General features: G+C 38.1%; 3 protein-coding genes and 1 pseudogene across 7 annotated transcripts in view; 3 read left to right on the top strand and 1 right to left on the bottom strand.

Annotated features, from left to right (window-relative positions):
* VPS41 (VPS41 subunit of HOPS complex) overlaps positions 1-148,043 on the bottom strand; it is a gene marked incomplete at both ends in the record, with an annotated part of 176,782 nt that extends 28,739 nt beyond the window's left edge. Inside the window, 22 exons of one of the 3 annotated variants that reach the window (XM_084230340.1) lie at positions 2,331-2,468; positions 4,818-4,868; positions 5,001-5,042; positions 7,818-7,962; positions 9,622-9,749; positions 14,751-14,843; positions 16,846-16,927; positions 18,250-18,311; positions 20,629-20,685; positions 21,974-22,089; positions 23,532-23,661; positions 27,066-27,163; positions 35,381-35,447; positions 41,347-41,493; positions 42,593-42,712; positions 62,689-62,754; positions 65,806-65,868; positions 82,471-82,545; positions 108,512-108,589; positions 114,272-114,379; positions 136,413-136,451; positions 148,020-148,043. In XM_084230340.1, coding sequence (XP_084086466.1) covers positions 2,331-2,468; positions 4,818-4,868; positions 5,001-5,042; positions 7,818-7,962; positions 9,622-9,749; positions 14,751-14,843; positions 16,846-16,927; positions 18,250-18,311; positions 20,629-20,685; positions 21,974-22,089; positions 23,532-23,661; positions 27,066-27,163; positions 35,381-35,447; positions 41,347-41,493; positions 42,593-42,712; positions 62,689-62,754; positions 65,806-65,868; positions 82,471-82,545; positions 108,512-108,589; positions 114,272-114,379; positions 136,413-136,451; positions 148,020-148,040 — 1,926 coding nt within the window. The remainder of the gene's footprint in view (positions 1-2,330; positions 2,469-4,817; positions 4,869-5,000; positions 5,043-7,817; positions 7,963-9,621; positions 9,750-14,750; positions 14,844-16,845; positions 16,928-18,249; positions 18,312-20,628; positions 20,686-21,973; positions 22,090-23,531; positions 23,662-27,065; positions 27,164-35,380; positions 35,448-41,346; positions 41,494-42,592; positions 42,713-62,688; positions 62,755-65,805; positions 65,869-82,470; positions 82,546-108,511; positions 108,590-114,271; positions 114,380-136,412; positions 136,452-148,019) is intronic. The other 2 variants (XM_084230338.1, XM_084230339.1) reach the window with 2 other exon arrangements.
* A 60,147-nt stretch (positions 148,044-208,190) lies between these two features.
* On the top strand, positions 208,191-723,498 carry POU6F2 (POU class 6 homeobox 2; the record flags this gene model as incomplete). Of its 2 annotated transcripts, XM_084230459.1 has the most annotated exons (10): positions 208,191-208,295; positions 329,111-329,282; positions 458,633-458,724; positions 461,629-461,857; positions 594,959-595,317; positions 663,337-663,483; positions 691,841-692,047; positions 709,391-709,559; positions 719,301-719,469; positions 722,879-723,498. In XM_084230459.1, 10 exons carry the CDS (start codon positions 208,191-208,193, stop codon positions 723,381-723,383), a joined length of 2,154 nt encoding a protein of 717 aa, XP_084086585.1. In that variant the 3' UTR covers positions 723,384-723,498. The 2 variants fall into 2 exon arrangements, with proteins under 2 accessions (XP_084086585.1, XP_084086586.1); XM_084230460.1 differs by lacking the exon at positions 208,191-208,295 and having other exon boundaries at positions 329,117-329,282; positions 722,987-723,498.
* Positions 723,499-838,322: 114,824 nt separating this feature from the next.
* LOC311168855 (serine/arginine-rich splicing factor 3-like) lies at positions 838,323-838,927 on the top strand (annotated as a pseudogene). Its single transcript has one exon. The product of its transcript is annotated as a serine/arginine-rich splicing factor 3-like (transcript).
* Positions 838,928-864,807: 25,880 nt separating this feature from the next.
* YAE1 (YAE1 maturation factor of ABCE1) lies at positions 864,808-868,175 on the top strand (the record flags this gene model as incomplete). Its single annotated transcript, XM_084229175.1, has 3 exons — positions 864,808-864,936; positions 866,314-866,435; positions 867,746-868,175. The coding sequence occupies 3 exons, from the start codon at positions 864,808-864,810 to the stop codon at positions 868,173-868,175; spliced, it is 681 nt and encodes a 226-aa protein (XP_084085301.1).
* Between the last annotated feature and the right edge of the window lie 83,622 nt (positions 868,176-951,797).

Here is a 951,797-nt window from a genome sequence, read left to right as displayed (position 1 = left end):
CATCTTCTGAATAAATACTCTATAAACTCTTCTGAAATGGAGAGTTCTTTGTTGGGTGCATGTGTGTGTGTGTGCGTGTGGTGGGGGGAAAGCATTAAAATTCAAGAAGTTCTTAATTTGCTTAAACTAATAAATCTTTTGAGTCTCTCTTTGGACAATACAGCTCAGCCTGTATTTCATCACCTCTTCACTGTGAACCTGCTTGGGGCATATATAATGGGAGAAAATCTACTTGCTTTTCATGAATTGATATATATAATAGCTTTTTCATGTTATGAGTAATAGAAGGAATTAGTCTCTAAGATGATTAACTGCATATAGAGCTCTTATTTCTAAGGAAAAAAGGAAGAGATCTTTCACGAAATAATAAAGTCAAGAATATTTCCTTTGAGATGGCTTTGGGTGCTTCTACAAGGAGAGTGTCATGTTTTTTACAAATGAATCCTGATGAAGAAACAATCTCTTAGGAAGAAATCTCAACAACTTGTACTATGAAGGTCCATTTAGAGAATTCTAAAAATGTGGATCATTGACTTGAATATTTTATAAAAACTATTTAAAGCAAAATTGCTTTCAGTATGCTTATGTTTTTTTTTTTTTTTTTTTTTTTTTTTTTTTTTTTAAGATTTATTTATTTATACAAGAACCAGGGCACAGGCCAGATGCACGGGAGGGAGGATGAGAGGATTTACCAGAGACAGAGCGAGGAACAGAACAGGCAGACTGACGAAATACACTGCTGAGGGGAGCAGCAGGTGAGACAGGAGAGGTCTGCCTTGCCATGTGGGATTCGCGCTGGCTGGTTGGGATGGAATCCACACTGCCAAGGCTGCGGACAGCTTCACAGTGCAGCACACAACAGCCTGCGCCACCAGGGGGTCCTACGTTGAGTTCTTTTATATGCAACTGGTCTTTTTCAGTGGATCAGAGGGAAAACTTCTAGAAGATCTATCCAATTTTCTAAGTGAGTTCTAGGTAATATAAGCACCTACAGTGCCACATTTTTTCTAATGTTCCTCTTGTGGGAGGATCAGCTGGATACAGCCAGGTCCTCTCCAGAAACAAGTCACCTTCCCTCCAAACTGAAACACAAATGCTGGGGGCACTCACACAGTAAGATCCTCATCACATCTTAGATGACATTCTACAATGAGAGAAGAGGGAGAGAGACACCTGATTTTTAGAATATTTCCAAATTTATTCTTAAAAAATGTCTTAGAGACCAAATATAAAGATTTAAAGCTTTTCATAAGTTTATATGTAGGCACGTTATTTTTTCATTAACTGTAAATATCAAAAATACATTGAACTGAAATTGGTTCAAAGTTAATTCAATAAAATTAAAAGTTAATCATGATGGGCTAAAAAATCATCTATGAAAGTTGTGAGTGCCACAAACTGCAAGTTATCAATTAATTTCTTTATATATATATATCTCTTAAGGGTCATGCATGACTTTTCTTTTACAGCTGGCTAAAAAGTACTTATTATCTGAACATATGAATTTTATGAGATACTTCAAGATGTTAAATTGCATTCCAGATAGTGTTGAACTGCATTCAATATTGATGGCCTCAGACCACCTGGTTGCTAATACATATACACTTAAGTATTGTATCGATAGTTTACTTTGAAATAGCAGTCTCACAAAACTTACAAGTTCACCTGCGGCTCTAACTAGCACCTCTTATTATTTATTTACTCATTTATTCACTCACTCATGATACAGACACTTATTAAGTGTCTACAGTGTGCTGGCTATTGGGTTTACTGAACTGAGTAAGACAACCTCCATCTTGTCCCTGAAGAATTTATAGGTTAGTGGGAAAAGGAGACTAGTAGGTATACTTATTGTAATTACAAGGGGATATACATGATAGGGAAATAGAGAAATACATAAGGTGGGTATTTAAAGCAGACAGAGGGCAGGGCCTAAGATAGCCAACGGCGTCCCTATTGGGGAAAGTGTCTCTGACGTGGACAGCCTGTGTCTCCCTCCTGGCTGACTCTAAGGCCCACCCACTCTGATCCTGATAACTGACTGAGACTCCTGGTGTAGTTTTTTCTTGTTGGTTATTTGAGGTCTAGACCCTAGATGAAACCTGTATTTTAACTAAACATGTCACAGAAATGTTTGGGGTCCTCCCCAATCCAACAGGACCTCCACTTCTCAGAAGAATGCTCTGGCCAAATCTATGGCTTTGAGAACAACCATACCCCCTCAAACAGGGATGGATGAACAGAGGCAGGAAAACTATAATGACGAATAGCTGACTGACAATGACAGCTTCTTCACCTGAAGCATGTGAGTGGGGATATGTGAGACTTACCTTTTCAAGCGGGCAGTGGGTGCTGTCTCGGAGAAATGGAAGCAAGTTTGGACGATCATATTCAGCATAGAGGCTGATCTGTTTTTCATGATAGCGCTGACCCTTATGATGGTCTCTCTTGAAAAGTTTATGTAGGTACTAAAAGGAACAAAGGAATAAATTACAAATATTAAAATAAGAAAAGTAATATCTGTATAACATTGCTATTTTTCCTAAACAGCTTCCTTGGAGAGGGTAGGGTAGATACAGTTGTTGGAAAAACTCTCTAGGTGAAGAAGGGGAAAGGAGAATGCCTTTGGGGGAGCAAGGAGAGACTGACACACACTCTGGCATGGCCCTAATGAACTGGCTCTACCACTGAAAACTCCTGTTGGGGTGTTGTGAGGATTGAATGAGTTACACCATTTGTAAATTATTTGAACTAGGCCTGGCCTATTCCAAGCACTACAGATAGTAAGTTAATCATAGTAAGTTGTTCATTTTGTCACCATCCTCTGTGAAATGCACGATTAGCGGTCTTCTCAGATCATAAAAATTTCCATCTTTTATATAAAAGGGGATAGTTATAGGACAGATTTATGTTCTTAAAAAACTCAAGCAGTGAGCACTAAATAAAATGTCCTAATTCTGCATCTCCTCCCTGGTAAGTCTAAATGAGTCCTCTGTTTGCAATAATATGTTGCCTAGACTGGCAACTTCAGAAACAAAATTAAAAAATAAAAATTCAGAAGGGCATCAGTATTCTGCAGCAATTTTCAAAACTGATTCATTACCATAAGCTGTCTGGAAAAGTTAATGGACCTCAAAGGAAGTGAGTAATTCACTTTCTACTCAGAGGCAAGATTAAGTCTGTCAATATATTATGCAGAAGTTAGCGATCAATGTTCAATGTCCAATTAATGTAAAATGTAAACAAACACCTCACAGCCCCCTGGAGGCAGGGAGACTTAATCACAGAATGACTGAAAATGCATTCACACCTTGAGTGGACTGATACATAAGAAACACAGAGTATTTGCCTGCCCCAAAGCTGTGACTGCTATAAGACAGCTGACATTTGACATTCACTGTGTATAATCACTAAATAAGCTTAACTGGGTCACATGCACATTGAAAAGCCACTCTTCATATAACTGTTCTTGTCCCCTTAAGGTGAGAAGTGGGGGTAAGAGCAGTCAGACAGAACTCTATGTGGTCTAATGAAGGCCCCTATCTGTCCACTGGCATCAGGGTCAAGGGTAAGCTGTTTCCCAGAGGCACTAACAGGAGGGGAAGACTCTGTCACATCTGCCCAGGCAAATTTATAGACATTACAGAGCTTGACGGGGAAGATGAGCCGTTTTAGCATGTGCTCTGCCACCGTTTCACCACTGGACTAATTACAGTCACACAGACACCTACTGCCCATAATCCTATCTCGTGGCTTAAGTAGGTTAGAATCATTGCTTTATCAACAAATACCTAGGTGGCTGGCATAGTGGCACCTTAAGGAGATAATCTTGAGATTTCCAATCATGAACAACATAGCAATGCCATCTGCATGACTCAAGCAAAAATCAAAGTACATCAAATTCCTATTCCAGAGTTCTCAAAAACTTCAATGTATAAAACTGACTTTTGAATAAATACTCTATTCATAGAGCCTTCTCCTGGGGAACAAAGAAGTGGGCAAAGACACTAGTGTGCTCATCACATATGCCTGTATATACCCACAGTCCTATTGTTATAATTCTAATTTTCATTTAAGCCTTTTCTTGTGTAATTTTTAAAGGACATACTTCTTTAGTCCCATTATGAGAACAATGCAGAGAATTAAAGTAGCCCCCCCCAAAGATAGTCTAGAATAATAGGCTTTAACAGCACAACTGTACAAGAGAAGTGAGATTCGCCAGTGTCAGGGTGAGGGACAAAAAAATGAGGCTCTGGTCTTTGACTATTTTGTGTTCTTGAGCATAGAATAGTTGTGTGTGGTATTTCCTTGGCAGCAAAACTTGTTATGTGCAGGGCACATGTTGGGGCACTGCTATAATTTTTGACATTATTATATTAAATGGTAACTAGAAGAGGAAGGTGCTTACTCCTAGGGCACAGTTTGATAACACAAAAATGAATATAACTTTTTATTTAAATTACAATTTCACTGTAAGTCAGTGTTAAAGTACCTGATCTGTATTTCAGCCCTAGCCTGAATTCAGAGCATATACTACATTTTAATAATTACAGAAGGGCCTCCCCTGGTGGTGCAGCAGTTGAGCACTGGGCTGCGAGGCTGCCTGCAGCCTCTGCAGCGCCGGTTCATTCCCCGGCCACCGGCGAAGGTCCCACAAAAAAAAAAAAAATAATAAATAAAATAAATAAATTACAGAATATTTTGGAGTCAAACTTCCAATCTGAGTTTTAACCTCAAGTTCACTCCAGTATGCTCTCAGCAGTTCTGAAAGGTGACTTGTCACATTATTTACTCAAAATGGCAAATGTCATACTTACCACATGTTGCAACTCTGGTCTGTTTTCTAATTCTTCTACTACCTTTTTAATCTGGGGAAAAAAGAAATTTTTAAACAGAGTTAAGAGCACAAACACAGCTACAAAATGATCTGATAATCATCTCTATTCTTCATGGCAATAATGGTCATATGGGAACACATAGGAAAAACAAAAGACACTCACTGAAATTTTATCTTCATTGTCCAAAAGCATGTCAACAGCTTTCTAAAAAAAAAAAAAAAAAAAGCCACAGTCAATGAAATTTGCCACAGAAGACCAGACACAATGTTTTATACATGTTAACACAGTTTAAGGTGGAGGGCTCATTTTCCATCCTTACGAGGTCAGCTTCAAATGGCCCTTAACTGAGATATTTACAAAAACATGCATTTTAAAATATGCCTCAATAAGCTTTGCATACTACTAAATGGTGCTTTGCTACAGCTCACTAAATATAAAACATCTTGTCTACACACAAATAGCCTCCTAGATAGCTAAGGTATTTTCACATTCTCAATAGTTATGGAGGCCATAATCAGTACCACATAAATGAGCTTTTCTTTTAAAAAGGTTTTATTTACTGATTTATTTTTGCATAGAAGAACCAAAGTTGTGGGGGTGTGGTGAGAGGATTCATCAGAGAGAGAGAGAGTGGGGAGCAAAGCAGGTGGATTTACCGAAATATACAGCTAAGGGGAACAGTGGGCTAGACAGGAGAAGTCTGCTGTGCCAGATGTGGGTTAGATCCCTAGCCAGGGATTTCAGGGTGCAGTGATGATAGTGCGGAGACTTAACACCTAGGCCACCAGGGAGGCCCTTAAATGAGCTTTTCTTTCTTTTTTATTTTTCAAGTATTTCTTTTATTTCTTAAAGACATGACATTATAAAACATCATATAATGAATGTATAAAAATATAAAGTATCTCCTGCCACCCCTGCTTTATATTCCCAGAGTCAAACACTTTCAATATTTTCTTATTAGCTCCTCCCAGATAATTTTATGCATGCACAAAACTTTAGTCTTCTTAAGATTAAAACTTTCCATTAAAAAGTCATAATGAATATTTTATATTTTGATATATTTACCATACTATTTTTAATCTCTTGCTTGTTATAAATTTGTTTTAAAAATCATTTTCTTGACATACACTTATAGACTGCATAATATTCTTAGAACATTTAAATAAGCAAGAACTTTTGAAACTATTTTTACTGGTAGTTGAGTTCTTTTTTAATTAATTAACTAATTAATATATATTTTACATCATTGTTCATTTTTGTACAATGTATGCCAAATAAGGGATCAGGAAAAAATAATAAATGAAAAACAAAATTAACAGGCAACTATAAATCAGAGACATTCTGTAAGGGAGGGGGAGGCAGAGGGATCAACACGGGGAGGGAAGAGCACAAGGGACTACATGATGGTTCACAGGTGAATTAATGGTGTGAATTTTATGGAGAGTACACCTGAGAGCAGAAAGCAAACATTGTACAAAAATGAGCTTTTCTTTTGACCACCTGAATCTCTATAAATTTCACAGATCAAGGAGCAGGTGTAATGTGGAAAGATAAGAGTCCAAAAAAAATTATAAGATACATGAAGTTTCATAATGCTATAAAGTCTGTGGATTTTTAGAATTTGTTTTAGACACCTTCATATTCATGAAACACAAGTTAGACAGTGTTTGTAGCAAGGGGTAGTGGGAAGACACTACCTCTCACCAGAATGAGCCTCATACAGAACAGCTGGGTCAGGCATTGGACTGCTACTATACTGCCTAGCTGTCTCCTCAAAAAAAAATTTTCCCTCAGGATTACAGGAGGTCTTGGAAGACATAATCCTTACATTACTTTTTAATTAAAAAGTTCTATGATTTCCTTAATTTTGGTTTATACTCTTAAATAAGAATTAGCTTCAACTTATTCATCTTTTTTCCATAGCTTCCTATATAAAACAAGGCTCTTGAGACATATAGGAGGATGGGATAGGCATGAGGGCAGAATGGATATAGGGAAATATAATTAATTTTTATATAACCATCTCATCCACTTAATCACTTTTTGACAGGGCAGCAGAACCTGTGCACATGAACTTTTTCAGATTTTCATTAATTATTTTTAGATCTGTAGGTTCTAAGAACTTGACTCATTCAGTATGAAAAATGGGCTTAAAACACCTTTTAGGAAAAAAGAGGTAGATTTAGCTTTTATATAAATTAAGTTTAAAATTTTGAAGACTAACACTGCACACAATAGCCCTAGCAACAGTAAAAACTAACTGAAAAATGCAACCCTTTTGGAGTCTTAAGGGTTCTACTCTTTGATTTATCTAACATTTCAACTAGCCAAATAAAAATCATTGTGCTTTATGAACCTCTTTATTTCTATCACCAATATTTGTTATTCACTTCCTTTTAAAAATACACCCCCATACAAGTTTCTATCACCTTACAAGAGTCACTGTAGGCTGTGGAAGTTGGATGCCCTTATTAATCAAGTAATTCACTTCTCTAATTTGTCCTATAGTGAAATAACCCACTCACATATCTGGACCTGAGCATTATAAGAACAATGGAAACTCCACATGCTAAGTCTGTGAATGCGAAAGAATAAAACTGATCTGAAATAGAAGTTTACTTAAAATGTTAATTCTGGGACATACAATTAAAGAGGGTTGAATAAGCCAAACCATATAACAAGTTTCTTTGTCTTTAAGAAGTGTTTTACTAAAAAATTACTTTAAATGCATACTCACATCACTTTTAAAGTTCTACATCAAATTATGTTTGTTTCTACAGTGTAACTACATCAAGGGAAGGGCTCCTGAATGCCAACTATTAAAATAATATCGAGTGAGGGTTAGAGTGTTCTGAACATGATCAGCATCAGTCAAAATATATAATTTGTTAACTACCCCAGCATTTGTATATATGTCTAATTATTAAAAAATTGCAACAGTAAAATGATTTATAATTATTTAAGTAAGAAATACATTACCTCTGAGTCAAAATCCATTAATAAAACAATTTTATCCTTGATAGAACTGAAAAGATTATGTTTATGGATCAACTGGAAAACATCCTTATGTCTTAATGTTAAATATATTTCCAGAGCATTGCCATAGTTTTTGTCATAGGTGTATCTGGTAATACAAAAATCATTACATTAATGTTTATCAACACTTATCAACACTTCTGATTAAACAAACACACACAAATCATGTTTGACAGTACTTAAAAGTTGAAAACCTTCTTTAGAGACAAATTTGAAAAATTTGAAAAACACTGCTTGAAATTCAACTTTATGTGACTGATAAATATTTCTTCCTCAGAATCTTGCTTCTTATCTCATCAAAACTTACAATACTCGAGAAATAAAAATATTCTTTATTGGGAGCTTAGCCTCAAAGCTTGTTTTATAGAAATTCATATAAATATGTTTTATAGAAATCCATATACTAGTCAAAGAAACTTTGATACAGAAAGAAACTCTTCAGTAATAAAAAAATTTAAAAATTCTTAGAGTTCAACTGAGAAATAAAAACTTATTTATAAAGGGGCTGTATCACATTAATTCCTTAAGTCTGTTTCTGAAAGCCAACAGAATTATACAGTTAATCCATTAATACTATAGAATTGTTAGTATTATTAGCAAACTGTTCAGTATTACAAAACCCAAGGAACATCTAGGAAAATGTTTCTAGACGGAGATGATTAGCATTCCAATTTAGAATGCCACAAACATGACTTCCTCTGCGGAAAGTCTAAAACTGTCCCGGATGCTAAGTCATTTTGATATACATTTCTTGGTCTTGGGCACAAAAAATGGGGTGGGAATCCCGAGGGGCTGAGGCTGAAGGGCTGGGTCAGGAACAGTCTTCCTGAGGTTATCTGAGGTCTTGTTTCACTAGACAAAGCTGGGGGTAGGGGGGAGGCACTGAGGCTATCTGTTTCTGCATTTCAGGCACAGAGCAGGAAACCTGGGTCACTGAAAGTGTCTAATAAAAATGAAAAATATTTAAACAAGCTTCCATTTTTTGAGCCCTGACAGCTCACAGCATCGGCACTGTGCTTAGAGCTTGGCTAAGACATCTCATTTAAAAATTTAAAATCATCCCATAAGGAAATGTTATCTGATTGATAAGGAGTCTAAGGCTTGAGAGATTAACTTAGACATGCAGAGCCAAGTATAAGAGAGAATTCAGGGCCTCACTCACTGGGAAACTGAATAGCCGGAGAGGTTCTAAGACCCGGCAGCACCCTCACTGCCCTTCACCATTGCCTCTGTCAAATTCTGATGACTAGGATTCCTCTCCTCTGGGAAACACATACCAATGTACAATCACATACACTTTTCCTTACTTTCTAGTTGTTCACTGGATATTTCTGAAAGCATTTAATATTAGTGAATACAGGAAAATGGTATAAGCGGTTGAGTGCTGGGCTGTGAGGCTGCTTGCAGTCTCTGCAGCACCAGTTCGATCCCCGCCCGTAGGCGAGGGTCCCACATGGCGTGCAGATCTCTCCTGCCACGCCCACTGCTCCCCTCAGCAGTGTGCTTCTTCAGTCTGCTGTTCCCCTCTCTGGCTCTGGTGAATTCTCTCACCCTCCGCACTTCTGACTGTACCCAGTGCTTGCATAAATAAATAAATAAACAAACAAACAAATAAATAAATCTTTATTTAAAAAAAAAAAAGGCTGCTTCCCTCTGCATCCTCCCCACTCAGAATTTGCTGAAGCTAAAATATGAACACTTTTTCATGTAGATTAATTTGGGGAAAAGAGCGTTAAAGTATACTTACAATTCTGCCAAGGTTTTTAGTAAGGTCCTATTCTGGCTATCTTTCTTTAGGTGATCACGAACTGCTTGAACTATTACTGAATTGTTGTACAGATCTCCAGGCCATTCGCGAATGAGTGTGGCAAAGCCCTAACCAAGGGAGAAAAAAAAAGAACATTCTTTAGGTTGGGTAAAATCTGGAGAGCTTAAACAATACTTAAAAGTATTCATATAAACCGATTTTAAAATAATTGTAAGATTAAAACTGTCCCCATCAACATTTTATCAATTTTCAGACTATGGTTTTGGCAGTAGTGAGGGGAGGTGGAGAATTACTGTGTACTGATCTCCATTTAACATTTCGGGAAGTAGGCAGTGCCATACACTTCTGTTCTTATTTTATGGAATGCATAAGAAAGGCTGCTGGTCGTTCCATAGTGTACCACTATCTAGACAGTGTTTAGGTTTCATGTGCTTTTTTCTTTATTCTGGACTTACTATAACATTTGTGTGATGTCTTTCACATCTTAGCTAATGTTCAAGTCAGCTCTTTCCCCACCACCTTGCATGCACTTTAGGTCTGGGCTGCTTTGTGATCAGCCATGCAGCTGGCACCATACAGTCAGCACAACTGCTGGCATCTCACTTTCAACAAGTTGCCATCTTTGTCCTCCTTTTATTCCTGCCTCTAAACCTAGTTTTGTTTGGGGATTTGGTTCAAGTTGACCCTCTAGCTCTTACCTGGCTATATCTCGACCTCAAGTTTATGATTCTCATAGGTACCCCTGTTCCTCTGATTGGATCCTGTTTCTTTGCTACCTCTGATCCTTGGCAAGAATCCTTGGCAGCCTCTACTCTCCTGATTTTCCAGCTTTAGCCCTCAGGTTTTATAAGTCAAATTTGGGTGGAGCTGTTTAATTACTGATCCTTACATTTAGGAAAAAAAAAAAGATGTATTCAGAAGACAGCAGTTGGAAATAACAATGTTTCTATCACTAAAAGAAATCCTATCATTAATATTGATAACTAATGCTTTAAATGATATTAAGAAATATCAATTGGAGATTTTGGAGAAATTGCTTCTGTAAAGTACCAGGATTTGGTAAGAAGAAAATCACAAAAGAATCAGGAATGTAGCCCCCACTGAAGTCCTACTCACTTTCGACTAAACCCCAGGAAGGATGACCAGAGACCAGAATTACGGGTGATACTTCTATTCAAACTTCTTACAAATGAGCATGTTCACAACCTGACTTTAGAAAGTTGGGAAGGTAATTCACAAGGTAAAGATATGTTTTACAAAACAACTGAGTCATTAAATTGCTCTCAACTAAATGAGAGTTTGGATCAAATTTGTTTTCCTAGGATTCTGAAATGTATATGCTAAGAAAATCTGAAAAGATTTCTACCCCACTGCTGGCAGTTGTCAGTAGCACTGAGACCAAAAATAATGTTGTTCAGGGAAAGAAAACCGCTTGCTTCATTTCTGTTCTCCCCATTTCATACAACCGTCTTGCAGTACTGCCAACCTCTAACACAAAGTAAGACAAATGACCTGTCATATCATTATGATAAAAGGATAATGACTCATTTCAACATAAGAGAAATAAAAATTATTACATTTCATTCATTAGGCTTTGCTGGCTTAATTGGTTTTATGCACCCTTGAATAAATATGCTAAGAAAAACTGATGAATCAACCCTGTGGCCAGTATTATTAATTAGAATACACTGTTATCAGGGAGCTTTATGACCAATTGAGCAAAGTTAGAGACCACCTCAGTGTTCCTTATAGCAAATAAAAGCTTAAAAGGTATTCATGAAATGAAATAAAATAGTTTCTACATTGGTCATTAATATTATGCAACAAAGCTTAACCATTTAAAACAATTCTCCAAGGCTGTAAATTAACAGGCAAAGACAAATCCATTTCAGGAGAAATCTCATACAGTTAAGTCATGAAGCATCATTACCTCCAAGAAAAGACTGTTATTTCACATCTTTTTAGAAAGGAAAGAAAAATTTCAAGATGTCAACAGTCAAGAGAAGAAAGCTGTTTATTTTTAATCTGAACTTCAGTGATTTTAGCAGAACAAATAAGTGATCAAAAGTGTTGCTACAGAACAATGTCATATGATCAGTTATGCAACAATTTAATTCAAAATTAAACATGACACTGAGAATAATGGAAACTAAAAAATGAATTATTTAGCACAACTTATAAAAATACAAATAAATTATTTATAACCTTAATAATACTGACCAAGGAGACAACCTAAAACACTTATGTAAAAAACATCTACAACTTCTAAGTTAAAGTCATGTTTACTTCATTTAAAGTCTTTTAGATTTAAACCAATAGGGTAACTTTGATGATATTGGATTTAAAACAGTTTCTTGAAAATGTAAGAGTTGAAGTATAGAAAAGTCACAAAAAAATTCTTTTTATGCCCAAATTACATTACTTTAAAAAAAGGACAAGTATGATAAACTTTAGTATTTCTAAATATCATTTATACTCTTTCCCATCATTTTCAGAACATTCATATTTCTCTTTCTTTTGGATACATATATAAAGGCATAATATTTATGATAGCCACCAAATGAACTCAGAACATACTAGAAAGAAAGCTCATTCAAAGTCTTTATTCACTGAAAAAAAAGCTTGTCCAAAAATCTGGCTAATTATGGCCTCTCTGATCTCTTACAGGACATTTGCTTTGTCTGATTTACTAATTTTCTAGTTGCCAAAACCTCATTAATATAGTTTTCCCAGTCAGTCTACAAACCCATTAAAGACTAAGAATGAGATTTTTATTTCACTTGGATCCAGCTAGGCATTCAGCCTAGCTCTAGAAGATGACTGGTTCCAAATAAAGGCATGTTGAATTGAACTGGATAGGAACCATATTGCATGCCAGTTGGTATCTAGCATAAATGACAGAAATGATTATCATAAAATCTTTAGCATTGAACTAGAAAGGAATAGATCCATGCTCACAGAGAAGACTAGATTACAATATTATATAGCATGCTGATAAAAAAGACAAGGGAAGTTGCCTCCTTCATACACATGAGCGATTAATTAAAAAATATTCTGTTCAATTTTAATTGATGCTATAGCACTTAATCCCTTCATATAAGAATATAGCCTTATAAAAGTAAAGGTAGTCACACAAACATGAGGATGCTTGGACCCAGCAATACCTGGTGGAGAGCAAGTGACCACTCAGGTTATCAGGGAAAGGGATCACTGTCTTAAAGGTCCCTTTAGATCTTAAGACCTGAAATCATCTGAGTTAAAACTTAGTATTTGCCATAATAGTCCTCCTTAAATAGAATTACTGGTTAAACAATTATTTTAACAAGGTGTTTAGTACTCAGCAGGCACTCAAAACACAAGAGTTCATTCTCTCATTCACCTGCTAATCTGACTGCCTTTTTCTCTTTCTCTGTATTAACTTTTTTTTTTTTTAAAGATTTATTTATTTATTTATACAAGCACTGGGTACAGTCAGAAACGCGGGAGGGTGAGAGAATTCACCAGAGTCAGAGTGGGAAGCGGAACAGGCAGACAGAGGACACTGCTGAGTGGAGCAGCGGGCGCATCAGGAGAGGTCTGTGTGCCATGAGGGACCCTAGCCGGTTGCTGGGGATTGAACCGGCGCTGCAGAGGCTGCGGGCAGCTTCGCAGCCCAGTGCTCAACCGCTGTGCTACCGGGGAGGCCCTGTATTAACTTCTTGCAAGCCATCTCACATGAGATGAAAGAAAGGAAAGTTTTAAGTTTTTCTTATTATAAAATTAAACACTAGTATATAAGGAGGCAATGGCAACCTACAGCATGCTGTGAGTCACCAGAAATGGCTTAGGCTCCTGAATATTATAAGATGATGAAGTCAGGGTCACTTTTATAAAAGATTATTAAGGATGGGCCAAAGCTGAGATGTGCAGCCCAAGGTCTGACAGCTCCGTCTCCTGGTTTATGGATCTTTCTATCACCAGTCACAATTCTGTCTATTACCTGCCCACCAGAAATCCCATCTGTTTCTCCGGACAGATGGGAAAGTAGCCTGACTCAGTCACCACACCTTGTTGATTTTTTTATCAGAGCACCCAACATGTTCTGTAACGATATAACTCATTTTAAGGCTTCCTGACCTCAGCACTGTTGATATTTGTCTCAATGCTATGCTGTAGGAGGATGTCCTGTGCATTTTAGGATGCTTCACAGCATTCTGCTGGTCTCCACACACTAAATGTGAGTAGGACCAACCAACCAAAATTGGCAACCAAAACTCATAAATGTCCCTGTGGGAGGAGGGGCGTAAAACAGCCCGTGTGAGAACTAAGGGGTTACATACTTGACTGTGACTCTGTTACTTGGACAAAGAGCTGATGTATATGCCCAGTGCCTGGCACACTTCTGGAATACAGTAGGCACTACACAGATACTTTCTGAGTAGGTACATGTCAAATAAACAGATTTTAAAAATTATAATCCATTTTGAGTGCATGTAAACACAAAAGTTAAACTGAAATCCTTGCTTCGTTATTAACTATTTGGTTGTGGGCAAGTTATTTAACTCATCAATCTTTAGTTTCCACATCTACAAAATTGGATATTAACATTTATGGTATGTTGGGTGTATAGAGTTGCAATATGCATGTAAAAGAGCAGACCATATAGTAGATAAGCAATTTAAGTATTGCCTGTCTCCTTAATCAATAAACAAACAGATCCTTTTCCAATCCCATCACCATTCCTGAGCTCTTCTCTTTAATCCTCCTTTGGCAAATTTAGTTCTCAGTCTCACCCTTTAAAAAGTTATTCTTTTAGGTGCAGTATAAGCATCCACAGCAGCTGCTGTTTATGAAATTTCCCAACTGGGCACTTCGTCATTTTTTTCCTTAGTTCTATTAAGGAGGTAATTTTAAAGAATTGTGAAGAATTCTTCAGAATGTACATAAAGATTGTCACCATTTATATAAACATTACCTGTCAGCAGTTTAACCTTGTCAGTTTCATCTATTACACACAAATTGAAAATCTGTTTCCCTTAAACCAACTGCTCCCTTATATTATTTTTTTTTAGATTTCTTAACATTTTCCATGGAGAATGGGTAAATGTGACCATGTCAGAGTCTGATACCTCATAATCACTTTCCAAAAATTCATGTAAGATCATTTCATAGATGAGTGGTTTCAGAACGGGATCCCCTCTCGGCAAATAAGGACTAATAGCCTAGAGAAGGAAAAGAAAAACAATTCTTTAAAAAGTGGCAAAACAAAAATATAATTCAATTATGCAAAAAACACAAACATAACTTTTCACTTTTAAAATTTCAGGCAACAAAGTAATTTAGAAAATTATTATTGAAAGATACCAAAAAACTACTTTCTTACAACATAGTACAATATTATATTATACAATATTTTCAAAATAGTTAAATATTTTAAAATATATGAGGTGTATATACAATAATGAATGAATAAAAAATTTCCCAGGTTACCCATTATCTCTCTCTTCTTCCAAATGAGTTGAGCAAAATCTAAATGGGAGCTGCCACAGAGATGATCAAGACATCTTCTTAAGTAATCAGAGAGTTAGGCCATCTATTATCTTTCTTTTGTTCAAATGTTTAAAAACTCACAATCATCCTTTGAAATCAGGGAAAAATATATCTTGTGTTCTTTAGCTATTTCAGTGCCAAATGCTGAATTTCCAAACACTATTAGGTGACTCTGCAGTGCATCACGCACCAATGGCCACTTTTTCCTGGGGACACTGAGCTAGAGTCATAGTCCCAAGAAGCACACAGCCCCAGATGGAAGACATGCAGATGTTAAAGCAGTCATCCGTGGCAGAAGAGAAGGATTTAACTAGAGGCTGTGGCTAATCTTGCTTAGTGAAGCGGAGATCACAGATGCCCAGGGTTTATCAGGCACAGAAAGAAGGGGAAGGATACCAGTCAGGGGGACCAGCAGGAGCAAAGGAAGCACACTCTATACTCAGAGAGGCCCGAGTAGCTCAGAGTTTGAGCGGCAGGGTCATTGATGGGAGAAGAAACTAGAGAGGAAGTTGAGGCTGGGTTATGAAGGGAATTCAGCTTTTTCCTTTGGGCAAGAGGAAAACAACAAATATTAGGGATGTGAGACTAGCAGATTTATTTTTTAAACAGCTAATGCTAGGTGAGGGTGGCCTCTAGATCCATCAACAGTTAAGGCACCGTAAGGGGTGAAGAGAGACCCAATTGAAACGGACAAGCTAAAACTAAGAAGTATTGGAGATTACAAAGGAAAAGGAGGTAAGTCACATGTTTTCATCAAGACAACTGTTTTAAACTACTAAGCAAGGAGGAATGGGTAGGCCATGATGTCATAAACACAGATCAATTCTGAAAGGAGAAAAGACCAATTTGGGGAGGAAATGATTTGCATTAAATTGAGCAGTGATTATTAGCAGCAAATATGAGGAGAAATGGATATCACCTGTTCTACAGAGATAAGGAATTCAAAAGAAAAGTCTGGGTATGGAGCCATCAGGGTAAACCCGGCCAAAGGACTGGACAAGACTCCCAGGATCATCTCAGTGAATGGTGAAGAGAAGTGTTGTTGAGGGGGGCTCCCGGGACGAGTAACATTGATGGGGCACGTAGAGGAAGAGTCATAGAGCTGCAATTTCTGAATAACTGGGCATTTTTAAAAGTACATTCCTAACTCATGAAGGCACTAAAACTTTTTTGAAAATGTTTTAAACACAGGAAGACTTCATTGATTGATTTGGATATCATGTACAAGTTAAAAGACTGAAAAATGAATAATCAAAATTATTTGTTATAATTACAAGGTCAAACATTTTCACTTAGGTTCTAGCAAGTTAAATACTATTTGACAAATGTATTAAAATTGCAGTAAACTTGAAAAGCCTTAAGTTTAATAATCTATTGGATGAGACTACACCTGTCTTTCACGTTCTATAAAAAGAACATGCAAACTTCATCTGAACACAGAGAACTAGAAGGAGATGAACTGAATACATGAGATATGTAATATACACATGTATTTATTTTATCACATAAAATATAAACCAGGCTGCTTTGAAAACTAATTTCTAAAAGTCTGATTTTTCTTTCCAGATGGCAGAATGCATCCTTCCTAATAAAGAACTGACTGCTACTTTTTTTTCCCCTCACATTACTATACTATATACAAAAATTAAGAGTTAAAAAGAAAGTTCTGTTTACCTTAAGCTGTCCAATTTCTTTAAATTTATAAACTTCATATTCCCAGAGTGCTGCATTTTTCCCAAGAATTTTCTGGCACTTGCTGACAGTAAAAACATCCCAAGGAGAAAGAAAGTATAAATAAAAAAATGTAAACAGAACAGAACTAGTGATCATTTTCCCTAGAGGTTAAGATTAACCTCTCATCCGAGAGTTTTGACAAATTTTTAGCTCAAGTACCAATGAACATAAAGGTATTATTGCTGTTACTTATTTGATTGTATATACAAGATTGACAGACATCATGACAATTAATACAAAAATACAATAAATAAACACAGATGAGTCCTTTTCAGATGACTATGATTTGGGGTTTCTCAATGATTTCCCTGTGTTGAGTTTCTCATTTATTCAGCCAAGCACTACCAGTTTTGGTACCAAAACTGCCTTGAAGAAATATCACATAAAAGTGCTCTTAAATGGGTTTAAGTAGTGGACTACAAAATTACACTTCAGACAATCAGACTTTGACCGAGGTATAAAAAGTATTTATGTAGGAATGAGACCTTACTTAATTTACACATCTAAGGAATACATTCCCCAAATCTCAGGGGCTGCAAAGCGGGCCTGAAGACCATCTTCCCAGGCTGCTATGTTGGCTTGCAGAAAGGCGCTGCACACACTGAGGCCCACATACACACCAACACAACCACTACGAAAGAATCATGTTTTTGGTCTCGATATATCCCGCGGACCAGGAGATTGATCACTTTCTTTTAATTACGATACTCTTGTTGGGAGGCCATTCTGCCAGCACTGTGAGCAGAGGCACTATCCTTATTCTGGACTATCTTCTCAAGAACACTTGTCTAGTGAACAGCCCTGGAAATCACAGGTCACTGAGTTTTCCTTGAGAGCTAAGCAGGTTGCTGACTGTTCAATCTAACAAAAACAATGTCTCCCTTAGGAGCCGAAGGCGGGCAGGCTTACTGGCCAATATAAAAGAATTCGATACCCTGAGCTCTGAGGGCCCTCCCCTATAATGCAACCCACTGCCTGGGAAGGTCACATGGCCCTCTGTGTCCCATCCTGTGCTAGGGTTGCACCTACTACTGCTACGGACTTAGCACCCATGATACTGGTGGTTGACTTGTCATTAGCTTATAAATAGGGTAAAATCTCACACTTCTCATGTTTCCTAAGACCTTTGTCAATAAGTGAAACATTTCTCCATTTGGTCAAAATGAGATAGGAGATGGATACATAACACAGATTAATCCAGTCTGGGTTAAAACCAGTAATATTAAAAAATTACCACTGTTAGAAAGATGTATTTGTCTGTCCATTGTCGAAAATGGTTTACTTTTATTAAGATTGTTCAACTATATTTATATTAGCAAATAATTGCAATAATGTCATAATTACCGTGCTGCCATGTCATAGTCTCCTTTATCCACCAGATGGTTTATATATGCCAAGCCAATATCCTGGAGAAAATTAAATGAAGAAATTGATAATTAATTGGAACAAGTGAAAAGCTGAGTCTCAACTTCTGAGTAAAGTTAGGGTTCCATTAGCTGGAAATTGTTTGACATCTTAGTTTGTTTTATGTTTTACATTTAAATGTACTTCTGTCTATAGATTCATAAACTTCAGAATTCACAATTTTTTAAAAAAATGCATAATGTTGCTATTTTAAAGGCACTTTACCTGCCTTCTTATGAGAATTTCTACAAAATAAATCTCCAATATTGGAAATATGATTCAATAATCTCATTCTGTCACTGGATATAAAATCGTCGCTTGGGTTTTCATCTATAAAGTGTAAGCTACCTGTCTCTTCCACTTGGATTCTGAAGTAGTATAAGAAAAATGAAATGACATACCATCATATTATAGGGAAATATTAAAGTTGAAGTGAAAATGAGCTCAGAAACATGTAATTCAGAAAACTATGAATTTACAAATGAAGAAAGTGAGAATTAAAATAAAGAGCTGGCTGGCTTCAGCGTGTGCATGTTAATCAGTAATTTTGATTCTAAATGAACTTGCAGTTACCACTGGCCAGAGACATACAGAGACCTTATTATCCACCTGTTTTCACCTCTCCATTCTTCTAACTTTGCAGGTGCCGTTACTTCCCATCTTGACACCAAGAAGTATCCTAAATGATTTCCCCATTAGCTGCCTCCCTTGGGTCCCCTTTCTCCATCAGGGTAACTTTTTCTTTTAATTTTTTTTGTTATGTTTTTAAAGATTTATCTATCTATCTATTTATCTATTTATTTATACAAGCACTGGCTACAGTCAGAAGCACAGGAGGGTGAGAGAATTCACCAGAGCCAGAGCGGGGAACAGAACAGGCAGACCTATGCAGTACACTGCTGAGGGGAGAAGCGGGCGCGGCAGGAGAGGTCTGCGCACCATGTGAGACCCTCACCAGTGGCCGGGGATAGAACCAGAGCTGTGGAGGCTGCAGGCAGCTTCGCAGCCCAGCGCTCAACTGCTGTGCCACCAGGGAGGCCCGTAACTTTTTATTTTTAACCAACAAATCTGATGTAGCATAGGAATTTTAAACTGCCCTCTAGAACTCCCAAGATAGAATCAAGCTCCTGAATATACATGGCCCTATGGGATCAGGCACTTACTACCATGCTAGGTATAAATCCTCCACTGCCTACATATCCAAGTGGATGAAGAGGCTTCACTTCTCTGCACTGTCAGACATAGTATTCTACTGCTGTAAGGACATTTGTTCCATTTCTAAATTTTGCATGAAAAAAAATTCTCTGGTTATCACTCCTTTTAGTTCTTGAATTACTTTACTTGAATAACCTTTAGGAATTATGTGGAATTTTGCAGAGAAGTAGGGAAAGGTGGTCGAAGGAATTTGTGCAGAAACACAAATAGCCAAAAATTACTAGACGTTTCCCATTTTCATCTATAGAGTGCTGGGCTAGATGATCTCTACGAACCTTTCAAACTCAGAGGGTAACATTTAATTTCTGCTGTCCATCTACATATTCACTGTCATAATTAACAATGGATTTTAGTCACTACATTTTTCCAGAGTCCAAAATATAATAAAGATGTATTTGATATCCTCGATTAATCACCCTAACAAAATCAATTGAGTCTGTTATGGAGATACCAAAACAATGTAGTTTTATGAAACTATTCTTGGATAAATTTTGTGATAATGCGATTTTCAACTATGATTTAAAGAAACTTCCTCGCACTGAAATGGAAAACTGTATTTAATGTGTATTTCAAGAATCCAGTTTACAAATTACTTTAAACTGCCCCCACCAGGTGTTCAAGTCTCTTGTTTACAAGTAGAAACTCATTCAACAAAATGAAATATTTTGCCTTCACAAGTTAGAAAGGTTTGGGGCCTCCCTGGTGGCGCAGGAGTTAAAGACAGTGCCATCAAGCTATCACGAGCCACAGAAGCACTAGCTTGACCCACTGCTGGCCAGGGTCAGGAAGCAACACATGGCCAGCAGACCTCTCTTGCCTCACCCACTGCTCCCCTTTGCAGTGTATTTCAGTTGATCTGCCTGTTCTGCTCTCCACTCTGTCTCTGGGGATCCTCTCATCCCCTGCACCTCTGGCTTACATCCCAGTTCTTGTATGCATAAATAAATAAATCTTTTAAAAAATTTTAAAAAGACACATTAGAAAGGTTTGAAATAAATTCTCAAGAGAGGTAGAAAGAATCTGTTCTTTTCAAATTTCTTCCAGCCTCATTATAACTCATTGCAAGGCAAAGTTATGTTTCATGTGATAAAATTATACACTTACCAGAATTTTATGTCTTTTAATGTTCTTTTGGCTAATTTCAGCTGCCATCAAAGCTTCCTATATTTACATAAGCATGATAAAAGGAGTAGAGAAACAGGGAGGAAAATTGGAAGAAGGTAGAAGAAAAAGTTACTGAGGTTATGAAGACTGTATTAATTATGTTTGAAAGTTCTGGACTATACAAAACAGAGCCCCATTTTCTCATGACTTTTGCTTTAAGCTCTGGAATTTTTAATGTTATGGTTGAATGGACCTCACTGAATTCAAACGCAAACAAAGCAGTCAACCAAAATGAAGTCTTCTCTTATTTCCATTTGAATTCATTTCTACATTAGGATCTTGGAATCACTTTTCACACAAAAAATCAAAATATAGCTAAATCTTCAAAGTTCAAATGATCAAAAATCATCTGTCATTCTAAATGATACATATTAGCAAACGGGTACTTTTTCTTTATGAAATATTTAAAGTAAACTACATGCATATATTTAGTTAGCTCTACCATTAAATTTTAAAAACCCGTGACTTAACTTTTATTTTGAAGTTCATATTTATTAGTAAAACACAAATGTAAACATAACAGTTCTTTAAGAAACTCCTGGTTCTAAAGCAACATAATAATTGGGATACGAACTTTGTATCAATACCTGTACTAAAAATAGTTTATAAATTAAAAACACCTCCCTCCCCAATCCTTTCAGATGGCTACAAACTTACAGGAAAAAATTAAGTGGGCTGTTTTTTCTGTTTATTTTTAGTTGATTATTATTTTAGGCCATCCAAAGAGCTGCTCTAACTAAATCACCACAACAATGTGTTTGCCTCTAGTAATTTCAAAATGTCTTCCTTTTTTTTTTTTTTTTAAAAAAAAAGTCATGATAGGACACTATCTCTATCATTAGTCTCTACTAGATCTATTGATGCAGACAATGTCCTTCTATCTGAATGGTAGCTCTAACCATCCTGTGTACTAATTTTATAGTTTAACCTTAAATTATGAAATAGACACAAATGAATGATTTCACTAAAATATCCAGTCAATTCTGAAATACTAACTCCACTTTATTTTCCTTGAAAAACTACAAAATAAACATGCCAATAAGCTCAAAGCAACCTAACCCATCTTCCCTTTCTCTACCACCAACTTCTCTCACATTTTAAAGTAAAGGCAAATCTTGTAATTATTTTCCCTCTAATATCTGACAAGATTATTGTAACCTTATCATTCTCCTAAATATTTTTAGCTTGGGATATGAGTCCCCTCCGTGAAAGGTTTATTATAAAAAACTTTTATCACTTTATGTTAGACATGTGAATAGTTTCAAGAAAGTAAACTCAAAATTACTTCGTATTTCTTCTTTTCAAGGAGCCAGTCTATGTGGTCATCTTGGTCTCGTTCCTTGGCTACGACGACATCTCTTGGACTCACGATGTAAAAGAGTGATTCCCCTTCAGAGTACTCTACAGGTGAGAGAAGACAGAAGAATTCTAGTGACTCAATGGTGGAAGCCCTGGCAATCGATTTGGGGAACTTGGGTAGGCTACTCAACTTAAGAGTAAACAGAAAACTAGCCTACTTTTGAAGCAAGTGTGTTTGGCTGAACTTGAAGGTAGGTAGGAGGGTAGAGAGCAACTGAATATATTTCAGTGCTTTTAAAATTATTTAAGTGTAGAATTATTTGGAAAAAATAGAAGGAAAGACAAAGGCAACAAGAAAGGGAGGGAATACCAAAAAACTTAAAAAAAAAGTTTGAAATTCATTGTTAAATGCATTAACATTCTGACCTCAGCTAAAAGACAGTATATAAAATTCTCCATGTCTATTGCATATTAGAATTCATCTACAGTATATAAACTTTATTTATAGCTATGTATCGCACTGTTCTATTTTTACAGAACAATTACACCCCATAGTCAACAATAAATGTTTCCTCCTCAAGGTCAAGGCCATCTAAAGCATAAATGACAGATGCCCCAGGCCCTGGGGACATAATCTATCATTTCAGCATGTTGTGCACAGTGCCAATCGTGAGGGTTTCCTGCGGAATTCAATTATAAAACCTGTTCTGAAGGGTTTCTAAGTGTGCAGCAGAGTTTGCTCTGAGCAAAATATCTAGATTGGACACTTTCAGTTGTGAATCACATTTGCTTTCTGCCAAGTCCAGAAGGTACTCTCACATTTTCAACTGATTAAGGGCTTCTTATCATAAAGCTCAAATACGTATAGAACATTTCTTCATTTCCTCTGGCCAATATGAGAAGTGGAAATACTCTCAAAAAATGGCAGTTGTTTTTTAAGCAGGACAGAATTTTTAAAAAGCTTAGCTTAGGTGCCTTATGTTCATCAGTGCATTTACAAGGACAACTGATACTCTGATGCAGTTGCCCCTGGTACGAATAAGTGATAACACTAGTTCTCCTTTTACTGCTGGGTGACAAGTAAGCATTTCATTGAGTCACTCAACGGATATTCAGCGACTCTTTATTCCAGGGACTCTTCCAGGGACTGAGCATTCAGTCACAACCAAAAGACAATTTCTCTTCCATCCCAAAATGCATCTCACAGGGACATAAATTTGGGATTTATATGGCAACCATAGCCCCACACTGCTTGATGTAAATGTGAGTTAAGTGTCTCGTTAAACAGGGCAACAGACAAAATATAAAAACAAATATCAGAACCAACTCACTTTAGTCCTGGCCCCATCTCTACCCTCCCGTAAGCAAGTTCTGTAATATTTCTGAGCTTTAATCCCCTCATTTTCAACATAAGAGGTCCGTCCAGATTTTCACTAAAATCCTTTCAGCACCTCAATTTAAATTCCCAGTTGTGCTAATAAAGTGGAAGGGGAAAAAATATAAGTATAAGAAATAGCATGAGTCAGATCCTTGATCTCTCTTACCTAAGTGATAATCTCTACATTCATTTTCCTGAAAGCCTCTGACTGTAAGAGCATCAGAAGAGATCTCTTCACAAGTCTCAGGAAGTGGTTGGATAATATCCAGTCTAGGTCTGGCACAATATTCTCTTTCCTGGTGGGGAAAAAGAGGGAAAAGGATCATTTTAATTATATTTCTGTAAATCATACAAATTAATTCTACTTATCAATAGTTCATTGCCTTGATTTTATAACTTCAGCAGATGCAAGACATCCCAACCACTGTCTCAGGCAGTCTCCTGACACCATTTCACTTTGACATTTTGCATGAGCCAAACAGGACCGGTATGGCCATGTCCTTTCAGCAGTCCACTGCTATAGCCCATTCAACTCCACATACTTATTCAACTTTGCTATACCTTTTCCTCACAGAAGTGAGGAAGAGTAAAATAATAAGACTACCTGCTCCACTATCCAAACCACTGTCACTACTGGTAAACTTGCTGGTAGTGCTGAAAAGCCAAATATTAAAAAAAAAAAAAAATTCTATCTAAAACAGAACTTGCTGAGATTATGGAAATATTCTGTATCTGCCCAATGTGACAGACATGAGTTATAGGTCACTATTGAACACCTGATTTGTGACTGTGTGACTGAAAAATTCAGTTTTAATTTAATTTTATCTGAATTAATTTAAACTGAAATAGCTATATGTGGTTAGTTACTATAGTTTTGTGACTATAGTGACTCTGTATCAAGGGAAAGAAGATTTATTGAGCATCTCTGAACAGTTCTTCTAACTCAGTAGGTGATTGTACAGATATTAATCTCATTGCATTCTTAAATTAACCCTTAGTAAGTAATGTTGTTCCTAATTTTACAGATAAGAAACTGTGGTCAAAGTTATATAAGTAAATGATGAGGCCAGGGTTGGGGAAAAAAACAGGACTTATGGCAAACCTTGGATTTGAAATCAGATTTATTTTATTTACGGTTCATGCCTTTTCAGTATTCAGCACACAGCATAAAACACACTTGAATATTTTTCAAAGCAATAAGACTTGCAGCAATGTAACACTGGCACAGAGGACACAGATAAAAGGAACAAAATGGAAAAAGTCCAGAACTATCTTCAACTCTCCAAGTTTATGAAATCAAACAGTAAGCCTTGAAGGCTTCTTTGATCAATATTGTTAGGTTACTTCAGGAGCAATTACATTAACTTTGCAACTAACACATTTGAAGCATGTCAAAAATTAAATAGCAACTACAAAAGATGAACTAATAGCGATAAAAACCCCAATGAGTACACAACAAAATTTATCAGTTCTGTGAAGAAATGTGGATATTTCAATTCTGAAATACAAAAATGATGGGAAAAACTGAGATTTGAATAATTAAAAAAAACTGCTGTCATGATGACAAAAATATCAAAATTAGAATAACAAAGTATAAAAAAGACTGGATCAAATATGAACAGAAAACCACCTTGCTCAACTATGTAAACAGCTCTTTTACATGTATATGGAAACCATCTACAGTGTGATTCACCTCAGTGCTTTCAAACCTTTGTTCACTGGCCAAGCAACCCTGCTTATCTGTGAATTTCTAAAAGCAGGAATTTGGTCTTGTTCTCATATCCCCAATGCTTACTATAATTCTTAACACATGTGTGCTTTAGTAATGAATGACAGAAAAACAATACATGAAGGGAACAGCTTAATAAATGAAGGCACATCGCCCAGATGAACAGTACACACCACCACAAATGACAGTGATGGGAGACTACGCAGCCTTATGGAGAGAGAGAATGCAATTAACATCCATATATCAGAATGATAAGAATACTGCATAACTATGACAGCAACTGTGCTGGAAACATGCACGCATGTAAAAGGTATGGCAGAAAAAATATTCTGGGAAATAATATTAAAAGTGATACGAAAAAAAATTTTGTTTAATGCTGCATTTAAACTGTGTTTTTGATATATAAAAAAAATAAATGTGGCTAACACCAAGCCTGCTTCTTAGTTCTTTCATCTTAATTTTATCATTTTATTTCATGTGTAAGGATGCAAGGTACCTTGGTGTTATAGAAAATGATTAGTTAAATTCACTGACACACACATTTTTAAGCTGTCTCCAAGATCCTTACTTCTACCTCTGAAGACATTCTATTTTCTAATTTGCTCTATGGGGCTGGCCTTTCTTGCTTGTGACTCCTTTCCAATACTCTCTCTTTTATTAACAAATGTTTCCTTTCTTTCTTTCCTTCTTTCTCCTGGTCAATTGTTTATTAGGTTTTCACTTTTTCATTTTTACTGCTTCTTTCCTTATGTCTTTCAATCATAGTCTCAATCCACCCCATATTTCTCATCAAAAGGCACTGTATTTACTCCCTCAGGAGCCACCACTTTTATTTTCAAAAAAAAAAAAAAAATAATAAAATAAAATAATAAAAAACTGATGTCCTGCAACAGGGCTAGAAGCCAGCCCTATTGATTTTAGTAGGTTGAGTGTTCACTTAAGTCCTCAGCATCCTATTGCCTAGCAACATGGGTACCCAGAGCTTCAGGTTACTATAGTGATGGCTTCCTAATGCAAGTGCTCACTCAGAGAAATGCTCTGGAGCAGCTACCACTTCAAAACTGGGGCTTCTAGGGTTTTTCTCCCCACTTTATTCCTTGCCATTTGAAAAGAAAAAAAAAAAAAAGCAGAGGCTATAGACAAGGAGAGCCTGCTTACTGGAAAGAGCTAGACAATCAATTGCAATTTCTTTTATATATAGCATCCACAAGAAAATCCTTTACAATAAATGCCCCTGTTTATGCCTTGAAACCACCCCTATCTGCTTCCTGGCAGGACCTGGGACTCTGACAATAAAGACAAGCTGGGAATCGGGCTGACCTAGGCTTCAAGGGAGACTGTGTGTGCATGTCCCTCCACTGGACCATACATACAGGCTTCATTCCAAAGTCACATGTAAGAAAATTTAGATTCTCTGCAGCCTCACATTAGTCACCCATTTAATACCATCTTTGCTAATGGTAACTGAGACCTAGCAACAATCTATTCCAAAGCAATAATCAAGCTTCTCAGAATCACTGGGCCATTGGGAAGTAAACAAATATGTCTGGACCACAGGAAATAATGAACTGCCCTTTCTGTAATTCCCTCTGACCACAGGGACCCCTGTTGTTGCAGCAGATCAACTTCACTGCTGTCATTTCTGCTAATGCACAGTGTCAGCTTAGTTTCTTCGCCTTTCAGCAAGAGGAATCCTTCATTCCTTTTGACTAAAATACCAAGAGAGATAGCAAAAAAAGAAAAAAAAAAAAGACTCCCCTTTGCTCAGTGAAAGGAACAAAGGCAGGCAATGAGCAGAGCTTCTGAAAGGTAAATATGTTAGATCTACAGGGTAATCTCTGCCGACCTTATTTTATAGGTCAGGAAGTTCTGCTCAGACTGCAGCAGAATCCTTTCATGGGCAACCTGATCTGGGTTCAATGCTAAAAATGAGCCCACATGTCCCTTTGTATTCTGGGTGAAAAAAATTACCGTTTTTTCTGAAACTTCCTTTACGTAGGAGAGTACCACGAGTTGATCACAGAGCGGTGCAAGTCCACTGATGTAGAATTCAGTTTCAAACTGAGACACTGCAGACAAAAGGGACAGAAGATTCACCATTAACAGGAGCAAAAAGCTGCACACCAAGGGAAGAACACATCAACAATGAAGGTGCGGTGAACTCACTTTAGAAATCTAACATCAAGTGGTGAGGATAAACATATTTTCTTGACAATTATGGGTACAAAGGTTGTACTGATGGGTATGTGGGACTTTACACCTGAAAATTTCTATCACAAACAAAAAGCAAATCCAACAATAACAGCGCAGATGTGACAATGCGGCCAGCAGGCCTAAAAATGACACAGTTAAATCCCATGAAGATACTCATAAAACTCTAACTATTAACAACATTTTTTTTTAAATGACAGCATTTAAGTTTTTCTTTCATTTTTTAAGGATTTATTTATTTATTTATACAAGAGCTGGGGTACAGCCAGATGCATGGGAAGGTGAGAGGATTCACCAGAGGACAGAGCGGGGAACAGATCAGGCAGACTTATGAACTACACTGCTGAGGGGAGCAGCATGCGCGACAGGAGAGGTATGCTGCGCCATGTGGGACCCTCACCAGCCGGCCGGGATCAAACTGGCGCTGCAGAGGTTGTGGACAGCTTCACAGCGTGGCGCTCAACTGCCTGTGCCCCCAGGGGAAGCCCAGCGTTTAAGTTTTTTACAATTAGTGCAGGGCAGTGGTACAAAAGTCATCAAGAATGCTCTTTGGATTCAAGAAACACTATTATTATTCCCTTTCTGAAAACATTTATTAAACATTTTATTTAAAGCCATTTTTGAAAAGGTGTGTATAAATTACAAAATGATTAAACACCATGATTTTTAAAGTGAACTAAAGGTCAAAGTAGTTAAAGACATTTTCTTTCCTTTTTAATGTTAGTGTTTACAATTTAGAAGAAACATCACATCATTTAAAAAGTTTAATCCACTTACAAACAAGGATGTAATTACAATGGACCTCAAAGATCTGAGAGAAAGTTCGGTGGGAGAAGTAGCATAAATATTGCTACCAGTTGCTATAAAAATAGTGGTTACCAGAGGAAAGGGGGCAGGAATGTGGGTAAATTGGATAAAAAGGGGTCAATTTTATGGTTAAGGACAGAAGGTAGACTTGTCACAGCAAACATGATGAAGTATATACAGATGCTATTTTCCAATGCGGTACACCTGAAACCTTTATAATGTTATAAATCAAAGTTACTTTAGTAATAATAATAGATTGTTGTTTTAAACTAAGCATTGGGATGGATTCTTACACAGGGAAGCTAACTGATACAGTAGTAGTGCTGACAGATTGTTCCAGAAATCCTACACTACAATTACAAATTCATTTGGAAGTAAACTTTCATTTGAAAGTTTTCTAAGAGTTTCTTGATTCAGAGTTTCCCTACAATTCTGTGGTATTAGCTCCAGGAGTTAATGTCCGTGATGAAATTACAGTCTTTCCAAACTACGGGAAGTCAATGTAGCATATCAGAAACATTAAAGAATGTATAGTCAGGAAATCTGGGATATAACTTTCGCTAAATTGAACTTGCATAAATCATTTCAATTTCTGTGGATGTAACTTTTCCCATCTGTAAAATAATAGAAGCACACTAGAAATGAAATCTGTATCATGAAGGAAATAAGCTATAAAGCTTTTCTTCTTTCTCCTCTCTATTTTTCAGGCAGATCACTTACTGCTACTTTTCTGCCTAGTTTTAATGACTGTTCCTTATATAACTGTACCATCCAATTTTTATACTAAAATGGAAGTAAGGATGACCAAAATATTGCTAAATAGTAACATAAATGTCAAAAGGGTATTTCTTATGTTCTGTTCTTGATTAGATCAAATTGGGATTATAGCGCCCTAGGAAAAGCCAAAGAGTGGAAGTCCAAAGGCAGATACTGGCTCCAGCTCTGCCACTAACACCTTTTCCCTCAGCCTCTGTGGGCTTGAATTGAATATTTTTATCCAGACACTTATAGTTTTGGTGAAGTGAAGTTCATATGTAGAGAACCATCTCCTACCACAACAACATGTCAGAAGAGCATAGTCAGGCTTTTAGAGCTTCTGGAGAAGCTGACGGTTCTGTGTCTATGTGGGAGGTAGTGTGGAAGGGTAGAAGAAAGGGGAAGAGCTGGAATGTACCTATGTTATTATTTTTTTAAAGATTTATTTATTTATTTATTTATTTACACAAGAGCTGGGGTACAGGACAGAGGTACAGGAGGGTGAGAGAATTCACCAGAGACAGAGCAGGGTGCAGAACAGACAGACTGACTGAAACACACTGCTGAGGGGAGCAGTGGGCGAGACAGGAGAGGTCTGCCACACCAAGTGGGTAGCTCCCTGGCTAGCCGGGAATCAAACCCACGCTGCAGAGGCTGCTGACACCTTCACAGCACTGTGCTCAATCCCCTGCACCACTGGGGAGGTCCCAGGAGTGTACCTATATTGAAGAGTATGGGGACACACAGAATTGAGTAACAAAGAGGTGACAATTTAAAATTTTAGAACACATACAAGGAATATTAACAAGAAGATTTGGTTGTTGTCATGTCTTGAGTTTGCTCAGAAGGAGGGAAGGGGGAAATTTTTTAAAAGACAAAACAATAAGGAAAAATAAGATCAGCATTTAAGTGATGAATACTGAAGATAGGCATGAGTCAATCTACAAATAAGAATTCCTAATCTACAAACAGACAAAAACAAAACAAGAGACTATATCTAATACCAAAAATAGTAATTCAAGAAAAATGACCTGAAACTACAAAGAAACAACTATTTCAATTATAATTACATTATAAATTAATTTATACATTGTATATCTGAAATAATGACCCACCACAGCACCATTAACATGTATTTTAGTAAAGTTACTGGAATTTAATGATAAAGAAAAACCTTTTGGTGTCTTGACCTTTAGTAGCTGCAAGCCACTGGTAGATATTAAGTACCTGAAATGTGTGCAGAGTTTGGATTAAAATATGCTGCATGTAAGAGTCTGAAGACTTAGTATGAAAATTAAGTTATTTCAGTGACTTTTTATGTTCTTACATGCTGAAATAATTTTTGGGAAATATTTCATTAAATAATGTATACTTTTAAAATTTCACTTCTTATTCTTTAATGTGGTACTAGCAAAGTACAGCATTCTTTGTTTGTTCTTGTGTTCCTTCTAGTCTGATCTTCATTTCTGAAATAATCTTTTTATACAACTATTCCTAGAGTTGTCACCTCATTTGAGAATTTTTGTCCTGATTTTTGTTTTTCTTTCATACCGTGCATTAATTCTTCAAGTGTCTTGTAGTTTGTTCTGAAATAATATTGCATTTGTTACCTATTTTGTGGGTGTCTCTTTTCGGTTGTGCTTTTATTGCCAAGGATATTATTCTGCAACTTAATCCCATTTTCTTAAAACTCAGTATGGGACTTGGCCTTATTCTCTCCTGGTGCTTGGTTTTAGGTGAAAACACTGTTGTCTTAGAAGGAGGAAGGGGCTGGAATAACTACTAATTTCAAGATTTCTCTCTACTGTTATTCCCATTTAGTGTTCAAAATCTGGTCCCTTGCTTTCTGAGACTTCCTGGCTCTGCACCCACCACTTCTATCTGGACCTCCTTTTCCTTCTGTTTCTACCACCCACATTCTGCTTAAGTTTTAGTCGCCCTGCTTGAGCCTGGCAGGAAGCCCTGCTACTCAAGTTCACGGGACTGGTGAGATGCCAACGCCCCTGACCTGAGTACAGGCTTCACCCAGTCGTTTCCAAGTGTCTTTTCCAGGGAATGTCAGAATTGCTTTGGAGTTCTCCTGCTCTCAAGTTTGCTGCACACCCCCATTCCCTTCTGCTTCTCTCACACAGAAACTGATACCGTAGGTCTTAAGTTTGTCCGTAGTTGCCCCATCCATTCATTATATGAGGTTCTTGTCACTCTGTAGTAAGTGTAATTTATGGGTTCTTGGTTGTGCAATCTAGTTGTTCAGTTTTTATATGATGACTTGGGCAGATGGAAAATTATGCTGCCAGCACCACCATCTTCCCAGCTTACTTACTTCAAGTGCAAAATATTAAGATATCAGTGTTCTATACCAACATACATTAGGCAGAGCAAAAGGTTCTGGGTTAGAGTCACAAATACATGAATATTGTTGGGCCATCAACAGCACACTCTATCAGGTTCAGAATGATTGTATAAGATTGAAATAAAAATTAACAAATTTTATTCTATGTTGGATCTTATATTTCTGAGGGTTATAGCAATAAAGAATTTACTGAACACCAACCAGGAAGAAGACATACTTCTAAAAGCATCTGGCTAGTGACAACACTGCCTCTGACTTAAAGGAGATTTTGAGTCTGGATTGCTTAAGAAATAATTAAAATACCACAAGCTATGCAAAAATGGGGAAAGTGTAAGGCAGGAAAATTTATTTCCAGAGAGATCGGGTTTCTGTTTGTAATGTGTTTAGCACACACCTGGTGGCTGTTAGAAAATGAACAAAATGTATTTGTTACTTCAGGTGCTTTTGATTTCTTAACATTACTTATGGAGCAAATCTATTACCACCACTTTAAAAAAAAAATTTGAATCTCCAGCACAGAATGAAAATGAGTTGCTACTTTAAGGAGAAATGGACAGAGGAACAGACATGCAATAAAGTAAGCATAGTGAAATCCTAACTGCAGGGTCTTGGAGGTAAGAATATGGGTGGCTCACATTCCTGTGAAGATAATTCTTCACTTTCTCGTATGAGTCACAATTTTCATAGAAAATGTCAGGCAAAAAAATTAAGCAGAAGAATAGCTTATAGCTTAAAAAAAACTAACCTTGAAAGTTGACTATAGAAATGAAGCATCCAGAGTGAGAAAGTAAGGCAGGGGTGAGAACAAAAAGGGAAGTGGGCACAATAGACTACAGCAGCAGACTATGGGTGAATTGATGATGCATGTACCACAGTGGCGATACCCGTGGGGAGGGAATCCTATATTTCCAAACACCAACAGTGATGTAAGCCAATGTTATTTCAATTGAAAAAAAAAAAAAAAGAATAGATTGTAGAGAGTTAAACTGAATTACAATAGAACAGACAACCACACATAGCTAGATCCTTAAAACCATTGTGAACAACATCAGCATTATCCTGGTTCATGATGCAACAGACCAGAAGGTGAAATGTGCCGCAATAAGACTATCTAAGTGCTGTAGTGGTGTGGTTGGGTCAGTGTGGTAACACAGAGAGAGAGTCCTAGATCTAAAAAGACACATCTCACAGCTCTCCTCTACCACACATACAGATCTTCAGTTTCCAGGCCACTATTTTCTCAATCAATCAACTGAAAATAAAACAACGTGCTAAATTCTAAGAGTTATAGTATCTCCTTCTCTATGTCTTCCTGTCCTTTAACAAATCTCCACATGAAATCAAGACTAGGAAGTTAATCATTAATTCCTTGCATATAATTCCATCTGCCCTTGGCAGTAGAAATCCAGAGAATGATACATGATTACTGGCTTCATTTCCCAACAGTATAACATCAGCTCTTCAACAACCATTCCATAAAGACAATGAAAAAGATTGGTGAGAAGTGCCAGAGGGTTAAGGGAGTCCTGTGAAGAACACTCGAGAGCCAAGTTAAGTTAAAAGAAATACAGTAAGGTGTGGACCACAATTTACATTTAACAATGTAATTTGGAAGAAGAAGTGACATCCAAAAAGCCTTCTGTACAATGAATGTCTTCATGGGTTGGTGATTGGCCAGTAACCTTGATCTTAATTATCATTATTTCATTTATAGAATCAAATTATATTCTATGGAGAGGAATAACTTTTGTGTTATTTGAAATTTTGGCTATAATAACAAGTTCTAAACATCTGGCTTCTAACTACAGCCACAGATATTTCTTTAATCTCAATGCCATTTTCACTTCATTTACTAAAGAACAGTGGTTCACACTGTTCAGGGCTATAGCAAATTGTAATCCAGACCTCCTAATATTTCTCTTTTCCTTTATCCTAGTCAAGGACTCTTATCTAAACCACTTTGCCTCCTGCTGTGGAAATGGTTTATATTCTTAGAGGTTTGCTCTCAAGAGGGGAAAAAGTGGTACTTAACCACTAACCATAGTAGTAAAATGTCAGTAATGTGATATTGTTAGTACCCACACATGGTCTATTTCACGTAAATTGTAGTACAGATGAAGTACACTTTAATAACGTGATCTCAGGGCTCTAGGGCCATTGCCAGGCCAGCCATTAGCAGTGACAGAGCTGGGACAGAAGTCTGCATAGTGATAATAACCACCACGATGCAGTGAGGGCCTACTGTGCCAATTACTGTGTCACAGGTGTAGTTATGCCAACACAAATTCTTGCAACCATTGGAAAGGCAGGTATGATCACCTCCATTTCACAGGTGGGAAAAGAAGCAACTTCATCAGGATCATACAGGAAATCTGCAAACTGCCTTGCCTCCCTGCACATGAAATCTGATGGTTCTGCAGAGACAGATTATATCCATTTGGCACATGTTATCTATATATTTATGGATTTAGTTATTCTTCTAGGACAAAAATTTATTACAGCCCTAACACTAACTTCTGACTTCAAGTACAACATATTCCAGATTTAAGTGTCATAATTGTATTAGTCACATGGCTAATGTAATTCTTTCCCTGTTTTTAGAAATATAGCCCCGAGCAAATGATTGATCTCACTTTCATCTGTTAAAATGACTCATTTATATTCCATACACACCATTCAAACAGGTAAATGGCTTTTCAGCTGATTATAATATGGTCCCAAAAACTGTCATATAACTTTATCTCCTATTCCTCACTTCTAAATAATGCAAAAATTACTCAGTTTTAAATAATTGATCTGCTTGACAAAAGTCCATCAATATTCATTCTTTTTGGCTGAATAAATTTTGCACTAAGTTGCAAAAGCAGTGGTGCATCATCCTTGCCATACTTCTCCCAAATAGATGTTTTCCAGAGTCATCAACCCATTCAACACTATTATTTAGTATCCGCTGTGTGCCAGGCATGTGCCAGGTCCCTGAAATAAACACTGAGCAAAAACACATCTAGTGTGTGCTCCCAAGGAGGTTACAGGTCCGGGAAAGAGAGGGGAAATGCACTGAATCATCACACAATCACCACAACTGAAACAACTGCTTGCAAGGAGTTCTATAGATGTTTGCTAAGGGAGGATTTGACCTCCTTGGGGAGGTCCAGTGTAATTTCCCAGGAAAGTAAGACTGAGTTTAGATATAATTGTCAAGAGTGTAAAGAGGCAAGAAGAGCATTTTGGACAGAGAGGTAGCAGCAGCAAGGTTAGGTGAAAGAAGGCCAATGTGGCTGCAGTACAGAAACCAAGGAGAAGATAGGCATGAATGAGGAGGTGAAGGTCAACATACACCCCTTGGGTCATGTGGATGACTCTCATCTTTACCCTAAGAACTATGGGAAGGGAGGAGGGGTGGCAGCACGATCTAGTTTATATTCTGACTGGAATAAGGAGACCAGATTACAGTAATTCACAGTGGAAGGAGAGAAATCAGGAGGCTACTGCAGTGATCTAGACCAAAGATTATGACAGTATGGACCAGACCAGTATGATGAAAATTATTATTTAGAAGGTACAGCTGACAAAACCAGATGTCAACATTGTGTTACGAGCTGCACAGGTATTAACTCTTGGCATTCTCATAAATAACCTATGGGGACAGCTACTCATTTCCACATTTCATAGATGAGACTAGGCACAAAGAAGCTTGTCCAAAGTTCAGGTCATAAACAACAGAACCAGAACCCAAACCCACTGTTGTTTGATTTGAAAACCAACTACAAAATCATTGTTTGAATATCAGAAATGTAGTTATAAAAAAAGGGTCTCTGAAGCTGTTTGAAAACTTAAAACAAAGCTTCTTGATCTATTTCATCAAAGTTCCAAGTGTTGGGCCCTGAAGAAGAACATGCCCCTTAATAAAATGGCTCCTTTTTTGAAGGCCTACCTATTTCTTTTTGTTGTTAAAGATTTTTTTATTTATGCATAAAAGAACTGGATTGTAGGCCAGGTGGATTTACTGAAATATACTGCTGAGGGGAGGAGGGAGTGAGACAGGAGAGGTCTGCTGCGCCATTTGGGTCAGCTCACTGGCTGGGGATTGAACTCAGGATGTGCTGGTGACAGCGCTGAAACTTAGCTCCTAGGCCACCAGGGAGGTCAGAAGGCCTACCTATTTCAACGTAGCGACTTGGCAAGTCCCTCATCTCACTGGCATGCCGTTCCTTCACTGAGCAAATCTAGGAAAAAAGTTCACAGGTTATTTTATTCATTCTATGGAAAACTCTTTATAACATTTCCTTGAAAACATATTTTCATTAAATTAGCCACATAGTACTGATGATGGAGTGCATACCATGACTTAAAAGATAGAAATTAATTTCAATGATGCACATCAACTATTATTTATGTTCTCCAACATTATCTTTCAAGGGCAAAGAAAGAAAGGAACTGTAACACAGTTTTAACATGTTCCCAAAAATCCATTCCCAGCAATGCTACTCAAGGATTACTTCTATCATCACCCAAATAAAGCTCTGGCGGGCGTACATAACCCAAAATTCCAATGGCTAATATGAGCAACATCCACATTAGGTTTTGCATTTCTGATTACATATTAGTAATTTATTTCACTGTTTCTAAATAATACTTTGCAAAAGTGGCACATGCTTATCTTCTCTCAAGTATAATAAAATCAATGTACTATATTAGTGTTGGCACACTGCAGCCCAGTCCCTGGCCTCCTTTTTTTAATGCCTTTTTTTAATGCTACAGTTTTTACATTTTTAAAGGCTTGAAAGTAAAGAAGGAAGAAAGGAAGGGAGGGCTTGAGGTAGAAGGGAAGGGAGAAAAAATAAAAGCAGAAATAAAAAGAGAAAAATATTCATTAGAAACAATACATAATATGAAAAGTCTAAACCATTTACTGCCAGCCCCTTCTTTACAGAGAAAGTTTGTCAAATCTTATTTTAACATTTATGTACACAGCTTGGATAGAAACATATAAACATACATAATCATACATATTTATCTACCACTTACACATAACAAACATACATAATCATACATATTTATCTACCACTTACACATAACACCAAGGTGATTTCAAGGTGATAAGATGTTAATAGTTCCTATTTTCTTTGTTCTAGTTTCTAAAATGAATATATTCTCAGAATTAAATAAATGTAACTAGCAATCCATTTTTTAAACCTAATAATTTGCTACAAATAATTCAAGTATTATCTGCATATTCTTATCAATATAATTCTCTAATATACTTGCAATATTTCATTACGTGAATCTACTATCATTTCTTTAATCAGTTCCCCTTTAGACATTATTGTTTTGCTTCTATTTCCAATTTGCTTGTATTCTGATTTTTAATGAATGCAGTAGTGCAATCAAAATATTTGTATGTAATACTTCTGGACTTTTGTTTTCTTAAATTTCCAGAAGTAGAAATGAAATATCAATGTGTACGTATACTTTCACAGGTTTAGTATTGTTTGTTTAATACACATGTCTACACTGAAGTCCAGCAACACAGTGAAACGTGAGCCACTGGACTTGAATCGGTGGCTGTGGAGGTTTAAGCATTTACCTAGAAATGACTATTTTCTCCCTTGATTACTTTTTGTCATTTGCCTTCTGTCCATCTCAGTCAATTTCCCGTCTCCTCCATTGCGCCTCAATTTCCTTACTCTCTTGGTAGATTTTTGATCATATTTACTATCTACTTTTCCAGCCACACTTACTAGGGAAATGACTAAATTCTCTAAAAGGCAAGCTCCACAATGGTGAATGAATGGCTGTGTTAATGTGCTGATAAAAGTATATAAAGACTAGTGCTCCCAATGGTTTGAAATACATACATATACACTACATAAAGTTATATGTATATAAAGTATACACATATATATGTAATGGCAATATTAACTAGCACTAGTGACCAACAACTGGCAATAGTTGTGAGTTAGGGGCTTTGTAACAGAGAGAATTCTTTTCTTAGGAGGATTATAGTGCAGAGCAGGAGATACCCAATTAACTAAAATGTTTTGCTACAGTGTGATGTAGAAGCGCAGTTTAGAGCAGTTTAGAGGGATCACCTGGCAGGACAGGAAGGTTTACTGGAAGAAGTGGCACGTAAGGTGAAGAAGGAGATGAAGCACAAGTGCAAAAGGCCAACTTGACAGTCCAGGGCCTTCACCTGGAAGGTAAACTAGAGGGACAGTGGAGGGAAGGTGGGGGCAGAGTGGAAGAGTTCGGGTGCTTGATCTGCAGAAGCCTGGGAGCCTTGTGAAGGATGAGGCTGGCATCCTGTGAGCAATGAGCATCCCTTGAGGGACTTAAAAGGAGATTAGCATTATCTGATCTGCACTTTAGAAAGAACTGTCTGTTTTAGGACAGAATTAAGGCAGGCAAAGTCAGAGCTGAGGAAACTTGGCAGGAGGAAGAGAAGTGGAGGGATCTGACATAGTGACAGAACTTGGGGACTGACCAGGCCTTTTCTAATCCTCATACCTGTCTGAGAGGTGATGTTATCAGCCCTGACCCACAGAGACGAGAGCACTGAGGCTGCAAGAGTGAATCAAGCCACACAGCTAGAGCCATAACTAAAAGTGAGGTCTGACTGTATCTCCCTGGCTATGCTACCGCCTCTCTGAGGACCAGGACCCCGGCACTGCTGGAGGCTGGCAGTAGCTCAGCCCCATGTCCCTGGCCCTGTGGCCTGAGCTTGCACCCACTGCCCTGTCTCACAGGCAGAACATCAGGTGCAGGTGGGTGAGTAGCAAATGCAACCTTAAGCTCGCATCCTGCAGAAGAGCAGATCAATGCTTTCAAGAGCTCTTTACATTGATAGGTAGTTTCTCATCCATGAGCACTAATTTGCTTCATCCAACTGTCCCCTTTGCCTCTCCACTTATGTGTCTGATAACACGGCATCTCCAGTGGACACAGACAAAAACAACTTCTGATTTTTTACCCTCTAAACATGATTCAAGATCCGTCAGCTGTCTCTCCCATCTCAGTCACTGTAGCTTCATTTTCCAGTTCCTTGGGTAAAAAAAGTCACCACTGACTTCTCTCTTTTTCTTACACTCTCCATTAAACCATCAACAAACAACAACAGGTCAACCCTCAAAATATATCGGAATGCAATGATTTCTTACTAGCTTCACTAGGCTGATCGAAAATTATTATATATATATATTTTTTTTTTTTTTACTGAAGTAGCTTCCTACCTAGTCTCCTTTTTATACTGTCCAATTGCTGGTTAGCTGCACACAGCAACCAGAGTCATCATTTGGAAATCCAAGCTGAACAAAACCCTCTGCTGGCTTCCCATCCTAATCAAATGAAAAGTCAAAGTTTCACAATGTCTATGAGCCCCCACATGATCTGTTTCACTCCAGTATACTCCCCTCCTCCATCTTCTCTCCCTCTCCTCAGTACCTGTTCCATCTTCTCAGCAATGCTGGCTTCCTTCACATTTCGCAAAGACACAACAATCAACTCCTGACTCAGGGATCTCACACTGGCTGGTCTCTGCTGATACCCCTCCTCCACAGCTGCATGACTTCCTCCATTCAGGGACACCTCCCTATTCGGTGGTGCCTACCCTCCCGTCTTCCCCCGTTTTAACTTTCTCCTTTTGAGCAGTTTCCGGTGGTATTTATGACCATCCACATGCTAGGTTTACTTATATGTTTGATATTTGCCCTCTTCCCTCACTAAAATTTAAATTTACCAAAGGAGAGGATTCATTGGGTTATTTATGTGTCTGCAACACTAGAACACTGCCTGGCATACTGCAGGGACTCAGCTAGGTATTTTTCAGGTAAATAAACAAATAAATTAAATGGCTAGCTCTAACTGCACACTTTGCTACAGTCTGGCGTAGATTAACTCCAACAAGATTGCTTTCCACCTGAGAGATTGTCTTGTCTCCTGGCCTTAACAGAACACAGGAAATTTTTTTATCAGGTATGTGTTCAACATATCGCTGACTGAATTTGAAGAGGTAACCCCAATGAAATGAAACATTTAACATGAAACATTTTGTGAACTGGATCATAATTTGAGCACACTGAATGTGTATTAGTTTCTTGTGATTGCTGTAACAATCAAATTTATACCACAAATTTGGTGATATAAAAAAGTAGAAATTTATTTTCTCATTACTCAGCAGGTGATAAGTTTGAAGTCAGTTTCACTGGGCCTAAGTGCCAGTGCTGGAGGGCTGCACTGTTCCAGGGCTGACTGTCTTCCTTGCTTCCTCGAGCTGCGGCTCGGCATTCCCTGGCCACACCTCTCCAACTGCTGCTTCACTTGTCCCCCTGCCTGCCCCTCACATGTGGCAGTGCTCCCCCTATATGAATGCAGGGGGCCAGAGCCCATCCAGGTAATGCAGAATAATCTCTCCATCTCAACATGGTTAATTACAGGTTGCTGAAATTAGGATCTGCAATGTTTGGAGGACATTATTCAGTCAATTAGAGAAAGTATTCCAGGTAGCAATCAGTGAACTTCTTATGGATCCCTAGAGGCAAATTTTCCCTATTTTTCACCAAAAGAAAAAAAAAATCACAACTTTAAAACAAAGAAAAAAGCTACCAGTCCATTTAAGAAATTAAAAAAAAAATATCAAGAATGTAGGTTTACTGGCTGAGTAACAACATACAAGGGAGAGGGATATGGTAGAGTCACTGTTTGTGACCTCATCGAGCACAACTTCCTACTACCGTCATTGTGAACAAATTGTGTTCATTTTTTAAAATTTATTTTATTTTTTTACGTAGAAGAACTGGTGCGTAGGCCAAAGATGTGTGTGTGTGTGTGGGAGGGAAGTAAGAGGAGTCGCCAGAGACAGAGTGGGGAGCAGAACAGGTGGATTTACTGAAATACATTGCTGAGGGGAGCAATGGGTGAGACAGGTTGAACTTAAGCCTTAGAGGTGATAGCACTGAAACTATCCAGTGTTCATTTAACACATGCAAATAACTGTCTTATGCTTAATTAAAAAATGGGAAAAAGAACCTGAATCATATCAATGTAAATGCTCAGTGGACCTTATCTCAAGTACACAAAAGTATACAATGCTTGGTATATTAGTAACAATCATTGCATTAATGACTTTTATGCTTTCCTTGTCTAAACAGGAGTACATTTTAAATAGCCACGCCTCTTTCATGACTTTCCTAGAATCTTATGGCATAAAATAACAGCTGATATTTAGTAGGCACTTATAATATGTCAGATGCTATGCTAAGCTCTTCATAAGCATTACCTCATTTAATTCTCCTAAAATTTATGGTCTGAGAACAGTTAATACTACCATTTTTTAGATAAGTAGAGCAAGGATCACAGAAGGTCACACGATAATAACGCAAAGTTACAGTTGATGCCAGGTCCGCCAGACTTCTTCCATTAGACTATTGCTGGGATACTTCCTCAAACTATTTTGACTTAGCTTGTTTTTAGGATTTTTTTGTTTAGATTAAGCTGCATTATTTTTAAAGGGAAACAACTTTGGCTCTGAAGTATCTAAAACAAGATAGGCAGTGGTAAGTATGAAATGAGTATGAATGACCTTTGGGTCCCCGTGTGTAGAACAGCTAAATTTCATATACTGGAGCACAAAAAGGGCAGATAATTATATGCCACAAAATATTCCCACATCTTATTATCAGTAAGTCTGGGCCTGTACTCTGTCAAACTAATACCATGCATGCAGGATGTTTTAATTTTAGCCTTTTTTTTTCTTTCCACCATCAGTTCTAATGAAGAAGTTATTGGTCAAAGCTAAGGGAATAGAAAGAACAATAAAGAAAAAAAGCCTGACTAGCCAATAAAACTAACCACATGTTCTATAAATAGCCAAGGTCAACTGGGTTATGGGAATTCAAAGATCAAAAAAAAGCACCGTGAATGCAGAGAAGTGCATGATTTGTTTCGTGACTTGGAGAAGAATGGATCTTCAAAACATATGCATATGAAGGGATTTGAGCATTAGGTGGACAACACTATTCAGGTCAAAACATTTTGATTCTGAGAAGCCATTCAAGAACTCATATTCTCCAGACTATCCTCAGCGGATCTATAATGACATGGACTCATTAAAAAGACAAGCAAAACCACCTTGACAGAAGTCCCCCAGCCAATAATCAGTGTCACATTGTCCTTCCAGCAGAGACTGCAGGGATACATATCTGGGCGAAGACTTATATCATCTCGGGGCACATTGGTGATTCTTTGCTTTGAGGTGATGTCAAAAATCTTTACACCCTGTAAAATAAAATAGCATTAAGCATCCTCTATTTGGGAGAAGGAAAGTAAAGGAAAATTTATTAAGAGTCTCTGCTACCCATTACTGAAAACCAGCACTGCAAAATCATGTGCAGGAAAATGCTCTACTTCACACAAACCCCCTGAGAACCCAAAACAAAAGAAAACCCCCATCCTCCTTTTTGCGCAAAAGACATTTTTTTTAGTGGAAGACTCATATCTAACACAAAATAAAAGGTACTGCGATCAAGAGCCACGTTTCCAGAGTGACAGACAAGTAACATTTCTAATTGTATTGTTCCATCACATAAAAGAAGTTTGCTTTTTAGAAATACTCTGAATCTGAAAAACAACTATGTAAAGAAAACTACACCTGACATTTTAAAGTACTCAAATGGAAACTTCAAGCAGCCGCTAACTATAAATAAACCAGAGGCCACAGGTTTATTTACCATTATTGTGAGCCAAGAGAAGGAAGAAAAATCCTGAAAAGTAAGGTAATTTTGGGGAGATTTCTATCACGTAAAGCTGAATAGAACTAACTTACTACATTATACCTTGAAATTCCAAAAAGATATACCTGATGTCAAAAAAAAACATTTTTTAAACTTTCTACTCACCCTAAGTCATATTAAGTCAACTTTAAATAAGTGCAGCATCAAAAATTACGATCCACTTTTTAAAAAGCAAGCCTATTTTTGCCTGTGATTATACTGGGAGTAAAAAGAGAAATCAGCAATATCCTGTACTTGTTTCAATATCAACTGTTACTTGCCTCCGGCTAATAGGCAAATGGTATTTTCAAGACCACATTCCCAATGCAGCCCTTCAATTATTAAGATGCCTTTTCATTTTCTTGGCTATTCTCCATGCCTCAGGTTTCTTTCTCTAAGATAGAGTCTAGAATAAGTTGGGAATTACTCTTATATGAAAGCCAAAGGAAATCTAATTTCTTTAAGCTTCCAGGTATATTAATCGCCATTTGTATCTTTCAGAAATGACCACCACAGTGGGTTGCATCTCTCCCTTTGCTACAGTCCACTCAGTTCAACCACTCTTCTGGCTCTGAAAAACCGCTAGGAAAATGGAAGTTTTTTACCATGTTATTGGCCCAAGCAATCAGATGGCCTCTCCACTTCACACTCCTAATGTTCCCTTCCCCTTCATGCAGAACAGAAGACTTCCATCTGCTCATCCAAGACCGTTCAAACAGCAGCAACTAGGGATAAAGATCATAAAAAATTTTAGAAAGAGAAGCATACATTAGATTTCTTATTTACTATTTTTGCCCGTTAACTGACCAAATGACATACAAGCTATTCTCAATCTTTTATGTAGACTTACAGTAGTATTAAATTTGCATTTTGGAAAGCATTTCCACTACATCTTATCCTATCTAGGGCACTGCTTAAAATGTATTTGCGTATTGATGTTCTTACAAAGACTAGCCACAAGATGGCACCAAAATACCAAATTTTGTGGAAAAGAAGCTCCATTGGCCAGTGATGAGTATCACAGAGAGTTCCTGGAATGATTGCTAGGAATTAATTAATTTTTTAAATCAGGAACTCAAACCTTCTAATTTTTTCCCTGAAAATAACATGTTAGTCACAGATTAAATGCAATCATTGGAAAAATTCTGCTTTTCATTTAACCTGAGAAAAGTAAGTTAACAAAGACACCTGAACAGAAATTCATGTCAGAAAGTAACAGAGATTTGCTTTAGGATTAAACACCTTTAAAAACCTCATAATGGCTATCATCTTTATTCTAAAGGGAAGAATCTATAATGAAAAATCTGCTGGAAAATTTTATGACTAAATATATAACTGGTCAAGATGTAGTACTATTAATTCATGCATTATTAAGGACACAATAAAATATTTTTTCTTAATATAGTCAATTTAAATCCTTTAGTAAAAGTATCTATACACTGTAACTTCATATATATAATATATAATTCATTTGAAATTTAAAATATGTGACTTTAGACATGAATCATTATATTTACCTTTTAAAAGCAAATGTTAATGAAAGACCTTACAACAGAATCTTAGAGTCAATTTAAGTCAATTTAAGTCGACCTTAGCATATTTCGCTTTCTTTCCCACCCCAAAACAGGAAAATAATAGGGGAAAGAGAATTCACATTTTATTTAAATTTCTTCATGTAGCTTTCTTAATAGCTGAGGTTCCTACAGTTAAAACAATAAAGAAAAAACATCCTAAAATTAAGTGTGTCCATCTTCACTAGTCAGCCTAGTATGGTCCTTTTAAAATGCCGTATGACTGAAGTTCTCCATTTCCCAGAAGCAAGGTAACCTCACATCATCAATTGCAAAGAAGAAAAGGGCTTTTACTGAACATATGAAGTTCTGTCTTCCATTAGATAGATACTGGAAATAATCTATACTTTCAACAACCTTCTAACCCATTTTGTCCTCTCCAGCTCAGGTGGTAAGTAAGAAATCACTACCACCAGCTTGACTTGTCCCCAATTAAAGACCTTTAGGTATGTCCTCTGTCTGTAATTCAGCCTCTCTCTCAGCCATCATATAGAGAATAGAGGCAAGGAGGTCATGGAATGTGTTGAGTATTTTATGACAGGATAGGCTTAAATTCAGGAAGGAGAAAGCTTGAGAACATAGCTCTTGCTATACAATGTCGCACTACACTAAAGCTAGGTACTTGGGCCTCCCTGGTGGCATAGGGGTTAAGTCTCAGCATTATCACCACAAGAGCCTGAGTTTCATTCTGACCAGGGAGCTAACCCACATATGGTGCAACAGACCTCTGCTGTCTCACCCGCTGCTCCCCTGAGCAGTGTGGTTCAGTAGATCTATCTGTTCTACTCACCACTCTGTCACTGGCCGCACCTTTGGCCTACCCCAGTTCTCCAGTAAATAAATAAATAAATAAATAAACAAACAAACAAACAAATAAATAAATAAATAAAAACTAGGCACTTAAGGAAAATTACATTAAACACACAGAACTGATGAGATCAAAACGTCTTTCTTCCATCTGTGGCCTGGATCTGGTGGAAATAACTTGAGAAGTAATCTGCCCCAGGCGTACCCCTCCAGCCACTACTGGAAGCAATGACTGGCTGGAGGACTACAAGGAAAATGTGATGGAGAGTGGCATCAAGTTCTTCTCCCTACTAATTTCCACTCAGAAATCACCAGTGTCATATTAGGAGGAAAACACACTTACTCTATATTAGAAACATTAAATACACCTCAAATTTATGATTAAAATTTCTGGAAAATGATAGAAACAGGACCCCAGTGAGGGCTGTGATTCAACTCACTGTAAGAACAAGCTCTCCCTGGTGGCACAAGGGGTTAAGATGCAACCTATGAGGCAATCCGCAGCCACTGCAGCACGATTTCGATCTCCCGGCCAGGTTGCTACCCACATGGCGCAGCAGACCTCTCCTGACTTACATGCTGCTCCCCTCACCAGTGTATTTCAGTCAATCTGCCTGTTCTGTTTTCCCACTCTGTCTCTGGTGAATCTCTCACTCCCACACCTCTGGCCCGTACCCCAGTTATTGTATGCAAAAATAAACCTTTTTTTTTATTAAAAAAAAAAAGAACAAGCTCTCCTGGGTAGCTGTTTGAGCAGACACCTGAATGCCAAAACACCCATCGCTCAGGTAACGTGAGCTGGAGGTGAGGAGTCAAAGGGAGACCTTCATGCAAGGAACACAGACTGTGGCCCCCATTGGCACATGACCTTGAATACCCAGTCCACTATCACTTGTACACAGCTTGGAAGGGAAGCAGGCACGCTGGTACTGCAGTAGTACATCTCCAAGGCAGTTGTGCCAGGTATGCGAGGTGGGCAGCACCTGCTCAAATTTCAAAGTGCTTTAGTAAATACAGAAAGTGAGCCTTTTCAAAATTCCAGCATTTCCCTGCTGCATCAAGGATTACATTCTTTCATAGGCATTTCCCTGACAGACACTTGTGTTCCAATTCAGGCAAACGTGAAACGTAAAACTTCTGTAGCCATTGCCCAGAATAAAAGATATGGACCAGTTCTTAACAAAATCTATGACAAAGTCACAGTAATTTTAACTCTGAATTCTGAATATGGACTTCTTGCAATAAATGTGAACCTAAACAAACAAACAACCAAGAAAGCAGTAACATGGAAAAATTAAACATTTGAGAAAAAAAGATTTATCTGGGGAAAAATAAAAATTTCTCACTCCCAACTACATATAAAGTAGATATTCCATGAAATAAAGAAGAACTTTGACAATTCTTGTCATTCTCGGGTTACAAGAAAATTAAGCAAGAAATTAATAATGCCGCATAAGACAAGGAAAATGGAAATAAAAAAATACTGTCTATCAAACTATACTTTGAAACTTTGAAAATGAGAATACAAATGCTATAAACCTAAACTTTAGGATATGCAATCAAAGTTATAAGCCAGGGAAAGTACATTGTTCTAAAAGTTAACTAATAAAAACACATGTGAATGTAATAGCTACTGAAAAAAAAAAACACTTTATTTAAAAATATAAAATAAGAAAAGAGTAAGTGGAAAGATACATTATGTTCCGGAATAATAAGACTCAACATTTTTAGTTACAGTGACATTTTAACTAAGTTAACCTATGATTTTAAAGCAAGCCCAAGAAAACCCCAAAGGAATTATTTCTACAACTTCCAAATGCTATAAATTCATTTGAAAATACGTGAGAATAACAGGAATTTTTGGGAGAATAATGGTGTGTGTGTGTCGTGTGTGTGTGGATTTACCCTGCCAAGCAGTAAAACATTTCATAAAATTGACACCCAAATTGTATAGTCATGGCCCTAGAATTGACAGATAACAGAAAAAGAAAGGAAATAACTGAAAAAGATGTATCATAAAGATAAAATCAGATATGGAGGGGGGTTAGAGTGCTACAAGATACCCTTAAACTACTCAGCAGAAGTCGTACCATCATTCTAGAGGGTCCTTCTGGAGGGTCTTTAGCATATGGACTCAAAGCTTTAAATATGACCCTAGGGATCTATGCCTAGAAATTTATTCTAAGAAATGATTACACAATTAAGCAAAAATGTACGTAGTTATTTATAACAGTCCAAAATAGACTTATGGCTGAGGAATGATTGAGTAAATTGTGGTAGATCTAAACAACCGAAGAATATAAAATGTATGATTTTAAATATGTATATGGAACATGCAAATTACAGTATACATCTGTTAATACAAATTTAATATGCTATATATGCATTGTTTTATTTTTACAATTAAGAGAACTCACTAGAACTTAGAGGAGGAATGTTGATTTTTTTTTTTTTTTTTAAGATTTACTTATTTATTTATACAAGCACTGGGTATAGTCAGAAGCGCGGGAGGGTGAGAGAATTCACCAGAGCCAGAGTGGAGGGCAGAGCAGGCAGACTGACCAAGTACACTGCTGAGGGGAGCAGCGGGCGGCAGGAGAGGTCTGCGTGCCATGTGGGACCCTCGCCTGGTGGCCGGGGATCGAACCCCGGGCATCGAACCAGTGCTGCAGAGGCTGCAGGCAGCTTCGCAATCCAGTGCTCAACCGCTGTGCCACAGGAGAGGCCCGGAATACTGAATATTAATTCACATAAACTGTAAAAAAATTTTAACTCCTTTAAAAAAACTGTTATAAATGTTAGTGCAATTCTAATCAAGATCCAAACTGATTCCAACTGACCCCTCCTTCTGTGATGTGCTTCTGCTTACAGAGGAAGCTGAGGGGCTGCACCCTGGATTCCCTTTGTTTCCTACTCTAGCTTCAAGGGAAACTTCCAGCAAAGGGCAGGAAAAGGAAAAGGGGGAGACTTCTGAATTCAGTCTCTCTCATTGTTGAGTCAAAGTTTTCTGAGTTCTGTTACAATAAACTGTGTGTGCCCTGATCTGATGGAATCAAAGGGGCAAAGAGGTGTCTAATGATATTTTTATAGTACAGTCAAAACCTCTATAAATGAAAATAAATTTTATGAATCTAATATTTCATACGTTTCAAGTTATTTTCCAATGTTTCTCAAATAGCAGTTATTTCAGTCATTTTATTTTTATAATTTATGGATGAAAACTAAGAAATGATTTGTAAATAGTCAAATATATTAGGAAGGCTCATCATTCAGGAGAATTCTTTCCCCTCTAATTCTTGATTCTGTAATGTTTTAAGGCCAGGCTGGTTCCATCACAGGTTAATGAATACCATTTTTAGTTTGTTCACCTAAATTCATCTCTCAAACAGGCTGTAAATGCACCGGGAAAAGAGACCACATTTTATACTTTGCTAGACACACCAAGCATAATAAATATTAGATAATGAGTAGGATTTCCTTGGTCTATGAGTCTTATTCTTTCCTTCAGAGTCCATACATACAATGTGTCTGCTGTAAGAGGAACTATGGGAATTCCCCCAAACCCTTCGGGTATTCAGTCCATCTTTTGTTAATGAAGTCCTGTTTTTGGACTCACTGGAGTCTGCCCTAATCCCAAAAATCTGAAAGAAAGAACTCTATGATAGATTCATACATTCAATACATCCTCACTTGGAGAAAGGGCTCCTTTATACTAATTCCATGTCCCACTCACAAAAACATTGGTCTAATTTTCTTTACTCAACACCGGGAAATATAAATAATGCACAACATATCAAAAGTTTGAGAACTGAGGTTAGTCTTCGCCTACTCAGTTTGGGTCGGTCAGTTCATTTATTTCAGTCAGTTCATTTATTTCATTCCATTCCTTTATTTCAGGGATGCAGATTGACCTTGTATTTGACCTTCACAGTGAGCATGTGAAATGTCTGCATGACTGCAGAAGGCGCTCCCTGTTGCTACAGTGGCCACTTCTCCTGCCGCCGTCTCACACCTGGCCCACTTCTTTTCCTCTCTATTACCAGCCTGGCCCCTTAAAACATTTACTTCTGCCTTCCCTCTCCACTCCACTTTCTTCTTTACGTATGAGTCCTAGTTTTCAATCCATACCTAGTATAAAACGTTAAAGGTCAACTAATTATGGAATCATTCCCGTTACTGTCCTCTAAGCTCTCCAAGTAAAACTATGTTCCACATATAGGATTTGATTTCTAACATTCTGTAGAATGGAGTTTCATATAACAGGATGAAGAACCCAACAATCTGTTCTTTATTTTTTTTTATCCTCATCTATGAGAATTTCAGCAGAAACACATTCCTATGCTAAGGAAAGTCCCGCTTTAGTGATTTAAGAAAAGATACCGTTCCTACAAACATTCTATGCTAATTTAACTACCACAAAAATAGCCGCCTGTATTTCACTGACATTTAATAAAATCCATTTCTTTTTCTTTCAGTCATAAAACTGCCTAGAGACCTACCGAGCACGAATGTTCTACAAAGCATTTTAGAGGGTAAGCCATTGAGTGAACTACCCTTAAAAGCAGCTGGTTAATTTATTTGGTTCATCTTCCACATCCTGTAATATTGAATTGTCATTATCACAATACTGAGAGCAATTTAAGCTCAATGGGAGCTAAGTACATAGAGAGGAAAAACTGTTTCCAAGAGGTCTATTTTTTGTTGGAGAAAGTATTTTAGGGCTTTATTTCCCATAAATCCACATTCTGGCAGTCAGCACTCTCAGTACTTATATTTCAATAGAAGCCCTCACATCCTCAGCAATATACTTTATTCTCCTATGTTTTGTGCTGATAAATCTATCCAGTACTTTCCTAAACTACAGAGTGGCAAGGATGCACACCCCAGAATCTCCCACACATGTGGAGGGATTCCCACAAGGTTGTAATAAAGCAGCCGGTTCTGGAACCATCATACCCATCATTACAGATCACCCACTCTCCCACTGGAAAGGGAGTAGGATTGGTCCCTTTTTAATCATCTTGTGATCTTTCAAGTATATAAATCACTTGACTCCTTCAGGCCTCTTAAACACCAGCAACACTGCTTGCTCTCAGGCGGACAAGACAGGAGGAGACCCTGGGCTGGAGTGTAAGTCCATGGAAAGTCTCAGATACCAGGTGTGTCCCTACAGGAAGGACAGGGGGGCTGGGAGACAATAAAGATTCCACAAAGATAAAGCACTCACTCTGAGATGATCCTGGAGCTCAAGGTCATAAAAGAAATATGGAAAGTAAAACTCGGCAAATTAGAATAAGCCAAATGAGACTGTCTCAGTGATACAGACAAAGGGGGTGATAATGAGGAGGACTCATGACAGAAGGATTTAAAATTCCATTACTATAAAAGTATTAGGAATGACATTTAAAAATTCAAGAAGGCAAGTGAACAAAACAGTAGTGAGCATGGAGAGGACAGGGTGGTGGGTGGCTATAGCAGTTAGGACTTTAGTCTTGACAGAGGTCGGGTGACTGAGAGGACCCCAGTGAAGCAGGTAGTGTCTCTGTCTTGCTTTCTGCTTCAGCTCAGTACCAACATTTAAAACATGATGTTAGCCCTCCCTGGTGATGCAAGGGTTAAGCACCACACTATGAAGCAATCCACAGCCTCTGTAGCACGAGTTCAATCCTCGGCCAGCCAGGGAGAAACGCACATGGCGAGGCAGACCTCTTCTGTCTCGCCTGCTGCAGTGTATTTTGATCAGTCTGCCTGTTCTGTTCCCTACTCTGTCTCTGGTGGATCCTCTCACCTTCCGCCCCCCCCCACATCTCTGGCCTGTACCCCAGGTCTTGTATGCATAAATAAATAAATCTTAAAAAAATAAATAAAATACAATGTTTTTCTCAACACCACCAACGGTTTTACTGTTACCATGAAGAGAGAACGTAAAACAGAGAAAGGAAAAGAGAATTCCCCAATTATAGTATTGCTTCAAATTCAGTGGTCATTTTTTGTACACTTTCCTTTCCCTAAAAGTCATTTAACATGTTTAAAAGCAGGTAAATACAGGCCAACTGATCCAGTGCAGACACCCTCTGTATACAAAGAAGAATTTCCACAGCCTGCTTGGTTAAGTCACTTGATCCCAAGCAATACTGGAGCAAACACAATCCTAGTGCAACAGAGATTTTTGAACAAGTCCTTGAAGTTACCTAATTCTGTGAAAACTATATAGACAGAACAATGCTTTGAAATTTAAAAACACATCACATTGTTACAGCATATGGAAGATTAATAGGCATTTTAGTAACCAAAAAAATCTAAGCTTTGAATTCAATGTGAACCAAAAATGCTAGGCATGAGAAATGCCACTCAGATGCAGTTTCCTTATATTAAAGAACTAGACAAGACAGAGGCCTACCTATCACCTAGCAGCATGTGAGGTGGGCTCCTATTTAAACTGGCAATCTGCAATTTCTGCATCTGCAAACTCAAAATTGCAAATGATTAGAACATTTTATTATTTTATTTTATTATTTTTATTTTTTAAAGATTCATTTATTTATTTGTTTGTTTATTTATACAAGCACTGGGTATAGTCAGAAGAGTGGGAGGGTGAGAGGATTCACCAGAGCCAGAGCGGGGAGCAGAACAGACAGACCGACAAAATACACTGCTGAGGGGAGCAGCGGGCGGTAGGAGAGGCCTGCGCACCATGTGGGACACTCACCCAGCAGCCGGGGATCGAACCGGCACTGCAGAGGCTGCAGGCAGCTTCGCAACCAAGCGCTCAACCGCTGCGCCACCGGGGAGGCCCAATTGGAACATTTTAAAATTAATATTGCCACTAAGAATACAAAAAAACCAAAATACTTCCATCATGGATCCCACAGACTCAGGCTGTTTGTTTATATCAAACACCGTGATGCATTTTTCAGTTTGCAGTTGTCCGAGGATACATTTCCCAGGGTTGGGTTCAAGGTCTGACCCCTTCAGTAGTAGAGGAAAAAACATAAAAGTCACTCACTAGGTGATTACTGTTGAATTAATGATCTGTGGAATGAACAAATATTTCTAATTTTAACTGGATATAATCTCAGTCACAGGTGACTGGAGGGAGATCTTTGCATAGTGAGTGTATGAAGAAGAAATGCAAACTACCAAGTGTTGACTAACAGAAAGAATCACTTGAACACATAGGCATAGATACAAGCACTTCACATAAAACTCAAAGCAAAGCAAAAGGCGAGAAAGAAAAATAAAGATCAAGACACTATTCACAGAAACCAAGTCAAAATGAACTGCCTTTAACTGGGCAAGCTCGTCAGTCCTTGCCCCGTAGCTAGTTCACCGGCATGACTGCCAGTTTGGGGGCAGACACACACCCACATAGCGTATATTCGTCCTCTTTTTATACACTTCAGTGTCTACTTGAAAGTCTCATTATGACTCCTATATAATGCCTCCCTGGGAACAAGAATAATTATTCCAGGTTTAGCCAAAATTGGAGAAAAGGCTGCAGGCTATTCAGTAAGCAGCAATAATTTGTGCTCCAACTGACAATAAATATCAAATGGACAGTCTTCATTGTTCTGACTTCTATGGTAATATTAAAAGCTGCCCCGAGCAAAGAACACAATCAGACAAATCACAAAGGAAGATATATAAGTGGCCAGTAAATAAAAATCTTCAAAATCGCTAATAATTCAAAGAAGTAACAAAATAGAGCAATGGAATATCTTTCTTTGTGTATCAACTGGCAAAGAGGATGTGGTAAAACAGGTCTACTCACTGGTAAACTGGTATGTTTTCTGATACTGGTATATTTTCTGATACTACTGTACTTGACAGTAGTATCAAAAGCCTAAAAATAATGATAAACTTTGACCTAGGAATCCCCAATCCTAGGCATTAGTGCTAGGAAAACATTCAGAAGTATAATCAAAAGTTCATGTTCAAAGATTTTCAGCTTCTCACAGCATGATTTATGATAACCAAAAACTGGATACAACCTAGAGGTCCAATAACTGGATAATTATTTAGAAAATTAAACACATCCAGAGGTTGGAATATTATACAAAGAAATATGTGATATTCAGGAATATTTGTGTTAAAAATAGATTTCAAAAGTAAGGAATTTCACATGATTCACAACGTTAGGTTAAAAAGATGCAGAAACAGTTGAGGACTACTTAATTTTTTTTAATTAATGCTTTGTAATTATTATAAAAGTAATGTAAGTTTACTACAAAAGAGAGGAAAATAAAAGGCACCTGAAGACCAGATAAAACACTCATGTTACCCAGATGTTGCTAACAATGTTATTGTTAATAATTTGGTATGTAGCCTTCCATGAATATTGTTACATGTAATTCTACAAACAACAACAAAAAAATCAGACCATCTATATTTTTTCCTAAAGTACCTAAATAGACACAACCGAGCAAATGTGGGGTATTTTACTTGTTTTAAATGAGAAAGAAAAGCTGACAAGCAGGAGCTGGCCAGGCACTCACAATTGGGCCTTGGTATTCCCTGCGTGTATATCAACAATTTCACAGAACACCAACATCAGACAAGGTTGTGACCATGAAGGATCAGGACAAAAACAAGACTACTGCATAATCATGTGTGAATGCAGAAAAAATGAGAACATTTTCCAAGCCACATCAATGACTAAACACCCCCCACCCAGCTAACATGAGAGACTGCTGCTTCTCTACCATTTATGTATTTAGCCTTGATCGGGTCTTTCTTCCTTCTAGAGAAGATTTATCAAGATACCCAATGGTAGAATTACTCTTGCTTCCTGACAGTATCCAATCTAGAGCAAAACCCTTTTCCTTAAATCCTCCCCAAATCACCTCTCACCAGTTCAAGCTCCATAATACCCTCTTTCTCACTTAGCATAGTATGTTCCTGGTGATCCGTGACTGCAGGACACTTAACACAGCTCATTCACCATTGGTAAACATTCAATTTGCCCTAGTTATCGCTGGCACAAATATCAAAGAGGAATGTGACCTGAAAGTGAACTAGAAAATTAAAAGGAAACAAACAATGGGGGCAGTGGGGGAAGATCCAAGATGCTTTAAGACAAATAAAGGATTGTAAAATGACCCCATGGTTGGACACACACACACACACACAACCACACACACTTTTCCTAAGAGCTGGAATATTTATTTTCCTAGCAATCACTGATCTGATTGATTAATGTGCTTACTGACTGCTTTTCACCAATATCAATTTAACTGCCTGCTTTTGGAAATGTCCTACCATTCCTGAAATTTGGCTGCTATGTCTCCACAGCACTGAATGTGAATCCAGACACAAAGCTGTCCTCAAGAATGCAGATACAAGGCATTATACTGTGAAATGACTGTGAATTTAGTTTGTACTAGTGATGCTAACGTAAACTATGTGTGAAAGTGACTTCTTGCTTTATAGTCTTATGGTAAAAAAAAAAAAAAGGGTAAAAATCTTTCAGTGGTAATGACAGTATTTAACACAGCCCTGGGTGGGGATGGGGAGGTAGTGAGGGAGGGAGAGAAGAGAGAGAGCTTGTGTGTGAGAGCCTCCCAGTGTAAATGGCAGCCAACTGGTACTGCATTCCACCAGGAAACATGATGAGCATTCTGAACTTGGCAATGATTCCTTCAGACATTAACTATTCAAAACACTTAATAATCACAGCGCTCTCAATATGCAAAGGAAGATATTTTCAAAGGATAGTCTGATTGCTCAAGGAAGACAGATGGTAGGTTTAACATCAGAATTCAGGGGTGGGGGTGGGGAAATTGAAAACAAGATGCAAATATTACATATGGAAAAGTTAGTAGAACTTATTAAAGAAAAAACTTCTCAACAGGCTTTTGAAGGATATGAAACAAGGATGACTGAAGAAAAATGAAGTTGCCAGGGATCCACCTCAGACTTTGAGAGTCCTCCATATTGACAAAAAAGAAGCAATTAATGTTTGAGGCAAATAAAACTTAATTTTGAAAGAAATGGAGAATGCCTGCTTTTGAGGCTGAAAATGATTTTTATTTGAAGCCCCAGATTTCTATTCTTAGTCTCAGTTTAGCATTAATAGAAAAATCCATCAAAATATACTTTTATAATACAGCTATTTTAAAACTGTATTACCACATCTAAAGAACAAAGTTTGCAAAGGTTGCATTTGCGTTTTACTTACTATTAATCGGTAACTTTTTAATCAATTTTGGTATGTTTATAACATGAAATGAAGTTCCAGGAATGGAAATATAATTTATAACAACAGTACCTGAAAGAAATCAAGCTATTATTTACAATGGTTCAACAGGCAACCATTATGATGTAAATCAAGAAGATGTCCATGGAGTAATGTACAAGGAAAGTCTACATGTAGAACACTGCCTCAGACTACATATCTGACCACCTGCAGAAATATCACCCTGAGATCCACTGGACAGCAGCCTGAGAGGGGTATCTAATGTCAAATCCCTTTGACTCCAAACACCTTAGTTCCAATCTGACCAGAGAAGAGCAAGCACTTAGGAAGTATACCTCACCATGTCATGGTTAGTGGTCACAGTAGTTTACTGGGATGTCTGGATTTTAAAAGATTTGCATTACAAAAAGCTGCTCTACTAAATCCTCTTCCAAAAAGGATTTAAAATGCCATTTATTGTTTGCAAATCATCCCTGGAAACTTACAGAAGTTGCTTGATGTTATCAACTCTGCCTTACAGTAGAATTTGCCAGGACTCTTCAGCCTAAATAGTGAAGTACTTACACTCATTTCATTCAAGCAGCATCTTTTCCTCGTTTGCTGACTGACATTTTTTAGCTTACAAAGCGACCAGTCCCAGTGGTCAGGTCTGCTCATTCTATCCCAACACAACACCAAACAGCTGACTGTCTAGTTTCTAAAAATAAACTATTCTGCAAACAGCACTGTGACAATTTAGTAATTTGTCAAAGTAGTGGAACCAGTTATTATGAAGTGCATTTCGAGTTCAAAGGTAAAGGCCATAGGAAGCTAAAATTTACCTGCTGACAGAGAAAGTTGAGCAATTAAAAAAAAAATCTAGAAAAGACTGCTTGGCAGACTTATTTCCAAAATAGAAACTTCATTGCTATGCTCATGTGTTAGAATTTGTGATACTCAAGAGGTTATACTTAAAAAAAGAAAAATTCAATGGTTCACATGTTGAAAGCTCTCTCAATGGCACCTTTAAAGAATGTGCTTTCTTTCTTTTTTTTTTTTTAACATGGAAACAAAACAGAATTTAGAATAAGCTTTTTATGCTCGTGTGCCAAGCAGTAGAGTCCATAAATCCAGCTATGGCATTCAACTACTAAGAACTTACCTTGAAAACCTAAAATAAAAATTTATGCCAGACAGAACTATAACCTCCTCTTCCTAGACCCTGGTGGGTAAGGAGCTATCTCCAAAGACCTAAGAAGCTAGAACCATAAAAAATATCAACAAATGTGTCAAACTACTGTCTCGGGACTTTTCTGCTAAGATGCTGTTTTGCAAGGCTATCCTGAAGTGGGTTCTAATTATTTTTTGAAACTGTTTATTCAGGAATCAAAAATTTTATTTATTTTTCAAAGGTTTATTTATTCATGCATATAAGAACTGGGTTATAAGCCAGAGGTACAGGGGGTGAGAGAATTCACCAGAGAGAGTGGGGAGCAGAACAGGGAGATCCACTGAAACACACTGCTGAGAGGAGTAGTGGGTGAGGCAGGAGAAGTCTGCTGTGCCATGTGGGTTGCTCCCTGGCTAGCCTGGGATAGAACTCGTGCTGCAGTGGCTGGTGACAGATTGATAGTGCTGTCTTTAACCCATGAGCCACCAGGGAGGTCCCAGGAATCAAAAATTTTAATATAATCAAAACAACTAAAATATTAGAGATCTCTTTCAATATTCTTATAAAATGACATCATCAGTATCTCATTGTAGGTCTTCTATTTTTCCTATTTTGCTTCTCTAATCTCTAGTCATTTGAACCTTTCATCACAGAATTTGGCATATAATTCCAAGATTCACTGAGGTATTAGACTAAGGAAGATGAGTATTTTTAAGGATTAAGAATGTCTTTTTTCCGCCATATACCTCTATCTGGCTAGCCTTTGCTCTAATTTTTTTAAGATTAAATTATTTTTTAATGGCAGAAGGTCATAACCCCTCAGTTATATGATATCTGTCTCTACTCTCTTTTCCCCTTGTATGAGCTGCCATCTGCTCAGAGAGGTTTTGATATCTATAATTTATGATTACTACAAGGCTATCATCATTTCCTAGATATTGAACTCTTCAAACTTGTGCTGCTTAGTTTACAGTACTAGTTGAAAATTCACTTGCAATGATCAGAGTTGCTATTTGGGCCAATATAGTTTTTGCTTTTCTCATTTTTCAAAGGCATAAAATGTCATAGCTTGGTTATATAAAAAAAGCTGCTCCACCTAAAAATTTGCAGTTTCAAAATGAGTATAATAATCAATGGTACCCCTTTTTGAATGTCACTTTGTAATAAATTTTTTTTAGTTTTTAAAATCAAAGATATATTTCATAATGAAATGAGGAATATTTCCTGAGATATCTTCAACCAATCTAAAAACACACTAAATGCCAAGAGTATGCAATATAAGATATCTTTAAAAGTACATCCCATACATATACAAAAAAGGTGAAATCTCTCCAGAGAGTTGTACAAATCATACCAAACTAGGGCATATTTTAGAATTACCTACTTATTTAATTATATAAAAAGAGGCCATTATAGTTTCTTGAATAAAACTACTTCTTACTATTTACTAACTATAAATTTACTTAATAAACTATGGTGGATCTAAGAAATCAATCAATAGTTTGTATGTTACAAACACACACAAATTATACATTTTCATACCAATGTTTCTTAAACTTCTACCATAAGTAGGAGAAATGATAAGGGCCTTTTAAAGGGAAAGAACTCAAAATCAAGATGCTTTAAGAGAAGTTAATTTATTTTGTCATTCCACAAGTAATTACAGCAAAAATTGTGGTTTTAGAAACTAAATGGGGTAGTGACATAAGGATAGCTAGATTAATGGAACTGGAAGTCCAGAAGTAAGTCCTAACATTTATGGTTAACTGATTTTTGATAAAGGGGTCAAGATAACAGAGAAAGTCCTGGGTCAACTATGGAAAAGAATGAATACCCACATGCAACCTGTTCTTATACCATACACAACATTAATTCAAAGTAGATTCCAGATCTAAATTTAAGAGTTAAAGCTGTAAAACTCTTAGAAGAAAACACAGGTATTAATTTTCATGACCTTGGATTAGACAAATCCTTAGGTAAAACACCAAAAGGAATAGCATTAAAAAAAGGTTAAGTGAGACTAACTGATCAAAATGAAGAACTTTGTATACTTCAAAGAACATCATCAATAAAGACAACTCATACAATGTGCAATAATATTTTCAAATCATATATTGATATGACACATGTATCAAGAATATACAAAGAAATTTTACAATAGTAAAAAAAAAAGACAAACCAAACCCCAAATGAACAAAGTTTTAACAGACACTCCTCCAAAGAAGATATGCAAATTTTCAATAAGCACATGAAAATTTGCTCAGCATCACTAATAATTAGGGAGATAAAAGTCAAAACAACAAGATACCACTTGATATCCACCAGATGTTTATAATCAAAGAGACAGATAAAAATCAATGCTAGTAAGAATGTGAAGAAGTTTAAATGCTCTTATTTGCTAATGAGAATAATAATGAGGGTGCAATCCCTTTGGGAAATAGTTTGAAAATTCCTCTAAGTGTTCCACCATAGAGATACCATATGATCCGCTAAGATTAAAATTCCACACCAAAGAAAAATAAAAACACATGGCCACATAAAAAATTGTAAACAAATGTTCACAGTAACAGTATTCACAATAGTCAAATGGTAGAAAAAAATCCAGTCTCAATCAACTGATTAATAGCTAAATAAAATGACATATCCATACAATGAAATATAACATATAAACAATGAAATATAACTTGGCCAGAGAAAGGGATAAAATATTGATGTGTGCTATATCACCAAGGTCTTGAAGAAACAAATGGAAGTCAGACACAAAGACCACATACTGTATGATTCCATTTATATCAAATATCCAGAATTTATATGAAGTATCCAAAAATAGGCAAAATGTATAGAGAAATGAAGTTGATTAGGAGCTGCCTAAGGTTGGGAAGGGGAGAAAGAAGATAGGAATTAGTGCTATTATGTCTAAGGTTTCTTTAGGGGAGGACAAAAAGTTCTAATATCAAATTATAGTGATGGTTACATGATTGTGTAAATATACTAAAAACGATCAAACTGCCCCCTTTAAAATGTAAACTTCATGGTTGCAAAATATATATCAAAGCTATTAAAACCTAAAAGAGAGACATCACTTATATTGACGTGTAATCAAATAAATGTTCATTTAAAATATCACACACATACTTGTTATCAAACCCCTTATAGTAACCTTTATTAGAAAATATGCTAACCCTCCAGTGTGTGTTTTCTTTTAAATTACTTTAACCCAGAAACTTAAACTTAATAATATAATTTTTAAAGTTTTTCACCAGAAGACCTGAACTATCTGTATTTTATACACATATCACTAAACATCTTTTTAGTTTTGTTGTTGCTTAGAAAGAAATGTACAGATGCACTTCTGGAGAACTGAATAGGAAAAAAAGGAGGAACCACAGTGGTCTGTCTCTCAGGACATTTAACATTGGACTTGTCAAGAAGTCAGTGATAACCAATGGGATGAACTAGATTCCCAATGTCCTTGCCTAGCTTGAATTTGGTAAATTCTATTTTTTTTTAGATTTATTTATTTATGATTATAAGAGCTGGGATATAGGCCAGAGGTGTGGGAGGTGAGAGGATTCACAAGAGACAGAGGCGGGGAACAGTACAGGCAGACAGACCGAGGTACACTGCTGAGGGGAGCAGTCAGGAGAGGTCTGCTGCACCATGTGGATAGCTCCCTGGCCGGAGATTGAACTCGTGCTGGAGAGGCTGTAGACAGCTTCATAGCACTGCGTTCAACCCCTTGCGCCACCAGGGAGGCCCAATTCTACTTTTTTTACTGCTTATCAAAACATCTACCTGCACATAAATTCCAACTTCTTCCTACTGGACTATTCTTCAAACAAAGCTCATGTATCTACTCAACAAGCTTTGAGTAGATAGCTACATTCACAATGTCTGTCCTATAGATGCCTGTACTGATTCAACTATTAAGTAGAAGGACAAGGAGTATGTTACTGACACAGTAACAAAGGAGTCCTGTAGCAAACAACTGTGGCAAACTTGAAGAGACATTGGCATCCCTCACAGGAGAAAAAACCAAAAAAATCATTAAATCCCATAAACAGAAATTTTTCAGTTCATAGACTAATTATTAAGTTATAGACTAATTATTTTTTTAAAGATTTATTCATTTATTTATACAAGAACCGGGGTACAGGTCAGATGCGCGGGAGGGTGAGAGGATTCACCAGAGACAGAGTGGGGAACAGAACAGGCAGACTGAAGAAATACACTGCTGAGGGGAGCAGTGGGTGAGATAGGAGAGGTCTGCCGTGCCATGTGGGACCTTCACCAGTGGGCCGGGATTGAACCCGCGCTGCAGAGGCTGCAGACAGCTTCACAGGGCTGCACTCAACTGCCTGCACCACTAGGGGAGGCCCTATAGACTAATTATTAAGAACAGGCACCAACAGAGAAAAAAATCTGACCTTCAGAATTTGAGTCCTACCACTCGGCCATCACATTTTATATAATCTCTAACATGATCTTTCATATCAATACCTTCAAGAAATAGGGCACAATGACAAAACCTTTAACCCCTGAATATGGAAACTGGAACTCAAAACCGCATCCTATACTAGGGAAATACTTAAACCAAAGTAATTTATCAACATTTCAAGATAATGATATTTTATGAGGGATTGTTATTAAGAAGGCAGAAGACATCTTAGAAGCTGATTTTCCCATCTAGTCTACAGATGTCTGCAATCCCATGCAAAACCTAGACCAAAAACTTCTATGCAAGAAATGTTCTGCAACAGAACCACAAAAATTAAATTCTTTAACTTTTGAACTGTGAGATAATAAAGGTTTGCTGTTTTGAGTCACCGACAAAACCATAATAGTTCAGCATACTTATCTCCAGTAACTTTAAAAAAATGGATAGGTTTAAGTTACAGCTAAGTTGATTTGTACTATATCTCACATTAAATTTCCTAATTAGAAAAACAATAAAGAATTATTTTAACATGAGCAATTTAAGACTAATTTTTTTTCTGAGGTCAGCAAAGACAAGTAAGGTATTTATATTTTTCAAAGGTAAATCAGCTAAAGATATGTCAGAAAAGGTTACATTAAATTGGTAATTTCAACTCCACAGATATGTTTTTTATGTAAGGTTAAAGAGACTAGAACCCAGGTGTAACTGTGAGCTATGGGGAGATGCAGAGGTGGGGTGCGGGAGAAGAAGCTGGCTTTCAACCAGAAAACAGGCTGGTGCAGTCTTGGCTTTGTGCTGTGGAATGGAATCGGGATACACAAGGCCTGCCATTGTGTGAAGTGAGCTAAATCCAGTGCTTGAGAAATACTATGTAAGGCAATGAATGACCAGTGTGCTTTCCTGCCATGCCCGTCCATGACTCAGCAGACCAAGGGAAAACAACACATGACTCATAAAACATTCAAAACCATTTGGTAACTGAGTATCATAGCAGACCTTCCATTAGCAATACAATGCTACAGAGAAGACCAGCTCCTTTTCACTGAGCTCCAAGCAGAATATGAAATAATATTCAGAGTTTCAATATAGTGACAGCGTTGGTTATAAAAAGTGGTTTAAAAAATATCACTGGTTAATAAAAATTAACCTGAAAATTCCAACAGCAGATTCTTTAATTTTAGAATTTACTGTATCTATAAGCAAACATGTAAATGTACAACATGAATATTTTACTCTCTTATTTTTCAAATAGCAGTAAGATAGTAAAATATGCAGGAACATGTCACTAATAAATAGCTAGCATTGTTTTAAAACTTTATCAAGGCCTGCAAGAGGTTTTCCATAAGGGGAAAAGCAACTGTTTAATTGTTGTTCTGTTATTTTTATTTATTTATTTGTTTGTTTATTTGTTCATTCATTCATTCATTCATTCATTCATTCATTTATTTATTTTGTGGGACCCTTGCCGGTGGCCAGGGAACGAACCGGCGATGCCTAGGCTGCAGGGCAGCCTTGCAGCCCAGCGCTCAACCGCTGTGCCACCGGGAGGCACAGGGAGGCCCTGTTATTTTTAAATGCTACTTCTCTTTTGTGACAAGAACAATATTTCAAAGTGCTTTGCCTCTTGCCCTATATCTAACACACTTTTTTTTTTTTAATAGAGGCATGTTTTATTTATTTGTTTGTTTGTTTGTTTGTTTTTTGTTTATACAAGCACTGGGTACAGTCTGAAGCGCGGGAGGGTGAGAGAATTCACCAGAGCCAGAGCGGGGAGCAGAGCAGGCAGAAGGACCGGAGTACACTGCTGAGGGGAGCAACGGGCGGCAGGAGAGGTCTGCGTGCCATGTGGGACCCTCCTCCGGTGGCCGGGGAGCAGCCGGGGATCGAACCGGAGCTGCAGAGGCTGCAGGCAGCTTCGCAAACCAGCGCTCAAGCGCTGCGCCACTGGGGAGGCCCTAACACTCTTTTTTTTATAAAGTTTTTTTTTTTTATTTTTTATTTATACAATAGTTGGGGTATAGGCCGAGGCGTGGGAGGGTGAGAGGATTCACCAGAGACAGAGTGGGGAGCAGAACAAGCAGACAGACTGAAAGCACTGTTGAGGGGAGCAGCAGGTGCGTGATAGGAGAGGTCTGCCGCGCCATGTGGGAATCTCTGGTTGGCCGGGAATCAAACCCGCACTACAGAGGCTGAGGACAGTTTTACAGTGCTACACTCAACCCGCTGCACCACCGGGGTGGCCCCATATATCTAACATACTCTTAAAATATCTGATAATTCAAAGAAAAGCCAGAGAGAGAAGCATGGAGGTCATAAGAAAATACAAGAAATAAGGAGTCATATGCTTAGAGCCCTAAAATGGACAGTGTAGGAAGAGGAGCTGCCCCATCAGAGATAATGGGCCAACAAGCAATTTCATGTTCTTTACATGTTCTTTCTCTTTTCTCCTAATGATCAGGTATTAAAAATATTAAGGATAAATTAAAAAGCAAAGAGACCCCCCCTTAAATTAAGGCTTCATACAGACACACAGGGTTTACCTTCTTCCCTCCGGTCACAAACTGCTTGCAGCTGGATCTCACAAAATGAGGGTGCACAGCCACGATCTACAAGGAAACAAGGACAGATGACACTAGTTTAAGATTCAGGTTAACGTACAGAATGAAAAACCTTTGTACATCACAGGCAACATGATCTAAAAACTATTCTGCCATCTTAGTGGGATCTATTCAGGTAATATTCTACACCGAACCAAGGACATATGAGTTTTGCTCTTGTGTGAAAAGAAAAGATAACTTCTATTAAGGCAGGTCAAAGCTAAAAGATGAAAATGAGTTAGTTGTAGTTTCTGGCTGAGTGGGGTCCTTTTGATGGGAACCCTCGTTGTGGGCATCCCCTCCTTAGAGACAGAAAGGGAGGTCAAACAAGACATTAAGATGTCACAAATGTTTGTAAGTGAATACAAAATTCGCAGAAGCAGCCGAGAGAAAGATGCCATCTTCCAGTGACTGAGAGCACCAAGGAGAACAGGCAGGGCTATGCGGCTTCACAGACATGCCAGTGGGAAAGAGAACAGAGCTGTAGGACCCAGGAGTTAAAGGGCTAACCTGAAGGACCTCCCCTTTTATCTATAGCTTCAGTTCTTAGTCCTTTGGTTATCTTTACTTTCCACTCAATCTCCTCCCAGCCCGCATACCTGTTTCTCCCAAGGTTGCTCCACCTTCATTGTTGTTTACTTCATTTATTGTTTACTTCACGGAAGGCCTAATGGCTCCACTCAGTGCAAGCCCATCTTTGGGGCTCCCCTTCCGTGATTGTAAGTCTGCATATGCTGTTTCCTTATTTTTTAATCTACAAATCCATGTAATCATTCACTAATATATATCTTTTCTAGCCTGACACACTGGATGCTTCTAGGAATTTAAAAAAAAATAATAATTAAGCCCATAAACCTACACCTAACTACATATTACATTCTTACTGATTAACCAATACATTTCCATTCTCTCAAGGGACATGCCAATTTTAGGGATTTAAGCATATGATTCCTTGTTTCTTTAAACATCTTCCATCCCAAATTCGACTTTCTTGCCTTCACTTTCTTCAACCACCCTAGATACCAACATCAAATCATATATACGTTCTGTTGCTATAATACACTTTAAAAATCTTTCTTAAGAGCCTAACTCTCTTATAATGTTTAACTCTAGAGAGCAGTGTTATTCTGGAGCATCACTGATGTGCCTATGTCACATGACCTTTCTCCTTCCAGCTCTTCTGCTTTTCACTGCTGTTCCCAACTTAGCAATTGCTGGGCTCGGTCTCACAGGCACAGGCTGTGTGACTCTTCTAAGGTCATTTTCCCTGTCAGACTGATTCCATCCCTTAGCACCTCTCCACCAATTATTCCCTTTCATTTTCCATTTTCCCCTCCCCTACTGACTCTTTACCATCAACCAAAACAAGTCCTGAAGAAATCTCCAGACACTGCCATCTCTCTGTCTCCCACAGGCTCTCCCTTCCTCATTACCAAATATCTTGAAAGAAAAGTCTACATTGTTGTTTCTAACACCTCATTCTCCAGCTGACTTCTTGGTCAGATGAGCCTGGTGCTTTTGAAACCTGTCCTCACTGAGGCTGCCAGGGCCTTCATAATTATCCAATAAAATAACTTCTTTCAGTCCTTGTCCCATGTAATCTCCACATTGTTTTTGGATTACCTCCCTCCCTTGCCCAGACACTACACTTTTAGAACCCCTGCAGTCCCTTTATCTGGTTCTTCTTAGATCCCTTGCTGCATTTTATTCCACTGCCTGAATCTTTAAATTGGTGCTCCAAAATTTCAGCATCAATCTTCTCTCTTTAGCTTTAATGGAGTATCTTTTGAAATGACTTTTCCTTACTTCACTCAGTTGTGAACTTTGTGTTTTTGGAGCCACTGTCCACCCTTAAGTCCATACTCATGTTTCCAAAACCTCTATTACATTTCCACCAGATGTACTACAGTCATCTAACTCAAGACCAAATGAGCAACATCCATACTCAAACCATCACCTTTGCAATTGGTGGCATTCCAAAACACCTTTATGACCAAAGCAAGAACCTGGATTTACCCTCTGCTCGTCCACTTTTTATCACCCTCATGCAAGTTATTATTAAGGCTTGTTAAGTCTATTTCACAAAGGTCTTCCAAAATCATTTCCTCTATTCCATCTTGAATACTCTTTTTTTTTTTAATCGAGAGTCTGTAATGTCTGCCAAGAGTACTGCATTAGCCTTCTCAATTATCTCTTATTCCCACTTTCTTGCTTAAATTACTCTCCATTTTGGCAGATTTGGCTTTCTAAAACACACCTCAGGTTCTACATCTTCTTCACCTGTTAATCAATGACAGTTTGAATACACAAGCCAAAAATGGAATAACCCCCTCTTTCCTTTAACAACTAATAGTCACTTTAACTGCTATAACTTATCTAAAACTGGTTCTCCTGCTCAGCCTTCCAGTCTATACTGTATGTAATTCTGTGTTAATTTTCCTTAAGCTTAGTTCAGCATATGCCATGTCTTTGCTCTTAACATTCAATAATTTCTCCTTATCTACTAGACAGAGTCCAAATTTCCTAGCCTGAGTATAAAGCCAACCAATCTGCCTCCAGATGCAGCTCTCCTGTCAACTCAGTATTTTAAGCACCACCTAAATTAGACTATTGCCATTTCCTAAACACAATTTGAACTTTCTAGCCTCTTTACTTCTGTTATTCTGTTCTTCCACATGAAAGTGTGTTTCTCTCTCTGTTCTGTCCATTTATTAAAGCCTGGTCAAACATCACCCCATCTATGAAGTCATCATTAATAAGAACAGATAGAAGTGACTTCTCTCAGCTTTGAACTCCTTAGCACTGTCTCTAGCTCTCTGAGTCTTTAGTTACAGATACTGTGTGTGTGTGTGTATCATCTCACTCACTACAGTAAGATTCACATAATATACACCTTGCCCTTCTACTCAGATTCCAATAGTATCTACTATATCGTCAGTGCTAAATACATGCTTAATGACAAAATTAATGCAAGACTGGCAGAGTTCAAAATATTGTAATTCTTACGGTCTTCACTGAAAAAACCTTGGAAAAAAAAATCAAAACTTACTGAATACTTACTTTAATGGGACAGTCGAAAGTCTCATGAAATTCTTCTCCAGAATACAGCCCAAACACCTGCACCTAAAAAGAAAATGGATCCTATAAGTTCACAATGACAACAAAGATGATTGATGAGTCAGTGGGAACACATACTATCAGTTACAAACAACATGTAATAATCTAAGGCCTTTGTGATCTCTATCAAACATTCAATGGAAAAAATTCCATGAGGATGAGAGTAAGCGGCTGTCATTGAACTTTTATTTATTTTATTGCGATTTATATTTTAATTTTATTTAATTTTTTATTAAGATAACATTGCAATTAAACTTTCATAAGCATCTCACAGATAGTGTTCCCTTTACACATCACAAATTGGTTTTGTTAAATGGACGCAATTTTAAACAATGAAATAAATATCAAGAGGTTATTAATACTCTTATGAACATCCCAAATGCTATCTCTAAAGGAATTATTTTTCCTTCCCTTAAAAGAAAAAGGAGCTTCTTGGAGTCATATATAGGTACTTCATTTTCAATCTTATGTTGAATCTATTGAGAGTACATAAATGTAAGATTTAAGCTTTTATTTACTTGTCCCCCTTCAAGTTGTTCCAGGCTACTGCATCCATACTTATTCTCTTTTCTGAGTAGTTTACTTTAAAAAGTTGAATAAAGTACATATTGTAAAGGGTACAAGTCATAAAGTTACAGTTTGACAATGCTTTATGCATAATATGAACAAACTCTAGCAACCACCACTCAGAACAAGAAAAAAAACCAAGAACCTTCTTCATATCCCATCCCAGTTAAAAATGCCCTCGCAAACTAATGGCTACTCTGAAATCTGCTGCCATAGATAAATTGTACAGGGGTTTGAATTTTATATAAATAAATCACATTCCATTTCACTGGCTTCCTTCACTCAATATTTTCTTGTGTTTTTAGAGAGACACCCCACTGACTGGGAAAACTTTTTGCACTCCATATAACTGATAAGGGACTGATCACAAAGATATACAAAGAACTCACAAGACTCAACAAAAACACAGTAAACAATGCAGTCAAGAAATGGGCAGAGAACTTAAAAGGCATTTCTCCAAAGAGGAAATGAAAACGGCCAACAGGCATATGAAAAAATGTTCAACATCCCTTATCATCAGGGAAATGCAAATCAAAACCACATTGAGATACCACCTTACACCAGTAAGAATGGCACATATCAAAAAAACTAGCAACAACAAATGTTGATGAGGATGTGGTGAAAAAGGAACTCTCTTACATTGTTGGTGGGAGTGCAAACTGATCCAACCACTATGGAAAGCTGTCTGGAGGTTCCTCAGTCTACTAAAAATGGAGCTACCATATGACCTGGAAATTCCACTCCTAGGGATCTACCCAAGAGACACAAAAACATTGATTCAAAAGAACACCTGTACCCCTATGTTTATTGTAGCACTATTTACATTAGGTAAAACCTGGAAACAACTCAAACATCCAAAAATAGATGACTGGATCAAGAAGATGTGGTATATATACACAATGGAATATTATTCAGTAATCAAAAAAGATAAACTCATATGCCATTTGCAGCACCAATGCATCCATGTACCATCACTTCAGTGCCCTGTGCTCCTCCCTCCCTCCCTCCCCTTTTGTCTTTCTGACTAATTTCACTTAGCATTGTCCCTTCCAACTCTATCCATGTTGTTGCAAATGGCATGAGTTTATATTTTTTGATTGCTGAGTAATATTCCACTGCATATATATATATATATATATATACACATATATATGTGTACACACACACACACACACACACACACACACACATATATATATATATATAAATAAACAGATGACTGGATCACACAAACACACCACATCGTGATCCAGTCATCTGTTTTAGGGCAATTAGGTTGTTTCTGGATCTTGCTATTCAAACAGTGCTGCTATGAACATAAGGGTGCAGATTTCCTTTTAAATTAATGTCTTTCTATTTTGGGGGTAGAGACCTAGGAATGCAATTGCTGGATTGTATGGCAGATCCATTTTCTGTCTTTTGAGAAACCGCCACACTGCTTTCCTTAGGGGCTGGACCAGTTTACATGATCTCCAACACCATATTCCTCCACACTTTTGCCAGTACTTGTTTCTAGTCATTTTCATATGCTCCATTCTCACTGGTGTGAGAGGGTACCTTATTGTGGTTTTGACTTGCATTGCCCTGACAGTAAGTGAAATGAACTTTTTCTTAATGTGCCTATTGGCCACCTGTATGTCTTTTTTGGAGAAGTGTCCATTTCATTCCACTGCTCATTTTTTCATTGGGTTATTTTCTCTTTGTTGAATTGTATGAGCTCTTTGTTGATCTTTGATATCAGTCCCTTGTCAAATGTATATATAGTATGCAATCATTTCTCTCACACCACAAGGTGACTCCTTGTTTTAGTTATGGTCTCTTTCACTGTGTAGAAGCTTTTTAATTTTACGTAATCCCACTTGTTTATGTTATCTTTTGTTCTCCTTGCTGCTGGGGATGAATTCGTAAAGATATCTCTGAAGTTTATGTCTTGGAATGTTTTGCTGTTTTCTTCTCTATATTTTATTGTTTTAAGGTCTTGCATTCAAGTCTTTTATCTATTTTGAGTTGTTTTTTGTGTATGGTGTGACACTGTAGTCCAGTTTCCCCAATACTATTTGTTGAAGATACACTTCTTTCTCCAATGTATACTCTTGGCTCCTTTGTCAAAGATTAGCATACATGTGTGCATTTATTTCTGGGTTCTCAATTCTATTTCATTGGTCTGCATGTGGTCTTATTCCAGTATCATGGTGTTTTACTTATTACGGCTTTATAACATAGTTTTAAGTTGGTAGATAAAACCACCATTTCTCCCTTTTTTGTTAGGATGGCTTTGACTATTTGGAGTCTTTTGTGGTCCACATGAATTTCAGTAATGTTTGCTCCATTTCTTTGAAGAATGCCATTGAAAATTTTATTGTAATTGTATTCAATCTATAGATTGCTTTGGGTAGGATGGCCATTTTGCCAATGTTGATTCTTCTAAATCACGAGCAGGGAATATCTTCTTTGCATTTCTTTGTGTCTTCCACTATCTCCTTTAACAATGTCTTAGAGTTTTCCTTAGAGTAAACCTCCTGTTAGGTTTACTGTTACGTATTTATATTTTTTGATGGTTCGAAATTCATGTAAGTGGGGTTGTTTTCTTAATTTGCCCCTCTTTTAGCTCACTGTCTGCATATAGGAAGGCAACTGATTTTGTGTGTTGATTCACAACCTGCCACTTTTGTGAACTGGTTTGTTTTTTATTAGTCTTTCCATGGAGTCTTGAGTGTTCTATACATTTATTGTCATGTTATCTGCAAATATTGATAGTTTTACTTCCTCTTTCCCAATTTGGATTCCTTGTATGTCTTTCTCTTGCCTGACTGCTCTAGCTAGGACCTCCAATACTACACTGAATAGTAGTGTTGAGAGTAAACATCCTTGTCTTGTACCAGATCTAGTGGAAAGGCTTTCAATTTTTACCCATTGAAAATGATGCTAGTTATGGGTTTGTCATATATGACCTTTATTATGTTAGATAATTTATGCCCAATTTTCAAGGATTTTCATCATAAATGGATGCTGGATTTTATCAAACATTTTCTTGGCATCTATAGATATGATCGTGTGGCTTTTCTTTCTCTTTGTTAATGTAGTGAATTACAATGATTTTAAGATGTTGGACAATCCTTGAGTACCTGATATGAATCTCAGGCATGGAGTATGGTCCTTTTAATGCATTGTTGGATTCAGCTTGCTAAGATTTTGTTGAGAAATTGGTCTGTAATTTATCCTTTTTGTGTTGTCTTTGGTTTTGATATTAGAGTAATTTTGGCCTCATAAAATGTGTTTTGAAGTGTTCCTTTTTCTAGTTTTTGGATGAGTTTGAGCAGGATAGGTATTTCTTCTTTTAAGGTTTGGTAGAATTCACTTGTGAAGGCATCTGGTTCTGGACTTTCGTTTTTTAGGAGACTTTTGATTAGTATTTCAATTTCCTTGCTTGTGATTGGTCTGTTCAGGATTTCTATTTCTTCTCTATTCAGTTTCAGATGATTGTATAATTATAAGAATTGGTCCATCTCTTCTAGGTTATTGAATTCATTAGCCTATAAATGTTCATAGTAGTTTCAAATTATCCTCTGAATTTCTGCAGTGTTGGTGGTAATTTCTCTCTTTTTTTTTGATCCCATTTATCTGAAATTTCTCCCTTGTTTTCTTAGTGAACCCTGTTGGAGGTTTGTTTATTTTGTTTACTTTTTTAAGAACCAGCTTTCAGTTTTGTTAATCTTTTGGACTTTTTAATTTTTATTTCATTTATTTCTGTGAGACTTATCAGTACTGATGCATATAGTGGTAATCTGGTTCTTAGTCATTGCTATGTAATATTTCAGTGTATGACAATAACTCGATTTATATATCTGTCTTCTATTGATCATTTGGGCTGTTTCCAGATCAGGGCTGATATGAATGCTGCAATGAACACTCTTCATAAACCTTTTGGTGGGCTTATGTACACTTAAATGAGGTGTATATAACTAGGAATTGAATTGTTGAGTCACAGGATTTGCTGCATCCAATCACATTCAGTAGACAGCTAAACTATTTCACAAAATGCTTTGAGAAATTTGCCTTCACACCAACAGAGCATAAGAATTCCATGAGCTCTCAAATACTCAGAAGTAACTATTAGGGTCACTCAAAATCATTTTCCAAAACATGGGATATGTAAACTCTTTTTCTTGCTTTATAAAAATGGTATTACTCTTTTTTTAAATTTTGTAAGAATTCCCTAATAATGTCACCCCAGTCTAATAGCTTCTTAGTGAGGTTTTAAATTACCAATTCAATTTTTAAAAATCGGCACAAAACTATTCTGTTCAGATTTTCAAATTCTTCCTTTTTAGTCTTGGGAAATTATGAGTAAAAGTTCACTTTTACAAGTCCAAAGAGGACAATGTTAAGTTATGGTATAATTTTTGGAGATAAATTTGCTCAATAAAAGATAAAAGTTTCATGAAATTCCACTCATTTTATGACTCCTGAACCCTTGTGTGAAGTATGACCCTTGTGCTAAGAATAGTATTTGGGTTCCCAGAACAGTACACTATATAATGTAACATAGAGGGAATTTGATTTACCCTCAGATATTCTATTAGAAGGTACTTTTGAAACACCAAATGCATGCTTACCCCACCACCACCTTGCTACTACTCTTTGTTCAGAGTGTATCGAATCACCACTCTTGTTTAAATGTATAAACACAGGATTCATTGACCTTATTATAAAAAAGATGGTAAAAAAGCTGGCAAGAAAAGCATGGTATTTTGAGTTTTATTTTTCCCCTGGGAAATTTAACTTGCTTGATCCCAAGAAATCTAAGATACTGTAGTATCTGTTCTTAATGGAGCAAATCAACAAGTGTCAACTTATGGAAGTTACCGCAGAATAAATTCAGGCTGAACTAGAAAGTTTAAGTTCTTCTAACATAAGCTATTTCTATCTAGTATAGCAAAGGCACTTAGAACATGGTCCTGTGTCAAATCTTAAGGTACAACTGATAACATGCTGTTAAATGCTTCCACATGCACCTTAGTACTTGTTAAACCTGACTTCACAGTTAAAATCCTTGGATCTAGTGGCCTGACTCCATGCTGCACAAATGAAATTTTCTGGTGGGATGAAACGTTATTTATCAAGATCTACAACTGACAGTATGTAGTCAGCATTGAAAATCCTGTCCCTCCTTGCTTGGACCTTATAACACTACTGCAAACACTTATGCCTGTTTAACAGATGAGTCTACAGAAAAATAAATGACTTGCATAAGGTCATAAAAAGTAATGAATCTTCTAAGTCTTATCCTTATATACACTATGCTTATATGAGATAGGCCCAAATTTGCAAATAAGGTATCTTTCTACATTTAAAAAAACATGTAGAATTGGGAAAAACATTCAAAGCCTTCAAATATTTGCCAAATTTGAGTGAAGGTGAATATCAGACCTCAAATTAGGCAATCCTAATAAGTTGAAACTAAATGAAGTAGACTACTCATTCAAGTAGGTAACCTTTCTTCTGTAGTAGGATAAAGGTGATTGTAAGAACAAAAGCTAGGTTATTTTTATTGTGGGGAGTAGTAAACAACACATAAACAAATGATGCATGAGCCTGTTAAAAAAGTCTGAGGTGTCATCCGTAAATTAGAAGACAGAGAAAGACAAACACTGTGTGATTTCATGCAAATATGGAATATATTTTTCTTGCTGGAGACTGTGTGAACCCAGCAGAAGGCTCACCGAGGAGACAGAGGTAAGCTGGGAGGCTTGCCCATGCCGGGCGCCTTCTAGCCTGCAGTCCCAGCCCAGAGGGGAGCAGCACCCACTGCTGGGGCAGACCGGGCGTGCAGGGGAGTGCGTTCCCGCATCGCCATTTTGCACCAGGGACCTTTCTTGCTGGAGACTGTGTGAACCCAGCAGAAGGCTCACCGAGGAGACAGAGGTAAGCTGGAAGGCTTGCCCATGCCGGGCGCCTTCTAGCCTGCAGTTCCAGCCCAGAGGGGAGCAGCACCCACCGATGGGGCAGACCGGGCGTGCAGGGGAGTTTGTCCCCTGCACCGGCATTTTGCAGCAGGGACCTTTCTTGCTGGAGACTGTGTGAACGCAGCAGAAGGCTCACCGAGGAGACAGAGGTAAGCTGGGAGGCTTGCCCATGCCGGGCGCCTTCTAGCCTGCAGTTCCAGCCCAGAGGGGAGCAGCACCCACCACTGGGGCAGACCGGGCGTGCAGGGGAGCACGTTCCCGCATCGCCATTTTGCAGCAGGGACCTTTCTTTGCTGGAGACTTGTGAACCCAGCAGAAGTTCCCCAGAGGAGCCAGTGGTGAGCTGGGAAGGTCGCCCAAGATGCCAGCCAGTACCAGCAACACAGTGTCACAAGGAATACGGCAAATTAGAAAACAGGCAGTAGGGAGTAGAAAAACCACATGCAACCCAGCAACTCCTCAGCAAAAAAGCACACCACAAAAAGAAAACCATCTACCAGATTGCAACGACAGTAACTTGGAAGAACTTCTGAGCCTTCCAGATAGAGAATTTAAAATTGCTGTGATTAAAAAACTGACAGAAGTCATAAAGGAAAACAATGATAAGGGGAAAATAATTAATGACCAGAAGAATGAAATTGAGTCCCTAAAGAGGGAAGTAAAAGAAATGCAGGAGATCAAAGAATTAATGGAGATGCTAAAGAACTCTGGGAAAAGCAATGAAAGCAGAATAGATGAAATGGAAGAACGAATTAGTACTCTTGAAGACACAGAAATAAAAAGAACTAAAACAGAAAAGGAAGGAGAAGTACGAAGGAAAAAGACTGAAGAAAGACTTCGGGAACTATCTGACTCCATGAGGAAAGGAAATATAAGAGTTATAGGAATCCCAGAAGGAGAGGAGAGAGATGTAGGAACAGAGAAAATATTCATGGATATGATTGAAGAGAACTTCCCAAACGCGAAGAAGGAGCTGAAAATTGATATACAAGAAGCAAGAAGAACACCAATCTTCCATGACGAAAGGAAAAATACAGCAAGACACATAATAGTAAAACTCCCAAGAATCCAAGACAAGGAAAAAATAATGAAACTAACAAGAGGGAAGAAACAGATAACATTCAAAGGGAAACCAATCAGACTGACATCAGACTTCTCTGAAGAAACACTACGGGCAAGGAGAGAGTGGAGGAACATAGTCAACAGACTCCAAGAAAACAGATGCCAACCAAGAATACTCTATCCCGCAAAGCTCTCCTTCCTCTTTGAAGAAAGAATAAGGACCTTCCCAGACAAACAGAAACTCTGGAATTTTATTATGACTAAACCCCCACACCAAAAAATACTACAAGGAGTCCTAAAGCCAGAACCTCAGAGGGACGAATAACAACAAAAGAAGGCCAAAGAAAGTTATTAAAAGAATAAATAAATAAAATCAAAGGAAAGACAAACACAATGGCAAATACAGATGCTAACATATCAATACTAACTCTAAATGTAAATGGAATAAACTCTTCAATAAAAAGACACAGAGTTGCAGGATGGATTAAGAAACAAAACCCAACCTTTTGCTGTCTCCAGGAAACACATTTAGCTGCAAAAGATAAAAATAGACTCAAAGTTAAAGGATGGAAAACAATTCTACAAGCAAATGGACCAAAAAAGAAGGCAGGAACAGCTATACTCATATCAGATAAAACAGATTTCAAACTTAAAAAGATAAAAAGAGACCCTAGTGGTCATTACATTATGATCAAGGGGACAATACTTCAAGAAGAAATAACACTCATTAACATATATTCACCAAACGAAGGAACACCAAAATATATCAGACAACTATTGGCATCTCTGAAAACAGACATCAGAGAAAACACATACGTAGTGGGAGACTTCAACACACCACTATCAACAATGGATAGATCAACAAGACAAAAAATAAGTAAAGACACTAAAGCTCTAAATAAGGATCTAGAGTGCTTGGGCTTAACAGACATATATAGAACACTAAACCCCAAAAAATCTGAGTATACATTTTTCTCAAGCGCACACGGATCATTCTCTAGGATCGATCATATACTGGGGCACAAGACAAACATCAACAGATACACCAAGATTGAAATCATACCAACCATCTTTTCTGACCATGAAGGCATCAAACTAGAAATAAACCATAAAAAGAAGGCAAGTTACTCTCCTACCTCGTGGAGATTGAAACCCACACTACTGGAAGTCCACTGGACTAACGAGGAGATAAAAGAAGAAATTAAAAAATTCTTTGAACTGAATGACAAGGAAGACACCAATTTCCTAAATGTACGGGATGCAGCAAAAGCAGTAATAAAAGGAAACTATATAGCAATAGATGCTCACATCAAGAAACAAGAAAGAACTCAAAGAAACAACCTAATCTCGAAGCTCAAAGATCTACAAAAAGAACAACAAAAAAAACCCAAAACCAGTAGAAGAAAAGAAATAATAAAAACCAAAGCAGAAATAAATGAAATCGAAACTAAAAAAACAATCCAAAAGATCAATGAAACCAAGAGCTGGTTCTTCGAAAAAATCAATAAAATAGATAAACCCCTAGCCAGGCTCACAAGGGCAAAAAGGGAGAAAGCACAAATAAATAGGATAATAAATGAAAGAGGAGAAATCAAAACGGACACAGCAGAAATCAAAAGAATAATTAATAACTACTATGAACAGTTATATGGAAACAAGTTCAACAATCTAGAGGAGATGGACAAATTCCTACAACTCTACAATCACCCAAAGCTAGATAAAGAAGAAATAGAACACCTAAACAGACCAATTACAATGAGCAAAATTGAAATGGTAAACAAAAATCTCCCAAAAACAAAAGCCCAGGACCTGATGGATTTACAAATGAATTCTACCAAACATTCAGAGACGAATTGGTGCCTATCCTTCACAAAATCTTCAAAAAAATTGAGAAGGAAGGTATAATACCTAACACGTTCTATGAAGCCAACATTACACTAATACCAAAACCGAACAAGGACAACACAAAAAAAGAAAACTATAGGCCAATCTCCCTAATGAACACTGATGCAAAAATCCTCAATAAAATTTTAGCTATCAGAATCCAACAGTGTATCCATAAGGTAATTCACCACGACCAAGTAGGATTCATTCCAGGGACACAAGGATGGTTCAACATCCGAAAATCAATCAACGTTATCCAACACATCAACAAAAAGAAATATAAAAACCATATGATAATATCAATAGATGCCAAGAAAGCTTTCGACAAAGTGCAACACCCATTCATGATAAAAGCCCTTGAAATTCTTGGGATACAAGGAACATACCTCAACATCATAAAGGCCATCTATGAGAAGCCAACAGCCAGTATCATTCTCAATGGTGAAAAGCTGAAAGCATTTCCATTAAGATCTGGAACAAGGGCCTCCCTGGTGGCGCAGCGGTTGAGCGCTGGGTTGCGAACCTGCCCACGGCCTCTACGACGCTGGTTCGATCCCCGGCTGCTCCCCAGCTGCTCCCCAGCCACCAGAGGAGGGTCCCACATGGCGCGCAGACCTCTCCTGCCGCCCGCTGCTCCCCTCAGCAGTGTACTCCGGTCCTTCTGCCTGCTCTGCTCCCCGCTCTGGCTCTGGTGAATTCTCTCACCCTCCCGTGCTTCTGGCTGTACCCAGTGCATGTGTAAACAAAACAAACAAATAAATAATTAAATAAACATGCCTCTATTAAAAAAAAAAAAAGATCTGGAACAAGACAAGGATGTCCACTCTCACCACTGCTTTTCAATATAATACTGGAAGTCCTAGCCAGAGCAATAAGACAAGAGAAAGACATACAAGGAATCCAAATAGGAAAAGAAGAAGTCAAACAATCACTATTTGCAGATGATATGATAATCTACATAGAGAGCCCCAAAAACTCCATAGAAAAACTAACTGAACTCATCAATCAGTTCAGCAAAGTGGCAGGATACAAAATCAACACGCAAAAGTCAGAAGCCTTCCTATACACTAACAATAAATCTGAAGAAGAAGAAATGAAAAAAACCATCCCTTTTATTATCGAAACAAAAAAAATCAAATACTTGGGAATAAATCTAACAAAAGAGGTAAAGGACCTTTACAAAGAAAACTATAAAACACTGTTAAAAGAAATAGAAGAAGATACAAAGAAATGGAAAGACATCCCCTGCTCATGGATTGGAAGAATAAACATTATTAAAATGGCCATCCTACCAAAAGCAATATACAGATTCAATGCTATTCCAATAAAAATTTCAATGTTATTCTTCAAAGAAATAGAACAATTATTGATGAAATTCATATGGAATCACCAAAAACCCCGAAGAGCCAAAGCTCTCCTGAAAAAAAAAAGAAGGGAATGGAGGCATCACACTCCCAGATTTCAGGCTATACTACAAAGCCATAATCATCAAAACTGCATGGTATTGGAACAAGAACAGACACACAGATCAATGGAATCGAATAGAAAATCCAGAAATAAACCCACAGATTTATGGTCAACTAATATTTGACAAAGGAGCAAAGAATATGCATTGGAGCAAAGAAAGTCTGTTCAATAAATGGTGCTGGGAAAACTGGGTCGCTACATGCAAAAGAATGAAGCTTGACTACTACCTCACACCATACACAGAAACCAACTCAAAATGGATTAAAGAACTAGACATAAGACCTGAAACCATAAAATACATAGAAGGAAATATAGGCGAAACACTACGTGATATTCACATCAAAGACATCTTTACAGACACATCACCCAAAGCAGTGATAGTGAAGGCAAAGATAAACAGCTGGGACTACATCAAATTAAAGAGCTTCTGCACAGCAAAAGAGACAATAACAAAAACAAAGAGAAACCCCACCAACTGGGAGAACATTTTTGCACCCAACACTAATGATAAAGGACTGATCACAAAAATCTGCAAAGAGCTGATGAGACTCAACAACAGCAAAGAAAATAATCCAGTCAAAAATTGGGCAGAAGAGCTAAAAAGAAACTTCTCTGAAGAGGAAATGCAAATGGCCAACAGGCATATGAAAAAATGTTCAACATCACTTGTAATCAGGGAAATGCAAATCAAAACTACCATGAGATAGCATCTCACACCAGTGAGAATGGCACATATTAAAAAAACTAGCAACAACAAATGTTGGCGAGAGTGCGGAGAAAAGGAACTCTTCTGCACTGTTGGTGGGAGTGCAAACTGGTCCAACCACTATGGAGAGCTGTGTGGAGATTTCTGGACCTACTAAACATAGAGCTTCCATATGATCCAGCAATTCCACTCCTAGGTATTTACCCAAAGGACACAGAAACATCAATTCCAAAGAACACCTGCACCCCTATGTTTATAGCAGCACTATTTACAACAGCTAAGCTTTGGAAACAGCCCAAATGCCCAAAAACAGATGACAGGATCAAGAAGATGTGGTACATATATACCATGGAATATTACTCAGCATTCAAAAAAGATAAACACATGCAATTTGCAGCAACATGGATGGCGCTGGAAGGGATCATGCTCAGCGAAATAAGCCAGAAAGAAAAAGAAAAATACCGGATGGTCTCACTCATAGCAGGAATCTAGAAAACTTAAATAAGGGACCAGGAAAATGAATAATTATAAGAAAGTGAAAATCAAAATCAACAAAAATCTATGAACCAGAGACACTTTTGGGGGGGTGGGTGGAGGGAGGGGAGGGATTGGGGTCAAAATGGGGGGGGTTGAAATTGTATGGGGAATATAAAAATAAAATTCATTATAAAAAAATAATTCAATATTAAAAATATTAGAAAAGAAAGAAGGATGCATAAGCAAACAATGACAGGAAGTAGCTATTACAAAAGGAGCAATGAGGACAATGCAGTAATATAAGAAATGTCTGTAACTTGAAAAAAAGGAGGTTGAAAAAATGTTTATAGAATATAATTACAACCAAGAAAAACCTGTGTGCAGAGAAAGCATTACAAGTTATAAGTAACTCCAAATAATAAAAGTGGTAATGTTGGCAAAAAAAAAACAAAAAAAAAACAAATATGGAATATAGAGAAAACAAACAGATAAACCAAATAAAACAAAAATAAACTTTTAGATCAACTAGTGGTTGCTATAAGGGAAGGAGATGGGTGAATAAACTGGGAATGGTAGGGTGAAGGACAGTAGGGTTGTTTAGTGGCTAAATCTCATATATTCACATGTTGATTCTCAGTGATGAACACCTGAAGCTTCTATCATGGTATAATACAATGTTACTTCAATTAAAGAAAAAAAAGCTGTATCTAATGGTGAAAATCAGGAATTGTCAGGGTAAATGTTCCTTTAAAAATTATGTATCCACATTAAAGATATAAAAACAGAGTGACAAGGAGGAATGAACAGAAAAGAGAACAAATCACAGAAGACTTAGCAAATAGACTGATAATCATCACTACTCTTGACAACAGTCAGGAGCAAAACTGCCACTCTCACCCCCAGAATAGTGGCTGGAGGAGTTTGCTGAAGACATTGAAGCAAGGTGAGAACTCTCAGGTCAGTCTCTGTTACTACTTACAACATTTTCTTCAACTGTCCTCATTTTCTTTTCAGTATAACAAACACTAACTTCATAAGACAGATCTCATGAACTTACCAGTACAAGCAGGGTGATTTGTAAAACCGTCAATGTTTTTGGCTCATTTCACTAATTTGACAGCCCAACTAGATAGTCACACATTATACTACAAAATCGGATCTGCTCACTAGCGCAGCCAGAAACATGTCCGTCTCCCGTGCTACTAAAGCTAATAAAGTCCAAAACAATTCTCACTCATTCCCTCTTTGCCTCTTTATTTTGCTTCCCCACCCCACTTGACTATCAATTAATCCGTGAAAGGAATCCAGTGGATGACAGCCCAGAGAGCTTCCTAAAAGAATCAGGTGCTTAAAGGTTAAAATAAAGAGAATATTTTAGAAAATGGTTCTTCAATAGCTGCCTTAACAACCTCCTCCAATGTGCCACAAAAAAATACCCAACAAAGAAGAGGAAATTCAGAACAGGACTTTGCAACCTATTGCAAAGTCATAGAGGAATTCTATTAACTACAAATCCATGGAGCCATAAAGAGGAGCATGAAGTTCTATGATGGGTGTTTTACTGACCAAAGTAAAGAAAATTTAACAGCCTCTCTCTAACCCCAGTTCCCAAATGGCAACAGATCAAGAATCAGAAGAGATGAACATGAAAATGGCCATTCCATCCATGGCAGTAGGTAAAATGACCCTTATAGGGAGATTGTTGGTTTCATATTCTCCACCTACGTAAAGTGTCAGAGACCTAGGAGAATAAAAGGAGAGGCTCCCACTTTACTGGAACTTCCAGAATTGAATATCTCTGGTCAGAGACAACAGAGCTGATTAACAGGACCTCCACGTGGATTCTACAACATCCAAAATAATACCAAGCAAGGACAAATAACCTGCTATGTTATTTTTAATTATGATGATGTAATACATTACATATAAGTAATAAAAAAATTGAATGTCTTATCAGTCTGATAAAAATGGAGATGGAATAGAAAGATTTTAGGAAAATCAAAAATGTAAGAATAAAACTCCCAGGTCGCCCACGCACTTGGGGCCCAGTCGAGGAAGTGGAGGCACTGGGAGGTCAAGCAACGTGTCCAAGCTAACAGCGCAGTGAGGATGCCGTCCAGCCACTGGGAATACAGAGCGACGCTCTTAGCCTCTGCGCCAGACTGCCTCCAGCAGAAGTATTATTGAGTTTCTTTGAAGAAATGAAAACAAATGGAACTGAAGCAATAATCAAAATCATAACTGAAGTAAACTTTCCCGAAATGAAAACAACAGTTCGGTATATGGATCAAAAGGACTTACTGTGTTCCAGACACAATTAATGAAAATAGACCTGAACAAGACATAACTTAGCAAACTGAATTACAAGAGCGGTTTATTACTGCTATGGCTGCTTCTCTGCCACTGCTGCTGTTGTCCTTGTTAGTCCAAGCTGTTGTTGTCGTCTCTAGTCCATGCTCCAGAGCAGGACAAAAAGAAATTAAGATAAACCTTGTATGTACTTATCCTGAAAGTAAAATGAAAATGAAACTGTACAGAAACACACATACAGACACCACACACTCAATCTATATGGTAAGATTTAGAACTCAAGCATAGGGAAGCCATGAAATAAAATGAGGACCAGCTGAATAAAGAGAGAACATGTTAAGCAACTGCTAGAATAATGACTTTAAAACTGAATACAAATACCAAACATCACCCTTGAGATTGGGGAGAATTCTTTAATCTAGGTATTAAAATACGCCAAAGAAAGAAAAATCACAACTATAAAGATATATTCCACTTAAATATCTGGAGTTTATCATATCTTTTTTTTTTTTTATCATCACTAACCACTTTACCAGATCATTCTGTTCTAGCCACGCAATTTTCATAATCCTCACTAGTCCGTGGTAAGACTGGCTTCCACAACTACATACACTGAAATATTTTCAAAACTACCAATGCTAATAAAATGAGAAAACAATTTTTAAAAGTGTACAATGGATCTGCACCAAAATATGGCAGTTATAAATTCAAGTAAAATAGAAACACAAAGTTGTTTGCCAAGAAGTGTACCAAGAGATAGCTGAACACCACTTTATTATTCACCAGACATAGTTAAAGTACCGTACATCAAGTACTTCTTCAACACTTAAAGTCCCAAAAATTCCTTGCAAAGTACTTTACTAAAAATTCTTTATTAATTAAAAAAGTATACTCTTTTAACATATTAGTTCAATTAATTTGTTACCAATCCAGAAGAAATTGTTCATCTTTAAGAAAACAAAATGATCTTTACAGATACATGAACACAAAAAATACCTCAATAGTTTGGATTAATTCTCAAATTCTGCACATACCAAATCCTCCATGATCTCTTTGACAGTCTTATCCATTTCAGAATTTCAGAAAGTGCTGTAAAATTTTACAATGCTTTTTGAAGTGCATTGAGTGTACAATTATTACTTCAAAAGACTCTTTGGGCAATATCTGGCTTAGATATATTAAATACATTCTGAATGTCAAGAGGACTTCATTTTTCTTTTTAAAAGAGATTAAATGGGTATAAAATCTTTTACATTGAGTATACTGTTTTAAATTTACTCATCCTAATGTACCATTTAATTTATATCACTTAAAAAAATACAAAATTAGATCAGGATATCTGCTCTATTCAGTCAGGAATATGTTAAAGTTTTGTAATGACTCTTAAAGCACTTTCTTGTTAAAACTGTTATTTTGGAAAAGCAGCTTAAATACACTGTGCATTAGAATTTTATCACTGCAAACCAACATTAGAAAAGACTTCCATCGACTGAAAAACAAAAAAGACATTCTTATAAGTGGAAAATCAATCACCACAACCACTAAATGTCACAGCTCAACATCAGCAAGAAGCACTGATAATTGTTAGTTATACACTGCACAAATGATGTATGTCCTCGGTCAAGGAAGTAGGTGCCAGGTTTTTAGAAAACTGTACATATATTGATTTTACATTTATTTAATGTGGCCATTGTAAGACACTTTATTCTTCTGATAAACTATGATTGCTTATCAAAAGATTCTATAATTCAAGAGAAACATTCATAACTTGTGTGTGAAAATGAAAACCACAGGCCCACAGAAATCATGCCCACAAAATCCAATTTTGTGGATTTATGGTAGAAAGGCATTAAACTAGTGTCTTGCAGGAGCTGCAGACTAGTCACTGAAGTGTAAGTGGCACAGCAGTAATGATTAAGGTGACACGTCCCCCTGCCATAGCTGTTAATCAGCTTAATACTAGTTATATTATTGACATTCTTGTAATTACTTTTCCTAAGGCACATTTGTGAAAAATATATTTTACTTTAATTATGAGCAATAGGAAGCAAGGCCAATACTTGAAAAGAACAGTCAACGTTCTCCTAATGCAGGTACACAGTAAGCCGAGTGGCTTTTGAGCACCTGCGGTTAGGTGACATCACAGTCAAAGGGAAATCGGTGCCATACCTTGCCATCCTCTGAACACACACCCATGTGTTCGCCACTTTCATCCAGGCTAATCTGGTTTATCTTCACAGGACTCTATAAAAAACAAATAAATAAAACTTTATGAAAATGTTAACAATCACATGTCTTAGTTCTTTCTAAAATTTAAGTGATACAGGTAGTCTATTAATTTAGATGCATGAGTCCAAGGCATTTTGCTTTTGCAAATGAACATGGTGTAATAGAGCTTTGTTCTCAGACAGCAGTGAGAACAGAAGCCAAAGATTTTCACCAAGTTATCTATTTCATGGAGTTGAAGTCCCAGCTAAAATGTTCTTTTTCTTACCCATTCTATGCCTCTATAGTCTACTTATGCCACATTCCTAATATTCTTTCCCAACCAAAATCCATAAGCGGGACAAAATAAAAACAAAAATAAAAATCAAGATATATACAGAATGGTGCTTAGTTTGGTTAATCAGCTAATATTTTTCTTACCTTATAGATTACTAAATCAATTTTTTATTTATAGTTTATGCTTAGTACTTTCTAAGGGGAATCCACAGGGTCTAATTGATAGTAACTAATCTTGTTATCCCCCCAGTCTTTTGAAAGATCTCAAATTTAAAGATCTGTGAAGACAAAAGTCAGGCTTTCCAATTTTGTATTTTCACACACCTATATTTACAATATTTTTACAGTTTTCCAAATAGCCAACTGTTTTCTTATTAACATAGTCATACAGGTAGATTTTCTAATAGAAGTCAAAATTGGTGAGCAGTGACATTAAAAAATGGTAATGTCTTCTTTTTATTTATTCTTAAATAATAATGGTGTCCAACTGTCTAAACAAAACATGATAGGAACAAGCTAGCAATGAAAAGTAAGGCTTCATCAGTTGCTTCCAAAGTTTTGGAAAAAAAGGCTTTTTTTTTTTTTTTTAATTAGGTAACACTGGTTTACAACACTGTATTTGATTTAGAGGTACAAGATCATACCATTCTGTTAGCACACCACACTCCTCATCAAGGCACTCCTAGTCTTCCACCACAGTCCACTGTGCTCCCTCCCTACTATGATCGCCTCCCTGCCCTCTGCTAGCATCAATCGTATAGTCAGATTTCCAGGGTTTGTTATTAGTTGGGTTTTAAGTGACCCTTTGTTTTGTTGCTCTATATTCCACATATAAGTGACATAACCAGGCATGTCTTTCTCCTTCTGACTTACCTCACTTAGCATAGTTCCCTCCCCAGTTCTTTGGCTTGTTGATAGGAGTAAATAGAAATATACAAAACTGAACATTGGATTATTCCTCAATGGAAATTATCTCAGAGCTAGTTAGCCAAGAATCAGGGCCGACCAAAACTCTCTGGCCTCAGAATGGCTCCCGCTGACAGAAGATGCTGAGAGAAATTCCAGTGATAAGTGTTGATTGGCTATAGAATCCTTTCTCATCTTAATCCCTAAATCACTACACAAGAAGCAATGCTGAAATGCAGTCTATGAAAACCAAGATATCACCTTAAAAGTTCCCAGAATGTTAGAAAAGGACCTTGGAGATAGATATTTGATTCATTTTAGAGGAGAATAAAGCCTAAGCCCACAAATGAGACTCACCACCGAGAAAGAATGAGCAGAGCCTGGGACCTTGAGATGGGGAAGGCATGCGCTGCCGAGGGCAGGCTGGCAGTGAGGATGTGCAACATCAAAACTAAAGGTGAACTGGGGCCTCCCCCGGTGGCACAGTGGGTTGAGTGCCACGCTGTGAAGCTGTCCACAGCCTCTGCAGCACCAGTTCGATCCCGGCCGGCCGGCCAGCGAGGGTCCCACATGGTGCAGCAGACCTCTCCTGTCGCACCTGCTGCTCCCCTCAGCAGTGTAGTTCGTCAGTCTGCATGTTCTGTTCCCCACTCTGTCTCTGGCGAATCCTCTCACCCTCCCGTGCATCTGGCCTGTACCCCAGTTCTTGTATAGATGAATAAATAAATCTTAAAAAAAATAAACAACAAAAAACTAAAGGTGAACTGGCAAAGCACTGAGGCCACCTGTCTGGACATCTGGCTGAGAATTCCAAATGCCCAGTTCTTCAGTATTCTTGGGATAATGTGTTTTCATTGACTTAATATCTTTTAACAGTTTCCTCCTTCTGATCTTTTGTGCACCAAATGGCATTTTCTTTTAATGAGTAAATACACATATTTATGTTTTATGGGAAAATAACTTTAAATACATTTAAATATTTTCCAGAATATTTTATATTGAATGTTTGTGCTGTGTGTATGTGTCTAAAGCCATTTGGTATTAAGCAACACATAATTCATTCTAGAATGTAGATCCTGACATTCTTCATCATTCATTCAGGACTGGTTTTTTCAGTTTTAGAACAGTTTTTATCCCCAGTGGTATACTATTTGGGCATTTCTTCAGATACCAGGATCTAGAATATCATCCAATTGAAAAGATCTATTAAGATGTTTGCAGGCAGAGAAGCAAGTTAAATAAAAAGCCAGTTTTCCAAAAGGCTGTGTTTGCTGGTTTTTTGTCCTGGACTTTTGTGGTACTGCTCACATATATATATCAAATATTTATTTTCATAGTTGAGCTTCCTCTGTCTCCTCAGGAAAAATGCCTTTTACCAAAGAGCATTTTAATACCCTTTTTTTCTCTTGGCAAATATAACCCCCACATACCTCTCACTGTATTTTAATTGGCATCAGTTCATTGGTTACAATTTATCTCTAAATACAATTTAATAGTTGTTTTAATAGGTGTATGTAGCCTCATCAACAACAGTCTCCTGACTTCTTCAATATGGTACCATCCACATGTGAGTATTTATATAGAAAATTAAATTAGAATGAAGTACAAAGGTGTCTCTCTTTTTTTCTCCTTCTCCTGATGAATCTGTCTTTTTAATATATATTAAGTACAAAATTCAGTTCCTTAGTTGCACTAGCATCTGCTAAGTGCTCAGTGGCAACATGAGACTAGCAGCTTCTCTAATGGAAGGTCACAGATCACAGATTTTCACCACTGCAGAAAGCCTCTAAAACTGAACACTGAAGCAGAACCCAACTCTTCACAACTTCTTTACTACAGCTTATATTCAGAATTGTATATTTTTTGCCACATACATAATAAAACTTTATGTAATTTGTTCTTAAGACTCTGGTATTATAAAGCTCATGTCCAGTGCAAAATGTTTCCAAAGCACATTGAGATTAGAAAGACCTGGCATCCACAGGTTGTCTTCACAACTGCAGGTGAAGCAGTCAGGCAAGGGTGGTTATCTTCACCCCACACGAAAGAAATGAGTCCTCAAGGGTGTATGTGAGCTGACAGGAGCCACAGCACTACTAAGTGGTTAGGCCACAGTGCAAGCTAAATAAATCAAACTTCATCGCAACATATTTTATTGTTGAGTACAAACTATTTGTGCCACCACATTGTTAATACAGGAGAAGGGGAGGAGTTGGGGGGAAGTTGGAGAGGGGTGAGGAATGACATACCTTCAAAGTATAGAATCCTCCTCCCCTCTGTATCTCTTTTAGCAATATAAGTATTTTTTTATTTTTTTAACTTTTTTCCTGCCAGTGATCAATTCATTGATTTATTTCCCCAACTATCAATAAACTTAAGCATTTTTCTTAAGTTTGTCACCCAATTAATTTGCTCTTCTGTAAACTGCTCATTCACATCTCTTACTCATTTTTTCTATTACGTTTTGTGTCCTTGTCAATTTCCATTATTATTTAGTTGTTTATTTTCAAGTATGAGATCTTGGTTCAATATCCTATCCAGACATTAAATATGTGATCTTCTGTATTTCTTTGGCAAGGTGGTTAGTGAATTATTTCTTAGATTTGGGGTAGCCCCATTTATAAAGTAACCCATCCTTCTCCTGAGAACTGTGTTTATCATATAATAAATATTATTTCAGAAACTGAGACCTTTTTTTACAAAATTCCCAGTACAACTGTGCTTTTGTTCCTTTCTCCTTGAATTTCAATAAAATTTCAATTTTGTCTGAATATCGGATGGCCTATAATTTGATGCATCAAAGGGTACTGCTGTTACATATTCTTTTAGACTGTTAAATGTATGCCTTCTGATAGTTAATGTTCTTTTGCCTAAAACTACTATTTCTCACATTCTTATTGCCAACATGCCTAAGTTTTTGTTTGACTTTATTTCTACTCAATGTTTATTTTTTTGCTTTAATCATTTTATATAATATGTATCCTTCAAAGATGAGGCTATACTTATGATAACAGAATATCTGGTCCATTTAACATTGTCTTAATTGCTACATTATTTTATTCTTTTTAGCATCACGTTTTTCCATCTAATTAATATTCCTTAACTATAATACTTATTCTTTTCTATTAACTATTTCAGATGAATTTAGATGTTGTTCATTCTATTTTGATCTTATTAGTGATTACCTTTAAGTTATAAATTATATTTGATTTATGTCTCCCCAAGTCAATGCAATTGCATTAACATAGTCATTGAGAAGATGAAGTATATAGCACACGTTTACTTATTGTGTCCTTCCCTTCCCTATTTTAAAGTGAGAGTACAAACATTTTACATATCTTGGGTCACCTCAAGTAGAATGGAAAAGTTAGTGAATACATCAGCAAAAATTATAATCTTAAACTGTAAGTTTTAAACATAAATCCAGAAGAAAAGACTGTTTCTTCACTTTGGTGTCCACAATTTCAATGTCAATTCATGAGAGGTCATTACAGATTAGGGATATTCACTCCTTATTATGTATGTTGTAAACAACTTTGGACCTTATTATAAATCTCAAATTTTGCTTTAGAGCAGTTTTGGAAGAAATTTAATTTTTTTTCACTCACATAAATCAAACCAAGTGAACGTCAACTCACCAAAGAAAAAGTAGCAATTGTAGGTAAGTAACAAGAGCCAACTTTATTAATAACAAATATATGAAAATTAAAACAATAAGTAATTTTGCCTATGGAAACAGCAATGATTTTTCAGTAACTAGCAGTAGCTGGTTTGGGCAAGAAAACACAAAAGTAGAAACTCCTGTTACACTGCTGCTTGGAATTCAAATTTGGAGACATTTTGAAGGATCAGCGGCACTGTGTATCAAATTTTTACACTATATACTTTGTTTATTACGATGGAGGAGAACATTATTTTACAAAGATGCTTTCCATAGCAGATATTTTCTAAGGCACCGAGAAATAGAAATATCTAAATTTCTAAAATCAAGAAATCCAAATGATCTCTCCAAAAGCAAACAAAGAAAAAGATTATGCAGAAAAGAATTTGGCCTTGCCCAAAGAGAGCTCTATGTTGTCTCTGCCCTTGGTTTCTGGGAGGTAATCTATGCTGCACCCGCATCTTTGCTAGTAATGTCACAGTCTTAAGGTAGGGGACTGACAATCTTAGGGTAGAGGGGGCTGACTTTGACAAAAAGACCAACCCTGTTGTCTGGGTGAAGGTTTTGGGTCACAAAGTATCAGTTAACCGGGAAGCGGAAATCAACCATGTGAGGATAACCCATCAATCAATCATGCCCATATAAAAATTCTGGACACCGAGGTGAGCTTTCCTGGTCAGGAGACCTCTATGCTGGGGCTAAGGGAGGTGGCTGCGTAGAGGGGATGGGGAACCGGTATGCTTTAGCACATCCTGGGGATAATGGCAGCTTCAAATTCCAGGTTCTGCTCTATGCATCTCTTCTTTTGACTGATTTTTTTGACCAGTACCTTTTCCTTGCAATAAATGATAATCATGAGTAAATTATCTTTCAGCAAGTTCTGTGAGTTCCTTTTGCTAATTATCAACCACAAGGGTGAATTTAGGAACCCCCCCAAACTTGCAGTTGGTGTCAGAAATCTTCAGCAGACTCTGCAGTCTGGAGAACTGGGCCCTCACATCTCACAATTTGGCTAGCTCTGGGTAATGGCAATCCAAGATTCATAAAATGTCACTACATTTACAGGCATTTGTACATAATATATGTGTCTGGAAGTAGATTCTCCAAAATATTAGCATTGTTTATATGCGGGTGCTGAGAGATTATTTAGGTTCTCTCTTCCCATGTGTTGTTAATCTACAATAATATTTATTTTGTTTGCAATCCAAAGGTACATATTCTTAAATACTACGTATTAAGTTCATCAGCCTAAAAACAAAAATAAACCAGAATTCATCTTAATTGTTAAAGTCCTCATTCTGGACACCTGAAGCACATATTTTTATCTCGAGTGACAACTGAGTGTCATCAATATGTAAATCAGTTTCAATAACAGTTCCATAACTAATAATGAATAAATAACAGGATTTCAAAATTATAGATGCCTATGGTACATCATCATTCCTCTCAGAAAAAGAACAAAGGTCTTACATATATCTGCTATTTCTATATACTAAGAAGAGTAAACAAGGAGAAAAAAGCAGGAAAGCGAAGAAGGGTGCAGAAGGGAAACTGAAGCGTTAAGATTCTTTCCTCCTGGTTTTTCTAATTACCTGTGCCATACATATAATTTAGGGGCGTGCTTGCTGAGAGGGGATACTGGATATGTGTGCATAAAGGAAAGGAACTAGAGGAAAAAAGACCAGAGAAAAATGGCCTCAGCTGTCTTTTCCATTAGCTACAATTTTATTCCTAATGGAGACATGTTTGGAATTCTGGACAATATAAGTGAGTTAGTTCAAAAATCAATAATGTCAAGCTGACACTATAGAACATACAAAAATGTTTCCTTAATGGAACAAAAAAAGAAGGCCTAGTAAGCAAGAGGGGGCAAGAACCAACACAAGCCTTCTCAATCCAAGCCCACCACAGGTGGCCTCAAGTTCTTAAATTTAAAGAAAAGGCAAAATTACCAACACGTACACCTCATGTGATAATCAATTACCTAATGTAAAATGCCGCAAATAAATACACTTAGTATGGATTATGTCAGCTCTTCAATTAGGAATAAATTCATGGTCATTTCGAAAGCTGCTTTTAATGGTGTTCTTTGTGGCAACTTCTTTTCCCCTGACACTCCTCATCATCCCACCTTAAGCTATCGGTCCCCCAACAGTGAACCTAAGAAATCAATCTGCTAATGTATAATTTGTAAGGCTCCTCTGACTAACAAATGGATAATTGATTCCTTCACAAATGCTGCATCCCCATGGACACCGGGTGGAATGAATAAGAAACAGAAGATGGGATTTCATTTTCGTTCTCAGATTCACTAGTTAGCAGTCCCAACATCCGCAGGGTTGCCGACACAGCTTCATGCTCTTTTGTCACAGTTAGCAAGCAAGCCACACTTACATGTGTGAAAAGCAAATGCCTGGGAAAAGCTCATTTTACTGCTTATTTTGCTTCCTCCTGATGATACACCCTGAGAAAAGCAAGACCTCATCGTAATTTAAGAAGTTTCTGAACAATACACCTATTTTTACAAATCCATAAAACAAGCACTTATTTTTGTCACTGACTTTCTTTGGCCAAAATGGCCAAAATGGCCTGATCTCTAATTAAAAACTCTCAAATATTCTCAGTTGCTCTAAGATTTTATTCTAGTTTCACACTAAATTTTTTAGCTCAAGTTGTTACTTTCTGACAACTGACAGTGCTTCCTTCCAACTTTCTCTTCTCTCAACAGTGACAACCGCATTCTCCATTGTTGAACCTGTCACGGGTGCTCCATAAGCACTTTGAATAAAAGAATAAATAAATGACTAAGACCCTTCTTGCTACTTATGCTCCTGTTCTAAAGGGAAATTCATCAGGAAGAGAAACACAAATACTGGATGATTTCATTCATACGTGGAATATAAAGAAACTAAGCAAAAGAACAGATAAAATGAAACCAAAATTATCCCTAGAAGTAGTAGTTCTGTACAACTGAGGCTACCGGAGGGGTAAGTGAGAAACAAAGACGGGAGAGACCAGTGGAGTCTGGTGGAGGATTATGGCTGCCTTAGTGGTAGGTGTGCTAAGTGGTAGGGTTTAAGCACCACACTATGAAGCAATCTGCAGCGTCTGCAGCACGAGTTCGATCCCAGGCCAGCCAGGAAGCAACCCACATGGTGCAGCAGACCTCTCTCCACTCGACCACTGCTCCCCTCAGCAGTGTATTTTAGTCAGCCTGCCTGTTCTGTTCCCCACTCTGTCTCTGATGAATCCTCTCACCCCCCACACCTCTGGCCTGCACCCCAGCTCTTGTATGCATAAATAAATCTTTAAAAAAATTAAATATATTGGTGTGAAACTGTACCTTTAAGTCATATACAGTAAATCACTGTTACCCCAATAAAATTAATAGAATTATAAATTAATACTGAGGAAAAAATGAAAAAAAAATCATCTGGGAATTTGAAGACTGGAAGGAAGTTTTGAAGAAGCATCATCTCATCTGAAAAGAAAATTTTGTCTATCCATTGTGTCATCACTGCTTAACACTTGAGCGTTTATTTTCTACATATACTAGAATGCTTATAAATCATTCTTCTGTTTATAAAACTATTCATATACAGTTTTCCAACCTTTAAAAGTATCCTCACCTCTACAAGAGCACACTGGGTAGAGATCTAGATCTAGATGCTGGAAACTTACGAGACCACAGCAAGACCATTTGCCCCTCATCTCAGTCTGAAACCCTATGCAGCTCCCAAGCCCGACACTCTGGGTGAGGCTGAGTGTGACAGGCTCAGTCACTCAGTCCCTGGACAGCACAACCTCTGCAGAGACAGGGCACAGAATGGCTTTTCAATCTACAGAAATTTATTAGAAAGATGTTCTTAGAAATCCTAACAACCTTTAGGAGCACAGGAAGGATTTGCAAGGGATTGCCTCCTATGAAACTGGCACACAGCTGACTCCCAGAGCTGTTTTCCTTTTGTTAAACGTCATCTTGTGCCTGTGCCTGTCACGTCCTGTGGACAGTGATGGGAGACTAGGTAGTCCAGGATATGTTCTAGAGATAGGTACACAAAATTGGGGTGTCAATCTAAACATTACTTGCAAAAATGTGAAAAAGTGGGTACTGGTCTATATTCCATTATTTCTTTGCAAGCCAGGAACTGCGGTGGATGCCAAGTGCACATGGTGAACATGGTACATGTGGTCCTTGCCTTTATGAAGCACGGAAATCATGGAGATACTGCCCACAACTCAGACAAAGTCCCCCTGGGCCAGGAACTACACACTAGTAGATGTCCTCTGCAGTGAAACAGATAACTAAGCAAATCAGAATGGAAGCTCATTTTTCTCAGAACCTGCAGTGCCCGTTTGCTTATCAGTTGAGAGGGTGCATTTGGAGAAGTCTCCCGATTTTGCCTTGAACGGTTGTCTACAATACTAAATTTGACAGTGAAAAAAACTTTAATAGGAATTTCTAAGTAAATGAGCCTGAGCAACTGCACAAGGAGCCCGCAGTTTCTCTTTCTAGTGTTCATACTAGAAGAACTGCTGCGCTACTAGATACTGTGCAAGTTGTGATGCCACCATCAATCTGTTTTCAAAATGGTAACATACAATGTGGGAAGTATGATAAAACTTTATTTGCTTGTAAAGTGAGACATCTTCCTTACTTAAACATATATGCAGTAAAGATACAAAGGAAGGAATTACAGTCAACAGAAAAATGCAAAGTCATCCAAGTATGCAAGAGAATAATGCAGAACAATTTAATAACAATGTATTTAATAGAAGCACCTAATGGACAAACAAGGCCTGCCTTCAAGGTGCTTACATGATCTCAGCAATATTTTATAAATTAACACATTATCTGACAGATCATTGTTTATATGACTAGCTCCACAACTGATTTGAGCCAAGAAAATGAGTTGTTTTATATCCTTTATGTCCTTTGCACATCCTTATAGAATCTTTGTGGAGGATTAAGAATCAGTCACAGAATGAATATGTAATACATATTCTTCCACGTGAGACTAACAAGGAACTGTCACAGAGAATGTGGGTGTAGGGTAGGTAAAAGGTATCAGGCTTTTCTGCCCTCCCGCCATTAGGATAGATGACAGAACCCTGAGGTCCTGAATGCATGCCTGATGGTGGGCTCCCGGAGTAGGGTGTGGGCATGCGTAAGTGGGTATCCCTGAGCTAAGAGACTGGTTTATAAGGGTGGCGCAGCAGAGCGCGGTGTGGTGGTGGTGCGGTGTTGAGGGTGGAGGAGTGCAGTGGAGTGTACGGAGGAGTACAACGACTACAAACAATGGCGAAGAGCATGTGGCTGCAAGAACCGTTCATAAACCTACCTGGAATGGGTTGGTTGCATTACCATGGGGCAGTGAGCATTTCCACAGGCAAGGACAGGAAAGCACATTCTACTAAGGGCAAAAGGACAAAGTATTCGAGCCACAGTGCAGGCCACAGCGTGGGCAAACGCCACTGCCCGGACAGAGAAAGGGCTGTGAGAAGAACTCTGCTTTATTCCACAGGCCTCAAGGAGGCCTTGAGTGTTTTCAGGTGAGGGGAGTAACGAAACCCCAGCACTCTTTTGGGAAGATTACTTGGGCAGCTGTGTGAAGGATGGATTAGGAGAGACATCAGGCGAGAAGATCAGAGGGGTTTCACGGCAATAACCCAGGTGAGATTTAATAAAGTCTTGAACAACGATGGTAGCAATATAAAGAACAAGCAAAAGAAGGAAGCGGCTGAAAGAAGTATCCAGGGGATATCCAGGGAATAATGGAGGTAGATAATGGAGGAAAAAACCTCTCAGAAATGGAAATAAACACTGAGTAGAAGAGCACAAGGTACAAAGCCTTCTGAAGGGAAGCTCTTCATCTGGGACCAGCCTGGAAAAGCATCATTTTTGCAATTAGGCAAAGATTGGCTTTCTTGGCAACAATATTCAGATTCAAAAAGAGACCTTTCCTTCTGTGGTCCAGGGGACTCCACTGATAAAGAAGCAAGGAGTTACAAATGATACAATGTCTAATTAAAAGGAAGGATCTTACTGGGAACAAATTGGTACTATGGGTGGGAGAAGCCAGGACTCAGCAGACAAAATGCAGTGCAGTGTCTTCTGCCCCTATATAATTCATAACACATTTCATACCTCAGGCAACCCAACCTGACTAAATTATTTCAAATAATAATTTAGTATTGAAATAATCATTGCTGTTTTCATACCCAAATACATTTCCTAAGGGTGGCCATGGTGCTAAGGTGCCGTGAATGGCCAGGCCCCCAGATGCCTAGCCCATAGAGTTCTAATACAATGCAGAAAACAAAGTTCTTCTCTACCCCCAGAGAACACTGCCTTACAGTGTATAATAAATCTCTTCTGTAAGAATTAAGACAACAGAAATGGTGCTGTCAGTCCTGAGACCATATGATTAGAAAAGGTGCAATAAGTCTATTACTATTCTTGCATCTGCTATGTCACAACTTTGAGGACAAACTTCACTAATAAAGCAGCTGAAGAAAGTCAAACACAGTACAAAATCATGATGGCTGCGGAGGTATTTGAACAGCTCACCAAGGGCCACAGTTATTAATTTCTCTATCAAGTGAGCTATGCCATCACGATAAAGGAAAAATCTAAAGTAAAGGTGTTCTTATTTTTCTCCCTTTTATTTATGACTTAATAATGGCAGCAGCAATGCTAATGCATTTGATTTATATAAAAAAAATTTATGGGAAAATCACACCAAGTCCGGCTCCTAGCCACTGCTACATCCTGGGGTCGCCGCATTTCCAGTAAAGTAACCAACTCAAGTGAAGTGGGGCAAAGGCAAGAAAATGGGAAAGAGTAGGTTGCAGGGGTTGCAAATTTTTTTTAAATTTTTTGTCTGACAAGGCAAGAGCCTCTGACTCTGTCGTAATATCAAGGAATAAATTCTTTTCACGGTACAGGGAGAATTTTTTGTTTTCCTTGAGGAAGAATGAAGACAAAAGTGAAAAGCAAAACTTTAAAACTGTTGGAAGAAAATATTGGAGGATATCATTATGACTTTGTAGGAACAAAAATGTTTCCCTCAGAAGACATAAAAAATACAAACCATAAATGAAAAAATTGCTTTTTCCTTACTGGTCAGTGTTTGTTACGTAAGTACCATTTTAACAAAAATGTATACGTTAAAACTTGCTACAAACACCTTATGACTGCATCTTTTATGGAAATTAAAGAATCAAAATAAATGAACAAATGAAAACTATAAAGCTCAGATTAATGTATTTAGTGTGAACATGTTTGTTCTTGTGAAAGTAAACCATTGGTGTTTCATTTAACAGTAGAGAGATTTGCAAGTGTTAATTCTGACTTACTGATGACTTTAATTTTGATCAGTGTTGTTATTTCTACTTGTAAACAATGAACTTTTTAATTATAAATCAATTTAGAACTTTACACACTCCTACTGACAAAGCATGTGAATTAACAATTCTCAAGAGCAAACAATCTCATTAGTAACCAGAAAAATACAAACTAAATCAATAAATTCCCATTTTCTAGAAATCTGACTGGCAAAGAACTTTTGAATGGTAACAGTCATAGTTGGTGACGAGATATCGTGACATTTTTCTCATGCAGTGCTTGTGGGAATATTAATTTGGTATAACCTAAATGCACTGCTTAAATATGTTCATAGGATCTGCCCTAGTGATTTCACCTCAAAGAATTAGCTCAAAGGAAATAATCAGTCCCAAGATTCCCCAGCCCACTATAAGGATGTTCATCCCAGTAACACTTCCAGATTTAGCATCATTCATTAAAAATACTGGGCACTGGAAAATTGACTCCTGAGTAGCAGTAATAAACCTAGTCTTTTCAGTACAAAACTCTTTCTATACGAATAGAGTGGGATTCACTCGTCTGCCCGAATTCCCAGTCCTAACACAAGCCTGGCCAGAGTAGCCATCAAACAAGCTAAAGCAGTCGTTTCAGGTAGAAGTGTGTAAACCAACCAGGCCCATTCAAGTCCTTCTTGACAGGTTTTTGCCCATTAATAAATGAGTCCCACCTTGCTTAGGAGGATCACAGGGCTGTGATGCTGCTCTTTACCATGATACCACCAGATGAAAAGATGGCAGAGATGGGTACTCCAAGACACTGTCAGATTCCTGAAGCCCCACTTCACCTTGACTTACAATAATGGCCAGTAAATCCCACTGTTGGCTACGACTGGCTGAGCTGCATCTCTGTGTCACTGGGCAACCAAAGTGCTTGACTAATGTATTAATTTTTTTCCACTAAAGTAAAATGGAATCATATTTTAGACTACCTTACAGGGCATTGAATCCTCGGAGATGAAGATCTTTTAGAAAATTTAACAAAATTTTGGTAAATTTTCTGCTAACTATGCAATACACCCAAACACGGTATTTAGCACAGCTGCCACTCATTCCATTTATTACAAACAAGGACGTAACAGAGAGCCCTGAAATAGAGAGCCCACACTATGGGGAAATGTAAAACAAATCTTCACCTATGTAGTTATTCTACTCTCTTTATTAACATCTTTATTAAAAACATCTTTATTAAAAAAGGGATATACAATACAAAACATGTATTATTTATGCAAATATAGAGTCAAAGCAAGAGAAGGGCATTGATAATACTGGTAAAAATTTTCCATCTCTTATGTAAGCTGAACTTTTGGTCTTTTCCCCAATCATAGTTTACTGGTGAGAAACAAGAAAACAAGTTTTAACAAAAATTTTTAAAATACAAAATGTATTTTTCTTTTGACTCATAATTTAAAGAAAGGGCAAAGAAGCTACTAATAGATCATCTAGATCCTACTCTGTAATGTCAAGCACTTTAAAGAATACCCAATAGTTTGGGGCTACATGGATGCAAATAACATATTTTGATGTGTTAACATTATCTCTAGGGTTATTTCACTATTCCATTTTTTTTTCTGTAGCTTGTCTTTTTATTGGTACTATATTAATAGTGTGATTTAAATATAATTGACATATAATAAACCTTACATGCTGAACGTGTAAACGTGATAAGTTGTGAATCATGAAACCTTCATCACAAACAATACAATGAACAAATCTATCAGCCCTGCAAGTTTCCTCATAAGAGTCCCTCCCTGCCTTTCCTCTGCCCACCTTTAGGCAACCATTGCTTTGCTTTCTGTTACAACAGATTTATTTGCATTTCCTAGAATTTTATATAAATGCAACCATACCATTTTGAGTCAGGCTTCTTTCACTTTAACATGATAACTTGAAAATAAAACTAATATAAACATTCATATAAAGCATATACTTTCATTTCCTAAGAACAGAATGTCTGGATCATATGGTAGTTATATGATTAATGTTTTAAATTACTAGTAAAATATTTTCCAAAGTGGTTATGTCATTTTACAGTTCCTCAAGTAGTGCATGAATGTTCCAGTTTCCTTACCAACACTTGGTATGGTCAGTCTCTGTAAAATCAGTCATTCTAATGTTGAGTGGTATGCAAAATTCCATTTTATTTAGTTTCAATTTTTTTTGTTATCAATTGAACTGACAAAAGCTCAAGTATTAAGAATTAATAGCTGTCCTTGGAAGTAATGAATTTCTTCTTAAAGGAGCTATAAAATAAAGAATGAATAGGTAAATAACAAGAATGCTGATAGAAGAATTTCATGTCTTAAATGGACACAGGAACACAGATATCCGTAAATTCCCATTCATCATATCATGATTCTATTAAGTGAAAAATACTTTGGAATTAAAACCAAAGAAACAAGGTTAGAGAAGGCTAATAAAACAAAGCTATTCAAATAGAAAAATGAGAATTTAAGAAAAAGATAATATACCAAATTTCAAAACATTCTATCGGAGTTTCTAGAGCCTTTAAAAAGTCTGTCATAACAACAACAAAAAAACTCAAGTCATACATTATTTATTAACCTATATACACAGGAACTCATGCCTTACCCATATATAAATTCCTGCCTCTGGTTCATGACATCTAACTTACCATCATTGTAATAATTTCACTTATTTCCCTAAACTTTGTGAACTCCCAAATCAGTCATGACTACAGAGTTAGGACAACATTCCATTTCTTTTCCTTCAGTTCTTCTGTCAAACCTCCCAATTCCCTAGTCTCAAGCTATTAGAAAAAAAAAAAAAAAAAAAACAAATGTATACATAGATTAAATCTGTGATGAATGTTCCATGCCCTTTCTGATACCTTGTTTTATAAGAACTTATCACCTTATCCAGACTCATTCCAAGAATCAGGAAATGCTCATCCATCTTTCAAGATTCACTTCAAATTGTATTCTTCCCTCCTGTAAAGTTAATCGCTCCTCTGAGTCCCCACGTTGTCCATAACTCTATTAATGTGCTTGCTTTTTGATAAGTGCCTGCCCCAAGGAAAGAAGCGCTGGAACTGAGATGCCCTCTACTGTGGAATAGAGCCACAGACTTCCTCACAATTGTGTTTCAGTCTGCTGCTTAGTTCACAGTTAGGTTTCAAAAAAGTGAAGATTATTTCAACCCTTATTTTAAAATGTGTGGAGTACCAGGTAATTTCATTCAGTTGAGAAATATTTTAAATTTCAACTATGTAAAATATTTACCCAAATCGAGCTGCCACTACAGGATCAGATACTAAATAATCTAGGGCTTCCACAATGGGCACAGCGGGTTGAGCGCAGCGCTGTGGGGCTGTCTGCAGCCTCTGCAGTGAGGGTTCAATTCCCGGCCAGCCAGGGAGATATCCACATGGCACGGCAGACCTCTTCTGCTTTTACTCGCTGCTCCCCTCAGCAGTGTCTTCGTCTGTCTGGCTGTTCTGCTCCCCACTCTGTCTATTGGCGAATTCTCTTGCCCTCCCGTGCCTCTGGCCTGTACCCCAGTTCTTGTATAAATAAATAAATCTTTAAATAAAATAAAATAATCTATAAGTTTGAAATTTTATTCTAAATAAGAGAAGCATCCTCAAAGCTGGATATGCTTATTGTGCATAGATGCTACCAAAGTTATCAAACTACCAGCAAATACTTAATCCACCAACTGGAGATTATGTAAGGAAAAAAAATGCAGAAAATTGGAAATATGACTTTCTTTGGCATCATTTATCAGAAGTTAAATGACTTCCCCTTAAGTAATTCTCAACATATTTGACACATTTCTTATCACTCAAAATACTGAGTCCAAATATAGAAAATAGGTTCTTTAAACACATAAAATCTGAGGCTTGTCAGTCAGACTTAACAGGTATTATAAACATTTGAGCCAACTATGTACCACTTTGATAATATCAAGATACATACTACCCCTCCCCAGTAATGATGCCACATCTGGCATAGCAAACTACAGATGGAATTTGTGTCAGGCACTTGATAAGTGAGTAGCATGAGACCAATAAAAAAGCAGGATTTCTCTGTTCAAGGATAGATAGCTTAAGTTTTTAGAATTCCTCCAATGGTTCTTTAATGATTAGTCACCCAACACTATTCTGGCCATAGTATGAATGAGATCAAACAGCTGAGTTCTTCAGGATAATAATGAATGCATGGTATTACACTTAAAGAGATGCCCATGCCTCTAAAATTTATTTTACAAGACAAAGGAAGGTATAAAACTGATTATATGGAAAACAGACCAGACACATTGAACTTTAAGTTTGAAATTACTGGTTCAGCCAACTGTCACTATCAGCTTTTACAGTGAATACTAAGGAAACAGATAAATTTACACATAGAAACTGCCCTCAGAAAGCTCACATTCTATGGAGAGAATGACAGATGCAAATAATGTCAACAAAAGCACAGTCTTTCAAGAAGTGGAGGCACAAAAAAAAAAAATGAGATGATTGAATCATTGAAGGGTAAAAGAGAGGCTATGGATATCAAAACTGCAGTTTAAAAAGCTATAAGGGTCACAATTTTCAGGATGATACTGGTAAACAAAGTTAGGAAGGAAGATACACTTTTTTTTTTTGCTGAAACACTAAAATAAAAATGGGTGATCCTGCAAGCATTTATGTATCAATACACAGGAAAGAGAAAAGAGAAACATATTTATTAGATATCATTTCTTTAAGTCAAATTAAGCAGCAGAAGGCCAAGGGTGCAATCTAAATATGGCCACTTCCCACAGAACAGAGAAATAATTTTAACCTTGGTCATCTTTTCAAACTTAAATGATTAGACTATTTAGATATGTGAAGGAGACCTAGAATGAAATAGAAGGGAAGATTAATAGGGAATACAGAACCAAAACATCTCAAGCCCAATTTCCCTTAGGTTTTTTTATTTAAACTTTTATCTCTAGAATTCTATCTAAAGTCTCCTGAGCTTCTAAACTTTAAGAACTTTATAAATTTTGTTGTTCAAAACCTTTACAATGACTGTGAAGCTGGAAACACAAAAGTGTAATCCAAAAAGGGAAGGTTCCATCTTCCCTGCCCTGCCTACTGAAGGATGCAGCTGAGCAGTGAGGGGAATCTGAAAAGGACTTGGGAGAGAAGACATGGAGGAGACACGTGGAGCAGAGAGACATGTGAAGAAGCAGCCATACTTGTTCCTCGGCCTTGTACTTGCACCAGGAACTTGGGAGACATGGAAGGAGACATTTGTAAGAGACATGGGTGACAGGCCCGTGTGGATACTGGCAACGGCAGTCTTTACTTGACTTGTACTTGTACTTTGCTTCTTTCCTTCCAGACTTTCCTGGCCCCTTCTGCACCTTTCCAGTGATTCTCCCCTCAGAAGGTGTCTTAGCCTAACGGCAAGCTTTTGGCCCTCCATGGCCCCACCAGCCCTGCTTGGTTGGGCATTTACCCACAAGGGGATGGGTAACTCTGGATACTTGATTGAAAACTATATTCTTTTTTTCTCTATTGCACACTAATTCTATTAAAGTTCTTTTCTACTGAAGTTCTATCACCCTAAGAGAAGTTTTGTCTTTATACAGTAGATGGTAGACCCCACTTAGCATGCAGGTTTGGGGGTACTGGGGTACCCCTCAGTCTGCATGCTAACATAACTGACACTGTGAAGGACAAATAGTGCAAGTGAAATGGAATAATACAGATTTGAGAGAAAGAAGACACCTCAAGACAATAATCATGGGGAAGCACTTCACAGAAGGAATGGAACTTAACAGAAGGAGGACATTTTGGAAGAATCACAATTTAGAAAGATGTGATTAAAAGCTTGAAAGCAAGCAAGCATGTCTAAGGCAATATTCCGAAGATAGTGGGTGGATCAGAGTGGACGGAAGAAACTTGGAAATAAAACAGAAAAGGTTGGAATATAGGCATTTTGTTTATGGAATTTAGGCAAAACCATACTGTGAACCCAGGGTTTCGAGGAGCACTAGTGTCACATGGTGATTTCTGTAACCCCCTGCCTTGCTAAACTCCTTAAGCTATAAATTCTTGCAACATAGTGTTTTCAAGCTATATTTGCAGGGCCCTTGAGGAAGTAGCAGAGCCCTGAATCAAGCAGGTTATTATCAAACTAAGATCATATGTAGGAAAATGTAACAGTGTAATCTCCACAGAAAGAGGAGGTTCCTTGTTCCTCCATGTTCCCTACCCCACCTAAGGAAGATTGGAGCTGAATGTCCAGGATAAGCTAGAAAGGACTGGGTAGAGAACACTTGAAGGAGACTTGGAGTAGGCATATGTAGGAGAGACATTTGAAGAAGCTGTGTTTGCTTCTCAGCCTTGGACTTGTACCAGGGACTTGGGGACCATGGAAGGAGACACATCAAAGAGAGAGATGTGGGGCCTCCCCTGGTGGCGCAGCAGTTGAGCACTGGGCTGCGAAGCTGCCCCCAGCCTCTGCAGCACCGGTTCGATCCCCAGCCACCAGCGAGGGTCCTACATGGCATGCAGACCTCTCCTGCTGCGCCTGCTGCTCCCCTCAGCAGTGTATTTCATTAGTCTGCCTGTTCTGTTCCCCGCTCTGGTGAATTCTCTCACCCTCCCACGCTTCTGACTGTACCCAGTGCTTGTATAAATAAATTAATTAATTAAAAAAAAGAGAGATGTGGGTGAGAGGACCATGGGGGAGGCTGACCATGACAGCCTTTATTTTGATTTTGCTCATTTCCTTCCACACTTGCCTGTCTCCTCTTCCCCTTTTCTATGGGCGCCCAGCAGAAGTGCTTTAGACTTGTGGCAGGCTTTTGGGCTTCAGCTGCCCTACTTTGGACAACCCTCTTTGGCTGGGAATTCACCCACAAGGTGATGGGTAACTTTGGGTGTTTCCTTGGGAAACTAACTTCTTTTATCTATATAAACTTTTTTATACATACATATAAACTTTTTATACATATATATATTTTATTTTATATATTTTTACATAATTTCTCATTTTTGCACAATGTATGCTTTTTCATGTTGTTTATAGTCCCCATACAATTCCTACCCCCTTATTTTGACCCTAATCCCTCCTAACCACCCCCCCCACCACAGTGTGTCTCTGGCTTACAGCTTCTTGTTGATTTTGATTTTTACTTTATTATAATTAGTCTTTCTCCTGGTCCCTTATTTAGCTTTTCTAAATTCCTGCTCTGAGTGAGACCTATCTTACTATATTCTTTCCCTTCTTTCCATTGCACACTAATTCTATTAAAGTTCTTTTCTATTGAAGATCTTATGCACTAACAGCATATTTTGTCTTTATGTGGCAAATGGTAGAATCTATTTAGAGCGTGCAAGTTTTGAGGGCCTGGGGTGCCCCTCAATCTGCCTACTAACTAAAAGGAAAGTGACCAAAACTGTCAAAATTCCCACCTCTTGGTTGGATTGAATGGCCATTTCCTGCACAAGAATGTATGATGAGCAGGAGCACTGACTGTGCAGAGGCCCATATAGGAACACTCAAAATGTACCAGAGGGAGGACCCATGCTGTCCTACCTAGGACCACTGCTCTGCTATCCCTACCACAATTCAGTAGCTCTGTTCTTTTGGAGCCAAACCCGGAGGTCTCCCTGCAGCTGTCTCTAGCTCTTTTACCTTCAAATAAGCCCTGACCCTCATCTCTCCAATCATGTCTGCAATCCTCATTTCATTCCTGACTGGGCTTTTCAAGAGCCCAACAGGATAATATGGAGTCTGGTAAGATATACCTCAATCCATAAGCCCTGGCTCCTGAAGAGTAAACAGTGGGCAGCAGCAGCTCACTTGGGTTAACTGTCTTGTTTGGGTGAAGGACACAAATCTTCTCCCTGATCTGGAGGGTAATCAAGAGTCCTCAGGTAACAGAAATGTAAGTTTAGGCCATATAATCAGGGCCATAAATGCTTACCTGAAGAGTGAGAACTTTATCTGGAAATTCATGAGTAGCCACCAGGTGCTCTCAGAGACCATGTGATTTAAGTGGGGTAAGAAGGGGGAGGATGAGCAGAATAAAAGGACTTATTAGGAGGATGAGAAAATAAATACTGTAGGGTGAGTTAGTTACATTTGTATAGAAATCTGGATTTTTATTAGCATACCTACATGAGGGAAAAGAACAAAAACAGCGGTAAGGAATAGTATCAGTATAATCCCAAATCATAAACAGGAATAGAAGCATTAACAGGCTCTGAAGCATTAACAGGCTCTGTTTTTTTTGTGTGTTTTTTTGTTTTGTTTTGTTTTGTTTTGTAGATAATGGTCAAGTTTTTATTATTTTTTTCTTTATTTTATTTTATATATATTTTTACATCATTTTTCATTTTTGTACAATGTATGTATTTTCATCTTGGTGATAGTCCCATATAACTCCCACAACCCTTGTTTTGATCCTACTCTCTTCTCCCCACAAGCTCTGTTTTCTGAAGTTTCAGTAGAATCCTGAACCCACCTCTTCCTCTAAAGATTAATTACTAAAATCTGGTAACTTTCTTAATATAAGATGTCCAATACACCCCTGCTTTATTTTGCTTTCTTATGTCATTCCTTTTAAACCATTAAGTTTGTAGAAATTTATCTAATTTATCTAATGACACCATGACAGCAAAACCTTTCATTTCCTATTTTTAGGTAAGAAAGAAAAACACATAACAATAAACAGCAGAAATGTTTGGTCAGTGGAGTTCTTTACTCTCCCTCAAGTACAGTTATAAAAATAAAGATTTATAACACATAGAATAACTCTCCAAAATAATGTGCTTATTGCTTCAAAATAGGCACTTGTAATTAGTGATCCTGAAATTAATATGTTTAAGGAAGGTAAAAGCTACTAAAGAAAAAGTAACTACTCTGATTAATATAGCATTATATGGTATATACATACCATCTAAGAATTTAAGTGGAATTTGAGATCCTCTAAGAATTTTGAAGTTATAAGTCATATACTGTGTAAGAAATTAAGAAAATTGTTATTCAGAAGAATATGGCCTGATGAATATTAATGAAGGTAATTTTCTTAACAACTTGAAGCCCTTTATATGAGCAGTTAGGCCTCTTATAATTTTACTTTGTGAGTAAAAACTGGATTTCAATTAAGTTGGAATAACAGAGTAATACCTAAACATGTTGCTGAAAAAAAAATTGTTGCTAAAGCATTTTAATTAACATATATTCTGAATTTCCTGACAACTGTATTGAAATCTGAATCTCAATATGCACAATAAACCATTACCTTAGTGGTATTCATTCTAGATCAACAAAATCATACAGTTGGGTAACACAGAATCATATCAACCTTTTAAATGTAATTCTATAAGAATATATCGCCATACAAATAATCTCAGGGGGGTTGGCTTATTTATTACAAATATCTCTGCAGAGAATGCTAACATAGGAAATTTGCTGGTATTTAGAAATGAATAGAGGAAGAATGTGCTTCAGCAGATAAAAGATACCGTGAGCTTTGCTCAAGGTCAAAAAGATTTACCCATGTATATAGGTACTTCTGTACATATCTGTGTACTACTGAGATATAACTCATACAGAATAAAATGCACATTTCTATGATTTTTACATTTTTATACACACACACACACGGGAAACCATGAAGATAGAGAATATCATCAGCACTCAGAAGATTCTTCCCTGTTTCTTTTGAGGGCTGGTAATAGTAAAAACACTATTTTCTCTATTCAGCCATAATGAGACCAATGGCAGTTCTCAGAAAGACGAGAAAGAATGGAAAACTCATCCAATCCTATGATTTATTTTTATGAAGAACAACAAAAAAAAACCCAGATGAGATATAATGCCACACAAGAGAACAAGAAGTGGTGATAGACTGAGATCTCTAATTTTATATTCTGCTGTTCACTGACTATCAAAATACATTTTCTCTTTAAATCTACGGGTTTGAATTTAGCATGCAAAGACGAGTTTTGGAAACGTAAGAGAGTTCCTTAATGGCCACGGGGACTTTATGGGAATCTATGATATTAGTTACCCAATTTACTGGTGAGATTTTGTTAGCAGAACGCCATAATCTTTGTTAAGACTTCTATACTTTCCTTAAAAATTCCTCGTCAGAATACTTCTTTACATTCCTATAGTTTTCTTTAGTAATTAATTTTTTTTCCAATAAAAAATTTAGATTGCAAATTCTGTAAGTTTTCCATTGGTCCAATAAACAATTTAGAAGCTTTCTAATTTAACAGCAACTCAGTCAACCGCTAAGTATTTTTCATAGCTTAAGATCCAAAGTACTTTAGTCTCAGTAAAAGACACAACAAAGGGAAAAATTCCTAACAGTTTTCAACAAAATTTTGAATCTCTTGAAGCCAGAACTATAACCTAGCAAAAACACATTGTGAGGTTAGGGGTATGTTTTGTTTAACAGTGTACCTCTCAAATGAATGGACATTTTCTTGCACTTGGTGAATGCTAATCTACTCCAGACCATGACCAACTTATACCTCACACAGGAGACCTCTTTTTGATAGCAAGTGCTCTAACAGCTTTTAGATGCTTGCTCCATGCCAACCAAAGTTTGCAACTGTTTTGGCCATCAAGATTTTCTTGGCAACAGCTTTTATCTTCTTACAAAAGACAAGAGTCTAGAGGTCACAGTTCCTTTTCTCAAAACTAGAAAAACATGGGGGAACAGGATCTTAAGGAAGAAAAGACCAAATCCTAAGTTAGAAAACATAAAGCAGTACAAGAAAAACATAATACATGAGATCTCATTCTCAAAAACTTTTGAGAATTAGTCAAGGTTCTGGGGGAAATAAAAACCAGTGGATCAATTAATATTAAGAACTAAAGTTCAGTGTCCTTTGGGTAAATGCCAAAGAGCACCTGCACCCCTATGTTTATAGCAGCACTCTTTACAATAGCTAAGCTTTGGAAACAGCCCAAATGCCCAAAAATAGATGACTGGATCAAGAAGATGTGGTACATATATACCATGGAATATTACTCAGCAGTCAAAAAAGATAAACACATGCAATTTGCAGCAACATGGATGGCGCTGGAAAGGATCATGCTCAGCGAAATAAGCCAGAAAGATAAAGAAAAATACCGGATGGTCCCACTCATAGCAGGAATCTAGAAAACTTAAATAAGGAACCAGGAAAATGAATAACTATAAGAAAGTGAAAATCAAAATCAACAAAAAACTATGAACCAGAGATACTCTATGGGGAGTAGGGGTGTAGGAGGGGAGGGATTGGGGTCAAAATAAGGGGGTTGCAATTGTATGGGGAATATAAAAATAAAATTTATTATTAAAAAATAATATTTTTTATTATTAAAAAATAATAATAGGGAAACAATTTTAAAGTAGAAAGTTCTCAATGCCCCCATACTCTGCCAAACAAAACCTTCTGATTGGTGAGCATTTAGAACTACTGATTGAAGATTTTTACTACTGGTATCAAAACTGAAAATGCAACAAATGAGTTGAAGAGCTATTTCTTGGGAAATTAATGTTAATCAAACATTAAGATATTTTATCTCATTTTAATTTGTTTAAATTGTTCTCACCTAAAAGTGAAAATTAAACTCAAGGATGTATATTTATTACTTTTTTTAAATAATTGCTTCACTCTTACATTTCTAAAAAAGAAAAAAAATTCTTTATTAAATGTAGCAACCCTGACATTCAAAGAAAATTAGCAAATTCAAGTTGCAATAGTGTTTCCAGAATTGAAAAAAACCTTTTTTAAGAGAAACGATACAGAATCCTATACAGCAACCACATCATCAGAAACAGGAAAATAAAAAAGGAAAAAACTCATCAGAAAATGAAAAGTTGAAAATTAAGGCTACATTCAAAAGATAATAAAACTGAAACCTATCACATGAAAGTCATATACCTATTATGATAATGATCATGAAGAAGCCAGGTTCTCATGAAAAACTTTTATATCCACAGCAGACTATCAAATTAGGCAAAAAAGCAAGCAAAAATAACACCAAACCATTTTTCTCTCCTGTGAAGAAAAAAGTGAAAAGCTCAAGAGGACTTCATTTTCAAAGATCACACAGGCAAGACTGAAAAACGATGTGGATGATATGGATGACACCCTAAATTATGTGAAAAAGGATGCAGGATACATTTAACAAAAAAATGACACCAGAGAAGATAAAATTAAGTCTTATAGTAAATTGATCAAGAACTGAATAAATGAGCATAAGGGACTATAGTGATGGATTACAGGTGATGGTGGTGGGAGAACTATGGGGACTACACTTGAGGAGAGAAACTAAATACTCTACAGAAATGAACAATAATTTTAAAAAAGGAAGAATGAAGAAACACATGAATAAACTCTAGTATGTTTCTTGATTTCTCTTTTGGTAATGGGACCAGTAGCACATGCCCAATGAACATCAGCAATTAAGCAGTTTCTATACAATATTAAAAAAGACTTAACTTGGAAATAGAGCATCACAAAATCATCTAATGGAAGCACACAATTTAAGAGATCATACAGGGAAACTCTTTTAAAGGTGACAAGATATGGACAACACCACAAAAAACAGAGCTCTTCCCAGCACCATCTACATGGGCAAAACCAATACTTTGGTCACCAAAATGGGTGTTCAGTGTCTTCAAAGTAGATAAGGGAGGGGTCAAAAGTATATCCCTCTCTCCTAAAAAGGATGCCAAACCAAAACAAGAACATACAATTTGCCTGATATAACACAATGATTACTGGGCACAATTCTACATTTGAACAACTCTAAACATTCTGTCATCATTCTATGAAACAAAGTAAAGAACCCCTTTCACTTTCATATGCATTGTATCAGTCCCAGAAGATACTGTCTCCTTTTTAAACTACACAAATCTCTATTATGGAACTTTCACCAGGTGCTAATGTTCTCTTCAAAAAAGATAGTGTCTACCCTGCCAAATGACCACCTTTATACGCTAAATATTCACATTCACAAAACCATGATTTCGACACTTTCAAAGTACATCTTATAAGCCAAAATCAAGCTTCAAATTTAACATTTCCTTCATCCTCAATGATTCCAAATCATGATTAAGAAGAAATAAAAAATCTCCCTCTTCACTTTCAATCAATAAAATCCCCAAAGAGTTCAAGCATCAAAACATACGCATAAAATATTAGCCTTATATATTCTTAATATAATATAAATGAACTAGTAAGGTGATCAATCAATTTTCAATTACATTGGCATCTGGAGATGACAGGGCCTTTACTTACAATTGACTTTACTCAACAAATGAGGGGATTCACACCTTAAGGAGTCCAGAAACACCCCAAGCATGCAAACTGACTAGTAATTATTTACTAATAAAAGCAGTACTTTTCTTATTGGAGCAAGTCACCTTCACATTTTGAAACTGTTACAATATAAAAAGCACAAACTAAGGAGGATCCTAAATGCTCAACTTACAGTCAAATGGATGACTATTATTAACTGAATAATTACAATTAAATTGATTTTTGAAAATATATTTTCAAATGGAGTTTGTATAAAAAGATACCCAGTCAAAATATATACATGCAAAATACATGTAGATCTTCGCTAAGTGTACCTTTAACATTTTTAGTGTATTTTATAGAATTCAGAATTACACTACTAGCGCTTTGGTTTAACTGATAAATATCATTTGTGTTAGTAAAACAAACTGGTAAAACAAATATAATAAAGCCCAATTGTTCAGCATGAAGCTTAGCTCATACATTATTTTACACTGTATACTTACTACATCAAACTTCTGGGTGATGTTCCCTTGGACATCAAGTAAATAAACTTTGCCATAATGCGTGCCCAGTGCCAAAAACTGTAAGAAGAACAGAGGGATCAATTTATTAATGTACCATTAATATACAGTTAATAATAAAGCCACTTTTAAAGTCAAGCCTCTTAATGTGGAATTGATCTGCAACACCCTGGAAGATATGCATTCCTTAGAAAAGCTTGTTTCCATCTTCAGGGAAATAACAGAAGAGGGCCTACTTTATTGTGATAGTGCAAGCCAGCTGTCAGAATGACTCATGAGGACCCTCATCTACTGACAACTAATGGTGTGGCTGTGGTCTGTACACAATGCCTGATGGACTAAAGCAACAAATTAAAATGCAGACATGAAAACACAAACAACCTACAGATGAACTTAAGTCAGTAGGAATGATCAAGAAACTCGCTCTAATTTATGGCAAATGTGTGAATCTGTGTTATCGGTTAAGTTCAAAATATATGTAAACACATAAACAGTATATTATTATATTTTAGAAAGGAAAAGTCATGCCATATAGAGAGATGAAAAAACTCAGATGTACTTACACCGTCAGTTAGCATTAGCGTGCCACTATCAAAATTAATATGCAATAAAGTACAAATGTGTACACTCTAATGCAAAAAAAAAAAAGCTCTCATAAAATAACTGCTGAGCTATACATTCACTCTATGATCTAAAACTAGTTCATATCTCCCACTTTCTTTAATTCTTTGATCTAACCTTAAACAAACCAAAAGAAAGTTTAAGACTCCCAGAAATATGACATGGGATACTGCTTCCTTTTTATTTCTTTAAGCATTACTCAAATAGTTCTAAATTCTCTGCATTTCATTGCATGTGAGTATGCTTCATTGCAACCTATAATGAAATGCTCAAATTTACAGGCACTACTAAGCATTGCAGTGAAGCAGCACAATCTTTAAAAAATAACCTTATAGGAAGTCAAGATTTTAAAAGGATTTATCAAAATGGAATTGCTTAAAATGAAATTTTAGTTCAGACACTTAAAATATGAAGCCACATTAAAGAGGAGTCTCAAAAAAGGAAAGAAGGGGTTCATTAGAAATTCATCCCCTGCAATGCCTTTCACTCCTGCAAGGTTGCCTTTTTTTCAAGAAGAAAAAAGTCCCCTGGGTAAAAAAATCAATACTGGTTAATAAAACATCAGGTGTGCAGACATAACTAGGTATGACGATTCGGGCGCACAGGCCGGCTGAATGCACCGGGTGCCTTGCCGATTACTCATCCAGGGCAGACAGCAAGCCTGGCAAGCCCAGGATGCCGGACCCTGGAAAGGGAAGGGGAAGAGGTAATTCTGAGGGGAAATTAGCCTGAATATTTAAACCAAAACAGGGATGTTTTCTCCAAAGCAAAAGAACAATCTAGTCAGAAATCGAGGACTCAGATGCTTGTAATCTTTTCTCCACCGTGATGCTCTGACAATATTTGAATAAAGAAACCACAAATATGAACTAAAAATGAACAATACTACACTTTACACTGAGGTTATGTAGGTTAAAAAAATGTGTCTTAAAAGCATACTACACCCAAGTACTCCATCGTATTGATTCTTCTCATAAATACTGTATTTAGTTTGTTAGAAAACTAAGGGGGCTTGGATCCTTAAAATGCTTAAAGATGTAAACTTCCAGTACTTGAAATGTCTATTTACCATTCTTAAAATATCAATTATACTTTATCAAATGTTTAAAGGTTCTATGCAGGGTACTTTACTCAAATATCCTTCCCTTTTTCTTTCTTTCTTTCTTTTTTTTCAAATTGATAGTCTCATTCACACAATACTTACAAGAGAAAGGAAACATCATATAATTATTTTGATTTTACATCATATAATTATTATGATAACGTTAGAACTTTTTTGAAAAAATTCAGCAATTTTTATGACAAGCTATCTTTTGTTTAGGAAAACATTTCATCATTTGAATTAGAAAAATGATTGCTGCTCTCTTTTATAAATAACATTCCGTGTTTTTTAAGAATAAAACACCAAGTTTGATAAGCCAATCATGTAGTTCCTTGAAAATTTATTTGACTAACAGATTACTGATGTCATACTTTCATTTGCTAATGCTTTCAACTACATAAAATCCAACAAAAAAAGTGAAATTGGCCTCTAATCACAAATGTAAATACAAATTCTTTAAATATGACTTTTTCTAGCCATTAAAAGCCTTGCCCTTTTGTACTATTAAATTTTTTTAAACCCGAGAGCACATTTTAAAATCCACGATGGGCAAAAAATAAATATAACTTAATTACCCCCTTTCCTGAATTATGTTTAATTACAGAAATTTGACTCACTTTATAAACCATCAGAAGGGCATCTAATCAATCCTTCTGAAACATCCATAACTATTTTTAACTGGAATAACTGGACTATATATAAGTAAATAAGAAGAGATAAGCCTTTGAACACCACGAAGGAAACAAAAAGTAGCACATATCAAATATGCCTGACTGGATATCATCATCTATATTTCACACAGCATTTTATAGCATTCAAAGTATTAGAGCTGGGCATGCATTCAATTGTACATGAGGAACTAAGTTAGAGTTACGGGAGTTGATAGGACTTCTCTGGAAACAGACAAAGTGAAGCAGAGTTAGGGTCTGAATCAGCTGGATCAGAAGTCTCCTAAATAAAAACATAGGCCTAAGATTCAGAGTGCAGGTTCTAAAATTTAGTACTGAGGACAGTTTCCAGCATCAGACTCTTCTGCTACATTGGATTAAGTATGGTGTTAGAAAAGAACAAGTAAACTGCTCTCCACTTGATATATTCAGTGGTTCATTCAACAAACATACAAAAATACTACTATATACTTGAAAGTGTGACTTAAAGGGTGATGATATTGTAAGTGAGAGAAATATAAAAAGATGATTAATTTAAATTAAAACTTTTAAAGGATGCTTGATGTAAATATCTCTAAAACCCTGGTACCTGGGAGCTGTCACCTACATTGAGCTTTGAAGGTCTTAAATATCACATTAAGTTAAAGGTATATAAATATAGGCAGGAGTTGATCAGGGTCTAAGCTAGGGGAGGGGTGGTACAAAAACAATTAGGACATAAAATGATAGGGTGGAAGAGAAAAAGGACTCATTGACTTAGGTGATAAAGGAGATGGTGATGCTAGCAATGGGGGTAGAGAATAAAAAATAGATGCACAGATAGAGGGGAAGGAAGATGACACCCGAATTAAAAAAACATACTATTTTGGGCAGGTTCAGTGTTAAAGTGGTCATAAAAATCATGAAATTTAAATTTAAAAAGTATAAATTAAGAAGAAATGTGGGGCAATGGACCAACTCCTGGTGAAACCAACCTGTAAGAGAAAGATGGAGATAAAAGAAAGTGAGAGAACCAGAAGGGAATGACAGAAATGATAATAGTAGTACTAGTCATAATAATAATAATAATAATAATAATAATAATAATAATAATAACAACAGAATGCTGTCATGACAAAGAAGCATGAGAAGATGAATTCAATTTTAAAAGCAGTAAAATGTACATCAACTGGCCAATGTATACACAAAATGTGGTATGTCCATTAGAGAGCCATAAAAAAGGAATACACTGTTGATATATACTACATCACCAGCGAACCTCAAAAATATTTTGCTAAGTGAAAGAAGCTAGACACAAGAACAAACATTATATGACTCCATATATTTGCATATAAAAATTTCAAAATAGGCAAATCTATAAAGATAGAAAGTAAAGTAGCAGTTGCCTGAGACTAGAATTCGGTCTGTTCCATGCTATAGCAGGTATTAGTACGCAAGAAGGTAGGAAATGAGATGACATGAAGAAAAATGTGAACAAATAGATCCTTGAACAGGAGGAAGAAAAGCTCCTACAGGTAAGGATGGGTGCAAACTCAAATGAGTTGAGAAAGGAACTGCAGCTGATCATGCTTAGAGAAATGACATCATCCACCTCGAGTGAAGGGACCGTTTTTGAGAAGGGGAACTGACACTAAGGGGGTCAGTGAAAGAAACAAATAACAGCACTTCTAGTGCGACATTTACTGAGGCATGAGATTTGGTACCAGCACATGGCTGGATGCCTTGGTCCTCAGAGAACACTGACTCAGAGTAAGAATGCGGCTAATGGCACAACAAACAGGGATATATACGAATTGAAGATGCCAATGAAGCAAAATCAAAATGGTGAGTCATTTGATAGAGACAGAAACTAAAAGAAAAGGAGAGAATGGATTAGAGATTAGAGAATATGATTCCAGAGTCACAGAATAGGTTGAGTGCGAAAATTACCACATAAATTTAAAGTAAAATGCTCCAAAGACAGAGCATTAAATGGACCTCAGTTTCACCTGCTAAGTGTCCACAGTTTGGTTTAAATGGCAGGTAAATGAAGCAGGGTCTCAGACCTAAAGGTTGCTACATTTAAATTGAACTGAAGAACTGCAAGGCCAGTCTTCAGTGACTGAAAGGAAATGACAAGGAAATTGGGACGTGGTAGCAATAGCGAAGGGTGGATGGTGGTGCAGCCAATGGCAGAGGCTTCAAGGGAAGGGGTATCTGGTCAAACAAGAGAGAGTAAATATTCTCATAATATGTTGAGCAAGTAGAGGGACTGGTTTATTAAGGGAGAAATCTGAAACAAAAAGGAATTGGGAACATGTTAAAAGCAAGGAGGAGGAAGAGGTAACACTGCTGGTGACAGGACAAAGCCAAGAGATGAAAACCAGTTGGGGAGTTAGCTTCCCGGGGAGGGAAAGAATTACTCTCCAGTTTCACAGGGAAGTAGAGAGCAGTGGTTGAAAATCTTGACTACCAATACTCTCATTATGACATAGTTTTTGTCAAAGAACAGGCTCACGGTGGGGTATAACAATTAGCATGGACTCAAAATACTGGCAAGGGGCTTTGTTATGGTGAAAATGTGGACTATACTATTAATTCATTCATATAAGTGATATTGGGGGCCTTTCCATAAATTCTGAAGGCCTTCAAGGTAATCATTTTGTAAGGGCAGGACTGGATACAGTGCAGGTTTTCTGATCCCATGCAGACCGGGTAAAGGAAGAGTCAGGGTCCTCAGTGGTTTTGCAGGTTTTTTATTTGGGGTTCACCAGGCATATGGCAGGCAGGGGTGCTGGCTGGGGGTCTGGGAGGTTGGCAGGCCTCCCAGCCCCCAGCAAGTCTTCACTCTATCTGGGCTCTCCAGCGTTCGTTCTGCTGCTTCTCGGCTTCTCTCTCGGCTTCTGCTTCCGCTTCTGCTGCTGCTGCTGCTGCTTCTGCTGGCGTCCTCGTGACGCCGCCCTTAAAAGCAGTCTTAGCCCAGGTGAATCCCATCTACCTATGCCCACACCTTATTCCAGGTGCCCGCCATCAGGCATGCATTCAGGACAAGGATCCATCATCTATCCTGATGGTGGAAGGGCAGAAAAGTCTGATATTTTCTTTACCCTACACCTTTCTAGTCTTTCAAAACACTGAGCACCACACTGTGTCCAATCTTAACGCTTTCCTATTCATACTACTTAATATACTCTTGCAGTGTATATGTGTGTATTTGCTTGTTTCGATCTCCGTTGATGAGGAGAAGAGGAATACAAAATGATGCAATTATCATTAAAAAAAAAACACCACCAAAAGCATCCAAATTCAAGGTATAAATAGACTTACAACAGAAATTACCTATAGAAGACTCCTCGACAAGGGTTACCTTACCTTGTCATGAACGGTCATACAGCTCGCTGCATCTTTCTGAAGGATTTCAGTTACTCCATTGGAAAGCCTTTCATACTTCAATTTGGGTTCCTCTTCACTCTCTTCCTCCTACACAAAAACAGAGACAATACCAGCTGCTGTGGATTTATATGAAACAGACAAAACTCAAAACACTCTTAAGGGGGAACCAGATAGTTCTTGTAATGATTGTCAATAGCTATTATAGCTAATGGTGAAGATCTTCATGTTTCATTTGTCCAACTTGGTGTATCAACTGTTACAACTTCACTGATAGAATAAATTTAAAAGCTGAAAAGGTGAGCAAGCTTAATGTTGAAATTAATCACCTTTGACATATTACAGTAAATACAACAATCTGGAGCACTACAGACGCAGGACAATAATAGGTCTGTGCGCCAAATATTTGTCAATATGACCTCATGGACAGAAAACACTCACACCAGAGAGAGAAATACAATAAACCCTTAAAAACCATGAAATATGTATTTCAAGATTTTAAAATATTTTTATTTTTATATTGGTCAAATTTAGGTCCATCTGACTTAAATTAGAAAACATTACGAAAAATATTAAGGTGGGGCTTCCCTGGTGGTGCAGCAGGTTGAGCGCAGCGCTGTGAAGCTGTCCACAGCCTCTGCAATGCAGGTTCGATTCCTGGCCGGCCAGGGAGATACCCACATGGCATGGCAGACCTCTCCTGTCTCGCCCGCTGCTCCCCTCAGCAGTGTATTTCTGTCCGTCTGTCTGTTCTGCTTCCCGCTCTGTACATGGTGAATCCTCTCACCCTCCCATGCCTCTGACCTGTACCCCAGTTCTAGTATAAAAAAAAATACAATCTTTAAAAAAAATTAAAGTGACAAAATTGGAAATTTTGTATTAAGTAAAATGCATGGTCACCTTTCAGATAAACATATTTTAATGTTTATTTTATATACCGATGACCCATGAACAAACACTATATACCTAGTTTATGTTAGAAAGAAAATGTATTGTTTACTCTCCTCTGAATAAGCCAACTTATGCATTAAAATGTCTTAGTCATTCTGATGTATTATTACTTTCTTGTTCAACCTCACTGTTGCTATGTATCAAAAGATAGCTTTAGTTCTCAGGAAACAGCAAACCCAAAGACAGGATTAGTGAAGTGGAAAAAGAGGTCAAAAAAGGGAAGCCCAGAGAAGAAAAAGACATGGGAAATACAGAAATGAACGTATGAGCTAAGTGGAACATAGTGGAAAAGGTTAACACACACTTTTAATTACATTCCCAAAGGAAAAAGAGATGGGGGAGAGGCAGGGATATATTTAAAGAGGTAAAACTGAGGATTTTCTAAAATGGATAGGGTATCAATCCAAAGGTTCAAAAGCTCTGCATCTCAAGCAGGGAAAGAAAATCCTATCTGTGCAGACATAGTAAAATGAAAATTAAGTAAAAACAAAATTGTTTGTAGAGTAATAAATGCTGGGCCTGTTGAAGATTCTAAGACTGACAGGACACAAGAGGCCTTCAGGTGGAAAGAGGCTAATCTGTGAATAAAGAAAAAGCATGAGACCTATCAAACATCATGTCATAGTTAGCATTAGATATTTCATTTATCCTGAGTTTAAAAAAGAAAAAAAAAAAACAACAACAGTGGACAGTTAAACTTAATTATCTCATTTTATGGATTTTCAGTAAAAACTGATGATGAAACTTTTAAGCATTTTCATCAAGACACACAGGTGGGTAGAAGGCAAACCCAAAATTCAAAATCAGTTGAGAGTACTCTAAAATCAATGTCTTGTATAACACACCCAATCTCCCATGAAAATGATGTGATAAATCATTTTATCACATAAATTTTATGCCTATAAATAATTATAAACCATAGGAAATGTTTAAAAATGTGTTTATTTAGCAGGTGTATTAGCTATCTATTGCTATACAACACAGTACACCAAAATTCACTAATTTAAAACAACAGGTATGTATTCTTTCACAAAATGTCTGTGAGTAATCAGTACAGGAGTCATTTAGCTCAGTGATTCAGATTCAAAGTCTCTCATGGGGTTGCAGGCAAGATTCAGCTGGGGCTACACCCATCTGAAGGCTTGACTGGGGTTAGAAGTATCTGTTTCTGAGATGGCTCTTTCAAATGGTTGGCAAGTAGGTGCTGGTTGTCAGCAGGAAGCTTCAGTTCCTTGTCTCATGGCCCTCCCCACAGCACTTCTGGAATATCCTCAGGATAGCAGCTGGCTTCCCCCAGAGTGAATAATACAAGAGGAACAAAGTAGAAGTAGCAGTGTTGTAAACACCTAGACTCACATGTCCCACAGATCTTCTGCAATATTCTATTGGTCACACGCAGGTCAGCCATGATTCAATTGAGAGGAGATTCTCAAATAACATTTGAGAATCAGGGGAAGCCATCACACAGACAGCAACAAGAGCAGTAATAAAATTTTAAGAGCAATAAGCAAAGTTGATGAGATTAAACAGCCTACTAATATTCCATGTTTATCATAAGCCGTCTTCATGTTTCTTTTCTAAATATAAATAAGCTATTAGTTGTTTATTAAGAGTACTAAAATCAAAGATGGTATACCTACTTTCCAAGAATAACTTTAAAAACTAAAAACAACAAAAGGGAAGAATAATATTATGGTTATTTAAAAGACTATGCCAGTTTAATAAAGATACCAATGATAATCAACCTAACCCAAGGAACTGTTATGTGGCAAAAAGCAACCTGTTGTAAATACGAAAGAGCTAATTAACCTAGTCTAAAGAACACGGAAAAAGAAAAATTACCAAAAAAGCAACAAATAAACACTTCTACTTACCTATTTCTAAGCAAGAAACAGAAATCATTACAAACTTAACATTAAATATGATAACAATGATGTGTGTATTCTGAAGTAAATGTGTTAAATGCAAACTGAATCCTGAATGTTAGTCTTTATAATAAGATGCCACATGTTGCTCAAGTCTGGACATCAAATGTGCATCCAATGTGAAAAGTTAATTCTAGCCTCTTGACTATTTTGCATAAAAGCACTCATCCACGGACCATTAGATAAAGTTATTGTAAATAAGGTTTGCCTGTCTTATTTATAAGTGAAAACTAAGTAATTTCTTTCACATAAATATACAAAAATAAATACTCTCACAACACAGTTCACTGAAGCATTTGTACCAGGCTTCAAAAACCATAAAATAAAATGAAAACTCCAATATTAGGCACTTGATGTAGCATTTCATGCTTTTCTGACAGGTATCTTTTATGTTAAGTTAAAAGCAGGCTAAAGGTGAATTTTTAAGGTTTTTTCTGCTTGCTGTAAACAAAGAAAATGGAAAGTGATTCAAAAATACAATTCACAGAGGTTATTCCACTGCTGCAGACTGTATATCACATTTTAAATAAAAACACATTTTAAAAAGTCAAGTAGATTTAATATAGTTTCACTTAAAAAAATTAAACAGAAAAGATGGCTTTTGTGCGATTTGAACTTCCATGGCAAACAACCCAGTGTTAATAAAAAGCAAATCAATAATTTTTGTTAAATTTTAATAATCTTGCAAACCTACAAATAAAACCATCAACAGTCTGAGTTGAGATGACAGTTAACTGCGTTTCTATGACAACCTAGTGGAATAGTACAAGTCCTGACTTGCAGCTAAGCGAAGATATGAACAGAGTGACATTTACCCATACAAGAAAAATTTGCAGCCTTCCTTTAAAAAGAATCAATTCCTCAAGCAACATGGTTTTTCACTAAGTGTAAAGCACTTTTAATTAAAGACATGTCCTTTAAATCATCCTTTAAGACTCTAGGATGCGATCTGAAAATAAATTTCACATTACAGTTATTCTTTTGCATTTAAAAGAAAAAAAATTACTCTTGTGGGTGGGGGGATTAAGGCAATTAAAGATCTCAGCCTGAAAAACTATTAGTACTTTGTTACTAACACCAAGGGGTAAATGTTCATGAAGGGAAGACCTATCACCTTAGTAGATTTGTAAACCAACAAGAATATGGCACTTTTAACTTGATAATTTAAAATTCATGTAGAAGAAAATATTTTTGGTTTTTATAACACCAATTTTTCATCCTGTTTTAATTTACCCATATCTTTTATACAACAGTACATTTTATAAACCACTGTTATGGACCAAATGAAGACTTGAATTTTATTTTTCAGAATCATGTCACATGATTTCAGGAAATTAACAGAAAGGTCATTATATTTTCTGGGTTTTTTTTTTTTAAGATTTATTTATTTATACAAGAACTGGGGTATAGGTCAGAGGCGTGGGAGAGTGAGAGAATTCCCCAGAGACAGAGCGGGGAGCAGAACAGGCAGACGGACAGAAGACACTGCTTAGGGGAGCAGCGGGCGCGGCAGGAGAGGTCTGTGGAGTCATGTGGGTTTCTCCCTGGCTGGCTGGGAATCGAACCAGCGCTGTAGAGGCTGCGGACAGCTTCACAGCACGGAGCGCAACCCACTGCACAACCGGGGAGGCCCTGGGTTTTTGTTTTTAATTGTGTATCTACTGATTTACTATTGGCTTACAATACCAGCATACAGCTTCATGCCTTAATATGGTATCTACCCAACACACACACCATAGTGCTAGTGCCATCCACTGTTATCAAACTGACATCTCTACACTTTCCTTCCACCCTCTTCTCTGTCCCCTCTGGTAACCACCACAAACTCTGAGAAGTCAGAGTTATTTTCGCTGTGTTTTGCTACTTTGTTTGCTTTATTTATATATGTTCCACAACTGAGTGAAACCATCCACTATTTCACACAGCATAATCACCTCAAGTTACAATATTTTATCTAGGGATAACATATCTTTATTAAATACAGTTTTGCTTTCTTTCTTTGCTGGCTTTTCATAAAATAAAATGTAACTAGATATACTAATGGGGAGCAGTGAAATATTTTGTAAAGTCCAAGTTAAGCTGGTAAAAATACCACCAGCTGAGCACTCTAGACAAATCACAATCTCACTCTTACGGAGATGGCCTTTATTCCAATCCAGCTTTACCTTGTCAAAGACCTCAGCTGAACTTCTAGAAACTGTAATATGATGAATGGCTTACTTGACCTCATGCCATCAACTACATCTGACTAGGGACAAATCCTTCTAATAAATATCCAATATTTAAAGTTAATGAGATACAACAGGGACACTAACATCCTCAAAAAAAAAAAAATGTTTAAAAAAACACAGTTTGAACTTGCACAGTTAAAATACAAAGTAGTAATAAAAAGCAAATCAATAATCATCCTTCAGTATAAAATAAAGACCTTCCTTCTCTAGAACATTCTTTTTAGAATTCTAATTACCTTGTGGAGAATGGAAATATTCAAAATTGGCAGTCAGCCTTATAAATTTAACATAAGAAAAAGCTATCAAAATCTAGCATCAAAGCCTCCCCAGTGGCGCAGTGGGTTGAGCACAGTGCTGTGAAGCTGTCCCCAGCTCCTGCAGAGCGGGTTCGATTCCCGGCCAGCCAGGGAGATTCCCACATGGCACAGCAGACCCCTCCTGTCACGCCCGCTGCTCCCTTCAGCAGTGCTTTCGGTCTGTCTGCCTGTTCTGCTCCCCACTCTGTCTCTGATGAATCCTCTCACCCTCTTGCGCCCCTGGCCTGTACACCAGCAATTTTATAAATAAAAAATAAATCTTTATAAAAAAATTTAAAAAAAATTCCAGGATCAGAACATTTCAATTTTAGAAAATTTGCATTAAAAAAATTCTCTCTTCATAAGTAATTCACTTATTCATAAGTCCCATGATATACTATTTATGATTTACTATCTATTAAATAAGGTAGACAAAGAACAGAAAAATAAAACAAAACATGGTGCCAAATACAAAATAAGAAAATATTTTTAACAACCTAACTGACATTATACTGTAAGTCAATTAAAAAAACACTACCTGAGTTTAAAAAACAAAGCTAACAAATTTTAAAGAACAAATCTATTCTCTATAACATGACTTATCGACAAACACAAAATAGCCAAGAACGATATATTATGCATATACATTTATCTGAAATTATAATGTATCAGCAAATGCACAAGGACAATATAGGACATCTCTAAATGTCATATCTATCTTGAGCTTCTCCAGGAAAGGTAGAAAAGATCCATTATGAGAAAAAACTGCATGAAAAAGACCCCAAAAGATTCAAAATTAACTAAGGACTAATGACTGTTAATTGGTTTTGCATTGTCCCTCTCACCCTTGAATATTATGTCCCGAAAAGGGCAAGAACAACTATTAATTATTGTAGACTACAGATTTATTACACAAAGATGATTTTATTTATACAAAAAGATGACTATCTGGTAGGAAAGATGGTTTATCCATCCTTCTAAAATGTCAAATCATATCAAGAAAACTACATAAACAAGCCCAGAGAGTAACTTCTAGTTTCCATTAATAACACAAGGTATTATAGCTGCCTCAATGACCAAACTTTTTAAGAAAGTGACAAGGAGATAATGGAATTCATCTACAATAAAACAACTGTGGTTAAAGCTCCCAGGATGCCTTTCCATCAGACTGGAGACAGATAAGCAATTACATTCTTATATGAATGCAAATAATGTCATTAATTTTTTTTAAATTTTCAAGCAATATTAGTATTACTGAAGATACATATTAATAAAAAAAGTGGCTGAAATTATAAGCTGATAAATATAATCTAGATGATAGGGGTCTAGTTTTTCATATAGATAGAAAATTCAGGAGTCTCTCATATCCATGTTATTTTTAAAAGCATAAAATACACATGCTTAAATCAAAGGTCCGCAACTGGAGGTGATTCTGTCCCCCCCACACACACCCCAGAAACACTTATTTGGTACTATCTGGAGACATTCTTGTTGTCTCAACTGACTTGGGACAGAAGGTACAAACAGTATTCAGTGGGTAGAGACCAGAGATGATTCTCAACACCCTATGCAAATATCTCCAGAACAAAAAATTATTCTGGCAAAACTACCAAGAATCCAGACTGAGAAATCTCACAAGGTTAAATGTTATAGACATTAAAAGTTGTTTTCTAAGATTGCTTAATAACAAAGAAAAATATTTTCAAAATATCTTATGTGAAAAAGTAGACCATGAAACCTGCTTTGCACAATCCAAAACTAATTGACAACATTTCTATACATATGTGGGAAGAAAATCAGAAGAATAAACACCAAAATAGTAACCTTCCCAGGCTTCAGTTTCTTTGCCGGTAAGACAGGAGATCTACATAACAGGGTTGCTGTGACAAACACAGAAGATTGCAAATAAAAATCAATGTTGTGAGCTATTGCCAACACTGTCTAAGTTTTCTTAAAAAACAAAAATACAGTATATTTATTATAGAAATAAACACTATTTTTAAAGCCATTGTTCAACATCCTCTTCAAAATTCTTATCAAATGAACTAAGATTTTTATCTCTCAAAGCTGCTTTCCTTACCATAACACTTTTACTAGGAAACTGAGAAAAAGTTGAGCCTCTAATAATTGAAGAGTTCTACTTAAGATTCACAAGATATGCAGTCTTCATAAACCCTGGTCTCTCCGTTGCCCCGAAGTATCAGAATTTCATGTTCAATTCAAGGAGGAAAAAAATAAGGTGAAAGTCCCCATGCCCTAAGCCACATACCATAAACAGGATCAACTCCCATCATTTATTTTATATTGGGAAAGCGATAAGAATATATAGAGGAGGGGAAAAAATGAGAAAAGCAAATAAGCTTTTCATTTCCTTCCAGCCATATGGAATAACCTTACCAATCTTCAAGATATGCCATTCAGGTGGACAATTTCCGCCACTAAAGCCAACATAACCCTCTTTTCCTTTCGTCCCAATATCCCTTGGTGATCACAAGATTCTTAGATGCAGGGTTTATACCTTTTCATTGTTCTGAACTTCACCTAACAAAACTGTGGGTACCTAAAAAAGACCAGTGAAAACAAAAGTACATAGTAATAGCAAACTGAGTTTAGTAAGAAGCTTTTCTAACACATTCTCATTTAGATTTTCACAAGAAAATCCAAATAATAGAATACCAGTCAAAATGAACCTCAGAGATCATTTCAACTCTCTGTTATTTTACAGATATGGAGGGAAGCAGGAAGGGGAGGCTGTAAGTCAGTAGAGGGCAGAAACAGAGGGAAGAAGGTGGCTAGTCTGAAATAGTATAAATTAGAATTAGTCATAAATATAAAGAAATGAAGCTCTCTACCTTACTTTTCTTTTTGTATATAACTGGGATGTAGGCTAGGGGATGGGGGAGAGGTGAGAGGATTCACCAGAGACAGAGTAGGGAGCAGAACAGGCAGATCTACCGAAATACAGAGAGAGGGGAGCAGTGGGCGAGACAGAAGAGGTCTGCTGTGCCACGTGGCTTAGCAACCTGGCTAGGGATTGAACCCAGGGATCGAACCCAGGCCAGGCCGCAGTGGTGATAGGGCTGAGACTTTACCCCTAGGCCAGCAGGAAGGTCCCTCTCTCATGTAACTAGTTGTATCAATCAGAGGACCTGAAACTCAATTTCCATGAAAAATCTACATTTATTTATAATTTATATGTTTATTGTTATATGAAAAAGAATTATTGAGATCATTTTATATTTCAGAGGAAATTAAATACCTCTCCAGCATCTTTTAATTGCACATTCCATATTACAGGTTCCAAAAAGCCCGTTGTTGGTCACTCCTACCAAACCCTTTTGATACTTTCTCAAAATATTCCATAAAGAATAGGAACAAAAGCCCACAGTAGCAATATAAACTTAAACTATAACCAAAATCAAGGAAAATCTAATATATATACTGCATATGAATTAGAATTCATGGTGCACCTTACTTTGATTTGTGAAAACATAAACCACCTAAATAAAAGGTAGAAAGATGCTTTTTGCTCTTCCACCAACTCTCTGTACAAATGACTGGGCGCCTGCACCTCTGCACCAAGATACCCACCCCTGAGGAGCTATTCTCAAGAAGGAAACGACCTGCTGGTTCTTCACTCCTGCACTTGCACTCACTGCCTGGTCACCATCTGCCTAGGCATCTTTTTGCCTTCTGGCAGAGATTACAAATCCTTAAAGCTGGACAGCGCATCCTGAGGATACAGGAGTTGTGGCTGTCAGCACTGACCGACCAAGTGAACACTAGGAGCAAAATGTGGGTACTTCAGGAAATCAGAGAACACTAATAAAGGTAAAAATATGAAAATGCATTAATGCACCAGAAAAACAAATGATTTATAAGTCCAAGGATTAGTTATTTGTAAAGACATAAATATGAAAGTCATCAGAGTACTACTTAGCTCCTGCATAAAAATATCTGGCCTGTACTGTTTTGGCAGCAAGTTCTATTGAAAACAATCAACAGAAAATTTAAGTTATGTAAACTATCCTGTAACAGGGAAAATATCAAAAACTTCCCAATTATTGAAAAGATGGCATAATCTTGATTTCAAAACTCCCGAAGAATACATCAAAATAAATATATATATGAAAAATATATTTATGTGTGTATATAATTCAGTCATTTCATGTAAGAATTTAAATGTACAAATTCTGAACAGAGTATCATCAATCAAATCCAGCACATATTAAGAGAAACCTCTGAGGTCAGATATTGCAGACATGTAATTATTGGGTATTTAGAAATTTGATTTCATCTCTTGAGCTAAAAAAGTTGTAAGCCTATACTGACAGACACTGAAACAGCATTTACAAAGTTCAACATTTGTTTCTGATTTATAATACAAAAATAAGTAAATTTTTAAAAAATCATTAAATAAAAAAAGTTTCTACCCTGAAGAATGAAGCTTGGTCCCCTGAAATCAAATGTAAATATGACACTCAGCAATAAGAAGGCCATTCTCATCATCAGGAAACAATTCATGGATACCTGTAACCAACTTTTTTTTTCAAAATTGATTTAGAAGTTTTGGCCATGCTAAAAGAAAATGGAAAATAATAAATATATTGTTTTTCATGTGGTCTTATAGTAAGACATAGACTCAATGGAAAGAACAAAAACTTAGAGCTTACGAAGGTTAATTTTGTGTCAACTTGACTTTGCCACGTGGTGCCCAGATGTATGGTCAATCACTACTGCTGGGTTTTTCTGTGAATGAGTTTTGGAATTAGATAAACATTTAAGTGATCGACTGAGTAAAGAAGATTGCCCTCCCCAACGTGGGGGGGGCCCATCCAGCCAGTTGAATATCTAGATAGAACAAAAGCTCTCCTCCAATTAAGGGAGCTCTTCTAATTTGTCTTCAAAGTGGGTAGCTTTTTTTCTAAGTTGGGATCTGAAATGAAACTTCAGTTCTTTTTCAGGTCTCAGTTTGCCAACTCTCCCTGCAGATCTTGGGAACTGTCAGTTCTATAATCCATGAGCCAGTTCCTTATAATAAATATTTTTTCTCTCTCAGAACTTATTGGTTCTCATATCCTATGGATCTCTCTTGGAACCTGATATTCCTCTCTTTCCATCTCTCAGATAATAACCTATCTCTCAGGTCCTAAACAGATACCATTGGTCCTAGTTCTCTAAGAGAACCCTTGCACACAACTCCTGCCGAAACAGAGAGCTTGCCTGGTCTGCTGGCCCATTCTCCCAAATCAGAACAGAAGACACTATAAAAATGAGAAGAAAGAATCAATGTTTTTGTGTCCTCTGGGTAGATCTCTAAGAGTGAAATTGCTGGGTCATATGGTAGCTCCATTTTTAGTAGACTGAAGAACCTCCAGACAGCTTTCCATAGTGGTTGGACCAGTTTGCACTCCCACCAGCAATGTAGGAGAGTTCCTTTTTCACCACATCCTCGCCAGCATTTGTTGTTGCTAGTTTTTTTGATATGTGCCATGCTCACTGGTGTAAGGTGCTATCTCAATGTGGTTTTGATTTGCTTTTCCCTGATTATGAGGGATGTTGAACATTTTTTCATATGCCTGTCGGCCATTTGCATTTCCTCTTTAGAGCAATGTCTTTTAAGTTCTTCTGCCCATTTCGTGACTGGATTGTTTATTTTGTTTTTGTTGAGTCATGTGAGTTCTTTGTATATCTTTTTGATCAGTCCCTTATCAGTTGACTAGAGTGCAAAGATTTTTTCCCAATCAGTGGGATGTCTCTCTATTCTGGTTAATGTCTCTTTTGTACACCTATGTTTATTGCAGCACTATTTACAATAGGTAAAACCTGGAAACTACCCAAATGCCCAAAAATAGATGACTGTATCAAGAAGATGTGGTATATATACACAGTGGAATATTATTCAGTAATCAAAAAGATAAACTCATGCCATTTATAGCAACTGGATGGAACTAGAAGGAATTATGCTCAGTGAAATAAGCCAGAAGGAAAAAGAAAACAATCGGATGGTTTCACTTATGGCGGGAATATAGGGGAACCAAATACGGCATCATTGTAAAAAAAAAAATTGCAGTACAAAACACAACAAAGCAAAAATGAACAATTATAAATCAGAGACATCCTGCAGGGGAGGAGGAGGAAGAGGGATTAGAGGGAGGGAGGGAGAAGCACGAGGGACTGAGTTGATGGTGAACGGGTACATTGGTGAAGGGAACTCTATGGGGACTACACCTGAGGGGGTGGAGCAAATATTGTTTAAAAATGAACAATGATGTAAAAAAATAATTTAAAAAAATGAGAAAAAAGAGGTATTTCAGAACTTAACATCGCCAGGTGAGAAACCCAAGAACTGAAATCATCCAGAAGGGGGAGCTATTTAAACTCAGAGCTCCCCTCCCCCACAGGTTGCCTTGCAGTTTTGCTGCCCCATTCACTACAGAAATTAGCAGCAACAGTCCAGTGCTTTCAGGAGTAAGGATTGAGCAGCTGCCTTCATTCCCGCATTCACTCCTTGCCCTCTACAGAATACCTTCTCTCAGGGCTGCTTCACCTGCAGGTTTGCCTAAAGTGCAGATTTGCACTTTACAAGGGTTCAGAAGACCCATGGCACAAATTCCCACCCTAAAATATACTTTTCAAGAAGTATTCAAGTAAAAAGAAAACTTGAGAAGCTGCTATTAAGAAATAATAGAAATAAGGATGATCAAAAATCTTGGTAAAGTGGACTAATGTGATTTAAAAAGGGAGAAGGGAGAGAAAATTCTCCAAAAATCTACTAGAATTCATAATCTAGTGGCCATGTCACAAAATAAATGAAGATAAAGTTTTCTTATGCAAGTTCTACCATATGAATCCCTAATACACTAAGCAAGCTACTTAAAACCTCAGTTGCCTCATTTTTTTGTGATATGGGATGATAACATATAACCATAGTATTGTTACTAGAATTAAATGTAATAAATGTACACACAGTATCTGGTATCTGGTGAATGTCAGTTACTAAAAATGCCATTTTTTAAATTTTTGTATAATGGCCCCAACTTTAAACAGTACAACTCATATTCTCCTTTCTGAGTTTTACTCCTATCACATTACCCAGACATATCTAAGTGTTAACCTCGTTACTTGGAAAATAAAAGGAAATGCTATAGTCCCCAACTTATTAAGCCAACAGCTTCTCCTGGTCCCTTGTAAAGACCAAAAGTAGCCCATCACTGGGCAAATACCTCAAAAATGTCTAATCACTGATAGAGCTAATGACAGTAGACTAAAACTTTAAGCTTTATCAGATGCGCCCCCACGCCCTAACCTTCTGATATTAATTCATGAGATTTATTTAATCCACTGAGGTATTTGGAGAAAATACTTACACTGTAAAGAATTATGATAATATGGATGCCTGTGAACCTCTATATTTAATAATGACTGCACTAAAACTGAAATAGCTCATGGATTAAAATAAATTTATGTGGTTCTGGATTTGTTATAGCATTTCTTGAGTCCTCAGAGAAAGGACTGCCTTAAAGTCCTGACAGTGCAGAATCAGGCTTTAATTGTCAAGTGCAATTGTCATTTAAACAACATTCTTGGACAATTATCAGAAAGGACACACATTCATTGTTATAAATATAGCTCCCGAAAGTGTTGGCAGTTTTATTACAACTATTTCCTGTATGTTTTCTTTTGCTGCCTATATTTTACTCCCAAAACCCTGAGAAATAAAATCTAATGAAAAATGCCAAGGGAACAACATTGTCCAATCACATCATTTACTGTATTAGTTTCCTATCACTGTTGTAACAAATTACCATAAACTCTGTGGCTTGAAACAACAAAAATTTATTGTCTTACATTCCAACACAGATCTCACTGGGCTAAATCAACATGTTAACAGAATCCATTTCCCTGTCTTCTCCAGTTTCTAAAGGCCCCTGCAGTCTTTGGCTGTGGGCGCTTTTCTCCCTGGTCTGCCTCTGCAAATTTAGCAAGGTAGGTCAAGTTCTACTTATATCACATCACTCTGACCCTTTCTACCTCCCTTGTGTACTGGTAGAGACCCCTAGTACCATCTGGATAATGAAGAATAATTCCCTAACTTAGCCAATTGCATTCACAACCTTCATTTCCTCTATCACGTACCAGCTGAAAGCTTTAAGATATAGGTATCTTTGGGGGAACCATTAACTGCCTACCACTATTTAACTTGGTACTGAGATTAACAAATGGATCAGAGAGGACAAAAATGATGGTAGGCTCTAGGGCCAAAGGCCCCAGGCAAGCCCAAAGCCAAAATACAGTTCTTAAATATCCCTAACCTACACCATCATCAATTTGAGGACACCAGGTGGAATAAAGCAGTTCTCAGCTTGAGTCATGAGGTCAGGATAGTATTTGGTAACTGTTGCTTGACAAAGGGTCCTCTCAAAGTCCTGATTTCACCATATCCAAAATAAGGACATGATGCCAACTTCACATTAACTATTGTGAGGACTAATGAAATCCATTTATTTTTTATTCAAAAGCAGCACTGCTAGTGTAGGGTAAGGAAAATGTCAGGCTTTTCTGCCCTTCTGCCATCAGGATAGATGATGGATCCTTGTCCTGAATGCATGCCTGATGGCGGGCACCTGGAATAGGGTGTGGGCATAGGTAGATGGGATTCAGCTGAGCTAAAACTGTGCTTTTAAGGGCGGCGTCACGGGGGGACGCCAGAAGCAGCAGCAGCAGCACCAGTAGCAGCAGTGGAAGCAGAAGCCGAAGCCGAAAGAGAAGCCGAGAAGCAGCAGAACGAACGCTAGAAAGCCCAGATAGAGTGAAGACTTGCTGGGGGCTGGGAGGCCTGCCAGCCTCCCAGCCCCCAAGCCAGCACCCCTGTCTGCCATATGCCTGGTGAACCCCAAATAAAAAACCTGCAAAACTACTGAGGACTCTGACTCCTCCTTTACCTGGTCTGCATGGGATCAGAAAACCTGCACTGTGCCCAGTCCTGCCCTTACAGCTAGGTAATGGGAACTGGGTCCTTGCCTTCATGAAAGTGCCTGGCACAAAACAGGACAAAAATAACAAAAGACCAACAGCGGTAAGTTCATTAAAAACCTTCCAATGCCAGGAAAAATGCTAAACATACATGACCTTTATGAACTTTCTAGATACCACCATTTTGGGTGTTTTTTTTGGTTTGTTTGTTTTTTGAGAGAGGAGTCAGGCCCCACCAACACCAGTGATCACCAGTACTCTTATCCGAAGTACCAATGGTCTTTGTAAATCCAAGGGAAATCCCTAGACCTCATCTTATTCTTCCCCTCAGCAGCTTTTGGTATAGTGGGCCATGCTCTATTTTGTTCCTTGGCTTCCGGGATGCCACTCACTCTTGGTTCTCTTCCTACTCACTGGCTGCTCCTTCTCAATCTCTTTTGCTGATTTCTCTTCATCTACCAGCTCTCTAAAATACTGCAGTAGCCTCAAGGAAAAGACACTAAGTCTCTCATTAATCTGACCTTACTGAGTTTCATGGCTTTAAGCATCATGGAATTGCTGGCACAAACTTCTGTCTCCAGCCCACACATCCACCCTTTCTTTCACTACCCATTTGACAATTCCATTTGGATGTTAAATTGATACCTCCAACTTAAGCTCCAAATGGACCTTCTGATTTACCCTTTCCACCACCACAACCACCTCACAATGAGCACCAAATCCAGCTCCAACTAGTTTTCTTCTACTACTTAACAACAACTTCATCTTTCTAGATGCTCATCTGATTCCTCTCTTTCATTTACACCCCCTGGTGTAAAACCAGAAAATCCACTGGTTCTACTTTAAAAAAATAGCCTAAATACTCTAGGCTAGCACCTCATAATTGGCCTGCTGTGTCCTACTTTTTCCCCACCCAACAGTTGTTTTTCAAACAGCATCCAGGGTGATTTTACTAAAACAATACCTTCCAGTGATTTCCTATCTAACTCACAGCAAAATGCAAAGTCCATAAACTGATTTGCAGGTTCTATATTCTTTTTTTAAAAAAGATTTATTTTTATTTATGCATACAGAACTGGGGTACAGGACAGAGGTGTGGGTGGTGAGAGGATTCATCAGAGACAGAGTGGGGAACAGAACAGGCAGACTGACTGATATACACTGCTGAGGGGAGCAGCATGCGAGTCAGGAAAGGTCTGCTCCACCACGTGGGTAGCTCCCTGGCCGGGGATTGAACTCGCGCTGCAGTTGTTGCATATGGCTTCATAGGTTGCATCCTAATCCCTTGTGCCACCAGGGAGGCCCAGGTTCTATATTCTTGGCCACCCATTACTTCTCAGACATTATTTCCTCCACCTGCCCCAGCCCCACTCATAGTACAGAAGTGGGGTCATCCTAGCATTAGCATGAGCCCATTTCTTTTTTTTTCTTCTCCTTTTTCTCCTCTTGCCACCCTTCTGTCTTTGTCTTTTTTTTAATTATTTAATTTATATATATTTTACATCATTGTTCATTTTTGTACAATGTTTGTTTTCTCCTCTCAGATGCAGTCCCCATAAAATCCCCACAACCAATTAACCCGTGCATGATTGCCATAGTCCCTTGTGCTTTTCCCTCCCCTGTTTTGATTCCTTTACCTCCCCCTCCCTGCAGAATGTCTCTGATTTATAGTTGCCTGTTAATTTTTATTATTGTTTTGTTATTATTACTAATTGTTTGATCCCTTATTTGATTCCCCTATATTTCTCCTATAAGTGAAACCATCTGATACTATTTTTTCCCCTCTGGTTTATATCACTGAGCATAATCCCTTCCAGCTCCATCCATGTTGCTGCAAATGGCATGAGTTTATCTTTTTTTGATTGCTGAATACTATTCCATTGTGTACATACACCATATCTTTTTGATCTGGTCATCTATTTTGGGGCATTTGGGTTGTTTCCATATCTACCTATTGTAAATATTGCTGCAATAAACATGGGGTGCAGGTATCCTTTTGCATTAATGTTTCTGTGTTCTTTGGGTAGATCCCTAGGAGTGTAATTGCTAGGTGATATGGTAGCTCCATTTTTACTAATTTTAGGAACTTCCACACAGCTTTCCATAGTGTTTGGACCAGTTTACATTCCCACCAACAGTGCAGGAGAGTTTCTTTTTCTCTACATCCTCGCCAATATTTGTTGTTGCCAGTTTTTTAATATGTGCCATTCTCCAAGGTGAAAGGTGGTATCTCATTGTGGTTTTGATCTATGTTTCCCTGCTTATAAGTGATGTTGAACATTTGCATTTCCTCTTTGGAGAAGTGTCTTTTTAGCGCTTCTGCCCATTTTTGACTGGATTGTTTACTTTGTTTTTGTTGAGTCGTGTGATCTCTTTGTAAATCTTTGTGATCAGTCTTCTTCCAATCAGTAGGGTGTCTCTTTATATTGGTTAATGTCTCTTTTGCTGTACAGAAGCTTTTAAGTTTGATGTAATCCCAGCTGTTTATTTTCTTCTTCACTTTCTTTGCTTTGGGGGATGAGTCTTTAAAGATGTTATTGAGATGTATGTCTTGTAGTGCTTTGCCTATATTTTTTTCTATATATTTTATGGTTTCAGTTTTTTTGTTCAATTTTTTTATCCATTTTGAATTGGTTTTTGTGCATGGTGTGAGGTAGTAGTATAGTTTCATTCTTTTGCATGTGGTGGTTCAGTTTTCCCAGCACCATTTATTGAACAAAATGTCCTTGTTCCTTTGCATATTCTTTGCTCCTTTGTCAAAGATTAGTTGTCCATATACGTGTGGCCAGATTTCTAGGTTTTCTATTGGATTCCATTCATCTGTGTGTCTGTTTTTGTTCTAGTACCATGCTATTTTCATTACTATGGCTTTATAGTATAGTTTGAAGCCTGGTAGTATGATACCTCCATTCTCCTTTTTAGTCAGGAGAGCTTTGGCAAGCTGAGGTTTTTTTGTGGCTCCACATGAATTTCATCAATATTTGTTCTATTTCTTTGAAGAATGGCATGATCCCATTTCAAGGTATTATACTTGCTCCTCTACATATGAGACCTTTCCCCCAGAAATACTGACTCTATATTATCCTATCAGAGGACTCCCCCAAGCACCTAGTATAACTCACTCCATATTCCTCTTACACTTGTTTATTTAATCCACAATATTTATTACCACCTGGTATGTATGGTTCAGTGTGTACTATCTACTTCCTATCAAATACTGGTGTATTTTAGCATCTGGAACACAATAGTACTTAATAAATATTTGCTGAATGAAAAAATGATCAATTGGTCCATTTTGGATAACCTAACTTTTCTCCTAGGTAGTAAAATTATAAATTTTTAAAGTATATCATACCAGAAAGAGCCACATTTATCTTTTCAATCTCTAGCAAATGGCAAAAATACAAACTGAAAAATCTATATTTGCATCGAGAAAGTTTCCACTAAGTTTCCAAACATATAATTTTTATAATATATGCTTCAAAGGAAATGTTTATCCATGCCTGAATGATACCATAATCAGCAGAACCCGTTAATATTAATAGCTCATTAAGTGAAAGAACAAATTTTTAACCCAAGGGCTATTTGGAAAGGATATAATATTATAACCTCATGCACCACAGTTTTCTCAGCAATCAATCTCATGACAGGACATATCATTTTAGTTACTGGTTGCTTTAAATTTGTTTATTAAAATTAATAAATGTTAAGAATCAATTTAATTTTCAATAAATGATTCACAATGTTCTACCCATCAGGTAAGATAAATTACTTTTTGTGATTAATTTTCAGATTACAAAAAGTTATCTCCCAAATTCTCACAATAACTGGTTTCCTTTTAACAAAACTGAAAAAGAACTTTCACTATGGCTGATGTATCTAGAAGTTGTACTTCTCCTTAAATTTCATTTCTCATTCAACATAAATTTCATATAGGCTTATTTTAAATAGATTTAGTTGTTAACCCACTTAGTTTTATTAAAATTAATATATCCAATATATTCAAGACCCCCTAATTGTGCTATTTGCAATAACTAAGTCAGCTCTAAATGGGTATCTGTTTTAGGAGGCATTTTTACAAACAATGGCAACAAAGATTATAAAGACAGAGGTCACACTAATTAAGTATCCTGTTACTGTGTGCCATAGCCCAGGCACAATGTAAGGTAATTTACATTCTATCTTTGCTTCAGTGAACACACTAGAGGCAGAGTAAGTCTTGGTGAAGCAAATCATTTGTATTCAGGAATAACAAAAAGCCACTGGAACCCTGACCTAGTACAAAGGAGACCTCACTGCATATCACTTTCTATTAGGTGCTGTCATCTGTCCTTGCTGTCCTTCTTTAGCCTGATAGATTTCCCTCATTCTTCTATTTGCTATGCAAGTTTAATCTTGAAATGTTAGTTTAACAATTTGACACTTCTATTTCAACTTCTACTGCAAAGTTCTTTGGACAACACACTAAACTTTTCTAAGAAAAGGGAGAATATACTTCTAAATAAATAACACACCAAGAACCAATTCAAAGCAAGAAGGGTTTAAAAAAAAAAATACCTCCACAAAGCAGAGCTGTTTCATGTCCATATGTACAAAAGACCCTGGGAAAAATGATGATGCTTCTGTATTGCTGATGCCTCAATTTGCTTTCCTTGTACTAATGATTCTATTCAGAATTAAATCTATGTATATTAAGTCACTACAATTCTAGAGCATTTATTACTGCAGTGAAATCAGTTTTTCCTGCCTAATATACCCCCGATGGTTCCATCTGCAATATTACATGAGATAATCCATATAAAACACTTGGCATAATGCATGATATGTTGTAAGTGGACATGAAAACACTGATGATTCTTCATTATTTATCCTCTCATGTATTAAAATGAATCAGATATTGGAATTACTTGCCAAGGAATTTAAAGCAGCCACTATAAAAATGTTTCAGCAAGCAAATATAAATTCTCTTGAAACAATCTAGTATCTCAACAAAGAAACTCAAGTCTTCAAAAATTGGAAAATTTAGACCTGGAAAGTACAAACCCAAAAGAAATCACTTACCGAAAGAAATCCTTCAATAGTAGTGTGAAGATGACATAGCAAAGAACCAATGAACTTGAGGATAGAGCATCAGAATTCACCCTTTCTGAACAACAGGGTGAAAACAGACTAAAGAAAATGAATAGTCTCAGGAACTTATGGAACAATACCCAAAAGAGCTAACATTCACATTCATCAATGTCCCAGAAGAAGAGAACAAAGTAGAACTGAAAAAGTATTCAAAGAAATAATGACTGAAAACTTTCCAAATCTGGTGAAGGACATAACCCTAACAGTCAAGAAAGCTGATTACACCCCAAATAAGAGAAATCAAAAAAATTCATGGCAACAGACATCATAATTAAGGTTCTGAAAACTAAAAACAAACAAACAAACAAACAAAAAAAACGAGAGCAGCTAGGGAAACATGACACATTACTTATGGAGGACCACCAATTCAATTGACAATGATTTCTCATTTGAAATGACAGAGGCCAGAGGGAAGTGGCACAGCATTTCTCAAGTTCTGAGAGATAAAAAAAAAAATGTCAACCAAAATCAATCCTAGAACTGGAAGGTATTCAAACTGAGTGAGAAAAACAAGAAAAAAACCTCTCCTAAGAATGGACTGCAAATCAAACTATTACTTAGCTGAGCTATCACCAGCCTGACTACTTTGCTGATTCAAAAACTCACAGGAAACAATAAACTGGGAGAGTAGCCACTTTCCAAAAGACAGTGGGGAGTCTCTCCAAGATCTCAGGCTGTAGTACCAGACTATAAAATAAGCCACCAGCACCACATCTAAAATACAAGCTGAAGATCACTAGTACCCAGAGTACTTCCCATGAGGTAGGCACCATGCAAGATGTTTTGAACCCATTAATCTTACCTAACTCCTCACACTAGGCATACCAGGTAGCAATAACCCCTATTTTCCACATGAGAAAGTTAAAGAACAGAAGAGTTGGGTGCTAGTTCCAGGGTGACACAGAAAATATGCAGAATAACTGATACACGGACCTCTCAGAAGACCCCAGAGCTAAAAGGCAAAATGACAAAAAGAGCCTAGAGTCTGGGGACTTGAGCTTGAATCTATTTCTCAGCTACTCCTTTCATTTCCATTCAACCATTCAATCTCCATTTGACTCTTGCTCTAGAATCAACCCAGAACTGGCTCTGCTGATTTCAGATATTTACTTCCTTACTTACAGTGAGGTGTACAATATGCTGTTTTCTAATCACACTGGAGGGATGCATTATGTGTATTTTTGTATGCTCTCCTTGTGGATCCCTTTAGTGTTTGAAGGATGTGTGGCAAGATTTAGATTGAGGTGGCTGACCAAACCCTCCTTGTGTTATAAGGAAATTCCTGAACAGGGGGGCTAAACACTGCAGTGATTCTGAGAATATGAGATCCTCAGATAACTACAAATTTCCAAAACTAAGAATGGTGACTTGAAATGCTTTCCATGGTGACATGCATCTGAGTAGGTGTGATCCTGTGCCACTCATTTTTTGTTTAAAAACCAGCAAATATTATATCCTATATACAGACATCTCAGTAATTCCTTATTAGGATTTACTGAGAGGTAATCAGAGATCTTTAGTAGTGAAAATGGTAGGAACCACAACTGTAAGGTCAAACTACCAGTGCATGATGGTATAATATATGAAAAGTTCTTCTCAGTAATATGTTGAAGCCTACTCGCCCCTAAAAAAGTAAACAAAATTCATGTAATAACTACATGCAATACCAACCCGAGTTTACAGACTATAATGGCTACGGTTACATTGGTGTGGATTTCCAGCAGGTAATCCTATGTATGTTTTTGATATTCCTGAGCTAAATGAAATATTAAAAAGAAAAAATGCAATTATTGTTATTAATCCATTTATAAAGTTGATAATCTGTGTCATTGTTGTATTTCTTTGTTTTGTTATGAAGACAGACTTTTTCATTTGATCTTAGTCAAAAGGCCAAGAAATGATTATACTTTTTTCTTTATTGAGGGAACTCTGTTTCACAACACTGCATGTGATTGAGTGGCATAGGATCACACCTACTCAGATGCATGTCACCAAGGCACACTCACCTAGAGACCCACAGTGTTCGTTCATAGTTCACTGTCCCCCAACCCCAGTATGTTACACTTATTTCTTATTCATAGTCTTGAAAACAGATTTTTTAAATAGTCCTTCCTAATATATTACTATTTTCTCATTAATATACAATCTTTAACACAGCTTCCTAACAGATTTTAAGATGTTATTTCCCTTTTAATTTTATGAAATAAATCATAATTCCAATGACTCAGAAATTACACCAATGAGCATGTCACAGTTATTAAAAGAATGGAGAAAGAGTAAATATGGCAGAACCTATAATGGCTATTGTAAAAACAGGCATTTAAGGTGTCAAAATTAGAAAAATTTGCATTAATGGCCCACTGCCAATATGCTTCTCGTTAAAATACTGTACAAGATCAGGAGAAAACTTTTTGTTCCTTTTCCTGCTTATTTTGTGAGCTAAACCATTTAATATTTCTAAAGATCACTGGCATGTTCTTCCCCAAGGCTCAATCACCTCCAGCCCAACCACACCACCCCAGCCCCTGAGAGAGCTGCGTGTAGCAAGCAGAACACGTTCAAAACAACAAAACAGTTAGCTAGAAATGCCAAGACTACTAAATCATCATCTTACCTCAGACTCATCTGTAGATTCTTCTAGAGATCCAGTTTCCTACAAAGTATACAGGGGGAAATGATCAGAACAGATGAAAAAAAAAAAAAAATTTGTCCTCATGTTCCTACCTCCCCTTCAGTGGAGGTGCTTTATAATTACAGTTTAAAGGACTCACATATCCCAGCTCTCATAGGCCCCCTGCAGCCTCTACACACCCACAGGGCAGTCTGGGTTAGTCTGGGGCCACATGGACCCACTGCTGTAACTGACCTCCCTCCAGTGATCATCTGCAAGTCAGCAAATGACCCCAGGAATTATCATGGAAATGGCAAGGCTTTTCCCTAAAAAATGAAATCGGTCTAGCAAAGCAGTCTTAGTGATCTCAGGAGGGAAGAGGAAACTGCCGTTTCAAATTATCTATAACCCAATTTTTATATGGAAAGCTCTTATGCTATTAATTACTGTGCTATTAATCTGGCAGAGTCAAAATGATTGTCTTGGTTAAACAGCTTTTACAAAAGAATTCCCTTACAGAGGTACAGATCGGACACTGTGCAAACAAGCTGTATAATTTACATTCACTCTTTAAGCCATTAACCGGGAGACAAATTCTGCCATTTAACACAGTTTCCCTCTTGCCAGACAATGAATCTTGCTGCTCTGGAGAAAACAAAGCAAAAAGGGAAAAATCGACTTGATCCTGCTAATCTCTCACCTGTCCACAGAAGAGAGAATGTGCTGATGCCACGCATCCTCAAAGAGGTCAGCAAAATGAAGATTTACTTAACGTACTTATAGATATCAATAGCAATAAAAGGTTACAACTAATATGCTGACACTGAATGTAAGCATTTTACAACAATCCATGAAATAAAGAACCCCAAAAAATGAGGCAAAGATATCTTTTTCAAGAAAAAAAATATTTTAAAGAAAGATGCATATATTACTCAGTACAAATTGAATAACAGGATAAATGCAAATCTGGTGCTTGAAAACATTTTAACTTTATTCACTGAAAATCAGAAAGAGCTAAGAAGATGTCAGGCAGCCTCTGGAAAAACTGAATAATCCAGACCCGGCCTTCAAAGGTCATCTGAAAAATAGGGATGGATGTTACTTCTAATTAACAATGTTACTGTAGTTATAACATTATCCTGATGAACATGAGAATCTCCTCTATATCTCAATGCAGTCCATTTAATTTAATGTTAATCTAAGCCTTAGAATGGTCTCATTAATTTGGAGCTACAGTCTTTCCAACAGTCATTTTTGTTCTTAGCACCAATAAGACACATATGAAATACAAATATTCTACTTGACAGTTCTCCAGAAAATGACACCTTCCATGCCTCCCTTCTCAACTATTTCTCCAATGTGCTAACTACCCCTGCTTCCTGGTTTTAGTTTACTTACCATCCTGTTCCTCCTCTTTTGGACACCACTCAATATTAATAGTCGTTATTCTGATATCTTTACTGAATAGCTATTGTAAATTGTTCATAACGTTAAATGTTTTACACATAGCATTTTGAAATTTCTTAATGGCCCCTTAGGTAAGAACACTGAGGCTTAGAGTTTGAATTTAATAACTTCTAACATGCCTTGGAGCCCCAAGAGTCACTGTATATTAAGTTAGTAACATTAGCAAAACAAAACTCCCACCTATACCATAACCACACTAGATTCATCCTGATTTCCCAACACTAGAATTCTAAAAGGACACTTGACTACTATTTTCTAAAAAATTACATTAAACCTGAGAAAATTTTTATTTTTTTAGTTAGAGTCTATTCAAACAAGCAAAGAGGTAAAAGGACAAATGTCCCACTTGTATTTGTCATTAAGACAAAGTGATTTCTGGGTCTCCCTGGTGGCACAGCGGTTGAGTGCTGGGTTGCAAAGCTGCCTGCAGCCTCTGCAATGCTGGTTCGATCCCCAGCCGCTGGTCGAGGGTCCCACATGGCGCACAGACGTCTCTAGTCGCCCGCTGCTCCCCTCAGCAGTGTATTTCATCAGTCTGCCTGTTCTGTTCCCTGCTCTGACTCTGGTGAATTCTCTCACCCTCCTGCACTTCTGACTGTACCCAGTGCTTATATAAATAAATAAATAAATAAATCTTTTAAAAAAATAAAGACAAAGTGATTTCAATCTGAAACATGAAAATCAAATGATACTCTTATTCCTCACCAGAAAGCAGGCAGTGCCAGAATCTGATGCCTCAGGAGTATGCAGATCTCAGATACTGAGTCTTCAGGGATAACTAGGTGCTCAGAGAAGTTTCTTATAGGTGCCTGACTCAACCAGGAACATTTTCTCCAGGCCACGATCAGACATACCCTCAGCACCAGCACAATCTCCCAAAAACAGCTGTGGCCTCTAAAAAAGCACAGTTTTCTCCATAATTCTACCAAAGTAATTCATGAGTGATTTCAGGAATTAGACTGGTCTTATTTCTTAGTATCTATCATTCATTAAGCTCCTCTGCTTAGTGCTCTACAGAGCAGCAAACAAGAACACGTAAAAGTGAATGGCCTCACAGCCATCCAAGAAGCAAGGCTGAACTTTGAGAAAGGTTATGATTTAGAAGGTAGCAGTGATTTTCAAACATTTATTAACTTCACACACTGCCTTTCTTTCTTTCTTTTTCTTTTTTTTAAGATTTATTGATTTACTTATGCAAGCACTGGGTACAGAAGCACAGGAGGGTGAGAGAATTCACCAGAGCCAGAGCGAGGAACAGAACAGGCAGACTTATGAAGTACAATGCTGAGGTGAACAGAGAGCGTCAGGAGAGGTCTTCGCGCCATGTGGGACCTTCACAGGTGGCCAGGGATGGAACAGGTGCTGCAGAGGCTGCGGGCAGCCTTGCAGCCCAGCGCTCAACCGCTGCGCCACCAGGGGAGGCCCCACACACTATCTTTCAAATAAACTAGTCTTAAACCATGAAAATAAAAGTGATAATATCATGACCCTCTCTAAGTGAAATATACCACACGCAAAAATGATAAATATTGTTAAGATTCTACTTATGTGAGACAAAGTAGAATAGAGATTAGTAAGGGCTGAGGGTAGAGGGTAATGGGAGTTATTGTGTCAGGGGTACAGAGTTTTAGTCTGTAATGAAAAGCTTTGGAGATTGGTGGCAGTGAGTATTGCACAGTGAGTATGTATTTAATGCCACTGAACCACACAATTAAAAATGGTTAATGTGATAAATGCTATGTTATGTATATTTTACTAAGATTAAAAAAAAAACTGTGCTGCTATGGTCGATGCAAAATGAATGTACTAGAATGTACACCATGATAAGATATAGACAAAGAATGGGCAACAGGCTAATAGTCAAACTCAACAGTTGTTTCACTTTTCTTTTGCAAAGCATGCTTTAAACTCAACGCATTAGGTAAACTCAGGTTTACCTAATAATTTGGTTGCCTTGACTTGTGACTGCTGAAATCTATCAGCTGCCATCCAAATCATCTTCCCAAAACAAAGGGCAGAGCAGTCACTGGCCCACTCAAAGAATTCTCGAGAGTCAGGAGATTTCAGATTCCCTAGCAGCATTGTCAAAATACACCCCAAATCTGATCCCCAACAGACTTTCACCTACTTCCCACTCACTGCACAAACACATGGCGCACCAGAGGTGACAAAATGGTGGCATGCAGTCTGCGTGTGACCTACAGGTGTCTTGTGTGGCTTGAGTGCTGTTCTTAAAAAGACTTTCACATAAAAAATCTACATATCTAATTAAATAAAAATGAGACTGTATGTCCAATTGGGATCCACAGTTCCACATAAGCTAAGCTGGAGGGGAGCAGTTTATGCCATGACATAGAATGCAATTCAGCCACTGACCACTCACTCCCAATTTCCCTACACAAAGACAATCTCACCCATTTCCATTGCCACCTGCCTGCCCTGAACTTGGGATGCTCACACTGAGCCTTTCCTTAAGTGGCTCCTTCAGCTTAGGTGGTCTCTGGACCAACTCTCATCCTTGCAGTCTTCTAATCTCAATATGCTCTACAGGTTCAAGGAAACCCACAGAGGTACCTCCAGGAGGGGGTCAGAGAGTCTTTGTTCTTGCTTCAACAACAGTGCATGGATTTTATGTTTCGTATTTTCATGTGGCAGATATGAGATCAGAACAACTTTGGAAATCACTGGCTATTTCTAAAGCCTTACCTTCATGTTATTAAAGGACTTAGACAGTGAGATAAGGAGATGGAAAACATCCCATGATCATGGATGGGGAAAATCAATAAAAGCAAAATAAACATCCTGTCTAAAGTGATATAAAATTTAAAACAATCTCCATCAAAATATCAACAACAGTTTTCAAAAAAAATTGAAATTTATGAAACCACAAAAGGTCTCCAATAGAAAAAGCAAGTTTGAGAAAAACAGGTAGCACATTACCTGACTTCAAACTTTACTACAAAGCAACAGTATGAAAAACCTATGGTATTGACACAAAAATAGATCAATGGAATAGAAAGAATTAAGAGCCCAGAAATAAATCCATACACCACATCAGTACCTAATTCATGATCACAACTATACAATGGGGAAAACAGCTTAATAAATGGCACTAGGACACTGGAAGGTCACACATAAAAGAATAAAGTTGGATCACTCTCTAACTCTATACACAAAAATAAATTCCAAATGGATTAAAGATTTGGACATAAGACTTGCAACAGTAAAATATGTAGAAGGAATCACTGGAAATATATATAATGACATCAATGATAAAGATGTTTTTGGAGACTCCACTGACCCTATGTCAAGGGAAATAAAAGCAAAAATACACAGTTGTGATTATCTCAACTTAAAAAGCTTTTACATAGTGAAAAAAAATGTGAAGATTAAAAAAACATCCTACTGAATGGAGAAAATATTCAGACAATATGTAACAGGGAAGGGATTAATATTCAAGATATATAAAAAAACAGGGGCCCCCTGGTGGTGCAAGGGGTTAAGTCTCAGCACTATCAAGCTATCGCCAGCCACTGAAGCATGAGTTCGATCCCTGGCCAGGGAGCTAACCCACATGTCGCAGCAACCTCTCCTGTCTCACCCACTGCTACCCTCAGCAGTGTACTTCAGTAGATCTGCCTGTTCTATCCCCACTCTGCCACTGGAGAATCCTCTCACCCCCATGCACCTCTGGCCTATACCTCAGTTCTTGTATGCATAAACAATTATATATATATATATATTACATGCAATCCAGCAATAGAAAAACAACCCACCCAATAAATAAGTGGGCAGTGGATATAAACAGATAATTTACCAAAGAGGATATTCAGAAGATCAATAGTTTTATGGAAATAAAAGTTCTTCATAGGATTCTATCAAGAGGGATGCAGGTTAACACCACGATGAGATACCATCTTACACCTGTAAGAACAGAATATACTAAAAACACCTCCAAAACAAGTGATGGACAAGTGGAGAAAGAGGAACCTTATTAGATTGGTGCTGGGAATGTAAACTAGTGCAGCTATTATGGAAAACAATCTGGATTCATCTTAAAAAACTAAAAATGGAAATAACATATGACCCAATAATCCCACTCTTTGGCATCTATCCAAAACATAAACATAAAACCATCAATGCAAAAAACTATATGCACTAAAATGTTTATTGCAGCAATATTTATAATAGCTAGGTCATGGAAAAAAATCTTACATCCATCAATAGACGATTGGATCAAAAAGATGGTATATTCACACTATGGAATACTATTCAGTCATAAAGAAAGATGAAATATAGTCACTAACAGAAAAATGGAAGTAATTATTGTAATAAAGCAAGTCGGAATGAGAAAAACAAAGACTGGACATTTACAAAAGGGATGGTTTGACAAAGTTAAGTAATTAGAAAAACTAGTGGACATTAATAAATGCAGAGAGATCTCTGAGGTTAAGAAGGGAAGGGAGAGAGAATGGGACAAGAAGATCCAAAGGATGGTGGAAGAGGTGGTAAATCCTAATGTTTATTTCTGCCCCAACCTAAGTCTCACTTCTTTCAGAGCCCCAGGCCATAACATCCAGATTTGTAACCTTGTTCAAATCTAACATTACTGCCTTGTGCTAATAGTTTCCTTTTTAAATACACTCAAGATAACCCCCAAGGCTTTTGCCTTTTTGTCTCTTACTATTCTAGGCACAGAACAGCTCAGCTCTGCTTAGCTGGCAATGATAAGAAACAAGCAGTCCATCTAAAACAGTAACATTCTGCCAGTGTACTCCTATATTCCTTGTCCACATATGAGCAATACCAAGTGCATTTTCTCTGGCAGAGGTTTAAATTATAGCTCACAACTACAGGACAGATATAGAAGGGGACTGGAGAAAAGTAGCAGCAAACAAAGATAAAGCAAGCCTAACAGAAAGTTAACCTAACAGCAGCCCCAAGAAAGGGCTAATTGGACTCTGGGGCCCTTTCAATAAAGACTTTCAATCCATCTCCACCCCTAATCCTACCATCACAAGAGGAGCCTGTGACAGTGGCCTGGGAGAAGGCAGAATAGACAATGGCACTAGAGGTTAAAAGAGGTTAAGGCTGTCAGCTCAGAAGGACAGCGAGAAAGTTTGGATTTCCAGATTGAGAAGTGTATACATTGCTGAGGGGGAGAAGTGGAAGGATGGAGCCTGACAAAAGTCAGCTCCAAACTGTAGAATGAAGAAACAGAGTAGACAGCAGTGTCCAGGGTTCAGACAGGGCTGGGAAGGTGAAACACTCCCTGCAGTACTGCTACCTTCTCTCCCCCCTCCCCAATAATGTGCTCCACAGCCCAGCTTAAGGGAGGGAGAAGTATGATAGATCCCAATCTTGCTGCAGAAGAAAGAGGAAATATTTTGTGTGATACGTATTTTATATCCTTGTATCAAAGAACCCCAACTTCAAAAAGTTGTTGGGACCCAGGCAATAGGTTGGTGGAGCAGAAAGGATGAAAGAGTATCTACAGAGTTGGTAGGAGCATGCTCCCTAGAGAGGCTCAGGTTAACAACCCTGTTCAACCTACTAGGTTGAATTATGCATTCATCCTATTCTGCAAGTGAAGAAAAGGTTTTCTTGCTATCACGGAGCTTGCATTTTATTCAGAAGAACATGCAGAAGTATACAAAGTAAAAAACCCAGAAATTTTAAAACACAGTATGTCAGGTGGTGATGAGTGCTAAGGAGAAAAATAATTCAGAAGGTTTCAAAGAGTAGTCAGGGATAATCTTACTCCAAAACATAACACTCAGGCAAAAATGTGAAGAAAGTGAGAAAGTCCAACAGATATCTGGACAACTCCCCCACTCGGTGACCTAGTCCCCCAAAACTGACTGCATCATAATAACTGAAACTCCTAGGGAAGTGACTGATACCCACCAACACATTCCATCTTCACAGATCTGATTCACTAGGTTTAAATAAGAGCCTAGAACCACAATCATTTGGTACAAACACAATGGAGGACATATTTTCTTTCTTTCTTTTTCTTCTATTGTACCTTCCTATGATATCACTTGCATTTCTTTATTGACTAGTGAAATTAAACACTTTCTTACCCTATGACATCTGTTTATCTTTTCTTGTATGTGTATATGTTGTCATTTTTTTATTATCTATTTTTGAGAAAGTCGGTCATTTCAAATCTTGATTTTTAAGGGCTCTTTATCAGGGGTATTATACTGTGTATTTTAAATGTTGCAAATATTTTCTGTATTACAAATTAGACCCTTGTATTGTTTTCTAACAAAGAAATTTTAAATGTTTACATAGTTGAATATGTCAGTCTTTTCCTCTGAGATTTCTGTCTTTGGTATTATTATAAAAGGTTCTTTCCCCTCAAAAATCATATGAATGCTTTCTCATAATGCCTTCATGGAGGACTTATTTTCTAGAAGAAACACAGACAACTATTACTTAGATCCATGGACATGAACTACTCAATCGAACTTAAAATTTGATGCTTCCAATTCAGAAGATTATTCTCTTAATAAATTCATTTAACCATTTTATTAAGCACCTAATACCTATAAAATTCCAGCCCTGTGAAGGATACAGACATGAGTAAGTACTTGTCTTTATTCTTGTGGGCTTAGCAATCTCTAGAAGACATAACAAACACACAAACAATGAGACTACAAGCAGAATGTTATTCTTAAAAGAGGTATAAACACTCTTGGGCATCTGTGATTATGAAGGTCAACTATAAATGATTTTGGAGCTAGTTAAAATTGGTGGTTAGAACATTCCAGGCAAAATACCAAGTATTCTTTCTGTGTACTATATATGTGGTTATTTTTGCAAACTACATTTACTATACTTAGCATAAACAAGGATTTCCCAATGACTTTTCAAAAATGTTCACTCCTATCCAAACAGTGATTTTAGCTTGAAAGTCAGTGAAATGTTTTATATTATGTTAACACACTCAGCACAGATCTTACTATTTTGGTTTATCCTAAAATAAAAGGGGAAAGAAAGTAATCACCAAAGAGTAGTACAATGCTCAGAAAAGTTAAGAGTTTAGCTTTGTCATGCTCATTATGGATAGCTGTTTGCATTCACAGCACATAATACCAAGGAAGAACACTTCCCTTGACCTAACCTATAACTTATCATGGGAATATGCATCTGAGTTCCTAAAACCTTCAGGGGGAGAAATTATGTCAAGATTTTCTAAAAGGTTCAAAGTAACAGAGAACAACCAGAAAATCATTTAACTCCACTCTGGTGCACTTTTAGCCTCCAAAATCTATCTTGGTCAGATTTTAATGACTTCCTAATGCGAAATGCAAAACGTGTAAGTCAGGCCATGAGAAAAATGGAACCATTTTTAATGTATAAAGAACCAATAAAATTGGTAGTCACTAACTTTCTTTTTTAAAAAAAGATTTATTTTTTATTTATTTATGCACACAAGAATTGGGGTACAGACCAGAGGTGCGGGGGGTGAGAGATTCACCAGAGACAGAGTGCGGAGCAGAACAGGCAGATCTACTGAAATACACTGCTGAGGGGGGCAGCGGGCAAGACAGGAGAGGTCTGCTGTGCTCCCAGGGTTAGCTCCCTGGCTGGCCAGGGATAGAACTCATGCTGGCGATAGCTTGATAGTGCTGAGCCTTTAACCCCAGCACCACCAGGGAGGCCTACTTTCTTTTAAAAAACAAAACAGAACAACAATTTGTGAATTTTTGTTTCTGTTGTTGACAATAGACTACTGGTTTTTTTGAGAATGACACTGATACCACAAGGAAAAGGGGGGCTGGCGAGGAGGAGAAAGGAAAGACCTGCTCTTAAGGTGACATGGGTTAGTTCCACTTCATAAAGAAAAGTATGATTTGAAATTCGGTTCCCAGGTTTTTGTTTGTTTGTTTGTTTTTTTAAAGGAAGGGACTTCTAGTGAAAAACTATGAGCTCTGGAGACAGAGGATTTATTAGAGCTACAAGCCTGAGCACATTACTTAAGTTGTCTGAATTCCAACTTCCCTACCTGAAAAATTCAATCATTTAACACATGGAGTGCCAAGCTCTAGTCTAGGTGTGATACTTAGAACAGTGAATAAATTCTTGCTATCATGGAACTTGAATTTTATTCAGAAGAACATACAGAAGTATACAAAATAAAAAACCCAGAAATTTTAAAACACACTATGTCAGGTAGTGATGAGTGTTAAGGAGAAAAATAATTCAGAAGAAGGTTTCAAAGAGTAGTCAGGGATAATCTTACTCCAAAACGTATCACTCAGGCAAAAACGTGAAGAAAGTGAGAGAGAAAGCCCAACAGATATCTGGAATCAGAAAAGGGAGCAGTATGAGTAAAGGCCCAAAGGTAGAAATATGCTTGGCTTGTTGAAGGAACAGTAAGAAAGTTAGTGTAGCTGATGCAGAGTAATAGAAGAAAGAGCAGTAAAAAATGAGGTCAAGATTCTGTAGGGTAATTAGGCCATTATAAGAACTTTGCCTTTTCCTGAGGGTGCAATGGGAACCACTGGAAGGTTTGCAACATAGGTAGAGCTTGATCTGACTTATAAATCAAAAGTAAACATATACCAGATAGAATTATTTTGAGAGGACCAAATGCTATGTAAAAAAGTTCCTTGATTTAAAACGACTTATAAAAATATGAAGCATTCTAATATATCACTAACTTTCTATGTCTTTTTACATAAGACTTTGCCACTGTCTTTGCAACAAAACAGTAGTTAAGAACTAAGAACAACTGTCTTCAAAAGGTGAGGAATTTAGTTTTATGCTTTCAGTATATGTGCTGCTGAAGCATGCACCTTGGTTTTATGCCTTTAAATCAAACGACAAAAAATCATATTTCACCATGAAAGATGAAAAGAACATAAAAGACCACCCAGCAATAAGTCATGAAATTATATTCACTTAATGGTACTTTCCTCTGAACAGTCCAGAAAAATGGAAGCTCCAGTGGTAGGTAGGAAACTCTCCACTTACCACAATGACCATCCAAATCAAACTTCTACCAAAGCAAATTTCTTAATTATTATAATAAACACACATAGGAAAAATTTCGTTAAGTAATGTTGCAAGTGGTATAACTTAAATTGTTATTAATCTCAATAAACATCTCATATTATGATACTTAACAGCTCACCATCAAATCACTCTTTGGTGTAATTTATGAGAACAGACCGTCCTGTTAATTTATAAGGAAACACCAGTGCCATGTGAAATGACACTGAACATGGAAAACTAAGAGATTTCCCTAAGGTTTGGGTTTTGTCTGCATTCTTTTTTTTTTTTTTTGGCTTCTTGGTGTAAATCTGTCATTTCATCTAAGGTCTGGATACTACTATTGCCTAAATGGAAATACATATAGTCATTACTAACTCCAGAATCACATGGTGAGGGGTTGACATTGCCATCTAATGTCCTGCTAGCAACATAGAATTTCAAGTTCAGTTTTTACTGAGTTCAACTTTTTAAGCACTTCAACTCTGTGTACTACCTCATTCTGTCTTAAACCACCCTCTGAGGACGATGCTGTTATTAATTCCTTTTAATAGTTAAAAGTTAAACGATTAGCGTAATGTCATATTTTAAGAAAGAAAGCCAGCACTGGACTGTAGACATTTTTGCTCTAGAACCGATGCACTTAACCACTGCTGCACGCAACAGTGACTTAACTTTGTATGTAAATGTAATAGATATGAAGCAAAACTCATCAACTACTCTCCTAGCCGTCCCGCAAATCAGCTCTCAATGTTCCATTTGGAGAGGAAAGGAACCAAATTTTCAATCACCTGGCCTCAAAACTGAAGTCATCTCTTACGCCTCCATCCGGACAGTCTCCGGGGAAGCCCAGGCTGCCTTCAAGCCAAAATTTCCCTAAACACAGCGGCAGGAACAATGTCAAAAGAAGGGCCATTTTCATAAACGCCGGGGGTGTGTCGCGGCGCTTTCTGGGGTGCCCTAGTGGAGTCAGCACCCCACCCTGCCGCTCTGCTCTTGAAATCAACTCTCGCCGCCCCGCCCGTGGGCCTGACTCGCCCTCCAGCAGCTCCGCACCTCCTCACTCTCCACTTCAAGCCCGGGACCATTTAACCTTGTCTCCCCTTCCTTCCTTTGCCAAGCAGTAGCAGCTTTTACCTGCTCCTCTGCTTCCGCCATGGTGCAGCCGGAGAGTCACATGACATACACGGAAATGGGAGAAAACAAGACACTGGGGCCTGGAGCCTTCTGGGAAATGTAGTTTCATCAACATAGAGGTGGAGCCTGTTGAGCCTCGTTTCTGCTCCTGACTCAGCAAGCTCAATGAAGTACTTTGGAGATTCTGAATGCAACCTTTGTCGATTCTACGAGTTTTTTTGTTGCATTTATTGTTTTCGTGACTTGTAGTGTTTATTAATATGTAGTATATATCAGAACTTGGGTTCATAATTTTACATTATCTCATTTAATCTTTCTAAATCTTGCTAATAGTAGTATCAATCTTACTATTATCCCCACTTATAGAGAACACCATGGCGCAGAGGTCACACAGCTAGTAAGAAACAGAGTTAAGGTTAGAATTTGGGCTTGTCTGAGGCCAGAGACTCTGTGATTATTAAATGCTGCTCAGTCTAAATGTGTTTTTGCTTTTATTTTTAAGTACGTTAAATGAATATAAAGTTTTTATGGTAGAGAACAACTTATATGCCAAAAATATTTACTTAGCTCCTATTGCTTGCTGTTTTAATATTCTTTTTCTGCCATGGGAATGTTGAAATTTAAAAAAAAAATCTCTGTTAAATCATTTGTTAAATGTTTATTTAGTATATTCTATAGGCAAATGTTCATGATAAAATATAAATTTGTTCTTAGTAAAATCTGTAGAGCCACTTTATTACTTCCACCCTTTAGAATGAATGATCTCCTCTCCCGGGATGTTTCTGGGCATTATGAGCTCTTTCCTAATCCTCAGTAATTTGCAGTATCTTGTCCAGAAATGGGCACTTTTTTCTCTCCACTCATTTCCAGTAGCTGTTACTAGCAGAGGGCATCAAAAATGACAGTGTATGGTGGGTACCCAGTGCTCTGTTTCACTTCCTGGGCCACATGGACTCTGACCCCATAAGAAATCATGGATTCAACATTCTGTACCTCCCAGGTCTCTGGTTATAACCCCTCAATCCATGATCTTTCTGTGGTCATGATGATGCCATCTGAGACATTTTTCTTCTCCCCAGATCTTTAACAACCTTAGCTCCACCCTCTTCCTCCAAGTCTTGCTGGGACCGTCTTTCAGTCTGCTGATTTTTCAGTCACAGGTCACAGGGAATAAAAATGAACCAACCCCAGGGCACTTAGAAATCCCAAACCAAGAACCTAAGTATACTAAGTACCTTACCCACCCTAGATTCTCTTGCAGAGCATCTGGGGACCAAACATTGCTTATGATGGACACCAGTCCAGCAATGAACCTCATGCAGACCAAAGAAACTGGTAACCCTGAATCTAATCCCTACCAGTAAAAGAAATAAGACTAGCCCCTCTAATTTTCTGAATTTCTTCATAAACTAATTTTTCTTTTTTCCATTATGAAATAGACCCACCCATAAATCATTAATGGACCTAATTGAAGATACAGTCAAATGTCACTAAAATTCTCCTCTGTTTGCTCAGTATCTGAGATTCTCAACTCTCCATTTTTTTCCCTCATTCAATGTTCTCACTTGACTATAATAAAATATGATACTCTTGGGACTGATACATTATTGCAAACTAATGTTACATACATACATATGATGAACATTAGATCTATTGTTATTTCCTGTGAACAGACTGGAAAGTGAAGATACACAGATACAGAAAGATAAATTAGAGGAAATAGCCTACTACAGGCTAATAGGTGCACAGTGTGCCTGTGGACAGTGTGAAATTCACATGTACATTTGGAGTCCCAAGTTTTCTCACGTGAAATAAGAGTTTTGGGTTTTCTTGTTTGGGATGTCCTCTAGCTTCCTGTTACTCAAAGTGTGGGCCTCAGACAAATAGGATCAATATCACTTGGGGGGTTGTTGAAATGAAGAGTTTAGGATCAGAGCTGGATTTTAATAATATTACTAGGCAATACCTATGTACATTGAAGTTTAGCAGTGTTCAGCCTAACAGTCTTTCATTCTATGGAAAAATCATGTGTTTCTTGCTCATCATCAGTTCACCTCCGTTACCATCAAGCTATGGAGTTAACTTCTCATTCCCAGACTATTGGACCATGAAAGGATTTCAAACTAAATAAGAAGTTGACTCTTTTCCATTAAAAAACTTTGTATTTGTAGAGTGGTTCACTGGTTTTAAGGAAGTGTATCACAAGTTTGTTGTATTAGTCTGAAGTAGTTAATTAGCTCAATATTTTATCATAATAAAATTATTTTATCATAATATCAATCTATTTCATTGTTTAAACAATATGACTGGTTTCAGTAGTTTACATTATAAAAGAGCTTTTCTAAATTTAATAACTATTGAAATCAGCAAAGTGAAAACTGAGATAAAATTCACCCTTATATCTTTTCTCTTAGCTGGTGTTTTATACATTCTGTCCCAATCTTTATCTTCCATTCCATCTTAGATTGCTACCTTTTTCAGTCTGAAGGTCTTCCTTGACAACCTGCGACAAGAAAGTTATATCACATTATACTACTGGTTCCAAGAAATATTCTTTCCCTTCCCTTAATTAATATAGCTAAAATAGCTAAAATAATATTTACATTATCAAATAGCTAAAATAATATTTACATTATCTTTAATAATTTTGGAAAGCTTCAGCTTATTTTTAGTTTAGTTTTTGAAAACCTATACCTACTGAAACCGCCTAATATTCCAGATGTCATTTTAAGATAAAGTTTATTGGAAGGTTCCTTAATCAATCACATTAAATTTTTTAAAGGATATTTTTCTAATTATAAAAATAATGCATATTCATGATAAAATTAAAGAGCTATTTGTAATTTCTCCAGCCAAATCTTTATCATTGAATAATTTCTTCTCTTGCTAATTCTCTCTCCCTCTCTTCCTTCTCTTTTTCTGTGTTTATTTAAAGTTATTAAACAAAAATCATGTAATTGGGCCTCCCTGGTGGCTTAAGCCTCAGCACTATGGAGCAATCCTCAGCCACTGCAGCATGAATTCAATTCCCAGCCAGAGAGCTGACCCACATGGCCCAACAGACCTCTCCTGTCTCCCCCACTGCTCCCCTCAGCAGTGTATTTCATTGGATCCACCAGTTCTGCTCCCCACTCTGTCTCTGATGAATCTTCATACTCTTCTGCACCCCAGCTCTTGTATACATAAATAAATAAATCTCTTTTAAAAACCATATAATCAAGTTTTGTTATCTGCTTTTTGCACTTAATCTTATTTCAAGATCTTTTCCCAATAATATTACAAAATGCTATTCCAAAATAAGACTTAATAACAAACATTAATATTGCATTCTATGAAAATATATTAATCTATATAATCAATTATTTTCTATTGCATAGTTTGAGTAAATCTAATTAGCATCCCAGTACAGTTTTGTTAGTTGCTCTAATGAAAGTTGGTATCAATTGTAGAAATAAATGAAAACCAACCCAAAGAGAAATGTCAAAGTTTGTTTATTCAGAATCTGTTCCAGCAAGACAGTCACCATCACTTATGTTTTGCAAGACTCAAGGAAAGAGGAATGGGAAAACTTATAGCAGGAAATAAGGGAAAGCTTCATGTATATATTAACTAGAGGCTGTTAGCATGGGGAAGTTGAAGGTGGGGTAACCAGAAAGGGGTATCATATGTGATTGGTTAGAGGTGCATATTTAGCTTTCTCACATTGGTCCTAAGTACGGAGCAGGGACAAGAATTGGAGAAGCCATCAGTATATTACTCAAGTGCTGGCCACTTTGAGCTGGTTGTTATAGAGATTATTGTTCAGGTCTTTGGATTGTTATTAGTGATAGCAGCGTAACTTCCTACAGGTCTGACTTATAGCATGCTGACATCGCAGACTGTTTCGTGTAGATAAGGGCTTGGTTTCCTGGACCAGTTGCTGCAGGTCGTGGGTCAGAGTTCTGGTTTTATACTGCCTGGCCATTTTTTTGATAAAAAATGTTTTTATAAGGCAAAAATGGAACCACTGGAGTTTATATAAAAACCAAAGAGAATCAGTAGGCTGTTGAGGGGCAGGTCCCAGGCATGTCCAGGCACACTTGCAAGTTCAGGCCTGCTCAGATATGTCCATCACTGAGAAGAAAATGAAACCACAACAGCAAGCCAAAGCCTGGCCAGTATTAAAATCCAACCACTTACCACTTTGCAAACTTTCAACCAACCGGAACTGACTGCATTAACTGAAGACCTCATTTGTAAAAAGCAGACTTGAGCATGGACGAGCCCCACTTTTTTTTTTTAATGTGTATTTAAGTCCTCCCTTTGCCAGGGAACTGCAAACTACAGCTCAAGAGCTTCTTGAGTCTGTGTCTCCTGGGCTGTAGACCTGAAGACCAGAATAAATGTTTGCTGTAACATCCCAACTATAACAAGCTTGCTATAATTTTCTGTAACAACCATACCTCAGTTTCTCCACCATTGTCTACAGTATGTGTATTCCACCTCTCACATATTATATTCCTACCAGCTATATGTGAGATATCTATATTCTCCTACCATCACAGATGTAATAATTTTCTTTAAAATGTAATCAATTTAGTTGGGGGGAGATAGTTTTGGCTTTGTGTTTTAAGTTGTATTGCTTTTATTTCTGATATCAGCATTTTCCATGAATTTATTAGCCATTTCAACTGTTTTCTGCATTCTTGACTCTCTCCACTCATTTTCTCTTGGGAAATTGATCTTTTTCTAATTGACTTGAACAAGAATGTCCAGCTGACAGTGGTTATTTGATTCTGAAGCTAAGAGAAGTCTAATGCCAGAGATAAAAATTCTAAGATCTTAAACATACATCTGGGTAGAAGTATGGTGAGACTAATCAATAAAGGGGAAATGCAGCCTAAAATATAATCTCTTGAGATGTATTATTTTGAAGGGGCATTGAAAAGGATGTAATTTAGGCTCTCAATAGTTCTTTTGCTAGGCACAATTGAAACTAGTATGTCCTGATTTGCATCAAGGATCTTTTTTTAGTCTTTTTTAAAATTGAATTTATTTAGATATTTTCTTTTTTTTAATTTTTAATTTTTTTTAAAAATTAATTTATTTATTTATACAAGCACTGGGTACAGTCAGAAGCACCGGAAGGTGAGAGAATTCACTAGAGCCAGAGAGGGGAATGGAACAGGCAGACTGACGAAATACACTGCTGAGGGGAGCAGCGGGCTATAGGAGAGGTCTGCGCACTATGTGGGACCCTCGCAGGAGGCCAGGGATAGAACCAGCACTACAAAGGCTGTGGGAAGCTTCACAGCCCAGCACTCAACAACTGCGCCACCAGGGGAAGTCCTATTTATTTATTTTCTTATATTGTTGTTAAATTTTGGACAGTATTTAATTTCACCCCTCAGGTGTAGTCCTTGTAGTTCTCCCTCCACCATAATTCCCATGATCCATTTTCACCAACCCTTGTGCAGTTTCCCTATATTCTGGATAGAAGTGAAACCATCTGATATTTATCTTTTTCCTCCTGACTTATTTTGCCTAGCAGAATCCCTTTCAGCTCTATTCATGTTGCCACAGATGACATGAGATTTTTGTATTTGATCATTGAGTGGCATTCCATTGTGCAGATAAACCACATCTTATAAATCCACTCATCTGTTTTGGAGCATTTAGGTTGCTTCCATATCTTGGTTATTGTAAATACCATTGCAGTAAATACAGTTCAGGTTTTCTTTTGGATTAGTGTTTGTGTCTTTTGGGTACATTCTTAGGTGTGGAATTGCAGGGCCATATGATAGCTCCATTTTTAGTGTTTTGAGGACCCTCCACACAGCTTTCCATAGTGACTGGAACAGTTTGCATTCCCACCAGTGTGTGCAAGAGTTGCTTTATCACCACCTCCATGCCAGGATTTGTTGTTTTTAGTTTTTTAAATATGGGTTATTCTCACTGGTGTGAGGTAATATCTTATTGTGCATCAAGGTTTTTTTTTTATTGCTAAAATTAAATAGTGCATCTAGGAGTTGTTTTTCTAACATATGTTCTGGAATCTTTGAGTTTGCTACAAATCTTGGATTTTGCTGAAATAAACAAAAAATTTAAATAGTAGATAAACACAAGAATCTGAAAGTGTCACAGTTGCTTTAATAACTTCTTATATGAAAATTAACATACGCCTAGCATCTTAACACAGTGTCTGGCACATAATTGGAGCTCAAAAATAATTTGTTGATTGAATTAATTATTTAACTAGTTAATTTAACATATCTCCATTTTACGTTTTTCTGAGAACTAGATTTTATTGGTGTCCTGTCACTATCTGTTCCAAGAGAAAATAAGAATAAATTTAAGGTTTAGACTACAGCAGTACAATGACATGATGAAGGTGGTGCTGGGAATTTAAGTCAACAGTTTTATGAGGTTCACAGATGGCCATAATCAAATTGGTTGGAAAGTTCAGGAATAAATTCATGGAGGCTGTACCATGTCAAGTGGTCCACGAAGGATGGATAAAGGTCTCAAAGGATGGGTATGGTACCATAGGGGAGAAAAAAAATATGCCATCCCAAAACATGTCTTTTTGACAATAATTAGGTTTCAAGGGAGGGACTCTGAAGGCTGGTTGGAGATTGGTTAGGTTTCAAGGGAGGGGCTCTGAAGGCTGGTTGGAGATTGCTTTTGAAAAAGATATTTACATATAAGTCTCTGTAAGGTCATGTATCTGAAAGATTAATTTCCTTATCGCTTTTCAAGGAGAAAGCAGAGCTTAATCAGTATGTTTTTGTTTACAATGATGTCCTGCGTAAAGTCCCTGATGGACATTCTCTTTCTCCCCTTCCTCCATAATATTTGATGAAAAAAATTACAAACAAACAAGCCTAAATAGAAAGATATTCTGTGCTAAGGATCAGAAGATTGAATATTGTTAAAATACTAAACAGCAATCTACAGTTTCAATTCAACCACTATCAAAATTACAACGTTATTTTTCACAGAAAAAAAACAAACAATGCTAAAATGTGTATGGGGCCTCCCTGGTCGTGCAGGTGGTTGAGTGCAGTGCTATGAAGCTGTCCGCCTCCTCTGCAGTGTGGGTTCGATCCCGGCCAACCTCAGAAATTCCCAAATGGCAGCGGCAGATATCTCCTGTCTCACCCGCTGCTCCCCTCAGCAATGTATTTCAGTCAGTCTGCCTGTTCTATTCCCGACTCTGTCTCTGGTGGATCCTCTCACCCTCCCACGCATCTGGCCTGTACCCTGGTTCTTGTATGCATGAATAAATAAATCTTTAAAAAAATGTATATGGAACTGTAAGTGATTATGAGAGTAATCTTCAGAAAGAAGAACAAGGCTGGAGACATCATGTTCCCTGATTTCAAACTCCAATACAGTATGGTATTGGCATGAAACCAGACATATAAAGAAAAGGAAAACAATTAAGGACCCAGGAATAAAACTACATATATATGGTCAATTAATTTATAATGAAGTGGGAATATAATGAAGCCAAGAATATAGAATGGAGAAAGGACATCTCTTCAACAAATGTTTTCGTGAAAACTAACAGCCACAAACAAAAATTAAACTGGATTGCTAGCTAAGACTACACACAAAAATGAATTCTAAATAGATTAATAATTGAATGTAAGGGGCCTCCCTGGTCATGCAAGGGGTTAAGAAGCAACCTATGCAGCTAACTGCAGCCCCTGCAGCACGAGTTCGATCCCCAGCCAGGGAGATACCCACATGGTGCAGCAGACCTCTCCTGTCTCGCCCGCTGCTCCCCTCAACAGTGTATTTCAGTCAGTCTGCCTGTCAGTCAGTCTGCCCACATCTCTCGCCTGTATCCCAGCTCTTGTATGCATAAATAAATGACAAGGCAACCTACAGAATAAGAGAATATATTTGCAAATTATATGTATCTGATAATAAGTTAATATCATATATATGTAGGAAGCATGTAGTTCAATAGCAAAAAATCTGATTAAAAATGTGCAGAATAGGGCCTCTCCTCGTGGCGCAGGTGGTTGAGCGCCGCGCGGTGAAGCTGTCTGCAGCCTCTTCAGCGTGGGTTTGACCCCAGCCGGCCAGTGAGGATCCCACATGGCGCAGCAGACCTGTCCTGTCTTGCACGCTGCTCCCCTCAGCTGTGTCTTTCGTCGGTCTACCTGTGTTCCCCGCTCTGTCTCTGGTGAATCTCTCACCCTCCCACGCATCTGGCCTGTACCCTGGTTTTTGTATAAATAAATAAATAAATAAATAAATAAATAAATAAATATTTTTTAAAAATGTGGAGAATATATGTTTAAAATAAAAGATATACATAAAGATGATAGGAATTTGAAAAGATTTTTGACATCAAGACCACAGATATCACCTTTACACCTGATAGGATGGCTAAATGAAAAGGCTTAAAATGACTAGTGTATGCAAGAATGTGGAGGAAAGGAATGCTGCTGCACTGCTGGTGGGAATATAAATTGGTATAGTCACTATGGAAAACAGGATGGAGGTTCTTGGAAAAATTAAAAATAGAACTACCACACAATTCTGGATTTCCACCTCTGAGTATTTATTTGAAGAAAATAGGAAGACTATCTCAAAAAGATAGCTGCACCTCTGTGTTCACTGAAGCACTATTTACAATAGCCAAAATATCAAAGCAGTCTAAAGTCCATCAAAAGATGAATGGATAAATAAAATGTGACATATATAGTTTATACAATGGACTATTACTCAACCATAAAAAGAAGAAAGTCTTGTTACTTGTGTCAACATGGTTAGAACTTGAGGGCATTCTGCTAAGTGAAATAAGTTAGAAAGAGAAAGAAAATACTGTACAGCTTTGTATGTGAAATCGTAATAATGGTAACTTAGTCATAGAAAACAGACTTATATTGCTGGAAGAAGGGGATGAGGTGGATGAAATAGTGAATGAGATCAAAAGCTATGAATGTTTAGTTATAAGATAAATATGTCATGAGATGTAGTGTGCAGCATGGTGATCATAGTTAATAATACCTTACTAATATATTTGAAGGTTACTGAGAGTAAATCTTAAAAGTTCTCATCACAAGAAAATTTTTGTAACTGTGTATAGTGATAAATCATAACTAGATTTATTGTGATACTTAAAATGCATTGATGAATAAAATGTAATTCTACCTAAATAGTGACATAATTGCCTATATTTGCATAGTCTTATATTGAGTTGATTTTCATAATTTATGTAACTAATCCCATATTTTGAATATTTAGATTTTTTCAATTTTTGCTATTACAAACTATATTGCTAATTATGTGATTTCTGGCAAATGAATACACACACACATACACACACACACAAACACATACACACATATATATATATAGATATATATCTGTTTCTGTTCCTGTAACATGGAATTGAGATATCTACCCTATTTAGAATCAAGATGGTGTAGTGGTTAGAAATATAGGTTCTTGTGCCAGAACACCTGGGTTCAAATTTTAGCTTGCTGTTGAGAAACTGTAAGATCCTGACTAAGTTACTTAAGCCCCCTGTGTCTCAGCTTTCACATTTTAAATGGGTGTTGATGATAGTATACATACATATAATTTTTCTTGCCTTTTTATACAAGCAATGACTTCCTGAATTGTGTGGGGGGAAAATGGTGAGAAGGGACATCTTTGCCTTGTACCTCATCTTTGTGAGGAAACTGAGTTTCTCACCATTAGGTATAAGGTTAACTCTACATTGTAGTCTTTTTCAAGTTAAGAAAGTTCCTCTCTATTTGTCGTTTACTGAAAGTTTCTAATCATGTGTATTTCTATTGATATGATCATGTGATTTTTCTTTTTTAGTGTGTTGTTGTGATGGATTACATTGATTTTGCACTTGTCCAATATGTATTTCCTTAGAAAAATGTGTAAAAGTGAAATGGCTCAATTAGAAGACTTTTGAAGATATCTTAAAAGTTCTTTTAAAATGTCAATAAATGCCTAAAAAACAACCGTTCAAGACACTAATTGGTAATTCTGAATAATTTAGGAAATCTCTTATTCATCCATTGGATTTCTGTTGTAAATCTTATTTCAAAGATAATCTGTTTGAGTTTTCCCGTAGACATACATTACTTGCCTGTGATCCAAAACTGTGATCCATTTACTGAACTTCTTTCATATTTTTGACAGAAAAGCACAAAACTAATTTTAAAACTTAAAGTATGAATTCAATCTTTTCAGAATCCAGGTGTTTAGGTGTACCAAGAAAATGTATTATGTTATAGAGAATCTTTCATTTTCAATCAAAATTTTGAAACAAAATACTTAAACACATCCTGCCATTGGATCCAAATATCATTTGTGAAACAAGGTCCATTTTTCACCAAAAATCCAATTTCAAGGTATGTTTGTGGAACAAGAGCCTTTCTCTTCTATATATCTCGAGTCCTCTAACACATAGACATTAGACTGAAAAAGAACAGAAAGAAGAAAAAAAGAAAGAAAAAGAGAGTGTGCACTAGCTGAAAACAATGGTAGTTCCCAATGATGTTCTAAAATTTAAGATAACCAGTATTTTCATCAGTTAAAACTTATTTATTTTTGTATACACAGTAATATAAATGTTTCTTGGCCAGAAAACTATTTAAATCACAATAGAGTTGAGTCTGTATTCATTATCCAAAAAAGTGAAAATGTTGCCATTGCAATACCAGTAATTAAATAAAATGAAAACATTATGATATTGGTTTAATGGTTTTGTATTTGACTACCAAGAAGCTTAGTCACCACTTGGGGCATTGTTATCATAGGACAGCATAACTTTAGTTACATGTCCCTAACTCAGAAATGAGGTTTCGAGCCTTCTAACAATTTCTTGAAGGGAAGGAATGACTTTAAGCACCTGTAGGACAGTCTTTTCCCCACCCACCCCCCACTCCGACCAACGAGAATACAAACAGAAAGAAGAGTCACAAATGAACATGTCAGAAGACATTGCACACATCTGCAGAAGACAGACGTGCATCTTTAGGTGATCCTTGTTAAACTCCAATGCAGTATTTCTAGCTGTTTTGACAGTTCTTGAAGAAAAATAGTACTACTTTCCACCATACTAATGTAGAAGCACCAGGACCAACTTCTGACATCATTTACTGCTCCACTATGAACTCCTTCTTTGACATATGAATGCCTGGAAAGTTCTAGAGGAATCCCAAACCTGCCCACTAACCGCCTCCAAAGAACATTTTTCTTCTCTTCTTTGCTGGTTACTATAAATCAAACATACAACTGGTGTGTTCTCAACCTGTTGTTCTCACAGCCAGCTTCTATCTCTTCTCACTTATCCTATTCTAGAGACATCACCCCTCTTCTTTCCACTATGTTTTGATGCTTGCAGATAGTGGAGGTGAGTGGAAGAGAAGGTGAGGAAATATTTTAAGGTTGGTCATGAACAGGAAAACCATGCCCTACCATCAGCTGGTACAATGATAAGCCTCTTTCTACCAGGGCTGACCCTGGCTTTTTCCAGCCCAGGTGTGTATGTTGAAAAGCATCATGGGGGCCTCCCCTGGTGGTGCAGGCAGTTGAGCGCAGTGCTGTGAAGCTGTCCGCAGCCTCTGCAGCGCCAGTTAGATCCCGGCCAGGCGGCGAGAATCCCACATGGCGAAGCAAACCTCTCCTGTCTGCTCGCTGCTCCCCTCAGCAGTGTATTTCATCAGTTTGCCTGTTCTGTTCCCTGCTCTGTCTCTAGTGAATCCTCTCACCCTCCCGCACATCTGGCCTGTACCCCGTTCTTGTATAAAATAAATAAATAAATCTTTAAAAAAAAAGTGTCATGATACCAAAATTTTATTTTAAGTATTTGAATGTTGTGGTAGACATTTATTGGATTAACTGTCCAGCACCCTTACCTAGGATTCATCCCTACCACTCCAGGCCCATCCCCCACATGGTACCTACACAGTTGTTCAATTTACAGGATACAGTTTGTTGCTCCTCATCTCTTCCCTCAGATTTTGGGGATTAAGACTGAAAAAGGAATCTGTGAGATAGCCCAGGAATTTCTTTTGTTGTTGAAACAAATTCAAATTTGTCTTTTAATACTTACATACAAGAATCCTAACTCTTTCAATCACACACACAACAGAGGTTGGTTTTCTCCTCTAAGCAATCATTATGTCATATCTCTGTTGCTCTTTGCTCTAGTAAGTGGACTTTGGTAACCAGGGAAACAGTCTTGATCTCAGCCTTAAGGGATCAAGAATAGATACAAAACTGAATTCCTTGCTCTTTGGATAATGCATACAAGCACCACTCCCATCTCTCCTTGATAAGTCCCCCCACTTACATGCAGGGTCTTGCTGCCTTATGATGCTATTTGAATTTCATTTGGTGTCTCATTTTACCATGTCCTCTTTGCTAGATTTCAGATGAGAAATCCCAGATGAGCCAGATACTAGGCCAAGAACCATTTTGAAAGATAGTTTCAAGTTCAGGAAAAACTATCATATATGAGCCCCTCCCAAATACTGTTTCAGATACCAGATGTAGGGACAGGAAGGGCACAGATCAGGGTATCTATGACTGTATGCAGATGGGTCAAGATGGAGTCCTGGAGCCCTCCAGAGACCTTGGAAGGGACTGAGGAGTAGCAGACTGTGAGCCTGTGATAACGCTGGAGGCGCCATTGCAGCACAGGTGATGACTAAAGACCAGGAGCTATGGGAAGAGCTAAAGATGCTGCAGGAGTATAGGAGGTGGTATGCAGTGGAGTGGTGTGGAGTATGGCAGAGTATGGTGGAGTACAATGGGGAACATAAAAACAGCTAAAACACCAGCATGGCTGCTTGAACCGGTGATGAACCTACCTGGTTTGGGATGGTTATGTTACACTAGGTCAGTAGAGTAGAGCCTTGGACTCCCATTCCTGGTTGAGCTAGAGGTGGGATGACTATGAACGTATCAACTTTTAACACCAGGGACACTGCTCAAACTCCATGAAAATGAAGGGTCTAAGATGGCTTCTTTCTGCTAGGATTGCCAAATAGTGAGGAGGTAGGTGTGGACAGCTGGCGGCCATCTTCATCTTGCTTGTTTGGAGAAAGCCTTGGGAAATGAAGCCAAGCTGTGGTGAGGAATGGCAACAGAGAGAGCCTTGAGAGCAGTGTGTCAGTCACTGGATCAAGTTGTGGAGAACTCTAGATGTATCTTTTATTTCTGGGATAGTTAAGACAATATAGTAGTCTTTTTCTTTAAGCTGTTTGAATTAAATTTTCTCACTTGCTAAGTGGCAATAATTTGGCAAAACAGATGTGCATAGAGAACAAGATATTTACGATGTGAATGAAAAGATAACAAGCCTGTGTCCATATTGAAAGTATTCATAAGATTATCTTCTGCTTCCATTCTATACCAGGGAGAAATGGGCTCTCAGTTGACTTATATGGCAAGACAATATATGTTCAAAATATTTTAAGGATATAAATTTAAATCTCCCCCTCCAACCCTTATCCTCCTGTATTTTCCCTCATTTAGTACGTGTGGCATTATTTATTCACTTCCTCAGAAAAACAATGACACTACAGAATTATACAGAATGAGACTGTCTTGGCTTTTCTCTTCCAATTGTCTGGGTTTCAGAAGGTGAAGAAGATGAGATGAATAGGACAAAGAGTTTTTAAGACAAGAAGGGCTGAGGAGAGCAAAAAATGAGTTGTACATGTTGTCACAGAAAGTTGGGAGAGGCCCTAAAAACAACATCCAGTTCTGCTCTGGCATCTGGTTCTAGAAGCCATGTGGAAAACTGGTGCTTAGGGTGCTTCCTGGTCCATTTAATCAAGGACCACGCATTCCCCATGTTGAGGAATTTTATTAGTGATTTTTTTTTTGTTTGTTTGTTGGTTTTTTTTTTTTTTTGCATTGAGGCTCTGCTTGGTGGCAGTTAACACATGCCTTGCTGAGCATTGAGTGAGAAGGGCTGCCTCTCTCTGTCCCTATGTCGTATGCACCCATTACCATCCTTCAATACTTGAGTAGACAACCTCCCACAAGATAACCCTATAACCCTACAGAGCAATCTTCTGAAATGGAGGTTGAATACTGGCTACAAAAGAGATATTGAAATAAGGAAAACTGACAGCATGTGAACTTGGAGAATGCAAATTATTACCTGCCTGAAATCTCTCCAGAGTTAGGCATTGATAGGCAACACAAAAAACAAAAACACCTTACCTTCAAGACTCCCATCATATATATACACACCCCTGCCATGCTTGATTATTAGTGTTGAGCAGTGATTTGGCCTGTCGGTAATAGATTATTTTATAGATTTTTAGTTTCTTTCCCTGGCCTCTCCATAAACATTAACCGATATTAATTATGCCCAGTGCTGGGCACTAATGATATAAAGATGATGAATCCAGGATTCCCTACCTCCCAGTTGCTCACAGTGTGGAGGTGAGGGTGTGTACAGAAATGCAGTGAACTAATCCCCCCCCCTTTTTTTTTTTTTGTAGGACCCTCGCTGGTGGCCAGGGAACGAACCGGTGCTGCAGAGGCTGCGGGCAGCCCAGCGCTTAATCGCTGCGCGACCAGGGGAGGCCCTGAACTAATCCTTTTTAAGGGACTGACAGGAGAAGGTTCTGTCCATTTTACTTCTCAAGGTGTATTCCACTCTACTATCCAGTATTTGTTTTCCTTTTTATTCAAACATTAACTTTCATTGTCACAATTTTCCTTATGCCTTAGCCATGAGCAATGTCTGTAGCACAATGAAGGAGTTTTCCTATGTTTCCTGAGGGGTGAAACTTGGTATTAATTACAATTTAAAAAACACAGAATAAACAAGGCAGGAAAAACCCTTTGATAGATCACGTCCCCTCCTTTTACCAATAAGTTCTGGTAGAAGCTCTTGGAGCCAATTTCATCTGCTGTGAGTACTTTCTATGGGGCCCTGCTCTTAATCAGCTCCTCGCCAACAGGATGGCCTCCTTCAGTACGATTTCCATTCCAGTGCTGTATCACTTCTCTCCTCTTCATACAAATAGTCTGCCTTTTCTATTTCCTCTATTCCTCACCCCACGCTCCTTCAACACTCCTTCAACATGAGCTAACCAAGATCCTGGAGGCCCGATCCTCACCCTTGGGCAGTCCTTGATTAAGAAGTCACCAAGTGGCTGTGCCCTGCGTCAGACTCTCCTGAGCTCTGCAGGTCGGCTCAGTGCCATTAAGTGGTGCTTGAAAGAGACCGCTTAAGTACATGGTTTTGTGGTGGGTTTCCCCCCCTACTTCTTCTTCTCAGTGAGCCTTTCTAAAGAAATACATTTTGAGCTAAGAGCCTCTTGCAGAGTGGAGAGTATATTTGTAGGTTTCATGGAATTAAAAACCAGGCCACCCTTGGTCAGGATAGTTAAAATGGAGCCAAACAGCTCTCCTAGAAGGGGAGGCTACCCTTAGAAAGAAAATCAACAACCTGCCTAGTCCATGCGGGAGGAGTGTTTCAGAAAAAGGAAAGCATACGATCTTGAAAAGATTATATGGCATTCCAAAGACATGTACTTTTAAGAAGAGAATTCTAATTGGGTGACTGCATTATAGAATAAGTTAATAAGTGAGCTGACCACATCTTAGGAACAGGGAAAACATTTCCCAGAACAATGGTTTTCATGCATTCTTTTTATTCTGTGATTACAGAGAAGGTATTTTGATGTATCATAAACCTTATAAACCAATAACCCAGATTTAGAAAAGTGTAATCACTGTATGCCAAGCTTTCGCAGTAAGCATAGCTCACCTACTCCTGGTTCAAAATCCCAAAATGAACTCTAAGGGGTAAAATTCAGAAATCAGGTATTATATGCACTGGAAATTATAACCAAAGTTTAACATAACCTTGTCATATTTTGGCAATGATGTTAGATGTCATATTAGGTGGAACATAATCCTATTGATTGTCAATAGGATTGAACTGATTTAGGCGCCATTGTTGATTTATATTGGCTTTATAGCAACATTGTTGTCATTATCTCTTTTAAGACAAAAAAATTAACCTTATTTATGGTTTTCACAAATGGCAGCAACTTCGTCACATTGATATGTTCCAAGGTTGGCATTAAAGAGAGAGTTTTCCTCTAGTGACTGACTGCCCAAGCCTACCTGTTTCCATTGACAGAGTTCATTTTCCCATCTCAATGTGGACAGTTGTAAGATAGTTCTTTAGAATTCAGGCCAAAGAAAGGGATACCAGCACACAAAAGAGTCATCTCTGGCCACTGAATAAAGCTCAGTTCCCAACTTTTAATTTTCCTGTCCTGAAATAATATTCCCAGTGTAATTGACACGTAGAAAGTTTCCTGCTCTAATATCTGTGAAGTGCAGGGAAATGATTTCACTTTATTCTCATTGGAAATCATATTAAAATAGAATAGTCAAAAATTCAGAGTAAGAGATAGCATGTGGGGCTTTTTCTTATGTGATCATCTATAACATGTAGACTCATACTGATTGACACAAATGTATTATGTTCTTGGATAGTTGTTCTTTAAATTCTCTCAACAGCCTATTGAGTTAAGCATGAATATACTAGCTCTTTCTCCACTTAAAATATTCTACTAACTCCCCTTTAACTACAGGATAAAGTCTAAACCCTTCTGTCTGACATTCAGGGCCCTTCAAGGAGTACAATGAAAAATAACTCAATCAAAAAATAGGCAGAGAAGCTAAATAGGCACTTCTCCAAAATATATATATATATATATATATATATATATATATATATATATATATAACAGCCAACAGGAATGTGGACAGGTTCTTTTTATCACTTATTCTCAAGAACATGCAAATCAAAACCACAATGAGATATTGCCTCACACTTATGAGAATGGCCCATATGAGAAAGACCAGAGTAACAAGTGTAATTGATGATGTAGAGAAAAAGGAACCCTCATACACTATTAGTTGGCATATAGATTAATACAGCCCTTATGGAAAACAGCATACAGATTTCTCAAAATATTAAAAATAGATCTGCCATATGATCTAGCAATTCCACTCCTAGGCATCTACCCAAAGAATGTAAAAACACTTATTTGAAGGGGTATAGTCACCCTTATGTTTTTTTTTTATAAAGTCTTTTTTAATGATTTATTTATTTATCTATCTATCTATCTATCTATCTATCTATTTATTTATTTATTTATTTATTTATATAAGAACCGGGGTATAGGCCAGATGCATGGGAGGGTGAGAGGATTCACCAGAGACAGAATGGGGAACAGAACAGGCAGATTGGCTGATATACACTGCAGAGGGGAGCAGCGGGTGAGTCAAGAGAGGTCTGCTGTGCCATGTGGGTGGCTCCCTGGCTAGGGATCGAACTCTTGACACAGTGGCTGCGAACAACCTCATAGGTTGCAACTTAACCCGTCATGCCACCAGGGAGGCCCCTCATTCCTAGGTATTTTCAACAGCAAAATGTAAAATCTATTATTTTTAATCCACTCTAATATTAAAAAAAAACAAATTTTATAATTGGGACTAGATATCAAGGATACAAGAATTAATATTTAAGCTTTCTAAGAGAAGAGATTTTTTTGGAGAAGAATTCATACTATTCCTCTATTGGAAGGATTGACAAAAAATCTATTGTTTTAAAAGTAACCCATTATTGTACTTTTAAAACAGAATTTTAAAATAAAATCTATACTTGACTGTAGATGAGTTAAACCAGATCTTAGCGGGTAGACTTGAAGGGGATGGAAGCATATTGATGATAAATAGAAAGGAAATCTATTTTTATTGACCCAATCCTTAGGATATCAGAATGAAAGAGTATGTGTGGACTTATGCATTATTCTTCTGATCATTTTTCTTCCCTTCAATGCCCAGGTCATCCTGCTTGAAAATATAGGGAGGACAGTGGATCTTGAATTTACAGTAAATTCCTTAGCCCTTGACATAAGTGAAATAAAGGCACAACCTAGAAAATCAAATGCGGTTTTAGCAAAACAAAATATATTTGTTAGGTTTTTGGCCTAGTATTCTTTTCAGAAACTTGCTCGTCTATCACTGAGAACAAATATAACTTTTCTTTTAAAAGAAAGGAAAGGAGAAGAATTTTTCCTTTCCTGGTGTTAAAATACCCTATTAAAAGCTTGAAAATAAAACTTCCTTCCCTATCAATGCTTTCCTTTTCTATTAAGCAAATATTGATTTCCCCTGCCCCGCATTTGATACAGGAGTCCCAATGACCAGGGCTCTTTGGTTTGCTTGTTCTTTGTGTATGACTGCTGACAAGGCAGCTGCTAGGGAGCCAACAGGGGGTGCTCACTGCATATTTGGATGAAGGGAAAAAAGATTTGATTCAAATCAATCTTCAATTTTATTTTTCTTTTCCTTCCATGCAAAAGTAAAAGCTATAGTTCTTCTCACACACAAAGGTTTTACAAATACCTTCAGAAGCAAAGTAAGAAAATGTGCAGGTCAGTGAGAGGGCCTGGGGGAAAACGAGTATTTATACATGAAGCAGGGATTGAGGTTCTGAAGCACTTGGGTTCCTAAAGGATTTGAGTCATTGATCTTCAATTAAACCTAAACTTTCTTAGCTATAATGACTAAATTTATTGGATAATTTATCAAGCCCCTACTTTATGTACAATAGAACAGAGTGAGTAGGGAGAAAATATGTTCTAATTTTACTTTTCCCCGTTATTCCGCAACATATCACTTAGTTCAGTCTCAGTTTCTCCAAGGACAAAATGCAGAGTGTGATCATGGCTTTCCCTGGACATTTTCTCCTGTGAACAAATATTTTAACATTCAATTAGCAAGTGAAAATAATATAAACACTTTGATATATACAAGTTTGAGGATAGTCATACATTACAAGATTAAAAATAAACTGGAAGAAGCTCTTTTCTTACCTACTTAGAGTCTGATTCGGTTTGAATTTATAAAATCCTGAAAATGATAATACATGTGCCCTATTCCAACATTCTCTGATTGTAACATTTAAAAGATCAAGCTTAAATGTGGAAGGAGCTTAAAAAGGAGTTGCTTGAATGCCAAATGCTGACAGAAATAAGTTATTTTAAATCATTTGCCTCTGATGACAGATGAAAAAAATCAAAAAAAGCTCTCATTAGAAGAAAATATAGCATGTGGCAAGCTCTATAAAATTTATTGGAAAATATCATCAAGAAATACCAAAAGTCACAGGTATATATATTGAAATTTTTAAAAATAAAATTGCTTTCTTTTTATCAGACTAGTAAATAAGGTTTCTTATAGAATTATTAAAGTCTTTCTTTTGATTTACACAGCAAAGACTTCAGAAAGAGTGATGGCCTTGTTCATTATTCAGCAAAAAACACAAGAAAAAATGTGCATCTTAGAAACATACTTTGCTTTCTCTTTCTGGAGCCCAAACAACTTCTGGCTAAAAGACATATTTTGATTAAGATAATATTTTTCCCTAATCAATATTTTTTACCTCTGGGTTATTACTTCCTTGAAGGCTTCTCTGCCTTTTTTTTTCTTTCTAAATTAGTCTATGTAGTTTATGAGAAATCATCAGCACTGCCATATGCTGCCGTTTACATTAAATCTTTCCCTTAATATTTACTGCTGGGTGGCAAGGCTTGTCTCTAGCCTTTATGGTTTGGCATCGAATCTTGAAATGTGTATTTTATACTTAATTGGAATGGGGATAGGAGCACAGGAACAGAATTAACCATTAATGAAATAATGTTTCATCTCCACCAAAGTTTACCAGTTTCCAACTTGGTTGGTAAATTGCATGAACACTCCTTGGTGTGAAACCATATCAAATGTGTTATGCTTGCTTCATACATGTGCCTAAAACAGTATATTATTCAATCTATGTCAAATTAATGAAAAAGTTTCTACATGCTTACTCTGGATTTTTGTACTTAGGGCAGATGGTGACAAATTTGTCTCAGATCAGCACTGATTAGTGGATGTCACTTTGAGGAACACTGGTCTGGGTGTGAGGAAGGAAGGGAGACCTGTACTCCCCTTGTTGGCTCTGTTACCCTCCAGTGTCCTTTGTCTTCCCAAACACTTAGGGATTGCCTATCTTCACCCTCACTTACTAATGTATGTGTGTGCATGTGCACACACACACAGTGGCTTAAGGCTGAAAATTTAGGTTAGGTTTTATGTGCCTTGACATCTTGTAAAATTAGGTGAGCTTTCAATGCTGTAATCACATGCTGTCTCCATCTCTCTTTCAGATAAGTTTCCTTCCCAAAGGAAGGAAAGGACCAGGCTCCATTCCTGGGGAGCATGTGTGGGCTCCTTGTCAGTATAAGGAATTATTCAAATAAGCCAGTCCCATTGTTCTGTGGGAACCAGAAGTCACCCTTCCCTGTTGGTACTGCAAGCCTGTTCCCACACCCCTTGACTGTTCATGGAGCCCCGACTGCAGCCCACTGCATGTCTGGGTCCTGCACATCTGCTTCCCCTGGCTTGTGAGTACATCTCACCATCCAGTGTTTGAGTCACATGTTTGACCATTCCCTTAACTACAGACTCGGGGATCCCTCCTTCACTAGTGGGGTGAATAGGAGGCAATAAAATATACACCCACACAAAAAGAGAGCTCCTGAGAAGGAAGAACTTTTCCTGAATTCTTAGGGCAGTGGCTTCGGTTGCAGTCCTGTTCCTCTACTCTTGCTCTAAATCAGAGTGTGTGTATTACAAGATGGGGAGGGGGGGTTAGGAATTAGGAAGAGGAGGATGTAAATATCCATAGTTGGAATCAGAAGATCTAAGATGAAAAGGCTTAGGAACAAAAATGCCTTGTACATTGTCCACTTAGGAAAAAAACATGTTCCTTTCCTATTCTTCCCACTGCATCATTGTGTGGTCCAATAGGATATCAGATGTGTTTTCATAAAGGGTTCTGTGTATTTTTTAAAGGGAGGGATCTTAAAATGATGATTAGTTAACAGCTAATAATTCATCCTGCCCCATTTTCCCACTGAAAGTCCCAGGTAATCAAATAAAAAATGTAGCAGTATAGCCGCCTTGAACTTGGGGGGCAACTGGTCTTCTGGCAGGAGCAGAGGCTCTGATACTTTTAGTGAGAGGAGTTTGAGCAATTCTCCTCTGCTCCTTGTATGCTCTCCACTCTCATCTGCCCTCCATATGCACAAGGAAATGTTTTTTTAAATTGTGGTAAAATGCAAATAATCTAAAGTGTATTATCGTAACCACTTTAAAAAAATCTCAGGTACATTCATATTGTTTAACAAATCTGTAGAACTCTTCATCTTGCGAAACTGAAATTCACTACCCAGTAAACATTAATTTATTTCTTCCTCCCACCTCCACTGGCAACCATCATTCCACTTCCTCTCTCTATAAATTTGGCTCCTCTAGATACCTCATCTAAGTGGAAACATACACTAGAGGTTTTTCTGTGACTAACATATTTAACTCAGCCTAATGCTCTTAAAGTTCATCTATGTTTTAACGTGTCAGAATTTCTTTCCTTTTTAAGGCTGAATAATATTCTATTGTGTATATACATCACATTTATCTGTCGATAATCACTTGGGTTGGCTGTGTCCTCCTTTTTCTTAGGTTTGACTAGACAAGGATCCACGTCCAAACTCACTCACGTGTTTGCTCATAGAATTCTATTTTTTGTGGGCTATTGAAATGAGGGCTTCAGTTTCATGCTGGCTGTAGCTCTAAGCCTCTCTCAGTTCTTTGTCAAATGTGCCTCCCATTGGGAGATTACAACATGGCAGCTGACATGCCTCAGTGACTAAGGAAACACTACTAAAGTCAGGTTTTTTTGCAACCCAACCTTGGAAATGGCATTTTTTTCACTTCTGATACATTCTGTTTCATAGAAGCAAGTCATTGTGTCTCTCACACACTTAAAGAGAGGTGATTACAAAAGAGTTTGAATACCAGGACGCTAGAATCAATGGGAACTATTATGTGAAGGGCTTAACACATGGTCCAGGCTTAAAAATGTGCCTCTTGGAACTGAGGTGACCAAGGGCCACCCTGGTCATTAATTTTAGAGAGAGTCATTCATTTCCCTTGCCCTGTGCAATAACAGGCCATAGTATAGAGGGTCCTGGGTAACTCTTTCAGCAAGTAGATAACTGTGCTCAATTAGGATAAACGTAAAACTGCAACTAGCTAAAGAATTTCTGAAACTGATTATTAATGGTAACTGCCACAGATTACTACAAAAGAATATCATCAAGAAGAAAGTACATTCCAAAAATGGGGAGACTTTGGTAGGGAAGGAGTATCTGGTTTCCTTATACTTGGTAAATTTTGAGGCAACCAAGACCAACTAGTGTGAGCATATTAGTTAGGGTAGGACCTCTTCAAGGCTGCCTGTGGAGTTGGTAGTTGCGGTCTGGTCTTCAGAGAGGCCTCCAGGTTCCTGCTGTGTAAATAGATAAAAAGGAGACTGTGATTGATTCAAAGTTAGACTCCAGTTGGCCTCAAGTTTTCATTCTTCAACACTGTATTTGAGAAGAAAATAAACTAAAATTTACAGGGTTCTAAGGGGGAAAGATGTGACTCTATGAATCTATAGCTAGCCATTGTTTCCTTTGTACTGGTAAAAGAAGAACACCAGGAAATACTGAAGTACAATACTCTGCTCAGAACAACATGCAAAAAAAAAAAAAATCATACAGTGGTTCAGTGTGAGTTAAAATAAACAAGTGTTATGTAATAAAATTGGAAAATTTTAATGAAATTATACAAAATGTATGATTTTCTTAGGGAAAAAATATGGAAATTTCACAAATAGAAGTTAAGAAATAAATGCCCAAATAGAGAAAAATTGTTGAACTATTAAATGCAATATCAAAGAGTAATAATTTAAAAGGCTTCATAACCACTCAGCTTCCTGGAAAATTCCAATTCACTAAAAAGAATCAAGAGCCTGAGAGCCAAGTGAGAAAGTAATTTATTTCATTTTTAGAAAGTTATCTTGGGTCAAACACTGAAATCTGATGATAGTGTCATGAACACATTGTAGACTGATTTTAATTACTTACATAATTGCCAAAGTCACAAATAAAATTGTTTTCTTATATTAACAATGGGGATAACAATATTACATATACAATAATTATTAGCATTACATTATATAAAGATATGCAGCATTTAGTAGAATTATAGCATGTAGCAAGCAAATGACAGTGGCATTAATTTTCTAACATTTGCCAAATATAAGATATTTCAATGAATTATTTTCATAGTTTTTTAAGGATATTGGTTTTACTAAAATGCTTTATAGATTTATGATAATTAAAATGCAAAGGATACTATCCAAGCAATCTAAACAATATTTCCAATTATTCTTAAGGAATAAAATGGCAGTGTAGATATTCACCACTTTTAAAATGTTTATATTATGTCACCGCTTTAATGAAACACTCATTAGTACTTGTTTTCACAAACCAATAATAATAATAATAATAATAATACAAAGAAGATACAAAGGATTTGCACTTTTATGATAAAGGCAGAAAGTGAAACTAGTGTTCAGCATATGTTATGCAACAGCTATTGTAGAAGTGGTGCATTCCTGGAACAGGGAAAGTGTCACAATCAGATTTTTCCCTTGGGCACTATTTTCTACATTCTGATAATGTATCATATTATTTATGCTTTTACTATATGATAATATTATTTTAGGCTTTCTAAAAGCATATTGGGTATGATTTGTAGGTTACTTTGGGGTCTGGGAAGGCTCCAAAATTTCTACATAAATTAAAGGTAATTGCTGCCTCACTTTAGGCATTTTTTGGTTTGTTAAAAGTTTCACAGGAACACTATATTTTCAGGAAATGGAGGAAACCTGTGGTATCAAAGAGGTTTTGAATAGAATTTTGAAAAAAATTGTTGGCGTACTTGCTCTAACAAATGTTAGAATATATACTAAAACTACAATATCTAAAACAATGTGTAGATATGGATTGGTATAGAATAAGGAATCTCAAATAAATTCTGCCCATTATTTGACCCCAGAACACATCATAAACGATGAATTAACTAACGAACAGTATTCATAATGTTAACCAGTTGGAAAAAAAACAGTAATGATTGAGCCTTTACCTCCTATCAAATGTATAGAAATAAATGGTAAATGGAATTAAGTGAAATTTTTAATATTCTTTAAAAAATAAAATACCATACAGATGAATACAGTTAATTAATCTTATTTTGGAGAAAATTTTTCATAGTATAAATATAATTAAATAAATAAAAGAGAAATGAAAGATTTTAAAAATGTGTATATATCAAAAACCCATTTAGGATATGACAACAAGATAGCAATAGAAGAGTTTCCTTGTTTCACTCCTGAGAGGAAAATCTAACATTTAACAAGGGTACACTATACCAAGAGAGTGCTATGGCTTAAGTGAAATTGAAATGCCCCTTGGATATCAGAGACTAATACAACCTGCACAGAATAGACATGCAAAGGATTTTATACTTCATTGAAAAGGAGATTGGTGTGAAGAATATATGTAGACTATGGTGCAGGGTATGGGGCCTAAATTACAGGAATTGTGGTTCATACAAGGACCCTACAAAGAAGAGCAATGGACATTCTGAAAGCACACACTGTTGAAAGAGGAGAGGCACATGTAAGAAATTGCAGTGCATTACACAGGCTGGATGTCTGGTAAGGAAAAGAAGAGATATAGTTCTCTAAGGATCTTTCTCCACTCTTTAGGGCTAGTACTAGCCTTTTGAAATGCACCAGAAGTGCACAGACTGTTGAATCTTGATTTGTAATCATCTTGATTTGGATACCATCAAAGACAAAACAAAAACCAGTATCATCATCTTACAGAACATCCCCCCAGTTGCTGAACCCCTTCAGGCTCCTCCCTGATCCTGTAGACTCAGAAAATGCAAAAAAAAAAAAAAATATTTCAGTATAAGTAGATGCCTGCAAAGACCAAAAGGATCAAGTTCATGATTTTGTGTTCTTTGGGTCACCAAACATGAACTAATATCTACCCTTCTCAAATTTGAAAGTGTTTGGTACATCTGTCAAAACTTTTTTTACACTCTCTTCGCAGAAGGCTAGTGGACTGGTTTTAGTTTCAGTGACAGGTATTTAATAATAAATTATGCAAGGAAAGGGCCAGCTGTCTATTGGCTCCCATCGGTTGATGCCGTCCTGGCTATAATGCAGACAGTGCAGCCATGTAGTCAGCATTTTTATGAGAATTGTTCTGTCACTTAGACATGACAACTACAGAAATAAAACCCCCAAATTGTGGGTCAAGAAGAGAACATTGGAAAGACATGCAGCTAGTGGGTGACATCTGTTTACTGTCACATCAAGGTCTTTTTACCTGGTAGGACAGAGCAGTCTGCTTAATTGTTTTTGAGAAACAATTATACAACATCCCTGCAGTATTAATGCAGAATATACTAACATTGGGGAGAGTCTGGGTGTGCTTTAGTCTCTTCAATAAGATGAGGATATTAATGCGTACCTTTCTAAATTTTGAGGCCTCAATGAATTGGGAACATATAAAGGTGATTTGTTATTTCTCTTCTTTTTCATTGAATATTTAGTCTCTTGGCTCCAATCTCATTAGTTTCACTATACAACTTCTCCCCCTCACTGGGTTCATTCCTGCTCTCTGTCTTTCCCTTTGTTGTGACCCTGATCTAGAAAGTTCTCTTCCCTAGCTTTATCCATTCTAAATATCCTGCATGATCCATTTCTTTTTACACCTTCTTGCTTTGTTTCACCCCATATTGATTTCTATAATATTTTTTCCTTTCGTAATTATAGTTCTAGGCACAAAGTAATATAGTCTTTGTTCAGTGAATGATGTATTAAATTCCCCAACTAACCCACCCACCAGTTTGAGTATTTCTAACTCTTCTCTGGTTGTGCTCTATCTGAACCAAGTTTTCCTGACTAAATGAACAACTCCTGGAGTGTGAGGATATAATTTTGGTACTTCTTTTGAATAGTCAGTAAAGTTTAATGTCATCTTTTCATGATCATTGCACTGAAAGTGTGTGGTGCAGAATAACTTCGACATTTATATTTGAGAAACAAAAAGGTAGCTGAGAGCAGACTGTCTTCAGATATTCTTTCAGCACTTTGTGGTTCAGATTGACATATTCATCACAAGCATGTACAAAGCAGCAGGTTGTTTGTGAGGGCTTTGGCAATGAGTGCTGTGCTTCCTTGACAACAAAGGACAATATTTACATGTTATTCAAGGCTAGGAGAAGGTGAAAATCTTTGTGCTTTGGATATTCCTGGAAAGCACAACCCTAGATTCTGATTCTGAGGAGGCTAGTTTGTCTGTGATGCTAAAGTTTATTCACAAACAAACCATTTCTGTGCCTCTCCTTTGTCTCTAGCACGCCAAAGTTTGTTGGGGTTCCCAAATGCTTTGTACTTCTGTTGATTTAATTTGAGTTTTATCACATCTAAGAACATTAAATTGACCATGTGTGTTTGAAAATCTGATAGCTTCTATTTTACAGGTACAGTGTTTGTATACAGCAACATTCAGACAACAATAAAAAGGAGGTGATTGGAAGCTTATAGGGTGTTCTGAGAGGTGAGGGTACACTGAGTGGCATAGTTGTTAGTTACAATGTGGAAGAAGATTTAGTGTACTAAGACTGAATATTTAGAATTGTGACTTGTAGGATAGACACAGGCAGACTGGGAATAATTAGAAAAAGAAAAAGAGCATTTTGTGGTTGGATATATGACTGGGTGTGTTGGGGTAGAGTGCACATGATATAAGGAGCAAAGATGTGAAGTAGATGATTTGTATTCTGGCCCCTCACCTATTATTTGGTGTCTAGGTCATTCTTTGATTCCGTATTTTTTTCCCTCACACTATATAGCTACCATGAATGGGTAACAGTATTGTACATACTAGTTCAAAAATCAAATTTCATACTCAAGATTCTCTACTATCTATGAATCTTTGTGAAAAACAAATTGTATCTTTCAGTCTCAGTTCCTCCACCATAAAATTAATATAATAATATCAAATTAAATGCTTTGATTAGAATTACTATATATTGTAGAATGTAAGCTATGATTAAATATAAGAAACAATTATTTTATTTACATGTAAGAAAAGGAAATAAACACTGTCAACCTAACTACTACCATCAACTAGAAGTTGCATCCTATTGTTGGAGATGCTAAAATAGGAAATCTGGAAATTGATAACATAAGTGAAATAGTCAATGTTATGTAGTCTTGCAAAATACAAAATAGTATACAAATGTTATTTACTACCATTTATATATTGGAATGTGTAATACAATGAATCTGAGGGATACAAAATTTTTTTTTACTTTCACCAATTTTGACACATGAGAATGATAATTTGAAAGTCAGTAACTTTATAAATTTGCATCCTAAAAGTGAAAACAGGTTCATAGGATAAACATATTCCTACAGCACCACTGTATGTCACAAATGAATTTTATATATGCATTAGAACATTAACTTCTGAGGTCTATTACATATAAGATCATCTCATTCTTTTATTTTATTTTTTTTTTTTTTTATAAATTTTATTGTTATATTCCCCATACAATTGCAGCCCCCCATTCTGACCCCAATCCCTCCCCTCCCGCCCCCCTAAAAGTGTCTCTGGTTCATAGTTTTTTGTTGATTTTGATTTTCACTTTCTTATAGTTATTCATTTTCCTGGTCTCTTATTTAAGTTTTCTAGATTCCTGCTATGAGTGAGACCATCCGGTATTTTTCTTTTTCTTTTTGGCTTATTTCGCTGAGCATGATCCCTTCCAGCGCCATCCATGTTGCAGCAAATTGCATGTGTTTATCTTTTTTGAATGCTGAGTAATATTCCATGGTATATATGTACCACATCTTCTTGATCCAGTCATCTATTTTTGGGCATTTGGGTTGTTTCCAAAGCTTAGCTATTGTAAACAGTGCTGCTATAAACATAGGGGTGCAGGTGTTCTTTGGAATTGATGTTTCTGTGTCCTTTGGGTAAATACCTAGGAGTGGAATTGCTGGGTCATATGGAAGCTCTATGTTTAGTAGGTCCAGAAATCTCCACACAGCTTTCCACAGTGGTTGGACCAGTTTGCACTCCCACCAACAGTGCAGAAGAGTTCCTTTTTCTCCACACCCTCGCCAACATTTGTTGTTGCTAGTTTTTTTAATATGTGCCATTCTCACTGGTGTAAGATGGTATCTCATGGTAGTTTTGATTTGCATTTCCCTGATGACAAGTGATGTTGAACATTTTTTCATATGCCTGTTGGCCATTTGCATTTCCTCTTCAGAGAAGTTTCTTTTAAGCTCTTCTGCCCATTTTTTGACTGGATTATTTTCTTTGTTGTTGTTGAGACTCATCAGCTCTTTGCAGATTTTTGTGATCAGTCCTTTATCATTAGTGTTGGGTGCAAAAATGTTCTCCCAGTTGGTGGGGTTTCTCTTTGTTTTTGTTATTGTCTCTTTTGCTGTGCAAAAGCTCTTTAATTTGATATAGTCCCAGCTGTTTATCTTTGCCTTCACTATCACAGCTTTGGGTGATGTGTCTGTAAAGATGTCTTTGATGTGCAAATCACGTAGTGTTTCGCCTATATTTCCTTCTATATATTTTATGGTTTCAGGTCTTATGTCTAGTTCTTTAATCCATTTTGAGTTGATTTTTGTGTATGGTGTGAGGTGGTGGTCAAGCTTCATTCTTTTGCATGTAGCGACCCAGTTTTCCCAGCACCATTTATTGAACAAACTTTCTTTGCTCCAATGCATAGTCTTTGCTCCTTTGTCAAAGATTAGTTGACCATAAACCTGTGGGTTTATTTCTGGATTTTCTATTCGATTCCATTGGTCTGTATGTCTGTTCTTGTTCCAATACCATGCGGTTTTGATGATTATGGCTTTGTAGTATAGTTTGAAGTCTGGGAGTCTGATGCCTCCATTCCCTTCTTTTTTTTTCAGGAGAGCTTTGGCTATTCGGGGTTTTTTGTGATTCCATATGAATTTCATCAATAATTGTCATTCTTTTAAAGCTGCCCTTTGAGAAAATTCAAAAGGTCAGGTTTAGAGTACAAGGTTTGTTACCTTCACCTTAAAAGTTCATCTTGGGGCCTCCCTGGTGGCTCAGCGGTTGAGGGCTGGGCTGTGAAGCTGCCCGCAGCCTCTGCCCAGCCACCCCGGGTGAGGGACCCATATGGTGCACACATCTCTCCTGCCGCCTGCTGCTCCCTTCAGCAGTGTATCCTTAGTCTGCCTGTACTGTTTCCTGCTCTGGCTCTGGTGAATTCTCTCACCCTCCCAAGCTTCTGACTATACCCAGTGCTTGTATAAATAAATAAATAAATCTTAAAAAAAAAAAGTTCATCTTGCAATGGATGGTGAAATTAGTAAACAGGTAATCTCTGGGAAGGTTAAATAAAAATTTTAATTTTTATGCCCCATATTGACATTGACACAACTTCATGTAGGAAATATCCCATACCCTTTGTTTTACTAATAGAAAGGGAAAACAAATTTTAGCAAAGAAACTAGAGAGTGACTTTGGAGCCTGTTTTTAATGATATTAACTACCATTTAAAGACTTTTCTTAGTCACATTGGGGAGGAAATTACTATCAATAGAATTTTTTTTTTATTCCCAGGACAGTTTATTTGATCATTAACAGATGAAAAAATCACTTTTATTTATTTTTTAAAGATTTATTTTTTTTATTCATGCAAGAACTGGGGTACAGGCTGGAGGAGCAGGATGAGAGGATTCACCAGAGACAGAGCAAGGAACAGAACAGGCAGACTGACGAAATACACTGCTGAGGGGAGCAAGGGGTGAGACAGGAGAGGTCTGCCGCACCATGTGGGATTCTCCCCAGCTGGCCTGGACCAAACCCATGGTGCAGAGGCTGCGGTCAGCTTCACAGCGCTGATCTCAATTGTATTCCCCATACAATTACAACCCTCTTATTTTGACCCCAAGCCCTCCTTTCCCCACCCCCCACCCACCATAGAGTGTCTCTGGTTCATAGTTGTTTGTTGATTTTGATATTTTCTTTAATAGAAGAGTTAATGAATAATCCTCCCCATACACACCTCCAGGCCCAATCTAAATGAACACACTTTATGAACTCATTTCTACTTTTGGAACATTGGAGAGATTCTGACACCATTTCTAGAATATTCAAATCCAGATTATTTCTACTAATAGTGTATATAAAAACAAGATACAAAGTAGTTCTTAACTTACAATGTGAATTTTAGTTTAAAATTCACTCACATGGATCAAGAAGATGTGGTATATATACACAGGCAATACTACTCAGCAATCAAAAAAGATAAACTCATGCCATTTGTGGTAACACGGATGGAGCTGGAAGGGATGATGCGAAGCAAAATAAGCCAGAAGGAAAAAGAAAACTATCAAATGGTCCCACTTATAGGGAGACTACACCTGAAAGGCGAAATCAAATATTGTACAAAAATGAATAACAATGTAAGAAAATTTAGAAATAAATAAATTAATAAAATAAATTTCGTTCACATATATCAGTCAGGATGCTTCACTGGGATGTCACATCACCAAATAATTAAAGCATGTTCTGAAAACTAGTTTCCTCAGGACTGATGAGTTTACTAATGTCTTCCTTTTACTCTAAATTATTATAAAACTTGGTCCATGGCGAGGGTTATACAAACGGATCATTTTCAGCATCAGACCAAGTCACATGAAGAGTATGTCTCAGAAAGAATTTTTTAAGATTGAATTTTTTGTCAAAATATTGACAGGGTAACAGCTGACTAAGGTAAGTGGAGAGGGGTAAAGAAGTTGAATGTGGAGGCTTTGACATTTTGCTCTGTATTTTTTTATTTGAATTTTTACATTGAAAAATTATTTTTTTAAATTATCCTTTATCTGATGTGTAGGTAAGAGCAAGATTAGAGTAAAAAATGCAAAACATTTATTGCTATAACAATCTTATATGTGCATGTAATTAAAAACAGAACTTTAAAATACATAAAATAATAACTGACATAACTGACCAATCCAAAATTACAGATACTTATGATAACAATCCTAATAGCATAAGTAAACAAAAATCAGGAGATAGAAGATCTGAGGAAGACTATTAACCAACTTAACCTAAGATTAAGTTGTCATATCAAGAACACTACACTCAGTAATTGCAAAATATATATTATTTTCAAGGACACATGGAATGCTCATCAAGATAGATTATATTATGGGAAATAAAACAAGTCTGAGTCTATTAAAATATCAAAATCATACAAAGTATATTCTTTAATCACAACAAAATTAAATTAGAACTGGGAAAAAGATAACAGGAAAACCTTTAAATAATTTATAAAGAAGCAATGCACTCCAAATAAATCATGGGTCAAGCAACTGTAACTTGCTTTAGTTGCTCAATATTATGCTTCTGAAATTCATCATGTTATTGTGAGAAACTGTATTTTATACTGTGTGCCAATTGATGGTTAATGGGCATCCAGTTTCTTGCTGTCAAAAATCATGCTGCTCTAAACATTCTTTCTTTTTTTTTTTTTTTTTGGTTTGAAAGATTTATTTATGTATTCATACAAGAGCTGGGGTACAGGCCAGAGATAAGGGGGGGTGAAAGGATTCACTAGAGATAGATTGGGGAGCAGAACAGGCAGATAGACTGAAATACACTGCTGAGGGGAGCAGCGAGCGAGGCAGGAGAGGTCTGCTGGGCCATGTGGTTTGCTCCATGGCAGGTGGGGAATCTAACTCATGTTGCAGTAGCTGGCGATAGCTTGATAGCCCTGTCTTTAACCCTGTGCCACCAGGGAGGCCCTGCTTTAAACATTCTTATAGACGTCTTTTGGTGGACAACTGCAATAATTCCTCTAGGTTAAAGGTTGGCAAACTTTTCTATTTACTATTCTAAAATAGTAAATATTTTAGACGTTGAGAGTTCTTCGGTCTCTGTTACTGCTAATCAAATCTGCCCATATATTGTGAAAGCAACCACAGACAGTACACAGACAAGTGAACATGTTTGCAATGGAAATTAATTTAAAGACAAGAGTTTGAACAGTTTTGCCTTTGGAACATAGTTTGTTGATACTTGTTTCAGATTATTAACTAAGAGTAAAGTTGCTGAGTATACTTACATATACCTACATATACACACCTACATTTAACTTGACTAAATAATGCAAAGTTGTTTTTCAAAGTGATTGTATTAATTTACATCTCACCAGTTTTTTGGCAGTTTTCCACATATTTCACAATCTTGCTAAAACTTGATCAGATTTTTCTTCATTTTTTCTAATTTAAAGGGAGAGAAATGACATTTAATTATGACAAGAGGTATTTCCTTACTTACTAATGAAATTGAACATTTTTTCCTCATATTTTGGACTCCTAGCTTCTACAACAATGAGAAAATTAATTCTGTTATTTAAGCCATACAGTGGGCGGTACTAATAAACAAATCCTGGGACAGAGAGAGTGTAATTTCTTTAAAACACTTAATTTCTCTTTTTAAAGCTTTTATCTCAAATGCATTTTAATCTTCTAAAGACCTCTTCTAGATTAACTAGAGTCAGAAAACCTGCCAGGAAGAGCCCTCTTGGAGTGACCTGCTTGGTGGTAGAAAGGCCAAACCACAGCCAATGGTAGAGTGAATTGAGGCTGGAGGAGACAAAGGAGGGCACAGACCCAGGCCTGCCCCATAAACTGTGTGTGAAGGGCCACCCCTCTCCCCCCCAGCACATAGAAGGTCCCATGGGCAAGCAGGCACTCAGTCTTCCACATTGATTCTTCAAGTCTGATTGTAAGACACATGGTTTTGATTACCTTCAGGTAAGCACACGGATATTCAAATATATACCAAACCTTTAGGAAGTTATTGTATGACTGAACTACTGGTAGTACGAAACTGGCTTTTCAATCCTCAAATACTAGATAAATACTCAAGATTTCCCTTTGACCTTAGCCATTGGTGAGATGGATAAGAAAAATATGCTTCTATCATGTTTAATCTCTACGCCATTATCTTTTTGTAATATTTTATTTTATATAATTCTTACATCATTTTTCATTTTTGCACAATGTATGCATTTTCATTATGGTTATATTCCCCATACAATTGCATGCCCCCCCCCATTTGACTCTAGTCCTTCCTCTCGCCGCCCCTCCTTGCCCCCCCCCACATAGTGTGTCTCTGGTTTATAGTTGCTTGTTGATTTTGATTTTTACTTTTTATTGATTAGTCTTTTTCCTGGTCTCTTATTTAAGTTTTCTAAAGTCCTGCTGTGAGTGAGACCATCTGGTATTTTCCTTTTTCTTTCTGACATATTTCACTGCGCATGATCCCTTCTAGAAGAGGAAACACAAATGGCCAACAGGCATATGAAAAAATGTTCAACATCACTTGTAATCAGGGAAATGCAAATCAAAACTACAATGAGATACCACCTTACACCAGTGAGAATGACACATATTAAAATAATTAGCAACAACAAATGTTGGTGAGGTTGTGGAGGAAAAGGAACTCTCCTTCACTGCTGGTGGGAGTGCAAACTGGTCCAACCACTATGGAGAGCTGTGTGGAGATTTCTTGACCTACTAAACATAGAGCTTCCATATGATCCAGCAATTCCACTCCTATGTATTTACCCAAATGACGCAGAAACATTAATTCCAAAGGGCACCTCCACCCCTATGTTTATAGCAGCACTGTTTACAATAGCTAAGCTTTGGAAACAACCCAAAATGCCCAAAAATAGATGTCTGGATCAAGAAGATGTGATACATATACACAATGGAATATTACTCAGCAATCAAAAAAGATAAACACATGCAGTTTGCAGCAACATGGATGGAGCTAGAAGGGATCATACTCAGCTAAATAAGTCAGAAAGAAAAATATCATTGTCTTTTCATTACAAGTATATTTCACGCAGTTTTCTGTAGATAGAAAAGGTATAGAAGGAAGAGTTTTGTTGGGTAGCTAAGTTCTAGCTGATGTGAGTGTTCCTGTTTTAGTCTGTATCATTTTGCTTTCACATTTAATAAGGCATCTTTGGATCACACCTATTCAACCTCTTTTAGAGGAATTTTGCTGGATGGTCTTTCAAATTTCAGGTTTCTTTCTAATGTAATATAGAGAATTCTGTAGCTTCTTAATCCATTGTGTACTATACACAGCATTAAGGCTATAGAATACTTGAAAATGCAAATATTTCCTCATGTAGCAAGTATCCACTTTCAGATGCTCATACACAGGCATAGACAAATGCTATTGTTTGCATTTTGCTGTTGCAAAACTAAGATTTCTTGATAGCCAATTCATTGCATTGGATGTTAAAAGAGTTTGCTTTGATGCACTCTCAGACCGCTGTCCAGTAAGACATAATTACGCCTTCAGAGAAAGATGTGGCATGATTACTCATAGCAGGATATACTTAAAGTAACTCAAATGCAATGGAATTACATTATTCAAATTGAAAGCCTAGTGAGAATTTTGTTACAGTATTCCTTAACAACATTGGTGTCTCATTTGGACAGACATGATAATGATTTGCCACTTAATCATGACGTGTGCCTTTTATAGTAGTAATTAAGTTAAATAGATATCAAGTAATGTCTTGGGTCAGAGTATTTTAAAACAGCATCAGCAACTTCAAACACAATGTTAATCATTTGCTCTGGCTGCAATACAAGAAATAACCAAATAGTAAAGGTTTTATTTTATATATGGTTTCTAGCTAGTTACTGAGCAAGCAGTAGATATTCAGAATGCAGTAGTAGAGAGTCAAAGGATGAAGCTAAGTAAAGGTAAACAGCCTGGTTTTGGAGGATTCAGAAAAGGAGACTTAGAAAAAGAGTGCAATATAGCAAGAAGGTCAAGATTTACATATCTCAAAAAAAATCTTACTCACAATGAGAATAAAAAACAAAAGCTTTCCAGCAAAAATCTTAGCAAGATTTGTGAGGACAAAATTTGTAAGGAGAAAATTACTACATCTCCTTGAAACTTACACAAGGAAATGTGCATAAAGTATGGCTCTTTAGTTGGGTGACTACATATGGTAAATACATCAGTTACTTGCAAACTAATGCAATTCTTTAAATATGTTAGTTGCTTACCAGAAATATATTTCTGGTGTTTTCTATTCCTTTGGTTGTGTTTTTCCAGAGATAAAAGACCTTTATAAAAATATATTTTAATCAGGAAAATATATTAATATTTTAATGTTCATTTGAGTGCTAAAAGTACACTTTAATGCTGTCTGACAGTATACATTGGGTGATCTGGCTGCCTTTGTTTTCACTTGAGACTGCAAGGCCACCATGTTGTGGATCTCTGGGATTCCATTCTCACCATGGTCTATGTGAATAGCACTTTCTAGAGTTGTACAGTGCATAATCTAAGCTATTGTACACGGTAACTTCACCTTGCCCATTGACATATTTTTGTTCTTGTGTTTCTTTGAACACCTAGGAAAGTGTCTCACTCTTTTTCTTTATATATATATATATATATATTTGATATATATATCAAATAGTATACCTTACATGAGAGGTCACATCTTACAAAACTTATATTGTATTACCAAGTTGCAGAAAGTTCACCAGGCTTAAAACAGGATTGTCATAAAGCATTTTCAAGCTCTCTACCATTTTAATGAAAAAGCGGCATGCTTCCAGAAGTTTCTGAACCATAGCCAGAACTCTTCATCTAAAAGGGAATTTAAGTGTTGGTGTATTGGAAAGTCAGTCATTAGCTGCCTGTCACTCAGATGATTGGTAGCGGCAGTGATGCCAATACTGATTATAGATTGCACTGTAGAAAGAACAGGTTTTCGTTTTAAGAAATATATCAAATTATTAACTTTTGTGAACACATATGTATTTCTATATTCCTTTGCAATATCTAAATATACAATAGAGGACATTTTTTCTCTTGTTAAGTTCAATAATAAAAATGTTTGATATTGTCTTCAAATAACAACAGTGAATCTATCATCTACATTGAGCACATCACATAGATCTAAACCAGTCTATACATGTGTTTTCTTTGATCAGATCAGAGATTTAACTTAGTGAGTGCACTATTTCCTTAATGCTTCTGTTGAAGAAACAGAAATAGCATATTCCATAGGGGGGATTTGGAAGATAAGGGAGATGATGTCCCTGGGCTTTAGATATTCCTTTTCCCAACAAAACACCTAAAACCATCCATATCCCGCTCCTTACACTTCTATCATGTATTCTGTGATACTTTCATAATGTTCATGTTCTTTGACATTTCCTCATTGTTGTATTGTCTAAAATTATCTTTACTTATTCTTCAAAAAAAAGTACTCAGTTTGTGGTTGTCAGACCAGGTTTTTCTTATTTACTTTTTACATAACTTTGCAGAACATTTGCATAGGTTCTATGATGATTTATCATTATTTTCACTTTTTTTCCTTGTTGGAAGGGGCCAGTTCCATTCATACCTACAATTTTGCAAAACTGGGTCCTTCTCAGTTCTCATTCTTGTTGCCTTATACCTGAATCCTCTCCATTTAGGAATGGGTACTGTGCTCAGCTTTGATCTATTTCAGTCAAACTATCGTATGGCATTCCATTACATGAACAAACCTTGGCTTTTTCATTCTTCTACTGATGTTAGGATTTTTTAAGTTATCGTTTGCGATTATAAATGGTTCTGGGTTCAATATCCACTTTGATGTCTTAAGCTCATCTGGATGCAAGATTTTCTCTAGAGTAGACACCTGAAAAGAGGGTCAAGGCCATGCACTCCTTCAACTTGACTAAGTAGCATCTAATTTTCTCCAAGTTATATTCTCATCAGATTGTAAATGGTTCCGGTTTCCTCTGGGCTTGCCAAATACTTGACAATTTATGGTTGTGAAATGGTGTCACATAGTGACTTTAATATGCATGTCTGATTTGTCATATGGTTGAACATCTTCTTATAAGTTAAATAGCCCACTGTGAACTGCCCATTCATATGTCCTCTAACCGTTTTAAAGATTGTGTTAATTGACTTTCTCTAATTGATTTATAGGAGTTCTTTAAATCAGGATATCAATCTTTCAAGCTAAAGGCACTGTCAATATTTTTTTGAAATGAATGATTTTTTATTTTGGTAATTATTTATCTTGTTAGATTACAATTGTCATTAAAATATCAATTCTACCACTTATGATTTATAGTTTTGTATCTTGAGAAACTTTTTTCCCTTGGTACAATTTCATACATATGTGGCATGTAGAGAAAACAAATATGAATTTAAAAAAAAACAAGAGTTAAACTTTTGGTCTAAAAGACCAACTAGATGTTAACAGAAGAGAAGGGAGAAGGAATTTGGATAAATCAGGACAAAGGGGGTGATGATATAGTGAAAGACAGAATTGGACTTTTACCATTGAAATTAATGTAGTATATACATATGTTGATTTTCAGTGGTGAACCTGAAATTAACATAACATGGTAGTGCAATGTTACTTTAATTATAAAAGAAAGAAAATTTAACTCCATGTGCTAAATATAAATCTCATTCATTTTCTTCTATAAGTTTAAACTTTCCTCTTTTCCTTTTTTTTTTTTTTAGAAAGGCAGACTGCCACATGCAGAGCTTCATTTGGATGTGTCTGGAGTCTTGGAAGCTTGACTACCCTACGTTCTCCTACAAATGGACCTTGAGAGCTTGTTTGCAGGCTCTAGCAGGGGAGCGCAGCTACTCATATACCCTCGACTGAAGACCCGTCTGTCTCTATTCGGAGAAGGCCGCCCTCTTCGACCAAGCATGCAGCTTCAGGAGGGACGCACATGGAGCAGTGAGGAAGGAAGGGACCACCCGTCTAGCCAGCCAGATCAGTCGTATCAACCCTGGAGATCAATGGGGTGACAGATGTCGCAGCCAGATCACTCTCACATCCTAAACTTTCCTTTTTTCATATTTAAGTCCACAAACTATAAAAATCTTAAATGTGTGTTGAATTTTATTACCTGCCATTTCAACACCTATTGAGATGACCTGATGATTTTTCTTATACCCTGTTTATGAGTGAAATGAATTAACAGATCTTGCAATTATTGAGAATGCAAAAACTTTCTTTGCATTTCAAGGAAAACATTTTGTGATTTATATGATTTAAAGATATTTATTTATTTATTTATTTATTTATAAATAAAAAATCTGGGGTGTAAGCCAGAGGTGGGAGTGTGTGAGAGGATGCACCAGAGATAGAGTGGGGAGCAGAACAGGCAGATCTTACTGAAATACACTGCTGAGGGGAGCAGTGGGTGAGGCAAGAGAGGTCTGCAGGGCCATGTGGGTTGCTCCCTGGCCAGGGATTGAACTCATGCCTTAGTGGCTGGTGATAGCTTTATAGTGCTGAGACTTATTTTTATTGATGAACTTAATGCTTATCTTACAATTTTGAATTATTTTTGTCAATTGTATGCACTTCTGCTATTTGTGTACTGCTGCATAACAAATTACTCCAAAACTTGATAGCTTAAGGAAATAAAAATGTAGTAGCCTCACAATTTCTGTGCAACAGGAAGATAGTTTCAGCTTAACTGCTTACTTGCTTTTCATCACTCTCAAAACTGCAATGAAGGTGCCAGCAGGGGCTGCAGTCACAGCAAGGCTTGACTGGGGAAAAATCTACTCTTAGTCCCACAAGCGTGTTACTAGCAGGTTTCAGTTCCTCACTGGTTGTTGGACTGAGACCTTCAGTTCCTTACTGACCCTTCATTGAGGTTGCCCTGGATTCCTTGCCATAAGCTTTCTCTAGGGCAGCTTACTAATGGCAGTTTCAACAGTGTGAGCAAGTGAGAAGAGCCCGCTGGGCAAGCAAGACACAAGTGAACATCTGTCAAACCCTGATCTCAGTGGCATCCTGTCATGTTTGCCATATTCTTTTCATTAAAAAAACATAGGATCTAGCTCATGAAGGGAGGGGATTACATAAGGACTCTAATAGCCAGAGGTGGGAATTATGGGGGACCATTTGAGAAGTTGACTATCACAATATTCACAGCTATAAATTTGTCCCCTAAGTAATTCATCTTACTTTTCCACAATGGTTTCATTGCTAATGATCTCATTATTTATTCTAAGTAGTTAATCTTTGACAATGTAATTTTATTTTTGACCCATAAATTATTTTTTGTGCTTTAAACTTTCCAATACATATTTATTCCTACTGTTTTATATTTATATTCCTTTCAGATTTCTTTCCTTTTTTGCCTTCTATTAAGCAGAGTATACTTTATTTTCTTTTATCGCTCCATTAGCTAAGAAGTCATATTGCTCTTTATTGGTGATTATCCATAAAAGATTTCACAAACATACTTGATATCTAGAGATTATCAATATTTATATCCTTATATATCATTCTCTAGAGCAGTTTTGCACATGCTTCTGTCAGGTAAGTCATTAGCCACAGAAAATATTTTATTATAATTAAAATGTAAGCAAACAAAAAAGTAAGTTAACACTTAAAATGTATGCCACAATTAGCTTTGCATTTCCACCAATTGGAGAGATGAATTACTTAAAAGGACTTGCTTCCATTTTGTGTCTATCATTACCTGGAAACCACAACTCCTCTCCTTGCTGGCATTAAAACCCCAATCTCTCCCTTCATTACCAGATCTAAAAGTCTATTCCTAGTGTTTTTGTATCAACGTGAGTGCTTACTCTGTTGATTTTCCACTTTCTTTTTGTTTCCCAAGCTTTCCCCTTTCTTGCTGATCTGACCAGCTTTGCCTTTTAAAGTGTACCGTTACTTGATATTATAGTCCACATGATTGTACTATATGGTTTGAAGTAGGGACCAACTGTCAGAATTATATATTTAGTGAAAGAGCCACAGGTTTGCTAGGACTGGTGCTTCTTCCAGTGGGAAAATCTACACTTCAAACCCAAACCGTTACCTTGGGAAAACCCCAAGTTTTCCAACTACTGATACTTAAACTATTTGTCACCAATATAGTTTGTTTATCCTCTAGTCGTACAAGAACATTCATGCTTATACAGAGAACATGACAACATAAAGGGGTCTCTCTCCTGAAGCACTGTCCTATAGGTTGTCCAGCTAGGCCTAGTCCAACAGTGCAGAAAATCACATAGAAGAAAGGAACCAAAAGATTTAAGTGATGATATAATAGTTGTTAAATATGTACAGCATAGTAAAAAGGCACAAATAGTACATAATTGATAATACATGAAACAAAAAACTCTCAAAGATGGAGTAAATTTAAACTTCCCACAAATGAAAGATGGACTTTATTCAGCAAAATGATGTACCTTGCTTCTGACAAAAAAGATAGATACAGAATGACCCAGAATAAATATCATTTTGTGAACTATGTTATTGATATTATTATTTTTTAGATTTATTTATTTATTTATACAAGCACTGGGTACAGCAGGAGGATGAGAGGATTCACCAGAGACAGAGCAGGGAACAGAGCAGGCAAACTGACAAAATACACTGCTGAGGGGAGCAGCAGGCGGCAGGAGAGGTTTGCACGCCATGTGGGACCCTCGCAGGTGGCCGGGGTTCGAACCGACGCTGGAGAGGCTGCGGGCAGCTTCTCAGCCCAGCGCTCAACCGCTGCGCCACCAGGGGAGGCCCTGTTATTGATATTGATACTCTTAAGGTAAAACAAGCACTAACTATGTTAATGTTATTTTGAACCAAAAGAGAAAACAGAGATGAGATAGAAGTATAAAATACAAGAAGTCAAGAAAAATCTCTCATCTTCAACTTTGAATTAGAAACATCAGTGAGATCTCGATTCTCTCCCTTAAAATTCTTTATTTAAATTCCCTTAAATTCTTTATTTAAGTTTATTAAAACTTAAAATTCTTTAAGTTTTCATCTCTGGAACAGTGTATAATCAATGGTACTCAATGTCATTCTGAAAAGAAGCTATGCCCTGTGATGAAAATGTGTAGGAAGATTCTGGCATGTCTTAGTGACTAAAAAAGCAAGGAAACTGTTAAAGGCTAATGGGAACAGATCAAAAGTACATATAATCAGTTTGATGGGCTCCAAGGCAAAAGATGTAACAATAGGAGCATCAGTAAGAATAATAATTTCAATTGCCTAACATTCATTGACAATTTAAAAATCTATGAGTAATGGATGATATTTTAAAAAGATTTTTTAGAAAAGTAAAATATAACTCATTGCACAAATCAGAGTTTTCTGGGAAAATTACAGAATTAATAAAGGCAAATTATAGAATTAGAAAAATCATCATTTTGTAACTTCTAAAGAATAACAACTTCAAAACAGTTGCCAATGGGCCATAAAGCTGAAACAAAATGTGATGGAAATTTTTCAGTGAAGGAAATAGGGAGTCAACACCTGAGAACCTTAGTATCTCAGAAAATGAGACAACCAGACTTGAGATAATAAAATGCAATATGAAACTATAGCACCAGTCATGATGAAATTTGAATCAGAACTTATCAAGTCTCTGGATCTAACTTCCAGACTACAGGAAATACAGGAAATAGAGAAATAAGTTAAATCAGATCAAAAGAAGACAACCAGAATAATTCAGAACATGGAACAGACTCATTTTCTTTGACAGTTAAGGAATTAAAAAAAAAAATAAAGGAATAGTTTTATAGTAAGAGTTTTATGAAAAAAAGGAATGTTTTATAGTGAGAGTTTTATGAAAAAAAATACCAGTAATGAACTCTACTGGAATCTTAATTCAATCAAATCAACAAAATAGACATTAAAATTGAGAGTTTGAAAAGATTGGCTAATATATATTAAATATTGATGATATTAAAATTTCTCTATATTTAATAAGTAATAATAATTATTATTTTCATCAGGGCTAATGTTGATGTAAGAAAATACCCTATATTTTTTTTGAAATTCAAATTGAGATACTTAGGGGTAAAAAAATATGTCATTTGGGTCTCCCTGGTGGCGTAAGGGTTAAGACGCAACCTATGAAGCTATCCGCAGCCACTGCAATGCGAGTTCAATTCCTGGCCAGCCAAGGAGCAACCCACATGGTGCAGCAGACCTCTCCTGTCTCGCCCGCTGCTCCTCTCAGCAGTATATTTCAGTCAGTCTGCCTGTTCTGCTCCCCACTCTGTCTCTGGTGAATCCTGTGACCCCCCCCCTACCCCAGCCCCCATGCCTCTGGCCTATACTCCAGCACTTCATGAATAAATAAGTAAATCTTTAAATTAAAAAAAAAAGAATATGTCATCTGGAATTGGCATTAGCATATTCTAGTCAAGAAAACAGAGAAGGGGCAATAAAATAAGCTTGGTTGTAAAGATGATGGCTGATGTTTGGATGGTGATCACACAGCTGTTTGTGTACTCCTTAACTTTGTGCATTTTTGAAATTTTTCCTAAGAAAATGTAGCAAGAGACTCTGAATAATTTATCTCTTAATGAAGCACAAAATTAAAAAAAATAAAGATGAACCCCTTCAAGTATTTAGGCATAGGAAGCTGAGCTGATTACTTACAAAAGATTTTTCTTTTGGGCATCCCCAGTGGCGCAGCAGGCTGAGCTAAGCGCTGTGAAGCTGTCCGCAGTCTCTACAGTGTGGGTTCGATTCTGGGGCTGGCGAGGGAGATATCCGTATAGAGCGGCAGACCTCTTCTGTCTAGCCTGCTGCTCTCCCCTCAGCAGTGCTTTTGGTCTTCTGCCTGTTCTGCTCCCTGCTCTGTCTCTGGTGAATTCTCTCATCCTCCCACGCCTCTGGCCTGTACCCCAGTTCTTATATAAATAAATAATTCTTAAAAATATATAATTGACAAAATTTATTTAAAAAATTATTTTTCCTCTGAAATGTTATTTGACAGGCAATCATAGAGAAAGTGTACCCCCTGAAGGGGGTTGCTGGTGAGGATAGATAGCCCCAGGGAAAATGGTAAACAATGGGGTGGAGTGACTGATAAAAAATATAAGTGATGGCAAAAGGGGGTGGGGATTTATTCAGTCTTTGGAATTCAGCATTTGGGGATTTAACATGAGGGGTCAATGGATTTGGGCCCCCACTGCTCCAATCTTCCAAAAGGCTGTTGTGGGCCTCTGAAGGGGGAGGCTTTCAGCAGCCAGCCTCCGAGAGGAAGAGTTTGGAGGCTTTGTAAGTAGCTGAGCAGCTAAAACTGTTTTCTGGTTTTGTTGTTGTTGGGGCTTGGTGGAGAAGGTGAGGACCAGAGCCATGCATTTCGCTTACCTGCATGAGTGTTGTCGTTTGTCAGGTCATTTGGCTGCTGTTGCTTTTTTTTTTTTTTAAGATTTATTTATGGGACCTCCCCGGTGGCGCAGCGGTTGAGCGCTGGGTTGCGAAGCTGCCCGCGGCCTCTGCGGCACCGGTTCGATCCCCGGCTGCTCCCCGGCCACCAGAGGAGGGTCCCACATGGCGCGCAGACCTCTCCTGCCGCCCGCTGCTCCCCTCAGCAGTGTACTTCGGTCCTTCTGCCTGCTCTGCTCCCCGCTCTGGCTCTGGTGGATTCCCTCACCCTCCCGCGCTTCTGACTGTACCCAGTGCATGTATAAACAAACAAACAAACAAATAAATAAATAAAACATGCCTCTATTAAAAAAATTATTTATGAATACAAGAACTAGGGTATAGGCCAGAGGTGCAGGGAATGGGTGAGAGGATTCACCAGAGACAAAATGGGAAAATGGGGAGCAGAACAGGTAGACTGACTGAAATACACTGCTGAGGGGAGCAGCAGGCGAGCCAAGAGAGGTCTGCTAAGTCCTGTGGGTTTAGCTCCCTGGCTGGGGAGCAAACTCCTGCAGAAGTGGCTGCGATAGCTTCATGGTGCTGACACTTAACCCCTTGAGGCACCAGGTTGGCCTCTGTAGCTGCTGTTTTAAAAAGAAAATTTGGAGGCTTTGCAAGTAGCCAAGTGACAGAAACTATTCCTGGTTTTGCTGCTGTTGCAACCCGGCAGAGAAGGCGTCTTACTGAGACGCGAGAGTGTGGCCGTTTGTGGGGCCATTTGACCCTGTAGCTGCTGTTTTGGGTATAGCTTGTCTGGTGCTGTGCTGGGGCATCTCAGCAGCTCATGGAGCATCTCCTGTTGTGTTTTCTGCTGTCTGCCTGAGTCAGAACCTGGCCTGTAGTCTGGCTGCCAGCGAGTCTGCAGCGGCAGGAAGACACCACCTTGGACACGTGGCTGTGGGTAAGTAGGAAGGAAAAGCGTCAGGCTTTTCCGCCCTCCCACAGCGCATGCACACTCGGCCAAACAGTGTGGTGCTGTGAGGCGTGGCATGCGTGGCGTGTGTGTGTATGGCATAGCGTGGCGCAGTGCAGTGCAATGTGGTGCGGTGCCGAGGACAGAGGAGTGGAGTGGAGTGGCCGAGCGCGACGGAGTCCGGCGACGACTCAAAGCAGAGAGCATGAAGACCCCGACAGGCCTGCTAGAACCCGTAATGGACCTACCCGGGATGGGTTGGTTGGTTGCGGGACAGTGGCCTATTCAGGAGAGGAGCTCTGCATGTCATTGGTGGGGAGATGTCATTTTAACTACGTTTGCTTAGGATTTAAAAAAACACTGGACACCGCTTCAGGTGAGGTAAATGGCCATTTTGGGCCTCAGTAACTCTGTTTTTCCCTGGTTTGTTAAACAAATCCCATTGTTGTTGTTTCCTGAGTCTGCGTGCTCTTGCAGTTGTGCACGTGGGTGAAAAACTCAGACAGTGACCAGTAAACTATTTGGGCAGTGTCCTTGGCCAGTTAAGTACCCTTGCTTCTGTATCAAAAGGTCTACAAAAGTGAAAAAAAAACAACAACAATGTTTTCTTCATTGGTTAATGTAACCCCAGAACACTTTACACCACCAGGAATTTATTTACAGTTAATCTAATAAGGAAAATACTGTTAAATATGACAAAAACTCAGGATTTTAATAGCTAAAAAAACCTTATTTTAAAATCATCCAGCTTACTTAAAGACTAAACAAAATTAGGAATCCATGTCTGGAGAATTTGTATTATTGAAGGACTGATGAAGAGCACAAATCTGCTTAATCCTAAAATGATTGTAAATAATGATCCTAACTCTTTTTCTAAAGCAATGTAATTTAGAACTTAATGCTAAAAATCCTCATATCCTCTTGTCTGTTTCCTTTATAGTACTTATCATGATTACTGATTTAGACTTTTTTTATGAGTTAATTTGCTCAAGGTGTGATTCCAATCATGAATCTATAAGTACTTAAGAACAGGGAACACATTTTTAATATGGTTAATATTCATTAAGTGGGCACCCAACATCTAATATAATGCCTGCCTCACAATAAGCATTTGAGCATTATATTTTGAATAAATAATAATTTATAATTATTTCTTGACAAAATCTTCATAATGAGATATTATGGTTAGAAAAGTTTTATTTTTTAAAAATTTTATTGAGCTATAGTTGAAATACTACAAACTGATATATTTAAAGTGTATAAATTGATTATTTTGACATATGTATCCCATAAAACAATAGCCACAATCAAGATAATAAGTGAATTCATCAACCCCAAACACTTTCTTGTGACACTTAATCCTGTCTTGGTCTCTTTTCTCTATGCTCTGCCCCCTACCGATATCAAAAGTTGTCAAGTAGTGCATTTTAAATATGGTAATTTGGGGGGGAATAGAGGGAGACAGGGAGGAGAGCACTGTGGAGGGATGGGGCGGACAGGGGCACTTTGGTGGCGGCAATACTATGGTGACTGCACCTGAGGGGAGAAATCCTATATTGTGAAAATATAAACAAGGATGTTAAAAAATAAAAATAAAAATAAATAAATATGGTAGTTTGTTATGTATCAGTTATACCCTGATCTGCTTTCTGTTGCTGTATATTTCTTGCATTTCTAGAATTTTATGTGAATGAAATCATGGATTGTGTATTTTTATTGTTACTCAAGATCATTGCTTTGAAGTTTATTCATATTGTCATGTGAATCAATTCAATTTTGTTCACTTATCTATGAATGTTTGAGACTCTTTTTTGGGTATCTTTTGAATTTATTATTGGTTTTGGCCCATAGTTTTATTTTATAATGTACTTCTTATGATTATTATTGAAGTTAGTGGTTTGGAAGTATGGAGTTTCTCTGCTCAGCTATGGTCGCTGCAACCCACTCACCAGCAAAGATTATGGATGCATTGTCCTTCACCATAGTTTACTGTGTTCTCTCCTCTCCCCCGTGCCACCCCCCGCCACCCCCATGCCTCAGTTGTATGGTCAGCTTTCAAGGGCTGGTTTAAAAGTTTGTCTTTATCTGATTTTTTGTTTGGTTTCTCTATATTCCATATATAAATGACACTATCCAGGATTTATCTTTCTCCTGAATTATTTCTTTTTTTTTGAAGATTTATTTATTTTTGCATACAAGAGCTGGGGTGCAGGCCAGAGATAAGGCGGGTGAGAGGATTCACCAGAGACAGAGTGGGGAAAAGAACAGGCAGACTGACTGAAATACACTGCTGAGGGGAGCAGCGGTCGAGTCAGCAGAGGTCTGCTGCACCATGTGGGTTGCTCCCTGGCCAGCCAGGAATCAAACTCATGCTGCAGAGGCTGTGGATTTCCTCATAGTGCAGTGCTTAACCCCTTGTGCCACCAGGGAGACCCTCTCCTAGCTTATTTCACTGAACGTAATCCCTTCCAGCTCTATTCATGTTGACAAATGCCATGCCAGATGGCTTGAGTTTATCTTTTATTAACTGTTGAATAATATTCCATTGTGTATATCTATACCACATCGTCTTGATCCACTCATCTGTTTAGGGCCACTTAGTTGGCCTCCATAGCCTGACTGTTGTATAGTGGTGCAGTCACAGGGAGTGCAAGTTTTCTTTCTAATTACTGTTTTCATAATCTTCAGATTGGCACCTGGAAGTAGAATTGCTGGATTGTAGGGCAAATTCATTTTTACTCATTTGAGAAACCTCCATACTGCCTTCTGTGGACATTTGGATTGTTTTTATTTTTGGTTACTATAAATAAAAGTGTTTTAAACATCCATTTACAAGTCTTTGAATGTACTTATACTTTGATTTTTCAAGATAAAGGCATAGACTGTCTTTATCATATGGTAAAGGTTTAAACTATTAAGACATGAAAACTGTTTTTCAAAATGGTTTTATCATTTTGTATTCCCACCAGCATTGTGGGAAAGTTCCAGTTACTCCATATCTTTGCCTATATTTGTTATGATGAATCTTTCTAGTTTTAGTTATTCTAATAAGAGTATAGTAGTATCTCATTGTAGCCTCAATTCGTATTCCCTGCTGAATAATGAACATCTTCTTTTGCATTTATATGTGAATTGAGAAGATGTGGTATGGAACACAATGGAACACTACCCAGTTATAAAAGGGATAAAATCTTGCCATTTTCATTAACTATGATGGAAGTAAAGGGGAATATGGTCAGTGAAATAGGTCAGAAAGAGACAAGTATCAGATGATTCCACTCTTGTAGAATATAAAGGGGGAAAAAAAAGGAACACACAAAACTAAAGCAAAATAGAACCCAGAAATATACATGCAGAACTGAGGTTACTAGAAAGAGAAGATGGTGAGTTATAAAGAGTTTTAAGAGTTATTCAGATATTTTGATGTAAGTCTTTCAGCAATGTGATTTACAAATCCTTCTCCCATTCTGTGTTTTCCATTGTCTTATATTGTCTTTGAATAACATAGTTTTAAATTCAACGAAGTCTAATTCATGACTTTGGTCTTTTTAAAATTATTCTTATGTATCATACTAAGAAATCTTTGCCTAACCAAAAATAACAAGGTTTTTTCTCTTTTGTTTTTTCTATACAATTTAGTTTTAGGTCTTCTATTATATCTCTGATCCAAATTTGTGTATTTTTAAGAAATGGATCAAAATTTATTTTTTAAAATGGGATTAGCCAGTTATTCCATAACCATTTTACTTAAATTAGCCAATGAACTGATATTGTACTTTGTCAAAAATCAGAGATACACATATGTGTGGGTATATTTCTGAACTCTCATTTTTGTACCATTGATTTATTTGTCATTGTGCCTATAACATACCATTGTTTTATATAAGTTACTATAGTTTTATAGTAAGTCTTGATTAAGATAATAAGTCTTAATGTCAGCTAGCGTCAATCCTTCAACTATTCCTTCATTTTCAAAGTTATCTTGGCTATTCCACACATTTTCCCATTCTTAAGATTTTTTCTAATTTCCCAATTTCTTCAAGAAAGCCTGCTGTGATTTTGATTAGTATTAGATCAAACCTATAGATCAGTTTTGAAAAAAAATGATATCTAAAAATATTGATACTTCTAACTTATGAACACAGTATACCTTCCATTAATTTAGATTTTTTATATTTCTCTTGGCAATGTTTTACAGTTTTCAATGTATAGGACTTTCATATTTCTTGGGCAAGTTGATCCTAAAGAATTTCATATTTTTATTCTATTATAAATGATATTGTTTTGTATTTTCAATTTCTGATTGCTTTTTACTACTATAAAGAAATGCAACTGATTCTTGCATATTAATATTGAATTTGGCAACCTTTCTAATTCTATCAGTTCTAGCAGTGGTTTTTTTTGTAGATTCCATTAGATTTTCTACAAAAGCCTTAATAGTATAGTTTTATTGGGAAAGTAGTATAAGAATGCTAAATTTCTAATCTTTCATGTAACTAGGGGGACACAGCACTGGAGAAAACTATTTTGAAGGCTTTCATTTTTTTTGTAAAATAAAGCAAGGAAATAAGCTGATAAAAGTTCATGCCGATGACTTAAAATGTAACCTATTATGTCCTTTATGCTAATGGAAATAATCTACTAGAGATAATTATTTTACTGTTGCAGGAGAGAGAAAGGAAGAATATAAGAACAAATTCCTGGAGAAATTGAGAGTGAATGAGGTCTGTGCACAAGTGGCAGAGGTCCTTTTATTCAGAAGCAAAGATTCTTCGTGCATTTTCGCCTGACAGAAGAGAGAAACTTTGGGGACCTTTCTGGTGGCGCAGCGGTTGAGTGCTGGGCTGCGAAGCTGCCCGCAGCCTCTGCAGCGCAGGTTTGATCCCCAGCCACTGGCGAGGGTCCCACATGGCGTGACAGACCTCTCCTGCCGCACCTGCTGCTCCCCTCAGCATTGTATTTCATCAGTCTGCCTGTTCTGTTCCCTGCTCTGGCTCTGATGAATTCTCTCACCCTCCCACGCTTCTGATTGTACCCAGTGCTTGTATAAATAAATAAATCTTAAAAATAAAAAAGAGAGAAATTTTGGTATAAGAGCAAGCACACAGATAGACAGATATGGCAGTGGTAGTGGATGGGCACTTTCTGCTTCTGTGGTTTTGGTGAAAGCAGCGTAACAGTGTGACATCCATGGAAAAGGAGGGTTCCAGGTTTTCTGTCCCACCAGGGAAGTAGGGAGCTAAACAGCAAGAGAAGCTTGAAGGAAGACTGAAGAGAAGACTTGGAGGAGGCACAAGGAATAGACATGTGAAGAAGCTGGCTTGCTTCTTGGCCTTTGACTTGTCCCAGGGAATTGTGGGGACATAGAAGGGAGACACTTGACAGAGACAGAGCAGTGGGTGGGAGACTCGTGAGGAGGCCGACAGTGGCAGCCTTTATCTTGACTTGTATTTTGATTTTTCTCTCTTCCTTCCAGATGTGCTTACCCAAGTCTGCCCCTTTTCTATGGGTCCCTACCATAACATTCCTTAGACTTGTGGTAAGTTTTCAGGCCTCAGTGGCCCTGCTCTGGTTCAACCATGTTTGGTTGGGCATTTACCCATAAAGGGATGGGTAACTTTGGGTTTTTAAAGAGTATTTTTACATTATGTGGCAAATGATGGAACAGATTTACAACAGGGAGGCTTGAGGATCTTGGGGTGCCTCCTAATAGCAGAAGTTTATCATTGTGAGGGAAGAGGGGGCAGGATTGCTGAAGGTTTAAGGAGGAAGAAGATGTGGAATTGTCACTTGAAAAATGGAAAGTGACTTGACTAGAAAAATGAAGGTGGATTTCAGCTAGCACCAAAGGCTCATTTAAGTTAGACCAATGAGGTGATTTTGTGTGTTTCTCCTCCTACATTCCTCTGTTTGGGATTAAACTACATTCTTATCAGTGGATCAACTTTCTTCTTCACTATGGGCCCAGACAAAGGTAAGTTTTCACTGGTCTTTTTCTATACTCTTTCTTGCTGTCAGCATAACTCCATCTCATAGATCCCAGTATTATTGACTTCTTAGTGTATACACCATAGCATTTGTAAAATTGAATTCATTCACTAATGTGCTGTGTGAAACAAAGAAATCCTTTTTGAGTGTTTTGCTACTGTCTTTTATCATCTTTATTTATAATTAGGACCCCAATTTAATATATGCTACAGTAAACAACTATCTAGGTATTTCTCTACCAAGGTAGCCTCCCATTTTAAAACTGTTTATTAAAAAATAATTGATTGAGGGCCTCCCCTGGTGGCGCAGCAGTTGAGCGCTGGGTTGCGAAGCTGCCCGCAGCCTCTGCAGCGCCGGTTCAATCCCTGGCCACCGCGAGGGTCCCACATGGTGTGCAGACCTCTCCTGACGCTCCCGCTGCTCCCCTCAGCAGTGTACTTCGGTCCTTCTGCCTGCTCTGCTCCCCGCTCTGGCTTTGGTGAATTCTCTCACCCTCCCGTGCTTCTGACTGTACCCTGTGCTTGTATGAATAAATAAATCTTTAAAAAAATAATTGATTGATTATTTAATTAATATTTATTTATTTGTTAATATTATACTTGTAAATCTTTGTCATTTAAAAAGTGTCTTAAAAAGTCAAGACTATTACTTAAACTTCAAATTTGATGCTGTATATTCTATAGGGGAAAAGAAGATGAAAAATAGAAAAAGGGAATTCTGATTTATAAGAATGTAATGTTATTCAGGTACTGTGATGGACGTTCATGAACAAATGTGCACTCAAAGCAATCATCAAGTCAACTGAAGTTAACCTGACCTTTGATATTTAGATAAAATTTCTGCTAACCTTCCTTATCATGTACGCCTCAAGAATTAACAAAATATTTGTATATTCCCAGAGATTGTTGTCGTTGATTTTCCAATTTTCCTTTTGCCCAAATCTCCTGATTGCTGCTTCTAGATTCATATGTTTTCTGAGCACCCGATTATCTTTTGTAGCAGATCACATCAAGGCTAATTTATCCAGTATATTCTGTCATCTTGACCACAATGAGGAGTGTGTGTGACCTAATCCGGGTCTAATCAGAATCTTTGCATTTTTGTTTGGATGTTTGAAAGCAAGAGTATCTCTCCTGTTCTGGATGTGTGCTTTGTGGTGTGGTGTAGACCTGGAACTATTGCAGTTATTTGCTATGATGAGGGAGAGTAGGCTGGACCAAACCTATGCTCATATAGAAAGAGGACAAGAGACTCATGGAGAGACATGGGATGTGATGAAACTCGAGAGCAAGTCAGGCTTGAAGCCTATGAAGTTTGTACTTTACAGTCTTATGAGTCAGCAAATTTGCTGCTTGTCTAACAAAGTCAGAGTTCAGTTCTGCATTTCTTCCATGATAATAGATACTAATTTACATCCTATCACTTCTTCAGGCTCTATCTGAACTCATTGCATCTCATTTTCCATAGTTCTTCATTCTGTTTGTTGTATTAACTCGGATATGGAATTCAACTCCTCCTTACACAAGAATTTGTGTGTGTAGTAGATTTTGCTGAAAATTTGGGAATCTAAGAGTATATATGATGCAAGGGGAAAAAACAATAGCCACAACAGGTTTAATTAACATTGAATAGTAACCAGTTCTGTTTGTGTCTCATTCACTGCATGAGATTTTCTTACCCACTGCCATATGCTCAGGCTCCCTTTCCTTCTATTTTTCCTGACATATAATTGCATTTTAGTTAACTATGTCCTTGTGACCCTGTCTTCTTCCAGCTTACCTTTAGACCTTCCTAACCAAGCAGTTTCCTAACCAAGACCTTCCTAACCAAGATATTTTCCTGAAAAACTAAGATGCCCCCTAAAAGGATAATTGAGAGTAGCTTGGCTAGGTAATTAAGCAATTATATGCATGCTAGAAATCTAGTTCTATTTCATGGGCATAAGTTTTTATTTATTTTGGTTCAGCACTTGAAGTATAGTTTTACAAATGGGTGATTAACAATTACAGATTTTATTCTTTTTTGTTCTGTGTAAATCTGTTACCCACATGGCATAAGATTTGGCAGATGAGTTTTGTATAAAACCTTTAAGTGTCTTAATTTAATGATTTTTACGACACTGATATCCAAGAGGTATTGCCCAGATCAGCTTATTCACATATAAACTCATTGTTTTCGGTAGGTTCAGCCCTAAGAAATTTTGCATTTATAATAATCAAATAAAATACTGCAATCAGCATCATATTTATAAATCAAGATAAAGAACTATCTACTTTTTAAGGCCAGTATGAGAATTGAATGCACTAATATATAGGAAGGGTCTGGGACAGCACATGACATTAGTAAATACTATATTTTGCATGAATTTCTCAAACTTTTTGGTTTTAAGCCCTCTTGACACTATTTACACTATTGTCAAGCCCTCTTGACATTATTTAGCAACCCCAAAAGCTTTTGTATTTGTGGGTTATATTTATCAATATTTACTATAATAAAAATTGTAATCAAGAAACTTTTGAATATATTTATTTTTAAGTCACTTCTATAATTACATAAAACATAAATGCTTTTTTTGAAAACAACTGTGTTTTCCCCAAATAAGATCACCAGTGAGAAAAGTGACATTATTTTCCATTTTTGCAAATTTCAGTAAAGTCTGGCTTACAAGAAGAAATTTTGAGCCATTCATGCATCTGCGTTTTATTTTTTATATTTTCATATTATTTTCTATAATATCATTTACCAAGAATTCTTGAAAATATTCCATTGTACTCTCCTCAAAGGAATACTACTCAGCTTTGAATAAAGATGAGCTCTTGCCAGTTGCAAAAACATGGATGGACCTGGAAAGGATAATTCTAAGCTAAATAAATCAGGAGAAGAAAGACAAATACAGGATGGTTTCACTTGTATGTGGAATTGAGGCTCTTAGATAGGGAGAGGGAGGGGGAAACAATGTAAGGGAAGGGCTGAATGAACTATGGTGAGAGAACTGTGCAGTCGTGATGGGTGTGGCTTGGTGATATGCATTTGAAGAGTTGTTAACCTAATGCTTCTGAATCACATAGTGTTGTAAACCAATGTTATATGAATGATAAATAAATATATATGAATGAAAAAAATTTGCCTTTGAAAGAGTGAAAGTAAGTTTAAGTTGAAGTGCGGTGAATCGACTGATATGAGAAATAAGAGGACAGTGATATTTAAGTTCAAGATTGTGGAACTATAGTATGAAATAAATAGGGGGAAATTCTCTCAGGGTAGTCGTACTGTAAGGAGGTGGAGTATGTTCTTATACCACCATGGAGAATTTTTATGAGAAGTTATGTGTTAGTATTTGGGCTCGGACACCAAAACTACTGATAATACAGTAAAACCCCGGACCATTCCAATGCCTTTCCCCGGGGCATTGGAATGAATAATCAAGCAAAAGAAATATAAGGATAATCAAGCAAAAGAAATATATAATGGAAAGCCAAAATGCGTAACTGTAACCAAAGCCTTTCATGAAAAGGACAAGTGGAAATTAAGGGGCAATTAGCATCCTGCGCTTTTTTTTTTTTTTTCCTGGCTTTATCCAGGATACAGTTACCTGGTAGAAAGGATGACAAAATAAGAGTGTTGATAACATATGTTCCCAGACTATTCTGGCCCAGTGTAAACAGGCTCTTGAACTTCTCAACTCTTCATTGAGAGGCCGAATCTTGTCACTGTCTCTGAAGGGAGAAAAAAACAACGCTCCCAAGCTGTGTTGTAGAAGAAAAGTAAACTGTAGATCTTTGTCCAATGATTCCTGGTTCAGAGTTACCAAGTTTTCTCAATTCTGCAGGTTCTGGGCCCTCTGTACCAGTTTCCTCCCTTCTCTGTTATCTTCGTAAAATAATTACTCTGATTTTATGCTGCTCTGTACTCAATTTCTCTAGAAAATAACCATCACAAAAGATCCCAGAGTACATATCATTTATACTGCTCAAGGATCTGTGAAAGCACATTCCAAGTAATACTATTTAAGGAAACTGATGTTGGTTAAAGAGACCATTCCAGAGAAATGATCTATAAAACTTGGAAGCATCCTCAAAAATGTGGTATTAATGGGGATACAGAGCAAGATTATGATGAATCATTCCAGAGGCTCATGGTACTAAGTGAAATTCTAGGAAAATTGACCTTGAATAGAGGGCAGGAGATGAGTCAAAAGGGAACAAACCAAAGACCACAGGAAGGGAAGCAACTGAAGTTATGACTGCCTATATCTATTCTCAGGAAGCTCTCTCCTCATCTGTTACCTGCGTCCAGCAGTAGCCTTAAAAATCATGCTACAGCTACAGGTGTAGCCATTCTCTAGAGAATGTGTTGCCATCATGCATGTTCTAGGAAGAAAGTTTAAAGTCATGTAGACATGTAAGAAGAACAGAGTCAGAGATTTGAGGGAAAATAAACTAGTTGGAGGTGTAGCGACATTAATGTTATTAGAGGCCTGGAAGTGGAGGAATGAAAGTAGAATAGTAGAGAATTGGAAAAAGTAAAACAAAGGGATAACCAGTAAGTCAGAGAAAGGACAAGTCCCAAGGGAGAGAAAGGGCAGGTAGTGTAGAATCGGAGTAAACCTACACGTTGAGATAGCATAAGTAGAAATTTGCAAAGCCTAAGTAAGAATGGATTCCTTTTAGTAACCTGTTCAACATTTTCTTCTTTTGGCTTTTGTATTCTAAAGGCATGAAGCTATATTATTTCTTCTCACCTTAAGATCGCGAAGGGTTTATTGAACAATAAAGGTGACTAGAACCTCCACTGTGTCTTGGCTCCCTGTGTGGTATTCATTTCTCAGCATCTTTTGTGGTTTAATGATTAAGGAATTAAAGCCATCCTTATCCTGAGATGTGGGGGACTGGGTCTGATGTGGATGTACAATGGTCATTGTTGGGTAAACTGCATATTTGTTTGATCAGAAAATCTGGAATTTTCTGAAATGCAAAGAGGCAGCTTCAGAAGGTTTGAAAAAGGATAATTTTATGGAACTGGTAGACTAGGGAAAGCAGAAGAGGTGATGGTAGTGGTGAATATTTACTTAAGGGATTTTTTCTGTTGTGGAAGGAAGTGGAAGTAAAAAGTAGTTGAAATACTTTCTACCTTTCTCCATTTGTTTTCCACTGCTCTGACCTTAAAAAGTGTCTGCCCGCAATTTTGCTTATGTTAGTCCCTTTACTATGAAAAGACTCCCCCTGCTTATATAGCAAATCAAAATTTTTCCCAAATTCTTCAAGAGGTCTTCCTCAGTTCTCCAACAGAATCCATCTTTCCTGCCTCTCTATAGCCCTTCCATATAACATTTACTGGGTACCTCAATAGTATAACTCAATAAGCTCTCACAAACTTCATCTCTCTAAACCCTCAGAGTGCCAGCAGGAGTTATGATAAACTTATCATGTTAATAATTTGCCACTTTTTTCCAGGACACACTCCATTGTAGGGGATGGGGTAGATTTTAACACAAACCTGTGCATTATGGTGCCTCAAAATAAGCATCTTTTACTAGACAGAACCAAATATACCTCACAGATTAACTGTTCATGCACTGTATTTTTTTAAAAAATTATTTATTTATTTATACAAGCACTTGGGTATAGGCCAGAGGTGTGGGAGGGTGAGAGGATTCATCAGAGATGGAGAAGGGAGCAGAACAGGCAGAAGGACCAAAACACACTGCTGAAGGGAGCAGCTGGCAAGACAGGAGAGGTCTGCGGCACCATATGCACTGTATTTTTTAAAAAAGCAATTTGTGCTGTATTGAAGGCATTTACATGTGTAGATGTTTCTCACTAGGTTATGAATCTTTGAATATCAGGAACCAGGTGTTCGATTTTCTATGTTACTTAAGAGGTCCTAGCAGGAGATGCTACTATCATAATTGATACCTAAGACCATAATTGATATATAAGTTGTTAACTGAATAATTCAAAACTACTTTGTTTTTACCTTTATTTACATCCTTCCTGCTATTGCCCTGCTACTCCTGGAGATAAGTCCTTCCATTTTTTTTTTTCCAGAAAGGACTTAGGATCCCAACTAAACTTCCTTATTAATGTGCGATACATTTTGATTCCTGCCATCTGGGGGCTTTTAATCATGGGGACTTTTAAGAATGGTTCTGGTCATTAGTTTTCCCTTGGCCTCTCCTGGAAGGAAAATTGGAATCAACTAGACAAGTGTAGAACTACCAACTTGTTTAGAAGCAATCTAACACAGGGGTCAAAAACCTGGATTTTCCCTTAGATGAAGCTGCCCTGCTATTATTGCCTTCCCCTGAACAAGTTGCTCCATCTGTTAGTCCCTTAGATTTTTCAACTGTAAAAGAGATAATCATTCTTTCCCTGAGAACTATAGTGAAAATAAGTCTCAAATCAAAATTTTGATACCTGTCACCCTTCCCCAACCTGGTCTTCCTGGTTGGGGATCGCCAACTTATATTTTCTGTGACCAGAAAAAAACACCTCCCTTTCTTCAAGTTTCACTATCAGTCTACAACCGTGTTCTATAAATTATACCTCTTGAAAAAATCATCCACTTCCCTTGTGTCACCAGTTACCACCATCCTACACCTAGCTGATCTCACCAAATCCACCGTCCCACTCCTAACTTTTTACTCTAGCTAGGGACATCTTTCAAATTTTCAAAGTGAAGCTACTCTGATTAAAATATTCACAGTGGCACCAGAGACAAAAAAAAAAAAAAAGGTAAAAACAATACTTTAAATTGTCAACTGATGAAACTAATGATTTGCAAACTGCCCAAAAATAAAAATGGAAGCCAAATAAAAAAAAATAATAAAAAAAGCAAAACCAAGAAAAAAAAAAAACTGGATAAAAGACTCCAAGAGAAGAGCCAAAGGAAATCCTAGGTGTGTGTGTCAGTGAGACCATCTATATAATGATGGCATTTACGTAAAATATGTACCCTCTAGGGCAAAGCAAGCTATTTCACGGAAGTCCTCCATTAGAAACAAAGAACTACAGTCTGAAAAAAAAATTCACAGTGGCTTTGCAGTGCTACTGAAAAATAAAGACTCTTTGGTGCAACCTGAGAGACACAGTGTACTCTCTAATCTTTGCCTTCAGCCTCACTCTCCTTTTCTATATGTGCTCCACAAAAGTGCAAGGCTTCCTTTGAGCTTACTAAGCATATCCTTCCCACCTTTTGCGTATTTCACCCACAGAAAGTGTTTATTCCACCCACCCCATTCTGATTTCTTCAACATTTTTTTCTAGCATAACATAATGTCAAATGTCTGGAACAGTGCCAGGCTCAAGGATCTATCAGTTTATTTTAAGTCTATTGCTTTGGAAAGGTTTGATGATTCCCCTTTGCTCATAGACACATCCAACACTAGATGGATCCCTTTGATATAAATTCTCATATTATCCTTATATTATCTTCATATCTCTCAGCGTAAGTTTTAAAATTTACATTTCTGTGATTATTGGGCAATATCCAAATCTGTCTGTTTGCTTTTTTTTCTAGCACTTAATACAGTACCTGGCACATAGTACAGGCTCCATAAATAATTGCTGAATGAGTCTGTGCTGTATACATGGCAATCATTGTCCTGAGTATTGCCTGACTCTCAGATTTCATATGAAGAGCTCCATTTTCAAAAATTCAGAGTAAGTATAAATCATGAACCTGTTAATCTTGAAGTTACCTGTAAAATGAAATATTTTTTTTTCAAATTCACCTGTAAAATGAAATAATTGTACCTGCCTTAAGAATTTTTATGAGATTTAGTGAACTAATGTGATGTCAAGTAGCTGACAGAGCGCCTGGCAGCCAAGGCTCCATCAGTGTTGGTTAGTAATGACTGGAATTAATATAGGCCAGGTGGTCATGTAAACAATCTTAGTGTAAGCAATCAGTGTCTCTATGCCAAATCGGACCACCATAATTTGGAGGACAGAGCTCAAAAGGAGGTCTTTGGCTTCCTTCTTCAGCCTGCACCCCTCATCTCCACACCCCATCCCAGGGGAGGTGCCCAGGAATTTTAGATCCCAGGGAGGGGTTGGTCCTGCAGTGAGGTGGTAGTGAGTGGACATCTGGACTGTGTTGCCCATGGGCCGCGAGGCAGCTCAGCCCCAGGATCGCAGCAGAGGGCCCCAGTCTGGGCTCCAGCTGGCATAGGCAGGGAGCGCTGGGGGCTCCGGTTGTCCCGGAGGGAGGCTCCGCCGGGATGCTAAGGGTTGGGAGCGAGGTGGAGGCCCCTAGCTCAGCCACGCGCCACAACTTTCCTTGGTCCCGCCACACGCTGCGCCTGTCTAGTATCTGCCCGGCAGGTTCCCAGGAAGTCGACGCCAGGTGCAATAGCGCCCCACTGCCCTCTTCCAGCCGGTAGACACCCGACAAGTTTGGCTCAGCCATCTCCGCTTACCACGGCCGCCCGGCCCGCATTTTCTGACTAGGAGCCCGTCCCTCTCTCCCCTCCAGGGCCAGAGGGGGTGACGGACGCACAAGCAGCGTCCCGATCTGGGGTGACTGCAGAGGAGCACGGGCAGTGTTTCATCGCGAATCGTGCGTTTTAATTATGTTTAGGAGGATCTTTCGAATCGTCACTTCCCAGGAGGGCTACACGGTTTCTTTTTGTTTGGGGATGACTCTCTCCAGTCTCTCTCTCTCTCTCTCTCTCTCTCTCTCTCTCTCTCTCTCTCTCTCTCTCTCATGGGGCAACTCTTAAAGAGAAGTCTGAGACTTTCTTCTTTCCTCTTAATGCTTTCTTTAAAAATGTTGAAAACTATTGTATAAATCTTGCATGAATTAATTTTCAAACAATGCTATAATACAACAAAATGTTATACATAATAATATACTTTCTGCGTTAACTTTTCTGCCTCTCAAGCTTATCATTAGTTTTGAGCATTGAAAAAATGTTCTTTAAGAACACTTTTTCAGTAATTTTCCAGTATTTTTTTTTTAAAGTTAGGGCACACCCACTAATGAAGTTAAAACTGTGGATAAATGCAAACATTAGTAACTCCACAAAGCCACTAATTTAATAGGTATTATTTATTGTTTTGGATTTTTCTAGAGCAACTTTGTGGTATCTGTGGGGTTGTCTTAAGTTAGGTTCTGATCTTAATGCTGAAAGGGTTAAAACTACCATGAGGTTATATTTCCTTACAATAGGTGACATGACTACATAAACAACCTGTCCTATAAGATGTGGAATCAAATAGCTTAAATTAGATGTTAGATGAAAAAAAAAAGCTGAAATATTTGTTATCATGTTTTATCAGTTTAGATGAGCTGCAAGTAAATCATTCCTTAACCTTTTAAAAGATGAAAAGTTTAGTGACTACTATTTACACACTTTGAATATTTTATATTAGAGTGGTCATCACAGTTTACACAAATGATTGTATCTATCCATTTCCAAGCAACAAATATCAAGGTATCTGTGTTATTTGATGGTTAACATTTCACGCTTTTCTATAAAGGTGATGTTATATAAAACTGCAGCGATTACTCCACATTGTCAAAGGTTATTTAGAGAATAAAATTTCTCTAAATAAATAAAAGCATTGGGATAGTTTAAGAGAAATAAGGTAATGAATTATAATTGCAAAAATTATATAATAGTGTAATAGCAGTGTCTCAATTATCACATGAAATAGTTAATTTTGTTTTGTTTTAAGAAGAGGTTTTCAGAAATCCTCAAAGGTTGGTTAAACCTTTAGCAGAAGATTACAGCCGATGTTTTGTCTTTGGTGAATAGCTGTTGTCTCACTTTATTTACTTGGTATTGGATATTTGTCAATGTCATTTCATATCTACAGAAAATTCTTACGCTCTATGGAGGTAGTGAATGTGTGTGTGCGTGTCTGCCGGAGGTCACATGACAGTTTCATCCTATTTGGTGGAGCAGCTTGACTTTTTTCCCCTTGCTTTTGGTGATGGTTGTGAGTGCAGAAGTTGATTGACAGATGCATGCCAGAAACCCCCATTCTCCTTTTCAAAGACAACATATGATGGATTGCGATCTCTCAGCCCAGCAGGACACGGGGACCATGCAAGCTGTAATTGGTCAGGTATGGAGTCAGCCATTTCTCAACTCCCCTTTTTTCCACAAGGGTCTCACCATATGATTCACATAACTCATATTTACAGTACCATCTTTCTATCTGTATCTTCAGCTACCTGCCAGCGTAGTGCTGAAAGTGCGAAAGGCAAGAGGCACCTATTAAATCCAGCCAGGAAACCTCAGCTGAAAACTTCAATACAATGCTTACAAACAAAAACTAAAACAGCAACAACAACAACAACAACAACAACAAAAATCAAAGAACAAATTTAATTTATAATTTGGTCTGATTATTTAAGAATCTGTTTTTCCAAATTTATTTTCTGTTGAGATCAGGATCTCTGGAAGAAATAAAGTGTGAGAAAAGAATAAAGTGTTATGTTTCCTAGGTAATAGTTACCATTTTTCTGTTCAGTATTTTTATTTCTACTGTATTCTCTCTCTTTCTCTCTCTATGGAAAATATAACCAGATAAATACATGTGCCTTTACTTCTTAGCCAGATAATGTGTGATTGAGCCTGGTAAATGTAGTAGTGGTGTTAGCTGCTGCAGAGGGGCAGGCTGCAAATTAAACACTGCCACAATCTGAAAGGTCCAGGTGGTCTGCTCGAGCTTCCTAATGCAATCCAGCACAACAGCTTTAATAAACAGCTCTATTTAGTTCCTCCTCCCTGTATCCAGGGAGGTGAACTGGTCTGGGGCTGCTGTGATGAAATGCCAGAAGAATATCTCTCAGAGGCCTCACAAGCTGATTTTTAGAGCTTTCCTGTTCTGTCGTCTTTGTCTTCCAAATGGGTCAGTGAGTCTTGCTTTTTTCTGTTTGGTGCTTTCTGTTAAGTCGGTAGTTTATGTTTGTGTGTAAATGTTTGCATTGTGAGCTAAATCAGAAGCAAAAAGGATCATTGTATTTTCATTTGCCTTCAAATTACTGAAGTGGTGAAAGAAATGAGAGTATCCTACTGCAGAGGAGGGTGATTTTTCTGCCTATGATGGGGGTGGGGTGAGGAAAATAGGAGATATATGTGTTTTTTTTTCCTTTTTTTTTTTTGGGTAATGTATTTTTGACCAAAATTTCTCTAACTTATCTGTGCTTACTTATGAACTGTTTACTCATAAATCAGCATATGGTTATGAATATTGATAAAGTCCTAAAAGTTTGTGGTTTTTTGCACACTTTCCAATCAAGATTAGCTGGTAGAGTGATGACAGAATTTGTTTGTTGTATGTTAATAATATGGGGCAAAATATACCATTTTATTCTCTTCAACAAAATTACAGCAAGCACTTTATGTTTCTGAAAGCACATAGTTTATTAACACTAGCATGCTTCATAATGTATTTTTAGATGAAAATGTCAGGTATAAAAGACTATGTTTCCACAGGCTCATGCTTCTTTAAAAGCAGATCTCTGCTTCAAGAGAATAATATTTTTTAAAACTTTCAAGTTGTTTTTTTTATACACACATATGTATATAAAGTAGAAGTCTCTGACATAATTTATCAATAGAAAAAAATGTAAAGACTGATTTTATATGCTATTAATATCCATTTCAGTGCAAATGTTCACCGGTGAGCAAGTAAGTATTTAAAATAGAACTAAAAGAATTTTGGTACAAGGAATTAAACAAATTCTTGCTCAAATAGATGACCTCTTTGGGAATAACTATTACTTGAGTTCCTGATAACTATCTGGTCCTGTTTAATAAAACTTTACTTAGGTTGCAAGCATGTTCTCCATTCTGAATATCGTAGTATGGCTTAATACTGTGTAAAATCAATGTTTCAGTCCCTAATAAGAAATTAAATTTCCTATCGTATACATTTCCTTTGGTTGGGAAAAGAAAGCTTGGGAAAAAAATAGGAGAGGTATTTCTAATTTGCTATTCAATTGTGGTTATTGGAAATAGTTGCAAAGATAAATACTTCTAATAGGTTCAATTGTCTACTTTTTTAAAAGGAATCAGGCTACATTTTACAGATATCAGACTTTTCATATGTCAAGATTTAAACTTGGTTGTTATTATTAAATAGTTCTGCATTTTGTGTGTACTCTAATTTTTAAGGCTCAGTATGTCCAGGAACTATACTTATTAATGATTTGTAATGAATACTTTTTGAATAGTTATAGCTAAGTAGCTACATGTTTTCTGAAGATTTCATTCTCACAAATTATTTGTTAAGAAAAACTCAGATATGATGTCAACTTAGTAAATTGTAAAAGCAATTTTTGTGAAGGTTTATAAAATTTTCTGTACTGAAAACATACAAACTAAAGTGCTGTTTTTGAAACTGAAATACTAAGTATTCTGAAAGAATGAAAATACTGTCCCATATGGATGCCATACACATCAGAATACCTAAATTGAACCTATAGATATAAAAAGAAAGCTGGCATACATATTCAAAATAATTTCCTTTTAATTGTTACAGTACAGATAAGAATATTGACTCAAATGACAGACTTCAAAAAAATGAGGGAAAAAAACATGATTTTTTTTTTTTTTATTGCTGTATAGTCACTCAGAACTAGAAAGGGATAGTTTGTTTTTCAGATCTTGATTTTGGTATCATCTTATACCTACTCAGCAGAAGTGAACTGTCCCATTTGATAATGCAAATGTTTGTGTGTGTTCCTTATCTAATGACATTGAAATGATAATTATTTTTGTCCTCCCCCCCCCCTCCTGAATTCTGTTCCTAAATGGCTTTGGGTCGAAGGAGCAAATAACCAGTTTTCAATCATGTTTTCCATTCAGAATAATGAAATATTTCCATGAAATATAATCTCTAGGTTTATTCATCCTCCTTGAGTATCAAATACTCAGTTGCTTCCACTGGAGGGGAAGAGTAGACTTCTCTGTGTTGTTAGCCATGATCCAGCTCAGGAGAGTATACTGGCTTCATGGAGCAGATATTGCTCATATATACCTTTCCCCCAGGATTTTTTTCTCCCCCAAGCAAGCAATTAAGCACTTAGGAATAAACTCCCCTTTTAGTATATCAAGAACAAGAGACTTGGTTCATTCATACTGTTTCTGGAAATCAAACCAGATTTTTGATAGTTATCTTTAGCAAGCTTCCTAACCCTTTGCACCACAGGATGGATTGTTACCTTCAGATGATTTTTAAATCAATTCTAAGTAAACCGTTAAGCAGGTTCTGAGTCATGGGTTTGAATATCATTTAAAAATAAAGACTCAAATTGCCCCCTCTCCAGGTCATTAAATGTTTACTTCATCTTTTCTTTTTTGCAGTCCTGAGCTTGTGAGTGACAGATTAGTTCATCAGTATTACAGAGCTCTCTCTCTCTTTTTTTTCCCCCTCATCTCATGCAGACAGGTCACTGTGTCCAATCCTCCTTCTGGCATGGCTGTCCCCAGAGGACAGTTGGCCAGTCTGCCATCTTGATGCAAAGGCCTGAGGGTCTGGGCTGGCTGTATATTTCTATGTACTGACTTCTGCAAATATTACAGGACAGAAGATATTAAATTAGTTGTTAATAAAAACAACAGATGAGCAAAATCAGATAAAAATATTTAGCAAGCATATATAAGAGTTTGCTCGGAAGGGGAGAACACAGCTGAATAAAAGTGCTTATGAGTGCATGGTCAGTTGACATTGCTAAAGTACCAGTAGAAGAGGAAAGGAGCCAGTTTTAATAGCATGAGAAGTGCAATTTTCCTTACCAGTAAAATGGGTCTTTTTTTCCAAGGCAGATTTAGACAACTTAAAGTGCTTGGAAGTAGCACATTAGAAAGCAAATATAGTTGTTGAGAAAATGTTCAGTGTGTGTGCTAATGGCTCAGAAGGGAGGTACAGGTAACTTGCACGTTTGGCTTCACATTATCTCAGTACCTGTTTTCTCATAAGAAGATTTTAAAACACACACAAAATTTTGTTGTTCTAGTACCAAAACAAATTTTTACGTGGGTCTGCTTTTCCCTCCTTGATTCCAAAAGATAATTGACTCTAAGAATAATCTGCTTATTTAGAATACACTCATTGATACCCATTTATTTTGAATTTGACATATTTCAACAAATTCAGGTATTTAAATTGTAAACCCAGTTTTTTTCCATTAAAAGGAAATTTATCAATATAGTAATGATATTTGAAATAATATTAACAGTAACTAAATGTTAACTAAATAACCAAAACACTAATGCTGTTCTTGAAACTAAATTTTCTTTTCTAAGGTCAGTTAATGAAACTTTCTTTGTATATTATTAAAGCATCATATTCAATGCCTAAGAATTTAAAACTTCTGGGTTCATATCTCCAGACTATGGGGAGAGGTGGCTGAAACACCTAAAGTATAAATTTATATGATTGTCTGAATGTGACATGTTTCCTATTTATAAAATCTCTAGTACTTGTTCTGGAGGTGAGTGAAAGAAAACATTTTTTCATTGACCATTTCTTTGCCTTGTAAACTGCATTTTGTCACACAGTTTAAAAACATCTTTCTCTTTTCATCTCTATTGTTTACCAAAATTAGAATTTAACTAACATATTTGCAAATATTGAAAAACTCCACTTTTCAATGGCATTGTGATATAAACTGTCACTTTTAAACATATGGTTGAGTGGAAAGTAAAATTTTGAAGTACAGTGCAAATATAAAAAGATCAGGCTTGAAGAAAAATATACAAACAAATATTGATTATAATTTGAACATTAACAAAAAGTCAAAATTATACAGCTTGTAAGTTATTTGTATTTTGTGGTCAGACTTTTACTTAGAAGATAATAGCTGTTCTAAATACAATTGAAAGCCTGTTCTTATGTTCTTTTTATGCCTTCCTCTTTTTTTTGGTAGTGAAATCCATGTCCAATAAAATAAATTACTGAGTCAAGCTTGTTCTGAGATCACATGAAAATTGCTCTGTTGGTTCATATTGTCTCTAGCTGGTCTAAAATTGTAACCAAAATTTGCACCAATTTCGCTTTTTACACATTTCTTCTGAATCTTAGATTGAATAAGGGTGTCTGAGAGACAGTCATTACATTTCAGTAAGATTCATTTATCTTTCTATTATTTTCTTGTTCTTCTCAGTTCTACAATGTGAGCGAATTATGGTGAAGATTGCCTAATTTTTATTTGATAACTTCCTTCTTGGTTTGCTCTGTTTTTGTGTTATTTTCTTTACCCTATCTATAAACAATTATATTATTGTTATTTCAGGGCTACCTCATCTCCTAAATATAAAACGATTGTATGTAAATACTAGCAAAATAATTGAAAATATTTCTGATTATTTATATTAAAGGCAACTCTTCAGGTTTTAAAGCACTTTATTTTGTAAGTGGGCTGGTTTTAGAAAATAACTTTTTATTTTATCACTAGTTTTAAAACTCCCATGATGTGAAGAAAAACAGAGATAGCTCTTGATACTTGGTACGGATTCTGGATGAGCAGTAGCCTTAATCTCTCCAGGAGCATTTTTCTAACAATCAGAAAAAGAAAAAAAAAAATGAGGCTCAACAGCATATTCTAAAATTTACCGATTTTCAGGTCTCCCACTGGGGGCTGGATTAATTCCCTTGCAAAGAGATAATTGTGTAACTTCCAACTCTCACCTTCTAAGGTCAAAGATGCAAATAATGTACTGGCACCTTGAAGGAAAAGGATATAATCAAACACACGACTCTGGTACTTTGCTCTCTTCCTTCACTGTCATTTCTCCATCAGCTTTTCTTCTCTGTTCCACTACAATCCAAAGTCAGTTTGATGAGCAATAAGTGAAAAGTGAATTCTCATGGGCTGCCCAGGTAGCAAAGGACACTGAAAAGAGAGATAATACCTGAAGAAAACAGCAGCAGAGAAGTAGCCAAAAAACTTACTTCTGTAGTTTGTATTTTTATTATTTTGTAAGCTTATTTTATCTCACCTGGTGATTTTAGACCGCACATATAAGCCATGAAACAATACAAAAGACAAGTAAAATTAAAAAAAAGCAAAGTAAAAAAATACATCTTCCGAGTGCTTATGCCACTGAACATGAATTTCAAAGTAAAGAAACACTATTTTTTTGGAGATTTTTTGAGTTTAATGTCTGAGAGAAATAGCAACCTTATTAAAATAGATGTTTCTGGTGATTAATAAAAGTTTGCATATTTTACAACTTTGATGTTTCGTGAATAATTCGAAACTATATTAAGGAGAAAAATCTCTAATACTGAAAAACAGATATACTTTAAAATATTCATTATCTGTTAAATGGTGTTTTTAGGACTGATCAGAACTAAGGCAAACTCTTCCTTGAAAAGAAAATAGTGCATCATTTATAAAAATCTATGTCTTCAGAGAAGAATGCGTATAAAGAATTTTTTTAAGTGAAATACTTGATTATTGAGGGTGAAGAGCAAATATTACACCAATACAGAAGCATGGATACAAGAACCTAATTGTTATTGAAGATATGTGAATAAAAGGTATATAAGAAAGAAAATTTTAGACCTTCAGTTGTATTTCTCTAAAATAAAGGGGCCCAGGATACAATACAAGACTATAGCAAGCCAAACTTGTCTCAGACAAAGCTAGTTAATTTTGTAAGCTTTAAGTAATACTAGAAAACAAGGTTCTTTCACCCTATTGGAGAAAAGGTTGAGAGTTGGGACAAATGTAAACTGCTGTTTAATGTGCACGAATAAAGCCAAGAACATCAAACTCATTTCACTTAGTGTCAGTCCTGATGATTCATCATTATGGTCAGGGCAAACTCGGTCTCTGGGCTGAAACAATTTTATCCATTAAAAAAAAAAAAAACAGAATGTTCCAGCTTGGATCTTATATCCTTAGGGTTACAATATTGGATTCTGAATCGGGAAACTTAATCTTGCAGCCAGATTTGACAAGATGCTGGTTGAATGGTAGGCAGAAGTGATGATTGTGGGATGAAAGGCCCCAGGTCAAAATTTGGGAAAGTAAGAGATTTTGTGGAAATTTGACTGTGATATAAGAACCTCAAATCTGAAAATTTCTCACTGCTCATATCAGCAGATGGTGTTCAAGAGTCTGAAAAGTAGAACACTGCTGTATTCATTTTCTCTGTTTCAAGCCTTCTTTTAACATAGTGTGTTTTCACACATTGTTAGGTGTATTTCTTAGTGTATTTCTAATGTTGTTAATATAAAAGGTGTTTCTAGTAGTATTAAAAAGATTTCTGGGAACACAGGATAGCATTTTTGGTCAAAAACAAGGCAATCTTGTGCTCTCCTTTCCCCCCCACCCCTTGGAGAAAGTCTCTGACTTATAGTTGCCTTGATGGTTCATGGGTGAATTGGTGGTGGGAATTCTATGGGGACTACACCTGAGAGGAGAAAGCAAACATTATACAAAAATGAACAATGATGTAAAATATACATAAATTAATTAATTTTAAAAAATAGCTTGAAGAATAACCAGCTCAGTATAAAAACAAAAACAAACAAAAAAAACCCCACAAAAACAAAAAAAAACAGAAACAATGCAATCTTGTGCTTTCTTTCTTAGAAAAATATTAATATTAAATGCAGGAACTAAAGATGCTTCTTTATTGAAAACTTTTTCCATTTGTAAACAAACCTATATCTAGAATTCCAGAGACTGAAGAATTTAGAGCAAAAGAAAATGAGGAGATCTAATTTGTTAAAGCAAAAACACTTTAAACATTTTAGGAATACTTGATATTTATCCCCATCCTTTAAGTCTGTTTTCAGTTTTATTACATGAAAGAATTATGGTAGGGGCTCTCCCTGGAGGCCTACGGGTTAAGTCTCAGTGCTATCACTGCTAGGGCCTGAGTTCCATCCCAGGCTAAGGAGCTAATCCCCACATGGTGCAGCAGACCCCTCAGCAGTGTGTTTCAGTAGATCTGCCTGTTCTGCTCCCCACTCTGTCTCTGGCAAATCCTCTCACATACTCCATCCTCTGTGCACCTCTGGTCTACACCCCGGTTCTTCTGTACATAAATAAACATAAATAAATAAATGTTTAAAAAAGAAAAAAATTATGGTAGCCATTTGCTTAACGTACTTCTCTCAATTAAGTTGTTCAAAAGATTGGAAAAGTACTTTGAAACTTCTAAAAATCAATATTAATGTAGAAAACTGATTCTATGGCTGATCATTTTACTTCAGAGGTGTGATGTTTTGATTATTTCCTTCTAAAAACTGGAGTGCTTTTTTGTGCCTCATACTTCCATTTTATAGCTACATTCTATAGGTATATTAACTGAGATTGTTTACCATTATTCATCAAGAAGAATTTATTATTTCAATTGAGGTAACGTTGGTTTACAACACTGTATATGATTTATGGAATTAGGTACGTACCACTTCAGATGTGTTTTACCACCTCACCCTCACCACCAAAACACCCGTAGTCTTTAACCACAGACCATTGGACTCCTTGCCTTTTTATCACACCCTACTCCCCCTTCCCCTCCAGTTGCCTCAGTTATGAACTCATATTTCTATGGTTTATTTTGGTTCAGTTTTATCATGTTCTTTGCTTTGTTTCTCTGTTTTCCACATATGAGTGAATTCATCCAGGATTTGTCTCTCTCCTACTGACATGTTTCACTTAGAACAGTCCCCTTTAGTTCCTTCCTGTTGTCACAAATGGTAGGATTCCATCTTTTTATGACTGAGTAGTATTCCACTGTGTACATAAATACCACACCTTCTTTATCCACTCATCTGTCATTGAGCACTTAGTTGTTTCCATTACATGGCTATTGTAAATAGTGCTTCAGTGAACATAGGAGTGCATATGTCCCTTCTTATTAGTGTTTTCATATTATTTGGGTGGATACCTAGGAGTGGAATTGCTGGGACATATTACATGTCTATTTTAAATATTTTTAGGGACCTCTGTACTGTTTTTCCTTAAGGGCTAGATCAGTCTACATTCCCACCAATAGTACATGAGGGTTCCCTTTTCTCCAAACTCTTGCCAGCATTGCTGTTTCTGTTTTTTTGATATGAGTCATTCTCACAGAAGTGATATGGTGTCTCATTGTTTTGATTTGCATTAATCTTATGATAAGTGATGATGAGTGTTTATTCATGTTCCTGTTGGCCATCTGTTTGTCTTTGGAGAAGTATATATTTATAACTCTTTTTTTAAAAGATTTATTTATTCATGCATACAAGAACTGGTGCACAGGCCAGAGGTGTGGGGGATGAGAGGATTCACCAGAGATAGAATAGGGAGCAGAACAGGTGGATCTATGGATCTACTGAAATACACTGCTGAGGGGAGCAATGGGAGAGTCAGAAGAGGTCTGCTGCACCATGTGGGTCACCTCCCTGGCCGGGGATTGGATTCATGCTGCAATGGCTGCAGAGAGCTTCATAGTGCTCCTGCTTAACCCCTTGCATCCCCAGGGAGGCCCCTATATTAACTCTTCTGCCCATTTGTTTGTTTGGATCTTTTGGTTTTTTTTTTTAATTGAATTGTGTATGTTCATTATAGACCTTGGGTATTGCCCCTTGTCAGATGTATGATGTGCAAATATTTTCTCCCATTAGGTAGGGTATGTTTTAGTTTATTTTGCTGCACAGAAGCTGTTTAGCTTGATACCATCCCATTTATTTATTTTTGTTTTTGTATTCCTTTCCATTGGAGTCAAGTCGCCAAAGACATCATTGAAGCCAATGTCAGAAAGTGTTTTGCCTATGTTTTCTTCTATGCATTTTATGGATTCTGGACCCACCTCTAAGTCTTTATTTTTTAACTCATTTTTGAATATGGTGTAAGATAATGGTCTAGTTTCAATTTTCTGTATGGTCACTGTTCAGTTTTCCCAGCATCATTTGTTGAAGAGATTTTCCTTTCCCCATTGTATAATTTTGTCTCTGTTGTTTTAGATTACTTGTGTATATAACTGTGGGCTTATTGCTGGCTTTCAAATCTATTCCATTGGCATATGTATATTTTTATTCCAATACCATACTGGTTTTGATTATTATAGCCTTTTAGTATATTTTGAAGTCTGGGAACCTGAAACCTCCACTCCTCTTCTTTTCAAGATTGTTTTGGCTATTTGAGGTGTTTTGTGTTTCCACATAAATTTCAGTAAAGTTTACTTTACTCATTGAAATTTTGAAAGGGCTTTCATTGAATCTATATGTTACTCTGGGTAAGAAAGGCATTTTAGCAATGCTAATTCTTCCAATTCATGAGCATTGAATGTATTTCCATTTCCTGTGTCATCTTCCTTTAATTTTTTGTCATTGTATTATAGTTTTCACTGAATAGGTCTTTCACCTCATTTGTTAGGTTGATTCCTATATATTTAGTACTTCTTTTTTAAAAAAGATTTATTTATTTATGCATACAAGAACTGGGGTACAGGCCAGAGATGGGGGAGGTGAGAGGATTCACCAGAGACAGAGTGGGGAACAGAATGGGCAAATTAATTGAAATACACTGCTGAAGGGTGCAGCAGGCAAGAGAGGTCTGCTGCACCATGTGGGTTGCTCCCTGGCTGGCCAGGGATTGAACTGGTGCTGCAGAGGCTGTGGACAGCTTCACAGTGTTGTGCTGCACCCCTTGCACCACCAGGGAGGCCCCACAACAGACTTTTGCATATTGCTTTCTTAACCTGCAACTTTACTGTACTGATTTATTGTTTCTAAATTTTCAGTAGTGTTTTTAGGGTTTTCTATGTATATTATCATGTCATCTGCAAATAATGATTGTTTTACTTTGGATTTGGATTCTTTTTATGTCTTTCTTTTGCCTAATTGCTCTAAGACTTTCAAAACTATGTTGAACAGTAGTGGTGAGAGTAGTACATCTTTGTTACATACTTGATCTTAGAGGAAAATGTTTCAGTGTTTCACCATAAATTATGATGCTGATTGTGGGTTTTTTGTATATGGATTTTATGTCCCATATATTCCCATTTTATTAAGAGTTTTTGTCATAAATGGTTTCTGAATCTTCTTAAATATCTTCTCTGAATTTATTGATGTGGTCATATGATTTTTTGATATGGTGAATTACATGGTCTATCCATTTTTTGATATGGTGAATTACATTAAGTATGTATGTTGAGCCATCCTTGCATTACTGGATTTACTAGTTCCATTTGTCATGCTGTAAGAATTCATTTTGCTAAGTTTTTTTTGTTGAGGATTTTTAAAACCATAGTTATCAGGAATATTGGTCTGTGGCTTTCATTTTTTTTTCTGATGTGTGTGTGTACGTGTGTGTGTGGTATCCTTGTCCATTTTTGACTACAGTAATATTGGCCTCATAAAATATATTTGGGAACATTTCTGCCTCTTCAATTTTTGGGAAGAGAAGGCTAGGTATTAATTCTTCTTTGAAAGTTTGGTTGAACTAATTAGTAATATCATCTGGTCATGGGCTTTTGTTTTTTGTGATTCTTTTGATTACTATTTTAATTTTGTTGCTTGTAAAAAAAATCAGGCTTTTTACTTCTTTACGATTCAGTCTTGGAAGGTTGTGTCTATTTCTCCCAGACTTTCTAATTTTCTGATATAAAACCATTCACAGTAGTCTCTCATTATGATCCTCTATATTTCTGAGGTATGTGTTGTAACTTCTTTCATTTATCATTCTAATTTATTAGTTTTCTCCCCTTTTTCTTAGTCTAACTAGAAGTTTGTCTATTTAAATAAAAACAGCCTTAAGTTTTATTCATCTTTTTCACTTTTATTTCATTTTTTTCCATGCTAATTCTTATTATTACACTTTCTACTGGCTTTTGGTTTAATTTTATCCTCTTTTTTTCCTCCTTCCTTTCGGTACAATGTTAAATTATTAATTGGAATATATCTTGTTTCTTCATAGATACCTGCATTGTTCTCTGTGTCTCTTCTAATACAACCTTTGTTGCATCCCATCTTTTCTGGTAGGTTGTATATTGATTTCCATTTGTTTCTCAGGTTTTCTTCTTTGATTTCCTCAGTAAACCAATAGTAATTCAATAGTATATTGTTCAGTCTCCCCATATTAGAGGTTTTTCATGTTTTCTTTTTGTAGTTGATTTCTAATTTAATGCCATTGTTTTCAGAGAAGATATTCCGTATGATTTCAATATTCATACTACATTGACATTTGTTTTGTAACCCAACATGTGATCCATCCTAGAGAATAATTCATGTGCACGTGAGAAGAATGTGTATTCAAATTTTGGGTCATGCAGTGTCCTTAAATACCTAGTAGGCCCATCTTTAATTCATTGCTTATGTCTATTGTTTCCTTTCTGATTTTCTGCTTTGTGATGTTAATCTGTCCACTGATGTAGGTGGAGTGTTGAAGTTCCCTACCAATATTGTATTATGGTCAATATTTGTTTTCAGATTTGTTAACAGTTTTCTTATAAGTTTTGGAACACCTTCATTTGGTGCATATATATTGATGAGTGTTATGTCTTCCTGTTGTATTGATTTCTAGTCATTATATAATGTCCATCCTATCTCTTGTTACCATTTTTAGTGGAAGTTTATTTTATATGACTGTCCCTTCCTTTTTGGGTGGAGTAGGGGGAGATACCATTTGCTTGGAGGTTTTTTACCCCCAACTATTAATTTTGGCTTATTCTTGTCTTTGAAGATCAGATACATCTCCTGGAATCAACACAGAGTTGGGGTTTGTTTTTGATTCAATCAGTTATTCTGTACTTTTTGATTGACAAGTTTAATTAATTTACATTTGAAGTAATTTTTTTTTTAAAAAAGATTTATTTATTTATACAAGAACTGGAGTATAGGTCAGAGGCTCAGGAGGGTGAGAGAATTCACCAGAGACACAGCGAGGAGTAGAACAGCAGATGGACCAAAGACACTGCTGAGGGGAGTAGCGGGAGAGACAGGAGAGGTCTGCTGCACCATATGGGTATCTTCCTGGCTGGCTGGGTTCGAACCCACGCTGCAGAGGCTGCAGAGAGCTTCACAGCACAGCGTTCAACCCACTGTGCCACCAGGGAGGCCTGAAGTAATTTTTGATACACCAAGATTTGCTACTTCTATTTTGTCTTTAGTTTTCTGGTTCTATATATTTATGTCCTTGTTTTTTTGTGTGTGGGTTTTCTTCACTTTGATTTAGATGAGTGCTCTTTTCAACATTTTTTTTAAGGGAATTATAGCATTTGCAAAGTCCTTCAGTTTTGTTTCCAAAGGATTTTATTTCTCCCTTGTATCTGAAAAAGTGTATTGCATTATATAGTATCCTTCACTGGCAGTTTTATTTATTTATTTATCTATTAATGCATTTATTTATTTATCTATCTATCTATTTATTTATTTATTTATACAAGCACTGGGTACAGTCAGAGGCGCTGGAGGGTGAGAGGAGCAACGGTTGTGACAGGAGAGGTCTGTCGCACCATGTGGGACCAGCCGGGGGATCAAACCTGCGCTGCAGAGGCTGTGGGCATCTTCGCAGCCCAGCGCTGCTCAACTGCTGTGCCACCAGGGGAGGCCCCACTGGCAGGTTTTATCTTTGAGTATTTGTAATTCACCATTCCATTCTTTCATTCTCTTTATAGTTTCTGCTGAGAAGTTTGATATAAGTTTGATGGGAGTATATTTATAAGCTAGCTGCTTTTCCTTCCTACCCACTACCAATATTTTAGTCTGTCTTGAACACTAGCTAGTTTCACTACTACTAACTTTCTTTCTTAGTGGTGTCAGATAGTTCTCAAATTGGCTCTTCACTTTCCCCCCATCTCATTGCTCTCTCTTCTTCTACCTGGGTCCTTAATGCATTATTATCTTCATGGTCACTGGTTTGATTATCTATTTGGGCTATTCTACTTCCATAAGTAATCTCAAGAGTTTTTGATCTCATTTATTGAGCTCTTTACCTCCTGAATTTTGGTTATTTTCTTATTTAAATCTTCAATTTACACTTTTTATTCTTCCCCCCCACCCCGAGCTCACTGATATTTTCCCCTGTGTTTTGTTTTATCTCCTTGATTATTTTATTATTATTTTTTTAAGATTTATTTATTTATACAAGCACTGGGTACAGTCAGAAGCACGGGAGGATGAGAGAATTCACCAGAGCCAGAGTAGGGAATAGAACAGGCAGAAGGACCGAAGTACACTGCTGAGGGGAGCAGTGGGCACGGCAGGAGAGGTCTGCGCGCCATGTGGGACCCTCGCCTGGCTGCCGGGGGATCAAACCTGCGCGGCAGAGACTGTGGGCAGCTTCACAACACAGAGCTCAACCGCTGCGCCACCAGGGGAGGCCCTCCCCTTCATTATTTTTTCTGAGTTCTATTGTATTAACATATTTTGCCTTTCTGAATTTTCTTCTATCTCTTTGAGTTTCATTATTATAACACTTTCAAACTCTATCTGATGAGAAGATCTACCTTTCTGTGTGTGTATTCTGGAGAGAGAGTTGTTCTCCCCTTGTGATGTCAGACTCTCTTGACAACTTGTGTTTCCATTTGTTATTTATTTTTTGTGTGCCTATTTTGCTACTTAAATTCTCCCTATTTTATTTCATTATATATATATATATACACACACACACACACACACACACATATATATACATATATCTTTAGCAGTAACTTAAGGGATTTAAGCTATTTTCTTTTTCCTGAAGGTGGTGCTGTGGCTTTGTTTGATTGTATTTATTTATTTATTTATTCATTTATTTATTTATAAGCTTTTCTGTCTTCTGTATGTACACAGATCTGTTTGGTAGCTGCTGCTTCAGCAGGGTTAGGCAAGGACTTGGAGAGATCCAGATGTTGGGGTGGATGAGTTAGAGTGTGGCTAAGTCACATTTGTGGCACCCCATATATCCCTCCTTTCTGGTGTTTACGAGGAGAGGCTCAACAATCCTTGTGCACCTCACACGGTGGGAAGTGGGATTGCATATCAGATTGCCTACTCTATTGTCTTTATATGAGACTCAGCCTGTGTGGAGTACCCAAGCTTCTCCATAAGGTTTTTCTCTCTTTCAGAAGAATGTGTCCCTATACAACTTCCACCCCTTCCTCCCTGGGCATTTGACTGAGCTGACAGTCTTGCCACTAATGTCCCATATTCTAAACCAGAACCCCCATGATCTTCTATTCATCAACCTTCTGTTTAATGTAATGAGTATCTCCTCAGTGTCAACCCTGTTAAAGTCTGAACTGAAGTGTACTCTGAGGGATAATTATTCTTGCTCCTATCTGCAAATCTTGCTCCTATCTGCAAATCTCCTATCTCTCCAAATAGTGTCCCTCTTGTTTACTGCTGCAAGAGCTGCAACCAGTCTTCACTAGGTCTGCAGTTTCCTCTGCTGGAGTTTTTTGTGTCTGTATTCTTTGGAGAGCCAGCTCCACTTCTTGCTAAGGTCTATATGTTCTGGGCTACTTCCAGGTCCTTTCCCAGGATACACTGGAGTCTGTGGGGGCCTACTGTGATAGGGATTATCAAATAGAATTTAATCAGCTAGTTTAGGCAGAGTGGAACATTTGACTAAAACTTGCAGAGCATGAATACTATTCTCACATATAAATAATTAAGGCCAGTTACATGATAGAAAGTTACGAGTCTTTTAACATTTTTTATTAAACTAATTATGAATATAATGTGTATTTATCACAATTTCCACAACACAAGAGAATTATAAAGTGGAAAGCAAAGTATCTCTTGATTCCATTCTTCCAAATAATCATTGTTGATTTCTCATATATCCTTTCTGAAATTTTCTATACACAAAATAAGCATAGAAATTTTTTTTTTTTTTTTTTTTTTTTTGTGGGACCCTCGCCAGCAGCCAGGGAATGGAACTGGTGCTGCAGAGGCTGCGGGCAGCCTCGCAGCCCAGCGCTCAACTGCTGTGCCACCAGGGGAGGCCCTAAGCATAGAAAATCTTTATACACTCCAGGCCTCACTGGTGGCACAAGGGGTTTAAGACACAACTTACAAAGCTATCTGCAGCCACTGAAGCTTAAGTTTGATCCCCGGCCAGGGAACTACCCACATGGTACAGCAGACCTCTCCTGACTTTCCCGCTGCTCCCCTCAGCAGAGTATTTCAGTCAGTCAGCCTGTTCTGTTCCCCACTCTGTCTCTGGTGAATCCTCTCACCCCACACATCTCTGGCCTGTACCCCACTTCGTGTATGCATAAATAAATCTTTAAAAAAATCTTTATATACCCCTAGTTGATCCATACTATTACATAGATTTGCTACTCATTGTACATTTTAAATGTATCTTGATCATGTCATATTACTATGAATAGATCTTTATCATCTCAGTAGTATTCACTCCTGTGATTTGCCATGATTTATTTAATCAATTCTCTTTTTTATGAGCATCTAGCTTTAAAAAAAAGTTAGTTTCAATCATGAGGCTAACAATTAAATTTGTTTCATTTATCTCAGCATGAACTATTCCAGAATCTTCTAAGTGAGATTTGTTTTACCAAAAGAACTCTTAGGTAGTATCTCCTAAGAGATGTTGAATTGTAAGTGAAGGATAACTTTCTGCCACAAAAATAGTTACTTATCATTCATGTGTTGAATAGTCAAACCACTTAAAATGTCAATAAAGATCACAATATTGTATTTAGTAACAAAGAAGCCGAAATAACACCTAATGAATATAAGGAGTCAGTTCTCAATCGGATACATTACGACTCAAAACCTCTATGTTTGTTGTAAGTCACTACCTCTGTAGAACAAAATGCATAACTTATTTACTTTCATGGACCTCAATGCTATTTATTAAGGTAATTGACAGAGATATATGTTTCCAGTGCATGATTCAGTTAGTATACCTAGATTAGTGAAAAAGAGACCAGAAGAAATTCATGGTAATTAATGTCAGTTAAATTCCTGTATTCTATATTTCATATTGTCAGACAATCCTTCAACTATGATTCATAGGTTAAATAATGCAGTCAGGAGAAGGCCAGAATAAAAACTAATCAGTCATAGCTTTTGGATTCAACTAATTTAGGGTTTGGTAAAGTAGACAAAATATATAGTACTTAAATATTTAAAATAATGTGAAAAATTATGCTTTGAATTTCTTTTAGAATATATGTCTGTTCCTTCATCCAAACCACATCACTTCACATATAGTAGAAAGTGAAAATGGGGAGAAATGCAAACTTTTCATATAATACATTGAAGTGCTAGCTGTCAGTGGCATCTTTACTGTATAGAATCCAAGATTTGGTTCTATAATACTGTTACTGGTGGGTGAATGTTTTCTCCTCTGTTCTTTCCTACAATAAACTGGTTAGGAAGTATCATTTACAGGTTTAAAAGTAGCTGACTCCCTCAATTTAAATAAAAAGCAGGCTCTTAGGAACACATTGTGGAGTATATCTTTGATATTAATATTCTCATGTGAAGCCCACAACTCTGAGAAGTAGGTGCAAATCATCATTCCTATTTGATGGAAGTGGAAATTGGCTCAGAGACATATGTCTTATTTTGAGTCTATTGCTAGTAAGTACAAGTGAAGTTCGAACCCAGACATTACTTCTAAGGGGTCACTGTTTTCTTCTACACTAATTCCTAACTCTGGTTGCCTTTTAGAACCACCTGAGGCAACTTTAAAGGCGCAATTGTATGGTGAATATAAAAATAAAAAAGATTTAAAAAATCTATGGATAAAAAGGGGAGGGAGGAGCACAAGGGACTATGGTGATGGTGCACGGGTGAATTGGTGGTAGGAATTTTATGGGGACTACACCTGAGAGGAGAAAGCAAACATTGTACAAAAATAACAATGGTGTAAAATATATATTAATTAATTAATAATAATAAATAACAACAACAACAAAATGTACTGATTTGCAGGACCCATCCCAGAAACCCTGATTCAATTTATCTGGTTAGGGTCCAGGTATTGATAGTTTCAGAAAGTTGTGCAGGTGATTCTAATGCACTATCAATTTAATGCCTTAAACTGAATGAATATTACTTGAAATATTAAAAAAGGAAGCAACAAAGTTTAAACAATGTGATCCCTCCCAACACACAATTATTAATCCATAGCAGAGAAGGATGGAGGTAATTTAGTTTGATATTCATTTTGTGTGTATGTGTGAGTTTATTTTCAGTGAAAATCTGTAAGCTTTGTCAAATATCCAGGATAATTTTTAAAAAAATTTTATTTATTTTTGCATAGAAGAACTGGGTTGTAGACCAGAGGTGTTTGTGTCGTGTCTGGTGAGAGGATTCACCAGAGATCTACTGGAAAACCCTGCTAAGGGAAGCAGCCGGTGAAACAGGAGAGGTTTGCTGTGACATATGTGTTAGCTCCCTGGCTGGGATGGAACTCTGACCATGGAGGCGATAGTGCTGAGACTTAATCCTTAGGCCACCAAGGTGACCCCAAGATAATATTTAATAACACTTTTTATTCAGAAAAGGGTTAGATATTTAACCATCTCAAAAATAATGCTAATAATAATGTACCAAAAGTGGAGATTTTACTATGTCACAGAGGCTTTATAAGAATAGTTTAATCCTTACAACACATCTGCAAGATAGACACTGTTATCTCCTTTTTACTAATTAGGTGATGGAAGAAGTGGCACAAATTCATATGGACAGTGAGTGGCATAGTTGAAATTTGACTTAAAGATGTTGGAGGCAGAGTATATATCCTTAATCATACACAAAAATCACAGAATTAAAACATGATGCTAAATATTACCTTTGGAAAATATGATTTTTATTACCATCGCTTGGCGAAGGCATGTCTTGTTTACAAAATGTCTCTTGTTTCTTCTCTCTTCCTCCTCTTCCTTTAAGAATCCACAACTTATTCATTCTTTATATAAGAATTTTACTGTTACCATTATTACCTATTATAACTGGAAACTATAGGGTAGTCTGGAAAACAATTGTTTTATAAAATATAAGACAATAGAATAGATAGTGAGTGGAAGGATGGAACAACCAGTTGATGCTGTCTGATAAGCTGTCACGAATAGACGCTTACCTTGCTTTCCTGATACTCCATGAGATTAAACCTTTAGACACAACAGAGTGGCCAGTATATTGTTTTGTACATATTAGGAACGAAATTCTTGTATATCATCTCAGGGAAGGTTTGAAAATAAATTCCTCTCCTCCCACCCTACTTCCCTCTCCCCCAGCCCTTTTTTAATCTGTCTCTTAATTGATCAATATTATTTACTGAATTTGAAATCAGAACATTAAATTTGTAAAATGAACTTGCTGTCTCTCTTCATTCCTCATAAAAACTCAACTAAATTCTGGCCAAATATGCATGGGCCATCTAAACTGATTTTCCGGGATTAATTATATTAAGAATTGTGGTGAAAGAAAGTTGGTGATTCCATCAAGGAATATTTCCTAATTCAGTTTTTGGAAAACTTTTTAGTAATATTGTGATAATTTTCCTTTTCAATCTCATTTTTGGATATTCAAATAAAAGGAATCATTATCTTGATTAATAATTTCAATTAAATTTCTTCCTCTCAATTGGCATTTTAAATATCTGTGGCTGTGGAGAAAATAGTGGACCTGAAAAAGAGAAATCTCTTTGCAACCCAGTATTTCACAAACTATCAATATTAATTTTATTTGCATCTGTTTGATATGGACGTAGGAGCAAGTAGAGTTTACTCTTACATGTCTCTTGTAACACTTACACGTAATTCATTTATGTTAGAACTTATCGATATATGGTGAAATAAATCACCATGATGTTTAATAAAGTACTAATTATGTCAGAACATCTGAAGTGAACATAATGCTTAGTAAAGATGCTGGGTTTTTTTGTTTGTATTACCTGGAACTGGTAATGAACTGTAGTATAATATATCTTATATCTTGGACTGCTCCGTCTTTCACACTTAGATTCCTCAATGATCACTCTGACCCAAAGTGAGGAGACATGGTCATTGTTTAAAAAGGTAAGCTGATTCTTGATAACATCTCTTACAAGAGCTTAGCAATGAGGGTTTTGGGTTTACTCCATAGGGAGTAAAAATGAGATTTATACTAGAACTGAAGAAAGTAGATGAGGATGAGTTGAAGATTTTGTGCATTTAGATAATTAAGTTTTTTTTCATCTATCTCTTTTCTTTCAATATTTCTCAATGCTTTTCTTGTATCCAGTTGGACCAAATTTTTGTTAGAAATAAAATTTTACAGAACATTGCAGAGAGGAATCATGCTGAAATTGATACCACATCATAGCACAGGGGCTCTGATTGTGTTTATGAATGAGTGGAAGACTGTAACTCTGCCCCAGCAGCCATCAGTTTAAGTTTAGGAAAAATTACTATAAACATATCAATAAAAAATATGCAGGTGTCTCTTACAGTCATTTTTTTTATGTTTTTGGGCTTCAAAAGGCAATAAATTAGATCCTTTTTTTTTAATTCCTGAATTTATTTTCACTTGATTACTTAGAGAGTTCAGTGAAAAAAATGTGCCTTTATTCTGCAGCCAAATCATTTTGCTAATTTCTCATGTGCCTACACTTTGATCTTGGGACAACTTATTAAAGGAAAGTTTGGGTCTAATCAAGAAATCAATTTGCCTAGGATTTCTGTCTCTTGCGTAGAGTGAACCAAAGAGGGAAAAGATTGAATTCCATACAGAAGTGGAGGACCATGAGTATTGGACTCTTGTCACTTACCAATGAAATACAGAATTTCTCATCTCCTGAAAGAAATGTCCATTCACATGAAAACACAGACAAGGCTATCAGAGCTCCTCTTCCTGCCACCCATTTTCTGAACAATCTTTTTCAGATTATTTTGTATGAAATGAGTGATATTGGTGACTTATTGGAGTCATTGTTTGACCAAGAATACAAATGAAAGATTTTGAATAAAATAAGGTCCTTTTTTTAAAAAATAATTTCAGTATAGACTAATACACAAATGCTTCCTTTCTTTTGTATCTCTGTTTCTGAATCTCTTTTCATTCTTCTTAACTTTTCTTTCTTCCCTTCCTTGCTTTCTTAGTCCTTCCTTCCTCCCATCCTTTCTTTTCCCCCTACTTCTGTGAAATTGACCTATGATCACTTTAGAATAGTTGAAGGATTGAAAGAATCCCTAGGCACTGTAAAGTGTTTATCTGTATACTCACTATCTAGCTCTCTTCTTGCCCTCTATTTTCCTAATGAAAAGCTCTTAAATCTTTGTGGAGGTACATCCTGGCATAGTGGGTTCTCAATACTTGCTTTGGGATGATTTCTTCTTTACAGTTCACACTTTTCTAATTTCCATCTAGGTAGAATCTTCTTTTCCATTGGCTTAAAGCCTTCAGTTGCCTTTGCTCCATTTAGTTCCCTCTCAACATCCCTTGTCTGGGAATTTTTTTTTTTTTATTTTGCTCCTCGCTTCATTTCAGAATATGTAAACTCAATTATTCTTGAAAATTATTATATTTTTATACCGATGTTTACAAGGAAAGAAGCTTACTCAGTTGTGGTTTCTTATTCATATCCCATAACAATTTTAATTTAAGCAACTAAACTACAATATCCAGTGGATGATTATTTTTAATATATTATAGTGTTGATTCTTTTGGTTCTGGAAAAATAATAACATGAATTTAGAATCTACTTTAATTGATTCTTAAATACGTTATCTCAAAATGTATATGGGAGGTTATGTTGATGAAATGTTTTATACATTATATTTCTGTGAGATAAAGTAATGGTAATATATGAATTTTTGGCATTTTTTTATTTGATTTCTTCCCACTGAGTTTTGAACAATATACACACATATTCTTTTTTTTTAATGAAATAAGTATTGCCTTCTGGATAACAAATAAATAAAAAGACATTTTAGGAAAAATTCCAAAACAAAGCAAAACAAAAAAGACAGAAGGTTTTTGATTAGAATAATAAAAAATGAAATGGTGATTGTTTACTTTCATTTATTTGAATGAGTGTCCAGTACAAGTTATGATTTTCAAGTTTCAAATTAAAATTAGGTAATATTGTTAAATATGAAATTGTAAAAGGAAATCATAAAAAGCCAAGAATAATGTTTGAGGGTTTCTCAAATGGGAATTTCTCAGGGGTTGCAGATTTAGGTTTATAATTTCAAAAATGACTAACGTAAAGCCTGTCTAATACCTGAAGTGTTTCTGAACAATACCAGTACTTGCATTTCTGAGTTTTACGCATAAACACATGCACATATACACACACATGCATACATACGAACTAATGGTTTTATATTTTTCTATATTATATGCAAATCTTATTCTTTTTTCTCACAAGAAGTGAGAACTTGTGGAATTTTTGAAGTATTTCATATTTGAGTCATCAACACAAGTCATCAAAGTAGAATTCCATGGGAAAATAAGCATGCCATACTTCAAGCACATGTTTTCAGAACGTCTAGCTACTTGGTAGACAAGATGAGTAACGTTTTCTCTCTCACAGGCTTGAGCTCGCCCTCTGGGGGCAAAATTTAACTCCTTCATTCCTTAGTACTTTCTAACATGGATAACTTTCTATGTGGATAATGTAGTGATCCCCTACAGTTTGAAAGTTTGAGTTTTACCACTTCACTTTCATGAAAGACCTGCATTATTACCTACTTTCGCTAACTGAAAGAAATCTGAAGGGAAATTTTGCTTTTACGACAAAAACTGAAAGCAAAAACAGCATTGAGTACTTGTTCTGTAGCAGCTGCTCTGGAGGCAGCACGCACCAAGCAATGAGTGGCTCCACCAAGTTCCTTCCCTGGGAACTATATACAGTCTGCGTATATATCATTGTTTCAGCTTTTACTATATATTGGGGTGCTATTCTAGGTTTCCTATGTTTTTTGGCGTGAGTTGGTAAGTTATTTTTGGGTCTGGGAACACTTGCAAAGTTTTTTGACATAAATTAGTGGTATTGCTTTCTTGTTCTATGCAATTTCAGCTCGTGAAAGATTTCCTAGAAACTTTGTACTTTCAGATAGCAGGGGAAATGTGTATTCGTTCTTTTGTCTTTCCTAAATGTGATATTTTTACTTGACTGAAAAACTTCTTTGGCCACCTAGAATTCAAAGTGCCTGAGGCAAATAAAAAGGCAATGCCATCAATTTGGATGGTGCTAACTTTTCCTCATTATTCTCAATTTTCCCATATTAATTGAGATTTGAGTAAATATTTTCCAATAAGAGGAAACTCCAGCCTGATTCATGGATAAAGCTGGGCAATCAACAATGTAAAAATGGGAAACCTGCACTGGGAAAGTCAGACTGGAGAATCAAATGTCTACAAGTATAGGTGGGGTGTCATGCCTAGCCTCCAGAGAGGTAAAGGAGGAAATGGAGGAGGGGGACAAGGAAATGGATAATTAATTAGTTGAGTTCCCAGAGAAAGAAGGGAAGATAGAGGCCCCAGAACCAGGGTAAATGGGAGGGTTTGGGCCCAGAAGCAAAGTGCCTTCCAGATGATGAAACACAGGGCAGAGGGACAGAGCAGGACTCGGAGGCTGATATGCTCTTTAGAGTGCCCATGACAGGGCTTGTTACACAGAGCAGGCCTGAGTGCGAGGTGCTAGTCAGCAGGCTTCTGCCTCAAGCAATGGTCAGAGAAGCCAGCTGACTTTATCTTGCTTTCTTCATTTCCCAATTTTCTCTACCACTTTCCATCTCCCCATTGAATCAGCCCATCATCACTTTGAGCCAATACTCTGCTCACTGCTCCTTCAATCCCCATTCCAATTCGTGTTGCCCTCAATACCCAGATAAAACCTCACTCTTCACTTTTTGCAAACAGCTGCCATTTCTTTCTTCTATACCTTTGAATTTCTGCCACAGTTTCTGTTATTTAAATTACACCCATCCTTCTGAAGCAACCGCTCCTCCGGGAACCCTCTACTCACCATCTTGAATTAGTCTGACCTGATTGGACTCCTCAGAGCATGGGTGCCTTTTCCACCTCTCATTCTGCTTCGTGTTAGTTGTAAACTTGTCCTTAGACCTAGACTCATTGAAAACAAATATGTTGCAGATATTGAAAACAACTCCTTCTTTCAACAAGTGTTTATATAGTATTTGTTAGACAAATTTCTAGACCTTGGAAATACAAGGTTCTGACAGTAATGGCAATGACAGTATTTATAGATACTTGTTAACAGATATGATAAGATCCTCCTTCTCTGCAGAAGTATGAATTTCTTATCATTAAAGAAGTTTTAGAGGAGGGAGAGCATTGACGTCAACCGACACAAGTGCCTTGTTTTACTCAAAGATGTGAAATGATTTGACTAAGGCCACTGGTCAAACCTTGGTGAGAGAGACCCCATTTTCTGAGGACATGTCTTAGCTCTTAGGCCACCTCTGATTGGTCCCTATGCTTAATATTATGTTGGTTCAGAAAGTGGTCAAAACAGATTGTTGGTTTTTTTTTTGTAAAAATTTCTTTATATCCTGTTTTTTCTGACCATTTTTTACATTTTTTCTTCCTACTTCTTCTCTTTTTTTTTTTTTTTTTAAGATTTATTTATTTATTTATACAAGCACTGGGTACAATCAGAAGCGCGGGAAGGTAAGAGAATTCACCAGAGCCAGAGTAGGGAACAGAGCAGGCAGAAGGACCGAAGTACACTGCTGAGGGGAGCAGCGGGTGGCAGGAGAGGTCTGCGCGCCATGTGGGACCCTCACCGGTGGCCAGGGATCAAACCTGCGCTGCAAAGGCTGCAGGCAACTTCACAGTCCAGGGCTCAACTGCTGTGCCACCAGGGGAGGCCCTACTCCCTCTCTTCTTTCCTTGCCAGCCACCACCCCATCACAGGAACAATGTGTACAGTTGTGCATTATTTTACAGTTAACAAATTACCAGTGACATTCCCTGGACTCTGAAACTTCCTCAGGTTAGGATTGGGGGAGGGAATCATCTCCCATGTTATCAGGTACATTCTAACCTGAGCTGTCCTAAGTGATTAAGATGTACTAGAATGGGCCCTCCCTGGTGGTGCAGGGGTTAGTCTCAGAGATATCAAGCTGTCACCAGCCACTGTAGCATGGGTTCGATCCGCTGCCAAGGAGCTAACCAACATGGCACAGCAGATCTCTGCTGTCTCACCTGCTGCTTCCCTCAGCAGTGTATTTCAGTACATTTGCCTGTTTTTCTCCCCACTCTGTCTCTGGTGAATTCTCTCACCACACTGCACCTCTGGCCTATACCCCAGTTTTTGTATGCATAAATTAATAAAAATAAATCTTCAAAAAAAGATGTACTAGAATGAATTTTAATTCAGGAATATGGGGTGGCAGCAACCTCTAAATGAGAGAGGAAGTTTACAGGATGTACAATATGCCTCATTTTTAAAAAGCATACCTATATCTAGACATAGATATGTTTTGATATTTATTGAGATTTTATGGGATTACATCAGGTAATATGAACATGTTTAAATATGCATTGTCATGCTCTGTAATTAAAAAAATATTTTTCATTGAAGTAGTGTTGGTTTACAACACTATATATGATTTGGGAGTGTAGGTGCACACCTTTCAGAAGTGTTATTATGCCATGCTTACCATCAAACCACCAATAATCACCTCTTTTGCACCCCACTTTCACCTTCTCTTTCTGGTAGCCTCAGTTCTGCAGTCAGAATCCAGGGATTGTTTTGTTTAGTTCTGTTTCTTTGATTTGTGTCTTTTTATTCCACATATGTGTGAAATCATCAAGTATTTATCTTTCTCCTCGCCCCTCCAGTTCTGTCCATGTTGTCACAAATGGCAAAATGGAAAAATTCATCATTTTTAATATCTAAGTAGAATTTCCTTGTGTATATATACCACATCATCTTACTCTATTCTTCTGCCTTTGAGCACTTAAATTTTCCCCATAACTTGGCTATTAAAACTAACTTTGTTCTGTATTTTTAATGCAAGGAGAATGTTAAGAAAATGTCAACCATAAACATTTTTGGTGTTAATTAACAGCAAACTTTTGGTTAGTTAGTTGTCTTAAGGGTAGGTTGTAAAAGGACAAGGGAGATAGCTTTTTTTTAATGACATAATCTTTTTATTTTATTATTTTAAATATAATTTATTTATATATATTTTACATCATCATTTGCTTTCTCCTGTCAGGTATAGTCCACATAAAATTCCCACCACCAAGTCACCCATGCACCATCACCATAGTCTCTGTGCTCTTCTTGCCCCTGTTTTGATCCCTCTCCCTCCCGCTCTCCCCTGCAGAACATCTCGGTTTTATAGTTGTTATTTTATTGTTATTATTTTTTCCCAATCCCTTATTTGGCTCCCCTATATTCCTCCTATAAGTGAAACCATCTCATATTTTTCTTTTTCTTTCTGGCTTATTTCACTTAACATAATCTATTCCAGCTCCATCTATATTGCTGCAAATGGCATGGGTTTATATTTTTGATTGCTGAATAGTGTTCGACTCTCTATATACACCACATTTTCTTGATCCAGTCATCTATTTTGGGGCATTTGGGTTGTTTCCAGAGCTTACCTATTATAAACAGTGCTACAGTAAACACAGGGGTGCAGATATCCTTTTGCATTAATGTTTTAGTGTCTTTTGGGTAGATTCCTAGGAATGGAGTTGCTGGGTCACATGGTAGCTCCATTTTTAGTAGTCTGAGGGACCTCCACACAGCTTTCCATAGTGGTTGGACCAGTTTGCATTCCCACCAACAGTGCAGGAGAGTTCCTTTTTCTCTACATCCTCACCAACATTTGTTGTTGCTAGTTTTTTTTTAATATGTGCCATTCTCACTGGTGTAAGATGGCATCTCATTGTGGTTTTGATTTGCATTTCCCTGATTATAAGGGACGTTAAACTTTTTTTTTTCATATAACTGTTGGCCATTTAGCATTAAGTTTAAAGACCCAACAATAAATTCCAGTAATGGGCATTAGAGAGTTAGTTTTAGGAGAGAGATGCTAGAGATGAAAGAGTAGCCATTTTGTGTAGCTTCTAATAGCATTACCATTTTACCAGTTTTTCAACAGAGATTTGAAGTTTACTGTGGAAAGTTTCTTCTGTTTGACCGCAGAAGATGGAATTCTCCATTCCTGTTGAATGTCCCAGTGTATATGTTTCCTCATAAGCTAATGGAGGCAAGGGCCATATTTTCGCAAAACCTCTAACACAGAGCTTTACCCAAAGTAGGCGCCCAGTAAAGATCTGTCCTATACTTGTGTGGATCTGATTTCCCTGAAGGCAGAATCCAAAACTGTTTAGATAGTTCTTACTCCATTTTTATTGCCATTTTGAAGTTATAGGTCTCATAGCAACAATAATATGTATCCCTCAAGCACATGTTATATTTAGTATTTCTGTATGCAGTGTCAACTTTCATATCAAAATATACTATGTATTTAAGTGGCTAAGTTACAGTCATTTTGGGAACCACAGGATTATCCCCTAACCAAAACAAGCCCTTGCGAGCCATCCTAGTCTATGCAGAAGTAACATTGTATTACCTCCTTATTTCTTAAGGATATTTATTTATGCATACAAGAGCTGGGGTACAAGCCAGAAGTGTGGGAGATGAGAGGATTCACCAGAGACAGAGTAGGCAACACAATAAGTGGAGTGACTGAAATACACTGCTGAGGGGAGCAGCAGGCGAGTCAGGAGAGGTCTGCTGTGCCATGTGGGTAGCTCCCTGGGTGGGGATCGAACTTGTGCTGCAGCAACTGTGGATAGCTTCATAGGTTGCCCCTTAACCCCTTGGGCCACCAAGGAGGTCCTGTATTACCTCCTTATCCCTCGCTCCTTCCACTTGACCTTGGACCTACAATATTGTCAACATATCCAATGGTAAGTTTATGTGATGATCACAAGGACAACCTTATGCTTAATAGTCTTTTTGTCAGTAATAGTATGTCATTGATGTTTCTATAGTCCACTTGTCTATTTACTATTATTTTGGTGATGGTAATTTTATAGCATAGTTTTCCCTTGCTATCTTGAAGTAGAGCCCTCCTACGAAATCTTTGGTGAGCTGATTCAAAGCAAAATTTGAAGGAGCAATTACCATTAATTTATATGGAAAAATTATGAGCATTCCAATACTCGACAAATAACTCACCAAATCACACCAAATAACCCCTAAAGGCTAAAATAACACTAACATATAATGAAAGCAAAAATGAGATGATTAATACGCAGCCTTTACAAAGTAGTTCCTGAGGAAGGAACTAAGTTATGCCATTCTCCTGTTTGGGGAGTATGCTGTTTCTATAAGCGTTTGGTGCAAAACAATGCTCAATGCTGCTTTTCAGCATAAAAGATGATGAAAGTTAGCAAAAACAGGTTATTATGCAGGATTTTTGTAAAAGCTATGTGGTGAAAAATGAACTTTCCAAGAGCGAAATATACCTATATTTTGAAGAGGGGGATCAATTAAAAGATTGGTCTGGTTATGCGACATTTTCCTGGAGACACTGACATGAAACAAATGTTTCCTTATTATATCTTGAGCTACCAGAGATGAAATGTAATGGCTTCATTTTTTTAAATTACAGATTTTTAAAAGGGAGTTTCTGAATACTTAGTAAAAAATAACTAAACCTCATCTTCTCTTGCAATTCAGTTTTATGAGTGGAAAGTCAAGGAAAGGGTATTGGTTGCAGTGAGACTTAGGGAAGTCAAGTGGGGTCAAATACTTTCTTCTCCAGTTTCTAGCAGCAGCTTCTGGTGGATATTGGAGCACATTATTAAGCAGGTTGGTGTTTAGCCAGAAGAGACTTCTGTTTGTGTTATTCGAAGGTTAGAGATCTATTTATTGTTGTTAGATATCTGAGGGAAACCTCAGCATATCAATGTCTTTCTAAATTGAGGACATCTTATTGTTTAAAACTGATGGATTTAAATACCTGTAAGGCTTTTACCCTTCTGGCGATCACTTAGTCTAGTAGAATGATATTTTGCCAATGTTTAATATATGTTGATAACTAGCATCAGATTCAGATTCCTCTCCATTGTATTATTTCTTCTGCAAATATTATCTTCATCTCTTCCACATCTCCCACATTCTCCAAACACACACACACACACACACCTCTCCCTTCCCATTTTGCAACTAGATCTTCAGCTCCTTTTGATACATTTGGAATCCTGAGCTCAATACTAAATACTTATAATCTTTGTTTCTTCTTTATAAATATTAACTCAAACATATTTATTGAAATGGAAGGCAAATGCTCCTCAATTTTTTTTTGTTGTTGTTGTTATAGAGCAGAAAAGGCTGGGGCTATAGGTGGCATCTCCCCATACCTTGTCTTTGGTGTCTACTTTATCCCCTGCACGGGGGCTCCTGGTACAGGATCTGGTCACCCTTCAACAATATAACTTTTCATTTCCATTTTCCAATACCCACATACTTGGAAAGTCAGCAATGACCTGTGTAGTGTTATTTGTTCAAATAATCTGATAAATGAATTCATACATAATAATAAATTTGTGAAAAACCAAAAGTTCATTTTATGCCATTTCACTTATACAAAAAACATGTCATATATTATTACCTATTTTAATTAAATAAAATGAGTTCAAAGAGAATTTTAACTTAAGCAATGATGGGTGAAAAGGACAAGTTAGCATTCAGTACTTGTTTTGCAGCAGTAATTTTAGAAGCAGCCACACCCTAGGCAGTGAGAATGGCACCACCAGGCTTTTTCTTTGGGAACTACTACAAGGAGGCTGTGTATTTATCTTATCCTGTTTTGACTGTATTACACAACACACACACACACACACACATATGGTTATGAATATATATTCATATGGTGTATATATATATACATACATATCTGTATTTATGTTATTTTAGATTTTATGTGGTATGATTTGGTAGGTTATTTTTGGATTGGGAACACTTCAAAATTTTTTCTTATAAGCTAATTTTTTAAAATTTTATATAATTTTTCCCTCAAATACATTTCTTCTTTGTAATATGCCATTTTCAACTTGTAAAAGGTTTCATCGAATGTTCTACTTTTGGATAGCAGAAGAAGCCTGTATTTTTATTTTAAAAGGTGTTTCATGACATTAGAGTATATTAACCTTAAAGATGAACTTAATGGTGGGGATTTCATATTGGGCAGGTAAGAGAGATGTTTCTGAGTGAATAGTTTCTTACTTACCTCTCAACTCATATCACTTATAGGTTCACTTTCTTTGCTTTTATGTTACTTCTTGATAGTACCTGTATGATTTGTAGACAGTTTAGAAATGATTTCTTATGGATACAGAAGCACTAAATTTCTATAGTGAGGTAAATTATACTAGAAAGATCATTTTACATCACAATTTTGATTTGTTTTTCTGCTAGGTTAGAATTCATAACCAAGACTTGAGGACACATTATAATTAATTAATGTGATGTTTTAAAAATTGAGTGCTTGCTATACACGAGACACTATATAATGTACTGGGGATAAAATGACCAAGATAATTGTGCTCCCTGTCCACACCTAAATTGTAGTATAGACAAGGAAAATGATAACAAAGTGAAAAACAGAAAAATCCTTACTGTGGTATCAGGAAGAAACAAAAAATAATATTGCTAATATGGTGAATTATGATTGAGGGCAGGGAATCTATTGTTTTTAAAAGATTTACTTATTTATGCATATAAGAACTGGGGTGCAGGCCAGAGGTGCGGGGGGTGAGAGGATTCACCAGAGACAGAGTGGGGAGCAGAACAGGAGGCTGAAATACACTGCTGAGGGGAGCAGCGAGTGAGAGAGGAGAGGTCTGCTGTGCCTTGTGGGTGACCTCCCTGGCTAGAGATCTAGTGCTGCAGTGGCTGCAGATAGCTTCATAGAGCTGTGTCTTAACCCCTTGCACCACCAGGGAGGCCCCGGGGAAATCTACTTTAGATGAGGAAATGGATGCTAGTCATGGTTGAGCACAATTCTGAAAGTTAAGTGATTAGATTGTGGAAAACAAAGCTGGTGATAGAGATATGATGGGAGAGATGATGATGATGGTGATGATGATGATGATCGTGGTTGTGGGGATTGTGATGGAGATGGTTGTGATGGTGATGAAGATGTTGGTAATAATGGTGATGATGGTAGTGGTGGTGATGAAGATGGTGGCGGTGATGGTGATTGTGAGCACAATAAAGTTTAAGATTAATCTATGGTTAACAATTACATAGTTACATCAAATGTTGATCTTTGACATTTCATCCAACCAAACCTAGAAATAATAACAAATAGGATGATTTTTAAATAACTGGTCTAATCTTACCTTTACCTTTGCAATTTACCCTTAGTAGCAATGGATCAAGCAACAGAAATTATGTATTTTCTTTTGTAAATAATGAAATCTAGACAAACAAACTGACAATTCTTTAGGAAAAACATGCAGTTCAGAAACCAGTTGATTAATACAGTACTGGATTTTTCTTTGAGGTAAATTATTTACAAGTATCAGGGAGAAAAAAAAACATTTTTAGGGCAATAAACTCATTATTGACTGGCTGTTTTGGTAATTTATTTATTTGATCAATTTCTCTAAAGCACTAAGCTGATTTTTCACTTCAAGGGTATTTCTGAATTTTTTTTTTTTGATGATTATTTCCTCTTCCTCCTGCATGTTCTTCTCTCTCTTCCTCTTTCACCTTCTCCTGCCAAAACATCCTTAGTATAGAAAAATGAAGTTTTCATTAAGAAACAGGTATTGGGCCTCCCCGGTGGCGCAGTGGTTCAGCGTGGGTTGCGAAACTGCCGGCAGCCTCTGCAGCACCGGTTCGATCCTGGGCTGCTCCTCGGACACTGGAGGAGGGTCCCACATGGCGCGCAGACCTCTCCTGCCTCCCGCTGCTCCCCTCAGCTGTGTACTTCGGTCCTTCTGCCTGCTCTGCTCCCCGCTCTGGCTCTGGTGAATTCTCTCACCCTCCCGCACTTCTGACTGTACCCAGTGCTTGTATAAATAAAAAAAAAAAAAAAAAAAAGAAAGAAACAGGTACTAATGTTAGGCAATAAACATAAATGTGTTTTAAAATTTGCTGACCTGCTATTAATTATATTCTACTCTATCCATTGGTTATGGAGGATTACTGTGGAAAACCAACACAATTTTGTAATCCATGTTTTGTTTTTGAATAAAGAAGATTTAATGGCATATAAAGAATCTATATGTTAATTGGAAAAATCAAGTTATAATATATTATTTACTACATATTTAACTTTTATAAATAATGAAGATATAAAATAAAAATGCATATTTAAATATTCATATATGCACAAAAATGTTATTAAGGATGTAATAAGATGTTAATCTCTTTCTAGTGGGATATTTGAGAAAATTTTTCTGTCTTTTCCTTTCCTAAATTTTTAAAATTTCAACAATGAAAAGAATATTTTTGAAAAAAGCCAAAAGTAAAACAGCAACTTGTTTTGGCCTTTGGCTTGGTAATTCTAGTAATGAGAAAATAATCAGAGATTTGAGTGAAGAAATTATATCCCTCAGGGTACTTCTATTAGCAATTATCTGCAAGAGGAAGGATCTGAAATTCTAAAAGAGGGGAGTGGTTAAGCATTTAAAGAAAACTCATAGATCATGTGGAATAAAATTATGTTTCCAAAGAAGTTCAGTGATTTATATTTATGTTTTTTTTTTTTTGGTAAAGATTTGATATATTTATACAGAACTGGGGTACAGGTCAGAGGCATGGGAGGGTGAGAGAATTCACCAGAGACAGAGCAGGGTGCAGAACAGGGGGACAGACAGAAGAAGCTGCTGAGGGGAGCAGCAGGCACCACAGAAGATGTCTGCCACGCCATGTGGGTTTCTCCCTGGCCGGCTGGGAATAGAACCCATGCTGCAGAGGCTGTGGAGCTTAACCTGCCATGCTACCAGGGAGGCCCACATTTATGTTTATAATAATGTGCAATGTTAAGTGAAAAAAGTTTGTTATAAGATACTAATTTTGTAAAAAAGAAAATTTATATGTAAGCAAAAAAGACCATAACTAAATAACCAGACTTATGGTTATGATAATTTCTAGGTTTGGAAGAATCTTATGTCTTAATTTTTCTTTTGTTTTCTTTTTTTATTGTATGTATTTTCATTTATTTATATTTTATTTCACCAATAGTTCAGTTTTCTGAATAAGTCTTGCATTTTTCATATTTTTTTGAAGAATTTCATTCATTTTTATGCTATTTTTATTTTTATATTTATTTATTTATTTATTTTTTAATTTAAATTTTATTTTTATATTCCCCATACAATTACAACTCCCTTATTTTGACCCTAATCCCTCCTTTCCCCACCCTCCACCCCCCATAGAGTGTCTCTGGTTCATAGTTGTTTGTTGATTTTGATATTTTCTTTCTTAAAGTTATTCTTTTTCCTGGTCCCTTATTTAGGTTTCCTAAATTCCTGCTATGAGTGAGACCATCCGGTATTTTTCTTTTTCTTTCTGGCTTATTTTGCTGAGCATGATCCCTTCCAGCGCCATCCATGTTGCTGCAAATTGCATGTGTTTATCTTTTTTGAATGCTGAGTAATATTCCATGGTGTATATGTACCACATCTTCTTGATCCCATCATCTATTTTTGGGCATTTGGGTTGTTTCCAAAGCTTAGCTATTGTAAATAGTGCTGCTATAAACATAGGGGTGCAGGTGCTCTTTGGAATTGATGTTTCTGTGTCCTTTGGGTAAATACCTAGGAGTGGAGTTGCTGGATCATAGGGAAGCTCTATGTTTAGTAGGTCAAGAAATCTCCACACAGCTCTTCATAGTAGTTGGACCAGTTTGCACTCCCACCAACAGTGGAGGAGAGTTCCTTTTTCTCTACAACCTCGCCAACATTTGTTGTTGCTAGTTTTTTTAATGTGTGCCATTCTCACTGGTGTGAAAGGGTATCTCATTGTAGTTTTGATTTGCATTTCCCTGATTACAAGTGATGTTGAACATTTTTTCATATGCCTGTTGGCCATTTGCATTTCCTCTTCAGAGAAGTTTCTTTTTTTGCTCTTCTGCCCATTTTTTGACTGGATTATTTTCTTTGTTGTTGTTGAGTCTCATCAGCTCTTTGTAGATTTTTGTGATCAGTCCTTTATCATTAGTGTTGTGTGCAAAATTGTTCTCCCAGTCGGTGGGGTTTCTCTTTGTTTTTGTTATTGTCTCTTTAACATTCCCTTTAGAATAAGATATATAAACAACATTACTATAATTAAAAATAAAAGAATGGAAGATTATCCAGATACAAATTCATTTAATTGTTTTGGCAAAAATAATGGGCCAAGTATGCTACTTTTCTCTATATTCATCCACTGGTGTAAGTAAGCAATGACAAAAAATAACCTTGAATTTCTTGGCATCTCTTATATACTGTCTAAACCCTAGAGAAATCAAAAGAAATCTCAAATTTTAGCATTGAACTTTTGCATTGTCTAAGTGATTGTGCTTGGACATATTATTGCTAATGCGATTATTAGACACTATCAATTCTGGACAATTGATGTGGGCGGTTCAATCAGATTAATAAGCAATAGAACTTCCTAAAGCTTTTCTTGCATACTGGGCATATGAAGTAAGAATTGGTTGTATTAACTTTGGTGCCCCAGTTAAGCTGCAGGGGATACCCAATGTATAAACAGACCCAATTGCTTAGATAGCCCTGGACCTGTAGATTAGGGGAAGAACACCTGTGGACTAGCAGTGCCCCTCACAGAGAAGGCCCTCAAATAACAGACAAGGCAGCTAAAGCACATCTGAGCCTGTCAATATCCCATCACAGTTTTAATGGAAGGTAGGTACTTTGCATATGATATTTACATTAATGATACCTCTCTGGGGTAAAAAAGTAATAACAGTAGGAATGATTGTATTAACAATAATCATAACATACTGAAAATCATAGCTGCCAATTTATTGTGCCCTTGCTGTGTGCTAGGCCCTGCAAAAGATGCTGGCATTTGCTTCCTGTTAATCAGTGACATCCACCCTTGACTTGCTATAGGACTTGTCCTTTCCTGATGGTTGCACATATAAGAGGACACAGTGGCCAGGCTCTCAGCACGTAGGGTGTCCCATGCCCTTCACCCCCTATCCCACCTCTCATTTTGGGTCTGTGCCCTGATGATGTTCCATCTCTGCCTGAGGCAGATGAGTTTCAAGGTGAGAGAAAGAATAAATCCTATAAGGTAATTCTGTCACTCACCTCATCTTCATAATCTTCCCTGAGCTTCCTCTGCTGCTCACCCTGGTATTGATCGTGTCACAGGCTATAGCAGACCAAGGCAGGGGGCTGAAAACCTTTCCGCGCAACCCTCACCAGTACGCCTGTTTCAGCTCCAAGAAGAAAAGCCTGCTGTGAAAACAATCAGTGCATTTGCTTTAGATCTAAGTGATTCGAACTAGGTCGATGCTTCATGCTGATGTGTTGAAAACATTTAAAAAATTTCTCAGAGTTTGATTTCCACTGGAACACTGTGGCATGTGTCTCAGTGTCTGAGTGTCTGCAGTTGTTATTTTTCACTAACACAGCCGACAACTGCTTCCTGCCACAGCAAACAAAAGCAGTAGGAAAACGGATGCTTTGTCAGCGTGGATATTTACTATGAATGCTTTTTGGGAAAAGAGGAACCTGTGTGTAGATTCGGTTGAAAGCCATGTTACCTTGACCTACAGTGATAGGTAGGGGCTTTTGATGCTGTTTGTTTTACTCCTGAAGTGAATATGTTCCAATGTTGACTAAGTATAAACCTGAGAACTCTGGTGTGGTTTTGAGTGTTGAGATTTTCTTTCTTTTTTTTCTTTCTTTTTTTTTTGTTTTTTTTGTAACAGATTTTCCTGAGGCCATTTATAATAATAGCAGGAGTGGCTTTATCTTCCCAAGGATCCTTCAAGCCTCTGCAAATTTAGGTTTTTATTCAGAGACAATTGGATCTCATCCTCACATCTGGCATCAGGTGACAACATAGCCATAAATAAAAGAGCTATATCCTCACCCAAATTAATATTTGTTTAACCTCTAGTAGGCACTCATTATACCATTTATATAATATGCAATACATATAATGTAATATATTATTTTTATAATATATGTTATTTTAAAATTATAATTATTATTACATAATAACAAATCTCCCAGTGGACAATAATTCCTGAAGGAAAGGAACTCTGCATCAACAGGGCAGGGGGTGTCCAATTTAAAAGGGTGAGGGTCAGAGGCTTTCATAAGCATATTACAGGTACCCTCCTGCTTTTCAAAAGTTCAAGTTGCACCTCTTTGCTTTTATGAAAGACCTACATTAATTCCTATTTTCACTGAGTGAAAGAAATCCTAAGAGGATTTTTCACTTTTATGACGAAAGGTGAAAAGCATTCAGTGTTTGTTTTGCAGTAGCCATGCTGGAGTCAGCACGCACCTGGAGCAGCACTGAGTGTGGCACCACCCCGCTGCTTTCCTTTATAATATACAACTTTAGACAGGGTGGGTGTTTATCTTTACATTCCTACTTTTACTATTTGTTAGTGTTAGTTCAGGTTTTCCATGTTATTTGGTATAATTTGGTAGGTAATTTTCTGGGTCTGAGAATGGCCCAAATTTTTCCATATAAATTAAGGGTAACTGCTTTTTTGCTTCCTGACATTTGGCTTATGAAAGATTTCATAGGAGTGTTCTACTTTCGGATAGCAGGGGAAACCTTATGCCTGATCACATTTCCAAGTTCTCATTTCTGGTTATTAAAAATAGAAACCAGGATTTGTTACAAATAAAACAAAACAAAACAAACTCACAAGTCACACCTTTTCGACTACCTTTTTCTTTATTTCCAGATGAATTTAGAAGACTGACATCTTTTTTTTTTTTCCCCCCAGAAAGCTCCATGGGAGATCTATGACCAAGTCAGAGTTAGAGCTCAATTGTCTAGTATTCCATCTACCAAGACCTATAAAAATGTATGCGTCAGTTCAACTAAGTTTTCTTTGCAATGTCGTCATTTAAGTTAAATGTTGGGGTTTCCTTCTAGGCATGAACTTTCTGGGGTTGTGTTACCCTGTTTTCTGTTTATTATCAAGATGCTGAAAGAATGTTCTTGTAATGATCCAGAGGAAGTGGCAAATAAGTGCTTTTCTTTAGGTATTTTGTTGATTAATTAGAATGCCTACCAAAATGGAAATTTCCACAAGCTTAAATAATCTCTGAGTTTATTTTATAAAACTGAAAGAAAGCAATCTCATATTCCTTTTACTCTGATCTGCTGCTTCTGCAAAAGGTTAGATTTATTTTTTTTGCCAGAATTATTATTTATTTTTTTTAGAGGCATGTTTATTTATTTATTTGTTTGTTTATACATGCACTGGGTACAGTCAGAAGCGCGGAGGGCGAGAGACAGAGCCAGAGCGGGGAGCAGAGCAGGCAGAAGGACCAAAGTACACTGCTGAGGGGAGCAGCGGGCGGCAGGAGAGGTCTGCGCGCCATGCGGGACCCTCCTCCAGTGGCCTGGGAGCAGCCGGGGATCCAACCGGCGCTGTGGAGGCCGCGGGCAGCTTCGCAACCCAGCGCTCAACCGCTGCGCCACCGGGGATGCCCCAGAATTATTTCTTAATTCATTACTTTTCCCTCCCTCTGGTCAGTTCTATATCCATTGGTGGCCTTCTGGTAATTTTAATGAACACCTCCGTTCAGTACATATTATTTCCCTACTTGACTATGAGAGTTTATATTTCTTATACAACCTGCATTTAGATGAACATTTGTGGAATAAGATAAAATAAAATAAGATAAAGAGGGTGTGGCTTTTTGTAGGGAAAGAGTCTATTTCCCTACAAAATAGAGAAAGGGAAAGATTTTTGTGTACTACTTTATGCTTGTATTTCAGTATAACTATCTATCTATCTGGGATGCATATTCAGAATGTTAGGTGAGTGCTACTCACAGTTTCCTCTTATTGCTCAAATAGTATATGAGAAGGTGGGAAGGAAATGCCTTGAAGTTACCAAAGACTTGCATTGTTTAAGGGGAACCTCGGTCACTGCTGATGGATCTAGGAATGGAGTTTGTTTCCAGTTTTCTAATTCTCTTCTATTTATATTTGATATATGCATCTTAAAAATGAGACAACTCTTCAATGTTCAGGCTTATACAATTTTAGAATCCTGGGAATAATAGAATCAACTGATTTTGCAATAATAATGATATTTTGCAGTGTTTCATAAAGAAGGCAGCATTTATGTAAAACCTATCCCTTTATTTCCAATAATAATGTTTGTCTAAAAGCATTAAAACAGTGGAGCTGCTGTAAGTCAATGAGTGGAGAAAATAATTCTAAAATGTCATCTTTCCAACTTCATTTCATTCATTTAAAAAAGAACTCCTTGGGTGTGCTGTAGAACTACTACTTGTACTTTAAATGTACTATCAAGAGCCCTATTTGTAAAGAATTTATGCACTTAATTTATGTACTCAGCTTGTCAAGTTACTTTGTTTCTGGATTTTTCCCCCCAGAGCAATAAGGAGAGTCTACATGAGTTTCAAAAAGAAAAACTATTGGCTTATAATAGGCTTATACTGGCTCATGTGTGAAGCTTAGGCTACAATAGATTTTCCAGAAAATAAAATATGGATGTGATGGAAATACCTTTTCTTGCCAGAAGTGACTCATTATGGGGCCGTTAACGCTATATCTCTTGGGAGTGTCTTTAAGCAGTTACTTAAAAGCCAATGTTTAGCAGCAGAACTTTCAGAGAAGCATAACCTAATGCTGGCAGCTCAGTAAAGCAGCTTTAAATGAATATTTCCCACAGATTATGTCAGATGGACCTGTGGAATTAACAGGTGGCATGGAGTTCTTCTCCAGCTAATTGGAAAAGCACATGTTAAGAAAGTAGATGCTAGAACTATGAAAATGGCAAAGGTGCTTGGAACATACTGAAAAATGAGTGGCTAAAATTTTTACAGAAATCATAAAATATTGTTTAATGTTTTAATATAAAGAAATCTCCACGTATGTTCAGTGGTGTGAACACTATTATGGGGTAGTTTTATGAGAAGACTATGCATAAGTTTGCTGTGTGTTGATTCTTGAGGATTCAGACAAAGCTGAGTTGTGGTTTTCATACTTAGTCAGTTTATCTTTGTCCTTTTGTTATCCTCAACTTGTCTCTATTGATTTGAGAAAGGCATCTTTCTCAAAGACGGAAAGGCCATCTCCGCATGTTTTTGTTTTTATTTTTCTCCTCCTTCTTTTCCTGGCTTCTTCTGAACATCAAAAGTCACGTGGCACGTCCTCTCACAAATGCTAGAGAGCTCTTTTTTCACTGTAGGCAATAAAATTATGTGCCTGGTTTAATAAATGATGCACCCACCTTAGTTGTTAGCTTTTTTTTTTTGCCAAAAGTTGAACTATTTTCATGAAGCTGTTATAGTTCCTACTTTCTGCTGTTATTGACCCTGTTTTTTTCTTAGTGGGAATTCAAGAGACTTTTGGCAAAAAGACACACAAATAAGGATAAAATATTGTCTCTCTCTTTAGTTTCCTTTCAGATGACTCCTCAGAATATTTAACTTTTTACTTAGAGATTTAGAAAATCATAGTTCGGGACCTCCTCTGGTGGCACAGCGGTTGAGCGCTAGGCTGCAAAGCTGTCTGCAGCCTCTGCGGCACTGGTTCGATCCCCAGCTGCCAGTGTGGGTCCCACATGGCAAGACAGACCTCTCCATGCCCACTGCTCCCCTCAGCAGTGTATTTCGTCAGTCTGCCTGTTCTGTTCCCTGCTCTGGCTCTGGTGAATTCTCTCACCTTCCCGCACTTCTGACTGTACCTGTGCTAGTATAAATAAATTAATTAAAAAATAAAAATCAAAAAATCAAAAAATCATAGTTCAAAAATCATATTAGTAACAGCGTCAAAATATTTCAGTGTGTACACAAGTAGGAATGATACAATATTTGGGTGCCTAATAGTTTTTTTCTCTTCAAATCTGTTTTCTTCTTATGATTAAAAAGTTATATTAATCACATCTGTAGGTCTGATAAGATCTATATCCTCTTTTTCAAATTGTAGGGTTGAAAGACATTTAATTCAGAAGTACAGGTAGTATTAGGAAAAAAGATTAATTTGCTTATTCCTTTGTTCATTCATTCATTTAATTTATTCACTTATTAATTTACCAATTCATCATGTTATTTGTTCAGCTTTTATTTATAGTTGGCATTTTGTTGGATGCTAAAGATAAAGTAAATATAGATGGTTTCTGTGCTCAAGATTTTTATAGTTTATTGTGAAAAATAAAGTGGACAAATAATTGCAATGATAATGATAATTGTTTTGATTCATCCAAATGATAGATCAAATGATCAAATCAAATCACCCCCATGCTGAGCCAAGATGGTTTTAGAAACTGAGACATGATGAGGGATAAAAAAAAGTATGAGCCCTGCCATCCAGTGGATCTCACCTCCTGCCACAATGCCCCTGTCCACTCTCACATAGCCAGCTGGGCATTCCAGTGATTCTGCAGACAGGCTACATATGTTCTCTCTTGAGTGCGAACTTTCTGTTTTTTGCAGCTGGCTGCCTTTCTCCCAGGTATTCACATCACTCCTTAACTTATTCATTAAAATTTTATTTACCTTAATCCTTGATATTGTATGTGTGATTTGAATGGATTTTTTTCAGAATTCTTTTATTCTCTTTATTAAGTGATCCTCATGGATTTTCACTGTATCGATAAATATGTTCATTTGTATTTCTCCTAATAGTTAAGTTTCTTTCTTTTTTTTGCCTTGCTTTATTGGCTAATACTCACCAGTCAACAGCATGTAGGAACTCATAGTGTAGCAGGCATATTTGTTTTCTTCCCAGAGTATTGAAAAGTTCTTGTGACATGTGCCAAATACAAAGTCAGCAAACTCTTTTAGTTACAAATGAAGAAAACCAAATTGAATTGTTAAGAAGGAGAAGGTAATTCCTAGGTCACCTAGGACATAGAAGAGTTTTGATCTAGGAAGGTTTTGAGGCTCAAATACATTTCTTGGGACTGTGTCTCTCTGTCTGCATCTTTCCCCATTATTTTCCTTTGTATTGGTTTATTCTCTGACATGCTTTTTCCATGAAGTAGGAAATCTGGCATCATTTTATTGGTCTTTCTGAAGTTACAAGTGCAACTTTTAGTTCAATTTCTATGTCAGGAGGCATGATTAACCAAGCTTGAGGCAATGACCCAAACTCATTTGAACACAAAACCTGACTTGAACTGATATGTCAAACATTTACACATTATTTTTTCCTGTAGAAATGTTAATCAGTGTGATGTTCTAGAATATGGTAGTTGTATTAATTAATAGTCTATGCATTTTGTTATCCTTGTAAAATATTTAAGAATCTGAATTTTTATTCACATATTGCTCCACTGGAATAACAGGAGATTGTGAGTCCATATAATGGTGTTGTCAATATTAATCTGAAAGTTGAATATAAAAGTAGGGAAAATTCTAGCATATAAAATATCATCAAACAAAATAGAGTTTTTCATAGGTTCAGACTTCCAATCTTCTATCTCTAAAATAGTGTCATTAAAAATAGAAATCCAGTTACTAAAAGTTGGAAGTGGAAAGGGAAATGGAGTAGAATATATTTATTTTTAAATATTTCAATATGTCCTTGCCTTTTTATTAAGAAGATTCCCATCCTCCACCAAGAAATTCATTACATAGAATTCATTTGCTTCTTGGAAACATTCCTTTCAGAGTTCTGTGACCTTGCATTCTGCTGTAACTTTATTTTCTAGTTCTACTGCATGGCCCTCTTCTGGAATTTCCTTTCATTTTGCTTCTTGTTTGGTCCATCATTTCTTAAACCTCATATTCTTCTCCTTCTTTAATTCCTTTTTTAGCTGTTGTCATTGCTGCTGGAATTAGTTATTGTTACCAAGTGATTCTTTAAGAGCAAATCTGTAGATGGCAAACTTTGTGAATCCCTGCATGTCTAAAAATGACTTTATTTTGTCTCTTTTTGATTGATAGCTAGAATTCTAGGTTCAAAATAATTTTCACTTAGAACTTTTGAAGTCATTGCTTCAATGTTTTCAGGCACTGAACATTGCTTATGAAATGTCTGAAACCAGTTTGACCTTCTTCCTTTGAAGATAAATGTAATCTCTTTGGATGCTTTTGGGATGCTCTTTGAAATGTTATTGTTCTGAAATCTTATAAGAATGTGTTTAGATTTTTTTCCCCACTCTTTTTGCTCAGCACACTAGATGGAATCTTTCAAAAAGATATATTCTTTTTGTTGGTTTGCTTAAGCTTTGGGTAATTTCATTCTTTTATCCCTTTGATAAATCACTCATATCTCTTTTCTTAGCTACCTCTTTCTGGAACTACTAGTAAAGAGATGTTAGTTCTCCTGGATTGCCTGTCTGTGGTAAAATTGTTCACATTTTTGTGTGTCATTTTTTCCTAGGTTCTGGAAAGTTTCCTTAACTTTTAATCTGGCATTCTATCAAATTTTCAAATGTCCACAGTTTCACTTTGAATTTTCACAAACTATTGTTCCTTTTATCATTGCAACCTGTTCTTGTTTTATGGATAAAATAATTTGTCAAATCTCTCTCATAAACCAGTTAAAATTATTTTACAATGTTGCTTGTGCAAAGTAATATTGCCACCTTTTCCCTTTTGCTTCCATTTACTTATTGTATCTTCAACTATTTCAACTTTTGTAATTTTATTTAAAATGCTCTTTTAAGCATCATCTAACTGGATTTTGAATGTCTTCTCCAATCACAGTTTTAGACACTATATTTTAATAGAGAAATTTCATTTAATTCCACTTGTTATGTACATTGATTTGTTTGATCTTGACTTTACTTTTTACTACATTTTATGTTTAGTGATTTTCTTTCTTTTGCTAACTTTCCTTTGAGTAATCAATTTTTTTCTCACTGATTTGGAAGGTTTACATCTTATTTCTTTTCTACTGCTGAATAATTTGAATTTTTGTAAGACACATACTTTCCCAAATACATTTTTTTCCCTAACAACAAGCTCTAAACTGTATTTGTAACCTCTCTGTGCAATCCCAGAATAAGAAAGTTAGTATTCATTTACTTCTTCTCAGTTTGTCATTATTTTATTGAGAGTACATTAAACTTAACCTCTAGGATTTATTAAAAAAAAGTTTAGCAGGAATTTAGAAAACCTAAATAAGAGACCAGGAAAAAGACTAATTACAATAAAGTAAAAATCAAAATCAACAAACAACTATAGACCAGAGACATGCTACAGTGGGGGGCAGGGGGAGGAGAAGAAGGATTAGGGTCAGAAAAAGGAGGTGGGAATTGCATGGGGAATATAACCAGAATGAAAATGCATACATTATGCAAAAATGAAAAATGTTGTAAGAATTATATAAAATAAAATATTAAAAAAATAAACAGTTAAAATGAAAAAATAAAGTTTATTTTCCTTTCAAAGACCCTTTCTTCATAATTGATCAAATTTCAAAACCATACTATTAACTTCTTTGGCTTAATATTTATTGGCTTTATTCCCAAGGTCTTTCTATATACTACAAATTCCTTTATTTGATTACACATATGTTGATTCATATCTTCCTCAAATATTTATTATAAAGGGAACATTAATCTCAATACTTGCTTTTGCTTTAAAATATTTAAAATAATTTATGTAGTATAGAATTCCAGGAAAACCATTCATTTTGCTAAAGACTTCTGGAAATGGTATTGCACAGTTTAATGTTTTTGAAGACTGATATGAAAAGAGATTCTGAAATAAGAATGATGTGTCTTTTTAGTATTTGTATATATTATCACTTTTGAGAAACTCTTGCCTGTAATTTTAGCATATCTTTCCTGTTTTTCACAGTGATATTAGATGATGGTATTAGCAGATGATGACATTTTAAGTTTTTTTTTCTTAAATAAGTAAGTTTGGCAAACTTTTAAAAATTTTATGTTGGTACCTAGAATCCAATTCTGGGAACTCAGTACTCACATTTTTTTTCATTGAAATTAATTTTGTCTTTCTTTTTTATACATACACTCAGGATTTTTTTCTTTATCTCTAGAATTTAGAAATTTGCCAGGATATGTGAAGAGATGAGCCCTTAAGAAATAACCTTGTTTTATTCTTATACTTGTCATTTTCTTTAACTCAAGGAATTTTTAAAAATTATGTATCCAATTAATATTTTTCTTCCATTTTCTCTGTTCTCTTTCCATTTATGATATCCCCTATTTGTTATTTTTTGTGTTTTTCTCTCAGTTTGCTAATTTGTCTTCTTTCTAATTTGTCAATTCCTAACTTCATTCTTGGCTGCTTTGATGCAGATATCTGGATAAAATATCTTCTCAAAATTCATTGAAATGGCTTGAATATTTGTGTATATTTAATGTTTTCTAATTTCCTACATTCACTCTTTTCTGCAAGTGTTATTGATTCTTTTTTTTTTTTTTTTTTGTATAGAGGCATGCTTTATTTATTTGTTTGCTGGTCTGTTTGTTTGTTTTGTTTATACATGCACTGGGTACAGTCAGAAGCGCGGGAGGGTGAGAGAATTCACCAGAGCCAGAGCGGGGAGCAGAGCAGGCAGAAGGACAGAAGTACACTGCTGAGGGGAGCAGCGGGCGGCAGGAGAGGTCTGCGCGCCATGTGGGACCCTCCTCCGGTGGCCGGGGAGCAGCCGGGGATCGAACCGGCGCCGCAGAGGCCGCGGGCAGCTTCGCAACCCAGCGCTCAACCGCTGCGCCACCGGGGAGGCCCAAGTGTTATTGATTCTTGATGCTCAGTCTGATTAATCTCTCATTCCCTAATATTTACAATAAAACACTCAGTTGTGCATTTCAATTCCTTTGACACTTGTATATACTTATGCATACCCCATAAAACATTCCATGGGAAAGGAAAGCTCCCAAGTGTCTCAGAGGCAACCACTATTTTTTAAATTATTATTGAAATAACATTGGTACAATGTTTTATATGACTTAGATGTATAGGGTCACCCCTTTCATGTATTGTCACCACATCACATACTCCACCTAGATACCCATAGTCCTCCAGCATAGTCCCACAGTCTACTGTGCTCCCTCTCAACTTTGCTCTTCCTCTGGTAGCCTTAGTTCTGCAGTTAGATTTCTAGGATTATTATTAGCTTGACTTTACCTAATGTTTTGTTTTATTTCTCTATTTTGCAGAAATGTGACACCATCCAGTATTTGTCTTTCTCATTCTGACTTGCATAATCTTTTTCAGTTCCATCCATGTTGTCACAAATCACAAGAATTTATCATTTTTATAACCGAGTAGTATTTTATTGTGTATATATACCACATCTTCCTAATCCACTCATCTGTCTTTGGGTACTTAGGTTGTTTCCATAGCTTGGCTATTGTAAATAATTCTTCAGTGAAGATGGGAGTGCACATATCCCTTTGAATTAATATTTTTGTGGTTCTTTGAGTTGATACCTACAAGTGAAATTGTGGCGCATGGTAGATGTGTTGGGGGACTGCAAAAATTGAGGGTCCTTGATGTCTTATGAAAAACAGATTTCACAAGGAACCAATAATAAAGCAAGCTATGGAGTTTATTAGAGAGAAAGTACAAGACACTGTACAAGGTGGCAGACTGTCTCAGAAGGCAGGAGACTTGCCCCGAGACTCTAGAGCTCCTGGGCTTTTATGGTTCCTTCTTTCTGGGTTGGCAGAGGTCCAAAATTGTGCATTATGCTTGCTCCTATCAGTCCTCCTGATTCCCAGAATTTAAGTTCCCCTTCTGTTCATCTCTTGAGTCCCTGGGGTAAGCTGCCACGAGGGAGGTAGCAACAGTTCAATGTAGAATGTAGGAACCACAAGATTTATCATGCAGTTACATGTAGTTATGAAACTGGGACCTTGCAGCATGGACCTCAGGACAAGACTTGCATTTTCTTACCATCACCTAAGCAACAGGGGCTTTTGGAAAACATGGTGATTTTCCCTGTCTGTGCCAGAAGTTGCTGCCTATGGGCAGCTATGCCCTTGAGTGCAGCTGGATTAAAATGGTCCAGTTGGTCACTTAGAATTAAAAATGGTCTAATCAGGTAGGTATCAACTAGATGGGGCACCCTGAAAAAGAATATAAGGCAGGGCAGAAGCCATGTTGAGGGTCCCAAACTCCCAGACTGTATCCATTTTGTTACTGACCTCCAAGGAAAGAAAAAGAAAAGAAAGAAGCAGCATCCGGCAAGCGACTTCCAATGAGAAGCCAAAGAGCTTTTCAGTGACTGGGTGACTGCACCTCCCAAGGTCTTGCTGCTGCCACCAACTGAAATGAGGACCAGAAAGGGGACCAAAAACAACAGCTGTTTTTGGTGGTTCAACAACTCATGAAGAGCTGTATAGCAATACAGCTGGTGTTTCTAAGCTGCCGCTGCTCATCAGGTAACCAGCACGACTGTCAGAGGTAACACTGCATTATCTGGCACTGCCTCCAGTGCTGCTACCTTTGTTGCTGTCTGGTGCTGTCCATCCTGACCTTCAGACTGTTGGAGGGGCTGCTGGACATTATCTCAGCAGCCCTGCCTATGAGCACCCCCTGCTCTGGTGAGTTGGAGCCTGGTCCGCTGCTTGAAAGGCTGTCATGTGCTTCAGGCCCTTGCTGGCAGCACAGCACCATCTCGAGTGAGTGGTCTTTTGTATGGACTTCTGGACACTGTGGACACTATCTGGGTGAGACATTGGCCACTCGTGCCTTAGAAACTCCTATTTCCCCGGTTTGTTAAATAAACCCCATTGTTGTTCCCTGAGCCTGAGTGGTCTTGAAATAGTGCACATGGTGCACAATTCTGTGGTGAAAACCCACAAAGGTGACCTGTCCTCTTTTGGGCACTGTGCTTGGATGGCTATAGCATCCCTACAGCACTGTTTCAATTAGTGGTTGTTAATGGATAACTATGCCAGCCCATAATAGACCAGGGCTATTAAATGTGCAGATTCTTCCCAAGCCTCCAAAATGGCTGAATCTTATCTGGCCCTTGAAACCAGGTGCTGACACTAGCTGAATATCAGGATGTAGGACCATGGCTCTAGTCCCCTGGGAGATTGTATTAAGGAGCCCCCTTTCTTTTTTTTAAATTTAATTTTTATTTTTTATTTATACAATAGCTGGGGTACAGGCCAGAGGTGCGGGAGGGTGAGAGGATTCACCAGAGACAGAATGGGGAGCAGAACAGGCAGACAGACCGAAAGTGCTGCTGAAGGGAGCAGCGGGTGCAACAGGAGAGGTCTGCAGAGCCATGTGGGATTCTTCCTGGCTGGCCGGGAATCGAACCTGCACTGCAGAGGCTGCGGGCAGCTTCACAGCACTGTGCTCAACCTGCTGTGCAACCAGGGAGGCCCCCCTTTATTTCTTAACAGATCTATTTTTAAAATTTTGAGACATCTCTATACTGTTTTCCTAAGGGACTGGGCAAGTCCATAATCCTACCAACAGTGTATATGAGTTCCTTTTTCTTCACATTTTCATAGTATTTTGATTTTGTCATCACAATTTTTTTTTCCTGTTCTTGAGCTTCATATAAATAGGGTCATATAGTATATATTCTTTTATTCTATCCCTTAGCATAATGTTTGGATTTCCTTCCTTCCTTTCTTCTTTCTTTCCTTTCTTCCTTCCTTCCTCTCTTCTCTCTCTCTCTCTCTCTCTCTTTTCCTTACTTCCTATTATCTTTCTTTGTCCCCTAAGAAGTATCCCACTGGGTTATAAATCACTATGTTCATCCATTCATCTCTTAGATATCTGGGTAGTTTGTAGTTCTTGGCTTAATTTCCTATGGGTAAATACTTATTAATATAATCATTAAGTTATCAGGTAGATAGATAAATATCTAACTTTACAAAAGACTGCTACCTTTCTAAGTGGTGGAACCATTTTTACACACTCAAAAGCAGTGTGTGAATGTATAGCTGCTCCATATTCTCAGCCAGCTTAATAGGCATGTAGTGGCTTTATGTTGCACTTCTGAAATTGTTAGCAGGGCAAGATGAGGGGTGTCTCAGGTACCCCAAACCTGCATACTGTAAGTGGCTTCTACTATCCATTGCATAAAGATAAAACATACTCTAGTGTATAAGACCTTCAATAGAAAAGAAATTTAATACAATTAGTGTGAACAATTAGTGTCCAATAGAGAGAAAAGAAATAATATAGTTAAAATAGTTTCCGAATGATGCACCCAGAGTTACCTACTCCCTTGTGGGTAAATTCCCAGCCAAACAGGGTTGGCCCAAAGCAGGACTACTAAGGACTGAAGCCTGCCACAGTTTAAGGCACCTTCTGGTGGGGACCCATAGGAAAGGGCAGAAGGGGCCAGGCAAGTCTGGAAGGAAAAGAGCAAAATCAAAATACAAGTCAAGATAAAAGCTGCCATTTTTGGCCTCCTCGTGGGTCTCTCCCCTATGTCTCTGTCCCTCTCCAGTGTCTCCTTCCCTGTCCCTCAAGTCCCTGGTACAAGTCCAATCAAGTTCAGTTTCTTCTTCATGTGACACTATTCTCCATGTGCCTCCTCTGGTCTTCTTTCCCCATAACTCTTTCTTTCCTTCTCTTTTTCAGCTTTTCATATCTGCTCAGCTCCACTCTTCCCTGGATGGAGCAGGGAACCTGGAACCTTCCCTCTCTCTGGGGACCACCCTGTCACAAAATGAATAATAATATGACGGGCTTATTAACCATTTGCATATCTGCTTTCTGAAAATATTTGTATATGTGTTCATCTTTTGCCCAGTTTATAATACTATTTTTTTAAAAAAGAAAATTGTTTTGCAGGTTTTTTTTTTTTTTTTTTTTTTTTTGTGGGACCCTCGCCGGTGGCCGGGGATCGAACTGGCGCTGCAGAGACTGCGGGCAGCCTCGCAACCCAGCGCTCAACCAATGTGCCACCAGGGGAGGCCCCTTGCAGTTTTTAAATATATTATGTATGCTAGCCCTTTTTAACTTTTTTATATTATACACACACAAATATACATGTTACATATCTATCATATGTAAGGAAGTAACCTTTGGTAGCTACTCTGAAACTTATATAGTATTGTAATGCAATGGTAAACAATACACTTTTATAGAAAGTTTAAATTGGCAAATATTTGGAAAGAAAGAAACAAAGGAGGAGGGAAAGAAAGAAGGAAAAAGCAGAACTCTAGCTCATATTCATTACACGTTAAATAATATGGATTAAATATTAATTATTAAAATCCCCATGAAAGAAAATTATGAAAAATTTGAAAAGTATCCTTGGAATGTGAATTGTCTTTTAATATATTATTCTTATTTTTAATATGATAGCAATGCAATTCCTAAAAGAAAATGTCAAATTTTACTGTTAATCAAAAGGGAACTTTATATATGGTGGTGGGTGGGACATTGATGCTATGAGAGAGTGACTGAACTGGAGAAAGATAGAAGATCAGAAAAAATTTATATAAATACAATAAAAATTTTGGGGCCTCCCTGGTGGCGCAAGGGGTTAAGCACCGCACTATGAAGCAATGCGCAGCTTCTGCAGCACAAGTTCGATCCCCGGTCCGGCCAGGGGGAAACCCACATGGCGAGGCAGATCTCTCCTGACTTGCCGGCTGCTCCCCTCAGGGGTGTATTTCAGTCAATCTGCCTGTTCTGTTCCCCACTCTGTCTCTGGTGAATCCTCTCACCTCGCCCCCATCTCTGGCCTGTACCCCAGTTATTGTATGCATTAATAATCTTTAAAAATAAATAAAAAAAAATTTTTATACTTAGGGAAAAATGTCAAAACTGAGCTTAAATTTCCTAGCTAAGGGGTAAGTGTGTGTGACCCTCTGTTGTGGGCATAAGACCTACCTTCCTAACACCTGCTTGTGTAGTGTTCTTGCTACCATAAAACACTAGTATGAGGCTCTCGCTTAAGATTTCAACTTTGACTTATTTTCATTTATGCTTATTTTAAAAGTCTGGCTGAGAGAATCTATATAAAGGAAAATAAACCAAATGAACGTTTTCCATCTACTCCTTTAGCTATTATAATTCCTCCATTTGAAAAAAGCTGCATTTAAACATTTTATCTAGAAGTCAGTAACTCACACCCTTGCAGAAATGTGTTAATAAAGTTTAAGTTTACTTAAAGATTAATTAAATTACAAACAACTGATTTAAGTAATTCCTATATAAAATAAAGTTGTGAAAGTTCTGTAAAAAGTGGTAGAAGACAATTATTTTCAAAAACTGGTGAATTGTCAGGAGCATAATGAACATATGAGTACTTTTATTCATTGCTTTTACCTTTATCATCTATATAAGTGAGTTAGAATTAAAAAATTAGAAAACTTTTCTTTTTTAAACAAGTATTTTTATTCTATACCTGAAAGGTTAATGTGTTTATTATGCTTGCTACTATTTATAGACATATATATCTTTTTTTTTTAAATTTTTTTAATAGAGGCATGTTTTATTTATTTATGTTGTTTGTTTGTTTGTTTTGTTTATACATGCACTGGGTACAGTCAGAAGCGTGGGAGGGTGAGAGAATTCACCAGAGCCAGAGCAGGGAGCAGAGCAGGCAGAAGGACCGAAGTACACTGCTGAGGGGAGCAGCGGGCGGCAGGAGAGGTCTGTGCGCCGTGTGGGATCCTCCTCCGGTGGCCGGGGAGCAGCCGGGGATTGAACCGGCTTCTCAGAGGCCGCGGGCAGCTTCGCAACCCAGCGCTCAACCGCTGCGCTACCGGGGAGGCCCTAGACATATATATCTTACAAAATTTAGCACATGTGACTATAAAAGATATTATTATAAGCTATTTTAAATGCTTTTTGGAAACAGAAAATATATATTAGAAATAAAAGTGTAATATTTAATTGATAATATTTAATTAAAAATTTTAAGTGCATGTAGAATATATATAACATTTTAAAATTTGCACTGGTATCAAGAAAATGTGCACTATATGATAACTCCCAAAAATATTATATAAGGGTATAATTATATATAATTATACAAGGGTCAGAACTGTGTGAAATCTTAACTGCAACATTAAATATACATGGCAATTTTGAGTATAAAAATAAATATTTTAAATAACTTTTTTCTTTGGATTTTGGTTATACCTCCTTTGTTTTAGAGTTCTTTTGGTGATTTTACATTTTACAACTTTCCTTTATATCACCACTATAAAGGATTTTCACTGGAAAATGTGAAAAAAGTAAAGCAAAGTGACACACAACTGTCCAAATGAGTTTTCCATTTGTATGGTTTTACTATTTGATTCTTTTTAGAAACTTTTTTAAAAGATTTATTTATCTATACAAGAACCGGGGCACAGGCCAGATGCACTGGAGGATTCAGCAGAGACAGAGTGGGGAACTGAACAGGCAGACCCACCGAAACATACTGCTGAGGGGAGCAGCGGGCTAGACAGGAAAGGTTGGCTGTGCCATGTGGGTATCTCAGAGGCCAGCGGGGATCCAACAGGCACTGCAGAGGCTGCGGACTGCTCCACAGCGCTGCGCTCAACTGCTTGCACCATCAGGGAGGTCCCTTTTTAGGAACTTTTTCCCATCTGTGATCTTAAATTTTCTTATTTCATACTGTAGTTATCACTTACTGGGAATTACAATGAGGCAAGCTCCATTTCATGTACTACATATGCTGTCTCCCTTAAATTTGACAAGTGGGTATTTTCACCGCTTTACAGATGGAGAAATTGAAGCCAGAAAGGAAAAAAGTCCACTGGTCCAAGAGCTGAGATTTCTGTTTAGGTCAGTGAGATAATTTACTCTAAGATCCTAAAAGTTCTTTGTGTTTGCTTTCACATAAAACTTACATTATCACTGAAGTGCTTATTTTACTTAAATATTATAATAATAATGATGCACCAGGGAAAAAAAATGTGCTGTGATTGTACTATGATGATAGAGTGTTTTATATTGAACGTGAGGCAATAAAGAGACAGGTGTTTTCATTTTTACTTTAGAGATTGCCAAACTTAGAAACGGAGGTCAACTGCCACATCTGAGCCCAGAATGAATTTAGGCAGTTGATTGCTCTTCCCTCTATTTTTGGTTTTGTTTTCCATTTGACTGTCCAACATTCTGATGGCTGAAAGTAGTATCAAGTAGGTTTTGCTTAGGATTAATAAAAGGCATAAGCAATTTTTCCTGACAGCACAGAAAACAATGTAAGTAAACTACTTATGAAGATTATAGTGTACTTCCAGAATGCTTTGAGCAATCTGAATAAGTAATAGGAAATATATTTTTATGCTTGAGACCTTTCAAGCATCTTTCAAAAACATTGGGTCCTTTTGATATTTTTCCAGAAATCCTATCCTATTACTGGGCATTGAACAGATGTTATCTGAAAACACCCATCAGGCTTTCTGCCATCATCTGCTCACACTGATGTTCAATGATGTTTCTGGGACATAAATTAAGACTGTAGCACCTCAGAGCTCAAAACTCTACTGCCCACCACAGCGTTTTTTCCACCAGTGTCCAAGTGATAGAAGCTGTGGTGTGTCCTCAGCATCCACCATGGAGTGCAAGGAGGGGGTATGTCTGCCTGCGGCAAGGTTCTAAATTCAGCTACAGCTGCTCCACTATTGTCACTTTTTTTTTTTTTTTACATTTTGAAATCTTGATTTTTTTGATATGCAGACCAAAGTACTTTTAACACTGTAAAAATGGAGATCCTGAGTTGCCCCTTGTCAATGTCTCTAGTTATAGCCTCTTCTCTTCACACCCTGCCCCCCCCAAAAAAATCTTGTGCTTCTTCCATGGAAAATTTAAGTTTTCTGAAGATGTCTTATTATTTCAAGCCTCCATGTATTTGTACATGCTGGGTGTTTTGTTTTGCTCTGCATTCTTTGACATTCTTTCTATTTGGGGTTTGAGAATGTACAAATTCAAAGGAAAATGCCAATTTGTAATTTCAAGTGGATATAACAATTTGTATCCCTACATAGTAATATTTAAGAATCTCTATTCATCCACATGGTCTCCAATAGTTGGTGTAGTAGTCTTTCATAATCTAAGAGAAATAAAATTGCATCTCACTGCTCTCTGCATTTTCACTAGTATTAATGAGGGTAACTATCTTTTCATGCATTTGTTTGCCATTTCTATTATATCTTCTTGAAGAGTCTGTTCAAGCTGTTTGTCTACCCTTTCTGTTGTTTTTACCATATTTTATATTCATTATATATTAAGAATACTAGTATTATGTCTGAAATAGACATTCTAAAAATCTTTTCCTTATTTTTTCTTTATATTTTTAATTCTTTATGGTGACTTTTGATAGAGGTTTTACATTTTGATGCAGATGAAATAAATTTAAAATAATTTTATAGCTGTTTCTTTTATGTTGGACTTGAATGGTTTTAACCTACCTTAATGCTTTAAAGGTATTCTCTTTAATATTTTTAAACATTTTAAATTTTGCTTCCACATTTAAGTCTTCAACCCACTAGGAATTAATTCTTTTTGATTGCTGAGCATAGGAATCCTCTTCTCATTTTTTTCTTTATATGGATAATCCAATGTCTCTAGTAATATTTGTTAAATCATCACCCATTTCCTCAGTAATCTGCAATTTCACCTGTCACCATTAAAATTCCAAATATGTGAAAATCTGTTCCTTGATTTTCTTATCAATGACTACTATTCCTTAATTACAACTCCTTCAAAAATGTCCTGGTATCTGTTGAGGTAAGTGCCCAAAACCTTCTTGAGATTTTCATTTGAATTATCTTTTTATAAAAATTGAGGAGAACCAACTTCTTTATGACATTTAGTTTTCCAATAAATGATCATCGTATAGTTCCTCACTTATATAGACTTTCTATAATATTTTCTACAACAATTTATACATATTTGTAGAAAAATTTTTCAATTCTCATTGTGTAATACTTAATATGTTTTTAAAGATTTGTTCCTGGGTACCTTATAATTTGGTTGCTTTCACTTCTAACAGTGCTTTCCTAACTATTTTCACACTAAACTTTTGTAATTATTACTGCTGACGAGTAGATCATAAATCAGTCATCTTATCAGAAAGTATTCATCTTGTTTCTAATGCTTTTTTTTTTTCAAATTATGTTCATCAAGGTAAAGTCAGTGTACATCATTATATCTTTATAATTTTAAAACTCTACAAATGTGTATTTTCACACCAGGCCCACCACCAGTGCCCCAAAATTCCTCTACCATCTTCCACTGGATTCCTTCCATTCCCCACACCTATCTTTCCCCTTCTGGTTGCCTCAGTTTTATAGTCAGATGTTAAGAGTTTATTATTAGTTTGGTTCTGACTCACCCTTACTTATGTTTCTCTACATTCTGCATATAAATAAGACTACCTGGTATCTGTCTTTCTCCTTCTGACTTATTTCACTTAGCATTACCTTCTTCCAGTTCCACCCATTTTTATCACAAATGCAAGAATCCATCCTTTTTTAAAGATAAGTAATAGTCCATTATCACATTTTTCTGATACATTGTCCTGTCCTTACTCTTTGGTTGTTTCCAAAACTTGACCATTGTAAATAGTGTTGCAATGAACATAGGTGTGCACATATTCTTTCAAATTAGTGTTTTTGCATTATTAAAGTAGATACGTAGGAGTGGAATTGCTTGTCGTATGGCAATTAAATTTTTATTATTTTGGAACCTCCATACTGCTTTCAACAGGGTCTAGGCTAGTCTACATTCCCACTAAAAGAGTTCAAGTATGCTCACATCTTCACCAAAACTTGCTGTTACTGGTCTTTTTGATATGTGGTATTCTTACAGGTGACAGGTGGTATCTCATTGTTGTTATAATTTGCATTTCCCTGATGATAAAAGGTAATGATCAATTATTCATGTGCCTATTGACCATCCATATGTCTTCTTTGGAGAATTATTTATTTAGTTCTACCCATTTTTTTATTGTGTTGTTTCCTTTTTATTGACTTGCATGAGTTCTTTATATATTTTGGATATCAGCCCTTTGTCAGAGTTATTATGTACAGATATTTCTTGCCATACAATAGGGTGTCTTTTTGCTTTATTGATAGTTTTTTTTTTTCTGTGCAGAAGCTTTTTGTTGCTGTGATCCTATTTATATTTATTTCTTTTTTTCTTGCCACTGGAAATAAATCCCTAAAGAACTCACTAAACCAGTGTTATGGAGAGTTTTGCCTACTTTATCTTCAGTGTATTTTATAATTTGAGAGCTTATATACATTTTTAATACATTTTGAGTTAATTTTTATGTAAGGTGTGAGATGGTGATGTAGTTTCATGCTTTTGAATGTAATTATCCATTTTCCCAAACACCATTTGTTGACCAGACTATCATTTCTTCATTGTGTACTACTGGTTCCTTTGTTGTAGATTAATTTTCCTTACACGTGCAGGTTTATTTCTGGACTCTCAATTCTACTACCTTGGTCTGTGTATCCATTTTTGTTATAGCACCATACCATTTTGATTTTTGTAGCATTGTAGTATAAGTTGAAGTCTTGGCATGTGATACTGTTACTCTTCCTCCTTTTTTGTTATGATTGTTTTGGCATTTAGGTGTCTTTTGAGTTCCATGAGTTTCAGTATTCTTTGTTCTCTCTCTAAAGACCCATTAGAGCCTTAAAAATGCTTGTTTTTTTTTTAACCCAAAGCAGGGACTCCTTTGTAACTCATTTGTTTGTATATATAACCAAAACTGATTTTTGCAGATTAATTTTGTATCCTGCCACTTCACTGATTTTGTTTTTTAGTGGACTACTTAGGGTTTCCCATGTATATTATCATGTCATCTGGAAATAATGATAGTTTTGTTGCTTCTTTACTAATCTGTATTCCTTATATGTCTTTCTCTTAGCTAATTGCTCTAACTAGGACTTCCAATTCTATATTAAATAGTAATGGTGAAAGTGGACAACATTGTCTTGCACCAGATATTAGAGGAAAGCTTTCAGTGTTTCATCATTGAATGTGATGTTGGCTGTGGGTTTATCATATATGGTTTTTATTAAGTTGAGGATTGCTCTATATATCTCCAGATTTTTGAAGGTTTTAATCATAAATGGATGTTTAATACTATCAAGTGTTTTATTGGCATCTATATATATAATCATATGATATTTATCTTTCCTTTTGTTGATATAATGAATTACATTGATTAATTTTTGGATTAGAACCATTCCTGTTTTCCTGGAATAAAGTCCAGTTTTTCATGATGTATAATCCTTTTGATGCATTATTAGATTACATTTGCTAAAATTTTATGAGGATCGGTCTATAATTCCCTTTCTTTGATGTCTTTGTCATGTTTTGGGATCAGAGTGGTGTTGGCTGCATAAAATGTATTTGGAAGCGTTCTCTCTCTATTTTTTGGAAGAGTTTGAGTGAGATAGATATTAATTCATATATATTTTTAAAGATTTATTTATTTATTTATATAAGCACTGGGTACAGTCAGAAGCGATGGAGGGTGAGAGAATTCACCAGAGCCAGAGCAGGGAACAGAGCAGGCAGACTGACGAAACACTCTGCTGAGGGGAGCAGTGGGTGAGGCAGGAGAGGTCTGCCGCATCATGTGGGACCTTAGCTGGCGGCCGGGGATCAAACCGGTGCTGCAGAGGCTGCGGGCAGCTTCGCAGCCCAGTGCTCAACCACTGTGCCACCAGGGGAGGCCCAAGAATTTTCTATAGATGTCCATTAAATCCATGTTGACTAATTCCTCATTGAAGGCTCTCATTTTCTTGTTTGCCTTCTGTGTGGTTATTCTATCCATTGGTGACTGTGGAATACTGAATCCCCTATGATTATTGCCTTGTTGCCAATGTCTGGTTTCAGGTTTTATAATAGTTGCTTATGTATCTTGATGTTCCTTTGTTTGGTACTTGTATATTGATGAAAATTATGTCTTCTTGATGTATCAATACCTTAAATATTATATAGTATCAATCTCTGTCTCTTGCTACCTTTTTTAGCTGTAAGTCTATTTCATCTGATATAAATGGCGGTTCCTGCCTTTTTTGACACCTCCTTTGCTTTCCAAACTTTTTTTTTGAGTCTATATTTATCTTAGATATTTGGATAATTTTTCTGAGACAAGAAAAAGTTGGCTTTTGTTTTTATATACATTAGGCCTTGGCCACTCTATGGCTTTTGATTGATGAATTCAGTCTACTTACATTTAGGGTGATCTTTTGGTTTTGGTTATATATAATTCCTTATTCTTTTTTTTTTAATTTTCTATGGAGTTTATTTTTTTTTAAGATTTATTTATTTATTTATACAAACACTGGGTACAGTCAGAAGCATGGGAGGGTGAGAGAATTCACCAGAGCAGAACAGGCAGACTGACGAAGTACACTGCTGAGGGGAGCAGCGGGCAGCAAGAGAGGTCTGAGCACCATGTGGGACCCTCGCCTGGTGGCCGGGGATCGAACCGGTGCTGCAGAGGCTGCGGTCAGCTTTGCAACCCAGTGCTCAACCACTGTGCCACCGGGGAGGCCCTGGAGTTTTTTTTTTTTTTTTCTTTGATCTAGGTAAGAGAGCCCCTCTCAATATTTCTAGTAGGGGAGGTCTAATGTTGTCAAACTCTCTTAGCTTTTGTTTTTTGGAGAAGCCCTTTATTTCAACCTCATCTCTAAAAGAGATTCTTGCAAAATATAATATTCTCGGCTGGCTATTTTCCTCATTGAGTATTTTGAATATACTATTCCATTCTCTCAGTCCATAGGAAACTCTATGAGAAGTCTGATATTAGTCTTATGGTTTTTCCTTTATCTGCTTTTGCATACTAACCACCTTCAATATTCCTCTTTGTCTTGAAATCTTGGTAGTTTCATGACTGTGTATCTTGGTGAAAGTTCTCATTGCATTTGATTAACTAGGTGATTTTTTAGCTTCATAGAATTATATATTTATTTCCTTCCCCAGGTTTGAGAAGTATTTTGTAGAATAAATTCTCTGCTTCCTTCTTTACTTCTTCCCCTTCTTGTATGCCCATTATCCTTATGGATTTAGATTGATATGGCTGAGGAGTATAGAATTCCAGGGGACAAGAGCTAATTTAGCAAATTTGGAAGACAAAAACAAAACAAAACAAAACAAAACAAAACAAAACACAGCACAAGGCAACTTGAGTCCTAAATGGAACATGTCACCATAAGGGAACAATTCTTTAGAGCACAACCACAAAATGTGGTAGATCTTATCTTTCTATCTGGCAGACTTCAAATTTGCTATGATAAAGAAATTAAGGAAATGAAAACAAATGCAGAACAAATATATGAATGACTTGGAAAATACAAATATTGAACAGAAATTGGAAATTTAAGTTTTAAATAAGAAAGGAGATGCAGAATGCAATATGATCAATAGAGGAGCTAAAGTATTCTGCTGATATGGAAACAGACTGGACCAAATGGGAAATTGAATTAGTGGCCTTGAAGATTTTGATGCACAAAGAATCCAGGTGGTTTAACACAAAGATATACAAAGAAAAAGGAAAAAAGAAACACCCTGAGACCTATCTGACTCCATTATTTTATATTCTTTTGAGTTATTTACACAGACAAATATATACGCTAAATTTTTAAATTTTCTTTCTATCTATTATATCTTTGGGTTTGTGCCCTATGACACTAGATAAGATCTTTAGTGCAATATTTAATAAAAATAGTTATACTGAGAATGTTTGGCTTGCTCCTCATTTTAAAGTTACTTTCTATTTCTCATGATCAAGAATGATGTCACATAATTTTGTTATAGAAGCTCTTAAAGTGGCAAGGTCATTCTCTTCTATTTCTAGTTGGTATAGGTTTTATCTTATATTTTATGTCTACAGTGGAATTTTAATCAAATGCTTTTCCATGTGCATTAAAGTCATCACATAATTATCCCCTTTTAATTATATAATATGTTGAATGTCCTTTATAGATTTTAAAATATTAAGTCATCCTTGCATTTCTAGGATAAATGTTACTTGGTCATGATTTATTATTTTTCAACACCACTAGATTGTATTTGCTAATATTTTATGGATTTTTACATCTTTATTTATGAATGAGATTAGCCTGTAAATGTATTTTGTTTTATACTCTCATCTAGTTTTGGTATTAAAGTTTTACTGACTTTATAGATTGGTGAGTACTCTTTATTCTTTGAAAGTGTGTTTGAAGATGAATATAACTTCTAAAAAGTTTCATCTGTAGTGTTCTAATTTTTGTTCTAAAATTCCAATAGTGAAAACCTGTTGATATTAAATTTTCCTTGTACTTAAGTAAAACATCTTCTTTACTGTTTTTTTTCCTTGAAAATGTATCTTTATAGATATACAATTCTATTTGTCTTCAATATTTTCTATAATTGTGCTAAAATAGTCCCAAGTTTACCTTCTTTAATTAAGTTAATTAATATTCCATATGTGGAGACCGGGCGTGCAGGGGAGCGCGTCGCCTGCACTGGCATTTTGCAGCAGGGACCCTTCTTGCTGGAGACTGTGTGAACCCAGCAGAAGGCTCACCGAGGAGACAGAGGTTAAGCTGGGAGGCTTGCCCACACCGGGCACCTTCTAGCCTGCAGTTCCAGCCCAGAGGGGAGCAGCACCCACCGCTGGGGCAGACCGGGCCTGCAGGGGAGCTCGTTCCCGCATCGCCATTTTGCAGCAGGACCTTTCTTGCTGGAGACTGTGTGAACCAGCAGAAGGCTCACCGAGGAGACAGAGGTTAAGCTGGGAGGCTTGCCCACACCGGGCACCTTCTAGCCTGCAGTTCCAGCCCAGAGGGGAGCAGCACCCACCTCTGGGGCAGACCGGGCGTGCAGGGGAGCTCGTTCCTGCATCGCCATTTTGCAGCAGGACCTTTCTTGCTGGAGACTGTGTGAACCAGCAGAAGGCTCACCAAGGAGACAGAGGTAAGCTGGGAGGCTTGCCCATGCTGGGCGCCTTCTAGCCTGCAGTTCCAGCCCAGAGGGGAGCAGCACCCACCGCTGGGGCAGACCGGGCGTGCAGGGGAGCGCGTCGCCTGCACCGGCATTTTGCAGCAGGGACCCTTCTTGCTGGAGACTGTGTGAACCCAGCAGAAGGCTCACCGAGGAGACAGAGGTTAAGCTGGGAGGCTTGCCCACACCGGGCACCTTCTAGCCTGCAGTTCCAGCCCAGAGGGGAGCAGCACCCACCGCTGGGGCAGACCGGGCGTGCGGGGGAGCGCGTCCCCAGCACTGGCATTTTGCAGCAGGGACCCTTCTTGCTGGAGACTGTGTGAACCCAGCAGAAGGCTCACCGAGGAGACAGAGCAGGGACCTGTCTTTGCTGGAGACTTGTGAACCCAGCAGAAGTTCCCCAGAGGAGCCAGTGGTGAGCTGGGAAGGTCGCCCAAGATGCCGGCCAGTACCAGCAACACAGTGTCACAAGGAATACGGCAAATTAGAAAACAGGCAGTAGGGAGTAGAAAAACAACATGCAACCCAGCAACTCCACAGCAAAATAGCACACCACAAAAAGAAAACCATCTACCAGATTGCAACGACAGTAACTTGGAAGAACTTCTGAGCCTTCCAGATAGAGAATTTAAAATTGCTGTGATTAAAAAACTGACAGAAGTCATAAAGGAAAACAATGATAAGGGGAAAATAATTAATGACCAGAAGAATGAAATTGAGTCCCTAAAGAGGGAAGTAAAAGAAATGCAGGAGATCAAAGAATTAATGGAGACGCTAAAGAACTCTGGGAAAAGCAGTGAAAGCAGAATAGATGAAATGGAAGAACGAATAAGTACTCTTGAAGACACAGAAATAAAAAGAACAAAAACAGAAAAGGAAGGAGAAGTACGAAGGAAAAAGACCGAAGAAAGACTTCGGGAACTATCTGACTCCATGAGGAAAGGAAATATAAGAGTTATAGGAATCCCAGAAGGAGAGGAGAGAGATGTAGGAACAGAGAAAATATTCATGGATATAATTGAAGAGAACTTCCCAAACGCTAAGAAGGATCTGAAAATTGATATACAAGAAGCAAGAAGAACACCAAACTTCCATGACAAAAGGAAAAATACAGCAAGACACATAATAGTAAAGCTCCCAAGAATCCAAGACAAAGAAAAAATAATGAAACTAACAAGAGGGAAGAAACAGATAACATTCAAAGGGAAACCGATCAGACTGACATCAGACTTCTCTGAAGAAACACTACAGGCAAGGAGAGAGTGGAGGGACATAGTCAACAGACTCCAAGAAAACAGATGCCAACCAAGAATACTCTATCCCGCAAAGCTCTCCTTCCTCTTTGAAGAAAGAATATGGACCTTCCCAGACAAACAGAAACTCCGGAATTTCATTGCGACTAAACCCCCACTCCAAAAAATACTACAAGGAGTCCTAAAGCCAGAACCTCAGAGGGACGAATAACAACAAAAGAAGGCCAAAGAAAGTTATTAAAAGAATAAATAAATAAAATCAAAGGAAAGACAAACACAATGGCAAATACAGATGCTAACATATCAATACTAACTCTAAATGTAAATGGACTAAACTCTCCAATAAAAAGACACAGAGTTGCAGGCTGGATTAAGAAACAAAACCCAACCTTTTGCTGTCTCCAGGAAACACATTTAGCTGCAAAAGATAAAAATAGACTCAAAGTTAAAGGATGGAAAACAATTCTACAAGCAAATGGACCAAAAAAGAAGGCAGGAACAGCTATACTCATATCAGATAAAACAGATTTCAAACTTAAAAAGATAAAAAGAGACCCCAGTGGTCATTACATTATGATCAAGGGGATAATACTTCAAGAAGAAATAACACTCATTAACATATATTCACCAAACGAAGGAGCACCAAAATATATCAGACAACTATTGGCATCTCTGAAAACAGACATCAGAGAAAACACATACGTAGTGGGAGACTTCAACACACCACTATCAACAATGGATAGATCAACAAGACAAAAAATAAATAAAGACACTAAAGCTCTAAATAAGGATCTAGAGTGCTTAGGCTTAACAGACATATATAGAACACTAAACCCAAAAAAATCTGAGTATACATTTTTCTCAAGCGCACACGGATCATTCTCTAGGATCGATCATATACTGGGGCACAAGACAAACATCAACAGATACACCAAGATTGAAATCATACCAACCATCTTTTCTGACCATGAAGGCATCAAACTAGAAATAAACCATAAAAAGAAGGCAAGGTATTCTCCTACCTCGTGGAGATTGAAACCCACACTACTGGAAGTCCACTGGACTAACGAGGAGATAAAAGAAGAAATTAAAAAATTCTTTGAATTGAATGACAAGGAGGACACAAATTTCCTAAATGTATGGGATGCAGCAAAAGCAGTAATAAGAGGAAAATATATAGCAATAGATGCTCACATCAAGAAACAAGAAAGAACTCAAAGAAACAACCTAATCTCGAAACTCAAAGATCTAGAAAAAGAACAACAAAAAAGCCCCAAAACCAGTAGAAGAAAAGAAATAATAAAAACCAAAGCAGAAATAAATGAAATCGAAACTAAAAAAACAATCCAAAAGATCAATGAAACCAAGAGCTGGTTCTTCGAAAAAATAAATAAAATAGATAAACCCCTTGCCAGGCTCACAAGGGCAAAAAGGGAGAAAGCACAAATAAATAGGATAATAAATGAAAGAGGAGAAATCACAACGGACACAGCAGAAATCAAAAGAATTATTAATAACTACTATGAACAGTTATATGGAAACAAGTTTAACAATCTAGAGGAGATGGACAAATTCTTACAACTGTACAATCACCCAAAGCTAGATAAAGAAGAAATAGAACACCTAAACAGACCAATTACAATTAGCGAAATTGAAATGGTAATCAAAAACCTCCCCAAAAACAAAAGCCCAGGACCTGATGGATTTACAAATGAATTCTACCAAACATTCAGAGATGAATTGGTACCTATCCTTCACAAACTCTTCCAAAAAATTGAGAAGGAAGGTATAATACCTAACACGTTCTATGAAGCCAACATTACACTAATACCAAAACCGAACAAGGACAACACAAAAAAAGAAAACTATAGGCCAATCTCCCTAATGAACACTGATGCAAAAATCCTCAATAAAATTTTAGCTATCAGAATCCAACAGTGTATCCTTAAGGTAATTCACCACGACCAAGTAGGATTCATTCCAGGGACACAAGGATGGTTTAACATCCGAAAATCAATCAACGTTATCCAACACATCAACAAAAAGAAATATAAAAACCATATGATAATATCAATAGATGCTGAGAAAGCTTTCGACAAAGTGCAACACCCATTCATGATAAAAGCCCTTGAAATTCTTGGGATACAAGGAACGTACCTCAACATCATAAAGGCCATATATGACAAGCCAACAGCCAGTATCATTCTCAATGGTGAAAAGCTGAAAGCAATTCCATTAAGATCTGGAACAAGACAAGGATGTCCACTTTCACCACTGCTTTTCAATATAATACTGGAAGTCCTAGCCAGAGCAATAAGACAAGAGAAAGACATCCAAGGAATACAAATAGGAAAAGAAGAAGTCAAAATATCACTCTTTGCAGATGATATGATAATATACATAGAGAACCCCAAAAACTCCACAGAAAAACTAATTCAACTCATCAATCAGTTCAGTAAAGTGGCAGGATACAAAATCAACACGCAAAAGTCAGTAGCCTTCCTATATACAAACAATAAATCTGAAGAAGAAGAAATCAAAAAAACCATCCCTTTTATTATTGAAACAAAAAAAATCAAATATTTGGGAATAAATCTAACAAAAGAGGTAAAGGACCTATACAAAGAAAACTATAAAACACTGTTAAAAGAAATAGAAGAAGACACAAAGAAATGGAAAGACATCCCCTGCTCATGGATTGGGAGAATAAACATTATTAAAATGGCCATCCTACCAAAAGCAATATACAGATTCAATGCTATTCCAATCAAAATTTCAATGTTATTCTTCAAAGAAATAGAACAATTATTGATGAAATTCATATGGAATCACAAAAAACCCCGAATAGCCAAAGCTCTCCTGAAAAAAAAAGAAGGGAATGGAGGCATCACACTCCCAGACTTCAAACTCTACTACAAAGCCATAATCATCAAAACTGCATGGTATTGGAACAAGAACAGACATACAGACCAATGGAATCGAATAGAAAATCCAGAAATAAACCCACAGATTTATGGTCAACTAATCTTTGACAAAGGAGCAAAGACTATGCATTGGAGCAAAGAAAGTTTGTTCAATAAATGGTGCTGGGAAAACTGGGTCGCTACATGCAAAAGAATGAAGCTTGACCACTACCTCACACCATATACAAAAATCAACTCAAAATGGATTAAAGAACTAGACATAAGACCTGAAACCATAAAATACATAGAAGGAAATATAGGCAAAACACTACGTGATTTGCATATCAAAGACATCTTTACAGACACATCACCCAAAGCAGTGATAGTGAAGGCAAAGATCAACAGTTGGGACTACATCAAATTAAAGAGCTTCTGCACAGCAAAAGAGACAATAACAAAAACAAAGAGAAACCCCACCAACTGGGAGAACATTTTTGCACACAACACTAATGATAAAGGACTGATCACAAAAATCTGCAAAGAGCTGATGAGACTCAACAACAACAAAGAAAATAATCCAGTCAAAAAATGGACAGAGGAACTAAAAAGAAACTTCTCTGAAGAGGAAATGCGAATGGCCAACAGGCATATGAAAAAATGTTCAACATCACTTGCAATCAGGGAAATGCAAATCAAAACTACCATGAGATACCATCTTACACCAGTGAGAATGGCACATATTAAAAAAACTAGCAACAACAAATGTTGGCGAGGTTGTGGAGAAAAAGGAACTCTCCTGCACTGTTGGTGGGAGTGCAAACTGGTCCAACCACTATGGAGAGCTGTGTGGAGATTTCTGGACCTACTAAACATAGAGCTTCCACAGGATCCAGCAATTCCACTCCTAGGTATTTACCCAAAGAACACAGAAACATCAATTCCAAAGAACACCTGCACCCCTATGTTTATAGCAGCACTGTTTACAATAGCTAAGCTTTGGAAACAGCCCAAATGCCCAAAAATAGATGACTGGATCAAGAAGATGTGGTACATATATACCATGGAATATTACTCAGCATTCAAAAAAGATAAACACATGCAATTTGCAGCAACATGGATGACGCTGGAAGGGATCATGCTCAGTGAAATAAGCCAAAAAGAAAAAGAAAAATACCGGATGGTCTCACTCATAGCAGGGATCTAGAAAACTTAAATAAGGGACCAGGAAAATGAATAACTATAAGAAAGTGAAAATCAAAATCAACAAAAACTATGAACCAGAGACACTTTTTGGGGGGTGGGGGGCGGGAGGGGAGGGATTGGGGTCAGAATGGGGGGATTGCAATTGTATGGGGAATATAAAAATAAAATTTATTAATTAAAAAAATTAAAAAAAAATATTCCATATGTGTTCTGGGAAATGTAATCTGAGAAATTGAATCTATTTACTCAAACTTACATTACTTCTGAAAATTTTTATTTTTTATCTATTCAAATATTGCATTCCCTGAATTCTTATTATTCTCTCCTTTTAAGATATTCAGAAGATAATTCAGACTTTATCATTTTGTCCACTGTGCCTCTTAACTTCAAGTTTATATTTTCCTTTTGCTGGCCTCTCTGTATTGCATCCTGGAAAATTTCTTTATCTGTATCTTCCAGTACTTCATTTCTCTCTTTGCTTAACTCTAATTTATTTTTAAAATAACCTATCGAAAACAAAGTAGGCTTGTGAAGGGGTAGAAAAGAGCATCATTGGATTACGCAAAGGAGAAGACTCTGGGGGTGGGGGTGGCATATGCTAAGATTCTGAGATGAGTCTACTCTATCCCTTAGAGGAACTGCAGAGAAATCCAGGCAGCTATTGCAGAGGGAACAAGGGAAAGTAGTAGAAGATGGAGTAGGAGTGGGAGATTGGTGGGCTGGGTTTTATACGGCTTCTAGGCTATTAAAATGATTTTGGTCTTTTCTCTGAGTAAGTTGAGAAGCCATCAGAGTATTTTAAGGAATATGACATGACATGAACAAAAGATCCTTGTTGATATAGACAAAGTGACAGTAGGGAAATGAGTTAGGAGGTTATTGAAATAATACAGGTGAACGGTGGCATTGACAAGGGTGGGAGTATTGTCATTGGTGACAAATGTTTGGATTCTGGATGCATTTTGATTTAGTGTTGGATTGGATGTGGGATGTGAGAAAACAAGGAGTTAAACATGACCCTATAGATCCTGTATCTGAACTGCTGCTAGAAGGATAAAATTTCTATAAGCTGAGATGTGGAAGTCTATAGAAAAAGCAGGTTTTTGAGGGACAAAGAGCAGCCATTCATTTTTGGACAAGGAAAGTTGAAGATGCTATCAGATATTCAAGTGTGAACATTTAATGAGTGGCTGAATGTTGGAGACTGGCAGTAATAAACCTGGTCTAGGCCAGAATTAAGTATTTGAGGAGATCCACATAGTTATAACTTTAAAATCAAGAGCCTGGGTAATATTTCAAAGGAGTGAGGTGAGAGAGAAAAGAGAAAGTCAGAGGACCAGGCTTTAGAGCACTTTGTAAGGAACAAGCAAAGAGACGCCTGAGCCCTGAGAGGTAGATGTGATGCCAGATGGATAGTGTCCTGGAAGTCAAAAGGGTTTTAAGGAAAAGGGGGTGATTGATTGTGTCAAGGCTGCTAAAGTTCGAATCAGATGAAAACTTGGAATTGACTGTTGAGTTTAGCAGTGTGGTTGATCTGGTGACCTTTAGTGGAGCAATATGTAGTAATAATAGTTCCTACCTCCTTGTATTGTCTAGAGGAGAACCACATTAAACACTGAGTTGGTTTAAGTACCCAATAACATTAGCTGTCTTTGTTAATCTGTTTGCTTGAATTCAGCTTTTATTTCATTTTCTAGGAAATAAACTGCCAAGAAAAATATGCAGTGTTTTCACTCACACTTGTGGCCTATGTCAGAGACACAAGGTTTCTCTAATAAGTGGATAAAAAGAGACCACCAGTATGCTTTTCCAGTGACAATGTGCTGGATTTACTGTCCACTGAGACTGAGGTCATACATTTCTCTACTTTTGGACAGGAGTGCCACACCAAGCAGATGACAGTCAGGCTCTGGAATTCAGTTTGGGGCTCTTTGCTTCAAGTAGTCCTCAAGATAAGAGCAGGATTTGAAAAATTTTGGGCAAAGACAAGGGGGCATTACTGCCTTTACAGCAGAATTAAAATCCTTGTAAGATAGAAAATGCATGATCCTGGGCCATTCCAGTAATTGGTATGGGCAGAGGAGGAACTGAATTCTCAAAGTATGAAAAAGATGATGCCGGCTTAGAAGCCATGGAAGCAGAGAATGCAAACCCACTCTCTCTATTACTGATATTACTCAAGAAAACCCTAGACTCTTTAGAAACAACAACAGAGATTGAAAGGAGTGACCAGTGAAAATAATATTTGCTGTTAATTATTGATTCATGTTATATAATTGTTCATTATTAATACTAAAAATAATATGTATTATTTTGATATGAAGAATTCAAAGTGAAAGAGAAAAAATAAAACCAAGATATATAGAGTTCATTTAGAGCCATTTAGGGGCAAGGGACATATCCTGGAGCTGAGATTATTTCCATTCTTCTTTCTAACTATCTTCTGAGAACAGAAGTTGATTCTTCCCAAACTTTGCGGGAGTTGCTCCAGACCCATAGGGTGATTCCATTTTGCCTAAGACAAAGTGGATCACAATTAATTTCCTTGCCACAAGAAAATATTTTGTAGCATAATGAAGGTGGACAAGAATTGCTAGATTTTCCAAAACCTTGATGCAACAGCTGCAAATAAGAAGGTGGGTGAAATGGTCCCTTTTGTCTAACTAACAGTCAGTCTGTAGTCTGTGTCAGAGTTAGCTCATGAGTTTGCCCAAAATACTTTCGCCAAAACCTACTGTTACATTAGTAATTTTATAATATCCTGTAAGCCATTTTATTAGAAGCTTAGTAAAGAGTCAGCAAAATAAGATTTTGAAACTGATAATACTTTTTTCAAATTTAGCAAGCAACTTGAAACAGCATCAGAGAAAATACTCCATGTTAAGGTTCCCTTATGAACATTTAACATGTAACAAAAGACCTACACCATACCTCTACCTATCAGTAATTCATTTACCTAGTGGTGCTTGTTTTTCCTTTGTAAAGGGCCTAGATACTTTGCCTCCTATCACTCAGGACTTGAAGGTTGGTAGACAAGAAGCAGGACTCCACGCTTCCAGAAGCTCAGGCTCTCATGCTGAGAGTCTGCTTTGTTTTATCCAGGTTATTACAGGACACAGGATATTCAGCATGCTCTGAAGCCCCTGAAATACCTCACTACCACCCAGGCTGTATTTTTTAATAACCACTTTAACACGGTGCAGGGGAAGCCTCAGCCACACACAGCTCAGGAGTCTATAAGCAGAGAGCCCCCTGGGAGCAGTCGTCCACTCCTAGGCTTGCTTTCTAGCGACATGCATCTTCTGACTAAATTTTGTTGTGAGGATTCTCAGGCCTCAGCGTGGTAGAGAGCATAAACTCCCAGGTGTGAAAAAAGTGGTGAATGTGTTACTGGGGCAGGGCTGGGGGCTGCCCCAGTTCACTGTCATCAAGTGTGAGATAAAACCGGTGTCTGAGGTTTCCTTGGTTTTTGCCTAGAGAGAGAACGAAATATTCTTGGGAAGACAAGTAACACCCTGTATTCTAAGGGTATCACACCCCAGGTGTTTTGAGGCATCAAGAGACTATTCACTATACGTTGAAGAACAGGGACCAAAAAACAACACATATATTTGGCTGAGAAATACTGAAAACATATCATGTGGTGGCCAGGAGAACTGACGTAGTTAGAAACATATATGTTTATGGTTATAATGACATTTCCTGTATCACATCTATCAGGTTACAAGCAGCTTATAATTTTCTCTTTCTAGTCACAGCCAAACATCATAATGGCACAAACCATAAATCAACATCAACACAGAACATTGCTTAGCAAATATAAATGCATGTGCATTGCAGAATGATCTGAGATTACAAAAATATATCAGAAGTCAAAAGTAACTGGTGGAGAAATGCTATGTCCTTAGTTTATTGAGATTGTTTGGAGGATCCTAATGTACTGTCACTGAAAGAATAATTTTTCCTTTACAATCTACTTAGCAAAGATTTATCGATCCTTTCCCCCTTCATAGAGAATTACTGATCCATTTTAGAAAATCAGATTTTCACACCTTTCATGAGGATGTGTCTGGCGTGGTTCTCCAGGGACAGCCTGGAAAGTTGACTTTGACATGCAGTCCCTTGGAACTTGCACACCACAGCCTAGAGTCTCATCACTGATTTGTTGCGCCAGGCAGTAAAATACTTTCATACATTTATAGAGAAATGATTGTACTGCAAGGACTTATTTTTCCATGCTAGTGGATGTATTCAGGGTACTGTTATTTGTGTAAACAGCATTTTTCAGATGTGGTGCTTTTTCTTTTTCTTTTTTCCACCTGTCTTCTCAGCTGTGATGTTATGAGCAGTAAGGTAAGATAAAAGTTGTTGAAATTCATGCTGCAAAGCTGTGGGATGCTGTAGAATTTCTCAGTGTGTGTGTAAATAACTTTCTTAGAGACGTAGATGTCTGTTCTCCCTCTCATTATGGGAGTATCCAAGGTAGCTAAGCAGCCAGCATGTTATATTGAAATATGCATCATAATGAAGGTGATTTATTATAATTAAAACTGTGGAGAGGAGCTTTGTATTAGACATATTGTTTCACTGAAGAGCTTAATAAAGAGCATTATTATTAGTTATGGATTTGGGTGAAAGATATTGTTTACTGGGAGTTATGTGAGTATTAGTCAAAGTCTAAAGTTGCTCTTTTGAGTTGTTCTGTATTGAGAGTTCAGTAAATGAAGAATTTTAATACCGGCAGGAGGCTAGGGTGTATGCATTTGTGTGCAAGTGGGAGAGAGGGGAGAAAGGGAAGAAAATGACATGATCCTGAAGTATTCTCGGCAAGAGCAGTTCTAGAATACTTTATTACATATCTATGGAGACAATGGCCTGGACTGTAAGTAGCTCCTGTCTCTTGATATAATAATGCACATAAAGTCGGGGTCAGACTGGGTTCGCTCTGGGCTTTGTTGCTGCGGAAGGTCACTAGGGGAATCGATGGACCAAAATGAGCCCTGAGTTTCATGCAATCAATGCGATTTTTCTATTTAAAGTGGACACTGCTGGGTGTGAGTCTTCAAATGTGGTTTGGCTCAGCTTTTCAAATCAAGAGTAGATTGCAATGCAAATAGGTTGTTTGTTATCATAATTGGAGATGAGATAATAGGATAAACGCAGTCTGCAAAAGACGCTTTCAAGTTTGGTGCCCTGTTTGAACAACCAAATTAGTAGCCACTTAATTGCTGGGTTTGAACAACCAAATTAGTAGCCACTTAAATGCTACTAATTGCATTAGTAGCCACTTAATGCTGATACACCATTCTCTGTTTATTTTGTTATTTTTAAGGAATGAAAACATTAATTAAAATAATAAATGGTTACTGAAACTAAAATATTTTAAAATAATTTCTATAATCTGTTACCTGTCTATCAATCCATCCATCCATACTTCCATCCATCCATCCATCCATCCATCCACACTTTCATCCAACCTTTGTCCATCCAAAATCTATCTGTGTATTATCAGGGTTTGCTAATCAGAAGATAGAAGAATTCTCTAGTTTACTATTTTAAAATCAATTCCATTTATAAAATATTTTTTTAAAGTTTGTACTGGCCAGATGTGAGTGAGTGATTTCTGATTATTTACCATACTAGATGCGTTCCGATTTTGCATCAACTCTTCAAGCTCTTGTACTCTGCAGTGGCAAACAGCTTCCTATTTTAAAGGACAAATTATAAATGCAGTTTTCCCACCAGAATGAAAGTTCCAGAGTTGCTGAAGGATCTTTTATGGGTTTCTCTTCATCATGTCATGTTGCCACTGAGATACGCTGTATGTCATTTTAGGGGAACAGATTACAGAGGGAAGACACTGTCATTTTCTGTTTGGAGGAGAAAGCGAGTGAGAAGATACTGGGGTTTATAAAAATATTCTAAATAAATCTATGAAGGACAATTCTTTTGCTCTGTCCCACAGAGTACTAGTAGCTATGAAGGCAGGAGTAATTGGCAGATTCTGCATTTTACTTAGGGTTGACTTTATTTTTGCAAATCAGAGTTCTTTCCACTGAGAAAAGCAAGTGAAAGACTACAGCTGTTAAAGGGCTAGGAAGCTGGAGATTAAGGAATATTAACCTTCCATTACATTGAAACAAATTTGCTACTGAATTGCACTCCCTGTTTTTTCTTCTACTCAAAAAAACATAGCATTGCTGCCTAGCTTTTAATTCAAACTTACTTTAATTTGAAATTCCAAGGTTTTAATTTAGTAAAAATAAAGTGAGAGGAAATAAATTGGAATCATTTTTGACCCATGGCCAAAAGTCAAGTACACCCCACCCCCCCCACCCCCCAGGCCCTGGCAGTCTTTCACATTCAAATAAATATTTGTTACAAAGAACTAATTGAGTAGATTTGTGATAGGATAGGTCAAGGACACAGAGGTCAAAATTTATTTCTTGAAACTGGAAAATTGTCCCCAGAGAATGAAATGTTATAAGAAAAATGGAAGGAGAGGTATTGGGAGAAGAAGTGAAAAATTTCACCCATGAGGGTGTTGTTAGCAGGGTGTTTGCCCGTGTGACAAGGTGTGTCTATTTATTCCTGCAATTATGTAGGACCCACTACCCAATTATGTAGTGATCTGGTTTGCATTATGATCTTATCTATCATAAGTCTTCTTTTAATGATCCCTAGCATTCTGAGCAATAGGAAGCATAAAAGTTCTTAGTCAAACCCATTTTGAGTTTGTGTGGTTAATTATTACGATCTCAAAATAGTTCAGAAATAAATCAGTGAAAATGGCATTTTAGAGTGTGTTTCTATGGGTAGAACTTTAAATCTCAGGAATTTGAAATACTGCTAAAACACCTGGAATAGGGAAAAAATGATTTAATTGCAATTAATTGCCATGGATGATATATTGTTTGATTCTAGTGCATATACTATTTTCTTAAGTCATCAACATTTATTCTACATAATACTAAATGCAAAATTGGACTTATTGGCGGGATGATTTCTTTTCTTTTCTTCATTTTATCAGTGATTCTGAAAGAGACATATGTCCTTTAAAAAATAAAAGACAGGATAGACTTTAAATATGTGCTTGTGATTCTTACTTTCCATGATGAGCTTATTTTAGAAAATTATAGGATGTTAAAGTTTTCTGATATGGGAATTTTTTTTTTACCATATGTTTATATTCCAAGAATGAATACCTAGTAAATGGAATGAGAGGAATGTACTTTGCTACTTTGCACATGAATTTGCAATATATGTCCATAGTGTCCTAGCTATTTTAACTGATAGGGTTCATGGTAAAATGAAAGAGTAGCCCTCATTGATTATGATTTTGAAATCTTTCTTATGTAGTCCTCATGTGAAAAATTGATTCGAGAGACTCAGTCACTCTTTAAAGGCCCCAAGGCCTTTGGGAAGGGTGAGTTAAGACTGCCACTGAGATGCTTCTTCCCACAAAATCACTTCCCTTCAGATGAGGATACTGGGATAATGGAAAAATCCTTAATCTCAAACGCATCCCTGAATGTGCCACCTTGAAAATTAACCTCATTCATCCCCTTCCCCCACCTTCATTTTTTTCTTCTCTCTTTTTTTTTTTTTGAGATCTCAGAAAAATTGAGCACATAAATTAAAGTGTCCCTTTAGCTGCCTTAACTTGTGCAACCAGCCTTTACTCAACAGAACCCAGGGTTTTAGAGTCCTTGACAAAATCACGGAGGTCATATTTTTACCCAGATGAACTGCTCATGAGCAATTTTTTCACTGTCTTTAACTCAGACAGGCCTTTGTTTGATTTCAAAGAAAAAGACTGCCACCCTTTTTGTCTTAATTTTTTTTGAAATGACATTTATTTTAGTTATTCCTGGGAAAATCCCTCTTTCCTATTATGGTTGCTTTCTACTGTGTATCCCCCCAACAATAGATCAAGCGAATAAAGAGGTATAGGGTCTTATTCTGCATTTATGCTTTTGTTTTTATTTGGAGATGCCCTTTCCATGTTTATAGTAGCACGGGCCAACAAGTTATGTTTATTGATTTTTTTTTCTTTCAAAAAACAAATCTAGTTCTGGGGAAAGGTTTTGATTGATTATACTCTCTGGAGAGATCCTTTTCCCCATCACCCTGGTCATTAACAGTACCATCAGTAGAGGTTAAGATAGCTTTCTGATTTTCTGAAGGCCATGAGTAAGTAAAATATCTTATCACCCTCAATTAGACTAGGCAAAGAGGAAATATACAGTATGCGTTTTCTCATAAATCCCCCATAATTCAAGTAGATTATAGGTTTATGGTGTTGGTCTTGAGAAAGGGGTCCTTGTTGGGAAATTTTACTCTGCTGGGTACTTTACTGAAGGGAGCAGTTGTAGCCTGTGACTACAGAAGCTAACTGAACATTGAAGGATTAATTAAAGAAGTGCCTTACCAACTCTGGAGTCCCTCTGTTTTGCCACACAGGATTGTTCATTTTCATCCAGGACAACCACCTGGAGAAACTTTTCTGTTCTACCAAGATATAGGATACAGTTCACGTCATTCTGTAGTGTCCACTTCTTATATTGTATTTTCCCTTTGTTTAGGTCATCTGGTTCCTCTGGACATAAAAATTTGTATTCATTTCAGGAGAACATTAAGTTATTTCTTTCTAAGTGATTTGAATACTTCTATGAACATTTGAAGGCCTCCATTTTTCACAGAGAATGGTATCTTTATTTTGCCAAGAGTAAATGTGTCTGAATCCCAAAAGTTGTAAGTTAGATTGAAAGAAGATAACCAATAGCAAAGGTACCAAACAAAAATTCACATTGTTAAAATTTAGCCCTAAAGCAATTTGAATTTTGGAGAAATGTTTTCAGTATAACTTGACTTAGACATAACCTTAGAATTAAGTGCAATGTTTATTCTTTATTGTAGATCCTTTAGAAAACTCTTTTTAAAAAAGAAATTTGCCTTATTATCTCTACTCAGCTTAGTTTTCCCTTTACTTTAATAAACTCTTTCAGTTTTCTAAATCTTGATTGCTGTAGATTGTGCCCCTCTGAAAATACCACTACTTGGATTCACCTTAGTTGAATTTTAGTTGTTTTATTTGTTTTGCGAAAACAAGAGATCTTGCTCCTTCTGCAGTCTCTCCTGTTGATGGAGAATATTATGTCATCATAGAGATACCAGAGGGAACATGTGGGTGCTTAATAAGAGTGGAAGACAAAACTGCTCATAAAATGTTTTTAGTTCCTCGGGAAGAGATGATATATATATAAATACGTGGGTTAAGGGCATAGTTTCAAGCCAGTTTGAATTCACATAACTTTTGTTGGACAATTGTATCACAATATTGACTCAAGTCCTGATTAGGGCCTCTGGGGTGTCCCTTTCTCTACTGATTTGCAGTTTATTGGTTCTGCTATTCCATTACTCTCTATCTGATTGTCTCAACATTTCCCTTGCTATTTTACTGTGGTCAAATGTTCTGTTTGGGAATGACAGATACAAGAGGTTGCTCTTGTATTGTACAGAATGCTGGCATCACATTTAATTTCCTTGATTCTGAGACAGTCACTTTGTTCTCTACAATTTATTAAAAGAAGAAGAATCAATAGTTGAGAAATCCTATTAGAGTTTCCTTTGAATTTCCATTGAAATCCTACATTTTTTGGTCATCTGTATCTTCTGATGTCTACATCTTTAATTTTGTGAAGTATAGATGAGTCTCTTTATGGATGCATCAACTAATTGCATTCACTTAAAGAAAGAAAGAAGAGACTTTTTTTCTTAACATACTGTTCTCCATAATTGCAAGATGAAAAGAAGGGTACAATAGTGATCCCAAGTAATCCTAATTAGCTCAATGGATATTTGAGTCCTATCAATTACTTAAATAACTTAGGGAGTGGAGAGGTCTATTAGGTGAATCAAAATCAGTATGTGGGTCAGTAGTCCCAAGTTAAAAAAATGAGTCAAAATGCACATAATGTCCCAGACTCTGGGATACCACTGAATATAATGTTGAGGAAAGACATGTCTGAACATTTGCATGTTTGGTTTTTGAGCAAATGGTGAGAGTTAGGTAAAGAATGCATTTGGACATTAGATTGTAAAACCAGAAAGTTAGATTGGGGTTTATTTTGGTGAGACACTGGATTGGGTACAGAGCTTGACACAAAGACTTCAGACCCCTGGTGAATACATGTGTTAGGTAAACTGAACTTAAGTGGGTTGTACTGCATTTCTTTACCTGCTTTTTGTCAGTAGCTGGTATGGACAAGATTTTTAGTGCTTCTGAAATGTCTGCACTGGTTGCTTTATTTTTCCTGTTAAAGTGTGAGAGATATATCTTTATCTATACTCTATCTATCTATCTATCTATCTATCTATCTATCTATCTATCTATCTATCTATCTATCTGTCATCTATCTACATATGTGCTATTGGTAGCAATACCATTAGTCGCCACCAATTTATCAGCCTTCCTATTCATTAATGATTCTATTGTCTTGCTACTACCTCTTTTCTTCCTGAAATAGCTGAAAAACAATTTTCATTCCCTTTGAACTCCTTTTTCTAGACTTAACTTAGTCAGCTTCTGATATGTTTTGTTTCTGTTGCAAGCATTACAGGGTCAACAATTTTCTTTGTGTAAAATAATGCAGATGTAGTAAAATACATGGCAAACGTATCAGTAGTATTTGTTTTAACTCTGTTACCATAGAATTCTTGTCAATATGTTTTTAGTACATTTAAGAAATAAAATTTGGCTATATAGTATTTTTTTAAAGATTTATTTATTTATTTATACAAGCACTGGGTACAGTCAGAAGTACAGGAGAGTGAGAGAATTCACCAGAGCCAGAGCGGGGAACAGAACAGGCAGACTGAGGAAACACACTGCTGAGGGGAGCCGTGGGCACAGCAGGAGAGGTCTATCATGCCATTTGGGTCCCTAGCAGGCAGCCGGGGATCAACCGGTGCTGCAAAGGCTGCAGGCAGCTTCTCAGCCCAGCACTCAACCACTGCGCCGCCAGGGAGGCCCATTGGCTATATAGTATTAATTTGACTTGCATTTCATAAAATCTAGTCATCCTGTCTTGAAGATACACTTAACAATTGTATCTTTAATCAATAATTTACACTATTGCTAAGACAATAAACATTATTTTGCAAGGAAATAATCAGAAATGGAATGAAAACTTATGTACAGCTTATAAATTACTCATAAAATGTAGAGTTGTTTGAAAAAAAGCTAAAGTTATGTTTTCCTAGATAAGAACAACAGGAAGAAAATACACCAAAGTATCAGCAGTGGTTATCCTAAAGTAGAATAATTACAGCTCTTTCATATATACAGATATATAGCTTTTATGGTTTTTAATTTTTCTATAATAATAATGTATTATTTTATGACAAAGTACTGAAATCTTAAGAAAAATATTAAAGCATATGTTCTCAATGGAACAAATTCAAACAAGCCAAAGTATAAAAAGTATGTAGCTATACTTTGTGTTTTCTCCCATTGTGGTTCTGATCTAGTTTCTGTTAACTGATACTATTTTTTTTTTGCCTCTTCATTCTGACACAAATAAATATATGAACACATACTTAGCTACTCACACACATCCACATATGAAAAATTAAGATAAGTCCATGTAATGGTTTGTGAAATTTTACAAGCCAGTTATTAAACTGTTGTTAGGTTAGGTTCAATGCAGTCATGATAAGAATGTTTACCTCATGGATATCAGCAAATACTAATCTAGGCTTCCAGTTCTCCTGCACAACACTGAACCAAACTCTGCATTTGGTTCTGTAGCTTGCTTTTTACTTAGTAATGCAAGTCATATTCTTTATTTTTGAATATGCCTTATTTATTTATTTATTTATTTGCTGTTTGAGTATTTATTTATTTTATTTTATTTTTTAAAGATTTATTTTTTATATTCCCCATACAATTGCACCCCCTTTATTTTGACCCCAATCCCTCTGCTTCCCGCCCCCCCCATAGTGTGTCTCTGGTTTATAGTTGCTTGTTGATTTTGATTTTTTCTATATTATAGTTATTCTTTTTCCTGGTCCCTTATTTAGGTTTTCTAGATTCCTGCTATGAGTGAGACCATCTGGTATTTGTCTTTTTCTTTCTGGCTTATTTCGCTGAGCATGATCCCTTCCAACTCCATCCATGTTGCTGCCAATTGCATGAGTTTATCTTTTTTGATTGCTGAGTAATTTTCCATTGTGTATATATACCACATCTTCTTGATCCTGTCATCTACTTTTGGGCATTTGGGTTGTTTCCAAAGCTTAGCTATTGTAAATAATGTTGCTATAAACATAGTGGTGCAGGTGCCCTTTGGAATGAATGCTTCTGTGTCATTTGGGTAAATACCTAGGAGTGGAGTTGCTGGATCATATGGAAGCTCTATCTTTAGTAGGTTGAGGAATCTCCACACAGCTTTCCATAGTGTTGGACCAGTTTGCACTCCCACCAGCAGTGCAGGAAAGTTCCTTTTTCTCCACATCCTCACCAACATTTGTTGTTGATAGTTTTTTTTAATATGTGCCATTCTCACTGGTGTAAGATGGTATCTCATTGTAGTTTTGATTTGCATTTCCCTGATTACAAAAATTGTTGAACAGTTTTTCATATGCCTGTTAGCCGTTAATGCAAGTCATATTCTATGTCAGTGTATACAGGTCTTACCTGATGCTTTTTATGTTTGAATGATCTTCTTTTATGTAGAGCAATCATCTCTCCACTCATAAATTTCTATGATTTCTCTAATTTTTGTTACCACAAACAATACTGTAGAAGTATTATGCTTATAGCACTTGATGTATTTGTACACACCATGTTGTAGGACAGATTCCTAGCAATAGAACCCTTTGATAATAAGCATACAAATTTCAGGTTTGACTACTCCTGGGAAATAATTCACCAAAATCATTATTCTAGTTTGTACATCAATCTAGATTGTTTGTTGTACAAACAACAAACCCTTGTCCACTACTTAATATTATAAATCTTTCAAACTTTACTAATTTCCTAGGCAAAATAACAGATATTTATTATATCTCAGATAATAATTATTAATGAGGCTAATAGTTTTTACAAAAAGTATTTTTTGTTATGAATTTGTAGATACTTTCTATATTGTGAGTACCATTTACATTTTTGTCATATGAATAATCAATATATTTCCCCAATATTTTGCTTTCCTATTTAAGGCTTCTTTTGCCTTCTTGAAGTCAAAAATCTTATTTTGTGGCAATTAGGTTTTATGTCAAATTTATAAAGTCCTTTCTAATCTAAAGCTGTGAAATTATTAGATGATGTCCTTAAACTTCCTCCACAAGTTTTCATGGAAAAGGGCATTTCAATTCCCATTCAAAGACACAGAGAGTTTAGAATGATCTCTTCTTTGCTTCTTGTCTTAATGGGAGAAAAATTATTATTGATAATTTGTTTGGCAAGAATCATGAATACTTATTGAACCAGATTTACAAATGTTCAGCCTGAGTATTAGAAACCATGACAGAACCTCTTGGATTCTTGGATGTGGACACTAAAGAGAGGAGAGAAAGTGGTAAGAAGAGTGATGGAGGAGGAGAATAAGAACAATTGATCTCCCTGTATACATTTTCATTGCAGTACCTTTTCAATGCACATTAAGGCTATGAAAGTAAAACATTAGAAGAAACTAAAAATATATATGGGCAATTAAAATGTGAATGGTCAAACTGTAAGAAAAATAGAATGTAAAATGAAAGGTGATTTTGAAATTGTATTAACCATTGTGGTCTACCTTCCCAATTGTTTACAGCATTTGGGTCATGGAAGGATTATACGTCTCCATCTGTTCAAAGTTAGGAGTGACTATGAAAAACAGAGCCCCTCTGCCAACCCATTTTTGATATCCGAGCAAGAAAAAAAAAGTCAAATCACTGACATTTAAAGTTGTTTGTTATTGTAGCCTAGTGTAGCCTATGTTGTCTAGGTCCCACTAACAAGTGGTGTAGGCCCCAATACAGACTCATTCCCCTTCATGTCAGCCTCCGTGGTGGGGCTTGCATTGCACCACTGGTCTCCATGTCTTAAAGGGAGCACATCAGAGCCTTCTGGAGTCCCAGCAGGGTGGCTACTTTTTCATTATTTCAATGTTTTACTTCCGTAGACAAATGAGTTATGCCTTCCATACATACTGACCTGTTTTTTTTTTTTTAAGATTATTTATTTATGCATACAAGAACTGGGGTACAAGCCAGAGGTGCAGGGGTGAGAGTATTCACCAAAGACAGAGTGGGGAGCAGGACAGGTGGATCTACTGAAATATACTGCTGAGGGAGCAGCAGGCAAGACAGGAGAGGTCTGCTGCACCATGCGGGTTAGCTCCCTGGCTAGGCGGGGAATCAAACTCATGCTGCAGTGGCTTGCAATAGCTTGACAGCACTGTGCCACCAAGGAGGCCCCATACTGACCTATTTTTAAGAGGAAATGGAAGATTTTTTGTCTCAGATTCTGTCCTATGCTGCATCTTCCAATCAGAAACCTGTCCTTGTGATTCTTGGAACACAGACCAGGACATGAATAAGGTGGCACATTGATCCACACTGGGAAGTGATTCTTGAATGTGTGTGTGTGTTCTGTAAGTTAGAATCCAGAGGGGATAATTGAGGGTATTACACGTCCTACTATCTCATAGAAGACATTCTCCTTAATCTTATTCTTATAGGAACTTTATGTTTCTATCTCAGGAGTAAAGTTTTAACAAGCAATATTTTGCATATTATTGTGTTTAACATCGCATATTCAATTCAGGATTATAGTCTTCAACTGCACCACTGTTAAGTGTAAAAATGACAAAAATACATTGAAGGAATCAATGTAACTTAGAAATTTCACTCTCTGGTCTAGGAAGAAACATCAGTAGTACAAAGTAGCAGTAACTCTTCGTGAAGGCAATTTGTGTGACCTTATACTATAACCTATAAATATGCCCTAGATGCAAGAGAGTCTAGGAGGGGGCAACTTCCCCATAATGCTCACTTAGGGAAGAAGAAACTGCTTTTCAAATGAAGAAGAGTGCTGATGGAGTAAAGGAGAATCAGACAGTCAAAACTGTGTGCGTTGTCAGTGACTACAATACAATTTTATTGATTTGAAATGTAAAAAGTGAAGATGTGATTTCTAGCTTATACAAAGTGTCACATCAGAGTAATTACACTCCAACTGAATTTAGGACCAGAAAAGAACATGGTAATTAATGCCTACTCTGATTCCTCAGGCTGCCTTGAGTTTGTGGTTGTTCAGTCATCAGGGAGTTATTATTGGCAATTTTCCTACTTGAATGCTCCAAGAAGTTTCAGGTGTCATGTGGATTGGGTTTGGTGGTAGTATCCTTACTTGAATTATATAAAAGGAAAATATCTTCAAGTTGGTTTAGTCTAGAGTTTGGTGTAATCTTGATTTAGTCTAGACTCATGCTATTATTTTGGTTGCCCATTGTCTAGGTTTTCATGAATCCCCACAATGTCCTCTTTTAAGTACTTCAATATAGCTCGGATTCCAAGACTGAGGCTTTGGGAACTACATCTCCCAATATGCACAGCACCCAAGTCTGAAGCAGTGTCACTCAAATCATGCTCCTCATATCACCTGCATCAAAAAACACCAGGTTGCTACATCCTTTTCTGGATGTATTGAAGTGGAATCTCAAGAAGGTAAAGTCTTGAATACTGCATTTTGAACAAGCACTCTTGAGGGTTCTTATGCATAATAAAGAATGGATACCTGGAAATGAGAGAAGACTATACATTAGTTATCACTCATATAGAATTTTTAAAGAATGTATGATTTTTGTGTACATTATCATTTTGTTTCAATTTGTGTAGTATCTTTACTCAGAGAAGCTCATAAATCCAAGTTTATATCAACTTCCAAATCAGTTTCATGTACTTTAAGGTATGCAACATCAAGATTTATTGTGAGTAACACATTCCCATATATTTGTGTATATACAAGGATTATAAGTAAACTTCTGTGCGTATCTTGATTGGAGTTGAACATTTGAACATTTTTTGCTATGAAATGCTTCAAGATATTGAGAAAATTGTCTTTAATGAAAGAAAAGACTAATATTTTTTTCAAATGACAGCATATTAGTTTTTTGCAGATCTACATTTATATAGTGATTTTCAAAATATTGCCATCTCTGTTATGAAATAATAAATGTTTTCTGAGACTGACCACTACTGTGATGTGATTAAATTAGAAATTTATTTCTATTCTCACAAGTTGTGGTTAACACTGATGCCATTTCTCACAGGCTAAAAAGTGCTGACTTAAGCCCATGAATAAGTTAATGAACATGAACTTTTTTTCTGTTGAAAAATGTGTTCTAGTTAGCTCTCAGAAACAAGAAAAGATATATTTTTCATATAATATTTTATAAAAAAGCTAACATTTTCAATTGTGTTTGGTTTAACTGGGAAGCATTAGTCATCATCATCACCCTTCTTGGATGGCACAAAGGTGAATTCCTATTGGTGATCATTTCAGGGACCTGGTTTTGACCTTTTGATGTCTCACCAGCTGCAAATGCTCTCTGATCTATCTTGCAACACCTGTCTAGAGGTAGACTGTGACCTTCTGGTTAGTGACCTCTGCGGGTATACATGCACCCCCTGCATTGTGATAACTTACCTTAAAATCTTTAAGGCTGTCAGAACGATAGTTATGACTACACTATGTCCCCTATTGGTTCGAATTTCTCATGGTTGTAAGTATTGAAAATTCATACCTTGTACCCATCTTATGACTTGAGAAATTGTCAGCACTCTGGTCCACTCCAGTACCTAGTGGTTGGAGTCAGAGGGAACTCGCACTCTCACCTTAAAATGCATGGGACCCAAATCCCTCCCCCCGCCCAGTGTGTTTCTGGTTTGTAGTTGCTTGTTGATTTTGATTTTTTACTTTGCTATAATTAGTCTTTTTCCTGGTACCTTATTTAGGTTTTCTAAATTCCTGCTATGAGTGAGACCATCTGGTATTTTTCTTTTTCTTTTTGGCTTATTTCTCTGAGCATGATCCCTTCCAATGCCATCCATGTTGCTGCCAATTGCATGAATTTATCTTTTTTGATTGCTGAGTAAGATTCCATTGTGTAAATGTACCACATCTTCTTGATCCAGTCATCTATTTTTGGGCATACATTGTGCAAAAATGAAAAAAATATATAAAATAAAATAATAATGAAAAATAAAAAAATGCATGGGAACACTAGGACTTCCTGGACACAGACTGGTGGCAGTCCTCAAACTCATCACCTCAGGGGTGTGGAAGGAGTTTCTAGGCTGGGTTATCACTCCTATTCTCCTTGCTGAAATGTAGATACATTTCAATTCATAGACTTTAATGCATTTTATAATATCTGTTTATCTTAAACCTCATACTTTTTTGAATTATTTTCCATTATCTGTGTTCTCACATTGAGACTAGGCTCTGGAGTTCTGAGTGATTTTGAGTAAAAAAAAAATCTTTCTTGAAGCATAATGTACATACCAGATAGTCTCTTATTGTAAATGTACAATTTAAAAATTTTAAGTAAATTTGAAGAGTGGGGCAGCCATCATCACAAACCAGTTTTAGAATATTTCCATTATTCCAAAAATGTTCCCTCTTTCCCATTTGCCCCCAATTTATACACTACTCCAGCACCAAAAAAATACTGATCTGCTTTTTTGTCACAGCAAATTTTCCCTTTCCTAATATTGTATTTATCTGTTGTTATTTTAATTTCTACCACATTTTATTTATCCATTCAGTTGATGGACCCTTGGATTTTTTGCAATCCTTTGCAATTATGAGTAAATGCTGTGACCATTTGTATGGATCTTTGTTTTTACTTCTCTTAGGCAGATTTGTAGGAATGGAATTCTGGATCATATTAATATAGCTATGTTTCAGTTTTCTTTTAAGTAAATAAAAATTTATTGGAATGATCATAATTACAATTGAAATCCCCATATCTTGCATTTCATTGCAGATAACTGAATTAACCCTACATTCATAATAAAGTAACAAAGAAAATGCTAACAGTTAGTTATGAAAATTTGTTTTTAGCCACCAGCAAAAAGGAAATTCCAAATTTTAAATTAAGTAGTTGTTTCCCTACTATTTGACATTTCTTTTTTAAATTTATATATATATATATGTATTTAAATTCATTGTTCATTTTTGTACAATGTATACTTTCTCCTCTCAGTTGTAGTCCCTGTAAAATTCCCAGCACCAGTTCACCCATGAACCATCACCATAGTCCCTTGTGGTCTCCCCTTATGTTTCACTTTTTTAGTTTTCAATATAACTGTACCATTTTACATTGCTGCAATCTATATATCTGTACAATCTCTACAATCATGCCACACCAATGATTGGTGTTTCCAGTTTAGTTGGTATTATCTTTTTTTTTCCCAAGGATTTATTTATTCATACAAGAGCTGGGGTACAGGCTAGAGGTGCAGGGGGTGAGAGGATTCACCAGAGACAGAGTGGGGAGCAGAACAGGCAGATCTACTGAAATACACTGCTGAGGGGAGCAGTGGGTGAGACAGGAGAGGTCTACTGCACCATGTGGGCAGCTCCTGACCCACTGGGGATCGAACTTGTGCTGCAGAGTCTGCAGATCGCTTCACAGTGCTGTGCTTAACCCCTTACGCCACCAGGGAGGCCTCTGTCTATTTTTTTTTGTTTTTTTAGTGTAAGTTGTTTAGTGGATGTGTGGTTGTGTTTCAATTGCACTTGCCTAATAACTAAAAAGTTGGACACATTTTCATATGATTTTTACTCACCTATATGTCTCCTTTGGTGGATGTATATTAAAAGTTTTTTGTCCATTTTTAAACTGAGTTGCTGAGATGTCATAACATTGTGATAAAGACTTGTCTACATATTCTTGATGCAAGTAATTGTCAGAAATACGATTTGCAAATACTTGTTCCCAGTCTACAGCTTGCCTTTTAATTTTCTTAATGGTATAATAGGAAGTACAGAAGTTATTAATTTTATTAAAAAATTGGATTGTGTTCTTGATGTCATATTAAATTTTCTTCATAACCCAAGCTACAGGCACTGTTTTTCAGGATATTACTATCTAGAACAGCAGCATTATTTATATTTTAGATCATATAATTTTTTGTTTGCTGACCAGTACATCACAGTAACTCAGCACCATCCCTGACCTTTACTCACTGGATGCCATTAGTACTCACGTGGTGCCTTCCACCTCCACTCCTCATCTGTTATGACAACCATTAATGTTTCCAGACATTGGCAGATGTTTCCTGGAAGGAAAAATTGTCCTGATATAGGATCTCTGTTTCTGAACTATTATTACTTAAAATTTAGACATTTAGCTTTATGCCTCATTTTGAGTTTATTTTTGTGTGTACGATGAACTAGGTTTTTAATGCATATTTTTATATGCATATCCAACTATCCCCGCATTATTTCTTAAAAATATGATCAGTTCCCACATTAAATTTCTTTGGAATCAAGAATACATAGTTGGGAAAAGGATAATCTCTTAAATAAATGTTGGAAAAACTGGATATGCATATGCAGAAGAATGAAATTGGATCCTATCTTATACCATATATAAAGACCAACTTAAAATAGGTTAAAGACTTAAATATAAGACTCAAGATCATAAAATTACTAGAGGAAAATATATAAAAACTTGTTGACATTGAACATAAAAAAAAATTCAGATATGACACCAAAAGTACAAGGCAACAAAAACAATAAATACTCAGGTAGGATTTAATCAAACTAAAATGTTTTCTGCATAGCAAAGTGAACCATCAACAAAATGAATAGGTAACCCATGGGGATAGGAAAAAACATTTGCAAGCCATACATTTGGTCAAGGGCTAATATCCAGGGTATATAAGGAACTCAATAACAAAAAATGCAATTCAAAAGCAAAAACAAACAAAAATAAAAGGCATTTCTTAAAAGAAGATGACATGTATATAAAAAGTGTGCAATGTCACTAATCATCATGGAAATGCCAATTAAAAATTACAATGAAATATTACTTTAGGCCTATTTGAGTGGATAATACTCAAAAGATGAAAGTTACTAAGTGTTGGCAGGGTTGTGGAGAAAAGGACACCTGTTTGTGGAATGTAAATTTGTGTTACCACTAACACCAATTTGGCTGTGTTAGTATGGATGTTTCTTAGGACATTTAAAATAGAACTACTATATGATCCAAAAACCCCTCTTCTGGGTATATAATCAAAGAGAATAAAATAATTTCCTTGTTACATATGTATTCTCATGTTCATTTTAACATGATTCACAATAGCCAAACTAGGGCAACAAATTAAATGTTTACTGACAGATAAATCATTCAGAAAAATCTATACTCTCCCTCTCTCTCTCTCTCTCTCTCTCTATATATATATATATATATATATATAGTTATTAGCTTGATTGAGGTGAATAATTCATAGTATATATTCATCTGTAAATCATAAAATTGCACACTTTAAATAAGCATATTTTTAAAAAAGATTTGTTTATTTATGCACACAAGAACTGGGGTGTAGACCAGAGGTGAGGGGTGAGACCAGAGAGAGTGGGGAACAGAACAGGCAAATCTACTGAAATACACTGCTGAGAGGAGCAGGGGCCAGGGAGGAGAGGTCTGCTGAGCCATGTAAGTTGCTCAGGGAGTCCCAAAATAAAATTAAAAACTGAAAAATTATCTTGAAACTTTTATCAAAAATCAATTGACTGAATTGATAAAGGGTTTTTTTTTAAATTTCCACTTTGCTTCATTGATTTTTATCCCTATACTTATAGCAATGCCACTCTGTATTTTTAATATAAATTTATAAGTTTTGTGAGAAGAGAATATAAATCCTGAAACTTAATACATAATTATTGATATTAATTATCAATAATTATATATTATTGGTAATTATCAATAATTGATAATTATTATTATTGATAATTATTCTGATCATTGCAGAACCATTGTGCTTGCATGTGAGTTTCATATTTGATCAACTTAAATTTTCCTACTGAAAAAGCTTGTTGGAATTTTGATAAGAATTGCCATGGATCCATAAAGATTTATTTATTTATGCATAGAAGAACTGGGGTGTAGACCAGAGATGTAGGGAGTGAGAGGATTCACCAGAGACAGAGTAGGGAGCAGAATAGGCAAATCTACTGAAATGCACTGCTGAGAGGAGCAGTGGTCAAAACAGGAGAGGACTGATGCGTCATGTTGGTTAGCTCCTCGGCCAGGAATTGAACTCAGGACACAGCAGTGACAGCATGATGGTGCTGAGACTTAACCCCTACACCACCAGGGAGATCCCCATACAGGCAAATCTTGAGGAAAGTTTCCATTTTAACTATACATAACTATTCCAATCTATGAACAAAGGGTGTGTCTTCATTTATTTAGAAGTTCTCTGTTTTCTCTGAATACATTTGTATAGTTTCTGGTACATAAGTCTTATACTTTGTTAGATTTATTATTAAGTATTTTACTATTTCTGATACTAGTGTGAGTAGAATTACGTTCTTAATTTTCAGATTATTAATTGATAATACTTGAAACTACAATCGTGTTATTGTATATTGGTTTTATATCTTGCTATTTTGTAGCTTGATCTTGGTATTCATCGTGTGTGTGTGTGTGTGTGTGTGTGTGCTTGTGCGCATGCGCATGCGCGTGCACACACACACACACACAAACACACAAAAGCCCAAGCAGTGCTTAGGGCATTTTCCATGTATAAGTACAACATTTGGAAGTAAAAAAAGCAGTTTTTAATTTTTCCTTTCCAATCTGTATGTCTTTAATTTTTGTTTTTTGTAGGGACTGAGGAACTTCCTTTTTGTCTCAAGTATTAAGATCTTTCAAAATTATGTGTGCATGTTGGGATTTGTTAAAGGCTTTTTCTTTTCTCTGTCTATTAAAGTGGTCATGTAAGAGACTTTCAGCCATGAAGTCCTAGGATATGTCTCACTTGGTTATTATATAAAACATCTTTTAAATTAGAAGTTGGTTTAAATTGCTAAGTTTTTGAAGGATATTTTTCTTATATTTATGAGATATTTTGATCTACAAATTCATTTTCTTGTAATATCACTGAGCTTGTTACTTATTATTGACAACTCTGCTGTGCATGAGATTTTCCAACAACTGCTCAAGTTTCTTCTTATAGTTATACAGCTGGATATTCACCACTTGTTCAACTTTATTAGCATTACCATGAAGAAAGAGCCAGATGAAAGGAATGGCAGCAGTACCCAGGCAATAATAACCCTGGATTCCCATTCTTCAGACTCAATATTTGGAAGTTTTTTCACTAATACATGATTGTTAATTTGTTCAAAGCATTTGGTCAATTTCTAAGGCAATGGCATGGTCATTTCTGATATATTTGCTGAATTTTATTATTACTGTTGGTTGACATCCTCACTCCAACAGTCCACTAGCTTTGATTTTTGTGTTCCCATAAACTTCTGCATCTTGAATTACTTACTTAGAACCTGTGAGCCCAAGTCCAGGCCAGATTATGGGGCACTGCTCATTGCACAGTCCAGTGCTCTAATGATGGGGTCAGACATCCTAGAGAGGGAAAAAAAAATCAAAATTTCTTTTATTCTTTTGTATCTTAATACAAATGAGCCTCAGGTCCTTACTTAGAGTTAGTTTCTGATAGGTGAAAGTTCTACCAGCAAAAGAGGCTACCAATGGGCCCATAGACACCAATCTACAGCAGTGACATCACTGAACACAAACAATGTGTTTCCACTTCTACTTAATAGCTGATTTTTTTCATATTGTACCTTTTTGTGTATGTTTGAAAGGGCTTGGTTAAAAAATGTTAGTGAGAGCTAATGCTCAGCTGTCTACTGTTACTTTACATCAATAAAATATTCAGAGATGAGGTGTCTGACAGGAAAACTTCAGAACTTTGAGAATTGATCACATTTCTTTATATGTGATTTTTAGAGATATTGTACAAATATCCTGAAAATATATTTTGAAAAACAAAATCAAAGCTCTTGCTTAGGACTTGAACAATGTTTGAATAAGGTGTTTAGTAATTAATTTTCTTAACCTTTCATAGAAGAAGGTCCCCCCTCCCAGTTGTACAACTATTTCTTTAATGCTGACTCCTAATCTCTGTAGGAAAAGGAAGAGTGCTCTGTTGCAACAGTTACTAAGGCATTTTCTTGAAGCAATATGAATCCACTAGGTGGGGAGTGGGACGGAAGCTCATGAAAAAGAATTTGACTTGCTTATTACTCCACTCCATGTATCCAGGATTGTTTTTATTTCTCTGTGGTGATTTTGTTCTTTGAGGGCATCAGCTTCATCAAATGGCACAATGATGTAGCATTGGGATGTAAGTAAATTAACTGTACCATTGTCATTTGTGTGACTGTTTACCTTTCACATACTCATGAACTGTGAAACTAGCCAGGTCTTTTCCTTCCAGTAATTGAGACAAATGATGTGTAACTAACCACTGATCACCGATCACTTGTGTGACACGTGACCCATATAACACCATGCCTTTAAGTTTGCACATGCAACTTAGGGGAACCTTGTAACAACAGCAGAAAATGAACATTATTTTACAATGTGAGAAATATTGTAGTTAAATCTCCATTATTATTCATCTTCAGAATAATTCCATAAAATGGATATTATGAATCCGTTATAAAAATGGATAAAATGAGGAAAATTTAAGCCTGGAGAAACTAAATAATAGTCAAATGTCACAAAGCCCATAAGAGGGAAGAAAAGATTTGAATCTTGATGTGCTTGAAATATCTATGCTACTGGTCTCTGAGAGATACTGCTTCTTTAGACCACTCATACAAGATTTTAATTAAAAGCAATGTCATTTATTCATTCATCCGTTCGTTTTCATACAACCCATATTTATGGATGCCCAAAGTATGCCAGAACCATACTAAGTATGGCTTTGTCCACTTCTGTATCTTTTCTAAAACCTGGCTCTATTTCTAGAATTTCCTGGTTGTACCTATGGGCTTTTAGAACATCACGTGAAAGTTATTAAAATGGCGAATTGCCAGATTAGCCCCTAAACTACTGAATCAGAAATTCTAAGTGTATACTGAAGAGGTACAATGCATCACACTCTATGGAAGACCATGGTAGTGCTAATCTTTGATGAAACAATCCTTTTAAGATGATGGCAGAAAAGGACTTAGTTCTCCTTTTCCTGAAATAGCTCCCAAAGTAAAGAAGGAAAATTCGAGTCTATATCACAGCTCTATTATTTGGGCCTTTATGTTTATTCTAGAAAGTAGGCATTCATTGGGGAAATTTACAGTGTATTAACTTTGTCAAACTGCCTTTTCTATATTGGATCCCAGGTAATCACCCTACAAATTTTCCTCTCTGAAGGCCCCTAAGGTAAATACATATTACTTAAAATATAGTGCTTTTTTTTTAAAGTTTTATTTACTTATATTTTCCATTTATTTATTTATTTATTTATTTATTTATTTATTTATTTATTTGTTCATTCATTCATTCATTCATACAAACACTGGGTACAGTCAGAAGTGCGGGAGGGTGAGAGAATTCACCAGAGCCAGAGCAGGGAACAGAACAGGCAGACTGACGAAGTACACTGCTGAGGGGAGCAGTGGGTGGCAGGAGAGGTCTGTGCGCCATGTGGGACCCTCGTCCGGCAGCTGGGGATCGAACCGGCGCTTCAGAGGCTGTGGGCAGCCTCGCAACCCAGCAGTATAGTGCTTTTTTTTTTTCTGAAAATAAGAGATAGTTTTTTTATTTTTGTGCTCACATTCATAATGGTATGAATGAGTTTCACAAGCACAAATTATAGACAATTACCCAGTTTTTCTTGGCCTTTCTATTATCCTTACCATTTTTCTGGTATTCTAATTTCATTTCTTAGAATGAAATGCTGTATAAATAGTTTTGAATTACTATATGTCTCTAGTCTAAAAAAAATCAGCACTGGCAACTAAAACAAGAAACTGAGAAATATGATAACCTTATATTTTTAAAAATTTGTATTTTTAATCAAAACTAACAAGACACTTCTATAGTTTTCATTTAGATAAATGAGTCTTACATGATTTTTTTATAAGAAATTGCAAAATTCATGATCAACTCTCATCTCCGTAGTAGTCAGGGAAGGTATAATGTTCATGTTTTATAGGTAAGGCTAATAACTGACACATTACTTTTAGCTGACACAAACTGATAATACTATGAGGCACTGCATGAAGGGAGTAAATGCAAATCTAAACAGGGTGGGTTATCCCTGGATCTTTAATACTCCTCCACCAACAAAGCCATGCTTTACTTAATGTGCTGAGATTAAAAGGTAGAACATAAAAGAAATTAATGCAGGTGATGATCTTTTAAGCCTGAGTATAGAGCTGAAAAGGATGAGTAATTAGAGAAGAGGGAAGCAATGGCTCAGGACAGGCTACCCCAAAGAAGAATGTTGAAACAGAAACACAAAAGTTGAGTAGGAGGTGACTAAAAGTTAAGGGGTTGAGGAAGGAGAGAAATGTTCCTACTAGAGAACAGAGGAAACATCAGAGCTTTTGGAGGAACTGGGAAAAAAAAAAAAAAAAAAGATGTGAGCAAGCCCTCCCTGGTGGTGCAGTGGGTTGAGTGCAATGCTGTGAAGCTGTCCCTGGCCTTTGTGGCACGAGTTCGATCCCCGGCCAGCTGGGGAGCAACCCACATGCACAACAGAACTCTCCTGCCTTGCCTGCTGCTCCCCTCAGCAGTGTATTTTGATACATCTGCCCGTACTGCTCCCCACTCTCTCTGGTGAATCTGCTCACCCCTCACGACTCTGGCTTGTACCCCACTTTTTTAAAAAAAATTAAAAAAACAGATGAGAACATATGGAGAGAGACTGACTATGAGAGCTGGGTGAGGGCACAGAATTTAAGAATTATTCATAATCCTCCAAGTAGTAGAAAGTCACTGAATAATCTTTTTTTTAAAAAGATTTATTTATTTATTTATACAAGCACTGGGTACAGTCAGAAGCAGGGGAGGGTGAGGAATTCACCAGAGCCAGAGCAGGGAACAGAACAGGCAGACGGATGACACACACTGCTTAGGGAAGCAGCGGGCACCGCAGGAGAGGTCTATCGCTCCATGTGGGACCTTTGCCTGCGGCCTGGGATCGAACCTGCGCTCTAGAGGCTAAGGGCAGCTTTGCAGCCCAGCGCTCAACCGCTGTGCCACCAGGGGAGGCCCTCACTGAATAATCTTAAGGAGAATTAGAGTCTGTTGGCAAAAGATCATATTTCTTATTTAAATGGATCACTTTGCCTATAAAGAGGATAATAAATTTAACGGAGGCAAGCATGATTATCTTATGACTTGGACTGGAAGTAACCAACTGTGGGGAAGAAGTAGAAGACAAATGTAAAAGGTAATCTGGGGAAAGAATTGAATGGACTTGAGCATTAAGTGTAAATAATACTCAAGATAAATGATATTCAGTGTGTGATTCTTGGAATGTTCTTGTTTAGTCTTTTTTTTATGCTATTGATAAAGTTATAAAAAAGCTATGTGGTACTATGATTTTTGTAATTTACAACTTTCACTTTAGACATGAGAAAAAATGCAATGGCAGGCTTTCTTGCTCCAAGGCAGATGATTCATCATGTGTTATAAGAAACCACCAGACTCAGAAAACTGCCAAACGTGAATCTTAATTGACAGCACATACTGTTATTTTGAACATTAATGGACAGAGTCGTACTTTTAAAAAAAACTGCCATTGTGAGAGATTGTTAAAAACACATAAGGTATGTGTCTCTTAAAGATGTTTGTCTTTAAATTCTTCAATCAAGGGAATTGTTTTCTTCATTCCAAAGAAAGACATCATTCTCCTTTGTCTCTATTAAGTTCTGTTCCTTTTATTTTGTAGTCAAATTCTATATATTTGACCAAAAGCAAAAATGCAAAGCAAGTAAGGGACCTTCTAAACATTGGTAGAAAAACAAAATACTCTTGAAACTGAAAAATAGTAGATTCCTTTGAGATCCACAGACATAGCACAGTTTTCTCTATCTTTTGTTTGATAACATGACTGCATCTTGAAGTTGACTTTTCAGTGTCAGTTTTTCCTGAGGCACGGTGGGCCTTTTCAGACTTTAGATTCAAATCTTCTTTTGCTTTGCTTAAAGTTCACTTAATTTTTTCCCAATATTTTGGTGCTCTTTTGGTATTCACTTTGAATATTTTTGCCTGTATTCTTTATCTATCAATATGTTTCTAATATTTAAATTTCTTTTTGCTTTTGTTTTATTTTGTTTGAATTTAATTTTGCTTGGCTTTACATAACTCCACAGTATTTTCTTTTTTTATTCTTTATATCCATTTTTAATTGCATTATTTTTTACAAATTATTTTATTTTATATAATTCTTACATCATTTTTCATTTTTGCACAATGTATGCATTTTCATTTTGGTTATATTCCCCATCCAATTCCCACCCCCCTTATTCTGACCCTAATCCCTCTTCTCCTCCTCCTGCCCCCTACTGTAGTGTGTCTCTGGTCTATAGTTGCTTGTTGATTTTGATTTTTACTTTATTGTAATAAGTCTTTTTCTTGGTCCCTTATTTAGGTTTCCTAAATTCCTGCTATGAGTGAGACCACCTAGTATTTTTCCTTTTCTTTCTGGCTAATTTCGCTGAGCATGATCCCTTCCAGCTCCATCCATGTTGCTGCCAATTGCATGAGTTTATCTTTTTGATTGCTGAGTAGTATTCCATTGTGTATATATACCACATCTTCTTGATCCAGTCATCTATTTTTGGACATTTGAGTTGTTTCCATAGCTTAGCTATTGTAAACAGTGCTCCTATAAACATAGGGGTGCAGGTGCCCTTTGGAATTATTGTTTCTGTGTCCTATGGGTAAATACCTAGGAGTGGAGTTGCTGGATCATATGGAAGCTCTATGTTTAGTAGGTCAAGAAATCTCCACACAGCTCTCCATAGTGGTTGGACCAGTTTGCGCTCCCACCAGTAATGCAGGATAGTTCCTTTTTCTCCACAACCCCACCAACATTTGTTGTTGCTAGTGTTTTTAATATGTGCCATTCTCACTGGTGTAAGATGGTATCTCATGGTAGTTTTGATTTGCATTTCCCTGATTACAAGTGATGTTGAACATTTTTTCATATGCCTGTTGGCCATTTGCATTTGCATTTCAGAGAAGTTTCTTTTTAGCTCTTCTGCCCATTTTTTCACTGGATTATTTTCTTTGTTGTTGTTGAGTCTCATCAGATCTTTGCAGATTTTTGTGATCAGTCCTTTATCATTAGTGTTGTGTGCAAAAATTTTCTACCAGTCCGTGGGGTTTCTCTTCATTTTCCACTATATTTTCAATAATGTCTACTTTCCCAGGTATAGCTTCAGATACCTTTTTATTTTTGTGATTTTTTTTCTGCTTTTTTCTTGGAACTCTGTCAACTCATGTTTTATCTCTGTGGTCTTACCAAGCTTTCCTGAGTTTCTGAATCTCTGCTTTGTATTCTTGTTTCATAGATGTTATATTTTTACTAGGTTTTGAGATGTATTGACAATATATTTGGACACATTCTTTAAAATACCTCATGGCAGAAGTTTTCTGTTGACATTCTTTGCCACATGCGTTTTTGTAATTGTCTCTCCCACCATGCTTTACACTATTATTTTGATATGGATGAAGTTTTAGTTTCTTTAAAAAAATATTACCTAATAAATTAGGGCTTCCTCAAAGTCAAGACTAGAATTCCATAGAAGCTATGTGCGTGTGTGGGGGGGGAGGTGTGGGAATGGGAATGGGTTTTGCCAATGCTGTGCTCCATGTTAGCAGAAATTTTTAATGGCAGGATTGTGCATATTAATCTGTTCTTTTAGACTTTAATATTCCACAGTCAACTGAGATATGCACTGCAGGGTAGCTTACAAACTGGTATTAAAGAAATTTTCTTTTTTACTCTGTCTTAGCAATAGAATACTTCCTGAAAATGTGACTTGTCTTTGTGATTCTTTCTTTTCTTTTCACTGGATTCAAACAAGATTCAGGGGAGATCAATTTTTCTATCACCTCTTTCTTCCCGGTTCCATTGTTGTAAAGTAATAATGGTTGTTGGTTTTGACCATAGAGTGTGTCCTTCATCTTGAAGAATAGTGCATTGACAGCATTTTCTGAGCTGTGCAGCTGTAACTGTCCTCTCCAGTCTTTCTGTACCCCATTATACCATTGCTTTTATGGCTCAAGGTTTTAGATGTTTCCTTGTTTTATTGAAGGTGCGATGTGTGCTTCTGTTTCTCATTGTCTTTATTAATTTTGTATGTTTTTGAAGAAATAACAGGAGAAACATTGTATTTATGCCAGGATACTAAAATGAAAAAATAATAATTTTCCTTTATTATTATTTCTGCTTATGTATATTTAAAAATTAACATAGTTTCAAGCCAAGTTTTATTGTCATCTGTGTGTTCGCAACTTTTATCCCATGCAATATTTTGAATGAGTACATAGAACTATCACCCTCACCGCTTGATGTCTTTAACTTGAATTCATTTCTCAAAAAAAAAAAAAAGAAAAAAGAAAAAAATCCTTTTAATTTGAAAGGGTGGTAGATGGTAGTTTTAGTTTATTTTTGCATTTCCTTCTACTTTTTTTCAATTTGCAAAAGAACTTCAACCCATTTTATCTCTAATTTGTTACAGTTATTAATTTCACCCTGTCATTTGCCTCCTAAGTATTTTATATTCTTTTTACCATATAGAAGTCCATGTAGAAGTTCTTTAGCTTTGTGCATACCGATAGATTTCTTTTCTCTATGTTTTGAAAATAATTCCCCACTTTTTTAAAAGATTTGTTTATTTATGCATACAAGAACTGGAGCACAGGCCAGAGGTGTGGGGGATGAGAGGATTCACCAGATACAGAGTAGGGAACAAACAGGCAGACTGACTGAAAAACACTGCTGAGGGAAGCAAAGGGTGAGACAGGAGAGGTCTGCTACACCATGTGGGTAGCTCCCTGGCTGGGAATTGAACTCGTGCTGCAGTGGCTGTGGACTGCTCCATAGGTTGTGTCTTAACCCCTTGCGCCACCAGGGATGTCCAATAATTTCCCACTTTAATTTCACTTATTTCCCCATTTTAATCCTTTTTTTTGTAGTTTACTTTTTGTGCTTCACTCTATTTTTTATTTGAATTCATTTGAGTGCTTAATGTGGGGTAAAGCTTTTGGTTAAGATTTTCTCAAATATTGTTACTGTTTTTCCCATGATATCTCATTTGATTCCCCTATATTCTTCCTATAAGTGAAACTATCCAATATTTTTTCTTTTTTTCTCACTTATTTCACTGAGCATAATTCCTTCTAGATCCATCCATGTTACTATGAATGGCATTAGTTCATCTTTTTTGATTGCTTAATAGTATTCAATTAAGCAAATAGTCATTTTCCTAAAATTCTTCGTTGGAGAAATTTTAAATTTTTCTTTCCCAGTGATTTGTGATGTGTTCTGTGGTCAATACTTTCTAACATAGCCTGTTTTTCACTTAGTGAGACTCACTGGGTGTTGGTTTATTCCTTTGGAAAGAGATCAGCATAGTCCCCAGGCATCATCCCATCCACCTAGCCCATATTTGACCACTGAGGTAAATGGACAGTATCTGTTCACTTTTTTTTTTTAAAGATTTATTTATTTATGCACACAAGAGCTGGAGCACAGGCCAGAGGTGTGTGGGGTGAGAGGATTCACCAGAGACAGAGTGGGGAACAGAATAGGCAGACTGACTGAAATACACTGCTGAGGGGAGCAGTGGGCAAGACAGGAGAGGTCTGCCTCACCATGGGGTTGCTCCCTGGCTGGCTGGGGATCAAACTCGTGCTGCAGAGGCTGCAGATTGCTTCATCATGTGGTGTTTAACCCCTTGCACCACCAGGGAGGCCCAGTATCTGTTCACTTTTGATACTCAGTAGCTCATCAGACTGAACAGTTTGACCTATTTATTTAATGTTTCTCCTCTTCCAACATTTAAATTTTCACATAGGTCCATAAAGCCAGAAAGAGTAAGTCTCTGTTCCCTAAGTGACCTGCCTGAAGTCAGCATACCTCAGCATGTATCCTCTACTCCAGCTCACCTGCAATTTTCTTATGTGACTTGGTTCCCTGGAAATCAACACACCATAATCTTGGTGAGTTCTGTCTCTGGTGCAAAACAAAGTCCCGAGATTTTTGGGAGAGTGAGGAGACTACTCATGGGATTGGAGTGGAATTGAAGGGAAGAGCGGTGAGTTTTTACATCAAGAATATGTCCAGGGGGAGGCTGGAGCCATCCTTTCTTCTACACAGTGCAGACTGTCCACAGTGCAGTGATCCCAGTTCATCACTAATCACCAACACTCTGATTATTTCTTACTTTCCCTTGGAATTTGGGATATTATCTTTTCTCATCAGTGTGCTTTCTTGTTTCTTGTGCTTAGTCATTTTTCAGGATCTTAATGAGTAGAATTTGGAGATGAGTGAATCTATCACATGGGAACTCAGAATTACAGCAACATATTTAGATGATTTTAATATTTGTAAAGACTTAAGAAGATAAATTTTTATACAATTGAGTATGTATAAGGGTTTACTTTCTTGTCAGATTTTTTTTGGTAAGCACTCATTATCAATTTTTTTTTTCTTTCTTTCTTTCTTTTTTTTTTTTTTTTTTTTTTGGTTTACAGAAAGAGAAAGTTTATTAGGGAGAAAAGGGTCAGAAATAAAGTGGGACTCCCAAGTCGGTGGAACCAGGCCAGGGAGGGAGCAAGGCAGCTCTTGTTATCATTTTCATGTGATATGAATGATGATGGGAACATATGCAATAATTCAATTTTAATTTCCTCTTTTGTACTCAAATTTCATCACTGGTAACAAGTACTTACAGTTGTTTTCTTTGACGTGGCAGGCTCATTTAATTAACCACACCCATCCTTACCTCCTCAAGTATCTGCCTACCAATACCCAAGACTGAAAAGTCAGGGGTTATTAGTGTTTTTTTTTTTAAAGTATACAATTTAAGCAATCCTTACAAGTACTTTTTCTTGAAACCACCATTATATTCTGGTACACAGCCAGATGTTTTATGAGTATTTCCTAGTTCATCACACAGAATATTAAAAAATGTTTTCAAGTGTTGCAACTTAATAAAATTAAGATTTTTACCATGCCATGAAGGACATTTTTCAGTGAGATGGGCTTTGTCTTTTTATTATTATTTTATTATTATTATTTTATTTATACAAGAACCAAGGTAAAGGCCAGATGCGTGGGAGGGTGAGAGGATTCACCAGAGACAGAGCGGGGCACAGAACAGGCAGACTGATGAAATACACTGCTGAGGGGAGCAGTGGGCGAGACAGGACAGGTCTGCTCGCCATGTGGATTGCTCCCAGACCAGTGGGGATCGAACTGGCACTGCAGAGGCTGTGGACAGCTTCATAGCGCTGCGCTTAACCGCCTGCGCCACCTGGCTTTGTCTTTAAAAAAAAAAAAATTAGTTTGAGTTCATGAATGCAAGTATAGTTTGGTGACTTTGTTATCCACCATTTCTTTTGCATTGAGTATAAATGTCGAAACAGTGAAAAGAAAATAATATCTCAGTATTATTATAAAATACTCAGTAATGAAACACAATACTGAAACCAAGGGCCCCACAGAGACGGCTGTTAGGGCAAGACTGGCTATCTCCTGCTGCCTGTTAGGCAGCTAGTTCCACCAAAAAGATGGTTGGTTCCCTGCCTACACTAAAATTTGCTGCTACTGGCAGCCCCTCCCCTGGGCGCCAGCTGGCTTGAGTGGGGAACCTGAGCTGGAGTTTCCAGTTGGGGGCCCATGCGCTGCCTCTGGGCAGCACTCAGGGAGCCCCGCTGCATAAAGGCTGTAGGACAGCCTGGTGCTGGCTGGGCTTGATGGCATAAGGCACTAGCCTTTTATATTTGGTGCCTGGCTCATAGACTGGGCCAATGAGACGCATGCTAAATGAACCAAATGTGTTCATCAGCTCATTAGTTAATTATTTGGCACCAGATGGCCAGATTGGTCCTAAAATGGTCCATTTGGTCACTTAGAATTGAAAATGGTCCAAATCAGGCAGGTATCAACTAGGGTGGGGAATATTGAAAGGGCACATAAGACAGGACAGGAGCCAGTTTATGAGGCCAAGACTCTGTCCACTCTGTTTCTGGCATCTGGAGAAAGAAGAAAAATAAGCATCCAGCAGATGACCTCTGAAGAAAAGCCGAAGAGCTCCCCTGTGACTGGGCGGCTACACCTGTCTCTCGTCCTGCTGCCGCCACTGCCTGAAAGGAGCACCAAAGACCCCAGCCTAGTGTCTCAAAGAGCTGTTGTTGGCCTGGGTCGACAACTCACAAAAAGCTGTAACTGTTTTTTCTAACCCCACCTTTGGTGAATGGGTGATCGGCACTCTGTGTCTGGGTCACTTCTGAGAGTTGGTAACAAGGTGTATCTGATTGTCTGCCACCACCTCCCAGGGCTGCTGCCTCTGTTGCTGTCTGGTCCAGAGTCTGGTGCTGTCCATCCAACTTTCAGACTGTTGCTGTGGGCTTCTGTTGTTCATCTCAGCAGCCCTGCCTGTGAGCACCTTCAGCTGTGGTGAGCTGGATCCTGGCCAGCAGCTTGTTGGCCACAAGCTTCAGGCCCTCGTTAGTGAGACAGCACCATCTTGAATGAGTGGCCTTTTGTTTGGAACTTCTTGACACTGTGGACACTCTCTGGGGTGAGACAGCAGGTCACCTGTGGCTTCAAAGTTCCTTGTTTCCCATGTTTGTTAAATAAACCCCATTGTTGTTCCCTGAGACTGAGCGGTCTTGCAACTGGGCATGTGGGTGAAAACCCATAGACTGTGACCTGTCCTCTGCTGTGCACTGTCCTTTGAATGCCATTGCTATGAGAATAATTTTGACTCCGCAGATCCCTTTAAAGCCTGGGTATCAGGAACCCTCAAGGATTTACAGATCATGCTTTGAGTACTATGATATGAAAAAACTTTCATGACTCTCTTTTCTCATGAAGTATCATATTTTGAGGCAGCTTGAACATAGATGAGACTTTGAACTTTCCACTATTTTTCTCCCTTTGCATTCAGTCAGCCTTTTTTATTGCCTAAAGCAATGCCATAGAAAGTAGAGAGTAAAAGACAATTGTCCATTCTATCTAGATGTGTGAAGTCTGACCATGGAAGCTGTATGAGGGGGCATGTATACAAGAAGAGCTATAGAAGTGTCAAAACCCAGCGGCTGTACTTCCTCATGTACAATTTCAGTGTTTCGAAAAGTTAAGCAGAGGAAATTGTAGAAGATCCAATTTCAGTTCATAAAATTATATTTAATAAAATTTTTTTAAAGATTTATTTTTATTTATTTATATAAGCACTGGGTACAGTCAGAAGTGCAGGAGGGTGAAAGAATTCAGCAGAGCCAGAGCAGGGAACAGAACAGGCAGACTGACAAAATACACTGCTGAGGGGAGCAGTGGGCGCGACAGGAGAGGTCTGCGTGCCACGTGGGACTTTCGCCGGTGGCTGGGGATTGAACTGGCGCTGCAGAGGCTGCGGGCAGCTTCGCAGCCCAGCCCTCAACCGCTGCGCCACCAGAGGAGGCCCTTAATAAAATTTTAATAACTACAAATCTCTAATGTGACAGTGGTTACTGGGAAAAACAAACATAGTGGGGATAAAAGAAAAGTTATGAAACACTGTAAATGAGACCATAAGTTATGTGTAAGCAAACTTCTAATGACTGTAGATCTGAGAAAGAACCTGGGGTTTTCTAAAGTGGGCTTCCAAAAATGGGGCCTAATCCACCATTTAGCTTAGTGAATAGTAGTCTGGAAAGTTTTTTTTATTTTTGATGGACATGTAAATAGAAAAGACAAGAACAATATTTGAACCTATAGAAACATGCTACAGAACAAGGAAACAAATGTTTTTGTGAACTGATAACATCAAGCTTCTAAATGTAATTTATGTTAAGAATCAGAAATTGGTTGTAGAAAATACATTGGCATCTTTAAATGTATATAAAAACCCATAGACTTCCTGTCATAGGATCAGAAAATCCTAAGAGCAAAGAGGAAAGTTAGTAGGGTGTGATGCAAAGTGGAATTCCCTGAGGTAATAAAACATTTCAATGACATAGTCAGAATTAGCTTTAGAGGATGAATTTGTAGATGCCCCTTTGATCAATTAAATCAGACCACAGGGGAAAAAAAAAAAAAAACTCACAAAACTCTTGCAAAACAGAGAGCCCAAGCAGCCTAAAGTGGTGAGTGATACAATGAACATAAAGGACAGAGAATAGAAAGTAATCTAACACATACTATAGGGGAACACATTAAATAAAGCAATGATTATGGCTGTAATTAAGAAAAAAATAACTAAAACCCAGTGAGAGTGAGTCATTGGGCAAGCACATAGCTTCTAGGGTCAGAATAGAATAGGAAAAGCCTGGGAGGATTAAGGAAGGCCCCAGAGATAAGGGCAACAAATTCCTAAGGGGACTAATCAAACATCCCAGGACTAGGGGCAACAGGACATTCCGGGGAACAAAGACTTAAAGAAATAGGACTCTAAGATAAGAACTGGGACACAAGACTTAATTCTAGGTACAGAGACATTAAGACAGAAAAAAATCAAAATCAACAAGCAACTATAAGCCAGAGACTCACTATGGGGTCGGGGTGGGGGGTGAGGTGAGGAGGGATTAGGGTCAAAATAAGGGGGGTGGGAATTGTATGGGGAATATAACCAAGATGAAAATGCATACTTTGTGCAAAATTGAAAAATGATGTAAAAAATATATAAACTAAATTAAAAAAAGAAAAAATAAAAGAAAGCAAGAAAAAAAAAAAAGACAGAGTGAGTGAGACCACCAAGAACTAACCAATCACAAAGAGACTGGTGGAAAGAATAGTTACATTCCCTGAGGAACGACTCTGCTTAGGCTTCCTGCCTCTCCCTGGCCTGGTTCCATCAGCCTGGGAGTCCCACTTTATTTTTGTTCCTTTTCTCCTTAATAAAATTTTCCTTATATCCATTTATCTAAATAAACTCGCCTCTTTTCACTTGCTTGCCTGAGGTCACTGAAGTTCCTGCTGCAGCTTCATGAGACACCAAGCCATGGTGGTCTAGTGGCTGGGAATCAGCACTGCACTGCAGCCTGGGAGTGGTCCCTGGTCAAGAGACTAGGCCTGGACACTTGAAATTATGTTATCAAGAGGAAAATTATTGGAAAATTAAGATGGAAAGTGTTCTCTCAGTTCTAAGAAAATCAATGGAAGAGGCCTGTTACAGAGGAGGATGAGGGGCATCCTGGGATGCCCAAACCTGCCTACTCTAAAGGTTCTACCAACAGCCCCATCAAGACAAAACATACTCTAGTGCATAAGACCTTCAATAGAAAATAACTATAATATAGTTAGTGTGCAATAAAGAGAAGAGTATGAAAATAGTTTCTAAATGAAGCACTCAAAATTTACTCAACCCATTATGGGTAAATGCCCACAGAAAGATAAACACAGGTAAAAATAAAAAATCAAATAATAAACAAAGTTGATAAATCAAGAGTCTGTTCTTTGGGGAAAAAAGGCAATAAAAAGATGATAAATCTACACAACTTGAAATAGGCAAATCACAGAAAGATGAATGAAGCCGAAAACTTGACAAAGAACGTAAAGCAGATTAAGATGGTAAAAAGATACTATGCATAATTCCATTCAAATTTACTTTAAAATCTTGATAAAAATGAATTATGTAAGTTGACCATGAAATCAGTAAGGAAATACTGTACCAACATTAAAATATTTTAAAATTTCCCCAAAAGAAAAGAAAGAGAAGAAAAATAACCTCTAATGCACGTAATTTTATTAGTAAATCATTTCAAATTTTCAAGGGACAGATATTCTCCTACCATATACATTATTGCAGAGAAAGAAAAATATGAAAGTGACTGAATTATATTGTGAACCAATCATCATCTTCATACTCAAATGCAACACAATTGAAAAAAAATTTAAACTAGCTTTATTTACAATGGTTATCAGTGCAAAACACTCATTAAAATATTCTATAATCAGAATTCAGCTCAATAGTTGATTTAAAGAACACAGAAACTCCCTGGAATCCAAAGATGCTTTATTTTTAAGGAACTTACCTGCATGATGTTTTATATCACTAATTTAATTGAAAGAAATATGGTGAAAGAATCTGATAACATACAACAGCCCTTTCTGATTAAAAATGCTTAATGAATTTGCAGTTTTTTACAAAATAAAGTTGATCTTTAAACCAAAACCTAAAAAATGTGTAAATACCTTACTTAAACTAAACGCTGGAGATATTCCAATTAAAATCAAGCCTCATATCACTATTATCAAGCACTATTTTTCTTACAGTTATAAAGTATAAAACAGCCGTGGATGGCATCCATTTTTATTTGATAAAGACATGAATATATATGTAAGGTCTGAACATAGAACCAACAGAAAACCCATTAGCTTTTCTATATGATTAATAACCATGTATAATTTGATATAAGGATTGAAATGGAAATTGATTTTATTCACAATGGGACACAAAACATAAAATATTTGAAAAATTTAAAACAAAAATACCTGTAATAGATCGGAAAAGGACAAATCACTGATAATAAAAATAGATAATTTGAAAAAAATTAATAGAAAGACCAATTTTCTTGATGATGACTGAAATTTATAAGGATAATATCCCACTCCCTTTTTTTTTTTTTTAATTTTCTAGAGGCATGTCTTATTTATTTATTATTTGTTTGTTTGTTTGGTTTATACATGCACTGGGTACAGTCAGAAGCGCGGAGGGTGAGAGAATTCACCAGAGTCAGAGCAGGGAGCAGAGCAGGCAGAAGGACCGAAGTACACTGCTGAGGGGAGCAGCGGGCGGCAGGAGAGGTCTGCGCGCCATGTGGGACCCTCCTCTGGTGGCCGGGGAGCAGCCGGGGATCGAACCGGCGCCGCAGAGGCCGCAGGTAGCTTCGCAACCCAGCGCTCAACCGCTGCGCCACCGGGGAGGCCCCTCCCTTTAAATTTTAGAACTTGATGGAATGATTCTAAAGTTCATCTAGAAATTAAACAGCTGAGAATATGTAAGAAAATTTTTTAAAAAGGCATAAAATAAAAAGCATTTTTGTTCTATTATATGTATGTATAATGTATGTTTATATATAATTATAAAACTTATGTAAGTATAATTTATATTAGTAAATTATATTTAAAAATAAATCTAAAAATATATTATAGGTAGTATATATATATGTACTTAGCACAAAAATATGAAATTATGATTGGTCACATACATGGCCCAAAAACCAGATTTGAGAGTCCATTGAACTTAGTTTTTGATTTAAGGTAATAAAAGTATAATATGCCTATAGGTTATTTATCTGAAAATTTTGGAAAATGTAAGGTTTTCAATTAATGTCATATGCTCATGTAAATTCCAGAGAATTTCTAGAATTATTCTAAAAATAATATTATTGAAAATAAAAACTTGGTGAATATTTATGCCTTGTCATAGATGTTTTCTCATAAAAGAAAAATAGTAAGACATAATGGAACATATTGATACATAACAATTGGATAAGAATTTTTAAAATCTTGTTTTAAATCAACATTTATCAAAATCGAAGAGAAATAACAAATTCTAGGGAAAATATTGGGAATTCTTGCTGTTTGCAATCAGGAAAACAGTGAAGTTGTATACTGATTGACTTAATAAAATAGAAATAAAGTATAGAATAAAGCTAGAAATAAAGTGTATGTTTATAGTATAGTCCAGTGCTCAACACAGTATCAGTAATTATTTTTTACAATTATATATTACTACTTTTATATATCTACACAAAGTTCAATGAGAAAAATATTTAGAACCCAATAGAAAGGCAAAGAGTAATTTAGGAAAGAAGAAACTTAATTAGCAAATAAACTAGAAGAACTTAGCCTTCCAAATGAGATGAAAATTAAAGCATTAATGAAATGGCAATTTTCTCCTAATAAATTAGAAAAAAATTAAATATAATATGAAAGAAGGATTTTCTCATGCACTGAGAGCATAAATTTTCCACTAAGTGACCTTGAAGACTATTTGGCAGTGGTCCATATTCTTTTACATGTAATTTCACTCTTGAGAATATATTTAAAGCTGTCAAAATTTTATTTTTTGTATGAATAATTGGACACATCTTAAATCAAGGGACTGTAAGGTATTTTGAGAAGCCAACCTTAACATGAAAATAATTCTTGCCATGTACTAATATATGTAAATTTATTTATTTACTATTTTTGGGGGCATACATTTTTACCTCTGGGAAACATATACAAAATAGAATTGAAAAAATATAAATGAAAATAGAATTGTTAATACTTTCTTTCTGCACCACAGTATCTAGTGTGCACTACCCCATTTCAAAGGCCACACCTTCAATGTTCTGCAGCTAGAAAAGTTAAATAAATCATGGCATATCCATCAGAATAAATATTATACTGGTGTTCGAAATCACAATTTTGGATAATATCTAATTTTGAGAATGTGGTTGCAATATAATTTAATAATGTCTGTGAGGACAAATACAGTTTCTCACTGGTGCACCGTTATATCCCCACTACCTAGCTGGTAGCATATGTTAATTCTTCACCAATTATTTATTGCATGACAAAATGAATTATAAAAGCAGGATACTAACTTACATACAGACACATATATAATTTTCAAAAATTTTATCATGACATTCATTATTCTAAGGTAAAATGATACGCATGGATGAAAATGAGCTTAACATGTAACATGGTCATCAAAATAATGACAGTTAACAAATGAAATATAAAGTCTGAATTATAAAGAATGTGAAATAAATAGTTTCAAACCCAAAATTTTATGACACAGAAGACAGAGTAATAGAGGAAGTTGTAACAGGTTTTCTTTTATTTGGAAGTTATTGTGAATCTGTGTATAGCCATGTCATGTTTCCTTCTAGAATGTTGGGAAAACTTTCCTTATTTCCTGGAATATGCCTTGAAGGTAGGCGTTCTAATATTTTAGTGTTTATAAGAATTTTCTAAGGAATTTGTTGAAAGAATAGATTCGTGAGTCCCTCCTGAGATTCTGCAGATTTTACCAGGCTTGAGAAAGGATCCAGAATCTATATTTGATGAAGACCCCCCCACCACCCCAAGCCCCAACCCAGTGGTTTTCATCTTCAGAACTTGAGAATCTCATGTTGAGGTGGTGGAAAGTGGGATCCAGCACTTCCCTGAATATACTGACTCTTAGTTGCATGTCTCTCTGAGGGTTTGAGTGACTCAGAAAGGATGACAATAGAGACCTAGAGTAAGATCTAAGTGGAGATGTAAGAACCACATGCTTCTTGCCAGTGTTAACATGGAACCAAAAACTGAATTAAGAAGAAGGCTCTTAAAAGCGGAGGTCCCTAAACTGAAGTCTGCACAAGCCATCAATAATTGAAAAGAGGACTTTTTAGTTGTGTGGAACTAGGTAGAACTAGAATATAAGTGACCAAGAGTGTTAAAAAGAGATTTGCTTCAACAGGTAGAGCAAAGGTCTTTTCCAAAATGATGCCCAGCTTGTGGGAGAGGCATTAATATCTGGAGAGTCCTGTAGGTGACATTCTTTAACAAGACTGAGAATAGTCGTTAAGCCCCACTGGGAGGTGACAGATATTATTGTGGCTGGAGAAAATATTCAGAGAAGTTAAAGACTGCATTGGGAGCAGTCAAATGTCATCAGCAAAGGACTACACTGATGTTAGGAACAGCATCCTAACATTAGGAATTGGTAATGATTCAATTAAGCTCAACATGCATGAAGGAGGCAGCCAGGGCAGGTTCTACAAAGGTGGATAAAGCTGAGAGTTGATTCACTTGATTAATTTTTCAAAAGAAATTAAGTTGATAAAAAGACTGCTGGAGTATGAAAATAAAAAAAAAAATGTTGCTTAAGTTTGTTTTTTATTTTTCAAGGTTTGAGTTACTGAATTTTTTTCTCATTCTATGGAAATGTTACAGATTCCCAAGGATCTTTATCTGGCTTCTACAATTTTCTTTTCAAAGGGTCAATAATAGATATCAAATGAGGAAACTACCATGGATCTCACAATGGGAGAGGGACAGCACCTACCCTGAACCAAGCTCTACCTGAGAGCTGTGAGGGTTTTGGTTTTATTTTTTATGGTCAGTTACCAGAGTGGGCAGCGGGGAGAGGCATCATGGTATGTTTTTGGCTAGCTACACTGGGGCACGAGGAGGTGGGTATGTGTATCTTCACCCTTCAGGTGGCTCATTAACATTGTAGGTCTCTACCCAGGGGTGTGTGTTTTAGCATGCTAATGCTTCTCAGGGCACTTTAGACAGGTCTTCTGGCACCCACATGTGCCAAGCATCATTTTTAGCTATTTCTGGAGCAGTTGTCTGAAAGCAGGAATCCTCTGCCGGGTGGAGGGTCTGATTCTTATTGTGATTGACTTGGTGGAATTCCTATCAGCCTGGGGACAAGCAAGGTATAAGTCCAAGGGGTCCTGTAATAGAAATAACATTTTGTATGGAATAGCAGACCTTTAGCATTCTTATTTTTTTGGTATATATATATTTATTTTTTACATCATTTTTACATCATTTTTCATTTTTGCACAATGTATGCATTTTCATCTTGGTTATAGTCCCCATACAAACAATCTTATTTTTAATTAAGATTTATTCACAAAAGAAACAAGCAAGAAAAAAATTTGGAGGTGATGGATACCTACATTGTGGTGATGGTTTCACTTGTGCAGGCATGTTCAAACCACCAAATTATATACATTTAAAGATGCACAGTTTTTCTTTCTATCAATTGTATTTCATAAAGCTCTTAATTTTTTTTTTTTTGTTTACTTTGGGAACTAAGTGCTTCCCGCCTTGCTTCACTCTTACCTCCCTGCAAAGCAGACTTCGAACCCTCAAGTAGATTTCTCTCACACTTGGAATTTAATTCCAAGTCCTCACAAGGCCCTGGAAACCCTATCTGATCTTGTCCTTGGCCTCTTTTCTCAAATCCATTCCTGTAGACTCATAGGCTCACCTCCAACCAAGCTTTCTCACCACCTCTCCTGCCCTCCACCCAGTCACTGAGTGTCTTTTTCTGTTACCTTGTGGTGCTCACATGCCCTCCCTTTTCTCTCATGGTAGCCACTGTCCAAAATTCCTTATCTGTGTGACTTCCCCTATCACCATACGTAAGTTACACACCCACTCTTTTCTGCAAACTCCACCCTGCTTTATTTCTGTTCTTGGCACTCATTACTACCTAACATCAGGATATTTTCTTCATTTTTTAAAGAAGATTTATTTATTTATGCATATAAGAACTGGGATACAGACCAGAAATGTGGGGGGTGAGAGGATTCACCAGAGTAAGTGGGGAGCAGAACAGGCAGACTGACTGAAATACACTGCTGGGGGGAGCAGCAGGCAAGACAGGAGAGGTCTGCCGCACCTTCTGGGACCCTGCAGGCTGGCCAGGAATCCAACTCCTGTTGCAGAGGCAGCAGACAGCTCACAGTGCTGTGCTTAACCCTTAAGTCACCAGAGAGGCCCTTCATTTTTCATTTGACTATTGTCAGCTTCAGAAGATAGGATCTGCACTTGATATGTCACATTCAAGATGTATTTCCATCTCATTGATGAGTGGGTGGCATGTCATACATTATTCACTCAACATACATTTGTTGAAAAATAAATAAATAACATTAAAAACACTAACAACATCAAAGTTAAATGAGAAGAAAAAATTCTTCAATAACCCTGTACAGCAACCAAATTTAAAAAACTCATTCAGTTTCTACCAGATTTAAAAAACTCATCCAGTTTTTAAAAATCTATCATAATTGACTATATTTTTATATTGGAAGCTTGGGAATTTGTTTCCCAGTTTATCTTGATGCTAATTTGAATTTACTTTCCTGCTTGTTTTTAATCAAAAAGATGATAATGCTTGCTGATAGTTTTAACTAAGCACTCTGCAGGTTTGATTAGAGTTTTGCTTGACATACTGCGGAAATGAGTGTCCACAGGTGGCCCCATCAAGATCCAAAAGCCAAGGATTCCCCTTGCAGGCAGAGTGCAAATCCAGCAGGGTTCCCAGCAGGAGCCATCTGTTAGGGGACCTGGAGGAAAGAAGATCTATGGGCCCTTGGAGCAGAAGTACTGAACAAGTGGGAGAGCCCAGTGTATTCTATTTCTCATTTGTTTGTGCAGAAGCTCAGTGAAGTAGAATGAAAAAGAAGTGTGTAATTAAACTGCATTCCAGGCATGGCTGACTGTGCCTTCTAGGGACTCTGGGGCATTACTGTCATTGGGATGGACCCCCTCACACGGTCAGGTTTGGGATAATTCAGCTGGGTTTGAGCAACATGTTTACTCATTAGCATCTGTGAGGATATTAAAACAGTGCTTCAAAGAAAGGATGTGGTATATGTCTGTGTATCCCTGGTCCATAGGCTTAGCGGACATCAGCATTTTACAGAAAGGGAAGAAAAAGGGGTCAAGAAAATATTCTATCTGTGAAAGTCTGGTTGGTGCATCGAAGATGCTCAATATCATTATCCTCTTTCCTTTCTGATGTCTTCTAACAGTAAAATTTTTCATGGTAGCAAATATTTCTTGATCCTAACACTATGTCCTGTAGCACAACACCTCATGTATGATGAACTGTCAATAAATATTTACTGAATTGCATCAGTTTTGTCTTGAGTAGACCTTGGTTCAGTGTTCCCCAATCATACAAGCTAAAGAAGACATAGATAAATATTAATGCAGGCTGCCTTGTTTTAAAATTTTCCTCAATTTCAAAGGCTAGAGTTGTAAAGAAATATTTAGTTAAGTCTCTTTTTATAGCCTGGGTTGGAAACAAAGTATTTTTAATAAGGGTTAATAAGATAGCTGGTGAGGTAGGGAGAACCCATAAAAAACAAACCTCCCAGTTCATGTATTTGTGAGAACCCAAATCCCCAGGAATGAGAAGATTTAGCTAATCTTTCCAATCACATTTTCCCTCCTTCCCCACCCCCATTTTCTTGGAATTATGTTATCTCTGCTCCTCTTAAAAGCTCAGAAGCCTTTTGAATTGGAGCAGCATTCAAAAGGACAGTCAAGGGTCACCCGTGGAATATTAAAGGAGAGTGGATTACAGCAGAGGGAGGGAAAGGGAGCAGCTGGTGCCATGTACAGATCTAAAGCAGAAAATGAGAGAAAAACTCTCCAGGAGCTGGTGATGGAGGAGCGAAGTCTGCCTGATAGCTATGAAGGACAGGAAGTGGCAAGGTAGCAACATACTTTATTAGTGTCCAGCCCATGCATTTGAGAATAGAGGAAAGAAAAATACATATTTGCGAAATCAACTAAGCAATGAATGGACTTTTGAACAGAAATAGAGTGGTTCCGTTAGAGAATGTGGATACATAAACCTTGGAAAACTGGTTTAATTCAGGGGTGCAATTCTACACAGTTGAAAACCCCAAGTGTTAATTCTTAAAATAATAAGATCTTAAGATTTAGAAAACCAATTCCTTCTCATAAGATTTCAAAGAAATCCAGTTTCAAAAATCTAAATTTTTTTTACCTTTCTTTTATCATTTATACATACCGATTCTTATATTTGTTTTTCAAACAAGATCTGTAGATTTTAATGAGGGCTTATTGTGTGCCAAAAGCTGTCTGGATATTGGGAGTGGGAGAACGGAGCTAGGTGCCCTGTGCAGTGGATTCTGGCTGATTTTTGTGTGTGGTGAGGGAGACGGGGAGGTACATCATGAATTCCTTTGAAAATCTGATAAATGCTAAGGAAGTTTTCTACATTAAGATTCACACACATTCATTGTTTGCCAGAAGAATTACAGATACAGAGCAGTATATACATCTCTATGCAGCCGCCTATTCTAAGCAGTATTTGTGAATTATCTGTTTAATCTGCCAACCTATCCCATGAGACTTATACTATTATTCCTCCCATTATCCTCTCAGGGAAACAGAGGCTCACAAAGTTGTCCTAAGGCCTGATCCCAGGCCTTTCAGTGAGTAGGAGTTGACCCCCGGCCAGAGCACAGGCTCTGTGTTCCTGGGGTCCAAGTGCTCTTGTGGCAGAGCCTGTGCACTTCTGGAGAGGCTGGCAAAGTGCACCCGCTGTGGGCAAAAGGGTGGCGTCTCTCTGCAAGGTAGACCAGACAGCTGCCCTGTAGCATCTATTGCCTCTCACCAGAATATCATCTTAGTGTGTTTACAATTATTAGAAAAATGTGAAAGACAGTCTCTGTGGCTGTGCAGCACCTCTCCACAAGCCATGGTGGAAGGAAAGCTAAACCTGGCCGAGTGTGGGAGGGTCTGATATGTTAAACAGGAGTTTGGGCCCAATTCAAAAGGCACTAAGGAAACTATCAGATTTCAAACTGGATTTTTAGGAATGTTAGTCTGTCAGCAGGGGGCAGAATGGAGTTTTCTATTTTTTATGGAAATAGGAAATGATAGAGAACTGAATATTTTTTTGAGTAAAAAATTTTTCTCAACTGTACATCTTTTGTTGTTTAGAATGGGAAAATAAAGTTAGAGGCATCCACATATTTGATGAATTATCCATTTAAATGAATATTTGCCTCTGAGAAAAGAAGTAGAATATTTGTAATAAAATTGTATTTCTATATGCTGTGTGCAGGAGATAGTAATGCTCTTGAATGATGATGAAGGAACCAGAAATGAAAGTTAATTTTGTAGGACTAAGGTCAGGTGCCTTTGGTGAGAGACAGATTCTTCCACACTGAGCATGAGATCGTGGATAGAGCTCTGAGGCACAGGCCTGTGGTGGGAGGGCCCTGTACTCATCAGGGGTTAACCTGAGCTCCCCTGGATGGCTCTACTCTATTGAGCTTACCCCCTAAGAAAAGTGCTAGCTTTTCTCCTCCTCAACCCCAGTTGTAGGGAGAAAAACATTTTTCCTTTTCAGTGTTGCTATTAAACTTTTCTATTTTACAGTAGAAAAAAGTAACAATCACTCAAAACCAAATTCATATTTCTGGAAGCAGAACATGGTGTGTGTGTGTGCGTGTGCATGTGTGTGTGTGCAATGCCAGACAAGTAAGATAGCTAGGGGAGTCCTTAGTTTCACATTGTATAATTTCAGATATGATTTTTTAAATAAGTAGGATAATCTTTGCCATTAACTTTATTCCCTTTCTTTCTTCTTTTCTTCCCTCCCTCCTTTCCTTCCTGTCCTTCAATCAGACACATTTATTGAGAGTCTATTTTGTACCACAGTGCCCAGTATTGGGAATTCTGAGACATGTCTGCCTGCAAAGGACTCAAATATCTCAGTTAAAGGGTTTAATGCTTAAGTATTTTGGAAAAATAAATAATTGTCCAATAGGAAAACTATGTGATTTTAAATGAGCTAGGTGTCAGATAGATGAGAAGAGGGAATATGGTGTTGAAAATGAGAAGTGGACACTTCCCTTCTTCCCTCTGATATCCTGACAGCAAACTCCTCCTAAAACCTTCGGGCTTCTCAGTTCAATGCTCAGTTTGGAAACTGGTAGACTAGGGATCAGGTCTTTCCATTTTGTGAACTGAGTGTGCCAGCCACCTTTGTACAAGGTTACAAATGCTGAGATTATATATTTGTATATACACACAAATTAATCAAGTACTTCTTTTAGAATTTTTAAGATGCTAGCAAGTAAAATTTTTTAAGGCAGAGATGGATGTTCTCTTTCTATAACCCCTAACTATAACTGTACATTTGAATCACTAAATGCAAATACACTTTAATCTGAGTTGCATTCGATTAAATCCTGATACCCATTTGAAGCCATCAGATTATGAAGAACATGTGAATATAGGGTATGTGTATGCAATGTCAATACTGCTATATAACCCCATTACCAAAAGACCTGATCTAGATGAGCCTGAATTGAACTCTTATTGATGCTTTTTCACAAAGGCAGCAGAAATTGAATTGATGGTGCTATTAGGTTGTCAATACTAGTATGTCCCTTTCTTCCCAGATAAGTATATGTGAAGCATCACCCATACGGTCATTTTACCCTCTTGGGTGCAACAGAGCTGTGGAGGTTCAAGGTGATGATTTAGATGAGGTGTGCTGACCTGCACACTAGATGCTTTGTAGAAGTCCAGAAGAACTGGCAGAGTCCTTCCTGATTAACTGGTTATTACGATGTTATTTCAACCTGCAGGGTTGCATTGGTAAACTGTTTTTGCTTATTTGTTTGCTTATTTGTGGTAAATAACAGCTGTGTTTGATACTTTAATCTCTATGGAGTTGTCTCTAGAGTTATATGTATAGTTAAAAGAACATAGTATTGATGGTGGGACTTGGGGAGAGACAGAGACCTTAGGTGGTGACTGACTGGGGAGCACAACGGGACTATACACTTAACTGAGGTCCAACGAAAAGATAAGAGACTCTTAACTCTCCCTCTAAGTACACACTTAAATTCTGTCCTTTGACACCAAAGCAAGCAATATATTGTGCAGTTGTATTTTATCCTTTCAAGATGATGTCAGCTGTTCACTTTATTTAACTAAATATCTCCTGGATATAATGTTGGGCATTGGTGGGGAAACGTATTGTGAAATTTGCCCAAAGCATCTCCTGCACAAGGCTCTGTCCTTATATCATTCTATAATGACCTTTTGCACCCCTAAGACAGCTTTCATCTGACTGTCGGTTACCACCCATTGTAGTGGGTTGTGTTACAAATGACCTTAAACAAATTTTGTATGCACAACTATTGGGTTCTTTTTAGTAGACAATGGTAGTAAATAATGGTGAGAAATGGGTGATATGCTCAGTGAAATAAGTCAGAAAGAAAAAGAAAAACATGGGATGGTTTCACTTATAGGAGGAATATAGGGGAACCAAATAAGACATCAGGGGAAAAATAACAACAATACAAAACATGACAAAACAAAACAAAACCAAAACAGACAATTATAAACCAGAGACATCCTGCAGGGCTGGAGGAGGGAGAGGAGTCAGGGGGAGGGAGGGAGGAGCACAGAGGACTGTGGTGATGGTGCATGGGTGCACTGGTGAAGGAAATTCTATGGGGACTACACCTGAAAGTGGGGGGAAGCAAACATTGGTTAAAAATAACAATGATGTAAAATATATATTAATAAAAAATTAAATTAAATTAAAAAGAAAAAAAGAAATGGGTGATAGCATACCACATCCTTAAAGCTTTGCTAACTGGTTATAATGAAAACAAGCTATGACAACAAAAACTGTCAGTGTGTATTTATTAAACACCTTTTTGTGAGCAAAAAATTACAAGAGTTCTTTTTCTTTAGGACAAGAATGTAGACACTTTAGTTTCTGGCGGTGCCAGCGCCCTGGGTTTTGTTTTCACCCCTGGCTACTATGTAAACAAACCTTACAAATACTACATCTATCTACCTGGTAAACTCAAAGTAACTGAATTTCTCCATCTGTAAGCTTGATGAAATCATAGTACTTTCTCATTTTGTGTGACCTTAGCATACCTGGCTTGGAAATAGCAAGATTCTAGAAGCAGATGTGTCTCTCTTATGGTAAGCATCAGGCATAACTCTTATCCAAAAACTGAACATGGGAATGGTTGGGGATCAAATGTTAGGTCAAACCTAGGGGACAGAACTAGCCATATTTTTAATATTCTCTGGTTCCGTGCAACAATGGGGAAAGTCTCTAAGCTGTTTAACTGATATGTATATCTTGAATATGACTAATTTGGGCCAAAATGAGAACCTATATATGTAACCTCTATTTATATGCTGATCAAGTCATTAATTTCACTCAAATTAATGTATATCATATTAATTAGCAAGGTTCAGGATGAGGGAATGATGAGCAATGAACAGAGGTAGTAGACAGTTTGTGCTGACCAAGACTGGAAAGGAGTTGTTAGGTTTAAATGCTGGAACATGAATATTGAATAAGGCACTGACTGCACCTAGGGTGTGAGCCAGGGGTTGAGAAAACTTTCCTGCAAAGAGGCAAAGAGCAGATACTTCAGACTTTGCAGACATAAAGAAAAATCAAGACTGCCCCCTGATGAAGGGACATGACCCAGGGAAAGACATCCCTTCAATCAAAGGCAATTGCTGGGGGAGGATTCAGTTGTGAACCATCCTCAGCCATCATGGCTGGCAGCTTGGAAATACTGATTTTGTTCTAAAGGGTGACACAACCACAGCGTGCACTACAGCATATATTGCTGTTCCAAACTGAAAGTGTGGAGAGAAAAGCACAGTTCAATTGGATGGTCAAAGCATGGGAAGTGAAATGGTAGAAAATGCGCCATCTGTGTAATACTTTGTATCTTTAAAAATCTGTTTATGTGCATTATCTGTACACTGCTGTCAATTTACAGTGCTTATGGTATCTTTCGATTTTCATTATTTTTCAAATTTTGCAACTATATGTACTTGCATCAATGGAGAAAACTTATAAAAATAAGTTTTAAATAAAAAAAGATCTTAGAATGTCTTCTTAAAAATTATTAGTAGGAGGAAATACTGAATCATAAAATATTAGAATTCTTTGTAACTTTTGATGAAAAACATTCCTCAGTAGATTAAATATCATATCGAGAGAGAACCTACTTAATAACATTTGGTAATTAATAAAAGAAAGAAAACAATTGTTTCTCTTCCTGGTTTAGGTTTAAAAAAATTTGTTTCCCTCCTTTTTCAAAGATGATATGTGGCAGGCATGTTAAGGGGGATGTCCAATACATTTTTTTCTTTATAATGAATATAATTTTTCTATTGAGTTCTAGAGGTATATATGTTGAGTTGTGCATAACTCTACCATACCCTGGCACTTTGCAACCAAAAGAAGAGCTTCCTTGGATTTTTGAAGCATGCCTGTCTTTCTTACATTTACCTCAAAGTTGTTCTGATTGTCTGTTTCATAGTTGGCTTGAATGTACCTAAAAATATGCTGGACCTACTGCAAGCTCAGTTTAGAAGGGGGTGAGTATTTCCAATAATGCTTGCCCCCGAACATGGATGTTTTGCTGAGTTAATAATCTCTTTATCTTTAGTTATTCTGACTATAACATGAGAATGGTTATGCTTTAAAAAACTCTTTTGATTAAGTTATTGAAGGCCTTTAGCTAACTTATATCTTGAGTTATCTGGTATTATTTTCACAGCTTAGTAAAAAACCCAAGTGGCATTCTCCTTCATACAGTATCCTATAGCTGGCCTTTAAATAAAGGCTTTACAACACAAGTACATGGGGACACCTTTAATTAAAAATTAAAAATCAGGCCTCCCTGATGGCGCAGTGGGTGAAGTCTCAGCACTATCAAGCTATCACCAGCCACTGCAACATGAGTTCGATTCTTGGAAAGGGAGCTAACCCACATGGTGCAGCAGACCTCTCCTGTCTTGTCCGCTGCTCCCCTCAGCAGTATATTTCAGTAGATTCACCTGTTCTGCTCCCAGAGACCTGTTCTGTCTCTGGTGAATCCTCTCACCCCCTGTACCTCTGGCCTATACCCCAGTTCTTGTATGCATAAATAAATAAAAATAAATCTGTAAAAAAAATAAAAAGTTAAAATTAGAAATTAGAGATTTAATTAACATTAGCTAATTTATATTAGTTGTAATATAAGTGGGCACATTCTAAGTTTTAAGAATCACTCGATCCACTAGATAATATAATAAAGATTGTAAGTTTTTAAAGCCAGGTGATTTTGGGAAATAGTGAGTTAAGCAGAACTGAATTGGTTTCATTCCTGATAGACTTTTCTGTTGCATTTTCACACGGGTATGATAGCAAAATTCTTTTATTGTAAAATATTTTTTGAGACAAGTGTTCTATGGAATGTGCTTTGGGAAATACTATGTCATTCTAGTCTTTTCATTTTCTAGAGGTGAAAACCAAGGGTGAACATGGTTAAGTGATTTGCTATATTTATGTGGAGAATGAACCTTAATATATAAAAGGAAAGCCCAGGCTTTATTTGATGCTACAGGATGTTCTGTCTACTATACTACATTGCTGCACAGATTTCACTCAAGCAGCTTTGGATAGAGAAGTGTTTTGTCCCTAGAGTCTGAAAGGTAGAAGATGCTATATGCAGCATGTTCTGGGAATCAGCTACCCAGGACTTAACACCCTTCACAGTCTATAATTCAGGTTCTGGGAAACCCCATAGGGAACTAAGTCCATGAACCTTGGGTTTTTTCACTCAGTGCCTTCTGTGCAATATACAAAGACACTGATCTTTGCAGATGGATCTATAAGGGTTTCAAAGACAGTTTCACCACTTGTTGACTTTGTGATAAGTCACTTAGCCTCTGTGTCAGTCCTTCATCCTTAAAATGGGGTTAACACCTTGCATGGTTTGGGTGACATTAGATACATGTAAATGCCTATCTGGTAAAGGAGTTTAGTAAAGAGGATTTATTTTATTCTTTTTTTTTAATATTTATTTATTTATTTATATAAGAACTGTGGCACAGGCCAGATTCGCAGGAGGGTGAGAGGATTCACCAGAGACAGAGCGGGGAACAGAGCAGGCAGACTGAAGAAATACACTGCTGAGGGGAGTAGCAGGCGAGACAGGAGAGGTCTGCCGTGCCATGTGGGACCCTGGCCGGCCTGCCGGGATCGAACCAGTGCTGCAGAGGCTGCGGACAGCTTCACAGCGCTGCTCTCAACTGCCTGCACCACCAGGGGAGACCCAGGATTTATTTTATTCTTTAGGAATGTCTGAAGGAGTTTTAAATAATTATTGTGTAGTTATGATATTCATTATAGGACGTGGTAAAAGTTATGCTGAGATTTTACTAAAATAACAATCTCTCCTGCTTCATCTTTTCAATATCTTGTTCTTGGGTCACTGATGACCTTTGTGAATGTTCCCTGTTGGGACTTGCTATGTCCTATACTTGCCCACACTTAGTACTATTCCATATCTGACCAGTGACTTTCTCCTGTCAAGGCTGATAAACAAATTGCTGAGAAGTTCCAATTTCTTTGATTGTAGTTGTAACAATTTCAGATTTTTAAGTAAAAAGACTTCACCAACTCTGTTTTCTGCCTGCACTAGCTTATTCTTTTCCTGTTTGCCGCTGCAGTAGTCCCTGTCCTGTTGAAGTTGCAACTTTGTTACAATCCTGCAAGCACCTAAGTAGGTGCATGCTGGAAAATCCTTTTTTTTTTTTTTTCTTCACCTGGCAGAAAGTATTAACAGACTGTTGTCAGTTTTGGCAGGGAGAGAATGGCTTCCAACCTGAGTGCTGCATGAAAGAAGCACTCCCTCATCACTTATAAGACTGTACTCAGTGGTTACTGCTTGTGACACATTTTCAAATGGACCCCCCAGTGACTGCAGCTGTGATTAAAAGCTGTCTGCTCTCTGCCTCACTGGGGATTTGCTGTTTAACCATGCCACGCACACATGTATGTAGGCTACAGCTGCATTATGGAAAATGGAAAATGTTTTGTAAGGTGAAAATCAAATGAGGACTTGAAAGACAAACTTTTAAATTTTCTAGGTGAAAATCACTAAGAAACACTAACTGGGGACCTAGCCATGCAGGAGGTAGTTAAAACTGATTTAAATAAGAAGAGGTAATGGTCATCTACCACTGCATACTTTGGACACTTCAGCCAAACTGAACATCTTAAAGATTTAAGTGCACTTGAAGTTAGTATCTGCATTTCAGCTCCTCTATGTGATTCAGAGTTCAGCTTCAAGCGAGCAAGAATGAAGGACTCTTTAAGTCTACCTAACTACTCACGGACATATCAACATGTTTGTTAACATGCCTGTTAACATATAACCACGTTTGGCTTATCAGAAGGGTAGTGAATGCCATTTCAGCATTAGTTTACCATGAACACTACCTTAAAAATGCTCAGATGGGCGGTGTGGCCACAGCAAATGGATCACTCAAAGCACAAGGCATGGTTCCCGTTGCTTAGATTAGAGAGAATGAATAGTTACCTTTCGTAAAGTAAAAAGAATGAACTAGAAGTTAACCTGGGTTTTTTTTTAAGTGAAGAGTGTATTTATCAAGCCACAAGGTAAAGCAGCATTTCCTGCCCTTCTTCCCCCTTTTCCCCTAACAGAATCAGAAAAATTCAAACATCCCTTTGATATACCTAGGAAAGGAATTGGGGGACCTTTTGAGAATGTTGTGTCTCCTCCGCCTCTGCTTATGTCTCTCCACACCCTCCTCCCACCCCAAAAGTAAGTGCTCCAAAGCACAGCAACCGAACACGGTAAATGAAATGCTAATCTATCACCAGCAAATTTAGGCTGACAATACGGTGAATTGATCCCATTGATTACATTGATTACATTTCAAAAATTTACAATATGGTGAGACTAGCCTAATTTATTTTTTAAAGAGTTCATGGTAGGTATCACAGTTTCAGAGGGGGGAAACAATGGAGAAATGTTTGTGGTTGCTATCTGCAATAATCTGATGCTGCCAGAGAGCAGTATTTTATTTAGTAATTAACAGCGTAAAGGGGAGAGGAGCTGTCATGTTGGTTCTTAAGCTGGAGAATGTGATGAAAGATGATATCTGCGATCCCATCCTTTCCACTTGTTTAGGATTGTCAGGATGAGAAATGTCAGCATTATGAAAGCTCGCCTCTGCTCTTGATATGATAAAACCCTTCAAAAGCCAGTCTTTCTCCCTTGCCCCCCTCCTTTCTCGCTCTCTCTCTGTACTTGCTTTTTTATTTATCCTGTTTTGTTAGATGGCAGAAATATAATTCTTTTCTTTCTTCCTATTATAAGCCACCATTTTTGTTTTATTATATGTTTCACAACCTCTAATGCCCCACTGAAAATTACCTTGTTAAATGACAGTGTTTCAAAGCCATGAATCCTTTCCACCATTCCCTCAGAGGTTTGAAACAGTCAACAGACTGTAAAGAATAAATAATAAAAAAGTATTGATTATTTTGATGACTGTGAGATTCAATTAAGTATTAATTTTGCCCTCCAGTGGACCTATCAAGGTATTCAAAAGGGAGGATTCAGCTCAGCTAAATGCGTGCTGAGTGCTTCAGCCTTAAATAGGGAGAAAATGTGTTTACCTACAGTATTTGAAGAAGAAGTGCATTGATGCACAGAGTCCAATATTTAAGTGCTGTGCAAATTAAGCCCTGGTGACAGTGACATTGTTTTCAGTGGTATGAGTATTGACTAAAGAAGTGCATTTGATGACAGCTTAAACTATTTGTATTGATTAACATTTTCATAGATTATCATGTGTCATATCAAATTCACTTTTCAGGCATGAATACATTAAAAAAAATAACCACAGGCATACCGCAACCAATGTAATGATGGGACAAGAGAGCATGTCGCCCCACCTGCTCCTGCGCTGGTCACCTGTTTCCTGCTCAGGAACCATTTAGGCATGAAACTGGCAATAAATAGCTCCCAGATAACGCAAAAAAGGCACTTCTTGCTTTTTCTTTTTTGTCAGCATCGATATTTGTGCCAAACAATACTATGCACCTTAGTTTGCAAATGGAATAAAAGACGACACTTGGAAGCCTAAAATGCCCTCCTAATGAGCTGAAGATAAGACAGATTTAAATTATTAGGGGGGAAAGTTTGTCTTTTTTGGCGGTGATTTTTTTTTTCTTTAATGCTCTGGGCGTATGATGCTCTAGGCATCTGAATTATTGAACACAGTTTGTAAGTATTTTTCCACTTCCTTTAATTTTTTTAAACCGATTTTCATATATTTTGTTGTGTATTGTTTGCTTGTAACTGTTCATTTGATTTGGGGTCACTTTCTGTCCCAAATGTGGGACCCAGGAAGTCAACTTCTAATGGTGCTTATAGAATTTACATAAGAAATCTCTTTTATTCCACTGAAAGCGATTGGAGAACTCTTTTCTCCCTATCTATTTTCTCTGCTCTCAGGACAAGGTTTAATTGTCTCTCCCCCAGGGAGAGGGCTTCTTAAAATAGCCGGTGGTTCCTCCATAGGGTGCTCCTTCCTTTTCAGTATGATGCTGAAGTACAAGCCCAGCACTTTCTTTTTTCTTGCTGCATTAAAGACAGAACAAGGTGTAAAAACATTGGCACAAAAGCACATCCCACAATTAAAGCTGTGTTGGTTAGGCTGCTTTCAAAGAACTTTCTTTTCCCCCCTCGGAAGCCTCCTGAATCTCTCACATGCTAGTTGAGCTTTAATAGGGTGGGGAGTAATGGAGAACTCCTCGGATCTGTAATAGCTCTTCACTTGACTGCAGCCAGCAATAACAGCGGGAGCAGCCAGAGATAAGAGAGAGCGGAGAGAGGGAGAGTGTGTGTGTGGAAGAGAGAACAGAAGGGAGAGGGAGAGAGAGGACACGCACACTAAAGCTGCCACTTTTTTTCCTCCCCTTCACTCTTTTCCCGCATCCTAGGATCCAATGATAGCTGGACAAGTCAGTAAGCCCTTGCTGTCAGTGCGGAGTGAAATGAATGCGGAGTTGAGAGGTGAGGACACGGCTGCTACTTCAGACAGCGAGCTGAATGAGCCCCTGCTTGCGCCTGTGGAATCAAATGACAGCGAGGACACTCCCAGCAAGCTCTTCGGTAAGTCTGTCTAGGTATTTCATTTCAGTCCTACCATGTTGTCCGGAAGAGCAATCCACCCCCCTCCCCCTTTTTTCCCCCTGTTGTTCATTCAATTTTCTTGTAAGTACTAAAAAGGAGCTTCCCCTCTTGGAGGTGTTGAGACACCGAAGCCGAGTCCAGCTGGCCAGGAGGATGTCCTCCAAAGTTTTCCCAACAAGGAACTTCCTCACTGCTCATTTTGACTTGTCAAATATTGCTGGAGTCCCCAGGCTAGAAATTATATACATACATATATATATATATATTATATAAAAGAAGATGGTAATAATAATCAGGAAATCAGCTCCATTGTGAAAATTGGTTAACATTTATTGAGTAAGTATCGACTTGGTTTCGGGTTGCTTCCCTGCCTTTTGTTAAGGGGGAGGCGAGTAAAGAGTTATTGTCTATACTAAAAAGACAGCAGAAGGAAACAGAAAAAATATCAATGCAAGTAATTCAGTGTCAGGTAAACAAAGGTGACCACGGAATGGCTCAGAGAAATAACATTTTGTAATCATAATTAGAATGAATAGCTCTTCTCCTGAAAGGGCGATGAGAGAGGAAAAATAGGTATTTTGCCTCCCTTCTCTGTGCCTGTCTTCTTTAAAAGATATTTTAGCCGCCTACTAAATATGCAGGCAGCCCAGGACCTTTTAGGAATCTTTGTTTCATAAACAAAACAAGAACAAGCAGAGTGCCACTTCAGCAAAGACATCTGTCATTCAAACAGATGACACTCTGTAAGCCAACTCAAGCAACTGTGATCTCTAATCAGAAAGGGGAGCGGTGGTTGTTGAGGTGCGTGACTGAGTGATGGATGGTCATGGATGTCTCTGCGGGAGAAGCACTTTATGGCACGGTGACACGAGGTCTTTAAAAACAGTTACTCTTAAAACACTTGCTTTTAATTATTTTCAAATGTTTGTATATTTGTAACACTAAACATACGTGTGTTTATACACACACATATCTGTATATATGAAATACATTCTACCCTGTTTACACATACTCACCAGGTAATTGCTTGGTCTCTAGTTAAAAACAGTCTGTGTTCCTGAAATTCAAAGAAAAACAACTAATTGCATAGGCTGCTTTCTTAACAAAGTCATTCATTCAGTTAAAAAATAAGCTTAATTTTTTTTTTAAACCAGTAACAAGCATCTTTGCTAGTCTGGTAACTCTAGGCCAGTTTCAACAAGGTATTTTCCTCTGGTTTTAACTGTTCACTACATCAAATGTTAGTGGGTATTTCTGAGAAACTTTCTGTTTCAAATTTTCTACCAATAAGATGCTGTTATGTATTTAAGTGTATAAGAGATTGCAGTTTTGAGAAATTTTGTCTCGTTACCCTTTCTTTGAAAAGCAGCAATTCTACCTCTGACATAAATTTTCTAAACCTAGGCAATAAGGTGTTAGCATTTTTAGTCTAAAGAAATATTTTGTTGTAATCGCTTCTCAGCCTTGTGGCCAAGATCAAGTGAAGAAATATTTTGTTGTTGTCTAAGTTTTTAGTTTAGAGGAGGAAATATGTCCTACAACACTTGTTTCATTTTAAGGGGTTAGTAAGGGAAGTCACGCAAAATTATAGGAAGGCAAAATCTAAGCTGCAACTTTATTGATGTTGAATGTGCTAATCTAAGGCACTTTGACTATTAAAAAGTAATCAGTTGTGATTTTCACATAACTGCAGGTAATGAATTTTTGTTCCATAACTTTGGGTGTATTTTAAAATTGTGTTTTGTACATTTCAGCTTTACTTGCATTTTTTAGTAAACAATGGAGGGGTGTTTAGTTTCTCAACAGTTATTTAGATTTTTCCAATGCTGAAAATTGTTTTAGATTTGTTATGCTGCCTTTTCTAATTTGCATGTGTACAGAAACAAGATTAAAAAATTCAAAAGGATCAGAGAAACTTGAATTAAAAGTTAGTTGAAACTGTAGTTTAATAGGAATCTATGTGGGGTACATTAAGGAATCACAGTTTAGATTAGAAACTGTAGCAGGGTTTAAAAGTCACTCAACTTCACTTTTGAATTCTCAGCTTTTGGCTTTGTTAAAGAAAACCCAGCAAAATCTGAGTCTTATATGTAATATGTAATATTCTTTCTGTATTCACTTAGTTTTATTTAGTCTCCAGAGTGCTTTTCAAACACAATATAAATATTTCATTGTTTCCAATTAGGTAAAAAAGAAATAAGGAGATGAACAATTTTGAAAACTTGAGAAAACAATTGGAGACAATGTGTGTGTGTGTGTGTGTGTGTGTGTGTGTGTGAGAGAGAGAGAGAGAGAGAGAGAGAGAGAGAGAGAGAGAGAGAACAGAAAACACATTGAAGGAAAGCACCCAATGTTGTCTTAGGATTTCCTTAGCTCTTGGGTTTATTGTGCTCTCAAGTCTTAATATCACTGGAATTTAGACTTAGGAATTCTAGGTTATGTAAATGACTAAAACTTCTTAGAATAATTCTGTCCCAGAAATTTTAACAACTTAGGCAACACTAATGACTGATAATTTAATGGCGCTTTATTTTATTTGACATGAATATGGTCAAACTTTCTGGTTTTTATGTGTGGTTTCGATTATGCTCTTTGATAATGAAGAATTGCATTCTTCCTGAGTGAGAACATCCAAGTTTATCTCTAAACATTGATTTTTAACATGCTCTCTCAGACCATCGTTCTTATAAATATATATCATCTTATTGAAAACTGTATTTCTTTCTATAAAGAACGGCACACAGAAATTCCTGTACATCTTGATATGTTTACCTTCATGGAGGCACCAACCAACAACAGAGATGAGAAGAGCTGAGATTTTTATTGTACCTGAAATTTCAATATAAATGGATCTCTTTGGATTGTGTTGCCCCTTCTGTGTCTTGTCCAAATTAGCAGTCCAGAGGACAAGTCTGTTTCTCTCACAGTATGGCACCTATAGCCCAAAACTGCAGGAGAAAAGCTAATACTGATGCCCTCTATGGCTAAACAAAGGAAATTCCAGGAAACATTGGGCCTTTTATCCTTCTCCTTAAATTGCACGTCTGCACTTAACGGCATCCAAACATACTGTGCAGAGGGCTTCAGTACTCTGAGCATCCCAGAATACCAGGAGTAGCCAGTAGCATATGCCAGCCTGAATAAAAAGTTTAGAAAAGGACCCCTGTGTTTTATAAAGTAATTACATCAGAGGTAATGTTTTGCTTAACTTGAACAGTCATGGAAACTAAAGTACACTTAGGAGAGATGAATCCACATTTCATTGAGATATGTGGTTTCATCGTTCTCTGTGATAACATTAAGCAGTGCATTATTTATTCCTGTAGCGCCTGTGGAATAACTACCTCCCTTTCCATTTCATGACTGTATTATGGGAAACTCTGAGCCACAGACACAGTATGGAGTAGAGCAGACTTGCATGTCTGGGATATTATCAGAGAATCGGGCTCTGTGTGTCACTGTGCTTCAGCTATGTGATCAAATGAGTGATGTCACACAGTCATTTAATATGTGACTAGTGATGTACACATTGGAAACCATTCTCAGCACTGGCCTTTGGCAAACAATCTCCAAGGGAAGAGGTTGCTGTGTTTCTCTAGTGACATTTATAGCACTCGTGTCAATGTGGTGCTTCATTTTTAGTTATGCCCATCAAGAATTCACTGTTCCATGTTTGGTCAAGTTGGATGCTAAAATTCAAATGGCAGCATCAACAACGTGGTCAGGGAAGTGGCCAGGAAGGATGAAAGTAATATACATCCCTAGAAAAATATCTGTACTAAAGTTTTTCATACAGTCTCAGTGGAAGAAGTGAGACCGCATAAAACATGCCCTAAATATTTTCTCCCATATATATTTGAAATCTGAAAGGTGATTTATTAACAGCTTCCCTCCTGCGTATATTTTTATTGTTTCAAGTTAAACCTCACGATTGCTTTTCACAAAGCACCAACTTCTCTGGGTGGCCGGGCTAGTCTCTGTGGCTTGCTCTCAGTTGTACTACACTGCTGGAGAATTGGACGCAGGGCTCTAAAGCCTTGCACTGCAATGTAAACAAAAAACCATTTATAAACAGTGTACCTGAAATAAAAAGTGGTGGTTGGTTTGCCTTTATGTAATTGTGATTTTCTAGGTTAGAAGAAATTGCATGCAATGATATTTGTAAGAGTGACTATTTTCAATGTCATTTATCTGTTAACTATTGGAAAAAGGTTGAAAGTTGGGTCAGTGATTCTTCTTTACTAGAAAATGTATAGAGGTTTTCTCATCCTTTCCTTTTTTGTTCTTTCTCACAGAAACATGTATTATAAGATTTTTTTTTAAATTGCCATCCAGTTTGACTTGATTAGAATTTATGACAGTGGAGTCATTCTCAATGACAAAAGGATAAAGAACTAAATTGTCTGTCACCCCTTGAGACAGTGGTCTCTGCAGGTCAGCACGGAGGTCACTGGTAGGGCATTATGGGGACTGCACTTTTTGTAATGCTGCCTCTTGTCTGTGCGTTAAGTGGAGGCATCACTGTCCTTATTACTTTATTTAGATGTCTCTCAAGATTTCATTACCTTGGATACTTTTAATAATCTGAAAACACATTCCAGCATCAGTAATCAGTACTTAGGCTTCAGCCCAAGAGGAATTTAATTGGGAGTTGATGAGAAAAATTTCTTAGAGAAATATATTTATTTAAAATATGTGACAGTTTCTAATTCTAAAAAGTTTCTATATTATTTCAACTGAAAATCCATACTACTTTTATTGAAGGAAGCATGTCTTCCCAGGGAAATATTAAAACAACACATTTTAAATCAACTAAACAATTTGCATAATAGATTCTACACAAAAACAGTTATTTGAATGAAACCAGTAGAAACCTGTATTTGTGTAAGTAAAGGGGATGCTTGATAAGGTATTTGTGAAAATCAGTTATGGTTTAATAGACAAATCCTTGTCTTGCTGCTTTGCGACTACTGGGGAGGAAAAGCACATTAAGATATATTCTTAACATTTATGAAAATCTAATGCACCAAGGTATTTCTTTCAAAAATCCTATGAGAGGCTGTTTGTGTTTAGACAAATTGAGTTTAGTGTTTTTCCCTCAGAAAACAATTGCCATATAGTTTTAATGAATGCATCCACTTTAGATAACTTTAATGTATAAGCTTTGAAATAAAAATAAATTCACATAAAATGCTTCCAGTGTTCAAACTTTTAACCACATTTGTTTGGTGAGCTATGCTCATTTTTAAGTGGCACTTTAATGGAGGACAGTGCACAATATGTGACATATGATTCAGTGGGGACTTTCTTAGTGTCTTCCTTTTCTGTCTCTTTGCCATGCCTGGGGTGTTGAGGTCAGACCTCTTTTTAAAGAAGAAAGTTCAATATCGCAGTATCTGAGGCCGCTACTCTGTGGTAACGCTAGCAAATCATGCTGGAATGGTTTTAGGTTTTTTCCTTTTCTTTTGATTGCTTTGATTCTTATGTTTTCTTGTTGTGAAATGGTCCTATAAATAATTGGAAATAAGACCAAGTATTAGAAATAACATTAATATGAACCATCACACCTTTAAATGATCCTTTTTTATTCTATTTAATGTTCTGAATGTTTCTGACTTAAAGGTTACATGGCATTATAGTGTTTTGTAGTTTGCCTAGCCCAGTTTATTTCATAATTGATAAATAAAGGTACCTTTCAGATTCAAGCTCCCAAGACTTGGCCCTTCAAGTAGATTGCTTTCTTTCTCAATTACTTGATTTAATTATAGAGTTAGCATTTCTCTTCAAGAACTGACCAAATAAAATTTTCTCCCACTTCAAAAATGAGACATCAATGACTGTTTCAAGTGGATCTTGCTTGTTATTAGACAGTAAACATAATTTGTGAGAGAACCGGTCCTTCCTTTGATTGGCGACCTTGCTGGTTTATGTTTGGGGATTAATAATACATCAGACATTCACACATTAAAAAGAGAGTGGATGTGAAGGAGGCAGGGGAGAGGGTGCCGTTCCGATTATGCAGGCCTTCCCTGGGAACGGAGTCCTTCGGAGGAGAGTCACATTTGCCCAAATATGCACCTGGCTCCACTTAACATGTTTCTTGATTTTCTTATGCTAAGGAAAAAGACAGCAAAGTGTTTATACCAAACTGGCACCCTGTCAGGGGGCAATCTGTGTAAAGTTCCCTGCTGTCAGGTTAATAAATTTTTAAAAAATATCCAAAGGCAGAGGTAGCTAGAGAAAGCTCATAGTAACAGTTGCCATTCTCCAGCGGATGGTTTTCTCTTTAATATCCAAGCTGGCTCTGGAATTTTCTTGTTTGTGGTCTTCCCAGGTTCTACACTTTGCTGATGTTTTTGTTCACCCTTCCTTCTATAAATGCCCCTCTAGCCTTATCTTTACAATATTTCTCCTTTTACATTTCAAATGTCTTTTCTTTTAGAGGGAAATACATGAGCATAATTTATTTCCGTGTGGTAGTTTACAGTTGAACATTACCTGATCATGCTGTGAGCCTGAGTGAGGTTCTAAGTCCACCAGCACTTTGGGTGAGAATACCTGAGAGCATCATGCTTGTATTAAAAATTCATTCGGAAAGAACCATTTGGACTTAGGCAAAATGGAGGCTTCAGTGGTGTCTGTTATTGAACATGTTGATCTGACTCCCACTTTCTAATTCTCAAAGTCAGGTTTTATAAAGATATAAAACACAGGCAGATTAGTTTAGCAACATCATTACATTGTCACACTATTGAGAATTATCAAAAATGGACTAAACCTTTACATTATGGGTGCAGAGGTCAGAAAGAATAGCGGAATCTCTTTTGGTTGAAGAAAGTTTGTCATTCGCAGAGAAACAAATAAGCTTTGTTTTGTAAGTAGTCGATCATTTAAAAAAAACCAGCTAATCAAGAAACATCATTACTGACATCCTTTTAATAGCTAGCTGCTGTTTTTAAAAATAGTTTGTTATATTAATGTCTTTATTTTACTTGAGGAGTTTCAAAGAAAATCAATTCTCAAAATTCTGTAGTCTCCCTTTTAAAAGGGCTTTTAAGGTTTCTAATGGGACAGGAATGCACTGTTTTTAATTTTAATTAAACTATTAGCCACCTGGAATAATATAACTAATACAATCCAAGTCATGTTAATTAAAGGATTGGATTGCCATCAAACTTTGAAAATATGGGGAAAATATCAGAGTACAATTAGAGAAACTAAGTACTATCATTGTATATAAACCAACTGCTTAAAAGACTTGCTATACTGAAGACCATTTGAAAATTAAGCTTTATAATGAAACCTGCATTCATTACAATGGTTAAAATAAATAAACCAAATAACTAAAATAAAAACTCTTAATTTTGCTTAATAGTGAAGTATAATGCTAAGGTATCTTTAGCATACTTGTATCAGTAATAGCCAACACAAAACAATTTAACAATTTAATGAATGTGTTTGTCTTGTCATATATCATTTGGTATTAGCAGTTTTCTGAGTGTTCATCTCTTTCTGTAAAATAATCAGTGTCTGCCAGATTAGCGAACTTCCCAAATATTGTGTGTTACTTTAATTTCACCTTATTATTGAGGAACCCCTAGCTTCTCTAACAGTTTGTTACAGCTAAGAAACCCATATTTAAAAGTTAATATTAACACAACATTTGAAAATAACAATGCAAGATTTTCACTTTCTTATAATTACCATGTTTTATTTCTGTTTCCTTATGAATTTTTTTAGGCACTATGAAAATACAGTGAATAAATGGAATGCTACATTTTCTGATTCAATTTCTGATTGAAATAGAGGCTCTCCTGTTAAATGATCGTGTAGATATTTTTAAAAGTATTTTATAACCTTGTGTAAATTAATAGTTGATGTCTTTTCACAAATATGTATTGCCCCTCATCTTGCGTATGAATTTACTAAGTCATGATTCACATGCTGGTGGCTCATGTTCCCGAGAATAATGCTAGTCAATCAGATTACAGGTTTCTTTCTCCATAAAGGTTTTGCAAGTCGTGAAGGGCATCTGAGTTAGTAGTCTTTGGGGTATGTGTTTAGAGTGTGTTCTCCATATTTTCTATGTTCCTACAATACTTCAAGTTGCCTTACTAAATTTGTAGTACATATGTTTTTCCCTAACATAAGATTAATAATTATAATAAGCTTCTTTTAGTTCATGCTATCCACATGTCACTTAAGTGTATTTCTGTATCTACATATATTTTAAAAAATAATTTCCAGGCTAATTTATTAAAATTAATATTTTACCAATAAAGGGCAACTAATTTTATTTTACTATTGCTTCAGGCATAATTGGGCTATAATCCAAGTTCTATGTCCTCTTTGAAACTGCTATTCACTGAGCAGAGGAGACAAAAGGATTTCTCAGTGCAGTTTAATTCAGTAAAGAGAGTTGGCGGTTTCTTCACAATTTGATTTATAGGGAATGTATACACACACATACACACACACACACACACACACACACACACACACACCCCTTGCCAAAGGTAGGGAAGATCTTTGAATCTGAATATTGGAAGGTAAACATTTGTCTATTTATAAGTATGTGTGTCTATATAGAGAGAGTATATATAGAGAATATATATGTGTGTGTATACAGATATATATTATAATGTAAACATTTATCCTTTTCTGTTTTTAAGTAAAGGGACATTTTTCTCAATAACTAGGAAATACACTTTTTGTTTCACATTCTTGGAAGGGTTGTGTGTACCTAAATTTACATGATACATAGCAAAATAGAAAGGGTGGTTGATGTACAATAAAGAAATCACATTTTAAATATTTGCTATTAAACTAGTGTGGTATAATTCATCTCCTTTTGCCAGTCTTGATGGCCACATGTGTGGTGATTTGTCTTTTAATATCAATATGGCAAGATTTATTTTTATAAATTAATGGTTTGGGGTTACTTATTGCATGAGAGAATCATCACTGTCAGAGAGCCTAAGGGATTAATTTGATTTAAAATGCAAACATTTGAAGCTGTTTCAATATCATAAAAATTGTTATTGAAAAGTGAATTTTTGCCAAAATCAACTAAAGGTAGTATAAAAAATCAAAAGAAAAAAACACATTTTCCTGTATTTAAAAATGTATAGGTGGTATATGGAACTAACTGCTCTTTTCCAAACTTACATTTTTTCCTCCAATATATTTATTTCATTTGCAAAACATTGCAAAATAGGAACATGTCAAAAAGGTAGTATATCATTTGCAAAAGAAGAAGTATGAAAGAAATATTGAGAAAGCTAACATTTTAATGGATCATTTAATCATGTCCATGTACTGCACTGTAATCTATGCCTGGTTACTATTCAGAACAGGGATCATCTTTATGATGTGGGAAAACTTTCATAAACTTTTGGGAAGAAACATACATAGATCATTGTTTTAGGCATTGATTGGCTCATTTTATTCTGATTCTGATGGTTAAAATATGTTTTGCTTCTGAGTTATCTAAGACATTGTTCACATTTTAGGTAAACTGTTTCTTTGCTTTAGTTTAGAGTGCTTTCTTCTTCCATTTTATTCCATGTTTATAGTCATTCCCTTGCAACCCAATCAGAATCTGCAGGCGATCAGAAGAGAGTTAAAAAAATTAAGCATTACAGTTTAAAAGTGATTAATGTCTATAGTTACCTGCCTTAAAGAGAAATGAAAGAGCTAGTCGGATTGGAAGTTGCTGATGACATTGAGATGGTTGTGTTAGCCTAGAATGGAAGCTACCCATCTTGTCATCTGTGGTGTATCAATATGTTTTTATAATGATCCAATAACCTGAACCCTGTAACAGTTTATGGTCCTTTTGAGAATTCTTATGGATTCTTAGAGTGACGGAGGTCTGAGGAAAGATCTTGAAAGCTTTCACAAAATCTGGCTAGGTGACAGAAAACTAGCATGACTGTGATTTAGCTGCTTAGGAATCCTATTGACTGGGAATATCATAAAACTTTTAAGTTAAAACAAAACCCACAAAACAAATGGCAGATAGAAAGGGTGAGAGGGTACCAAAAAGGTTGGTAAAAATTGTAAAGTACTGATGGGTCTGAGGGGAGGCAAAATTCAGCAACTCCAGTGTTGATCCTGATATTTTACCCAGATGCAGGAATTTGTTTATATACTGTTCTGAACATTGCAATGAACATTAGAAATCTGTATCGATGAATTTCCTTCATAGGGAAGGTGTGTATTTGTGTGTGCATGCACACACACATGCAACTATCAAGATTTGGTTGTTGCTTTTTCCTTTCCCCTGACTATCATTAGTCAATGACAAATAAAGAACTTGCAGTTTGAATCTGGCACCAGTAATATATAAAACCAGAAACAGCAGAAAATAACCATGATGAGTAACTTCACACCAGTATATGCATGTAGATATCATCTTAACATTTGTAACACTGCTAATTTCTATGGACTTTTTAAAATACACTTCCACATGAGCTCTCAAAACCCATAAAAGTGTGGCATGTAAAGTAAATTGTTTGTCACTTGCTGACGACCTGCCATATTTATTGTCAAGAGAAATGGACATTAGTTGGAAAAGCAGTTGTTAAAGGCCAAACAATTTTTAAAGATGGCAAAGATGCGCGAGGGTTTTCCTTTTTCTAACAATGAGCCACCCCTTCAGACATCAAAAGACAAGATAATAAGACACTTCAAGCACAATTCAAGATTATATTCAACATCTAAAGGCTCATCTCTTGTCAGTTTGCATTTACTCTCCCAGGGATGTGATGCTTCTATCATCTTTCTGTCAAGAGGAGTCTGGCAGAAGAGGCGAGGGCTCTTATTTCACACACTTAGGGTTTTTTTTTATCAAATAGCCCACACTCGTTCTGATTCAGCCAAAATGGGGGGATAATTTGAAGAAGGTCATGCACAAGCTGAAAAATCTCATATTGATTTGTGTGATTAGAAGGCATTAAAATTGCACGTTTATGTTAGTTTCTGAGATGTTTTGTCCATTTATTTAGTAATACACTTTTGCAGCCTAGGAAAAAAGATGGCTTAAAATTTAAAAATAGATGGCTGAAAGGCAAAATTGTTTCCTTTAATATGACCATATTTGAACATTTAACAAGTGAACATAAAAACAATTTAATGCTTTTAGCTGAATGGTATTTGAAATTAGCTTATATCATGAAATACTCTCTGCAATGTAAAAGCAAAATAGCAAGATTGTGTCTATCACAGGAAATAAATATATTACATGAAATTGTTTTTAAATACTTTTAAAATTGATTTCATATATTTAATATATAGATGAGAGGTGATGACATTTTCAATATAAATGTAATTATGAGGCTATTTTACAATGGTTATCAAATTTTTAACATTTTGCACTCTTGGAAGTTACAATGCCATTATATTTGTCATTTTATGCCATTTTTACTATATATGTTCTTTTCCACAGATGGTGCTAAAGAATAAAAAGAGTTTTTAAATTATTATTACTATTTTCTGTCAAAACTCATCACATTTTCTCCTTTGCTCTCTGATAGTCACAAAACCATATAAAGAAACATTTTTTTTCTTTTCTTTTTGGTGGTGGGGAGAGGGCACATCTATAGAAGTTACAACTAGCCTTTCCTCTCAAAATAACACAATTGATGAAAATAAAACCATGATATCCTGGGATCATTTCTATATTGAATCTTTGAAATTACTTTTCTTAGGAATTTTCATCATCTCTCTGTGTCTCCATTTTTTATATTTCTTTTCTGTGAAGTCTTTTGAAACTGACTTTCTTACTTTTGTGTTACTTTTGCCACAAAAAATATATACAATGCAGTTACAGTGTGCTGTAGTAGAAGGGAAACCCATAGTTTGTCCTACTTATTAAACAAACCTTTTCTATAGTCTATAGTTTCTACATTCAACATTCAAAGTGAATTCATCCACTCAACAAATATTTCTGAGTTCCTGCTCTGTGGCAACAGCTGCACTGTGCTCTGGAACTGGGTAGATAGTATATCTGATAGAATTGATTATTTGGTTCAGCTCAACTACATGGATGCAAAAATGAACAAGACATGATCACCCTACTCTCAAATAGCCCACAGCCAACATTAAATATTAACATCTTATTTACTTCATCATTTCCTGTGATTGTTCAGGAAATCTTAATCTTCAAAGTCAAGCATGCATTTCAGAAATTCTTCAATGGTCAAAGCCTTAACCATTTGAGAAAAGCTGTTATTTCCAAAAAGAGAGGAAGAAGAATTATTGATTGAGAACAAATTACTTTCATAATATTTTCCTCATAGAGTTTGATACTTATACTGTAAAACACACATGTGATTCTTTGTCATGTCCAAAGGGAGAATGGACTAGGTTGATCTCTTCCTCCTGTCTCTCCTGCCTCCATTCTTCTTACAAGATGCATGTTTATTTGTTATATAATATAACATAGTGGATCAAGGCTCTGGAGTTACATGGCTTGTTTTAAGCCTGACTCTACCACCCATTAGCTGACTAGACAAGCCTCAGGATCCCCATCTTTAAACAAAGATGTTGATGGCATTAACTTCACAAAGCTGACTTGAGTTTGGAAAGAAGTAACACATGCAGCACCCTACTGAGTGTTTGGAATGTAACCAGCACTCAACAAAAAACAGGCTTATATACTTTAAAAGAGTTGAAAAGTTGGAAGGAATATGATTCATATTTAGCAACGAAATGTCAAAAAAACAACAATCAAAATTCTGCAGCCTTCAAAATTAGCCATGCTTCTCCATAAGGAAATATCAGCCCATGCAGTTCCCTGATCAAACTAAATTTCTGGCCATTTTTCTCTCCTGACATCACCCTGTTTTTCCTTCAGGTACATGAGTTACTGCTTTTCCCCAGCGTGCATTCAGCAGAAGATTTGAACTTATAAGTAGATAGATGATAAGCAGCTTCTAGAATGGACAACAACCCATTATTTTAATTTGAAATATTAAGTTCTCTACATTTAAAATATTGGATGTGTTTGTCTTTTAAATCATAGATATTTGAAAAATAATTTTGGCATTGAGAAGTTATGAAACCAGATGTCTGTGGATGACTGCAAATTCTTCCCTAACTAGTGCATTAGTTGGATGCTCCAGTGGCTGCGTGTCTTTGGGTGGGGTGTGTGAGCTGTCTTTCCAGGGAATTCACCAGCTCTCCAGCCAAGCATGTTATTTCTTTCTACTTTGCACTATTGTAAGAATGTATCTTCTGCCTCTAATTACACTCTATGAGATCTTTCAGAGGATGATTTTGTGACCACATCAAGGTGAACTACAGAAAATTTCAGAATGAGAAACATCCCACTGAAGCCATGTGAAGATGGGAAGGATGATGTAGCAGGATTTGTCACCTAAGTTCAAATTACTGCTCTTGACCCTTGCAGAGGATAGAACTTCTTATGCCTCCAGCCTCTTCTAGAATATGGGAGTTCAAATACCAGTGAGATAGATGATTGTGCACTGGGGTGTTTAATAAATGCGAGTTCCTTTCCCCCATATCTTAGACCAATAATGTGTCTTTCTCAGGACTGAGGAGTGTGGGACCTCTAGGGCCTGCTCATGGGGGGGTCCAGATATGAATGGTCAGGTGAGACAAAGGTTTTGAATGGTAAGATCTACTTTCTTAATTTGATTTTCTTCATAAAAACCAAACCCCACATTGGGATTCTATACAGAGAATAATCTCTGCTCCAAAAATAAAGAGGATTTAATTGTCCCAGTGGAATGATCTTTTCTGTCCCTCAAATGAAGCTTTTCTCTCAAAGGGCCTGCTATATGTTAGGCATTGGGACATGGTTGTAAACAGAAATCCATGGTATCTTTTTTCCTTTTGGAATTTTTATTGCCAATGTTTAATTAGGATTTTCTAATCTTCAAGAATGAACACTTTAAGTTTTATCTAAAAGAAAAAGCCAAAATGGGCCTCCCCGGTGGCGCAGCGGTTGAGTACTGGGTTGTGAAGCTGCCCGCGGCCTATGCAGCGCAGGTTCGATCCCCGGCTGCTCCCCAGCCACCGGAGAAGGGTCCCGCATGGCGCGCAGACCTCTCCTGCCGCCCGCTGCTCCCTTCAGCAGTCTGCTTCGGTCCTTCTGCCTGCTCTGCTCCCCGCTCTGGCTCTGGTGAATTCTCTCACCCTCCCGCACTTCTGACTGTACCCAGTGCTTGTATAAATAAATAAATAAATAAATAAATAAATCTTAAAAAAAAATAAAAAATAAAATAAAAAGCCAAAAATAAAATTGCAGTCTCAAAAATTCTCAGTGTAATACTTCTAAGAGCTGGATATGCTGTGAATATTTCAGTAGATTAAATTGATAATTAGAGCCATGTTTGGGAGAAATATTAAGACTATTTAGAGATATTGGTTGTGATTACTAAAACCTATGTCCTTTCATATACACCAAAGTAGTCATTAGGGGAACCTCTTTTATTATCAGTTCCATACATTTTTAATTACATTTTTATCCAAGCTCCATGCACATTTATCAGAAATTACTGGCATTTCTAAAATCACTCATTTTACATGTGTCAACTGATGTTGATAAATATACAGTGTGTTATGGAAAATATTAAATCATGCTTTCAGATTGAATGAAAGCGCATATTTTTGTTAGTACTAAGTAGAAAAGACAAACTCCCCTTGAGGACAATGGCAGTTATCATCCCCTTCACAGAATGTATCCACTTGACAGTTGTGACTCTCTTCTCTGAGTATAGAGGATATTTTGCCCTTCAGATGTCCCAGCTTTATTGCTGTCTCTGTAGTTTAGGTAACCAAACTTAGAGCTGTCTCCAGTTGGATGGGCCACTGGGTAGTGTTAGTTTGTAAAGGGTAACATTGGGAAAAATCTTTCAATTTTCAACATTTTGTGAAGGGAAAATTTTAATCAGCCCTTTCTAAAATTCAGCACTTATGGGAATTGAATTTTACTGATATTTCTGCTTTCCTGTTGTTTTTGGTGGTTAAGAAAGATTTTATTTTATTTAATGATAACAACAGAGGTTATAGTTTAGTACTTGCCGTGGACTGTACTGAAATCCAAAATTAATGGTGACTCTTCTATCCTAGTGGGGTAACTTAAGATAGCTATGTAATGTGCAAAGAAACCCAGAGAGGACCAGGACAAAGAGGCAACCTGGTACTGCAAGCTGGTTTGCACCCTGTATTTCAGCAAGGGCAGGCCCCCTCAGAATTACTACTTTCTTTATTGACTTGAATCAACAGCTTTTTCTCCAAAATATGTCAATGCTTCCATTCCATTGTACCTAATTAAATACAGAGACTCAATCCTCATAATAAAACCACATTTTTTAGAAGAAATATATATAATACATTCAGCATCACTGATTTTTTCTCTTGTTCTTTTTCTCCTTGAATGTGTGAGTGTTTGAGTCTCCTTGTTTTAATCACATATGGGCTGTTTGAAACTATTTCATCATTTTTATCACCATCATTCATTTTAGCTACTTCAGATTTCATTTTCTTCAAAAATGTTGGGGTACAAACTGGTGTGGGTCCCTGTCTCTCCATGGTCTTTTCAGGAGTCTTGGGAGAGGCTGAAACCATTTTCTTCTTATTAGGTGAGACCTGGGTCCTGTAGATTTCTTAAGATAAGTCTTTGAAGTACTTTCTTTTTATGTAAAATCAATGCAAAGATTATAATTTCTTCCTTTCTTAGTAGTTTCTTCCTAAGTAGCTGTTCTTTCTTTTCAAATCGCTACTCCCTCCATAACGTCTGGAAACGTGTCCTATTCTGATTCTATCTCCTCACTGCTGGGAATGATGGCATGTTAAATGGCACATGTCACTCCCTAGAAAACTCTTCAGGTGCTTTTTCAGGTGGTATAATATGCCATTTTCAAGAGTCTTTCATCAAACAAGCAGTCGTTCACTATTTCACCAACTATTTTGACGACATCTGCAGAGTCAAACTCCAAAAGGGCAGCCTCTTCTATTCCAGTTCTTTCACTTCTGGACAGGCGGAGTCTTGTAACCCTGTGAAAATGGGGTAAATACCCTCAGATCTGGGTTTTGTAAAGCACTGGAGGTAAGTGACCCACAAAAATTACTCAGTGGTAAATTTTCTTTTACCCATCACTGGGTTGCTCACCAGCGCTGGCAAACCTCAGCTACCTCCTCCTCCTGAAAGTTGGCATCCTCTGCAGGCTCAGGGACAGGAGCGGCTGGGCAGGGCCAGCAGTGGCTCAGAACCCTCCTCAGAGCCTGCAGCCTTGGGCATCTCCAGGAGTTTGTAGCATATTTTCTTCATTTAAATATTAAAATAATCTTTATTACTGTTAGGCATCTTTAAGATGATTTGCCCCCATGAAAATGGCAATTCTTTCCTGCTACCCTTTGGAAGGACGCCTTGGTTCTTGTTCTTCTGATCCTTGAGAGATGAATTTTTCGTCTATCAAATATCCTTTTAGAGAAAAAGCTAGACAATCTATTTAGCAGTACACTCTTAGCTAATATCACTTCATTTCAATTAGGTGAAGGGGGTCAAGTGCAAATAACCATTTAATATCTTGAAGTGCTCTGGAAGTTGTTTCTAATGAACTTTTTGAGAGGCTAAGTTATTCAAAAGCACTTACTGAGTGTGTCCTAGCCTGCTGCCTCCCCGCCACCCGTTTTTTGTGCTCAAAATATTTTGGCTAAGCTTCTTGATTTCCTGTGTTAAAACGAATCTTGCCTTCCCTGGCTTTCCAACTATTCTCTCATTTTTCAACTTCTTTTGCAGTCATTTCCAGTGTTTGCTTAGTATTATAATGACTTGTACATTTGTCTGCCTCCCTTGCTGGGTAGCAAGCCCCTAGAGAATAGATAATAGATCTTGCATATATTAAGTGCCAGATAAATGTTTTTTGAATTGAACTGCTTCTGAATTGGATGTTTCTGGACATCATCCACACTTGGTAAATACTTACTGAATATTAAGAGGAAATAGACTCTACCCACAGGAGTCTACTATTCAACTGAAGTAAGAATGTGTGTGTGTGTGTGTCAACAACAAAGAATTACAAAACAAAGGTAAGGGAGTGTTTGTTCATGTATTCAACAAATATTTATTGAGCACCTTTTCACTAAGACTTGTATTAGATGCTGAAATTCAGTGATGAATTAGATAAACTTGGCTCCTATTTTCCTGGACTTTACAGATGTAGGGAATTCAGACACTAGGCAATTATTATCTAGAAATTTAATAATGTACTGTTTTGATAAGTGCTCTGCAAGAGAAGTATGAGCTGTTATAGGAAAACACAATAGGGCTTGTGATAGTTTGAAGGATCTGTTATAGGGGACAATGAGTGGACAATATGTGGATGTTATTTTGACAAATTACTCTTCTTCCATAGGATAACAATCTTGGTGGAACTATCAGATAAGATGTTCCAGGCTTTCCTGGACAAAGGGATTGTTTGTGCCCCAAAGTAGAAAATCATGTGCTCCCTTCTGGGAAGATAATTCTTGAACTAAGAGACCCAATGACTGAAAAACAGCTAGGGTCTTTGTAGGTATTGGTGTTGCTGGAAATTGGTTGAGTTTCTACCACCTTGATTCCCAAAAGAGTCCTCATTACTATCTTTTCAGTGATCTGGATCTTTAGTTTTTCTTTTAACTTTGTGTTACCCCAAATCCTTAAGACACGTTCTTTCCTCTCCCATTTGCCTTTTTGCTTAAGTAAGCCAGAATAGGTGTGTGTTACTTGCAACTGGCTAACCCTTGTACTGGTATGTTCATGACTTCAAGGGGTGCATTTAGATAAGACATTTTTTTAATTGATATTTCAAAGTTAGAATAGAGAAGGAATTCCATGGTTGCTTGGGCAAATAGAATGGTCAAAGGAGCAGAGTGAAAGTATTGTATTCAACTGTACCTTTCCATATTAGGTCTTCCTTATAGAAAAAGAGGTGGGGCTTGGCAGAGTGTTAATTACAAATGCTAAAATCTGCTTCCTGCGTTAGCAAGGCTGGGGAGTTTGAGAGAAAATACATGAGGTAAAATTTAACAACTACCTCCTATTCTCTCCTCCTAGTCTCAGACCCAGCCAGAGGGCCCAACACCAGTCCGGTGTATTTTACTAAAAAGTCATTTAAATTACCACTGATGCTTAAAGTAAAAATGCTCTGTACCAATGGTATGGTTGTTCCCATTGTCTATTGCTACTAATTCTATTGCCCACCATAAATCTACTGGTTTAAACAATGACATCATTTCTTTTGTTCACAAACCTTCAATTTTGGCAGCACTTTTCTTTTCCATTTGATGTCAGTTAAGATCAATTTTAGTGTATGTGCTGCCGAAGAAAACACAGTTAAATTAGTTCAAAGGTTGGGTGTGGAATCATGTGAAGGCTTGCTTTTCACTTGTCTGGCGGTTGATGATGTTATCTACAACCTTCCCTGGGGTTGTTGAGAGGAATATATATATATATATATATATATATATATATATATATATATATATATATATTTCTCCATGTGTCGTTGGCTTCCTCACAAAAAGAGGACTAGGTTCCAAGGGCAAATAATGGGGACTGGGGAGGTGGTCAGTGGAGGGATAATAGGAGGGAGGGAGATTGGGTTTCATAAGTAGACTGTTCTGACCTGTCCTTGGCAGTCAGTAACATCAGCTTCACAACTTTCTGTTCATTAGAATTGAGTCATTAAGTTTGCCTCATATTCAGAAAATGGAGATTAAACTCTGTTTTTTAAAGATTTATTTATTTATACATATAAGAACTGGGGTACAGGCCAGAGCTGCAGGGGGTGAGAGAATTCACCAGAGACAGAGTGGGGAACAGAACAGACAGTCTGACTGAAATACACTGCTGAAGGGAACAGCTGGCGAGACAGGAGAGGTCTGCTGCATCAGGTGCATACTCCCTGGCTGCCTGGGGATTGAACTCCTGCTGCAGAGGCTGCAGATAGCTTCACAGTGCTGTGCTTAACCCCTTGCACCACCAGGGTGGCTCAAACTCTACTTTCTGGATGAGAAAAAGTAGCTTGGTCACAATTAGTGACCAAGTTATAATTAGTAACCAAGTTATAAAGCCACGACAAAGGTAGTAGTACTTTTACACACCTCTCTGATAAATTAAGATAATGCATTTGGAAGCAGTGTCATTATTTTAGTGAACAGATATTTTTGATGAATCAGAAGACCTTGTTTGAGGCTAGGTTAAATGGTGGGTAATTTCTACACCATTTAATGTACATAATTCAGTAACTTCTAGATATTTGTGTTTTTAGTTCTACTGAAGGTTACCTTTCTTTTATCACTTTCATTTTTCTCATAGAAATTAAGAGGTTTAGTCTAGATTTTGGAAACCTGGTCTTCGTTCCATAAACGTGGAAAAAAAAATAAAGGAAGACTCATCTAAGGGTATCAGGGGCAGATGGAAGATAGAATCTGGAAGTCCACTATGTCCACACTTATGACAGACCATTGGTTATAGCAAATGAAAATAGATTTCCCAAACCTAACATATTAAGTTCAATACAGTTCTCTTTGGTAATAACAGACAGAAATTCCAGTTATAATAAACCATCTTTGAGCCTTTATGTCTACCACTAGACATTCTAAAGAAGGATGAGTTGGTAAAAGAAAGTTGTTATGTTTGAAAGCATTTCATGTAATTATTGTTTATAAGAAAATCATCTGTGCCACAATTTTCTAAAAATGCTATTAAATGAGTTCTACATTTGGGATTTTTTTTCTATCTTAGATTTTTTTTTTCTGATTATATCTATGATATTTTTTCTTCAGCAATCTTGAATTCTTATAAAAGTTAATTCCTTATTTCCTAATATGTGCTATGATTTCTATGAAGTATCATCAAAGGCAAGAATGAATATTCTTGGAACTTTAAACAATCAGATATGCAAATTAAGTATAAGGTTCTTTTTGGTTCTGTTGAGGAAAGTGGAGAAGCATAGGACTCTATTCAATTCAGAATTAGATGTGATTATTTTAAATATGGACTCAGCAAATTAAAATTTTTTTAGCTGTTATGTGTTGTTCCAATAGTGACCAGACCCAACAGTTTTATTAATTCAAATAGTGATGACTTGAATTCTAAATTCTTTTCAATCTGGCTAGAACCCCAAATCTTGTTTTTATTTCTTTTTCTTTTTTTTTAAAGATTTATTTATTTATGCATACAAGAACCAGGGTACAGGCCAGAGGTGTGTGGGGGAGGGTGAGAGGATTCACCAGAGACTAAGTGGGGAGCAGAACAGGCAGATCTACTGAAATACACTGCTGAGGGGAGCAGCAGGCCAAGCAGGAGAGGTCTGACATGCCGTGTGGGACTCTCATTGGCCACCTGGGATCGCACCCGCACTGTATAGGCTGCGGACAGCTTCACAGCGCTGCACTCAACCTCCTGCACCACCAGGGGAGGCCCTCCAAACCTTGTTTTTCTTGGACCTAGATCCTCCTGCTCTCCCTTCCTGAAGGGAATGCCTGAGCAGCCAGGATGGAAATGTGCTGGGTGCCACTCTTTACAGATGGCGCTCTCAGGGCATGTAACTAGATGGGAAGGGGATTTGGGTGCCATGGGATAATGTTGAACCTGGTGTTCTCATTTTCTATAGGTCATGACATATGCCAAATATTCAATATGAAATATTAGTCTACAAAAACCTTCATAAAATTACTTCCTTTAAATCCATTTAGAGGGCCTCCCTGGTGGCACAATGGTTGAGCCCTGGGCTGCAAAGCTGCCTGAAGCCTCTGCAGCGTGGGTTCTATCCCCAGCTGCCGGCGAGGGTCCCATATGGGGCGCAGACCTCTCCAGCCACGCCTGCTGCTCCTCGCAGCAGTGTACTTCATCAGTCTGCCTGTTCTGCTCCGGGCTCTGGCTCTGGTGAATTCTCTCACCCTCCCGTGCTTCTGACTGTACCCAGTGCTTGTACAAATAAATAAATCTTAAAAAAAAAAAGTCCATTTAGAGAAACTTCATGATAAAGTAGATTTTCAAGTAGTGTGTCTACTTCCAGACTTTCTTTAATAATAATGATGAGGATAGATTAGCATTTTCAAAGTATTTTTACATGCAGAATCCCTATGAGGTAGAAATTTGCCACGATTTAATTATTAGACTTCAAGAAATGCAGAGTTTATGGGTTTATGATGTATTTCTCTACTACTTAAAGCCTAGGTTGACCTCAGTTGGTCTCAGAATAAATTTCAAACTCTGATAATATAGTTCCCATGTTCCAGATGACATGCCCCTACTTACCTTTAGGTGTTCTATAATCATGCAGCAATAAATTCTTTTGTAGCTTGCATTTTCCTTATTTATCTTGTGTATATGGTAAATACTTCTTATGCAAAAAAACACTTGCATAGCAACAGCTTAAACAACTATGAAGTGTCTTATCTTATGGATATTCTACCATTTATTTAGTTAATTCCTTATTGTTGGACAGTTAGGTGTTTTCCAATTTTTAATTAATTTATTTTTAATGGTCTTTATTGAGGTAACTGATTTATGATACTGTATATGCTTTAGGGGTTTAGATTCACACCTCTACAAATATATGTTATCATAACCACACCAACCACCAAAGTAGCAATAATCTCAGCATAGTCCATTGAGCCACCTCCCCACTTTATACCCAACCCTCTATAATCCAGTCTAGTAGCTTCAGTCTACAGTCATATTTCAAAGTTTTCTTATACTTTCTTTTTGTCTGTTCTTTTGCTCTATTTCTTTATATTCCAAATATGAATGAAATCATCTGTTGTTTTCTTTCACCTTCTGATTTATTTTGCTTAGCATTATCCTCTCCAGTTCCATCCATGTTCTCACAAATGACAAGATTTCATTTTTTTAATATCTTTTTTTTAAAATCTGTCCTTAGGCACTTAGATTGTTTCTGTATGTTGACTATTATATTGAACATAGAAATGCATATATCCCATTGAATTAATGTTTTATTTTCTTTGGATAGATAGCTGGGAATGGAATTGCTGGATCATATGGCAGATCTATTTCTAATATTTTGGGAAAGCTTCATACTGTTTTTCTTAGGAGCTGAACCAATCTACACCAACAGTACGGGGTTCCTTTTTCACTACACCTCACCAACACTTGCTTCTGATATTTTTAATATGGGCCATTCTCACAAGTTTAAGGTGGGATCTCACTGCAGTTTTCATTTTCTTTATGATAAGTGATGGTGAGCATTTTTTTCATGTGTCTATCGGCCATTTCTGATCTTTGGAGAAGTGATTAACTCTTCTGCCCATTTTTATTATTGTTTTTTCTTGTTGAGTTGTCTGAGTCTTTGTGGATATTGTGTATTGGCCCCTTGTCAGATGTATAATGTGCAAATATTTTCTCCCATCCAGTTGGAGTGTCTATTTGTTTTAAGATAGTTGTTTTGCTGAGCAGAGGCCTTTTAGTTTGATGTAGTCCCATTTGTTTACTTTTGCTTTAGTTGTCTATGTCTTTGGAGTTGACACCTCAAAGACATCATTGAAACCAGTGTCACAGAATATTTTAGCTGTTTTTTCTAAGTATTTTATGGTTTCAGGTATAACATCTAAGCATTTTATACATTTTGAGGTCATTTTTGTGCACAGTGTGACACAGTGGTCTAGTTTCTTTCTTTCTTTCCTTTTTTTTTTTGGATGTGGCTGTCCAGTTTTCCCAACACCATCACAATGGTGTTGTTTTCCCATTTGTTGAAGAGATTTTCCTTTTTCCCATTGTATAATCTTGGTTCCTTTGTTATAAATTACCTGTCCATATATGTTTCTGTTTTTATATGGGCTCACAATTTTATTCCATTGGTTTTTGGGTCTGATTACAATCAATGCCATACTGTTTTGATTGTAATGGACTTGAAGTATAGTTTGAAGAGTGGGAGTGTGACATTTCTATTCTTTTTCAGTGAGGATTGCTTTGGCTCTTCCTGATCTTTTGTGCATCCACATAAATTTCAGTAACATTTGTTCTATTCTTTGAAGAATACCATTAAAATTTTGATAAGGTTTGCATTTCATCTGTCTGCTGGTTTGGGTAAAATGACTATTTTTAACATATTATTTCTTCTAATTCATGAGCAGGGAATATCTTTTCATTTCTTTGTGTCTTTGTCTATTTCTTTAACAATGTCATAATTTTCATTGCACAGGTCTTTCACCTCCTTTGTTAAGTTTATTCCTAGGTATTTAACTCTTTGATGCAATTGTGATGGTGCTGTTTTCTTGATTTGATTTCTTGTGGCTCGTTGTTTGCACATAGTTATACAACCAATTTTTGTTTATTGATGCTTTAGCCTGCTACTTCACTATACTGATTTTTTTTTCATTTTTTTTTATTTATTTATACAAACACTGGGTACAGTCAGAGGCGCGGGATCGTGAGAGAATTCACCAGAGCCAGAGCGGAGAGTACAATAGGCAGAGTGATAAAGTACACTGCTGAAGGGAGCAGTGGGCAGCAGGAGAGGTCTGCTGCACCATGTGGGACCCTCGCCCAGCGGCCAGGGATCGAACCAGCACTGCAGAGGCTGTGGGCAGCTTTGCAACCCAGTGCTCAACTGCTGCGCCACTGGGGAGGCCCTACTGATTTTTTAAAAATATTTATTTATTTTATGCAAGAACCGGGATGCGCAGGAGGGTGAGAGGATTCACCAGAGACAGAGCGGGGAACAGAACAGGCAGACTGATGAAATACACTGCTGAGGGGAGCAGTGGGCGAGACAGGAGAGGTCTGCCGGCCAGCTGGGATTGAACTGGCGCAGTGGACAGCTTCACAGCGCCACACTCAACAGCCTGCACCACCAGGGGAGGCCCTATACTGATTGTTTCTAATAGTTTTTTAGTGGAGTCTTTTGGACTTTCTCTATATATTATCATTTCATCTGCAAATAGTGATATTTCTGCTTCCTGATTTCCAGCTTGGATTATTTCTGTATCTTTCTCTTAACTAATTTCCTTGCTAGGAATAATTTCCCTAGGTAGGTTTTTAAGTATGAAAAGTGGTGGCAAATGTGGACAGCATTGACTTCTACCTGATTTTGAGGAATAGCTTTCAGTTTTTCCCCATAAATATGATGTTAGCAATGGGTTTGTCATATATGGCCTTTTTCAGGTTGAGGTATGTTCCTTCTATCTGCATCTTTGGAGGTTTTTTTTGCTTTTTTAAATCCTAAATGAATGTTGAATCTTGTGAAATGTTTTCTCTGTATCTATTGATATGACCACATGATTTTTACCTTTCCTTTTGTTGATGTGGTGAATCACATTGATCATTTTAAATGTTAAACTATCCTTGCATCCCTGGAATAAATACACTTGATCATGACATATGATCCTTTTTAATGTATTGCTTAGTTCAGTTTGCTATGATTTTATTGATTTTTGCATCTATTTTCATCAGGAATTTTGATCTCTAGTATTTATTTATTTATTTATTTGTTTGTTTATTGTGAAATCCTGTCTGCTTTTGGTATCAGAGAAATATTAGCCTCATAAAATGTGTTTGGAATCATTCCCTCTTCCTCACTATTTTGGAAGACTTTGAGAAGGATAGGTATTATTTCATCATTGAAAGTTTGCAGGACTCACTAGTGAAATTATCTGGTCCTGGGCTTTTTTCTAGGGGGGAGATTTTGATTAGTCTTTCAATATCCATTCTTATAATGAGTCTTTTTCAGGTTTTCTATATCTTCTTGATTCAGTTTGAAAGGTTGTATGATTCCAAGAAATTGTCCATTTCTTCTAGATTATTCAGTTTATTGCCATGTAGAAATCCATAGAAGTCTGTTATGATCTTTTATATTTCTGAGGTGACTGTTGCAATATCTCTTTTATTTATGATTTGTGTATTGGAATTTACTCTCTTTTTTTCTTCATGAATCTGCTTTATTGTTTATTTTATTTACTTATTCAAATTTCTTTTTCACTCATTTCTTCTTTAATTTTTAAATTTCCTCTACTTGTTTTTGGTTTATTTAATCTTTTTCTAGCTCCTTAAGGTTTAAGGTTATTTATTTGTTTGCTTGACCTGTTCATTGATGGAAGTCCCTAGTACTATTGTTTTGTGGAAAATGTTTTTAGTTTGCTAATAGTTGTCTGATATTTTTGGATACAACTTTCAGTGCATAAAAATTGTTCACTTTTATATCTTTCAGATATATTAATCCCTTAATCATTATACAATATATATCCTTTATACTTGTTATCATTTTTAGTTGGAGGTTTATTTTATCATATATGTGATTGCCTCTGCCTTTTTGAGTGCTTGCAGGATTGGTTTCCAACCATCTATTTGATTCTATTTTTATCTTTTGAGCTCAGATGGGTCTACTGCAAATAGCATAAAGTTGTGTTTTATTTTCTGATTCCACTACCCACTCTGTGTCTTTTGATTGGTGAGTTCATTCCATTTCCATTCAGAATGATTATTGTTTTATCTTAAGCTTTCTGGTCCTATCTATCTCCTTGTTTGGTGTGTGTGTGTGTTTGTATTTTCTTGTGGGTGATTTTGATAGGAGGTGATTTTGGGGAGGCTTAGTGTTGGCAAACTGATTCAGTTTCTTTTTGTCCTTTATTTCTCCTGTATATCTGAAAGAAGGTCTTACAAGAAGAATACAGTATTCTTAACTGGCAGTTTTTATCTTTAAGTTCCATTCTCTCCTTAATATAGAGTTTCTTCTAAGGAGCTCAATACAAGCCTGATGAAAAAACTTTTATAGGCAGCCTGCTTCCCCTCCCCAACTTCCTTCAATATTCTTTCTTTATTTGTTGTAGGTCTCATTGTATTTAGACTACCAGTTGTTCTTTTAGCTTCCTGGTTAAATTTGTTATATATTTAATTCTTTCCCTGTGTTTTGGAGGTTTCCCTCTATTTTTATTTGAATAAGCTTGCTGACCCCCCTTTTTCTCTTCCCCTTCTATGAAATCTTTTATTCTTATGTTGCTTTTCCTTAATGGAGTCAAATAGTTCTCTAAGTGTTTCTATGTTTTTCATCATCATATTTCTCTTCTTGTACCTCAGTCCTTTGTGAATTATTATCTTTGAGATCACTGTTTTGATTCTCCATTTGGCCTATTCTGCTTCCATAGTTTTCAGTAGAATTATTTTTATCTCATCTATTGAGCTTTTTACTTTCTTGTTTAAAGTTTTAATTTCTATTTCTGTTGAATAATCATATTTGTCTGATTATTCGTTTGCTATTCTGAATTTTGTGGTATCTCTTTGATTAACCTTTTCCTGAGTTCTCCTGTATCACTTTGACTTTCTTTTCTGTTTTTTCATCGCTTCTTTATTTATGCCAAATTTTAACTCTCTATTTGATAAAATGATAATTTTTTCCTTATTTTGTAGTTATATTCTGGAGAATTATGGAGCCATATGCTGTATTTTTTTTCATCTACTTATTTTGTTACTTTAGATTTCATTATTTCTTTTTAAGTATTCTGTAGCAGTAACTAAGAGGTTGAACTACTTCCACTTTTCCTTCAGGTGGTGCTATTGTGTGATTTTAATTCCTAGACCTTTTGTCATTTCTGTGAGTACTAAAATGTTTTCTTTCAGTTGCTGAGTCATAGGTTAGGGAAGAAGCCTGGATGAATCCCACTGCTGGTGCATATAAGCTAGGGGTGGGTGAGGGCTGGCTTGTGTTTGTGGCTCTGATGATATCCCCTCTCTCTTGGGTTCCAGACATGAGACTCTGTAGGCTGTGCATGTCAGTATGTTTCATGTGGTCAGTGCAAGTCCCAAGGGGTGGGGTAGGAAGAGCACAGTCTAATGCAACATCCTGTTCTTTTCACTGGGGAGAAAATGGCCTGACCTGTGGGAAGCACTCTAGCTCCTCTGCACGAACTAATCATATGTCCCTTTACGAAGTTTAGCTCTCCCCTCCCCAGGACTCTTGGCTGAGCAGCAGCCTTACAGTCTGTAACTCCCACCCCAGACTCCAGGCATTAGTCTCCATCCACCATGTGTTCATGAAGCATGAATCTCCTCTGTGTCCCTCCTGGTATTAGCTGTGCTAGTGTTTGAATTCAAAGAATTATTTCAGTTTTCCCCCAAACCACCAGATTCTCTGGATGTAGTGTGCCTTTGGATAATAGGTAAATGATTCTCTAGGAGTGAAACAAAGAACCTCCACTGATGTCATCTTAGTTTAACCTCTCCAACTGGAGAGGGATTTTTGGAATTTTTGTACATAAAACATTGCCTATATCCTAATCATTTCCTTAGGATAAATCAACTTCACTTTTAATGTATTAAATAGAATTACTACATTAATAGATATACACACTTTAAGGTCTACCAAGAAAGATATGCAAACCTATGCATCCATGAACAAATTGAAGACTGTACATTTTCTGATTCCTTCACTAAGCCTGGTTTTTATTATTTTTGGTTTCAGATAATTTAATAGCTGAGAAATAGTATCTCTTTTACTTTGCTTTTTTTATTATTGATCAGGAATAAATAGCCACTCTTTTGCCATTTGTAGTCATTGGTAATTTGTCCATGCATTGCCTGTTTTTGACTCTTCTATTGGGGAATACATTTTTTTCTTATTGCTTAGTGTGAACTCTTTATATAAAAGACACCAGTATTAGTCTCTCACTTATTTATAAACTCTAGATTTGTTGGGTAAGAACAAGCAAGTAAATCATGTAAACAAAAGTATGCTAGAAAAATTTTTTATTTATACAAACAGAATATTATAATTGTTTTAGGAGCCTAGCAGGAAAAAAGACAGTACACCCAAATTGGGTAAATTGAATAGAATTTAGTAATGACGCTATTTACAAAACATTGATAGATATACCAGGTATAGTGGGAATCTAGAAAAGATTAGTAATGCAGTGTCCACTTTACCTTGGAACAATTCTGTCTCCCTTTCCCTGAAAGGGTAAAGTTACCTGAAAGAATATAGAGAGGGGGTAGATACTGGAACTCAGGGGAGAGTCCCATTAAAAGGACAATCTCTCTCTCTCTTTTTTAAAGATTTATTTATTTATACAAACACTGGGTACAGTCAGAAGCACAGGAGGGTGAGAGAATTCACCACAGCCAGAGTGGGGAACAGAACAGGCAGACTGACGAAATATACTGCTGAGGGGAGCCGTGGGCATGGCAGAAGAGGTCTGTTGTGCCATGTGGGACACTCACCAGTGGCCAGGGGTCGAACCGGTGCTGCAGAGGCTGCGGGCAGCTTCGCAGCCCAGCGCTCAACTGCTGCACACCAGGGGAAGCTCAAAAGAACAATCTCTTTATCTCTTTTGGCAGATATAGAACATAGTCATTCTAAGACCTCACAGGGAGGGAAGCAAAAAAAATAAATACCCCAAGTATATTTTCTTCCCTCCCTCCACTGACAAAACCATATTGGAAACTTGGGAGAAAGGAAATAATTTGATATCTTCCATAGAGGCAGAGATACATACTGGGACATCTAGTAAGATGGAAAATATAATCTTCAAGGACAATGGAATATAACCATGATTCTAGAATTGATATCAAGAAAGTACAATTCCAAAAAAAAAAAAAGTAAGTTCAATTCCCCAGTTTTCTATTTGACTATTATTTAACATTTATGACATTCATCTGTCACATTAGGATAACAATATAGTTATACAGTTATAGTGATAGTTGAAGGAGTTAAAATGTTAGATACAGTTTTGGCATATGGTTTGCAAAATATACATGCAGTTGAAGGTCTAAGGAAGCTGAGTGTTTCCATTTCTTGATGTTCTTTTTCTCTTTTCCCTTCTCCTTTGTTAATACCCACCTTTAATAATACCCACTTTCTTATAGTCTAATTGTTGGTTGATATTCAGCTGGTGACCTAGAGTGTAAATCAGGGGTAACCCTATTAATTGCCTTATGCCTTGACTGGAGAATTCATGGAAATGTTCCCCACTTAGCATTCAGAAAAACACCTGAATCTACATCTATTATTTACTCCCTCTGACCACTAATGCAGGGTAGGGTATATAGTACTGTGTACCATGTCCCCATATATTTAGTCATATTCCTCCAGCCTGGGTACATTTTCATGTAGTCATGGTGCATACACCCTGGAGATCTTTTCAGAGATGCTCTCACATGTTCAGAGAAATTATGATTTCCCTATTTCTCACAATAATCATGTGAGACAGGTCTCTAGTAGCCAGCTTTGAACTTCAGATTCAATGTTCATTTTCTAGATTAAAAAATAAAATCATCAATCCACAAAAATGTCTGTAGTGGGGTTTTGTGCACTGAGTATGTGTTAGCACATGGAATTATATGTACTTCTAAGATTTTCTAGGTAATAATTTGCCAAAAAAAATTGTATCTCCTAATGGAGTATTAATAAAATAATTTGAAACTCAAAACTAGAAGAAAATTCTAAGTATACAAATTATAATAAAAATTACTTTCTGGGAGCCTTTAGTTGTTTCTATGTTGGATTTACTAATTTTACTGTCATTACTTTTGAATGAAGTATGTATAATTCCATATATAATTATTTTCTTTTAATACTAATAGATATTAAATTGCCACATTTGTATTTATTGGTATTTATCCAAGACATTGATATCTAGCCTGAGTTGGTGTATGGAAAGAAATAAGTTCTGTCTGATGGATATTACATAATATATACAATGAAGACATTCTCTCCATCTGCTTGATGGATATTTTAGATTATTCTAAGAAGCAACTTTAGTTCCTGTGTATGAGCTTATACTATTTATATAGGATTGTTTGAAAGAATTTAGCTTGATAGAGTAATTTATATTGAAATTTAGTAACTTAGAATGAATAATAGAGATGTGGTTCTATATTCAGTAGGAAATGTAAATCACATGAATGACATTTCTGTTGAAGTTATTTTGGCTTTTAGTTATAAGTATAGTTTACATTTTGAATCAGTGATTCCAGAGTTCAGAGAAGAGTCTAGTAGACAATGGTAGCTTTTGAAAAATTGACTAACCAAGTCTCTACCACTGGTTTACTAGAATTAGCTTATGCTGGCTTGAGAGACAATTATTGTATTTTTTGGAATGTTACAAGTTAGTTGTCGAACATAATCACTATTAAGAATCAAATTATATCATCCTATAATTATATAAATTATATTTAAAAACAAAGGTAATGAATATTTTAAAGCTTCTCTAATAATATATAATTATATATATTATATACTATAATATATATAATTATATATTATATTATATATTATATATAATATTATATATTATTAGGTATATTCTTGGGGATTTTTTATATCTATTTATCTGCATGGTGGAAATATAATATAATGATGTTGTGTATCATATCCCAAGCTTTTATGCCATGAAAATTGGCAAATACCAAAAATCAGGACTTATTTATTATATTTTTGATTGTATAGGCTTGATAAAGTGATGGAAAGATGTGATATTATAGATTAAACTTAAAAGTATGTTTTCTTTATAGGCATTACATTGTGAATGGCACAGAGAAATAAAGAAATACTCTTCTAGTATTGAAAACATACAATTCTACAAGGAAATCACTTATGTCCTTGACAAAAGAGCAACATTCTAATATGTCTTTACTATTTCACTTCCTTCTTCCTGTTAACATAAATGGAAATATCAACCAAAATTCAGTCAGATTGTCAATGGCGTGAGTGACTTTTTGCTCTCAGGTAACAATTAAACAGTTACTTGTCTGATTTTGTAACACCATTTTTGGTAATACAAACTTATAGCAGACTTTTGTCAGACATAATGGCTCACAGAATTATAGGTATACAGAATTTAAAATAAGTCATATTGTATTTTTTAATAATTGTAGACTGTTGTAATTGCTAATATAATTTTTAAATAAATCTCAGCATGCATAAATAAGCATTCATTTTCCTTCAGAAAATGTATTGAGAAGTTACAAGCACACATTTGATTGAGTGTTATTAGTAGTAAAAGTGAGATTTGAAAGCTCAGCATCTTGGTCCTGACATATCAGTTTTAGGTTCATGGGGACCCACAAGGAGACTAAGATTTTTTGCTAAGAATTATTTGCCTCCAGAAACACCATAGAAACTTTTAGGAAGGGTTATTATAGTAGCATTTTGGCTCTCATCCAATTTCTAATCCATTTTTTTTTCTTACAAGAGGAAATTGTGTATGAATTATTCTTAGTATTTAGATTTTTGTGGGTAGTAAAATTAAAGTGAAATTCTAAAAAAAAAATTACACAAATTTAACCAATCTGCCCAGTCATTTAGCTTTTTTAGTTAATATTTCTTTGCAGAAGAAATTCAAGAAATATTAAAATCATGAATATATATATTTTATTTAGATATAGATACATATATCTTTAGGTATATACCTATATATAGCTATGAATAGAGAGAGATATAGAGATAGAGATATCTATATCTATAGAACTATAGATATATATAAAAAGAACAAAATCACATGATTTCTTAAAAGTAAGGATATTCAGTTCTAGATGCTGCCCATGTTAGAAAGTGAACTGCAGCATGTTCAGATGAGAGTGCCTAGGAAGATAAAAGGATCCACCCATGTCACACAAGGACTGAATAATGAAACATAACAGTCAACCTGCAGTAATGAAAACTTAGAAGCTAAGTTTTTTTAATTAAGATATAGTAGACATGTAACATATTAGTTTTAGATGTACTTCATAATGATGCAATATTATTGTGAGATTATATAATTAGTACAGTTAACATCCATTAGCACACACTTACAAAAATTTCCCTTCATGAAAAATGTTAACATCACTTTTTTTGCAACTTTTAAATGCACAGTAGAGTATTACTAATTATAGTTACCAGACTGTACCTCATATCTTCATGACTTAATTATTTTTTAACTGGAAATTTGTATCTTTCCACCCACTTCACCTGTTTTGCCTACTCCCAGCTCCCCACCTCTAACTTCTACCAGTCTATTCTCTGTATCTATGAGTTCCTTAAAAAAAAAAAAAAAGATTCTGCATATATGTGAGATCACAATATTTGACTTTCTTTGTCTTACTGCTTATTTTCTGACTTATTTCACTTAGGGTAATGCCCTCTGTGTCTATATGTTGTCACAAGTGGCAAAATTCCCTTCTTTTGTATGACAATAATATTGCATGATATACAGTGTATATATCACATATTTCTTTATATATTCTTCTATCAATGGACATTTAGTTTGTTTCCATAGCCTGGCTATTGTAAATAGTTCCTGCAAGGGCCATGAAGTTGTAGTTATCTTTTTGAGTTAGTGCTTTCATTTCTTTTGGCTATATTCCCAGAAGGGAAATTGCTGGGTTATACGGTAATTCCATTTCAATTCTTTGAGGAAGTACCATATTGTTTTCTATAATGACAAAAATGAGTAACATGCCACCAACAGTGAACAAGACTTCCTTTTCCCCCACATTCTCACCAGCACTTGTTACTTCTTATCTTTTTGGTGGTAGTCATTCTAACCAGAGCAAGGTGTTATCTTACTGTGATTTTGGTTTGCATTTCCCTGATGGCTATTGATGCTGAGCGTCTTTCACATACCTGTTGACCATTTATGTATCTTCTCTGAACAATGTCTATCCCGATCTTCTGTCCATTTTTCAGATTGTTTGCTTTTTTGCTAAGTTATGCAAGTTCTTTATGTATTTTGAATATTAACATCTTAACAGATATATGACATGCACATATTTTTCTCCCATTTGGTAGATTGCCTTTTTGAGTTTGTTGGTTTTCTTTGCTGCCAAAGCTTTTTCCTTTGGTGCAGTCCCACTTGTTTAATTTTTCTTTTTGTTGTCTTTGCTTTTGGTATCAAATTAAAAAAACAAAACAAAACAAAACAAACAAACAAAAAAACTATGCCCAGACACCATGTCAAAGAGCTGTCTACCTATATACTGTCTTGTAGGAATTTTAGGTATCAGGTCTTAGAAGGTTTAGGTTTATTTTTATTGTTTGTTTTGTTTTTTAATGTTGATAAAGAGAAGAGATCAGACTTACTCTGGGTGGTTTTTGAGAGTTTAACAATTTCTAGACGATGGAATTAAGGAAAGTGGGTTTGGCAAAAGGGAAGAATTATCTAATAGCTAGAACTGTCCAAAATTAAAATGTGCATCCAAAAGAGTCAGTGATTTCATCATCACTGGAAGTCTTTAAGCAGGATTCAGAGGATGGGATTCAGATGACCACTGTGGTCACCCTGACAATGTTGTAATTCTGAGTTACCAGACTTCTCACTGGTGTGATAAAACCCAAATCAAGATCCAGCCCTTGTATATATGTATACTTGAAAACTGCCTAAACATGTTGATTCAGGAAATTGAGAATTGAAATCAGTCTTTTCAAAAGTGATAGCTGAAAGATATATATATTCATATTGTACTTCTAAATGAAAGAATTTAGATAAAATCCCATTGGAACAAATACTTTTCTCAAATAAGTTGTCTCTATAACTGTATTTCTATATACTGGAGGCAACACATAGCACACAAATTCCACTATTGATAATAGATTATATGTGTATGGTATTGGTACTATGCTTGATCACAAATTCCCTCTTTATTCATATTTCAATACTGTTATTTTATAGTTACAAATAAAAACAGGGCATAGAGGAAACATTAAAAAATATAGTTTAAACTGAATTACCACTGGTAAGATTAAGTATCCACTTGGAATTATGTAGGGCATAGATTTGAGTGTCCCTCCAACCCCATCCCTACTTTTAAAATATTTTATATTCTCTAGGGGTCAATTATACTCCCCATATCAGTGATTTATTTGAAAAAGTTCATAGATCAAATGAACAAAAATGAATCTTGACTGGCACTTTGGAATATTAATTTATTTGGCATGCAGCTATATAATAACTGTGTGCTGAAAAGATCTGTGTTGATTAGCAATGTTAAACAGATTTCTAGTTTTTGCTCTCCAGAGAGCAGCTACTGCTATTTTTGCTATTTTGAGTTAGATGTTTATATTTTTAACCCCTTAATTAGCATCTCTTGATTCTTATGACTGTGGAAATGTTTAAATTTTATTTTTAAAGTAATAAAAGTATTTTCAGGGATCAGAAAACTCATATGGCTAGCCTACTTTTATCTTTGAGTCATTTAGAATATGAATTACAAAGAAACACAAACTATAAAAACAAACATAACAAAAACTTAAAAATTCATTGTACTGAATTTAAATTCAGAAAAGTGCCTCTTGATCCACACTTTATGAAAATACATCACCGTTGTTTTCAAAACTATTAAAGTAGGGAGAAAATGCTCTTAGATTAGTTTTAATTTATTTTTTATTTTAATTTTTAAACATCAGTAATTAAAAAAGAAATAATCTAAGTGAAAAAAAGGGTACAATTTGTTAGAATTGTTGAACACCCCCACCAAGGGCACCAACTCTGGGTCAAGAAGTACAGTTTGTGAGGCTCTTGACTGCAGTAACCAGGACAACCACTTGGAGCAGTCCACCAAGGGAAAAACAAAATCAAATTTTCTACTCCAAACGAGCTAATAGGAGAATGGGCGAGGAGGGAAAATAGTCAAGGAAATAGCACACTTTTCTTAAAGAGGAAACAAGTATTGAAATGAGCCAAGGTCCACTCAGGAATTTTGAAGATCTAGCTGCCAACTCAGTCAATTTACAACTGATGTAGAAATTTATTTATTTATTTATTTTTTAGCCCATTCTAGATCTTTATTTTTTTTTTCCATTTCAGTCTTTTTAAAAAAATTTTATTTTTATATTCCCCATACAATTACAACCCCTTATTTTTACCCAAGCCCTCCTTTCCCCGCCCCCCACCCCCCACCCCCCATAGAGTGTCTCTTGTTCATAGTAGAAATATAACGGAGAACTATGTGTACTAGTACTGCATCTGTCTAGATTTGTTTATTTTCATTCCAAATTGGTTATTTAGGGACTGGGTTTCAGAAATAGTTCACCTCTAGTTTCTATAAGCTAGGATGGTGCCTCCTTTTAGTAAATTCCATCTTAGATCAAAATAATCTATAAGCCACTTGCAGTTGCTTACAATGAAGAATCATCAAAGTACATTCGCTTCCAACATGGTAAGTTCACATTCTGATTGACAGAAGGTGAGCAAGCGTATAGAATGGAGCATTAAGTACCCATTATCAGGAAAAAAAATCAAGGGAAATTCCCCTCTGGCTAGGTCCACACGATATTTTTGATATGCAGAGATCAGTGGATTGTAGCTCTTAAGAAATGGTTTAGTTGAACACTATTTTGGGGGCCCACTGTGATGGTAAGCTATTAGATTCACAAAAAATGCATGAATGCAACAGTGTATATAGGTAAATGAATATTGACTATAGACATGGAATTACATGAAAAAACACCCAGATTGCACACATATGCACGCAAATAAACATTACAAAGGAAGTTATTGGGGAAAGCCAAATTTCTGTCATTATTAATAAACTAGTGGTAGTAATGGTGATGATTGGAAAAATCAAATGGTGGGAAAAATTTTATTCATCTAAGATTAATTTAAATAAGAGGAAACTCATTCATCTATTCCAAAGGGTGAAAGTGAATATTTGTCTATAGGAATTTAGCATTTACCCTTCATAGGTGAATGGATAGGTGAGTCTTAAAACCTCTTTCAGGTGAAGATTATTCTAATAGAAACTTCCTTTAGCACACTGCCTTTTTTTTTTTTTTAAAGATTTATTTTTATTTATTTATACAAGCACCGGGTACAGTCAGAAGTGCAGGAGGGTGAGAGAATTCACCAGAGCCAGAGCAGGGAGCAGAGCAGGCAGACTGACAAAGTACACTGCTGAGGGGAGCAGCGGGCGGCAGGAGAGGTCTGCGCGCCATGTGGGACCCTCCTCTGGTGGCCGGGGAGCAGCCGGGGATCGAACCGGAGCTGCTGAGGCTGCGGGCAGCTTCGCAACCCAGTGCTTAACCGCTGCACCACCGGGGAGGCCCTAGCACACTGCCTTCTAAGCAATATTCCATCTTTCTTAAAAGAAATAAAGCTAAATGAGGGAAAGTGCAGATAAACAATATCATTCACATGGAAATCATCACCTCAAATTAATGAAAAAAACGTTTTCTGGAAAAAAAATGAAACTAATTTTTTTTTTAAGATTTTTATTTATTTATTTATACAAGCACAGGGTACAGTCAGAAACGCGGGAGGGTGAGAGAATTCACCAGAGCCAGAGGGGAGAGCAAAGCAGGCAGAATGACGAAGTACACTGCTGCGGGGAGCAGCGGGCGGCAGGAGAGGTCTGCGTGCCAAGTGGGACTCTCGCCCAGCAGCCGGGGATAGAACCGGCGGTGCAGAGGCTGCGGGCAGCTTCGCAACCCAGCGCTCAACCGCTGTGCCACCAGGGAGGCCCGAAACTGATTTTTGATGGCATTAAGAACAAGGAATTTTATTTTAAAAAGTGTAGTAAAGTGGTGAATTATAGATTTTATGCCGTAAAAATTAATTTATTAAACCTTAGTCCAAAGGAAGATTAGTATCTTTTAATGTTAAATAATATACATATATTTTGCTGTGAACATTCAGCTTCTAGTTGGTGAAATAAACCATTTAACCCAACTGATGAGGAACTTTAAGTTTTATAAAAGGTGCATCACAAATTAACTGGACACATACTTATGGGGTACCTATGTATAGAGATAGGTAGATATGTGTGTATATGCTTGTGTTATATGTCTGTATTCCTTTGATTTATACAGGCATAAATCATAATGGTTTAGGTAGCTGAAATACATATTGGCACTTAAAATATATATAATTAAAACTTACATTCCACTTGTTAAAAGAAAAAAGTGATATCCTCAATATCAGGCAGGTATGGAAAGCAAATCTTTGAGGTGACTGGCCTCACTTTTCATTCTGAGAAGAGATATGAAACCTGAGTTGATGCCCATGCTCATGTAGCCACCAAGGGGAGAGGCAGAGAAACCACGATATGTTCCTCATTACCCCTAAATCTTCATAATTTCTGCCTGAATTACTACCTAACATTCTAATTTCATGTGTGTGTAATATCATATATATATTATATACACACATATATTTGCTTAAGACTTTCTCTCCTTGATTTGTAATTACTTTCGGGAGATGGCAGCATATAAAATATTTGGGTGGGGCCTCTCCGGTGGCGCAGCGCTTGAGCACTGGGTTGCGAAGCTGCCCGCAGCCTCTGCAGCGCCGGTTCGATCCCCGGCTGCTCCCCGGCCACCGGAGGAGGGTCCCACATGGCGCGCATTCCTCTCCTGCCGCCCGCTGCTCCCCTCAGCAGTGTACTTCGGTCCTTCTGCCTGCTCTGCTCCCTTCTCTGGCTCTGGGGAATTCTCTTACCCTCCCACGCTTCTGACTGTACCCAGTGCTTCTTGTATGAATAAATAAATCTTAAATAAATAAATAAATAAATAAATAAATAAAATATTTGGGTGTATCTAAAAATCTGAAGACTTATTTGAAGGAAGGGAAAATCAGGGTAACTGACATGGGAGAGAAGAGAAAAAGATGTTGAAGAGAAAGGGAAGGACATAGAGGTGAATTAGGAAATTATTCTGAGTTTTTCTCATGTGACATCATGTAGTGAGTATCCTCTACTTTGTATGTTGATTTTGAGAAAGTTCCTTTTTCAGAGTGAATTATAGACAGGAGGCTCACATGTTCAGCTGGATATCAATTTTTGAAGATAGATATGTTTCAAAAGGATTCAGCAGACTGTACTGGGAAAATTACTTAATAGCGAATAACGGATTGCTTCACTAGTTTTATAATAAATCATTATAATAATAAATCTGTGTGGCTGCTGTAAAGTTGGACTCTGTGGTGTGCAGTAGTGAAGAAATACACAAAAGTACCTTACAAGGAAGGACAAACTTGAGTTACCCAATTTTCCTCCCCAGGAAAACAACTCCTATGTTGATGTCATCAGGGAATACATAAAACAAACAAAACCACGACAGCAGACTTTTTGTTCAACATGGAAGATTGAACACATGCATTTCTCTCCACATACTGCTGAAACATAATAAATATAACTGCAGAGGAATTTAAAAAAGTATAGATAGACAAGAGCAAAGAGAAGCAGAGAGGAGATGAACTTTGAGCCAGCTATGTCAACAAACTTTAAAAGAGGGGAAATAGATGAGTGATGATGGAAGTGACAAAGCTAAGCCCTTCCTTACTACCTGCAGAAGAAGAAGCTAGCAGGAGGGGAGCCAACCCACAGGCAGAGTTCTTGGTCCTCTCAGCAATTGGGACACCTGTACCTCTGCACAGGGAGTGCTGTCATGCAGTTGAAAATAAGAGGGGTGGTGAAGGTCCTATAAAGAACAGTTTGAACTCCAAGACCTCTGCTCTTTCCCACCTAGAAGGTGAACTAGTCTCCTGCAACCAGCAGAGACAAGAGCTTTACTCTCTAGGCAAGTTAAACCAGAGAAGTTCTAGTTTTATATGACACAAAGGAAATGTGGACACCAGGGCTAACAAGAAGCAGGTTTAATGCACTGGTGCTGACTCAGCAGATTCATATCCAAAGGGTGAGGTCCTCTGTAGGAAATCAGGGGTTTATATACACCTTCAGTGTCTACAAGGTTCCGGGTAGGTTTGCATTGGCAGCTATACATGGTCAGATAGGTCGTGGCTACATACCAAGAGGGGAGTTGTATAGTTGCATACCAAGGGTGAGTAAAGGGTTAGTTGTCATGGGACCCCCCAGGTCCATCCTGCCTCATGGTGGTATATGGTCTAAGATGCGTATCAGGGACTAAGTTGCATACCAGGAACTGAGCAAAATGTTGTTACTAAGGTCCCCAGGCTGCTTATCCCAGGTCACCATGCTTCACTAGTTTCAGGGCATCCAGACCAATGAGAGAGAACGCACAAGACTGAAAACAATGGTATTGATTGAGAGTTGGATATACAGAAGTGGCACCCTCAATTAGTATTTCCTTTGCAGCTTCTAGAATGCCAGTTGTCATTCTTAAACACTTATACCATCACAACACAACCTCCTTTAGCAGAAGTTGAGATGATTCTTCTCTAAAGAAATGGTATAGTCCAAAGGAAAAAACCCACAAGTTTTGATCCTAAGTGTTCTCCAGCAAAATGACCATTTCTCAGCCTAATAAATTCAAGTCAGTGAACCCCATTTATGCATAGAGGAGCTAATCAGATTTTCAATGACCTACTTTTAAATAACAACTAATAGTGAAGAATTATTCTATATTTGAGGAAAACCTTTAAGATGAAAGACACAAAATAAAGAAACAGGATTTGAAGGAAGAACTCTGAGAAAAATAGAAGCAATGCATAGGGAAAAAAACGTGGAGGAAAAAATAATTCCCTTAGGAATCTAAGATACTAAAATTATGAAACAAGGAAAGGATGCCCCAGAAAGGGACACTCAGAAATTAGGAAAGAGCTCTTTGAAAGTAAAAAAAAAAAAAAAAAAAAAAAGACAGCAAGGGTGATATGGTGGGGGAGAACTATGGGGACTACATCTGAAGGGAGAACAATAATGTAAAAAAGTAAAAGGGAATCAATGAAAAAAAAATGATAGCAGAAATTAAGAATTCATGAAAGGCTTGGAACAGATGATTGATGTCCACCGGTTGTTTTCAGAAAATATACAGAGATTGAGCATAAGATTGAATAGAGATAGAAAAGAAAATTAGAGGAGAGAACCTGGAAATCAATTCTCTGGTTAACAGTAGTAGCAGAGAAAGAACGGATAAAAAAGAAGGGAGAGAATTAGCAAGGAAACGATACAGAAACAAAAAAAAAAATACAGAAACAACTTCCCATTTATTTTCAGATTCAAAAGATCAATTGTATATAACGAATGACAAAGGATCACACCATCCTGAAATTTCGGAAGATTCTAAACATTTTCAGAAACAACAGGCCACATGTCAGGAATTGAGATATCAGGTTTCTCAACACTAACTTGAGACCTTGAAAGACAATAGAGTGATGCTTAGAATTCTAATTTCAATCTACCCATGCAGCAAATGATAGTTTTTGTTCATGTTTGCTCATGTTCAACTTGCAAAAAAAAAAAGAAAATGTGTCTTTCAAATGCTGTTTCTTGGGAAGCTCCTGGAGGTTATGCTCTGCTAAAAGGATAGGATTAACCAACAGAGAAGACCTAGAACCACAATGGGACTGTGACCCAAAAAGACACTTGGTGGGAATTTCTAAGGACAGGGTTAAAGCAAGGCCTGGTGAGCAGTCAGTCCTATTTGGTACATCAGGGCACTGGGGTACCAGGGATGATTTTGGGGTTTAAAGGTAGTTAGATACCTGATGTGTTTGATGATATCACATTTTACAAAGAGATTGCGTGCAGAAATCATGACTTGCAGATAAAATTACTGCATAAATAATCAAGGTAATTACTACTCACCAAAAACACAAAGAAAAAATTAAATATTGCAAACAACAAGTAACTAATTATAATAATGTAGGCATAAAACAACTATTTTATTCAGAAGCAGTGATGTTTTTATTTGGGGAAGGAGACAAAAAAAGAGGATGGAGGTGGGGAGAGAAAATGGGATAGAGAGAACTATGTTCTCATTTTCCAAAAGAGAAAGAAATAATTATTTATTATTATAAATAATAACCAATGTAGGAAAATCAAGAAATAGCATGGTGAGCATATTATTTAGAAATGTAGTGTGGGGGTCTCCCTGGTGGCACAAGGGTTTAAGCACCACACTATGAGGCAATCCGTGGCCTTGTAGGACGACTTCGGAGTTTGATCCACAGCAGGCCAGAGAGCAACCCACATGGCAAAGCAGACCTCTCCTGCCTCACCTGCTCCTCCCCTCAGCAGTGTACTTCAGTCAGTCTGCCTGTCCTCTCCCCACTCTGTCTCTGGTGGAACCTCTCATCCCCTGCATCTCTGGCCTGTACCCCAGCTCTTGTATGAATAAATAAATAAATCTTAAAAAAAATAAATGTATTGTGGAAGGAATTAAGAAATGAAGAAAGATAGGGCAGGATAGGCAGTTTTTCCTAAATAAAGTTTCATACTACTTGACTTCTAAGAAATTGTGCTGAAGGATTCCTTTAATAAAAATTAAAAATAAATTGAAAACATGAAAACTTGACCTATAAGGAGTACTCTTTTAAAGACCTAAGATGAATTAATAGTTTCTTTAGTTCTAATGCCATGATTTCTTCACATCAATAAGAATTTTTTTCATAAATGTTTCAAATGCAAGAAATATGGTGAATCCAATGGCTTGCAGTACATAAAAGAAGGAATATATGATGAATTGAAGTCTTATGGCAGGGCGGTATAAAGCCCTAATTTGTTGCTATTGAAAGGTACATGAAATAAAATCTAAGCCAAGTTAAGGTGCTATGTGGTAGGAAGAAATATAAACCAGCACTTCTCTACAAAACCTTGACAAACATCACACCAGATCTTGAATGAGCACAAAGTCCATTAACTCATGGGTATAAGAACATATATCAAATAAATTTATTGATGTATTAAATTTCATATATTTTATTATAATGCCCTAAATACTTAAAACACACATAACAGCAATAAGACACCAACCAATGCCACAAACTATTATCTCTGCTGTTCATGAACATTTATACTTTTAATAAAAAGCAACAGAATTCTACATATATTTCTGAGAAAGGTTGGTCTCTTCAGCAATGATATACACTGCTTCTTTGTAGCTATTCCATGACAGAAATAGCTATAGACAGACCCCCAATTTTCTAATTTATTGACTCAACTCAATGAGGTGATGTTTATATTAAAAGTATTTCCATTCCATTCTTCCCTATTTCATTTTTAAAATATGGATTTTCCTCCAGCACCACAATGCAGTAGGTTAATAACTGCATTTATTTCTAAAAACAATGAAATAAGGTAGAATATTGCAGAACATTATGGAATGGAATGCAGTATTTATGACCCATAATTTGAAAAATACTGAACAATTCCATATTACTTCCTGAATATAAATCCTATCCCTTTCAAATACTTCTCGAAAGCCTCAACTATCATTGGAATCTGATACAGGTGTGCCAGGAGTGGGAATCATATTAATTATATGAGAGAAATTTGTTGGACACTTATGTATAAATATATATACACATGTATATGTACGTTTGTGTGTATATACATATATACACACATACCAAATCTAAGCCCCACCCCCACATACACACATAACTTGAGTAAGTGAGTTACCCTTTATGACTTTCAGTTTTCTCAACTATTATGTGGGAAGGAAAATAATCATCCTCATACGATTCTTTCCAGGATGAAATACCATAATTTCTGTTACGACACTGTCCCCATTTTATGCCACAGAGAAAACTTGAAGAGATACTGGGTTTCATTACCAAATGTTTCATTACCAGACTTCTCTTTTACCGGAATTCTATCTAAGTGGCACAGTTAAGTCTGACAAGTCAGACATGATTTTTCCCAGCAGGATAGAAAATATTGGTCAAGGGCCTCCCTGGTGGTGCAAGGGTTAGGACACAACCTATGAAGCATTCCGCAGCCACTGCAGCACGAGTTTGATTCCCCGGGCATCCAGGGAGAAACCCACATGGCTCAGCACACTTCTCCTGACTCCCCCTGCTCCCCTCAGCAGTGTATTTCAGTCAGTCTGCCTGTTCTGTTCCCTACTCTGTCTCTGGTGAATCCTTTCACACACACCCCCCCCGCATCTCTGGCCTATTCGCCAATTCTTGTATAAAAATAAATAAATCTTTAAAAAAAAATTGGTCAATATTTCTCTATCAAAAATGTGTGCTTCCCCTTATATTCCTTATTCGTTAACTGATATGCACATGTTTGCTGTTTTTTTTATTAAATTTATGTTTTTGGCCAACATATCTTTGATCAAAAGCTTATATGTCCACCCAGGAGGGAAAGATTAATGTGCATTAACTTAGTTTATATGTGCCATATAGATAAATATTTGATAGCAAGTTTAGGTAAAGATGGTGATTCATTGATGAGACACTGAAGGTAGGAGATGTGATTCCATTTCTTTTTTTATTATTAATTTTCTTATTAATCAAGATATAATTGGCATATAAAATTATATTCATTTCAGGTATACAGCATAATGATTCAATATTTGTATATATTGTGAAATGATCACTACAATAAGTCTAGTTAATATCTATCACCATACATAGTTACAAATTATTTTTCTTGATGAGAATTTTTAAGATCTACTATCTTAGCAACCTTCCTTTTAACCATAACATTTTTTTTACTATGGGAAGTTGTGTGGAGGACCCTCAAATTATTAGAAATGGATCTACCATCGGACCCAATAATTACATTCCTAGAAATCTACCCAAAGGACACAAAATATTTAATTCAAAAGGAAACCTGAACTCCTATGTTCATTGCCTCACTATTTACAATAGCTAAGATATGGAAACAACCTAAATATCCCAAAATAGATGACTGGATCAAGAAGATGTGATATATATGAACAATGGAATACTATTCAGCAATTAAAAAAGATAAACTCAAGCCATTTGCAGCAACATGGATGGAGCTGGAAGGAATAATGCTCAGTGAAATAAGTCAGAAGGAAAAAGAAAAATATTCCTTACATAAGTGAGATCATATATTTGTCTTTCTCTGACTTATTTCACTTGGCATAATGCCCTCAAGGCTGAAATGTATTGTCATAAATGGCAATATTTCCTCTTTTTTTTTTGATTGAATAACACACACACACACACACACACACTACATTTTTTTTTTATCAATTTCATCCGTTGAAGTTGTTTCTGCATCTTGACTATTATAAATCATGCTGCAATGGCTAAAGGGGTACAGTTATCTTTTTGAATTAATGCTTTTATTTCTTTTGGCTTTATTACCAGAAGTGGAGTTGCTGGGACCTACAGTAATTCTGTTTTTAATTATTTGGGAACCTCCTTACTATTTTCCATAGTGTAACTGGAAACACCAATTTACATTCCACCAACAGGTCACCAGTGTTGTTCCCTTTATTGTACTTCTGTTCATTTTTAAATCAGATTATTTTTTGTTGTTGTTGCTGAGCTAAATGAATTTTTTAATATATATTTTGGCTATTAACTCCATAGATTCAAAATTTGCAAATATTTTCTTCCATTTGGTAGATCCCCTTTTCCTTTTGTTGATGATTTTCTCTTCACTGCCAAACCTTTTTTGCTAGATACCATCCACTTATCTATTTTTGTTTCTTGTGTCAGATTTAAAGTACCATTGCCAAAACTAATTTTGAGAATCTTACTGCCTGTTTTCTTCTAGGAGTTTTTCTGTTTAGTTAGCTCATTCAAGTCTTTAATCTATTTTTGTGTTAAGTTAGGTGTATTATATAAGATAAGAGTCCAGTTTCATTATTTTGTATGGCCAGTTTCCATATTTTGAAGGGTCACTTTTTTCCCCATTGCATATCCATTAACTTCTGTATTTTAAATTTATTGATCATATCTTTGTGTATTTATTTCAGGACTTTCTGTTTTGTTCCATTGATCTATGTGTTTTTTTTTTTTTAATGCCAATACCATAATGTTTTGATAAACATAACTTTGTAACATTGTTTGAAAAAGGACAACATGATGCCTTAAGCTTGTTCTTCTTTCTCAAGATTACTTTGGCTCTTTGGGGTCCTTTGTTGTTCCATACATATTTTAGGCTTATTTGTCCTATTGCTTTAAAAGATACCATTGGAATTTTGACAGTGATTGCATTAAAACTGTTGATTTTTTTGGGTAGTGTGACATTTTAACAATATTAATTTTGCTGCCCGCGGCCTCTGAAGCGCCGGTTCGATCCCTGGCTGCTCCTCGGCCACCGGAGGAGGGTCCCACATGGCGCGCAGACCTCTCCTGCCGCCCGCTGCTCCCCTCAGCAGTGTATTTCGGTCCTTCTGCCTGCTCTGCTCCCTGCTCTGGCTCTGGTGAATTCTCTCACCCTCCTGTACTTCTGGCTGTACCCAGTGCTTGTATAAATAAATAAATAAATCTTTAAAAAAAAAAAAAAAAAAAGAGTGAAAAAAAATAATATGGTTACATTTAAAAAAAAAAATAAAAAAAAAAATAAAATCCATGAATACAAATACCTTTCCATTTATTTGTGTCTTTGATTTCTTTAGTCAATGTCTTACTGTCAGTATAAAGGTTTTTCACCTTTATAGTGAAATAGTGTTTTACCTCTATTGTACTTAAATAGAGTACTAAATGGTGTTTTACCTCTATTGTACTTCTGATTTAAAAATGAACAGAAGTACAATAAAGGGAACAACACTGGTGACCTGTTGGTGGAATGTAAATTGGTGTTTCCAGTTACACTATGGAAAATAGTAAGGAGGTTCCCAAATAATTAAAAACAGAATTACTGTAGGTCCCAGCAATTCCACTTCTGGTAATAAAGCCAAAAGAAATAAAAGCATTAATTCAAAAAGATAACTGTACCCCTTTAGCCATTGCAGCATTATTTATAATAGTCAAGATGCATAAACAACTTCAACGGATGAAATTGATAAAAAAAAAATGTAGTGTGTGTGTGTGTGTGGTTAAATTTATTCCTAGTATTTTATTGTTTTTTATGTGATTGCAAATAGGATTGTTTTCTTGATTTCTTTTTCTACTAGTTTGCCATTGTGTATGAAAACACAGCTTTTTTGTATGCTAATTTTCTATCTTGGAAATATACTGAGCTTGTTTTTCTAACAGCGCGTGTGTCTGTGTTTTTGTGTTTGTGTATGTAGAGTTCTTAGTGTTTTATATATAAGATAGCGTGCAGTCGGCTAATAGTGTTTTACCTCTTCTTTTCCAAATTGGATACATTTTATTTATTTTTCTTGCCTAATTGCTCTAGCTGGGAATTCTAATACTATGTTGAATAAAAGTAGTGATAGTGAACATCCTTGTATTGTTCCTCATCTGAGGTGAAATGTTTGTAACTTTTCAACATTGAGTATGGTAGCTATGGGCATGTCATACAAAGCCTTTATTCCATTCCTACTTTTAATACCAAATTTGTTGTGTTATCTTAAGCCTGTCATTTAAATCTTTTGACAAATATCTGTTTTTTGAAAATGTGCATATTTATTTGCAGGATTGTGCACTTTCTTAAAAGTTTTACTGCAATTTACTCTTTGGTTATAAACTTTCCTTGTTTGTTTGGAATGTGATTGATTTATAAAATTCACATAATTCACAAGTACCAGAAGCAGTATCACTAGTGGAAAAAGCACATGCTCTACAGGAAGCAGATTATCTCATACCAGCATACCTTGCACAAACTAATCTCTATAAAGACTCTGTTTCCCCATCAGTTAAATTGATATTTATCTGTCACTCTGTGAAATGTTTGTGAAATATTTACAAAGCACAGGACCTCATGCAATATAAACAGGCAAAATATCTTTAACTGTAGTGCTTGAAAGGTACATATAACTGGAAGAAGGAAGGGAGTTTAAGAAAGCAATAATACTGCCTTTCCCTCATACTCTATTTTCTTTTTCTTTTATTTTAAACTGATCACTTCTACCTCAACTTGATTTCTGAATTTACACTATATGTATTGACATTTCAACACATGTATTAGACAGAAAGTTGATACAGTTTTGGAATGTGTAAATGAATAACACCATAAATATCTATTAAGCATGTAGAATATAAGTTAAGTTGCAGCTATGCATACTCCCAGTAATTATACATGACTAAGAAATCAAAGCCCTACAGAACCTTGCAGACCCTCATTTCTTCATCTATAGAGTGGGCAGGTAGATGAGCTAAAATCTATGGAACATTTTGTCTGAACACTTTAGGAAACAAGGATAGTAGAAATGAAGGAAGCCTCAATTCCTGGATAGTTTGTGCACAATTCAGTTTGCTACTATATTTCTATTGATGTAGAATTCTTATTTTTGTACATTTTCAGAAAATAAGTTTGCCACACTGTGATGTTTGGTCATCAGCAACTGTATGTGTAAAGAAATCACCAGTTATTTATGTATTTATGTATTTATTTATTTTGTGGTCCAACTACTCAGGATTTTATTTTTTTTATTTTTTTTAAATAAATTTTATTTTTATATTCCCCATACAATTGCAATCCCCTTATTTTGACCCCAATTCCTCCCCTCCCCGCACCCCACCCCCCATAGAATGTCTCTGGTTCATAGTTTTTTGTTAATTTTGATTTTCACTTTTTTATAGTTATTCATTTTCCTGGTCCCTTATTTACCAGTTTTTTTTTTTTTTTAAACTAAGAATAACTTCCTAGCCAGCGTGAAGTTTCTTGCTGTTGTCATAGAAGTCACCATCACTGTAGTTATAATTGTGGCTTCCAAGGCATTTTGGAGAGTGTTATTCTCAAGTGTTCTCCTACAAAGTACTAGTGACTTGTTTCATAGACGCAAGGAAAACTCAATTTTGGAAGACTCAGTGAAGACTGAGTTGTAGCAAAACGACCACAAATATTCCATGTAATCCTGTGATTCATAATAACTCACAAGTTTCATCTAACAAGTTTTCTACCTTTGGAAAGCCATATATATGATATTTTCAGAAGCTGAATTTGCCTATATTCTGGTTAGGATGATTAGCTGAAGTACTGATCCATCCTTAAACTTCTAGTCAGGCTTTATTTTTCTTGCTGCCCTCCTTTATATTATATATAGAAAGAATCAAAATTGATATAGCTTATAGACACATTGATAAATTTACCAAAACTATCCAAGTTTCATATGTAATTTATATAACATAAAATTATAGATCTTGGTCCCTCACATGAAAATATCACAATTCTCTTTATTTTTCTTTTCCTTCTTTCCTTTGTTCACTTCCATAGCAAATACTATTCTTCACCTTTCAAATGAAAAAAAATAACACATCATTAAATTTGAAATCATGTACTGGCCCCGCACTTACCTTGAAACTTGGGAGCCACGTATATGCAAGGTAGGCATTTATGTATCTTGGTCGTATGCTCACCGAAAGATTTCTACAGTTGGAATTCAATGTTAGATGGTATTTTTAAAGCTGAAATTAGATTCTCTGCTTTGATTATTCCATTGTGGGTCCCCAGTTATATTTTAGTGTCCTTCACCCTTTCCTCCTTTATTATTTATAACCCGTACTCTTTGAGCAATGACCAGTACTAATCTGTAACCTCCTGTCCTTCTGCCTGATTCGCTGCCTTTTTTGAAACTCCAAGATTGAAGCATATATTCTGAGTCTTTCTGTTAAAAAATATATTACATTTTTTTCATATTTCTGAGCCTCAAATAAGAGTTAGTCCTGGGTTTGTGTGTCTCATTCATTTTCAGCAGACCAACTTCAAAAAGAAATAATAATAAGAGATGGAAAGAGGGAGGGAAGCGGGGGTAGGGAGAAAATATAAAGTCACACTTATATTCATTATGTTTTAATATGTCTCACATGAATACACAAATATACTTTTGCATGTAAATGTGTTAAAAAATTTTTGTTGTGCTATTTGATTGCTAGATTAGTTTATTGGGTCTTTCTCACATCCCTTGTCTTGCTTTCCTCCTGCCTCCCTCCCATCCACAGTAACTGGATGAATAATAATAAAAACAAAGAATAGCAATTCATTTGTACTTGTGCATTAAAAAGAACTGAGACATAGAGCAGCATTAGTGGCAAATTCCCTGAGGACCAAAGACTCCCACTGTTTCCAGTCTCCTGAATGGTGCCTGGTCCTACACATCTAATGACTGAAATGGGATCCATTGCCACTGGGAGCCTTTAATTTCTTTACATTGTTCAGGTCCCTCTGTTGCAATGCAAAGTGACAACTTCCATTTCAGCCTGGCTCATTATCAGCCCTTACCCCAGATAGCAAGGACACACATCTTTATCTACACATTGGACTTAAACCCCTTTGCCTTGTAAACTAAATTTGGGCTTGGCTAAGGTGTCGGGTATAAGGTAATGTGGACATGTGTGCAAACCATATCATAGCCAAGGGATCAGGAAAAAGCAAAGCGCAGTAGAGGCAAGACATGAATTCCTCAGAATTCACAAACTGAAAAACTCCTGTTTGGTTAAAATTCACCACTTGGAGTGCAAAGAAAACTTCCAAGGAAGGTCCAACTGTGAGAGGTGAAGTCAAATTTAAAATGTCATCTGGAAATGGATGCAAAGCACCGGGTTCTCTCACTGCCTGATATAGACTGTCAACTCAGCCTTGAGCGTTCAGTATTAAGCAGGATATGGAGTCAGCCCATGCCAGCTAAGTACATGTTGTGAGTTTCTTTTCTTCTCCCAATGGCTGCAGGAATTACAACTTGGCAAATGGGTTTCTGCCATGCTCAGTGTTTATTTAGAAATAAAAGTTATCAAATCTGGCAGAAGGTTTTCCTTAGCAGGCTTCAGCCAACAATTCAAAGAGGATACAAATGCATAGTATTTTGGTGGCCCTATCCCCTTCACCCAAATGCTAGTGTTTTAGCACTGAACATGAGAAAGTTGAAATTACTTATGTGTATAATTTTTCTTAAAATACAGAGCTTCACATTGATATTTACAATAAGTGCCAAGATACACTTATCTACAAGGTGCTTATTGGCATTGAGCGTAGAAAGAAAAAGTTATCTCAGTGAGCTAAAGAAATAGATGGACTGTCCCTCCTTGGTGGCACAAGTGGTTAAGACTCAACCTATGAAGTTATCCACAGCCACTGCAGCACGAGTTCAATCCCCAACCAGGGAGCTACCCACATGGTGCAGCAGATCCTCCCTGGCTCACCTACTGCTCCCCTCAGCAGCATATTTTAGTTGATACTCCTGTTCTGTTGCCCATTTTGTCTCTGATGGATCCTCTCACCCCCATACCTCTGGCCTATACCCATGTTCTTGTATACATAAATAAATCTTTAAAAAAAGTAAAAATATAGGTGGAATAAATTTTGATAATATATTTTATTTAGTATAACATATAAGAGTATTATTTTGATATGTAGATTTTGAGATAAAATTTAACTTATTCAAATATTTTACTTTTTTTTTTGTATTTATTCTTTGAAATCCAGTATGTAGTTTACATTTATAGCACATTTCAGAAATACCTGGTCTGTTCTGTTTAACAACCATGTGTGGTATATGACTGCTGTGGTAGCACAACTATAGACAGTTAAGTGACACATAAGAAGCTCTGGCTCCTTACTAAATATGGTTATTTGAGAAATAATGAAGTAGGATTGTTTTAGTCCATTCAGCTTGGCTGTTAAAAAAATACCATAGACTGGTTGTCTAATGAACAACAGAAATTTTATTTCCCAAATTCTGCAGGTTGAAAGGCAAGATCAGGAGCCAACATGGACAGCTTCCAGGGAAGGCCTCTTCTGGGCTGCAGACTGACAACTACTCACCGCGTCCAAACATAGTGGAAGGGGGAGTGACCACTGTGGGATTTTATAAGAATATTAATCTCATTAGTGAGGACTCTACCCTCTGACCAAGGAGATTCCAAATGCCCTATCTCCATCACACTGGGTATTAGAATTTCAACATATTAATTTTAAAGAGGCACAAACAACCACTGTAGTAGGGATTTTGATGGTTTCTTGACTTAGGCAAGCAATAGTTGATCATTTATTTATCCATTCAACCAGTATCCAGGGTCTTTCATATACTAGTCATGTAAGAAATGTAAGGCATATAGGGCCTCCCCGGTGGCGCAGCGGTTGAGCGCTGGGTTGCGAAACTGCGCGCGGCCTCTGCGGCGCCGGTTTGATCCCCGGCTGCTCCCCGGCCACCAGAGGAGGGTCCCACATGGCGCGCAGACCTCTCCTGCCGCCCGCTGCTCCCCTCAGCAGTGTCCTTCGGTCCTTCTGCCTGCTCTGCTCCCCGCTCTGGCTCTGGTGAATTCTCTCACCCTCCCGCGCTTCTGACTGTACCCAGTGCATGTATAAACAAAACAAACAAACAAACCAGCAAACAAATAAATAAAGCATGCCTCTATAAAAAAAAAAAAAAAAAAAAAAAAAAAAAGAAATGTAAGGCATATATAATGTGAGGAATGGGGACAGGGTATTACAGTGAAAAAGACAAGATCTCATCTATCATGTGCTTATATACCAGTGGTGGAGACAGGAGAAGAAAGACACATGAAGTGTAATCCACCCAATGGAAACAAAGACTGAAGAACTATAAAGCAAGTTAGAGAACTAGAGAGTGATCAGGGTGCCATGTTAGATCAGAGTTGACTGCAAAGTTATCTAACAGGGGACTGTTGAGCTGAGATCTAAATAAAGAGGGACATTGAATCATTGGTTACGTGAAGAAAGATTGTTTTAGGAAGCAGCTGCAAAAGCCCTCAGACAGGAAGGTAATTTTTTTTTTTATATTCAATTTCCTTTTTTTTTAAATTTTTTAACATAACATTTTTCCATTTTATTTTATTTTTTATTTTATTCTTACATCATTTATTAATTCTTACATCATTTTTTATTTTTGCATAATGTATGCATTTTCATTTTGGTGGGGGATGGGGGAAGAGAAGAGGGATTAGGAAGGTAAATTTTTATGGTAGGCCACTGTAAGACCCTGACTTTAATTTATTCTAAAGAAGATGGAAGGCTATTGGGAAATTTTGAACTAAGAAATTACAAGGTCTAGATTCTCTGGAGGATAGAAGTTTGGGCAAAATCATTATTCATGTTGTGTATGCACTTACATTTCTCTTTTTGTTTAATCAGTTCCCTTTTAACCATATTTCTTCAATATTAAATTGTTCCTGAGACAAAATGTTATTTCTGAACCTCCACAAACAATCTTGTATTAATCAAGCAACTAATGGTGAGATCTGCCTTGCAAATATAGAGGAGCTGAATCCTAGACACAAATTTCCTAGAAACGCAGGTGTAGAGATTATGTAGCTAATGTGAACATTAGCAAAAACTAGGATGTGTAGATTATTATGTATAAATAGGTGAGGGTTCATGTGTATTTTTATTTGATCACTATTAAAGGTATACAGCCCTGTATAAGAACTGTATGTTTTGGTGTGTAAATGTAGAATTTTAGTCAACAGTCAGTGCTTGCACAAAATTCTGATTATCATCAGTGATGAATGTGCACAGGATGAAATTGGTGGATTTTATTCTTATTCAAGGTGTATATTCCTAGGAAACAAGAAAGAAAACCAAAGATACCCAGTTGCTTGGATCTGTGATCTCCATGTCACAGGCGCTCTGGCAGTCAGATCTAAGCCATTTCTTATCTCCTATTAGAATCGCAAGTTATGCCTGCTCTCTGATTTAAGTTTTCTGCAGGATGAAGAAAGTCCATTTACCTTTGAAAAAGAATTCAACTGAAATTCTGTGGAAGTATATTGGACTTTAAGGACAAATCTCATGCCAACATCCTTCGTTAGTAAAAGACTTTCTAAATGCAGTTAGGATGAAATCCAGGATCAGTATATGGTGAAAATAAACATATCTGAAAAGACATGAATGCCCCTTGGGAGTTCAGACTGAATAAAAGGCAAGAAAAAGATTCAAATAGAAAGTTCTTTATCTTGGTAATTGGTTACTTTTTCAGTGTGGTCAGAAATATTGTTTTTTCAGTTGTGTCTCAGAATTTTATGCATACCTGCTTAGGACAGCAGCTTTGTCCTTGACTTAGTGATACTGAACATGTGAGTTAGAATCCCAGGCTCCATGAGAGTGGAGATTGTGCCTGTCTTGTCTGCCGTTGCATTCTTGTGTAGAAGAACACTTAGCAAACAACAGATGCTCTATAAATATCAGTCAAATGAAATTTGACCTGAAGTGACAAATACAAAATATTCTTTAGGGAAATCTTTAGAACCACAACTGATTACCCTCTCCTTCACGTCCATTCTCAGTTTGACAGTGAACTCATCATATAATTTGATTTTGAAGTAATCAGCATTCTTTGGTGTTTAATCCTAATGTCTGTCTGTCAGTTGTAATATTCAGCTCAAATGAGGTTTTTTTTTTTTTGGTGTCTGGATGGCTGATAGATAGCAAATACATGGAGAGTCAAACTTCTGGCTCCTTACTCTTTTTACCACAAATTAAGGGATTATTAAAATTAGATGACAGTTGAAACTTCAACTAGCATTATAATTATTTTTTAAAAATTACAGCATAGGGCCTCCTCTGGTGGCATAGGTGGTTGAGCACAGAGCTGTGAAGCTGTCTGCAGCCTGCAGTGCCGGTTTGATCCCAGCTGGCCGGCGAGGGTCCCACAAGGCACGGCAGACCTCTCCTGTCACGCCCGCTGCTCCCCTCAGCAGTGTATTTCATCAATCTGCCTGTTCTGTTCTCCACTCTGTCTCTGGTGAAACCTCTCACCCTTCCGCACATCTGGCCTATACCCGGTTCTTGTATAAATAAATCTTGAAAAAAAAAAAAGAGTGTTCCAAAAAAAAATTACAGCATAGAATTAAGTCAAATATCATAAAGAAACCTAAAAAAATGCTTGGTGTGTGCACAGTGTGTGTGTGTGTGTTAATGTCTTTTCTATTTGGAATGTCTTTTTTGTTACCTGGGAAAATTATTTTTCATATCAGCAAAAAAAGAAAAAAAATGAGTGGAGATAATCAAATTCAAGTAACTTAACTTCCTCCTATTTGGAGGGCAGGGAAACACTGCACCTATTGAATAGGAGACATATTTTACATTGAATTTTACTCCTTAAAAGTGGGGTTTAGACACACATAGGCCATCCTATTTGACTTTGTTTACTATGTATGGAAGTACATTATAGCTGCAAAAAATTTTTACTTGTGAGAAGTCATGGAGTTACAATCAACACGCTGAGCTAAGCACACTATGGTTTGGAATTTTCCTAAGTGATGAGTTTCCTTATCTTCCTACATAAATGTAAGATGAAATTACACACATCAAATAAGGAAATCCTTCATAGATTTTTTTAGAAGACAGTTTTGCCCATATATGTGGAAGGGCACTTGATCACAGTGAAGTTTCTTGTTTGAAAGCATAATAAAAAAAGATTTTTTTTTAATAGGTAGAAAATAATTTGTTTTAAAAATCACCTATTATTTGTTCTGGACTAGATCCAAAAATGCTTCTGAATTTCTAGATGCTAAGTAGGGTTTGGGTGGGATTGTCAGTCACCCATAATGAACAAGTGGTATCTTCAAAGGCACTATTTAATTAAAAGGCCGCCCTTGGGATTTTGCCTGGCAGCATTTGTGGGGAATCTGGGCCTCCAGCACTCCACCTGCTGCCCAGGCCTGCGAGTGTTGTCGCTGCGGCTCACGGCTGCAGGTGAACTAGTACTGAACCACTTTCACAGTCCAGAAAGCATGACATTCCTTGTTACCAGTGGGAGGAAAGGCTAATTGAGAAGTGTGTATAAAGGCTGTAATGAGTAGCATTTACATGTATTGATTAGAAGTAGGGCCACCGTTTCTCATTTATCACCACCAGCAGCTGTGAAATTTTCCCCACGTCGATTGGCACGGCTCATATTCCTGCTCCTCTAGTTCTTTATTGCTTTTTTTCCCCCTTCCCTCTTGAACCAGAGTGCTGATCCACCAGCTGGAATGGCCTGGTAATTACTCCAGCTCCTCCACCAGCTGCCACAATTGCCAAACCGCTGGAGTGAAAAATTCCATCCCGCATTTCCGATTTTTTACATTACCATTGCATAATCATATTTGACGAATAATTAACCTGGGTTAATACTTCAGGGAGCCATTTGCAAGTAAATTGATAAGCTGAGTGCTGTAACGGCTCATGAGGGCTGAAGACTTGGTGGTGGCAAGCTGCTGCTAGGCCTCCCTGTTTACAGGACAGCTTTTGCTCAGGCCATCTAAGCTGACCACGGCTATTGGCTTTTACAAAGAGCCCTTGACCATGACAAAGAGCCCTCTGACTGTGAGTCCGAGGAGCAAGGACTCAAAATCTGAGGTCACTTTGAATGACTTTTTCTTAAAGGGCTACCCTCACTGTCTATACCCTATGTGAGGAGCAAGCATTTTAAGTGAACATTATAAGCCCATTTTGAGAAATCTACTAAGTCAGGAGATTGTGGGTTGTGCTTTAGGAAATTATTGAATTTATTTTGCTTTATCTTCTGGACTCTTACCTAAACATTGGAGAGAGTCTTTTGGCTGCTGGTGAGTGACATACTTCATGCAGCCATTTAGGAAGTAAAGGAAAGACATGCTAACATACCCAAGGGCATGTGTGAGTGTGTATGACACAAAATGGGTGGGGCAGTGAATACCTACCATATTTCTAGACCAAATATCATTTGGCTGCCAGTTTTGAAAATTGTTTATAAGTCTAAACTGACAGAAGTTTTACCATCTGAATACAAAGTTGTTCATAACCCTATTTTTTGTGGCTAATATGTGATATTGAATTTTTGTGAATAGTCTATTTCCCATACCTCTCTATTTCTTATCTCTCCCCTTGTTCATTTTGGGCCATGCTCTCTTTCAAGGCTAATAAGGGGGCAAGTGATGACCCTGTGATTTCAAAAATAATATTGGTATAATGTGGTCAGGCTTTGATATTTGAGCTGACTATTTTTAAAGTGGAGTCATATATACAAGCCAGACAGAAAGTCAGCACTCAGCATTTGTCACTGTGTGAGACATTGCAAGGAAAAGCAGTTCCTTTCAAACTCAACTGTAGCACTAAATGAAATCAATGGCCAAACAATCTAACACAATTGGTCACATATTGATAGAATTAAACACTGCTGTTAACGTGACTTGTCATTGATCTGACAAAAATGGAGTTCAGGGTAAAAGTAGCCTGAAGCCTTTAGGCTCTGTGTTTATGGGGAACAGGAAAGAGAAATGAGAAGTATTTTGCTCGTTCTACTTAAAACACATTTTTATTTTCTCCTGTTACTGTATTTATTCTGGAACACACTTTGGACCTTGACTTTCTTTCCATTAGTGACATGGAAGAGGAAACTAGAGGTAGCTCATTTAAAGTTCAGATATGATGTTACACTCGGGAACATCTTCTCCAAGATGTATACACTTACCTCTTCCACCAAAGTCTTATAGATTCCCCTGGACAATGAAACAAGTCAACCCAGTTCATAAAACAGTACATCCACTATATCCCCATTCTCTGCCTATCAACAGAGATCTGTTTGTCAAATAGAAATTCTGAAGGTGCTTTCAATCATATTGCGAACTATTGAGTTCAGAGAAGCCAGGCCATATCATTCCTCATAGAGCCTCTGAACTTAATCAGTTGTTTCTGGGGCTCCATATGCCACATGTACAAACATGACTAATAAGAGCATGTCCTGGTCAGAAAAGCCAGCTGCGTTTCTCTATGTGTGGCCTCTAGATGTGATTTTAGTTAGGAGTACCACAACAATTGCTGTGATTTCTGAAGTTCTGTATGAGAGGGAGCAGGACTGGGTCAGTGCCTTCTCTCTATAATGAACAAGTCAAAAGTTGAATGTGTTTGCAAGGGGTGGTATTTTCCTTATATGTTTCAAAATGATTGTGGGTTCTTTGGTAATAAACTCAGGGATTTTAATGGCAAATAATTTTCCCTATTACATAGCCTGTTGAGTTTCTATAAAACACTCACACTCCAGAATTATCTTATATATTAAATTGTTATTCATTTTTCCCACAATAGAATGTATACTCCATGAGTACAACAACACTGTTTTGTCTTGTTCTCCAAAATATCAACCTAAGGCAAAGCTAGGGGCAGAGCAAAAGTCTGTGGTTTCGTAGTGTGGAGCTGTAAGGAGAAAGTGTATTTGGCCTTTCTGACCATCGGAAGTCATCATTTATTTAGTCAACAACTTCTTTATTATTTTCAGCTAGTGACAGACACTGCTGTGCACCAGAGATACAACATCACCCCACCCCTGTCTTCAAAGTACAAAGCACCGCCTCATAGGAACAATATTTATTTATTTTGCATTTCTCCACAGTTTGGGGATGTATTCTCTGCATAGAATGGGCAAATTGTAATTACTATTGATTAACAATTAAAGAAATAAAGTTTTGGCTTTCATATATTTTTTTCTTTTACCAACAATCCATCTGGGGGTTATCTGATTGGATTGCCCAAGCCTAAATATAGATTAACAAATATCTGTGGGCCACAGGTGAATTGGTGGTGGGAATTTTATTATTTTATATATATATATATATTTATAGATAGATAGATATAAAGGTGTTTCAGGGATCCCTAAGGGTGTTCAGACCACAATTTGAGAATTGCTGGATTTGGATAATTGGAAATATATAGGAAGAATTTCTTATGATTGAAAAGAAGTGGACTATGAACTGGAAGGTATAGAATAGGACCAGATCATAAGAGGGTGATTATCAGCTTAAGGATTTGGATAAAATAAGTAATAAGATGTACAGATGTCTGGGTGTGAAGTTATACATCTGAAAATCACCAATGATGTGATATAAATCAACACTTGCATCTCCATGAAAAATACAAGAAAATTAAAAAAAATAAAAATATATAAAATACAAGAAAAATTGAAAAGTAAATGATGAGGGGAGTGGAGTGGACTTTCCTACTAGATACTTAAATTCACTGTGAATGCATAAACACTGTGGCAGTAAGGTACAGACAGTTGCAGATAACTTCAAGACAGATCTGGGATGTGAAAGGTCCAGGTAATGTAAATAAAACAAACTCTGGGATAGGAAGTGATTGGAATAGTGAAGAATTGAAGTCTAATATGACTGACTGGGATGTACATAAGTTTAGTACATGTTACAATGACTTTTTTTTTTTTTTTTTATAAATTTTATTGTTATATTCCCCATACAATTGCAGCCCCCCATTCTGAACCCAATCCCTCCCCTCCCGCCCCCGCCCCCCTAAAAGTGTCTCTGGTTCATAGTTTTTTGTTGATTTTGATTTTCACTTTCTTATAGTTATTCATTTTCCTGGTCCCTTATTTAAGTTTTCTAGATTCCTGCTATGAGTGAGACCATCCGGTATTTTTCTTTTTCTTTTTGGCTTATTTCGCTGAGCATGATCCCTTCCAGCGCCATCCATGTTGCAGCAAATTGCATGTGTTTATCTTTTTTGAAAGCTGAGTAATATTCCATGGTATATATGTACCACATCTTCTTGATCCAGTCATCTATTTTTGGGCATTTGGGTTGTTTCCAAAGCTTAGCTATTGTAAACAGTGGTGCTATAAACATAGGGGTGCAGGTGTTCTTTGGAATTGATGTTTCTGTGTCCTTTGGGTAAATACCTAGGAGTGGAATTGCTGGGTCATATGGAAGCTCTATGTTTAGTAGGTCCAGAAATCTCCACACAGCTTTCCACAGTGGTTGGACCAGTTTGCACTCCCACCAACAGTGCAGAAGAGTTCCTTTTTCTCCACACCCTCGCCAACATTTGTTGTTGCTAGTTTTTTTAATATGTGCCATTCTCACTGGTGTAAGATGGTATCTCATGGTAGTTTTGATTTGCATTTCCCTGATGACAAGTGATGTTGAACATTTTTTCATATGCCTGTTGGCCATTTGCATTTCCTCTTCAGAGAAGTTTCTTTTAAGCTCTTCTGCCCATTTTTTGACTGGATTAAACTGGGTCGCTACATGCAAAAGAATGAAGCTTGACCACCACCTCACACCATACACAAAAATCAACTCAAAATGGATTAAAGAACTAGACATAAGACCTGAAACCATAAAATATATAGAAGGAAATATAGGCGAAACACTACGTGATTTGCACATCAAAGACATCTTTACAGACACATCACCCAAAGCAGTGATAGTGAAGGCAAAGATAAACAGCTGGGACTATATCAAATTAAAGAGCTTTTGCACAGCAAAAGAGACAATAACAAAAACAAAGAGAAACCCCACCAATTGGGAGAACATTTTTGCACCCAACACTAATGATAAAGGACTGATCACAAAAATCTGCAAAGAGCTGATGAGTGTTACAATGACTTTTTAAGAAAGCAATTTTAACATGCTTTAAAAATATGTAACCTTAAATATCTGAACAAAGAATCTTTGACCCAATGATTCTTGTTCAAAAGATTTTAAAAGTGACAAGTTAGAGGTACAGATTGCTGGAGGTGCGCCTTGCAACACTGAAAATAAAAACATTGAAACTCAAAACAAATAAAATGAACTGCAACAAGGAATATGTCAAGTAAGTTATGAGGAGTCTATAATTTGGAATATTTTGAAGCTATTAAAATGTCAGTTTTTTTTAAAAAAAGCTTATTCTTTTAATTGTGGCAAAATTAGGATTCTCCCCATTAGATATCTCTATCAAAGGGTGTTACCAACAAATCACAGTCTACCACCATCACCCATTGTGCTTCCTTCCCTTCCCTCCCTGCTTTGCATGCTTCAGTTTCCCCATGGAAAAACAGCATGGAAGTTTCTCAAAAGGCTACAAGTGGATCTTCCATATAACCCAGAAATTCCACACCTAAGTATCTACCCAAAGAATACAAAAACTCTAATTCAAAAGGAAACCTGCACTCCCATGTTTATAACAGCCCTGTTTACAACTGTCAAGATATAGGAATAAACTATATGACTAAGAACAGATGACTGGATTAAAAACGTCATTTGAATGAACCAAGTATATTATATGAAAGAGCAGGATTAAAAAGTATATTCACTCTACAACCCCATTTAATCAATATGCACACATACAAAATACCATAGAGAGAAATAAGTAACAAATTTTTAGCTGCGATTACTTCTAAGATGGTGGGCTTGTTGTTACTTCTGAGATGGTGGGTTTTTTAACAGTTACACAAACTTAATATTTCAAATGTTCTAATTAGTAATCACAAAAATAAATATTCATAAACAGACTGACGATAGACACATTGAAAGCTCCGTATGTCATTTCATGGTCAGCTTACTATCACCTTTTTTGTGAATTTTTTGTATATTTCCCAGTCAGAATTAATCACCCCTTTCCTGAGCACCCATAAACTGTACATGTCTCTTTGTACTCCTATGTTGTACTTCTGAGTCACTCACTGCTGAATAAGTGCCACTTGACCTCTTATATTTAATTCCTTTTTTAAAAGATTTTTTTTAATTTATGCATACAAGAATTCTGGTATAGGCCAGAGGTGTGGGGGGTGAGAGGATTCACCAGAGACAGAGTGGGGAGCAGAACAGGCAGATCTACTGAAATACACTGCTGAGGGGAACCGTGGGCAAGTAAGGAGCCGTCTGCTGCACCATGTGGGTCACCTCCCTGGCCGGGGATTGAACTCCTGATGCAGTGACTGCGGATAGCTTCACAGTGCTGTGTCTTAACCCCTTGTGTGACCAGGGAGTTCCTCTTCTGTTTAATTCTAAGCTTCTTAGGGTTGCCCTCTTTAAGGACTTCCTGTAAGAAGCATCATAAAACCCTGAAGGGAGATGACCATGAAGAACTGATCACTTGAAGAGCTGCTCCAGCCAAGAAGAGGACTAATGAATCTTAGTACAAAATCTTAGTGAATGGACGTTGTCCTGTGTATTAAGATATTGGAGATTTTTAATGTTTTGCTATTAAATAGTGGTACTTTTCGACCCACTTGTTGAATATAAGGAAGAAGAATAATGTAGTCATCACGAACAAGACATTTAGACATTAAACTCTGAGTAAATTCACTCTATGAAACTCAATTTTCTCATCTATAAAATAAGGAGAGGCCTCCTTGGTGGCGCAAGAGGTTAGGCACTGTACTATGAGGCAGTCCGCGGCCTCTGCGGCACAAGTTCGATATCCGGCCGGTCAGGGAGAAACACACATGGCACAGTAGACCTCTCCTGTCTCGCCTGCTGCTCCCCTCAGCAGTGTATTTCGGTCACTCTGCCTGTTCTGTTCTCCACTCTCTCTCTGGTGGATCCTCTCAACCCCCCCATCTCTGACCTGTGTCCCAGCTCTTGTATGCATAAATAAATAAGTCTTTATAAAAAATAAAATAAAATAAAATAAGGAGAACCATACTACTTACTGGGGTGGAAGGTGAGAATAGAATAAAATGATGCAAGTTTATAGACAAAAATGTCTGGCCTGCAGTGAGTCTATTACATGCCAAATGTGTCCCAGGGAGAAGTCTATTGTTCACAGCAGTCTCGCTGTGACACCCATCTTTTCTTTTACCTCATCGAGTCATAGTTAGAGAGCCATTTGTCATCTGTCTGGAGAGGGCGCTGTCATTCACGGCAGGGTCAGCTCCCAGGGCATGAGAATGCAACAGTCACTTATGGCCCTGGGCACAGAAGGGCCAGGACTTGATTTTCTGCTTGTTTGTAGCCATCTTGAAATGTGTGCTCCTTTTGAACATGAGGGCCCATGTTTTCATTTTACACAGGGCACTACCGCCCTGTGTAGGCAACCCTGTGCAGTAAGCTCTCCCATCTCACTGATCCCATAGCATTTGCTGAGAGTTTATTCTCACCAGTGGACTATCAGAGTTCCTAGATTATAGAGGCATTAGGGTGTATGGCTTGTCTAACTTCCCTCATATATAATATGAGAAACAGCCTTTGCCCCAGAGGCAGTATCTTGGGAGATGGGGTTTAGGGGGCTTAGGGGATCACTTCAGTGCTGATATGCTGACGTTTTGCTGCTGATCTTGTGAATCCAGGTTTAGATCTCCTCTGTTCTACTTGTGCTGTCATGTACGTGAGTTATTTGCCTTATTTCCCCATAAATGCTAACTGCTGTTTGCTTTGTCTTGTTTTTTTATGCATTGCTAAAGGCCACATTGCTCTTACTTTTGGTGACGTTTGCTGCTTCTTAACCTGGAGGTTCTGGATGATTTTCTCCTGTTATTTGCACTCAGATTCTGCTTCTAAGTAATGTCTAGTTTAGAAGCTAGGTTGGGAAGGGATTTTGGGGAAATGCTCTGATGTGCAAACAGAAAGTTCCCTTGAAGCAGTGCAGAATTCAGAGTAGCTCCTCATTGCTTCTGATTCCAGAGAGTGGAGAGGAGGGACACAGCACCTGCTCCTGGCTAGCTCTGTGAGTTATCACTTGTTGATTTGCAGATTCACTGAGGTTCTTTCTCCTGAAGAGAAATTTGAATCTGGCTTGTACTCAATGGCTGTATTATATCTAGGAGAGTCTCAACAATAACCAGCAGCTAGACTTTTTGAACTTACGTTGCAAATCAGATGCCAATGTTATACTTATGGTACTTAGAACTTTCATTGTGAATTCAGACTAGAAAATTCTGACTCTGGAGACAGAGTCAGAAGCCGCAATACTGTCATGGGTACCACTCTGGGCCCGAATCCTGACATTTATTAGTACTTATCCAGTCCTGTCATGCAGCTGCCATAAGAACCAAATGAGAAGGGGATTAGCAGCAGAGCTATACCCTGTAACACCTGCTTTCACCAATCTAGGCACGGTATCAGAGTTGACTTCTATTTTCCACCTAGATGACTCCCCCATCCTCCCGACTTTTGTTTGACAGTAGTCTCTTGGGAGAGGGGATGGCGTATGTTAAAGGGTGGAGGCTGAATGACACCATTTGTTTGGGAAACCATATAATGCATATAATGGTTGGGGTATAGAAATGGAAGGAGAGAGCTATGTGAGAAGGGAGGATAGGAAGGAGAGATAGTGTATTAGTTACCTGTAGCTGCTATAACAAACTACCACCAATTGAGTGACTTAAAACTATGGAAATCCATTTTTTCACAGTTCTAGATGCCAGAGTGTGAAATCAACGGCTTGGGGGACTTTAGGGGTGAATCCATTCCTTCCCTTTAACTTCTGGTGATAGACAGCTGCCAGTGGCTTGTGGCTTTATCACTCCAATCTGTGCTTTCTTGATTATATTTCCTCTTTCACTGCATGTGGTCAAATATCTCTCTCCTGTGGACACAATATTGCACTCAGTGCCCACTGAGATAATCCAAAATAGTCTTCCCACCTCCGTGTTCTTAACACTATCACATCTGCAAAGACCCTGTTTGCTACATAAGGTATTTCACAGGTTCCAGGGATTAGGAAGTACATATCTTTGAGGGACCATTATCCTACCTAATGTGCAGAAGGAGGTGGAAGGATGTTGAGAGATTGTCAAAGCCTTGTTTGGGAGTCTGGAATTTATCCTGAGTGTTATGGGTAGTCTGTAGATATAGGCTCGAGGGTCAGAGCAGAGGCAGAGGGCCCAGTCAAGAAGTGCTGAGTGTAGGCCTGTCTGGGCTCTGCAGGATCCCTGGACCCTTTCCTGGACTCTGAAGAGTTTCCTTTGACCAATATTGAAGTAACAGTTTTTTTTTTTAAAGATTTATTTATTTATGCATACAAGAGCTGGGGTACAGGCCAGAGATGCAGGGAGTGAGAGGATTCACCAGAGAGAGTGGGGGGCAGATCAGGGAGACTGACTGAAATACACCACTAAAGGGAGCAGTGGGCGAGCCAGGGGAGGTCTCTCACCATGTGGGTTTCTCCCTGGCCAGCTGGGGATTGACCTCATTCTGCAGAGGCTGCGGATTGCTTCACAGTACGGTGCTTAACCCCTTGCACCACCAGGGAGGCCCTGAAGTCACAGTTTTTTGGAGATTTTTTGAATACTGCTCTGACTTAATTCACAACAAAGTCTTAATAAAACATGTTTGGGAATTCAAGAATCAAGAAATAATGGAGTGAGTTTAGGAAAGTGGATTTTTTTCTCTCTCTCTAAGCCAAAGTGCATCCAATTTCTGGATATCTTCCATGCTATATAGTTCTATACTTAAGGTTTATCCCACAATCCTGAAAACATATACCTTTATAACACTGGAATAAAAGGACATATTATGGACTTTTTCCCTGTCTCAACACCACAATAAATTATCAGCAACAATCATAATGAATATTTGTATTGTTTAAAAAAAGTATGCTTACAGATGGAACTTTGGGAATGTCATGAAAGAAAAAATAGTAAAAATGTCACATCAAATCAAACCTGTGCTCTCAATAAAATACCAAGATATCTTCTAATGTTGGCTTAACTTTTTATTCTCTTTTCTGAAAAGCAAGTGTCATGTTGAGGCACTTGTCTTGAACACTGTCTTTGCAGATAGCTGGGGTCTGCTTAAGGTTCTCAAACATTGTATGATGAGCCAGTAGAAGTGAACCTGCCTGCCATTGTTATACTTCTGTGTTTATTCCTTCTGTAGGGCAAAAGAGGCAAGGAATGAATTGCTGAAAATTGTTTACAAACTTGTGAATTCCCTATAGTCACAGTCTGTTTAAAGGAAGAGAAGGAATTTAATATGGTAGCTCATATTAAAAAAAAAAAAAACAGCAACAGATAAGGACACCATGTTTTTAGAAACACACAAAAAAATATTGCTTAATAAAGTTCACACAATGAAATTAGATTTTTCATCCAACTTCATAGGCCCTTAATTTTGTTTACTATTGGTGTTTTCTCTTTCTTGGCTATCAGAAATATATTGAGTCATCTAGTCCTGACCCTGAAAGAACTTTGCATTTTTAGTTAAAGACCTCTCTTTGATCATCTCATTCTCTTTGTATAGAAGAAAACAAATAAAGCCATCTGCACTACCTTCCCTAGAATTCAGACCCCTGGGCTAATGAATGTACTGAAATCTTCAGTATGTCTTTGCTTTTGCACACATTAAAGGCAGATATAAATGTATTTAGATTTAGAAAAGCAGATCTACTTTCATTTAATTAAAATAATTTATAAATTAAGCATATTTTTATTTTTATGTATTTTTAAAGATTTATTTATTTATGCATACAAGAACTGGGGTACAGGCCAGAGATATGAGGTGAGAGGATTCACCAGAGACAGAGTAGGAACAGAACAAGCAGATTGACTGAAATACACTGCTGAGGGATGAGTCAGGAGAGGTCTGCTGTACCATGTGGGTCATCTCCCTGGCTGGGGATCGAACTCATGCTTCAGTGGCTGCGGATAGCTTCATAGTGCTGCATCTTAACCCATTGCACCACCAGGGAGGCCCAAGCATATTTTTATTGAATTGTTACATGGGTATAGCACTGTTCTGGATATTGGGAATAGAGTATTGAACAAAACAGATAAATAAAAGGCCCTGTCTTCATCCACATTATAGTGGATTTTTGAAGAAAATCCTAAGATTTGAAATAACTTGGTCTGGAGGAGTACACGAGATGAGGGTAGATCATCAAATCCTCCTTAACGACCCCTTACCATCTCAGAAGGAACGCTGCAGAAAAGCACGTTCGGCACTATCCTCTTTGTGAGGAGCAAGAAGTGAAGGATTTGGTCTAATAGCGAAGATGAAATCCTTATGGAGATCTCTGGAGTGGGTGCAGAAAAGAATGGCTAGAGTCAGATTTTGATCATCAATGAAGGATTACGTGAAGCCCCATTTATGACAAACCTTGAAGTATATGCATTTTAAAGGTGTTAAAAAGGAAGAGTGTTGAATGCAAAAGAAATATCAATATCTGCCCAAACTGTATCCGCTTGATAAATGAGCTGCCTTGACTGAACAATGGTGGGAATTTGGGGAATGAGAGCAAATGAAGGGTTAAGGGGGTTTAGGGGTTCTACAGGACCGAGGGTTATGTATAGGCCCTGGTATCCCCAGAACCTACTTCAGATTTGGGTACTCAAATAATCATTAATTTTTTTTCTTTTTTTAAGATTTATTTATTTATTTATGCAAGAACCTGGGCACAGGCCAGATGCGCGGGAGGGTGACAGAGACAGAGCAGGGAACAGAACAGGTAGACTGAAGAAATACACTGCTGAGGGGAGCAGGGGGTGCGACAGGAGAGGTCTGCTGCGCCATGTGGGACCCTCGCCCGCTGGCCAGGATTGAACAGGTACTGCATAGGCTGTGGACAGCTTCACAGCGCTGAGCTCAACTGCCTGCACCACCAGGGGAGGCCCAATCATTAAAATTTTTTTAAAGGGCTAGGTTGGGGTTGAAGGGAAGAATTTTATTGAGGGTCTGGACTTAAGCCAAAAAGTTGAAATTTGAATAAATTCCTTCTGCATGGAAGGATTATTGAACTATTATAGCTATTGAAGCATTCCTTAAGGTTCACTGACAGAGGGAAGAAATGAGTACCTGAGAAATCTTCAAAAGTTGAATTGAGAGCTTTGGGCAAGCAAGCAAATGGTATGGACATGTACAAGAAGTAGAAAATATGGAAAGAGCTCCTAACATCAAACTAGTCTTTTCTTCTTATTTTCTTTTATCTCTCCTTCCCTGCCTTCTCATTTATTAAGTAGCTGCTAGTTACCAGACACTGAGAACATGAAATTGAGCACAACCTAGCTTCTGCCTTTGAAGAATTTTCCTTCTTTAAAAGACAACTGCTATACTTTCCAGGCTTCTGAATAAAGTCATAGGATAGATATACGAAAAGTTCATTTTCACTATCAGATATAAAGCTATTGGACTGGATGTGTCCACTATTTTAAAAGTGCCTTGTATTACATAGTTAATTATCTCTGAAAAACTATGAGCAAATCTAATAATTATAAAACAAAGTCATATTTCTTTTGATTTGAACTATATTTTTTTTAGTGATCTAACTTATTGTTGATCACCTTTAAATTAGTTATGGTTTCCATCAGTTTCTTTGATGTTTATTCTGTCACTGTTTTCATCCTCTATCCATCCTAAAGTTACAACTATCAGCAAATAACTAGATTATTTAGGAAGTTTCTGTTTAAAGGGATATTAAGGTGAAGTGATATTTGGAGTGTGAATAATTATCCCATAATTTATCTATGGTCATCCATGGTTTGGATGGTCTATATTGTTTTCTAATACCCTATAAAAATTACCAACTTTCTAAATGTTCACTTTTATACTGGAGATCTCAGGCAAAACTCTCAGTTGGTGTAATTGTTATAACCAAATCCATTTGAGTTGTCTAAGGCTGGATTTTTTTTTCTAGTATATTAGAATCATCACCAGGACACAAATGTGAAGATTTGTGTACAAGAGGTCTCCTTGCTTCTCATCCCAAGAGTGTCTTAGGCCTGTTAGAGCCTCCTTTCCCATGGGGGCCCAGAGGTTTGTCCCCTACTCACTTCCAGGAGGGCATTGATGGCTTTGTGTAATTAGGACTTTAGTTATCTCACATAGAGACTCATTTGGTCACATACAGTGGACATTCCAGGCCTGGTTCCCAGTTGCATTTTGTTCAGAGGTCTCTCTCCACTTCAATCTGATATTTTAGGGAAAGGAAGCAAAAAGTAAGCCAATTTTTGCTACTCTATTTTTTTTAAATTACTAAAATCAAAACAAATAAGCTATTCCTTCATAAATTGATCAATATGTTCATTGCAAAATCTGTAATGAAGCAGAGTATTATAATTATATAAAAGTAGACTCTGAAAACAATTACAGTGCCGTTTTAGGTCATATTTGGAATTGGTAGGTGTTTGACATAAAGGAGGGGAGGGGGCCATATCACACAATTCTGACCAGTCTGTGTCATGTATTATAGGCAGTCAAGTGAAACGTGTTCAAGCAGGGAGAAAAATCTCTTTGGTGCATTTGTGAACTAATGAAAAGAAATGATTTGTAAATGTGTAGAGCAGACATACTTAAATTTCAACCTTCTTGCTTCTATTTGGCAATGGTTTTAAGAGGCCCTACTGAAAGTAACATGGTTTTGAGAAGGTTTTTCAAGTGTTTTTATTATCTCTGGAATTTTCTCACCCTTTGAGTGCAAGATAGACTTGTAGATCTGGGGTATTTTAATCTCATTCGTCAGTCTGTAGAGAACACAGAGGGGGAATGCTTCCCATACAGAACTGTTACTCCAATTTTCCATTCCTTCCTGGTGAGCTGCTATGCATATTTTAGGGGGGTGGGATTGTGAAGGTTTCTTACTTTATTTTTGTAATGTTTTCTCTAAGAGAGAAGAAGAACATAACCTACCCAGCATTTGTTTTTACTTTATTTACTTTTCTCTGCCTGGATCCAGAAAGGATATGAGAAAGCTTACTGTAACAGTGATAACTCAAGGCATAACGTAATTTGAATTATTTGGGGGAGAGAACAAAGATAAAATTCATTTTTTTAAACAAATTTTTATTGAGTACCTACTGTGTTCCAGAATTGGATTAAGTAGTAGGGGTACAGTGATGAACCAAACAGTTCTACTTGCATGAAACTTGTAATCTAGTGGGAATACAGATATTTGTCAAGTATACATGTCCCTGCACGTGCTCACACTGTGATCTGTTATGGGAGGAGAAGTGCAATGAATCCTGGTGCGATTAGCTTGCAGAAGGGAGGATGGGTGTTATCACCTTCCAGTGAAGATTAAATAAGGATGACTCTGCATCTGAGAGTCGGGTGGGATGGGTAATAACTGGAGAATGGTGAATGTAACTGTAACGGGCTGGTTAACAGTGGATACCGAGGTTCAGGTCAGCAGGGTAGATGGGATAAGCCCTGGCAGAGACTTTGTAAGTGCAATTGTGAACCATCAAAGGTTATTATTATGTAGAGCATGATGTATTGATTCGTTTTTATAATGAAAGCAGAAAATATAAAATGAAGTTGGGGTACAGTGAGTACACTAATTCCAAACTATAAAGTTCCATGCATTCAATAGCAGGGATTACAACTTACAGGATAGCAGGTAGAAAGAAATGCAGCACAACCATTGGGAAAGATGTTTCCCCAACTGCCCCCAGGGGGACATGAGCAGCTGGAATATTAATTTCCCCTGTCGAAGTGCCTATGGTCTTTGGTAGAAATTATTTTATTCCAGCCAAGGCACCAGAAACTAAGATGCAGAGGACAGTGACTTGCCTTAGGTCACAAAGTGGCAAAGCAGACTTCCTCCAGGCAAGGGGTCTTTCCACTCAGCTACTTTCTGTGTCCCAAATTATTCCATATAACTTAAAGTAATGTATAAAGAATTCAAAAGCTTGAATATTTTAAAGTATATATATAACACTATGGGAAAAAAGTTATAAAACACTAAGTACAAGAGTCTACATAAATACATTTCAATATATTTCTTCTTGTGCTTGCATAGTTACAAAGAAAAACACTTGGAAGAATGTATATTAGAACATTATTTTCTCTGAGCGGTGAGATTATGGATAGGCTTATTAGCTTCTTTAGGTTCGTTTATATTTTCCAAATTTTCTACCATAAAAATCTATTGCCTTTTAAATTATTAAAAATAATTTTAGGTTATAAATATTTGTCTCTTTGATAACATTTTCAGGAAAACTAAATATAGCATAATTAATAAATTCTAATGCAAGTGCAACATATATGTACGTGTGTTTAATGACAGAAGATGATGTGTGAGTGTATAGAACATGAACTTTTTGGAAAAACAAAAATTTCACCCAGGTGTCAGCTGAGGTTCTTTGTAAACTAATAACAAGTGAACAAGGAAACAAATTTTCCTTTTTAAAGATTAATTTTATGAAGTATATTTTGAAATGAATGAGAGAGAGCCTCAGATTCAGGTAGGTGTGTTTCCACACCTTTCAATTATCTCCAATCTTTCTCTTTTCATCTACCATTAAAAAAAAAACCACTCCAATATTTTATTGTCCTATTTTTCTTTTTATTCTTCACATGGCATGTAGGTGGGAAGGCATGTGTAGTTGGGGGAATTTGAGCTGCTCTGGAAATTACAGAGGGAAAGAAAGTAAACTTCTCTCAAAACAATAAAACAGGTAACTGTGAGCTACAGCTTATCTACTTGCCTAATTTCTGCTCTATCCTCCTCCTCAAGAGAACTTCCTTACAATATATTTTCCATCTACTAATTACTGGAATTCCTATTAATTACCCTGAATAAAAGTTAGGTCTATATTTAGTCACATATTTACTTCCAGGGAATTTTATGGCAAAACCTCAGCAGAATATATATTTTTAAAAGTATTTGAAATTGTTTCTAGAATTCAGGAAAGATTCCTCATTCAGGTAAAATTCCTGAAAATATAATTTATTCCTCGGGGACTATGTAGAAGTGAGTTTTCTCACTCTTTACAGAAGCATTCCATACTAGGGGGAGAAGGGAGTGCTGCCTTCTAAAATCTCACAGTCTCAAAAACAATGCCAAAGTAGAATTGCTTTCTTTGCTATTAAGCATGGTTTTCTGCTTCTTCTAGAAGGTGCTTTTCCAGATAGAGGTCAGCAAGCTGCAAGGTTTAGCAATGATTGATCCCAGCCCATGTACAGCATTTCACAAAACTAAAGCCACAACAGACTGAGCCACTGCACAGTAAAAGCGGTTTTATGTTTCCATTGCCTATCTTAAAGTCATTTCAGAGGTCAGCATTAATCAATAAAGCATTCTAATGTCATGTATCTTCTCTAGGGACCCATTAGCTGGTGGTGATGCCCTAGTCATCCCACCATCAACTTCCTAGACCAGGAGTCTTGGAATCCCTGTTGAGCTGATGTGGTTTTGCTCTTCTGAGCTAGATTAATTGAGCTTCACATGGTTTGTTATACAGAGATTTCTACAGGGCATCAGCTCCTACCCAATAGCATTGCAACCTCTATGATGCACCTGTGAGCCAGGAGACAGTGACTGATATGATCTTTGCACTTTCTTCTTTCATCTAATTGTCAAATGAGGTAAATTAATGACTTCTGAAATGACTAGATTCATCTGATCTTTAAAACAAAATGTCATGACAATGGTTACCTTTTGTCAATTATCCCACAACTTTACCTGTGTGTAGATGCTGAGATGCTTAGGAGAGAAATTGTTTCAAATCCAATTGTTTCCAAATGATAGCAGAGGATCAGAGTCAGCAATTAATAAGGAATGGAGCTACTGTAAGTCCTCTTACAAGATGTGAAGCTGGCCCTCTTCCACAATATGACACATGTAATGCTAGGGCAGTGGCATAAAAGCTGGTGCCAGGGCCCGACCTCCTGAGTGCTCCCTGTCACATGGTCACACAGATTCCTGTATTTTTCCTCTGGCAATATGTGACTGGTGAGGTTATCACATGGGTTCAGCGCTCAGGGTGCCTTGTCTTCCTTTTGTAGCCAGGAGGGCACAGGGTAGAGAAAAAAATGACCAACTGGCCCAGGCATTGTTCACATTGAGTATTAATATACCCCCATACAATGTTCAAAAACTCAGTTAATTATGAGTTTCAGTTGTGTACAGCTATGTGGAAAACAAGTCTAAAAGTATTGAAATCCTTCCATAATTGAGACAATACTCTGTCCTAACCAGTCAGTACCTGGTAAGTCCTGTGCAGATCCTTCCCTGGCAAGTCAATCAAAGGTCAATAATATCTCTTAGTCTTGTGGATGCATAAGTGGCCTCCAGCTGGTCATTAGGGACTGACAATGACAGTTGTTTATTTCACTGGGTGGAAATGGCACAAGATTTCTGTTCCCAAAGCCCCAGCCTTTTCTCCTGGCCACTGGAGACAGATGGGAAGAAAGAGTCCAAACCCCTCCTCCATTGTCCCTGTGTCAAGAGGTTTCCCATTCCTGTTGACAGAGGCCCCAGGAGAGAGTTGATGGGTGGGCATCAAGGTGGGCAGCAGTGAAGGGTGCAAGCCGGAGAGCTCCAGGCTGTGTGGCTGGCAGGCTGAGAGTCCCAAGGTCACAAAGCGATTTGCTGCCACAGTGCAAGTCAAGTTGCTAGGTCCCCTGACTCATCCTGCTCTCCATCTATTAGGCCATGCAGCCTTTCACTGCCAGCAAAACACACTGAGGACACTTTAATTTCAGAGTTTGATTCCATGTCTATTTTTCAGCTATTTGCTACCACATTCTGGGAAAGCGAGGTTTAAATTTCCTACAATCCAAATCATTTTCTAGTTTACTTATAAGTGATTCTGAAACAGTTGGCCCTGGAAAGCTGACAACTTGATAAAATGTATCTTTCAAATCAACCTAGTGCTGCCTTTATATATAGTTAAATCATCCAAATCCAGGGTGCCACGTTAAGAAACGGAGATCTTCTGTTCTCAGCTGCCTGTCACTTTGGGTAAGAAAACACATAGAATTATGCTCGCTTATGCGTACTCAAGTGTGGTCTCTTGGGAAAGAAATAAACACTGACTTTGGCAGGTTTATCTGCTTCTAGCCAATAAGAAATGGTTCCTGCAGTGATGTGCATTGGACAGAGGTGGTTAGGGGAGACTAAGTGTCAAAACAAGTAGTCATACACTGTTGATAGAGGAAAGACTTTATGTACGTTATATATATATATAATTATATATACAATTTATATATGGTATATATTACTTATATATAATTATATATTACTATTATTTATTTTATTTAATTTATATATTTTTACATTTTTTATATCATTTTTCATTTTTGCACAGTGTATGCATTTTCATCTTTGTGTTATAGTCCCTGTAAAATTCCCACCACCCTTGTTTTCATCTTACTCTCTTCTCCACCCCTGTAGTATGTCTCTGATTTATAGTTGCCTGTTGATTTTGACTTTTGCTTTCATTGATATACCCTGAAACTGATTTTGATTTTTACTTTCATTGATTTACCCTAATTAAAATATTAGTTTTTTTTCTGATCCCTTATTTGGGTCTCCTAAATTCCTGCTGTAAGTGAAACCATCTGGTATTTTTCTTTTTCTTTCTGGCTTATTATTGCTGTAATTATTAATGTTAGAGAGTTGAAGAGCAATCCTGAGCAATCAGCACCAGTGGCGGCACTTTCTAGTGTATTTAGAAAAGGATTGATCCTTTTTGAATTGATATGGCATCTGTTCATGACACCAAGCTGAGATGGATTGACATGCCTGGTACTTTCCATGTACCAGTCATATCTCCTAGACATGATGGCTTCTCTTATTTTGCTACAATATCATTGCCTCCCATCCTTTGGGGAGCTATAGGAGGCCAAATGTGCAATGAAATAACAATCATCCCAAAACATGTAAATTTATATTCAGATTCTGAATTTCAGCAAAAGAGTTTTGACATATTTCTGATTCAGGGTAAATCAATGAAAGGAAATCTTCATGCTGAAGTGAGTCTTATCACTACTGTACTTGACACACGAACAATAAAGTAAAAGAAGGGAACTGATACAGTGATTAAGCTAATGGTCTTTAGATTTCAACAACCCAGATAAAATTGTGATGCCACTTGATCAGTTATTTTTTTTTTCCCCCTTCGTCTTTGTGTGATGCTTTCTTTTCTAAAGAATAAAATGTAAAACTCATAGGCAAGGGCCGGGACAGCCGGACAGGAGACTGCAGTGCCAGCACCAGCTCTGGGGCAAAGGGTCTGCACACTGACTAATGCCCTCAGCCAGGTGACTGTGACGGCAAGAGACCACTGGTAGTGAGAACCATGGAAGCTAATTTACAGTTCTCTGCATGTAGGATGCTCACAAGTAAGTGGGATGTACACACAAACATCAATAGTATCTATGGGAATCTGGCTGGTCTGTGGTGATAATTTGGCTTTAAGAAATGAAAGCAGGGCCTCCCTGGTGGCGCAGCGGTTGAACGTTAGGCTGCGAAGCTGCCCGCAGCCTCTGCAGCGCCGGTTCATCCCGGCCAGCCCGCGAGGGTCCCACATGGCACTCAGACCTCTCCTGCTGCCTGCTGCTCCCCTCAACTGCTCCCCTTATTCATAGCCGGTCCTTCTGCCTGTTCTGCTCCCTGTTCTGGCTCTGGTGAATTCTCTCACCCTCCTGAGCTTCTGACTGTACCCGGTGCTTACATAAATAAACAAACAAACAAACAAATAAATAAATAAATAATAAAAAGAAAGCAGATTCTTTAACTTTTGAGAAACAGCTTTTGTTTGGGAACAAAATGAATACAATACATTATTTGCTGACTCTCTAACCAAATTTTTCCAAGTGCAAGTGTTAACTTGGTGAAGTTGTTTAAAATCAAATAGTAAAGCCGGTGTTTCCTACTTGTCCCTCTCTCTCCACGACTCTGCTCTTTCCTTGACCCAGTAGCCATGCATGACATGTAACACCTTGGTTAAAGCATGAACTCTGGAAAAAGGTAGGCCTGCATTCTGTTTCTACTGTCCTTTATGGTCTTTCTATATAAGCTGTCTTGGTCCCAAAATAATGACCACCATGAAATGTTTTTAGAGAACTAAATGAGCCAAGATAAATTATGCAGCTCTTTGCTTAGAATACTAGCACAGTAAGTGCTCACTTAATAGCACCCATTACTATTATGTCACCTATCTGTTGGATCACTGTTTCTAAGTTCCCTGGCAAGTAAGATCCTTAAGGGCAAGGCTTGTGCATGGTCTCCTGTAAAGAACTTTGTGTATTGAGAATAACCGACACATTTTACTGAAATTAAATGCATTAGAAACTGCAACCTCGGGTAGAGCCACTTTTAAATGTTGATGTCACATATGAATGAATGTCCTGCTTTGTGTAGATGTTCTGTGGTTGAGGTCGGGGTCTCCTGACTATGTTGAAGTGAAGATGACAACTGGGAAGAGAATACTTTTATTGCAATGGATGTGCTGATGAGCATCCTGGTTCAAGGCATGGTACACATTCCATTATCACTGTCTGTCGCAAAGAGAAGGAGACTCAGAACAGCACAGAAGTTATTATTATTCCTGTAGTGATTTCCAGGCACAGAAATAAAAAGATAGTTCAACATAACCTGTCTAAATGATATGTGCTCATTCATGATCCCACATCAGGCAACAGTTGGAAGTTATGCAAGGAGATGGACCTGTTGGAGAAAATGACTCCAGAACACAGGTCCAAAGGAAACACCCATGTCTGAAGTGTCTTATTCATAGTCAGAAATTTTACAGTGATTGTCCTAGATAAGGCATTGAGTGTGATAAGTAGTTATGCAACCTCATAAGCAAAATCAGATTGAAGATAAAACCTTTGGGGGTTTGAAAGGAATCAAGGAACTTTAGAAATGATAATTCCAAACCAATACTTCTTTGCTCTTATTGAATTTTTTGAGTAATACAGTACTAAAGATTTGTGTGTATGTGTGTGAGATAAAGCAACTTTTTTTTTTTTTTGTAAGAGGAAAGAGATATAGAGGGTGAGAAGGAAAGAACATTAAGTATATTTTTAACCATAGTCAAAATGGCTTGCTTTCCAAAGGTCTATGAAAATGGTGAAAGTTGGTTTTCATTTGGGGGAAAACAAAGGAGAGAAAAAAGGGTGATTTTTTTTTGAAGATCTTGCAGAAAGGCTGTAACCTTCATTTAGAAGAACACAAAGTGTAAGCTATTAAGTAACAAATATTTTTGAAAAACTTTGATACCTAATTTAAGTAAAATGTATTCTATGGTATTTGTCTTAAATCGATTTCATGTTTACTGTTAGGTTTTTTTTAATTTTTTAAAATATTTTTTATTTATTTGTTTATTTATTTATATTTATACAAGCTCTGGGTACAGTCAGAAGCGCGGGAGGGTGAGAGAATTCACCAGAGCCAGAGCGGGGAGCAGAGCAGGCAGAAGGACCGAAGTACACTGCTGAGGGGAGCAGCGGGCGGCAGGAGAGGTCTGCGCGCCATGTGGGACCCTCCTCCAGTGGCCGGGTTGCAGCCGGGGATTGAGCCAGCGCAGCAGAGGCTGCGGGCAGCTTCGCAATCCAGCGCTCAACCGCTGCGCCACCGGGGAGGCCTTAAAGTTAGGTTTTAAATTGAAGCAACTCCATGTTGTATCAGAGAATGATCAATGGTTTTAATCTTTACCCTTTAGCTTTCTGAAAGGAAGACGTTAGAGACAAAAATTTATTTTAAGTTTAACTTATTTCATTTTTATTGTGAAATTTAATCTATGTGCTTAAGATAAAATGAAAAAAAAAAAAGGCAAGTACTCTACTACCAACCAACCACTCAGATTAAACAACATTTTACTTGTTACAGTTGAAAGCCTGGAATTCCTTTTGAACAAATTCCCTACCTAGTTCCAAAATATAACCCCTGTCCTGAACTTGATAGATCACATAGTTTTCCTATTAAATACCTACTAGACACTTTTCAAAAAGTACATATCAAGTATACATTTTGACTGCCAGGTATACAGAGGTCTAAGGGAATGTGCACATTTTATTATAAATGTCCATGTAAGATTCCAGTTTTGAGTTGCATGACCAGCATGCCATATATATATATATATATATATATATATATATATATATATATATATACATACATGGATTATGGTATGACAGCTGAACTTGATCATTGCAAAAGACCTTCTTAACCAGGCACTCCCATCAGACCTTTTAGTTAACTGAATGATCATGAAAGAATTGGCAAGTGTTCATTGACATTTGAGGTTTTTCTATTCTTCATATTTATTTTGCAGTTTCATGTGATTTTGCCCTATTTGCCCTGTCCAAGTTTTCCTTACAGCCATGTATTTCATATCCAGTGTTGTGCTGTAGGTTAATTGGGGTAATGTTTAAAAACTGTTTAGGAGACTATACTGCACGAGACAAATGTTATAATTGCTGTTACTAGAAAGGAGCCAGATATTTTGAGGTACACATTAAAGGACAATGGAAAATATCCCAGAATGGACGTTGCAAGCTAGTTATTATTCCACATTGAATGACTTAGTCCTAGGTTTTTAGAGATTAGTAATGGGAAGGAATCTTCAAGACTGTCTAATTCATCCTGTTACTTAAAGATGAGAAATCTAAAAAAGAAGTTAAATAACCTGCTCGAAATCATTCAGAATCATTCAGAAAGATTCAAAACTAAAATCAGACTCTCCCTACATCTCTGGCTCGTTCACTTTTCCTGCTTGCCTCTTCTGGAAAGGGAAGCTGGGGAAGATGCCTAGGTTTTAAGCATGGCCCAAATAAGAAAAAATACCTCCCTTCATCCGATATCAAAATAATCCTTTTATGTGGACAGACAGCACCAAACAGAAAAGCTTTCTTCTTCATCATCAAACCTTTTAAAGGAGATTACCATTTTTCAAGTAGAGTTTTCTCTTATTTCTCTTTATAGAAAGTTGTCTCTCTTATCCTAGTCACCACCAGGAAAGCCCTTAGAATTTCTTTGTATTTATTGTAATCTGTGAATATTGTGTTTTACAGCTTGTAAATTAGATCTAGAATTGGATACCAAGGTAGAGCACAGAGTGTTAAAAATGTCCAATTCCAGAGGGGGACCCCGCCAGCGGTTAAGGCCTGCTGCATATAATGTTAATATTACATTAAGTACTATGTTATTGCAAGAGATGCTCATTGTTAATGTCTGTGGGGAGGATCTGTTCCAAAGATTTCAATTTCAATAAACAGATTACGCAGTTCCACCATATACAATTAGGGAGGTGGTAATGAAATGGTTATAAAGTCCCTAGCGGATCTGTCATCTTTTTTTTAATTTTGTAAATAACATCACAAGCATTCTAGAGGGAAGTGCTTATGCATTTATTTATTATTGATTTTTTTAAAATACATTTAACATTACTAGTTATTGCAAATCCAGTCTCAGTGAATTGAAGAAGATAAGCCATTTCTACATTATTAAATGCTGAATGTATAGGGAATTGTGAAGTGGTATCCTTCATATAAATATATTAAATATTAATGAATAAGGATTGCAAGAAATTAATTTATAGGTACATTTACGTGGCAAATAAAACCTTTCCAAGTTTTACCCTTTTGTTGCAAATAATGAATATTTTAAGTAGGGAATGGTTGAATGGTTTGGATCAAAAGTGATTCTATCCTGCAGCTCGATCCTGCACAACTGCAGATGCTCAATTGGATTAAACATATTTTTTTCAATAGGCAACTAATTGTTGCAGGAGTGACTTCAATAAGCCACTGAAGTTTTGAGGTATCTTTAAACAGTGACCTGTTATTCCTTCTGGAGACCACAATAAATCAGTAAAAATAAGTGCCGGGTGGTTAGCAGACAGAACATATCCTTGGAGTAAGATATATAGTAGATAAGAATTCAGGATGCCAATCATTCACTCAGTAAGACATACTTCAGGTGAGGGCAGGATTTTAAAATAGGATGTCTAGATTCTAGTTTCCGGTTTTAGAAAGTTGCATGACCGCTCAGGGCTTCAGTCTCTTCACCTATAAAATGGAGGTAATAGTACTATATTCCAACCTAGGCTGTTATGAAAATTAGAGAAAAAGTAAACAAAGTATGTTGCTCATGGTGCTCAATAATTGTTAGCTATATATTTTTTAAGATTCATTTGTTTGTGCATACAAACACTGCGGTGCAGGGGGTTAGAGGATTCACCAGAGACAGAGTGGGGAGCAGAACAGGCAGATCCACTGAAATACACTGTGCGGGGAGCAGCAGGCGAGATGGGAGAGGTCTGCTGCACCATGTGGGTTGCTCCCTGTCTGGCCGGGCATCGAACTCATGCTGCAGAGGCTGTGAACAGCTTCACAGTGCTGTGTTCAACCCCTTGCACCACCAGGGAGGACCTTGTTAGCTATTTTTAAAGGTGGTTTTTATTCATTCATGCATTAAGTAATTATCAGTAGATATTTTGGCAGTGAAGTTTCATAGATTTTGCCAACATTCTACATATGATTGGGGATTATGCAGGAGTTTAGATGCTCCCTTTGGTGCTTTTGTAGGATCATGTTCTTGTAGCCTTCTTCTTATCTATTGTTGGCAACTTGTAATTACGCAAAACTGTAACAGCTGCTGCTCTTTCTCTGTTTCCTCCCCAAATCATTCTTCAAAGCTCATCCAAAGAATGGCACTGGACAGAAAGCCTCCTCAAATCACTGTGAAGCGCCTCAATATAATTAACCCTCTGAGAATTTATTGTCCACACTTAAACATTTATAGCCTTGATCAATTGTCTTTAATTTCTATGTAATCTTTTTTTAAGAATTGGAAAGCTTTTCTATTTGGTAAACACATAAGTATATTTAGCTAAGTCTAGATAATTATTGCACACCTACGCTGCTCAGGGTATTGCAAGAAAAATGTATAAAACATATTAAAATGTTAATATTAAATGCATATTAAATGTTAATGTTAAAAGCAGGTGCTTATTGCATTAGAACATATATTAAAATGGTAAGAAGAGGTAACAGAAAGATGACAGAGACAGGGAGGCAGAGGAAAACAGATGCAGAGAGGGGAGAAAAGAAGTACTTGTCAAAAAAGGAGAGGTTATACCAGTGGTTCTTAATTTGAAAGATGATTTTTTTGAATCTTTAGATGGCAGGGACAGTTTAAATATATCAATCTCAGCCTGAGATTCTGATATAACCTGAGGGTCATCCTGATTCAATGTCTCTGATTGTATGGACAGAGCAGAATCAGAAATGGAGACTGGGAAGTAGGAGTCAGGCTGTTAACAGGAGACATGGGAGTGGCCAGTGTCCCTGTAGGGTAAAGAAAATGTCAGGCTTTTCTGCCCTCCCGCCATCAGGATAGATGATGGATCCTTGAGGTCCTGAAAGCATGACTGATGGCGGGCATCTGGAGTAGGGTGTGGGCATAGGTAGATGGGATTCACCTGGGCTAAAACTGTGCTTTTAAGGGCGGCGTCACGGGGACGCCAGCAGAAGCCAAGAACGAACAGAAGCCAAAAGAGAAGCCGAGAGAGAAGCAACGAAGCAGAAGCAGAAGCAGAGAGCACTGGAGAGCCCAGATAGAGTGAGGATTTGCTAGGGGTTGGGGGGCCTGCCAGCCCCCCGGGCCCCCAGTACCCCTGCCTGCTGTGTGCCGGGTAAATCCCAATAAAAGCCTGCAAAAGCCACTGAGGACTCTGACTCCTCCTTTACCTGGTCTGCTGGATCAGAAAACCTGCACTGTGTCCATTCTTGACCCTATAGTCCCCCAAATTGAACGAGAGTAACCCAAAGAAGGTACAGCTTATATAGAAAATGTCATAGTTCCTAACACATGGTAAACTGGTCTCTTTGTTGGAATCTCTGCCCTAATTCATGGCTCAAAAGGCTTCAGTGATTGACCCCTTACTCCTAAGCCATGACAAACTCCTCAGCTGTTTACAAGAGAGGGCCAATCTGCGTCTTACTTCATAGGACATTGCTTCTTTATTTGAACCTGATATTCATCTAAACTGGCCTTCTGTCTTCTTGCTTTGGAATCCTTGCTCAATCTTATCTTCATCTCCATTAGTCAGAATCCTGCCAGTAACCTATACTCAATTTTAAAATCAGCGTATTTCATAAAATTTTGGTGATTATTTCTTTCGAATGCCTGCTTGTTCCAACTTATCTCAACGTTATCAAAGCACTCATAATAATCTAATTTGTATTATAATTGTGAACTTGCAAAATTCTCCTTGCTAGATTTAAGTACCTTGAGGGGAAGGCCTGGAGTGTGATAAGCACCCAGAGGATAACTTTTGTCAGAGAATTGTTGAGTAAGTTTTGTCTACTCCAGCACCTCATGTGCTCTCTGTACGCAATGCTTACTCACTAAACAGATATTGACTTGAATTCATGGAAATCACTGATTTCAATTGTAGCGACAGGGTGGGATGGAGCAGGATCTCTATGATTCGAGCATACGGGTGAAGGAGGAGAGTCCTGGAGCCCTTGGTGGCTTTCGCAGGTTTTTATTGGGATTTACCAGGTACATGGCAGGCAGGGGTGCCGGGAGGCTGGCAGGCCTCCCAGTCCCTGGCAAGTCTTCACTCTTCCTGGGCTCTCCGGCCTTCTCTCATGGCCTTTACTTCTCTGTTCCTTTTGCTCTTTAGTTCTTCTCTTTTTTGCTCTCTCTGTTCCTGTGCTCTGCTGGCTTCTCTGAGATGCCGCCCTTATAAGCTCAGTCTCTCAGCCCAGGTATACCCACTTATGTATCCACTTACGTCCATACCCTCCTCCAGGTGTCCACCATCAGGCATGCATTCAGGACCACAGGGATCCATCATCTATCCTAATGGCGGAGGGCAGAAAAGCCTGATGCCTTTTATTTACCCTACATCATTCATTCGTCCTTAAGTCTTTGGACACAAAATAGGAATGAATTATAAGGAAATACTCGACCAGACTATCAAAACTAAGAGAACTTGGGAGAAGAAAATACAAAAGGGTGGGCCTTCCCGGTGGCACAGCGGTTGAGCGCTGGGTTGCGAAGCTGCCTGCAGCCTCTGCAGCACCGGTTCGATCCCTGGCTGCTCCCCAGCCACCGGAGGAGGGTCCCACATGGCGCGCAGACCTCTCCTGCCGCCCGCTGCTCCCCTCAGCAGTGTACTTCGGTCCTTCTGCCTGCTCTGCTCCCCGCTCTGGCTCTGGTGAATTCTCTCACCTTCCCACACTTCTGACTGTACCCAGTGCTTGTATAAATAAGAAATAAATAAATCTTTAAAAAAAAAAGAAAATACTAAGGGGTAATTACTACAGCAAAGATTCAGCAAATCTTAGTTATTTTATCATGTATTCTAGACATCATCTATTCATAACTACAATCTCTTAGATGCGTTCTTTTTCTTTCTTTTCTCTGGTGAAACTTATCACACATCTTTTAAGCAATATGGTTAATATCTTATACTTCATCTATTTATATTTTCAAATGAACGTTCACCTGCATCTTGTTGAAACTAGTATACTACCTGAATCATCTCAATCAATCTTGACTATATTTCTTTGAGCTAACTTTGTCTCTTTTCTGAAAAGGTCAGTAGAATTGTAGAACTAAAATTTAGTATTTCCCCAGTTTTTCAATCTGACAAAGACAGCAGTGTGACAGATATGTTGGTATAGGTATTAACCCTGCCAGACAGATCCGTATTGGTGTCTTTGTTTTATAGATGTAAAAAACAGGATCCCAGAGAGGTCAAGTGATTTGCTCAAGGAAGCTGGCTTCAGAATGGCTGGTGTAGACTGATAAAGCATCTTTCAAGTCTTGAGAAAAAAGCCATCTGGGTATTTCTTGACTCATTGTCTCAATGAGAATGACAGGTACCTTGTAGCCAATCAGTTTCATTATACAAGATCAGTGCTATGGAAATCAGGGAATATCAAGAAAAAGGTGAGGAAAAGATAAATAGACAACAAGGGAAAGAATAGATTGTCCTGCCCCTGATTCTACCCATTTACTGTGGAATTTAGGATCAGGAATTTAGTGTTTTCTTATGTATCATCTTCCTAGGTCATCGTCAATGTACATATAACCCACATAGTGTACTAATGCATCCAGGATGGATACAGAGGCCTGGTATGGGCAGACTTGTTGATCACAAGGCTGTAACCTTTTTATAGTTGGCACCTGGATCATAGACTCGACCAATGAAGTACGAAGTACGAGCCAAATGAGTCAATTGCATTCATCAGCTCATTAGTTAAATATTCAGCAGCAGATGGAATGTTTGGTCCTAAAATGGCCCAATAGGTCACTTACAATTGAAAAATGGTCTAATCAGGCAGCAATCAAGTAGGGTGGGGAAACTTGAAAGAGGATATAAGGCAGGGCAGGAGCCAGCTTGGAACTCCCAGACTCCCATTTTGTTCTGGCCTCTTCAGAAGAAAGAAGCAGCATCCAGCAACTGACCTCCAAAGAGGAGCCCAAGAACTTTGCAGGCTACACCTGCCTCCAGTTCTGCTACTGCCACCACCTGAAACGAGCAACAAAAGCCCTGGGCCTGGTGTTTCAAGAAGTTCCCTGTTGGTGGTGTGAGCCAACAACTCACAAAGAGCTATAATGCTGATTTTTCTAAGATCGCCTGCCGTGAGTGGGTGATCAGCACATTGTATTTGGGTCACTCTGAAAGCTGTTAACACGGAATATGTGATCATCCAGCACCACCTCCCAGTGCTGCTACCTCCATTGCTGTCTGGTCCAGCATCTGGTGCTGTCCATCCTGACCTTCACACCGTTGCTTCAGGCTGCTGAAGTGTCATCTCAGCAGCCCTGCCTGTGAGCTGATGAGTTGGATCCTGGCCTGCTTCCTGCCCCCTGCCACGTGCTCCAGGCCCTCCTTGGTGAGATGGCAACATTTTGAGTGAGTAAGGCTTTTGTTTGGGACTTCTGGATACTGGACATTATCTGGGGTGAGATAGTCAGCCACTTGTGGCCTTAGAAACTCCCTGTTTTCCCTGTTTTAAAATAACCCTCATTGTTATTGTTTCCTGAGCCTGAGTGGCCTTGCAATTGCGCATGTGCATGAAAACCCACAGATGGTGACCTGCTCTCTATTGGACACTGTCCTTGTTTGGCTATAGCATCCCTATAACACTGTTTCAGTCTCAAAAAGGGTATTTATAGGTGTAGTCCAGTGTAGAAGAAAGGAGGGCCAGGACGTGTTGACCTTACGTATTTATTCAAAAGAGGGGAACAGATATGAGAAGGAAAAGGTTAATGCTACCTTGACGTTCAAAGTGGATTTCTATCAAGAATGTGTCTGCCAGATTGTCTAATGGGAGGCTTTATAAAGACAAGTCATCCCTATTGTGAGCCAAATAAGGTTTCCACTCTTAGCTGTTTCCAACTTTGCATTTGTTATTATCCTGCTTTTCCTTCTCAATAATATTAACCATCTTGACATTCATTCTTTCTATTTCTTAGAAGTCGTTCTGGCTTATTTATTTAACTTATATGCAGAGTTTAAATTTCCTAAGATTGCAACTTCACTAGGCTCAGTTGTGATGTCACACTTCCCAGGGGATTACAACCATCTTTGACTGGCAGGTCCACTCATTGTGTTCATAAGGCTTTTCCACCCTGACTATAATCTAATGTACTTGATGAAAAGGCAGCCATGCTCCCCCCAGCCCCTCATAAAGTGGCACCCCAGAGGGGAGGAGACTAACCTTCATTTGTTAACTCTGTAAAGCCAGGCTTTGTCTGTGTGTTGATTATATTTTATGGGATGAAAACTCATTGAACCTGAGTGCCCAAGGAGATCTTAGAGATCATATAATCTACCCCATTCCATCCCCCTGTATATGAGAGATTGGAGAATAGATATTTGCCAAAGTAGAGGTGATAATAACAATAGTGCAAACATCTATAAGCCCCTGCAATATGCTGAGCACAGTCTACGTGCTTTATATAGTCTCAAGTTTTATTTTCTATAATATGACCAGGAGGGAATGAATAAACTTACTTCATAAGTGAGAATGTTGAGGGCCATGGACCTTAGGTAACTTGCCCAAGTTTACAGGTTTGCACAGTCAGTTACAGGAGGCTGGATTTGACTGAACCCCTTTATACTGTTTGGCTCAGAGTATAATCCTCTCCCACCTCCCTAACTCTCTTTCATTGCCTATAGCTACCTAGCCCTTTTGTGTTTTATGTTCTTGTCACATTTTAGTACACTAGAGTTATTGATAACTCACCAATTAAAAAAAAATGCAATTCCCATTAAAAACAACACAACAAAAGGAAACAACATTCTTACAGTGATCATTCTCTATTCCCCTCGCTAATTGTGTTGCTGTTTACTAGAGCTAGCCCAAGCCATCTTCTCTCTTTTAGATGGGTACTGTTCTTGCACATTCTATCAAATAGAATTTCTGGTTTTATGTTTTATCTACTTCCCCACTTGTGGCTATCCCATTTTACCTTAAATCTCTTAAATTCTTTGTTCAAAGTTCTATCTAACAGACTTGATAGTAAATATTCCTTCAGCTGTAGGACAAGTAAATGATATACATTCATCAAGATTTGACAGCCCACCCATAGACTAGTGTAGATTAAAGTTCAAATTTCTGAACCTTGGTAGAGCATTCTTTGTGTTATATTCTACTAGAATCCACATGCCTTGGTGCTTGCTTTTCTCTACTGTAACAGAGATTATTATTTTTCTTCTTGTACCTTTAGGACTCTAAGTCTTGTTTCTGTGTCCATGATATTTAAAAGTCTTTTTTTTTTTAATCAGTAGCAGTACTTGTGAGCTACCCACAAAAAAAATTAAATTGTTTTAGTCTATTTCAAAGTTTTATTTCACTTTAATTAATATTTATCAAGTACCTGAAACATGTCCAGTATTACTCTAAGCCTTATGGAAGGGATCCAAGAGGTAAAATACATGATGTTAGCCTTTAATGAGCTTAGAGTCTACATGAAATAGTTAAACTGAAGACACAAATAATCATCCTGGATGGTAAACCCTCTCAGAGTTGTTAAGAGAAAAAAAATCTGTGAGTTATAAGGGTATGAATTGGACCTCAAGTGATGTGTTAGATTGTGACAAATGGAAAGAGAACATTCCAGGTCCGAAAATGGCAGGGTGAGAGGCAAAGGACCACAAATGACGTTGTACAGGTGACTCAGCAGGAGAGGTTGGAAAGACTGTGGCTAAATTTATTCTGAAACTTGAGCCGTTCTGGGAGATAAGAGTATCCTTGAAAGACAGGTAAAAGTGCTGAGATAGCAGACTCAGAACCTATGTTGAAGATTTATCCTGAGGGTCATGAAGAACACTGAAGGGTTGTGAGCCCAGGAAGAACTCAACAACAATGATGCTTGATGGATATCAAGGAGAGGGCAATGAGTAGGTGACAATGGAGCAAGAGGAGACTAGAATCAGAAAAGGGAGCAGTTAGGAACCCATTATCATAATTCAGGCATGAACTACTGAAAATTTGAAATAGTTGAAATAGAATGGGGGAGGATGTGAACAAATATGCTGAAAGATGACAAAGATTACTTAGACATATAACATGGAGGGCTCCAAAGTTCCTAACTCTGGTGTTGGTAGGGATCCTGTTTTGAGGGAGAATCCTAATCCTTTTAATTAGCACTATGTCACACACTGTAATATGCACACTCTCTTATAAGCATTTGTTTATTCATTCCCCAGATTCCCTTGAAAGTTCCCTGTAAATGCAGAACTTTCATCATATACATGAGGATCTTCAAGACTTGGGGAGGCTATACCTAGCTGAAATTCACACAAATAGAGCCAATACTCCAGCTAAGATATACCTCCAGCTCCAAAGCCCACATCATCAGTTTTTATCATACTTAGCATATTGACATTCCTTCTTGCCAAATCCAATAGGCCCTCAGTTTTCTTGTTGACTCTGGTTCTCACAAGTAGGATTTCTTGACCATTTCCTTCTCTCTTCCCTTGACCTTGTAACGTTGTGCTGTTTTAACTCTTCTGATGTTTGTGGATTTTTTTTGATAGTTTCTTCTTCCTCCTCTGGTTTGTCTTCCTTCATCTACCACTTAAATACTAACACTCCCTAGGATTCTAGCCCCATACTTTCTCTTGGCTTTATTTTCTAGTCCCAGTGTTTGACTACTATGTATGCAAATGATTCCAACATTGATTATTTTTTTAGTATATATATTTTAATTTTACATATTTTTATATCATTTTTCATTTTTGCACTATGTATGCATTTTCGTCTTCTGAAGTATGGGATTCACATCTTTCTCCTGATAATCACTACCCGGACATTCTGTAAACACCTCAAATGTCTATTATCTTTCTATATAACCTCCTTCTCTTCTGAGTGATTTTGTGGTTGCTGTTGCTCCTGTATCACCAGGACACCACCATGTACCTGGTAATACATGCTTCGAGGACAGGTAGTCTGACCCATCATTTTATAGATGAGAAACAGTTCCCACTTACTTTTTTTTTAAATAATAAATTTTATTTTTATATTCCCCATACAATTGCAACCCCCTTATTTTGACCCCAATCCCTCCCCTCCCGCCCCCTACCCCCCATAGAGTGTCTCTGGTTCATAGTTTTTTGTTGATTTTGATTTTCACTTTCTTATAGTTATTCATTTTCCTGGTCCCTTATTTAAGTTTTCTAAATTCCTGCTATGAGTGAGACCATCTGGTATTTTTCTTTTTCTTTTCTGGCTTATTTCGCTGAGCATGTTCCCTTCCCACTTACTTTTATAAGTCCTCTCCTATTAGAACCTCAAGAACTTAGAGATATTAAGCCCCCCTCCCAACCCCAACTCACCACAGAAGCTCCTGAATAACTTGATTTATCTTTATCATATTAAAAAGAAGCAAGAGCCAGACAGATGATGTGTATCAGAGTAACAGCTCTGGAATGATAGAAACAGTTGTGTTCATGTTTCCCAGCCTGAAATGAAGGGATGGTGGAGATGCTTAAACATCCATGATACTTAAGCTTTTTTTTCGTACTTCCCTAGACCCTCATTTATGATTGACTCCTACCATATAGAAATATTGTATTCTCACTGCAAAAGAAGAAAAAAAATCTACTAATTCAGAAAGTGATTAAAGTTCTGAGAAATAAATATAACTGGTTGGCCACTATCTTTCCCCATAATGCAACTAGTTTTTGGTATTATTAGTGATTATGAATGTGAAGTTTTTGTTTAAGATCTTTAAAAATATCAGACCCTCTCCCAATATATTATTGAATAAACAGTAGGCTAGATAATGAATTATCAAAAGGTTCTTTTGCAGTAGAAATATCTTAAATTGTTTAAAGTGACTCTGTCGTCAGTACCAACTGAAGACCATACAAGATAATTTATTTCCACTAAATATGAAATATTGAGGTTAGACCAGTTACAAAATTGCCTAAAATAATAACAGTACATAAGTACCTGGACCCCTACTAACTTTAAAGACAATAATGGCAGTTCATTAACCATTTTTATCGTTTCAAGAACCAAGTAAAAATTGCATATTTATTCATAATATACAACAGAAATATCACATTATTTTGTTAGGTTGAAATTATATTACTTTCATGGATTAATATCCTTTTCTGTAAGACTGAAGGAAGATGATATATGTTTTAGAAAATAAAAGTGAAATGAAAATATTATTAATGGCTAACTAAGTATAATTTATTTGGCATAAAATTTTTCCAAGTCCTGGGGCTTCTCTGGCAGTTCTAGGGGTTAAATCTCAGCACTACGAAACTATCAGCAGCCACTTGCAATAGTAGTTCGATCCCCAGCCAGGGAGCTGACCCACATGGCACAGCAGACCTCACCTGTCTAGCCCACTGCTACCCTCAGTGGTGTATTTCAGTCAATCCACCTATTCTGCTCTCCACTCTTTCTCTGGTGAATCCTCATTCCCCCGCACCTCTGGCCTATAATCCAGCTCTTGTATGCATAAATAAATAAAATGAATCTTTAAACCATTTTTTTCTAAGTCCTAATGCCTATGAAATAGAATTGGTTGGACTCTAGCTGGTAAAAATCATGGAACAAAAAGAAAACAGAGGGAAAAAAATGAAGAGATTTCCAAAAAATAATCAAGGTGAATATAGATCCAAAGGCAAAAGAAAATGATTAGCCAGTAACTATAATGAAAACCAGGAATTAACCAATTTAATAAATGCATAGAAAATGTCACTCCTAGGTGATATTTCTTCACTTGTGATGGCAAGTCACAGAAGCTCTCCCATTCATGCCCTCCCCTCACTCCAGGATGGGTTATGTCCTTTTCTGTACTCCTGCCAAATTTCTATCACTGCATCTAACCACATTACACTACAAATGTTTGTGTTTATCTCTTCCACCAGACTGTGTCATATCTCTTGACATTTCCAGTACCAGCACAGTATCGAATGCAAACACGGTATCTCATCAATTGAATTGATAAAAAAAAAAAAAAAAAGAAGAAGAAGAAGAAATGAATGAAACTGCTGCTAAGATCTCAGATGTATTATCGTTTTAGGCTCCATTTTCAAAGGTATCATTTCATGGACAGTATGGCAAGCTCAGTGTTAAAAATAACATTGGAAAATGCTGTACTATAATCTTTTATAGATGTCTAGTAACTTCCATGTGAAATATAGTTTGACATTCTCACCAAGTTAAAACATGATGGACATAGGATTTACCAAACTTTTTGATCATGGAAACTTTATTTTTCCACTAAAACTACTGTCCCCGGGCAATCAGTGTTCTGCAAGACACCATCTGGGAAATGTTTGTTTTGTTTTGTTTTTTTCCTCAAATATTTATTTATACAAGCACTGGGTACAGTCAGAAGCGTGAGAGGGTGAGAGAATTCATCAGAGACAGAGCAGGGAGCAGAACAGGCAGACTGACAAAAAACACTGCTGAGGGGAGCAGCGAGTGTGGCAAGAGAGGTCTGTCACTCCATGTGGGACCCTCATGGGCGGCCGGGGATCGAGCCGGCGCTGCAGAGGCTGTGGGCAGCTTCGCAGCCTAGTGCTCAACTGCTATGCCACCAGGGGAGGCCCCATGGAGAAGGTAGGTGTGCTTGGAAAAAGATGTAGCGAGCTTCATTTTTAATGAAGTTGTTGGTTAGCCTGACCACATCAACTGTGAAATGTAAATCATATCACTAACAACTAGAAAAATCATATCCTGAGTGACATAGGACTTTGCCCCTACCCACTACTGTTCTTTGGTTCTCTCGAGCATTTTCCTTACCCTGTGACCCTTGTTTAACTGGATAGATCCTTATTTATGATGAGTGAACTATTAAGTCAACCTTGAGTGTGGTTTTCCTACAGGATGATATTAGATCAGTAAATTTATTACATACAGATAGAGAAATGTAAGGTTTAGGGAAATTTCGTGTTTTTTGCTGTTAACTTATTACATAATAAGATGTGCCATTTGATGCATATTCAAACAATATAGACACCTTTCCTCCCTGAGTCATATCCCATTCTCCATTAAACATTTTGAATAATTTCGTTTAAATTCTTCAAGTCTTTGTGCATATTTACCATATAAGAAGATAAAAACAAATTATGTATATATATATATATATATATATATATATATAAAATTTGGCTTTTAGTTTTCTGTCCTGCTAGTAAGGTCTTTTCTAACTGTTATCATATCTTCATTTAGAACTTTCTCAAATTTGTTATTATTTATTTACAAAGATTTTTTTTAAGTCTTAGGAAACAAATTAGATAGTTTGGTTCAACATCAGCTGTAACCTGTGCTTATTTTCTAAAGAATCATAATATAACAAAATCTTTCATGTGTGTGCAAAACCTTAAAATTGTCCAAAAATTTTGTGTCTGGGTTCTCCTTTTCAGCATCATAACCTTCTAGGGTAGATAGATATGGTTAAAATTACTTGTCTAAGGTCTCTAAGAATTAATGGCTGTATTAATACTAAACCCCAGCTCTCCTTCCTTTCCAACTATTCTTTCCAGTACTCTAACAATTATAATCTGTGTGCCAGGTATATTTTTGCATCAGAAAAAAATCCCAAGGCAGAACGTCTTCACTATAATGAAAGTGAAAGACTTGCGTAATATCAGTTTGTTAAAACCATTGGTCACAGGCCCTTTCTCCCTGTCGCTGGCCTAACACAAATGGTCGTGACTGAGTTACAAACCTGCGGAGAATGGGGCTGGGGTGGGTGGCTGGTGCAGGCTTAACTGGAGAGGTGCAAATTGTGCCAGTGTAATTCCTAATACAAGACACTGGAAAATTGCTAGCACAATTGAGAGTTGTTAACACAATAGAAAGGACTCTGAAGGAAAACCTGATGTGTCTCTCCTGCATCTTTTTTGTCCCCACTGCCATTTTCCGAGGGGATAAAATGAGATGACATCGGGAAGAAAACTACCACACAGGGGCCAGCAGAGATTGCTACTTTGAATGCTGCACAGCTGCGCCAGTGCAGCCAGATTGATCCATTTCAAAGCAATGGTCATTATATTGCGTTTTACTCTGAAAATGCAGTGCTTTTCTGTTTCCCAAGCTGTCTGTTGTGATGGATGGTGTGATGCTGTACCTCAGTACATTATTTTATGTTTAACAATCCTGCATCGTGGAATTAACTGAGTTGTACATTTCCATATTTTGCCCCAAAGAGAGTCTGAAGTATGACAAGAATGTGAATGATAAAAGAGGAAGTTTGAACAATAGGATACAATTTTATTATGGTCAAACCGTTCTGTAGATGTCATTATTCCAGCATCTAATTTTTACACCTTTATCTTAATGCCTACTGATTTCCAGTCTCGTAGAAAATTTCTATTCTTAAACCACTAACTTGAAATGAGCTTTAACTTTTCTCCTTTATTACTTTAATTTTTAAAAGGCTTTATGCTTTAAGAATGAAAATTTTGTGGAGAATTGTTATGTTTGTTTAGCATATGCAGGAACTGAGAAATGGTCATGAACTCAAACCCTCCCCCTAAAAAAATGAAACGAGCAAGCAACATCAAACAACAAAAAAGCCTGAAAGGAATAGAGAGTTAACACAGAGCCAGGTGCACATTCACTGCAATGAATACAGCTCCATCAAATGACACAATATTTTAAATTTTCCGTTGTTTCTCCTGAAACTTCTAAGTTCTTGATCCTGCTATAGATATTAGGCCAGATTGTGACTAAGTACACCCCTCCCACTTGAGATTTGACCTGCAATAATTCATAGAACAGTGTCCAGCATGGGTTCAACAATTGTTTGCTGAATGACTGGATAAATTAATAAAGGTGGACATGTAGAAAAAAAAAACTTAAGCGTTTTGCAATGAAATAATTTTTTAATAAAATGTTATGGTGCATTTTGTAAGTATAAAGTTGAATTAAGAGATAAAATACCCTAGAGCTTCACAGCGCTGTGCTCAACCACCTGTGCCACCAGGGAGGCCCTCCATCATGATTTTTTATAATAAAAATTAGTATCCACTTGCAACCTCTGCAGCACGGGTTGGATCCAGCCAGCTGGGGAGATACCCAAATGGTGCAGCAGACCTCTCCTGTCTCGCCTGCTGCTCCCCTCAGCAGTATATTTCAGTCAGTCAGCCTGTTCTGCTCCCCGCTCTGTCTCTGGTGAATCCTCTCATCCTCCTGCGTATCTGGCTTGTACCCTGGTTCTTGTATACATGAATAAATAAATCTTTTTTTTTAAAGAAATTATGATGGAGTAGGGGATTCTGGACAGAAAAAAAAAAGATAAAATACCCTATTGGTAAATGTGATCTTTCTGTTTATTCTCCGCATATTTCTGTTACTATATTTTTAATTTCACATATTAAAGTTAGATTGGTAAAAGAGCATATTCTTATATTTTTGTCTCTCATTCAGAGGGAAAAAGAAATGTAAATTAGAAAATACCTAGAGTCCTTTGCAAATGACCTGTTGTACACAGACCTTATTAAAACAATTAGATCTCTCTGTACCATAGGTGAATTCATTCAAACCAAAAAACTGAAACTTTCCAATTTCCTGGCTTTGAACAGCACAATCATGCAATTTTATTGCTGCTACATCCATATGATGATCATAAATTAGAAGCTCTAGAGAAGATATATTAAGACCTATATAATCTTCACTTATGTAATCCAAGAATCTGAGTAAAATTATTAACCATTTTAAATGACATTTTAGCAAATATGGAACAAGAACCAGAATTGAAGTGGAGTTCACATATACCTTAAATGTATTTTATATGCTTGTACTACAAATTCTGCTATATAACACTGCTGTGAATTATGATCAAAAAATTACTTTCTAGATTTTAAGCAGTTTTACTTGGTAAGAATGTTGCAGCAGATACATTGAAAAACAGGATATCCAACTTTTAAGCATCAGGACACATTTTAATTTCTAAAACAATCTGTAAATATAAGATTTCTGTTTTTTAGATTTATAATTTTCTTGAACATTTTTAGCACGCATCTCTCAGCCTCATCCATGTTTCCCCCCCCAAAAAAAAAAAAAAGAAACAAAAAGAGAAAAAGGAGCTGTTGGATTTAAAAAAAAAAAAAGTTCAACTATAAAACAAAGATAATCCTTCAATTGGTCAATGGCTGTCCTTAATAGACTCCAGCAAAGAATCCAAATTTCCAAATTTCCTAGAATTTAGCTGTAGGACACCCATCATTGCTTCTTTTCATGCAGTTTTTGATGGGAAGAGCTAGTACCCTGTCCTTGGCCCTGTCTCAGGCAGCAGCCCCATCTGCTCAATCTCTCCTTGAAAATCACAACAATCTTAACACATTCAAGTGAGAAACTATTAGTCAGGAGAGACTCCCTTACATTTAATCCCTTCACGCGCAACAATTTATTGATTGTTAAAGAATAGAGTCACTTTGGTACACTGTCCTCTACCTTTTCATTGTACAAATGTGTTCTTTTTTTTTTTTTTTTTTTTTTTATTTATGCAAGCACTGGGTACAGTCAGGAGCATGGGAGGGTGAGAGAATTCACCCGAGCCAGAGCGGGGAACAGAACCACAGGCAGACTGATGAAATACGCTGCTGAGGGGAGCAGTGGGTGCATCAGGAGAGGTCTGAGTGCCATGTGGGACCCTTGCCGGCGGCCAGGGATTGAACCGGCTCTGCAGAGGCTGCGGGCAGCTTTGCAGCCCAGTGCTCAACTGCTGCGCCACCAGGGGAGGTCCTGTTCCTATTTTTTAAGATAAACGATATGCTTGACATTAGAGCTCATTTTTATTGTCACTGTAAACTTTTTAGAAACACCATTTTTAATATTTTACTTGACATTCCATCATAGGTGTATTACATAGTTTATATTAGTGTATGCATTAAGTTTATTCCATAATTTAAATAACTATTCTCTATTGTTGAACATTTAAACTTTATACTAATGCTGTCATAAAATACAATATTTTTCAAAACCATTTAAGAGATATTGTTTTAGACCTAACTCTGCATCAGTTTAACTCCTTGCTTACATAACCATAGCAATTTACTACATAGAACTTACTGAATTACTGTATACAACTTAATATACTGAAGGTGCTTCTGAAATTGGGTATTTTTTATTTTCATGACATTTGTAGCCTAGGAAACACAGAAAAATTGAGTATCAGTTGCTAATTATCTATCCACATGTTTCAGACAATTGAAATTTTATTACCAAAGGCCTTTCCCTTCAGGTCGCTTTTCAAAACTATAGAGAAGCACTATTCAATAGAAATATGATATGAGCCATAGATGCAAGCCACAGATGTAATTTTAAATTTTCTAGTAGCCACATTAAAAAGTAAAAAGAAACAGAGGAAATCAAATTTAATAATACTCAACCCAACATAACCAAAATATTATTTCAAAATACAATCAATATAAAATTACTAATGGCAGGCCTCCCTGGTGGTGCAAGGGGTTGAGCACTGCACTATGAAGAAATCCACAGCCTCTGTAACATGAATTTGATCCCTGGCCAGCCAGGGAGCAACCCACATGGCTTAGCAGACCTCTCCTGTCTCGCCAGCTACTCCCCTCAGCAGTGTATTTCAGTGGATCTGCCTGTTCTGTTCCCCACTCTGTCTCTGGTGAATCCTCTCACCCCTTGCACCTCTGGCCTATACCCCAGTTCTTATATGCATAAATAAATAAATCTTTAAAAAATTACTAATGGGATATATTTGTTTCATACTAATTTTAGAAATCTAGTGTATTTTCTACTTACAGTACATTTCTGTTGCATTTAGTTACATTTCAAGAGCTCCACAGTTATACGTAGCTTGTGGTAACTATATTGGGCAGTGCAGCTATAGAGAGATAGCATAGGCAATAATCTCACTTATCAGCTAACCTCAAGCAAGTGATATAGCCAGGTGTAACCTGTGCTCTATGCTTCAGTTTATCCATATGTAAATTGGGAATACTCATAGTATCTACTGTATGGAATTGATGGAGACAATGATGAGATAATTCATGAAATTAGTTAATAAATGTCTTATACAAGAGTCTTGAAAAAATACAGCAAATGATCCTACTCTAACAACCAGTTGGTTTCCACAAACTATGATCTTCCCCCTAAATTTTGTCAATATTTTCTCTAAGAACACATTATTTAGAAGGTATTCACTGTTCTCATGCTCTGGACAAAGAGGCTAGCACTTCAGCCATAGTCAACATGACCAAAGCAACATGGAATCATGTGTCTGTCATTTTTAATCTAGATTGATGATAGTCCTCTCTATCATTCATATTGGTCTTCTAGCAGACCTTTGCACTATTTCCTGTTGAATAATATGTTGCAAACATTGTTCCTTCAGGTGGTACATGGAAACCACAGTTTATTAGTTTAGTCACTTACTCTGTGTGGTGGCTGCCATGGTAGTTTGCATGAGTTACTTGAGAAAGATTTAGGCCTATTCTGCCTCTATTCTTAAGTCCTAATATTCCAGCCCCGGTATGGAGATGCAGCAGAGATAACGCAAAAGAATTTGGCAGAAATTTCTGAGCCAGAGAACTTGCTTCTTGTGCTGGTTCCTGTATATGTTCATCATTGCTTCTGCCAGAAAAAGAAAGAGACCTGGTGGCACAGCTCTGTGAAGCTGTCCACAGCCTCTGCAGCATGGGTTCTATTCCCAACTGGCTAGGGAGGAACCCACATGGTGCACAGGCCTCTCCTGTCTCGCCCGCTGCTGCCCTCAGCAGTGTATTTCCATCTGTCTGTCTGTTCTGCTTCCCACTCTGTCTCTGGTGAATTCTCTCACCCTCCCATGCCTCTGGCCTGTACTCCAGTTCTTGTATAAATAAATAAAACTTTAAAAAAAAAAAAAGAAAGAGACCTGGGAGAGTCCATGTTGGAAACAGTAATGGAAATCTCCCTTCCATTAGTGGGTTGGATTCCTTAAAGCAGAAGCTGCCATTGTGCTAAGAGAATGTGACAAGAGGCTGCTGGATAAAGCTATGTTAAAGGTAGAATGGAGGTTAAAAAAAAAAAAAAACACTGCTGTGTTTATTGCAGCACTATTTCCAATAGCAAGAAGTGGAAACAGCAGATGAGAGGATCCAGAAGATGTGGTATATATACACAATGGAATACTACTCAGTAATCAAAAAAGATAAGCTCATGCTGTTTGGGGCAACATGGATGCAACTGGCAAGGATTATTCTAAGCTAAGTGAGCCAAAAGGAGAAAGATAAATACAGATGGTTTTATTTATATGTTGAAGCTAGGAAAAAAACAGCTAGGAAAAAAACAGAGGATCAGACATAGAGAAACTGTAAGACTGACCCTTGAGAGCAGACCTTAACTCTGAGATATTCAGGAGGGCAGGGGAAGGCAGAGGAGGGGAGCAGAAAGCAGGGCAGGGGGAAAGGGCTTGGGAGTATTCTGGAGGACGGTGGACACTTTGGTGGTGGGAAAACTATGTTGACTTCCCCTGAGGGGAGAAATCCTATACTATGAAAAATAAACAAGTGTTACAGGGCAGGAGAAGGGGCACCCTGGGATGCAGAAACCTGCCTGCTCTAAATGGGTTCTATCATCCACCACATAAAGACAAACATACCCTTAGTGCCTGAGACCTCCAATAGAAAAGAACTTGAATGCAATTAGTGTGCAATGGAGAGAAGAGGAGGGAAAGAATATAGCTGAAATAGTTTTCATGTGAAACACCCAAAGTTACCCATTTCCCCTTGTAAATAAATGCCCAGCCAGACAGGGTAGGCTCAAAGCCTGGCACAGTAGGACTGCTGAGGCCCAAAGCCTGGCACAAGTCTGAAGCATATTCTGAATGGGAACCACAGGAAAAGGGCAGAAGGGGCCAGACAAGTCTGGGACAAAAGGAGCAAAATCGAAACACAAGTCAAGGTAAAGGCTGCTATTGTCAACCTCGCCACATGTCTTTCACCCACATCTTTGTCTCTTTCAAGTGTCTCCTTCCATGTCCCCCGAGTCCCTGGTACAGCCCAAGGCAGAGAAGCAAGCGTGGCCTCTCCTTCACGTCTCTCTGCTTCACATGCCCCTTCTGGTCTTCTCCCTTCTCCACTCCCTCTGCTTCTCCTCAGCCAGCTTTTGTTTTCTCTCTTAGTTCTTCTCTCAGTTTTTTTCTAGCTTTATCTTCCTGCCCAGCTCCACCTTCCGTAGGGTGGGGCATAGAACCTGGAACCTCCCCTTTCCCTGATGATTACCTTGTACATAAGGATGTTTACAAAATAAAATCAGTTGGGCCCTCTTGCTGAATTCAGAGGTCACAATAAAGTGCAAATTCTTAATGGTTATCACTTTTTTGTATTAGCTCTGAAGTGTTGAAATTCAGAGTTGGCCCACAATATTTTCATATTATAGATGTAATCAGGACTTTTTTAAGGGTAGGTATAATTAAACAGCCAAAATCTGAATATATAATTTCCATCCCATTCATGTAGAACTGTAATCTTTTTCTTTTTATTATATTTATTGCTGAAAACACCTACACACTTACCCACATTCACAACTGTCCTTTCCTCCTGTTCCAGGGGAAGATGTGTTCCTGCGGGGGTCTGCTTTTCCCTTCTCCCCAGTGCTGTCTCTTTTCCTCAGTCTTCAACCTTGACTGTGCTCGATTGGACCCCTTGTATCTGTTCTTAGATCCTTTCCATCTTACAAAAGTCAAGTCTGCCTGGACCCCACATCTTGAGCTCTCCCTTCCATGCCGGAGCCCTGGGTGAACAGGCTTTCCTTGTATCCCTCCTACCCCCACACTCTCCTCATGCCACCATCATCTGGATTCTGCATTGTCCTCCTGGCAGCTAAATCCAGCAAACGCTTTTTATACCTCTTCTCACATGTACTTCTCCTTTGTGTTTGGTACTGTTATCTACTCCTTGCATCAATAAATCGTTTTTGGTTTATGATACCACACTGTCCTGTGGGGCTTTTTCTTTCTTTGATTTACTAGGCCCTCCTCCTTTGTCCATCGCTGGAAGGAAGTTTTCTGAGGTGCTCTTGTTCAACCTCTGCTTTTCTCATGTATTCACTAACATGGATTAAATGAAATTTAAATATGGATAACTTGAAACCCTGTATTTTGACTCTAGATCTTTCTTTCAGACTTCTAATTCAGACCTACCTTTTTCTATTAGGCATTTTCACTCAGATGTCTCAATGAGTATTTCAAAGTAAGCAAGTCCAAAATGTACCACATCCTTGCCATGTGACCATATGTTTTATTGTCTATATAAATCATATTTTGAATGTAAAAAATGGTATACTACTAACTATTAAACCACAATAATAGACATACGCAGAAGCTCCTCCAGGTAAGTCCAGACAAACGAGTAGGGGGCACCTTCACTAGACACTGTGGGCTCAGTATGCAGGGGTTATGATCCTTTCCAAGGACAATGAAAAATTTTTATTTTAATTTATTTTAATCAGAAGAAAATAAATATAATCATGGCAACTTTAGCAATGAGTCCAGCCTAAATTATATCTTTTCATCAATGCAGTCATGAAATTAAATGTTTATTTTTTAATGGAGAAGTCTCCATAGACAAAGACAGACATATATAAGGGGCCAGGGAAAATAAATAATGCAGCCCTGCTTCTTTTCCTGATTTTCTAACGTCACAAGCTAGCATCCTCATCAGCCTCTCAATAGAAACCAAGACATTATCTGAAACTGAAACCTAGATCTCATCCCTGACTGCCTTCCTCCTCCTACCCTATCAGTGTCGACACCACTTATCAGAAGGATTGTCAGTGACTTAGCCATTCCCTAAGCTCAGTTTCCATCTAGGAAATCTGTCCATGACTGCCTTTATCTTAGGTCAATCAGGAAATCAAAGAGTACGCTATTGTTAAATGTTTTTTCACTTTTCGCCTTCTTTTCTTCCATGAATTTATTTTCCTCTTCTTCTTACTTCCATTGTCATTTTATTATTGAGCAATAAAATATTTCTGCCACGTAACCACCACTGGCCCACAAATCTTTCCCCACATAGAACCCAGTCTCCCCTCTGACATAGAGTGTGAAGGAAGGGAACTTCTCTCCACCTCATGATTCATGCTATGGTGCACAGGGCTAGATTTATCCAGAAAGCTACTTATCCTTTGTCAGAGAGAATAAACATGGTCTCACAAACAAAATAGTCCCACCTTTTTCTAGATAATCTTTAATGTTTGGTTTTGAGAGAAATTGTAGCTAGAGGGAATGTTAATTTTATCTTTAGTATAACATAATGAAAACAAGAATTCTATACAGTATCTATGTGTTGCTTGCATGGATGGTTGCTTAGCACCATCGCAAAGCCCCCTCTGTGGTCACATTTATTTGATGAATCACTATCTGCTCCTAGATTTGGCCAATGAGGCAACACTAGGAGAGTCATGAAGATAAGAAAGCTTTTACTTCCCACTTATATCTCCTCAATCATCATTGTCAGACAGATGTCTACCTGATAATAGTTTTGCTTTTCTGGTGTTGAGATGTTCTTTCATCTACAAATGCTCATAGTAGCAAAAAAAGTTAAAAACAAAACACAAAATATGCACTATAATTGATCAATGTAATTCACCACATCAACAAAAAGAAAGATAAAATTATATCAATAGATACAAAAACAGGGAAAACATTAGACAAGATTCAACTTCTATATATGATTAAAAAATCTTCAAAAAATGGGATATAAGGAACATAATTCAACATAATAAAGGCCATAAATGGCAAACCCGCAGCTAACATACTAATTTGTAAGAACCTAAAAGTTTTTCCTCCAATCAGGTACAACTTTTGCCACAACTTTTCAGCATAGTATTAGAAACCTAGTTAGCGCTATTAAAAAGAGAAAGATATCAAAGGAATCCAAATTGGAAAGGAAGAAGTAAAACTATCACTATTTATAGATGATATGATAATCTACATAGAAAATCCTACACTTAAAACCTATTAGAAACAATAAATCAGTACTGTAAAGTGGCACATAAAAATCAATTTACAAAAATCAATTGCATTCCTATATGTAAACAGTGAACTAGAAGAGAGAGAAATCAAGAAGACAATGTCATTTAGAGTAGCATCAATAAGTTTTAAATACCTAAGAATAAACTTAACAAAAGAGGCAAAGGGCATATATAATAAAAACTACATGACATTTATGAAAGAAAGAGAAGACACAAATAAATGGGAAGATATTCCCTGTTCATGGATTGGGAGAGTTAACATTGTTAAAATGACTATCCTTACCCAAAGCAGTATACAGATTCACCGCAATCCCTACAAAGTTTCAATGGCATTTTTCAAAGAAATAGAACAGACAATATGGAAATTTATATAGAATGACAAAAGACTCTAAATAGCCAATGCAATCCTGACAATGAAAAGGAATAATAGGTGTTAAAGTTTCAAAGCTATCGAGCTATTGCCAGCCACTGTGGCATGAGTTCAATCCCTGGGCAGGTTGCTGACCCACATGTCATAGCAGACCTCCCCTGTCTCGCCCACTGCTCCACTCAGTAGTGTATTTCAGTAGATCTGCCTGTTCTGGTCCCTACTCCTCTGGTGAATCCTCCCCCAACTTGCATCTCTGGCTATACCCCAGTTCTTATATGCATAAATAAATAAAATCTTAAAAAGAAAAAAGAAAAGCAAGAATAGAGGTAACACATTCCCAACCTTCAAATTACACTACAAAATAATCAAAATGGTATGGTATTAGATACGCTGACCAATGGAATGGAATTAAAGTCCCAGACATAAACCCACAGTTATGTGGATAGTCTGTGGCAAAGGAACAAGGAGTATACCTTACATTAAAGAAGGGAAACATCTCTTAAAAAAATGGTGTTGGGAAAACAACCAGACACATGCATAAGAATGAAACTAGACAACTATCAACTATAAGCAAAAATGAACTCAAAATGAATTAGACTTGAATGTAAGACCTGAAACCATAAAATCATAGAAAAAAAAAAATAACCACAACACTCTGTGACATTGGCATCAGTGATGTCTTTGGGGTACTGGATTCCAGTACCAAGGGGGGAAAAGCAAAAATGAACAAATAGTACTAAATCAAACTAAAAACCTTTGCACACTTAAAGAAACTATCATTGAAAAGAAAAGATACCCTACTGAATAGGAGAAAATATTTGCACAACCTGTATCTGACAAGTGGTTGAGATCGAATATCTAAAGAGAACTCAAGCAATTCAACAACAACAAATAATCCAATAAAAAAAAAAAATGGGCAGGAGAGTGAAACGGTCACTTCTCCAAAGAAGACACACAGATGAGCAAGAGGCGCATGAAAAAATGCTCATCACTTATCAGGGAAATGCAAATCAAAACCACAATTATATATCATCTCACACCTGTGAGACTTGCCCATTTTAAAAATACCAGAAAAAGCAAGTGTAGAGAAAAAGGACACCTCGGGTACTGTTGGTGGGAAAGTAGACTGGTCCAGACCCTATGGAAAATAGTATGGAGCTTTCTAGAAATTTTAAAAATAGACCGACCATAAGACCCAGCTAATCCATCCCTAAGTATCTACCTGAAGAATGCAAAAACACTAATTTGAAGGGATAGATGGGTTCCTTTGTTCATTGTAGCACTATTTACAATAGCCAAGTTATAGAAACAACCTAGAGTCAAGGGACAGATGAGTGGATTAAGAAAATATGGTATATGTACACAATGGAATATTACACCACTATACTAAAAAAATAAATGAACTCTTTTCATTTACAACAACACAGATGGAACTGGAGGGGATTAGGTTAAGTAACATAAGCCAGAAGGCAGAATAGCAATAGTGGGTATTTTTCACTCATATGTGGAATAGAGAAAGAAAGAAAAAAAAAGTATCAGACAAAACCAAATCATGGACCTCCCTGGTGGCTCAGCGGATTGAACACCGCACTGCAGAGGCTGTCTGCAGCCTCTGCAGTGCGGTTTTGATTCCCAGCTGGCCAGGGAGGAACCCCATTTGGTGCAGCAGACCTCTCCTGTCTCACCTGCTGCTCCCCTCAGCAATGTATTTCAGTTAATATGCCTGTTCTGCTCCCCACTCTGTCTCTGGTGGATCCTCTCAGCCCCCGCACCTCTGGCCTGTACCCTAGCTCTTGTATTCATAAATAAATCTTTTAATCTTTAAAAAAAAGCATTTCAAACTCTGAATCAAGTACTGTGTTATAAATGTGTTACCTCAATTTAAAAAAAAACAAACATACTACACATCTTGCATTAGCAATAGATATCACATTTTAAAATTTTAGAACATTGAAGATTTTCATATAATATTTAAAACATAATGACATAAGAGTTTATAACATTAAGTACAAAAATAAGTCAACAGGCCTCTAGTCTATTAAAACGCAAAAACACATTGGTACCTACCAGAATAAAAGGCAATCACATAAAGTATCAACTTCATGAAAATCAGGACAGACCTTCAGAGAAAAATGGCCATAGACCAATTACAAGCAGCAAAATTAAAATGGTAATCAAAAACCTCCCCAAAAACAAAAGCCCAGGACCTGATGGATTTACAAATGAATTCTACCAAACATTCAGAGACGAATTAGTGCCTATCCTTCACAAACTCTTCCAAAAAATTGAGAAGGAAGGGACAATACCAAACACGTTCTATGAAGCCAACATTACACTAATACCAAAACCAAACAAGGACAACACAAAAAAGGAAAACTACAGGCCAATCTCCCTAATGAACACTGATGCAAAAATCCTCAATAAAATTTTAGCTATCAGAATCCAACAATGTATCCATAAGATAATTCACCACGACCAAGTAGGATTCATTCCAGGGACACAATGATGGTTTAGCATCCAAAAATCAATCAACGTTATCCAACACATCAACAAAAAGAAATATAAAAACCATATGATAATATCAATAGATGCTGAGAAAGCTTTCGACAAAGTGCAACACCCATTCATGATAAAAGCCCTTGAAATTCTTGGGATACAAGGAACATACCTCAACATCATAAAGGCCATCTATGACAAGCCAACAGCCAGTATCATCCTCAATAGTGAAAAGCTGAAAGCAATTCCATTAAGATCTGGAACAAGACAAGGATGTCCACTCTCACCACTGCTTTTCAATATAATACTGGAAGTCCTAGCCAGAGCAATAAGACAAGAGAAAGACATCCAAGGAATCCAAATAGGAAAAGAAGAAGTCAAACTATCACTATTTGCAGATGATATGATAATATACATAGAGAACCCCAAAAACTCCACAGAAAAACTAATTCAACTCATCAATCAGTTCAGTAAAGTGGCAGGATACAAAATCAACACGCAAAAGTCAGTAGCCTTCCTATACACAAACAATAAATCTGAAGAAGAAGAAATCAAAAAAACCATCCCTTTTTTTATTGAAACAAAAAAAATCAAATATTTGGGAATAAATCTAACAAAAGAGGTAAAGGACCTATACAAAGAAAACTATAAAACACTGTTAAAAGAAATAGAAGAAGACACAAAGAAATGGAAAGACATCCCCTGCTCATGGATTGGAAGAATAAACATTATTAAAATGGCCATCCTTCCAAAAGCAATATACAGATTCAATGCTATTCCAATCAAAATTTCAATGTCATTCTTCAAAGAAATAGAACAATTATTGATGAAATACATGTGGAATCACAAAAAACCCTGAATAGCCAAAGCTCTCCTGAAAAAAAAAGAAGGGAATGGAGGCATCACACTTCCAGACTTCAAACTATACTACAAAGCCATAATCATCAAAACTGCATGGTAGTGGAACAAGAACAGACATACAGACCAATGAAATCGAATAGAAAATCCAGAAATAAACCCACAGATTTATGGTCAACTAGTCTTTGACAAAGGAGCAAAGAGTATGCATTGGAGCAAAGAAAGTTTGTTCAATATATGGTGCTGGGAAAACTGGGTCGCCACATGCAAAAGAATGAAGCTTGACCACTACCTCATACCATACATAAAAATCAACTCAAAATGGATTAAAGAACTAGACATAAGACCTGAAATCATAAAATATATAGAAGGAAATATAGGCGAAACACTATGTGATTTGCACATCAAAGACATCTTTACAGACACATCACCCAAAGCAGTGATAGTGAAGGCAAAGATAAACAGCTGGGACTACATCAAATTAAAGAGCTTCTGCACAGCAAAAGAGACAATAACAAAAACAAAGAGAAACCCCACCAACTGGGAGAACATTTTTGCACCCAACACTAATGATAAAGGACTGATCACAAAAATCTGCAAAGAGCTGATGAGACTCAACAACAACAAAGAAAATAATCCAGTCAAAAAATGGGCAGAAGAGCTAAAAAGAAACTTCTCTGAAGAAGAAATGCAAATGGCCAACAGGCATATGAAAAAATGTTCAACATCACTTGTCATCAGGGAAATGCAAATCAAAACTACCATGAGATACCATCTTACACCAGTGAGAATGGCACATATTAAAAACACTAGCAACAACAAATGTTGGCGAGGGTGTGGAGAAAAAGGAACTCTTCTGCACTGTTGGTGGGAGTGCAAACTGGTCCAACCACTGTGGAGAGCTGTGTGGAGATTTCTGGACCTACTAAACATAGAGCTTCCATATGATCCAGCAATTCCACTCCTAGGTATTTACCCAAAAGACACAGAAACATCAATTCCAAAGAACACCTGCACCCCTATGTTTATAGCACCACTGTTTACAATAGCTAAGCTTTGGAAACAACCCAGATGCCCAAAAATAGATGACTGGATCAAGAAGATGTGGTACATATATACCATGGAATATTACTCAGCATTCAAAAAAGATAAACACATGCAATTTGCAGCAACATGGATGGCGCTGGAAGGGATCATGCTCAGCGAAATAAGCCAAAAAGAAAAAGAAAAATACCGGATGGTCTCACTCATAGCAGGAATCTAGAAAACTTAAATTAGGGACCAGGAAAATGAATAACTATAAGAAAGTGAAAATCAATATCAACAAAAAACTATGAACCAGAGACACTTTTAGGGGGGCGGGGGCGGGAGGGGAGGGATTGGGGTCAGAATGGGGGGGCTGCAATTGTATGGGGAATATAAAAATAAAATTTATTATTTAAAAAAAAAAAAAGAAAGCAAAATTTATCAACAGGCTCATGATTTACTCTTTAACCAACCCCTCCTTTCCATATTATGTCTCAGTTTTAAGCACCTTTCCCATTCTTCAAATATTAATACAATGTATAGTTGATTATATTTGTTCATAAAATAGTTTATGATTAAAATAAAGATCAGGCCGGTGTAGGAGAATACACATGCATGTCTCAGTGTCCATCATTCAATGTTCATTGCTCAGATGGCCTTTAATTTCTTTCCTGCACCCCAGTTTCACTCCCAAATTTAGATGACTGCAAAATTATAGGAAACTCAATTCCATTAATCTGTGTTCCTGTGTTCCATTGATCTGTGTTCCTGTTTTTCTTCCAGTACCAACCTGTCTTAATTACTATTGCTTTCTAATCATAGTTTGAACTCTGGGAGTATGATACCTCCTTTTCTAAGAATTTCAAAAAAATTTTTAATTGTTTGTTCTGTTTCTGTTCAGAATGCCATTGGCATTTTGATAGGATTTGCATTGAATCTGTATATCACTTTAAGTAATGCAGCCATTTTGACAATGTCAATTCTTTCAGCCCATGAGTATGGAATATATTTCCATCGCTTTTGTCTTCTATTACTTTCAACAATGTCTTACAGTTTTCAGTGTATAGTTTTTCACTTTGGTTAAATTTATTTCAAGTTATTTGATTCTTTTTGATACAACTGTAAATGTAATTATTGTCCTGATTTCTCTTTCTGTTAGTTCATTACTGACATATAAGAATACAGCAGATTTTTGTATGTTAATTTTGTAGCCTGTCAATTTACTGTATTCATTTACTATTTCTGATAACTTTTTATTGAAGTCTTTGGCATTTTTATGTATGTTATCATGTCATCTGCAAATAGTGGTATTTTCTTCTTTTCTGATTTGGATCCTTTTATATCCTTTTCTTGTCTGATTGTCCTTACTAGACTTCTATATTGAACTGTATAGTGAGCATGGACATCCTGTCATTCCTGATAATAGGGAAAAAGCTTTTGGGTTTTCATTGAGTATGATATTAGCTGTGGGTTTCTCATATATAACCCTTATTATGTTAGTATTTTGTTGAGGATTTTCACATTATTTTCATCAGAGATAATGATCTAAAGATTTCCTTTTTGGTGATCTTGTCTGGTTGCAAAATCACAGCAATGCTGGCGGCATAGAATGTGTTTGGAGTCATCTATTTCAATTTTTGGAAGACTTGGAGAAGTCCATCTGGTCCTGGGCTTTTGTTGTTTTGTTTGTTCGTTTAAAGTTTCTAATTGCCATTTCAATTTCCTTATTCTAAATTGATCTATTTAATTTTTCTGTTTCTTCCTGATTCAGTCCTGGGATGTTCTTTGTTTCTAAGAATTTGTTTATTTCGGGCCTCCCCTGGTGGTGCAGGCAGTTGAGCGCAGCGCTGTGAAGCTGTCTGTAGCCTCTGCAGCGCCATCCTGCGAGGGTCCCACATGGAGCGGCAGACCTCTCCTGTCTCGCCCACTGCTCCCCTCAGCTGTGTATTTCGTCATTCCGCCTGTTCTGTTCCCCACTCTGTCTCTGGTGAGTCCACTCATCCTCCCACGCATCTGGCCTGTGCCCCCATTCTTATATAAATAAATAAATAAATCTTAAAAAAAAATTGTCCAAATTGTTGCCATATAGTAGGTTTTAATTATCTCTTATGATCCTTGTATTTCTGTAAGATCTGTTGTAACTTCTCTTTAATTTCTGATTTTATTTGTTTTCTCTCTTTTGCATGCCATTCTGATTAGAGATTTGTGTCTATTGATAATCTTTACTTTGTTGATTTTCTGTCTGGATGATCAGTCCATTACTCTAAGTGATGTGTTAAAGTCCCTTATTGTGTTACTATCACATAAATACCTTAATATAAATTATTAAGGTTATTGTGTTACTATCACATAAATACCTTAATATAAATATGCAGGCCTGGGAGCAAGGTCTGGTGGCAGACCCTTTAGGTCTATTAATATTTGCTTTGTAGATTTTGGTGCTGCTTTGTTCAGGGCATATATTAATAATTGTTTTGTCTTCCTGTTGTATTGATCCCTTTATCTTTGTGTAATGTTCTTCTTCTTGCTACCCTTTGTCTGGGAATCTATTTTATCTCATATAAATATAGCAGTTTCTGGGTTTTGAATTTTCTGTTGGCTTAGAATACCAGCGTCCATCACTTACTTTAAGTCTATGTTTAGTTTTATAGTTTAAGTAAATGTCTTATAAGCAGCATATATATGGGTTTTATTTTTAATCTATCCCATCACTCTGAGCCTTTTGGTTATTGAGTTTAGTTCATTTACAGTTAGGGTGATTATTGACAGATACAAGTTTGCCATTTTGTCTTTTTTTTTTTTTTCATTTTCTTTCTATTTATTTCCTTGTTGAATAATTTGTAGACTTTTTCCCCTTGGTTTGTATAGGCAAGTTCCTTTCAACACTCCTTGTATGGCAGGGCTTGTGGTAGAAAATTTCTCCAGCTTTTTCTTGTCTGAGAAACTCCTTTATTTCTTCCTCCTATCTGAAAGACTTGTAGTATATAGTAGGCTTGTCTAGAAGTTTTTATCTTGCAGTATTTTGAATACATTATTTCATTCTCTTCTATATGTAGTTTCTTTTTGATATTTCTATCCTAACAGAGCCTTTCTTTCTATACTCAAGGCAAGTTGACCAAGTGTGCATCTGGGGAGGGACAATCTCAGCTGAGTTTTATTAGAGAATAAACACTGCCCTTTCATAATTAAAGAGTTGTTTTATCTGCTCTTCTCTGAAGGAATCTGAGTTTTCAAAGTTCTAGCCTCCAGATAGCTAGAGTCATGGTTGTGTTATGGCAATATGATTGTAGTCCGCTTTATTCTAGCATTATTGATCAGTGAAGAAAACCTAAGTCACTGCTATTGTTTTGAGCTTATTGTCTGAACTGCTGGGGAATAAGGCCACTTTTGCTTCAATAGTGATGGGGAACAGCACTAGCAATATTTTTAATTTTCTAAATAATATTTTAAAGTAGAGTAAAAATTGTATTAAAATTATAATGCTAATTTTATTTTTAAAATTAATCACACAAAAATTCAGTAGAGAAGCATAGGCCACTGGGAAAAATATATCATTCTTTAATTAAATTTAATAGGTTGCCATCTTGGTGTCTACAAACCTTATGAACTTGGTAAATATGAGTCTGTCCCCTCATCTGGCTAGGGTTGTTTTGGTTGTTTTGGGGTTGAATATGGCATGTGTTTGGAAGAGTCTGTCATCTGATATTGTTATTGTGAAGCATGGGACTCAGAGAGACAACACACACACACACACACACACACACACACAATCTACAGTTGTGACTCTCAATCTTTGATACATAGAAGTCACCTGGAAATCTTAAAGGTGATTATGATCTGCTGGGTCTAGCATTTTCTAAGATTCTTCAAATTGCTTCATGCACACAGACCACACTTGAAGTAGTAGTAATCTAAAGGAGATGAGGAACGGTGTTGCCAAAAAAGGTTATTAATAAATTAAAAATTACTGTATGCTCAATAATAATCACCCTTTATCTACTGGAAACTTCTCAGTGCTGGCTGGGAGTGGGGAGGACTCAACACTGGCTCAACCACTACCAGCTGCTTGTCGTATCTCTTAGGGCTTGACACTTAAGTGCATTGTATTTCATTTTCCCCATGTTCCCAATGGGGATAATAATACTTCCTCTACCTACTTTACAGAATTGTTGTAGGGGTCAAATAAGAAAATGTATGTGAAAGCTCTTTGAAAAATTAAAAGTGCTGCCCTATTGTAAAGGAATCAATAGCAGCAGAAGGAGCGGTAGGTTGAGTGGTGATTGTCTGGCAATGGAGAACTCCCCAGAAAAGTAAATTCTGAGCTTTCATTTGAAAGAGGCAAGAGAGGCTGATTTTCTATTATTCCAATTGAGAAGGAACTGCTAATAGAGGAAAAGACACAAAGACAGAAGCAAATATGTCCAGATGTATTGGTGTCCATGTACTCTTCAGGTCCCCAGAAACTCTCTTGCTTCCACAGTTGAGCGGCTACCCTGTGAAATTAATGAGATTTGAGATTTTTTTTTAAGTAGAGAAAAACAATATAAAGCAGAGGATAAAACATTGTCTTAAATCTCCATTAAAGCCTGTTGTATTGATGCAAACACAAAAGAGAAATTATTTTTACCAAACACTTTCAATATTGCTCACTCCGCTAATAGTTACATGATATACATAAGCTCTCCCCTCACCTGGCCCCTAGCTACTGTCCATGAGGCCTCATGATTCTAGGCATTCACTCATGTCTACACTAATGGTTTAAGCCCAGAATTGTAAGGAAAGTACCAGATTAGGTCTTTGTAGTCTCATTCATTTGCCTTCTGCATAGGTCAGAGCCAACTTCGTGAATGTGGATCTAGGCAGTTGCATAGGGCCGCACTCTAAGAAGGGGCTATGTTTAGCTTAATGCTTTGTTGTCACTGTCCTGAAATCCCTAATCATTTTTTAATAAGGGGCCCTGCATTTTCATCTTGCACTGGGCCCCAGTGCTGGCTTTGGTTTCCTCCTTACCAACTACCCACTGCTTATCCTCCTGCCAGTATTTCCCCTCTGCTTTATAAAGCACCTTTCTTTTAATAATTGGTTCCATCTATTATTCTCAATTAGCTACCATATCAGTATCATTAAGGAACTTTAAATAATACTAATATTAAATCTCCTCCCATGCAATTAGACCAGAATTGCTTATCTGGGTCCCAGGCATGCATGTGATTCTAATGTACGGCCATTCCAGAAATTATGTCCAGTTGAAAATAATATTCCAGTTGAGAATAATTGTCCAACTTGCAGAAAATATTCTCCATCCCTTAGCTTTAACAAGAGACTTTATTGGTCCCTGTGGACGTAATTTTCTTTGCAGTCCTTTCAATTGGAAACTGCTCACTCTTGTCCCCTTTACTATACTATGACATATTGTGTCATCCAAATAGGGACAACACACCCCTACTTACTTCTCTGTTCTACTGCTTTACAAACCTTGGTCCTCTGCAATTTGCTACAGATTTCATTTCTGTTATGAAGGTAATATTCTCTGGCCACCTCAATTCCAATGGTCCTCACCTTCTCTCCATGAGTGAGTACATACTCTTATACCTAACTCAGTCATCACCTAGAATTCTTTAGCTTCAAAAATCTTATGCTGAACCCAGCCTCATTCTATATATTTTGTTCCTATCATGCCTATTTTCTCATCCCAAGCAAGGTAAAATTCACAGGTTGTGGGGATTAAGAGGTGAACATAGTTTTTTTGGGGGAGGAGGTTGAAGCACTTTTTGATTTACTACACAAGCCCGTGTAATTGTGCAGATCAGAGACACAAAAAAATCTCCAATCCTTTAAAGCAGACTGTTATTTGTTCACAGAGATAATGCCCCCACTCCTTTCAATGACTCTCTAAAGCATCACCAATCTCTCCTCTCAAGTCAAGTCATTGTTACTGCTCTCACAGAAGATGACTTGATGTCCTTCTTCGCTTAGAAAATTGAAGCCATCAAGGTTTCTTCTCCATCAGCTTCTTCCATACATGCTCATTCTTTTATTTTCCAGTTCACAAGGGTGATGTGCCTTCATCTTTCATCTTGTTCAAAGTCAGCTCCTCATATGAACTCTTTTGGGAAACAGTCCATCTGGAGTAACAACTTCCTCACTAATATTTTTAATATTCTTAATTAACATCTACTTAGATTATAGCAGACTCTAGAATCTACCTCCTTAAAAATATAATACTTTAATCCATATTATCTTTTTTGCATTCTAATTCACAAGATTTCAAACATTTTTACTTCAATTTATAATACAAAGCACATTGCCTCTTGGAACACAGTATACACATCCATATAGCACATGACAAAAAATAAAATATCTTGAAATTTTACTTGTTCTTAACATTCTCTGAGTACGCTGTCATTTCCTATCTTACTCTACACTATTTTATCACTTCTCTTATTTATGCCTCTGAAACATTTGAGATGACCATCTGTACTGTCCTCTTGCAAAATTTCTCCTTCTTGAATGGATGTGAACTCAATTTTTATCACACCTCATTGAAACATTCTCCTAAGTTAAGTGCTGCCTTGCTTTTTTCTGCTGCCATTATAAACTGTTGATATTCTTCAGAATTGCATCTTGTTTTCTAACACATTTTCTCAGGGAGTTCATCTACTCTCCATTTACCCCTTCTGCTTTAAGGATCTGGAAGTATCAACATCCCCAGTGGAGCACCACAGACACTTTATACTCAATATAGCCAAACCTGAACATTTATCCAGCAAATACAGTGAGGAAAATCATGGGTTCCAATCTGGGTTGGCAACAATAGACAATATCCTCTAGACCAATGATTCTCACATTTTTTAGCCTCAATGATGCCAAGAGTTCTTGTAGTTCTACTTGCCAGACAGTGAATTTGAAAATTGGCATTATTATTCATGATCTGCAATGATGAATATGATTCCTTATTATTATAATTCAGAATATGCTATTAAAATTTGAATTATTCCATGCTTTAAGCCCAAGTATGAACATTACCATATCCTTAATATAAAACCACCTAGAATCCAGTATTTCAACTGATTGAGGTTCCTAAGTCCAAGATGACATCTACATTCCCCATCAAGTCCTTTAAATGCCAGGGGCTTCCTTTCCCGAGAGTCCTGGTCCTGTCCTGACAGATAATAAAGGGGGACAATTTCATATATCTATCTGGTCTATGAGGGAGGACAAGCTGGTCCATGCAAATGGGCCATTAAATTATGGACTTATTTGCACAACAATGGAGTCATCATGCAAATTAGAGTGACCCAATCTATTACTTTTTCTTTTTCTCTATTTGGTTATCTTTTCTCTCTTAGGTGCAGAAAATTTGGATCAATTCCAATTTGTTTGATTGGATTTTTTAAATAAGCACAAAAAATATCAAGCAGTTCTTTTAAGCTTTTTTAGTGAGCTCTACAAGGGCCAAATCAATTAAGCAAATTGCTTTAAAAAAATAACCTGCCAACTAATAAACCTCTTCCTATTTCAGGAATAGTATATGCCAAGTTTTACAGAGCAAATTTTTCCAGCTGAATTACAAACTTCTAAAAACTGGAGGTTGAAGAGAAATGCTGACATGACCTCAGATCCATGCTCTCACAGGAAGGGGCAGGGCTCGTCCAGCCGGGCTGTGCTGACAGCAGTTCTGGAGAGACACCCAGTCAATGGCTCTGACTCAGAGTACTTGTGCCTTTGGCGGAGCATTCAGATTAAAAATACCTACTCTGACTTATAAAACTAGGTGTTTTTCTCTCATCTTTAGTTTGCTTAATTAAATATATGTGAAATTTGGAACACATGAGCAGAAGTTCTTGGTTTTCTGTTCTCCCTTTGTTTGCCTCCTCTTGTTTCACCTACCATTTAATAAACAGCAGCACAAGAACAGTAATATGTAACCAGAACAAACAGAGGACATAGGAAAGGTGGAGAAAAGTTAGATATATAAGCAAGAAAAAGTGAGTTATTGATTTTATTGACTGGTCTGTTAACTTCTGACATTGCAATAAAGCCTTATTTATTTGTATACAGAAGACTCAATTACATAGATACATATCATTTTAACAACTGGGTTATTTACAGGAGAATTGCAGCTTCATATATAATACAGACCTGGAATTTCTCAAGCTGATCTTTATCCATTGTTACCTAAGGAAGTTGTGATGGTTTCCATATACCTCCACAGGGCCATTAGAACAGCATAACAGTAGGCTGAGAGACAAAAGAAGGAGGGTTGGGGGAGACGCAGTGGAGCCAGAATGAAGTAAAGACAGGAGCCTCAGCCCTGCTATAATATACAGTAAATAATCTGAGGATAATGAGATCCCAGACAGGGCTGCAGAACTATGCTCCCTTCTGCCCACACAGGAAAGCTGTCAGTGAAGACAATTAGGTTAAAAGATCCACATCTTTAAACTGAGATTTTCTTCATGCAAGTCATGAAGATTATATTCCAGGTTTTATTTTTTTAAAACATGAAGGAAATGCCTCAAAGGAAGTTTTATAAGCACAGGATCAAGTATTTCCAAACATCTTCTCTTGTTGAGCTGATAGGTATAATGGAGCTCTACCTCCTGGCCCCACCACTGGTTCCCTTGGGTTCTCTAGAGCCTTGTGTGGGGTGGGGGTGGAGGCATCTCTTGATATAATCCTTTGTTTAACTATTAGTTTAATGAATAGATTATCTGCGAGGATGTAAGCCCCAGAGGCCCAGGGACCATATCTAATCATCACTCAGTAAATATTTGTTGGGAATGAGTGAATTAAGTAATGAGGAGAAGTGGAACAATATTATTTTTTATGAGTCACTAGCATCCTGAAAACTACTGTCCACCAGCAAAAGTAGAGAATTAATGATCAAAGCAAGGGTTAGCATCTTAATTTTCAGATGAGGTGGCTAGAATTCACTGTCAGTAGTAGACTCAGAACTCAGACCCTGGCCTTGGGTCTCAGAATTCCACAAGGACATCTCCCTAATGAGTAAGGACCAGAGGGTTACAAAGATACAATGCAGATAAAGGACAGTCACAAAAAAAATGATCGTATCTTGGTTATTGTGAACAAGGCTGCATGAACATGAGAGACTGAGATTCTGATTTAAATTCTTTAGGATACATACCCAGTAGTAAGATTGTTGGATATTATAGTAGTTCTGTTTTAAATTTTTGAGGAAACTTCATTCTGTTTTCCACAGCAGCTGTGCCAATTTACCTTCCCTGCAACAGTGTACCAATATCTCCAGATCCTTGCCAATATTATTTTTTTAATAATGGGTATCCCAATAGTGTGAGGTTACATCTCATTGTTCACAATATCCAAGATATGGAAACTAATGTCCATTAACAGATGAATGGCTAAAGAAAATGTGGTATATACATAGGTGGAATACTATTCTGTCTTAAGAAAGAAGGAAATTCTGCCATATGCCACATGAATGAACCCAGAAGACATTATACTAAATGAAGTGAACCAGTCACAGAAGGACAAATGCATGATTACACTCATAGAAGTATCTAAAATAGTCCATCTCTTAGAAACAGAGAGTAAATGGTGGTTGCGAGGAGCTGGTAGGAAGTCTACCTAAGCAGACTTATGTTTAATGAATGTGTTTCATTTAAACAAGACAAGCAAGTTCTATATGTCTAACATTGTGTCTGTAGTTACCACTACTACATTGTGCACTTAAACATTTATTAAAGGGCAGTGATCTTATTTTAGAGGAGAAGGGAGAGAAAAGGAAATAGAAAGGAAAGGCACAAGAAAATACACTTGAATCCAAGCCAAACTGAGTAATCATTTGCTATTTGCTCACCTATAAGAACTATCACTGCCTCCTCGTAGCTATTATCTACTTGGTCTTTTTTTACTTGTTCCTTATTTTCAGAGTCCCCCTATGTATACCTCCATGCTTATGCTCCACTTAGGAGCAGAGTTCTTTTTGGACTCATGTTCAGATGCCTCCTAACCCATGCGTAGATAAGCCCTTTCTGGCCAAAGTCATCACTATCAGACATTGCCCTGAAAATTCACACCTCCAATCCCACAAGTATAATTCCTTTTATTCTGTTCCAGTAGCTCACGCTTATCTGTATGTACGTCTGTGCTGAGGTCCATCTCCTGAGCCACGAGCAGTGCCTGTCATCCTTGCCCAAAGAGCCTTTGCAAACCTCTAGAAGAGTTGGTTGTCAGTTCTGCTCCTTCCCATCTCTGCGTTCCCCTCCTGACCCACCTGTGGGTTCTACCCTGCCTTTAAGGCATTGACAATGTTTGATGCTAGCACTCAGTCTCTTCTCCCATTTCTCAGATCAAACAGCCTCCTTTGCACTAACAAGTGTCCCGATAGGGGCTGCCTGCCTGCCCACCCATTCATTCCACCCTCACTGCCCTCATGTCTGAACTCACCTTTCTATCTCGGAGGTAGGGGTCAAATGTGGGGCATGGCATGGACTTGCTCAGGGATTGTATTAACAGGCCTCACGACTGTCAGTATGTAAGCCTGGCAGGAATCAGGACAGACTGGGCAACTATGGCCGTGGTCTGAGTGAGAGCCAATGAGAGAAATTGAAGCAGACAAGGGGCCAGTTGCTGGCAATTCTGAAATGCAAGACTCGGAATTTGGTAGCTGGTTGCCTCTAGGGCTATAGCAGAGTGAACAGGCAAAGGGAATTTAGTGATTTGCTTTTGAGCATGTGTGATTAGGAGACACATGAAAGGAAATTGTGATGTTAGGAGGAACTGGAACTTTTGAAAAGGGAGGTTTTTGTGGATCTGTGAGAGATGTGCTATTTATAAATATTGGACAGGAGTTCAGAGGAGATTTTAGATGTTGCAATTTAGACTTAGAAATCATCCTCTTTCTCCAGTCTTCTTGCATTTTTTTTCCTGTACCTGAAATCTTCCTTGCCTATTGGTCACGTGTGTCTGATTTAATAAGATCTCGCAAAGTGTCCTCTGTGGACACTTTCTAAAAGGTTTCCTCTTTGGCCACATGCTTTCCTATTTCCTTCTTTATCAAGATCACTCATGATTAGACAATCATATATCACTGTCATTTATAACAATGTGCCAATAACAACTGATAATGATAGCCACTTGTTGCATATATATTATGTGCCAGACAAAATGCTGAGTTGTTTTCATTTACTAACCTCTTTAAATCTCATATAGTGACCTCTTTAAATCTCAATTGCCATACCAGTGCTATTGCTACCTCCATTTTACAGCTGAGGAAACCTAAGATCAGAGAGGTTGAGTAACTTATCCAAAATCACAAATATGGCACATGTGAAGCAAAGATGAAAACACAAGTTATTCTGAATCCACTGTTCTTTCAAAATGCTATTTTTAAAGATTGCCAATCTCTTCTTTGTGTGAGTTCTGGTTATGGGATAATGTGGATGGTTTTCCTAGATCTGATTTTCTAAACCCATGTGACTGACCCACATTCCCTTTCTTGATAAACCACCAAGAAATATATGGTCATATTATCTCCAGAATCCTACTACTTCATCATGGCCCTATTGATCAGTATTAAGTCTAGACTAAGATACCACTCTCTGCTTTCTAAACCTCCTGAGAGATGAAGCTGTCAGACAGGTCAACCAGAAATTTATCAGATGATCTGCTTTCTGCAGACACTTCCAGGAGAAGCTATTCCCTACCAAATACTTTTTCTTTACAAAAATTCTACAATTAGCATTAGCATTCACATCTTTCATCCAATTTGAGGTGTATCATATGTCCTCAAGATGAAATTTTTACTTTTTGACTGAGGAAAAAAGCAATCTCTGACACCGAAGAGCTGGTCTGGTGCTCACAGGAGCCTTGATGTCCTCCTGTGGAAAATATGGAGCATTAATCTCAGACATGGCCACACTCACCATGCTGGTTCAGGACAAAACCAAGATCACTCCATAATATAAAATAAAAAAAAAGAAGAAGAACATTGTTCAAACCACAAAGCAACCCAATAGTCATCATCTAGGCTAGTTAGTATCAGTGAAAACCAATTACAGCTTTCATTTCATTTTTCTGCCTTCTCCCAACCATCACTTGAACCCAGATTATAATTTACAGATTAAATCCAAATACTTATGACATCTGCTTCTTGTATTTTCATTTGACTTTAGAATGGTAGGCTCAAAATATCCAACCATAACATTGCCCCACTTCTAGATAGCACCCATCCCAGTGTAAAGTTTCATTTCCTCGGACCCTATTCATGATCACCCCAAACAAGTCAAAATCCTATAAGTCATCTCTTCTCATTGTGATATGTCTTGGTTCCCCAGTGCCCCTCAGCGTGAGTTCTTCCCTCCTTTCTGTGAGTCAACAAATAAAAATTAGTTCAACTACATGGTAGTCTTTGACTGAAGCGCCATCAGCTGAAGCACATACCCAAGTACTCCGCATTATACACATCTTAGATTTGTACATAATCCATAGATCTAATTACAATGCAGCCTGGGGTTGAAAGAATCCAAGAACTTGACCAAACTTGGGTTTGAATCCCATTTCCTTCTTCTATTTTTTTAAATAAGTTGTAAATGTGGGTCAATTACTTAACTTTTATGAACCTGAATTCTAGTATCATAGGGTTACTCTAATGATTAAATGAGGTGACATGTGTAGGATATTTTAGTTTGTTACTAGTCTCTTGGCTGAGTGTTTGTTACTAGTCTCTTGCACTATAATTTTCAGTTCTTACTCTGATGCCTTTTGATCAAATCTATTTCTTTCCAAGAAGACATCTTACCTAACTACCATATTCTAGTCATAAAATCTAACCAAATCTTGAGGATCTTTAGAGCGTGTATGTAAAATTTCCAGTTTATTCTATTGCTTATATATTGTCCCAAATTTTATAACTCTATAAAAGTCAAGAAGCTACTGTATTTTATTCATTCTGAAATCACATCTTTTCCTCATATCTTAATATAAAGCATCTTAAAGGGAAGATTTTGTAATAAAAATTGGGATTGGCATGTCATTGGCAATGGCATATTAATTGGCAGTTTTTTTCTTTGCTAATGGAATATAAAATATTCATGAATTTTGCTTCAACAGCATCCTATATTTGATGAAATACACTATATATTTTTAACTGATTGGACACCTCTTCTACTATTTTACCTTTCACCATTATAATTAGCAGCTTGTTCTGTTTCTTTTTTTTAAAGATTTATTTATTTATTTATACAAGCACTGGGTATACTCAGAAGCATGGGAGGGTGAGAGAATTCACCAGAGCCAGAGCAGGGAACAGAACAGGCAGACTGACAAAATACACTGCTGAGGGGAGCAGCGGGCACAGCAGGAGAGGTCTGCGTGCCATTGTTCTGTTTCTTATTTCTCTTTTAATCCTACCATTCTAAGTCAAATGAAAATGTAAGTAGTAGATTTTGCAAGTATTTGGATTTAAAACCTGTAGTTACAATCTAGGTCCTAGTTATAGTAGACATACTTGCATATGAGCACTGACACAGATCCAAAAATAAGCTAATATAACAAATGGAAATTGCCTCACATTTGATACTGTCATGTAGGTAAGTTAAAATAATGATAAAAGATAATCCAAACAGGTTCTGTGAATCTTTTGTTCTATTTGATTCTAAGTGGAATAAAATCTTCTGAACAAGAGGACAACAAAATAATACTTCGCTAAAAGGATAAAAGAATATGACCTAAGTCTATTAGTGATATAACACTCTATGAATGCATAGAGTGTTAATGGCATCTTTTAGCAATAGATACTTTTTCAATTACAATAATGCTGAGAATATAGTCTGAGAGAAAAAATGGTCAGAAACACATGAATTGGGCTAGCTGTTTAGCTCTTTGGTTCTTTGTAACCAACTCTGAGGGAGAAAAAAAGAATCTAACCAAAAATCTATTGATAGGGCATTCATTTGAGTTTGTGTTTTCTAGATCTATTTAATCTTACTACATTTGCAATGTTTTGTTACCCTTCTCCCAAGAAAGTTGGTGGCACTTGCCAATTTGCTCATAGTGAGTTGTATGACATCCTTCTCTTCTGCACAATCTTGCGTTGTCCTGCTGTCATAGAGGCCCCATTACCGTAAGGGCCTGCTAAATAGGTATGATACTACAATTTCATGCCATGTGATTCCTCCAGGAGCATTTCCTTCCTGTCCTTTGCTGAGTTCTAAATGACCCCACTTTCACCAATCTTTAGTTGCACGCAAGACTGATTGCAAATGCTACCCTTTCGGAGTATCTGTGTAGTTTTATTTCAGCTTTAAGGGATTTAAAATTTTTATTCCCCTTTTTTAAAGTGGCGCTATGGCTACTTTTGCAAAGAACGTGGTGTTCTGAGAGTAAATAACTGAAATGGATAGGCCAGACTCTTATCTTCGTGGACCCTCACAAATGGAAAAGCAAAGATATGGATGTGGAAAGAGAAAGTGTCAGGAAAATTGCTGTAAATCACAGAGCAAGGATATTGGGCTACATTTGGCATCAGTTTTGTTGTGTTTTAAAAAGGATAAATATGCTTCCCTTTAAGGATGTAGGACCAGCTCTTCCTGCTGTGAGACTCTTTGCTGGGAGTCGTCCCACCGCGTTGCACAGGGTGAGAAGTGGCCGAGGGAGATTACTGTGATTGAGGGTATTCCTCTCAAGCATTTTCTTTTCCTACATTCTCGTGTGCCCCCTGCCCTGACTTTTGTGGGTTAGGATATTATAGTCTACTGCAAATGTCTGATAAAAGTTGAGCGTATTGATGCATTTATACTTTAAATGCCTCCAAGGGAGGGAGGGAGAGAGGGAGGGAAGGAAGGAAAGAAAGAAGGAAGGAAGGGAGGGAGGGAGGGAGACTTAAATGCAAACACAGTGCTCCTCACACTTCACTGGCTATGAATCACTTGGAGGCTTTGTTACAATGCAGATTCCAAGTCAAAGGTTCTGAACCCTGACTAGCCTGCGACCTACAGATCTGCCTTTCTAGCAAAGTTCCTGGTTGTGCCAATATAGCTAATCCAGAGAGCACACATTGAATTTAGAGATCCTCAACTAAGCTTGCAGCTATTGTTTTGCTCATTCTGAACATTATTTTAAAGATGATGAACACTTATTTCTAAAGAACTTGTAAGTCTGTCTTGCAAAAATGAGACACAGGGAAAACATGTCTCTGGTAGGCCCAACCCTTCACCTCCTCCAGCCACTATGTATTACTCCCTCTCCTCTGTCCCCCACTTTCCAAACCTGGAAAATAGAGGACCCTAGAGGCAGTTTCCACTAGGAACAAAGGTAATAGCTGACAATTTCTATTATGGTGTTGGGGATTTTTTGTATTATCTCCCTAAACTTCTGCTTTGATGTGTAGCACAACATAGTCTTGGAATCAAGTGGAACTGGATGCAAATTCTGACACTATCACTTACTACCTAGATGTTATTCATGTGTCTAAATCCTAGTTTCCACATCTGTAAAATGGAATTGATAACAGTGATAACACAGAGGACTTCTTTAGAGACTAAATGAGAAATATATATATAAAATGCTGAACAGAGTGACTGACCCATAGTAAATATTCAGTAAATGGTAGTTTTTTTGTCAAGAATTTGAGCAGTAGAGTATGGTGGCTGACAAAGACGCAGACCTTCCGGATGGGCCAGACTTCTATACAGTCGCCTCTCTATCAATAGCTCATTGCATGAGTAACAGTCAGCCTCTCTAAAGCTTAGTTTACTGCATAAATGCACACAATAATCAGAAATACCTGGTACCAAAATCTTAAAATAATTTAATTTTAAAAAAATCTCTTAAATTTTTGACCATTTTTCAAGCACATTTAAAGTTAGGAAACAACCCAAATGCCCAAAAATAGATGACTGGATCAAGAAGATGTGGTATATATACACAATGGAATATTATTCAGCAATCAAAAAAGATATAAACTCATGCCATTTGCAGCAACATGGATGGCAATAGAAAAGGAATTATGCTCAGTGAAATAAGCCAGAAGGAAAAAGAAAAATATCAAATGGTTTCACGTATAGCAGGAATTTAGGGAAACCAAATAAGACATCAGTGTAAAAAAATAATAACAGAATAACACAACAAAGCGAAAAGGAACAATTATAAATCAGAGGCATACTGCAGGGGAGGAGGAAGGAGAGGGATCTGAGGAAGGGAGAGAGAGAGGAGCAATGGGGACTGAGGTGATGATGCACGGGTGCATTGGTGAAGGAAACTCTATGGGGACTATACCTGAGGAGGTGGGGGGAAGTAAATATTGTTTAATAATGAACAATGATGTAAAAATTAAAAAAAAATTAAAAAAATAAAGTTAGGTCTTGGTAATTTTGTGTGTTTTACTATGAATAGGTAATCTGGAAAAACTTTAAAACTAAGTCAGTTACACTGCTGTGGAATATCCAGATCACATCCACTTGTTGCCAAGCTTGACAATGATCTGGCAGGCAGTCAAGACAGAAAATCTGCATTTTCTACATATTGGAAGTCTAATGCTATTAGAAAGATAGGTCTAAAATTGAGAAAAGATATGTGACATCTTCTATATGATTTTTCTTTTGAGGAATTCAGGTCTGGTATCCCCATTTTAGGCAAGGTAGCTGAGAATTGATAGAAAAAAAACAGAATTTTATCTTATTTTTTTAAAGATTTATTTATTTTTATACAAGAACCAGGGTACAGGCCAGATACGTGGGAGAGTGAGAGGATTAACCAGAGACAGAGCAGGGAACAGAACAGGCAGACTGAAGAAATACACTGCTGAGGGGAGCAGCAGGTGAGGCAGGAGAGGTCTGCTTCGTCATATGGGATTCTCACTGGCCAGCCAGGTCGAATCCGCACTGCAGAGGCTGCAGACAGCTTCACAGTGTGGTGCTCAACTGCCTGTGCCACAAGGGAAGCCCCATTTTATCTTAATTTTCTACCAAATGGTTTATTTATGTGGCTATTGATAATAACATATAACTGATGCAATGATGATTTGTACATTCCATTTCTTGCTGAGGAAAAAAATCATGTAAAAATTCCTCCTCTGCAGACACAACAGTCTTTTCAGAGTTTGCATTAATTTGGGAAAATGACTCTCTCAAAGCAATTTTCAAAATTTGAGGATCCTTTATGAGGATGTGTCTTAATGGAAAGCTAGTTACCTATGGAAACTGATTCAATGGGAGCTGACAGTGAGCTGGGGGCAGGGCCCCATTCACGGGTCAGTCTGCACTGTGTGTATATAGGGGACCACATCCAGCGAGACCCAATTTAATCTGTGGTTTGGGGTTTAATGCTCTGAGATCACCATCTTGAAATTCGCAATAGTTTGTATTTGTATTTTGTGAGTAAAGTCTGATGAGTTGATGAGCGTATGATTGGGGTTGGAGGGGCTTTGGAAGTCTCTGGCCAATGAATTGCTATGTCCTCACCTTCCCAGGATAGGGTAGACTTTTGGCTATCTGCTTCCGGTCCCTGGAACCCCAGGTACCCTGGACCCCAAGTACGGCTGTCACCTCCCTACTCCCTTTCTTGGAGATTTGGACTCAGATGCAGGGAGAGTCAATGCTCTGTATGCCAATATGCTCACCCCTGGTCAGGGGTCCAGCAGGGAGGTTACAGTCCCTTGGGCTTGCCCACCTGCCATGGGTTGGGGCAATGAGGGAGAGATTGAATTTCAAGCCCCAGTCTCATTTGCACTGAGCCCAGCAAATTCTGTATTCAACCTGGTATAAGGTTGAGCATGAAGGAAACATGAAAAGAAACTCTGTAGATGGGTATAAGAGCACAGGATTTAGACAACCTTCACATTCAGAGACCCATCAGTCAGTTGAGAGCAAAGACATCATCCCTGGATTGAGTGCAGTGTTGAGTGTGGCTACTAGCAATGACTGTCAGAAGGGTCCATTTGCAGGAAGAAGTGTGTTGAAGCTAGACAAGCCATTTTCAGTTCATTCAAAATCAGGATCTAAATTGTCTCAGCTCATTTTGACATGTATCTCCATCATTTTAAGAATAACAACTCCCTCCAGTATATAATAACACAAGACGTACACTTGTATACACACTTATACACACCACAGCACAGAGCTGTTCTGCAAGAGTTAGAAAGGTGAGTTTGAACTTATATTCTTGTAAAGATAGCAGCACTGGTATGGATTACCCCAAGTAATCCATACCACCCCAAAACTCCCTATTGGACAAGAGCATGTCATGGGATTTTGCTTCAATATGATTGATGACACTGTCTTTATCAATCTCTTTTGAAAGGAAGCAATTACAGAAATTGGGATCTTGATTGGCCAAGAAATCACAGGAGTTCAGCTCTGCTTTTATTAGATAGATATGAAAACAAATGATAAAAGGTTGTTGAAGGAAGACTTGGTAAATTTTGAGAGAAAAACATTATTTTTTAAGTCTTCCATAGCACACATAGACTAAACCAACACACAGAAATAAAGCAATTATTGAATTATTTTGGTAGCTATGAAAACATCTTCAGGTATTCAAGTCTAACTAAAGGATTTGTGAGATGTCTTATGTTTCATTTAGACATCCCAAATCTTTCTTTGATTTTTCATGTGTATATGTAGTCTTTGAATAAAGATCAGCATTTAGAACCACTGAGGAACTAGATCCCTCACACAAAGAGAACTAGATTTCCCACCACCAGAAGACAGAGAAGTCACTTAGTAGGAGAATAAAGGAATCCACCATTTACAGTAATGCCATCAGATATTCTGTTCTCCAGGCTTCCGTGGGGGAAGTTTCATGTACTTGGTAACAGAACTTGTAAAAACACACAAACCCCGATGTGCATTAATGAATGTTTGATTTTCAGGTGGCGCTTATTACTTTAGAGTCCAATTCTGCCAGGGTCTGTATGGTTTTCTGACATAAATACGTGTGTGACCAGTGTCATAAAGAAATCCTGATTGGCAATAAAAAGTGGCAAACAGTGGCAGTGGCTCTCAAAAGATTTTATAGACGCCTCCACTCCCTCCTTGGCATTTAGTAATCTTGAAGAAATTGAAAGGGAGGGAAGTTTAATTTAGAAGGGCCTTCTGCCCTGCTTAGCTGGGTTCACATGCCCAACATGAAATAATAATGCATTCAGCTGTCCATCTTATAATAAGCCACCTTTGTGTCACCTCATTCACTGGTGAAAACGGCAGTGAGTAAGAAAAGTATGAATACCAGAAAAAGCCAAGGGATCCCATGACCTTAATGTAATTATATCTGTGCTAAAGCATAGAGAACAGGAACCCAAACACTCTCACTGAAGAACTCAACTCATTAAAAATGCATTAGTCATTAACAGGGGAATCTTGTGCACTGAACATGGGAGGAATTGGCTGACAACAGGGGGAAAGTGGAACCGGTTTATTTGGGACGAGCAATTCGTATTTGCAATTCTGTTTCCTTCTCAATTTGTCCTTGCATGCGGTCATCATATGCTGTTGGCAAAGGGTAAACTCCAGAATGAAACTCTCAAGATTAAAAAATATTATGTCTGTGTCTTAAAACAATTCCTTTAGAATGGTCACCTCTAAACAGAGGGGAGGGCATTTAAAACTTTGTGCTGGAGAGCATATCTGTTTTACTTTTATTTATTTTTGAAAAATATTTTTTTTTTTTGCATACAAAAACTGGAGTGTACACCAGAGATATGGGGGTGAGAGAATTCACCATAGAGAGTGGGGAGCAGAACAGGCAGATATACTGAAATACACTGCTGAGGGGAGCCGTGGGCAACACAGGAGAGGTATGCTGCTCCATGTAGGTCAGCTCTCTGGCCGACCAGGGATTGAACTTATGCTGCAGTGGCTGGTCATAGCTTGCTAACGCTGTGTCTTTAACCCCTGTGCCACCAGAGAGGCCCCTGGTTTATTTTTAGAGCAACTAGTAGGTACTAAGCCTCATTTGCCTTGGTTAATGAAAACCATTATACAAAAAAAATATAATAATTGTAAAAGAAAAAGTAATGTATGAGCAAAGTAATGCTGGTCTTGGTTTGGGTGGGGCGGCTGAAACCTGTAAGCCTCTCTCCCTAGGAAGGAGCTGAAGGGAGGATTATGGAACCCAGGTAACCCTTCATTTCTGCAGAAAGTCCGGTCCCTCCAGAGCAGAGAGATTTACAGGCACCTTAGCAGGTTTCAAATGTGTCCCAACACTGGAATGATGATGATGAATGAACCAATGTTCTGACAAACAGGCATTTTGACAATTAAAAATAAATTTTAATAACTCAGTAACAAAAAAGCAAGTGGAAAAAAATGGGCAGATGATCTGAATAGACATTTTTCTATAGAAGGTATATAGATAGCAACAGGTACATGAGAAGATACTCCATGTCACTAATCACAAGAGAAATGCAAATCCAAACAATAACAAGATATTACCTCACACCTATTAGAGTATTATCATAAAGAAAATAAATGACAAGTGTTGGAGAGGATATGAATGGAACCCTTGTGCACTGTTGGTGGAATGTTAGTTGGAAAACAGTGTGGGGATTCTTTAAAAAATTAAAAATAGAAATACCATATGACCCAGTAATCCCATTTCTGGGTATTAATTCAAAGAGAACAAAAAATACTAATTCAAAAAGATACATGCACTCCTATGTTTACTGCAGAATTTTTTTTTTACAATAACTGAGATATGGAAACAAACTAAGCATCCTTCAATAGATGAATAGATGAAGATGTGATGCACACAAACACACAATGGAATATTATTCAGCTATAAAAAAGGAGGAATCCTTGCCATTTGCTATTTCGATAGACCTTGAAGGCATTATACTATGTGAAATAAATCAGAGAAGACAAATACCATATGATCTCATTTGTGTATGAAATATACAGAGTACAGATTCGTGATGGTTAGAGGCTTAGTAATGGGTCACCTTCTCCTCACTAAGGTCAAAAGGTACAAATTTACAGTTATAAAATAGATAAATCACAGAGTTGAAATGCACAGCATAACAACTATAGTTAGTAATATTGTTGCCTATTCAATAGCTGCTAAGAGAGTAGATCTTAAAGTATTCAGTAGAAAAAAAAATTTAACTAGACTTATCACAGCGATCATCTTGCAAAAATCCAAATATGAAATCATCTGTTGTACATCTGAAATTAATATAATTTTATGTGTCCATTATGCCATAATACAGTTTTATCCTAGTGTATCAGCCAAATTCCCAATCAATATTTCAGTATCATCATTTATGACTTATCTTTCCCATAACAGATTTCTATCAAGATTCCCTATATTTGCAAAAAATCGACTCCTAAAATATAATTGTATTAAGTTTATATTATGATCCTTTCAAAAAAAGTTTTAACACTTCTTGAATTTTCTGTAAACAAATCATAATTACAAAACAGATGTATTTGAGATGGTTCTTCCCCTTGCAAATCTAGAAGCCAGCAGGATTTTGACGGAAGCATGTTCTAAGTGAAGAAACTAGAAAGTCGAAGCAGATAATGCAGGCTGATGGACCATGTGCTATTCATGAAACTGTCTATGGGGATTTCAACTTCCTAAACAGTATGGAAGCCACTGTTTTCTCCCTGTGGTCTTCAATTACCAGCAGCTTTATAAAACATACATGAGAAGCACCAGGTAGATGTTCTGTCAGTAGCCTCCCGAGGGAGGTGAACCTCTGTGGTCAGAGAAGCTCCACAAATCATTCTGACTCAGGAGCTTGGGTAAGAAATACTGGCTGAAGCCAATGCCCAGGGTGAGAATTTGCTAGCTTGTTGCCAGTGTCTTTGTGCCATAATTCCTGTCATGTAAGCATGAACTAAAGGTAGTTTGCTATGTAAATGCCTTGGTTCTATGCTCTTAAAAATCCAGCTCTTCAGTTCAGACCCAAGCATTCAAATAAGGTGCTGTGAGGGCATGTGGACTAAATACGTAGGAGTGGAACTATGTACAGTGGCAACTTCAGGTGGTGAATATCAGGGCCAATTAAATATTGTTAAACATCATGTAAGAGATAAATTAGATCTTATTAACTAACAATAAATAGAATTAACACTTACGTTGTAAGAGAAATTCCACAAATATGTTTGCTACTTGAATCTGCACAATAACAACTCTAGCTTTCATAAGAGGAAGTCAATGCATAAAAAATTTGGAAAATAAACTCCCCGAGTTCACATACCTTGTTAATTGACGGGGCTACATTTAAACCAATCAGAGTTAAAGTTTGAGTCTTTAATTTTAACTTGTGCATCAAACTGCATTTAATATCCAAATGGATGTAGAATTTTCCAATAAGCTAATAATAGAAAAATATTTCCATGGTTTATACTAAACAATTGTAAACAGTCAAGTGAAAGCCTAGCTTAAGGGAATCATGTCATTCCTTAATTAAAAGCCAACTTTTACTTCTATTGAGTGAATATTCAATCAATGAAAGTGAAATGTCTACATTAGAGGCAGGGTACAAAATGAAGGACCAGCAAAGAGCTCCTATCCTACTACAGCTTCAGTTGCTGCTTGTGAAGCACAGACTATTAAATTCAGAACAGGCTGCAGACAGCTCTGGACGTCTCAGTCTCAAGAGAGGTAACATGTTTCCCAGGATTGTGATCACGAGGAACATGGCCAACCCATTTAAGTTTGTAGTTCCACGTCGGTTCCCATGGACATGAAATTCAAATTCTCTGCTAACGTAGGCTAAGCACTGTTTCAAATCTCCCTGAAACCCTTCCCCGACATCATTGGTGCATCCTGACTGCCTGACTCCCCCCCCCCCTGCTCTGAGAAGGCCCCTGATTTGGAAGCTGCTTTACCACCAGACAAATTGGTTTATGGCCCCACAAGTTAAGCCTGATCCATGTGTTTGGGGAACATGGAGATGCGCATTAAGAAGAAACATTACTTTTTGATCCAGGCAGGAAAGCATACATAATCTCCTCTAGAGCCTGTGAAAGACTTCATTTTCCACGTGAAATTGTGTGGAATTGCCCTGTACTGCTCTGAAGCTGAATAACCAGCTTCAAAACACACTGCTGTGTGCTGGTGAGGGTGTCAAGCACCAGGAATAAAATGTAAGCAAATGCAATCTGTGTAGAGTTACAAAAAACAAACACCAATTTGTTGACACAGTGACTGCTTGGGACACATCCTAAACATTGCATTGATCTGTCATTAGGAATAGAGTCCAAAATTGAGCCTAGGACATGAAGAAATAGGAGACAGAAGGGCTGGCATGGTATAGAAATACTCAATACGTATACTTTAATTCTGTGAAAGTGGTTTATTTTTTTTCTTTTTCTCTGAATTGTAAAACTCTTTTTTTTTTCAGAGTCTGGTATAAAAATCTGTTCCTGATAAATATGGGGAAATAACCAAAAATTTTAAACCATTGCAAACACTACAGTCAAGTGGATTTTTAACCATTCGCGAATTTAGCTAGTCTGGATGTTGAACCCAAAGCATCACCTGGGATCTAGGTAGCTCTATGAAAGAACACCAAGCTTTGTTGAGAATTTTAAGACAGAATAGAACTTGGGTGTATAAGAATAGCAATTGTGAGGTTTACACTACATCATGCACTCCCAGCTTAGAGGGCCCTGCTACTTGAGCATAATAAGTAAACCCTACATAAAAAATTTAGAATGGTCTCCTGCACATTATGGGGATATTGTTGGCATCTTCTGATGGGTCATCTTACCCTTGTTATTAAGTGACAGAGATCATTAAAATGCCAAACATATTTTGACAGAATTCACTTTATAAAATGTCAGCAAGTCTGTGTTTTTATTAGTTTGTTCCAAATCAATTTAGAAATTTCAATAGAATGCTTGTAAGTATTCCCCAAGCAATGTCCAATCCTGACTTTCTGCACCAAAAAATATTACAAATTAATCAGATTTTGAGATTTCTGCATAATGGTTTTGCACATTTATTGCTTAATCCTATTATAAAATCCTGTTATGATTGACACATCGCTGTGGAGATAGAAGTCAATTGAATAATATGTAGCAGTCAATTTTATTTGTAGCTTAATGTGCTGAAGTATTTTTTCCACATTTCCATTATTTATAAGTCTGTCCCTTTGGAGAATATATAGAAGAATTTGTTTTAAATGAGCCAATAATACCTTCTTTAAAATTTATAAGTGTGACAGAATCATCTTTTTTTCTTGGTCATCCACAGCCTGCCAGTAAAGAGGATTTGAATTGTCTTCCGCTTGCTATTCACAGGACAAATATCAGGAAGGAGGATCTTATTAAGAATAGTTTGAAATTGGATTTTAACCACCAAGAAGACAAACATAACAACTAAAAGCCCCCCCCATAATTGCTGCTAACGTTATTTGTTTAAATATTCACATTCATTGTTATTACCACTATCTTACCTGCTAAAATTTGTCCTAAAAGAAAGTGCATAGCACACACAGAGAGAAACTATGTTTAAGAAGGTTTGAAACATTCGTTGTTTTGATGATGTGCCATTTTCCATCCTGTGGCATCCAACAGGATTCCAGGGACAGAAATAAGTTGTGTTCTAAGCACAATAAGACTCCCTGGGATTACTGGGGGGGGGGGGGCTGTTTCAGTTAGTGCCCAGGAAATTTGCTTAAGTAGGTCCATATTCTTTTTTAGGACATCACATTAGGTGACATTGAAAAAAGGGTTTTGTTTTTAGGAAAGCACGTAAGTCTGAAGCAAATGGCTTAAAGGGATAAAACTGTATTAAGGGATAATACAGATGTACTTGGTCATGTCTGAGATCATGCTTTCTCTGGCTCTGGAAAATTACTTCCCATGCATAAAGGATGCAGTTTCCCACACCTACGATGCACCCCATGCAAACTGATGTATAATGCAAGCCTATTAGTGGGACGGATGATGGTGTCACTTTCCCTGCTGTCATAGCCTTCTATCTCCCGGAATGACTTTAGCCATCCTGAATGTCTGTTAGCATAATTTATGCAGTTTACAAGTGATTTGAGCACTGGAGTTATTGATAAACTACTCTGGCATTTCATCTGTGCCTTAATGTTATGCGACATCTCTGGAAAATGGGATCATGTGCACTTCCTGGACTGGAACTTATATTAAGAGACCACCTCTATTTTGAATTCCAGGGGCCAGAGGAAACCCAGCATTATCAGACCCAGGCACTCCTGAACAACATCAGGCCAATCAGACCCACCCCCCATTCCCGGTCGGGCCACAGGTCAGTATCTCTCACCTGCTGTCCAGTAGGTTGCAATTAGGGTAGTTTAACCAGATATATAGCCAAACAAATAATGATGAGTTAAATCTAATTAATTAACTCCAACAGAGGCAAGATGATGATAAATTTGTGTATGGGAAGCTGTATCATTGCATTATTTATTAAGTACCACCAAGAAAAAAATGTGTTTGCAGAACTCTCTTCCTTTTTTTAAAGGTAATGTTGGTTTTAATCATTTGGAATCTTTTTTCTTCTTAAAACCCATTACAATTGTGCTGTTGGTTACCATGCAGTTTTCTACAAAGTAAAACTTTAATGACTGGAGTGTGAAGAAAATTAAGTTATTTCAACCTTACTATAGCCATTTTTGAAATACAAGATGTGATTTAATATAAAAAAGTTAATGCAATTTTAATGCAAGTTCAGCTTATTGGGTTTGACAATACTGTACATCACATACAGCTGCTGCATTAATAAAGAAATACATTCATTATTTTTTTAAAGGCCTATATTTGTTTTTTGCAGCCTGGTATGGTATATGGAGATATAGAACACAATTATAAAAGGTTGGAATTTTTTTTATCTTTTTTTTTTTTTAAGCCTCTGTCATTTTGTGTAAAGCATTTGTGTTCACCCTGCTTCATAGAAAAGGAAGCTGATGTTCAAGTCACTCTCTTCAGCTGTCATTGTTGTTCCCAGGAATGAATCATTGTCAGCACTTTGAGGGTTCTCCAATTCAAGGCTACAGAACCCAAGTTTTGATCTTGGGTTTACCCTGACTTTTTTGTTTCATCTGTCTCCAAGTGTCTCTATGACCTCTGACCCCAAAGTCCCAACATCAAATGCCTCTGACCTCCAGGACTAAAAGCCAGGGAGATGTCTGCCTCCAAACGAAAGCCTGTAGTTTTTCTATATCTTGAAAATTGACTTCTTTCTAATTTCAACTTTGTAACGTGTGTGTGCGTGTATGTGTGTGTGTGTGTGTGTGTGTGTGTGTGAGAGAGAGAGAGTGATTTTGTGATATCTAATACCTCCAGGATAAATGAGCAGAAAGACAGACCCAGATAGTGAGAAGTGGTTGCTACTGTGACAAACTGCTGAGTACATGTCCTCTTTAAACCCACAAATTCAATTACAAAAAAAAAGTCACAGGCCCCAAATCCTGAATTTGTGGTCTATATACAGTCTGAGGACTTTCCATTTGCTTTTCCTTTGTCATGATATGACTGGGAACATATGTAATCTGAGGACTGGCTTATGCTTCTGTACTCATTCCTAAAAAAAAAATGTGTTCTTTGTGCTTTAGAGTAAGTTTTCTTAAAAGAAAGGCATATTTGCTTTGGGTGTATTCAGTGCAGTCCAACATGTGCATAGGAGCCAGGCCCATGGAGTCTAGAGCCGTGGCTCTAAAACTAGGCTGCACAGAATCCAGCTTTCCTTCAGAGTTCCACAGAACGGGCCTTCAGGATCGACAACAGGGGGTGGCCAGCGAGTGGGCTCAGCATGCCCCTATTCTTCAAATAAAGCAGCCCCTCTTCTCTAAATATGTTCCAGATGATGAGAAAAGGGTTGAAGATAGGATCTGGAGCAACGTGCCTGGCCTTGAAGCCCCACCCTCACCAGAGAGGGGTCTTTGGGCCAGTTACCTACCTCTCTATATCTGTTGGTTAGAATAATAGAGTTAATACAAGTTCAGCATCATTAGATATTGCCTAGACTCTATGTATCTGTCTTTGTTCTAGTCCTTTATTTAATTACCTTTACTTATTTTATAAAATCTTGCTGTGTGAAAAAAAAAATGAAACCTCAGTACAGTAAGAGTTTTATACTGTTTCCTCTAGCAGAAAAATGGACATGGAACTGTGTACCACATACTCCTAGAGAGGTGCAGGGAAAGTTCTGGACCAAGGAGTCTAAGGTCAGTGACCCTTCTGGTCATTTGGCCTGGCCAGAGTAGAATCCACACTGTCTTCCTGATGAAGACTCCACACCCACGTTCAAATATATCTAGTGCCAGCAGAGCACACCTATGAGGCTGTGTTCCCATTTCAAAGAATAGCCATTGGATAAAATAGTGGACATAATATGTTTTTAATGCCATTTTAACTAAACAAAGATATAATAGACATAATGTATATATACAATGTTTGCTTAATTATCGTCCAGATTATTTTATGTATTCCATATAAACATTTACCATTTTTCTAAAGAGTACTCAATGATCTGTTGTAAAAGCTGTGTAACAGCTAACCAAGTTTAATAATGTAAAATTTCTTAAATGTTGAAAAGTAGTTTGGTACATTATGCTACTTTTGTGCATTATTTTTTCTTTTTAAATCCCAGGAATATATTTTAAGTCAAAAGGATAAATATTTTATAGTTTTTGATATGGATTTCCAAATTGTTTTCCAAAATGTGTATTCCAGTGTTCATGTCCTGAATCCAAATAATGATGTCTCTACAGACTTACCAGTTTTGAATAAATTTTTTTTTGCTCATTTAACACATGAAAAGAGTATTTCATCATTATTTTTGACCCATTGAAATCCCGCTGATCCCAGTGAAGTTTTCTGGAACAACATCAAATATCAGAGAATTTCAAATATATAAGGAGGGATCAAGTAAAAATTCATTGGAATAATAATATTTAAGGGTGGGATATTAATTATAAAGGTATTTGAGCTCCTCAGAAGAAGTTCAAACCAAATGAAATTAAAAAAAAAAAACAATGTGTAATTTCAATTTCTCTTTTCTACCAATCTCTTTTTTTCTGGAATAAACTATGTGACTTTGCTACTTGGTCAAGAACAGCCTGAACCTGCTTAAGTGGAAGAGAAAAAATGCTTTTAAAGCCTATGTCTTGGTTCTACTGGAAAGTAAGCTAAGATCATCTGTTCCTTGCAGCCACTTCTGACGGCACAGCAGTTAGCCTCTGCTGTAGCCGGTGTGATGCCGGGAGGCACGCCAGCCCTCAACCAGCCCATCCTCATCCCCTTCAACATGGCTGGACAGCTAGGAGGGCAGCAAGGACTGGTCCTCACACTGCCTACTGCAAATCTCACCAACATCCAAGGGCTGGTCGCAGCAGCTGCAGCTGGAGGCATTATGACTCTGCCATTGCAAAATCTACAAGGTAACCCATATGTCCTTGTGCCATGATAGGGTGCTACCCACTGGCCAGTGTTCTCTGAAGTAATAAGTGTGTTGAGTGTTCCATATGGTTCAGAGTTGGTGCCACCATGAAGAACATGGAAAGTTTATGCAGGGGCTCAAAGTTTCAAGTTTTCTGTGAATCCTATACTTTCTCAAACCATAGATTTTATCAGCCCTCATTTTCTAACATTGATTTGAAATCTTTCAGGTCTTCTGGAAGCATTTTGAGCAACATAGGGAGACACATCAAAAACTTAGATGTAAAATTACTGTGCAATTATTTGAGGATGGGTTATAATCTCATGAACTGTTCAATTTAACCAGCTGCAAAAAAGGTTAGCCATTACTGGTCTGTGTGTGAAGTGGTTGGAACATCTCAAATACTTGGTATCATTTGGGGTAATTTAATTATTATTTTGCTTGATAAGTATATTTTAGTTATCATTCTCAAAAATTATATTATGGTCATATTTTGCAATGAGAAAAATAGGCCTGTATTTGAGCCTTTATTATTATGTAAGCATGTGACAAGAGTTGGACTCTAATTTTACTTAAGTAAGGTCATTCTCTTGTTATTACTAGGGATTTTACTTTTTAAAAAAAGATTTAGTAACACGGATTTACAAAAGACTCTGTCAGAGGAAGAATTATTATGGTGGAAAATGGCCTGAATATGGTTAGGATACCTAATGAAAAGAAAACAGATGTATTCTGGGCTGATCAGACATGTTCATTTTCTCCAATGATAAAATGATAACAATTTGTTTTGTAGAGTGAGAATTTGATTAGGAATGTTATTATAATAACAAATTAAAGTACTTTTTTAGTTGATCAAAAGTAAGGGCTCCCTATTACTTAAATTGGTTGAAGTGTGAGTCTAGAGAATAAGAAATAGGCCATGTAAGAGCTGGTTAACACTTGACCCAAACTTATTTACACCCTGTATGTTTTACTAGCCAAGCCCATTGTCACCACTTCTTGACTTTCACTTCAATGTTTAAAACAAAGTCTTTTGTATACCATTAAATTGTGCCAAGAAACCTGCCTTTCATAAATCGGACACACTAATGCACAAACTTTGCTCATTTCAAATTTGCGGGTTCCTTGGAAGCCAGGATCTCAAGACAAAGCAAATAAGGCAGGAATAAGCAAGGTGAAAGCAAAACACCAAAAGTATAGGGAGAGGTTTTTTAATATAGGTAGATGATGAAATCTTAATGAAGAAATGGGCATTATCAAAATGTAACCTTCCATTTGGAACATTTGCACTTATGGGAATATTGAATTTTATAAATAAACATAAGCTCACAGAGCTCCTAGTTCATGAATTAATTCTGCTTAGTTATGATGGACACCAAATTTATAGTCCCAAAAACAGGCTTGTTATATCTGTATTATGGTTGTACTCCTAGGATTTTAGTACCTGGCTATTTTAAAGGTTTAAAATTGGTGATTGGTTTAATGTGGATTTCCATCAAGACTTTTCTCTCTCTCTTTTTTATTTTTGTAAATTTAGTGTTAGTTCGTAGTTTGGAATTTTTTCCTTTTTAGTACCTTTGGTTTTAGAAAATGAGTCTTAAGATTTGTGTACTGATTAAGGAGGTGTGGTAAGACTACTAGCTCTTTTTTAACCCTTGGTACCACTCACACAATTCTCTATCAGCCTTATTTTCAGAAGTGTATTGGATTTGATGGTCAAGTTCTTGTCTACTAGACAATCACAAGGAAACATTTCTTCCTTTGTCTCCATTTTTGAAATTTTAATGATTCTGGAGGAGTGGTGGTGAGGTCATTAAAAAAAAATACTGGGGGGGCCTCCCTGGTGGCACAGCAGTTGAGCACTGGGCTGTGAAGCTGCCTGTGGCCTCTGCAGCACTGGTTCGATCCCCGGCCACCTGCGGGGATCCTGCATGGCACGCAGACCTCTCCTTTAGTGCCCGCTGCTCCCCTCAGCAGTGTACTTCATTGGTCTGCCTGTTCTGCTCCCCGCTCTGGCTCTGGTGAATTCTCTCATCCTCCCACGCTTCTGACTGTACCCAGTGCTTGTATAAATAATAAATAAATCTTAAAAAAAAAAAAATATTGGGGCCTCCCCGATGGCACAGGGGTTAAAATTTCAGCACTATTGCCAGCCACTGTGACATGAGTTCAATCCCTGGCCAGGGATCTAACCCACATATGCTGCAGCAGACCTCTCCTATCTAACCAGCTTCTCCCCTTAGCAGTGTATTTCAGTGGATCCACCTGTTCTGCTCTCTACTCTGTCTCTGGTAAATCCTCTCACCCCCCACACCTCTGGCCTGCACCCCAGTTCTTGTATACATAAATAATAAAATAAAAATAATAAAACATTTAAATTTTAAAGTTTAAAAAATTTAAATTAAATTAAAAAAAAAATACCTTCCAATTGCAAGTCAGTCAGTTACCAAAAACTAACTCCTCTTAATTAGTCTTAATACTCCTTGGGCCTTCCCTGGTGGCTCAGGCAGTTGAGCACAGCGCTGTGAAGCTGTCCACAGCCTCTGCAGCACCGGTTCCATCCTGGCCAGCCAGCGAGGGTCCCACGTGGCACAGCAGACCTCTCTTGTCTCGCCCTCTGCTCCCCTCAGCAGTGTATTTCAGTCAATCTGCCTGTTCTGTTTCCCACTCTGTCTCTGGTGTATCCTCTCATCCTCCTACGCATCTGGCCTATACCCCAGTTCTTGCATAAATAAATAAATAAATATTTAAAAATAAAAAATACTCCTGACCCTGCCCTACCCAACTCTTTCTTTAATGTTTTTATGAATGAATCCCAATTCCTAAATCATTGTTAAGATTCAGAAGAGCTCAGTTTCCAATTACCTTGGGCATTTCCTTTCCTTTCATATCTTTGACAAGATTTCTTCACCCAGAACTCACTAGTCTGCAAAGTGACCAACTATCCTGGTTTTTTGGAAATGAGAGCTTTCCCAAGACATAAGACTTTCACTGCTAGAACAACATCAGGACAACTGAAAGAGTTGGTGACCCTGCAAGAAGTTGAGAAGATTGTAATCAGGTAAATGCTTCCTGTCTCCAAGATGCCCAGGAACTAGATCCTCTACCTGAAAGAAAATGGCAGTCAGACACTTTGTCAGTAGCAGACCAAAGAATGATCTCGCTGCCTGTAGGGACCTTATATAGCCCTCAACAATCTCTAGGCGTTGACTATAACTCAGCAGCTTCCCAGATCATCTCACAGAAGATAGTGATATGAGAAGGGGCTGATGGGTGGAGGACTAGGAACCCACAAAATCATTTGCAGAGGTCCTGGCCAGTTGTGAGACTGGGCCAGTCCTTGGTATCTTCCAGTGTGATCTTCTCTCTGGGGTAGTGATCTTGTAAATGAGCTACAATATCTCCTTTGTTTCGTCAACAGGGTAGATTGTTTTGCCCCTTCCCATGGCTCATTCCTAAACAATAAGCACCATAACCTCAGTCCAAGTCCTGAAAGAGACTTTTTAAATCTCTATTGACACCCCACTGTCTCTGCTTTTTATAAAAAATAGATTTGATTGGTCAGTGTGAGGGGGAGGGATTTAACTGTTAAAACCCTAGTCTGAAGTCTGTTCTGTTTCCATATGATACATTTTGTTCTGCATGGCCCCATTCTCTCATTGTGAATTGTTAAGGTTTTACTCAAGAAACAAGTCTTCCAGCTGGAATTATCTCTGACATTCTCCAGTCTTCCTGCCAAGTTCTATAACCTATCTATTCTTCTAACTCAAAACTTGCAAATTGTCCCATTAAAAAAAAAAAAATCACTGATATCAGTGTCTTAATGGTTTGGATTTTGTGGATAAGTTCTCAAGTACTTTCCTCTTTACTAACTGGGCTGAGAGTTCATTTATGCTCCCTATCAAATGACATGAAATTGCTCTCAGAGCCTCAGAGGCCATGATTCAGGCCTGTATTTTAGTGAGCACTAATGGCAGGATGTTACACTGAGGCTGACTTTTCTCTCCTGGTATCCCATCAAAATCTCCCTCTATAAACTTGGTCCCCAAATCAGGAACATTTTATGGGAGCTTGTTAGAAATGCAGACTCTTAGGATTTAACCACAACACATTGAATTTTTATTTTTAAGATTCTCTGGTAATTTTTATGTACTTTAAAGAAAGGCTGGCCAAGGGAGCATTTTCAGAATTCATTGGGTGTTTCCCCCACCATGTCCATCAACCCCTCCAGATTCTGAGACTTCTAGGATGATGGAGAGCCATGTTATTGATAAGTGTCCTTATTCATTTTCCTCATCTACATTGCCACCTCAGGCCCAGGTCACTAAATGAGGAAAATGACTGAAAAGAATAACTTATTTAGGAACATTTTTGCCTATTTAGGACAGTCACCTTTAGGCCAAGAGGTGATCTCTTGCATAATTGGGGCACAACTGGAAACTTTACCCTCAGATTTTACCCAGAAAATTCCTTGTATTACTGAAAGACACCATCTTGTCCTGCTGAAAACTCTTGTCTGCATGGCCTGGGTTTTTTTTTCCCCTTTGTCCTCAGATTCTTCCATACAAGAAAAAGATGGACTCCTGTCTCATCCATGATGGGGTATTCTGGAAAGGAAACAGGCAAGAATAAGGAATTACAGACATTAAAGAATCCTAGGTATGGTCCTGCAACCCAGACTCAGAGATGGTGGAATGAGAGAATCCAGTGTGACCCACTATGCTTCAGAGACTTAATTTTCCTCTCTGAGCAACCAGCATCAATCCTCATTTCCAGGGTAAATGCTAGCTGGTTTCCTGCTCCCTCCTTGTGACTCTTATCTACTGTATTGGTTGACTCTTGGCTCACCCATAATTTTGGTTCATTCATGCTCCATTTTGTTTCCTCAGAGTACAAGTATCTTTCCAATGCATGTACCTCCCTGGGTCAGTGTCTTCCAATCTACTTATTTTGGAATAGAGTGCAATTACAATTGCACTAAAATTGTAATTTGCAGTTGTCCTGGTGTGGGAACTAGACTATTATTTGATGTGGCACAATGAAGCTCCCATTATGGAACCCATGTAAATGTGTTGGATTTTTTCTTTTTGGAGATTTAGAAAATGTAGATGAATTCAGTTTCAGCACAAGTGACCATAAGTAGCAAAGGGGTTAATGACAAAACTGAGGTGTGTCTACATATAGGACAGATAATTCAGGTTAGTGACTTGTTCTCATCACCCAGGCTGGGGATGACCCAGTGTTCACTGTGGGCAACAGAAAAGGAGAATATAAATGTGCTACATAGCAGATTTATATCAAAGTGTGAACATTCCAGTTAAGTCAAATATAACATTTAAATTAATGACCAAAAATACATTAAAGAGTGCTGCTTAACTTGAACATGGAAAAGCAATTAGCTTTAAGGAAAGTTGACAAATCAAGGCTAAGTGTGGTTTTCCTGCCTGTAGTGTTCTCCAAATCAAAGTCTGATGTAGAATAAATTATGTGGGAATAAGCTGGGGGTTAGGAATTCCGTGTGCAAGTTACATTATGTTTCCTTTTTGCATGTTTTGTTGTTGTTGTTTTAACTGAGGCATCACATGCAATAAAATACATGCTTTTAAGTGTTCAGCTCAACAAATTTTGATAATTATATACACCCATGCAACCTCCGTCTACTGTAAACAATGCACAAAACATTTTGTTATCCCCAAAAGATTCCCTATGTCCCTTTGTAGTCAATTTATGCCCTACAACAAGCAACCCTGCAACCGCTTTCTGTCACTATAGATTAGTTTGGTTTGTTCTAGAATTTAATATAAATGGATTCTTGCTCTGGATATTCCTTCATATCTGGCTTTTCTTACTAAACATAATGTTTTTGAGATTCATCCATGCTGTTGTGTATATCAGTAGTTCTTTTCATTTCAGAGTTGTATTGTAAGAATATTCCACAATTGGATATCTATATTCTGACGTGCCAGGAGGCAGATATTGTGAAAGTCCCCTCCTCTGTTTATAGGGAGAAGTTCCTCAGTTGGACATCTCAAGGGAAGTCCTTTGGCCACACTTCTCCTTATCCCTTAACTGTATCCCTGGGAGATTCTTCTGTGTCTGTTACCTAAAAATAAGTTCCATGGAGGGCATATGGAAGCATGAGAGCTGTTGTGTTGCTAGTTCCCTACAACTAAAGATTTGTAGTTTCTTTGGGAATCCAATTCTCTCAGAAACTCTGAATGTTTCTGGTCTTTTGCTTTCAGTCAGCTCCACATGGGAAAGTTTTGTCCAATCCTTATATCTTAAGTTTAGTGCGGTTTTTTTTCTAACCCCACAACCTCTGTTGCAATCCAGTCAGCTTTGGTGTAAGAGAACTCTGATGTTCTTGATGTTTCTTGAACATACTCTTACCCCAAGATTTTTGCATAGACTGTTCCCTCTGTCAGAGCATCTCTCCCCAGAAAGTGTCAAGTGTACCCCCTCTCTTGCTCCCTCTCCATATTCCTGTCCCCCTTTATTTCCTTTGTCTTTAACACTTGTTACCTTCTACATAGGCTTACAATCCCAAAAAATGATTGAATTTTTCTATTCTTTCTTTTTAAGTACTTTGGGCCATGCTTACTAGATGGGCAGCCATTTAGGGAAGCAGCATGTGATGCTTGGCCCTGGTGCTGTAGAGAAGGACATTTGCATATAACCTATTTATAATATATGTTTGTGTCTAGCTCTGCCCCTAGAATTCAAGCACTGTGATAGGCATCTTACTTGATTTGGTGATATGACTTGACTCATAAATAAGTGTGCAAGGATGGATGGATGTACTTTCTTTCTTTCTTTCTTTTCTTTCTTTCTATCTTTTCTTTCTTTCCTTTCTTTCTTTCTTTCTTTCTTTCTTTCTTTCTTTCTTTCTTTCTTTCTTTCTTTCTTTCTTTCTTTCTTTCTTTCTTTCTTTCTTTCTTTCTTTCTTTCTTTCTTTCTTTCTTTCTTTGATTTATTTATTTAAGCACTGGGTACAGTCAGAAGCGCGGGAGGGTGAGAGAATTCACCAGAGCCAGAGCAGGGAACAGAACAGGCAGAATTGATGAAATACACTGCTGAGGGGAGCTGCAGGCAGGCAGGAGAGGTCTGCGCGCCATGTGGGACCTTTGCCGGCAGCCGGGCATAGAACCGGTGCTGCAGAGGCTGCGGACAGCTTCACAGCCCAGCACTCAACTGCTGTGCCACCAGGGCAGGCCCTATTTATTTATTTTTTGAAGATTAATTTATGTGTCGAAGCACTGGGGTGTAGGCTAGAGGTGCAGGGGGTGAGATGATTCACCAGAGACAGAGTGAGGAGCAGAACAGGCAGATATGCTGAAATATATTGCTAAGGGGAGCAGCGGGAGAGATAGGAGAGGTCTGCTGTGCCATATATGGGGTAGCTCTCTGGGCAGGGATCAAGCTCAGGCCCTATGCTGTGATAGAACTGAGACTTAACCCTCGGCCAACAGGGAAGCACAAAGATGGATAGATTTCAAATAATTAGTAGGAGTTAGTCAAGTCATGAGCAGTAAAGAAAGCATTCAGTGTAGAGAAGGCATGAGGGAAATGGAGTCTACAGGGTATTATGAACAGTTCAGTTGCTGTTGAAGGGAAGATTAGGAGTCTGGGGTAGCAAGAAATTGGACTGGAGGAGCAGGAAGGGGCATAGTAGAGTTCCTTGTCTACCTTTCCTGCACATGCCAATTGTCCATCCAAAAACCTGATGTTAAAGATGAATATACTTAATCAAAACTGATTATGCTGTCATATTTGCATGGGTATATGTTTGCATTTGTTTACCTGTGTCTATGTAATTCCAAGGATTCTAAGCAACTTGAAATGTGAAAAGAATGAAAAGTTAAAAGCTGTTTATTAAAAAAAGAAGAAACCTGCGCAAAGATTTGGAACTAGATAAGTCAAGGGGAAAGATTATTTCATAGTAAAATATATCACACTAGCTTAAGAGAAAACAGGTTTATTTTGTTTGTTTTTTTTTTAATACGTTTATTTATTTGCCCAAGTACATATTGAGCTGTTGTAGTATATTTGATCATGATCTTGATTTGGAATATAGCAATCAACAAAATGTAGTCACTGGAGACACTTCTATGCTAGTGTGGAGAGGAAAGTAGATGAAAGGCATGATGGGTGCTTGGGATGGGGGTGGAAAGTATCTTATATAACATAACAGCATCAGTGTCTTCACTGAACAGAGACCCAAAGAATATGAGGGACTAAGCCACACAATATTTAGGGGATGTGTATCCCAGGGAGAAGTCCTAAGTGTTGAGAAAATTTAATCATGCAGATTCTCGATGAAGAAACCTTGAATAACCTGATAGTAGGGCTTTGTATCTTTTAGCTTTCACTAGAAAGCTAGCAACAGCAACACACTGATACAAATTTCCACCCGTATAGAGTAAATTTTTTTTCTTAATATCACAATACACATGGGCCTTAGGCAGCAGAGGTTATGTTGCACATGTTCATTTTAGGATCCAGGCTGAAGTAGCAGCCTCACCCTGGAACAGGACTCCTTCATCAAAAAGTGAAAAGAGAATGGCAGAACCCCAATGCCTTTAAAGCTACCACTAAGAAGTAGCACACATCAATTCCTCTCACATCCTGTTGGTCAAGAAAATTGGCTGGTCAAGCTTGCTGCCAGTGAGAATGAATATACCCCTAAGTTGAGGAAGGAGGACATAATTGAAACTCTATTATAAGATGCTACATTGTTCAATGGTCATTGCTTTAAAGATATACTTCATGAGTTTTTAATTTTGGTGACCTTTAAGATTGCTTCCAACATTGAGACTATAATTCCATCAGGTTGCACAGACTATTAGTGTGGTCCTTTGAAACACATTAACAGCTTCTCAAAGTATGCAAAATTCAATAAGTACTAAAAGTGGATAATAAATACATAAACAATTGGAGACTATTTAAAGTAACAAATGAGCTCATATAAAAGTATGACTATGTAACATTGAAGAAAAGGTAAAATTATGGGGACTAAAAGGAGAAAAGAGGTGACCAGGGAAAGTTGGGGGGATTGCAAGGCAAAGTTACATATAAAGAAGCAGAAGGGAATTTGCAGGACAAATGTGACAATTTTCTATCTTGATCATGGTGGTAGTTACAGGACTATATGAAAAAGAAAACAAGTAGGTGGTCCTGTGCACTACTTTTTCTTGTAATTTACTTGTGCGCTATTCTAGTGATGCCCACACAAAGAAAGTTGCATCTGCAAGGGAGTTGTGAGCATAAGAGCAGAGGCATAATACTACTCACAGAAAGGGCAATATGACCTGTCACAGACAGGAGAAAAGCAGACACTGGTTTTTAGTAAGCAATGATTTCTCAGCCTCTGGTATGTGGCTTGCTGTCACAAAGTCAAATATTAAAAATAGCTTGTGCATAAACTTATATTTGTAGCGTTATTCAAAAGAGCTGCACATGACACACCACACAATAATACCAAATCCACTATAAAGAAGTTATGGAAAGTTGCTGCGATGTGCCTTACTTTGGCAATTTTTCAAACCTCTATGTCTCTGAGGCTTCAGAGTTTTTATTTAAAATACCTGAAAAACTGTTCTGCAGTACATTATCCTTGAAGCAGGCGTCACTGAGGCACTGGGGCATGGATTAAACTGGAGGCACATGAATGAGAAGTATGACTAGTATACTGTGTATTTAAGAGATACTGTCAATGGAATAAAGCATTGTCAAAGGATAATGGTTTCCAGCTGCCACATAAATGTCAAAGCAAAGCCAAAGCATTTATTTTCAAAGCAAAAGGCAGCGAAGTAATGTGATCCCCAGCTTGCACATAATAAGGCTGTAAATCCATCAGAACTCTTGATGGAATCTAGCGATGTGTCTACACTAGGATGTGCAAACTGGATTAGACTCCAAGTCAGCCATCAGAGCTCTTTTCCAAGATGGCTGCCACTAGAATGGCACTGATGCCTAACAAAAGAAAAGGCTGTATCTGAAATTTTTTTCAATCTCACTCCGTTGTCAAGGATGAGAGGGAACTGGGCTGATTTGTTTATCTTTCCTCTGGAAACAAGATAAAGGGACTCCTGTACCTGAGGGAAGTGTGGAAGGCAGGGAACTGGGAGCTATTAGAAACAGGAAATAGAGATGGTGCCCAATTCCCTTTGTCCATCACTTAGCGAACGGGAGCTACTGCTCTCCTAAAAAATCCTGTTTTCTCTAATGTGTGTAATTCTTATAAAAGAGATTCTCAGAACTAAGTGATAGATTAAATGTAGAGGGATAAGAAGAAAGAAGGAGGAATCATAGTTCAGTTTGACCAAGTTTCCTGTGGAAAATTTAAATGGAGATATAACAGTAGTCAGTTGGAAATATATGGATCTAAAACTTAGAATCAGGCTCATGATGGAGATCCTAATGAAGAAATCATCAACATATCTGACTAAAGCTTGAGAGGGCAGAAATTTCTGGGTAAAAAGATGTGGAAAAGGGGCCTCCCTGGTGGCACAAGGGGTTAAGCACAGCACTGTGAAGCTATCCATAACCTTTGTAGCTCGGATTTGATCCCAGGCCAACCAAGGAGCTACCCACATGGCACAGCAGATATCTCCAGTCTCGTCCGCTACCCCCCTCAGCAGTGTATTTCAGTAAGTCTGCCTGTTCTGTTCCCTACTCTGTCTCTGGTGAATCCTCTCACCACCTGCTCCCCCATACATCTGGCCTATACCCCCTTTCTTGGATGCGTAAATAAATAAATGAAAAATAAAAAAGAGGATGCAGGGATGACAGAGACTGAAGAATTCCCATCACACATGATTGTGCTGCAGTGACTTAAGCAGCACTTGCATGACCCTCTGTTTTTAGATTCTCTTTCACTGGGCAGAATCTACACATTCACATTAGAACTTTCAATTGTGGCTTACCCGTTATATAGTTGGAGTGCAACAAGTAGGAGCCCCCCAAAAATGTATCTGTCAGTTTGCCTTTTATCTCCTAAAGACATGCCAAGTTTCCATGTATAAAGAAGCTATTTTAAGAGCTTGTACATAAAAGCTTCAACAGTGTTTGCTCTTTTTGCTGAAAAGTAACTTGATTGATTTCAGTATATTATTTTAAAATGTAGTTGTAGTCTCAAAAGATCAAAATGAAGTGTTTGAGATTTTTTTTTCCCCCTCTTTGTCTTCTTTTTAAACACTTTGGGTCATGCCTGCTGCAGTCATGCAGGGCAGTGAAAGCAGTTATGCTCGACCCTGGTGCTATAAAAGAGAATATCTGTGCTCGAGAAAAATATAGGTTAGATAATGTAATTTTAATTTTTAAAAATAATATATTTTGGAGAGTTAAGTCTTATTGTAAATAAAATTTATCTCTGAAAAACTTTTGTTTCCATGTTAACCTTATCTTTGGGTTAGTGGCAACTTGTCAAATTCATATTAACTAGCTGTGCTCGCCACTTTATAACCAAAATGAAAATTAAAGAAGAAAAACAAACCTTGGTCTGTTTGCCATTTGTCACTGGATTAAGATTAGCATAAATATTCAAGCTCATTAACATATCTGGATGCATGTTGGTTCCCCTGTGTGCCACTGTTTTAGAAATTCTTAGCAGAACATATATATATTCAACATTTGACATAAGATAATTTGAGTTTGTTGTGTTTGGAAAATAACTCACATGGGAGAAAGTTGCATTAAATAAATAATAGAGATAAAATTTATACTTCCATATATTTCAAAGCTAATGTCGCTAACTTACAATGGAATGGTAACATGAAGACACAGTGCTATAATTTGATTGATTTGTTTTGACAGCAGCCAAATAATTGAGAGTGAAAGGTGTCAGCACAGATGAAATATTATATAAGCCATGTTCAGAGGCAACCCTGGCAGCCGCAGCAACTGGAGTTTTATTTCCTTTGATTCTGTACTAGTACTCACCTCCAGTTTATTATGAAACTATGAAAGGTGCATGACTTCCTCAACTAGGGAGACTTTTATGGAGAGGATAGAAATAGAAGTTTGTCAAATAGTCGAACAATGGATTTAGACAAAAGGATGAAGGTGGCTACAGCTTGCTGAGCTGGAGTCTACCAGCCTTTTCCTTTATATTACAAGTTACCTCTTTTGTGAATTTTACCTCATTTTGAAGGGATTCTGAATCAAACCAATATTAGATTCCATTTCCCAGCCCCTTGATAAGAGAAGGGCCCAGATAAAGCATCTCCCCAACAGAAAACCCAAATGTCTAGAAAGAATAAGATTTGAGATGTTCTGCTAGTATAGAAACAATGGTCAGGGAAGATTGACTGGGAGACCGTCTCTGCTGATAGGCAGCCATTGATCATGGTAGTTGGGCTGTCACACTGGCCAGATTCAATTCCTACCCTAACTAGCCAGCTATGTGTGCTGGGCAAGCACTCTGATTTCTGAGACTTGCTTCCTTTAGGTTTCTCACAAGGTTATTAAAGTACTAATTATGATACTATGAAGCATGCTGGGCCTGGGATGGACACCTAGTAAGTATACACCTTGAATGGGACCATTTTTATTACTTAGAGCTACAAAGTCCAATATGATACACAGATCTGTGTGGGTATTGACATCTGAAATTCCACTAGTGTGAATTGAACTATGCTGTGAATGTAAAATCCACGCAAATACAAATTAGCTTATTAATTCTGACCTTACTAACATGTTGAAATGATATTTTGGGTGTATGAGGTCAAGTGGAATATGTGATTAAAATTAATTTCACATATTCCTTTTTATTCTTAAAATATGGATGCTAGAGGCTCCCACCCCACCCCTGAGTGCCTGGGATAATACAGGTGTCTCTCTCCTTTTCCTAATCAACCTGTCCTTTTAAAATGCTAAAAAAAAACATGGATACTAAAATTATTTAAATTGTGTATGTGACTCACATTTGTGATTCAGATTATAGTTCTACTAGATAGAACTGTCCTGATCTGGAGAATCTCTGTAAATCTCACATACAGGTGGCACTGATTAAGAGCTGTAATCATTAAAAATGCAAGTAACTCACATAGATTTAAATTTGGGGACTTCAAGCAGAAAAATCACAAAGGACACTCTGGTAAGAAAAATTAGAGAAAACACATTTTGTAGGTTCTCTGCTGTAGTTTAGAAATTGCTAGGATTTTTAAATCTATGTAGAAAGAAAAAAGATGCAATTTTTATGAGCAATTTCCATTTGTTCAGAATCTAAAAATTCTCTTTCCTTTTGAAAAAATATTAAACTTTGTACTTTGAAGTATAGAATATATATGTGACCTAAAATTAGCAGCTGTTAACATTTGCCACATTTGCTTAAGAACTTTTATATTTAAAAATGAACCATTATGAATATGCTAAAATGCTCCCTGACTCTCCCCTGTGTCACTCCACAACATTCCCTCCTACCTGGCAGTAGCCATTATCCTTTCTCTAGCGTATGATTGTAATTTACAATATCATTTTGGTTACATTAAATTTTACATATTGGTAGCACACACTAAATACATTTTGTGTCTTTTTTTTTCCTTTCAAACTTTTCCCCTTTTTTTATCACTTTTTAATTTTTTTAAATTTATTTTAAATTTTTAAATTTTATATGTTTTTCACATCACTTTTCATTGTTGAACAATGTATGCAATTTCATCTTGGTTATAGTCCCCATATAATTCCTACCACCCTTGTTTTTATCCTACTCCCTTCTCCCCCCGCCACCCATAACCAAAACAAAGAGACACCCCACAAATTGGGAGAAAATTTTGCACACAACACTAATGATAAAGGACTGGTCATACAAAGAGCTGATGAGACTCAACAAAAACAAAGTAAACAGCCCAATCAAAAAATAGGCAGAAGAGGTAAAAAGAAACTTCTCCAAAGAGGAAATGCAAATGGCCAACAGGCATATGAAAAAGTGTTCAGCATAAACCTTTTCCTTTTGAGATTTATTCTTGTTGATACATGTAGATAGTGACTGTATTTGAACTTATTCTGATGATCTTGCCTTGTGTTTTTTTTTTTTAAACCATGCTTTTTCTTCTTTTCTTCCATTTTAATGGATTTATAGAGTGTGGGTTTGTTTTTGTCCACCTCTTAGATTAGAAGTTAAACATCTGCTTTTATTCTAGTTTTTAACCCATATATTTTGAACATGTGTTTGTTTTAAAAAGTCAAGTTTGTAGTTTCACCTTCCTTCCAAATAACTGTCATAATTTATTGATCATCTCCTCCCAGTTTCTTTATTATCACTGCCCAGCATCATAAGTATTCTTCATATTGTTTTATTAAAAAACTGTTAACTTTCATTACATTAAAAAAATTTTTTACTCATTGTATCTTGAGTATTCCATTCCTTCCATCCAGAACTTTCTGATTCTTTTAGTGACAGTTTCTGATGGACAATCTGAGTTTCACTTGTTTGAAAATGTGCCTTCTAACCTTATTGTTTATAATGTAGTGGTTTTTTTTAAAGATTTATTTATACAAGCACTGGGTACAGTCAGAAGTGCAGGAGGGTGAGAGAATTCACCAGAGCCAGAGCGGGGAACAGAATAGGTAGACTGATGCAGTACACTGCTGAGGGGAGCAGCAGGTGGCAGGAGAGGTCTGTGAGCCATGTGGGACCCTCGCAGGTGGCCGGGGATCGAATAGGCGCTGCAGAGGCTGCAGGTGGCTGCGAAGCCCAGCACTCAACCGCTGTGCCACCAGGGGAGGTTCTGTAGATTTTATTTATTAATTTATTTTCTCAAATTTTGTTTATTTGACAATTGGTTACATAAGTTTATAATTTGGGGGAGTACAACTTCACACCTCCATATGTGCACATGCTTCACACACCCTCCCAATTCTCTTTGGCCAATGTCCTACCATCTTTTCATCTCTATCCTCTCCTGTGTCACCTCCCCCACTTATCACCTCTGGTAACTAGTGTAGTTTTTATAATCTAAGAACTACTTTTGTTTTGTTTTGCTGGTTTGTTTTCTTTGGTTACTTATGTTCCACAAACTGGTGAAACCATCTAGTGTCTTTCATGTTCTGCCTAATTATACTTATCATAATAACCTCGAGATTTATCCATTTTGTTCCCCAAGGCATTATTTTATATTTTTAATAGCTGAATAGTTTACATCATGAACACCAACCACAAAGATGTATTTGGAGACACAACTCCAATGGCAAGGGAAACAAAAGCAAACATAAATAAATGGGACTATATCAGACTAAAAAGCTTTTGTACCACAAAAGGAATCACCACCAAAACAATGACCTATGGACTGGGAGAAGATATTCGTAAATCACGCAATCTACAGGGGTTAATTTCCAAAACATACAAGGAACTTGTATAATTTAATAACTATAAAAGAAACAACTCAGTCAAATAATGGCCAGGAGACCTAAATAGACACTTCTCAGTAAAAGACTTTCATATGGCTTCAAGACACTTGAAAAAAAAAAAAGCTCACCTTAATTTATTATAAGAGAAATGCATATCAAAACCTCCATGAGATAGCTCCTTACGCCAGTAAGAATGATCCACATCAAAAAGGCTGGAAACAAGAAATATTGACAAGGATAAGAAGAAAGAACTTTCATCCACTATTGAATGTAAATTGGCACAGTCTCTATGGAACAGTGTGGAGATGTCTTTGAAAAACCAAAATGGAAATATCATAAGATCCAGCAATACTAGGTATAGCACTAATATGAAAAGTCCAAAGCTCTCCTTTGTTCACAGCAGCCTTACTCACAATAACCATTCTATGTTAATAGTTACCATTTTCAGAAAATAGAGAAATCCTCTTCTCTCCTCTATTTTTGTTGATACTAGAAATATTGCCAGCTTACTTATCATTCCTACATAGAAAAATTTGCCATTTTAAAATCTTGGTTGATTTTAACAATTATCTATCTTTCAGATTCACCAATTTTACGAAACAAAACAAAAAAAGACTTTAGTAGGGATTTTGTTTTTATTGACCTTGCTCAGGGCTTGTGATTCCTGACATTTTAGTCATTGTTTCTTCCCTCTCTCAATTCTTTCTTCCTAGAACTCCTGCTACATGCTCACTGAATTCTCTTTTTGATTTTCTATACCTCTTCACCTCTTTCACATGTTTTCTATGTTTTCAAATTTTGCGCCACATTTTTGTGATTTCCTTAGATCTATCATTCAGGTTACTGATTCTCTTTGCAGTTATATTTAACATTATGCTTAACCTTAAAATTTTCCTTAAAATAGTTATTTTTCATTTCTAGAAGTTTTATTTGGTTCTTTATAATTTCTATTTTTATTTAATAAGCATTTACTTTAATATGTTTATTTTATAATCTGCAGCCTACCTTTTAGCTTAAGTACTTGAGGAACGAATCAGTTATTACTCCTTCCTCATAGTGAAATATTTCCTTATGTGGTAATTTTTTATTTTGAACTCATTTTAAGCAAAAGTTATTTTATATGAAATCCTTTAAACTTTAGGTTGCAAAAGTGTTTCCAATAAAAGGCTTTGAATTTGCTTCTGCCAAATACCCAGCAGATTTCACTTCAAGATTTCTCTGCGTAGAGATATATGCACCATGTACACAGTATAAATTTAGATGTTATGCTTTGAAATACTCAGACCTGAGTCTCAATATCTCACAGAGAGTTGTCCATACCCAAAGCCCTTAACAGAAACAAACATTTCCGTTAATTCCCTGAGTTAGTGAAAGGTGTTTTTCTCTCCTCCTTCTCACTCTTGGGGCAGCCATTTGGCATTCTGGATCTGTACAGTAGACATGGTTCTAACATTTCTCATTGCACTGTCCCTCTGTTGGTGACCAAACATCAGTCTCAAGTTGACCAGAACTATACCCATGTCTTCCCTCACGATTCCAGGGTGTTAGTTGTCTTTCCTATGCTTGAGATTTTTCTCTGCTGCCTGTATGTTTAACTTTTTTATTTATTTTTTCCATAACTTCTACATATGGGATGCAGGAAGTATGTCCATGGCAGGTTAGTCTAATGATTAGCCATGATAAGTCTGTTCCTCTTCCTTTTGTCAATTTCTCTAGATATGTCTAAATAACAAATCCTTAATGGATACATCACTTCTTACTATTTCAAGTATTCAATTGGATTTGATAATGCAATTACTTGAATGTTTTCAGAAACTTTCAGGTATTTGCAAATATCCTTTGTGGAATTACTGGAATTTTTTAGTAAGAAAGAAACAGTCCAGTTAAAAATATATCTGACGCTGTCCTCTAGCATTTCCCTGGGATACTCTTCAGTGTAGGTATACCTGTGGTTCTTATTAAATAAATAAAATTCTATACACATGCCTAAGATGATTCAACTAACATTTGACCTTGAAAACGAGTAACAATGGGTTAAAATTTTCTCAATTTCAGAAAAACACCCAGGACTTTAAAATTTAGTAGGGTGGGAGGAAATCAATTCTGAAAGAACATTAAAAAAATTGTTTCCAGGTTTTACCTATTGTAAATAGTGCTGTAATAAACATAGTGGTACAGGTGCTCTTTTGAATCACTGTGTTTTTTTTTTTTTTGTCCTTTGGGTAGATCCTTAGGAGTGGAATTGCTGGATTGTATGGTAGCTCCATTTTAGTAGACTGAGGAACCTCCAGACAGCTTTCCACAGTGGTTGGACCAGTTTGCACTCCCACCAGCAATGTAGGAGAGTTCCTTTTTCACTGCATCCTCGCCAACATTTGTTGTTGCTTGTTTTTTTTTGTTTTTTTTTTTGATATGTGCCATTCTTCTGTTGTTGCTTGGTTTTTTGATATGTGCCTTACTGGTGTAAGGTGGTATCTCAGTGTGGTTTTGATTTGCATTTCCCTGATGATAAGGGATGTTGAACATTTTTTCATATGCCTGTTGGCCATTTGCATTTCCTCTTTGAAGAAGTGTCATTTGAGTTCTTCTGCCCATTTCTTGATGGATTGTTTATTTTGTTTTTGTTGAGCTGTGTGAGTTCTTTGTATATCTTTGTGATCAGTCCCTTATCAGTTGAATGGAGTGCCCAAAAATAGATGACTGGATCAAGAAGATGTGGTATGTATACACAATGGAATATTATTCAGCAATCAAAAAAGATAAACTCATGCCATTTGCAGCAACATGGATGGAGCTAGAAGGAATTATGCTCAGTGAAATAAGCCAGAGGGAAAAAGAAAAAATACAATAACAGTACAAAACACAACAAAGCAAAAACAGACAATTATAAACCAGAGACCTACTGCAGGGGAGGAGGAGGGAGAGGGATCAGAAGGAGGGAGGGAGGCGCACAGGGGACTGTGGTGATGGTACATGAGTGCCCTGGGGAAAGAAATTCTATGGCGACTTAATCTGAGGGGGTGGGGGGAAGCAAATATTGTTTAAAAAAATTAAAAATGATAAATGTCAAAATAAAAATCATTTTGAAATATATATATATATATATATATATATATATATATATATAAAATTGTTAAAGGCCCTCCCCTGGTGGCACAGGCGGTTGAGCGCTGCACTGTCCACAGCCTCTGCAGCACTGGTTCTATCCCGGATGGCCAGTGGGGGTCCCACATGGCGCAGTGGGCCTCTCTTATAGCGCCTGCCCACTGCTCCTCTCAGCAGTGTATTTCATCAGTCTGCCTGTTCTGTTCCCCACTCTGTCTCTGGTGAATCCTCTCGCCCTCCCTCACATCTGGCCTGTACCCTGGTTCTTATATAAATTAATAAATAAGTCTTTTTAAAAAATTGTTAAAATTGTTAATTGCATGGTGAAGGGTAGAATTGTACATTTACCAGTGAAGTTAAAGTAGTATATACATGCATCAATATTAAAGATGTAGATATGAAATTTATATAATGTTATAATAGTCACTTCAACAAAAAATAATTTAAAAAAATAAAAAAACTTAAAATTAATAATATTTAATTTTTAGATATTTAAACCATAACTGAGGAGTGAAGTGATTCACATAAAGAACACCTATGTGCCTAACACTCTATTCTGCCAAATTCTAGCATTTAACCTTATTGCTTATTTCTTTTAATATAATTGTATTATTTTTATTGAAATAACATTGGTTTACAGCTCTACATATGATTTAGGGGTATAGATTCACACCTTTTCAGATGTTTATTAACACACTACATCTACCACCAAAACCCCAATAATCTTCTGCTATTATACACTGGGCCTTATCCCCAATTTGCTGCCCACTCCCACTGACCCCCTATTGTTGCTTTAGTTCTGTGATCATATTTCTAGGGTTTGTTTTGGTCTAGTTTTGTCTATCCTTTGCTTTGTTTCTTTACATACCACCCATGAGTGACACAAGGTATTATTTGTTTCTCTCCTTCTGATTTACTTTGTTTAGCATAATCCCTTCTAGTTCCATCCATGTTGTTGCAAATGGTAAGACTTCATTTTTGATCACTGCATAGTATTCCATTGCATGTATATATACCACATCTTCTTTATCCACTCATTTGTCCTTGGGTAATTAAGTTGTTTCCATAACTACTGTAAATAGTGTTGTAATGAATATAGGAGTGCACATATCCCTTCAAATTAGTGTTTCCACCTTTAGATAGATACCAACGAGTGGAATTGCTGGATCATATTATAGATCTGTTTTTAATGTTTTGAGAAACCTCCATGCTCTTTTCCCTGAGGGCTGGACCAGTTAACATTCCCTCCAGGAGCATACAAGTGTTCCCTTTTCTTCTTATCCTTGTCAGTCCCTGTTGCTTCTATCTTTTTGATATGGGCCCTTCTTACAAGGGTAGTATGTCATTCTGGTTTTGATTTGCATTTCCCTGATTACAAGTGACAATGAACATTCTGTCATGTACCTGTTGACCATTTGTATGTCATCTTTAGAGAGGTATCTATTTAGCTCATCTGTCTACTTTTTGATTGGGTTTTTCTTTTTCTTTTTTTTTTTTTTTAAATAGAGGCACGTTTTATTTATTTATTTGTTTGTTTGTTTTGTTTATACAAGCACTGGGTACAGTCAGAAGCGCGGGAGGGTGAGAGAATTCACCAGAGCCAGAGCGGGGAGCAGAGCAGGCAGAAGGACCGAAGTACACTGCTGAGGGGAGCAGCGGGTGGCAGGAGAGGTCTGCGTGCCATGTGGGACCCTCCTCCAGTGGCCTGGAGCAGCCAGGGATCGAACCAGCGCCACAGAGGCCGCCGGCAGCTTCGCAACCCAGCGCTCAACCGCTGCGCCACCGGGGAGGCCCTCTTTTTCTTTTTGTTAAGTTTATGAGTTCTTTGTAGATCTTGTATATTAACCCCAGGTCAGATGTATGATATGTAAATGTTTTCTTCCATTCAATAGAGCTTGATGTCTTTGGGGAAACTACTACAATGGCAAGGGAAACAAAACCAAAAATAAACAAATGGGGGGCCTCCCCTGGTGACATAGGCAGTTAAGTGCTGTGCTGTGGAGCTGTCCGCAGCCTCTGCAGTGCCAGTTCAATCCCGACTGGCTGGCAAGGGTCCCACATGGCGAGGCAGATCTCTCCTGTCTCACCCGCTGCTCCCTTCAGCAGTGTATTTTGTCAGTCTGCCTATTCTGCTCCCTGCTCTGTCTCTGGTGAATCCTCTCACCCTCCCGTGCATCTGGCCTGTACCCCATTCTTATATAAATAAACAAACAAATAAATAAATATATAAATAAATATTTTTTAAATAAATAAACAAATGGGACTATGTCAAACTAAACAGCTTCTGTGCTGCAAAAGAAAGTATCAGTAAAACATTTTATTTCTTTAAAAAAGACTATAAATATGGCAAATTGTGCGTAACAAAGATTTATCAGTTTAACCTATTTTCAGTGTACAATTTAGTGGCAGTTAGTACATTCACATTGTGTAACTATCATCACAACCCGTCTCTAGAACTTTTTAACTCTCCCTAACTGAAACTTTGTACCCAGTCAACAATAACTTTGTATTATATCCTTCCTACATTCAGCCCCTGGAAACCACTATTCTAATTGAATTCTCTATGAATTTGACTTTTACAGGTACCTCAATTAAGTGCAATCATACAGTATTTTCCTCTTGTGTTTGGCTTATTTCATAATGCCTTTAACATTCACCCACATTATATCACATGTCAGGATTTCCATCTTTTTAAGGCTAGTTAACATTTAATTTTATGTATCTACCAAATTTGGTTTATCAATTCATTTGTTTCTTTATACTTGGGTTGTTTCCACCTTTTGACTACTATGAATAATGTCGCTATGGACATGAATATACAAATAATCTGTCCCTGCTTTCATATCATTTGTGTATATACCTGGAGTGAAATTGTTGGATCATATGATAAGCTTACAATAGAGTGTCTTTGATGTCTTTGGGGAGTTGCTTAAGGAGGTAGCAACCATTATACATTTCCACCAACAACGCATAAGGGTTCCAATTTTTCACAACCTCATCAATACCTGCTATTTTTTTTTCTTTTTGATAGCAGTCATACTTACAGGTACTAAGCCATGCTTCATTGTGGTGAGGAGGTTTTTTGAGAGAATAATTAATTACCTGCTGATTGCTCCTGATAGTCCATATTTTAAAATAACATTGAGGAGAAAGTGTATACCTTAGAAGATACCCTATTTCTGCTTCAAATGGTAAATATTATATCTAAAATATTTCCTTAATTGCAATTGGATTTTAACATTCAAATATATACAAATGGGTTCTATATGGAAGAACACTGGTAATATTTGCTATGAAAGAAATTCCTGCAATGCAAGTGTACTTCCTCTGTTGAGTTTCATTACAGTTAAAGATTTCTCTGGAAAAAGGAAATGAAAAATATCCTTGAAAATGATTTTTGAGATTTAGCCTGCTCAGTGAAATGCTTGCTGTTGGAATTTATGGAAATATTGTATGAAGAGATTCAGGCTTTAAACAATAGCTCTCTTTTCCTTTATAACATTTTTTTCCAACCTTGAAATCTATTCTACCTTAAGTCATCTAAGTTCTTTCCTGAGGCCGAGATATTGCTTTATTTCCTGTTTTTAATGCACAAATGCTTCTACCACATTCATGGTTTGGTCTGGTGAGAAAGCATCTCTAATCAATTGGAGTATGGTGTTTACATTTCCAGGAAATGTTATACTCTAGTTCTTATTTTATTCTGGCCTAAATTTTTACCATTGAAGACTTCAAGATATTTTTAAAAAAGATTGCTTCTCTACTTTAGAATTTCCATCCTATCTATATACCTATTAGACATTTCTGGTGTACCTTTATATGAAAATATGATATTATTTAAGTGTGAACTGCAGTTAGCAATGCTATACTTTACCAGCAAGTTTTCTTTTATGTTTTCATAATCTATATAGTCTACAGTGTTCTGGAAGAGAAGAGACTGCAAGTATAAGGTAGGCGGATTGCCTCAAAGAAAAGGAAAAGCCCCTCAAAATCATAAAATCATTGGTGCTCATAAAACTATATGGCAGCTTCTCAGAAGATTAATGAGTGGGTCATAAAATGGCATTAATTATTTTTGGCCAAATCCCAGCCAAAAAGTTGTGTTTCCTAGGTCTTTTCCAATTGCAGAAGCCTACTTACGTGAATATTTTCAGTTTTAAACACTAGTGCTGTTATATTTCTTCTCTAAAAAGAATATAAAGCAGAAAACTAGTTATTGAAATCACTAATCTATCCAGTTTTTCTACTCAGGTTCATATTCAGTCATGCTTTCAGCTAAACTACCCCCTTGATCTTTTGGTTAGGGGAGAATATTAATGAGGGTACACTGGATCCCCATAGAATTCCCCCCCCACACAAACATCTTAGAGGCAGAAATTCCAGATCCATCTTAGAACACCTTTGCCTTATCCCAACTAACAACTTGAAAGCATAAATAATGAGTGGTAATATTATTAATTATAAACCAAAAAAGAAATCACTGTTAATTGGGGAAGAAAAACAATTGATCACCCTCTGTAAATGACACACACACTCACATAGTGAGTACAGAAAAGGACATACCCACCCACCATCACAGCTTCTCAGAAATTCTGGGGGCCCCGCAATAAATGAAGTCCCTCAAAATGAAAGTCTGTACGTTTCTCTCTGGACAGACTTTCATGTTGGTGCTTGCCTTTTGAGTGTTCCAGAATATTATATGACCATGTGATTTACTGATTAGCGATCATTTGTATTTTGTAAATGATAACTTCAAGCACTGCTCACCTGAAATATTTCAACACTATTGAAAACTCTTGAATTTAAAATCATTCTTGAATTTAAAATCATTCTTGAATTTAAAAATATTTAAGCCATTTTGAATTTCACAGACTTTTGGGAGAAATCAGGAATATTATTAATCACAAAAATGGAGGCAATGGGAACAAAATGGGGGTGTCACAATATATAAAATATATACAATAAAGGGATATGGGTGTTCCGGGATGAGTAGAGGTGGTGATACACATGTTAGGAGATGTGAACATATTCCTCCAAAGCTTATGTAAACCAATGGAATGTGATATGAACCGATGTTATCTAAAATAAATAAATAAATGGCATTAATTATTTTTAACCAAATTCCAGTTAAAGAGTTGTGTTTTTCCTAGGTAGTTCATTTGCAAAAGCCTTGCTATTTGTTTATTTAAAAATGAATTGAATAGTCAATTCATTCAAAATATCATTAAAATAATTAACTTAATTAAAATTAAATTAAATGGAATCTTTGAAAGCTGAAACTTAAAAAAAGAGGCAGTGTTTACAATTTTTGGTCCATAACTGCCACTCTTTTCCAAATTATGATTTTAATCAAGATATTTTACATTCCATTAACAAAAGCATAAGGTGGTATTTCTTTATGAATATTTCTTGGAAAATATCAGTGTACTGAAGTTGAATTCCAAACCTGGAATCCAAACCTAGATTCCAAAGTCTATTCCCATCAAGGCAAAATTCCCCATTTAAGACATCCATAAAGGGGCCTCCCTGGTGGCGCAAGAGGTTGAGCACAGCATTATGAAGCAATCTGCAGCCTCTGCAGCACAAGTTCTATCCCCGCCCAGCCAGGGAGCAACCCACATGGCGCAGTAGACCTCTCCTGACTCACCTGCGGCTCCCCTCAGCAGTGTATTTCAGTAGATCTGCCTGTTCTGTTCCCCTGTTCTATTCTGCCTGTTCTGTCTCTGATGAATCCTCTCACCCCCCGCACCTCTGGCCTGTACCCCAGCTCTTGTATGCATAAATAAATAAATCTTTTTAAAAAAATCCATAGAATTATTAGCTATAGAAAAACTTCATATAAAATTTGATCCACAATTTTATTTTTAAAAGCCAGACTATGTGGCCACAAGCCCCTATTTGTAATAAATCTGTGTCCTGTGCATTCATTAGCAGATGTGCTGCTTTTTATGTTGATACACAATGTTGCCATATTTGTTAATTTTGTCATGACAGATGTTTGACCACAGGTGATTTCATGCCTTAAAAATACATCCACATTTTAGGGGGGAAATAGGAAGCCTCGGGTCTCATGCCAGGTTTTAATGTAAAATTAATTCCTTTAAAAAAGGCATTTTTAAAAACACAACATTTTTCTAATGTACATTAAGGATGTTGGAGAAGTTCACTGAAGCATATGCTCTGAGCTTTCAGGAGCAATCTGTAGTCAGGCATTTTAAATGAAAATTGATTTGTGATTTACATGGTCAGTGGAAAGAAAATTAACTTATGGAAGGTTGTAATGAAATATTAGACAAGTAAAAAAGTAGATGGTGATCTAGTGGAACTAAAAGTCCCATCTGGAAGAATTCTGTGACATTTTTACATTTATCTATGTTCTGCATGAGTTGTAATGTTAGTGGTAATTTTATGGGACTGAACTGAAATGAAAAGGGTGTTATCACAGATTGCCTACAATATAGGATTGTGTTCAGTGGAGAGTCCTGTATCCTTTTCTCCATTTTCCTATAATATGACTCATTGCACTTTTTTCAGCTACTGTTGTTGAATGCATTCAGCCTTTTACTTGAGGTTATTAAAGAAGAACATCAAATGCTCACAAATACAATCTAACCACACATTTAAAAGCAACACTGCAGCTTCCTCTTAGTTCTGCATTGTTTAGGTAATGTCCAAGAAAGAACCTTCAAAATACACATGGAGGAAGCAAGTGCACTGAATGTAAAGCTTTTACCTTAAACCCTTTTTTGTCTCAAAATTATGATTAACACCCGCTGAAACTTAGAACATGTTAGCAGGATGGTAAATTTATATCCTCCTTAGAAATGAGTCATTCAGAAGTGGTCCATTTTCTCCTTTCTTATTCCAATTATGTAAAAGCAATCACAATTTTTTTCTGTGGTCAAAAAGTATGTTCTACTAGAAAAAGGTGGAGATTCTTCCTTTTGTGTCTAATGAGAAATTTCTATCATATTTCAGTATCATGTTTAATATTAATTCATACTAAAAGAAGAATATGTGGAGGGTTTAATTCTATGTTTTTCTTTTCCCCTTACATGCATTACACTGGACAAATGGTCATGACTTTTTGGAAGTCTCTATTTTGTGATTGTATCTTAAAACATTGGTTATAATTTAATACTTTAACCCTCTGCTAAAACATAATTATAAAATTATTTGGCTTAGAATTTCAAAATCCATTATCTGTCACTTTTCTTTACTTCTATTAATCTCTTTCTCCATGAACCACAGTTGAATATAGGTACAACTTCTAAAAATTTCTAAAGATTAAGGTTTTTAGCTAAGTTGATACATGCACTATATTCAAACAGTTCACTAATAGTGGGAAATCTCACTTTTAGGATTGGCAGTTTGGGCTGTTCTTTTTTATTTTAAAATATTTTCTTTTTTTTTTTTAAGATTTATTTATTTATTTATTTATACAAGCAGCGGATACAGTCAGAAGCACGGGAGGGTGAGAGAATTCACCAGAGACAGAGCGGGGAACAGAACAGGCAGAAGGACCGAAGTACACTGCTGAGGGGAGCAGCAGGCATGGCAGGAGAGGTCTGCGCGCCATGTGGGACCCTCGCTGGTGGCTGGGGATTGAACCGGCACTGCAGAGGCTGCGGGCAGCTTCACAGCCCAGCGCTCAACCACTGCGCCACCAGGGGAGGCCCTTATTTTAAAATATTTTTGAGAATTTTTCATTTATGGAATTTCTCATGTTTTTCCTTCACACTATTTTCTCTAATAAGAAAATAACTAGTCATTTCCATAGGTTAAATTTATATCACATTTGTTTCAACCAGAACGGTAACTATCCATGTAACTGCAATGGTGACTCTCAAGCAGTATTGTGCATTGAATTACCCGAGAACTTCATAAAAATATTATCAGTTACTAGGTCCCATCACGCAGATCTGATTTAATGGGTCCAGAGTACCTCCTGACATTGGTACCTTTTCTTTTTAAAAAAAAATAAAGATTTATTTATGCATACAAGAGCTGGGGTATAGGCCAGAGGTGGGGGGCGGTGAGAGGATTCACCTGAGACAGAGTAGGGAACAGAACGGGTGGATCGACCGAAATACACTGTGAGGGGAGCAGCTGGTGAGACATGAGAGGTTCTGCTGTGCCATGTGGGTTTGCTCCCTGGCTGGGAATTGAACTTATGCAGCAGTGGCTGCAGAGAGCTTCATAGTGCTGAGACTTAACCCCTTGTGTCACTAGGACTTCCTGGTTGAGTGTAACATGTAACCCAGGTTGATATTGCAGCTCTGTAAGAATAGTCTTAGGGAAAATGTTCATGAAGTTATTCTAATGAGGCAGGCAGGGGAAGGGGAAGGTCAGCTGGTGAGGCAGAGCTGAGTTCACCCCTGCTTTCTCAGGGGACGCAATACCTACTTTTCCTGTGCGGAGTTCATATGTTACATGAATCTCTATTTGACCCACAGTATTTGCATTTGTATATTTGACCTAAATACACATTGTGGTGGCAGGACAGGGACAGAGCAGGATTTCTATGATCCAGCAGACGGGTAAAGCAGAGTCCTGGAGCACTCAGTGGCTTTCTCAGGCTTTTATTGAGCTTTTACATGCAATGCAGCAATCAGGTACATGGCAAGCAGGGGTGCCGGGGGGCCAGGAGGCCTCTAAGCCTTCAAGCCCAGGGAAAGTCTTCACTCTGAGCTTCTCTGGCATTATTTTTTCCCTTCTCTCTCCTGCCTCTTTCTCCTGACTCTGCTTCTCTTGGCAAATATCTCAGTACTGAGCAGTGGCCCACAGTTTACAACAATGTAACAACTGCAGGTGTCCCATCAGGCAGGCAATCCTAATGTGGAAGGGCAGAAAAGCCTGAAAAACCATTTACCCTACACACATGCAATGAGATTATAAACTCAATTATGTGTTGTTTATTTAATTACGTTTTCAATCACATACTCAAATACACTTTGAATCTTTTGGTTTTATGTTTTATTATTTAAGTTGATATTTTTGTTCCTATTTAAAATAAAAATTTAGAAAACTAAAAAGTTGCTTCTGAGAACTGAACTAGAAAAGTCTATTATTGTAAGCAGAGGATAGCCTATTTCTTCCATCCTTTTGGCTTGATTTTTTAGTTCATTTCATTCACATGGAAAGCAAACAATCCCCAACCAAAATGTCCCTAACATGAGAACCCAAGTCTGTAAGTCTGGGTGCTGATGTAGCATTTAAACAATCGTTTGACATCCATCCCTTCTGTCATTTCTGTAGCACATTCAGTTTTTAACATTTCTAGGAGAAAGGTCACGGATCTGTCACCAGCAGTGTTTGTGGCACTCAGGAAATAAAACGGGGTGGTTAATGATAGCTGGGGCAGCCCGTGTAATCACGGGTTGCCTCTGAGGTCAATATTCTGTATTGGCTTTCCGTCCTGTCCATCCAAAACAATATACTGGAGTAAGTGTAATCAGTAAGTGGTTGCAAATGAATCTTTTAGGGACATCAGCATCACACAAAGAGGAGGTTCAAGAAGAGATGCTAAGTGGATCCTTTGGTTTGTAATTGCAGCCCTGGGAATCATTACCCTAATTAATAGCTGTTAAACCTGGGACCCTTGCAGGGTCTCATGGATGAGTTTGCAATTGCTGTTCTGGGAATGAGTTTTGGGCTCTGCAGAAAGTGTCTGAGGGGTAAACAGACCCTGGAGACCAGGCTCAGGTGCTGAAACCTTCACTGCCCCCATCTTTTCCTAACCACAAAAACCTCAGGGGTGATCAGATAGCTATCTCCACAGCCCACAAAGTGGTGAGTGGCGGCTGTGGAGTAGTAGGATGAGGTGACCCATTTCAGCACTGAGTTCCCATTTTGTAAAAAGAGCCTTAAATACATGCTGCTTGTTGGGAGGAGTGGTTGATAACTCTGGTTGGAAAACAGCAGCCTTTGACATTTGCCTGTGAAGAATTTGAAGAATTAAAAATGATAGGACAACTTTTGTTTGTGTAACCTCCAACCCTGCTTTAGTACACTGTCTTTAAGAGTTGGCAAAACTCTTATTTGAGGGGCCAGCCATGGGCATAACTGTAAATACAGCCAAGTTTATTTCCCAGCCCTCAGTTTTCCTTTGTACTCTTCAGCAATGCTCACTCTCCCCCTTCTAAGCCCTCAACTCTTCAGATTGTCAGGTCTCTCCACCTATTCCCCTCTGGTCCAAACCTCTTTTCAGAAAAGGGCCCAGAGATTTTGCTCATTCAGAGGTATAATTTCTCAATGCTGCTTTCAAAAAGATTGATAGGCATGAGCCTCAAAGCAAAGGCATGAGCCAGGCAAGAGTAAAATTGATTTGGGAATTATTTTGGAAGAAAGAAACAAACATCTCCATAATATATCCTCATCCTGTGACATGATTGATTTCACAAATGAGAACCTGATGTGGCCATTGATTCATTGATTAATTTACTCACAGTATAAGCTGATATATGAGGAATTGTTGCTGATTAAAGCTTTCTCAGCAATGACTTAAACATCATATATACACAAACATACAAACAGTGTGATTTACATGGAAAGCATATGTATTAGAGAAAGAGATCAGTGTTTTATTATAGGAGTAAGTATCTCTGTTTACTTTGCAATCTTGGCCTGAAAGTCCCCATTTGATCCTAAAAATTGTGAGAGAAGGAACAATGTTAACACAAACATTTTGAGGATCTTAATACTGGTATTCTAACTCAAATCCAGTTTGCATGATTGAGCTCATATTAAATGCTTAGCGACCTAAAATTCACCTCCCTTTGCTCTTGCAGTTTCTCTGAGAAATGGGCATTATTCTCACATCTGTACACAGTAGTTGACCAAGGCACAAATGTGATTCAGAGATTTTTCTACAATAATAGGAAGCAGGAGTCTGAATTTGAATTTGAACTATCTGGCTGAGACTCCCTTGTTGTTCTACTGAAATGCTACAGTGGCTTGGGGAGTCATGTTTATTTGCCTTTGGTTTTGAAAATTTCAAATGGTTTTCACAAGATCTATGAAAAGTTCAGGATAGCATAGTTGGATGACATTATTCTGGTATGCTAAAATAGTAGTAGGTGCTCAAGTAAACCTGATTAATTAATTGCTTTATTGGAGTTAACTCATGCCTTTTAATAAAGGGGTTCTTGTTTCCACAGCAATGGGAGAATTTTCAAGTAAGTCTAGAAAGGGAGAAAATCATTAGGGTTTTAATGAAAGTATCAGAACTGATTCAAACAGTTTCTGTCATTTTTAAAATAAGTAAGCAAAAGAAGAATGCCAGTTAGTACAGGTCAGTATACTTAATGTGGCTGTTTTTGTGTTTGATAATATTATTGCCAAAATGTTATAATTAGAATCCTAGCACCTCATGTCCCCCATGCACATACACACATTGATTTGGTCTGTATACTAATGGGGTAAGAAAATGCTAGACAAAGAATTAAAACAGTGGGTCTCAGTTGGGAGTGATTAGCTCTCTAATCTGAAGAAGACATTTGACTATGTCTGGAAATATTTTCTATTGTCATAAATTGGGGGAGGTTGTGCTCCTGGTATCTAGAGAGTAGAAAATAGGGATACTGCTAAACATCTTATAAGTCACAGAACTGTACCCACAACTCAGAATTATTGGGCTCAAAACATTATTGTGCTAGTGTTGAGAAACCCTGTGTTAGAGAATTAATAGGGGAAAAATGACAAAAGGCAAAGAAACCTGATTGAATTTACAGTCTGAAAGAGAAAGTTTGATCTAGCTAGAGATTTGCGATAAGTCTTTAATAGAAAATTTATTTCATAGCTTATTTATTTATTTATTTATTTGTTTGTTTATTTATTTTTTGCATCATCATTCATTTTTAAACAATATTTGCTTCCCCCCACCCCCTCAGGTGTGGTCCCTATAGAGTTTCCTTCACCACTGCACCTGTGTACCATCACCTCAGTTCCCTGTGCTCCTCCTTCTCACCCTCTGATTCCACTTCCTCCTCCTCCCCTGCAGTATGTCTCTGATTTATAATTGTCCATTTTTGCTTTGTTGTGTTTTGTACTGTTATTATTTTTTACACTGTTGTCTTATTTGGTTTCCCTATATTCCTGCAATAAGTGAAACCATCCGATAGTTTTCTTTTTCTTTCTGGCTTATTTCTCTGAGCATAATTCCTTTTATTTCCATCCATGTGGCTGAAAATGGCATGAGTTTATCTTTTTTGATTGCTGAGTAATATTCTATTATGTACATGCACCACATCTTCTTGATCCAGTATCTATTTTGGGGCATTTGGGTTGTTTCCAGGTTTTACCTATTGTAAATAGTGCCGCAATAAGCATAGGTGTACAGGTGTTCTTTTGAATCAATGTTTTTGTGTCCTTTGGGTAGATCCCTAGGAGTGGAATTGCTGGGTCATATGGTAGCTCCATTTTTAGTAGACTGAGGAACCTCCAGACAGCTTTGCATAGTGGTTGGACCAGTTTGCACTCCCACCGGCAATATAGGAGAGTTCCTTTTTCACCACATCCTTGCCAACATTTGTTGTGCTTGTTTTTTTTTTTTTTTACATTTCTTTTTTTTATTATAAATTTTATTTTTATATTCCCCATACAATTGCGACCCCCTTATTTTGACCCCAATCCCTCCCCTCCCCGACCCCCACCTCCCATACCCATAGAGTGTCTCTGGTTCATAGTTGTTTGTTGATTTTGATTTTTACTTTCTTATAGTTATTCTTTTTCCTGGACCCTTATTTAAGTTTTCTAGATTCCTGCTATGAGTGAGACCATCCGGTATTTTTCTTTTTCTTTCTGGCTTATTTCGCTGTTTTTTTGATATGTGCCATTCTTACTGGTGTAAGGTGGTAAAGTCAAGGAAAAGATAAACACCTGGGATTACCTCAAACTGAAAAGCTTCTGCACAGCAAAAGAGACATTAACCAAAACAGAGAGACACCCCACTGATTGGGAAAAAAATCTTTGCTCTCCATTCAACTGATAAGGGACAGATCACAAAGATATACAAAGAACACACATAGCTCAACAAAAACAAAATAAACAATCCAGTCAAAAAATGAGCAGAAGAATTAAAAAGACATCTCTCCAAAGAGGAAATGCAAATGGCCAACAGGCATATGAAAAAATGTTCAACATCCCTTTTAATCAGGGAAATGCAAAATATTTCACAGTTTAAATAGGATTAACCTCAAGAAATTTCAATCAGAGATGGAGTTAAGTTCCTAGAAAATGACAATAATATTAGGTGGCATTTTTAACCACCTACTATATGCCAAGAATTTACTTTATAATTTATAAACATTTTATTTAATCATTACAACTCTTTGAAGTGTGTATAATTAGACCCTTTTACCTATGATGAAATTTTGGTTGTAAGAAATCAAGTGCTGTTGCTGACATGTTTATTTCTGTGTTCACCAAACCATTTCCTTTTCCTCTGGGACATACAAACCATATTTTCCTTCTGCCATTAGAGTTAAGTGGGACTCTGTAAGTGATCCTGCTGAGGGAATACGGGTGAAGTGAGATAATCTCTTCTAGCACTAGCTCTTTAAAATGACCCTTGTGTAATTTCCTGCATATTCTCATTTCCTTCAGCTAATGGTCAGATGCCGAGGATGAAGTAGAGATTTTAGGGGCCTGGATCCCTAAAAGACTGTGTGGAGCAGAGCCTCCACTGTACTTCATAGGATGTTCATGTGAAAGAAAAGAAACTTTCATTGCATTTTGTCACTAAGAAATTGGAATTATTTTTTGGAGAAGATGGTGTGGCCAGATTAACATAACCAGTTTGTAAGCAAGCTGTAATTTGAAATTATGTTTTTCTGATCCCATAGTTCCTGTTTGTGACTACTACATTAGATTCCAAATAAATGCTTATTAGCCTTTCTAAAAGAAATCCAAATTATTTTAAAGATGTCTATAATATTCTGTGTTTTTTCTGGGTAACAAGTCAAAGTACAAATATTTCTCAATTTATGATGGAGTTGCAGCCCAATAAATATCACAATCCAAAATTATTTAATAGACCTAACCTATGAAACATCATAGCTTAGCCTAGCCCACTTTACATATGCTCATATAATAAAGTGTTAAATAGCTCATGTAATTTATTGAATATTGTACTGAAACTGAAAAAAACAGTCAGTAGAGAATTGTTTTTTACCCCTGTGATCAGGGGCTGACTGGGAACTGAAGCTAAATGTTGCTGTCCAGTATGACAGGAGAGAATCATACTGCATATCATTAGCCTGAGAAAAGATCAAAATTCAAATTTGAAATTGTTTCTACTGAATACTTACAGCTTTCACCACATTATAAATTTTAAAGTCAAGGACCATGTGTATACAATTGTCATTGAACCTTCACGACATAAACTGATCCAAATATATACCTGTAACACATAAATATCCAATAATTTTAGAAACATTTTAAAATGTATGATTTTTATTACCAATTAATAGATATTATCATTGACATATTCTTCAGGTATTTAGTAGATACCTATTAACTGTTCTGCTTATGAAGCACACAAAACAAAAAAATATAGATTACAAAGATTTCAGGGAAAAATTGGATATGCTACAGAAAAGATTTCTAAGCTAGAATAATCAAGTGCTGCTTGCTTATTACAAATCAAATGAAAATGCTGACTCTTGACAAATGGCAAAAGTCATTAACTAAGAAGACAAACATTGCATTTAGAAGCTGGAGAACAAAAGGGCAACTCTAAGAAGATCATGACCCATGGGGTCTAGATTAAGAATGACTTAGCAGAAGAGTCACCATTATTTATTAGGATTTAAAAATATGTATGTATTTTAATGAAGTACCATTATTTTATATCCTTGTTAATTTTTTCACAATATAGTATTTCTCCCCTCAAGGATGGTCACCATTGTTATCCCACCAACAAAACACCATATCCCATTATGTTCTCCTCTCTGCAGTTTGCTCCCTTTCCCTCCTTTCCCCCTCCAACTCCCCTCCTGGATATATCAGACCTATAGTCAGCTTTCAAGTTGTCAGTTATAAAGTTCTTCTTTGTCTAATCCTTTGTTTGATTTCTCTGTATTCCACATAGAAATGAAAACATCCTGTTTTTATCTTTCTCCTGGCTTGTTGCACTCATGTTATTCCTTTCCCACTTCTTCCATGTTGCTGCAAATGACATGAGTTTACCCTTTTGATTGCTGAGTAGTATTCCACAGTGCATATGTACCACTTCTTGATGCACTCATCTGTTCCAAATCTTCGCTTTTATAAATAGTGCTGCTATAAAAATGGGAGTGCAGGTTTCCTTTTGAGTTACTATTTTTGTGTTCTTTGGAAAGATACTTAGGAATGAAAATGCTTGCATGGGAGATCCATTTTTACTCCTGTGGAGAAACTACACACTTCCTTCTTGAACTGTGGGCTGAACTGGCCTCCATTGCCACCTACAGTATAAGAAGTTTTCTTTTGGGCCTCCCTGGTGGCCCAAAGGGTTAAGACCAAAGCTTTCCTCAGCCGCTGCAGCACAAATTCAATCCCCGGCCAGGGAGATACCCACATGACACAGCAGACCTCTCCTGACTCACCCACTGCTCCCCTCAGCAGTGTATTTCAGTCAGTCTGCCTGTTCTGCTCCCCACTCTGTGTCTGGTGAATCCTCTCACCTGCCACAACTCTGGCCTCTACCCCAGCTCTTGTATGCACAAATAAATAAATCTTGAAAAAAAGAAAAAAAAGAATCTTCCTTTCTCTCCACACCCTTATCAACATTTTTTTTTATTTCTCACAACTGTGAAGTGGTACCTCATTGTGGTTTTGACTTACAGTTCCTTGATGATAAGTGATGAATATTTTTCTTATGTCTTTTTATGGCTACTTGAATATTTTGTTTGGAAAAGTATCTGTTTATCTCTTCTGCCAAGTTTTTGATTGTATTGTTTTCATTTTGTTGATTTGTATAAGCACTTAGTAGATCCTCGATATCAGTCCCTTATGAGATGTATGGTGTGCAAATATTTTTTCCCATTCTATATGTTTTATCTTCATTTTTGTTACTATCTCTTTCACTTTATAGAAGCTCTTTTATAGTCCCATCTGGGACTACTGGGATATAGTCCAAGTTGTTTATATTCTCCTTGGATTTCCTTGCTGCTGGAGAAGAATGTGCAAAGATCTTTCTAAAGTTTATGTCATGGAAGTTTTACATATGTTTTCTTCTACATATTTTATTGTTTTAGGTCTACATCCAAGTCTTTTATCCACTTAGAATTGATTTTCATGTATGGTGTGAAATAGTGATCTAGTTTTATTATTTTGCATGTGGCAGTCTAATTTCCCCAACTTCATTTATTGAAGAGACTTTCCTTGTTCCAGTGTCTATACTTGATTCCTTTGTCATAGGTTAGTTGTCTGTTAATATGTGGGAATGATCTATCCTGAGTATTATTCCCTCCCCTCCCTCACTGCATAGAGGATGGGGCATATCCAAATTGTTAGGTGATGAGTTGAGTTACTGAAAACCAGGTGTCATCATTCCTTCCAGGCTCTTTCTACATGGCAGCATTAATAATGCCATCCCCCAGAAGAAAGAGAGGAAGCAAGTATCAACCAACCCAATAGGGTTACATTACTGAACTTCCAAATGACTCATTTTCTCCTACACAGTCAAGTCATTAAAAAAACATAAAACCAAATAACATTAATTATATCAACCCATCTGCTTGGTTGCCCCCCACTTGTGTTTTCCAAGCTCCCGGTTGTAAAATCAGAGCATGTGGATAATTCCTCTGAGACTTTTCATTAAATGGTATTCAGCACAGAGACAGAAAGTGTTGAATATTTAATGTTCTACTACCATATATTTGTGGACTTCTTGTCTTGCTTGTTTTAGTAGAAATTTTAAAGAAACTATGTCTTTAGTATATGCTAAACTTATGATGCCATATTAGCCCCACCCTGTGGAAAATAAACCATGAATATTATAATTTCTATAAATTGGTTCTCTCTCTTTTAATGGTATATTCATCCACTCAAATATTGCTTAAGATGGTACTCTAAAGATTCTCTGTGATTAAATTTAGAAAAAAAAAAAAAGGTCTAAATGGACTATGTTGGAACATCTGATTAGCACCCAGGTACTTTCGGCACTGTCCTGATGAACACTTCTTGTTCTCACTGTGTTCTGAGTGAATGCCTGAATCCGGGAACACACAGTGTAAATAGTGCCCCCTGGTGCTGTGCAATGCTGTGGCCTGCGTACTCAAACTTTACCTTTGTGAGTTTTGATGTGGAGAAGATTATTCTACTCAGTGATTGGATTTATGATATTTTCCAGGGGAACACAAAATGTAGCCATGCTGATGTGTATTTATCTCTGGAAAGAGGCTGAACACAAAGGAATATGATCACACTGTGATAGTTTTGGAAACTCTGTTTGCTTGTCTAATGGCTGCCGCATACACAATTATATCTAGATGCCAAAGCATTTGTTCCAATGATACCATTCACCCCCTTTTTCTTGTGAGCATAACTATTATGTCATTAGGACTTATAGAGACATTTGTTCTCCACTAATGACAATTTTCTTGCCATCACATTGAATTTTCCGTGCTCCATTAATACCATTATTCCCATCTATTTCTGTTATACATACTATGCTTCTAGAAATAAAATTACCCAGATAAGACATCAAACAATAAAATAACTTTCCTGCCAGACTGTAAACTGAATGTAAGTTATTTTGTGTATTACTTCCTGGGTCTGGCTTTCTTGCTGTGTTTGGAAACCAATTCTTTCATGCTAGTTCAACAAAACATCTGTCTTCCTACTTTTAGGACATGCTTTTCTTTTTTAATTTTTTTTAATTTATGCATTTTTTTAATTTATGTATAGGGCAGAGGTGGTGGGGGTGAGAGGATTCATCAGAGACAGAGTGGGGAGCAAAACAAGCTGATTTACTGAAATACACTGCTAACAGGAGCAGCACCATATGTGGGTTAACTTCCTGCCTGGTGATCAAACTCAGACCATAGCAATGATAATGTTGAGACTTCACCCCTAGGCCACCAGAGAGCCCCAGCTCGTGCTTTTCTAATGCCTTGTAGGTCCCTACTCAGCTGTCTTTTTAATTTTTTTTTTTAAGATTACTTTCTGTACTACCATGCTGATGATTCTGGTTCAGCCTCTTACATTCAATGGTAATTAATATTACTCCATCTTTTCCTTTCATCATAATATAAATACCTACAGCTTACATGCTCACTTCCTAGAAGTCTAACTTTATCTGACCCAAGTTGATGGCCACTCATTTTGTAAAGAAGGAAGCAATAAAGAAGTGTAATACGTATATCTGGGCCTTCTATATTAAAAATAGTTATTTGGCAGACAATTATAAATCAGAGACATCCTGTAGGGGAGGAGGAGGGAGAGGGTTCCGAGGAAAGGAGTGAGGAGCACAAGGAACTGTGGTGATGATACACGGGAGCATTGGTAAAGGAAATTCTATGGTGACTACACCTGAACAGGGGTGGGGGAAGCAAATATTGTTTAAAAATGAACAATTATATAAAAAATAAAAGAAAATAAAAATCCCATTGCTACAAAATATCAAAAAAAAAGAGCTGTTTGGTATTAATAGCTGGGAGATAATAAAAATAACTCCCAAGTATCAAGTAAGTCCTGGATTCAGGACTTTCCATGTATTATCTCAGTTATACACATGATTTAGTGAGTTATTATCATCTTTATTTCACCTGCTTAAGGTCAAAAAGTTTGTAAGTGGTGATACTGATATTAAAAACCAAGTTCTCCCTGCCTGCTTCTTCCCCTTTGTTTCTTGGACCTTGTCCCCCGAGTCAAAGTTTCACCCTGTTCTTTACTCTGAAGTCTTTGGTGTTGATAAGACTTTATCCTAAATCATTATTCCCATTCCCTCATTCTAAATCTAAATCCCATTATTCTTTTTTAATTTAACATGTAGGGAGTTCTTCCTTAGAATAGATATTGTTTGGGCCTATTGTAATTAATATTTTTGACTCTACACTGCAGGTAATTCTTCTTTGCAATCAGTTGCTTTTCACTGTCCCCAGAAGTTGCTAGCAGGGGTAAATCACATTTACAGTGCCTCTCAGCAGAGGATCTCAGTGGCATCTGATGCAAACATGGATGTGGGAGGATGCACCTGTGCCACTTGCATGCCATCAATGTCTCGTTTCCAAGCAAGACATCATGTGATGACTCAGGAGCAAGAAGGGGAGATTAACTTCTAGAAATAGTCATTACTGTAATAAAACATCTACATTTCTGGAACTTCCCTTTACTAGATCTTTCATTCTTGTATTGAGTACCAAAAAGCAATGCAATATTCTCCCAGTAAGCTATTAATATTGCATGTATTGAAAAACAAACTGCACTGGCCATTTTGTTTTGTGTATTCAAAGAATCAGAGAATCATGGAATTGTTTTTTAAATGAAGAGACTTTAGAAATTATTTGTTCCCACCTTCTATTTAGCAACTAAGGAAATTATGATAGAGGAAAATGAAGGGACTTTCTCAAGATTAAATGTGCTAAAGGCTCCTCAAAGATTATAACTATAGACTCTCCTCTTCAAATTAATATTGTGACAGTTATATACATTCTGTACCTCTTACTTTTCTCTGTTCAGTGGTGCCTATGATAAGAATAATTTATAAATTCGGCAATAATGGAGACTTTTTCCTGCCTTCAGATGATCTTCCTATTTTTCTCATCCTCATGGTTTTAAACAGTTAAAACATCAGGTCCAACCAATATGCAGTTGAATTTGAAATTTACTGTATGATGCTTCTACTTTTCATTTTTTACCATTTCACACCTTGTCCGCATCTTGAGCAAGCTTGTAAGTTTCCAGTGCATCCATTTCTTGTGATGATATATTGTCCTGGTGGAAAATTTCATTTACTGGCTGTGCCCTTTGCTGAACCTGTTGCTAGTCAGGGAACATGATAAGCGTATAAGTAGCATGCTACTTCATTTATCATACATCGTTTTAGACACTCAAATATCTCATATACAATTCTGCATTCTGCACAGAGAGGAACTACCCAACTCACAGGTAAAAAAAAAAAAAAAGATCTTCAAATAAATTGTCAGTTTATGATGTATAAATGTATTCTCTTAATAAAGCAAATATTCATAGTTTATACTATATTTGTAAGTACCCTTTATTTTTTTCTTAACTGCTAACCATGTGCTATTAAACACTAATAGAAAAGATCTGACTTTTGTGATTTGGTGTCTATGAGAATTGGAAAACATAAGAACACTGTCTATTTTCAATAATTGTATTACTTGTGAAATAAATCAAGCACTTGGAATTTCAACAGCATTTCAAGGGTTCTCTGATGCCACACTTATCACCAGGGGAAGCATGTCAACATTTCCCCCTCTACCTGAAGTGAAAACTAGCATAAGTCAGAACCAACATTTTGAGAAGTTTGGTAGGTCAGTGTACATCTGCAAATGGAAATCAAGAAAAACAGTGCCCTAAACATCTGCCCTAGAAAGTCGTTTTCTTCAAGGTTTTTTTTTCTGAGACTGCTACAGGAGGTCAGGCCTACCTAATTTCAGTAACTTTTCATGTATTGATTTCTGCTCTTCCCCTGTCTGTCATTACAGTGTTTTACTAGCACCCATGTTTTATGTGTAGCATAAAAAATCTACATTCTGTCAGAATGGGACCCTTGAAATTTTGAAAGTGAAACTTGATTTACATTAAACACTGCTTAGACTAATTAGGACCTTTCTCAAAGGAATTGTGAACATGAAATACAGCTAACAATTACTTGGTTGCTGTCTCCCTGCTCTTGATAGTCTAAAAAGTTCTTTAGCTGAATAAACCCCAGGCGGTCAGATGAGGGCTATGGGCATTAATATGAAAATATAAACAGAGATAGAGATTCGGGTGTTCTTATTCATATAGAATTGTTGTCCTTCCCAAACAACAGCAGCCTCACTGTGCTCCAGCAATGAGCTCACAGAAATATGAATCATGGGATCTGTCTTGTGGGAGATACTCACACTAAAAGACATTAGGCTCTCAAATGAAAACTCACTATTTTTTATAAAGCAGGGTATCCCTTTCTGGAATATGGGATGAAGAGGTATAATTTGTGTGTAATTACACTTCTGACAACCGAGAAAACACCTAACTAGTTATATGGCCACAGATCATTAGGTTTTTCTCCATTTCTCATGTTGATTAAAATTCTCTAGGTCTTAGTTCTTATTCTTTGGATCACAAAGCCTTTGAGATACTAATAAAAACTGGGATCTGGGCATCCCTGGTGGTGCAGGCCGTTGAGTGCCATGCTATGAAGCTGGCCGCAGCCTCTGTGGCACAGGTTTGTTCCTGGCTGGCCAGGGAGATACCCACATGGTACGGCAGACCTCTCCTGTCTCGCCCATAGCTCTCCTCAGCAGTTTTTGTATGCAAAAATAAATCTTTAAAAAAAAAAAAAAACTTGGATCTTCTCCATCAAAGAGTGCATATGCCCCAGAGCACAGGGAAAGGTCTGCATAGAATTCAGGGGCTCAAATGCTCTGAGGTTTACCAATGGCTCCCTGAATGCTGTTAAAAGCACATTGAGTTCAAGCCACTAACATAAATGGGGATAGATGATTCAGCTTCTCTGACTCAGTTTGGCCATCTGTAAAAGTAGCACAAAGACTGTTCCCATCTAAGGGGGGGTCACTGTAGAGATTAAACGAGACAGTGAATGTACAAGGACTAACTCTGCCTGTTACCGTGTAGTTGCTCAGTCAGTATGGGTGCTTTCCTTTCTTAGACTAACTTACCAGGAAAGAAAGTCATATACTGGAAAGCAGGGCTGGACCAATCTGACCAGTACCTGTTCTTCTAAAGAAAGCTTTATTGGCACAGAAGTGTGCCCATTGGTTTACATATTGTCTTCCACTGCTTTTGTGCCATATGGCAGAGTTTAGTAGTTGTAGTAAAGATTATATGGCTTGCGAAAATGAAAATATTTACTATCAGGCTCTTGAGAGAAAAAGTTTGCAAATTCCTGTTCTAGAGCTATTAACCTATGTCAAGTCCATTTGAGGGTGGTTGGTTTCATTGTGTGTGGAGGATTGTTTATCCCTATCTAGAACTTGTTCTGTTGGAGATTAAACCTGGGATAGATGACAGATTGGTGAGCATAGGTCTGATAGCTAAGACTCTAGCTCCGAACTGAAATCAAATCAAATATCTTGTTTGTTATATCTGAAATGAAATGAGACTAAAGAGAGAGAAGGGAAAGCTCTGAGCTGTGAAGGTCAAGGCCTGATTCTGTCACCAACTAGTTTGTGGGACTAGGAGCAGCTGTCTCTTTGGTACCTCAGTTTCCTCAACTATAAAATAACCATTGGTTTATATTTCCTTATCTCCAATTTCAAAATCTAGATGTCTTCAAAAAGTAGAAGTGTTTTCATAATTTGTCTACATATAGAGTTTTTAACAGTCTCACTTAGAGTGAAAATTAGTAGGTTTTATTGCAGAAATACTAATGTGTTTGTGGAACGCTGCCCTAGGCAGTGCTGGGGATCTTATATGATGTATGGCATATATATTCTATATCACCTTCTAAAATATGAAAATAAATTCTGAATTCTAAAATAACTGCCCTAAGGTTTTACGGTAAAGGATTATCTCATGGAGCTTATGAAAAATAAATAATGTAACACCTTTGTAGGAAGAACAATGCTTGTCCTATGCAAACATTCAATAAAAGTTGATACTACTATTATAGTTTCTGCTCCATTCCAAAGAAGCTTGTGACTGTTGTAGGGCCAGTTGATAGCAACTATGAAAAAAATATCATGAGTCCAATCTCTAAAGACCCCAGGCTATCAACTTTCCCTTGAACAAACTGTATGGGGAAAAGGTGGAAAACTCATAGAGTGGGCAAAGCCCTGAATTATGACCAGCGAAACTTCACAAATGGGACTGTCTTAAGAGAGGCTGCTTTCCACCACAAGTCCAAGTGGATATTTCTTCTAAAGTATCAGAAATTGCTAAGTGTCCTTGAACAAGGTGTGAGGGTTTCTCTGAAGGACCAGGAAGTGGGGGGGGGCTATCTAGTGCTGATTATGTCTGAGTGAAAAAATACACTTTTTCCTTCTGGGCTGAGTGTATTTGAAACATTTCACTGAAAGGACTCCCCTGCCCTGACATCTTCACTTGTGCTGAGGTTAAGGTGGCAGTGAGACACCTTCAGAACCAGGGGAGGGAAAAATTAACCAGACAAGCAGATCATAAATAAGCCTTCAAAAACATTTTTAGTACCTGAAAAGTGTCAAGAGGTCCCTGCTTTAGTGGAAAAGGTAGCAACTCTGAGTACAGACCTCTGCTTCAGCTTTTCCTACTACGCTGGACAACCTTGGACGAGTCACTCAAACCATTCATGCCTTAGTATTTTCATTTGAAAATTGAAGGAATCTTGTGAATAGAAGTTAATTTCTGATATTTCTCCCAATTCTGTGAACTCTCAGTATTAAAAGGCCAGAAACCAGTTTGACCAATCACTTCAAATTTCCATATGACATGACCTGAGGCTTACAAAACAGTTGTTTTAAAATATGCCTCTATTATTTTTACTGTGGCACAGGTACTCAAAAAGTAGTGTTAAAGAAATGAATGAATAATTATTTTAACCATAGATCTATTATTTAGGCAGCAATAGCTTCTTTAATAAATAAATACTGATGAAGCTCATGTCATTTAATGGCTTTTGCAAATAATGGTTAAGATATTTTTAGCCATACAAAAATCCACAACTCAAAATGATTTACAAGGAAAATGTCTTGTCTCATATAACAAGAATTCAAGAAGTAGACGCATCTTTACTGGCCTATTCAGGACTCAAGAGGGTCATCACAGACTTAGATTTCTTTTATGTGGTGCTCACGTCTCTGGCATGTTAGCTTTCTTACCCTGACTCGCCTGTAGTTACAAAACAAATACTGCATTTCCATGTGTTACCTTTTCCAGAAGATCCCAGCAGACTTCATCTCATCTTTTATTGAGCCAAATTAGTTTGCATGCCCACCCATAAACAATCGCTAGCAAGAGGACTGGTATTCATGCTGTCTTAGATAATTTGGGAGGGGGGTGGTTATCTTCCCTGAACAAAATCAGGGCTGTTGTAGACAGAAAGAAGTAGAGGGAAAGATTCGTCATCAACTCATAATGATTGTCCCAGACTTGAATACCTCTTATAAATATCTGATAAATATTATTTATTCAATAAATAAAAAAATAAATGGATGAATGAAGAAATGAATGGCATTAAGATAAAGTCAAATATTAAAATGCCAAATTAGTGATCCAAAGGATAATTGCCAGGGGAATTTTTAATCAATGTCGCTGTGCACAGGTGTAAACACGAGGAGGCCACTGAGACAATGGCACAGGGGCTGAATTTGCATGTTTTGTTGATCAGTCCTTTGCATCAAGGACTTATTAAGGCATTTCCTTGGTGATGAAAGTTAGAACTAATGCAGGAAGAGAAACACAGGACATGTATCAATGGCAAGGGAACCACTGAATGAAAAGAGGAGGAGTCAATGGGAATCCTTTAAGGATCAACTTAAAACAATAGATTTTATTGCTCAGCTAATTGACTAGATGGGTAATGGGAAAGATTTCCTGTGTCAAGTTTATTAAGCTATACTATACATAAAATAAAATTCACCTTTTTAGAATACAGTTCACCTTTTTAGAATATAGTTCCATAAAATATGACAAATACATATAGTCAGTGTAACTACCCCATATTCGTGAGAAATAACACTTCCCAAAACTATCCTTATGTCCCACCTTGACCCCGAGCCCTTGACAACCACTGATGTGTTTTCTGTCCCAATAGTGATAGTTTGGACTTTTCCTGAATGTCATGTGACCTGTTGAATCTGGCTCTCTTCATTTATCATGTATATCTGAGATTCACTCCAGCTTTATGTAACAGGAGTTAATTCCTTTTTAATCTAAATGGAGTTCATTGTATGAATATATCTGTTTATGCATTCACCAGCTGAAAGATATTTGGATTTTTTTTTTTTACTTTTTGGTAATAATGAATAAACTCACTACAAACAATTGGGTATGTTTTTCTGATAATATGTTTTCATTTCTCTTAATAAATATTTGAGTGGGGCTTTTGAGTTGTATAGTAAGTGTATGTTTAACTTGATAAGAAATTGCCAAACCTTTTCTAAAGTGGCTGTGCCATTTTATAATCCTCAGCAATGTATATGAACTCTCTAGTTACTCCACATTCCCAGTGGGTAATGGGGAATTTTTTCTTTCTTTCTTTCTTTCTTTTCTTTTCTTTTTCTTTTTTTTTTTCTGTTAGCCATTCTAAGAGGAAACTTCTTGTGGTATTTTCATTTTTCTAATGAATAATAGTATTGAACATCTTTACAGGTATTTATTTTCCTACCATATATGTCCTTCATTAAAATGTTTAATGAGAAAGCTTTTAATTTTTCCTTTTTGGATCATTGCATGGAAAAAGAAAAACTTTGGAAAGGTGAATCAGGGTATGGAATGAGGGCACTAGTGATACAAAAAGCAGATGGGGGTTACTACCTAACCCAAGTCAGAGGCTATCAGTGGAGTAGTATTTCTCTAATCAACCAGCATATTTGTCCTTAAAAAATAGACAGCAGGGCCTCCCTGGTGATGCAAGGGGTTAAGACACAACCTATGAAGCTATCCACAGCCACTGCAGCATGAGTTTGATCCCCAGCCAGGGAGCTACCCACATGGTGCAGCAGACCTCTCCCGACTCCCCTGCTGCTCCCCTCAGCAGTGTATTTCAGTCAGTCTTCCTGTTCTGCTTCCCACTCTGTCTCTGGTGAATCCTTTCACCCCTCACACCTCTGGCCTGTACCCCAGATCTTGTATGCATAAATAAATAAATCTTTAAAAAAAACATTGAAAAAAAAATAGACAGCAAACATGAAAATCACACTGTGCTGTGCCTTCCAGGAGAGTGCAAATCATGATATCTACTGCTTGTGATGCACCAGACACATGCAGATGCACATGCGCACATTGGACAAGACTCATTTCAGCCTGAGTTCAGTTCTCTCTCATGGTTAACAACCGAGGAAACTGAGCTACAGAGAACAAAATCCCTCACTGGAGCTGTTACATGACTGCTGGGGAACCTCAATGCTGAGTCTGCCTTTGCCCACAGTGACACTCCCCTCCTAGAAGTACCTGCATTAATGTTGATTGAATTAACTACATTTATAAACTATAAAAAAATGCCAAGTTTATGCTTCTGGTTCTTGGCATCAAAACTAACAAAGACACCAAATGTAACTCTTTTAAAAAAATGTATGGCATATCAGCAATATTGATTGGACAACAATAATAACAATATTCTTACCTATTTATCCATCTGAACCAAGAATGGTGGCCCCCAAATTTAGCAGACTGTGGGGTTCTTTGTTAATTGTCTCTGACTCCATCTCAAATCTGTTCATTTAGCCAGAGCACGTATGAGCCATTTCTTCACATGGCCAGCTGCACTCCCTCCACACCAGGCTCCAGTGGCAGAGCAGCCTCACTGTTGGGGGACACTTATGTATGTCCCTCAAACACGTGGCAGCACCTACCTTTGAAACCAATTCTACAGTGGCAGAAGGATGAGGGAAAACAAACAAAACACACAACAAAAAATCCTTTTATCCTTTCTCATTTCTTGACTCACTTACAGGAGAGTTATTTCACTGAGTCCCCCAAGAAGAGATAAGAGGTGCTAATTGTAGTATCAATAATTTAGTCTAGGGACCAGGGAAATTTGTGCTACTAGATAAAAACAGACACATTTTCAGAGATTTTATAACGTAAGAGTGTAAAAAGCCCAGATTTGGCAGGATGGTACGCTAATCCCCAGAAATGAAGTCCCCAGAATCCATCTGATTTGTCTCTCAGTCAGTCAGGAAATTGAGAATTAGCTTTTTTTTTCCTTTTTTTTTTTTTTAAACTGAGCACCTTCTTGAAGTAGGTGTTTGATGCTGTGCTCTAGCAATGATTCCTGTGTGAGTGATAAAGGGTGGGAGGTTATACAGAAATGGCAGGCCTGATTTTGGTGCCACAAAATCTTCAGGCCATTGACAGTTTAATACTCACAACTCCAGTCTTCCATTTCTTAAAATAAGATGCTTGTTGAGAAAGGAGACTTGAGAAAACTTCTTGATCAAAAAGGTAATAACCTTTGATAAATTTCCATTAATTGACTTAATCTTCTCCCAGTAATACTCAACATGAGGGCCTCCCCTGGTGGTGCAGGCAGTTGATCCCAGTGCTGTGAAGTTGTCCGCAGCCTCTGCGGCGCTGGTTCGATCCCGTCAGCTGGCAAGGGTCCCACATGGTGCATCACGTCCACTGCTCCCCTCACCAGTGTGTTTCGTCAGTCTGCCTGTTCTATTCCCCGCTCTGTCTCTGGTGGATCTTCTCACCCTCCCACGCATCTGGCCTATACCCCGGTTCTTGTATAAAATAAATAAATAAATGTTAAAAAAAAAAAAATACTCACCATGAGATCTGAGACAGGACTTCCCAAGTGAAAAATTTTGGTTCTCTGTGTTTCCAGAGGAAACAGGACTGTTGGCTGGAAAAACAGAAACCCTCTGAAACCTAATATTAAAAAAAAAAAAAAAAGATTTTGTGATAAGACATTAAGACCTTATAGTAAGTAAGTCTCAACTGCTATCATTGACTTTATATTGTGTTGGATCTTTCTGAGTCATAGACATATTTTAAATTACTCCTTAAAGGAAGACATCAAACTATATCTTAATCCACCAGTACATGCCCATAATGTAGAAAATCCCACACATGTATCTTGTGTGAATTATGGGAAAATCTGATTCTGTGGTAACATCTGGACTTTGGTATTATCTCCCTCACCATCTATGTGAACGTGATGAATTTCCTTCTGAGACCAAATAGTCTCATCTATAAAGTATGTGAGAATATTTACACTTAAGATTATTGTGTGGATTAAATACATTAATTGCATGAAAAACCTGGATTATAATATGAAATAATTATATAACTTAAAATTCCAAGAAATTCCTTGTAAATTAATCACTTACACTTGTTTAAGCACATACTTTAAACAAGCTGTATAATGTTAATATAGGAAAAACTCTAAGATCATCTACCAAATCCAAGCGAGGTGTCTAAAATGAGGGTTCTCATTGATACTCACTATTAACAGAATAACTGTCGCTAAATCTGCCATCAGTTCTTTCTTTCTTCGTATTGTTTTACAACTTCCCCTTGCCCAGAACGATTCTTCCATTGAAAAGAATTTGATTTCTAATAGTCTATGTTTACATGAGCCAAAAATCAGTAACAGTCACAATTACTCCAAATTAGACTTTAATATATCCAAATGAATATTGAGAATCTCTGAAATTCACAGCAGCCCACCAAGAGGTACCCTGAAGATATATAAATTCTATAACCTTATAGGAAATTCATATAAATAATGGGGGGCTTAGATAATGAATTACCAAAATTGAGAATTTTGTTGGGTAAATTACTATCAAGCAAAGTTAAAGTCTACTTTGTTTCTACAAATCCTGGAAAAAATATCTTTAAAAGTTAAACTTGGGGCCTCCCCTGGTGTGCAGGTGGTTGAGCGCAGTGCTGTGAAGCTGTCCATAGCCTCTGCAGTGCAAGTTCGAGTCCCAGCCGGCCGGGAGATACCCACATGGTGTGGCAGACCTCTCCTGTCTCGCCTGCTGCTCCCTTTAGCAGTGTTTCTGGTTTGTCTGCCTGTTCTCCCTGCTCTATCTCTGGTGAATTCTTTTACCTTCTCACACCTCTGGCCTGTACCCTGATTCTTCTATAAATAAATAAATCTTAAAAAAAAAAAAAAGAACTGCATGTCCCTGCATCTTTGGGGTAACTGGTAAAAGAAAACAAAACAAGTGAGACTTTAGCATGATTAACACAAGACCTTTTTACCAGATGTTATCATCCCTTAAAATTGTCTTATTGGATTAGTGTTGGTCAACCTATGGTTTGAAACCTGTTTGTTTCAAAAACGAAACCAATTTTTCCTTCTATCAGCAAATATGTGCTGAGTCCCTGCTCTATGTCTCAGGCTCTGTGTTTGTCACAGGAACAAGACATAGTTTCCCAGGGAACATTCTTTTGAGAATGCTGTTATTTAGCCAAATGAATGCACAGAAAGCATAGTACTTATCAGTAGAATGAAGAAGGAAAACACTGTGTCAGGATGAAAAAACTCTCAGGATGTCATTTAGATTGAAATGGTTCAAGTTGACTCTCTCCTGAATGTGACATTTAAGGAACATTAATGGAAGGCAGTGAGATGGAGTGGTGGAGCCAGGCTGCCTGGTATTAAGTCTCAACGCCAGCCCTAATGATTTGACCTTGGGCATTGATTCCTTCATGTAAAATTGGAATGACAAAATAACCTATCTATCATATTAAATTGATGAGATGATTCTCTGAGCATGAACAAATTCCTATAAATAGTTTAATAAATATCAGCTATCATCACCATCATCATCAATGGTATTATTGCCAGTAGTAATAACAGCAGTAAGCTAAGACTCAAAGAATCTCAAGGATCAGGACAATCTTTTGCACTGTTTTTCCTAGTTCATTTGCTCCATGGATGATTCTATCCAAAAAGAGAGAAAAGATTGAAATTCCTCTGTCTGTTGAATTTTGAGACATTTTTGGTTCACCTCAAATTCCATGTGGCTTCTTTTTAGTCAGTAATCATTCTGATTGAGGCACAAGTTAAAGAACAAGCATTTCTTGGGCCTCCCCGGTGGCGCAGCGGTTGAGCGCTGGGGTGCGAAACTGCGCGCGGCCTCTGCGGCGCCGGTTCGATCCCCGGCTGCTCCCCGGCCACCAGAGGAGGGTCCCACATGGCGTGCAGACCTCTCCTGCCGCCCGCTGCTCCCCTCAGCAGTGTCCTTCGGTCCTTCTGCCTGCTCTGCTCCCCGCTCTGGCTCTGGTGAATTCTCTCACCCTCCCGCGCTTCTGACTGTACCCAGTGCATGTATAAACAAAAACAAAACAAAACAAACCAGCAAACAAATAAATAAAGCATGCCTCTATAAAAAAAAAAAAAAAAAAAAAAAAAAAAAGAACAAGCATTTCTTCAATGCCTCAAGCAGTCCAAGCTTGTGTTAGGTGCTTCCTCATAACCCTTTGTCAGGCAGGAATTATTATTTTCACTGCACATATGAGGATTTGGCGTCACAAAAAGACTTAAGGAGTTTACTTAGTGTCACACAACTAATAAATATTAGGGGAATATTCAATCTCCAATCCAATGCTCTTTCTACTTTAATTTAGTCACAAGGCATTGTTGTATTCATTAATACACTGGATATTCCTCAACACCTATTTAATGACCAATCTCACTCCCATAAAATACCATGAAGGAATTTCAGGTACATATTGACTTATTAAGAGATACTGTTGGCATTTCAAGTGCCAGAAATATGCTTAACAGGGCATGGGATTAAAATAGTATTTCTGGATAATAAACTTACTTTCAGACTAAGTATCAACAGAAGGGAGAATTGTTAAAAATAATGTCTTCCTAACTAAAAACAAAACAAAACTTGGGAAAGAATCCTTATGGGGGTGGGGGGGGACTAATAGGGAGGTATTTAACCATCATGAGGTGTGTTCAGGAAAGCACAAGGAACAGAAGGCCCTCCACACAGCTTCCCTTGCCTTTCCATCCTCAGCGCATCCTAAAACTCCAGCATGGTGCTGCCCCTGGGGTCACCAGATGTCTGTGCCTCCCTACCACACATGGCAGCGTGACCATGGAATCCTTTCTGCACTGAGTCTTAAAGCCCCAAGGCCTTTCCAGACCCTTACATGGATAAAATCCATCAGTATATAGTTTGTGTGTGAATGCATCCACGCTAGTGCCACATCCACGTTTTAAATCTTTATCATCAGTAGAACTACTGTGCTTCCAGCAGTTTTTGACAATTCTGTTGTTTATTTTTGGAACGTAAACATAAAGCAAGCTACAGACCTTTAATTTGGAGGCTGAACTCACTTGCTGCAGTGTAGTTGTGTGCCACACAGTGAAAGACACAGGTTAGCTTTGTCAGTTTCTACACAGGAGGCCCCCTAGCCCCACTAAGCTGACTACCCATCTTGCTCTGGGGTTTTCAGAGTTGGAAACAATAGCATCTCCCATCCTCCCCTGGGAGAAGAACACAGAAGCAGTTTTTCATAGCTTACCAACAAGGAGCTCTCTCCTGCTACAGTTTAACCTCCAGATCCCCATGACAGTGACTTATTTTGGTCCATGACTTTTCTACCCAGTTCCCTGCACCAGTCACCATATTCCACAAGCCCACCCTTTTGACATCTGGGTCCCAATGTAGCTGTAAAATCTTCATTACAGCAGAGTATGAAGAATCAGAGAAAATCTTCGTGTTGTTGCTGACTACTTAATGTGCTGTCACAACATGCCTTTGAGTTTCTTTCTGGCTGAATTAATTTCAAGGATTGTCTTTCTGCTTCATCATTAAATCCCAAACTTGTAAGCCTCCTTGAATCTCCAGTGAACAGGAGCTATTAGCATTTTAAACCAAGGTTCAGACCAGGTTTCCATCTCCCTCTGCCTTAGCACCCCTGGAGCGAGTGCCCTCCCCACAGACCCAAGATTCTCTAATGCATCTCTTTCAAATGTACAGCACCCACTACATTTTGCTCTCTCTAAAATCACGTCTGGGGAAACTGAGAAGCTTCTTTGAAGGATTACATTACAGCTTTGATTTTTATTTATAAAACATAAAGGACTAATATATATCAGTTAGGACATTTTGCTTCCAAAGTGCATTGTAGCAAAATAATTGGAAGGCAGTTGCAGTGTGAAATATATGACAGCTTTACAGGACATAAAAAGCAGCTTTTTCTTTGTAATAGTGTAATTGCCTTAAACCCCACAATCATAATTGTTATCAAAAAATAATCCCAAGGAAAGGCTAATATAAGGTGAGCAGACTATTATAAGAGCTCTAATACACTCGATTCCTTGAACAGCAAATGCAGCTCTCAATCTCCTCGTGCTTTTAGTGTCAGTCAGAGAGCACTCAGTCATTTCTGTGCATCAAGCCTGCAGTATTGATTTTTCCACTGACTGAAACAGCCATATAAGCATAAATTTTGCATGAGCCTTTCACTTTGTAGACTCTCCTTTGGTCAGATGACACATGATGTGAACATGAAGACTGTATAATAACAATGCATGGTCAACCTGCAGGCATTAAAGCGTGGGCTCTTGCAGCTCTGAAGGACAAAAGCTGGGGTGGGGAGAGACTCACCAGCACAGCAAGAGAAAAAAACAAATATCATCTCCATCTTGGCAGCACACATGCAATTTTATTTCTACTTCCCTCCTATATTTTCCCATCTCCTTTCCTAAAAGTCCCCACAACACACACACTTACTCACTCATTCACTCGCAAGTCTTATCACCAAATTCGGCTTTATGGAGGGAGTCGCTGTGACAATGACAGAACCCACTGGCTGCCCCTCCTGTTGGTTTTTCCCACTTTGTTTTGTTGGGTCTGTACTTGATATCATTTCTTTTGTGTTGGCCCTGGAGACTAAATAGTGTGTAACAACATTTGATAAGATCTGGTAGCATGCTGAAAAAAAGCCTTATCTACAGATGTGGCTCATTGATACTCAGGTACAAGAAAATCAACCCTCCTTAATAGCCACATTCCATTTAACCCGCCTGGCCCTGCTGGAGATCTCCTTATTCATTAATAGTTTTTTTTTTTTATCTCATGTCTTTATGATTTCAAATGTGCAGTGTGAAGAGCAATCATTCAGTTAGGAGATTTTTCCAGTGGAAAAAAGGGACAAGTATAATCCCACCCCCATCATCTGCCACCACCTTATCTCTGGTGACATAATTGCTCAGTCACAGCTACCCTTCCCCGGGCACATGAACTTTGATAATTTATATTATGTTATGAAGAATTCTCAAGATTAAGTTGAATTGGTCTGGGGATAGACAGATTATCTATTAGAGAAATAATAATAACTGTTGGCCAGAGTCAACCAGAAGGAGGTCACTGTTCTCTTTTAAATAGAAATCACAGTGCAAAGTAGAGGCTCACGAATAATTGCAAATGCATTCACTTTTTCACTTTGTGTAACCATTTGGAATAACAATAATGACATTCACCTTGCAGCTTGCTAACCTGGAGCAAGAGAGGTGCTAAACCCAAATAAAGCAATTTAAACTTCTGCAGCATCTTATTAAGGGTATAAACTTCGCAGATAGGCAGCATTAGCTTATGGTGAATGTAAACACTCTGATTTATTCTTAAAGTGGACCTGCATTCATCTGGAATCTCTCCATTACTCAGAAAGGACACACGGATCCTATCACTTTTAATTCTGTTACTATTTCCTTTTTCCAGAGGCAATTGCCTACTTTTTCTGAAGAGCTTCATCAATGCTGCTCGTTGTTTGAAAAGAGTTTTGAAAATTATTCTTTTTATTTCCAGTTGATGGCATCACAGGAGATATTTCTACTTAAAACCAAAGTTATTATAGCGAGCAGTGTTCTCTGAAATGAGTTTTGGCCAAGGAGAATGAGCAAAATGACACTTGTGAGGCTAAGCTTGGAGAAGAGCCTGCTCTCCCGCTGGAGTCGGGAGGGCTGGGATGGGGGGAGGCCTGGTTTGTTTGTTCTTTATAGGAAACTACAGATCCATAGAGAATACAGTCGACTTTCTTGCTAATGCTTTATTTGATGGCTTCCTCCCCTTAAAATTGACTCAACTACCAACTGGTGAAAATAAGGACGCTTTAATGCTACATAAAAAGAGATAAAAATGAGAAGATGGCTCCTCTGTCCAGCTGAGCTTCTACTTCTGAGGTCCCTCCCCTCACTTAGGAAATGTAATAGATGCGATTGCAACTGTGGGATTCTGAGAGATGCTGCCTAAGATGAGGGGGACTGTGAAATGCACTAAGGTTGTACCAGCACTGCAGTGCCAGCAGGAAGGCACAGAACAGGTTCTCTGTGATCCAGGCAGAGGGGTAAAGGAGAGTCCTGGAGCCCTTGGTGGCTTTTCAGGCTTTTATTGAGTTTTCACCAGGTACATGGCAGGCAGGGGTGCGGGGGCGGGGGTGGGAGGGGCCCAGGAGGCTGGCAGGCCTCCCAGCCCCCGATGAGTCCTCACTCTTTCTGGGCTCTCTGGTGTTCTCTATTCTTCTCTCATTCTTCTCTTCTCCCTTGTTCTCTCTTCTGCTGGTTCCATTCCTGTGACACAGCCCTTAAAGCGCAGTCTCAGCCCAGGTGTGCCCACTTGTGCATGACCACACCCTAATTCCAGGTGCCCGCCATCAGGCATGCATGTGGGACCGCAGGGATCCATCATTAATGCTAATGGCGGGAGGACGGAAAAGCCTGATCATCACTTACCCTACAAGCACAAACCAGAATCTGCTTATTTGGACCACTACCAAGGAAAAGGGCTCCTTTTTTCCCCTTTTTCTTCTCTCTCCCTTTCTATCACTTCTTTTATTGCCCGCCCCCACCCCCCCTATGGAGTTTGATAGCAGTCAGGTGAGAGAAATAAGGAGACCAGAAAACATCAAAGGACAAATAGCAGAATCCTCAGTGGTTCATTCAGTGCCTGTTGCCTTGAATCCATCCCTGTGTCTAAAAATTGTTGCTCCCTATTCAATGGCCTGTCTGAAACGTGGTTAGCGCTACAACTTCTGATAGTGTGGTTGTTCTTGCTCTTTCTTTCATTCGCCACCAGTCTCTATGGAAAGACTAGCCCTGAATGGGAATGGAGGCGAAATCATTTAATGGCCCAAATATGCTCCCGAGCTCCAAGTTGTGAGGGTTTCCAGGATTTCTCATCACGAGGAAATAGATAACAAGCTTCCCTTTAACTGTTTCTCACCCTGAATGTGGGGCCTAGTTTCCACTGAGGATGTTGGGATTATTCCATAGAATACGATTTAAACCCGTAGATTTTATTATCTCTCCACAGTAATCAGAAATACACACACATACACACATACAGACAATTCTGAGCATCCTAGAACTTTCCTAGCTACTATGAGTATATGGGAATGGGCATTATAGGAGGCTGAGAGCCTCTTTTGATTCCACATCCAACTGGTTGATGGTAGTGGTGGAATGTGTGTGTGCATATGAGAGAAAGGGAAAATAAGAGGCAGTGAGGGAAGATGGGGGAGACTATTGTTTAAGTATCAGGCAGGGAACTAAGTATTTATAAATGCAGTATAATTTCATCATCACAGTAGTCTTTCTGAGTGTAGGGGCAGGAAATGACACTGAGCAGGTTTTCTGATCCAGCAAACCCGGTAAAGGAGGAGTCAGAGTCCTCAGTGGCTTTTGCAGGTCTTTTATTTAGATTTGCCAGGCATATGGCAAGCAGGGGTGTTGGGGGGTCGGGAAGCTGGCAGTCCTCCCAGCCCCCAGCAAATCCTCACTCTATCTGGGCTCTCTCTGGCGTTCTCTCTGCTTCTCTTCTTCTCTCGGCTTCCGTTCGTTCTTGGCTTCTGCTGGTGTCCCCATAACGCTGCCCTTTATAAACTCAGTCTCTCAGCCCAGGTGTACCCACTTCAGGTGCCCGCCATCGGGCATGCATTCAGGACCACAGGGTTCCCTCATCTATCCTAATGGCGGGAGGGCAGAAAAACCTGCTACTTTTACCTTACCCTACACTGAGTTAGTAGCAGTTCCTTTATTTTGCAGATGAAAACAGGTTTGGAGAAAGGTAGGTACTTAGTAAGGTCTCTCAGTCACAAAATATCAATCAGGATTTGCATTTTGGTCTAACTTCAGAACTCTTGCTTTTTTCATTTTATCGTGGAGAACCCTTTTGTGCTAGCAGCTGCCTCATCATATAAAGCATTGGAGTTAGCTTCAGGGAAAAAGATAAGATCGAAGGGTGAAGTCTGTCCAGGATGAACTGGAGGTATGGGTGCTAAAGGAGACTCTGAAGTGTAAGTATTGCAGATTCTGAAAAAGAAAAAAATTCACTCACTGACAGCTTGAAATGGAGGTGTCCTTACTAGTTTGAAATGAAAACCATTAATCCAAAATATTTTTTCAGAATCCACAGTTTTCTCCTCCGTGGAAACATTCCTTCATCATCTTACGATTGAGCTTCCTGTGTGCAGAACTGGACACTAGTGCTTGGAGAAACATACAACCTCTGCTCTCTTCACAAGTACTCAGGGTCTTTCATGTAATGTCCCCTTCCCCTGGGGTGCTTTTCCTTAGACGTTCCCATGGCTTGCTTGCTCTTTACCTCCAGGAGTCTGCTCGTGGGCATCTACCCATCCATTTCTTCCTGAGTCACCCTTAGAAAATAGCACCCTTTGACTCCATCCCACTGCCACTCTGGATGCACTCTCCTCAATTATTTTCAGTCATAAACAGACCATATATTTCCCTGAGTATTTGTCCATTTCCTGCCTCCCCCATGGAATGTTAGCTCCAGCAGCGTGTGCTGTCTGCTGGCTACCCGCCCCCAAGACCCCGACCTCCATGCACATTCCATCAATGTCTGTGTGCAGAAGGCAGCCTAAATGGCCCACTCTCTCCTCCTCCAACAGAGGAAAGAACCCATCTGGAAACGAAAATGTCCCTTCTGTCTGGAGGTTGCTGCTCCTGGGGGTTCGAACTCAGCAAAAAGACCCCAGGGAGCCACTTGCAGGGATGGTTTGGTGGCTGGAGAATTTCCTGGAAGACACAAGACTCTAGGCATGTCTGTCACCTTCTTTGACTCAGATAGAGAGGACCTGTAGACTAACAGGCAAGAAGCAGGATCAGTGGAAAGTTTGCTAATTGAGGTGCTGGGGAGTTAATAGTGCCTCTATCCTACAAAGATACACAGTGGCTTATGATAGACAAGCTTTAGAAAATAACAGCAATAATAGCTTATATTTAATTTCTGTATTCCTATATTTCTTGTACATTGCCTTTGGGCAATGTGCAACTTTAATAAATAAACACACATCTTCTAATGAGGGAATGAAATTACAGAATTGTTACCAGCCCCAGAACAACGGCTGACTGCCACTGCCCACCATCTAAACTAGATGCATGTAATGTAGGTCACAATATTTTGAAGTTGAGGACCCCAGTGTCATGCAAAGTGGTGGAGCTGGTAGTGGAAGGCACGGGGAGGGGGGGGGTATTGTTGGGGAGAGATGCCTAGAGCACTGCAAAGAAATGGCTTGTTTCCTATTATGCCTCTCCATTAAGATAACCAAACCATTCTTTTTTCCTCTTAGAATTTATTCATCAAAAATCTGTCTCTTTTATATCTGGATTCATCTCCATTGATATGCTAAAATTTATCTTGCCTAGAATTCATATCCTAACTACATGAAATTGTCATGAGCCCATTCAAAAGCCAGGATATACTTTAGTGTCTTTGGAAAATCAGTGCAAGTGAAGTGTGCACTAATCTAGACTTCTGGCTGTTGCACATGCTGATTTGTGTCATACTTTTCTTGCTCTGTGCAAGCTCCAACCCTTTTCCAGAGGTGGGACAACTCCAGAGCAGGCAATTCATCTCTGGATTTGTGATCTATGGCATAGATTCTCCCTTGCTCAAATATTTTTAGAAAAGATGGCTGAATAATTTGAAAACCAATGAGAATAAGACTAGCTTTACCCTTTGTTTGCCAAAATATCACAGGTATCTTAATGTCCATCAACTCCCCAACTTCTTTGCACCATTCCTTTAAAAGGAGGGCAGCTTTTACATTATCAAAAATTGTCAAATGAGAGTGTTGAGGTTTGTAAAATGAATGAGCTTGAATAGGTCCACTTTCCTTCCACGCCAGTCTGCCTCTTTTAATGTGAAGCACAGAGGCTTATTCAAATTGTTTCAAGTAAGGAGTCCATTATCAGGATTAATGAGAATCTCTTAGACTCTGAAAAAAAAAAAATCCTGCAAAACTATTGAGTCTCAAAATACCAACTAGAGAAGCCATCAGGAATACACACTGGCTTCCAGTGGCCTTACATGTTCTTTATTACAGCATCTTGACTTCTCCCCATGCAGCCACTCCTACTCCTTCACCCCCTTTAGAGTATAAGACTCTGATTATTCAAAACTCTACATCATCGGCTTGTATGGTCATTTTGAACATTCTTGATTAGATATCTAGCTCCTTCTTATAATGTCAGCTTTAATGCCCACTGCTAAAGATCCCTCAATTCCTAATTTCAACTTTTAGATAAATATAACTGACCCTGCTTGTTTATTTGTATGACAACACACACATCATCTGAGAGGGAAGTGTGAGCTGGAATATCATGGGCCTTAATGAAGAGAGTAAGCTCAGTTCAGGGTCTCAGTGAGAGCACAGACTCTAGATATAGAATGTTTGAAAATCTTGCATTCTACTTGACCCACTCAAGTCATTTCACAGCCCAAGAACAAAACAACACAATCTACAGACAATGTAAATAATATGGTAGATTTATGAATGTCTAGACAATTTTGAACCTGTAAATATATCCTTTAATAATTGAGTATACCAATAAAAAAGATAACTTGAAACACTCCAAAAATATGAAACTTAGGTTTCAAAGAAATTATTACAACTATAAAAATTAATGTGGTTTCTTTACATTAAAGTGACCTTTTCACTTAATGATACACATTTACTGCTCTTAAAATTATTTTCACTGGAAATCAGAAAGTCCCGGCTATTAGATTAAAAGAAAGTCCATAGAAAAGTTTTAAAAAGTATACATAACTCGCAGAGCATTTTGGAATATAGGCCACTAAATTATTGGATGTGCCTAATGAAAAGAAAACACCTTATTCTTTGTGCTATAATTCAAGAAAAGATGCCTTTTCATCTTTCTATCCCTAGTGTTGAGCTCAAAATCTAACACTTATTTGGTGGTCAATAAATGTTTGGGGAATTAATAATAAATGAGCCTGGCTTAATATTTTGGGAAATGGAGCAGAATATAAATTACTTTGGGAAATAAAAGGGTTTTGCTTGAGTTATTTAAAAATTAAACCAGCCGAATGCCCTGTTTGGATTAACCAATCACTAGATGAACTGTTGTTAACCTGTTTGCTGTCTAATGTTAGAAGTGACAATCACAGTCTTGGGCAAAGAAAGACATTTCAGACTGGCTGTCCATCCAAAGCAGAGGGCATGCTGAAAGATTTCAGATGGCTTTGTTTAAGGAAGTTTATATGTATATATCTATCTCATCCTTCTTCTTCCCTTTAAAAACAGCCCTCTTTCTTTCTCCCAATTCTTAGACTGTGAGCTCCTTCAGGAAAACAACTCTTATCTTTCTCCATTTCTGGCTGCTAACACAGTGTCTAGTTATATATTTGCTGAATGTGTGGAATGCTCCACACATTGGCAAAATTAAAATCACCAAAGTATGAAACAGGATCCTGTTGATGGATTTGAAAGGGTTACCAGCATAAGAATGCTTTCTCCCCCTCCCAGCTAGATCCTTTGTGTGTTTCCCCATTATTGCATCTTCATTCTACATTGAGGTCACCTGTTATACTCTTCCTCCAGGACCCTATTGTTTTCCTCTTTCATAGTTTCCAGCACTTCACCTTGTTGTTTGTATACATCTCCTTCTGTGTTGTAAATCACATGGCCCTGTACACAGTAGACTCTCAACAAGTACTTAATACAGGAAGGAGGAAATCTGATGGAGCAAAAGGACAACATGCTGAAAAGTGAGGGAGCATAGGAAGACTCGGGACTTCAAACTCCCAAGAAAGGATGTCACAGGGATAAGGGGAAAAAGAGAGAATTTATTAATTCTTTAGGGGGGAAGAGATGAGTCAGGAATAGAATGTGTTCCATATTAAATATTCCATGTGGTAGGCAGAGTAATGCTCCTCCTTCCCAGATGACCATGCCTTAGTCCCTGGAACCTGTAAATATGTGATGGTAAGTGCAAAGAGGAACTAAGATTGCATATAAAATTAAGCTTGTTAATCTACTGACTTTAAAAGCAGGAGATTGTTCTGGTTTACTGAGTAGATCCAATCTAAAGGGTCCTAAAAAACAGAAGAGGGAGATGGAAGGAGAGTCAGAGTTAAAGAAGAAAATGGATAATGGATATTGGTTTACAACACTGTATATGATTTAGGGGAATAGCTCTGAGGATGAAGGCGAAAACGAACCAAGGAATGTCAGGGTCTGTAGAGGCCAGAAATGACTGGAAAACACCTTTTCCTCTAGAGCCTCCAGAAGGCATATGGTTCTACCAATGTCTTGATTTTAGCCTCGTAAAATTCATTTTGAACTTTGACTTCCAAAAACTTGTGATAACAAATTTGCAGTGTTTATAGTGCTATGTTTGTTGCGATTTGTTATAGCAACAAATAGAAAACAGATATTCACTATGGGAGTCCATATGTGAGGACTGGCACATATGTACCTACATGTCTACCAGTTCATTTATGAGAACTCGCATCAGACTCTCTACAATAAAGGTTGTTGCATGTGTTTCTTTCCAGGAGTCAAAGGTCAGCTCACTGACATCATACATTTGTTTTGGGAGACTTAGCTCAAATAAGAGAGTAGAAGGGATGGATGGGACTTTCCACTTCCTTATACAATGACTGACATACTGCCTAATACTTTGGGAAAACACATGCCCCTGGAGTGAGAAGTAACTTACTGTCTGAAAAACCTAGATGTTATCAGCCATTGTGAGTTGCAAATAATTTAATTGCAAATAATTTAATTTACTATTCTAATATCCTTAGATATAATTTGCAACTTTTACAAAAGTACCATCTTATTAATATGATAAAATTTTCAATTTCTATCACATTGGTTTTTCTTATTTTACTGCTTATCTGAAAAAAATGTTACGTGTATCCAATAAATAAAAACCATATATAACCTTTTTTGAAACTGTCTATATAGTGTCTCCATACAATTTTACGCCCACAAACCAGCATGGGTGTAAAACGCACAAACTTGGACTCCATATGTATCTATTAAGTTTGAGAAGCTGCCTACTGGAAAATAAAGAGCAAAACTAAGATGAGAAATATGGGCTTAACATAGAGTGTTAAACTGCAACCCTAAGTCTAAAACGCTTAAAATAAAAAGATAATATTTATGCATTTGAATAAAAATCACACACGGCATCATAAATTCCACTCAAATTACACTTTATACAACGTGCACTGCAACCCCACACTTATTCTATTTTTGTTTGTTTCTATAGATGTTTTTACACATATAAGTATTTATAGACATCTATAAGTTTTGTGCAAAAAGATAAAAAAATTCTTAAAATTTTAAAAAAATCTGAAAATTCTTGAAAGAAAGCATCCGTACTGAATACCCTTTACATTGACAATTTCGAAACTAAATTATTAGGTCCTTCAATGTATCCTCTTATTTAATTCTGATGCCAGATTTTTAATAGAGAAGAAATTTTATGTAGGTAAGACTAAAGATAAGGAAGGAAATCAAATGTTCTTAACACTCATAGGGGTGGTGGAATTAAATTTCAGATACCATGTAGACGAGTTGGTTATGATTCTAATTCACAATAGAAATGATAGCTACTTTTTTAATTTTCTCACTTATCTCCCAAAATAGGAAAAATAATACTCAGAGGCAACAGCACACTGTACTCTTGAGACATAAAAGGGGCAGACCTGCCTTCTACTTTTTGAAAACATTTACTAGGTAGTGATGAGAAATATAGAAAGAAATTTTAACAAAGCCTATATTTTAGAACTTGGAATTTTATCCAGTGAATTTACATGTAAGTTTTACATTGCACTTTGCCACGTTCTATCCTGGGCAGCTGGTATAAGCCCCAATTTTTTTAATTTCAAGCATCAAATGCCTAGAATTGGCATATAGTAAATTAATTAACCCATCTTGTTCCATCGTTTTATTCCATACAGACAATCTGTAGTATGGTAATACATTTGTTGCTTGCTCATTTCTTACTGGGCTCAAATTACATGTAACAGTTTTTTCATACCTCCAGTGTAAAAATCACCAAGAGCCACAAATTGTTTTCTGACTCTTTTGTGTATTTTTATCCTAGATGGTAAAGGGCATGTGGGTCAGGATTTGTGATGCTGTGAGTGGACCAGGTGAACAGAAAAATCACAGTGGCAGCTATAAACCACCTTGCTCAGTTCAAATAACAAAGAATGTAAAACATAAATCGAAAAGTAGGAAGCTGTAAAGAAACAAAGCTAATTGTAGACCATCTGTAAGTGTTAAGAATGAGTAAACAGATTACCCTTCTCCAGTATAACATACTGTTCTGGGTGAATTGCACCTAATTTTTTTCTTATTATGCCATTTGAAGGACAAACTCATTCTTCACAGAAATTGCTTCAGGGCCTAAGGGCTCATGTAACTTGTTTAATCATGACTGTTATTTGATAGCATTACCTGGTAATCACTCTATCAAAACTTGGATGATTATCTAGAAGCCACATTAAGCAGAGGCATTTAAAGACCATAGATTTATTTACAAAACAAACAAACAAAAATCTCTGCTTTGATAATCAACATTCCATGAACTTCAGAGCAACCATTTTTTGTTCTGTATCAGCCCTGAAAGCAGAAAAAACAAAAACAGGGCAGCTTTTTAAGCCAATTAACTGTTTGTTCTGGGAATCTTGAATAAGTGCTCTAGCTTGATTGTGTTGAGAAGCTTCCCAGCCCTTGAAAATATGCCCTCCTTGTGAATCAAAGTCAGAAAGATAAAGACAGATACTGGATGATTTCATGTACGTGAGTAATGTAAGGAAATAAAGCAGAAGAACTGAAAACACAAAATAATTATACACTACTAGATACTGATAACCAAACTGAGGGGGAAGGGAGAGAGAAAAGCGAAGGGTGAAGGTGGTATAAAGGATGGTGGTAGGAAATAGATAAGAAAGAAAATAGACCATCCTTATGCACAAACCACAATTTGTCTTTGAGGAGAAAGAAAAGCAAAATGGCCACTTGAGCACCAGTAGGGAGGTGGCAGGCCATTCAGAGTGTGTGAGGTCAAAGACAAGAGACAAGCCGGGAGAGTGGGACAAGGGTAACCAGAAAGAAGGTGCAGCGAGCTGAGGAATGTACCCTCCTGGAGTTCAAGGGGCCAACTCCCTCCTGCAGCTTTCCCCAGGGTGGTGTTGCTGTTCTGGAATCGGTGATCTTCAGGTGACTCGGGGCCACATGTGTAGCCGGCCTGCACGTCCCCAGGCCTGCACGGCCTTGAGAGCAGTGTGGGGTCCAGAGAAGCCCATCCAAGCACCAACTTAAGCTCCCACACTTGCCCCTTGCTTCTCTGAATGAAGTGTCTTTCTACTCTAACCCTTCCCTCAATCACAAATGTTTTTGCCCTTTTCCCACCAGAATAATATTTGTGTGTGCACTAGAAATTTTTATCTCAAAACCCTTCTCCAGGTTCATCCAGATTATGTCTCTATTTGTCTCCTTTTACTCCCCAATGGCCTCCCTAGCCACTTAGGGAAGTTTGTGGAATGATCATTGCAGCCCCTTTGCCTACCCCCAGCTCCCAGCTTTGTTACAAAGTCTGCAGAGCCCAGATGCCCCTTGAGCAGGACTGTGGCCTTGGGCCCTGAGGGCTGCTGGTGGCTATAGGAGTCCGTATGCATGCAAGGGAGTGTACACACACACACACACACACACACACACACACACAGGCACACCACAAATATGACTTCTGAAACCTTCAGTCAGCAATAAAAGCTGCCACGGAGACTACCTTAGGCAAAGATTCTGGGACCACTAATTCCATAATCAGGACTCAAAGAGCTTGTCTGTCCTGCAGGGAACTTGTTATAAGAGGATGTTCTTCCTGATTCACCAGCTCTTCTGTTGTAGAGCAACCCCGATACAAAACGGGGTGCCTGACTGTGGGTCCTCACCCGCGCGCTTAAAAGGACTTATCAATGCTCTACTGCAGGCACATGTGAAAAGTTAATAAAAGGTTTATTTACAAGGGAAGGGGAAATGAGGAAATGTACAGCTCTGGGAGAAAAGTGGGAGGCAAAGTTTTAAATGAGTCCTACCAGATCCGCCGATCATGAATCCCAAAATGGCCCTCTCAGAGTTCACCGCCAGCCAGGAGCGGTGAAGCCAGGAGGCGAGCGATCGCGAGCCAGAGAGAGAGCCCAAGGCCCACGTGTTTGGTTTTTTATATCCAACCTGGCTGCCCAACTCCACCCTCAGGTCCCAGCCACCCTCCCTTGGTGGTGATGGGATTTGTCTTTCCCAGAGTCTTGATGGCTTTAGTCTGGAGTGGGGGTGGGATCCACAAAGCCTGTATGGGATTATCTCAGGACATCATTTCCCCTAACAATTCCCCCCTTTCACTTTTTGCCACCATTTCCATGGTGATGAAGATCAAACATATGGGTGCTGGGATACAGTCTCAGATGAAAATTTTCAGGGTTCCAGTCTGAAAGAAAACGAATCCCTCCAGGTATTTCCCCCTAACACTTCTCCCCTTAGTCAGGCCTCTCCAAAATGTCTAATTCCTCCCTATTGCCTTTTCAGCTAACTCTGCATGACACCTTATTAAAGTATACGTCAATAATTCTCATGGTTAACTTAGCACTTCTCCAGGAAGTGCCATAATATATTATATTATATGTATTTCTTTATTTGTCTGGAACTCACTTGAACTTTTTAGCTATCTTGAGAATTTATAGATGAGAAAACTGAGGCACAGAATGTTTAAGTAACTGGTTTAAGACCAGTCCACTAGAAAGTGGCAGAGGCAGGATTTGAAGTTGGTCCTGAGCAAGGCACACAACGCAGCCATTCCTTATCTAAGGAATGGTAGCGGGGAGTGCATAATCTCTCGGGTCTTTTCCATCTCTGTGGTTCTGTGATCAGCTTCATATTATTCTGTTCAGGTAAATGAGTTTTTATTTTTGTTATATTTATGCAGATTAGCGTAACCAGAAAGTTCCGTATATTTATGTCTTTAAGAAGTCAATGTAGATGTAAAGGAAATGAGCCAGTAAATCTAAAAAACACTCAATATTTTCTGTCATCTTGATTTTAGTCCTCATGAGAATCAGTATGGGTGAGAGAGCATCAAATGTGTTATCTGAGTTTACTGCTGCTGGAGGCAGTGCAGAGCATGTAGTGACACTGGAAGAGGTGTCTGGGCCACACCAAAAAGTCACTCAACAGTGTCACCTTAAATAATTTATAGCGAAATACAAGTTTCGCTTTATTTAGTGGGGTTGAAAACAATGGCTCAAAGAATTCCCATTTCTGTTTGGAAAAATAGGGGTTGCTTTAAGGGCTCATCCAGTGGAACTAAGAGGAAGAGACCCAACTGCCAGTGGTCAGCTTTGGAGAAAGGACAGCCTAACGGGACAGGAATAAGAAACCCCTGAACCACTCCAATGCATTTGTGTCCATTATCACAGTGACTGGAGACCCCAACAAACTAGTCCCAGCAGATGTTTGGCATCAAACAGTAGACCTGTCTGGTTTTCCCACTGTGCCCTGATATTAATGAAAATTCACTGATGGAATCCACGTAGGATCAATGTTCCACTCTTCATTCTGCAAACATCAATCCTACATCTGCTGCTGTACAACTGCATAGAGCTATTTTGTGCTCCTTCTTTTATGAATAACTAGATTTTAATACTCAAGAAAAGCATAATAATACACTGATCAACACCACACTGGGAAAACTTTTTTATCAGTCCAAAAATGCATACAATCCTTGTGTCAGAACATAAGCCTTTTTACTTTCAAGTCCTATGATATGCATTTTATTTATAGCATTGTTGTAGTTTTTTTTTTCTCCATCCTACATGAATCATGGAGTCGGACTTTTTTTGTAAATATAAAATGCATTGGAACCTGTAACATATACTTAACAAAATTACCCAGTGCGTTTTGTGTGAATAGTACCCAACTCTCTTTCCCTTCTCTTCTGACAACAAGAGTGCTATTGCTCAGAAAAACACCATTTCCCTTCACTTTTATTTGGCTGAAAACAGCCAGGTTTCTATGGGAATCCTGAGGTGCAATGTTCAGCTCATCTGATATGAGATCACGTTAAAGATGATTGTGGCAATTTGTTTCCTCTTGTTGTGAAACCACATACTGTCCCCTCAAATTCAAGTACATATTTTAGAGATCTCTTTTGTGTACTTTTTATTATTATAAAGACATGTGCTTAACTCGAAATAAAAAAAAAAAGCAAAAATGTGTCAAAATGAAAATAGGATCTCCCATAATTTGTCATGAGATTAAGGAAATGTTTTAGTTTCCTTCCATCTCTTTTCATTATTATTAGAATAAAAAAAAATATTTTGAAATCACTCAACATAATCACTTAGTGATCTGAAATCATTCAGAACTGTTAACTGCTGGTGATCTTTTGGTGTTTTCTTTCCAGTGTTATAACTAATCCCGTATGTTATATATATGTATATCATATATATTGTATCTATTTTTTTTAAGGTTTAAATTTAGAGTTTTAATCCACCTCTGTAGATGTCAGGATTATTTTCATTTAGCATCTTATTTATATTCCTCCAGTTTTACCTTTAGGTTTGTACTTAAGTGGACCTTTGGAGAATTACACCAAGATACTCATGGCTATCAAGTGTGGCAATCTCCTCTGTATAGTACACTAAATTACGAAAAATAGGCTTAAAAGTAGAAATTCTGGGCCTCCCGGCGGCGCAGCAGGTTGAGCACAGTGTTGTGAGGCTGTCCGCAGCCTCTCCAGCACGGGTTTGATTCCTGGCTGGCCAGGGAGATATCCACATGGCGCAGCAGACTTCCCCTGTCTCGCCCACTGCTCCCCTTAGCAAGCTTTCCGTCATCTGCCTATTCTGCTCCCCACTCTGTCTCTGGTGAGTTCTCTAGCCCTCCCGTGCCTCTGGCCTATACCCCAGTTCTTGTATAAATAGCTAAATCTTTTAAAAAAAAAAAAAGTAGAAATTCTGATTTAATTTTTTTAATTCTTTTTTTTTTTAATATTTGTTTATTTATTTATTTTTACAAGCACTGGGTACAGTTAGAAGCACGGGAGGGTGAGAGAATTCATCAGAGACAGAGCAGGGAGCAGAGCAGGCAGAAGGATTGAAGTACACTGCTGAGGGGAGCAGCGGGCAGCAGCAGAGGTCTGTGAGCCATGTGGGACCCTCCTCCAGTGGCCGGGGAGCAGCCGGGGATCGATCAAACCGGCGCTGCAGAGGCTGCGGGCAGCTTCGCAAGCCAGCGCTCAACCGCTGTGCCACCGGGGAGGCCCAATTCTGATTTAATTTATATTGGCTTTTGCATTGTGAAACTTAACAAAAGATGCACACAGTTGCATACGCGTGCACATGCTGGGGTGCTGGTGCTTAGCATTTGCTAGTCCCTCTGCCTGGAATTTCTTCCCATACATGTGCCTCTTCCTACACTTTTTCAAGTCAAGTTTCACCTCCTCAGAAGGATGCCTTCCAAAAATATCAACTCCCCTCCTTGCCCTGCACATTCTGTCACCTGCCCAGTCTCACATTTCCAAATGGCCCTTGTTATACTTGACGGGATATCGAATACCATTTGTTTATTGTGTTCCTCCCTACTCCCCACATCCGAATATAGCCTGCATGTATGAGGGTTCATCCTCATATTTCCAGAACCTAGAACAGTGCCTGGCACATATCAAGACTTCAACCCATGATTGTGGAGTTATTTCCTGTTCTGCATTCCACACTCAGTCTGGCATCTGGTACAGATTTGCTGATTTTCTGGTCCCTGGCAGGAAGCGCTGATTTTGTGAATTACAGTCCCCAGTCCTGAGGAAACCAAAGTGAAGTCCAGGTCACTCGGTGGAGTGTTCAGGAACAGAGCCCCAGCAGTTGACTTCAGTTTGTCCCTTTCTAACCTGTGCTGCTGCAGGCAATCAAGTGGCTGCTTGGCTGCTATGAGCATTCAACTAACTAACAGCCAGCAAATTCTTAGAATAAGGCCTGGCACATAAAAAGTGCTCTATTACTATCAGTTGTTATTATAGGAATTCAGAAGTAAGGAAGTTAGGCTTATTTGTCCAATGGACTTGGACACCCAACCATTAGACTGCCCCCTGCCACTCTATTTAGCATCTCTCTTCCAGAAAAATGTCACTGAACTAGAGAAGAAAGCTGAATGCATAGCCCATGGATGATAGATGGCAAATGGGGAATTGAGGCCTGGATGGAAAAATTATCAATTTTCAAAGATAGTAAATTCCTGGTTAGAACATTCAATCCTGCATTATAATGTAGATGTGAGAATACCTCTCTGATCCCAAGATTGGGCTCGTGGCCCACACAGTTATTCCTTGAGTGCATTGTTTGGGGCATGGCGAGAGTTCCAACAGTGCCTAAACTGGAGACTGCAGGCTAAGATCACCAGTTTCTACCCATCTGGCTCCTCGCCAGTATTTTACCTAGTTTAGTGCCTACCACATGCTTAGTAGTCAATAAATGTTGAATATATGGATAAATAATGCATTTAATATAAATACAATCTAGATATTCAGAGTGTATACCAATGTGTCTATGTACCTGTATGCATGTGTAAACATTGACATAGGCATGTCTGTAGATGGGTGGATAGATAGATAGGTGGGTAGATACACACATATGTACTCCCTATACACCACAAATAATCAAAAGAATAATCCATGAGGTTATCCAAGGTTGACTGGAAAAATTGCCTATGTCTACATAACAAAAAAAGCATTGGCTCTTATTTTCAGGTGCCCAGGAAGAACTATAGAGAGGGTGCTAGATCTTGAGGTGAACTTTGAAGGAAAGATAAAGTTTGGATGGGCAAAGAACTGTTGGCATGATGAAATAAAAAGGACAGAATGTGTAACACAGGCAGTTGTTGACTTGTTTCATGGAAAAAATAAAGATACCCCCCCCCCATTTAGTGAAAACACTGGGCCCTCTGGTTCTGAGAATTTGGGATTGAAGATGCAGGCCTGTGACACACCCCAGACCTTTGGGTCAGGGTGTTGAGTCTATGTGCAGTTACCTACCCAGAGTCAGCCCTGCTGTGGGTGTTGGGAGCACCAGGCTGCCTTTGGAGAAAGTTAAATGGGGTGTGATTGCCCTTTCACCGTGACTTTCTTCAGGGAGAAAACCAGAGCTCCACAAAATGTGAGATACAAGCTTTTCATCATAAAATCTATTCCACGTTGTTATTTCCTATGATTAGTCCATTTGAAAGTAAAGTACATACATTTACACCTGTTTACATGTGCATTTCAAGAGGAGCATGCCGTTTTAAATAAGTTATCCATATTGTTACAATTGAAATACTCCCTATTTGAAAACCTATTATCGAGATTAAAATAATAATTTGTTTTAATTGGCGGTATGTTTTGTTGAAGGCAGTATTCCCAGAGCTGGACTTTATGCGGTAAGACAGCATCTTAGACTGGCAGGCGAGATTTCCATCTCACTTTGACTCCATTAAAGTAAGCTTCTATAAACAGACATCAATTACAACCAGTTTTAAGGGTTTTAAAATGTAATCCAACAGTGCTGCTTAACTAAATGAATCCCAGGAAGTGATCTCCAGTGAATTAATAGAGCAGTGTGCAGACGACTCACTATGGGTCTGAGTTAATGACTGAAGAAGATCAAATTAATTACAAGTGTCTCCAAGGAGTCTCCCGGAAGAATCCTCCCTTATCAGTTAAATTCTGTTTAACCCTTCAAAGTCCATATGTTTTCTAATTGTTGAAATAAAAAGTAATATGAGGGAGAGAAAGGCTGGTCTGCCTTCCCCTTCAAGTGTAGGTTTTCAGATGAGTCTCATTCCCCACTGGGAAGGAGGAATTCTCATGAAGACACAGTGATTCTTCATGCTTTTTTCATGTATTGGAATCCATCTGGGCTTGTGTTTAACCCATCAGTTGAGTGCCCTTGACAAAGATCCATGAGAAACTTGAATGTAGTTTTTATGGTTAAAAAAGTGTCCAAGAGGGCCTCCCCTGGTGGTGCAGTGGTTGAGTGCTGGGTTGCGAAGCTGCCTGCAGCCTCTGCAGCGATGGTTCAATCCCCGGCCACTGGCAAGGATCCCACATGTCACACAGACCTCTCCTGCCGCGCCTGCTGCTCCCCTCAGCAGTGTATTTCGTCACTCTGCCTGTTCTGTTCCCCGCTCTGTCTCTGGTGAATTCTCTCACCCTCCATATCAGCAAGATCAGATAAAAGCCTGCATTGACCAGGGAGAAGTGTTCAAGACATGATTTTGCACCAGATTGCAAGGATGTAGCAGGTCATCAGCAAGAGTTCCTGCGGGAACTGATTTCTCCAGAAAAGCCCAAAGAAGCAACGCTCAGGCCCTGTTCATCTGCACAGTTTCTCTGACCCCAGGAATCTCCCTCAACCACCCCTGGGCTTTGGTCCTTGCATTTCCCTCTGCAGTGATTTCAAAATAAAACTTCCATCTTTGGAACATAAGTGGCCTTGTATTTTATTAATATTATGATGGGTATGGGGGTAGTGTGTCTTCGTGAACAGCATAACAGGAGCGATAGAGAAAATTTTGGAAGAGGTGAGTCAAAAATAATACATGAAAAGCAATATGTGAGGAGAGTGGGGAATAAGAAAGAGAGCACACACACATGAAAATTGTATTATATTTGGAAGGATCCAAAATGTCCTTCAATAGGGAGATATATAAATAAACTGTGGTTTATCCAGACAATGGAATATTATTCAGTGCTGAAAAGAAATGAACTATTAATTCATGACAAATATGGAGGAAATTAAGGCTATTACTAAGTGAGAGAAGTCAATCTGAAAAGCTACATAATATGATTACAACTAATGGCATCCTTGAGAAACAAAAACTATGAAAATAGTAAAAACTCAGTCATTGCCAGGTGATGCGGGGAGGGAGAGATGGATAGGTGAAGCACAGAATAATTCTAGCACAGTGAAAATACTCTGTGACATGCCATGTTGGTAGATAGATTTTACTATAAACTTGTCCAAACCCATAGAATCCTATGTAAAGTATGAAGTTTGGGTGATAATGACGTGTCAATCCATGTAAATTCATCAGTTTTAATAAATGGGAGTTGTTGACAATGGAAGAGGCTGTGCAGGTAGTACATGGGAAATCTCTGTACCTTCTTCTGTAAAACTAAAACTCTGAAAAATAAAGTTAAACATCACTGGAAGGAGGGGATCCTATACTTCCAAAATACAAACAGCTATGTAAATTTATATAATTATAATATCAATAAATATAAATATAAAATAAAATTGTAGGGGGAAAAAAACAAAGAGAATTTGGCTCCTGGATTCCCTGTTCTTTAAATATACAAGCATCATAGCATATAGTTTTCATATCCATAAGCACCCCTTATTTTCTGTTTAAAAATGTTTATTTAGGTAATATTGGTTTGCAATACCATATATATTTTAGGGGGTTAGGTTCAGACCTCGATACAAGTGTAATACCATATTCACCACATTGAGTTGGCCACCCCCACACTTTGCTCCCTCACCCCTTTTCTCCCTTCTGGTAGCCTAAGTGCTGCAGTCATTTTTCAATGATTTTTTTCTATTTGTTGTTACATGTTCCTTTATTTTGTCATTTTTATATGCCACATCTGGGTCAAATCATCCCGTGTTTGTCTTTTTTACTTCGTTTAACATAATTCCCCCTGCCCCCAGATTTCATAGATGTTATTGCAAATGGCAAGAGTTCATCTGCTGATTTAGAGATGAATAGTTTCCATTGAGTATATGTACCACAACTTCTTTATCCACTCACCTATCGTTAGACATTGAGGTTGTTTCCAAATCTTGGCTGCTGTAAATAGTGCTGCAGTAAACATAACTGTGCATATATCCCTTCCATTTGTGTTTTTTGCATTCTTTGGATAGATACCTAGGAGATAGATTGCTAGATCATACAGTAGATCTATTTTTATTTTGGGAAACCTCCACACTATTTTCCAATGAGGCTAGAGTAGTCTACAGCCCTACCACAGTCTGCAAGGGCTTCCTCTTCTCCATACCCTCATCAACACTTGTAAGTGTCTGGTTTTCTCAATATAAGCCATTCTAAAAGAAGTGAGTTGGTATCTCATTATGGCTTTGATTTCCCTAATGATATTTGAGGATTTTTTTTTGCTTTCTTTTTGTGGTTGATTTCTAATTTGATACCATTGTGATCAGAGACGATAGTTGATATGATTTCAATCTTTATTAATTTATTGACACTTGTTTTGTGAGCCACCATGTATCTATCCTCAAGAATACCCCATGTGCACTTGAGAAGAATGTGTACTAAGTTTTGTGGGGTTTGGTGACTTGTAAATGTTTACTAAACCCATGTAGTCTAACCTCTCATATAGGGCTATTATATCCTTATTGATTTTCTGCCTAGTTGATCCATACATTTATGTAAGTGATATGTTGAAGTCTCCTACTACTATCATGTTGCTGTCTAGGTCTGGTTCTAGGTTTATTAATAGTGCTTTACTTATTTTGGTGCTTCTTCATTTGGTGCATATATACTCATGAGTGTTGTTTTCCTGATGGTTGTACTTTTACTCTCCTCCGTGCCCATCCACATTTTCTGTTTCTGGAGTCTTGTTGTTTTTAACTGAGGTTTTATTTTTCCTTTTATAGAAGTTCAAAAATTTTTGTTTACAAGATCACTTTAGAGGAGATAAATCCCTTAAGCTATTGTTTGTCTATAAAGTTCTTTATCACTCTTTCAATTCTGAGTGTTAGTCTAGTTAAGCAGCAGATTCTTTTCCATCAAATATACCATGCCATTCCCTTCTGGATTATAAGGTTTCTTCCAAGAAAGCCACTGACAGTCTCATAGGGGCTTACTTATATTTAACTATTTTCTTTAGCTGCTGTTAGGATTATCTGCTTATCTTTAATTTTGTCATTTTAATGTATGTATATAATGGTGTGCATCTGTTTATTTGTTTGTTTTATCTGAAGCTCTTTGCAGTTCCTGGATCTGGATATCTGTTTCATTTCCTTTCCTTTCACAATTTGGGGGAAGTTCTTGGCTTTTATTTTTTTAAATAGGTTTTCTGCCACTTTCTCTGTCTCTTCTTCTGGAATACTTATGATGTGAATGTTGTTTCTCTTGACACTGTCCCATAAGTCTCTAATGTCATCTTCATTTTTAAAATTCTCTTTTCTGTTCGTTGGTCTTTTGGGATACTTTCTATTACCCTAGTGTACATCTCACTGTTTGTTTCCTCAGTCTCATTGAGTCTATTATGGACTATTACTATTTTGACAGATTAAGTTAGACATATTCCTTTCCAGTACTGTTGTAATATCTTCTATAAGAATTGTATATCACAGAGTATTGGCCAATGGTGTTGGTTTTGAATACTATACTTTTCGGCCTTTGTATTGGTTGAAACCTCAACACCAATTCGAATGACAAACATTCAAGAGCCACCACAAGATGGTGGTTCAAGAACCTAGTCTATAGGGTGAGGGCTGGAAGTGTGGGGGATGTGGAGGTTGCTGCTCTACATTGCCAAAGTCAAAAGTCTTCCTTGGTGCTTCAGCCACTTGAGACAAGGTAGAAAACTGCAATCACTATCTGATCAAGACAAATCAAGGCAGACTATATCAGTGTTGCTCTCTAGAGACCCCAAACTGCAATTGACCATTCAGCTTCAACCTAGTTCTGATCTAAGCAGGTTTTGCTAATAGTGCCTTCTCCCTGAGGCTCAGATACAAGTAAATTGGCCAGGGGACACTGGACTTGTTTTACAGACAGGCACTATGGGAAGTTATAGATAGAATAGTTATTAGACTATCTAGATGCCTGCCATGCCCAAATGGGGGAAGCGTTGTTGAACCTTATTAAAGCAACACTAGCCACCAGAAGCCCCAGCTGCCATCATCTTAATGCCCACCTAGCAATTTGTGGTCTTGTGGAAGCTTGTACTCATTTTGCTTCAGTAGGCTAGGAAATCACTGGAAGCTCCTGGGAATACCCGTAGGGGAAGGGCAGGTGGCTTTTTGGATTACCAACTTAGCCACCAGCAATACAAGGTATGCCCATCCAGCAGTCAGTGTTCTTTAAAGGAGGTGGTATTCACCCATCTACAATGGACTAGGAACTTAGGGAAAGCCCTTAGGGAAAATCTGGACAGGGGAGGGGCTGGTGCCTCCCCACTGCCCTGATACTGTTCCTGATAAGACATTTTACACATTTTCCTGTCCTTTCTTGTGGTCTCTGTCTCACCTTCTTGTGGAATTGCTGATGGTTACATCTTCAGTTCTCTTCCAAGTGTTTACTGTTCCTTGGCTGATGCCTTTCTACTATATCCATGGAGGAAGAGGTGACTGCACACTTCTGCTAGCCTGCCATCTTAAATCAAAAATTCCCCCCACTTCTTATCTTCAGTTGTCCATGAATTAATTTATTTACATTTTCAATTAATATTCATTGAGTGCCTTTTATGAGCAAGATATGCATTAAACTCTGGGGAAGCAGCAAGGTTATGTGTTACTGTCACTGCATATTCTGTGAAGGTCCAATTTTTGACCAGTCTGATATTGGGAAAAATCTCATAATTGTATGTAATTGACATGATCTGCAAGACATATTCCTTTGTAAAGTATTTATCAATATTCTTTTTTTTTAATTTATTTATACAAGCACTGGGTACAGTCAGACGTGTGTGAGGGTGAGAGAATTCACCAGAGTCAGAGCGGAGAACAGAACAGGCAGACTGACTGAAGTACACTGCTGAGGGGAGCAGTGGGTGGCAGAAGAGGTCTGTGCACCATGTGGGATCCTCGCCAGTGGCCAGGGATCAAACCAGCGCTGCAGAGGCTGCAGGCAGCTTCACAGCCCAGCGCTCAACCACTGCGCCACTGGGGAGGCCCAGTACTTATCAATATTCTTAATTGATAGGTACCAACTTTTGACTTTTCACAAAATTTTTAAAGTTTTTTTTATTTAGGACCAAAGTACACTGCTGAGGGGAGCAGCTGGCGGCAGGAGAGGTCTGCGCACCATGCGGGACCCATCTCTGGTGGCCAGGGAGCAGCCTGGGAGCGAACCAGCGCCGCACAGACTGCTGGCAGCTTCGCAACCCAGCGCTCAACCGCTGCGCCACCAGGGAGGCCCAAAATTTTTAAAGTTTAATTGAGTACATGCTATTAACCTGCTGACAGGTTATTGATGCTATTACTCAATTAATAATTAATTAATTATTATTAATAATCAATCAATTCTAATAGTATTCAATAATTGATTGATAGCATCAATTAACAATTGATGCTATTAATCAATCTGCTGACACACTAATTTAACTGTCAGATTTTTTTCAATATTAAATTTATTCACAATATGAGGGTTACCCTGCCCAAGCCACATGTGCGTCTGTCAAGTCATTAAACAAGGTGAATTACCTGGCTTGTTTGTGAGTAGATTTTGAATAGGAGGGGTTACTGTGGTTGATTTTTAAAGTGCATCCTGCAGCAATGTTGAGCTTCCTTTGAAATACCCTAATTCCAGAGAAGCATTATCTCTCAGTGACTTTCTCAATTTCAGCGTCTCAGATAATATGCCATGTTTTTATGTGTTGTCTGCATAGGGAATTGTGGCAACAGAGTGTGAAAGTCATGGAGTCACACGCCAGATGGACTGTGATTTTGTTATTGTTCTAAAGTCCATCAAAGATAATGGAAAGTAGATAAAATAAAACCACATGCCCGTTCTGCACCCGCCCAGTTGGAATTTCAGTGCCGGGACTCTAATTGGTACCAGTTTAGATCTGCCTGATATTATCTTTATGAGTGTTTATACTTGTGAGGCCATCATAGAATCATGTCAGGCTCATACCCACAAAGAAAGGGAAGTACATAAAGCACTGAGGCAAAAGGTACGTGACTTTTAGTGAAAGTTTTTAAGCAGAGGAATAGAACTGTTGTTAAGTTGCTCAAGCAGAAGTGTCCACAGGACACTCCAAATGGCAGTATTTATAAAGAGCTCTTTTGTCACTCTTATTCCATAGAGCAATAGGTGAAGGACAGAGACTAGTGTCCTACGATGCTCGACACAACCTTGCACTTCGAAGAACCTGATCCAGTGTGGCTCCAATGTCCTGTCAGACATTCATTCTCATGTAAAGCATTTTTATAAAGATCTGTGAATAAACTTAAATCCTTTTTACACATAAATCCAAACAATTTTGTGCACAGAATTAGTATACACTGAGTTTTCCAGGGATGCAACTGCTCAATGCTGATAGCAAGGGAGGACTGAACTTTGTTTAATTCAGATTTGCCATCAAACTGACCAAAGGCTTTCACCACTTTGAGAAAGTTTCCAATTCAAGTGATGCTAATGATATTTAAATACCATTAATCTCGCGTTCCTCTGTCATTCTATTAAGAGGGCAATCCTCATGGGATTCTTCTTATAGATACAAAATCAGACTGTTTTATCGTGTCTTTTAATATAGGCATGTCCAGGCATATGTGAGGTTTTTTCCTGAGAAATTGTCTTCCTTTTTCACCCTTTATGTTGCATTTCATACACACACAAACACGCACACGCACACCATGTGTGTATTTCTTTTATATATAGTTACACATAGACATATTGCACATGTATTTTTAAAAATATGTGCCTAGGTACATTGTACTATCTCATTTTAAGCTATTAAGTGGGTGTTAAAAATGTTTGCTACAAAGAAGAAAGTATGGACTGAAATCCTGGAAAACTACTGGCGAGGCACAAGGGAAGGAAGGACTGAGCTATCGGTATGCATATTAGTGACCAGCCAGGCATGGTCCTAGCCACAGGGTTTATGTGAATTATTTCTTTTCCATGTGATGCTAACTTTTCCTGGGCAAATTCTCATAGCATGGGTAATTTGCTTTAGAGATCAGGCCCAGACTCTCCCAAGTTCTCCCTGAGTCCTCTGATAAGGTCCTCCTGAAGGATATAGATGATCTGCAGGCTTGGCGTCCCAGTCCCAACCTGACCTGACAAGTTGGCCAGAGGCAAACTGTTCCCTTTAATCACTTTGCCTGCTGTGACCCCTTATGTGGTCCTCCTTTCTTCATCAGTTACTTTTAACTCAGGCTGTAGGACCTGCCTCCTCAGCTTGTCTTTCATCTTCTAGAATATCAGGCAAGTCCTGGTATGTTTTCTTCTTGGGAGGCCTCATTCAGCTTTTTGGAGATACCTGCTTGGACTTTGTATTCAGTTTGTGGTGCAAACCAAGGGTTTGTGATATGCTCTTTTGCATGAAAAATAAGGCAACAGTAGGTGACAGCTGTACTGTCTTTGGCCATATTGACTATTTTTGCTGTCATTGCAAAGCCTATCAAGAAAAATGAAAGCAGATCAAATGAAATCATATAATCTGTTTCCAGACTCACCAAAACTAGAATTTAAATGCCAGGATAACATCAAGATGAGCTCTCAACATTTAATTTTAAAAAGGGGTTTTATTAGTACTGTAGCTGAAATAACCATTAAGAGCAGAGCCAAGATACAGTACAGGAAATCGTTGAGCTATTCCACACTTGTCTCTTCTTCTTTCCACCCTTCAGAAGAGAAAAGAAGGCATCACAATTGGGAGAATAAGTGTATCTGGTTTCAAATTCCAGAATTTGAATTTCTCTCTCAATGGAAGACCTTGAGCAAGTCATTTGCCTGAGCTTTGGTGTCCTTGTAGGTAACATGTGATTAGTACCGCTTCAAGGGTTGTTCTGAGGACCATGGGAGACAGCAGATGTCTACAATATGTCAAGTGTTATCTGAAGCACCTTGTAGACAGAAATTCACATAATCCTCATAACACCCTTATTTTACAGCTAGTGCACAGAGAGGATTAAGAACTTGCCAAAGTATTATGGAGAGAGCATGGTAGAGATGCAACTTGAACCCAGGCAGCCTGACTTCGGAAATCTTGATTTATTTATTTGCTTGTTTGTTCTAATGAAGTACTATTGTTTTTTTTTTTTTAAGATTTATTTATTTATGCATATAAGAACTGAGGTACAGGCCAGAGGTGTAGGGGATGAGAGGATCAACAGAGACAGAGTGAGGAACAGAACAGGCAGACTGACTGAAATGCACTGCTGAGGGGAGCAGCAGGCGAGACAGTAGAGGTCTGCTGCGCCATGTGGGTAGCTCCCTGGCCAGCAGGGGATCCTTGTTAATTTTTGAAAGAAAAGGATTTCTCCCCTCAGGTGTGGTCACCATAGTTCTCCCACCACCAAAGTTTCCATAGTCCTCCACCATAGTCCATTGTGAAATCTTGATTTCAGCACATATACTATATTGCCTCTAGGAAATGTGTTTCGTAATTGGCCGCTACTATTATTGTTATTGCTATCTTCTTTCTCTTCCTTTCTCCTCTGGGTTGGTGGGTCAACTTTGCAAGTAAAAAAGTGTCAGTGGGTTGTTCACAGCTCACAATGCCCAGGCCAGATTCTTGTTACAGTAACAAATTAGGCTACCATGGAATATTCATCCTGTTGGCCACTGTGAGGCTTGGGAGGCCACTCAAACTTTATTTTCCTATTAATTATCTTATGTTCTCTAAAATTTGAAATCATGGAAAGACTTCTAAATCAGTCAAAACCTTAGTATTCTAGTTCCAACTAAACACCTGATTTCTTATCAGCTAGCTAAATTCTCCAAAACTTGCTTTAATTACCTGTAAAATGAAGTTGGTTTTTCCCCCAATGATCTCTGATACTTTTCATTCTTGATAATTCTAGAATTTTCTTTTAGAATATTGTGTTTGTCAGTATAGCCCACACACACTGCAGAAAACAGATTAACATCTTTGCCACCTGTGGGCCAATGTTGCCAGCTGGGTGATGTTGCCTCATATTCATGTAAATCAAGCCTCTGGGCCTCCCTGGTGGCCTAGGGGTTAAATTTCAGTGTTATTCACATATGGTGCAGCAGACCTCTCTTGTCTCACCCACTGCTCCCCTTAGCAATGTATTTCAGTAAATCCACTTGTTCTGCTCCCCACTCTCTGTTGAATCCTCGCACAGCCTGACCCCCCCACCTCTGGCCTACACACCAGTTATATGCAAAAATAAAATTTAAAAATATATAAATAAATAAATAAGTCAAGTGCCAGCCAACAATCAGTGGGTCAAACCCAGTCGATACCTGTTTATGTCCTCCCAAGACTTAAGAATATGTCCTTTTAATGGTTGAAGAAAAGTTGAAAGGTGAGGAATCTTTCATGGCACATGAAAATGATTAAAAATTTCAAATTCTGGGGTACATAAGTAAAGTTTTATTGGAACCAAGACTTTTTTATCCATTTACATATTGTATGTGGCTATTTTTGGCCTCAGTGACAGAGTACAGTAGTTGCAACAGAGAACATGTAGCCACAATGCCTGAAACCTTTACTACCTGGTACTGAATAGAAAAAGTTTGCTGTCCCCGGATCTTAATGAAGAGCAAAAAAATCTGTCCAGGTTGGCTTTGTTTACTGACCGTCCTGTGTGCAGTCAGTGAAACAAATAACCTTTTTGACCAGGGAGCAGTCCTTTAGTCAGGAAATTGCAGAAAACCCAAGTATTGGCTGAGTGCCAGAGAAGTGGTTGTGGCAGCTGCACAAGCCATGGGGAGCAAGAGATTACCACAACAGCATGAACTTTTTGAAATTCCCCTCTTGTAGCTAAGGAAACCTACTTGATGTGCCACAACTTTCCATCAGTAACATGCCTAAATGCTCATTTTCAAACATTATCGCTGCCAGGAGGGATAATTTGCTATAATGTAGGGGTGAGAAATCTAGGAGTAGTTCAACCAGTCATTTGATTTATTTCGCTCATCTTTTTTTTTTTAAACAAAAATCCTAGAAATAGAAATGTTTTCAGGAAAACCAATTTGCTGTGGAAGAAGAAAACAGAGATTTGATTACTTCTGATCAAGTAGGAGGCTGCGATGATTTCATCCATAAGGTTATGAGGGTAGAGGGAATGTGGGAGGGGTGATAGTAGGGGTGGGCGGATGTTATTAGATCATATTTTAAAAGAGGTAGTTCTTCTGAAAAACATTTAGGCAGTAGATATAAAGATAAATTTAAATATTATGCTGAGCACATGAACAATTTGGGGACTGTCCAGAAAGAACTTGGGGTATAAAAAAGGAGCTGTTCTAGTTGTATAGACGGAAACAAATCATAAATACCAAGGATATTTTATTAAGAATTAATTAATTCATTACCCTACTAGCTACCATAGAGGGATAGAGTTCTAGCTAGCTCCTACCTGAATTCCATCACTGCCAGCTTCTGGAGCCTTCATTCCCACCTTCATCCAGTCTCCTCCTGCTCACTCAGAGACCTCCCCTGTTCTCCCATAGCACACAGAGAACATTCCATCCAGAACCTGCAAAATTGCATTGAATGTCTCTTTTATGTGGCTTCTGCCTTACCAACCTAGATGTTCCCAGAGACTAGACTCATGTTTTATTCTTTAGTGAATTCAAAGACTTCACTCAAGACCAGAGTCATAATAAGGGCCCCAAAACTAGAATGCTGGCTTAACAAAATCAAATACCAGGTTAGCTTAACTTTGAGGAGTGGTGCAGTGCAGTAAAGACTTTTTGTTGAGTTTGGATCTCTCAGAAAATAGATTATGTAAAATAGATTATTACAGCATCAAACATTTTTTAAACTCCAATGTCAAGATTGAGTTCCTCAAACATTGGATTAAACATTTAATAACCAAAACAATGAGTCCTCTGTTATTCTACTTTTAGTTTTTGTTATTCTTTTTTATTGCAGTGACATTGGTTTACAGACTGTTTATTATTCAGTGGCACAGGTTCACACTTTTTCAGATGTGTTTCCATACCACACCCACCACTAAAGCACCCATATTCCACACCCATAGTCTATTGGGTCCACTTCCCCCTTTGCACTCCACTATCCTCCTGCTGCTCTGGTAGCTTCAACTCTATAGTTGGATTTCCAGGGTTTGATACTGATTTTGTTTTGTTTTCTCCATATCTCACATATGACTGAAATGATCTTGTATTTATCTTTCGCTTTCTGATTTATTTAGCGTAGCATAATCCCCTCCAGTTCCAACCATATTGTCACAAATGGCAAGAGCTCATCTTCTTTATACCCAATAGTATTCCATGGCATATGTATCTATATACCATATCTTCTCTTTCTTTTTGTTTTAAATTTAAATTTTATTTTTATATTCCCCATAAAATTACAACCCCCTTATTTTGACCAAGCCCTCCTTTTCCTGCCCTCCACCCCCCATAGAGTGTCTCTGGTTCATAGTTGTTTGTTGATTTTGATATTTTCTTTCTTACAGTTATTCTTTTCCTGGTCCCTTATTTAAGTTTTCTAGATTCCTGCTATGAGTGAGACCATCCGGTATTTTTCTTTTTCTTTCTGGCTTATTTCACAAAGCAGGATCCCTTCCAGCTCCACCCATGTTGCTGCAAATTGCATGTGTTTATCTTTTTTGAATGCTGAGTAATATTCCATATCTTCTTAACCCACTTATCTGTTATTGGGTACTTAGGTCGTTTCCATAATTCGGCTATTAAATAGTGCTTCAATGAACATAGGAGTGTATATGTGCCTTTAAATTAGTGTTTTTGGGTAGGTAATTCTTTGGGTAGATAATTAGGAGTGTATTTGATGGATCATACGGTAGATAGTTTTTAATATTTTGAGAAACCCTCAAAGGGCTTGGACTAGTCTACATTCTCACGAACAGTTTTGTTTTGTTTTGTTTTGTTTTTTTAAGATTTATTTATTTATTTATACAAGCACTGGGTACAGTCAGAAGCACGGGAAGGTGAGAGAATTCACCAGAGCCAGAGCAGGGAGCAGAACAGGCAGAAGGACCGAAGTACACTGCTGAGGGGAGCAGCAGGTGGCAGGAGACGGCAGGAGAGGTCTGCGAGCCATGTGGGACCCGGTGGCCAGGATCGAGGCCAGGATCGAACCGGCGCTGCAGAGGCTACTGGCAGCTTCGCAGCCCAGCGCTCAACGTTGCACCAGGGGAGGCCCTCTTACCAACAGATTTGAGAGTTCCTTTTTATACACACCTTCACCAACACTTGTTGTTTCTTGGCTTCCTGATACTGGACATTCTCACAGATGTGAGACAGTTTCTCATTTTGGTTTTGATTTGCATTTCCCTGATGACAAGTAATGATGAGCATTTTTTCATGTCCATGTTGCCATCTCTTATGTCTAATTTATTTGTGCCTATTTAACTTTTCTGCCCATTTTTGATTTGGGGGGTTATCTTTTTTGTTGAGTTGTATGAGTTATATGTAGATATTGGATATTAACGCCTTGTCAGATGGAGTAAGTATATTTTTCCCATTCAGTAGTACCTCTTTTTATTTTAATGATAGCTTCTTTGGCTACACAGAAACTTTTTTAGTTTGATATAAACCTATTTTGTTAATTTTTGTATATGGTATGGCATAGTGGTCTATTTTCATTCTTTTGAATGCAGCTATCCAGTTTTCCCAACACCATTTATTGAAGAGACTATCCTTGTTCCAGTGTATGTCCTTGGTCCCTTTGTCATATATTAACTCTCCATAAAAGTATGGGTTTACATCTGGGATCTCAAATCTATTCCATTGGTCTATTTATTTTTATTCTAATACTGTCTTGATTACTATAGCTTTGTAATATAGTTTAACATTTGGGAGTGTAATACCTACCATCTTCTTTCTTTTGTTAGAGTTACTTTGGCATTTTGGAATCTTTTGTAGTTCCATATAAATGTATTAATGTTTGTTTCATTTTAGGAACAAGCTCACTTTTCTGTGTTTTCTTCCATTTCTTCAAATTTCTCTATCATGGCAATTTTGAAATCTTTATCTGACAGAAAGTTAAAATCTTTCATATCTCTGCTGTTGGATTCATGAGAGCTGTTTTCTATTTGTTATGGCATAGTCCATTCAGCTCTCAAGGTGTTATGTGTTGTATTTTTTGCCAACCTATTTTATTCGTTGAAATTTCCCTAGTTTTTAAAAGTATCTTTAGTAGTCATGTAGAAATTTGCACTACTTCTACTTTTCCAATAAGGGGTGTTGTTCAGCCTTTCCCAGAGGCAGTTTCTATGTCAGGGAGTGGGGAGGGACCAGGAGGGGTCCCGTCCTGGTGGGAACATAGAGGGAACCTGGCTCATGATATTTAGCACCACTATATCACTCCTCTCTAGAGTTGCAGACTTGAGTTTCTGTAATTTGTGTGCTGTTGGTTTGTGTCATGAGGTCAGTACCAGATTCAAGGACTGGAGAAAACGTACAGCCCAGTGTATGTCTGTTTTCTTCACAGTGGACGCTAATATAAAATTTGGCAAGTAGAGTTGATAACATTGTGTTGTACCACTGAAATTTTCTAAGAAAGTAAAATGAAAATGTTCTCACCAAATATATACATACATACACACACACACACTTGAAGCCCATATATATATGCAAGATGATGCCTATTAGTTAATTAGCTGAGAGAAATCCTTGCACAATGTATTAGAAAAAAGAAGTCTATGTTGGTAACAAAATTATAATAATAAACAATAAAAAATGTTATCCAAAGCAAAATATTATAGTTGAAGTATTTCCTGGAAATTCATTTATAAAATATAAAAGTTAAGTAGAAAAATATAAATAATATCAATACAGATTTGGAGACATTGCATGCTTACTTCCAACAAATTTAAATTGTTTAAAATAAGTAACAACTGTTTTTGAGTTTGGTGATCCCCACATACTACTCACCAAAATATTTATTGTTGCACACTAGTATTTAATTTTAACCTACCATATATAATATTCTCTTTCAAAACATAGCCAGCAGCATTGTACTTCTGGAGAAACTTTATCTTTCAGTTGGAAGACCAGTGAGATTTAAGAAATAGTACAATTGCAAGTAAATAAAAGTAAATAGGAAGTTCTCTGTTTTTCAAATCTCCCAGCTAATAGATCAAGATAATTAGGAAAACACAGAGTACTACGTCTCTAGGCACTGAAACCCTAATTTCACCCCGCCCTCCCCTCCCCAGGAAATATGGAGTGTCCAGGATCTCAAACCTTGTATCAATATCAACTGAGCTGAACCGATCCAGAGAAAGAGAGTGATGCCCTAGTTAAATTTCCCTTCATAAAGTTTCAAGAAAGGGATCACTAAGATGGTTGGGAGAAATGTTCCTGGAGAAGCTGTTGACGCCAAGCTGCCTCACAGGGAAGAGTAAGGGAGACCAGGGCTGAGAAACAGTTTTTCTAGGTTCTTTGTGCCAGAACTCTGATATATGCATCTCAGGACGTTTCAACATTAGAATGAGATCAGGTACTTCTAGCCAGCTTCGTGTCCTGGGTCCAGAAGCAGGAGTCAATGGCACTGAGCTTGTATAAGGCCACCTTCAATGTGATATTAGGGGTGAGGGAAGTATACTTCCCTTACTCATTCTCCATGGAGGTCAGACAGAATTCACATGGCCCAAGTTCCATTTTTTTTTTAGATCTCTGTACTTCATTAAAGAAGCTGGTTAAGTATGGCTGAGTCCATACTCTCCAATGAGAAAATTTAATAACTTAACTTTTTAAAATATTTTTATTTATTTATGCATATAAGAACTGGGGTACAGGCCAGAGATGTGGGAGTGAGAGGATTCACCAGAAACAGATTGGGGAACAGAACAGGCAAATGTACTGAAATACACTGCTGAGGGGAGCAGCAAGCTAAACAGGAGAGGTCTGCTGCACCATGTGGGTAACTCCCTGGCCGGGGATTGAACTGGAGCTGCAGTTTCTGCAGATAGCTTCATGGGCTGCGTCTTAATCCCCTGAGTCACCAGGGAGGCCCCAATAACTTACCTTTTATGGGGATACAGTTAACCAAAGGTGTTCACTGGATTATGATTTTGTTTTCCAGATCTTCATTGTAAGTGTGAAACACTCACCTTGCACTTGTTCCACACTGTTCCAAGTGGCTGACTCCCTGTCACTATTTAGAGGCCTTCTTTCCAGTCATTGATAATCTTTGGTTTATTCACCTCAGGAAAGCCCCTTCACCCTAGTGCTCTATGTTTGTACCTTTTCTTCAGCCCAGTATCCAGGGGGCTATAAAGGCACAAATAATGTGATGTGTGCCTGTCACCAAGTTGAGCATGTGACTCAGCTAAGATGCCTTAGTATGAATCTCATCCTGTGCATTACCTTTCTCAGTCAGGGTGTCACCATCCATGGGACACTTAACCACAGAACTGAGTCTCAAAACTCTTTCTCCCTCATTATCAAACATTTCCCAAACCCATGAACCTCCATATTCTAGATTCTGTCTCTGAAATTGCAATGACATTCTCTTCCTGCTCTCTGATGCCATTCTCAGTGCCTGAATCCCCATCTTTTTTGTTCCTTAAACGGGATTAAGAAATGCCCAGCCGCCTCCCTGGTGGCGTAAGGGGTTAAGCACCACACTATGAAGCAATCCACAGCCTCTGTAGCATGAGTTTGATCCCCGGCCAGCCAGGGAGCAACGCACATGGTGCAGCAGACCTCTCCTGGCTTGACTGCTGCTCCCCTCAGCAGTGTACTTCAGTCAGTCTGCCTGTTCTATTCCCCACTCTGTCTCTGGTGAGACCTCTCACCGCCCCCCCACCCCACATCTCTGGCCTGTACCCCAGTTCTTGTATGCATAAATAAATAAATCTTTAAAAAAAAAAAAGGAAAAAAAATGCCCAACCTCCCAGCTCCCCACCCTTCCAGATTACCTGCCACAACATATGCAGCCATTCACTACTGGACTCCAACCACCCTTTTCTGATCTTTTTATCTCTAGCATCCCCTTCCTTCACATCATTCTGGAATACACTCGTTTCTCCACCGAACTCACTCTGCTCATAAGTCAAAACTGATGTCACCAACATCTACCTAGGATCTCCCATGACATAAGTGTGACTTTTTGTTCCAAACTGTACCACTCTGAGTCTTAGTTTCCACACGATTAAAATGAGAGGAAAAAATAACCTCTTTCCCATAGAGTGGTTGTAGAAATGCAGCAAATAATGTGTTAATTTCCATTAATAAAGTACCACAAGCTGGGTAGCTTAAAATCATTTAAATTAATTGTCTCACAGTTCTGGAGGCCAGGAGTCCAAAATTACAGTGTCAGTATTGCCTTGCTGCCTCTGGAAACAGTAGGAAAATCTTCCTTTGCCTTTTCCCAGATTTTGGTGATTTGTTGGCAATCTTTGGCGTTCCTGTCCTCCATCCTCTAGGCAATACTTTTCTGTGTGGGTGACTCTGCCTGTGCCCCAATCCCCCCCTTTTATTAGAATGTTAGTGTACTATATTAGCTAAGACCAGCTAATGAACTCACTTTAACCTGATTATTTCTGTACACACATTATTTTCAAGTAAGGTCATATTCTGACATACTTATGGTTAAGAATTCAAGATGCCTTTTTGGTGGAACTGAATTCAACCCATGAGGCAACTAAATGTGTTTAGTAAAAGGAAAGACAATTGATGCTGCTTCTTCCCCTTTCCTTTCCCTGATGCATTCACAGCTGACCGTTAAGAACCCCAGAATCTGAAACTGTGCCTCTAAATATGATACAAGCCCAAAGATAGAGATTCAAATGGACCATGTCTCTGGAACTTACTCTCCTTTCAATTGCTTCTGAAAATTGCTGGAGAGGCAATTACCTTTGTGTGTTGGTAATGGAAATAATTATGACTACTTTCTGAAATTATTTATTTGATATATTTCTCATAGGTAATTTAAAGGGGCAGTGAAGTGGGATAGGTGGGTTCTTCCACTAAAAGCTCACACTAGATAATTGAACAACATAATGGAGGAAGAAAACTACATAAGTGAGCACAAGATAATGCAACCAAGAGAAAATAAGTTAACATGCTGATTGCTTTGGGATTTCACTAGAATCTCCCCACTGAAGCACTGGGAAAGATCCGTGAGTAAAGACATCTCCCACCCACGAAGTGATCACCAAGTACCATTTTAGATCTCTAAGAATGTGGTGAGCATCACAAGTTGGCAGGCATGAGTGAATTTCCAGACATTTGTGGCCTCATAAGAATCCAGAACACCCTGATACAGAAATTTTTAGAGTGGGTCTAAAGGACACTTTGCAAGAAAATTGTGTCTTCTAAAAGTTTTAGTATTTGCTAATTACCAGGGAAATATACAGAGACTACAAGACGAATGAAAATAGATTCACTTATAAATCATGACTTTTCAATTTTTAGGGGGTCTTTTTATTGTGATAACATATACATAACATGAATTTTACCACTTTAACCATTTTTAAGTGTGTGGTTCAGTGGTATTAAGTCCATTCACTCACACTGTGAGCAACCATCACCAGTAACCATCTCCAGAACTTTGTCATCTTTTCCAAACTGAAATTCTGCACCTATTACACACTAACTTTCTCATGCCTCCCCGCAGCCTCTGGCAATCTCTCCGGTAGATGCTTTTCCGTCTCTATGAATTTCTACTTCTGGATTTGACCACTCAGGTCCCTTACTTGGATGCTGTGCTTGTTCTTTTGTGTCTGAATTATTTGGCTTAACAAACTATCTCCAAGATTCATGCTTGTCGTAGCATCCGTTCGAATTTCTTTCTTTTTTAATGCTGAATAATTATCCATTATATGATAAATCATACTTTATTCATCACATGTCAATGGACACTTACATTGTTTTCACCTTTTGACTATTATGCAAATCGTGAGTTTTTTGAGTTTTTTATTATTTATGTATAGTTTACATCATTGCTCATTTTTAAACAATGTTTGCTTCGCCCCCCCTCAGGTGTAGTCCCCATAGAGTTTCCTTCACCAAGGCACCTGTGCACCATCACCTCAGTCCCCTGTGCTCCTCCCTCCCTCTCTCTGATCCCTCTCCCTCCTCCTCCATTGCAGGATGTCTCTGGTTTATAATTTAAAGCATACTTTAATCGAGTTTATTCTCCAAATTCACAGATTTTATCCACTGCACATAGCAAAGAAACACTTTCTGAATAGCACAGCCAATTGACATTTAATTCATTTTCCTTTTTACCCTCTAAGAAACTTAGTACCCAAGGCCTCTCAAAATGTTTGACTATTTTTGCAAATACCATTATTATAATTATCACAGATAAGGATATAAAAATTTAACCATGCAAGTGACTTGTTCAAACACATATCTACCCGTCGTAGAACCAAGAAGCAAATCATGTCTACCTCTAAGTCTGAGCCTTTCCCTGATGCCACTATCCAAGACCTACCCATGTTATCAAGAACTCAGAGCTCAACAAGCTAGGAAATTCCTTCATAAAAGACTTGGTAGTGAGAAAAAATTTTCCTGACTGACACTCTAGTAACTAAGATAGATGCTTAGTATGAATGTTGGGGATCTGATCGATTCTACTAAACACAACCCAGGTGTGAATGGTGCCAGTTCATATATTAATGCATATTTTTAGCCCAAGACCTTGATAATGAGGAGCAAATTTATAAGGCAGAGATGCAGTAAAACCCTGCAAGTGTGGGGTTGTCTGCAGGTTTTGCAGCTGTGGTGATAGCCTTTCACAAGATAAAGGAATCTGGCAGTTTGAAAAGGGCTGCCACACTTAGTGTATTTTCTCCAATGAATGTGCTATAGGAAATTTCTCCTGACAGGTTATTATGACTACTTTAAGGTACATATGACCAGCTGTCTGGAAAACGGTTCAAATTATCAATTGTTCATAAATACACTGACATACTTGGCAACAATACGTTGTAGCACTAAACATTTAATTTGATCTTTGTTCTTTAAAATAGTGATATTGCCTTTTGAGTGGGCGTAGGATACTATATCCTTTGGAGAAACACACATCTCTCTTTCTGTGTGCTCGTTTTCAAACACTTCTGTTTGGGAAGGGTTTGACATTGAAATTTTTTCCAGGCCACTCAAGGAATAGGAAATGGCACTCCCTCACCCCTAAGTTAAGTTGAATTCAGTTAAGGTTGCAAAGAATATGATATTAGTCGTTTCAGGAGCTGTCTCTTGCTCCTCTGACCATAGAAAATCTCTGGGTATATGAAACCCTTACTGCCTGGATGGCCTGGGTTCCCAGTAGGGACTGCTGTCAGCAGACTTTGCTCTCAGCAAGGCCTGTGGGATGCTGTGAAAACTGAAGGCTTCTCTCCTTCTTTGTCAAGTTCATCCAGTAGCTCTGAAGCTCACAGTGCTTGATGCAAGCCTCACAGGGGACAACCTCCCATCTTCAAGGTGAGGAAACCCAGCAGGTGCAGCGGCTTGCCATGGTCCCGTAGAAAGTAACAAAGTCTGGATTTCAGGGGCCTCCCTGCTGGTGCAAGGGGTTAAGCACCACACTAGGAAGAAATCCACAGCCTTTGCAACACGAATTTGATTCCTGGCCTGGCCAGGGAGCAACCCACATGGCTCAGTAGACCTCTCCTGACTTGCCCACTGCACCCCTCAGCAGTGTCTTTCAGTCAGTCTGCCTGTTCCCCACTCTGTCTCTGGTGAATCCTCTCACCTCCTGCATCTCTGGTCTGTACCCCAGCTCTTGTATGCATAAATAAATAAATCTTAAAAAAAAGTCTGGATTTCACACCTAGATCATCAGAGCCTAAATTAGGAATTCTTTTTAATTTGTTATAGCTGTATATATTTTTTTAATTTTTCTCCAGCTAGAATGATAACTCATCTTGGCCTCCTATGATGTATCCCCTCACTCCAGATATCATACCTCCCACTGAAAACTTGGATACCACGGCTGGTCATGTGTATGATGCAGAATCTGACCAAGGGACAGTATATTTTTCAATACTGCCTACAGAGACCTAGTATGTATGGTCACTATATCCATCATACCTGCTCTGTTTGTCACCCGCAGTATTTTTCACGAGCTGACCAAATAACAAAAAGACCTTTTGAATGTGAGGTGGGTTTCCCAACTGGTAGCTAAGGATCAGGCATTTCTACTTAAAAATACAACCAGCGTTACCAGCTATTTCAAATAATGACATTTGTGCAGGGCCCAATTGCTACCCAGTGTTTCTAAAAAGCGGGTGTCAAATATAGCAAATAAATATTTTGCAAAACTGAAACATTCTCCTGTTAAGCAACTAAAAATCTTTTTTTTTATTTTATCATGTGACTTAGATATACGTGTGCGTGTGTATATATACATATATATGTATGTATATGTATATATGTATATGTATATATACACACACACACACACTAATCAGTCATACGGAAAGAAATCTGAAATGATACAAAAATGCTAATAATAGGCCTTGCCTGTGGCTCCTCCATGTGATGTAGAAGTTTCTCAAGATCTAGGAATCCCGTGTTCTCTAGATAGTCCCTGAGACCCCTGCCCACACCTGAGCCTTCCTTCCGTGTTTGCTGGACTGTCCCTGCTCTCAGCGGGGAGAGGAAACATGTGTTTCTATCTTCCCAGCATCATGTTGATTCTCACACAGGTTGATCAAATGACTCAATGACTAGTGAGCGCACAGGGGCCAGTGAGTTCCTTCTCCCACCGGTGCTTATACATGACTCCCCATCTACTTGCTGACTGTATAGATTACTTTCTCTTATTAAAGGAACTTTAGCCCCCAGAAAGCCATTGAGAAGTTACCTGGATAGTGAGTAGTGGAGGTGAGGGCCTCTGAAATAGTGATTTATATGAGCACGCATCGATGCTGCTTACTTACAAATGGGTTTCTGTGTGATGTTATGTAAATACAAAGAATCCAGGGCTGATATCCAGGCCAAGGTTTGCACAGGTGTTTCTATAAGAGGATAGCTGAGGCACATATAGTTTATAAGTTGAAAACATTCTAACCAAAGAGCAAATCTAGGGGCCTCCCTGGTGGTGCAAACTGTTAAGACACAGCACTAAGAAGCTATTGGCAGCCACTGCAGCACAAATTCAATCCCTGGCCTGGGAGGTGGCCCACATGGCAGAGCAGACCTCTCCTGTATCTCCCACTGCTCCCCTCAGCAGTGTATTTCAGTGGACACATCTGTTCTACACCCCACTCTGTCTCTGGTGAATCCTCTCACCCCCTGCGTCTCTGACCTGCATGCACCCCAGCTCTTGTATACATAAATAAATAAATCTTTCAAAAAGCAGCAAATCTAAAGTAATTCAAATAGTCCTTTAATAAGACTATTCATGCTATAATCTTACTCTCAAATCAACAAGATGAGCCAAAACACAGATGTTGTTATTACACCAGCCAATGTCTTTTTTTAAAGATTTATTTATTTATTTTATACAAGAACTGGGGTACAGGCCAGATGCGTGGGAGGGTGAGAGGATTCACCAGAGACAGAGCAGGGAGCAGAACAGGCAGACTGACAAAATACACTGCTGAGGGGAGCAGTGGGCGAGACAGGAGAGGTCTGCCGCACCATGTGGGACCCTCGCTGGCCGGCCGGGATCGAACCGGTGCTGCAGAGGCTGCAGACAGCGTCACAGCGCTGCACTCAACCGCCTGCACCACCAGGGGAGGCCCCACCGGCCAATGTCTTGTAAGATGGTGTGTCCTTCCAGGCATGCTCAACTTGCTCTCAAGTGGTCTGCTCATCTCTCCTTGAACATTCCTGACAATGAAGAATTTATTTTGTTGGGCAGTCACGATTGTTAGAAAGTTCTTTTTGTATGACTTTGCAATCTGCTTCCCTGAAACTTTCATTCATGAGAGAGTGATGTGGTCACAGAATGAATATCTTAATTTTAAAAAGTCAAAATAGTTTTCTTGTCCTGGTACTTCTCAGTCTCTTTAACTGACTAAGGGATACTGTGAATCTTGATACTAACGGGTCCCAGATGTTCTCGTGACCACAACATCATTTTTTTCTACAGAGCAGCTCTCAAAATTAACAGTGCAATAAACATTGTTTGCATATATATAGTTATCTTAATAAATATAAACAATAAAATGAATCTACTTCCCTTCTAAATACAGTTCTCCAAGTATCTGAAGAAAATTTTAAGGAAGACAAGTTATAATAAATCCAGGCTAAATAACCTACTTTGCAGGAGGATACTTCCTGTGATATGATTTTTAGGCTTCCTAAAATCTTCCGGATCCTCTTCCCAATATTCTCCTCTCAATAACATGTCATGTCTCCTATAACACGTGTTACAGGATTCCACATGTGTAGCTGCTGTTTAGATGTACTATTCATTCTCTCTGTGCCTTGGTTTTCTCATCTAAAATATGAGAAAGCCAGAGGCTACCAAGCTCAGAGCCATTTTCAAGATCAAATATGTTGATGGATGTACAGTACTGTGTGTCAGCTGTGTGCAGTTTTTCTATATTCCTTTTTATTTATGGTCTGATGCCTCTTAAATATATTTTGGTCTTACCTCTCACAATTCAATTTGAGATGATACATACAGGGAAACACTGAGTCAATTCAATTTTTAAGTATCCATGTCATCTTGTTATCCCTGTTATCCATAGTTCTCCATACTCATTCTACTTCCCAGAGCCTTGCTTCAACAAGATCACCTGGTTATAAATAGAGAAACACAGACAAGTCCAGATCTACTGAATCAGAAAGCTACATTTTCTCAAGATCTTGAAGTGATCAGTGGGCATGTGAGTTTACTAGCGTTGACTCAAGGGGGCACACCCAGCTCTGAGCCTCTCCATCCCCCAATGCACCCAGTCCAGAGCTTGGCAAAAGGCAGGAAGCTCAAGGGGGCTTTCTAGCATCAGTAGTTCTTTGTTTTTAATATTTTATTTTATATATTCTTACATCATTTTTCATCTTTGCACAATGTATGCATTTTCATTTTGGTTATATTTCCCATACAATTGCACCCCCCCTTATTTTGACACTAGTCCTTCCTCCCCTCAGCCCCCTGTAGTGTGTCTCTGATTTATAGTTGCTTGTTGATTTTGATTTACTTCATATTAATTAGTCTTTTTCCTGGTCCCTTATTTAGGTTTTCTAAATTCCTGCTATGAGTGAGACCATCGGTATTTTTTTTTCTTTCTGACTTATTTCGCTGAGCATGATCCCTTCTAGCTCCATCCATGTTGCTGCAAACTGCTTGTGTTTATCTTTTTTGATTTCTGAGTAATATTCCATGGTGTATATGTACCACATCTTCTTGATCCAGTCATCTATTTGGGGGCATTTGTGTTGTTTCCATAGCTTACCTATTGCAAATAAACATAAGGGTGCAGGTGCCCTTTGGAATTGATGTTTCTGTGTCCTTTGGGTAAATACCTAGGAGTGGAATTGCTGGATCATATGGAAGCTCTATCTTTAGTAGGTTGCGGAATCTCCACACAGCTCTCCCTAGTTTTTGGACCAGTTCGCACTCCCACCAGCAGTGCAGGAGAGTTCCTTTTTCTCCACATCCTCACCAACATTTGTTGTTGCTAGTTTTTTTTTTCTTTAATATGTGCCATTCTCACTGGTGGAAGATGGTATCTTATTGTAGTTTTGATTTGCATTTCCCTGATTACAAAAATTGTCTAGTTCTTTAATCCATTTTCAGTTGGTTTTGTGCATGATGTTAGGTAGTAGTCAAGCTTCATTCTTTTGCATGTAGCAACCCAGTTTTCCCAGCACTATTTATTGAACAAGCTTTCTTTGCTCCAGTGCATATTCTTTGCTCCTTTGTCAAAGATTAATTGACCATAAATCTGTGAGTTTATTTCTGGATTTTCTATTCAGTTCCATCGGTCCATGTGTCTGTTCTTGTGCCAATACCATGCAGTTTTGATGATTATGGCTTTGTAGTATAGTTTGAAGTCTGGGAGTGTGAGCTTCAGTAGTTCTTAACTGAATTTGTAGGAGGCCTATTAGTAGGGGGCGTTGCTGTTTTGGAAACCTGCCATGAACAGCTTCCATGGGGTAGACAGGATGGGACTTGCCTCTTAGCAGTTACTGCAATTTGTCTAAGTAAGATTTGTAAAAGTTGTAAATTCTAAGTAATAAACACCTAGCTTTTGAATTATCTTTCCTTTTTCATTGTTTTTAACTATTTTATCTTCTTTTGATGATAATCAAACTTTAAATTGTGAGAGAGTACATTAGCAGTTCAGTGGGGTGTCTATCCTTAGATGTCAATAAGAGATAATGTCAAGACCATGGACTTTACTTTGAGACAAACCTGAGTTCAAAGCTCAGTTCCATCACTTATCAGACACCAGGCAAATCACCCCACCTTTCTGAACTTCAATGTCCTCATCTATAGCAAGGGTATACCAATGCCTACCTCCTAGGACACAGAGGATAAATTAATATGATGCTTATAGAGCTTTGAGCTTAGTGACTCACATGTAATAGCCACTCAACAAATACTGGTCTCTGCCTTCTTCACCATATGCCAACTTTCTCTTTATGAAATCCACTATGAAAGACAAAAATCAAAATATTTTTTACATGTACAGCCACCTGTTTTATCAGTTTGCAAGCCCATCACTGAAGCACAGATCAGCAATCCTCTGTCTACCATACTCACAATCATGGTGATGAACACAAGATCTTTCCCTCCATTCTCTCCCATTACCCTCACAAAAGACCACAGGATGAAAAAGCAACTAAATTAGCTAATCATGTGGATGTTGACAAGATACTTAATAAAATTACAGTTATCTGGCACAAGGAAGACACTCAATCAGTATTTTCAAATTTATTTATCAATTGGTCAATGAAATTATTAGCTATATTCAGCCCTAGAGGACCTCCACTCCATACTCCCACTTAATCCGGTGTCCATCCATATCTATGGACCTCCAGTTTCTGCCAATAGAGCTCCAGCAGCAGGTGCTCAGTGCTTCTCAAGATAGCATATTCCATCCTAATAGTCAAATGATTAAGACTTTATATTTATTTTGAGCTCAAAGCCCATCTTCCTCCAGCTTCCATTGTTCCTGATCTTGCCCTATACTAGAGCTACACTACCTAGCAGAATCGCTTTTCTTAGGAGAGCATCTTAAAAGATGTTAATACAGCACTCATACCTTCGTGTTCTACTCTTTATTCTCTGCCCATAGTCCCCTCCACCACTCTGGTGGACACCAACACAGCTGTACCTAGTCACAGGTCTTCACCCCACCATTATGCTACACAGGATACACTTAGAGGTTAACCAGCCCCAGCAATTGAATAAACAACAAAGCTCAGAAGGGCTAACGTATGTTTGAATTGGACTCTATTCCAGCCATTCATTATACTACCTACTACATGACCATTAGAAAACCATGTCAAATTTTTGGGTTACAATCAACTAAAATCTTGTTTCTTTCATATGCACTGCCATCAGGTTAAGTTTCTTAGTCTTGTATTTGTAAATCCTTTTTAGCCTAAAAGCTGTGGTTCACATTTTTTCCACCTATGCCCACATTAAAAACTATCAAGGTCTTTTAGCATTTCGATTCAATTGTGGAAAATATTAGCTATCATCTGTCCTGATACATCTATCAGTGATCTGGTTCTTAGATGTTTGCAATTCTAGTGTGGCCGTTGATCATTCAACAACATTAAAATGGTCTTTTAAAGGAAAAATGTATACAGTCAGTTTTCTCCAATAATCTGAATTTATGGTCTGAAATAGTTGGCCCTGCTTTTGATAGTCTATTAGAAAAAATACACTAGTCTGACAAGATAGAATCTAGGTCATTTACAGTTAGAGATGATACATTTCCATTATTGCTGGTAGTTTGGGATAATCCTCGTGAGACTTATTATGTCATCCCGCACTGTGTTCCTCACATTCACTGTCAGCAGTGCGAACAGTTGTGCTGTTAAGCCACTGAAGCTTAACCACGTGGACTTGGGTGTTTGTGCTTGACCACCAAGAAGACCCAGTACTACTTAAAAAGAATACAGATCAGGGTAATAATAACAAAATGTAAAACCATTTCCTTTTATTAGAAGTTACAAAATAAAACACCATCAAAAGGTAGCAGAAAAAATGACTTAAGGAAAAGTATTTTTAACCTAACATTTTGACCTGTTTGTTTCATACATTCTTGTATACATGGATTTTGAATTTTTTAAATTCATTTCATAATTTGAGAACTGCCTGAATTGTAGTTCACACCCCAACCCCCACTCACTTCCACCTTCCCCTTTCAGGCCAATCTCACTCCCAGAATTCCTCTTGTGGCCTTTTCAACTTTCACTTTAAGCACCTCTCTGGAGCAGGATTAAAAACTTAAGGCTTGGGCGAGTCTTTCCACCAAGGCTCTAACTGTGTGGAATATTTTCCCCAAGATTTTTGCTCTTATATCCTAGTTTGTAGACATGACTGGACCCCTTTTAACCAACTTCTTCAGACTGAACTTGGCAAATGGCTTTGCAGGTGCTCATTTTCAAAGACCAAAACATTTTATGCTATAAAAATCAATAAAAATTACATTCAAAGTTAGTTATCATTTCTGGGTATGTTGACATTAGCCTAGAATTTTACTGAAGTTTTTGGTTTGTTGGTGTCATTTTTTTTCTCCTTAAAAGGAGATGAGTATTGATCTCATTTAGGTTCAGTCCTGCGCTCTCTTTCCAACCCTCTGAGATAGTGACTGCCCACCTTTAGAGGGTGCAGGTCTGTGATCATGAAATAGAAACAAAGTGAAACTCACTGGTCTGTATAAGACTTAGTCAGCCATACTGGGGTTTCCTCTGTGGCCCAGCAGGTTGAGCACTGTGCTGTGAAGCTCTCCGCAGCCTCTGCAGTGCGGGTTCAATTCCCAGTCAGCCAGGGAGATTCCCACATGGCGCAGCAGACCGCTCCCGTCTCGCCTGCTGCTCCCCTCAGCAGTGCTTTAGGTCTGTCTGTCTGCCTGTCCTGCTCCCCACCCTGTCTCTGGTGAATCCTCACCCTCCTGTGCTTCTGGCCTGTACCCCAGCTATTGTATAAATGAAAAAAAAAAATCTTAAAAAAAAGAAAGACTTTAGTCACCCATACAGTTAATAGGAATGACCTGGGCCAGTGGAAATTGCAAATACTTATTAAGAAAATTAGACAATCGGTCCAAAAAAAATGACACTAATCTAAAAAAAAAAAAAAAATCCTAACCTACACTTATCAGTCACCTTTGGTCCAAGTCTCCAACTAACAATATGCAAAAACAGAAAGGACAGAACACAGAATTGCACAGAGCTACAAAATAAGGAACTCATTACCATTGCTTAAGGTTTCAACTTTAAGCTGTTAAATAGCCGAGTATATTAATTAGTGTTTCATGACTTACCTCTATTAGCTGATAACTTACAGTAGTTGGAGATCTATGCTTAAGAATTCACAAATTAATTCTCATCTAACTAATCATCATTCTCTTTCACATCAGGAAAATTAAACAGGAGCTAATTAAATCATTCTTTTGAAGGTGAAATGATTTGATAGCGTTAACCTACATTTGACCTGCTGTGGATGGCATTTTAGACAACCAGCAAAATCAATGTATTATCTTAGGTTTTGCAGGAAGTTGTTGTGACCAACTATAATTACAAGGGGAATTTTTTTTCTTTATATATGACACAATTTTAGATGGCTTCCAGATATTACATCTCATTTTGTTTTCCTCTTTATGAGATGCAAAGATATTGCCACTATCCAATTACACTGAATCACAGATTTTACACCTGCTATGATTTAATTACATTTTTGTTCATTCAAACGTTCATGCCGCATGTGTGTGTTTTCAAATCATTCTCACTCTAGTGGCAATTTCCCAATGTGACTGTGGAGAAAATGGCCTTTGAAATGGTGCTTTCTCTGCCGTGCTTAAGAAAGGAAGGCAGCGCATGAAGAAGAACCTCAGAAGATGAGGGCCAGGCTTGAAGCACGGTTTCATTAATACTGGATGGCAGAAAAGGAGCCAAGTCCCAGATAATGAGGAAGGAGTTGCAATTTTTTTAAAGCTATCTGGTGACAGGGAAAACAAAAATGACATTCAGCTGACGAATGAGTGGAGTTTGACCTAGCCTTTTGACCCTTGACAATCAATCTTACCTGCTACTTCATAAAGAATTATAGCTCTGCCACTCACATTTGACTCTGGATTTTTACTATTCCCTTTACCTTTTTCTTTCTTTTTTTTTAATACATGGTCCAAGAAGATAGATGTTTATGTTGTACGTAGCGGAGAGGAGGAAATATGGGGTACTCAGAAGGGGAAAAACTGAGAAAGAGAGGAGAGAGCAAGACCACCAGCCATAAAATGGTTTATACATGCAATTCAGAATTGTCAGGGATATTTTTTATGTGACTGACCAAAATAGCAACTGGAAATAACTGATGACCCCATACACCTGGTGGAGATGTGAAAACCGAGAGTGGGGGTGAGAGCTAAGTGTGCCTTCCAGCCCAGCCCGCCTCTGTTCCCCACCTCCTCCTGCCCCCAAAGGCAACAAACGAATTTTGATGAATCCATCCCCTGTCCACAGTCTCTGATTATGGTGTGTGTGTGAAGGGCTTTGGTGCTATCATTACGGAGAAAGAGGGGGCGCTGGGTCCAGGCCACGGAGCTGCTTTTATCATTGTGTTAACGGCACCAATGCAAACACAGTTTGTACTCTGTCCTCTTGTCTGCTGAGGGAGCACACATCTACAGGGGTGAAATGGATCTCACTGGGGAAGGTGAGGAGATGCATTAGGGATGAGATCAGGCCTCTTGAGCATTCAAGATGCTTTGTTTTCAGATGTAATTTGACATAGTTTGTCTCCAGACACTAAAACTTGGACTAGTGAGTGGAAGTCACTTTATGGAGCCTGCTAGTGTATAACTGGCCATGGGATTTCCCCCTGCCTTTAGAGAGGGGAGAGTCTCCTTCATGACTGCACTGCGGACTTCGGCACAAACACAGTCTCGTAGAAGTGGAATTATGATATCGAACTGTGGGATCCATCCTGCATCTCTGGGAATGCAGAGTTGATTTCCTGACCTAACCTGAAATAAAAGAACCAGTATGGATAGTGTGGAGATGGATGAAGATATGTGGCAGCTCTCAAAAACAAAACCAAAGTATCAACAGTGGGCTGTGCACACATGGCATTGTACTGCCCCTAAGTCATGTGCTCCAGCTGCCTGTGTTTACTGAAGAAAGGAAAGCATGTAAGCAAGTAAAAAGGATGCTGGTTATTGCATAAAGAGCCACCAATCAACCACTGACACCTCTGTGGGTAAGCAGGGACTCATTTCGCTTTGGCTGTAACCACCTCCGACACCTCCATGGCCTGTGACTAGGTAAGGCACATCTCCGCCAAGACACTGCCCTCCCTCCCTGGGCATGGGGTTACTTCCAGAATCACAAAGTTGACAGGCTGTTTCTGAGGTGTTTCTAGGCTGTGTGTTCATAAAATATCTCCCCTCAAAATAGGGCAGGCTTGTTAATGGAGGAAGTGAGGTCAGTGCTTCTGACAGTCCTAACAAGATGACAGAATTTATGAAACACTGCAGTAGAAAGATGGAGTTACCTGCAGTCAAGTCATATAATAAGGCCACTGGGGGCCCACTGTTGCTCCCTGTGAATTTGTATTCCTTTCTTCACTCCTTTTTGTTGAGCAGCAATTCCTTGGCCTTCCTTTCTTATCCACACAGAGCCACGATACTTTGGAGATAAATGAACACACTTCCTCACAAGAATTGGTGCACATGTTCTCTGGGCTGTGTGTGAACTGGGATGGCTAAAGAGAGCTGTGTGGGCCAAGACCTTGATTGAGTTTCCTATAAAATCTAACAGTGGTATCAAATCATGGCATCTTATGACCAAATTTAAATTTTCAGGTTAAAATAGAAACTTGTTGCAGTTTCTTTTAAAACTCCAGTATCCTTTCTAATTCCCATGGATGATGATATCTTTTTTTCACAGCTCTGTAAAGTAACAATGAGCTGTATTATCTCTGGTATAGACTCATCATAGCTCAAGTAATCAGGAAAGACTCGATGGAGATGTAGAGCTTGGGCTAAGCAAGAATGGAGCAAAAAAATTGAAAAGTGCACCAGAAGGAAAAAGTTTATGTCAATTTCATTTACGGGGGGGAAATGTCCACCTGTTCCTTGAATCTTACAGACTAAAAATGCTGGCAGTTTGACTAGTTGATGTACTATTGGGGTCCACCAAATGCATCCTGATTCATTCTAGTGCTCAAGAAAGAGACCTACTGGCCATGGTACATCCCCAAGAGACTGCAGAATCTGTAACTTGCCTGAGACATATCCAGCCTGACCTGCATATAATATCTGTGTCATTTCATCTTCTCCCACCCAAGACTGACTTATATTTGACCCCAAGAAAGACTTCTTATGAGACACTTGCCACACTGAGCCTGTAACACAAGAAAATCTCAAAATCAGGTTGGGAACTTGCATCAGCTCTACAGGATGAGAGGCAGCTCCAGGGAAAACCTTCAGTGTCACAGGAGAATCAGAGCTTCCTACGGCACGACATGGATTCTGGGAAAAGGGTTCTCATCTGTGGGTCAGGCTACTAATGAACTAGGGTCAAAAAACTATTTATGGATTTAGATTTTTGTAGACATAGCAATGATAGTTTAAGAGCTTTCTTTCTTTTTCTCCAAAATATTTAATCTACATTGTCATTTGCACAGTTGCCAGATTCCTGGAGTGAATCCTAAAAATTGAATGCTTTAAGCAGCACAGAAAAACCAGTTCTCATTGTTTTCTTAGGATGAATGAGAAAACTGTGAGATGACAATAAGAAATGGGATATAGGGAAGAAAAATGGCAGCCCACGCCTAATTAGGCAAACTAGTCCCATGTGGTGGTGTCTTGATAAGTGCTAAGAAGGTCATATCACTCAAAATAATCTCTATGACAAATTGTCTAATATTTGTCCCTTAAAAAATTGGTCCAATCTATTATTAAACAATTCTTTCAAAACACAAGCAACTTGGGAAAATGGTCCAGGTTTTATTTCATAACTACAGCTATGTGCCAGACACTAGGCTATATAAGGAGAGACCCTGGTTTCTGTCTCCACAAAAGTGCATTTCTCTGTTCTCTATTTCTCTATCAACCCTTCACACCTTAATGTGAATTAATATATCAAATGAGTGTTTTCTGTCATACATTAATGAGAACAAAGTCACATCATAGATTTAAGGAAATTGAAACCTAGAGTTATAAAGATTACCATTTTCTATTTAGTGATGTCAGAGTGGAACCCCATTTTTGCATATAAATTCTCTAGGCTCTTATCTTTTATGGAAACATCGGAGTATAGAAGGATTATTTGACACTTGATAATCATAAGAACTCTAAAATTAATCATTTTCTTCTTTATTTTCCCTCTAGACAAATTTTAATCTTTACTTTGGTCTCCCCTACAAGCACCTGGAGAGTAAGAAAACATGTCTTAGTCACAAATACACTTAAATAAGTGACCATCCTCTGCTCTGCCTTCCCCAAACCCAATCTGATTTCTACCCCACAACCAGAGTGATCCTTTCAAAATGACAACCTGGGTAACTTGTACCATCATAACTTGTGGAAAATTTTCAAATCCCCAAGTATAACCTGAAGTTCTCCGTCTCCAGTTCCACTTCCAATTATGACCATTCCTACCTGCTCAGAGTCCTTGCAGATGTTCCCTCTGTCAGGAAGCTCCTTCCTCCCACTTTTTGGGTAGATTCATCTTCAGGGTCTCACCCTCCTGCCTGAATAGCTCTTAGAGGAAAATGAGATGTCGTTTTGTATTCATATGTGTGAGGCTAATGTATATTTTCCTCTCTTGAAAGTCAGAGGCCCAGAGCTCCGTGACAACAGGCTCTGTGCCTGCTTTTTTCACTGTTTCCCCGGTGCCTTCCCTATGACTGGAAATGAATGAATGATTGAAAGAGTAAATGAATGAATGAATTTAACTGCTTGATAAAAGCCCAATGAATTAATCTGATAGAAAGATACAAAAGTTGTTAATATTAACATTCTTTGAAACACTAACACAACAATATGTGAAGCCTAAGAATGATTTATAGAATATAGACCATATATACAACAAACAATATATACAAAAATATATACAATATATATGAATGTAGGTCTGTTTATACTTGGAAGAGAAATGAGTTAAATTACTACCCCACAACCAGAGCGATCCTTTCAAAAGAAAAGCTAATGGCCAGAGTGAAATCGCTATTAAAAATCGTGTTTAAATTGTAGTATTTAATGGTTGTACATCATTGTTCTAATAGGAGTTTTTACACACCTGCACACACACATTTACGTGCTCATACACATTCCTCCCTTGAATTAAGCATGCTTGTAGGAAGTCTGGGAATTTGCACCTTGACACCATAACTCATAACCAGCTTTCACTGGCATTTTACCTTTACTGTGAGACAAAGTGACTTGAAATTCACACTCAACAATTCATGACATGGGCCACATTATTATAATAAAAGAGAAACAGTTTTGCCTAAGACCAATTTCTTACCTAACTATTCCTGGAACCAAAAAGTAGGGGGGCCAGAAACCCATTGCTTTAAGATACATAATCATAGGTTGAATTTGTTTGGGAGCCTATTAGGACGTACATTTCCCCCTCTTCATTTTAGTCTTGAATAAAAGTATGTGTCCTCCTGGATAATGTTGCACAATAGCTGCAAGGCTGAGCAGTCCATTTGTGAAACGTCCCGGCAGAGTGGATTGAGCTCCAGGTTAGTCAAATTAAACCACCCCTCCTGAAGGCCTGCTTGTCAGGTGCTTGCAGTGTTATTTTTTCATCAATAATTTGCACATTCTTTTTTTTTTAATTTCACATGTTTCTTTTCATCATCCCTGAATAAACAGACTACCTTATTTGTCAACCCTCTTGGCTACTGCTGTGCATTTCATTTATCTCATAAAAATCTGTTTGGGCCTGCTGCGAGAGGGAGCCCAAATAATTAATAAACTCCATTCCCTGTATTGTGCCTACAGCACTGACACTTCTGAAGGACACTGAAAATAAACAAAACAAAAACAGCTAGAAGTATGTCAATTTCACAGCAGGCTGTGAAAATGACCCTCCCTGCCCAGGAGAAAACTACTACTAAATAAGGACTAGAATAGTAATGAAGGACTAGAATAGTTTCACATGTGGTTTTCATTCATATCTTAAGATGAAATCTAAACATTGTGAGTATCTTCTAAAAACCTAATTCTCAGAGGTTCTCCTTCTCCCTGAGCGGTGTGCAGGTTCTTCATGTGGGTTCTCATTCAACTCCAAGGGGCATTTGTTGATGTTAAGGTCCCTCAGGCAGAAAAGGCTCTGGAGAATTCTCGACCAGGGAAGAAGTGAAGAACCTCAACTCCAATAATTTAGCACAGGGGCAGCTGCCCTAGGCAGCTTCCTTCAGGCAAGACTTTTGCTGCCAGACAGCCACCATTCTTTTATCCTTCCAGCCAGCAGGCAACACTTTTCCAGCATCCCAGAGAGGCTTCTGACTGGAGAGCCAAAGCATTTGTTTCTCTCCCAAGACAACTCAAGCCAAGAGGACATGTAACTTGATCATTTCCCATAACTGACCCCACCTCCACTCACTAATGAAACCCTCAGGCCCAAGTGCAGGAAAGCATATCCTTCACACGAAGGTAATAAAAAGAAATTTTCTTTTGCAAAAATTTAAAACTGACCCTACCAAACATTATAATGAACAACTAGAAATAAAATGGAGGTCAGAATTCAGGTAGATGTGGAAAAGAGACATCCCAAATAATATGGGACATGCCCCAATCCTGAAGACCAGGGCGGAAATGGAAAGCAGACAGAGGAGGAGCAATGTTAGGGAACATACTTTCAGGTGCTGAGTGCCACATGAGAAAGACAGAGTGTCAGGGGAGGGACCCACAACTCAGTCCCCAATGTGGGTGACAAATGGTGGAGCAGGAGGCCAGCCACAACCTTCAGACCTCACTTAACCTCTGTGTCAGTCTTTCAAAGATGCTGTAACAAAGTAACAGACCAAATGGCTAAAACAGAGTAAGTTCTTTATCTCATGGTTTTGAAGGCTCCAAGTCCAATATCAAGGTGACAGTAGTGCTGGCTTCTTAAGAGAGCAGTGAGGGAAGGATCTTTTTTGGAGCTCATTTGCTCATATGGAGGTGTCTGTCCCCTTCCTGGGTCTTCACATCGCCTTTCTATGCCTATGTCTGAATTTCCTCTTTTTATGGAGAACACCAGTTATGGTGGATTAAAATGATTTCATTGTAATTTAATGTCCTATTTAAAAGACCCTATATCCAAGTACAGTCATACACTACAGTACTAGGGGTTAGGACTTCAACATGTGAATTGATGGGAGGTTGGGGAGAGACATATTTATCCCATAGCAACCTTCTCACTAAAAGGTTTACCACTCGGTCTTTTGAAAAGTCGTTTTCCTTAGAATGCTTTCTTTAATTTTATTGGGAAAAATTGTACCCTGTTTGTATTTCAGTGAAGTATTGTAGAATAATTTTGCCTTTTTTATCCTAAGGATATTTACATTTCATTCTTAAGGATAGAAAAATAAATTTCAAATTTTCAAAGTGTTTTTCAATGTTATGTAACAGTTTTTCAACTCCTTTTCTTGGCTGTCCTGTGAAACTAGAAATGAGATATTTCTAAAATAGTGTTTTGCTTACTCCAGTCTCTTCCAACATCATCAAGAAATGGTGGAATTCTTCTCAGTGTCCCTTTAAATCATTTTATCCAGAACCAAACACAATATTCCCCAGTAGAATCTGCCAGTATTCATACAAGGGGTTCACAGCCCTTGTCCCCAGCTCTGTTCTTTAATCAAGACGTCGGCTTTGGGAAACCATGGCATTTTGTTGACTGTTGAGTACTGTTGCTCTTTGTCATCCATAACTTATATGTCTGTTGTTACCCATGGAATCCCCCTGTTGCACTTCTGCTGAGGCGTAGGTATGCCTGTGTGTGTGAGAGTGCATGTGTGTGTGCACATGTGTGTGCAGGTATCCCTGTGTGTATATTTTAGCCCAAAATAGAAATTGTTCACATTTTCTTCATTATATTTTATTTTGTCAGATTTGTTTCATCATCCCAGATCACTGTGAAATTTTGGGGCCCTCATTCTGTTAGTTACTGCTCAGGCAGCCCTTCCCCTCTGTGCTCATTCTAGCCTCTAATGAAAGTGTTAAGTAGGAAAGGGCAGAGGCAGGTCTTTGAGCCCAATCTGAGTGATGCTACCCCATTAAAAAGTCCTCTAGACTTGCTTGCTCAGTGATTTATGAACTTTTTGAAGTCACTTGTAGCCTATATTTTCCCAAAGTATTCACGTGAACATAGGAGAGACTTTGTTGACTATTCTGCCTAAATCCAGACAATACTGGTAATTTGTTCACAGCTTCTCCCAAGTACCCAAAGTAAATACGTTTGAGAGGGATAAAGAAATAAATAATTCTTTTCATTGGTTCATGATTAATGTGTGCCACCTGTCAATTGTCAATACAGCCCATTTTAAGAAATTACAAATCATACATTTAATATATTACGTGCAAGTTTTGCATGAAAATATGGTTAGTTTCTCCAGTCTACAGTTTTCAAGACCCAACTTCTTCTCCCTTCTGAAATGTTTACATTTTCTCAATTTCACACCCCATTCTCCTATAAGATTAAAAAGTTGTGAGGCAAATTTTCTTTAAATAAGCTGTGAACTAGTAGAGCATAAGAACTTACAAAAAGGGTGATAAAGGACTAGTGTGGATATTTTCCCCTCTATCAGGATTAAAGGAGAAAAGCATGAACTTAATACCAAAAGGATAACTTTGAAGGAGTAATGTTTATTCCCTTTACACTCTTGTTTGTTTGTTTTGTTTTGTTTTAAGATTTATTTATCTATGCATACAAGAGCTGTGATGCAGGCCAGAGATGCAGGGGGTGAGAGGATTCACTAGAGACAGAGTGGGGAAGAGAACAGGCAGACTGACGGAAATATTCTGCTGAGGGGAGCAGCGGATGAGACAGGTGTCTGCCTCTCTGTGAGGGTTGCTCCCTGGCCGGCTGGGAATCGAACTCATGTTGCGGAGGCTGCGGATTGCTTCATAGTGTGTTGCTTAACCCCTTGCGCCACCAAGGAGGCCCTACGCTCTAGTTTTTGTGGAATTTTCCCCCCAAACCATAATATCTGTATAAAATAGTCATTTAAAGATTAGTAGAGTAGAAAAGGAGAAACTTAACACTATAACATTTGCTCCATTGGATTGAGAAACAAATTCACATTTTATCTTGTCACTGCTTCTTTCACACATGTTTGATGGATCCTAGTGAAATTCTAAGTTCCTCATGGGTAGGGGTTAAGCACCTCCACAGTGACTAGAACAGCGCAAGAGTTAGAGATAATGATTCATGAAAGACCATCTCCTCGAGACCTTTCTTCCCAAGACTGTTAATAAACAGCCCTTCCCATCTGCCACGCCTATCTACTACAAACTATCCCAAATATTGTTTCAGGCTAACTCACCAAATCAACCCGTTGTACCAACACCTTTCAGTGATCCTTATCTCATCTCAGTTGGGGTTAAGCATTTCTAAAAATAAGACCAAAAGAAAATCTCCAAAGATCATATATATATATATATATGTATATATCAGATGTAAAATGTATCAGATGTATATCAGATTTAAATGATATATATATCAGATGTAAAATGTCTTTATATTTTAAAAATGAAAATAGAATGACAAACTGAAAAAAATTGTGAAATATATAACAAAAGGGAATACCCTTAGTATATATAAAGATGCAAATCAATGATAAAAGGATGGAAGTATTAAAGAAAAAAAATTGGCAATGACACAAAAGTATATGTACTAACTACAGAAACAGTTTTCAGAGAGCTTTCGAGAACTGAAATCAACATCTTTAAAATTAATATTTGGTGGATCTCTTGAACTTCTGAATAATCCAATGGCATCAGACATTTCACCAGATTCCTACTAAACCTTTTATTATGATTCTCTTTAAGTAAGTACAATATATCACCGGTCTTGGCCAAAATTCTGATCCCTGTCAGAATTAAGAGATTTAGTAAAACAAAGTCAATTGAAAACAGAAGCAAAGAAGTCAAGGCATAATTTTAATCCCAATGCTGTGAAAACAATGAATGAATAGCACCCCCTGGCATATGAAATGAAAAACAATACTGTCACCCAAGAATGACCACTAAAACGAACCTCCTTAAAAGCTGAAAATAGACACAATGGCGTGCCTGTCTGTTGGGAAGGAAAGTTCCTAGGTCTTTTTGGTATTCTCCAGAAAATTGTAAATTCTTAAAGAATTTTACTAACATTCAATGGAATATTTAGATTAGGTAGTGAACCCAAATGTTATCCTTGGGCTAAAACCTCTGTGACAATAATTACCATGAATCCAGAGTGTGATAATAAATATTAGAAAGTGGAGTCACACACACACCATCATTTTGCTAGTCACACACACACCATCATTTTTCTGTTTAGTGTTTTTTTTTTTATATCATGTTTATTGAGAAAAGTAGGTTTACATCATTGCATTTGCTCTAGGGACTATAGGTTAAAACCTCTGCAAATGTACACTTTCACAGCCTGCCCATAACTACCCCAATGTTCCTTTGCCACGTTCCCCTGAACCCCTTATCCACCCCCCATTCTCATGTTCCTCCATCTCAGGCCAATCTTTGCCCAGACATGTTCACAGCCTCTTTAAAAGGAAATATTTTCTCAATTACATACAATATAAAAATTCACAAGTTAGCGTACTTGATTTCAAAAACCAGCATGAGTCTTATAGGCCAAAATAATAATAATTACCATTGTTGAATGTTTAGAGCTGAAATAAGTTCTTTAGATACATTATTTCATTTCATCTTCATGCTAACCTTATTAAGAAGGTATTCCCCCATTTTATTCTCAAGGAAACTAATACTTAATGAAATCAAGTAATTTGTCCAAGGACATGCAATTAGTAATAATAATATCTCTACTTTTGTGCTTCTTACTCTATAATCAATGGCAAATGCCCATCTAATTGTTCTCTAAAATGTGGTTAACTAAAAAATGTGTTTAACTCCAAAGTTCCTTTCTCCTCACTCCAAAGTATAACAAAATCAGAACTACTCTCTCACTTTACATAGGGTTTATTAACACAAGAGGAGAGTGAATTGGGTTGGTCACAGGTATTCCTGAAACAAGCAGGAAGTTTATATAGATACAGGGAGTCTTTGTGGTTTTCATTAATGACTTAAGTCCACAAGGTAAAAATTTTGAGGTTTTTAAGCACCATATTTACGTGTAGGGACCCCTTTAGAATCTTGTTCCCTGCTGTGCAATTCCAATGAGACTATACAAGTACAACCACAAGGCAAAATCCTGACTTAAATTGGCAATATTATCCCTCTTAGAAAATATAAGATGGTAAAAAGGCCTTTGTCTGTTCAATGTGATATGAATATTCTGAAGTATGATACCTTGGATTGTCAATATGTAATCTCCATTAAGTACTTGTAAAAGAAAAGAGAACTGGGCTAAATTTATTCCTAGAAAGCCAGAATAGAAGGAAGATTTGGAATCAAATAGTCCCTGTTTTAGTTACTGCAGAATATGACTCAATTTGTTTTTCTGTAAGAACAACCCTCATTTATCTGTCTTTTTTTCTTTTTCCTTTTATCCATAACCACTTTATGGTAGGGAGAGACATTACATTTGTAAATTCAAACCATGAATTCTTATGCATGTGAACAATATTGAATATTTCTAGGTTCCTTATAATAGAAACCAGGTCCACAAATCAAGGGAATCCAACCTATGAAATCAACCAGAACTGTTAACCTGTCAGTAACCAATAAATTAGCAGTGTTGAAAATAAAGTCGTGTTTGTTTATAAAAGCAGCTTTTATTGATGAGTCTAAGACTTTGACCTTTGAAGAGCAGTGGTGGCATAAACCCACAAAGGAAATTACAGCTATCTTTCCTTGCGTATCTACCAGAATCCAGACACGGAACCCACCACACTGTATTTATTCTGCCTAATATTCTGGCATGTAGGGTCTCATTAAACTAACTTTATGGTTGAGGAAACCAAGGCTCAGAGAGGTTATATGATGTGGCCAGGTCACTTTGTAAGTATTCGAGACTTAACCCCAGGCCTCCACAACCATGCTCCGGCCACTACACTGACCTGCAACTATTATATCACTATAGAGATGCCATTTGAGATTCTTCTGTATGGTATCACTTTCTAGAATGTATTACTGCACTCACATCTATTGTAATCATTGCCTCAGGATTTTTAATTACAGGCTCCATGTTGGGGTTGCTAGCTAATCTAAACTTTTAATTATATTTGGAAAAACTGGCCAGGAATTTAGAATTTTCAACAAAACACCAAAAATGTAGGGGCTTCCTTTCCAAATTAGAAAAGCATGCTATTTGTACATTTTCTCATAGTTAGAATATGTTAACGCTCGGATAGGGGACTGTTGTCCAAATTGGAGTTGATGGTTTATATTTCCTGGCCAGAGGGCCCTCTTTATTGGTTATTTCCATCAGAGTTGGGATTTAAATTTTTTCTGGATTTCTTTGCACCTGTTTTTAACTGGCCTTAGCATCACAAACTTTCAGCTCTGAATTAAGTCAGAACTTTAGAGGTTCAGAAGAAGTCAGTCATGAATGAGAAGTTTGATGTTCTTTGAATTATTCAGCTATCCAAGAGGCCCACCAAATAATGACTTAGAAGACTGCTCTCCAGTTATTTTCATACATTTAAAATAATTGATAGCTAACCCCCGCTTTCAAATAGCAACCATCATGTGCTTTGGTGGTGGGTGTGTTATGATAACATACATCTGAAGAGGTCTGATCCTATTCCCCTAAACCATATACAGTGTGGTAAAATAATTTTACCCCAATAAAAATAAAACACTACCAAAAAAAAAAAAAACAGCTATCTTTTTGTTAGGTCAATGTTAACCAAATCAGCACATTCATTCTCCTGGGGATTGTGGAGTCTGAAGTTTATATCATTTTTTTTTTAAAGATTTATTTTATTTTATTTATTTATTTATACAAGCACTGGGTACAGTCAGAAGTGCGGGAGGGTGAGAGAATTCACCAGAGCCAGAGCAGGGAGCAGAACAGGCAGAAGGACTGAAGCACACTGCTGAGGGGAGCAGCGGGCGGCAGGAGAGGTCTGCGCGCCATGTGGGACCCTCCTCCAGTGGCTGGGGAGCAGCCGGGGATCGAACCGGTGCTGCAGAGGCTGTGGGCAGCTTCGCAACCCAGCGCTCAACCGCTGCGCCACCAGGGAGGCCCCTGAAGTTTATATCATTTTGGGAGTCCTCTCTAAGGAAAAAATACATAAAACTAAGAATACGAAACTATGTAAAAATCTTAATATTTTTGAAATGGAAAAAAATCACAGTAAAATGCTTTACATTTTACAATGTAAAAATGGGAAAAGATTATAAATATTATAAAATCCACAATATAGTTTATCATATTCAGTAATATCCCCTACTCTTTTTGCTTAAACCCCTTTGACTGGTTTTTCAGATGACCAAATTTTTATAATATCAATTTCAATGGAGATTGTTGAAAGCTAACTTAGTTTTTCCTCATTCATGGTTAATCTTTTAAAAAAAAAATATTGACACTTTGGAAAATTCTTAGACCTTCATATGTAATAATTATGTCTTAAGAGTGCTGTCAAGTTTGAGAAAAATCTCTATCGAGTTACTCTCATTATCGAGTTATGAGATTTGGAAGAATTTTTCAAAGACTAGTTTCTAACTTTTCACATTGCAATTGTTGCCTCCACTCCTCATACCTCCGGTGCTGGGCACCACTGAACAAGCTCCTGTGTCATTGCATATGCATGTCACAGGATGGTTTGTAAGAATATTGCACGAAGTCTTTCCTACACCAAGACATCCAGCAGTAACTTAACTCTCACAGAAGAAACTGCAAGTCACTTAAAGACATCTCACTAAACCAGTACTAAATATACATTCCCAACTCAATTTCCCCACAAATGTCCACAACTACTCCTAGTTCTCCTTACGAAAGACAATGGTGGGGATGAGGGAGGGACAGGGTCAGAGTAGAAAGACACAACAGACATAGTCAATTGCAGTTAAATTCCTCAATATAAGCACGCCCTCAGGTGAACATAGTGCTTGGTTCTCCCCAGGGACCTTGAAAGGGTTTATGGCTGTGAGGAATCCAGGGCTCAAATTTCATTAGCTTCATGGTAAAAAGGAAATTGCCGGTCCACCTATAGCTTCCTATTTCAGAACTTACCTAAAGTTGGGTCTGGCTATGGACATAAATGAGAATTTAACCCAAGTTACTTTGTAACTATAGCCTCATAATTCCAGCTGGACTGTCAGAATACTTCTTAAAAAAAACAATAAGACTTTGAATTCCCTGCTTCCTACCATATCTGACAGATGAAGCAGAACATCACCCGGTTCCTAACCGCCAAGGAGGGCACCTTCAAATGACAAATACAGAGTGATTCTGCTCCACCAAGCCACATACCCAGGAAACATAGTCTGCTTGCCCACCATTAACTCATTTCCCAACCCTGGGGCTGTGGGAGTGGGGTCCACCTTTCTCTGTCTACCTCTCACCATTCATTCCCAGAGTTTCATTTTTGGAAAAAAATGCCTGAATCCTGTGGCTCAACCACAAGGCTCCACATACGCTAACTTTTCTAGGAGGCTGTTACTGCTTGCAAGCAGCCATTAAAAGATCCCTTCCATGCCACCAAACCTGTTTATTTTTCTATTTGTAGAAGTAAGAAGTAACAAGGAGTGGGGCACAGAATATAAAGAACTGAAAAAGACTGAAATCAGTTTCAGGAAAATCAGGACTTGGAGAAGGTGCTAGGAATTTTCTCTCAAAAGCAATCTGGGACCCTCTATGAATGAAAATATGGCGTAAGGGATCCTGCCAACAGTGTCCGCACTGGGGAAGGCCAAGCTGGATGCGAGGAACTTCTCTGCCTGTCCTCTCTTCGTCCACTAGCCTACTTCCCGAACAGCAGGGTAGACAGGATAGGTGAGAAAGTTGCTAGAAGAAATAAAGGAATGGAGTTGGTGAAGGATTGCTGCTGAGGAAGGAAGGAAGAAGCCAGGGAGCAGATAAGTTTCAACACATTATGCACACCCAGGAAAATAACCAGTGTCTGTGCCTACAGTCAAGAAGTCCAAGTCCGCAGAGTTATTAACAAAGAGATGTCAGGTAAGAAAGAGATAGCCTCACTATAGAAACACCACATTAACAAAAAAAAAAAAAAAAAAAAAAACCACAATTTTTTAGGTTCACAAACTGAAGGACATTTAAAGAAAACTGAAGAGCTAGTATAATGTCAAGGTTAACATTTTAATTGCATAAAACACCAAGAAAGCCTACACTTGTCATTTTTACAAGGTTACCTTTCCTGTATAACAGAGGCTTTTATCCAACAAGAATATATGAGCCAGTGGCATGACATTGAATGCAACTTAAAAAACAGGAGAGCTCACACTCTTCCTTCCCACAGAGTGCCTCCAGAAGACACCATCAAGTAGCTAAACTGTGGCCTTTTAAACCTTTCCTCACAGATAAGAAATGCACATATATGTGTCATTTTGTTGTTTTCAATGCACAGGCCCTAATTCTCCTGTAGCATGTCTGGCCCCTCCGTGCCCAGAGCCCCATAGACTTCAAAGAGGGGCTTGCAGGTGGAATGACAGATAAGCGGTGGAGAATGTAGCTCTTTTGGATGATGTGATCACATAACAAAAGGCTGCTGGTAACCCTGTGAGAAGGTGATGTTAAGGTTACTGCTGGAGCCTTAACTCTGAATTCCCTGAATGTAGGGCAAACCAGAGTAGACAGCCCCGTAGCTCAATACTTCATAGTAAATTTACAATGAGCAGAAAAAGAATGAGAAAAAAAATATCTTGTAAAGGATGGGAAACCTTTCAGTTGAGTGCAATGGACCTCACTTTTTTTCTTTTGAAAAATAACTTTCCAAGGTTGAAAAGTAGCTGAAGTTTCAACACATTATGCACACCCAGGGAAATAACAGCTTTATGTAAAAGGTGCAGAGGGATAAATATCCTCATTGGTTTATACACTGTCTATTCATGTTTTCTTTTCATAAGACTCAGGAACACAGCAATCTGTCAGCTATAAGTACAGACATCCATGAAAGACCCCCGCTTCCCACTACCAGTCTTGAGATAGAAATCCAGATTCTGGAGTTTTAATAAAAAACTTATGTCATTGCCTCAAATGTAAAAATGAAGATTCAGTCCTCATTAAAACAGGACTAACTATTTTCAAAACTAAGAGAACACCATCACTCATCTGCTTATGCTTTGCAGTGCTGAGAGGTATTGTTCAATTGCACATGGACAGCACACTGATTTTGTTCTCCCAGTCAGGAGGAAGGCAGGACTGTCAAAATCCCCAGAGCTAAAAACTTGAATTTGGCTGACTGCACGACAAAAGAGAAAACACACAAGCCAAGAGCCCCCAGAGAGAGAGCCTTGGTTGGAGTCCTCCCCCTACACCCATCGTCACAGGGGCCCTGCTGCCATCCACCTCCTTTTGCCTTCTTCTAAGTGAAGAGGAAGGATTGCTGCTGAGGAAGGAAGGAAGAAGTCAGGGAGCAGATAAATGAACCCCTGGGCTTGACCTGCTCTGTTTGCAATGACAGGGACTTCAACCTGAATGGGGAACAGTCAGGAGGGTGAGCCTTCAGGGAAGCAGGCCACATTCCTGTTTGGAGTTTTTAACTACATATATTACAAATGAAAGAAGGAGGAGTGCTTTGCCAAGTGGCTAGCCAACCGTCCGCGTGTCTCTTTCCTCCTTTTCACTCCCTTAGTGAAAAATCTCAGCCCTCGACAGAGCTCTAAGGGGCAAAGGGTCTCTGATCAGAAAAGAAAAGGGTCAAGAAGAGTCCATTCACACCATGAGAAGGAAATAGTGGTCGATGGGTCACGTGTTATGAATATAAAAAATCCATAACTTGTTTTCAAAAACACATCAAATCATATTACTCCTTGGTCCAAGCATATCACTTCTAATGGTTACCCATCTCACTCCTAGTCACTTACCTGGCCTCAGATTTCCCCAAAATACTTAGCACTTTTCCACTTACTATGTAATGTACTTGCTAACTATACTTTTAAACTTTGTCTCTCTCATTAGAATGCAAGCTCTACAATGACAGAGATGTTTGTGTGCTTTTAGACCTGATTTTTCTTTATGTCTAAAATAGGAATTGATATTTAGTAGGTGCTTAAAAAATCTTTGTTGTATTAACCAATTAGCTAATTAATTGTCCATGGAGCATTGGTTAATGTGGCAGTATTAAAAAGAAATAATGCAATGATGTAGCTATGTGGGCTGGAAATGAATATAGTTGTAAATAAAGTCACATGAAAAGGCCAAGAGAGATAGAGATATAGTGGATAGATGTAAAATAAAGGAAAATAGTATTCAAAAACCAGGTGAAGAATTTTTCCTAGAAGTGTCCCGACCCGCGGGATTCACAGGCACGAAAAGAGAAGGGCTGAGGATTGAAATGAGGGGCTTGAGACAACTTGACGCTAGCGTTTGCTTCTTTATTTTTCCTTTTCCTTTCTTTTACTTTTCCCTGTCTTTCTACCTTCCCTGACCTTCTCTCTGCTCTTCTCGCAATAACCTCTCTCGCAATAACCTCTCTCGCAATGACCTCTCTCGCAATGACCTCTCGACCTTCTCCTGGTTCTCTTCTTATATCCTGGTAGCTCCTCCCATCGTACCTCCCAGTCTCATTTGATTAATAGGAAACACCTGTGGTTTCTCACCAGGCAAACGGTAAAGCAAAAACTAATTAATAGCACGTGTGTTGCGCAACACAGCGCATGCTCCAGGCGGCTCCGGACATAGAAGAAATAAAATTAACCAAAAAACAGAAAAATTCTTCCAAAATTGCAATGAAAGACAATATGAAATTAATGAAGCAAGACCTCAAAGACTTGAAAATAAGATTTAATAAAAATTTTAAAGAGATTTGGGAGCTGCAGGAAGACAATATGAATCAGAATAATATTATTAAAGAATGGATTAATAAACCATAATGTCAATGAATAGAGTGCACATTACTGAAGACACAATGGCATTCTGTCTCTATACAGTATAAATACAAGAAAAGGGTTCATAAATTAAAGCAACGAGAAGAGGAGGAAGAGGGTCAGTTTTCCAAGAAAATCACCTTACAGGCACAATTACTAGTAGAACTGATCTCTTCATAGACACTGAGCTTCCTTCTCAATAGAGATTGTGAAACAGATGTTAGATGTTTTCTGAACAGGACATCATGGAAGAAATTCCCACCATGGAAAGTACTTTAATCCATTTCCTTACAGAGGTCCTCCAAGTTCTCTCATTCTCACACCCGGTGATGCTATCCACACGTGGCCCATGTAGTTTTCATTGTCCCATGATATGTGACAGTTTTTTGCAGCTGAGGCCAGTTAACATTTGTGTGGGGCAGCTGGAGGGACGCTCCTGACTTTGGGCCGCTTGCTGCTTTCCTCAGATCCTACTGGCTGCACTCAGAGTCGCAGCCCTCCTAGTGGGCTGGAGCACAACATTGTTGGTTGACTGGACTTTGCTGAACAGATTTCTTTTTTTTTTTTATAAGATTTATTTATTTTTATACAAGAGCTGGTGTACAGGCCAGAGGCGCAGGAGGGTCAGAGGATTCACCAGAGACAGAGCAGGGAACAGAACAGGCAGACAGACTGAAATGCACTGCTGAGGGGAGCAGTTGGAAAGACAGGAGAGGTCGGCTGCGCCATGTGGGAATTTCCCTGGCCGCCAGGAATCGAACCTATGCTGCAGAGGCTGCAGACAGCTTCATAGCCCTGAGCTCAACCTGCTGCGTCACCGGGGAGGCCCTGAAGAGATTTCTAATTCAGCAATCATTGCAACTGGAAACTGCATTCACTGTAATTTAGGAAGCAAGTCACCTCCTATTTCCTTCAAAAACCATGACTACATTAATATGACCTCTAGGCAATTCCCCCAGGTCAGACATGTGCCTTGTTGAAGCCCAATTCTACATTTCCCTACAGTAAAAATAAAACTCTTAAGCGAAGGATCCCCAGATTGCAAAGAGAGTTGAGTTCATTCCAGGCATTCTGATGAGAAGGTGCATTCTGCTGGGGTGTCAGGCGATCATATAACAAATATTTGTGCTTGTTTGACTTTCAATTTTGTTGTTATCATATTCTAATAATCGCATTTTGGGTGGTTATTGCAATTTCTGAGTCCAGTGAACAAGATGTAGACTTCATAACTGTGTTCATTTCAACAGCTATAATTTAAAACTCTTACTTTTATATTAAAAAATACTTATTTGGACTGGAAAGTTAGAAGCTAAATTAATAATGGCTTTATTTGATAGGATTCATGAAATAACTGTAGTGAAAACATTGGAGATATTTGAGACTGCAAAAAAAATGATTTTGAGTAATTTCCAAATGCCATTTCATAAGCCCCAGGATGGTAATCTGCTTCCTAAGCTTTGAAGTAGGCAACTTTACAAAAATCTTTCAGCCATGCAGCCATAAAAATAATGAACTTCATAAGGATGGTCTAGATGAAGCTTCAGCTGATCAAAATTAAAACAAAGCAAAACCCCAAACCTCTGTGATCTTAAGATCAACACTTCATTGTATTTCATAGCATTTCTATGGCTGAGATTTATAGAACTGTCAGTTTTAGTATCCCGCTTTACAGCCATAGAGAGAAAGGTTTGTGTTTCCTATTCATTGCCGAGTGAGGGAATAGCTGTCAGACTTTTGAGGAAGTCTTGCTGTTCTAATTCTATAAACCATTTGAGAGAGTATTCCTTATATTTTGTAAGTGGATGTGATAATATTAATTTGCAGTGTTAATGTTTCTAGAGAAGCAAACAGGCTCTAGGCTCACTGCAAGAAGGCCTTTCCTGGACTCACTTGAAAATAGTAGTTTGCACATGTTCTTAAGCCAAATGTGCAAGTTAAGCAGCAGATTTTTTTTTTAATCAGGACTATAGGAGTTTGAGTATAGCATATAATAAGCACTCAAGGGATGATCAGTGAACTTTTTTATTGTGTAGTTCATGTTTCTAGGCTGATCACTCTATATTGTTAGAAAAATTAACACTCAGTAGTTTGCAGACAACTTCTGCTCTCCTCCACCCTCCTGGTGGGTAGCTTCCTGCACCCACAACCCCTCATTACAGCTACTGAAACAATGCAGCTGCCTTTTCTAGGGGAATACCCTTCCCTTTACTCCTTTTTATTCCATGTCTCTATCTCTAGCAAAATCTTCCAGCTATCTCAAGAGTCTCTTACTTCAGTTCAAGCTGGAGTCTCCAGTACCAGGAATAGTGGTAAGAGAGGGAGAAAAGAAAGGGAAAAATGAACATTTTTGATATCCCTGCTTCATGGACGACCCCGAACAAAAGGCTTCATGTGCACTCTTTCAACTTAGCTTTCTAACATGCAGGTGCAATTGCTCACTTTTCTAATTTGACAGACAATAGACCAACAGTTTGCTGAAACCGTTTACCCAAATAATGGATCTCATTATTTTAATATACTTAGCTGGCGGGGGAATCCTGACAATTAAGGTGGGAGAAGGTGGTGGAGAGCAGAGTGAGAAGGTCTTCCTTGAGTTCAAGTTCCATTTAACACTCTCTTCTAAAGAGACTGGTAAAAATGCAAGTAAGAGCAATGTGAGCAGCACTAGCAATAACAGCAGTAATGGGTACAGCAGTTGTAAGAGTAGTGATGATCGGAAGAGGAATCTTAGAAGTGCTATGCTTGGGGCCTGTTGACAGGGCCCAATAGTCAGTGTGTTAGCTTTGCAGTCCTCCTGTTCTAGATGCTCAGATGATACCGTTCAGGTCCCTGAGCTTATGGGCTTGAGTTTTTCTTGTTGCCAGAAATCCTCTTATAGAAGGGTTCCTTCTTTAATATTCCAAAGACGTGGTGCTTCGATTTCCATTTTTAACCCTAACACTAACAAAACCTGATTCTAACCTTAGTCAGAGGTGCATTTGACACTCATCCTCACTGGGCCCAGGGACTCAATAAGAAGATCTGACAATAAAGAGCTATTGTCTTAGTCCATGAGGCTGAGAAATACTTAAGTACAGAGTTTGCCTGCAGCCCCTTTGATCCCCAAGGCAGTGCCCGCTGGCTAGTGTGAGTCCCGCCACAGAGTTCAGGGTAAGGCAGAACTGGCCTGAGAGGAGGCAGTTCACGTGTACAAAGTCCTCTGTGTTCTTTTCCATTAGGACTTATGACTTGGAGCATCTAAGTCAGTCTTTAGCACAGTGCATTTGTATAGACTTCCACTTTCTTAATCGCCTTCCTAAGTTGGGATCCCCATACTTTCTTTTTTTTAAGATGTATTTGTTTATGCTTCCAACTACTGGTGTACAGGCTAGATGTGTGGGGGGGGGTGAGAGGATTCACTAGAAAGTGGGGAACAGAACAGGCGGATTGACTGAAGTACACTGCTAAGGGGAGCAGTGGGCAAGACAGGAGAGGTCTGCAGCACCATGTGGGTAGCTCCCTGGCTGGGATCAAACTTGTGCTGCGGTGGTTGCGGATAGCTTCATAGGTTGTGTCTTAACCCCTTGGCACCACCAGGGAGGCCCTGGATATAAATACTTTCAAAGTATGTATTTCCAAGATAAGGATCAAGTTCCTCCATACCATTGCTCTACTTTGCTGTGACTGAAGGAAGATGAAATATTGCATTTATGGACTTCAGAATAGAAATTGATCTTATGAACAGCCTAATAATGAAAGTGAAAAAACCCACATGGATTTGAGTCTTTTCATATATCCACTTTATATTCTTTTACATCTATATTCTTTTACATAAAGAGTGAGGGACAAAAATCAGAGGGCACTCGTGCAAGCACAGCCCAAGATGAGGAAAGCTTCCTAGTGACATGGGTTTGTCACTATCCAAGCGGGATGACTTTGATATCCTCCTAAGGAAAGAATCGGGAGCTCACCTCTTTCTCAAGAGAAGCAAAATGTTTCATTAAAGAGTAGGATTTTTTTCTGTCCCCAGTGTTTCTTCTGTAGCAAGTCATACTTTAGGCTAAAAGGAAGTTGCCATCACCAAAATGCTTTCCCTGGCCTTTGCTGATGTGTAGGGGCAATGCTCCTCAGAGGGTTATAAAACTCAGCAGATTATAAAACTGACTCCCAGTCATCTGCACCTAGAAGTCGACTGCCCTCATGGCGACATTCACTGATGGTTTCTAAGAAGTCAGGACACATTCCAAATGAATGCCTTCTTCTTTAATATTCCAAATTTGCTTTGGAGCCATCACAGTGCCTGGAACACAGTAGAGACTCCATAAATAAATGTTGCCCGAACAAATGAAGATGTATGCACAATTCAGTTTTTGTGTCAATGATATTTTTCAGGTTTAATAATTTATGGTCAAAAGCTAGGAAATAATAAATTACCATGGGAATTTTTTCACTTACTCATATTATCTTAGCTAAAATTATTTTAAGTTCTTTAAAAAGAAAGTTTTAGGGCCCTTTCTAATTATTTCACTCATTTAATCATATATTTACAAAGGTATTAACTATTAGACTAGAACTGCCTCTAGAATTCTAAGCCAATAAAAGAGTCCCTTTGGTTTAAGTGGTTATTGGTTCAAAATATACCCAAAAATACAGAAATACAATCATACCTTTTCCTCTGTGTGCACTTGAGTAAATCATTTAAGGTCTCTGGCTCTCATTTTCCTTATTTCTCAAGGGTGAGGTTAAGTTTGACGAGTTACAAAGACCCTGCCAGCTCTGATTCCTTTGCATTTGGTAGAATCCTGGCAGTGGAATCCTCATTTTATAAGTCACTTGTTCCCTGGGGTTGGGCTCTTAAAGAGACCAGCTCTTTGCTTTTCCTTTCTTATCAACCTGACTTTCATAAGGGCATTTTCTTTTTTAGGCACTTACTATAGGTTTTCTTCCTTTTCCTGTACTAATCCTATTACAAATCCTATAATTTGTAAATTACTCCTAAGAAATGCATTCTCACATATGTCAATAATGTTCAGGCTATATGCATACGCCACGCAACTATTTGATTTTTGAGAATAAGAAATAATACCTGGCTGACTGTGGCATCATAAGCACCCAGCACAGTACCTGAAATCTAGTTGGGATGAGAGCAGCCCAAATTTGCACCACTTGTGTCAGAAATCTGCTTAAATAGTGCAGTTGCTCAGCCCTCTGCAGAGCCATTCAACCAAACTCTATGGCGGTGGGCCCTTGGAATCAGCATTTTACAAGCTCCGTAAATTGTCTCTCTGAACTGTGAATTTCAGCTTCTCCAATAAGCTAAATGTATACTTCCACAGATAAGGAAACTTACCCTTTTCCTCAACAAGATCTTAGACTCACAAGGACACCACTAAGGAGAAAAGGAGAAAGGACACCAAGAAAATATTTAATACACTTAAACCATCAGTTAAGATCTGCTGCAAAGAAGCCCATCTGCATTTTCAGTAAACAAGCAGATGCAGGCTTAGTTCCTCAATTAGTGCCAATAAGTTTGACTTGATTTTGATTCTGACCCCCACTGTCACTTAAATGTGTTGACTGGAGTTTTGGTTCTTCCCCTGCTCACCAGTGACAACTCAAGGATGTCAGCTTTTCTGGGCACTCTTAGGAAATATATGTACTACTTCGCTTTAACAAGCACAATAATAGTGAAAGAAAAAAAAATAATAGTGAAAACTCCAACTTGATTTGAAGTGTCATTTCTTCTCAACTCCCACATCCTCTGTCTCAAGCAAGCACAAAGTCAGCCGCTGAGGAACAGGGATAGGCAGCTCTCTACTGCTCCCCACTTGAAGTTTTAGCTTTTCCTCCCCTGACTTTCTTCTCTTTCTGACCCCTTCAGAAACAGAAACTGGCTAATTTCACTCATGTTCTGTCAGCTGGCCTCATGCCTTTTGGATTTAGAGATATTTACAGTTGACTCTTTCTGAGCGATGATTTTGTGGTTTCTTGGAAACCTCCCAGTTCTAGCCTCTCAATACAGGCCACTTGGTGTGAGGGAAGCAGGATGTTTAAATTCTCTGTGCTGAGATCTGTCCACCTTCCAGTTCCTAAGGTGGCCCACACTAGTGTCTCCTCATGAACATGAGCTACATCTTGAGGCTCCCCACACAAGCCAGAGGACTAGCCCCTGGGCCACCACTCTCCCGTCTCCCCTACTAGAGCAGCTAGCCAGCCTGGCATTGACCTTTGCATTTTCCAAGCAAAAATGCAACACAAGTTCAATGCCTTCCCCTGGTACAAGGACACAAAGAAGATTCCTGCTTTATCCCATGAAAGGCGTCTTTCTTTAAATGAGGAAAGAGAAAACATCCCATACTCCCTGGAGGGGTAGGATTCACAGAATACCAATAGCTCTTTCCAAAAATTCTACTTAAAGTCATATTCCTTTAAAACAACCCTTTCATAGGTTAAGATGCATCTAATTCTCAGTCTCTTAAAAAAATCTGCATACGGTCCATCATGCACTGTACTGTCTGATATCTGCCACAATAGGGCCATTTTAGACTCCCTAAAAGAATGAAACTACACTAGAATATTTGAACATGCCTCTAACAAGATCTCAGAAAGTAACTCCCCATTAGATAGTCTGGCTTATTCTTTGAGCTCACTCAGAATGAATTTCCAGTTAGCAGAGAGGGTCTTTAGCCCTTCCCACTTGGAAGTCAAGACCTGATCCAAGACAACAAAAAATATCAAGGGTGCAGGTTTCCCTCAACTTCCTGTGGCCAATCTCCCAAGTTTTGAATTCTATCTGAAAACCAACTTCTCCCCATCGAGGAGTCCCCCATATTTCTGAGAAAGCCAGATGAACTTTAACTTAATATACAGTCTGATCCCAAGTAGAAATTCTTAGCCTTGGGGAGGTGTTTATAGATGGGCTTCAGAGGGATCTGAAATCCCCTGAAGAGTTATGTTAAATTTATAAATATAAACAGGTCTTTCAGGGAAGGGTGTATATTTTTTTCAGATTTTCAAAGGGATTCATGATCCAAAAAGGCTTATCTCAGTCTTAGAGTCTTGAGATGGTTACAGAAAAGACAAGTTTTCTAACCCCAGAGTATGCCTAACAACTATGAAAGAGAAACAGCCATATCACAGGTGCATTTCATTGAACCTCCTACATTACAAGTTGGACCTGAAGAGGCTACACAGAAAATGAGCTGAGTTTTGAAAGAATTACAAAGTCATGACAGAGAGAATGGGGAGGGAAAGACCTTTTCAAAAAGTGGAACAAGCATGAACAAAACCACAGACACCAGAAAGCAAAGTGTCTGAGAGTGAATATGCAAGAGGTTCAACTGGAATGGAGGGTCCTCTTAGGAGAATGGACAGCAGGAGTTAACTGCAGAAGTGGGAGAGGGCTAAGTTGTCAATGTCTTTCATGTGAAAGATGAAGACGTATTTTGGAGAAGAAGGCAAAGGTGAAAATCATTAAGCAAGAAGAAATCATAACATATCATATTGCCTCGTGGTTTAGGATATCGCAGTCTGTTTTCTTAGAGAGAACGTGAACAAACTGCAGGTAAGCAGAATCAGTGTTTAATTCATGTTTACATCTCCTGCACAGTCCCTGGAACATAGAAGATGTGTAATGACTTTTTTGAGTAAGGAAGGAAAAGAAGTAGGGAGGATATATAAACTGAAAGGAATGGAAACTATTAACATCAGTCCAAGCAAGCAACTTTCAGAGGCTTTATGAAGGGAGTGGGTAACTTAAATATATGAGATGCTGTGCTGCTATACAATTCACATTCTCATCTTCTATAACCTGTTTGAATACGTATTTAATGTTTAAATCCATTGTAAGCTGAAAGAATCTGTGTTATCTCACCAGTACTGTTAGTGAGTTTGTACTCATCTGTCCTATCATTTTGCCTAGTTTCTCTGATGAACAGTGGGTGCATTTGCTGATGGTGAGGAGTAGAATGTGGCTATGGAGAGGGGAGACAGGAACTGACCCATGGGGCCCTTGCATCTACATTGCCATTCTGCACACTCACTTAACAGGGCAACACATTTGTTATGTCTGGCTGACTTTCACATCCTACTAGCCCAGACATACTAAAAACCTGACCTTCAACTCAAACCCTCTTAATCCATATGCTCTATCATGTTTCTCCACCGATTGGGTGGAACTTGGGTCAGTCCTGGGTTGTGATGACATTTTTCATTCTTCTAAGATTATGATTTAATCTGTCTATCTCAGATCCTCCTTGAAAAAGCACTTTTCTGTTTTTCCAGATAACCTTTCAGGACATTCTAAGCTTGTCATTTCTTCCTTGGCTGCATTTTATATACATATTCCATTTTGAATTTCTATAGCACACCACCAAATTCTGGATCCTGAAATGTTAATGAAACCCTTTAATGAACTTTCTGGTGATGAAACTAATGAACTACAAAATACAAATTCTATAGAATAAATAAAATGTCTCTACAGAATTTTTAGGTCATGGCTCCAGATGTGTCAGGGTAACTATCGTTGCCTATAGAGCTATTAAAAAGGAACACATGGGCCTCCCCGGTGGCGTAGCGGTTGAGCGCTGGGCTGCGAAGCTGCCCGCAGCCTCTGCAGCACCGGTCTGATCCCCAGCCACTGGCAAGGGTCCCACATGGCGCGCAGACCTCTCCTGCCGCCCTCTGCTCCCCTCAGCAGTGTACTACGTCCTTCTGCCTGCTCTGCTCCCCGCTCTGGCTCCGGTGAATTCTCTCACACTCCCGCGTTTCTGACTGTACCCAGTGCTTGTATAAATAAATAAAACTTTAAAAAATATAAAATAAACTTTAAAAAAAAAGGAACACATGAATGTGTCTTAAATTTTTTATTAATTTATAACATTCCCTAGAGTTACTTGTAGATCCTTGCATGCCCAGAGGTGTCATAATTTATACTTAGTCTCCTAGAAACCTCCCATGGCACCTTTTGTATTGTGAGCCAAGTCAGAGCAAATATATGACACAGTGTAATAAGAATAAGATAAAGCTAACTGGTACAAAGCAAATTCCAATTCCTTACAATTATCATTTCTAAAATATTTATTTAGCATCTGCTATAAGCAAGTTTCTGAGAGGAGGTAGGAAAACTAAGGAAAAAAAAAAACCTAACCGAGACATGGTAGGCAACCTTCTACAGGAAGCTCTTTGGTAAAAGAGACAACCAGACCCTCATAACTGATTGCAGTGCAAGGTGCCACTTGAAATTTCCCTTACAGGCGTGCAGAGGACAGAGGGTCACACTGACTTCTGTTCGTTCATGCTAGTCCTGCTCCCAAGACAGCTGCTTCGCAGCTCCAGTTCCCAAAATGCCAGAATTGCTGAATTTTTATAAGAAAATGGACAATGGGAATTTTATATAGATGCTCCTGAATTGTCAACCAGTTCAAACATTTTTAAGACTTTGTTTTCCTAAGTGTGGAGTATGGCACCCCCTTCTGTGGCTGTTTCTAGCCATGCATCACCAGCTTCTCACCATTAATGACAAGGGAGTGTGCTCAGAGTGGGTTAGAATAAGTCTGGAAAGGTGGGCAGGACCTAGAGCAGTCATTCTCCAGAGTGAGCTAAGCACTGTGATTTCCGTTTTTGTACTATGCAAACTATCGTACATCCTCTTTAAGAAAATTAACACTGTAATCCCATCTTTTTCTGAGAAAGATAACTCTGGTGACAGATGGGCACTTGCCATGACTTGATAGCATTTGTTGAATTAATGAAAGAGAGAGAGAACAAGGAAGATAAAAGACTAGAAGCAAGTTAATAAGCTCATTCAGTGATCCAGACAAGACACTAGGTGGTTAAACTTGGGAAAATGGAAGAGGAGAGAAAGTAATAGATATAGAAACCATGTGAGAGGCAGAGCAATGCCTTTGTGGAGATCCTTAATGCTGCTCTCCAATCTTATGGCTCCCCATTCTCTGGGAGGTGATAGTATAGCACCTCCTGGTCCCTTTGCATTTGAGTGGCGCCATGGGACTAGTGCTAGCCAATGAGATGTGAGGAAAAGTGACTTCTGAGCCACAGCATTTAATTCCTGCCCTGAGAAATTCTCTCTCCTTCTGGCATCATCCTGGCAATGTTCAAAGTAGTCACTGTTCTATTAGCGTGAGTACATAAAGTGACTACAATGAGTTAAGACCCCCTGCCAACTTACGATGCCATGAGAGAAATGAACTTTGTCTAAGCCCCTGAGATTTTAGGGCTTATTACCACATTATAGCCTAACCTATAATGACTAATATAGTTGTGTTTGCCTCTTCTGTCCAAAATACATTATTAGCAAAGTTTAAATAAAAAGGGCAACTTTATTTACCCAATGAACCAGCCTGACAGAAATCCATGAACATTTGCAAAAACACTTCTACTCATGTTATATCTTAAACCCAATTAATAGTCCAGCATTATTATAAATTTCTCCTTTTATAAATTTTCCCAGTTTTTTGGATGATTTTCTCCTAGTAGTGTTATCATTAATGTAATTTATTAATTCACTAAAACTATTAATTGTCTTCTTTTTAAAAAGCCTAAAATGAACTATGTGAATTGAAAGGCTAATTTGCATATCAATACAAAATAAATTATTACAGCGATATTTCAATTATCCTGCTAAAGAATTCTACTGTAGAAGTGGAAAGAAAAAATAAGAATGGGAATATTAATAGTGTGTATAGGTAACATGAGTAAATTTTAAATAGTAAACATTTTCCTATACAATTAAAGTAGTTTTGTTAAAGGTTTCTTTTCAATGAATGTGGTATGAAACTGCAAATCTGACAAAGAATAGATTCATATGTCTCAAATATAAAAACAGATGTGGTAAAGAAAGTATTATCCTCTGTTGTTCAGAACAAGCAAAGCTGGGATACAAGTGGTCCTAGAATCGTGTCTGAGTTTAGATTTTTTTTTCATCTGTAAAGTGAGAAGAAATATACGTTATCGCCTCTTCTCAAAAAATAAGCAAGAACCAACTGCATAAGATCTATAAAGCTTTTTGGCACCCCTGAAGTTGTTGTATAGGAACAAAATTGAATTGCCTGTTTAGAGAGTTTAAAGTTCTGCCTAGATAAGGAGGGTTTCTGGTGATATGGGGAAATTAAAAAGAGGAGAACATAGTCAGATTCTTACAAAGAAATCTCTTGCTATACAGCCTAGCAGCCCCAGCCTTCTAAAGGAATCAGCCTCCGCATCTTTGTCACTTACCTTTTTTTTAATCTGAACTGACAGATCACTGGAGAATAACTGTAGGGAATAATCCCCTCAGTGGCAGAGGGGATGGATTAAATCAACCATGAAAATAAGCACTGGCCCATGTGTCTATAGCCTAAAAGAAATTTGAGTGAACACTGCCATATTTAAACCAGGCGGAGTATCCATTGAACTGCCTGTAATATTTTCTCCTGTGAATGTCCATTTGGAGGGAAAGGCAAACTCTGAAGCTTTGAAAAATCGGCTACATCTTGCTTTGCCTGCTAAGTGAAACTTACATTGTTATTTTTCAGCACAGGCTTATAAAATGAGCTTTCCCCTGTCTCCATAACTTCAGTTTTGGTAACACAGCTTTATTTCTATCTAATAATTTAAAATTTTCCCTGGAAAACCAAACCCAATAAATATTAGTTATAATTTTAATTTTTGTAACCTCTAGTTAAAGCTGAATTGATCTGCTGAGAGGAGGTCACCAAAGATGCAATAACTGTGTTTTCACATTTCTAGAAGAAAAATAATGTGATTGTTACTTGAGTGTTTCTGTAAGCTGCTTCCTATTTGTCATTAAAATCATATGGTATTTAAAAGGGAAGGAGGCATAGTCAGTGATGAACTATTACTCTCAGACCTCTCACAAAGCAAACAATTCAAAACAACACCTTGAATAGGCATGTATTGGAAAATGAGTAGAGTATAGAGATCTGACATCCAAGGAGAATCTCATTACTTCAGCCATATTCTTCACCAAGCCACTGCCAAATTCCATAAGAGAAGGAAGTTGGTGATTATGGGAAGGTTAGAGTTCTCTGATGAATAAATTCAGTCTCATGTGTTGAGCAAATGGATTTCAAATCAAGAATGAATATTTCCATGTAGAGTCTATGGTTCCCTCCAGGTTATAGAAAAATCAGTCAAGCAAAATCAAAGAATACGTAGAATCCACCCATCAGAATTTAGTGAAAAAGCACACGCAAATCCTAGGAGTTCTCATTTGCTATGGCACTAAGACCTAAAGAAGACTTGAATATCTGATCAAAAAAAAAAAAAGGCAGGAGGGGACTATTTAATATTTTTCCTGAAGGAAGTTATTATTTTTAAGGTTTAGTCCTGATAAAATTGCATTTCCCTCCTTTACTCTTGTTATGTGCTTATTTGGGAAGCAGAATATTCAGGCCAGGTTGCTTACGGCCAAAATCAGTTAACAATCATGCTTTTTCTATGCTTGGGGAGAGTTCAACAAGGTCCCAGGCTGTCCTACTTAGTCACAGAAAAGTTCAGCTCCAGTTCCCCAACCCAGCTCTCCTCAAGAAACTTTTTTGCATTTCATTCTCCTTTCTTACTACACTATCTGAAAGGTTTTTGCATTCAAGAAAATGGAACTTTTAAGAGTAGAGATCTTAAAAGTTTTCATCACCAGGGAAAAAATTTGGAGATGGATGTTAACTAAATTTATTTGGGAAATCAAAAAATATCTCAAATCATTAGGTTGTACACCTAAAACTAATACAGTGTTAATTTTATCTCAAAAATTTCATTAGGTTTATTTTATATTGAAAATATTATAGCGCATTACTTCCTTCAGAGACCCTAATGTATACAACATATATGTGTATATATAGTGTGTATATGTGCATTGTGTGTATATAGCTTGTATACATGTGTATAGTTTATATAGATTGTGTATATGTACATTGTGAGCCAAGTGATTTGTAAGACTGGGGCTTATCTGAGATTCTCTGTCCCTCACTAAGGACAAATAAATATGGAAAACTTGCAGCTTCCACCCAACTCCAGAGATGTGCCACCGAGTTCTATGGACAATGTAAGCTGATGCCTTACACTTGAGACACAAGTCAAGTGCACAGTAGCTATTCCCCACCTCTCCTGGCTCTCACTTTCCTTCCTAGGCCCCATCTCTGTTCCTTATAATAAATCATGGCCTACACTCAACTTAGCATCTTTATGCTCAAAAGCACATTCACATTCCCTATCAGCAGGTTTAAAAAAAAAATGTTTTGCCTGCAACAGGACATAGGTACAACTGTACACACTTTCCCAGGAGCTGGACAATTAATCACTCAGCAAACACCTTCCAATTAGCCTCTGTAGCCAGATACCTGTGCCACCTCTCCTCAGGAGCAGCATCTGCCATGGAGGGCACCCCACTTAGTTATCTAACTGTAACAGTTAGTAGTTTTTGGGGGGAATGGGTTGCCGTATCTGTAGGATAGATTATGTTATTTTAAGAGACCCTGGGTGATGGCCATCTAAGGTTGAACTTACCAGCAGGGTGAACATGAAAAAGTCACTTAACCTTTCTGGGCCCAAGTTCTACATGTGTAACATGTCCATGATATCATTATCCGTATGGTTGGTCTGAAAAGCAAATTCATTCATATTACGTGAAAGTACTTTCTGAGCTATAAAGCACGATCTTATTTTGAAGCCACATTGTCATCACTATTTTCTGCATGCTCACACAGTGTCATTTCCACATCTGCAGTATTTCTAGAAGATGCAGGAGGTGTCCTGCATAGGAAGGAGTGCATGGCCTGTGCTGACAATGATTCCATTTTTCTGCTTCTGCCAGGCCTGTTCTCTCTAATGTCCACATTGTAGTCCTCCCTTTGGCACCTGGCATCCTGCAGCCCTGCCCACAACTCACCCTCTGGTTTCCCAGGCACAGCCCTTGCAAGCAGGTGCCCTGAGCCTTCAGGATGGCAAAACCATGCAGAGCCCATAAGATTATGCTCTTTTTCTTATGGAATTCCAAGGCAGCGAGTATGGCTCGGTCTCCAGTATGGAATATAGAAAAACTATTATTGTTGATGCTGTTGTAAAATACACATAGCATAAAATTTGTCATTATAAGCACTTTAGAGTATACAATTCAGTGGCATTCAAGTACATTCACAGTGCTGTCCAATCATCATCATTATCTAGTTCTAGAACTTTCTCATGAGCCAGAGTGGGAAACCCATACATTAGTAGTTAACCTCTGTTCCTCTCTCCCCTGAATTCCTGCCATCTACTAATCTGCTTCCTGTCTCTGGACTTGCCCATGCCGGACACTTCTTTCAATGGAGTTGTACAATGTGTGATATTTGGCATCTGGTTTCTTGTACTTAACGAATATTGCCAAGGTTACCCTCTTGGTTTTCATTTGGTGTTTCCTCTCTCCTTAAAGCCAGGCTTGCAGCAGAAGACAGGGCTAATAAAGGCGGGTCTGAAAGCCATTACCTTCAGTCTCTTTTCAGGATTCCTGGTCACTTTCAATGATAACCTCCACCTGCTTCCTTTTTTCCTTAGCATGCATGGTCTCTCCCTGCTCTGGAAATATCACTGTGAAGTCCTGTATGTGCCCAGTGGAGTATAAACACCGGCAGTGAATAATAAATTATGTCCCTTTCCAGCAAGCTCTCAAATCCAAACCACCAGTATGTCAGCCATGCCCACATATGCCTGAACCTGAATAGTCCAAGAAAATGCTAACGTTTTGAGATCCCAACTGCAGTCAGACAGTAATATGATGTTATACTTTGCTGTAACAAAGGTGAGGGTGTGGCTAAGAATCCCATTTCCTTTAGCATTTGCATGTATTTTGCTTTCTGTGAAAGCAAAGTTTAAGACATATTTCTACTCCTCTAGAGTCAATCTTTCATGGACTTGCTCTTTATATGTGGGTACATAGGCTGATTTTACTTTCCATTTCCCTGTCTTGGAAGTAATTTTATATAAATCCCATCCAATAGAGTCTTGATACCTCTAGGAGTGTTTATGTGTGTGATTTCCTGAAGAAATCTTAAAGATTCAAAATAAGAATTTTCTAATTTACAGTTGAGATACAGAAACTGAGTAATTGGAGAAATTCAGGATTCTTGGCTACTTCTCCATCATAGTAAGTTATTTATTGGGGAACTTTTAAGCCATGGGTTTTTGCGACCCTGGAAATTTAAAGTCGGAATTGTCTAGGAAATTCAAAGTTTGATGGAATTTTGTTTTGTGTATCTTTTTCAGAATTGTTCCAAATGGCCTAATTAAATGTCTGTGAATTTCTTTTCTTTCATAGCTACTGTTATTGTAGTTAAATGTTATATTTAACATTGGCCTATATAGTGTATAATAACTGGAGAGTGAGGAAACAATCATAAAAGGATATAAATACCAAGGACAAAAGTGAAATCTTTAATCTTCCATGAATAGGGTGAGAGTTTTACCCCCAACAATCATCATTTCATCCACAAACATTCTCTGTAGTTCAAATATGTCTTTGAACCTTCCTAACTTGTATTCATATCTCAGGATGCTTTACACAATGACCCATATAAAGACTCCATATTTTGGCAATTTTTTACTTTTGTTTTCAAATTACTGTACAAGCACCTTTGGCATTTTGTAGGCCAGAGTCACATTATTCTCTTCATGTGCTTCTCCTTGCATCTGGTACATACCTGAACATGTCTTATGAACCATCTTTTTTTTTTTTCTTGCAGATACCAAACTAGATTTATGTAACTTGAGAAGGTTTTGCTTATGTTTATGCCTTTCCAAGAAAACTGCATATGTGGGAAAGAAATAGTCAACCAATATGAACTCACTAACATCAAGGAACAAAGACACATTTGGGACCATGTCTCATTAGTAGGTTAGGGTCTGCTGCATCTACCCATCTGCCAATATCTATCTGCCAATATTCCCCTGTCTTTCCTGTTTCTAAATGCTGATTTAGATAAATGCTTTTCTAACCAAAATGAAACGGTATGGTATTAAGTCAACCATGAAAATAAGCACTGACATATGTGCCTCCCACCTGAAGAAATCAGGACAGGCTTGATTTGAATCGGGCAGGTAGCCAGATGTAATCAGGTTTCCAATGTCTGTGATTTCACTAAAAGGAGGATCAAGTCCCACTACCCAAGACCCCCCCCCCCCAGACCACAAAAGATCCTGGAGGTCAGAACTGAGCTGGACTCCCAGCTCTTCAGTAAAAAATGTGATTTTGTGTAACAGGAGTGAGGTGGGTGGGAGGGGAAGGATGATGTCAAAACCAAAACTTTGGGCCTCCCTGGTGGCACAGGGGGTTGAGCACTGCACTGTGGGGCGGTCCACAGCCTCTGCAGCGCGAGTTCGATCCCCGGCCAGCCAGGGAGCAGCCCACATGGCACAGCAGACCTCTCCTGGCTCACCCGCTGCTGCCCTCAGCAGTATACTTCAGTCTGCCTGTTCTGTTTCCCACTCTGTCTCTGGTGAATCCTCTCACCCCCTGCATCTCTGGCCTGTACCCCAGCTCTTGTGTGCATAAATAAATAAATCTTAAAAAAAAAATTACACTTAAAAGTTCTGACAAAAAGGATGATGACTGGGTGTTTGTTGTTGTTGTTGTTGTTTTAATACAGACTTTACTTTTCACAGCAGTTTTAGATTTACAGCAAAATTCAGCAGAAAGTTCAGAGAGTTCCCATTGGATGGATATTTTCCAGCCTTTACCTATACTTTATCTATAAACACACACACACACACATGCACATGCACACGCACACACATATGATCTCTACCTCTGGAGTCCCAGTGCACTCTGGATTACATGCAAGGCAAGACATACTGGAATGAGTGTCTGAGTAGACCAAGAGAAATTCAATGAGCCAAGGAGGATTTGCTATTTCAACTGGTCCAACATGGAAGCCCTACATGGTGCCTGCTCACACAGAGCTGGTATATGGTGCCTGTCAAGCTAACATTTCACCAGTACAACCATGCCTTGCTTTAAACAAAGTTATATATTTAAATTTGACTTCTACCAGAAGTTCACTGGAGAGCCATCCTTCCATCACTTCCATTAAATAAGCTCTCCATCTATCACATTCAAAACTTCCTGGGGCCTGTGTGCCAGGCAGTCCCTTTGCTCCCCATTGTCCTTTGGCAGTACCACCTAAACCATATTGTCATCTGGCTGTTTCTCCCGTGTGGAGTATCATCTTTTCCTTTTTTTTGAGGTATGAGCCTGATTCTTCCCTAAACCCTCTCTGCTCCTTGTCCATACTCTCCATTAATTCTGCTTTGGCCTAGCTAGGCCACAGAACACCTCTCTCCTGATTCTCCTGGCTCTTCTGATCAGTTTCCACACTGTTGACCACTTAGTCAATTAACTAATATGTATCAAGCAACTACCTTTGGCAGGACTCTGTAACAGGTAACCCAAACCTGATCATTTCTTATAAGTTCATTTTATCTCCACAACTAGACTGTTAACGTCGTGAAGGCAGGAGTATGTCTTATATTCAAATTCTATGAATGACCTGACTGTACAGTGTACTAGTACACTGTCCTAGTGTCTAGCTGCTGTTCAATGGGTTTTACAAAATGAGCCTTAACTTTACAAAACTAATCACAGGTTGGTTTCCTTACAGAGAAATTTCTCTAGATGTCCTAGAGAAAATACAGTTCCTATTTTTCAAGTACATTTTTGCTACATGAAAGCAGGTATATGGTATGTCACTTTAAAGAATCACTAGATTGGGAACAAGGAGCATTTTAAAAATAAGGACTAGTTTAATGATGCAATCAGGATTTAGTGCCTGTAGAAGTCTTTACTAATTCTTAACTAATCTTGGTGGGAGTGGAACAGAAAAACATTGCAGCCAACGCCTATGAGTTCAACCTTGATCCTTGTATTTATTTTAAGCTTGTCAGAAAACTTTTAAAAAAAAAAAGATTTTCTTTTTTAAGATTTATTTATTTATACAAGAACCGGGGTGCAGGCCAGATGCGCGGGAGGGTGAGAGGAATCACCAGAGACAGAGCGGGGAACAGAACAGGCAGACTGACGAAACACACTGCTGAGGGGGAGCAGCAGGCTCAGCAGGAGAGGTCTGCTGCCGCCATGTGGGATTCTCGCCCGCCTGCCGGGGTCGAACCAGCGCTGCAGACGCTGCTGACAGCTTCACAGCGCAGGGCTCAACCGCCTGCACCAGGAGGGGAGGCCCCTCAGAAAACTTTTAGATCGAGGGCCTCCCGGGTAGCGCAGCGGTTGAGCGCTGGGTTGCGAAGCTGCCCGCGACCTCTGCCGCACCGGTTCGATCCCTGGCTGCTCCCCGGCCACCAGAGGAGGGTCCCACATGGCGCGCAGACCTCTCCTGCCGCCCACTGCTCCCCTCAGCAGTGTACTTCGGTCCTTCTGCCTGCTCTGCTCCCCGCTCTGGCTCTGGTGAATTCTCTCACCCTCTCATGATTCTGACTGTACCCAGTGCTTCTATAAATAAATAAATAAATAAATCTTAATTAAAAAAAAAAAAGAAAACTTTTAGATCGAGATTCAGGCAAGGAGGAAGTGAAGTAATTGTAGCAGTACCTGAAGTAGTTGTAACAGTGATTTTCTCTGAACCATTCTTTGGCCAAACTGTCGGAAACGGTCCAGTGCTAGATGGGCATCTGAGAACAAATTTAGTATGCTCAGTGTCGACACAGCTTTTCCCACCAATCTTTACTTTTCAACTAACAAGAAATTCTAGAAATTTGACTTCGCTCTCTCAGTGTCTGGCTAGTCCTTGATGTACCTGGTCACGAGAGTGTACAGTTCACACTCCCCGACTACAGACCTTCCAATTTGGGGCAATCCATCTTTTTGCTAAGTGGACCAAAAAAGTCAGACTCGGGCTTTTGACTCGGCAAAACTGAGAAATGCGTTCCAATTTTGAAACTCTAGGAACTTGAAAATCACATCCCTATGCAAATTGGCAGAGTTCTGAAGGTACAGTAAAAATGACACCATTAAGGACATTGATGATGAAAAGATTATTAACACAGCAGTCTTCAGTTTTTAACTGCAGCTGAGCATTTACGAAAAGAATTAACGTGGTTGAACTTCAGAAATCTAAATCTAAGCACAAATGCATACGTTTATTTCCCAAGCAGCGTGGAAGGAAGAGAGAAAGAAAGTTCTTTAAATCGACTCCATTCCTAGTAACCCCCCTTTGTCGGTGCTGCTCAGGCCCTCCCCCGTGTTACACTCCCGACCTCCCCAAATTTAAAATTTTCCCTCATGGGGTGATTCTTTCTCTCAGTGCCCCCCAACCCTCTGAAATACCAGAGAGCTTCAGAGTGAAAGGGCAAACTTTTTTAAAGGAAAGACCGCTCCAAAACGAGGCACCAAAGTTAAAGCAAGGTGTTTTGTCCTGTTGGTTTTAACTCTGCTTCCCTCTTTCTTGCAGCTACCTCATCCCTGAACTCCCAACTACAGCAGCTCCAGCAGCTCCAGCAGCTCCAGCAGCAGCAGCCGCCGCCCCAGCCCCCGCCGTCCGGCGCCCAGCACCCGCAGGCGCCCCCGCAGGCGCCCCCGCAGCCCCAGCAGCCGCCGCCCCAGCCCGCCCCGCCCCAGCAGCCGCCACCTGCCTCCCAGCAGCTGCCCGCTGCCCCGTCGCAGCAACCCCAGCAGCCTCCATCCCTCCCCCACCCCCAGAACCAGAACCAACTGTCTCCAACTCCGCAGAGTGCAAGCCCCCCACAGAAACCCAGCCAGTCTCCGGGACACGGCCTCCCGCCGCCGCTCACTCCGCCCAACCCTCTGCAGGTATGCTTCCCCCCCCCCCCCAGCCCCGAGCCCCGAGGGCGCGCAGGGCGGATGGAGGGGGTCGTGCCATCCCCAAGGGCAGCGGGCCAGCAAAACTTAGATTCCAGTTCTGCAGCGTCTAATTCAAATTGATCTCTTAGACTTAGGGAAGGGGAAGCAAATAGCAGGCAACAGGGGATGCATGTAAACGAAACAAATAGAAGCCCATTGATGTTGCCCTCCAAAGGATAAATGTTATCTGTTTCCTCCTGTGAGAGGCCAGCACTGTAAGTGCACTTGTAGCCTGTAATAATTCCGTTTTATGATACTTTTTGAAGGCAGCAAAGATAGCATCCAATTAAAATTATTACTAGCACAGTTTTGTAGCCCCGTGGAGAACTGCATCTCCTGTCCATGAGGCATGGTGGTTATTTCTCTATATTATGAATACAACAGTGTCTACCTTAAGTACTTTGTGCTCTTTTGTTTCTATTTTTCTAAAGACTCTCTGGGGTTAGGAGGGTAACGAAATTTAGCCCCAGTCTTATGTCCCAGATTCCAACCATTACTCCATGGACTAACAAGTGCTCTAAACGTGCAACTTTAGAAAATATTAAAGCTTCTGCATATTTACTTACTACTGTGAGGTTGGAGGCATCGAAATAGATATTTCAGGCTAATCATGAAAACCCCTCTTTCACCAACTGTCACTGAGGAGGAATAGATTGGAGCATTCAGGAATATATAATTTCAAAGTTCAGAAAACCGTTCTTAATTTAGATGCCTTTAAAACAAATTAGCTTCAAAACATAATGAATGTGATGTCAACATATCAGAAATTAATCGTTCGGTTTTTGACTTACATAATAAGGTTTCCCCAGTGAGATGTCAGATGATTTAGTACATTTGTAGTACAACAAAGTCTAGCAGAATGAGCAGCCTATGCACTTATTTCAAATGCCAACTCACCCCCACTCCTCACTGGGGAGGCCAGGCAGCCCTCCCTTGCCTGAGGACCACAATAGCAGGCAGGTGGTCCTGAATAGCAAAACATACCAAGTCATGATAGTTTGGTAACAGGCAGTAGAGTGGATTGGAGTAGCGTTAGAGAACTAACTTTGTTGATCCATGATGTTGTTTCTATGAACTTGGATTCTCAGTGGTGCTCAAATTCTTTCTGGAAATGAAAACTTAGGTAAGATGAGTAATTGTGTTTTATCAGGCACTTGGGCCATGGCTACTAAGAACATTTTCCTGAATCAGGTTTGAAGATAATATTTTTAAAAACCCTAAAAGTCTGAGAAAACCTAACACTTTTGGCATAGACGTGAAAAGAACATGGCTTTTAAATGTTTTCATTGTACCTTTGACATCTGTGGAGAGAATAGGTATAATCAAATTTACAAAATTCAGGGTTGCAGCAATCCTAATATTTTCAGCATTTGGAATACAACTCTATTATTCCAAAGATTTAATGTTTTTTTTTTTTTATGAGCAGTTAAATTAAATGTACCTAATACCGTGTAACTGACACTTCCTCTATCTGAACCTTCAAACTAGGAAAACTTACCAATAGAAAAAACCTGTGTTGCTCTGAGGGATGAGGGCGAGATTAGTTAGCTCTGTCCCATCTTGTCCAATATTCCGACATTCCTTCCAGTGATGTGAAAGCTTTGAATCCTATGGATATCAGCCTTCTCTGGCATTCTTATTAATAACCGTAAATTCTTATTCATCTCTGTTGGGCAGTGACAGTCCAGTGTAGACATCTAGTTAAATGGCTGTTGATAGGACTTTAGATAAAGTGACCTTTTGGCTTCACAGAAATAAGTTGTTTTAGGGGAATTTCTGAAAGTGCTCCTAATGGTTTCCCATGGAAATCTCTGTTTGTGGTCTTGTTCTGTTTTTACATTTCTTTCTTTATGTCCCTGAGGGAATATTCTAATTTTTCACTGTTGGAATTTTAACTTACAAAATTTAACGCATTGGTAAGATAATACCCTCATTTTTACTGTGGCTCTAATGGATGACTACCAAAGAAGTGATTTTGTGAAACTTTTAAAAATATTACTGAGTGGATATAGAAATAATTTTGAGCCAAGCTATGTCAGTAAGGATAAAAGGGATTATTTTTTGCCTTTACTATAGAAATGTATAAAGGAAATGTACAATTCCATGGTTTTGAAATATTGTTTTTTTCTTCTACACTAACTAAAGGGTCTTTGAATTTTTGGAACATGGAATGTTTGAACTTTTTAAAAAGAAAACTACTTAAAAGGAACTACAAATATACTTAACTCTCAAATGCAATGATATTTATAAGTTATAATAAAGTGTTTTTGAAGATTATTAAGATCAACTTAATTCATATATGATAGCTTACATTCTATTTTATAATTATTTATTTTTATTTTTATTGGGTTTTATCTTTTTCACATTGTTCAAAATCTGTCCTAGAGATATAAATCTAGAACTAGTATCTAATAGTGCCACTCATTATCAGGGAAAATCAGTAATTCAGAAGATTTTCTTGTTAAAAAAAAATTTGAAGGATAACAACTGTTTCTAAAATTGTACAGACACTGTAATATCTTCAGAAAAAAAAATAAGTGAAAGTAGCTTGTGTAAGTATATTTGAGCGAGGTAATTTCTCAAGACAAAAAAAAATTCCTAACCCTGGCAGAGAGTAACATTCTAGACTAAAATTCTCCAAATAGTTCTTGTCAGGCATTTCTTTAAAATTACAGTATAATTTTTTCCATACATTTACTCAATTCCATGAAAAGGGTTGCATTTACAAAACCAGTTTGTTTCAAGACAGATATGAGTCTTAAGTATTGTCTATTCAGAGAAGTCCAAAAAAAGTGAATAGCCTCATTTGCTAGTTTTGATCAGTCAGGATTTTAAGAGCTGGTGGTCCTGTGTGGGTGCCAGACACTGACCCCTGGAGGTCAGTCTTCAGATTTTGCATTGAAATACAAGACCCACCCTCCTAGAACTTCATTCCTGAAAGGGATGAGGAGACAAGTTCCAAACAGGGAATGTAAGTGCTAAGGTCTGGTGTTAGGCAGTCGATACAAATAAGTAAAGTAAGTCTGGGTATAAAACCCAATATCAAATTTTGAAAACAGAATGCATCTATGAACTAAATTACCATATGCTGTGCTGAAATCTAAAACTAGAAATACAGTGTATAGGTAAGAAACATAAAGGGGGGGGCAGATATGGTCTAATAATTCTTGAGTAGAAAAAACAAAGTACAATTTTAATTTCAATACTTAATTTTGATATAGATAAAAAGCCACAAGTATAATAATGGCAAAATAAATCCTTCCTTCCTCTAACATTTGAGATAACTTTTCCTGAAAATATTCCTTGGGAGATTTTAATTTGTACAAGAGGAATTCCAAATACTGTGTGAAGGTGTGATGTTCCTTCAGGAACAATCTGAAATCAGTTGGGGATTGAGTCTAGCCTTGGTGCCATGGGGAAAGGGAGCTTGAGGGCTTGAAGTCTCATACTAGCTCTGACCCTGCCTCCAACTAGCTCCAACTTTGAACCAGTCATGTCCATTCTCTGGACTTCATTTCCCTCCTCTGTTAAATGTGTGGCCTATATGGTTTTTAAAGATCATTTTCAGGTCTGAGTCCATGATCTAAATTTTGGGAGGCCTTTAGAATTTTACTGGCTATTGAAAACCCAAGTATTTTTCAAGGTCAGGTTAATTTCTTCCCACTCAGCTGGGTGGCAAAATGGAGACTGTGAGGACAAACATAAGTGGGATAATGATAGCAGAAGCAGATTTTATCTTAGCCAGAGAGTCCAAATTAAAGTCAAGTTTTTATCCTCAGAGAGTCACCACTATAAATTCTAGTCTCAGATTGCTTTTTCCACACCTATACATTAGAGAAGCTTAAGAAACCAAATGCTGCATTTAACCTTGGCCTTCTGCATACTGTCTTGCATGGCAGGAAGCAGGATAATCTTTTCCTTTTCTTCTTGTGTTGCACATTTTAATAAATAACAGAGGGAGAGAAATCCGTGGAAGCAGTTAAGGAGAAAAAGCTGTGGTTGTATGAGGAATGAGGGGCATGGTCACCTCCTCAGAGGTGAAGTTGCTCAGGAGATAACATAAAATTGTTCTCAACCATGTGCATTTGCTAATGCAGAGGTCTTGTCACCACTTAGGCTTCCAAGAGTAAAACTGCATCCACATCCCACCTCTGCTATGCAGTGGGCACAGCCTCCTTCTCTTCTTTGGGGCATTTTCCCAGTGGAAAACATTCAATACTAAATTCCATTGTCTGTGGGTGATGGGGAGGGTGGTGCATTGTCGCTTTTTAAAACAAAGAGCCCAAACTCTTGAGAAATAGTTAAACTTGCATGACTTTCACTTTTTTGGGTTTTTTTGTTTTTTTTTAATTCACTTGGTCTCCAATTATTGGCCCCTCCTATAGAAAAGGCCCAGGACCCTGGACCAAATCTATCCTCAACAGTTAGACTTAATTTAAGGCAAAATTACTCAAAGCTTTGTGGGGCTACGTTTTTCATCTATAAAGGGAGGGGGAATTACATACTTTCTAGAACTCCCTCTGTTCTGTATAGAGGTTTTATGTCACCTCTAACTATACCTCAAACTATGTCTCAAACACCTCAAACTATAGAGTAAGCTATGTAGGTACAAAGGAGAAGAAAAATTTTTTCTTCAAATTATGCTAGGTTCTCCTAATGGGGCCCTATAAAGTGGACTAACAAGTCAGAGTGACTAGAGAAGAACCAGCAGAAGCTTATTATCATGTATTTGCACGTACACAGAGGCATGTTCCATGATGACTAAAGTCAAAGGAAATGGTGAGAACTTGGGCTGATATAGCATCTTAACAAAAGAAAAATACATTTTTTGAGAAGTGACAAGACAAAGGAAAAGGACTTTGAGCTTGTAGGGGTGGCAAATTGTGGGAAGGCAAGTATATATTGAAAGTAATAGTAGATTAGAGCTAGTCTGAGCAAGATTTGTTAGAAAGTTTCCTCTGGTGCCACCTCTGGACTGATAAGAGTCTAGCATTACCGCTAGTTATTAACTCCTGTCCTTCCTGGTAGAGAGGGGAGAAGAGACAACTTTACAAATTTAAGTTCTGCTTTTAGACAAATAGAGGGGAAGTCAGAGAGCTTTTGTTGTATCTGCTTATTTTCGATTGCCTTTAGCTCAAAATGTTCCTCGTGCCAAAGTGGCATATTCTATACCCTTGACAGGCATATCCATGCAACCTTTTGTGGCCATTGACTATTCTAATAGAACACGGACATTTCTAAGACTACACGAGCCTGCATCACTACAAATGCTCCTAGCCCTGTCTTAGACTAAGGTGAGCAAGTAAGGAACTGAACTCAGATGCAGAGTTAAGAGTGCAACCCTAAAAGCAGTAGCCACAATAGATAATATGTTAATGCAGTATTTTAAAAAAATTAAAATGGATTCCAAAATCCGTAATGAACTAAGTATCAAAATTTTAAATTTAGGATCAATAACAGTACTGAGCAGTACTTCAGTCTGAGGCAAGAGGGAAAGTTCAGTAATAATGATATTTTGTTGCATTCATTTCATTTTTTAATATCATGTTAGGTGTTATTCATCTTGATTACCATATTTAGGGTATACCCTGATATTTTGTTCCCAAGATGAGTACCTCATTCTCCTCACCCTAGTTCCTCTCAGCTTGGCTAGTAGCCTTATAAATGGCAGAGTTAGCAGGATCCCCCAAGTATTGGTCCTGTCCAATGTATATTTCAGCCAGTAATTGGATTCCACTTTCTAGTAGAACTTGAATATCAAACCAAACTTTATGCAGTATAAAAACCAAATTCATGTTGGTTAACAGATTGGGGCAGGGAGATGGTGTGGAAATCCATCCACCATAACTATGAATTATGCAGGTCTAATAAACCAGTCAATTGTGATTGAATTGAAATGTTATAAGAATCAAATAACTTTTTTGGCTGACATTTCTCACTGAACTGATTTATGGTTTTATGAAATCAAGTAAATTTGGTGAAAATGATAGAAGTGTCATGATGTAGGCAATATTCTCCCAGAGCAATCTAGGTCATGGAGATCTTTTAAAAACTGCAAGAGTCCACACAGAGTAAATAAGGAAGCTTCATTATTATGGATGAGAAAATCCATCTAAACTCAGAGAATTAATATGAAGATTAAATATAACACGCTGATGAAAATGCTTTGTATATTGTAAATTTGTCAAGCAAATGTGGAATATACCAGAGAAATAAAAGTGTGAATTCATTTCTACCATTATCCTACCATCCAATAAATTTAAGACTTCATTCATGATTCACTCATTCAGCAAGTGGTGGGGTGGGGAATAAGAGTCCCTTTATCCAACCATATCAAGGGCTGAGTAAAATAAACAAACATATTTACCCACATTCTCTGCAAGGGACAATTTTTCCTTTTATGAAAGAAAGAAAATCTCCTTAAAAAAACCCCTCAGTTCAACATTACTGACATTTCAAAGAATTTATTACAAACATTTAAGATCCAGGAGGAACAACAAGGTTTATATTGCTTTGAGAGTGGCAGGGGGAAAAATTAGTTTACCAAGAATATAGTAATATACTGTGGTGCTTCTTTGTCATTGTCTAGATTTACCATTCCTGGGCACTGTAGATTAGTCAAATCATGGAGAAAGGGGTTTAACAAAGCAGGCTGCATGTTCCCAACACTGACTATGGAAGCTCCTGTCAAGAAGCGACAGATGGAAAGAGTGCCAGACTCAAAGGGTGTGGAAAGTCTTGTAACTTATAAACATGGCAAGAAAAATGAAATAGGAAAATAAAAGAAAGGCAAGGAAAATAAAATATCTCTGATCATGGAAATGGGACAGTCTGTGGCCCGTCTGACTACCTGGAGTCACATATACCATCCTGTCCCATCATTATCTGTTGGATGTGGCTGATATGCTCATCCTTAAGTACAGTACAGAATGCTTCAGAAGTACCTTTGCTTCCATGTGTGCAGATACAGGTTTTAGTGGCAATTTGAGACACCCAAAATGTGCTTGCTGGCACTTTGCTCCAACCAAGAATATAATATTCTTGTGCTTTCATGATCAAGTATTATTCTCATATTTTAGCCTCAAATCATTTTCCACAGGTTTGTGGGAAATTTTCCAGAATTTTAAATGGGCTACCAAAGTGTGGGCTTACAAGCAAATATTCTCCGGATCAAAAAGAAAACATACTTATCATGATCTGCGAACACTTATCAAACACTTATGGTGTGCATTGTGACCCTTGTGAAGGTTTGCAGCATAGACAATGTGGTGCCATAGAATGTGGTCTTCAGAAGACAGGCTTGGGCTTGAATGCCAGCTCTCCTGGGCCTTTGGCTGAGGTCAGTCCATCCTGCCGAGTCTCAGTTTTCTTATCAATTGAAGGGATGGTTTGGACATTAAACGAGATGACTTATATGAGAGCATCTAATTCAGTTTCTGATAGATATTTGGGTACTCAAAAAAATTAGTAGCCTGCATGCCTTTTTTCCTGTCCTTGCAATAGATATTTTAATCATAAGGGGAAAATGAAACAGAAACCCACTAGAAGTTGAACAAAAAATGAATAGTCATGGACATATATAAATGCACAGGTACTTAATAAAATCATTCATTATAAACTATAGCAAACCCATAAAAGATAGAATAAGGTAACAACTTATTTAACCACTGAGACTTTTTTTTTAACTTAACACTAATTATTACCCATAGAAAGTCCTTCAGTGACCACTAATCTAAGGTTTAATTGTCAAATTGTCATAGTGTCAACAGAACTGAAATAGCGTTCCCTTTCTTTACCTAAAACATCATGCAAAATTGCAAGCCAAAACCAATGGACTGGACAGTGGAGAAAAGAAAGATAGGAAAAGAAGAGAAGAAAAAACTTGAAACCAAAGCAACTTCAGGGAAATTCAAAGCCAAGGATGGCCCTCCCAGTTGGAAATGAGCAAAAACCAGTTAACAAAAAAATGTTTTTGTTTTGTTCTGTTTCTTAATTTTGTCCCATTGGTTTGCCCCTCTTAGCAGGTGGTGACTAGGAAGACCTTCTCTTTCAGATAGTCCTCCCTCTACCTGCTCTTTTCACTGCCCATTATTTCTTGTGTTGACACACTTGCCTGTGTCAGGATGTGGAGGAAGACAGCACACACCGGAACCATCGCCCTTGGCAACCCATGCGATCAATAGGCTGAGGAATTCCCAATGATCAGGAGGTACTCCAATACACTGACAACCCCTCTGTGTTAAAGAGGGTTGTATTACAAGCCAGTCAGGTCAGTCTGTAATCTACATGGAAAATCAGGAAGAAACCCTCAGGAGCACCAGACTAGCAAAACTCCATGTCTGTGGGGCATGTTTATAGTTAAAATGCTCCCATCCTGCTCTTTTTCTGTTTGCTATTTTACTTTTTTTAAAAAAAGCCCTGACCCACAGAGGCAGGGTGTTCTCCTTCTCTTGCCTCTTCCACTGCTGAGAACTGAATTGGGCATCCTGGCTTCACATGCCAATAATAGGGCTCTGTAAGCACAGCGGTAAGACAGAGAAAAACACCATGTTGGGAATAGCCATTACAGAGTCTCCTCTTTCAGAGTAGAGGAACCCACATGACAAAGCTTCGGGTGTTCCTTGGAGTGACTGTCTACTAGAAAAGACTGTGTCTTTAGCCATTGAGTGGGGACACCTGTGGGGCCACAGAAAAAGCAGCCATGCAGGAAGCACTCTGCTTTTGCAAGCTGCTCTGGGAACTAGTGACGCTGTCTGAGGGCCCATCTGAGTTCTGATCAGTCAGCCTTTCCAGACCCTCCTGTTATGTCTGGACTGTTGTTTGACAGGGATCAACCTGTAGCCACCACTTAGTTTCTATACCAGGAGATAGTTGATGTTATAAAAAGAGGCAAAGTTTGGGATCTCCTTTTCTCAGCTGGACTCCATATTTACCCAGAAGCTGTTGTTCTTTCCAAAGTTGAGCTTTCCACCCCAACTTTGTGAGGTTCTGTACACAACATTTAAAGAGATAAAGCAAGTTCAGAGACATTTCAGAGAAACCCTCTCAATTCCGTGAACTATCGCTCACCTGTGTGTTGGTTGCCTTGGTAATTTCTGTTTCTCAAATCAAAGGGAAAATAATCTTGTACTCTTGCCTAAAGGTCTAAAAATTTTATGCCTTTTATAGTTGCTGCCTCCAGTACTCTGCACCCCATGGAAGGAATTTCACCAGTTTAGGACTCAAACCAAATGGTTCTTGCAACTAATTTGGGCAAGGCAGAAAGTTCTTACAGGCAGAGAGCAAAGATGAAGCATTTTTCAAGCTCCCTGCGTGCAATAATTACATTGAATCCATTTAAATCATATTCAAGACATATCCTTTATCAGTAAGTGATTAAAGTGTGTGTCTTCATACTAGAAAGAAAGACTTACATATAATTATGAGGACCCATGATCTCATGCCTTGCCTGACTGCCATACCTCTTCTTGCCCCACCATCTCAAAATACCTGAGGCTATGCCCACACTTTTGCTGCTATGTGTTTTCAATCCTTTGCTCTCTTTTTTAAGAGAAAATGTCCAAATTCAATAGCAGTCGTTCTTGGCACTGGCTGCACACTGGGATCAGCTAAGGAGTTTGCTTTCTTTATTGCAAATGCCTGGGTCCATGCAGACATTCTAATTGAACCCACATGGGGAGAATCTTAACACCAGCATATATTTAAGCTCCTAAAGTGATTCCAGTGTGGTAGGGACAATTCCCTGTGATGTTCTGAATAGTTTCCCAAATATTTATTTCTAAAAAAACAAATTCCTACGTCTTATTTACACAAATGCTAGTTACTCCAAGTGTTGGTGGCATGAGTTGGTGCTAATTTTCTTTCTTTCATAAAATAACAGTGGGTCTTCATTCCTATAAAGAATGAGCCAGTGTTACTTCCACTTCCCTCCTTCCCAGGTGTAGGGTAAGGAAAAAACTATCAGGTTTTTCTGCCCTCCCGCCATTAGGATGGATGAGGGAACCCTGCGGTCCTGAATGCATGCCTCATGGTGGGCACCTGGAGTAGGATGTGGGCATAGGTAGATGGGATTCACCTGGGTTGAGACTGGGCTTTTAAGGGCGGCGTCATGGGGATGCCAGCAGAAACTGAGAGAAGCAGAGAGAACGCCAGAGAGCCCAGATAGAGTGAGGATTTGCTGGGGGCTGGGAGCACTGCCATCCTCCCGGCCCCCCAGCACCCCTGCCTGCCATATGCCTGGCAAATCTAAATGCCTGGCAAATCTAAAGACCTGCAGAAGCCACCAAGGTCTCCAGGACTCTCTCCCTCCTTTACCTGGTCTGCTGGATCAGAAAACCTGCACTGTGTCCTTCCTGCCCTTACACCAGGTTCATAGCCCATCAGGGAATGAAAACAACCATACCCATACTTTGTTATCCACTCATGCTTCTCCCTGACTGAAGTTGGGTTATTAGCCAATAATTGCAGAAAAATCTCAAACCTGATGATTCACATATGATACTCAAAATATAATAGGGCAAATAAATAATCCTTTCAGAATTTTTAACATCCTCCCCAAAGAAGAAATGCTACCGATTGAGAGCTTATTATTTATTTTATTTGGCTGTATGGCTGCAAGATGTTGTCCTATGTTAGGACTTTCAAGCTTTTATTTGTATATGGACCCACCCTGGGATCTTGATAAATATAGACTCTGGTTCAAAATCTCTGGAGTAAAGGACCCAGATTCTGCATTTCTAAGCAGCTCCCAGGTGACTCACCTCCTCTGCCCACATGTTAAGTAGCAAAGTTCATTTCCCAGATGGAAAATTAGGGCTAAGGATCTGAAAGAGGCAATATTCAAACAAAGGACTATGTGACATAAAATCTGTCTTCTATACTAACCTACCTCTTTTTTAGTCTTTTTTTATTGTGAGATTTCCATTTTTTTAAGATATCTCACTTAAATCTCTCCATTTTCACTCTCACTTCCTTCTCTGGTCTTTCTTGTCACTCCCAACCTAAATTTTGACCTTCTCATTGCTTGAGAACCAGTAACTCAGAGGTTGGGCTTGAGCATTCAGATACATATTCTTTCCCTTATTTGGTAAATATTTTTGTTAAAACCATTTCTCCCAAATTGAAACTCAGATACAAAGAGATTAGAGTGATGTAGTTTTTTGAGTTGATGGATTTAGAGAGTGGGGTACTAGGGTTTGTTACAGGGCAGGGAGAGGGGCACCCCACACCCACAAACCTGCTTGCTTTAAATGGGTTCTGCTGTCCGCCACATCAACACAAAACATATGAGACTTTATTGGGAAGGAACTTTAATACAATTAGGAAACAATACAGGAAAGGCAAAGAATATAGTTTCTAAATCCAGCACCCTCAGTTACCCATCCCCTCGTGGGTAAAAATCCACCCAAATGGGATTGGCCCAGAGCAAGGCCCAAAAGCCTGCTATATAGGTCTAAAGCACCTTTCAGTGGGGACCCACAGAAAAGGATCAGAAACAACCAGACAAGTCTGGGAGGAAAAGAACAAAATCAAAATTAAGATAAAAGCCGCCATTGTTATCCTCCTCCGGGACTCACACCCACATCTGTTTCAACCAGTCCATGACCAAAAGGCAAGCGCAGTTTCTTCACTTGTCTCTCTGCTCCATGTGCCGCCTCCAGGTCTCCTTCTGGCTCTCCATCCTCCTTCCTTCCTCCCCTCCCCAGTTTCCTCTCCTGTCCCCAGCTCCACCCTCCCCTGCTTGGGGCAGGGAACCCAGAACTTCCCCCACTCCTGGGCACCACCCTTTCACAGGCTCACTCTGGGAAAGGTTTCACCAAAGCTGCCTTTTCAGCTACATGCAGTGAGTTTTCCAGGCGAGTTTCTCCATGAGACAGAGATGTTAGTTATATTTAAAAAACAGGTGTATTAGGGAAAGGGACAGAAGAATAAAAGACACTTGCATGGACACAAGTGGGCAGAAAGAGCTGCCCCAAAAGGGACAGGTTTGCTGAGAGAGGCCTGCATGTTGGCAGGCAGGCGGCCTTGAGGAGACCTGCCTCCACTGAGGGAGGTCAGTGAGAAGTCCCTGCATGGTACAGGTCATGGGCAGGCAGGAGGCTGCTGCCCCGCAGAGGGACAGAGTTGGTAAAAAGAAGCACCTGCATAGTCAGGTGGGCAGAAAGACTGCTGCCCCGTGCCAGTGCAAAGACTTCACCGATAAAGTCTTTCTTTGGGAGGTGCTCACTCCTTTGTGGAGTGGCCTATTTCCTGCTGATTTTGGATAACTATGCAGAATCCTAAAGAGACCACAATGGGCCCAATCTCCGTATCTTTACCCTCAGGACTGTACTCCTGACATTCCCTACAGCAGTCTGATGCCTGCTTGGGTCTTACTCCTTGTGATAAGGCAATGGTGCCTAAGGATCTTGATTTCTATAGCTGGGTTAATGGTCATGTTAATCCCCTCTCCCCCCACCTCCTTGTGCGAGTCAAGTTTTAGTCTTGCGATGCCTCCTTTAGGTTTTCTATTCTTTCCTCCATCAAAGAGATCCATGACCTCTAACAAAATGAGTGCCCAGGTAGCTGACAGGATCTCTGAGCAGTCGAAAAGTCTTTCCAATTTTTAGGCCCATGCTCACCTAGTTCTATCACAATGAAGATCCCATCTAACTGCATTCCCCTTCTTTCAAGCAGAAAAGAAAGTACATTTGAGAGATTGTCTGCCTCAGTGGGAGGTGAGGGAGTCTCCTCTCTTATACCATCATGTTAAGATTGTCTCAAGAGCAAAAGTCATGATACATGCAGAACAATAAGAAAACAAGGAAATCACCTGCCAAACTTGGAAGTTAAGCACAGAGTGACAACGTAAAGTGCCAGCAAGGCACGGGGCAGGTTTTCTATGGATCTGGGCAGACAGGTAAAGGAGTCCTGGAGCCCTCAGTGGCTTTTTCAAGCTTTTAATGATCTTTCTACACCATTTGTAGTGAGACTACCAGGTGCAGGGCAGACCATAGGGGTGGGGACCTGGAGTAGGGGCAGGCCTCCCAGCCCCTGGCCAATCTTTTTTCTTTTTTTTTTTTCAGATTTATTTATTTATGCATACAAGAGCTAGGGTGTAAGTCAGAGGTGCTGGGGTGAGAGGATTGACCAGAGACAGAGTGGGGAACAGAACAGGAGGATTGACTGAAATACACTGCTGAGGGGAGCAGCAGGAGAGACAGGAGAGATCTGCTGTGCCATGTGGATCACCTCCCTGGCCTGGGATCGAACTCATTTTCAGTGACTGAGGATAGCTTCATAGTGCTACAATTTAACCCCTTGTGCCACCAGGAATGTCACTCCACCTCCACGGGAATCTTTTACTGGGCTCTCTGACGTTCCCTCATGGTCTTTCTGCTGGTCTCTACTGCACTCTGCTGCTTGGTCTCCTGCCGCCCCTGTCCTCTGTGGCCGCCCTTATATGCTCAGGTGTGCCCACTTAGGCACGCCCTCACTGTACTCCAGGTGCCACCATCAGGCAGGCCTGTAAGACCACAGGTGTGGCTCATAGGTGCTAATGGTGGGGCGGGGGAATGCCTAATAGTTCCATTTACCCTACACAATGTAATTCTTTTTTTACCTAATGAAAGATCTCATAGTGTGGTTTAGAAATTCTTTACCCTCCTAATCTGTGTGTATATGGGGTGAGTGGGGCGGTGAGGAAGGGGGCTGTGCAAAAAGTGACATTCAAATTAAGCATCTTTAATCCAGTCACATTTCTTTTCCAAAATAACCTTTCCTATTAGAATGGGAAATTTGCTTTATGATATTTGGGAACTGTGTCATCATTACAAAATAATGCTGTTATTATAAAATGCAAGAAAAGTCCTCAAAAGCACTCTTTCAAAGTTCTCTGTCTATTGCTCCTATTTCCCAGAGGGCAGTGGGCCCAGCAACCTAGGCAAGTCCTCACTCACCCCATGTCTGCCAGACCAGACTGGACAGGCAGGTCCTGCTGATTAAAACACTTTGGAAAGGGGGTAGTGTCACTAATGCTTTCATCTTCAAAGAACAGAAACCTAACAAAACGTGAACCAATATCAGCCACCAGTCTTACCATACATAGAGGGATACGTAGATTAACCTAAAGGAAAAGAAATTGGGAAATAAACCTGTCGATGCATGTCCAACACGTGAATGGTCGTGTATCTAGACTGAAGAGGTAGAATGTATGTGTGTATTTAAGCTTTAAATCTTCATACTTATTGTGTGTGTTCTCATTTGTGTGTAAATGTATTTGTGCTCACTTCATAAATACGCATACATATATACAAATGTGTATATATGTATATATAAATCTTTTTTAGAAACACCAAATCTGAAAAGTGCGCACTTTCGGAGTTAGCCATATAGCCTGGGCGAATCAGTGAAGTGTGAGCACCAGGGAGAATTGACATTGTCTGGGACTTCTCTTTCTTTCCTTTTCTGCCTGGGACGTTTTGAGAGAATGACTAAGCAAGTGCTGGAGATTATGAATTTGCTTAAGTGTGAATGGCTGATTGCTGAGTGCAGCTCAGCCCTCCCCAGAGGTGACTGACTGGGGCTGCAGGTCTTCTCACTTGATGCCTGGATTTGACTTGGAAAGTCGGCCAAGTCTTTTACTGGGAAATTTATCTTAATTAGATCTGAAAGACCTGCCACAGCAGAATAGTCACACCGATTAAAATGAAAAACAGGAGAAATTACTGATCAAATTAATCATAATGTCGGGTTACAGCTGTAGGTCTGATGTAATTTGCCACTCCAGTGAGTTACATCGGCCCGGCCCGGGAAAGGGAGCTGGCTTTACGCTGATCCGTAACACCCGCCCGCTCCAGGCGCCCGGCAGGAGGCTGATTCCATTCATTTTCCTGGCTTGCTCTGACCTCCCTGCTGCAACTAGAAACAAATCAGGCACCAAACAAATAGGGTAAGGGGGTGGGGTAGGGTGGGGGGAACACAGAAATAGTCTCTTATCCAAGCAATGGTACTTTTTCAAAATGGTGAGCTTGTAAAACTTGGCCAGGCAGACTGGCAGCTTTGTGCTTGCTGGTCGTTTTTGCTTCTGGTTTTTCCACTTAACCTCTTTTTAGTTTTACTTGCGGTGACTTGACATTGATTAGATGCAGAATGGGAATCAAAAGGTCAGAGGACAAAACCTTTGGCTCCGAGCAATGAGAAAAAAAACCTTTAGAAAAATCGCCTTGCCAACATGGCTCTACAACTGGGACGTGGATTGAAATAATCTAAAGTGTCAGACAGAGCAGGAAGAAACCTGAGCTGGAACAGTTGATCATTTCCACGAGTATGGGACTATGACCCTGTTATTCTAATTCACAAATAAACGCCACTTTATAGCATATGGTATGTTCAGAGTATGGGGTAGGTAGGTACTATTTATTTATTTTTTTTAAGATTTATTTATTTATTTATACAAGAACCAGGGTACAGGCCAGATTCTCGGGAGGGTGAGAGGATTCACCAGAGACAGAGCTGGTAACAGAACAGGCAGACTGACAAAATACACTGCTAAGGGGAGCCGTGGGTGAGACAGGAGAGGTCTGCCATGCCATGTGGGACCCTCGGCAGCCGGGATCGAACTGGCGCTGCAGAGGCTGCGGACAGCTTCACAGCTCGACCACCTGTGCCACCAGGGGAGGCCCAGGTACTATTACTTTTTTAAGAAAACAAGCTTGAATTCTTTTCATATGATCACAACATTGAACTGTGATTCATTCAGTGTTTGTCCTTAAAGAACATTGCCCTATTAGCCATACAAAGTAGGAAAACTAAGGCAAACCCCAGACTAGACATTCAATTGGTAATTCGCAGAAGTTAGAATTTTTGTAATGTTTTGCTTTATCAGGAAACTAGATTACCTTACTTGGGGTGGGGGTGGAGGGGTTGGGGGGGCAGGGAATTACCTTAAAGCAGAGGTGATTGGGAAGGAATAAGAAAGGAGGCTTCTTCCCAATCAATACTTACAGATGACAGTGGAGCAAACAGACTTTTTGATCATGTGATAGATTGACCAAACCCCATTTATTCATCCCTGGACCAGATGTTTCTGCCTTTTATGCTGGTCTGAAAGGGCCTTCATCATCGCCCTCCCTCCAGGAATGAATCTGCTACATTTTGTAAATAGAGGAGCTAGGCAGTCATAGAAGACAAGGACTTTTCTCTCCAGAGGCTTTGCCTTCTGGCCCTTTCTGTGGATCCTTCTAAGGAGATTTAGGTAGGACCATGTGCCCAAATGGGGGAGGGATATAATAACTATATTGTGACTATAAGTATATAGTTACATAAATATATAGTTACTATAATAGTAACTATTATTGCATGTAATGACTATATGGTTATTATATTTATTTAGTGGTTTTTAAACAGAATTTTTAGAAGGAAATAATAGAGAATAGAAAATGCCAGGGAGGGCCTCCCCTGGTGGCGCAGGCTGTTGAGCGCAGCGCTATGAAGCTGTACGCAGCCTCTGCAGCGCCGGTTTGATCCCTGCTGGCTGGCGAGGGTCCCCAATGGCACAGCAGACTTCTCCTGTCTCGCCTGCTGCTCCCCTCAGCAGTGTATTTCGTCAGTCTGCCTGTTCTGTTCCCTGCTCTGTCTCTGGTGAATCCTCTCACCCTCCAGTGCATCTCACCTGTACCCCGATTCTTATATAAATATATAAAAATGAATCTTTAAAAAAAAAGAAAATGCCAGGGAATATCACATATAGTAAGGCTACACATTTTTAAGTTGCATACACACAAATATACATATATAATTACATATAAAGATATATGTGGATAGATTTGCCTGACGTATGTGTATGTGTGTGCTGATTTGAGCTATAAAATGCATTTTTATTATTGGACAAGGTCAGAAGGAAGACCTAGCTATTCAGGGGGGCAGAAGGTGGGAATTCTTAGACATATACCAGCTCAGGAAGCAGACATTTCAGTGTCTTGATATATTGAAGGCAATGATACGCTCCAAAATACCAAAGACCCTCCTCAACAGTCAGAAATGACACACACACAAAAAAATAATGGCACATGTGCACACACACACACACATGTGTACATACATGAGTACATTGCAGGGCACTTCAATGTTATATCACTATGTGTGGTTAAAAACTTGTATATTAATAGTAACTAATAATAATTAATTAACTATTAATAGTTAACAAACCTATTAAATTGAGATGTTGAATAATATATTAAAAGCTGCCAAAGTTATCCCGCTAAAAATGAATAGATAATTCTGACAAGAAAGTGAAAGGGGAAAAAAAATAGTAGGAAGGAAACACAGGGTTCCACACTGATTAATTGACTAACATAGGTACCTGGGAGATTTGTGGAGGGGAAAAACCCCTATCTTGGAGAGAGTTGTGAGTGAGGAGCCAGATCCAAGGGCCCTGGCCAGAGAAATTGTGGACAGTAGAGCTCCACATCCAAGGTGCTAGAACTTTCCTCAGTTCTCCCGCCTGGACAGGTCCTAGGGTAGAGCAATCACTGTCCTCCCTGATTCGGTGTCGACTACTGTTTATTCCTTGATCCACCCCACTTTGCAAACCACTGCTAAGCTAACCTTCCTAAAGGAACTTTGTGTACACATTTTCCTTATGTTCAAAAGTCCTTCTTTTGGTCCTTCAGCTTGGCCACCTGGCCATTTCCGTGTCCCATTTTCTCCTCTCTCCCCTGCCTCCCTATGCCCTGGGGTCTCTGTGCCCTGGGGTCCCAGTACAAGCCACCTCCCTGGTCCTGTGGTACCATGTCCATGGCCAGAGATGCCAACTCTCCTCCTCACCACTGTCACAGTGGACCCTTCACTTCTACTTCCTACACCTTCCATGAAGCACCACATTGTCCAGTCCTCAGTAAGTGCTCTCTTCTCTGTATGCACACTTTGGGCACTTAAAATATATAATTTGTGTCTTTTTAAAAAATCTTTTGTTATGGTCAAGTTTGCTCTCTTACCTGAATTATCAAGCCCTTAAGAACATTCCCCTTGTCTCACACCTCTGTTTGTCTCAGGATTGTCTATCCTTGTTGCTAAGTGGTGATTTATTTAAGTTACTCATTTCACAAATTTGTGTTTGTTTTAAGTTTCTTAAATTAATTTGCAAAATTACCCCATGAAGATAACAATTACAAATGAAAGAAATATTGCCTATTTATTTTTATATTTAGAATAATGCCTGGCACAGATTAAGAATTATAAAACCTTACTCTTCTTATGATACCTCTGAAATTGTTTCAACCGCATTGTTCTTTACACTGTTTTCTTAATGGACTTTGGAAAATGCAGACTTGACTTAAAAGGCTTTAAATATGGGCCTCCCCGGTGGTGCAGTGGTTGAACGCTGGGTTGCGAAGCTGCCTGCGGCCTCTGCAGCGCCAGTTCGATCCCTGGCTGCTCCCCGGCCACCGGAAGAGGGTCCCACACGGCGCGCAGACCTCTCCTGCCGCCCGCTGCTCCCCTCAGCAGTGTACTTCGGTCCTTCTGCCTGCTCTGCTCCCCGCTCTGGCTCTGGTGAATTCTCTCACCCTCCCGCACTTCTGACTGTACCCAGTGCTTGTATAAACAAAACAAACAAACAAACAAACAAATAAATAAATAAAACATGCCTCTATAAATAAATAAATAAATAAATAAATAACCCTTTAAAAAAAAGGCTTTAAATCTGTTTCTTTCACTTAGGAGGAAATGCATATCAAAGCAGGACCATCATTTTCTAATTAATCTCCTGTTACCTTTCCCCCACCATCTCAATAATACATGGTGATTCTTGATATTCAAATATAATAGGCAAAGGAGCAGGCCTTCTTAATATTTTATAGATCGGATTGATCTTTAGTTCAATCATATTTACCAAAGCTTAAAAGTATTAAAAGCAGATAGACAGACGCAAGGAAAATGAAAATGAATCTCCTGTGTCCACCGCACCTCAGCTCCCCGCTTAACCCCCACCATTAGAAACTGAAGACTCTCCTGTGACATGCTCTGGCTGCCCCAAGCCCTAGCAGAAATGTGAAAAACATATATCAACTTTCCCAATAAAAAAGTAACAATCCCTTTTGATAACAATCCCACTTTTAATACGTGCCAGGCACTGTGCTAGGAGTATTCATCTGTTTTCCTATTTTTCCCCTACTGTCACTTAGAAGAACATGGAACCCAAGGCTCAGAGAAGCTGATAACTCACCAAAAGACCACAGGTTGTAAGGGGGGAGTGCTGGGATTTGAACCCAATCTGTTTGGCTTTGACCTGAATGACTTTACATTCCCTTTTAGCTGGGACAGTCTCTGTGTATGTCTGTTGCTCAGTGTAATTACAGATAGCACCCATTTCACTCTTAGAACTGTCTGGATTACACAACAGAATATTTTGAGCACCTTATCCCAAGCCTGTCCAAACTGCTTGCACCTGCCTTCACTCTACTAGGTGCCACAAAACTTAAGCCATCTGGATGTCTTCTTAATTTAGGGAAATGATGAAAATAGTAGTTCTTATGTATTGTGTTCTCTCTGCTTGACAACCAAATAATTTTTTTAAAATGTGATGCTACTTAAAACAAGCAAGTCCATGGGTGATGGACAATCAAAGACATCCTCTTCTTCCAAATGATTTAGAAATAACTGGTGAGGATATTTCAAAGAGCCAGACTTAGGTACCCTAATCATACTAGCAAATTATTATTTGGAAAAGGGATGTCTCCTCCCATCCCTCCAAAAAGAAGGTATACAATGAGGTTAAGCATATACTTTGTAAGGAGAGGAAAAGAAATCCACACATGTGTGAAAATGGTCTGATGATTTTTATTTTTTAAATCTCAGGTGACATGGGTGGGATGGGTAACTGTTTCATAAGTGAGGGCAGACGCTCCAGAGTACTGATTACTCCAGTCTCTCTCCTAGGTGGTCCCCAGTGCTTCAGAGCAGTCATTATTCCAAGATAGCCCACATCACACATCAAAACCACATGGGGAGATTTCTTCAACAAATAGATTGTAAGAGACAGAGAAAAGCTTGGAGAATTAGACCTGTAGATGAAAAGATAGCATTATGTAGACCTTATTCAGATCACAATTCAAACTATAAAAGGAAAAAGGATGACATTTATGAGACAATTGAAATTGTGACCACTGACTGGTTAGCTGATGATGCAAAGGGATTACTGTTAATGTTTTGAGCTGTGATCATGGTACATGGTTATTTCTTTTAGAGTAGCTTTTGAAAACACATGCTAAAATACAAGTAAAATGTTAAGATGTCTGGGACTTTTTCTGAAATAATATAAAAGGAAAAGAATAACATAGGTGGTAGTGTTTGGTTGTATAAATGTAAAAGGATTAGCTGTGAATTATCACTGAAGTGGGGTGATAGGTCATAATTAAACATTGTCTTCTTTATGTGTTTAAAATTATCCATAAGAAAAAAATTAAAGGTTTTTTTATTCTGGGATCCTGTAATCTAACCCAAGAACTACAAAATCAGAATTTCAGATATACAACCAGTGATTTTGATGATTAACAAGGTTTAAGAGATTCTTCTCTATAGAATTATAAGCAACTTATTAAATGAAATTTAGTTAGTTAAGGCTTGGGGACAATACAACAACAACAAAAAAAAATGGTTAGTGGGTTGAGACACAGTATCTTAAGAAACTGAGGATTTCAACTGAAGATAGCTGTTAATATCTGTGGAATTATACCAAATACAAAATTACTAGAAAATTAAAAATAAAAAATATCTTTCCTTTTCTCAAAAAAAAAAAAGAGGATTACTTATTAAATGGAACAGGTTGAATGCATGCATCTGTTTCTCTGCCCTTCTGAATCCTAACAAAATGACATTAAGGGAAATTTGTTAAAGTGATATAAAACCAAAACAGCAAGAAGGAAAGGAGAAGAGACAACAGTAGACAAGCAATGTCAGCAAATTTTTGGAAGAGCAGTCGGAAGAATTAACACAGCTGGAAAAGTTTATTACCAAGGCCATGAACAAGGGACTCAATGAGAAATAAGGCAACTCTGGAACCCCCCAAAATCCTTCAGGTTGGACATACCAGCTGCTGTGGAAGATGGGGACAGAGACATACTGAAAACAGGGGAATGCTCAATAAGTATATAATGAACAATTAGACCCTCAACTTCCACGCCCCCCCCCATGTCATCCAAGCCGTCAGACAACTCCCTCTCCGATAGCTTTATACATGGGAAATTAAATGAGAGACTGTAGACCTAGAGGCGTAAAGTAGGGTAGAAAGCTGGAGAGAGCTTGACACTGATGACTAGGGCTTCAAGGGAATATCTCTGTCCTTAGACCTGGTCTGGTTGGGCTACTCAGATTGTACACAGGTATTCAAGTATGCATGAATTCCACCACCTCACTATCCTATCACCACCTCTGATACATTAAAAAAAAAAAAAAACAATAAACAGTGACTGGATATTTGAGGAATTTTTTTTTGAAGAATTTTTGTCTGAAATCAGAAATCAACACAAATTGGGAAGTAAAAGGAGTTTGTAGGAAATAGAGACAACACAAGAAGGAAAACCCATAAAAGCTTAAAAATTAATATCCTAGAGAATATCCACAGTGAAGATTATGCTTCCATAAGCACATAACAGGTGCTCTACTCAAGGACCATGTAGAAAATCAGAAACATTTAGATAACAGTTAAGATATTATAACAGAAAAAGTGCAATAGAAGACTTAGAAAATAAGAGGAAATCTCTCAAAATGTAGATGAAAAGGACAGAGGAGGGAAAAAGAGGAAGAAAACAATTAAGTAAACTAGGGAGAGAATAATAGATAAACCCAGGAGGTTCAACTTTCAGCTGATGGAATAGAAAAAAGAAATGGAGATGAAATCGCCAAAGAAATTATTCAAGAAAACATTGAGAGTCTCACTAAATGCTTGATGTAATGAATTAAAATAAAACATACTTTAAACATATCATTGTATAATCTTCCACAGGGAGAGGGGAGAAAGCAGATAAAATGCAAGGAATCAGGAATTAGAACGGCGCAGGATTTTCACAACAAAACTTGAATCAGGAAGATTATTGAACAATGCCTTCAAAATTCAGAAAGAATTATTTTCAACTTGTATTTTATATACTGCCAAGTTATCCATGAAATACAAGGGTAAACTAAAAATTCAGATGCACAATCTCTGGGAAATTTGTCTCAAATGGATCTGCCATGCATTCTTCATCAACTTTACTATTTAAGAGAAGTGTTTCACTAAAATGAGAGTGTAAACTAAAATGAGGAAGAGTAGAGGTTTGCCATAGAAATCAGCAGAAAGGAATTGAGGCTAACAGTTACTCAATAAGCTGAGAAAGCAGCCAGTCCACTTTGGAATATGATAGAAGAAAATGAATAATCAAATAAATATATATGTCAGGTAGTGATAAGCCCACTGAATAAAAAAAAAATAGAGGAAGGTAAAAGGAAGAAAGATGAATGAATAGAGGGATGATAATGTACACATGTAGATGAGACGATGACAGAAGAACTCTTATTTAAGCCAAAATTTTAAGCCAAAACTGAAATAAAGTGAAGGAGTAAATTAGATGTCTAAGGGAAAAGTATTTAGGCAGAGGGAACAGTAAGTGCAAAGGTCTTTGCAGAGAAGGCAAAATTTTGAAATTTTGTAAACTTCTGTGACTCATGCCTCTTTCCCCCAACTCCTCTCCACATGCTTGCAGGTGTTTTTCTGCTTCCGTCCATATTTAAAATAATATGGTTATTTTTTCTTGATTTGCCAGGCTTGCCGATGTATACTTCCAATGTGGAAGATAAGAATTGAACACTCTACTGTCACATTTTATCTCTCCTTCTACTTTCCTTCATCCTCCCAGAGGCATGGGACTCCCACAGAGATGTTCCTGCAGAGAAGGTGGGGGAAGGAGGGGCGGGCACAGCAGAGAAACTAAGGGAACGTGGTATGGTTGACTTTATGGAAAACTGTTCTTTCATTATATTAGAGAGAATTATAAATGGAAACAAGGAAAACTAAGCAAATAAGCAAGATAAATTATTAACTTTAGTGGCAACAAATCGTTTTAAGGAAGGAAGTATAGTCACGGTGCACTAATACACTCAGCAGTAAACAGAACTTCCATAGTCACAAAAGAAATGTTGATTGAATCAGGAACTTCTGGGAGGATGAAGGAAAGTAGAAGGAGAGATAAAATGTGACAGTAGAGTGTTCAATTCTTATCTTCCACATTGGAAGTATACATCGGCAAGACTGGCAGATCAAGAAAAAATAATCATGTTTTCTATAAATATGGAGGGAAGGACAAAAACACCTGCAGAATGTGGAGAGGAGTCAGGGGGAAAGAGGCATGAGTCATAGAAGTTTACAATATTTCAAAATTTCACCTTCTGTGCAAAGACCTTTGCTCTTACCGTTCCTTCTGCCTAAACACTTTCCCTTAGACATCTAACTTACTCCTTCACTTCATTTCAGTCTTGGCTTAAATTTTGCCTCATAAGACTCAACAAAAATGCAGTAAATAACCCAGTCAAAAAACGGGCAGAAGTGCTAAAAAGAAACTTCTCCAAAGAGGAAATGCAAATGGCCAACAGGCATATGAAAAAACGTTCAATATCACTTGTAATCAAGGAAAAGCAAATCAAAACCACCATGAGATACCATCTTACACCAGTGAGGATGGCACGTATTAAAAAAACTAGCAACAACAAATATTGGCAAGGATGTGGAGAAAAATGAACCCTCCTGCCCTGTTGGTGTGAGTGCAAACTGGTCCAACCACTATGGAAAGCTGTGTGGCGATTCCTCAACCTGCTAAACATGGAGCTGCCATATGATCCAGCAATTCCACTTCTGGGTATTTACCCAAAGGGCACAGAAACATTAATTCCAAAGGGCACCTGAACCCTTATGTTTATAGCAGCACTATTTACAATAGCTAAGCTATGGAAACAACCCAAATGCCCCAAAATAGATGACTGGATCAAGAAGATGTGGTACATACACACAATGGAATATTACTCAGCAATCAAAAAAAAATAAACTCATGCAATTTGCAGCAACATGGATGGAACTAGAAGAGATCGTGCTCAGCAAAATAAGCCAGAAAGAAAAAGAAAAATACCAGATGGTCTCACTCATAGCAGGAATTTAGAAAACCTAAATATGGGACCAGGAAAAAGACTAATTATAATGAAGTAAAAATCAAAACCAACAGGCAATTATAAACCAGAGACACAATACAGGGTGGGAGGGTGCGGGGAGGAGGGAGTAGGATGAATTTTATGGGGAGGAATTGTATGTGGACTATAACCATGACAAAAATGCATACATTGTGCAAAAATGAAAAATGATGTAAAAAATATATAAAATAAAAATAATTAATTGAAAAGAAAAGAAAATTTTGCCTCATCAAAGAGTTCTTCGGTCACCATCTCATCTACATGTGCACATACCTACCCTCTAGTCCTTCATCTTCCTTCTTTTTACTTCCTCCATCTTTTATTCAGAGGAATTATCACTACTTGACATATTTATTTCATTATTTATTTGATTATGTATTTTCTTCTTTCAATTGAAACAGAGCAAACCCCAGGGAGCAGAACATGCCCTCACACCAGAGAAAGTAAGACAAAACCCAAAAGCAGATATATGAGGAGAAACAATAACAGGATTTATTTACACAGGGAATGAGAAAAGGGAGAGCTGAGAGAGAGAACACGTATTTACAAGCTGATGTGTTGCCAGATGCCATCTGTCCTACCCAGATAGTGTCTGTGGAGCAGACACCAAGGTCCAAGCCACAGCTGCACATGGTAAACTGGAAGCTTCTCCACAGATACTGCTTTTCACCAGCCATCTAATTGCAGAAGCCCAAGGAAATTATCTGCCAAGGCTTCAGATCTGCCCCTTTTTCTCATCAACCCCCAACTCAGGGACTGGAGTGGGAGAGGCACCACCTTCTGTCATGGAGTTGGCTATGAGCACCACCCACTGGCTTGGAGCTTGCTCCTCACTGCTCCTCTTACACAACTGGAAATGTTAATTTCATGATTGCAGGATCTTTGTCTTGCTCCCCTTGGTACTATAGCAGCAATGAAGTGCCTAAGGCACTAGAACCAGTGGGTACAAACTTTATAAAATGGAGCTTCACAAGAGATGTGTGCAAAGTGGGGTGTAAGCTGGCAAGAATCAGTAGAATTTATATAGGTAGAATCAGTCACCACTTCAGTGTTCGCCATGTAATGTAGAGATCTCAGCCAGATGAACTTGGTGGGATTGTGCAACTCTGAGATTCTGTGGGTCCATCCTGAAAACAGAACAATAGGAAATGTACTTCTGTATAAAGACTGGATATGAGAGAAGATACTTTTATCACTAGCTAAATTAAATTTTAGAATAGATGTTGCAGGAAAATTAAAATAACTTTTTAAACACATGTTAAATTCTTGCTGCATAGGCTTGGTTTAATGCATCTGGGAGTATTATTTGCCTCTATGTCTTTCAAGCTTAGTTAATAACCTAGAGCATAGCACATGTTTAACGTGCCCAGTTGGAAGCTATGGGGCATTCAGATTGCTTTGCTCCTCAAGATGATTCTTATAAGCAAATGGATGATGTTTTTTTCTGGGGTCACTGTGAGAGAAGAAAGAAACAATATGGACTAAGTATCCAACAGTGTGTGTCGGGCAATATATAAAGCACTTCCCCCATCTATGCTGTGTGGTTTTGGAAACACTTCTAAGTCTTGTTGTTTCATCTTTTCTTTGGCCCCAAGTATTAGGCATGGCATGTAGAGAGAAGCACCATCTAACTCAACAAGACACTCCATATTTTAAACAACCTGTTGATTTATAATACAAAAACCTTTGACTATAAAAGTGTATAGTTTGTGGGTTTCCCTAAGAGAGCTATAAACTGCCTTTTCTGTTTAAATAGTTTCATGTAAAACATCCATGCTCAGCCCTACTCTATGGAAATAGGGACATAGATAGTAGAGACTTTAATTGTTTAAATAATCACATTCCTAGGCCAAAGAGACAGGGAGAAATAGGAAAATAAACTGGAGGAATGGAGTTTGTATTTTATCTTTAAGATACCCAGTGCTGCTTGTAACAGCTGATCTGGGTACTATCAAACGCACTGATAAGAGTTTTCCCAAAGTTAATTTTTCTCATAATACAATAACCAAATTTGCTTTAACACTTGAAAAGGCCCATCCATACTAAAAAGAATCAGTTGCTTAATCCTAAAATTAAAGGTTATTGCATGCAAGAGAAAATAATTACATGCTCAAAGTATGGAAAAAAGAAAACTTTTTTAATATGTAGGTATTTGTATAATTAAAGACTAATCAAGCATGAAGGGCTGCTGACTAAACCAGAAAATGAGATTGTTGGCAAGCAATATTGTAATGTAAATGCCATTTGTGTTTAACTACTAAGAAGCTGGAGAAATGATATCCTGAACAGATTAAAAGCAAACAGCATTGATAATAAATATTTATCAGATTTCAAATGCAACACAGAGAATTTTTATATTTCACGTTCAAGACTTGTTTGCAGTGAAGTATTCAGGTACTTTTCAAGGGGGTAGTTAACATCCTTATTTAGAATTGCGTTTTCAGATAGTATCTCCATACTGGTAAAGTACATGTGAAATGTTAACTGAAGGAGCTAGATTGTCCACTTTGTAGCTCTCTATTAACTGAGATTTGTTAAAAAGTATTAGTTTCCTAGCATGAGGTAAAGGCTTTCTAATGAATATACTGAAGGTCCTCTTAGAGAGATGGGCTTATAAGCCTTGCACCATTGTTAAAACAGAAAACGGAAGCTTACATATAAACAATTTCCATAAACTTCAGGTATGCAATTTAAAGTAGAGAGAGTAGAAACTTCGAAGTCACACATAAACATTCTGAAATTTTCTACAACTGTGAAATTTACATGATCCGCTCATTTGCTATAAGGATTAAGTCATGTAGAGAGAGCACCTTTCAGTACTGAGGATGTAATAGTCACTCAGTGAATCTTTCATTTTGCTTTCCTTATCCCTTCTCCCCTGCTGACTGAATTTAATCTGATCATCACATGTCTGTTCCCATGGAGACTCGGTTGCCTTTGAAGACCCGACTAAGTCACCCATTTCTGCATTCCTCAGAAGCACAGAGAACCTGGCCAACCTGACCCCACTGGGTTCCTAAGATGCTATCTGAAGGGCAGAGGACCTGAGTTTCTATTGGCCTGAGGGCACTCAGAAATTTAGCAGGAAAGAAAGAACAAAACACAAAAGGCAAAAGATTTTAATCTAATGAAGCCCTCACAGTAAAACTTACTTTTTATCTCTCTGTATTCAACTGTGCTCAGCACTGACTTCTTATAAATCAAGATTTGCTGCATAAATACAGGTTTGAGCTCTGAAAAGCAGACTTCTTGACCTACTGATAAAAATATTAATAAACTAATCAAAAGTATCTTTTAAACTCAAGTGCCTACAGCAAGTATGCTGCTTTCCAGCTACCACAGAGCATAATTACAAGTATGGCTTCAGTACAAAAAGTGAGACTGTCAATTTTTTGCCTTCAAAAACAATAGAAGATTCACTTTTAGGGGTTCTAAATTAGAATCTGTCAGTTTGACTGCTGCTGTTTCTTTTGGGTGTACTATGAATGGTATGTGATCCAGAAAGCTGAAAGCTGGCAGACCTACTAAAATGCATTTGGGGACTTTAGATTATGGGGTGACAATATGATAGCCTTTCGGCTTGCTGCTGGAAATTTTTATTTAACTTATTTTCTCCCTAATGTGGTGGTAACGTATCTATTTTCTGAAGATTGCAGAAAACGTTATCAAATGACAGTTCAAAAAAAAAATTTTAGTTTATTCTTTCCTTTTTTATGTAACTTACTTTGAGAGCCAGGAAATAGCATGAGAACCTGTATTTGTCTCCCCACCTCTCCCTTCGTACACAGTTGGAAGAAGTCACAGTGAGACTTCTCGTGTAGGAAGAAAGAAGACCCACAAATGTTTGGATCCTGATTTTCTAGAGAACCTAAAATTAATTTGCAACAGCAAGTGGGTCAGACAATAGGGAGGAATCTACACGCCTCAACCATGCAGAGAAAGTGAGTCCTTCATGAGCTGTCAGTGGACAAGGTCAACTACATAAGTCAGTGCCAGACCTCTTTTTGGTGCCATCAAATGGTGGCCCTTTCTGAGAGCACAGTTGTCACTCATTTCACTCAGCCTACATTTCTGTAGCAATCCTTTGTCTGAGAATATGTGGCTGCCCTTTCAGTAAATCCAAACAAAATTATAATCTAGCCACTTGCCTGTAATAACACTTTCCACTAACATACATATTGAAGCTTCCATTCCTGACCAAAACTCAGAGAGTATACATTTAGTTAATGCCTTGTGGTTTCCCGGTGAAGGCCACCAACTTCCAGAAGAAAAGGGAAGTGCAAGGGATAGAAATGAAAACATTTATTCCAATAACTATAAAGGTTGAGTACACATTTCTTTATCTTTTAAGTTTATATTTTTACTTGAATTTTTTTTATTTGTTCACATCCCTAATTCCTGTCCTACCCCTAAGAATCATGCTTGACAACTGTAGATGCTTAGAACATAGTTGTTGAATGAATTTTGCATGAATGAAAAGATGAAAATGACATCATAAGCTAACATAGAACTTGAAAAAATTCCTCCAGTGGTAAGATCTGGGTCAGTGAATCTCTGTACCCCATGAATATCTCTGGTCTTGCTCTTCTAAGCAGACCTGCCCAGAGAAGGGGCCTACCATGGGGATCCTGGCAGATTGTCTCTGGACAAAGGTTAAAAAAAATAATGCAATGAGTGAGACCATCTGGTATTTTTCTTTTTCTTTCTGACTTATTTCACTAAGCATGATCCCTTCTAGCTCCATCCATGTTGCTGCATACTGCATGTGTTTATCTTTTTTGATTGCTGAGTAATAGTCCATTGTGTCTATGGACCACATCTTCTTGATCCAGTCATCTATTTTGGGCATTTGGGTTAGGCAGGAATTTAGAAAACCTAAATAAGAGACCAGGAAAAAGTCTAATCAATACAAAGTAAAAATCAAAATCAACAAGCAAATATGAACCAGAGACACACTATGAGGGTAGGGGAGGGGGGAGGGAGCGGCAGGGAAAGGAAGGACTAGAGTCAAAATAAGAGGGGAGGTGCAATTGTATGGGGAATATAACCAAAATGAAAATGCATACATTGTGCAAAGATGAAAAAAGATGTAAGAATTATATAAAATAGAATATTTAAATTTAAAAAAAGAAATAGGAAGACTTAGTGGATGATGGTGTTTGAAAAGGTGAGCATGTGCAAGATCTTGCGCAGAAATGGTTGAGTTAATCTTTGTAAGTAAGCAATAAGCAGGCTATTTATAATAATCTAAAGGAAAATGAAATATAGTATAAGAAAAAAGATTCAAAAAATAATAATAATGCAGCCTCCTTAGTGGCACAAGGGGTTAAATCTCAGCACTCTGAAGCTGTCCCTAGCCACTGCAGCATGAATTTGATCCCCAGCCAGAGAGCTACCCACATGGCACAGCAGACCTTTCCTGTCTCGCCCCCTGCTCCCCTCAGCAGTGTATTTCGGTCCTCTGTCTGTTCTATTCCCCACTCTGTCTCTGTTGAATCCTCTCAACCTCCCCCACACACCTCTGGCCTATACCCCAGCTCTTGTATGCATAAATAAATAAAATAAAAACTAATAATGAAAGGAGAAAAATTGGAGACATCTAGAATACCCAACTTTTCCCATATATTTTGCTCTGCAAAAAAGCAGACACACAGCTGAAGTAACTAGAAGGATGGTGGTCAATAAAGTCTTTTATTTTAAGATGGAAACTGAAGTTTCATATTTATACGCAGATGGTGCTACTTCAGTAGCTAGGAGTGAGAGGAATCTGATGAAACAAATCAGAGGTGTTCTCAAATAGTAAGAGGCACAGGATCTATCTACTAGTGGAGGGTTTTCTTTTGGAAGGAGCTCAGTATACCCATCAGAACAAAACACACAGAGATAAAACATAGATGCTATAGGTGAGTACTTGCAGCAATGAAAAGGTGTAGAAGATCTTTTCTGATTGATTCTATTTTCTCAGTGAAATAAGACCTGAAGAAATCAGCAGCTGAGAGTGAAAATGGGAAAGGTCTGAAGAGAAATGACATGTAAAATGCTCCTTCCGGGGGGTGAGAGATTGATCTGAGAGAGGAAATGTCATAGGGTTGCTAGATGGTAAGTTCAGTTGGGATTTTTTCTGCAGCCAACTTCAGCTGTGACTGTATATACACAGAGTAGGTAGAGTCAGACATGACATCTAAGTTGGGTTAGGAAGGAAAGACTCAATAACTTGATGGACAGTAAAAAGGTGGTAGGATCTGTGTGTGTAAGTTCTAGAGAGATTATGGAATAATTGGAATTTAAAGTATATGAGGGAATGAACTGGAAACATAAGAGGGAGGAGTTTTAGGTGAGATGATAGAAGGAATGTGGTTCTTGACCCACTAGAGCCCTTTGGAGGGCTGACTGAGGTCAGGTGATGGACATACTCAGTAGAAGAAAGTGAGTCAAACAACTGGGAGTTTTGAGAAAACAGGAGGGGAAATGGCCTGAGAATACGTATCACTGATGGGCAAGCAAGACACTAGGGTTGGGTAGATAACAGCTATCATCTATGAGGTCTTGAGGGAGGCAGCATCCTCAGGGGAGGGACAGATCTGTGGGCAAAAGGGTACTAAGACTATTCCAAGAAGATGTTGCAGAGATAGGCACTTAACCACAGTAGAAGGATGTCAGCAGTGGAAAGGGTAGAGATGGGGAAGAGGGGTTTGCAAAATCACTTAAGGAAGAGTGCCCAAATGGCAAGAGCTGCTCTGGGATTCTTGGGCTTCCTGAAGTGATCAGCACAAATATAGGGTATGATGGCTTACTCCTGATTACCTCCTGGCAGACAGTGAGAGCTTCAAAAGCCCAGAAAAGTGAGAGTTCTTCCAGAAGTACAAAATTTGGGGACTGATCTCATTCCCAAAGATAGAGGTGGAATAGGAGAGGGGAAATACAGTGGGATCACAAGGGGTCCTGTTCACTCATGGCAAGTACTCATTTGAAATGTCAAAAAATGTAGATGAATTAGAAAATTCAGATACATTTTAATTTGAATATTTTATTTTAAATTTAAACATTCAAATATACAATGAACCTAGGAAATCATTTATCTAAAAGACACCCATGCAATGAAAATAAATGAAATTTTAAAATCTGAGAAAGCAAGTATTTTAAAAAGGCAAAGAATGAAAGACTATCAGGATATCCAGGAAAATCTAAGCTATCCATCATCCTCAAAGAAATAAGTTCCTCTTGATAGCTGAGTTTTCCCAGAAGAGTTAAGGGCTAAACCTTTTAGTGCTAGAACTGTAAAACTTGTAAAATGTAAATCATTTAAAAGCATTTCACCCCCATCCCCTGACTTCTTAAACAGAGTATCGGAGTAATAAAAATCTTCTATTTGTATCATGCTTTGTGGTTTACAAAGTACTTTTACAAATGTTATCTCATATTATCCTCCAACATCCCAATAAAATAGGCATATCACAGATTTGAAAGATTGGGGAGATGGACAGTTATGAGTGTGAATTGCTCAGTGGAGATGAAAGGGGAAATAATTGCAATTTCCTGATGACTTTGGGTTATTATTGTCAATACGAATTTAAGGATGTTCCGGAAGGCAAGAGTCACATGCAATGTAAGAGAATGTGATGTCCGGGTAGACAGCCAGTACCTTCAGAGATCCCACCCAGAGACGGCTAAAGACTGAAATAACTAAGAGAACTTCCTGGAGGTCCTGAGCAGGGCTCTAACGTTTTTATAGAATTAGAGGGACATGAAAAGCCACAGGAAGACATAGTAAGTGTGCTCCTGGATGTTTTCATCAGTAGTTGTTATTCACTTGACTCATCTCAACTTTGTTGCAAAAGGTTACCACTGACTTGGACAATTATGCCCCTTCCTCATCACTTCCCCTCCCCCCCCACCTAAATTAGTCTCTGTTATGGTTAATATTGTGTGTCTACTTGAGTGGGCCACAATGCCAATATATTTGGTTAAACATTATTGTGGATATTTCTGTGAGTGTTTTGGATGAGATTTGCACTTAAGTCAGTGAGCTTTTTGTAAAGCAAATTTTCCTCCATAATGCAACTGGGCCTCATCCAGTCAGTTGAAGGCCTAGATGGACCAAGACTTCCCCAGAGCAACAAGGAATTCTATAGCAAACAGCCTTCAGACTCAAACTTCAACATAAGCTCTTCACTAGACTTTTGTCCTCCTGGTGTTCAGATTTGAACTATGACATTGGCTAAGGTTGGTTGAATCAAAGATGTTTCTTTGGCAAAATACGCCAAATGCTGGGGAGTGGTTCTCAAAGTTCTGCGTGGGACTAACCCAGACTCAGATCATTAGAGGCCAGTCTTCCCTTCTCAACTACCCTCCATCCTCATTGCTGTACTCAGCGTCAGTTTACTAGTTATCATGTTGCCTTCCAGGTTTTCCCCTTCTGCTAGATCTGAAGCTCTCCCCAAGATCACCCAAGGGTTTCTGCTAGGCCTACTATGTTTATAATCTGTTATTTGATGCCAGTGATCCTGTCAAACAAGCAAGATGGACAAGATTAACTAGCTAAATTAGACTCAACCATAAGCAAATTACTGTAGTGTGGAAGTTGGCGAACAATTTATGTAAAAGATTGAGTAGAAAATATTTCAAGATTTGTGGGTTGAGACAAATTACCGATATTCTTTATGTACTTATATAACAAGATAAAACAAATTCACACACATTTCTTATTGCTAAAATTCAAAATACAACAATAAATAAATAGAAGTTTTGTAATATAGTTTACTAATGAGTAGAATGAAATTCTTGGGATGAAGATGTATATTTTAGTCTGGGTTCTCCAGCAAAACAAAACCGATAGGTATGATGAACATATAGGAAGTATAGAGGAGGATATACAGGAGACATATATAAGGTGTGTGTGTGTGTGTGTGTGTGTGTGTGTATATATATATATATAGAGAGAGAGGTACACATATGTGTGTGTGTGTATATATATATATATATATACACACACATAAATAGAGATATATAGATATATACTGACAGGAAAGGAAGAAAGAGAAATTGGGAATGTATCATATAATTGACTGACAAGTTCAAAATCTGCAATCAATATTCCATTTTGAATCCTATGATCAAGAAGTAAAATGTCCCCTTGGGGGAAGACCAGTCTTTTGCTTTGTTCTATTCAAACCTTCTACTAATTGGATGAGACCCACCCACATGATGGAGGACAATCTACTTTAATGTAGATCTCTAAATCTACTCTCAGAGAAACATTCAAAATGATGTTTGACCAAATAGCTAAGATCTCCATAACCTAGTCGTGTTGACAGATAAAACTAACCACAACAGGAAGATAGCATTTCACTTAATTATAGTACAAAATCAGTGGTCCTCATCATCAAACCAACTGGAAATGTTCATCTGTAAAAATCATTCTTAGTTTATAGTAAATAATAAGACTTGATCCAACAAGAGCAGTAGTTTGCCAAATCTTGCTATTAAATACTATTTGACTGATGACAATAATGGTAGTGGCTCCTAAAACTAAAGATAATGAGAGTCAGGATAGTGTGTAGTCAGGAGAGGAAGCTAAAACTCAATTGCTTGGGTTCAAATTAAAACTCACACTTAGTATCTGCATGATTTCAGGCACATTGTTAGTCCTTCTGTGCTTCAGTTTTCTCACTTCTAGTATGCAAATAAAAGTCTCATAGAGTTCCTTTGGAGATTAAATCAGTATCTGTAAAGTTCTTCAAGATGCTTGGTGCATAGTGAGTGGCACATATAAGATGTGATGATGGTAGGGCTGCTGATGATGAAAAAAAGGAGAAGCATAAAGAAGATGGAAAATGAGTACTTATGATGCCAGGACACCGAGTGGTTTCCATTTATTGGGAGGGAGGTTAGAAAACGGATTAATTGACCTCTGAAATCAACCAATCCTACTGTGGGGCATACCCTTGTATGTCATGGTCTTGGGTTGTGGCCCAACCATCAGGATTATCAGTGTTCATTTTACTCTGAAATAACCTAGGGGGAGTATGGACTGAGGGAGAGTGGGGTCAGGGGAGGGGATGTAAAATATTTTGGTTCTTACCTTCATAAATGAATCAGAACCTGGCACATAGGAGATAGAGACCACTCTACCGAGCCTTAGCTAACTGAGTTTACTGGAGAAGCAATAATTTTACAAGGAGGTTGGGAATTGGTGTCCTTATTGAATAAAAAATAAGCTCCCAGATTTACATCCATTGATTTTCTATCCAATTTCTATGTTCATCATGTTGAATTTCTTTTTAGTATCCAAAATCAAGCCATTGAGAAAACAAATGTATTTCTATCTGTGGCCCTACAATGCCCACACCCTTTGTATTTTGGTCAACTTTTTATAAGATATTAACTCTCAATTGCACTTATTCTAAAGAAAAGATTTTTTTAAAAAGAAATAATGGATTCTGAAAAATAAAAAGATCTAGCCTTATTGCTTTGATGAAGATTTGCCACCCATGACCCTTTAAATATTGAACTTGGACTATAAAAATATCACTTCTTATTGATCAAATGGTTATTAAAGTCAGTCAAATGCTGAATTTATATGTCAAACACTTGTAATATTTCCTGTAAATATTAGGGCAAAGGGAAAAGATAATAATGCCACTGTGAGGAGTCATATCAGATTTGTTCAACTTCACATAACTGAGAAATAATAAAACTGTCATCAAGAATTTCATTATATATGCCAAGCACTTGTAAAAACAGCAGCACATTATTTATGTGTGTGTGTATATATATATATATGTGTATATATATATATATATATAAATGTGTGTGTGTGTGTTTGAGTCCTGAAAACACGCATTCACATGTGACATGGAAGAGAATGGAATAAGGACAACCCATGTGCCACCCACCTGTGCTAGGCCTGTGCACCTGACCATTGCTGGGTTATGTGGGCAGCCCCTGTATACAAATACATTTGGGTTTGTTGTTTTTTTTTTTTTTTTTAAACTCAAACTACTATGGAATGCTGACCAGCTACGTAAGTCTGAAATAAAGTTTTGGAACTCAATAAGTCAATGAATACTAATCAAGGATTTACGGCAGACTAACAATATTCAAGGGCTTTGAGGGAGGGGTCAGCACCGAGACCCTAAGAGCTTCTGTTTTCCCCAACTTTCCATGTAAACAAATGTTTTTAAATGAATAACCAAAAGGAACCATTACTCAATCATGGGGCTCTTTTCTGGAAGACTTCTATTGGGGCTGACTGGTGAACAGAGGAATGGGTAGACATTTCTAATGGCATTTTGATGTACATGCACAAAATTGATGTCGGAAGGATCATTGTATAGCCCCAAACAGTGGAATATTGAGGACATTTTCAGGTGGCAGTCAGATTCTGGCTGGCTGAGCCCAGTATATTTTCTCATGTCACAGTTGATTAGGTTCACAGGGAAGTGGAAAGAGTAAAAAATTCTCTTATTACCAGAGCAATGCCGTCTCAGCCTCTTTTCCCTTTGAATGCAACATTAGTTTTTGTCCAGAAGTCTAACTGCTTTCTACAGTTTGGGGAATTGTAAAGCAGAAACAATTTTCCCAGCCAGTCTGACCTTCACAGTAATGAGAAATGACTGGAATTTCTCTCTATTTCTCTAACATTTGGGGTGGTTTGGGAAGGGGGGAGAAAGAATATGCTTGTTTTACCTGATATTATGTTGTGGGCATCCATTTGGCACTTTGAGCCTAATTTTTTTCCATTCAGGGGATTACATGGACGGTTGCACCATGTGACCCGGGAGCCAGACCACAAGTGTATTGAGAAACGACAGTAATATACTTTAAACCTTTTGTTATCACAACAGAGATGGCATTTTGTTTCAGTCATTAAGTGAATAAGTATTTTTCTCCTGAGGATGGCTATTTTCATTTACTCTCTAGCTGCGACTCAGGTGATGAGCAGGAGGGTGGGGAAACTCAACCGTCATTTAGCCGGTGCCCCAGCCTCCGTGTCCCCAGAGCCCCCCAGATCTCTGTACCCACAAGCCGATTGAACCTGCTCCCCTGGTCGCTTCCTCTTAGCCTCTTGCTCAGCACTGGTCTTTCCAGTGCCTAGAGGACAGGATAAATGAGCTTGATTTTTTGAAATATTTAAGGCCCCTAATTAACTGCAGGACAGTAAAAACTCCCTGGGAGTGCAGCCCAAAGGGAGAAACTTAGTCCCTAGAGACACACCCCAGCTGTCCTTTTGTCCTTTGTTTAAGGGTTCAGGTCAACATTCCTTCCCCCGAGACACTTCCACTTGAGCAGAGAGAGTAATTTATTGGGAGGGGAAAGTATTTCTTGGGAGAGTAGTGGTTTTGTAGCTCCTTTCCCCGCACCTCAAACCCTCCCCGGCCCCTCTCCAGGTAGATAGTGGAATAGCATGACTGTACTGAATCAAATCCCACACTGCAGCTCGCTTGTGTGACCTTGGACAAGCTTCTTAAACTCTCTGAACATCAGTTTTCTCATCTTTAAAATGGGCTATAATAGTATCTGTCGGACAAGGCTTCTTTGATTAAAGGACGAAAACAAAAACCACTTGTTGTGTGCCCTCATTACTTGTATTATAACTCCGCTCTATTTTTTGTGCAAATTGGTGACGAATTTGCCTTATGGTTTCACTTAAGACTCCACTATTAGTCCACTCAGCGGTATGCGCTATAGAAAGGTGCCACCAGTCAGCAAATGAACAGAATTTCATTTTCTTCTGAACTATGGCACTCTTTGGAACTTTGTGTGAGAACCCTGCTCAATGTAGACTATAGCTAAGTGTTAAAACCAAAACAATGTAGTGGAGGAACAAGTGATTGAGAGGATTGAGAGGGGATTGCACAGGAGAAGCAGCAAGGAAGGGAGCACCCAGGCTAGGGAAGTGTGCATGCTGGAGCAGCGTGGCCATGGGACTCTAGAAGGGCATGTCAGTGTTTGCTCTGTCACTAAATATTGACCTTTCTACTAAGGAGAATTGATCTCGTCTGGACTCTATTTGAATCACATCCTCACACTTTCCCATTTCACAGATTAGAAAAGCAAAATCCAGAGGATTAATAAAACAAACCTACGACCACATGTGCCTAATAAGGAGATGGTCTCTAAAGATTCTTCTAACTCCAAATTTGTGTTCTACTGGAATGTTATTTGCTTTTCAAAGTAGTCACAGTCTGTATATACACATTGGAATACTATTAAGCTGTAAAATAAAAATGAAATCCTGTCATTTGCAAAAACAAGAATGAGGGTATTAAGCTAAATGAAAAAAGTCAAAGACATACACTATATGACTTTACATGTGGAGATTTAAAAAAACAAAACTAAAGAACAAACAAAACAATACTAAAACAAACTCCTATTCCATAAACAAAATAGTGATTATCAGAAAGGAAGGGGGATGAAGCTGTCTCACGGGGTCAATTATATGATGAAGAGTGGAAACTAAACTTTTGATGGTAAACATAATGTAGTATATATAAACATTGCTTTATTCTTTAAAAATTCATTTTAAAATTAAATTAAATTAAAAACAGCCACAATCACAGTACTGAAAGTATTTAACTCCTGTAATAGATTATCTAGAGTGAACATAGCTTTCTTATTTACTTTTCACATTACTTCTTATTTATTTTATTTTAATAGTATTTTAATGCTTTTAATAATAGCACAGGTTAGTATTTTTAGTACATTCTTATAGATGGATTTATATTTAATATTTAGTATATTTAGCAACTATACTTATGTATTTAATTATATGTAATTGTAATTATACTTATGTATTATATATAAATGTATTTATTTAGTCATACAAATATATTTTAGTCATATAAATATATTTATGCTTATGTATTTATTAATACATAATTTTACTAGTAACTTAAAATGTTTGCCATACTTAAGAAACCAACTCAAAGATCCTCTTCCTTGGTCTACCTCTCCAAGGCATGTATACATTGGCTTTACAGGAAGGAGTTTCAGAACTTTATTTGATGACTCCAATTTATGGTCCAAATATCAGTAACTAGCTCCTTTCCCCACCCACTGCATTAACCTTGAGGCAAAGTGATTCAAGTACAATGGTATTGCCATGCATTCCCTAAAACGTGGTAAGCATGGGTATGACCCCAGGAAACCCCCAAAGAATTAGGAGTAGATCCTTTTTTTAAAGATTTATTTATTTTTATACAAAAGCTGGGGTATAGGCCAGAAGCACGGGAGGGTGAGAAGATTCACCAGAGACAGAGCGGGGAGCAGAACAGGCAGACTGACGAAATACACTGCTGAGGGGAGCAGCAGGCATGACAGGAGAGGTCTGCCACATCACGTGGGATTCTTGTCAGCCAGCGGGGATTGAACCGTCACTGAAGAGGCTGTGGACAGTTTCACAGTGTGGTGCTCAACCTGCTGTGCCACCAGGGAGGCCAGAGGAGTAGATCTTAAAGGAGGACTTGGCAGAAAGCTAGAGAGTTAAAAAACAAAGACACACTGGACCTCCCGGTGGCACAGCGGTTGAGCGCTGGGTTGCGAAGCTGCCCGCAGCCTCTGCAGCGCTGGTTCGATCCCCGGCTGCTCCCCAGCCACCGGAGGAGGGTCCCACATGGCGCGCAGACCTCTCCTGCCGCCTGCTGCTCCCCTCAGCAGTGTACTTCGGTCCTTCTGCCTGCTCTGCTCCCCGCTCTGGTGAATTCTCTCACCCTCCAGTGCTTCTGATTGTACCCAGTGCTTGTATAATAAATAAATAAATCTTTAAAAAAAAAGACACAAAAACCTTATTAATTTATAAAATTGGTTATTTTTTGAAATGACTTTCTTTAGAACTGTGAAAAGTAAATGCCTCTGAAAAGAGCTGGTTTCGGGGAGGGATTTTAACCTTCTGAAACTTTTCCTTTTCTTCCTTGCTTAGAGTGAAAGCTCTTAGCCAAATTTCTACCAGGGTAGGTCCCTTAGGGAATCTGTTTCCTTCAAGATGTTTTGTGTAGCAATTGATCCAATGAAATAAGCTAATCCATGTACTCCATTACCTGACTCAGGAACATCTTCAAGCAAAAACCAGGGATTTCTGGATGCAAAGTCATACTCTTTCTCGAAGTCATTTACCTTCTGTCTGTCCCCACTGCCACCATGGTAGAACACTTATAATAGGTCTTGATCTTTTTCCCAGTCTCCCTGACTCCGTGCATCACAGTGCCTCCCAATCCACCCTAAAGAACAAGCCAATGTTCCTGAAATTCAGGAAGTGATCAGTTTGTGCTGATGGCTTGAGCTGCCATGACATTATGTGAAGTGACATGGCCTTGGTGGGAAGGGGCCTGGTGTGGCACAGAGGAGCATTAACCCAAAGAGTCAGAAGACAGAGTTCAAGCAAGTCCTGACTGTCTCTCTTTTGTCCTGGAAATTTGTTGCCATCCCAACTTTCAGTTTCCACTTCTAAAAAATGAGCCCACCTATAGTTCATCTGAGAGATCCCTTTTGTATCCAACATTGTGACATTTATTTAAGGAAATGTGTTATTGTCCTATAATTTGGGTCATGCAAAAAAATGGCAGAAACTCTTGAAATTCTAAGAGGACCAGTGTGAAATTCATATTAGATTATTTCTGGTCATTTAAAAGACTAAATGCATCGTTCTTGGCAATTAGGGAACACAGAAATGTCTGATTTTCTTTTGTTTCTAAACTATAGTTATTCAAGACATTCTCCAGTGGGAAAGACTAATTAAACATGGAAAATGAAGGATTGATGTTGCAATTGTCCAAATGGAAGAGATAGGGACCTTTACTAGGGCAACAGCTGTGGAAAGAGAAGAAGTGGATAGATCTTCAAAATCAAAATGATAAGATTTAGTCATTGATTGAAACTTAAAAGCGAGAAGAGCGAGGAGTCAAGGAAGAATGACCTAGAAATCAAGGAGGAAAGATTCTGGGGAGGAAATTGAGTTTCATTTTGAACAACTGAATTTTAGGTGATGTGTATCATTACATAGAAATATACAAAACTCCCTTAGGATTTGTCTGGAAGTAGGGATTTGCCAAAATCAGAGCTAGAACCATAGGTTTTGCTATAGAATCATAGACTTCTGTATATTTCTTTAGGTAAAATGACCATTTTAACAATGTTAATTCTTCCAATCTGTGAGTTCAGGATACTTTTCCATTTAGTGTGTTCTTCAACTTCTTTCTATCGGGTCTTAGAGTTTTCAGTGTAAAGGTTTCTCACCTCCTAGTTAAATTTATCCCTAGGTTTTTCATTCTCTGGATGCAATTGTAAGCCAAATTATTATCTTGATTTCTCTTTCTGGTAGTTCACTCTTTGCATATAGAAATGCAAACAATTTTCGTACATTGATTTTGTCACCTGCAACTTTAATGTATTTGTTCATAGGTACTAAAATCTCTCCTGATGTAAGCATGACCTTCGTGATCCTGCTCATCCTCCAATAACTACTCCCCTGCATTTATGCTCTTGGCTTATAGTCACTATTGCATTTTGAAAGCCCATGTAATCACTTGGTGGACTATTTTTCTCTTTGTCCACACATTACCACCCATCTTCACCCCCCTTCCACTTCCTTTCAGTAGGATTTTAGCTCCTTTCCTTAAGTTTCAACCCTCCTAACTTCGATCAAGGAACATATATAAATTGCTTATTTTTCTCTTGCATGACCCATTACTAAATGTTTTTCAGGTAAAATTCTACCCACTTTCTGTAATCACTGCAGCAGACACAGGCAGTTTAAAAATGTTGCTATTTCCCACAATGGTTGTCATTGTTCTTTTTTCCTATTTAATTTTTTTTAAAACAAAAAAGACATCCAGGGTCAGTTTCTTCTCTTGGATCTACCAACACTAACTGCTCAGGTTCGCAGAGAGAACTATTCACTTGGGTCAGCACATGAGAGGATATTCCTTCTGAAAATGAAAGCCCTCGTCATTTGAGGTAAAATGCCCTTCTAGACAGAGCTGTATGACTTTCTGAAAAAGGGCATTTATAGAACCTCAAATAGATGAATCGTTTTCTTTCAAGCAGGGAAATGTATTTTACTCTTCTTGCCTCAACTGAGATTGAGCCCATTCATTTCATTTTTTTATGCTCTCCTGTTTTATTTAGAAATGATCTATTCATCCCAACCCAATTGAAGAAATATAGATAACTCAGGGAAAAAAAGTTATATTATTCACATGAGGACTATAGATGCTCCCACTGAATATTTTCATAGCACCATTTAATTTAGCCTATAAAAACCCGGCCTACCAAATTCTCTTTTATTTGTTACATCCTAAGAAGGCAGCATAATCTCCAGAATGAGTGAGAACCAGATTCTAATGCAGATGCCCAATGCCCCTTGGGGGAGTTATATCACTTCAGGGTAGTGGAATCTATTTCTCAAGGTAGCGTGGGGTTAAGTGAGATGCTAAGCATCCAACATACACGATGCTATATGTTAAATGTTATCACAGTATATGGTACATGTTGCAGGAATCTCTTCACATCTCTGGTATTGTTGAACTAAGCCAATACGCCTAATAGGGAGGTTGCTCCGTTTCATGCCTTAATTCTCAACTGAGCACTGCTTGTATAGTAAATTAAAGATTTTTAAACTTCAATAATATAAGGACATTGTTAGGTGTGAGAGTGCTAAATGATGGCAAAAAATATCACTTCATCAAAAATTGAATCCTCTTTTACCTATTTTCAATTTTTGATACTAGTATTTATCTGCTTCGGAAGTAACTATCTTTACAGCAGCAAAGCAATTACAAATTGCTGAAGTGCTGCCTCCTGGCCTTCCTTCTAGAAGTCTTCCCTTCTTGGGCTCCTTTCATTTTGATAGTGATGTCTTTGTTGAGACAGGTTTCAAAACGACCCTCAATCCTGCTTCGTGATGCCCTGATGTGCTCACACTCAGACTGCTGGTTTGCCCACTGATCCTTGGAAGTGTTACCTGACATTCAGGGGGAGGGTTGACTGATGGCTGTCCAGTTACTTTGCCTTCCATAAGGGGGAGAGTCACCGTAGGGACTGCATGCATGTGTGTGACATTGGAAAAACATGCTGAGAAATCCAGCCTCCTCTCTCTTCCCATTTTTATGAATTTAGGGAGCACTCTTTCTCTTCCCTAGGTATATGGCATGTCACCCTGAGTCACCTCACACTAGCCTCTGCAAAGATACATTCAAGGACTCTTTATGAAGTATTTGTTTAAAGATTTATTTGTTTATGCATACAAGAACTGGGGTACAAGCCAGAGGTGTGGAGGGTGAGAGAATTCACCAGAGACAGAGTGGGGAGCAGAACAGACAGATCTACTGAAATATCTGCTGAGGGGAGCAGCGGGTGAGACAGGAGAGGTCTGCTGGGCCATGTGGTTCAGCTCCCTGGCCGGGGATCGAAATCGTGCTGCAATGACTGTGGATTGCTTCATAGTGCTGCGTCTTAACCCCGTGTGCCACCAGGGAGGCCCTCAAGGAAGTATTTTTTATAGGTTGCATGAGACTGATTTGTATGTATAGATGTTCCTCTCCCTTGGAATATTTGCATAATTGCAGATGCCCATGCCCTTGTTCCAATTTAAACAGAAAAAGTATCTTAATTATGAAATGAGTTTCCCATAATCATTTGATTAGATTCCTAACTTCTCTTTATTAACCCAATTTAAGTCTTTAATAAAGTTACACAATGTCTCTTAGAACCTGTTTCTATCCTTTAGAGATCTCCCGAGCTACAGCTATGTAATTCAGACAAGGTATAAGAAAAACAAATGTTTTCACTCACAATCAGGATTAAGGAAAAACAAATGTTTTCACTCATAACCTGGGTGCCAGCTCTTGTGTGGGGAACTCTATCTAGCACTTGGTTCTTTGAAACAGTTAAGAGTAAAGAGAAAAGCAATAAGTAATATAGAAATTATCAAATCTTTGTCAAAGCAATCAGGAACATTATTTAGAGGTGAAATAAGAATTTAAGCTATAATTTAGATCCCACCAGATTGGCCATCTGGTTGCAAAAGCCATAGCATTTAAGAAAGATCAATGAGAAAAATGGCACTATCTATCAGGACAGGAAGGGATAGAATCATACAACTCAGAGAACAGTCATCTGGGCCTGTGTCAGGTAGAAGCAATGGGTACAAATCATACAGGAACCAAGAGGGCAAGGCCAGCCCAGAGCCCCATGAGGGGCCCAGCAGGAGGCTGAGAGAACCTAGAGGAAGCAAATAGACGGGCACACACACCAGTCACTAAACCCAGGCAGAGGCGAGGGGATGGGGCGCCACACCCAAGGTACCCACAAAAGACACCACACAGACCCCGAATTAGGAAGTAAGAGTTCAGGACAACCTGTGGTCCCCTGGAACAAGTGGCATCTTACAGCTATTGAAGGAAGAAATAAAGCAAGAAAAATGTGATTATGACCCTGGTAGAAGAGTCTGGAACAGAGCACAAGTCAGAGTGGCTCTGCTTATATAGTTGTTGGGCAAGGGCCGGGTTCCCCAAACTGAGATGCTAAATTCCTGAAAGAATAGATTAAGGGCAGCCAGGATGGGCATGCTAATATGTTAATTGATTGTCATGAAATGCCCCAGAATCATCCAGTAAAGGAAATTCCACTAAACTCAGGAAGACACACACACAAAATATAGATATGAAAAGGAATGGATTATGTATAATGCTGGTGGGGGAGGGGGGAAGTAAATAAGGATTACCTTGCCCCAAAAGTGCCTATATTGTGCTCCTTAACACGTCATTGTCAATATGTGTATCACCCGTGAGAAGTACAAGAGGACAGACACCAGTGTTGGCATCATCTCTGGGATTGGATTCGTTTTATTTATTTTTATTTTTTAAAGATTTATTTATTTATTTATACAAGCTCTGGGTACAGTCAGAAGAGTGGGAGGGTGAGAGAATTCACCAGAGCCAGAGAGGGGAGCAGAGCAGAGAGAAGGACCGAAGTACACTGCTGAGGGGAGCAGCGGGTGGCAGGAGAGGTCTGAGTGCCATGTGGTACCCTCCTCCGGTGGCCAGGGAGCAGCCAGGAATCGAACTGGTGCTGCAGAGGCTGCGGGCAGCTTCGCAACCCAGCGCTCAACCACTGCACCACTGGGGAGGCCCTGGATTCGTTTTAATTTATGTCTTATTTGCTTGTCTCTATTTTATAATTTTCTACAACAAACATGTGCCTCATGTGTAACAAAAGTGATAAAGGGTAAAAGAAGGTATGTTAGCAGCACATCTTTAAATATTTCCATGAAAAAGATTTAAGCATTCTTAAACCCTCAGTCAGAAATCCTGACGATAGGATAGGATTCGTGCCTCTAGGAACCTAGAGACAGCTGAGTATTCCCTTATCTAAGAAAAGAGACTCTTAGTCTAAAGCATACAAATTTTCTATACTTCTATCTCTTGCAGTATTTTAGCTTCTGCAGGCCTCCCTGGTAGCACAAGGGGTTAAGTCTCAGCACTATGAAGCTATAGGCAGCCAGTATAGCACGATTTAGATCCCTAGCCAGGGAGCTAACCCACGTGGTGCCCCAGACCTCTCCTGTCTCTCCTGCTGCTCCCCTCGGCAATATATTTCAGGAAATCAGCCTGTTATGCTCCCCACTCTGTCTCTGGTGAGTCCTCGCACCTGCTCCCCCAACATCTCTGGCCTGTACCCCAGTTCTTGTATGCATAAATAAAAAATAAATCTTTAAAAAATATATTTTAGCTTATGCTTATAAGGAAAGTGCTCAATTTCTTTAGATCAGGAGAGAAATGACCCCCAATTAGATCAGTCCAACAGTTTTAACTCTTCAGCATCAAAGCTATATATATCTGAGCTCTTTTGCCTTCACAGAGTATTGAAATCAAGAGCCCAGAAAGTCACTCAGGGATGCTTATTCTTTGACCAAAACTCAGGGGGTTACATGAAAGTGTCCACAGTCATAACAACAACAACAACAACAAAAAAACAGTGCTTAGACTGTTATGAACCAATGTTAATTCAATAAAGGAAAACAGTGAGTAACTGAACACCAAAAACAAAACAAATAATAAAACAGTGCTAATCTCTACTTTTACCTACCAAAAACGATTATCCAATGTACTGGGAAGGCAACACATGTTTTAAGTAGTCAGGGCTCTCTGCCTCTGTAAAAATACAGGCATCTTTCCTGAGATTCAGTTTCTTCATTTGTCAATCACCTACCTCTTAACATTTTTGTTGTGTGAAATCGTATGGAAACACAAATCTTATGTTTCTGCTCTCCACTCTCATCCATCTCAGCAGGGGCAGAATGGCTCAATTCTGTCATCTTCTCCCAAATCTTAATTTGGATATAATAAATGGCCCCCCAGATAGGGGATCTTAAAATATGCAGTAGATAGCAAATCATTTGAACATAAGAAACTCAAAGATGTTTGATCCAAAGACTGATTCAATATTCTAAAGTACTGCCCAGTTACTGGTTAGGGAGAGGGGATAAACTCAAACTAGCCCCAGTGGTTCTCATTTGTTCCACGTACATCGGGAGAAAGGAATTTTACTGGTTGTAACTCATAAAATAATAGATACTCCATCCTTAGAAATAGTTGCAGTTGGTACAGATCATATGCTCCAGGGCTTGGACCAGACACCACGACTGGTCTGTTTCCCTTTTGCAATAGCAGTGACAGATTACCATCCTTAAAACCTTATGAACTTTTTTTTTAAGTTTGAACAAAATACACTTCAACTCAAAGCATGCTTATATTGTTGAATATTGTGTCTGAAGTCCATTCTGTGTTTACGGTTTGTGATATGGTTTAGGGATGTTGCCTAAATATGGTCCACAGAGAGGAAACACAGCTGATGAAACGAAATGGAAATACTTGAATCACTATTCAGCATATATTTATGGATAGCCTATCACAAGCTTGGCATGGCTCTAGGCTAACATAAAGGTTCAGTTCACAGCTGAAGAGTGAGTTGGAGTCTGCAGTTGTTTTCTGATTCTTTATCAAGATAAAAAAAAAATCTGCCATGTGTATGGATATAAATTAAAATAACCAATATCCAGTAATTACAAATGTTTTCAAACCCAGGACTGGTAAACAGCCTTCCTTGTTTCTGCCTCAGGGCCTTTGCACTTGCTACGTCCCCTCTGCACAATCCTGTCTCCAAATATATACAGGACTGACTTCTTCATACCTGTAAACTTTCATGTCAACTCTCACCGTCTCAGAAAGATCTCTCCTGATCACACCATCTACAGCTTCTGTTCACTCTGTCCCCGCTAGACCCTCGATCGTATTTTCCTGTTTTGGTTTCTTCCTAGCACTTCCCACTACCTATACTCATCTTCTCAGTTATTTGCCAATTTATTGCTTGTGTCCTCCCCCACTAGACTGCAAGTGCTGGGTCTCCTGTATCCTACTTGCACCCCAGCACCTAGAGTCATGCCAAGCTTGTGATAGGTAATCCATAAATATATGCTGAATAGTGATTCAAGTATTTCCCCTTCATTTCAGCAGCTGTGTTTCCTCTCTGTGGACCATATTTAGGCAACATCCCTAAACCATATCATAAACCGTAAACACAGAATGGAAGCCAACGATATTGGGTCAGGTGAATGATTCAAACACAGCTGGAAGCTTTAACTCCCATAACAAATCCTTATAAATGGAGAGATGACTTCTGATCAGATAACAGCAGCTAAGTGTTTCTGAAGATCAGAATTTAGATGTTATTTGCATATGGATAATTGATATTCTTCCAAAAGTGTTCTGAAAAGGCTTATGATCAAAAGCACATAATACTCATAAGCAGAGTCAATAAAACAAACACCTAAATCCATGCAGAGTGAAAGGAACACTATATGCCTAAACTAATATCATTTCTACGATTGCTCCTTAAACTTAATCCTGGACTTCCTTAGGATGAACACAGAAAATGAAAGAGTAAGTTCTATAAAATTTAAATCCTTGCAATGAGATTATATGTTTGTCATAAGCGACCCTTCATCTCTTCTGTGTTTTCATTCAACAAACACATATTGTTTGCCAAAAAAACAGAATGGAGGGAGGAAATAAAAAGGAATAAGATATGTGTCTGCTTTTGAGTTGCTCCTGGTCCTCTGGGATGGGGAGAGGATCGGGCATGACTGAAAAGAATTATAATACAACTATAGTATTAGAATCATATGCAAAGTGCCATGGGAATAACAGAGGGAGTCATTCGTCCTGCCTTGAAAGGGAGGTGTGTTGGCTCTAGGTAAGAAAGGAGCTCACCAATGAGACAGAGTGTTGCAGCCAGAGGATAAGAGGTGTAGAAGGATGTTGGGATGTAGAAGGACACATTCTATGTCCATGAGAACGTCTGCAATGTGGAGGCTCCTGCCTGCATAACAGAACTGATCAATTGGGTGTGGTTATTTAGCCTCATCCTTTTGTATACAAGGGAATTTCTGCCAAAAACAGTTGCCTCCTTTGGATACAATTGCTCTTAAGCTGTCATCAAGCATAATGCCTTAATCAAATCTTGATGGAAAGACTTTTGACTACTAAGCTACATGTGGAAGTTCTAGAATGAAGCTAAGATTCAGTTACCCCCAAAGGTTCCTATCTATTCATCTGATTCCTCAGGCTGCTCCTAGTTCATGTTGGAAAGACCAGGGTTTCTGCACTGATCGTCTGAAAACCACTTCATATCATATGTGTGACAAATAAAAGGAAAGGGACACCAGAAGTAGTTATTTCTAGGAAAGTGTGGTACACCAGATTATGATCTTCAAAGAAGGAGCAGAGGAGATGTTTTTCAACCTTTATACAAAAGAGAATGGGGAGGCGTTTTAGTGAAGCAAGGACTGACCACATACCTTTATCCACAGCGTGTTGTTTCACTGTGTAGTGCTCATGGGAAACTTCCCGTCCCCAGGAACAGAGGGGCAACTTCTAGTGGAGTCACTATAGACTTGCTCTCAATAAGTCATCTCATTGCTTCTATTGTCTGAACGTGATGTTAGTATTATTATTTGATTATCACAATTATTTTTAAACAAATCAAAGTAAGCTGTGCAATGACTCTTAATGGTAAATTGAATTACTTGGACTTGCTTAGTCTTCTAAGAGAAAAGAGGGGGAGGTAAGTCCTTATTTTGTTGCCAAGAGCATCTTTTTTCTAGTGTGTTAAAAGAATGCCTGCTACATTGACTCCATTTTATATTTGAAATCATTTCTACTTGAGATAACCTATTTTATAATGTATGCATTATTACTATTTGAATACTAGGTGGCAAAGTTCATAAGAAAGAAATTCATTAAAAATGCTTAGCAAATTATAGGATTGTTTCAAGTTTTTTCTAAAATGAAATGCAGTGTTCATTACATCTCCTGGGTTTTGTTTTGTTTTGTTTTGTTTTGTTTTAATCTTTAAGTATCCAAGATTCCTTTATTAGTGAAACAATTAATAATAAGGAAGAACTCTGTTTTGAGATTAAAATGATACAGTGCTGTTAAACATAAGAGAAAAATCTTAATGAGTAAGGGCTATCTTTGGTCAAGGAAAAACAGGAACCAGGGTACAGGCCAGAGGTGCAGGGGGTCAGAGGATTCACCAGAGACAGAGAGGGGAACAGAACAGGCAGATGGACCGAAATACACTGCTGAGGGGAGCAGTGGACAAGTCAGGAGAGGTCTGCTGTGCCATGTGGGTCAGCTCCCTGGCCAGGAATTGAACTCGTGCTGCAGTGGCTGTGGATAGCATCATAGTGCTGTGACTTAACCCCTTGCGCCATCAGGGAGGCTCTCCTAGGTTTATTGACATGGTTTTGTTGTTTTACTTTGGCGACTATAAGGACATTTACATACATCAGCTTATTGACTCTCCTCTCCTTCTAGATTAAATGTTTGCCACAGAGAACTTTATCTGTAATGGTCGCAGTGTTAATAATGAGAACTAGGGCCTCCCCGGTGGCTTAGCGGGTTGAGTGCAGCGCTGTGAAGCTGTCCGTGGCCTCTGCAGCACCTGTTCGATTCCCGGCCAACCAGCGAGAATCCCACATGCCCGCTGGCTGCTGCCTTCAGCAATGCTTTCAGCCAATCTGTCTGTTCTGCTCCCTGCTCTGTCTCTGGTGAATCCTCTCACCCTCCCGCAACTTTGGCCTGTACCCCAGCTCTTGTTTAAATAAAATAAATCTTTTAAAAAAATGAGAACCATTAGAAGGACAAATAGTGTCATTCATTTTTAGAAATATACAACATGTCAATGTAAATATTAATTTTCTATACACATAAATGAAAATTAATGGAAAAGGCAGTAAGTAGCACATGACTATATCATATGTTAAATAAATTTTTTTCACAGAACAATAGTCTACAAGGCCTCCCTGGTGGCCTAGGGTTAAGTTTCAGAGCTATCAACTCTATGGCTTGAGTTCAATCCCCAGCCAGGGAGCTAACCCACATATGGCTCAGCAGACCTCTCCTCTCTTGCCCACTGCTCTACTTAGTGTATTTCAGTGAATCCGCCTGTCCTACTCCCCACTCTGTCTCTGGTGAATCATCTCAAACCACCCCCAACCCCCGACACACACACACACACACACACACACACACCCCTCTGACCTACTCCCCAGTTCTTCTATGCTAAAATAAAGTAAAATAATCTACATCCTTTACTTTTATTCTGACATGTTTCAAAACAACCTGTCAATGCTAAGTTCTAAAATATAAAATTGACCTATCTTGAATACAAACGTTTGTGTATGAGTTAAGGGTTTTTTCTTCAGCAACTTTGGATATAACCAAACCAACATCTTTGAGTAATTTGACTTTAACTGTGAGGTGAAACAACTGATCTCCAGATACAAATAACTTAACCAACAATATTTCTAAGGTTAAAAATACTGTGGTTACAAAAACTAAAGCAAATAAAGCACACATTTGGAAATATGCTTCTTAATGCAAGAAAATTAACTGTAAAATCCTAGATATATGAAAATATGTGTTTCTTAGTTTTATTAACACTGAGGTTTTAAAAGTAAAATTAAATTCTTAGTGATAACTTTCCCTTCGCTCACAATTATTTTTTTAGAGCACTTAAGTAGAAAACCATAGAGCATTAGTCTCTAGTTACAATTAGGGAAGTCAGCCACACATAGAATTCAAAACCTACAGTCCATCACATAGACACATACAGACACACATGGCCCTCCTCCACATACCCACATACCACTTCCAGGTTCTCCCTTGTAAGGGTTTCTTCTTAAACACAGTGCTTGCTTTCTATTCCATTCAGGCCGCTTTCTGGGATGTAAAAGGCACTGCTAGCTCAGGTGGTAATTATGAGGACACCATTAGATACCAGCTTGTTTAGTTAATGCTGATATTTCACCTAATAGTAGTGCAGAAATGTTACCTCCTGCTCACTTAATGGTAATGCAGATACATTTGTGAATTCTCAAAGCAGATACTGTCTTCAGGATTCTTTTTAAATCAATAAATCTTATCTTAACCAATTTGCATGAACATTAACAAAAGCACCAGAGGGAATTTTGTTCAGACCTATATGGTTTATAGAGCATCTAGGTTTAGAATATAAAGTGCTTCCTTTTGATATAGTTGACGAGAATAACTAAAGTGAATTACAAATTTATTCCATTAGCCTATTTGTTAAATCTATGGATAACAAAGTAATACATCATCCAACTTTCCTCAGAGTGCATAACACAAAATACATGTCCCAGGGATATTAGTGGGACACAATGACCAAATATTTTACTGGGAAATATAGAGTTAAACAAACTTAACAAATTTCTCTACCATGGACAACCTCTAAGGTCTTTCAAACTGCAAATCAGCAAGAGGTCGATGTTTGGTGCAGGGTTTCCCAAACCTATCTGTCTCAACTAAGCTTTTTTATTCCACAGAAAATCCCAGAACCAGGGTTCCAATGAGCACACTTTGGGAATTGCTGTAATTCTCGGTGTTCTACCAAAACATCATTACTTACTGGCATGTAAAGCCACAAGCTAAAGCTAAAAATACATCATTCTAAAGACATTATGAAACTCTACTTTATTTTGATAAATTCCTAGATGTAGCATTTCCTCTTGTTTTTTTTTTTTATGACTTTTTTCCTTGAAAAGCTCCATGACTACCTTGGTCATCATGTACCAATTCTTGAAACCAAAATGTTGGAAAGCTACCTGTAAATTTAATATGTTTTTTCATTTTGTATTCCTATATTTTATTTAAGTAATGGTTTCTATAAAATGATTTTCTAATCACCTCTAAAATTATACATTTTCTCTTCTTCCTTTTTCATATTTTGCTTTATTTTTCCTCCATGCATCACAATGGAGAAAATATAAAGGCATAAAGAATAGTGAAATATGTTCTTCTCTTTTAAAAGGTGATACACCAAATAAGAACTACCTCATGTACTCACTAATGTGAAAAAAATCAAATAAAACACAAGAACATATCCCCTAAAGCCCAAATAATTCTGCAGTTTCATACTAAAATTACAAATCCGCAGCAGCCATCTCTCTGCCTTAGTTTCAGAGTGTTGGCCAGTCCCCATTTTCCCCTTTGTTCTCACTGGTTTCCTTCAGCATCCAGGCAGACTTTGGATATTCCGGCTCTTAGCCTTTGCTATCATTCTTGAAAGTCTATGCTTGGCTAACTTGCAGTTACTATCTTTTATGATCCAATATGATTTTTTAATTAAAAAATCTATTATTGATTTCAAATTCTATTGATGTCGCTTATGATAGAACACTGTAATAGTTCTGATTGCATTCGAAATGCCCCTAGCCCCAGTCTCAGCCAAGGATATCCATATGTATACTCTGCTGTTATCCACTGGTTGCTGGAAGCCAGCCCGGAAGTCTATGGCCAGCGCAGACATTTGAGAAACTTTGTTCTATTCCCTCACCTAAATACCCATTTCCAGTCTTATGCCCGCCCCCCTCACAAAAGCACGATTTAGAAAATATTTGTATTTAATATATGTATTCAATAACTCGTAGGAATAGAATTCAAAGAGTCGTAACATGATTCCAAATTTCATTCTAGCATTTTGTTGTCACAAAGTTTTACTGTTTGAAGGAGCCTTGTTCAGGGTTCTCGGGTTCTAGCTTGCATGAGCGCCGCATGGAACCGTTATAACCCAGATTGCTGTCCCACCCCAGATGTTCTCACTCACACGTCTGGGGGGTGGAGATCAGGAATTTGCATTTTTCAAAATTTATTTTTATATATATATATTTTACATCACTGTTCATTTTTATACAATATTTGCTTTCTCCTCTCAGGTGTAGTCCCTGTAAAATTCCCCCAACAATTCGCCCGTGCACCATTACCGTGGTCCCTTGTGCTCCTCCTTCTCCTGTTTTGATCCCTCTCCCTCCCCCTCCCCTGCAGAATGTCTCTGATTCATAGTTGCCTGTTAATAAGGGATCAGGAAAAATAATAATAATAAATAAATAAATAAACAAGAATTTACATTTTTAACAGTTCTGTGGGTGATTCTGGTCTTGCTGCGTCCTGACCGCGTTTTGAGAAACACTGTGAGGAGCTGAGTATTCTTGGAGCTCACCTTTATCCCAGCCCTTCAGAGGTCTCAAGGAATGCAGGATCATGACTTCTCCAAGGCCTTGGGGCAGCAAGGTGGTGATGAGCTGGTGGGCCTCAACAGGTATCATGTTGCTCATGGGAAAGGCTGACTGGTAACACATTCCTAAAACCTTAATAGCCTATCGGGACCACTTTTAAGAACCACTGATCTAGATGAACCTTCTTTGTTACAGACAAGGAAATGAGGGCTCAGGCAGGGCAAGGCAGCAAGTCCAGGACACATATCTGTATCCCCACAGTCCCAGGAAGAGAACCAGGGACTCTGACTTCCTGCTATTTCACATTCCCCCCTGCATCACTAGCCACCTGGTTTCTGCCTATAATTGCACAGTTAGTCATTTTCCAATAGACAGTGGTATTGGCAAGAAGATTTTAAATATATTTTCTCTTTACTGATAGGGCAGATTGGTTTCCTTGGTGACTTTCTGCTCTCTTACATGCGGAAAATTCCCACTCAGCTTTGCTTTTGCTCGTGGTGAGATTAAGCTTTATGTTTTTTAACCTATGTTCAGTTTTATTAATGGAAACTTCCCAAACGATCTATACAACAACTTTTTATATTTTCTTGGCTTACGGCTCCTACAGGTAGTGGTTCTTACTGTTAGCTTAATGTTTCTAGAACAACCTATAACCAATATATTTTGTGAGTGCAGAAGGATTTTATTTACCTCTGAGCATTCAGGTCATGTTTTTGCTTTCTTTTTCATGTACTTATCTTCCTGTTTCTACAGAATCACATTTTCTCTAATAATTTAGACCATTTGTTTCTCCTAATGGCAAAGTTCTCTTCTGAACATAGAGACGCCAATGAATCTGACATAGGTGTGGCAGCCACTCCTACAACATGCAGAGCTGCTGCTCAAACAACCAGCTGCCAGAAATACCCCTGCTCTCTACAGTGAAGGAAATATCAAGCTCCTTCAAGTTAACCCAGGGCTCCATGTGGTGACCCAATTAAAGAGGGCTATGACATGGACAGAAATGACATTTTCTTCTCCCTGCAGTCTAAATGATAAATCTGACTCTTATTCTAAATTCAAGAAAGTAGATGTTCTAAGGCTGAATTGCAGACCCACAATAAATGGGTTGGATTTCTGTTGGTCCTTGGGAAAAATAAGGCCTGACCCAAATGTCGTATCGTTATGTAGAAAGAATGGTTTATCTTCTGATTAGCTTTCTTCTACAACAGATGTTCAGTGAATATATTTTATTTATTTATTATTTTTTAAAGATTTATTTATTTATACATACAAGAACTGGGATACAGGATAGAGGTGTGGGGGTAAGAGGGTTCACCAGAGACAGAGTGGGGAGCAGAACAGGCAGATGGACCGAAATACACTGCTGAGGGGAGCAGCAGGCGAGACAGGAGAGGTCTGCTGGGCCATGTGGGCTGCTCCCTGGCCGGCGATCGAACTCGTGCTGAGGTGGCTGTGGATAGCTTCACAGTGCTGTGTCTTAACCCCTTGCACCACCAGGGAGGCCCCTGAATGTATTTTATAAGGCAAACAAGCCATTATGGACAGTAACAAAATTCACTGGTAACTGAAACAAAGTTCTTCATTTGCCCATGGGTGGATAAAAACAAGATCTCATATGTACCATTTGTTACAAACACATTTTAATAACCAAACTGGCTATGGGGGCCAGTTTGAAGAAGCAACATACATTTTGTTATTTATAAGGGATAACAAACTGAGTGAGCTTATGAAAACATTCTCACATTTCAATAGTAAAATTAGTACCACTAGAAAATATGCATATTCAGGAGTAAAGTAGCCCCAAAGTAAATGAAAGACTTCCATCTTCTTTGGGAAGATTCTCAAAGACCTGAAATCATACCATAAACTAATATAATCCTTATAATCATTTATAAAATCATAGTTTATAAAACTCAGCTCAGTCTTCACACACAGATTTCACTCCCCTCACACACGCAGGCTATGTTGCCCTTCGTGATCCACCTTTGTAATTTTTTTATAACAGAAAACATTCTGTATCTTAAAAGATGATGACTGTTTTAATTATTCAAAATTCAGTTGTTAATTTTTGGTCAGTCAGCAGTTTTTATTTCCCTTTATATAAAATACGTGAAAGTATTTTATGACTTGATGACTATCAATTAGTATTGCTTCCCGGGCGGCAAAGTTGTTTAAGGGTATCTCCATAATATTGCAAAGGATGTGATATTTAGTCTTCCATAGCAACAGCTTGCAGGGGAATTGCTCAGGGGATGTTCTGTGCATATACACATTCGTGCCATTTGCACATCTATTTTATATTTTCCCACCTCTCTCCACCTTCAGAACCCAACTCAGAATTGTCCTAGCCCCATCTCCTGCCTCAACTGTGCTCTGGATATTCAGAATATACCAGAATTTCTGACGGTCTCATATTGTTGTGATTACTCTTTCTTTGGCTCTACTTACCCTTGCTTTGTCATTTACTTGGGATTGAGCTCCTATCAATTATTTCACAAGCTTACTGACCCCCATCCTCTTTCCCTTCTGAACTAGTCAGTTTCCCAGTGTTCCCACAACTCACTGAACACACCTCTGCTCACTGGCACCCATTGGTTCCTAATTTTTTTTTTCAAGATTTTATTTATTTATTTATACGAGCACTAGGTACTGTCAGAAGTGCGGGAGGGTGAGAGAATTCACCAGCGACAGAGGAGAGAGCAAAACAGGCAAAGTCCATTGCTGAGGGGAGCAGCGGGCGGCAGGAGAGGTCTGTGCAACATGTGGGACCCTCGCCTGGCGGCTGGGGATCGAACAGGCGCTGCAGAGGCTGCGGGCAGCTTCGCCACGCCACCCAGCGCTCAACCGCTGCACCACTGGGGAGGCCCAGTGTTTCCTAATTTACCTGTCTACATATCTGTATCCCCACAGTCTGGAAGTTCTTTGCCCAGCCCTCCTTTGAGCTCTTTTTGTCTGCAGCAAGTGAAAACCAGGGGTAAATGGATGATACCTGAAGTACTTCAAGGCAAGACTTTCTTTTCTTGTTCACAGTATGTCCCTGGGGCTCAGCACCTGTACCTGGGTTAACAGGAAATAGCTAATGAACAAAATTGTCCTGAGGCTGCATAAGGCAGACTGTACATTGACTTTGAGCCCCTCATTCTTTCTTGTCTTTCTTCTACCCTCAATAGTATCCATTTTCCCTGCAGGAACTTAACAAGTGTTGAGGGGTGACTTGAGTAAATTAGGCATGGGCAGGAAACAGTGTGCAGTGCTTCCCTTAGCCAGAAACTAGAATAACACCAACTACTGTACCATGGCAGCAATTTATTTCTTAAAAAAAAAAAAGTATAGCCTTTTTCTTTCATCACAGGAGTGTTCCCAGGCACTTGTTTAAACTGGATGATAGAATAAAAAATACAGAAATATCAACAAATTCACCTAACTAATGTGCCATGACAATAGGCAATTGGTAAGAGTAGCACTCTTGTATGTAAGTAAGAAAATAGCATGAAACTCAATAAAAAGATAGATTTTCAGGTTATTAAGTGGAGGACTAGACAGAAAAGGAAATGAGATGTGTAGGCTTGTGGTAACACAGTATTTGTCTACATATAACTTGGATGAAATCTGATTTAGAGTTGGTATGTTTCCATAATGCTGACCTCTCTACTTCAAAATCAAATGTATTGGGTTAAGTTAAAAGCGAGTATTTTTTCTCAACTCTAGGCTTGAGTATTTTATCAGTAAATTTAAAAATAAAAAAGAAACGCATCCCTCTGGAAAGCTTTCTAACAGTCTGCCCCCTTATTACAGTGCCAGGCCAGCCTTCTTTGTTTCCTTACCCCTCCCAAGTGCTCCCTTCTGAGATCTCATTGATCAGCCTGAGTGAGCTGGACCTGGAAATCACTCTCTTCCCAGTGTACTTCCAGAACACTCTCTGTGGCATCCCTGTGTGCTTAAAGAATCCCCTCTATCTACCTGCGATGACATCCTGGGTTCGTGACATCTGAGAACAGTATCACTTTGACCCTGCATCCTATGGCCTGTCCCCACGCCCCCTTGAAGTCCCACCATAAGCTTCACAAAAGGAGAGCATGGCCCCTCACTGGTGTTATTCTAGTTTCTGGCTAAGGGAAGCACTGCACACTGTTTCCTGCCCATGCCTAATTTACTCAAGTCACCCCTCAACACTTGTTAAGTTCCTGCAGGGAAAATGGATACTATTGAGGGTAGAAGAAAGACAAGAAAGAATGAGGGGCTCAAAGTCAATGTACAGTCTGCCTTATGCAGCCTCAGGACAATTTTTTGTTCAATTTTGTTCAGACTCGTAGCTCGTGCCAGGGGCACAGAGAGTCCATGCTTATCGGGAAAGTAACCCCTCTCTCCCTGTCCCTGCTGCCATCTGCATGGGCTTTGCTCTAATCCCCAAGGCTGGCCTAGGGAATGTAGGTTCCATAAGCCAACTCCATCTCCACCACCATAGTCCAAGGATACAAAAATGAAAACCCTCACTCACGCCCACCTTATTGTTTGGCTTCTAAATAACATCAAACCTAGAGATTAAACCCTCTGCCCAGTCCTGTTCCCATGAAATTCCAGGCATGCAATTTCTAGGAATGTCAGGAAGGGTTTGGTCCAAAATATCCAGGGAATCCCTGACCCTCATCTTTAGCTGCTGCCTGTCTTGAGTTGTATAAACTGGAGTATTTCCAACTAATTGGGAACACCGTTGGGAGCCCATTTTCACCTGGCGGGAATCTGCCTGTGCAGCTGAGAGGAAAGTTATAAGCGCAGGTGCTGATTCACATACAGTAACACATTGGGGATTGCTCAGGAGCCCTCCATGGAGAATTGCCCACTGAAGGCTGTGGCCAGTCAGTCAGGTGGTGTGAGAGACTGTAATGAATGGTGCTATAGTTTTGAAAAACAAGAATTAAGAGGAGTTTGCTTCTAAAATTTTTACTCTTTTCAGCACATGGTGCAGGGTCAAACTCGCATCAGATTCCAGTCAGGAGGAGATATCTTCATCTCTCTCCTTCATATGCTTATTCAATAAATGTTGATTGAGGGCCTACTGTGTGGCTGGTACTGTTGAAAGACCTAAAGAGAGAGCAGTGAACCAAAATTTACATTCTAATGAGTGGGGTGAAAAGAACAAACAAATGCGTAATTTAATATCAGATTAAATGCTGTGAAATATGTGAGAAGATGGAGGGTGAAAGAATTTTTTTTTAACCTTTTACTATGGAAAGTTACAAGCATATATAAAAAGCTAAAAAGTAGTCTCAGAGGGCCTCCCTGGTGGCCCACGGTGTTAGGACGCAACCTATGAAGCTGTCTGCATCCTCTGCAGCATGAGTTCAAGCCCCAGCTGGCCAGGGAGCAATGAACATGGTGCAGCAGACCTCTCCTGGCTTGCCCACTGCTCCCCTCAGCAGTGTACTTCAGTCAGTCTGCCTGTTCTGTTCCCCACTCTGTCTCTGGTGAATCCTCTCATTTCCCACACCTCTGGCCTATAACTCAGCTCTTGTATGCATAAATAAATCTTAAAAAAAATAGTCTGTTAAAAAAAAATAGTCTCAGACTGTATATGTGTCTCCACCACAGCTTCTACAATGATCAAACCAAGACGCTTCTGTATCCTTGCCTCTCTCCCCGTCCCGCCATGGAAGCCCAAACATTATACCATTTCCTTATACTTATTTAAGCATGAACAAAGAGAATGCTATTTAGATAAGGCATTCAAGGAATGTGTCTCTAAGCAGGTGACCTGGGGTAAAAGATGTGTGAATGGAAAAGAGAATTACAGAAGTAGAAACAGCAAAGGCAAACACTCCAGGGAGTTGAAGATGGCAAAAAGGCCAGTGTGACTACCCTGGAGGGAGTGAGGGGCAGCAATATGACCAGAAGTTTCCAGAAGGAAAATTATTTTAGCAAAAGTATGTATTGCTCACTATATGCCGGAAACTTCTCCTGTAGTCTGCATTTATTAACCTGTGTTATTTTTTGCAACAGCACTATGAGGCTATTACCGCTATTATTATTCATATTTTACTAAAACTGAAGACACTGGGCACAGAAAGTGTCTCATTCTGTTTGGGCTGTATACCAACACCACAGAACGGAGGCTTCTAGACAACAGAAGTTTATTTCTCACAGTTTGGAAAACAGGAATGTCCAAGGGAAAGGTACCAGCAAGGCTGGGCTCTGGTGACAGCCTCCATCCTGGTTCATGGGCCCTTCGCTGAGTCCTCACTCACAAGGGGCTGGGGCTCTCCCAGGGTCATGATGTAAGAACACAAGTCCCATTTATGAGGACTCACACTTCCTGAGTGTACAAGTACAAGTACCTCTCAGAAGCCCCGACATTTAATACCATCATCTTTGGATGTTAAGATTTCAACATATGAATTTGGGGGACTCAGAAGGTACAAACATTCGGATCACAGCAGAAAGGTACAGCTAGTTACTGGCAGTCTCAGAAATGGAACCCAGGCAATCTTGTTCCAGAACTCACATTTTTAACCTCTGTGTTCAATCTGTGTTGCTCCTTTCAGTTTGAATGTTTCATTCACCACAATTACACTTATGCTTTTCTTTTTTTTAATTGTTTTTATTTTTTACATCATTGTTCATTTTTAAACAATATTTGCTTCCCCCCACCCCCTCAGGTGTAGTCCCCATAGAGTTTCCTTCACCAATGCACCCATGCACCATCACCTCAGTCCCCTGTGCTCCTCCCTCCCTCCCTCTGAGCTCTCTCTTGCCTCTTCCCCTGCAGCATGCCTCTGATTTATAATTGTCTGTTTTTGCTTTGTTGTGTTTTGTACTGTTGTTATTTTTTTTACACTGATGTCTCATTTGGTTCCCCTATATTCCTGCTATAAGTGAAACCATCTGATAGTTTTCTTTTTCCTTCTGGCTTATTTCACTTAGCATAATTCCTTTTAGCTCCATCGATGTTGCTGTGAATGGCACGAGTTTATCTTCTTTGATTGCTGAGTAATATTCTACGGTGTACATGCACCACATCTTGATCCAGTCATCTATTTTTGGGCATTTGGGTTGTTTCCAGGTTTTACCTATTGTAAATAGTGCTGCAATAAACATAGGGGTACAGATATTCTTTTGGATCAATGTTTTTGTGTCCTTTGGCCAGATCCCTAGTAGTGGAATTGCTGGGTCATATGGCAGCTCCATTTTCAGTAGACTGAGGAACCTCCAGATGGCTTTCCATAGCAGTTGGACCAGTTTGCACTCCCACCAACAATGTAGGAGAGTTCCTTTTTTATCACATCCTTGCCAACATTTGTTGTTACTAGTATTTTTTTTTTTGATATGTGCCATTCTTACTGGTATAAGGTGGTATTTCATTATGGTTTTGATTTTCATTTCCCTAATGATAAAGGAGGTTGAACATTTTTTCATATGACTGTTGGCCATTTGCATTTTCTCTTTGGAGAAGTGTCTTTTAAGTTCTTCTGCCCATTTCTTGAGTGGATTGTTTGTTTTTGTTGTCCTGTGAGTTCTTTGTATATCTTTGTGATCAGTCACCTATCAGTTGTATGGAGTGCAAAAATTTTTTCCTAATCAGTGGGGTGTCTCTTTGTTTTGGTTAATGTCTCTTTTGCTGTACAGAAACTTTTCAGTTTGATGTAATCCCAGGTGTTTATCTTTCTACTCAACTCTCAGCCAGTTCAGGTGCAGACTCCCAGCTCTCCTTGAGCACCCCATTCTTTTGTCACTGACCCCCACCCCAAACTGCTGCCATCCCATCAACCCTCCCACTCCAAGCCTGGATACCACTCCTTAACCAGTTTATCTCCTCCTACTTTCCCTCCCTTCCCACCAAATTTCTCTTTCTATTTGACTATAAACCTCAGGGGAGGGGACATGGCCATCAGTTATTCATATGTCTCCCCTCAAAACATAGTGGCTACTGAATAAATGATTGTGGGATGAAAACATGAATGAATAAAAGAACAAATACACTGTCGTAGGCATTATTAATCTTCCACCCGGGTCCCGGGAATTCCCTCTCTTCTTTGAATTGCTCTACCTCCTTTGGGGTACTTTCAAATTGACTCCAAGAGTGAAGAGCCAGCAGTACTAGGGAATTGATTTCCATCCTTTACCTGAGTCCCAGGGACTGTTCTCTAGGACTCCCAGTGGTGTATGAATCCCCAGCTAATTTGCATTGGGTAAGACAGTTCCAAGGCCTAACTCACACTCCAGAGCCCATGTAGTGCATAATTCCTCCTTTCCTCACTCTGTTTTCTGGATCTAACCTCAGACCTAAGGTCATTTTAAAAATCCTCTCTTAGTGAAGATGACTGGTTGATGGCACTTTAAAAGAGAGTTACTCATTGGGGAAGATTACAGTGTACAATGTAATGATTTGCTACATGGAGATATTACAGTAATTCCACAAGCATGTTACCAAGTGCTTCCTTCACCTCACAGAATTACCTTTAGTGTGGGTCATGAGGGACCCAACCCAACCCAAAGGACACAACTTTAGCATGCAACGTAGTGTTTTCAACTGTAGTCCACTATGGTAGTTTCCCAGAAAGTGTTCATCTTAGAAATAGACATTTGCATCCTTTAGGAAAAAATAATAATAATAAAAGAGAGTTACTCTACCCCAATTTTATCACATAATAGGAATAAAATAAATATAATATAAATAATAATAAAGAAAGCATAAATAAATAATTAAAAATAAAATCCAATTAATTCTGAAACTATGCTGAAATCAATATGATACTGCATTAATAAACCAAAGATAATTTAGGATGTCACAATGTCTCAGCGTCATCACTGCCAATTTCAGGCACTCTAGTCCCAGACTTCTGGTTGGCAGAAAATTGGATGGCCAACATTTAGCAAGTTGCCATCTCCATAGGAAAGTGAACAGAGAGCAAGTGTCAAAGCGTGCCTCAGCATTATCATTCACAAAATTGATTACTAAATATTATAAATATTATAACCCATAATAATCATAAGATAAATGGGAAAACCTGGTAGGATAAAATACATACCAAGTGGGTCACTGAGATGAATATGACCACCCTTCCAACACTTGTGTCCTAGAATTTCCTTGAGCTCTTAAGAGAAGACTTGGGGGTAAAAAGTGGAAGTACTGATTTGGTTAAAAGAATCCCAAGGAACCCAAGAGACATTTTCACACATAAAGTATAAGAAAAGTCAAAGGCCTAATGCATGGAAATGAATTTGAAAAGCCACATTTCCCCTCCACTTTCTAAGCAGCCACTGCTACTCATTTCTGACCTTAAATGAGTTGGGAGTTGTGATGAATGCATTTATGAACATCCTTATTTCAAAACAAATGGCACCACAGTTCCAGAGCTCTAAATTGAAAAGTTAGTAGCAAAATGAGCTGCTCCAAAATCCATACTCTATAAAATCCACATAGCTCATGAGGTGAATGATAAAACTATAGATCATGGGCAATTATGCTCCAAAGAAGGGTTCTGAGTCTGCTACACTCATAAGATCCTCTTGGAATAAAGATATAAACACAGAATATCATCACTAAGTTGCCTTATTGTGCTACCATATTTTTATAAATGAAATTTACTGAAATAATTTTATTAATGGGATAATGTAATCAACAATTTTTCATGCAAAATATTGTCTGCTGATGCTCAGATTCAGGAAACCTGAATTTCTTACTAGAGTGTAGGATACAAGTCTGAGTAAAGAGAGGATGAGGCAAGATTAGATAAAGACACCCTTTCATCATGGAGTGATATCATTTATGGTGATATTTATACACAGGACATCATCTAAGAGTGTTTCTTGAAAAGACTTTATCAAATTTTTTTCTTCTCATCACCATTCAACATCCACAAATAATAGGCATGTACACAAAACACTATAGATTTGGGGATGGGAATTTATTCTTATTAAGAGACAAAGTTCTAATATCTGCATTGAGATAGATATATATATAATATATATATATAATAATAGTATAATAGTTATGTAATAGTTATATAGAGAGAGGCATAGAAATATATTATATATTATATATAGGCATAGAAATAGATCACTGCCTATCTTGACAAAATTTTTTGTTGTTGTTATATATATTTTTTTAATTGAGGCAACATCAATTTACAACATAACATGTGATTCAGAGGTGCAGAATCACACCCTTCAGGGGTGTGTTACCATACCACATTCACCACTCACTGCCAAGGCACCCACAGTCTCCACCATAGCCCATTGTGCCTCCTCCCCCCTTTGTCCCACCCCTGCCCCTCTTCTGATAGCCTTAATTTTACATTCAGATTTCTAGGGGTTGCTATTGGTTTGTTTATTTCTGACCTTTGTTTTGTTTCTCTATATTCCATGTATTAATGACACTTTCAAGTAATTGTCTTTCTCCTCTGACTTATCTCACTTAGCATAACTCTCTCCAGTTCCATCCATGTTGTCACAAAGGCAAGAGTTTTATCTTTTTTTTTAAAATGACTGAGTAGTAGTCCAGTGTGTGCATGTATATGCATTATATACACACACACACACACACACACACACATACACACATATGCCTTCTTAATCTACTCATTTATCTTTGGGTACTTAGGTTGTTTTCATAGTTTGGTTATTGTGAATAGTGTTGCAGTGAACATAGGATTGCCTGTATCTGTAAGAGAAACTTTTCTCAAATCTTCTCCCTGAATACCTTCATAATATTTTGAAATGAAGCAGGAATTAAACTCTAAATTGGGTGTCCTTATGAAACCAAACACATAGCATAAACAAAATATGAGAATAAGAAGGAAGGTTTTGTTTTGCAAATCTACCGCATAATCTTTTTTTTAAAGATTTATTTATTTATTTATACAAGCACTGGGTACAGTCAGAAGCGCAGGAGGGTGAGAGAATTCACCAGAGCCAGAGTGGGGAACAGAACAGGCAGACTGACTGAAATACACTGCTGAGGGGAGCAGCGGGCCCAGCAGGAGAGGTCTGTCGCACCATGTGGGACCCTCATCAGTGACCGGGGATCGAACCTGCACTGCCGAGGCTGTGGGCAGCTTTGCAGCCCAGTGCTCAACCACTGCACCATCAGGGGAGGCCCTGAAATATTTTTTAAAGCATATTTATCATTTAAATCCTGAAACTTATCTCATCTAATAATCATGTTAGCTATCTAATAGCTCCCTTCACACTACTCTTTAAAAATAATAAATACAGTTAAAAATATAAAAATAAGTTATTCATGTTCTCATTATATACAAGAGTGAGAAATCATTTATGGATGTGAATTCTAATTCTAGTAAATTGATTATTCAAGTCTTCATGAACAATATGAACTGTGAGTATAATAGTTAGCTTTTTTTTTTTAAAGATTTATTTATTTATGCATACAAGAACTGGGCTATCGGCCAGAGGTGTGAAGGGTAAGAGGATGCACCAGAGAACAGAACAGGCGGATTGACAGAAATACACTGCTGAGGGGAGCAGTGTACAAGACAGGAGAGGTCTGCTGCATCATGTGGGTCAGCAACTTGGCTGGGGATCAGACCCATGCTATAGTGGCTGCCGTTAGCTTCATAGGACTGATACTTAATCCATCAGGGAGTCCCATAGCTAGCATTTAGTACACGATATATGCTAAGTGTTGTACTAAACCTTTTGCATGTGTTATCTCAAGTGTTAATCATAACTCTGAATGGTACTATTTTTACACCCATTTTATCCCCAAGAAAATGAGGCATAATATAAAGTCACAAACCAAGGCAGTCTGGTTTGTGCTGATGTCTTCCATTGTGTAAATGGACAGATGGACAGGCTCTGCAAGGTTTGGAGTCTTTCCTTACTGATACAAAACTGTTTTTTTTTTAATTATTTTATTTTAAACTCTAAAATTATGGAAGGGGATGAGGGACTGTGTTAAGAAAGTAATGTTTCTATTAGTACATTTTTAGACTATCTGAGGATTCCAGAACTATAGCTTGATATGTTCAAGGCCCAGAATCTAAATGAATGTGACATGAGAATTCTAGCCTTCTGCAATTCCTTATTGTGCAACCTCCCGTATTTATAAACAAGCATGCACTAAAATTCAGTATGTCTTTTAAGCTGATCTGTTGAAAACATAAGTATATAATACAGTCAGACTTCAGTTAGCCATCTTTTGCTGGTTAGGTACACTGAAAAAAAAAAATCTGAAGGCTGAAACACCTAACTTGGCAGCAGCTTCAAAATATCCTGTTGGTCCTAGAATGTTAATGTTCACATGCTCATTATGTGCATTTATTGTGCCCGGACTTCCCGCTGTCCAAATCTACCCTGCATCTCCATCAAGAAGAAATATTGATCGGAACACTGCTAATATGACATGACTGGGGACAATACAGAGTGACATGACCGGAGGTGATGAGGAGAACACTTGTGGCTTCCAGGCCCTCCCCTCTCTCTCTCTCTGCCACATATCTTAATGTGTATTACATCCCTGCCTTGGCAGTCACAGACAGAAAAGCCAAAAGATATTTATGAAGCTGCATCCATCAACTACACCAATGATCTACCTGAAATGCTGTCAGCTTACAGACTGACCTGCACCCGCTGTCTGTGTACACCACACTCCTTCCCTTTAGTTCTAGTTCTGGTTCCAGGGGCCAACAAGGCATTTCCCTACAGCCCATAAGCCTTTCACAGGGACCTAAGGGCATGGATCACAAATAAGAGTCACTGAGTTGGCATTTGCTCCATTAAGAGGAGGAACAAATTGGATTTCAATCTAGGACCAGGATACAGTAGAAATAAATATTAAAAATAAAATCTGTATATTTGTGATTTCTGGAGCATTTGTCAGAGCAGTAGAAGTATACCCATTCCTGGCTCCATCACACAAAAAAGTAGATGGTTTGTTTGCATTCAGAATGATAGTTTATCCTTGTATAAGCCAGAATTTATAACAAATACAGGGGCTATCCGAAACAATATACCGAAGCCCTAAATGTAGGGACTTCTCAATCTACTCTATTACATTCCATAATTTCCAATATGAATTTTTGGTTGACCTACATGTTAGGGAAATGTCTTATAACCTCTAAAAATATTTTCTCTTCATGAAGTAGAAGTCATGATCTTCTTTAGAAAGCATTTTTTTTTCATGTACTGATTTAAAATTTTCACCCAAAATTCATGGACAAAATTGTATATTCAATTTTAAAACCAAACTGCACATAATTTAGTTTTTCTTTGAGTATAAAGAAGTTTGAGGTTTCTCTGAAACCCAGACATTCCGTTGTGAATTCAATTTGTGTTGCACAAACAAATGTAAATATAACAGCTGGCAGATAACTTGAGTTGTCTCACATGGCTGTGTGGCTGTGTCCAGTGGTTTGGGGAAGACACTCCTCAGGTCTTCTCCTTAGAAGTAGAAAAAAAGGCAATATGAATTTGTTCACTTTAGGTAACAAGCCAAACATATATTGTTACTACCTCACTTATACTGTAAATATATACTCAGAAAACCATGATCAAGGTCAAGTTGAGTTTTTAAAATCCCATGGTGGTAATCTGGGATAAGACAGGGCTTTTCTTTAGGTCATTGAATGAGAAATTTTTTTCTCCTTAAAAAGGAAATCATTGTTGTCTTTTAGGAGAGAGATAAAGGCAAAAGACACATAAAGTAATGAGCTTAAAATGGATTTTCATTTCTTAAAAAAATGTGCTGGGTCAAATGGAATAGTTACATGAACTATAGAACTAGTTACATGAAATTTGGTTAGACATGAATAAAGAAATCAAAATAAGAATATTGCATTAATGAAAAAAGAATTAGTTCATTCCTGTTCTCTCTGAAGTTCTTTTGAGGATTTCCTTCCTCATTAGATCTTATGAACTCCTGGCAAAGCAACTGCCAAAGAAATTCTATAATAAAGTGTGTGTTTTGAGGGAAAGAAAAAAAAAGGGAAGAAGAGAAAGAAAAAAGAAAGACTGAGAAAAAAAAAGTATCATCTTTAAAAGAACTTCTAGAATTTGAATTAAGTATGGCGTTAATTTTTTTCCACCAAGTCTCAGTCTTGGCAGGTTTCTGCTAAAATGCAGGAATTTCATGGATGTGGGATCTGGTGATGGAAAATGCATTATTATACAGAACAATTGTTGTACTTGAGAGAAACTATATGGGGAAAAATAACACCCTAGAATAAATACAAATGAAATTCATGTATCAAAACCAATACTGTGAAAATAGTTTAAATGTTTCTTGAATTTATATCTAGTCATTAACCTAAATGCAGATTTTAGTTCAAGCCACACTTCTGCCTCATGGTCAGAGGGTCTGAAAACCTGTGGCGTGGAAAATTGGCAGGATAAAGAATATTGAATTGGTCTCCATGGAAAAACAGATTTTGGCAGCCATAACCTCCTCTTTGAGCAGTTTTCCTCCTCCCTGCAATCACATTCTCCTCCCTATTTCACTTCACTTCACTGACATAGGCCAAGGGAAGGCCATGTATTCACCACATTAGCAAGCAGATGACCACTCACCAAAGGACCTTTCTCACTGGGCATAAATCCTATATCCAAGGTGACCCCACTAGAAAAACCCCAACCCTAGACTCACCCCCTGAAACCACAAAGGCTGGAGGTTTCCATCTCTAGTGCCTTTGATTTCCTTTTTTCTTGGAGAACCTAAAAGAAATTGCGATTCACAAATGAAAATGATAAAATCATACTCATTGAAAAATTCTTACAATCCATTCCTCTCCCCCATTTCTACCCCATCCTGTTTTAATCCTACATTCTGTCCTGTTATCCCAAAGAAAGTGACATTTTCTTAGAGTTTTATTTAGTCTAAAGGACAAAAATTCAGGGACTTCAAAATCATTTCTCCACCTGGGAAGATCCTAATATTCCACCTCACCTATAAAATCAGACTCCCTCCCTCCCGGGGCTAGTCCTAAATCCAGGCTCCATCAAGCAGCGCAGTGTTTGTGGAGAACATTTTCCTTCCAGCCTCACTTCCAACCTCTCCCAAACCCCACAGCATTAGAGGGAATGTTCCCCAGGGTTCCTCCAGTGGATTCCAGGACCGACCTTTGCATGAATTAAATGGGACAAGAATTCATCCCCAGTGAATGTTGTTTCGGTGTGCTGTGCCTGTGCCTCTCTCGGTGGTTTCACCCTGATCTTTTCTCTCTTTGCAGCTGGTTAATAATCCACTAGCAAGTCAGGCTGCAGCGGCTGCGGCAGCAGCAGCCATGGGCTCCATAGCAAGCTCACAGGCCTTTGGCAATGCCCTCTCCAGTCTTCAGGGGGTCACGGGTCAACTAGTTACTAATGCACAAGGACAGGTGAGTGGGAGATGGGAACAAGAGTGAATTTTTATGGCAGATTGAACTCAGAAAGGAAATGAATTTCTTTTGCATGACAGTGATATGTAACCACATCCATTCGAGGCAAATAAATAACATTTACTAGCAATGTCAAGAATAGGAGAAGGGTTGGGAGGTGTTTATATTTTAGAAGCAAGGTATCTTTTTTTCCTCCCAAAGGATGTCTTAAGTTTTATTTTTTTTTTATTTCTGTAGTTTGACTCATGTTATAACCTTACTTGAAGAAATTCCTTTTCATGACCGTGGCATTCTTTAAAAAATAATAATTACAATAAGTTATATTTTCAAAATAAAATTGCGCTTCTTTCTGTTTTTGTGTTTTTTAAGCTTGGATAATGAGGGAAACTAGTAGATTTCCTTTTTTATTGCCCTAAGATTTCTAAATCAGCTTTAATAGAGTCTATTTCTAAATGTATGGGAATGTGATAGGAAACTACTGAAGAAATCCTGTAAGAGCAATAGAGAAAAGGGTGAGTTAGAACGACGGCAACTGCAAGTCGGACACACTTGCTGCTTGTCAGGCATCTGGCAGTCTCTTGTTCGCTTGTGGAATCACTTCAGTCCACAGGAGCCAGTGACATTCCCTCGTGCCATGTCACCCCTAACTTGCACTGCTTATGTGCCCACTCCTGGTCACCAAGACACTGACAAAGCTCCAGCTAAGGGTATTTCTTCATCAAGACCTCCCAATAAACCTAAAAGCTTCATGCAAAGCAAACAAGAGGTCGTCTTATTTGGCCGTCTGGACATCTCCCATTTGAAGGTCTGACACGGGGTGCAGCCTTGGTGGTTAGGACACCTTGTTCTCAAATTTCGCTGTTTCTGCTGATGAGGCTTACATCCTCGCAGGTGTTTTCTTCTCAGAGCTATTTATCCACCAGTGTTACCTCTTCCTGCTTGGCCTGCTCTGTGGAGAACTGGAATTGCGATGTCCTGAACCTTGTTTTTATTTTACATAAACAGTAAACAAAGATGCATTATAAGCTAAACCGTTTCCATCTACGTCCCAGCAGAAAAAAAAAGCTGACCTTGTTATATTTCCTGGGCGGGTGTGGGATTGTCCCATCAGAACCCCGAAGGCTGAACGATGGAGCTTGTCAAAGAGCAGCCCCAGGTAATGAATCATCTTATCACAGGTGCACACCACACATATTAAAGGAGGGTTGTATGAACACGATGCCCTCCACAGTAACCTTTCAATGTCGGCTTTAACCCTTGTTCCAATCCCTTTTCATCAAAGAATCATTTTATGCAGCCAGGGCTAAATGGAGGCTCTCAAAAGCCTATTAAGATTTCTGAAGGGATGGGGTATTGGTGTGGAGGAAAAGTTGGTTATAATATCTATAACTCAAACGCAGATCGGGTCAGTCTTGGAAGCTGTTTCCTAGAGTTGTGCCGCAAATAGAATACTCCAGTTCCTTCCTGCCAAGCAGCTGGCCCTTGAGATGTAAATGTTAAGAGTTCAAAATAGAAATAATATCTACTGATATTGTATTTTCCTCTGATTTTTGTGTTCCAGTGTCCAAGTAAAATGTACCACAATACCTCATCCCTTTAGTATTTCTGATAGAGAAAATGTTTCATAATTTAAAAGGAATCATTAGGAATTATTCTTCTGATGATCAGATGACTAATCAGCTGGCCAGCCCCTTTCTTGGGGACTAGAGTTACAATCTTTGTTCTGTATGACCTCTGCCAGCCCCCATCTCAGGAATTTCTCTCCTAGCACCTAAGCAACCATAAGAAAATGTTTTTGATCAATACTCTGCATATCTAGAATGAGTTAATTTTATTTTAACTTATTTTTTATTAGAAACTATTTTAATGCATTTGATTAGTTTATTGATTATAATAAATATGGCAGACTAATGTAAGATGTTAACAGGGGAAAGTGGATGAGGAATATGTGAGAACTTTCTCTGTTGTCTTCTCAATTTTTAGACACTGTATTCTGATAGTTGATTGCATGTGATACATAAACCTCCTAATGTAAAAGATAATTACTTTTACAGAGAAATCAATAATGCCCATTGTTGAAGTCTTGTCTGCAAGTTTTAGACACATGCCCAATGGCATCCTACCTTCCTTGAGTACAAGAAGAGACCAAGATACATTCCCAGTGGATGAACTGGCCTCATTCATGTAGCAAGCACTATGTTATTTTTTAGCGTTTGGATTATAAAAACAAACATCTTCCTGGAAAGAGAAGCACACCCTTCCCTTCATCTGTTTATACAAAGATGGTTTTCTGAGCCTTTTGAAGTCATCAAAGTACAACAAAAAGGGGAAAAAAATTGCGTGTGTGTGTGTGTGTGTGTGTGTTCCTTTGGCTTGTATTATTTTGCACACAAGATAAAATATACTAGAATCATGGTAATACAATTAAAGTTGTTCAAAATACCATTTAAACTAGGATTTTACGTGCAACCCATTTTAATACTTAAAAATCTTCACAGTGCTTTCCCAGAACAGGTTTAAAAAAAACACCTCCGAATACATAGAAATTCTTTCATTTGAATTCTTGACATCAACTGTTTTTTTACATTTGAGAGTTCACCTTGGAGTAATAACATTAAAATCTAAACCTAAATTTGAAAAGCATGTTTTACTCCACTAATAATTTGGTGAGGCAGGCTGGTTGAGAAGGCATCATAATTTCAAAGGGTCATTCAATGATCAGAAATGCCCTAACCCTTGCTCCCCACTGCAAAGATTCTCTTGGCTACTTGGAAACCAAGTTAGGAGCCCTGACTGAATTCAGACCTGCCTGGAATCTGGTTTCTGACCCATTTCTTTCTAGTCTTACAACCCGGGGGCAATGACCATGTCTTAATAAGCTGGAGGTTATTGAGAACCCTCAAGGTCTAACAGTGAGGCAGCCAGTACCATAGTCCGGGGCCTGTCGCACAGCAGGTGCCCAGCCCACATAGGAGACCTGCTAGACTCTCCCTCCAGGCTCCTGGCATTGCACTTGCAACAGAAAGAAATCCTAACACCTAGGATTTGCAGTTTTACTTCCCTGTGTAGGAAGTCTCAATCTATGTCAGAATTTTTTTTGTTACTTTTTTTCAACAAGTAGTTATGAGCATATATAGAGGAGAAAATTCAGTCATTTGTATATTTTTCTGACTGTCATTCATTATGCAATTAAGTCAGAAATCAGACACTGTTCCAAAAAGTGATTAATTTTATAGAAATATTATATTCAAAGGTCACAAAGCACAGATCTTACCCAGGGAAGTTGATGTAATTTATTTTAAAATCATATCATACTCAACTACACTGTAAGGTGGGAAGGTAGCAAAGTGTCCCACTGGCCATTAGTGATCAGGAAACATAATGGTTATCACAGAGCAGAGACAAATGTTCCAAATCTCTTTTTTTTTTTTTTTTAAGTCAACAAACATTTTCTTTATTGACAGTTCTGCAACACTGAAACATAAATTAATCTTTTCTGAAAGCATTTCTTATTTAACCCAAGTTTAATTTACAGTAGTGTTTCTTTTTTAATTTACAGTAGTGTTTCTTTTTTTTTTTAAGATTTATTGATTTATTTATACAAGAACCGGTGTACAGGCCAGATGCACGGGAGGGTGAGAGGATTCACCAGAGACAGAGCAGGGAACAAAATGGGCAGACTAATGAAATTCACTGCTGAGGGGAGCAGCAGGCATGACAGGAAAGGTCTGCCGCACCATGTGGGACCCTCCCCGGCCGGCTGGGATGGAACCGGTGCTGCCAAGGCTGCAGACAGCACAGCACTGTGCTCAACTGCCTGCGCCACCAGGGGAGGACCTACAGCAGTGTTTCTTTATCCCCAGAAATATTCCAAGATCCCCCTTGGGTGTCTGAAGCCACAGATAGCACCAAACCCTATCTATACTGTCTTACCCTACACAGAGACAGCTATGATAACATTTAACTACCAAATTAGCATAGTAAGAGATTGACACCAAATCTCTTTACTTACTGAATCAGAAACTCGTGCAAACACTGAATCTAAACAAAGGAATGAGCACTGGCTATAGATTTATTTGGATCTCAAGTCAGCCAATCACCAGTTTTTCAATGTTTAGCAAATGATTAAAGTTCTCTGAGCTTTTAATTTCACTGTGAAATAGAAACAATAAAACCTAATCCCCCAGATTATGATAAATGTGTGAAAAAAAGACCATAAGTGCCTGAGTATAAATTAATGATACAAACAGTTGACATAGTTATCATCATCATCATCATGATTTTGGTTTAGAGTTTGTCTAGCATTTTCTGGAGACCTGTGTTTGGTTTGAATAAACAACAATAGGCAGCACCGTGTACAGACAAAGTGGCTGGGCTCTGGCACCAGACTGTGATCCACCAATTGGGAGGCCCTGGGTAACTGATTTACCCTCTGTGTGCCTCAATTTCCTCACCTGAAAAATGGAGATAATAATGGCACCAGCTTCCAGGATTAACATGCTTAGATTGGGGTGAAGTACATAGTTATCATTCAATAATGCTATTACTCAATAAGTCTTGTTATTACTATTCAAAATGCTATGTGTTCTCAGTTCAAAAGTGTGCCCACAAACCAGCTGTGGGTGTGTGGGGGTTTGAGAATGTGACACTAATTGTGGTAGGACATCAGAAATCTCATCTTTACCTTGGATAGCTCAGTAGGTATGATTGTGTGTACATGTGTGTGTAAATGTGTGTGTGCACACGAATGCACACTCCTAACACTCATTCAGTGGGTATGTTCAGGATTTGGCAAGTAGATTTACCATCGATTTGTTCAGCTATAGAATTGGCTTCCCTGTGCCCCTGGCAATATCTCCTTATTGGCATTACATTATTGCAGAAAAGTAAAAGCAAATGAAATTTTATTTTATCCTGGGGCTACAAAAAGCATTTTACATTTTAACTGAAGCTCAGAATGTTTCTGATGAAATTAGTTCTCAAGCATCGTGAATTTTTCTTAAGTGGAAGCAAGTCAAGTCCAAGACCCTCCATTTTTGCTTTAAAGAGCCAGTCAGTTAAAAGAAAATTAAAAAACATTTTTTAATATATAAAAAAGACAAAAATTTTAAAGGGACTTACCTAACAAGTTGCCCCAAATACATATACTCATTATATAAAAATATAATTGCTGAGTAGAATATTTTTGCCAGATGGAAAGATTTGCTGCTGTGGTATGGGATAAGGACTACCCCTAAAAAGGATCATAAGATTATTATTAAAGAATAATCTGCTGATACTAGCAGCCTTGATTACACAAAATTATTAATGATGAGTTGCCCCTATCAACAATCCTGGGGAGAGAGAGAGGCAGGAACATCACCTGCCCACCCCAGCAGGAAGACCATTATAATATCATTACTTTCAAATGTGCCTAAAAGTATGTTTTAGAACTGAAAAAAACACCAGGATGTCCCTCTGACTTATGATAATAAGCTAAATATTATCATAGGGTAGTTAACAGTATGAGCTTCTAGGGAAACATGTCTAACATTTCTTTTTTTTTTTTTGAACATTTATTTTATTTATACAAGAACCAGGGTACAGGCCAGATGTGCAGGAGGGTGAGAGGATTCACCAGAGACAGAGCAGGGAACAGAACAGGCAGACTGATGAAATACACTGCTGAGGGGAGCAGCGGGCGAGACAGGCGATGTCTGCTTGCCATATGGGTTGCTCCAAGGCTGGCGGGGACCGAACCAGCACTGCAGAGGCTGTGGACAGCTTCACAGCGCTGCACTCAACTGCCTGCATCACCAGGGAGGCCCTGAACCTCTTTTCTATAATAGTTATTTGGCTTTGAATAGTTATAGAACTTTCTGGGCCTCTGCTTACTGATAATTCCTCATCAGTAAAACAGCAGTGATAAGACTTCTCATATACTTTTGTGGCAGGATTAAAGAGATAATAGCAGGAAAAGTACTTAGCTCAGTGCCTGATATGTTATAAGAAGTTCATAAATAATATTATTTTATTAATAAGTTAATAAGTTGTATCTATTAATTTTAAGATGAAAAACCAGCCATTGACCCTGAACTATGTCAAAAGTAACTTAATTCATAATTTAAATAAATATGTGAGAATCTTATAGAGCAAATCACTATAAGGTCAACAAAGATAATAATAAATGCAAATCTCATCCAGTAAGTGTCCACTGAGCCCCTGGGTGGATTTTCCTAGGTCTGCATAGCTCTAACAAAGTCATTGCTGCATACGGTAGTAAACTTATTTTCAACTCCTGTGCAACGTACATAAATATTGTGTCATTTTGACAACGTGACTATAGCAAATGAGGTGCATTAGACTTACTCAGCTAAAATCAATTGACCAGGACTGGGAGTTTTGCATATACTCTTACTTCATTTTTTAATAAGGAAACATGTTGAAAATTAAGAATATTTTGCAAAAGATCTTTTTATACAACCGTTAAACATTCAGAGATGGTGCCTGCTAACATCTAAACATTCAGAGTTGGTGCCTGCTAACATCTTTTCCTGTACACTTCAGTTTTCTTGCTTATTTTTGATGAAGTAAACATTACTGACGAGGCTAAGGCTTTACCCCTCTTTCCCAGGTGATTACTATGATAAAACTGTGATTCCGTTCAGTCAAGTTTTGCATTTATATTATAAAATATTGATTTTAATAATTAAAAAGACATGCACAGAATACCATTTTTGAAATACAAATAGAATATAGCGTTTAGACATTTTACATAAATAAGCTTCAAACATATTTGTTGAAACTCCCGTCTAGATAATTGGACATTCAGAGAGCGTGCTTGTGTATTTCCCCGCAAAGTGCTGTGAGGAGCGCAAGCTGTTTATGTAATACCGTTAACTGATGGCTTGGGCCATATTTTCTAAACCAAATCTCAAAAGATATTAGTTTCTCGTTTGCAAATATATGAAGCGCTTAAACAGTATAAAAATTAAATCACATTCAGTGAATTACACATCAAACAGCATGTTAAAGAAAATAACATTTTTTAAAATCACCTCTTTCTAGAGACTGGAAAATATATGTTCATGGGGTCAATAACATTATATGAATTTTACCCTGGCTTCATCCGAGTAATAAAAATAAAACAATAACAACGATAAACAACTTCCATCTTTCTACTAACACATCATATTTCCCCTTCGAGTCCAGTTGCGCTTTATTTCCACATTTCAGGAGAAGCCATTGCATTAAGGCAGTGTCTCCCTAAGCGTGCGCCTCTGGGGTGCGGGGGTGCGGGACAACCAGTCCCTGAAGAATGTGCACAGACGCGGGCGGTCGGATCGGGGGAGGCTCGGGGGCGCCGCGCCGCCCTGGGCCGGGAGGGCTCCAGTCCTGTCCGCAGGGACTCGCGCCTGTGACCGCGCTTGGGGCGTGAAGCAGGATGGTTTCCGCACCACACTCCACCTCAACTTCTTTAACCCCGCTTTTCCCGGACTTACTGCCCCTCCCCCGCCCCAACATTTCATAGAATCACGTAAGCGAACACCCTGTAGGAAGTGCTGCAGGAAGTAATTCAGTCATCCTGTCCAAGAATTTAATGTGAAGTAATGATTTAAATCAGAAATGAACCACGGGGGCGAGAGGGTTTGCTTTGCCACTGGGGCTTTGTGGCTGCAGAAAGGCCTGGCCGTTTTGAATGCTCACACCTCACATCGCGTTTGCATTAAAAAGAGGTCTCCCGCTGCTCTGAAGCAGTCCCAGGGGCTGTAAGATGAACACCCCGGGCAGATCAACCTGTGGTGGCCTCGAGGCGCCCCGCTGAAGTGTGTTCTCTCTGGGTGCCGCCTTCTGCAGTGCCTGGTCAGCGGTAGAGGGGAGGAGGTCGACTGGCCGGGTGACACCAGCCATTCGGAGGAGGGGGGCGCCCTTGATGGTAAATGGAGCTAATGAGTGCTGATGGCTCTGGGCTCCTTAGTGATTACGCAGGAGATGGATTAGGTGGGAGGCCTTGCTTCTGTGGGGGCTCAGCTGCTGTCACGCCGCATGTAATCAGGCCTCAGAGTGGCTCAGCAGCATCAGCAGAAGCCCGGCCCTGACCCTCTTTATGACAGGGAACTGTTCAACCCAGAACTTCACTGCCTTGCCAGCGGTTGCCCTTAAGCCTTCTGCTCCTTCCTTACCTCCCCATTTCTGAAAAGAAAGGGTTAATGTCTCTAGTGACCTGGCCCAAAGAGCAGGCCAACTTAGGGAACTGAAAATAAAGCAACTTCTGAAATCTTTTTTCTACCTTCTTCCCCCTCCCCCACAAAAATCAGCAATGCAACCTGTAATTAAAAGGGAAAGGCAGAAATCTCTCTCTCTCTCTCTCTCTCTCTCTCTCTCTCTCTCTCTCTCTCTCTCTCTCTCTCTCTCTGTCTGTCTTTGACACACACACACACACACACAGTTTGGGGAATTCCCTTAAAGACTGTGCCAGAGAGAACCAAGCCTTCTCTAGATCTAAAGGGGAACTTTGGTTGTTTTGCTGTCACATTTTTTTCTCTCTCTCCAGAGAATCCTTTTCATTATTGTTATTAATTCTTCATCTATGAGTATTTCACTTTGCTGAGAACAGGGGAATGTTTCCTTGTATTAGCTCCTGGGTCAAGACTATTGTCATGTCATTTCTAGCTAAAGAATAGGAACAGTGCCCAAATCACCATTTTACAAGTAGACAGCTATCTCAAAACTAGTATGACTTCTCAGATCTTTGTTTCACTGACATAGTTTACATTCCATGCATACATAGTGCAACCTCGTGGAAAAATAGTATCACTGACAAATGTTCAATTGGCTCATTCAGTGAGCAAAGTTGTTATTAGTGTAGGGTTAATTTTTAGCTGACTTTTCCTTTGGATCTGTTATAGGACAGGGAGAGGGGCAGCCCAAACCCCGCAAACCTGCCTATTCTAAATGGGTTCTACCATCCGCCGCATCAACACAAAATACATGAGACTTTAATGGGAAGGAACTTTAATAAAACTAGGAAACAATACAGGAAAGGCAAAGAGTCTAGTTTCTAAATGAAGCACCCAAAGTTACCCATCCCCTCGTGGGTAAAAGTCCATCCATATGGGATCGGCCCAGAGCCTGCCACAAGTCTAAAGCATCTTCCAGTGGGGACCCACAGACAAGGGTCAGAAACAACCAGACAAGCCCGGAAGGAAAAGAGCAAAATCAAAATCAAGATAAAAGCTGCCATTGTCATCTCCCCACCTCACCCACATCTGTGTCACCCAGTCCACGACCAAAAGACAAGCGAGTTTCTTCACGTGTCTCTAGGCTCCATGCGCCTCCTCCAGGTCTCCTTCTGGCTCCATCCTGCTTCCTTCCTTCCTCAGTCTCCTCTGCAGCCTCTTTTCCTGCTCAGCTCCATCCTCCATTTAGGTGGGGAAGGGAACCTGGAACCTCCCCCTTTCCTGGGGACCACCCTGTTACAGATCTAGTGTATCCTAGAAAAGAATAATAGATATAATGATATCTCCCATGCACTGAGTTTGACCAGTTTGAAGCTGGTATCAGTGAACTGAGAATTAAATTGACTCGCTGGGATAACATCTATAGTAAGTGGCAGAACTGAAGTTTGAGCCCAAAGTCCACATCCATCCACGTGTATCATACTCAGTTTCTTGGGTTCAAAGACCTACATTCATTTAGTAGATTCTTATAGACATGTGACAAATTTTGGAATCTTCATTTATGCATCTGCAAATGGAAAATTGATTAACTCTTGCCCATCAATCTCAGAGATTTTTTCCTGAAGGTATATACCTACACACTTGAAAATAGTAAAAAGTTGTAAGCCTTGCCAAAATAAGTACTGGGAATTATAATCACTATTCTCACCTTTATTATTTTTGCTGAGCGAAAGAACTAGAGAAATAGGTTCAGGGAAGTTTCTAAAAGAAAGAGATAAATTTAAAAAATCAACCTCGTCTTGTTAGAGAAAATCAGCCTCCTAAGGACTGGTATCTCCTGCCCTCCAACCACACATCCTGACATCCTGCCCATGAGTGTTCAGTAAATACATGGTGTGTGCTTCAAATGGCCACTAACCCAAGTAAGCCTACCAGAGCTAAATAGGAAATCCTGTCCAAGTGAATCTTCGGGTAAGGGGATTTTGGATTTTTGGTGGTGGTGGGTTTTTTTTTTTTTTTTTGTAATATCACACAGCATGTTGTATTACTGATTAAGCTCCAATGCAGAAATACTCCAGACATTTCTATATCCTTCCGTTTAGAAACTGTCCCTCTAATGAGATAAGCCCTTCCTAAGAAAAAGAAAAATAGCTAATACTGTGTTATGAGAAACCACTAATTTTAAGTTCCACATAAATATTAAAAATGTGGGTGTCTTATCATTAAAAATTTACATATGTATTTGATAAATAGCCTTCAAGCAAATCCAGTATCAGAAAGACTATACACTGGGATGTTGATGATGGCTTTCTTTTTAGCACAGAGTTTTTAGTAAAAAGTCTGGAATGGAAGCTAGGAAATGTTAATTAAACTTGATTTGAGTCTGGGGGCAAATAAAGAGAGCAAGTGCTGAATTTGGTTTAGGTTTCCTAGAGCAACATCAGTTTTGTTTTGTTTTTTGTTTTTCTGTAAATGATCTTTATGGTTAAGTAGAGCATTGTCAGAAAGGAGAAAACATTAAATTCAAGTTTGAGATACATTCCATCTCCAGGTATTTTTCATTATATCATATGCCATATGCCCAGCAATGCACCCAACTTTCTTGTTGCATCTTTCATAAATATAGGTATCATGTCATCAGCTCACTGGCCAAGAAGAGAGAAATGAGAAACAGATCAGAGATAGGTAAGAAGGGAAAATTCACAGCTCAGAACATGAGAGGAGTCGGGTTCAAATTCAAATGAATTAAATTAAATGAATTAAATTCAATCCAAATGAATTTAATAGGACAATGTTCCAGGCGGTTCTTCATCTCATCAACTAATCTTTTTAGCCTTGTAAAAATAACAGTATAAGTAGATCCTGAGAAGATGTTAAGAGATAGAATATGACAGTAAAGTCAAGATGTGATATAACTTTATGCTTGTAGATAAAAGGCTTCAATCAAGCACCACACACATACACAGAGAAACACATTATACCCTCTCAAGATATGACAGTGGTATGGACCAGTTGATTTCTTTGACCCATCTAGCACCTGAACAAGCACAGGAAAGACAATGGAAACAAAGGTTCTAGCAGTAAAGATTTTATTCATTGGCCAAGTTATGCTGACAGGGAGCTCCTGCTCCAAAGTCCTTCTCCCTGAACTGGGGAGGAGCAGAGACATATATGAGGGAGTACTGACAAGCTAAAGAGTCTTCCTCAGCAAGATTTCAGAGAAATAGGCAGGGTTTCCAGGAAATGCATTCATGCCCCTTTTCTTCTTTCAAGTTTAGTCTTGACCAGATCTGTCATGGCACCACTGGGCATACTTTTTACTGTGGTAAAAAGCATACTGTGCTTAAGGCTTATCTTATTTCTACCTCCATCTTGGTCTCAGTGAGTTGTGACTGGTTTTCTACAGTTTTGGAGAAGATAAGCAAAGCAAGGATGAGAGGCTTCTTATTAAAAAAATAAATAAGGGCTTTCCCTAGTGGCGCAGGCGGTTGAGTGCAGTGCTCTGAAGCTGTCCGCAGCCTCTGCAGCAAAGGTTCAATCCCTGCCAGCTGGCGAGATACCCACATGGCACGGCAGACCTCTTCTGTCTCACCTGCTGTTCCCCTCAGCAGTGTATTTCAGTCAATCTGCCTATTCTGTTCCCCACTCTGTCTCTGGTGAATCCTCTCACCCTCCCGTGCATCTGGCCTGCACCCCAGTTCTTGCATGTATGAATAAATAAATCTTTAAAAAATAAATAAAAGTAAACAGGAATAGAGCAAAGATGAACAGAGCAAGGATAAGGAACTTAATGTTACTGGCCCAGTGACAACCCTTGCCAATAGATACTCAGAATCATGCAGTCTCTCAGAGCAGCTAATGTCCATGTGCTCACATGGAAGGCAACTCATGGTAAGGAGCACAGGCTTTCAAATTAGAGCCCATCTCTAAGCATCTCTATGATCTCAGAAAAGGCATCTAATCCTACTCAGCAGCGGTGTTCTCTTTCTTGAAAAAACAGCAATATCTTTCCCTCAGAGTTGTAAGGAAGATTAGTACTGACTATAAGACAATTAGTAAATAACTGCCATTTATTGAACATTTTCTGCATACCATTACTTAGCATTTGATATTTCACTTCATCTTCATTACAACTACAGAATATGATTTGTTCCCATTGTACTCATTGTATAGATGAGGAAAATTTCCAAGATCACCAGCTGGAAGTGGCAGAATCAAATTCAGGGTTTTTTGATAGCCAAAAAAAAAAAAAAAAAAAAAACCTGTTTTTAATCTGTGCTTTTACAATAATTCAACATATTTTGTTCACTGATGTATTTGAAGTGGCTTGAATAGCACCTGGCACATTGTAAACATAAACATTATAATAAAATTTGTGGACTGAATGAATATAATGCTTCATACAAGCTGAGGTGCTAGGCTATGAGCATTTTGCCTAAATTTATCATTTCATTTTATTCTGACCGTAATCTTACACTATTATCTCCAATTTACATCTAAGGAAACAGAGACTCAGAAAAGCTAAGCAGCTCCCAGGACCACAGAGTTAGCAAGTGAAAGAAGCCACATTTGAGTCCATGCCTGGCTGCTTCAAAACCAAGCTCTCACCTCAGCTAAGCTGCTTTCAACATTAAATGTATAAAGTGCCTATTACCGTGCCTGCCATAGAGTAGTTATTCCATAAATATTGTGCCTTCTTTGCCCATTACATTTTCGCCCATGTAAAGTATCTTATCGAAAGTAGAGACTTTAATATATTGAAGTTTTATGTGGAAATGCATTTAAGCATAATGCCTCCTAGTACTGCTACCTCTGATAAAATGGCACTGGTCTACTTAGCTTTTTTCGATTTCTTAAACGACTAACAATTCAGGGTCGTTATAAAGCACGAAGGATGTTGACTACTTGGCACACCACTGGCACACAGAGCATGCCAGGCATGCTTGCCTCTCCTGCTTGTTTCCTTCACCACCTTTGTCTTGAAACCAGTGTTCAAGATATGTACACAGACAGGGTCAGTTTGATGATTTCGAGTCTGCTGCCCACCACTAGCAGCAGGGTAAGCTTGTTTTCCCCAGATTGTGGGTAGAAGGTTATGTAATTACTACTTTGCTTCTAGGACATTATGATGTAACCGCTGGACACAGTACCTTTTCCTTATAACAAATGTTGCACTATAAGCAGAAGATATTGCCTTGTGGAATGTTACCTGCCATGTTCATTTTAATTACTGTTGGTTTCCTCTGATGCTCTAAAATAAAAATATTTCCATCTATTTTAAGTCAGTCTGTAGTGAGGTTAGGGAGCTCTTCCAGATAAGCAAAAGGAAGAGATTAGTGATACATACAGCTAGAAAAACAAAAATCAGTTTTAAATTTACACCGAATTTGAGGACTCAATTGCAAGAAAAAATGGATTTTAGGGCCTCCCCTGGTGGCGCAGCTGTTGAGTGCAGGGCTGCGAAGCTGCCCGCAGCCTCTGCAGCACCGGTTCAATCCCCTACTGCCTGCGAGGGTCCCACATGGTGTGCAGACCTCTCCTGCCGCCCGCTGCTCCACTCAGCAGTGTACTTCATCAGTCTGCCTATTCTGTTCCCCGCTCTGGCTCTGGTGAATTCTCTCACCCTCCTGTGCTTCTGACTGTACCCAGTGCTTGTATAAATAAATAAATAAATCTTTTAAAAAAAATGGATTTTAAAGTGAGGATCTTCTCAGTATCATTGGGAGAATTCTTTAGGTTTTCTAATAAAAAGTGCAGCATCCTTAAGAAAAGATATACTAAACCATTTGTGTTTACAAGGTAATATACAACTTAGATGAACACAAAATGAAATGAGATCACAAAATCATATGCACTTAAAAAAATTTTAAAATTAGAATTTCTGTCTCTCTTAGCTCACAGGGAGGTAAGAGTATAAATGGAGAGAATATTGATGGTGTTGCATATCTGACCTGTCCTTATTTATGATGCAGAACCTAGATGAATCAGAAAGTGCTAAGAACTTATCCTTCTCAAAAACCAAATCTGATCTCCAGCATTGCTAGAAATGCCCACATACTAGAGAAGTTAAGCAAATTATTTCTTAACTCTGAGTAATGGATTAAGTTAATATTTTAACTTTGACTAAATATCTCAATGGCTCTTCAACTTCTACATTATTTAACTATCTAGTTAAATAATAAAGATGTGTGTGTGTGTGTGTATGTATGTAATGTATCTTGTGAATGATTTCATCCAACAAGACTGTGAAACACGCTCCTGACGAGGCTATCCTTCAAAATAGCTTTTGAAATTAAAATTTACAAAATTTATACTATTGACATCAGTTACAAATTATTAAATCTAGAACAGGACAGTGGAAATCATTGCAGTAGTGGTTTATTGGTATAATAAATTATATTTTCCCAGGACCAAATTTGAAATACCAGAGTAATATGTGTGTATGGGGAGGGATGTAAGTAATCCATGCTTTGTACATTTACATATACTGTATGTAAGTTCATATTTTCAGGAATATTTAAAAATAGGAAGCAGAAAACTATGAGAAACCAGAATTGAAAAAAATGCAGCGACTTTCTCCACGTCTATCAAACCCGCCTAATGGCCAGGGGTAAGAGTGCAGATTAGTCACCTATGAAAATGAGGATGCAATTTTATGAGAAAAACTCATCAGCATAATTCTAATGAGTTATGGTCTTTGTTCTGAGAAATGAGAAATTCTGTAGTCTCAACCTAAAGAATATTAAGAAAAAAAATTACTAAGAGGAAATTGAAAAAGTAATATATGTTAGAGTGATGAGGACAACTTTTTTCTGATTGAACAGACAGATAAATATTGCATGCAAGTATCAAAATACATTTAATTTTGCCATAACAATGGATATTCTCCTCACAAAAAACATGAAATAAGGGGGTGATAAACAGATGCATCTTTAACGACCCTTGGGGTGGCTTCATCTCCCACCCTTTTTTTCTTAGAGGCTTGTTTTGTTGCTTATAACAATTTAAATTCAGCTTCACAGCCTAAACGCAGCCACAGCACTAGGCAATGCTAAGTACTTGCAGCACTTTCTTAAACAATGCCAACCATTTCCTTCACTAATTCCCATTGGGAGTATCTGTGATCACTGGGCCCCAATTTAGAATTTTTTGCTATCATTGCTCTAGTTCTTTTCTCTCTTTTTTGGAAAGAATTATAAAGTACACAATTCATAGGTCCTGGGCTTCATTTAGGAATGTTTACTAAAGCTTCTAAGGACCAAAGCTAAATCAAACTAAAAGGTGTTCTCCCAAGCAGTAAATAACTTTAATCTGATTTAGTCACTTAATCTGGCATCAACAAGTAGAAGCAGAAATACTTTCTCAAATTCTAGGTATTTTTTTTTTTGTTGGCATTAAAACTTTAAATCTTAAGCAAAGCCATATAAAGTCTTACAAAGTTGGTCTTTCTGCAAAATTATGGCTTCACCAGTTATGATTCTCTTTCTGAAGGGAAAAAAAAAATGTTTAACCGATTCCAGTGTTGGCAGCTGCAGAGAAAATGAAAAGTACTCATGGTTTAATATGTGGAAAAGGGGAAAGAGATGATGAGAGGAAACATTTCCAGTTCATCTTAAAGTTGTCTTTGTGTTTTGATTCATGGAACATTTTATTGGAAAAATATAATGGATATTATAAGAAAATGTAAAAGCCACTAATATTGAAGGGCCATATTTGCAAATCTTTTTATTTCTTCTATTGAAAATAAAGCGACAAGTTCCAAACTGAAACCGAGTTCCAAACTGTGATGATTTGAATGAATTTGTTTTTGTATGAGACATCACATTTGCTCTTGTCAATTACTATGGATTGAAATATACACTTGCTTTTAATCCAATTAGGAATTTATGAACAGAAAAAATATAATAAATTCATAGATGAAGGGGAGCTTTGTAAGAGTAGCATGGAACTGAGTCCTTGTTTACACGTAATGGATTCTTATGGATTCTTGTGATAGACTCAAGATAGTGGTGGTTGTGACTGGTGATATCTGAGGAAGAACATTGTTTTCTGTACAAAGTGAAGGGCATTCCCCACTGTGTGTCTGTCATTTCTACTTTCCAGTGGAAAACCAGTAATTTCAATTTATGCTCTTTGAGACCAGAGGTCCCAATCCATCTACTTCCCAACTTTCTCCCCATAAAGTAACCCAGCTCTAATTGTTACCTGATTTCTGCATGCTTTTTAGCTATCTTCTTTTTTACAAATTTAAAAATAAAATTATGGTGTCAGATAATTCTCAGCTTCCAAAATCTAAAATGATGCCTAGTACATAGTAGGTACTCAATTATTAGAATGCAGAAATCAAATGTCAAATAATTGGACATCTTCAAAGATTAAAAAAAGTTACCACTTTTCAGGAGAAAATAAGAACCTGTTTCAGTGAAGTTTGAAGTCAGTTGTCCCATGACAAATCTGAAAGTGCAGTCAGTCTGGAAAAGGAGGGATCAAGGAAGATTCCCTCACATTGTTGACCACTGCAGCAGTTCACCAGAGGAGAAGAGAGTGCAGGACAATTGGCAAGAGCAAGGATTTCAATTAATGTAAACTGCTGCCATCTTGACTGTGCTTCTGGGATCCTGGGTTTTCTTCTTTGTTGGTGGGTTGCTGGTGTCAAAGATGGCAATATTTACAAAATATTTCTCTTCGTTGAAAAGAAGGAATTTTTATGAATTCAAATGGCCAGATAGTTGGCCATGGTACAGCCATGGTACAGCCATGGAGTGAGCAAGCAGCAGCCCCCAGGAAGGATTTGCTGAGTGCATAAGTGAGTGAGTAGGTAAAGGATTCATTCATGCATGAGTAAATGCATAAATAAAACAATACTCTTAATTCTGTAGCCATTTAGAATAAAGCAGAGAGGTTCAGACAGTTGCCTAGATTTTTCAGTTGAAGTTGAAATATTTTTCTTTCCTTTGCTAGACCCTCTACAGTTCTGTCATTCCTCCATTCCTAACAATGAAAATGCTGCTGATAATGTCTATATTACATATCCATATAGAAATACTTTAAATATGTGAAGTATTAATATTTGTGTAAACAACAAAATGTTCCATGTACACTGATCATCATCAATGAACTTCCAAGAGTAAGACAGGGATGGAACAAAGTGGCAAGTTCTCCATCCATTTCCAAAAGAATATTTCCAAATGCCACTTCCTTTGCCCGAAGAGAATTGCATCTAATGCTGAGAGTCTTTTCTACTTATTATCACTTGGTATTTTTCTCCAGTCACAGATGAAACTAGTCAACCTTTGATTTCAACATTCTCAACCAAACCTTGAGCAAACATCTTACAAAACTGCCTCTCTCCTCCTCTGTCTTCTTCATTTCACTTTCTAGCTGAGTAAAAAGTAAGCAGAGCAGTAGAGGGAACAACATCATCATAAAGAAACTAAGAACCCCTAGATAATACAGAGTTTGCCAATATGCATTATAGTATAGTAGACCTATAATTCAGAACTTAATACTTATATCAATACGCATCTATACTGTGTTCAAGACAAAGATTCATTTCCTGCACAGTAATCCCTGCTCACCAGTCCCTCCAGGAAAAAGTCATACAGAGAACTACAATGACTCCACTTTCTTCTCATCTCAAAGTACATTTAATATTTTGATTATAATTTATTTTATAATTTATTTTATTATATTGCAGCTTCAAATAAAAAAAAATACAATAAAACAAAACAAACAAGAACCCATCAGCCTCCTGAGTATAGAATGTGCCAAATTCATTGTAGTAATATTATAGTAGCAACTGTCAACAGTTCAGAACAGGGCTACAGCTGCTAACTTCATTTTGCCAAAGGACTGGAGAAAGATTCAGTTCCAATAAGAACGATCATTGTATCAACTGAGTTGACTTATGTGGGAGGCCTGTCAGTTCCCAGACATGGGGTACATTTCTCCCACAATGTCACTGCTAATGGGATGCATAAGTAAGGCTCAGGCCCTGCTCTCTAAGCAAATTGTTCCTGAAAAAACACCTTTGAAATTGACATTATTCGTCCTGTCTTACAGCATTAAGATCTAGTAGTATCTTTTCACCTGCCTCCTCCTTTATAATTGAAAAACAAAAAACACACATTAGATTTCTTCTTTTTCAACAATCAAACGAACAAAAGATTGTGTTCAATAGTGTGTTTGAGAGTTTAGGGTAGTCTTGAATTTACTTAAAAATAACAGAAAATGGAGACCCATAAGAATGTGTCTTTATTGTACCTTATAAATATTGCTCTTTACTAACTCTAATATTCTTGCTAATATCATTGTCAAATGACCATGTCAAATTTTCTCCTGACTCCTTGACCTTCTCCTTTCTTAGATATTGTCACTGTTTTCTCCTTGGGAGAGCACTGGCATTCCTGTTATAATTCTCAGATTTTCAAAAACTTCAGAAGCTCCTTGCTAGGGCAGTGGTTAGTATCCTCACCTGTCAAAAGCTTCAGAACTTCAGCAACCATGGCATTTGAATACTATCCATTTTTAAGTCAGCTGAAACTTATAAATAGAAGCAACTACCTCTCAAAAGTAAACTGAATTAATAGTTTATGGGAATTGTATATTCTGCACACAATCTGAAATTCTCTACCTCAGGTAGCTTGTTCAATTCCATCCTCTCTTCCCTGTCTCTTTCTTGCCTTTCTTTCTCCTCCATTTTTCAAACATTCTTGGTTAACAAAGTCCTGACATTATGATCCATGAAAATGCCTTTTCTAGCATTAATCACCTTAATAATTAAGGTAAAAACAGTCTCTATCTTACCTACTTTTAAAATTACAGATAATAGGGCCTCCCCGGTGGTGCAGCGGTTGAGCGCTGGGTTGCGAAGCGCCGGTTCCATCCCTGGCTGCTCCCCGGCCACCGGAGGCGGGTCCCACATGGCGCGCAGACCTCTCCTGCCCGCTGCTCCCCTCAGCAGTGTACTTCGGTCCTTCTGCCTGCTCTGCTCCCCGCTCGGGCTCTGGTGAATTCTCCCGCCCTCCCGTGCTTCTGACTGTACCCAGTGCATGTATAAACAAAACAAACAAACAAACAAACAAATAAATAAAATAAAACATGCCTCTATTAAAAAAAAATTTTAAAAAAAATTTAAAAAATTTAAAATTACAGATAATAATAATTTAGGAAATACCTCCAATATTTATTAATAAGCCATGCTTAATTTATACAAACTAATTATAAGTTCTAAATATAAAATTAAACAAAAAATTTAAAAAATACATTACTCTCACACTTGAACCCATTTCACATACAATGGTAAGATAGGCAGGATACAAGGAGAGAACCACAAGCTTAAATGTCTTTTTCTAGTAATTTACAATTATCAGACCCCTTCCTATTTAAGTGGGGAGAGAAGACAGAACTGGCCCTCGGGGTTTATCCCTTTCAAACTTCCCAATGGGAAGTGCCTGTTGGGACTTCCCCTCTTCATGGATAAAAGCTAGAGATCTTGCCCCATGAGTGCACTTGAACATTCTTGGTGAATACATCTTTTTTTTTTAGATTTATTTATTTATACAAGAGCTGGGGTACAGGTCAGAGGAGCAGGAGGGCGAGAGGATTCACCAGAGAAAGAAAGAGCGGAGAACAGAACAGGCAGGTTGACCAAAGTACACTGCTGAGGGGAGCAGCGGGTGAGTCAGGAGAGGTCTGCTGCGCCATGTGGGTTGCTCCCTGGCCAGCTGGGGATCGAACTCATGCTGCAGAGGCTGCGGACAGCTTCACAGCGCTGCACTCAACCCGCTGCGCCACCAGGGAGGCCCCAATACAACTTCTTTCATCATTTTAAATTGCAAATCAAACACCCAGTTCCCTGATAATAATAAAAACTGGAAACTGAACTTAAACTTTCCACCACTACCTCTACCAGCCACCCGTCTGGGTCTCCTTCCTGAGCCTGCTTCTGTGGGAAAGGGTAACGGCTTCTCTTTGTTTCCCTGTTGGGATGATTCTCCTTTCCTCAACTTGCTAACGGATCAGGCGGGGAGCAAGGAGAGAACAGATGGGGAGATAAGAATGTCCCCACTTTGTTAAACAGTCATAAGATGGCTTCAGCTCTCTTGGTGAGCAGGTGGCTCAAGTCAACATTTGGGGGCACTTTCATGACAACTTCAAGGCCCAGGTGGGACTTTCACATAGGAAGTGACAATGGGTGATGCATTTTCTTCCAGCTGCTCACTCCCTTCGCAAGGCTTGGTTTTCCCCAAGTTACTTCTCCCTTGTTGCTGTTCCAGTTCCTGTCCCCCAGGGGGTCTTTCTTCCAGAACAGGATATTAAATGACTTAGACCCATGGGTCCAAGGAAATGCCCACACATCCTTGTCCTGCTGCCAGTGGGAGCATTAGCAAGTGCTGATGCACTACTATTCTCCTCCTCTTCCTCTACTCCTCCTGCTGCTTCTTCTCCCTGCCTTTATTTCTCCTCCCTCATCAGCTCAATGCTACACTGTCTCTCCCTTAGATTCCTTGGGTCCCCTAAATCTAAGGACACAATATTTATTCAACTGCTTTCATTACGCTTGAGGTAAAGAGAAAGTCCCATCCCAGGGAAGGAGGAAGATGCACACATCTCCAGAATTTTTGGTGTCTACCCTCATTGTGAGGGTGTGAGTTCTGGAACTGTCTAACAGGGGTTCCGACACCTCTTCTACAAATTCGCCATGATAGTGTAGCCTCCCCCTACCCTGAGAATATAGTACCTGTTGAATCTTGATGCCTACACAAAAACTTCCGGCTTAGTGCTCTATTGCATGACAAGAAAGATTTAATTGTTTTCCACGGTAAACTACTGTTTTCTGTTCTTCATAGTAAATTATTTTCATTCTGAAAATGTAATATTCAGAAAATTCAAAACAGCAATTGCAACTTAATGCAAATGCCTAGGAGTTACTACACAAGCATATAAGCAAAATGAAGTTATGAGCAAACATTTATTGAACACTCATTTGGTTGGTAAAGCACTGTGCTGGGTACTTTGCATACATAACCAGGGAAATGCTCACATATTCTTGTCCTGCTGTCAGTGGGAGTGTAGCAATTTTAGTCCTTAAAATAACCTTATGAAATGACATTATTCCCATTTTATAGAGGGAGATTCTTAAAAATAGAGTAATTTTTAATTTACCAAAAAATCTTCCACTAGTCAGCGGCAAAGCCTGGGTTTGAACCTAGGCAGTGGAGACAGTTTTTCTTCTATAGAGCAGATCCTTTGTCGTTTTGGTCAGTATCATTTCTCCAGAACCCTGATGAGAAGGAAAAAAAAAAGAAAGAAAGGATTGATGGTGGGAGTCCCTGTCTGTGCAGAACTGCACTTTCTCACTTCCTCATGGAAGTGAGAATGGTCAGCATGGGCTTCCTCCCCTTACTCAGGTTGGCTCTCACTTCCCCCAGAAGTGCAGGTTAGGTGAACTGGCCTGGCCTAATTGTCATGGTCTGCGGAAGTGTGTGTGCCCCCGAGTGCAGTGCCCTGAGGGGAAGGGCAGTGCATCCAGGAGGCTGGCTTGGGCCTGCTGCCCCCAGGAGAAGCTCCAGCACCTACAGCCCTCAACTGCAATAAACAAGTCAAAAAATGAATGAATACACATTATTGTTTAATATCAGAAGTGTTTGGGGGTTTTATTTAGAAGCGTGATGATTTTTTTTTTTTTGTGACCAGAAATATGTACAGGAAATTAATTCCTGTTTCCATCAATTAGTCAATGGTAAAACTGGTTTCATTGTATGTAATTTTTGCTTAAAGTCACAGTTTCCAAGAAACTATTGATGACATTAAGTGAGGACTCACTATATACATCTTAAATTCTATTAAGGAGAATTACCTTTAATGGCTCTTAAGAAGCTTTTAGGGAAGAGAATTGTTTTTATTGTTGTTATGGCTGTTTTTACAACATAAATTTTCATGCAAATTATCCTTCTCATTGTGTGACTAATGACACCTCCAGTTCTTTATTCTCGTCTGTCAAATGTTTCTAAAGTTGAAACCCAAGAGTAGAGCACCCAGCAGAGATCTCAATTCTGACAGTGAAAAACATTGAGCCAGTATGTATCCCCAAGAGTGGGGTACTTATCAATCGATACCCATAATAACCATTAAAATGTACACCTTAAATTCTTTCTCATAGTTGCTCATTCAAGAAGTGTGTCCTCCATTTCTTGCAAGTTGGTCTTAAATAATTTGTCTCATATCCTCGACTTTAATGATGCCACCTTTGGGCACACTGCCATTCCTTATGCCCATATAAATACATAAATATTCATCAATTATGGTGTTGTTTCTTCTGGAACCCTGGAACTTCCGAACCTTATAGGCATTACTACTCAATTATCAACTTCTAATATCCATAATTCTCCTGTTTATAAGTTTTTTATGAGAATTATAAATGAATCAAAGGTCTAGGAAGTGGCATCCCACTGATAGCATTGCCTGCAAGATTAACTCTACTAGTTGAGTGTCTTCTCTAACTGAACTCCTTCATCTGATTATCCTCATGCTTTTACTATTCTCTGGTTCAGATTCTCTGCTAGAGTCTCTCTCTCCATCCACACTTCTTTTGTTCCCCATCTGGGACAGAACTAAATGCAAGAAGGCACTAGATTACACCTCAGCGATATTCTCAAATTTTGTTCAGAAATAATGGTGTTCTTGACTCCTCTTGGAATGAGTATCTTCATCAAGATGCCAAAATAACTGCTATTTTAACCTTAAACCTGGTAGCATAATGCATTCAGAAGGAGTGTATTATATGAAGAAGACAAAATCATCCCATAGAGGAAGAGAAAGAAATGACTATAGCCAGACCAGAGAGGAAGAAAAGGCTGCATCCAGGCTCTATCCATTCTGGTGATTGCTCACCTCCAGCTCATCAACTCTCATATGTTATAAGTTCTTTGTTCAAAAATGGACAAAGTGATGCCAGTGTTAACAAAAGTCTCTTGACCAAAATGTGCTGTGGTTTCACAAATATTTGGCAGAGAATCATCTCTGCTAGTGGATTAAAAGACCAGAGAAAGTCAGCGATTTACAGCATCATCAGGTTTCCCTTTCCTAAAGATATGTGCAACAAAATACTTGTCAATTTGACATCTGAAATCACATTCTCTGTAGAGACTTTACAGCATGTCATAGACTATTATGACATGTGACCCATCAGATGGCTTCTGTGATATCACCCTCAAATGCTGTTCATGACACCTCCATGTTGGCAGTGAATACATTCAGTGCAGGTTATCCTCCATCAGTCAGAATTCAGCTCTAACCGAATAGTTCAACACAACTGAGGTCTGTATGGACATTGTCGTAATAACCTGCTGGTCTAAAGGGGTTGCATAGCCCTGAATTGCTGAGGTTTGCTACAATGACAAGATCATTTTTATCATGACTTAAATTATAATTGCTGCTGAATTAATAATAGTCATGTTTATGTATGTATAAGTCACACAAATTCTTACAGAAATAGGAATATGTTATACTAATAAAAACTAGTAGTTGTTTTAACAATTTTTTTTGTTGGTTTTGCAGCATGGATTTTATTCCTCAGTTCTGGTTTATACTCTTAACTTCTCTAAGCAAAGAGGCAAGTGGATAAGAGCAGTAACAACCAAATAAGTCCCCTGTCAGAAAGGCTGGAATTCTTTCAGATCACAAATTATCATTACAATACCTGTATGGGCCTCACTCTGGTTAAAGCATTCATCAGAGATGAATCATTACTGTTAGAGTCTGGGCAAAGACATAGAGGATCATTGCAAACAATGCCTGAGCTATTTGCTGTGGGATTGATGGGGCAATAACTTCACTTGAAATTTTCTAATGTTGCAACCTAGGCATAGAGTAACCTGTGCTTTTTGAATTGAGGTGGAAGTCAACGAATCAAGCAATCCCTGTGTCAAGGATCCATTGAGGCATTTGGCTTCACACTCGGATGACAACAATAGCATCCTAGCAACTAATCTCCTGGTCTGTAGTGTCTCGCCACGCCAGTCCATTCTAACCATGCTGTCACATTCACACCTGAAATAGCTCCATTTCAGCCCTTCTTCCTACACCCCCTTAAAACCCACTCATGGAACACCTTGCCTGGATGGAATTTGCCCTTTCCAAGCTAGCCTGTCACTGCTCCACTATCTCAACTCTCTTTTGTTTCCAAACTAGTTGACTCAGCCTCCCCCAAGTTTCTCACCTACAGGCTTAGACTGTTGTTCTCTGTCTGGCCAACCCCCACTCCACTTGCAAATTTGCTCTGCCCCCATTCTTTCTGTGAAACTTTCCTAACCATCCCTGTCTTCGTCCTCTGAAATCACTCCTTCATTCCAAATATTCTTCTGAGTACCAACCAAGTAGATACATTTTTACTAGACAACACTTGCCACTCATTTAGCACATATCATTTCTCCATTGGATATCAGTATCATTGCATAAGATTTGCCTGTCTTATCACCCCCTCCCCTGCCCGGATTGTATATTCTTGACCTGCTCCACAGCACCTGATTCTGTGCCTAGCATAGAGAAGGGTCTGCAGATATTAGGAGATAACTGGCTGCTCTGCCAGAATCTTCCACATTGTAGGAGAGCTGGGATTTGTCTCTTTTAGTTACACCTTCATCAGGAGTCACAGCCCAGTGACCTTCTATGATCAGTGATATGTCCTACCATCTGTACTCCTCCTAGCAGCAAATCCTTATTTCTGGGAGCCTGACATTTAAATTCCAAAGGCTAGTCCTAGGAATGCAAGCATTTCAAAAGCATCCTCTTTCTACCTTTGCCCTCAAATCAGAGATCCCCTCACACCATGTCAAACCTGCTTTAAATTACTGATTCAATTGATATATGTGTGAATGCAAACACTCTTCTCCTGAATGTCAAAAAATCTTTAATTTAAAATAGAACTTCCACAGGTAAAATTTCCAGCCTTTTATGAGTGCCAAGAGCTTCACATATTTGCTGCCTCAGCTTCCCTCATATTTTCTGTTGTGATCTCTTTGAAGTCAGAGTTCAATGAAGAGTTTTCGTGACCTCTTGGAAGCTCTGAGAGGAATCAGACCTAGTCTAAGCAAAATAGGTACATCTGAGAATGTTCGGACAACACTATGTGACCATCTCTACACTTCAATGAATGGGAGTTAAGTTAAAATAAGCACAGTGTAACACATTAGGGAATCTTAGAAAATTCCCCTTGATGCACTTCAAGTTTTTGATTTTTTGAGTTTTGATTTTTCTTAGAGAGGGGGGAAAATGACAAACATAACCACAGTGACTACTTCCAACTTTGGAACTGCCGTGGCCCTGCCCCATACCTTGCAGCAAACTCTCCTTATCCGAGAGCTCCTTTTGTGCCATTCCAGACCACGCAGGTTCTGCCACTGGAGCTGCCTACCCTCAGTAAATAACACCACGGTCTTTGAAAGAAGAGCGGAGCAGATGGTGAGGGTCGTAAGTGGCTCCATGTTTTAGTAATATCGCAGTGTTGGGAAGCAAGATTGTACTTAAGAGGCTGGTGTGTAGTTTGCATTTGCCTTTCTTCTTCTTTTCACCCAGAAAACAGTCAGTGTCTCATTACCAGGGAGACAAGCACAGACTGGTGTCAATCTTCTTGGGAGCATGCCTCTCTCTGCCTCACGGTATGCTCTGTAGCTGTCAGGCCTGTGCAGCGCTCTGAAGCCTGCTCCCAGGCTACATACACCAGCTCCTAAACTTGCTGACATCTCGCCTAAAATAGAACCCACAACTCTGCTATCTAAATGAATCCAGTTTCCACAGGCTTTCAACGCAAGCCAATCAGAGAGAGTGGGGCTTCTCAGACCCCAAGACATGAGGAAGCCAGGATGGGTGGACAGGCCGCCGAGTTTTCCCAGAGCATTGTGGAAAGAGGGGACATTTCACAGTGCACCCGTTGGAAGGGGGAATATCCAGAAAAGGCAGTGCCTGCTTCCTAGGCCTCGCCACACTGCCTATAGGGTCATAGGAACAGCCCTTGAATCCTGAGCTGCTTAATGCAAGAACACTCATCAATAAAGTACTTATGCGCTCTGCTCTATTGACGTGGACTCCTCCTGACCTTGCTGGTGCAGATGGAGCCTGCTCATTGCTGATGCTGCGGGATGGACACCGCAGGCTTGCTCAGTGAGACTGCAGCGCTGTAAACTCCCTGCGGGACTGCTGACCACTCTCACAGTAATTACTTGACCTTTATCAGCCTCCATTGATAACTGCCATTGATACTTTATATTCACACAGCCCCTCCATTAGACCCATCCCACAGGAGCTTTTGTGGTGCAAGCAGTGGGCCCGATTGCAGGTGGGAGGGGATGGCATTTCTGTCATGATCTTTGCTACTGAATGGTGTGGTCTTGCTGTTATTCTGCAATCCCAGTAGTTTCTGAATCTAGAAACTGTTCATGCAAAAGACATTTATCAAGAAATTATGTTCAAAGTCCTATTTGGGGTGCTGTGGGGAACAGAAAGCAAAATCACTTATAAACTCAGTTCGCAAGCTACTTATTTGTCCTGTAGCAAATTGTAAACACGATGTAGTGTCTTTTCTAAGAGTGGGTCTCCTCTATGTCCTCCATGTGGTAAGAGCCAGATGAAAAAATGGAAAAGAAAGCATTTGGGGATCTGTCACTGACAAACTTCCATCAAGTGACAGCTGAGTCTTCACACGTCTGATGTTCTACTCGGGAGAAGGACTCCCATCCACTTCATAGATTGTTGCAGGAAAGTGGAATGCAATGAAATCATTTACACTAAAGTACTTCCTGAAAAAATACTAATATGCCTTGGTGGCCCCCAGGCCACAACACCACAATTCAATCTGCACATTGGCCCTGGAAATGACCGGTCTCACAGAGCTGCTTCACCACCCTGTGGTGTGTGGACAGAAAAACAGCCAGCCATAGGCTTCACAACTCCCCAGGGGAGTCCACAGCACTGAGAAACATGGATCTTATCTTCATTTTCACAGATTAAACTTGTCCCTAACAACATACAAATGTGGCCTATGTTTCTAGATTTTACAGATACCTGTGCCTGCCTGTGTTCCCTTTCTCCTTAGTGTGGTTATTAGATCCAGCCAGGTCTCTCCTGCAGTCCCTGAAGTCCCTTCATTGAAATCAGAAGCTTCTAGATACAAAAACAAGCCTTTCCTACAACCTACCTCATGATGTCTAGCCTCTAGCAACAGTTTATAACACATCATTTAATTAGTCCTCAGTAGTCATTTTACCACTATTTGGGGTTTCAAACATTTGTTTATGATTCTGATTTTCTCAAGACTCAGAAAACTTAGACTCCTTGACTAATATTGCAAAGTTAGTAGATGGCATGGTTGGGAATGAAATCCCATCTCCCTGACTCCAGAATCCAGGCTTTCAACTACATGGGCACCATTTGCTGAAGCCCATAGTCACGCTGGGCATCAGGGAGATGACCCTGACCCCAGAGGAGAGCAGGATATTCATAAGGGGAAGAATAGATGGAGACAGCAAAGGGGAACTGAGGCAGAGGAAGGACATAGGGAACACAGTGTTTGAGGAGCTCCAGTGGGGAAGGGGTGCCTTTCTCATCCTTGCATGCCATGGGAAGTCCTTCCTCTATCTGGTTCTGAGAGAAAGATGTGCTGCCCTGGCAGGAATCAGATGTTTCTGCCATCACTGGTGCTTGATTTTATTTTTAAATAAGGTGTTTCCCATTCATTCCCATGTACCCATGTACTCAATCTCCTGCCACCTTCTTTTTTTTTTTTTAAAGATTTATTTATTTATCAAGAACTGGGGTACAGGCCAGATGGGCAGGAGGGTGAGAGGATTCCCCAGAGACAGAGCGGGGAACAGAACAGGCAGAGTGACTGAAATACACGGCTGAGGGGAACAGCGGGTGATACCCACTGCCGCACCATGTGGGTATCTCCCCGGCAGGCTGGGCTCAAACCCGCCCTGCAGAGGCTGTGGACAGCTTCACAGCGCTGCGCTCAACTGCATGCTCCACCAGGGAGGCCCTTCTGCCACCTTCTAATACAGCCACAGCTTCAGATCTGTTCCCCAATTCTGAATTTGCTCTCGGGGAGTCTTCTACTAAGACCAGGTCGTGAATGGTTGCATGCTGCATGTGCCGGCCCAGAGCTGAACCCAGTGCCTCACCTGTGGACCTATTTCTTGCAGATTATTGGAACCATTCCTCTGATGCCGAATCCAGGACCATCCAGCCAAACAGCAAGCAGCACACAGGGCCTTCAAGTGCAACCTATCACCCCCCAGCTCCTGACAAATGCCCAGGGCCAGATCATTGCCACGGTCATTGGGAACCAGATCCTGCCAGTGATCAACACCCAGGGCATCACACTCTCGCCCATCAAGCCTGGTCAGCAGGTAAGGGCTCCATGCTCAGGCAGTGTGGTCCCTGACACCTCTTCATATAACCCTTTTTCTGTTTGATCTCAATCAAGAAAAAAATAATTTTTAATTACAAAATATCTAATTCCTCTAATTCTAATATAGCAATACCTAGGAAAAAGCAAATAGCTTTGTTATATTCTTAGCAAATATGGGTGATACCTAAACAGCTCCCTAGTCTAAAAATTGAACATATTAAATTATAAACAGAGATGGTAGCCTAAAATTCAATAGGGATATGTTTTTATGAGTCTTAATTTTCAGATAACTTGTTAGCAGTACAATGTGCCCATCTTTATTTTTCCTTTAGCTGAGTTGTTACAAGCACTTATTCAGCTGCATGGTGAAATTAATACTTGCTTGAATCTTTTTACTTTATCCAAAAAAATTTCAGACAACTTTTTAAACAAGGACAAGAAGAAACCAAGACCCTTAATTATAAAAAAGGAAAAAATAGTATTAAACACCAAGAGATCCCAACTTGCTGCTGCTGAGATTGCTACCTACAAATCAGGGAGTGAAAAATAAGAAGTTCTGCTTGGTTGCATTTCATTAAAACCATAATAATGCAGTTTATTTTTTCACACAGCTATCAATCAAGCACTTCCTAGGTGTTATGCTAGATGGTGGGTACATAGCAATAAAGAAAAAAGATGCAGCCTCTGACCTCACAGAACCTCTGGTTAATTGGTTCCTCCAGCAAACATTTTTTGATAACTAATTGTGTAGAATTTGTTAAATGATAAGAAACAAGGATAAAAGATAAGTACTTCTGGATTTTAAGGAGCTCATTGTCTGTAGAAAACACAGATAAATAAACAGAAACCACTGCTCAGTAAAACAAAGGATGTTCCATAACAGGAAAGGTACACACAAAGCTTAGTATTCACAGAGGTGGGAGGGACCCACTTTGTCCAGCGAGTTTTGAGTCCTCACAGAGAAAATGGTTTGGGACCAAGTCTTACTGCAGGAGTAAGAGTTAACCAGGTAAATGATGGGTTATCAACATTCCAGGCAGGGGGGGCAGGCACAAAGGCAGGGAGATGTGACGATGACGGAGTGTTGAGAAACAGGAGATAGATTCATGTGACTGTAGGTGGACCCCCAGTGTGTAGTGTAGGGCATGGCATAAACAGCTGTACCTATATTTTGGCCGCTACCTGAACAGCATCGCCTGGAGGTTGAGTGGCAGCTGCATATGTAGGCCTCTGTGAAAGCAGAAGCTGAGGGGTGCATTTCACCACCTGCCACCCCCATTGTAAGCAGCCCCCCAAGACTTGGCAGCCAGAGCCCAGGCCACTCCAAAAGCAGGCAGCAGCAATAGAGTTTTCCCATCCCAGAGCAGGCCAGTCTTGTGGCTCTCAAAGTGGAGGAGACCCTAAGTCCCACAGCTCCTGGTTCAGGTCCTGGGGAGGAGTGTTGGGCCCCACTGAGGCAGCTCTAGCACTGTTGCTCTCTGGAGCCCCAGGCAGTAGAGGCCTGCAGGGTGCCAGGCCAATGTGGAGCAGCAGGGACCTGTGTCACAGTGCTCCACCCCTTCCCAACATTGGTACACCTGGCTCCACTGAAGAGACACTGGGTAGAGTGTGCCTCCAGCCCCACTGAGGCCACTCAGAGCCCACAGGCCCATGAACCTGCCCTGAGGTCAGGGCAGCTTGAGTCTCTGCAGGCTCAGGGATTTTCCTTTTTAAAACTGGTGCCAGTATCATAAATGCACCAATCAGGCTGGAGCTCTCCAGCTGTTAGTCAAGGCTTGAATTCATTATTAGATTGAAAATAAGAGTGAGCTAATTGGTACTTAACAGCACCAATCAAAAAGTGAGGATTGAAAAACAGTACAGTTAGTCTCATAGGATGGGGGACCCTGAAAAGGATATGAGGAAGGCCAGGGCCAGCTTGGGATCCATTCAGCAGCTGGTCTCCAACGAGAGAAGGGTTCAGCAGATGGTCTCCAAAGAAAGATCAAGGGCATGACCTCCCTGGGACTCAGATACCTCCACACTTCCATAGACCTTCACACCTAAGACCCAATCGTTGCACATGCTTCCAGCCCTGCCTCTGACATAGCATGCAAGAAGCACTGTTGGTCTTGGCCCGGTGTCTTAAATTGCTGTTGGCTTTTGGTTCACACCAATAGCTGACAAACAGCTGTGACAGTGGTGTCTCTGTAACCACTTCATGGTAACTGGTAGTGACTGGCACCACTGGTCATTGCTAAGCAATGCTGCCGACATGTGACTGGCACTCTGTGTCTGGCCACATTTAAGGCCTCCCTATTGCTTCTTGTTGTATGGTACCACCTCCCAGCACTGTTATCTCCATTGTTGTCTGGTCCAGTATCCAATTCTGTCCAATCTGGCCTTCAGACTATTGCTGTGGGCTATTGCAGTGTTTTCTCAGCAGCCCCACCTGTGGGCTCCTCCAACTGCTGCCATAACTGGATCCTGGTCCACTGCTCACCAGTGTGCTACCAACTTCAGGGCCTCATTGATGTGACAGCACCATCTTGCAGGAGTGGCCTTCATTTGGGACTACAGGATACTGTGGAGACAGCCTGCCATTTGTAGTCTTAAAATCTCTTTTGTTTCCTCAATCTCCTATTTATTAAATGAAACCCAATGTATTTACACCCCAAGTTTGAGTGTTTTTGCTATTTTCAGAGCATAGGTGAGAATCTGTAGACAGTGACCTGTCCCCCACCTTGGCACTGTCCTTTAGTACTTGCTGCCTCTTGGCTTCATTTGAGCACTGTCTTGTGTACTGTTTTATGACTAGAACATATAGGAAGCTGAAGACAGTAATGGAACAGCTCTCAAATCAAACTGAAGTTGGCCTTGGTCTCTGTGTGGTCTAGAGCACATTGTACATCTGCTTGGTGCCAGTTTTCTCATCTGTAAAATGAGAATACACCCAAGCTGATTTTTATAATTAGAAGTGTTAATATATATGACATGGTTCTAATAGTTCTCCACACACAATAAGTACTTAGAGTCAGGATGATGGTGCTGATTTATTCTGCAGTCCTGGGAATCTATAAGAGATATTGAAAGAGGGGGATGGTAAGCCTAACTCTATTTTTCCAAGACAAAACGCTGGTAGCAGATGAAGGTTGAGCTGAACTGTGAAACATCTTTCATAAACAAGCCATTTAGAAGACTACAGCAAAACACAAATAGGAATTAATGAGAGTTAGAAAGTTAGCTAGAGCGTTGGGTCTGGAATAATAGAATTTAGGACAAGAGTGTTGTATCCAAGACTCAATGAGTACATACACTGTAGCCTAAAACAACTGAGACATCAAGAGAAACTATGCAGAGTACAGGAAGAAACGAAGAATGTGTCATCTTGGAAAACATCAGCTTTAAAGGAATAGAAGAAGAGAGAGAAGAAGAAAGGATCAGATAAGTACAAGGGGAGCCCAGAGTATGATAATCTAACATCTAAGACTTGTTTTTTGTCTTTTTTTAAAGTGGACAACAGTGTCAAATGCTGCAGAGATGAAATTAAGTAAAGCAATGGAAAACCACCAAATCCTCTGTGATGTTTTCAAGTCTGGATCATCTCTGAAACATTTTGATACAAATAATCCCATTAGCTGGGTAAATTAAGAATCAAGAGATGTCCAAAACTAAGACTCAGATTTAAACATCAACAGTGCACTAGCAAAGAAAAGATGGTGAAAGGGGAAACTAAAGACTAACAGCGTGGGGTCTCCCTGGTGGCGCAAGGTGTTAAGCCACAAGGTGTTAAGCACCGCACTGTGAAACAATCTGCAACCTCTGCAGCACGAGTTCAATCCCCAGCTGCCAGAGAGCAAACCCACATGGCGAGGCAGACCTTTCCTGTCTCACCCGCTGCTCCCCTCAGCACTGTATTTCAGTCAGTCTGCCTGTTCTGTTCCCCACTCTGTCTCTAGTGAATCCTCTCACCCCTCTGGCCTGTACCACAGCTCTTGTATGCATAAATAAATAAATCTTTTTTTAAAAAAAGACTAATGGTGTGACCAAGCATTTGGCTTTATGTGTTGTTGGGAAATCATATAATATAAAGCATAATATAAATGAAAGGGGAAGAAGAAAGTACCAATATCTCATTCATCTACAACAAAGCAGAAATACTCTTCCAGAGACCTCAGCCATTGCCTGTACTTTGTTTCTGACTTAACCATGAAAAGAACCCATTCTTTTTTTCTAATATTTTATTTTATGTAATTCTTACATCATTTTTCATTTTTTTTCACAATGTATGCATTTTCATTTTGGTTATATTCCCCATACAATTGCACCCCTCCTTATTTTGACCCTAGTCCTTCCTCTCACTGCCCCTTCCCACCCCCACCCCAGCGTGTCTCTGGTTTATAGTTGCTTGTTGATTTTGATTTTTACTTTGTATTAATTAGTCTTTTTCCTGGTCCCTTATTTAGGTTTTCTAAATTCCTGCTATGAGTGAGACCATCTGGTATTTTTCTTTTTCTTCCTGACTTATTTCGCTGAGCATGATCCCTTCTAGCTCCATCCATGTTGCTACAAACTGCATGTGTTTATCTTTTTTGATTGCTGAGTAATATTCCATGGTGTATATGTACCACATCTTCTTGATCCAGTCATCTATTTTGGGGCATTTGGACTGTTTCCAAAGCTTAGCTATTGTAAACAGTGCTGCTATAAACATAGGGGTGCAGGTGCCCTTTTGAATTAATGTTTCTGTGTTATTTGGGTAAATACCTAGGAGTGGAATTGCTGGATCATATGGAAGCTCTGTGTTTAGTAGGTCCAGAAATCTCCACACAGCTCTCCATAGTGGTTGGACCAGTTTGCACTCCCACCAGCAATGCAGGAGAATTCCTTTTTCTCCACAACCTCGCCAACATTTGTTGTTGCTAGCTTTTTTAATATGTGCCATTCTCACTGATGTAAAATGGTATCTCATTGTAGTTTTGATTTGCATTTCCCTGATTACAAGTGATGTTGAACATTTTTTCATATGCCTGTTGGCCATTTGCATTTCCTCTTTAGAGAAGTTTCTTTTTAGCTCTTCTGCCCATTTTTCGACTGGATTATTTTCTTTGTTGTTGTTGAGTCTCATCAGCTCTTTGTAGATTTTTGTGATCAGTCCTTTATCATTAGTGTTGTGTGCAAAAATGTTCTCCTAGTCAGTGGGGTCTCTCTTTGTTTTGGTTATTGCCTCTTTTGCTGTGCAGAAGCTCTTTAATTTGATGTAGTCCCAGCTGTTTATCTTTGCCTTCAATATCACTGCTTTGGGTGATGTGTCTGTAAAGATGTCTTTGAGGTGCATGTCATGTAGTGTTTTGCCTATATCTCCTTCTATGCATTTTATGGAAAAGAACCCATTCTTGGTGACACCACAGACTATAGTTGGAAAACCCATTTGTTTGTTCAATAAATATTTTAAAATACGTTTGATAGAAATATATCTGAACACCTACTGTTTGTCAGACACTGAACCAGGAAGCAAGACTGATGGACAGATACCATGAGCCCTGCCTTCACAGAGTTAACAGTCTAGTCAGGAAGATGAACATTCTTCAAAGATTTGCACAAATGTATTCCTGACATCTGCAATAAGTGCCCTGAGGGAAAAGTGTGGGAATATTTAACAGTATCTAGCAAAGGGGCCTCATCCAGGGAGGGGGAAACACCATGAAAAACAGTGCCAGGTCTGAACACACTTCACAAAGCCAGAGACCCCTGTCTTACTCCCTCTGATTCTTGCGCTATGAGTGCAATCCCCTGCTGGCCAGGGAGCTGACCCACATGGTGCAGCAGACCTCCCCTGTCTCCCTGCTGCTCCCCTCAGCAGTGTATTTCAGTCTTCTTGTTCTGCTCCTCTCACCATCCTACACCTCTGGTGTCTCTGGTGAATCCTCTCACCCACCACACCTCTGGCCTACACCCCAGCTCCTGTATGCAAAAAGAAATAAATCTTTAAAAAAATAAATTTAATTTTTAAAAAATCTAAATCACTGAGGCCACTCACTCGCTAGCCTGGTTCCTTCTCCCACACACTCTTCTTCCTCAAATTTATCCCTGGCAGTGGCACAACCCCTGCCAAATATATCATTAACGACATCTGTCCCCTGTCCCCACTCTTGTCACTCAGCTGGGTTTTTTTTTTTTAACTATTTACAAGATTCCATAAGATTCTCTAACTTCTAAATAATTCCCCAACTAAAACAAGATTCTCTTTCATTGGTTTTTTAAGCCCTAATTCTATCTGTTCAAATTTATAATTATATCTGGGAGGGGGGGTGAGATCAGCCACTTTTCAAACAATCTGTGAAAAACTATTCCTGTCAGCAAAACCAAGTTGTAAATTGCCCAAATTGTGATGAATTCATTAGAGATCATCAACATTAAATACAAAGTAGCTCTCACTCTCTCTCACCTTGAATTTCAAAGAGGGAGCATGTGTGATAGACCGTTGCTGATACATAAACTTGCAGCTCTAAATCTGAAGCCATAGTTTTGATCCAGAATAAGGACCTACTGAAGACATAGCAAATGAAAATATGTAGCCCACTCCTGAACTCCTTGCCCACAGTAGACATCAATAATTGTTTTACAGTCTCTTCTGAGCACAGACAAACCTCAGAAGCATCCTCATGTGGTACCTGTTTACCCCTGGAATGAAAGCTCATTACCATTGCGGGAACATCTGCTCCTCTGCTGATCTAAATATACCTCCACCATCCTCTTCAATATAGCAACTGGGAAGAAATTGTCAGCCCCTTCGGAACATATTTTGCAAATCCAAATCATGCCAGATACAACCAACATTGCTGAAGAGACTCCTCGTGCTGATGTATAGTGCCAGGAAGGCACAGAGCAGGTATCTATGATCTGACAGATGGGTAAAGGAGAGTCCAGGAGCCCTTGGTGGCTTTCTCAGGCTTTTATTGAGCTTTTACATGTAGTGCGTGGCAAGCAGGTACACCACAGGCAGGGGGCTGGGGGATCAGGAGGCTGGTAGACCTCCCAGCCCCAGGCGAATCTTCCCTCTTTACTGGGCTCTCTCCACTGCTTTCTCTTTTCATAGCTTATCTATTATAAAATAGTGTTGCAATAAACATAAGGTGCAGGTATCCTTTTGAATTAATGTTTTTGTGTCATTTGGGTGGATTCCTAGGACTGGAATTGTGGGTCAAATGGTAACAGCATTTTTAGTAGTCTAAGGAACCTCCACACAGCTTTCCATAGTAGTTGGATCAGTTTGCATTCCCACCAGCAGTGTCGGAGAGTTCCTTTTTCTCCACATCTTTGCCAACATTTATTGCTACCTGCTTTTTTAATGTGTGCCATTCTCACTGGTGGATTGTGATATTTCATTGTGGTTTTATCCATTTTTGAGTTGATTTTTGTGCTTGATGTGAGGTAGTAATCTACTTTCACTCTTTTACATGTGGTGGACCAGTTTTCTCAGCACCATTTATTGAACAAACTGTCCCTGTTCCATTGCATATTTTTTGCTACTTTGTCAAAGATTAGTTGTCCATGTATGTGTGGCTTTATTTCTGGGCTTTCTATTCGATTTCATTTGTCTGTGTGTCTTGTCCATTCTTGTCTGTTTTAATTTTGTTTTAATTATTATGGCTTTGTAGTATAGTTTGGAGTATGAGAGCTCCATTTTCCTCCTTTTTATTCAGGAGAGCTATGGCTATTCAAGGTTTTTTTGTGACTCCATAGGAATTTCATCAATATTTGTTCTATTTCTTTGAAGAATGTCATTGAGATTTTTATCAGGATTGCATTGAATCTGTAAATTGCTTTTGGCAGAATGGCCATTTTCATAATGTTATTTCTTCCAATCCATGAGCAGGGCAATGTCTTTCCATTTCTTTGTGTCTTCTATTTCTTTTAACAATGTTATATATATATATATATATATATATATATATATATATATTGTATAGGTCACTCACCTCCTTAGTGAAGTTTATTCCTAGGTATTTATTTTTTTTTGTTTCAATTGTAAATTGTGGTTTTCTTAATTTCTTCTTCTTCACATCAATTGCTTGCATACAGGAAGGCTACTGATTTTTGTGTGTTGATTTTGTATCCTACTTTACTAAACTGGTTTATTATTTTAGGTAGTTTTTCTGTGGAGTTTTTAGGGTTCTCTATGTATATTATCATATTGTCTACAAAGTGACAGTTTTACTTCTTCTTTCCCTATTTGAATTCCTTGAATGTTTTTCTCTTGTCTTATTGCTCTGGCTAGGACTTCCAAAATTATAGTGAAAAACAGTGGAAGAGTGGACATCCTTGCCTTGTTCCTTATCTTAAAGGAAAGTCTTTCAACTTTTCACTATTGAGAATAATATTGGCTATGGGCTTATCATATATGGCCTTTATCATATTAAGGTATGTTCCTTCTATCCCAAGAATTTCAAGGCACCTCCAATGTCCAGCTTTGCCTCATCCTTTGTTTTGTTTCTCTATATTCCAGAGGTAAGCGAAACAACCTGGTATTTGTCTTTCTCCCTCTGACTTATTTCACTTGGTATAATCCTTGAGTACTTAGGTTATAACTTGTCTATTATAAATTGCGATGCAATGAATGCAAGATTGCATATCCCCTCAAATTAGTGTTTTTGTGTTCTTTGGACACTTGGGAGTGGAATTGATGGATTGTATGGCATATCTATTTTTAATATTTTGAGAAACACTCTTACTGTTTCCCATAGGGACAGGACCAGACTACATTCTTATCAAGAGTGTAGGAGGGTTACTTTGTCTCTATACCCTCACAAACACTTGAAATTTCTAGCCTTTTTGATACAGACTATGATACAGGTATGAGAATGTATCAAATTGTGATTTTGATTCACATTTGTGATTTTGATGAATTCATTTCCCTGATGATAAGTGATGAGCATTTTTTTTCTGTCTTTTTTATTTTGCCTCTGTATGTCTTCTTTAGAGAAGTGTTTCATTAGCTCTCTTGCTCATTATTGATTGGGGTTTTTTTTTCTTATGTTGTGTTGTATGAGTTTTTTTGTAGTTCTTCAATATCAGTCCCTGTCAAATGTATGATATGCAAATAATTTCATTTTTTTAAAGATTTATTTATTTATTTATTTTATTTATACAAGCACTGGGTACAGTCAGAAGCGCGGGAGGGTGAGAGAATTCACCAGAGCCAGAGCGGGAAGCAGAGCAGGCAGAAGGACCGAAGTACACTGCTGAGGGGAGCAGCGGGCGGCAGGAGAGGTCTGCGCGCCATGTGGGACCCTCCTCCGGAGGCCAGGGAGCAGCCGGGGATCGAACCGGCGCTGCGGAGGCTGCGGGCAGCTTCGCAACCCAGCCCTCAACCACTGCGCCACCGGGGAGGCCCTCATTTTCTTTTTTAATGATAGTTACTTTCACTATATGAAAGCTTTTAACTCTCATGTAGTCCCACCTGTTTATTGTTGCCTTTGTTTCCTTTGTTGTTTTTCTGACTCAATCTTGGTCAAGATCTAACCCATGATGGGTGCACAGTCATTATGTTCAATTAAATTGCTTCCCAGTTGTTGTTTCCCTGTCCAGGGCACCAGCACTCCGAAGTCATGCTTTCAGAGAAAGCCAGGTCAGAACCTTCAGTTTTGTTTTTTTGTTTGTTTGTTTTTTTGTGGGACCCTCGCTGGTGGTCAGGGAACGAACCAGCGCTGCAGAGGCTGCTGGCAGCCTCGCAGCCCAGCGCTCAACCACTGCGCCACCAGGGGAGGCCCTCAATTGTTTTGTTGTTGTTGTTGTTGTTGTTGTTGTTGTTTTATTCAAGCACTGGGTAGTCAGAAGCGCAGGAGGGTGAGCGAATTCACCAGAGCCAGAGCAGAGAACAGAACAGGCAGACTGACAAAATACACTAATGAGGGGAACAGCGGGCGCAGCAGGAGAGGTCTGTCGCACGGTGTGGGACCCTCATCAGTGGTCGGAGATTGCACGGGCTCTTGCAGAGGCTGCGGGCAGCTTCGCAGCCCAGTGCTCAACCACCTCGACACCAGGGGAGGCCCCCAAATTAACTCTTAATGGGAGCAAAGACCTTCCTCCCAGCACCGTATTCTCTATTTCTCTTTCTTATGAATGTTAACTCTTCTCTCCACACTGACCAGCCTTATTATCTCAACTGCACTTAACCCCACGTTTTCTGCTCTATGCTAAAATCTGATGAGCAGCTTGTTGTGTGACCCAAGCCTGTTTCATGACTGTCTTAGGCACCCCTGTCTTTATCTGGGCATCTCCTCACTTCTCTAAGTCCTCAGTGTCTGACATGAATGACACTGTACTCAATTCTCTTTTCTGAGGCCATTAGTGCTCTACCCATACTTGCCCACTTGCAAACAGGAGATGTCTGTGATGAAGTTTATATTGGGTTCTTCTTCTGCTTAGGTTAAACAGATGTTTCAGAATTGTGGAAAAAAACTGGAGGGAAAAACCAGAACCCCTGCCAAAAAGATAAATCCCCCCCCGCCCCTGGTTTTTTCAAACTTTACAAAAAGATGATCAAAATACCCTCAGGTTCTCAAATTGATTCAAATTAGATTGTCCAGATGTCAACCCTAAATCTTCCAACAACTTTAAGACCTGCACTCTTGTGGTGCCCATGGTGGAATGAATTCCTCAATAACATCCACCAGCATTCATCACCACTTCTAATTATTGAAGTTTCTTATTAAATCTGGCTTCACTTGTCTAGAGATGGTAAATTCACATCCTTTACTCTTTTTCTAAGAGATGCTCCATCCAAAACCTGTGTACTCCCTCAGCTAGCAGTGTCAGCGTCACCTGGAAACTTGTCAGAAATGCAAATTATTGTGTCGCACCCTCTTCACTGCATCAGAAATTCTAGAGGTGGGGCCCAATGATCTGTGACTTAACAGCCCTCCAGGTGATTCTAACAAATGCCAGATCTTGAGAACCACTGATTTAATTTCTCTGCAAGGTACACAGAATCAGAAAAATGCCAGCCAGTGCAGGAAGAGAGAAAAGTCACAATAGCTTCCTGTGCATTCTTCTTTAGCTAGATCTTTCAAGGTTAAGCCACTTTCTCTATTGTACCGCATAGCCTGTGGTTCTGTGTGACTCTCTAAAATACTTATAAAATACCAGACCGCCTCAATATACCATTGAATCAAATTTGAATTTTACTGTTTGTATGCATTAACTTTTCCAATTTGTCTATATGTTCTGTATTTTATTCCACTTTCCAAGACACTTGACACCCCCATTTATTTTTTTATCATTTGTGAACTTAATTAGAAGTTGCTTATTCCAGAAACTAAAACACTGCTGAGAAAATACTGTTACACATGGAAGGTATATGGGGAGCAATGACACAGAAAATTAAGCAAGCTTTTAAAGTGTGCTTGTACGTGAATCTATTTTTGTTGAATATATTTAACACTCCAGCAGTGTTGACTATCACAAACAAAACAAGGCCAACCAGTAAGAGACAGCAGGAAGAGCAGAGCTTTCCTGATTCTGAACCCTGTTCTCAGTTCCCCATTCCCTATCTAAGATGGGTAACAACCCTGCCTCCATCTCTAGATAGTTCAAAACTCCAGGCACATAGGAACTGCCTCACCCTCTCCTTCTTTGTTGACTGTTCATGCTCTCAGCCTGTTAATCTGGCTGCCATAACAAAGTCCCACAGAATAGAAGATCAAAACAATAGAAACTTACTTCCTCATAGTTAGAGTCTCAAAGTCTGAGATCCATGTCATTAGGGTTGGTTTCTTCTGAGGCCTTTCTCCTTGACTTGCATATGGCTGCCTCCTCCCTGTGTACTCACGTGGTCTTTCCTCTGTTCTTGTCATTGTCCTGATGTCCTCTTCTTGTAAGGATAGCCATCATATTGGCTGAGAGCCCACCTTAATGGCCTCATCTTAATCACCTCTTTGAAGAACCTATCACCAATTATAGCCATATTCTGAGAAATTGGGTTTCAGGATTTTAGCATATGAATTTGAGGTGTGACTCTATTTAGCTCATACATAATGGAGTCAATAGCACAGGGCTTATAATTCAAAAATGGGTCAAGAGAGGAATTATCAAAACTCAAACCCCAGCTCCTTCAGGCAAAGTAGTAGTGAGGATATAGTGAATAAATAAAAAAATGGTCATATAAACAGGATACTGAGAAAAGTAAGTTTGAGTTACTTACTCATACCAAGTAAAGGGTACTCTACAGGCAATTCTATTTGAGTTGTGTCCCAGACGACACCAAAATCATAATGCTTTTGGATAATGTTCTAGCCACCTATAGATACCATGATTTCTTAAGCTATATGAATTTTAAATAATTTAGAATCTTTAGAGAATAATACTAAACTAGAAAAAGTATTTAAATTTTCACATTAAAAAATGATGAGTTATGTTCAAATTGATAGATCATGATGCTCTACCCTAGTGTGGATTAACTCTACAGAGACGCCTCTCCAGGGTCAGTTGCAGCACATCTCATTTGCCCCCAGCTCCCAAGTAGAGTGTCCTGCTGTTGTCCTGAGCAGTGTCTGGTCCCAGTGGAGACAGGAGTTGAAAGGCAAAGCAGCCTAGTGAAAGGAGCACTGGCTCTTGAGTCAGACATACCTGGATTTTAAGTTCACTTATAGCAGCTGTTGTGATTCCAGGCAATTGACTTTTTTTTTTTTAACTTTTCTGCTTCCTCTATAATGGTATCACTGATACCTTACAATAGGGCTATTGCCAGGATTAAAAACAATATATGTGAAAACACATAGGAAGCACCCAATAAACAATATCCAGATAGCTGTCCTCTCAAGATCAAGGCAACGTAATGAAGTATCTGGCTTCATAGAAGCTTCAAAGTTTCCCTTTCTCTCCAGGAAGGAAAAGGAATGTTTTCCCTTCATGTTTCTAGTTATTCCTTAACTCCTTGCATTTTCCTTTGTCAATTTTAGTCATCAGTTATAGTCTAAGTATTTACACAGTTATTTCTTTGACCCATAATTATGTAATACAAGCGTATATTATTTTCAGTTAAGTCAGTGTCTGAAAAACATCATAATTAAATCTAACCTAATCCTGATGTGATTTATTTAAATACACTGAACTTTTATATTGAATCCCAACATTATTTCATGAAGTAGATGTAGGGGCAGGATTGACACAGGGCAGGTTTTCTGATCCAGCAGACCCAGTAAAGGAGGAGTCAGTCCTCAGTGGCTTTTGCAGGTTTTTTATTTAGATTTACCAGGCACATGGCAGGCAGGGGTGCTGGGGGGCCAGGAGGCTGGCAGTCCTCCCAGCCCCCAGCAAGTCTTCACTCTCTCTGGGCTCTCTGGCCTTCTCTGGTGGTCTCGTATCTCTGCTCTTCCATTCGTTCTGCTTCTCTCTCGGCTTCTTTCTCGGCTTCTTCTGTCATCCCTGTGACACCGCCCTTAAAAGCCCAGTCTTAGCCTAGGTGAATCCCATCTACCTCTGCCCACACCCTACTCCAGGTGCCTGCCATCAGGCATGCGTTCAGGATGGCAGAGTTCAGTCATCTATCCTAATGGCGGGAGGGCAGAAAAAACTGATACTTTTTACCTTACCTTACAGTAGCTTAAATCTCTGCTTTCTCTTTTCTTATTTCATATATATCAAATAGGTATTTGAGATATATATTAAATATATTTAATCAAAGATTAACACACCAAAATCATTAAACTAAGACTATCAAGGGTAGAGCCATTTTTATAGTTTACCTGAAAGAATTGCCGTTTTAGGGATGGGTATAGGAGTAGTACATCTAATGTCCTCTTTAATTGAGGGAAGAAATTGCAAAAGACAGACCAATCTCTGGGAGTGATTGTTATATGTATAATAGGCAATCAGGGCTAACAATCACTCTGGAATAACATACATGTCTATACTGGCAATTAGAAGGAGATGAATAGGCTCCTTTAGTATGTTTCTGCTTATATAATCTTGATTCTTGTCAAGTAAGAAGCTTTCAGAATTTTTATTGGTTTTTGTGAACTACCTGGTTGAACTCTAGAGAGTTAACAGGATCCCAAGGTTTAAAAAAAAAACTTATTTCCTTTAAAAAATCTTTCTTACATTCTCTGTTATTTTAGATTTATCTCTGTCTTTGTGTAGACATAGACTAAGCTCTTAAAGAACCGTTTCACGTTTTCTTTTCGAATTCTTTCTGTTGCATAGCTGAACGCATCAGCCTGCTTGCTTTAATGACTCCTAAATGAGATTGAAGTCTAGTCATTTTATCTTTACTGAGTGGTGTCTGAGAAAGAAAAATTCAAATTGATTATTGTCTTATTCAGTTCCTTGATGATACTTTACCACACCCTAGTCCAATAAACTATTGATGAAATGGTAAAACTGAATACTATCTTATGATTCAGTAACTCAGAACCATAAAAAGCTTTTGTCAAGTAACAATATTTAGAAGGACAACTCAATAGGTTAGAGCAGGTAACTGACATGCAAATATCTATCACATTTTATTAAGCAAATTAAAAATAGATTTAATCTTTAATATGTCACTACATAATAAAATTTACTGGATTCAATTGTTGATTATATGCTTAGATTGGCTAATTACTTAAGGCAGATGCTTAGTGCATATTAATTTAGGTTCCATGTCAATTACAACTATCTTTGGTTCAAAATCTAGCCTCCGCTTAGCACAACTGAGAAACAGTAAGGATGTTCACTTGAAATGTAACTGCAAGCACTTCTGTAGGGAACTGCATAGTACGGTGGGAACCTTCTTGTGCTGTGGCGGTGAGCCCCTGTTCAGAGGTTCAGCATACCACTAACCTTGGGTCAGTAATTTCCTTCTCATAATCATACTAAGACTATCTGCTGCATAGAAATATCATGTGAAGCTGGGGAGCAAAACAAAAACTGCTACCAGTGAACTACCACCAGGAAAGTAGCACATTAATAACAAATGTTAAAAGGTAAAGTGCTAATAAATGGATTAAACACATTAGGGAATTAAAAAGTCTGACCATCCTATGTGTTGGTTTAGAGCAATTAAAATTCTCATGCGTTGCTGATGGGGGTGTAAAATGCTACAAGCACTTTTGAAGTCATTTGGTACTTTTTATAAGTTAAATATGCATTCATAGTATGACCCAGTAATTGCCACAATTCTATTCCTAGATATCTACAGAAGAGAAATTAAAACACAGGTACACACAAATACTTGTCCATAAATGTTTGTAATAGCTTTGTTTGTAATTGTTCAAAACTAGAAATAACCTACATGTTGGCTAAACAATCTGTGACATATAGATATATGCAATAAAAATACATGCTATAAATATATATAAACTATTCAGCAATAAAAGTAATGATATTAATACATGCAACAAAATGGATGAATCTCAAAAATATATGAGTACAAAAAAAACAGTCAACTTTACAGAGTACATACCATAAGATTCTAGAATTATGCCAAATGAGTCCACTGTGACAGAAAGCAGAGCAGTGGTTATCTGGGGCTAGGAGTTGGGAGGTAATTGATAGCAAAGGGGATTCGGGAACTTTGTGGAATGATGACGTTTCCATATCTTGATTATGATGGTGGTTTCACAGATGTATATGTTTAACAAAACTCATTAAACTGTATGCTTGTAATGGGTGTATTCTGCTATATATAAATTATATTTTAATAATGTTGCATGAAAAAAATGAACAAACACACACGTGTGCGCGCACACACACACACACACACGTTGGGAAAGCAGTGACAATGGTGAAGTTGAAGCCTCCCAGCCTGCCTCTTAAACCCTGGCAAGTAATGGAAGATGGGTGCCTGTTCTGGAAGTGGCTCTCCTACTGAAGTTCAGGGCCTGACTTGTTTCTATCTCAGGCTAAATTCTTATAAAAAGAAACTTTGCTACAGAGTGTAATGATGCCTATGAAAGTACTTTATAAACCAGAAAGCACTATATACAAACAGCAAAGGTAGAGACTCTCAGGGTTCATGGTTGCCCTGTGTCTATTTTTTAGGGGGTCAACATGCAAAAAAAAAGAAGGCCCCGCCAGGCCTCCAAGTGGACCTGGCACATGCAATCAGTCCCTCTCTTCTCTCCTTTCTCTCCTCAACTGAGCTCCACTCACTTCTCCTTTGAACCTTTCAAGGAGTCAGGAACAAATGAACATAAAGAAAGTCCTCCTTAAAGCACACAAAATTTTACAAATTGTTCTTACTTGCGACATTTTGACTAAATTTAAAGCCAGGGTCACACTTCATGTCCCAAACCAGCTATTCCACCCCTGCCAAAGTAAGTAACACAGGGCAGGAGAGCCCTCAGCACGCTACTGGCACTAAGTAAGAAAGGTGACAAGCAAGAGCTACAGATATGACATGGATACTTTTGCCCTGACTCCCCAACATCTCTCTTTTCTCAGGATAGCATATGACATATTTCTCAAGACCACAGTAATTGACCTAGACCCTCTAGAGTAGAAGAGCAGAAAGTTCCCATATACACTCAGCCAAAAAATAGGTTACATAAGTCAGAATGGTCGGGCATAGCCACATCTTTAAGGCTGCATGTTGCATTCTGAGTTGACTGTAAGTGTTGTATTTTACCCGTGTGTATTTGCAAAGTCTGTCAAATGCACTATATCAGTGGGGAGAAAGAGCACAGCCACAAGCCATGGTTGAGAAATGTAGAAAAATGGGTGTTCCAGCAAACCAAGTAGGGAATTAATAATATATTTAGAATTACTAATAAAATATCTGTCAAGCAAGTTGCTACATGTTATCTCCAAAACGTCCTACCTGCTGTGTAGGGTATAGGGTAAGGAAAAATGTCAGGCTTTTCTGCCCTCCTGCCATCAGGAGGTCCTGAATGCATGCCTGATGGCGGGCACCTGGAGTAGGGTGTGGGCATAGGTAGATGGGATTCACCTGGGCTGAGACTGGGCTTTAGAGGGCGGCGTCACGGGGACGCCAGCAGCAGCAGAAGCCAAAAGAGAAGTTGAGAAAGAAGCAGCAGAAGCTGAGAGAAGGCCGGAGAGCCCAGATAGAATGAAGACTTGCTGGGGGCTGGGAGGCCTGCCAGCCTCCCGGCCCCCCAGTACCCTTACCTGCTGTGTACCGGGTAAATCCCAATAAAAAAGACCTGCAAAAGCCACTGAGGACTCTGATTCCTCCTTTACCTGGTCTGCTGGATCAGAAAACCTGCACTGTGGTCCATTCCTGCCTTTACAAGGGTGTACATGCTTCCTGAGAAGTACATAGTCTTCGAAATAAAATTTCAACCCCAGATGAAACTTCTATTTCCTGGCATTTCCCCCTTAATTTCTCATTCATTTGTGTATTTTTACATCCCCCATGTAGCTCCACCAACCCTCCCAGACGTCAGTGGGTCAAGCAGCCTCCCAAGGCAACCTTCTGCACCTGGCCCACAGCCAAGCATCCATGTCTCAAAGCCCCATCCGGCAGCCTTCTTCCTCCTCCTCCTCCTCCTCCTCTTCTTCAGCTCTGAGTGTGGGCCAGTTAGTCAGCAGTAAGTATCCTTTCTGGCTCGGTTAATCATAGTGGCCTTGTTGTTGCCTGTTCGCAATTCTCTCTCTCTCTCTCTCCACCCCCATCTCTCTCCACCCCCATCTCTCTCACTCTCAACCCCCCCAACTCTATCTTTCTCTCCCCACTCCCCGTCTCCCTCCTCTCTCTCTCTTTTATTCTCTCAATTTCTAAGAGGAATATCCTGGCCCTAGGAGGCCAATATTGGGGTGACGTTCATGCCCAGGACCAAACTATTCCCTGGGAAAGCGTGCCTTCTTGATGAGTGTGGGCAGAGGCTGGTTTCCATCTCAAGTGCTTTCTGGTGTGCTGAGTCAGTGCTGCCACTTCAGGAGGGAGAAGCTGATCAGCTTGCAGGGCATGAGCCACGAGCTGGGAACTGAAATAACCAACAACAGGCACACAGCCGGTAGGTCAAGCTGCTTTTCTGTGCGTTTGAAGTCCCCTGCAGTTCTATTTGTAGGTGTCAGAGGAAATAAAAGCAAGTGTGCCTGTGGGCGGGTGGGTGTGTATATACAATGAACTGCCTCCAGTGGCATGTGGGGGAGGTGGCATGGGCTAGACTCCAATGGGAAATCTCTGAGCAACCATTCATAAAACAAACCTGCAAGTGTGCTTCCCTGAGTAGGCCATACATATATAATTTTAAGAAATGGCATCTGGCCCTAGGTAAAGATGGAGTATTTGTCACATGCAAATAGAAACATATTAAGATGAATGAGACAATGGGTTTATTTAATGTTGGTAATAGAAAATCAATAAAATTTGATTAAAAAGTAATAATGTTAGTTACTCTCCTTTAGTGCAATTTTCACTCATATATAAAATCACAGACCATGTACATAAATTGTAATTCTCCTGGGACCAAAAATCCAGTAGTTATGGGTTTAAAGGGCTAAAACACTGCATAGGCATCTGTGCCATAGAACAAGGATACATGTGAAGTATGTTATGTTTGATCCAGTGTCATTAAGACCTGCTAAAGCAGGGATAGGAGGGAATCCTCCTATACCATGGGCAAATCTGGTCATACAAAACAAAAAGGATTGGCCTATAATTCCCACTGAGAACCTTCCCCCCCAAAAAATATATGCATATACATGTTGTTTAGTTTTATATATATATATACACACACGTATGTACATATATATAATTATACATAAATATATAAATATATGTATATACCTACATGGATATACTCAATTATAAGGATAATTCAGGCAAGAGAGATGTTTGTGGAGTAGAGAAAAGAAGAAGGGATTAATACCATATTAAAATTCTCAAGTACTTCCATGGACTAGACTAGATGCTCTTGCTCTTAAAAATGAGCCAACACTGAGCCTCCCCGGTGGTGCAGCAGGTTAAGCACAGCTCTGTGAAGCTGTCCGCAGTCCCTGCAGTGCAGGTTGAATCCCCGCCAGCCAGGGAGATTCCCACATGGCAGGGCAGACCTCTCCTCTCTCACCAGCTGCTCCCCTCAGCAGTGTTTTCGGTCTGTCTGCCTGTTCTGTTCCCCACTCTGCCTCTGGTGAATCCTCTCACCCTCGGCACCTCTGCCCTGTACCCCAGCTCTTGTATAAATAAAAAATAAATCTTAAAAAAAAAAAAAATGAGCCAACACCAAATAGAGATTCAGAAGTCACATGGCGTTTGTGATCAACTTGTTATTTTCAGGGTGTTCTGACACAGAAACTTTAGTCATACTTGGACCAGAAACTTTAGTCATACTTGAATAAAATCGGGGATAAATAAACTTCATTTTACCCAGCCTATCCCCAATAAAGAAACTCTTGATAGGGCTCCTGTGGGAAAAGATTGAAACTTTGTTCCAATTCTATCTTCCACACAAGTTTCTGCAAATTTCTCTGTTTCTAAATAGCAGAAAGATCATAAATTTGGGGTAGGCTTTTTTAAGTTTTGGTCCTAAAAGAAAAGTTACTGAGCTCAATTATTTTACATTAAAAATCAATTAAATATGAAATAAAATTACAAACCACCCCATAAATACAATATTTTACAGATTGGAGACACTCAAAACATGTTAGATGGATAGAGAGACAGAGGAGTGGATGGACAGAGGACAGATGGATGGATGAGACTAGCTTCTCTCTAATCACTATCTCAAGCTGGGTGGGGAACGATTAGCCTTTTTCAGAAATCAGTGACAGAACAGCTTAATGGGCCAGGTTGAATTTCAATTGCACAGTGGCCAATGGGACATTGAAGTTCTAGGTATTTCGTGAGTGAACTATATTATGTAATGTTAATATGTACAGAATTGAGGGAGACCCCTTTACCACGTGCACGTAAAGCAGGAAACTCCAAAGTCACAGTAGAGGCTGACTGAGGAGCCTTCCCCGGGAAGAAGAGGATGGAGAGCACAGCAGGAGACAGAGTTTACACAAGTCCACTGCTGGACTCAACAGTTGCTTACTAGTTCTGTATAAGTCATTGAGTTAATGCCATTCCGTCTCCAAATTTGAGAATGGAGTGAATATGTATCTAGAAATGCATGGCATATTTTCTGATGATGATTACCACCCACGTACCTTAGTTTCAGCCTTCACTTGTAAAGTACGATTTTTAAAGCACTTTCAATATTTTGCTCATTTTAATATTCATAGCTAAGTACTAAAAATCCTCATTTCAGATAGTTATAAGTTGATATTAAATTGATCCTAGAAAGCACAACCCATCTTGAGTGTCTTTGGTCAGAGGGACCAGGTGGAGATGAGACTAGTAACTGACAACTGTGGGACCAACCTGACAGGTGAAAAGCCAGGATGACAATGCAGGCCTGACTCAAGACTGAGGCATCCACATGCCTCTCCTGCCAGCAGAGACAGGACGCTTACACATCAATGTTATCCAGTGGAATTTGAATAACAGAATGTATCAAATCACCTAAATATTCTTCAGATAATTTTTGAAAGTTAATGCACATGCCATAAAAATAAAGTATAGGCTTTTTTCCCCCTGAGCCAATATAAAGAAAAAATGTAAACATCCTGCATATTTTAAAATTTATATTCAAGCATGAAATGTGCATTTTAAAATTATCTTTTCTGAGATTAACTTGCACCAAATCTGAGACCTGAGTCCATACTTCAGATGTGGTTGTTACGTGGTTAATGCAGGTAAAATAACAGGGAGGAAAAATGAGTATTTTGGTTAGAAGCTGTCAATTTAAAAGTAAAAAACACTTAATGAGTGCCATGTATGTGCCAAGCACAGGGGCTAGAAATTAAGAAAGCAAAAATAAGCAAGATGTTGTCCCTGCTCTGGGGAACATCACGAGCTGGTAGCAAAGCTACGAGAGAAATTCTGTGATCAACATGTGACTCAGGATTATGGCAATTTAATGGATAGTTATCTCAGTTTTAGAGTTTGAAACAGAATAGAAGGACTTGACAGAGTAAATAATCCTTGGATTGAGTTGGATAGTTAATGGAGCAACAGGTGTCACCAACAACTCAAGACTGGTGTATTTGAATAAGGTCAAACTGGACTTGAACTTCTGGTCAAAACCTTATCGGGCCCTCCCTGGTGGCACAGGCCATTGAGCGAGCACAGCGCTGTGAAACTGTCTGTAGCCTCTACAGCGCAGGTTCGATTCCCCAGCTGGCCAGGGAGGTACCCACATGGCGTGGCAGGCCCCTCCTGTCTCACCCACTGCTCCCCTCACCAGTGTATTTCAGCCAATCTGCCTGTTCTGTTCCCCGCTCTGTCTCTAGTGAACCCTCTCACCCTCCCACACATCTGGCCTGTACCCCGGTTCTTGTATGTATAAATAAATAAATCTTTAAAAACAAACAACCTTGTTCAATGTACCCTCCTATGTCATGATCAAAGACTCTCACCCTAGCCTTAGGCAACGTGCCATTGTTTCAGATAAACTAGAGTAGGTGGGTTATCCAGAAATGCTTTCCCCACCCCTGTTCCAAACAACACAGAGTTAAGGAAGAGTTAATACCTTAGTGATAACAGATTTTTTTTGTGTTCCAGAACACCACAACTGGACTCAAAATTACCAAACATGCACTCTTGTTAGAATATATGCACAATACCTGTTCATAGCAACTACAAAGCTTACCCTGTTTAAACTTGCTCAGTCTCCATAGTCATCAAGGATAGATATAGTTTCTATAATCAGGGACTCTGAAAAGTCTGGAAGTCAAACAGATGACTTGACAAATGCACCAACTAGGCTAAGATTTATAGAGTATTATTTAAAAATGGGTAGATTTGGGATTTTTTATTGTTCGCTGGCCTTGGTTTGGTTTACTTTTTCAGTACACTTTCATTTAAAACCCTGGCCTCTAAGTTTGTTTCTTAGATAGCAAAGGACTGATAGTTAATACCAGAAAAAACAAAACTATAAACTGAACATAAAGCTGCTTACAATACAGTGAAACTTCTGATTCACATCATCACAATTCACACCATTGTCCACAAGCCAGTGAAGTCACCATATTGCAAGTAAGCTGTTCTCCAAATTGCATTGCACGTTCCCAAATGGTTTCTTATTTGTGCGAAATATTTGGTAAATATGTCCATTATTTGCTGTGAGAATGGTACTAAAAAGCAGATGGATGTTTACATAAGGCAGTTAATTCACACTTGGCAGCTTCTTTAAAGACACATATTTCTCCAATAACAGTCCCACAAGCAGAGGTTATAGAAGGATGATGTTGATAGATGGTGACTATTCCACAACCCTTTACAATGATGCCCAGGTTAACAGTTGGAAGAAGAAAATTTAAAAATAAAACAAAACATCTGTCCTGGTCCATCCTGAGCACTCAGTTCAGTATGGGCCCAGAGCCCACACAACCACATTCTACAGAACAGGTTTGTTTTTACACAATGTGCATTTAGCTCTCATAAAAAAAAAAAAAATCTACATTTCAACCCATGCATTCCAGATTTTATTTGGAAAACATCATCATTGTATTTATGAGTCACTGCCAATTTTCAGTGCCAGTCTTTTGTAAATCACCAGGCTAGTTACTCCTTTTATAGTTGATCCTCTGGCTTCTTAGCACAGGTCAGATCAGGGTGGACCTGGGTGGTCATTGCTATTGCTTACTGAGCCTGTATTTAATATACTGTACTGCCCTTCTCTAAAGGTGCCGCTTCCTCCTCAGTGCAGAGGAACCAGACCGAGTTGCCCTGGAGAAGGCTGAAGGTGCTGATCCACCTTGTGGGGAATCTGAGGGCTACCTCTGAGATCTCCATCGAAGTGGCTTCAGATTCATCCTTAAAATTTACCAACTTCCACAGCAGCAGGAAAGCAGATGACAAAAAGCCATACTGACTTATCCCAGGGTAGAATGTCAACCTCTGAGCCAGGCTGGGAACTAAAGTGACACTCCAGGAAAGTGTCCGTTTACCACATTTACCTCTTATCTTCCCGTCCCCACTCATAAAAGCATATATCCCTTAAAGAAGGGGAACTGTTCCAATACCGAGAATAACCTCAAGAGTGTAAGACAAAACACTGAGATGAAAAAAATAGCACTTTTTTATTATTAATGCAAAACACCTTATAGACACCGTCTGATGAATTCTCCCAATGTGTGAAGACAAGTTCCACACGTAATCAGGGTAAAACTAATATTTGTCCAAGGGTGAGCCCTTCTTTGGATGGAAGGTTTTTGTAGTCTTAGAAGCCATGAAGCAAAAGCATCATAATAGAGCTTGCCATCTGATTTTTATGGATAAGAACACTAATATAAAGAGAGCCTAGCAACTTACCTCCAGCAATCAACAAATTGCACAGAGAAATACTGATTTCCCCTTCTGACTCTTTGTCCAATAGACCATCACCCTGTTTATATTTCACAAGAATTCCTATCTTACCAGCTCTGTAACTAAAACCAAGAAAAAGACAAGGGTGGGAAATGTGTGAAAGGAAGAATTCAGCTTCCTGATATAATGAAAGCTTGAGGGAGGCCTCTTGGAAGCTTCTGACTCAAAGGGATAATCGCCCACCTCTCTGAGCTTTAGAGTAAGAGTTGTGGTAATTATCACAGAAGACTGCTCAGTGCATGGGGGTATGAGTCCACAGCTTTCTTCTTCAACTCTGGTTATTTTTAGTGATCTGGCCCAAAGCAACCTTCACAATCACAGATACACACATACACAGACACACACACACACTTCACTTCTGATCTCAAAGAACTAGTAAGGAGACAGATACAATAAAAGCAGCAGGGGAAAGGAAGAAACTAGAAGAGATTTACATAAAATGGCAACACAAGTCATAAACCTGCTAAATCTGGTGACAGCACTCGTCCTAGACTGGGTACAGATATTGTTTCAAATAAGAGACCCACCCTTCATGTGCTGGTTAGCTCTACAGATTAACTTCCCACAGAGGCTACTTAACTTTACTCAGAAAAAAAATCTTCCCCCCCATCCCCAGACTATGCTGGCTACCCGGTCCACCAACACCCAAATATTTGTCTCTTGCTCTGTGGTGGGGCTGGGAGTGGAGGAAGGTCAAGTATAAGTAACCCACTCCTGGAGCTTTTCCAGTTTTACTCAGGTTGCAGAGCAAGTTTTCCAAGTAGTGAAACCTGGTGAAAAAAAAAATCATTGTGAAGGGTCCAGGGAAGACCTTGGCATGCAGAGGATGCCATACCCAGAATCAATCAGACGGGAGTCACAGAGAACTCCACTGATCTCAGGGACACCGGATCCCCCGCATCAGAATCGCCTGTGGTACTTATTAAAAATGCATGCCCCTAGGTCCCACCAGGTCACTCTTACACCCACAGAATTAAGAAAATCATCACCGTATTGTTACAGAGGATGTCTCCAGCTTCCACTTTTTACCCTCAATTTTGAACCTCCACCACCAATGTTTGCAAGTCTGCGAAGACCCTCTTCTTCTTCACTCTTCCCTGAGGGAGAGAGGCCAGGCCTTCCGCCAACTATGTCATTCTGTCCCTCTGCTCCAAACAAGGGTCACCTCAATTATTTTAACACTGCCTCAATTATTTTAGCACTTCCTCCCAACCTCTGTCCACGAAGGCTATTTCAGGATTTTTTATCCTAGTTTTAGTCCTTCACCTTCGATATGTTAATACAACTGATATACTTATTCTACATGTGTTCTGTTTACATGTGGGGCCCATTAGGGAACCAAAACCATTGTACTATCTAAGCCTTATCCACCTTCCCCACCAGTGCTGCAGAGCCAATTTCTCATCCTTGGGAATGCATACTCTAAATATTTGGTCACGAAACAGACTAAGCATGGCAGTAGTCCGAGGAGGGCTAGAGCTGAGGATGATGGGAAGCAGAAGGGGCACCCAGAGTCAGTTCCAGTTGATCAATTGTCCCCAAGTGCAAATGTATACTTGGGACAAGCTGTCTAACATAATCCTGAATTTTTCCTTGAAATCTCCCAGTGTTTAAATGTTGGCAAGTAATTCAAAAATTGTGTAATTAGCAGAAAACCTGAGTTTTATTTGCATGTTGATCATCTGCAAATTTCAGTCAAGGAATTTTTTTAAAGAAACGGGAGAAGAGTTCAAAGCTGCTGTGTGGATGGATATACCCCCGGTATCTTTAACTCCCTTGAAGCTGCTCCAGGCTGCAGGGCTGGTGGGATTTAAGATCTGAAGGACAGCTTCCATGAGAGACCATCCAAAAAAGTCTCTTCTTAACCAAATGATCAGCCTTTTGGGGAGAATTTTAGGAGAAAGGTAGGATTTTAATTAATCTTAACAATCAAACCAGTTTAATAGTCACGCTCTGCTCTTGCCCACCAACAATTTTTCAAGGTGCAGCATTGAAATATTCACCATCCCCAACACCATCCCCCACTCCACCCTACCAAAGCCCTTGCAGCCCCCACAGTGCTCTGTTCCTCCTGCGTTAGTACCTGTCTGATCAGAACATGACCACTTGTTCTCTGAAGCTGCCCACAGAGTAAAATCCAGAGGAACTGGCTCCTGTCACTTCCCCTGTCTCTGTAAATCCTTTGTGGCTGTCATACTATTAGTTTTTGACTACAATTTGCCTGGTATTTTTCTCTAATTGTTTCTCATGCAGTCTTGAACCCCGATCCCTTACAGACCATAAACTCCATAGAAGCTACAACTGCCTCTATTTCTTTTGCCCCCTCTCTCCTTTCATTAGATCTCCCAGGAGTCACTTAAGAAATACCTGTAGACTAATTGCAATGGTTATATCACCTCTCAATATTACCACGCAAAATTATGACTAATAACATAAAAATTCTACAGAACTTTTTTTTTAGATGTAAACATAAAAGTGCAGTGTGCACCTGTATTTTAGATCCTGTTTACAAAGTCCATTTCCCCTCTAATGAGAGACTCTATACACGAAGCTCCAAGTCCTCCCCAAATATTGACATCGTCATTTAAAATTTCTTGGAAGTTTTCATCATAAACAAAATAATTCTGTAACTATGTATGGTTTACGAATGTAAAGTAGACATATTACTTATTACATTACTTATATAATATAAACATTTACAAATATTGCGAAAATAATATAATGTTGCTGTCAGTTGTACCTCAATTAAAATAAATGTTTAAAAGGAAGAAAATTAAAAAAACAGAAGTCCTTGAAAAATTGGCCTTGGGATGCAAATGATTATTTCATTTCCTGTTAACAATAGTTTTACAGTCTTAAGTTCAGAACAGTAATATAGTCCAACACAGTAATATAGTCCAATATAAGGACTCAAATTTACTGAAATTGATGGGTGATTGTACACAAGGGGAAGAGAAAACTTTTCACCTAAGTCTGAGGTGAAGAACAATGGAGTCAGCCCCCAGGGAGAATGACTTCACTACAGGCAAGATCCAGGAATATTTTGAAATCTTCCACCATCCCAACCCATGCTGTCTCCAGCTTGGTGTGCACTTTCATTTATCCAGGGATCAGTAGCCAGGGTGGGGAGAAGTTTCATTCTCCAGCTGTTGTGTCATTTCCTTTGATAAGTCCTAAATTGACCGCGTTATCCGGCACCAAAGGAGCCTTCCCGTGGTAAGCATTTTTTATTATGTGCCCTTTGCAGGGACAAAGGCACCTGTGTCAGTAAACTGCTATGGGAGGGGTGTGGGAGAGGAGGGGGCAAGAGACAGTATAATCCTCACAGCTTCATAAGCATGCTCCTCTGAGACACTAATGTGGATATTGAAAAAATAGATAACATTAGCATCTGTTAGCCTGGCTAAAATGGTGATCAGGAGAAGGAAAAACAAAAAACACTGTTTCTTCAAGGGCAATTTTTACCATTAAAGATCCCAGTTAAATGTCATGGTTATGGGATCTCCCCTGCCAGGTAAGTATTTCAAAATGAAAACTTTATGTTATTATACTTTTGCACAATTTTTTAATATATTTATGAGCAAAATGGAGTTGCAGCCCCTTAGCAAGTGCCTTTCTGCACTGACATATTTGTTAAGCCCTAAGGAACATGCTTTTGTATTGTGGAAGGTGCAGTGTGAGCCCTCTGTGGTTTTCTTGGGGATAGAAAGGTCTCAAAGGATGACTTGTAGACGTGTAATGAATTGAGGATGGGGGCTTGGTGCCTCACCTGGGGGACAAAGAGAACAGTCTGTAACGTTGGCTTCCGCACCACTCTGCCATTAAAACGCTGCTTTCCTACAAACCGTGATAAACAAATATGATTCAGATGTGTGTTGACGTATTGATCCTATTTTTAAAAACATCTCCACAGATCCTCAAACGGCAGCGGGTGAGGTGGATGGGGTTAATCTGGAGGAGATCCGAGAATTTGCCAAAGCTTTTAAAATCCGGCGCCTGTCCCTTGGTCTGACCCAGACTCAGGTGGGACAGGCTCTCAGTGCTACAGAGGGCCCCGCGTACAGCCAGTCTGCCATCTGCAGGTAACCCGAGCCTGCATGCTGTCACTTCTCCTGGCCGGCCTGGGCCTCCTTTGTTCTCTCAGCTCAGTTGATCGTCTTTGGGTGGGCAAAGCTGGATGGGCAGAGTGTGGGAACAATGTCTGGGGTAGCTGTAAGTTGGAAGTGATGATACTTTTGGAAATGAAGGTGCTAAAGCAGATCTGGGGTCCTGGCTTGGTAACTCCTGTCAACTCACAAAGAACTCCCAAGGCAGTTTCATTGGAAATACACCCCCTGGGGCCAGAGGCTTCCTTCTGGACCTGCCCTCTGATGCAGCCTGCACTGTCCCCTGTTTGCAGATTGGTAACCTGAGCGAATGTAAAGCTGCCAATGCCGATTGGTCCTCGGGCTCCCACTATTTCTGCCTAGGGATGGCTATCAGGATTTTCCAAGAAAACACACATTCAAATAAAGAAAATTAACCTTGAAAGAATTTTTTAACTTGCCTTCCCAGAAACACCTTTAAAAGCACCTTTTTAAAAAGAAGCAGCTGCTTGTCATGGCTCAGAAAGGGTAGCAACCTTGCCCGTTCCCCCTCAAATAAAATGAATAAATGACCAGAATCCAGCCTTGGTTGTGTTCAAGTTGATCTGGGTCAAGCCGCCAGGAGCAGGCCCCGCGCATGCATGTGTGTGTTGCACTAATCCCATGTTTATGCATGAGGTAACAAAGGCACTTCGGTAAGAGCTTTTTCCTCTTGGGCAATGCCTTATGAGTCCTCCTCCATCAGGAAAACTAAGAAACCAACTCTAAACTCATTTAAGTGGATTTTGTTCTTGGTGATCCATGAAATGCTGTCTTTTTATCTGCTCTTTATACTTTTAATGTATTCCCCAAAGGACGGAAGTGTACTTTTCCTGCAGTTTAAGACTAAGGTTATAAATAACATCAGTATGGGGTAGTGGCTTGCAGCTCACATTTTGCTCAATGATTTTCCATAAAACCCATTGATTGTTGTTAAATACAAAAAGCGCCATAGGATCCTCTCACTTCTATGGCCTCCCCTACTGTTTCTTCTTATAAGATACCTCCCTGTAGAAAATAACCTTTATTCAGTCTATACAAGGATACTACTGCTGGGAAATTTGTTTCAAGGCTTGTATATGTTATTCCAAACAACACGTACAGAAGCATCAACGCTAACAAGCAGCGTCAATGATAGGAATACAGTTGCTCCCCCGTTGTGAAACATTAATTTTGTTTCATCTTGACAGCCTTGTGATAAAGACAGCCACAGGTTTTTAAGATGTTGCCAATTTGCTATTGTTGCTAAAGTCCTCTTTGGCTTATTTTTAGTCCAGAAATGTGATTTCCATTTGTTGGTTTAAGTGCTAGCCGATGTTTTCGCTAATACAGGTAGTATTTTTTGGGCATTCCCAATCGAATATGTTGATTTCGCAATGCCTCCCCAGGGAAAGCCAAAAAAGCTGTAACTGAGTGAAAACAAATCTTGGGAATTCACTGAATAATAGAACATGTCAGATGCCTTGATTTTTCATCCTTTCGCTAGCTGCTAGTGTTTCAATGAAGTGCAGAAGGTCTTAAAAGTGACCAAGAACTTACTTGGGAACAATGCAAGTAAATTTCAAGTATGGGAAAAGACTGACAGAACCTGCCCATGTCACTTTCTCCCTTAGCTGTGATGATCCCAGGTGCTGCTGTGACAAGTCCCTCTTCCTCAGAGCTGCATAGGGGAAAACACTAGCAAAACACTGGACATCCCTAGCACAAGATTTGTTCCCTAGCCATGGCTCTGTAAAGCCTGTGATGCTATTAAAAATTTAAGTTTAGGGGCTCTTATGGTGAATGATGGTAAAATGTGGTATGTGGCAAATTAACACAGCAGTAAGAGCTTTCAGGAGCTTGGCACAAGTGACAAGCTCAATAAATGACATTAAATGATTAGTTCATTTTGTATTAAAAAGCAAAATGTTCCCCTTAACTGGTACTGGAAGTTGGTTTTCTTATTTTAGTAAAAATAACTCTGAACTATACATGGAAAGGAATGTGATGGAAATCATTAAAATTTAATGCTATTTGCACTGCTTACCACAACATAAGATATCCACAATACAGTGCCTGAAATAGATTATGACACATAAAGGAATTCTAGCCTTATGTGCCTCTTTGTAAACCTTATAAAATATATTCTAACTGACTAAAACAGGTTCATTTTAAATTGATGCACACAGACCACTGTAAGAAGAGGCATTCTGCAATCCGACAGTAGTTTTTCAACAGCACTGAACTTTATACAAGAGAGGGGAATTCTATGTATCAAAGTTATCATACTGGAGGGTTATGAATTTGGATTTAGAATAAACAAACAAATAAAAGGAATTGGTGCTTTTTTTTTATTTCTTGAGAGTGAGTATGAATTTGGTATCAGGATGACCTCTTAAAACACCCTATATAATTTTGTCCAAGATGCTTCATATTTCTTAAAGTCAGTGTAGCAAAGAATTGCTGATGGCAATTGATATATAGAAGACCTCATTTACAGAAAATGATATCATTCAAGTACAGTTTGCAGATATCGCACATTAAACACAGCTTGATGCCCTGGTACAAAAGTACATCATTACACTGGACGGTGTTTGGAAGGCATGAGGTGGCCATAGTGCATCCAGGAGGGGGTGTCCATAGTAATTACAATGTGTCCAGCTGTTTGAGCTCAACATAGACTAGCAAGGGGCTGTGTTTTACCTGAAAGGGGGACATGTTGTTAACTTGCATATGGTGAAAATTGTTTGTTATTGAGAGAGAGGCAGCAAGAGAAAGAGGGGTGAGAGAGATTGAGAGCGAGACTTTAAAATGAGACACAAATATAGGAAAATAGAGCCATAAAAAACTGGTCCCAGTTGCCATCACTATGATAAAGGTAGAAAATTTTCATAACCAAGTCAATGAGGAGGACGGGGAAGGACGGCTGAATTTAAGGAAAACCATATGTAAAACATAAGTAAGAATCGTTTTAAATGAGAAAAACATGACAGCTGTTATCTTTGATGTCACGTTCGGTGGTTCTCTTTGTCTTAAGGATGCTGTAGTTTGGGGGAATGGTGGGGGTCGATTCCAGTCAAAGCTTAGCGCTCCGGAGTTTCCAGGGAAAAGATCTGCGAGCTGTTTTTGTTTCCATCGTGATGGTTTGTGTGTCCTGCTGTCTCCACCTGTCCTCACCCGCATCCGCGTGTGGGTGTGGGGTCTGCATGCGCTGGCATGAGGCATGGCGAGAGGGTGGGCGCTGGCTTGAGGGGGATGGCTACTTTGCAGCTGGCTGTTAACCTGGAGTGAATTCGCTCTGCCAGTCAGTCAGGCAGGCAGGCAGGCAGGAGGCCCACCCTGGCAGAGGACTCAGTGTAAGACTGTTCTTTCTCAATTTTCCCCTCAGACACACCATCCTGAGAAGCCACTTTTTCCTACCACAGGAAGCCCAAGAGAACACTATAGCTAGCAGTCTGACAGCCAAACTGAACCCTGGCCTTTTGTATCCTGCCAGGTTTGAAAAGCTGGACATCACCCCTAAAAGTGCCCAGAAGATCAAGCCGGTGCTTGAGCGGTGGATGGCTGAGGCTGAGGCCCGCCATCGAGCAGGTATGCAGAACCTGACCGAGTTTATCGGGAGTGAACCATCCAAAAAGCGCAAGCGGCGCACCTCCTTCACACCCCAGGCTCTTGAGATCCTCAATGCCCACTTTGAGAAGAACACTCACCCTTCTGGGCAGGAAATGACCGAAATTGCCGAGAAGCTGAACTATGACCGGGAAGTAGTTAGAGTTTGGTTCTGCAATAAGAGGCAAGCCCTGAAGAACACAATTAAACGCTTAAAACAGCACGAGCCGGCCACAGCGGTCCCTCTGGAACCCCTAACGGACTCTCTGGAAGAAAATTCCTAAAGGAAAACCCACCCAAAGTCAGCAGCAAAACCTTAGAAACTAAGCTTCGCCCTTGGGACTCCACCAAAAAAAAAAAAAAAAAAAAATTAATTCAAGTATAGCCCCACTTGCCCTCCCTCCCCCTTGTAAGTAAAGGACTACGAAAACTACCAAGTGGGCAGAATGGTTTATACATGTCCCTTGGTTTTCCAAAAATAATTTTTTTTTAATTTTTAAATAAGGAATAGACCCCCACTGCAGGTGCGTGTGGTAGGATAGTTCCCTCCCCCACCTGACTCCCCAAAGCCAGTTTTTTAATGGACTTAAAGCAAACCAAATAACCACATACTTTTTTCTGTACATTACGAAAATGTGAACACATTTTAAAGAAAAAGAAAAACAAAACTAAACCAAAAAACGACAAACAAACAAACAAAAAAAAAATCTTGTATCTGTTCAAAGCGAATACAAGCCTGCCACCTGGAGGAGGGACTGCGTTCTTTCAGGTTCTAAGTGCTGATTCCCTAGAAAACCTATTAACCAAAGTCAGAAACGTGGCATTGCAAACGCGATCGTCGGTCTACTCTTCCTGCGTGTAAAGTTGTGTTATGAGTTTTTACATTTGTACTTAACAGAAAAATAGGAAGCCTGATTTCTCCCATTTTCCCCATCTATTGTCACCACCCATGGGTGCCATTGTTGAAGCCATTCCTCAAGGCTCACCATTGATTCTCTTTTGGGAGAGGGGTTCTCGGTTCCTTTTTCTTTGTTTCGAAGGGGGCATCCTGGATCGTGTGCCAAAGCATTCGTTGCTTTCTTCTCACTACGACTTGTGGGTTTAAGAAAAGAAAATGGATCTCGCATTTCTCTTTTTTCCTCCTTTTCTCCATCTCCCTCATGCGTGGCCTCTGGGGTCTGCTGGATGGCCAAAGTGGGAACAGTGTCTTTTCCACTCAGATCCCAGTGAAATGCAGGAGAGACGCCAAAATAGCTAGGGCTTTGCTCGATGAACTGTCAACACTGGCATAAGCTGTAATTGTGCTCACTGTCCACACCAGAGCTTGGGATTTTTCTCAGTCTGTTGGTCACGTACATGGAGAGCTGACCAAAACTAATTTTGTAATATAAACATAAGCTGCACATTTGGTTCAATACTTACATCTATGTTATGCTTCTGTGCAAAGCAATTGCTCTCAGAAGTCTGATAGCCAAAGAAATGTCTAAAGATTTCAGTCAAATACACACATAGCATGCACACCCATACACACACACACACACAGAAAACAGACCAAAAAGAAAGGATAGTGACTGGCTCATTAAAGGCCATTGTGTATCTTATAAATCCCATCTTCTCTAACTACTTTCATTCCAACAGAAATGGCAGACTTTTTTCAGCGTGGGGATTCATTGCGCTGGGATGTATAAATGGAGCAGAAAGTTGGCCGACAAATTTGAGCGACTGGAATGGGGGCTGGGTTTCTGAGGGAAACGAAGTTTTAAAAAAGGAAGTGCCTCCGCTAAAAGGGAAAAGTTAAAGTGGCTTATCTAACACATCAGAACCACCTTCACATAAGAACTAGGGGACTATTTCATTTTTCAAAGTAACTTACTCTAAAGATCTATGGACCGAAATAACCTAATAAGTCAGAAGGAAAAACTGAGAGGTGAGGGCAGCTGTGCCAGGTGAGCACCTGCAACCTGCAGGTGATGTTTTCTCCAGGTATAGGTAAAAGGTGTTCAGTTAAAGGAGTAAGCAAAGAGAGTCATTAATTTGCCAGCTGTTGAAATGTAAATATTCCTATTTCGTTAATAAGCACGGTCATGTACTATCTAGAAGTAAATTGTGAATAAAAAAAGAAAACCGCCACCTCAAGGTGCACAACTGATAAGAAATCTTCCCATAACTCACTCCCTCCTCATAGGTATTTGAGTTTCTTCTTCCCAAGGACCCCTTGCTGGTTGTGTAAATGCAGTGGTACAATCCTACTGCCCACCCCCTCCCCCTTCCCAAATGATCCAGGAGACCACCAGCAAGGATATTCTAAGACAAACCTTGGAAGTGGAACCATTTTGCCAGTCTGATGCTAATTGGACCAGAGCTAACCTTCAGTGCCAAGGACACCATGGTATCCTTTTCACCACCTCAAAAACTGCACAAATACCAACAACCCAGATACCCAAAAATGCATTGATTAAACAGATTTTGTATTCTCCTAGGACCTGCTCCAAATTCCATCAAGAAAAGCTCCCCAAGAAGAGAAGTTAACAAGATAACATATGATGGATGCTAAATGATTAAACATGTGCCAGCAGCAGTTACATAAAGGCCTGCTCAGTTTGGAGATCTGTAATTGGGAGGGTATAACTAGGACAGAGAAAATATAAAATAAAAGTAATCTTCCTGAGTGGAATAAAAACGAAATATATTCATCCCACAGTCGTAAAACCATTCATGTGCAGTGATTTTTTTTATAGTTTTATAATTTTGTATTGTTTTATAAATTATTTATAAGGTATTGTAATGCTTCTTATATTAATTTTTTACAGATAAAATTTTTGCTACAAGGCATACAAAGGTGCCTGAATGGATTCTTAGGAATATAAATTATACTGGGAAACTCATAAGTCTTCAGACCACACCTAATGCTTAATTTTATTATGACATTTCCTGTTTCCACCTGTGAACAACTTCACATGCCAATAGCAATTTAGTATCTTTTGTGTTTCCATGAAATGAAGATGAAGGTTGTTACTAACAAAAATTAAAAGCCGCTTCTTGGCATATGTGATTGTATCTCAAGCTTCAATATTTTTCTTACATATTTTTAAAATTTTGTTGTCTTCATTTTCTTCATTGGATGAAGAAGAAAAAATGACTAATATTATATTTTACACTTGTTTCTGGGGGCTCTTTTTCATTTTTCAATCCAGAAAAGTTTTTATTTGCATTGCAGTGTTTTGTTTTCTTTATGTTGTACTCCCACAATGCACACGCACACACACACACTCATGCACATACACACACACCACAAAAGTGAGAACACAAAAGCAAAAGGAGCTAGGAAAAAAACGAACAAACAAGTAGAGGTGTATCAAAGAACTCAAGCTATAACCAAAAAGAAAAATATATAATGCCTTTGCTCATCTTCTCTACGCTGGACCAAAGCTCAATATTTGTAGGTATATGCACATTGTATAGATATGGCTAAATGTTGCTGACAATCTCGCAATACTAAACTGTTCCTATTTTAAGAAAAAAAAAAAGAAATACAAACTGTTCATCAGTGTTTTACCTCAGCACTCTACTTGTACCCAGCTAATGACCAAGCTTAAAAAAATGGAGAAAAAAGAAATTGATTTTCATTTCAATGTTTGACTGTAAAATCTGTTTGGAGAACATTTTGTAATGAGCTTTTTGTCATGTGATTTGCTTGTCTTCAACTTGAAATTATGTGAGGCACATTTGTTTATTTGTTGTTAAGAAAGTGATTTTATTTTGTCCTACGTGCTGTGATCTAGACTGGTCACGAGGGTCCACTGAGGAGGCACCGAAAGATACCTGCTTCTCCATGAATGGAGTAAGCAGAAGGAAGGAGGGCAGGACAACAGACTGGGTTGTTTTGAAAAAATCATCATGACAAGAAGTTGACATGATGGACTTGTGACCACGATGCCAAACTGGATATTTAAAAGCTCCTTACTTGCTCTGACATTGAAACCAAAGCTGATTTATCTGCACAGGTTGTTTGACATTTAAAAAAAAACAAAACAAAAAAAAAACTGTACTTAATCTAGAGCAATACCTGTATGGTCAGTAAAGCTGCACTTTGTGTATTTCTTAACAGCTTCAGATCTGTCACTTTTAATTTGTACCATAAAAAATAAAGAATTGTTTGACATGAGCTTTTAGGCTAAGTGTGTCTTGCACTCAGATATGTGATTTAAATAGTAAGCATGTAATTATTTAGTATTTAGCATACTAAAGTAAGCATGTTATAATTCCAGACATTAAGAGGTTCAAGATAGACTGGTTAATACTAGGATTATCTTAACTTTTCAAATGGAATACTATATTAATTAGGACTCCCTTGGTTGCAAGTTACAGAAGTCCAAGCCAAATTTCTTAAACAAGGAGACTATGCTGGAAAGTCCTGTTGTGGACTTCAAGCGCAGCTGGATACAGTGGCTCCAAGGATGTCATCAGTCTGTCGTGTATGGTTTCCTTCTCAGATGGAGACCCTGGATGTTGAATCACACATCTGCCTCTAAACTAAGCACTGTATTGGGATTGTGTGTTTGAATCACCACTCAGGGGCACAGATGGCTCCCTGTCTATGGCATAGGGGATGGGGCTTCATGATTACAACCCCACAGGACTACAAGGAGAAGGGAGGAAGTCTCCACCAGAACCAGAAGACAGAAGAACCACAGTAGGCAGAGACAAAACTAGGACCACAGAAGTCTACTACTAACACCCAGCTGTATACCAAGTGCCATAGAGAATTCTACTGGGAAAGAGTTTTTGCTACTTTTAAGCAATGCCTGTAATTTCGTGTTTGCAAAATGTAAGAACTACTCTTTCTTGCTCCAAATCTGAGATGTGGAAGGAGGTGTGAGTTGATGATCTCACTTACTAATTCAAAGGAAGACAGGAGCATCTTGCTAAAAAGATCAGTAAAGTTTTTTTTTTTTAATTAGAATAACAGTTAGTGTACTTTTAGTGACCTTTAGCAAATATTTCTTATGCTTCATGGAGATCCATATATCAGCTTCATGTTATGATTGATCAGTAGTGCTTTGGGGTAAGTAGCAGAACCAAAAATCTCAGTGCTCATTCATTATAAATGGGCACGGGAAGTGGCCAGAAAGCTCCAAGACTGGCTGAGTTTAAGAGGAGCAAATCGTGCTGATGCTTCTGCTGTTGTGGATAGAAAAAGACAAAATGAAATCATTTTCAAGCTTTCTTTCCATCCAAATGCTCTAAAAATATTCTGGACTAATCCTGCCTATGATTACACCTGTAATTCAGAAATATGTTTAACGTGGGAACTTTAAAAAGTCTTGTTTAAAAAGATAGACATTTCTTCCCTTGGTGGTGCAGGGGTCAAAGTCTCAGCTATCAAGCTCTCACCAGCCACTGCGGCTGGTTCAATCCCAGGCCAGGGAGCTAAACCACATGGCATAGCAGATCTCTCCTGTCTCAGCCACTGCTCCCCTCAACAGTGTAATTCAATAGATCCACCTGTCCTGCTCCCCACTCTGTCTCTGGTGAGTCCTCGCACACCCTTCTTCCCTATATCTCTGGCCTACACCCCAGTTCTTGTATGCATAAATAAATTTTAAAAAAGATGGCCATCTTATAATTCAATCATTCCATAGTCCACAAATATCTGCTAAGCAATTCACATGTGCCAGAACCTTTTATATTCTGGGGACTCAGAAATAAACAAAATTAATCCTTTACCTTCAAAAAACATATTCATCATGCAAAACCCTGTATACTTCTCTAGAAATTAAAATACTTCAAATTCCAATATTTCATATGTAAATTAAATTCAGAATTAAAATGACAAGAAGCATTTCTGAGACTGACTTCAACACATTAAATAAATGGGTAGAAATAGCATCTGCTTACAAGACAATCACCAGTGTCTGTTTTAAAGGATTTCAAAAACCGTCCCAATAATAATTTTCCACTAAACCAACCATATACACATAATCTATTCAGTGGCAAGTGTAGCAGGACAATGGTTGATGAGTTTAATAAAAAATCTATGGTCAGAAAGAGTTCAGAAGCAGTCTGTCATAAAGTAGATGAAAACAATTCCTTGCAAACACACATGAGTCTAGACACCTCGTTCATTGTTCTATCCTTTGAAAGGAGTCCAAACAATAGCACATCTGGCCCATTTGACTTATGCATTGAAACATGAGGAGAGCTATGGTTAGGGGAAAAGATGACATATAAGGAGGTTTTTAGCATACTGGATAAAAACTATGAAACATTGCTGTGTTTTCTTTAATCAGATTATGGACATATTTTATGCTCTTCTTTATGAACTTTCTCCATCTATTTGCAATATCCTGTTATGGCTCTATCTGTCAGCCATACAACACAGAGATCTGGAAATCATACCAAACCCTACACACGCACACACGCACACACACACACACACACACAAGTCACCACAAGTTACCATCTTCTTGCCTGGACTTAGATGAAATGCATCTCCTGGTCTCTTCACTCATCACATACCTGTCACCAAAGAAATCATTCTAAAAACCAAACATCAACATATTTCTCTATTATTTAAAGTCTTTCTAGTATTTACCATTGTCTTCAGAATGAATGGAAAACAAACTCCAGCACAGCACAGGATGCAATGCCTTTCTTGACATGGTCCTTGTTTACCTCTATATCCTTACCTCTCATCAGTTCTCAAGTCATAACTTTTGTATAAAAGACTCACCAAACTTTCTAAAATTTCTCTGACATCCACTTTTGGTGCTATAATTTCTGCTCAGAATATCTACCTATTGCACTATTGATCTATTTAATTTCTATTCATTCATTAAGACTTAATTCTGCTCAGTTCCACAAATCATTGTTGGACTACTACTATGTTCTAGGAAAAGCGCCACCTTCATCATGGTGTATTTATCAACCACTACTTACAAGTCACAAAATCACTGCCCTCAATCTCTGAATGACCAATGAATTTTGTTTACAGATAAGTATAGTTTAGCAACATATCCCTTTAATTAGCTTTCTAGGTGTCTAGATATATTCCACTATTTCATTATCACTGAGTATTAAGGGCTTCAGATAATAATATAGGGCCTTCTGAACATTCCAAAGGCAAATGAGTTTAAACCAATTAAAAAGAAACAAGTAACACTGGTGAATCCTACAGATTATTTAACTAATCCCATCAGCAAATGAAGAACATGCACTGTGTGTAGAAACTACACTGGAACCTAGATAGGAGGTCTGCTTCAGAACTTTCTTTGATAGTCTCACGTTGCTTTTATGAGTTATTGTTGGTACCTAATTGTTAAGAGCTCCTAGCTTTCCCACACCTGCTGAGATGTCATTTAGGAACAAATCCCATTTTTCTTAGTGCTTTATTTGTCCCTAAGCTCTGGTACCTGTATGGCAGCCTCTGGCTATGCTAATGGGTTACATCATTAATGTAATTGGGGCATCATCTCTGAAAATGGAGCAGTTTCTAGGATGTGAGGTTATGTGAACATGTGTGATGGGAAGAGAGCCAATATAACCACACAGATTCAGAAGTGGAATAGCTCCACAAACTGAACTTCAGTAAAAGAACAAGAATAACATTTGCACCAAACTGTAATATTAAAGCACTTTGCAGATACTCTTATTTAGATGCTGGATAATAGCACGAAAGAGAGACATTTTTTAGATTCCTACCACATATAGGTATTATTGTTCTGGTCTCCAAATTTTGCATTCGTAGCTGAACTTTGAGGCCTGCTTAGATACACTACACTTCTGCAGTGAAGAAAAGTAGGTTTCAGTCATGGAAACAGGCATCCTGAGAGACTGGTGACTGCAGTGGCTGACAAAGAACATCAAGGCATTCTTTTTAAGGGGAGATTCCTCACCTTTCATTAAAAGAAAGGTTTTATCTTCATATTAGTCCAAACCATATCAGTCAGTGTCTTTAATGACCATGTCATGAATACCAAGTATCAGACACCTGCGCAGAATGGCCAGCCAGTCTAGGATATAATGGCATGGGAAGATAACTCAAACCCATCAAAACCACTCTGTCATCTAATTTGACAACACATATCCAACACACACACGTGAACACATTAAATATTCTTAATTGTCTCTTTCCAAAAACACAGCCTCACACTTACCTCCGAACACACTCCCACTTAATCATCAATGTTCAGACTCTATTTTTGCTTTGAATGGGGGTGCAGGGGTAAGTCTCCACAGACTCCTGGCTCTGCTTTAATAGGTTACAGTACAGTCTTTCAAAAAAATAATAATGTAGACTCAAGTGTTTGCCACATACGTGTTCTTTATTTCTGCTTCTAGAAATAATCAGACTCTCCAGGAGAAACAAAAAGAGGAAAAATGAATGCACCCAAACAGGGTAAGAAGAGACTATGTCTCTATTATTTCATTAACCTCTGAAGAGGACTTTGTATACGCCCAGCAGAAAGCAAGAAGTTGGAAGACACATCAATGTAGTGTTCCCTTCCCTTGACAGAGCAGAGGCCCAGCCCTGCTGCTTCTCTGCTCCCCAGTCCTTTGTTTTCCACTCCTCTTTTTTCAACTTACTTTTTCATTAATTCTCCTCAGACTGAAAAGGTGAGAAACATCCATTCAACAAGACAAGACACTCCACTGCTTCTTGCACACACTCCCTTAGCTTTCTCAGCCAGGGAACATTCCATGTTCTCATGGCATGTTTCTTCTTCCCTAGCCTTCCCTCTGAGCCCTGATCTTCCTCCACAATCAAGAGAAACCTGAGACTTGAAGAGATAATGACCATGTAACTAAGAGTAAGACAGAAATCTGTTAATGAAGCTGCCAACTTTTTCTGTGAAGTATCAGAGATAACAGATATTTTAAGTTTTGAGTGTCATGCTCTGTTGTAAAACAAAAGCACCCTTAGGCCTTCTGTACACCATTGGCAATGGCCGTGTTCCAATAAAACTTTATTAACATTAACAGACATTTGGTTTTATTTGGTCCTAAAACTGAAATCAGCTCACACCTGACCCGACAGGTTAAGTTGGTCTGAGGTCCACACAGGCCCCCAGGGTTCTGATAAGTCTTTCATCAGCTTTAAGCATGGACCATCTTTTATTCCAGCCAGAACTCCTTGGATTGTTTTCCAGTTTTCTGTGTACCCCCCTACATGCTCCTAAAATATTTGTCCTCGAAAGTGTGCACCTACTGTTCTTCTTTGGAAGGACTCCCTCAGGTTAGCAGAGTTACTTTGACTGCAAGAGTACAGAGCCCCAAGTTCCTCCAAGCACCCAGCTTACACAGAGCCCTAGACTTGCACAGGGCCCAGGAGCCCTGTGAGAAGACCTTAAACCCAGTGCACAGTTGTGGTTAAAACATATTCGGAACATCTAAGTTTCCCACCGGAACCATTATCTGGAGGAAGAGTGAAAGTCAAGTCCCTCTGAGAGAAGATGGCGGTGAGTATGGAAGGACCCACAGAAAGGGTCAGCCTGAGAGTGCTCAGAACTGGAGCAGGCATGGTGGAGATCTCAGGCACATGAAGGGGAATAGGCACTGGGAAGCTCCCTACCCTTACAAGCAGAATTTTGAATGTATTCCTGTTTGATTTCATCTCATTTGTTTGGGCCCACATCCAGTCCACCACAGTAGTCTTGTATTGATTCTGTCATTTAATACAAATATCTGCTTGCTCTCAAAGTCTAAGGCCAGATCTTTTGGAGACATTTAATGGATGCTTTGAGTCACACTTTACAGAAATCATCTGTGAGTTTCTTAAATAAAATGGGAAGATTTATTGAGAGGTAAATAAAACCTCAGAGAACTGAAGTGTGCCTGGGTGATCAGGCTAAAAAAAATCTCTTCTCTTGTTGACTAAGAAGCAGGAAGTATAATTATCTTTTAGTAGGATTAGTTTATCTAAGATATTTCCTTCAACACTATTACCATAGCCCAGGATGCTGATGCTGCTTCCATCCTGAATTAACACTCAGTGCTCTTTGTTTCGTTTGGATTTTCTCAAAAGGGTGACTAATTGGTAAAGATTCTGACATGGTCTGGAAACCAGGGAGTAGGGAAAGCAAAAGTGCAGCTCTTTTACCTACAGAAGCACAGGCAGGCATTATACACTCTGTCATGAAGACAGCACACAAATAATAGAGAACTGCCCCAAAAGGTAGTTAGCATTGCAACTGGAAAGTAAAAACAAACAAACAAAAAATCAAAGATTACCATTAACTGGGACTTTATTTTTTTTTAATATGTTGGAATAGTATAAAGAAGAACTGAATATTGAGGATATATGTCTCTATAGTTACAACTGTTGGTCATAAACAGCATCTGATGCCATTGAAATGCATTGTCAAATATTTTGAATATCATCCTGATATCATCCTATAAATAAAGCCATATGAATAAGATTTAATTAAATAAGATGGGTGACTATGCAAGGTAATATTTTTTCTGTTAAATAAAAGGATGTGATTATTAAGCAATAAGACCACCTTTTCTATTGTGCTTTGTAGGTAAGCTTTTTTTTATGTTTAATATATTTTATTTTATATAATTCTTACATCATTTTTCATTTTTGCACAATGTGTGCATTTTCATTTTGGTTATATTCCCCATACAATTGCACCCCCCCTTATTTTGACCCTAACTCCTCCTCTCCTCCCCCCCCCAACCTTAGTGTGTCTCTGATTTATAGTTGCTTGTTGATTTTGATTTTTTCTTTATTATAATTAGTCTTTTTCCTGGTCCCTTATTTAAGTTTTCTAGATTCCTGCTATGAGTGAGACCATCCGGTATTTTTCTTTTTCTTTCTGGCTTTTTTCGCTGAGCACGATCCCTTCCAGTTCCATCCACGTTGCTGCAAATTGCATGAGTTTATCTTTTTTGAATGCTGAGTAATATTCCATTGTGTTTATATATACCACATCTTCTTGATCCAGTCATCTATTTTTGGGCGCTTGGGTTGTTTCCAAAGCTTAGATATTATAAATAGTGCTGTTATAAACATAGGGGTGCAGGTGCCCTTTTGAATTAGTGTTTCTGTGTCCTTTGGGTAAATACCTAGGAGTGGAATTGCTAGATCATATGGAAGCTCTATGTTTAGTAGGTTGAAGAATCTCCACACAGCTTTCCATACTGGTTAAGCCATTTTGCACTCCCACCAGCAGTGCAGGAGAGTTCCTTTTTCTCCACATCCTCACCAACATCTGTTGTTGCTAGTTTTTTTAATATGTGCCATTTTCACTGGTGTAAGATGGTATCTCATGGTAGTTTTGATTTGCATTTCCCTGATTACAAATCATGTTGAACATTTTTTCAGATGCCTGTTGGCCATTTGCATTTATAAGTTTTAATGGCAATTCCAACAGAGGAGTCCAGAAGTTTTGAGGAATTTTCTGTCTTTTAATATCTGGCAGTAACACTGGAATAGGAGGCTACAGTAAGGGTTTACTTTTTTTGTTTTTGTGTGTAAATACTGGTGTATTTGTTTAGGAATCAGGTTTCTTACCACATGATCCCAGGATAAGTGTACCCACATACAGGAAAAAAAAATTTATCTTTCATGTGTAAAGACAATATGACTGACCAACTGTTCTTTGTCATGAGGTTTGTACAGAGCAGTAATGGGCAATTTGGGCTAACACAGTGAGTAAATGAAAGATTTCTTTTCAAAGGTAGTTATGTTCAAATAGTTTAGTATCCTCACCAGGAAGATATATATGTGTATATCATAACACATCCACTGCCATAATTCTGTGTTATTTATCATTATCTAACTGACCCCCTCTATCTATTCCTCACATCCTTCTCTCCCTTTCCCTTTGGAAACCAAAATATTTTTCTCAAGAGTCTGAGAGTTAATTTGGTCATGTTCCATTAGTTAATATGCTTTATGTATATTCCACATATGAATGAAATAATCTGGTATCTGTTCTTCCCTTTTTGACTTATTTCACTTAGCATAGTCATGTTGGGCTTCTATTCTATTCAAGTTCTATTCTGGAAGAGAGAGTTGCAAAGATATACATCAGAATGAGTACTATGGGCATGTATTCAATGGACCAAAGGATCAGCACAAAGAGGGAAACAAATGGACTCACAAAATAAAAATTTAAGAAGACACAACAACGGGCACAAGAGGGCGATGGGGAGGGGGGAATAGAGGAATCAAAATGAGTCAATAAAAAATCTACAAAGAAAAACAGAATTACAGATCTTAAAGCTAACAAAGCAAACCACTAGGGCCATACAAAAACCCCTGGCATAGGCAGTAATTTTTGCTGCACTAAACCCTTTTGTTTTTCTTCTGTGTGGCTCTGAACATCAAGAGGGGGATTTTTCTCTATGTATAAACCTCACCCCCTCCCCATTGTTAGAAAGTTGAATCCCTATAACCTTGTTCTGATGAAGCACATTATTCTTTGCTATAGTTATCACCAGTCAATAATCTGCCTCTTTTCTTTCCCTTACTCCTCAGTATTTATGATGCATCAGTGGTTTCTTTTCTTCAAAATATGCATATTTAATTCCCTCAATCCCAGTTGTACTTGATTCAAAATATGTGATTTTACAAAGAGTGAGAAAGACAGAGAGACAAGGGTCATCTTTATGATCCTTTACATATACTCAGTTTATCAATGTCTCTTCAATAATGAGAGAAGCCAAATAGGACCAGGAATTTAGACTTCTACGTGGGCATGTTTATCGGTTCTCCCTACATATTGATCAGTTGATTGATTTTTAAGATTTATAGAAATGTACTCCCTGCCAAGACCTCTGAACACCTTTATGATGGTAATATTAAGCAACATAAAGAGGTGAATACTTCTTGTCCAAAGGCTTCCTCTTGCCATTCGAAAGTTTAAGTGCACATTAAAATGTAAACTGTATGTGATGCACTGAAGTTCATCCAAACAGGGTTTGCTCAGGAATCAGAAGGGGAAAGTTTGCAGTGCTAACACAAGCCTGTATGTAAATCCCCCTCTCCAGCTTGTGGAGATTCAAAGAATCATAATTTTGGAAAAGCCATTAATACTATGATTCTCAAGTGTTAATCTGTGGTATAAAGCCAGTCTTTCACCTGTCCAACTGAAATTAGAAAAAAGAAAAAGCTAATGTAGTAAGTTCTCCTGCTAGCTAACTCAATTTATTTTTTTAATAATATTCAGGATTTTATTTTTTTTAGCTAACTCAATTTATTTTTTTGAGAAGTCACTGTTTTATTTTATTTTTTCCCTTTTTTAATTTTATTTTTATTTTTATTTTTATATTTTTATTTTTATATTCCCCATACAATTGCAACCCCTTATTTTGACCCCAATCCCTCTAGCTAACTCAATTTAAAGAACTATCTAGTAGACTTAGATTATGTCTTTCCTCATTTTGGATGTTAAAATATAATTTATTTAAACATGAATTTGAAAAGATATATGCACCCTTATGTCCCTTGCATCACTATTTACAAGAAATGAAATAGGTCAAAAAGTGAAGCACAGATACCAGATGATTTCATTCATATGTGGAATATACATAAAGCATATTAACTAATGGAACATGACCAAATTAACTCTCAGACTCTTCAGAAAAATATTTTGGTTTCCAAAGGGGAAGGGAGAGAAGGATGTGAGGAATAGAGGGGATCAGTTAGATAAAGTTAGATAATGATAACACAGAATTATGGCAGTGGATGTGTTATGATATACACATATATTAAAGCATGAAGCCATACCCTTGAAACTTACATAATATTGTAAGCCAATGGTAAATCAATAAAAATTTTATTAAAAATAAAATCTCCATTTTACAAAATGATGATGATCATAATTGACAGTTGTTTTAAATATCTTTACTATGTTCAACCCCAAAATTCCCTTTGAATTTTATGGCCAAAGAAATTTGAAGTCTGGGAACCACTGATTCTGCAGATAACAAAAATGAAGGTTAGTGAGGCTGTGACCCCTAAAGGCCCAAGTCAATTAGAAGCACTTTACAGATAAAGAAACAGACCTCCTAACTCCCACAACTGCAGGCTGCCTCTTCCCAACAGTAAACGTTCTGAGAAGTCTGAATCAGCCTTCAGTAATAGATATTTGTCATTTCTTACTACCCCAATTCAAAACATTTTACTCTCTGGGGAATATCTTCCTTCTGTGTAAGAGTTGGTGAGAGACAGAGCCTCCCTAGGAGCTAAAGGGGAATAATTACTTCCTCTCCCCACTCCCTGTCAGCCAGGGGGTATGTTTGCATGACCCAGGTGAGGAGGCTCACGTGCATCCACCTGAGACTTTGAGCCTAGAAAGAGTAACTTAAAGGTGCAGAGACCATTAGAGACTTTGATGGAGGCAGAGGTGGGACCTAAAAAGAGCTGGTGGCTCCAGAGTGACCTCCTTAAGCAGACGCCCTTCCTCCCATGGTCTTGGCTGTGCACTTGCCTTTACAGCCCTTTGGTTTCTACCTTTACTTATGCATGGTTCTACATCCTTCTGATTGAGCCCATGAATTATCTTAGATACTTGTTTTTTAAAGATTTATTTATTTATGCATACAAGAGCTGGGGTACAGGCTAGAGATGTGGGGGATGAGAGGATTCACCAGAGACAAAGTGGGGAGCAGAATGGGCAGATCTACCTAAATACACTGCTGAGGGGAGCAGCAGGCAAGACAGGAGAGGTCTGTTGTGCCATGTGGGTAGCTCCCTGGCTGGCCAGGGATCGAATTCATGCTGCAGAGGCTGTGGATTGCTTCATAGTGTGGTGCTTAACCCCTTGCACCACCAGGGAGGCCCATCTTAGATACTTTCAAAAAAATTTCTTGTATGCTTAAATTAGCCAGGTTTCTATTCTTTGCAGCTAACAACTCTGACTAGAAACCTTTCCCAAAGTAGCACTGACCAGCATTTTGGTGCTTCAAGCCAGGGCTTCTTAATCTATGGTGATAGATAGACTATTTTGTTTCCCTAATCCTTGGTGTCCAATTACCAGATTTAGAAAATAAAAATATGGGAAGGCCAGTTAACTTTGAATTCCAGATAAAAAATGAGTAATGTTTTAATATTAAGTACGCATTGTGCAATAGCATTAATACTAGTATTCTTGGGCCTCCCCGGTGGCGCAGCGGTTGAGCGCTGGGTTGCGAAGCTGCCCGCGGCCTCTGCGGCGCCGGTTCGATCCCCGGCTGCTCCCCGGCCACCGGAGGAGGGTCCCACATGGCGAGCAGACCTCTCCTGCCGCCCGCTGCTCCCCTCAGCAGTGTACTTCAGTCCTTCTGCCTGTTCTGCTCCCCGCTCTGGCTCTGGTGAATTCTCTCACCCTCCCGCGCTTCTGACTGTACCCAGTGCATGTATAAACAAAAAAAACAAACAAACAGACCAGCAAACAAATAAATAAAGCATGCCTCTATAAAAAAATAAAATAAAAAAAAAATACTAGTATTCTTACAGAGAGGAATTATTATGGAGAGTAATTCCATAAAAAGGGGAGTTTCTCATCAAAACTGCATGGTATTGGAACAAGAACAGACACATGGACCAATGGAACTGAATAGAAAATACAGAAATAAACCCACAGATTTATAGTCAACTAATCTTTGACAAAGGAGCAAGGAATATGCACTGGAGCAAAGAAAGTTTGTTCAATAAATGGTACTGGGAAAACTGGGTCGCTACATGCAAAAGATTGAAGCTTGACTACTACCTCACACCATTTATAAAAACCAACTCAAAATGGATTAAAGAACTAGACATAAGACCTGAAACCATAAAATACATAGAAGAAAATACAGGCGAAACACATGACACCCACCTCAAAGACATCTTTACAGACACATCGCCTAAAGCACTGATAGTGAAGGCAAAGATCAACAGCTGGGACTACATCAAATTAAAGAGCTTCTGCACAGCAAAAGAGACAATAACCAAAACAAAGAGAAACCCTACCAACTGGGAGATAATTTTTGCACACAACACTAATGATAAAGGACTGATCACAAAAATCTGCAAAGAGCTGATGAGACTCAACAAAAACAAAGAAAATAATCCAGTCAAAAAAAAGGGCAGAAAGAGCTAAAAAGAAACTTCTCCAAAGAGGAAATGCAAATGGCCAACAGGCATATGAAAAAATGTTCAACATCACTTGTAATCAGGGAAATGCAAATCAAAACCACAATAAGATACCATATTACATCAGTGAGAATGGCACATATCAAAAAAAACTAGCAACAACAAATGTTGGTAAGGTTGTGGAGAAAAAGGAACTCTCCTGCATTGCTGGTGGGAGTGCAAACTGGTCCAACCACTATGGAGAACTTGTGGAGATTTCTTGACCTACTAAACATACATCTTCCATCTGATCCAGCAATTCCACTCCTAGGTATTTACCCAAAGGACACAGAAACAGTAATTCCAAAGAGCACCTGCACTCCTACGTTTATAGCAGCACTATTTACAATAGCTAAGCTATGGAAACAACACAAATGCCCAAAAATAGATGACTGGATCAAGAAGATGTGTTACATATACAAAATGGAATATTATTCAGCAATCAAAAAAGATAAACACATGTAGTATGCAGCAACATGGATGGAGCTAGAAGGGATCATGCTCAGTGAAATAAGCCAGAAAGAAAAAGAAAAATACCAGGTGGTCTCACTCATAGCAGGAATTTAGAAAACCTAAATAAGGGACGAGGAAAAAGACTAATTAATACAAAGTAAAAATCAAAATCAACAAGCAACTATAAACCAGAGACACACTAGGGAGGAGGGGAGGGAAGGGGAAAGGAAGGACTAGGGTCAAAATAAGGGGGGGGTGCAATTGTATGGGGAATATAACTAAAATGAAAATGCATACATTGTGCAAAAATGAAAAATGATGTAAGAATTATATAAAATAAAATATTAAATAAAAAAGGGGGAGTTTCCATGTTCTCTCCTCCACATAATTAAGAGTGGGGCTGGGCAGCAAGGGGAAGCCAAAGGAGACTTTGGAGAATACTAGAACACTTGGAGGAGACACTTGAACAGAGAGACATGTAAGGAAGAAATCTCACTTGTTTCTCAGCTTCAGACTTGAACCAAGGAATTAGGGGATGTGGAAGGAAAACATGGAGTTGAGACATGTACAGATACTTGGAAGAGATGTTGGTAAGATATCCCTGGGGAGGCTGACAAGGGCAACCCTTAGCTTGATTTGTATTTTGGTTTTGCCCCTTTCATCCCAAACCTGCCTGCCCCCTTCTGCCCCTTTACTATTCTTCCCTCTCAGAAGATGCTTTAGACCTGTTACAAGTTTTCAGGCGTCTGTGGTCCAGTTTTGGGCCAATCTTGTCTGACTGGGCATTTACTCACAAAGGATGGGTAACTTTGAGTGTTTTATCATGAAATTATTATCCTTCCTTACTATGCACACTTTCTATTAATGTACTTCCATGTGAAGAATAAGTTTGTCTTTATGTGGCAGATGGCAAAACCTATTTAAAGCATGAAGATTTAGGGTTTATGGGGTACACCTCAATTCTGCCCATTAACAGTGGCATTAACAGCATAATAAAGATTATCTTTTTTATCTGAAATTTAAATTTACAGAACTTCCTGTTTTTTATCTACTATAAACTAACATTTAGTATGAATATGCATGATCAACAAGCAGTTCACACCATGCAAATTTTGATAACACCTGAAACCATCTATACTTTTAGAGAAATGAGCATTTTCCCCAACTTTATTGATGTTTTTATTTATTAATGACATGAATTGACATTGTATCATAACTTTTCCAATGTTTATCATTGAGAATCAACATGTATATATGCTACATTAAGTTCACCGCTAAAAGTCCAATCTGTCTTTCCACAAACCATTGATCCTAATTACCCCCTGCCCCTTACCTTCTAGTAACCATTAGTTGGTTTTATAGTCCAAAAGTTTGTTGTTTTATTTAGTTCATCTGCTTGTGTGTTCTCTTTATAGAACATATATGAGATTCATATGGAGCTTATCATTAACCAAAACAAAGAGACGCCCAACTAATTGGGAGAAAATTTTTGTACTCCACACACTGATAAGGGATTGATCACAAAGATATACAAAGAACTTATGGGATTCAAGGAAAACAAAGTAAACAATCCAGTCAAAAAGTGGGCAGTTGGGCCTCTCCTGGTGGCGCAGCCTGTTGAGCGCAGTGCTGTGAAGCTGTCCGCAGCCTCTGCAGTGCGGGTTCAGTCCTGGCAGGCGGGCGAGATACCCACATGGCGTGGCCTACCTCTCCTGTCTCACCTGCTGTGCACGCTGCTCCCCTCAGCAGTGTATTTCAGTCAGTCTGCCTGTTCTGTTCCCCACTCTGTCTCTGGTGAATCCTCTTACCCTCCCGCACATCTCGCCTGTACCCAGGTTCTTGTATGCATGAGTAAATAAATCTTTAAAAAAAAAAAGTGGGCAGAAGAACTTAAAAGACACTTCTCTAAAGAAATGCAAATGGCCAACAGGCATATGAAAAAATGTTTAACATCCCTCATAATCAGAGAAATGCAAATCAAAACCACAATGAGACACCAACTTACATCAGTAAGGAGGGAGATAGAGGAGCACAGGGGACTGAGGTGATGGTTCATGGGTAAATTGGTGAAGGAAATTCTGTGAGGACTACAACTGAGGGGGGGGGAAGCAAACATTGTTTAAAAATGAACAATGATGTAGAATATATATATAAAAAGAATGGCACATATTTTAAAAAACTACCAGCAACAAATGCTACAAATGTTGGTGAGGCTGTGGTAAAAAAGGAACTCTCCTACACTGATGGTAAGAATGCAAACTAGTCCAACCACTATGGAAAGCTGTGTGGAGATTTCTCAGACTACTAAAAATGAAACTACCATATGACCCAGCAATTCCACCCCTAGGGATCTACCCAAAGGACAAAGAAATATTAATTCAAAAGGATACCTGCACCCTTATGTTTATAGCAGCACTATTTATAGTAGGTAAGACCTGGATACAACCCAAATGCCCAAAAATAGATGACTGGATCAAGATGTGGTATTTATATGCAATGGAATATTATTCAGCAATCAAAAAGATAAACTCATGCCATTTGCAGCAACATGGATGGAGCTAGAAGGGATTATGATAAATCAGAAGGAAAAAGAAAAATATTACATGGTTTCACTTATAGGAGGCATACAGGGAAACCAAATACAACTATAAATCAGAGACATTCTGCAGGGGAGAGGGAGGGAGAAGGAATCAAAATGAGGTCAGGAAGAGCACAAGGGTCTATGATGATTATTCACAGGTGAATTGGTGGTGGAAATTCTATGGGGACTACACCTGATGTAAAATATATATAAATAAATAATTTTAATTTAAAAAGTAGTATAACATAAGATAAAATAAATACAATTTTTCTCTCAAAAAAAAAATTTCTAAAAAATTCCTAAACTCAACCTCCAGAGATTCTGATTTAATAGATATTGAGTGGGGCCAGGGATGGATTTTTTTTAACTCTTTAGGTGCCATCAATGTGTAACCAGGATTGAGAACATACATTATAGACCAAGAAATCTTTAGATAAAATTCAAAGACTGAACCTAATTCAAACATGGACCAAACAGCCAAGACTCTCTGGGTAGCCCAAAGCTAAATTGGATCAAGGCTGGGAACTCTCTCATGTAACCATCTCAGGTCACTGACTAGCAAAGATTATTGATGAGTCAGGTTTAGCTCTAAATAAATATAGAAACTTGACTCTTCCAATAATCAAAATAAAATAACCTTTTTAGTGAAAATCTAGATAGGCATGAGCAGCCACAGAGATACAACCAATTTTGATTGCCCAATATTTTCCACATATCATTATTTTGCTGAGTACATGATGTTACACATGCTCTCTATCATCATGAAAGCATAAAAACAAAATACAATGGGGGAGGGGGAGGCCTACATATGGGGAAGGGGTAGACCTCTTCCCAATTAGCCAACACTAAATGTAACCTTTAATTTATCTAAAGAACAAACCTCCAGCATTCCCCTTGAGCTATTTTGGAGATAGATGAATCATGGTGAAACATTCAGTCTAGTTGTTGTGCTTAACCAGGCAGTAATCTTAAGCTGGCAAAAATAAAAGATAGGTAGATAGATAGATAGATAGATAGATAGATAGATAGATAGATAGATAGATAGATAAACAGTCATGTTGACCAGACAAAACTCACTTTCTATTCAAGATATATTCATAAAATCCCTGTCCAAAGTCCTAAGATTTGAGATGGTTTCTTTAAGGTACAAGTATATCATCATCTCAGAAATACCACTTTTGTGAATAAACCTAACTTTCTTAAGCCTAGCTCTTGTATTTCATTTGGCTTATGAGTGGCAAATGGCAGAACTTAAGTTTTTTTGTGTGTTTGTTTTTTTGGTTTTTGGCACCACTCATAGGGCTCATGATCTGGTGGGAGCTCAAAGACAGTTAACACAAGAGTCATCAGCATGGGGACCAAGTGCTATTTATCACAAACACCACCTTGCCATCATTTCCAGTGGGCATGGTCACCCTCTGTATTCCAGAAGCCCCTGAGAACCTGCTTCTCCTGGTTAATCATCCAATGGTCACTTTACTCTGTAAACTTGGTCTCAATTTAGTAACTATCATTAAATCTTCTCCCTTAGGGGAGAAGGTGTGAATATTAACATTGGCTTTTGGTGAAAGATGAGTGAAGTATCAGCATATATGAAGATGTTAACTAAAAATAAAATCTGAATAAAAAACAAGGAGTTTATTAGATAATCAAATTGAGGATTTGAGGCAGGGAAGCAATTCAACAGATTTTACTTTGTGAAAACTGTTCCAACTAACATGAGTTTGAATTTAGTTTACATAGATAGGAACTGTGCCATTGACATTGACAAACAAGGTTGTTATTTTTGATGGGTGGGGAGACTTCTAATTCTAAGTGGTCCAGACCTAAGGATTTGCCAATGCCAGAAGAAGGAAATATAGAATTTAATCTCTTCATTTTAAAAAAAAATGAACTCTAGAACTGCAAAATCTGGTTATTCGTTGCTATATCTTTATCAAGCTACTTGGTAATTAATGGGGGTGAAAAGGCAGGCCTCACCTGCAGGTACCAGATTTCGTATAGCTGTGTCAGACTTAAGGTCTATACAGATGGCCTTCAATTCCTGTCTGCCAAAGCAGGAAGGAGTCATTTCCAAAAACATGTTATAGTGTGTTTACAAAAGTGTAAAGTTGTAACTGTAAAGTTACACAGTTGTGTAAATGATTGGCAAATCAATGAGTCTCCTGTCCCCCAAGTCAGGTCTTCCTCAGACTGGAAGTCTTCACTCAGGAAGGGTGCTGATACTTCCACTCCCCACTTGCTAGTTAATGGATTGCTCCTTGCCTAGAGCAGGGCAAGGTAAGGGAAGAGAGGTGAGAATAATTCTCTCTTGGTTGTGCACCATTAGACCTGCTGGGTTAGAACAGACTCTTGTGTGGTTGACTCTCCTGGTTCTGTAAAAACCTTTCCTCTGAGGCAGTTCCCTTGACCAAGCAGATACATAATCTATTCCAGAAGCGTATTTTGACCCATTCTTCAACCTAGGGCAGCAGCTGATCATGACTCACTCTTTTTGTTTAGGTCCCATGGTCCTTCCTGCATACCCTAAGGAATATCCACACATGAGTGACCCAACTGCTTCCTTATCAATGGGCACCTTTGTTCCTCCCATCTCCTAGATAAAAATCAGTGAGATGTCCAATTACTGAATTGTCCCACTTCCTGAAGTTGCCCAATTTAGAATGAACACTTGCTTTGCTAACCCTCCCAATAAAATGTGGCAATGTTCTCACCATTGTGCTTAATTATGCAGGACACACAGAGAGAAATAAAAAGGATTTATTTACACAGAAAAGGGAGACAGAGAGAGGGAAAAAAAACATATAGACTGATTTACAGCCAGATGTAATCTGTCCTACCTTCAGATGGTATTGGATGAGCAGGGACCAGGGTGTACTACAAAGCCATTTATAAAAGATTCAGTCTTTTTGAGTCCAACATTACTGTTCAGCTCTGCCCATGGTTCCCAGCAGCCTCCACCATTTAGGAAGTCAAGTTCACGGCATGCTGGGTGTTGTAATACTTGACACCTGAGTTCTTGGCAGTGCAGAAATGGGAAGTAGAGTTTGAAAAGATGTCAGGGCGTGAAGTCCAGAAAGCTCCACCTTCACTACCTTCACTATGAGTACCCCACTGTTTCAGAGTTTGCTCCTCACAATGCCTCTAAAAATTTATCTCCTTTTAATTTTTTATAAAATTTTTATGGTGATGAAAGTCAGACATCTGAATGCTAGGGTGGCCTCAGAAGACTGACACCTTCAGGGTTTCAGTGTATTCAAAGAAAATAGCAATCAGTCACAAGATATTGCCCAAACTTAGCCAGTGAGCAAAGTCTTCCATTTCTAGAAAGTAGTCAGTAATCCATCTAAGTAAACAAAAAAGCTGGATATATTAGTCAAACAAATCACAAATAAATGCCAGAAGACTCAGAGTTAAAAAGAAAAAAAATCAAAAATGAGAGGCTACTTTTAAAGTCATTTTTTCTCCACATTTGTCCCAATTCTATCAATTAGTACAGTAAAGTGCTTTTGTAAACTATATCTAATTTCAATCCATTTGATCTATTTTTGCATGAACTTACAAGGAAGGATAACCAAGCAGAATTTATGTTGGTTTTTTTGGATCTTTCCATGTAGGATCTTAGATTGAACTGTCACCATTTGTCCTATCCAGGTCTCAGGAGCCGTGCAATGCTTCATCAGACTGGACCTGCAACATCTGTATCTTCGGGTAGATTTCATCTTCTTGAGGTTCCCAAGGCTTTTCTCTTTGGAGTCTCCAAGCCTGCCAAAGGAGGTTATATTTGCTACTCTTTTTGTAGGTCTCTGAAACTCTGCATAGTGAGAGATTCTTTTCCTCTTGATTCTGCTCAATCACACCTCCCAGACCTTCCAATCAAAGCCCTGGTAATGTAACCATATTTCCAATTCTCTACTAATGGGAAACAAGTGTATCCCTTATTGAAAACAAAGACTCCCATGAGTAATAAGAACACTTATGACCCTTTTCCCACAATATAATGGTTTCAAAGAGAGAAAATATCAGTACAATTTACATTTGCTAACAAAAAAAAAAACTGCAATATAACATTGTTGCAGATAATGGTCAGCTAAAAGAAAAAAATTTTCCTTGGATCAAAAAAATGAAGCATGAAAAACAGTATCCTTTCAATTAAAATGTTTAAAAATTATGTTCATCTCCAATAGTCCATTCAATCCTCTGTAGAAAACTCTGAATCCTGTGTTATGTCAACTAGCATGCATCTTAAAACATTGTTGAGGATTTTCTCCTGTTAACCTCTTCAGAAACAATTTCCACAAATATTAAGATTGCTGAAATAACTAAAATTAAAAATCGGATAAACCATAATTGACAAGGAAATTTGTTCAATATTATAACTTACAAAATTCTAGGAGTGCAACAACCAGAATTGATAATGTTATATTAGCACATATCAGACACTTAGGAAGTTTCACGTACTAATTCTTCAAACACCATTATTAGTATTCATTGTGTGTCAAGGTTAGACATTTCTCCCAAGGAACAATGCCTCCCATTCAGTACCCTTTTTTCCATAGAAGTGCCAAGTAATTTGAATTTATCTAGTGTCTTTTCCATAAAGAAAGAGAGAAATTTTATGGATGTCTCAGGAGTTCTACTGTACTTTCATAAAATTTCCTCTGATAACTCAAACAAAAGACTAGCGATTCCTCCTAATTTAGATTTCTGGGAAGTTTTGTCATACATATTAGAGAAAACAGCATTTAATTATACAACAGTGACCATAAAAGATATCAAAATTCTGACTATATCCATGAGCACAATTTCAGCATCAATAAATTATTCCCATTTTTTTAAATTATCTCATTCCAAAAGTCGCCATTTTTCCTCCATCAAAACTTAGTACATGTGGGCCTCCCCGGTGGCGCAGCGGTTGAGCGCTGGGTTGCGAAGCTGCCCACAGCCTCTGCAGTGCCGGTTCGATCCCCGGCTGCTCCCTGGCCACCAGAGGAGGGTCCCACATGGTGCGCAGACCTCTCCTGCCCGCTGCTCCCCTCAGCAGTGTACTTCGGTCCTTCTGCCTGCTCTGCTCCCCGCTCTGGCTCTGGTGAATTCTCTCACCCTCCCGCGCTTCTGACTGTACCCAGTGCTTGTATAAATAAATAAATAAATCTTTAAAAAAAAAAGAGAGAGAGAAAGAAAATGATAGGGTTGTGATAAGAATTAAAATGAAACAATATATCTAAAATAAGGTTCCATATATGATTTAAGTGTTTAATAAATAATATTTATAAAAAAAAAAAAAAAAAAAAAACTTAGTACATGAATTCCACAATTGAAATTATTAACCTTTAATAAACATTAATTTCCCAACTCACATTTTACCTGACATTTAAAGACCTGAGCTGTTCACCTTAGCCTGTTCCTTCTGTGCAGCATGTACCCAACACAACTGGCACAGGTAAAAGAGAAAAAAAAAATTACACTCAATACCACAATTTCAATGACATACTTACTTATTTCAAACCAAGCCATTAAATACCAAAGTCATTTTCACTAACCAAAGATTGTTCCACTATAAACCAGAGACACACTACCGGTGGGGGGTGGGGGGGCAGGGAAAGGAAGAACTAGAGTCAAAATAAGGGGGGAGGTGCAATTGTATGGGTAATATAGCCAAAATGAAAATGCATACATTGTGCAAAGATGAAAAAAGATGTAAGAATTATATAAAATAAAATATTTAAATTAAAAAAAAGATTGTTCTAGAGCATATTACCAAAGTACCTGAAACAATTCTCATGTTTCTGGGCTTAAAAATTCTAATAGTACTGCCTATACCAATTTTTATATCCTCCAAAGGCCAGAACAATTACACACAAAAGGGAATTCCAGGCTCTACTTTGATACTGATGTTGTGAAGGTGGAAGGGGATAGATCAACAGGGTAGATGGCCCAGAAAGTACCCTACAAGGTCCCATGATTCTTCCTGATGTGGTCCCTGACTCCTTTATCCCTCAAAACTCCTTCACAGCTCTCTATGTCCCAGCCATCCTTCATGGTCATCCTCTCATTGTTCCACAGAGACTGGAGACCTTCAATTGAAATCATACCTTCTATCATCTGCTCTGTGATTTTTCTAGCAGTGTTGAAATCCAGGAAGAAAAAAGAGGTTTGAATTGAATCATAGTCAAATCAGATGAGGTACAGCACGGTGATACAGAGTGTGAGGGGATGACCGAAGAAATGACTTTGTCCAGTGTTGCAAGGGCCACATCAGTGCTTTACAAGAATTCTGTTTTGAATGCCTCTTCCACCTCCTGCCTCACCCCACTACATAGTCTAAAACCTAAGCTATGGATACAACCCAAGTCCACACGTCAACAGAACCCTCTCTTCATAACTCCATCCTCTTTCTTGCCATCCATTTTCTTTCTCACCTCCAAGACTTCACCCAAAGTGGTCCTTCCCCCAGGGGGTATACTTCTCTCTGGCTTGCTCCTTCCTGCCTCTCAGTTCCTCATGTAGGTGAAATTTCTCCTAAAAAAAACTTCCAAAACAGGGTTAGATGCTACTCCTCTGTACTCCTATAGCTTCCAAACATTGTAGCACTTAATATTCTAAACTATATTATCTATTCTTCCAACTAGCCCATAAAATTCTCAAGGGTAGTCTTCCCTGTGCCTGTACTTGTACCTGCCTACACATTGTCAGTAATTAATAATGCTTTTTAAACAAATTACTCCAATTTTCAAATTCCCCTTCCTTCTCATCTCCACCCAGCTCTTTCCCAAGTAATAATTCCAACAATTGTGCAAACTTGTTCATCCCCTCACACTCCGAATCACCATACCGCACCTCATCTGATTTAACTATGATTCAATTCAAAGCTCTCTTTTCTTCCTGGATTTTCCAGCACTGCTAGAAAAATTATAGAGCAGATGATGGACGGTATCATTTCAATCGAAGGTCTGGAGTCTCTGTGGAACAATGAGTGGAGTTCTGCAATTTTGTAACTTTTTCTAGTTTGGTACATTTTCTATCCCCTAGGCAGCTGTTCTAAAACTTTCCAGGCATGGAGCTTAAGTTTGTTGCTATCACTTCTCACCTGTCTGGATATATGGAGGAGTTATGAAGAGAGGGTCCTACTGACATGGGGGCTTAGGCTGTGTTCATAGCTAGGTTTTAGACTATATAGTGGGATGGGGTGTGAGGTGGTGGATGCTTTAAAAACAGAATTCCTGTAAAGCGCTGTGATGTGGCTCTTATAACAACAGTCTTAGTCATTGGAATATGGAAGGGATTTTGAGAACACCAAGGTGGCAATTATTCAAATGTATGCCTACATTAGTCCTTGGGTACTTGTCTGCACATAAGGGAAAAAGAAGTAGAAACTAAAAGAGGAGATGCTTCTGTTGATATAGAAGCCCAAGAAGTGTGAGTAACCCAGTTTTGGAGATAACAGACAGCATTCAGAGAAGTCTGCACAAGAAAATGCCAAAGCAGAAGCAATGAGTAGGACCATAGCCCAGTGAGAAGCATAAGGTCAAAGGCATGACCTCCATTCCTCACCATGCAGCAGCCACTGGCAAGATACTCATGGTGGCCAGTAGGCACTATAGACATTGACAGGTGGGGATGAACATGTCCCTGAGCATATGAAAGACATTCTGGTACCTCCTGAAATACCTGTGGGCTTTTTAAGGGGCTGCTGGACCTAGTGAAGAAAAGATGCAGAACTAGAGTGACCTCAGTTACACTTGGTTACACTTCACTGCTTTCCTTAATCTTTCCCTTTCCTGAGCACTGAAGTTGCCTCCCACTTCACAGAGAATATAACGGTCATGAGAAGTATTCATGGCCAAGAGTCAGACATTCCACACTTTATTTCCTCGTATCTAAATGCCTAAGCCCAAATTCTTGACCTGCATCACTGTGAGAAAAATGAGAGAGAGAAGGAACATGCACGAGCCCCAGTGGAGTCTGGAGGCAGAGTTGATGAGAAGGAGCAAAAATAGAGTGAGCACAAACTCAGGGCCTTATCTCAGGGAAATTGTGAAAGAAAATCTAAGCTCGTTCTATAACATTGCTTTCCTTTTAATAATAGTCCCTTCTTAAAAATGTCTCATTTCCTTTGACAGGCACTTGTTATTTCCAAAGGCCTGCCACCTATAAAAGCAAGATGAATAGTGAATGAACAAGTACACAAAATAAGGAATCCTCTGACTATGACTTGATGTCTACTAAAGAAAAGAGATCTGAGAAAGATGAACTCCATAGCTCAACTATTGTTGACCCAATGTCCTCATTTAGATCCATGAATGAGGATAGAAGAGATGCCGCCTGTCTTCAATGCAGAGGCTCAGATGCCAGGAAAAGAGGAAAATTCACTCAAATCCAGACCACGTCTACATCAATACTTCATCATTTTTTTAATTACATGGCGTACTTGGAAATACCTTACTTACCAGGGTCCTCCAGCATGAGAACTGAAGGCTGGGAAGGGGTATTCTGTAATGGAAGGTGGACTAGGCTTTAAAAAGGACATTTATAAGACTGGCAAAGTTAGAGGAAGAAGCAAGTGAAGAAAAGAGAAAAAATAGCAGGCAACATAAACACAAAACCAAGCTATGGTGGTGACTGCTGTTTGGGAAGGAAGGATGCCTTCATCTGAGCTGAGGTCTAACCCAGGAAGGATGGGGATTTCCACCTTCTGTGATCTTGCCTGAATCACTTTATAAGTGAACTGTTTTATCAAAATGTCCTCCCAGAGAATGGTTTTTCTGAGTCTGTAGGTAAAATGAGATTCTACTTAAGCCATCGCCCAAAGAAAAAAATTTTGGTTTGCTATGGAAATGCAATAAACTTAAAAGCAGTAGGTCCATAATTTTTTCTCTCGGGATTGACATTTATCAATAAATATCATTTTATACCTGGCCTAGACATGTGATATTTAGTCATATATGTCACATGTATAGTAAAAAAGTTCACTAACCAAAATAGCAAGATAAAAAATAAAGTAAATCATTTAAATTAAATATTTTCTTTATTAGATTTTATTTTCCAGCTGTTTAAACTTAATAGAATTTTTTTCCTTTATTTCAAACTACTTAATGCCTTTTGGCTGAACAATGATTACCTTTCCATCCCAATGGACTTTTCCTGTCAATGGCAATTAAATCCATGGAGATGATTTGCTTTGTGACTGTTTGTGAGTCTTGCACATCAGAATTTTTGCTCAAGTCAATCAAACTTTGTTGGGGAAAAAATTTTTTTGATAAAACAAGATCTAAAATCCTCAAATTGAAATGCAAACATTGTAGGGACATGCCAACAGCAGGTGTCTTACTAGGTAATTACTATAAGGCTTCACTCATATTGATGTTTAAAAACATAGCTATATTGGGGGGTTCTGCTTTGTTTTCTTAAAGTGTATTCTCTAGGTTCACATCTCTCTGTTCCATTACATCTTCTGCAAAAAAAATTAATTTTTTTAATATTGCATGGCTATATATTTTTATGTGAGATTTTAAATCTCATTTCAAATGATTATTAGCTACCACTTAATGAGCATACATGAATCTTTTAGGTACAAGTGAACAAAATAGATCCTTAGGCTATTATTAAAAAAAAAAAAAAAAAGGAAAAGAAAAAGAAAGCCCTGAAGCCCTGTATTTTAAAGTTCTTTCCAAACCATAAAATCACACAGCCAAATCAGGATAAAATACCAAGTTTTGACACTTCCTGTTTTCCCTTTTTCTCAACTATGCACATAATTTTCATATGTTATTGGACTTTTAAGTCTCAAAACCCAAACTTAAAACCTTCACTCATAACTCTGACAATAGGATTAGAATCATTAAAACAAGCCCAATTCAATTAATCACAAAATTTCATACATAATGCCATTTTCTATCTGATTTTATTCAGTAATCTAAATGAAACTGGAGTCTATCATTGACCAGTAAGGGGTACTTAATATTTTTAGAAAGAAAGGGAATGTATAAATAAAGAAAATCTCTATTTTAAAGTTAGATCTTGAGAGGAAGGAAGAAGTAATTCTTCCTCCAAAGTGCCTCTGCTTTAAAGCTCAAATAGAAAAGATATTATGCCCATTAAGGCCATAGAAGGGACCTGGCTAAGAGAAAGTGAAACATTGCTTTTCTCTATTTCACCTTAACTTGAGGACTAGACCTCACACAATCATATTTCTCTGGATTTTTTTTTTACTTTATCTGAGTATAACACTTGGGCGAACTCTTTAGCTTTAATAATAATAGCTACAAACAAATTCCTCCTTCCAGGAACTGAGTTAAGTGTTTTACAAAACATTCATTTGTTTGGGTGTGCTTGAACAGGTGTATGTGCTTGTGTGTATTTAATTTTCACAAGAATGTCTTATTACCACAATTACAAAGATAAAAAAAAAAAGCATAAAAAGTTTTAACTGCCCAAGAAAATGTCAGAGGTAGAAATCAAACTCATGTCTATCTGCTTAATATCTGGGCCGTGAATCTTTCTCCATAAGCATATTTGTTGCACACTTTTTATGTTTAAAGTACTTCTTATCCAAGAAACAAGACTCTCCAACTTTCGAACTCTCAGAAACTCCTAGAAATTTCCCTGCTTTGAGGTCTAAATGGGTAATGACATTGACACATCATAAGCATCACATATGTTCTCGGAATATCACTCATACCAGGGACTCTGGGAGAAAGAAATAAAATAATAACCAGTGTTTACCTCCCTGCAAACTTCTCCCACCTAGTGGGCTCAGAGGACTAATTAGCTGCTCTGGATGCTTTAAAGACTAGTTCCAAAACACTGCTCTAGCCACAAATACAATAAAAAGTTATCATCTTTTGAGAATTGCAGTGGAATCACTGATACAATTTTTAAAGGTAGAAAGTTTGAAATTTACAGTTACGAAAATTGTTGTTTCCCTCCATGGCACCTGCATATAATAGAGCACTTTGTGATGTGCAGTAAAGGCCCTTGAAGAGCTCCACTAATGTACAGGCCCACTTTGATATGTTTTTAATATGAAAAAAGAAGAAAGGTGACACGCTCTTTCAACTGAGCATAAGTTTTCTTTAATTCACAGGCAGGAGAAAAGAGCTCTTCTATGAAATAACATCTGTATAAAGAAGCTGCAATGTGTTATTTCAATCATTGCTTCAAACACAAGGGATTTGATGTTACCATTTGTTAGAACCTCTAGTTTAACCCCCTCAAAACTCATTTTATACTGTTCAATTGTTCAAATAACATTTGATCTACTTGTCTTAATTGAACGTTTTGTTATTAAACTGAAATAAATGAGACAAGAAAATCAGGCACAGTAATTGCAGCTTTCCCCCATTAAAGAACAAAGCAGAGGTAAAGAGCATAATCTCCCACTCTGGAAGCCACTAAGTTAGGAAGATGGACTCTCCCAGACATTCCAAAATAGTCACTGATATATTCTGCCCATTTTTGAAATTCATAATTAAAAAAAAATCAAACATTAATTAGCATATTCACTTCTGATTTGTGAGCACATGCAGACATTCGTTGATGCTGAAAGAAAGGGGGAAAGCATATAAAGTGAACTGTTAAAAGCCATAAATTATAGTATGGTTTGTTTTCAACAATTCGGAATTTTGTGTTTCTAATAGGGCAAATATGACATGAAATAATTTAAGACAAAGTCAATTTTCATTTTTATTTGTCATCAACCAAAAGAGCTTTATCTATGGTTACGAAAGCATTCTAATTTAATGATTAAGGATCTACCTCACACCAATACTATACTAAATGCATTACATAAATATATCATTTCATTTAATTCTCAGTTTACATAAGCAAAAACAATGTGACTCTTGAGGTTTCACAGCACCAGGAAGCAACACCATGTGTTAATAAGGTCATCTTTTTGGTTTGTTTAAGATGTATGGTTGACTTCAGAGAGTCATTTTATGGCTGTCGCAGACAATAACAACCTGATGCATAATCAATAAGAAGGAAAAATGCTCAAATCTAGTGGTTAGGATGAGCACTCGAAAAGTGCAACAGGGCCGTGGCCAACATGTGTCACATTTCGTGAGATCTGTGAGTCAATGAGAAACAATTAATGCTAAGAAAACATGAGGTGAGAACATTTCCCACTCTTCCCTCACTTAGATCCACTCCATCCTCTTTGATTAGGACATTTGGGATTGTTTTCACATAAACTCTCCATGAGCTCTATGCATCAGCAACATCAGTCCATTCACTCCTTCACTCACTACAAAGTAACTGTCTCCCACTCTACTGTTCATTCCCTTTCCACCAATCTAGATGTGTTACTTCCTCCAAGTCCCAGCCCTCAGCTTTCAGAAAGTCTTCCCTGACCTGTTACTCCCCATGCTGATTGTACCTCACTTCTTTCTTTCATTACTCCTGGTAGTGTTCGGTTTTGCTTCCCCAACCAGGCTGAAAATTCCTCAAAGATAGAAATTCTACTTCTTCTCCTGTCTCTCCTGTGCTAATTTAATGCATAAATGATAACTTTATTTAAGTTGAAGATGTTGAACATAGAGGATGTGACTTCTATACCACACCAATTAGGATTCTCATGACTTGGGGACTTACTAAAATTGCTTAATGCATTATTCAGACAGTTTATTGATTCTGTTTTCCATCTGTAATAAATGTACATACCCCTTTCTCAAACACTATCTCAGTAAGTACAAGATAAATTCAACTTCACTTAAAATCTGCCACTAGTTTCTATCAGCTGCTTAAGCACTTAGTATACCAGGGTCAATCAAACTTCTTGTCTATGAATGAACATTCTTAATTACTTCACTCTGGATTTTGACATCTTCTCTCATTAAGTAATCCTGGTCATTTGTATTAGTTTGGCTAAACTATGCTGGATTATCAATATACTCAGACTTCTTGCTGGTTTGTACCATAGAAGTTTAGGTTTTACTCACACAAGTCCTTACTTTAGGAAGTGAATCCCCCTTAATCCAGTAATTATGACAGGGAAAGAGCACATGCCTCCTCCAAAAAAATGATGAGTGTTTCTCCCACTTATAGTCCATTGGTCAGAACTGGTCACATGGCCCCAACTCACTTGTGAGGAAAGCTGGGAAACATAGGGAAGCACATAGATGTTCAGCAAGCATTTATTCATAGTCTATGACACACACATTCCTTCAAAGCCCATCTCAAAAGTCTTTTCCTCCATGAAGTTCTCTTCACTCTCTCCCAAACAGATGTCATCTCCCCTTGCTCCAAATTCCCAACACGGTATCGAACCACATCCATGTCTTCCATGGGTTATATTCTCTGCCACTTTATAAGATGCTTCTTTAATCCTCACATTCTATCCCCTAAGGTCCTTAAAGTATGGGGCTATGTCGTATTCAGCACTTTAAGGCCCCTTTTAAAACCTAACACAACTCATGAATCTATGCTGAGTTCTCAAGATCCAGATAAGAACCAAGGAATGTAGAAATTCAAAAGCTCCTTTGAGAAAACAGAGGGGAAGAAAAGAGCAGCAAAGTTTATTGACATTCAGAAGCAAAAGCCTCTCTTTAGAAAATGCTTCCTCATTTTCTCATGCTTGGTGGGCACAGCAAGATGACATCATTTGAAAACATTGGCCATAACTGAACAATATATTACAGATTTGTTTAATATTGGCAGTTTTAAGAAAAAATGTTTCTTTGAACAGTCTCAACAAGGCAAAAATCTCTCTTCAGCACTACTTTAAAAGTTAGAAAGAAGCTTTCTGCCCATTCCAAATTGCCAGAAGTGAAGTATCAAGTCATAAATGCCCCCCAGTGACTGAGTAGGCTAGCTGGTGTGAGTTTTTTCTCTTCTACTTTGCAGAAAGAAAAGACAGTAAAAGTTCCTTCAGCAAGCTGCCAAGGTGCTCCCAAGCCATTGTGCAGAATCATTGTCAGGTTAAATTAGGGAGTACAGACTCCATGAGTGTAAAAAAATCAATACTTGATGGAAGATTGCTCCCCGGAAAATCTGTTTTGATTCCAGGATTAATTCGCGACCAAAGGCTTCTTCAAAATGACATGCCATTAGTCAGAAAATGAACACATTCTATCCTTGAAATTGGATGGAAATATGTCAACTGATTGACCCATTCATTCTCCTTACTCTCTGGGCAGAAAGAGTAGGTGTGGTCGCTATGTGAATTAGTGCCCCAAACCTGGTCCATTTTCAAAACAGGATAAAAAAAAATATATTTTTTAAAGCCCAGTGTGAATTGGGAGTAGTCTCCAGGTCATTGTTGGAGAGCTGTTGCAAATGTGTTTCACGAAGGCAAATGCATTAGTCTGGAAGGCCAACTCTCCTGAGTTTTCCAAGTCTAAGAATAAACCCTACTAAAAATCTTAAAATAAAGCAATGTTTTCCCAACCTCCCCAAAACAGTGACCTGCAATATTAATGACAATGCAATATCTTTGTCACATATAAAGTAATAACCCTGCCACTCCTGTAGGTTTTCTTCAACTAAAAACTTTTTCAAGAGGCAAGTTCCAGCTTTCCATTTGTGCTAATGTCATCAGTCTTCAGAGCCTTCCCAAGTTGTACAGTTAGAACTGCAACAAGGATGAATTTCATTCCACAGATCCTAATACATGTAAATACCACTCACTTTATTCCCTTTAGTTGAATTAAGTCTAATTCTGAGGCCATCCATCATCAATAGGGTAATGAAAAGGCCCCAGCTTTGACAGAACAGATGTTCAGGGACGCCCCTCTTTGCTGTACAACTGGCCACCACTGACAGCCTAAAACTCAGAGTCTCCAGAGTCAATCAGTGGTTTCATTTCTCCCAGGCATAGAAAACCTTGCCAACCTTGGCTTTCCTAGACCAAAGATCAAGTTTCCTTCTCCTCTCCACTTTTCTGCCATCTTCCCTAAAAAGCAGGTGCCTCTTTCTCATCCTCATTGAGTTTCTTCAATAAGCTCACCATTGAAAAAAATCGACAGTATGAAAAGGAATTGTTTACAAACAACCAAGCTTTCCATTCTGTTCAGCAAGACAGCACAAATTCCTGTCTAGCTTTTTTGATAGCAAGAGAGAAATTAAAGGAAAACTAACCCACCAATATGGGTTTGCAAATAATTTGTGTATCCACAGACACACCCTGACAGCCAGCCTCTGCAGCATCTGCTCCAAAGCTTCTTGCCTCTGCCCCTGCTGACAAGACGCGGGCCTGTCTTCCAGTGCAAAAGAACATTCTAATCTACTCACTGCTGTTCTCTGGGCCAGCACTATGGTTGTTAACAGTGCCAAACATGCTGAATGTGTGGAATAGAAAGGGGGTTATGAAATTAGATGTTCGTACTCATTTTATTGGGTGAGATCTCTGAGGTAAAGCTCCCCTCCCTTTATGAGGGTCTTTCCCTGCAGGTACCAAAAACAAAAACAGCAGTGACGTGGCTAACGACCAGGCAGCAGAAACTGTCCCTGCAAGAGAGGTCTGCTGGTCTGAGCCTCATTACCCACTGTGACTTCATTAGAATCCTCTTACTCAGGAGTAAATTGAGATGGCAGGAGATTGTCTTGAAACCCGCATTTAAAAAGAGAAAAGCTTTAAAATTGCTGTGTAGGCACTAGTGCTCCAGACACTCCCAAGAGCTATTTATTATCCCAGGATTAACCACTTGCCTTCTGGACTATAGTTTTTGTTGACAAAATTTACATTCAGGGGAACAAAGGACCTTTTAGAAGAAAACAGATGCTAGCACCCAGTGATGGAACGTTAGGCCAATATCCAAACACCAGACATCTGACTCCCATATTCCAGTTGGCTAGCACATCCTGGGTTCTGAGGCACCTGAATTAGTGACCCCAGGGTACAATATAATAAAGCACGAATCTTCACCATTTAAAAAAGTATAGATAATTGAAATTAGGTGAATAAACAAAGTTATATGAGGCTTTTTCATCCTTACTTGCAAATAAGAAGAGCAAAATCACATTTAACACCAGTATGATCTAGGAAGACATAATAATCATCTTTACTCTCTTGCATGGTTGCTGACATTGTTAGACCTATCACAAAATTAAAAATAAGATTTCTAAACAATGAAAAGAGAACTGTCCAAATTCATCCCCTTCTAGACAACAGCTTCAACTGAAATTAAGGCTGTCCTCAAGTAAACAAAGATTGAAGAAGTTGTCATTTTAATTGATGACCAAAGTAGATCCACTCTCATACAAGGATCTTAAATATTAGAGTCACTTGCTTTAAAGTCTCTTTTATTTCTACTTTAGAACCTTGCCCTCCACACACGAGAAACATATCTAGCCTTGTCACTGCGAAATGTGGGCACTGAAACACTGAATAAGAGATCTGGAAGCTTGGATCCTTTGGCCAGGTCATTCACTAGCTCCGGAGTTCTAGGATCTTCTACAACATATGGGGCTTTTCTAAACCAAAGACTGTAGGGAAGATTTTAGATCCTGTCTTCAGAATTCCTGATACTCTATTTTTTTTCACACACTGAAAAAGAGGTGTTACCATTCATGTATACAAGGAAGATACAGTTTTGTATAATCGCATTGAGGAAGAGGTAGTATTCATCTAGGCACTGAGGAAGAATTATCGGAAGCAACTGTGTTGGGACTTACAATGTGATCAATCTGGAAAGTAAATGATTACTCAAAACAATGGTTAGATCTCTTCTGTCAGCTTTAAGGCAACTTGCCACCAAAATTCTCAATTGACTAATAACTTTTGTGACAGAACTTAAATAATAGTGTCTCTGCATGTCCTGTCTTCATATTTAAGTATAACCTGAACCAAACTGGCTTGAAACACTTTTGAAAAAGGAAAATAGATATTTAAGTTATGCCTGCAACTAATTCAAATGATTTATCTTAAACATTATAAAAGGAAAGAATTCTTGGTTATTCTCCTCAGACTTAGAGTGAGAATGTAGAAGATTTAAGACTAGCAAGGTGAAAAAAGATGTTTCCTAAGAAAGCCTTTACCCTCTCTTAAGTGGGTGTATATAGTTTAATTTTTTAAATATTTATTTATTTATTTATCCAAGAACTGGGGTGCAGGCCAGATGTGCGGGAGGGTGAGAGGATTCACCAGAGACAGAGCGGGGAACAGAACAGGCAGACTGACTGAAATACACTGCTGAGGGGAGCAGCAGGCGAGACAGGAGAGGTCTGCTTCACCATGTGGTATTCTCCCGGCCAGCTGGGATCGAACCCGCACTGCAGAGGCTGCTTCACAGGGCAGTGCTGAACGGCTGCACCACCAGGGAGGCCCTTAAGTGGGCATATATAATGTCTATATATGTCCTGTGAAAAAGTCACTGATTTCTTTGAATTATGTTTTCTGATCTAAGATGTTTCATCTTAAGTATTGTTTGTGAGGTGTGGCAGAGAAGTCATGCCCAGTTGATGAGCACCAGCTGAACAGCAGAGAGCCCAGAAATCCCTGAGTAGAAACTATCCTGCCGATATTTCTTATGTCTTGACCACACTCAGGTGATGGTGGGAAAGGGGAGGTCATGGAAACCACCAGAGGTGCACCCGTCACTACACACACACACACACACACATGCACACACGCACATGCATGCACCCGTTTCCCTAGTTCTGAAATGTTTTCTCAGCTCTGGATAGCTAAATTATGACACTGGCATCAGAGCTGGATTCCAAGCTCCCTCGCCCCTGCCATATCACTTTCACCTCTGCCTTAGCTCACGGAGTTCTACTTTACATAATTAATTCCACTTGCAGCATCCTTTCCATTCCTTCCATCCCAATAGCACTTGCCAGGCACACTGAAACATACTATTTTTTTTAGAACATCTCTGAACAGTGTTTTATTTACTATAAGAGTATTAGGTTTTTTTTGTTTTTTTAATATTTTATTTTATATAATTCTTACATCATTTTTCATCTTTGCACAATGTATGCATTTTCATTATGGTTATATTCCCCATATAATTGCACCCCCCCAGGACTATTTTGACTCTAGTCCTTTTTGGAGGACTTTGTTTTGAGTGGAAGGATAAAGTATTAGGCAGGCATAAATTTTAGAATAAAACTGAATTTGGATCAAGAGCTTATTGGGAGACCCTTGGAGAAATTACTTAAGTTTGCCTAGCCTAATTTCCTGACATATTAGCCATGTGAAAGAGGTCTTGGTTCAAAAGAGTGGATTTGAGCACTGGTCCATAGTAGAGGCTGATCACATCTTTATCCTTTCCCTGTGCTTTCAACTCTTCTCTATGTAATTAACACTTATCTTTCCAACTATACTCTGAGCTCTTCAAATGGAATAACTACTTTTTAGTAGGTGCTTCTAAGGTAGTGTGGTATCACTTAAATTAAAGATAAGGGGGTCAAATCCAAACTCCCCTGTTCACCATTCCCCTCCCTACCCATAAGAGTTTGAAAAGTTATTGCATCTTGAAGTCCCAATTTCCTCATCAAGTGGGACTAAAACAATAATCAGTTCCAGGGTTGATGTAAGAAGCAATGACATAAATTACCTAGCGAAGCAAACTACAAGCATGTGGTAGGTGTTTCATAAATCATTTTTTTCTCTCAAGTGTTCTTTCATTTTGATAAACTGTATCTAGAGAATGCTTTTGCCTGGCTTCAATAAAAAGAGGGATGGAATGGGTCAAAAATTCTCCTAGACAAGGTCATGTCTCTTCTTTCTTTGAATTGTGAAGGTTCCAGCTCAGAGGAGGGCAACTTGAGAAGGCATACAACAGTCCAAATCAAACTGCTAGAGCAATTTATTGAGTTAATTTCAGGATTTAGTGTTAATCCAATTTGTCTCTTTTCTCCTTCCTAAACGCACCCTCCTTCGAGAAAGTAGCTGAAGGGAAGGAAAAATGTCAGGCTTTTCTGCCCTCCCGCCATCAGGATAGATGATGGATCCTTGCGGTCCTGAATGCATGCCTGATGGCGGGCACCTGGAGTAGGGTGTGGGCATAGGTAGATGGGATTCACCTGGGCTAGGACTGGACTTTTTAAGGGCGGTGTCACGGGGACACCAGCAGAAGCTGAAAGAGAAGCCAAGAGAAGGTCGAGAGCCCAGAGTGAAGACTTGCTGGGGGCTGGGAGGCCTGCCAGCCTACCGGCCCCCCAGCGCCCCTGCCTGCCGTGTACCAGGTAATCCCAATAAAGACCTGCAAAGCCACTGAGGACTCTGACTCCTCCTTTACATGGTCTGCTGGATCAGAAAACCTGCACTGTGTCCATTCCTGGACTTTACAGTAGCAGTGAAGACATTCCGAAAAGATTTGCAGGAAGATTATTCATTTATTCATTGTCCTAGGTGTTGAGAGGGAGATAGAGATGAATTTACAAAAGCAAAGAAGACTGACTGGATTATGAAATCCCAAAAAAGAAAAACTTGAATTAAATCTTACTGCCAAACTAAATTTCCTAAAGAAGCCAGGACACTAAAACTCCAAGCAATAATCAGATTTCAGTTTTGAAGTCCATTTAAGCATTTCTTAAAAGAATTAGTTTGTGGGGGTTTTCTACTTTGTCTAATAAAGGACAATGAATTTTATGTGTGACTTTCCATCTGAGATTGCAGTTGTAGTTCACAGGAGTTAATGACTTTTTTTCTCTTCAATTTCACCTAGTAAGATAAAATAGAATTGCCCTAGAGTTTTCCTATAGCAGAGTGACTGGTCAATACCTTGCTACTAGCTCATCAATACCATCAAAATATTGTTTAATAATTTAGGAACAACCATGTAATTTTCTTCCCTAGCAAGAGCAAATTAGGCACTTACTAATAATTGACAAAAATACTTAATTCTAGGGATGTCTTGAGGATTTACTATTATTTAAAAAGAACTTAAAATTTGCCTTCAACTGTTCAACATGTTACTTTTATTTTCATGCCCAGTCACATCTTGCAAATGATATCAGAGTTTGTCTCCCCACTCACTGACCTTGATTTCCTTACTAAAAATACAGGGCATGTGTGTTGCCCCTGGTAGATATCACTTGGAAAGGTGGGTTGGGGCTTAAGTTGGTTAGACAAAGCCTCTCTTCCTAGTCCTGTCCCAACCAAAAATAGCAATGGTAGTAATTAGGGGAAGCATTACAATGTTGTGAATTTCAAACTCCCCAACTAATGAAAAAATAAACCAGCAATCACAATTCTGAAAAAACAGATGTTGTAAATGAGACTCATTGCAAGTGAAAGAAGAGTTTTAGTAATAATAAATACCTGTAGGGTATCTATGACCCGAGCAGATGGGTAAAGGAGAGTCCTGGAGCCCTTGGTGGCTTTTTCAGGCTTTTATTGAGTTTACCAGGTACAGGGCAGGCAGAGGTGCAGGGGGCTGGGAGACCAGCAGGTCTCCCAACCCCCAGCGAATCTTCACTCTTTCTGGGCTCTCTGGCGTTCTCTCATGGTCTCGTTCTCTATCTTCTGCTGGTTCCCTTCCACTCTCTTGCTTGTTTTCCTGGTGTTCTGTTGGGGTCCTCATGATGCTGCCCTTAAAAGCTCAGTCTCGGCCCAGGTATGCCCACCTATGCATGCCCATACCCTACTCCAGGTGCCCACCATAAGGCATGCATTCAGGACAGCAGGAATCCATCAATGCTGATGGCAGAAAGACAGAAAAGCCTGACAATTACTTACCCTGCAATACCAGTTACAACAATAGCAATAGGTGGTTTATCTTGAAATGGCAAAAATGAAAAAAAAAAAAAATGTACAGTTGGGGATTTGCAAGTTTTGGGGAAATTAAAACTTTCCTATTTATGCAATTTTTAAGTGAAATTTCAGTTTATTTAGACAATGAATGCTCATTTTTAATGATAAATTGTAACCCCAAATGGAAGCCACCAATTTAAACCTTCAGCTCCAATACTATCATTTTTACAAATGATCAAATAAGATGTAGCAGCAGTGCAAATGGAATTTTTAGATTTTCCGTTGAGAGGCACATAATTAACTAGTGGCCCCAGCTGCTACTCTTCTGGATTCATCCCCAAGTTCAGAATGAGACCACACTTCTCACAGCCTGCTCCTAGCCAATCACTGAACACAGTGGTAGGGCACTCTTCCTACCCAAGCAACCCTCTCCCCCTTCTGCCGGGGACCAGCCTCCGGCAAAATGTCGTGTCAGGGTTCCTGAAAGGATGAGACAGCGTCGGCGAATACGAATGATATGAAACTTAGGGACTTGGGGGAAGGGAATGAGGAGACACCGACACTTGGCGAGGTGTTAGTATCTTCTGCCGAAAGGCTCAGCAGGTTCTTTATTTATACATTTTTTGCAAGCATTGAGATTACATTATCAAGTTCATAGAAACAAAGCAGAAACAATTAGTGCATCTCCTTTTCCGTGCTCTCAGCAAAAAGGCAACCTTCAAGGTTAATAAAAAACTAAGCCTTACACTAGAACTCATTGTTTCAGCTAAACAATAACCTAAGACAGTTGATAGCCGCCAGTACATCCCTATCAGCTAAAGCCTAAGCAAGAAAAGACTTTTCTTATTCTCAATGGCCTTCACAGCAGGGGCTGGCTGCTACTCAGCTATCAGAACTTCCTTTACCTAGAAACTCCTTAACTCAAATAGCTTCATTTAAAAACTTTCCCAAGAAACTTCAAGGGAAGGCAAAAAAAGGACTTACAATAATAGTTGTATTGTAATGCTTGTCAGGCATGTTCAATAAACCATCTCCCATTGTCAAGTGGGCCAAATTGTTTAATAATTAGTTTCTAAACAATTTTCCATGCTATTTACTTACAGTATGCTGATACATATAATTTATTGCCTAATATACTTTCTGATAAATTTTTCTCTCTCTATGTCCAAGAACAAAAAGCAAAGGGATGCCAGATCTTCAGCCCCATGGTGTGAGGCCCTTTCTCTTTGCTGCTTGTCAGTAGCCTATCTGGCTGGAGCAACAAGGCCTCCTGCAGCACCCTTCAGTAGTGTTAGAACTATATATTACACACTAAGAACTGCCCCCAGCATCTCCTGCTCAGAACTGAACCATATCCCTCCAAAAAAAATTATTTTGAAACTTAATCCACACAGTAAACATGTGGTTGTCTACAAGCTAGGAAGTAGGCCCTCATCAAGAACTGAATCAGCCAACAAATTGAACTCACACTTCCCAGCCTCCAAAACTGTGAGAAACAAGGTATTTTTATATTTTGTTATGGTAGCACAAGTTAACTAATAGTCATTTCCTATGCACAATTTCTTACAGGTCTAATTCTATCTTGGCATCTGCTTCTCGGAGAACACAGCTAAACAGTCAGACAGGAGGCAACACCACTTGTCTAAGATCAGAAACCTAATTGCTGACTAGATGGAATCAAAACCTTTCATTGCCAGAATTCCTGCTTTAGATCAAGAATAACTAATATTTCATTCTAACTAACTGGAAAAATAATCGTTATGGTAACAAATATAAAAGAATCTCCACAAAGGTGTAAATAGTGGCTAAAGCCATAGAATGTTGCAGATGGTGCCACCTGGAGGGGGTTACTGGTGAGGATAGATAGCCCCAGAAAAAAAAAAATGCTAAAAAAGTGGGGTGGAGCAAATGATAAGTAATATCAGGTACTGGAGAAGGAGCGAGGATTCATTGAATCTGTGGAATTTAGCGTTTTAGGATTCAGCATGAGAAGTCAGCGGATTTGGGCCCCCATGGTGCTGATCTTTCAGAAGGCTGTTGCGGGCCTCTGAAGGTGGAGAACTCCAGCAGCCAACCTCAGAGAGGAAAAGTTCAGAGGCTTTGCAATTAGCCAAGCAACTGAAACTGTTCCCAGTTTTGCTACAGCCTGGCAGAGAAGTCAAAGACCTGGAGCCAGGCGCCTCACTGAGCTGTGTGAGTATGGCCATTTGTCAGTTTATTTGGTAGCTGCAGCTGCTATTTTGAGTGCCATTTGTCTGGTAATGTGCTTGGGCATCCTGCAGCTCTAGGAGCATCTCCTGTTGCATCTTCTGTTGTCTTCATGAGTCGGAAACTGGCCTGGAGTCTGGTTGCCATGTGCTACAGGTTGACAGAGGCAGGAAGATACCATCTTAGACATGTGGCCTATTGTTCAGGAGGTCCTCAGTGGTGGGAAGACACCATTTTAATTGCTTTTGTGCAGGACTGACAAACACTGGACATGGCTTTGGGTGAGGTAAACTGCCATTAACGGCCTCAGGAACTCTGTTTTTCCCTGGTTTGTTAAAAAATGTCTTTGTTGTTGTTCCCTAACCCTAAGGAGTCTTACAGTTGTGCACATGGGTAAAAAACTCAGACAGTGATAGGTAAACTATTTGGGCAGTATCCGTGGCCAGTTTAATGCCCACTGCTGCCCTGTATCAAGGTAGTTTGGGATTAGGCAAGAAAAAAAATCAAGAATTCCAGGAGATGACACAATTTTATTCCTTATATGTCATAATGGTCTAAATATAAGAAATATTGCATTAAAAGTTATAATTTAGTTCAAACAATGTCATTTGCTACTGAATCAAGGTGTTTATAAAAGGAACTGAATATAATTTTCATTAGTAGAGGCCAGAAGGCAAATAATCATTATCTTTCATGTATTGGCTTGAAGAAAATGAATAGAAACAAAAAAGATATTTGACAAAATCCAACATCAATTACCAATTTAATAAAAATCAAGGGAACTGGGATTAGAAAGGAACATCCTCATTCTGATAAAAGACATCTACAAAATTCCTATAGCTAATACAATACTCAATTGTGAAAGACCGAACACTCCCCCCATAACTCAGAAATAAGCAAAGGGTAGTAGGAGGAAAAAGTATGTGGTTTGGAAGACAATAAGCAAAATTTTATTTACAGATTGCATGATCATATATGTAGAATATACTATATATTTACAAAAGAGACTATAGAATTTATAAATGAATTTAGTAAGATTGCAAGATACCACCTTAATATAAATCAAGTGTACTTCTATATAGTAACCATGAAAGCCAATAATTGAAATTCAGAAAATAATATTATTTATAATAACATCAAAAAATATAAAATATACGCACATATAGCTGACAAAAGCTGTGGGACACTAGTACACTAAATGCAATAAAAACAGTAGAAGAGAATACACTAAAAACTACCAAGCATTAGTGTGATATATTAGAGAAAATCTAAATAAAGAGTTGTAACATGTTCATGGGTCAAAAAAGCAAATAGCATTAAGATGTCAATTCTCTCCAACTAAGCCTATAGGTTCTATACAATTCCAATCAAAATCTCAGAATTTTTTTTTATTGAAACAGGCAAACTGACTCTGACTTTTATGTAGAAGTTCAAATGATCATCTAGAATAGCCCAAATAACTTTGGAAGAGATGAACAATTGGAGGACTAATACAAGCTGATTTCAATACTATACTATACTATAAAGCTATAGTAATTAAGACAGTATGGCACTGGCATTAAGATCAACAGACAGATCAATAGGACAGAACTGAGTCAAGACATAGACTCACACATACGTGAATGATTGTTTTTATGCATTGGAAAGGAGTTTGGTTTGGGTTTCTTTTTCCCTCCACAAACATGCTAAGATAGTCACTGGAAAAACAATTGCCTTTCAACAAATGGTCTTGGGGCAATCCAATATCCATATGTAAAAAATAATAATAATTTAAAAAGCAAAATAAAACTAGGTGCATACTTCATATTTTAAAAATAACTCAAAATAGATCATGAACCTAAACATAAAATTTAAAACAATAAAAATTCTAGGAGAAAACCTGTGTGACTTTGAGTTAGGCAAACCTTAAGTCATGATACCAAAAACACAGCTCTTAAAAACAAGAAGCTAAGAAAAAAAGAGAAAACAGACAAAAAACAAATAGGTAGGATTTCATCAAAATTGAAAATATCTACTCTTCAGATGACACTGTTTAGGGAATAAAAATATAAATCACAAAACTGAGAGAAAATATTTATAAAGGCCTGTCCTTTTATCCAGAAAATATGACAACAGAGAATAATAATACTTTTAACAATGAGATTTCTTTTTTTTTTTTTTTAGGTACAGACATGCCCTACATGTTTTATATTCTCTGTGGCATTTAATCCTCACAGCCCTGTAAGTTGGGAAATATTTTCCATACTGCAAAAAGGAAAAACGGTCCTAGAAGGGTTCACATGGATTATCTCATTTTGTCTCAATAACTCAGGATAAGCTAAGTTTTATAGCAATAGAAAACCACAACGCTCCTGGCTTAACACAACAAAATGTTTCCGATTCACTGAAATTCAGCAATGGATTCAGGTGACTCTCCAAAGCCACTGTGCTCCTTGGAGATATAAAGATCCAGGCATCATCTGAAACATAAAGCCTCAAAAGTCATAGCAGAGAAGGAAGGAAGAACCAGACATGTTCACATGAGCAGTTAAATGCTTTGATGGAAAATTACATGTCACCTCTGCTCACAATGTAGTCACCAAAATCAGTCTTGTGGATCCATACAACTGCAAGAAAGGACATGTCCTTCTGTGTCCCTGAAAGAAGTGAAAATAATTTAGAATTTAGATATGAATATATCCTTATTACAGATAAGCTATATGTGTGTGTACATATATATAGCATCTTATGTAAGAAGTTAGAGAATCTCTTCCCCTACTAAATATTTGTCCTTAATGTATACCATGGTCTTCATTCATGATGCTTTTATTCTGCATCTTAGTAGCAGTTGACAGCAAAATCCAAGTTTTCAAGTTTCCAGGATTTTGTAATACTCTAATCTAAACTGACAGAGCATGAAAGCATTGGTAAATATTTAACTCACAGAGAGGGAAGGAAGTACAATGGTCTATGGTGGTGAAATATGGGCGAGCTGGTCGTGGGTAAACTATGGTAATAATACCTGATGGGGGGACCCTAGTATTACCTCAAGTAAAAACAAATAAATAAATATATTAATTAATATAAATTTGAAACATTTAATTCATTATAAACTTGGAATGGTAAAGAGAGAATAGTGACTGTTGTTATAAATATATTTTTAGGTATTTTTGGATCTCACAAATATGGAAATTAACCCTCTCTCCTGTGGTCCCCAGAATCACCTAGAGACAGTCAACAAAACACCAGATTATTAAGCTGAACCAGGAGTGACTGTGTCCTCCCCATTGAACACTTTTGGGAAATCTTGCTTTACAAATCAATTAAAAGCTAAAAATTTTTTCACAGTCAAATAAAGTGTACTAAGTAAAAATGGTTGATTAAACAAAGTAATTAGGTTTCTACTCTGCAGAATTTTGACTAGAATCATTAGTATGCCAATTTGAATTGTGAATTTCATAATGGGGATATTATATGGAGTGTTTGTTAAACTTTACTTGATCTTGGAAATGCTTCAATATCATGAGATATCTGGCAAAACACAGTTCAGGAAACCTTGCCCTGAGAGATTAAAATGAGATATGAATTGTCTTATATAGTCTTCTTACCACACTCTGTACCAAGAGCACTGGCATGGGCTAAGCACTGAAACCTAAGCTGGTTTCAAGAAGTCAAATCTCACTTTGGCTATAGTCTTCTTCCTGGATATCAACCACTTCTATCCCCTTAGCTCCCAACTGATAAGACCAAGCTGGATCACATCCATCTCCACCTTGGAATCTCTGAGTTGGCTTGTTCCACTCCATGTCATCAAATGCTTGTTCCATTGATATACTCTAGGTACTGCTTGTGTCTCTCCTAAGCCCCAGCCAAGCTGATGACAATCTCCTTGCAGGGATGCTCTTAAAGTTGTTACTAAATAAATGTTCCACAGTCACTTACCAGCAGGCTTAGGGTTAAAACAGCATGACCCAAGGATACATGGAACATTTATGAGATTAATTAGCAAATAGATTAAAAAATTCCAAACTTTAGCTTCATACTCTAAAGCCAACCCACTAGTCAGATAACCAATGATCCTCTAGACCAGCTGACAATATATTTCCAGTGGTAACAGTTTGACAAGCCCGGAGCACTGCTGACAATGAACCACTGTTTCCTACAGTGACTACATCCATGAGATGAATTAGATTTACCAGACCTAAAACTTCTCAGTAGAGTTTACAATCTCTGTTAACCACCACCTAGGGATGTAACACTATTTGCTTTCAAATCACCATCTTTGGACAAATAAATTTATTAGGAAACAATAAATATTATTAAATTGGAATATAGATTTTTAGGCAAATATCACTGTCAAAGAGTATGATTATTAAGGGGCCATAATTGTTCCAGAATAGATTTCGAGTTTAGTTCCCTAGTATGAGATTTCTTAAGCCATCAATATCAGACTAGGTCTTTCCTCCTGTATGTTTCCTAAGATTATGATCTTGTCTAAAGTGGTCACATGTCTGCGGACTGGCAGTATGGCCCAGAGTCCCATCATTAACTGGGAACCTGACAATCCCTCTCTACCTCCATTTCCTAATCTACAAAACAGAGGGTATCATGAGCATTCCAATCATCTTCCAATCACTTATTGTTAAGAATCATATATACATATATATGCATTACATCATAACCATACAAAGAAGTTTATATGTAATTCCCCAAGCACCGGGAATTGTCCCAAATACAACCTTTTAACTTACTTGCAAAACTTTCATTGAAAGTTAAAGTAGAAGGAAGATATATAGCGTTCCTTTTTTCTCTATCTCCTATCTTGCCGAGAAAAATAAAAAAAATATCCAACTAATGACCAAACAAAGGAACAGACATGTGCCTTTGAAAAGAGAGATGGTGCATGTAAAGTACAGTTCTAAATTAAACAGAATCTAGCCCAGGATGTCCCAGTAAGTTTAAAGATGCAAGACTCTTACTTATTGGCTGGTATCTGAGTACTTATTGGCTGGCATCTGAGCTGCAGAAAAAAAATCTGTACTTCTCCAAAAAGGAACTCTTCTGCACTGTTGGTGGGAGTGCAAACTGGTCCAACCACTATGGAGAGCTGTGTGGAGATTTCTGGACCTACTAAACATAGAGCTTCCATATGATCCAGCAATTCCACTCCTAGATATTTACCCAAGGGACACAGAAACATCAATTCCAAAGAGCACCTGCACCCCTATGTTTATAGCAGCTCTATTTATAATAGCTAAGCTTTGGAAACAACCCAAATGCCCAAAAATAGATGACTGGATCAAGAAGATGTGGTACATATACACCATGGAATATTACTCAGCATTCAAAAAAGATAAACACATGCAATTTGCAGCAACATGGATGGCACTGGAAGGGATCATGCTCAGCGAAATAAGCCAGAAAGAAAAAGAAAAATACCGGATGGTCTCACTCATAGCAGGAATCTAGAAAACTTAAATAAGGGACCAGGAAAATGAATGACTATAAGAAAGTGAAAATCAAAATCAACAAAAAACTATGAACCAGAGACACTTTTTGGCGGGTGGGGGGCGGTAGGGGAGGGATTGGGGTCAGAATGGGGGGGGGGTTGCAATTGTATGGGGAATATAAAAATAAAATTTATTATTTAAAAAAAAATCTGTACTTCTCCAAAGAGGAAAAAAAAAAATGAAAGTTACAATTTCAAGAGAGCTAAACAAAATATCCTAGTTAGGTAATCTGTTTTTGGCTCTGAACAAAAGATGCAATATATATCCCAGAAGTATAAATAATATTCCACAATGCTGCCCAGGCCCTCTCTCCCATCACACACTATTGCCTGCACTCTCTCACTGTCCCCCATCTTACCTGCCACATGCACACACAAACACACAAGCATACATATGCACACACACCAACTCCTGCTTGCTGTCACTCATACACACACTCACACTCCTATTTCCTATTCCAACAGACCTGGGCAGGGCAGGGCAGTTGTTACACCAAGCAACATTCAAAATAACTTCAAAATCAAGTTCAGTGCCTTTTCCTTGGAGTCCCTTGATGGTGCTATAAAACATCTTGTGACACAGAAATGCCTTGAGAGAGTAAAGTCTTCACATTTGGGAGATAGGTACAATATTAAATAAACAACAACTATCTAGTAGGCTCAGCTAATAGAGTCACAGCAGTTGGCCTATATTATACCAGGGGAGATGAGATTACCGAGAAAGAAGTAAAATACCCCAGGATTAAGCAAGGCTCTTACTGTTTTTCATTAGAATAACCTCAATGGAGCTGAATGTTCTTAACTTCAAAATTTACTCAACAAAAACTAATGAAGTTGAGGAGAGAGATGGAGAAAGGAAAAATTTGGTCATAGAAAGGGTTGAAAAGTAATTCAAGGTAGCTAACAGACTAGAAACAAATAAATGTGTTTTTCTACTCATATATATTATTATTAAAAATTTTAAACAATTTTATTAAACATTTAAAAATTTTATTAAAAATTTTAAAAAATATTTATCAATTTTATTGTAATAACATTGCTTTATAATATTATAGGTTTCAGATATATAGTCTTGTATAGACTGAATTACATTTGCATATATATATATATGGGGAGTGCTGGAGAATTTGCTACTATTTTGGAGAAGTTAAAAAGGGTGCTCCTCAATACAGACACACTTAGCATTATGCTAAGTGAGATAAGTTAGAGCAAGACAAACACAGTGTAATTTCCCTCATATGGAGAAGATAAAGAAAAAAAAATAATGAACAAGCAAAACCAAAAAAAGCAAACTCTTAAATAGAAGACCACAATAATGGTGACCTGAAGGGAAGGAGAAAGGGAGGTGAATTAATCAAATAAAAATGTATTAATGCTTGGGCCTCCCCTGTGGCGCAGCGGATGAGTGCTGGGTTGCGAAGCTGCCCGCAGCCTCTGAGGCACCGGTTTGATCTCTGGCCGCTCAGTGAGGGTCCCACATGGCCAACAGACCTCTCCTGCAGCCCGGTGCTCCCCTCAGCAGTGTACCTCGTCATTCTGCCTGCTCTGCTCTACTCTTCGCTCTGGCTCTGGTGAGTTCTCTCACCCTCCCGCGCTTCTGACTGTACCCAGTGCTTGTATAAATAAATCAATCTTTAAAAAAAAAGTTTCAATTCTATAGTGAAGAATAGAAACTAGATTTTTGATGGCAAATGTAATTTAGTATACACAAAACTGTATATCTGAAATTGGTATAATATTATAAGGCAATGTTACTACAATAAAAAAATAATTTAAAATTTTCATATTTTCTATTTTTTAATAAAATTTTAAATGCTTAATAGTTTTTAATCCTTAATATTTTTCAATATTTTTTTAAATAATAAATTTTATTTTTATATTCCCCATACAATTGCAACCCCCCCATTCTGACCCCAATCCCTCCCTCGCGCCCCCCACCCCCCCAAAAGTGTCTCTGTTTCATAGTTTTTTGTTGATTCTGATTTTCACATTCTTATAGTTATTCATTTTCCTGGTCCCTTATTTAAGTTTTCTAGATTCCTGCTATGAGTGAGACCATCCGGTATTTTTCTTTTTCTTTCTGGCTTATTTCGCTGAGCATGATCCCTTCCAGCGCCATCCATGTTGCTGAAAATTGCATGTGCTTATCTTTTTTGAATGCTGAGTAATATTCCATGGTGTATATGTACCACATCTTCTTGATCCAGTCATCTATTTTTGGGCATTTGGGTTGTTTCCAAAGCTTAGCTATTGTAAACAGTGCTGCTATAAACATAGGGGTGCAGGTGCTCTTTGGAATTGATGTTTCTGTGTCCTTTGGGTAGATACCTAGAAGTGGAATTGCTGGATCATATGGAAGCTCTATGTTTAGTAGGTCCAGAAATCTCCACACAGCTCTCCATAGTTGTTGGACCAGTTTGCACTCCCACCAACAGTGCAGAAGAGTTCCTTTTTCTCCACACCCTCGCCAACATTTGTTGTTGCTACTTTTTTTAATATGTGCCATTCTCACTGGTGTAAGGTGGTATCTCATGGTAGTTTTGATTTGCATTTCCCTGAACATTTTTTCATATGCCTGTTGGCCATTTGCATTTCCTCTTCAGAGAAGTTTCTTTTTAGCTCTTCTGCCCATTTTTTAACTGGATTATTTTCTTTGTTGTTGTTGAGTCTCATCAGCTCTTTGTAGATTTTTGTGATCAGTCCTTTATCATTAGTGTTGGGTGCAAAAATGTTCTCCCAGTTGGTGGGGTTTCTCTTTGTTTTTGTTATTGTCTCTTTTGCTGTGCAGAAGCTCTTTAATTTGATGTAGTCCCAGCTGTTGATCTTTGCCTTCACTATCACTGCTTTAGGTGATGTGTCTGTAAAGATGTCTTTGATGTGCAAATCACGTAGTGTTTCGCCTATATTTCCTTCTATATATTTTATGGTTTCAGGTCTTATGTCTAGTTCCTTAATCCATTTTGAGTTGATTTTCGTGTATGGTGTGAGGTAGTGGTCAAGCTTCAATCTTTTGCATGTAGCAACCCAGTTTTCCCAGCACCATTTATTGAACAAATTTTCTTTGCTCCAATGCATAGTCTAAGCTCCTTTGTCAAAGATTAGTTGACCATAAATCTGTGGGTTTATTTCTGAATTTTCTATTCAATTCCATTGGTCTGTATGTCTGTTCTTGTTCCAATACCATGCAGTTTTGATGATTATGGCTTTGTAGTATAGTTTGAAGTCTGGGAGTGTGATGCCTCCATTCCCTTCTCTTTTTTTCAGGAGAGCTTTGGCTATTCGGGGTTTTTTGTGATTCCATATAAATTTCATCAATAATTGTTCTATTTCTTTGAAGAATGACATTGAAATTTTGATTGGAATAGCATTGAATCTGTATATTGCTTTTGGTAGGATGGCCATTTTAATAATGTTTATTCTTCCAATCCATGAGCAGGGGATGTCTTTCCATTTCTTTGTGTCTTCTTCTATTTCTTTTAACAGTGTTTTATAGTTTTCTTTGTATAGGTCCTTTACCTCTTTTGTTAGATTTATTCCCAGATATTTTATTTTTTTTTTGTTTCATAATAAAAGGGATGGTTTTTTTGATTTCTTCTTCTTCAGATTTATTGTTTGTGTATAGGAAGGCTACTGACTTTTGCATGTTGATTTTGTATCCTGCCACTTTACTGAACTGATTGATGAGTTGAATTAGTTTTTCTGTGGAGTTTTTGGGGCTCTCTACGTATATTATCATATCATCTGCAAATAGTTATAGTTTCACTTCTTCTTTTCCTATTTGGATTCCTTGGATGTCTTTCTCTTGTCTTATTGCTCTGGCTAGGACTTCCAGTATTATATTGAAAAGCAATGGTGAGAGTGGACATCCTTGTCTTGTTCCAGATCTTAATGGAATTGCTTTCAGCTTTTCACCATTGAGAATGATACTGGCTGTTGGCTTGTCATAGATGGCCTTTATGATGTTGAGGTATGTTCCTTGTATCCCAAGAATTTCAAGGGCTTTTATCATGAATGGGTGTTGCACTTTGTCAAAAGCTTTCTCGGCATCTATTGATATTATCATATGGTTTTTATATTTCTTTTTGTTGATGTGTTGGATAACGTTGATTGATTTTCAGATGTTAAACCATCCTTGTGTCCCTGGAATGAATCCTACTTGGTCGTGGTGAATTATCTTATGGATACATTGTTGGATTCTGATAGCTAAAATTTTATTGAGGATTTTTGCATCAGTGTTCATTAGGGAGATTGGCCTGTAGTTTTCCTTTTTTGTGTTGTCCTTGTTCAGTTTTGGTATTAGTGTAATGTTGGCTTCATAGAACGTGTTTGGTATTGTCCCTTCCTTCTCAATTTTTTGGAAGAGTTTGTGAAAGATAGGCACTAATTCATCTCTGAATGTTTGGTAGAATTCATTTGTAAATCCATCAGGTCCTGGGCTTTTGTTTTTGGGGAGGTTTTTGATTACCATTTCAATTTTGCTGCTTGTAATTGGTCTGTTTAGGTGTTCTATTTCTTCTTTATCTAGCTTTGGGTGATTGTAGAGTTGTAGGAATTTGTCCATCTCCTCTAGATTGTTGAACTTGTTTCCATATAATTGTTCATAGTAGTTACTGATTATTCTTTTGATTTCTGCTGCGTCCGTTGTGATTTCTCCTCTTTCTTTGTGATCCTCTTTATTTGTGCTTTCTCCCTTTTTTCCTTTGTGAGCCCGGCTAGGGGTTTGTCTATTTTATTGATTTTTTCAAAGAACCAGCTCTTGGTTTCATTGATCTTTTGGATTGTATTTTTAGTTTCAATTTCATTTATTTCTGCTTTGGTATTTATTATTTCTTTTCTTCTACTGGTTTTGGGGTTTTTTTGTTGTTCTTTTTCTAGATCTTTGAGCTTCGAGATTAGGCTGTTTCTTTGAGTTCTTTCTTGTTTCTTGATGTGAGCTTCTATTGCTATATATTTTCCTCTTATTACTGCTTTTGCTGCATCCCATACATTTAGGATATTGGTGTCCTCCTTGTCATTCAATTCAAAGAATTTTTTAATTTCTTCTTTGATCTCCTCATTAGTCCAGTGGTCTTCCAGTAGTGTGGTTTTTAATCTCCATGAGGTAGGAGAGTTCCTTGCCTTCCTTTTATTGTTTATTTCTAGTTTGATGCCTTCATGGTCAGAAAAGATGGTTGGTATGATTTCAATCTTTGTGTATCTGTTGATGTTTGTCTTGTGCCCCAGTATGTGATCGATCCTGGAGAATGATCCGAGTGCACTTGAGAAAAATGTGTACTCCGTTTTTTGGGGGTTTAATGTTCTATAGATTATAGATGTCTGTTAAGCCCAAATGCTCTAGGTCCTTATTTAGAGATTTAGTTTCTTTACTTATTTTTTGTCTTGTTGATCTATCCATTGTTGATAGTGGTGTGCTGAAGTCTCCCACTACGTATGTTTTTTCTCTGATGTCTGTTTTCAGAGAGGACAACAGTTGTCTGATATATTTTGGTGCTCCTTCGTTTGGTGAGTATATGTTAATGAGTGTTATTTGTCCCCTTGATCATAATGTAATGACCATTGGGGTCTCTTTTTATTATTTTGAGTTTGAAGTCTGTTTTATCTGATATAAGTATAGCTGTTCCTGCTTTCTTTTTTGGTCCATTTGCTTGTAGGATTGTTTTCCATCCTTTAACTTTGAGCCTATTTTTATCTTTTGTAGCTAAATGTGTTTCCTGGAGACAGCAAAAGGTTGGGTTTTGTTTCTTAATCCAGGCTGCAACTCTGTGTCTTTTTATTGAAGAGTTTAGTCCATTTACATTTAGAGTTAATATTGATATGTTAGCATCTGTATTTGCCATTGTGTTTGTCTTTCCTTTGATTTTATTTATTTATTCTTTTAATAACTTTTTTTTCCGCCTTCTTTCATTGTTATTCGTCCCTCTGAGGTTCTGGCTTTAGGATTCCTTGTAGTATTTTTTGGAGTGGGGGTTTAGTCTTAATGAAATTCCAGAGTTTCTGTTTGTCTGGGAAGGTCCTTATTCTTTCTTCATAGAGGAAGGAGAACTTTGCGGGATAAAGTATTCTTGGTTGGCATCTGTTTTCTTGGAGTCTGTTGACTATGTCCCTCCACTTTCTCCTTGCCCATAGTGTTTCTTCAGAGAAGTCCGATGTCAGCCTGATTGGTTTTCCTTTGAATGTTATCTGTTTCTTCCCTCTTGCCAGCTTCATTATTTTTTCCTTGTCCTGGATTCTTGGGAGCTTTACTATTATGTGTCTTGCTGTATTTTTCCTTTCGTCGTGGAAGTTTGGTGTTCTTCTCGCTTCTTGTATATCAATTTTCAGCTCCTTCTTCACATTTGGGAAGTTCTCTTCAATTATCTCCTGGAATATTTTCTCTGTTCCTACATCTCTCTCCTCTCCTTCTGGAATTCCTATAACTCTTACATTTCCTTTCCTCATGGAGTCAGATAGTTCCCGAAGTCTTTCTTCGTTCTTTTTCCTTTGTACTTCTCTTTCCTTTTCTGTTTTGGTTCTTTTTATTTCTGTGTCTTCAAGAGAACTTATTCGTTCTTCCATTTCATCTATTCTGCTTTCATTGCTTTTCCCAGAGTTCTTTACTTCCTCCATTAATTCTTTGATCTCCTGTGTTTCTTTTGCTTCCCTCTTTACAGATTCAATTTCATTCTTCTGATCGTTGATTATTTTTCTCATATCATTGTTTTCCTTTATGACTTCTGTCAGTATTTTAATCACAGCAATTTTTTAATCACAGACTTCTTTCTGGAAGTCTCAGAAGTTCTTCCAAGTTACTGTTGTTGTAATCTGGAGGGTGGTTTTCTTTTTGTGGTGTGCTTTTTTCCTGAGGAGTTGCTAGGTTGCATGTGGTTCTTCTACTCCCTACTGTCTGTTTTCTAATTTGTTGTATGCATTGGGACACTGTGTTGCTCGGACTGGCCGGCATCTTGAGTGAACTCCGCTCCCCTCTGGCTCCTCCAGGAGCCATCTCTGGCTTCTGAGGGAGCTTTCTGCTGGTTTCAGGCAGTCTTTACTGAAGAAATGTCCCTGTTCTAAAATGGCGACGCGGGACTCAGTCCCTGCGCTTCCGGTCTCAGGCACACTCTTCTGCGCGCCCGGTCTGCCCCGGCTGTGGGTGCCTATTCCCTCTGTGGGCTCAGACTGCTGGTCGGAAGGGGCCTGGCGTGGCTAACTTCCCAGCTGGCCCCTGTCTCCTCTGGGAGCCTTCTGCCCTTTTCAAGCAGTCTTAAGAAATTTCCCTGTTCTATGGGGTGTTAGTGACTTTTTTTTCCTGGTCGCTAGGTGGCGCCAGAGATCTCTCCTATTGTGTTTGGGGGGCTGTTTTTCGCCCCTCCCCCATCCCGTGGGACAGGGAACAGAGCGGGAATGGTAGGGTAAACCTCAACGGCTTTGGGGTGCTGTGTCTGCCTTGTGCCCCACCGTCATGGAGAACCCACGCCCCGAATTTCGTGCCCCGGGTCTCAGTTCCAAAGCCCTCAGGTCCAGGACGCGGGCTGTAGCCCAGTTCAGTGGCGCGGGAATGGCGCCTTTTGCACCCCGCTCCCGTGCCTGGGCGCCTGGTTCCTGCTTACTCAGTGAGGGACTTTCACCCCAGTGAGGGCCTCTGCGCGTCTCCCTGCAAGCCTAGGTCGCAGGTGCGGGGACCTGGGCAGCCACGATCCCGATCCACGTTTGCTTTTCAAGCGCGCAAAGCGCGCCGCTTTCCACGCAAGCTTACCGGCAGGCCCGGGCTATGTGAGCGTCTCCAGAGTCTCTTTGTTTTTCTCTAATGGCGCCCGTAGCCGTTTGCTCACCGCCGTGGCGAATCCTGCAGGGTTCTCCACAGCTCCCGTTCACGGGGTGTGGTGGCTGCAATAGTTCCTTTCCACTCACAGTCCCGCTTGCTATGTAGTTTGTTCTTGTTGGTCGTTTTAGTTTGTTCTTTTCCTCCTCTCTGCTGGTCGGAGAGTGCCGACTCTGTGGGTGGGGGAGGGGAGCAGAGTTCTGCGCTTTCCTCCCTTCTGGTCCTCTTTTATGGCAACTTTCTTCTTCAGGTAGTTTGCTGGAGTCGTCCGTTTATCTTCCCTGTCCCAGTTCTCACTGGGACCTGCCTCTTTTCCTCCCTATTAACTTTTTTTAATGGAAGATCTTACTCGCAGCATCTCCTCACCGCCATGTTGCTCCGCCCCTCCCGGTGTATATCCATATTTTTCAATTTTTAATAAAAATTTTTTAATTGCTAATGAAAATATTTAAAGGCTGTTCTATCTTTCATACCCTATCATGGTAGAAACTAGAAAACTGATGTGATATTATAATCATCACTTAGTTTTTAACTGATACATAATCATAACATGAAGTTTATTCATGGATTGATGGAACTTTATTCTCAGAAAAAGAAATTAGCATTAATAGTTGTCTTTCTTATCACATAGAAGTGAACTAATAATGACAGAAACTCATACTTCATTTTACATTATTTTTCATACGAGCATTTCCTTATTCATGGCTTAAAACAGATAGCTAAACCCCTTCAGGTTAACCTGTTATATTTCAGATGTGTACAATGAGCACCCATTCATGACCCCACTGCAAAACTCAGCTGCCAGAGATTTAAAATCCAACAGCACTTCTCAAAGGGTGGTGCCTAGGCCAGAATCCTGGGCATCATCAGAACTTACTACAAATGCAAATCCTCAGCTGCCCACCCTCCCTCCACACACACACCCCTATTGTTTTAGTTTTCTATCTCTGCATGAGAAAATACACAAATTCAGCAGCTTAAGACAAAACACTTGTATTATCTCTCCAGTTCCATAGATCAGGAATCTGGCTCAGGTTAGTAAGGTCCTTTGCTCAGGTTCTATCAGACCAAAATCAAGCGGTGTCTGGGGCTGCATTCTCACCAGAAGCATGTGTCCTCTTCCAAGTTCACCAGTTTTTGGAAAAATTCAGTTCCTTGTGGTTGTAGGATTAAGGTTGCTTTCTTGTTGGCTGTCAATCAGGAGCCATTCCAGATCCTAAAGCTTTCCCACTGTCCTCTGCCACATAACCTTCCCCTCGCCATGGAATTTTGCTTCTTAGAGGCCAGCAAGAGATCTTTCTTCTTTGAATCTCTCCAAGAGATAAATCCATAGATAATATAATGTATTGAGACTACCTTATCACCTTTGCCATATTACAAAATAAAGGGAATGACATCCCATCACACTCACAGGCCCTGTCCACACTCAAGGAAGGGGATTACACCAGAGGTGAGAATCTTGGGGGCCATCTCAGAATTCTACCCACCATCTCTATTGAATCAGAGTACTCAATTTGAGATCCTGAATGATTTCTTCATGCCTTATCAGCATAGATTGAGAATTTCAAAGAGAGAGAATAATTTTTAAGAATTTCATTGAATAAATGATTACTTAGTCCTTCAAAAGAAGATTTCCCCTTCAAAAATAATTTTAGTTACCTTGAAATTCATGGGTATATTATGCTTTATGTGGGAAATCAGACTTTCCACCATGACAACTGAAAGACCTGATCAATCAAGGGGTTAATTATATAGATAATTTTCCAGGCTCCACTGGGCATAGAGGTTATGGATAGCCACATATACAGCCACAGTTAAAAATTCAACCACAACATTTATTTTTATGAACTCCTTTGACTACATGTTCAACAGATGCACTGAAGGACTACATAAAACATTACTTCTATTAGCTCAAATTTTCTGACTCCTTAAAAGCTTCCAATGACCGAAGGAAATGTGCATCTGTAGTATAACCCCTGCCATTTCAAATACATTCATTAATATACAAACAGCCGGCAATAAGTGAGCACTGAGCATTAAACATGTGCGCATAACACTCACGTGCATTCACATACACAGTAGCTTGATTTTTTTAACTGCACATTATGTTTAAGACTTTACAGCTATTAACAGACTTGAGTAATATACACAAACTATCAAAAGCATTACTTTAAATCATAATGATCCCTTCAAATGTCTCAGATGTTTTCTGAGTACTCTTCAATCCTTACCACACATTGCTTTCTACTGAGAACAGCTGAGTCATCTGCTATGTGGGACTCAGAATGAGCAGAAGCAAGACTGACATTCCTGAGGGTACCTGCCCAATTTCTAGCCCCAAATCTCTACCAGAAAGAGATACTTTTGTACTACAATACTAATTCATATGGAGAGTCCCATCTTTACTGAAATCTTCCTGGCAGAAGTTCTTCAAAGAATGAAACCTTTGTCATAGTTTACTGACACAGAAGGAAGTCATCTTTGAAAGGAGAATAAAAGACATTCCTTTCAAACTGTCTAACCAGGCACCACACAAGTCTGGATCACATCACCTTCCTGGGCTGACAGTGTGACATGCCTATGCACAAACCTTAGTTATTTAGCTACACGCACTTAGAAAAGGATAACATACACTTGGTGCTTTTTCTGCTCTACTGCCTAGTGTAATGTTATCTCTTTATAATCACCAAACAGAAACTTGCATCAACAGAAACCATTGTGCAAAAGTAAGAAAGGACTGTGTTAAAAATAACAACCTGCGGCTGCAGGGCCACCATGAGAGAAGTGGCTCAGACTATTGTCAAGGCTGTTAGAAAAAGATTTCTGTAAAAGTTCAGGGCCCCCTAGTGCTGACAAGTACTGTTTGTCCTTGAAAAATCACCCTGTAGGGAAAGACCTGTGAGTTCCTTTCTATAGGACTTGGAAAGCCCCAGGTACTCTAGGACAAAGGGAGGTCTCTATTGTGAGAAAAAGAATAATTGGACACCACTAGACCAGTGAGTTGTCATAACATACCAAATGGCGAGTGGAAAGTCTCCATGTCACATTAAAAAGCGTAGGTTTTAGGACAGGGAAGTGAGGGAGTGTTACCCTCCTTTCCAACATTGATTTGGATTTGGTAGTACATTTCCCTTGGATTATAATCATTTTGCTAATGAGAAATGAACACTCAAAGAGATTGCACCACAGCAAATCACTGATGATATCAATACTCATACTTTGGTCTCCAAATACTGGGTTCATTTCTCCATATAACTTTCCCATTTTACACTGTAACATATGAACATCTGTTTATAGAATGCTTTAGAGGACTTAAATGAAAAATATTGCATGTGGAGTAATGTGTTTTCCTATAGAATTATTGGCTATTTGTGGGAAGAGCTAATTATCTTAATCATATTCCTAGAATACACTCTTTAAAAAGCTAATAATATCCCTTCGTTGGCCTTCCTGCTTTCAGGGACAGAATATATATAGATTCTAAATGACAATTCCAAAAGAGAATGCTGAAATAAATAGAACACAAAGAAAACTTAGGTGAAAATGTTCTTAACCAAAGACTTGTTCTTCATGTTATACTTACCAAAAAGTTTAGAAACTTAGTTCAGAACACTGAGACAGTTATCCCTCCCTGTTTCTCCTGGCCCTCATCATACTGAACTTTGAAATAAAGAAGGAATGGAGTTGAGGCAAAGGATTAAATCATTTCATTTCAAGTCAGCAAACCAATTTCTGTTGCTACTGAATTTGGTGTATTTAACCCCATCCAAGAGTTTCAATATTCAACCACCCTCTGACAGCAGAAGAATAATGTAAACAGGGAATGACAGATTTGATATATATGCCAGGGTCAGAGGAGGTTAGACAAGATGGTGAGTGACTGATACAGGGTGAATTACTTGGCTCAAAAGTTGTACCAGATGACATCACCAAGATAGCAATAAAGGAAGTTTTTTGCTTTACTCCCAAGAGGAACAACTAACAATTAACCCCCGAAAATACTATTAAGGAATACCACAACTAATAAGGAGACTGAAGCACCTCTTTTACCTCAAAGGCCAACACAGATGGCACTAGAGGGGACACAGAAGTAAATGCCTCATTGAACAGAAGGTAGAGGGAGAGAAATACCAAGAGGCTACCATTTGGGGAGAGGAGTGACACAGATAGCAGGGCTGCTGGCCAAGCCACAGGTCCTGGTAAGGGGAGTTGATCCAGGTGAAGCCCATTTGCAGGAACTAGAGTACTCCCCAAGACTAGGATCCCAAAAAGGAGGACAACAGAGAAGATGCTCTAGACTACACTCTTCTCCACAATCCAGTGAAATTGGCAGTGACCTCACAAAGTGCACTGACTGCTGAGTCTCAGATCTGGAAACCCAGAGAGGAGGGGTATTAGCAGTATCTTAAACACAAAAAAGCACCCCCTCCAGAATGTTCATGGTGATTGGAACTTATCCATACTCCTCCACCACCCTGATAACACGGTCACTTCAAATATAGGTCCAAGTTCTTACAGAAGCCAACAGAAAACAAAAAAGATAAGAAAAGGAAGTTACCATGTCACATACTGGAAAATTAAAAGTACTTAAATTCTCTGAATCACTGATGCATATTTTTTTAAGATTTATTTATTTATGTATAGAAGAGCTAGGATACAGGCCAGAGATGCAAAGGGTAAGAAGATTCACCAGAGACAGAGTGGGGAGAAGAACAGGCAGACTGAGTGAAATACACTGCTGAGGGGAGCAGCGGGCAAGACAGGAGAGGTCTGCTGCGCCATGTGAGTTGCTCCCTGGCCAGCCAGGGATTGAATTCATGCTGCAGAGGCTTTGGATTGCTTCATAGTGGGTGCTTAACCCCTTGTGCCACCAGGGAGGCCATGATGCAGATTTTTTAAAGAGATGGAATTAAAGTACCAAACTCAAAATAAAAAAAAAAAGATGTAACATATGAAAACCTGAGACCTCAAGGAAATATAACATTGCAAGAACAGAACAACTCTTCAGAATCCAGTATCAAAGACCTACAAGATTATATCTCCCAATCTGACAGAGTTCAAAATGTCCATAATAAAGCAACTCACGAGGTAGAAGAAAACTCAGAAATGCAAGTAAAAGTGATACAAGCAAACTCAGTAAAACAAACCAAAGGGCCAAAACTCAGAAAAAACAAAGCCCAGAAATAAATCCACACTTACATGGACAGTTATGAAAAAGGATCCAATAGTATATAATGGGGAAAATAAAGTCCCTTCAACAAATAGTGGTGGGAAAGCTGGATAGCCATATGCAAAAGAATAAAACAAGACAACCATATACAAAAATTAACTCAAAATGAAATAACGAATTGAATGTAATTAACTCAAAATGCAATAAAAAATGGATGTAAGATTTGCAGTCACAAAATACATACAAGAAAACACAGATAAAACACTCCACAACATTTGCTTCAAGGATATCTTTGGAAAATTGACTACAAAAACAAGGGAAACAAAAGTTAAATTAGACAAATGGGACTACATAAAAATAAATTGCTCTGCACACACAAAAGACAAAGCACATTAAAACAAAAAGACATCCTGTTGCATGGGAGAAAATATTTGCACATCATCATCCAATAAAAGGCTATTATCCGGGGCGGAGCAACATGGCGGCGAGGAGAGGCTGCGAGTAAGATCTCCCATTAAAAAAAGTTAATAGGGAGGAAAAGCGGCAGGTCCCAGTGAGAACTGGGACACGGAAGATAAACGGACGACTCCAGCAAACTGCCCGAAGAAGAAAGTTGCCATAAAAGAGGACCAGAAGGGAGGAAAGCGCAGAACCCTGCTCCCCTCCCCCGCCCACAAAGTCGGCACTCTCCGACCGGCAGAGAGGAGGGAAAAAACAAACCAAAACGGCCAACAAGAAAAACGGACACAGCAAGTGGGACTGTGAGTGGAAAGGAACTATTTCAGCCACCACACCCCGTGAACGGGAGCTGTGGAGAACCCTGCAGGATCCGCCGCGGAGGTGAGCTCCAGGCGCCATTAAAGAGAGCCCCGCCCCCCAGGAGGAGACCAGCACCAGCACACAGCCCCGGCCGCCCGGTAAGCTTGCACAGAAAGCGCGCTGATCCAGATCGGATAGCAGTTGTCCAGGTCCCCTCGCCTGCGACCTAGGCTTGCGGGGAGACCGTGGAGGCCCTCCCTGAGTGAGCAGGGACCAGGCGCCCAGGCAGGGAAGTGGGATTCAAAAGGCGCCATTCCCGCGCCACTGATCTGGGCTACAGCCCGCGTCCTGGAACCGAGGGCTTTGGAACTGAGACCCGGGGCACGAAATTAGGGGCGTGGGTTCCCCACGACGGTGGGGCACAAGGCAGACACAGCACCCCAAAGCCGTTGAGGTGTACCCTACCATCCCCGCTCTGCTCCCTGTCCCACGGGGTGGAAAATCAGCTCCCCAAGGACTCTAGGAGAGATCTCTGGCGCCACCTAGCGACTTGAAGCCAGCAGAGGCTCCTGAAGGAGCTAGTGGCCAGCTGGGGAGTTAGCCCACACCGGGCCCCTTCCGAACAAGTAGTCTGAGCCCACAGGGAGAGCGAGCACCCACAGCCGGGGCAGACCAGGCGCGCAGAAGAGTGTGCCTGAGACCAGACGCGCAGGGAGTGTGTCCCACATCACCATTTTAGAACAGGGACATTTCTTCAGTAAAGACTACCTGCAGAAGGCTTCCTCAGGAGCCAGAGGTGAGCGGGGGAAGTTCGCCCACGCCAGACCCGCTCTGGCCTGCAGTCCAAGCCCAGAGAGGGAGCAGGAACCCACCGCCGGGGCAGACCAGGCGCACAGGGGAGTGTGTCCCCACATCGGCATTTTAGAACAGGGACCTTTCTCCAGTAAAGACTGCTTGAAACTGACAGATGACTCCTGGAGGAACCAGAGGGGAGCAGAGAAGCCCACCCAAGATGCCGGCCAGTCCCAACAACACAGTGTCCCAACGCATACAGCAAATTAGAAAACAGACAGTAGGGAGGAGAAGAACCACACGCAACCTAGCAACTCTCCAGAGAAAAAGCACACCACAAAAAGAAAACCAGCCCCCAGATTGCAACGACAATAACTTGGAAGAATTTCTGAGCCTTCCAGAAAGAGAATTTAAAATTGCCGTGATTAAAAAACTGACAGAAGTCATAAAGGAAAACAATGATAAGGGAAAAATAATCAACGATCAGAAGAATGCAATTGAGTCCCTAGAGAGGGAAAACAATGGTCAGAAGAAAGAAATTGAGTCCCTAAAGAGGGAAGTAAAAGAAATGCAGGAGATCAAAGAATTAATGGAAGAACTAAAGAATTCTGGGAAAAGCAATGAAAGCAGAATAGATGAAATGGAAGAACGAATAAGTACTCTTGAAGACACAGAAATAAAAAGAACCAAAACAGAAAAGGAAAGAGAAGTACGAAGGAAAAAGAACGAGGAAAGACTTCGGGAACTATCTGACTCCATGAGGAAAGGAAATATAAGAGTTATAGGAATACCAGAAGGAGAGGAGAGAGAAGTAGGAACAGAGAAAATATTCAAAGAGATAATTGAAGAGAACTTCCCAAATGTGAAGAAGGAGTTGAAAATTGATATACAAGAAGCAAGAAGAACACCAAACTTCCACGACGAAAGGAAAAATACAGCAAGACACATAATAGTAAAGCTCCCAAGAATCCAGGACAAGGAAAAAATAATGAAGCTGGCAAGAGGGAAGAAACAGATAACATTCAAAGGAAAGCCAATCAGGCTGACATCAGACTTCTCCGAAGAAACACTACGGGCAAGGAGAGAGTGGAGGGACATAGTCAACAGACTCCAAGAAAACAGATGCCAACCAAGAATACTCTATCCCGCAAAGCTCTCCTTCCTCTTTGAAGAAAGAATATGGACCTTCCCAGACAAAGAGAAACTCCGGAATTTCATTGCAACTAAACCCCCACTCCAAAAAATACTACAAGGAGTCTTAAAGCCAGAACCTCAGAGGGACGAATAACAATGAAAGAAGGCCAAAAAAAATAAAAAAGTTATTAAAAGAATAAATAAATAAAATCAAAGGAAAGACAAACACAATGGCAAATACAGATGTTAACATATCAATATTAACTCTAAATGTAAATGGACTAAACTCTTCAATAAAAAGACACAGAGTTGCAGCCTGGATTAAGAAACAAAACCCAACCTTTTGCTGTCTCCAGGAAACACATTTAGCTACAAAAGATAAAAATAGGCTCAAAGTTAAAGGATGGAAAACAATCCTACAAGCAAATGGACCAAAAAAGAAAGCAGGAACAGCTATACTTATATCAGATAAAACAGATTTCAAACTTAAAAAGATAAAAAGAGACCCCAATGGTCACTACATTATGATCAAGGGGACAATACTTCAAGAAGAAATAACACTCATTAACATATACTCACCAAACGAAGGAGCACCAAAATATATCAGACAACTGTTGTCCTCTCTGAAAACAGACATCAGAGAAAACACATACGTAGTGGGAGACTTCAACACACCACTATCAACAATGGACAGATCAACAAGACAAAAAAGTAAAGAAACCAAAGCTCTAAATAAGGACCTAGAGCAATTGGGCTTAACAGACATCTATAGAACACTAAACCCCAAAAAAACGGAGTACACATTTTTCTCAAGTGCACACGGATCATTCTCCAGGATCGATCACATACTGGGGCACAAGACAAACATCAACAGATACACCAAGATTGAAATCATATCAACCATCTTTTCTGACCATGAAGGCATCAAACTAGAAATAAACCATAAAAAGAAGGCAAGGAACTTTCCTACCTCATGGAGATTAAAAACCACACTACTGGAAGACCACTGGACTAATGAGGAGATCAAAGAAGAAATTAAAAATTTTTTTGAATTGAACGACAAGGAGGACACCAATATCCTAAATGTATGGGATGCAGCAAAAGCAGTAATAAGAGGAAAATATATAGCAATAGAAGCTCACATCAAGAAACAAGAAAGAACTCAAAGAAACAACCTAATCTCGAAGCTCAAAGATCTAGAAAAAGAACAACAAAAAAAACCCAAAACCAGTAGAAGAAAAGAAATAATAAAAACCAAAGCAGAAATAAATGAAATTGAAACTAAAAAAACAATCCAAAAGATCAATGAAACCAAGAGCTGGTTCTTTGAAAAAATCAATAAAATAGACAAACCCCTAGCCAGGCTCACAAAGGAAAAAAGGGAGAAAGCACAAATAAACAGGATCATCAATGAAAGAGGAGAAATCACAACGGACACAGCAGAAATCAAAAGAATAATCAGTAACTACTATGAACAGTTATATGGAAACAAGTTTAACAATCTAGAGGAGATGGACAAGTTCCTACAACTCTACAATCACCCAAAGCTAGATAAAGAAGAAATAGAACACCTAAACAGACCAATTACAAGCAGCAAAATTGAAATGGTAATCAAAAACCTCCCCAAAAACAAAAGCCCAGGACCTGATGGATTTACAAATGAATTCTACCAAACATTCAGAGACGAATTAGTGCCTATCCTTCACAAACTCTTCCAAAAAATTGAGAAGGAAGGGACAATACCAAACACGTTCTATGAAGCCAACATTACACTAATACCAAAACCGAACAAGGACAACACAAAAAAGGAAAACTACAGGCCAATCTCCCTAATGAACACTGATGCAAAAATCCTCAATAAAATTTTAGCCATCAGAATCCAACAATGTATCCATAAGATAATTCACCACGACCAAGTAGGATTCATTCCAGGGACACAAGGATGGTTTAACATCCGAAAATCAATCAACGTTATCCAACACATCAACGAAAAGAAATATAAAAACCATATGATAATATCAATAGATGCTGAGAAAGCTTTTGACAAAGTGCAACACCCATTCATGATAAAAGCCCTTGAAATTCTTGGGATACAAGGAACATACCTTAACATCATAAAGGCCATCTATGACAAGCCAACAGCCAGTATCATTCTCAATGGTGAAAAGCTGAAAGCAATTCCATTAAGATCTGGAACAAGACAAGGATGTCCACTCTCACCACTGCTTTTCAATATAATACTGGAAGTCCTAGCCAGGGCAATTAGACAAGAGAAAGACATCCAAGGAATCCAAATAGGAAAAGAAGAAGTCAAACTATCACTATTTGCAGACGATATGATATTATACATAGAGAACCCCAAAAACTCCACAGAAAAGCTCATTCAACTCATCAATCAGTTCAGTAAAGTGGCAGGATACAAAATCAACATGCAAAAGTCAGTAGCCTTCCTATACACAAACAATAAATCTGAAGAAGAAGAAATCAAAAAACCCATCCCTTTCGTTATTGAAACAAAAAAAATCAAATATTTGGGAATAAATCTAACAAAAGAGGTAAAGGACCTATACAAAGAAAACTATAAAACACTGTTAAAAGAAATAGAAGAAGACACAAAGAAATGGAGAGACATCCCCTGCTCATGGATTGGAAGAATAAACATTATTAAAATGGCCATCCTTCCAAAAGCAATATACAGATTCAATGCTATTCCAATCAAAATTTCAATGTCATTCTTCAAAGAAATAGAACAATTATTGATGAAATTCATATGGAATCACAAAAAACCCCGACTAGCCAAAGCTCTCCTGAAAAAAAAAGAAGGGAATGGAGGCATCACACTCCCAGACTTACTATACTACAAAGCCATAATCATCAAAACTGCATGGTAGTGGAACAAGAACAGACATACAGACCAATGGAATCGAATAGAAAATCCAGAAATAAACCCACAGATTTGTGGTCAACTAATCTTTGACAAAGGAGCAAAGACTATGCATTGGAGCAAAGAAAGTTTGTTCAATAAATGGTGCTGGGAAAACTGGGTCGCTACATGCAAAAGAATGAAGCTTGACCACTACCTCACACCATACACAAAAATCAACTCAAAATGGATTAAAGAACTAGACATAAGACCTGAAACCATAAAATATATAGAAGGAAATATAGGCGAAACACTACGTGATTTGCACATCAAAGACATCTTTACAGACACATCACCCAAAGCAGTGATAGTGAAGGCGAAGATCAACAGCTGGGACTACATCAAATTAAAGAGCTTCTGCACAGCAAAAGAGACAATAACAAAAACAAAGAGAAACCCCACCAACTGGGAGAACATTTTTGCACCAAACACTAATGATAAAGGACTGATCACAAAAATCTGCAAAGAGCTGATGAGACTCAACAACAACAAAGAAAATAATCCAGTCAAAAAATGGGCAGAAGAGCTAAAAAGAAACTTCTCTGAAGAGGAAATGCAAATGGCCAACAGGCATATGAAAAAATGTTCAACATCACTTGTCATCAGGGAAATGCAAATCAAAACTACCATGAGATACCATCTTACACCAGTGAGAATGGCACATATTAAAAAAACTAGCAACAACAAATGTTGGCGAGGGTGTGGAGAAAAAGGAACTCTTCTGCACTGTTGGTGGGAGTGCAAACTGGTCCAACCACTGTGGAAAGCTGTGTGGAGATTTCTGGACCTACTAAACATAGAGCTTCCATATGATCCAGCAATTCCACTCCTAGGTATTTACCCAAAGGACACAGAAACATCAATTCCAAAGAACACCTGCACCCCTATGTTTATAGCAGCACTGTTTACAATAGCTAAGCTTTGGAAACAACCCAAATGCCCAAAAATAGATGACTGGATCAAGAAGATGTGGTACATATATACCATGGAATATTACTCAGCATTCAAAAAAGATAAACACATGCAATTTGCAGCAACATGGATGGCGCTGGAAGGGATCATGCTCAGCGAAATAAGCCAAAAAGAAAAAGAAAAATACCGGATGGTCTCACTCATAGCAGGAATCTAGAAAACTTAAATAAGGGACCAGGAAAATGAATAACTATAAGAAAGTGAAAATCAAAATCAACAAAAAACTATGAACCAGAGACACTTTTAGGGGGGTGGGCGCGGGAGGGGAGGGATTGGGGTCAGAATGGGGGGGTTGCAATTGTATGGGGAATATAACAATAAAATTTATAAAAAAAATAAAATAAAATAACGATTGAGAAAGAAAAAAAAAAAAAGCAGCCCTAGATATTCCAGAACTGTCTGACCTTTACAGCCAGGACTCAGTGTTATCAGAAGCTGGTCTTGCACTCACATCTAGGCCATGCTATGTCCCACTAAACATTAATATTCTCATAGAACATCAGCATAAAAAAAAAAGGCTATTATCCAAGATCTACGAAGTCATACAACAAAAATAAAACAAAGGATCCATTAGATGGCCAACAGGCATATGAAAAAATATTTATCAAATAGCATCAGCGAAATGCAAATCAGAACCACAGTGAGATACCACCCCACACCATTTGCAATGACCCATGTCAAAAAAACTTTAAACAACGGATGGTTAGAAGAGGGTAGATGAAAGGGTACCCTCATACACTATTAGTGGGAATGTAGACTGGAACAGCTCCTATGGAAATACTATGGAGGTTTCTCAAAATATTAATAATAGATATATCATATGACATATCAACAATTCCACTTCTAGGTTTCTATCTGAAGAATGCAAAAATACTAATTTAAGGGTATATTTGCACTCCTATGTGCACTGAAGCCCTATTAACAATAACCAAGTTATGGAAATAACTAAGTGCCCAACTTATGTTCAGAAGATGTGGTACATATGCACAATAGAATCCTACCCAACCATAAAAAAAAAGATGACATTTTATCATTTGTGATGACAACATGGGTGGAACTGGAGAGGATATGCTAAGCAAAATAAGTCAGAAGAAAAAAGATAAATACCAAGTAATTTCATTCGTATGTGCAAGGAGAACTACAAGAACTACATAGTAGTGAAATTATCAAGAGTTGAAGACAAAGAAAGAAAACTAGAAGCACCTAAGAGGGAAAGCACATGATCTATAAAAGTGTTCTCATCAGATTTTCATCAAAACCATCAAAGATTCTACAGGCCAGGAAAGAATAGAATTCTGTTCAAAATACTAAAGATAAAAATCACCAGGCAATAATACTAAATGTTTCAAGATCCTTTTTCAGATATAATGGAGAAATAAAGGCTTTCCCAGACAAACAAAAGTTAAAGGAGTTTGCCAAAACTAGATCTCTCCCACAAGAAATGTTGAAAGAAATTATCCTATTGCAATGAAAAAAAAATGAAGTTACAAAAATTGAACAAGGAAATATAACTAAAACCACAGGCAAAATGGCAATAGCCACCCTAAATATAAACTAAATGAACTATCCAATCAAAAGGCACAGGGTAGCCAACTACAGAAAGCAAAATCCAGTTATATTATCTCAATTACATGCTGCTTACAAGAGATTTAATTAAGCTATAAACTGAAACAGAGACTTAAGATGGAGGTGATGACCCTGGCACTCCAAGTAAATGGAAAATTTTAAAACGTAGGAACCACTATACATATATCAGATAAAACAGACTTCAAGGCAAAAGATGATAGCATGAGATAAAAATGGACATTATATAATATTAAAGAAATCAACAGGAGGACATAACATGTATAGATATGTACCCAAGATACGAGCACCAAATACATAAAGCAAATGTCAACAGACCTAAAGGGAGACATTCACAACAGCACAGTATCAGCAGGGAATTTTAATGCCCCACATACAACGATGACAGGTCATCATTACAGAAAATAAGTAAGGAAAGAAAAGGCTTAAATGAAAAATTATACGAGGTGGACTTAATAGATATTCACGGAACAGTCCACCCCAAAACAGCAGAATACACATTCTTCTCAAAAGCTCATCAAAGATTCTCAAGGATGGATCATATGTTGGGACACAAAACAAATCTCAATAAATTTATGAAGACTGAAATCATGTCAAGCATTATTTTAGGTAATAATGGTATGAAACTAGAAATCAAAATTTGAAAGAGGAGAAAGTCAAAAAATTGTGGATAATAAACAATATGTTACTGAACAATTATTGGGTTAAAAGAAAATCAAAGGTAAAATAAAAAAAAATCTGAAGATGAATGAAAATGAAGACATGATTTATTAGAACCTATGAAACATGACAAAAAGAATGTTAAGAAGGAAATATATAATAATACAGGCCTGCCTCAGGAATTAAGAAGGATATCAAATAACCTCACCTTAAACTTTAATGAAATAAAAAAAGAACAAATGAAATCAAAAGTCACTTGAATGAAAGAAACAAAAGTAAGAGTGGAAACAAATGAAAAAGAAGTCAAAAATAAAGGAGAAAACTCTAATAAATAAAATTAGAAACAAAAGAAATTACAACAGACATTTCAGAAATAAAGGATTATAGAGATTACTATGAATATCTATATGCCTATATGTTGGATAACCTTAAAAATGGACACATCTTTAGAAGCATACAACTTTCTGAAATTGAATCTGAAATAAATGGAAAAGCTTACCAGACCAATTACACAAGAAATTGAAAGAGTAACCAAAAGTCTCCCAAGAAAACAAAACAAAGGAGAAGGTTTCACTGGTCATTCTACCAAACCTTGAAAGACAAATTGATCCCCTCTAAAACTTTTCAATAAAATGTAGGGAATTTGAAACAACTATGAGCAGCAAAGTAAATCAAAAGGATGAAAACAAATACTGGACATTTACACAGCAGACAATTTGATAATATTAAACACTTTCAAAAATAGTGGATATTGGAACCTCCCTGGTGTCTCAGGGGTTAAAGTCTCAGTGCAAAATAAATAAATAAATAAATAAATAAATAAATAGATAAATAAATAAATAAATAAATAAATAAATAAAACTGCAAGAAAATTAAGGAAGAGGGCCTCCCTTGGTGGCGCAGCGGTTGAGCGCTGGGCTGCGAGGCTGCCCGCAGCCTCTGCAGCGCCGGTTCAATAACCCAGCCACCTGCGAGGGTCCCACATGGTGCGAAAACCTCTCCTGCCACCCGCTGCTCCCCTCAGCAGTGTACTTAGGTCCTTCTGCCTGTTCTGCTCCCCGCTGTGGCTCTGGTGAATTCTCTCACTCTCCCGCACATCTGACTGTACCCCATGCTTACATAAATAAATAAATAAATCTTAAAAAAGAAAAAGAAAATTAAGGAAGAAGGAATGCTTCCAAACACTTTCTATGAAGCCACCATTGCCAAATTGATTCCAAAATCAGACAAGGACACCACCAAAAATGAAAGCTAGAGGCAAATATCTCTGATGAACATTGTAAAAAAAAGTCCTAAATAAATTATTAGCAAACTGAATTCAGCAGCACATTAACAGAATCGCATACTGTGATCTAGTCAGATTTAATCTGGATTTAATCCACGGATGCAAGGATGATTCAACATACACAAATCAATAAATATGACACACCACACCTACAAAAGGAACAACAAAAATCATATGATAATATCAATAGATACATAAAAGATATTGACAAGATTCAACATTCTTTCGTGACTAAAAAAAAATCCCTCTGTGAAATGGGTATAGAAGGAATATACATCAAAATAATAAAGGTCATACATTATAAATCTAAAGCCAATATACACGGTGGTGAAAAACTAAAAAATTTTTCCTTTGCAATCAGGAACAAGACAAGCAATTACACTCTCAGCACTACTACTCAGTATAGTGTTGGAAGTCCTAGAAAGAACAATTAGACAAGAAAGGATATAAAAGGGCCATTTAGTGGTTACCAGAAGGGAGCGTATAAGGAGATGGATAAAGTAAAGGGTCCCAATTATATGGTGAAAAATAAACTGGATTTTTAGTGGTAAATGTAGTATATACAAATTATTTGCAGTGTAGACTTCTGACTTATGTATTGCCAAAATACAATGTTAGTTCAATTTTCCAAAAGACCAAAAAAAATTTTTTACCAAAAATTTCCTTTGGTTTTGTGTACTGTTCCTCTGAAGGAGTGTCCTTTACATTCTGCAGAGATTGATAATAATCAAGTAATCAGCAACATGCTTAATCTTAGTCTGCTTTTTTAGTAGACTTGACTTTATAAAAGGAAGAGCTGATGGTGGGAATTTTTTACATTTTTTTAAAACACGCCTCCTTCCCCACCCCATGCCCAAAGTCACTTTCCACAACTCTCTCTCTCAATGTTCCTGAAATTCTTCCCAAGGAAACACCTGTGTGTCTGACTCCCTCCAAGAATACTTGTCACTATTGAACTTGGTAGACTATATTTTTCAGGTTCCTGGTGTTTACTTCCTCTTGTAGCAGACCTTTTTGTTTTACCACCTGCTTTTCCCCTTTCTGTACCTTTGGAAGCCCAATGGAAGGATTTTGTTTTCATTTTTAGATCTGTGATCTCTGTTTTGAGATTTTATTTTCCTTATAACAACCCTAGAGAAAAACACTTCTGGGCATATTGGAGACTTGTAGGAAAGTGGTATTGCATTAAATAATAAAACCCAAGCAGGGGAAATTCTGAGCCAGTGTCAAGCCATAGTGTGTGGTTGAAGTGATGAAAGAACAGTCTACTCCTGGGGGATGGAATTTCAAGGGATGTTATTTTCTTTCTTGCTACCCTTGTCCAATCTACATTCCTGGATACCTACAATGGAGAGAGAAGGACTGAATCCACTCCAAAAAGCAATTTCATGTGAGATTTGTTTTCCTTTTCCTTTAGAAAAACTGTCAATATTTTTTGCCACTTAAGACCTCAGTAATGTTACTGTGTTATCTGTACATTTAGGGAGTGACAACTCTCCAAAGAAGGGACCTAGACAATTTGACAGGGACAATCCTTAGTGTCAGTTGGTAACAGAGCACAGTAAGAGCAATGTTTGCCTTTCTTTCCTCTAACACATCCATTAAATAAAGAGCACCACACTTGTCCCAGGTCACAGGTAAGAGAACCGAATAGTTTATTTCCAAGTTCAGTCCTTTAGCGCCACCTGGTGCTAACTTCTTTAATCACTCTTGTAGCAAATAAGGTGAAAAATATCTTTTAAATTATTTTTAAACTCCTAACCACACAAAAGTCTGACTAATTCAGTGAAAAATTCACATATATAGGTAGTGTTCAAATTAAAGGCTAATATACCATTTCCATTTGTTCAGTGAATCACAGAGATAACAGTAGAACAACCTTCATTGTTTTTATTGTCATGGTTGCTATTACCAAAAGAATTCAAGAGGGAACTTAAGAGGATTTATAGCATTTAATATATAATAACTTTTTTAATTATCAATGAATCACACTTTATGAGCCACAAATAATAGTTAATTGAAAATCTTACAAATATAGTGTTTATTATTAAAAAGATTATGCCCCCAAGTAATTAAAATTCTTAAAAAAAAAAAAAGGTAAGCTTTCCCTAAGTGAATTTTTTATCTGTAACAAAAGATTAATCAAAATATTGAACTAGCTTCTTTTCATATTTTAGAATATTCAAATAAAACAAGGGCATTGGGCATTAGTGCACATCCCTCCCTCAGAAAATTCAAGAAATAATAGAAGCCTTAATGGTCTCAGAATTACTTTAGGACCATGAGGTTATTCTGAAAATAAAAAGTGAATATGCATGACTCGCCATTTTAGAATAGGGATCTTCGCCTTTGTGTCTGGCACCACTGAGACTGCTTGGAACTGGGAAAGGGCTACCTGCACAACCAGAGGTGAACTGAGAGGCCCCCACAAGCCAGGCCCCGTCTGATAGCCTCTGGTGGGAGACAAAAGGGGAATCCAGTCACTGCTGGGGCAGATGGCGGGAGCAAGGAAGTGCCCTTCTGACTTGCCATTTTAGAATGGGGATCTTTGCCTCCAGAACCCACCAAGAACCTGTGGGATTGGGAAAGAGCTGCCACCACAACCAGAGGTAAGCTGAAGGCCCCCACAAGCCAGGCCCCACCTAGCAGGGAGTTAGAGCCCACAAGGGGATCCAGCGACTTGGAACCCAGCGGCTGATCCAGCCACCCCACATCCGGGGTAGTCTGTGGCACCTCAAGACACATCTTTGGAATTAAACAAATACAGAAGGAGGAGACATTCTGTGACAGCAACCATTAACATATTCATAGTACCATTGCCCTACTGGAATTCTGGCATAACAGTATTGACTTGATTGAACCATCAGTTTCTAACATCCCAGAAAAAGCACACCAAAAAAGATGCTGGCCAGTACCAGCAACACAGTGTCCTAACTCATAGGACAACTTAGAAAACAAGCAGCAGGGAGAAGGCTCCCAGTGGAGCCAGAGGTTAGCTGGGAAGTTGGCCCACTCCAAGCCCCTTCTGCAGTTCAAGCAGTTCAAGCCCAGAGGGGGAGTGGGCACCCAAGGCCTGCACAGACCGGGCACGCAGGAGAGTGCCTCTCTGCATCGCCATTTTAAAACAGGGAACTTTCTTGAATAAAGACTGCTTGAAACTGGTAGAAGGCTCCCAGCGGAGCCAGAGGTAAGCTGGGAAGTTCGCCCACACCAGGCCCCTTCTGGCCAGCAGTCTGAGCCCAGAGAGGGAGCAGGCACAATGGTCAGTGCAGACCAAGCATGCAGAAGAGTGCATCTCCACTTTGCCATTTTAGAACAGGGCCCTTTCTTCAATAAAGACTGCTTGAAACCAGCAGAAGGCGCCCAGCGAAGCCAGAGGTGAGCTGGGAAGTTTGCCCATGCCAAGCCCCTTCTGGCCAGCAGTTCGAACCCAGAGGGGGAGCAGGCACCCATGGCCAGCGCAGAACAGGAATGCACGAGCGTGCCTCTCTGCATCACCATTTTAGAACAGGGACCTTTCTTCAATAAAGACTGCTTGAAACTGGCAAGAAGCTCCCCATGGAGCCAGAGGGAGAAGGTTCCCTGCACAGTCAGAGGTTAGCTGAAGGCCCCCACAAGCCTGGTCCCACCTGGCAGGAAGTCAGATACCAGAGAGGAATCCAGTGATTTGGAACCCAGAGTGCAATCCAGCTGCCCCACCTCCAGGAAAATCTGCGGGACTTCAAGACACACCTTTGTAATTAAACACAGGAGGAGATATTCTGTGACAGTGACCATCAACACACTCAAAGTAGCACTGCCTCACTAGACTTCTGGCATAACAGTATTTGACTCATTTGGACTGCCAGTTTCCAAAACCCCCGAAAGAGCACACCAAAAAGATGCCGGCCAGTACCAGCAGCAGCACAGTGACCCAATGCATAAGGCAAATTAGAAGACAGGCAGCAGGGAAAATAAAAACTACATGCAACCTAGCAACTCCTCAGGAAAAAGACACACCACAAAAAGAAAACCACCCACCAGCTTGCAACAACAGTTGTAACAGGGTTGTCCCCAGAAAAGGGGAGGTTCACTGCCCCACCCAAGGGAGGGTGGAGCTGAGCAGGAAGAGAAGAAGCTGCAGAGGACACTGAGGAAGGAAAGAAGCAGGATGGAGCCAGAAGGAGACCTGGAGGAGGCGCATGGAGCCTAGAGACACGTGAAGAAATGACGCTTGTCTTTTGGTCGTGGAGTGGGTGACACAGATGTGGGTGAGACCCGTGGGGAGGTGACAATGGCAGCTTTTATCTTGATTTTGATTTTGCTCTTTTCCTTCCGGGCTTGTCTGGTTGTTTTTGACCCTTGGCTGTGGGACCACAGTGGAAGATGCTTTAGACTTGTGGCAGGCTTTGGGGCCTTGCTCTGGGCCAATCCCATTTGGTTGGAGTTTTACCCAAGAGGGGATGGGTAACTTTGGGTGCTTGATTTAGAAACTAGATTCTTTGCCTTTCCTGTATTATTTCCTAATTGCATTAAAGTTCCTTCCCATTAAAGTCTCTATGTTTTGTGTTGATGCGGCGAATGGCAGAACCCATTTAGAGCAGCAGGTTTTGGGGGGTCTGGGGTGCCCCTCTTCCTGCCCTGTAACAGATTTGGTGCCCTACGTTGGGCGCCAAACTGTTACGGAGCAGCTCCAATATAAAACGGGTTGCCTGGCTGTGGGTCCTCACCCGCGCACTTAAAAAGGGACTTATTAATACTCCACTACAGGCACACACAAAAGGTTAATAAAAGGTTTATTTACAAGGGAAAAGGAATTGAGGAAACATACAACTCAGGGAGAAAATAGGGAAATAAAGTCTTTATTGCGTCCTACCCGATCCGCTGACCTGGAAACCCAAAGGCACTCTCAGAGCTGGCCGCCCACTGTGAGCTGGCAGGAGCCAAAAAGGGGAATCCCCCAAAGCCCAAGTGTCTGGTTTTATACCAAACCTGGCTACTTAACCCCACCCTCCGGTTCCAGCAACCTTCCCTTTGGTGGTGATGGGATTTGTAGTTCTCAGTGTCTTTTGGCTTTGGTCTGGAGTGGGGGTGGAGCCTGTATGGAATTAGCTTTAGGACATCCTTTTCCCCCTAACACAGTGACTTGGAAGAACTTCTGAGCCTTCCAGAAAAAGAATTTTAAATTGCCGTGATGAAAAAACTGACAGAAGTCATTAAGGAAAACAACACTCAGAAGAATGAAATTGAGTCCCTAAAGAGGGAAATGAAGGAAATACAGGAGATCAAAGGATTAACAGAAGAGCTAAAGAATGCTGGGAAAAGTAGTGAAAGCAGAATGATGAAATGGAAGGACAAATATGTATTCTTGAAGACACAGAAATAGAAAGAACCAAACAGAAAAGGAAAGAGAAGTATGAATGAAAAAGAATGAAGAAAGACTTCGGGAACTATCTGACTCCATGAGGAAAGGAATTATAAGAGTTATAGGAATCCCAGAAGTTGAGGAGAGAGACATAAGAACAGAGAAAATATTCAAGGAAATAACTGAAGAGAACTTCCCAAACATGAAAAAGGAGTTGAAAATAGACATACAAGAAGCAAGAAGAACACCAAACTTCCATGATGGAAGGAAAAATACAGCAAGACACATAATAATAAAGCTCCCAAGAATCCAAGACAAGGAAAAAATAATGAAACTGACAAGAGGGAAGAAACAGATAACATATAAAGGAAAACCAATCAGGCTGACATTAGACTTCTCCAAAGAAACACTATGGGCAAGGAGAGATGGGAGGGACATAGTCAACAGACTCCAAGACAACAAATCCCAACTAAGAATACTCTATCCCGCAAAACTTTCCTTCTTCAATGAAGGAAGAATAAGGACCTTCCCAAACAAACAGAAACTCCGGAATTTCATTATGACTAAACCCCCACTCCAAAAAATACTACAAGGAGTCCTAAAGTCAGAACCAATAGAAGGATGAATAAGAATGAAACAAGAGAAAAAAATTTTAAAAAACTTAAGTTAAATTAAATAAATAAATAAAACCAGAGAAAGACAAACAAAATGACAAATACAGACATTTACATATCAATATTAAGTCTAAATGTAAATGGATTAAACGCTTCAATAAAAAGACACAGAGTCACATGCTGGATTAAAAAACAAAACCCAAACTTTTGCTGTCTCCAGGAAACTCACTTAACTACAAAATATAAAAATAGACTGAAAGTAAAAGGATGGAAAACAATCTGACGAGCAAATGGACCAAAAAAGAAGGCAGGAACACCTATACTTATATCAGATAAAACAGATTTCACACTCAAAAAGGTTAAAAGAGACCCAGATGGTCACTATATTATGATCAAGGGGACAATATTTCAAGAAGAAATAACACTCATTAACATATACTCACCAAATGAAGGAGCACCAAAATATATCAGACTATTATCATCTCTGAAAACAGACACCAGAGAAAACACACATGTAGTAGGAGACTTCAACACACCACTATCAACAATGGATAGATCAATGAGACAAAAAATAAGTAAAGACACTAAAGCTTTAAATAAGGATTAGAGTGCTCATGCTTAACAGACATCTATAGAACACTAAACCCAAAAAAAATCTGAGTATACATTTTTCTCACGTACACACGGATCATTCTCCAAGATTAATCACATACTGGGACACAAGACAAACATCAACAGAGACAACATTGAAATCATACCAGCCATCTTCTCTGACTATGAAGGCATCAAACTAGAAATAAACCATAAAAAGAAGGCAAGGAACTCTCCTACCTCATGGAGATTGAAACCCACACTAACTGGAAGACCACTGGGCTAATGAGGAGATCAAAGAAGAAATAAAAAAATACTTTGAGTTAAATGACAAGGAGGAAACCAATTTCCTACATGTATGGGACACAGTGAAAGCAGTAATAAGAAGAATATCAGGCTGATATCAAGAATCAAGAAAGAATTCAAAGAAAAAACCTAATCTCACAGCTCAAAGACCTAGAAAAAGAACAACAAAAAAAAAAACCTAAAACCAGTAGAAGAAAATAAATAATAAAAATCAAAGCAGAAATAAATGAATGAAATCGAAACTAAAAAACAATGCAAAAGATCAATGAAACCAAAAGCTGGTTCTTTGAAAAAATAAATAAAATAGACAAACCCCTTGCCAGACTCACAAAGGAAAAATGGGAGAAAGCACAAATAAATAGGATCACAAATGAAAGAGGAAAAATCACAACAGACACAGCAGAAATGAAAAGAATAATCAGAAACTACTATGAACGGTTATATGGAAACAAGACAAGCTCAACAATCTAGAAGAGATGGACAAATTCCTACAACTCTACAATCACACAAAGCTAGATAAAGAAGAAATAGAACACCCAAACAGACCAGTTACAAGCAATGGTAATCAAAACCCTCCCCAAAAACAAAAGCCCAGGACCAGAGGGATTTACCAAATATGAATTCTACCAAACATTCAGAAACGAATTAGTGCCTATCCTTCACAAACTCCTTCAAAAAAATTTAGAAGGAAGGGATAATGCCAAACACATTCTATGAAGCCAACATTACAGGAATACCAAAACCAAACAAGTTCAACACTAAAAAAGAAAACTCTATACTCTCTAATGAACACTGGCCAATCTCTCTAATGAACACTGATGCAAAAATCCCCAATAAAATTTTAGCTATCAGAATCCAATAATGTATCCATAAGATAATTCACCATGACCAAGTAGGATTTATTCCAGGGACACGAGGATGATTCAATATCCGAAAATCAATCAATGTAATCCACACATCAACAAAAAGAAATACAAAAGCCATATGATAATATCAATAGATGCTGAGAAACCTTTCCACAAAGTACAACACCCATTTATGATAAAGGCCCTTGAAATCCTCGGGATACAAGGAACATACCTCAACATCATAAAGGCCATGTATGACAAGCCAACAGCCAGTATCATTCTCAATGGTGAAAAGCTGAAAGCATTTCCATTCAGATCTGAAACATGACAAGGATGTCCACTCTCACCACTGCTTTTCAATATAATACTAGAAGTCCCAGCCAGAGCAATAAGATAAGAGAAAGACATAAGTCAAACTATCACTATTCACAGATGATGTAATAATATACACAGAGAACCCCAAAAACTCCACAGAAAAACTAATTAAACTAATCAATCAGTTTAGTAAAGTGGAGAATAAAAAATCAATGCACAAAAATCAGTAGCCTTCCTATACACAAACAATAAATCTGAAGAAGAAATAAAAAAAAAACCATCCCTTTTATTACTGAAACAAAAAAAAAATACTTGGGAATAAACCTAAAAAAAAGAGGTAAAGGTATAGTTTTCTATACAAAGAAAACTATGAAGCACTGTTAAAAGAAATAGAAGAAGACACAAAGAAATGGAAAGATATTCCCTGCTCATGGATTGGAAGAATTAATATTACCAAAATGACCATCCTACCAAAAGCAATTTACAGACTCAATGCTATTCCAATAAAAATTTCAATGTCATTCTTCAAAGAAATAGAACAAATATTGATGAAATTCATATGGAGCCACCAAAAACCCCAAATAGCCAAAGCTCTCCTGAAAAATAAGAAGGGAATGGAGGCATCACACTCCCAGACTTCAAACTATACTACAAAGCCATAATAATAAAAACTGCATGGTATTGGAACAAGAACAGGCATACGGACCAATGGAACTGAATAGAAAATCCAGAAATAAACCACAGATTTACAGTCAACCAATCTTTGACAAAAGAGCAAAGAATATGCACTGGAGCAAAGAAAGTTTGTTCAATAAATGGTGCTGGGAAAACTGGGTTGCTACATGCAAAAGAATGAAGCTTGACTACTACCTCACACCATTTATAAAAACCAACTCAAAATGGATTAAAGAACTAGACATAAGACCTGAAACCATAAAATATATAGAAGGAAATATAGGCAACACACTACATGACATGCACCTCAAAAACTTCTTTACAGACACATCACCCAAAGCAGTGATAGTGAAGGCAAAGATAAACAGCTGGGACTACATCAAATTAAAGAGCTTCTGTACAGCAAAAGAGACAATAATCAAAACAAAGAGATCCCACTGACTGGGAGAACATTTTTGCACACAACACTGATCACAAAAATCTACAAAGAGCTGATGAGATTCAACAAAAACAAAGTAAATAATCCAGTCAAAAAATGGGCAGAAGAGCTAAAAAGAAACTTCTCTGAAGAGGAAATGCAAATGGCCAACAGGCATATGAAAAAATGTTCAATATCACTTGTAATCAGGGAAATGCAAATCAAAACTACAATGAGATACCATCTTACACCTGTGAGAATGGCATATATTAAAAAAAATTAGCAACAACAAATGTTGGCAAGGATGTGGAGAAAAGGAACTCTCCTGCACTGCTTGTGGGAGTGCAAAATCGTCCCACCACTATAGAAAGCTGTGTGGAGATTCCTCAACCTACTAAAGATAGAGCTTCCATATGATCCAGCAATTCCACTCCTAGGTATTTACCCAAAGGACACAGAAACATTAATTCCAAAGGGCACCTGCACCTCTATGTTTATAGCAGCACTATTTACAATAGCTAAGCTATGGAAACAACTGAAATGCCCAAAAATAGATGACTGGATCAAGGAGATGTGGTACATACACACAATGGAATATTACTCAGCAATCAAAAAAGATAAACTCATGCAATTTGCAGCAACATGGATGGAGCTGAAAGGAATCATGCTCAGCAAAATAAGCCAGAAAGAAAAAGAAAAATACTGGATGGTCTCACTCATAGCAGGAATTTAGAAAACCTAAATTAGGAACCAGGAAAAAGACTAATTATAATAAAGAAAAAATCAAAATCAACAAGTAACTATAAACCAGAAACATACTACATGGAGGTATGGGGGGAGGAGAAGAGGGTTTAGGGCCAAAATAAGAGGGGTGAGAATTGTATGGGGAATATAACCAAAATGAAAATGCATACATTGTGCAAAAATGAAAAATGATGTAAGAATTATATAAAATAAAATATTAAAAAAGTGAATATGCAGAAAGCAAACATCTGTTTATTCAGAACCATTGTGTTAAAAACTGATGTATGTTTTGTTACTGTAATTTTTCCTAAAATTGAGTACAGCAAAATATTTTATTAATTAAAGACAGACTATACTACACATGACAGCAACTTACAAGTGGATACATATTTGCAACTTCTTGAATACATAAGTACTCAAGCCTGAAAGAAATTAATGAAGGCCCTGAGCTATTGGATGAAAACGGCTACATCTGAAAGTAATTTTCTTCAGTGGTGTATTGTTCTAAATGGAAAAGAAAAACTAAGAGGGACTTGGCTTTCAAACATACAGATATAATCAAATAACTAAATTTTAAGTATTACTATCTGTCTAGTACTGTGAAATCTTCACAGCCACTTCATGAGACTGTTTCACACTTGATGCTTCTGATTCTTTGTCATAAATTAGTTCATTTATACTTGGCATAAAAGGGGGTGGTTTGTAATATATATTGGTTTATAGCTGAGTTTTCCTGGTACATTAATGTTTTAAGGTGAGTCAAGATAAATTTTCTCACAATGAAAAAGGAGGCTTACCAATAAATGAAGAATTGAAAAAGAAAAAAAATTGTATTAAAGTCATTCTCTAGTGCAAGTAAAGTGTGATGTGAAACCACTGAGTTTAATCCATTTGGTGAAATTTATCTTTCCTACCAAAAGGGTACATTAATGAAGGTTAGAAACAAAGCCCTCCAAAATATCAACTTGAAGGAAGAAGCACAAGTTCAAGCATGGAAGACTGCAAAAGATTGACTAACTGTGATTTTAGGTGTCAATCCCTATAAAGCATCATATTGAGGCCCTCCCCTGGTGGCGCAGGCTGTTGGGCACAGCGCTGTGAAGCTGTCCACAGCCTCTGCAGTACGGGTTCAATCCCGGCCGGCCGGTGAGGATCCCACATGGTGCAGCAGACCTCTCCTGCCTCGCCTGCTGCTCCCCTCAGCAGTGTCTTTGCTCTGTCTGCCTACTCTGCTCCCTGCTCTGGCTCTGGTGAATTCTCTCACCCTCCCGCATTTCTGACCTATACCCCAGTTCTTGTATAAAATAAATAAATAAATCTTAAAAAAAAAAAAGAATCATATTGATACTTTCAGTAGCATTGCTACTGGGTTTGTTAATACTCTGACTACAGAGTACCATTGGTTATATTTAGTTGACTCCAGTCCTATTTTTTTCCCATAGCTCTGTTACTTTTAGTACATGATTTTGCAGGAAAAGTTGGGGTTGTTTTGTTTTTTATTATTCCCAGGAATGTACCAATGTCATGTTGCTAACAGAGTGCAGTAGCCACATATGTGGGTAATGTTAAGATTTAAGAACAATGTAGCCTTGCTATTCATTCAGTAAATACAACAATATATCATCATTGTTCCCATTTTATATCTAAGAAAAACTGGAGCACCAAAAAAGTAAGTAATTTTTCTAACCTCCTAGAGCAATTACATAAAGAAGACACAATTTAAACCCACTTAGCCTACAGATTCTGCCTCCTGATACATTTTTGTAGCCATTAAATATGATACTCTAAGTTAATGTTAATATATGTGATAGTTTTAAAATATGTCCACAATACTTGGAGTCTCCTATCTTCAAAAAAGTAAAATTTGATCCACACTATCCACTGAGTGTGGACTAAACTTGGTAACTCATTCTGACAAATAGAGGGTTCCCTCCAAGAAATACTGAAAGGAGCTTACACACCAAAACTGAAGAGAGGAATACACACAAAGAACTAAATAAGGAAATAGCTTGACCCACAAGAATTAAGAATAAAATGGCAGCAACAGACTATCATACATCAATAATTGTCCCGACCCGCGGGATTCGGAGGCACGAAAAGAGAAGGGCTGAGGATTGAAATGAGGGGCTTGACAACTTGACGCTAGCGTTTGCTTCTTTATTTTTCCTTTTTCCTTTTCCTACTTTTACATGTTTTTTCCTTTCCCTGTCCTACTACCTTCCCTGGCCTTCTCTATGCTCCTCTCTCAGTACGTTTCTCAGTATCCTCTCTCAAAGTCTCTACGCAGTATCCTTTCCACAGTCTCCCTCTCGAGGTCTCCTCGCCTCATCCTCCACGCAGTCTCTCTCCTTCTCCTCCACGCAGTCTCTCTCCCTATCCTCTACGCAGTATCTCCAGTCTCTCCCGTGGTTCCCTTCTTATCCCCGCTTGCTCCTCCCCTCATACCTCTCAGTCCCACGTGATTTTTCGGAAACGCAGTGGTTTCTCCGAAGGCGAAACAGAAACTGAAACCTAACTTGCGAGCATGCGCAACACGGCGCATGCTCCATGCGGCTCCGGACAATAATCACTTTAAACATAAATGGATTGAGCTCACTAATTAAAAGACATAGAGTATCTAAGTGAATCAGAAAACAGAATCCAACCTGCTGCTATAATCAGGAGACACACATAAACTCCAAAGACAAACACAGACTCAAAGTGAAGGGTTGGAAAGCAATCCTACAAGTGAATGGGACCCTAAAGAATGCAAAGACAGTCACATTTATATAAGAAAACATAGATATCCAGTTTTAAAAGGAAACAAGAGATAGGGAAGGACATTATATAATGATTAAGGGAATGATACCTCTAGAAGATATTACACTATGCAAAATATATGCCCCAAATGAAGACACACTAAAGTACATTAGGCAACTACTGTCAATTTTTTTAACTTGTATTTTTATTTATTCATGCATACAAGAACTGGGGTGTAGACCAGAGGTGCAAGGGGCGAGAGGATTCACCAGAGACAGAGTGGGGAACAGAACAGCCAAAATACACTACTGAGGGGAGCAGCAGGCGAGACAGGAGAGGTCTGCTGTGCCATGTATGTTAGCTCCCTGGCCAGGGATTGAATTATGCCACAGTGTCTGGCTATAGCTTGATGGTGCTGACACTTTAACCCCTGTTCCACCTGGGAGACTTGCAACTACCATCAAATTTGAAAATAAACACTGAAAAATGACATATTTGTGGTAAGAGATTTCATCATCCCACTCTCTTCAATTTACAGATCAACTAGAAAGAAAATGAACAGGGACACAATACCCTTACATAGAGAATTAGACCTCAGGACCTCATGTACATTTATACAGTCCTGCACCAGCAAAAAGCAGAACACATGTATTTTTCAAGTTTATGGGACACTTTTCAGAATATACCACATCTGGGACACACAGCAAATATCAACAAATTCACAAAGACTGAAATAATATCCAGTATCTTCTCAGATCATAAAGGTATCAAACTAGAAATCAGTTGTCAAAAGAAAGCAGGGAAATACTTTAATATATGGAAACTGAACAACACTTTATGGAAAGATCACTGTGTTAATTAGAAAATGAAATAAAGAAACTAAAAAATACCTTGAGACAAATGAGAATGAGCATAGAACTATCCAAAATTTATGGGGCACAACAAAAGCAGTACTAAGAGAGAAATATATAGCAACACAGGCCCACATCAAGAAATAAGAAACAGTTCAAATACATGACCTTCTCTCTCAACTCAAAGAATTAGAAAAGAAACAAAAAAACCCAATGGTGAGAAACTGAAAACTTTTCCAGTAATATCTGGTACAGGTATTTCCACTTTCATCACTGCTATTCAACATAGTATTGGAAGGTCTAGCAAGAGCAATGATAAAAGAGAAAGATACAACAGGAATCCAAATTGGTAAAAGAAGTAAATCTATCATTATTTGCAGATGACATGGTAATATATAGAACTCTCAAGATTCCAGGAAAAACTAATAGAAACAATCAATCAGTACAGAAAAGTGGCAGTTGCTTTCCTATATAGAAACAGTGAAATAGAAGAGGAAGAAATTAAGAAAATGATCCCATTTACAATCACTAAAAAAATTAAATATCTGGGAGTAAACCTAAAGGATGCAAAAAAACTTTACAAAGAAAAATATGCTTATGCTCAAAGAAATTAAAAGAAAAAAATATTCCTTGTTCATGGATTGGAAGAATCATCATGGTTAAAATGACCATCAAATACAAACCAATATATAGATTAAACACAGTCCCAAAAAAATTTCACATGGGGGTCTCCCTGGTGGTGCAAGGGCTTAAGTCACAGTCTATGAAGCTGTCCGAAGCCACTGCAACGTGTTCATTCCCTGGCCTTTGATCCCTGGCAGGCCAGGGAGCAACCCACATGGCACAGCAGACCTCTCCTGACTCCCTGCTGCTCCCCTCAGCAGTGTATTTCAATGGATCAAACTGTTCTGTTTCCCACTCTGTCTCTGGTGAATCCTCTTACCACTCGCACCTCTGGTCTGTACCCCAGTTCTTGTATGCATAAATAAATAAATATTTTTTAAAAACTCACATAGAATCAAAAAAGACTCCAAATAGAAAAAGCAATCTTGACCAAAAAATAAATAAAATGGAGGTGTCACATTCCCAGGCATCAAATTATATTATAAAGCCATAAAAATTAAAACAGCCTAGTACTGAAACAAAAACAGACACAAAGACCAGTGGAATAGAATTGAGAGTCCAGAAATAAATCCACAACTATATGGACAGTTAATATACTACAAAGGGGGCCAAGAACATACCTTGGAAAAATGACAGCTTCTTCAATAAATGTTGTTCGGAAAACTGGACAGCTGCATGCAAAAGAATGAAACTAGACCACTATCACACCACACACAAAAATAAATTTTAAATGGATCAAAGATTTGGATGTAAGAAATGAAACTAACAAAAAACAGAAGAAAACATAGGCAAAACATTTCACAACATAAGCTTTAGCAATGCCTTTAAGGGATTTGTCCCCAATAGCAAGGGAAAGCAAAAGAGAACATGAACAACTGGGACTACATCAAACTAAAAAGCTTCTGTATAGGGAAAGAAAACATGACTAAAATGTAAACACCCTACTGAATGGGAGAAAGAACATGTTGTTTCTGGTCTTTTCAATATGGGCCATTCTTACAGGTGTGAAGTGCCATCCCAATATGGTCTTGATTTGCATTTCCCTAGTGATAGTTGATGAAGATTTTTTAAAGTGCCTGTCTTCTTTAGAGAAGGGTCTGTTTAGTTCTTAGGCACATTTTTATTGGGTTATTTCTTGTATTTTTGTCGAGTTGTATGAGTTCTTTGCAGAGCTTTGCTATCAGTACCTTGTCACATGTATGGTATGTGTTTTGCCTATGTTTTCTTCTATGTATTTTTTGGTTTCAGATCTTACACCGAAGTTTTTTTTTTTATCTGTTTTGAATTTATTTTTGTGATTGTTGTAAGACAGGGGTCTAGTTTCGTTCTTTTGCATGCAGCTGTCCAGTTTTCCCAACATCATTTATTGAAGAGACTATCCTTGCACCAGTGTATGTTCTTCGTCCCTTTGTCATATATTAACTGTACATACAGTTTTGGGTTTATTTCTGGGCTCTCAATTCTATTGCATTGATCTGTGTGTCTATTACAGAGAATGATTTAATTTTAATTATATCTTAATAATTATGGCTTTGTAATATAGTTTGAAGTCTGGGAATATGATACCTCCATTCTTTTTGCTTTTTTGTCAGGATTGCTATTCAGTGTCTTTTGTGATTCCATATAAATTTTAGTAGTGTTTGTTCCAGTTTTTTGAAGAATGCCATTGATATTTTTATTGGGATTACAATGAATTTATATAAAGTTTTGGGTAGAATGGTTACTTTAATAATGTTGATTCTTCTAATTCATGAGCAAGGAATATTTTCCCATTTTTTTGTGTCTTTTATTTCTTTTACCAATATCTTATAGTGGTTTTTATGTAGAACTTTAACCTCCTTCATTAGGTTAATTCCTAGGTATTTACATTTGTGCGTGAGTGTGTATGTATATGTGTGTGATTGTAAATGGGATTGTTTCTTAATTTCTTCCTCTTCTATCTCATTGTTTGTATATAGGAAGGGTACTGATTTTTGTATTGATCTTATACCCTGCCACTTTGCTAAATTAATTGATTGTTTTAATTAGTTTTTCCATGGAGTCTTATAGGTTCTCTATGTAAATTATCATGTTATCTGCAAATAATGATAGTTTTACTTGTTCTTTTCTTATTCAGATTCCTTTTACACCTTTATCTTGTTTAATTGTTCTGGCTAGGACTTCCAGTACAAAGCTGAATACGAGTGATGACTGGACATCCTTGTCTTGTACCAAATCTTTGTGGAAAAGCTTTCAGTTTTCACCACTGAGAATGATATCAGCTATGGGCTTATTGTAAATGGCTCTAGTTATGTCCCATTTATCCCCTTTGTTGAGGGTTTTCATTATAAATGTATGTTGAATCTTATCAAATGCTTTCTCAGCATCTATTGATATGATCATATGGTTTTTAAATATCTTTGTTGATTTGATGAATTATGTTTATTGCTTTTCAGATGTTAACCTTTGTGTCCCTCGCATGAATCCCACTTGGTTATGGTATATGATTCTTTTAATTCATTGTTGGATATTCAGTTTGCTAAGATTTATTGATGATTTTTGTATCTATGTTCACAAGGGAAATTGGTCTATGGTTTTCTTTCTTTGTGTTGTCTTTGTTTGACTTTGGGATTTGAGTAATGATGGCCTCATAAAATGTCTTTGGAAGTATTCCTTCTTTTTCAATTTTGTGGGAGAGTTTGAGCAGGATGGGTATTAGTTCATCTTTGAAAGTTTGATAGAAATTGCTTCCACAAGGCATTTAAGGTGGAGGGAAAAGAGACCTCTGGCTTTCAACAAACGCCGAAAGTTGAGAACTTTCTTAATTAGTTTCTTAACCTGCAGAGTGAATAGCAAATCTTGGACCATAGACAGACTTGTTCTTCTGATCCTACCTTAACACTCATATACACACATGCATGCTCCCATGCATACCCACAAGCCACAAGCTTGCAAACACTCACACCCTCATGCATATACAACTATGCACAGCCACATCTGCATATACATATATACCCAATTTTGTGTCCACTTACATACACACAAACACACACACACTCATGCACACATACACACACCTTTTCTTTGGACACCCCTCAGCCCACCCCTTTTAAGTGTCTATGACCCAGTACTTTGCCCAGCAATGTTCCATCTGGGGCCTTATCTTTCTCAGGAGATATACCTAGAACCTTGGAATCCCAACAGTAGTACTCTTAGGAAATTATTTTTGTCTGTGTAAGCTCCTAGTAGAGCTATTTAAGATTTCACCCTATTCAAAAAGAAAAATTAATTTATCACTTTTCAAAAGCAAACTTGAAGAAAGAAAGAAAAGAAGGAAAACAGAAGAGAGATACATAACCCAGTTAATATAATGTAAAATTTTCTAGGGACCCCACCCCTGACCTTGGTTGCTAGTGGACAAGCACCCAAAGTCATTTCACAGGCACCACCCTGCAAGAAGGAATATGCTGCCTGAAGGTAAAGTCAGTATTTTTAAAAAAAATAGATGTAACAGGGGGTAATTAGTGCATTCTTTAGAATGAAAGAGATCAAATGCTGCATTGCCTTCCTCTAACATCAGCATATCTTTAGATCAGGACAATTTAGAATTAATCCTAATAATAGAATTATTCCTATCAAGAATAATTATTTTTTATATTGAAATTCTTTTTATTTTTTTAAATAAATTTTATTTTTATATTCCCCATACAATTGCAATCCCCTTATTTTGACCCCAATCCCTCCCCTCCCCGCTCCCCAGCCCCCACAGAGTGTCTCTGGTCATATTTTTTTGTTGATTTTGATTTTCACTTTCTTATAGTCATTCATTTTCCTGGTCCCTTATTTAAGTTTTCTAGATTCCTGCTATGAGTGAGACCATCCGGTATTTTTCTTTTTCTTTCTGGCTTATTTCACTGAGCATGATCCCTTCCAGCGCCATCCATGTTGCTGCAAATTGCATGTGTTTATCTTTTTTGAATGCTGAGTAATATTCCATGGTATATATGTACCACATCTTCTTGATCCAGTCATCTATTTTTGGGTATTTGGGTTGTTTCCAAAGCTTAGCTATTGTAAACAGTGCTGCTATAAACATAGGGGTGCAGGTGCTCTTTGGAATTGATGTTTCTGTGTCCTTTGGGTAAATACCTAGGAGTGGAATTGCTGGATCATATGGAAGCTCTATGTTTAGTAGGTCCAGAAATCTCCACACAGCTCTCCATATTCTTTTTTTAAAAAAAGATTCATTTATTTATACAAGAACTGGGGCATAGGGTAGAGGCGCAGGAGGGGAGAGAATCCACCAGAGACAGAGTGGGGAGCAGAACAGGTAGATGGACCAAAGATACTACTGAGAAGAGCAGCAGGTGAGGCAGGAGAGATCTCCTGCGCCGTGTGGGTTTCTCCTTGGCCAGCCAGGAATTGAACCCGCCCTGCAGAGACTGTGGACAGCTTCACAGCGTGGTGCTCAACCTGCTGCGCCAACGGGGAGGCCATGAGAATAATTATATTCTTTTTTTTTTAAGATTTATTGATTTATTTATTTATTTGTTTATTTGTTTGTTTATTTATTTATTTATACAAGCACTGGGTACAGTGAGAAGCGCGGGAGGGTGAGAGAATTCACCAGAGTGGGGAGCAGAACAGGCAGAAGGACCGAAGTGCAATGCTGAGGGGAGCAGCGGGCGGCAGGAGAGGTCTGCGTGCCATGTCCTCTTTTTGATTATCTAATAAACTCCTTATCTAACTATCATTAAGATTTTATTTTCAGGATTAACAATATCTTAATCCATTTAGGCTGCTGTAACACAGCTATCATAAGACTGGGAAGCTTTTAAAGATTTGAAAATGATTTCTCACTGTTTTGGAGTCTGGGAGGGAAAGGGGAGTTTTCTTTGGGCACCAATCCCAGTCATGACTTCATGACCTCCCCAAGGGTCCCCATCTTTTAATGTTCTCACCTTGGGGGGCAGGATTTCATATGAATGGTGAGGGAACACTCAGTCCATTTTATGCAAGATCCTTCTTGTTTATTGGTCAAAAAAACATAAGGAGAAGGACTTTATTATAATCTTTTGACGATAACAAAACTGAGATTCAGAAAGGTTAAATCACTATCCAAAAGCACACAGTTAAGTCAGAACCTGGCTGAACTAAGTCTGCCAGTCTCTGAGCACATAATTGAGAAATGCATTGATAGAGATAGATTGTCCATAGGACCAAGGAAACTAATTTTCTCAGTGTAAAGGTTTTACTGAGCACATTGCTGACTGAAAGTTAGAGGAGCCATGTTAAGCACACCTTACCAAAGAATGATGCGCTCCCATAATCCATACTTATTTGGGTTTCACCTCATTTTGCTCCCTATGCATATTTTACTTTTTTATGCTCCTTCACTGTCCAGTCATATTTCTAGTATTCTTCAATTTCTCTACAAATCTGTTGTTTTAAAAAAAAACAGCTTATAAACAGATTAATTAAAAGGAAATGTGCTGATGACATAAATTTCAAATCACCTGGGACTAAGTTGGCCCGATTTCAAGGAGAGTTTGGGTCTGAGCTGTGAGAATGGTCTAAGCCTGACTCCATTTCTCCAAATCAAACTTGATCTGGATTCCTGCATGAGTACAGCCAGGTGTTACTACTCTATAAAGTGTGATAACAGGATTTCCAAAGAGGTGTTTTAAAAAGGTTTTAAGTGCTTGGGTAAAGTCTTTTTTATTTTTATTTTTTAATGTCAATGCCTTACTCCCACTTTTCAGTTACCTTTTTTTTTTTTTTTAAGATTTATTTATTTATTTATACAAGCACTGGGTACAGTCAGAAGCACGGGAGGATGAGAGAATTCACCAGAGCCAGAGGGGAGAGCAGAGCAGGTAGACTGACGAAATACACTGCTGAGGGGAGCAGCGGGCGGCAGGAGAGGTCGGTACACCATGTGGGACCCTCACCCAGTGGCCAGGGATCGAACTGGCACTGCAGAGGCTGCGGGCAGCTTCGCAGCCCAGCACTCAACTGCTGTGCCACTTGGGAGGCCCACTTTTCAGTTACCTTTTAAGAACATCTAATGTACAATATGCTCCAAAGCTGCTGACTAAGAATGAGGAATTAGTCACTGGAAGTGCTTCAAGGCTTTTTAAAAACTGCTAAACACTTCTACCCAGTGAGGGCCTCAAGGCCCCAGATTTCATTTGGCTTGCTAGTTCTTTCTCACCCCACTGCCGCAGTAAGGCCCTCAGATCATAAATAGGCCTCAAGCCATTGGATATATCTGTGTTGAAATCCTGGTTTTACCACTAACTAGTTACATGATATTGGACAAATCATTTCACTACTCTGCCTTCTATTTCCTTGTCTATGAAATGGAAATAACAATAGTACTTACCTCAAATTTTTTGTCTTTGAATAAACCAGATAATATAATGCACCCTAAAAATGTGAGTTGCTGCTCCCAACATGATTCATAACAGTTGTGGCATCACCCCTAAGTTAAGTGTTCAGCTTCTTTGCCTCCATGTACCCCTTCTTAGGGTAGATACAACACAGATTTTAGGGGGTGAAAGGGCCATTTTGAAATTAGCAGAATATGCTGAGAACTTTGTTTGAAAGAAAATCTTTCCCATACCTTTTCCCCTAACCACTGCCAGGAATCTGACATTTTCTTCCTTAAAGCCCTACCATCTGTCCAATGCGAAAATTGAAGGCAAGGTTCCCTTCAGAGGGGAAGTCAATAAACTACAGCATCCTCTCAAAGAAGACTGAGTTGGGCTGAACACTCAGAATTTAGCCTCTGCCTCTTTGTTTCTGCGCTCCATAGAGTTGTGGGTACTTGTTATGGGATTTCGGACACAGCATAACTATAATTGGGAGGAAAACTGGGGGAAGAGATTCAGAGTTGTACAAATAATTGACCAGGATTGTTCCAAAGACAGTCAAAGTGAATGAAACGGTAAGCCAGGAGGATAAGAGTTGCCCACCATGGGCCTCCCTTGGTGGCGCAGGCGGTTGAGCACCATGCTATGAAGTTGTCCGCAGCCTCTGCAGCACCAGTTCGATCCCAGCTGGCCGGCAAGGGTCCCACATGGCACAGCAGACCTCTCCTGTCTTGCCCACTGCTCCCCTCAGCAGTATATCTCAGCAGTCTGCCTGTTCTGTTCCCTGCTCTGTCTCTGGTGAATCCTCTCACCCTCCCGCACATCTGGCCTGTACCCCGGTTCTTGTGTAAACGAATAAATAAAAAAAAATTTAAAAATAAATAAAAGAGTTGCCCAACTTCCTTGAATAGGTGAACTAATCACAAACTGGTCGGTCCTGCCCAGCAATTTATTTTAACAAGTTGGCCCCCAAACTGACCAAAGGTACTATGCATAGACAAAAAATGCTTTATCCTGATTAATGATTGTTTCACACTTCCCAGGAGGGGGCATGGCTGAAGGTCCCACATGCACAGTTAATAAAATTCTTGACTAAAGGTGGCCAAGGTCTCATTAGAATATTTGCACACACACCCTGGGTGGAGACTTCAGATGGCTAACAACACATGTGACATATGAAGAAGCAAGTACCTCTTTTGTGCTTGCTCCAGTGTAGCCCTCTGGGGCCAGCACAATGCTTTGCATTGCTCCTCTCCACCCCACCCCACCCCTTTTCTCATAGTCCCTTGGAGATCCAGTACAGAAAATTTCCTTTCTGGGCTGTCTTCCCGTACACAGGTCTAATAAAAACTGTCTGGGTGCTGTTGCCTTGCATTCTTATTATTTCACTAGGAGAGACAGAACCTACAAAGGAGACCCGAGGTTTGTAACATTCCCGTGGTATATGGGACCAGGAAATTTTCTTTGCCGAAAATCTGTCCATATAAACAATTTAAGTCATGATAATCAACATTTCAGAACATCTGGTAGCTCTATTTTGTGTGGTCCCTCAAAGAAATACCAGTCTGTCAGTAGTAGCTAGCCTCTCCCTAGACCTCCTTCTTGGAACTGGGTCCCTGGCCCTGGGGTGACATCACAGTCACAAGTTCTCCTGGGGCATCTGGTTAACTCTACATGAGTGGTAGAGAATAGCAGAATGTGCAAAAAGGCAGAAATGGGTTACCAATTACATACAAATTAATTCTAATATTACCATCCAGAGGCAAAAAAAAAAAAAAAAAAAACAGACAGAAAACAAAGACTCAGAGCATTCTTAATCTTTACTTAAAATTTTGAACATGGGTATCCAGTTCAGACTGAGTGAAGCCCATGGGGCCCCAATTCTTCATCTGAACCCCCGCTCTGGGCTACCATTTGCTTCCTTTCCTCCCTCCTTGCTTCTTCTTTCCTCTTTACCTGTATCCACTCCTGCCACACGCATCTGAATCTTCATTCTGTACCATCGTCTGCTTTCTTTCCTTTCTTTCCACTTTCTGATTCCTTCTCCCCTTTCTTGCTTCCAGTCTGAGACGCCTGTCCTTCTAATGCCCCTCTTATTTACAGTAAGTACATCGATCTTCCTTTTAAGTTTTGTTTCTCCTACTTTCTCTCCATGTCCCATCTCTCTTTCTCCCAAATCTTGTCCCGCCTTCTCCCTCTCTAGGATTAAGGCTGCGAGTTTAACAAAAGAATGGCACAAATTGAGTGCACAAACTGAGACCAAAAAAAACAATCAAAATTCTGGGCAAGAAGAGAGTTCCAGATCAGACCACCACGCAGCCTCAGGCACCATTTGGAAAAATTAGTCTTCCAAAGGAGTAAAGGGAAGTTACTTTGCCAGAGGCTTCAGATGATATCTTGGACCTAGCTAGCAGAGGAGGTAACACATGGTTTCAAATGCTATCTCCATAAAGGGAAGGATGTAAAAAGGAGGACTTAGAGAACAAAGAGCCAAAAAAAGCATACTCCCACACAGAAAGATTTCCATCAAATCAAACCTCTGAACTAGTGATTAGAAATGAACTGCACATATACACAAATTCTCCACAAGGTCAAAGCCAGTTTTTCTACTCTAAGGGTTAGAAATAAATCACATATATCTGAAGCAAAAAGATAGGCAAACACACAAGCAAAACCCAAATCACACACACAGCATTTATGACAGTCACTGCTATTCATAAGTCAAGCTTTCCTCATAAGGTTGACTCGCCCTGGGTGGTTCTTTCTGTGTCAGAGAACCAAACCTGATACCAGATAAAACTGAGCCTAAACTGTTAAGTTAAAAAAAAAAAAAAAAACATGTAGCCTGCTGTAAGGACTGGAGTCCACCTGTGTGTATAAAAGCAAAGTAATCGAACTCTAGTATGCTCAAAGATTTTTAATCAGCGAAAGAATCAAAGGAAATAAAGGGAGAAGAAGAGTAAAGGATAGAAGGATTTCAAAACATGGACTTTCAATCAAACACTGAAGTCAACCATCACCTCATGGAGAGACACTCAACCAAACAGTCCTGGCCCAACGTAAAGTGGCCAAAGTCCAATAGCAAAACCACCAGGAGGACAAATCCAAGGCACCACAAGAACAGTTTTAAGTAAGAGCCAAAGGGCTGAGAGAGAAGGGAAGATCAGAGTTCAAACTATATCATCCAAGCTGAATCAACCACAGGTCAAGAACATGACAGCTGAACATAGTCTCTGAAGAGAGCTGGAGTGTGCTGCCTAACCAAGTACTGAAGCCAGAAAAGAAAGAAAAATTAAAATAAAACCAAGCTCTTCTAAATTAGAGACAGAAAAATCCTGTCCCAAGTCCTGCAACTACAATGCAATTATGGTGATCAAAGCAAGGAAGGTATATTTGGACTGGTCAACCACAGACGTGACAGTCCCACACTGGGCATGAAACGGTTGGTTACAGGGCAACCCTGGTGAAACAGGGGTGACCTGGGTAGTGAGCCCTTACCCACATACTGAATAATACAGGACAAGACCCAAAAGCAGGCACACACAGAGGAATTTTTTTAAAGATTGATTTATAGGGGCTTGAAGAGAGGGGGGACCCTTTGGCCAGCACAGAGGGATGCCATCTTTCCTACCAGAAACACCATCTGAGCAGATACCAGAGTGCAAGCTCACACCAGAAATACAAGAGAATAAGGCTCATATGTCTACAGCATTTTTTTTTCAAATATTTATTTTATTTATACAAGAACCGAGGTACAGGCCAGATGTGCGGGAGGGTGAGAGGATTCACCAGAGACAGAGAGGGGAACAGATCTGGCAGACTGATGAGATACACTGCTGAGGGGAGCAATGGTTGCGACAGGAGAGGTCTGCTGTGCCATGTGGGACCCTCACTAGCCAGCCAGGATCAAACTGGCACTGCAGAGGCTGCGGACAGCTTCACAGTCTGGCGCTCAACCGCCTGCACCACCAGACAGGCCCTGTCTACAGTCTTTTAAGGTTAACACGCTGCTCAGCTCCACCTTAATTTTTAACAGCCCTACCCCATACTCGTTTAGGAAACGAGGTTCATGGCATTCTGGGAGTTGTAATGTTCAGTGCCTGAGTTCTCAGGAGTGCAGATATGGAGGTAGAGTCCAGAAAAAGTCATGGGGTAGAATCTGGAAAGTTCCATCTTTGCCATTAGTGTCTCAGAGTTTGTTTCTCATTGTTCCTCTCACAGTAGGATAAGAAAAGTGTAAGGATGGCGCTCCTAAGACCTGAGAACCCTGAGGTGTGGGGCTGATCCAGAGACCCAGTTTACCCAAGTTTCAGAAGGAGATGCATTTGATTCCAAAGCTTCTTTGAAAGTTTCCCTCTCTGAGACAGACTTAGAAGGAATACTTTCCTTCCTCTCATAGTGGATGGGTATCATGGGATTCTCCTAAACTCTTTGCCAGAAAGTCTTCTTTTCTTTTTAAATCACTACACTATCTCAAGGACCATAGGTATACACAAGCAGATCTTAGTGGTACTACCAAGAACTATTTGCCCCATTGATGATACGGATGAAAATCAACAAGTTTTGGACAAAGAAAAATGACTTGCAGAGACAGGAGTCAGCAGAACAAAGAAAACTGCTGTAAAAGCAGCCTGCCCATTGTTACAGACCAACAGCCTAGAACATTCCCACTCCACAGAAACCTGCATTTGCCCAACCAAACCAGCATTTCCTAAGGGTAAAATCCTTTACCTCCTAAAATCTTAACTTTCTCACAACAAATTATACCTACTAGTGATAATGAATTTCAAGTACAAAACTGGAAATTAACATATAGGAGGAAAACTATGCTCCCCGCCATACCAAAAAAAAATGTTTCTGAAATAAGTTTGTCTCAAATAAATTCCACCTTTTTTTCCCTGCGAAAACCTAGTCTCAACAGTTTATACAACAAAACTTTAAGGGGGAGTCAGGGCAAAGCAGCAGCTAGCTGGGACCCATTTCTCACCAGTCTATTCTCCCTGTTTTGAATCCTCACTTTTATTATTAATAAATTATCTGTCAATGAGACTTCCAGTTTACAGTGATATGGCAGATAGATTTAAAACAACGACAACAATTAGGGATTAATCAGCAGAATGGAACTCTTTGCAAAGTAAATTTTTTGCTTGGAAAGTTGTGTCACCACCCCCCCACCCCACCCCAGCCTATGCCCCAGTTCTTGTATGCATAAATAAATAAATCTTAAAAAAAAAATTTTGTTGCTAAGAGGGATCTCCATAAAAAGGGAAGGTTCCAGGGCCTCCCTGGTGGCCTAGGGGTTAAGTCTCAGTGCTACCACCGCAAAGGCCCTCAGCCTAAATTCCATCCCTGGCCAGGGAGCTGACCCACATGGCACAGCAGACCTCTCCTGTCTCTCCCACTGCTCCTCTCAGCAGTGTATTTCAGTCAGTCTGCCTGTTCTGCTCCCCACTCTGTGTCTGGTGAATCCTCTCAACCCCCTCACCTCTGGCCTACACCCCAGTTCTTCTACGCAAAAATAAATAAGAATCTTACTTATAATAATTAAATAATTCTTACTACAGTAATTCTTTTTTAAAAAAGCAGGGGAAGGTTGCATGTTCCCTGCCCCACCTAATGAGAGATGGAGTAGAGTAGTGAGGGAAGCTAGAAAAGACTTGGGAGACTTGAAGGAAGCATATCGAGCAAAGACACATACAAAGAAGTCCTACTTGCTTTTCAGCCTTAGATTTGCACTAGGGACTTTGGGGACATGGAAGAAGTACATGGGTGAGAGACAAATGGGGAAGCTGACAATGGAAACTTATCTTTTTGTATTTTAATTTTGTTCCCTTCACCTCAGACTTGCCTGGCCCCTTCTGCTCCTTTCCCATGGTTCCCTGCCAGAAGGTACCTTAGACTTGTAGCAAATTTTCAGGCCTCAGCAACCTATCTTGTGCCAACACTGTTTGGCTAAGCATTTACTTACAAGGCAATGAGTAACTTTGGTGTTTAATTGGAAACTATGATCCTTTCTTCTTGTCTCATTATGCACACCAATCATATTAAAGTTCTATCACACTAAGACTATGCTTTGTCTTTATGTGACAGATGGCAGAACCCAATCAGAGTGCACGAGTTTGGGTTTCCTGAGGTAACCCGCAGTGTGCATGCTCACAATTGTAAGTCTGAACTCATACACAGGCCTGCCCCTAACATTGCAATGAAACAGTGGAGACCCCTGGACTGCATCTACTCCTTTCTTTGCTCTCCTAGTTCTTACCAGACCATAAAGGACCTTTTTTACATGCATGTAGCCATCTCAGTTCACCATCCAATCTTTCTCACCCCACTCCTACTAAACAACCATTCTTTGGCCTCCTTTCAGGCACATAGGTGGCACTCTTAGACCTCAGTCGGACAGACATGGGGGAAAATCTTATACAGGCTTTGGTGTTTAGACAGGAAATTCCAGTGTCCTTTGTACCTAGAGCCCATTGTTACTCAGGTCCCAGGTGGGCACATCACTTGGCACCTGAACTTCTCATCCCATGGGAAAGCCACAGGTGGAAGAAGGCCAGAACTCAGGTCCCTGCAAGCATAGGACCAAACCAGAGGCCCATTAGTTCTAAAGATAATGCACCTCACCATATTATATCCACATCTTCACTCTACTTCACTTTTCAGTTTGTACTTCCTCAATCTCCTGGCCACTCCTGAACTGCTTTTTGTTCATGCGTTAAGTCCTACTTCCTATTTTTGAGTCATCCTGAATCTGACCTTGAAGCTAGCATTATACAAAAAAAGGAGATATTATATCTTTTTTAAAAGTCTATAGAACCTGAATATTTGTGATATGCCACATAAAGATGTCCTGGTCAAGAAATGTAATTCTCGTTACATATGGCTACTGAAAAATTACTTTCTGGATACACTAGTGGCACTTTTTATCTTTCATAGACTGACAGATAATGGGATTGCAAGTTTCAAGCAATAATCTCCTCATCTTATTGTGATTTGGTGGCGGGGATAAGAAGGCAACATAGTTCAACTCTACAGAGGTCTGAACAGAATGTAAAGAAAATATACCCGGGCCTCCCCGGTGGCGCAGCGGTTGAGCGCTGGGTTGTGAAGCTGCCCGGCCTCTGCAGCGCCAGTTCGATCCCCGGCTGCTCCCCGGCCACCGGAGGAGGGTCCCACATGGCGCGCAGACCTCTCCTGCCGCCCGCTGCTCCCCTCAGCAGTGTACTTCGTTCCTCTGCCTGCTCTGCTCCCCGCTCTGGCTCTGGTGAATTCTCTCACCCTCCCGCGCTTCTGACTGTACCCAGTGCATGTATAAACAAAACAAACAAACAAACAAATAAATAAATAACATGCCTCTATAAAAAAAAAAAAAAAAAGAAAATATACCCTATGGAAAGAAGCCCCTATCCCAAGATCTGAGGTATCTTATACCTTTTCCAGGAGAACTGAACATCATTCTGTTTTATGGTTGAGGATACCAATGAAGAGGCAAAAGGGTGTTTATGAGATTTGCCACAGAAGTCAAACCCAAGACTGGCAGAGTTTAGAATCTAAGTTCTTGCAAATTAAAGTGATATTGCATATGAGCTCTTAAAAAAATGAAGTTGATCTTTTTTCTCTTTGAAGTCAGTAGCATGTTCCTTGTAATTTCCTTCTTGTGGCTGCTGTATAGTGTAAATAAATATCAGTCTTGTCCCCTGTTCTTGGCACACTGTTCCTAACATCTCTGGAATCTCCGAAGTGATGAGAGTGTTATGCTAATAAGATAACTGGTAGCTTGGGGGCCCCACATAGCTTCAAGGTGGGAGCTGGCCTCCAAAGAGTCCAAATCTTGATTAGACGCTTGGAACTTTCAGCTTCACCATCTAACCGCCAAGGAGGGAAGAGGGACTAGAAAAAAATTCAATCACCAGCTGTCAATGTTTTAATCAATCATGGCTATGTGATAAAATTTCAATAAAAACCCTTAAACAATGAGGGTTCAGAGACCTTGTGGGTTTGTAAGTGCATTCTCACACACAGGAAAGTAGTGTACCCCAAGCTCACAGGATATAAGTTCCTGTACTCAAGTCCCCTCCAGACTTTGCCCTATATATCGGTTCATATTGGCTATTCATTTGGATCCTTTATAAGATCCTTGATAACATGCTAGTAAATATAAGCATGTTCCATTCTAGTAAATGATTGAACCTGAGAAGGGTTGTACAAATCCCCAATTTATGCCTGGTAGGTCAGAAATGAATAGGTCCAGGACTTGTGACTGGTATCTAAAGTGGAAGTAGTCTTCTGAGATTGAGCCTTTAACCTGCGGGGCCTGCACTAATTCCAGGTAGCATCAGTCAGAATTCAACTGAATCACTGAATGCCATGTTGGTGACCAGATAACCAGAGAATTGGTTGTTGATGTGGCAAACACCCCAAAGTGGGTATGGGATGTTGCCCTGTATTATGGTCATTTGTAATGTTTAATTCCTAATATTGGTTGTCATATTCATTGTCTTTCTTATGACACCTGGCCCACAATAAAAGGTGAAAAAATAATGTTAAATAAGTCCAAATTTGTTCTGTTGACTGTTTAATCAGTCTTCTTTTTAATTCAGCATGCTTTGGAAGACTGGACTGGAGTATGGTTTGTGGTAACAAGACATGCAAGAATTATAGTGTTCACAAAGGATAGATCTTCAAACCTTCTTGCACAGAAAAATGAAGAATATAAAAGCCTGATATAATAGGTAAAGACAGGACAAAAGCTGGTTTCATTCACTAGGTAACTGAATCTCAGCCACAACTACATTCCAGTTCTGGGAGTTCAACATATGCACTTTGCCTTAAACAATGAAATCACAAATCATGCTCAAGTAATGTGAAATGTAAATTTTACAGGCATAAATGACCAGAATCTACTGTGTGGGGGAAATTGTTATCCCATCACCTGAGAAAGTGTGGAAGAGCTAAAACTAGTGAGGGGAAACTCCCCCAAAACAGACTATGAGTCCTTTTTAGCCTCTTGACTTGCCTGTGTTAGCATGCAACAGAGGGGCACCCAGGCACCCTATACTGGTAATGAGTGCTCACTCTAAAAGTGGTCCAACCATCTTCCACACAAAGACAAAGGAAGCAGATGAAAGGTCTCTAACAGAATTAGTGTGCGTAGAAAGCAAAGAGAAGAAAGGATGTTAGTTTCCCAATAAAACCTCCTAAATTGCTAATCGCATCATGAGCAAATACCTCATCAAATAGACTTGGTCCAAAGTGGGGCCACTAAAGTCTGAAAACATGCCATAAGTCTAAGGTACCTTCCGGTGGGGAAACACAAGAAAGAGGTGAGGCAGGCCTCAGAAAGCTGGGATTGAAGGAGAGATTCAGACTTCAAAGTTATCAAGTAATCCAGCATGAAGTTCAGGACAATGCCTATTGTGTCTGCCAAGGACTAGGAGCAGCCTACCTATGTGACTCTCACTCATGTGTCTCTTCCAAGTATCTCTTCCAAGAGTTTCTACAAGTCTTTCTTCCACGCGTCTCCTCCATGCTCCTGGAAGCAAGTCAAAACTGGAAAAGCAAAAGAGTGTATCCCTACCTTCTGTGGTACATAGTCCACTCAGCTCCACCTCTAGTTCCCTGTAGCTCCCTTGCTCAGGAGTCCGGTTCATGGCATAGTGGGATCTGTAATCCAAGGTGGCTGCATGTAAATGGGAGCAAGGAAGATGGTGCCCAGGCAATGATCTGCCTTGCTCATCCCCTTTCCATAAAGATGCCTTTGCAATACATGGTCCACTGTGCTTGCCTCAGTACCAGTCCTGTGACTATATCAGCAACTTGTCCCAGCTCCAGAGACTTTTCTCCAAATATAAATATTTCTAGAATAATTGCAATTAATTAGAAAAAGAAAGACTAAACAGCTGGCCCTCAACATTTCCACCCTGGAGTTTCTTAGAGCTGAACTGAAATAACAGGTTTTTCATTCCTTAAAAATTGAAACTTGCCTTATCTCTCCCCCAACATCATGTCATTAGCAATAGTTGTAATACAAAGACCCGGAACCCCCAGATCTCTGAGCAGGGTGGAGTAGGAGAAGGGAGATTTTAATGGCAACTCTTCAGGCTTTGTAGGGCTTGTCCACTGTGTGATGGCCACTAGACCTCAGTCATCCCCTATCTTATGTTGACTCTGATGGACTTAAACCCATATTCCCCTCCAAATGTCAAACTACAATGTAGTGACAAAGAGAAGACAGTCAACAGGCACATAGGGGTCACTCATTCTCAGAGAATTATTTCCAAGCCTTTGCTGGTTCCTCTATTGAGGAGACAAGGGTAAGGAAGGGGAAGGGAGGGAAATATACACCACCAAGTCCAGTGTGGGAGACAGAGGTGACACTGAATAAATATACTCGTAGCTGACCAGACTGTGGGCTTGCTGGCACACCAAGGCCCATACTATTAGGTGCAGTTCTTCAGTTCAGCTGGGAGAATTTATATTGGTTGTAGCAAAAGATTTAAAGTACAAGATCTGACTGGACTCCCAGAATCATAACCACAAAAGACCATTTTGTGGGTTTTGTGGCAATTTTAATTCACACCCTGGCCCCAGAGTACATTTGACTGACTCCCTGCAGGATAATCTCCACTATATCATCCAATCTATTCTCAAATGCCTCATGAAGCAGGATTTTCACAGCTTCCCCTGGGAGTTATTCTTAAAGTCAAATGGCTAGGGTATTTTTCCTGATATTGAACATTCATCTTTCCTCTTCTTAACTCCATCCCTGTTATCTTGTGGAATAAACCCTGCCCTCAGCATTGTCTTTTTCTCTTAGTGTCTAGTGATGCATTTCCCAGCACATTTATTGCATCACTTCAGCATCTATGCACTTGAGCATCAGAGATCAAAACATGGCTAAGAAATACAATGACAAAATAAAGTCTCTGCTGTGAGGCAGGCATGAACATAAATGAGGTCATCATCATTCACCCACCTCGCACAGCCCCAGGACAATGTCAGAATTATGCTGGATGCTCTGCCGATGGAACCCCGTTCTCATTGTGATTCATTTTCACAATCTAATGAGTTCTCCCTCTCACAAAATGCTTTTATGAAAGACCAACTTTATCTTACCGTGCGTATCTTAATTTCATTCACCCCATGTGTTATACTTTTTATCTTACTGTGCTATGGTACAGAAATAGATGCATGTGTATAAATTCTCAGTGTACAAACGTTTGAGAGTGAAGAGCCTCTAGTTCCTTCCTTTAGGTAGAGGAGTCAAATGGACTCAAAACCAGGCTGCTCAAGAGAACATTAACCTCGTTTATACCCTGGTGAAAATGGGGTGATTTTTCTATTTTCTTCCTGCAAGAATAACACTTTCTCACAACCCAGAAAAATTTCAGTAACTAAATCACTATTTTTGGACCCTAGCTCTATCAAGTAAGTTTGGTTTTCTATCTACACCCCACCACTACCATTCATCCTGCTCTCCCTTAGGCCTGTTACTGTGATTCTTCATGGGAAATGACCTTTTTTTTTTTTTCAAGTGAGAAAATTAGAGATGTAGAGAGAAAAAGTTGGATCTGATACACAGTTCAGTGTACATTTTTTGTCCTTTCAAAACACATTTATTGAACATTTATTATAAGGCATGGAGGCTGTAAGCAAATGACACAAATGTCCCACACAACAGAGAGCTATGCTTTCCAACATTTGGACATCTAGCAAACAACAGATGGGCCTTGCATTTGCAACAAGTATCAGTTGTGTGGCTGTAGGCACTTAACAGTGTAAAGGGGGCTAGAGAGGGAGTTGCTGCTCTGCCTCTCTCATAGTTGGTGTCTTTCTTGCTCTTTCTGCTTCCCTGTGTGTGTGGCACCACGTTTCAGCATTAAAGGACTGCAAAATCTACCAAAGGCTCCAAATTCTCTTTTCATCTTTAAGAACTAACAATGAACCTGTCTGGCCTGGGGTGGTTGTGTGACAAAGGTAAAAGACACAATCCCTACCCTGAAGGAGCTCTCAGACTGGGGGAAGCAATAGAGATGTAACCAGAAAATTGTGATTTTGATTAATAAATACCTGGCTCAAATAAGCACCAGGTAATTTTGGAATATATAGGAGAATTCCTGACCCAGAGTGGGGTTGTTGTCAAACCAGAACCTTAGGGGACAAGGAAACAAATGGCTAACACAAATAATTCTAGGGCCTCAGAATCCTGGGAAACAAAAAGTTAAGACCACTGATTGTTAACTCATGGCAGGGCAGTCAGGATGCTAGGTTGATTTAGTATTTAACTTATTTATGTTAAATTGACTCCTTAAGAGTAGTATGAGCCCCATCTGGCTTTCTCAAGCACAAAAATGTCTCCGATTAAGTCACCTCCATTTGATTTTCTAAAAGGTGAAAGAGTCTAACCAAATCAACTTATTTTGATAACCAGGTTCCAACCATCCCTATGTGGCCTGCACAACCCATTATGCCATAAAAATCTCCAGAGCATGCTTAGTTCCTTTGTGACCTGAAATTCACATCAGCCTCATTATCATACCAAAATATCTATCTACCTGTTTCTGTGCCATATCTGATAATTTCTCCTCCTTCATTAATAATTCTATAGATATTTTCTCTTTTTTTTTTTGGTTAGTATAGTTAAGGATTTATCAATTTTTACTATCTCAAAAACCAACACTTAGTTCCATTGATCTTTTGTATGGTAATTTTAATTTCTATTTCATTTATTTCCCTTCTTATTTTTATTATTTCTTTTCTTCTTTGTTCTTCTTTATTAGGTTGTTTTAAGTGTAATGTTGAAAAAAAATCAAATATTTGGGAATAAATCTAACAAAAGAGGTAAAGGACCTATACAAAGAAAACTATAAAACACTGTTAAAAGAAATAGAAGAAGACACAAAGAAATGGAGAGACATCCCCTGCTCATGGATTGGAAGAATAAACATTATTAAAATGGCCATCCTTCCAAAAGCAATATACAGATTCAATGCTATTCCAATCAAAATTTCAATGTCATTCTTCAAAGAAATAGAACAATTATTGATGAAATTCATATGGAATCACAAAAAACCCCGAATAGCCAAAGCTCTCCTGAAAAAAAAAGAAGGGAATGGAGGCATCACACTCCCAGACTTACTATACTACAAAGCCATAATCATCAAAACTGCATGGTATTGGAACAAGAACAGACATACAGACCAATGGAATCGAATAGAAAATCCAGAAATAAACCCACAGATTTATGGTCAACTAATCTTTGACAAAGGAGCAAAGAATATGCATTGGAGCAAAGAAAGTTTGTTCAATAAATGGTGCTGGGAAAACTGGGTCGCTACATGCAAAAGAATGAAGCTTGACCACTGCCTCACACCATACACAAAAATCAACTCAAAATGGATTAAAGAACTAGACATAAGACCTGAAACCATAAAATATATAGAAGGAAATATAGGCAAAACACTACGTGATTTGCACATCAAAGACATCTTTACAGACACATCACCCAAAGCAGTGATAGTGAAGGCGAAGATAAACAGCTGGGACTACAGCAAATTAAAGAGCTTCTGCACAGCAAAAGAGACAATAACAAAAACAAAGAGAAACCCCACCAACTGGGAGAACATTTTTGCACCTAACACTAATGATAAAGGACTGATCACAAAAATCTGCAAAGAGCTGATGAGACTCAACAACAACAAAGAAAATAATCCAGTCAAAAAATGGGCAGAAGAGCTAAAAAGAAACTTCTCTGAAGAGGAAATGCAAATGGCCAACAGGCATATGAAAAAATGTTCAACATCACTTGTCATCAGGGAAATGCAAATCAAAACTACCATGAGATACCATCTTACAACAGTGAGAATGGCACATATTAAAAAAACTAGCAACAACAAATGTTGGCGAGGGTGTGGAGAAAAAGGAACTCTTCTGCACTGTTGGTGGGAGTGCAAACTGGTCCAACCACTGTGGAAAGCTGTGTGGAGATTTCTGGACCTACTAAACATAGAGCTTCCATATGATCCAGCAATTCCACTCCTAGGTATTTACCCAAAGGACACAGAAACATCAATTCCAAAGAACACCTGCACCCCTATGTTTATAGCAGCACTGTTTACAATAGCTAAGCTTTGGAAACAACCCAAATACCCAAAAATAGATGACTGGATCAAGAAGATGTGGTACATATATACCATGGAATATTACTCAGCATTCAAAAAAGATAAACACATGCAATTTGCAGCAACATGGATGGCGCTGGAAGGGATCATGCTCAGCGAAATAAGCCAAAAAGAAAAAGAAAAATACCGGATGGTCTCACTCATAGCAGGAATCTAGAAAACTTAAATAAGGGACCAGGAAAATGAATATAAGAAAGTGAAAATCAAAATCAACAAAAAACTATGAACCAGAGACACTTTTAGGGGGGCGGGGGCGGGAGGGGAGGGACTGGGGTCAGAATGGGGGGGCTGCAATTGTATGGGGAATATAACAATAAAATTTATAAAAAAAAAAAAAAGAAAAAGACTACCCTGGCCAATACGAAATAAATGAAAACAACAGAAAAAAAAAAAAGGTATTAAGAGCAGTACATGACATATGTAAGTACCTCCAAATTGTTAATTGCTAATAAACAATAAGCTAAATTCTATTATGCTATAAAGTCTCTTAGATTGGATCAGAAAATAAGGGTCCCACTCAAAACAAAATGACAGAAAAGATTAAAAGTAAAGTATTACACAAAAATATACCAGCAAACATGAACCAAAACATCAAACATTAAGATAATATAAAACTGTTTTAAAGCAAATCATTTTAAATTGGCAAAATATGATTTAATCTTGATAATTATAGTCTATAATCACGGATCTTTACATTACAAGTAACAGAGTGTTAATATATAATTTGTAGCAATGACAGAGACAGAGGAAAATTTAAATTAAGGAGATAGTAATAGAAAATGTAATTCATTTAATGACTTCATTGTATTAAAATTGTAAAGTAATAAAATACTAAGTATGAAGGAAAAACAACTATAAAAAAAAGTGTAATGTTGAATTGTTTATCTAGGATTATTCTTGCTTCTTAATATATTGCGATTATCCTCTCCCTAGGACTGTCTTTGCAGCATCTCATAGATTCTGATAATTTGTATCCTAATTTTATTCATTTGGTTTTTATATCTGCTTTAATTTCCTCTTTAATCCAATGACTATTAAAAAGCATACGGTTTAGTTTTCATGTATTTGTGTTTTTTTCTGTTTTAATTAAAATTGATTTCTAGCATTATGTCATTATTGTCAAAAAAAGTACTTGGTACGATTCAATCTTCATAATCTCATTGTTGCTGTATGATAGCTCCATCAGTACTTCTCTCATGTCTGATTTGGTGTTAATAAATTCTTTTAGTTTTTTGTTTTTCAATGAGGTTCCTTACCCTTCCTTGGATATTGAATGATAACTTTGTAAGGTAAAGGACTGTAGGCTGACAATCTTTGAGTATTTCAGTTCTCTCTGCCATCCCCTTATTGTCTGTCAGGTCTCTACTGAAAAGTCTGCAGAAAGTCTAATTAGTATCCCCTTATAGTTTACTGCTCTTTCCCTCAGTTCTTTCACTATTCTGCTCTTCCCATTGACTCTGAACCATTTTATTATAATGTATCATGGAATGTGTTAATTAGTCTGGTATCATTTTTGTCTGAAACTGTTAGGGCCTCTTGGATCAAATGATCTGATTCATTTCCCATATTGTGCTGATTCTCAAAAATTATTTCTTTAAATAAATTTTCCATGTCTTCCTTTTTCTCTGTCCTTCTAGGACTCCCATAACACAAATGTTATTTCTCATTGGGTTATCCCACCTTACACTTCCCATATTTTTATTCTTTTTTCTCTTTGTGGTTCTGTTATGCACGGCTTTTAGTAAGAAGGGGATAAAGCCAATTTATTAACATAAGAAACTCCCTATTACAACCCATAAAACCTAAAAATGAAGAGAAAGAACATATCACAAGTGCTAAAGCACAGAAACTCTGAGAGAAGAGTCAATCCAGCAGAACTGCAGGATATACCTAAAGAGTTTAGATAATAGTTAAAACCATGCTTGCTGAAATAAGAAAAACAATGAATGATGTAAAACAGGAATATAACAAAGATTGAGAAAATAATGGACGGCTGCAACTAGAACCAATGCATCTAAATGGTAAATAGAATTATTGTAGTCATTTTGCATGTCTAAAATGTCAAGTCAGGGCCTCCCCTGTGGCGCAGTGGTTGAGCGCTGGGCTGCAAAGCCGCCGGCAACCTCTGCAGCGCCAGTTTGCTCCCTGGATGCCGGCCAGGGTCCTACATGGCGTTCAGACCTCTCCTGCCGCCCGCTGCTCCCCTCAGCAGTGTACTTTGTCAGTCTGCCTGTTCTGCTCTCCGCTCTGGCTCTGGTGGGTTCTCTCACCCTCCCACGCTTCTGACTGTACCCAGTGCTTGTATAAATAAATAAATAAATCTTAAAAAAAAAGAAAAAGAAAAAAGTTTTTTAAAAAAGCATATATACAGTAAAAGATAAAAATAATTTCAATTTCTATTTCTCACATTTAGTTTAACATATTTAAGGCAGATAATTTCAAATATATTCTTGGGAATTGAATAATTAAATATCATTTTAATATTTAGATAAAGGGTATGTCAATTTACGTTTATATTTATGTTCCATGCTCCCAAATGTCAAGTTGGGCCTAATGTAATGGTTAATAAATTGCTCTGCACAGAAGCATATGAACATACATTTCCCCACACCAGTTTAAATATTACTTCTAATAATTTTCAATAATTCAGTAAAATGATTCATTTGCATTGCATTGATTAGTGAAGGTGTATTTCATTTTATGCTTTTATTAGTCACTTGTAATTTCTCCTCTTTAATCCATCTCTTCAAACATTTGGTCCATTTTATATCTAAACCACTAACATTTTCTGTTACTGATTTGCATGAGTAGAATTATATATTAAAAAATATTTTTTTTAGAGGCATGTTTTATTTATGTTTGTTTGTTTGTTTGTTTGTTTTGTTTATACATGCACTGGGTACAGTCAGAAGCGCGGGAGGGTGAGAGAATTCACCAGAGCCAGAGCGGGGAGCAGAGCAGGCAGAAGGACCAAATTACACTGCTGAGGGGAGCAGCGGGCGGCAGGAGAGGTCTGCGCGCCATGTGGGACCCTCCTCCGGTGGCCGGGGAGCAGCTGGGAATCGAACCGGCGCTGCAGAGGCTGCGGGCAGCTTCGCAACCCAGCGCTCAACCGCTGCGCCACCGGGGAGGCCCATATTAAAAAAATATTATCCTTAAAAAAATATTATCCTTTATTCATATCTCATAAACTTTTCCCAAAATTATAAATTTCATGTTTATATTTATATACATAAAATTTTATTTTCATATAATCAAATATTTTCTTTTTCTCAAATTTTATTGATTTGTCAATCATTTACATAAATGTATAATTTGGGATTGCAAGTTCACCCCTCTAAATGTGCACATGTTTTGCTCACACTCCATCAAAGCTCCAACAACAATGCTCTATCTCATTTCCTCTCCTATCCCCTCATTTCTCCCTCATATCCCCTCTGGTAACCAGGACATTTTTCAGAGTCTAAAAATTACTTTTACCTGTGCTTTACTAGCTTGTTTTCTTTGGTTACTTAAACTCCGCAAATGAGTAAAACCATCTGGTAACTGTCTTTCACTTTCTGGCTTATTTCACTTAAAATAATCACCTCGAGATTCATCCATTTTGCCCCAAAATGAACTATTTCATCTTTTTTAACAGTTGTATTGTGTCCCATTGAATATATACTCCACAATTCATTTGCCCAGTCAGATGACTATGGGCATTTAGGCAGGTCCATGACTTGACAGTTATGAAAAATGTTGCTATACTGTTGGTGGGAGTGCAAACTGGTCCAACCACTATGGAGAGCTGTGTGGAGATTTCTGGACCTGCTAAACATAGAGCTTCCATATGATCCAGCAATTACACTCCTAGGTATTTACCCAAAGGACACAGAAACATCAATTCCAAAGAGCACCTGCACCCCTATGTTTATAGCAGCACTGTTTACAATAGCTAAGCTTTGGAAACAACCCAAATACCCAAAAATAGATGACTGGATCAAGAAGATGTGGTACATATATACCATGAAATATTACTCAGCATTCAAAAAAGATAAACACATGCAATTTGCAGCAGGATGGATGGAGCTGGAAGGGATCATGCCCAGCGAAACAAGCCAGAAAGAAAAAGAAAAATACCGGATGGTCTCACTCATAGCAGTGAGTGGTCTCACTCATAACATCAATTCCAAAGAGCACCTGCACCCCTATGTTTATAGCAGCACTATTTACAATAGCTAAGCTTTGGAAACAACCCAAATACCCAAAAATAGATGACTGGATCAAGAAGATGTGGTACATATATACCATGAAATATTACTCAGCATTCAAAAAAGATAAACACATGCAATTTGCAGCAACATGGATGGAGCTGGAAGGGATCATGCCCAGCGAAACAAGCCAGAAAGAAAAAGAAAAATACCGGATGGTCTCACTCATAGCAGGAATCTAGAAAACTTAAATAAGGGACCAGGAAAAAGAATAACTATAAGAAAGAAAATATCAAAATCAACAAACAACTATGAACCAGAGACACTCTATGGGGGATGGGGAGTGGGAAAAGGAGGGGTTGGGGTCAAAATAAGGGGGTTGTAATTGTATGGGGAATATAAAAATAAAATTTAAATTAATTAATTAATTAATTAAAAAGAAAATGCTGCTATAACCATAGACATTGATAAATCTTTTCATATTAGAGTTTTCATGTTTTTTGGCTAAATTCCTAGCTGTAATACTACTATATCATATTATATTTCCACTTTTATTTTCCACAGAGACTACACCAAAATGCATTCCCACCAACAGCAGATGAGCATTGCTGCCTCAACATCCTCAACATCCTTCTCCCATCTTTTGGATATAGGCTTGTCAGTTTTTTTCTCTCATGATTTCTCTGACTTATTTTATGTTTAGAACTCCTTTTCTTACTCAGAGATCAAATAAATGTTAATCTTAACTTTCTTCTACTATTTTCATTATTCAAACACAATTTACTAATGCATCTGAAATTTCTTTTTTTAATATTTTATTTTATATAATTCTTACATCATTTTTCATTTTTGCACAATGTATGCATTTTCATTTTGGCTATATTCCCCATACAATTGCACCCCTCTTATTTTGACCCTAATCCTTCCTCTCCCCATGCCCCCACCCCCACCCTGCCACAGTGCGTCTCTGGCCCATAGTTGCTTGTTGATTTTGATTTTTACTTTGTATTAATCAGTCTTTTTCCTGGTCCCTTGTTTAGGTTTTATAAATTCCTGCTATGAGTGAGACCATGCAGTGTTTTTCTTTTTCTTTCTGACTTATTTTGCTGAGCATGATCCCTTCTAGCTCCATCCATGTTGCTGCAAACTGCATGTGTTTATCTTTTTTGATTGCTGAGTAATATTCCATTGTGTATATGTACCACATCTTCTTGATCCAGTCATCTATTTTGGGGCATTTGGGTTTTTTCCATAGCTTAGCTATTGTAAATGGTGCTGCTATAAATGTAGGGTACAGGTGCCCTTTGGAATTACTGTTTCTGTGTCCTTTGGGTAAATACCTAGGAGTGGAATTGCTGGATCATATGGAAGCTCTATCTTTAGTAGGTTGAGGAATCTCAACACAGCTCTCCATAGTGGTTGACCAGTTTATACTCCCACCAGCAGAAATTTCTTTAGACATAATATAAGGTCATGATTTGTACTGACATTTTTTTCTTTGCATTTATATAAACTTCCCCAAAACAGTAATTAGTATAATCTTTCTCAATGACTTGATGTATCATCTTTATTGTATATTTAATTTTAGATTTTGCTTCTGAAAGGTATAGCCTTTTCCATTCATCTATGATCCTATTCTTGAGCTAAATTTACTAATTTTTGTTGATATATAATATTCTAAATATATCAAAGGATTAGCCCTCTTCTTCCATTAATTTTCTTTTTTATATTTTTTCCCATTCTCATCATTCTGTCCTATATTGATGAACTTCAGAATTACTTATCCAATTGTTGCCCCCTTTGGGCTCTTCCTTAGCAGCAGATGTGCTGGAAGTAATGTCAGAGTCCAGAGACCACTAGGTAGTAAGATGGGAGTGAGCAATCACTAAAGATAATTTTAAAGTCTGTTTCAATACTATTTGTCACTGACTCCAAGATTCCTTCTAACTCCAAAATCAAAGTCTCTGAAATACTATTACCACACCTATTGTGTTATGTTTTGGGAAGGTCATAGGCTTGTAGTCAGATGGACTAGTACATTGACCTATTATTCAAATGAACTTAGACAAGTTATTTAACTTATATGAACCTCAGTTTCCTTCTCTTTAAATAGGATTGGGCAAATCTAAACTCAAAAGTTTCTTGGGAGAATCAAGAAATTATACAGGTAACGAATTCAGCACAGGGCCCACTGTGTGGTGAGTGTTATTTCATGTTAGCTTCTTTTTTCCTTTCCATAATTTTGCTATGCCATTTCTGGAGTTTATGAATCTCCACTTTTACAAGAAACTCCAGTACTGTACTATATGTTTGAAGGTGGAAGTCATCAAAATAGATTTTACTATGGCTTGAATGTTCACATCCCCAAAATTATTAGGCTGAAATCCTAGTACTTAATGTGTATTAGGGATGAGACATCTGGGCTGAATACTCATGAACAAAATAGGCACTTTTATAAAATAGACCTTAGAGAGTTCACTTGCCCCTTTTCCACCCTGTGAGGACATAGAGAGAAGTTGACAATCTGCAACTGAGAAATGTCTTTCCCAGAACCCAATCATGCTGGCATCCTGATCTTGAACTTTCTAGCTTCAAAACTGTGACAAATAAGTTTCTGTTGTTTGTAAGTCACCCAGCTTGTGACATTTTGTTATGTCATATGTACAAACTTAGAGTCTAAAGTTGATTCTTCAGAGCATTCAAGTCACACTCACTGACCTCTTAAATGTCTGTAAGAAGAAAGGAAAAAGTAAACCTTCAGTTTTTGTGGGGTCCTGAGTTTACCTCTCTATTCCATTGTTAGGACCAGTCAACTAACTTTTTACCTACAAACATTGAACTACCAGTAGCAAAGAGAAAAACGTGAACATTTTAAATGAGTCAAGGCAGCTTGTCATTATATTCTTTAAATTTTTCTACACATATTTACTCTTTGATTGTTAACAAGATGGATCATTCCCTGCCAGACAAATAAAATCCAGATGATCATCCCAGAACTGAAACTAGTTTGGACTTAATTTCCCTTTTCCATAAGAGCATTACTCCAATAGAAATAATCTGGTAAAAAGAGCAAAATAGAAATGTAAGAAAAAATCTTTTTCTCTTCTATCTTGCCTTAAGTGAGAGCCCAGAAAACTCTAGATAGAGTTAACAATACCAAATAGTGTAAAACAGTCTTCAGCAATGTTTAATCAATCCTGTTCCCCTCACCCAACCTTGGCCCATGCCCTTATCCTTTCCCAGAATCTCCCAACACATACTGATTTTGATCCAGGTCATGCTATCTATTGTTACCTCAGAGCTCCATGCTGCTTCTCCTTTTATCATCCAAGTCTGCTCTAGGTGCTATTGTCCTCCTTAGAAAGATGTTTAAGTAAATAGCCTATGCCCCTGTGCTATATAAATGTACTTCCTCACCCCCATTTTCTGGCACAGATCTCCTAAAACCCTTGGAATTTAGTGTCTTCTGTATGCTCATGAGAAGATCCATGGTGGGGGTTGTTGACCAAAAAAACAACTGCATGATTATAGTGTCAGAACTTTCAGCTCCACTCCCCTGCAACCCCAGAAAAAAGAGAGGGGCTGAAAATTGTGTTCAATCACCCATGGTCAATGATTTCATCAATCATGTCTATGTAATAAAACTTCCATTAGAAAAATCATAAATGACAGAGTTTACATGGCTTCTGGGTTGATGAACACATCAATATTCTGGGAGGTGGCACACTTGGAGAGGGCACAGAAGCTCTTCAACCTTTGCATCATATCTTGCCATATGCCTCTCTTCCATCTGATTTTTCCTGACTTGCACCCTTTATAATTAACTGCAGTATTAAGTAAAGCACTTCCCTGAGTTCTTTCAGTCACTGGAGTGAATTATGAAAGTTGAGTGAAAGTCTGTACGTGCCCTGACTTAGTCGATCAGGCAGAAGTACAGGTTACTAGGTACCCCAACTGTAGCTGGCATCTGAAATGGGGGAAATCTTATGAGACTGAATCTTTTAACTGTGAAGTCTGATGCTAATTCCAAGTAGATAATGTCCAAATTGAATTGACTTGAACACCCAGTTGGAGTCAAAGAATTGGAGAATTAGTGTAGAAAAATGACACATAGTTATTGTCAGCAGTGGTGTCAGAAAACACCAAAGAGGAGCCCACACCCACTCCCAAGTACCTACTACTACTCTGATAGTTGGATTTCCAGAAGTACTCAAAGAATTTCAAAATTGTAAATCTAAAACAGGCCTTGGAGGCTCTGGAATGTCCTTTTTATCTTTTCATCTCCCCTGCCCACCACCACGAGGAATGCATACATTCTATGTTCTATTTTTTTCCACAACTGTACTTTTGACTACCTGGAAAGTATTTGCCTTCTTTTTCTATAAATCTGAAGTATAACTGAAATTTTTAAAGTCTTTCCTTATCCCTCTAGCAAATATCATCTTTTTTCCCTACTCAGAACAATTCATCTCTACCTCTCTTTATCTGTATAATTTAATGACATTTCACTTTCTAACTTATATTATGATTTCCTGATGCTCATAATTTATTTTCCTTGTAAGCTCTCTGCTAGGAAATAGCTTGAAGTCAAGTCAGAGAGCTATGCTGTGAACTATATTTGAAATTATCTTTGAATTCACAACCTGGCATGGTATTTAGCACATAGTAGTCACAGAACGAATTTATGAATGAGCCAATTAATCTAGCTATAGTGCTATAAGAAACCTACCAGACTCAAAAAAATAATCCCTGAAGTGGACATAATCTGGAAAAGAAGGTCTGTTTCTTTCTACATAGGGGGCTTATATTAGTCAGGGTTCTAGAGAGAACCAGAACCTCTAGGAAATTATATATATATATATAATTATAGATATATAATTATAGATATAATTATAGATATACATATACATAAAAATATATATTTATGTAGAAATTTATTATCAGAATTGGATCATGTGATTATGGAGACAAGAAGTCCCATGATCTGCCATCTGCAAGCTAGAGAACCAGGAAATTGGGTGATATAATTCAGTCCAAATCCAAAGGCATGAGAATCGGAGGGTCATTGATATTGTTCCTGATCTGAGTCCAAAAGCCCAAGAACCAGAAGCACTGATATCTGAGGGCAAAAGAAGATGGGTGTCTCATCTCAAGAAAAAAGAGTGATTTTGTACTTCCTCTACCATTTTGTCCTCTTCTTCTACCATTCAGACTTCAATGTATTGAAACATAATGCCCACCTGGACAGGTCGGACAAATTCTTTTTACTCAGTCTACCCATTCAAGTGTTAATCTCTTCTTGAGACACCCTCACACACACATCCAACAATGTTTTATCAGCTAAGTGGGTAATCCTTATCCCAGTCAAGTTGACATATAAAATTAACCATTACAGGGCTCATGATTGTACCTATCACCTCAGTTATGTTTTTTCTCCTGTGTTTACCACCCAATTAAATTTTTGGTTTCCCAGACCACAGCAAGTTTTGAACCAGAATCAGCTCACGAATAATAAAAGAAATAGCTGAGGTCTTCCCTCCTAGTATGTTATTGTTTAACATTGGTTTTTGTATCACTTGTTCCCACCCAAACCTCAAAACTTCAGGTGATGCAGAATTCTGAGAGCAACTACAAAGTGTTTTTTCGAAAATGCAGACCACGAGCCAACTTGTGCGACTGGACAAGCTCTATAATCCATTATCTGATGATTTGGGAAGAAGTAAAAAGCTTTGACTCACCAATATTAGGTGATTTATATTTTTCAAAAGAAGTTGAAAATTAGTAATTTCATGGACACTGGGTCAGGGAAAGTGTCTGCAAGGGTCAGAGGGAAGATCCTTGAAACTCTGCATTTCTAACCCAAGTTATCACAATGAATCGTGATTCCTGCTCCTTGGACTGTAAGTTTTATGTAGGTAATCTTGGAAAAAATGGTAACAAGACTGAGTTGGAATGAGATTTTGGCTATTATGGCCCACTTGTAAGTGTGTGGGCTGCTAGAAACACTCCTGGCTTTACTTTTGTTCACTTTGAAGATCCCTGTGATGAAGCTGATGCTGTTTGAGAGATATTGATAGATGGGAGAATGCTGTGGCTGTAATATAAGAGTGGAATTATCAAGTGGTGAAAAGAGAATTAGAAATCATGGGTCACCTCCTTCTTGGGATCCATGCCCTTGAGATTATTATTGGAGGAGTCCTCCACCTCACCTCAGATCTCCAAGACCAAGAAGCTTCTCCCATAGCTGGAGCAAGTCCTTTTCTAAAGAGAGATAGAAGAGAGAAATCACTGTCATACAAAAGAAATCTCAAACCATCCCAAGACTTCTCAAGGTCTCCTGTACGATTTGGTAAAATGAAAGAAAACAGACCATCTTTCAAGAGGAGTATTGTAGAGGAAATAATTTCATTTGACAGAAGTATATATACAGTAGCTTCAAGTTTTGCTTGCAACATCATAAGCTCAGTGCGTTTTTAAGATATTTTAGCTGATCATGTTTGTCTCTTGGGATAGTGACACATAAAGATAAAATTCTCTATGTTTTGAAATGGATCATGTGAGGCATGTAATATCAAGAATTGTTAGTTTTACAATGTTCCCTTAAGCAAAACTGAATTTTCTTTGAACTTTATTAGCCTTGCATAGACTGATAATAAAGCTCTTAATTCTGCCTATAAAGTATGATTAGTATTATGGAAACAGAGCTGGCAAAAATTGAACCAAGACTTTCTTTTTCCATACCTAGGATATGGATAGTATACAGCTGTAGTTGAACAAGTAGACTTTAAAGGCTGCTGGAACACAAGTCAGTAGATAAAAATAAAATTTGCACCATTAAAGCTAGATTAGAGTAAGGTTTTTCATTTTATTTCATCTTGTTTAAACTCCAACTAGTATTCACACTAGGTATTTGGTGTAGAATCTTTTTGCTTTCCAATATAAGTTCCTTATGTGATTGCTGTGTATTAATGTATAGCTCTTTATAACATTTTTATTTGGAAATTTGAGACTATCTAAGGTACATTGTAGAGCTGAACTTTTGAGTTACTGAACAAGATTTTTTTTCAGGCTCTTATTTTGTTATATGTTTTGTGAGAATCTTTGGAATTAAAGATTTTGGTTACAAATTATTATTTAACTTGAAAAAATGAAAATTAAAAATATAGATACTTTTTCAAACAATAAAACTAAAAATTTCCACTCACACCCATTATCCCTCAAGATTTGATATGATCTCGATCTCTTGACACATGGAGAATAGTCTCAACTCCAGGAAAATGTTTTTCCCCTAAACTCAAAAGTTAATGACAACTGACTTGACTAAATAAATGGTGAGGCTCGACTACTATACTTCACTATGCAAGGGGGTGCTTCCATTTTATTGCCATATTAAATTCAGACCAGAAAGAGACAGAATATTGGCATTTCAATCAAAGCAGTTTCAGATAGACACACACACACACACACAAGTGCATGCACTCTCACATAAACATTTCCTTCCCAGACCACTCAACTTTGTGTGCTGAGAGCTTTATGAAAGAAAACCTGGAGCATATCCAAAGATTGCTGACAGGATTCAAAAGGGTAGAATTTTACAAATTCTAATAAAAGAACAGGGAGCACTTGACAGTGGGAATTTGAAATATATTTCTCTGCTCTTCTGGTTGTACAGAAGAAAAAAAATCATAAACAACTTTCTAAAAATATATATTCCCACAGAACACATCCCCTGAAGCCAGGTGCTCACTGTCTTTTCTTCTTTAAGAACTGGGCATCAGGGATGTTGCTAAAGGAATACAGACCTACCTGGCACCTTTAATCACTTGGACAATGATAAAACAGGACTATATCACTTTAGCTACAGAAGTAAGGAGGCAGACCGACATTACCAAATAAGCATGTGCAATACAAAGGTATAAGAAATGGAGCAATATTTTAAGTGCTTGAGAAGTGACAAATCTTATGTTTATATCATGTGCAGGTCATCATATGATATTTTTTCAGATGTTAACACTGTTTTGTGCATATTCATAAAGTATTCCATCAGCTTTCTTGACAGTAAGAAAATAATAGTAGTTCTTTGCACATATTCCAGATGAGTTTCATACTAGAAGTCATAGCCTATTTCTAAGTAAATCATTAAATCACCATTTTTTAATGAAATGGAAATATCTGCACAACCCTTTCAGGTAAAAGATGTTCTTTTGTAGAAAATGACTGTCCCAGAATAGGAAAGTTAATTTGGTCACAAGATGGTAGAAAGGGAAATAAACCAGCATTTATTGATCATAATGCCAGGCATTCAGTAGGTACTTATTACGTGATTTCACTAAACCCTGATATCAACCCTACAAGAAAAGAACAATTACTCCCATATCAGAAATGAGAACTTTCAAAGAGAAAAGATCACTTACCGAGAACAATGCTAAGAAATGGTAAAATGAGATTTGAAAAGGTGGGTCTTATTAAAATTTAAGTTTATTCCAAGCTATATGTTAATTGCAAACCCGGACAAAGTTAGCATGCATGATCTTGCCCTGGATTTTTTTTTTAACTTTATTTATTTATTTAATTTTTTTTATTTATTTATACAAGCATTGGGTACAGTCAGAAGCATGGGAGGGTGAGAGAGTTCACCAGAGCCAGAGCGGGGAGCAGAGAGGCTGCAGGCAGCTTCGCAGGCCAGCGCTCAACTGCTGCGCCACCAGGGAGGCCCTTTTGCCCTGGATTTTTAAGCCAGAACTAAATGTAGTCCTAATAAGAAAGTCACCTAGCAACAAATGTGTGCTGATGTCCATACAGACTGAGTAATAGATGGCAGTCATTCTACTACACTCCATACACATACACTATGTGTCCTAATATAGTTGCTGTTATCAAAATAAAAGATTAAGGGTATGGTCAGAACAAATTTTTCTAAATAGTTGAGTAAAGTGAGAAGCTAAAGGTCATCTCATTCATCCTTCCATCTATTTATTTAACAAATATTTGTTGAGTATCTATGACTTATACACTGTTCTAGACACTGGTGACAAAGTAGTAAGAAAACATACAGCATCTCGAAAATAAATGAGCAGAACGTCCTACTAAAAAAGAGAGAGAGAGAGAGAGAAAGAAAAGCTTAAAAAGCAAATAACAAGGTAAGCCTTAAAAAAGAGGCTATTGCTAAGAACACAAATATAAATTAATCATCTAGATACAAAAGAAACAAATGCCCAGTGGAATTGATAAATCTGAAAATGGGGTTATTTGAAAGATTAATTAAAGAGGCAAGGTTTTGGGAGATCTAATTAATGTATATTTAATAGAATTAAAATAGTATATTAACTATATGGTAGTACATAATCAGATCAGTAGAATGTAATAGAAGACCCAGAGCAGAAGTAAGAAGAAAAAAAAAGAAAGAAAACATACAGCATCTCTACTCTTGTAGATCTTACATTCTAATAGTGAAGACAGACAGTAAAAAACATCATTACCATAAAGAAACTGTTTTTTGAAGATAAACACTTCAAACTATGACTTAAGACTATGAGAAAAAGAGTGATTCAAATAAACAATATCAATAAAGAAAAAGGAGACATGGCAACTAATATTACAGAAACATAGTGTCTTGAGAGTATGATGAACAATTACATCCTAACAAATTGTATAACCTACAAGAAATGGATAAATTTCTACAAATATACAACTTATACATCAAGACTAAATCATGAAGAAATAGAAAATCTAAATGGAGTGGGATGACAGGACTTGGAAGCAGCCTTGCCTCAGGAGGCCCCTGCAGAACCCATTGAGCCCTGGGGTGGGAAATGGAAGCATGCTAGATGTGGTAGGCCCTGGCAATGAGTAAAGGAGACTTTATCAAGGGGCATTGCCCTGGTGGGGCCTGGTTTCACTTGGAGCCGCATGTCAGAGGGACACTGTTTGGAGAGATAGTCCTGCAGCCAGGAGTGGAACTGATTATCCCTTGGATGGTAGAGTCAAGTGCAGAGTTCAGTAGGATTGACAATAAGGAGAGAAATTCAGGTCTCATTAAACAGGAAGCAGGTGGAGAGAATATGAGTAGTAGCTGGGAACCCAAGTGTTAAGGGATAAACTCAGGGGTCCTTGGGAAGGAGGAAAGCAAATGTGTAGAGATGCACTCTTTTGAAATTGGCCAAACCTTGTGGAGGTGGAGTACAGACTGGATATTCTGGAGTACAGATTGGATATCCAAACAGACTGGATATTCAGTAAAGACAATAGTGGAGCAGACATTCTGATCTGCACTAGCCCCTCTCTCTCCCGATGGGACTGGTCTTTACCTGCACTGAGAGTTCAGGACTGCTGAGGATTCATCCCACACCCCAGAGAGAAAGAATTTCAAATCTAGCCTGAAACAAAGGAATAATGTGTTGTTTTGGCCAGCACCCCAAGATCACAATCAGCTATATCTAACCAGAAGTTGCTCTGTTATCTATAGATTTCCTTGTTTTAAAAGAATGTCACCACCAAACAGCCTTGGTGGAAGTGACAGGAGATGACGAGATAAGGCAATGACAGCTGGACTGTTAGGGAGAGACTTTGATAGCAGAAGAATGCCCTGGTGTCTCCAACCTGACCAGAGCTCAGGGGAGGGGTATATGGCTTGCCACAAAGGTCTTTTTGACTAGACATATCTTAGCTAATTAACGTCCAATCAAAGAAAATGTGAGGCCAGTTTTATATCACAGTTAAACTTGATAATGGAATAAATTTCAAACTCATCAGTCATGCAGCTAGTTAGCTGTAGAGCTTACGACTTACTAGGAGCAACCACCCAATGTCATATGAAGTGAAAAGCTGGTTTTTGGCTTGTTTGGTTTTTCCCTCATGTTATGTACTATATAAAAAACTTTATTTAAATAAAACTTATTTTCAGGTGGAAAAAATTACACAATACAAGAAAATAAATTAAAATATATAATAAAAACAAGAATAAAAAATTTAGATGCGTGGTAGAGTTAAGTCTGTATGCAACATGTATGTAGTTAGTGAGACTTTCATAGGTAAGCCACAAAATTAAATCTACAGATTCTAGCAGACCACAAAGATAGTAAAATACAATTTGTTGCATGATTCATATAAGCCTAAGACAAAAATAATCTATTTATTCAGTAGAGGTACAACTATCCATGCAAACTATTCAAAGTATTCAAAGCAAATTTCACCCTATATGAGCTCACACAAAAGAAACTGTGGTAGAACAATGTCCTCAACAGCAGTCTGGCTATCAGTATAGTCACAAGTTTGACAAAACCTGACCTCACAAATGCCATTATTTCCTCACTCCTGGTAAGAAGGTACATTGGTTGGAGGCATGAGGGAAGCTATGCTGTTCCATAGCAGTTTCGAGAACAAAGCAAGAATGTCCCTCTTAAAACTGTTTTTTAACATTATACAGGAAGTTAGAGCTAATGTGGCGAGACATAAAAACAAAGGTATACAGATTGTGAAGGAAGAAATAAAACTATCTTTGTCCACGGGTAGCATGATTATCCATGTAGAAACAGCAATAATACTGCTGCTAATAAGCAAGTACCTCAAGGTTGCAGGATACAATGTCAGTATACAAAAGCCAATCAACTCCCTATAAACCATCAGTGAACAACTGGAATTTAAAATTAAAAAAACACATTACCATTTACATTAACACACGCAAAAAAAAAACTAAGGTAATAACCTAGCAAATATATATACATGATCTATAGGAGGAAAAAAAATTTTTTTTAAGATTTATTTTATTTGTTCAACAAATGAAAGAGCTGAGGTCCAGGCCAGAAGTGCAGCAGGTAAGAGGATTCCCAGAGACAGAGTGGGGAGCAGAACAGGCAGATCTACTGAAATACATTGCTAAGGGGAGCAGCAGGCAAGACAGGAGAGGTCTGCTGCACCATGTGGGTCAGCTCCCAGACCAGGGATCTACCTCATGCTGCAGTGGCTGGTGATAGCTTGATAGTGGCTGAGACTTTAACCCCTGCACCACCAAGGAGGCCCAGGAGAAAAAAATTCTAATCCAAGATTGGATTAGACTGGATTAAATAAAACTCTGATTTTTATGGAGAGGAAAACTGAATATTGTCAAGATCCATTCTTTCCAACTTGAGTCAATGTAATCCCAATCAAAATCCTTACAAGTTATTTGTATTAACATTGACAAAGTGATTCTAAAGTGTATATCAATAATCAAAAGATCCAGAATTGCCAACAAAATACTGCAGAAGAAGAACAAAACCATGGGAATGTCAGGATCCAATTTGAAGACTTAATATAGACTAATCAAGAGGGTAGTTGGTAAAGAATAGATAAATATGTTGGTGGGAATTTTATGGGGACTACACCTAAGAGGAGAAAGTAAATATTGTACAAAAATGAACAATGATGTAAAAATATACATAAATAAATAAATTTTAAAAATGAAAAAAAAGAATAAATAAATAGGTCAGTGGAAAAGAACATAGAACCCAAAAATAGACCCACATAAAAATAATAAACTGGGCCTCCCTAGAGGCATAGGGGTTAAAGTCTCAGAGCTATCAAGCTATGGCCAGCCACTGCAGCATGAGTTCAATCCCCAGCCAGGGAGTTAATCCACATATGGCACAGCAGACCTCTCCTGTCCTGCCTACTGCTCCCTTCAGCAGTATATATTTCAGTACATCTGCCTGTTCTGCACCCCACTCTGTCTCTGGTGAGTCCTCTCACACATACCCCCACCCCCAAACCTCTGGCCTAGACCCCAGTTTGTGTAAGCATAAATAAATAAATCTTTTGGAGAGAGAACAACATGGCGGCGGGGAAATGCTGCGAGTAAGATCTTCCATTAAAAAAAGAAAGTTAATAGGGAGGAAAAGTGTCAGGTCCCTGAGAGAACTGGGACATGGAAGATAAACAGGAGACTCTGGCAAAATGCCCAAAGAAAAAAGTTGCCATAAAAGGGAACCAGAAGGGAGGAAAGCTCAGAACCCTGCTACTCTCCCCCACACACAAAAAAAACGGCACTCTCCAACCAACAGAAAGGAGGAAAACAAACAAACAAAAACAACCAACAAGAACAAACTACACATTAAGTGGGACTGTGAGTGGAAAGGAACTATTTCAGGCACCGCATGCTGGGAACTGGAGCTGTGAAGAACCAGGCAGGAATCTCTGCGGAGGTGAGCGAACGGCTCCGGGTGCCATTAGAGGAAGATAAGGACTCCTTGGAGAACTACAAATAGCCCAAGGCCAGCCAGTAAGCTTGTGTGGAAAAGCAGCCCACTCAAAAAGCATATGTGGATTGCAGTTCACTGCTGCCCAGGTCCCGGCGCCTGCGACCTAGGCTTGCGGGGAGATGCACAGGAGCCCTCATTGAGGTGAATGTCCCTCACAAAGTAATCAGAAACCAAGCGCCCAGATATGGGAGTGGAGTGGAAAAGGTGCCATTTCTGCGGACACTAAACTGGACTACAGCCCGCGTCCTGGATCTGATGGCTTCGGAACTGAGACCTGGGGCACGAAATTTGGGGCGCGGGATCCCCATAACTGTGGGGCACAGGTCAGACACAGCACCCCCATGCCGTTGAGGCTCTCCACGCCACTCCAACTCTGTTCCCCTGGACCCACGGGGGATAAAAACAGTTATGGAAGGACACTAGGAAAGATCTCTGGCGCCACCTAGTAACCAGAAAAAAATCACCAACATACTGATAGTTGGAAACCAGGGATCCCAAAAACACCCTCAGGCTCTGAGAGAGGGTGGGCATGCAAATGGGGGTAAGGAGGGAAATAAGGCGTGGAGCAAGACCCTATCCTGGAATTGAGAGCCAGGCCCAGGATCCGGGGTATGCCATAGCAGCGGGCACTGCATAGGGTGAGAGCCAGTGTTTTGGGTCTGATAGCCCTGGAACCGAGACCTAGAGTGCAGAAGTCAGGGAGTGGGATCCATACAACTGCGGGCACAGCACCTGGTGAACACGGGGTAGACACAGCACCAAGCTTGAATAAGAGCCCCTCTGTTGAGGTGCTCCCCTCTTTCCCTTTCCTCCTCCCCTCTCCCCCCCCCCCCACCATTTCACAGAGAACCACTGGGAAAAAGCACAGTTCAGCAAGTATGGATCTCTGGCACCACCTCGTGACCAGAACAAAATCACCAACTAGCTGATTCCCTGTTGGAACTGAGTAAATACAGAGAGAGGGAACTGTAAGGAACAGTGCCCAGCAACACAGCATCAACTCCCTGGTGGAGTTTGGCCTACCAGTGCTGGTCTCAGTCTGGTAAAGTTTCCAGCACCCCTAAAGGAGCACTACAAAGAGATACTTGCCAACACCAGTGGCATAATATCCCAACGCATACAACTAATTAGAAAGCAAACAACAGGGAGAAGAAAAAATATAAATAACCAAACAAGCCCGCAGGAGAACACACTACAAAAAGAAATACGGTCACCAGAGCTCAACAATGACATGGAAGGACTTCTAGGCCTATCAAATAGAGAATGAATGATCATCATGATTAAAAAGCAGAAAGAAAAGGAAAAGGAAAAAAATAATTTGAGACAAATAATCACTGAACTGAAGAATGAAATTTAGACCTTAAGAAAGGAAAGAAAAGAAATGCAGGAGATTAAAAAACTACTAGAGGAGATAAAGAACTCTGGGAAAAGCAGTGAAAACAGAATCGATGAAATGGAAGAATGGATCAGTACTATCGAAGATACAGAAACAAAAAGAGCCAAAAGAGAAAAGGGGAGAGAAGTGCAAATGATGCAGTATGAGGAGACTCTTAGATAATTATCAGACTCCATGAAGAGAAGAAATGCAAGAGTTATAGGCATTCCAGAAGGTGAAGAGAAAGACAAAGGAACTGAGAAATTATTCAAGGACATAATTGAAGAAAACTTCCCAAGCATGAAAAAAGGAGATGAATATAGACATAGAAGCAGCGAAAAGAACTCCCAATTACCACAATGAAAAGAAAACTACAGCAAGACACCTAATAGTAAAGCTTGCAAGAGTCCAAAACAAGGAAAAAAAACTGAAACTGGCAAGGGGGAAGAAACAGATAGCTTATAAGGGAAAACCAATCAGGTTAACTTCAGACTTCTACGAAGAAACATTACAGGCAAGAAGAGAATGGAGTAACATATTCAGCAAACTTCAAGACAGCAAATGCCAGCCAAGAATACTTTACCCTACAAAACTCTCCTTCCTCTATGAAGAAAAAATATGGACCTTCTCAGACAAACAGAAACTCCAGAAATTCATTACAACTAAGCCCCCACTCCAAAAAATTCTACAAGAAGTCCTAAAGCCAAAACTAACAGAGGAATGAACAAGAAGAACAGAAAAAAGCAAGGAATAAAATCACAAAAAAAGACAAACAAAATGGCAAAAACAGATGCCAACATATCAATATTAACTCTAAATGTAAATTGATTAAACTCATCTATAAAAAGACAGAGTAGTAGGCTGGATTAAAAAATAAAATCCAACCTTCCGCTGTCTCCAGGAAACACATTTAACCACAAAAGATAAACATAGATTGAAAGTTAAAGGTGGGAAAACAATCCTAAAAGCAAATGGACCAAAAAAGAAGGCAGGAACAGCCATATTTATATCAGATGAAATAGATTTCAAATTAAAAAAGGTAAAAAGAGACATAGATGGACACTACATTATGATCAAGGGGACAATACATCAGGAACATATAACAATCATCAACATATACTCACCAAGTGAAGGGGCACCAAAATATATTAGACAATTATTAATGTCTGTCTCTTAAAACAGACATTAAAGAAAATACATATATAGTGGGAGACTTCAATACCCCACTCTCACCAATGGACAGATCAATGAGACAAAAAATATACAAAGACACTAGAGCCCTAAATAAAGACAGAAGTCATGGACTTAACAGACATCTATTGGACACTGCACCCAAAAAGACCGAGTACACATTTTTCTCAAGTGAGCATGGATCATTCTCCAGAATCGATCACATACTGGGCCACAAGACAAACATCAACAGATACATGAAGATCAAAATCATTCCAACTATCTTCTCTGATCATAAAGGCATCAAGCTAGAAATAAATCATGAAAAGAAAACAAGGATCCCTCCCACTTCGTGGAGATTGAAATCCACAATACTGGAAGACCACTGGACTAATGAGGAGATCAAAGAAGAAATTAATAAATACTTTGAGTTGAACGACAAGGAGGACACCAATTTCCAGAATGTATGGAATGCATAAAAAACAGCAATAAGAGGAAAATATATAGCAATACATGCTCATATCAACAAATAAGAAAGAGCTCAAAGAAACAACCTAATCTCACATCTCAAAGAGCTAGAAAAAGAACAACAACAAAAAAAAAAACCCTAAAGCTAGTAGAAGAAAGGAAATAATAAAAATCAAAGCAGAAATAAATGAATTGGGAATTAAAAAAACAATCCAAAGGATCAATGAACCAAAAGTTAGTTCTTTGAAAAAATAAACAAAATGGACAAACCGCTAGCCAGGCTCACAAAGAAAAAAACGGGAGAAAACACATACAAAATAGGATTACAAATGAAAAAGGATAAATCACAACAGACTCAATAGAAATCAAATGAATAATCAGAGATTACTATGAACATTTTATGCAAACAAATTCAACAACCTAGAAGAGATGGACAAATTCCTAGAATGATATAATCATCCAAAGCTGGACAAAAAAGAACTAGAACAACTAAACAGGCCAACTACAAGCAGCAAAATTGAGGTGGCAATCAAAGCACCCCCCAAAAACAAAAGCCCAGGCCCAGACGGCTTTACAAGTGAATTCTACCAAATATTCAGCAGTGATTTAGTGCCTATCCTACACAAACTCTTTCAAAAAATTGAAAAAGAAGGAATACTACCAAATACGTTCTATAAAGCCAACATTACACTAATACCAAACCAAACAAAGATAGTACAAAAAAAGAAAATTATGGGCCAATCTCCCTAATGAACACTGATGCAAAAATCCTCAACAAAATCCTTGCCAACAGAATCCAACAATGCATCAAAGGGATTGTACACCACGATAAGATGGGATTCATGCCAGGGACACAAGTATGGTTCAACATACAAAAATTCGTAAGTGTAATCCAACACATCAACAGAAAGAAAAATAAAAACCATATGATCAGGGCCTCCCCTGGTGGCGAAGCGGTTAAGCGCTGGGCTGTGAAGCTGCCCACAGCCTCTGCAGCGCCAGTTCAATCCCTGGCCGCCAGGTGAGGTTCCCACATGGGGCACAGACCTCTCCTGCTACGCCCGCAGCTCCCCTCAGCAGTGTATTTCGTTGGTCTGCCTGTTCTATTCCCCACTCTGGCTCTGGTGAATTCTCTCACCCTCCCGTGCTTCTGACTATGCCCAGTGCCTGTACAAATAAATAAATAAATCTTTAAAAAAATATATGATTATATCAATAGATGCTGAGAAAGCATTCAACAAAGTCCAACATCCATTTATGATGAAGGCCCTTGAAATTCTCGGGATAGAAGGAACATACCTTAACATGATGAAAGCCCACTGCCAACGTTATTCTCAATGGTGAAAAGCTGAAGGCCTTTCCTTTAAGATCAGGTACAAGACAAGGATGTCCTCTCTCACCACTGCTCTTCAATATAATACTGGCGGTCCTAGCCAGGGCAATAAGACAAGAGAAAGACATACAAGGAATCCAAATAGAGAAAGAAGAAGTAAAACTATCACTATTTGCAGACAATATGATAATATACATAAAGAACCCTAAAAACTCCACAGAAAAACTACTCAAAATAATCAACCAGTTCAGTAAAGTAGCAGGATACAAAATCAACACCCAAAAATCAGTAGCCTTCCTATACACAATCAATCAGAAGAAAAAGAATCAAGAAAAGCATCCCTTTTATAATCGAAACCAAAAAAAGCAAATATTTGGGAATAAACCTAACAAAAGAGGTAAAAGACCTATACAAAGAAAATTATAAAACACTATTAAAAGAAATTGAAAAGACACAAAGAAATGGAAAGACTTCCCCTGCTCATGGATTGGAAGAATCAACATTATTAAAATGGCCATCCTCCCAAAAGCAATATACAGATTCAATACTATTCCAGTAAAAATCCCAATGACATTCTTCAAAGAAATAGAACAAATACTGATGAAATTCATATGGAACCACAAAAAACCATGAATAGCCAAAGCCGTACTAATGAAAACAAAGGAGAAAGGAGGTATCACACTTCCAAACTTCAAGCTATACTACAAAGCCATAATAATTAAAACGTTTGGTATTGGAACAAAAACAGACACACAGACCAATGGAACCAAATAGAGAGCCCAGAAATAAAGCCACACTTATATGAACAACTAATCTTTAACAAAGGAGCAAAGAATACGCAATGGAACACAGTTTGTTCTATAAATGGTGCTGGGAAAACTGGACCTCCACATGCAAAAAAAAAAATGAAACTAGACCACGACCTCTCACTGTGCACAAAAATCAACTCAGAATGGATAAAAGAACTGGACATAAGACCTGAAACCATAAAATATATAGAAGAAAATATAGGGAAAACACTACAAGACATACATCTCAGAGACATCTTTAAAGACTCATCTCCCAAAGCAGTGACAGTGAAGGCAAAGATAAACACCTGGGATTACATCAAACTGAAAAGCTTCTGCACAGCAAAGAAGACATTAACCAAAACAGAGAGACACCCACTGATTGGGAAAAAAATCTTTGCTCTCCATCCAACTGATAAGGGACTGATCACAATGATATACAAAGAACACACACAGCTCAACAAAAATAAAATAAAAAAATCCAGTCAAGAAATGGGCAGAAGAACTCAGAAGACATTTCTCCAAAGAGGAAATGCAAATGGCCAACAAGCATATGAAAAAGTGTTCAACATCCCTTATCATCAGAGAAATGCAAATCAAAACCACACTGAGATACCACCTGACACCAGTAAGAATGGCACATATCAAAAAAAACAAGCAACAACAAATGTTGGCAAGGATGCGGTGAAAAAGGAACTCTCCTACATTGCTGGTGGAGGTGCAAACTGGTCCAACCACTGTGGACAAGTTCTACTGTGGACCAGTTCCTCAGTCTACTAAAAATGGAGCTACCATATGACCCAGCAATTCCACTACTAGGGATTTACCCAAAGGACACAAAAACAGTGATTCAAAAGAGCACCTGTACACCTATGTTTATTGCAGCACTATTTACAATAGGTAAAACCTGGAAATAACCCAAATGCCAAAAATAGATGACTGGATCAAGAAGATGTGGTATATATATACAATGGAATATTATTCAGCAATCAAAAAAGATAAACTCATGCCCTTCACAGCAACGTGGATGGAGCTAGAAGGAATTATGCTCAGTGAAATAAGCCAGAAGGAAAAAGAAAAATATCAGATGGTTTCACTTATAACAGGAATATAGGGGAACCAAATAAGACATCACTGTAAAAAAAATTAATAATAACAGTACAAAACACAACAAAGCAAAAACAGACAACTATAAACCAGAGACATACTGCAGGGGAGGAAGAGGGAGCAGTGTGAGAGGGAGGGAGGGAGGGAGGGAGGAGCACAGGGGACTGTGATGATGGTACATGTGTGCCTTGGGGAAGGAAATTCTATGGGGACTACACCCGAGGGGGTGGGGGGAAGCAAATATTGTCTAAAAAAATGTAAAAATGATAAATGTTGAAATAAAAAAATAATTAAAAATATAAAAATAAATAAATCTTTTTAAAAAAATAATTGATCTTAAAGAAAAGAGCAAAGGCAATACAATGGAGAAAAAAGTCTTTTCAAGAAATTTTGCTGAAACCACTAAATATCCACAAGCAAATAAACAAAAATCTTATGCCCTTTATTTAACTCAAAATGGATCACAGACTTAAATATAAAGTGCAAAACTACGAAACTCCTAGAAAACAACATAAGGAAAACCTATATGATCTTAGCAATAGTGATGACTTTTTATATGCAACACAAAAGACACAGTGCAGAAGTTAAAGTGCTAATAAGCTGGACTTCATTTTAAAAATATAAAACTTCAAAAGATGCTGTGAAGTAGATGAGAAGACAACCACGGACTGAGAAAAAAATATTTGCAAAAGACATGTTTGATAAAAGACTTATCCAAAATACCCAAAGAACTCTAAAACTCAACATTTAAGAAAACAAATTAACTTCTAAAATGGGCAAAAGACCTGCAAATACACCTCAACAAAGAAGAAATACAGATGGCAAATAATCAAATAAAAAGATGCTACATAGCATGTCTCATCATGGAAATGCAAATTAAAACAATGAGATACCACTGTACACCCGTTAGAATGACCAAAATACTGACTACAAATACTGGCAAAGATTTGGAGCAATAGAACACGCATTCATTGCTAGTGAGGATGAAAACTGTTATAACCAATTGGAAGGCAGTTTGGCAGTTTCTCTCCTAAACATACTCTTACCACATGATCCAATCCAGCAATCATCTACTTGGAATTTACCCAACGAAGTTGAAAACTATGTCCACACAAAAATCTGCACGTGGATGTTTACAGTAAGTTTATTCATAATTGTCAAAACTGGGAAACAACCAAGATGCTCTTCAATAGCTGAATGAGTAAATAAACTGGTATATCCAGATCATGGAATATTAACTAGTGCTAAAAAAAAAAGAGAGAGAGAGAGATATCAAGCCATGAAAGGAGATGGAAATTGAATGCATATTACTGAATAAATTTATGTAAAAAGTCTACATTCATGTATTATTCTTGTTAAATGACTTTCTGGAAAAGGAAAAATTATGGAGACAATAAAAACATCAGTGGTTACCTGGTGTTAAGGGGAGGAGGAGGACTAAGTGGAACACAGGGAATTTTTACAGAAATGAAAGTAATTTACATGATATTTTATCATAATGTACACTTATTATTATACCAAACCGCAATGTGAAAAACAAGTAAACTGTAAACTATATACTCTTGGACACTGGATTAAAAGTATGTGCCCATGTAGGTTCATCAATTGTAACAAATATACCTCCATAGTTGAAGATGTTGATAGTGGGGGAGCTTGAGAAGGGAAATGGAGAGGGAGACAGGATCCATATGGAAAATCTCTGCACCTTCTACTCTGTATTTTTTCTGTTTTGTTATGTTTGGCGATTTTTTTTTTATTTAGTGAGTTACAAAACCAACATTTATTTTGTTCACAATTTTTCCAGTCAGTTTTTTTGTTTTTGCCATCACCATCCGTTAAGTCCCTTTGATCCTTTCTCCCTCTACCTTCCCTCTCTATGTCAGAAAATTCAGTTTAGATATCAGTGTCCACTAGTTTATAATTGTTTTGCTTTGTCACTTTATCTACTTTGTTTCTTTGTATTACTCACATACATGAAATTATCCAATATTTTTCTTTATCTTTCTGGCTTACATTGCTTCACAAAATCCCCTCAAGTTCCTTTCACTGTCCTTTGATATGTGCTATCTTTCCTTATAGCTGAATATTTTATTGTGTATATATACCACATCTCTCCTATCCAGTCTTCTATCAGTATGTACTTAGGTTTCCCTAACTTAGCTATTGTAATTAATACCACAATAATATTGTGGAACACATACTTTCAAGCTGATAATTTTGTGTCCTAGAGATAGATATGTAAAAGTGGGGTTGCTGAATCATAAGGTATTTCCATTTTTAGTTTTTAATATGGATCTAGACTATCCAGACATAGAAGCCCATCAATAGGCCACCAGAAAGATCAACCAGCCATCTGATCTAACATTTCTACTTCATCACTTCCACTATCCCACATATGTTCTATATTGGACTAATAATTTTCTTTCAGCTATGACAGCTATATTATAGCTGTGGTCTTATACAGGCAGAAAACTTGAAAATAAAGGAGTAAACTCTGCCCAGGATCCACCTAATATCTACTATCCTTATTCTAATGCCCTCACTTTAGAATCCATATTTTCAATGCTCTTACCATTTTCACTACAATTTTATTTCTCTAATGCCTTAGAGAAAGCCTGATATAAGCATTTAAAAGACATCACCCAAGAACTTAGTTACTGAATCACAGAAGATTGCAAAACATATGAAAATTTAGAAGAGGCAAGAAGAGTGGAAAAATGCTTCATTTGGTATGTGGAAATCAGGAGTTCTTCTGGTTTAGTAGAGATTTAATGATTAAATCCAGTATGCTAGAAACTTTGAAGAGGACTCAAGAAAAGGTCTGTGCCCTCTAAGAGTTTATTATACCAACTACAAACAGCAGTTTAAAAAAGACACAAATAAAGTGTGGAAGACTGAGATAAAGAATGAAATTTAGCAGGAGATGGAAAATATAAGGACATAAAAAAGAATTGTTGAAGGCTTTGAAAGAAAAGACAAGGATGAAAGATAAGCAGAAGGCTGGGAAAAGGATAGTGAATCCTAAAGGTTGACCTCATCTTAGGGTATTTATATAAAAGATACTCAGCTACAAGATAAGTTTACTAAGTACTTTGAGTAAGTTCACATTTTGACACCAAAATTTACTCAGGGATGTCTTGGTTATTTACAGTTCATTTAAAAGAAAAAAAGAAAGCAAGCTACTTTGCACAAAATAGAATCACACACTTGAAAGGACCTTGAAAAATTATTTGGTTCTTAACAAAGGCGTACAGCTGCCAGCTCCCAGCTGTTAGCACCTACAGGATCTGTCTTAGATGGAAGGTCACACCCTTCCAGGACCTCTGCCATCCAATAACGGAGCATGGCAGGGGTAACAGGGCCTGGCCATGTTCACTTAACACAGGACTTCTCTTTGCCCTTTGTTCCAGAGCTCCCTTTTATGTTAGCCAAGACTTAGTCAGATCTGTGTAATAATCTGAGGCTTCCTTTACTCAACCCTGCTTTTTCCTCCCTTTCCTGACCCCTTTCCTATAACAGATCAGCATCACTCTACATAGGTTTTCCCTGCCTAATCATTCTTCCTCCTCTTTTTATCTCTCACAGACACTATGCTCATAATAAATTTCATGAACTCATAACTCTATCTCCACAGTGGTTTCCTGATGGACATAACTACTATAAAGAACATATTCACAATTAATATATCTGACAAAGATAAGTTTACTAAATACTTTGAGTATGTTCATATCTTGAGTCCAGGGTATATAAAAAGAAACTTTAAAATAGAATGACAAGGCCTCCCTGGTGGTGCAGGTGGTTGAGCGCAGCGCTGTGAAGCTGTCCACTGCATCTGCAGCGCAGGTTCAATCCCAGCAGGCGGGGAGATACCCACATGGCGTGGCAGTAACATTAAGAGTCTCTCTGGTGGCTTAAGGGGCTAAGTCTCAGCACTCTGAAGCTATAGGCAGCCAGAGGGAGCCAACCCAAGTGGCACAGCAAACCTCTCCTGTCCTGCCCACTGCTCCCCTCAGCAGTGTATTTCAGTCAGTCTGACTGTTCTGTTCCCCACTCTGTCTCTGGTGAATCCTCTTACCCACCCACTCACCCCCCCCCGTACATCTGGCCTGTACCCTGGTTCTTGTATGCACAAATAAAAAAATCTTTAAAAAAATAGAATGACAACCCAATATTTTTTAAAGATTTATTTATTTATGCATATAAGAACAGGGGTGTAGGCCAGAGGTGGTGGGGGGAGAGGATTCACCAGAGATACAGTGGGGAACAGAACAGGTGGATTTACTGAAATACACTGCTGAGGGAAGCAGAGGAGTGGGGCGGGGCACAGGAGAGGTCTGCTGCACCATGTGGGTCAGCTCCCTTGCCCGCTAGGGCTCCAACTTCTACTAGTGCTACAGTAGCTGCAGATTGCTTCTGATTGCTTCCTAGTGCTGACACTTAATTAACCCCTTGCACCATGAGGGAAGCTCCGACAACCCAATTTTTTTGAGGGCAGAGACTTCATTTATTTTTTTTAAGATTTATTTATTTATGCATACAAGAGCTGGGGTACAGGCCAGAGATGTGGGGAGGGGGAGGTGAGAGGATTCACCAGAGACAGAGTGGGGAACAGAACAGGCAGACTTACTGAAATACACTGCTGAGGGGAGCAGTGGGCAAGATAGGAGAGGTCTGCTTCGCCATGTAGTTTTTCCCTGGTAGACTGGGGATCAAACTCCTGCTGCAGAGGCTGCGGATTGCTTCATAGTGTGGTGTTTAACCCCTTGCGCCACCAGGGAGGCCAGAGACTTCATTTAAAAATATGTGTGGGGAGGCCTCCCTGGTGGTGCAAGGGGTTAAGCACAGCACTATGAAGCTATCTGCAGCCACTGCACCAAGCATTTGATCCCCAGCCAGGAAGCTAACCCACTTATGGAGCAGCAGACCTCTCCTGTCTTGCCCGCAGCTACCCCTCAGCAGTGTATTTCAGTTAGTCTGCCTGTTCTGTTCCCCACTCTGTCTCTGGTGAATCCTCTCACCCACCCACCCACCCACACCTCTGTCCTGTACCCCAGTTCTTGCTTGCATGCATAAATAAATCTTTTTAAAAATAAAAACAAGGGCTTCCCTGGTGGCAGAGCGGGTTGAGCGCAGCGCTGTGAAGCTGTCCGCAGCCTCTGCAGTGCGGGTTCGATTCCTGGCCAGCCAGGGAGATACTCACATGGCACGGCAGACCTCTCCTGTCTCGCCCACTGCTCCCCTCAGCAGTGTATTTCGGTCTGTCTGTGTATTTCGGTCTGTCTGTGTATTTTGGTCCGTCTGCCTGTTCTGCTCCCAGCTCTGTCTCTGGTGAATCCTCTCACCCTCTCGCGCCTCTGGCCTGTACCCCAGTTCTTGTATAAAAATAAATAAATCTTCTTAAAAAAATAAAAATATGTGCAAGTGAAAAATAAACAAATGTAAAGATGTTCAGTATCAAGAAGCCATCTGTAAAATAAAAATTAAAACTGCTGTAATATACCTCTATACACCTATCAGAATAGCTAATATTTTTTAAAAAGCACTAACAATTGTAAGTGAGGTAGAGGGTGTAAAACATTACTGTTGGAGCATAAAATAGCTTTTTAAAAGTTTGGCAGTTTCTTATAAAGTTAAATTTTACTGTACTATATTACTCAACAATTCCACATCTATATATTACCCAAGATAAATTTAAAAAAGTACACAAAACAATTTGTACAAAAATATTCATAGCAGTTTTATTCACAAAAACGAAACAATTCAAATACCTGACAACAAATGAATAGACAAATTGTATGGTATATTTGTACAATGAAAAGAGTACTTAACAAAAAAGAACAACCTACTGGCACATGCAATCACGAAGGAATCTCTAAATCACTATGCCAAGTCAAAGAAGCCAAAAACAAAACAGACATAAAGGATTCTATTTCCACGAACTTCTAAAACTGGCACAACTAATTGTGATAGAAATTGGATCAGAGGTTGCCTCAGGCAGGTGAGGGATTGACTGCAAAAAGGTATGAAGGAATTTTCTACAGTGATGGAATTTTCTATATCTGGGCAGTTACACGGGTATATATAACTGTATGCTCAAAATATATGCACATTACTGCATGTAAATTATACCTCAATAAAGTTTTTTTAAATTCATTCCTGGGTCTCCCTAGTGGCTCTTCACAGTGCGGTTGATTGCCACACTGTGAAGCTGTCTGCAGCCTCTGCAGCATGGGTTCAATCACTGCCGGCCGGCAAGAATCCCACATGGCGAAGCAGACCTCTCCTGTCGTGCCTGCTGCTCCCCTCAGCAGTGTATTTCTTCAGTCTGCCTGTTCTGTTCCCCACTCTGTCTCTGGTGAATCCTCTCACCCTCCTGCACATCCAGCCCGTACCCTGGCTTTTGTATAAAAATAAATAAATCTTTAAAAAAAATGCATTGCTAACAATTATAAACCATGTGCTAAATAAATACTGAATATTAAACAAGTATATAAATACTATAATATATCTAATATTTGTTGGCATTGTAAGTGGAATATTTTTCTATTTACATTTCTAGGTGGCTACTGCTAGAAAATAAAGAGGTCACTGCTCTGTTATTTTTCTTACATCCATAACCTTATCAAATTTCCTTATTCTCTCATGGGTTTCTTAGGCATACAATTGTAATAAACAGCAAGCAGAAATAACTTCATCTCTTCTTTTTTTAGTTATATTTATTGAAGCAATGACAATTTGCATTCAAGTATAGGTTTACACCTCTATAATTTCATGGTTTTTTTCACCACAAGCACCACCAAAGCCCCAGTAATCCTACATTAGACATCCCTCTCTCCTTTGCTTCCACCCCATCACATACCCTTGCTGGTAGCCTTAGTCATAATCCTTGTGCTCTTCCCCTCCTATCTTCATCTTTCCCCTTTACTCATTTCCCTCCCCTCTCCTCCTGAATGCATCAGATCTATGGTCAGCTTTTACCCAAGATAAGTTAAAAAAAAGTACACAAAACAATTTGTACAAAAATATTCATAGCAGTTTTATTCACAAAAACTGGAAACAATTCAAATACCCGACAACAAATGAATAGACAAATTGTATGGTATATTTGTACAATGAAAAGAGTACTTAACAAAAAAGAACAACCTACTGGCACATGCAATCATGAAGGAATCTCTAAATCACCATGCCAAGTCAAAGAAGCCAAAAGCTTTGTCTGACCTTTTGTTTGGTTTTTCTATATTCCACATAAAAGTGAAACCATCCAGTACTTCTCTTTCTGACTTACTTCACTTTGCACAATCCCTTCCAGCCTCATTCATGTTGCCGAAAATGGTATGATTTGATCTTTGTTGATCACTGAGTGGTATTCCATTGTGCATATTTACCATATCTTCCTGATCCATTCATCAGTTTTGAAGCATCTAGGCTGTTTCCATATCTTGGCTATTGTAAGTAGTGCTGCAATAAACATAGGAATGCATTTTTCCTTTTGAATTAGTGCTTTTGTGTTCTTTGGGTAGATATTTAGGAGTGGGATTGCTGCATCATAGAGAAGATCCATTTTTAGTGTTTTGATGAACCTCCACACAGTTTTACATAGGGGCCACATTCCCACCAACAGTATATGAGGGTTCTTTCTCTCCACATCCTCACCATCACTTGTTTTCAAGATTTTTTCATATGGGCAATTCTCACAGATATGAGGTGTATCTCATTGTGGTTTTGATCTGCATTTCCCTTATAAGTGATACCAATTTTTTTTTCATGTGCCTGTTGGTAAGCTCTATGTATTTTTTAGAGAAGTGTCTCTTTAGATTTTTTTCCCATTTTTTATTGGGTTATTTGTTTTGTTCTTGTTGAGTTGCATAAGCTGTTTTTTTAAAGAATTATTTATTTATGCATACAAAAACTGGGGTACAGGCCAGAGGTGTATGGGGTGAGAGGATTCACCAGAGACAGAGTGGAGAACAGAACAGACAGACTGATGGAAATACACTGCTGAGGGGAGAAGTAGGCGGGTCAGGAGAGGTCTGCCACACCATGTGGGTAACCTCCCTGGCCAGGTATCTAACTCTTGCTGCAGTGGCTGCAGATAGCTTCATAGTGCTGCGTCTTAACCCATGGTGCCACCAGGGAGGCCCTGAGTTGCACAAGCTCTTTGTAGATCTTTGATATCAGTCCCTCGTCAGATGTGTGATGTATAAATACTTTGTCCCATTCAGATGGGTGTCTCTTCATGTTGGTTACTGTCTATTGTGCTGTACAGCAAAGGAAGTAAAAGACCTAAACAATGAAAACTTTAAAACATTGCCAAAAGAAGATAAGATACTCCCTGCTCTTGGATAGGAGGATTCAACATTTTCAAAATGACAATCCTATCCAAAGCAATTTACATATTCAATGCAATCCCAATTAAAATTCCAAACACATTCTTACTGAAATCCACATGAAATCATAAACAACCCTGAATAGTCAAAGTTTTCTTGTCAAAAACAGAGAATATGGTTGTCACACTGCCAGACTTCAAACTATACTATAAAGCCCTAATAATTAAAATAACATGGTACTGGAACAATGTACCAGTGTTTATTTGACACAGAGACCAATGGAATAGAATTGAGAGTCCAGAAATAAAACCACAGATATATGGACAATTAATTTTTTATAAAGGAGTAAAGTATATATGCTGAAACAAGAAATTCTCTTCAGCAAAAGAGACATTAAGCAAAACTAAGAGACACCCTATGAATTGGGAGAAAATTTTTACATTCCATACAACTGATTAAGGGACTGATCACAAAAACATACAAAGAGCTCACATGACTCAACAAAAACAAGGTAAACAATCCAGTCAAAAAATGGGCAGAAGAGCTAAAAAGATACTTCTCTAAAGAGGAAACGCAAATGGCCAACAGGTACATGAAAAAATGTTCAATACAACTTATCAGGGAAATCAAAACCACAATGAGATACCACCTTACACCAGCAAGAATGGCACAAATTAAAAAAGCTAGCAGCAACAAATGTTGGCCAGGATGTACAGAAAAAGGAACTCTCCTACACTGCTAGTGGGAATGTAAACTGGTCCAACCACTATAAAAGCTGCTTGGAGTTTCCTCAAACTACTGAAAATGGAGCTACCATATGAGCCAGCTGTCCCGACCCGCGGGATTCACAGGCACGAAAAGAGAAGGGCTGAGGATTGAAATGAGGGGCTTGAGACAACTTGACGCTAGCGTTTGCTTCTTTATTTTTCCTTTACCTTTCTTTTACTTTTCCCTGTCTTTCTACCTTCCCTGACCTTCTCTCTGCTCCTCTCGCGGTAACCTCTCGCAATAATAATCTCCTGACCTTCTCGTGGTTCTCTTCTTATATCCTGGTAGCTCCTCCCATTGTACCTCCCAGTCTCATTTGATTAATAGAAAACACCTGTGGTTTCTCAGCAGGCAAACGGTAAAGCGAAAACTAATTAATAGCACGTGTGTTGCGCAACACGGCGCATGCTCCAGGCGGCTCCGGACACCAGCAATTCTACTCCAAGGAATCTATCCAAAGAGCACAAAAACATTAATTCAAATGGATACCTGCATCCCTATGTTTACTGCATCACTATTTACTATAAGTAAAATATGGAAACAACCCAAATGCCCAAAAATAGATAACTGAATCAAGAAGATGTGGTATATATACACAATGAAATACTATTCAGCAATCAAAAAGATAAACTCGTGCCATTTGCAGCAACTTGGATGAGCTGGAAGGACTTATGATCAGTAAAATAAGTCAGAAGGAAAAAGAAAAATATCAGATGGTTTCACATATAGGAGGAATATAAGGGGACCAAATAAGGGATCAGAAAAAAATAATAAATAAAAAAACAAAATTAACAGGCAACTATAAATCAGAGACATTCTGCAGGGGAGGGGAAGGAGAGGGATTAAAACAGGAGGGCGGTGGAGCAGTGGTTGAGCACTGGGTTGTGAAGCTGCCTGCAGCCTCTGCAGTGCCGGTTCGATCCCCGGCTGCTGGGTGAGGGTCCCACATGGCGCACAGACCTCTCCTGCTGTCACTGCTCCCCTCAGCAGTGTACTTCGTCACTCTGCCTGTTCTACTCTCCGCTCTGGCTCTTGTGAATTCTCTCACCCTCCCGCGCTTCTGACTGCACCCAGTGCTTGTATAAATAAATAAATAAATCTTTACAAAAAAAAAAAAAAAACAAACAGGGGAGGGAAAAACACAAGGGACTATAGTGATGGTACACACTGGTGGGAATTTTATGGGGAGTAAACCTGAGAGGAGAAAGCAAATATTGTACAAAAATAAACAATAATGTAAAATATATATAAATAAAATTTTAATTTTTTAAAAAAGATTTATTTTTTTATTTATACAAGGACTGGCTACAATCAGAAGCGCTGGAGGGTGAGAGAATTCACCAGAGCCAGAGCAGAGAGCAGAACAGGAATAATGATGAAGTACACTGCTGAGGTGAGCAGAGGGTGCCGCAGGAGAGGTCTGCGAGCCATGTGGGACGCCCCCTGGTGGCCGGGGATGGAACCTGCGCTGCAGAGGCTGTGGGCAGCTTCGCAGCCCAGCACTCAAGCACTGTGCCACCGGAGAGGCCCAAATTTTAAATTTTTTTAAAAAGAGGAAAAATAGATCTGCTATATGATCCAGGAAAAAAAGTCTCTTCAATAAATGGTGTTGGGAAAACTGGACTGCCACATGCAAAAGAATAAAATTAGACCACTGTCTCACCCCATACACAATAATCAACTCAAAATGGATAAAGAAAAGACTTAGAGGAGCTGAAACATAAGACATATAGCAGAAACATAGAAAAACACTCTGTGACATAAACTTCAGAAACATCTTTGAGAAGTCATGTCAAACAACTATATCAAATTTCATCTATATCAAATTTCATCTCTTCTTGACCAATATTCATTAGTCTGCAAAAGAACACTGAACATAGTGATCTTCACCAGATGTCCCTTTTCTCTAAAGGAAATTATCTTAACACCTGAGCGTTCAGAATACTACTTGCTGTTGGGTTTTAGACAAATTCTGTATCAACTTATAGTTTCCATTTAATTGTTATGATTTTTAATTTTTTCAAATAACTTTTCAGCATTTATTACTATAACATGTTTTTCCTCCAACAAATTGTTAGTGTAATGAGATATGCTTAGATTTCCTAATATTACAAGTGTTCTTTCCTTGACTAAAACCTCTTGAATTATTCTTTTAATTGGATATTAAAAGAATATTGGATTAAAAGGGTATTGGATTCTCCATTGAATACATTTTCATAAGCTAATTTGAAGTTTGGTTGCTTTTATATATATACTCTCTATCAGGTTACAGTAAGACTGACTTCAATAAAATGCTTTAAGGGATTTCCATATTTTTCTTTGCCTTAGAGTACATAAAAATATTTAATAAGCCATAATTCTGAAAAGATTGACAGGGGTTTAAGGAATGTAGACAATTTTTTTATAGTAGACATTGATCCTCCAATTTTTCTATGATAATTACTCTCTTCATGTTTTCTACTTGTAGGGTCGGTTTCATTAGGAAGTCATTCTTATTTCCTAGGTTTGCAAATGAGTGGCTCTTGAATTTAGTTAGTAATGTATAATACTTGGATTTCCTTTCTGCCTCTCTCTCTCTCTTTTAAATCAGGACCAAGAGAGGATTGCCCTTCTTATTGGTGTTTTCACTATTAAGTGTTTTCACTATTAAGTGTTTTCAAAGACTCAGTTTTATAATTTACTTACGCATGTTTGGGGGTTTTATTTTATTAATTTTAATTGTTATCTTTCATGTTTCCTTTACTACCATTTTGCTCTAGTTAGGAAATAAATCATTACTACATGACTACGCAAAGGACCAAAAAAAAAAAAACAAAACAGGACTAGTACTGTGCCTATTCATTCATTTAGATCTGTTTCAACATCTACTATGTGTCAGTACCTTGCTGATGCTGAGATACATAATAGTGAAACAAGTCACAGCCCTCGTGGAGTTAATTGCCTACTTTTACGGCAAATGAAAAGGAACCTGAGCCAGTGAAGGATACTGCGAATCAATAAGAAATGTATTTGTAAATACCGGATGGTCTCAGTCATAGCAGGAATCTAGAAAACCTAAATAAGGGACCAGGAAAAAGAATAACTATAAGAAAGAAAGAATCAAATCAACAAACAACTATGAACCAGAGATACACTATTGCGGGGGGGAGGAAATATTGGGGTCAAAATAAGGGGGGTGCAATTGTATGAGGAATAGAAAATTTTTTGAATAAAAAAAGAAATGTATTCGTTTTTCAAAGGTACACCATATATGTTGATATCAAAACGGCCGCAGTATGTAACATTTCGATTCTATTCCGTCCTCCACCACCCCCGCCCATTATAAAATTTTTGTCAATGACTGCCAAATCCCTTAAATACTCTGAGATGGATTCTAAGAGTCGGAGTCTCTGGCAATCACCCATCCACTGAACTACGGTGACCGGTTTCGCGAGTGCGCGTCTCCCAGGCTCAGACCACATTCTCACGGTGGGACTAGCAAGTGTTTCTCTGAGGCGTCCAGGATGCCTGCTACAGAGCTCAGGTCGGACAGCCCCGCGAGGGAAGACTCAGCTTAGCCGACATTAAGCGCAAATCCACATTTGTGCAAACTAAGGGAGCCCCGAAGCACCAGCGTTTGAAAAGGGATGGGGGAAGCCCCCACGCCCGAGCCACCCCTAGCGGCGCCCACCTACACGCATGCGCAGTGGCCGCTGGCGCGCCGCCTCGCAGTCTTCGCCCCGCCCCTCAGGCCGGAAGGTGCTGCCGGCGTTTCCGGCGCGCGGCGTCCCCGCGTCTGTCCCGGCGATGTCGTGGGTCCGGGCCGCTCCGCTGCGCGGGGCTCCAGGGGAGGAGGGTGATGTGTTTGACGAGGAAGCGGACGAGTCGCTCTTGGTGCAGCGGGAATGGCGGAGCCAAATGCAGAGACGAGTCAAAGTAAAGCGGAAGGGAGGGTGCGGGGGCTGGGAAAGGAGAGGGGCACCCTGATAAGCCGGGAAATGAGGAGCGGGCGCCGATTTGTGAAAAAGTTAGGTCCCGACCTGGCCCACCCCCATCACCGCTCGTTGCCATCCAGAACAACCCACATCCAGAAAGGGATTTCCCAGTTACTTGAAAGTCTGTGAAGCCACGGGTTGCGTTCTTTGAGCGCCTGGGAGTGCGATAGAGCCTGGGAACCGACTAAAATAAACTTTCTCTAGACCTTGAAAAGATCTTTAATGAGGATCACAGGGCAGGGGGTGGGGGAGAAACATAAACGCTGACAACACATATTATGTCTGTCGAAGTACAGGTATGCTTGGGTTGTTGCTCTAATGGATGAGGAGCCTAAAGTTAGGTGTGGCGTTAGTCAAGGAAAAGCGAACTTGAAATGTCAAAAGGCGATAAAGAAAAGGTAATGCGGAATACTGGTGGGTGTTAGATGGTTTCTTTTCTACTCATTAGGTGTGAATTTTCCATCTCTAATTTTAGTGTCACAATTCATTGAAACTAAGCCTAATAGTACACTCCCAGGTTTCTCTTCATCCAGAGCAGCACTCTCAGAGTTAAGGTCAGAGTGAGAACCAAAAAACAGGTTGATTTCCACTTATGTAGCCTTAGCCAACCATTCAGTTGCCCCTAAATCTGATGTTGACACTTTCAGAAATACTCTGTGAGAGGCTGAAATCTTTTCAGTGGGCCTCTTTGAGTGCTGTGGCACCACAGACGATGCAGGATAAAATCCCTGCCCACTGTTTGCAGTTTAGTTGAATGTTGGTATCAAGCAAAACGTCTAAGATCAGACTTTTCATCTTCCTTTTGTTAAGCCAATTTCCTCTTCCCCTGCTTAAGTTAGTTATTCAAGACCTTTCTTAGCCCTGTTTACTGCCCTAGCACCTCACCCACTCTCTCCAATCCAGTCAATTGCCAGCAGATCAGAATGTAATGCCCCATGTTTTCTTTCTCTGAATCTCTTTATCAGAGTTTTTTAAAAAAAATGTAAGAGTCAGTATTTTTAAATATCCAAAATATGTATAATGCAATGTTACTCGAGTAAGTTTAAATAAAATAGATTTCAAGAATAAAGTTAGCCGATCAGTTTTTTTAATGTGTTAAGTAAATATTTCAAAAATGGAATAAACCAATAATATATTTATGAGAAGTATAGTCCACTTTGGTTATGTGATTATACCCAATGTTTCAGAACCATGATGTTAAAAAACAGTAAAACTGAGTTCATCAGTTTTTTAAATTGGTTGTATAATTTTCCAGAAAAGCCTACTATGGTTCACTTGGTATTAGTTATTCCTGCAATTCCTTATTCTTTATTTTTAGGAAGGTTATAGAGATGGAATAGATGCTGGCAAAGCAGTTACTCTTCAACAAGGCTTCAATCAAGGTTATAAGGATGGTGCAAAAGTCATTATGAACTATGGACAACTCAGGGGGACTCTGAGGTAATTTTTGAAACAAATGCTGAATAATTTTAACTACTAATACCTGAGAATATTTATTTTTTAAAAAGTATGTAAAAATAAAATATTTAAACTGTAGTGTTTTTTCTAGCATCAAAGCCACAAGAACTGCAAAGTATAGAATATTACTTTCAAGAGTCAAAATCATCAGTTTGTGCACCTTAATATATGGGGAGGTTTGTCCTTTATTGCAAAGAAATGATGGGAAGGTGTGTATTTCTTGCTAACCAAGCTATCACCAGTCTCTGTCTTAAAAGTAATGATAAGGATCTTCAGGAATAAAACTTTTAGTTTTAGGAGAACAATATGGCAGACATTTAGGCTAGAAAGACATGAAAGAAATTATAGCTGGCAATAGAGAGAAAAATAACTACATTTACTTTAGTCCTGAATGTTAGATACCTGTCAAGATTCCTTAGTAATAATGGCATTTATCAGAGCCAAGTGGCCAAATACCACATGATGCTAGAAGCATGAAATTTGTTATGCTTTGCATTTGTCCTCTGTGATGCTTTCTACCTCTGAAACTGTCCCCTATATAGAGAAAAACAAAATGATTCTAAGAATCACTACTTCTAAAAAGGGTAGGAAATGAAAGTTATCAAAAAATAAATTCATTGTGGTTTTAGAAAATACACCTGTCAGCAATGAGAATTTATATATATAGTCTGCTACAATAGGAAATGATAAAGTATCCATCTTCACACCAAGTTACATTAATCTTTTATAAACTTAGAAAGCTTATTGCTAAATCACTTATATCACAACAATCATTTATAAAGCAATTTTCACAACAATCATTTTATGACATCTGAATAATCTGAAATGTTAAAAAGCAGAAGTACTGTCTATACTAGTTTTAAGAAACACTAGTTTTAAGAAAATGTTTGATGTCCTCAAAGGAGAAATTAATATTTCTGATTACTCTTATCTCCAAATTATATGCCTCTTCAACAGAACCTACACAGTCATACAAGGGAAAATCTAAAATTAGAAAAAGTAGATGTGGCTCTGTGAAGAAGATATTATAAACATTTTTTATGATTAAGTCTAATTGCTAATCTGTTGAAAGCTAATATCCATATGTGTGTGTTTATATTCATATACACATATATATGTATGTATATATATTTTTAGGTCCTGTTTTACCATTATCACTTTCCTGATTTTGACTTGCATATTATTATTAACCTATTTTTTTGTGGATTATGAGATGGAAGACAAACAAAAGGATTAGCATCAAAAATTCTAAAAGTTTTTCCAATTTAACTTTTGTTTATATCTTTATTCAGTGCTTTGCTCTCCTGGTGTCACCTTCATGATAATAGTTCGGCTTTGATCAGTAAAATAAATAATCTTCTGGATGCAGTTGGCCAGTGTGAAGAGTATGTGCTCAAACACCTGAAATCAATCACTCCGCAACCCCATGTAATAGATTTATTGGACTCCATTCAAGATATGGACCTCTGTCATGTAGTTCCAGCTGAGAAAAAGATTGATGAAGCTAAAGATGAAAGACTCTGTGAAAATAATGCTGAGTTTAACAAAAGTTGTAGAAAGAGTCTTAGTGGGGTAGATTGTTCATCTTTAGAATGTTGTAGAACACAGGAGCATGCACAGTCTGAAAATCCAAGCCTCACATGGATTTTAGAACAGACAGACAATTTAGTAAAACAGCTGGGTCTGTCAGTAGAGGTATTACAGCATCTCAGACCACTATAAAAAGTATCTTCACTTCTAATGAAAATATTCAGAACATTTCTTAGATCATTTTGTTTCTTAACATGCTAACCAAAATTGTACTTGTTTCTACATTGAACATTTCACTTACAGGGTTAGCCTTCATGGAAGTTTGAAATGTCTTCAATATTAACACTATTAAATGTAATATAACTCTGTTATTGAAAATGTTTATGTAGTTTAAGATACATTCACCTCTTTGTGTTTTTCATTTTCATTATGACAGTGTATCGTTGTCATTTTCAAATTTCTGATCAACACTAGGATTTTTCAGACTCTTTAGCAAAAGTGAACAAGAATCAAACGTTTCATAAGGACTTAACCCTACTTTCTGCTCAAGTTACAGTCAGGTGGTTAGGACCTCATCACTAGCTCACCAGACCAAAGTTAGCAAAAATACTCTCATGGCTAACATTGTGAACAGATAGACACACATAGGCATATCCAGATACGTGGAAATGTTGAAATTAAGAGACAATAAGCATAAGAAACCGAAGAAATATTAAATAGAATACTAGAAATTGATACTAGTTTCCCTTTGATTAAAAGAAACATACTGCTTCAGAAATAATACAAGAAATGTATTTCATGCTCACGTACCTACTTAGGCTTTCCAAGTATTTGGAAGTTAGCACTGTTGATCTAACAAAGTGCCAGATTATTTCTAAACTGGTTTTGTTTTATATTTATACGAGAATAAAACACTCAAATGACTGATTTTTGTATTATCTTGTACTGATGTTTTTAGTCTAGCATAGACAAATTAGATTCAAACTTTTACCCCAGGATATAAACATTTCAAGATCCAGGAAGGATTTTTTCATCCCTTTTTTTGCCTGGAACAAATTTATGTGAGGTGCCTGACTTAGAGACACCCAAATAATTGCTCTTTGTTGACAGCCTTAAAAGCTTCATCACCCATGTTTATATCTATCATTTCCTCTAAAAGACAGGCATACTGAGATAGAGAATCTGATAAAATGGGTTTATGAAGAGTTTTTTTAATATGCAATTGTGATCTTACAACCTCCTCAGAGTTCACAGAACACGAAAAAATTGAAGTGACAAATCTGAAATTGGAAGACTATAGTGTTTCAGAATTTATTAAAAAGAGATAAGTAATATTTGACTGCTGGGTAAAAAAAAAGTGCTCACTTTTACCTCCAGATGTGAAAACTATTTCAGAGATTTACTAATTTATTAACAAACTTATACGTCAAAAATCTTACTTTTCTTTTCATACGTATGGATGCAGCACAAATCTCAAATCCGCATGGAACATTATAAGCAGTATCCAAAGTCTTGATACTGCTGTCTGCCCTGCGTATTAAATAAGAAATATCTGTCTCTAATGATACATCTCAAAGCCATCCTGAGTGAAAATTTCAAGAGTGTATTTGGTAAATCTTGAGATTTTATCTGTGCTTATCCCAGTAACATTCCCTGAAGATAACGCCTCTTGCAACCTTTGGTAAAATTGTATTTTTTTTTTTTTTCCATAGAAATGGCGGTTGAGAATTAGCTGCGTTAATGAGGCCATTGGGTTGAAATCATCTCTTAAATTTCCTTTACCTTTTAAAAATATGAGCAAAATTTCCTGGACTGCACAGAAATTTTAGTGATAAGTTTATTACACCTGTGCTTCCTGACCATGCGCCTCTATAGTAGAATTGGCAAGAGTGAGGGAAAGAAACTGCCCACCTTGTGTCTTCTGTCTTACTTCATATTGTAGGCCAGCTAGACATTTCCATGAAAAGACCCTAGGTAAGTATAATTATGGAGTAAGATTGCCTGAGCAGTCATACTGGCTTCAAGACCCAGCATCCAAACATTAGGCCTAGGTAATATTACTTCAATAAAACAGAATTTTCACCGTGTTATTTCTAGATGTGACATACCTAGGGAAATCACAGATTAATACTTTTCTGACCTTTCAGTTGCAGAGGCCACCAAAATGTTGGCCTACCTGCAACTACCTACCTGCATTCTTACATAATTTATATCCTTAGCACTATTATTAACTGCTTTGATGGCAAGCCAAAAACATAAAAGCCTTGAAAAAAATCTAAGTTGTGAGTTTCACCCATCTTCAAACTAAAGCTAAAGGTTCTGTGTTTCAATTTATTACATGAGAGTTACATATATTGGGAGAGAAAGAGCAAGAGCTTATAGGCCCTATTTAAAATTTTTTTGCTTTGTCCCATCACCATCCTTGTACCCTTTGACGCTTTCTCCCTTCAGAACCCTCACTTTATTAGTGTCCACTAGTTTTTCTAAGTATTTTGCTTTAGTGAATCATCTGCTATGTAAGCATTTAATATTTGTCTTTGTCATTCTGACTTGCTTTACTACACTTAATTCCCCAAACACCTTCCATTTTGCTGAAAGGGCAACATTTCATATAATATTTAGTACTTTGTTGTGTGGCTATATTGCATCATCTCAATCCAATTCTCTATTAATGCATACTTTAGGTTCTTTCCGTGTGGAAGCTATAGTAAATAGTGTTGCAATAAACAGTATAGTGCATAAAATTATTGAGTTGATGATTTTGTTTTTCAGATAGATGCCCAAGAGAATGGGATTGCTGTCATATGGTATTTCCATTTTTAGCTTTTCTTGTTTTTGTTTTTTAGTGAAATACCACTGCTTTACATCCTTGTTGATTTTTTGACAGTGTAGGATTTCTCCCATCATGTGTGGTCACCATAACTCTTCCATCACCAAAACACCTCTAGTCCTTCACCATAGTCCATTGTGCTATCATCCTCCCCTCTCGCTCTCCCCCTCTTTTCCATTCCCCTTCCCCTCTCCCTCCCCTCCTGAAGCCTCAGGTCTATGGTCAGCTTTCAAAGGTTGATTTTGAAGTTTGACCCTTTGGTTTCTCTTTATTCCACATATAGTGAAATCATCCTGTATTTAGCTTTCTCCTGGCTTATTTCACTTAGCATAAGCCTTTCCAGCTCCGTCCATGTAGCTGCAAATGGTGAGTTTATCTTTTTTGATTGCTGAGTAAAATCCCATTCTGTATATATACCCTGCCTTCATCCACTCACCTGTTGTTTCCATAGCTTGGCTATTGTAAATAATGTGTAATAAACATAGGAGATTCTCTCTGAATTAGTGTTTTTGTGTTCTTGGCGTAGAAACCTAGGAGTGCTTTCCAAAATGGCTGCACCAGCATTGCATTCTCACCAACATTGTAATAGGGTTCCTCTTTCTCTGCATCCTTTCCAGTACTTGGTCAATTTAATATCTTCCATTTTCATTTGCGGGATATCTTTCATTATGGTTTTGAGCATCTCCCTTGTTAAAAGCAAAAATGAACATTTTTTCATCTGTTGATCTTCTGGGTATCTTTTTTGACTAAATGCTCAGATCTGCTGCCCATTTATTAATTGGTTATTTAGTTAGCTATTGTTAAATTCACTAAGTTGCTTGTATATCCTGTATATTAACCCTTGTCAATTATATAACGTGAATATTTTCTACCATTCAGTGGGATGTCTTTTTAATATACTAGTATTTTTTGCCACTGTGTAAGAGCTTTTTGATTTAAGGTAATCCAATTATTTATTTTTACTTCCTTGCCAATTTTTAACTTCCTTGCCATAGGGGTTGAGTCTCCAGAGACCGGTTTTGTCATGAAATCAAGACATCATCATGATGTCATGAATTGTCTCACTAATGGTTTCTTCTATATATTTTATTTTGCAAGTCTTAGATCAAAGTCTTTAATCCATTTGGAATTTTTTTGTGTGCATGGAGTTAGAGAGATCTGACATTGTTTTACAGACGAACATTCAGTTTTCCAAGCACCATTTGTTAAAGAGTCTGTCCTTTTCTATTGCGTGGTCATGACACCTTTATCATTAATTAAGTGTTGAGATATATGTGATTTGTTTCTGGGCTTTCAATTTTGTTTCATTGATCCTTGTGTCTTTTTATTCTATCAATAATACCATGTTGTTTTAATTACTATTGCTTTACAGTATAAGGTCAGGATTACTTTTGTTATTCAAGGTCTTTTGTGGTTCCATGTAAATTATAATATTTTTATTCAGTTCTTTGAAGAATATTGTTAGCATTTTGGTGGCAATTGCATTAAATTTATATAATTTACCAAGGTAGAATAGTCATTTTGACTACTTTGATTCTTTCCATCCACGAGCACAGAATGTCTTTCTACCTCCATATGTCATGATCTGCATCCTTTAATAATATTTTGTAATTTCCTTTATATAAGTCCTTTGTCTTCTTGATTAATTCCTACATACCTGATTATTTTTGATGCAACTATGAATTGAATTATCTTCTTATTTTCCTTCTAATTCATTACCTGTAAAAATTAACCAATTTTCTGTGTTGATTGGGTAATCCCCTACTTTGCTATATTCATGTGTTGTTTCTGGTAACTTTTAATGGAGTCTTTGGGATTTTATATATATATATAATCATGTCAGCTATGAATAATGATAGTTTCACTTCTACATTTCCAACTAGATCCCTTTTATTTCCTGTTGTTGTCTTACTGCTCTATCTCAAACCTCTAATATTAAATTAAGCAGAGTTGGTGATGATGGGCATCCTTCTCTTGTTCCTGATCTCAGGAGAAAGTTTTCCCTTTTTTGCCATTAAGTATTATGTTGGCTGTAGGTTTGTCATTTTTAAAATCTTATTAAGTTCAGAGCAATTGATGAAAAAAAGATCACAGGTTGTGTTAATAAACTACCAATCCTTGCTCTGTAGAAATTCTCAAATTGCCATCACAAAGATAATTTACCACCATAGATGGCTTTGTTGCTTCTACCTTCATAAACTTTCTGGAAGAGGAGTCTGCTGTCACTGTCTCAAATTGCTTTCTCCCCATTCTTTCTTCCTCTTTGATTCTTTGATTCTTCCTCTGCTTTTTCTACTTCCAACTGGGTGTTTTTACATCCTACTTCAAACTTTTTTGTTCAGATCACTGGTACCTAATGTCATACAACTGCCGCTGACTGCTTGTTTTCAGTTCTATCACTTGTCTCTTCTTCATTGGACATGACCCACTATTATAATCCCTCTGCTTTCTGTCTATGGCAACACTGTCTTCTTATTACTGTTCTCTCACTATTTCCAGTTATTTTGCTAACTCTCTCCTCCTTTGCCCCTTACATGTGGGTATTCTGAGAGTTTCTTTCTTGAACCTCTTTTTTTGTTTTTAAACTAACCAGATTATTTTGCATGGTTTCAAATACACTGGTTGTCCTAAAATTAATATTTCAACCCTGTCCCTCTCCCAAACTCTAAACTCTGCTTCCAAATGCAGTTTCTCATATCTGTCTAGTGGTTTAGATATAGAGCATACATAGCAGTTCTAAAACTGTCTTCATATTCCATCTTCTCCCCTTCTTCCCACCCCAAACTGCTTAGCCTTTGTATTTTCAATCTACCAATGCCATCTCTATTTACTCAAAGCTAGAAACCTTTTGTTGTTGTTGTTTCCTTTTGGACATTCTTTCTCTACTTTATTTTAAGATATAATTTACATATAACATTATGTTCGTTTCAGGAGTAGAACATAATGATTTAATATTTATATATATTACAAAGTGATTACCACAATGTCTAGTTAACATCTGTCACTACACAGTTATTATTTTCTTGTGATCAAATCTTTTTAAGTTCCACTCTCTCTTCGCAATTTTCAGATTTACTATTCCCAGCCTGTATATTGCATTCCCAGGGCTTATTTATTTTATAACTAGAAGTTTGTAAAAGCTAGAGGCCTTTGATTCTTCCTCTGCTTTTTCTACTTCCAACTGGGTATTTTTACATCCTACTTCAAAACCTGTTGAATCTGACCTTTCCTAATCTGCAGCCTCATCACTAAGGCCATTAACTTCAGTTCTAGCATGCTTCCTGTCCATGCTCTACTGCCACCACTATCGACCTGACAAATTACTTCCATAGTTCAAAACATGTATTTATCCCTTTTTTCTACTGGATGAATTATAAACTTGAATTTCATAGTTAAGCCCAAGCAGATTGTGAGTCTAATTATCCATCTTCCCTTCCGCTGTTCCACCATGTAGACACTTCTTTGCAGACTGTATTTCTTTATGGACAATATTACATCTTTTAATTTTACTCATTGCTGACTTTTTTGCCTATAATACTTTATTCCACAACCTTATTTCCTGGCATTTTCCTATTTGTTCACCACCAGTTCAAATTTCAACTGTCTCAGGCATAGTTAGTTGCTCTGCCTAGTGTCCCTCTTCATCACTAAGTATCTCAAACTTCAATTTTATTCAGGAAAGCCCCTTATTCATTGTTATATACCCAGAATTTAGCATCAGATCCTATACCTAAATGCTTATACATAGGTGTTGCTTGATGAGAGAAAAAAAGAAATCTACTAACCAAAATGAAGATAAAACCAGAAATTTAGAATTCCAAAATAGATCATTTCATACTCTTTTGAAGAGAAAGCAAATCTTTATGTTTGCCTTTTTTAAAATGTTCCTCGTTCTATGAGACCAATGTCACTCTGATACCAGAACCTGACAAGTACATTACCCCCCACAAAAAAAAAGAAAGAAAAAAGAAAATTACATATTAGTATTCCTGATGAGAATAGATGTAAAAATACTCAACAAAATCTTAGCAAATCAAATTCAACAATACATCAAAAGAAACATATATCCTGACCCAATAGGGTTTATTCCAAGGACAAAAGGATGGTTTAAAATCTTATAATTAATGTAATACATTACATCAACAAAAGTAAGGGCAAAAATCATATGATCATATCAATAGATTGCAGGGAATGCACTTGATGAAAGTCACATCCATTTAAGATAAAAATGCTCAAAAAATGAGCTAGATGGAATATGCTTTAACATAATAAAGGCCAAGTACAACAAACCCACAGCCAAAATATTCAATGGTGAAAGACTAAATATTTTTCCTCCAAGGTCTGGTACAAGACAACAATGTTCACTTTTACCATTCTACCCAACAAAATATTGGATGTCCTAACTAGAGCAGCTAGGCAAAAGAAAGATAAAAGGAATATAAATTGGAAAAGAAGTAAAACTTTGTTTTCATTTGACATAATATACATAGAAAATCCTAAAAACTTCACTAATAACAAATCGAAATATAAATCAATGCAGTAGAGAGTCAGGGTACAAAATCAGTTTACAAAAATCAGTTTCATTTCTGAATGCAAGCAATGAGCTAGGAGAGAGAGAAATCAAGAAAACAAATTCATTCATACTTGCAAAAAAAAAAAACTAGGCATAAATTTAACAAAGCAGGTGAAGAACCTATACAATGAAAACTAAGACATTCCTAAAAGAAATTAGAAGAAGACACATAAAAAATGTAGAAAGATAGTCCCTGTTCATGAGTTGGATGAATAAGCGTAGTTAAAATGGTTATCTTATCCAAAGCAATACACAAATTCAGTGTAATCCCTATCAAAGCTCCAATGTCATTCTTCAAGGAAATGGAACAAACATTATGTAAATTCATATGATACCACAAAAGACCCCAAATAACCAGAACAATCCTGATTAAAAAAAGAGCAAGACTGGTGATATCACACTCCCTGACTTCACACTGTATTATAAAGTTATAGTAATCAAAAGGAGTATGATACTGGAACAAACACAGAGACCAATGGTATAGCATTAAAAGCCCAAAAATAAACCCACATATCTATGCAAAGTTAATCTATGACAAAGGATCCAAAAGTATACATTGGAGAAAGGAAAGTGTCCAATGGTGTCTGAGAAAACTGGACAGCCACATGCAAAAGAATGACTCTAGATCACCACTCATTCAATACACAAAAAAAATAAATAACTCACAATATATTAAAGATATAATACCTGAAACCATAAAATATGTTGAAAGAAACAGACAAACACTCCACAGCATTGGTTTCAGTGATGTCATCTCTAAAAGCAAGAGAAACAAAAGTAAATAAATGGTACTTCATCAAACTAAAAAACCTCTGCAGAGCAAAAGAAACTGTCAGTAAAAAAATAAGATACCCAACTGAATAGGAGAATCAATTGATAGAAAAATATTTGTACATCATATATCTGACAAAGAGTTGATATTCAAGGTACATATAAATTCATGCAACTCAACAAAAGAAACACAACTAACCCAATCACAAAAATAACCCAAACAAAGAGCCAGGGAGAAGAGTTAAGGAAATATTTCTCCAGAGTAAACATACAGATGGCCAAAAGAACAGGCACATGAAAGAAACGCTAATCATCATTGATCAGGGAAATGTAAATCAAAGCCACAATGAGGTAATCATCTCATAGCAGTGAGACTGGCCAATATAAAAAACACCAGATAACAAGTATTGACATGGATGTGGAGAAAAAGAACACTAAAATGGTTTTGGTAGAATGTAGGCTGGCCCAGCCCCTATGAGAAAGAGTATGAAAGTTTCTCAAAATATTAAAAATAGATCTAACGTGTGAACAAGTGATTCTACTCCTAGGTATCTACCCAATGAGTGCAAAAACACTAATTTGAAGTGGCATAGGTGCTCCTGTGTTTACTGCAGTAATATTTACAATAGCCAAGTTATGGGAACAACCTAAGTGCCCAAGGACAGAGGAATAGATTAGAAAAGTATGCAAGTTCACAATGGAATACTGCTCAGCTATAAAAAATGAATTCTTAAAACAACAGGAGAACTGGAAGGGATAAGCTAAGTGAAATAAGTGAGAAGATAAATACCAAATGATATGACTTACATATGGACTAGAGAGAAACAAAATAAAGGATCAGACAAAGCCAACCCATTAACAAAACCCTAGAAATCTAACTACAGAAGGGAATCCAAAAGATGGGAAAGAGAAAGGGGAGACAAAGTACGGAAGGGGCACAATGGATTGATGGAGAACTGTGGGTGCCTTGATGGTGGGTACAGCATGATGACATGCATCTGAGAAGGTGTGATCCTTTACCTCATGTTACCTCAGTGAAAATAAATACTTTAAAAGTTCTCATTTTCCATATTAATAAAAATCCACATAGCCAACTTGGTTGGCCATCCTATACCAGGCATATACCAAGCTTAATAGTAATCATTAAGGGTCTCCCTGGTGGCTCAAGGGGTTAAGTCTCAGCACTATGAAGCTATAGGCAGCCAGAGGGAGCTAACCCGCAGCAAAGCTCTCCTGTCTCACCTGCTGCTCCCCTCAGCAGTGTATTTCAGTAGAGCCACCTATTCTAATCCTCACTCTATCTCTGGTGAATCCTCTCACCCCCTCACCTCTGGCCTGTACCCCAGCTCTTGTATGCATAAATAAATAAATCTTTAAAACAAAAAGGTAACATTAAAACAATAGTATTTATTCATCATTAAAAATTGCACTGATGAAAAAACAAAATTTTTTAAGTTACACAACTATATTTTGTAGTATAGTTTCGATTACTAAAGAAAGACAACTACAAAAGAAAAACTGGAAAGAAGCAAAAAATGTTTTCTAGCAGAATATTCGTACTTAGTATCTAGTAACAGAAGGAGTTAGAGGAAACAGGGCAGAAGAAAAGTAGTAACTAACACATACCACCATACAGTGTTTATGATATTACATGGACTATTCTGAAAACTATTTGTTTAATCCTCACAACAACCCTATACAGCAGACTATCTAGAGGTGAGAAAGCAAGAGCAGAGCAAAGACTGAGTTAATTGTCCAATTCACAGCTACAAAATGGCCCAACTGAGATGTAAAGCAAGGCAAATCTAGCTCTGGAGTTTTTGCTCAGGATAGATACTTACTAAATAATAACATAGTAGCAATGATTGTGTTTAATAGGGACTATCACCTATAATTTTTCCTTGCTGTTAACTCCTACTTACTTTCCTGCACTTTTCAAATCTTCTCTTGCCACAAGTGTTATTTTTATGATAAAATATGTATAATAATCAGTAACTACAAGGAACACAAAATTCCCAAAATATTTGCTCACTCTACATCTAGAAAAAGAAATACCATTCGCCACTGAGAGGAAAGAATTTATCATCTAGAAAGTGGTATAAAAATTTTAACATATACAGAAATTAAATTCTCGTTAGACTCAGACTTCCACTAAAAGAGAGAATGTTTTGTGTCACTCATTTTGTGATAATTCTTCTTTAGTTTTCATAAATTCTTGCTTAAATTTTAAAAACAAGGTGTTAGCTCACTACTTACAACTGTGTGTATTGCTACAGGTCTGCCAAAAAGAGCCAGGAGTCTCTACATATGCCAAATTCCATTTTCATGCCCTATAGTAATCTGATATTTCCAGAGAGAAGATTAACAAAGTACAGTCAAAACTACCGAGCACAAATTGGATTCTATAGAAGCTGAATCCTGGTACTTCCATTCTATGAAATTCATCTCTGAAAGGAATTCTGAATTCTACCTCCAAGGAACGGTTGAACCTGTTTGAGACCACTAGGTGGTGCTGGTGCACCCTGATGTGTAATGTGATCCTTGAGTCTTCAGGGTTAAGAGGCCCAGAAGCCAAAGATAATCGCTGAGGCTTTGCAAATAGATTGAGTCATTTGTAAGATTTGGTGGGTGAGGGAGTTTGCTGAGGTACCTCCTCAGCTGAACTCAACAAATGAAGCTACACTCGCTACTTTTTTAAATTCTAGACTGAAATATTTTTCTAAATCAAAATAACAAATCATAAGGAAATGTTTACAAAAAAATATATACCTTTTCTATGTGCTAGAACCTAAAACATATAGCCTTCTATCAAAAGTGATATTATAATTTCACATGCTTGAAGCATCTCAACTTGTCAGGTAGAACTGTGCCTCTTTCCAACCTGTCTTTCATATTCTCTCTCTCTCTCTCTTTCTCTCACTCACACACCCCCCACACACACATACACCCCTCAGGATTTAAAGATGACAACTTATTTCGTTAACCTATCAAATATGTCACAATCCTTTTTTTGTGTGTCAAATCTTCAAACAAATAGGTTTTCCTCACATCCCTTATGATTTACAGTTATCATTATGTAATATTGCTTTGTTATTTATAAAATAAGTACTTGGTTCTGTAACAGATTTTTTAACAAATCCCTGGTAATAAAAATGAGTTTTTTGACAATAGTACTGACACACCTTACCATTAAAGCAAAATGGACTGAAGTGAGGGTAAAATGTAAATAGCTTGAGAGAAAAATCTTTTTTCTCATTTGAAGACATTGCAAAACACCTTCTTCCAAAATCCGATCCTAAAATAAACAGGGACTCTAATTTGTGAGAATAAATTAGACTGTACAAAATCAATTCATATTTTGACAACCTTCAAAAATGAGACAAATTACTTGTGCAAAATTAACCATAAATTTTTAATCTGTTAATTGTACTAGAAACTGCTGATTTGGAATTGATTATGGAAGGAAATCTCATTTAATGCATTTAGACATTAAAATCTCAAGTGGGATCAATTACATTACTTTCATTTGAAATCAATTTGTTTTGCTATTCAAGATGCCAAATAATACATTATTATTCTGTATTTTAATCTTCTATTCCTGTATAAACTTCAGGAATTATGTCTGGAATCTGATATTGTGTTCATTTATGACCCCACTTTTGAGCTCAAAGACCATTTTTATTCTACTGTCTATACTTCAAGGTAGCACTGAGGTCAGAGATGTGATCCATATGCACTCAGCAGCTCACAGGCTTTGCCCCTTCAGTGTGAGTGTAAGACTTCTGACCTCATCACAGGTCACTGTTCTCTCCAGAAATAACTCTGGGACAACTTGAGAAAGTCAGGCAGTGTAAGCGACTGTTGATGGATGTTGCTCAGTTGATGGACAGAATGAGCAATTGAAGAATCATGCTGAAGATGGGTGTAGTTTTTGGCATGATATTACAGGATACCTATCAAATCAAAGATACCCCAAATTTGATCTTAAAAAATCCTTTTAAAAGTGATGAAAACTTTCAGCACAATAATATCCACTGCCACGTTCTATCTAGAATAAGGAATAATTAGAAACCTAAAAGACAATAACAGAATTGCTAAGTAAATTAAAGTGCATACTCAAAGAAATGTTCCATATCCATTATAGATCATCATTATGAGAACTGTAAAAACCAAACATAGCTGTAGTATGTTTTCAAATGATAGTCACTGTAAAACGTTATGTAGTGATGGGTACAAATTTTGTTTTAAAAAGTGTGTACTGGGCCTCCCCTGGTGGCGCAGGTGTTTGAGCACCACACTGTGAAGCTGTCCGCAGCCTCTGCAGCGTTGGTTCGATCCCGGCCAGCCTGCTGGTGAGGGTCCCACATGGTGCGGCAGACCTCTCCTGTCGCACCCGCTGCTCCCCTCAGAAGTGTATTTCGTCAGTCTGCCCACTCTGTCTCTGGTGAATCTTCTCACCCTCCCGCGCATCTGGCCTGTACCCCGGTTCTTATATAAAATAAATAAATAAATCTTAAAAAAAAAAAAAATGAAAGTGTGTACTGTGCAGGTTAAAAACTGGGAGATTATTCTCAGATATGGTAGGTTTAGATGGGTTTTTTCTTTTTCAGAATTTTGTTTTATGTTGTACTGGTTTTATTTTTATTTTTTTAAAGATTTATTTATTTATGCATACAAGAACTGGGGTACAGGCCAGAGGTGTGGCAGTGGGGGTCGGAGGGTTGGTATATGTGAAAGGGTTCATCAGAGACAGAATGGAGAACAGAACAGGCAGATTGACTGAAATACACTGCTGAGGGGAGCAGCTGGTGAGACGGGAAAGGTCTGCTGTGCCATGAGGGCAGCTCCCTGGCCTGGGATCAAACCCGTGTTGCAGTGGCTGTGGATCACTTCACAGTGCTGTGTCTTAACCCCCTCTGCCACCAGGGAGGCCCTGTTGTACTGGTTTTAAATAAAAGAAAAATATTTGGGAAAGTACTGATTTTTCCTTCTGGTAATGACAACCTTGCCACCAGAACATACCTCTCTGAAAGGATCTCCTTCACCCCTCTCCACAAATGGAGAAGAGGAAATACAAGAAGAAGGCCTGGTGCAGAGCCCCAATTCCTAGTTCATGGATGTGAGATGCCCAGAATGCTGTAAAATCACCACCTTCATAGCCACACACAAATGGTAGTCCTGTGTGTTGGCTGCTCCACTCTTCCCTGCCAGCCTGCAGGAGGAAAAGCAATAAGGATGCTCCTTCAGAGAGAAGCAGCACTGAAAGCATCTTGAGTCACGGTGACTGGGAAACCATTCCAATAAACACATTCTGGATACAAAAAAGGAAATTAACTTTTAAGAAAAGGAATTACATATTTTTTCCTGAAAAATCAAAATCACCCACCACCAAGGACTCAAGGACCCTTCTCTTCCTGTCCCTCATCAATGGAATCCTCGGTGGTAGCATAATAGAAATAGCAGGGCAGTAGATTTAGAGCTCATATCCTCAGAATTTGCATCCTCCATACTTATAAAGGAAATCTTTTGAGGTTTTGTTTTTTACCAAATTTTATTAGTTCTGTATTCCCCACACACAGATACACACCAAAGTCCACCATGTCCCCTTGTCCCTTTTTCGCAAACTTCTCTCTTAACCTGAAACCTCGTGTTCACTAATGTCTTAGTTTTTAAGTACTTTAGATTATCAAATACTCCACTATGTAGATGTCCAGTATTTGTCTTTGTCATTCTGACTTACTTTTTACACATAATTTCCTTGAACTCCCTCCATTTTTGCTATAAATGACTACATTTCATCTTTCCTATGACTGATTAATTTATCATATGGCCATACCACATCTTCTTGCTCTAATCCTCTATGGGCAGGCAGTTAGACTACTTTCACATCCTAGCTGTTGTGAATAGTACTGCAATAAACATTGTAGAGCGTGTAGTATTTTGTGTTGACAGATTTATGTTCTTTGCATAAATGCCTAAGAGTGGAATGGTTGGGTGGTATGGTTATTTCCATTTTTAATTTTCTAAGATAAATCCATATCACTTTCCATAAGGGCTGTAGCAGCTCACATTCCCATCAGCAGTATAACAGGACTCCTCTCTCTGCTTTCTCTCTAGCACTTGTTGGGTCTTTTTGCCATGTGCCATTCTCTCAGGTGTGAGAGATGGTATCTCATTGTGGTTTTAGCCTGCATCACTCTTATTGGAAGCCATAATGAACTTTTTTTCACATGTCTATTGGCTTTCTAGATGCCCACTTTGTGAACTGTCTGGTTAGATCTGCTGCCTGTTAATTGGGTTGTTTGTTTTTCTATTGTTGAATTGTGTAGGTTTTTCATATATTTTAGATGTTAACCTTTGGCCAGTAGTATATATTAGCTGAATATTTCCTTCCATTCAGTAGGATGTCTTTATAATCTTATATATTTTTCTCACTGTATGAATACTTTTTAATTTGTGGTAATCCCAATTGTTTATTTTTCCTTTTATTTTCCTTGCCATAGTGTTTGAGTGATCCTGTATCAACTATCAGTACTTTACAAATTGATGAATTTTGAAAAATGATAGCAGTAAATTAAAATTCCTACTATGTAACATTCAACAGCTAGTACAGTGGCCTTAAGAGCACATCTGGGGCCTCCCCTGGTGGCGCAGGCGGTTGAGCACCATGCTGTGAAGTTGTCCGCAGCCTCTGCAGCGCTGGTTTGATCCCGGCCCGCCAGGGAGGGCCCCGCATGGTAAGGCAGACCTCTCCTGTCTTGCCCGCTGCTCTTCTCAGCAGTGTATTTCATCAGTCTGCCTGTTCTGTTCCCCACTCTGTCTCTGGTGAATCCTCTCACCCTCCCGCGAATCTGGCCTGTACCCCTGATCTTGTATAAATAAATAAATAAATAAATAAATAAATCTTTAAAAAAAAAAAGAACACATCTGAAATTGAAGCTATTTGTTGACTGTTTAAGAAGAATATTCTTAAGCAGGTTCAAAGGAGTGCTGGTGTTCCAAATCTGAAATGTGTCATCATGGCAGGGCATCACTTTTGCAATGCTTGGGTTATTTGATTATAATCAGTAGTGATCAAACTTGATACATGTTTAGATGTTTATCATTTTTTGTATGTAATTAGGGACCCTAAATCCTATTGGTTCTTAGTAGAAATCTCATATTCTTTTTAATAAATTGCATATAGCCCAAATCCAGTTCTTAGCTGTCAAAAAAAAAAAAAAACACCTGTTTTCTTCTCTGTAGTGTTAACCAGCCCAACTAATTAATCACACACACACAACCCCTCCTGCAGTGACTCTCAAACTCCTAAGGAATCTCAGTATAACAAAAGTCATGTTTTCTACCTTTCTAGCAAGGAAACTGCTAGGCTTCAATTGATAATAAATAATATTGGTATTACAGACCAATATTAATTGGTATTATAGTATTAAATAATATTGATATTACAGACTACTCTCCCAAAATATAGTCAGTGATTTATTTTATCTCCTGACCTCCATGGGAAGACTGAAGTCTAATGCATAATAAGAGATAAACACATCAAGTTAGTCATTTGCTGATTGGATAGATATGAGAAAAAGGAGAATCCATGCAGAACTATTCATTGGTATGTACCCAACATTGTGCTAGAAAAAACATTTTCTCTTACTGAGTACTCAGTCATACACAAGGACTCATGTAAAGTCTATTGATTTAATTTCTATTGACTTGCAATTTTTACCAGGGTTGTTGGTAAACTCTCTTAACTTCCCCTGACTTCCTATAGCTCCCCTGTCATTCTCAAGTTTGATCATATTGTTCTATCTTTCTAAAACACAAGTTTGATCATATTGTTCTATTCCATGTCTCTGAATGACTGAAACAACTGTTCCCAGTCTTTCTTTCCAATGTCAGCTCCTGTAAGCAGACCAAAGAGCCTCACAGTCTATGGTGGTGACACATGCTATTTCCTAAATACTCCATGTGCCTGTAAGTATTTGTTGCTGTGCATGGAATGAATTTTTTCCACTGTCTCCTCCTTTCAATTTAACTAAAGAATCATCTCTTCTAGGAAGCCAACACTTATTCTCCCAGGGATAACATAACAACTTTCTCTTTTGTGCTTCCCTGTACCTCCTACATACCACATAATGTATTAGAATTATTCCTTTGCACTGCCTTGTTAAGATTTAACTCTTTGTGGAATTGAATCCACTTTATTCAAATCTGGATCCTCAGCTACACACATAGTAAGTGCTCAGCATACCTGTATTGAACAAACAACATCCATCAGGATAATTCTTTTAGCTCTTCTATAATTTAGAAGAGACTTCCTTAAATTCATCCAAGTTGCTTTTTTCTCCCCTGGGGAAGAATGTATTAGATGTCTGTGAATTTTGTCCACTCTAAAGACATTGATGAATAAAGTGACATAATCACTCTGCCTTGTTAGGACCCTTGAATTTAGTTTATATGACTCAATTTGCCAGAACTTGATTGCTCTAATTGAAAAGAAGAAACAGAATTTCTGAACACATAGGAAGAGCCTATCAAACATCCAAGAACCCACTAAGACCTTGAAAGAACATTCGGATGACTGATAGATATTTCTCTCACCTTAACTTTCATCTTATTCTGTCTCTGGAATCCAGTGAGAATTGGATCTGAAGGACATGTAGATCTATTTGGGATTGCTTGTTGTTACATGTGTTTAACAGTTTTTAAATGGTTGACTTTGACTATTCAGTTATTGTCTTAGCTATTTTCATAGTAGTTTTCTTAGTTATCTGTAATGTGTGATTGTTTCTATTTTTATTTTTGTTTTGATTTTGGTAAATCACTTTGAAAACTGGAAATAATTTGTCTATCCCTGACTCATCATTTGGAATTTAATTGACTGTTTCTTTGACATTTATTGAACATAAGGAACTGTTGGGGTCATTAGTCTTTCATAATTTTTTCTGGATATTTTGTTTATTGAAATATTTCTTTCAAATGTGAAGGTAGTAATTTTTGGCTTATTTTTTCATAGTTATGACTACAGCACATGGGCTAATGCCCAGTAATACTTGGTCCATAATTTATTTAACTTTATTTAACAGAGTTAAATAAATGAGTGACCATTTTAAAACAAATTCTATTATTTTAATCTCCCAACTCCTAGTACTGCTTATAATAAACACACAAATGGATTTTTTGTTGAAATCAATAAAATGCTTATCATGCTTTCAATAGAAATTAAACTATTTAAAATACTTTTGGCATTTTCTTAAAGAATAAAACTCTTTAAAAGTAAACTGGTATTTCCAGACTTACATAATCTGATAATCCTTTTTTAAAATATGAAGGTAGAACTTCTGTATTTGTATTCCAAACTTCTAAATTTGTATTCCTCTTAATTACTGCTAATAAAAGGATAATTCACCTTGATCACTAATTCTGTTAGAAGCATTTGTGTTTTCTATAATTAAAGTAATTTACTTAAGTACCTGACAGTTCTGTTATAGAATACTCTCCTGTTTGCCAGGAGGCCTCCCTGAGGCTTATATCAAGGGTAATTCCAGGAATGTGCAGCTGGCAACTCAGCCACAGCATCTACAGAGGTTCAAAGCTACTGGATTCAGTCAGCATTTAGGGAACTGAAGCTTTATTTCAGGAAGCCTTGCTTGGAGGCCATAGGCAGATGACAACGTCACTTGTTACCACAAGATACCAAGGTAATGAGTCACCAAAAGTCCCTTTCCAAAACTTGGGACTTAGAGGAAGAAACACCTGACATGTCACTAATAAAATATGTATGTATGTGTTATATTTTAGCGATATGTGATTGTAGAAGCAGGAAATTCAGCACACAAAGGAATGTAATTTCAGTAATCTCAGCCTCATCAACATGAAATCATATGTGTATGATTACATGAGTTATTATTGAATATGTACTATAGGTTTAAGCATTTAATGTATTAAGTAGTTATTAAGACACAGTAGTAAACTCTATAAACCACACAGAGTTAAGTTTCCCAACGTTTTTTTTAAAGATTCATTTATTTATGCATACAAGAACTGACGTGTAGGCCAGAGGTATGGGGGGGTGAGAGGATTCACCAGAGACAGAGTGGGGAACAGAACGGCCAGATCTACTGAAATACACTGCTGAGGGGAGCAGTGAGTGAGACAGGAGAGGTCTGTTGTGCCAAGGTTCCCAACATTTTAATCAATTTAATTGTTAGAAATATTTTAAAAGAAATTATCTCTTATACAAATCTCAGAGTTGCCATGAAATTAAATAATGATACAGAGCACTTAAAATATGTCTAATAGTGCCAAAGAGTTTTACATGGACTGTTTTATTCTCATTAAGTGGTAATATTACAGATAAAGAGCTATATGATGGAATCTGCATTTGCCTAACTACAAAGCCTGTCCTTTTAATTACTATGATCTTTACTCTGATCCCCTCAGTCCTATACATTAGAGTGCTCACATTGGCTGTTTCCCACAGAGCTTGACAATACATCTTTTATTGGCTGCCTTTCTTTTCTTTTCCTGTTACCTCACTTGTTTACCATGTCTGTCAGGATCACTTTCTGTGTTAGTTTGCTACAATCAACAACAATCTGGGAGGCTTAGAGAACTGAAATTCAATTTCTCATAGTTCTCTAACAAGAGCTGCTGTGGCTCCCTGTGGCCTGACAGCCAACTCAGCACTTCAGAAGCCAGACTTGAGGGCCAGCCCCAGCACATGTGGCCTAGGGCCAGTTCCATACTCTGGTAGCATCAGCCTGGGCTGGATATGGCAGCCCCGGGCCAACCCAGAAGGCTCCAACAGTGGTAGCTACCCCCCTCCCCAACCCCACCCACAGTCCCATGGATCCCGATTAGAGGATGCTTGGACAAGAGTCCCAGCACAGTGCCAGGACTTCAAGCTCAGTGTGTCACTTATAGACAGCCCCCAGGCCAGCTTGGCAGGTTCCAATAATGGCATCTTCAGTACTTGCCTAGCTCAGCCTTGGCAAGAGTCACAAAAGGAAAAAAGAGGCCCACAGCATGGGCCAGCCCAGAGCTCCCACAGAATAGGCCTATACTGCATTGCAGCAGTGCCCAGGCTAGCCTGAACAGACCCTAACAGTGACAATACCCATGAGCCCCAGCGACATGGCAGCTTGTGCAGCACTGCACTCCAGGGCCCATCACTGTTACCCTGCCCAATTTCAGTGGAGGTCAGATCTAAACAGCACAATTAAACACTGCACCAGAACTGTGAACAAACCAATCAGGTTTGAGCTCCAAATGGACCAATTAGATTCAAACTCTCACCAGTGCCATTCAAAATTCTTGAGATCATTTAGGATTGTAAATGAACCAATCAGATTGGACCTCAGCTGACACCCATCAAACAGCTGGGATTGTAAACAGACCAATCAGGCACAAAAAATGGGGGCCCTGAAGAGGATATGGCCCTGAAGCCAGACTGGTAGCCAACTTGAACCATTTATCAGTTTCACATCAGATTTGTGGGGACTCCTAAAAAGACATTCAGAGACAGATTCATGGGGAAGAGTCATCAGAGCAGAGACCTCTGCAGACTTGAAGACTTCTGTAAAACTTCTCAAAGATGTGACCACTACACCTGCCTCCAGCCCTGCTTCTGACACCACCTGCAGAGAGCATAGTGTGTGCCCTGTGTCTCTAAAAGAACTGTTTGCTGTTGGCTTATGCCCAGCATCTCTAAAATCTGTAACACTGGTGAATATGGCACCATCACCTGCTGACCAGTATTGCTGAGCTGTGACTGGCAGAGCCCACCTGAATCTAGCCACCTCTAAGAACTATCCACTGCTTTTGATCCTCCAGCATTGCCCCCAGGTGCTGTTACATCCTGCATTGTGCAGTCTGGCATCTGGTGTTATACAGCCCAGCATGTGAACAGCCATCTCAAGCAGCTTCACCTGTGTTCATCTCCATATGCCACCATGAATTGGATCCTGGTCCATCACTTACTTGTGTGCCTCCAGCTGCAGGGTCTCATTGAAGGGACAGCACCATCTTGCACAGTCAGCTTTTGTTTTGGCACACTGCACACTGCAGATCCTATCTGGGGTAGGACAGCTGGCCATTGTGACCTTAGAAATTCTTTCCTTTTTTCCAATATCCCTTAATAAAACCCCATTTTTGTTGCACCCTGATCTGAGTGTTGTCTTGCAATTGTGAGTGCAGGGGTGAGAACACATAAACAGTGGCCTGTCTCCTGCCATGGTGGAGATTAGAAAGCTGGAGATTAGAAATCTGAGATTAAGGTCTCAACAGGTTGTTTTTTCTCTAAGGCCTCTCTCCTTGATTTGCAGGTGGATGATTTCTCGCTTTGTGTTCACATGCCTGTGCCTCTTTGTGTGACCAAATTTCCTCTTCTTATAAGGATTAGGTAGATATTAACGACCATCTTAAAGACCTCATTTTAATTTGGTTACCTCTTTACAACCTAATCTCCAATATGGTTACAGTTACAGACTGAGGTACTGTTAATTAGAACTTTGACATACAAAATGGGGGGAGAGGGACACAATTCAACCCAAAACACTTACCCAAGAAGTTAGTTCACATGCAAACTTGTTCCTGCCTTGGCTTTTGGGAAACACAAACTGCTACATAAAACATGGCACATACTGTTTGGCAAATTATACTAGATACTACAGAGATACTAGCATTTTTTGTAGTATTGGTCTACTGGTGATTAATTCTCATAGCTTTCATTTATATTAAAATTCGTTTTTGTCACTTAAATTGTTAGAGTATTTTTGCTAGAGGTAAAGCTTCAAATCTTTTTACCAAATATAAAATAGAATTTTAAACTCTAGGGTTTTTTTTATTTTTCAGCATTTAAATATGCTAATTAATTGCCTTCTGGATACTGGCTGAAAAGTCCATCGTCACAATGTGTCATTGTTGCCCTATTTATAATGTGCTGCTCTTCTTTGGCAGCTTTAAAGATGTTCTCTTTCATTTGGGGCTTCAGTAGATTGATTGACATACAAAATAACTGACATGCCAGGTATGACTCTCTTTCTACTTATCTCACTGGGGTTTTCCAAACATAGGTTATTTCTCCAAATTTGAAAGTAATTTAGCCATTGATTATCTATATTTTGGGCCATTCCTTCTTTCCTTTTTGCCCTCTCCCTAGCCCATTTCTTTTGGGACTTCAATTGCACATAATAAAAAATACTGATATTGTACAATTAGTTTTAAGGCTCTGTTCATCTTTTTTCTAGGCTTTCTACCCTTGTTTGTTTGTTTCAAATTTGGTAATTTCTATTGTCCTATCTTTAAGTGTACTATTGCTTCTGTTATTTTTTAATCTTCCATTAGCTTTATCTATGATATATCACATATCTTAATATCTAGTTCTAGAATTTCCTTTAGGATTTTTTGTTTGTTTTTGGTTTTTGCTTCTGCTTCTCTGCTCAGATTTCCAAATGGTTGTTCACTAAAATTATATTTTCCTTAACATCTTTAAGTATGGTTATAATAACTGCCTTAAAGTCTTTGTCTGCTAATTATATTGTAGATTTAAGGTTATCTTTTCCTTTATATATTGTTCACATTTTTCTGTTTCTTCTTTTGTTTAGTAATTTGAGGTTGTATCCTGGATACACTATTATACATAGTAGAGACTCTGAACACTGGTAAGTTCCTCTCAAGATTACTGATTTTTGGTCTAGTAGACAGTAAATTTGGCAGACCTCAAGCTCTAATCTCTGTCTCCTCTAGCAGCTGATATCTCTGTTCAGTCCTTTTAGCACTGTACAAGCTGCTTGAATTCTGCTGTGCATACTCATACTGAATGGTCAATCAGATGCTCAGGTAAAGTTTATTCTCATAAACTGGGGATAGCTTTATGGTGCCTCCTTCCTGGAATATTCTCCTTTGCCTTTAAGCTGTGGTCGTGCCAAGCATTGACACTGCATGTTTATCATATAAGATACCAAGTTTCTGAAGGTCGACTGTCACTATGTGTCATTGTTGCCCTTTTTATAATATAATATAATGCCCTATTTATTTATAAAAAATAAATTTATAATTAACTACCCTGTGAGAAACTGACTGGAGCCCACCATCAGGTAAAGTCATAAAAACTGGAAAATTTACTGTCTTTCCTCCCAAGTGTTGATTCCCCTCCATTTTCTGCCTGCTTTGTTCACTTTCTAATGTCTTCATATAGTTGTTTTCTTATATTTTGTCCAGAGTTTATAAGTGTAACCTGAGAAACAGTTGGCCTCATACAACCACCCAACCACTAAACATGCAATGTCAATGCCCCATTTCCATTAATCGAAGTGGAAATTCATTGTTTCTTTAACCAAGAAAAATCTGTCCTATATGATTATATCTGTCATATATTTATTTTATCAATTCTGTTGCTCCCTATCAAAACATTTGAATTTTTTATAACATTTTTTTGTGTGTGTATGTGGAACTGTGGTGTAGACCAGAGGTACTGGAAGTGAGAGGATACACCAGAGACAGAATGGGGAGCAAAATAGCATATCTACTGAAACACACTGCTAAAGAGAGCAGCAGGTGAGACAGGAGAGGTCTCACTTCTCCTGGTGAGCTGGCTCCCTGGCTGGGTATTGCACTCAGGCTGTAGTGGCAATAGTGCTGAGACTTAACCCCTAGGTCAGTGGGAGACCCTGAATTTTTTTTGACCTTTTAGAAATAAGCCTATAGAAAAGAGAACCACCTCCCCTCTCATCTTCTCATGTTCCTATCTCATCTCTCTGCTGAAGAGAAGCTGTATGTTCTCCAGAATCTCCCAGTAATAGGAATTTCAGTTGTCCTGACTTACCCTTTCAATTCTATTATTATAGATTAGTGAGTAAAAACATTATAGATGGATTTTTTTTTCAAAGTTGAGGAAGTGCCTTGGGACCATTTCCAAACATTCCATTCAATTGTTTTCTCTCTCTCTCTCTCTCTTTTTTTTTATTGATGAAGATATTTATATGGAGTTATTCTGGAGGTTGCATAGCAAATTTCTCAATAGATAGGATTTCAGCTCATATGCAGTGGCACAGCCATGAAAAGAGAAAGGATATTCATCCTGGGCTACGTGCCAGAGAAGATGGAGAACACTGCAGAGGGACACACGCAGAGACAGTCAGCTCAACTAATGAAACCCTTATGTGCCAAATTATGCTGCCTCAAGGTGGGAGGGTGACTTACAGGGGGGAGAATGGAGTGCACTATAAATGTCTTTTTAAAACATCTTTGTTAAGATATAATGTATATACTGCACTATATTTTTTAAAGAATGATTAATATCTGAATAATGAGCCATTCCCATGCAACTTTTTTAGTAACTACATCATAGATGAAAAGGAAAATGGTGTCTTGTCCTCTTTTTTACCAAGTATAATTATTGAAGATATTTTCATGCCCAGGATGCCAATGAACAGGTACATAAGTGACTTTCATTCTGGTATGACAGAATTTAAAATTGAGAAGATGGAGATTTAGTACTCAGGGAACTCATTTGGAAACTGTCTTATATCAAGTACTGCAGAGATGAGGACTCATACCTGGTTTTCAGTTTGCTTTTCAGGTAAGTCTGCATATTTCTTTTTTTTTTATTCTCATAAATATTTTATTACTTAAAAAATGTTTAACAGTAAGACACAATTTTTTTATTATTTAAATTTTATTTTTATATTCCCCTTACAATTACAACCCCCTTATTTTGACCCCAAGCCCTCCTTTCCCCACCCCTTACCCCCCATAGAGTGTCTCTGGTTCATAGTTGTTTGTTGATTTTGATATTTTCTTTCTTATAGTTATTCTTTTTCCTGGTCCCTTATTTAAGTTTTCTAGATTCCTGCTATGAGTGAAACTATGGAGAGTTGTGTAGAGATTTCTTGACCTACTAAAAATAGAGCTTCCATATCATCCAGCAATTCCACTCCTAGGTATTTACCCAAAGGACACAGAAACATCAATTCCATGTTTATAGCAGCACTGTTTACAATAGCTAAGCTTTGGAAACAACCCAAATGCCCAAAAATAGATGACTGGATCAAGAAGATGTGGTACATATACACCATGGAATATTACTCAGCATTCAAAAAAGATAAACACATGCAATTTGCAGCAACATGGATAGAGCTGGAAGGAATCATGCTCAGCAAAATAAACCAGTAAGTCTGCATATTTCTTTCTCTCACTGAAGCAGTTCATTTCCTGCCCAATTACTAATTTTCTCTATTAAGCACGTCTTTTTCTTGCTGTCTGGCCTTAATAATTGAACTAGAAAAGAGAGAGGCAATCACATGAGAGGCATATGTAAAAGAAAGACATTTATTATTTCAAACATTTGAGAACTGATAGAATAAAGTCTTACCAGATGTGGTGATCTGTAAGTCACTTCTAACAATACTTATTGCTCGTCAGATAGCTTAAATCTTTGCATCTCCCAGACAACTTGCCTGACCCAACTCACCTCAGTAATAGGATGTGGCTTATTGCCCTCTGTGCATGTCTCCATCCTATTTGGCACTTGCATTGTGAAGGCCTATTTACTTAACTGTCCCACCAAGAGATAATCTGATCCTAGAAAAATACTCTGTCTGTCAAATCTCCTTACTGGAATAAAACAGATACTCAGTACATGTTTGTTGAATAAATGAATGCCACAGCTAATGTAGAAATATCAGCATTTTGTTAAGTAAATAGGTCATAGCTCTAAAAATTTTAAGAGGAAGATTTTAGACACAGCTATGATTCCACATCTCTGGAATTGACCATCTTTCTTTCCTAATTTGTGTTTTTAATGATAATTTGTCTCAGATTTTAAAAAGACTTTCCTGGAAAAAGTCACATGAACTGTGGCATCTCCCATCATTAAAAAACTTGGAAAGGCATGACTTTATCCTTAAAAGAGAGTCATTTTTGAACTGTGGATTCTACTCAGTAGCAAGAATTCTATTATTAAAGTCTTTAGAAATGTAAAAGAAAAATTTATCTAGATACCTTTTTTGTTAATACTTCTGACGCACTGAATAATCAAACACACTAGTTTCTCTATCAGAATTTTGTCATTTTTTAGAAAAGTGAGAGTAGAATGTATATTTGGGAACTCTGCATAATTAAGAGGTAAGTTTTTGAGACAAAAATTCTAAGAACCAACTGGTTTTAGTTTATCACATCTCATTTTCCTCACAAAGATTTCATTTCTTATTTATGTTTTTATTTAAACCTCAGAGAAAATGCAGACCTCTGGTAATCAGCAAACCCTTACCTATTTTCGCCATGACAATGGAAAACCAGAGTCAGAATAAGAAGATGGTAGTAGTAGGAATGGGGTAAATGGTTTGAAATCAGGATTGTTTTTCTATTCTGGGGGGAATATAGATATATTAATTTTTGTCTCAAAAATTTACCTCAGGCTTCCCTGGTAACCAACTGGTTATTCATCAGTGCTATCACCACTACAGCCTGAGTTTGATCCCCGGCCAGAAAGCTAACCCACACGGTGCAGCAGACCTCTCCTGACTCACTGCTTCTCCCCTTCGCAGTGTATTTCAGTAAATCTGCCTGTTCTGCTTCCCATTCTGGTGAATCATCTCACCCTTGCACCTCTAACCTATACCCTAGTTCTTCTACACAAAAAAAAGTACTTCAAAATTAAGTAGGGTCCCCATATATACATTCTACTGTCACTTTTCTAGTAAGTGACAAGGTACACACACACACACACAATCCTGAGAGAGATGTATATGGATGTCCTCCTAATGTGGGTGGCCTTCATCCAATCAGCTGAAAGTCTGAATAGAACACAAATAGAACTCAGTCTTCCTGCTTAACTGCCTCCCAACTAAGACATCAGCTTTTTTTTTTTTTTTTCTGCTTTTAGAGTAAAATTGAAACATTGGCTCTTCTTGAGTCTCCCGCCTGCAGCTTTTGGACTGAAACTTAAATCAGTGGCTCTCCTGGTTCTTGAGCTTTTGTACTTGGACTTCAGCCACAATAGGGGCTCTCCTGGATCCCTGGGGTGCTGACTCACAGCTCTTGAGACCTCTCAGCTTCCAGATTGCAAGAGCCAATTCCTATCAATAAACCATTAGTTGATGTCATGCATGGACCAAGAACTTTTCTCAAAGGAAGTCTTCTCGCCAGTTCTTACAGTGATGCATGTATTATAGATATCCTTACTTACTCCTGGTTTAAAGATGACTAGAATTCTGATACTGCTTTCATTTTTACTTATCCACTCACTATCACTGAGTTCTTTTTCACTAGGAAATGGAAACAGATGGGCAATAGGATCATTTGTTCTTCTTCCAAGAGTAATGGTAAAATGATTCCTGAAAAATCATGTGATTTAGGACACTTCTAAAGTTACCTATAACTTTAAAATCACATTTGTATATTAATATATTGTTGCCATGATTTTTCTTTGGGACTCTTAGGTTTATTTTTTTTTTATGTCCCCAAAAGTGAAGGTTTAAATACATTGAGTCAGAGTAGAATAGAGAAGAAGAGAGCTATAGATTATATTTTAAAGCAGTCATTTCAAAAACAAAGAGATATATGGGATTTAGACTTTGTATTACATTTAATAAGCTTTCAGCACCTAAAAGAATGCTAGTGTATTAACTATCCACATGTAGTTTAGTTTTTATTTTAATATTAGCAAACCTCAGAAAATTTAAAAGGAATAGAGAATTTTCATTTTACTCTCTCTTTGACAATGAATATGTTGTGGTTCATAACAAGAATAAAAGGAAAAAGTGAAACTTTTTTGTGCTGTATAAATGTGCTCCACCCTGGTGACTTTTTCTGAAAGGTGAGATAGAACTGGGTAAATAGTGGGATAAAGGTAACCTTTAGTTGCTGTACATTTGCATAAATGAAAGTATGCCCAGTATTTTCTCTCTAAGTTTAGAAGCAAATCAAAAAATTCCAGACATAAAGCCAAAATAGCACTAAAAATGTTAAACTCTAAGTGAACATTATGCATAGCTATGAGAAGCTATATAAAACTGCTTAGCAATTTACAATCCAAAATTCAAAATACTTCATCGTTGTAGAATATAATCCTTTTGTAATTTTTACTCAATTTAAGAAGAAGAAACTTTGTTGTTTCTGGGTGATTTGTTTAAAGTTATCTACTGTCATTACTTTTATCTTTTAAGAGATAAGTCATGCATTTTATATTCTTTTCAGAAACTTTAATATTTTTTACCAGTGCAAATTGGCCATCATGTGTTTTTTTCTATCAACAGTTACATGACACATCCAAGTTCTTTATTGCCTATGAAAATGTTTAGTACTACCACTATCATGGATTAGTCTGTCTTCAGTGCTTCTTTGTTACCATCTACTCCAAATTAAGGTGTTTACTTAATGTCAAATATACTTAATGTCAAATCCTCTCCTTAGTTAATTGTTGCAGATATAAAATACTCCTACTCCTAAAGATGCCTATGTCATAATCCTTGAAACTGTGCTCATGTTATGTTACTTAGAAAAAGGAATATAAAGTTGCAGATGGAGTTAATCAACTAATCAGATTATTTTAAGGTAAGGAAGCTATCCTTCATTATCTGGATGGGTTCGATGTAATCTATAACTAAGTCTTTAAAAGTAGAAGAGGGATGTGGAAATTAAAACGAAAGAAATGTTGTTCACTTCGAAGTTAAGGGGAAAAAATCATGAGCTAAGGAAGTAAGGCAGCCTCTAGAATGCACTCTATTGACACTTTGATCTTAGTTCTCTGAAATCCAGGTAGACTTCTGAACTGCAGAACTGTAAGAGGATAAATTTGTGTTTTAAGTCATTAAGTTTATTATAATTCTCATAGCAGAAATACAAAACTAATACATATGTGTGATTTTGGCTTTTGGCCTTCCCTCTGAACAGATTTCATTTCCACTTAAATCCATAGTAACTTTCAGGACAAATCCAAAAATCATTGCATCTACTCACCTTATCTTGATTTCATTCTTTATTTAACTAACAATAATACCTATTGTTATGAGTATAAAAGTAGGCAATTTTTAAATTGATTTAGAAGCAAGGACAAATTTATAAAAATCTTTCAATAGCCAACAATCACTTGACTATAAATTACTCAGCACAACACTCTAGATAAGTTGAAAATTACATATAAAGCAAATTTTGGAGAAATCCATGAAATCACTTGAGTTCAACAAATGACAAATGAGCAGAAAAATGTAGAGATTGAGAGGCAGGAAAAGTACATAAAATAAGAGGTATAGAAAGTTTAATGAACAATTGTTAGAATGGAGGAAAAGGCTAGAAAGCACAAAGAAGAGGGAATGTGGCAAAAATAAGAGCTCTCAAAAGACTTTTCTACTAAAGTCTCTGGCAGAATATATCCCTGCCAAGCCATGTTGGACTTCTGATCTCCAGAACTGTAAAATAATATATTTGTATCAGTTTAAGAAATTAAATGTGTGGTAATTTATTGCAGAAGCAATAGGAAATTAATACATTTATTTAGAAATGAAATAAGAAAAATTGAAACTGTTAAGACATGAATTACAGAAAACTTATCCTCCACTGACAAAAGTTGAAAGTGAATAAATTCATCTGAATTGAGTTGCTAATTTTAAAATAATCATATGACTGTGTGACTATCATGCATTACAAGATTAGGTAACCTAAAACTAGTTGCATGTGAGTCAATGCTTAGCCATGTTCTAGTATTCTTTACCACATACACTTTTCATTACCCCTCCTCCCCCTCTTTTCTTTCCCATTCCTCCATGTATCTTGTTTCCTCCTGTCACTGATATACTGTTAGGATAGCTGCCTGCTCCCAGTCAAGTGATTCTATCATATTCTGTAGTGGCTCCTGTGTCAGTCTGAGTTCTCCAGAGAAAGAACCAGTTATATAGAGATTTGTTTTGATGAATTGGCTCACATGATCATAGGGACTAGCAATTCCAAACTTCATAGATCCACAGGGTAGGTTAGAAATTCAGGTAGAAGTTGACATTGCAGACTTGAAATAACATTTCATTTTTTTCTAGTAAACCTCAGCTTTTTTTCTTAAGCCCTTCAGCTGATTGGATGAAGTCCACTCACATTGAAAGTAATATTTTACCACATCCACAAAATGCATTCATAGCAACACCTAAGTTAGTTTAATTAAATAGCAGCATACTATAGTCTAGCCAAACTGACACATAAAATCAATCATTAGAGCTTTCAATACCTGAAGGGTGCTTGGCAAACACCATGACTCCTTTTCATGAAATCATGCAAAACTGAGGGATGTCACAGTTTGTGGATCCTTACTGGTGCACTCACAGTTACAAGACATGACACAGGCTCTGGGTATAATGACAACAGGGTTTATTAACAAAGGGGAGATTGGAAAAGGAATACATTTCTAAGGCCACAAATGGCCAACTCTTCTACCCCAGATAGTGTCCATAGTGTCCAGCAGCTCAAACCAGAAGCTGCTTCTGCAAAAACTGTCCCTTCAACAAGAGCCTGGAGCTGGTGTCACACTCATGAGTGGTAGACCAGGGACCCAACTCACAGTGGCAACTGGAGGTAGTCACATGTAGTGCTGCTAAGGCAGCACAGCAGAAATTCAGAGGCTGAGCTAGACAGTGCCAGGTGCAACAAAACCAGGAGGTGCTGAAGGCAGTTGGCAGAACACAGGCCAGCAGTGCAGGTCAGCAGCTGGTGATGTGGAGGATCAAGTACCAATATTACAACTCTTTAGAGGTGCCAGGTACAAACCAGTGGTGCACAGCTTTTGGAGATGCCTAGAATAAGCCAATGAAAGGCAGCTCTTTTAGAAGAATTGTTATAATATCAGGCACCACTGCACAGCTCTTTCAGAGCTGCAAGCACCAGTCAGCAGGTGATGTGGAAGCTTACCCAGAGGCAGAAGCAGTACTGAGGGAGTGGTTCCAAGTAGAAATCAAATGCAAAGGTCTCCTGATGAATGAAGGCCTCGATGAATGAGTGTTCAATGAGAGTATCCCAATCAATGAATGATGGTGGCTACTGCCCCACTTTATATTCTCCTCAGGGTTCCCACCTTTCAAACTAGATTGGTCCATTTCCAAAACTGGCCTTCATTTCCGAGACTTAATTGGCACTGGTACAAGTTCAAAGTTGACTGGTCCTTTTACACAATCTGAATGGTGCCAGTGTGAGCTTGAATCTGTTTGGTCCATTTACAAAACTGTGTGGTCTTTAAAACCCACATGGTGCCAGTCAGGTTCAAACTTGAACAGCAGGTCTTCAAAACCATAGTTTTTCAAAACGCAAACTCACAGGATTGTCTTATGCTGGGAACAAGAGCTGTGTACCCATATGAACAGGCATTCTGACTGGAAAAAATTGAAGCCAATCAGATAGAAACAAAGACAAGATCTGGAAAAAACATCACTGGTTCCAGTGGTCAATCAAGGCCAAATACACAATCAGATACACAATCAAGGCCTGTATTCCAGTGCTTTAATTTTTTTTTTAAATCTATGATCTACTCTGTTGTCCTCCCCCCTTCTTTTTTCCTAAACTAGATTGAGTTTGGTTTATGTGCATGCAACTAAAAGAGTTTCAACTAAGACAGATGGTATGTATCAGTGGGTTATATATAAAAATTTATGTTTCTCTCTCCTTTGGAGAGAGAAATGTGGTGGGATTACCCATTTTGAATAGGCATGACTATGACTGTGTGACTTGCTTTGTCAATACGTTATGAGAGGAAGTATGTCTTTTTAAAAGCCAATGCAAGATTTGCCAGCTATTCTGTGCCTGCAATGAATTTGGAGACACGTCACTTGATGCCTCCATCAGCTGAGTTCCTAAATGACAGCAAGAGGCAGAGGATCTCAGCAAACTGTCACTGTATCTGTTAGACAAGCATAGCAGTAAACATTTGTGATGTTAAATTACTGAGATTTTGCAGATTCTTTATTACTGTAGAATAACCTACTTTATTTCAATTAAAACTTACCTTTGTGATTTTTTAAATTTATTCATTTAAAAATCAGTATTTATACAATATAAAAATATAATAGTATACAAAATAAATGTAATTCCTGCCCTCCCTAGTAAGTGGAAAGACAAATAAGCAATCTCAGTAAAATGTGTGATCTGTACCAGGAAAAGTACTGTGCACAAGGGGGCCATGTGCCTATGTCACCTACAATAGTCAAGGTGAGTATCGAAAGACTTCTTGGATAAAGTGGCATTTAAGTTGTGATGTGAAATATGGGTGAGTTACTGAATGAAGAGTAAGTAGGAGGTTAGAGAGAAAAGGGCAGAGAGATTTTTCTCCAAGCAGAAAAACTGCAAGGATAAGAGCACAGAAGGAGGTGCTACTGGATTTTACATGTTAATGCCCTCCAACTTCACCTTCTACTTTTTTTTAGATTGAATTGGAACCACAACATGGCCATTGATGAAATCTGCAAAGCTGTTATTAGAGTAGTGTTAATTGCCAACTAAGAGCTTAACTTCAAAGTAATGCCATCTTTGTACAGCAATGTTTGTCTCAAGTATTTAAGTATTTCACTGCATTTAAACTTAATACTTTATAAAAAGTGATGAAATAGAAAAGTGCTTCTGACAACAGTAAAAGACAAAAGCCACAAAAATCATTAGATTTGCTGAAACTGAATCTTTAACCTAAATCATGTTCATTGAACTTGAAGTTGCTTACCTGTGTGTTCAAATGTAAAGTGAAAGAAGTATAGTAAAAGTTCACTTTGGAAATCTATGCTCAACGATGTGTCCAAACCTGAAAATACAATAATAAAGGAAATGGAAATTCAGGTTTTGATCTTTTCCCAGGGTAGTGATATGCAGTACAATCCTCTCCCGTGATACTGGGCAGTAACAACATGCAACAGCTCCTAGTCAGCTACATCATCATGAGGGTGGACAGCCTATCCTCATGGTGTCTTTTACCAGCTATTCTTGAGCTTCATCAGAAGAGAAATGGATAGCCCTTTGCCGTAGCATCCCCATCAGTCAGCCATTAACTTAGTTGAATCCTTCAAAAATTCTTCAGTTCCAGTGTATTTTCAGCTATGTGCATGAATGGTGATGTCACATAACCATTCTGTTTTCCCTTTCAGCATTTGATAAATTACATAAGATACTCAACACATATTATAAAATAAGCTTTGTTTTAGATGATTTTGCCCAACAGTGGGCTAATGTAAATGTTAATATGTATATAACATTTTTCTTAATAAATCACAAAAGATTCAAAAGATTCAAGAGAAATCTTAAGCTACACAAATTCAGAGCTTCCATGACAAAAAAAAAAAAATAAAAAAGGCTGAGGGTTCTACCTTATTTATTTATTTATTTATTTTTTAAAAAGATTTATTTGTTTATACAAGCACTGGGTACAGTCAGAAGCGCGGGAGGGTGAGAGAATTCACCAGAGCCAGAGCGGGGAGCAGAGCAGGCAGAAGGACCGAAGTACACTGCTGAGGGGAGCAGCGGGCGGCAGGAGAGGTCTGCGCGCCATGTGGGACCCTCCTCTGGTGGCCGGGGAGCAGCCAGGGATCGAACCGGCAGCGCAGAGGCCGCAGGCAGCTTCGCAACCCAGCGCTCAACCGCTGCGCCACCGGGGAGGCCTTCTACCTTATTTATATAAACTTTTTTCAACCTTTTAAAAAAATTGAAGTAACATTGCTATGTATCTTTTTTCTACATAGGAAATGTTTATATCTAATACAATTATAACCCTGGGCAAACATAATGCTGTAGACAGTGGAGATGTATTCACTTAAATGTACTTACCACATGCTAAATATTGTTTGAAGGACTCTAGTGCTTTTCAATTAATTTTAAAAAATGTATTAGAATATGGTAACAAAAATAACTAAATAAAAAGACTGCAATTTTTGTCTCCACCTCCCATTCTATACCGTCACGTGTAGTCAGTAAAAGAAGAGCAAAAATCCAGTGACATTTAACTAAAACTCATAAGATTTAGTTTCCAGCTCTATTTAGGGTTCTATGTGACCTTGCATAAATTACTTAAAGCAGAACTTCCCAAATCTGACTGATCAAAATTTGGAGGATATTATAGTTATAGATGCCTTGAATTTCACCCACGACTTTCCACTTCTTTATCATGATGTACTAATTCTCTTTTTTAAGTTTATTTTTTAAATTGAGATAACATTAGGATCCCCCGCCCCAATCAGGTAACACCATTGTAGTACACCCACCACCAAATCACCCATAGTCCACCACCATAGCCCATCATGTTTCCTTCTTTGTTCTTACTGCTTCTATACCTCCTCCACCCTCTGGATGTTTCAGTTCTATGATCAGATTTCAAGGGTTAGTGGTGAGGCTTGTCTTTACCTGAACTTTAGTTTGGTTTCTCTATGTTCCATATATTAGTGATTGCATTTGGTATTTATCTTTTTCCTAGTGACTGACTTCACTTAATATCATCCCTTCCAGCTTCATCCATGTTGCCATAAATTGCATGAATTTTGAATTTTGTCTTTTTTGATGACTAATATTCCATGATGTATTTGTACACTTTTGATCCACTCATGTTTTGGGGCACTTAGGTTACTTCCACATCTTGGCTATCGTAAATAGCGCCACAATAAAGATAGGAGTGCAGGTTTCCTTTATAATTAGTCTTTTTTAATTTTTCGGGTAGATGCCTAGAGTGCAATTATTGAGTCAAATGGCAGGTCCATTTTTAATCTTTTGAAACATCTCCATTCTGCATTACTACCAGGAGTATGTAAGTGTTCCCTTTTTGCACATTCTTACCAGCACTTGTTCCTGGTCTTTTTGATAGGGGCCATTCTTACAGGTATAAGGTGGTATCTCATTTTGGTCTTGATTTGCACTTCCCTGATAAGTGATAATGAATATTTTTTCAAGTGTCTATTTGCTGTAGTCTGTATGTCTTCTTTGGAGAAATATATGTTTAGTTACCCAAGACTTTCCAATTGACTATGTTTATACTGGGATTTGAGAATCTGAATTTCCAATATTTTAAGCTATGATTGTAATGAGTAGCAAACCCTGAGAACTACCAATCTAGTAATCTTATCCTCTAATTCCCTGATAGAAAAAGCATGGAAATACATCATCCATGAGGGTAGACCCAAAGAGAATTGTATAGAGCTGGATTGTGAGTCCTCCACTCTTTATACATTCTCACTAGAGTGGCCACAAGAAAAGCTAATTTAGAATATCTAAGTCTAAACAGAAACATGGTAGACAAGTGACTGTTATCTACAGTACCCACTTAGGCCTACTCCCTCCAAAGCCTGATGTCAATAAAAATGAAGCAGGTAACCGAGGTGATGGTTTCACCAATTTAAATTACAAAAGAAACCAAAGCAAAAGATCTTAATCTGAATGTGCAGAAAACACATACACCTAATATTTTCCAAAGTGGCCACATGGTTTTTTTCTGTCTTCAATTAATTATTACAATATACTCATCTTCATTCCTAAAATATTTTGATTACTAATGCCTGATATCATGAAGGGTGCAAAGATGAATAAAATACTTGTCTTCAAGAATATACAGTCATTAATAAGAATTGCAGCTTAAGCTTTAAGAATTTAAGTTTGGCTGAGCTTTAGGGAATCGATCATAAGTCAGAAAATGACTATGTTATAGATATATTCTGGCAAAATTATTGTATCAAGCTGGTTACCATGGTATAAGTATTAGAAGAAAATTAGCATTTGAGAGTTTTAAGAGTTTTGAGTTCTATACTTTGTAAAGTCTTTAAGTCCTGTGAGCCTGTTTGCTTTTGAACAATGCATATGATAAAGTTGTGAAAACAAAATGAAATAATACAAATGTTAATGTCATGGGTTAATATGCACATAATTTCACTCATAGTGTTACAGGGCAGGGAGAGGGGCAGCCCAAACCCCGCAAACCTGCCTATTCTAAATGGGTTCTGCCATCCGCTGCATCCACACACAACATATGAGACTTTAATGGGAAGGAACTTTAATACAATTTGGAAACAATACAGGAAAGGCAAAAAATCTAGTTTCTAAATCAAGAACCCAAAGTTACCCGTCCCCTTGTGGGTAAAACTCCATCCAAATGGGATTGGCCCAGAGCAAGGCCCCAAAGCCTGCTACAAGTCTAAAGCATCTTCCAGTGGGGACCCACAGACAAGGGTCAGAAACAACCAGACAAGCCCAGAAGGAAAAGAGCAAAATCGAAGTCAAGATAAAAGCTGCCATTGTCTCCTCCCCGCGGGTCTCACCCACATCTGTGTCACCCAGTCCACGACCCAAAGACAAGGGCAGTTTCTTCACGTGTCTCTAGGCTCCATGCGCCTCCTCCAGGTCTCCTTCTGGCTCTCCATCCTGCTTCCTTCCTTTCTCATTGTCCTCTGCAGCTTCTTCTCTCCCTGCTCAGCTCCACCCTTCCTTGGGTGGGGCAGGAAACCTGGAACCACCCCCTTTCCTGGGGACCATCCTGTTACAATAGGACATGTATTTGGAGTTTTCCACAAATTTCTATTAACCAACTACTTTCTTATCTGGCTCCCAACACACTTAGGAGACTTCTGTTGTTGTTACAATATGTATAGTTAATATATATTCATAAAATATTTTCACAAATTAGCATAGGTGTATAAAATATGTACATTATCTAGCCATGTATATATTTAACTGTGTTTATAAACATCATCTCAAAAAAGAAACACAGAAACCACTAATCTAATAGGCGAATTTTCATCTACTATATGGATAAACATCACACAAAACCTGACAGGACTATGTATTTTGTATTTCTAATTAAACAATGATGAGAGTGAAGAAGATTCACAGGAATGCTCACCTTCAAGTTTTAGCCAAACATGTAACTGCATGTAAATTCTTATTACTCTCTAGCGACATAAGTAATGCTTTAAATAGAAAAGTCTGATTAAATGACTGCAATAAATCTACCTAATTCTAAAATCTGATATTAACAAAAGCATACCCAGCTTATTCTCTCTCCAAAAGCATATATTAGCAGTAAGTAGCAGCGAACATACAAATTGTAACAAACGTTTTACTTTGTACTCTTTCAATCTTCGTTAATACATAAGTTTGATCATAAATGCTAAAAAATTAAACACACAAGACCAAACATATTTTAAAATGAATTCTCCATGTTCTTTGAGTTGCTCCAGCAGCAAATTTAGGAAAGCTTGAGTTCTACTCATTATCAGCGCTAATTACTGATATATGTACTTACAATTATGCCCTTTCATCCAAGTACCTCAAAGAGCTTTCAAGCATTAATTTGTTATTTCTTACAATATCTGTGAGAAGCTGACTGGAAGAAAGTTATTATTATCTCAATTTTACAGTCAAAGAAACTAGGGCATAGAGAGGTTAAGTTACTTCGCTAGCGTCCTTTAGTGAACGAAAACAAAAAGAAGGATTCAAAATCATTGTTCTCATTTCAAGATCAGTAAATTATCCATTAAATGATTATTGAATACATCTAAATGAGTCTTTAGTCAGGGAAAATTGAGAATATTGTAGTTGAATAATCTAAGAACCAAAGGTGTGAGTGCCTCATTTTTGGTGCTCAAAATGCAGCTATAAAGGAATGTTGAATAAAAACTAGTAATTAGTGTCTGGCTTGCTGATGTAGCTATTGTTTGTAGGTTTTTTGCTTTCTGAAGCCTCTGGAATGATCCATTCTGTTTCTGCCTGTTTTAAGCTAGGTTAGCATAGCTGTGAACAACCAAGTTTGAAGCTTTCATGTTCCTCTCTCATTGCTCAGTCTTCTTGACTGAGTCAAGTCACCCTCCTAGTTTCCCCATTCAGCAGATATTTGAGTTTATGAAGCTATACAAGCTACCAATGTCACATTCCTTTTTTTTTTTTTTTAATTATATAGTGTTTCTTGTAAGCCTGACTTCATGGACCTGAGAAAACTATTAAGTATTTGAATATTAGCCTATAGATGGGCAAATATTACCACTGAGGAATTTTTAAAAATGTTAACACTTAAGCAATTTTCCCAAGAAAAGGTGGTAAGAAAAAAATGGCTTTGAAACTGTGCTCCATGAAGTGAGACTGCACAGACCATCTGAAGTGACAAAAGTCTGGTGTTTCTAACCTCAGCCCAGATGCTCCCCTGAGCTCTAGACCCATGCAACAGCCATTAGGCAGCACCACTAGTACTTCAAATTCATCCGGTACCAAATGGCACTAGTTTCTGCACCCCCCTTTCCTAACCCATTCCAAATCTTCTTTATTACATTTGATAAATTACACCTTTAGTCTCCTCAACTGTAAAACAAAGCATCATCACCACTTCCCTTCTCTTACCCAGGTTCTGTACACAGCAACCAATTATCAAAATCAGTTCATTCGGTCTATTTTAGAAATCCATCTTCTTCGGATGCTCACAACCACTCATATAATGGTCCTTATGCTTTCTCTTCTGGATTTCTGTTATGGCCCATCTACCACCTCTTCACTTGCTCTGCTCCTCCCCTTAACCAACATGAAGTCTTAAATCTACCCAGGGTCGTTCCTCTATTCATTGCTCCACCGTGGTATGAAATACAGTTTTGCTTCTCGGTCATATTTTTCAGTAACCCAGGCTTTAAACTTTAAGTCCTGTAATTACTACTCAGACTTCTCAACACACATTGTTATTGTCTGGGTTGCATGACCTTCGTGTTAGGATCTGAATTTGCCGTCCAGTTCCCTAATTTTGTGCTGGAAAATATCTTTACTAGCCAACGCAGATTTAATAAAACCTCCATTCTTTTCTCTGTGTACACTGATATGCCATACTTCAGTAAATATTATTTGCTTTCATGTCTGCCCAGAACACTGGGCATTCCTGAATGGGTCCTGTCAAACACGGAGCTGGTACTCAACTGGGGTGGGGGAGGAGACAGAATAAATGGCAAGGAATAAAGCTGTGTAGCTGCCAACGGACATTAGGCAAACGATCCATTTCGAACCAGTGGAAGAATTTAAATAAAGCGACCGATTCAGTGGAACTACTTCTAACTGAAGCTACACACCACAGGGTGATTATCTCAGTGCCACACCAGAGACCAGACTTGCAGAGTCGTGGGGCAGTCGAGCCCCCTCAGAAAGGCTCCCAGACCATTCACGGAGGCGAGTTCTCCGGGGATCAGCAGTTAGATGTGAGGCCCAGAACAGCCACCGAGACCCTCCAGGCAGGCGGGGGAAAGTGACCCTTCCCCTAGCATTCCGCTTTGACAGCTACGTCGCCGGCTCCACCCTGGAAAACTGCGGTCGCAGGACCGTGCGGCCTCCATCCCAAGACGCCCCAGGAGAAGCTGCTGCCCGGGGAAGCAAAATGGCGGCCCCCGCTCTCTCCTTCCTTTCCCCAAGAACTCCCTCCTGGTTCCCAGAAAAGACAAGGACGGCGCGGCGCCGAGATTCGGGAATCTCCGCGAGAGCGGCGGCCACTGTTGGGCCCCGGGGAGGTGACTTCACCGCTCCCGGCTCCGGGCGCCGAGGGTGGAGCCGCCCGGAAACAGCGCATCCCGCCCTCCGCACTCGGGGGTGGACGCGCCTCGCCCGCGTCCTCCCGGCCATTGTTCCCGGGCCCGGCCCCGGCTCCCCGCACCCGCCTCTCCGCCCGCGGACAGGAAGTTGCTCCCCGGCCGGCCCCGCCCCGCCCCAGCGCCCCGGAAGTGATCTGCAGCTGCTGCTGCAGAGCGGCCAGGAGGAGGGTGGATCTCCAGAGAGCCGGCGCCCGGGTCCTCCTCCTCCTTCACCTCCTCCTCCTCCTCCTCCTCCTCCTGCCGCCAGGTTCCGCCGCCGCCCCTCCGACTCCTCCTCCTGCCGCTCCGGGCGCGGAGCCTCCCAGACGGGCCGAGCGCTCTCCAGCCGGAGCCTGCTCAGCCGCGGCGTCGGCGCTCACGGGGCGGCGGACAGGCTTTGCGGTGCAGGTGAGCGACGCCCCCCAGGCCGCCCCGCGAAGGGTCGGGGCCGCCGGGCGGTGATGGGGGTGTGTCCGGGCAACCTCCAGCGGAGGCCCAGGCGCCGGGCCCGGTCGCCGAGATTGCACATCCCGCGTGTCTGCCCGGGGACCAGCCGCGGGACGAGCCGGGACTGGAATCCGCGGCGCGGCGTTCGCCGCCGGGCGGGCGAATGCACCCCGGGAGCCGGCTGCTGCCGCGGGTTCTTCCGAGCTCCGCAGCCTCCCCGATTTGGCCTCATCGGAAGGTCACCCCGCATCTCTGGCCCGCCGCGCCGAGGTCCCCGGTTGGGCGGTGCCCGCGATTTGGGGGGGACCCGCCGCCGCAGTCCCCTCGCCTCGCTCAGTTTCCTCTCTCGTCCTTCCCTGTCTTTCCACTCCTTGCCTGTACTAGAACAGTTGCTTTTTAAGCCTCTCCGCCAGGGTTTTGTGCCAGTTAATGGAATGTTTTTTTCAGACTGAAGTCATTAGATGCTCTCGCATTGAACTGAATACCCGGTCTTGGGCTCTTGCACGGATTGAGCCCATTTTTCGGGTAATCTGTCCTCTAAAACGATCAGGAGCATGGATATCTTACGTGTAGGAGTATTTTCTCCGTAGTTCGTACCTAAAGGTTTCCCAGAAGTGGGAGATGTGATTTGTATGCTTTAGTCTGGGTATATGTGTGTAAGTGGGCGGGAGTGACGGCGCAGAAAGGTGGCTGTGATTTTTCAAGCTTTAGGGAGAATTAGGGAGTTAACTGGTCTTTGCTTGGAAACCTGAATGTCCAGGCTTGTGACAGCGCTCCAGATGTCATTGAGGTTGTGTGAGAACCCCATTGCCACGCCCTACGTGTCAAGCTCAAAAGCACCTAATTTACAAATTGTGTTTGGTGGGGAGGGGGGTGGGGCATCTTTATAAAACGTGTGTCATAAGTTCTGAAAGTAAATTACAACTTTAATCAGGTTCCCAATATTGGATAACAAAATTCATTAGTAAACTCAGAGCAGAAGCCACATTTATATCTATTACTGTGTTTAAATGTTCCTTCTTAGTTTCTTTTTTTCTGTCCGGATTAATACAATGTTATTATAAAATGTAACTCTTAAAACATAATTTTTTAGACTTTTAGTTTCTTCAGGGGTGAAACCATGTCTTAGCTCATCCCTGTTTCCATACAGTGGTGTCTAGAACATAAATGTTATTCACACCTTACTTCATTGTATGAATGAATCCATAGGTTCTATCAGTTACCTTCCAGGAGTCATTTTTTTTTTGGTGGGGGGGGACTAGGGTTTTTTTGTTTTTGTTGCAGTTTCTTGGCACATAGAGACTTTGCTTTGTGTTTCTGTTCTTTAGCTTGGTCAAAGAACAATCCTTTGCTATCTTTCCAAAACCCTTTCCCCACCCCAAGATTAAAATTGTATTTGGGATATTGTGATTGAGCATTGTAGTGACTTATATGTTCTGGTGCTAACTATTATTACTTGAACATGTTTGTCCAGAATTAGTGGGAGTATTCGTGATGATAGTAACTTTTAGAGTTGATAGCTATATCCTATCTTAATCAAAAAGAGGAAATTGAAAGTTACCACTGTTTGAAAACATGGTACATCACAGAATTGCTTGTAGTCGTTCATTTTTTTCCATGAAATCTCCTGACATCTTGTTATGACCTTGGCGTGATTTACCTAGCAGCCTTCACACTGGTGTCTGCTGAGTGTGCAGTCATCTTTATCACTTATTTTGAAGCACTTTTTCATACAACACTCTCTTAGCAGGACTTTCAGGGGGTAAAAAGGGCTAATTATAGGAAAGAATCTTGATTACCATTTGTGTAGGGGACAATTTTTATTTATAGATGGTTAAATTATTTTCACTTTTAAGAGTTCCAGATTAAAAAGTGGTATTATCTCCTTTCCTTTTCAAATATCTGGTGGTCAACCTGTACTGGTTTCCCAAGTTATACCACTTCTGTTCCAAGAAGTACCAGTAAGACTTCTTGTTTATTTGTGTTTTAGTGTAACACGCACTTATAATCCTCAGTAGATGACTGGCAAAGACAGTCACTTCAAAAATACTGTAATCAGAGGCTGTGCATGTTAATGAGGAGACACATCATTTTGAAGAATGGGAAGAAAGTTTCTGATTTTCACTGTTAGGTAAAATGTCTGAATTTTTAGACTCTAAGGAGATGGAAATCTTCTTTACTCAGTGACATAACCACCATATGGAGGTCAGAGGTCCCTTTTTTATTTCAACAACCCATTTGGTAATAACAGTCTTCATGCATTGATTGCCTGCCAAACACTATGATAAGAAATTTACTTATGTTGTTTCTAATCTCCACACTACCTTGCAAGATAGGTAGTTTTTCCATACATTACTAAGTGAAGTTATTTGCCAGAGGCTAGGCAGTGAGTGTACTCTAAAACCTGGGTTTGAAATTAGTGATTTCTAAGAACATTAGGTATTGCAATTAATTGTAAAAGGCTGAGGGAACTTGGGATTCTGATTGAGTTCAGGAAAGCCATGATATGCATCTTCTCAGTACACCTGGCTATCAGGTGGATCTAAGGTTACCGTTGACCCTGACCAGGTGGCCTAAGTCAGTGGCCACTCTTCTCTTTCTCTCCAGAGAGCCTACACATGTAATGTTAACATCTGTGTGTGCTGTGTTGGAAAAAAAAAAATGGCTGGCTGTTTTTCATATAAGTCGTGGAAGAATAGAGTGTTAGGGACTCAACTCTGGTGTTTGATTATTGCTTTTTACCTCTGAAGGCCCTGTTGGAAAGGATAGTAGGAAATCTGTAGCTACCCTGCCTGGAATCATGTTGTTTTTTAGTTCTTTTCTAAAGGAGATATTGGAGAGTCTGGGGTGGGGAAGTGGGAAGAATGGTGAAAGAAGCAAAGGTGTACTGAATCTGTTTTTACCATTTCAGACCATATGTCATTTTCATTTTGAATTTAGTATGGAAACTTAAAAGAGGTAGAACACTTAGAAGGTTGTAATTACTAGTGAGTGCTAGTAGAATTCACTTCCATTTTTTCTGAACCTGTGCATCTTTTTTGTTGTTGTTCTTTTATATGGACTTAATTGAGTGGGTGTGTTCCTATCTTGGTTAAGAAGAGAAAGTATGTTTGGTGCAGGTGTTTTGATGGTGGGTGTGGTCTTGTTACAGAGCAACCCAGATAATAAAATGGGTTACCTGACTGTGGGTCCTCACCCGTGCCCTTAAAAGGAACTTATTAATGCTAAACTGTAGACACACACAAAAGGTTAATAAAAGGTTTTTTTACAAGGGAAGGGGAAATGGGGAAATGAATAATGCAGGGAGAAAAAGAGGGAGATAAGTTCGTAAATGTGTCCTACCTGTTCTCCTGACCTGGAATCCCAGTGATCCTCTGAGCTGGTGAAAAGCCAAGTGCGCAGGATGGCCAAGAGAGACCACCAACACCCCCCCCCCCCGGCACACATATACACACACACATGCACACATGGCTGGTTACATACTCAGAGAACATAGGGGCTTAACTCGGCCCTCAGGTCTTCGCAATCTTTCCTTTGGTGGTCATGGGATTTGTAGTTCCCAGTGTCTTGATGGAGTGGGGGGTGGAGTCCGCAAAGCCTGTATGGAGTTTGCTCAGGACATCCTTTCCCCCTAACAGTCTGATAACATACAGTTGAAAAGATGTAAACCTATACCCCTAAAACATGTACAATATTGTAGGCCAGTGTTACTTCATTAAAAATAATTTTAAAAATTTATAGCTCTAAATCAGCTCATTCTCTAGCCCTCTTTAATAACAGTTATTTTTTGTTTTTCTTTCAGCTGAAAAGATGCTGTTCTTACTGTCTTATTGCAGTTATAAGGGTTTGGTTACAATATAGAAAAGATGAAATTAAAACTCTGAGGGTTTTATTTATTCTTTGCTTTTTCTTTTTTACTGCCTCTACCAAACTACCTGTGCCCATATCTCATCTGCTTCCCTCCTCCACCATCCACAACTTTCCCCCATTCCCTCTGGTAATCATTATCTTCTTCTTGCTGAATTCAAATTTTTATTTCTTCTATTATTTATGTGTAATTTTTTAATATTTATAGTCCACATATGAGTGAGACCATCTGAAATTTTTTACTTTTTGATTGATTTCACTCGGCATAATCACATCAAGATCCATCCATTTTGTCCCAAATGCCATTGTTTTCATCTTGTTTCATCTTTCTTCATACCTGTGTAATATTCCATCAACTGTATGCTCCACAGTTTCTGTATCCATTCACCTGTTGAAGAGCTCTTGGATTGGTTCCGTGATTTGGTGATTGTAAACCATGCTGTTATATACATAGGTATAGATAGATCTTTTTGTATTACATATTTCATGTTATATGCCTAATAAGTGGTATTGCTGGGTTGAACAGAATTTCCATGCTTATTTTCTTGAGAATTCTATATACCATTTTTCACAGGAGCAGTTCCAGCTTGCATTCCTACCATTTGTGGTTGAGAGTTCCTTTTTTTACCACAACCTTGCCAACATTTGTTATTTCATTCTTTACTCTGTGTTTTTTTTTTTTTAAGAAAAAAATTTGCCTTCTTGACTTGTTATATCAGAAAGTGAAGACTTAATTTCTCAAAAGGATAGTCTGTACAAGGTTATAAAGTAAATTTTCATAAAATACTACTCTTTTTTTTCCCCCTCAAGAATTATTTATTTATGCATACAAGAACTGGGGTACAGGCTGGAGGTACATGGAATGAGAGGATTCACCAGATATAGAGTAGGGAACAGAACAGACAGGTTGACTGAAATACAATGTTGACGTGAGCAGTGGGACAGACAGGAGAGGTCTGCTGTGCCATGTGGATTAGCTCCCTGGCTGGGGATTGAACTCAGGCTGCAGTGGCTGCAGATAGCTTCATGGTGCTGAGACTTAACCCCTTGCGCCACTAGGGAGGCCCAAATACAATACTGCTCTTAAAGATCTTTATAGCTACAGTCCTGTATTAGATGCAATAGACATAATGCTTGATCTACATAATCTCCTTAAAGTTTGGGACCCAATTTCGTTGCTGAAGTTACTTATGGAAATTAGATATCAGGATTTGACAAAGTCATCTTGGAGAATGAAACACAGAGAAGTTGTGAAATGACTTCTATTCTCAAGTGCATTGTGAACCGGGCAGATATTGTGAACCGGGCAGATATCCCCAGTTTCCACAAAGATCATGATAGTGGTCTCCTAAGCCACAGGGTCTCTGCTTTCTTGCACAGTTGAGTAGCTAGCAGAGTAATCCATTGAAAATGGAGGTTGCCAAGTGATTGAGTGATTAAAGAGCCTTAGTTCAGCTGCCTGTCTAGATTTGTTCTGGGTTTCTGGAGTAGCCTTTTAGCCTCTGGTTGCCTCCCTCCCCTACCTTCTTCCCAATCTTTCTCCACACCTGGTTAGAGCAAAATTAACATTTCAGAACTCCTTGCCTGTTAATAAAATCCAGACTCCTTTTATCCCTTATCTCATACACAAATCTTTCAACATCTAATCTTTACCTAACTCTTTAATTTTATTTCTTTTAGTATATGGTATTTAGTTCCAGCAGTACCAAATTTCTGGAACCCTAGAATTTTCTGTCTTCCATTTTATATTCCTGAAATTCTAACCATACCTTCCCCCAATCTAGTATACACCTACTGGTCCTTCAGAATTCAATGTAGGTTATACTGCTCAAAAATATTTATCTTGATTAGATTCTTTCTTTTGACTTCATTCCTCAAAGCTAAAATTTCTTTCAAGACAAGCTAGTTGCTTCTCTCATGTGCTGCCACAAAATCTGTGTTGCACCTACTACACTGTGGACAGTGCCTTTTTTGGCCTATTGTCAATTTTGTTGGCCATAATCGACAGTAACCTCATAACTGCACAGATACTTGCATACTTAAACGCCTTCACCAAACTTTATCAGAAGTATTCAAACCTTCTCAGTGTATATACCAGTAAGTTTTTGACCTAACATCCCTAGGGCTATAGAAACTCCTAACAGTTTAATTTATTACATATTTAGATCTAAACAAATTAATAAATATTTATGTTCTAACAGTTTAGTAAGTGTATGGAAAAAGTAATATACGTAAGTAAAATAACATTCAATTTTAATTGCATAATCCTTTATTATACTTACCACTGTTTATTCAACCAATCCCCTATACTTGGACATTTAAGTAATTTGCAGTTACAAATGATGTCATAATGCAAAACTTTGCGTACATACATTGTTATATTTTTGGAGGTATATAGTCAAGGTAAGTACATAGAGAGGTTTCACCTTCACTTTTACAAGAGATGTTATTAGTACATTAGTACCTGTAATTTTTACTAGCCAAAAGAAATCTGCAGAGCATTTTTACTTTTACAACAGAAGGTGAAAATAAAAAATAGCATTCGGTGTTTATTTTGCAATATTATTTTAGAGGCAGTGCTCATTGGAGCAGTGAGAATGGTACCACCAAGCCTCTTCCCTGGGAATAACTTTATACAGGCCATGTATTTATCATACTAGTTCTGTTTTGACTAGATGTTAGTGTTATTTTAGGTTCTATGTGTTATTTGGTGTGATTTGGTAGTCTGGAATGCTCAAATTTTTCCACATAAGTTAATGATAGTTGCTATTTCACTTTAGGCCTTTTGACTTAGAAAGGTTCCATGGGTACCTTCTACTTTCTGATAATGGTGGAAACCAAATAAGATATGTTAGATATTGTCAAATCCCCTACCCTCTCCCTATGCACAATTTCGAACTCCTACCAGTAGTATATTAGAATTCCATGGCCTCACCAACAGAATATGTACTCAAACTGGAATTTCTGCCAATCTGAAAGGTGGGAACTGATATCTTGGTATACTTTTAATTGATGTATCCCTTGTCATAGTGAATTGAACATATTTTCTTATGTTTAAGGGCCATTTTAAACATTTTTAAAATTAATTATTTATATATTGTTTGTCCACCTTCTAAATAATCTTTGGTCTGTTCCCCCTTTAGATTTATAGTTAAGATTATTGACCATTTAACTTTGATATATATTGCAGATATTTTGCCCATCATCTTTTGGCTTTGCTTATGGTGTTTTCAATTTTTTTTTGTCTACTCAAATATATTAATCTTAAGTTTATTGCATCTAGACTTTTAATCATAGTTAGTCATAGTTTAAAAGCTTTTTCCTGTCTTCATGTTGTAGAGGAATTCACCAATGGTTTCTTCCAATGTTAATCATTAGATTTTTCACATTTAGTTCTCTGATTTATTTAGAGTATATTTTTGTATGTGATGTGAAGAATGGATCTAATTTTATCTTATTCTACATTTCTATACAGTTGTCCCAGTGTCATTTATTTAAAAAAAATTTTCCCATGCTATCATAGCCTATATTTCTATATACAATATATAGGGTATATTTTATCCTATTGGATTGTCTGACTATTCATGCACCAGTACCACACTATTTTAATCATGGAGGCTTTGCGGTATGATATAGAATCTGATAGGGCTGGTCACCCCTTGCACCTCCTCCTCTTCAGGGTTTTCCTTACTATTCTTGCAACTTTTCTTTTTCCAAGTGATCTTTAACATGATTTTGTCTAAATCTATTAAAAAGCCCATTGTTATTTTTCCTAGGATCACATTAAATTTAGTGACTTACAACTTATATCTTGATGGTGTTAACATGTCTTAACTTATAACAGGCAATGTCTTCTCATTTTCTTAGATCTACTTTTGTGACTTTGAGGAATAGATTATAGGTTTCTTTATATAAATTTCTCATGTATTCCTAAGTAATTTTTGTTGCTATTTTAGTTTTCTTTTCCATTATATCTTCTAATGGATTATCATTCACATATGTGAATAATCTTGATTTCTGCATGTTTTTCCTGCTACCTTGCTGAATTACTATAGGTTGAGTTACTTTTAGCATTGTTTCTTTTAGGCGCATATAGAGTATTGTGTCATAGAATTTATTCCCTTTTTCGGTACTTCTGCATCTAATTGTAAAATTGCATTGATTAACATCTCCAGAACAATGTTAAATAGCAATATAACCTCAGTTATATAGAGATACTGATTGCTTTATTGTATTTTCTATTCTGTGGATATACAGAGATATACTTTTATATTAGATAATAATTTAGCTATAAATATACCTCTCAAAGACTACAGTCTTCACTATATCTGTTAAGATACTTAGTGGAAATGGGTGTGGTGAGAGAAGCAGGGAAGATTAACTTTACTAGGGGACAGCAGCAAAGTGCAAGTTAAGGAGTGCTCTGGGGTTTCCTCCCTCATACGAGTCCTGAGTTCTGTTCCTGCTTCTCCTAACACAATTCTTCCTAACTTATTTGTAGTCTTCATTTAGCCAGTTATGGATGCCGCAGGGTGAACTTTTCTCCTCTAGACTAAAGTGCCTTGGCTCTGTGAAAATCTATGGATTTTACAATCTCACTTTACTTTTACAATCTAGTAGCTTTTGTGCTTTTCAGATTTGTTAGATGTGATTCTGACTGGGGTCCTTGGGTCTGTAGGTTATATGGCAAGGCAGGTTTGCAATTAGATAAGGGTATCCATGGGGGTGGCCTAGTATACACAGATGTGGGGTGGTTTTATGTACTTTGTAGTGCCTGGATCATCCGGCTTTGAGATTCTTTTTGCAGAATTCATTCATGAAAACCCTGTCCTTTGGCTAGAAGTGATGTGGAATCAGATGTTTGCCCCGCATCTTGTGCACATTCCATCCACGTATCAGTCATGAATACACCAGTGTTGTCTCCCAAGCTCTGGAGTGTTTTCATTTCACTGCTTCCCAGTTCCTCCAGGATATTTAAGTGGCTTATTTTCAGTAAATTTTTATAATTTCAAGATTGTATAGGTCTGTGCCTGAGCAGCCAGCCACTTCCCTGTGTCTGTCTCTATCATTCTAAATATTTCCTTTTCCTAGGAGTGCTGTGCTGGGTGGTAGGATATTTATTAGTTTTTTTGTGCCTTATGCTGAGGAGCTCTTTCCTAGAGCCCATGGCCTATTGTCCATATTTGCTGACCCAGGAGTGCTGGTAGCTGGGCTGTTTAATAATCCTGTTTCTAAGTTGAGGAGCCTCACTCAGCAAGTGAGTACTCTTAGTTGATGACCTCTTGTCCATCTCCCATGTTCTGGGACCCATGCTTATCTTTTTATCTCAGGGTCTTGCTGCCTCACTGGCATGCAATTCAGCTTGGGGGGAAAGGGGGGTATTAGTGACTGTCCTACCTTGAAGACCCTTAAGTTTCACCCTCTGGTATGTGCTTGCCACCTACTGGCAGGTCTTGGACAGGAGACTGATCTTTTTTGTTCCCTCTTTTTCCCTTATTTCCCCCACCCTGCCATTTTAGTCTGAGGACAATCTGTCTCCCCTCATCTTTGTTTGTTTGTTTGTTTGTTTTGTTGGTTTTTTTTTTTTGGAAATATTTATTTATACAAGAACCAGGGTCCAGGCCAGATATGCGGGAGGGTGAGAGGAGTCACCAGAGACAGAGCAGGGAACAGAACAGGCAGACTGACGAAATACACTGCTGATGGGAGCAGCAGGTGAGACAGGAGAGGTCTGCTGCACCATGTGGGATTCTCACCTGTTGGTGGGGATCGAATCCATGCTGCAGAGGCTAACAGCTTCACAGTGCAGCACTCAACTGCCTGCACCACCAGAGAGGCCCTCCCCTCATCTTTCTAAGATAGTTTATATGTGACAAAAAATCCCCACACCCTGACATCTTTGGTTTCTGGAACACCAGTCCTGGTCTCTGAATGCTTAGATTATTAGTAACTTTAATATTAATCTCCAAGGGCCAAGGTCTGTTTTTGCTCACCTGTATTTTACAACTAAGATAATTCATTATGTCTGTTACTTCACTTATTCTCGTTTGCTGCTGTGGGACTTACTCATTTCATGAACAACTGGGTTTATTTAAGTAGCAAGTTTGAAACTCCTGCTTTATGCAAGAGCTCTGCAGTAATGACAATAGGAATAGACAATTTCCTCTACTGTCAAGTATAAAAAGTTCCTTTTGCAATTTTTTCAACACTGATCAACAAACAGATTCAGTCCACATTAGCTTTGTTCAGTCTACGGAGTACACCAAGCTGATTTTTTAGAGATTCTGGCATCTCAGGTGGAAGAGTGAGAGTCTGACAGAGCAGACCTTCACAGAATCATAGATGAACCACTGTTGGGCAGTTTAGAGTGCTGAGCATGATGGAATGGGCAAAGAGTCCTTCCATACACCTCTAAGTCCATGTGTCTGGAGGACCGCAGAAGCATTCTACTTATTCAACAGACACCACAGAATGAGCAGGGTGAGAAACAATTGCACAGAAGACTCAATTATGTAACCAGCCGCAAATCCAGAGAGGGGCAACCCTTTTATAGAACACATTAAATCTTCCTTGTGCATTTTGGAAGCTGCATCACTCAGGCGTTATCATATCCTCATTGGATTTGAATTTGAACTTTAGCAGCTTCCATGGGAGCCTTTGCAGTGTCAGCGAAGAACTCTGCACTGGAAGAGGAAGCCAGTAGTGCTGTGCACTGCAGATAGTTCTCCTCTTTAAGCAGGTTGCTATCGAAGACTTTTAAGGCTTCCTAAAAAAACAAACTTGCTGAGCCCCTGCGTAGAGTAGCTCAGGAAAGTCAAAGCCTATCTTTAAGTCACATCGTGAGCCCCATTCTCTTTCAGGGTAACTGAGAATCCATTAAATAGGTTTTGTACTTTATGGGGTCCACCTACACATATTTCACTAAATCTGTGGCATTGTGTGTCAGACCACAACTTATGACCCCCACCAAAGCAACACAGAGCCTGACATTTCATGGATCCAAATTTGCAGATGATTCTTCTACTGTGATGGTTGCCAGGTGCTGGAGCAACAGATGGACTCAGGCCCAGTGAGGCTGCTATTGTGAGGGTCCATGAAACCATATTACACCAGCTGCAGGTAGGGCACATTAAAGGGGTTCTCCGGTGCCAGGTGTGCCCTGGATGCGAACATCTCTGTGAGATGGCGAGAACACAATCCCCTTCTCGCGAGGCTGCTGCTCACACAGCTGCTGCGGGCTTTAGTAGCTTTCTTGGTTCCTCAGAATAAAATAAAACTTGATCATTTGTTCTGCTTATTTCTTCTTATCCTTCACTTTCGTTTAGATCATAAAACCCATCTTGTCTTTATGTTTTGATTTCTTTTTGGCTAAAGTTTGTATTTATTTGATTACAACTGTTTGAACTTTTTGTACATTCTTTGGTCATACATATTTTTTATTCTGTAGATAATCTATGTCTTATTTGGGGGGAGTTGGTGCTGGATTTTTTAAAAATAGGCTTATGGAGATATAATTCACACAATTCAGTGATTTTTACTATAGTTACAGAATTGTGCAGCCATCACCACTGTCTATTTCAGGAATTTTCTTTACCTCAGAAAGATACCCCATGCTCATTAACCATCATTCCTAATCCCTCTACCACCCAACCCCAGGCAATTTCTAATACACATCACATCTACACTAATACTACTGTAACAGCTAAGGAAATAACTAATAATTCCCTAACATCATCTAATGTCTAGTCCAAATTCCGATTTTCCTATTTATCTTTAAGAGTTGTTTTTTCCCCCAATCAATCCAGGATCCAACTGAGGTTAATGCTTTTCTATGCTTATTATGTTCTCTTTAGTCTGATTCATTTTTTCTAATTAACTTTTTAAAGATATTATTTACATATAAAATTTGCCCATTTTAGGTTTACAATGATTTTTAGTAACTTTATTGAATTGTGTAATAACCATAGTCCAGTTTTAAAACATTTCCATCACTTCAGTAAAATCTCATGTGCTCATTTGTAGTTAATCCCCATTCTTACCCCCTAGGCATAAACAGTAGTTTCCATTCTGTCTCCCCTTTCCAGACATGACATGTAAATGAAATCCTACAATATGTGATCTTTTGGGTCTGGTTTCTTTTACTTAGCATGTTTTTATAGTTCATGTTGTCAGTCCTTTCCTTTTTACTATAAGTGGTAAGTATCTTATGGATAGATCACATTTTGCTTGTCCCTTTACCATTTGATGTATATTTGGATTGTTTTTCCTTTTTGTTTATTATGAATAATCCTGCTGCGAACATTCATGTGCAAGTTGTTGTGTGAACCTGTGTTTCCATTTCTCATGGGTAAGTGGAACTGATAGGTTATATGGAACATTTATGTTTAACTCTTTGAGCACCTGCCAAAGTGCTGAGTGACTTTCGAGAGTGACTGCACGTTATTTTGCATTCCCACCAGCAATGTTTGAGGGTTCCTATTACCTCTTCATCTTAATAACTATCGTTAATCTTTTAAAAATTATCATAGTTGTTATAGCTGATATAATATAGTACTATCATTGTGGTATTAGTTTGCAGTTCTCTAGGGACTAATGGTATTGGAGCTTTTTTTTCATGTGTTTATTATCCATTAACATATTTTCTTTGGTAAAATGTCCATGAATTTTCTTCCTCATTTATAGAAAATTAGGTTGTTTATCTTGTTATTGAATTGAAGAATTCTGTTTGTGTTCTGGATGCAAGTTCTGCATCCCAGAGAGTACTATGTTTTGGGTGGATTTTTTTGTAATGATGTTAACTAAGAGCATTGCTCAGTTTTTCTAGTTTGCCATAGGGCTTTTTTGAGGGTTGAAATAAAAGCTAAATTCTGTTCTTAATTCTTCCGCCTGACTGATACTGAGCATAATCAATAATTAAAGACAATGATAGTCCTCTTCATATTTATCTGCAGTTAAACAGTGAGTAACTCTTCCCTTCTGATCCACAAGAAGCACATAGAGATACTGCAGATATTAGGGCTCTTTGAGTTGCAAGAGCCAAAAAATCCAGTTTCAGCTACTTTTAGCAAAACAGAATTTTGCAGTTTTTTTTCACTCCCTCAGCTCTGCTTCTTTTTTCATTCTGTTGGCAAACTGGTCACCTCCTTCATTTCCAGATTCAGTTCTTCCCAGCTCAGCAGAAAGAGCCAATCTTTGGTACTAGCCCTACCAGAAAAGTCCAAGGAACTGGGTACTCTGGTCAGGCAGGGTCTCTTGCCCTGCTTTTGAGGGAGGTTCTGAAGCATCCTGGTTTACAGGTCTGTTGTTATGCTCTACAGGGAGAACAGTTCCCTCTATAGGTAGGGGTGCTAGACAGGCAAATTACATGTCTGCTTCCTTAGGGGTATTGTGTAATTTTTTCCACTTTTACAAGATTAAATCAAAAGTAATGAGTAGAAAGTTAATATCTGGCGTATTTAGAAAAATTCATGTTATCTAATTAATGTTTAGATTAACCTTTACTACTAGCACTTTTTCTTATATAAACTTGCGCTGTTTGCTTTAGCTGAAACATTCCACGTATGTTCTTCCCACCTCTCATGGAGGTAAGGAGATGGCCTACATTAATAACAATGCTATAGTGGCTAGTTTTTCTGCATTTCTCTTGAACTTTATTTTTTTGATCTAGCTTTCTTTAGCTCTCTGAGTGGGGGTTATATCCAACTGTCTTGGAGTTCCTACATTCCTACAGACTGCCGAGATCAATTTTTTATAATTAGTTTGCTTCCTTTCCTCATTCATTTACTTGAATTCTCAAGTTCTGTCAGTGCCCATATGTCATATGATTCATTTTTGAAGTGATTTTTTTTTAAATAAGTGTAGTTCCTAGTTCTTTTTCATGATATTGGGTGTATGTGTGTAGTGATGGCAATGATGCTGTTGATGTCATTGTGAATTTCCCCCTCAAAAAAGAAAATAATTTTATCACTCGAAGTGTTTCTTACCTAACTTTTAATAGACAAGATATGGTATGTAAATACTGTCATGAAGTTGAACAAATAACTTTGGAGGGCCTCCCCTGGTGGCTCAGGCGGTTGAGCACAGCGCTGTGAAGCTGCCCTCAGCCTCTGCAGCACCAGTTAGATCCCAGCTGGCCGGCGAGGGTCCCACATGGCGAGCAGACCTCTCCTGTCTCACCCACTGCTCCCCTCAGCAGTGTATTTCTTCAGTCTGCCTGTTCTGCTCCCTGATCTGTCTCTGGTGAATCCTCTCACCCTCCCACGAATCTGGTCTGTACTCCAGTTCTTGTACAAATAAATAAATAAATCTTTAAAAAAAAAAAAAAAACTTTGGATACTGTGTGACTTTTGTGGTGCTTCCATACTCATTTGGTACTCATCATGATTTATTAATATTTTCAATATGAAAATAAAATGCAAAAATGAGAACTCCTGGTTTTGAATTGTCTGTATAAAACATCTCATGGAATTAGAGTGGTGCTTAACAGGTCATCTGGTATACTCTTTCACCCTTTAGAAAAATCCCCTGAGACTACGCAGGCACTCATTATTGTTCAAACACCTGCAGTGATATTGCAGTATGCAACTTTTTTTGGTGTTTTCAACTTGAAATCCATCCTTATTTTGAATTGAAGTCTATCACCCCGGGTCTTTTTGTTCCTCATTTGCTCTTTGGAGTAACGCTGAGTACACAAACACGTTTTTGAACACGTGTTAAACAGTATATCTGTTGACAGAATTGAGAATAGTCATTTTACATATACCTTTCTTCAAATAATTGAAGAAGGTAGCCATACAACTCCTTTGCTGGCTTCCCTCCTTTGCTGGAGGGAAAGGAGTTGTATGGCTACCTTCCAGATCACAAGCTTCTAGAAATAATAGAGAAACATTCATTTACTTGGAGGTCAGACTTTACAACTTAAAGTATAATACACACTTGAACAAGGAGGAGGAAATTATTTACAATCTGTAAACTTCTAAAGATTCTGTGACCAGGCTCTTGCCTAAATACTTTCTCCTTCAATATTTCCATCTAATCATCCATAATGACCCTATGAAATAGAAGATGAGGAAACCATTAAGAAGTAGGGAGTAAACTTTAAAAACAAGTAAGAAGAAACATCCTACCTTTGATCAAAGTAGAATTTCATAAACCTAGCACTAAAGGCTATTATTCTTCTGATGCTGAAGAGAAAATTGATCTAAATTATTCAACCATAATTCATAACCTGCTTACTCTTGTTTTTTAATCTAAACTACAATAAGCCTGCTAGTTTGCTTTCAAATAATTCTAAGGAGTGAAGATATGCTACTGAAGATAAGCACATAAGCAGTCGTGATCAGTGAGGGACAACAATGATGGGGAGGAAAGAGGTAGAAAGAGTATAAATACTACTAATTCAGAGTTCTACGTTCTAGGACTCTGATCCCTCTCCCTTCTTGTCCCCTGTAGGATGTCTCTGATTTATAACTGTCTGTTTTTGTTGTATTGTTATTATCTTTTCCCCCTGATGTCTTATTTGGTTCCCCTGTATTCCTCCTATAAGTGAAACTATCTGATATTTTTCTTCTTCTTTCTGGCTTATTTCACTGAGCATAATTCCTTCTAGCTCCATCCACGTTGCTGTGAATGGCATGAGTTTATCTTTTTTGATTGCTGAATAGTATTCCATTGTGAATGTATACCACATCTTCTTGATCCAGTCATCTATTTTTGGGCATTTGTGTTATTTCCAGGTTTTACCTATTATAAATAGTGCTGCAATAAACGTAGGGGTACAGGTGTTCTTTCGAATCAATGTTTTGATGTCCTTTGGGTAGATCCCTAGGAATGGAATTGCTGGGTCATATGGTAGCTCCATTTTTAGTAGACTGAGGAACCTCCAGGCAGCTTTCCATAGTGGTTGGACTAGTTTGCACTGCCACCAACAATGTAGGAGAGTTCTTTTTTCACCACATCCTTGCCAACATTTGTTGATGCTAGTTTTTTTGATATGTGCCATTCTTACTACGTAAGACTTGAAACCATAAAATATATAGAAGAAAATATAGGTAAAACTCTACAAGACATACATCTCAGTAACATCTTTAAAGACTCATCACCCAAAGCAAAGAAAGTTAAAGAAAAAATCAACACCTGGGATTATATCAAACTGAAAAGCTTCTGTATAGCAAAAGAGACATTAACCAAAGCCCGAAAAAATGTTTGCACTCCATACAGCTGATAAGGAACTGAGCACAAAGATATACAAAGAACTCACATGACTCAAGAAAAGCAAAGTAAACAGTGTAGTCAAGAAATGGGCAGAAGAACTTAAAAGACACATCTCCAGAGAAGAAATGCAAATGGCCAATAGGCATGTGAAAAAATGTTCAACATCCCTTATAATCAGGGAAATCCAAAGCAATTTTTAAGAAATTATTCAGTTAAAATTGAAGAATTCATGAGAGAAAAAATTCTGAACTCAACCTTTGTCAAATACCCTCAAAAAATGGGTCTCCCTGGTAGCACAAGGGGTTAAGTCTCAGCACTATGAAGTTATCAGCAGCCACTACAGCACAAGTTTGATCCCCAGCCAGGGAGCTAACCCACATGGCACAGCAGACCTCTCCTGTCTTTCCTGTCTCTTCTGCTACGGAGCAGTGTATTTCAGTCAGTCTGTCTGTTCTGTTCCCCACTCTGTTTCTGGTGAACCTGTCACCCCCCCGCAACTCTGGCCTGTACCCCAGTTTTGTATGCATAAATAAATAAATCTTTAAAAACATACCCTCAAAACTGAAAGTGCTACCCTACCCAAATCCTGGTTTTGGTGGCTAAATTGTTCACTTTTAACTGATTATCATCCTGTTGGGAAATTCCTGTATTATTTTTTAATGTGTGTATATTGTGATACAATAGTAAACTATTCAGTAGATAGTAATTATTCATTCATTGGTGATTGATTTGGGGAGAATTTATCATTTCTTTTTTTTTTTTTTTTTGTGGGACCCTTGCCGGCGGCCGGGGAACGAACTGGCGCTGCAGAGGCTGTGGGCAGCCTTGCAACCCAGCGCACAACTGCTGTGCCACCAGGGGAGGCCTGGGAATTTATCATTTCTTATAACCGTGGATGAATTACCAAGGATTTTCCATCTTGGATGTGTTGAGGTTTCTCACAACTTGACTTCTCTTTGTGTCCTGCTCTATTTTCCCTGATATTAGTAACTGTTTTGAAAATGTTTGTATTAGGCTAAGCAAAACAATTTAAATTTTCATATACAATGTATGTGGGTACTTTTAAAATTATCTTGTTAACAGTTACTTTCTTTTTGCTAAGGAAATAATAAAATTGTAATACTCCAGAATTACTTCAGATTTCATCCTTCATCTCATTTCCTCCAAAACCCAGCTGTTCATTTAGGTACTGAAGTCAGGTAGCACTACCTTTTATTCTCACCAGTTTAAACTAGATCAAATTTCATTACATCTTTAAATTTTTGCTACACATATTGAGTATTTGTTGTTCAGTAAAAAAATATTAGGCAAAATGTAGAGTGACAACATTTTTATTGCTTTTTTTTTGTATATTTAAAACTAGCAGTAGTCTTTGTCAGAACATTACTACCATTGCAAATTATAAAATAATAGGCTTCTCTGTGCTTAGTGAGGTTTTTAATAACTTCACATTAAAAGTTTTTTTCCCCCGAAATACAGAATGTATCTTATCACCTAACAGATTTGTGCAAAATATGGGAAACCTCATTTCTCCTTATAAGTTACATTTTTTTGTTTCTCTGTATTGATGGATTAAAAAAAAATCATGATGCAGCCAGACTTCTGGACAACTTTCCTAAACCTTAAAAATGTGAAATGTGCTCTAAAATACTGAGATTATAATATAATGCCATTTGCGTTCAGAAATAGGATTGATTTTTTTCAACTTAATGTTAGTATGTTATCACTTATATTTAAATGCTAGGGCCAGAAGAAATGGCAGCAGATTCCCTTTTTGTAGCTTATTTTGTATATCTGTGTCACAGTGTGGGATGTGGGGCAAAAGTGTTCAGGAAGCATTCCCTTTTAATGCTGTCATATAAGAGTAGTTTTAAGGTCAAAGTCATTTTAGTAATTTAGTAATATATGTTTCTTGATTTAAGAACTGTGACATGTTGGCAATAATGGTCTCAAATACAATGAGAAAGGGAAGTATGTTAGTAATTAAGGTTTTATTTAGAAATTATATTTTTTTACATTTTTCTTTAATATTAAAATCTGTTAGACAGCCACTTCTTGTCAAAAGAGTGTCATTTTTTGAAGTTTTGAATTTTGGGGGAGACAGAATGGTTTGGTGACATGAGCATAGATTTTGTTTAATAAAATGTTTGTTGAATGAATAAGCACATATTTTGTGCCAGACACTCTCCTAGACACATATGAGGAACATAATTGTTACATAAGCTTAAGGAATAGGTAGAACTTTTCAGAAGTGACAACATAGGTGGTGAGAAAGAGCTTGGTAAGGAGATGGAACAAATTGAGTTGGATGGTGGAATGTTCAGAACTAGAGAATAAAATTCATTTCATGAAATTTTGATGAGTGTGATGAATTCTTGAGGGGTAAGGCAGGGAAAGTGAAAAGAGCCTATAGCAGAGAATTGGGAGGACTTTAGGCAGGTCATGAAGGTCCTTATCTCAGGCCCTTGGAGAGCCACTAAAAAAAGTTAGAAAGTGTTATGATCAGGTTTGCCTTTTTACTGTTCTCTACAACAGTGATTCAAAAATTATCTCTAGTAAAAGATTTTTCAGAACTTTTAGTTCATGCATTTGAAGAGGTATGAACCTATACTTCTAAATCATAGCAGTGTTATAAACCATTGCCTCAATAAAAAATTCAATAAAGATAAAATAGATAAAAATAGAAATAAAATTTTCATTACATAGCAACTGGTACTTTTATAAAATACAAAAAAGGGAATTATCAGAAAAATTAAACTTTAAAAATAAAGAAAGCAAGCCCATTTTTAAAGTTATATTGAACAGATATAAAATTGCTCTGTCAAGTTCCTGTGTAAGTTTATAAATGTATACTTTCAAATTTGTTCTTTCATAGTCATGAGCTAATTAGTTGTGCTTTCAGTACCTCTGATGTAGAGGAGTAATCTCTTCTTAACCATATGCCCCATCAGAATTGCAGACACTCTCATGTATTTATCTTTAAATCATTCACATGTGCAGTTACAAAATACATGTCATAAAAAACAGGAAATAAGTTAATTTTTTATTTTAATAGTATAAAAATATTTTGTACTAAAATATGCTTAGTAGAGCAGTGTAGTTCAATATTCTTTATTATAACTTTAAAGTCTTGGTTCATTCATACAAAATCAGTAAGCTAGCACAAAGACAAAATGCCAGTGGTTTCTTTCATGTGGAGTACAGAGAAGCAAAATACAGGGCCAGGCACAAATCCTAGAAATCTGACTGTAAAATTGAGGCTACCAATGGTGAGGGTGCAGCTGTGGAACAAAGTGGAAGGGTGCCCAGTGAACTATGATGGAGGAAGATGGGTGCTTTGATGGAGAGTGTGATGTGAACCTGTATCTCTGAACCATATAATATATAGTGTTGTAAACCAGTGTTAACCTCTATAAAATAAATTAGTATATTAAATTGTCACTTTGTATACCTTAAATAGGTACGCTTTTTATTTGTCACTTAGACCTTTCTAAAGCTAGAAAACACTTAAAAATATTTATCTAAGCCCTCTTCCAGGTGCTGGGAGTACAGTAGAGCATAAAATACACAGAGTCCCTACTTATATGAAGTCTTTATTCCCATGGAGATTAATGCTTTGTGATTCACAGGCCCAGTTTGATGTTTCAGTCTGTCTTTTAATTGTTTCAGTGACTGTTATAGTTGATATAGATGCCTCTTTAAAATATATAATGGTATAGGGGCCTCCCTGGTGACGCAGTGGTTGAGCGCTGGGTTGTGAAGCTGCCCACAGTCTCTGCAGCACCGGTTCAATTCCTGGCTGCTCCCCAGCCACCTGAGGAGGGTCCCACATGGTACGCAGACCTCTCCTGCCGCCTGCTGCTCCCCTCAGCAGTGTGCTTCAGTCCTGCCTGCTCTGCTCCCCGCTCTGTCTCTGATGAATTCTCTCACCCTCCAGCGCTTCTGACTGTACCCAGTGCTTGCATAAATAAATAAATAAATCTTTAAAAAAATATATATATATATAATGGTATAAATCAGAGAATTATGTTGTTGGTTTTAGGTCAATAATAGTCCTTAGTTTTTAATTTTATACTACAATTAAGGACAGGTTTTTAATGAATTTTGTGATGCCTAATTGTTCTTGCAGAGTCATCAAATTATTGTGTGTGTGTGTGTGTGTGTGTGTGTGTGTGTGTGTGTTCATAGTCTAGTGAAACTGTATATTTAAACAGATTAGAAATTTTCAACTTGGTGTTCAGGTGAGATTATCTTTTTAAGTAGGCACATAATTAGCAGTCAGTAGATTTTAAGAAGGCAAATATTAAATATTGTAGGTATTTCAGACCGTATGGTCTCTGTTACATCTGCTCACCTGAGCTGTTGTAAATAGCAAAAAGCAGAGACAGTGCATAAACAAATGGGAGTGTCAATGTCCCAATAAAACTTGACTTACAAAAAGAGATATTTGGCTATGAACCTAAATTGCTCTAAAAAATTAGTCTATTAAAAATAAATGCAGACAAAATATAAGTTTTAAATAGCAGCCTCACTTTTGTGTTGTTTCTGCTGAAGATTCATAATCCGAATCTAAATTATGAGACAAAATGCAAGTAAGAGACAGCCTCCAAAGTAATTGACCAGTACAGTAATCTTCAAAACTGCCAAGTTATAGAAGTCAAGAAAGCCTGAGGGATTGTTCCAGACTTAAGAAGACCAGAGATGTGACTGTCAAATGCAACATGTGGTTCTAACCCAGTGCAGCACCTTGGATAAAGTCTGGGAATTTTATGCTAGGAGTGGGTTAAAATTTATTTCCTGATGGTGATGGCTATATTATGTTTCGTAGGAGATTGTCTTTATTTGTTGGACATAAGCTAAACAAAGGTGTTCAGGTTAACAGTGCATCATAGGGGCTGTCTACTCTCAATGACCCAGGGAAAAAACTTTTTTGTATTATGATTGCAAATTTTCTATAAATTTCAGATTGTTTTGATGGTAAATAAAATGAATGTTATTACAGAAGACAGGCTTACTTTGATTCCAGTCTTCAAGATTGACTTGGTGTTTTTGATGTAGTGTTTCCATACAAATTTTTTAATCAACTGTCACTTGCCATCAAAAAATCATGCTGAGATTTTAATTAGAGTTGCTTTGAATCTATAGATAAATTTAAGGAAGACTGACATGTTTACAGTTATAAATGTTTTAACCCATAAACGTGACCGAAAGTTTTATTGAGGTCTTTAAATTTTCTCAGCAATGTTGTATAGTTTTCTCTGTAAATAGAGAAATCTGGGGGATGCTTGCCATCCTCCAAAATGCTCACCAAAGATCCATGTCACTTGGTTTCCCACCCTTTTATCGGTTTCCCTTCACATTGAATAGGGCTGACCAAAGAACATTTTGTGGCTTCTAAGTCTAGGTCATAAAAGACATGGAGTCTCCTGCCTTACTCTCTGAGCTCACTCATCTGTAGTAAGCCAGCTGTGGTATTATGACATTGGAGCAGCCCAGTGGAGATGCTGGTGGTGAGGGATTCTGAGGTCTCCTGTCAGCAGCCCTATGAGTGAGCCATCTTGGAAGCAGATGTACAAACTAACTGTTTAAACCTTCCAATGACTACGGTCATCCAAGATCTTTTTTTTTTTTAACATTATTTCTTTTTATTATTATCCTTACATCATTTTTCATTTTTGCACTATGTATGCATTTTCACTTTGGTTATATTCCTCATACAGTTGTACTCCCCTTATTTTGACCCTAATTCCCTCCTCTCCTCTCCCCCCCAGCCCTGTAGTGTATCTCTGATTTATAGTTGCTTGTTGATTTTGATTTTTTTTTTATTATAATTAGTCTTTTTTTTCTGGTCCCTTATTTAGCTTTTCTAAATTCCTGCTATGAGTGAGACCATCCAGTATTTTTCTTTTTTTTTTTTTTTTTTCTGGCTTATTTTGCTGAGCATGATCCCTTCCAGCTCCATTCATGTTGCTGCAAATTGCCTGGTTTATCTTTTTGGATTGCTGAGTAATATTACATTGCGTATATGTACCACATCTTCTTGATCAGTCATCTATTTTTGGGCATTTGGGTTGTTTCCAAAGCTTAGCTATTGTAAATAGTGCTGCTATAAACATAGGGGTGCCGTTTTGAATTAATGTTTCTGTGTCCTTTGGGTATATAGCTAGGAGTGGAATTGCTGGATCATATGGAAGCTCTATCTTTAGTAGGTTGAGTTATCTCCATGCAGCTTTCCAAAGTGGTTGGATGATTTTGCACTCCCGCCAGCAGTGCAGGAGAGTTCCTTTTTCACTACATCCTTGCCAACATTTGTTATTGCTAGTTTTTTTAATATGTGCCATTCTCACTGGTGTAAGATGGTATCTCATTGTAGTTTTGATTTGCATTTCCCTGATTACAAGTGATGTTGAACATTTTTTCATATGCCTGTTGGCCATTTGCATTTCCTCTTTGGAGAAGTTCCTTTTCAGCTCTTCTGCCCATTTTTTGACTGGAATATTTTCTTTGTTTTTGTTGAATCTCATCAGCTCTTTGTAGATTTTTGCGATCAGTCCTTGATCATTAGTGTTGTGTACAGAAATTTTCTCCCAGTTGTAGGGTTTCTCTTTGTTTTGGTTAGGGTCTCTTTTGCTGTACAAAAGCTCTTTAATTTGATGTAGTCCCAGCTGTTTATCTTTACCTTCGCTATCACTGCTTTGGGTGATGTGTCTGTAAAGATGTTTTTGAGGTGCATGTCATGTAGTGTTTCGCCTGTGTTTCCTTCTACATATTTTATGGTTTCTTGTCTTATATCTAGGTCTTTAATCCATTTTGAGTTGGTTTTTATAAATGGTGTGAGGTAGGAGTCAAGCTTCATTCTTTTGCATGTAGCAACCCAGTTTTCCCAGCACTGTTTGTTGAGCAAACTTTCTTTGCTCCAGTGCATATTCTTTGCTCCTTTGTCAAAGATTAGTTGACCATAAATCTGTGGGTTTATTTCTGGATTTTCTATTTGGTTCCATTTGTCCATGTGTCTGTTCTTGTTCCAAAACCATGCAGTTTTGATTATTATGGCTTTGTAGTATAGATTGAAGTCTGGGCGTGTGATGCCTCCATTCCCTTCTTTTTTCTTTTTTTCCAGGAGAGGTTTGGCTATTTGGGGTTTTGGTGGCTCTATATGAATTTCATCAATATTTGTTCTATTTCTTTTTTTTTCATAATAAATTTTATTTTTATATTCCCCATACAATTTCAACCCCCCCATTTTGACCCCAATCCCTCCCCTCCCTCCACCCATCCCCCCAAAAGTGTCTCTGGTTCATAGATTTTTGTTGATTTTGATTTTCACTTTCTTATAGTTATTCATTTTCCTGGTCCCTTATTTAAGTTTTCTAGATTCCTGCTATGAGTGAGACCATCCGGTATTTTTCTTTTTCTTTCTGGCTTGTTTCGCTGAGAATGATCCCTTCCAGCGCCATCCATGTTGCTGCAAATTGCATGTGTTTATCTTTTTTGAATGCTGAGTAATATTCCATGGTATATATGTACCACATCTTCTTGATCCAGTCATCTATTTTTGGGCATTTGGGCTGTTTCCAAAGCTTAGCTATTGTAAATAGTGCTGCTATAAACATAGGGGTGCAGGTGTTCTTTGGAATTGATGTTTCTGTGTCCTTTGGGTAAATACCTAGGAGTGGAATTGCTGGATCATATGGAAGCTCTATCTTTAGTAGGTCCAGAAATCTCCACACAGCTCTCCATAGTGCTGGAGAGCAGTTTGGACCAGTTTGCACTCCCACCAACAGTGCAGAAGAGTTCCTTTTTCTCCACACCCTCGCCAACATTTGTTGTTGCTAGTTTTTTTAATATGTGCCATTCTCACTGGTGTAAGATGGTATCTCATGGTAGTTTTGATTTGCATTTCTCTGATTACAAGTGATGTTGAACATTTTTTCATATGCCTGTTGGCCATTTGCATTTCCTCTTCAGAGAAGTTTCTTTTTAGCTCTTCTGCCCATTTTTTGACTGGATTATTTTCTTTGTTGTTGTTGAGTCTCATCAGCTCTTTGCAGATTTTTGTGATCAATCCTTTGTCATTAGTGTTGTGTGCAAAAATGTTCTCCCAGTTGGTGGGGTTTCTCTTTGTTTTTGTTATTGTTTCTTTTGCTGTGCAGAAGCTCTTTAATTTGATGTAGTCCCAGCTGTTTATCTTTGCCTTCACTATCACTGCTTTGGGTGATGTGTCTGTAAAGATGTCTTTGATGTGCATATCCCGTAGTGTTTCGCCTATATTTCCTTCTATGTATTTTATGGTTTCAGGTCTTATGTCTAGTTCTTTAATCCATTTTGAGTTGGTTTTTGTGTATAGTGTGAGGTAGTAGTCAAACTTCATTCTTTTACATGTAGCGGCCCAGTTTTCCCAGCACCATTTATTGAACAGACTTTCTTTGCACCAATGCATATTCCTTGTTCCTTTGTCAAATATTAGTTGACCATAAATCTGTGGGTTTATTTCTGGATTTTCTATTCAATTCCATTGGTCTGTGTGTCTGTTCTTGTTCCAATACCATGCAGTTTTGATGATTATGGCTTTGTAGTATAGCCTGAAATCTGGGAGTGTGATGCCTCCATTCCCTTCTTTTTTTTTTCAGGAGAGCTTTGGCTATTCGGGGTTTTTTGTGATTCCATATGAATTTCATCAATAATTGTTCTATTTCTTTGAAGAATAACATTGAAATTTTTATTGGAATAGCATTGAATCGGTATATTGCTTTTGGTAGGATGGCCATTTTAATAATGTTTATTCTTCCAATCCATGAGCAGGGGATGTCTTTCCATTTCTTTGTATCTTCTTCTATTTCTTTTAACAGTGTTTTATAGTTTTCTTTGTAAAGGTCCTTTACCTCTTCTGTTAGATTTATTTCCAAGTATTTGATTTTTTTTGTTTCGATAATAAAGGGGATGGTTTTTTTTCATTTCTTCTTCTTCAGATTTATTGTTAGTGTATAGGAAGGCTTCTGACTTTTGCATGTTGATTTTGTATCCTGCCACTTTGCTGAACTGATTGATGAGTTTAATTGGTTTTTCTATGGAGTTTTTGGGGTTCTCTATATATATTATCATATCATCTGCAAATAGTGATAGTTTGACTTCTTCTTTTCCTATTTGGATTCCTTGTATGTCTTTCTTTTGTCTTATTGCTCTGGCTAGGACTTCCAGTGTTATATTGAAAAGCAGTGGTGAGAGTGGACATCCTTGTCTTGTTCCAGATCTTAATGGAAATGCTTTCAGCTTTTCACCATTGAGAATGATACTGGCTGTTGACTTGTCGTATATGGCCTTTATGATGTTGAGGTATGTTCCTTGTATCCCAAGAATTTCAAGGGCTTTTATCATGAATGGGTGTTGCACTTTGTCGAAAGCTTTCTCGGCATCTATTGATATTATCATATGGTTTTTATATTTCTTTTTGTTGATGTGTTGGATAACGTTGATTGATTTTCGGATGTTGAACCATCCTTGTGTCCCTGGAATGAATCCTACTTGGTCGTGGTGAATTATCTTATGGATACACTGTTGGATTCTAATAGCTAAAATTTTATTGAGGATTTTTGCATCAGTGTTCCTTAGGGAGATTTGCCTGTAGTTTTCTTTTTTTGTGTTGTCCTTGTTCGGTTTTGGTATTAGTGTAATGTTGGCTTCATAGAACGTGTTAGGTATTATACCTTCCTTCTCAATTTTTTGGAAGAGTTTGTGAAGGATAGGCACCAATTCCTCTCTGAATGTCTGGTAGAATTCATTTGTAAATCCATCAGGTCCTGGGCTTTTGTTTTTGGGAAGCTTTTTGATTACCATTTCAATTTCGCTAATTGTAATTGGTCTGTTTAGGTGTTCTATTTCTTCTTTATCTAGCTTTGGGTGATTGTAGAGTTGTAGGAATTTGTCCATCTCCTCTAGATTGTTGAACTTGTTTCCATATAACTGTTCATAATAGTTACTGATTATTCTTTTGATTTCTGCTGTGTCCGTTGTGATTTCTCCTCTTTCATTTATTATCCTATTTATTTGTGCTTTCTCCCTTTTTGTCCTTGTGAGCCTGGCTAGGGGTTTATCTATTTTATTTATTTTTTCGAAGAACCAGCTCTTGGTTTCATTGATCTTTTGGATTGTTTTTTTAGTTTCGATTTCATTTATTTCTGCTTTGGTTTTTATTATTTCTTTTCTTCTACTGGTTTTGGGTTTTTTTTGTTGTTGTTGTTCTTTTTCTAGATCTTTGAGCTTCGAGATTAGGTTGTTTCTTTGAGTTCTTTCTTGTTTCTTGATGTGAGCATCTATTGCTATATATTTTCCTCTTATTACTGCTTTTGCTGCATCCCATACATTTAGGAAATTGGTGTCCTCCTTGTCATTCAATTCAATGAATTTTTTAATTTCTTCTTTTATCTCCTCGATTGTCCAGTGGACTTCCAGTAGTGTGGGTTTCAATCTCCACGAGGTAGGAGAGTACCTTGCCTTCTTTTTATGGTTTATTTCTAGTTTGATGCCTTCGTGGTCAGAAAAGATGGTTGGTATGATTTCAATCTTGGTGTATCTGTTAATGTTTGTCTTGTGCCCCAGTATATGATCGATCCTAGAGAATGATCCGTGTGCGCTTGAGAAAAATGTATACTCAGATTTTTTTGGATTTAGTGTTCTATATATGTCTGTTAAGCCCAAGCACTCCAGATCCTTATTTAGAGCTTTAGTGTCTTTACTTATTTTTTGTCTTGTTGATCTATCCATTGTTGATAGTGGTGTGTTGAAGTCTCCCACTACGTATGTGTTTTCTCTGATGTCAGTTTTCAGAGATGCCAATAGTTGTCTGATATATTTTGGTGCTCCTTCGTTTGGTGAATATATGTTAATGAGTGTTATTTCTTCTTGAAGTATTGTCCTCTTGATCATAATGTAATGACCACTGGGGTCTCTTTTTATCTTTTTAAGTTTGAAATCTGTTTTATCTGATATGAGTATAGCTGTTCCTGCCTTCTTTTTTGGTCCATTTGCTTGTAGAATTGTTTTCCATCCTTTAACTTTGAGTCTATTTTTATCTTTTGCAGCTAAATGTGTTTCCTGGAGAGAGCAAAAGGTTGGGTTTTGTTTCTTAATCCAGCCTGCAACTCTGTGTCTTTTTATTGAAGAATTTGTCCTTTTACATTTAGAGTTAGTATTGATATGTTAGCATCTGTATTTGCCATTGTGTTTGTCTTTCCTTTGATATTATTTATTTATTCTTTTAATAACTTTCTTTGGCCTTCTTTTGTTGTTATTCGTCCCTCTGAGGTTCTGGCTTTAGGACTCCTTGTAGTATTTTTTGGAGTGGGGGTTTAGTCGTAATAAAATTCCAGAGTTTCTGTTTGTCTGGGAAGGTCCTTATTCTTTCTTCAAAGAGGAAGGAGAGCTTTGCGGGATATAGTATTCTTGGTTGGCGTCTGTTTTCTTGGAGTCTGTTGACTATGTCCCTCCACTCTCTCCTTGCCAGTAGTGTTTCTTCAGAGAAGTCTGATGTCAGTCTAATTGGTTTCCCTTTGAATGTTATCTGTTTCTTCCCTCTTGTTAGTTTCATTATTTTTTCCTTGTCTTGGATTCTTGGGAGCTTTACTATTATTTGTCTTGCTGTATTTTTCCTTTCGTCATAGAAGTTTGGTGTTCTTCTTGCTTCTTGTATATCAATTTTCAGCTCCTTCTTCGCATTTGGGAAGTTCTCTTCAATTATATCCTTGAATATTTTCTCTGTTCCTACATCTCTCTCCTCTCCTCTCCTTCTGGGATTCCTATAATTCTTATATTTCCTTTCCTCATGGAGTCAGATAGTTCCCGAAGTCTTTCTTCGGTCTTTTTCCCTCGTACTTCTCCTTCTTTTTCTGTTTTAGTTCTTTTTATTTCTGTGTCTTCAAGAGTACTTATTCGTTCTTCCATTTCATCTATTCTGCTTTCATTGCTTTTCCCAGAGTTCTTTAGCGTCTCCATTAACTCTTTGATCTCCTGCATTTCTTTTACTTCCCTCTTTAGGGACTCAATTTCATTCTTCTGGTCATTAATTATTTTCCCCTTATCATTGTTTTCCTTTATGACTTCTGTCAGTTTTTTAATCACAGCAATTTTAAATTCTCTATCTGGAAGGCTCAGAAGTTCTTCCGAGTTACTGTCGTTGCAATCTGGTAGATGGTTTTCTTTTTGCGGTGTGCTTTTTTGCTGAGGAGTTGCTGGGTTGCATGTGGTTTTTCTACTCCCTACTGCCTGTTTTCTAATTTGCCGTATTCCTTGTGACACTGTGTTGCTGGTACTGGCCAGCATCTTGGGCGACCTTCCCAGCTCACCACTGGCTCCTCTGGGGAACTTCTGCTGGGTTCACAAGTCTCCAGCAAAGAAAGGTCCCTGCTGCAAAATGGCGATGCGGGAACGTGCTCCCCTGCACACCCGGTCTGCCCCAGTGGTGGGTGCTGCTCCCCTCTGGGCTGGAGCTGCAGGCTAGAAGGCACCCGGTATGGGCAAGCCTCCCAGCTTACCTCTGGCTCCTCAGTGAGCCTTCTGCTGGGTTCACACAGTCTCCAGCAAGAAAGGTCCCTGCTGCAAAATGCCGGTGCCGGTATGTGCTCCCCTGCACGCCCGGTCTGCCCCAGCGGTGGGTGCTGCTCCCCTCTGGGCTGGAACTGCAGGCTAGCTGTTTGTTCTATTTCTTTGAAGAATGTCATTGAAATTTTTATTGGAATAGCATTGAATCTGTAAATTGCTTTTGGTAGGATGCCATTCTGATAATGTTAATTCTTCCAATCCATGAGCAGGGGATGTCTTTCCATTTCTTTGTGTCCTATTTCTTTTAACAGCGTTTTATAGTTTTCTTTGTATAGGTCCTTTACTCTTTTGTTAGGTTTATTCCCATGTATTTGATTTTTTTTTTTGTTTCAATAATAAAAAGGGTGTTTTTTTTTTTTATTTCTTCTTCTTCAGATTGTTGTTTGTGTATAGGAAGTCTACTGATTTTTGTGTGTTGATTTTGTATCCTGCCACTTTACTAAACTGATTGATTAGTTTAATTAGTTTTTCTGTGGAGCTTTTGGGGTTCTCTGTGTATATTATCATATCATCTGTGAATAGTAATAGTTTGACTTCTTCCTTCCTTATTTGGATTCCTTGTATGTCTTTCTCTTGTCTTATTGCTCTGGCTGGGACTTCCATTATTATATTGAAAAGCAGTGTTGAGAGTGGACATCCTTGTCTTGTTCCAGATCTTAATGGAAATGTTTTCAACTTTTCACCATTGAGAATGATATTGGCTATGGGCTTGTCATATATGGCCTTTATGATGTTGAGGTATGTTTCTTGTATCCCAAGAATTTCAAGTCCTTTATAATAAATGGGTGTTGTACTTTGTCAAAAGTTTTCTCAGCATCTAGTGATATTGTCATGGTTTTTGTATTTCTTTTTGTTAATGTGTTGGATTACATTGATTGATTTTTGGATGTTGAACCATCCTTGTGTCGCTGGAATAAATCCTACTTGGTCATGGTGAATTATCTTATGGATACATTGCTGGATTCTGATAGCTAAAATTTTATTGAGGATTTTTTGCATCAGTGTTCATTAGAGAGATTGGCCTGTAGTTTTCTTTTTTTGTGTTTTCCTTGTTCTGTTTTGTTATTAGCATAATGTTGGCTTCATAGAATGTGTTTGGTATTATCCCTTCCTTGTCAATTTTTTGAAAGAGTTTGTTAAGGATAGGCACTAATTCGTTTTTGAATGTTTGGTAGAATTCATTTGTAAATCCAGCTGGCCCTGGGCTTTTTTTTTTTTTTTTTTTTCTTGGGGGGGGGAGTTTTGATTACCATTTCAATGTTATTTGTAATTGGTAATTGGTCTGCTTGTAATTGGTCTTTTGGGGGAGAGTTTTGATTACCATTTCAATATTATTTGTAATTGGTAATTGGTCTGCCTGTAAATGGTCTGTTTAGGTGTTTTATTTCTTCTTTATCTAGCTTTGGTTGATTGTAGAGTTGTAGGAATTTGTCCATCTCTTCTAGATTGTTGAGTTTGTTTGCATATAACTGTTCATAGTAGTTTCTGATTATTCTTTTCATTTCTGCTGTGTCTGTTGTAATTTTTTCTCTTTCATTTGTGATCCTATTTATTTGTGCTTTTGTTACAGGGCAGGGAGAGGGGCATCCCAGACCCCGCAAACCTGCCTACTCTAAATGGGTTCTGCCATTTGCTGTATTAACACAAAACATATGAGACTTTAATGGGAACGAACTTTAATACAAATAGGAAACAATACAGAAAAGGCAAAGAATGTAGTTTCTAAATCAAGCACCCAAAGTTACCTGTCCCCTTGTGGGTAAAAGTCCCCTCAAGCAGGATTGGCCCAGAGCAAGGCCCCAAAGCCTGTCACAAGTCTATAAAGCACCTTCTAGTGGGAACCCACAGAAAAGCATCAGAAACAACCAGACAAGTCTGGAAGGAAAAGAGCAAAATCAAAATCAAAACAAAAAACACCATTGTCACCTCCCTCTCATCCACATCTGTGTCAACCAGTCCACTACCAAAAGGCAAGAGCAGTTTCTTCACGTGTCTCTCTGCTCCATGGCCCCCTCCAGGTCTCCTTCTGGCTCTCCACCCTGCTTCCTTCCTTCCTTAGTCTCCTCTGCAGCCTCTTCTCTCCCTGCTCAGCTCCACCCTCCCTTGGGTGGGGCAGGAAACCTGGAACTTCCCCTTTTCCTGGGAACCACCCTGGTACACTTTCTCCCATTTTTCCTTTGTGAGCCTGGCTAGGGGTTTGTCTATTTTAGTTATTTTTTCAAAGAACCAACTTTTGGTTTCGTTGATCTTTTGGATCATTTTTTAGTTCTATTTCATTTATATCTGCTTAGATTTTTATTGCTTCTTTTCTTCTACTGGGTTTGGGGTTTTGTTGTTTTGCTTTTTCTAGTTCTTTGAGCTTTGAGATTACGTTGATTCTTGAGTTCTTTCTTGTTTCTTGATGTGAACCTGTATTGCTATATATTTTCCTCTTATTATTGCTTTTGCTGCGTCCCATACATTTAGGAAATTGGTGTCCTCCTTGTCATTCAACTCGAAGTATTTTTTAATTTCTTCTTTGATCTTCTCATTAGTCCAGTGGTCTTCCAGTAGTGTGGGTTTCAATCTCCATGAGGTAGGAGAGTTCCTTGCCTTCTTTTTGTGGTTTATTTCTAGTTTGATGCCTTCATGGTCAAAGAAGATGATTGCTATGATTTCAATCTTTTGGTGTATCTGTTGATACACCAGTATGTGATTGATCCTGGAGAATGAGCCGTGTGCACTTGAGAAAAATGTTTACTCAGATACAGATATCTGTTAAGCCCTTGAGCTCTAGATCCTTATTTAGAGCTTTAGTGTCCTTACGTAGTTTTTGTCTCGTTGATCTATCCATTGTTGATAGTGGTGTGTTGAAATCTCCTACTACATATGTGTTTTCTCTGATGTCTGTTTTCAGAGATGATAATAGTTGTCTGATATATTTTGGTGCTCCTTCATTTGGTGAGTATATGTTAATGAGTGTTACTTCTTCTTGAAGTGTTGTCCCTTTGATCATAATTGAGGTGACTGTCTGGGTCTCCTTTTACCTTTTTGAGTTTGAAATCTGTTTTATCTGATATAAGTATAGCTGTTCCTGCCTTCTTTTTTGGTCCATTTGCTTGTAGGATTGTTTTCCATCCTTTTACTTTCAGTCTATTTTTATCTTTTGTAGTTAAGTACTTGAGTTTCCTGGAAACAGCAAAAGGTTGGGTTTTGTTTCTTAATCCAACCTGCAACTCTGTGTCTTTTTATTGAAGAGTATAGTCCTTTTACATTTAGGGTTAATATTGATATGTTTGCATCTATTTTTGCCATTTTGTTTGTATTTTCTCTGTTTTTATTTATTTATTTTGGTCTTGTTTTATTCTTATTCAACCCTCTGTTGGTTCTGTTTTTAGGACTCCTTGTAGTATTTTTTGGAGAGGGACTTTAGTAGTAATGCAATTCTGGAGTTTCTGTTTGTCTGGGAAGGTCCTTATTCTTTCTTTATAGAGGAAGGAAAGCTTTGCCGGATAGAGTATTCTTGGTTGGCATTTGTTGTCATGGAGTCTGCTGGCTATGTCCCTCCACTCTCTCCTTGTCCGTAGTGTTTCTTTGGAGAAGTCTGATGTCAGTCTGATTGGTTTTCCTTTATGTGTTATCTGTTTCTTCCCTCTTGTCAGCTTCATTATTTTTTCCTTGTCTTGGATTCTTGGGAGCTTTGCTATTATGTGTTTTGCTGTATTTTTCCTTTTATCACAGAAGTTTGGTGTTCTTCTTGCTTCTTGTATGTCTATTTTCAGCTCTTTCTTCATGTTTGGGAAGTTCTCTTCAGTTATCTCCTTGAATATTTTCTCTGTTCCTCTGTCTCTTTCCTCTCCTTCTGGGATTCCTGTAACTCTTATATTTCCTTTCCTCATGGAGTCAGATGGATCCCAAAGTCTTTCTTCATTCTTTTTCATTTGTACTTCTCTTTCCTTTTCTGTTTCGGTTCTTTTTATTTCTGTGTCTTCAACAGTGCTTATTCATTTTTCCATTTCATCTATTCTATCACTGCTTTTCCCAGAGTTCTTTAGCTCCTCCATTAATCCTTTGATCTCCTGCATTCTTTCACTTCCCCCTTTAGGGAATCAATTTCATTCTTCTAATTATTGATTATTTTCCCCTTATCGTTGTTTTCCTTTGTGACTTCTTCAGTTTTTTAATCATGACAATTTTAAATTCTCTGTCTGGAAGGCTCAGAAGTTCTTCCAAGTCACTGATTTGGCAATCTGGTGGGTGATTTTCATTTTGTGATGTGTCTTTTCCCTGAGGAGTTGCTTGGTTGCTTGTAGTTTTTCTTTTCCCTGCTGCTTGTTTTCTAATGTCCTATGTGTTGGGACATTGTGTCGCTGGTACTGACCAGCATCTTTTTGGTGTGTTCTTTCTGGGATGTCGGAAATTGGTGGTCCCGTCGAGTCAAACACTGTTATGCCAAAGGTCCAGTAGGACAGAGGTATATTAATATGTCAATCGTAGCTGTCACAGAATATTTCCACCTCCTGTATTTGTTTAATTCCAAAGGTGTGTCTTGAAGCCCCACAGATGCCCTGGAGGTGGGGTGGCTGGATTACTTGCTGGGCTCCAAATTACTGGATCCCCCTCTGGGCTCCAACTCCCTGCCAGGCAGGGCCTGGCTTGTGGGAGCCTTCAGCTCACCTCTGGTTGTGGGGTAGCCCTCTCCCAGTTCTAAGCCATGTTGCTTGAAGCAAAGGTCCCTAATCTCAAATGGCGAGTCAGAAGCGCACTTCCCTTTGCGTTCAGTCTGCTCCAGCTCTGGTCTCCGACTTTTGGCAAGATGGAGCCTGGCATGAGGGTGCTTCTCAGCTCACTTCTGGCTAGAGGGGCAACCCTCTCCCAGTTCCAAGCAGTCTTGGTTGAAGCAAAGGTCCCTATTCTAAAATGGTGAGTCAGAAGTGCACTTCCCTATGCCCACGGTCTCCATCCAGCAAATATCTTGACTGCCACCATGAGCTGTCTGAGAATCCCAGAACTAGAAACACCTAGCTAGGCTGCTCAAACTGTATAATAAAAAAAAAATTGTTAATAATACCAAATGTTTGTTATTTTAAGCCACTAAGCTTTAGGGTAATTTTCTAGGTAGCACTAGATAACTAATATTGTCATATATGTATTTTATTAAGCTTCTAAACTTGTTTGTTTGCAAGTTTTTAGTGGCAAAACATGCCATCTTAACCATTTTTAAGTGTATAATTTAGTGGTATTAAAGATATTCATAGTGTTTTGTAGCCATCACCACCATGTACCCCCACATCTCTTTTCATCTGAAAAACTGAAACTCTACTCACTAAACAATTAATTCCTCTTCCTAAACAATTAATCCTAATTACCTAGTTCCTGGCAACCACTACTATACTTTCAGTTTTGTGATTTTGACTATTCTGTTTATAAGTCCTGACTTAACGTCATTGATAGAGTCTTAGAAACTGAGATTTTGAACAAAATGACATGTAACAAGACCAGGTCCTTGAATAACATATCCTTCAATGTTGGCTAGGGTTTTTTGTTTTTGTTTTTTTTTCCCTTAAAATGACATTGGACTGAGCAATGTTATTTGAGAACATCCTTACCTCAAATGAGTGGAATCATGCAGTATTTGTCATCTTGTGTCTAGCTTATTGCATGTAGCATAATTTTCTCAGGGTTCACTTATGTTGCAGCATATTGCACTATTTCCTTTTTCAGGCTGAATAAATACTCCATTGTATGTATGTGTGCTACATTTTGCTTATCCATTCATCCATCAAGGGACATTTGAGTTGCTTTAGCTATTGGAAATAATGCACCTGTGAACATGGGTATACAAATATCTCTTGGAGACCCTGCTTCCAGTTCTTTGGAGTATATGCCCAAAAGTGAAATTGCTAGATCATATGATACTTCTATTTTAAATTTTTTGAGGAACTGCCTTTCTTTTTTCCATTAAGCAGTTGTACCATTTTACATTCCCACTGATAGTGCACAAAGTTCTGATCTTGCACATCCTTTTCAATACTTGTTTTCTGGTTTTTTGTTTGTTTGTTTGTTTTTATGTTGGCTATCCTAATGGATGGGAGGTGGTATCGTTGTAGTTGTTACTTGCATTTCTCTAATGATTAGTGATGTTGAGCATGTTTTCATTTACTTTTTGGCCATTTGTTTATCTTCTTTGGAGGAATGAGTATTCAAGCCCTTTCCCTATTTTAACCAGGTGTTTTTTGTTGTTGTTGTTGTTGAGTTTTAAGAATTCTCTATATATTATGAATATTCTGGATAATCCTGGGTATTATCAGATATATGATTCGCAAATATTTTCTTTCATTCTGTGGATTGTCTTCTTACTCTATTGATAGTGTCTTGTGATGCACAAAATTTCCTAATTTTCGTAAAGCCCAAATACTATTTTTTTCTTTTGTTACCTGTGCCTTTTGTGTCACATCCATGAAATCATTGTCAAAGCCAGTGTAATGAAGCTTTTCGCCTATTTTGTTCTAAGAATTTTATTACCTTAGGTCTTAAATGTAGGTCTTCATCTTGTAGTTAGTTTTTGTGAAAAGTGATGCTTGGGCCTCCTCTGGTCACACAGGCGGTTGAGCGCTATACTGTGAAGCTGCCTACAGCCTCTGCAGTGCCGGTTCGATCCCGGCTCTCCGGTGAGGGTCCCACAAGGGGCGGCAGACTTCTCCTGCCTCATCCACTGCTCCCCTCAGCAGTGTATTTCGTCAGTCCACCTGCTCTGTTCCACTCTGTCTCTAGTGAATCCTCTCACTCTCCTGCACATCTGGCCTGTACCCAGGTTCTTGTGAAAATAAATAAATGAATCTTAAAAAAAAAGAAAAAGACGGGCCTCCCCGGTGGCGCAGCAGTTGAGCGCTGGGTTGCGAAACTGCGCGCGGCCTCTGCGCCGCCAGTTTGATCCCCGGCTGCTCCCCGGCCACCAGAGGAGGGTCCCACATGGCGCGTAGACCTCTCCTGCTGCCCGCTGCTCCCCTCAGCAGTGTACTTCGGTCCTTCTGCCTGCTCTGCTCCCCGCTCTGGCTCTGGTGAATTCTCTCACCCTCCCTCCCGCACTTCTGACTGTACCCAGTGCATGTATAAACAAAACAAACAAACAAACCAGCAAACAAATAAATAAAGCATGCCTCTATTAAAAAAAAAAAAAAGTGATGTTTTAGGACCCTTTTCCCACCAATTTTGCTATATTTGTGAATATTATCAATTTAAAGAGGTTTCCTTCTATTTCTCATTTGCTGAGGTTTTCATCAGGAGTGAATATTGAATATTCATTTTTGTATCTGTTAAGATGTTCATATTTTTGCCTTCTTATGAATTACATTGATTTGTAAATGTGTAAACCAAACTTGTGTTCCTTGAATAAATCCAGTTAGATTATGTCTTACTTTAATATACTTGGATTTGATTTGCTGAGGTTTTAATGTTTATATCTTTGTTCATAAGAAATTGGCCCATAATTTTCTTTCTTGTCTTTTTCAGGTTTTCATTGGTATTCTAAAATGAGTGGGATATGTACCTTCTTTTTCTTCTGTATTTTAAAGGTCTTATTTTTACAAAATGAACCATATTAATGGCATCATGACCATGATGTGCAATTTCAGTTTCCTTGTGATATCTGTGAAATAGTGCAGTGTATAAGCTTTAAATTTGGTGCTGCCTTTATATTTCCACCCTAAAATCATTTTTTTTTCACTCAGCTAACTCCATTATGATATAAAGTCTTTCCATGTAGTACATTATTTTTACGAAAGTAATATACTTTTGAAAGTACCTTCTTTGGTATTTTTCCTTTTAGTGAATGCAAAGCAGCACTTGTGCATTTTGTTATTCTACGATCCAGAAAATGTTTTAGTTAAAAAGCTAGAAATGTTTGTACTTTCATCTACTTTTATAAGAATCTTGTTCTTGTGATCTAAAACCTGTGTGTTTCCCAGAAGCATTGATAGTGGAATGCATTTTAATTTTGCCTTTTGTTTTTTCTGTGTGTTATTTTAGCCGTTTTCACCATAGTAAGAACTAGTATTTATGGCGTGTCATATGGATTTCACTATTAAATAAGAAGCCTTAATGGGAGCTTCTAAACATGTATCATTAGGATCAGAGAAAGTATATGAGTTTCAATTCAGTATTCCATTATTTTAAAGATGACTTAAGAAATGGAAGTTCCCTTGTTCTGGATACTTAGTTTTAAAATACCTTAATTCTAATTATTTCATACTGCAGTTCCATAATTGTTGATCTAAAACCACCTGAGCCTTGTTTTATTTTAACATTCAGAATTCTTAGAACTTAAGAAAGATAATTTCATGCACATTCTAAATATTACATAATTTAATACCCTTTAATCAAATAATGTTCCTTTTGTAAAATGTGTGACTATTCACCTTAAGTAAAATAGTTTCATGTTTGTCAGGTTTTGCCTCAAGCCAAACTTACATGGCAAACACTTCAATTTTCAGACCTTTTTATATTTTGATATTATGACTAACTGTTGGATCATACTTTAAGGAGCAAAAGTGAAGTATCATTTGCAATATATGTTGAATTCTGTTGGTCTCAGAGTTTACCCTTCTTTTGTAATAGAACCTCTGAGGTGTTGTCAGGGCCAGAATAAAGACACATAACCCTGCTCCCTTAAATCAGTGACTAACAGATGATGTAGTCAGGTGACTAACTTCTGATCATTGAAATGGAATAGAAATGATTTGTGAAACTTCCAGTAAGAGCTCTTAAAGTGGCACAGGGTTACATGCCTTAATCTTACTTATAATGAGTCTACCCCCTAAAAATCTGGAAGGATGCCTATTGCTAGATAATTTTGGAGCTTCAGTGTCAGCCCTGAATTGCCTATCCACATATTTACATCATCAGAGAAATTAATTTGTATTTTTTAACTGTTATTTTGAGTTTTCTGTCATTAGCAGCCAGACCTAAATCTAATTAATATATAATTAGATATGTAAATCCACATTACAGTTTTCCATTTCAGTTGCCTCTTTCTTCTCAGATATGGTTACCTTGTCATCATTTCTTATGTGAAGCTGATGAAGTACTCATAGTAGGAGTAAAAGTAAGTTTAAAACTGTATTTCCTCGTTGCTCATCTATACTTGTATGAATCTCATCAATTCATGATTCCTTTTCAGAAACCTTATGAAATTATGTACTTTGTGTGTTTTAGGTAAAACTTAGATAGTATTTATAAATCTGCCTACCTATATAATGTAAACAAAATACATTTAATATCTGAAAGTAAATGAACAGTTTATGGGAGCATTATTTTTTTACCTCTCTCAAAATGCCCACTCTTCCCATTAGGGGGGGTGTAAAGGGAATTCCTCATATGCTGTATCCATTTGAGGATGCTGGTGCTATTCAGCTTGTTGGCTGTTAGTAAAGCTTAATTTCTTTCTCATTTTTTAAGTTTAGAAACACATGAAAATGTATGTTCTAATTTTGTCCCATACTCCCGTGACACATTTACGTTCATTCTGGTGTGCATATAAGTCTGCCCTCAAGATCACTGGTCCTAGAGAAAGCACTAGAAATCATGAGACTGGAATAATGTGACTCTTAGAATAACCTAGACTGATACCATGATGTCCTAAACACACACACACACACACACACACGAAAAGTTAAGGAGGAAGAAGTTAACTGGTGTATGTACTTGAGCCTCAGTGAATGATGAAATCAGTCATTAATGGAATATAGGTGAAAGAAACAAGTTGTTACAATCATTTTGAGTTTGAATTGAGTAGAAAATCTATATATCTCTGCCCTTATGGAGCTTATTCTGTGAGTTCTGGAACTATCCTTTATAATGACCTATGACTCAGCTATGAAGATATGCTTTGGAAATTTACTTGTCTCTTACATCAAAAGATTTCTTCATAATTCGTGGCTATCCCAGATGTGCTGTATCCCTAGAACTAAAACATTTAGTATATAGTTTGTTAGAGTTCTATAGGTTTGGAGTTTCATAGACCTGTATTTAAATTTTAGTTCAGCCATTTATTATTTGTGTGACTTTAGACAAGTTACATACCTTTGGGGACTCATTTAGTGGCCTCTTACAAAAATCTAAATGCAGAATAAAAATTCCTTCCTCTTCCCAGCGTATTGTTGAGGACTAGAAGATAATTTTTGCAATATTTATCATGAAGCGAAGCTATTTAAGTCTAAATATTTATTTCACTTCTGTGTCACCACCTTGTTGACTAGTAAGACTCTTTTTCCAAGAAGGCAGACTTGTACTTGCTTGTCATCCCACCTTTATAGGAGTTGTAGTCCGATCCCTGTGGGTGTAGGGGAGCATCTGTCATTGCATAAACCAGTGAAATCATGTGCAAAATTTTGGAAGTTTGTAATTGTTGAAAGGGGTCCAAGGCTCCTGGTTCATCTTCATTTTGCTGATCTAATTTTGTTAGAGGTAAGTGTCAGAAAAACTAAAGTCCTCAGAGGCTTACCTGTGACAGAACATAGTGCTGTTGATTCCTAATCTAGCCCTTTTCTGGCCTTTTATTATGGTTAGAAAATACTATGAAAATAGGAAATGAGATAAAATTTTAATTTGTTTGCCAGTAAGTTTTCTTTTAATGTAGAAATGTCTTAATCAAAGTTTTTTTTTTTTTTTTTAGATTTATTTATTTATTTATACAAGCACTGGGTACAGTCAGAAGCACGGGAGGGTGAGAGAATTCCCCAGAGCCAGAGCGGGGAGCAGAGCAGGCAGAAGGACTGAAGTACACTGCTGAGGGGAGCAGCGGGCGGCAGGAGAGGTCTGTGCGCCATGTGGGACCCTCCTCTGGTGGCCGGGGAGCAGCCGGGGATCGAACCGGCGCTGCAGAGGCCGCGGGCAGCTTTGCAACCCAGCACTCAACCGCTGAGCCACTGGGGAGGCCCATCTTAATCAAAGTTAAGAAAGGACCATTGAAAGGACATTGCTTTCAATGTCTTTTCACTGTGAACATATTCATTCAATAATATTTCTTAAGGACCTACTGTGTCAGGCACTATCTAAGGTAATGGAGATTATAACAGTAAAACAAGAAAAAGTTTCCTGCCCTTATGAATCTTATATTCTACAGAGAGGAGTCCTACGGGATATGTGAAAGTGAGCCATGTGTTTATCTTTCAGTACAAAGAATGGCAAGTTAATCTAGGACTTAGGTCATTGTAAAGCCTTCATTTTGAATAACATGGAAAGTCTTCTCAAGAGTGAATATACTCTGTGGCTAGAGCTCCACATTTGCCAGTAGATTAGGGGTGGGCTTTGAAAGAGGAGTCAAGAATGCCTCCAGGAGTTTTTGGCCTGGGAAATTAAATGGGTTTGCCATTTTCTGGTATGATAAAGGGAAAGGTGAGGGAAAGGCAGGTTGTGGCATGTGACATTAGGAATTGAGTTTTGTGCAATTAGCTTTGGAATACCTATTAGACAACCAGTTGAAGATGTGGAGTAGGTAGTTGAATGTCAGTTGATGCTCACGGAAGATAAAAAATCTGGAGATATAAATATGGGTGTATACTATGTTCATGAAGGGAATGGAAAAAACAAAAACGAAAAGAGATTGAAGCTGGCCCCTGAGATCTACTAACATTTAGAATAAGAGAAATGGAAAAGGCGCAGCCTTAGAGATTTGAGGAAAACTTTGGAAATCAAAGTTAAGAAAAGACCAGTGATCTTCTAGGTCAGCTGCTACAGCTAAGTAAAGTATAATGAGTATTAAGAAATGATAATTGGGGCCTCTCTGCTGGGCGAAGGGTTAAGTCTCATCACTATCACCACTATGGCCTTAGTTCCATCCCCTGCCAGGGAGCTAACCCACATATGGCACAGCAGACCTCTCTTGTCTCACCAGCTGCTCCTCTTAGCAGTGTATTTCAGTAAAATCTGCCTCTTCTGCGCCCTATTCTGTGTCTGGTAAGTCCTCTCACACCCTGTGCCTCTGGCCTATAACCCAGTTCTTCTACTCACCCCCCCCCCCAAAGAAGAAAGAAATGATTGAATTTAGCAGTGTGAAGATTCATTGATAACCATAACAAAAGCCTGTTAGGAGCAAACTTAGGAAAGGAGAAACGAAACACAATTTGATACAAGAAATGAAAGCCAATTTGAGAGTGTTTGTTTTGTTCTTTAAGATAGAAATAACAAGTGCTGGCATTCAGTAGAGAGGAACAAATTGATGTGTGGTGAGGGGTTCGGGATATCTGGAGCATTGTCTGTTAAGTTAGCTAAATGCAATGGGATATCTGCATGAGTGGAAGCTTTGGATCTTGTTAGGGTCTTGATTAGTTTCATTTATAGCAGGGGTTGGCAAACCACAGCTCTGGAATCAAAAACAGCCTACGTTCTGATTTTGAAATAAAGTTTTTTTTATAACACAGCCACACCCATTTATTAAGATGTTTCTATGTATGCTTTCATACTACTGTTGTAGAGTTGAGTAGTTGCTACAGAGAAACCTAAAATATTTTCTGTTTTGCTCTTTACAGAAAGAGTTTTCTGGAACTAAATTTACAATAACTAAAAGAGAAGGTGGGATGAAATATGACGAGGAGAAGGGTTCTAGGGAACTAAATGTTTTAATAAAATTATTCAAATACCTTTTCTGGTTGGCACTTTTAATCAGAACCTTTAGAGTAAAATGAGTTATATACCCTAAGTGCTTTATTTTCCAAAGGTGTGTTCTAGTCTTAAAGCTGTAAACTAATTACATAGTCAGATATTGCTGTTTACAATTTACCCCAATTTTAGCAGCTTAAAGTACCAAATACTATCTCACTGTTTCTTTCCGTCAGAATTTGGAAGCAGCTATGACAAATTAAATTCCAAGAATTAGCAAATGGCAAACCAATTGTCCTTGAAAGTCATAGTCACATACATGGTGACTCATACTGAGCATGGGCCTCGTCTCACCTGAGAGCTTGTGGGTAGGTGCCGGGCATTTGCTGCAAGGGGTTAAGTCTCAGCACTGTCAAGCCATCGCCAGCCACTGCGATATGAGTTGAATCCTCAGCCAGGGAGCTAACCCACATGGTGCAGCAGACCTCTTCTATCTCACCTGCTGCTCCCCTCAGTAGTGTATTTCAGTAGATCCGCCTTTTCTGCTCCCTATTCTGTCTCTGGTGAATCTTCTCACGCACACAACCCACACCTCTGGCCTACACCCAGTTCTTGTTTGCTTAAATAAATACAAATAAATCTTTAAAAAGTTTAATTTTTAATCTTCAACTGGATTTGAGCATTTATTTTAGCATGATGCTATGACACCTGCCATGCAGAAAGGGCTCTAGAGAGACACTCAGAGCAACACACACCTCCAGCTCTCCTTGGGTTCTGAAAGCTTTGTCAAATACACTCTAAGCTTCTCTGTGAGAGCACTCCACGTACTTGACCGCTTTCAATAGTCTCTGAAGGGATAGGCTTTTGTTTGTTCCTGGCAAGCTGCTTAGTAGTAGAGGGATTATCTCTACTGTTGTTTGGGTCCCAACAAGCAAGAAAGTAGTCTTTACACTTTGGTGAATTATCTCAGGTACCCACTTTCCTTTCACATGTTTGAATGAAGACAGAGAACACAGACTGGAAATATATCTATTTGTGGTTAGCTTAACAATCGTAATCCTTTTGTTCCAAGGATACATGGCTCTCATCAGTCGTAACTATGACTGCATAGTTGTCAAAAGCATTAGGCACATTTTCAGATGGCAATTAATTGTGTAGGATATCAGCAAACACCTTAAGCATCGCCCACAGCAAGGCACTTGTCTGTGTTGCTAAGACAGTCTTAACTATTTCAGATTTGCTGTTGACTTTATAAGCTTCTCCACCAGGGCATTTCTATACTTTTGTTTTCTTAACTGCTTTTTAAAGAGAAGATTTAAATTTTGATAAAGGTCAGTTTATCAATTTTTTTTTTTTATGTTTGCTTTTGGTATTATGTCCAAAAAAATCATTGCTAATCCAGGGTCACATGCCTAACTCTATGCTTTTAAGAGTTTTGTAATTTTAGATTTTACATTTAGGGATGATCAGTTTTGAATTAATTTTTGTATATGGCACAACTTATGTAGATCTAAGGTTTTTTTGGTATTTCAGTACTCTTGTTAGAAAGCACTCTCCTTTCTTTACTATATTGTCTTTTTGCACCTTTATAAATAGGTGTCAAAGCCTTAAACAGGCCCACATGACATTAACAGATGACTGGGTAAATGGATTGTCGTATATCCATACAATGGAATAGTGTGCATTAAATTAAAAGGGATTAAAAAGAAATAAACTATTGGTACCAGTAACAACAGCAGTGCATCTCAAAATTATGCTTTGCTAAAGAAGCTAGATAGCGTATATATTGTGTGATTATAGAAAATGCAAACTGGTATAAGTCATAGAAAACATGTCAATATATTGTCAGGGGACTGAGGGAAGAGATTAATGACACAAACTCTTTAATACATGTGGTTTATTATGTCATACCTCCCCAAGGCTGTTACCAATAAAATTCTAAAATTATATAGAATAGCACAGATAAACCTTTGATAGCCAAGGCATTTCTTTTCCCATTCCTTTATCTTTTATTTATACTATTAGTTCAGTTTATTATTCCTATTTTTTTTTAAACATTCCTATTTTTTTAACATAGCATTCAGAAAATGTGTTCACTGTAAACTCATTTCTAGTACACCTTCTGTTTCTTTATTCAAGCCATGTCAGGCCAGTCCTTACAGGGTCTGTGAACCAGTGATTGAGGCACCTACAAATCCAATTGTTATTTAATCCAAACTTCCCCAAATTATACACATATATGCCATTAGGAGAATGATCACATATATAAAGTTTTAAGGGGAGAGGAGTGAAAAAGGAAATGGGCAAGGGAGATAATGAAGGGAAGCAGTTTTAAGGAATTTAGATTAATTTAAGAGTAATGTGCAGTCTTTAAAGAATTTTAAGTAAGCCATCTCAAACTAATTTCACTTATTATCATGGGTCATGCTTACATAAAAAGGCAGCGGGGTCAGAACCCCTTTTCTGATATATTTGTTCCCATTCTTTATATTTATCCTGTGAACTGAATTACAGTTAGTGATCCAAAACTTCAGAACTACCTGAATTTTCTTCTGTTTCTTAAGTTCATGAGACTTAACTATTTACAGTCTATTATAAGTCTGCTTGTTCTCATGCAACACCTATCACTGGTAACCAAGATCATGTTTTTGAATACCTAGTTTAGAAAACTACTAGATCATATTGAGGCCAGGCCCTCAGGAGATTAAACTCAGTCTTGTATATTAAAGTCTGTTCTTCATTCAGTGGGATAAAATTGTAAAGGTAGAAGTCCAGAAGTACTAAGTAAAACAAAGATGTTCATTCAGCCTATCCCTTGAACTAAGCCGTGGATTTTGAGGTAGAGCAAAGAATGAGGGATATGTGCTTCAAAAGTCTTTTGCAAGTACCCAGTTATTTCACATCTAATCTAACTATTCTGGCAGAAGTACATAGAATCTACTAGATCATGCCATCATTGTCAGTTCTAATTCTAACTCTACAACTTTTCCTGTGTTATGTCTTACAAGTGACTTATTCTTTTTTTAAAAAAAAAAGATTTATTTATTTATTTATTTTATACAAGAACTGGGGTACAGGTCAGAAGTGTGGGAAAGTGAGAGAATTCACCAAAGCCAGAGCAGGGAGCAGAACAGGCAGACAGACCAAAGACACTGCTGAGGGGAGCAGCGGGCGAGGCAGAAGAGGTCTGCTGCGCCATGTGGGGTTCTCCCTTGCTGGCGGGGAATCAAACCGGCACTGCAGAGGCTGCGGACAGCTTCACAGCACGGCACTCAACCACTGCGCCACCGGGGAGGCCCACAAGTGACTTATTCTTAAGCTCTTATTTCCTCATGAAAAACTAGAAGATTGGATAAAGATTTTTCTGTGATTCTTCAGTTGCATTATATTTACTTAAAAAATCTTGTGATGAGGCATTT

Source organism: Talpa europaea (assembly GCF_964194135.1).
Source record: "Talpa europaea genome assembly, chromosome: 3".
In the NCBI taxonomy this organism is placed as follows: domain Eukaryota; kingdom Metazoa; phylum Chordata; class Mammalia; order Eulipotyphla; family Talpidae; genus Talpa; species Talpa europaea.
Note: the sequence above shows the minus strand (reverse complement) of the source record. Positions and strands in the feature narration are given on the sequence as shown.